Source organism: Nyctibius grandis, chromosome 7 (assembly GCF_013368605.1).
Source record: "Nyctibius grandis isolate bNycGra1 chromosome 7, bNycGra1.pri, whole genome shotgun sequence".
Taxonomy (NCBI): domain Eukaryota; kingdom Metazoa; phylum Chordata; class Aves; order Nyctibiiformes; family Nyctibiidae; genus Nyctibius; species Nyctibius grandis.
In genome coordinates, this window is record NC_090664.1 from 48,603,463 (window position 1) to 49,629,970 (window position 1,026,508).

Consider the following 1,026,508-nt stretch of genomic DNA (forward strand, 5'->3'; position numbering starts at 1 on the left):
TCTCAGGAATATTTTACTGATTCATTTTCACATTTAAGCTTTCTATGGGCTATATCCTAATCATAATCTCTTGTATGCTGTTTGAGCCCTTGACTTCTGCCTAAACCAGTATGTCTGCATGCAGTGATGTAAAACCTAATCACTCTAACTTTCCTTTTCCATCACTTGCCATTGTATATTAAGATGTTCAGAGCCATCGCATTATTCTCTTGAATAGCTCTCCTTAAAGTCTACCTCCACTATGATTACTAAAGGCACTTTAACAAGAGTTATATAGATGAAGTTGCCATATGTTATTTATAAATTGCTGTTCTAATAATTTGAGGTACAGACATTGTTTATGAGGTATGAGATGCTATTTTTGTAATTAAATATAATAAATCTTCAAAAGTCAGCTTGGCAAATAGTGTCTCTATGATGGAAATCACTAAAAAGAAATACATGAAATCAAGCGAAGCAAGTTAAGATAAAACTGTAAACAGCAGTTTGATGGATAAAAATAACCATCCAGGGCTCTAGTAGATATGTCAATGGTAGAACAAAGTGGGGGGAGTAGAAATGGAGCCAAGTTGCTGTGGATGCTGGTTAGCAACAATAGATATAAGAAACCTTGATAAAGGTATTTTGAAAATAGCCAGACAGAACAGAATACTATGGAAAGAAAGGATTATATAGAAATGTTTTTACATTTTAAAAGTGGTTACTGCACTTTTGAATTATAAAAGAATGGGAAAAAAAGTCCTAAAGAAATATCTTGCAGGACACATATGAGTTATGAGGTCACCTGGTTCTTAATCAAAAACTGAGAAGCCCAGAAAAGATGCAAACCCCCACAACAAAATTTAAACTAGCCTTCCCATCCCTTTGCTGTAACAAGAAAAAAAATAATTGAATCACTAAGAGGAAAATTTATTGAATTTGCACACCCCACTAAGGTCTCTGCTTGACCTTAGTGCATTTTCCTCTGGGATGTCCTATAATCATCAGAAACTGAGCTACTGCTTGATGCCGCTCCATCTCCACAGAGCTGCTGAGGCAGCGCTTGCTTTTTGCTTATCTTAACTGTGAAGTGAAATGAGTTAGCTCAAACCACCTGACTTGTCTCAGCACCTTTGGGACAGTCCAAAAGTCCGTAAACAATCAGTTCCAGAAGCTGGAATTTGCTTTGCTGCTTGCAGTTGAGGTTGTAATGTGAATAGCTCCTCTGATGCAAGGACCATCCACATGCTCAGCATTTATGACTTCTCATACTTATTTGAAAAGAGGCGTATGGTTAGACTGTTTTTCATACCTGAGCTCCTTTGTTTTTAACCCTGAGTAGCGCCCATCTATGAGAGCTGAGCTGTATTTTTTCTCTTGGGAACAGTCCACACAAACTGCCACGATGGCTACCAGCAGGAATATGAGAGGAAGCTTATCAGAAGACTTTAGCATGGGCAAAATGATACATAGTTAACTGCTCTGTTCTGTCATGCTGAAACACAACCTGTTTTGCACCAAGACTGTGATGTCCTTACTGTCCATGCAAAGTATATGCTGGTTCATATTCAGGCTCCTCTCTGGCACAGGTCAGACAGCTCAAGGCAGGGAAATGCTGCTGGAACTGGAGGCTGGAGCTTTCAGGGATTTCTCCTCTACATGTAGGATGGGTATGACCAGGGATCAATGTACAAAAGCAGCCATAGTCTCTTGAGCAGAAAGATACACCAAAGCCACTTGACAGAGGATTAGAGAGCAGTTCTTAAATAGTGGAGAACTAGCAATGATTCAGCCATGCACTGCAGCACATACTTGCTTTCAAGCGAATGCTTAAATCCACCCTTAGCCAACAAAGTTTAAGTTTACCAATGGTTTGGTAAAGTTGAATCCTTGCCTGAATTAATGTCAGAGAGCCAGCTTGCCTCTGAGATCTCAGAAGGAGTTGGAGAAAAATGTGTTCACCCTTCCTTCTACCCAAACCAATGTTTGTACACAACAATGCACTGCACTTAAAAAAAAGTGATTGAAGTGTCGCACAGAGCAATCCTAGCCAGGCATTGATTGTGACAACCTAATACTAATGTGCAGACATTCAGGATTTAGCTATTTTTCAAATTGTAACAATGATCAATAATTGTCACCAGACACAAAAAAAACCACACCTGAAATGGTATTTATGCCCAGCTTGACATCTGCACAGTGAACATCAGTGTGTATATGTATGGGTCTTGTGTGCAAACTGGACACAGAACTGACAGCCAAAGCAAATAGGGCTTAGCTTCACTCCCTGATTCTGTGATGAATAGAATATTCATCCTTAATAGCTCATATTGAGCTCCTTCAGTTTTTCTTTCTCCTATTGGAACACCATCCTCCTAAGGCAGCTGATGGAATTATGAACTTTGCTTGTGTATTTGGGCTATTTCTGTTTGGCCACAGGAGCACACAGCAATCCATGCCAGTTACCTGCTCCTGGGGGTCTGTGGGCTGGAGGAAGAAGATGGACAGGAGCTCAGACAGTAGCAAGAAGCAGGAGCACCACACTGTGCTCTTCATAGCAAGTGTCAAAAGACATTTAAAAGGATACTTCATTCCACCTTATACTGCTGGGTGGTGAAAAGCACTGAGCTGAAAAGGAGTGGGCTGACCTATGCGTTATTTTTTGCAGAGGGAAGAATGTCAGCACTCAGCAGCATATCATGCAGCAATTCTGCGTGATAGGTGGGTGCAGCACAACTGTGGCCAAGAGGGATGGTGATGACATGAGCAAAATCATTTCATTTATGAATTCAGTCTATCAGCAAGTACTGTTCCCAGAGAGATGAGCAAATGGCATGCTCGCTGGCAGCAAACTGTGTACATGCAAGCAGAAGTTACTCACGCCACTTAACCCCACTTCCCCAGAGGAGAAGCTTTTCTGAATTTTAACCTGAATTCAGAGCCACACATGAGTAGCCTAGATGACCAGGATTTGGATGTGAGAAGTGAGATTAGTGGAGTTTAGCCACCACACTCTAAAAGTGACCTCCTTTCCTGTGCTCAGCTCCAGAGTTTCTCCCCCATGACTAGTGACCACAACAGGTCCTGCCTCTCACCATCCTCTCTCCCTTGGGCAGAAGTTTCAGAGAAATAAATCAAATCATGATCTCACTGATGCCAATGGAAATCTCTGGAATTAACTTCAAATTGTACCTATGGATTTCGGAGGTCTTTCCAACACTACCTACCATGACCTGGTTTCCTGCACTTGTAGCAAAACTGAAAAGAAAATCCACACTTTTTGGCCATCTCTCAGAAATCTTGTGCCCAAATTGGTCTGAATTTTGGGTGACTCCTACTTGCTGGGAGCTTTGTGAAATTAAGGGTACATTAACCTCAGTGCAGCAACGATACATTAGTCCTAATCTTTAGTTTCTCTCCATGTTGATGTTCACTTAGTGAGACTATTATCAGCTCCATTTTCCAGCCTGTCCAAAGCTGTTATGCAGTATTCTGGCAATCTAGGTCCACATCCTCATTCTTCTTTGTGTTATCTTGGCATTTTGGTTTCCATGAAGGTATTGAAAAATAAAATAAAAGTAATTTACTATTAAAAAGTTGTCCATACTTATTAGAGCTTCACAAATGCAACCTGGCCTCTGGAGGGGGGACTCTGATTTTACCCATCTGAGACAGAAGGCGAGTGAGCTTTTGATAGTCAGCAGGGAGATATGAGAGGACAATTTGTCCTGTATTAAAAGAGGTGCAGAAGATCTCTCCTCCCTTCCTCACTCCACTTAATAAGATCAGTATTTGTCTGCCATAAAGGTCTTTTTTGCAGTGCTTTGTCCCACCTGACAGTGGAGGTGCTCCAAGGTGCATGGTTCCACCTACGAGCAAGTGAGAGAAACCAAGGAGATTGTGTTATGTGACTCTCATATTACCAAAAAAGAGGCTATCTGCTGACAGATGAGGTTACATGACAGCAGTCATCTTCTCTGTAGCTGTATTTTTTCAAGGGAGAGATTTATAGAACTAATAACACAACGCTTTAAGTTTTATTGTGTATATAAGAATTTCCTTCATTCTTTTGCAAAACTTAGGAAAGCTGTGATCTGATTTTAGCCTTGCAAGTGGCCAAGGTGAAAGAATAGCAGAATAGCCTTCTCCTGTGTGCACCAAGATGAGCTGCAGCCTCAGCGCATTGCCATCCCTTGGGGGCCAGGAGCCTTGGGCTGCTCTCCTGAGTGCTCACCCCAAAACGAGCCCTTCACCTCCCAAATCCAACAGAGACACCAGACACTTTGCAAGGATCCTAAGATAAAAAGGACTATTTTAGACAATCCAAGTATAACAGCTACTGCCTTTCACCCTCCAGACCCATCTAGAAATCTGCACGTAGCCGTAAATAATGCCTTTGCTGCTGGAAAGAGCCAGTGCTGGAGGAGTCACCATCACTCAGGCACAATATACAGTAGCCTGGAAGCAATCCAGAACCCTCATCTGGGACTCACACCTCACACGGACTGAGAACAAGGCAGTCCTCCAGCTTATACCTGGCAGCGTTTGCATGAACACATTTACTTTTAGAAACAGCCATAAAGAGACTGGTTGGTTATTAAAAATAAAATAACTAAATTTTTATCTAGAGCATTTCAATTTCAAAAACATTTGAAGTAGCATTTTTCAAATAGCTGAAGTTCTCCTCTGAAGTCCTGACTCCTTCCTGTTCTATCCTAGATGGCAGACAAATGGTAATTAGTTTGCTCTATTTAGTTATTGGAGGAGTGGTGCATTACAAAGTGCCTGCATTATAAAGTGAACAGTAATTTTCCACTTATTAAAATCAGTAACATATATTTTAGAATATTACCCTCTATTTAAGAATATTACCACTTATGTATGCATTTTTTCCCTTATTTATAGTAATATCTTCAGACACAACCCATATAATAGGCATTAATCTCTGGGAATGGGTTCACCTTGGCATACAATCTCTCCCCTCTGGTTATGGTGCTCAGAGGAAAGTCCTGTACACCTCAGTCTTTGACATGTAAATACAAAAGGCTGGTGTGGTTATGACGCGGGTAAAGGAGAGAACATCTCAAAATTCAGCCCTCCTAAGTGATACCATAAATTAAATACTGTTTTTTTCATATTTTAGCACTGCTTGGGTTTGCAGGAGGGTGAGGGATGCGTGGTGTCCCCCCATCAAGCTTTGGGCCAAAGTGACTGCAGCCACTGGTGTGGAGCTGATGGTAGTGGCCACCATGATCACTGCGATTCCTTCTCTTAGCAAACCTACAGCTATAAACTACTTGTTTCAAATGCCAGACAGCTTTCACCATGAGACAGGTGCAGTCAAGACATGACACGGCAGCATTTTAGGTGCAAAAGTAAGTTTAATGAAAAGCTTTGAAAGTGACACTTGAAGAGAAACCAGAGGGAGTGAGTTGCATAGGTCCGGTAGAAAATACTGTTAGGTGACGGTTGGTACCTTGACAGGACTGCACACCTCTCATGATCTTCTAAGCACTGGTGGCACTTTTAAAATGGCACAAAACTCACTGAAATGCTTTTGAAACTCCTACCTGCTTTCACCTACCCACCTCTTGTGCTTACCCATGCTCATAGAAAACACTTTCTCTGTCCTTCTCCAATTTATCACAAATTTTTTCAGTCCCAAGGTCATGACATTAAAGCTAGTTGTCCTAAATATTGAATTATAAGCCTGTTCTGCTGGCTCTGTTGTCAGCTGCTGCTCCAGAGTGGCACCCAGCGCTCTTGCTAAAACAGAAATAGATGGCAATAATTGAAACAAAGTCACTGCAGGAGGCCCCGCAGGAGCTGGCACCCATCTGCTCCCAGAGCACGGCTCCTCTGCCAGTGGGCATCATGGTGGCCTCAGTGCCATCCACCCCTTTGAAACACACCCATTCTCCAGCATTCGAAAAACCATCATAAACTTTATTGTGTAAGTACTGTCAACCAGCTTCCTTCTGCCTCAAGATCAGCTTGCATAGTATTGAAAATATTTCAAGGTAATTTCACCATAACTACATGTTTTATTAGTTTAGCCATTTTGGTGAGTTGGTTTCAGCACAATTAATTGCTCTCCATTATTCCAGTTATTCATGACAGTGACACAATTTTTGGAGATAAAAGGTTCTCAATCACAGTTTATTAGATAGGCAAGGGCAATCAAAGAGCAGCTGTCATCAGGAAGAATGAAACAAAAAGACTGCCCAGCTGGGAATGCAAATGAAGTAAGCCACATGTAGGAAATACAGGCACCATCATATCAGACCATGAAACAGCCCCTCTCCACCTGCCCGTGCTGCTTCGCCTGCAATGCTCAGCCCGCAGATGCTGGGAGGAAGGCACTGGTGCAAGGTGAGTTTTCCTGTACGTGGCTCTTTCCCTGTGTGCTCTCCGATGGTTGAGCCGTTGCTGCTCCCAGAAGCTAAGGACAGGTTTGCTGTGAGAGCAGATACAGGAGAAAAGCCTTCTTTAGCAATCTTGAAGTTAAAAGCAGGTCACAAGAGTACCAGGATAAGCCAGACCTGATGCAGTGAATAGATGATGTCCATTTCTTTGCCGAGCTCTCTCTCCTGACACTTCCCACGTGTGTGCAGGGAAGCAGTGCTCTTCAGCTTCCTCTGAGCTGCCTCCTTTTGTCCCTTCTTGTCTGCTTTCCGAGCACTTGGTGGGCACAGACTCTGTCTCTTACACCTTTGCAATATTTGAGCCTGAGAAACTGCCCTCCACCCATAAGGACACACACACCACAGTATGCCCTTTTCCCACAATTCCAGCTTTCCCTGCACTGCATACTTACAATTCATCTTTCCAGGAACATGAAGAGCTGGGACATACAAGCACAAACATTAAATTTTTTCAGCTGTCCCAATGCTTTTGATCTTTTATTAGCATTTTAATAAATGGAAATGATGCAAACAGAGGCAAATTCACAGGTGTTAGGCAGAACATTTTTATCTGCAATCTTTTATAGAACTAGCCCTTAATCCTGATGACATCTATATGATACCCACAACGTACATATCTCCTGAAGCTGTAAGACGGAGATGGCAACTGCCAGTCTTTTGCATAAGGTACCTATTGCCTTACTATTGCCATTCGAGCTTGATGTATCACAGCAGGAGCTTTGCTGCAGTAGAGCAGCAGCCCATGCCAGCCTTCACTCAGTGCTGCTAGGCATTATTTAGGAGAAAATGAACAGGAGTATATTGTGAACTTCAAATAAAAGTCACGTTCAAGCTTTGTTCAATGGCCCAGATGCAAAAGGCTACCACCATTGCTAGCCCATAGCTAAAGTTTCAGGCGTGAGGCACAGCTAAATCATAGCAGATCTGAAGTGGGACATAGCTCTCACTCCAGAGCTGGGTGCTTGTGAGCTGGTGTGGGTGCCTAAAAGTTAGATACCTGTAACCTCAGGGCAAAGCAAAAAGGCACTTGAGGCCCTAAAAGGTCAGTAGAGACAATGTGATATCAAACCCCACGTGGGATTAAGGTGGAACTCAGATTCCACATCTTTTTTCTCCTAACATTTTGTAGGACTGGCTGTCTCTGGTTCCTAATTCATTGCAAAGCACATCAGCATCACAGCTAAAACACAGAGAAATGAAACATTGTGTGTGCTTTGCACAGCAAAAAAGCTCCTGGTTTCTGCTCCAACCTGCCTGCTTTCCACGCCAGCCCGTTACACGAGGATTGCACCCCATCATGCATCCTTCTATCGTCAGCACTTATTTCAAGATAAACAAGTGTCACGTTCGTGAATGGCACAATCCTTATCTTCATTACTTTTCTGACCACTGCCAACTGAATGTATCAGACAGTCTGTTACAGTGCGATCATTTATGGTATTATTATTCTTCTCTTAAGCTTTTTTTCATCACTTTCAGCATAAATCTTTGTAGCCAACACTTTTAGACAGAGTTCACAAAATGCTGGAGAACTCAAGGTTTTTCAAACACTGTCTCTGCCAGCGATTTTTCTTGTTGTTTTAGGAAGTGACTCTCTTTCAAAATAAAACTGTATTTTATCATCTTTTTTCAGGCAGATGTGAGAATCCACCACCCTCTTCTTACAGGAATAAAGGGTGTTGTATTATAGTGTGTCTTGTCACAATTGCTAGTGTCTCCGTGGCTGGCATGTATTATTAGTTACATTTCATCAGTGCTAAGAAGATTGTGAGATATTGTGTTTGGGGATGAGAAAGTGGCAGCAAACTGAAAATCTCAAAGAATTATTGGGCATCAGCACTATAATATTTATAAAATTCTGGGTTTGCTAGTGATTCACAGTGTGACATGGATGTGGTATCTTTACAGTTGGGTATTGAAAAATACTGATCGCCTGTTATGAAATTCAGCAGAAGGCTGAAAGCATCAGCATCAGAAATTGTCCATGTGCCACTTGCAAATCAGAATGGCAAGTTCAGAGAGGGATTGCTTTATTTCTCTCTTTTCATATTGTCAAAAAGTATTTACGTCACAAATGTGGCATAATCCAAATTCTCACCAACACTTCTACCTCTTTTTGAACAACATAGTTTATTCATCTATTTATTTTTATTGAGGTCGAATCAATGGGCATTGAAATAACCAAGATCCAAAATAGTGAGAAGATAGATTATTGTCACTGTTGCTGTATTGAAGAAGAAGACAGACCATATCTTAAAAGGTTGTTGCCCCCATTTAGACAGATGGATTGTGAGAATGCTTGAGGGATGCTCCGGAAAGACGACTGCCAGGTTTGGGGCCAGCCTGATGGGCAGGTGGTGGTACAAAACGTGCTGGTGCCAGGAGGTGGCCGAGAGAGTGAAAGGTGGGATGAGGCCAAAAAAGGAGGCAAAACTATGAGTGTGAACAAAGAAAACTGCTGTCCAGTTGAGAGATTAATCGATACCAGCCCATAATGATATGCTGAGGAATTAGACAGAGGAGGTGAATCCTGCCAAGTCCAGTGCCCAGCCCCTCTCAGTCTGTGTCCTTTCAAGGACACCATCAATAATAGGTCCTGATCTGTCAGTGCTTCACAACTTGTCTTGTCCCTGGCATTCAGGCAGAACTAGAGGAAAAGAGACTAGTAGAATTTTATACTTATTTTCTACTTATTTGTAAGTATTTTATACATGTTTTCCACAGGTGCAGTACTTACACCTCTGGTGTACATCATCGCAGCAGCATAGCAGTATTGCTCTAACACCTATACTTAATTATTTTCACAGGCTCACAACTACATGGTCATCATGGAAAACTGGATTCAATCAGCAGGGATGACTGCGTTGTTCTATACAAAGTGTTTTTAAGGCAGCTGTTGCCATGGTGTTCAAGCATTAAATATAGTAAGTGAGATTCCAGCAGCTCCTTGCGAGGCTGCCGGGCAGTCACTGCAGTTAGGGGTTGAAAATGTATAAGGACTTTCATTCAGATGATGCTCAAACTTTATGAGGGAAATGGAAAACAAATGCTAGTAAACCCATGATGGTTTTATGTGTGATTCAGCATTACAGTCTGTTTAGCCTATGCACACGTCAAGACACATTGCACTAAACTCCAAAACTCTCTGTAGGCAACTTTTTACATTTGGATGTATCTGCCTATCCTTTAAGCAACCTGCATAAAATATTTCCCCTTTCTTTCCTTCCTTCCTTCTGTTGATGATTTTATTCTATGTTAGAAGCCTTTTTTAACAAAACGTTAAGTGATGTTATTGCTACTATTGCAAACTGATATATGTGCTATAATGCAAAAAGCCTGTGGGACAATCACTGTGCTTTTGACTACATTTTAAACGCGTCACAGTGATTGTTCAGTAGGTCATTACGGATGTTCAAGTTTTTAAAATGTATTGATTTAAATTATGTATGTTAATGCACCTATCAACATTACAAATGCAGTTTGCAGAAAACTACTTATAATATATGAATGATAAGCCATAAATAATAACTATGGCTGTAAATTAAATTACTTGATTATGCTGCAAAGATAGATACACTCTAATTTGGAACAGAAAATTACTTTGAAGTCATTTCAGCAGATGATAATGCTTTTAGAGTAGCAGAGCTTTATGAGCCATAGTCTTCTTTAAGTCAAGCATCAAACTTTCTGATGGATTTTGCCCACTAACCTGGTTTGTTGGGTATTGCTATGCCCTGAATGCAATGGATGTGGCAGACTGACAAAAAAATGAGTGAAGACATTTGTTAACCAAAATATGGAAGTGCTTTAAATCAAAGACATGAATTCTCATAGAAAGTGAACAACCATGAGTTGGGTATCAGTGAGAATTAAGCATGTTTTTGAATATGCATAAAGAAATAATAGTATTATTAAAAAAATCTATAGCAGAATTTAGCGTGAGGCTCTGAAATACAAGCTGAGCACAAACGCAATGCTTAAGCGCTACTCCCATCATGTCTTACATCTCTGGTACAGTAGATTAGATTCTGGATGAATTTCAATAGATAAAATAACTAAAAATAACTTGCCAAACATGGACTTCTGCATCCAAAAGCTGCTTTGATAGTTTGCATGTACCTAAATGGAAAGGGCTGAGGTTGGGGGCAAGTACTGAAGAGCTTGTGTTCAAGGAGCAGTGAGCCTTTTCTGTATATCCCAAGTACTGCACCTGCCTTAAAATCAGAGGGTAAAAACATGGGATTATTAAGGCACATGGTAACTGCTCAAGGCTTGCCTGGAGCTCAGGGCAGTGGTAGCACTGATGTATATCCATAAAAAGACTCCTCAAACCTTCTTGGTCCTAAGGATTCCTAGGTACTTGCTGGGGCATGTAGATTCCTTGGGGACTGTTACAGTGTGATAGTGTTATTTGTAATTTGTGAGCTTCTCCTTTAGAGGCACCATTAATACACACTAGGCAAGGGAAAAACAGCAATGATTCATCTCGGCTGGATGAGCAATCAGATTTCTAGTCCCAGCTATCACAACTGGGGCTCGGCATCCACCTCTTCTGAATTCTGCCACTAGATGTGAACTTGTACACTTGTGGCTCTGAAGCCAATTACCAGGGTGCGGGTTGTTTTTTTTTTCCCCCCTTTACTCTAGTAAATGCAAACGCTGGAAGATGGTGTGGTTGTGCATCACAAGAAGTTGAATTCAACAGAGTTTCAAGTAAATGGGACTTGTTTGTTTGATCTCTCAGCCTGATATTACAAGTCATTCAACAGCAAGATTTGTTTCTTTAATTACATTTTGATTTCTCCTCTGCAGGATCTGGTTGGGCAACATTGCTTCTACAAAGGAACAAATCAGATATTCAGAAAGTTTCATCAGTTAACAATTTGTGGGTTCTGGTTTGGGCAGTTAAGAGCATATGGGCAAGATGTAAAAATGTCTGGTGTGAGAGGAGTGAATGTGTAGTGTGAACATATCCTCTTCATATAGCACTTGCTTGCCTTCCTGCTCCTTCCTCCTTACCAGCACAAGTAATCTCCCCAGCTTCACACCCTTTCTCCTTTGGTGGCAGCTCCCCAGCGTTCTTCTGTCCTATGAGGAGGGTAAGGAGGAGAAAGTCCCTACAACCCTGATCCCCTTCTACAGCAACACAGGCACCCTTCCTCTCGCTACCTCCTGCCATGCCAGATGGCAGCTTTGGTCTTCACCACGGGATGAAAGAGATTAAAGAGGCAGAACAGACATCTTAGGATACAATCTGTAGGTATATCCCTGTTATACCATTGGGGTCTTCATCTGCTTTCTCAGCAGCCATTGCGATTATATCACGGACATCGGTGGCCCCAGCAGCCAACCTGGCATCCTGAGATTCCCCTCAGAAAAGTAGCGGTATTTCAGGTAGCGCTTTCAGAGGAGAGCTTTGCCAGATGTCTGAACGGAGGTGCTCAGTCCAGCACCCAGAAGGTGCAGTCCACAGGTCACTGGCTGAAGTGTTTTCCAGAGCGATTCTAATACAAACACCCCAAATCTGTGCTCATTTTTTTATTCTGCTTCTGGGACACAGCAGCACCACTTCCCTCCACTGTCATGCCCTGAAGAATCCATGTATTTTAATGCAGTCTGTCAGACTAGTGATGGGAGTGAGGAAAATAAAGATTTCAAATGCACATTCACACAAAGGAAGACATTTATGAAATATGTGTACCTACTAATCTTGCCTCACATTTCATTTCACTTGAATCATGCCACTTTTACTAGAAACCTTTCACAACCATTCCTGGAGATCAGACATTCAGATCCCCCAGGAGATCATTCTCTAAGTCTTACTCAGCTGCTGAATGATACAAGTTACAGAAATATTGCGAATGACTCTAGTACCAACAGCCAGAGCTGCACACGCCTGACATTGCAGATTTCTTTATGTCAGCTGTCAGCCTCTTAGATGCCCTAAGGCCCATTTGCTATATATACCTGTAGTGCCTGCCCATGGGCATGGTATCGACTTCAGCATAAACTGGCTGAAAGGCAGAGCAGTGATCAGTTGCGTGGCCCTTTCTGAGGCAGTGCCAATTGCTCTGCACTGCAATATTGCATATTTTATCTCTGAGAAATGAGTTGTGGAGAAACTACTAAAACAATCTTTCAGAAACTTCAGTTTCAGCAGCTTTCCATGATGAAATTTTTATTGTGGAACTGGTGCCTTGTCTCTGTTGTTTTGAGAGCTGGATGTAAATTATATTGTTATAATGAAACCTCTAGTCTGTCAGACTGATGATGGGTTGAGGAGAGTAGATTTCAGATCCACGTTGACACTTATGAGATTTACAGTGACTATTATTGCCTCAGTCTCTCTTCATTTCATTTGAATCATGTCAATCGCACTCTGCTACAGAAAGCTCCAAGAAATATAATGGAGGAACATTTTTCTCCCTCTTTGACATACATCACCCTGAAGTCCATTATCTTGGGACATTCCAGGAACCTAAGAGAACGCTGAACCCTAAATCTGGCTTGTTACACATAAGTGACACCTCTTGCCTGGCAGAGACACCAGTAGTGCCTGTCCCTGGCCCAGGACTGAGGTCCCTTGGGTAAGGGCAAGCTTGACTGCGAGAGGAGGTAATGGCCACAGAGCCTATGTTTACAAAGCAGCTTTTTAATCTAAAATTAAGCAGCTTTGTAATCTAAATTAGATTTCTAAATTACCCAAATCTAAATATCAGGTATCTAAGGTTTAGATACAGAGAAATATATATATATGTTTACATTATTTAATTAGGATTTATATTTAAAACTTCCATTGATTAATATTTCCCATATTCCTTTCTCGTGTTAACATTTTACTAGTGTATTTGAAAGTGTGTTTTAAAAGCAAGATAACTATACTTTGTCTTTGTTCTTTCTTAGAAATTGAACGATGTCACTGTCCTCCATGACCTTTGACTTCAAAGATCAATATTGATCAATACTGATCCACAAATTGTGTTTTTTCCTATAATTTCCTACAAACTCGTTAAGAGACAGTGTAATCCAATAGCTGTCAGCTGCTAATGTGTTACACCTTGACTCATGCTGATAGGCTAATTTCCACCTGAAAAGATTCAAAATGATAACATTATGGATCAAACAAATATTATTTACATTAAAAAGACAGCTACTGAGGCATGATTAAGAAAAGGAGAATTACTGTCTTCTATAAAGTCAAAGATAATCTGTTCCTTTCTAAATAATCACAGTTTTTCCACTGCATTATGCAAATGACTCATTCCCCCCAAGTACATTACCAAGCCTGCTATAACTAGCTCGGTCTTGGACATCGGTTTGGTTTTGCTTTTGTACTTTGAAATGGAACGTCTCTCTGGAGACATTGAAAACCAAAACACTAAAAGGACAGACACACTTATTGTTGTCAAAATGATAAATCTGTCTAACGGTCAGTCAAGCAGTCAGCACCTAAGACAAATACAGTCCATCCTTTAACAGGTGAGGCTTATTGGATACATGCGCCACTACGCCGAAGGAGCATTAGGAGACAGAAGAACCTGGAGTTTACCCATCCCTGAAGTGTGTGCAGATTTGGATCCTGTAACTTAAGTGTTCACAAGCCCAAAGTTTCCACTGGATCACAGGGCATTTGTTCTTTGCCAGGTTCTCTGTCTAAGGATGGTGACCCCTCCACTCACATTAGCAGTCACTTGTCCTGCCCCAGCTGTAATGCTCCTTCCTTTCTGCTCTGCTTTGGAAATCTGCAATCTGTAAATGAAAGCTACCTTTCTCATTTCTCTGTGGGGATCAAACTGGTTGACCTATCACATCACTAGCCTTATTCTATACCAAAATGTGGATTCCTTATTTTAAAAAGTGATTACTTTAAGAGTAATGACATATTCCATTACTGATCTTTATTGGAGTCAAACAGGCTACATCTACGTTGCGCAAGGGCTGAAGCTCCCAGGCTCTGCTGGAGGCTAATTTCAACACACATCTACTTTCTTTATCTAAACAAGTGTCCTTCGAACAAGGTCTGATGCAATTTACTGGTATCCCCAGCTGTGACTATTACAGAAAACACCTTTGTAGTTGAGAGACAACATTTGAGCCTAAATCGTGCTCTAAATGCAACTCACCTCAACACAGAGATGAATGATGAATATTTGTAAGAGTTTCTCTATGAGGAGTCATTAATAGACAGTGATACTATGGGAAATAATAATTTCCCTATTTATTTCCCAGCTAAAGTTTCCCTTTTCAGATTATACAAGATCTAGGACATAGTTAATGAACTGATCAGCCCGTGGGCCTAAAACAGAAGTATTTATTTACACAGTGTAATTATTCGGTGGAATACATTGCCACAAAATTTGTGGAGGCCAAAATAAAAATAGCTTTTAAAAACTATTGGATGAATTAATGGGAAAAAATGCCTCTCATTCTCTTAAACACTGTGATCTGCTACCGTCTGAGTCAGAAAATTCCTATGCCACAGATTGCCAGAAGCTGGGAAGACATACCGTACTTGGAAGAAACGTATCATGGCATGCTTGCTGTGTTATTCTGTATTTCTTTCTTCAGCATTTGTTGTTGGTCCATGTGGATGGGATAAGATCGACCTGTTGTCTGAATATGGCTATTTTCCTGTATGCATAGATTTTTTTAGAAAGACCTTAAACTTCAGGGATCAGTAAAGACACTAAAGAAGTGAAGGTTTTTGGTTTTAAAGACATGGATGCAAGTCTATGAAATGCAGTACGTTGTGAAATCCTTATCTATGTAAAACATGAAAAGAAGGCAAGATGGAGATTAAACAAATGTAAACTACTCTTAATGTCTTTGAAGACTGTGGATAGGTAGCTTTCAGTTATATCTGTACAGCATGGACCCCATGCAGCCACGACATAATTAACAACATATTTGCTTAATGAATTGCCCTTGCTGAACTGCCAAAATGCTAAGTATTAAGCACGTAAACTAAAAGCCCAAGGAAACAGGGAATTTACAGTAATGCACTTTTGGTAACTTAGGTCCTGCGTTCCAACCCCAACAACCCCACTGAAGGAATTTCGTTATACTCAATGTGAATTTCATCTTTTTGGATTAATTAATCTTTAAATGAGGCCCTTTGACACTGTCTTATAATGTGAAAAATAGTTGGATATCTAAAGTAACCCCAGTAATCATGAATTTTCTAAATGAAAGATAGAAGGGCAGTTTCAGATCCATTTTTTTCTTTATCCTACTTTTCTGCTATCAATCTGTCCTTTGGCTCAACCGCACGGGCATTAAAAGTATCACGTTACCCCTGCAAATAAATGCAGCAATCAAAAAAATATCTTTTCCACCTACATCATATAAGCTCTGTGAGACAAAGACTGTTTTCTTGGTTACTTCAACAGTGCAATAGAACTTGACTCCACACTGGTTGTCAAAGATTATTCTAGAAGAGGAAAGTTTATTAAAATTTTCTCTTAATTCTTTGTCCTTAATATATGGCATTTGAAATCTGCAGCACCAAGTGCAGCCACAGTAATTCAAATCTTTATGTAACTCATTGCAAGGGTTCACTGTTAGACTCTACTATTTAAATACGATAGCAAATATCTGATTATGGACTATCCATTCTCTAAGCCTCTGGAAGAGTTTCTCCATGTCTCTAAACAACACAGGTATTTTACCCAACTCTCTATTCTTCTGTCTCCAAGAAGAACCAAGTGGATTAAAAATGTAGCCTTTAAAATATGTGTCTAACCCACTGCTGTGTTATGTCTTTTTTTTCTGTAACAGAGATGAGATAAAAACCATTGCAGTTTGAGTCAGAGGCAAGTTACGAAATCCCTGATGTGCAACAACTGCGGTCTAGACAAGTTGAATGGTTTTGCCTGGTCACAAGACAGACAACCTAAAAGAGGAATAGCAGTGAAATTATCAGCTGGTGAAGCAGAACTTCTGGCTAAGAGGAAAGATCTCTTAAAGAACACTGTAGCTCCCTCAAGGCTTGACTAAGATGACTAATAATATACTCTAACTGCTTTTTATTTATTGTATTAAACCTATTCAGCAGCAACAGATTGTCTGACCTGTGCATGGGATTAGTTTCCAATGAAGCTGTTGTATTTCAGACCCTTAAAAGCAAAAACCACTTGACATCCAGGAGAAAAGGGCAACAAATATATCACAAAACTTAATGAATCCAATAGACATACGGGTTCAACTAAAGGTGAAAAATAATCATGTTATAAACGTCAATGGGTAGTATGGGCTATTACAATATTACTTTACTTCTGCTTTTGCTAAGGTATCACCGCTGTTTTCAATTAGGTTGCACCAGTGTAAAACTAGAAAACAGAGCGCTTAGGCTGCTTTAATTTATAATAGGATATAAATTATTTGGAGCTGAAATTCCATCAGTGTAATGGCACAGTGTCAAAAAGTTTAAGCTACATCCATGGAAAGTATAGATTTTTCTGACTCTGTACAAGTGTCAGTGCTTTTATTCAAGTCTCTATTTGACACTATGTTAATAAGCAATATGAAGAAAAAAGCACAGATTTCCTTGTGCTCAAAATCAAGCCCATCAATGCCACCAAACAATTGGACTGTCCGAACTAGCATCACCACAAAGGACAAGAAGGCACAGTTAAGCCTGTATTTCACATGTTCCCTTCCAGTGCTCCCCGTAACATGGGAAATTTTGAGAGGGATGGAAATTGAATCCAGATCTCGCAGATCACTAGACTTCCTCATGCCTTATACTCGTGTAAGTATACTAACAGCACAGGTATGCAAGAGTTTTGCAGATTTAGCATAATCCACCGATGCATCCAGAAGAGAGAAGGATCCCTGGAGTGCAGAGCTGGCACCTCAGGGATGAGGCAGGACGGCCAGGTCTGGTCACTGTTAGTAGCTGGAAATCGATCTCACACACACCTGAATTCTCCTCATTTTGTGCCATTCAATTCATTCTGAGCATTTTACTGGATTTACAAGTTACTTCAACACTTATCCAGAGAATTATTTCCACCTAAAACACCTTGAACTATTGAAAATAGATTGAGTGCTTTTACCTCTCTCAAGTCGCAGTTGTTGGCATCAAACCAATATCAATGTTCACCATTCAAGAGAAAACAATATAGTTTCTGAAAGCAAACTGAGAGAAAAAGCATCTGTTCGGGTTGGGGGCGGGGGGCAAGACAGCAGGGGAATGATCAGTGCCTATAAATACCTGTATATAAATACAGGAAAAATAAAGTGAGAAATTTACTTTCTGTTACTTTTCACAGCCTGTAGAGGAGAAATGTTAAGATATAAATGGAAACGTTTCCATTGATTTCAGTTGGCTTCAATTCGGTCCATAAGGTATAAAGAAATTATTTCATTATGGACAGGTTCACTATTGCATGTTGTCAGACACAGATAAAGCCTGTATTGCTACTGCTGATGCAGTATCTGCTGTGGAGGGAAAAATCTCCAGCTTCCAATGCCAGCTATCAAACACTTTAAACTGTTCAAGATCTCAGGTGATCTGATTAAGGGACATCTTTTCATCCCCAGTACAGTGGGCTTGGTACCAGTGGCTGCAGAACGTAAAAAGGAAAGGCTGAATGAATCACAGTGTGTGTAGGGAAAGGCTGTGGAAAATACTGCAAGGAGGGAAGGGAGCATCTCCTTCCTCCCAGCCATAGTCAACAGCTATTTGCATAATTGCATTTGCTGACTTCTTCTTTAAAAATAGCTAATGCTGGGCATGGCTGATCTAAATAAAAAAAATATTATTTTTACCACTAAGAGTATATGTAAACACTTCCCCCTTCATGCTAAGCTTTTGCAAAACATAATCAGAAGTGTAATTCTGATAATTGGTATGATTGTCTTTTGCTTGGCTTGGTTTGTTGGCACTCCATTTCCTCCTCTAAAATCTTGTGGGTTGTAACCATTATCGTGTCAAGTGAACTTTGCTTTGGTTTTAACAGCTCAAAGAATGGCAAATGCTGTGAACTACACTGCAACTGCTGAAGCATCAGACACTGGCAATGTATTTTTCTTTCCCTTCGTAAAGAGGACATGGTTGGTAACTGAAGGCCTGGGTGACACCGTAAGGATGTCTTCAGTTTCTCTCCACAGCAGCAAGCAGGTATCTTATTTATTTAATTTCAGTACAATCTGAATAATGTTGAGCTTCCAGCACTGGGCAGCCCACATCTCTTCTCCACTGTTCATGCCAACGATTATCACATGAGAGCTGAGCGGGGAAAACTCTGTCGTCATGCTAAGAGGCTCTGAGTAAAAAACCAGACTGAAATATAATCCATATTTAATAGCTCCAGTGGGATATTTCATGTAGTATTAAAAAAAGAAAAGGATAAATAATTCCACATGCTACTCAGTTTTCACAGAGCGGCACCTAAATCACCACTTCCTATGTTGTAACGTCAAGACGTAGGCCCACCTATAGCAGTTTGAATAATGCCAGAAGAGGCCTACATCAGGAACTGGGGTAGGAGATTTTCTATTGATGAACTTTCTGTAACGTCCAGGAGCTGCTAGTGAAAGAGAAGTTAGATGATTTTTTTAAGGAGAGCTGTAAATGGAATTGCCGTCTTCTCTCAGCTGAGGAGGCTCAGAAACACATGGATGAACAAGCATTTGTCTATAAATAGAATCCTGGTAAGCCTGATTGGAAATTAAGCTAGCAATGGAAATATGGTTCATTAGTCATTTTCTTGTCCCAGTATCTTCCTAACTTGTCCTGGTTTGCATGCCCCAAGCATGCCACCGATGGCCAAATTCTGGTTACTTCCCCAGTGAATTTTACAGAGGTCTATTCCAACAGTCTGTGTAATTCAAGGACACTTTAGTATTTGCTTTAGTCCAGTCAATTTCTTCACCTATTAGAGACTTAGATGGACTTTCCAACTCCTCAGGAAAACAACATCTGCCTTTAAAAAAAAAAAACTATTTTTATGATTTAAATGTGTTCTGCTAAAAATATTCCAGCTAGTAGAATATTCCCTCATTGCTATGGAAGCTACAATGCTCCTGTATCCTTCAATATGTCTTAACTAAATGACAGCTATGATTAATTAAGGCAAAATTGCATTGGGTAGGATGGTCATCTTCAGTACAATTAAAAAGAAATGTTCTGCTACAAAAGAAGAGTCATGCTATTCCCGTTCTCCCAAGCTCTACTGCAAATATAGGCTGACAGGTTAATAAAAGCATTTTGAAACAGTTGTAAGAAATCAGCCATCTGATTTACGAATTCTGTTCCTCAGTTAACTTATTATTCAGCTACTGAAAACTTCATTTTCCCATCTGTGAGATGACAAAATCCAATGAAAACAATATTAATATTTATGTTCTAAATAGAAATGGCTTTCAGAGCATGTTCATAAAGTGGAAAATAAAAGCAGTTTATCCAAAACTTTCTGGCATTTTGCATATTTAAAATTTTTCAGCCTTGCTGCCAGGATTTGTTGGCTTAAGAGCAAGAGGTTGTATTTTATATAAGTTATTAATAGGGGGGGATAGTGATTTAACTTTTGTATCATTTGAATGGTAAGTTTCTATTATATGGGTCAGTTAATTTTAACAACAGTTCATACTGTTCAGGATACCTATTCCAAAATTGCCCACATGTGGGGAAAAAATATACTTATTGGGGCTATTTTAAATGTTTCATGATGGTAGTGTTTATAAAGATCATTCAATAGAACGTGTGTGCATATGCACATATATCAGAGCTATCGGTAAAAATGACATGGATATGAAAATACTTTGGAATTAACAGTGATCTTTTTTTCTTTCATTACAGGGTCTCATTTTTAATTAATCATGTTGTGGCTTTCTTATGAAACGTGTAAAATCCAATACCTTCTGTTAACAATATAAACTTGATAATCATTAGAAGTAGCTGATAGAAAATAAGTATTTTGTTTGAAACAATTTTCTAAGTCCTTATGCATGGAATGCTTTCCTTGTATTGCAGCCTACCCATACTTCCCACTTCTCTGATCAGATATATGCTCAAAAATGGTTACATCAATGTGTCCAACTGCCAAGAGTACATGGAGTGTCACTCTAATGATCTGCATTTACCCAGTGAGAGAACATGCAAAAGAGCAGCAACTTCTACACATTTTTTCCTCACATGCTCATAACAGCAACTGTCAGCACCGGATACATTTATATTATTACATTAATTTGCAGTTCAAGAGAGAAAACTCATCTTTTAGGCAAGAAACATAGGCCCAGCACAGGAATGGACGTACACTCAGCTCTCCAGGCAGTACAAACATAACTGGCCTAAAATATTTGATCTTTGAATTCAAGCATACCTATAAACAGCAGCTCCAAAGTAGCAACAGGTACTTCTGTGTGATTGTTGACACTTTTTTTTCCTTTTTGCATATTGGAAAAAAAACCACACCACTGCACACAGCAAAGGCAGAAAAAAAACAGCCCTTTGTTTACAGTTTCCATGTACAGAAGTAGACACAGTAAAAAAATTCAGGATGGTAAGTCCTGAAAGTGATGAAATGATAGTAAGAAAGAGATTTCTTTCAGAAGACTGCTATAATTTCAAAGCTTAATTTTGATCTTAAATTGCGGAGAGGGAGTGGTGGAGTGTCTCTCTCTTAGAGAGGGCAAGAGCAAGAGATTTGAGTTTGGTTTATAACTATGGGTCTCAGTAGTGATGCTCTGCTACCTTACTGCAAAAAGTACCTGCCATTTCTTCTTTATCTGTATTATTAAAGCTATTCTAATTTAACTTGTAGTGTATTTTTTTTGCCATATAAACCCAACAATGAAGATGAGGAGAGTCGTTTGTGTTTATGCACATTAAAAAAAAAAAAAAAAAAAAAAAAAATCTATGGCTGCCCACAGAACTAGAACAGCAAAAATGGTCTCTGAAATACACATCTCTGACAGTTCATCAGGCTCTCTGGGTTGCAGCTGCTGCTTTTGAGGAAAGGGAAATGTGCAACAGCCTACAACAGATTCACTCCCGAAGTGGTGGATGTTGTTTCATAAGGCACTCATTTTTTACTGCTGTGACTTGGCACCATCATGTGGCCACTTTGAGTTTGCTCAATTTAAGTAACAATTTACATAGAAAAACCTTTGCACTGTATTAATTAGAATTTACAAATTATTTCAGTCTATTTTAGAAGGAGACGGTACATATCTTAAATATAAGTCCACTAAATGCTGAACACATTGTCTTCCCCTTGTCCTTTTTTCCCCCTGAATCCATGCTCATTTAATCATGGTTTTCCTCACGATCTTTAAATCAGAAGTTGTTAGGCTACAAAAGTTAAAGACATTTTCAGTGCTTGGTCTTGGTCCAAACTTTACCAATAGTGCACAAAAATTAGCGTCATATTATAGACAACTATTCTCTTCCTCACTATAAGAGCTTTGGAAATCATTTGCAGGATTAAACAGGTATTTTCTGGTTTACATCAGAAATCCCAAAGGATTTAGAATTTCAGTAAATCTCACAAGCAGACTGCTTACACAGTTTGATCCAAACAGGTAGTGTACATATCAGGACAACCTGAGTTAGTCAGGTATTCCTTTTGCAAAGTTTCAGGGTCAAAATCAGAAGTAAGATATCATGCAATGTAAATTTGTATTCTCATATGTTTGCCTAATGTTTTTAGGTAGATATAATAAAGTTTTACCAGGTGTTAGTGTGTAAAAGGCCCAGAGGTAGAAATCTCCATACATTCAGGTGGCTTATACAGAGGCACAACTTTATGCTCACCAGCCAAAGGATTGCTATCATTTACTTCAGAGCGGAATAATGAGAAACAGCAGCATAATTTATAGGAATATATTTTCAGTATTTTTTAAAAAATATATACATCTAGAGTACTGTCAATAATGAAATACAGTTCATGATCTTTTTGAGTACAAGAATGCTAAATGTGGTTCTGTCATTTTTATGATAAAATATATCGTTTCAGCTGAAATAGTCCTGATATTCTTTAAAATATATACAAGTTATATACAAATACAAAATTACATTACAAATCTTTCCATTGCAGTCAAAAATAATCTAAATATTTTGCAATAATTTGTGCACCCAGACAGGTGTACTCTTTCTAAAAAGACTGCAGTAAAATCAAATATAGTTTTTCAGATTCTTCAGGCTGAGGTAATGCCCACTTCTTCTTTACATACTGAATGTCTATCTGTCCAGAGCCTTTGGCCAGCGCAATGCCTAACAATCCATTTGTTTTTTCTGGTTCTCCCAGTAGAGCCATAGTTACAACACTGAAATCAAAAGAATGGGGGAGTGTTTTTTAATTGATGCAAAATTAATAGAAATTGGTGTTTTCAAACGTGTTATTAGTAGGTTACTTATAGTTAACTAAATGATTCCTTTTTTTCTGCTCATCACGGTGTAATATTCCTCAATATTTCAAGTCCCAGCATGTTCTTTAGCTTTTCACCAGCTGCAATCATTTAATGTAAATATAACAGGCAATTCTTCCCTTGTTCACAGATTCCATCATCAATTTCTAATCATGACTTTAAAATGATTTCAAGCTTGTAAAAATGAGCTATGTTTTATGGTATTTTCCAGTACAATGTAACAACTTTAAAAAATCACATTCTTTTCTCCCAAAACTAGCAACACTTTGCTATAGTTTACAAGGTTACAAGGAAAACTTTTAGTTAAGAGGGATGTTCACCAAGCCTAACTGAAGCCTAGGGAAGACAAGAGTCTCCCAGTAGGGCTCCCATCAGGGAGGAAAGAGAATCCTCAAGACTATAATTTAGAAAGGCTAAATTACACTGCTTTTCTTCATCAATCTACAGGATACCCAGGTCTCTACACTGACTACAGGAACAGTATTGTGAGACTACCCTGATGTTAGTCTTGGTGAAGATGTGCTAGCCAAAAATATTCTTGTTTACTTTGTGACAATGAACACAATATATTTCTTTATATTGGTAACCATACTATATATAGGCATTTTAAAATGCTGTCCAACATCTTGCCTATTCTAGGGGTTAATCCTGATCCAGCAAAGCTATCTTTGAACTGAAACAGTCCAGTGACTTTAGTGGGAATAAAATTTTTCTCTTCATATAAACCGCAAATGCTCCATCTACAGACACCTGTCCCAACTGTTAACACTATACTTGATTTTGATTTATATTAACATATTTTTTCCTTTATCATACTGTATAAAATAATAAGTAAATAAGGATAAACTAAAATTTAGCTTGCTATAGTCTCTTTCCACATCTTCAACAGTTTAAAAAATACAGTTAGAAAAGCAGATTCTAATTAACGTTTTAATGTCAAGCAAAATAATCCCATCCAAACTGTCATCAAAATATAGATGATAATAGTATTAATATTCTGTTAAAAAGAGAGTAATATAATGTACTTACTTCTCTGATGGAATAGTCTGCTTTGCCACAGGCGACAAATCATTTTCCAGAAGATCCCAAATGTAAATATTAGATGATGCATCCAGAACAAAAAACACAGCGGGTCTTGTTAAAGCCCACTGCAGGGCAATAACTGGCTGGCCGTTTGTGCTGTCATTCCACTGCATGAGGGGATACTCTGATGTCATTTGGTGTAATCTAATACTTCCATCTGAACAGCCAACCTATAACGTAGTCAAAAAGAAAATACTTCCTGGGAACAAAACAAACTAAGCAAGATAAAAACTGCAATACAATTCTTGAGCATATCAAGCATATAAATAAAATTAGTTATCTGACTCAAGTGGCACGTATCTCTCATATCTCATTCTATGGACTATCTAGATTTTAACTTTTGATGTAATTTTGAGTTCAAAAGCAGTAACTCTGAACTGAGCATACTAATCTAATGCAGTAATCCTGGGCTGAAGTCCTAATTTCCTGTTTTAAAAAAAGTTCTCAAACTATCAACTTCACTAATACCATGATCCAGCACAACTTGACTGTAGTCTGAATTGGGGCGAGGTCAGAGCCTAGAGACCAATTCAAATGGCTACTTACTGACACATGTAATCTGTAAAACCAAGAATAGCTTTCAGTAGGACAGGCTGTGATTAACAGTATAATGATATTAAACTGACTCATAATGAACAGCTAAATCCAAAGACAGGCAGATATCACTGCTTCCAGGTATTTTCTTCTAACCTTTGTCTTGCCTAGTATAACATTTACAAGTTTGCTCTCATCCAGGTACAATAGAAACTATTCTATGAAAACAGAAAATAACTTATTCTTACTACCCTGGGCCACCTCTACATCAGGAAGACTCCCTAGAATTCTCAAATTATGATGACTTTTTACAGTCACTCTGCAAATTGGACTTACATTTAAAAGGACTCTGCAGATACAAACTTCTAGAAGTCAGCATCACTTTAAATACATTTTGGGAAAAAGATAAGAACATCCACACTGGTAAAAGAAAGTTCTGACTTTGCAGAGGTGACACAAAATACGTACACTGTAGCCAAACACATTCATTTTATACCTTAGGCAATCCCAATGAAGTCATGTAAATCATGGCAAATTTAGAAAGAAAGCATTTTTAAGAGAGGATCGAGTACAAATATATGCAAAGATAAGCAGATGGAAAATCCTACCAAACTTAGATTCAACTTGCACAGAAAAAACTTTCACAAGGAAGACAAATAAAACCAGTGGGTGTGTCAGCAGGAACTGCTGAGGGCAGATTTGAACATACCTGACCACAGGGTACACTGCCAGGCATACCCCAAGGATATGGCTGATGGGGAGAGGCAAGGAATGCAGGGAATGCCCAGAGCTGCCCCACAGACCTTTATTTCACAGCAATACAGATATTTTGTCTCCAAAACAATTATGTCACTAAGAGATGTATGATAAAAGTGAGAAACAGCTGAGGCTTTATTAACAGCAGAAGACCTGCTTGCAATGCTGAATTTCAGTAAAAACAAATAATAAGTTACAAGGCTGAAGTGAGATTGCCATTAGTTTCTGTGAGCCAGATGGTCCACCTTTTACATAAGCAAAGTTCAAACACCAGGACACAAGATTTGTTGTCACCCTTTATGGCAGACTGGAATTAGTGAGGTAAATCAACTATCACATCTAGTTAAATAAGTCAAATTAGAAATCCTCCCTCAGCAAGTAATTAAAAAATGAAACTTGTATTACATTAAAAAGTTTTCATACCAAAAATAGCGGCTTTCCAAAAGGGAAGAAATCAATTGCATTGATGCTTATTGATCTCAGTCCGCTCTCCTGGGGTCTGAATAGCTTTGGAAGAACTTTTAAATCATGTCTTGTACCATGGCCTAACAACCCCTATGAACAATACAAAGAAAATGAATTAAACAAAGCAAAACAAAATTTGCATTATCAGTATTACATGAAAAAAGTTAAATAATTCACAGAGCTGCTACCTTAAAAGATCCTTAATTGCTAAGAAATTTTAACAGCTAACAGATTTTAATAATAGTCTCAAATTATTATATACAATCTTATATACAGTCTACTGGTAAAATTCCAAGTAAATGGGACAGCTTCCAAAACAAAAAATAACAATGAGATTGCTTTCAGCACATTACTCACAATGTTTGTTCCAACAATGAAATGATTAGGATTAGAAGAGAGAAATTTAACAGTCAGTATCTGGGGCATTCTCTGGCGCACATCCTTTGTGAAAAGGCTAGGAAAAACATAAAGGTAAAAGATGACATAAATACAGGAAGTTGTCTCCTAACGCTACGGAAGTACATACAGAAACTCTTGATCTAAAATGTCTATGACTAGCTCTAGAAAGAAGTGTATATTAAAAATAATCCAGACAACTAATGAAAAGATTGTTAAATATATCTTACATAACAACAAATTAATAAAGTATAGGAAAAATTAGCTTTGTGAGATACACATACAAAATCTAAATGCCCCTGTTTTCTTACCTGTTATTCAATTCCATAGTAGAGCTATGTACTAACTTCACTTTCCCTCCAGGAATTAAACCTAAAATTATATAAAGCAATTATTTAAACTGATTTAAGCACTTTGCATTAAGAAAGTGCTGTCATCCAATTAAAACCTAAGCTAATAAGTAAAAGGATATTTCATAAATTGCTTATTGTAGATATAGCTTTTGATATGTAAGAACCTTACATCACTTAGAACTATTTACTTCAGAATTCAAATCTGAAGAGTTGTGATCTTTGACAGAAATCAAAGAAAGAGGACAGAGAAAGGGAAACATGATTATATGTTTGTTTTACTTTTACAGTATGCATGTAACATCCTGTAATATCACTCTATAAAACCCAATTCTATCAATGGTGAAAATGCACATTTATGTCACTTGGATCTTTGACAATGAATTATAGTAATGAGAGACTGTAATAATGCTTCCATAAAGCTGGTCTACATTACTTGTTATAGAGAATAACATAAATAATTCAAATCCTTCAAACATAAGAATTTTTTGAAAAGGAAAATAATGAATGCTGGTAGCAGTTAAACTGTGTCAACCCACGACCATAGCTTTAAAATGTACCTCTCTCCACAGACCTAACACCCAGCTTTAGCAGCTTAATATAGCCGGACATTGCACATAAGCTTATAAGTTAGAAAATAGATCAAAAATTCTAGTTTGTTAGCATTACTTCACTGACTCCTCCTCTCTCTTCTAACTTCATAATCTCAAAACTCAAGCACTTCATTCTACCTCTCATGTACAGTACTCACCTAAATCAGTTTGTGAACCAGCTAAATCCACTTTTTGTAATTCAACAACTACCTGAAAAGTCAATATTTAATATTAATAAGCAATAAATATTTACCAGACTTTAAAGTTTTCTAACTAGTTGTAATAACGTATGACATAACTCTTTCACTAGTCATGAAATAGAAAGGGTAGATCATTTGGCCTGAATATGTTACTGCTAAAGATACTTAGAGCTTTAACGAACTTAACTAGTGATACAGAAAGGAAATAATTTATCCCCTTATTATTCAATGAGCCATTCAGTTTCTCAAGCAAGATCAATTCAGATGCAAACCACAGGTTCAGCAGCTGGGCCAAAGCTGCATCAGAAAAAGACTGAAAACATCAGACAGAAAGAAGAGTTGTCAGAACAGTAATTAAGAGCAATAGACCTGGTGCTTACCTGCCCATCATATTTTAGCAGGGTACTCTTATCCACAGATTTTCACATTTTGCCTCTTGAACATTTATTTTATATAAATTATGAATGTAATTTCTCACATTCAGTACAGTCTCTGACACCACTGTTATTCAAATAAAATAAAGTAGGTGTGTGAAAGAGGACTGATGTCTATTATTCAATTAATAGAAATATGTGAACATATTCCTATGAAGCACAACTACTGATTGCCTATTTCAATGAATTCGTGTACCTGTTAATAGTTTTGCCTAAGGATAACGTCATGGCATTACGGGGTCAGGTCAAAAATTTTGAGGAGAATTTTAACGGAATGCTGCACTTTTCAGGGCGAAAATTCTCATCAGAAATCCTGGATTTGGGTTGCTATATTTGAAGAAGTATTTTATTATTCCAACGTGTGATACTTTTTCATACATATATTACTCACCCACATATTGAGGACTCCATTTTCATCCATTGAAGCTATCTGAAATGGAGGGCCTGACATTTCTATGGAAGGAATAGTAACAATTTATATTCATACACTGACCTTCATCCTGAACAATATCTAAAGATTTGAAACATTTCCTAGGTTAATACATTCTCTGAAACTTTTATGATCCTCTCAGCTGCATAAAAAGGGAAAGTGCCCTAATTCTATCAAAGAAGAAAAAGGCATGAAACTAGTATGTCCAGTTTGTCCTCCCAGACAGGGAGATGTTCTCTGTCTGCATCTTATAAAATGTCTGGATTCTGCATGGACTTTGGAACAGAACATGAAGTGCAACAGATGAAATCTTGTAAAACCTGCAATATGCAGCACACTTCTTTGGACTATTACGGATTTCAAAGTGAAAATCTGCAATGGAAGTAATGATGTCTCCTCTAGCACACTGCCTAAGAATTTAGGGGCATGAAGATTAAAGTTCCTTTTCAAAGGTTGGTCATAAAAAATTAGGCAAAAGGCACAGGAAGAACCATCAAGTACAGTCACTTATACACCTTCAGATTTCAAGTTGCTCCACTTTTTTAGACGGGGTTTTTTGGACATTATTGGAGCACTAAGACTTCTCTAAAGGCAGTTTTTGAGTGATAACTTTGTTTTATCATGGAAGAACAAAATATTGTGTTGAAAACAGACATTGTAACAAGCATGCAACCACATCTGATGTGAAACTGCACTGAATGAACCGTACATAAAAATGAGAGCAGAAAATAAACATGAATGTTGTATGCAATTGACACTACAGACAATTTAAGAGGCAGAATAGAATTATAAGCTGGATTTTGGCTATGATATTTTTGTTTCACTAGATACATAAAGACTCAGACATATTGGTGCTTTGAAGAGCAGCTTACATACCCTCCTGATAAGAGAGACTTGAGAGCCCATAATTCTGATCAGTATAGAGAGAGGTTGAGACAGATTCCACTGCTAGTATAGGAGAGGTGTGGTTTACTGAGTTTAGAATGCCATCTGTAATTACAGATAATGAAAGATAAACACTATATTATTTTCAACACAAACAACAACAAAACCCTAATCATTTTTCAGCTTATGGGAGAATGATAATTACAAAGACAGAATGGCAAATAACAACTTCATAAAGAATTACTTTGTAAAAGTCTGAAATACAATACTGCAAACTGTTTCCTTAATTAACAAAATGCTACTAGATAAATCAATGTTGCACCATTTGTATTTACTTCTCATTTTCCAAACGACTGCTGCACCATTTATGCCACTGTACCAGACATTTCATTAAAGTCTGCCATTTCAGGGTTACCATAAAAAGAATTATGTTAATTTCAAGCTCCAAAAATAACAGAGGTAGAAATAAGTCCCTGCTTACTATAGAAAAGACAAAATTGAAGAAAAATTACTCTTACAGAGTATTATTTAATAGAAAGTAACTACACTGAAACAATTCACCACAAGAAAATATGTATTTACCCTTTAATAACATTTTAAAATAAATGAACATTTAGAGCAATTTCAATACGCATTCTTTGTCAGATACACTTGATTTCTGGACTTGCTCTGTGCACTGAACTTAATCTCATTTAAGACTAAAGGCATAAAGCTTCCTAAGTACACAGCATCAAAAAATGCTTCCTTATATAAGCCAGTACATGAAACTGTATACATTTGACTACTAGTCCACTGTGCAACAGAAGACCAAGCATCTTTGATCAACTAAAAAAAAATAAAAGTCTATCAATAACCAACTAACGTTTAACATTGCTACTGCAATTAGATATGCTTGTGAACAAAAGAGGATTTTGTGCATGTGTGTGGTAGTTCCTTTAGAAAAATAATATCTCAGTGTAAGTTAAACGGTAGCACCTGCACACACGCAAAAAAAAAGGAAAAATACATAAAGAAGGACTTATTTTGCAATAAAAAAAATTTTTTTAAAATATTGCTATGTGTTATTTTTCACTCCAAGGTACAATACACTGACAAGAAAAATGGCACCAATTTATAATTAAGATTGAGACAAAACAAGGATCAAACTGCTGGTATGTACACCTCATTCCCAATCTCTCAACATATAACTACATACATCAAAAACTTCAATAAGATTCATGACTTGCTCCTCTATTTAAATTTGAATGACAAATATTGCTAATAGGCATAAAGATCCATTAATTTCCATCACTTTCATAAAATTGTAAGGATCTCATACACCAATTCAAATGCACAGTAAAGTAATTTGGATTGTGTCTTCTAAAAAGTCAGTTATATGCCCTAAATAAACTTCTCTAACTTTTGAATTTGTCATCCATGGATTATAAGAAAATTTACAAAAGCCTATGTTATTTTGATAATGCACTAAGGGATCAGAAGCGTGGAAACAAAGAGAAATGCAATGACAAGAAAATGTCAAAGGATGAAAGGAGGTCACCTACAAGCCCTTTTGAAAAGTAAACTTTCTTCTGGCTTCCCAATATCTATGCAACACTAATTTAGGCCATATCTAAACAATGCAAGAAATTAATTCCACGTTATTTTTTGTAGCTGTGCTTCTCTGCCATTAAGAACCTGGAAAGAGCATGCTCTAGCTCCCAATTGGCCCCAGTGCTAGAGATTTTGCTCATGTGACAAGCTGGATGACAGAAAAATGTATGTGCAGGTTTTGCTCCAACATGCAGTTGATACATTTCTAGAGATACTGAACCAGGGAGCTTTTGGGCCTCCAAGCTTAGTCACAGCTTCAGATTCCCTTCAACAAAAGACTTAAAGTAACTGACTGCTGACTATGGAAGTTAGAATTCAACTTACTCCATTATATAGATCACCTCTAACATTTAGCCTTCATACACTACTTGTTTCCAATGATGTGATCCTCATATATAGTGAAACAAGAGTATCACTAAAAGACAGCTGTATATGTAATGAAAATATGAGAAATTCCTAGATCTTACATTGCTACAATAATTGATAAATTTGCAATAAAAAACCTGACTCAACTTTTAGTATAAATCTAGATAGAATCCAGAAGTGATAAAGTTACATAAGTGGAATTTTAGAAATGGTAAGTGTGAGATTCAGACCAAAGATTAAGACACTTAAAATGGTATCTACATATAAGACAGCTGTGTAATATCTGTAAGTGAACTAAATCTAATCAATACAGTCAATACAGATAACCACATACAGATATCTACATTAGGATGAGATGAATAGCTCTCTAGATCCCAGAGAGTAGCACTGCACTGATTCTAACAGTGGTTATGCATGTATACACTTGGATACATATCTTGCATGCAACCTTATAGAATCATCAAGACTTGGGTGACAATTTGCACAGATTGTGACCTTTAAATGACGTTTGAAAAACTGCGTTTTACAGTCTTAAATTACTTTGTTTTTTTCTAAATATATCTGTGTGTTTAGATGTAGATAAAAAAGAAATGTAGGTTATATTAAGGCAGATAACATGATGAAAATTGACTAAGCTAATGATTTCAGATGAGGCAGGAGCTGAGTAGTCCATCTTAGGTTCTACATCTGGTCCACCTCTCTGTTCTCACTGCTTGATGCATATTGAGCTAGCTTACATTTCTTTACAGCTATTACTGATTGGCAGTTTTTACTAGACTAAATATAATCTCTGAAGTGGCTAAACTAGGCTACTGAGAAAGAGTGTTCTTAGAAGAATTAGTAGGGGAATTGCTTCACTGCCCACAAAATGACTAACCAGAATGCATAGATACTAACCAGTGGAAAATGTTGGAACTCTAAATGTCCAGTCAGTTTCACCAATCATCACATGAGGGTGCATTCTTGAGTCCTCTCGAAGATCCCACACCAACAATGAACCATCTATTGTTCCAGCAAAAACTAATGTTGTTTTATTTGGACTAAAGCAGCAACACATCACCTGTTAAGCAGTAAAAATATGCATGGTTCATATTATGATAAAGGCAAAGGAATTGATAAGCCTGAAATATGTTTGTTCTTCCTAGGCATGAAAATCCAGAAAAGAGATTACAGGTGTTTGTGGCAGAAGGACAATTTATTTGAAAGGGAAGTAGGATACAAGACTTTCAGAAGGCCTTCCCTTTTCAAGACAATTGGTGTGTAAGATGCATCTACTGCCACAAAGCTGAAGGGGGTGATTCAAATGTATGATAGCGATGGGTAGACAGAAGTCCTGACAACATCTGAACCAGCTGTTTTACTTCCATTCACTCTTCAACCATGAAATGGAGTCAAAATTAAAAAAAAAAAAAAAAAACCAAAACGAAGAACACAAAACACCATGACCATCACTACATTCTAGTAGTGAAGCACAAAATGGAATAAGAATAGTGTTTTACTCACTAGGCTCAAATGTGTTTCTCAAAAGATGACATATCTTGCAGCAAGACAAGAAAACAAAATACACATAATAAAGCCTTTTATTCAATATGCAAATATACAATATTATTAAAACGTACCTCTGAGTCACATATTAAAACTTTCTGAGGACTGGAGGGCTGCCAGATGTTCCAAACGCATATGATGCTCTTTCTGCTCAGTAAACCAACACCTGCCTTTTCAGGTAATCCGTGAACAGAAAGTAGTGTCTGCCTCTGAACTTGAGCGACATGTAGGCAGGATATTTTTCGGTCTACACCATTAAAAAAAAAAAAAAAAAATCAAGAAAGAAAAGCAATAAATAAAAAAGTAAACTCATTGGAGATGAAAAAAGCATATTTAGCTGCTATAGCAACAACCAAAGAAGCTAAGGCGCTATTATGAAGAATATTTCTATTAACAGTGGGTTGCTTTTGACACTATACAAGAAAAAACGAGGGACTAGAGAAAGAATCCAAAAACTTAGACGTAAGTAGAAAGCAAAAAGGAAGAGAGCCAGGAAGTTAATAGAATAATTGTCGTGGGCATAAGCAAGCCAATATGACCTGATGTCAGTACATATACTGAAAATTAAGCTAAGTCTCAAACAGGAAACAGCACAGGCCAGGCCTTTTCTGGTTCATCTCATGTGTTCATGTTAGAATATATATGGATTTGTGTTATAAGAGGTCTTCCTAACATAACTAGAGATGCTTTATTTTTCATTTTTCTTTTCATCTGAACATCTACTGTTTATATGGGGAAGATAAAACTGCGGTTCAAATATATCAGGCTATATTCTCCCTGTTCAATAACCTTGCCTTATTTGCAACTTTGGCCCTACCGTCAACATGAAGAGCCTAAATGAAATTACACCCCTTGGTACAGCCCTTCAACAACAGGGGCAAGAAATTACATCCAGGGCACCCCTATATCATGCTAATTGCTGGCTATATTTCTGGTTTCACAGCAGCTAGGATGCTCTGATGTTCCCTATATGAAACCAGTCTGCACAGAGTTATAGCAAGATTAGTGCAATTAAAAGAGAAGTGAGATTTACATCATCTATATATCCTGATATGTGCTGTTTGCACTTCAGTCATGACAAAGAGCATGGTATGTTGCATAAGGAAGAAGAGTTCACACTGTATACTAAAAGGTGTAGAATAAAGTTCCCTTACCATGGAGGAATGGCTGGTTAGTATTTAACCGGAAACAGCTATCACTAATAGACAGACCGGTTTGTTGAGATCTTAGTTTCCACGTGGGTTGTGTTGCAACTTGATCTTCCTCTAGCAAAACAGCAATCACCTTTCAAACATAATTACATTTATAGAAATAAAAGGGTCGTCTTATCTTTCAGCTTTGCTATTTGTAGCTTTCTAAAGTATGTGGATTAATTTAATAAACCTTTATCAACCCTCTTGTTAATTTTATATCTTTGCAAATACAGCTTTACAGACATAAAAGTTGCACAGCTCTGGTTTTACTCCTTTGCAGAAAGATGAATCTCACTGATAATTAGTATTATTTAAATAATTTATTTAAATTAGTCAGAACCAGTACTGTAAGTGATCTATCATACTGTATACTTATACACACAACTCATAAGGGATATTAAGTACAAAAGTGTACCTGGCAAGCAGACCGGAGGAAATTTGCTAATCTTTGTGAATCAATTTTAGGTGTTAGAGCTCCATTCACTGACACATCCTGGCTGTTTATGGGACCTAAGAAAAAACAAAAACCAAAATCAAACCTGAAGCTTCAAAAGGGAATAAATTAAGAAAACCATAAGAACAACATAATTTTTAAGCAGAAGGAGAGTGGCAGGAACCAACTTCTCTTCAGCAGAAATAACAGTAATGAAGAAGACTGTCTATTGGGGAATAATATCTACTGCCAACAGAAACAGCAATCCAGAAGGAAGAAACTATTTCTGCCACTTATTCTCCATTCCCTCCACAAGGGGATTCAGAGTGCCTACAGCCGTTGGCTTTCAATGCAGCCTGACACATTACAAATTCTGACAATTAATGGGTACAAAAGAGAAAGTTTATATGCATACATCAATAAATGAAGAAGATTAAAATGTTTTTCACCTCCAGATACAAGGGCACTTTCTCCTGGATGCTGTGTCCATTTCTCCAATGTCTCAACTTCCTCAGTCTGAATGTCTCTCTCAAGATTGTCCTCGTTACACTGAACATATGCCTAAAGTAGAAAGATAAACTCATCAATATATTGGTGACACAGTTAAGAATGACAGGACATACCTGAATAGAACTTAAACAGTCATTTAAAAACTGATGGGCTCAACCTCTTCTGTTTGTAAATTCAGACCTAAGCACTCTGACACAGCGTCACTATTTTGTGCACGCACGTTTGACCACATTTCACGCAAGAGTGCTAGACCTACTGCAAAAATACAGAATGTCTTACATGATGTGTAAACACTAAACCCAGCATACCTGGGACAGTGAGCCACAGACATACAGAAAGTCCTTTAGAAAATGGGGAAGGAACACAAGAGTCGTCTTCTAACACAGAAATGGAAATGGCCTGTTTGGCCAAAATGTTTTGATATAATTGGTTTATGGTAATTAAGGCTTAGAGATGAAAATTATTAATTTATTACTTTACTGTCCCATTAGCTTTAGCAACTTTATTTTGTAAGGAAAATTATTTTCCAGAACAAGAATCAGCACTTTCAGGATTTAAATATTACTACATATTTGTTACCCACCTGCTTAGTGTTCATTTTACCAAAATTCCTGATATACATGTCGTACTCGTTTACAGGAGGCAAATCCAATAAAGAAAAACTAACTGAGAAGTCCAGATCAATTAGTGGGAGAAGTTCTGAACTCCGTTTTCTTTAGAATAAATTACAAGAGAGAAACAAAAAAATGGTTAAGACCAAGAATTTGGTATTCCAAAAGAAAACCAATCTGACTTTGTACAGTACCAGAGATCTAACAATCCACTGATCTATGAAAATTGAACTTGTACCAAAATTAATTGACAAATAAGAATATATCAAGAGAAGTACATATAATATTGTTATGAGTTCTCATTTAATGTTATGCTGAGATAATTATCATACTTGAAAATTCAACACTGACTGCAAATGGCAAACTTATGTGGTTTATTATTAAATCCGAACTGTCAAAGCCTAGCACGATCTTGCCTAAGTATTCGAAAGCTGTTCTGTGAGGTAACAGATGAATGTCCCTTTCTTCCTATAGTTAGGATGGTGGCTAATTCTCCTAAACTCACTTTATTAACTTACCTCACTTATATGGGTACATGCTTTATAATCTATAATGTTCTGGTTTTGTTAGATGTAAGGTATTTTGGATGACCTCCACTGGTAACAGACTGCCTGAATTTGTACCTCTTTAAATCACTAGGGAAACAAATAACAATAGCAGCAATCCTAAAATATGTTTAAATATATAGATGAAATGAGTTTATTGTTGATTCATAACCTGTGGACATGAATACTGACCTCTTCCCCAAAAAGCAGGCCTCCAAAAACAATCAGTTACTGGACTATTGGACTTGATCTAAATTGTATGAAAACGAGTACTCGAGATTGAAGTAGACTATGTACTTTTCCACTTGTATTCTTTGTTTTGAATAAGATTAGCACATTGTACAGTATTTGAGATACCTGACTCTCTTTATCCTATGAAATGCCCAATCTTTCCATCTTCCTCAATTCCCTTGCTGAAACAATAAAAGAAATAACTCAACTGCCTTATCATCCAGCTTCCCTCCATCCTTCTACTTTCTGCCTGACTCAATTCTTAATTTTTTCATCTTTGCTCACAAATAAAACTATATTTTGATACAGAATTGCTAAACAAGTCAACTTTCATACGCTGTATCTTACTCTGACAAGTTAAGAGCGAGTCCAGAGGAGGGCGACCAAGCTGGTGAAGGGTCTGGAGGGTCTGACCTACAAGGAACGGCTGAGGGAGCTGGGGTTGTTTAGCCTGGAGAAGAGGAGGCTCAGAGGTGACCTTATTGCTGTCTACAACTACCTGAAGGGAGGTTGTAGTGAAGTGGGAGTCAGCCTCTTCTCCCAGGCAACTAGCGATAGGACAAGAGGACACAGTCTCAAGCTTCGCCAGGGGAGGTTCAGGTTGGACATTAGGAAGAATTTCTTTACAGAAAGGGTTATTAGACATTGGAATGGGCTGCCCAGGGAGGTGGTGGAGTCACCATCTCTGGATGTGTTTAAGAAAAGACTGGACATGGCACTTAGTGCAATGGTCTAGTTGACAGGGTGGTGTCAGGGCAACGGTTGGACTCGATGATCCCTGAGGTCTCTTCCAACCTGGTTGATTCTGTGATTCTGCGATTCTGTGAAGTAAAAAGCATTTATGCGATCTTATTATCATCAACTACAAAGATTCCTACCACTCCACTTGTATGGATGTGTGGATAATGAAAAGACAGTCAATCTTTGTCACAATTCACACAACTATCCATCTACTTTAATGTCATAAGACTGTTAAGATATTTTATATTGAGTTAACTGCTTGGATTACATACAGATATCTGTTTACAAGCTAATTCCACGTTCTTGCTATAGCACAGATTCCTTGACAATGAGAAAATTTTTGCAGTCTCCCTTTCTCTCTCTTAGGCTTTCAGGTTTTTTTAATATACTTAACAACCCAGATGATACAATTATGGGCCTGTAGCAATTCCATATCTAAACAGTCTTACAGATGCATATTCTAGTTGCAGTTTCTTCCCAGTAAGATAGTCTTTGAAAAGGGAAAAGACTAGAGCAACATGAGCTGTAATTTCTCCTCCAGTATTTCAGGCTGGATTTTTTCTTATGCATAAGGACAATTTTCACATCTCCTTTTTGCTACTTGATGACATCTATTGCATTTTCTTACCCACATTTTATTTTTACTTCTACTTCAAAAAGGGCAAGAAGGAGGACCCGGGTAACTATAGACCGGTCAGCCTCACCTCCATCCCTGGAAAGGTAATGGTCCTTGGTGTTGTCTCTAGGCATATCAAGGATAAGAGGATCATTAGGAGCAGTCAACATGGCTTCACCAACGGGAAGTCATGCTTAACCAACTTGATAGCCTTTTATGAGGACATAAGCCGGTGGATAGATGATGGTAAAGCTGTGGATGTGGTCTATCTTGATTTCAGTAAAGCATTTGACACAGTCTCCCACAGCATCCTCGCAGCTAAACTGAGGAAGTGTGGTCTGGATGATCGGGTAGTGAGGTGGATTGTGAACTGGTTGAGGGAAAGGAGCCAGAGAGTGGTGGTCAATGGGACAGAGTCCAGTTGGAGGCCTGTGTCTAGTGGAGTCCCTCAAGGGTCGGTACTGGGACCAGTACTATTCAATATATTCATTAATGACTTGGATGAGGGAATAGAGTGCACTGTCAGCAAGTTCGCTGATGACACCAAACTGGGAGGAGTGGCTGACACAACGGAAGGCTGCGCAGCCATTCAGAGAGACCTGGACAGGCTGGAGAGTTGGGCGGGGAGAAATTTAATGAAATATAACAAGGGCAAGTGTAAAGTCCTGCATCTGGGCAAGAACAACCCCATGTACCAGTACAAGTTGGGGACAGAGCTGTTGGAGACCAGCGTAGGGGAAAGGGACCTGGGGGTCCTAGTGGACAGCAGGATGACCATGAGCCAGCAATGTGCCCTTGTGGCCAAGAAGGCCAATGGCATCCTGGGCTGTATTAGAAGGGGTGTGGTCAGCAGGTCAAGAGAGGTTCTCCTCCCCCTCTACTCTGCCCTGGTGAGGCCGCATCTGGAATATTGTGTCCAGTTCTGGGCCCCTCAGTTCAAGAAGGACAGGGAACTGCTAGAGAGAGTCCAGCGCAGAGCCACGAAGATGATTAAGGGGGTGGAACATCTCCCTTATGAGGAGAGGCTGAGGGAGCTGGGTCTCTTTAGCTTGGAGGAGACTGAGGGGTGACCTCATTAATGTTTATAAATATGTAAAGGGCAAGTGTCATGAGGATGGAGCCAGGCTCTTCTCAGTGTCCTCCATTGACAGGACAAGGGGCAAGGGGTGCAAGCTGGAACACAGGAGGTTCCACATAAATATGAGGAAAAACTTCTTTACGGTGAGGGTAACTGAACACTGGAACAGGCTGCCCAGAGAGGTTGTGGAGTCTCCTTCTCTGGAGACATTCAAAACCCACCTGGACGCGTTCCTGTGTGACATGATCTAGGTAATCCTGTTCTGGCAGGGGGATTGGACTAGATGATCTTTCGAGGTCCCTTCCAATCCCTAACATTCTGTGATTCCTAATACACCACCTCTTCACAAACATTGTTGGCACAGATTGCTGAGATCTAATTCAAACGTATGAAAGTTGCTTCCTAGTTACAAATATTAATGATACATACAGACAAATCCTTAAAATAAACTAATAACCCTCATATTAATACTGACAACTCCAAAGTGCCACAGCTCATTTATGGGGTGCTTTCAGTCTATTTATTGGTAGCCACGTATTATCACAGCATTAAATTCCACAAACCCTTTCTCTTTCCATGAAAATGCTAGTTATCTTCACAGGCTATATACATTGTTAGCAGGTACACAAAGTTATATACATAGTCATAATTAGTCATAGAACATAGTCAATAGAGGCTGACAAACATTTCAGAAGGCAATTCTCCAGAGAGATGCCTTCCTAAATTTCCTAGTCTGTCTCTACTGTCTAGAGAGGAAGCCTAGACAATGAACTCACGTAAAATTTGGGCATATAAATCTAGGCAAGGTGAATTAGACAGCCTATACAATAAAATCTCCCTTATGTGAAGATAAGCCACTGATGGGCAGCCATGAAGCAGTGGAATCTAGTATTATCAATAAAATTTAATATTATTGCTTTATGCATCCAATTGATGGAAACAAAAAATTGGAGATATATACAGTGCGTCAGATAAATCTGAAGCTCCTGGCAAGTTCCACAAGAAACTGGCATCAATTTGTTTCTTTAATACAGACTTGTCTTAGATGTCTCAAACCTAGATCGATTTTAGATCAGTAATAACACGTTTTTACACCAACTGGTGTTATCCCGGAAAGGGAACATGCTATTTTGGCAACAGTATGTACCACATAGAGTCTTAATTATTTCAAGAAATTACAGTTCTGCAGAGCCCTGAGAGCAGCTAAAAGGCTTGCTCTTTAGTACTATAAGTCAGTATTTAATTAAGTGACTGAAAAATCATACAAAGAAATTACAATCCTGGCAACTCATTCTGTAATAAAATGATACACATAAACTATACGTAGATAAATTTCTCTTACAAAATGACATGTAGCAAAGCCTGTATGTTACATTTACTTAAGAACTAATTACTGTTAGCTTACAAAATAATATTTGACTCTAAAAGCCTCAAGTTTATAAACTTCACATATTTCAAATATAATGAAAAAAATTACATTCCACATAGTGAGTTGCCATTTTGTGTGGATTATTTAAAATACACTTACTTCTGCTTACTAGCCATGCTTCGGCTACTTTGTCGTTGGTTTGCCATTTGAAAATCCATGAATATTCCACAAAAAGAGTTTCTGACAGAAGGGTATTGCCTTTCTGTGATATTATAAAACATTGTTAGTGTTATAAGTCACACTTTACAGTGCATTAAAATGTAAAGCAGTAAAGTCTAAAAAACAACAGATTTATTATGACACAGCTACCAAAAGTTACTAGTTTGCACAGTACACAACGTGCTCTAGCGCAGTTATCAGCACAATAAGCTTCATAACTTCAGTAATGGGCCAGCATTTTTCCCTTATTATGGTCCTTTACCAGTCAATTCAAAATGACTGACCATTGTAATTTTTATTTTAGAAGACTACGGTGCAGAAAGTGCCTCTTTCTTTCTTCTGCCATTAGCAGGTCCCTTGTTCCCCTGTGTACAGTAAAACGCTTTATGACCAATTCTAAAAATCATATCAAATTCACGCAGACTACACCATGAGCATGCTACACCTCTAAATAAGAATTCATCACTACAGCTAGTGGAAAATCTCATCAACACAAGCTTCACTGATGCCCTTGGATGAATAAGCAAAACATCAAAAACTTGCTTTAAAAGCCATTGTTAATGGAACAACTACAATATCTAATGTCATGTCGATTTTACTCCCTTTCCTGGCTAGGTGGTAGCTAATTGACCTTAATATCCAACTTCCAGTCAGGACCAATGGTGTTTCACTTCCTCAGAGGAAAACTGCCTTTTTAGATAATACTTGTAAAATGCTTTTAAACTTCTAAAAATCGTTATCAGAATGATCAACAACCATTTTAACCAAACAAGACCATAACTTCATGAAAAAAGAGAGTGTTGCATAATTGACAATAAAGCACTAAGTGCTACAATTCAGAATTTAAAAATCTGATTCTATATTAGAATTCCATCCTGTTCATTAGACCTATAGCATTAATGGAATTCTTTTATTGATTCCATATTGTTTATTAGAAAAATAATAATAAATGCATAAATCTTCTTCAAGAAGAAATTCATATTACAGTATACTAGTTCTGACTTGCAATGACTACTTAACCAAAAATCTGTTGATACTGTAAAGACTTACAGAAACTCCATGCTATTATTCTATGACTGTACAATTGTATGAACTAGAGTAAAAGCTGTTTAAGATACCTTTGCACAGTGATTCTATACTGTTATTCACGTGAGCAGAGAGTGCAAATGGTAACCACAGCTGTAGTTAGTTAAATAAGTAGATCTGGCACTCACAGGTATCAGATCAACTGAATACAAGACAATAATTCCATAGTCATATTTCAGAAAAAAACCCTGCATTTAAAAAGTGATATAGAACTACATATTTGAGTAGTAACCGTATTTCTCTCACCTACCCACGCAGAGCAGTGACTTCAACTTTGCTTAAAAGAAAAAGGCAAATTAATGTCACCGGAAGCCCCAAACTGTTCTAGCACTCCTCCAGTTTTCAAAATCCAGGCTCTCATATCCTTCTCTTACCCAAAATAAGACATACTAAATGTCAGTCTGTAAATTTTTATACTTCACATTTTACATGATTAGTAATGCCTCTGAATCATTCTTTAGCAATGTGAAAGTTACAGTACTTACCCATAAACCTAAGTGACTCATCCAGAGGACCAGATTTCTGCCTCTAGGCAGACCTCTAGAAAAAGTGGTCTTTTACTCCTAAGTTGTATGTATTACTCACACATTTAATAAAAAAGGGCTGGTATCTAGTCACATACCCATGATTGGTTCCTTTTTTTCATTTTCAATTTTCTTTGGCAGTGAAATACAAATTCTATCATTTTCTGCACTAATTGCTCTTTGAATTTCTTCAATTTCTGATGTTCTGGAAAACAGAATCTCTCTTAGGTTTTCTTCTGCATCTCTTTCTTCATCACTTTTGTCTTCATCATCATCAAAATCATCTTCATAATCCTTTAAAAGTGACAGGACTTTCAATAACTAATAAACATGGATTATAGATGTATTTTTCAAGATCTTTTTAAGAAATTATAAAATGTTATCAAAATAAAAATAAAGTTCTCATACAGATGGCTATAAATCCTCTGGCTGAAAGGCATTTTAAAATACTGTTTGATAGAAAGAAAATGGCATGTCTTGATTGTGTGGTAATTTTAATCAAGACAAGACAATCCCACAGTGGTATTCTTCAGTGCCCGAAAGAGATTCCTTTTTTTTTTTTTTTGTAAATATCCTAAAATAGGAACTATACATTTAGGTGAATTATGTGTTCTTTAAAGAAATAAAATGACAGTGTTCAGTGGTATAAATGCTTCACAGATGTATAAAGTTGTTTATTTGATATTTTTAATTTAAGCTGCCCTTCAATGGCAGGCTCAAATTTACTAAATTACCACAGTAACTGTTTGCAAGTCCATGCATAAGGCTCATACTTTAATAATTCTCTTAACTAAGACAATTCATCACATGCTAAAATAATCACCTAACACAAATGATATGGACAAGTCTTAAACATGCTCATTTCTCTCCACTGAATGGTAAAGGGCTACTATAGGGAACAGCTCAACAGTGGACACCACTCCTAACGTAAGCGGCGATGAATTCTAGCTTTGCTGAACAAAGATGGAGCTGGTTCAGCTAGCAATGAAAGCACTTTCAACACGCTCTTCTATCTTAGTAACTTTAACCAAAAGAGAGCTAAAAGTAAGAGAGTTCAATTAAACAAATTAGTGGACAGCTGTGTGTCAATACTTTTTTTCTATGATATTTTTGCAATGAAAAACAATGAGGCTTTTTTTTCCCTCATGAAATTGATTATTTACTCCCATTATTTTGAAAAGTTGGCATTTTTCACAGAAAATCATTTAAGTAATTGAAATATGGGAAGACAGAAAGAGCATCTTGTGAAGACTTCAACTCAAAAGCAAAAGTTGGTTCCCAGCCCCTGACGAAAACTAAGTAAATATATAGCACAGAGTTTCTACATAACATTTTAGTTACTTATTATCTACTGTTAGCCAAGTTAAGGTCAGTGTAACCAAAAAAGAATAAGTAAAAACCATGTAACATTCTGTAATTTTTATTTCTGTGAATAAAGTTAATCACTGTTTTGATACTTGAGAATTACTTCCAAAGGACAATTGTATGCTTTTACTTACTTCAAAATCATCTTCATAATTTGCTGAAAAGTTATCAAACCCCACGTCTGAGTTATAGATGCATGTATCTTTCATTTCCTAAACAAGAAAAATAAATGAAACTGTTAATCTTACCAAAAAATTAAATCCTTATCTGCCAAATCTTAGCATAAAGATAGATGAATAGTTGCTCTTCTCAGATATTTCTACATATTCAAGCAAACGACAACAAATTCAGTTTAGAAATATAAATAAAAGTGTATTAACTAGTGATAATTACTGACCTAAAATAATAATACAGGAAGACAAAACAAAACTTAACTCTGTCCTGGGAAGACCAACTGTTTTCCCATCACTATTTTTACTGGGAAATACATAAAAACTGCTGTGTTGCCTATAATTTCAATAGTATACAGGAGCTCTTATGATGGTGTAACAACAAAATAAGACTGTTCTACTTTTTTGAGGATGAGACAAAGTTATCCCTATACCTAAGTTATACTGAGGGACTTCATCTTAACAAAATAGTGCAGATGTTGGAAGAAGAAAAACAAGAGACATGGATACAACAAGAAAATAAGATATTTTTATACATAAGTAATTTTCTTAACATTGAATCCTCTACTGTATTTACATGGAATAAGATTTATGGCATCCCTGAAATGACTTCAAAGAAATTGTCTTTCTCTAGCTTATTGAACTTGATTAAAATAATGCCATTTAATTACCCCATATGCCCCAAACAAACATAAAGCTTAAAACGACACACACTGATCTATCCAATCTTTAGTCAGCCTTTTCCTTCAATAGCCTCTTCAAAGACAAAGATCAAATTATTCACATGTAAGGGATTTCAACAGATTTCAAAATGGAAATAAATGTGAGGTTTTATGAAAATTATCCAGCACAACAGCTCATCTATTACCTGCTTCAACATTTACAACCAAAGGATAGCAGGTGGTTGTCAAATGTCGAGTTAGGCACACTTCTGATCCTTTCATGAGTCTTCATGAGCTAGAGCCACCTAGTTTTCAGAGAATGTAGTGCTTTCAAAAGTATTAGGGACATTATATAGCAGTAAACAGCTTCTATGGATACCTTATTTTTCAGAGTCAAACTCCTAGAACTAGGACTACAGTACAGATGGTTACAAACGGTTGAAAATATGACAAAATATTTTAAAACGTTGTATGGTAAAGTTAGGCTGTATCTGCACAGACTGGTCCAAATAATAAACTGTATTACACGTCTAAACTCTTCCCACTTATTGAGAATTATTTTTTCAAGCATAAAAGATACTGACATACAATTGAATAGATGGCTACCTTCAATGCTTCTCAAATTTATACAGAATAAATCAATTTTCTAATGCTGTATCCAGAAGGAGAGGTTGAGATACCTGAAGACCAATATACATAAATCTTATCTTACCTTAGAATGGCATTATATTGAAATACATACTTTAATTGTTACTAATCCCAAGAAAAATGCAACATTCTAAGTTCCAAAACCAAATAGTTTTACCTCTTGTCTTGTGTCTCTTTCCTCTTTTTCGATGAGTTTTCCTTTATCTTTTACAGTCCTATTGAAAAAGAGAACATCAATTTTATTGGTTAACTCAGAAGAAAGTACTAGGTTTTTTTTGGTTTTGTTTTCTGGGTGTGGGCTTTTTGTTTGTTTTAGAAAAAATAGGTCTTTTTTCCTGAAATGGAAAAAATAGTTGAAAATTTCCGATAAACTGAAATAGTTTCTAAAAATAATTTTATAGATATCTAGGATATGAAAGGATAATGAAACAGCCAAGTGATTAATCAGCTAAGAACTGCAAAACCCTTGTCCAAATTTAATGCCTATAATTGCATCAAAACGGAAGAAAAAGTAGAAGGAAAAAACCTATTAAACCCACACATCTATTAGTTGTATTAATATCTGCAGCAAACTGGAGATCAAGATCAGGTTGGTGTAATGCGCTCTAAAGCTATAAATCCTAGACTGACATTCAAACCTAGTCTTTCATTCAGAGGTTTTATTTATGAGGACAATACAATCAGGGTCAGAGAGTAGGAGAAAATCAACAACCAGCTCTGCTCCCCAACAATCTGTTTGATTATTTTGTAAGTAGAGAATCAGACTTCAAGAAGAGAATGTTCTGACTCCTTAAGTAAGAGGGTATTCATATATAATGCTGTTGAGAATGATGAACATAAGAAGAGGCAACAATAAAAATAAAAATTTGTCTGGATCCTCTCATAACAAATCAGAATGATTCAACATCGACAGTGCTTGAGGCTGAACCAGGGTTTTGGGACATCCCAATAAACCATATTGCCTTCCCTGCCATTCAAAAATGGCTAACTCCTTTTTCCCAGCTATGCACAAGCAGTGACTGCCCCACAACACCCCATCAGCAACAGCTTCAAAATATAACCTGTATATTGGGCACTGCTTGACACAGTTGAGTGCTACTGCTAGGAAGCATCCCAACATATGTATTCTGAAGTATTTAATTTTTTTCTTTTGTACAGGAATACACTTCCACAATGACAAATTCACTATGACTAAAGTGATCTGTCCCATGATTAAGAAAGAGTAGTAATACTTAGTCAGTAGTGGTAGTGACTTCACTATTTCTGTCAGTGTCCCCGAAGCTAGCATGCCAGTCTTCTATTTAGCTAGGAAGCTAAACTAGGGTTTAAGAATGAGAATTGTGACTGACAACATACTCACAGAGTTATACTTCAGAAACCTGTATAGGAATTTCACATGGCTGAAGCGTTAAAGAATGCAAAGAGAACTAGAATATATAGATAATTTCTGTAAGATTTTATATTTGCTAGTAATAAAACTTAGAAATATAACCCTGAAATTTTACTGATCACACTGAGGATGACCTGGACCTTTCCTTTCACATACAACAGTAAACTTGCTACATATATATAATGTTTTAGATACCATCAAGAGGAGGAACTAAGTAGAGATACTTAAATTAAAATAAAAAATATAAGAGAGTTCTATGTAGTTCATCATGAACCTTACATGTGTCCATGTGACTGCATAGTGAATTTCCAGGTGGTACAATACAGAATTTCTGTCTCCCAAACTAAGTGCCCAGATTAATATATATGTAGTTTGCAAGGACTGCAAAGTATCTCTTGCTATCCTAGGGTAGAAAAAAAAATGGAATACAAACACATACATTTTTATATGAAACCTCTTAGAAGCAAAACACAGATTTTTTTTTTTTTTTAAGTGCTATAGTATTGTACAAAGGGCCTATGAAAAAAATTATATTCACCCTAGATATTTGAGATCAAGAATTCATGCCTATTGTTTTGGTGTTAACTGAATCTTAGTAGATACCATACAGTATGTACTTATCTTAAATCTCTGAATTTACCTTACACGCTGATGGCTCATTTCTTCTTGAACACTCTCCTCTTTTTTGTGTTCGCTGTTCTGTAAAAGAAGTCACAATATTAATGTGTCAGAAATGCTGGGAGGAAATATGTATATGAATCTGTATTAGTAGTAGTGATATTAAACAGTAAGAAAGGTTTCTAATGAATTATTTCAATGACACATACTATTTTTTTATCAGTCTTTGCTTGTAAGAAGTTCTGTGTATGAACTAATGTCAGAATAATCTCCTCCTTACAGATATGGTAAGCAAAGAAAATAAGCACCCATAAAAGATATGCTATACACATAACACAAGCTTCTCCTGAAAATATTGAATTCTTGGGAGTGAAGTCTGGCTACTTCCCCTCCTGTAATGCATTTCAGAAAGGAAATAAGAAGGGATCTTGAGTCGTCTCCTTTACTTAACAAAACCTTATAATGCTTTACCAGAGTAAATTCCAGCTTTTTTATAGGCTACCTTCACATTAGTATATTAGTAACAATGGTTAAAAAATGCCCTGGGCCCAATGCACACTGCTTAAATTGTGAGCCCAGAGCACTCTCCTAAATAACCTCTAGGCATGGCTGAAAACCTGATAGGGACTAAGGGCTGACTTCAGTAGGCTGTGGCCAGCCCGTTTCAAAGAATGAGATTTTAACAGTATGGACTACAACAATTCATACCAGTTGGACCCAGGGACAGAGAACAGTCTCAGGCACTTTTAATCCCCAGTACAGGGACTTGACTCTTAAATTCTGTATTATGAAGGTTTGCCTAGGTTTGGGAATGTATTCAATAGGTTGTTTAAGATAAAGGTGCTTTTCTCTAGCCATGAATATCAGAAGAAGAAACATAACTCTGAGACAGAAACATCGGCATCAGTATGTACATTCTGTAACAGCTACTTGAGCAAATTTCCAAGGAAGTCAAACCCGACAGACTTTTGAATTTTGCTGCAGAAAGTCAGTTACAGTAATCACTTGTGGTGGGCCCCTACACTGAAGATGCCTAGTATTTTCACTAGAAAATATATTTCTGAACTTTTATTTGAGAACCTTGTACATCTTCACTCTTTAGGCAGCAGAAGAAACTACCCTAGACCATCTGAATGGTTCTATGTTCCATAAAACTTATCTGATTTTAAGAGTTACAAATCATATATATTTCTTTTCTCATTCTTGTAGAATGAGTACTCGTATTATAAAAACCAGTAAAAAATGTCAAAGTTTTGATTAAGTCTCGAGGATATAACATCATGCCCTGTATTAGAAACATAGAAGATATTCTATAGCTTCAGAAGTAGAGGCAAAAAACATAAATATAAGAGATGTATACTCACATGCCTACTTCTGAGTAAGATATCCATGTGTTAGTAAAAATTTCAAAAGTCATAGCAATAAAGAATTTTATGAATAAAAGATGTTTCTAACATATAGACAAGTTTCTAATTGGAATCTCATGGAAGGAATCACTCTGGATTAGGATACTTAAATGCAGATGTAGTATTTTAATTACCACTTTAGCCTCAAATTTCACAAAATGTTGACTTACAATCCTAGTATTTTTATTATTCACCTTATCAATGACGATATATAAACAATTAAAGTAAGTTATAAGGTAGTGTTTTAAATTCTTAACAAAACTAACCCTTAGATCATGCTTCTTTCTTTCTTTTTCTCTACTTTTTACTCTCTCATTAGCTTCTGCTGGTTGCTCTTTGTCTCGATGAGAAGATCCCTCTTTATATCTCTTTGATTTATGTTCTTCTTCCTCTTCCTTTTCATAATGTTTATGACTTCTCTCTTTTGAAAGCCTCTCTTTTCCTGGCCTAACAGAATGTCCTTGTTTTTCTCTGTGTCTTCTTTCTCCCTCTTTATCCAACTCTTGATCTTTCTGTAACCTGTGTACACGTTCACCTTCTTCAACTTTGTAGGCTAAAAATTTGTCAATGCTCTTTTTGGTATCGTTATCCTGGAAAGAGAAAAATAACATTAATGAGTTAGAAAGTTCTCTAAGACTGTTTTATCTTCACAAATCTACCCATTTTTGACCATTAGAATGATGGATTTGTAAGTACCTAATCTCCTTCTGCCACATGGATCTTCCAGCCTTTTTTTTTTTTAATCTCCTACAATGGTAAATTTCAAATTATCGTATCCCTTGATATTCTGATATTTCTTCTGGGACATCATGTACTTTGCTACAGAAAATCCTTTGGATTATGTATTCTTCATACAAAAATTTAATTATTTGTTTACTAGGTGGTCTAACATAAAATAAGATGCATACTTACCAATATCCTTGTAATAGAGGCATAAATAGCAGATGAAAAATTTTGATGTAGCTGCACAAAAATAAAGCACTGTTTGCTATGCAAATTTTATTTTACTTTAAAAAAAAGAATGAAGTATGTCCTTAAAATAAAATGGCTCAGATATATTTTGTTATTGTGTGTTTTGTACACTTGTGACGACCTTACTATCTATGCATCTCTTGTATTTCTTGGGAACTGGAGTCTGATCCAGTTTCTTCATTATTCTACAGTTTTATCTTATTCCATTATGAAAGATTTCATTCCTTTCCCTTCCTTTACCTTCTTTTCTCTATGTCTTCTTTCCCGCTCTTCACTTCTTGTTTTCTCCTCCTCTAGAAAATAAATGTATAAATTAATGAACAAATTTGATTATACTCAAACTCTGTACATAATTAACTCTAGCATGTAGAAAACAGTATTTCAGTGACATGGGTTTTCTAAAACATAAGAGCTTTCTAAAAATAATTTAATATTCTGTTGGAATTCTCTCTCCAAAGCTCGTTACTCCTTTTCTTTCCTAATGAATCTCTCTGTTCTCAACTGCCTTGTGTAATGGTAAGAGTAATGACAAATGCTACTAACTTCAGCAATCACCCCTCAACTTGGGGATTCAAATGGATCACTCAGTAGAGAATGTCTAGGCAGGAACGTACTTATTCTTTTCAAGTCAACTGACCAACAAAAACAGTGACATTCACCACCTCTTCAGAGGAAGTGAAACAAACATCAAAATTTTTTAAAGCACCAAAATAAATCCAGATTGCCACAAGATTCCATAAAGATACACATTTCAGTAGGTACTCACAGCCACCCTCTCTGTACAATGGGGTATGGTTTCAGAGTATTTCTATCTAAATATCAAATATTTCAAAGTACAACAGCAACCCAAAGCAACTTACCCAAATGATGCCTGCTTTCTCTTCTTCTGTGATGTTCTTTATCTCTTCCTTCAAATGATTTCAGATTATTTTGTGTATCTATTTGCTTTACCTCATGTCTTTTATGCTTTTTGTCTCGTTCTCTATCACTCTCCCTGTCTTTAGCTTTTGGTACAATGTATGTTTCCTTCTCCAAACTTGACCCTTGAAGCTTATCTTTGTACCTCTCTCGGTCTCGTCCTCTCTGGTGCTCTTTTCCCCCTTCTCTCTCTCTCATCTTATCCCTTTCACCAGATTTAAATCTCTCTCTCGTTCTTTCCTTGCTCTTTCCTCTGTCTTTGCGTTCATGTTTATGAGTGCCTGTGTCATGAACTGACTTCTCTTTCTGCAGTTTCTTTTCTCTGTGCTTTTGGTCTTCATTTTGACTATCTGGTTGTGATGCCTGAAATAAACAAAAAATTAAAATCTATTCTTATAATTCAGCAATCTATTTTGATATAGTATATTCATGTGAAAATAAAATTAGTGGATTGCTAACTATGAATTCAATTTCCCAAAGTGTATTAAAATGCTGATATATTTCTAGGCTTACTTTGTAACATTACTAACATTATGTCTGTGCTTACTGTAAAAAGAACTAATAAATGAAATATATAATAAGCTGCATTTTCAATGTATTTGAAAATAATTTGGTAAAAAAAGAAAATTTACTGTAGAACTGTGCATTCTGTTTAGAGCTATCTTGAAAAATTAACTAAAGATGTCAGCTCATGTAGACAGAAACTGTGCCAGCTTGTAAAATATGTTAGATATGAACAATAATGACAGATAACTGGGCATCCTGCAGCTGCCTCTAGAATAGATGATTAGGTTTTACTTGAACAGAAAGCAGCATATAAAAACTGTGAAAGTTTTTGGCCTAGATCCCTTGAAGATGCAGCTATTCTTATATTTTTCTAAAGTTATAACAGATTATATTTTAACCTTCCTGAAGCAAGTAGCACCACTCCCACTGATTTCACTTCATCCACGATTTCAGCTGTTTACTCAATGCAGAACAAACAGAACTTGCTTTGATTATACTCAATGAGTAAAGTGAATTAAACTTTATCCATCTGTTTCACAGAAATGAAAGTCCAACCACATCACTTTTGTTGGAACTAAAGCATTTCAACTCAAATTTTTCTTTAGCCCACATGGAAGTATTGGAAATGTTACTGAATGTCTAAAAAATACAAAGGACTTATACTGTAGCACTGGCACTGAAATAACGGGGAGCTTTGAAACGTAATTTATAGAAAGATAGGTAATAGATTAACAAGTAGGATGCTTTAGTTTATCAAAGGACTAATGAAGATCTGCACAAGACATAGAAAAGAAGATACATATTGGAAAAAGTCTTTAAAAAAAATATAGTACAAAACTAATATGAGTATCAACGGTGTGACTGACTGGAGCCTGAATGACCATTTGACCAGTGGATTAAGTAATTAACTAGTTTAAAAGCGCATGCAAACATGACAGATGATGATACCAAATACAATACATGATATACATGTAGGAAAGTGAATAAGTATATATAAAGCAGAGCTGTAACTTGGATTTGGGTGGCCAGCAAATCAGACCCCATTATGTGCTATGATTACCATAACATTGGTATTTTTTCCATCTACCTAATTCAGAAATCTGTAGAGTAATCCTATATGACTTGTGTAGGTAGAAACAGTTGAGTAGGCCAGCCTCTGGACACAGTTGGACTAGACAGATTCCAGAACAGTCAGTTGTGGCAAGGACGTTAGCAGCTACCCGTTAAAGATCTGTACTGTTTGTATTCAATGATGCAGATATAAAGTGTCTGATGTACCAAAAAGCCTTGAAGAGCTATTACAGATCCCACAAGGCAGAGTGCTAGTAGAAGCAGCAGTCAACCCTCTGTGTTTAGACCATCAATAAATTCTGCTGCTGTAAGGTAACTTGACATCAAAACCAGTAGAAATAAAATAAAATCACCCTAAGATGTTTCCTAAGTTCTTCTGATTTCCACGTATCTTCTTTGGTTCTTCTCTAGAACAGAAAAGACAGCAAAGACTGAGTAATCAATTTGCAGAATAGTTTTTCAAGGAAAGGATCAAGGTATATATGGCAAGTACCACTGAATTTTGCAACGTAAATATTAATTTGATTTAGCCCTAATGTGTACACTTACAGCATACCTGATTGGACTCGACCTGGAAGAGGCCTGAAGCTCCGACTTCTACTGGGTTACTAGCTCTGTACACACATGGCAACCAATTTTGAGGTCAGTGCCTATGGTGGATAACAGTGCAGCCCTTCAAGAAAAACTTAAAATTGGGTCTTCCGGTGATAGACCAAACGGGTACACAGAGTCAGGCCACTTTTGGGAAGTAATCAATGTATCAATGTCATTAGGTTCAACCTCCTGCTCTATTAGATCTAACTTCAAAGTGCTGGTCAGGGACTTACTTAAGTGAGGTTTTAATATCTCTGAGGTTGGAGTTTTTCTGGGCAACCTGGTTCTTGGGTTCAACACTCAATTAAAAATATTTTCCCCATACCGAGTCATAATTTCCCTTGCTGATAGTTAGGGCCACTACCTTCTGTCCTCTCACTGTACATTCAGAGAAGAATTTGGCTCCATCTTTTCCACAGATCCTCTTCAGATATTTGAACACAGCAGTTAGATCACCTCTCAGTTTTCTTTCCTCTAGTCTGAACAACTCCTTGGCCTCCTTCCCACATACATCAGGGCTCCCACCCCATAGCCATCTCAGTGACGCACTCCAGAATCTCTTTAGTACCGGGGGCCTTAAAACCAGATATAGTATTGCAGACAGGTCCTCACAAGTGCTGAGTAGAGAACAGTCTTCCCTACACCTGCTAGCTATAGTCTTCATGATACACATAACCAGTATGTGGTTAACCATAACCACCTGAAGAGCACCCTGATGACTTATGTTCAAGTTTCTGTCCACCAGGACGCCCAGATCCTTTTTCCGCAGAACCACTCACAGAACCCATTCACATGGCAAACAGTAAACACAGTATTTTCCCCTTAGACATATCATTTGAGCTGCTCCCAACTCAGCTAGAAGAACATTTCAGGGCATAAATAACATGGGCAAGCAGTGAATCTAAAAATACCATGACAAATGTAATCCTTTTTTTTTTTTTTTTTTTTTGAAGTTTCTCACCTGTCTGCTAATTTGAAGTCCTTACATACTCACTTAAATCCAGATTAAGGTTAGTTATTTAAACCACACTGGGGTTTAACTTAATTCACCCACCTAAGAGCATGGGGAGCTCATCAGCTAACATAAAATGCCACAGATTTACTGAACTCAAAAAGTGCTATGAAAATTTTTAACACTTAAGAATCTGTCCTTTAAACTAAGCAATAATTATGTTGCCTTATGAAGTTAGCGGAACAAGTGTCCTTGCTACTTCAGATAAACTCTTCAACAGAGATCAAGAGGGGTTTCTTCACTCACAACCTAGAAAGATTGGAGGTTTTCAGAACTTAACTTAGTTAAAAGCTTAATATTAAGAACTCGGTGAACTATGATTCTAAAGAAAAAGAAACAGAAAAGCAGTAAAATATCTGTAGTTTTTAAGATTTTCTATTTCCTCCTCCATTTTCTATCCAGCATGACCACAAATTAATTAGCTGTAAAATCCAGAGTCACACAACAGTAATAAAAGTGATTTGATACTTCAGATTTTTCAAGTAAATATGTAGCACAATAATTGATGTTAGCATGTCCATGTGGTTTTGTTTCCTTTATTTTGGAGCTCTACAAGCTTTTCATAACTTAACACCATCGTGCAAAAGTTAAGTGTGTTCCCAAAGAACTAAAACCCAATAACTAGAGGTTACAGGGGTATCAATTATCAAATATACTTTAGCTACAATCTGAAACACTAACAGCTTTGGATATTTTCATAAACCACCTATCCTCTTCTGCAGAAAGATGTGGCTGATACAGCCTCATCCTTCTGCTAGAGGAATAAGGAATTCCTTAGTACCGTGCTGACAGAACAAGGAGACTTGGATGGTCTAAGGAGTGCCATGGGGGTTCTCAGGGCCAGCAGAAGAAACACTGGGATGTTTCCTGCCTCTCCCCCCGGGATGCCCCGTCTTATTCAACGCCAAGGGCCACGAGTAGCGGCAGCGAGACGCGCCCGTGGGAGGGTATGGCTTCGGCAGGCACCTAAGGTATAAAGGGCCGGGAGCAGGGGAAGGCCGAGCAGAAGAACGAGCAGGGCCGGGCGGCGGCCGCGCCCCGCTGCCACCGCCCCCGGCGCCTCCTCAGGGCCCTGCTGGAGAGGAGGGAAAGGGGCGAGGCGAGGCGGGCCGGCCCCTCGCGCGGTGGCCGCAGCAGTCCGGCCTAGGCGGCGCCGGCAGGCCCACCCGGCTCCCCGGAGCCCCGACCGCTTCCCAGTGGCCCCTCACCTTGTCACCCTCCATGCCCGGGACGGGCGCGGCGCCGCGTCCCGCCGCCACCGGCCGCCTCCGAGCGGACAGGAAACCTCGGCAGCCGCGTCCGGGCCTGCCTAGCAACAGGCGGCGAGGGGGAAGCAGCCGATGGGCCGAGCGATGGATGGGCGCCGGGGCCCGCCGCGAGAGCGGGAGGCTGCTGCCGCCGCACGGGATTGTGGGAAAGGGAGAGGGCAGCCGGCGGTGGGGGTGTCTCATGGCGCAGCGCGGCACGATGGTGGCTGGCGCTCTCCAGCCCTTTCTTGGCGAGAAGCGGCAGCCTGGGATGCCTAAATGGCTGCAGGAAGGCTTTCCTCCTCGAGCCGGTGCCCAGCTGGGTTTCCTCAGGTGGTGGCGGCGGCCTGGGGAGGGCTCGGACCCGCCGAGCACCGTCCTGTGAGGCGGGGACGGGGCACTCACCCAGGCAGGCTTTAAAGCACTGTTGTTCTCCTGTTCCCTACTGACCTTGTATAGGCTCAATATACCATGAAACCATTCCTAACGGTAGCGGATTCAGATTTTGCAAAGTCATGCATGATTACTGTGGAAAAAAATGTTAAGGGTGATATGCTTAACTTAAACTGCCATTTACCCAGGTGTTAGGTAGAGGCAGGTATGAAGAACATCTGTAGAAATAAAAATGTTAATAATATTCCCACAGTAACAAATACTGGAGATGTTTCCGCAACAAAGAGCAAGAGGCAGCTTACCAAATACACGTGAAACGAACGACGTAAATGATGATTGCCTGCAGGAAAGGTGTGTGCTATTTTCACAGCAAATATTTCCAACCTATTAACACGTGCAATTCAAAAGACCGAGTGAAAATTCCTCTAGGCTTTGAACTTTGTGGCCTATTTTTTATTTGTAAGAGTAAAAAAAAAAGTATGCATCTGTTACTGCTAATAATTGTTTGTAGAAAACTGACTACTGAAAAAAAAGTAAACAAAGAGGCATTTTTGCATTTGAGAAACTTTCTTGCTGTAGTTAAATGGGAGTTTGTCACTGACTGCAGAGATAAAATTTAACCCTTTATACTTGGCCTTAAATAGTGAGTTGACAAATACATACAAAGCCTTGATACTCTTGCCTCCTATTCATGTTTCCGGAAAAAATTAAAAAAGCTGTAGAAGTTGCCTCACTGCCTGGACTATGCAATATTTTCCTTTATCATGTAGCAGAAAAGCAAAGGCAAATTAAGCAAGCAATTAGGAGGAAAAAAACCCCCTTGATATTTTATGAAAAAAACCTAAACTAACAAGCCACCAAGTAGATATGACCTTTAAGGGCTAAATTACATCCACTAAATCTAAGCATCTATGGATAGTAAACTATTTATAAACATTCTTATGAATTATTTAGCTGTCTTTGGCAGTGCAATAATAAGCCATAAGCATTTTATATCTGCTTCCCTGAACAAATAAAAATGCACTTAGAAGCCATCTTGGATTAACTCAAAGAGCTCTTTAGCCAAAGTGCTGACAGTGTTATAAACACATGGAACTAGGCATCTGCGTAGTAAAGGATACTCTACGGAAATGCTGTCCTAAGTACAGAGGCTGAAAGAGAAAACCTGCCTTCAAGTATTCTAATTGAATTTCGTTTTTAATAACAGTATAGCAAATACATATAACTGAAACTAGCAAATGCGACACTGATACCAAAGACTGGACAGAAGAAAAAGCTTTTTCTTTTCATGTTCTGGTCCTACCATCTACTCTTGAGTATGCATATGTATTTGTTACCAAAAAAAAAATCAGTTTTGGCTGCCAATAGCTTTTTCTTACCCCTATTAGAGTATATCAGGTAGGCAGCTTTATGGCAAGAGAATTACGGGTGTGGGAAGGTACCACTAGAGGCTTTGGAAAGAACTTTCCAAGTTCTTTCAAAAAGACAGGGATCAAACTGAAGTTTAACTGCTGCATAGGAACACACGATAGAATAACACCTCTGGAATAACAGAACTAAAATCTGTGCATGTTTAAGTGTTTCCACCATGTATTAAAATAAACTAAAGTTTCTCACCAGTGTAGTGGAAAAAAATAATATATCTGTAGTTTTACTGGTTTTATAAAAATGGGTGTTAGAATCACGTGAATACAGGCAAGAAAATGGCACGTATCTATTGTATTACTAGACAGCGTAAAAGGATACCCTAGTTTTTCTTGGAAAGAGAAGTGTTTTGTAAACAAGGCTTTTGGTAGCCCTGGGAATTTTAGTACAATTTTAGCTTCTACATGCTTTTCTCTTGTCTGGCTTGATACAGGTATCTCATTCTTCACCTGCACTGTTATCTGAAAAACAGGAATATAAAATAACTCAGCTTTTACGTTCTGTAGTAATAAGGTATTTTTTGTCTTTGGGTGTTCCTGTAATCTGTGAAGCAATATTGCTTTTTTCTCCACCTCTATATGGAACAACACACCACAGCATTACACCAAAAAACTACTGGATATATCAACCCTCATAGGGAAAACAGGGCAACCCTCCACCATGCTTAAAAATGGCGATTGTTTTATTATTTAAAAAAAAAAGAAAATAATGCGCTTTTTTTTTTGTATGAAGGAAGAGACTTGTTAGGATCTAGGCTTTGTAGCTATATTTTTTTCCCTTTTTAAAAAACAATTTCTGCTGAGGCCTTATGGAGATAAGAAAAAAACTCAAATATGACTATCAGCGTAGGTGCATAAATGACCTCTTGCAAAGTGTTCAAAACACTGTTAGTCAGTCCTCCAGGTTCATAAATAGAAACAGCAAAAATGTGGATCTCTGAAGTAAACTTTGTGCCTTTAATTTTGAACTATGACTTCTAAGAATCCCATTATGGAAAAAAAAAAGGAGATTATGATTATTGTGAAAACTTATTAAGAAACACATTTTAATGGAAAGTATTTCTGTCTTCAGGAACAATAAATATTTGAGGATCTTACCATGAGAGTACAATTTATGCATTCAGTGAAACTGAAGCCAGATTGGGTGATACTAGATCTTTTGGGAAGTTATTCTGAAGAATAGTGTCGGTACTTACTGGAAAAAAAGCATCATGGCAAACTGATGTGATGCAAGGTAAAGATAAATATAAGACAACACCTGTTTGACTCCAGTGAAAGCTATTGAGTTTGAAAAAGCAAAAAAGGAATACAACAAAAAGGAGGAACAAACACATATGGCTAAGAATGGGTATAAAGGAATACTGCAAGCAAAATGGATTAATTAAAATTCTAAGAAGGCAACAGACCTACAAAGCAGGATATGGAAAGAATAAATATTATCTAAATGAGATAAATATAATCAGGTCTGTAGCTGTTACAATTCTCTGTAGGATACTTAAGGAAAAGCCAGAGTAATCCCTGTGCCATAAGTCAGTATCTTCAAGTTCCTGATGCACTGAAGACTGCTATTGTAAGTATTAAAAAATAGGATCAGGAAATATATGAATTAACAATTCCAAGATTCTCAAGCAAATTATTAAACAATTTATCAGCACCAAAAAGATTAGAATAAACAAAGAACTTGTGTTTATCCAGAACATTTTATGAAAAACTTTATAATAGAGTAACTGACTCTAATTTAACCCCTAGCAGCAGAGTTTATACCTTGCTTTTAACAAGACTCTTTTGTCCCTATTATAATAGTGACATGCTAATTTCATACCACAGAGTTTCTTCGTCAAAATACTATGTGGGACTAAGCCGGTTATCTACAGAAGTTCTAAGAAGTCAGCGGTAACCTCTTTATCAGAACTTTCCATTGATGTTACAGATAAATGTTATTAAATTAATGCTACAAGATCTTGCTTCTGTTTTCCTATTTGATTGGCACAGTATCACCCACATTTAGTTCTGATTAGTCAAACTTCTGTATCAACTAATTAATTACTCTGCCCAGGATCAATGCTAGGCTGTCAGGCCTACAATTATGTGTTTGTCATCCTAAATGCTACTAGAAGATGAATTTTTTTTCTGATGTGCTTCCCCAGTATATTAATACTGACTGTACAGGGTACTCCTCTACAAATTCTATATCCAGCTCATTTGCAGAATACACACTGAGACATAAAGGAGAGCAGAATAAAATGCAGCATATGGTAAAGTGTTGGCAAACGTCAAGTTAATTCAATCACTTTTTTTTTTCTTGTTTTGAATTTTCATTTTGGTTTGCGGTACAGTTGTACTCTGCTTCAGATACTGTGAAGCCAGACAGGGAAGTAAAATGGAGCAATGGAGTCCAAGACTGAGAACAAAGGGCTTGAAAAAATGAGAAAATATTAATAGTAGTGGTTGTAATGGAGGGAGCCAACATACAATATGGCCATTTGTACTAGGTGTGACTGAAACTCAGGAGTGAGGAGTTCACAAGAAAGTCTATGGAAGCAAACTAAGTTATTAGAAGAGGAATACCATAAATGCAAAAAATTACCCACCATTACTTAAGTTTGATATTATTAGTGTCCAAATGGGGTCACAGAGTCATACTTGATACCCTCAGTTTAAGGTAACAAGCTTTTAAAGGGTCTTACGCTGCCTTTCAGTCCCCTCGCTGTTACAGCCTGTACATGTTTTGAGTTCTCTGGAAGTAAAGACCCAAAGTAAGTAAATTGGCATTTGAAAGCTTGGATTACCGTATAAATTGTAAATCGTTGATTTTGTTACTCCTTTTTGTGTCATGTAGTTGTCCTGAATTTTCATCCTGACTAACCTAATTATACAGGTGGAGAACACACACCATCAATGGTAAAAAGCCACGTAAGTCTATGGCCAGAAATTGGTTTTGCTTAGAGTGGTCCATTGTGTCCGATTGCAGGCATGGAGGGAATTTGGGAAGATCATACAACAGAACAGCACATTCAATTGTCAGTATATGGATTCTTTTTCCGATTCTGCTGTGCCGCACTGAGCAAACAACTTTTCCTTTTGTGCCGTTGCCTTTCCGACTTTCCATTTCTCTGGATAATTAACATGAGGTTGCTTTCACTTCTTAAGGAAGTGAGGCTTACACAGCTTTCCTATTTGCCCGTTTGTATGTGTTTTCATAACTTTTCAGCCTATTGGCTAATTTAATTCTCCCCTCTTCCCTGCCTGCAAATACCAGTCTCATAAAGTCCTACAAATTCTGTGAAAGTTGGCAGCTGAAGGCAGGAGAAAGGACCCTCATTCCCACTAAGTGAAAGGTTGTCTATTTAAAGCCAAAAGAAAAAAAAACTGGTAAATGCTGAGTTTAATCAGCAAGTGTGTACCAGCAAACTGATCAGCACACAGCTAAGGACAAGCAACAGCTGCCTCTTCCAAAATGGGTGGTTACATAAAAATTATTGAAAAGATAAAGGAATGGTAGGAAGAACGATGTGGGAACCAGGTGCTACTGTGACAGAGGGATACAGGACACAAGCCTGTAGAAAATCAGCGGTTTTAGTTCTGCAGATCAGGGCTTGTGTAATCCCAGGATCGTGGGTGCCACCCTAGGTACTCCTGTGTGTTAACGATGTGACAGAGGAGCCAGCTTTATCTGAGGATGTGTGAACAAAGCTTCAGGAAACACCTGCTGTAACTAAGGAGCAGAGTGACTGGCCTCTGGTTCCTCTTAGCCATTGATCAGTCGGTCCTTTAATAATATCCCTCAGTAGAAAGCAAAGAAAAATACAGCGCTTGTTACTGGAGGGTGTAACAGGTAGAAACCGTTCAGCCGCATACGTGACGGAGGAGAGCGGGCAGACAGTGTGGTTTGCCGTGAGGAAGCGCACACGGGCACGCTCGCGATCCCTGACGCCTTGGCAAGCCGGTTCTGCTCCGTGCCACCCAGCGAGAGCCCTTTCCGTGTTACGGCCCCTCGTTCCTGCGAGGCCAAGCGGCGACGGCCGGTGGCCGTTACGGGCGGGCGGTGCGGCCGGCTCCCCGCAGGCAAAGCAGGGCGGGGGGGGGGTCCCGCGGCAGTGAGGAGAGCTCGGCGAGAGGCGGCGACGACCTCCTCCGGGCCCGCATCCCGTCGTGCAGGGCGAACTCGCGCTTCCTCGGGCAGGCCTGGAGGGAAGGATGAGAGAGAGTAACGCCGGCTCGGGCCCGGCGGAGGGGAGGGCGCCGCGGGCCGCCCGGGGCGGCAGGAGGCGGCAGAGCAGAGCGGCCGCTCGTGTGGCGGCAACAGCAGCGGTGGGGGCCGAGGCGCCTCCTCGCGGTGGCACAGCCCGGCCACCCCCCCACACCACCCTCGCCGCGGCGGCGGCGCTTTGGGCCGGGCCGCCCCGATCCCGGAAGCGGGCGGCGTTTGGTGTCGGTGCACGGCGAGCGGGGCCGGGCGCAGGATGCGAGGCGCCGCCGCCGCCCTGCCCCCCTGCCCGCTCGCAGCCAGCGCCCGGGGAGGAGGAGGAGGAGCAGCAGCAGCGGGAGGAGCGGCAGCAGGAGTAGGAACCGCCGCTGCGATAGCATGAGCGGGGCCGAGGCCAAGCAGTCCCCCGGCGCGGGGTCCGCGACGGATCCCGCCGCCGTGGAGAAGGCGGCGGCTGGGGACTCGGTGCCGGAGCCGGCGCCGCCGCTGCTGAGCGTGGACGTGACGGGTTTGGTGTCGCAGTTCGCGAGGAGCTTCGTGCTGATCTTCCCCGTTTATGTGCTGGGCTACCTGGGACTGAGCTTCAGCTGGGTTCTCATCGCCCTGTGCGCGCTCTTCTGGATCCGCAGGCACCGCGGCGGCAAGACCTCCCGCCTGGGCCGGGCGCTCGCCTTCCTGGAGGACGAGGAGGAGGCGGTGCGGCTCAGCGTCTCCTCCGCGGATCTCCCTGCGTGGGTGAGTGGCCAACACCCTTCGGCGCTTCCGAGGGAGCACCCGCGCCCGGCGGGCAGCGCAGCCGCCGGGCGGGCAGGGGCCTGTCACCTTCCCGGGAGCTGCGGGACGCCCACCCCGGGGGTGGCCCCCTCCTCCCCGGGCCGTGGGGGAAGAGGCTCGCTACAGGCCGAGCCCCCCACCCGGCGCGGCGAGAGGGAGGGAGGGGGTGAGGAGATGGCATCTCCCGCGCCCGTGGGCCGCTTGTCGCGGTTTGCCAGGCTCTTTCGAGACTTGGCGTCCAGCGGCGGGCACGGCGTTGCCAGACGTGGGCAGGCAGAGGGGGGACCCTCCCTCGGCCGGGGTGGCCTGTCCCCGCGGCGCGGCCACTCGCTCCGTTAGCACCCGCGGCAGCTGAGGCAGCTGCGCCGCGTCCGCCGTGTGGCGACCGCCCCGCGGCGCTGCCCTGCGGCTCTGAACCTGTCATGGCCGGGCTTCCCTCGCAGAAATAAACTTTTGCTCAAGGTTTGGATTTTCTTTCCCGTCGGATGCCAGTGGCGCACACGTCGGGGATGTAGCGAGGGCTCTGCGGGGCACAGATCTCGCGACTTGGGCAGGAACCTTTTCTTGAAAAGTTGAGGTTAGAAGCAGAGAAAATCGATATCTTAACGGTTTTATGGTTTTCAGTAAAGCGTTACTTAATAGGGAGCGACACAAAAATGAGGTGGTGTTTCTGGCTGATTTCAGGGTGTGACGTGAGGACTAAGGTAAAGGGGCTTTGGGGGCCTTATGTGTGCATTGCTGTGGTTGCTTTTAAAAGGCTTGCTTTGAAAGTTAGAGTCTTCCTTTGAGCGTTTCAGGCTTTCTAAGAAGTCTTCAGAACTACCTTTTTTTTTTTTTTTAATCTGAAACTCAGCTTCTAAGTTGAACACTTTTTTTGGTAAATTTTTACTTTGGAGGATTAGCAGTTTTTTAAGTACAGCTGACAGCCAGCCACCCAACAGTGTCAGTGCTCATCCAGGCCTGCGTATGTCCTGGTCTGCCCCTTTGAGCTGCTGTGCAGAGTTTGCTGCTCTCTTGGTCTCCGTACCTGAAGTCTTGAGGGTTTCTGCTAAATCTTTCCGTGTGATTTCTTTGTTGACTACTCTCTGCTTCTCAGGCACAGCCATCCATATCTCTGCTAGGTACTCTTTGCAGTGACTGTGCATCGAGCAGTGTTGTGATGATAAGTATCCAAGTAGCTGTTCTCATGTGATCAAATTACTGTATCTGATGTGACCTGTCCCAGCTCTACTAAGGAAGTTATAGGAGTTCTCTCTGGAGAGAATATAGTGTCTAGGTATGAGATGGAAGGCTTTTTTGCTCCTGTTTCATGATATTCTTTACCCAAGTTCTCATGGAAGATCATGGTAAAAATGGGAACAGTGTTTAAAAGAGATGAGGTGGTTTTACTGCTTGCAGCTGAGATCCGAGTCTTAAATAATGTGGTTAATGGCTTTTATGTTAGCTCTAGGTGTGTTTCTACCCCCCCCCCCCCCCCCCCCCCCCCCCCGTAATCATGCAGCCATATAATGGAACTGTTCTGATTTGATGCATTTAAAATGAATTAGTTGAAGCTAGATTTGTTGTGGCGGGTTGTATATAGTAACTATCTGCTGGTAACTAAGCAGCAGATCGTCAAGCTTAGTGCTGTGTGTAAATTTTATTTTAAGTTGCTATTTGTTACCTTTGGTAAAATGGCAATTAATTCCTGTGTGGACTTGTCCAAATAATTAGAGATTTAGAAAGGGGCCTCTTGACTGAAGACTGAGGCAAAAAATCATAGAGAGGAATGAGTGCTGGCTGCAAACACATGCATATCCTGTGGTATTATGAGAAAGCAACTGATCAATAAGCAGGGTTTCCCCAGAAGTATGACATTTTGATACAGCAGTTGGCAGATGTATTGTAAATCACTCTTGTTTTTTTTGTGGTTTTCTTTTTTTTGGTTGGTTTGTTTTTGTTTGTTTTTTTTTTCTCTTTAATCATATTCTTAAATTTTAAAGGTCTTGGTTCTTTTCTTTCTGCTAACATATCTGCTATATTCTGAAGCTGTCATGCTTCCAAATAAATGTAACTTCCATATGAAATGCAATCTGGAAAACAGAAGTCTTCTGAGACCTGAAGGCCTACTTAAATCAAAAGTGGTCTTCAATGTCTGCTGTCATAGTCATCAAGCTTTGTATGAGTCTTTTTTGCTGCCTCTGTAATAACTGCTATTCTTCTTGCTTCTGCTTTATGTGTGTTGTCTTGGAGATTCATGGATTTCAGTCATATTTCAAACAAGAGCTACTGGATGGTACATGGAGCCTGACATCTCTTTAATAGGTGTTGAGTTTACCCATCTCAATGTGAACTCCAAACTGGAGTACGTTCCCTTGGTTTCTGGTCAGGGAAATAAACTTTAAATTACTTGAGTAGGACAGTGCTGTGTTTTAAATATAGGAAATTTTTTACTTTTCTGGGACTGAAACTGAGATGTAATAAACCATTTTTCAACTAAAATTATGTAATATCCCAAACATTTATTTGACATGTGATGTCTTTCTAGGCTCTTGATTGGAAAAGAACTTCAGCTGAGCAGCAGTGTATGTAAGGTGTGATTTCCTTCCCCCCCACCTACCTTGGGATTGATTGCTGCTTTAGTGATTCATGTTAAGTATTCAGTAATATTGCATTGAGTTCCTTATTTTTCAGAAAGTGGTTATTGCAGGAGTCATGAATTAAGATTTTTTTATTGGCAATACGCTCAGTTACGATTAGAAAGTGGTACTGTTGTGCTATCGCACTAGAGTTCGTAATGTTAATTACTAGTTTCCTAAATTAGATGTACTTCTTCCATAAGCAGGCGGTTATACAAAAGGAATATTCTGTCCTGTGCATGTAAAATGAATTAATTCAACATGAATACAAGTTACGTTATTTAAAATGTCAGCACTGAATAATTTAAAAGAAATATGGATGTGCTAAAAATATTTAATTTACTGTCCTAAAAGAATACGATCTGTACTCATAGACTTGCTGACATGTAGTTATAGCTCTGCTGCATGTTTGGAAGATGTCACTGATTATATGAGGTGGGAGGGAGCAGAGGTGGGGGCTTTTCCAAGTCATTTAAAACTAGGCAGCAGAATTTACAGTCAGAAAGGACTGGAGATCAAAATGGTCTTTAAATAAAGCCAACATTTCCCCTTTCTCAGCAACATTTTTATATACTAGATGTATTTTATACTGGAATTAATGTCATTAAGATGTAAACATACATAAGGAAAGTGGCAATTTAAGTATTGCTACTTAGACGATAAAAGGTAGGAAGGCAGGACTCTCAATTTTTAACGACCAGGTATCATGTTGCCTTTTGGTTTTAAAACAGTAATGGAATTTCATGAACTAAGTGGTATAACAAATTTACTTTGTTCTTTCTCAGAGCAACCAAAAAAGTTAATTTAATTTTGCCATTGTGGGGGGTTTTGATTGCTTAATGTGACTTTTATAACATGCCAGCATATGTTTGACATCTTTTGACAACTGAAACTTTGACTCCTGTTTTCTTCAACATACAGATAAAAAGACATGCTGAATTTTTTTCCCCAGTTTAATTGTAAATTTGGCCTGGTACCAGGAGCTGTATCTGTGTGCAGTCTGTCAGCAATCAGCAGGAGACCAAAATAGGAACAATCTTAGCATTTTAAAATAATTGATTCTGAAAACAGATTTAGAGAATTTTCTTTGTATCCCTAACCATGTACTATACAGAAACTGAAATACTGTACCTCATGTAGTAAAAGTAATGCCATGTTAAAACATTAATTACAAGTCTGCTGTGGCATTTTGGGTCCTACAGACTCGCTTGAGTTTCTGCTCTAGTTTGGAGTGATTTTTAGGATTTTATTTTTGTTGGTTTGTTTTCTCATCTACTTAAGGTAAAAGGAAAAGTCTGCCTAAACCTAAATGGGTGTCTAGTCACCTTTTTAACTAAACTGATTTACAGTCCTACGTAAAGAAATCTGGTGGATCTTTCTCTTGGAAAGCTGAATGAAATTCTTGCAGACTTGAGTTACTGTGAGTTAACATTGAACTGCTATACGACTGCTACATCTATAGGGAAGAGATAATATCAGCATGTACCCTTTTTATTAGATGCTGATGTATAGCTACAATAATCAATAAAATAATTATCAACCCATGTTTTTTTGAGTGTTTTGCAATGGTGATGTTCAGTAAAGCATGACTTCAATGGTAGTTCCATATTTCTTAGTTGAATGTTTTGTTGAGTGTTAAACAGACTGCTAGTGTTTAAGGGACAAGGAACTGTTCTGAGTAAAAGCAGACTTCAGAACACATCTGAAAAAGGAAATTGTCATTTATAACTATGAAATTATTTGTATTTAGTCTCATATGCTAGAATAAAATATGCATACAAACTTTTTTCCTTCCCTCAAGCCCTTCCGTGAGCTTCTTGTCAAATACTCCAGTTATGTGGTTAGAGCAACAAAGACTTTGGTATTTACTGATATTAGGAAGGCAGACCCAGTATGTTTGTGGAAGAAAAATAGGCAGCTCTAACTGCAGGGTCACATCCTGTACTGAGTGACATCTGCAGAGAAGGTTGAGGTGGTTATACTCTCACTTGTATTTGATATGAAAATTTCTTAATGATGTAGAATCAGACTTCCTAACTGAATCTTAGATTGCTAGTTCAGGACAGGAATGTCCAAACAATCCCTGCTGATGGGTGTTAAGTATGTACTTAGTAAACCTGGTAAACAAGTGGGCTTCTGCAATGCAATGTTTGTTTTTAATTGCGGTAGAACAAAAAGATCTTCCTCTCAACTTCTAATTATACCTTTGGTTAATGCTGTTATTACTATAGCTTTAGGAATTGTAGGTGTGTTTTTATACAACATACTAAAATATGAAAAGGAAGCCTGTGAGGCATTGTGGCACATTCTTCTGATCCTCTCTCCAAAGGTTAGTTGAGCATGTTAGATTGAATTTACCGAGGGGTGATTTATAAGAAAAATGACTTCCATGTATGGCTACTTAATGCTAAGCTGGATCTAATCAGTTTATATGGTTAGTACTGCAGATGGCCATATACTCTAGGCTGCCAGGCTTCATCTGGAAGGTGTGAAGGGGTGTGAGTAAGAATAGAATAAGAACTTGTGAGTACTTAAAAACTGAAGTCCATGTCCTTCTGCCCGATTTTTTTTTTTTTTCCAAAACTGGCTTCTTTTCTGGGTCCCTCACAGTGTATGTATACATACATACGTACATACGTGTATTGTGGGTTGTGTCATGTTTTGTGGTTAGTTTTTTTTTGTTTGTTTTTTTGTTTTTTTAAGGAAGAAGATTAATTTGGTTCAGTATTACTTCTTGTAATTAAGAAGGCAAGCTGGGTATCTTTCTAATAGTACCCCATAGTTAAGAGACATGTGAATAATGGTGTTAGGAATGGAGAATCAGAGGAAAAAAAAAAAGGCATTTATGTTGGACAGTTGATCATATCTTCCTGTTTCTCAAATAAAGTTTTCAAATTTAGTGTGTTAAAACTATACTGAGATGATGTCTGTCACACAACACATTCTCTCATGGAGTAATGTGGTAAGCGTCACTATGTGATTTGTACATAAAGATCCTTTGCCAGAATATTTATGGTAGAAAGCCATGTGATGAACTGATGTTTATGAACATGATATCAAACTACTACAGAGAAATATTAACCTGAAAGTATTAGTATGCTTCTTGAACTGTTTATAGGTGCCACAGGCCTTCTAAAAATATATGTATAACACATTATTTTTTCATATAACACAGTGATATTACATAACAGTTATTACTGACTTTTGAGACTACTGCAAACGTTCTTTAATGTGCTGTTTGTCTGAATAACTAAGGAAGATGTGTACAAGTCTTTTTAGGTTTTTTTTAGAATTTTAATTTTAGTTTCCTAGTGTTCTCATGCCTAGATAGTTTTGCATATAAGGGCTGGCCCAGCTTTAGCAATATTTGAAAATGTGGGAGTCATAAAGATCTTGTCAGTAAAGACTGAAGTTTTATGGGTGGAAAAAAGTCTAGAGTAGCAGTCGACCTTTTCTGTCTCTTCTACATGATGCTTCTCACTTTAAATTACTACTGCTTTTTGAGATTGTTGGCACATCACAGAGTGTAGTTGGAAATGCATTCTAAGATTTTTTTATTTTTTTTTTTTTGCACATCAGAGCCTGCTGGGAAATAGGAATATTAATCAGGGTTATTGTCAAAACATTTTCATTGTAGTTTATAGTAATGAAAGCCTGTTCTACAAATTGTAAATATTCACAACAATTCTTTGGTGTCCTGTTCTTTTTTAAAATGAAAGAAGAGGCAGCATTTTGTTTCTGGTAAGATAAAAATCTTTGACTTAAACTGCAATATAAATCAAATTATTTATCTCCCATTTATCAAATCATCACTAATTATAGCACTGAAAAGGTTCTCTAATTGCTGAAATTGCCTTTAGTGTAACTTCTTTTGAGCTTTGCAACAGTTTTATGCTGACCATATGGCTGTACTGAATCTGAGGTGTGGGTTTGTGGAAGCTGTTTTTAAAACTTACTTTGAAATATGAAGTTTTAAAAGAATGCTGATTTTTAAATATCCTCTGTAGTGTCTGAAAGCCAGTTTGTCAGAGCCTTATAATAGTATATCAAATTTTGAAAGCAGCAGTTAATGATTATAAATTAATATATGCCATTGATTTGATATGTTTCAACATGTAGATACAAGGGAATCAATAAGAGTATGATTCTTCTAGAAGGATTACGGAAATGAGAGATTTTGTGTGAGACACTGGTAATTTATAGATACGGAGCTTTTTGACCTGTGAAGTCTCCTCCCTCTTTGTTTTTGCTTATCGTTGGACAATATAAATTAAATCTGATAGTACCCTTTCCTAAGAAAGCTTAGAACGGACACCCTACCAGCAGCTCTGGAGCTTTTCTGTGCCCTAGCAGGGGCCAGCTTCTAAGTTTTATGTACCAAGCTTGACAGGCCAGCAGCGTTTCAAACGTAGTATGTGTAGAGCTGCTTTTGCATATTGGGGAAATACTGCACTGCTTCAAAGAAGAAAATGAAATCCTTACCTTTGGCTGGTCTTTGTGAACACTTAATGAAAATAAAGGATATACAGAGGTGGAGTATTCAACATAGAATTGAATGTGAATAAGAACAGTGGGGAAACAGTGTTTTGTTAAGAAGAGAGGAGAGAGTTTTATTTTAAACAACTGTTTGAATTAAGTAAATTATGAAACAACTATTTAAGGAGGTCTGGCATTTTATCATTTGTATAACTTGGAGCTACTGCATTTTCCCCTCTGCCCGTGCTGGGGAGAGCTACTGCATTTTCCCCTCTGCCCGTGCTGGGGGGAGCAACTCTGCCTGAGGAGGATTTCCAAGCTCTCGATCTTGGTTTTGTATATATTTGTATATATTTGATTATTTCTATTATTCTTATTATACTCTTTTTCATTACTATAGTTTATTAAAACTGTTTTAACTTTCCAACCCGTAAGTCTCTCTCCCTTTTCCCTTTCCCTTAGGGTGGGGGAGGGGAGAGGGTTAACAGAGAGCGTCTGCCACAGGTTTAATAGCCGGCCCAGCTTTAAACCGTGACAATATCGCACTTTGATATTTCTGGGTAAGATTTGTTTCAGTTGAATGAGGAGAGAGTTCTGTAAAGTTTAGAAAGAAAATGTTGGATGAGGAATAAGAGGGAAAAATCAAGAATTTGCTAAAAGTGACCACGTATGAAATGGTCGAAGCCAGTTGCCAGCTTGATGTGTTTGACAGTTTGTAGTTGTCCAAGATGGCATGAACTGACCCAGGACCCTTCTTCAGTCCCATCTGCCATGTACTAAATGCTTTTCTCATTTTGCTGCAAAAGAAGGAGAGGAACTGAACAGCACTTGCATTTTTTAGACAGTCTAAATACCTTTTCTGAGGAAGCTTTGGCTTCTCACTCAGTGAGGCTAGTTCTGTTGAAGAAGTAGGGAAAGGTGATAGTGTAATTAAAGATGTGTGTGTATTTTTTGAAAATAAAGAGCCAACTTAAATTTGTTTTTGTTCTGGCACTTGCCACCTTCTCTGTGTTTTGATTTCACTGATGTTGTTCCTTTTATGATGTTTTTAATGTAAGTTTTGTGACTTTTCTTAGCTGGCAATCAAAGACTAAGTCACAAAATGGATCGTTGTCAGGCCTGGAAAGTGAGGTTATACAGACTTGCCACATCAGCTAATGCAGTAACTGACAGCAATAGTAGGTTTCTTCTCCATTGACTAGAATTAGTCCCGATTAAACTTGTTTTATTAGGAAGTCTCATTACAAAAGTGAGGTTCAAAAATCCTGAATCCTTTCCTGACTTTGGGGGCATGTGTTCAACAAGTACGCCGGCCTTGTGAAGTCCGTTACATTTACCTCAGCTTCTCAAGATACTTTGTTTTGATTCCTTGTTCTGTAACATCGTCCTGTATTTCTCTTGAGTCTCCATCTTTATGTCAGGGTTCAGGCAGTGTCCCATCTCTTCTTGAATGTGTCCCATCTCCTCTTGAATCCCGTTGATACGATGCATGGGAGGGGAAGGAAGAGCAGAGACTTCTTGCAGAGTCATTTGATCCCTTTCCCCAAACTGCTTCTAGTATTTTATTCCCAATAGTTTCTACCAAGCTTCATGTACCAGTTGTTGTTAGACTGGTGGAGTTCTTATTTTCTTTGTAGTTTAAATGGTGCAGCCTTTTGGTTTGGTTTGGTTTTGTTCCCTCTACATGTTTCCTGTGATATTGTTAAAAGTTAGAGGAACAGTGAGAATTTTAAAGCTTCTTTCTACTAATGGTTCCTTATTAATGAAAATATGTATAAACAGCATCCCTAAATTTTATTTGTAGTCTTCGTAGGCTTTTCTTTGCTTTTAAATATGCTTATTATAAAGAGAATCAGGGAGTTTAATACTTAAAGAGGATGATTGTGCAGTTTCAAAACAAAGTAAATGTGCACTCCTGACAAAAAGGGTGTTCAGCATCAAGTTGCATTTCCCCCCTGCCTTCTTGTGCCAGCATTAGAATTCCCTTGGCCACCTAACTGTAAGTTTTTTGCCAGCTTTAGTGTTCAGCTGGATCAGTTCCTTGAGTTAAGTTTACAGTGCAACCACAGAAGTGGCAGTGCCTACAGAAAGGAGGTTATGGAAGCCTGTGGTCAGGTTTAAAGTGAAGTGGAACAATAGCCTGTGTGAAGGGGGCCTTCTTAGAAAGAAGTGGCAAATAACACTGCTGAGGTGTCTTTGTGGGGAAGCAAAGCTTGAACTTGAACAGTTTATAACGTCAGGTTGCACATCCCAAGTTCTTTTACAACATTTCAACAGACCTGCTAACATACTTAATCATCAAACATATGAGCTCTCAACTTAAAAGTTGGCCCTGTTTTTAGTGCATGGTTGGATCACATGAGCTCCAGAGGTCCCTTTCAACCTGAATTATTGCATCATTTTTAGTTTTGTTTTACGCTGTCATTTAAATTAGCTTTCAGTCTCCAGTTGTGGCTTACAAATGGTAAGAAACCTTTTCTGCATAAAATACCAGTGTTTTAAGTGTACTAGCAAAAAAAAAAAAAAAAAAAAAAAAGATGGCTATGTTTAGAGAGGTGTTTTGTGGGAGGTAGTGAGACTTCTTAAGTGGTTTAGATGCCTGTCAGCTAAATAGCTAGTATTGAAATTCTGTTCAGCAAATAGCTAAAGCATACAATTTCTCAGATGGAACTCCTGTTATATAAATAACCTTTGGAAGATGAGTGTTCCCGTACAATGAGTCATTGCACAAAGTTTTGTCTGCTACACCCTGATGTGACTACAGAATTCTCCTTATGAGTTGAAAATTCGAAACAGGGCTAATGGTTTTCAGCTGAAGCAGTCTAGGATTATGTACCATGAAGTTGTTACTAGAAATACGAAACTAGTTTTACTTGGCTGAAAATAACTGTCATATGACAGACAAGCATTACATTGTCATTTGGCTGTCCTTATCATATAGCAGCGTGAGTCAAGTTTACATTAGTTCAGTTGCAAGCACTTTCACCTAAGAGATTTATATTTGCGATGTAAATTGCATACCTTTTTGCATCTCTTCTAATGAAGACTTTAATTGAGAGGTTCTAGTACAGACTCTAGCACTGTTGTTTTCATAACCTTTATTTGCATTCCTTCGGTTAGATACTGGCTCACATGAACTATCCAAACCGACTGAAATAGTTTCCTTCGGGAAGATTTTGAAAGATGCAACACCGAATGCAAAATTAAATGTATTGGCAATCTATTGTCTTGTGTTCCATCACTGTCTACCTTGAAAGGAAGGTGGGAAGAAAGCGGGTGAATCTTTAAAATGCAGTGTCTTCCTGTTTCACTTTTAAAAGTAACCACGAGGTACATTGAAGCATGAAAGTAGCTATAAAACCTTAATTGTTCCAATTTGAATTAATTGTGCAGTATTATGATCCACACTTCTGCTCTTAAAATTTGTGAGTGTTCCTTTTTAAAATAGCTTACTTAACAAAATGGATTGTGGAGAGGAAAACATTTTGAGGGGGGAACTCAAATGGAACTTATCAGCTCAGGAAGCTCATAGTTTGCTTTCTATTTAAGTGTTATTACTGCTCCTTTGTAATACCTAGTTCTTCATGCCTTATTTCATATCTGCGTGGCTTGATATAAAAAAAAAGTATCTGTGCTTTCTCAGATGCCTTTCTTCACATAGCATATTTTGTAGACTCTTAATTTGATCAGCTTTGAAAAACAATAGTGAATAAGTTCACAACTTATATCCAAAAACTCAACAAGAATTCTTGTGGTATTCCTCTGCAGGGAAAAGTATTACAAGACATGCGCTAAGCTGTGCGATTTTGTGCAGGCTTAGAGAGCAAACTCCCAGGGCTTGTTGGTAGTTAGCAAGTTTGATCTGTCTGCGTGTTTCAAGGAAACTATTAGTGTAGTAAATGTATGATGCTTCAAATGAGGAAATGTCTTTTCTTAGTTTGTTAGTATTTCCTAGTACAGTAAGCTTGCCAGTCCACAATTTTAAAAAATTGTAATTTGTGTTGTGGCAAGTCTCTTCCCTCCTCCCCCAGTCTGTTGATTCATCTTGTTAATTGTGGAACTAGAATGCTAAATTCTCTTGTATGTGTGGCCAGGAAGTTGTCTTAGTCTAGTAATCGATTTTATGATGCAGACTGTATTTTAAAATGCTGTATTCCTCACCCAGTGACTTTCTCCTAAAATACTTGAGCTAGAAAAAGAACGCTTTTCCACCTACCCACCCTCTGCCAGTTAAATGTCAAATAGCAGCCAGGAAATGATAAGAGAGTGTTTCAGGGAGGGAACAAAAAAAAAACAGTGTTCAGTCATTTGACTTGTATAAGAATATTCAATAGTGAGTGATATATTAGTTTAAATTGTAGTAATTTCTTGTTCTCTTTTTGTTCATGATAGCCTTTATTTTGATTTATATTTTAGGGAAAATATTTGGGCTTTTCAAAGTGTGGTGTTTTTTTTTCTTTTTAGGGTGTGTTAGGTATAAGTACTATGTTGATGTGAATGTGTCTAAGTGGTCCACGTTCCTTTGATAAAATCAGTTTTCTTATTTCTGTCTTGTTCATATAAGTCTTTATAATGAGAATTTTTTACTAAATTTGACTCGTATAAAGCTTTTTAAAAAGTTGCACATTAATATGCACTTGTGTTGTTTTCATGTCTTAACATGGATGTATGGTAACAGAAAACCTATTTGCCAGCAATTGTTTTTTGTAGTTGCTTTATCTTTTGAAAATTTTGCAGTTAGAGTCTGAAGTTTCTTTCCCGTACGTGTCCTGTCTTTCATGAGTTCTCTAAAGTGAACAACAAAAATGTTACCCATCTGTTCACTTTGGTACTTTGATTTACCAAAAAAACCCAAATGAAGTTTGGGGCTTTTTTTTTTCCTTTTTAGTTCATTAGAGTAACCTGTTACACACAGAGCCATAGTAACAGCCTGAAAATAGATTTGACTTGGTAATCACTTTTTTTTAGAAATCAATTTTTGATCCAAGAATACAAACTTTAATTTTACTATATGAGGGATGAGGAACTACAGAAGTGTATCGATGTACCTGCTTCCTTTATAGTGAACTTTTTGGTTTTCTGGCACAGCTAGGAAGGAAATCTGTTTTAACACCATAACAGTATTTCTGACACAGCTGTCCATGGAAGTACAAGTGTATACACCTGAAATTAGGTATTTTTCCTCTTTTTTAAAAATTGTTGGGGTGGTTTGGTTTTTTTTTTGGCTAGTGCTTAAACCTCGTGGGTTTGGGGAGAGGGTCTGCGCAATGTTGTTCTGGATATTACGTGGGAGTGGTAGGGTGTTGTAGCGGGAAGTTCTTGTTTGGGAGTAAGTGCAGACAGAACCATTAAGGCCTAATGGACAATTGTTGAAGATGTTCAAACATTTACCTGGGAAAAGGGTGATAGACAAACTCTATGGGATAGTGGGGGACAGTCTGTGTTGGTTCTGACTGAAGACATCCAAACTTTGATCTTCGCTTCAAGTGAATTTGGTATTTGGGATATAGACTATTTGGCAGATATTATCTAAAACTTTTTTTAGAGTAAGAAGCGGAGGCATTTGTTTTTGAAGTGAAACTCTGCTAAAGGGATGGAAGTGACTGTAGCTTTTACTTACAGTTGCTTTAATGCATTTATCCTTGACTTAAAAACACTAATTCACATCTGTGTCTTCAGAGTGCAAGCTGAAAAACTACAGAATATCATTTAAGCTTCATTTTATTGAAAAGCAATAGAAATGTATCCACTCGCCAGAGAGAGGCGATTAGTTCATCGGTGTTCCTAAAATTAACCGGTTTTAAGCTCTGACAAATCACTTTAGAATTTCCTCTACTGTAAAGTTCTGATCCTTGATTCCCATGTAACACATAAGCTTTTAGTTTAGATGTAACATCTAAGAACTTGTAAGGTCATTTGCTTTCTTGCTTGAGACTTGCAGTGCTTGGGGAAATGGTTTTTCTTTTTGTCAACCCCAGTTGTCTTTTGGGTTTTCGTTTGTTCTGGTTTCTTCTTCCAGCAAAGTGATGAACTTCAGCTCTGCTTTGTGCCGCTGGGATGTTTGAATTTCCAAGCACCAGAAATAACGTTCCTGTCTGCCATGCTCTAGCCGATGCAATGTGTAAGTAAAGCTGTTACATTGTGATCTCCCACTGAGTAAGTGAAATGGAAAAAAACCTTTGATTCGGAGGAGCTCAGGTTAGTCAATGACCTAGGATTTGAGATGGTACTGTTTTAACAGAAAGTAACTGTACAAGCTCCTGAGGATAAAAGAGAACATAGAGAATGAGACATTGAAATACAGAACTCAAAGACTGTTTTAATTTTTTCCAGCATAGTTTACAAGTTACTTTTGATTGCAGATGTTTTGATTGCAGACATTTCCATAGGCAAATAGGTCTTCAACTATTTGGCTAAAACAAAAGTCTTCAATTTATTTATTCTTTTAAAAAAATGTGTTGTAGGTGAATGTTAAGCTTGCTGACTGTTTGATGTCCTAAAAATTTTTCAATACATTGAGCAGAGTCAAGACTGTATCAGATGCAGCAAATCGTATATGGCAACAAGAATGGTGGATTTGATTTCAACATCCCTTTGATGTTGAAAGGAAATAAAATTTTTGTTCTTTTCCTCAGAGGGTAGTTGTACATGGAAAAGCCTTTATCAAATTCTTGAAAATACTTTTTCAGCTGGAATGATACAGTTGCAGATTTATGCAGATCTCTGAAAATAACTGGCATTTTACTCAGGGGAGTTGATTTCATTTTAACTGTCATCACTGCATTCTTCTAATCTCAACTGATGTCTTTTGCAAGAAAGCTATTACATGTGATTAAGAGCTGCCTACAGATCTTAGACTGCTGAAAAGATCTGTCAGTTGTACTTGGGCTGGGATTAAGACCTAAAACAACACAACAGTAAAAGCCATAAAAAAAATCTATTGCCAATTAGTGCACACAATGAAGTTTGCTGTAGCGAACTGAAATGTAGATTCATCCTACTGAACTTGGGCACCTCATTTCGAGATGTAAGTCTCTTTCTGCCATGTGTCTTTAGTCCGTGGGAAGGGATGAGCTGAATTTTTTGCAGGAGGTCCTTTTCTGTGTATAGTAAGAACCTAGAGTAATGAGGTCATAACTTCACTGCTGCTTTTTACATGCCTAAGTTTAGCAAGAAATAATGGGAGCTACAGCTGTTAGATTTTAATTAATACATGTAGTAAATATTCTGTTTTAGAAGTTGTAAAAAAATTATTAGCACCGTGAAGCAGCATCTGTTGTAAAATCTGCTGAGAGTTTAGGAGCTAACAGTGACTTGGGTGCATATTTTACTCCCTGCATGTGTAGAACATTAACCTCTCCTTCAAGAGAAGTGCAGGCTAAGGAAGGTTCCTCTTAGGAGCAGTCAAGTGAAGTGACATAGCCATGGGCAGGATTTCTTGAAGCTAGATTTTAGGGAACTGATCGACTAGGTGGGTGATTATTTGCAGTTCAGGCAGTTGTCTTTAATTGACAGAAATTTCTTTCCACTCATACAATTAATATTCAGTTTGTTTTTAGGCACAAAGTGTTTCGTTTCCACTTAGAGCTAGAATTTGTTCAACCTAAATTAGGCATATAAGTCTGAATTGATTGGAGATTTTCTTTGTGATCAATACAGGCATCTCTAGAGAACTCTTATCTGACCATAGGAGAAATGTTTCAAGATGTCAGATGTATCTCTCCAGAGACCCTTATTTCTCTCTATTAATGATAAAGCTGGTGTAGAGTGACTAGATTATTCTTGGACATGTAAAAGAAAACTAGAGAAGAGTAATTCAGCAATTGCAATTCAGCCTACTGATCACCAGTATTTGAATCTTTAAAATTGGAAACATTTGAAATGGCTGTGAAGCCATATACAGGTAAAAAGGATTGCTGAGATATAAAAAGAGTCTTCCTGTTGTAAACCGCAACCAGGCTCTAGTGAGTATGATCTGATTATCTCTGTTGCAACTATACACTGTGCAGATATCCAAAGTGGGACAGTAGGTGTGGATTAAACTGCAGAAATGGTGAGCCTAAGTATCAGAAGCAAGTCAGTCTTTAAAGGCTCTATTGTATGCTTAATGTTATGATTCAATTGTAGGCAGTATGTTTATAAAGTGACTTACTACTGCTGTCCTTAAGTAAAGTAGTATTGATTTATGATGGCTATTTTTACCACTAAATTGGGAAGTGGAAGAATATGAACTGTTTGTAATGGTTGAGTTTGGGGTAAATAATATTCAAGACATCTGCGAATTCTTGGGTTATCTTCAACATTGATGGTAATCAGTAATATGAGAGAAGAGATGACAGCTCTGTGCTGCATTTATAAAAGGAAAAATGGATCCAACTCTTCTTTCTTCTCTCTGTTGCTGCCTCTCCATCCTGTCTATCAAACACCCAACAATTCCAGCAGCCTAATGCTGGAACGTTCCTTCTCTGTGTCCAAGAAAATACTGAATCTCAATCACTCAGCTGCTTGCTACCCATCATTTGTTTGAAGGGCAGTAACTGCCTTTATACAAGGGCTAGTTTCAGTTGTGGGTAAACATCTTCGTGCAGGCACTTGCTGAGCATAAGCAATGGCTGTGTGTATAGGAATGAGTTTTTGTGGTTCAGGTCAGCAGCTATGCACACTTGATTGGGCATGCTACCTGGAAGTGCATTGGTGGTATTATTGACAATCTTTGGTATGTACTCAAGATGGTAGTTTTTCCACAGTTTACTTTCCACTTAAGGGCTGATTTTGTAACTGCCTATGTAAAAACTACAGTGTATACTTTCTTTCAAAAAATAGAGGTACTCCTCTCTAAACATATACACAGATAAAATAAGTGCATTTACATTAAAAGCAGGGAAATTAAAATGGAATATCATTTTAGATATGTATGGTGAAATGTTAAACTTCCCAAACAGCAGGGGAAGGCAGATTCTTTAGTTACCAGTATTGTTTTAAAAAATAGCTTAACTTAGAAAGAGGATTTATGTTTTTTAGAGTTTATGACCACTTTCTTTCCCCATTTTTTAAGACGGAAAAACTCTTTAAGAGGCTGGAGAATGTTTTGATGCAGAACGTTGTAAGACAACTATTTTGAAAGACGATATCAGTGATGGTTTGTAGTTATAACATGAGAGAAGGCGTCTGTGGCTGCAGGAAGGGAGAATCTCAGGGGATGTTTCCTGGAACCAGGGCCTGCAGGAATTTTGGTAGGGTGAAGGGGAGCATTGCAAGCTGCCGACTGGGCTTTTCGTTTCTATGTAGTCATTTGTATTTTTGTGTTTACTGCTGATCTTTTAAGATGTCCACTGCTTGAAACCTGGTCACTAATTTAAAAAAAAAAAAGGTCAAATGTTTTTTAGCTCTGGATTTCCTACTTAGAGCAGTATTTTTTTTCCCCTTGGCTTTGTTGATTTGTAAAGACTTGCATGGAAGGACAAGTGACTGAACAAATGTTTCTCTGTGTGCAAGTCAAAGGATCAAGAGGACTGTCAAATATTTAGGTGTGTTTTAACTGAAGTGTTGCAACATGTAGTAGTGTGTTGGAGAAAAGGTACTGCATGCCCTTTGGTACTCATTTACTTCAATTCCACTTGCGGGGCTTCATCTTCCTTTTTGCTAAGTGTGGACTTTATTATAATGTTGCAAACTCAGAGGCGCCTGCCAAGCAGTATTCATCTGTTTGTGGGTGATCCTAAATCTTGTAGTGCTGTGAACGGTGTATTTTGGTATTGAATTCACTTTCTGATGACAATTATTGTACAGTTCTAGGGAGACACTGCAAGCACACTTTGTCCTCCTACTTGTTCTGTGTGTAGTCTAGAACAGCAACTTCTGTAAGTGTGAAATTCTGTTTTTGATTTTTTCAGTATTTTTAATGAAAATAGAGTTCATCGGTGTCAATGTTAAGTCTCAGTGCTGGGCTGTCAGTCTATTTTTAATGTTGTATTTGTCTTAAATACTGTGTCCACATTCCAGGGCAAAATTGTATATGTTGCATCCACCTGCTGAAGGATTCTTCCTCTGAGCCTACTGAATTCATAGGAGTTTGGCAGCTGACTTTACTTGGACCAGGATTTTACCCACTTTTTTAATTTCAGAATAAAAAAATAAAACTTTGCATTTATCTATGAAAACCTACTGCTTCTGACCTTCACACAATATCTTTCTGTTGGTGACTGTGTGGCTGACAGAAAGCATTGGCCTTGTGGGAGATTTGCAACTTGCTGGATATTATACTGTACAGATGCCATATGTGTCAATCCAGTAGCACAGGCATGCGTGTTTTCCTTGAAGGATGCGGTTTTAGTAGTATCCTTTCCTTCTGCAGGTTTAAGTACACTTACTCTGCTTTTTCTAAAATAACTTCTTGGATAAGAGGTGCTAAGCTCAGTCATGGGACAGATACTCCAGCTGAAAGACAGACCATCAGAACAGATCCATGATTTGTATGAATACAGGAATTACAAGCTGTGGCTGCGGATTGAAAACATGCTTGTAAAACCTTTTCAATATATAATGAAAATACCTTTTCTCTTCAAAACCAAGTGACATTAGTGGGTGGGGATTTGGTGGGGATATTTTTTTTTGTGTGTTGAACATTATCTTCCGTCATTTGATGAAGATTTTTTCCTCTAAAGTATCATTTGTTCAATCATAGAGTCAAAGTAGTAAGACTGATATTTAAGGATGAGGATAATAGTTAATTTAGTTGGGAGGCAGTCTGGGTTTTGGTTCCACCTTGTAACTCAAACATATGATGTATCATACCTAAGTTTAGAAACTTGGTTTAGCAGGGAGTCTTTCCTTAGCAACCCAGCCTACCAAAAACACACTAGAGCTGCCCTTCCTGGGCTGTGCTGAGGGATGGTAGCAGACTCCATGGTTTTAAGGTGGAGTTTATAAACAGAAATAGGATAATGATGCCTGCAATTGCAGGGGTTTGGAATTCAGTGGTCAGAGTTTTTCTTGTATGTATTTCATCGGTCTTGTATTTTCAGCATGATCCTATGATCCCGCAAGAGGATAAGGGCTGCCCTGAAAATCTAGAGCATCAGTTTTGCCTTAAACTTACCTGACACAAGGGAATTTGTAAAATGGATATTTTTTTTTTTTTTTTTTTTGCAAGGGTCTGAGCATTTTGGGGGTAGAAGGGGTGAAGGAGGATGACAACAGCTGCTAAGGGTTACAGCCAGCCTTTGCAGAAGCTGAGGGGATCTTCAGGGAAGGATAACTCCATAGTACTGCTTTGTTTTTTCTTTTTCGTTAGACATCACTTCTGGTTGCTGTGTTAGCTGGACCTTTGATCTCTAGTGCAGAAGTTCCTGTGTTATGTGTTGCCAATTAAATGTGTGATATATTTTGAGTATCTTTTTCTAACAAATAACACCATGCTGTATCCTGTGCTGAAATACAGTCTGTTGGGGGGCACAGAATGGTTTTAGAGAGGATAGGGAACAAATGTCATAGATCTTAGAAATTTTAGCTTGCACTTGATCATTAGAAATATTGAGCTTTGTATCAGCACCTGCTGTAAGAATCTGGTTAAATGCTTGAATGGAAGAACCAGACAGTTACACGTGTAAGCTGTCATCTGCTATCAGGTTAACTAGGGCTTTCCTCCACACCATTTGGTATCACTGTGTTAACTGAGACCCAAATTCAACATTACCACTCTTTTTGGTTTTACATTATTAGAACATTCTGCTTTCTGTTACTTTCTTGGCAGAGTTTTATAGTTTCAGAGAGAGTTTATAACTGAATATTTACAGGTTCAACAAAACCACCAGGCAGTCAGTCTATATATACAGTTTCTGGATTTTATATAGTAAGTTTCTAGTGTCTCAGCTAGAAATGATACAGGGAGATTTTAAAATGCTTGTTATACATGGAATGATTTCTGATTGTGTTTAAGAAATGTTTTAATACTAAGAATAAACTCTGGCGGGATAGTACTGGATGCAGTGTAGTAACTAGAAGCCACACGCTTTTGCTGGTGTTAGGAGTCAGATTCAGTCAGAATATGAGTGTGCATATGTTTTTTTTCACTGTAAGAACTAAATAATAAGCATATAAGAGCCAATTAATGAGCATATTCTACAGACTTGTTTGACTTCTTAGGATGCAGGTTATCCAAGCTTGAATTTGCATGCTCTGATACTGTATTTTAGCTTGAATACCACAAAAAAAATCAAGTTATCTGTTTTGCTGTTTTGTGTTTTCAAACACAAATTTGCAGTTTGCTCACCCCCAAGCCAATAAAAAGTGAGTGATATTTGTCTTGTTGGAGTTCACATAGATTTGTTTCAAATGTATTGTGAGTTATAGGTTACATGAAAAAGAAAAAGGTTAACCTGGAGATGTGTCATGCCAAAATGTGCACATGGAGTCACAGGAGATAATTTTACTCTTCAGTAATTAGCTGCTGGTAAACCAGCTGAAGATGGGAAAGGACATTTAATCTGCCTGAGAAAGAGGGCAAGCAGTCCTGCAGAATGTGGTCAGTATTTCTTGAACACTTACGGTTCTTGAAAATTGATGTCCGTTCTAGTCTGCACAGAACACCTGCATGGTTCCCTTAGAGAGATCAGCTGTGTAATCTAGCAAGCGTTAACAGGAATAAGATCTCCCTGGTGAAGCAACCTTAGTCTTACTGAATCAGAGCTCCTGACTACAGGGGTTAGTAAAGCAGATAGTGGGTCAGTGGAGTAAAAGGAGAAGAAACCTTCAATGTTTTAGTCTAGATAGCAACAACAAGGATGGCTGACAATTCGGTGCAGAGCCCAGCACTTCATTTCGTAACTGTAGACAATTCAAAGGACAGTAGGTTGTGCTGCGACACTGGTTGTTTAAGCTATTTTGAAAGCTAATATTTAGCAGTCCAGAGAGGAAAATTTTTCTTCTGTTGACAATCAAGAGAGCAAGATGCTCTGGCATGTAATGGAGTGGGAACATGTCTGGATTCACAAGGGAACCAAAAAGGAATTTGTTGTACAGGCTTAAAAGTACAAAAGATGTCATGGTTTTGAAATGTGACAAATTGTAAATAAGGTGCTAATGCCTTTATACAATTTTTAAAACCTGAAAGCTAGAATTTCAAGGTATTAAGACTTTATTTGGGAAAGGAGGAGAAGGAATGAAATTACTTTTGAGAATAAAAGGGTAAAGTTGGTAACACGTCAAAAAGTAGTACTGTGTAAAATTTTTCAAGTGGTAAAATTCAGTGCATCCTTACAGCTATGGTTCATGCTACGCCTTTCAGAAGTTGAAACGTTTAAAATCTGGGTCTCTGCTTTCAGTAATGATTGCAGTGCTTGTGGGAATTTGGAGATGTGCTAATGTGGGCTATCATGAAATGTTATTTTGTAAACATTGGTTGCACTAGGTGTCTATAACTTGGTGTGACAGCAAGACTTTAATCGATATAAATCCAGTTCTTGATGTTTTGCTTGTGTAGGGTGTTATGTTATTCTGGTTTTGATTTTTTTCACTCCGCTTGTCCTGACCTTTCATTAAACATCAGTGTTTAAAATACAGTTGTTATTGCTGTGAATGCTCACTGAAGGTGAGACTGGAAAAAGGCATCCTGCTGTCATAGCAGTTGATGATGAATTCTGGTCTTCTGAATAAGGAAGCAGTGTAGATAACAGCACTATTGTAAGTGTGAGTAGTAAGTAATCAAAATGTTAAACCTACGTTCTTATGTTGCGTCACTTTAAGAAGTGCTCAACGTCACTTCTGTTCCAGCTGACAGTTTAGAAGAATGGTAAACGGTTAGATGAAGAATGCCTTGAAATATTTTTGTTAGGAGTCTTCTACTCCCTATAAACTTGAAGACTTTTATCTTTCAGTGAGCCTTTATTCTTGATGGGTTCTGAATGGTGGATATGAACTTCAACGGTGTAATTGAAGGATTGGCTTTTGGCAGGCCTGCCAGGCAGCAGACACCAGTCTGGTGTTGGGAAAATGTATATACAGGTGACTGTTAGGTCTTGGTGGACCTGCAAGCTGAACATAACGATGGTTTTAGTCCTTGCATTGCTAGTATATCCAGTGATTTCATGAGTGGTTTTAAATTTAAATCCCTCTATATGAAATATAAAATGTTTTTTTATTATTATATTAAAGATATTTTAAAAATTAAATTAAAAAACCTAGCCATCAAACTGTGAGAAGTATAACTTCATTTCCTCAGTGTATGTATTTATCATGATGAATTTTTTTTCTTGTAGAGAAAGATTAAGGCAAGATTAATATTTTTATTTAGTGAAATTAAGTTCTAAAGGCTGTATTTCTTGTTCTCAGTAACTTGTTTTGAGTCCTAGGAACACTTCCAGTCAAATTTGACATATTGTGCCACATTGCTGAAGTTACTTGTTGGAAATCTCCCACTCTGGGAAGTAGAGATCTTGTTTTAGACTTCATCCAGAAACCTTCACTAAATTCTAGAGAAAAATACTAGCTAGGTATGAAAAATATGTCTGTCTCTGTGTCAGGATATCAGTCTTATGTCAGAGGTTCTGCATGTGGATCCTTCAGAAAGTGGAAACCATGAAGTTTTCTGCAATTTAATGCCCCCGTATACCTTCTACTTTTTTTTTTTTACTGTCCTGTCCCAGTCCAGACTGATCACTGAAAACTTAAAAAGCTTTTCCAGCTGGGAAGTAGAGAAGAAGTGTGAATACAATGATTGCAAGATCTTCTTAAACTGCAGTGAGAATAAAGCAGTTTGGTTACAGAGTTTACTTCATCTCTATATTGAACCCTGAGTTATGATGTATAGTACTAGTATATTAGTACTTGAAGATAATGCTGAAATTAGGCTGCACTAGAAGATGAATCTGTGGTAGAGGACTGAAGGCTTAAAGGTTTCCATTTAGAAAGAGAGAATGGACAAGCAAAGGAAAGCTGCGTGGTTCACTCTAGCAGACCTAGTATGCTGGATTTAGGGTAGCTTCTGCATTCATCTATGAGAGACCTGTGCCAATGTATTTCCAGATGTTTGGAAGGAAATTGTGTAACCACTAGTGGTAAAGCAAGGGATTTTTGTTTTATGTGTTGTTCTTCAGGTGATTAAGCCAGGATGCTTCTGGAAGTTAATGATGCGCAGTTTTTGATTTCCTCAAGTTGGGGGTGCAAAGACTGACTGTCAGGCTAAAAGCAGGATTTCCCAGTTCCCTTATTTATTAGCAGGCTACTGTTCTGTCATTCTTCCAGAGCAGCTGCTTATAATGCCTATCCCAGAGGATTTTGTTATGGCAAGCTGCTGCGAAGTAGGAGGTTTCTGGGTAACTTTGTACTGCAGCATGCTTGCTCCATCTCTGCAAAAATAGCAGCACTTAGGCAAATTTTATCTAGTTTTTGTACTGGTGAGTCAAATTGCTGAAAAGTAATGCAGTTCTTGACAAGCCTCATTGCCAGTATGAGTGAAGCATATTTAATAGATGTTGAAGTGAAAGATATGCATGGAGAAAATGAAACCGTGGTGCTTTTTAATGTCTCAGCGTCCTGCAGTTCTGAATTGCATGACTGGCTTCTGGGCTGCCATTTCAGTCCGTCAGAGCTCTAGACCCTCCTTTAAGCAGGGCTTTTCTTCTGCAAATACAGCATTATGTTGCATTGCCAAAGACAGTGTTTGCCATATAAGTTAGGGGGAATGACCAGGTGAGAATATTGTGGTGGTATTGCAGGGCTGCAGAGGGATGGATTCTGAATCCACAGCTGCTACAACTTTAATCTGATCAGATTTTTGCTAGGCTGCTAGCAAAAATTGGAGAATTGCTAATTTTCTAAATGCTGTCCCAGTGAATTTTGTAATGAGGAGGAAAACAGAGGGATAACTTTCTCAATTACAGTCTTATATGTGTATTTTATATATATGATATATGTATTTTTAAATCTAAGCGAAGTGGCATCTATCTGTTATTTAAATGAGAAACGGGTACATTTATAGTCATTGGTAAAATTCAAAAAAACATTAAATATTTAGAGTCTAATTTTCTGTTTTAATCCTAGCACAGCAAAAAGGTTGGATATGAGATCCCTCTCTCTAGTTTGGGCTTTAGTTCAACAGTGTATGTATGGGTAGCAGTGACGCCTCTTACAGTGCTGCTACTGTGTGCAGCATTTTAAGATGACCTGTTTTATGCTAGTTTAGTCTGACTTAACAGAAAACCAGCCTGTGTGCTGCTAGTCATTTTCCTTGTCTCCCAGGTATGATATCTGCAAATGTATTGTAGGAAATACGTCCTCCAGGACGCTGAAGTATCCTGTGCATGTGAACTACTGCTTATTCCAGGTTTGAACTGGTCAGTAAATTAGGTCTTTCTTTAGATCTTAAGAAGAAGGGGAGAGGAATAGAAGTAACAGAAAGCTGCAATGAAATAAAACTTTGTATACCATATGAAGAATCTCTCTATTACTTGAGGTATATTAGTTTTATTATAACAGCTTTCCTGTGTTAATATTGAAACCCGGGGGTGTTGAAAAGCAGTTTGTTTCAGACTTTCTACAAGTGTCAACTTGTTTGGTGTTAAATTGCCATGTCGTTGAAAGAAATATGTTTCACCTTGATGCTCACACTGGCTCTGAAGCAGATAGCTTGTGAGGCGGTGGAGAATACGGTAGAGATCACACTGGACAACTTGTGCTGAATAGCCATCTAGAATTTGTTGTGGCATCTCTTGAGGCTTGCTGAACTGATAGTGGCAGTTCACGTGGGATGGCTGTGCTGGTAGAATGTTTTAGGAACATTTGGTGGGATACCAAGTATGTGTTTCTAATACCACTCTCATCTCATAGGTGCAAAGCTGACTCAAAGGGCATGTAATTACTTTTTTTTTTTAAAAAGTTTGTTTTGTTTTCCGATGTGTTGTCCAAGCACTTACATGGCTTAGGTTCCAGTTTATAAATAAATACAATCCTTAACCTTGCTTGGCATTACAACTGTTCCATTTAGAAAATCTTCCACTTTTCCGAATATTTCCATTTTACTTGCAGGTTTTGTAGCCATCAGAGAGCCATGGCAACAACTCCAGGGCCCTTCCCCACCTCCTTTAGCTCTGTATTCTACTTACTCCCCGTCTCTGTGTGTGTGGTTTTTTGCTTTGTTATTTTTCCCTACCCTTAATTTTCTGATGTTAGATTTTTTTTGTTTCTTTGTTTATGGGCTATTACTATCAAAACCTGTACTGCTTATTCTATATAGGTTTGATTTTAGGTTAGTCATATTGATTTACACAGGTCCTTCTAACTACCGTTTTGTGAAGTACCCTGTGGGCTTTGATAGTGTATTCGACAAAACTGATTTTCTATATTCAGCCTGCTTCCAAATCTTCCAGATGTTTCTAAGACATTACATATGCAATAACACCCCTAATGATTCTCAGTGAAACTGTTTCAAGAGTCCTTGCTTAATGCCCATACTGAAAACATGCAGCATTTGCAATACTGAATATGAATGTTGCTGTGCAAAGGCTAATCATTTTAATATATTTAAGACTGCAAACACAAAATTTATGCCAAAGAATGCTGAACAGAATCAGATTACCAAAAAATAATGGAAATAGCAGTTGTTTGTTAATTCAGTGGCAAGTGCCTGTGGTTAATTGCAGCATTTTTGAGGAACCCTAATTATTAACAATTTAACGTCCTCTTTCAGGAATACTGAATCCTGCAGTTCCAGAACAGTAAAGATTTAGTGATTTTTTTTTTTTTGTTTTTTTCCTTGTAATTCAGCAGATATGGGAGCTACGGTATTTCTGGGGTTGAAGTTAGGAGAATTGCTGGGATAACACTGGAGGTGGGTTATTGGAGTGCCAGGAGACAGCCTGGCTGCTCTGCTTTCCCTTCCAGCCCCCTTCTTTGCCTCCCTTTCGAAGGGAGTGGTTGTCCCCTCGGTCTGCGTTTGAGGATAAACCTCTTAGGTTGTGGTGAGCAGCAGAAGACTCTGCATCCATTCCTCTGTGGAAAGGAACAAATACTTCACCTGCTGCTGCTCCTTCTTTCTTCAGAGAGAGGGGGGATTGCTGGCTGGAATAAAATTACAGAATACATGGAATTAAGCCATTAGCCCTGCTCAGCTCTGGTGTACCTAAAATGTCCTTAGGCCAGCCTGCTTTATCAGCTGGAAAACGCTGGAGTGAAGAGCTGTTAAATTGAGTTTGAATACCGCTGTATGACACTCTCGATTCTGTTCATGCTGGGATTGTTCGTAATTCTTTTACTAAATTTCTCTGGCCTTTTTGAGTTGTAAGTGCAGTGAGTTTAGACAAATTAATCAGGCAGTTATAATTCAAAGGATAATTTAATTTTAGTGTGTTTCTTTTTTGCCACACCACCTAGCTTTAGGGTTAGTAGTTAAGTAACTGTTTATGCTGTGTGGTCAGAAGGTGATTTAGAGCCCCTGAGTTGGGCTTCTGTTCTGAATTGCCTTCTGTGGGATGCTCGCTCTCTCTACTGGTGATACATGAAGAGACTATGAAGACTAATTGTGATACCCTTTTATGTTTTTATAATTAAGCTAGACAAATGTGCTTTTGATAGAGAGGAGGATTTTTGTATGTAATTTTAGCTTTCCAACGTAAGCAGCTTTGATATCTAATATAGGATGCTTGTGAAATAATTGGAAAACTGTTCAAGAATACTTAGTTACACTGTAACTATATCAAGAAACTTGGTTATGTTGTGTGACCTTATAATTAAAAAGTTACTGGTATAGTTTCTTTAAGATTTTCATCTGGAGCAACAAGTAATTAAACAGTGCAAATGGAAGGAACTAGACATAAGCTAAGTAACGCTGACTCAGATAAGTATATGTTAAACATAGCTGTTATAACACATTATTGTTAATGTAGTCTAAAATTGAATTCTTACTTTCAGTCGTTGGGGGGTAATAGAAAGGCAAAAAAGCCAATATACAGTGGTGTGGGGGTTTTGTTGGGGGTTTGTTTTTTTTTTAAATCTAAACTTCTTTTATTGCTTTCTTTTCTTTGCTCTAATACACAGTTCATGAGAAAGTGATTGGTTTGTAGCAAAAAAAGTTTTCAGGGAACACTGGTCAGTAGCAGTAGTTTTGCACTTTCAATGTAGGTGCCATTTTTGTTACAGTTCATGTAAATAATACTTAGGACCTATGTGCTGTGTTAATCATAGTCATTAAATAGAAGTTAAATACAACAAGGGATGGCTGATAAGTATCTTTAAGGATGGAGAAGGCTACACAGATAATTTTAAAAAGAAAAGTGTTTTACAGTGAGGGGATCAGTGAATAATAACTATTGTGCAATTTATGTTTTAAAGTAGATTATTAATACATGTAACTTGTGCTGAGAGTAATTCACCATTACTTCCAGAAGGAAGTTGTAACTTCATTCTTTCTGATTTTTCTTATCAATGCTTACTTTTAGTGACATTTATGTTGATATGTGAAACCTCTCCTGTGTGAACGAATAATTATATTTAATGCAGAAATATTATTATTTGCACTTTGAAACTCATTTGATATCATTTGCTGATTACTGTTTGACTTTTCAAAATTTCCCACCAATCATTAGTCTATGAGGTTTGAGTTTAATCGTTATTATTCTTTGTCTAGCCGTGTTTCCTTAGAAAGATGCAGATGATCATCTGGGCAGAAAACTGAGTTAATTTAGCAAATATGAAGAGCATATATAGAGAGTTTGAATAATAAAATAATTGTGAGTAAGGAATGTTTCTGCTGTTGTTACGGAAATAGGAGCTTGATAGTGGTTTTCTTTTGTCCCTGTTTTGATTTATTATCTTCCAGGATAAGACAAGGAACTGCATTCCTTGGGCTCTTTCTGGTATTTTATTGATCATTACAAAAAATAATGTGTTCTGCATTGAGCTTTTGACAGTGCAGCATATAAGCACATCAGAAATAGGAAGTAAACAGGAGAGCTGCTTAGAGCTGAGCACAAGCAGTAGTGTGAGAAAGCTAAACCATGTATTTGTAATGTGTAGAGATGCATCTTTTGAGCACTTCCAAGTATTTTGCAATATAATTTAATATTAGATCATTCCTGGAACATGTAATATTATAATGTTTTTGGTGTTGAACATGGTAGTTAGGGTATTTCTTGCAACAGTTCTCTCTAGTTATACTTTCCTTTGAATAATAAATAACTGGGCCAAGTGGTTGAAATGAGACAGTACTTGCCAAACCTATGTGAGCAATTTAATAACAGAAACCAAGCGGAAAATGCTTTTAGTCTTTGTCTTTCCTGAAACCTTGACTTCTGTTTCTTTCTGTCATGCTTGTCTAATAGATTTTATACAGGAGTTAACAGATTTTGCACATCAGTTAGTCTGATTCCAGCTTCTGTTTCTGGCCGTAAATGTTTGTGCAGTTGCCTCGATGCTCTTGTGTCAGTCCTGACTGATCCAGAGAACCTACTTCCATCCCTCAGGCTTTCACCAGTTGTCTTTGCGTAAGATTGTGTTTGATATCAAAAACTCTTAAAGCAAAATATAATGTTGCCATTAATGTTGCAGTTTCATATAGCAGGCTAAAAATGTGTGGGATTAGTAGATTGATCAATGTTTATGCCTTGTTTTCAGCCTACCTGTGTTCTGGTTTGGCCCAAACCAGGCCAATTAGTCTTAGAGAAACCAAGGTCACTGCTAAATTCCTCACTGCTTACGAGTGAAGAGCCAAAGGGGGGTCGCAGCTGCAGGGGGGAGCAGACAGGGCAGGTGACCCAAGATTGACCAACGAGGTATTCCATCCCACACACGTCATTCTCACTTTCCTATTTATCACTAACCCACTGCCTCCTGGAGGTGGGGCCCAGGAGGGAGGGGCCCTCCTGTCTCCCACTGATTGGTACCAGCTTTGCCAATTTTCCAGTTAAAAGCCTGCAGGTGTGATGGCAGGGGGAGCTATTGCATTTTGCCCTCTGCCCGTGCTGGGGGGAGCTACTGCCTTTTCCCCTCTGCCTGTACTGGGGGGAGCAACTCTGCCTGAGGAGGATTTCCAAGCTCTTGATCTTGGTTTTGTACATATTTGTATATATTTGGTTATTTCTATTATTATTGTTATTATATTCTTTTTCATTATTATAGTTTATTAAAACTGTTTTAACTTTCCAACCCATAAGTCTCTCTCTCTTTTCCCTTTCCCCTCGGGTGGGGGGGCGGGGAGGGTTAACAGAGAGCATCTGCCACAGGTTTAGTAGCTGGCCCAGCTTTAAACCGTGACAACCTGGTTGTGGAGCATCACAGAATGTTAATCACAGAATGTTAGGGATTGGAAGGGACCTCGAAAGATCATGTAGTCCAATCCCCCTGCCGGAGCAGGATTGCTTAGACCATATCACACAGGAACGCGTCCAGGCGGGTTTTGAATGTCTCCAGAGAAGGAGACTCCACAACCTCTCTGGGCAGCCTGTTCCAGTGTTCAGTCACCCTCACCGTAAAGAAGTTTTTCCTCATATTTATGTGGAACCTCCTGTGTTCCAGCTTGCACCCATTGCCCCTTGTCCTGTCAAGGGATGTCACTGAGAAGAGCCTGGCTCCATCCTCAAGACACTTGCCCTTTACATATTTATAAACATTAATGAGGTCACCCCTCAGTCTCCTCTTCTCTAAGCTAAAGAGACCCAGCTCCCTCAGCCTCTCCTCATAAGGGAGATGTTCCACTCCCTTAATCATCTTCGTGGCTCGGCACTGGACTCTCTCTAGCAGTTCCCTGTCCTTCTTGAACTGAGGGGCCCAGAACTGGACACAATATTCCAGATGCGGCCTCACCAGGGCAGAGTAGAGGGGGAGGAGAGCCTCTCTTGACCTGCTAACCACACCCCTTCTAATACAGCCCAGGATGCCATTGGCCTTCTTGGCCACAAGGCCACACTGCTGGCTCATGGTCATCGTGCTGTCCACTAGGACCCCCAGGTCCCTTTCCCCTACGCTGCTCTCCAACAGGTCTGTCCCCAACTTATACTGGTACATGGGGTTGTTCTTGCCCAGTTGCAGGACTCTACACTTGCCCTTGTTATATTTCATTAAATTTCTCCCCGCCCAACTCTCCAGCCTGTCCAGGTCCCTCTGAATGGCTGCGCAGCCTTCCGTTGTGTCAGCCACTCCTCCCAGTTTTGTGTCATCAGCAAACTTGCTGACAGTGCACTCTATTCCCTCATCCAAGTCATTAATGAATATATTAAATAGAACTGGTCCCAGTACCGACCCTTGAGGGACTCCGCTAGACACAGGCCTCCAACTGGACTCTGTTCCATTGACCACCACTCTCTGGCTTCTTTCCTTCAGCCAGTTCACAATCCACCTCACTACCCGATCATCCAGACCACACTTCCTCAGTTTAGCTGCGAGGATGCTGTGGGAGACCGTGTCAAACGCTTTACTGAAATCGAGATAGACCACATCCACAGCTTTACCATCATCTGTCCACCGGGTTGCGTCCTCATAAAAGGCTATCAAGTTGGTTAAGCATGACTTCCCCTTGGTGAAGCCATGCTGAGTGCCCCTAATGATCCCCCTATCCTTGATATGCCTAGAGACAGCACCAAGGACAAGTTGTTCCATCACCTTTCCGGGGATGGAGGTGAGGCTGACCGGTCTATGGTTACCCGGGTCCTCCTTCTTGCCCTTTTTGAAGACTGGAGTGACATTCGCTTTCCTCCAGTCCTCAGGCACCTCTCCCGTTGCCCACGACTTAGCAAAGATGATGGAGAGTGGCCTAGCAATGACTTCCGCCAGCTCCCTTAGCACCCGCGGGTACATCCCATCAGGGCCCATGGATTTATGGACGTCCAGGTTGCTTAATTGGTCCCTGACCCAGCCCTCATCAACCAAGACAGATTCCTCCTCTATCCTGACTTCTTCTGGGGCCTCAGGGGTCCGGGGCTCCTCAGGACAGCCTCCAACAGTATAGACAGAGGCAAAGAAGGCATTCAGTAACTCCGCCTTCTTTTTATCTTCTGTCTCCAGGGCCCCCACCTCATTCATCAGTGGGCCTACATTGCCTCTAGTGTTGGCTTTACCTGCATCTAAAGATTAAATAAAGCTCAACTTTTGACTCAAGGTTGGCTGGATTATAAATTTCAGAGTCTTGAAGACGGAAGATTGTATTCTGTTCTCTCTGGTTTTGATGTTAGAATAGACACTGAGTACAACTGAATTATGTTAAAAGTGGAGTGAGTAGAAAAGGAAGGATGGAAAAGGAATGAGAAACAGGAATGGAAGATATAATTAAATGTATTATTTGTTGCCTATTAACATGTGCAACTGTAGAAGTAAACTAGGCTTATGTAATTAAGGAGTTGATCTAGTACTGACTCAAATAACGGTAGGAGTGTGATAGGTGTGGCATACTAAAGGACAAGTCTTTATTAGATCTATGGAAAAATTAAGAACCATGTCTTGTTAAGCAAGGTCTTAATAATGACTATACAGTAGATAAAATTCAAAATTAATAAATTAAAGTATATGCTAGATATTAGTGTGCGTGGCCTCTTGTTTGTTTCCCAACCTATCTCAAGTGATTCTGCATAATTCAGGACTGAATCTGAAGGGTGCTTGATGGGTGCAAGAGAGAGATGCTACCTGGTTTGTTCCAGTCAGATGTATTTAGTGTCAGCCATGTGCATAGTGCAGGGAACATGGCTTATGGCTTGGGGAGTTTATACTCTATCTGGGAATTTGGATCACTCTATGGAGGAAGATGAATTTCATGTGGGCTGGGGTTGTATTTAGGATGGGAAATCTTTCTCAGTCTAGCATGGCTCTCCTGTTGTCAACTGGATACTTGTACAAAAGACTAAAAATTACTTGTGAACATAACTGTTACATCTTGCATTTCTCACAGCAGACAGGTTTGCTTTTGGTATTTCCGTGAATTTTCTTTTCCTTTCCTCATCCATGTGTTTAATTTGTTGTTTCTTTTTAATTTATTTTGTTGCCGTTCATTACAAAGGCTGTAGTTCATGTTCTCCCCTGTGTGGAACGGCTCTTGAGTTCCCACCCTGTGAACATCACTGATCTCTCTCCTAAGCAAATCAGAATGAAATATTCATGTTGATCCAACATCATGCTTAAGAGATAAGTAATTATTAAGAATTGGCACATTTTCTGTCTGCAGATTCAGAAGGCAAATATTTTAGGAGAAAGATCAAAATGTTGCTAATTAGCATTAGGGTTAACATAGTGCTCATTCTTTTTGTTCCTTTCACTTTTTGACTGATGGAAGCAACTTGAGAACCCCGCAACACAAAAATTGAGTACAAATTTAGCTATAAATTCATGTACATACAGCAACTGCTCCTGTTGCAAATGCCAAAAGATTAAGTCTTTTTTGTTTGTAAGAAAGCAAAAAACCCCACCCAACCCTCTAAATACAGACTTCTGACATTCTACCCACCATAATTTCCTAGGAAATTAATTCTAAATAAATAACATAAAATAATATGGTTCCCAAACTGCTCCATCTGTTATTAATAATTCTATTCTTTGAAGTCAGTAAGTAAAATAAATCCTATTGAATGTTTTTGTTACAGTCAAGCAGATCATCGGTCATTCTTGTGCCACTTGTTTTGATAGATGTGAGATACACTTGAAAAAAGTAATTTGAAAAAGATGCCAAAAGCCTCTCTTTTGAGAGTGGAAGACAGCACTATTTGTAATTCTTTAAGTAGCTGTAAAAATGTAGGGCTGACCTTAGTTATGGACCTGGTATTATTGAGAAAGAAACAGACCAGAGAAATAACTGATTGTGCTGGAGGGGCCAGTCCTCCAGCATAGCTACAACATGGATGCTTAGATGAAATTAAGCACTGCTCTGAAGGTAACTCGAGTATATTCAACAATATGTTAGTGCTGATTGTTAATGCAAGAATTTAATAAAAACTGAACAAGAAATCATTAATGGGGCTTGCTTTCAAATCCAACTTGTTGAAAATACAGTTTAAAAAGTATGTATTTAACTGTTCACGTTTGGGATATACGCATAATAAAAATAATCAGTAGGCACTGCTGTTAAAACCAGTGGTACAATCTGTTATGCTGTGAAGAGATTAAGACTTCGCAATTCAGTTGAGACATTGCTTCACGAAAGTCAGTATATGTAGGTCACAGGTTTTCAGGGTGTTCAAAGGCTCTTTGTGTTTCAGAAGTGTGATCTGCATCTCGTTGTAGAAGCTGTTCATTTCTAAAGAAAAGTTTGTTAACTCTTCTTCTACTGAACTGCTTCAGGTTTTTATCTCTTTTGTGTGTGTGTGTGTGTGTGTAGGATGTAAAGCTGCTAACCGTGCTCGCCTTCTGTGTCTGGAAAACTGCGTCTGTTCTGCCACGTTTAGTTGGTGTTTTCGTGTTGTGATGGGGACTTTCCACCCTGTGTATGTACCGTCAGGCTTCTGTCTCTTACCGATTTCTGCAGTTGTTGAAGAAAAGAAATCACTAAAAATGTCTTCTGAAGGGCTTTTGGTAGAGCTTAAATCCATATTCCTGACCTTCAGCTTCACTGATTAAATATTTCTAGCCAGGATTTATTGGTATTGCAAAAGATTTGGCATGAATGAAAGGAAGCAGAAGTGCAGTCAGGACTCTGGCCGTCATGTGTGTCATGTTAAAAACCCCCTGAAACATAAGAGGTAAATTTGGTTGATGCTAGCTGTGTCAGCTATGCTATTTTTTTTTTTTTTGGTTCATTTATGGTGTTAAAGCAGTACTTTATTCCAGATGCCACTGTTAAATATATGCTTGGACTTGTATCTGTGTAGTTCAGAAATGAGTTCATATTTTATCTGCTTGCATTCTAATATTCTTGTCAAGAATGTTAACTGCTTAATATGTTGTTCACTGTATACATTACTCATAGGGAGATCTCTAAGCTTTCCTGTATTATAAATGACTGGATATGATTAACTAAAAGGTGTTTTGTATTTGTATTAATTTTTTTTGTTTGATTTTTTTTTTTTTTTTTTTTTAGGTCCATTTTCCAGACACAGAGAGGGCAGAATGGCTCAACAAGGTAAAAGCAGTCGTTAGCATCGCTACCAAATGGGAAGGGGGAGGAGGGAAATCTGAGATCAAAAAAAAAACCAAACAGTGAGGCAAGAATCTGAGAACAGAGTAGTTTAAACTTTCTGTGCTCTTTATACACTTGAAGCTTCTGGTTGTTGATCCGGTTAGTCACGAGAAAGATTGAATCTATTTTCATGGTCTTGAAATTGTGAGTTTTGGAGAGTGACTTTAAGTGACATTAAAATAATGACAGCTATAATTGTGTGGCAGTCATAGCAGCTGTAAACACAGTCTTTTATGTTCTAGTTGTCTGGGATACTTTCCAGTGGGTTCCTGACCTACAATCTAAAAATAAATCAGTTTTGCAGTTTTGATTTGTATGTGTGATAATCTAATATATAGATCTATGTAGCGTGCGGTTTTTAAACATACCTTTCATTCAAAGAGCATAGAAGAACATGAGCTAATTAGAAAATAGGGAGAAAAAATAAACAATATAGAATTTTCAGATATGACAGTAAAATACTGTGTTTTTTACATTTATAAACTTTATGCATGTATTTAAGAAATGCACTTGACCCATTTTTTCTTACTCCTCTCTTTACATGCAAATAAACTTAACCCTCTTCACCCTTCTCCCCGACATTAAGCATCAGTGCTGAATGCATATGCATTCGTGAGGTAAAAGAAGAAAATTCTTAATATTGTTTTTCTCCTGCTCTAGTGCTTCAGATTTGTGCAAATGTATAAAACACAAAAACTGAGAATTCCAGAAAGCCTTCCTGTATGTAAAAAGGAAGCAGTTCTTACGTCTGTAATGAACTGTATAGAAAACCTGTATGTTTAAAACTTTAGACAAAATTTCTTACATATGGCTTAAAGAATAATTTTTAGTCATGCGCGAAGTTGCGTTCCATGTAGATTTCTTTTTTTTTTTTTTCCTTAGACTGTAAAGCAGATGTGGCCTTTTATTTGCCAATTTATTGAGAAACTCTTCCGTGAGACCATAGAACCAGCAGTAAGAGGAGCAAACAACCACCTCAGTACCTTCAGTTTTACAAAGATTGATATTGGTCATCAGGTCAGTGTCTGGTGAAGTTTTTCTAAGAGGCTTTGTCTTACATACCATTTCATGTAGCCAGTTTAAATAGACAGAAAAGATTCCACTTAAGGCAACTACATTTTTGTAAATTAAATTTAGCTTGTTGTTTTAGTTGCACAGAAAAGAATGCTTTGCCTGGGAGTGTTAGACATATACTAGTACAGAGAAATTAGATGTTTACTGGGGGCAGAGGGAAAACTTGATATTAAATCTCTGGTAAATCTTGAAATCTAGTGGTCTAAACCCAGGGTAATTGCCAGAAGTGTTGTGGTTGAGTGGATCCTAGCAAGGTTATTTTTAGCCTTGAAATAACAATTTGAGCTAAATTGATAGCTTTGGTTCATATCTTTTAATAATGCTTATAGTAAATTCTTAACTTCAGGCATGAATGTGCGTACATTCACCTTTATTTCGAAGTTAAGAGTGTAATATGGTATAGTTCAGTGGAAGGATCCGACTTTTACTTGCTTCATTGTTTCAGCCTCTTCGGATAAATGGTGTAAAAGTGTACACGGAAAATGTGGACAAAAGGCAGATCATTTTGGATCTTCAGATCAGGTAAACCTTATTATCATATTACAGTGGTGCCCATGCTTTATAATATGTGCTTTGATTCAGCAGTTATATTGGCTTGAAAGGAGAAGAATTGCTTTATTACACAAATGTAGTTAGTTCTAATGGTGTATGAATGGAGGAAGGAACTGCATGCTGTAAATAGCATTTATCTGAGGGAAATAGTATATCAATTCAGTGTGACTGCATCATTAAAGTAATGTTGGTTAATAAAAAAATACTTTCCAAAGCTAAAGCACTACCTTTGAATTTTTTTCTAATGTATTAAAACTTTGCCATGAAGTGTAGTCTAGTCTAAAAATTGGCATATAAGATGTTGGAGTTTTTTACTTCTCTCAGTTACTTAGTTTTTTTTTAGTAAACACAGCATTAGAAAAAGAGAATTATAGCTACTGAGGTACTTGTGCTCCTATGTATTATATAATGCCAGAACGACTGTGCTTTGCTGCTTCAGGTTTCTTTGCCCTTTCATCATGACCCCTTTTATATAGGTTTATAAATAGATCTACCCAGCATTTGCCAAAGTCTTTCTCAACACAATCTGCAGTTACAGAGTTTTTTGAAAGTTCAGTCAGTGAACCCAGCAATGTTTTTGTATTTGGCCGTTATAGATGTGTGTTACAGTGACTGCTTTTGCCTGTTTGTAGGTTGTGGAAAGGCCAGATTTGTCAGTTACTGACGATCCAGGAAAGAGCAGCTTTCTGGATTTCTTGCTGCTTCGCTGGCAGTAACCAGAAGGGTAATCAGGGCTCTCAGCTTCTCTCTTTTTCAGAGTCACTTCCAAAGTTTGAACTTGGTTATTCTTAATTTTGAATTACTTACATAAATCTCAGCTATGTTGAAGACTCTGCTTCTTTGTCAAAGCTGGGCCCCTTAGTGATAAAAGAAAATGCTGCTGCATCCTTTCCTGGGTTTCAGAGTGGAGTTGGGGCTATGTCTGTGAGCAGGGCCCAGTCTTTATTCAGTTGAATCACTTTATTTCTGTAGGAAAAAGACAGCTGTGAGAACAGCCTCACCTCTTCAGACTTAAGCCCTCAGGAAAACAGACTTCTCTGACCACTGTGGACACAGTGCAAAGAAATTGTTTTTGAGAAGCTATTTTTGAGACATTTGAGGGGCCAAGTCTCCCAAGACCACTTATTCCCTTTAGCAGAATTATTCCCACAGGAGGAGAGGGTAAATCTAGTGTTTCTATTTTTTTTTTCTCCTGCTCGTCTTCATGAAGTAGGTTGGGACAGATAAATGTAAAAAGGACAATAGGTTTGTACACAAATTTCAGGAATAATGTCCTATTACCTAGACCTGAAGCAAATCTTTACCGGTATGTCTCATTGCATTACATTGCAACCTACTTAAGAGAAGTGATAACAGCGGGAGTAGAATCCAGTCTAAAAGGCTGAAATAAATTCCTTGAAGTGGTTCAAATTACAATAATAGTGCTGAGTCAGCTAGGTGCCCGTTTACCCCAACAGCCTGTCCCCACTGCCAGTGGCATAGGCTTCCAGGAAGAAAAGGGAAACAGGAGAGCTATGGAGTGACTATCATAGCTTCTGACAATTAAGGCTTAGAGAGAACCACCATCAAAGGAAGTCCCATTTCATGTTTAGGTCTTGTCATTGACACACTCTCATTGGGAAAGGGCTCTCTTTCAAAGGCTTTGACTTATGCAAGTGTCAGATGGCACCCCAGTGTCAATTGGGGAAGAGCAACTGATGTCATCTACCTGGACTTGTGCAAAGCATTTGACACTGTCCCACATGACATCCTTGCGTCTAAATTGAAGAGACATGGACTTGATGGACGGACCACTCGGTGGATAAAGGATTGGCTGGATGGTCGCACTCAAAGAGTTATGGTCAACGGCTCGATGTCCAAGTGGACACCAGTGACGAGTGGCATTCCTCAGGGGTCGGTATTGGGACTGGTCCTGTTTAACATCTTTGTTGGCGACATGGACAGTGGGATTGAGTGCACCCTCAGGAAGTTTGCTGATGACACCAAGCTGTGCAGTGTGGTCAACACGCTGGAGGGAAGGGATGCCATCCAGAGGGACCTGGACAGGCTTGAGAGCTGGGCCTGTGCGAACTGCATGAAGTTCAACAAGGCCAAGTGCAAGGTCCTGCATGTGGGTTGGGGCAATCCCAAGCACAAATACAGGCTGGGTGGAGAATGGATTGAGAGCAGCCCTGAGGAGAAGGACTTGGGGGTGATGGTTGATGAGAAGCTCAACATGAGCCGGCAATGTGCGCTTGCAACCCAGAAGGCCAACTGTATCCTGGGCTGCATCAAAAGAAGCGTGGACAGCAGGTCAAGGGAGGTGATACGCCCCTTTACTCTGCTCTCATGAGACCCCACCTGCAGTGCTGCGTCCGGCTCTGGGGCCCCCAACATAAGAAGGACATGGAGCTGTTGGAGCGAGTCCAGAGGAGGGCCACGAAGATGATCAGAGGGCTGGAGCACCTCTCCTATGAATACAGGCTGAGAGAGTTGGGGCTGTTCAGCCTGGAGAAGAGAAGGCTCCGGGGAGACCTTCTAGCAGCCTTCCAGTACCTGAAGGGGCTACAGGAAAGCTGGAGAGGGACTTTTTATAAGGGCAAGTAATGACAGGACGAGGGGAAACGGTTTTAAACTGAAAGAGGGTGGATTTAGATTAGATATTAGGAAGAAATTCTTTACTGTAAGGGTGGTGAGACACTGGCACAGGTGGCCCAGAGAAGCTGTGGATGCCCCCTCCCTGGCAGTATTTAAGGCCAGGCTGGATGAGGCTTTGAGCAGCCTGGTCTAGTGGAAGGTGTCCCTGCCTGTGGCAGGGGGGTTGAAACTCTATGATCTTTAAGGTCCCTTCCAACCCAAACTATTCTATGGTTCTATGAAAATTCACATTGCAGTTTAAAAGTCTGGTGACAAAGCTATGCGAGGGAAAAATTTTAGCTACTTGAGCAAAAGAAGTCTAAATAAATTGCTAATAAATAGAAATCTTACATTTGCTAAAGTGCATGAATGTAGTAAACACTTGGGGAAAATTAAATGTTATGGATCAACAGAAAACAAGATAAACTCTGTCAAATTGAATGTGAACTGTAGTAAAGAAAGCCAAAAAAGTTGAGAGATTGAGGAAATACTTGTTAATAGTGTAAACCTGAATTTTTTCACCTTCTTGTGACAAAAAATAGAGGCACTAAAGATGGTTTTAGGCTGCAGATTTAAACACATGGAAATACTTTTTTTTTCATGTGGCATACTTGAATGGAGAAACTCACTTCCATTGTACTGGCAGAAGTCAGATATAAAAATGGGGTCAAAAGACCTTGTAAAAAATAATGAATGTAGTGCAAAGTACAGAATCAGAGATCGTTGTAATCCAGGAAATATGTTTGTCCTATTCTGTGTTTGTTCTTCTTCTGGGTGTCTTCTATGGGCTACAATGACCACATACAGTATACTGTGCTTCTCATCTAATTCAGTACAGCTGCTGTTATATTCTTACAGGACTGTCCTCATTAAACTGTAATCTGTCTTGGTGATCTGTACATTACAGGGGTCATACAGGGGAGATTATGATCTGAATGTATGGAATTTGCTTACTAAATGAGCCTTCAAGTTGTATGTTATGTTACAGTGGAATTCCGTATGGCATCAACTGTTAATGGATCCAACCAAATATCTTAGGGGATAAAACCATGTTTAACTTTATTATAAGGTTCAAAGTTGTTGACTTATTACCCTCAAATACAGTTTGTTACTATTTTTACTTCAATTTGTCATCATGTTATTATGGATTTTCAAATGAGCATATTGCTTCCCAGTCGTAATAACACAAATAGTTCTGATGCTACAAAATGCCAAGATTGAGGTTTCAGTTGCAGGTTTGAATTGACCTTGCTTCTCTGTGTGATGTTGTTATGCAGTTATGTGTGTGTGTGTATTTATATATATATCTACTATCTCTATAGTTAGGTAAAAATAGAAATTACATCATTTTAAATTGTGCATTAAAAGTTATATACCTATTTTTAAACTGTACAGTCACAGTACATTCTTTCCAAGGAAAGCAGTGGTCACCTTCCTTTCACATAGACCCCGGTCGTGTTGTTCTCTTCCAATTCCCCAAACTGGTCATTGTACCAAAACGATTCTGCGTAGTGTTACCTTTTGAGTAGTCCAAAATAAATTCCGATGTTGTGTGTTTACAAAAATGTCTCTGTACTATCGTTTACTTCTGTTTAAGGGATTGATAAAGATTTGCATTTGCTTGAAATCCCATAGACAGCACCGTCACACACAGAGCACAGGAGGCTACAGATCATTTGAATAATGGATATCCTGAATGCAGCAACTCTCACTTTCGTTTTCTTTTGATAGTACCTTGTGGCCATCAGCTGTCAGGGGCTCTTCTGCTCTTACTGTGAGAGTAATATATTTTATCTTGACTTGATCCTAAAATGGCCCCATGAGGAGAGCAGCTCCATTTTCTTCATAATTTCCCAGATGTTTCCATAATAAGATTTCCTCAGACTCCTAAACATGGCTGAACAGTTTTTCACTGTACAGGCTAGGTTTGAGGAACCCAATGTGGGGAAGCCTGGGCTCTACTGCGGAGACTGGAGCAGGATGCTCTGTAGAGGAAACAAATTTCCCCCTGCCTCCCAGCAGTGTCTGGCTTTAAGCTGCCTTATCTCCTCCCCACTTAGTTCTTTCTTCTGTTTTCTTTAACTGGGCAGTCTGTTGAGAAGACTCTTCAGATTTCATTTGTCCTTTTCTTATAACCTGTATCTTCTTAGCCAGTCTCCTTGTCCAGCTAGTCTCTCCCTAGCTGTACCTTGATATTCAGTCTGTTGGGTTTTGTTTTTAGCTCTCATTCTGTAGAATCATTGACCAATTCCCTTGCTAAATCAGTCTCAAGCTTTCTTCCTAAATTCCTTGTTGAGTCTCAGAACTAGTTTGTTTTCAGACCCAATGTGGCTCACAGCAGCAGCGGTTCTTGGAAAAGATCTGCTCAAATCTGCTGGTACATGCTTGACCTGCATGGAATTTCAGGAAAAGCAGCTGGTAAAACCTGAGTCTGGGTTGTGTGCAAATAATCTTTCAGACTTGTAGCATGGGCAAAATAGATGGGACGTTTTTACCATCTTCTACAAATCTATCTCTGAGATACAGGGCAGCATCTGCAAAATTTCAAGCCCTTGACCTTACATCCCCAAAAATGGGATGCAAGAACTGTTCAGGGAAAAACTTGCATCGTTTTTAATATATTATTTTCTGATTTGCTTCCTGCCTCCTCTCTCCCTTCAGAAAGGCCTCAGCTGTTTTTGGCTTAAACCTTACTTAGTGGATCATCCAGCTCAGCTTGACCACCTTATTGAATTTCTAAATATGACTGTTTTTGCAAGTCTCTGAATATTTCAGATGACTTTGATTTTTGGGAAAATAACCATCTCTGTCTAGTGGATTTGGGTACATGTACTATCAATGAGACCTATGTAGAGCTTTCCTGAAATGGAATATGAATTCTGTGTCCGTTATTTCCTGAAAGTAAGGCTGCTTGTGTGTTTTCTCTTACGTATGCTTCTGGAGATGATAACATACCTGTCTATTAATTTGAGTGATTTTGATGACAGTGGTGAGGTTTTAAAGGGGATGTAATTTTTTTAACAATCTTGACTTTATTATATGTTGTAATATTTTAATGGACATTTTTTGTGTATAGACTTGAGATACAAAATATATTGTCATGACAGTGCAAAACAGAACTAAGAGTGTATTGCAGTTTAGTCCATAAAAATGAAATGTATACTTTCTTTTTCGGTTTAGTTTTGTTGGAAACTCTGAAATTGATTTGGAGATCAAGAGATACTTCTGCAGAGCTGGTGTGAAAAGTATACAGGTGAAATTCAATTTTTTCCTTTTGATTTTTATATCGAGTCATCACTGAATCATTAGTTTCTGATTAAATAGTTCATAAGAAAGAACCAGTAATTGTGTAGTTTTGTTGCTAACTGTTTTTTTCTCAGTTGCATAATAATATTGATGTTGCATAATAATATTGATATTGCGTAATAACTTCAGTAACATGACTTAGCTGAAAGGGTAAATTCCTTTCAGATGTAGAACTGTTTTAAATATAAAACATTTTCTACTGGAAGATATGGAGATAATTCCACATCAAGCCAATGTTCATGTGATGTGTAAGTTCGTAAAGGGAACATGGAGCTTAAAATTTTGCTTTATTTACTATTTCAGTGTTAGATGCAATTATTACTTTAGGTGCAATTATTATTAGCAGCCTTGCCTTCTGATATTGTTTCTCAAATTTCCTTAACTTTCTGGTAACAGATCTCTCTCTCTCTAACGAGGAAAAATAGTATGCTTTTCTCTGTGTGTGTGTGTGTATGTCTTGACATACCTATAAGCATTTACCTAGTTTTGTTCTAGTATCTGTGGATGCCATTATATTGGTTTGTGACACATTTGTTTGCATTGAGCTGCATAAGTAATCTACTTCATATTTTTAGCAAAATTACCACTAACATGACACAGCATCATGTAGATGAATGTAATGAATTTGTAAGCCCAACTATTTAGTGCCTGTGATATATTTTTTGTGTTTGGTTGATACGTAAAGCTATATATATAAAATTTTTCCATAATCAAGAATTTAATGAATTTGAAGTGTGAGCATTGCTAGTGAATAAGTTTTAAATAAAACTTGAACTAAAGTCAATTTCATTGCCTTTTTTTCCCTCCCTTTCCACAGATCCATGGCACTATGAGGGTTATCCTGGAACCACTAATTGGAGACATGCCCCTAATTGGAGCACTATCCCTTTTTTTCCTTAGGAAACCTGTAAGTACTTTTATTTCTGTTTCTACCCTTTGGAGTCCTGATGACAGTAGTCAGAAAACGATGGAGCAAGAATTAAGCAGCAAAAGGAAAGAATTTGTGAAATCACAACCATTATGTTGAACTTTCCCAGAAAAATAGTGGACAAATTTTATAAATACTAGAAGAAACCAAGATGAGTAATAATTACCATGGAATTATGAAGTGTGTTTTGTCAAAGCTGTCAAATTTTTCTTACAAGTCTTCTGGATAAGGGCAGATCAATAGATGCCATCTAGGTTTTTTTGTAAAAAGTGTTTGTTGCTGTTTCTCATGATAGTCTGCAGGTGAGCACGGTCTAAGTTAAAATTCCACAAGATCCGTGCAGGGTTGTTTTGAAAACTGTGCTGGTGTTACCACAAATTAAAATCAGAATGAGTGTCTTGAGATTACCCACTACGATGATTGAAGTTTTTATCCTAGATAGCAGGTAGACAATTTCCATTATGTTTACCAGTGATCCAAGTATGAGAATGGATGATGCACAGAGTGAGATGGAATTGGAATTCAAAATGATCATGACAGTAGCAGAAGTTGGAGGGAGAGAGCGTGTCACATAATTTGATTGGAATATGTGCTAGACCAGGGTGCACATTTGGGCAGGAGTAATAGCAAAACAAACATAAGCCAACAAGGTCCTGCTGGAATGAAAATGATAGCTAGACTGGCATGTGTAAACAAGAGGATTACTCACAAGATGTTTTCATGTTTAGGCACAGCACTTCGAGAAAGATACTGACCAGTTGGAGAGTGTCCATAGAAGGGAGATAAGAACGAATTTGACCCTCGAGGACAGACCAAAAGAATGGGAGTTTAGTTTAGAGAAGAGCGAGGAGAAAATGTTCTTCAAAGATGTGAAAGGCTCTTACGGAAAAGAAACATACAATCTATTCTGCATATCCATGGCAGATAGGATAAAAAAATAATCGTGTCAAGGAAGATTCAGGCTGGACAAGGGGGATGAGGGAAGGCCTGAATGGTAGTGGCAGTGAAGCGCTGCAATAGGCTGTCTGGAGACACTGAATCTCTCTCACTGATGTCTCTTAAGAACAGATTGGACCTGCATCCATTAGGATGCATATACCTAAGTATAGCTCTTCCAGAACTATTCACACAGATGGACTCTTGAGGTTGCATCCAACCTAGTGCGTCTTGTAGAAGATGAGATCCTGGGCATTCTAACTGGCATGGCTTGACCATGACTTGATAAGAGTCAAAATACTTAGTAGTTAAAAAAGGTTTAATTTTAAATAATGTAATTATGTACAAACTGAAACTACTTCCAAGGTATTACGGCATTTGTATAGGATTCTACTGTGTTTTACCACCTTTTTTTGTAGAAGTAACTGATTTCTTTATCTAAACGAAATTGTGATATACTTAAGAAATCTTTCTTAGGGTTCCCTGGTCTTTACTACTCAAACAGCAATGAAAGTGGCTGGGGATTTTTTGGCTCGGTCAGTATCAATTTGTATCATGGAGTCTGGCACCAAAATTATGTGCGTTCTTGCAGGATTCAATAACGTTGTAGTAATTCCAGACATACTTAAATTCTCTTGAATTAAGAGAATTGAAGAGAATGATTCTTAGCTCACTGAAGAGGAAGAAAACTTCTCCATCTGAGTAATTTGAAGAAAATGAGTTAAGGAAGGTTTTGTGAGGCCACAAACTTCTCTGAATTCTGGCCTATCACAAATTACCTGGTAGTTACTTTTTGTGAGAAGCTGTGTTTTCATGCTGAACTTAAATATGATCTTTTTAAAATGCAGTAAGTGTGAAGTTTCAAACTAACAGTTTTTGAAAGCTGGAAACCTTGGTGGTGTAGTCATACAATTTCAGTTCAACACTTTCCTCTACATTAAAATGATAGATGTATTTCATTGAAGTTTGTGCTATGATAAGGCGCTATAGATAGTGGATTGTTGCACCTTGGAGTGATTGTGTCTCTTCCAAAGGTGTAGTCTGAATCTTGCAGGTAAAACTGGCTGACAGGCACCAGTATGTCTGTTGGTAACTTGGTGCAGCATTGGTAGACGAACGGAGGATAGATAGCAAATGTAATTTTCAGTGTCTGAGAATGAGTAACATATTCTACAGTTGTAATTGAATTAAATCTTATAAAATGACAGTAATTCTAGTCTAGGTTTTACTACTTCCAGGAAATTTCTTTTTTTTAATCTACAGATGCATCAAGAAATGTTCTTTGCAACAGATGTTGCAAAGTCCATACAACAATCTTATTTTAGAAAAATATAAAGGAGAACGTAATACACATTGCACACTTGCTGGCAGAAAATTCTTTGATGTTGTGTATGTGTGTGTAAGGCAGTTTCAGAGATTGGAAGTTTGATACAGCTTTTAATAAGTGTCAGTAAGAGAGCTGAATAGGAAATGTGAACATCGTGGAAATTCTTACACTACACACACTTCTTTAAAGAAATTAATTGTTTCCATCTCTTATTTGGAAGTATATTTTCCAGTGGCAGCTTTTGTTTCTTGGGTATGTTCTAATGAAACAGTAAAGCTTGTGATGTCAAGAGTTAGCATAGTCTGAAACTATTAGGTCATAAATTACAAGTATATGGGTTTAGGCACTTTGAGACAGTCTCAGATGGATCATCTTCGTTTCCTCAGCAATCAGAAACTCTAAAAAGTTGATCTAGTTTTCAAGGTTTGGGGGATGGGAGTGAATTCTTTACTTCAAGACTTTAGAAGGTATGTTGTTGTTTTCTTCAATGAAATCACATTCTTGTAAGACAATTCTTTTGAACAAATGTCCTATGATAAATTTTTGCTAACTTGTTGAAAAGATAGGTTTGTATGGGTGTTTATGTGTGGCCTAGGAAAAACTTATGCTGCCATTGGAGTCATTTATGTGGCATGTTTCATCTGTATAGAGAAACTATGTGTGCTTGGGTAGAGAGAATGTAGACTTAAATCTTAGTAAAACATGCAAGAATTTGGAAATGTTTTGTGGATAATTTACTGAAGGTTTTTTGTAAAAGTGAAATAGTTCATGCAAAACTGATAAAATGTCATTGCTCTTATTTGGAAAGGGTTGGAGAAGTACATTGGGATGAACCACATTTCTTTGAAGTAAGTCTAAACATTAGGAGATGTCTACTTAAGTTTTGTCTCATTTTTACCGTCTGGCTGAGCAGTATGAGCGTAGGGCATCTGTTAATGTTCATGTTTATACTAACAAACTAAGCAGGGCCATGACAAGGATTGAACACTGCTGGATGGTAGTCTGCACTGTGTAATTGTTAGCATACCCTCTGATATTGTTTTGCAGTTTAGTGCTCTCCCAAACAATTTCCAGACTCAGTACAGTGCCCAGCTCATTACAGGGACCATCCAATAAACAAGCTAAATGCAAACACTGTTTTAGAGGAGCAGGGAGAACAGTTTAGCTGTGTGGACATAGGCTTTACATTTTTTTCTCTGGGAGTGACCTTTCTTCATGTTGTAGATGTGGTTCATGTTGTCTCTCTCAGTTCTGTTGTGTATTCACTAAGAAACCAGCATACTGTCCTTCTGCAGAAGCCATTCTGACACACTCAGTGCCAGACCCATGACTTGATGCAGTGTGTCTGGACTGTTTTCCTGGGGTACCTCCTGCAGCTGCTGCTGCTTTATTGCTTTCTAGGGGAGAGGTAGGAAAGCTGGCAGGGGATAGGGAGGATCAGTGGCAGGCGTGCTTGTAAGCAGTTCCTGACATTTCCTCTGTTTCCCAGCATTGTGCTCTGATAGCATTTGTCTGCACCTTTTCCCTCTGGTACTCCCAAGTACCTCTCCAGTCAGCTTTTAGCTCCGGTACCCGTGCCCAGTCCTTTCTGTCCCTGATCCACTCTTAAGTGCTGTGCACTTGCAAAGAGCTTAACTCAGACAACTTGCCCCTGAGATAGTAAACGGAAAATACATCAAATGAAACACCTCTCATTTGTGGTCAGTAGCTTTCTCAACTTTGGGTAAGACTTTGTCCAGAGTAATTTTGTCTTTACTCCTACCCCCATGCCACTTTATTAGGGTCTGGTTGATTTAGTGGCACAAAAAAGGGTGGGAAATAGACTGGAGTATGAAAATTAAAAAGTCAACCCCTCCTCAAAAGTATTCAGTTACAAAAATATTGAAAGTGTTTTTCACCCTCCTTTCATGTAGAAACTAGGCTAGTGGTCAAGGTCTGAGCAGACTTAAGGGTAGATTGTTCAAAAAATGTATCTTTGAATCAAGTTATTCCATAATTTTCACAGTTATAGATGGATGTTTAGGTTTTTTTGCCAAGCAGACTTCTGTCCCCACTGCAGTGTATCTTCTTGGTGTTTATTTTTCTAACTTCTATAGAAAAATGCAAAATAATGCTTATTATAGCAATAACCAAATTCTGTCCTCTTATTAGAGAGCAAGTGGCTGCAGCCAAGGAAAGCTTTTCTTCAATATTTTTGTTAGAAGAGAAGAGGAATTAGTTGGCAGCTAGCATTAGATTTTGTTCTCATATTTTCCAGTCTAAAGTAACTGGCAACAATTCCTCTTGCTCTGTATCATCTGTTTGCTGGCCTTAATGACTATATAAGGCAACGCTGCCTAAATTAGTAGTTCCAAACATACTTGCTTAATGAGTTTACCAGTCTCGTATTTCTGAGTAATGCATGAAGTTTTTGATGCTGCAAGAGTTCTCACTTTGTATGAAACTTTTTAAATACTGTATTTTGTTGTTACTATTATGAAGAAGGTACTAAAAGTTTTATCAGCTTATAAAATACGTCCAAATATGTAACAGATTTCAAGAGAGAGAAATATGCGCATTCTAATGTTTTGAAGTAGTCTTTTAAATCTCTGAGCTTCAATGCTAGAGAGAAGTTAGCACTGTGTAAATAGTCAGGATTTGTGAGGTTTTTCGCATTATTTCTCATTATGTTAACATGTATATTTACCATGTATTCTACTTCTCTAACTGTTGTTATCTTTTACTTTTAGAACAAAATATCACAGTTAATTAGTTTGATTTTTGATTCAGTTATAGAAATGTATATGACAGCTGTACTGCAAAGTGGTAATTTTAAAAAGCTTGTTTAGTGGCATCCTTCATATTGAAGGCGTGTCCTAACCCAACCCTTTTCTCTTTTTTTTAAAAACAAAACAAAACAAAAAAAAAAAACAAACAAAAAAACCTTAACCCAACAAAACAAACACATGAAAACACCAGTACTGTTGTTCTAAAAAAACAATGGCTGGAAACAGGATGCCTTCCAGGAAAAGTGGGCAACTCTTCCAAAGCTCTTATTTTTATGTTCACGGTTTTGCCCTCCACTTGCTGACTTGAGCACTGCTTTCCCTGTGCTCACTTCACAGATTAGTTCTGTCCTGTAGTTTTTATTTATGTAATATTAGTTTAGTTTCATTTAATATTGTCTGCCTTTGGAAAATTCAGAGCTAGATGTGACTTTCAAATTTATCAGTACTCATGCAAATCAGACTCAAAAGGAGTGCTTGCACCACAAATGAGTCCTAGTAAAATGGCTGGAAAAAAACATAAAGTGGTTATGTAGAATGCAGAAGAATGTTGTTTTGGTTTGCTTTTAGTTGATCAAAAATGCCATCAGAACTGAGACTGTCAGTATCTTTGCGTCAAAACTTTTTAGTGTCTTTTAAAGAGGTTTGTAGAACACCTGGATAAAATCTGAAGTGTAGGTACTGTTATAATAATATTTGTTAAGCATTAGACTTGTTGCTTATAAAGTGAGAGTGATTTGCGCTGTTACTCTGTATACTTACAATTTGCTATAACTTAATTTTTTTAATTTTTAATTTTGGTATCTTATGGGATGTTTTAAGGGCCATCACAGCTGGTGGTTTCACAGTACCATATTCTTCTCTCCCTGCGCCCTCCCATTCAGGGTTATTGTCCCTCTTATACCAGTGTTGAAACTTCTGCTCCTGAAAGAAGCTGGTTAAGGGACGTAAACTGGCAGAATATTAAACACAACAAGAAGTGACTAGTTTCCTGTCCTTCAGATGTATTTTAGCACCTTGAGCTGGCTCACTAAGGAGTCAGGAGAGTGTCAGTACTAGTGTGAGGGTGTGAACCAAAATGCAGGACTGATAGAAGGGTAGAAAGCAGTAAAAAGTAGAGGGAATTGACTTGAAATGTGACTTTGAGCAGTTGACACTATGGAGAATAACAAGATGCACTGGATTTTTGTGAGACCAATTGTGATCCTTCTTCTGGTCACTTTAACTCAAAAATTTACCCCCGTGACTATACATCTTATCTCTGTAGCAATTGTCTCACTTAAATCTTTGGACAGTTACAACTGAAAAACTTACTACTGTTAAACACAGTTCCTGTGCAGTCATATGCTGTTTCCTATAGCAATGATGAAAACCAGTGTGATTTCTGCGTTCTGTGGTATAGTATAGTCAAGCCTTGTTTGAAAGGCTGAGTTTATTATACGTTTACTGGGGAAATACACTGGATAATGTTACTTATTAAATTATTACAATAATGTTAGCAGTTTAGCTTTGTAGTGGTAATGGGCTGTGCTCTACTAACACACAAATTGTACTGTATTTCTGCATGACCATTCACAAGTAACAGAAGAGGGTATGTTAGTCCCCTCATAATAAATTTCTGAGAAGAAATGCAGCTTATCCCATGGAATTATATCATCGTGCTCTGTAGCAGAGCTTAAATTTGTCCTGCAGAAATTTTATACTTCCATAACTTGATTAGCAGGAAGTTGTTCATCAGCGTCTTAAAATACTTTGTGGCTTCTCTTCTGAGAATTAGTAGTGCTTATGGCAGCCAAATCAAGCCACAGGGTTGGCAGTGTTTAGAGGCTGCCTTTTGTGCTGCTGTGAACTTGAGTTATGGCCCCGTATGTTCTACATTCCAGTACATCCTTTTCCCTTTGTAAAGGCATCTAGGGTATTGAGAACATCAAATACGTGAAAATGATCATTGTTTTTTAGCCAACCTTTTCTTCTAGGCTGCGGGGATATATATTTTTAAAAATCTCTTTCAATGTATGTGTTACATTAGTTTTTCAGTACAGAGCCTTGATAAGACACAAATGTCTTGGTTTTCAGGGAGGAAACAGAATTTGTTTTCACTGCTATGAGCAGAGGAAGAATTGAAAGAGCTTTGAGTGACGTGACACACACACTACTTCATCGGAAAGTGTAACTGGTGTCTGAAATCCTGCTCTAGGCCAGTGAGCTGGCTGGTAAGAGTCTCTGCAAGGCACATCACCTCTCTTAGTTGCAATGTGTTGTGGAAAGACATCGCATCGCTTCTGGCTTCTGGCAGAGTTTCACTTGGTGACAAATCCTGAACGCAGTCTTTCCAGTGCCCTGTTAGTTCTGCCGCAGAGAACCAGCTGGCATTCCCTGAATTTAGCTAAACTAAGAGAATTATGCATTGCTCTAAGCGGTGACAGAGAAGGAAATAATATTGTTAAGCTGTTTTGGAGATTTATAGGCCAAAACTTTTTTTTTAGGTATGAGATTTTTTTTTTATATTCCGTGCTTCATAAAATGATTCATCAGACGGCAGTCTTTTGCTTGCTCCCTTTTTCTCCATAGGGCTCTTCGGTTTGTTAGGGTGGTGACGTTACTGTAACTTACTGTCAGAACCACAAGTTAGGGGGTCGTCGTCTTTTCCAGCAAGTCATGGCATGGTAACACTAAAAATGTAGAATGAAAATCCTTGTTATTTTGCTGCGCTATGGCTGGAAGGGCTCCCTCTTGCCTGTCAAGCAATACTGTAGATTTGACTACTTTCTTCTCTCTCCGCTGTGAGTTTGTCTGCTGTCAGTGCTGTTTCCATACTACTGCAGGTATAAGCTTTTTTTGTCTGGACTTGGTGTTGCTTTTTGGAAAACTCTTTATTTTCTTAGTTTACAAAAGGTGTATCTTATGCTGAGGTCTGATTATGGTTGGAAGCCAAAAGTGTAGACTTGGAACAACCTTATTGAGAGGAATGTGGGGTGATGGGGGGGCAGGGAAAACACCAAAACAAAACAAACATGAAAAAAAAAAAGTATTTGTCACTAGTATCTGTAGACTAAGATTAGAGAGTGTGTGTTGCTGCTGTGATATCAGTGTGCTTCATTACTGCTGGGCTTTTCTGGTAGGACTGGAAAGGAAGCGCTGTGGTGGGCAAAAGTAGCAAGTCTTGTCTGCAAGGAGAACTTACCTTCAAAGCCCAAATAGTTAAAGCTTGATTTATGCTAGGAGTTTGAAGGCTCGTATTCCTTCCGAAACATTTAATGCCTTAAGATTTATTTGCGAAGCTCTTCTAATAATCCTGTAAAGTGCTTCGCCTTAGTAATGGTCTTCAATTTCTTACATTCAACTTTGAATGGAAAAGGATGTCTTTAACATTTCTGCAATTGACCTCTGTCTTTGTAATTATTCCTGTACAATAAGTGGATGAATAGAAGTTTCTGATATTATATGTACTAATTGCATTTCTTGTCTAAATGGGTGCTCTTAGTAGCACTATTTTTTCAGTTTCTTTGCATAATTACTGATGACGGAATGAATGGGCAGCCTTGTTTTTGAGAAGTGTGTAATAATCAAAGTATTGATAGTGAGGTTGTACCATAGGCACTGTATGTGTTTCGTGTGCAGCATTGCAACTTTTTGAAATGCTTTTTGGCCACGTAAATTGAAAATCTTTCAGTTCTCAGTGGTATCTCATAGGTTGTTCTTTGTTTTGTTTTGGCTTGTGGCAGTTAGTACAGAAACTACTATGATCTATGTTTCAGACTAGTGTAGGAGATGTTTCTAAATGCTGAATTTCAACATGCATTATGTTGCTCAATTCATTTAATTCAGTTAAGTCTATTTAGGAGGGAGCACAGAACTTTGCCATGTTAACTGCTGTATGCAATATACTAAACAAAGCATGAAAAAATCAAAAGAAAATGCAAATATTTTCTCATTTTCTATTTATCCTGAAAACATCAGTATGTAAAACTGTTAAATATGGGATGCAGGTATGAACACCTTAGGATAGGGACCACTCCTTTGAGGTATTTATGGTGTGTATTTGCCTTCTAATTTGCCTATGAATAACGAAAAAGGGAATAAATCATGGAATAAACTGGGTTCTTAAAACAGTAAAAAATTACATCTTCCAGAGCCTTGGTAGCCTACATAGGTTTTTAAAGTGTGACATAATGTAATGTCAAAACTTACGATTAGAACATGAGAACCAGTCTGAAAACACAAGTCGTGGTTAGTCTTATCAGTTACTACCAAGCTACTTGTATGTTACGTTACTTAAACATTTGTGGGTTTGAAGGATTGAGGAAGGTAGCACAAACTGAAGTTATTCATGTTAAGTTGGACTTTTCATCCTGGTTTAATTATTTATATCTTAACTGTTTTCCCAGTGTTAAGATGAGCATGAGATTTGAGAACATATACTAATAATTTCCACCATTAATTTTTAAAGAAGAGTACACTGAAATTACCTTCAATTTCCTTAAATATAAATGTTCTGTGTGTTCTAGCTCGTAGTTTGTTATTGTAGAACTGTACAAGTAAAGCTTACACACCAATGTAAAATAACCCATTTTACAACAAATAATTTCTAACGGTTTTTCTTTGCATTTGAAATTAAAATACTGATAGCTTTAAAATTTATATTCATGTAGAAAAGAAATCATAACACCTTAAAAAAAAAAAAAAAGAAAAAGACTGTTGAGTGTACTGTATGAGTTTTAGGTAAGATCTCATCCACTTCTGGAATATATTCCTGCCACTTTGCCTTGCTAGCATCCATAAATAGATGTGCCTTAGCAAACTGAGCCTCCTGAAGAGGATCTTTTCCAATCCAGTTGTTAACTGTGCATTTCTTTGCTGGAAATGTTAATTACAAAACTGTTTTCCTAATGTGTGTTCATCTGTCATGCACAACTTCTTTCATGCTTGGCTGACAGCCTGATCTATAATTGATAGAGGCATTGTGTGCTAATGGAAGATAAATTTGAAGGAAGAAAGGCAGATTTTTCATGTAAACACTGGCTCTTGAGCAAACTGGACGAGTGGTTTTAACTTTCTTTTTGTCTGGGATGGGATGGGATTCTCCCGTGATGGGGAAAGCTGGAAGTTTTCTGGCGAAAGGAAGATGACTCCTACCCCACCTGCAGATTTACAACTGTGGAACAGATTCAGGGCCAGTGTAGCAGAGGAGGGCCTGAGAGCATCCGAGCCAGCAGAGCCTGATCCACACTGAAGCACCAGGAGGAAGTGACGAGTGATAGTACTGAGCAACTCCCTGCTGCAGGGGACAGAGGCCTCCATCTGCCATCCTGACCTGTTGTCTCAGGAGGTTTGCTGCTTGCCTAGGTCTCAGATTCGGGATGTTGTCAAAAGACTGTTAAAGCTTGTCTGGCCATCAGACTGTTACCCACTGCTGCTCTTCGTGTGGGCACCAACACCCCTACCAGAGGAGGTCTGGAAAGCATCAAGTGTGGCTGCATGGCTCTGGGGGCAATTCAAGGGCACAGGGGCCCAAGCAGTGATCTCAGTCCTGCTGGTAAGGGACAAGGAAGTGATTGGGAGTAATCAGAATGGATTTATGAACAGGAAATCATGGTTAACCAAGCCGATAGCCCTCTACGATAAGATGGTTGGCCTGGTGGATGAGGGGAGAGCAATGGATGGTGCTTATCTTGACTTCGGTAAAGCTTTTGATGCTGTCTTATCAATATGTATATAAATACCTGATGGGGGAAGTAAAGACCATGGAGACAGACTCTTCTCAGTGGTTTCCAGTGACAGGATAAGAGGCAATGGGCACAAATTGAAAAACAATAAATTCCTTTTAAACATAAGGAATTGTTATTATTTTTTATTTTTTAACTGGAACGGTGATTGAACACTTAAGTCTGTAGGTTTATTCACCCTTCTTAATGGCATAATTAGGAAGACATTAATCTTATCCCCTGGATGGGACTAAATATTTGTTTTCTGTTGTAATATGTTCACAGACTCATAGAATAGTTGAAGTTGGCAGGGACCTCTGGAAGTCATCTAGTCCAACCCCCTTGCTCAAGCAGAGCCACCTAGAGCAGGTTGGCCAGGACCATGTCTAGTTGGCTTTTGAGTATCTCCAAAGACAGACACTCCACAACCTGTCTGGGCAACCTGTGCCAGTGCTCAGTCACTCTCACAGTAAAGAAGTGTTTCCTCACGTTCAGAGAGAATCTTCTGTGTTTCATTCTGTGTTTCATTTTGTGCCCATTGCCTCTGGTTCTGTCACTGGGCACCACTGAGAAGAGCCTGGCTCCGTCTTCTTTGCATCCTCCCTTCAGGTATTTATTAGACATTAATAAGATTCCCTCCTGAGCCTTCTCTTCTCTGGGCTAAATAGTCCCAGCTCTCTCAGCCTTCCCTCATAGGAGAGGTGCTCCAGGCCCTTAATCATCCTCATGGCCCTTTGTTGAACTCTCTCCAGTATGTCCATGTACTGAAGAGCCCAGCACTGGACACAGCACTCCAGGTGTGGCCTCCCCAGTGCTGAGCAGAGGGCAGGGATCACCTCCCTCAGCCTGCTGGCAAGGGTTTTCCTAATGCAGCCCAGGATAGTGTTAGCCTTCTTTGTGGCTGGCAAGGGCATGTTGCTGGCTCGTGTAGATTCTTCCAGTACATCCCATGATATGTCTTGTCTTCTGTTTTGGAATATTCAGTTATTAAATCTTACTACTCTTTTGTTGAAAGGATAATGATTTTTTTCTGCTTAATTGTTTGTTACAGGTAGGCTAGGTGCTTCATAGATAACACTGTTGAAATATTTTGTCACCAGTTCAAAAGCATATTAAGTGACAGTGCTCCTTATGTAAGTAAATGTAGTATGTGTTATCTTTAGTCGAAGTATTCACAAAGGAAATAACTAATTAAACTATTAATAGATCCTTTATAGAAGAATGGTATGTGCTGGGTTTTTTAATAGAATATTAATGTAGGGTGATCATTCTTGCCTGTTTGTGGAAAGATGCAACATATGTTCTTGGAGATTTGTTGTTTTGTTTCAGCATTTAACTGAGCCACCACGATTAGTTTCTTAACTGAGGAATCTCAAAATCCTTTTCACTTTTTTCATCCAGTTATTCTTAGATTGGGTTAGTTGGATTTGGAAGCATGGTGGTAGTTGGGTGGGTTTGGATTCGTTTGTTGCTTATATTAAATTAACTTCTATGCAGTTAATAGAAGGTTTTCAGTGAGAAGGGAGATAAGGAAGCTCGGTTCTGTTAGTTTTCTATCTATAATTAGAAGATTATAGGATTGAAAAGGACACTAGAAATTAGTTGTTAATACCAGCAGCCCTGAAACATTCTAAGTACCTTTACAGCATTTGTATGTCTAATATTCTGTAAAGATTTTCAGTGAAGGATGTATATATCTGATCTAGCAATGAGTTGTCCCTATTAATTATTTCTGAGGATTTTTCTTATTTTGGTATTTAATCCTGTTGATACCTTTCTTCTTTACTGCATCAGTGGTAGAATGAATTTGTCTCTTTGTCATTGAAAAACATTCTCCTCTGTATTTGCAGGCTGTTGTCACATCCTCCTTCCACCTTCTTAATCCCCATCCTTCATGCTTTCCGTTGATCGTGTCTTCTAGATCTCTTTACTTTCCTGGTTGCAAATGGGATTCTCCATCAGCTTATTATACTTTGCAAATTCATGTTGGTGACTGTTCATCTATAGCAGCTCTATGGTGAATATGAAAATATTTCTCCAGAAAATAGGACCACATTTCATTATTTGATATTGGTTGTATGTAGTAGATACTATGTACACATGGATATTGGGGTGTGCATGTGTGTATTTCTGTGTATGTGTGGAAGTATATAAGAGGTTGATGAGTTGTTTTTAGAAATCTGTTTCAAAAACCATGGCTAAAAATTACTTAGAATGGAAGAGGTTTTGCGTTTCTCTTTAAAAAAATCCCGGAAACTGGTTATTAATCCTCCACTGATCAGAATCTATAGTGATCATGTTAATTTCTTCAGTGTTGTGAATTCTAAGTTGCTTTTCTTTTTTTCTCCACCCACCTCCTCCCCCTCCCCATAATTCACAGCTTTTGGAAATTAACTGGACTGGACTGACCAATCTTCTGGATGTTCCAGGACTGAAGTGAGTATATGTAAAACAGTGTTTGATATTACTCCACCCCCATAAACCCTAGAAAATTGGAAGACCATCAGCTAAATAATTTTAGATTAAATGACTCTGAGCAGTTATCTCTTAATCTAGAATTATATGAAATTGCTCAATATGCAGAAGGTAGTGATTTCACTGTAAGTGAAAGTACACCAAAAGTATATCTAGTAGATCCTGTTAAAAACATTTTGAAAAGATAATGTTTAATCTGTTTTTTTTAGTGTTCTCAGCCTTTCCAGATTTGCAAAATCTTGTGAATTTCCAATCTGCCATCTCCTAGGACAGCAGAAAGACAAAGAGCCTTATTTTTCACGCCAGTCGGTTCACAACATCTTGGCTCGTGGCTTTGTATGCCCATACATCTCTAGTTGCTTGTGTGAAGGTAGTTAGAAATACCTTAAGACAGTAATCAAATTAAATAAACTTTCTAATCTCTTCAGGTACTTACTTTTGTAGCTTTCAGTTTATTATGTGAAGTTCAAAGGGAGTAGCAAAAATATTGACCGTATATAGCTAGAGAAAATGCTTTGCTTATTCAGAGCTTTTCAGAATAGTACATGATAAAACCCAAAGGAAAAAGCACAAGTAGAGGTGAAAACCAAGCTGCTTTGAATCTTTCCAATCCTGGTAAGGTTAAATCCATGAATATATTCATAATTACCAAGTTGTAATAGTTACTCAGGGGCTTTTTAATATTGAGACAATGGCTAAGGGGATAATGGCGGATCTGGTACACACTTGGATTTTGTGACTAGTCCGTTTATTGGATCCCATACTCAAGAGTTGGCTGACTCCAGAATTATTTTTTATTGTTTAAAAATAAGAGTTTGAATTTAGGTATTATATTAATCCTTTAGTGCTCAATTGCATGACTGAAACAGTTTTTGCTTTACTTAGACATGTGCAGCCATTGCATGGATTCCCAGTTGAACAGTTTGAAATTAGAACTTGCATTAAGTAGGTTAATGGCTGCAAGAATTGCTTATGTTTCAAGACTGCCTCCAAGGAAAGAGGTTTTCTTGATGAGTGAGAAAATGGCTTCCAAAATCCAACTCCTGAGTAATAATTTGCTCTTTTGACATAACACTCATAAATTTACGTTTAGTACTTAAGCTTACTAGGCTCCCGAGATTCATATCCTGCTACATATTTGCCTGACTGCAAACACAAAACCTCAGATGTAAACAGTCTCACTAAGTATCTCAAGTTTATGGTTTCCAGAGCAACGAAGCTTGGCCACATATGCATATAATGGTGCCATCTAGATGTGGTATAGTTTCTATAGTAACCATAACTGAGATGACTCATGCTCTGCCTTGCCAAGAGATTTCTTCAGTGCTGTATTTGTTTTTCTTATCTGTATAGATAGATTGTATATTTTGGTACGACAGCGTGACATATTGTAGTTGTTATAAACAATGATGAACAGGAGATTGCTGCCGCCACAGGTACCTTTTTCGTCCTACAACTGTTGGCTGCACACTAAACTACTTACTTGTACGTTGTTTGCAAATGTCTTCTGCTAAAAGAATTTCTGCATTTGCTGCTGGAAGCTTCCCTGTCACCTGTTAACAACTTCCATTGCTCTTTGTATATGACTCCACAAGGAGAAGGATGCAAAAGTAATTCATACTCTATCATTAGTATAATTTACAGAGGAGTGGAATTAAAATCTCTATGTGAGGAGCAGCCAGGCTGTGAGAATACTCAAGTGCTGTCAGGAGGGGATGTGGATGATGGGAGGATAATTCTGTTGTGGTTACTTGAGATATAGTAAAAATACTCTATGCAGTCAGAGGTGTCCTGTCTCTGCAGTATGAATAAAGACAACGCAGGAAAAATACATAGCTGCTTATTCCGTCACTAAAGATTAAGTAGAGCTAAATAGAGAGTAATACAACAGAGCAGGTAACTGCCAGTTATTTTTCTGCAATGAAATCGAGCTTTTGAAGACATTTACTATAATAAATTATCTGAAGCATTTCACATGTCTCATTTTTGTGAACTGAAAAAATAATTGTACTTTGAATCAATGACTTAGGAGTTCTACGATCTTAAGAAGCTGTTTATTGATGCTGCATCAACATAAGGGTTTAAATTGATACATCTTACTCTGTTGCTCGATCAGTGACTTGTCTCTGTTTTCCACAGATCAGACCTCTTAGTTTAAGTAATAAAATAATAAAAAAGATTGACGTTTTTGCCTTGTATTCATGAAGAATACATTCCATCTGGGAGCATCCCAGTTGGCTAATATTTGGTTAGATAATTTTTAAACAGCTTGAAAGTGTCATGTTGTTTTACAATTCATTTAATTCATTACTTAGTTACAATCCTTGGTATTCTTTTTCAGCTCCCTGTTTATAAAGATGAAATATCCGCTACCTCCTATGAGTCCAGTTTCTCTGTGTAAAATTCTATGGAATTCCATTAATGCTGGTTCATTTTTCATATTAATTTCTCAGATGTTTTAGTGAAATTCAAGCATTTATGTTGGGGTAAAATTGTGAGACTGACCTTTGGAATCATAGAGTTGGGGTTTGGTCCTAGCATAAAGGATTGCAAATCCTCCAAGTGACTGGGCTCTGTTGTGCTTCAGGCTATTTCTTTCTCCTATTTAAGGAGATCTGCTGTAGCTCCATTTGAACATTAATCAATCTCTGAACCTTTTGCTAGTCTGGGATAAGTTTATTTATGCCTATAGCTTATTTCATAATGTGTGTGATCTTAACTAAATACTAGAGAGGAGCACGATAACCTTTCTTTCAAGGCAGCTCTGGTACCATTACCTCTCTTGCACTGCTCATTTGCTTTCTCTGACCTAGGTCAGTTAGTTTTCTCCATTAATCATCTGTTCTTAAGGCATGCACTTTACTGAGCATAAAGGCAGAGCTTTCTCTTCTTGCCAGGTAGGGACACTAATAAAAGCATGAACAAAACAAACTTATCTGATCTCTCTACTAGAGATTTATCATCAGACTCGTGTTTTGAAAAGTGTGATTGTTGCTTGTCACTTCAGCTTTTCTTTTTTCTTTTTTCCTTTTAGTGTTCAGACTTTTTGAGATGTTTATCTTAAATTTTTAAGTCAACTCTAACAAAATAGTGGGTTCTATTTTCTTGGCTCATTTTAGAGAAAGTTTAGCATACATAAGTTGAAAACTTGATGTTTAGCAAAACGGAACTGAAAAAGTTTGAAAAGCAGCATGTGTTACAATGACTAAAGGAAGCTACTTATTTTCAAATAATGTAACTATCTTCTTGTAGTAGCTGTGTTAAGAATTACTGAAACTATAAATTTGTAGGCTTTGGTGTTCATGTAGAATGAAAATCTTTGTAAATATGATTGCATAAGCTCTGCAAGAAAGGAAGGGGAAGTAAGACTCCTCTTTAGGAGAGATGTGAATTAACTCACAGAAGCTGAGAAGAAACTTTTCCTCTGAGCAGTATCTCACCATTGTCCACCGTTGCTTCTTTCAGAGAATAAACAGAGGTCTGCACAGACCTGTCCATTGATCTTGATGCAGCCTTGAATTTCTTCTGTTCCTATTGTCCTGGATGCCATTAAAAAGTCAGCTGTGTTCTATCATGTGTCATAGTTCATACAGTGGAAGTGGGTAGCCAAGGGGATGGAGGCTACAGAGGTTGCATATCTCTGGCCTGAAAGATCAGTGTGAATTTGAAATGAGCCAGATTGTATTTAATGGGTTAATTCTGTTACCCAACTCTACCATAATATGTTTATTGCTCACCACAAAATTTTCTTCCCAAATGAAAATGTAATATATATTACATTTCACTGCAGCTTTTGTGTTTTTGTGAATATGCTAGCTGCTGAGTCAGAGCTACTCCCAACTGCAGATTCAGTCTTAAAAAGACTTTACAAGGTGATTACACACAAGTGCTTCATCTGAAAAACATTCTAAGTAGTCAAACGTTATCTGCATCTTAATTTCATAAAGACTGTTAAAGGACAATCATAAAGTGTATTTAGGAGGAGGAATCATGGAATGGTTTGGGTTGGAAGGGACCTTAAAGATCATCTAGTTCCAACCCCCCTGCTACAGGCAGGGACACCTTCCACTAGACCAGGTTGCTCCAAGCCCCATCCAACCTGGCCTTAAACACTGCCAGGGAGGGGGCAGCCACAGCTTCTGTGGGCAACCTGTGCCAGTGTCATTCATCCCTGAAGCAGCTCCAGCAGCTTTAGTGAGACTGCACCTGCAGTTCAGAATATCTCAAGTATTTTTATCGTTTTCTCTCTGAATTTTTGTACATACCCCTAAACTCTTCCTGGATACTTGTCTTCCATGGTGAATTGTACCACTCCAGTTCTCCCTTTTTGCCAGCGTAGGCAATATGTGTAACCAGTGGTGTTGGTCTCACAACGTACTGATTTGTTGTCAGTTCAGACCCAAACTGGGTGAACTCGTAGCTTAGGAAATCTTTTTCTTTTCTGTGTTTGTGGCGGGGTATGGGGTTGGGTTTTTTAAATGATTCATTACCATTGTGATTGTACTGCCACTCCCTTTTTGCCAGAACAAAACCTGTTTTGCTTCCCTAGGCTATATTTTATTTGGCCACAAGCATGTTTTCTTTATGTTTCTGTTTTAAATGACGGTCCTCTCAGCTCAAGGGGACAGCTTGTTTCATAACAATACAGGAATGGTTAGCCAGACTTTCAGGGACAGTTAAATCGTTATTGAAATACAAAAGTAGATTAACAGTTAACATCTGCTTGGTTATATGCAGCGCAGGCCAGAAAACTTATGCAACAGCCTTTTATCCTGGGTGGCTTGAAAAGGCGGGGGTGAGGGGGGAACTTGGTGGTGGTAGGGAAATGAGAACTTTATATTCATCTCTGTGGTTTCTGCTGTTCAGTGTCAGCTGCTTCCACCTGGTGGGCACTTTGGCAAGAATCCTTTATTTAAAAAAAAGTGTTTAAAAACCAGATATGTCTTCTACCCCCCCCAAAAAAGGCAAGTATTTTCTCCATTTAGGTTGTTAAGCAGCAAAAGGAATATATTAGTGTGACATAACATGTGTTTAATTCTCATGAAGTAACTGAGGATTTTCTTCTTCAACAGTGGCTTATCAGATACAATAATATTGGATATAATATCCAACTACCTGGTCCTTCCAAATAGAATTACAGTCCCCCTTGTCAGTGAAGTGCAGATTGCTCAGTTGCGGTTTCCTATACCAAAGGTAATCGTGTTTCTGTTAATAATAATAATTCGGTGTTTAGTTTTTTCTGTAGTAGTAACTGTTAAAGATATGCACACCTGTGTGAATTTCCAAATAGTTATTGCAGTAGTACAAGTTATCATGAATCCAGTCACTTAAAATAATTGATTTAATTTATAAATAATTTCTGTGGAGTTAATGTTTCATAATAATGCCAAGGAGGATTTTTTTTATTTTGCTAGAATCTTAAACATATTACTTGCTAAAATATAGTTCAACTGTATAGACTAAAAATTAAGTAGCATATGCTTTATATTATCACTGTAAATTATTGTTAGTGCTCTTCACTTGAAAGTTGTTACTATTTATTGCCACTCACTTCCAGTAACATGGCATTTGTTGATATAACTGGCATGCTTCTGATTGTTGATGACAGTTTTTCTTTTCAGGAATCTCTTGAGTGCTAGGTCTGCTGTGTACGTGGATCATCATTGATCTCCGTCTATTTACAGTGTGTCCAAACTAAGTTTCATGTTAAGGAAATTGTAATGGAAATTATAAAACATGTATTGCATAAATTGTGATGACATGTAAGCTTTCAGATTACTACATAAACTCATCTTTTCCTTTTTCAGGGTGTTGTAAGGATACACTTTATTGAAGCTCAGGACCTGGAGGGGAAAGATACTTACCTAAAAGGGATTGTCAAAGGAAAGTCAGATCCTTATGGAATCATCCGTGTGGGCAACCAGATTTTCCAAAGCAAGGTCATCAAAGAAAATCTCAATCCAAAATGGAATGAAGTTTATGAGGTATAACCAATAAAAATACCTTGGTGTACATTCTGTACTAAAGCTTCTTTTGTTAAAGAAGATACTCTCGGGGCTTCCTCGAGGAGCTTCTTGGTGTCTCCCTCTAAAAGCCCAGATTTCTGTAACAAAACAGAAATTCTCCATTGATGTATATACTTTTTTTGTCTAGACTAAGCATCAGTAATTCTGAAAAGCAGTCTAGTCTCTTAAAGTCAACATTAGCAAATTGCATCTGAAAAGTTCTTATACTTGCTCTACTCATTAAATTGCATCTTTTTTAAAGTATTTGCTTATTGATAGGTTTTAATACACAAAAGCACTGCAGTTCAATGTTGCACTGTTACAATGCCATTTAACAAAGCTAGTTAGTTTTACCACTGACAGTGCCATCTTACTGTACTTCCAGGCTTTAGTATATGAACATCCAGGACAGGAGCTAGAGATTGAGCTCTTTGATGAAGATCCAGATAAAGATGACTTCCTGGGAAGGTAAATGTTATGGAGAATATGTTTGTAGGTATTGAAAAGAGAATAAGTATTTTGATGTAATTTTTTTTTTTTGCATTTTATTGCAGTTGTAGTTCTGCTGTATTATGGTACTTATGAATTATCTTTTCAAAATGATGGTAGCAAGTAGCTCCCTAATTACTTCGTATATGTAAATATATGTATATAAAAATGTGCTTGTGTGTTATACACACTTATATGTTTGCATATATTTTTTAAAAATAAGGTAAGTATTGTGGGTACCCAGAAAAAAAAAATTTTTGTTTTTTTTTAGGAATTACATCCTACCTGCTTTAGTATTTGTAAGCTAGCACTAAGTCTTAATTATTTCTTCAGGCGGAGTTAATGTAGCTTTATAACTGTATGTCTTCTTCATCTTCATAGTTTTTAAATGGCTAGCTCACAGTTTATTTTTCTCTAAGAGCTGATCTTAACTATTTGATTAAAGAAAAAATTTTGCCGTAATGTTTTTGCAAACATTACTCACTCTTAGATTCCATAGGGCCTACCTTTAGTGTTTACCCATAAACATTTCAGGGTTTTAGTCAGCTTCTTCCTCCAGTAATTTGTCACCTTTATTTCTTGCAGAGTTTTGGAGCTTCCCATTGTTGCTTTCCATACAGAGTAGAACTCCCTTATCTTTCCAGCTCCTTCTCTCTTAACAGGAGCAACATACCTACTTCTCTTCTCATTAAAATAAAGAAGTAGGTAGTACAAAGGCTTCTTTTCTTTGCACTTCCCTATTCTTACACTGAAGTGGTGGGGGGGGAAAGTGGCATAATGTGTACATCAGTACTGATAAAATAAAAAGCCATGACAAATGTTCATGCACTGGCATGCAGTTGTCTGCCCTGTTTAATTTTTAGCAGATTCCCTCATACATTTTTAGCTTGTGTGAACTAGCACTCTCCCAGACAATGCCAAAGCATGAATTTGGTTATAGCGTACGTCCAGGGGCTATTTCCAGTGGGCAGTTTGGATGTGGTCACTGTTTTGAGAGTTTGGTCATATGTATGTGAGCCATATTGTGCCAGTTGCCCTCATAGCTACAAAATGGGCTCTAGTATAGGCATATTTTCTGTTATCCTGCATTCATCTTGTTTAGCCATTTCATTTCCTACTTCTTCCTCTCTTAGGGGATAAAAGAATAGTATTCTGCTCTTTTGATCTCAGTGGAAGCCTGGATACTCAGCAAGCACAGGGTGGGGTTTGAATTCTGTATGAGATTTTTTACTTCTTGGCTAAAATACTGATTTTTTTTTTTCTTTTCTTTTTCTAGTTTGATGATAGATTTAATTGAAGTTGAAAAGGAGCGTCTTCTAGATGAGGTAAGTGTTCGGTCAGTTTTGGATTAAAAAAACCCATATGTTGTATATGTAGTTGTTCTTGTGTTGTTATTTTTTTCCTGGAGATGATTCCTGTATGTGTGTGAATAATCTTAATGCTATAGAAATAGATTCCCTGATGATCAGTACAGTGGCTTAAGGGATATCTGAGTTGGTGAAATCCGAAGAATAGTGCCATTCTTCGTCGTCTTGGGGTTTTAAGATTGCTGGTATGTAAATGCAAAAAATAGTAACTTAGGTATTTGGTGAGAGTTTTTTCTTGCGGGAGAATAGTTAATTGTTGAACTACTATTAGACTTAGCAGACTAATTTTTGTCCTATACGTTAGAGAGATTTTATAGTACTTTTATGCAGGGTTTGTTTTTCTAGAACATCTTTACAAAACTTAAAGAATTCCCTTGATATTTTAAAAACGCTTTTACTATATAACATAGAAGTTTGCATGCCTGTTCTTGGTATTCTATGTTGTAATATTTAGTGTGAAATAGGACATTTTAAACAGTGAATCAGATCTTTTCAGGTTATGCAGAGTTCAGCTCTACGAGATTTCTGGTAGAGCTTACCATTTCCTAAATGTCCTGAAGAGCCAATTGCAGTCATGTGTTTATTTGGTGTAATTTCACATTACTTTGCTTAACTTTTAGTGGTTTACTTTGGATGAAGTGTCCAAAGGAAAATTGCATTTAAAACTGGAATGGCTCACATTGATGCCAACTGCTGAAAATCTAGACAAGGTATTAAAGGAACACATTACTTTTATCCTAATCTTAATTTTTGTGGGGTGTCTTTGATTGTTTGTTGTTTGGTTGTTTTTTTGTTAAATATGTAAGTAATTTAATTCTCTAGCTGTTGTGAATTTGGATAAACCTGTAACTTTATTCCAAGCTGTTTGTCTTTAGAAATCTCAAACCAGTCATAACAGTCAATGTACTCTTGTGGCATGGGATTTTAAAGTGCTGTTGTCATCCTCTTCTTTTCTCTTAATGTTATGGTTTGAGAACACCAGCTAACATTTCATTAGCCTGGGAGATAAAGCTGGATATGATATTATAATCTGTCCAGTCTAAAAAAAAAATTATGAAATGGTGTGGAAATTTCCATAAAAATGGGTTTGAAATATCTATGTGAGTCTTAAAAACTTACTTCTTATGCTTCACAGTGTGCATTTGTGAATGTTTGTGTTTTGGGACATGCTTTTAAAATATTTTTTGGGAATAGGACAGAAATAATAACATTACTTGATTTTCAGAAAGGCTTACAGTATGTTTTCGGTTTAGGTGCTAACAAGCATTAGAGCTGATAAAGACCAAGCCAATGATGGGCTTTCTTCTGCATTGCTTATTCTCTATTTGGACTCAGCAAGAAACCTGCCTGTAAGTTATATTCTGATGGATACCCTTTTGTCTTGGGTATCTTTTGCGTACTTCCAGCATGTCTTGCTTGGTAGTATGGCACACTGCTTTACTAACACACATTATGCCATGTTTTCTGTACTTCCTCTCATTTCAAAACGTGTAATGTAAGGTCCACATTTCTAGTAGTATAGTATTATAGCTATATATTTAATAAAACATTACACTCTAATCAGTGTGATTTTTCTTTAAAGAATGCTCCTTTCCTGGACTTGAAAGGCTGCATGTTTTTATAACACAGTATTTTCCATAAATAGTATGGGATTAGCATGAGGAATTTTAAGGAACTAACTGGGAAAAGGCCCCCTTCCTTGAGTTCAGGTAAATTTGCTTGCTTTGGTTTAGGGTATCTGTGGTAGATCTGAAGGTATTGAAGTCCTCGTCATGAAATTAATACTGTGCAGTTGATGTTACAGTGGCAGAATACTTGTATGAGATTTCTGTCAGGTTGTCATTTGGAGTATTGTTTACTTGCTTGTGCAAAACATAAAACCAAAAACATTAATGGTTCTGTCATTATATGGATTATACTATGGGACTGTGAAATAGTTTGTTTATGACAAGTACAGACTGTTTTGTAGTTTATTTCAGGATAGTGAAGTACTGTTCCTGGATGCAAGTGATAGCAGTAATAAAGGAAACCCTACCATAAATATATATGTGAAGCATAACACTGAGGTTTGCTGGTTTTCAGCATTGCTATTAGAAAAGAAATTCTGGAAGTGATGACTCAAATACTAATCAGAGAATAAAGTTCTCAAGCCTCAGGTTTTTTTGCATGCATTTTGCAAATTCGTCCACTCATCTTAAACTTAAGTTAAAATGCTGCGTCAGAGTGGTAACAAATGAAACCTTAGTAGCCTAAACAATTTATGTCACTGACTAGTGATTTTGTATCTGTTCCAGGGTGTATAGAGCAGTGTTTGGAAGTAGTATTTCTTGGTTATTTTAAAAGCTACAAAGATGTAGCTCATTTGGAATAGAGTCCTGCATTATCTTTATAACCTCACTGTGTTCAATTCAGGGAAAATAACTTAGCAGAAGAGTAGAATCACTCTAGTACAGAGTAAGCAGAAATAGAATAGAATTATGGTGTGCTTAACATCAGTTTCAGAATACTGCAACACACAGAAAAAGTTCGTCTGCCAACTGTTTTCTGCACTAGATTAAATTGAACCCATTTCTGTATTTTCTTGTTTGACTACTGGATTTTACTCAAACTGTTATGAGTTTAATGTATTTGTTAAAATACACTGAAGCCTCTCACTTAAAATGAGTAGTTTAAAGTTCTCTCATCAGCAATTTCCAATTTTTTTCCATGCAGCTCGGCTTCTCTGTATTAGATCAGCTTCTCCACTTCTCCAGCAAATACTCAGAGGCTTTGTCATAAGTTTAGTTTTTTCCCTTCCTATTTTAAACAAACATTCTGTAACATTGTCTCCCTCTTTCAGAAAGGCTAGCCTACAAGTCTTGAGTTCTGCCTTCTTTTGGGGACAGTATTTTAATTTCAGTGTCTTAATCAGTACTTCTAATTAGTATATCTCTAAACTCTAGTGCACAGAAAGGGGAAGTTCCTTGCAAAAAGTTGACCAGTTAGGAAAATTGAGAACAGGATCCCAAGTTTCTTATTGCTGTGTCTGATATTCTTTCCACAGTACAAGAGTGCCTGGGTGGGTTGAGAATAAGGATGGTCGTAGTGTGGGACCTGTTTAACCCTCTTTTTTTTTTCCTTGCTCCACCAGCCCAGAAAAGCAGTTGCTACAAATGACTCGGTATTTAACTTCAAGTAATTTTCTTTCCAGAAATGTGTTATAAAGAATATGACAGAAAGTAACATTGAACACTTGAAAATTCCATTTACAAATTTACAACAATAAAATAATAAAATACTGTGTTAAATTCAAGTTCTCCAAAACCAGATACAAAAAGGCTCCACAGTAAAGTGGGGGGAAAAATCTCATGGGAAGATTTCTTCATGCAGGGAACTGAAAAGATTCCTGTAGATTCTGTAAAGACAATGCGTAGATAATGTCATGGAGCTGCTAGACAAACTGCAGTGAATTATAGTGAATACAGCTCTTTTATGTCCACATGATTCTAATACGGAGCAACATTTACAAGACTAAATGTGAAAGTCTGCTGGCTTCATATTCAGTGATAGGGGTCGTGTAGTGTAATAGCAAAATTAATCGCTCTTTCGGATTGCTTGTATTTATGGGGAACAAAAAGTTCAAAGAGAATAAGTCTGTTAAAATTACACTGACCCTTATTAAGAGTTTTGAAGACTTTAGTCCACCACTTTAATGTTACAGCTGAAATATTTTCTAGATGACTAAGTACTTTTTATTACCTTCAAAATGGATTTCTTAAGTTAATGCTTATCACTAGTACATTTTAGATCTTGCCATCAGCCTTGTTTTGTTTGAGTTATAGTGGATAATCCCCAGCACAGGCATTTCTTTTGCACAGATGCATCATAGTTGTGGGTTTCTGAGACACTGGGATGATTTATCTGCAATATGTTTCAGTTGAAATAGAAATGGTGGAGAAGGCTGGTCTCTAAATTTACTTAGATGGATCTGCCATATAAATCTGAACTACCAAAAGTAAACTTGGAAAGTGGGTTAATATATTTGAATAATTAATAAAAAATAAAAATGAAAAACTTTTCACCTTGCTGCACTACAGAAGATCTTTTAACAGATTAAACTATTCGTAATGACAAATATTTACTTACTTTTTTTACCTGCTGTTTTCTCTGGAATCCTTTGACTGTTTTCCTTAACTTTTTTGTGTAGTAAAGCTGCTTATGCATTCATTCTGCCACAATCCCATCACTCTGCTTTCTCCTTCCATTTCCATCTTCCTAAGAGTATCTACGAGGGAAACTTTGGGTGTGGATACTTAAAAGAGAGGAGAGCATCGGGACTAGTCTTTTGTGAAAACACTACCTCACTCTATAGAGCACTATTTGTGAGTTCTCTGGTATTATTTGTATTGTACCTTTTATCTGCCAGAGTGTGGATTAGTGCTACTAAAGCCACTCACTCTAGTGGAATGAGAGCATGCAATTTGTTTTGCTGCATGGGTTCAACAAGTGTGCATTGTTTTTGTGCTATTTTTATTGCATTTTAAAGGCTACTTAAATTTCATTGATCAGCATATCATTGGGTAAGTAATTAACTTTTAATGATAAAAACCCAAGATAAGTTTGTTGTAAAAGCTCTTACATTTAACTTAAATTGCTGATTCATTGAGAAATAAAACGCATACTATACTAGCACACTGTGTGCTGGTGAATTGCTGGCTTTTATTGCAAAGAAATGAAACTAATAAATATTACAACCAACATCCCTGTAGTTTCTTTAAAAGGTGATGCACTCAGTGTTCGTAAGACCTTGCAACCTCTCCACACTGGTTCAAGTATTGCTTTAAAAATGGATTTGGTTCTTTGTGCTCCCCAAACTATAAATTCCCTTGTAAATTCTATTTCACTCCATGATGCTCCTTGTTTTGCAAATTCCCAAGCTCCTTTTCTTTTTCTAAAATTAGTCTGTAGTCAGGAAAATCCACGCTAGGGAGAACCACCAATTAATATTTTTTGCTTGAATTTAATGTTACAAGATTATTTCGAGCTAATGAGCTGCTGAATATCTTACACTTAAATCTGTAAACACGACCTTGGTATCTTCAAAAAGAATGAGAATCTATTCAGAATAAGAACTCTTGCCAGAGAGAGGTGAGTGTGCTGTTGTAGATTGTGCAGATAAATTTGTTGCTGGCTGGCTGCTTTTGATTCATATCATGAACCTTGATTTAAAAACACCTTTCCCCTGATGCCCCTGAAATCCCAACAAAACCCTTTTCTGTGGTCCTTTCAGTTAGTTTCTGTGTAGAAGTTCATTTTTTAAGTATCAAAAAAGTTACGTCCATTACCAAATCTTGTGAAAATTTCATGAATAAGAAATGCAGTTCATAAGCTATGGTTGAGTTATCTTGGTATGAAAACTGATAAGTAGTTGCTGTTTATTTTAGTAATAAAAATAATAACAATTTTTAAAAAATCAAAATGGTTGATAAAGAGTGTATCCCTGATGTTTTTGTTGATCTTAAGGTCTTTGTATTAGGACACGTTGCTACCTATAACAGCATCTATTTAGACATTGGACAAAATTTTCCAAATCCTCAAAACGATTTGTGAGCTGGAGTGGAACAGCAGCCATTTTAAGACAGCCAGGTCTGGATTTCCTTCAACAGCACTGTTACCTGCCTTGTTCTGCAGTTGCATGGGCGCTAGTCTTGCAGCAAGAAAGAGGACGAGATTTATGGCTGGAGTCTGGGAGAGAGGAGAGGACTGTTGTAGCCCAGAGATAATAACAGCTTCAGCAGTCATAAAACTGCACCTTGTTTTCAGGGCATCTTTAAACATGAGGTATTATGCAAACATTCACACCTGCAAGTTGAGATATCTAATTGACATGTGTCACGGTTTAAAGCTGGGCTGGCGATTAAACCTGCGGCAGATGCCCTCTGTTATCCCCCCCCTCCCTCCCCCCAGAGGGAAAGGGAAAGGGAAAAGGGAGAGAGACTTCTGGGTTGGAAAATTAAAACAGTTTTAATAAACTATAATAATGAAAAAAAAGTATAATAATAATAATAGAAATAATCAAATATATACAAATATATATACAAAACCAAGATTGAGCTCCCCTGAAGTCAGCCACGTCACCACCGGCACTGCAGGGCAGGCTCCGGGAAGGCCCAGCCTGGGCCTAGCGATGGTCGAGAGCTGGATTCAGGAACGCACGGATCGGGATCGGGGGCAGCAGGAAAACAGACGGAGTCCTCCCTGGACACCAGCCATAGCAGAAAGAGCGAGACCCTCGTGATCCCCCCACTTTATACCGAGAATGACGTGTATGGGATGGAATACCCTCGTTGGTCAATTTTGGGTCACCTGCCCTGTCCGCTTCCCTCTGCAGCTGCGACCCCCCTTCGGCTCTTCACTCGTAAGCAATGAGGAATTCAGCAGTGACCTTGGTTTCTCTCAAGAATAAGTACAGCAAGAGCCTTTCTGCACAACATCCCTACCGGTGCCTCAGTGATAACTACAAACTTCGAGCGTTATCAGTCCTGGAAGCAGACACTGTCTGCAAAAACATGCAGTTAGTTTCAGAAAATGCAGTTACTTAGAGGAGACTTAGCTGAAAGTAAAAATCACTGAAAGGAAAATCGGCCTGGTTTAGGTCAAACCAGGACATTCCACCCCTTATTCCATACCATTCACGTCATACTCAGATCACCACTAACTTTTCATTTTAAAATATATACAGATAACATTAGTTTATGATTCATCTCTATACAAAAAAAAAAGTTCATCAAGTTCATTTAGTTCAGGATTGTGGGTTTCCATCTGGCTAGGAGTCTCCCAGGGTAGGAGAGATGATATGAGCTTTGTCACAGTTCGTGCCCACGGGTTGCAGGTTAAAGATGTCAGTCTCGAGGAGGTTACTGGACGCCACTTGCAGCTAGCTCCGGTCTCATCACCACTGCTTCAACCTGAAAGACACTTATGAACACTGTTAGTATTATGCAGCAATTAACATCATGCAGTTCAGAATTAAGTATTCTCACCCAAGATCAGATCACCTTCAGGGACACATCGGACTCCACCATCCTGCAGCATCACCCACCAAATACATCCAGGTCCTTGAGCAAAAGCAATCCCATGAATGGGTTTACCTTTGCCCGTAGCAGGAAGAACCCAGACAGTTTTTCCCAACAGATTCCTTTCATGCACCACAGGGACTTTATCCCCTTCTATTGTATGTAAAAGGTCTGACTGAGCAGGGCCAGCTCGGTTGATAGATCCTCTGGTGTTAACTAGCCAGGTAGCTTGTGCCAAATGCTTATCCCAGTTTTTAAAGGTTCCACCCCCCATTGCTTTTAGGGTAGTTTTTAACAGCCATTATACCGTTCAATTTTCCCAGAGGCTGGTGCATGATAGGGGATGTGATATACCCATTCGATGCCATGCTCTTTGGCCCAGTTATCTATGAGACTGTTTTTGAAATGAGTCCCATTGTCCGACTCAATTCTCTCTGGTGTGCCATGTCGCCACAAGATTTGCTTTTCGAGGCCCAGGATAGTGTTCCGGGCAGTGGCATGGGGCACAGAGTATGTTTCCAGCCATCCGGTGGTTGCCTCCACCATGGTAAGTACATAATGTTTACCCTGGCGGGTCTGAGGGAGTGTGATGTAGTCAATTTGCCAGGCCTCCCCATATTTATATTTCAACCACCGTCCCCCATACCACAAAGGTTTTAACCGTTTGGCTTGCTTAATTGCGGCGCATGTTTCACAATCATGGATAACCTGTGCAATAGAGTCCATAGTTAAGTCCACCCCTCGGTCACGAGCCCATCTGTATGTTGCATCTCTCCCTTGATGACCTGAAGTGTCATGAGCCCACCGAGCTAAAAATAGTTCACCTTTATGTTCCCAGTCCAAATCTATTTGGAACACTTTAGCAGCCTGATCTGCTTGTTGGTTGTTTCGATGTTCCTCAGTTGCCCGACTTTTAGGTACGTGAGCATCTACATGACGTGCCTTCACGACTAGTTTCTCTAGCCGAGCAGCAATATCTTGCCACAGTTCAACAGCCCAAATAGGTTTACCTTTACGCTGCCAGTTGCTTCGCTTCCACTGCTTTAACCACCCCCACAAGGCATTTGCCACCATCCATGAGTCAGTATAAACATACAGCCTTGGCCACTTTTCTCGTTCAGCAATGTCTAAAGCCAGCTGGATGGCTTTTACCTCTGCAAATTGACTTGATTCACCTTGTCCTTCTGTGGCTTCTGTGACTCGTCGTATAGGACTCCATACAGCAGCTTTCCACTTCCGATGCTTTCCTACAAGACGGCAGGATCCATCGGTGAACAGGACATACTGCTTTTCATCCTCTGGTAGTTCATTATACGGTGGGGCTTCTTCAGCACGTGTCACCTCCTTTTCTGGTGGCATTCCGAAGTCTTTGCCTTCTGGCCAGTCCATGATCACTTCTAAGATTCCTGGGCGATTAGGGTTTCCTATTCGAGCCCTCTGTGTAATTAATGCACTCCATTTACTCCATGTAGCATCAGTTGCATGATGAGTAGTAGGAACCTTACCCTTGAACATCCAGCCTAGTACTGGTAATCGGGGTGCCAGGAGAAGCTGTGCTTCAGTACCGATTACCTCTGAAGCAGCTCTAACTCCTTCATATGCTGCCAGTATCTCTTTTTCAGTTGGGGTATAATTGGCCTCAGAGCCCTTGTATCCTCGACTCCAAAATCCTAGGGGTCGACCTCGAGTCTCCCCTGGTACTTTCTGCCAGAGGCTCCAGGTAGGACCATTGTCCCCAGCTGAGGTGTAGAGCACATTTTTAACATCTTGTCCCATACGGACTGGTCCAAGGGCTACCGCATGCACAATTTCTTGTTTAATCTGTTCAAAAGCCTGTTGTTGTTCAGGGCCCCACTGAAAATCATTTTTCTTTCTGGTCACCTGATAAAGAGGGCGTACAATCTGGCTGTAATCTGGAATATGCATTCTCCAGAAACCCACAACGCCTAAGAAGGCTTGTGTTTCCTTTTTGTTAGTTGGTGGGGACATGGCTGTTATTTTGTTGATCACCTCTATCGGGATCTGGCGACGCCCATCTTGCCATTTAATCCCTAAAAACTGGATCTCCCGGGCAGGCCCCTTGACCTTGCCTCTTTTTATGGCAAAACCAGCTTGCAGAAGAATTTGAATTATTTTCTCCCCTTTGTCAAAAACTTCTGCTGCTGTATCACCCCACACAATGATGTCATCAATATATTGCAAATGTTCTGGAGCTCCACCCTCTTCTAGTGCAGTCTGGATCAGTCCGTGGCAAATAGTAGGACTGTGTTTCCACCCCTGGGGCAGTCGATTCCAGGTGTACTGGATACCTCTCCAGGTAAAAGCAAACTGTGGCCTGCACTTTGGTGCCAAGGGAATAGAGAAAAATGCATTAGCAATGTCTATAGTGGTGTACCACTTGGCTGCCTTTGACTCCAGTTCGTATTGAAGTTCTAGCATGTCTGGCACAGCAGCACTCAACGGTGGCGTAACTTCATTTAGGCCACGATAGTCCACAGTTAATCTCCATTCTCCATTAGACTTTTGCACTGGCCATATAGGACTATTAAAGGGTGAGCGAGTCTTGCTAATCACTCCTTGATTTTCTAATTGTCTAATCAGATTAAATGGGGATCAGGGAGTCTCGATTGGTGCGATATTGTCGTCGGTGCACCGTGGCAGTAGCAATTGGCACCTGTTGTTCTTCAACTTTCAGCAACCCCACAACAGAAGGATCCTCTGAGAGGCCAGGCAAGGTAGACAGCTGTTTAATGTCCTCAGTCTCTACAGCTGCTACACCAAAGGCCCATCTATATCCTTTTGGGTCCTTAAAATACCCTTTCTTAAGGTAGTCTATGCCAAGGATGCACGGAGCATCTGGACCAGTCACAATGGGGTGCTTTTTCCATTCATTTTCAGTTAGGCTCACTTCGGCCTCCAATACAGATAACTCTTGAGATCCCCCTGTTATTCCCGAGATACTGACAGATTCTGTCCCTTTATGATTCGATGGCATGAGGGTGCACTGTGCACCAGTGTCTACCAGGGCTCGATACTTTTGTGGTTCTAATGTGCCAGGCCATCGAATCCACACAGTCCAATAAATCCGGTTATCCCTCTCCTCCTCCTGGCTAGAGGCAGGGCCCCTCTAATTAAAGATTGGATTCGTGCTGCTCACGGGGATTGGACCTTCATTTCCCCTATTCACTCTTGGAAAAAAAGGATTTGAGGCCCATCTACCCTGACTGGGGTCCTGCTCATTGGTAACTGGAGCAGCCATCCTCCTAGAAAAATTCTCTCTGGTATTTCTGTTAGCTTGCAACTCACGTACTCGTGCCTGTAGGGTACTGGTAGGTTGTCCATGCCATCTGTTCATGTCCTCCCCATAATCACGCAGGGTAAACCACAGGATACCTCGTGACGTGTTCCGTTTCCTTTGAGCCAGTCCAGTAGGAGAGCGTTGCCTCCTAAAGGCTGCAACGCGGGCCTGTGTAGGTAGAGAGTCAAGTTTATTCTCGATCCTGGACAGTTTGTCTGACAGTTGTTTCAATGAGTCCTTGTTCTCCTTAGTCAGTTTTTCCACAGCCGAGACACGGGCCTGCAGAGGGGAAGAAATACTATCTTCATACTGTCGCATACAGTTAGCCATTTCGCCCACACTAGGTCGTGCCATAGCATCTTCTCCCCAGACTAATATTGACAATGTATGGGCATGTGTTGGTGGAGCACTCTTCACAACCTTCCGGAACATGGATCGGTTGCATTCCACTTCATCAGGATTTACAGGATCTACAATGTCCTGAGGGTGTTTATAAATGATCTCTTGCACAGCTAGTTCTCTAAGGTAGTTAATACCTTTTTCTATAGTGGTCCATTTGCTTAGGTGGCTCATAACATCATCTTTATAGGGATACCTGCTCTTTACAGCTGACAAGAGTCGCCTCCAGAGACTGATACTGTTCGACCTTCTTGGAAGCATCTTATCAATACCACCATCTCTGGACAGGGATCCCAACTGTCTGGCTTCTCTACCATCCAGTTCTATGCTATCTGCCCCATTATCCCAGCATCGGAGCAACCAGGTAATTATTGGCTCACCGTCATAACGACTAAAATCTTTTCTTATATTTCGCAGTTCTTTCAGGGGTAAGGAGTGGTAGGTTATCTCTACTTCCGAGTCCGAGTCCTCCTGTGATTGTTCTGCTTTAGAAGGACCTTTCTTGTCCTTCTTGTGTAATGGGCCTTCTTTAAAAAGACGATCAAGGAAACCCCCCTCTGTGTCAGGCCCTGACTCTGACTGAGAAAGGCCCTCACCTGGGTCATATGATGGCTCTGCCTTAGAAGCCTCTGAGTCATCATCCTTCACTTTACTAGCTGATTTCTTTCGGTGTTTTCTCCTGGTTACAGGGGCAGCATGATACCTCCCGCTGTTGCTGCACCGACATCTAATCACATAGCACACCAGTAACACATACAGGACACCCAAAAATAACAACATGCCCTGTTCGAATTTTGCAGGAATCAGCTTGGCAAAAAAGGAGCAGATACTATCAAAATCAGTTAAAAGACGCCCGGTGTGCGCAGCTACGGATTCGCGATTAAAGCTGCCCATCATTGTATCATAGAGATAAGAGATCGGAATAATGACTGCCCAGTTTATCACGACATAAATCAGTATCACAACCCATACCGGAACGACACATTTTGACCAGCACGCCCTGTTAAACCACATGTAAGCACTAACACACAGCGCATACGGCAAGTAAGGTATCATTACACATAACTGTAAAACAAGCTTTATAAAGAGAAGAGGTAACACAAGGCTCACAAATGACATTATCATCTTAGCTATCTGTTTTAGTTTCCAACCCCTCGTAAATCTCAAAGGAAGAAATCTGATACTCTCTTGGCTGAGCTCTCCGGGTCTCCTCCCACTGGAGCTGGGATTCGACTTATCAGAGCAACCTGTCGGAGCTTCTCTCGTGCCCCACGTTGGGCGCCAATAAATCTGTCACGGTTTAAAGCTGGGCTGGCGATTAAACCTGCGGCAGATGCCCTCTGTTATCCCCCCCCTCCCTCCCCCCAGAGGGAAAGGGAAAGGGAAAAGGGAGAGAGACTTCTGGGTTGGAAAATTAAAACAGTTTTAATAAACTATAATAATGAAAAAAAAGTATAATAATAATAATAGAAATAATCAAATATATACAAATATATATACAAAACCAAGATTGAGCTCCCCTGAAGTCAGCCACGTCACCACCGGCACTGCAGGGCAGGCTCCGGGAAGGCCCAGCCTGGGCCTAGCGATGGTCGAGAGCTGGATTCAGGAACGCACGGATCGGGATCGGGGGCAGCAGGAAAACAGACGGAGTCCTCCCTGGACACCGGCCATAGCAGAAAGAGCGAGACCCTCGTGATCCCCCCACTTTATACCGAGAATGACGTGTATGGGATGGAATACCCTCGTTGGTCAATTTTGGGTCACCTGCCCTGTCCGCTCCCCTCTGCAGCTGCGACCCCCCTTCGGCTCTTCACTCGTAAGCAATGAGGAATTCAGCAGTGACCTTGGTTTCTCTCAAGAATAAGTACAGCAAGAGCCTTTCTGCACAACATCCCTACCGGTGCCTCAGTGATAACTACAAACTTCGAGCGTTATCAGTCCTGGAAGCAGACACTGTCTGCAAAAACATGCAGTTAGTTTCAGAAAATGCAGTTACTTAGAGGAGACTTAGCTGAAAGTAAAAATCACTGAAAGGAAAATCGGCCTGGTTTAGGTCAAACCAGGACAACATGTAACATGAGTTACTGGGCAGGGGGGAGGAGTTTTGAAAAGGGGTCTCACTTTATCTAGGGAGAAGAAAATCCAGTGCCCTGAGTGCTCTCTGTTCCTTTCTAGACAGTTTTATTGACTGCTGGGAACCGAGATTCATGACACCTAATTCAGACATTTACCCATCTAAATCTGATTTATCTGAAGTTAAGGAGTATGAATAGTGTTCTTAGTATAACTTCCGAAAGCGAGTAACACTAGTTTTACGATACGTTATCATTAGCTCATAAAATTTTTTAATTTGATGTCTGTATAACATATAAATTATCCAGTTTGAAATTAGCTCTTATAGGTCAGTGATTGTCTTCTGGTTATCAATTGAGGATGCACTCACAGATTTAGAAACTTCTGAAGCCCCATTTTAACCCCAAGCAAGACTTAGTGAGTCAACAGAAGTAACGAGTCGTACTCCAGAGCATATTGAATTAGGATCTGGCTTAATGACAAAACAGCTTGTTAGTTGCAGTGTAATTTATGGGTTTGTTATTAGGATATACTGCAAATGTCACTGGCTGTTATAGAATGCGAGCCTGAAATCTGATTTATTCTACTGTGTCAGTTATCAGTTATAGTTCTTGGATACCCGTCCCCTTTTTCTATAACTTCAGAGACACTCAGAACCAAAAATAGCAAGACAATTTTGTCACCCAAGGCAAGACCTTTTCTTGGCTTTTTATATTGAATGCTCCCTTTTCTTCTCCTAGTCTCCTCCCGCCCAGCCTTTCAGCCACCATCCTCACGGACCTGCAGCTCCTTCCCTTGAAACCTGAAGTCTGGCTTAAACATATTTGCCCCAGCTGATGTCCCTCTTGGCCTATCCTTGCTATGATTCCAGAGGAATTGAGACATGTTCAATATCCAGGAATCATTGGTTGCCTGCCTTTATAATTGATCACATAGGTTTGTTTTTGACTTTTAAAAATCTTTGAAATAATAATATGGGGGAAAAAGATGTGTAGTGAATATGCAGGAGCAAATGTGAAGGAAAGATGGCCACTAAGTTGAGGGGCAGTTTAGGATTCAAAATGATCTTGATGAATTGCAGATACGATCTGAAAATATAAGGTACCTTTCCATAGAGGATGGTTATTGCACCCATATAAATATGGGATGGAAATAGTTGTCTGATGGATAGCCCTACAGAAGTAGATCTGTAGTCGTGCTGTATCATGTTGTTATGAAAAACAAACACCATACTGTATATAGAAAAGAGCAATGTGGCCTGTAAGATGTACGGAGTAATCCTTCTGTTCTCCGTAGCCATTACTAAGGCCCTGATTTTGGCCACAGCAATTTAAGATCTGGAGGACAGCAGAGATGGTAATAAGAAAGCCAGTAAACGTGACTAGCAGAGGAGGAGAGTTTAGCCTTAGGAAGTAAAGATGGGGATGGAATGACACAAGGCTGCTGCAAAGTGACTTTTTCATGTTTGTCAGAAAACAAGAAACAGTGCTTAAACTCCAGCAAGGAACATACCTGTTGGTCATGAAAAAGTTTACTGATAAAAAGGATAGTTAAATATTAGGATTGATATGTCTAGGGATATTGTGCAGTCTGCATCTTTGAAGGTCTTCAAGTACAATAATAATCCCTAATGTTAAATAGTTGTGGAAAATTCCTTAATTTTATTTTAAGAACAATAATGATTAAAAAAATCCCACAAAACCAGCCAGACCTTCTTTCTGGTTTTCTCCAGTTTCATCACATTGTATGTTCATTCTGAAGTAGAAGCTTTAAAGCAGAATGCCAGGAATCTCGTCACATATATTGGCCAACTTCAGGATATGACATTCCAGAAGAAAATGTAAAAAAGTATTTCTGCATAAAGGTTAAATCTCTCTTCAAATTTTAGTCACTTCTAGATTTGAATTTCAGGAAGGCATTAGTTTTGGCAGAGCATTAATAGTGGTTCCTGTTCATAAACCAGCATGTTTAAAAAGGCCATTATGCAGGTTTTTTGTTGCTACACACTACAGCTTTTACAGCAGAATTCTTCCTTGAAACAAAAATTAGTGCTTAAAGAAAAAGCCAGCCATAAGTATACTAACCTGAAGTCTGTTTTGTTTCAAAATCATATTTCCTGAAATTATTTCTTATGATTTTAATGCAAAATTTCTGTAACATTTTTGTACTTTACATGTGTCTTTACATTGAAGAACAATATATTAGTCTTAAAATAACATCTAAAAATTTGTTTAATTAATGGAAAGTAGTCAGAGGTTTTGTCCTGCGAAATCAGTTCAAATTCCTCGTTAGTGTATTTGCATGTTTCATACAACTGAGTAAAGTAGTAGACCTTCATTCTAGTTAGCATGCAGTGTTTGTATTGTTCATCTGCTGAAGAGGCTCAAACAACTTTGATTTTTATAATGATCTAAGTCCTATCAATACTTTTAGGATAGCAATTTCTCCCATAAAAGGACTCCTTCACATAATTACTTGACTTGTCATCAGAGAAGCTTCTATGTTGTGATAATATACTTAACCAAATTTAAAAGAGGTTCATTCAGAAGGCAGTCATCAGGCATTCAATAAAACCTATTTTGTGAAGTTTATGGTAAAAAAAAACTGGTAGGGGAAATGTAAGAGGGCTGAAAGTGAGTCTATTAGTTTTAAAGCAGAATACAAACATTCAAAGAGGACAAGAAAAAAAAAAGTTTTGTCAGACTTTTTTTTTGTTGTTGTTATTGTGGTTTCTTCATTTGAAAGATTTGGGGTTTTTTTTAGGTTGATTTTTTTTTCCTGTTTTGTCCTATGTTGTCATGTCATAATTAATTAACCTAGTGAAATTGCTTCATTGCATGACTTATTAACCCTTCCTATGTTCATTCTCTCCTGACTTAAAAGCATAATCCATTAGAATTTAACCCTGATGGCTTGAAGAAGTCTGCTGTTCAGAAAGCCCTAAAGGTAAAACTAATATAGTTGTCCATTTAAGGTCACAAAAGGAATTGGAAATGCACAAATGCCTGCAACACTTCTCTTCCAACAGCGGATGGAATTTCTGTTGCCAGATATATGTTTAGTGCAATTCCGTTTTACTTAAATTTGGTTTCAAGAAGTGGTCAGGACATTGGTAAAATACTATGGTCTGTGGTAATCTGAATTTTAGATCAGTTTAGTGGAGTATGGGCTGCTTTAGAAGACTGGGGAAAAAAATAGTCCTGAGCACTAATTTGAAGTAGTAACTAAAGAACAAAGCTGACATGAAAGCTAAGACATCTTTTACATATTGAGTGATACTTTATTGGTCGACTCTGAATGACTAATGAAGAAAATCGATCTCTGACATGTTTTGAAATCATCTTGTTTCTGCTAGATGTTTTTATAAGGCTTTACATCTTTTATATAAATGCTAAATAAATTTAGCCCAGCTTTTTGGTATGGAAGACATAGAGTTGAGAGGCAAACTTGGAAAGGCATAAGCCAAGTTCTCAGCTGGAGGAACCTGGGCAAGAGGCAGTCTCTAATAGACTGTCAACAGCAAATCTGTCAGTGGCAGGTGTTAGAGGTGTGTTATGTGTGTGTACATATTGTTGCCTATTTAGCATGAACTAAAATTAATTATGTTTACATTTCAGCATAAGCGACAGGGTCTTTTTGTCAACTTCTTTAGTTTCATCATTTTTTGAAGAAAAGGGAGTTTCAGGCACCTTTTTATGGACAAACAAAAAATGAAACAAATTCTACCTACCATTTTTAAACCATCAGTTGGAGTGTAATCTGACTTTCTTTTTGTTCTGTAGACCTTTGTATTCTGTTGTCTTTGAGAGCTGAATATTTTTGATTAGAAATCGTGAAAAAAAAGAAATGCAGCATTCATCCAAGAAAGGAGTGCTTTCTTAACAGCTTTTTTTCCTAAAGGAAAGTATGGTTATAAGCAGTGTGTCACGTTGAAGTCAAGTAATATTAGTGGAAGTATGCTGTGCAAAATGTAAGTTCAGATCCAAAAATACCTAAAGTATGCACATTCTTAATTTAAAAATATAAAATATTTTAATCACTTGGTTGTAATTGTGACCTTACATGCATCAAGTAGATTTTAACTAACTTTCTGTTTACATACCTGATCTGTACAATTTCCTACATGGTAGAATGCAAAGTATATTATTAACCATATATACTATATTTTCTAGGCCTTTTAAACTGCATTAACACCTGCTTGAGATGGTTAACTTTCATGTCTAACTTTTCTTCCTGACTCTAAATTTTTGTTAGGTTAATTTAAAATTTGTGAAAGAAACATGTAGTTGGGAATGTTCCTTTGTGTATATAATTTGTTTCTAAACTGATGTTTATTTTCACAGTTTGATGTAATGCTCTACACCTGGTGAGCAAGGCTCAGATATGGCAGATGGTTGATTCTCTAATAAAGAGTATTTGGTAAACTGTAGAAATATGCATCAGGTACATTATAGTGCATCTTTTTTCTCCCCGAACTAAAAAGGGGGGAATATCAGTGTTCTGATATTACATCCGATTTAATAATACTACTGCAATGTAAATAAAGTAAGCTTCCTGAGTGTGTGCTTTCTTCATATCTCCCATCTGCCTGCAATATTCATTTTGCAGTTTTAACTATGCTTCATTAGCTTTGGGGGTTGTAATGCTCAATAAAAGATAAGAATTTACACTTTACCAATTTCATTCACAGAAGACAGAAGGGAGTCTAAAACTCCTGCTTATTTGTAGCCTTTTGCTTCAGCATATTTAGGGTAGTTGGATGCCTTCATGTTAATGTGTTTACGAGTTCCTAGCCAGTCTGCCATTCAAGCCTATTGAATAAAATACTGAGAATAATAGATAAGCATATAGTAGAATGCATATGAATTGTATTTTTAAGATGCAAACATTTAAGTTTCAGAGGAGAGTCGTTTTGCTTTATTCTGAAGGCAAAGTTTTTGCTTTTTCTTTACCAGTCAGGAAAGAAAATAAACAGCAATCCCAACCCACTTGTTTTGCTGTCAGTTGGACACAAGGCACAGGAAAGTAAGGTAAGTTCCTACTCTGTATACTTGGCTTTATCTACAAACATTTGGTGGCTCTGTGCGCTTGGCATTGGCTGTCAAGCCATTGAGTGTATCCACTGCATGAAAAGTTACCACCAGAACTGAAATTGCCAACAAGAAGATAAGCATGGAATGGGTGTTTCCTCAATTTAAACTGTGAATAGAGACCAGGTTTTTAACTATTTGTAGATGTCCTTCCACAGTAGGTTCTGATCTGCAACTGGGATTCCTACAGCAGTTATTATATAAATAACCGTGTGGGCAAAGAGCAGGCTTCGAAATACTGATCAAGATTTGAAAATTTACAGAATCAGAGAGTTACAGAAATGCCCAGGTCGAAAGGGACCACTGAAGATCTCTCCTTGAACCTTCTGTTTAAAGCAGGGCCTTAGATTAGCCAAAGTGCTATGTAGCTCTGCAGAGCTCATCGTTTAGCCAGGCTACTTTGTTATGTTTGCTGCTTTTTCTGTTTTGAGATATGGACCGCTTCTGTGCTTTGAGAAGGCTGTCCTCTAGCACTCCTGAGCATCTTTGCCCTCCAAGGTAGACACTTACGGAATCTCTTCTAACAGTTCCTTGACCAAGTTGAAATCTGCTTTTCTGAAGTCCAAGGTTTTTTATTCTGCTATTTTTTTTTTCCTCATGCCCCTTAGGATCTTAAGTTCTGTGATGTTACAGTCACTGTAGCCAAGGCTGTTGTTGATACTCACACCTGCAAACCAATATTCCTCATTTGTAAGTAGCAGACTCAGAAGAACATCACTCCTAGTCAACCCATCCAATGATTGAGAATAAACATAACACGGCAGTGTGTGTTTTCCTAGCACGGACTCTTAAATTGCTTGTCCATCTCTGTGCTACTGTCCCGGAAAACATTAGAGGAGTTGAAGCTGTCAGTGACCTGGTTCTGCAGACCTGAGACACCTTTGAGTCATCTGAAGAAGGCATCATCCATCTCTTTTTTTCCTAATTGCATGGTCTGTAACAGATGCCTGTCATGAGGTTGATCTTGATGGTTGATCCCTCTGATTTTGACCCAAGGCATTCAACATACCTGTTGTCTTGTCCATAACTAACCTCTATGCATTCAAACAGCTCTTTAAAATAAAATAGTAACAATGAAGTGATACCTAGATAGGTAGATATATAGAACACAGGTGTGTTTTGGTTTTATTTTTTTTTTCTAAAGTAAAAGTGTCAGTGAGCCAAAAGGAGAGGACATCTAATTTGGCTTCTTGATATCCTGTCAAAAATTGTCACAAAGCCTAAACCAGATCTTATGTACAGTCTTAATTTTGATACTTATTAGAGAATGGAGATAGAAATTGAAGTCTGTTGTTCCTGGAGAACAGCTTTTTTAATGACTTTTTTTTTTAGTCTCTCTTCTCCCAGTGAAGGGGTTGCTGAAAGTAGTGAGATTTGGCAGTGAAATCTTCCACATGGCTACTTGGAGATAAGAAGGGAAAAATACTCATTTTTAGGAGTTTCATTGAGTTAGTTCAGCCCTTATATGGAAGTATGAGAAGAGAGAATGTGCCAGTCTGAAGCCCTTGCATTTGTTCATAGACTGGTGTGAAGTAAAGGTTCTTTAGCAGGAGTTTTACTTTACGTACAGCAACTGTAAGGCAAAACATATTCTATTACATGTCCTGTGTATAATTTTATATGTGATATTATATATGCCTTGGGTAGATCCCATTTGGCCTTTGTTTAAATATATCATGTTTCAGACACGAATTTTGCAAAGCCGAAATGAAAAATGTACTCAACTCTTCACACACCAGCTTTATTAGACAAAAATGTTTTATAATTTGTATGGTTCCTGTTCTCTAACTTTAGATTCGATACAAGACCAATGAACCAGTGTGGGAGGAAAACTTTACTTTCTTTGTACACAATCCCAAAAGACAAGATCTTGAAGTTGAGGTATGTTGTCTCACTCTCTTTAAATACCTTTCTTTCTTTTCTAAGGCATTTCAGTAGTAACATTCAGACATTACAGGCTGTTATGAAATGAGACTGAATATATTGTGAACACCATTAAAATTATACTTAAAGTGGTTTTTAAGACCAGGCTGTGAAATGTTTATTTGCATTTACTACTAAAAGGAAGAAAGACTATAACCAGTCTCTCACCAGAAGAGCTGATGGTTGTCTTACTTTAACAAGGAAAAAAAAAAAGGAAAAAAAGTAAATCTTGGTACCTGTTTCGAACCTTAACAGTCTTAACTGCTAGCAGAAACAGCTGTTATGTATGGCTGATTTGTTTCCTCTCTTATCCCACAGAAGTCTCTACTTTATCCAAATACTGTATCCCTTTACACTGCTGACATGTCATTTACATAGTTCAAAGAGACTGAAGTGTGAATGAGGACTGTCCTCTAACAGTTGTGGGAATTCATTTTCACACAGACCATTTGGAAACCATGTAGTTAGTTTGATCAAGGGCCAGGTAGATGTAGATGTGATGGTTAGTTTTCTGTCTTGCTTTTGCTGTAGAAGATAGGGATGAAGAAACTAGGCATTGAGTCTATTTGCTGTTTCCTTCTTCAATGAAAGTAATCTAATGATCAGGGAAATTTGGTTTAAGAACAAACTAATGTGATATTGTTTGGAGTTTTTGTTTTTAAATAAAACTGTAATTTTCCTTTCTTTCTGGATTCTTACAAAGCAGATGATACAAAATGACTTAGCTTCTGTGTTCCTTCAGGTGAGGGATGAACAGCACCAGTGTTCTTTGGGGAACCTCAAACTGCCTCTAAGCCAGTTGCTGGAGAGTGAAGATTTGACTATGCATCAGCGGTTCCACCTGAGCAACTCTGGTCCAAACAGTACTATAAACATGAAGATTGCACTCAGGGTACTCTAAAACTTTTCCTGTTGTAAATATCTGAAAGCATATTTAAGACTATTGTGACTTATGGTCTTCTAGCTTTATGAAGAAGATAGTACATTTCCTTGGGTGTCACAATGCTAGGTGTCCTTAGCTGTGGCAGTGCTATCCAGTGCACAGAGATAACCTCTACTTTAAATACATTCTATTTCAAAACCAGAAGATTATCCAAACAAAACAGTAATCAGCTGCATTAGTTAAGACAGGTTCCCCATGGTTTTAGGTACAGAAATCATGTTTGGAATCTGAATTCCTTCAAGTCTCTTATGACTTAGTAGGCTACAGATCAGTGAAATCACCTTTGTCTTACAGAAATGGAACTGAGGTCGTGATGGTTTAAAAAGAAAAAAGTTTATAGGGAAAGGAAGTACCGTCATAGTACTGAAAAAATTCAGACCAACTTTCAAGCACATTAGAGTTTTAAAGATGAAACTTGCATACCTGAAAGTTGGTTTGTCTTTTTCCGCAGCTAAATTATTTGGTTTAATAAAGGTGGTGTATCTCTTTGCAAACACTGTCAAACTTCTGTTAACTTCTGTTATTTGTTCTTTTCTAAAGCACTTTCTTGCTTACTTGTCATTAATAAATGAAAATAACCTATAAAAGGAAAAGTAAGGACAATGAGTGAGAAGTTGTGATGTAGGATTAAATTTCAAAACATTAGAAGAAACAAATTATAGAATAGCTTTCCAGGTGGCTAGAGCTGCAAAGTAAGTAGCACTTGCACCAGAAGTGTGTAGAGTATGGGAAGGGCATAATGAGGAGAATAATTCTAAATGAATGGAGAATTTCACGTTGTATTATAGTTACTGCACTTGCCACAAAGAAGATGGAGCTGTGTTTTGCTGTGCAAAAGGTTTCCTATTGTAGAGTGAATGATTATAAGTATGAATATTCTTAGTCCTGCGTTAGTGTCTGAAAAACTTGTCACCAACCAGTACTCTTGTAGAAACAAATTTGTTCCTGTTTTTTATATTGGAAAATAGTAATATTATATGTATTTTTACTGTATCTAGGTCCTTTCTCTTGAAAAGCAAGCAAGATCTCCAGATCATCAACACTCAGCCCAAGTAAAAAGGCCATCTCTTTCCAAAGATGCAAGAAAATCATCTTTTAAGCCTCAGGTTCCTGTCTCACCACCACTTCATTCAAACAAGCCTGTTCCAGCTTCCCCAGTGACTGATAGTGATAAAAAGACTGATACAGCTGAAAAAAGTCAGCCTCCCAATGCCAGCCCTCAGTGGCCAACAGATCTCAGCCGAAGTTCCTCCAGTCTTCATGCCTCTAACTTCTCTTATTCTCCCAGCCACCTCTCAGTCAAAGAACCCACTCCTAGCATAGCCTCAGACATATCTCTGCCTATCGCCACGCAGGAGCTACGGCAAAGACTACGACAGCTTGAAAAGTACAGTGTTAATTACTTGTTTTTGCAATACATCTAAGTTGATTTATAAAAAATGTCATCAGTGCAGCCAAAGAAAGAGCACTTAGTTTGCATTTCAGTAATATTTTTTCCTGTTGCAGTTTAAGCCTGGCATTTGAAAATCAGTCATTGCAATTTTCTGCTTCCTCCCGATACCTCAGTTAGATTCTGCAATTGGAAGTTACCTTACCATTGTGATGATCTGCAAGATAAATTCCACCTCGTTCTCATAGCTACAGTGTAGTGCTAAAAAGAGTGGGATGGCAAGAGGGAAGGATATTTTTCAATACAACATTAATCACTTTCATGGCAATAGTTGCCTGTTTCACCACTAAATCCTATTAGCATTAATATTAAGCCAATTAAGCTGAATATAGCTGGTCTTTTTAAATTACTCAGAGGGGTAGTTGACTATAAGGAATGTTAAATGAGTAGGCAGTTACTATTCAATTAATGAGGATTGCTGCCGCCATGCTTTCTTAAATTCTCTAATTTTTTTTTACTTGCCTCAACAGGCAACTGTACTTGCCAGTAAAGATAGCTGAGCAGCCATTCTGCTCTGAATAGGAGAATGGATATCATTAATTCCCTATTCATGTAGCTTCTCTGTGAATCTAAGTAGAAAGATTTTTTTTATTTCTAAGGGATTGAACCGATTCCTCTTTTTCTCTGTTGGAGTTCATAGAATCAAGAGACTGATGGAAGAAACCTATGGAGATTGGTCAGCCCTCTGCTCAAAGCAAATCCCACTTCAAAGTTAGATCAGATTTCTTGGGCCTTGTCCAGACAAGTTTTGAATATCTCCAAGGATGGAGAGTCTTTAAACTTGCTCAGCAATTGTGGTGCTTAACCACTCCACTGTGAAAACATCTTTTCTTATTTCGAATTGGATTTTTTTTTGCTGCAACTGGACTGTGCACAGCCAAGAGGAGTCTGACTCAGTGTTCCCTCTAATGTCTAAGTACTGAAAGACTGCAAATGAATCTGCTGTTGGCCTTCTCTTCAGTCTGTACAAAAACTCGTCTCCTTCACCATCTGTTCATGTGCTCCAGTCTCCCATTTATCTTTATGGTCCTCTGTTGTCTTGCCTTCAGTCTGTCAGTCTCTCTTCTGGCCCAAAACTGGGTTAGACTGTTAATTATGATAAATGTTGAAATACTTTTCCTTACTTAATACACAAGTTTCATAGTTTCTCATTTAATAAGAGTGGTAAAGCTACACCTAAGGAGGTCCTTTATTGCAGGCCCTGTGTTTTTAGACCTGCATTTGTAAAAGTAAATTGATTCTAATATTATTGTCAGTGTGGTAAGAACTACAGAAAAGTAAAATGGCTGTATTTGTACTGTGATTTGAGCTTTTAAGTGGGTTTAAGAATTGCTATTTTAAGCCAAGAATATCTATATTTCTACGTTAGAGAATCCAGAAAAGAGTGAGCTGGTCTTCTAATTGGTTCCTGGCCATAGGTAAGAGGGGCCCATCTGAGGTTTTCATTGCAGTTTGCACCATTGTTCTGTACAATTTCCTAGATACTGCTCTAATCTTCATTTTACCATAAGTGAATTCTTTACTGATAATAGTTTTCAAAGCACTGAAGAGCAGCTGATCTCTAAACTGACAAGAATACCTACCTCATTCCTTTGGAGAGTAGAGCTATTGGACAAGGAACTAAAGTACAAGAAACTGATGAAGATCTGCTCATGCACTAACTTGTGCATGCTCTTTCACATTGATATAGTGAAATGTTAAATGGATAATACATGACTTCTGGAAATGCTACTCAGCATGTATTTCAGTTAGTTCTTACTGTAAATATGCATTTTAAAAACTAAGCATAGTGTTCTGTTTTTTCCTGCAGTGGAACAACTCTGGGGCAGTCTCCATTAGGACAGATTCAGCTAACAATTCGTCATAGTTCACAAAGAAACAAACTGATTGTGGTAGTGCATTCCTGCAGGTAACTATAAAATAGCAAATTCTGTTTCTTTGTAAACTTTGTCACAGCTTGACTTATCCTCTTAAATTGTTTCATTCTCTGGATGATCTTCATTATTTTTAAAATGACAAACCGATTATAATTATGTGGAATTACCAAAACATGCAGCACTATACTCAGAATCAGTAAAAACTTTGTTGCAGATTTTGCGGTGATTTTGTATTTGCCTATTGTGCTGCTGTCACATTGTAAATGAGAATGGTATGTAGATTTTTACCAGCAGTGTCTGAAAGCTATCTCTTAAGAGACTGAATTTTTCATGGAATAACAAAAACACGTGATTTTTGGAAAGCTGTGTCTAAACTTCGAATTGGAACTTAAGAAACATTGTATTCCCATCTCTGCTGTCTGCTTACCCTCTGATCTTGTACAAGTCACTGCTTGGCATTTTTTTAGTTTTTCTTTTCCATTGCTGTTATCCATGTGCTTTATCCTGCACATCCTATTTTGTGTAGGATATCCCACAACTGATTCTGTACTAAATTAAGTGGTAGTAGTGTAGACACTTAAATTCAGCACTGTCTCATTTATTTTCTAAGTGTTTTTCCTTGTTTTTCACTGGTCACAGAAATCTAATAGCGTTTTCAGAAGAAGGATCTGATCCATATGTGCGAATGTATTTATTGCCTGATAAGAGACGATCAGGAAGAAGAAAAACACATGTATCAAAGAAGACATTAAACCCAGTGTTTGATCAAATGTATGTTCTAAACTATGTGTAGTAGTTTTATATCACGTAATCACAAAGCTGTCAAATCAAGGTTTCTCAGCTTACCTGAATGGATGAGGTGTTGCAACTCCTAGCTGTCACCACCAGACTTGGTCATACCTTCCTCTTCTGCTATAATAGCTCTTCCCATCCTCCTATTCCCTATTATCACTATAGACCCTCTTACTCTGTTACCAGCCACTTCTGTCTTCTTTTCTGCCTTCTCCCATGTCAGTTACATCCCATTTGTGCTGGTAGCTAAGAAGTAGTGTGCATTCTTTGGGCAGGTCGTCAGAACATGAGTGCCTTTTAGCTGGGCAGTGCTGTTGGTATCCCTTCCTGCCAGGAAGCATGTTGATTCGGACTGCCCGATTGCCTGGCTGATAGATGCTGCCTCCTTGGCAGGACTGGCCAGCCAGTGTCTATGAATGATCAAATTGCTCAGTCCATCTACTTGGTGACACTTCTCAGCATCCAGGGAGTCAGGAAATTTCCTTGGAGGTTATATCCTGGCCCATAGGTTGGAAGTTGTGCAAGCTTGTGCCACCTTTTGTTGCATAAAATCCTTATTTTCGTACTCAGCTTTCTGATGGTAGTTTCTTTCATACGTGTACCCCTTTCTCCTCCACCCATCACTTTTCAATAAAGACGACTTTTCTCTACAGACAGAAAGTTAATTTTGGGAAAACAACACTTCAGTCCATTCTGTCCAAGGGAAATCTGTAAATCATTAGTTAGAGGGTCTGGTAGATTTTTCTGGTAGTGCAGCTCTCTCCTGTTTATACCAGGTTTACTTTGCCTTTCCAAGTAAAATGCATTGCAAAGAATAGCAATAAAGCTGTTTAAGAACTGTAATGAGAAATACATGTAGATTGTGGTATCATCTTGCCCTCACTTTCTGTAAGTTTCAGATCTAGCAAACAAAATGCATTCTTCCTTAGAAGTTGATAGGTTTCCTTGGTGTGCCAGGAAGTAAAAGGAGCTCTGGTTCTAGAGGACTGAGGATCAGTAAGACTGGCCAGTTTTTCCTTTTGGAGAATAGTGATATGAGCTGTCAGGATAGTAGGATTCCTCATTCTCTTCTCTGTAGTCAGTGGTTGATCTTTTCCTTGTTTGGTTTGGTTTGGGTTTTGTTTGTTTGTCTGTTTTACCAGTGGCTTCTAGGGACCAAAGGTAGCAGAAGTCTCAAACATTTGATGTTGATACTGATCATCGTATTGAAGAAAAATTTTAGGCAAAACATTGGGATTTTTCTCTTCACTTACTCAGACCTCATTTTTTGTTTGGGGAGGGGGATGGTTTGGTTATGATTTGAATTGTTGTTTAGCTGTAGGAACTGTACTTGCACTTCAGGTACAAAATTCTCTCTAAAGCCTCACTTTGCCTGTCAGATTTGATTTCAGTGTTTCCCTGCCTGAAGTACAGAGAAGAACGCTAGATGTAGCAGTGAAGAACAGTGGTGGTTTTTTGTCCAAAGATAAAGGGCTCCTTGGCAAAGTAAGTTGACAACAAGCAAATTCTGTTAATACAGCACGTTATTATATAAGACTAAAATCCTCTTGTGATATGAGCTTGTTAGTATTGACTGAAGCACCTGATTCAGGTACGAAGCTTTTAAAAATTATAGATGGCTTAGATGTGAAGCTTCATGAAGGGAAGAAACAAACTGCAGAGACAGACATCAAAAGATGAGGCAGTAAAATGGTAAGTTCTGAGACTTGCAGTAACAAAAGAAACCTTCCTAATCATACAGTCAAAGAAAATGACTAGTAGAAAACAGGTGGTATCTCAGAAAATGTTCAGACAAAACTGGAAAGACAAGAAAGAGTACTTAGAGAAGCACACAGAACAAATGTATGTTTAGTAATTAAAATTCCAGATTGTAAAATCCATGAGAAAGAACTGCTGCTGGAGATGTTCCCATTGCCAAAACCAGCTATTGTGTTTACAGTGTCACTGTTCTACAGGCACCCATGAAATGACTATTTCCTACATGTGCGATTTGGAGCATGCGAAAAGGAATAGGAAATTCCTACGCTTTTGCAAATTGCCATGTTTGAGCTCTGTAAAAAGGATGAGAGATACCAGAATTGTGGTCAGTTCATGGTGAATGGTTTTCTTTATTTTCCTGTTTACCAGGAAGGCTGTTAGCATAAACACATCAGCTGATGGCCATTGCCAAGATGCACCACGTTAGGAAGTTAAGCCTGCGAGGTTTTCTGGGACCGTATCACTAAAGGGTATAGATTTTTAGGTCAGAAACAGCGACTTGAAACTTTACTACAAGTCGGGCAGATAGCAGCTAGCTATGATGACAAGGATGTAAAATATGTTGTTTGTTAATGGCATTACGTATACTGTAGTTTACAGGATTGTCAGATTTGATCTTTAAAAGACATAGAATGAAAGGCGCACATAATGCATTGATTGCTAAATTAACTTTCCACAGGTATTGATACCTCTGGCATCTGAAGAACTTGCTAAAGGCTGGACCCAGTGGTAAGTATAATATTTCCTTTATTATTAATAATAATACATACTAATAACTGGTGTGTAAATAATAGTTTTAATAATACATGCTAAATATAAAAAAAATTTCCTTTGTTTTTTTCATTTTCAGGTATGATTTAACAGAAGATGGTACGAGGCCACATGGTGCAAGTTAGGCCCATGGATACCAGGAATTCCCCACGCATAATTTTGCCAACCTTTATATATTTTTAAAGCATTGTTCTCACAGATGTACCAATATTATTTTTATAGCTTTACTGATTTAGTTATTAGACACATCTCCAATAATTTTATAACACTTGCTCATTTTATGTAGATATAGCCTTTCTCATTGTTAGACTTCATATTTTAATTAGCTAAACAATTTTATGTGTTACTGTAATGTGCAATAGTACAGCAAAGTAACTTTTTCTGTTTAAATGGATCTTTATGACGGCTGTATCTATTCGAAAGTGAAAAGATGTTCTGCTGTTTTCCTGCCATGTTTTATATCTCACGAAGGTATACTGTACCATGTAAATATATACTATTTTTTTACAATTCTTTCATGCTGGTTTGAATTCAGAAGAAAATTAGATAAAGGTTATAGATATTTTCTTCTAAATGCATGTTAATTTCTTCAGATGAATCTCTTGTCTTTGCAGCACAATGGTCTTAATCATTTTGTGATATTCTTCAAAAACAAACTGCAGAAAAACATTTTTACTTTATTGTGTTTCTGGCCCTGTGTGGCTAGCTTATAATGTACAAAACATTAACATTTTAATATTTATGTATAAATGTATTATTGGAAAATCATGCTATAGAATATTATAAACAAAGATGGGAATTCTATAAATATTGTATAAATAGAGGATGAGGTCCATGAATCACAGTTTCTAAATCTGAGTTTATGGAGTAAACATAACAAACAGTACAGTTTTATTACACAGGTTCACTTGGATTTTGTTATTTATTCCTGTACTCTATAGCACTAGACATGTGACCTTTTGAAGGTATGAGGACATGGATTTTTCTGTATTGTAAACAAAACGTCTGACCACTTAGAACTGTCCTTACTGCCACGTTTCACTGATTTATAAGGTATACAAATCAGCTTGCAATGTAAGTTCATATAGTAGGCATACATACAAGACATTTTTATTATACAATACTGTGCTAAATAGTATATTATGCTATACCTTCTGTAATAGTAAAATGGAACACCAATAGGTAAGAAAGTGCGAAACTGAGTTGAAACTGACTGTCTTTACAGTTGCTTCATGGCTACTTAGTGTGCTTGGTGCATGAAGAAAATGCACTTCAGTGGTCCACACAGGTTTCTTGAGAAATAATGGCATTTTGCAGAAGCATTGCCATAGTCTGCTGCAAGGCTACAGCAGTGATACAATTAGCACAAACTGATAGAGAAGTCAACAGTTGGGAGTTGAAGCGGGAGTATCAGCCTGAACAGCTGATCTCGTAACTCTAATTTTATGAATTATGGGGAATTTTTTTGTATTCAGAACTGATTTTTCTTTTTCTGGTAAGTTTTCCTAGACTGTTATAAAAATGTGCATTAAGAATCCAAGGGAACAGTTCAGCTCTTTCAGAGCCAATGCCCTCGTTCTTGGATAAGTATGCAATTAGACAGACAAAGTATATTATTTAGCTAAGATTCTAGAATGATCTCTCAGCCAAGAAAGAATTTTAAAGCAGAATAATAAACTCCTGAAATGAGCTTTATTGTAAGATTACTGACAGAACCTTAATTCTAGATGCAGAATATGCCTACATTACTAGATATACCAAAGTGCCTACCATAGATGTAGCTTTTTGTCTTTTTCAAGTTTAAGAATTGACTCATTTCAGTTTGTCTAAATTCAGTTTAACATGAACATTTATCACGGATCTGTGTGACACGCACACATACACCTCTATACAGTGATGGCCTTCTTATTGCCACATGTTATACAAGACAATTTCAGCAAACAAACTTATATTGTAAATTTTCCTGCTGTTACTTTCTGATGGACTGGCCAATAGAGAGACGTTCTTTGTAAGAAAACATTTCCATTTGAAGGCTTCACTCTATATTGGAATGTATGAGTATCTATATATATACACACACTCATCTGTTCATATAAAATGTAATATATTATGAAATACATATTTTCTTTGCTAGTTCTCCATTAAAATGTTAAGAATGAAAAGACAGAGAATTATTGTTAATGCAATGAAAATGCAGAAAGCGAAAGCTGATCTAAATAAAGGAGGTCTAAGTGCATCAGTTCAGCATAACTGTCTCTTGTCTTGGTGCAGCCCAAGGTGAAAGGACTTTTGCTGTGCATCTTGGCCAGTGATTCCCCAGAGTTTGATCCATACCCAACAAATGGGCTGTTAGACAGATTTGGTGTTTCAAGTCTTAAGTGAAACCTGGGGACAGATGTTAGAAGATTCTGCACTTAAACAGAAAAAGTGCACATTTTGTCTTCTAAAGTCTCGAGGGGAAAAAAATGCTGTGGGTAAATGTGAGATGATAGCACAAAGTGAGTAACTGAATAAGGTATATAGGACAGGTTTCCAAAATGGCTCACAACCTAAAACTAGGGATAGGTTCTTAAGAGAGCCCAGCTCCCATTTAGGAATCTATAATTGCGAGTTTGAATTGTCATTGTAATTCAGTAACGGTAGTTCCCGTTGACTGTAATCAGTCCTGGATGCCAGACTCTTTAGAAACGTTCTCCTGAGTGAATTTGGATCAGAATATGACTTCCTAGATGAGACTGATTCTTTTGATAGTGGAAACCTCTGTATCATAGTTACCAAATTCTGAATGTTCTGTTTATATGGAAGTAGGAAGGACAAACATAATTTTTCCTCTGGGCAAAAACTGCACCTCATTATCAAGTCAATGTATTCAATATCAACTCATAGCTTTTCATGTAGTTCTTGTTTATCCTGTGCCTTAAAATATGAACATATGAAGATGTTTAAGAAATGGCTAAAAATAAGCTTTGTTACCTGTGTGTACCAACACATGTTCTCTACTATTGAACCTGTTTTTAGAATGACTCTGCTTCACTGACAAGAAAACCAGCTTTCTTAATTATAGCAGTGGTATAACCCGAACTCAAATCAGCATGCATATCGCTTGGATTTGGATTAAAAGAATTTTCATTTTCTGTCTTGAATCCTTTCTCAGAGCTGCAGCAAATGGTGAGAGTTGAAATGAGAACAAAGGGTAATCAATTTTGTACCGATTGCCTTTTTTGCTCATGTAATTCTACATTATGATGCATGTATTTATTCAATAAATGGTTCATATGGAAGTCAGTGTGTTGCTTCCCTCTACACACATATTCCCTTTTCCCCTCTTCTGCATATCCCTGTCCTGATTAATAATATGATGAGGTGAATTTCTAAAATAGTCATGTATGCTGACTGCTCTAACCTCAGTAGCCTTGCTGTAAGGTGCGTAGGCAGATTTGGGGGTTTTACATGAGAGAAAGTGTAGTGAGAAGTACAGGACAATTCACTGGGGAATTCCTTGCTTCTTGGTCTGGAACAGGTTCACACGTAAGAATTAGTAGGTCCTTTGTTCAACTTCAGTGTCTAAATTTTTTTCTCTTAAAAATATCAATTGAACAAACTATTCTGTCATGATTCTAGCACTTAGTCATCAATTGTCATGAATTATGTTCTCAGAGGACCTAGAACTGCCTGTAACTGCCTTGGATTTAGAACCAGCAGATTTCTACATGTGGCAATCTTTACTGTCCTTCCACCTGCTTGTTAAGGCAGATACTGATAGAAGATACAACTACGTACTGCATAAATAAGAAAAAGGGGTATTGGATCCTCTATCTATTACAGAAAAACCACCCTATAAATTATGCTGGTTGCATTAAACATTCATTTTTTTAACTAATTGTAATACCATAATTAATTCTGATACCTCTTCCCTCAAACAGCTACAATTTGTCTGAATTCCTAATAGTCAGTCAGCTTTCATCAGCCATAAATAAAAGCTGCACAAGTTCATCACCCAGTCACTATCACGTTTAGAAGGGACCCCGCTGGATAATCTTTATTGAGACTAACTACAAAATTATGTTCAGGTTGGTTTGTTTTCTTTCTTTTTTTTTCTAGGGGAGATATCTTCCTTTGTTAGCAGAATAAAGGGCTTCTGCTAATCGAGGGGAGGGCAGGTAAAGCCAAGTAAAAGCCTGCCCATCTTTATAACTCCCTCAAGGCACGGTGTTTCTGGATGGCACGCTGCCTGGCAGTGCCAGCACTGATCAGGTGTCTGCTTTTTCCAGACTTGGATCAAAATCAAACCTTCCATTCAGTCCCACAGGACAGGTGATAACTGGATCAGCACCTGCAAAAGAATGCTGCCTATGTATTCACAAGATCTTGTTAGAAAGCAGAAATAATTGTGCAAGACACTCCTCCAGATGGACTTGGTATTAATTTGATGGACTCAGCCAAGCCTAGACTTTTTCTTAATATTTGCTGTGCTGTTTAAACTGCTTTGGGCCATCATTTAGTTCAGCCAGTCTCCATTGAAGAGCAGTGTTTGCCGATACAGTTACCAATATGGTTATTTAAGGTATTTTTTCAGCTAAGAGCTGAATACAAAATTGGTTTCCTATGAGGTTTCTGTTTTAATCAGTTTAATTATTTATATTCTCCCCCAAACTCTGAATTTTCGATGGTACCTTTGATATTTTGTAGAAAGAACAAAATTTTGGATGGTCCCAGAGCTATTTGTGGCTGTAGCTGGTTGCTGAAGGAGTCAGGCTATTTAATCACAAATAGTGTTTTTATACATCTTAACGAAGTGTCTAACTTTACCCTTGTATGCTCTCCTGCTGATTTCCAAGGCTGTCGGGCTCTCAACAACATTCTCACCCACCTTCTGAAATACATTATTTGAAAAATGCAAAGCAGCTAAAGTAAAAAACCCACTTGTATTTCTTTCAGCATTACGCAGTGAATTCAGCTGCCAGATTAGATGGCAGCTCTGGGAGAAAAGTTCTTTAATCTGTATTCATGTGATAGAGGGGATGCTCTCTGTTCTCACCCACTGCAGGGAGTATTGCTTGCCAGTCACCTACAGGGGAACCCGATGTGAGCAGATTACCGCTTACCTGTTTCCTCAGGCGCTACCAATGTGAAGCCAGCCTGCCTTCCCCTGTTGTTTCTTTGAATCCTCAGTAGCTTAATCGCAAAGGAATTCAGGGCTAATAGTGACCATTCTTCCCTTTAAGATCCATATAGAAACAGGTTCAAGGATGGACAAAGCTAGTCAAGCGTCCAACTTTTCACACCTGGGCTGTGGTCAGGGTGGTTCCTGGCTTGGGGACGTTCCTGCCAGGACTTGATAATCCAGCTGCCCTCGGAGCTGGGCGTGTAGCACCTCGGCCTGAGTGCAAGAAATGGCACACGAAGAAAGTTGTGAAGTCCCAGCACCCTGTCTGGCCTGTGGTTTCATTCATCAGGTGTGTAGTAAGAATCTGTTGTGTATCTGACGAACAATTTTATTTACTTATTTTCCAAGCACAGTAGTTCCTTTCAGCAGGAGGTTGAACGAGATGACCTGCTGAGGTCCCTTCCAACCTGAATTCTTCTATGACTCTCAAGTACATTTTTTTTAATGTTAAAATAAGATCAGTAAATGTACTGGAGCTCTTGTGCAGTCTTCGGCCTGGGCGGTAGGTCTTCCTGGGCATTTTGCCCTCGCAGATGGGCAGGTAGCAACTCCGGCTGAGGAAAAAAAGGGGGCAGGAAGTTGCAAGCTCTGTTTAAGTCAGGATACAAAAATTGTGTAGTAATTAAAAATACAACTTCAGTTGCAACATAGATAATGCTAGCAAAGTGATAATTGTCTGTAGGAACTGAATGAAGGTCATTAATTTTACTGGATAACTGGGATGACGTCCCTAAAACAAAAAAATAGTGCATGCATTTAATGGTGGCTGTTTCCAGCACAGAATTTCAAATAGGGTTTTTTATTCTTCAGCTGGATTTGCAAGCTAATGTGTTATTCTACAAACTCACAGAGACTGACAACTGGAGCTTACCAAGCATTTCACAAAGATTAATAATTTAACAAAGAATATTCTGCAAGACAGGTCCATGCAGATTTCAACACGGGAGAAATACTTCAGCTGAGAGGCTAAAATCCCTGAAGCATTTTGCGTGTTTTTTCATTGCTATCTGGAAGTTTAGCTGAAGTTATCACATTGCAATGTTTTCAACCTAGAATTGAGAAGACCCTTTACCTGGTTTTGCATGAATCATGAAATGTTCTCTGAGCTTAAGTAAATATGACAACCACTGAACGAACGGGTGCTCTGTTGTAACTTTCAGCTCAGAGCCCAGCTGGATAAATTTGACAAACTGTGATAACAGCATCCAAACGAAGAACTCGAATTGGCTCTGGACCTGTCATTCATACATGTGATGAAAATGTAATGAAAGGTAATAAAAGTAAGTTAATGGAAATGGTCATTTGTGATTCATAGAACGGTATTTGTAGCAATGCTGATTCTTTGTGTTTTATTAGGTAAATAATTAATTTGCATGTAAAATAAGTTGGAATGGAAGGTTTAAAATACTAAGATGAGCTTTCTGAAGAGGTGTTAATCTCAGAGTTATAGGCAACTTTGTTTTAGGTCATATTTTTCATTGTATTTAATATGCTTTTTCAAGTTCAGATTATTGGAAATGTAAAAACATGCTTAATTTTTAACATTTTTTTTATAAAGCACAATGAGACTTTAAAATTTTTGGATTTATTATACTTATTAGTGCATAATTTGTGTTTTCTGAAGACACGGTTACGTTCCACTAGATGGTAGTGCAGACCCTATGCTGAGAAGCCTTTTTGGCTGTCTGTGCACTGCGTTTCTTGCACAGTAACAAAGTGCTCTGGATTTGGGGCATCTGTGGGAGTGGAGCCTGAAGTCATCCTAGCTTAACAGCAGTGAAAAACAGGCATGGTCCCCACTGCTCTCTGCTCTCCCCCTTTGCTCTGAGCCACAGGGGATACTAAAATAATTGAGTTTCATAATGGAGGTTAATATTATCTGGGTTCAATTTGCTGAAATATTTTTGTAAAAACATTTAAGTCATGAGGCACTGGGAAATAAAACAACTGGTCCATGATTTGAGGAAACATGAAACTTCTCCTGGAAGATCAGAGTTCTAAGTTCACCATAAATTTAGCATGCCTCTGTCAGCAATTCACATAGGTGTTTCGTGCCTTAGATACCCAGCCTAGACAATTAGAGTTGATTATAGAACTCCCTCGAGGAGCTGACACAACTTTAATAAGATTAAGTGCAAGAACTTGCAATTAATCAGAGGCAAGCAGAAGTGAAATTACAGTTTAAGACAAGGAAAAGGGCCTTGACCAGCACATCTGAAACATCACCATGCTTCAAGTATTTATTTCTACTGTTGGTTCAAGCATGAGACTAGAAACTCAGAATACCTAACAACTATGAAAACCATCTTGGAGCTGTACAATAAACACGGGGGAAAAAACAAAATCTACTAGAAAAAATATCTTCCAAAACAATTTTCCTTTGTTTAAAGATATGATCAGAAAATATTTGCCAAATCGCATTGTCACAAGGTCTTGTGATACTAAAACTGTTTCATGCACGGGAGAGGAATAATTGACAGGTATGTCTAAACTAGTGAATGTGTGAGCACTTTCAAGTGCCTGACTCCAAACGTATCCCCCACTCTGATACTGCACCGAGCAAGTACTACACACACTCGGTTCCCTATTTCTTAGTTTTGCATGAAGGAAGCTGGACATGCAGCCTATAAGAAAAGCACAATGGGCTTTGGTTAGGTTCCTGGCCTGGAGCAGGAACACAGGGAACACCCGTGTCTCAGCCTTGACAAAGCCAACGTTGATGTCAGAGACAAGTAAATGCTGGTATATTCTCCAATAGATGTAAAGGTGTTTGTAGTGTTTGTGTATGTATGTACATAGACATGTATATATGTCTCTCTATATATAAACTAATACAGATAAGCAAATCATGTCCATTCTGATATTTATACAGTATTTTCATGCTTCATACCAGACAAATGGAACAGAGATGGTGTCATATCTAAATGATGCATGTCTGTCACAATGAAACCTCTAAGAGCACTTGTAAAATTAATAATAACATTATCTTTGTACTTTAGAAACAATTCTTCTTTTTATCCAAAAAGACTAAAATAGAATGAGAACTGAAAGGAGACAGAACACTTAAGAGCTGTAAATCTGTAATATGTCAGAATGTTAAATGTAATAGGGTTAAAGTAACCTAGACACAGCAGATGTAACTGTTTATGTTCAGATGTTTACATCTGAAACAAGTGACAAACTAGTATTATACATTTACTCGTTGATACATAATATTCTGAAAGATGTTAATGACTATACTAGAAAATATTTGCTGTAGTTATCACGAAAAGTAATACTCCATATATTTACAGTAGGATGGATTTAGCTATGCAAATATTGTTATTGTAATTTCTTTCTGTGAGCATGTCATAGCATTTCAGAAATCTTTCCATTTTCATGGTACTTATAGTGAGCAGAGTAAAATTACTGTGATTTCCAACACTGCCTATAAGGAAGGAGGGGTAACAGTAAGACCATAATAATAAAGCAAATAATAATAAATAACTATTTTATAATAATAACGCAAAATAAATAAAGTTGCACTGTTTTCACGGCTTAAATTCACCTTGGTGTGAGTTCCCTGCAAGACACCCGGCAGTACCAGCGAGTCCCACGGGGCGGCAGTTCGGTGCTTCACTGGCATCTCCAGCTGCTCAAGGGAGTGGCTCCTCAGAAAAGCTGCTCCGTCCCCTCCGCGCATTTTATTTCCTTATTTTTGTTCGAGTTAACAAGGATCATTTTTTCCCGCTGTAGTGAATCTGTTTTTTTCTACTTAATCTCTTAAACTCTAAAATTGTTTCGTGTTAATAATTTAAGAGAAATAAGCAGTTTCACGGTCTAATCACACCACCGTTGAAAACTGACAGTTGCCTCTGAATAAAGGACGGCATGATTGGCAGCCTTACCTTCAGGCAAGGGGAGATCTGGAGAAGGGGAATAGTGTGAAACTTCATCTCCCTCCCATGCTGTTCGGATTATTTATCAAAGTGTGTGAAGATCAAAAAAAAAAAAATCAAGGGAAATGAATGCATGTAAATTATTAACAGCCTGCCTCGGAGGATGAGCAGATTTCGCAGATACTGTATTAACTATAACAAATTTTTCTACATAATCTAATGAAAAGAAATCGGAGTAACAATTCTAACATGTTAGTAAATAATATGTACAATAATCACATCAGAAACTAATATTTAGAAAATAATATTGTGAATATGAAAAAAATGTGTCAAGAAAGTATCTGATGTTCAGGGAATTACTTGTTTATTTTTTACAAGTATTTATAATGTTGAATCCTATAGGTTAAAATAGAGTACTTGCTACAGTCCAAACTACAATATTCTTGTGAGAGACATTTGTAATTGAGATCTTTTATACAGGCCACCAACAAGAACGAAGACTAGTTTATGAAGCAGTAGCACAAAAGCAAATCTTTATTTGCTGTTGCTCAGCAACCATGTGTGGAAGGCCCATTTTTCATTTTTGCCTTAACTTGACTTGACAGGAAAATGATAATAAATATGAGATTATTATCACAGGGTATAGATTATGTTGAACAGATGAACAGATATGTCAAAAAGAGGCATGTAATTTGGTACTTTTGAAAGGGAGAACATTAGAGAAACTGAAAATAGAGTTGTAGCTTCATTACTAGCTTGCAGTTCATGCACAATTCTTGAAAAAAAACACAAAACGCCATTCTGCCTCTCTGGTTTCTCTGTGTGGTTCTTTAAAATGAATCATTTGGTGTTATTCAGTCTGTTGTTATCTGTGTCAACTTCTAGTTTCAATACTATGAAAAAATCATTCTGTGGTTGCTATGCAACACAAATTATAAGCTAAAATATGTTTTAGTTCATTTGCTAAATGGATATGTGCCCGACTAAATAAACAGTAACCAGGTGACTAATGTAGAATCTAATTAAAAGACTAATCAAGCTATTAATGACATATTCAGCCTGCATGAGACATTATAAACAAATACATCACTTTGGATCTAAAATGGCAAAGATTTTTCATATATGCAGAAAGGACAGACATTAGCACGATGGTGGAGAAAAGGAGTGGCACTGAACTGCCGGTGTTCCTCGAGAAGATGAGGTTTTTTGGCTGCCAACTCCTGCCATATTGTCCCTCCCTCAGGTACGCGACCATCTCAATTACAATTTGCAAGTAATGTAACTCATTCTCCTGCGCTGCCTACAGTACTTTCTGTCTGGCACATATTTGTTTTAAAATCTGGTTATTTTAGAAGTTTCACATGTACTCAGTTCAGGATGTGGATGATTCATGATTCAGGAATTGAAACGGTTTAACTTTGTTTTCAGTAAAGTTAGTCATCATCTGTTATGTACATTTTTTAAGCAATACAGAATAGCATTAATTATATGGGCTAAGCGTATAATAAACTATTTTTCATCCTATAGTCTTCAAACTGTATAAAAACCAGGTAAACAGTTTACTCAAAAACTTTAAAAAATAAACCAGGAAAAGTCTGTAAGTCAAATATATATGGCAGAAAATGTGACAAGTCTTAATTTTGAATACAAACTAATACTGTGAGATGTAGGATGATTAAAGAAGATTCTATGTTAAAAATTAAAATATTAGCAGAAGACATAAAACCTACTTTAATAAGTAGTGAATTTTTACATATAATATTAAATCTGAATTACATCATGATTCTATGTTTTAAAAATTACAATCCAGAAAAGTCCAATCAGATGTGAGAACTTTTATGGAAATTATTGCTGGTTTTCTGTTTGTTTGCATAGTAAAGCAGCATATGCTGTCCTGCCATCACAGACTGAAAGTGAAGTCGAGCACCTACCTCTTCTGAACAGCTAACAACACTGAGAAATACTGAGAAATATTATGCTACTGCAAAAGCAAAATTTAAAGATACCAATTAAGCCCTTAGCAAGACATATTGTCTGGTTTGGTTTTCAGAAGAGCTCAAACAAATGGAACAGGGAATATTACAGAATTTGAAAGCTGATTATACTAAATTCAAGGAACTGAGTCCAACTATTTCCGAATACTGCAAAGTAAGTTTGAGAAGAAACAGAAAGCAGCTGTTTCCTGCTACATTAAAAAATCCCACTTGGTTATCAAACTGTGAATATCATCCAGCCTCCACAGTTGCCTATAATGAGTATCCTGTTTAGCTCTTCATCGCTCTGGATGAAGAGTGTGTAATGCACGTAATGTTCACCATGACTAAGATTAAACACATAGCTGTCAACACTAGCAACAAAAACATTCTTGGAGAAAAAAAAAAGTCACCAGTATCATCAACTGGGTGACGCAGGCTTTGCGAGCTAGCAGAAATGTTTTCGTAAAAATACTGTGTCCACGTTAGCCGAGATCCATGGAAGAAGGCATACCGTTTCTTAAGCCTATACATGAATTTAACTGAACATCTCTTATCCCCGTTTGAAGGCACTGAGACTTAGGAAAGCACTGCAGGAAGGTAACAGTAAGCTGGTGTGTAGATTTACTCCCTGTCAGCCACCTCTGAGGAACTGATCAGATGCTCCTCCAGGGTAAGGTGTGTATTACAAGCAACAAAGAATCATTTCAGTGTAGCCAAGTTTAAAACCGAGAAGTCTTGTCCGCATTGGGCCTGTCCTCTCCAGGGAGAGTTACTACCTAGCACGTCTCCTCCATCCCAACTCCTGTGGTCCTTCTCCGATCCCGGCAGCAGCAGCGTGTTCCTCAGCCGGCCTGGGGGATGGGGACCGCGCTGGCCTCAGCTGGAGGCAGCAGCGAGGAACCAGGCGCCACACAGGGGGCACCTGACTGAAAACAACTCTCCCCTTCCAAGGAACACGAACTGCCCCACCCAGGCCAGCGCAAAACGCGGGCTCTGCCCCTCGCCCGGTGCCGGGGGTGCGGTGCCACCTCTCAGCCCGCCCCGGCCCCGGCCCCGGCCCCGGCCCCGCCGCCTCACGGCCACGCGCCAGACCTGGGGGAGCACCGCCCACCCCCGCGGCGCGCGCCAGCACCACCCACCCCGCCCTCTGCGGTGCTGCGCGCGGGGAGGGGGCGGGAGCCGAGCTCTCGCGAGACGGGAGCTCCGCGGCGCGCGCCCGCCCGCCCGCCCGCGCTCAACGGCCGCCGCGCGAGAATTCGAAAGCGCCGGCAGCGCGCGGCGGCGGCAGGGCCGGGCCTCGGCTTCGCCTCAGCGCTGCGTGAGTGGGGGCGTGCGGGCAGCGGGGGGCCGGGGGTGGGCTGGGGGGTGTCCTGCCGGGGGTCCTGTTCCGTCTCTGAGCGGCACCCGGGCTGGTGCCTCTTCCGGCGGCGGGGCATTCGCATGGAGGGGTGTTTCCGTGGGCAGTGCTGTGGGGAGGCGCAGGCTCTCCTCCTGCGGGTCAGGCCGCGCGATCGCCGTTTTTATTTCTCTCCTGTGCAGGCAGCTCCACGTTGTTGGAAACGTAACGCGTGGGTCTATGAGGATTTCTTTCTGAGGGAGCGCTAGGTAAGCGGCCCGTCTGTCTTCCTACTTTCTCTTCTACCGGCGGGCTGTGGGGCCGTGCCGTGGGCCTGGCGGCAGCCCGGCAAGCGGCCGGCCCCTGGCTGGTCCGGGACAGTGCCCTGGACCGGCACCCGCCCCGTTCTGTGACACGGCTTCACACCCAGTAAGGCTGTGTAAGGCAGTCTCCCGGCTGGGAGGGATGGGGAAAGCACGTCAGGAATCACCTGGGGTGGAAGGAATGCTTAAGTGCATAAGTGAAGCTCTGGGTGACAAGTGGCCTTGCCCGTTTCCCATAGTCTTCACTTGACAAGAGAGAAAAGGAGAGAGTATTTTGCTGCCCGTCAGTACTTTTCATACGAGTAAATGCCGTCGTTGGGAACGATGGCTAGCTAAACAGGGTGTATGTGCTAAATACTTTATTTTTAAAAGTTACAGTGTATCCATTAAAAAGTTTTTCGGTTTTAAGACTTTTTTATTAAAAAAAGGACTAAAAAGAATGTATGCAAATACTGCAGCCTAGTGCTGTTATGAACCTAAATGCTGATTCAGATAACTGTACAGGATTTTGGAGGAGGAAGTATCTTTTTTTTATAACTATGTAGATGAAGAATGTAAGTTTATGCCTTCTTCACTGAAGCCAAAAATGATCTTATTTTGAGATACAGTGCTTTCTCTAACATTTTTCTTTTTTGTTTATAAAGCAAGGAAAAACAAGACCACAATGAAACGTGAAGCATTTTTACAAGTTGTGTCTAAAGAGTCAGTTGAAGACTTCTTGCGTTATACTCAGAATCCTGTAAGTAAGCCATGATACATGTGCATTACTAATAAAATCTTGTCTGTTATTGATGCAGAAATGTTGTGACATAGAGTCAGAAACTGTTTCCCAGGTACCTGCAGATGTGCTGGAATTATTGCTGTAGAAAATAAGTTCAAATGGCATTTAATGGAACATAGTGGAAAAGTTGTAGAAACTGAAATTTTGCTATTTATAAACCAACTAATTTTTTAACATTTGGTTGTTGCATATACAGTTAACTTTTTAATAAATTATTAGTACTCTGGTAATACTAAAAAAGTACTCATTCGATGTAATTAAATGTTTTTTTTAAATTTCAACCTATGGAAGCGTTTATTGCTGAGTAATGAGTATGAGCTCATATACAAACATAGCAGAGGCATGTTTCACCAGTATTTGTTCATTCACTTAATCGTTTAGGCTGCGCATTTATTCTTTAGTCCATGTGTAATTGTACTTGATAGCTTTTTATCAGGGAATGTTTTAGAGATGTGATAAATTGCTGTCTCTGAGTGCAGTGTGGAGAGAAGCGGGAGCAACAACAAAACAAATCCATTGAAATTACTAATTAAAAGTTCATTCTCACGTTGTGTATATGATCTTGCTTAGTAATCAGAAATAATAATTTGCATTGTGGTGTTTTCCACTAAGCTTCAATCTATCTGGTATTAAGATATACATGATTTCTCTTAAACATCTTTTGCTAGCCTTAATATATGGTATTGTCAGGTTAGTTTCTGAAGCTTTCTAACCAGTATTTTCCTAATAATACCTGTATCAGGTTAAAGTAAGTGGATCAGTTGACCTCTGTGTCCACAGAGGCTTGAACTAATTTACTAATCTAGTAGATGTATTAAACCTATGCTTTCTGTGTAATAAGCTTAGCAATGTTTGTCTCCCAAACACTGAATCTTTTTCCAAGAAATTTGCTAGTTTTTTTCATTCGCACTCCTGTATGTAATTATAGATGACAGCTTTATTAACAGATTGCCTTTCCTTGAAGTCTCTTTCCCATTTTTCCCCAAATCTAAACACTTTAACAAGAAGCTATATATTGTACATATAATGTATGGTACTTGCAGTATTTTCAGTTAATTTGGTCATATTTTTTCTGCTGTCTTCTTCTAGTAATCTATTTTAACATATCTTGGTCTACTTGGATTAAAAATTGTTTTTTCATCCTTTATTTTTCATCACCAATTCACAAAAGTTGTCTTGCAACAGTTTTCAGCTGCTGCAAATACCTCTGGAAACTGTGTATCACTGGCTGTAATGAGTATATTGATTAAAACTGTCTTCATGCTGTCATAGCATAAGGGAACATGAGTATCCAGGTAACTTTTTGATTGTGTAAGAGACCTGAGTTATTTTATTAATTTCCTTTTGAAACCTTCAGTGATGAAGGGTGTTTGACCATGTCTTATCTTAGGATGAGGATCCTCATGTTAGGATCTCCCTTGAATAATTCTTGACTGCTTTTCCGGAGGAGGCTGTGGTAGTGTATGCTGTCTTTTCGAAGCTGATGTATAAATGTAGAAAAAAAAGAGGAAAGCATGATTAGAACCTCACTGCTTGCCTTAGATTTCATATTATGGTTATGCCCTGCTTTTTCTGCCTATTTTGTGCTCTAGTCTCAGAATTTGCCTTTTTAACTTTTTCTGAAGTTCTTAGCATCACTGCTTCTTTCAATGTCTCTTATTTCTACCCCCCCCCCTTTAATTATCCTTTTCCCTCCTCTCAATATTTTGTTTCATTCACATCTTTTAAAATTCCAGGGGTTTGCTCATTTTCCTTCAAGGTTTGCCTTGGGCTTTTCACATTTCTTTCTTTTTAATCTAAGAAATAGGAAAACAGGAATCATGGCTGTGACTATCATTCAGTGACATCCTTTTCCGTCACAGGTTTTGGAATAATTCTATCGCATATCAGCCCAAAGAAAGATCAGAAAGCTCTGGACTGATTGTGAATGCATTCGTTTTGTTCAAAACAGTATGATCTCAGTATCCTGTCTTTTGGGTTTATTTGAAGTAGAGGGCTGCAGAAGTCCCTGTGTGGCCTTTGGTTTATTGTATTAGTTTCCAGCTGTAGAATAGGATAGAAATTCTTCTATAAATATGTAACAGGATCTATCTTCTCATACCCTTCTGGGAACCTTCCAATACTTACTGCTACTTGTTTCATTATTTTCTATTTTTCTTTTTCCGTTCATCTTTTTTTTTCTTTTTGATTCCTGTGTTTTATTGTATCTGTAGACTAAAAATATTTTTATTTCAAGATTGTGGACATTCTCCCTCTTCCCTCTGAAGTTTTTGATCCAGTAAACCTTCACTTCAGTATTGCAAATTACATCTCAAAAATTATCTGTACTTCCTCTTGGCTGTTTCTGTTTTTTCTTCTCATCTTTTCTCTGCATATTGCCTTTCCTAGCAGGTTGCCTACCCTTCTTTGATGCTAACAGGCTTCTTGTGTCTCTGATGTAAATTTCTTCTAGCAAGGTGCTTCTGAGGAACTAGTTCACATCAGTCTCTTAATGAAGTCTCTTATAGGGACTAATAGTAGAGCTTAAGAGGGAAGTATGGGGTTAATGTGCTCAGGAGTTAGGTTTGATAGGGGGACTTTAAAATAGTGCAGTATACAGAGCACTGTTCTATGCAGATTGTACTCCTGAATCTCTAGTGCTGTCCCTATGGCTGTACTAACTGTTAACTTTTCTAGTCCTTGCATAAGGATTTTCTTTCAACAGCCATCAACTGTCTACATTTAAGATAGCAAAGATATGATTAGGGACTTTAATTCTATGCAGTTGTGAGCTTCTTAGCTAAGGATATGGAATTATCTCCATTGGGAATGAGGTATTTAGAACACATGAGAGACAGAAGTTAATGTTACAGGGACGTGATTTATGTTCAGTAGTGTTGCTGTCAAGGGCTAAAGACTTCAGTCTTAAAAGAAGCACTCACTTCATGATAAAGAGTTAAGCAGCAGGAATTTCTTGTGCTAATTTTTAAAGAAATAGAACTTCTAGAAGGTATTTATAACTGGAATGGAAATTAACCCTTAATGTAAAAAAAAAAGTTTTAATTTTAGGAAATATGATGATGAAATATAAGCCACTTCACTGATGTGGAATTGTGTGATATTTTCTGACCATTCGCAGAAAAATACATTTGATCCTTTCGACTTAAATGAACTACTTCAAGAATTGCCAAGAAAGCAAAAAGAAGTACTATGGGAGAGACTGACACAGCTGTTGACAGAGACTTTAATGGAGAACCCTGTGGAAACATGGCAGAGGACTGAAGACAATGAAATTAATGATGGCGTGGAAGTTGAGATGGTTCCAGAAATGGTAAAAATCTTGTAAAATAAAAATATGATAAGTATTTTATATTCTCTGGGAAATAAAATGGAATATTTTCATAGCATCTGAAAACATGCAAGGGTTATCAAACAAATTCAGTTCCAAACTTCATCTCCCTGCCCCATTCTTAACTGACTTCTTAACTGTCATGCTCAGGTTAAGCTGAATTTGTGATTGCTCTATACTATAAAAGATTAAATCTGCTGATAATTTTAATTGTGAAAGATGGGACTTAGTTTTTTCACTGGAGTTGTGTGGGCTTCTTGTATGTCTTATTTCAGTAAACAAACGTTGATCTCTCAGATGTTCCTTAAGCATCTGGCACATACTATAAGAAATTCACTACCTGTTTTATTGTTTCATTTTATTGAATGAAGATCGTGAAATCTGGATTTGAACGTCCCTCACACAAATTTAGCTTATACAGAATTTCTCTTACTCAGACCCTCATATATTGCCTTCTGCATTGCAGTCCACATAGTCTTGAGAATATTGGGGAAAAAGGTTATTTAATTTCAGAAGAAAAAAATCAATGTAGTGGGGAAATCATTAGGGAGACCTAGAGGCTTGCAGAAAATTCATCATACGTACAAAGGCCCATAGAATCATGTACCTGGATCTAAGTTCACCAGATCTACACATTTGAATTGTGCAAGACCCTGCTAGTTAGGGTCTTTTTAGCTCTGAAATGGATGTGTGTTTGAGTGGTTTTGTTGCAGATGAAGTTTTTAAAGGCAGAATGGGTATGCATGTACAGTCACCAAGATATCTACTAGCTGGAGCTGAAAGCCCTTTTCAAACTTTTTGAAATGTGTACGTTAGAATCTATGCTTTTGCCTCCCCTTATCTAATAGGTTTTGGGTACTGGTATACTCTTTGTTCAAAATGGAAGCTAAATAACAATTCAGCTTTGTTCTCTGTTCCTAAGGTTTATTTCTTGTCATAATGATCTTCTGATAATAAACTGCAGAACTGTTTACTCGACATTGCTTTCTTTCAGAAACAAACTGTAGCTGTGATCCAAGGAGTGACAGCTGTAGTTACTGCTTCCATACCTGTAGTGGATGAAACTGCAAACTACAAAGCTCTTCTAGAATGTGTTTTTATATTAAATGGTGCGTACTTATAAAATACAGCATTATACTGTTGTTTTAGCAGATGAGTATACTAGGCTTTTTGTTTGACCTGACTGGCCTATGGAACAGAATGTACAGGAGATGAGTTGGTACTGATGTGAGTTCTTATTTATGAGACAAAATTAAGGGGGCATTTACTTAAAAATCAGTTACACAGAACTTAGTTGTCTTTCTCCCAGCTGTTTACCCAACGATAGATAACTTTCCTTATTCTGTGGCTTATAGTATTTTTAAGACAAAACTTAAGATCATTGTTAACTTTGGATCAGTAACAACGATCCAAAAGCTTGTCCAAAGCCTTAGAGTTAACAAAGGTGCGTAAATACCCACAGTGAGAATAAGCCATTAAGATATGTAAATATGGCAAGAGCTGGTTGATGTTGTGAGGTATAGTGTACTAAGACTATGTTTTACAGGAATAACTTGGTTCATTGCAGTAAATAATTGCTTTATTACTGTTGTAGGTATTCTTCCTGCATTACCTGAATCTGAAAAAAACCTACGGGGTGCTATACAACGTGTATGTGAAATGTGGTGGGAGAAAGGACTGGAAGGGAAGGAGCAGCTAGGGAAGACTCTATTTATCATTTTGCTAAGAAAAAGCCTGAATAAAGCTGCTACGGTATGCTGAAGCTGTATGGATTTTCAGATTACTACTGAATATTCCAAGAAATATTATCCCTCCAAAATACCCTTTATTTCAAGTTAACTTGTTTTCCATGTCCTAGTGCTTCTCAGTTAATGAAATGTAGGATACATGTTGGTTGCAAAGTGTCTTTTTGGTGTTGCTTGAATAAGCAACATATTAAAATATTGCCTTCTCAAGAACAAACTAAAGATTTTTGGCATCAATTTCACAAGTGAACTGTTTTTTTTACATGCTTCTGTTTTTTTTACATGCTTCATTCATTTGTAAAGTCCAGTGGCAAACATTTAAATAGCAATTAACTCTTAGTTAATTCAGGTTTAAAGTACTATGTTCAGCTACTCATAGAGAGTTCTTATGTGGGAAGCTTCTTTTTCCTGTTACACTCTCTCTCTACAAATCTTTTTTTTAATGTGTGAGTTATTTAGGGTATTGTGACATACATCTTTTGCACTAACCCAATAAATATTTCCTTTACTTATTTATTTGTTTTTTTTTCCTGTTCAACTCCTTTCATTGTATAAAGTTTCAAATGTGTAATAATACAGTTTTCATCTATTTTGCATGAAATACCAGCTTTCTTTCTGCACTTGAACATGTCTTCAGTTGTTGGAAGTCAGTATTTCTGCAGTTACACGTTTTTGTAATTTTTCCCAATGATGTGGTAAAGTCAATGTTCATAATTTTACAATCTGAAAATATTCTATCATCTGTAACAATGCATTTCAAATTCATTATTTAAAATCCTTAAAATGCTTCTTCACATTGAAGCTATACCTACTTCGCTATAATGTGGGCTTTTTTTTTTTCTGTCAGGGTGCAGATGCAGTTCGTCTATGGAATCTACATCAGATATTACTTTGTTTTGATTACGATTCAGACGAGAGTAATGAAGTCAAGGACTTGTTGCTTCAGTGTTTTATGAGTGTAAAACACATTAAAAAAGAAGAGGTAAGCAAACTTTTATGTTACTGTGATTTTATATGAGTGGGCTTTGGTTGATTTTAATGGTTTTGCATTAAGCCTTTTTTTACAGTACAATAGGCAGCAATACAAGACAAATCAGCTCTGACTCCAAGCAATAAGCAGCTGATATTTCATTTCATTTGGAAAGCCCTTTATTCCTATTTTTGACTTAAATATAAAAGTATCTCTCTAAATCATCACTCAAGTTCTTGTATCCTGAGGTAATAAGAACCAAGTGCTTTGCTTCCAGTGTATGTCCCTCAATACTTAAAACCATTCCCTGGTATAATTATCTTCTTTTATAGCTGTTTTTCTTTTACTGCAGACAGATAACTGTAGCAAAATAATTTTCCTTCTAAATGATTCCATTTAGAAGATTGCATTGCCATAGTCTGTTTTAAAAGTAGCATCAGAAGAACCCAACTTTACAGCGAAATGAGAATTATTTTATTTGACTACCTATATTTTTCTTGGTGAAGAATTACTGTATTGTAGTTTTTCATGTGCACCAAGACAGTAGTATCCAAGGTTTTTTTCTGGTTAGGTGACAAGACAACCTGACATTGGCTCTAAAGTTCTAACTCCTCCTTGCCTATTTAAAATACATGTATTGCCTTTCATGGAATATATCAACTTCTGTCACAAAATGAGCTCTGAGGTTGCTGCATGATTGTGGCACTATGGGCATATGGGGTTTTAAAAATGGTTGTAGGGAGTGAATTAGGTGAAATGTTTGATAGTCCCTGTTTTGGATACCTGACACTAAGGTTATTTTTCTTTTTTGTTACTTATGCATTGTATTTTAAGAGGTTTTAGTTTTGACTATAATTGGGATGTACTAAGGCAATGTGAGAGGTGGGAAAGGAAGGAGTGAAAACATGAATGGAAAGAGGGAAGACTGGGCAGACTTTATTGACTGCCTTTTGTCTTTAGTTTTATGTCCTTGGTATATTTCATTGTAGGTAATTTTTTGTCCTCCTGAAAAAGTGTGTACCTGTATGCATTCTTTATCACTGTACTTAAAATGCCTTAGCTGTATTTGATTCTGTATTAATTCTCTTCTGTTTTATTTGAATCCAATGCATCACTTAATACTTCATATAGGCACAGTAAATAATTGGGAATTATATATGTAAAAGGGAACTTCTATCTAGGCTTCAGAAGTTATTTTTTTCTTTCACATCTTGTGAGAATTTTAATATAACACATGTTAATTACTACACATAAGTTTTTCTAAGGAAGTTTGTGCCTTGAATCTCTGGGTGAAACATAGCCTTCAGTAGGAAACTTTTTTTTTTAATTTGGTGGAAAAAAAAAAAGCACTAATAATCAGATTTGGTACTGAATCTTCCTCCTGGCATATCAAAACACATCCCCTTTACTGCACAAGAATATGCAAGTTTGGTCACACTTTGCACATTTACTTTTCTGCCCAAACTTTTGCTCTTCCCTCCTCCTCGTGATTTCTGGTTTCTTGACATATTGTCACAGTTTCTTTTTCATATGCCTGTCTCTTTCTAGGTAGATATAGAGAGCGCCCTACTGCACTCTTTGCTCTGGCATATGATCATTAGTGGTTTAAATCCTTAATCCTGAATCCTTAGCTTTATGGCTAGAAGGATTGACTGAAAGTAGCAGCTCCCAGCTGGGTGTTGAATTTGCATTCTGTTAGTCCATCCATTCCTTTCTGATAAAGGTGAAAGATCTAAACCACTATTCACAAATACAGGCTCTTATTGATTATGGCCAATCTTCTCATCAGTTCTTTCCATTGAATTACTAGTATTGCGTGCCAGGCATCAATTCTGAGTGCTGAAAACTTTGAGTGGGCTTGGGAAGTGTCTTAACTGTCTCTTAATTTCAGAGAATACCTCTTTAATATTATTGATGTCTGTTTATTAGCCTAAACCTATTTACAAAAAGCTACAAAGGCTGTCAGCACAACTGACAGGTCCATAGTCATTGTTGCCAGGTTTAGTTCTGGACCTGATCTGCTTGTAAGATTATGATAGTGGGTAGAACTTGATAGAGTATCTCCCTTCTCAGTGCTTCCAGGACCTGAAAGAGCTTCAGGCTCTTCATCTCCAAGCCTGATAAGCTCTCACATGTAATCAAGGATGCTTTGGCCATTCTCAGGCTTCCTGTTAATTTTAATTTGTACCTATTTAGGAATACTCTGGGTTTGGTTTTGGGGAGGTTTTTTTGGTGGTTTTTTTTTTTTCACCCAAAAAGAGTTTAACATGGGAGGGAGAGGAAATAATAGTTGCTCCTCCTAATTCTTCTTCTGATTATTCCTAAGTAAGTAATGTTACTGAGCATTAATGTTAGAATTACAGTTTGAGGTTGGAAGGGACGTCTGGAGATCCTCTAGTTCAACACCCTTGCACAAAGCAGGGTCAACTAGACCAGGTTGCTCAGGGCCATGTCCAGTTGGGTTTTGAATATCTCCAAGAATGGAGACTCCACAACCTCTCTGGGCAACATGCTCCAGTGTTCAATCACCCTTACAGTAAAAATGAAAAAATAAAATTTAAAAAATATTCCTTATATTTAAGAGGCATTTCTTGTATTTTAATTTGTGCCCATTGCCTTTTGTCTCACTTCAGTGCCTGGTAAAATTATGGAGAAGGTTATCCTGGGAGTTATTGAAAAACACTTAAGAGACAATGTAGTCGTTGGTCATAGTCAGCGTGGGCTCACGAGAGGGAAGTCCTGCTTACCTGACTTAATTTCCTTTTATGACAAGGTCACCCATCTAGTTGACCAAGGAAAGCCAGTAGATGTGGGTTTTTTGGATTTTAGCAAAGTTTTTGTTACTGTCTCTCACAATATCTTTCGGGACAAAATGTCCCACACACAGCTAGAGAAGTACATAATACATTGGGTGAGCAATCAGCTGATGGGTCGGGCTCAAAGGGTTGTTGTAAATGGGTTACATCAGACTGGTGGCCAGCCACCAGTGGCGTTCCCCAGGGCTCAGTTTTGGGGCCAGTGCTCTTTAATGTTTTTATAAATTATCTGAATGCAGGAATCAAATATACATTAAGTTTGCTGATGATACTAAACTAGGAGGAGCTGTGGACTTCCCTCGAGGGTAGAGAATCCTTACAGAGAGATCTGGACAGACTAGAGAGCTGGGCAATCACCAACCATAAGAAATTTAACGGGAGCAAGTGCCGGATTCTGTGCCTGGGATGGGGTAATCCTGCTTATACATACAAATCGGGGGATGAGAGGCAGATGAGCAGCCCTGCAGAAAGAGATCTGGGGGTTTGAGTTGATGGCAAGTTGAATATGAGTCAAGAGTGTGCCCTGGCAGCCAAAAGGGTCAACTATGTCCTGGGGTGCATCAAGCACAGCATGGCTAGCTGGTTGAGAGAAGTGATTGTCCCACTCTACACCGCACTGGTGTGGCCCAACCTCAAGTACTGTGTGCAGTTTTGGGTGCCTCAGTATAAGAAGGACATCAAACTATTTGAGTGTGCCCAGAGGAGGGCAGGCCCTTATCATTATAGAATACTTCTTGAAGTCACAGCAGAGCAGAATGGACGTTGGAAAAAAATGCAGGCAGATATGTAATCTATGTGTTTATTTGTTTTGTGTTTCCTCTACAGTATAAATAACAATAATGCTTGAATTCTGATTAAAAACTAAGAATCTTATATTTTTTTCCTGCAACAATCTCATCTGTGCTTTTTAAAATTAAAGGTGTCATTTATTTTGATCTTTATGCTCTATATTTTCTGATTTTTGAAGTGGCTCTTAAATTGGGTATTCCTCTGGGATTTGACTTCCCTTTTTTCTCCCCTTTTCCCCTCTCAACAGGGAAGAAGATTCTTGAGCTTTTTGTTCAGCTGGAATGTAAACTTCATTAAAATGATACATGGAACTGTTAAAAACCAATTACAATTCTTTCCAAGGTATGCATTGCCGTTAGAGTTCTTAATGATCGTTAAGAGCTTGGCTAAAATCTTGTTTGTTTCACACTCTAAAATACTTAGTATATTGATAAAATATATCAGAATCCAGAGACCTTCAAATCTGCTGAATGTAACTACTGTATTGTTTCAGCAATTCCATTTAATAGTTGCTCTGTATATGCCTATGTGTACAATTATAGGCATAGTAAAATGCTTATTTAGCATTAACTAAAGCAAATGACTTTCATATAAACTGTGCTGCATTGCTAGCAGTGTTTGTGTGAGAATTGCTGGTCCATTTCTGCTTCTGTAATGTGTTTTATTTTTTCATATGAGCAACCTCTAATTTAATTTGGCACGATTCTATACAGAGACATTCTAATAGAAGTGACTTGCAGGATCATAGCCTGAGAACTTGACTGATGGATGAAAAACATGGATTTTTTTTTTCCTTTGATTATTCAGTGATATATTACAGAAGTAATTTTTCATACTAAAATCAGAGGCTTTCTAATGCTTTCAGTTAGAATAAAGTATACCTGTACATCTTTATAAAGAATTTAAGGCATGCATTGTGAGATAAATGATAAAATATCTGTGTAATGTTTTGACTTTCCCACCATAAGAGATATTGCCTGTGTTTTTTAATAGTGCTTGGGTTCATTAATTAACAATTAACTTTGTTTTTCCATAATTATCAGTGTAGACTTTCAAGATATTTGCTGCTTCTAAAAAGAATATTGATTCACAGAAGTAAGAGTAATATTGGTACTTATCAAAAACTTCATGTTATTACCTTTATGAATTGTACATAGATGTGGTTAGACTACTTGCTTGAAAGTGTTTCCCATATGTTAATACAGATCCTTGATGGAATACATTTCAGAAGTTTACTTCAGGGCCTGGAAGAAGGTGTCGGGAGAATTCTTAGAGGTAATAGTAATAGCATGCTTGAAATTTCGTTTGGATAGTTTTGAATGTCAAGGTGGAGAAGACACATGACTCTTCAACCTTGGAAAGGTTCCTAAGCAACCCTTAAGGAATTGTTGCCCGAAGGAAAGGGCCTCTTCAGCATTGTCAAGGAATAAGAGCATGTCATGCTTTGAGTGTTTGTTTGGTTGCATTTAAACACCTTTAATTTTGCTGCTGAGCTATTAGTTCACACAACTATGCATACACATGATGTTTTTAGTGAGCATGCTAGTTATCTGAGTTATTGAAGCTTTTATTCAGTATGTGCAAGTCTATGTATTTGATAGCTTAGATATTTGTCTCATTTTTGTGGATTTCTATGAAGATGGTCAAAAGCATAATTCAGCATCACAATAATGCTACAGCCAAATTTCAGATACCAAATAATTCTTATTTACCATTTGGAGGTGCTTTTGAATTCCAAACTTAGTTCTGAGAATCGTATTAATTGTATATTCTGAAATTTTGAAAGTCTGTCTAAGCAGGCAGAGGCCACTAGTATGGAAAAATTGGGCCAAGCAGAAGCCAAGCAAAATATAATATCAAAGACTATTTTCTGTTGGTTTTTTTGAGAAAAATATAAGTTGCTGCACAGCCTATAGTACTTATTATTGTTTTTTTGTGTGTTAACAATAGCGTGTATGTGTTTTTACTGTAGATACTTGAACATAACTGCATTCAAGATTTCATGCATCATGGAATTCATCTTCCCAGAAGTTCTCCTGTTCATTCTAAAGTTAGAGATGTAAGTTCCTGTAAAGCATGACATGAACTAGTAACATAAAAATCAGATCAGTTACTATAAAGTAGAAAACTTCCATTTCATACTAAAATGCTATACTAGGTCTGGCTGCAATGCAATTACTTTTCATCATAGCAGCCCATATGGTGCCATGTTTTGGATTTGTCAACTAAAATAGTGTTGATAACACTATTTGATAATAGTGTTTTGACTGTTGCTGAGCAGTATTTGCATGGTGTCAAGGCTTTCTCTTCCCCACTCTGTTTCCCTATTGAGTAGGCTGGGGATGAGCAAGAAGTTGGGAAGGGGCACAGCCGAGACAGCTGACCCAAACTGACCAAAGGGATATTACATGCCATATAACATCATGCTCAGCAATAAAAACTGAGGGGAAGTGGATTTTGGGGAGATAGCCATTGCTTGGAGACTGTCCGGGCCTTGGTCTGCCTGTGGGAGGTGTTGAGTGATTGCATTTGCATCACTTATTTTGTTGGTGGTTTTTTTTTTTTCTCTTCACTTATTAAACTGTCTTCATCTTGACCCATGAGTTTTCTTGCTTTTCTCTTCCAATTCTCTCCTTTACCCCACCAGGAAGGGAGTGAGTGAGTGGCTCTGTGGTGCTAAGCTGGTGACTGGGGCCAAGCCACCACAAATACTTCCTTAAAAAATAGCATATTTTGAGAAACAATATTAGAACAAATTTTAGGAGGAACCTGCTTATAGTTTTGCACCAGATTTGTACTTGGTGCTGAAAAGTAGAAATATAAGAGGATTTTCTAGAGTGCCAGAAATAGTAATAATATTTATGTGGAACCTCCTGTGTTCCAGCTTGCACCCATTGCCCCTTGTCCTGTCAAGGGATGTGACTGAGAAGAGCCTGGCTCCATCCTCATGACACTTGCCCTTTACATATTTATAAACATTAATGAGGTCACCCCTCAGTCTCCTCTTCTCTAAGCTAAAGAGACCCAGCTCCCTCAGCCTCTCCTCATAAGGGAGATGTTCCACTCCCTTAATCATCTTCGTGGCTCTGCGCTGGACTCTCTCTAGCAGTTCCCTGTCCTTCTTGAACTGAGGGGCCCAGAACTGGACACAATATTCCAGATGCGGCCTCACCAGGGCAGAGTAGAGGGGGAGGAGAACCTCTCTTGACCTGCTAACCACACCCCTTCTAATACAGCCCAGGATGCCATTGGCCTTCTTGGCCACAAGGGCACACTGCTGGCTCATGGTCATCCTGTTGTCCACTAGGACCCCCAGGTCCCTTTCCCCTACGCTGCTCTCCACCAGGTCTGTCCCCAGCTTGTACTTATACATGGGGTTGTTCTTGCCCAGATGCAGGACTCTACACTTGCCCTTGTTATATTTCATTAAATTTCTCCCAGCCCAACTCTCCAGCCAGGAAGGGAGTGAGTGAGTGGCTCTGTGGTGCTAAGCTGGTGACTGGGGCCAAGCCACCACAAATACTTCCTTAAAAAATAGCATATTTTGAGAAACAATATTAGAACAAATTTTAGGAGGAACCTGCTTATAGTTTTGCACCAGATTTGTACTTGGTGCTGAAAAGTAGAAATATAAGAGGATTTTCTAGAGTGCCAGAAATAGTAATAATATTTATGTGGAACCTCCTGTGTTCCAGCTTGCACCCATTGCCCCTTGTCCTGTCAAGGGATGTGACTGAGAAGAGCCTGGCTCCATCCTCATGACACTTGCCCTTTACATATTTATAAACATTAATGAGGTCACCCCTCAGTCTCCTCTTCTCCAAGCTAAAGAGACCCAGCTCCCTCAGCCTCTCCTCATAAGGGAGATGTTCCACTCCCTTAATCATCTTTGTGGCTCTGCGCTGGACTCTCTCTAGCAGTTCCCTGTCCTTCTTGAACTGAGGGGCCCAGAACTGGACACAATATTCCAGATGCGGCCTCACCAGGGCAGAGTAGAGGGGGAGGAGAACCTCTCTTGACCTGCTAACCACACCCCTTCTAATACAGCCCAGGATGCCATTGGCCTTCTTGGCCACAAGGGCACACTGCTGGCTCATGGTCATCCTGTTGTCCACTAGGACCCCCAGGTCCCTTTCCCCTACGCTGCTCTCCACCAGGTCTGTCCCCAGCTTGTACTTATACATGGGGTTGTTCTTGCCCAGATGCAGGACTCTACACTTGCCCTTGTTATATTTCATTAAATTTCTCCCAGCCCAACTCTCCAGCCTGTCTAGGTCTCTCTGAATGGCTGCGCAGCCTTCCGGAAAAACTTCTTTACGGTGAGGGTGACTGAACACTGGAACAGGCTGCCCAGAGAGGTTGTGGAGTCTCCTTCTGTGGAGACATTCAAAACCCGCCTGGACGCGTTCCTGTGTGATATGGTCTAGGTAATCCTGCCCCGGCAGGGGGATTGGACTAGATGATCTTTCGAGGTCCCTTCCAATCCCTAACATTCTGTGATTCTGTGATTCTGTATTACATTTGTTGATTTGTATTTAGATAATTACCTAATAATGTTCCTTTGTTCTTCACAGAGAAATGGGTTATTTATCTGTAATTGATAATTATATGGTGTCAAACTATGCTACTTTAAAAAGAGTTTTTTACTGTAACAAAAAATGAGTGATTGCTGTGAAACTGGCTCTCTAGCCATGATTTTATTTCTCAGTTGTAGATCTTTGTATAGATTTATTGAATCTATAAAGTTATAAAATGTGATATTTATTAGATCTATTTATTTTTTTATGATTTTTGAGACTTTTTAATAAAATATAGGGTCAATTAATATGCCTAGTTTTATCAGTTTCCATAGTACGGAAAACTCTTTAGTCTTATATAAATGATGAAATGAGACTACTCCTGCACACTTCTTGAATGTTGAAAGTACTGTTAAAAATTATTTTTGCGATTGGTTTGTTTGTTTTTCTCAGATGCTGAGTTATTTTCATAAACAAAGTAAAGTTCGTCAAGGAGTTGAAGAAATGCTCTATAGATTGTATCAACCTATCCTTTGGAGAGCACTGAAGGTAATTATCCCTTTCAGAATATAGGACTATCTTTCTCCAACTACGAAATTTTGGATCCTTCCCACATGTTTTTTATTTAATTATTGCTTTTAAAATAAAATGGGTATGGAAAAAAAAAATCAGTGTGTTTAGCATCTCAGCTGTAGCAGAGTAATTAGGCATAGTTTGCACAACAATATTCTAATCTGTTAATATAATTTACTTCTACAATTCAGTTTTGTTTACAGTTACACAGAGAGCTTTCCAGGGTTGCATTAGGCAGTGGGACCAACACTAAGTTTGGTCTTCTCATCTTCTTCTCAGTTCGGGAGCTTTGTGTAATCTTGTATTCTGTTTTTCAAGTTGTTTATGGAATGATCAGTGCTTTATTGATCAAAGCCAGAAATGTTTAGAGGATGATTTAGTCTCACCTTCTGATTAATTACCTGCCTTAGAATACAGCTGAATTAGTTTATTAGAGTATTAATTTAGAAAAGCTTTTATTGTAGTTTGGTTGTATGTACAGACATTCATGCTATGGATGTGCTTTTGATCAAGCATTCAAAATGAAATTTCTGACTTCTAGTACATTTCAAGTAAGTGTGTATGTCTTCCTGTGAATTGCATCCATAGACTAAAAGGTACCTACTGCAGTTTACCTGCTCAGTTACACTCTGTGATTAAGATGAGCCAAGCTTCCTTCTTTGTGCACAGCTTTTATTTTGTCTGAGGTTATGAAATTCCTCCAGTGAGAGCGTACACATAGCCATTTGTTACAGCCGAATTAAGTGCTCTTTAACATTTACTGAAGTTTCGTTTACTGATTGGTCATGTAGCATCTTCTCTAGCCATGAGAGAAGTATTTAAAAACTCTTATTAAAGTTGAAAGTATTTAAAATAGCTTTAAAAGTTGTTTAAAATGGATTTTAAGAGTTACAGGAAGGAGTTGAGAGCTGTTTGGTTTCAATAGAACCCTATGGTAGAAGTGGGAAGACAAACAGGTGCATCGCTAGACCAGTATCTTGTTTGGCCTTACATTAAGGATTGGATCCCATCCCTTTAGAATTTACATAAACAAGAATCCTTCTGGATGAAACATAAGTGTTCTCAGTGCAAGAGAATAATAGCTACGAAGCATGGCTTTCTTTAGTTTCTACATTTCTGTCTAAAAAGAATAGGGTTTTTAACTGATTTTTGATAGCATAGCAAAATTCCTTACTAGTGTCTCAGAAACAGTTTCAGAGTGGTTAGCAAAACAATGTATTCCACTCTTAAGGGAGTTGCTGTCTGTAAATGGAAGCTATAGTTCACTTTCCAAAGCCCAGGACTCAACTGAAATATGAGATTAGAGTAATTTGGCAGAACATTCTGTCAAACCTTATTATATCTGCATAGATTTGTTTGGAGAAATGTAACACAAAAGTTTGGCTTGAGGAAAAAAGGTCAATTATTGATTTCCAGCAAGATAGTGGGAGAAATTCCTGATTCCAGAAGTGGTTCAAATTTTTAACAGCTGCTCTTTGTAATTTTCACATCACTAAGGGTTCCATTGCTAGAACAAATCTGAATTTTAGCGAGATTTTTGGGGTGCTTTTTTTGTTAGTTGGGTTTTTTTTTTTTGTTTTGTTTTGATCTCGGCGACTTCTACAAATGTAGTTAAGCACTTTAAGCTTAGATGTTAACAGGCACATCATATAGGTCATGGAGAATTTGTTTTAATACAGCAGAATAGTCCAACTGTGGTGAACATAGAACTCAGAATGGTAAAGGGATGATTGTAAAAAATTGAATGCAGCAATTATATGAATTGTGTAATGATTCAGTGCAAGGAAGGGTTCTGAATTCCAAATGATTCAGTCCATGTTTGTGATTGGTGAAAGGAAATACGTGACTGAATGTCAAAATTCGGCAATTTATTTTTGGATAGGCTACTGTCTTGCTGTGTGACTCTTGTATAGTTATTTTTTCTTTTTCATATAGTACTGCTGAAGTATTTGGCATTTTTATGATAACTATTGCTGTGACTCAGAATCACCAGTAGTTTAAGATACAGAACTAATAAGGGAAGCTTATAATTGTCCTTACTGGTATGGATTCTGCTCCAAAGCTTGAAATGTCAGTTTAGTTTTAGATAACCAGTTTGATGCTCCTTTTCTAGCCAGTGTACAAATCCTTAATTTAATATAGTGAAGAATAAATCTTGTTCTAGAACACTGGTTACAAAGCAGCAGGGGAACTCACAGAAGGACTTCTTTACCCCTCTTTCTTGCAGAAAGGAAAAACACTTCAGTTGTAAGAATACAAAGGATTCCAGAACTGTTCGTGTTGAAACTACTTGATTTCATCTCTGAAATCTTTACAAATATGCATTCTCAGTTTAATGCATATTTCTCTGTTTCTTCTATTGCTTGTTTTACAAAAACTTAGATCGCACAAGCTTCCTTTGTGGCTTTTACCTACACATAGTTTATAAGCCTTTATGCGACTTTAAGTTTTTATAATATAAGCCCTTATGTAACTTCCTCTTTTTGCATGTCTTTGTTATGAAAAGTCAGTCTCATGCAAACATAGCAGAGACAGTTGTGCAGTGATTGCTTATTACTATAAGAAGCTATATAAATATAAAAATACGGATATTTATTGTGAGATAAGTAATGATTAAGCTATTTCTTATCAAGCTCAAAAAGTCAAGAACCACTCCTCCATGAATTCAAGCTGTTGAAGGAAATGATTCCTTTAAAGTAATGTGTTTGATTGTTTGGTTCTGGGTTTTTTTGGTGGTTTGTGTTTGTTTTTTTTTTTTTTTTTTTTTTTTTAACATCTCAAACTTTTAAACTTACTTTTACTGGGGAAAAAAGAGTGTTCTAAATAATTGGAAGTGAATTTCAGGACCTGTAAGACCAAATGAAACTTTTAAAGCTCTGAAAATTAACTGAACAAAAAAATTAAGATATTGTTTAAAAAGGTTCTGGAAGTTCCTCAGAATAGTACAAGCATAAAGGTAAAGAAACATTAGTCATTTAAATAACTGCTGGCTCCTCTTGCTTGGAAAAAGTGTGGAATAAACTAGGATATGAATTTAAAGTGCTAGATTCTACCTCTGTGAAAACATTTACTCTATTATGAGCTTGAATATGCAAATACATATGGGATAAATCCCAATTTATTAAAGGCAGGCATTTAAACTGTGGGTACTCACTTCAGAATTAAAGTGAGCTTAATGGAATTCAGTGTAATGTACTTAAAAAGTTTATGAAAATTAACGTTCTGGAATGGCCATGGTAGACAACGTCTAGGTTATTGCACAAAACCATACTTGAATTCATTTTCACGTGAAATATTAGTGCAGAAGAGCTATTTCACCCTGAATTCACATATTAGCTTGTTATGCGTTAATTCTTCAATATAGACAAGTGCAAAGTTAAAGGATTTTCTACAGCTTTATCGGATTGAATTAAGAATTATAATCTTTTCACTTTTAGATTGTTTGTGTTGTCCATGATAAATAAAGTAAAACACAAGTCCCTAACTGAAGAATGTATATATGGACTTTATTTGCCTTCGTATTATTAAATTTAGAATTGCTGTTAATTTTGTTGGCTCCAAGAATTTGGAATTTTTTGGTTCTACCCAGAGATGTGACCCACCATATGAGGATCGGTCCAGAAGGGAAATAAATAAATTGTAAATGATGTAATTGTTGCTCATTTCTTTTTTGTTTTTCTGTTTTTATTTGCCAGTGCCTTATTTAGTTCTAAATATTACGTGGTTATCCTCGTTTTTATTTTTTCTGCCTTTGATCTGAATATCTATTATGACAAGGGAAGAAGAAAATTGGATTATTAGAATAGTCAGGAGGTTCCCTGAACTGTCTGTTATCTTGCTGTTAAAATTAAGTCTACTTTGCTTGTTTTATTAGACTGTATATATATAGTCTCATATATATATATATATATATACACACATTTGTTTATTTTAACTTGGACCCAAAATCTGAACAAAATTCTTCCTTCCCTCTTCTGTCCATGAGAAGTGAGCACAGGCTCTTATCATTGTACTGCTGTCTTTGGTAAATAAAATATAGGCAGATGGTTAGATTTCAGGTTTCTGCCCAAGATACCTTGGATTTCATCTTCATTTCATTGCCTGCTCTCTTTTTCTATCCTTTAAAGAGTCCACAGGGCCAATTATTTTTCACTGACCGAGTGTCTAAATACACACTGTTTTCATTTTTCTTTACATTTGGGGTTCTACAACCAGTGAAATGTATAGTGTAAATGCACTGAAAGCTATTACAGATGGTAAAATGCCTGAGGGTTGTGAGGCTTGCCTTAGGTTTTTTTGATGAGCTGCCTGGAGCTCAGAACATGGTCCTATTACTTATGTGAATAGATGCAGAAGTGAATATGTTTATGTTGGATAAGTTGCTCTCCAGGCTTGCTGGTAGTTAAGTTTCTAAATATTGTTTTCTTGAAGAAATAGGCTTGAGCTTTTCAATTAAATCACCTGTCTCTTGACAGGCAATTAATTTAATTAAATCTGCTTGAATTCAAGATTCTTATATTCTGAAGAGGAACTTTAAGGTGACCAAGAGAAATCCCAACTGCTTTTAATTTATTCAGCATTACAGTACAGAGAGCAGAAGGGCTCTGACTGTGACTCTTCAGGGTCACTGAAGTTGATATGCCTTGAAAGCTGATTGTACTAATAACTGAGGTTTTGCTGAATGGGCAGAAATTTAAAGTAAAAAAAAATCGTATGTCACTCTAAGGTCTTCCATACATTTAAAAATTCATCTCTTCCATCTAAATTAAAAATACTAACTTGCTAGAAGTGTTTGGAGAGCAGTATTTGACAGGAAATGCCTTTTGATATTAGAAGTCTGTACTTACTGAAAAAATATTTTTTTCCTTCATTGTAACAGGCCAGAAACTCAGAAGTTCGATCAAATGCAGCATTTTTGTTTGTTGATGCTTTTCCTGTTCGTGATCCCAGTTTTAACACTGAAGAGATGGACAATGAAATTCAGAAACAATTTGAAGAACTTTTTGTAAGTTTTAATGAAAATAAAATGTTAAAAATGGAACTTTCATCAAAATATCTTAAAAATAAACTATTGATGCAATTAAAATTTATGAAATTTCAGGATAGTATTCATGGTGTTGCAGAAAATACAAAAATAAACTAATATTTTAGATTTCTGTAGTATGTTGACAACAGATGGCATGCACAGTTTTCAACTCTGAAAAGGAAATATTTGGAATCGTTATTCATTAATCTGTGATTTAAAGATGCTTTTGAAAAACTTGATGCATGAGTAATGGATATTGATCCTTACTTAACCTAGTATTGATGAAGAGAGCTTTATATTTAATATGTAAGCATTCAATGGAAGTTTAGTACTGTATTACTAAATACTTCTGAAATGAAGTATAGTGGAGATAAGAACCTACAAAACTCTTTACCCTTCTAGATGGGTGAGAATGGGCATAGTATTTTCATTAAGAAAATGTTTGGGAAATCCTGAGTATGGTCTTTAAAAATGTAAACATCAGATAATTGAATGAATTTCTAAGTTTTTATATTGTTTCATAGGAACAGTGGCCAGCGTAAACTCATATGTAAATAGAAGTCTAAATCTTCTTAATTCAGTCAAAGATGCAAGACTTAATGTGAGCCATTTTTTAAAAAACTATTTCAAAAGTCCAATTAAAAAAATTGGCCAGTACTTGTCTTAATTTTGCTTTCGATTTAAATTTCCTAGTTTGCTTCGTAATAAAATGCCTTGAGGGAATATTAATATTACATTTCTTTCATAGTATGACAATTTGCGTAATGATTAAAAGGTAATGGAATGCTATTTGTTTATGATGGGTTAATGTGAAACAGCCGTAGAGTCACAATAATGCAGATACTCACATTATTATTCTTCTGTTTGTTTTAGAGTCTCTTAGAAGATCCTCATCCAGTTGTCCGCTCTACAGGGATCCTCGGAGTTACTCAGATAACATCCAAATACTGGGAGATGATTCCTCCAACAATTCTTGCTGATCTTTTAAAAAAACTAACTGGAGAGCTGGCATGTGATATAACATCTGCTGATGTTCGATGCTCTGTTTTTAAAGTAAATTTTTTTTTCTAAATTTAAAATCATGATTGTCATTTTAATATTTTACTTAATGCACAGGTTTCTAGTGTAGGACACTTTAAGTCAAGGAAATTACTTATTCTGCAAAATGACATACACAATAAAGTTCCTAATACATGCAAGTTTTGCACATGTGTTCTAAAAGCCACACACTTGGAATGAACAAATGCTTTTTAAAATAGTGACTGGCTTTGTGACTCTCAACCACTTTCCATTTCTAGTCTTATATACATTGTTTGTACCTGATAATTTAGTTATTTTAGGTAGTAAAAGTTGTGCTTAGACTTGAAAATGCAGGCAGGTTCCAGTATGTTCCCATCCCTAGACATGCGCAATCATGTTATGATTTTGTACCACACTTTGTGTTTCTGAGGTTTGTATGATTATAGTTACATACTGGTTTTTTGGGAATGCCGGCCTCCCATGCATTGTTTGGTATGTTAGGAGTAGCTCATCTACATCTTTCTGGCATCTGGTAAATAACTAATATCCTGAGCAGAAAAATGAATTCCTTAAGCAGTGTTTTCACTTAAAAATTTTGTGTGTCAATTCAGCGTTAATTTGGAGCTATCTTCCTGTTAATCCTCACTTGCTCCACTACAGCTGCATGGGAGTCTATACTGGATAAGCAGAAACTGCTGATTTAAAAATAACTTGGCAAAAAGAAATGTATATTTTTAAACTGAAATCAGCAGAGTTTAGGGAGCTTGTATTGCTGCCACAAAAAGTACTTGATGCTGTGCCCTCAGGTGGAAGGCAAGACCGTGGCCCCAGTGTAGATCTGAAGCTGCTTCATCTGAAATGAGTTTGCTGTTCACTGGAAATTTGAAATAAACGTATCAATTTTTACTGAAGAATATTACAAGAAAAATACGCATGCACAGTGTCTGTCCCTACATAATTTAACCTTGGAAGTGTCATGGTCCAGTTCAGTTTTTAGCTGCATCTTTTTGCAAATCTACTCTACGTTTTTTGTTTTTTTTTTTTTTTTTTTTTAGCATAATCTTTTTTTCTTGCAGTGCCTACCGATAATTTTGGACAACAAACTAAGTCATCCATTACTGGAACAGCTCCTGCCAACAGTCAAACACAGTCTTCATGACAATTCAGAGAAAGTGCGAGTGGCTTTTGTTGATATGCTGCTGAAAATTAAGGCTACCAAGGCTGCTAAGGTAGGATAAGTGACACTTGATAATTAGGAAGGAGGAGATTAAAATCAAGGTATTTATTTAAGAAAAAAATTACCTTTGAGACTACTGCAGTATTCCTAAAAGGAAAAAAAAATCATGCTTAATGTAGTAATACTCTTAATTTAATTTTTTACCTTCTTCATATATTTAAGCATATAATTGAATTTGTTTCTAAGACTTGTGGATTCTGTTGCTATTAGTCACTTCTGTCCATTTTAAAGCTTTTGATCCAAATATGGGCAGTAGTATAGAAATACTTCTTTCCAGTGATTTTGTGAATTCTACTGAAATCATTGTGTCCATGAAAAATATTTTAAAATAAGTAAGTAAATTGTAACTAGTCCTGGTGAGCTTTCAGCCTTTCCATAGCTGTTCTTCACAGAAAAATTAACTATATGAGAAAGTACTGTGTCTGGATATTACTATGGCAGAGATTTTATAGACATGCTGGAAAGTTTGCTTTGTAGTTGAGCAAGTACACTCATCTTTTCCTCTCCCCGACATTTTTCACTAGTTTGGGGTGATTAGTAGGCCCAGTGGCATCTCTGTGCTTGCCTGCTTTTTTCCAGTGGCTGCTGGTATCACAAGCACTCAGCAGATCTTTTTCTCAGCATGTTTCTGTCTTCCCTGCCCTCTCGTGGCCATGGCTGGGCAGAGCAATCGGTACGCCCACACTTCAGCTGGCTACCTCAAGTCAGGACTCTCACCTTCTAAATGCTTAACGCCTTTACCGAATTGCTTTTTTACTTTTATTTACCTGTTTTTATAATTTCTATTTGTCTTTTGTGGGCATGTCCTTCACGATTTTGCTGTCTTTTTATAGTGATTTTGAACGAACTTTGTGTTCTGCTGTGGACTCTTATTTAGGGTGATAATGTCCAGCCTTAGGCATTATAGCATCTTTGAGTGTTTTCTCCACTCTCTGCTGTTAATGGTTTCCTAATTTCAATTTTATATTTTATTTTAGTCATGTTTTTGTCTCTTGATAAGCCTAATTATTAGGACATGCTTATCGTGTGCTAGACACATACACTATATGAGGTCATAGGTACATACCTCTGTTGTTGAGGACAGAATTAAATAAATACTTGGTTTGTCAGATTTTTAAGGCTTCAGTGCTCAAAGAATACATCTATCCCTAACACGAGAATTACCTCCTTGACAAACGTGTGCATTCCAGCATTGATGACAAGACCTCAAACATATTTTGAGATTAGACCACCTCAGTACCTTCCAAATTCCCCAAAATATGCTCAGAAGAGAAGATAAATGGGAGGTGATTTTGGAATTGATAGCTTCTGGCTTCTTGCTCACAGGTTCAGAGTAAGGATTACAATAATGCAACAGCAAGTTTGGTACTTCCATAATACATACCTCAATGCATTGCTTAGGCAAGTCCACAGAAAATGTGAAATGGAGACAAACACTGCAAGCACGAGGTATTATCATTCAGACTGTCAGCACAAAAAGTTTCCAGCAGGGTCCTAGTAATGTTTTGCAGATGTCTTGAGTTTAACAATGTGCAGCTGTAGCTTTACTTAAACAATTGGTTCTGGTTGTTAAGGTTATTGGAGATAACTGGAGGAGGCAATTCAGATTTATAAAGTGGTAGTACTCTAAAAGATGGCTTTTTTCCTGAAGTTTTTGCTTCAGCAGGTTCTAAAGCCGGGCTTTACCAGGTAAAACTGCGGTAGAATGGCAGACGTATCACTGTGACACTGGACCTTGCGCTGATGCCTGTGTGTTAGGAGATGTATCACTTGGTTCCCAGAATCAGCAGAAACAACAGATCATGGAACTGTTGTTCTTCAAGTGTTGGACTCTGAAATCTTAATCATGATTTCAGTCGTATTCTTGTATTATGATTTAATAATACTCAACAAGCATATTCCCCTAATAATCGGATTACGTGTCATTTTTGTAATTTATGTATTTTTTAATATTAATTTCTACATCACTCTGTAACCTCACAGTCGCTCAGCACTTCTTTACTAAGTTTCTTCTACTAAGTTTTAACTCTTCATAAGATATGATATGCAAGTATAATTTAGAGGACTGATACCTAATAGTCATGATTTGATCCATTAATATCAGTTATCTGTATAGTAAAATACAAAAAAGGGGTTTTTTTTAAGCTTCTATTAAGCAACAATGCTTTAAATCAATTTTTTAATGTTACTTTGTGTACAGTCTTTTAAAAACAAAGTGTTCATGCTGCTGTTAAATGTATAAAAAAAATCTTGTTTGAAAGTTATTTGTAATTCAGTATGAAAGTTCAAGCAAACAATCTTTTTGGCTTTCCTGAATTATTCTGGATCTGCTGCCATCAAAGACAGAGGAAAAAGATAATTCTCAGCTTCAGGGATTTTTTTAGGTATTAGTTTGTTCTTCAGGCATAACAGGTATCTTCCATCCACTCTGTGCTGTATTTTTATGTAGTAAAAGATTTGGATCTTCTAAAGGAAGGATCAGGTTTACATAAAAGAAAAAAAAATCCTAGTAAGTGTTAGAGGTTTTGTCAGTAGCTTCCTGTTTATTTAAAAACTAATATGTATCTCTGGCAAGTCCTGGGATTACTTTAATGCTTACTCAAAGAACCCTTTTTTTATAATAATAGGGATTCTAGTAGGGATGCCCATAGTTTGCAATCACAGGGGAATTAGCTGCTGCAAATATTTCTACTCAAGAATAAAATAATATTTGACAATGCCAAGAAACCCTTTTTTTGGTTGTTTGTTTTTTTACCTGAAAGTGCACAGCATAATTAATTCAACACCTTCTCACAAAAATTACATATGTGAGTAGTGTTACTGCTGGCATAACAAGCTGTTTATTCTTTCTGAATTTCATAGCTTTCGATTACTGTGTTACAAATAAACTAGAGCTCTGCTAACAATGGGATGCACTTATGGTTTGGGATGGTTTCAGAAAGGGTCTTGTTCTATACAGATTTTTAGGGTGTATACCGTACTTGTAGGTAGTTTGGTCCTACTTTGTCCTATGATGAGAATATGAAGCATGGCACATAATGACAAATAATTATATTTTGTGGTGATACCCTTGTAGAGTAAATAAGTCTTCCCTATACCTATGGAATTGCATTAACATTACAGGCATATTGAGCTGCAATTGCTTGAACCAGAATTTTACTGATCTGTCAGAGATACCGGCAGATTTAGAGGTGCATCAGAACAGTAAAGTAGCATTGTTGCAGCAATATGTGACCTCAAGTAAATGCTGGTGTTTTGGTAAAAATTAAGAAGGCTCATGCTTTTCTGCTAAACGCTATTGACATTTGTTGAGATTTTTGATGTGGACAATGCTTAACAAAGTTGATTGGTTTTTCCTCTTCATTTTTTTAACCTCTTTAATATCTGTTTCTGGCTTTAAAAAGTTCTGGAAAATCTGTCCCATGGAGCATCTTCTGAGTCGTCTTGAAGTTGATTCACGGCCTGTGTCACGACGCATAGTGAATCTCTTATTCAACTCTTTTTTTCCCATCAACCAACCTGAGGATGTGTGGTGTGAGCGCTGTGTTACTCTAATCCAGATGAATTCAGCAGCAGCTAGAAAGTTCTATCAATATGCTTATGAATATACTGCCCCCACCAATATAGGTAAAGTACAAAACCTTATGAGTCTTTGGAAATGCTAATGTCGCACCATGTAATTGCTTTTTAAATTTTTTCTCTAACAGTGGTACATTGTTGCTAGATCTTTCAGTTTTAATATAATATTAGTTTGTAGTTTTAGAAATTCTTGACACCAGCAATGAACCCTGCTGACAACGGTCATAAGCTTTTTCAAAAATGAAGAGATGAAAGTTTTTAATTTCTGCTTTTAGGTGCTGTTCTATACTCTAGCTGGTGTTGTTATGTGGTCTTTCTCTTCCCCTTTCTCTTCACATGCACCTTAAAACTATCTAAGTCGATATTTATTTATCATGCAGAAATAGTGAAATAAAATACCCTGGTGTCTCAAGTGGTTTGAGATCTTTATGTAGAAGATTCTATAGGCGGTGAAAAATACTTTTGCCTGATACTCTGATTATATGGGATTTGTGGATTAGTAGTATTTTGAAGTGGCTCAGAGAAAATCTAAAAAGCCCTCCTTCCTATTAAAAGCTTCAGAAGCTTTCAGTGAAAAGGGTATGTACTGCACAGAGTATAGCTGCTTTCTGTAAAGTGCTATTGAGACAAGTAAAATCAGGAAAATTTTGTTTCAGAGGATTTCTGATACCATAAAAAACAAAGTAGTCAGCATGGAGTGACTCGGGTGAAATGCCCAAGCTGTTGCCCCTTGACCGATCATGTTGCCTTGGTAAGGTAGTTTTGAAATAGCATGTGCTAGTGTATTTCAGCTAGTCATACTTTCACCAGAGTGGATATAGCCCTTTCACTTTTATCTAGAGATGAGCTCCTCATTAAGGAGTGCAATGGTTAGGCTACTACATCTTTTATAAATAATTGGAATTGACATTGGAGGGGATGTATTATTGAACAGAGGTCATTAAATTAATAGCTGTACCAGATGAATGTAGGAGTTGTGGGAGCTTCCTCTGATCCTGATTTGCTAAGGTGGTGGTGGTTTTTTTTTTTGAGTAGACTTTTTTTAACAATAAAATTGTACAACCTGGCGATAATGTTGCCATTTCTTCTTCATACTTGAGGATATAAAACATTTTTAATTTTTCTATTTCCTTTTACCAGGAAATTTTATCTTTTTTTCCCTAGTTGTTTCTGATTCTGTTGCCTGCTTTTCAGACTGGCTTTCCAGCATTACACTTAGAAACATTTACCAGCAACATTCTTAACAAATAGTAAATGTCTGCTTTATTCTTATTATATTTAAATGTAGCTAAATTGATGCTTACTATTCGGCGCTGCTTGAATGCCTGCATCCAGAAAGCGATGAAAGAGAGTCTTCATAATAGTGATGATGATGGTGATGATGATGATGATGAAAGTGAAAAGGAGAATACAAGTGTAAGAAAGTCCACTTTATGATAAGTTCTGGTAACTTTTTTTCTGTGGTGCTTAATTTGAGAAATAGGCAGTTAATGATACGACAGAAATCTGAAGGAAAGCACTTGGACATCTGTGGAATTAGGAGGGGAGAACTGCCATTATGGTGTTTTCATGCCATGCAATAGCAGAAATTTGATGAAGTAGCTAGAATAAGATAGAAGGAATACGACACGTATTTTAAACGAATACTTCCCTAATTCCAGTACTAATTATAAATTGGTTTGATTCTGCAATTAAATTATTCAAAAAATTAATGTTGCAAGATGACTCAAGTTACATATATATAGTAAGAATGAATAGTGGAGTTCATGTTCTACAACAAACACAATGCCTTTGTGAAATTGGTAGAAGGATTTTCAGGTTTTTTTTAAACTTTATTTTAACCTAAACTTATATTTGAGAATATAATAGATGATATCATCTAAGTGTTTGTATTTCAGGTGTTGAATAATGTGTTGTCAATAAATGATGTGGCCAGCATGGCAAGTTTATTGGAGATTATTGTAATTCTCTGGAGAAGTATTCACAAAGCACTAGATCACAATGAAGATGCCAAAGATTATGCCATCAGAAAATTTGCTTCTGTACTTCCTGAATATTTTAAAGTATTTAAGGTAAAGAAAGCCTAGATTTTCCTATAAGTGCTTAGTATTTTCTTCAGATGCTTTCAGGTGTTATGTCTTGCATCTATTTTCATGGCATTAAGAATTCTTTTTCATTCTTGCTATAAACCATAAACAATAGCAAGTTTCTTGGAATTCCATAAATGGGTAGAAGCTATTCTCCCATTGCAGTATCTGACTGATGAACCATTATCTAGTCAGCACAGAAATACTTATGCAATAAATTGCTCTCCTTGGAATGTTTTTATAAGATTCCATTCTTTTGAATGTTTTTGGAACTTTTGGAAATCAGTAACTGAATATGTGCCATTGCAGAATAAATACTCCGTATAGATGAGAGTCCACATGTTTTTCTACCTGCTACCCCCAAACCCTTCCACCACCACCACTTACTGCGTTCCAGCTGCTGGAACAGGCAGCTGAAGCAGCTGAGGCTCCTTTTGCACTTTCTTGTGATCAGTTTCTGCTAATTTGATTCTACTCTCTAAAGATCTTTTGATGCACTTATTTATTGTTTGGATTTGATATAAGCAATTAATTAAAATCAGTCATTTTCATATTTTCAGTCTCCTTGATCTGTTTAATTGTTCTAGTGTTATTCTTCAGGATGCGCTCTTTTGATAGTGGCTGAGAGTATCTGCTGCACCCTGTAGTGCATTTGGAAGGATTTTCTACTGGATGTCTTTTTTTGTTTATGGCTTTTGATGATGAAGTATACTGAGTTACGCTGGCTGTTATATTTAAAAACACTCAAGTTTGCTTTAGATAATCAGGGAGTGGAAAGCAATTCATTGCTACATAATATTCTGCAGCACAGATATACCAAATGCTCTCTCTACCCTGAAAGCATTTGGAAATTGTCAAAGACATTCCAAATCTTTTTTGGTAGAGGATATAATATCCCTCTTGAAAGGTTCTGGTGAGCAGACAAGATATCCAGCTTTAGCAAGCAACCTCTTTGACTTTGATATTCTTACAGTGAGTAAGCAGCTTGGATCTAAAAAGACCTGTCATCAGAGGCTTAGTTTCTAGAAGACTACATATTGAAGCAGCACGTCTCTTTCCTGAAAAGCTACAAATATATTTTTAAATGTTCTTTTAAAAATTATTTTTAAAAGATTTTAGCTCTTCAAATGTCTAAGTAGGTAGTAATTTCATGATTGTATTCATGAGGCTTGGGCATACAGATATACCATTTTTGAAGAGTCTTTCACATAGATTGGTTTCTATATAATCCGAGTGAGACTATGTCATGGTCTAGACCTTCTATTAGAATCTGTTGTAACGACTGGTAGTACATTTTCCAGTACCATTGTTATATAAACACCCTTTCCTTTAGAGTTTTTTTTATAAAGTTCTGATGTGAATGAATATTCATTTAAGGCACTAGTTACTGGAGAGTTGCACTTAAATGGTGTCATGATTGTGCAATTAAATATTAGCCTCTACTAAAAAGAAAAAATGTAAGCTAGAGCTGTTATTTCTTTTGCAATGGTTATTAATCTAATGGGGCCATAATTATCCATGGTAGTTGTTCTGACAGTTTGTCAGAAAGCTGAACGATAGGATAATTGATGATTGACCTCTGAAAATCGGAATCGGAAGTTTCAGATTGCAAGCCACATGTTGTTATGAGTTTCTCTCAGTTCCGTTTCTAGTGAAAAAAAGGGAAGTCTTAATTTGACATAATTTAATCATACTTTTCCAGTATTCTCTTTAGTTTTGTGTGCATATGTGTATCTGCACTTGTACATCATATAGTGTATTTTTTTATCCTAGGATGAGCGTTGCATGACTCCATTGGTTATTCTGGCATCCTTTATGCCCCCTGCTGCTATTCCTACATTCAGGTAGTATTTTTAAATCCAAAATATGAATGACAAGAAATCTCTTGTTGACTGTATTTATTAATTTTTCACAACTTGACATATTAAATGCCCATTTGGATAAGTTAATCCAGTAAACAGATTAGATAAGTTAGTAAAATCTGTGAGGTGCAAATATGCCTTTGAGCCATTGGTGAATCTTTTTTTTGTATGACACTGGTTGATTTTCTTTGAATTATTTCTGCACTAATGGATGTAAAGCTAATGCATCTCTTTTTTGTTTTGTTTTCTTTTAAGCTGTGGTGTGATCTCCAGGCTCAGAAATATTGACAATGGAGCTGACCAAAGCAAATATTCTACCCTGATAGACTGCATGTGTCGCTGGGGTCAAGTGGGAGATATTATGGAATTAGCCTGTGACTGGTTGTCTGACACTCTAACCTCAAGAAAGGTGTGCATATGCATACGTCAAAGAATTAAGGAATTGCTATATTACATAAAGGCATTGTGATTTTTTTGTTTTATTAATAGAAGAAGCCTCTGTAATGCCATATTATTCTGCTTTGGAATTAGGTGTAAAGTGAGATACTAACAGTATTGTACTGGTTTTGTTCTTTCTTCTCATCTAGAGTATTAAAACATCTAAACGACGAGTACGTATCTGTGTAACACATGAATCGAAGCCAGAATTAGCACTGGATTATATTGAATATTTATTGACTCATCCTGTTAATCGTGGTTGCCTACTCTCTGTTCCAAAAAAGAAGCTGAAGAAACTTCTGAAAATTCTCAGTGCTGCAAAGGTAGTATTCTCCTTACCATAAACAGTACTTATAAAAGAGTGGTTAACATCATATATTGCCTGAGTCAAATTAAAGGCCTGCAAGAATAAATAAATAAGATTCATGATCCCTTCTTCCCCTCTATAAAAAGGTTTTCTTTTGGATTTGTACTTCAGACAAATATTCTAAACTAGATGTATATTTGTTCAAAATTGTTTCTAGATGGCATATTTTAACCAGCTTGTCATTTTTAGATGTCTCAAAATTTTTGTGATCTAGTGTTTCGCATTTTTGAGGGACCTGTCTTTTGGAATGTACATGTAAGGAATAGTCTGAAAATCAGCTATGGCACTGCAAAATGAAAGTAATTGCAAGTATGCCGCTTGGTTTTTTTGAGTGGGTTTTTTTTTTGTTTCTTTTTTAAATCTTTTGTTTAAAGCTGTTGAGAAAAGAAACATTTGAAAGGATTTTCTGGAAAATATAAATGTCAACCTTGATTTTTCAGGAGGTTCTTGGCTCAATTCTGAAAGCAACTGATGCAGGTTCTGGTAGCTGGAATCAAGCAAATGGCCTGAGAGCCTTCAGCCTCTTTTGCAGGTTGAGTATTCATCTTCAGAACAAGGTATGGTTATACCTTTTGAGTATAAGCTGGAGTTACAGCTGACATCATAAGGAAATTCCAAAAGAATTGGAAAAACAATTGGTGAACTTTAATTTTTTTTTTTCCAGTTTTCTGAAGAAGGAAAAGATTGCCTCTCACATCTGAAGGAGACAGGTGCTTGGATAGAAAGTCAAGTTGTACCTTTTATACTAGCAAGTGATCAAGAGGATGGCACTTCAAAACACAGTAATGTTTCCGAATTAATTATCCAGGTTAGAGGACTCTTAGAACGTAAATCAAACTGCTGCCAATCTGAAAAGCCATATATATAGCAATTGTATACTGACAAACATAGTGCACTTGAGTTTTTTGGAGCCCAGCAAGTAAATGAGCTAATGAAATACAATCCTGATTGTTCTGAGGTTAGAGTTTTATGCTTTTGCTATTCCTTTGATTGCTTAAAATCACACACTATTTTTTTTAACTTGCTTTGAGTTTAGTTATAAACTTTATATTTTATAAATATAATTGTGCATACCCTAGCAATTAAATCAAGTAGTTGGAGTCAACAATACCTTGTTCTTATCTGAACTTTTTTCACCTACCAGTGCACAATGTATATTGTCATCATATCTGTTTAAGTGAGGGTGGAACATGCTTTATGTTTCACACCTGTGAAAATGCCCACTCAAGAAATTTCTAATACAGCAGGTGATGTAACCTGGGTCTCCCAAATTTTAGGTTTCTAACAAGTAATTATTGTCCTCAGTCTCTCATCGCCCATATTAAATAAAGGTAACGTTTATGCTGTTTTATGAAAAGTGCATTAACATAAAGTTAAGATTGTCACTGAATCTGACTTCTGAAAAGGAGAAAAAAATTAGTTGATGAAAACAAGGGTATGGTTACATGGTATGCTAGCACTTAATAGCCTGTTCTTCTGTAGTGTAGAAGGTCCTGGAAATGACATAGAATCACTGCAGCTGCATACATTGTGTTGAATAGCAGAATAGATGACTTAGAGGACCAGGAAGGTAGTGTGATTATGAGAGAGGATTTAGATCTAATCATATTTGCTTGCTTGCTTCCTTCCTTTCTTTTATTCCTGCTTTCCCAAAAGAAATAGGTAAAATTATACCCTGAGGAATTCAATATGCTTCATTCTAGTTCTGAGTCCCATAAAATCACAGAATCACAGAATGGTTGGGATTGGAAGAGACTTCTGGAGATCATCTAGTCCAGCCCCCTGCCAAAGCAGGTTCCCCTAGAGCATGCTGCACAGGGTCGCATCCAGGCGGGTTTTGAATATCTCCAGAGAAGGAGATGCCACAACCTCCCTGGGCAGCCTGTTCCAGTGCTCTGTCACCTTCAAAGGAAATAATTTTTTCCTTATATTTAGATGGAACTTCCCATGTTTCAATTTGTGCCCGTTGCCCCTTGTCCTGTCACTGGGCACCATGGAGAAGAGTCTGACCCCATCCTCTTGACACCCACCCTTAAGGTATTTGTAGGCATTGATAAGATCCCCTCTCAGTTGTCTTTTCTCCAGTCTAAACAGACCCAGCTCCCTCAGCCTCTCCTCATAAGAGAGATGCTCCAGTCCTCTGATCATCTTTGTAGCCCTCCACTGGACTCTCCCCAGTCATACCTTGTCTTTCTTGAACTGGGGGGCCCAGAACTGGACACAGTACTCCAGGTGTGGCCTCACTAGGGCAGTGTAGAGAGGGAGGATAACCTTCCTTGACCTGCTGGCCACACTCTTCCTAATGCACCCCAGGATACCATTGGCCTTCCTGGCCACAAGGGCACATTGCTGGCTCATGGTGAGCTCGTTGTCCACCAGAACTCCCTGGTCCTTCTCTGCAGAGCTGCTTTCCAGCAGCTTTCCCAGCCTGTACTGGTGCATGGGATATATCTTTGGAAGTCAGCAGAGAGGTAGGGTGTGAGTTACCTGTGAATTTAATAATGAGGAGGTCAGTCTTGTACTAAATACCCGCTGCTGCAGCCAAATGGCTTTTTGAAAAGTATAAAGAGATAGTAAACTCAAACAAGTGTTGCAGTTGTTTCTGGTACAGGTTTCTTGTGCGTTTTATATGCTATTGTCTCTTCTCTCTGAATGAAAAATTTAGTATGCATATCATAACTCTTTTCTGGCTATTTTTTCAAAATTTTGGATGCACAGAACTCAACCTTGTAGAAAGACGAGACACCAAATAGGTAATCTTTACCAGCATTACCAGAATGTTTACGATTGATTTCCTAGGTCTGAACACAAAATGAAAATGAAACTTTATAGATAAGCCTATTAATAAGATAGGCAGTTGTCACCTTTAAACACATCTGACACGTTACTTGACTCTCCGATAACGAAACACAATGATATTTACTAGTAGATCTTAAACTCCATTTGCATCGTTATTTCCAGAGAAGAAACTGAGGTGTAAAGACTGATGTGACTCGTGTGGAAGTCAAGAAGAGAATCCAGGCCTCTTGCATCTCCTGTTATAAGCCACATGCCTGTTAAGCAGCTCCTATTTCCTTTCACCTTGTATACTGTTTTTTATTAGAATGAGGTATTGATTGTGCTTTTTGATTGTTTAGAGCGTGTATTTGGTAACAATGCTGGCATTAAAAGCGGACCCGATTTGTCTCAAAATATCCATATAGTATACAATAATTACAGTTGCTTCTTTAATACTGTTGTATATGAGAGGGAACTGGGGTGTCTCTTTTTCCAATTACATTTCTCTGTCACTTTCCCTGTGACATCCCATACTGTCCCATTTCACACTTCCTTCTCTCCTTGGTCTTTTACTCAATTTTGCACTTGCTGTTATGTGGAGGGATTCACTGTGGGGGCCGTTCTCTTTAGGCCACTGATTTGTTGAGTGGGGCTGATAGGCCCTCTGACACAAACCCCGGTGTCATCACTGACAGTGTCCCTTACCCCTTGTGTTCATTTGCCCTTCACAGAAAGCATTAGATTGTATAATCTGGGTTTTTTTTAGCTAGTTTTGAATCGTTTTCTATTAAATTCCCATGAAATATCATTTATCGTAAGGTGGATTTTAGCATTGAGCTATGGATCCTTTCAGATTTTAGCCAAGGGAAAGATTTGGACTAACTTTAGTCACAGTCAGTGTCCTTGAACAAGCCATAGACTTGTTAAACATACATGTTTAACAATTGTTTACATAGACTGGTTAAAAATTCTCTACTCTCTCTATACATTAGTATTATAATCTGTTTAGTATGTAACGTGTGTGTCTCCAGGGAAAAGCTCTTTTTGTAAGCTATTTTTAATTTCTCTATTCAAAATAGGTAGAGATGTCATGTTCTGCCTTGGTAAATGTTAAGTATCAGTGATCTGACCTGAGCCTGAGTAAAAAGATAGAGGATTTACTGCCTTTTGAGAAACAGTGTTTACTGGAGGAAAGGGCAGTGGAAGCATTTGGAGAACTGTTTGGAGCTCCTGATTTTCAAAGGTTGCGAACTGAGTAACTCTGAGTAGATGCATCAGCTTTCAAGGCAACTTGGCTAAGATTTCATGTTATTATTTTTAGGTTTTACTGAACAGTTACTTTATATAAATGTTGTTTCTCATATACTCTTGCATCTCTTTTCTAGGCCTACCTGACAGTATGTAAAGATGTCATAATGGTTGGCCTTGGCAGTCTGACGTTTCAAGCACAGCTTTTAGATATGGTGCTTTCAGTTATACAAACAGGTACAATCAGCATCTCCATATATACTTAGCTGACTTTTCTTATATTAGCAGAACTGTTACTTTTAGCATTTTCGAGTCTGTTTCTCAAAAAATGGTGTTTACAGCTTATGCTAGCTAGTACCAATAATATGGTCAAAAGTCACAGCAGCTTTTCAGAAAGCTGAAAACAAGCAGAGAACCAACCCAGAACAATGTCACTGTTCACATGTCAGTTGCTTTTGGATTCTAATTATTACTACATAATTCAGGGGGGTTTATCTATGAAGTGTTTTTTAATATATATAGTGATACATGTATATTGAGAGAGATATATATCAGTATGCCTTAGGAGACAACATTGTAGCACTATTTAAATTTGGCTCACATTTGAAAAGTTATGTCTACAGTACAGACAGAATTAGAGCTCAGTTCCTGAAGAAATCTACATTTTTAATCCCTATACTTCAAGAACTGGAAGGAACACTGGGTTTATACTTAAAATCTTGATTGAACTGTATGAAAATTTCAGCTAAGGATACTCAGAAACAAAATGTATCGTCTACACTTGTAAACTACAGTCATTTATGATATATAACTGAGTTTCATTCTGAGCTTGTACCTGAAGAATCTCTCATTACAATTTTTATATTGTGGTATTTATCTCTTTCTCTAGAGAGAGGTGCCTTTTGTGCTCCAGTGTTACTCTATGTTCTAAAAGAAATTACTGAAGCTTCTTTAACTCAGAATACTGAGACAGATGAAGTGGCAAATCTTTTCCATGCTGTACAGACCGTCTTCCAGAAAGTTTTGGAATGCGTGGCACGTAGACTCAAGAAACAGCAGGAAGAAGGGATTCAGGTATTATATTACACTTTAAATTGCTACCTACAGTGTAGATGAATCCATATTTTTTAGGCAAATGTGTTAGACACTTTAAGGTTATTATTCAAGTCCACATCTGATTAAATTTTCTAAATTTCTTCATTACCAATGGGGTTTTTTAATCCATTGTTAGCCTCATCATGACAGAAAAACTAGTAAATTGGAGAAAAATGCATTGTTACTGATGATCCTGAACTACCCTACTACTCATACGTTATTAATCTTATCTGCAATTAAATGAACTTTCTGAATCCAGAGCAAAGGATTCGATTCTATGTATTATGATCTTGCAAGGGAAGAGAAATTGTCATTATTTTATATATTTCTTTCAGCCTGAATTACATCAACTTCAAAATATGTATGATGTCCTAAAGTTCTTCAAAACCTCCTATCTTCACGGAAAAGCTAGCTTCATGTATTTTATAGCTGAGACTAGATAGTAGTGAGATGGGTGGATCACTCTGGAAAATCTGATGGTCTGCTTTTCAGGACTTCTGAAAAACATTTCAGTTCTTTTTTGTTAAAAGAATTGTTTCGTTTGTTTCTCTCAAATTTGAGTAGACTTCCTTCAAACATGTTGCTGATTCCCTCTCTGATCCCAGGTGACTAGAATACCTCAGTAGCTTTCAAGGTGGAATCTGCACTTCTGCACAGAGAAGCTTGCCAAAATATTTCAGTTATACTCGCGCAACCTGAAAAAAATGATCTGTTTTTCTTTGGTTTTAGTTGATTCACTCTATTCAAATGCCTCTTGGAGAATTCATTCATGCAGTCCAGTGCTGGCATTCATCTTGCCCAGCAGTTCACCAAGGTGTACTCTCTACTCTTCTGGCTGCAATAGTAGCAGAGCTAAATTATGTACTACAGAAGGTAAAGTTAATGCTGACTTTTTTTTTTTTTTTACACCTATTGCCTTTTAAACATTATGTTGGAACAACAGAGCTATGTTCAGAAAGTGTGACCTTTATACTGCAGACCAAGATTTTGCGTGTGTTAGCATGGAACAAACAAGAAATTTTACTTGCCATGATTTCATATTATGGTGCATCTCTCAGATTTATGAATACAGCCGTGTAAGAATCACAGAATGTTAGGGATTGGAAGGGACCTCGAATGATCATCTAGTCCAATCCCCCTGCCGGAGCAGGATTACCTAGACCATATCACACAGGAACGCATCCAGGCGGGTTTTGAATGTCTCCAGAGAAGGAGACTCCACAACCTCTCTGGGCAGCCTGTTCCAGTGTTCGGTCACCCTCACTGTAAAGAAGTTTTTCCTCATATTTATGTGGAACCTCCTGTGCTCCAGCTTGCACCCATTGCCCCTTGTCCTGTCAAGGGATGTCACTGAGAAGAGCCTGGCTCCATCCTCATGACACTTGCCCTTTACATATTTATAAACATTAATGAGGTCACCCCTCAGTCTCCTCTTCTCTAAGCTAAAGAGACCCAGCTCCCTCAGCCTCTCCTCATAAGGGAGATGTTCCACTCCCTTAATCATCTTCGTGGCTCTGTGCTGGACTCTCTCTAGCAGTTCCCTGTCCTTCTTGAACTGAGGGGCCCAGAACTGGACACAATATTCCAGATGCGGCCTCACCAGGGCAGAGTAGAGGGGGAGGAGAACCTCTCTTGACCTGCTAACCACACCCCTTCTAATACAGCCCAGGATGCCATTGGCCTTCTTGGCCACAAGGGCACACTGCTGGCTCATGGTCATCCTGTTGTCCACTAGGACCCCCACGTCCCTTTCCCCTACGCTGGTCTCCAACAGCTCTGTCCCCAACTTGTACTGGTACATGGGGTTGTTCTTGCCCAGATGCAGGACTCTACACTTGCCCTTGTTATATTTCATTAAATTTCTCCCCGCCCAACTCTCCAGCCTGTCCAGGTCTCTCTGAATGGCTGCGCAGCCTTCCGGTGTGTCAGCCACTCCTCCCAGTTTTGTGTCATCAGCGAACTTGCTGACAGTGCACTCTATTCCCTCATCCAAGTCATTAATGAATATATTGAATAGTACTGGTCCCAGTACCGACCCTTGAGGGACTCTGCTAGACACAGGCCTCCAACTGGACTCTGTCCCATTGACCACCACTCTCTGGCTTCTTTCCTTCAGCCAGTTCACAATCCACCTCACTACCCGATCATCCAGACCACACTTCCTCAGTTTAGCTGCGAGGATGTTGTGGGAGACCGTGTCAAACGCTCTACTGAAATCAAGATAGACCACATCCACAGCTTTACCATCATCTATCCACCGGGTTATGTCCTCATAAAAGGCTATCAAGTTGGTTGAGCATGACTTCCCCTTGGTGAAGCCATGCTGAGTGCCCCTAATGATCCCCCTATCCTTGATGTGCCTAGAGACAGCACCAAGGACAAATTGTTCCATCACCTTTCCGGGGATGGAGGTGGGGCTGACCGGTCTATAGTTACCCGGGTCCTCCTTCTTGCCCTTTTTGAAGACTGGAGTGACATTCGCTTTTCTCCAGTCCTCAGGCACCTCTCCCGTTGCCCACGACTTAGTAAAGATGATGGAGAGTGGCCTAGCAATGACTTCCGCCAGCTCCCTCAGCACCCGCGGGTGCATCCCATCAGGGCCCATGGATTTATGGACGTCCAGGTTGCTTAATTGGTCCCTGACCCAGCCCTCATCAACCAAGACAGATTCCTCCTCTATCCTGACTTCTTCTGGGGCCTCAGGGGTCCAGGGCTCCTCAGGACAGCCTCCAGCAGTATAGACAGAGGCAAAGAAGGCATTCAGTAACTCCGCCTTCTTTTTATCCTCTGTCTCCAGGGCCCCCACCTCATTCATCAGTGGGCCTACGTTGCCTCTAGTGTTGGCTTTACCTGCAATGTATTTGAAGAAGCCCTTTCTGTTGTCCTTGACCTCTCTTGCAAGGTTTAATTCCAAGGAGGCCTTAGCTTTCCTAGTTGCCTCCCTACATCCTCTGACAACAGACTTATATTCCTCCCAAGTGGCCAGCCCCTCCTTCCACAATCTGTACACCCTCTTCTTCCACTTGAGTTTGCCCAGCAGTTCCCTGTTTAACCATGCAGGTCTCCTGGTACCCTTCCTTGACTTCCTACCTGCTGGGATGCTCTGATCTTGAGCTCGGAAGAACTAAATACCTACTTCGCTATCTGCCTCTAACAGAAGAATTTGGAAATTAGGCAGCGTTAGAGATTAACGACGTGGTTTTTGAGATGTTCTCTCTATGTGTATTTGTACTGGGTGTACCTGCAAATATTATATCAGCTGAAGGGCTGTGGGATGAGAGCATGCTCTTTACAGATGCTGCAGAGTAAAAATTTGTGGTATTAAATGATCCTGCAGATTCATAGTCATAGATTATGGATGTTCATTGCAGTAAGTCGTCTGAGCTGGGGTTTTCCCTGCCCTCAGGTTATTGTACTAGTAAATCAAAATTCAGTTCTAACTAAATACTTGCTATGCTATTTAGAACTTAATAACAAGAAGAGCTGACACAGGGAATCGGTAAATCACTGTCACCTCAGGTATAGTTAGAAATTATGTATGCGCACTTAAACTTGGACACACAAAGGACGCTCATTTGTGTTTAGTAGGCTGTGGCTTTGTGAATAGTGACCAACAATGTAGTTAAATGAAACTTCTGTTCAGAACAACTGTGGAGAATATTTGCTGTGATACAAATACTGTTTATTTGGTTTAGTGTTAGCCTTTCTAATTTAACTTTGTGTTGTTTATTTGGACACAACACAATTAGATTAAGGCTATTCAAAGAACATGTGAATGTTTCTTGTAATTATTTAAGGAGAGGTGTTGGTTAGTGTAATTATTGAAATATAGATTTTTTTTTTCAATGTTTTCTGCATACGTATATTTCTTGAGCTACCACAGTTATTGACTTTTTTTTTTTTAGGCTTCCAGTGAAAAAGACTTAACTATACCAAAGACTGTTTCACACTTTCCTCCTCTTTCAAGCAGTTTAATGGCCATAATTATGAAGTCAGTTAATGTTGTCAGGTAAAAGTTTCTACGTTAATTTGTCCAAGGCTGTTGCTAATGTAGAACAGTTTATATGTTGTCAATAAAGTTTTAATTTCTAAATTCAGATAAATTTTGAGGAACTAGATGCTTACTAAATTTACCTGCACTACTTCATAATCCCTTTCTCTTGACATATTCCTTGTAGGTATTGATTGGGGGGGTTGGTTGCATGTTTTTATCTGCTTCTAAGAGTGCTTCTTATTTACAACACTGTTCATCGAAATGAGTTTTTTAATCGTACATCTTGGCTTCCTTCTTTCAAAAGATACTTATAAACATTAGTCTCCTCAATATAAAGGTATTTACATGAGAAAATTTTTACCAGAAATAGCATTAATCCTTTAATTGAACATATGCAACGAGATGACAAATGTACTATAGCTGTATTAAAATCACAAAATTCAAAATAGTTTTAAAGTATCTGAGTCCTAAAGAGCCCCCAAAAGTAGGGTTAGATTTCTTTTTATTTTTTTATTTATTTTTTTTTTTTAAGACTTGAACTGGGTATTTAATTTCCTATATTTAGTGGGTACCCTGAATATCTTCTAAAATTGTCACAAGTGAATTTCATTATCTTCCTTTGCTTAGTTTGTTCATATTCAATTTTTATTTACATGACTATATACACCAGAGTTACTTTGAATGATCAAGGGGCTGATGTGTATTCCTTAGAAACACAAGAAGTCATTCTCCATGACTTATCACAACTAACTCCTATTCTTAACTTCCTCATCTGACAGGCATTGAATATCCCTGTCTGCTGTCATGAGGTGTTTTTTTTCTTCTCAATCCATCTCTAGTTCTAGTTGAACTTGCAAAACAAAGAACTCTCTAGAGTCCAGCAATAGGCTTCCTAGTCCAAATCCTGTTCTTCTGTGAGGCTGCAGCTGTCCACCAAGGTGCTCTCTTTTAGTGAAATGCAAATATTTTACACACATCTTTTCAAAAGAGATGCAGAAATTCAATGAATTCCTCTGAAACATTTTCTTGTAGTGGTCAAGGAGAATCTTGTCCATTCTTGACAGAGAAAACTGCTAGTTTGGACCAGATTGTTTCTGTGAGTACTTTGATAAACAGGTGTCTATCTTCTAGCATTTATCTTTTTGATGCAAAGAAAATCTAAGTGAGGAGATAATTTACATCTGATTCCACTGGTGCCTCAGGACTGAGACTACTTTTAAGGCTGTTTTCTTTTATTAGTCTATATTAATAGGCCATAATCAGAGTCCAGTAGTAAATCATTCAATATCTCAGAAATTATCTTTCCACACCAAAGCGAAAGCCTTTGACATTACAGAATCTGATGCAAGCTTCTGTTCTGTGAACACACAATCATCTTGCACCAGGTTCTGCAGCATCTATTATGTTTTCAGTTACTAATTAGTCAATCTCTAGCACTGAATTTCAGTCCCCATACCCGTGATAATACCGAGTGACTTGGCAATATCTGACCAATTGTGCGAGTATCCTTTCCTTTAGTAGGGAACTATCTGTATAGGAACCAATTACTTATCTTGTAAATAGCTTATTGTTCTGTTCTATTTTATCTTTGCCTGCAGGCTCATGTGACCCTTGTTGAGAGGGAGGTGGGGAAAGGCACCTTCTTTGAGTCTGCAGTGAGCCTTATTACAGGTTAAGAAAACTACAATGTTCCTTCATGGAACTAAAGAGTGTGCTTACTGACCTAAACAGTGATAACAATAAAGTCAAAACTCTGAGTGGAATACTATCAGTTAACAATTTAAGAACAATATGAAACAGAATCAATACTTGGTCACAATGATATGATAAAACTAATGCAATGCACGAGCAACTTCATAATACTTATTTCAGAACCTAAAGAGGTTTCACCTTTCTCAGCTCTTTGAAGCAATACTTGAGCTTCTACAAAGCTTATTTACTGAATCACTAGTGGTGGTTGGTTCTTTTCTTAACTGCATACTTCATTTTGATATCTTAGCACAATAAAAGCCTGAAGAACAATTGAAGTCAGAACTGGGTATTTATGGTGTTCAGTTTTGGTAACAGATAAAAATACCAAAGGTATTTTGAACTATTTTAGGGAAAGTTATTGTAACATCTACTGCTCTCAGTTTCCCCTTTAGTTCTTCACAGAGCATTTGTTTTTGTGCTCTGAGGAGTATGAGGATTACAGATCTTGTCCATCTCCTGCTTTATCCCTCTTGTTCTTTTATTTTTCTCTGGTTTTGAGAACTGCTTCTGAGTTAAATTTGTTATTTTCTATCATCAGAACTATAATGACCAGTTAGGGGTTTCATTCTGTAGTATTGCCTTATATTGCAGTTTAGTTTGGTTGCTAGACCTCTTCCTTGACTCCCTTGTTTCATTTCTCTTAACTTTATAGGTGTTTTGGGATATGTATTAAGTTTGCTGATAATATTATCATCTCTTGCTAAAAGTGAGTCTTTTAAGATACATATAGACTTAGTATTTATCTCGGACTTTACAATAAAAATTGTTTTGATTCTGTTAGTCTGTCCATACTTTCAATATCTAAAATGTAGTTTGGAAGTGTTTCGGGGCTGTATTTAGTTATAAACATTCTTCACTGTTTTGTAGTTGGAAACCCATCTGTTTTAATTTCTATGAGACCGAAGTGTTAATTAAACTCCAGTTTCTAATCAGGCTACAGGTAGTAATAGTTTTAAGGGCATGGGTAGTTACTAACAATGCATTGGAGTTATATAATGTGGTTTTTTAAACTTTAGTAGAAATTAAAGTTAGAAATTTCAATACAAATTACGTGAGTTAGATTCCATTAGAACTGGTATTTTTTTCACAGATTGACTTTCCAAAAATAGTCCATGAGCTCCTCATTTCTCTTAACAGCTACTTATTCTGTGTACAAACTTTTTTATTTTCTTCCCAAGCAATTTACCATTCTGCTAACTCAGATATTCTCAGTTCCAGAAGCAGCATGTAGTCTTCAATTACCTGATAACCACTGCTTTGGCCTGCATGGTATCTTTGAAGCTATGGTGGCAGGGTAGCATCATCACGAACTTGTGTTCAGTTCTGTTTTGAAAGAAACATGATTTATAACATATTTTTACTCTATTTTTTCCTTAGGTCATTTTTAAATGAATTAATGGAATGCATTCTCTCTGAAGAAACTGAAGGGATTTTTAGTCTAACAGCTGCTGTCTGCATTGTGATTACAATTAAAGGTCAGTCAAACCATTTTTTGTCCATTTTTTTCTTTTGTGTGCTATATTTTGAAAGCTGAGTTCTTATACAATTCAACAGGCACTTTTCCTCAGCCTGTTAAGTTACCACTTTTCTATAGGATTTAAGGTTATATCACTTGTAAATTATGGTGTTAAGCTTTGTACTTTCAATCTTTGTGTAGTGAGTTTAAAACTACAACTGTCTGCTAACTCATAGCATCCATCTCTATATTCTGATTTGCTGAAATAAACAGTAATTAATCCAGGACAGTGAAAATCTAATCTAATGTCTAATCTTTCATTAAACAACCTTTTTCTTAACAAAAATATTTGATGAAGATATGCAGTGATTTTTTGATAAATCATTGTTTTTGTCCAAGTTTTCAACATAATCTTATTTCAAATAGGTAAGCACAAAGCTTCACTTCTAAAGGATATTGCACCCGCCATTCAAAGGAAGCTGATAACATGCAAGGATGCTGCCACAGAAGAATCTAGCAGCACTGAAAGGTAAATGTGCTGTGGGAAATGAACAGTAACCTCTCCTATACCCTTTCTGCAATAATTGGCTGTTTTGTACTTACATAACACCGTTAGAGCGTTCTGAATGATTGCAAGGTTTAAAAAAGTGGGGCAAAAAAGTTGTGAGGTATTGAGCCCAGCACAGTATTAAATTTCCTGCCCATACCTTTGCTGTGATTGCAATCTTTACATATTTAGTTTGATTTTTTGCATTTAATTTGAATGTGTTATGACTTGATCCTGTATATTGCGGGATTCAGTTCTGAAATTCAGTTCTATTAGCAGAAGGTGTAGAACAAAGCAAGTAGTCTATTTGTTATTACTAGAAGATTTTTCTCCCGCATTTTGGTATTAGGCATATGAATCCATACCTATGCAGATGTTAAAAATTTCATTGAATATAACAATGACTTTAAGACCTTTCCATAGGTGATTTTTATTTTGCTCTTTTGGGGGATTTCAGTGTCATATCTGATTGACTTTTAGATTTTTGGGGATAAGTTTCTTGAAAGTGATTGACTACATTGTATTTGCAATCATTTATTTCAGACCCGCCTAAGACAGACAATCATGATGAATGCTTTAGCCTTAAGTGTTTCAAACTTGCCTAAGTCTAAAAATTTGTTAATATTTTGTTTCTGCCTAGTTATTGAACTGCCTATGGAATTAGAAAACAAACAAAGTAGACATTAAAAAGCACAGACACAGAATATGAAGAAAGCAGACTATGGTTACGGACATTCATCCAAAAGTTATTAATGCATCACAGTGGCCTGAACATGCAGGGGCCGTTGCAATCTTTTAACTTCTTCAAACTGATGATCCTTACTATTCAGTCAAACAATGGATGTAGACAGACTTTGAATTAAAAAAAACAAACAAAAAAACAAAAAAAAACAAAAAAACACAAAGCAAAAAAAACCCCACTTTAATTTGCTCAACAGTTTCTTGCGTGGCCCTTCAGACCTAAGCACACTTCCACAGCAGGCTCTTCTGGTGGATCACTAGCCTGAGGCATGTTGTTCTCTGGCATTGTAGTAATTAGACATAGACCTTTGATGGCTGGGCTATGACTGAATTGGTGTCACTGATTTAAAGCCAATACTAAAGTTATGAGATGCTACTGTATGGAAAAGAAGGTAGTTTATCAAGGAGGCCACATGGGCTATATTGTTTTCCTATTATGATACTTCAAACCCTTATAGTTTGCTCTTGAGTTGTATCAAGAAGCTCAACAGCTACATAAGTGTTCTGGCAGTGGTAGAACTTTTAGAGGGCTGTAGAGTAAATATCCATTTGGAATTGGTTCAGAAGTGCAGATGGTAAAATGGATTTTTCCAGGGAAAAAAAAGTGCCTGATATTCAGGACAATACATTGCTAACAATGCAGCGTTGTTGCTAACAAAATATGCATTCGTTCATTTAAGCTTACTACTATATCAGAGCAAAAATGTATTATGTAACTCTCTTTAAAGAGACATATAATCTTAAGAACTAGACCAGAAAGTTTTATGATATATGGGAGCCACTTCAGTTATGTATCATAAAAAAATGAGATTTGTGGGTTTTTTTAAAAAAAAAAAAAGAAAAAAAAAAATCCAAGCCAGTGCACCCTTCACTTCCATATCCTGTCTGGCATAAGTAAATAGAAAACAGAAACTTTGTTGTCAAGACTTTGAGTGGTTTCCACAGAGGACATTGTGCTCATGTAACATAAAATTGATAAAAAAAACAAAAAACAAACAAACAAAAAAATCTTATTTAAAAAAAAAAATCACTACCTCATTGGACTTCTAAAACTCAGAGTGACTCTGCTTCCTGGGTAGATTGTTTTAATTAGTTGCTCATCTGTGAACAAATTTCTTTTAGTTGGGACCTAGCTTAGAAACAAAATCAAACAAAAAACAAATTTTTTTTTTCCATTAAATCATTTAACGTTGGGTTGCAGGTGAGCAGCAGAGTATCATGATTCGGTTTGCATTTCTTTTAATCAAGACAGTAGAAAAGGCTGAGAAATTAAAGCAAATCTTAACATGATTAAGTAAATAGGCACATTAAAATGAATAATTGCTGCCACTTGAGTGTACTACTGACTATAAATTTCAGTAAGAACACAGATAATTGCTTTATGAATCTATATGATCATCTCTGACCAGTGAACAGGGACAAATCAACCTAGAAGTTGGGGCAGATGAAGAGCATAAGATGCTACACAGTGTTTTAATTTCATGATATATGAATGGCTACCTTTGTATAATACAAAACCAAAGGACAGTTGCAGATAAAATTAGAATATTAGGAATATGAACATAATGATGGGAAGTATTTTTAACAAGAGTCAGAATTGCAATATAATAACAAAATTCAGAAGCTATCACACAGCTTTGCAGAATTTGGGAGGATTCATATTTGTACAGGTGTGTTGGGGATTTTTTTTCTGTCCAGAAGGGTAAAAGAATTCATGCTGAAAAAAGGTTAGGAGGAAGTTCTTCAATGATTAGGTTTTGCTTGACTAATCTAAAGCGTGTTTGCACTTTCTCAGACATAATGTTGGACCAGGCTGGGCTGCTAGTGTCTTCTGAGGTGCCATTTGTAGTGCTCTGGTACTAGTGTGCTAATGTATAACTAAAATGTGCTTATATACAGTCTGAAATGTGCCCTTTTGTTTGTAAACTATTTTATCATCCTACTCTGCTTAGCAAACCCCAAAATTTTAGTTACGGTGTACTGCAAGCTAGATCTCTGTTACTTCGAGCACAATTTTATAACACACAGTGCTGCACTGATGTGTGCTAAAATATATTACTGTTTTTTTAACTCATACTTAATAGTATTATTACTTTTTGCTTCTGAATGCATTATCTCATAATAACTCCTTGAGGGATTATTTTATTTAATACCCAGGTATACCAGGAAATAGTGACATTCTTTAATTTCCCAAGAGACTTGGCATTCTGTGCCAGCATCTTAAATTTAGACTTAGCAGTAATCTATTACACATTAGCAAGGAAAGAAAAAAGTAAAAATGCTGTCTGGTGTAGTAATTAAAGTGCTGCCCTTAAACAAGGAATTGTTGCACTAATTCAGAAGCAAAACTTTCCATTGTAATTTAGTCTTCCCTCTTCAGCTGCGTTAGCAGTTTAAGATGGCCCTGTGGGTCTATTATTTTAAAAATGCTGTTCAGTGCACTTAAAAATTCTGGACAACATATTGTATATTGAGAGAATTTCCTCAAGAGTAATGGCACACACATTAGTTTAGTTTATAAAATGCAAATATTTATGCCTAGCAAAAAAAATGCTAATAAAGCTGTCAGTGGAGTGATTTGGAAGCTAGAGAAACATGTTCCATGCTCTATAAAAACAAACGTGCTATAAAATAATACCTTTGACTTAATATTTTGTATTTACTTTAATTAGCATTTTGATATATGGGTATTAGAATTTAAATTTAGCTAATGGCTGTGCTAAAAGGTATTTCTTTAGTATTACCATTTAGCTAGCTTCCTAAACTCTTTATTGCACTCTCGTTGCATCTATAAATAGTGATTCTTGAATTCTTTTGTACTATAACTTTGTGTATGATTTGTCTGCCAACTACCTGAAAGTTCACGAGAAAGGTACCTGGTAAAACTGACTTAAATTTGTCTGTTTGGGGAAGTGTACAGTTATTCTGAATGACAGCTTGTTGTCCAGTGTGCTGCAGGCATGTGGTCCAACGTTACTGATGTATTGTTTAATTAGCCTTAAATTCTAACAAAATAAAATTTATATGAAGTAGCGTTGTGTCTAAAACCATAGTACTTAACTAATTACAATAATTTTATAGTACATTATAATAATAGCTTATTTTGACAGTTGGCCATCATGGCCTAAAGGATATAGCACTATAAAGAGGAGCATGTGACACACCCATGGTGGTCTGAATTCAGGGAGCCCTGACATCCAATAGACTGCTATGAAAACGCAGTGTTGCCTCTTGTATTTCAGGTCTTGGTGTCTCATGATGAGTGCCCTAATTCGTCATGATTAATGACTGACTAACCTTGCTTATTTGGGGCATCAGTCTGAGAATATAATAATAAAAATAAGGAGAAAAAAATGCTTGAGAAATACAGGTGACAGAATCTTTTACAAAAGTAACACGAAGGATAAAGTTTATAGTGGTTAACAGTGAAATAATGTTTTAACAGAGGAACAAAGTACCCACTTTTGTCTTTTGAGGATATTTTAGATCAGTGTTAGAAGAAGTTGTGTGAGAAAGCAACTACGAAGGCTAGGTGAGTGACTGTGTCAGGGAATGCAAGAATATAAAAAGGGCCTGCCATATGGAAATGTCCGAGCTGACCTTTGCGATTGTTCAGGAGTAATGCGAGATGAAAGAGAGTCAGAAAGGGCCTAAGATGGGTGTATATGCAGCTGAAGGAGGCAGCTGCTAATAGGGGTAAGATAGAAGGCTCAGTCTTGGAAAAAAATTGCCACAGATGAGGAGAAAAATTATGAAGACTGAAGAATAAGGGAGAAAGGAAGAAAGTAAAAGAATGAAAAGTGGCCTTAGTGTGAATGATTGGTAAAGGATTTGACTATTCATGTTTGAAAAAAGAGTAAAAATGCTGTGAAGAAAATGAGTGGGTTCTTTAGATGATGAAATATTGGAAAATATGTTTGAATTGACATAGTAATTTAAACTGGCTTGCTGTAGATTACACTATAGCTAGAGATGATCAGCAGCAAAATGGAAAAGTTGAAAGAAAAACACCCCAGCTGTTTCAAAAGTCATTTATAAAGGCAGATTTAATACTTAAACTAATATGGAATAACTTGTCAAAGAAATCATGTGGTAGCTATACTCTGAGAGTCAAATAGTCGAGGATTGATTTAGCATTTAGCATATCTAATCCTGTTATACATTGTTTTATGCCATTTCAGAATCCTGTATGAATCATCTCTGAAAATTTTGGATGAATTTTTGAATCCTTGACCACGCGGAAGCTTTTGTCATGAAAATTAAAGGAAGGAAGATGTATTGTTTTTTACAAAATATTATCTTGTAAACTTATTAATAGTTAAAGTTTGTTTTCTGCTATTCTGTACATTTAAAGCAGGCAAAATGTATAATAGTGTGTATAGAAATAATGTAATACTAAAGATTTTTCAAACACCTGTAAAGAGGTTATTCTGTATAAAAATGTCTTATTTGGGTAGGATGTAAAATCAGTATCTTTGTTTTTATAAAACAAATAATAATTGTATCTTATATACTTTGAGATTGAGGTAACACGTAACCTCAGTCCCTGGGAAGACTATAGAGCATATTCCTAGAGGTTATGGAAATTAATTTCATTTTGAGACACATGAAGGACAAAATGGTGATTGAGAATAGCCATCATGAATTCACCAGGGGCAAACTCTGCCTAACCCACCTGATTTCCCTCCCCTTTGTGGAAGAAGAGAGAGCAGAGAACGTCATTTTCCCTGTCCTTAGCAAAGACTTTTACACAGGCTTATATAGGATCCTTATAGCCAAATTGGAGAGAGGTGGACTGGGTGGGTGGGAAACTGGCTGGACCACCAGACTTGAAGAACAATGATGCTACAAAGTCAGATTGAAAGACAGTTCCTAGTGGCATTCCTCAGAGCAGATATTGTTGCTAATGCTGTTTAACGTTTTTATTAAAAGCTTGGGCAATGGGATGAAATGCAACTTCAGTCTCTTGGCAGATGACACCAACTCCCGAGCAGTGGTTAATACACTCAGGGGTAGGGTTGTCCCATTCAATGGGATCCTGACAAGCTGGACTTAAGGATCAACAAATCTCAGGACATTCAACAAAGACACATGCTCTTCTACCCATAATGGAGTAATCCTGTGTACCAGCACAGGCAAGTGCAGAAGGGCGATCTTATTGCTGTCTTTACCTACCTTGGATGAAGATTAAGAAAAGACTTTTCTCAGAGGTACACTTGAAGAGAATATGAGGCAACAGAAACAACTTGCAGCAAGAGAAATTCTTGTTGGACCTAAGAAAAATAATTTTCATTATGTGACTGAATTGAAACTGGAAATGGAACAGGAGCAGGTTCCTCAGAAAGGCTGTGGAACATCCGTCTTTGCAGATGTGCAGAACTTGACTGACAAGGGCTGTCCATCGTGGTATAATTTTTTAAGTTAGACCTGCTTGAGCTGGGGATTGGACTGGATTATCTCCTGAGCTTCCTCCCAACTTGAATATTCATGTGATTCAGTGACAAGTGTACTGGAGGGGAAATGCCCTAGCTATTTAACATATACTTGATTAATACATAAGTTAAATTGGTTTATATTTAGCTATTTTTATAAATTAATGATTTATACTAATGATGCAGCTAATGCAGACGTAAGCCACTTACTTTATTTTGTTAACGCAACAGGATACTCTCCTAAGACTAGTAATAGATTGCTGATGGCAGAATGTTATTTTACCTTAACTGAGATATCTGTAAATTAGATGTATAAGTTCAAGGCGGGGTTTAACCCCAGCTGGCAACTAAGCACCACACAGCTGCTTGCTCAGTCCCTGGCCCCTGGTGGGATGGGGAAAGAATTGTAAGGGTAAAAGTGAGAAACTCACTCGTGGGCTGAGATAAAAACAGTTTAATAATTAAAAAGAAATTATAATAATAATAATTTTTTTAAATTGTAAGGAAAAGAGAAAAAATGGAAAGAGAGGAAGACAAGTGATGCAAATTAAAACAATTGCTCACCACCAACTGACCAATGCCCAGCCAGTCCCTGAGCAGTGGCCCCCCACACCAACCTCCCCCCCAGCTTTATATGCTGAGCATGATGCCATATGGTGTGGGATATCCCTTGGGTCAGTTGGGGTCAGCTATCCCAGCTGTGTCCCCTCCCAACCTCTTGTGCACCCCCAGCCTCCTCACTGGTGGGGTGAGAAGCAGAAAATGCCTTGGCTCCATGAAAGCCCTGCTCAGCAATAGCTAAAACATCGGTGCCTTATCTACAGTCTCCAGCACAAATCCAAAACACAGCCCCATACCAGCTACTGTGAAGAAAATTAACTCTCTCCCAGCCCCACCCAGCACAGCTCATAACGCTCTATTTCTGTCTATTTTAGCAGGAGAGCTAACACGAATGCCCAGAAAGATTCAACCACAGGCTAAAAGTAGCACACGGTGGCCAGCTTAGACCTGGACATCTAACACTTAGTTATCGACAATTCACTGAGGTGATTCTCACGATGTGTCTATGCAAATGGCTTACTGAGGTCTCCAGTGTTGCACTGAAATGGAAATTAACAAATTTAGCTAAATTAAGACAGACTCCTCATTCTTGATTAGGATTTGTGCACAGTGCTGTACCCCCGTCTATCTAAACAGGCACCTACTGTGCTGTTATTCATTCTGTGGTAAGAGATTGTAAGATTTTTTTCTAGTATCTGGTCTATCAAGTGCAATTAACTTCCTTTATCCTGCTTCACATCAAATTCATACTTGACCTTAGTGCACAAAACTTCCCTACTGGATAAAAGCTTATTTAGCTGGACTGTTGATATTTAAAAGCAATCAAATTCTTAATAAACGACTGTTGAGCTTTGCAACAGGAAAGTCAGTATGTGGATGGATTCATGAATCCCAGAAGATTTACCTTATCCACAGCAGCAGCCTGAGCCAAAAAGACTAATGCTGCCACAGCAGGTATCTGTAGATCTGCCAACTGTTTATCTATCAACACCTTTATAAAAACTGTGTTCTTTGGCCTTCATTCTTCTACATCTGTTAACAGGCAGGTGTTCCAGTAATGACCTTTTAAATCTTCTGATTATACAAATTACTCAATGAATATGTAAATCACAGTTTCTTTCTTCTGCTTCTCTGTCTTTCAGTATTTGCTCGAAGAGAATCCAAATTTGCTGCCTTGTTTTTCCTCAGTGTATAATATTGCTTTTTCAGTTTTCACTTTTCATGGAATACTTGTTACAGATCCAATATCCCTGACCCAGAAAGAAATAGAGGTAATACCAACATCAGAAATATGCAGATTTCTTCTGAAGAACTCCAAGGTGATATCACTAGGAAGGGTAAGAAAGTTTAAAGATAAACCTTCGTCCTCCTGGTGGCAGGTACTCAAGTGGTTCTCAAGAGTATTGAAATCGTTTTGTGTCAGTCATGCAGCTGGTGTATGGATTTCAGCTCAGTTTCTAGTCCAGCTCTTATAACTGCTCTGACAGGTGAAAAAACATTGGCTTTCTGCAATGCAAGCAATGATGTTCTAAGGATTGCTTAAGCCAAGGCCTGTCAGGGCTTTCTCCTTGGGGTCTTCGTGGCAAATTTCACAAAAATATCATACAAGTTCTTGGTTTTACTTGCTGTTCTCATTGCGAACTAAGTCTTGCCAAAATGTTAAATTCTTACATTTTCCTTCTGTTTCGGAGATATAAATAAATGGTATGTTCCTTAAGCTGAGTTATCTTTTGGAAACCTGTAAAACAGATTTGTTTCATCTTATTAACTGAAAGTGCTGTTGAAGTGCTATTGAGGGAGAGGGGTGGATCTTTGGTTTGTGTTATGAAATAATTTTGATATTCAGCCAGCTGCACTATCATAACTGTATGTTTGAAAACTTCCCCGAATTTTAAGACAGACCCACTGAGATCTGTTCAGCTTTTTCAAGAAGCTGAACTTGACTTTCAATAATAGAATTATTTGAATATGAACAAGATAACACCATTCTAAGATATTCCTTTGAGCAATTTGCATTGGCAGGCACTGTTAATGTACAACTGCCTGAAGAATAAATTTTGTGGCCACAGTTGTTACCTGTAAGTGGCCTGCCTATAGGTCTCCCCTTCATGCATATATATTCAGTATAAATATTACCAAAGAAAGCAATAGCTTTAAACTATTTGTACTAATCTTCTATGTTTTAATTTTATTTATAGGGACTTGGTCCCTTTTTTGATGACAGTGTTAATTTGCTCTGTTGTCTGGCTGGGAAACAAAGTCCAGCAGTCTTCCATCTATCACAGCTTCAAATTATGAGCTAAAGAAAACCAGGAGAAGCTCTCAAGCTTCTTCCTTAGCAAACAAATGTCTTCAGGTATGGATCCAAGCACACAAACCCTCAAACTTGCCAAGGAAAAGAGAAACTCTGCCTTGTGCCTGCTGTTTACTCCCACGATAGCTGCAACTCACTTTGCATTTAAACTCACATGTGCTGCTGCTGTCAAATGCTTTGAGGTCTTCTGACTTAGATTGTTTGGCATAGATGTGTCCTTGGTCTGCTCTAGTAACAGGGGGTCATTTGTCTCCGTCCAGTTCCACATCACAGCTCTAGAAGAGCTGCAGAAATTATATTCACTGAGGAAACTTTAGCGGTGGAAATTCACTTTCTGTTATATCTGTTAGCATTTTTTGAAAACAGTATCGCGGTAGGAGTTCTGCTACTATTATTTTCTTACTGCTTATGACTCTAGGCAGTAGAAGCTGTTACCAACCTTTTTCTCCTCAGTCATTTATTTTTTAACCAGAGGACCACCTTGTTTTCAGCAAAATAACTTGGTTCTCAAACACATGAATTTCCACTTATTTATTTCATGGTGCTTATATTACTTCAGACTTTGCATTACTAAATCCTTATGTAAAATTCTAGTCCTTTGTTTGATATTGCTGTCGACTTTGTCCCGGTTTCAAATATATGTTCAAATTTCATTAGTTTTTGCTTATTTTTTGTACTATCATTAATGAAAATATTAAATGAGGTGCCGTTCCAAAACCTCATTAGTAATTCCTTTTCAGCCTAATCTATTTCCCCTCTTCCATTCAATTAGTTCCTTACCCATCTGACTATTCCTATAATAATCCTTGTCTTGGGTTAATAATTTTTTTATATGTTGCAGTAGCAGAGGCTTTGCTCTCAAGCCTTACATTTTAAGTAGGTACGTTTTGGTAGCTCTTGCTGGAAAGGTGTGTGAATCCTGTGCAGCCATATGCCTACATCAAAGGACAGACAGGACAGAGCCAGCCCAGCCTCCCTTTGGGTTCTTTGCGGTGTGTAATGACACATGCTTCCTGCCTTCTGCGGTCATTCTTGGACACATAAACTGTGCGAGCTCAACTTTCATGTGAATAAGGATCCTTACTTACAAATTGCCTAAAATGGTACCCAAGTACCAGCTTAATAGCAAGAAATGTAGGCTTCGTGCACTGACCTTTCTCAAATCTTGCCATGATTATTAAAAAAAGGCAAGTATTAGCAACTTTATTTTCTCAAAATAGCATCTAAAGGAGAAATACAGCACCTGTAAGAGGCTACGAATCCAATTAGACCAATCTAAGGGAATACTTCAAAAAAAACCCCAAACCCCAAAAAAAGGTGAATCTAGTTCCTGCTCTAGGCTATTTAATGACAGCGTGACTGAAGTTCTCTCATCGCTCCGTTGAAGGAAAAGCTCCTTTTACAGAGGGAGCTCGTTTTACTGATCCTAATGGCAAAAGCTGTGTCCTTTCTTACACTGTTCTCTGAGATTGGACAGTACTAATACACAGTATACAGAAAAAGGTTTTACTCTCATTATTTTCTCAGTTCCACACAAAGAGAAGTTCTAAGGCTTGTCCTTTATTTAAAAGGGGTCCTTTATTAAAAATGACCATCCTTCATGACAAAAATAGAGTTACCATTCTCTCATCCTCTGGCGCCAGATTCCCTGTCCTGGACCACTGCTCTTGATCTGCAGGATGGCTATTTTCATGTGGCTGTCCACCCACGCTACAATACTTGTTTTACAGTGAAAGCTGTTTCTGTCAATGCCTCAGCCAGTCACCGGGCTGAGCAGCCGAATTTGCCCATGCACAGGAGCTGCTAGGGGAATGCGCAGCTTGGTGACCACAACAGCCTATCTTCTTCAGATGTTTCAATCCACACTGGATTTGTGCAACAATATTCAAACTCAAGGACAGTAGCAAAAATGTCTGAGACTTATACTGCATCATGTACTATACATCCATGACCCAAGAATATGATTTTTAAATGAAAAAAAATTAAAGGTGGAGTTGTTAACTTTCAATGTTTATCAGGATTTTTTTTTTACTTTTTCAGATGTCTGCTATTGTCAGAATTTAAAAAGTTAAGGTTATGTTAAGACTGAAAAAGAAACATCTGCAATGACATTGAGAACTGTTTGACGCAAGAAAATGAGAGAACTTATCAAGGGATCTGATGACAGCCTCCTGATTCCCTGATTTGGTCTACGCTGGAATCAACAGCAATATTTGGCTCCTGAGCCACCCGTCACAGGTCAGACAGCCTCTGGGGAACTCTTCTCTTCCCAGTTCAGATCATAGAGCCTTAAACTGCCTGAGCAGCACATAGAGATCAGGGGATCTAGCTTGCAGGTTTTAATTTGTCAGTGTATCATGATCTGTTGATGGAATACTCAAAAGCAGACTTGTTTCAGTGTGCTCTAATATTAGAAAGCACTGCGTACTACTGATGAAAGACTGTGCCATCAGCACATCTGAACAGGTGTGATGCTTTTGGCTCTGGAAATACTTTGTGGAAAAATTTATATATGGAAACAGTTTTATTATTTTGAAATTATCATGAGGAGGAAGAGGATAATTCTTTTTTCACAAACCTATTGTGAAGACCATCTTTGTCCCTTTTAGCTCTCAACCTTTCTCTTGCAGTTCCAGTAGGACAGCTCTTTTACCACTAGTTTTATTCAACTGCTAGTGAAAGAAAATGCCAGTTACAAGTTTATTTTTGTCTTAGTATTCCTTCTAACTGTGTTTAATGTAATTCTTGCCAGTAGAATTTTGTACCTTTGCCACTTTTTCACTGTGATATTCCTTTTTTCTTTGGTAATACAGGAGATTTAATTATAGAATACTAAATATCTACCATAAACCTCAAAGCAGGAACCTTGTTCGTCTGCCTTATGAACCATCTGGAGAAATTCCCCTTTCACAAGTGGAACTTGCACTCCTGTCAGTAGATTTCTTTCGAGCACAGTGGGGCCCAGGCCAGCTGTGTGCTCTAGGTAGTTCCTAGTGAAGCACTGAGGGGGCCTGTGAGGGAAGGACAAGCCCAGGTCTGACAGCCCTCCCTGGTCCTCGCTAGGCTGCTTCTGTGTGGCTGCTATTGCTCAGCCACCCTCATCCCTTCGTCCAATAGGCAGGACCCCAGCACAGTATCTTTGCTTTCCCCTCCATTCCCTTTCTTTTAATTTTTACAGGCTAGGGGCTGCCAACTTCATCATAATTTTCTCACACTAAAGAGGCTAACTAATAGGTTAGGATGGCATAAGGAGATACAAATTTTTAAATAGTAAGATTTTTGCATTAGTAGCCTGCTTTTTCAAATTGGTAGTCACTCCTTGGCTTTACCAAGAGCAATGCATCCACGTTGATTAACACTATTGCCTAAGAAAATAATTCCGTAGGACTCAACCCACTTAGACATATACAGTAGAAGCTCTATTACACCGAGCAGAAAAGTTCACGGAAAATGCTCAGCCTCAGAGGAAGATTCCCTTGAGAAGTCAAGTGAGTGTTTTTGTTTGCTCTTTGATGCTCTGTTGGAACACTCTGAACTACAACAGAGAGTAAAGGGAAGGCTTTTTGAAGTAGTGATTCAGAACAGAAAAAGAGCATCCTGTCTCTTCTATTATTCAACTTTTAATAGTTTCACTAAAACCTATGACTATTCTTAACATAATCTTGTACTTACATAGACACATAATGTAATTTCAGTGTAGTCCAAACAATGTTCCTTTTCCCCGCTGTCATTACCATGAGCTTTCCCTATTTTTTTTTCTGGTCACAGCACACCCTCAGTAACCTTCCTTTAAAAGAAACACATCACAGGGAATGGCCAACCAGTCTTGTACTCTGAGATATCAGAATGCCTTGCGCAAGATTTTCTAATTTTTTTTACAGTAGATACTATGTACTTAATTTCTTTTTTTATCTTTTGCTATTCAAAATAACCCATGTCAATAAGCATTAAGCTATAAAGCTGAAGTGAAAATGATCTGAGCTCAGTTGTTCTTGCTCCATTCTGAGTTGCTTTCAAAAATATTTTTCAAGTCTAGATTTCCTCACAGTACATTTCTCAACGATACTCTGAGGTTATAGTCATACAACAGCTATAGCAAATATTCTAGCCTCTAGGTCACCACCAGGTTTGCTTCTGTCTATTGCAGTAAGCAGGACAACAATGTTTCTGGGATAGAACATAGAGAGAGGGTGAGCTTAACCCAAAAGCATATTATGTCTTCAGCAATAAGCAGCCAAAGCGAGAGAGACATGCTGGAGAACAAAAATGAAGGGGAGCACAAGTGGCTTCTTGACTGTTTGCTGTCCTGCACTTCCTCTCACTGCCACAGCAACGGGCTGGAAAATACAAGCGTCCGCACTTTGCACTTTGTGAAACCAGATCCTCGCTCGTATGTGACACATGACAGCGTGGTTTAAGAACACTACTGGAGCTGAAAAGTCAGGCACTCAAAAGTCAGACACTCAAAAGTCAGGAGGTATTAAAACAAAGATGTGCACAGCTTTAACCGCACCTTTGATTATGTGTCAAATGACATGATATCTTTAATTACATTAAGACAAGTTACTTATTCCACACAAACTGTTCCCTGCTCAGCGCTCAGTCTGTATCTGCTCTATGGATGATTCAGAACCCTTGCTGTTGACGACACAGCAAATATTCAGTGATTTTTCTCCACTCGATGTTCAACATATAGCTCTACGCTTCATCTGCTGCCTGCTATTCATACCCAGCTCTGAGGACAAAACCGCTACCTTCCACAATGGCATTACTATGGTACTACCCGCTGCAGTCCCAGACTTTCACAATGATTCATCTATCTTTCCAACTCCCTGTAGGTTTTCTTATCGCCATTTTACAAATGTACAGTGAGACTAAGTTAAAAAATTTATATGAATTTTGGGAACTTGGTATGCGATGTCACATTGTATAGCGCTTGTCACCTCAAAGCACCCACCTCCAGCTGCAGCTGTGGGTGCTTAGGGTTTGAATCAGACTTCAGGTTCCCAAGCCAGACACAGAAAGTGAGGGACACGTAACCAGAGCTCCCCAGTGGCTTTAATCAACTGCAGGCCTATTCTTTCAGAATGACAAAGTGCAGTAAGCTCATCATTCAAAAATGGGAGCACTTGCCGGAGAGCTCCCAGGATTGAGGGACCCCTGTACTCTGCCCCTCTCGGGTGGAAAACAATAACCTAGAGGAGAGGAGTGAGTGGAGACAAGTCTATGGCCGTGGCAAAAGGCGAGTGTACTCCTTGCCTCCACAGGTGCCTCTGAGAAATAGATATGAAGCCCTAGTGGAATACAGCCAGTCCAATGGGGATGTGGTGGAGAGGCAACCTATATCAGAGGTCCCACCACAGTCAGAAAAACTTGACGGGCGTATAGCTACCTCCTCCACAAGGAAGAAGAGAAGAGTTTTAGTGGTTGGAGACTCCTTCCTAAAGGGAACTGAGGGCCCTATATGCAGAGCTGACCCCCATCACAGGGAGGTCTGCAGTCTGCCTGGAGCCCGAATGAGGGATATCACCAGGCAACTCCCCAGCCTGGTGAAGGCCACAGACTACTACCCCCTGCTGATCTTCCAGACAGGTGGAGAAGAAGCTGCATCCCGTAGTCTGAGGGGGATGAAGAAAGACTACAAGGCCCTAGGACGGTTGGTGAAAGAGTCTGGGGCACAAGTTGTTTTCTCCTCCCTCCTTCCATTTTCAGGTGATGACGTGGGATGGAATAGTAGGATTCTCTCTATTAATGCCTGGCTACGAGACTGGTGCTACAGGCAGGGCTTTGGGTTCTTTGATAATGGCTGGTTTTATAAGACACCAGGCGTGACGGTAATACATGGGAAAGGTTTATGTCGTAGGGGAGAAAGGGTTCTGGGACAGGAATTAGCAGGGCTCATTCAGAGAGCTTTAAACTAGATTCGAAGGGGGATGGGGTAGTAGCTGGGCTTGCACCACTGGGGCAATGCTCTAGTGTTGAGGTAGACCAGGAGGCCTCCCATCCCCCTGGGGTGAAATCAGTGTGCCCAGCTTGCTCCCTGAAATGCCTGTACACCAATGCACGCAGCATGGGGAATAAACAGGAGGAGTTAGAAATCCGTGTTCGGTCGGGGGGCTATGATCTAGTGGCAATTACAGAGACTTGGTGGGACGCCTCGCATGACTGGAATGTGGTCATGGATGGCTATGTCTTGTTCAGGAAAGACAGGCCACTAAGGAGAGGTGGTGGAGTTGCTCTTTATGTGAGTGAGCAGCTAGAATGTATTGAGTTCTGTCCAGGGGCGGATCAGGAGCGAGTTGAGAGTTTGTGGGTGCGAATTAAGGGGCAGGCTGGCAGGTGTGATACTGTTGTGGGTGTCTATTACAGGCCACCGGATCAGGATGAGGAGGGTGATGAGGCCTTCTACAGGCAGCTGAGAGCAGTCTCTCAATTACAGGGCCTGGTTGTCATGGGGGATTTCAACTACCCTGATATTTTCTGGGAGGACTAACTACTCGGCCAGCCATCCTCAGTCCAGGAGGTTCCTCCAGTGCGTTGATGATAACTTTCTGATGCAAATGGTGGATGAGCCAACTAGGAGAGGAGCGCTGCTGGATCTTATCCTCACTAACAAGGAGGGTCTGGTTGAAGCGGTGAAGGTTGAGGGCAGCCTTGGTTGTAGTGACCATGAGATGGTAGAGTTCAGGATCTCATGTGGCAGGAACAGAATAGCTAGCAGAATCACAGCCCTGGACTTCAGGAGGGCCAACTTTGGCCTTTTCAAGCAATTGCTAGGGGAAATCCCATGGGACAGGGTACTAAAAGGTAAGGGGGCCCAAGATAGTTGGTTAGCATTCAAGGACTGCTTCTTCCGAGCTCAAGATCAGAGCATCCCAGCAGGTAGGAAGTCAAGGAAGGGTACCAGGAGACCTGCATGGTTGAACAGGGAACTGCTGGGCAAACTCAAGTGGAAGAAGAGGGTGTACAGATTGTGGAAGGAGGGGCTAGCCACTTGGGAGGAATAGAAGTCTGTTGTCAGAGGATGTAGGGAGGCAACTAGGAAAGCCAAGGCCTCCTTGGAATTAAACCTTGCAAGAGAGGTCAAGGACAACAGAAAGGCCTTCTTCAAATACATTGCGGGTAAAGACAACACTAGAGGCAATGTAGGCCCACTGATGAATGAGGTGGGGGCCCTGGAGACAGAGGATAAAAAGAAGGCGGAGTTACTGAATGCCTTCTTTGCCTCTGTCTATACTGTTGGAGGCTGTCCTGAGGAGCCCCAGACCCCTGCGGCCCCAGAAGAAGTCAAGATAGAGGAGGAATCTGTCTTGGTAGATGAGGGCTGGGTCAGGGACCAATTAAGCAATCTGGACATCCATAAATCCATGGGCCCTGATGGGATGCACCCGCGGGTGCTGAGGGAGCTGGCGGAAGTCATTGCTAGGCCACTCTCCATCATCTTTGCTAAGTCGTGGGCAACGGGAGAGGTGCCTGAGGACTGGAGGAAAGTGAATGTCACTCCAGTCTTCAAAAAGGGCGAGAAGGAGGACCCGGGTAACTATAGACCAGTCAGCCCCACCTCCATCCCCGGAAAGGTGAGGGAACAACTTGTCCTTGGTGCTGTCTCTAGGCACATCAAGGATAGGGGGATCATTAGGGGCACTCAACATGGCTTCACCAACGGGAAGTCATGCTTAACCAACTTGATAGCCCTTTATGAGGACATAACCTGGTGGACAGATGATGGTAAAGCTGTGGATGTGGTCTATCTTGATGTCAGTAGAGCGTTTGACACGGTCTCCCACAGCATCCTCGCAGCTAAACTGAGGAAGTGTGGTCTGGATGGTCAGGTAGTGAGGTGGATTGTGAACTGGCTGAAGGAAAGAAGCCAGAGAGTGGTGGTCAATGGGACAGAGTCCAGTTGGAGGCCTGTGTCTAGCGGAGTCCCTCAAGGGTCAGTACTGGGACCAGTACTATTCAATATATTCATTAATGACTTGGATGAGGGAATAGAGTGCACTGTCAGCAAGTTCGCTGATGACACAAAACTGGGAGGAGTGGCTGACACACCGGAAGGCTGCGCAGCCATTTAGAGAGACCTGGACAGGCTGGAGAGTTGGGCGGGGAGAAATTTAATGAAATATAACAAGGGCAAGTGTAGAGTCCTGCATCTGGGCAAGAACAACCCCATGTACCAGTACAAGCTGGGGACAGACCTGGTGGAGAGCAGCGTAGGGGAAAGGGACCTGGGGGTCCTAGTGGACAACAGGATGACCATGAGCCAGCAGTGTGCCCTTGTGGCCAAGAAGGCCAATGGCATCCTGGGGTGTATTAGAAGGGGTGTGGTTAGCAGGTCAAGAGATGTTCTCCTCCCCCTCTACTCTGCCCTGGTGAGGCCGCATCTGGAATATTGTGTCCAGTTCTGGGCCCTCAGTTTAAGAAGGACAGGGAACTGCTAGAGAGAGTCCAGCACAGAGCCACGAAGATGATTAAGGGAGTGGAACATCTCCCTTATGAGGAGAGGCTGAGGGAGCTGGGTCTCTTTAGCTTAGAGAAGAGGAGACTGAGGGGTGACCTCATTAATGTTTATAAATATGTAAAGGACAAGTGTCATGAGGATGGAGCCAGGCTCTTCTCAGTGACATCCCTTGACAGGACAAGGGGCAATGGGTGCAAGCTGGAACACGGGAGATTCCGCATAAATATGAGGAAAAACTTCTTTACGGTGAGGGTGACCGACCACTGGAACAGGCTGCCCAGAGAGGTTGTGGAGTCTCCTTCTCTGGAGACATTCAAAACCCGCCTGGATGCGTTCCTGTGTGATATGGTCTAGGTAATCCTGCTCCGGCAAAGGGATTGGACTAGATGGTCTTTGAGGTCCCTTCCAATCCCTAACATTCTGTGATTCTGTGATCCTTTCATTTAGCACAAGAGGCGTGCATATCTCCGGGGATTAGTTATCGGTTGCAAAATTCATCCACCAAGTATCAAATCTTAGAGATTAGCAAAGATGGATAAAACCAGAGTTTTTTAACTGTTTCTAACTCCCATTAAAAGCACTGAATTAATTTAAAAATTCGCTCCCTATTGACATTTCAAATTAATTTTGATCAATGGCAACCAAATCTAATTATTCATTCCACACCTAGGGGTTTGAACATGGTTTTCAAAGAACAAGAACCCATTTGCAAAAAACAGTTACTGATATCTAATCATTTAATCTGGATGTACCATCTCAGTATGCGCAGACTTAATTTTTTCAGCTGTGCTGAGAACTCTAAACACCCATGAAAATCAGTAGGATTTCAGGTGGGTTTGATTTTGAAATCTCTCTCCAGCGACTTCAAGATAGGCAAGTCGCAGTTTAACCTCTATATTGATCTGAACTGATGGTGGGAATTAGCAAGAAATCAAATCTTACTCACTTAAACGGGGCCAGCACTAGTGCACGTCAGCGACCTGCGCTTGTCCTCATAGAGGCCCTCTCTCTCCCAGTGACGCCCAAATTCCCTTTCATTGCCTGCCACTAAATGTAAAGATTTCAGAAGTGGCCTCAGAGTTTGTCTTCATCAGTTATTGTATCCCTGTCTTGAAACACTGAAAGTTTGCTCTTCACAGGTTCTGAACATCCATACATTGTTATTCGCAGGTTGCTTCATGCTGCCTTTCCTTCTTTTCAACCAGTTTTACATCAAACAGAGTTTCAGCACCCTGTTTAATATAAGTATTGCCATAAGTGGTATTTGAACAAGTCAGCTAGAATTTTAAATGAATCTCAAACCAATTTGGGTTCAATCCAGACCTGCAAATGCCTACATTTAGAGAAGCTGCTCTCTCCAGCATCCCTAGCAAACCAGCAGAAGAGATTATGGAAATTTCCTTCACAAGCCCAAACTGCCATGCACACTGAAGTGGCTGATCTGGTACCAAGGGTTCCTACAGTCAGCTCAAAACACGCTACCCTAACCACTTGCACACACAGATGTTTAGGTCTTCGGTTAATGTAAATCACATTTATAGTTTGCAGTTAATGTAAGTCACATCTCCTGCTATTCTCACAGGTAATTTTCTCTAGCTGCATTTCATCTCTTAGGCCCTGAACACTCCATTTTAGGCTCCTTTCCAGCTGCTCTTTCCAGCAATACATAAAAACCATTATCATTCAGTTACAGCACAGGGAATAAAAGACCAGTTCACAGCTTACCAGTCATAACTAAAATCAACCTACTTTTTTTCCTTTCCTTTTTTAAACTCCATCAGTTGTACAGTTGCACAATTCTCAAGGATTTTTCCTTCTGGCTCCATGTTGAACTCCTGTTCCGCAGTGATGCAGAAATATCTAGAGTAAAACTTTTAGCGTGCTCCAAAGTAAAGACATTTTCTAATACAATTTTGGAAACGAGGGGAGAAGCTTCAAAATAGCTGAAATCAACAGCACATTAAAACAGTATTCCTAGATACAACTGAATTGCTGTGATATTCATAAAATGAATCCTAGCACACTCTTCCATCAAGCAATCTGACATCTTCTAGACCCTGCAAATATTTATTTTCATGCTAAACTGAATTCAGTATGAATTCGTTTTAAAATCTCAAAGGCTCTGCTAGTTTTATAGATATGAAATAACTAATACTGAAATTCAGTAGTTTCTGTATTGGATGCTAAAATCCTTTCAAGTACTTTTAGTTATACTATGAAATGTTCAATAATTGAGAAAGAAAGACCACAATCACTGCTGATATGACCTGAGGCTACACCTTTTTACACCAGCTAAAGGTTTCTCCCTTTAGGAACTCTCTATTCCTTTAATAAACTCAGTCCTTGAATGCAGAATACAACGACTGAATCAAAATTTAAGTGAGTATTTGTACTGCTATAGAGAGAGTTATATGACTTTAGCCCTCAGTAATCCAGGCTTCTGTATAGCTTCTCATCCTCTAAACACGCTTAGTGTCTCGGGCACTGGAGGGCTTTTTAGACATATTGCCTATCACTATTGCAGGATAAAGTCCTTCATTCTTAACTGGTTTAAAACATTAACTATTTTAATTCTACTTTTTAAAAAAACGTGTACATGGAATAAGTGATATGTTTTCTCTTAATGAAAGGGTTGAATAGACAGAGCTATATAACCATGCATGTACTTTTTCAACATACATAAATAGAAGAAACTACTTGTAAGTGCATAGTGCAAAATTTCTGTTAACTTTTTTGATAGTTTTTAATCCCAAGAGCTATTACAGCCTCTACAATACAGTTGGAATACGCCTCCCCAAAATTTAAAAAAATCTTGTCACTTCAAACTTTCCATCAACAATAACAAATAAATATAATCAAAATGTTTATTTCCAGAATATGACCATGTGAACAGTTCTGCAGTCACTGTTTGAAGAGTTGTCTTCTGCCAGATCATCCTGAAGAGGGTCCAATGCTCGTCAGCTGCCTAAATCAGAGTTTATGGCTGCTCACACCAGCAATATGCAAAGCAGCAATCGGTACTGTTCTGCTTGTAACCATGGTACTCCGAGATGTGGCTCTAGAGGTGGTTTTTCTAGACTTATTTTTCACAGTCTTCTGAAAGAAGTCCTCAAATCACAAGCAAGGTGCAGGAGGATTACTGCTGCTCAACCAGCTTTTTCTGCCCTCAAAAAAGCGTGGTGAAGGTTACGTGTGCAGCACTGACCCTCCAAAAGACTCCCTTTGTGTCTGTATATATAATGACAGGCTTTGACTGTTGTACCTATGTCCTCTAGAGCCAGAAGGCATAAATAATAAAATAGTCTAAATTCTGTCTTGTCTGGGCATGGATATAGCACAAACCTCGCTCTCTCTTTCTCTCCTCTTTTGCCTCTACCCCCCAGTACATCTTAAAGCTCTGCCAAGGTATCTAGGTTACTGAATCTTAGATAAACTGCCTGATAGATATTGTTCCCTGTGGATTTTGGACCCATTAACAGGACAAATGATCTGCAATTAATGTGCTCAGAAGCCTTGATTTGGGGAGGGGGGACAGAGGGGATGGGGGATGAGAGGAAGAAAGAAAATGAAGAAGGTAACTTTAATGCTTTTTTTTAAGGGTGAGTTTGCCTGTGCAGGTAGACTGCATTTAAGCATCGCTGGAACTGACCTTTTGTTCAGGCTCTTCTTTATACTTGGATAAACTGACAAATAGCTCTGTGATCCTTGGATGAAGCATGCAGTTCTAGCCTGTACAAATACACTTACACAACCTCTACCATCCTGCAGGTGTACCTATGCTTGTATATATAATTCCCATTTGTAATTAAAAAACAGACCTGCAAAGGCTTACGAACATGACCTCGGTATCTAAGTACACAGTAAAACTCAGATGCTACCTCTGTGTTTTATAGTCCTTATACTTAGCCTTTAAGTATCACGTATTATTTTAATCCTGTTTACAACATTTTACTCATGTCACTTAATTACTTATAAGTATATAACTATTAAGAGTATTTTCCCTTTGTGTATTTTTATGCCTAAATTATTCTCTGGCAATGTTCTACTTGAACTGAGTCCTGTGTTTATCTTCTTTTTTACCCCCACCCAATTTTTGGTTCATGTAATTTTGGCACCTTTTCTTCTTATATCTCTAAAATGTCTATCATTAACTCAATTCCCAGCTTATTAATTAATTACTCCTACTATTTCATTCTAAACAGTATTAAATCAACAAAATAAATCCTATACTCATCTTCTTGCCTTTTCCATGCTAGACTACTTCTACCTACCAACATGTTTTCTAGCAGAGCTGTTTGGATGGCCCAGTGAAACTGAGAGACAGAGAGAGGCTGACCTTATTCTCCAGTGGTTAGATCATGTCTTTGAATCAACCAGAGAAAAAATTTGAACCTTTAAAATCTCAGGCCATGCAGGTGTCCTGGCTACTGGGCAATTAGCTGTTCTGGGATCACTTCTGGCCCTTTCTGGATCTTTTTCTGTCCTTTTTTTCTAGCCCTTACTAAGGAATTTTTGATTAAAACATGTATGTTTCTCATGAAAAACCTTAGTCAGACAATACAGCATTTTCAAACAGAAAAGTGTTTCCTTGAAAAACTCCTGTTCAGCTGTGGTTACCATGGATGAGAATGTAAATCTTTCACACATTTAACATCATATCTTCTTTCACTTCACACCTAGCATGTTTTTCACACCTATATGGGTATCATATAAATACTCAGCTCCAGCAACTAAGGACATGCTAAACTTCAATATGTTATTCACTGTGCTGAAATTTTCAGATCTATAATTTCCAATGTCATTCTTTCATACAGCTTCACATTCACCTCCAGACACATTAGCAACAGAGAGCTGATATTCTACCCTCTCAGCCACCATTCAGTATCTTTACTAGTTTAGAATCCCTTACCAAAAAAGATTTACATATACCTTTACAGAAATGACTTACTTATACCCTCTTCTATTTATTCCTTTTTCAAAACTATCAAGTCATACAGTTTTTTTTAGAGCCCCACAACATCCCTGACTTCAAGAATAATTTTTCTAGTCCTTCTAGTAATTTTCACAGATGACTTATACCCTTTATTCTTTTTCCACAGTTCAGAAACTTATTGAAAACATAATAATAAAAACCATAATCAAAACAACCTCACGAGGCTGGTAGACCTAAACATGGATGTTTAATTTATTATACAAACTATCAAAAACCTTGGCACCGAGAAATGTCTTGAGAAAACGACTGTGAACCAGCAAGCAACCTGCATGTGTCATAACATGTTATTTACACTGTGATTCTGTTATTCATCTAATTTACATGCAGACTCAAGTCTTGCAGTTTTTACACGTCATTAACAAAACTCATTATACCTAATACCGCTGACTTCAATCTGTCTGTTCCTGGGGCTTTAAGGCAGATCTGTGTATCTTTGCTAGGTGCAGCCTCCTATAAAACTGTAAAATACAACCAGGTAGGGAATGCTTTACACTTTCCAGTCCTGAGAATTGCTACTTGAGTTATTTCCAAATGCCCAACTCACCTACCAATTGACTCTCTACTCTTTCTTTGACACCTTACTCCTGTCTTTACTAACTTTGTGTACTCAAGGATTTCTTCCTGCCTTTGATGAATGCCCTTTCTCTTTTGATTTTTCCCATTGCTTCACAAGCATTTGAACAAATGTCATTATTTTGCTAATCCTCTGCACGGAGTGGCTATGAGAATTTTAATTTCCTTTTAAAATCTGCATAGTATTTGATCAGAAATTGACAGGAGCTATGCAAATGGTTCGTTGCAGGGCTGCAATGACTTCCAGTAATACTACTATTTTTTATTTTGATGAACAACTTGTTCTCTCGCTGTGCCTGCCATTTGCTCCTTTCTTACCTTCAGTTGTTTTGCAGTTCTCTGCTAATTCAGGTGACCTTTTTCCTTGTTCCTACTACTAGCTTTCAAAAGCCAGATGGTTTGCATAACCCATGAGAATATACTAATTTATGTTTCAGCACTTTAATTTCTCATCTCGTCCTTTCCATAGAATGCTTTTCCCTCCTTTTTTGTTTCTCCCCTTTCGGTGCTCAGATTTCTTTCAGAGTCGTCAAAATTGATTTTCCTGAGGTAGAAGGACCTTCTGGGTTAGTGAAACCACTCCCCTGCAAGGTGTAAGCAGCCATGTAACAGACCTCAAGGACAGAAATGATTGAAAAGACCATCCAACCCTTTTGCAAACCCTGGGCCAGTGAACACCATCCATTACCAATATATTTTTTTGAAATTTCTGTTTGCTGAATCAAATATTGCCTTTTTTTCACATCTGAGTCACCAACTTTAACCACAAAGGAAAGGAGGTGACTTTGCACCAGCTCTAGAAGCTGTGACTCCTTTTACCCAGCACAGAGGCTCATGCTTTTCCCACAGAGCAAAACTGAGAGAATAAGAGAAGTCCGCAACTGTCTGTCAGGACACCAGAAGCTGTAAGAGCTTTGCGTGGCCCCCTGAGCCCCCCCAGCCACCTTGCCTGGAGCAAAGCTCCGACCTGGGTCCCCAGGCTTGGCTGACCACCCCATGGCAGGTCCCAATGTGGTGGCTGAACTCCTTGTGTCCACCCTGGTCTGGACGTGTCAGCGTTGTATTCTCTGCCACCTTTGAGGTGAGCAAGGAGGAACAGCTGTGCTCTTCCAGGGGTAGTTTGTTGCGTGGGCTTTCGTTATTTAGTTTTCTGGTCTATGGCAAAGCCACTTCATGTATTACAATTTTTACTCCTTTTAAATACCTTGAGTGTGAGTCTGTCATGACTGTACCTGGTTAAAGTCAGGGATGAAGCATGTCACGGACCATAGCTAGAGCTATTTACCTCAAGTATGAAGAAGATCAGGAGAATCTGAAACTTCAGGGAGCAATAAAGCAGATATCGGGGTGACAGAAGGGCCTGGGACCAGCCATCACTTGCCATGGCACGGAGCTGGCTGTCCCAGTCAAAAACACATCCCCTGCCAGGAGGCAGAGCAGCTGCGGGGTTTCACCTTGGTGACTGTGACTGCTGCGTTAAAGGCTAAATATTACTGCACAGTTTGTGAGAAAATGAGAGCCTGTGAACGAGGAGGGAGTCAATGGGTCCGTGCCTGAGACTCCTGCTCCCTCCCGGCAGCCCCGAGCGAAGGCTCCCGCTCCCATGGAGTGAATCGGGGACAGGAGGTGGAGGATGAACACGTCACCCGTGCGGACGTGTCCCAGGCGAGCCCTCACACCTCAGCTGCGGGAGGTGTTTACCTGAGGGCTCACAAAATACTTCAGGATGGCAAATAATTCTGTGTGGAAAAAAGGCCGCGGGGAGAACCCACCCAGCTGGCGCGTTTTTCAGGACCGAACTGGGACAGGGGCTGCGGTGGTTTTACATACAGGTGTGTGGCACAAGCACATTTAATAATTCCCTTCCCATCCTCAGCCATCTTCACGGGGGATCCCAGCGCACAGCCGTTCTGGCGGGAAGGGTCCCCCCTGCCCCTCGCCCGGCGGCGCAGGGGTCGGGCAGTGCCCGCCGGCCCGCGGCCCGCCTGAGGCGGAGCCTCCGCCAGGGCCAGAGACGCTTCAGGGCCCAGGGGACATCCCCTGCCCTCACCCCGCCGGAGGGGGGGCCGCTACCCCGCCAACCCGGCAGGGACAGCTGGGCCGTCCCTCCGCGGCCGGCCGGGCGGGGAGCGGGGAAGCGGGGGGCGGCGCCGCGGAGCGGGAGCGAACTGCCCCCCCGCGCCTGCCGGGCGGGCCGGGCCGGGCCGGGGCGGGGCCGGCTCGGGGGCGGGCAGGCGGCGCTGGTCGCTGTCCTGGGTGTTGAATCTGCTGCGGCTGCCGCTCGCCGGAGTCCGCGAGCCGGTGCAGGAGGCAAAGGGCGGGAGGGCGGCATGGAGTGAGGGCTGGCGGCGGCGGGCAGGGGAGCGGGACAGCCGCCTGCGATGGGCCAGGCATGATGGGGGCGCTCGGCTCCGTCCTCCCGCTGCTGCTGCCGCCGCTGCTGCAGCTCCTCGCCGCCGCCCCGCGCAGCCAACAGCCCTCCGCTGGAGCCGCCGCCGAGGGGCGGATCGGTGAGTGGGGCGACGGGCGGGAGGCGTGGGGCTGACGGGGAGCGGGGCCGCGCCGTGCCCTCGCTCCCTCCGCTGCTGCCCGAGAGCTTCCTCAGAGGCAGCTCGACAGGCCCCCGGCGGCCGCGCCCGCACGGCTCCCGCTGAGGGGCCCGTCCTCCGGTCCTTCACGACCGGCTCTCGCTGAGGGGCCCCGTCCTCCGGTCCTTCACGACCGGCTCCTGCTGAGGGCCCCGTCCTCCGTCTCCTTACGGCGCGGCTGCCCGCTGAGGGTCCCTGTCCTCCGGCCCAGCACGACCGGCGCCCGGCCCCTCACATCTCCCGGGTCCCGCCTTTCCCCGCCGGTCCCTGGTCACCCCGAGGCCGGCCCAGGGCCCCAGCAGCGTGTCCTGGCGGGATCTCTGGGTACACCTCCGAGGAGCAGGTCTCACCAAGTGTCCCCAAGTCTCCCCACATGCTGAAAACTTCTGCCGAGACAATCACGAGGCCCCTAAAGTCGAGGTCCACCGGTGGGGAGTCACCAAAAATGCATCCAGCCTCCACATATTTAACCCTGCTCCCAGTTTAGTGGATTCAGCCTACTAAACTGCCCTCGTATTTGGAAACCACAGGAAATCCCCAGGCCACAAAGCCCCAGATGCAGCCCAGCCGCCGCTGGTGTCTGCCCCTAACTCATTCTGCTGGAGGTGGAAGTCAGCGCTGGCTTCTGCTTAAGGCTGTTTTGGAGGTGTCTAAAAATACCCAGTGCTGCCCAGTGAAGACCATTAAACAGCCTCCTTCTGTTCAGACATTCTCTGACCAACCCTCTCCTCTTTTAGAAGACACCATCTGCAATAAACATTCCCACCTGCTAAAATGACCCACAGTAACACTAAGGGATCCTGAAAACAAACTGTGTGTTCAAGATCGATGCTGTTCTCCTGTGCCACTCTCCCCGGCAGTCCTCTCCTCGCACCGAGACACTCATGACTGTATGCTCACTGGAATTTTCTCCAATGATACCTACTAATACAGTCTCATTTCACTTACAGTATCTTTCCGAAACTCGCTTTAAGTCCAGAAGGTCATAACTTGGAGAATTTTATATTTTTTCCCAGTTTAATACCTACCTAGAGTGGTTATGGAGATCAGAGAGTGAAAACTAAACTAGCTGTCCCTAAGAAATCTTTTTCTAAGGCAAAAAATAAAAAGACTTTAAGAAACAAAGGAAGCCTCCCACAGAAGTATCAGTGCACTCTTCCTCATGCACATTCTGTTTATTAAGAAGGAATTAAAATCAGCTGACCATGTTTTTAATGAGGCTTCAGTCAAGTGGCAATAAAAATGAGCTATTAAATGCTTGCTATAGTGAAGGTAGTGATGCGAGGTTTTAAGGAGAAACGATTTGGACTGGCTGTATCCCTCCCTTCTTTCTCCTGGTTGCTATAGATATAGACTGTTTCTCCTAATCTGCTGAGGAGAAAGCTTGCATAAAAATATTGAAAGTAATAGCTGTAATTTTTACCTTTCATAATGCAATACGCTATACATCGTGCTTTCAAACTAGTCAGATTTTTATTTTCTCTCCCTAAACACAAACTGCAAATCAGTCTGGGTCACAATATTTTTCAGCGTGTTGTAGCTGCAAAACAATATTTGTGTTTGTCACTTCCCTGTAGCTTCCCTGAGCTTCTGCCTCGGCAAGGATGCCTGCCTGACAGTTAAGGCTGTCCTTGTGTGAAAAGGAATGGGGGAAAAGGCTTGATTTTACATTGTGAATCCAGTGGTCTGGGAGGTAGAATTCAGAGATATTTCAATAGCAATAAAACAAGTTGAGCCTTTCTGCTTCTTGCTGGGATAGGGAACTAACTGATATCTCACGGATCTCTGTGAAAGATGGGAAAGGATTTATTGTGTTTGACAAGACACAGAAAAATGTTTGCATTGCTGGAAGTGAAACAGTTTCAGCTGTCTCTTCCCTTAGAGTTCCTTTATTTCTTTTATTGACCAGTGTTACAGATCTCATTAATCTTGAGTTCAAACTATTTATTATAATAGATTCTGTTCAATTTTAGACTACAATTTTTAGATATAATGAGGAGATGCAACTGTAATTTTACAAGGTATCTGAGTTTTGGGATTATTTGTGGTTATAGGTGGAAGACACCCATTTGATTTCTTCTTGTGTACAGTCTCATCTTCTTCAACTGAAAATTGAACACAGATGCATTATGAAACCTCTATAATATGTGCTGGAAACTGCCTTAAAAGCCATGTAATTATAGAAACAGTTTTTTATTAATTTGTTCCTGTTAAGTATTTCAGAAAGTCTTCCTAAAAGCTAGTTCAGAAGTAGAAGTTCATGACCATTACTATTTCATAGGATGTTTTCATCCAATTTAATTCTTTTCCTCTTTTTTTTGGTCGACTATTGTCTATGCTTTCCAATATAGTAATAATCTCCAAATAGTGACCTATTTATTTTGTAACATACTTACTTACAAACTTGTTTAAGAAATTGGAAGTTTTAAAGTTACAGTTAAATAGGAGAAAAGATTTGGATTTGTGCTTCTTCTGCCTATAAAGTTCATGAGGCTTTGCAGATTGTTCCTGTGGGAAGGTGTTTTTATAAGATGCTATTATCAACAAAAGCACATATTCTTCCATTTCTTGACATTCATAGTAGCATTTTAAATGTGAACAAATCTGGAAAAGTATAGCCCTTCCCCTCTCTCTGTCTCTTGCCCAGGTTTAGTCCAGGAGAGAGATTCTTCTCTTTTCTGCAGAAAAAAAGCAGCTGAGTACATAGTAGTGTTTATTAGTCTTTGATGAAACACTAGGGCTGGGAATTTAATATTCTAAATAAATCTTTATTTGTTTATAAGACACAGTCCATTTAAGATTAGGGAACTTCTTTTTAAGTGTTTTACAAACTAATCATCTGTGAACAATGTATCTTGACCATGTTTACTAAATTCCACAGATTTGGGTTATTCTGCTCCTGTAGCGATGGTTGTATGGATATTTTTTCAATGAGACATTTTCTTATTAGCAAATAATCATACTGAGGAAGCAGTTAAACTTAAAATGCCTTCCAGTAAACACTAAGCAGTTACTTCAGTAAAAATTGCAGCTCCAACAGTTAAAGTATTTTCATGCGTTTGTACAGCTTTTTAAGTAGACTAATCTATTCAGAAAGTTGCAGTGGTATTTTATTTTCATATGAGATAGGCTGGGTGAGGTAGAGAACTTGGGAACAAAGTAAACTGTGAACATTCTTAATCACATTATTTCATTAGTCCTAAAATACTGATACTTTACAGCAGAAGTCATCCTCGTGTATTCGAAAAGAGAGTGTGTGCTTGCTGCAGTGCCTTCACATTGACCTCTAATGTGTAAAATGATGCTTATAACCTTCAGTGAATACAAGTATAATTTTGCAATATAATTTGATCTTCTGTGCTGTGTGCAATCCCATTTTTCAGTCTGCATTTTCTTCTTAAATGAGTACGTTAATATGCTGTGGAAGTTTCTGGAAACAGTTGTTCCATACACCATGTAAAAGTTCCTTCAAAGTTGTATTCAGATCATCATATGCAAAGTTTTTGCAAGTCAAATGCCTTGAATTTAGTTTTTAACTAACTAACAAAAAGGCAAGTCAGTCACATTTCAGCTTATAAACGTGAAATCTGGTAAACCTGTCGCCGTGAGTTTCTGACACAGTGAGCAAAGACAGTGTCTTACATTTCACTAGGGTTTAAATGTAATTAAGGATAAAAACTGTACTCAAAGACTTTTAAAAAATCTTGCATGTTACTTGTAGGACTTTCACAAAGTACGATGTGCATGTTTAACAGCTGAAAAAATATTTTAGACATGAGTTAAGAGTTTCAAGTGATTGAAGTTGATCAGGAGTAAGAAATTACAAGAGCAGGGACTTCATTTAGCATTGGTGGAAAGCATTTCTCCAGTGTTGATTCTTAAATTACAAAAGAATGAAATAAAGAGTAGGACAGATGAAAAAAATACAATTTTTTTGGCTTTTCGGTCAGTGCTTCAGATACAATCCAAAGGAAGTAGTGAGAGAGAGCTTTTGTCTATGGGTGTGTCATGGGGAATAGCAAAAAAGTATATCTTGGTTTCGTTCTTGTCAGAGAGATGTTACCATAACAAAATTAATGTAACTGTTGTTCTCAGCCATCATTGTCAACTGTCTTGGAGATCCACGAGGACTGAAATTTTGCTTCTTGCAGCAATTCGGAGCTGAGCTGAGGCTCACTGAAGTCAATGTCAGCCTTTCCCATTGACTTCAGTAGCATTTGGATCAAAATGTTGGTTGAGACTAGTAGCAGACTGTCTGAGAAAGTAGGGGAGTTGCAGTGTTACCATCTGTTCAGTAGATAAACTTGCCTGACTTTCCAGTTACATTAATTTGGAACTTCTGATAGGCACTTAGGTATTTTGATATCATGTTGATATGATGTAATTATTGATGATGGAGTGTAATTTATGATATAATGGTAGCAAATAAAAATATCAACAAAATAATTTAATTAAGACAATGCTATGTGCTCAGAACGTGAAGGATTCATTGTAGGAAGCTGTATGCTTCCCTTCGTCAACAGTATTTTTGTATATTCTAGAAACATTTCTTAAGTCATCAGTTACGTTAGAAAGCAACTTGAAAGTCACTTGTTATCAAGGCATGTCTGTCTGTTAGTTCCACTGATTTAAAGGTAAGAATATGCATTAACATTTTAACATGCATGCCATGACTCTTCTACAGTATGTTTTTACTATCATCTAACTTGGTTTTGTTGAAAGTTTCAAATGGACAGGAAGTGAATTATTTCTTTGTCAGTAAAGGGAAGTCATTGCAGGGTGCTCTAAAGGTTGTTCATTAGATGGGATTTCTAGGGAGATGTTTTTTTGTTTGGTTGGTTTGCTGATTGAGAGAAAACAGACAAGTTTTTGGAAATACATGATCGTTTCTGCTTCCTACCTGAGTGTACCCCAACAGTTCTCTGTATTTGGTGAAATAAAAGAGAATACTTCTACTTGTCTTCCTTCTTTTTTTGCTACCAGCGAACAATACCAGTCCCAAAAACTTCATCATACCACACCACCATTATGCCATGCTGTCAGTCAGCCTACTGAGAGGAAATTAGGTTGCTCCTAGTTGTTAGGTCCTGGAATATTTGGGCAGTTCTGCTAAAATAGCAAAGGGTAATTAATGTTGACACACTAACGATAAATAGGCGGTTGCCTGTGTACTTTGTGACAGTGAGCAGCAATGCTTATGAACACCGGTGTGGGGAGACTGCCATTAGTGAGGCAAGGGCAACTGCAGTCCCTGAAGGCAAAGGAGCCCACTGCTAAGCAGGGAGTTGGGGTCTCCTGTGTCGATCAGATTTCCATTGCCTGGAAAGAGAGCGTAAGAACACAAGCTCAGATATAGGTGATTACTGTGGGTCATATGTATCCAAATCCATAAGAAGATCTGTGGAAGCCAAAAGGCAATGTATATTCCAACTTCCCGAAAACAATATATGTTTTGGCCTCATCCCACTTACACTGTAGCCTAAAATTTAGATAAAATCTCCAAAGTTATTCTTACAAAATCAGATTCTATAATGTCTTGCTAAAATCTGTGTTGGTGTTTAGAGGCATATTTTGGAGGTTGTTCAATGAAGATTGGAGCAAAGATCAGTTTGGTTTTGGTGATAAAATTGGCAAAGGAGGGAAAGTATCCAAGAGGCGAAGTCCACTGGTAGGGTCCATCAAAGGTAAGATGCTGAGCTGGATGTGTATTTGGTTAGGCTCAGCGTGGTCATTATTAATAAATCTAGGAAAGCAGTAAGTATTATTGTTGCTGGTCAAACAGTTTTGTGTTTTCAAATGAAGAATAAGCAGGTGAAGATGCAGATGAAGAAGAGCATGTTTTCAGGGAAATAATCAGAAGAGATGCCAAGGAATAGTGGCATGATGGGAATGTGGATGTTTAAAAGAGGGAATCAGAACTGAAATGCTTAGTAGAAGTAAAATTATTGGAATTGGAGATCAGGAACGGAGATTAGTGAGTTGTATACGATCTGTAAAGATGTAAACTTAAGATTGGGTGGAGTTACTTTTTCTCATGGAAGAGACAGTCAAATGCAGCAGCAAAACTGAGATGTTCAATGGACCAGTCTGAGGCATGAGAAAATGAGGCAAGGTGACAAGAAGGAAAAGGGGTTCACAAAATAAAAATATTAATTCATTCATTTAGGCCAAAACTGTGGCAAAAATGGAGTCACTATGAGAAACTGCTCTAGGAACAGAAAGGATTTATTTTTCTTAATGTAAGGGGCGGGATTCATCTAACTAAATGTAATTATTTGAGCTAATCGCTTGAGGCTCCTTTTAACCTATATCTAGCTCATAAATTTAAATTAATTTTACCCAACTGTACATATCTAACATAGGTCAGATAAATGTCTCCCTGAATGCAGCTAGTGCCTTCCATTTAGTATTGTCTTAATACGGTTCCCAGGCTAGAGTGAGTATCTGGCTGTAAATATCTGTGTGGTAGTTACTGTACCTTAGCTATTCAAAACTCAGATGCTTAGGTTAAACTTGGGGAGAGGTAAGCACAGGTGGAGAGTGATTCACCTGTCTTTCCCCACTGAGGTGAGACTAATGAAGTAGCTTAAACTAAAGTTATGTTGGTTGAGGATCACCTACTATGTTACTTCAAAACCACAGGCATGACTTTGAGATATATAGGTCTTGCAAGTAAGGTGTTTAGGAAGGTCCTGTGAGTAGTCAGACGGGTTTGTCACATAAGGGACTGAAACAAGAGAGGTGGCTGAAGGATATTAGTAGTCCTGGAAAAAAAATTCTCTGAGAAAGTCACCCTCCGGTAATTGCAAACAAATGAAGGTGACCTCTAATGAGACAGAGAAGAAGCGGGCATAATGGAATGAGCATGTGAAGGGAAAAAAGCAGGTAATGAACAGGAGGTCTGCAGGTAAGACAGACAAATGGTAGGTGGGTCTGGTATTGGAGAGCTGAAGGAAGGGGACCATGAAGGCTTTCTAGTTGTGGACAGTCAAGAGAAAGCATGAAGGGCATGGAGGCTAATGTGTACATAGGATTACTGAGTTTTCTTAAGTGAGTTTTAGGGGCTTTACTTGTGTGGGGGGTGGAAGGGCTCTATTTTTATCTTCACCATTTCATAGTGTTAATACACTATAGCATTCTCAATAACAGTATGCCATTCAGAACAGCTGTGCTCACCAAAAACATAGTGAACTTTTTTCTGAAAAGGTTAGAGGAGCTTAGCTCTATAGAATTTATTCCTTTTGAGAAGGAATTTTTGAGAAGTAAAGTAGCTTAGTAAATTCTGCATCTTACTGTGTTTTTTTCCCATAGTTTCAGTGAAACATAGTTAAATACTAAACATAGTTGATGCACAGTTTCTCTGAACATCGAGTTAGCACTTAACATTGCATACCTATTTTTTCTTCAAACTAATGTGTTGATAAAAAAGCTCTTTTAAGATGTAAAAATCAGTAACTAGAAGTTTTAGGGGAAGTACAGCTGGTTGTAGTGGGTGTAAGGTCTTTTCTTTCAGTCATAGCTTAACAGCATGCAACGGTGGTTACATAAGCTTGACATCATAGCCAACAGTTCCAAGGTAATGCATAGAGATAAATGTGCCTCCCAAAATGTGGTGTACTTCCAGATGTTCTCATAGAAAACAATGCAGCTGAGATCAAACACACACAACATATTATAATAAACTTACAAAGTTCAACAAAAGTCAGGAAATACCTGGATACGTGTAAAAAACCCATTGTTACCCCCTCCCCCCAATTAATCTTTCATCTCTCAAGTTTGAACCTCAACAAATTCTACAAAATACCTTATGCAAATCAATCGTGGATGCTGAAAAACTGATAGATATTTTGGATTTCTGGCACACAGAAATCTTTTGCTCTCATTATTGTGCAGGAGATAATTACCTGTCTGTCTGTTGCTGTCCTAGAAGGGTTAAAGATATTATAACCTCTGCTCTTGTTAATATTCTGCTCTGCACCAGGAGGGCTATCTTTTCTCTACAGCTTCTTTAGTTGGTTCATACAATTCAGTTAAATTCAGAGCAGTTGTTTCAGACAACTGCTTTACTTCACCTGGAAGGTCATGCCTCATCTTCAGGCCTGAGGAAGAGTTTGTGTGTTAAGAAATTGTCTGTGTTTTTTCAACTATTATCAGGCTGCAGCTTTGCAGTACAGAATGGCAATAACAAAAGTTTGTGGTGTTCCTGCCAGTGACTGCTTGATCTTGCCTTTGCAAGGGGTATTCGTTTGGCTGAAACAAAAAAAAATGGAGCTAAAACACAGCCTTGCTCACAAGCAGAGAAAACAGTGCTGGTATTAGTGCTGGTATCCATGAAATGGGTACAGGGAGATGGGTTTGGGGATAGGATTAGTTTATGCCACTATTGCCCCTGAGCTTTCCATGGCATGAAACTTTGACTTGTGTCCTTATGAAAGAAGATAGTCTCCTATTAATCTGACCTCTCCTACAGAATTGATTTGTAAGTTAGACATTACATTCTATTTACTCTTCAGTGCTGAGTTAAAAACGTGGCATCAAAGATTATAACCCTTGATCAATGCAGGTAAATCACCACCAAAGAATGTGAATGTCTATTCTATTTTTTATAGAAGGTGTACATTATGGTGTATTTCTCTTGGCAGAATGGTTTGTTATAATTTTAATTTAGATTGTGGAATGCTTTATATACTTGCTACTTATATTTCAGCTTTATTTGGTATCTGATTATGATAGATGTTAGGCTATCAAATATCTTCTGTGAGCTATTACTCATAAAATATTCTTTGCTATTCTAGATTTTATCACAGCTCAGTGTTCTCAGTATGTAGCCAGTGCAATGCCTTACTTACACTGACAAAATATTATCCCCGCCTTCTTCTGTGACCTGGCCTCACCTCTCATCCCAGATTCTCAGCTAAACACTGTTTCTTACTTTCATGGTATGACCCTGTGGATTATAGCAACTCCTTCTATTTGTTGGAGAAGGCTGTAGTCACCGGTGACTATCTCACTTCTCACTTATGTCCTAACAGAAGAAAAAAAGGAGGGGAAAATGGAAATTTAGGATTTATACCTCTGTCATGACTTTCTGGAAATAGCTGGATATTAATGAAGACAAGATACCAAGGTAAATATCATCAAGTGTTTAGGTAGGTGAACACATCTTGGACTTAGCAACAGCTGGCAGAGATAAAACCCCTCCAAATTCTTCAGCACCGTGTATTCCTTTTAGATTTTTGATTTTTGTTTGATCTATATTTAAAAAATGTCTGGGTTTTTTTTTTACTCTTGAAATCTGGGGTCAGGTTCTGCAATTTTCCCTTTCCTCAATTATGAAGTGAAATTTCAAAAAGGTTAAAATATTCTTGTTAGTATTACCTGTCTGGATGTTTATTTTGGTTGACTAGGTCAGCTCATAATTATGATTTACCAATGTGCATTATGTGCAGGGGATGATTTCCAAGGACAAAGGGCAACTATAAAAATTTCATATTCAAAATCGTAGAATCATAGAATCGTTTTGGTTGGAGAAGAGTTTTAAGATCATCAAGTCCAACCATTAACCTAACACTGCCAAGTCCACCACTAAACCATGTCCCTAAGTACCACATCTACTCATGTTTTAAATACCTCCAGGGATGGTGACTCCACTGGTTCCCTGGGCAGCCTGTTCAAATGCTTGATAACCCTTTTGGTGAAGAAATTTTTCCTAATATCCAATCTAAACCTTCCCTGGTGCAACTTGAGGCTGTTTCTTTATCCTTGTTACTTGGGAGAAGGGCCCAACACCCGCCTCGTTACAACCTCCTTTCAGGTAGTTGTAGAGAGTGATAAGGTCTCAGTAAATAAAAATAAAATAAAATAAATGCAATAATAGTGAAAACAAATTTTGAAGGAAAAACCAAAGTTAACTGATACTATCTGGTGAATTTCCATCTTAAGAGCTGCAGAAAAAGAAAACAATCATGTTCTTTGGGAGAAATCACACTTTTAGACAGTATAAAATTTATAACGCTATAATCAAATAGCATTTAAAAAGCAGAATGGGAAGGCTGTTTTAGTACTACATCTGGTCGGTTTTATGCTGCCCAACAGACAAAGATCTACAGTTGAGGGCTTTTTTTTTCTGTCCATTTGCTTTTGTTTCCCTGAGTAACACCTGCTCTAACGAGTTTATAATCTGAAAGTAAATAACTGAGAAGGGAGGAGGAAATGGACAGAGCACACAGGCCTGAGAATAAACAGCTGTCAAATGGCTGACATTTTAGAAAGTAGAACACACAGCTTTTATGAAGGATCTGATGCAGCTTGAATGAAGGAGCTGATCACACCCGGCTGTCAAACTTTCCTAATTAAAGAATTACTTAAGAGGATTTTAGAACAATACTTTATCATCTTCAGATTATGGAACTATTTTCATAGTTTAGCAGATAGATAGGGAAAAGCTCTGACATGATCATCTACCCAGTGATGGGGTGGCTATACAGGGTGTTAAAAGGACGCATGGTTGTGCTTCTTTTAACTTGCAGTTTAGGGAGGTTCATGCCAGAGAGATTAAATTAGTAGTGCTTGTAAAAGGGAGATGAGCCTCACCTAAACCTCTGCATGAAGCTGTCAGAGTCTGAATTTGGGTATACATATATTTGGCCACCTAACACTCCTTTAACAGGGTGTGCTTCTTGTCATTCATTATCTTTCTTTTTGTCCATCCAGTCATAGGATAATACTAACTTACTTTCAGATGAAAGTTTATCACTGCACAAGGAGACTCTGCTGTCAGCAGAAGCATATAAAATACAGCCTTTCATTAACAGCTTCACCAGTTTTCCTGAAGTTGTTTTTGTGTTTGGTGTAAATAAGAAAGGTGGCAGGTTCAGTTCTTTCTGATGTCACTGATATTAGTCCAGGGTTCCTGGATTTAAGGTGATTTAAGGCATCAAATATTTGAACAGGGCCTGCCTAGAGCTGGTTTTATGGAATATGATTAACTCTATTTAAGACAGAGTATTAACAAATAAATATTTGAACATTCTCTTTCTAGCCAATTTTCCGTCGTCTCCGTTGCAATCTGGAAGATACTCTCGGCTCGGGAGCTCCCATGTTTTCCTGCTACTTGACAAAGAAACTCTGCTTAACTCTTCTCAACTGAGAGAATTCTTCTTGCTGAAGGATGGGCTTTGGTGGTGTCTCACCTTGCAATCCTGATACTGTAAAATGGGGTGTGAGTGTTACTTCATTTGGGATTGTCACTCCCTGGAAAACAGAGGGTGTAGTGTTCTGTAGTTTGCCAGCCACACCTAAGTCACTCCTCAGTGTCAGACAATGTTCATGTACGAATGCAAAGGAAGCAAGTATTCGACTCTATGCAGAGCTATATAAAGAAAAAGGTGCAGAAAAAGATCACATAAAAAACATTCTTACGCCTGTAATCCTGGTTTGGCTTCGCCAGATTGTCAGATTAACCTAATTATCAGAACACTTAATGAAATTTCCCAGAGAGAGACAGATTATTTTTGGTCAACTTTCATCCTCCAAAATACATACTGACTTGAGGTGAAGAATCTACCTTTCTACTGTGGTTTCTGTTGAGGGAAGACTCATTTATACCTGGGTTTTTTTTCCACCTTCCAGTCCCTCCAGCTCTTATCAGCTGTGCTAACAGAACTCTGTTTGACCAGCTTCGACATTGCCATGCAACCTTTGGAAAGTCCTTCCCAGTTGTGCAGATGTCAAATAAATATCAGTCTGTAAAAAAAAAAAAAACAATCCACTTACAGACTGCAGACACGACACTTGTGAATACACATTAGATAAAAATAAAGCTTCAGAAATTAATTATACAGATGTGTATAAATGAAAGCAATTAATACTGATACAGACCAGATATGATGGTAAACACAAAAACAGAAAAAAAAGAGGAAGAGAGAGTGTTAGGAATAAATAACCTTTAAATGTGGCAAGCTGGAACTTAATGTACTGCAATAATCTCTGTTATGTTGAAGTCTGTATAAAACACCTCTTTTTCCTAGTCTTTGCAAGTAAAAAATCATTGAACTGGGAGCTTTGTTGGAAATTGATTAATTTCATTATGTAGTTTCTTAACACTAGTTCATTCCACAGTATTTCATGTTATTTTCATTAATAATCTATATTTAGTCACGTTTCATTTGTGAATATGTCAGATATTATGATGATAGTTTTTTCACGTCATAAATCACAGGAGAGTTGTTTCTATAATAGTTTATTACCTGAAAACTACTATTAAGTCTGTCTGTTTAATTTTGGTTCTGATTACCGATGCAAATACTTAGGCATGTGCCTAACTATAGGCAAGTGCTATTATCACTTAGTAAACAGGACTGTTCAGCCCTTTTGCAACGGAGAAAATAGGTGGCAGAAGTTTTGATTATACCTTGAATTTTTGTAGAATCAGGACTTCTATTTCACTAGCTTCTTTGGTAATTGAGCACTTTAACGACATCAAAATTTCACATACTAGAAAAGTCTGTAATAACAAACATCATCGTACTGTCACCTGTGTACATTTTTAGGGTTACTTAAAGAATTTGTGGCATTTCCAAATAAGATAATTGGAACAGGGTTTTTTAAATGAAACTAAATAGGAATTCCTCAAATTACTTTGAATCTGCTATTTGGAGTGCCTTCTGCAATAACAATACTTTGTGTGTTAATTTACTTTTTTGAAATTGATATGGCACACCACTTTAGGATGAGTTAGAAGCTTCAGTTTTCATTCTTCTCCAATGAGTAGGTATCTGGTGACATCTGGGAAAGACTGTGAAAACCTGCATTTGAGAAAATGCAAATTAACTCAGCATTTCTCTGGAACCAGATTGGTGCCAAAAATCCAACAACTGAGGCTTTACAACTGCATGAAAACTGAAAGAAGTTGTTCCTCCTTTTCCAAAAGATGATCCCCAGTATGCATATTGCTAACTCTCCCCTAGAAGTCTGGACCTTAAAGATCAGTGAGAGAACACCAGATATCATGTAGTTATAGAGCAAATAAATATAAATTCCTCTTATAATCCCCAGGTGCCTCATGAATGAATTTTGTATTCACTCTGCAATTTCTCAGTTCATATATTATCTATGTGGAGTTATTCTCCATATGTGAGAAATTGGAAATAGGTTTTTATTCTTGGTCTCATCTCAGGAGGTGCAAATTTATATCTGCAAATATATCTTTTTTGCAAATCTAAGTTTTTTTTTTTGATGAAGATGGTATGTTGCTAAAGGATAAAAAATTATTAGGAATTTTCCCTCAGAGGCAATTGAGAATTCTCTCCTCAGAGGAGAGACTACTGGGTGGCTAAAGGAAAAGAAAGTAGGACAGACCACAGCAAGCGAGAAGTCATTATGGAAATAGCTAAAAACTTTAGTTCACCTTTTCTGTTGCATCTTACCTGTGCTGAATATAAACTTGATTCCTCTGAAGAGCTTGCCTGTGCTTTTTAACTTGACCTAGAACTCTCTTAAGACAGAGTTTAAATTTAAAGGGCTTATTAGGAAGATGTTACTGTAGCAACAGTAAAGTAATATTTTTCAGATTTGATAAAAATCAAGTGTCCTTGAATGAATCTTTTTCAGATTTCACAGTAAGATTTTTTTTCAGTATTGTATATGGTGTTTGTGGAATGAATTATAGTCAAGTGGTGCAAAGAGGAAAAGGATGATTTCAGATAGTGACTTTTGTTTTTAAGAATCTTACTTACAGTAATATTTTACCATTCCATTATATGAGGCTTTAAAATAGTAATACATTGAAGATTCCCTTTTTCTGCATGTCTGCTGAGGGACACATCTCTGTTAGTGGATCAGCTCTCCAGGCTGGTATGAGGCCTGATAGATCTGAGGGTTGTCTGACAGTGGCGGGTGGTTGGCAAATGGGAAGGTCATACCAAGGTGAGTGTCATGGTGTATTGCTGCATTCTCACCCTCTTTCCCTCAGCAACTCTTACTGATCACTGTCAGAGACAGATTTTGGTCTAATCTGATATGGCACTTTGTATGATTTGCTCCTAAGAAACTTGATTAGAGCAAACTGAGTAAGCACAAATAGAAGAAAAAAACATATAGTCACGGTAATTGTGAATCAAAACTTGTGCTAGTATTTGCTCATTAGGCCCTGAAACACTAATATTTTATAAGAAACAAAATGGATTTTTGCTAGTAAACTGCTGATACAGTGCTAAATATTTCTTGCCACTGTGGGCAGAAAATACACTAGATTAAATGTTTTTTTTTCAGAACTATGATCCAGCCAGAAGTCTCTAGTCTATATTAAAGTGCTCCTGCTGGGTTCCCATAGCCATGGAAAGTGTGTAACTAAGTTTGGCAGCACAAAACCCCCACGCCTTTGCGTTATACTTAGGGTTTCAGTACAGATGAGAAAGTGTGAATGGAAAGATATTACATCAAGACAGAAAGCACATTTCAAATATTATGCGCTTTTGAGCTGGATCATTCATCGTTCTACCCAACCTAAGCAATGCCATCACTTCAGCCTTCCTTCTGACCATTGCAGAAGGCAGCAATTTAAGACTGTGTAGCAGTTCTGCATGGTAGCACGGGAAAGCTATTGAAATTGAGTTACATGGACTTTTGAGTAAGCGAATGTAAGTGGGATTTGGATGTGCCCTTCAGCTAATTTCTTTGCTCTTCACATTAGAAAGGAACAGGACCAGGATTTGTTCTACTTCTTGTTTTAAAGACTTGTTTTTCAGTAATCAGTTACCCTTCTGTCTCATTTTGGAACAATGGTCCAGTACTGTTCTAGAAGGGACGTGTGCCATTCATAGAATTATGGTTTCTGCAACACTTGTGTAATGTGAAGGTTTTACGTGAGCTCTGGCGAGATCCATCCCTATTCAGTTTGTAAGAATTTGTGAGCTACTAATCTTGAGTACTGTATTTTGCACATAGAGAAATATATATAAAATTAACAGAAGAAAATGGATTTTTTTTTCCTCAAATGGGTGTGAAATAATGAAAGTGCACCATCGTGTGTGATATCTGTGTGCAAGGAAGATTAAGTTGCAAGCAAGCTGAATTTAAAGGGAAAATAGGTCTATAGTGCACTCAGAAAAAATGTGACTGAATAAAGTAGAAAGAGGTGCAGTAGGCGTATATTTTACTGATTTATCATGATCTTATACCAGATTGGTGGGTCTTGTAACCTCAGCTGAACCCATTTTTTCATTGATTTGGTTTACTTTCACAAATGAACAAAGTCTTAAAAAATAGTCAGGTGTGGAGCCAAGCAAACAAAAGGTGATAATATTGACAAGAAAGGCAATACAGTTTCAGGAAGATCCATTAATATTTTGTAATCTTGTAGTCACTCAGTTTAAAGAAGCGTAACTTTTGAAAGCTTCCTTAAAGGAAGATGGTGAGAGATTTTAACTAAAGTGAAGCATCTTTGTTCCTTTTAATAGTACTTCTAGTTATCTGAATATGCAGCTTAAACCAGAACAGTTCCTTGAATCTTCTAGCTATCAGAACAGGTTTGTTCTTCTAAAATAAACCTATAAATATATATTTATCACTTTCTTTAAAATAAAGATAATACAGGAGAATAAATATATTTAACTCTTTACCAAAAATTACTAAAGTGACAGAAAGTGGCTGTTGTTTTTCTCATCTTTGGCTGTTGTATATAGGTTATTTGAGCAATGATTGTGAGTTTTTGCTTGAAGAGCAAGAGATCTCAAATTGCTCCCAAGTGCAATATGGCTATTACATACCATATAGCTGCTATTTTTAACTTCTTGAGACATTAGTTTTGTGTGATCATTGGATTAAAACTCTAAATGCAGTACAGATACTAAAGTTATGCTTTACAGGAGCCAACAGAAAAGGAAATAATAATATTTTTGGATGGTTCTGCCTCTATAGTTTTTTTTTTGTTTGTTTTCACTCCTTAATTGCAGCAGAAAGTGTTCCTTGAAGAGGTTTTAATTTTATCTGTTCAACATTTGGATTTTTTTTCTTATGGGAGATTCTCATATTTCAGCATTTGTTTTTGCTCCATATCAGGACAAAAATGAAAAATGAGGATGTTTTAATGGAATAAAACATTTCAAAAAATTATTTTTGGAGAAGGCAAAATACTGAAACAGTAAACCATATTTTTTTAAGGTACCACGAAAATTCATCAGCCTGAACTGCCAGGTTTGTCAGCCTGAGGGCAGAGAGAAGGTTTTGCTACTCCTGATGCTAGAATTTCTATCTTCAGATCCTCATATGCCCATGATGGGCAGGAGGGAAATTCCTGAGCTACTGCTATGCATCAGAGGCCCCCATCTTGTCACTGGGTCAGACTTCCTCGTTCAACTCAGCCATGAGGCATTGCCACACTTTAGAAGGGGGATTTGAAACATCTGAAATCAAAGTCCCACCACTCATATCTGGCTCAGCTGCATTGCAGTGATTAAAATTAAATTATTTGATTCAATTAGCTGGTGTACTTTTTTACAGTTTATCCAGTGAATTGTTTCATGAGATGTATCCTGTAGAACTTCGATTTTCTGAAAGCTACATTTTTAATTGAAAGACCTGTTGACAGTCTCCAAACAGCTTTAGTTTACATAAGGATCCGAATGTTCAAAGTTACTTGGTTTTGTTTAAAAAATCTTTTTTTAAACCAATCTTTTAATTTTGCTTATGTAAGAGCAGAATGTGAGTGGAATTGTCATGGAAGTGATATTTCTAAGCTTTTACTTCTCCTTCTTGAGGTATCAGCTGCCAGGTCTGTTTTTTTATAGCAGGAAAAAAAGCCTGATGCCTGTTTTCCAACTAACTTCAAAGAGTATGCTGGTTTCAATAAGATTGGTGTGGTTTTGTATACTTTCCAAAGCTCCAGCTTTTTCAAAAGATCACAAAATGTGTAGATATCTCTTATCTAGAGGGAATCACAGCAAATATGGGTTCTGCTCAATTTTTCAATTATTTCCTGATCCCAGTCAGACTGGAAATTACACCTATTGACAAACACTAAGAGAAATACCATCATGCAACATGCATGCTCTAGTAATTTAGTACTTTCTCAGAAATTAGACTTTACTAGATTAGATATTTAAAATTCTGTCTTATTTTCTTTTGTTTAAATATACTTTTTGGTAAGAAACTTTTCAATGTTATTTTATTGAGAAAACTTTTGCAGGATTGTTGTGGTGTGTGGAATTCATCTCACTTCAGATGTCTGTGGTTGAGTCAGTCAGTCACTCTGTGGCCCATTTACAGTCATTGAGAAAGAGGCACTTATGGGACATAATTGATCTGACCTATTTTACGTGTCTGCTTCAGGATGAGATGAATGGTACTCCAGGAACATTTGCCTAAACTGACTAGATTTCCATCAACTGTAGAAGCAGCATGGTGGGAACAGAGGGTGTGATATAAACAGAGGAGTGTATAGGAGTATAAACTCCCATCCAAACTTTCTAATATATCTCCACGAACTTTTAAAACTTGAGCTCTGCATCTTACCTTCAAATAGGATAGTTTCCAAATCTTCTCTCTTAAGAGTACTTTTTAATGCTAAAGTTTATCATCTTTAGCACTGCCTTTGTTGTTCCTAAAAACCACTTTGCATAAAAGGAAAATATATTCTCTTGCACAGTTTTTAAAACTTAGAGAACCATAGTAAGAAGAACTCTGTAGAATGATAGCGTGATCTTCCTTTTCTTGAAAAACATTTTAGCTCTACAGCAGTGGAGTATATCATAGTTTGGGATTAAATGATATTTTTGAAAATTTTTTTAGGTAATCTTCTTGATTTGTTTATAGATTTATTTTTTGTTTGAAATAAGCAACTAAAATATAAGAATTTCCCAAGTAAATTCTAAGTAATCATTAGCTCTAAGCTGAAGAGATGTAGTTAAATTCCAGTTTGTTTCTAATCTCAAAAAATTTTTGGCCATGAAAAATAATCATGCAAATATATCAGCACAGACACGCTTGACTGAAAAGGCATTCCTTCCTTCTTGTTCTACAGTACAACAGACTTAATGATTTTTGGTGATTATTTGCTTCATGATGATTTGTTCATATTCAGCATAGTCTTCTATTTTCTCAGAGTACTAACTTGTCTTGATACTGTGAAAAATGCAGAGATACTTTTTAGGGATTTTTCTTTCATCTGTGTTCATTAGAAAACAAACCTTGTCTTTATATCTGATGTAAACTACTTTATATATAGAAATACTGCAGTGTTTTCAAATTTCTATAATGAACTATATAGTGCTTCTTTATTTTATGTTGCCACCAAGTGTGTTGGGAATTTTAAAGACCTTTGAAAAGATACACTTCCAGCCTGAAGGGGTTGACAGATTAGGTAGACAATATAATAAATGCAAGGATTTAGAAGTTGCATAAATGAATAGTAATATTAAGATAGTTAACAATATGCTGTTTACATTAACTTATTTTGACAGTGAATACTTTTCTGTAGTAAGAAGAAAAATTTTTTAGCTCATTGGAGTAAAAGCAGTATGTAGTTATTGTGTGCTGGCAACCCGATTCAGAGGGGCTGAAAAGTTGTCTGTAGATATGGGTAAGGACTGAGAATTGGTTACACACAGGGACATCTTCTATGATGGTCCATGACAGTCATGAAGGGCTGCATTTTAAGCTGAACATTGATAAATAAAGGCAAAGCTGTATCTTGGTTCAGAAAGGGAGCTCCAAATGTATTAGCAGCATGAAAGGAAACAGTGAACAGTGAACAAGAATATAAGAAGTTGGAGGACTCAAGTGGTTTGAGTGTTGAAAGAGGAGGGGGTGACAGGAGAGCAGAGTAATACTAGGAAGCAGATTATGATGGGCGTTGAATGTCAAGTGGTCATAGAACAGGATTTGATTTCTGTTTCCTGCTATGTGACATTAGGCAAATCATGACATTTCTCTATTTTTTATGAGCAGAAAATGTGGATAATGCTTGCATACCAAGTAGAGGACTGTGGTGACAACTCTGGCCTTGGTGCAATGTAAATGAGATATTTATACTAATTTTTAAAATTCTTGAATGAACACAGTGATGTAAAAGCATTAGATTTACAGTTTCCTTGACCTTACACTATATTTTTTAGTAGTACCCATTAACATATTTTGCTGCAATCAAGATTTCTGCAGAGCTTGATTTCTGTATATAAAGCTTTTTATTTATGGAAAGCAAGTTTCTGCAAGGTGATTTTCATTCTAGTCTGTAGCCATATTGAGTAGTTAATGAGGAAGAGGGTAATGAGGAAGCTTCATTATCCTAAGCTTTTTCTTAAAATACGTAGATAGGAGACTATACTGCATCACTAACTGTTAAATTTAGTGTTCCTATTCATTACCTAAGAGAAACATATGAAATAATATTGTCAGCTGCGGGAGCAATCCTTACATCAATTGATGTATTGATTTTATTTTACAAATAAGATCTTGCCACATAAGATATGCTTATAGTGGTACATTTTGTAAAAGCAAAATACAGTACAGCAGAGACTCTGTATCATTCTGGAGGGAGCACTTGGTTTTTACATAAAACCATTTTTATGTCAAATGAGGAATTTGTAATGATTGAGGTTTGCCAAAGACAGGAGAAAATCAACTGCTTTCATGATAAATTGCATAAAAAACATAGTTTACATATGGCTGGTCAACCTCCAGAATACAGCATTGAAAGGGGAAAATATTCAGTTTAGAAATTCTACGGATGCCCTTCTTACCTGTTTCTGATGTGCCATTTTGCAGTGCTCTTAGGTGCACTTTTTGAACTTATATTGAAGATATGCTCACAGTTACCTGAAATTCTAATTTGTACCACAGATAGAGCCTATAAATTGGAGGTGCGTTTAGGAGTTTCAGCAAGAGGTTGCTGTTCCTTTTGTTGAAGGTGAAAAATAACAAAGAATTAAATCTGTTTGAAGTTCAAGAATGGTTGTGAGGACCCTGATGATTTCACACAGTACTGTCTCTAAGGATTCCTGTTTACTATGTCCCTCTGGCCACACTCGTGCTGGTAGATGATGACTAGACCCAGATTTTACACAGTTTTGCTGCCTCTCATCCGGATTTCAGTGGGATAGTGCACTGTAGTTTAAAGTTATTGTTTCTTAATAAACAGTAGGTAATACAGAACATAGCACTGTATGTATTCAGCAACACAGTCAGAGGTAAGTACATTTGAGTTGTTTTCTGCTCTGAACACTAGTCTCCTACAGAGCAAGCTCAAAGCCTATGCCCTTGTTTACAAGACACTCACTGGCCAAATTCCTGATCCTCTAATAGTCCAAGATGTCTAATGGTTCCACTAGAGATGGAAGATGAGGACTGCTGATAAAAACTCTGCTTCTCAAAGACAAATCTTGTCTGCACAATGGAGAGGGACTTTTGAGTAGTTTGAGACTTACACAAAAAACCTGAAGCAAGACTGAGAACTGTCTGAGAGCTGTGTCACATATACCCATTATGTAGGATTAAATCTTTTAGATTCTGCCTGTTAATATAGATACACAGTGCCTATGCTCATAATTTGTAAGAGACAAATAAGCAACTCTTCTCCAAAACAAATACCACTGGAAGTGAATGAGCAAAACTGGGAGAAATTCACAAAGAGGGAAACAGGGAAAACTCTTTCCAGAAGTTACATGTTAGTCATGTGACTTGACATGCACAGGAAAACAGTTGGACATGACAGCAATCCAAAACCACATAATGATACAAAGTTCTTCATAAAAATAGGGTGGATGTCACATTTGAAGATGGTAATAATTTTATTGACATTTGAAAATAACTTCCTTTATCTTTTCTAAATATAACATTTTATGCAAAATGAGTGAGAGATCTGCGGAAAACCTATATCTGAATGAGTCAGTTTGTGGGTTTGTTGGTGGCTTAGGTAAATTAAAATGAAAATATTTTTTCTTTCTCTTTTTATTTTGTTGTTTCTCTCATCTGTAGTAAACTACTTGCTGTTAATATTCCTGGTATTTTTATTAAAACTATACTAACTATTGATTATGACCCAAAACCTATTTATAAGATCTAATGCAATAAAAGTCCTCTCTATACTTGTGCAAAAACTAGATTCTGAAACTTGGAGGTTTGAACTGAGGAGAATTCGGAGAGTTTCCTTGACAGCAGCTTTGGAGTTCTGGTAAAGGAAGGAAGATGTTAAATTTGTCAAGAAAAAAGCCATAATGAGTGGTGGAAAATGAAACCTGAAGCTGAATAAATTCATGCAAAGATGAGTATTTTTTAATCACTAGGATGATAAGCCATTGAATGGGGCATATGATGCAATATTTTACTCAAACAGAAATTGTGGACTGATTGCAGTGGCCACCTTATGATACTTGGTGACATTCTCTGATGTTTTTAGTGTAGGGTGTGCTCACCATGGTCTTTTCTGACCTTGGAATCTATCAATCAATCACACTCCTGTTTATCTTATACATTGGAGTGCATTACATTACTGTGAAATGTATTTGGTATAGATTTTTCCTTCTTCACTGTTCCTGTACTGTTCATGCAATGTGAATGGTGGTACCTATTAATTCCAGAGTACAATGATTTTGTGGTGGGTTTACGATTAAAACAAAGCAATTTTTACTTATTCTAAATAATAAGGTCTAAGAAAATATGGCCTCTCTTACCAGCATATAAAGACAAAAATGCTTGTCAGCTTCAGTTAAAATCTTATTTGATTGCAAAGCATTGTTTTATTTTAACGTATTTTTGTGATGAGTTGACCTGTAGGAAGTTGGTATAGATGACTATTCTGTATTCATAATTTTTACATTGACTGCTTGTAGTCATATAAGTAAGGGTATACCTAAATGTTACTTACTATTTCTGTACAAATTGCAGAAGAAAAGGATGGAGGTCCTCATTCTATAACAATGAGTGCTAAACAGAAGATATTTTTTCTTTGTTTTTCTGTTTGTATTATTTTTAAATTGATGTTTGAGGACTTGCTCCTGAAACGCTCAAATCGATAGGAACAAGATCAAATCCTGAAGTAGTAAAACAGAGAAATAATTACTTAAATAAACTGTCATCAGACTTCTTCCTAGTTCTTGCTTTTCATCTGGGCAAGTCTTGGAGAAGAGTGGATTCTTCCAAGGACAGCTTTTCCCTTGAGGACAGTGGTTTTCATCTCCACCAGAACTTCATACACTTTGCTAAAATCTTTCATTGTTGCTCTCTTAGCAACGTAGAAGCATTTAATGCGGAGTTTCAACAGAACAAAATCAGTATGAGTTATTTGCTATCAAGATAGTACTAAGGTGAGAGCATCTAGTTGTTTTATGTTGAAAACCAGAAAGAACGAACATTACCTTGTAGCACTCTTACATGTCACTTGTAGTGCTCAGTCTGAGTTGCTACATTTTGAGATAGGCAGTGAAATCCTCAACATGTGACTCCATGTATGTGTGTGTTACACCTCTACTCACTGTTTTTTTAAATCCTCCCTGCGTTACAGACATATGCACACTGAAGTCTTCAGAGTTCTCCATTGCGATTCACCACCAATATTAGAAAGCATTAGAGCCACCACTGGATTCTTCTGCACTTGTCTGTTTAGTTCCCTCTGCAGTGCTTGCAGTCAGATAATCCAAATATGGCTGGCTGATTTTATGGTAACTGGGAATGGAGTTACACATAGAAAAATCTGACTAATCTGAATTAAAAATATAGCAATAATAGCTTTGGACCCCAAAGCACTGGATGAATTTTTTTTCTTTTGATGGAAAAGGGATCATTATTCTTTTTGGCTTGGTATTCTGCTGCAGTGCAGCTTTCTGTGCTTTCTTCTGCAGCTTTTTCTGGTGTGATTCTCACTGAAGAAATAGAATGAGTCCTATGACTTCAAGTCCGTACAAGGTCACGCTCCAGTGGGCACTGTATCACTGGCTCATATAGGCTCTTCAGTCTTCTTATTTGTTGCCCAAATCTACATCAAAGAAAAGGAAACCAGCAGGTATTCCACATATAGCATGGAGAGAAATGTATCTGAGCTTCTGTATTTAGCTTTCTGCAATGGCTGCAGAGATTTTTAGGGAACGAGTAGAGGCTGAAATACAGTCACCTTTCAAACATGAACAGAAAGTTTATTCAGATGCTGCTTTGCCCATTGGCCCTGTACTATTTCTTATGATTAGACAATAGAATTTTCTTATTTTCAGAAATGGTTCCTAATGGCTCACCCCCTGCTGTTGTGTTTAAGTGGCATACAAATGACAGGAAAAATAACTGGTAGACAATACGGTAATGATAAAAAAAGTAGCTGTGACCATAGAAACATGAAAGGATCCCACCTGCCCTTAGTTTGTTTGAGTTAGAACCTTATATGTAAGAACAAAAGTATACCTAGGAAAAAAAAAGGTGTGTTTTTTAAGACATTTTCCTTGAAAATATCTGTGCTGTCAAGACAAATGGGATATGAGTCATTAGGAGGCGTGGTCTAATTTACATACAGCTCATGTCGTGCTTTGCAAGACTAGATCAAATGCTTTTCAGTAGCACTAAACTTCTCTTGTTGACAGCAGGTGCAATTGTGGTTTGCATAATAAAACTGGCAATATAAAATACTTTCACCGTATTTTGCTTCTGTTTTACAATGCAGGAATTTGTGTAACTGAAAATGTCAATAAGGAGATAAATTACTGGCTTTCACAGTGAAAAAAATAATAGTATGATTTTCTTATGGCAGAAGATATAGCAGGTATCTGTGAAAAATACAAGAACAGCTATTTTTGAAGCAGCAGAGTTTTCTTTTATTCCGTATTCTTGCACATATTTTTTTCTAGCTATTGAAATGTTACAAGTTTTTTCTAGCTGTTGAAGTAATGTAACTACTGAAATATTTCTGTCCTTTCAAAATTATTAAGAGATGCCTGTGATAGATAGGGGGTACTTCAAAATAGTGTGCTGTTATAGCACTTCGTCCTAAAGAAAGGCGTGTCCTTATAGACTGAGAGTCTTGATGTATGGCCAGCTTCAGCTTGTTTGAGATAATGGTGCATAAGTGTCACAGCTGTTTTACTAAATGACAAGAAACGTTGAAAGCAAGCCAGAAAATGTTTCGACAGTGAAAGCAGAAAAGAAAGAATATATTCGATGATCACTAAAGGCGGCTGCTAGCTGGCATCTGTAAGTGCATGACTGAAGCTACAGAGAATGCTATTATATGTCTGGTGACATAATAGTATAGCTATTGGTGATGACCCACTTTGTAACTGTCATCCAAGTGCTGACCTACCACTGTTACTCTTGGTCAGACAACTTGCTTGTTGTTTTCTGGGAAGGATTATTTTATTTCAGCTAGTAAGACTGATTCTTTCTTTTCTTTTTAATTATTTATTTTATTAAATTTTATCAGCAGCATAAGAAATGTCAATATTTAGAATTGATTGCATGCCTTTTAGAAGGTTTTGTTTTAGAAATTTGATGGACACACCTCAGTGTGTCACACATCTCAGAGTACTTTGTGCAGTACAGACTTACGAAGCCAGCTTCACTGACAGCCATGTGTTGATTGTGGATCTGAGAATTACCGAAATAGTGAGGGAATTGTCTTGCTAGGAGTGAGGTGATTCAAGAGTTGGGAGATTTCCCCTCAGAATCATGGAGCAGTTTTACTGAAATTTTATCTGACATAGCGTACTGTCACAGCTCAGCAAATGAAGGCTAGAAACATGATGTAGGGCAGATTAGTGTAGGAAGGAAGAGAAAACAAGAATGTTTTTAAAATCTGAATTATGGAAAACCTAAATTATGGAGCATAAGTGTATGGTTCTATCTATATAATTATGGACATTTGAAAACTTTCCCTGCCTAGCGGTTCTAGTCAACACTAGTGAATTAAATCCAAATTCTTATAAGATGTGCTTAGCTAAATCCAGAACAGAACTACCCTGGCAATGCATCTACCCATGATGGAAAGCCCAAGTTCTCGACAGGGATGCAACTCATTTCTAGAGGAGACGTTTCTGGTTCTGATAGTCAAGAATTTGAGTAACTTGATGTCATTCAAGGTTATATCACCTTATGTAGAACACAAGATTACTGGAGATGCAAAACTAAGATTTAAAGGTGGGACATTGTTAGACTAGAATCCTCTGCATAAATTTGAGATCTAAAACTGAGGCATAATAAAAGACAGTGTGGCTAGAACAACTTAAATTATTGGTGACTGAATTGTGATAAATTTATGTCGACTTGAAATTAAATTGTTGATTTTTAAAGATGCTTTGTTAGATTCATTTTTAGGAACAAATGCAAACATTTCATAAGAACAAAGAAAGGTGGAAATGAAGAGCTGGACTACCGGGGGGGCTTTAGGCATAATTTCCAAAATGGTGGAGGTGATGACTTCTGCTTCCTTCACCAGGCTACTCAGCTGGTCCATTTTGTTGTGAGCTCTAAAGATACTCAAAAGTGAGTTGATCCTGTTGAAGCTGTCCCATTCTGTATAAAAGTAAATAGGTATTAAGCAGGCCATGGGGACAGTTGGTGGTTTGGGTTGTTCATGGAAACTGGGGTGCAGGTCTTTGGTCTCAATGAGGCTGGAAGGGCATTTTTGCTCAAATTCCTCACATTGTCTTTGATAGACCTAACTGCCAAGGTGCAGCAGAGCAGAAATCACCAACCACATTGTGCTTTCTCCATCAGTACTATTAGCAAAATTCATCTCAAATTACTGAACTAGGGTTGGACTTATGAAGCTGAGATTGCCTTGAAGTTATATCTTTGGTGAATTAATCTTCAGTGAAACAATTCACTAGATCTAGTATTTAAGAATAAGTTTATTTTGTTTTTTTTTCCTTGTTTTCTCTTGTAAGGCAAATAAGAAATCCATGCTCTTCATACAGACAATATTTCTGCCATGCAGCACTAGGATGAGATTCTAGGAGTACGGCCTAGGAGTACTATGCAGGTAAGACAGTAACAGTTCGCTTTGTCCACAAAGAAGAATTACAAGCAGCTATCATTACTAGAGGCAGATATTTTGATTTGTCACAGTAGTAGTAACTATTTTTAATTGCTGACAGTTAACAATTCCCTGGAAAATGGAAACACCTATAGCCAGTAATTACAGCCTCTTCTCACCCTTCAGCCCTGAAGGATTCTAGCCCCTGCCAACAATTACGAAATGTGGCACTCCTGGACTGTGCTGCATATTAGGTTAAACCTAAGTACCTGTCAGGAAGGGGAGATATCATGCCCAAGATAGACAACCAAAGTAGGGTTACATTTCCAAAAAGTTTGAGAATTGCTGCTTTACGCAGTCCTAGAGGCATAGATTGGAATGAGCTGTCAAATGCAATTTTTCACAGACTATTGTTGAGTTCATATAATGAGGTGGAACCTACCTGCAGAACAGGATGAAGAAAAAGAAGATTAAAAGAGACACTGAGCTCCACTCGCTGAACTCCAGGACAGCAAGAAAAGAGTAGAATGAGATTTTTTTATACACTTAGCTGAAAACTCTGTATCTAGTTATTATATAGTCTGGAATAGTAAATGTCTGAGGTTTTGGGGGGTATTTTCCTTTTTTCCAAAGCTTTACATGATAAAGTCAGAAACCCAATAATGGATTATTTGAGGTGGCCCTTACAGAACAAATTGCATCTTCTGCAGATACACACAGTTTGCTGATGAGCTGGTAGCATGGACATATCAATTTGAGTGTGTTGGCCAAGCTTGATGTTTAAGTAGATTTGTTTTATATTAAAGAGCAGGAATTTAATTGTATGAAAATAGTATATGCATTTTTTTTCCAGTAAGTATGGCTCTTTTAGCTTCCGAGCAAGATTTTACTACTGTCACAGATCAACACTGATGCTTAATTGCAATGCTAATAGTGGTTTACCATTCCTGGAAAAAAGATGCCAGTTTTCTAAGTGTAAACAGCGCAAAGAGAGATACAAATGAAGGAGGCAAATAGATGTACAGTGCCTAGCTGGAGGAGTTATATCAGGTTGACTGATCCATGAGCATATACTGAAATAATTTAATATGTGGCAGTCTGAATCAGTGATTTGTAAGAGGTGACAGATGTAGCCAGAAACACCTTGCTAGCTGAGGACTGAGCACAGTGTTTCTGACCATCTGAAAGTGTTGGTATAAATGTCAACTACAGGCTATGTTTTCCTTCTGCTGCGTATCTTTGTTCAGACAGTATGTACTTGTCGATTATTCTGATTTGACTAGAATTACAAGTATCCATATGCAATGTGGTTTCCTCTACCTTCCTCTTCCTACAGGAAACATGCTCTTAGTTCATATATTTCCTGTATTCTTGGAGCAAGGGACAGTGATAAGATATAGAAAGCCAGAATTAGCAGTTCAGACTCTCCATTCTCTTCGTTTTGCTCAAGGAAGAACTTTATTAGATGGATTTTGATACAGATTTATGTTGTGTTTTTTTTTTTTTTAAAGAATAGAAAAAAATGCAAAATGCAGTCTGTTGAGGTGTGAGACCTAATACACAAGCAATGTGAGACAGACTGTTTTGCATAGATTTTAGGTTCTTACTTAACTGGCTAAAATCCAAAAAAGTCTCCTGTGATTTAGTTTTAACTAGTTGGCAGATGTTGAATGATCTCAGTAAGTGTCTTTGTTGCTGTTCCATAATAAATATGTAGCAGGCTGACTGTTCATAATCTCTATAATAGGGGATTTGTCAGTCTGTCTTTATTACCTCTGAATGGATTAGGAGAATACTAAGATTGCATTGGTTCTCTTAGGAACCTAAGAGAGTTAGATGCCCATCCTTATTGGGGATTTTAATGAAAAATATGTCTTCAGTGATTATATTAAAAATATCAAGACTACTGGCTCTGCTTCAGCCTTCTCTATTTCTCCTCATACAACTAGATCATAGTACTCTCACAGTTTTTGTCCTTTCTAAAATTACTGGTAAATTACATTCATCTTTGGACAGAAAGTGCCGAGCATCTTACTAGAGCCAATTTATGATTTAAAGTCATTTCTCAGTAGTAATGAAAATGCAGATCTGGCTGGGTAGATAGAGAAGGTTTATTTTTCCACAGATGTGTTTTTTTCCATCTCTTTTCTTTACGCGTTTTTTCTTCTTAAGCTTTATTAGAAATTAGTTGAAAAGATGAACATTGACACATGTGATGTGTCTATGATTCCAAACTGGAAACCATTTCTAGCTTCCTTGCTGTGGAAGCACAATACTGCTCAGCTGGAAAAAAACCTTCAAATAAGTCCAGTCAAACATAAAGCAGTTGCATGAGAAAATGTACATTTTAATGAATTGATTTTAAAACGTCACATAGCAACTGGGAAAAAACACACAGTTTAAAAAGAAAAAGAAAAACTAAACCACAAAGAGCCATTAGGCATATCTGATCAGTTAAAATGTATACATGTTGTGTTGGACCTGAAGTGTATACATGTAGAAAAAGTGTATACAGTAAAAATAAAGAATCTGATAGACCAGTTTGGATAAATCACATAGTTAACGGTAAAAGAGACACTCAAGATTCAGATTTTTATTTCATCATTGTGAACGAATCATCCTGTGGTTCTCCTTTGGAATCCAAACCAGTTTGTCTTTCCTACATGCTGCTGCTAATAGGAGAAAATTGTGTGTGTGAGTTCATTTATATGGTATAGTTAAAGAACAGAAGACAGTCAAAATAATTTATTAGAATGAATATAGTCTATTTTGCTCAGGAAATAGATAGCTCACAGTGAAACACCAGAGTAAAAACAGTGCTAAGATTGTAACATGAGTAAGGACACCCTGATTAGCTGTTTATCTGAAGAGATATTCACGGTTTCAACTCTTCCAAAGTAGCAGCTAAATATTGCTGATACATGGTTCAATATTGTCTGGGAATGTAGAAGATGGCTGACAGCCAATGTGAAGTAAGAAGTAAAACTGTTTTATTTACTGAGGTATTCAGCAAACTTCAGCAATCATTGTTAATGCTTTGGATGATATCCAAGGCAGACGACAGGAGTTCTGTTGGCTCAGGAGTACAAGGAAGCTTACTGGAAAATAGGAAGGTTAATGAAAAGACTACTTATCTTACATACCAGGACTTGAGCAAAAGGCTAGAGCATCAGATAGAAGTTCAACAGTTTTTTTCTGAGAGGTTCTTTTTTTCTGAGAGGTTCTGACTTCTTTTGGAATAAGACAGCATAGGAGCAGGCCCGTAACTATGTATTTATACTTTAAAAATAGACAAGGACTTTTAAGTATGTTTGAATGATTGTATAAAAATCAGTTCAAAATAGAGCTAAAAGACAAATATATCACAGACGTATCCCCAACTTGGTCAACAATTTTGTTATAGTTCAAATTAAATAAGACTTGAGGAAAGGCAGGTAAAGGTTGTATCTGTAATAAAATGTGAGTGGCTGGAAGTTTTCTCAATAATTTTCCATTTAGAAAAAAAAAAACAACTGCAAAAGTAATCAAATTAGTGACCAAAACTCATGTGAAAATCTTGGGAATCCCATACCTTTTCCAGGCAGCCTGGAATGCTTAAAGTTAAATCTTGGTTGATGAGGGCTGGGTCAGGGACCAATTAAGCAACCTGGATGTCCATAAATCCATGGGCCCTGATGGGATGCACCAGCGGGTGCTGAGGGAGCTGGCGGAAGTCATTGCTAGGCCACTCTCCATCATCTTTGCTAAGTCATGGGCAACAGGAGAGGTGCCTGAGGACTGGAGGAAAGCGAATGTCACTCCAGTCTTCAAAAAGGGCAGGAAGGAGGACCCGGGGAACTATAGACCAGTCAGCCTCACCTCCATCCCTGGAAAGGTGATGGAGCAACTTGTTCTTGGTGCTGTCTCTAGGCACATCAAGGATAGGGGGATCATTAGGGGCACTCAGCATGGCTTCACCAACGGGAAGTCTTGCTCAACCAACTTGATAGCCTTTTATGAGGATGTTACCCGGTGGATAGATGATGGTAAAGCTGTGGATGTGGTCTATCTCGATTTCAGTAAAGCGTTTGACACGGTCTCCCACAGCATCCTCACAGCTAAACTGGGGAAGTGTGGTCTGGATGATCGGGTAGTGAGGTGGATTGTGAACTGGCTGAAGGAAAGAAGCCAGAGAGTGGTGGTCAATGGGACAGAGTCCAGTTGGAGGTCTGTGTCTAGCGGAGTTCCGCAAGGGTCGGTTCTGGGACCAGTTCTATTCAATATATTCATTAATGACTTGGATGAGGGAATAGAGTGCGCTGTCAGCAAGTTCGCTGATGACACAAAACTGGGAGGAGTGGCTGATGTGCCGGAAGGCTGCGCAGCCATTCAGAGAGACCTGGACAGGCTGGAGAGTTGGGCGGGGAGAAATTTAATGAAATATAATAAGGGCAAGTGTAGAGTCCTGCATCTGGGCAAGAACAACCCCATGTACCAGTACAAGTTGGGGACAGAGCTGTTGGAGACCAGCGTAGGGGAAAGGGACCTGGGAGTCCTAGTGGACAACAGGATGACCATGAGCCAGCAGTGTGCCCTTGTGGCCAAGAAGGCCAATGGCATCCTGGGGTGTATTAGAAGGGGTGTGGTCAGCAGGTCGAGAGAGGTTCTCCTACCCCTCTACTCTGCCCTGGTGAGGCCGCATCTGGAATATTGTGTCCAGTTCTGGGCCCCTCAGTTCAAGAAGGACAGGGAACTGCTAGAGAGAGTCCAGCACAGAGCCACGAAGATGATTAAGGGAGTGGAACATCTCCCTTATGAGGAGAGGCTGAGGGAGCTGGGTCTCTTTAGCTTAGAGAAGAGGAGACTGAGGGGTGACCTCATTAATGTTTATAAATATGTAAAGGGCAAGTGTCATGAGGATGGAGCCAGGCTCTTCTCAGTGACATCCCTTGACAGGACAAGGGGCAATGGGTGCAAGCTGGAGCACAGGAGGTTCCACTTAAATTTGAGGAAAAACTTCTTTACTGTAAGGGTGACTGAACACTGGAACAGGCTGCCCAGAGAGGTTGTGGAGTCTCCTTCTCTGGAGACATTCAAAACCCGCCTGGACGCGTTCCTGTGTGATATGGTCTAGGCAATCCTGCCCCGGCAGGGGGATTGGACTAGATGATCTTTCGAGGTCCCTTCCAATCCCTGACATTCTGTGATTCTGTGATTCTGTGATTCTGTGAGAGAAAACATAAGATTTATAGCTTTTATATGCCCTGAAGTTGCACAGGTCATTTAAATGATTTGTGCAAAACATTTATGTGTGAATGCTGGATGGAAGGCAGCTCATGAAAACAATTTTGTTGCTAGTTCTCTTGATGAACACTTTTCTGAAGTGCTTCTGTACCACAGGGAGACTATATACCACTAATTTAACTTATAGATGGTTCGAGATGGATGACATGAGCCCCATCCCTCCAGTAAAACTGGACTGGTTTAAAGTTGTATTTGGTTTTACCCATCTGCACAGAAATCTCTAAAATATATTTAAATTTTATTTAAATTAGTTGCTGTCCACTTCAGTAAACAGAGCTGTGCAAAATTCCTTTAGCTTACAGGGGTTCAAAACCAATAAATGCTACATGGCAAATTCTGAGATCTTTACAAAATAAATATGTGTGAGGATTATGCTAGTAAGAACACCGTAACACCTAAACAACAAATTCCCAAAGGAACTTTCATCATACTCCTTTATTATTTTTAAGAACATTTTTACTTGCTTTCCAGATGTTGTCATTCTGTTGCTTGTATTGTATTACATTTCTTTTTCTGTTCAGGATTTCAGTAATGCTATCAGGTACAGATTCGATTGAAGGGATGAAGGAGTCTATACCTTCTTCTAAATCCAGCCACTTCCATGTGATACCCACGTGCAGATATGCAGCTTCCTCATTCAGATGCGTCCTGAAGCTGAAAGGAATATTATTCTCATACGTTGCTCTATTATTTCCTTTAAAAGTTTAATTCACACTAAAGAAAAAAGAAGTTTTTACCTACAATTTTTAATGTGGAGATTATCTGTGATTTAGAGTATTCTCCGTATTTAGACATATTAGAAGGCTAACTGGCAACTTTCTGCTAAGTTGCATGATATAGTTGCATACTATTGGCAATTGGACTAGATGATCATTGTTGGTCCCTTCCAACTGAAATATTCTATTCTATTCTATTCTATTCTATTCTATTCTATTCTATTCTATTCTATTCTATTCTATTCTCGGCTGCTGAATGTCTATTTCCAGAGTTCTATAATCAACTTTAAGTAATGCAAGTTTTGGAAGGACTGGTCAGAAAATTATGAAAGAGGGCAAGCTCAGTACAGCAACAGTACAATGAGGAGTGTGAAGGTAGAGGGAGAATAGTAGGATTGAAAAGAATCTAGTAAAAAAAGAAAAAAGATTGTAATGATATTGGAAAACAAATAGAAAAAATTACAAGTATTTAAGAAGAGGAGAGAAATGTTGATGTATATTACCACATCTCATTAAAATTGATAAGGAATGTTTTTGCCTATGTGTTACTTCCTGAAAAAGTTTTCCTTTTTCTTTCTTAACAGTAACAGTATTACTGACTCATTTCCTTCAGCTACATATGATGCCATTTATTCTTAGCTGGAGGGCATAGTCATTTATTTTCTTTGACCATACTGCTCTATATGCACGCTATCTCCTGAGCAAAATAAGCTATTCTCAACCCACTAAAAATTAGCAAGGTATTTAATATTAAAACAGTTGTGGAAGTAAAGTAGGTGTCAAAAGAAGTGCCTTTCTATGGCTGCAATGAGAACAGAGGAGCAATATGGCAGAAAATAATGGTTAGTGGTAATTATCTGCTAATGATGAAATCCTGTGCAAAACCTGCAAGCGAATGGAGTTACAGAATCATCAATACATATGAAAGGTCTTCTGTAGCTCATTAAATAAAAAACTAATAAGGAACTGAGAAACTGGTTCTTGAATATGCTGTAAAACAGTGATTACAGTCTGCACTAATAAACCAAATGTCTGACCCATTGTCTGACCCACAGTGACAGACTATAGACAATTAAAATAGAATTTATTAACTTCTGTAATACACATAAACTGCCATTCTCATTTTTGAAAGTAGCACAGATTGATCACTGCATTGTGGAACAAATCCAGTATAAAACCAAACTGAATAATTTATGACAATGCTTGTAAGCCTATATTAAAAAACTCCTCACATACATAAGTCCTCCAAAGGCCAGAGAAAAGTAATGAGTTTATATTTGTCTTATTTCTGCAATGTAGACAGGTTCTTCAGTGTATAGTGGGAGACTATTCACAACTTGAAATCACAGAAATTACTTATTTAAATACACAACTGCTGAATCTCTCTCTTTTTTACAACATTCTTGTGAATTTTTTCCTGATTTTATCATAATGCTTGATTAAGACCAATGGTATTCCAAGTGGTTTCCTATTGTTATTGGCGTATGTAGATTGAAAAAGACTGTTTAAATGAAAACTTTATCAAATCCTAAAAAAACCCCAATATAAGCAGAAGTACCTCCTCCTCCCACCAAATCTAGGGTATCTAGATCTTATTTTAGAATGGGGAGTCTAGCTATATGATAAGTTTCTAATTATCTTACTGCCCAAATGCAAACAGCATAATAAAATAAAGGACATAATACTCATTGTACTGGCCAGATTAGCAGTACAGTTCTGATTCAGAATATATTTCACCAGTCACGTTGCCAGAAACGCACATCTGCCATTATGCTAATGAAAAAAACTATGTGAAGATGGCAGGATGAGCCATGATTCTCTTCATAATTGTCACCATATGGTTTGCAGGTGAGATCCATGGCTATTTATTTAAGACTTATTGAAAATACGAACATTTTAGCAATAGGTTTTATATTTTTCTCTGCCCTTGGAAAAAAAATACTTATTGTTCTGTCTTCTTCTCTCCCCTACCCTCTAGCCAGAGTCAGTACAATTCTCCCATATTGAAAAGTTTCAGAAGCTAATTCATCATAGTGATAAGGCCACTAATTCTCATGATGAACTTGGCTCTGTGCTTTGCTGTGAATTATTGACAAAATTAGGGGAATTTAGGAATGCTGCGTAGTTCTGCCCTGCTGAATTCTGAAGAACATAAAAAGCAATAAGAATATTAACAGTAGCCCTGTTCCACTCCCTGAGGTCTGCTCCTGCTAATAAGACCCTCAAAATTTTGCCGCTGGTCTATGAAAATCTCTCTCAATTCCTTCTCCCTTTACTGTATTCAGAAAACAATATACAATTTCTGCATGAAGCTGAGAGAGATGAGGAAACCCTTTAGGTGAGGATATTAAGGGTTGCCCTCCCTCGCTGTTCTCCGGTCTATATTTACTGTGCAGAACTTGGTAGAAAGTTGAAATATCAGAAGAAGGAGGAAGAAGAAGGGTAGAAGATGAAAAGAAAATATTGCATCCTCTGTTACTTTTGCTCATCTGGAAAACTCTACTTTCTTGCCATGCTTATTAATTGCTCTGAAAAATAGATTAAGGCTTTCAATTAACATCTCCTTTGAATGTAATAATAATTCGGGTGTTAAAGATTAGATTTCTGTAATCATAAGACTAACTTTTTCTAACCTGGATCCCAACTGACTTCAGAAACTCAAGAAAACCTTAAATTTCTCATGTCATGTGTTACCCTGTTGTTGAGTTCTGGATGTTTGCTACACTGGGTGCATATATTCAATGTCTATTTTATGGTAATACATCTTATGAGCCAAAATGTAATATAGGCTTCTTAAATCCATTATTCAAAACTTACATTTCTGTCACTGCAGTAGATTTGTGGTGAGTAGTTCCAGTATTTTGGGAAGTAGCCATCAGCTGAATGAGTCAGAGCAAAAGGTTTTACACAAATGCAGATCACAACAGTATAAATTCTTTCATAAAAATATTGAATCATTGACAGCAAATGTTCTCAATAAAGACATATTCCAAGGGGCCAATTAACAGGAGGTTTTTTATTTATGCAACCTTTGTGTTGTGAAAGAAAGAACTTGTATTAAAAAATAAAGTTACATGTACTTTCTAATTTAATCTCATTTTTGCATAAGTATTCTGCTTTCTCCATAATAAATGTATGGAGAAGAATAACATGTTACTGTACATGAAAGGAAAGGATGGGCTTTAGAGAACCACTGGAACTTTCAGGTGGAGAAGACAATTAGATGCTTGCATCTAATGTCTTTGATAAAAAAAATTAGATAAGAACAACACGAAGGGTATGGCAATGAAATAGCTTTCGCAACAAAACAAGTTGGTGACTGTTCAGTCTTTTGAAGGGGTGTTAAAAGTAAATAGGAGATGTTGAAATAGAACTGAAATGGTGAAAATATGGAAAAATGTGGAAAGTAAGAGACAAAATAGTATTTCTAAAAGTATTAAAAGACTGAACAGTTCATACCAAGTCCAAATCTCATAGTATGTCTTCACATTTGAATTACAAGAGGAGTGCAGGTGGATAGAAAGTAACTCTTAAGTAGTAGTGAATAAAGATGGCAACTGAAGAAGACCAGGATTTTCCTAGTTTATATTTGTGTTCAATTATTTTTCTTCAGGGAGTCAATAAATCTCCTGCCCAGGGAGGTGGTGGAGTCACCATCTCTGGATGTGTTTAAGAAAAGACTGGACATGGCACTTAGTGCCATGGTCTAGTTGACAGGGTGGTGTCAGGGCAACGGTTGGACTCGATGATCCCCGAGGTCTCTTCCAACCTGGTTGATTCTGTGATTCTGTGAAAACTAAACCAAGAAGTAGTAAAGATACTGGAGAAAAACTGGAAAGGCACGTTTTCAATTTAAGAATAGAAACGGTAGCTTTGAAGAAGAAAACCTCTTTAGAAAAGGTGTGTGAAAGAAGGAAAGCACTAGAAAGTGCTAAAAAGGAAATTGCTTGACTCCTGGGAGATGCCTATTAATAAAGGAAAGTGATTATAATCTCCATATTTCCTGAAAGGTTGCTAAGAGAGAAAAGAGAAAAAAAAATTGATTGTATGATTACAAAAACCAAACCTGCTTCTATCATAAAAGGCAGGATTGATACACACCATGTAAATAAAGCAGTTAAGTCAAGAACAATAATGAAAGAAGGAAGAGCTTTTTGAATGTGTTTGTCTCTCAGATGACAAAAGCAATTGTTATTTCAGCAGAAGTAAAAGTCTGAATGAAATATGGCTCAGAAAGAATCTGTCAGGGAACAGCAAAGGCAGTCTGCTCCCTAAAGGGAAGTGAGCCAGAAGCTGAGGATGGTAACAAGGCTGGCGGAGGCAGTAGCCTCACTGACGAGGACCCAGTCCCACTGCACCTGAGCAAGGCAAGCAGGGCACATCTGGCGACCTTAGCCAGATTTAGCTGAGAGTCCAGGTCACTGAGCAAGTCCATAGTGGTGAGAAAGGCCTGAGATCAGAATGGGATATTAAGTCTGAAGGTCTGGGTCAGGGTCTGGATCAATAGGGTGCATGCCCAGGCATCGATATGGTGGCAACACAGCTGCAGTGCAGTTCAGGCTAGGGCCCAGGGTCTCAGCTTAACAGCAGCTCCCAAGAGGCAGAGTGGGGAGCCTCCACTTCCAGCTCTTTGTTTGTAACAGCTCCTATCAGTGAGCTGGCCTTGAGCTGCCTTACTTCTAGGAGGAGAGGAGAGAACTCAGGGCCCTGAGAGCATCACAGTAAAATGGTGGTTTGCATAAGGAAGAACTCACATATAAAAATACATGATTTGGGTATCTAGAAGAGGATTAGGTGAAGGATAAAATCAGAATATAATAAGGCAAAGATGATTTTTTAAATGTGTGGCAGAAGAGACAGATAACAGATGAAAGACAAGGAAAACCTTTCCTCAGAAAAGTTACAGGAGAAAGAAAAGAGGTGAAAGGGAGGACATGACATAAAAAAGCATGTTATTTAAGGAACAATCAATGTTTTCAAAATGAGAGAACTGAAATCAGAAAAATATGAAGGGACTGAGAATGAGAATAGCATAGGAAAAGTGAAATGATACCTGAATTAGGCAAGAAAAGGCAGCAAAAATGTTGAGGACCAGATCCAAAGAAGAACTTTGTCACTGTTGGTACCACCTGTGCCAGCAATGCATATAAATTTTTTGGCTAAGCAGTTTTGGTTTAGGCAACAGAGTTTTCGAACAAGGAACAGGAAGAGTTAGGCGCCTGATAGGAATGGGGCTCTAAAGAGCATGCAAGACACCAAGACTGGAAAAACACAGCAGTAATTGGGAGTGGAGAAGAAGCAACAGTCTAAACTCTTTCTCTTGTCTGGATTTGGGCCCCTGACTCAAAAGTTGCAGTTAAACTTCCATGTTATTGAGACGGTAGTCTTCACCTTTTTACTTTGACACTTATACTGTGAATGTGAATTAAATAGACACCTCTCAAAATATTTTTGTTAAGGTATTTGTTAAGGTTGTCTACTGAAACTCACACTGCCAACCCTCATCAGAGAGAGCCCGCCACGCTGTAGAGACGGCTAAGTGATTTTTGAGTAATTTCTCCCTTTTCAGAGAATGTCATTATGGCTTCAGGCTAAGAAAGGACAGAGAAAGCTACATCCCCAGGGAAGAAGAAATATAATTGCTTTGGGAAAAAAAATATTCAGTGAAATGTACCCATCAATAGGTCTACTTCTCCTTACAGTTCCAGACAAAAAAAAATCCAGCTGTCACCCAAACTGCGTTGTACTCTAGGAGCATGAGGTTATGTCTTGTTAATAAACTAATCATGGATAGAATTTGGGCCTGACCACAGATACATGATCATCCATACTGCTGAATCGCTAGCATGGTCATATCCATGGCGGAGTTTGGGTGTTGAATAAGCACTTTTCCAGACAATACCTGGGCAAGGACTGGGGATATACTCTGGGCCAAAGACCGCTGCAAAGAGGCAGCTAGGATGCACCCGTTCTGCTTTGGAGGGCAAGGAGACAGGAGCAGAGTGAGAGAAGTCAGCCAAATGGATGTGAGCCATGCTGTGCTAATCAATAGCAGCGTCAGACAACTGATGCTGGCCCATTTAATTTCTTTTTAAAAGCAACCTGAGAGAACAAATGCCAGAATCCCAGAGTTATCCTGACACTTGAAGTTATGTGTTAAGGAATCATAAGACTGGCTAGCACGCTTGTGACGGTGTAGGCATCAGCTTTGGTTGTGGTCAGGTAACTAGCTCCTCGATGAAAAGCAGTCCTTTAAACCATACTTCGTGCCAGTGATTACCTGCTGTCTGTATTGAGTCAGAGCTGCAGAACATGAAAGCCTATAGGAGTAAAATAAGGTGTTTCAAAGAGTTAAAAGCCCAGTTCCCGGTGACTGCTAATGAGGCTGATAAGTCTAATCCTTTAGGTCTCTCTGAAAATCCTATCTGAAAATAAAAATTGGATGAATGCGGGATTTATTAGTTCTGACTAAAAAAATGAATAGTAGCAACAAGTTTTCAGACAAGCTGCAGACTGAAATAACAGAAGTGATGAATTTTCTAACAAGACTTGTCAGTTTTCCTGTCCTTATTAAGAAGAACAGAACATCTGCATATGGGGCAGACATGATCTTGAAAATAAGTCCTGAATCAATCAATTCAGCAAAGAACAATCTGTACACGTGATTTTGGTTTTGGCAAATCATCAAACAGCTATTAACTGGAAAGCTAAATGGGGTCAGCAATCAAAGCCTGGCTGGAAGACAAAATCACAAAAGCGTTATAAAATGCATTACCTATATATGAATAGTCAAGGCACTTTTGAATTACGTGTGGCAGAATTCAGCTACAGAATTCAGCACCTAAACATAGGTGTCTCCATGTAGATGTCTATACGTGAATTAGTTATCTAAGATCCCATTACAGTCAATATAATCTGTCAAGTCTCGAGAGCTTTTCAGCTGATCGAATGTGGGTAGTTAAGTCAGAGTGAACGGAATAGCTATTGGCTCTTGTGTCTGCTGCTTACTTCATTCTTTGTGAAAATATGCCTTTAGTCAAATATGTCACAGGAAACTTCTGCAATATTTGCATTATAAACGAAGAATTTAGGATTATTTCCAAAATACCTTGGTCAACCTATTGATTATTTCTTCAAATTAAAATATATACCCCTTCACTGCAGTATCTGTAGCCATCTGAACATCCATAACCATGTGCTACTGAGAAATAGTACCTGGCACTGAATGTCACGTGGAACTTCTGTATCTATTTTTGGCTTCTATTTACTTCTGTGTAACCTTGGTCCTATTTTTAACTGTGGAACATTGCTGCCTGCCAGTGTATCTGATAAGAGCTGTTCTAGGCCACACTCAGGATCCATACAGCCCCATACACTCCCTTTGCCCGTTGCCTATAGCATTTACCTAAAAGAGTATGAAAGAATAGGGCAAGCATATATTCACGTTTCTCTGGAGTACTTTGCCAGCCTTCAGAAATTTTCATCTTAGGGAGTCCTAAATCAAAGATCGTGTCACATTCTTTGGCACTAATTTCTGGAGTTTTATAAGAGTAATTTTTTAAAAAAGACTGTGCTTATTGTGGTTGAAGGGATGGTGAACTTAGTTCTTCCGATTTTCTTTTTCCACGCTACTCATGAATTTTTAGGCCTTCTGTCTTGCCCTCTCCCTTAGCTGGGGAACAAGCTAAATCCTTTCATTTTTTTTCTGGATTGATTTATTTGACCACAACTGAGGACAGAGATGATGTTTTCATGGAACCTTGCATCATAAGTTTAAGATCTTGTTGCCTAGTCGTAACAGTTAGAAGGAGAAATTAGTTCCTATTCATCTATGTTGGCAAACACCATTTGCATCCTAAGTGTTGTTCATCCAATCTTAGTTTGCACTAATGTCAAATAGACTTCATAGGAAGCAGGTTCATAAGAGCAATTTTTCACAATAATTGTGGTTCTACCTTTTGGAATTTGCTGAAATTGAGAAATATTATATAATCATACCTTTTCAAGGGGGGAGAAAATTAAGGATAACAAAGGTTTTCTAAATCAATAGGAAACAGATGTGGTTCCCTAGAAAACCTTTGCGTTCAAGCTTCTTTACTATTTTATTCACAATGTTAAGGTAGATCAGCTCTAAAATAAATAGTACTGTGGGGCAGAGGATATTGATGAACTACCTGAGATTGGAGGGCAGTTCTACCCAAGTACAATTTTATAGGCATCAAGAGGAGTGGAAAATTTCCACTTGTTTCAATAGTAGCAAGAAACGTGCTGTTTATTTGTCCTGTAGCAATATATACTCCACTATGTATTTTCCTTTTTAAGACTATTTATACAAATTGAGAATGTTACTTCATGGTTTAGTTTTGTTTTTTGCTTAATTTCTATATTAGAGTAATAACAAAAGAGCAGTTCATGAGATTACACATAGATACTAATCCTAACTAAAAAGCGATGAATGGGATATACTTTGAAAAATTAAATTACAAATTGATGAAATGAGAAGATGCTGTTGCTTGAACTAGTGTGGTTCTAAATCTCCAAATTATGCTGATAATTGGAAAAATTAGGAAACGTAAGCGTGTGCTATTTGAGTAGAATTATATTAATTGCTGTAGCTTGGAAAAGCCTGACACAGACAGAATGGTTGAGGTAAAAAAGCTTATATAACTTGTGAGGCTTTTGGATGGAAGTGAATGGGAATATAGCCCTGGCAAAATTTAGATCATAAATAAGCTAGCTTTTTAAGTGTGAAGAAACAATATCAGCATGAAAGTTATATTTTGCTTTGGAGATGCTAATTTTCTTGGTTTCATTATGCTTATGATTATAGTTATTAATATGAATAATAAGTTGTCAATAATATTAATTGAAACTCGATTATAATTTTATGTTTATATTAAATGTGAAAAAATGTAGAAAAGTTTTAGACTAAAAATGTCAATCCTTTCCTTTTTTGATTGATTTGCCAGAATGTCTAACTTCTCTTTCCACTGTATATTGGGCTTTATTCTTCTTATTTTTCCTTCTTTTTGCCTAAGTAGCTAATTTTGCACATAGCCCGCAGCAGGGCTGGTAGTTTTGAAAATAAGTTTTAACCATGATGGTATGTACCAGTTGCTTCTGAAGTGATGCAAATGGTGGATGACCCAACTAGGAGAGGAGCGCTGCTGGATCTTATCCTCACTAACAAGGAGGGTCTGGTTGAAGAGGTGAAGGTTGAGGGCAGCCTTGGTTGTAGTGACCATGAGATGGTAGAGTTCAGGTTCTCATGTGGCAGGAACAGAATAGCTAGCAGAATTGCAACCCTGGACTTCAGGAGGGCCAACTTTGGCCTTTTCAAGCAATTGCTAGGGGAAATCCCATGGGACAGGGTACTAGAAGGTAAGGGGGCTCAAGATAGTTGGTTAGCATTCAAGGACTGCTTCTTCAGAGCTCAAGATCAGAGCATCCCAACAAGTAGGAAGTCAAGGAAGGGTACCAGGAGACCTGCATGGTTAAACAGGGAACTGCTGGGCAAACTCAAGTGGAAGAAGAGGGTGTACAGATCATGGAAGGAGGGGCTGGCCACTTGGGAGGAATAGAAGTCTGTTGTCAGAGGATGTAGGGAGGCAACTAGGAAAGCTAAGGCCTCCTTGGAATTAAACCTTGCAAGAGAGGTCAAGGACAACAGAAAGGGCTTCTTCAAATCCATTGCAGGTAAAACCAACACTAGAGGCAATGTAGGCCCACTGATGAATGAGGTGGGGGCCCTGGAGACAGAGGATAAAAAGAAGGCGGAGTTACTGAATGCCTTCTTTGCCTCTGTCTATACTGTTGGAGGCTGTCCTGAGGAGCCCTGGACCCCTGCGGCCCCAAAAGAAGTCAGGATAGAGGAGGAATCTGTCTTGGTAGATGAGGGCTGGGTCAGGGACCAATTAAGCAATCTGGACATCCATAAATCCATGGGCCCTGATGGGATGCACCCGCGGGTGCTGAGGGAGCTGGCGGAAGTCATTGCTAGGCCACTCTCCATCATCTTTGCTAAGTCGTGGGCAACGGGAGAGGTGCCTGAGGACTGGAGGAAAGCGAATGTCACTCCAGTCTTCAAAAAGGGCAAGAAGGAAGACCCGGGTAACTATAGACCGGTCAGCCTCACCTCCATCCCCGGAAAGCTGATGGAACAACTTGTTCTTGGTGCTGTCTCTAGACACATCAAGGATAAGGGGATCATTAGGGGCAGTCAACATGGCTTCACCAAAGGGAAGTCATGCTCAACCAACTTGATAGCCTTTTATGAGGACATAACCCGGTGGATAGATGATGGTAAAGCTGTGGATGTGGTCTATCTCGATTTCAGTAAAGCGTTTGACACGGTCTCCCACAGCATCCTCGCAGCTAAACTGAGGAAGTGTGGTCTGGATGATGGAGTAGTGAGGTGGATTGTACACTGGCTGAAGGAAAGAAGCCAGAGAGTGGTGGTCAATGGGACAGAGTCCAGTTGGAGGCCTGTGTCTAGCGGAGTCCCTCAAGAGTGAGTACTGGGACCAGTACTATTCAATATATTCATTAATGACTTGGATGAAGGAACAGAGTGCGCTGTCAGCAAGTTCGCTGATGACACAAAACTGGGAGGAGTGGCTGACACACCGGAAGGCTGCGCAGCCATTCAGAGAGACCTGGACAGGCTGGAGAGTTGGGCGGGGAGAAATTTAATGAAATATAACAAGGGCAAGTGTAGAGTCCTGCATCTGGGCAAGAATAACCCCATGTACCCGTACAAGTTGGGGGCAGACCTGTTGGAGACCAGCGTAGGGGAAAGGGACCTGGGGGTCCTACTGGACAGCAGGATGAGCATGAGCCAGCAGTGTGCCCTTGTGGCCAAGAAGGCCAATGGCATCCTGGGGTGTATTAGAAGGGGTGTGGTTAGCAGGTCAAGAGAGGTTCTCCTCCCCCTCTACTCTGCCCTGGTGAGGCCGCATCTGGAATATTGTGTCCGGTTCTGGGCCCCTCAGTTCAAGAAGGACAGGGAACTGCTAGAGAGAGTCCAGCACAGAGCCACGAAGATGATTAAGGGAGTGGAACATCTCCCTTATGAGGAGAGGCTGAGGGAGCTGGGTCTCTTTAGCTTAGAGAAGAGGAGACTGAGGGGTGACCTCATTAATGTTTATAAATATGTAAAGGACAAGTGTCATGAGGATGGAGCCAGGCTCTTCTCAGTGACATCCCTTGACAGGACAAGGGGCAATGGGTGCAAGCTGGAACACAGGAGGTTCCACATAAATATGAGGAAAAACTTCTTTACAGTGAGGGTGACCGAACACTGGAACAGGCTGACCAGAGAGGTTGTGGAGTCTCCTTCTCTGGAGACATTCAAAACCCGCCTGGACGCGTTCCTGTGTGATATGGTCTAAGCAATCCTGCTCCGGCAGGGGGATTGGACTAGATGATCTTTCGAGGTCTGTGATTCTGTGATTCTGTGATTCTGTGAGGTCATCTGGGATTTTTTAGCTCTCGTTTTGAGCTCTGGATGAAGTCCAGTCACCCCAGAGAGCACTGCTATGGCAGGATACCTGGTGCTCTCTGTCCTCCTTACCTGTCCCGTTCCAAAGTATTCAGCTTTCTGCCTCTGCACTGTTACCTTTCATCATCCCGGGGCCTGAGTGACTACTTTGATTTTTATTCTGCATAAAGTATGTTGTGATAGAATTCAACCAATAATATTTGTTTCCACTGAGCTACAATAGTAATTCTGCATTAAAGCTTAAGGCAAAAACCTGCATTAATTACAAAGTAGTATAAATTTTATATTTCGAGACTTTTTTTCAGAGTGGAGATACATCACAGTGACAAGTAAGAGCAGCTGAGATGCAATACTATGGAATAACTGATTACTTATTGGCAGACAGAGCAGTGATTTACTGGTGAGAAAAATTCCTCCTCTGTTCCTCTGACAATCACCAATAAATTGCTGTGACTTTTCCCTAACTTTGCATATTTACAAACAGCCCAAGAGAAAAATGTATTCTTCATTCTCTGTACATATTTTCTGTGTCTTGTATTATCACTTACAAAAGGTATTATGACACAGTGCTGTTTAGTATCCTTCCGAATCCACAGCTTTAAGACATCTTTATCTTCTGTTCAGCTTTATCACAAACAAGGTGACATGTTTCTGTTTCCTTTTCAATATGTCCTGTGGATGTGTTAAATTTACTTGTTGAATTTAATGGAATCGCAGGGATGAGTTAAACCACTGACCTCCTGCAGCAAGCAGTTATCATTCATCTTGCAGTTTTGTGAATGTCACATTTGGTTACTGAACTGCTTCTGAAACAAACTGCTCCCGACTCTTCACTGATACGGATCAGAGGGGACAAAAAGTAATTTCTTCCAGCTACACCCCGGAATTTTAGAGGTTTATAAAGGTGCTAATACTGCCACTCTACCTTGATTACTCAGGTTTCTAGATTTGGAATAATGTTTCATTTTGACAGAAACCATGTAACCATTTTAAAATTTAATTTAGCATTGTAGTCAGATTTGAGGCCTAGGCTGTAATGCATTCTGTCGTTCTGTTTCATACAATGCTTATTTCTCTAATCTTGAATTCTTTTTATAGTTCTGCAGTTTTTCCATGTCTGGTTACTTTTCCCGTTGCTCATACATCTTTCAGTCTTTACATTTTAGAATGCCAGTAAATATAGTTTTTAAAACATTATCTATTTTGCTGTGCAGTAATTTTTAATAGGCATTTCCAAATAGAAATGGGGATAGAGACATCCATAATATGTTAGGAATTTAGAAATTTCTTTCTAATAAATACAAAAGTAGAAATGATGTAACATCATAAAAGATTTGAATAGTCGTAGCAACTCAGTATTGCAAAACCTGGAAAAATTATGAGAGACTTCTTAAAATCAGGATCCATTTCTTATGTACTCTAGATCATGTTTTACAGTTTTCTTCTGTAATCTTGAGCGGTGGAAGTTTATTGTAAAAAATTTATTTTATTTTATTTTAGATTTCATTGCTGGAAATAAAATCTGGTGGGTTGGCTGGACTAGTAATAATTTTTTTGTCCTAATTCAACCTAACCCCCCTGGATAACTGTGATTTTTTGCCTGATTTCTACAATGTTTATAGGTGTTTCCAGAAACAGAAAGAAGACATAGATCAAATTCTACAACTTAAGAAAAAAATAATTAGAGAGAAAACTTTTAATGTTTTGGAACAGATGTCTGTTCTACATCAAATTTGTGCATTCGCACAGGAGAGCTACAAGTTAGTGTGACTTAGAAAATTTTTATCTCTCAAAAAGTTGTCATTTGTGAAACTTCTGACAAGTTACTCTTTGAGCCAGGGAGTGTGCAGGGAGTGCTAGACAATCTTTTTAAGAAACTGGAAGCCAGATTCGTCTTCAGTTATTTGAAACAGCAAAATTAATATTACTTTACAGAGTATGTGCATGTTGTCTTTAATGTGAATGCCTATGTGCTCTATATGTAGTAGCAAACTTGACAAAACTACGCAGAGTGACGAAAACGCGTGGGATTAGGATTGTTTGATCATCCTTTTGGGCTGACACTGTCTTGAAAGAGTAACAACGGCAGCTGAACTTATTCTAGACAAATATATCTGCTGCAAAGAGTGACCTTGATTTGGAAATGATAGTTCATTCAGCATTGCTTGCTAGCAATAATTAAGCAAAAGAACTTGTCTGGAATAAGGGATCTTCCCACGGGAGCTAAGATCAGCCTGTGGCAGGGAGCAGGAAGGCACAGGGCTTTCAGCAGAGATAAAATAATTTGGAAGGAATACAGATGCTGAGTTGGGTTTCAGTTTAGGTTTGGCCACAACCTCCAGTCGAGGACTTGGAATAGTACGTCTGCATTTTCTTCCTGCAGAATTCCAAGGTTTTTATAGCAAGTGGACAACAGAATGGAATAGTACTTTTCAGTTCTGGCAACAATATAGTAAGTATTAACAGCATAGTTTCATGCGCATTTTAAGCTAGCACAAGGTTACCCTGCTGCCAAACAAGCTGTCCTGCTCATCTGCCTTCTCCTGAGCTGGCAATCGTTTCCTGCTCCCACTATGCTGCCCTCGGACTGTCCCTTTCCTCTGCAGGCTGGGAGAGCTAATCCCAGCTAGAACTAGCCGGAGGTGCAAGAGGCAGGAATGAATAGTCAGGGCTGTGATCATGCCACTCTATGCCAGTATTAAGTGCTCATGGAATTGTTTTTTTCCAGATTTTCTTTCTTTCTATCTCTGCAGATAATTATGTCCTCTTCCCGAGACAGAGCCATGGTAAAATCTCCTCAAGGCTACTCATCATCAATGACCTATATATTCTAGTGTCTTAGAAAGATTTGCTCCAGGACAGGTATTTTTTTTTCAGAAAATGAAAGTAGCTGGAGCTGGTAATAGGTTGCAAATGACTCAATTAACTTGTCAGGTGTCAGAAGTTCAGATCTAGTCAAAATGAAATTTCTACCAGCTATGAGGATTTTCTGCCAACAGTGTGTTTTTAAAATCCTTAATTACATGCTCTTATTGTCTAAAACTATCAGGATTGTTTTTATTTTTCCCTCTCTCCTTTTATCTCTTTTTACTGCTTTATCCTGGTTAGGTTGCTGTGGTCTGTCACATCTACAAGGCTGTTTTCAGTTATTTGTCAGATCAACAGATTGTCAGGTTTTGTTAAAATTAACTCATAAAATTCATAAAACTAATTCAAATAATGTTTTTGACTACAAGAAGGCAGAATGAAGAGAACAATCTAGCAAGCAGCACTAAGATTTTAGCAGAGACTTATTGTACTTTAGCCCAGTGCCTACAGCTAAGAGGCTTTAACAACATGCTACTCAACTTCAGAAGCAGGGATGCAGGGAAAATGGCAACACTACTCTGGCATGAGAAAACTAAGAAAACCAGTGTTAAAACAGCCTCCTAGTGAGAAACATTGAGTCAATGAACCTGGATATCTTCTAAAAGCATTTTTGTGTTGAAAGTGGAGCCATATACTCCTGATGAATCACTCTGCATCTGTAGTATATCCACGTTCCAATGTGTCACATCAATAGGCGATTCAAAGAGAATGACAAGTAAAAGCAAGGAGTAACAGTGTGATGGAATGTAAGTAACATTAGAACGTCTCTCTTTTTTCCAACATGCTATTTAAGAGGTCTGTGCTTTGATGTATAATACAAAAGGGCACTAGTGGAGTGAAATGTGAAGGATGGGTAGGCCTTAGTGATGTGCAAAATAGCAAGCTTGCTTTTAAATGGTTTGGCAAAGACCTAGCTGTGAAATATAAGGCACTGTTGACAACTTGGAATCCCCCAAAGTGTGATGTCCCTTCTCCTTGAGTTGTCTTAAAATTGAAATAGTGATATGCTTTTAGTTATGTGCGTTTGCCTTCTCGTTATTGAAGATGTTAGGAAAACTTTTGTTAACTTATATGACCTGCTGTCACTCTTGATGTAAGCTACAGAGAGCGTCTGCCACAGGTTTAATAGCCGGCCCAGCTTTAAACCGTGACAAAGCTGAAGGAATGCTTTCAACTTGAAAATTATGTTTCCATTTTTAAATAAGGAAGGTATTTTATTTGCATATATACCCATTTTAAATAAAAGAGGATAGCAAATAAGCAGTATTTACTGTGATTTTGTTTTATCCTTGTTGCAACATTTTGTGACAGCCCAGGTTAATGCCTTTGCTGATGATCTCACACTTCCTGGCACGTGCTTTTCATGTTGTTTTAGCTTAAAATCTTGTATGTAGCTTATAGCTTCAGGTAGAAAATGTTTTTAAGAAATACATATGATCATATGCTACTCAGTATTTTTGAAATGAAAGTACTAAGCTGCTCTAGTACCCCAATTTGTGGAATAAATATTCTGATGTAGTTAGAAATCCAGTTAAGCTTTTAGCTAGAAGGAAATGTTTCGTTATGTTTTGATCTGAAAGTGGTGTTCGCACTTTTATCTCCAAAATGAACCACCCAAGTGTGACTGCACACCACCTTTGCAGAAATAACAGACCTTGCAGAAGGAAAGCCTGAAATCTGTTACAGTAGTATGAAGGGAAAGAATGGACTCCTGGAAATGAATTCCCAGCTCAAGGTCTCGCAATCTTCTGCTGCTTTTAGCAAAGGGTATAGTCCTATAGGTCAAGTGGTAAAGGCCTTTTCTACAGAGCAGAGAGCTGCTGATGCACAGGATTTGCTACAGCTGCAGATAATTAGTTATTTTTTTCCTTTAAGAGAAAAGAGTAAAGAAAATACATCCCCAAAATATGAAAATATTGCTTCTTAGAGTTTTTCTGCATGTGCACACAAAACCAAGATAACCTGAATTAGTAAAAGTGTGAATTTAAAGGGGATTTGTTGTGCCACATTTGTTACACACCCACTCTGTGTGGGCACTCAAAAGTAAAGTGATTTTCTTTGAGTTCAGCTTAACTGGTGAGTTAGCTTTTTTCACAGAATTGCAGAATGGTTGAGGCTGACAGGAACCTCTGGAGGTCATAATATCGAACCCACCTGCTCAAGCAGGACCACCTAGAGCCCAGAACCATGTGCAGACAGCTTTTGAGTACCGCTAAGAGAGGGAGATGCTACAGCCTCTGGGCAACCTGCGCCACTGCTGTCAACCTCACAGGAAAAGAGTGTTTCCTGATGTTCAGAGGGAACCTCCTGTGTTTTCAGTTTGTGTTTCATTTTGTGCCCATTGCCTCTGGTCCTGTTACTGGGCACCACTGAGAAGAGCCTGGCTCCATCTTCTTGCAGTCTCCCTCAGATATTTGTACAGCGGATAAGTCTTTATTTAAGGTTACATGGTCACATCTACCACTCTTCAGCTTTCAGAAGTTTGATTTAATGAATACCTGGAACTTAAATTTACAGAAATGCTAATGTGTAATTAAGGTGTATATTCTCTGAGGCATGCTTGGAAGTGGCTCACTGTTATTGGGTTCTTCTCTGTAGTGGAACTCCTACATGTTACTTTAATGGAAATAATGACATGTTCTTCAAAAGGCTTCCTCATTCTTTTCTGGCTTTGGGATTAGCCATCTGGTCTTCAGTGAAGTGCTGACTTCAGCCAGGCTGTGAGAACAGTAGGAGAATATGCCATTCACATCTGAACTGAAACAATCTCGGTTACCTGCATTGCTGAATAATTCAGTGCAATTTACCTCTCTGGACTTCCCAGATTGGTGTGCAGTAATATAATGCTGAGGGCTGAGACCTGTGGTCTCTGTAGGGCCTACGATGATCCTTTGGGTTCATTCTGAGAGGAAGCACTATTTCAGGTACTTCTATTTATGCCTGTAGCCACGAATGTCTGAGGACACTACCTTCCTGTACTGCAGAGCAGCCCGATGGGATGAGCCTGGATGCATTTTCCTTGTTAGTGGAGCAGAGGAGGTTATTTGTCAGAGCAATGGATGCTGTCTCAAAACTGCCCTGGCCTGAAGCCTGGTGGTTACACAACTGTGGCAGTTGACTAGGAGACAGTGCTTTTTTTGTTAATATCTTAATTACTCTTCTTTTGTAGAAGAGTCACTAAAAACTGAGCTGTTGTTCATGAGGCCTTTATTATTGAAGAAAATTGTCCTTATGGCTGACTTGTACATATTTATACAAATGTAGATGTTTTCTCTCCTAAAAGAGGAGTGGATAGTCTTTGCAGAGGACATCGGTAGACAGTCTAACATCATGTTATCGTCCAAGAAATGCAAATGCAGGACTTGCAGGTGATTGTTCTGGTTATTTTGAATGGTGCCATGACAATTCTGGGGCTTGCTGGTAGACAAAATTTCCTCCCTAAGGCAACCAGACTGTCTATAATGTATTCAGTCCATACCTACTCCATTTCCCATTGTGCGCCACCTTTTTGGGAGTTAAGACTCCTGTCATAATTTAAATATTTTGAATATTGTTCTCCATTCTTTGCAGTGAGCAGAGCGGGAACAGTTTAAGCATATAGCACTCTGGACTCCGAAGGCCTCTCAAACTCTTGGATGTCCTGTTACCTCTTCCAGACGACATGGTGACCCTCCTCTTTATGGATAAAGAGTGCTATAATCAAATGCAGATGTTGTTGACCAGCTTGGTATTCGACAGCATTACACCTACATGCTAACAAAGTGCACTGGCTGGGGAATTTATCAGGGTTCCAGTACACAATCTAGCACCAAAGAACTTGTAAAGACATTCCTAGCAAATTAAGATGGTGGTGGTAAATGGCATATGGCAAACATACCCTCTACATCCTTTTTTTCTAGAGAAAAAGATGTGTGCAGCCAGATGCATTGCCACTTGGCAATTTAAGAACTTACTAGGGTGACTGGTGAAGGTTTATTTAGGGTGTAAATATTTTAAATAGCCTTGGATTCATTAAGCATTTATTTCTTTAGCAGAGCAGAGAACTTATCTATTTATTAATTTACATATTAATTTTTGCTCTTGGCATGGAAAAGTAGTTGAATCTATGGTATCTAACTTCTTGCACACTAGAAAACTATACTGATTAATTAAATCAAGGTGAGCTTTAAACATTTCATTTACAAAAAAGTCTAACACTAGGAACTTCTTTCTTTCAAAAACCTTCTTTCATACCAAGACAACTGGTAAATATATAGGGCAAATTCAGTTTAGACATAGAGGCCTATGATAAGACACTTTCTGACTTGTGCTCAAAGTATGTGTATTATTTATCATCCTCAGTATTTTGTTTCTGCTATTCTTAGCATGTGGCTTTGTTTCATTCAAGTACTGTATTGTCTGGGAGGACTGTTTAGGAGCAAACTGTACAAGGTAAGGAAAATATCTTTTAATTTTTATTTTAGAAATCAACCTTTGCAAGAGAAAAATTATAAGGTGCAAGGAATGCCCAATACAAAATTGCTTGCATTTTGGTTACGTATTTATGAAGAAAAGAATTACTAGAAATACGAGGTCAGGTAAAATCTTCCATTTTTCTATTGTGTGCTTACCTCTGTTTGCGTAGGTGATGCGTGCCATGAAATGCAACCAGTGTGCAGGAAAGTCTGAAGGTAATATAGCTGTAGGATGGAGACAAGATCTTCAATACAGGTTTTTGACTGATAGTAAACTGAGTTTTGTCAATTTTTTTTCATTCACTAAGAAGTAAAAGCAAATTCTTTTTGTAAGCATTTCTTAAAAATCATAAAACAATCTGCTGTAGCACTTGGGCTTCTTACACATTGACAGTTTGATTCTTGGTTTCTGGGTGCTTATGCTGTCTTCCAAAGCCCTGAATAATACACTTCCTTTAATTTAGCCCTCCTCCAGACTCCTTTTGTTGATTTGCTAATTTTTACTTTTGTACAATCTTTTCTACTTTGGCTTCTGATCACTTGTACACAGTTATTACAGGGGAGTTAAACATCAAAAGTGTATGTTCTGCACTTTCTGTAAAGCAAGCTTCTCTCACAGTCTGTTTTGTTTTCTATATTACAGCTTTCACCTTTAGTTTGCTCATGCTGTGTTTTCTGTTCCATTTCTTGTTTGTTGAGTGTCAGGAACTTGGTCTTGTTGTCCTAGTGGGGATCTGTGCTGCTGATTAATAGCACAAGTGGCTAAAAATAGGTGGAGTTCAACTAGGCTGCATTTGCCGATAATAAATTTTTGAGCCTTTTATCCAGTGTTCTCGAATGTAATTCTAATCAGGTGACAAGATGACCACTAGTACTCACAAAATGAATGAACTGTTATATCATATCATATCCAGTTCTAAATATCCCTATATCCAGTTCTCTTTAATATCTTTATCAATGATCTGGTCCAGGGGATCGAGTGCACCCTCAGTAAGTTTACAGATGACGCCAAGTTGGGTGGGAATGTTGATCTGCTTGAGGGTAGGAAGGCTCTGCAGAGGGATCTCGATAGGTTGGATCAATGGGCCGAGGCCAACGGTATGAGGTTCAACAAGGCCAAGTGTCGGGTCCTCCGCTTGGGTCACAACAACCCCATGTACCGCTACAGGCTTGGGGAAGAGTGGCTGAAAAGCTGCCTGGTGGAAAAGGACCTGGAGGTATTGATTGATGGCCGGCTGAATATGAGGCAGCTGTGAGCCCAGGTGGCCAAGGCAGCCAATGGCATCCTGGCTTGTATCAGAAATAGTGTGGCCATCAGGGTAAGGGAAGCGATTGTCCCCCTGTACTTGGCACTGGGGAGCCTGCACCTTGAATCCTGTGTTCGGTTTTGGGTCCCTCACTACAAGAAAGATATTGAGGTGCTGGAGAGAGTCCAAAGAAGGGCAACAAAGCTGGTGAAGGGTCTGGAGCACCAGTCTTATGGGGAGCGCCTGAGGGAACTGGGGCTGTTTAGTCTGGAGAAAAGGAGGCTGAAGGGAGACCTTATTGCTCTCTACAAGTACCTGAAAGGAGGCTGTAGCGAGGTGGGTGTTAGTCCCTTCTCCCAGGTAACAAGTGACAGGATGAGTGGAAACGGCCTCAAGTTGTGCCAGGGGAGGTTTAGATTGGATATCAGGAAAAATTTCTTCACTGAAAGTGTTACCAAGCATTGGAACAGGCTGCCCAGGGAAGTGGTGGAGTCACCATCCCTGGAGGTATTTAAAAGATGAGCAGATGTGTGGTGTTTAGGGATATGGTTTAGTGGTGGACTTGGCAGTGTTAGGTTAATGGTTGGACTTGATGATCTTAAAGGTCCGAACTGATTCTGTGATTCTATGATCATTTTCTTAAATTCATCCTCTGCAGAATGAAAATTTCTTGTGTCTGTAATGGGGAAGGCACAAACATCTAATCAGTTTAAATGTTATCTACTCTTATTTTTCTGCCATTGATGAGAGAATGGCATCCCTCCCTCCCTCTGAGCCTGCTGAGGGAGGCTGTTGTGAGCATTGTGAAGAGCACCAGTTGCAAACACCTTTTATTGCTTTCCAAAGTGGGAGACTTGCTTGCTTGTCTAATAAAATATAATGAGTTTTGGTTTCATTTGCAATTCTGAATTCTATTGAGCACGTTTGTGTAATGAAGACACCAGTTGTTTTGTTGCTTAGCTGGAAATATACATTCTGATACTTATTTATTTTCTTTCTAAGTTGTAATTATTCTTGCAATGAAGTTGACAGTTATGGTTGTCATTAACTATCATGTGGAAAGCCGAATACAAGCAACTGCAGGCAACTATCACACCCCTTGGCATTTTTGTTCAGTACTACTACAGTTGGGTGCACTGTGCTGTTTTGTAGGATAAATTGTCTTTCCAAAAAGTGATAGACCTCTAGTGCACAATTATAAATATTACATGTTATGCTTTAGACATAAACTGGCAGTATTAATTAATCCTCAGATGTATTGAAAAGATTCTACTCACATAAAACTTTTGAAGCAATGCAGAAGAAAACTGAGCACTTTCATAGGAAAGCAGGTGGCACAGGCTACGCAGCGAGTATAAAAAGTTTCTATTCTTGCTCCCTTTTATCACATGCTAATATATTTCCAAAAGTTTCATCTGTAGAGCTTAAACTTTGCAAGTTTTGATTTTCCCAGAAGATTCATGTACTTGGGCAAACTGTGGCAAGTCCTTTCAAATGTTTTAATTACAGAATCACAGAATCACAGAATGTTAGGGACTGGAAGGGACCTCGAAAGATCATCTAGTCCAATCCCCTGCCAGAGCAGGATTACCTAGACCATATCACACAGGAACGCGTCCAGGTGGGTTTTGAATGTCTCCAGAGAAGGAGACTCCACAACCTCTCTGGGCAGCCTGTTCCAGTGTTCGGTTACCCTCACTGTAAAGAAGTTTTTCCTCATATTTATGTGGAACCTCCTGTGTTCCAGCTTGTACCCATTGCCCCTTGTCCTGTCAATGGATGTGACTGAGAAGAGCCTGGCTCCATCCTCATGACACTTGCCCTTTACATATTTATAAACATTAATGAGGTCACCCTTCAGTCTCCTCCAAGCTAAAGAGACCCAGCTCCCTCAGCCTCTCCTCATAAGGGAGATGTTCCACTCTCTTAATCATCATAATTAGATGTATATGTTCATGTATTTGCCCACTGGAAAGGAAAAGTTGGAAATTTTACAGTAGCTAAAAAAGCAGTAAGACTCTAATATATGAAAGACAGATTTTGTGTTTTCCTTTGGATACACGTTACTGCTTGGATAAATGAAATAATAAAATTCTTTTCTTTAAAATGCTCAAGTTGAAAATATTGTTCAGTGCATAAAGGAAGAAAATTTCATTAGCATGAAGAATGCTGTTAGTTGAATATAATCTGTGCATGTTTGCATAACTTTCCTCATAGGAACACAAAATACCCTACCCTACATCTCCTTGGCATTTAGATCCCAGAAGTCTATCTCTGAGTTTATTGAAAGTAAAGATTGCTGTTCAAAGATAGGAAGATTAAATACACTGAAACCTGATTTCCAGCCTAGCCTAAATTCTAGTGTCTTTTATACCTTAGAACTTATTTTATGACTGAAGAATAAGAAAATAATATTATCTTCACTTTACTGATGATCTAATTGGGCTGTAATGAAGATGGTAATACTTTCTGGCCTGTAAAGTATTTTATCTTCTGCTGATGGCTTTAAAAAATAATTGTTTAACTATTATATGTAGGAAAGATAATGTACTGAGAAAGTAAGAAAAAAACAGGGAATCATTTTGGTCTAACAGTGGTGTATCAGATATCAGGAACCAGAAGGCCTAATGCATTAGAGTAGAAGAAGAAAAAAACAGTCACCGACTTCTATATTTAAAAACAAAACAAAACAAACCAAAAACAAATGAAAAAATACCCAAAAAACTTTACCACGTGTGAGGCTAGACACTTTTTCTGTTCTGCTGGAGTATTTTATGCCATCTGTCTAGACTGTAAGATCTTTAAGGCAAAAAGAGATACACAAGTGGCACATAGACCACTGTTAGGCCTGTTAATCGCTGACTTCTCACAACATCTGGCACACATTATATAACACATTTTCTGCTGCCTGTTAAAAGTAGATGATATTTATTTACCTGCCTGTCACAAGGGCTTTGAAGAATCTCATGGAAGGCAGAAGAATAAATGAGCTCTGAAGGGGAATTGGTACTTCTCAGACATCACAGTCCAGATACAGCCTCTAACTCTAGGTTTTTAAACCGTGTGTTGCCTCTCACTGGAAAGGTTTTCTGATGTTCTCTCCCTGAACATCTGCTGATGGCCACTTTCAGAGCCAGAATCCAGGTCTGGACTGAGCTCCCCTGATGCAAATGGCCAGCCTGATGTTCTTAAAATTTGCGTGCTATTGTGGGACTCATTAAGTTTCATGCTGGTGATTTTATTGTGCTATCGGTGCCACCTCAGTTGGTCAAATGGCAGCTGTCATAAAAAGGGAAGAAAAACATTCCATCTTCTGTTGCCTGTGTTTTCTTCTGCTGAGCTGAGGACATATAAAAGAGCCCTTGGAGTATGGAAATTGAAAAGATCTCGGCTGGAAATGGTTGACAGTGCTGCCTTCTACAGAGCAGACGAACAGGAAACAAAATGGGAGCAAAAAATTCACTGTGCAGGAACAGCATATACAGAGTTAAGCTTGAACTGGGTCACATAACAGGAATTTATTCTTTTTTCCTTTCTCATTATTTCTCCTGGCTTTAAATCATTTCTGTTAAAAATGAAACTTCTTCAGTTAGTCATCATAAATTAGTCATCCACCAATGTTTGAGGTGTTGGCCCCAAGTGAACTAGCCTACTACAGTAAAGCACAATTCAGGTCCTGTGTAGCTTTTGTTTGAGAGCTGGGCAAATGAGCTTGGATGCAGTCTGTGTTTCTTTGTGCTTGGATTCCAGCTGCTGTAACTCGCTATGGAGGGCTCATACATTGCTGTTCTCTATAAGGACCTTACTGAGGATAGTAACCTGCTGGTGCTGTTCCTTACGTCTTTCTGACTTCATGAAACATCCAAACCCTATCTAGCCGTATTTATCTGCATGAAGCTGCAGAAGCTATAAAGTCATCCCACGGTGTTTTAGCATATGTTGAAAAATGAAATACTGTCAAATTCCTACAGTACTTCAAATAGACTTGTAATAGCTTTACATTTTTGCTCTTTCACACTTTTTCTGTAGAGATCATTCCGGGATTCAGATGCAGTGGGGCACAGAAATAGAGAATGAATCTCTCACTTGTCATATGAAAAATTAACCTTCTGAACTAAGATAGTTTTAGATAACTAGAATCTCTAGTTTCATGACAACTTTCTGTGTTACACAGTATTAGAGCTTCCTATTTTTCTGTGCAGAATGCATAATTCAATAAGTGATACCTAAGTTTATGTTTTGAAGAGAGAAATGTCTAGAAATTTTTTATGAATGAGATCTTGTCATTTTTTAACCTTGATTACTACTAGCATAGCTCATGATCTAAAAATATGCTATTTGTTATTCTATCATACCTATTCAGTGTCTCCAGCAATGAAATTTTATGTTCTGATCCGTAGTATAAATCTGCAAAATAACATTCTTGGAGCCAGTTGCCACAAGTGGGAGTTTGCCATTAATTTTAATGTGGCAAAATTTCACTGCTATGTGTACAGTTAAAACAACTTTAGAGATGGGAGAAATACTGAATGCCAATGCCTTATCATAAACAATGATGAAGCCATCCATCCTGGTTTGAGGGTGGTGGATGCTGTCCTGCTTGAATTTTGTAGCTTAATTATTTTGTCTTTTGTGTGTGTTTGTTATGACAGTCTTCTCTACAGACTGGTTTATTACTCCATGATTTTACAGGATTAAATAGTAATGCAAGGAAGACTGAAGTGTTAATTTCCTTTATCCTACTGTTCTTTAAGCAGCCAGCATAAAGTAGGGTAAACTCCATTAAAATAATTTCAGCTCTAATATTGACTGCAGAAGTACAGAATAAGATTCTACCTTCCCATTGAGTTGAAAGGAGAAAAAAAAAAACCAGCTAAAGTTTCTAAATCGTTGCCTTACTTCCACAGATGAGCATTCTTAAGTTGGCAGATGAACATTTCTAGAATCAAAAATCTTAGTGTTTCCAGAGGTGTTTTGTTAGTTTTCTAAACTGCCTTTTAAATACTGTTTAGGTATACATAACACACACAACAGAAAAACATAATCCCAAATACATAGGCTAGAGGCAGACCTGTGAGGAATGTTCTGAATTTTTTCATGTATGCAATGATTGTTTGAAACCATTCCTGGCTATGTTCAGTGGATGACTTTTGGGCTGCAGCTGTCTTGCTGAATATTCATTATTAAATGCTTGTGTTTAAAAATAAACCCATTAGATTTGTTTTCATCAGACACACTTGTCTTTCACTATGTGCCAGTGACCTGGCATGGTGACTGCGTCTCCGAGCCTTAGCTCTCCATGGAAAATCTTCATGTTTTAGACTTCTTTTTCTAAGAATATTCAACAATATTTAGATAATTTCAATATTTTTAGGAATGGATCCTAAAAATAATGCAAAGTTATTTAGCTGTTTCCTACCTTCTCCTTTAAAAGCCAAGGTGGGCCTCCTTTCTCCTGTGCTAGGCCTCCATCTCTACCATAATACTGCCAGGCAACATTATGTGCTTTTCAGTGTGGAGTTATTTCTGATTCACAGAGTTGCTTATAAATAACAGAAGGCATTCTGTGAGACTAAAGCAAAATGTAGGGAAAGGAAAGCATATTTCTCCTTTTTCAAGTAGAAAGAAAGGTTAATTTGCTTTTCTGTTCCTAGTTTAGTTGAGGAACAGTATCTCTTCTGCAATGCAGGAAGAGCACTTTTCCAGTCTGCTTTAACTCCTGTTCCTGACCTGAACATTTAGGATCCAGACTTCTTATTTCAAAAATCAGTGAAGGCTTGTCAGTGCTTATACCAGGATCAAGGTACTCCCTTGGTGACTGCTGCACTCTATATTGTGGAAATACAACCACCTGCAACACTGGAAAATGAGGCACATAGGAGCAGGCAAGCCAAGGCTACAATGCCAACAGAACTAGTATCAAGTAGAGACATTCAACAAGCCTTAAAACCTTTTTTACAAAAGTTAAATACAATGTACAGTGCCTCCTTTTTAGGTGTCCTCTGAATCTGTGTTTTTCAACGGTATTCAGATGATAGAATCTCAACAAATTTACCAGTTTTGAAGAATGAGACTTTTGGTTTTTGACATCTCAAAGGTGACCGTAGAGGGGTCTCATCTCAGGTAATTGTAGTACTTAGACAGTTGACATTTACCTTTAAGATCACTACAGAGAAACCTGCAAGATCAATTGACAGAAATAGGACTTTTGTGGCATGGCTCACCTAAATTATTTTAGAAAATAAGGTTGGATTCAGTTGCCTAAAGAAGGGCACCTTGTGTTTTTTTAGGTGCTGTGGGTATTCTGCCTAACCTCCCTGACACTCCAGAAAGGACTGAATCTCCCACAAGTCCTGGACCATATCTCTCAGTGCTTTCTAGATGTCTTAGTCCGTGGTATCTCAGATGGCACTAAATGCCAATGTTTTGGCAACAAATTTCATCCCTATTTTATAATAATAATAATAATAATAAAATTACTATATATATCATACACATATAATACACATATAATATATACATGTTTATTATATGTGTATTCATACACATGTAAGGCAGATATATACCTGTAGTTTTCAAAGATAAACATTGATTCTGTTTTGCAAAGTGGATGACACTGACTGGAAGTGGGAGAACTAACATGTAGCAGTTAGTAAGATTAGCAGTCATCTGATCTGTAGCTGCAATGGTGTGGGTTAGTGCTTTTTATGGTACGCATTCAGGAGCTTCTCAAGTGAAAACATAATGTACATTATTATTCTTACGAAAAGGGAAGGTAGAAAATAAGCAGAAAATAGAAGAAACAAAAGCAAGTACTTTTAGCTTCCCTTCTTCATAAAGGAAAAAACACACAGGAGGAAAATAGTTTCTATATTTTTAGGCGTTTGTGAGTCATCTTAAATCTCTTAGGATATTTAAGTACAAATTATATCTAAAAAGCTTGTATGAAATAATTAACTAGTAAGTTTTTCCTTCTGATGTATTTCACTTTTTTTTTTTTAACTTCTTCAGGGTATAGAACCAGTTATCCGTCTGGGAATGCAAATGTGAAGTGAGCTATGTGGATTGAAAAAGGAAGGAAGACTGGGTAATCTTTTCTGAGGTTGGCTGTTAGCATTCAGTAGTTATACACCAGACTAGTAGTAGCAATAAAGGTGTTCACGCATCTGGAAAGGTAGTGGCTGGGGGAGATAATCCATGGCCTAAACTCACTGTCCTGCCCATAAGGTCCTTATTAGTAAACTGTACGGTCCGTGACATTAGGCAGGCTACGGAGGTGTAGTGGAGACCTCAGAAGAGAACAGATTAGAGCATATTTATAGTGTTGTCAAACAACAACAACAAGGGAATCATGTCCCTAGAGAAGGTTTTATTGACAGTGCAGGTGAAGGCTCGGGAGTTCTGGAGTGATAAAAGGCCCTAGTACCCAGTTGTTGTTTTGAAAGTGTGCAGACCCTTTCATATCTCTTTGTACATAATTACAACTAAAAGCAAGAGTAAATGCGTAGAAATTATATACGTGTGTTCTACCTTTAACCCAGAATTACATAAATTGCATGCTATTATATCATCAGATGTCAATGCACAGAGCTGCTGAGTTTAAGGAAAGTAAGGATTTTCTGGGAGGTAGGGAGGATGCAGGTACATTCACATACTTTCAGCCACCAGCAGCCCTCTTCCATTCCATCACAGTTGTGCCCTGTCCCCATACTCTGTTTAAATTGAGAAGATGATGCGCTGGGTTACTCTGATGTAATACTCCAGCAGACTTGGGCCACCCTGAGGACTGTTTTTTCATTGAAGCTACACACACGTTTTTAGCTATGTAAAATTGTCAAAACTGTTTGTGGTGATTGCACAGAAAATGGTGCAAAGTATTTTTTGTTTTAGTTGTTATGACATTATGTTAATAGCTAAAGGAAAGTTGAATTGATGAACAAAACCTCTTAGCTGTAAAAATCCTGAGGCTATCCTGAATGAAGTTCCAGCCAAGAGTCTGCCAGTGCGCATTTTTCAAAAGCAGAATAACAATATAGCTCAAATTCTGTGAACTCAATTTTTTTTCCATGTGCCCCTCAGTGAAAACGTTCCAGGAAATTATAAAAAAGGAAGAGAACTGTAGATACAGTGATTGTTGTTCTGGCCCTTGACCAGATGCCCTTAAACTGTCTGCAGGAAGCTGAAGCCACCTTCTCAAAAAGGCTAGTACTTGATGTGAATTTGGTAGTTCAACGTTATGCTCAGCAAAGCCAAATGAAGAGAAGTAGCTGTGTGTTGTTTCCTTGTACAGACTAGTGTGTAATACATCACTCTTCCATGTTTTGCCTTTTTGGACATACCTTTAATGAAACAATTTCAGAGCTTTCAGACATTCTTGTTGCAATTTCATGTTGGTTTGAAAGAACACTTCAAATGAGGTTGCACTGTAAAAAAAAAATCATTTACTCATTTGGGCATAATATTAATAATCTTGTTCCTGTACTTCTGCTGCATGATGTATAATTTGCAGAACAAAGGATAAAGGTCACAAAGCTTTGTTTTGTTTGGGTGATTTATTTGTTGTTTTTTTTTTGTGTTTTTTTTCGAGTCTTATAATTAGGATTTTTTGTAAACACTATATTGATGTATAAAACGTTGCATATGCATTGTTCTTTGCTGTCTGCAGGGTATTAAATTCAAAAACAACACAAGATTAGATTTGTAAGATATCAAATAGAAAGTCTCCAAGTGTACTTTTCAAGATTGTGGTTTAGTGTTTTGGCTGAAGTTCAAATCCTGAAGGAAAAACATTTTTTTTGAATAATACTGGTTCATTAAAATAATTTAAGAATTCTTAAGAAGGCTGCCATATGAGGTGCCAGACTGATTCTAAACCTCATTGCATATCATGTCTCACAGAATTATGCAAATGCCAGTCAACTTACAGTCAACTGTAGACTGAAGACTCATGTCTGGAACTTCATGAAATATTATCACCAAACTTTTTGGAAGAAAAAAAAAAATACAGTCTTGAATTAATGAAACTTTGGAATAGGCTTGCAAACTATCAATGGGATTGTTGTAAAACAACTTCTGTTCTCAGAATGCCTGCAAGAAATGAGAGATCCCCCTTCTGCTAAACGCTGGAATCCCAAGGCAGCACTCCTGTAAAGTCAGTGTAACATGCTATCAGGAAAACTCAGGTCCGTTCTTATCTCTGCCACTGGCTTATATCTATGCTTTGGACTTTTTATTACTTTTAACTCATAGAGTCATAGAATCGTTTTGGTTGGAAAGGTCCTTTAAGATCACTGAGTCCATTACAGACATTTCTGTGAAGGTTATTCTCCTTCACTTCCTTTTTCAGACTCTCTTATTTTCTCATGTTTCCTCTTTTCTTGTACATTCTTTTTCTTCATTTATTTCATAGAGAAGTGTTTGTTTACTATTTCCTCTGTAAAACAATGGTTCTCTCTCCAATGTAGTTTTCTAAATTTCTACCTCTGACTGTTCCGAAGTTTCTAAGGAAAGAAGCCTCTAAAGTAAATTTTGGTAATCCCTTTATGAAATTAATATGCCCCATGGAACATGTGGAGGAAGCTGGGAGGTAGTTTTCCATTGGTGAAGAGTGATGTGAAAATCCCCATTCTCTTCCCTTTTTTGTTATGTGCATTGTACCTGGTAACTCTCAGGAGCAAAGAACATCCACGACAGGATAGGGAATGAGCACAGAGGAGGCTGTAATGATGGGAATAAAGATTGCTGCATAAATGCAAGCAGTAAAAGGTATTTGGCTCTTTAGAAGACATGTTGTGATGAGATGTGTAGAAATTCAGTGAAGTACCTGCATATTTGTGTGGGATATGTTGCCTTCTGTATGGAATTCATTTTCAGTAAACATGATTTGAAGTAGAAAGAAGCAATCTGAGCTGAGAATTGAAGAACAATCTATCACTTCATTAGAAGTATCTGTATAACAAGTCAAGAAAGAATGACAGATAGTGCTCCTGAAGCCATACAGAAATTTGTACAACTTGTCCCCCGAGGCTTGGAGGTCTCCTTGCCTGTCTGATACTTGGCCACTTCAGGGCCCTAACTGGAATTCTTGTCCCCTGCCATACTTTTCAATCCCCTGCTACCACCCCACCCCGCTTTTCAGGGAATGTAAGCTCAAAAGCTCATGTACGGTAGAGTTCAGTGGCAGGCAAGGAGCTGTTCCACATTCTCTGTTGAAATCCCTGCACTTTTTGAGAAGACGTAGAGGGCATTTGCTTTACTTAAATCACCATTTAAAATATACTCTTCAGGAAATACTTGCTTGCTTTGTACTGAATGCTTCCCAGTACCTTTCTTTAAGGTTCAAAACATTTCTGTGCGATGTGAAGAAGTTAAATAAAGGCATACGAAGATTATTATTTGTATTACAGTGATCATTCACACTCCACATTTGGCTAGATCTTTGTTTCATCAGCCACTTATAAACACATGATAACAATCATAAATTTTATGATTTTCTAGCATTTAACTAGACAAGACACACAAAATACAGAGGGAAAGTCATGGTGAAACGATTTGCCCAGGCCAGCTGTAAAAACCAGGACCAAGACTAGTCTGCTGGATGGTAGTCTGGTAACCTTGCTAGTAGGTCTGGCTTATAAGCAGCTTGGTATCTCCTCTTTGTGATATTCAGGGGACATGCAACATCAACTGTTTGTTAACATCTTTTTCTTATCTGTTCAGTAAGAGTTCTAAAAGTTTTCCTCCTACTGCACAAGTTTCACACAGACACTTTGGATGTTATTATTTACAGAGGAAAAATAATGAAGATAATAAATAAAAAAAAGTAGGTATTTGGGCCCTAATTCACAAAGCTGCTCAGACACTTCAATTCCATTAAAATTAATAGGTGTTAGAGGCTAAGTTAATGAGACCTGGTGACTATATGGCTATAATATAGTAATGACTTTTGGCTACTCTTAATGGTGGAAGGCACCTATGTAAACTCCTGAAGGCATCCAGGCTTCAGATTTTTTTTTCCTAAAGAAATGAATTTTCTCAAGGACAGTTTTTCCTTGTTGTTTAAAGGAGTTCAATGGTCAGACGAACTTCTAGAATCTGGGAGGTTCAGTTTCTAATGATCTTTTTTTTTTTTTCTAGAGAGAGAAAAATTATTTTGTTTATTTTTTAGGAAGGAACCAGAATATGAGTTCTGGTGCTACTCTGCCTGCATCATATTTGTCGTGTTTCAGAATTATCTCTAATTTTCTTGGCTTCCTCCCTAAATTGCTTTAATCATTAGTCTTTTTCTTAACTACTTCTCTGATATGTGTCATTATGGTGGCTGCCTCTCAACAGCTAGCCTGGGGAGAAAAACATCTCACTGATATCACAGGGTAGGCAGAGCTACTCACGGAGACAAGGGCATAACATATTCTGGGACAGCTGGTTCTAATGCCAGCCTTAGATACATCAGGGTGAGTCAGGAGTAATTAGAGCACAATTACTGGTCAAAATCAGGACCATTCACTCTCAGTTCCAGATTTTCTTTGAAATCGGTGTAATTTTGCAAAAGTAAGTAGGAGTGGATCATTATACTCTGTAATGAATTTAAGCTACCGTCTGGAATGAGTTTTGAATCAATACAGGATAGATTTAATTCTTTATCAGCATAACAAAGTATTATCCTGCGTCTGCCCCTCAACATCAGTCCCAGACAAGAAAGTGGAGTGATGCTCATGTACGTGGTTACAACACGCTACAATTCCAACAGGACTTGAACAAAGCTGCATGGTGCTGCACATTGATTATATGTCAAGAGATAATTCGTATTGATTGGAACAGCTGAGTTCTTGGTAGCTTTAAAAAAAATTTCTCATACATAAACATTTATAAGATTCTTTCAGTTTATTGTGGAAAGGGAAAAGTTTTAGGCGTCTTCACTAAGTACTGTTAACTTTGATGTGCTGCCAGAATTCTTGTATGACCTGTTTCTCATTACTCTGTCCCATACTAGAGAAAGCTGCAGCTTCATTTGCAATTCAAATTCCCAGGGTAAATTATATAGATAAATCTTGGTGCCACAGTTCATTGAATTTTACCCGATATTATTCTTTTTCCTTCAAGAACTTTAAGAGACTATGACATTCTGCATTGACTTTCATTATTTTTTCTCCAACACATGAATAATTAATATGGATTACTCTGGACTGTTTAAACTCTTTATTAAAGAAATTAACAAGTGTATATAATAGTGTCTCTTTCATGAGATGAACTTAGGTGATTTCGGCACTCTAAATAAACATTATAATGTGATTCAAAATTGCACGATAAACGTATAAAGCTGTTTTTCCAAACACACTCCCAATAATAGCAATAATAGGAATTTAAAGTGTTTTCAATATCTAGCAGGCCTCAATATGGATACACAGAAACAGACAGGTTTAGAGTTCTGGCTGGGACCTGTCTTCCTATTTGGAGCTCATATGTTAAGTATAGCTTCCAAACCCATGTGTGCTGTTGTCTAGATTAGAATAACTTTCCTGTAATAAATGACTGTGGAGTATCCCCTTGCACTTCAGACTCCACTGAGTTATATGATTCTTTCTTTCCTTCCCAAGTGGTTTTTGCCAAGTCCACATGACAATTTACCCAGCTCAAATTAACTGTGAAATAGAGATGGAACAAAAAGGAGAGTGATTTTCTAAGAATGAGGAAGGGAAAAAGAAGGGATCATATGTGGCAGGTGCTGGTTGGTACAGGCACCATCAGTTAAAAGGTGCTGTACTGTTTTCTAAATAAGACAGAACAGAAAAGCTATTAATTCCAAAGAAGTCTTCTGCAAAAAAACTGTTTCTGCCTTTGAAGACTGCTCAAGACAGTGTTGGGAGAGGCACAAATACCTAGATATTGGAGAATATAACTTAATGAGAATTGCTATGAATTCCGGTTATGCTTTTTTAAGCACCAAGGAGATACACATTATGATTTCCTGACAAATAATGAAAAGAAAATTTTGGTGCTTGTTAGAGGAAAATGATAAACATCTATCTTTTCCTTCCTTTGATTATGTGAATAATGGGAGTTTTCCCCAAACATGAGGCACAACTTTAAAGAACTATTTTAAAAAAAACTGCCACTGAATGTGGCTCTTGGAGACTGATTAGTTTCAGATGATGGGACATAAGCTTCTTTACCACGTAAGTGTTTTGGAAAATTTTATCTGAAAGAACCATCTTCCAAAGCACATAATGCCCAGACATAGTTCCTGTTTCCTCTAACGGTTCATTACTTCTTTGACCCAGCTTGTCTTAACCCTGACTGCGGAAGAAGGCTAGAATTATGTTGTAGTTAGGACTTAGAATTCACTCCCATTCTGCAATTTTGTAAAACAAGTATACAGGAACAGACTGACAGTTACTGATTGGTAAAATGAGGTTGACAGATAGAATGATGGCAATAGTTCTTTCACAGAATAAATAAGATAGAGGCCGCTGAACTGCAATGCTTGCTGGCCTATGTGCAATAATTTTGAGGAAGGTTTTGCTGGTAACATCATACTCCGCTGTATGTAAGCCTCAGTGTTACCTTTTTAATATCTTATGGCTGTGAATAATACTAGAAGGCTTTGCTGCCTATAGATTTTGTGGGGAAGGATATCGTACAGGCAATAGAAGGTAAAAAAATCAGGCTGCTTGTTGATGTATTTAAACAGTAAAGTGAAATTATTCATTTCGAGTCACTGGTATTTGGCCTCAAGTTATCTGCTAAGTGCAAAAAAAAAGTTTTGCTTAGTCACAGTTGTGATTTCAGTGGATGTTGTTGGATGATTTCAGTTTACTGCCCAGTAAGGAAATTCATTTTAGCAACTGCTGACCAGTAGAAGGTATTGAATTGCAGTTATTGAAGACCTCATCTGGATCTTTATGACATTTTGTATACAGCTTATGAGCACTTCAATTAACATTTTCTAGTTTTGAAAGAACAGATTATATATTTTATATTGAGAGATGCTAATTTCATCCCAATACAGGCTACCAACATGGCAAATACACTTTGGGGCTGCGTTACTTGAGCAAAATCACATTTGATCCCTCCTGCCACAGTTGACTGGTGTGGGTAGAAGATTTTGGTCTTGATCCTAAGAAGTAATCATTTTAAAGCAAGTTTTTAAATTAGCCTCTTTTTGTTTTCCAATAATGGGTTTGTCTGTAATTTTTTTATTTAAATGGAGAGCATGCCTGTGTTCAAAGTAACTGAGCATTAGTGGAGCTACTTATTTGCCAGAAGTATTATATCTGTGCTGCCAATTTGCTGAAATTGTCTGAGCTAGTGGTGGTCTCTGCTAAAGAAACAGAGTTGGGAAATGTAGCATGGAGAGAACTGTAATTTTTCAGGGGAGACAATGCAAGTTCTTTTAATGTTTACTGTGAAAAAATGACAAAAAAGCACAGTAAACCACACATTGTGTCAGCCATGTTCTTTCTGAGCCCTGGGCAAATGCAATTGCTGTTCTGGAGCTTTCCCAGTGATGGCCTTTCCCTGTCTTTTTGACTCATGAACTATTATTACTACTCACATCTTCAATTATTCTTAGTAGTGACCTTTTCTCAGTGCTCCCCAGTAGAAAAACCCTACATCATTGCAATCATGGCATTAGTAATCAGAAAAGTTAACAGTATTTTCACCACAAAGCAATTCCTTTCTTTAGTGGTGGACAGGCTTCAGACTACTTACATGCAAAAGAAAAGATGTAATTTTTTTTTCTAAATGTAGAAAGGACAAAGTACCCCCCTTACATACTGAGAAATAGTATCATACATCACAGCATTTTTATTCTATTTTGCCTATTTATTTAGTGCATCAATCCATACTGTTGAAGGGCAAGTGATATAAAGAAGGTAACTGAAGCACTAATATGTACTGTCATTGAGGCTTCAGGGACAAATCTTGGCTGTAAGTTTAATATTGACATTTTCCCTTTTTGAATGAAAACTCTATTCCATGGTGAATTATTTTGGCTAGGGTCATATTTCAATACACAAAATCAGTGTGTATGAAAAATGTTTGAAAGAAGGAGTAATTCTGAGATGAGGAAGTGTTAACACCATATGGTAACGCTTACAGGGAATTTTTCCTTACTTTACTTTGGAAACTTTTCGTGTAAGAGGTTGCGCAGTCCTCCAGTTAACCACTGCAGGGATTTCTTTTGTCAGCTTTATGACTGTTAATTTGGATTACAGCAAGGCCTGGATTCCTCAGCACGGATCAGTGCTTCGTTGTGCTAGGCTTTGTACATGCACACAACTAAAAAAAAAAAAAATCTGCCCTCAAGAATTTACAGTATTACAAAAACAAGCACCTATTACATTCAAAAACACATAAAAGGTGGAGTAAATTAAGAAGATCAAAGCTCAGTACTTATTATGCTGTCATATATTTTTCTCACTTTCTCAAGTGAGAAAGAGCTCCTTTAGTACTATGTGCTCCTTTAATATTATTATTCACCAAATTTATTTACTTTTCTTTCATAGTTTACTGTTCCAAGCAGTTGTTGATAAACCATCACAGGTTCTAGTGTCTTGATAAAATGACTTTCTCAATGAAGAATATTCTGGATATCCTGAGAACCAGACGAGAAAGAGAGAACGTGGCTGAACCTACTCTACTCTTGAAAAGCCCTGAACAGAGAGAGCAGGATGGAGCAAATTCTGCCCCTCTCTTACCTCCTGTCTTTTTACCTCTCTCTTAATGGACACACAAGAAGGGAGGTTGATAAGGAATGGTTAAGTGTTCTGTTCTAGAAGAAGGGAAGTGGAGGGCACTTCCACAAAAGGGTGAAACTGGAGATCCAGAAATTCCTGGCAAACAAGAGTGATAAAAAGGTGACTGACATGCTGTTTACCTGGAGGAGGGCATGGGTAGGATGGGTAGTGCCCAAGTACAGCATGCCCGTGCGTGGGAGGGACAAAAAAGGGGTGACTGCATTCTATTGGTAGAACAGCATTTTTTTGGAGAGTAGAATAGAACGGGTAGGAATTAGAAAAAACACTTCTTGGAAAAAGAACAGAGGAGTTTGGAACAGAATTAAAAGAGGAAGAGAAAAAAAACAAAGGAAAAAGGGGATAAAAATGAAAATTTAAAAACTAGGGCCAGGGAATATCCAAATTTATTATCAAAGCAAATGCCAAAATTAAAGAAACAGCAGTTGATTTTTCACATGCAATTGAAAGATTTTGAGTAATGAATAATACTCACATTACATGTATATGTATACCTATAACACCTATGTAACCACAGAGTAGGGAAACCGAGAGGAACTCTGCTTAAAACCCATGATCAACTTAAAATACATTTTTCCCAGCCATACTTGCAGTTTTGTGTAATTCTAGGCTTGTTAGGCATACACGTATGGCAGACAGATAATCACAGAATCACAGAATCACAGAATGTTAGGGATTGGAAGGGACCTCGAAAGATCATCTAGTCCAATCCCCCTTCCGGAGCAGGATTACCTAGACCATATCACACAGGAACGCGTCCAGGCGGGTTTTGAATGTCTCCAGAGAAGGAGACTCCACAACCTCTCTGGGCAGCCTGTTCCAGTGTTCAGTCACCCTCACCGTAAAGAAGTTTTTCCTCATATTTATGCGGAACCTCCTGTGTTCCAGCTTGCACCCATTGCCCCTTGTCCTGTCAAGGGATGTGACTGAGAAGAGCCTGGCTCCATCCTCATGACACTTGCCCTTTACATATTTATAAACATTAATGAGGTCACCCCTCAGTCTCCTCTTCTCCAAGCTAAAGAGACCCAGCTCCCTCAGCCTCTCCTCATAAGGGAGATGTTCCGCCCCCTTAATCATCTTCGTGGCTCTGCGCTGGAGTCTCTCTACCAGTTCCCTGTCCTTCTTGAACTGAGGGGCCCAGAACTGGACACAATATTCCAGATGCGGCCTCACCAGGGCAGAGTAGAGGGGGAGGAGAACCTCTCTCGACCTGCTAACCACACCCCTTCTAATACACCCCAGGATGCCATTGGCCTTCTTGGCCACAAGGGCACACTGCTGGCTCATGGACATCCTGCTGTCCACTAGGACCCCCAGGTCCCTTTCCCCTACGCTGCTCTCCAACAGGTCTGCCCCCAACTTGTACTCATACATGGGGTTGTTCTTGCCCAGATGCAGGACTCTACACTTGCCCTTGTTATATTTCATTAAGTTTCTTCCCGCCCAACTCTCCAGCCTGTCCAGGTCCCTCTGAATGGCTGCGCAGCCTTCCGGTGCGTCAGCCACTCCTCCCAGTTTTGTGTCATCAGCGAACTTGCTGACAGTGCACTCTATTCCCTCATCCAAGTCATTAATGAATGTATTGAATAGTACTGGTCCCAGTACCGACCCTTGAGGGACTCCGCTAGACACAGGGCTCCAACTGGACTCTGTCCCATTGACCACCACTCTCTGGCTTCTTTCCTTCAACCAGTTCACAATCCACCTCACTACCCGATCATCCAGACCACACTTCCTCAGTTCAGCTGCGAGGATGCTGTGGGAGACCGTGTCAAACGCCTTACTGAAATCAAGATAGACCACATCCACAGCTTTACCATCATCTATCCACCGGGTTACGTCCTCATAAAAGGCTATCAAGTTGGTTAAGCATGACTTCCCGTTGGTGAAGCCATGTTGACTGCCCCTAATGATCCCCCTATCCTTGATGTGCATAGAGACAGCACCAAGGACAAGTTGTTCCATCACCTTTCCGGGGATGGAGGTGAGGCTGACCGGTCTATAGTTACCCAGGTCCTCCTTCTTGCCCTTTTTGAAGACTGGAGTGACATTCGCTTTCCTCCAGTCCTCAGGCACCTCTCCCGTTGCCCACGACTTAGCAAAGATGATGGAGAGTGGCCTAGCAATGACTTCCGCCAGCTCCCTCAGCACCCGTGGGTGCATCCCATCAGGGCCCATGGATTTATGGACATCCAGATTGCTTAATTGGTCCCTGACCCAGCCCTCATCTACCAAGACAGATTCCTCCTCTATCCTGACTTCTTCTGGGGCCTCAGGGGTCCGGGGCTCCTCAGGACAGCCTCCAGCAGTATAGACAGAGGCAAAGAAGGCATTCAGTAACTCCGCCTTCTTTTTATCCTCTGTCTCCAGGGCCCCCACCTCATTCATCAGTGGGCCTACATTGCCTCTAGTGTTGGCTTTACATGCAATGTATTTGAAGAAGCCCTTTCTGTTGTCCTTGACCTCTCTTGCAAGGTTTAATTCCAAGAAGGCCTTAGCTTTCCTAGTTGCCTCCCTACATCCTCTGACAACAGACTTCTATTCCTCCCAAGTGGCCAGCCCCTCCTTCCATGATCTGTACACCCTCTTCTTCCACTTGAGTTTGCCCAGCAGTTCCCTGTTTAACCATGCAGGTCTCCTGGTACCCTTCCTTGACTTCCTCCTTGTTGGGATGCTCTGATCTTGAGCTCGGAAGAAGCAGTCCTTGAATGCCAGCCAACTATCTTGAGCCCCCTTACCTTCTAGTACCCTGTCCCATGGGATTTCCCCTAGCAATTGCTTGAAAAGGCCAAAGTTGGCCCCCCTGAAGTCCAGGGTTGTGATGCTGCTAGCTATTCTGTTCCTGCCACATGAGATCCTGAACTCTACCATCTCATGGTCACTACAACCAAGGCTGCCCTCAACCTTCACCACTTCAAATAATAATGATGTGTTGGATAGATCACAGCTTTAGAGGACTGAACAAAATTTTCTCTCACCTCTGTTAGTGAGAAGAATATGTCTCCATCAGATGACTTCTCCATTCAGCTTTCTGCGTGAAAGCCATGTTTAACTCTTCCTACCAATCAGGTTTATCATCACTTGATGTTATTATGCACTATCTTGATTTTTTTCAGCTAGTTAGAGCTAGCCCAGTGGTGTGAGCTGAGCACTTTTAAAATATGATTCTTGGGTCATATCTCTTAATTTCACTATAGGAAAATAAACAGGTGCTCTCTATTTGGAGTCATTCACAGCTGGTGTTAAAGACCCAACAAGGCCCATCAGGCATGCCCAGTGTCGCTATCCCCAGGTGTTTCCTTTTTTGTTTATTAGCAATGTTTAGCAGTACTTACCCTTCAAGGTCTCCTTACTAGATAGCAACTAAATCTGAAAGAAGTGGATAAATGTGGAGTGAGGTTTTATTTTAGACTGTTAAAAATGGTAATGATTATTGACATATTTTGGTTAAAGAAATCCGTAGTGGCTAAACCCTTATAATGAGGTAAGGTTGTTATGGTCTGCTGCTGTGAAGAGACACTAGTTGGTTGCGTGGCCGTTGAATGAAGAGCATGAAAGGAAGAGGCAGAGAACACCCAGCAACAGAAAGGATTTAGGAGGTTTGTATTTTTCCAATTTCTGATTGATAAGTATCAGAAAGACTTAGCTGTTCTTGCCTTTTTTTGTGTTTTTTTCTTTTGGTGATCATAAGACAATTTTTGATAAAGAGGGACTATGGGCTGTTTTTTTGTCTTAGTTAATAAAAATGCTTACAGATTTTGGGAATTCTTAGAAGAAGCGTTTAATGTAACATCATCGTGGGTTGGCTAACTGGAGGAAAGGACAGTGAAATAAATGTAATACAGTCTGTCTGATCAGTGGTTTTTAAAAAATTATTTTCCTGATAAATGAATTACTACAGCTTTTTCTAGATGATGTTTAAGTGATTTCAGCTGGTGCCTGACTGTTGTAACCTTCAGAGGCACCTCTTATTAATCCAAGCAAACAATATATTCCCCTGTGGTTTAAACTCTCCTATTTTGTCTTTAGGAAAGCAGAAGCAGAACTGCTGTATACCTGATGAAAGGAGGAAGGGAATAGTTTTATTAGTGTCTCATGAGAAGAATATCTTGACAAAGAGACTTAAACTTTTAGGTCCTGCACTTGCAACAGTATTTTGTGATTATGTTGTGCTGATTGCCTGAGAAACAGTACTGGAGATGCAGGGGAGAGGGAGGTAAAAGATTTTGCAAGGCCCTGTGGAATCTACTTTCCTGGCTAGTTAACAAAGAACATACCATGTAAATGTATTGTAATATATAGCATAGGCACCTGCCCTCATTTTAAGCAGCTGTAAAGTTTAAAAAAGCATTGAGAAAAATGTGTGTATGTATGAGTGGGTTCACAGATTAGTAGAATTGCAGGCTTCTAAAGTCTGTGTTTGGCTTGAGGGACGAAGTTAGGTATTTATTATCCTTGACTTCTCTCTGAGATACTTACTTACCTTGGTGTATGGAAGTTCGCTATGTTGGTTTATATTACACAGTCAGCCTGGGCTTTTTTGACCTATAGTGAGCTTTACTAATGTAAGCTCTTCTGGAATTCACTGTGGTAAATTATCGAGAAGATAGTTTATAAGCACGTGATTTACGTCAGTAGAAGTTGGACATATACCATGCCTTTGCAAAGCCGTACATTTACGAATGTGAAAAAAATGTATATTTGTCCATGTATATGGCATAATCGTTACTGCCATGCTAATCAGATTTTAAATAGCTCCAATATGTGTCAGGTAACTGCTCTCCCTATATTATGAGATGCACGCACAGACTTGTGTGCCTTCGTTACATGGGGAGAGGATGATCAGCTGAACTTCTTGTGGGTGCTGGTGCACCTGTGCACAACTAATTAATTGCTCCAACCTTCTTTGTCACTACTGAGATGTGGGGACCATACCAGTGGTAGTGAAGAGGTGAATCTTTAATGCAAGTTAAGTACGAAATCTGTGTTTAAATTATTAGTTAAGCAAAGCGATATATGTACCTGTTCAGTTTTAGTCTCTGTCAGCTGGTTGAATAGTTATATGGAAAACTTATTTTAGGGCTGCTGTATGAAGTATGATGGGGGGTTTGTGTTTTGGGGTTTGGTTTTTTTTTTGGGGGGGCGGGGCTTGAAGATGTTACACAAACAGTTTGTGTTTTGGGAGATTATCTCTGGTAGGGGGATTGTTTGAAAGAAAATGAAATGTAATTTTGATCCCATAAGGCATGAACAGAATTAAGTGGTTTTTGGAGACAATGTCACTTCACACTTCAGTGATGACTTATTGCCACCATTACTATTAGTAGGTAGATGATATTTAAAATGAAATATGATGCTGCTTAATGTCACAGCAAATAACAACAAAAGATAAATTAGTAGTTAAATTAGCATATTGACTGATTGGGTGAAATATGCATAACAATCAACTCTAGCAATAAATAACTTGAAATATAATATTTTTCAAGGAGTTTTGGAAGTCCTTGCCTGTCATAGATGGATATAGTTTGCCACGCACTGACTTTATTAATTTGCTCTCCATGACATAACTTTCCAAGGCTAATTGTGTCAGATGCCTTGCTGCAGTGAGCATCAAATAACCAACTATTATTAAAAGAGGAACTAAAACATGATAAAATCAGTTTTCTTTTGTGCTTTTCATGGAAAATATATTAGATGATAAAGCAAAACATATCAAGCAAAATCAGAGTGCATTTGAGTCAGAGTTCTGTGCGGAGGTAGCCTGGCTGTTTATTTCTTTGTATGAGAACATACTAATCTTGTTTGTTTTTAAACCTGGATTTTTCTGCTTCAGAGAATATCAGTATATTATAGGATGGCCTGCCTCTAGCAGGTGGCTGTGATCCCAGCTCCCAGGTGTTTCAAAATCAGCAGGGTCTGGGTGAACCAGTTTCTGTTTTAATGTGTGACTCCACTAGAAACCTTCCTGTTTGAAGCTTCTCATCTGACAGCTTTTGGATATACAGCACAGCCAGGGCAGGGTGGGAAATCAACTACAAAACTGCCTGTCTTCCCTCCATCACAGGACACCTTCTGCAGACCTTCATTGGACATGAATATTTCAGGCTTCTGGTTTTAACCCTTTTGTGATCTCTCAGGAAAACAAGGCAGAGAGATTTAACCAGGGATGACTTCGAACCATTAAAGCTTTTCTTTTAGAAAAGATAACGACAGTTTTCTGAAAACGGGAATATTGAAGTATACTTTTCATTAGTCTACCTTGTATTAGTACTTGAAGTCTTCTACCTTTTTTTTTTTTCTGCAAAGCATTCCTTTTTTAAGTGATCATTACTATGTTTTTAATTAGAGCTCTTCTTGTGCTGTGTATCCTGTGCTGATGTGTTTTGGTCACTGCCTGTCCTCATTCTTGCCTTACGTTCTTTGAGTCAGTCTATAGTTAAGGCATCGTTCTGCTTTGCTGGGTCTGTACCAAGGTTGCAATCAGATATCTTCAGTGACACTGTTTTAGGTCAAATGGCTGTTACAGTAGACTTGTCTGGAGCAAAGTTATATGCATAAATTATACACATCTCAAAAATATGTCACAAGCCAGAGTTTGTGGATTGTGTAGACACATGTTGTTCTGCCAACCTCTGCTTGAAGGAGCCTTTCCTGGTCTGAAACTTCCTCTGCCTTTCAAAAGCTACCAAATGTATATCCACAGTTTATTGGCACATAGGTAAAAGGACAAGAGAACACTTTTATCAGTGTGCATATTGTAGGCTTACTCTATCTGCTTAAGGTCATGTATACGTGGTCATTGCAGGCAGGTGTGGAACAGGTACACAGGGCTCTGCTGGTGCTCCAAATGACTTGAATTCATGTAGATGTGCTTGCTTAGCTCAGACTTAGCACTGTGCTAATAAATCCTGCTGAGAGACACAGTGTATTAGTTCAGGCTTAATGATGTGCTAATACAGTTGCCTGCTGAAAGGCATACATAAGTCACTCTATCAGCCGAACTTTTCTTTTAGTAGGGTAGGACTCAGGTAATTCATAGGCAGAGAGTCTTGAGCCTTTTAAGTTTTTTTTATAAGAATAGGCTACTTAATCAATTTGACTCTCTGATGAATAGAGATGCTTGTACTCTGTGCTTCTGTGGAGATAGGCACGGCTGGGGAGAGTGACTTTGCTCCTGTGTTTAGATGTGGTGAAGTTCCTGGCTGTTTTTTGATGCATAGTGTGAAACTGCTCAAGGCTGCTTAATTTCTAGAACTCCTTGTGTCCATTTATAAACTTAAGGTACTTCCCAGAGAGGCTTAATTGTGACAATATGGCTGTTTCTGTATTCAAGATACAGCCTCATTCCTTGGAGTGTATCCAGTCCTAGCTCTTTATCTTTTTCAGAAAACACTATAAAGAAGCTACTAATTGGGTTAGCAGACTGCATGCCCCTAATAATAGCACGGTATTTCACACTGCTTCTGTACTTGGTCCTTGTCCCCATCCCACAGCGTGGAGTGACCAGAGCAGAGGTGTATCCTGCCCACTTCTCTGCTGCCCTCACAAATATCAGCAGGAGTTCACTTATTCAAAGAGAAAGGGGATAATAACTAGGGTCTCATTAGCTGGTTGATACTAGGTAATGAGTGATACTAGCAAGAGAATACTTCATCTGTGAAGATGTGTGTAAGTGGATGAGCTGAGATTACCAACCTGGATGCAGTTTCTAGGGTGAGTTGTGGGGCTGGCATAGCAGGGGCCCATAAAGCAACATATTTTGGAACAAATTTCCTGCTTTAAATGGGGAAAAAAACCATCTAGGATATTTTTCATAGATGTGTACTGATTTGTTAGCTGTCTGTGGAGGTATATCAATGCTGGTATGAATGGCTTAATTTTTAAGCCTTTCTGCAAAGGGTTGGTGCTCTTGAGGGTCTAGGCATGGTCTATGGTTGCAGTTACTAAATCCAAGCCTAATTTGAGCAATTTATACCCAATTCCTAGGCTTCTCTCATTGCAGTAGAAATATCTTGAGGAAACTCACAATTTCTTGGTGTATATTTTCGTAGTGTATTGCAGCATTACTGTGCTGTGGTATAATAATGTATTCAAAATTGAGAGAACATAAAGTTCTTCAAATTACTAAACAGGAGAGACATGCACAGAGAAAACTGAACCCTCAGAGGAATGAGGGGGAAGAAAAACATGAAAGGTTATTCTGGACGTAACCAGTTAGTAAGATGTGCTGTCTAACCAGACCTGTTTCCATGTTCTTGACTTTTCTGTACTGCCCAATTTAGACTCCTAAGGCCAACCAAATGTCTGACTTTTGCTGAGCATTTAATAACCTGAGGGGTCTTCAGTCTGCACTAATTATCCACAGTTTGAAACCTGTATTAATTTTTACCTTTCTATTGTGTTTTTAGGCTGCCTGTTTGAGGATGACCTTTGCAAATCTTTTGAAATCTGTGTAAATGGTAAGTCTTTGATGTTTTGTTTGCCGACTACTCTGTCCTCTGCTGTGCAATTGCTATGTGGTCGATTCAATAAGCCAAATCTATATATGAATGAGAAGGAGAGAAGAAAAAAAAAAAAAGTACCAGGTATGCCTATTTTGGTCAGCAGTTAGGGGAAATTTAATAGATTTAAAAAAAAGATTATGTTGTTCAAGGTTGAGAGAGTATTTGTATTTAAGAGAAATAGATGGTAATTAAATTAAACACACTGAAATATGCTAACATTTAATTTCTCTTAATACAAGGTGAAAATAACTTTTTTGTTATCTTCAAGTTGTTAATATTTTTAGTGGATGATGTTGAGTAATTTTCAGTTTCCTTTTCTTCAAAAGGTTGTTATTTATTATAGTAAGAAAGAAGGTCTAAAAGGAAGACTATCATTGTTCTTGATTATCCTGCTTCCTTTTTCTGTGATTTTACTTGAACTATGCAGAAGCAGCTTTCTGCTGCTCTCCTTCAGAATTTCTTTTCAGTAAGTCAAAAAAGCCAAAACAAATGTGTGAATGTGTCTAATGGAGTAGTAGGAAAGACTTTTTTCTGACAATAGTCAAAGATTGTTAATGTGCTATATGAAAACATTTAACTCCTGATGAAGAACATACTGTGTTTAGAGAGAGATTTTTTGAAGCAATTACTGTCGTAAAATATTTAGATCCATAATTAGGGATTTTTTTTTTAAATTACATATTATATATGAAATTTCCCTTCATGAATGCATGGCATAAAGAAATAGTTTTGTTTTCCATCAAACATGGGAGCCAATAATATGGGTCTTTAATAGATAAACTTTATTAATATCCTAATTTAACAAAAATTTAAGATGAAATGAGGTTAAGTTTCCAGTATTGTTGAATGTCAAGACAAATGCACACAGGAGAGGGAATAAAAGACAGAAATATGGTTGAGGAGTTGGGAGGAATTAAAATAGGTAGAATGTTAGATACAGTGCATTTATTAATATCTTCAAAGGTAATTCTTGTGTAAAAATGTCATTTAAAGTTGTTCCAATAATATGCAAAAATTCTGCATTGGCACTTTCTATGATTGACACCAGGAAGGGCAGTGGCAGTTTTCTACAGCAGTGTGTTTTGCTGACTATGAATGATCTTCAGTGCCTAGCTGTAGTCTTCCCCAATGCAAGTATATTTAACTGGGTTTTGTGATAGGTCACCATTATATCTGGCAGACAGCGTATAATAGGAGTTTATACAACAGGTGATAGTAAAGAAATGTATGTACTTTAACTGACAGCAAAAAATTTTCAATCAAGATGTTCCTATCAAGCTTCTTGCTCTGCCTGTTTTCTTAATTGAAGAGGCAGTTTTTAAAAACAACATGACTTTCATTAGAGTGCAAAATTAGATTATGGGAATTGTATCTTTAAATTCAGAAAGCACTTCTGTAGATCTACTCTTGTTTTGGCATACCTGTAACTTAAAGAAAGGTCAGTAATGAATAAGCCCGTTGATCAATGATATTTCCTAATGGCTGATCTTAACTAAAAAAAAATACAGGCAGGGATTTTGTCAATGTGTTTAAGGTCATTGAAAAGTATTTCATATTTTTGCCCTAAGTGGGAAAATGTTGTCTAGAATGAATTTTAAATGCTGTCCTTGATGCAAGTAAAAATACACTATTCTTGAGAAAATTAACAGAATCTTTGGAAGATTGTACTTTGAAGTACTAAAATACCATCAGGATTTACTTTTTACATGTACGAGAAAAGAAGAGGGCTGCTTTTTTTTCTGAGCAGTCCTTCGCATTTTTCCTATCCAAACTGCTTCTGGTTCAACTGTATCTCTGAAGCTCTTCAGAAATCCTGGTGTATTAAAATGTGAATGCTTTGCTTGGCTGGAAGCTTGGGAACTTAAGTCTGTGGAGGTCACGATGCTCAGGAGCAGAGCTTACTTTGTGTATTGCAAGGTCATGGAAAGATTTGCCTCCTTTGTTGTCACACAAGTGCATGTTTCTGAAGTACAGTGTGAATGTGGGTAAGAAACAGCAGCTACTTTTGGACAGCATCTTTGAAGCATCTGTGATCTGCAGATCTGAGTCGGACTCCTGCAGGAAGGCTGATAATTTTGATCTGTCTGTCGGCTTCCAGCAAAGGTAACTGAACTGACCGCATTTTCGAAAATGAAACTGGGTAAAGACATAAGTCACAGTATTTGCTATCTCACTTCATGTCATCAACTGGAGACTGCAAGTACTTGTCATGCATCAAACTTGTAAAAGGATAACTGAAAACACCAATAACTGAGCTGTTTTATAACTTCAAAAAATACTGTTCTTCCCTTCTCATTTATTTTGAAGAAGAGATTAAGTGCCTGAAAGGTCTTGATAAATGTTTATTTGTATGAATAAAAAAGGGATGTTAAAAGAAATTTCTTTTATTGTTAAAAGCAATATAATCCAGTAGTAAGATCTGATATAAACAGCATAACAGTATCAGTTGGATCTCTTACATCTGCTTAGGTCATGTACCATTTTCGCAGGGCAAAGAACCTGCTGTAATAACGATTGTTGACTTCTCTGCCGCTTTCCCTCATCATATAAAGGTCTCTTTTGGCTTCGGTGATGGGTTCTCACTTATGTTTGTTTAAAAGCTCCAGCAAGTCATGCAATATTAATTTATTTCCATAAGCCTTTTATCAGTTTCCTGAGCTGCACTGACTCATCAAGTGGTTAAAAAGGAATATATTGTTTCATGTTTGTTTTAATGGCATAAGGATAAGCCAGGCAAAAAGACTGAGTTAGTTTTCCTGGACTCTTCCTTTGTAAAGCTAGAACTTTGCAGGGCAAAGTGGCTTAGGTGTCATTTATTTAACTTCTGGTATACAATTACCTCTATCTTACAGTTGGAGGAACTGATATTTTCACCCATCTAAAATGCTTGAAGCTTGAAAGCTTGCAGCTAAAAAACTTGCTATGAAAGTTGGATATACTTATGAGCTGCAGACAGTAATAGAAAATAATCTGGCATTCTATGAGCTTGGAAATGCTTGCTCCCCGGTAAGTGCTGATAAGCTGCTGCAGATGCCAAAGGAAGCAAATAACAATGTCTTAATTAAGCAAGATATATAGAAGGGGAAAGAATAATATAGGGAATAGTATTTGAAATGGGGGTATGTGTAGTGACATAGCTGTGAGTAAAGAGGGATATGACATTCACATGTTCACATATGTTTTGTTGTCTGGGTTAGAAGTTTAAGCAAATGAGTTTTGCCTGTGTGTGTATTTTTTTTCATAATTGTTAATGCCTAGAATGTGCTTGTATTTTATATATTAAACTTAGTACAGTTGGATAATGTTCTGTTTTGCATTTTAAGTGATAAGTAAAGCAGCTCATGTAAACATCAGCTCATGTAGCTTCCTCATTGGAAGATTTAAACAATCTGGCTTCTGAAAGCAGCAAAGCAAAGACTAATTCTTATGCTTTCTTATGAAATCACACTATTGAGTTCTGGTAGTGCCACTGGGAAAGACACCATGTGGTGTAGAGAAAAGCATTCATTTAAAAATAACCATCCCTTATTGTTCTCATTCCTCCCTTTATTAAACTATTTGAACGGATCATTTAGAAGAATGGCATTCTTTCCTTTAGGTTTAATCTGCAGATATTTTGCTTCAGAAAGAAGCTTTGTGCTGTGTTTTATCTGTGTGTGGATACCATGATATCTTTGCTCTTTATCAACAGAGCCTTTATAAATCAGGGCAGTTTTATTTATGAAAGATGTTGTGGCTGCAAGTCTCATTCCTGCATGAAATCATAACAGGGTTCATGCAGACAAGATCAGATTGTAGAAAACAGCTCTGTGAGGCCAACCAAAAAAGTTAATTAAATACAGTTGTTGGCGCACTGTGCATCATTGAGTCAAGCCTCACTGACAACCACTAAACCTCTCCTAGGAAGACATGGTCTAATGTCTGCAGTAGTGTTTGAAGATGCTGTGCTTCTGAAAGGCTGTGTGAACAGCTGTGCACAGCTGAGTCAATATTGCTTTATGTATGCAAGCTGCGCTTGTTAGGAGGGACTTAGGTTAGCACGGTGTGTCAAAGGCATCCAAGCATTGCAGTACAAAGTCATGAGCTTTTCCAAGTTTGGATGTCTCCAGATAGTTCAGAATATTAATGTACTTTTTTCCACAGCTACAGAGCTCCTTGGACATTTGAAATATAAGTGATTGCATGTGCTGGTGATGAGCCATAAATGGTAAACATGCGCTACAGATGATAAGGGAGAGGAGTCAGGATCCCTGAAATGGTTTCTTGAACTTAATGTGTTATGCTTTGAGGTTTTCCAGATCATTGCCTAGTAGGATGGAATTACAGAGGGAGATGCACCTCAGCATTGTTTAGCTAACAGATGTCTGCAGCTACATCTGCATTTGCAAGGCACTGCTCTTACAAAAGCTATCAAAAATTTGTCAAATGACACTATAAATCTGTGCCTAAGCTTTCCAAAGCTTTTCGGTAAGAATCGGTGCTTGTTGTAATTAAATTCAGACTTCTGAGGAGTAACACCAAGTGGAACCTCTATATACTGTCGCTTTACTGTATGTACAGAGAATTTCTGTGCTTTCCAAGGATGTGGGAATTCTTCACAAGTAACTGAAGTCCTAATACCATACTGTGAGGTAAACCTGATGATGTAACTTCTAACCTGAATTCTGAGGTAAATGGGAATATATGTATGTTTGGAGTAAAACCCCGACCTGTTACTTAAATACAAGGATTTACTTGCAATGGTTCTTCTATACCAGTTCAAGGAGAACATTTTTTTTGTCAGAGACTTAATTTTTTAAAAATTTGCTTTGAACAAGTATGTCAGAATCGGTATGATACTCAAGAAGGAGAAAATTTTAAAATCGACCATTGTATCATGGTATTCTGAAAACCCACATCTTCAGAAGTATTTATGCACTTTGTTCAACCGAAATCAAGAATGAGTTACGAGCTAAATATTCTTGAGAATCTGTGGCTGTGAGGATGAGTACCTTAGTTAAGAAGAGTTCAAAAGGTATCTTTTGAAATAATTTGGTGTTTGCATCAGTGGAAATAAACACGAAGATTGAAATTTGCTCATTTTTCCTCCGCACTTGTTCCCCATGAGGCTATGTGACAGAGTCATGTAATAGGAGCAAATCAAAGATACGGAGTTTGTTTGAGGGGGAGTGTCTGGTTCTCCATCAGCTTGTGTACTCCCTCTGCTCTAACATTAGCTCTCACTTCCCCTTGTCTTATGAAGCTCTAAAAACACCTGTATTAATGGCAGTGTGTTAAAGAAATTTCTTCGCCCTAGGTTTCTCAAAGCAGAGTCTCAGACGCCAGTTGCCAGGAAAATAAATAATTTAATTGAATAATGCGGCCGTAAGGACAGCTCGAGCTTGGGTGCCTCTGAGGAGGGACTCAGAACAAAGAAATACGCAGGTATTTATACCCTTACAACCTATGCACTCACTGTTCATGCGCCATGGATGCGCCTCTTGGTCCAACGGTAATTAGTGGTCTGGGGTCCTTCTGTTTCTTATTGGATTCTTGGTCTTCTAAGTGAGCTGTGAAACTTCTTATCTGCAAAAGCTACAGCTTCTGCTGAGTTACAGCTTACTCTGAGTTACAGCTTACTCTGACAACTGTAGCCTCCTTGTCTTCTAGTTTGCACTGGTTTCAAGGCCTTCCTTCACGTGTCGAAGCAATAGTTCAAGATAGGTTCAAGAGTTTGCAAGAGCTGGGGCCCAAGGCTTCAGCAACTTTAAGTACCCATGCTAAACAAGACTATTCAGATAACAGAATATAGTTAAAAGATACAGTTAAAAGAGTTTAATTAACTAAAATTATTCTACAGCAGGTGCCAGACCTCAGGATTAACAAGTAGAAGAGAAGTTGCAATGCATAACTAGCGTTATGAACGGTGATAACGCAGTGAAGGAGAGTAGGAGATAGTGACTGTAGAAATTCTGGAATTTCTCAGCTCTACTCCACCCAATCATGCTGCTGCTTTGCAAATACATTGTACTACCTCAGTTTCTAAACAAGAAGGGGTCTGGTGTGCTACTGAGTATGCACAGCTCACTGTTCACTGACAGGAACATTTTCAACATTGATGCTGAAGGATTCTGAGCTCTTTGAGGTAAAAGCACTATGAAAAAATAACATTCTAGTTTTAGCACGAGGTTAAAAATGCCAGGGCAGTGATGACTTTATTGCAAGGCAAAGCAGATGGAGTGTGATGGTTTTTTTTTTTTTTTTGAAGGAAAGGCCAATCTATCTTCCAAACTGTCTATTTGTGTCTTGTTTTTGTCTCAGTGTGGTGTTAAAATATCTACCTGTGTGATAGTGGGGTAGAAGTGTCTAGCACAACTGGCATTTAAACTGGAGTAGTGATCAAAGGTGAAGTTACAATCTTCTCCTTAGGAAAAGTCACTTAGCAGAATAACACAGCTATGGTTATCCACCATCCTAGCTGTCACTAAAAGCTTTATTGTGGTTTTTTTTTTGTGCGGAGAATCTCAAATAGTAGCTCCTGCAGGGCACAAAACCATCACTCGGCCTTCGCTGACAGCCTGCTGTCCAGCACCAAGTAAGAGTCAACTATGTACAACCATAAATCTACCACCAGCCGTAAGTAATCCTTTATATTCCTGTGTCCTGTGTAAGTAAATAAGTCTTGGAGCTGCTGAGTGTTGCACAGTCCTATTTCATGTGGACAGACCTCCTTTTTCTTCCAGCTCAGGCAAGAACGCTGCTGTGCTGTCATATGGAAACTTTCATATTTATCTTAGTGTTGTGACTTGTGGTAGTATATTTTAACTCCAAATATCAGCATTGGGTTTCACAGAAGCAGGGCGAGCGTTGCAAGTAAAATTGTTTAATCAGTGTATGTTTGAGTGATTTTTTGGGGGTTTTGGTGTTCGATTCAAGATGTTTGGTTAAAAGACTCCACCTCCCCATCCAAGGTTGGGAAGGCGAGTGGGCTAGATCACTGAAGAATAAACTTTATGTAGTATCTCTTTCTCTGTTACCCAAATTATGTATTTGTGGTGATAATGTGGATGAGTGTCCAAAATATAATGTAATGATCTGATGTTAAGCAGGACTGAAGTTCTGAAATTTTTGGATTTGTTGTTTTTGGAGGAAAAGAGTCAGTATTTATCCATTGAATATTTGATATGAAGTCTTCACTCTTGCAATGTGTGTGTGTCTATTACAAAAAACAGGCAAATCCTGTTTGCTGCTTTTTGGAACTTGTACTAGGCAGGTTACATACAATTTAGGGTAATTTAGAAAATGCATGTTATACTAGCATATTAAAATTTTCATGAAAATGTATTTGGATATCTGAGATATTGTCTGTGTCATGTATGCTATTAATGTGTGGTGGACCCCTTCATTAACTCTTTTTGGGTAAGCTGTGTAGCAGCTGTTGGCACATTTGTTGGACATGTCAGAGATGTTCCCTATTTCATTATTTTATTACACTCAAAAAAAAAAAAAAAAGTAATTGTAACATTTGGGAGACCATGGAAAAGTACAGCCCGTTTGAAAAAAGGCATTGGGGAAGTCTCAGTAAAATTTGTGCCTGATGAATCATGAAACAAGAGCCTGAAAAGGACAGCATGGTCTCTGGAGAAGAGGAGAACACCAAGGGACAATATTCTGGCAACGAGGTGGAAAGCATATGAATCCTGGTTTGGAGTGACACTGCAGCAGTGTGCCTCTGCTGCAAATCCAGCATGCTTTTTCCCTTTCTTGTGTCAAGGGGCATTCAGAAGTGTTATGCTTTACTTCGTGATTAAGACGTTTGGGTTGTGACTTTTGAAAAAATAAAAAAACCTGCCTGTTATTCTTTCTTTAAATTATTCACCTCTACTAAAAAAAAAACCAAACAAACAAACACCAAAACCTGCATAAACATATTTATGAACAAAGAATAGTAATAAAAATTGTCGAAACAAGAGAGATGTGAAATTGGTGAGTTGGCAGTGACAGCTACACAGCCATATTGTGATTACTGCGCGACTCCAGATTTGAATGAGTTATGAAATTTTTTTTCTGATGTTAAAAGGATATTTTCTACTTAGCCTGTTGATTACTTATGAATGTTTAATTCCAAAAATGAGATGCATAATTTTGGATCTATTTGCTTATTTTGGACTTTACCTGATCTCTGTTAGAGGTGAAACTGTGATATTTGCCTTTGTCCCCCAAATATTAAGTGAATGCTGTCTCAGTGCAGCAGCTGCTAAGTGGGTCAATCAGATTAATTATCATTAATTATCAAGGTATTCTGGTAATTAACGGAGGCAGTGACAGGAGTGTCCAAAAGAGGATAGACTAGGAAACTTTGAACCCATTTCCTCCCTGAGAAAACTGTATGCTTTAATAATCATGCTGCCTGTATCTTTCTTTTTGAAAACTTCAGTAATCCTGTCTAATAGTACATATGCTTAAAATATGGGATCATGAATCAGACTACAAATTTTCAAAATGTACTGATTTTACAAGGCCATTAATTAATGACTCGACTATTCACTCTGTGCATTTTCTTGGGTGTGTGTGAGGCAAAGCTGGAGATTTCTTAAACGCCTCCTGAATAAGATAGTTTTGGATGTTTCTTTCAGTTACAAGTTTCTCTGTGCTTAAATTGCCATACCTTTTTTCTTTCCCTTTTTTTTTCTTCCCCCTTTCCCTTCAAAAGTTCTGTCAAAAATCCTTCTTGTTTGCTGGCCAGACTGCACATGAGTTGGCTGCTGTTGCATTACAACAGTCATTTAATAAACACCTTTTTGTTGCTGACTTCATAGCATTTGACAAACACTAATAGGTTTTTGACTTTCAATCTGCCTTTGGACAGTAAACATAATAGAAAAAAAATTAGTAATGGTTTGCAGGGGGGGAATGTTGTGGTCCTGGCTAAGTAACTCATCAAAGAATATCAGAGAACTGAGTAGCAAAACGTTGTGCCTTGGATCACTTGAAAGCTCATCTGCCTCAGCAGAGCAAAACTCTGATTATAGTTTCTGCAAGACAGTGACTTTTTTTTGTCTGAAGATAGCTTGTATGTGAAAATATATTCAACAATAAATAACATCCATGATGTCATGTGAAAAGCTAAGGAGGAGGAAATTACTTCATAATATTCTAAATGAGAGATGCAAGTTCATATGCACATGAAAACCAGAAATATATAATATACATATGAAACTAACTTTCAATGTCTCTGTTCTGAACAGATGAACTAAACAGATGTAACATTTGCTTTTGTTTTTTTATTTTTAAATAAAGAACGTAGAATTTTTATCCTAAGTTGTGTACCTACTACTGGAAGTCCTTATTTTTGGACTGGATTGGGTCCAAAGTAGAAGATTTATCCAAAGAGAGCTAGAAAATATATACCTTCTCTTTATTCTAATGCTTAGAATAAATGCTCTGTAATAAAGAACAGTGACAGGCTTTTTTGTTCTATGTCCTCATTTAATAAATAAGAACAATCTGAAAGTGAACTAATAGTAGCACTGTGATTAACAGTTAAAGACCTGTTAATGAAAAGTCATTCTCCATTATAAATCGTTCGAAGCCTTTAATTTAAAGAGTTCTCTTTCATGCCCTACAACCTCCATGGCAACAGCAACAAAAGTTGCTCTAGAGGTAGACAAACAATAAATATATTTTATGGTCCCAAACTATTTATTATGATTTATTCCTTTACTTAAATAACTTTGACTGCTTCTCTGCATAAGTTGAGAAACATTTGATTGCTTTTGCTGCTCTGTCAGTGTGTTTCTCTATTTGCTCCAAGGGATGATCAGCATGACTTAAGGAAGTTGGTAACGGCAGTAGATGTTAAGGGAGAGTAAGGGAATACAACATTTAATGTTTGGACTCTAAACTCTTCAAAGACAGATGTCCGTCAAACGGAAAATGTTTTGGTTTTTGACATAATGCATCAAATGTTTGTGTTAATATTGAATTTGCAAGGTTGAAAATGTGTACCTAACTTTTTCTATTTAATCTTAGCCCTTGTAAGATTGTATTTAGTCTTTCAACAGCAGTATCTCACTGACACTTTTGGAGATTAGACTATAGCATCATAATTGTTTCCTGGAAGTAACAGGAGAGGTATGATTGTGAGCAGTTGCACACAATGCAATTTTTCAATGGCTAGAATTTCTTTTGTTAGCTTTCTCTGTCTGTTATTGAGTTGTAATTGATTCTTTCTCTATGTTGAACTCTATAATAGATGAGAAAGAGGTGTATTATCCAACCAGAAACTATGTAATGTGCCGGTGGGGGGGAAAAAAAAAACAAACCCTGAGGGCAGAGTTGAAAACTAATAAGGCCTTCCTTCATATTTTTTTCTTTGTCCTGTAGTCCTCTCTCTTGACTGTACATCATGCTGCTGTATCTCTCTTCCTGTGAAATTCAGATAAAAAAGGTATTGGGGTAGTTTGACAGTTAGATGGATGGACATTTGGTTGGTATGATTGCCAGTAGTTTCATAGTATATTGGGCACTGATAGAAGGCAACCTGCAATACCCAATCACAGTGGAAGCAGTTTAAATGGATTGTGGATTTCCAAAATTAAATCAATTCGCTTCCTTTGGAGGTGGAGTGGTTTTCGGGGAGAGGGTGGGGTGGTGGCACTTGTTTTGGTTTAATCTTTAATTTTCTAGCTTTAAGTGATGAACTTGACTATTTCTTGTGTTTATTGTGACACAAAAAACCTCCAAACCTTCCCAAATTATAATAGTGTCCTGTTAGTCCTCTGATTTAATCTTTCTTTGTAGGATGTTGTTTCATTTCCCTTCAATGTTTAACTTCCAAGTTTGAGATGTAAAGATTTACTAGATTTCTACAATAATTAAGAGTTCCTACTTCTCTTTACTGACAGCCTGCCTTCATTTTAGTGGAATTTTGCTGATGGGTAATTTAATGGAACAAACTGTTTTCACTGACAGTAGCTATTAGTAAAGTTTCCTCTTGAATTTGTACCTACTATTTTGATTGCTTACATGTAAATGATTGTGTTTTAAATATTGGATTCTTAAATGAAGTAATTTTTTTTTTTTAAACTTTTCCACTTATTTTTTTCCTTGGTTGGATGAAAATGGGCCAATATGTTCAACAAACCATAAGATAATGTAATACTGATACACAGTTAAGAAATATCAGTCCTATTCCATGTCTCAAATTCTTTTTATTTGCTTCAATTTTGTTATGGTAAATTTAATTTTAGATGCCAAAGTTCTACTCAGTGTTTCTGTTAAAAATGTTTGAAATAGTGTCTATTACTAAGATTTCCTTTTCTTGTAGTAGATCACTGTTTTAAACAGGGTCACTGCCTTTGCCTTGAAAGCCCAATGGGTAGTCTTTCTGCTCTTCAAGTTAGAGCTCACCCATACAAACACTTGAATCACAAATTATTATAACTGAAGAAATTAAAACCTCTGAAAGAAGTTTGGGCAGAAGAAAATCCCTGTCTCAGCACTGTTTCAGTGGAAGGTGGAGTGCTCAGTGGCAAAGGGTTGATGAGCATGTTTAACATTGCAATACAAGCTATAAATCCATGTTCGCTAAAACGGTAATCAGACAGTTAGTGCTCATTTCGAGTCCCTAGATCTGATGCATTGCCAGTTAGAAGTTGTTCCTTCTTGCTGGGCTTTATTTCCAGTTATCTAAAAAGAGATTTATACTAACCCTCAAAAGAGTTTTGTTGTTGGTTTGTTTTTTTTTTCCTGAGGAATTAGGTCATTGGGTAAAATTATTTTGTTATTTCATGAAATATTACCGTCCACAAATTGATGGCAAAAAAAGGTTTACAGGTTTCATTGTATTTTGTTGGCATAGTAATTGAAAATAAGTTATGACCAGAATAGAGGTTGACAGCCTGTTTTAGAATGGAAGGCATCTGCAGCTTCAAAAAGATTACCTCAAAAATCTGTAGAAAGAATCAGTTTACTGTGAAGAATCCTTTTTCTATCCCCAGACATCTCTTGGCCAATGCACATTAACTGAAACTCAGTTCTGGAGATGCTGTACATTCTCAGGGCTGCAAAGGTTTGTGAAGTTAATGCGATGGCTCCTTCTTGCTTTGCTTAGACGAGTAACTCACAAAGGCAGATCAGCTTGCTCAAATAATACCTTATGATACCAGTTATGGGGAGAATGACCACATTATTTGGTCATAGACCAAAGGAACTGATAGTTCAGAATTCTAGGGCTAAGGGTTTTTCATCATACATCTCATTCGCATACAGTAGTACATGAGTAAATATTTCCCTTTTTTAATGTGAAAGTCTCTACATTAGATATGAACGGGAAATGGGCGTTTGTTAATTAAGCTGCAGTAAGTGCGAATTTCAGTGCCATTACAAGCTGTCTTTTTAGAAACCATGACAATGACATTAAGCATTTGCTAAACAAAATCTGCTCCTGTATGTCATGCAGTTTGCATCCTGTTTACTATTAAGAAGTTGTTGGCACAGGCAGAAGACATTTTGTTAAAAACAATAAATAAACAGAATTGTCTTGGTTCTGAAATCGGCTGTTTTCAGAAGTGTAGGTTTAGATGGAAAAAGAGGAGGCATAAATAGGTTTTTTTCCTGCCTGTTTGTGCGTGCCTTTTTATGAGCCGTGCTTGTACATCAGCTCCTATGATTTTATGGAGCTGCAGATCTCCTTATGTGAACCTGTATCTTCAAGCAGAGAAACGCTTTCTAACTACACGAAAATACAAATGTGTTCCATTCTCACCAGGAAGACTTATGAGAAGCCATTTATAAAGGTCTCCTGCAGGACATGGGGGACCATGGTTTTGGGTCCCTGTCTGCCTCACAGAGGAGGAAATGTTAGTTCCTGCTCCCAAAAGAGCAACCTGGGGTAGTCTCTGCCCTGCCCGTGGCAGCTGGTCATCTTGCAGTAACATGGGGAGGAATCATGCAGCCATGAGAAGAGCAGGAGGGGGTTTAATCCTGTTGCATGGAGTTTGGGGTGCTCACTTGGATGTCAGCACATATACTACGAAGAAAGCTTTTGGATTAAAAAAAAGTAAAACCCAGAGACATATCAAATCCCCTAAGGTTGAAAATCGTACATAAGTAAATGGCTGTGAACTGCCTTTTTTTTTTTTCTCAAAGTGGTGCAAAACTTAGTCCCATCCTCAGTTCATATCCCCTAGACTGTTCTTTGTGTTGTTTCAACTGTGCAGGATGTGCCCTGCAGTCTGTCAACCCTAAGCTGACTTTTTTTCTGGGAAAAAATCACACATTACAGCTATATAATCAATAACAGTGTAAAAACACTCCATTAAAGCAGAAAAAATGCAAACAATGTGAGAAAACTCATCTATCTGCTGTATAGAAAGATGATTATGATTATAGGTGAGGTTTTCTTGGTGGAAAATACAAATTAATGCAGGTCATTGATTTTAAAAAACATTATCCTTTGCTAGACAAGGAGATTTTGTATGCAGTCTAACACACTTGCAGAGGAGCAGAGCCATATGTCACTGCAGCAGGGTTGTCCTTTGGCTTGAATAAAATGAGAATGTGAAAGATTTTATTGCTTTGGGTGCTAACTGGTAGTAATCAAGATGAAACAATTATCTACAATATCAGTGTGGGAGATACTGCAGTTCAAGTGGCACCAGTTTTATGGGGGAACAGGTTGATTTATTTCTACTTGTTTACCGTCTGTGCCCATGAGCCGTGCTGGCTGCACGGCTGGATCCGTGCTCTGCAGAGGTCTGTGAGCGTTGTGAGCCGAGGGGCTGACTCCCCCCTGTGAGCAGTGCCTCGGAAACGTCTTACACAATTGCACTTGAAGAAACTGTGAATAGTATTGATTAGTGGCCACTTTTGTGGAAGGTGGAAGAGAATCTGAGTGGGGCTTTAAAAACTCATAATTTCATCTTTTATTGTTAACAATATCTGAATCAACTTCAGACTCGACCGAAGAATATAGGCAGCTCTTTCTGGCAGGGCTGAGAAGATGATGACGAGATGTTCTGACCTGAACTGCTTCTGACAGCAACTTTGGTTTGGAAAACAGGGTCAGCAAAAGTAGTGGTTTGTTCTTCTTTCACCTGGGCCACAGAAAGCTCTGTTCTCCAGAGCTCCTCAGCTCAGTGTTGTTTTTTCCATGTCCTGTTACACTGTCCTCGCTGTATCGGAGCAGAGCCTGACTGTGACCTGACACCTGTTCTCCTTGCTATAGCCTGGGATGCCCTGTGTGAGCAGCACTTGGTGCTTGAGGGAAGGAAAGCTGATTTTTTTGCAAATAGTGTGGCATCACTGAAAGGATGCTGCACGGGGGGGAGAGATGCTTCAGGACCATGGAGGGAGCCTGGAGACATGTAAGAGAGGGAGGAAGAAGTGAGGGAATCTCAAAAGTGGTAAAAGGCTGGGGACAGCTTGGCTCCCCCCAGCCTTCCTTCCCATACACACCCTCACCCTTCCTCCCAGGCTGACACCAAAAGTGAAATTCAGTTTTGCTTCCATGGCTGAGGGATCTCCTAGGCCATGCAAGGAGCCTCAAGTTGGGTGAGGAGGAAGACTGACTCTGGGTACTCTTCTGAAAAGGACACCTCTGGAAAACGCATGATGGTGTCGAGGTGTGGAGCCAGTGCAAGTAACTTTCATTTTTGCTTCATCAAGACTGGGATAAAAGAAGCCATTTCTGTTGGGGCCGGGCTGCTTGGATTAACTTGCCATATTGTCTTCCTGCCAGCAGCCATTTGGGTCAAAAGCACAGAAATTGTTTAGCCTACCAGATTCCTACAGACAAACCTTGGATGTTGTTTCCATTTACACTCCCTTATACCTCCAATTCCATCCCCAAATCTGTTACTAACCTGAATTAATGTTCATCTCAAATATTTGTTCTTTAGGTTTATAGGAGCCCTCCACACATCTTAAGGTGCTAGGTTTTGACTTCTGAGTCAAGTGTCAGGATATATTAGTAGCTTAGGGGTTTCTAAAAGCTTATGTGAACCTGAGCTGTGTGCAATGTTTTGGTAAAGCTACTCCTCACCAAAGATTTCGAAGAGAAAACAGTAAAAAATAGTACTTAATGAAGGTTATTGTATATATTCATAAATACCATGTAAATACTATTTGCTGTAGGCATGCTTTGACTTTTGTATTATTTAGTATAGTTTAAAAATATAGCAAATATTATTTTATTTTAATCTTTTTAAAAGAATATTTACTTTTAAAATGGGAAACTTGCCTTTGTTTTTTGGAGGGAAAAGTGCAACACTCTTGGGAAAAAGAATTTATAGAGTTGATCCCTAATTTTATTCCATGAGTCACTGTTTGCTCATTTGCATCAAGAGTGCTTGTGTGAGGAACGGGCTAAAAGTCTTGGTTTACTTGAGGAGTGAGTTTGCTTCAGTGCCAGAGGTCTGGAACATCATATCCAAGACGGAGATACATAAGGAGAAGAAAGTTTATTTTCTTGAATCTTCCATATCCTTTTGAGGCTTGATGACCTTATTCTCAGAGAATATGCAGTATGAAAAAATTAGTAAATTAAATGCTCTTTGCCTAAAGTGAGAGTTCATGAGACAATTATGTCAGAAAAGGCCACACAACATTTGCATGGACATCTTGTTCTGTTGGTGTGAGAATTCCTTTTTTTTTTGACTTTTTTTTTTTCCAGTCAGGCAAAAAAGCAAAATTTATGTGATGGATTCATGTGCTTGTTTGTATTTTTGTAACTCATATTTCTGAGTATTTGAGACTCCATTTGTCAACAGTGCCGAATAAAGCCAGTAGGCAGGCGTAGCGGGTTGAGATGTCTGGCTGTCTCTATTAATCGCTATGCCTGTTTTAACAAGTTTAGTCTGTTGTTGTTGTCTTGCCCTAACCAGCAGAGGTTTGTTAGTAGCTGGATGAATTAGCTAATCTCTAAATGCCATTACTATTTGTTTTGCCTGATGCATTTGCTAGGTTGCTAAGGTAGGATAAAAGGTGCCAGCAGTGTAGAGCTGTAAGCTGGACAGGCTCGACTGACAGCCCAGCTATGTCAGGGTTATGGTTGAAACTACTGCAAAGAAAAGCATAACTAGAGCACTGTAACCTGTGATTCTGTAAAAAATAGCATTATTTAAGTAGTAACGTGATCTGTCAGGGGTTGGTGCCAACGTGGTATGTGAAGTTGTGGATGGCTGCCATAATGGCAGCGCCATCAATATTACGGGAAATTTTGAATGAATGGATAAAGCCAGATGCTAAGTTCTGCTCCAGAATTACCCAATAGCCTTCTTTGTGTGTCTATCATTATTTTAGTGGCAGACAACATGAAACTGGTAAGCAAGAATGTTACAGAGATAAATCCACTACTCTGACAATTTTTAGTCTCTTGAAAATAATTCCTTACTCTGAGGTGAGCTTGAGTAATAATAATGTGGCTTAGAAAGCAGCTTTTAGTACTGGATTTCAAATACTTGATATATGTTCTCTTTTTGTTCCTGTGAGATAATTGAATTATCTGATGTAGTGGTATTATCTATGATAGAAGGGAAATCCAAAGAAATTGTCTTGCCTGAGATTAGTCTGAGAGAGCTAGAAATGCTAGTTAATTTGCCATATATTCAACCATGTACATTTTCCTGTTAAAAATTAGTTGTCAGAGAATGGAAAAGAATCGGTGAATTTGGTATGCAGTAACAAGGAGTAGTAACATAATGAGGTGTGAAAAGCTGATGGATTCAGGACTGGTTTTGGTTATAGGCAATAGAGGTAGCAAAGAATTTCATAGCTGCAGAAGACTTAGAGAATTGGATAGAGCTGGCAGATACCAAACAGAAAAAAGAACAAAAATATCAAGACACAGAAAAGTAATTAAAAATGGCAAAGTTTTACAGTATTTATGTGAAACGCTTGCAACTTTGCCAATCTTTGCTTTTAGAATGATTCAGCATCAGCCGTAAGTGGCAGCAGTGACTGATACTTTATTCGTTGTTCAAAAGTATTTGGGTTCTCTTAGTAAGGCCACTGTTATGTCAGGAAGAAGTTTATGAGTTTTCTAATGTCTTAGAAGTAACTTGTTGAAATGCAATTATTTTTTCTTTGTGGCGTGCCACGTGTCTTACAACAATGTTTATGTGTACCTGTAAGCAACATAAATATGCTCAAATGTGATGTACAAGAAGTCTTAAAGAAAATTGGTATTGAGGTGTTCTCCTACTATACGAAAGAAAAGTTAAAATTCTGTTTTGTTAGCCATACTTGTGATAGTTTCTACAGGTTTTGAAAACTCACATGCGTAAAATAAGCTGTTACCTGAACATTAAGAAGATGTTATGGTTTTGGGCATGGCCTCAGCAGGTACAGCTCTCTCAAGTCCACCTTGTTTGTGCTGTTGTGGCCAGGATGCCCTTTCCTTCCCAAGCCTTGTTTGAGACTCTTGGCTGCTCTCTCCAGCTTCCAGGCATTCCTGCCCCATCCTCTCTGGCATCTTCATGAGCAAAAGCAGGCAGCCTGACTGTTCTCGTGAGTCTCTGCCTTTTCCTTTCCCTTCTCTGGTCAGAAACATTGCTAATGTGACAGTAGCACTTGCTCTTTTCTGTTCCCTGACTGTTGTGGCTGGATCGTCTGGCTCAGAGTGTCTGTGGCTGATGCTGGCAAGGATGATGTGGGTTGCCCTTTCTGCCTTGTACCTCATGAGGGTTGTGTCCTGTGTGGGCTGTGCAGTCCAGCGCGCATTAGGATGGAGAGGGCTGCCTGTTGGGCTGGAGTTATGAAAACCTGTCTGACCCTTAGTGCGTGCCTCTTGCTTTCATCCCAGCTGGGTCCAGCTGAAGTAATCTTCTTGGTGCGTTCAGGAAGACGTGGGTATGTGCCAGAAATGGTGTCCCCTCTGCCACCCTAAGCAGGTGGCAGGAGGGAGCAAGATGTTCCCCCAGGCTTTTAGCCTTTGGTTTGCATGGAGAAAAGGTGGAATAAGATTGATTATTAAGCTGGGTTGTGTCTTCTGCTCAGCCAGAGGCATGTTAATGTTGGCCAGAAATAGTTTTCATGGCACCTTTGTGCAAATAGGAAGTGGTCTGCCAGAGGCCATGTTGTAATATCTTATATAGATGCTAACCTTACTTAGATGCTAACCTCAAAAATCCATGAGCATAGAGCTAAGGTGATACCGGGATTTAAACCCAGCTTAAGGAGTGTGTCCTGTCCTTGACCCAGCTCCATATCCCACTGAGGGTCTCTTTCCCCGATGGTCAGAAAATCCATAAGCAGAAGCACAATCCCTATTTTTTGCTCCTGCTCCAGGGAAGGTCCTTCTCTCCTCCTGACCACCACTGGGTATGGTACTCTGATTGCCAGGTGGGTCAGATTATGTGTTGGGATTCTTGTGGCTGGAGGCATGAAGTTGGGTAGGGAGATTTTCCTGGTTGTGGCTCTGCTGCTGGTTGGGAAGTGTCTCCCAGCCACAGGTGATCGCTGCCAGGCCACTGGTGTGGCTTTGTGAAATCCTCCTGTGGCTGGAGATGTGCCCACAGCATGAGGCTGTTGTAGGCCCGTGGATATTTCCCCAGGCCCTTTCAGTTAAGAACAGGGCAGAAGTGTTATTTTTGATGGTTTTTTTTTTAAACCCCAAACTGAAAACCTCCACAAAAGACTTTTCCTGAATGTGCTTTGGGAGCATAATTTGGACCAAAACTCTTAACTACTGATAGTTAGTCAAACATTCTGTCCCTTTTGGCCAGGTCTGATCCTTATTCCCTTCTCCCATACACACACAGATTTATTTTGCTGTAATAATCACAGATACAGAAATAAGGCAGGTGCTATTGTTCCTTTTCCTTACTCCCTCCTTGAGTTTTGACCTTTTATTTTCCTGCATTAGTGCAGCTCTGTCTCTGGACTCCTCATGAACTTCTCCCCCTGTACCCTGCTGAGGCAGGCATCCCTCACAAGCAAGTGCAAGAGTGGATCATGCAGAAGCCACAGCTAAGTATCGAAATATGCCCTGTGAACGTCGTTGAAGGGTGATGATGGGTAGGGCTGATTAGAAAGCAGAATTCATAGTCTGGGTCATTGGGGTAAATCCTGAACTTTCACAAGGAAAGGGAATTTTGAAACTCAAGCTGTAAAAACACAACGAACCAACCCCCTCTCCCCACAACTAATACAGCCTCTTGGTTCAGTGATTCAAGAGAAGACTGACAGCTTCTCCATTTTCGATTTTTTTTTTTTTAATAGAAAAACAACCTGTTAGAAGGCTGTGGAGCTGAGTTCAAACTTAGGGTTGCTGCAGCATAATGACAGTGGAACTAGGCTTAAGTGTTATGCTTCTGTGGTAGCTGGAGCAAATGGTAACTGGTAAATCCTTTTATTCTATCATGCGATAGGCAGTTACACATGCAGTATAGTTAGGGAAGCCTCTGTAACATTTGTACACCTTAGGAAGTCTGTAGATAATTTTGTCTCACTAGTGATGTGTTATTTATTGGTAAGTCAGCATGAATAGGTGTAAATTACTTTGATGTAACATTGTGCTGACCCTGCTTACATCGTAGATGAGCAGATGGTATGGAAAACATTTTGTGTTTATGTCAGAGAAAGGCAACGAGACTGAAAAGTAAACCTTAGGCTGAAAGTGTGGGGTGTGATGAGCTCACTGTTAACATCTCTGGATGAGCTGGCTGGAGAGCAGCCTGGGCATCACGACTGTGCAGCACCTTTCCTCAGGAGCAGCAAATCCTGCAGAAGGCATGGGCTTACGGGCAAGCACTGCCTTGCCAACAGAGTTGGAAAAACCGATGGTGAGCTGTGACTGGTATGTAACAATACGAGGAGGCTATTAATTACCTCCTCATCAGTCAGTCACAAGTGCAAAAAGAGTGGATTCAGGATGGTTACAGGTCGTTTTGGGCTTGCCCTTTTTTACCACGATTTTCCTTTTTTCTGCATACAGCTGGATTTGGGACAGCCAGGGAATGTGCTGTTGAGTGGGAAAGGTTTGTTCATCTCGATGCTTTGCTGTGGTAATTGGGTTTTCAGGTTTTGGGGTAAGGATTCAAGTTGGTGCTTTTTGTTAGCAGCATGCAGGGCTAGAGATCAAAATGTGGTTCTCTGACTAGCAGCTGGTTGCTAGGAGAGCACAAATATAATACAGAAATGAGTAATTTAATTCATACCAGCACAAGTGTGTAATGGGGCAGGTTTCTGGAGTGCCTGTATATGTTTATCAAAAAATTGTTCAGGTGTATGTCCGCATGAATTTATACCAGATGAATGTCATATAAATCAGCGGAAGTATAAAGTGTGTCATAATCATTAGAGACCCAACTCAATCACATACAGAACTGCAGAAGAATATTTACTGCTAAGGCTATGTGAATTGTAACCCCTGCTTATACATACTCTTCTATGGCTGTATCTCACTCTTTATCTTAGATGCTAGAGTGGAAATCCACAAGGAAATAATGCTTTTGAATTCACAAAAGTTTTTATTGAGCAAGAAATTAATTCACACCCTGTACAGCCACAGATCGAGATGCCTGGTGATGAGCCTCCAACTATGAGTGGGGAAAGAGTTCTATAGGGATAAAATATTCTGTGTCATAACTTATAGGTACAAAGGACTGGGTTAAGGGGTGTAACCTATGTAAGTTTTATTCTTTTTTAGGTGCTTGACCTTGCACATAGAATTTTTAGGCACAATGCTGTGTTTCTGAGAGATGATTTGCAAAGCAACAGCAGTCATACTACCACCTATATAGTAAATGCTTTAATTTCCAATGCTTGCTCTTTTAGCAGAATAGCACTTCTGAACTAAATGTAAATGCCTCACAGGTGTTGTTTCCATCTTCATTCCTGACTTGCTTTGTAAATGACCGTACCTCTGAGGATTATAAATCAGTTAATCACCTAAATATATGGTTTCTGTCTGCTGGAGAGGATGGGAAGGGGCATATTAATAAGTGAAAACAGAGCTGTTCAGATCTCAAAATTCCTTCGATTCCTGCTGAAAACACCTGTTGGAAAGGCAATTGTCACAGCTGCACAGTGTGTCTGAAACTGGAGATGTTTTAAATGCTAGTTTGGTTTGTAGCTGTTACTAGTTCACAATAAAAAAGTGATACAGTAGCCGTTGAAATACACTTTCATGTGTATTATGTTGAAGATTTGTACTATCCAATGCCATAGATTATGTAGTTTGAAAGATTTCTATGCAAATACTTTCAGTCAATCTCACATAATGAAATACAGTAGATCCGTATGCACAAAAATATGACATGATCTGTTGGATGTGGCACAGACTGACAGATGAACAGAGTTTTATGTACATTTAATGCTTTTCTTTACTGTTATTTGGACTTTTTGGTATTGACCTAGTGGTGCAATTTCCTTTCTGAAACTTGAATCTCCTTGATGGTATAATGGCTGTTCTGATTTGGAACAAATCTGCAGTAGCAATTGTAAAAATTAGTCCTCTTCTGTGGTGACTTGGCAATGTTTTTCTTCTCATTGTTCTCTTACCATTTAGACCTTAATGAGAAGTATGGTACTAATGGTTGCTGAATGCTTCTCTGAATGCTTAGAGGCTCATAGTGTGAAGCAAAAGCAACTTCAAAAGCGTGTCCTGTTGTAAATTTTTGATGAAAAATGGTGTAGAGTGTTGGAAGTTGATGTGGCATGGGATTATTGTATTGTATATGAAGAAGAAAAAGCAGAAGTAAGGAGGTGTGTTGCACTTTTAGCATTACTAATATACCTTTAAGAAGCCTGGTAAATACCTTAACTGAAATAAATGTCTTAGATCCATCCATCTGGATCCGTTCATCTTAATTTGAAATGAAGAAATGAATTGTGCTAAGGATACAGCTACTTGTACGACAAATTTAGATGTTCTTTTTTTTTTTTTCTTAACAGGAAAGTTAGAGTAATGATTTCCATAGAAGCATGTAAATGATTAATTCCCTGTCCATTTTATTTTATAAGTGGCACAAGAATTGACCTGAGGAAATAATACTCAGTGCATGTATATGGGGGAAAGTCTTTTGTGAAACAAATTTCATCAAAGACTCAGATTAAGCACTTTGCTAGAATTCTGGGAATACCGTGCTACATCCACTAATTTCAGACTTTCCTTTAAATTTGCTATTTACCTTTGCAAAAGAGACACACCAAGCTATGTCTGCAACACATGAAACTTTTTATTCTAATTTGTTTTATAGCAGAATGAAGTTGACCATACAGGTCTTGAAACTGGAACCTGTGCAGCTGCTTAGTGTCACAGTGTTGTACTCGACCTAAGTAGGTCTTCTCAGAGGTGAATTTTGAGGGTGCAGTTTCTCTTCTCCCACCCCAGGCACAAGCACCCGCTGCTTTCCTTGTGACCGATCTGGGGGTTTCTCTGGTTTCAGAGCCCTTGTTTCACATCTGCTTTGGGTTTCAATAAATTGTCTTGGTGGATAAGTAACATGCCTGCATAATGATGTGAGGGAGGCAGGCAGGCATCCATAGCAGACTGTTGGGGGAGAGAGAACTATTGTGTTTGCTGTCACCAATTTTGTCTTACCTATGATGCGAAGCAGGTTCCTTATTAGCTCAGTGCCAGAACTGGAATTATTTTTTCCATGCTTTGTGGGCATTTCAGTTTGTCTGGCCCTCACTGCAGGGTCTCTGTGCTGTAGCCTCTGCTCTTACAATTCTGCAACCTAATTCGAAATAAAGGAGTTTAATGAACTTGTTATCTGCATTGTGGTCACGTGTTGCCAGGGGAAGTGTGGTTTTTGAAGTGGTCTATTTTTTCCCTTCAGAAATGAAATAGTATAAATGAATAGAGGGTCAAAATCAAATTAATTTAATTCTGGTTTTCTTAGCGGGTATAATTGAGAGACTTGAGTAATAAATCAAGTCTTTACCATCTTTTATTAAATGGGTTTGAGTCAGTAACCTGAACCACAGTTTTAGTTGGGAACATGTGGAAGAACACACCCTTCCTTATCTGTAGTAATGACATATTTTAACTGTATTGCAGATTCTTCACAGAGTAAGCTTGTCCTTTTAATGATAGTGTTACCATTAGGGAATAAATAGTTGTACTATTAAAAACCAAATCTAGCTATTTCCAATAAAAGAGGCATTTTTCTAAAACTAATTTTATAAATTGAAACAGGAAGAATGCATAAAAATAAGCTGTTATGCAAGAGTTGGGCTTTTTATTTACAAACAAGGTATTGGGTTAAACTTTCTCTATTTTGAGAGAATGCGGATATTTAATATTTCCTAGAAATATTTTTTTTTTAAATTTGGATTTATGTACCTAAAATGAAAGGTACATCTTTACATCATAAGTCTTCCCAGTCCTAGAAGAAGACAAAACAATGTGTGCTATTCCATTCTATTCTATCCATGTAATAAGTGTTGGATTTGTGGCACTCCTCTGAAGGCTTTATGGGGCTTCCAATCTCTAAAAGCACATCCTGATTTTAAAGAGATTATCCAAAGCTGTAATTAAATTACATAACCATTTTGGTGTGGTTGACTCACTGCAAGGTGGGCTGTGTAGGAGGTATGCAGCTACTTAGCTGAATACTTTTATCTTGCAATGAATAGGCTTGTAAAGGTGCAAGTTCAAGTTCAGAACTGAACTCATGGGAAATGCAGCTTGTCCAGAGTTTGGGCAAAAAAAATGGCCCTGAAACTCTGGCCAAACTTCAAGTGAAACTTCAGTAGTTGAGATAGGTAAATATATATTTTAAAACTGAAGTTTTCATTTGGATTCATAAGAAAATTTCAGGGGCAGCTGATCAGAAAGCATTCAGGCTACTTTGTAGAGTTGGGTTCAGCTGAGTGCCTCATACGGGGACAAAAAGATAAACCAGTCTCTGCCCAGGTGTTCTGATCTTGCTGCTGCCTGCAGCTGTGTTCTAGTTGGGATTTTCACATGCCATATGTAGGGGAGATTGTTCCTTAAGGGCTGGACAGGGCTCATCTGATCACTTTAACATTAACACTTCTGTTTTATGGCAAAGGTCTTTAAGCTCCAACATGACATGAAAAACTCAAAGTCGCGGTGCCCCGGTGTGGGAAGTGCCCGGCTGTGCAATGTCTCAAACTCTTGATACCTTCAGTAGACTCTGGATCTCTTCATAATAATATAAGACACCACTGCCAAAAAATAAATGTTAGATCTTGACAAGTATTTGCAGGCCTGTAGTCATTAGGCTTCTTTGGAATTACTTGTACTTTTCTGAAATTAACCTTGTCATAATTTAATAAATAAAGAAGTAATATCTTGCCAGTAATGCAGGGGGCAGTAATGCCAAGACACAATCCTCCTGGAGTAAAGGGTCAGCTTTGACTTTTTTTTTTTTTTTTTTTGGTGGGGTGGATGGGGATGGGGTAGGGTGCCTACTGACAACAGAAGGTGCAGGTGTACAATATCATAATTACATTTAGCAAGCTTTGCATATTGAATGACCAGGTGTGGGAAATGAATGAAAAAAAAAAACAAACAACCAAAACCCAACAAATATATATATACAAACATATAAGTATGGATATATAAAAAATGTAGAAATTTTCATTAAGGTATAGAAGCTCAGATTAGAAAAATCCTCCTTCTTGATTTGTCCTTCCTTTTTCAACAAATTAAGCTCCCATATTATAGGGTTTTTTCTTCCCAAACACAGCAAAAAGCTCAGGTTCATGCATAACTCAAGAGGGCAGGGATGACACTGAGCCAGAGCTTAGTTCTGCTTTATTGATAACAGAGCTGACAGTTAAGAATAAATCTACAGAACGTAATTGCAAATCCTTTAACCAAGAAGCATGGTGAACATCTGCAATGGAATTGGAACCTAAATTAAAGTTAAGCATTAGTTTAAGTTCTCAGAAAGCAAATTAGGAAGCTAACTAGATCTGTAATTGCAACAGAGACTGTAATGAACACAAAGCTGGACTTGGGAATTAATTTGTTTTTTTTTAATTCAATAGTAAGCAATTGTAAACATGCTAATTTGCAGGTATGGTATGTGTTTATGTAAATGAATAATCAACATATTTTACACATCTTGCGTACTTGCATGTTTTCACTATTTATACAGCTACAGTAGCAAGGAGTTCCAGTCACGTAGTAGATGCAGTACAAGCAGAAGAGAAATGAGCTTCTTCCTTGTCCACTTCCAACGGACACAGAAAACAAAAGGAGACATATAGGGACCGTGAGGATGTGGAAAGTATACACAAAACTAAACAATAATAATCTAATATCCAGGGTACTGAATACCTTGATGTGAATGTACAATTGTTAAAAACAGAACGCAGGTCTACACAGCTTTTGTTGTTTTTTCTTAATTTCTGCTTCTTTAATATATTTAAATTAAATATGTTGATTAAATTAACTTAAATTAAAATACTAATTATAGTTTTGAATATATCAAGGAAGTTAAATATATTTTTCCAGTTGTGCAGAATATAATTATCCTCTCACACTCTGTGCTGTCTCTTGCCTTTCACGATCTCTTGTGAAGGAAAAAAACCCTCATCTGTAATGTCACTGTTATTATTAAGGGAATAATAAATCCTTACGAGATTTAAGGGCATGAATCTAGTATAACTATTGGAAAAAAAATCTAGCTGTGGTATAAGTTTAACAGATGGATATGTACATCTATTTTTTTAAGTAACGGCATAAAGCCAAAAGATTTTGAAGCAGGAATATGGCTTGGTTGATTTTGCCTTGTTCTCAGGCAGAGTGGACAATCAAACTTGTCATAAACTGGATTTTACAGTAGGGTTCAGCTTTACAGATGAATAGAAACAAAGTCTATACTTTCTTTCCTAAAAATATATGATTGCAAAAGACCCAAGGAGTGGGCAGAACAGTTTTTGCTGAGGGCATGGCTGCTTTTGTGCTTTCAAGCACAAACAGTTTGAGTATGCCCGAATGTGAAGATGTGCCTCTAGAAGGGGGAGGAATATGTGCTGTGCAAAATGGGAGGCCAGTCTCCCAGGCGGTTCCTCAGTAATGGATATAGGTGGAAGACAACTTGATATGGGTTTTTACTTTGGTATCATGGCAAAAAAGGTTAATATATTTTGTGATGTGAGAACAAAGAGTAACTTGGGGACATGGGAAGTTGGCTTTGATTTAACTTTCATCAAGTCTAATGGTAAGGCCACTATGAGAATGTTGCATAAAACTCTCATGCCAGTGTTTAAAATTATTGTCAAAAATTGAAATGGAGACTGCAGAGAGTACCTGAAATGATTTTGGGTTTGAGACAATGTTAAGGTACATGAGACTCAATTTGTTCAATTTCTCGAAGAACATTGTGAGATTGCGTGACTATAGTGCAATGGTATTTTAATGCTCAGCAAATACCACGCACTAGGACCACTTCAAAGCAAGAAGATAGTCTTAATGTGAACTGGTGGGTAAAAACTAAGTAGGTAAATAGTTTATTTGTCATTTGTCTTCAAATAAGCCTGATTGCCTCTTTTTTTTAATGTATTTTTAGTTGAATGTGTTTTTCTGCAGCATTGGGTCGTTGATATGAACAGAGGGATGAAGCTGAGAGGCATTAATAGTTTGGTTAAATGTCCAAATGATCTCTTCTGGCCTGAACTTTGTCTGTTCAATTTTTATAAAGCAATGGAGCAGTTTGGGTCACTTGCTGTATCAGTGCATAAGAGCACACAGACTGCAATTCAGGAATAAAGGTTTCTGTAAATGCGCTAAAGGACATTTGGAGATAATTTGGGAACCGGACGAATTGTGCTTTGTGCTGTTTCTGGCCTGTTTCTGGACTGCGTGCTACTGTGGGGACACAGCTTGTAGTGATGGAGTTGAAGCCATCGCTAACATTTTTAACATGGCCTTAATCAGATCTGATCACCTCAAGTCTGAACAACCCAATTCCTAGGGCAGGAACTGTTGTATGAATCATAACTTTGCCATTACTAGCAGGGCTGCACCTTATAATAATGTTATATAAATATATATAATGTAATATAAAATGTTCTGAGCAGAGAGGTTTGACGGAGAGAGAATTTGATCCTGGGTCACTTTCTAAATTAATCCTTAGTTCACTGCTTGCTTTGTAGGGAACATTTCTTTCATGGCCAACAGTCTATTGCCTCACTTTTGGAGGCATTCTAGTCAGGTTTCTTAATTAATCTTTTCTGCTTTAATTTTGTCTCAGAATAATTTATGGGTTTATTTCAGCTTTCTTAGACCTTTTGCCGTGTATGTTATCTATGATAGCCATTCCTAGCCTAGTCCATCCAATTACACTTCTTTTTGAAAAGAAATTGGCCCTGAAGAGAATGTTCGTCCAGAATATCGATGGTATCAGCAAGGTGCAATCTGACATTCAAATTTGAAAAATATCTTCTCTAACAGTTAACAAAGTAGGTGTCTGTGTGTTTAATTTCTACAACTACCTGAAGGGAGGTTGTAGTGAAGTGGGAGTCGGCCTCTTCTTCCGGGCAACTAGCGATAGGACAAGAGGACACAGCCTCAAGCTTCGCCAGGGGAGGTTCAGGTTGGACATTAGGAAGAATTTCTTTTCAGAAAGGGTTATTAGACATCGGAATGGGCTGCCCAGGGAGGTGGTGGAGTCACCATCTCTGGATGTGTTTAAGAAAAGCCTGGACATGGCACTTAGTGCCATGGTCTAGTTGACAGGGTGGTGTCAGGGCAATGGTTGGACTCGATGATCGCTGAGGTCTTTTCCAACCTGGCTGATTCTGTGATTCTGTGAACTAGTGATTGGCTTTTGAAATTTTTCATTAGATGTAATGAGTGAACCGTGCTCTCTTTTTTTTCCTTTGGGTACTATATATGGATTTAAGTTTATGGTTGTACTGCAAATTTGTGATAAGTACTTGGACTGTTCTGATGATGACAGTTACTTCAATTTACTGTTTAAATTAGTGAAAGTTGAGTAGGAAGAGAAATACAGAAAGAGAACCTCTAAGTTTATAAAGTTTGATGTGATGCTTATTGAAGTTGAAACCTGCCCAAAGCACTATGAAATAACCCAGTGTATTTTTGGGATTGACTTGTCTTCTCCTTTGGCCCAAAGCAGGATTGTGGTCAGTATGTTCATGTCAGCATATGGGAGGCCAAAGGATGAAGTCAGAGAAAGCTCTGCTTCAGAGACGTGTGGAGGGGGATTCATCAGGCTTAGCCTTAGATATTTGCAGTTTGGATGTCAGTCTCTGAGCTGGTTGCCCAAAGTTTCCCATATAGTTGAGAGTAAACTAGGCATTTTCAGTTGATGACTGATCTAACATGCTTTAGATCTCCTCTGTAAGAGGAGATAAATTGTTACCTTGACTACATCTCTGCAAAAGAAGTGGATAGGATGACTATCCTGCTCTGCACATGAGACCTACTTTTAACCACGTGAATCCCAGCCATGCTGCTTTGGATAATGGCCAGTTTCTGGTACTGCCAGGCAAAACAAAAGAAATGGCAGGTACAAAGTACCGAATGCAGTCAGCACTCCCCAGGATAACTGCTGTCTCCTTCCTTTGATTGTCTGAAAGTGAAATCAAAAACCTACCGACTGTGAAGGAAAGTTGCTGTAATTAGGTAAAGCAAGTACAAGTCATGTTGGGCAGGTCAACAACAAAACACGGTGTAGCCTCGGCCAAGGAATCTGATACCACCAGAAGCCAGGGAGGACAGACTTTTGCTGGCACTAGTAGCTGTCGCCTTATACCCTTCCCTTCTTCTCAAACCATGGCTGATTAGACATGCCAACAGTTTAAAAAGTGTCAGCAGGAACACCCACAAGTACAGTCTAAGACCTTATTAACTTCTAGGGGCAGCACAATAATTACTAAGCTACAGACTTCACTGAGTGGAGACAGGTTTTCCCTTTTGCTATAGCCATTGTGCAGAAAAGACGACAAGATTTGCAGAGCTGGAAAAAGAGGACAAGAGGGAACAGGATTGTACCCCTGTGGTTATGCTGTGATTGAGCCCTGTTCCCAAGATTATGTCAAAATTTCACTGAATAGCTACTTAATGTACAATGCATTAACAGTCTTGGGAGCAGAAGCTGGAAATGGTAATTGCACTCTCTCCAGTCAAATATCCTATTAGGGTGCAGAGTCATGCTTTTCTTTTTGCTCTCTTTCTGGCACCATGCAGCTTTTCTATTCACTGGCATGGCTTCAGCAGCAAGGAGACTTGTCCCAGCCCCTCTTAAAGCTTAATAGCTAGGGACAGTCCTGTGATGTGGCAGATAAGGGAGTGAACCCTCTTCAGACTGAAGAACTTAGATTTCTCATTTACTGAGCAGAAGTGCTAGTCAGAAGGCTATATATGTGTGTATATTTTTCATATATATATGCATAAATGTAACTCCCTCACAGTTCACACTAGCCAAGTGCTGCTTTTTAGAAAGATACTGCGTATACCCTCACTTTGAGGATTTGGATCCAGCTGGTGTTCTCAACACACTGGGTACACTGTGCTTCTGGCTTGTTCAGAGGCAGTCCGTGTTTGTTACCAAGAACGATAGCAGTGGGGATCATATTTTTTTAAAGCAGAAAAATACAGGGCTTTACTGGTATTTTCTGGACATTGGTTGGGCTTTCAGTGGCAGTTTGGCTCCTGGTGCCTTAGTCCTCAGGATTTACGCTAGCACGCAGAAGCAGAACTGCAAGCACTCGTAGAGTCCTCCGGTCAATCAGGGTGATACTTGTGCTGTGTCTATGTGAGGATTTATGTAGCTGTTTTGATTATCTGGTTATTTCTGTTGGGGTATGCTGTGATTCCCTCCCTGGCAAGATACAGAAAAGAAATTTTATGCCTTTTTCTGAGCGTACCCATGGGATGTGACTCTTTGGTTTGAGCATTGATGGTACACTGCAAATCACTGTTGTATTTTGGGATCCTAATTATTCTGCAGCCTTTTGAAAGGTTTGGTTTTGCATCCCGGATTTGGATTGGAGTGCATGATTTCAGATCTATAGTGAGAATTTGTAAATAGAGTGATAGTCTGATGTGTAATACTGATTTTTGTACTGAATGCAGGTCAAGAACAATTTAACAATTAAAACCATAAAATCATAGAATTGGTTTTGTTGGAAAGGGCCTTTAAGATCATCGAGTCCAACCATTAACCTTAGACTATGTGGTGGTGGGCTTTATTTATCCTGTGGTTACCAATATCTTTTGCAATGCATTTTATGTTTTTTCTGCTACTCTATCCTGCCTCACGCACAAGTACACAATGCATCAGGTGATACTCTTTAAATGAACTATGTAAAGCTAGAAAAGGAAATATATTTTCCTTTTAGTGACAACACACAATGCTTCTATGATGAAGTTTTCATTTGTTCCCAGGTGACTGTTTCTGATCTAAAGTGAGGAAGTCAGAGGACATTTTGATGGTGGAGCAAGGAGCTGTGTTCCACAAACCATGCTAAAATTTATTTCCGAGCAGAGCAGTGCCTTATTTTGGGATTGCTCAGCAGACCAGTTTGGATGTTGGTGAACGTATGTAGCTGATTCAAAAACCTTCTCTTAGTTTTAGTTAAAGGGCAGCAATTAAGATACCTAGTAGCACATTTGTTTATGAATCATTGGGCTTTATCATCAGTGAATACACTGGCATCCCTATTGTGGCAATTGAAGCTACTTGTAAGTGGGTTTGTTGAAAATTTGTTGTGCAAATACTGAACTATTTTATGGAAAGCTGATATTTCTGGCTAGCCTAAAACATTTTGCATTTTGAAAGTGGCTGGATTTAACCTTAAGTACTGCAACAATTACCTGTAGTACTTGCTGTCATAGGTGTTTACCACAGCAGTAACCAAAGCTTCTGTTTACTTTTGACATTTTCCTTCCCTCAACTGCAATCTCCCACCCTTTTTCAAAGACTATAAAGTACTATTTCTAGTACTGTTGTTGCGGTTCATAAAATGCTACTTTATAAAACATTTCCCTTTGCCTTCCTAGCAGTAATTAATAGAATGTCAGACTCTGTTAAGTTCCAGGTTTATTGATTTAAATGAATGAGGTCTACTTTGTATTTTAAAGTGTGACTTTAGTTTCAGTTTGATTTTTTTTCCCAGTACTTTGTGCATTACTAGTGAGTGCTCTTCCATGACTGGTCTGAAAACACCTAAGAAATGGTATTACATGAAGGTGGAAATCATTGCTGGCCACTCCCCTAGAAGTTTGGCAAGCTTTCTGGGATAAGTCCAAACAGGAGAAAACTGAGCTTTGCCACTTGTTATCTTCTACCAAGAATCTGCTTCTCTGCCACACAAAGACAAGAATTTTCTTGACTATGAAATAGAGAAGTAAAGCAAAAATAACTCTCACAATGAGAAAAACCTAAACTCTGTTACTGGAACGGTTCTGTTAAAACTTGGCTGGCACTGTACTGGGATCTGTTCAGAAACCTGTGCCAGATCACATTAAAAAAAACCAAACAAACAAACTTCCAGTGAGTCTTTAGGCATTGCATTTCCTGCTTTGTTTGCTGTAGTTGATAGCGCTTTGGCTTGTAAACCACCTGAGGATGTGGCTGCTTTGAAGCCACTGAACACAAAAACACAATCTTGCACTTGGGACTTGAGTGCAAGGCCGGGTGAGGCCACCAGAGTTGGCATCATACCGGGCTAAGATAGGGCCAGCTCTTGTATCTTAGGGATTGCAGGTGACCATATCCCTACACCACTCAGGAAGGTGAGTGTAAGTAGTCACGCATTGTATTCATCTCCTAACAGAAGATAAATGGAAGCAGATAGATGGAACTGCAACCATCTGCAGTTCCATAACAGTTGCCATCTTATCCAACACTAGAACTGGGAGCTGGTTGTGTGCCACCCTGCAGCTGGGATTGACGAGACAGTGTGTGTGGCTGGCTGTAATAAATATGCATCCTTTTGGAGAATATTTTACACAAGAAATGAGGGAAATCTTTTAGTTTACTAAATTATAGTAGGGAATTGAAGTACATGCTCGATAGCAGGTAACACATAGGGCTCTGTTTCTACATACCATGGGAATGTCTCTCAGATCTTGAGCTATATTTATGTATTAATTCAATTTCTTGCTCTTTAAATTTTACATGAGCTTAATGTACTTACAAGTTAATGGAAAATGTATTGCCAAGTTATATTAAGTTACACTGGGGGCAGATAAATTACAAGTTGAGTCCTCTTGTTAAAGGTGATCAGAACATCTTTTCTGACAACTTCCCTCCCCGCCCCCTGTATTTTCAACGAGATTAGTTATATGACAAATCTATTTCAAAAATGATACATAGGGATATAATACTTCCGATGGAAAAAATTTAGTTACAAGGTGATTCAGTATGGCCTGTTTACATTTATGAGAACTTTTATCCAGCTAGTTGAAAAAAATGAACATCCAGAAGAAAGACTGAAAAACTTTTAGGCCGACTGAGGTATTCTCTCAGATGCGGGGCATTTCTAGAAAAATTTTAATTTAGCATCATTTGAATTTAGGATCTCACAGTCAGACTTTGCTTAATCTGGTGGTTGTCAGAACAGTAATGGATCACTGCAATTTGGATGCTTCCTGGCTGCGACAGTAGGAGCTTTGTTAAGAGCATTTTTTGCTGTCATTCTTGTTGGCAAGCTGAGCTTTTGTGTTGGAATAACACTTCTCATGCTCAGCACAGCCAGTATTTCACGTGAGGTAGTCCTCTTTGTCAGGGCATCATGGGCACTACTATTCAGGTACCAAGCAGCAGTAGTTTGGACATAGGTTTGTGTGTTCATCAAATATCTTTAAAATTCTGTTGCAGAAAAATACTTGTATACTGATGAATATTATATACACTCTTTTGTTACATGTTTCATCTTGAGAATGAATGGTCTTAAATGTAGTTATGTAAACATTGCTGACCAAGTTACTTCTCTGAGAAAAGGGCTGGTTGCACAGCAAAATATGTGAGCTATACTTTACCCAAAGAGTTTTATAAACTCTATATGCTTATTTGTAATTAACTAAACAACCTGATATCAACCAGCAACTAACTTGTCTTGAAAGACCTAAACCGGAAATATTGAACTGCTTTCAGATACTGAACTTCTGCACAACGATTATCTTGTTTATTACTTCTGTTCTGCTGTATGTTTTACTTTGTCTTATATATCAAACTTTCATTTTATGTGTTTTATTCTCTTAAAACTTTGATTCTTCTTTTTTTCACTTTAAATTTTTTTTTTGCCTTAGTTGAAATATCAATAAATGCACAAATGAGTTATTACTTGGTATTACACTTAATATCCCAGAAAGCATGCATATATCTTTTGTGATATTATCAACTTGTCAAATGCGCAGAGACTGCCTGATATGATTACTGTTATTAATAAAGACCATAATATGAAATTGCATGGAGAAACACACAGTTTCCAAAGGGAGACCATTTAAATTGCCGTTCAGCATCCAGTACTTCAATTACATGACGTGTTTGCTGATAGCTCACTTTTACATATTGACATACATTTTTATTTAACTTTACCTGGAAATGTCAGGAGGAGAGTTCAGGGGAAAACAGAAGAGAGATTTTAATTAATATTGCTCACGGTGGGAAGCAAGCGTTGTTTCAGTTTCAAATTAAAGCAGTGCTCACTCATGCATGCACTGCTAATATGTTATAATTAAGAACTTGTAGAGCAAGGAAAAATTAATGGACGGCATCTCTAGTAACGATGCCGTACGTCACTCCTGAGTCGCATTACAGCAGAGGGAATCAATATGGCCTCATGTTTCATCTATCATTTGCCTTTGCTTCAGACTGCTCTCTGTGTGTGGGTGGAGGGTTAATATATATATGTGTGTGTGTATGTATGACTAAAAGTCACCAAAGGCCAGAAGTTATAAAAGGTATAGAGATTTCATGTATATGTATGGTCATTAAATAATCAAAAGCTGCTTTTAAGATATATGCTTGTGTTTGATATTTTGCTGTAATAGGAAATTTAGCGCATTTATAAAGCTTTTGTCATCTTATATCCTCAGGTTTAATAATGGACTAAAATATTTCCCACAAAAGCCTTACACTCGTAAAGAATCCTGTGCATTATAATTTTATAGTTAAACAGCTGGAAGGAATATTGGTTGTGGAAACTACTGATATGAGGAGGACTAGTTTTATCACTTTTGCCACTCCTCTTGGTCTATCATAACTCAAAATCAAACTGTTACTTCACAAGCATATAAATAAAATTGTAAACAGCTACTTCACAGAAATAATAAAAATTTACTGTAGAGAAAATAATTTAGGTAAAGGACATTTTGTGGAAGTCATAGAAATGCATTTTTAAGTATGATAATTGTAAAAAGAGGGATCCCCTTTGACTTGCTTGTCATACAGAAGGTTATTTAAAACTTTGATCTCCTGGGTTTTGTTCAGATTTTTAAAATAATAGTTAACTGACTGGAAGCATTTCTTCTTGTTTAAAAAGCTTCCTGTGAGAAGTATGTTCATGTTCCGTTTCTGTTACGGATCTGAGGATAGCATTGCTGCTATGGAGGTGGGAAACTAAGTTTTGCATTTGGTTTGAGTTATCAACTGAGTATCTGAAATTGTTGCATCCAGATGGCTAGTAGCTCCTTCTCCATGTACTCGTGAAAAGAGATTGTCAGACCTTATTTTGGTGATGATTCATCCCTGACTGATAGTTTTACATAATTATATGATTCTCTGCCTAACATGAACCTGATAGTTTTGTGTTGTTGAATAAACATATCTTTCATGAAAAAAATATAGTTATTATAAACTTGCACTTTTATTTCCATCCAGGGATTTCCAAACTTTTTACAAACTTAAATACATGAGGACTCGTAAAAATATACATTTTGACAAAAAAAAAATAGGCCTTAGATAAGACATGTAAGGCTAGTAAGAGTCTGAATCAACCATACAGACTGAATTTTGAAAACTTGTTGATTTCTTATATGTACTTGTACAGCACTTCACAGAAAATGCAGCATTTAAAAAACACAAATGAAAAAACACAGAAAGCTAATGGGCAAAATAAACTTGTCATGAAGTGAATTTATAGAACTTTCACTTCTAATGATCAGTTTTATGTATATAAAAAAAGAGGGTTAAAAATTTGATTGCCTGGCATTAGAGAGCATAGATTCCTTCTCATACCAATATAGTCTTAATCCTGTAAGTGGACCTATCTGAGTTCCACTGACTAGAGTCAACTAGCATGTCAGGCCTAAAAGCTTTCCTTAGCCATTTCGTATGGTGGTGACATGCAATAAAATTTGGGTTTTTTTTTTGGGGGGGAGAGGGGGAACTTTTCTGGAAATAATAGATGTTGTGCATAAAGTTATTTTCATTGCAAGATATCAAGTTCTCAGTTATTCTGAAAGAGTTGCCATAGTGCAAACACAATCGAGGTATCTGTTGACATTTACTGCTTCTCTTCCACCCCACCCTCCACAAAAGACACACCGTGATGAAGCTGCCTCTTAGGAATGTGTATTATACAAACCCAATATTTTCGCAGTACCTACGTAATCTTAAATGTAGCATAGCAGTAAATCTAGTGAATTTGAAATCTAGTGTCAGTTTGCTCAAGTTGAAATGAACAGAGCTTGTACTAAGTATTGTACGATACATATCCCTGTTGTGGAAACTCAGGATTCTCCTGTAGTTTGAGGCTTCGTTTGAAGTGTTCAATCCTGCCTTGTAATTGGAACAAACTTTTAATCCTACCCATTTTGACTTTCGTATTTACGTTGTTTATTTGTTTGTTTTATGGCTTGCATAAATGTGATGATGTGGGGCTCATAGAGACTTTTCTTCTAAGGCTCTTGAGACAATACAGTGCATCAGCACTCCCTTATGCAACTTCTTTTTTTCTCCAAATATAGACTAATGGTTTTTTTTTTGAATGACCGTTGTGTGGTAAGAGAATTCAAAGCTGTTTTTGTGACTTTTGATTTATAATACTTATTATCTTTTTACTGAAGACAATGTCTCATTTTGATGCAAAATTCATTAAAGTCATCCAAGTTTGTAGACACTTGTCTGTAAATATATTTGAAAGCCTACTAAGTTATTTAAATTCCTTGCCTTGCTCTTGATGTATTTTTCCGTATCATAACTCCAAATGAAATTGAAGTTGCTCTCTCCACTTATTTGACCCGTCCTAGGGGTGTGGCTAGCTTCAAGCCAGTTAGAAAGAATATAGTTGTTCCCTTTGCTGATAAGGATTGCCAAATGAGAAGAGCTGCCCTTCAAAGTCCTCCATTATTCTCTAAGAGAATATGTCTCTTAAGAGAATGTGTGCCATAAGTCTGGGAGCTGTCTCCCAGTTTAACAACGTGTGACTGAGGTGCTTCAGCAATTTGATGCTAGGATCAGTGGAGAAGAAAACTCAGCCAGATTTCCACTCTATCTACTGTCTGCTGTTGAACGGAAATGTGAGCTTGCGTTTAGACTCTATGGAGCCTTAGAAACTATATATATATTATTTTACTAAAACTTGTTTTATAAGGGTATGATAATGCTGATTCATGTAGATAACCCATTACAGTCCAAAATTTCTCATCAGGAAGTGTCATCCAAGCCAACTATTCTGTATCTTGTACTGTATGGCTTTTATTTCTACCTAGGTATAGGTATAGTATCTCGCATTTCTCCCTACATGTCCTTTTTTTAATGCCATTTTCCAATTTGTCAAGATTATGTTGATTCTAATCTTGTTCTTTAGGGGCTTGAAAGAAGCTGCAGGGCCTGTTTTGTGTGCAGACAAATGTTGCATTTAATAAGTATTCACTCTGTTCCATCATCTAAGTGATTAATGAAATTACTGAATAAATACTACTAGACCCAGGACAGACCGTCTGCAGAATCCTACTTGATACATCCTTTTCTGACATCCTGTTTTGACGGTTATCCATTGATAGGGTTCATCTAGACTTGCTAATGAAAATGTTGTGTGAGACAGTACCAAAAGCCCTGCTAAGGTGAATGTAAGACATCTACTGACTTTTCCCTTCTCACAGGGGCTTCTATCCTGTCATGGAGAAAATCAACTTGATTCAGCAGTCTGTTCTTTAAAAATCCATGTTGACAATACTTATGTAATCTGTCCTGTCTTCTAGGTGCTTTTTATTTGCTCCCGTGTTTTTCTGGGACTTCAGTTTAAACTGAGTAGTCCACATTTCCCAGACTTTTCAATTTTCTGTCATTCTGAAGATAGGTATTTTGGTTTACTTTTTCCAACCTTTTTGACCCTCACTTTTTTCCCATGAGTCCTTTTAAATAAGCACTCAGTGCTCTAAATTTCCTCTCGTTTGCTTTCTAAGAATGAGTCTCATCAGGCATGTGATTTGAAAATGTAAAATTTTGACAAATGCTTACTTACCTCCTTCCAGCTTCCATTTTCTTCTTTTTCCTGTTGTGTTGTGATTAACTGCCTGATGACAGTTCTCTTTCTAATGAAAAATGAAGCTAAAGTAATTAGAATATTTTTCTCATGGTCATCTATTGATAATTCTCCTGAGTAACGTGCAGTTCGTATTTTCAGTATACTTTGGGGGGGGGGGGGGGGGAAGAAAAGTGCATGAGTTGCCTAATACTTTTAAAACAATCCATGTATTTTTCATACAATGTAACTACAATGGCTTTTACTTGTGAACAAACTGCAAGATTTTATTACCTTTTATCTCCTCCATTTTTTTCCTGCTAAATCCTGCAGAAGATTTTACAAATATTTTCAAAGTGTATGTGGATCTTTGTCACTTTACTATTATATATGAACTATCTTCTGAGGGACCACAGGGGATCTACCAACCATATACAAAGAAACTGTGGAGGACTGAATCATCTATTTTCTGACTGTTTTCATACTATTTCTGTGTCTCTAGAGCATATTCTTTTTACCTGTTCCTTAATGTTACATGCTATACTTTGATCTTTCTGACTTTTGTCCCACCGTGCTCTTGCTATTTTTATATTCGTACTTATTAATTTGACTTCCAAAGTGATTTATTTTGAAGAGCTGGCAATTTATCTACCTACCAGATCTCTAGGCACAGTGAAATTGGTCTTTCCAGAGTCCAGTCTTCACTTCAACCTTCTTCTCTTATGAATAATTAATGACCTTTGCTATTTCACCATCTTTTCCACTTGTAGTTCCTTTGACAGGTCTTGAAAAGCCCTTCTTTTCTGCCAGAACAAGCTGCTGAGGGTCTTCCTCTATTGCTTTCATACGCTTTTATGTAAATAAATAGCCCAGAGCATCCCCCTGCATTCTGCTTCCAGAGAGCATTTGGTAGTTCTACTCTTCTACTTTGTATTTAGTGTTCTTGTCTTTTTTTTTGGTGTAGTTGATAAAACACATTAGAAACCTATAAATCACTGTCTAAACATAATGATCTTTAGGAAAGATTTGTTTTTCCTGAAATTGTATGATCTTCCACTTGTATATTTTTTTGTGCCCCAAATTGTATACCCCACCAAGGCTATCATCAGTGGGCAAATCAGTTGTGTGCACACAGGCTTTTTATTAACAGGGGAATTAGCATTTACCATCTAGCAGTGATGGAAAGCTTGTCCTTAAGTAATTTGCTCTTTTAGACAGATTTCTGCCAGAAGATCCTGTGGCTTCACAGCAAATACAGCTCATTGCTTTTTTTTCGCATGAATCCTTCAGGAGGCAAAAAGAGGGGGATTAAGAGAAGTCCAGAAGTTGCCTGGAAGCAGTAAAATGCCTTCTCCAGTTTGATATCTTCCTGTGATGGGATCACCACCTTTCTCTACAGATAAACCCATTTATTTGTACCTCTCTTAAGGCCTTTCTTCAAAGTAGAATGACTCCCTGCCTCTTCAGTACTGCAGTCTGTAGTGTGCTAATGAGAAATTCCACCTACTATCTATATGTTACTTCTTAAGACATCTAGCAAATACTGTTGAGGATGCTGAAGCTGCTAAACATTACTGCAGTTCTTGTTTTTTCTTCTTTAGGTGAAGGAAATGCCTTAAGTATTCAGTTTTCTTCCCACTCTTTTAATGACATACAGAAGAGGAAATTAGAAAAAAATCATTTAAATAAGGATGTCAAGGACAGAGACTTTATTCTGCTTTCTGTTGATACTGCTTACATATGGTATGTCTGTTCATATAATCCCTGTGTATTAGCATTTGGATTTATGTGTATATCCTCTGCATCAGCTACCAGTTGCCCTGTTTGTAGAGAATAAATGCATTTTTGCTGCAGTGAAGCCTCTTTTGGCTCCTTCATTTTATCTTCTTGCTGTTTTGAAGTTGAACACATTTCTGAGGTACCAGATGGCCAGGTATTAAATGCATAAAGTGCATTATTTCCTCCTTGCCTCCCCTGCAGCAGTCTGTTTGTGTTTAGCTGTGCAAATAGGAGTGGTTTAGATTAAAAGCAGAAGTTGCAGTTGATACTAACCCCAATAAAATCAGGTAGCATTGGATACGTTTGATAAATAATCAACTTTTAGCATTCTTAAGCTGCTTAGAATAGTGTTAAATAAAATTGTTGGCTGAAGAGACCGTTCATTGTGTGTTTCATGCTGACTACAGGGAGTTTGGAGGAAGGGCTCTTCTTTAGTTGGTAGTAACCTCCGTTACAAACAAGCTGTGGTGGTTCAAAGTCAATGTGATAGACTGTGACAGAAGTAACTCTCAACTGTTAATGAGTTGAGGTGAATTTTGGCATGACAGTGAAGATTATGTAGAGTTCTAATAGTTAACCATGCTCTTTTGGGCTTGACATTGTAAGGCTACAGTAAGAAACTGTTACTTCCTTATGCTGATTTAAAAACCTTGTGAAATGCAGATAAAAATACTAACTCCTCACTGCTCATCTCATCTAATATCCAGACTTAAGCCCTATATAAATAAGGCACGTCTGAATGGCAGGTAGGTATAGGTAACATGGGTTTCTGGTGTTTTATAACTTAGTTCTCAAATAAAAAGTAGTAGAGCGTTTTTGCAGACATGCTTTAATTAAGCTTGTCTGAGTCGGCAAAGTTGTATAATGTTCCAGTTTTGCCAGGTAGTCCGTATCCTCAGACTCTTTTGCTTCATTGGGTTAAAGTTGTAGATTGCCTTTTATCTCTTAAGATTCGGCAAGTAAGACAATGTACTATAGAGAGGAAAATGAATATAACTACTTTGATTTTTAAGATATCTCGATCTTTCATAAGAAAATATGAGGTATAATTTTTTGTGACTATATATCTGAATATCTGATGTGAATTTTACAGCTTTACGTATGTTATTTGTGTTTCTAAAGTATTTTAGTTCATCTCAGGGAAGCGCTCCTGTAAAATATGGGACTTTCTTTATACAGTCACAGAGGTTGTAGTATGGAGGACTACTGAAATTACTTGTGACCTTGCCTGTCATTCGTTAGTGAATGCAGCAGCAACATTAATCAAAATGTACTCATTGGAGAATTTTCATCTATAGCATACTGCTCCCATAACTCTTTCTGTGTTTTTCCTAGTGTCAGCAAGATCTGATGTTTTTAGAGCAGATGTGTAATTTCTGCAAATATTTGTAATTCACTTTACAGGACATATATATCATGTAAAAGATGCTATGATATTTAGGCTTTAACATGTACAACCTTTTATGGTTCTTGTGGGCTTGACCTCAATTTATTTACAAAATATTTTTTTGAATACTAGCACAGAAGCTTTATGATATAAAGTATTCAAAAGTCTCCCATACTAAGTTGAGTTGGCGTCTGTCATAAAATAGCAAACAATACATTTTAGTCCATGAGAATTACTCTGTGGAAATGCTGGAACGCAGCACCTTGAATCAAATCGACGCATAAATCCTACTGATTTCAACAAACTCAAAATTTCACTTGTCTCTCCTACCTGTCAACACTTGGCTGTGAGACCTCAGACATCATTGTCCTTTTGAACCCTGTTTCTGATGATAATATGACCAGGCTGATGGCTTATTGCTTCTCATCCTATGCGTTTGTTTTAGCACCTCTTCTCTGTACACTAAAGTATGTGACAGAATTTAATTCTTATTCTCCTGACAAAAGTAGGTCAAGAGTAGGTACATCCCTGTTGTCATCCACAGTTCCCACTGATGGAAGGAAATCTCTTAGCATCGCTCTAATACCTTGTTATTCTCACTTTCATCTCTTGCTCTCTGTTTCTTTGCAAAGAATGAAGTCTTAAATTTCTAATGTAGGGCTGTGTTTATCAGGAATGTTAAAATTAATTTCTTTGAGGGTTTATTCAGGAAAATAGGTGCGTTTGTTACTCTACAAGAAATCCTTGTGAGGACAGCCTTGTAAGAACAGTAGGAAATGTGAACGGAAAGCCATCTGGTCCATGCCAGAACCCCTGAGGCTACGCCTGTGCAGACTGGAACAACTGTTGTGGAAACAGCGTGTTCCTAACAGTCGTGCTGGGTTGTTCCTCCAAGTATCGTACCTGTTCCTTGACTGTAAGCCTGGGGCACCTGGTGTAAAACAGCGCTGGGTACGTTACATCTTAGTAGTCATACCGCCAGTCAGTTCCTTTGAAATGTGAACAAATGAAAAAATTACTATAATGCTGAGTTTATTGTTCTCTGCAGTCATGTATGTATGTATTGCATATGCCTCAAATCATACATTGTGAAAAGGACTATTAGGTTCAAATATTATCTTGTGCTCTCTTGTATAACCTCAGTCCTTCTCCCACAAGAGGGAGACATAAAATGTGATCGAATCAAAGGAGGAAAGCATCTGGCATGAGGAGACCCTAATTAGCAAGCAACTTAACCATTCCTGAGGGAATGAAACTCGGAGAACGAGTAAATATCAATAGAGTGGGAACATTTGGTACGACAGAATGTTTTCTTGTAAAGGAGAGAGAAAGAGAATGTGTAAATGTGATTATAGAGTTTGAAGGAAGGCAAAATGTTTCTCAGCTAGATTCTGGCTGTGTTTATGTTTGCACATAACGTGGTGCAATTGAAGCAGACCTACCAAGCAAAACACTTGATTTGCAAACCTGACATCCAGGCTTGCACAGATTTCAGGAGTTGCTTTCCCTTGGATGACCTATACTCAGGTCCCAGGACCTGAACACCAATAGTGCTCATTTCCTTCAAAAAGGTGAGCGTGTGTGCTCCACTATGGCAACCAAAGTGTGTTCAGTGAAGGCGAAGAAGAGATTTGCTGCAAAAACGTATGACTCCTGAAATAAAATACTACTGTAAATACACCTTCCTCCTTCCATTTTTGTAAGTCTTCATGCCAAAGATTGTGTTTGACATGTGAAATTTCATATGCAAACCCTGCCCACACTCAGGTTTTGTCGGAAATGTGTTTCCCAGTATGGAATTAAAGGATTTTCCTAGAGAGAAACGCAATGAAGCTGGTAGTGCTATACTAACACCATCTTCCATTACTGAAATGTTTACCAAACTCTGAAATATGTAAATTAATATAAGACCATTTTGTAGAAAAGGGCAGAAGTTTATTTGTTTGGGTATTTTTTTAATGATGCTTACATAAGGAGCAATGCAGATATTCTTCCCTAAAACAGAGCAGTCCTTTCTACCCATTCATTTGCAGACGTGCTCTCAAACCCAAGTTATGCTACATTCCTCAGTTCCTGTTTTTGTTGTTGTTGTTAGTGATATATTTTTCAGCAGTAGTCCTCCTTCTCAGGATTACTGATTTGGTGCCTGCAATCAGAGCTGCACTGCTGTCCACAACGCTGTCTTCAGCTTTTGATTCTGCCTGCGTTTTTGCTGAAGGTTTGTACATGAACAGCCTGATTTCACTTTAACCTTTATCTCCTTTTGTGAACAACCTGTGCAGGCACTGCAGTAGCAAGGACCTGAGATACTGGTAGATCACCCAGAGCTTTTTTTTATTTATTTTTTTTCCAACTTCTTCATTCCTCATTAGGAATAAAACCAAAACTAGACAAACAAACAAAAACCTTCCAATGCAATAAAATTGTGAATGATTTGAGAAAAATGAGATGAAATAAGAATATTTACTTCCTTCTCTTACTCCATCAATTGCTGCATGGACTAATGACAAAGTTGGTTCACTACCCAACGGAAAGATAACAGTGGAAGATTACTGGGAATAGGAAAGTGTTTTATGTTTTGTTCTGTCTCCTTCAGTACTATGTCTGCAAAAAAGATTAGCTCCACATAGTTGATACAGGCAGCAGAGGAGTAACAACTCTGCTGGAACAGGAAAGAAGCAAAAGTCAGAAACCATTTAAGTGAGATGATTTGAGATTGCCTCACCCTATTTCCAGGTGATTTGCAGTGAAATTTTTTCAATCTAGTCTTAGAGCAGGGATCTTGAAGAAGTCATGAGAGGGTGTGCTGTTCTGGGAAAAATAAAGGCTAATATAGGGCTAACTCAAAAAAAGAGGATGCAAGACAGTCAGTCTCACCGCTGTGCCTGGCAAGATCGTGGAGCAAATCCTCCTGGAAATTACACTGAGGCACACGGAAATCAAGGAGGTGATTGGTGACAGCCAACATGGCTTCACTAAGGGCAAATCATGCCTGACAAATTTGGTGGCCTTCTACGACGAGGTTACAGCGCTAGTGGATAGGGGAAGAGCAACTGATGTCATCTACCTGGACTTGTGCAAAGCATTTGACACTGTTCCGCATGACATCCTTGTCTCTAAATTGGAGAGATATGGACTTGACGGATGGACCACTCGATGGATAAGGAATTGGCTGGATGGTCACACTCAAAGAATTATGATCAACAGCTTGATGTCCAAGTGGAGACCAGTGATGAGTGATGTTCCTCAGGGTATTTGGACCGGTCCTGTTTAACATCTTTGTTGGTGACATGGACAGTGGGATTAAGTGTGCCCTCAGCAAGTTTGCCGAAGACACCAAGCTGTGTGGTGCTGTCAACACACTGGAGGGGAGGGATGCCATCCAGAGGGACCTTGACAGGCTTGAGAGCTGGGCCTGTGCGAACTGCATGAGGTTCAACAAGGCCAAGTGCAAGGTCCTGCAGGTGGGTCGGGGCGATCCCAAGCACTAATACAGGCTGGGTGGAGAATGGCTTGAGAGCAGCCCTGAGGAGAAGGACTTGGGGGTGATGGTTGATGAGAAGCTCAACATGAGCTGGCAATGTGCGCTTGCAGCCCAGAAGGCCAACCGTACCCTGGGCGCTTGCAGCCCAGAAGGCCAACCGTACCCTGGGCTGCATCAAAAGCAGTGTGGCCAGCAGGTCGAGGGAGGGGATTCTGCCCCTCTACTCCACTCTCGTGAGACCCCACCTGCAGTACTGCGTTCAGCTCTGGGGGCCCCAACATAAGGAGGACATGGAACTGTTGGAACGAGTCCAGAGGAGGGCCACGAAGATGATCAGAGAGCTGGAGCACCTCTGCTATGAAGACAGTCTGAGAGAGTTGGGGCTGTTCAGCCTGGAGAAGAGAAGGCTCCGGGGAGACCTTCTAGCAGCCTTCTGGTACCTGAAGGGCCTACAGGAAAGCTGGAGAGGGACTTTTTGTAAGGGCATGTAGTGACAGGACGAGGGGGAATGGTTTTAAACTGCAAGAGGGTAGATTTAGATTAGATCTTAGGAAGAAATTCTTTCCTGTGAGTGTGGTGAGACACCGGCACAGGTTTCCCAGAGAAGTTGTGGATGCCCCCCCGCCCCCGGCAGTATTTAAGGCCAGGTTGGATGGGGCTTTGAGCAACCTAGTCTAGCGGAAGGTGTCCCTGCCTGTGGCAGGGGGCTTGGAACTAGATGATCTTTAAGGTCCCTTCCAACCCAAACCATTCTATGATTCTTTAATACAGGGAGAGAACGCATTCTCAGCTTGACTTAAATTTCTGGGAAAAGGCTGGAGTATGTGTGCTTCACCTGCCTGTTTATAAACCTCTACCTGATTTTAAAAAAAAGTGTAAGTAACAAACAGACAACATGGATTTGCCCCCCTGCGAAAAAAAAACCCAGTAGGATTTCATATGACCTAATTTCATTCTTTGACAGAGTAACAAGCCACAGGGCTTAAGCATACACAGTAAACATGATTAAATAATGACTTTAAGGAGGTTTTTCACACTTACATTCTCACAAGCAAGTTATACAGATCCTGTCCATATGAAAGTCCCTAACCTCGTGTCGTGTATGCATCACTAATGGAGCAAAACCCACTCCAGGATGGGACCTGGTACTGGTGCAGCCCCCATGGGCAGCCGGATTGCCTGTTTTTACCTGCGCTGAGTCCTTTCACCCTGTGACTCCAGTACATGCCTCCATGGGGGCAGTTACTGCCCAGCCACGTCCGCTTGTTTGGAGATGCTTATCTGGTGCTTTTCAATGTTTTCATAATGATTTAAATGATACAGCTGAAATTGTGTTTATGAAATCTGCTGGTGATACATGAGCCAGGAGGGCCTGTCAACATGTTCAAGGACAGGCTTGAAACCCATAAAGACTTGGAAAAAAATGGAGAAATGGCTTGAAATAAATGCAGTGCAATCCAGTAAAGTACTTATCTGTACTTTCTTTTCACTTATCTGTAGCGTACCACACGTGGAAGGGGGAAGACTAGATAAGAAGTAGAAAAGACTGGGATATAAAGTGCATTGCAAGCTGTGCTTGAGTCAGTCCCATCATCATATCACACAAATTTCAAGTGTCCTGCTGGTGTATTTAAAGGGGAATGTTATGTCAAATGTATGGGAGACAATACTTCCAGTCAGCGCTTTTGTGAAGCTTATTCTGGAAAAACGCCCAGTTTTGGTGCTGGAAGTGGTCCGTTCAGAGAGGGATGTAGCAGTGATGTGAGGAAAGACCAATGAAAGAATCGCTGTTCTGAAAAAGAAAAGCCTGAGAGGGAAGAAAAAAAAGGTTTCCCTGTACTGACAACAAAACCTTGTAGTTTAAGCTACATTATGGGATATCAAGAGAAAGCATGAGGAAAAATGTACAAACCCTACAGATAAACAAGTATGGAAATAGATTCCTAGTGAGATGTAGCCTGTGTTTAGGGATTTTTGCTCCTGCCTGGAGGTGTGTGATGGGCTGTCTGATCTCATGGGGTCTGAATGTACATGCCATTTTTCCTGAGATGCCAGCTTGCCTGGGTGCAGACCTCAGAGAATCAAGAGCTAGAGGAACGGTGTGGAAGAGACAAAAAATGGAAGCAAAATATGTTCAGCTTCCCAGGACTTTAATCTTTTGAGCAGAGAAAGACACAGGTGCAACCAAATGATAGGCAGTGACTGAAATGTGCCAGAATACAAGGGTATGCTGTGCTCTACCATCTGTTGTATTAGTTACGATTCTCATTGCAGCATCCTTCAGGCCTTGCTCTTGCAAAGGATTTTGCCTGCCTACACACTCGTCTTGTATGCCAGCCTCAAGCTTTAAATTGTCTTTAAACTTAATGAGACATGAAAGTTTGTTTTGTCACTTTGGTCTTCTGTATTGCAAATCATTTTGAGGTATCATGTGGCTTGTGGGGAAGTATTTGGATGGTATAAAAACCTTCCAGATAAAATGGTTCTTATAGAATGTCTGTCATTGTTACGGTGTCTTCCTTGTCTGTTCTGAACTGATGTCCCAAGTAAATACTATAAATCTAAACTTCTAGTCACTGATATTTTTATTGACTATTGTCACCTCAAGACACCACAGTTGGACGCTCCTGCTTTGAATATGAGATTATTTTGTCTGATTTTAGCAGCTTGGAGGTTTAGGTGTTTAGTCTAAACAACTCTAGGTTTCTCCTCTGGGCAGCTGTCACTGTTTAAAGCTGGGCCGGCTATTAAACCTGTGGCAGATGCTCTCTGTTATTCCCCCCCCCCTCCCCCCAAAGGGAAAGGGAAAAGGGAGAGAGACTTATGGGTTGGAAAGTTAAAACAGTTTTAATAAACTATAATAATGGAAAAGAGTATAATAACAATAATAGAAATAATCAAATATATACAAATATATATACAAAACCAAGATTGAGCTCCCCTGAAGTCAGACACGTCACCACCGGCACTGCAGGGCAGGCTCCGGGAAGGCCCAGGCTGGGCCCAGCAACGGTCGAGAGCTGGATTCAGGAATGCACGGATCGGGATCAGGGGCAGCAGGAAAACAGACGGAGTCCTCCTTGGACACCGGCCATAGCAGAAAGAGAGCGAGACCCTCATGATCCCCCCGCTTTATACCGAGAATGACGTGTATGGGATGGAATACCCTCGTTGGTCAATTTTGGGTCACCTGCCCTGTCCGCTCCCCCCTGCAGCTGCGACCCGCCTTTGGCTCTTCACTCGTAAGCAGTGAGGAATTCAGCAGTGACCTTGGTTTCTCTAAGACTAAGTACAGCAAGAGCCTTACTGCACAACATCCCTACCGGTGCCTCAGCGATAACTACAAAGTTCTAGCGTTATCAGTCCTGGAAGCAGACACTGTCTGCAAAACATGCAGTTAGTTTCAGAAAATGCAGTTACTTAGAGGAGACTTAGCTGAAAGTAAAAATCACTGAAAGGAAAATCGGCCTGGTTTAGGCCAAACCAGGACAGCAGCGAATGGCAATAGGTGTCTTCAGACAAGGAGTTTAGTGATTAATGTTGAAGGAAAGGACTTTGCATCTGGAAAGAAAGGGAAAAGTAAGGCTTGTCTCTGATGTGGAAAGTGTCTATTTTTTATTAGTTAGCCATTAACGTAATAAATTTTGTGGTGTATCGGTTTGTTAGTTTTGGAATACGTTTTGCTTAAAAAGATGAAAAACAACTGAGGAGCCTTTTTAATATAATATTTTTTACTTAGTCATACATGTAGTTTAAAGATACTATGACTTATTAAGACATAATTAAGTTATTGTTACTCTGATGTGAATGCAAATAGAACTGCATTGAATGGAGTAGTTACTTTATTTTGTTGTGGGATCATGTATACAACCTATGATTGAGTCATTACTGTGTAAATAAGCTGGATGGAGGTCAAAGCAATGTCAAAAAATAGTTTTTCAGGTTTTCTTTCTGCTAAGTTTCCTTATGACATCTGTAATTCAGTCTTTTTCTCTGCTATATGAGAGTCTGGAAGAGTTTGTCTGACTTCTGTAGGTGGAAGTTACAGAAGATGAAGCTCATCCATGGAGTTATGTTTCTATTTGCATGCAAACAGTTTGGGTATTATTTGAGGAGGAAAGTAAACTGTGCTAGGCCTTTACTTTGCATAGTGTATAGCGTACTTAGCATAGTCTCAGGAAACCAGCAACGTCGGTGAAGTTTAATGTGGATTAGTATTATCCAGCTTTGTAACTGAAATCTGTCTTTTAGCAGCTCCCCCGTGAATCGCAATATAGCCATACATGATAAAATTTGTCTGCTTATGGGAAGAAGCATTTATTTCATTCATTTTTGCATGCTAAACATGTGAGTATTTCTTGGATGATGTTACACGTATGTATTAGTAAGTTTACTTGTAAATTTTGGTTGTGGAATAGTAATCTGCATTTTTGCCTTTGGAAGTAAAGCTCATTGAGAAGTCATAGATGGAAATATGGAAAATATTTCCCATAAGCTACTTTTAATATGCTTTTCTCTTAAGGAAATATATCTTAGCTTCATATTTACTTTTTGGCTTTTATTCATGATTTCTGTGAATCACCTATATGAAAAGGATGGTAAAGTTTGGACTCTTGCAGTCCAAGACCTAATGTAACTATGAAAAGGTCCATAACTGTTGGAAGTGATTTGGGATGGCTTCCTATTCCCTTTTGGAGGCTGCCATCTTGTGTTCTGAAGTCAAAATTTCCATTACTGTTCTCTCTCTCACTTGCCACTGTAGGTACAAAAATGGCTTTTAAATTGTGAGCACAGCATGGATAAATGCTGCAGTATTTACCCTAATGTGTAGATAGTCAGATATACTCACATATAGTCATCCTTTTGTCTTAAAGCAACGTGATCCTAATAATCTTTGAAGGATGTTTACACTGAAACCCGTTACTGGTCATTGAGAAGGCAACTGACGTGAAGAGCTTTGCAGCTGACTTTGGATTTGATACTGAAAGATCATTTTCTGGAGATTTTACACGAGATTGCTAGCAATGTTTTTCTTGTAAAGTTCTTACTTGGAGTTAATTGTGACGTATGCAGGATTTGATATTAAAGAACATATTTTTGGGCTGCCTCTTCCAACTTGCTCTCTGAAATTGTCTTCCAAAATGTTTAAAATAAAAGTAAAAATTCAAATGCTGATTCAAATTTCACTAAGATTCTTCTGTTTCGTTCTATTTTATTGTTTTGGACTTGCTTCTAGCTTTAGATTAATTTTATCTTCTGCAGTGTTTTCTTGTGTCAAAAGTAGAATGAGCAAATGCAAAGGTTATCTCATGTTTACTAGTAGATTATCAAATTAGGATCTTTCAGAGCTTTGGGTGCCAGGGGGGACCCATGTTGAGGCCCCAAATGTAAGAACGCAGTAGATTTGTATCTTCTGCCATTTAGCAGTAAAGGTGATGAGCAATCTTTTTTAATTTACAGCATGAAGTGAGTTACATTGAGAACAATTTTAACATCAGGGAAAATGTTTAGGGGAGTTTTCAGTGTCTCATATACACAAAAATGAAAGCTGGAGCTGAACTTTTGGAAGTTGATGTGAACAGGAAGGTTTTGTTTTTTTGCAGACATCAGAATTGTAATGGCATTGTGCTTCTTTATAGTAGCAGTGTATTTTTACAATCTCTTTACAGAGTGAGTTAAGCAGAACTTTGCTGAAATATCTACTGCCTGTCTTTCTGAAATTAAATTCAAAGTAATATTTGGAAATTCACTTCAAAGTGATATTTTCCCCACCCATCAAGATGTAAGGACTTTGAATTATTTTTGATTCATGTATGAGGAAAAAAGAAAGTATATGTGATGCACACAGTGAAGAGGTGTTGCAATTGTTCTTGATTCATCCATGCTCACGATACAGTTATAATTTTAAAAATAGCTGCTCCAGTGTATGAGGTACTTCTATGACACTTTGCTTATTATGTAAAGCCTTTCATGTTTATTTTTAGCACAACTTTACTGTGGGCTGCACATGAAAACGTATTTAATATTATGGTCTGTATTCTCAATCATCAAATAAATTAAACCTGCTTGTGGGTCAGGGCAATCCCAAGCACAAATACAGGCTGGGCGGAGAATGGATTGAGAGCAGCCCTGAGGAGAAGGATGTGGGGTGATGGTTGACGAGAAGCTGAACATGAGCCGGCAATGTGCACTTGCAGCCCAGAAGGCCAACCATACCCTGGGCTGCATCAAAAGCAGCGTGGCCAGCAGGTCAACGGAGGGGATTCTGCCCCTTTACTCCACTCTCGTGAGACCCCACCTGCAGTGCTGCGTTCAGCTCTGGGGCCCCCAACATAAGAAGGACACGGAACTGTTGGAGCGAGTCCGGAGGAGGACCACAAAGATGATCAGAGGACTGGAGCACCTCTGCTATGAAGACAGTCTGAGAGAGTTGGGGCTGTTCAGCCTGGAGAAGAGAAGGCTCCAGGGAGACCTTCTAGCAACCTTCCAGTACCTGAAGGGCCTACAGGAAAGCCGGAGAGGGACTTTTTGTAAGGGCATGTAGTGACAGGACGAGGGGGAATGGTTTTAAACTGAAAGAGGGTAGATTTAGATTAGATCTTAGGAAGAAATTCTTTCCTATCAGGGTAGTGAGACACTGGCACAGGTTTCCCAGAGAAGTTGTGGATGCCCCCTCCCTGGCAGTGTTTAAGGCCAGATTGGATGGGGTTTTGGGCAACCTGATCTAGTGTAGTCTTTGCACGTGGCAAGGGGGTTGGAACTAGATGATCTTTAAGGTCCCTTCCAACCCAAACCATTCTATGATTCTATGAAGCAATCAACGGCAGGTAACAGAAAAGTGAGGCATTTCGAGGTGAAACCATTAGGAAGCATGCGAGACTGCTCGAATGCAAATCTAAACTGATCACTGAATTACAAATAAAACATAACTAAAAAGCAGTTAGAAAAGATATTTCTTCTAGAGCTAGTATAAAGACTTTACAGTTAGTTTTAATGTAATCTGTGCAATTGCTAAAGTTCACTGAAGGAAAGAAGGAGAAAACAGTTCACAGTGCCAATTTGTGTATATCCATAATCCAGCGAAGTAAAGCAGACTTTTTTGAGAAAGTAAAGTAAAATGCACTATCATTTATTAACAAAAAAAGTAAGCAGGGGAATGAACATCCTGCGTGGTTTGTGTTCTAGAAATGATCCTACCAGCAAAGGTCTGCCCGTTCCTTTGTAGCTGCAGATCCCAAAGGACCAGCTGAAATCCAGGATGCATTTGTTTATCCAGATGTAGCAACTTTCAAACATAGTTAGATAAGAAAACTAGGGCTCAAAATGCTGAAAAATCAGTAGCTTGTCAATGGTGCTGCATAAAATGAAGACGCAGTTGTAGACAGAAACATAGAACAGGTTGAAATCTGGTACTTTCCTACCACACAGTCAAATATTGCTGTATGCGTTAAAGGTGCAAATCTGTTATCATCAAAAGTACCAGCAACAGCAAAAAGTCCCCAGGCTTGCTGTTATACTGGCAGTCCTAGCAGATGGAAGAAAATTGCCATCATGTATCACTCTTAAAGACAATGCTAAAGGAGAAGCTGCCACAAGGTGCCATCTTTGGCTGTCAGGGGAAGGGATGGATGATGCTGTAATTAATTTAAGAGTACTGTTGGGCTGTTTCAGATTGATTAAGCCCTGCGCCTTATTAAAGCAGAGAGCAGTGTGTGGTGTTTTCCAAAGAAGAAACAAGAGGAAACGAGGAGTAGTCTGGAAAGATAAGAGGTTATTGGCTTCCATTAATTCCATTTGGATAAATCCAGAAATGGATTTTCTGCTGGGAAAAAGATTCTTACTGCCAGCTGAATGTATCTAGCAAGTCTGTCGCTAAATGAGTGGAAATATGTTACATTACAAATACTGCAGAAAGGACTGGACCAGGGGTATGGTTAACATTTTTCTCAAGTTCAGTAGTAGATACAGCACTTTCATTTCATGGATTACCTAAAATACAAGAATTGTTCAACTGACTGAACTTGCTGAATCCTTATCCTTGTCCAAAACCTAGAAAAAAGCTGTTCTTTTTTCTTGTCATCATTCTGAAACTAATATAAGTTCTTTCCTTCAGTGAGTAGCAGTTTTTTCTCAGCCAAAGCAAAGAGATCTTGTCTGCAATATCAGTTACTGCTTCGTCTTTTTTTTTTCATCAGGAAAGAGAGATAGCAATTTTAATGTGAAAAGTCTTGAATTTCATAGGTAGAGAACAAGGGGAAAATGTAGAACTTAAACCTAATTCAGGCTGTTACTTGATGCAGCAGGAAAGAGAGGTGTGTCAACTGTTGTTTCAACAGACATGGTAAAATTACCTGGTCTAATAAAAAAAGCAGACTTCATGACTTCAGTGAGGATCAAAAGCATCGAGATGAAATCTTGTAATATTCCTTTCCTAGGGGGAAAAATGTGCCTAAAATCTCCCACAGGGTCTGTGATAAAGACTTTCTCTCCACGATTTGCTACACCAAAAAGATTTAAGTATGATCCAGTAACCTTTGGTTAAAGAAACAAAGTTGTGGTTACTTTTTCTGAACTTTAGAAGTTCAGAAATTTTCTACAGACTTCCTTCCCATGTTTCCCCCCATGGAATATCAGGTTGCTGTGGCAGGAGCAAAAGGAGAGGGACGGAGACACAAGCTGAGGCATCCTGGAGTCTCCTCATCACAGTGCTGTAAGCAGAAGCATGCTGTAAGTCAGGAGCTGGGTAAACGATTGAGCAGCCATTTCGGCTCATTCCCAGGCTGTTGCTAATCCTGTGACTGGAGGAATAACACCGACACACAAGGCTACGGGACCAAAGGTGGCCAATGTCCCATGTAAGCAAGCTCTTCTTTTAGGGCACATTGTTGCCTTAGTTCAATCATTTACCAAGTGACCATCTCCAAGTTACTCTGCGTCTCTTGAATACCTGTTAGCGGTACTAAACAGCTTGAAAATAAAAGGAAAAATAAAAGACCTCCTTAGCTGACTTTCTGCCTGAGGGCAAGAAGCGGTCTTTGATACCAGTGCACCTCTGGTCCGTTCTGAGTTGCATTCTCCTTTTCCTTTGCATTGTGTACAGACAACATGTTCCTTGAACTGGAGGCCTGAAGATTCATCTTGTGGAGCCTTGTATCTGTGAGATTGTGTGCTTGGAGGTGCATCACACTGTAATTTTGCCATAAGACTGGCACAAGGGACTGTCCCACCTGCCACAAACTGACTGATAATACAGTTTAAAAACTCAACCAGTTTTTTCTGATAAGGCGAAAACTCCAACTACTTTTTTGTAGCTCTTAAGAGATTATAATGTGGAAATGAGTAGCACTAAAGCTACTCATAATTTTGATAACGTTTAAGGCTTTTCACAACGTTGCGTGAGCTGCTGCCAGTGAGACCCTGCATGTAACTGGCACTTGTTCTGCAAATGCAACACAACGCGGGCAGCAGAGAGGCTTCAACTGCGTACAGGCTTTCACCAGCATCTTGGGAATTTGCAAAGCCAGTGAAATTATCAGGTGTTCTTTCTGCCATCCTGTGGCAGTACCGATATACTGCAAAGGGCTGATCTTGTCAAGGTTTGCTTAAACATGGACTATAGTGGGATACTGGGGCTGTAATAAATCACGCTCTGATTCTTGTTTTGAATGGAGTTGTTGTTCCCGGTGTATTTCTATATGGCATATGTACTCAAAGGTGTGATATCAACAATAAGGGTTTGTTTTTTTTTCCCCTCTGGTATACGCAATTTAGCATACACTGCAGCTAGCTGCAATTGTTATTTGTTAGTAAGCAAACATTGATGTTTGTTGTGCTTCCTATGAGCAAAATGCAAAGAGAATTTCTTCTGAAAAAAATTCTTCTTTGGATAATTATACATTCTTGGCATGTTTCTGAAATAAAAAGGAGTTATATCAACTATTAATGTTAAAATTAAAAAAAACCCCACCTGGTTACTACTTAATACACTTAGAAGTAATTCAGCTTTAGCTTTTACTTTAAAAAGAATAATTTTAATGGAATTTCTGGAAAGAAATTGTCTTTGGTTTTGTATTCCCAGATAAGCCAGCATTATTGTTATTACAGTGTTTTCATCTTTCTGTCCTGGAATGGCTAATTTCTGTGGATGAACTTCATGACAGCTAGATAAAATCTGAATTTTTAGTGAAGTTTAGTGCATAATGACAATACATCTTAAATTAGGACTTACACTTCTTATCACCTCTGTGGAATAAACCCAAAATATATCTAATGAAAACCTGAGATGCAGATGATTTTGTTACTCAGTTACTGTTTTCTTGAACATATTTCTATGAGTGGAAGAGCCTGAGGCAGGGAGAAAGTGTTCGTGTCAGACACTGCTAATATAAATTGAAGTAATTAGTAAAATATCTGAATGCAAAAACCCCTAATCTCCATCCTTAAAAATTAATTTTAACTTTTTTAAAAGCTGAAAATTATATGTCTGTTTATGGATAATAGCGTTTTATTCTGTGGCTATGCATGTACTTTGGTGCTCTCCTAGGAGTAGCGTTCAGCTTTCTGGGGGAGAGGGAGAGGTTGTGCGTGCTAAGTATTGAACAGATTTATGATATAAACTTGGAAAGGTCATTCCATGTTCTTTGGCACTGAGACTCTGCGACACATATGGCATGTGGATGGCACGTGGATGCCATTCCAGGAGTTCACGTCCTGCAGGTTGCTCTGGTTTTACATAGGATGACAGGTCTACGTTCTGGTGTACTTGGCACAACCGTTTCTGTTTCTTCCAGGTGTGGTCTCCTGAATGCCTTTGGTTGTCCAAGTCTTTTTGTGTAGTTTGGATTACATAATTTGTAAATGGAAAATTTATCTGGAAATATTCTTCTGCCTCATCAGAAAGGTTGAGCTTTCAGTCTTGTTAACCACCTTACTATTTACTACAGAGGCATGATGAAATTATAGAGACAGAGCAATTTTGAATGAAGGCAAATTCTGGGTAAAACAAAACTATGGCTGAAATCATCCCTTCATTCTGTATTCCTTATATTTAGGTATTTGTATTTTGACATATCTCTCTATGTCTTAACTGGGCATTTAAGCCTTTATTTTCTAACATTCACTATAAATTGAACTAAATCATTTAGGAATGTTATGGTCTTTGAGGCTTGGGCACCTATATAGGTTTATACCTTAGTATATTCAACCTGTTTGTTTGAACTCAGTCACAAGTAACTTTTACTTTTTAAAAGCTTTTACAAATACATCAACAGCAAAAGGAGGATCAAGGAGAGCCTCCACCACTTGCTGAATGAGGAGGGTAGTGTAGTGTCAGGGGATGAGGAAAAGGCAGAGGTGCTCAATGCCTTCTTTGCCTCGGTCTTTAATGTCAAGACCGGTTGTCCTCAGGAGACTCAGCCCCCAGAGCCTGAAGTTAGGGACGGGGGGCTGTGTGAACCTCCCGTAATCCAGGAGGAGACGGTTAGTGACCTGCTGTGCCAGCTGGACACCCACAAGGCTATGGGCCCGGATGGGATTCACCCCAGAGTAATGAAGGAACTGGCAAACGAACTTGCCAAACCACTCTCAATTATCTACCGGCAGTCCTGGCTAACTGGAGAAGTTCCAGCTGACTGGAAATTAGCAAATGTAACGCCCATCTACAAGAAGGGTCGGAAGGACGATCCAGGGAACTATAGGCCTGTCAGCCTGACCTCGGTGCCAGGCAAGGTGATGGAACAGATCATCCTGAGTGCCATTACACGGCACATGCAGGACAATCGGGGCATCGGGGCCAGCCAACATGGATTCATGAAAGGCAGGTCCTGCTCGACCAACCTGGTCTCCTTCTATGACCAAGTGACCCGCTTAGTAGATGAGGGCAGGGCTGTGGATGTAGTCTATCTAGACTTCAGTAAGGCATTTGACACTGTCTCCCACAGCATCCTCCTAGACAAACTGGCTGCCTGGGGCTTGGATGGGTGGACTCTTCAATGGGTTAAAAACTGGCTGGATGGCCAAGCCCAGAGAGTGGTGGTGAATGGGGCAAAGTCCAACTGGCGGCCGGTCACTAGCGGTGTCCCCCAGGGCTCAGTTCTGGGGCCGGTGCTGTTCAATATCTTTATAGATGATCTAGACGTAGGGATTGAGTGCACCCTCAGCAAATTTGCAGATGACACCAAGCTGGGTGGGAGTGTCGATCTGCTGGAGGGTAGGAAGGCCCTACAGAGGGATCTGGACAGGTTAGATAGATGAGCCGAGACCAACGGCATGAGGTTCAACAAGAACAAGTGCCGGGTCTTACACTTGGGCCACAACAACCCCATGCAGTGCTACAGGCTGGGGAAGAGTGGTTAGAAAGCGGCCCAGCGGAAAGAGACCTGGGGGTGCTGATCGACAGCCAGCTAAACATGAGCCAGCAGTGTGCCCAGGTGGCCAAGAAGGCCAATGGCATCCTGGCCTCTATTAGGAATAGTGTAGCCAGCCGGTCTAGGGAAGTGATCGTCCCTCTCTACTCAGCACTGGTGAGGCCGCACCTTAAGTACTGTGTTCAGTTCTGGGCCCCGCACTTCAAGAAAGATGTTGAGGTGTTGGAGCGAGTCCAGAGGAGGGCGACCAAGCTGGTGAAGGGTCTGGAGGGTCTGACCTACGAGGAACGGCTGAGGGAGCTGGGGTTATTTAGCCTGGAGAAGAGGAGGCTCAGAGGTGACCTTATTGCCGTCTACAACTACCTGAAGGGAGGTTGTAGTGAAGTGGGAGTTTGCCTCTTCTCCCGGGCAACTAGCGATAGAACAAGAGGACACAGCCTCAAGCTTCGCCAGGGGAGGTTCAGGTTGGACATTAGGAAGAATTTCTTTACAGAAAGGGTTATTAGACATCGGAATGGGCTGCCCAGGGAGGTGGTGGAGTCACCATCTCTGGATGTGTTTAAGAAAAGACTGGCCATGGCATTTAGTGCCATGGTCTAGTTGACAGGGTGGTGTCAGGGCAACGGTTGGACTCGATGATCCCTGAGGTCTCTTCCAACCTGGTTGATTCTGTGAAAAAAACCTTTATATTTGATGGATACGAATGACATTTCTATTTTCAGCAGGTCATTCAGAAAAAAAAATCTGAAAGAGTGAATCACCTGGTTTATGAAACCCATGACTTTTTCATAGTTTAAATATGTATATATGTGCATTGGGCTTTATGTAACAGTGTGTATTGTACAGCAGAGGGAGTATTTTGTCAGGAATCAAGAAAGCTATTTGTCACTGTGTCACTGAGGACTTGGCACATCACCAGCTTTAGCAAGATATAGTATATCTTTTTATCAGAAACAATCAGGCAGTAGCATGTTAAACAGTATACAAGTGCAGAGGTTGGATGGGATAAGCTTTGTGTTACTAAAACCTTTCATTTTGTCAGCTTATACAGAATAGATATCAGTATTTCTGAAAATGGAGTGGAAAATGGATATGGATATTAAAGATGAAATGTTCAGTTGCTATCAGTATTTCTCTTTTCTACAGACTGGGATTTTTCAATTTTCTTTATGAATTAATCAGTTTTGAACAAAATTTCTCCTCTTTCTGTTCCCTAAATCAGTATTTCCTAATGTCTAAGATTTATACTCTTTGACTTTTATGTCTGTGCATGTAAATTTGCAATAGTTCAATGTGTAGCGAACTTCATGGCATTTGCCACTCTTCTGCTGGAGTTAAAATGCTGTATTTTGGCCATTGGTAGGGGGTCTAAACTGTGCAATGAGAGAAGATGTGGGCAATGCTCTGAATGTTCTTTCATTCATGGTTTAAAAAAAAAAATATTTACAATGAACAAATTGAGCAGCAGGAAGGAGTGGGACCAAATTAATCTCAATATTCTTGTGACTTATTTTTCTTACCATATTGCCCAGGATTTCAAGTTTTGGACCAGTATCTTTTGTACAAGGCAGGTATTAAGTAAAACCCTGAAAGAACTCTTTTGCTTATGCTATTACAGAAGTGTTCATTTACAGCCTAGTAACCACAAAGGTAAATTGACTTTAAATTGATGATGTCTTTCTGCCTTCTCCCCATACCCCCCTCATCAAAATCGCTTGTTTAATTCTATTGGAATTCTGGGGAACAAGCTGTCATCGCAGCTTACTTGTTTGTTTTTTTTCCATTTTCATTAGAATCTATTATTTGTACTTTCAAATCTTTATGCTGGTAACAACTGTCAGAAAAAAGTGGATACAGTATGCTAATGGCTTTAAATGTTAGCTTACATTTTAGTTATTTCACGTTTGCTATTAGAGTTTCTTTTGAAAACCAGATGTGTTGTTCCCTGTCATCACAAAAAGAACTGGACAAACGCACTGTCCTTAACAGGTGGCTCTTGGCAATTCAGTCTTGTCACAGCAGTGTGTGTCAGCAACACAGGGCTCAAATCCTGGCGGAGTTTATTAAGTCTTCATTCTTGTATGTTAGACTGCTTGTTAGAGATGTGCTGAAACACGATGTGTTCAGTGCCGTGGTGACGTGAGAGACCTCACCTTGCCTTTTTATTTCAAAGATTTTTTTCGTACGAAGATAGCTGAATTAAAAGCACAAAGAAAACTTTCCCACTGAATAAGCAGGAAGCTTCATGGTCACCTCACGCACGACAAATTTCTTGACTCCTCTATGTATATTTTATGTAAAAGCACTGGTTTTCCTTTTATACTGACTATCAAACAGTTCCTTCTTCCCTATCTGATGCAGATCGCTCCACTGCGTGGGTGAATCCCCCTGGGGCACAAGTCTCTGCTGCAACTGCACCCAGACTTGGGACCGAGCGTGCTTCCAGGGCAGCTGGCTCCAGTCCCAGCTCCCTTGTTTCTGTTTTGGGCTCTGTAAGGCCTGCGTTGACACAGATTTGCTAGCAGCTTTTGCATCTGAAACGACAAAGGCAAACTCTCCTAAGCCTTGAAACTTGTGGTAAGGCGTCCTGAAGTTTCTCAATTAACTGTGCTCAATACTCCATCACGGTACAGGAGCTCTGATTTATACTTTGACAGTTTTGAGACCTGCCTTGCCAACAGAGTAAGAAAGCTTTTGTTTTGCACTAGCTTTTGCTCAAAGCTGGTCTTTAAGAAAAACAGCAGAAGTCTGGACCTTCTCTCTAGCCTTTACTTACCTTTTTTTGTTTCTTAGGACCTACTGAATGTGGCATATGTCTAGTGAGATGATTGGAGCCACCCTGGACTCCAGTCCTGGGGTATTTATTCCCTTCAGTCCGACTTTTCTCTGTAGCACAACTGTTGGTCTAGCGGTGGAATTTCCCATTTAAAGGAAGATCTCAGTGCATAGACATGTTAATTCTTCATTTTGATGTCCTTGATAGATGAAGCAAGGCAGTGCAGTGCATCATGCCACTATCTCAGTATAATACTTTCATTTCTCACGATTTTGTTTACAATTTTGAATACAGCATGGGGCAGAGATCCCTGAGCTGCTGCTGAATAATCCAGCTCCAGAACCCAGAAGCAGCAGAGCGATATCAGTATGGTGCTGTACAGAGAATAATTAGCCTTGCTTGAGAGGCAGGCCTAATTAGCCCATGCACAATGTTGCTCTAACGAGGTTATATTCTCTCTGAGACCTCAGCTAATATCCCTGCATGGTGCTGTATAAATGTGTTAGTTTGGCTAGCTCTAACATGGTGTTGCATTGCACTTGGTAAATATGCATTTGAAAGGGTAAATGTGGGTCCAGAAAGAACTTTTTCCTTTTTTTTTGTTTATCATTTGTGAGAGTATTGTATGTATATCTGTGGGGTACTATTCTGTCATCCTTGCTCACTAGGAGCATCCTACTGAAATCAGTGGAGCCACTTGCTTATAATTCACTTGCTTATAATGACACAGGAAAGAGCTGTGTCATTCAAGACCTTAGAGTTTTAGACTTAGGAAAATGTTACTTCTCATAGAAATATTTATAAAAATGACTGGTTTATAATCCTGCAGGTATCAGATCTGTATTAACATGCCTCAATAGCAGCAACAGACTTTACTACTCGTTGTTAACTCTGTCAAAATGTTAGACAGATGTGGTTTAGAGCCAATTAAGAAACTTCCATTAGTTTTTCTTGTGCCAAGTTGAAAAGTATTGCTGATGATCTAGTCTCAGTGCAGTCTGCCTTTCATCATTGTTTTCAGTTTTTAGTCCTGTGGAGTCCTCCTGTTCTTCATAACTTTCTGGCACAGAGTTGTAGAAAATATGTCTGCTTAAGTGCCTATTGATTATGGGATTAATTTGTGCTTCTTTTTCAGCATCGTCAAGGCCGATTCAGTTTCAACTTTGATTTTGTAATTCTTTCTCTCTGTTTCTAATACATGTGTCTAAAATATTTAAAACTAGTCCCAAAGCATATGAAATGAAGTGCCCTGAAAGATGTGATGACCCAAGTAGTCCCCAGATATTTACCTTGTGAATTTCTAAAGCTTTAATTAGGCAAAGTGAGACATTTGTTACTGGAACGCTGCTATACCCTAAGGCTGAAAGCTTCCCAAGCAGTGAACAACACGCACAGTACCAGCCTGAGCACTGGGCACCGTTCAGGTTGTGGGTGCTTAGCTTCCCACTAAGCTGTCCAGCGATTGCCACTCAGATCACTGACTCTGAGAACAACACCAACAAAATTATTTCAGAAGGGTAGGGAGGAAGGTGATACTCTTCCCTACCTTTGTCAGGCTCTGAATCCACTTCATGGACAGTATCATAAAACCTGTGACTTCCGCTGAAGTGCTGATTGCACTGGGCTGGTCCAGTCACCTTCTCTCACCAGTGTGGAAGTGACACTGCTGCTGGTCCCAGGGCGAGGAGAACCGGGGGTCTTTTTTGACCCCTGTAAAATATGTCTCCTTTCACATATGCGCAGAGTAGTTGCATTCCTACAAAAGTTGGTCTTGTATCAAGAATGAACCTGGATTTTATGTGAGAAGGGCAGCTAGGGCCACTAAGAGAAGTGCGTGACAATGCCTTAACGTGGCAGTGTCTGAGGTGTGGGTGCTGATTTTTGGTTCTATTAGCACTGCAAGTACAATTCCGCAGTGTTTGCAATGAAGAAAGTAAAGCACAAAGTGGAAGTGATCATGAAATAAACCTTGTCCTGACTTTGTGGCTCAGCTTAGGAATTCAGCTGGTTGTCAAATGGAACATTTTTTTCCTGAATAATTTTTTTTTAATGTCATCTGAGAAGAATTTTACAAACTGGAGTTTTAGACAATAAGGTGGAAACTCACCGTGACTGCATATTCCATGACTGAGATACAGATGAGGAAGGCAGACTTAACATTGTGAAAATGGTTTTTAAAGAATATAGTACTCCAAAATGCAGTACTACTTATGCTGAATGAGACAATCTTTTCGGTGGTTTATGAAAATGTTTACCTACTATTAAAATATTAGTAAGAAAATTTGATTCCATGTTCTCCACTATAATTCTTGCTTTAATGTTGAAGGAATTTTATAAAATACCAGTATAAAATATTATAATCCTTTGTGTCTAGATATAATGGGAAGGTATGAAATACCTTATCACATAGGCAGCACAGCTGCAATCTTTCAGTTTCTTCTATTACATTTATTGCATATTTTGATGTTGCTCTTCCAGTGCATATTTGTATACATTCTACTGGTTTCACTGGGGATCACTGAAAGGAAGAAACGTGGACTCTGAAGCACAAAAATATTCCTCCTGTTCAATATTTCTCTATTCTTATTCAAGTGTGTTTTTTTCCCCACATCCAAAGTTGTTTTATGTGTCTTTTATCTCAAATACTTAAACCCTTCTGAGATTTTCTTTCATTCTTTTCTTGGTCTATTTGATTATGTTTTATGTCTGTTTTCAAGGATAATTTTCATCTGAAAAAAGGCATAATGTCTTAGTATGAAACATGATTTATTTATTTTATTGTTGATAATATCATTTGTGAATTCAGTCACGCACTGACTGCACCTTTCCAGAATATTAATTTCCTACAAACGTGAGAGCAAATAGTGAGACATACTGTACATTTTGATCATGAGGTTAAGTGAATTCAGCTCACTGCAGAATGGAATTTTGCTCCACAATTGTAATTTGGTTTATTCCTTTTGATTACCATATTGAGATCTAGAAGGAAGCTTTTTACAGGAAAAAAGCTGGAGAAGGTATCAAAGAGAGATTTCAGGGCTGGAGGAAAGAGGGGAATTGCACAGTAATTTTCTTATGTGAGAACCAAGCATGTTAAATATTTCAATATTCACTTTTAAAGCAAATTACATCAAACAAATCACTGCACTTTTGATCTGTTTCAAAGGCTTCAGACATTTTTGTCATAGCGTTTTGGTCATTTCTGGTGTTGTTGATACCTCGACTTTTAACAGAAACAAAAGAACCCCCAAACATCCACTCCACCAGGTCACCATGGGTTACCCTTAGCAGAATACACTGTCCCATTCTCGGAGAGGGAATGAAGGTGTGCTATTGCCGTGTGCTCCTTGTGTCTCCAGCTCTAGAGCGACCTCCTCTCGAAGGGATGCTTGTGTTAACATTATCTTCTACAAAAGATCATAATTTTTGGTGGTGAGCTAAAATTTAGCTTGGAGAAACATGGGCTACTGTGTTTCTAGAGACTGTTTCTAGACCGTTTTAAGGTAGAAATTAACTAAATTGGTGAGGAAAACTTTTGAATGGTAGTGAAGAAGTTGAAACAAGATTTCCAGTAGTTGACTGAGAGGAGCTGGTACCAGTCAGGATAATTCAGGGAATCCTTTGCATGTTGGACAATTGGGTGTAGATCTGGAGTGGATATGATCTGAGTGTAGATGTACATTGCGCGTGCTTTCACCAAGCTAAGATTAAACTGGATATAGTTCTAAGTTTAGCCCTACAATGAAAGCTCTACTTAGAAAATCACATATGAATTTGGTAAATAGAAGAGGAAAGGGAGTCAGCCCAGAAAGTGGGAATCATGGAACTAGATTAAGAACTATAGCGATCAACTTTGAAACTCAACTACATAATTATAGTTTTATCTCCCCTGCTTTCTCCTTTTTCTCTTCTTGTTTTGCTTGTGCTTTTTGCTTTTAGAAGAGACTTAAAGGAAATGTGTCAAACTCTCAGCCAGCCAAAGGAAAGCAGTTTCCCAGAACTTGCATCTTACTAAACATTTCAAACTTCTTTTGCTCTGGACATAGTAACAAAACTTCAGAAAGCGATAAAAAAATAACCAACCACATCTTTTGAGTCTTGCCCAGTGGTTACCCTTTGATTGTTGAACGGAGTTAGTGATTTCTCCAATATATGTCACTCTCCTTTTTACACGGGAAACTTTTGTAAATAAATAGTAAACACAGAACAATAATCATAGGGAGAAAGTCCGTTCTTCATGTCAGTTAGTGTGTGTTGCAATTTTATTTAGTAACGAAATTCTGGATGTTAATCTAAGTCAGTCTTTCAGATCTTCAGTAGTTTTGGTATCTAGTCTTAAAGCTCAGCAAAAGAAATGGAAGAAAAACTAGCATAGGTTCTTTCCACACCACTTTTAGCAATGTATATTCTTGTTTTGATTTGATCTACAGGACTATGTTTATAAATAATACACGTATTACATAGATACAAAACCAGACAACTTTATAAAATATACAGCCAGAAGGGTGGTCTCATGATGAGATGAGGGAATGTCTCATAATTCAGCTCAAATTTGTAACCTGTCACATTACTTAATATCTTAAAAATTTAAAAAGTTCCACAGTCTGGTGTTCTCCATTTTTCAACCACAGAATTAATTGAACTGACAAGGTATGAGGAAAGTATTATAAATCTTTTTCTGATGAACCTACATGTCTGAAACTTAGACCAAAAGCTAGGCAGTTTTAATACAAGTTAGGTTTGATTTCATCTTGGCAATTAAGTCACTAGGATTCTGCTGCAGCCACTTCTTTTAAAGTTGATATTTTGCATATATATGTAGAGATCACAAGGATAACTATGCCATGCCAATTTTTGCACTATATACCGGAGTACATGAAAATGGAAGGTGGTAGAGCAAATCTTTGGCAGAATGATTGACTAGTAGAGTTCCAACAAGAGTCAATTTCCTTTCTTCTGCTAATGGTATTTAATGTACACTCACAGCAAATATTGACTTTTTTTTTTCTTTTTTTCTTTCTCTTCTCAGAAAGTGGCGGTTCTAGCATTTTTACCTGTAAAGTTTAGACACGTTTTAAAAAAAGCATCCCAGGCAGACATGATCAGTGTGTTTTTTTTTCTTTTCAGTGAATAGCAGATGTCATAACTTACTGGCCATACTTGAGTCAGTTACTATCAGTTTGACTAACACTATGTAGTTATATGAAAATGTTTGGAGCTACTGAATCAAACCAGCTTATTTTCTTGCCATAAGTATTTTGAGGAAAATAGAGAAATATAACTGTTTCACTAGTGAGTTGTTGGCTTTGCATGGAATTAATTACTGCTTTTTAATTGTAAAATATTGCACTTTTATGCCAAAGTCCTCTGAATGCCAACAGTCAAAAAATTCCACTTATGATTCAAAAACTATGTTGTTTCACTGCTGATGCCTTCAAATCTACTGGAAGCTATATTCCCACTTGAATTCAAGTAGTGAAATGGCAAATTTAATTTGTGCAAGGAAGAAGGAAAGTAGACACATTAGATTTTACACCTGTGTCTGCAAAGTCTTTTATGGCATTATGTGAAATAAATAAAATTATGCTGAATGTAGTATTTTATTTGGGGATAGAGAAGGATGAAAGAAAAGTGATGGAAATCTATTAAATATTCAGCAACGTTATTTAAGTGTATGTAAATTCTTGGTGAATTCGTGACAGTGGAAGTACATAGCTGTACAGCTGTATTTGGTTTCAAAAAACTAGGATTTTTCCTCAACATTTTATTAAGTGTCTATAGAGGAATGAGTTATAGCATCCTGATTTTCATCTTGAACCTTAATACAGATTTAGAGTTTTGACACCATATCCTCCTCAGTCCTGCCCACATTCCCTCCATCTGCACTCTGTGGAAATACTCTGCAAGTAAAAGACTGCATAGTGTTGTCTTCACCATGTTGTCTGCTGAAGAAATGCAGATGTGTTATCCCATATGCTTCATGAAACCATTAACAGGTAAGAAGCCCCCAACCTGAATACACTTTCCAAATAATTCTGATAATCAAGGTCAAACTCATTAACAAAAAAAAAAACCCTGAAAAAATAAGAAAAAATGCAACTGAATACTGCTTAAACTCCAAAATTTAGAATTTCCAAAATTCTTCTATTTTGTACCCATATGCAATGTCATGAAAATCAATCACACTTCTTCTGTGCTTTCTCCCTGCTGATGTAGTCTAGGGTGAACAGAACAATTTCTTTATTAAACTAGCTAAAATGCCGGTCTCTATCAAAGTGATTTTTGTATGGTGTGCTACTGTGACTATTTAGTGTCAAGACCAAAACCCAGAAGCATTTCAGCACTGAGTATTGTGGGATCTCACCCAGATCCCACAGTCACATTGAATGTGAACACAACTCTTTTTGTGAGTGAGTTTGAGGGCTGGTACTGTAACTTCTAGTTGTCGAGGCTTAAAATTCTCAGGAGAGGAAATTGCGGTAAACAATGTAAAGTCAAATGGGTGTCCTGGGTTCTTTGCTGTAATGAATGTTGAGAAGAAACATAGTTAAGCAGTTCCCACATCCACTTTATGCACTGGTGACCTGCTTTTTTCCTCAGAGATGTTTACTTACTAGGTATATACCGTGGTCCGAATCCATTTCCCTGCCAACATAAATATAGCTGCAAAGTCTATTTAAATTAAATACGTAACAATAATGGTATTTCTTTGTTTCAAAACCATAGAGAGTTTTAGAAATTGAATTTTTATATTGTTGGCTTCACAACCAGTTTAGTAGATCTATAATCTTAAATTTAAAAACTACTTTTTTTTTTCTTTTTTGCTTTCAAGTATTTGTGTATTGTTGATGAAACCAAGGCATTTGCCCTTTTGAAAGATGATCAGGTGTGTAAATCTAGTTACCCAACACAAATGTTAGCAGATGTGTATGTTGATACCGGTTGGGCTGCAAGAAAATATCTTTCAGAGAGACAATTTTTCTGTTAATATTAGAGTTCTGGTTTTCACATGAAGACATTTAGCATATTCCCATAGGTCATATTTGTCCTCCATGTCTATTCATATAAATATAAATTGCTTCTTACCCTTTAGGATGATGTCACAAGTGATATTTATTATCTAACATTCAGAAGTGACTTATTGTGGGCATGAGTGGGAGAGAGAATTGCAGTTTTCTGCCATGTGGTTTCATACCTGAAAGAGGTTGAGAATCAGTGGACCAGATCCACAAAAACACTTATTCGTGTGATCAGACCTGTGCTTATGTGAGTCCACATTTAAACAGGTATTTGAGTGTAAGCATCTGAGGGTGTCTGTGCTCAATGAATAGTACCTATTCCATATATATTTTTATTTTTATCAGTCTCTGTATACCATGCACCATATCCACACTCTATACTGGATACATAATTATTAATTTACTCTTAAGTGTTTCAATGTCAATCACTACTGTACTATTTACATTTTTCAACAAGATTAATGAGTTTGCTAAATGGGGAAAAGTGGTATTTCACCAACTGGGCAATTGGAGACCAGAGAGAATAAGGCTGAAACTGTCAATGCTGAGCATATACAAACAATTTTTTTTCAATCTCCAAGGCTTATAGGCACATGTGAGTGGGTTTCCACAAAAACAACTCTTGGACTTGAGAATGATCATCTACCATATTCTAAGCTCGCCCCAAAGTGTAGAATTATTGTATTTGTTTTATTTATTTTTTTAAACAAGTATTTACATATGAGGATGCACAGGGAACTGAACTGCTAAATCAGCTGCTTGCATGACAGTTTCCCTGTAAGGGGCTGCAAATAGGCCCAGTAGTACTGCCAAAGGTGATACTGGACTGCACAGTGATGACAATGATGTGCCCCAGGGCATGTTCCCCAGCACATGCTGGACCAGCCACCCTGGCACGTAAGAAGGGAGCTCCAGATGGAGGATTTGGCCATCCAGGTCTCAGGTTATATAGACTGCTTGGTGCCTCTGCCGGGGCTGGGGCTGGCAATGATGTTGGTCTTCCTGGTGAGAGGTGTGCTCTGGTTGAGACACTGAGCCATGTAGCCACCACACAAAGGAGCTGTAGGAGACAATGTGCAGCCTATGGAGATCAGTGGGGTTCTTGCAGAGACTGTGCAGGGCAGAAGCCCAAACCCTACATTGCAGGGAAGGAGGGGTGGCTAGAGAGATGGCTGCACCTTAATGAGCAGAGGCTGGAGATGCCTAAGATGGGGGAGGCTGGCAACTTGTGATTTCCAGAAGAAGCGATGCTCTTTAGATATTTGCAGAGGTGCCCTTCCAGAATAGATATAGGGCCATGGTAACAGGTGAATGGGAACCAGTTCCCTCTGGGGAGATGTCAACTGAGCCTGAAACACTTAAAAGCACTGATAGGAAATTAATCCCTTCTTGTCATCTCTAGGATCCTCAAAGGACAGTTCAGTGAGTGTGGTGCTCAGACATCCCACAGGCTGTGCCTGGTCTGCAGGGGGCTGATAGTGTGTCTACATTTGGGTTCAAAACCTTGCCTGCTTGCTCCTGCCTTGCCAGGAGAGCAGAGGAGAAATGCTGCTTTAAAAAATGGAAAAGGTGTGGTCAAGAATCATCCTCAGACAGGTCACTTGACAGATCTGCTTCATCAGTGTCTCTGTTCACTCCCTCTCTGTATGTAACCTGGACATCTATGTTATATGAGAGTTTTGAAAACAAAATTCCACATTTCTTCGTTACTAGTAAACTTCAGTTTGAACTGTACATGCTTATGACACAAAACATCTAACAGAAAATTTGAAATGCATGTAACTAACCTCATGACTGAGCTTTGTAATTATGTTGAGGTCCTTTGTTTGCCCTGTTGATTGCTTTTTGAGCTATCTTTGAAGTATCAAGAGTTCGTTCATCCATTTGCACTGACGTGCATCATCGTTCTCATCTTTCTTATTATTGATACTTGTCTGAGGTGTTTTCAGGCAAAATAAAAATGTCCTTTATCCTAAAGAATAGGCAATATTTTCTCCAAAGGTTGCATGTATTCATAAAGTATACTAACGTTGCAGGACCAAAGGGCATCCTCTTAGAAAGTCATCTGTGGCAAGTGACTGTTTTATTTTTATTACACATGCACACTGTCTCAATTTCTTGAAGTTTTGATAATTCCTAGATCCTGAAAACATTGCTTTGCCTTCTGTTGTCTTATGCATCTGTGTTTTGCCAGTTCTTCTGACCTCAGTGTTACTGCGAGCATTTCTCATTTTTTGTTGTCAAATAAAATGTCACTGGGTGGCGAATCCATGCTTAGTTCATACTGTGTTATAACGTAACAGCATTATTATGAACTAGTGCCCAGCTCTAAAAGCTTTCTCATTGTGATATTCTTACTAATGTGTTTTTGAGGTCTAACAGTTATATGTCTAGCCATAAACATTGCTACAATCTGGTTGAACTTGTCCATTAAACTTCAGCTCATTTATTGCATCTCCTGTCCTATGCCCAGCAAAAATAGTTTTATTATGTATAATCAGCTATTGGTAACTCTTATGGGGGAGTCAGCATGGCTTCTCCTCTAAGTAGCATGACCTGGATAATCAGAGAGGAATGTGAGATAAAACAGTGTGTGTGAATGGAATACCCAAAACCACCTGAGAGGATGTTTACCCAAAACCTGGTAGTGCTAAAGCAGAAATTAAAAAGAACAAAGTTTGCATAACAGGACTATCAGCTGGTTTAAATGGTAACCAGGGAGTTACCGAGAGACTTTTGGGAGCTTGAAAAATGAGGTAGCTTGAAAAGAAGTGTAAAAGAAGCATGAGAATTTGCTACAGTGGGGAGAGAGAAATGGGAACAGAGCAGCATCAAAATGGGATTTACCACACTGGAGGTTGCCCCACCAGCCTCACAGCTTGTATCCAGGGTGGTGCATCCTCCCTGATGGAGGTTGTGGGTATCCAGCACTGCTGGGACCCACCTTGGGTATTCATACCTGGCTCTGGGAGGTCTTGTTCACTGACTGCAAATTATTCAACTGAGGAAAGCAGGACAGGTATGCACAGAGCTGGAGCCCTCACATCTCCCAAAGGAGTTGCTTGTAAATGTGAACCTGCAACCCAGAAGAGGGAGGTCCTTATACACTGCCTGTGAGCGGGTTGTGCGTGTGCTGGAAACAGTGTGAACATGGCCATGGGGATTAGAAATTTTGGGGGCTAGAGGTAGAAGGGTGTTTAGAAAATTGTAAGCATTTGCTGTCATTTTGTAAGTGCCTGGTATTGTGGTTTGTCTGTTCTGTTGCTGTTATTGATCCTGAATATATAGCTTACTGATTGCCAGTTAATTACATGCCATAATAAACCAATGAACCACTTCAACCCTGATTTCATTTAAACCATGTGACTTGGCCAGTTTTTTCCTGTGACAACACTGTATGTAAAATTGAGGTAAAGGAAGATAATATCTCCAGAAAATACATAATGGATGCCTACTTCATTTAGCACATCAGTTTAGGTCATGTGGTTTTTTAGCATGATGGCTCAGGACTCGCATGTTGTGAGAGCAACATGGGCTTTGTTCCTCAACTGATCCTATTATTTTGGTATGTGTGGCTGGCTCCAATAAACTCCCTCAATGTGGCTATTTTCATAAAACCAATATAAAATAGCCATGATCTTTCTTTCCATTTAGAAGTTTTGATCTTTAATCAAAAGTATAATCTTTCATAGTACTTTAGCATTTGTTGTCTTGTCCTTCAACCAAATTTCCATTAAAACTTCAAGTGCCTCTTTGAATTGGAAAGCACACCTGGGAACATGCTATTCTGATCACTCTGTGTTGATAGCCATAATCACTTTTTGCAACATCTCAGTCTAAGCCGTAGCTCTGGCAATCACTGTCTGTTTTGTCTGAAAGTGGCCAATTTAAAAAAAAATAAAATAAAAAAATCCTATTGGTATTTATAGTACCTGATGATAGACTTGCCGCTTTTACCAGATTGAATTACAGTGCTCCACATCCATCACATCTATCTCTGTATATAGTTTGTATATCATATGTTAATAAAATTGAAAAGTGTTTTGTCAAAGTTATATATAAAGACCAAAGAACCAGGAAGGCATTCAAAAAGTGTTTACTGAGTATATATGCTATTTTCAAATACCCAGGCTTAGAATTACAGAATTAATGGCCGTTTTGAACTTTTACTGCTGTTAGTGGCATTAGTTACGTAGCTGAAATTCGTGCTGTGAACTTTTTCTCTGGTGGGGTGGTGTTCAGAGGTCCCTCTGAGACAGCGTTGCGTAGAGAACTGCTTCATTAAATTTGTCAGTTCTGGCTCTAAATGAGTGCCTTGAAAATGAATTCCACTCTAGGATAAGAAAATGCTTTTAGATATGTAGTTCATAAGGACTGTTTCTGCAGGTGAGCAAAGCTAAAGGTGTTGTTGTTGACACATGCATGTTTTGCTGTCTCTAGCTAATGACTTGTAAAGAATGAGAATATGGGAATTCTAAGATTCATTGCTAGCGATAAATTATACCCATTAAATAATTTCAATACAGTGTTTCAACTTATGTAAAACCTCTCCCAGAAAATACCAGGCTAATTTTTTGTTGATAAAGGGCTCATGTTCATCTGCAAGCTGCGCCTTCAAACTAAACTAATAAATTAGAGGGGCGAGATCTAGAAGGAGAAGCAGAGTTTGATGCTTGTTAAAGTATATATGAAAAAAAAAAAAGATATGCAGGCCTTGGGATGGTTATTGAAACAGTTTTATAGAACAAAACATTTAGAGTTAAAATATTATTCAGAGGTAAGGTGGAATTGTACCGACATAGATGCATAATATGCAAATACCTTTTGCTTAACGTTTGCATTTTAGCTAGTGGAAGCTATCTTCCTAGAAAAGGTGCAGGTTATTTTGAAAACTGAGAACAATACATGCAGATGAAACTTTTGTCAGCAGGGTGCTTTTGCTACTGTAAACCTTCAGACTTGCTTTAATAGCAGTCTGTCCAGAAAATCAGCTTCACTCTGGACGGTGTAACATTGGCATGTATGAAGTCTGCTGTGTTTAATTTTATGACCTCAACGGGCCATTGCTTGTGCATCTGCAGATTAATCTATAATCAGGAGCACTTAGAAGTTCTTTCCATTATTGGGTGTTTTGTGACCACTGTGGTGACTGCTCTGTTTTTACACCCCACATCACAAATTCAGCACAACCTTTTATACTAATTGGCAAAATGATCCAGAGTTTCACAGGTTATGGAAGCAGAACAGCCCTTCAGTGACACCAGGAATAAATTCAGGCTCAAGGTGGGTGGGTGGATAGTTGTACAAAGAGGACTTTCTTCAGCTCTGTAGAAAGCTGGAAGATTGTAGTCAGGTCTGCCCAAAGTTGCGGCTTGTGCCCACTGCCATGTGGACCTGGAAGACGGTTTCTGGGGTCTGCACAGAGAAGTCTGCGTGCTGCTAGATGTATTCATCTTGGCAGGAGCTATTCAAACTTAGTTATTTGTATAAACTATGAGCATTTTCTATAAAGCTAATAAGTGGTTGTTATGGCTCAATGCAGATGTCATCAGTAGCTGGTTTTGGGCTTATGAAATACATATATGTATTTCCATAGGTAACATTTCTCAGAGTTTAACAAACTATTAGAAAGAGCATTATGGAAGATTTGTATGCTGTGTACATATTTCTGAGACCTGAATTCTGCCCTTGGGGAATTGACATTGCTGCTGCTCAAAGGAGAAGCTATCAAGGGAAAAAAATATTGAAAATCCAACCATGAGCAAATAAGAGAAGTTTTATTTCCCCTTCCCCCTTTTCCATTTGCAAAAGATTGGAAAATAACTGATATTGCAACCGTAGTGGCAGAAGCCACTGAGAAGAAAAAAGGATCTGAGAAAAAGCGAATAATATTAGTGCTTTGCTCTGTATTATATCTTCATCCTAACAGGCTGGAATTACAGTTGTATTGTGGGTCTGACAATGGCAGGGTTGTTTTTTCCTAGATTAACGTTATTTTTCTTTTGGTTTTTCTTACAGGCTATAAATTGCATATCTTTGCAAATTTTCTATAAGGTACTAGCAGAGCAACTGGAAATATATTTTTATATTATATGTATACTCAGGCTATGAAACGATCAGTTCAGCCTAGTTTTGATCGTTTCATAGAATGATACAATGGTTTGATTTGGAAGGGTCCTTAAAGATCATCTAGTTCCAAACCTCCTGCCAGGGGCAGGGACACCTTCCACTAGACTAGGTTGCTCAAAGCCCCATCCAGCCTGGCCTTGAACACTGCCAGGGAGGGGGCATCCACAGCTTCTCTGGGCAACCTGTGCCAGTGTCTCACCACTCTCATAGGAAAGAATTTCTTCCTAAGATCTAATCTAAATCTGCCCTCTTGCAGTTTAAAACCGTTACTCCTCATTCTGTCACTACATGCCCTTACAAAAAGCCCCTCTCCTGCTTTCCTGTAGCCCCTTCAGGTACTGGAAGGCTGCTAGAAGGTCTCCCCGGAGCCTTCTCTCTTCTCCAGGCTGAACAGCCCCAACTCTCTCAGACTGTCTTCATAGCAGAGGTGCTCCAGCCCTCTGATCATCTTCGTGGCCCTCCTCTGGACTCGCTCCAACAGTTCCATGTCCTTCTTATGTTGGGGGCCCCAGAGCTGGACACAGTACTGCAGGTGGGGTCTCATGAGAGCAGAGTAGAGGGGCAGAATCCCTTCCGTTGACCTGCTGGCCACGCTGCTTTTGATGCAGCCCAGGATACGGTTGGCCTTCCGGGCTGCAAGTGCACATTGCCGGCTCGTATTGAGCTTCTCATCAACGGTCATCCCCAAGCACTTCTCTTCAGGGCTGTAGTTACTGTTATTTTGAATTTCCTCACCCTATAACCTGAGTAGATTCTAGATCCCGTATATGAATTTTTCTTGTATTTAGGGATTCATTCTCACCATGTCCCTAGAAGACAGACAAAGACCATGCAAGAGAAGAATCATTTACTCCATATTCAATTAAGAGAATATTTATCCCCATTTTAGACATTATATCAAAAGACCTCCGTTCTGTGCATTTGTTGTTTGGTCAATACAGATTATTTCCCATTCTGAATCTTTGTGTGTTGAATACTCATACATATGTGTAATAAAATCTACAGATTATTTTGATCATAATTACTTAGTGGTTTGAAATACTAGAACAATGTGGTCAAAGCATATATTTTGCTGAGGTTCAGATGTTGCCACAAGAGATGTACAAGAAACGGATTTTGTGGCAGGACCTTGGCACTTCTTGCCGTATGTAGCAATATTCCTTATTGTCAGCTCTTAGTTACGGTTTGCTGCTCACCAATTTGGAATTAGCCAGTGCCTCATCGAAAGCCTTGATTCAGCAATCACATGTCGGAATCTGTATGATGTTTTCTTGGTTTTAAAGGGCCTTTGCACAAATTCAGGGGTTTATCAGCACAATCTGATTAGGAGATTTAGGGCATGGAAAGAAAAGTCAGATGTCTGATAAAAAGAAAGGAAATACTCAAGAAAAGGATCTATGATTGGGGCAATTTTAAGCATGTTTCTTATTGGTTTAGTTGCAGAAAAGAGAACTTTTTTTTTTTTTTTGCTGGAAGCCTTGTCAGCTTCCATATTAAATACTCCTCCAGTACTCTGTTCTTATTGCACCCTGTAGATTGAAACCTAGTGTGAATAAATAAATGGCAAGTCAGATGATATCTGTTTTCATCCAGGGCACTGGAAATAGAGACATGACTTTTAGTGCAGGCACAAGCACAGCCCCTGGCCATAAAGGCTATATCAACTCCTGCTGCTTTTTTTCTCCCCCTGTCCCTCTTTCCCATGAATAGAGTCATGATGGAAATTGTGCCACAGCTACATCTTCACTTGGGTGATTTGTCCTCTTTTGGCTGCTGCTGAGTAATTCTGGGATGCAGACAGAAAGCTCATCCCAAATGAACTTTGCTAACGTATGTGTCACACCATATGCTCAGAAAATGTGTGTTCGAAAATGTTACTAAAGAGCTCACTTTCATTGTGGGCCTTAAAGTTATTGGAAATCTAATGATAAATATTTAGTTACTATATATTTTACAGTTAAGGGCTCAAAATCTTTAAAAGTGCCTCAAATCCATGTTTAAAAATATTACAGCATGAAGATCTGGCATCTGTCATCTGTACAGGTTGGTATCACTTTTGGAAGGTGGGTATCAGCTTAGCAGGCCCACCAAGAAGCTGATTTAAAAGCTTTTCAGTTTTACATGTAACTAGTAGTTGCTGATGCTGAACTGGTATTTCCAAAACTGCTGTTATTGGAATGTTAGCCTGCATTGTGGTAAAGGTACACAGTATTTGTAGCTATGCTATTCTGTATATATGCAATCCATAATGTATGTTTGTATAGACAATATCATATCTCATTAATACATACATAAAATATTGTATGTGAGCATTATTGTGGCAGATGTGTTGGAAAGGTTAAGCCTGCTTATAAGGCTTACATACAAGTATTGATTCTGAATATATCAGTGTTATAGGGAGACCACACAGGGATCCAGTGAGCATGTGGAGCATGGCGGTATCCTTGCTAAAGTATAAAATTGCTTCTTGAGATTTCAGGAACTGGAATAACCAGCCAGTATTTCTGAATGCCAAACAACTACACAAGAAACATCCAGAAGGCCAGACATTAGAAAATCCCTTTTATCCGAGAAAGCAACCTTTGCTTCTTATAAGTCTTAGCTCACTGATGTAACTGCTAGCAGAAGCAGAGACGGAGCTGGAGCTGTTGAAAAACAGATTTAAAGGACTCTAACAGGAAGAAAATACAATGCTTGTCTTCCAGGGGGGCGATGGAGTTGTTTTTTTTTTCCTGTTGCCCCTTTCCATTTTGTTTGTAGGTATGGAAATTGTTCGGGAATAGGTGATAGCTGAGGTGAGTGTGTGTGTTGCTGTGTAAGGCACCGTATCCTTTGCTTGACTGTGCTTGTGATCTGGCCTTGAGTTGCAGCCGATTTTCCAAGACCTTTCCTTTCCAAGGGCAATGGAGTCTGAATGCTCCGCAGCGTTGCCGTTCTGCTTTCGCCAGCCCCTTGGCAGCAATGCTGGGCACATAATGAATTTAGGGTCGAATTGCAAACTCCTTATTAAACTAGACTATACTGGTTGAATTGCATTGTGAGTAGTTAGCTGGAGAAAAAAGTTTTTTTGAGCTCTTGCTTTAATATTTTCCTTTCTTGGTATGAGGTTCCAATCCTCACCCCAACTGCCAGTTTTCGGGTCCCAGTCTTTGTCTGCATTTTGGGATCTAAATCTGAGGAGCACACAGAGAAGCGCATAGAGTATATTCACATAGCTGATGAAAATAGATTTTTAAGTTAATTAGCAGATGGCTTTCAGTTCCTCTGGAGTGCCTGATTTAGCAACTTTGCATTCATGTGAGTGATCCCATTGACTTCAGTGGGAGCTGGTATGAAAGGCTGGGCGCTCAGGAGCCTTTTTTGCCAGCAGCTGGCAGAACTTAGAAGGGTATTTCCTCCAGTCTTTTCTGCGGATATGAGAATAAAAAGATATCCACATCCAAAAGGCAACACGCTAGAAACCTCTACATCTTCCTAAGCTGTGTCTCTGCCAGCCTATTGTCTGCTGTTAAGAATGAGGCTGCTGGCATTAGAGAAACACAAAAGAGCAGCGTAACATGTGGGCTCTACCAGTGGTAAACCTGTGAATTCGGGCAGGATGGTGACTCTGGTATCTTTTTCTTTTTCCTCTTTAGAAGCCTCAGGCCCCCTTTGGAAGCACTGTCTATATGCTATTAAGCAGTAAAAGCGTATGTTAATAGCATCTTACTTTTTGATCCTCGGAGAGATTGACAAGTTCCATCTGGCATATGCAGAAGTGCTATAGTGTGGGAGAGATTGGAAATAGAAAGTCAGGGGGAAGGGAATGACGCGACTTCTTTAGAGTTGCAGTCCTTGCATCCCAAGACTTGCCAAAGTGGCCGTCTTGTTCTTCGTGGGCTCCAGCCGGAGAAGCGTCTGCCCAGACTTACAGAATCACTCCTCTCTTTCAACATCACAGGCACAACGCTGCCTGTGTCAGAGCCGGGGGCAAACTTAAATAGCTGTAGATATATAAAGGAACAAAGTGAAGGAGTCTTTTGAAGCCCAGAAACCACTTTGAATAATTTAGAGATCTTCTTTATCATCCTACTGTTTTCGTTGCCAGTTTAGATGTACAGATTCAGTGGCTTAGTTTGTCAGAAAGAGGGCAAAGGTTGGGTGAATGAAACAGCCCAAGTTTGATTTGTCCGTAGCTCATTATGCACAGCCTCTTTCTCCTCCTGTTGGAAATAACCAGCTTTTTCTGAGGATTTTAAGTATTTGAGAATTATGAAGAGCACTTAACATAAAGTTTTTTTTCCTGAATGTGTTTATTGTAATGGTGCTGAGCTCTCAGCAAGTTTCTGACTATAGGTTTGTATTTTGGAGTTTCCTGCAAATATCTTATTTCTTGCAAAATACCTTTACTCACTCACAGGGTGTATTTTGTACTTAAAATTAATAATCTGTCTTTTACTGAACAAAGTGAGACTGCTTTTGGAAAAAAGGTGCACAGAGGTTTGAAATATTCATGAAGGTCTAAAAATGACTGCTGACTTTTGTTTACTATAGATTGCATTGGCTTTCACAGAGATGAGAATTGGCTTTTAAAAGAGAAACCCAAATCTCTCCGAACGCTTCATTTTGGGAAGGAGGGGGAGAACCGACGCTGTCTGATGATTTGTTTTCATGAGATGTCTGCATTAGCTCTCAAATTACAGAGCTGATTTGATGGAAAATTGCAAGAGGCTGCTCATTTGTGACTGACCCTGCCATCTAACAAGAAGATAGACCTTAGGCATAATTGGGTTGATGTTGATTTGATCGCACACCAAAAAAAAAAGCTTAAAATAAGTCTTAGATCTGCAGAAGCAAGGCAATGCTCTGTCCTTAAATTGACGCTTTTGTTGGTTGTCACAGGATTTTGCTACACTGGATGACTGCTTATTAGAAATCATGTCTCATTCAGTGGATTGAGGATAAAGTTATTTTTATTGATGCTTTGTGCAAGTATATTTTGTATATATGTTTGGGGAAAGTATTTGCCAAATGTCCTACCCCAAGAAATGCTACATACCTTACGCTATATACCTTGAGTGGAAGCAATAAATCTAGTGAGATTAAACTCCCTGAAAACTTGTCACTGACATGTTTTAAGTAGCCTTGCATTAACAACAGGTAAAATATCAGATTTGGCTAATGAAGGCAACATGAATCTTGAACAGTTTATGGGGAATTGATATTATGGATTTGTTTCCGTTTTCACTGGAAATCCAAGAACGCATGAGACCACGAACAGAGAGTTTGTCTGGGAAGGAAACACAGTGCTTATTTCACTGTGTATCTGTATACATCTTAGAAGACAGATCTGGATATTCTATGCTACCCCACACATATGGAGATGGCCAGCATAATCTAGGATGTCTGGAAGACTCGTGGGGGCAGGGGTGGTTTTATAAAGCGCAGAATGAGTGAGGACTGGGAAATCTGAGAGATGTGTTAATTCGGCACCTCTCCAAGCTGGTCTTCACAGCTCCTGTGGAGTATGGCCAGCCAATTCAGCTGCCTCTGCTCAGCCACCACTGGGTCTTGCTCTGATGCCCATGTAGATGCAGAGGATTGTAATTTGCAACTGCCTAAACAGGTGAAAATTTTATCCAAACACCCTGCTGCTTAAGGACCTCAATTTCATGCTTCCAAAAAGGTTCTTAATTATTTGGGAAGCTCACTACTTGTGCTAATAATGGGCTTGCAGAAGGACATTTTGCATGAGGTTGAGAGCATTTTGCTCAGAGATCTGATTAGAGATGTATACAAACAAAACATTCCTATAAACATCAACTGATATTTCACACAGCTATTATTCTGAATCCTTATATATTGCAATGGAGAAGATCTTTTAGGTTCATTCTAACAACATTCCCAACGATGCTGCAAATAAGTTTCGACTATATTTTAGCATAGTTGCAACAAGCATTGCTGTGTTTGTGACAGACTCCTCCCTTTGATAAGGGAGCAAATTTGCATGGCTGAGTTAAGCCCTCTGAAAATAAGGGCTTACAATGATTAAAACACCAATGTACTGTACCCCTTTAATTATCATAGTTCTAAGACAGCATAGTTATAACATGTAATTAAATTTCATTGTATAAATGGAACATGGGCTGTGGTAGGCACATCTTTCATCTTTTGATGTATAATGACATTCAAAATATTCTCTAGTACTCAGTTGATAAACAACTTGAAGAGTCAGGGTGTACAGAGTAGCTTGTTTGATTTTAAATTTGTAAGATTGGCACGTGGTCTCTTTTGACGATACTGCATTCTGATGTGATCCATTTATCTAATGTCATTAACAGTACATGCTGAATGTACAATTAAGCTTGAAACTGTCAATGTCAGTGGCTGTTAAAAAAGGGTTGATAAAAACGAGAAGAGGAACCGCTGTTTTGTAATAAGCATCTGTGTTGCTTTTAAGTCAAGAAAAAAAAAATCAATGAATTTCAATATATTGCTGTCTTCATTGCCAATGTAATTCAATAAATATGTTAATTTACTTTTCTGAACACTGAAGAGAGTTGAGAGGTTTTTGTGTCATTTATTTTTGTCAGTTCTGTTTTTCATGTGTGTTTTTTTTTTTGTTTTAGTTAGACTTCCAGCTTAAGTCTGGTAATAAAAATGCGATTAAATTGAAATAGAGAGGAAATATTCTATATCTCAGATTTTTAACAAACTGTGGGATTTTTTTCTCTGTTATGTTTGAAATAGCAAGCCAGCAAAGAATGAATGTATGCTTTTATCACTAACAATTCTCTTCCCGCTAGAACAAAAAAGGAGCACTTCGAGGTTCAACAAACGATACAATTTCCAGTCCACATGCAAATTTCAGTGCAGAAATTTCTTCCTGACCACATTGCTGGTCTTTAACATGAAACATGATAGACAGTCTTCATATATTTTAATCCTGTTTAGGAATTTGCATGTTCTGTACTTGGGTGAATCAAATCTGAAATATTTCTTGAAGAACTCTCTAACATAATACCGTTATTTGATACCGAATTATATAAACTGATGTGAGAAATACCTGTATTTATATCTCTCTACAAGTGTTCTCTTGTTTTGTAACAGTTACATCTGTTTTCTAAAGAAAGTATTAAAATATTGTTAAGTGCAACCATATAGGAAAGGCACAGAAATCATGCTAACTACTGTAAAAACCTTTGCTGTTGTGGTTTACAGAAAAACTAGTAGGTGTGCAAGTAGTGGAAAAGAGATGCCTACCTGTGAGTGTGCAGAGCTGTGAGCTCCTGTGTGTCTTGCCAACAGCTCAGTTGCTGTATTTTGGAAAAGACCAAGAGGTGATTGCTGAGTGAGTAGGACAGAGAGCCTGTGTTAGAAGCACAGAATGCTCTTAGGGGCATCTATGTATCAGACTTTTCTTTTAGCCTGTGAAATTTCTTGAGAGACACCATTGTTACTGCATTAGACCTCTTCTGATTCTTCTCACATAATGCTTTCCTGATTAATCTTCTAAATAAGAGCCAAGAAACATAATATATTTTTCAGAATATATATATATATATTTCTATATTTTTTTTCTTTTGCCTAGTTAACGGCTGTGGCTGCTCGGGCCACGTGTTATTAAAATATCTGTCTGGAAGTAGTTATTCAGAACATGGCCTTGTAAATGGACAGGAGATATACAAACAAAGATTCAGTTCATAAAATTACCCATCACCAGTTAATATTCCAGCTAATAAAGTAGCAATAGATTTGCCAGCCGAACTAGTTTCATACCAATGGAAGTTTTCAAAGGAGACGGTCCTATGGCTCTGTTAATACTTTGCCTCAATTTTTGTAAGATTGATGATAACTGAGATGAGTAATCATTAGCAAAACCAGAAATTATTACAAAGTAAAACGCATTTAAGGAACTTGATGCTGAATAATCTCCATCCCAGTTTCCCGAAAGGACTGGCACACGAAACAGTGGGTCTGGCAGCACGTATTGTAAACACAGCAACAGAGAGTGGAGAAAAGATAGTATTGCTTATGTATAAAGGGCAGAGAGCATGAGGCAGGCAAATGCAAGCCTGCCAATCTGATCTGAGTGAAATAGGAAGACGACAGTATAAATCTACCCAAGATGCATCATACCAGTGGCCTGAAAAGGTTTTCTTTTTATTCTTTATTTTTATTTATTCCTGTTTTATTTTTGAAGGTGAACTAACTTTCTAGACAGGAAATGGAGGCAATGGTGTCAAATGGACTTCAGTAAAACACTTGGTTGGTCTGTATAAGAAACTTTGATTTAAATTTCAGAGTACAGAGACTATGAAAGGAATTGTAAAGTAAATACAATGTCTTAAAAGAATATGGCAATGGGTAGTATTGATGAGAAAAGTACTTGGACTGAGCTTTGTAAAAGAATTCCTGAAGAATTGATTTTGTAAAAGGTCTCACTCTGTATTTTTATTAGTGACTTTAGGATAAATATTAAGATAGTGGTGACAGAAAACTGAGCTACTTTCATGATAAAAAGAAAAGAGGAATATTACACTGAAAAGAACCTGTAGCTCTGAGAAGCAGAATGATACAGAGTCATATGAATAGTAGAAAGCGAAAGGTCATAAAGTCGAGGACTAAAAGCTTGACTATGGGAACATCGTCAGTTGGAAATGGCAGAGGAAGAGAAGGGCCTGAATGTATTTTTCAACTGCAGGATGATTGCGCATCCTTACCGTGATGTTACCATGAAAGACCACGAAGAATTTTAGCATACATGTATCTAGGCACATGGAGGCAGAGATAAACAAGTAGCAGTGTATATAGCCTTAACAATAGGTCTCCTGGAACACTCGTATGGACATTTTCTTTCACATGTATTGAAGAAGGTTTAGTTGAAACTGGAATGTGTGCAGAAAAAGGGCTGGTAATAAGATTAGAGAATGAAGTCTCATTAGTGAGGAAACTAGAGGAGGACATCCTATTTAGCCTTGCGTATTAAGCTTGAAAGATGATACCTGATATGCAGCTGATATATGATGATGCAGCTGATATCTGTAAGTATGTTATTGATAAAATACCAGGGAGAGAAAAAGGCTATTTAAGCTAAAGGACAGTATTAGCATGAGAACAGATAAGTACTAATGACTCATGGGTAGGTTCAGAATTGGACTTAGAGGATCCTTCCAAGACTTTGGGCTCTGGAGCTGCCTTACAGGTAGGAACTTTGAAGGAAAAAGTGAGAAATGTCTCGAAGTTGGTTTGACATATTTTTATCAGAAAATTTGTGTGATGTACAACATAGATTAGAGGAAGTTGCTTTCATTCTTCTTATCCTATACTTGGCTTTAAACTCAGTTGCTATGCTGTCCGTTACAAAAAATTGCACTTCTGCTAATGGTCTTGGATGCTTATGAAATGCATAGATATTTCAAGAAAAAAAAAATTAAGAGAATCAATATCTACTGCTGTTTATTCCATGTGCTTAAAAATACATGACTATATGGGCTACAAAAATGACCAGGGCCCACTATCTGGCCTTGCATCAGAGCAGCATAGAGTGGTCCATGTCCAGTCAACAGACAACCAGATATGCACTGCCTTCCGTAAGGGTGTCTTGAAATGTTGTAGTTCATGAATTATCCATATGGTTAGTGTGTTAGAGTATTAGTTGGGATAAAACCATGCCAAAGACCTTTCTAACATGTTACCAATGCAGGCCAAATGCCAGTGCCCAGGAGGGTTCTCTAGCGTGGTTTAGTTTACCCGTGCATGCAGAGCTGTTGGGCTCTCTTCGACTGGGACTCTGGTTTGATGAACACATGAAATATAAATTGTATTACTTTATGTTATCTCTGATGTAGAGCAATAGATCAAATATTAATCTACTGCAGAATGAAACAAGAACAAAAAAATTTTTTAAAAAAGCTTGGTAAGCTGCTACTGAATAATATTTTCTTAGAAATCATGGATTTCTGAAAGGTTTTCACTGTTTGTGCTTGATTCCACTTTACTAAATGAAAGAAAATCAATAATACACTGAACAGTAAGGTTTTGTAAGAGGTTACTAATTTGAAAAATATGATGTTTTTAATTTGAAATTTGGTAAAATACACAGCAAATTTAGAATTGCTGTGTTTAGACATGTAATTTGAGAATTTTTCTCATTTTGAATACATGCTCAGAATGTATTAGACTTACTTCTTTTACAGGTTTTAATTCCTTTTTCTGTTTTACCGGTTACCTCAGGCTTTATCTTCTTTGTATTCATTTTCAAATAAGCACCTTTGCCCTTCTCCCTTATATCCCCCATGTTTGAAAGAAGCTGTTTGTAACGATTCATAAGCCAACTTAAAGCTGTCCTTCAGATTCCTTCTTGAAATTCTCCTCCGTGAAGCATACAAAATGTGTTCAGGGAACTGGTCCGTGTTTAGTATTGCTTGTCGTTCTGGCTGGTATTGCCACACTCTTGCGTGTGTATCCGTATCTGAATGCCATAAATACTCATTTATGAAAGTGATCGCTTTGGGGGAGAGTTTTTAAATTATTATTTTATTTTCTATGTATATATAATATTAAAATATAATATATCTATACACATATAAAATATAGTTATACATAAGTATACGTATGTATGGATTTTTTGTTGTATGTTTCCATTTTAAACATATTCCTTGAACAATTATGGAGGATGCTAGGCACTACTACGATATCAATAATTAAAACTACTGGTGTAAAAAACATTCTGGAAGACTCGTGGATCTTATAGCACATGTTCCTTTCCTTTGGTTCTTGGTGCTATTACATATGCCTGCTACCTTCAAGGACAGTACTGTATGCAAGTTTTTTACTTTGTGTATAGTATGATCCATTTGTGACTTCTGCTTTGTTTTGCTTCATATCAATTCTGACTTTAACCACCATATTATGACATTTGCCCATTCCCTGAAATGGATGCGCTGATGGCCATTATTAAATAAGTCTCATGTTAAACAAAACTATGAAGATCATATTTTTATCTGTTGTTTTTTTCTATAGCTGATTATAACTTTTTACCATTATTTGAAAGTGATACGATTATTTGAAGGAACATCCTCATGTTCCGTATTTCATGTTCACTTATAGTATCAAATGCGACCAATGAGTCCTGTTAAATCTAGAATAAACACTTGATATATAAGTATAGGGCATCTAACTGATTCAGCTGTAGCAGGCACTTCTCTGTGAAGTGATTTAAAATTAACTGTTAGAAATTGACAAATCACAGAAAACCAGTTATAGTTTTCTAAGAACAAAAATAAGACTTGAAAATGTATTTGAATACACTTAAATAACTATATTTAAGAACATCCTGCTTAATACTAGGAAATTAACAGTCATTTTATTCATTTGGAATAGAAATGCCTTCAACCTTTTAGGGAAAGCAAGAGCAAATTACAACCAAATTTTCATTTCACAAGTCATCTTCATCCAGGATAAGCCAGGGCCCCAAGGTCAATTCTTCAATTTGGTATCCTATTTCCATAATGTTATTCTGCAGTGTACTTTCATTATTACTGGAGCAGTGCTCGCTTTCCTATTAGTTTTATAAATGGCTATGTTAATGCCTTTTTGCAGACAAAACCACCTTTTGTTAATATCCCAGTGGATTTCTTAAGGATTAAAATATATTTTTAAGCAGCCATTGGTTCTATTTATATTTTTTCATTGATGATTAGCCCTTGTCACCTACCTAAAAGTGGCGTTGTTCAAACAGAGATTGAAGCAGTTTGTAAGAAGATGTGTTGAGTGATTGGTTTGACTGACAGAAAGGAAATAATTAGAAGCTGGATATTCTAAGAATCTTTGTAAAATTTAGTAAAAGCTAAAGCAATGCAACAGTAGAGGAGATAAAAAAAAAAAGTTGGGGGAAAAAATTTTATTCTGGCAGGGGTGTAGCCTTTTGTTAAGGTGTGGAGTTCTACAGATAAAACTGTTTTCTTTGACTCTCCTGTGCTGTTAGGGGTGATAAGGTACCAGTTCAGCTCAGCTGGGGTACAGCTGTTACCCCTAAAAACTTGCCAGTTTTTAGATAACTAGATGTTTATTTCTACAGTTGCAATGTAAACATAAATTATTATATTACATGTAATACCTTATCCAAGATAAAAATGAGTGGAAGGTGTCTGCAGTGTTCAATAGCGTACATCCTTGATAGGAGGATTTGTGTTTACTGTGCAGCCAAGCATTGAGTAAGAAGTTCTCTTCAGGTCTTAGACGCAGTGGAAAATACTGGTTCTTGGGAGCCATATTGATGAAATTAATTTTTCAGGGGTGTCTTTTGATGGGAGTGTAAGTGTTTTATATACATAAACTATAAATTTATTCAAGGAAGTAGGGTGAAAGAAGCTATTGATTGTTTTCCTTGATTTTTCCTTAGTCTACATTGCTTGTGAACACTGTACAGACATTTTAGTAAGTGTAGAACAAAATCCTGTTCATAGTAACATAGCATTGTGTTTTGCTTTGAAGCTGAACCTTAGAACAGACTATTTCAGTTGGACGGGCTTTGTTCAGCACAGGTCCCTCTTGTGTTTTGATCAGGTCTTTTTAAAAAAGCAAAACCTTTCTCAATGACTTTTTTGTACATCCTGACACATTTGTAGGTCTTGGAGACTTGTGGTCTAGTAATTTGTCATGGAGCTCAAGTGCCTCTGATACATTGTCTCTGATGAAGTTATTTAGGTTGAAATTTTAAAATATGAATGCTTAAATATGAATATATATGACAACCTAATAGTGATCTGCTGAGTATGGTTTGCTGTTGTGTCAATGGCAACTTGGGATAAGCAGCCACTTAAAAAAAAACCCCAAAGAGCAGCATTTTTATTTTAGTACCTAATACTAATTCAGGTTTTCAAGGTATACTATACTCTGATTTGGAGCAAAGTTCAGAGGTCCTTGCAGTGATGGAGACTTGAACCAGCAGCCCACACTGTAGAGATGGAACCAGTTTAGATCCTAAACGTGTTTGCATAGTCTCAGAAAGACTTATTAACACATGTGAAAGAGAACACCATTGTAGCTAAATTGCTTCTAGACTTCCTCTGCATGCATTTAGCTAACTGCAGTGCCCCTGTTTTTGGGCTTTCCCTGAGTGTCCTGTTACTCATTAGGTGCTGATGTCAGTCCCTGCTGTTGGAGATACGCTCTAGGTTCACCTGACCTCAGTTTAGGCACTCGGTGGTGTGTAAGCTAAGAGCTGACAGTCTCTACAGCATCAATGTAGGGAGGCACTTTTGCAGAGTGTAATTTATCCTACTTAAAATTTGAAATATCTTCTAAATGTACTCCCCTCTCTCTTTCTCTCTTGGAGAGTCTCCTCTTGGAGACTTTCCCTGTAGTATTCTTTATTTCGTCTAAAAATCTCCATAGGTCTTGTGGCTTCCAGTGTATACATGCTGTCTCTTTGTTAAGATACTTTATATTAAAAACTGTCAAAGAAAGGAAAGCAATTTCATTCAGTTCCCAAATTAAAGACAGTCTGCTTGCACATTGGTTGTTTTCTGTCGGCATCTGGGTCCTAGTACAGACTGCCATTCTTAATCATATTTTAATTTTCAAATAAATTGCTTTCATTATCCTTTCATTTACAATACCATGTGTGCATTACTGCTCATTAATGTTTGTCATCTACTTTGCTGAGATGGGGTTTTTAAATAGCCATGGTTGCAATGCAGTAATTAAAGATGATCCATGTTGGTTTTGTAGAAATTATTCTGAAGCCTTACAGAAAAAAAAAAAAAAGGAAACCCAAACCCAGAGTACTGTTGAAATAATTCCTTAAGTGTATGGAAGCAGCTTAGCATAAGTGCTTTGCCTGTAGGTAAAAAGAGCGCACTTCTAATGGTTTTACTAGAATGGTGCCTAATGATGGATCCGTATGGAAACTACATTTCTTTGTAATTACTGACAGGCCTGTTGATTTTGAGTGTAAGATTTTACACTTAATATAAACTCAGATTTTTCTCATACTGTATTGCAAAATTTTTATTCCAATGTCTGTTTAGCATTGTTAGCTTCTATTCAGCCAATTCCTTCCCCCTTTTTTCCACTCTAGATACCAAAAACATGAAGGGACTGAAACAATATGACAGGGATTTTAAAATTACAGTTTTGGAACAGAATCCCCATGGGACAGAAGTCAAAACAGCAGCCATAAGCTCTGCTCCGATTTTGGCCTAGCCATCTTCCCTAGGTTGTACATCATAATATGGAAATGCCTCCTGTGTCTGCACTTGCAGTTGGTATTTGCTTGCCTATGAGACAGCCTATATGACTGATTTTATGCACACATAAACTTGTGGATCTCCATACCTGTGCCTATCTGATATTTTCATTCCTTTGCTCCTCAAGTGTATGTGCTCAGCTTTGAAAATCTGTTCCTTAGGGACCCTGATGTGAATGTTCAAACAGAATGTCACTACTGATGTGGCACGGCAGTAAAGGAACAATTATACATTATTCAAAGAGAAATCTAAATGGATTTTTGAGATGTGATACTCTGTGAACTGCCAGAGAATTAATTGTTTTGCTTGAACTAATATTTTAAGAAGCAACTACAGGTGATGGACACATCCTAACATAACAGTGCTTGGCCCCAAGAGCTGATGCAGTCATCTTGGTGGGGTTGAAACTTTAGTCCTACAATCACCTGCAGTGCTTCCATGTTGCACTATGTGGTCATGGCCGAAGAGGCTTCTCTTTTATATCAGGCTGCATTTGCTTGTGAGATGAAAAGATGAAACACATTCTGCTTCTTTCGGTCTATGCCATCATTTGCTTTTAATGAACCTTGTCACCTCTCCATGACTAAGATCTTAACACTCTCTCTCTGACTCAAAGCAAAAAAGTAAAAGTCTTAAGAAACAAAACTACTGCAGCTCCCAGTTTTTTTCTACAGTTTATATATCTTGATGGAAGTGTAGCGAAGGGAAAATATTTGGAAATATGGAAGTGTGGTGAAAGGAATATATTTGGAAATACAATTTTTTTTTTGTGTTGTCGCACTCTGGTTAAAATAATGCTCCACAAATTATTCAAATAGAAATAATGTCAAATAGATTCAATTAATGATCAATCAATAGATTCAAATTATGGGTGACAGAAGAAAACTCAGCACCTCTCTATTTGAATTTTCTTACTTTATTATTGTACTCAAGCAAGTTGAAATAGATGTAACACCTCCTCTTAATGTTCATTAGCTGAAAAGCCAAGCTGGGTGAAAACTGATAGTAGCACCTCAGCTAAGGTTGAATCCACAGATTTTTTAGAGTTTGTTCTTTTGTTATGGCCACTCCATTCATCAAAGCCTTGTGACTTTATTCATATCAAGGCACATATCTGTTCAATTTAATGATTTACATTTTAGTTTAGCCAAATCACCTTCAGCTGGTGAATCACCTGCCCCTCTCTCTTTGTTAGATCTGGAGGAAACCTGTAGCAACTACACTCCTAACTTAACATGTACAATTTCATATGCAAAGTTCGGTGGACTGAATCAGATTTAAAACCACTTTTTCCTAAAACTCAGGCCATTTAATATGAGAAGAAATATTGCCTTTATTTGTTGTAGAAATAATGCATTCTCTTATTTGAAATTCCTCTATTCTCATTAATGGTGAAAAATGGAAAGAGATGAGGAGGTGGAGAAGCTGATCACCTTGCTCTCAGTCACCAAAATAGATAAAACTAGATAAAACTGCAGGTTTCCAAGTGACAGTGTGGTGAGCTTTGGTAGTGTATCTCAGAAGTGGTTTTTTCACTGAAAGACGACTGACGACTATGCCTTTGTAAATGAATTCATCAATCCCATTCTAAATGTAAGTGAGCCCATAGCCATATCACACTGTATCATAGTCATATAAGACATTTCAACCTAAGCCCCATCAGTACTTTGAAATCACATCTGCATAGGAAACTTAAGGTGTGGTTCTGCTTCAGTAGATGATATTCATCCTAGGGGCTCCATATTACAGCAAAATTTCCTGAAGGATGTGATATGATTCTTGCAGCATTTTGCAACTGCTTTTGATTTTTTTTCTGGTGTTTCTACAATTTTGGAAATCAAGACAGCCATGGAACACTGAGGCTGCAGTAGAGACTATTGCTTAAGCAAATAGTTATTTTTAAGCATGGAAATATTCCCAGTAGCATCTGTGAGACTTGCAATGAATATAAATTTAGGCATGTGCTTAACAGTAACTGAATGCATTGGAGTTTGTGCAGAAAGAGACTGGGTAACACGGCATCCTTCAGAAGTACTTGCAGCCTCAATTGCTTAGAAATATTTGCCTTAAATCCAAACCTAAACTTTGTGTGAAAGACAGAGTTCCATGAGTGTGAAATTTGTTGCAGGATATTCCTTCCATTTTCTGGGCATGGGTAAATATATCAAAGACAAAACTTTGTGGGGTCATAGCTCTCTGGATATGGCGACTTTGGGATGGTTAGTCATTCTTTGGGGTGGAGCAAAGGTAAAAAAATTTATTTTCTAATTTGGGCAGTATATCATTAGGTTCTCTGATACAGTGAATGTGTCTAAGCATATTCTTTTAATTATTTACCCTTTTCCCTGTGGTGGGTAATGATATAATTCTGTATACGCTGATTCAAGAAAATACAATGACAGCTACAATTCATTATAATTCTCGATGGCCCCAGATTTAAATTTTAGTAACCAGATATTTAGAAAAGGTGATTATACTAAAAAAATCATAATCAGAAGAGGTGCAATAAGGCTTTGCTATTCCTGTTCCCGTACAGAAAATCAGAATCTGTGCAGAGATGAAGACAGGAAAGAGAAATAATAATCCTGTTAAAGAAATGTAATGTTGTCAGTTTTGCCTAGATTGTCTTATTCTGGTCGTGGTTATCAAGGTTTGAGGAATATCCCACCTACTGTGAGAAGACATCCCTCAATGCGTTGAAGCTGCTGCAATAGTGTTAGAATAAGCAGCAAGCGCTTGCTTTTCAGTAATGTAATAGGGACCTGCGCAACCCTTGTCTCTCTGTGTAAGAGGTATCAGTAATGTCAGTGAATTGCTGAGGACCTGCCAACAATGTTAAAAAAATCTTGTTTATGTAGATATATTTTTCTGTTTGTTTTGTGATATTAAAATAAGCAGAGTAGAAAATGATAGATGATTTTTTTTTTTTGGAGTAAGTCACTGTCCAGATAAGGTGAGGGCTAAAAGATTTCTCTTCTTCATACCACATAATATGCCACTTTCATTTTGTGCTGCTTATAACCCTGAGTGTCACAGCTTTCTATTCTAGTCTGAATAGTCAATGAAACATTATGAAGCTGATAAGAAAAGCTGGTCCCCGTTACTTGGCAACGGCTGTTAAGCAGAGCTGAGTGCTGTTGATTGAGGAGATTAGCTGCCATAGATAAACCTCCTCTTTCTGCTGCCCTGCTGCTTATCTTTCCGCCCATAACAAGTTGCACCAAATATGACAGCAGTCAGTGGTTTAGGCAGAATATGAACTTTGCGGCAAATGAAGTTTGTGCAAAAGACTTACGGTGCTGGCTGTAATATCTTGAATTTATTAAAATGTGCAGGTGGTTTTTTTGGACTGTCCTTTCTTAACTTCGGGGCAAACATTTTTATTTGACAGGGTGATGCTCCAGATGTGAGAGAAATGGGATGTCCTCTTCCTACATTGTCCATTCATAAACACTGAAAGTAGCAGCAAATATTTTTCAGTTGTCTCTGGCTCCTGCTCTTTGTGACAGTGAAGAAATAAAGGAAATACACTGCAAAATTACTGCAGTTAGTAGATATGCAAAAGTTGGATTAAAAGATAAAAATCTGACTATTTTGATTGATGCCTTTGGGAGAAAATGCCATTGTAGATTAAACAAAAATGTCTGGATGCATCAAAAACTGTTTATATCTGTACATGGCTTGAAAATATTTCTAGTTTCAGTATATCCAAATTGCATTTAATCACAGAAGCATTTTATCGACTGGAAAATTAGAGCTGAAATATGGCTAGGGATAGAAGCTGGTGGCTTTTTCCTTCCTCAGGATTCACGTTTCTTTTTCCTCTCACATTTTAAAATGTTGGTTTATCCCTTTGCTTTCAGTAGCGAGTGTGTAGTTCTTTTTATGTTTTTGCGTTTGGAGAGGTCTTTGGTGATGTCCACACCACCACCCTGGAGCTGCTGTCCCTTCGCGAACCTTTCCGCTGGCCAGAACGGGAGTGTAGGCTGGGCTGGTTGAATAACTGGGCAACGGCAAAGCACTGGCAGAAGAGTGAAAAATTCTGAGGTGACATGCTTAAGAATAGTAGTCTCTGTGCAGAGATACGGGTGAATAGTTATAGATCTAATAAGTGTCATAAGTTCAGCAATATTATTTAAATGTGTGTTATTATTTTCAATAATCCATCCGAAGCTTCAGAATAATAGATTTTGGGTAGAGGCGTTTTCCTTCACTGAGGATTACAATCCTCTTTGTTACTATCAAAACATACTAAAAAAAGAGATGGTTTCTGCCTGGAAGAGCATTAGGCTGGACTATGAGAAAAGACAACAAACATATATTATTTTCTATGTAGTTTTGTTATCCCAAGCAAGAATCTGGCACTTCATAAGCAATATAACTATGAGGGAGAAATTAGAAAGATACAGTATAGCACTCATTAGTAAAATGTTATTTCAGTGGGGTTTTTTTGCTGATTCTGTAGTCTTGGCTTTCAAGTTTTTTTATTTTGCATCTTTGAAGAACTGCTATTTCCTCCTTTTGTAGCATGAATACTTTGTTAAAAATTATTCCTATTTATTCTGACTTCTTTTAAGAAGTATATATGTGAGTATACAACTGCTGTATGTCACGGTTTAAAGCTGGGCCGGCTATTAAACCTGTGGCAGATGCTCTCTGTTAACCCTCCCCCCCCTGCCAGAAGGGGAAGGGAAAGGGAAAAGGGAGAGAGACTTCTGGGTTGGAAAGTTAAAACAGTTTTAATAAACTATAATAATGAAAAAGAGTATAATAACAATAATAGAAATAATCAAATATATACAAATATATATATACAAAACCAAGATTGAGCTCCCCTGAAGTCAGCCACGTCACCCCGGCACTGCAGGGCAGGCTCCAGGAAGGCCCAGGCTGGGCCTAGCGACGGTCGAGAGCTGGATTCAGGGATGCATGGATCGGGGTCGGGGGCAGCAGGAAAACAGACGGAGTCCTCCTTGGACACCGGCCATAGCAGAAAGAGAGCGAGACCCTCATGATCCCCCCGCTTTATACCGAGAATGACGTGTATGGGATGGAATACCCTCGTTGGTCAATTTTGGGTCACCTGCCCTGTCCGCTCCCCCCTGCAGCTGCGACCCCCCTTTGGCTCTTCACTCGTAAGCAGTGAGGAATTCAGCAGTGACCTTGGTTTCTCTAAGACTAAGTACAGCAAGAGCCTTACTGCACAACATCCCTACCGGTGCCTCAGCGATAACTACAAAGTTCTAGCGTTATCAGTCCTGGAAGCAGACACTGTCTGCAAAACATGCAGTTAGTTTCAGAAAGTGCAGTTACTTAGAGGAGACTTAGCTGAAAGTAAAAATCACTGAAAGGAAAATCGGCCTGGTTTAGGCCAAACCAGGACACTGTACTTAACCACTCAAATTGCAGGAGAATCTAAATCTTGTGAGCAGCTTAAATTCTGCTCCCAAACTCCAGGTAAATAATGGCTTTTAATTGTATACGTATTTTAAAAAGCACATTACAACTTATAAGTATGCTCAAATGTTAAATATTTTCCATAAGTGGTATTCTGGGAATAAATAGGAAGCAATTTGGGGTTGCTCATTTCACATGCATTGAGGGGTCTCTGTACCCATTGCAAAAGCAGAAAAATCTTGCTTTTCAGATTCATTCTTACCGCAGAATCAAAGAATGGTTGGGGTTGGAAGGGACCTCTGGAGATCATCTAGTCCAACCCCCTGCCAAAGCAGGTTCCCTAGAGCATGTTGCACAGGGTCATGTCCAGGCGGGTTTTGAATATCTCCAGAGAAGGAGACTCCACAGCCTCCCTGGGCAGCCTGTTCCAGTGCTCTGTCACCCTCAAAGTAAAGAAGTTTCTTCTCATATTCAGATGGAACTTCCCATGTTTCAGTTTGCGCCTCTTTCCCCTTTGTGCCTGTTGTACTGTCACTGGGCACCACTGAGAAGAGTCTGGCCCCATCCTCTTGACACCCGCCCCTAAGGTATTTGTAGGCATTGATAAGATCCCCCCTTCAGTCTTCTTTTCTCCAGGCTAAACAGACCCAGCTCCCTCAGCATCTCCTCGTAAGAGAGATGACCGTAATTTCAGACACTGCAAATCTTAAAAGTTGTTATGAACTGTAACACACAAAACAGAGGAGAATTAAATACTTCTGAAACTTCTCCCAGTCCTGTTCCAGATCTCTATTCCCATATAATTTCATCTGTCTGTGGGCTTACTTATAGAGACAAGAGATCATCCTCTATTCTGAAGACTTCTGCACTGGAAAAGGCATTTCACTGTAGGGCTTTTTCCAGACCATAGATAATCTCTTTTGCTTCTCTCAGTGTCCTTTCTAAAATTTATCATTCATTTTAAAATTTGGACACCAGAACTCTGTATTCCCACACTGACCTCAGCAATCCTGCATAGTGAATGACATCACCTCCTTATTCCAACTTTTATATCCACAAACCTTACTAGTGCTTGTGCCCTGATATTGTCTCAGACCGAACACTGGGCTCTGAACCAAGCAAGGAGGACTGTAATGTCTCATGCCCTTCACCTATTGCCATTAGCACAGCTATGGGCGATGCTCAGGCTCTGTCACACGGCGGGGGGACAGCTGTGTCCGGACCTCTAATTCATTGTGATAGAAATAACTTTTCCGAATGCAGCTTCTGATAGGTGGCCCTAGGTATGTAACGTCATATTTAGCTATTTCAAAGAACAGTTTGCTTGAAAACTGTCATATTTTTCACGCTCTCCAGACTGTTCAGCAGAAGCTGTTAGCATCCCTCTGTCAAAGTTTGAAGTGAGGTTCTCAGCTGTTGCAGTGCCCATGCGTAAGCTGCCAGAGGCAGCTTGATGTGCCAGGGCTTCTATAGGCGTGCTGAGATTTCATACTCAAGCAAGGTGCGGAAATTTCTGAGATAGCTCCAAACAGTTTTAATCAGTCCACAGGGTGCAATACTCTGTGAAGTTACCCTAGTTTATAAGGATTTCCCCTCCCCTTCATAAAAGAATGCATTTAAAATTTCTGCTGATGTGTTCAGGTTGCCATAACATAATTTTCCATAATTTTTGTAATACTTTGCAGCTAGGGAACAAGATGGAAATCTTTATTATTATAATTTCATGCATGTCTGAAGTCAATTGCATTTAGGAATAAATTCAGCAGCTCAGATTACGAAAGTGGTCTGCTGTCTCAATAAATATTTTCCTGCAAAGATCTAGAAGGCTTCAAGTTTGGCAAAGGTCAGAAAGAAAACAAGTTTGCTCTAACCATTAGACACTGCATCTAATGAATATGAATGGAATGGTCATTAGTCATGTTTTCACAAGAACACTGTCTCCTGCAAACTTGTAATAACTAACTAATAAAATGTAAGTTCTTGATACTTAGCACAAGTTAAAACTTTCACTACTTTGTTTTTATTACAAAATGAAAATTAATGCAGAAACCCATTTTGCTGAACATGTTTCCTTGCAGAGTTATTTTTGCCTTGGGAATACAGATGCAAGAGCAGCTACAGTCTGATCCCACAGTGAAGACATTGCCAGCACCAAAGTGGTTCTTGGCACCAACCGGAAACGTAATGGGGCTCCTTGAAGTGACTGAAGTAGATCTCAGTGATACTTGGAAAATTAGTGTGCATAAATAAGCATTAGTATATTTGCATCTCATTGCTTCCATAAACAAATTCTTAGTCCCTCCAGTAACCTCTGTTCATAAATGCATATTGAGTAAAAAAAAAAAAAAATTGTTCATGTTTCATCATTCCTCGTTGCTCTGGCTTAATTTTAAACAGTGCAAGCAACAGGAGCTCCATTACTCTTCCAGGAGGGAGTTGCACAGCTTCAGAATAGTTTCTCCCTGCTTGAAACTTGCTCTGATTTAGAGTGTTCATTTTTGTCTTTTCACTCCATTTCTCCCAATAATGTCGTAAATAATTAATCAACTGGGTTGCATAAACTTTTGGTCTTTTACCATAAAGAATCAGATAGTTCAATGCTTAAGGATCTATGTGGCTACCTCCTTTCTTTCCTTTTTCTCTGAACTTCTCTAGTTTATTTGTATCTTCTGATAATGATGTGGTCAGAATTTGGTGCAGTAGTCTGTCTGTCTTCTGGTAAAAAAACAGATTTTTCTAGATGGGGGTGGTATGTGGCTCAGATTTTTCACTAATGAGATAGCAATGTAAAGTATAAACTTACATGTTGATCTTGCAGTCCAATGACTAAATATGCTAAAGGAAAAAGAGATAGCATTATTGTAAACCTACTAATACTTGACTTATGCTTGAATTTAAAGTATTTTTCCTCTTGGAGGAGTATTTATATGTTTATGTCCTTCCTCCCTTTTCTCTTTAGTACCAGTACTGACAAAAAAAGTTGCTGTTCAGATGATTTTGATTGCAAGCTCTTTTTTCTTAGAGACATCATAGCTAATACTGAATATGTAGTTTTGCTTAGAAAACTCCTTGTAATGTATTACAATTAGAGCTGCTTGTTTTTTTTCTTGAAGGTTTTCTCAAGTCAGGATTGGTCTCTGTGGTCAAAATCAGATGGTTTCTGTGGCTTACAGACTGTAGCAGTCATCTGGATGTGGAAGATGTTGATTCAGTCGCTGCTTTGTCATCCTTTCTTGTCCTCATCATGGAGCCAAAACCAGCTTTCATTCCACATAGTCACCTAGGCTGTGGAAAAATTCAAGTTTGGTTCTCAAAGAAGTACCAAGTTTTTCAAGCTTTATTGAACAGGAAGGTTAGCTCTATCAGCAAACATTTAAGACTTGCTTTCTTTTCATCTCTACTTTTTCCTTTCCTTAAACTTGCTCCTGCCCTTTCCTCCCAAGGCATGGCCATTATTTCTGCGGTTGGGAGGCCTGTGTATGACCTGTTAAGACTAAGGTTCATTTCTGTGCTCTGAATGGCAGAAAGTAGGCATTGAAATCTGGACCTCTCATTCTCCTAGCTGAATAACTTAACTTAGGGGCTTTTTGGAAGCAGGCATCACTTCTTTTCACGGTGAGCCTGCTCTCCTCTTGCTTTGTTAAACTGTAGCTGGCTTTTTCATGGTCCTTTCCTTCCCTTCTTTTTCTGTGCTCAAGAAAGAGTAGGATTTTTTAGTTACTTTCTCTACAATTTACATATTTCTATTCTAACTTAAAGTTAGAGTGAAAACGTGCATAATATTTTGGGACTGTACAATCCACCACTTAAATTAGCAGGTTAGCACAGAAACAGTTCCCGGGATGATATTTCCCCTCTGTTGAAGGTTATATCTTTTTCTGATGAAGGAAGAACATTGTCCTCCAGACCTTTCTCTCAAAATTACTCCTTGAGACAAGGGGACTGTAAACCCCAGAGAAGCTTTTCACTCTCAGGTGTGCCTCGGGACGATTCGAAGCTTTGCAAATCCCAGCCCTATCCCAGTGTTTGCACAACAGCTAACTCATGCTACTGTTAATATGAACTTTTATCTTTTAATATGAGCACTTTCATAATCACTACAATGCCATCCAATTCTTTCAATCAGCGGAAATATTCTGGGGTTTTAGATTTTGTGTTTTTTTTTTAATTGAAAACAGACCAGCCATCTCCTTTGTTCCTTAAATATCTGTGTCCAAAGAGGTGAGGAAAGGCATTAAATCTTGTTAGAGTCCTTTTATAGGACTGTTAGGTGGTCTGGCTTTCAGCAGAACTTACAAAGTTACCTTTGCCTTCCAGGCAGCAGTTTATTTAATAGCTGAGGAAGAGTGTATTTACTGGACTGTTAGTAGGGGTATCCACTGCACGATATTTTCTTGTTGGATTAAAAAAAAATAATTTCAAGTACAGAACATCTTATATTATTGTCTTCTGCTTTTTATGGTGCTTCTAGTAAATCTACAACACAAATCTACAAAAAATATGTTTTGTGTTTTATTTACAGTTGAGGATTTACTTTTAGTGCATAATGTTTTGTGCCTTACACACTAGCAAAAGCAGAATACCACCACATACTCTTTTTAGAACAATCTATATGCACTTTGCTTACTTGTCTTAATAATACATTACTTCTAGAAACAACTGTCTTAGCCTTTGGTTTTTTTAGAATTGTATTTCTTAATTTTAAATAACTGCCTTAAATACTTCCACGTGCCTATCAGCCATTAGGAGAGGGAAGACTGAGGGTGGCTGTAGCTGCATAGCTGTGTATTCCAGATGAAGTCAAACAGATCTGAAAGCACTACATTGAGGTGGTGAATAGTGGGTGCTCCAGGACGGATCCCTCAGCATGGAACTGTCCACTAGATGCCACTATGGCTGCTCTGGAATGAAAATACCCAAGGACCACTGAGGCTGCACAGAGATAAGCAAAATAAATTGCTAAAAAGGTTTTAAAAGTTTTAACATGGGGAGATTGCCTCCTAGGAAGGCTGCATTCTCCATGGAGCGCTGCAGGTTTGCAATGCAGTGAATCGTGATTGCAAGCAGCAGCTTTTCTGACAAACTGCTGCAGAGAGACTTGTAAGCATTTGCTGTTTGAAAGCATTGGAGTAATATTTTCAAAACATTGCATGAGAAATGACACTGTAGAAGCCACTGTTGCTCTGTCTGTATGATCTCTACCTTGCTTGTAAAGAGAATTTAAAAGTAGAGGTATAAATTATAAACAAATTTTTTTTAATAAATGGAATATTAAAAATATGCTGTTTGCTGAAGAGATTCCTTGTAAATGTTAAATGTGGGTTTGTGGACTGTGTCTTCTGAAATAAGCCTCCTGGTATGCAACTTAATATCCTCTTCAAGGAACAGTAACATTTAATTTTTTTTTTTTGGAAAGGATTTTGTAAACAAACACCTTACTGGAGAGAAGTAGCAGGGAGAGAAGAGTAAAATACTTTAACAATTTCCTTCACACTTCCTAAGACATTTAACATCTGTAACCTTGACGTCCAGTACCATGAGACTTCTGAGATGCAAATATTGTGCTTCGCATTGGAAAATGATTTAATCTTTCCAGTAGGCAACTCGGGCTCTAACCTTGGATAAGACATCAAGCACTGGCTTGTTCATTACTCCTGGACTACTCCTGGACCTTACAGCACCTCAAACCGATAGCTGGGGGAAGGAGTGTGAAGTAATGTCCATATTCAGTGAGAAGAAAGAATCCTTCTTTTACAGAAGATTAAGTTGCCGAAGAATGATGCCCACTGAAAACTCCTCAGAAGCATTAGAGGAAGTTCTCTGATTAACTGCAAGAGCGTAAATGATACAGTCAAAGGTGGCAGCAGATGCCATTTAAGACGCTGCTGGGTCTGTGGACTTGTTTACATTACAACACAGGAACAAAGCACAATGCCCACAATATGGGGCAAAATTTACGTTTTATACAAAGCTCTAATTCATAATTTTTTAACAATTGTCAGGTAATTAGGGTAAGGAAGCTGATGCATTGGTCAACCCATATATGCGAATACTGTCACTATCTGGAGAGCCAATTCCTTTGCAGCTGCTGCTGGAAGCTTGAAGAGCAGAAGAACTGGGTGCTTCAAAGCATCTGCTTGAAGGCTCCTTTGCAAAGGTCACTTGTCAGCAGCATGTGAAAATTTCACTGCATGTAGATCTAAATATTTAATTACTGCAGAACACAATCTTTTAATTTACATCTATCAAGCTTTCATCAGGCTGCAGACAAACTCCAGTCTCTACCAGTCCTCATAGCTTTGCTCAGTAGCAAAATACAAATCAACAAGACCTTATTTTTTTTGCTGGTATTATTCAAAACTGTGCAAAGTCTTGTACACACCATCGTTTCAATTGTCAGATTAGCTGTACTTGGTGCTTCCAGGATGGGATATGTTTCTCTACCCAAGGACAGCTTATTATACATTGGTGGGGTTTTTTTGTAGGAAACTACTTAAAATGAATTGAATGAACCAGCTGCCCACAGAGTTTTGCCTTCAAGGTGAAGGTGGTCACTCATTGCAAGTTTCCAAAGACTTTTTAGTACCTGTTAAGCATATTATGACTGTCTTACCCACTGAACCTGTTGTCACAATCAACTCTTCCAAACTGTGTTTCAAACTGTAGTTTTTCATGCTCTCCCTTCTTATAATTCAGTACCTAGATGTCAGTCATGAATGTAAAGTGGTGCTTCCTTCCTTAGTAGGTAATAGAGATCATAAATATCCACTAATTCGTCACAAGTGGGCAATAATAATGAATTAAGATGGGAGTTTTCCATTTACTTCTAATCCTTCCTCAAAAATCATCATTCCAGAATTTGTGTTTTGACTTGTTCACTGTTTAATCTATCAGTTGTATTTTTCTCACTAGAAGTTGATAAATATTCAGTGTAAATATGTGTATCATGCTCCAGGGTATTGTCTCTAATAAAGGAGGTTCATCTGCCACTACTTGAGATCTTATTGGGCACCTGGGTTACGTTAAATTTGTGTCTTTTAATCTTAGCATCTAACTTTGTAATATGTATTTGTCAAAATTCAAGGTTTTAAATAGCAGCTTGTAAAAATTTATGCTTACATTTTTTCTCAAATATTAAACCTATTAGCAAAATAGCCAAATACATAAAGAAGCATCTCACTGTCTCCTTGGGTGTATTATTCTTCTGTTTTAGTCTCTTCTTTGGAAACAAATGTAGAAGCTGTCTAAAAGTCAACATTACCATGCTGTTAACGCAGATGTTTCCAGGACTAAGTATAACTTATAAGATATTACTATGGAAATTTCAGATACTGCTTTTTTCCTAACGGTTAGCAAATGATAGCACTTTAATAGCAACCATATGTGTATATTGATCGGTTTTCTCAACCTTCCCTCATTCTGGGCGTGTGTAAAGAGCAGATGTCTTTTGCATATTATGTTCCTTCTCAGAATACAATTTTAATCAAAGTTCACTATGAACACACTCTTAAAAGTTATAGGCATACAGTGGATGGCGGTTATTAAAGCATCACTCATGCTTTGAACTTCCTCTGCTGTATGATATTTACTGAAAAATCTGGGAGGTTTTCCATTTTCCTTTTTGCTTCATGACAACTTTGGGCAATTTTCTCATTGGAGGCTGTTAAAGGTCTAGCGGGTGCACGACAGGGTGCTCGGACACCAACACACTGCAACAGCCCCACATCGCTCTGCGCCAGAGGTGAGTGCAGCTGGTCTGGAAAGATGTACCATGTATTTACTCACTGTAAAGATCACAGTGGTTTTGGATAGTTCATGGCAGACCAAGCTGGACAGTTTTTAAACATTAGCTGTAACTTAAGTGAAAATGAGGTTTGTGCTGGACGAAAGCCATTTCTGAATTTGGACCACGTTTGCCAAATGGTTTTCTTGGAAAGAAAAAGAAGGGGAACTTTTACAAGTATTTTTTGTTTTTGTAAAATGGCTCTCCTTTGCCCTTTTTCCCCCCGCCATCTATGTAATTTTAAGAACCCTGAAAATTGTATGCAAATTGTATGTATGAAAATTGCACCCTGAAAGTTGAATGTTCAACCTCAATTTAATTTTTTCGTTTTTTAATCTTGCTACAGAAACCTTGAAATCAAATAAAAAATAATTAAAAAAACAAACAAACCAACCCCAACTGGAAAAAAAAACCCAAACAAATAGAAAAACCCAAGAAAATTCCTCCTTTTTTAAAAAAAAGCTACTGAACTGAACTATGAAATCTACTATTTGCACAACTGCAGTCCAACTGTAATCCCCACTATAAAGACCCTCTGTATTTTAGAGGTGGTATTTGCCAACCGCTCCTTGGGGCATGCTACTCCTTCTCCACTCTCCTAGTACTGCATTTAGCAGAGCAGAGCACTATTTGTGATTGCAGCCTCTTCAAAGCTTATTATGCCCATATTTCAAGTACAAAAGCCAAAGTAACTTGCAGTTTCTCCCTAAGCAATACCAGGGTTTTTTTGGATAGATTGTATAATGCAGCTCAGACTCATGTGCTAATTGTTAATTTTAGAATTTAAATAGGTTTTGTTCTATTCAAAGGCAGTAGTCTAAAGGTTTCTGAAAACTCTAGTTTTAGAAAAAAAGGTTAGGTCTCTTTTGCAGTTTGTGAGTGAATTAGCTTTTGCATCCACAGAGATATCTTTAAATGATACTTAATACAAAAAACTTTAATTCATGCTGAATATGTATGCTTTTCTGGACTCTAAAATAAGATTATAATTATTTTTAAGGTGCACTATCTTTCAAAATTCATGGAATATTAGTTGTTTATGTAAACACAGATTGTTTCCTAACTATTAGTAGCCAGTAAAGGTGGTATTCCAAAATAGAACTGCCTATTTCAAGTTATGTTTCATTTTGAACAATTTTGTTCTTAAACACTGAAATGTTCTTCTGTTCCTTTCTGAATCAGGACCTTATTTATTCCCCTTATCCATCTATTTACAAGTGACTGATATTTATATACTTTGCCTATTTCCAACTGCAACAGGTTTTTAAATGGAGATGAATATTTTAATCTGCTGTTAGGCTGCTTTATACATTATATTACAGAAAAACAAACCAGATCTGTGTATGCGGTTTCTAAATGAAACCTAGTTTCCAATAAAAAAATTAGACTCGGAGGTAAGTTTTTAATTTGGATTAACTTAATTTGGCAGTTGTAAGTGACAGGAGGATTGGAAAGGGTAAGAAAGCAAAAGTTGGCTGATTTCAATGAGGTATTTGTTTAATAGTGAAGGCTAATAATGCCCTTTTTTCTGAATTCTGGATTGGTTTCTTTTCTTTTATGCCATTATTTGTGTTTAGTGAACAGCTGGGCCAGTAGTTCCCATTTGTAGTCTTTTAGCTCTGTGAAGTAGCAGAGAAAGTAATGGACACTTGCAAATTAATACTTACCGTTATTTTCTGCTAATCTGATGTAGCTACCCTTTTTGAGCATAGATGTAATATCAGAGCTGAAGTAATTACTGTGTTAAAACTAGTACTGCAGTAGAATATTTTGCTAATTAAACTTGTTGCATTGAAATTGCTTCCTTTGGATCACGACATAGAACAGAACTGTTTTGAACAATAAATGAAACCACTTTCTTTCTCAGAGGCCTAGAACTGCAGATGGTCAGATTGTATGTGAAGCACCTAGGGTCTGAATTAGTCCTTTGTATGAAAGAGAGAAAGGTAATTTGAATGTTTGAACTCCCTATTCCTCCCACACATACACAGGAAGCTTGTCTCAAAATGAACAATTCTCTAAATAAAGACTAATAAGAAGCTAAATTAATTAGAAGGTGTGATTTGAAAAGACGTTGATGAGAAGAGTCTGTCATTTTAGACAGATGGAATGGAGCTAAATAAATTAGGCCACATTAATATCTCATTGTTCTGTGAGCAGCTTTCTTTTATTGCATTCATTAGAGGGTACTTCTTGAAATGAGCCTTTGCTAGCCATTACGGATTCAGTTCTCATTTACCAATGCCTAACACACAGCTCCTGCATTAAAAATGTTTCAGCAAATCCTCATAGTTTCTGCAAATTAATATTGATATTTCTGGGTGCTGCACTTTTCATCTGCAATATAGTAGGTGCTGAACATTAAGGGTTTTTTTCCCACTGAATTGTCAGTAAAGAAGTCTTACATCAGAAGATTTGGGAGGCAAAAGTTTGAAATTACTTTATAAAATCAACTGTATGCATAACTTGTACAATAGATTCTTCGCCCAACTAATATTCCTTTCCAGCATTTATTTATTTTGATAGAAAATACCCTGTCTCATGACTTCAGTAGTCCTTTGATAGCTTTTTAAAGTGTCTTTTAAAAGGTTTCTTCAGTATCTAATTAGGATACATTGGAAATGCGCATCTCATCACACATTCCTTCCTCTCAGAAAACGAAATGTATATTTTTCCTTTTCTTTTTCTCTCTCCTGCAGATGGAATATTTGGGAGATGTCAGCGAGTGCCAGTAATAGAAATCCATAAATATGACATTTCAGCCCCTGTTCTTCAGCGCCTGAGGATCATCCTGGAGAAGCTCTCACAAAGAGGTATAGTAAAAACTCTGGAGTAGGGTTAGTTGCACTGGGGGTTACAATTAATTTGTGCTCCCTCTGAGGTGACATCTTCAGAAGTTTTTGAACACAGTGTGTTTCTGGCCTGGTAGCGCAGATTTTATAAAAGTAAAAAGCCTTTTGACTCACTGAATCTGCAACAAGGACTTGGTGAAGCAATAGCAGGAGAGGTGCTTCCTCTCTACGTAGTGCATATCTGGGACTGACACTCCATACAATAAAATTTTAGCATCTATGAGTGCATCTCTCATATAAATGAAGCAGCAGGAAAGAAAAATAATTTGCCACATATACTTTTGCACCACAGCATGTTTCAGGGTGCATGGGCAGAAAGCACACTTCTAGTGAGCTAGAAACATTTCATAACTTTCTAATGAATTCAGGTAAGTAGAACTGCTCTGATTTCATTACAAGCTGCATCTGCTATGTTCCTTTTCATTTTTATTCAGCTTTCTGAAGTTAATCTCTGTGTTCTTTCCAAAGCTGGAAAGGATGTTCTAGCTTCTGAATGGCATAACTTGAACTAGCGAATCAAAACTGGGATAAAGTGAAAGCCAATAAAGTGAACTTTTTAGCTACTAATACATGAAATATACCTCTGTTGTAGACAATCGCAGGACCAAGAAATCTTTGTAATCTAAATTGTTCCAAAAGGATTGTTGGAATGGTTAATTTTGCACTTGCATCATCTGTGTGGGTGTTTGTTCCTAAATATTTTTCAGTTACAATCTCAATTACAAATTAGTAATATTGTATTAGCATCATGCTAGTTTAATTATGAGAAAAATTGGTTTCTTGAAAGTTCATGACTATACTTAGAGGCTGGACTTCTAGTTTGGAAACCACTGATTTAGAGGATTCAAAAAATTTGCAGGGATTGATTTCCTGTCCAGCAGCCCATCCAAATGAAGCAAACTTGGCAAAACTTGAATGTAGTAACACATGGCTGATTAACAGTACATGTGAATAGTACTTGTGGCTCTTTCACTTATCATTTCCTAAAGACTAAATTATGTAAGAAAAATTACGAAAATACTGTTTCATCAGGGCAGTGTTGTATGGGTGGAAAAGCTAGTATCTGCTCTGTGTTTGAATATAGTAAAGAACGGGGGCCAAATTCATCTCACTAAGACACCTAAATTGATACCTGAGTTGATCATGCTTGCAGGACAGCCAGCACTCATTTGCATTGCCTGAATATCGGTGATGAGTCCTATGTAAAGCTTCCTCCGCATGGATGTCAGAGGTTGAGACCTGCAGGAGACCCATGCTTCATTTTTTCAGTTGTCTTGTTTCCTTTATCTATGTAGTATCCAGTTCTTCTTGTCCTTTCCACAAGAGTACTGGGTAGCTCCACTTGGTGACGCCCAGCTTCCCTGGAAGGGATAGGGGACAGCATCTGTTCTCTCCTTTTTGTAAATAGCAGGACAAATTTCTCTTGGAAGACTATATAGTAGGTTCCATAATAAGTAAATCTTTTAATAAGTTGCATATTGAACACTTTCTGTTTTTGTTAGACATATATACAGTTAAGAACCAGATGTTTTGGAGGTTATTAACTTGAATGGTTTTCTAGGGGTTTATTTATTTATTTTTCTATATGTGACTTTGTTTTTCTTTTTTGTTTCCTCCTGATGTCTTCTTGGAGTTTTACTAATCTTTTTTTTTTTTCTAGCAATAGTCTGTTGACATCTATTTCTATAGAATTAAAAAAAAAATCCATAGAAAACCTTGTAAAATTTACATCCTTTTTCTTTCCTATTTGCTGATCACTTCTAAGTGATGCCTATATTTGAATCAAGGTCCAAATGGAAGATTGTATGGTCAGATGCTATAAAGCAAAAGATGATGTGATATGAATAGTAAATATCATTTGTGATTCTGCCAGCTCAAAATGTTTATTACAATAGGGAAGCATATGACAGAGGTTTAGATGAGTGATACACTTGATGATAATCCTTTTAATAAAGGACTTTGACTAAAATTGAACTCAGGTTTCATAATGATATAGTTTTTGTGTCTTCTTTACACATTGAGTCTATCTTTGTCTACACTATCTATTAGTAGATTGATGGTAGAAATGAATGTCTTGGAATATTAGTTTCCTACAAAGAAATGATCTGTTAACATTGAAATACCCTTGTTCATTCCTTGAGTCAGTCAAATCTTTCAAAATACTGTTCATGAAGAAGATTTTCTGAAGATTCAGTTTTTATAAATGTGACTCTATATCGGTAAAAACCCTTCTCACAGTTGCTGAAACATGATGAATCACTTTCTGAAATTGGTAGTGCTATAATTTACAATTTATGAGGAGTTGGAACATTTCTCATTGTCTGATAAACAGAACGATCAAAAGGATGCTGTTTAGAATGGACAAAATCATTGGAAAAAGGGAATGAAGGAAGTATCAGTATAGAGGGGTGAATGAGTAGTGCCTGAAGGAAATGGAAATACTTATTCCTATGGTTGATCTTCTGCATCCTCTTGTCCAACTTGGGAGAAGATACTTCTTGGTCTATATCAAGAATGATAAATCATCTACACACTTCCCTGTTTGAGCTAAAATGCACAGAATACTTTTTTTACTTTAATGTATTACAAAATGTTTTGTTTTCTTCTTGTCCCAACAATATTATCATGAAAGCAGAGAGATCACATCACTGAGATTCTTAGCAAGACTGTGGAAACAGTTTCACGCTGATGGTTGACCTGTAAGACTAGAAGCATAGAAAATGAGACAGGAGTACTAATCATAGTACATTATAACTCAAGCGTGAATGCATAAATAGCACTTGAAATACCAGCATAAGCAATAATAAAAGAAAACAGTAGTATTTCTCAACTTGCTTACTGCAAGAGGGATTTACACTTGTTTTGTAGCATAGTTTCTAACCAGTGATTCAGACTAGCTGGTAACATGGTACTAACGCTGTGAAAGTGCAGCTGCCATAGCGATGAGCATTACTAGAAGGAAGAGCTCAGAGATGGAGTCTGGAGGACACCATTTCTTAAAGGTATCAGAACAAGGGTATTTGCCCAGGGTCACAACAAGTGTCCATCTGACTTAGGATTCTGCCTCTGGGAGTGGCCACTGTGCACGTTTAGGGAAAGAATGTAAGGAAATTTCAAGCATACAGAAGCATTTCACAGCGTTCGTACCTTCTCAGTGTCACGTTCTTGGTGGCGCATGGTTCTCCTGAGCTGAAGTCATAATTTTGTGTTAGCTGTGTGCCCATTGGACGCTGTTTTAAGCACAGTTCGAGAGGACACTGTGTACTAGAAACAAAGCACATTAGACTAATAATCGATAGTTTAGCTTCTGTCTTCTGTTTTACTTAAATTTTAACTAAATTACAGCTGTTGTCCCTTTACTGCAGGAACTGTACAGCATGCCTATTGGAAAACGAAATCAGACACATGTTTTTTTCATTTGTTTATGTCAGCTGAAGTCATTACTAAATCATTCCTGAGTATGCTTGTTGCTACTTAATTTTGGTATAACATTTTATTGTTCTAAACCTTACTTTCACGGAAAGCAATTTCTTTTATACTATTATGAAGAAAGTCCTCCTTAAGATATTCAAATATCTCAATCAAATATCAACAGTGTTGTTAGGAAAACCAAAAAGAGTAGGATACACTTTTAAATTCATTTAGATCAAGTCAGCAAGATATTCTTGAGATGCTCATGGGCTGTGGAAACAGATTTACAGACTATTTGAAAAAAATAGCACTTTTTTCCTTGTTTGCCTTCTATGCACCCCAGGAAGCTCTTGACAGGGAGAAAAAAATATTTGTTCTAAATTAATTTTAACCAGTTAAGTGTAAGGTGATTAATATAACTTTTCTAGAAATAATTTTATACTCTTACAGCAAATTTGTTTTAAAAACTAAAATGATTTACAGTCAGTTAACTTGAAATGAATGTGACTTGTCACATGCAGCTTGTGAATTGCAAAAGGGTTGCTAAATATTTCAGGACTATTTTTCAAGGCAAACTATCATTTGTTACTGCAACGAAGGTAACAGACTTGAAAGTAGACCTTTATAAGCTCAGTTTTGAAATAAACTTAAAAGGAATAATGCAGTTCTTGCACATATTTGCAAGGTGATTATCACATCATTATGGAGGTATATGGAAAGCTGAAAACAAGAGAGGTAGGAGAAGGCAAATTTTTCTTTAAATTCAAATATTGATATAAAGGAAGGCAAACTCTTGGCCTTCAGGAAAAAAAAATATAGTTTTACTTGAATAGAGCATTGCTTTTACATCAAATTTCCTGGGCATCAGTTTGCTCCAGACACCTGGGCACTTAACAAATTCTTCTCCTAGATAGTTGCTGAAGCCAGGAATTGAAGCATAAACCCCATGACATGCTACACTGGAGGAACTCAGCCGGGATTGGACATGTTTACCTTCTTCTGGTATCACTGTCACGCTGCCTTAACTTTTTGGCTCAATGGACAGTAACGCACTAAAAAGGTTGCAAAAATTTCCTGCCGTTGTTAAGTGTTGAAGCACTACTGGTATTTTTTGGTCTTCAAAACCTAAATTGAACCTCAGGAAACTAAGAATGAGTTTCAGAAAAAGCAAGAAATTTTATTTAATAAAACAGCAGGAAGAATACATTTTGAAATCCCTTTTTGAACACCTGAATTAGTTCACATATGTTGCACACTACAGAACAAAAAATACAGATTATTTTTTTTCTATTTCCTTCCTCGTATGGCTGCTCTGCTTATCAGATACAATCTGCTATGGCATTGACTTGCTCTTTGCCATATAAGACATTTATCAAAATGTTCTTTCCAGGAAATTGATATTTATGAAGAGTGTATTTGCATTACAAAAATTGATTATGGGAGTAAAGTAGATTCTATGTATTTTGGGAAAGATATTTGAAACTACAGAAGAAAACTTTTTAATATATATTTAGTTTTATCTGCATTCATAACACTGTTGTGTAAAGCTTTTTGATTTTGCATCATTTGAATATTGCTTTTTTGGAAGATGTGTATGCCAACCCAATAGCATCATATTCATTTTGTTTAAGGAGAATGATCAGTCAGAGCTTTTACTTGTGTTTTTGATAAAATAATGCACTAACTAATATGTTTGATAGAAAGGAGAAAAGGCATGCATGTCTCCTTTGTGTCGTATTTCTGTCAACCAGCAGTGACAATTGCCAACTGGGATGAGGATGTATCAAATTCTTTGTGGCCCAGATAACTTTACAGCTTTTCTTTTGAAAGAAACAGAGAAATTAGTGGTAATATAATGCAAATATCAAAGGCTGTCGATTATTTCCTGCCTTGCCTGCTTTATTTTGAGGATCTCTGTGGCAGCTCATGGTTTTTAACCTTTGCATTAATGCTTAGTTTTTTCCATGAAGCGCTCTGTTCTGGCTCTTCCAGAGTCTGTTCTCTTTCTGATCTTTGAAATTTGGAGACTCTCTGTTTCCTCATTCTCTGGGAGAAACTGAAGATGTCTCTTCTTGTTCCCATTGGACTTCACTGAGCAAGCTCACCAGGCTTCCTCTGGGTGGCCTTATTCTCAGCGTTAGACTGAGCAACAGCTCAACAGCAGAAAGTCTTTGTATTTGGGTTATTCATTAACGTGCTGCCCTGTTAATGATGTTGCATGCACATCGGAACTTCATTCTTATTCTCTTAGATCATTCTTTAAAAAAATTAACACCTTCCACAGGACCATTGCACTGGGCGTACACTGGGCTTGAAGCGATATGGGTACATAATATGTTTTCCAAACACACTTGAAAACACAGCAATCAAATTGCAGTTCATTATCAGTTGTTCCCACACTTGGAATGTCAGCAAATATCAATTCAAGCATGAGATTACTTCTTTAGCTGCTGTATTCTCTAATGACACTACTTTTGGAAACTGTGAATAACAATATAGCATACCCAAACTAATTATGCCGTTTTGTACCATTAATCTATAATTATAGCACACTTACATATTCAACATAAGACTGATTTTTATCATTGCACTACCAGCGTTTTCTTCCTTATTTGGTTATTACAAGGGAATTTATTTTCTTTTTCAATCTCTGTATTCATTGCATTTCCTTACCTACAGCTTTTAACTACATGGCCTCACGTTCTTTTGAGACATCAACTCTTAATGACACCTAGTGTTTGACATATTTTTAGCTTTATAATAGGTACTCTAAATTCTGAAACATTTAGGCTTACTTTTTCAAAATCATAATTTTAATAATATTCATACAAAACCTCAATAGATACATCATGTCCCCCACAGTACATCACAGTATGATTGAAGCTTTACCTTGTTTTAGTAATCAGTATGAATTCCCACAAAAGTTCTTTTTTCCCTTTGCTATACAGAAAAAATATATATATACACACATATACTTTTTTTTTTTTTTGCTTAAGATATTTTCATTCTTTATCTTACAGCTTTGGCAGAATGCTTCTGACAAATGTAGCAGTTTCCTACAAAGGCTGGGTGTTAGTAAATCTCTTTTTTAATTCCACTTGTATTTTCTTTCATGCTGATTCTTAGCATATACTCACTGTATTTCACAAGTTTCTCCTTCTGTTTTGTTTTGCCTGTACATATGTGTATGGTCATGGGTAGACAGTGCAGTTCATGATAATAAAATCATACTTTTCCTCCAACACTTGTCCATTGCTCAGTTTCTCTTTTGCAGCTTCTCACGGTTTTAAAATTGTAAAAAGGACTTTCCTCTCCCCTTTTTAGTCTTTTGTTCCTATTGCTATCTGTTTTTTAATTAAACATTACACAGACCTGCACTGAATATTTAACTAAAGTGTCTCCAGTCTTTTAGGAAGGCTTTGAATATTCTTCCTCTGTTTGACTTAGCATATGTCAAACATATAGCTATCAAACTACTTTTTTTTTTTCTTTACACCATTTTGGAGTTTGTGTGGGGATTTTTCAGTGCAGTATTTTCACATTTCTTTAGCATAGTCAGATAATTTATTTTCTTTTCCTTATTTTACCTGTGAGCTACCTGACAATGCAAAACCTCTGACTCAGAAAGAAAATGTAAGGCTGCTGAGTGTGAAGTATTTTAGAAACTTGCTTTTTTGTTCCTTTTAGTTTTTTGTAGCTCCGCTGCTTTTGTGAAGAGGCAGAATTCCTGCTTGAGCATCCTCTAGATGTTTGATACATTCCTAGAAATCTGTGTTGAGTCTTTGGATGCTCCTTCATATTCACAATTCTATTACTTTCTTTCCCATAAAAAAGTGCTGAGATGGAAGCACTCTGTCCATCTATCACTCTCCCTTCTAGTAGTTTTTAATCTGTCCTCAGTTTAAACACTCTTTCACCAGACTTGACCTTTTAATATGTAATAAATAACATTAAATGCTTTTCTGGAAACTCACTAGCTATGTAGAGGAGCAAAAGGGTATTAGTGTAACTGCTGGGGTAAAATCACATGTTACCCATTTGTTTAGAAGCAGCTGGCGCTCACATGCATATGTTACAGGCAATATATTAGCTTTATATTTTGGAGATGCTCATACCCAGCCTGTGTTTTACCCAGCTGACAGGCCAAAAAGGCTGTCTGGGACACATGGAGAGGAGCCACAGATACTTCAGAAAAGTCCAGGGGGTGCGATGTCAGGCATGGGAGAGCATGTGGGACAAGAGAATAGCATAGTGCTGAGATGAGAGGGTTGTACTAGACACGTGGGCTAAGGGTGCTGACAAACCTTTTTTGTAATTGAAAAGGAATCAACTAAAAAGGCTCTTGGGTGAAGGGAGAGGGACTGTGGATATTTTTCTCCATCAGTCTCCAGCCAGCTGTCAAGCAGCAACTGATTTGAGTCAGAGCATGCAGGTACTGGCCCTTGAGAGGTCTACATACCCTTATCAATATCATCACACTGCCTGACTTAATTGATGGCACAATTAAAATGTTAAAAATATAAAATGACCTAAAAATGATAGAGATATGTTAGCCTTAGCCAAGAATTTAATTCCATAATCACTGAGTTTTATTTAATAATGTTTTTTGTTATTTTTTTCTCACATTGTTGTAAGTGCCTGATTGGTAATATATAGGAATGTCTGTTTTTCTTGAATGTAAGAAACAACCGTGGCAAAAAAAAAGTCTGTTTTAGTTGTGGGAGTAAAGGAATGGGGGGAAGGTCACACAGTCACAGATGAGACCAGTGCCTGTTTCTGTACAAGCCCAGTCATGCAATGGGATGTCTTGGCTACTCAACTTTCTGCATTTCAAGGCACTTTGCACTTGCTGAGCTATTCCAGCTGATATAAATTTTGCAAAAGTTTTTTTCCTCTGTCTTCAAGTAGCTGTTATGTTGCCATTTATTGCTATATTTGCAAGGTAACATCTTTTGGCTGGGTGGTTTTTCCTTTAGTCCCCATTGAGAGCTGTAGTTTGTCCTTCATGGTAAATGACCAATATGCAATATTACATATCTTTCCGTAGTGAAAAAGACTGTGTGAGAAATTACTGGGGTATGTTACTGTATAATTTCCTTTGGTGTTGTCCTTATGTGAAAGGTTTAACAACTACAAGTCAAATAATTAATGTTAAATAGATGGAAGTGCTTAGAGGAATCACAGAAGTGCTGGTTAGATGGACCTCTGGAGGTTATCTAGTTCAGTCTCTGGCTAAAAGTAGGATAATGGGAAACTATATCATATTGCCTACTTGAGTCTTGGAAACCTCCAAAGAATGGGATTTTAAAACCCTTTGCATTTTATCCAAAGTTTGACCTGTTTGGTTAGCCCCTGAGAGAAGAAGTTCTTGCCACGTCCATCCTAATCCTCCCAAGCTACAACTTGTGGCTTTTGGCCCCTGTTTTATTATCAGCTAAAAGTAGGAAGAATTTTACTCTGTTGTCTTTTCAACTACCTTCTATGCTGCTGTAGGCAGCATTGGTGGTGGTTAAGGACCACTTGTAGCCACTTCTTCACAATATAAAAGCAGCTCCTGTGCCATCTCTTCTTACTGGTCATATGATTCAATCAGCTTGGTAACCCTCTGTTGGACCTTCTCCAGTGTTTCAATTTCTTTACTGAACCCCACTTCAATAAATTAGGTCAAAAAATGGACACAGTAATCTAGATGGGGCCACACTGCTGCTGAGTAGAGGGGAGTAATACCCTCCTTTGAACTGTTGCCTATTCTCCTAACGTAGCCCAATATAGGCTAATAGAATCACTTCTATTTTATTATTTTTTAGTATGCCAGGAAAGCAAGCCAAGAGGCACTCCTTGGGCCACATTACCTTTTTTCATAAACTATTCTTTATGAATTTAAGTAAGTACTAAGTTGGGGAGCATTATTTTTCTCTATTGTTCTGGGACTTGCTTAAGCATTTGATACATATGCTTTCTTCCCCCTTCTACTCCTTCCTTAGTAGCAGGAGAGTAAGCAAATGAAAAGACTTTAGCACTCCAGCTCAGCTTTTTCATATAGTTTGGTGAGTTTCAGGTCTTTCCAGGTAGACACTAACCGATCTATGTTCATTTCTGATAACATTAGTGACATTCAATATAGTGTCAAACATCGAGCTTTTCATTCTGTTTATAGTTATTAGGTTTTAGCAGGCATCCAGCTAGTAGTCACATTAAAGATGTTAGAAGGATTTAGTACTAGCCAATACTGCAAAACAATGTAAAAAACCCCCTCCTAAATCAAAACTACATGATCAAAAGGTCAGTTACTTTGTTAAGCAACGTAACTTTTCTCTTTGCAACTCTTCATGAGATAGGTCTGTTCTCTGTAAAGTTCCCACTTTCTCATTTGATAACAGTGTAAAGATATAAGCAAGATAGAATTCCAAAACAAAAAAGACATCTTCTTTCATCTCCTACTTTTTTCTGCCCCCCAAATGTTAGCTGGAAGCACAGCACTTCCCTGTCTCCTTGCTGTTACCCCCTTGCCCTCGCACCTGCAGAGCAGGAGCATGCAGCCAGTTTGGTCCTGTGCGTAGACCTGAGCTTGTCACTAGACATATGGAGCCCTCCTGAATCTTTGCTTCACTTTTCTCTGGGGTAGTTGCTAGAGAGCATCCCCACTGTCAGGCTGCCAACCCCTCCATCTCCTCCAGGTTGCTTGCTGCTCCTACAAGCTCTTTTTCCATACAGCACGTTCATGGTGTGCCAGCAACTTCTTATCTAGGAGGAAGGCTGGTGCAATATGCTTCTGCCAAGTGACTCCTTGGGCCTCTTCCCCTCATTCTCCTCCCAGTATCTCCTGTGGTTTTTCTTCTAAAAAGGGCAAAATTTTAAAAGTTGGAGCTTTTCCTTTTTAAAGAATAATACTTAGACTCTTCAAACAATATTTGATATTAATCATCCATAATTTTCTAACCCGATAGGCTTTTATGTTCATCCTAATTTCAGAAAAAACCTCTACATATACTAACTTTAATGAGTATCACCATGCGCTGAAAGTACTTGCTAAGGTCAGTTCTATGTGACTTGGGCCAGTCACTCCCAGTGGAAAAAGAAACAGAGATTAAAAAATTCATTAAGTTTAAAATTGTTTACCTAAACACTTCATAAAATATTTATGAATAATGAATACTTTTACAGAAGTCCGAAATGAATTGGAAAGAATTTATAAATAGAAGAAGGGTTAAACTCATCACCTAATGAAATCATAATGCGTAAGTCAGTCAGCCCTACACAGGAAGGAAAATGCATTTTCTTATGTTTTGAGTTATAGCTCTGACATTACCGCCAATCTTCATTGGAAAATCTCTGTAAGATTGGGCATTAGCATGTGTTTGCATACATGTGGGAGAGACAGTGATAAAATATTCTTCCCTTTCCTTCCATCAAAGTGAACTTTGTTTGGACACTGCCTGCAGGCTTGGGCAGAGGGCAGTGAATGCACGGAAAGAAATACACTGATTTAAAATTTAAAATTAAAATGTTCATCAATACTGAAAAATTCTTAGTACCATCTTATTAACCTGCGAGGCAATTCCATCAGTCAATAAATAAAAATGGAATGTGGCGCTCAGTGCGGGTTGCTTAAAATGGGAGAATTTTCTTTAAGCTGAGAATAACATTAGAAAGATGAGATACCAAATTCAATTCAGAAATGAGACAAATAAGCTTGAACTTATCTCAGTGGAATTCAGCTTTGCCTCCCTCGTGGGCAGTGCAAAACCTGTCTGCTTTTAAATTTTAATTAAAACTTAGATTAGTTATGATCATCTAATCTTTCCTTTGCACTGCAGTGTCTGATCACTATGTATAAGTATCCAAAGTTTAATCTCCTTTTGTCCTCCTAGAATGACAGTCTAATTAAGTGCTCAACTTTAGCACTTAGTATATAATAAATCCCACTTCACATTTCAGTAAGATTTTAGATAAAATTGGTCACTTACCTGTTCTGCTGAAATCTTTCTGAATAATTTTATTGTTTCATCTGCACTACTGCATTCATCTCCTTTAGGAACCAACAGATTTCCTTCCTGCATTATGCTAAAAAATTTATTTGAAGGCTCAGCCAAGTATTGATAGTAAAGCATTACTGACATCGTACTGGGCTGTCTTAAAGAAAAATCTTCAGTATCAAAATTAGTATATTAATATATGTGAACATACAAACATTGGCTCTAAAACTAGTGACTCATTGTTTGTAAAATCCACTCTTTTTTTTTCACTAGGGAGTGGTGACCTAACAACATGTGCAAATATCTCTTTGTTGTTTCTCGCACATGACCTTGCCCTTCTCCCTGTTGGCTTGTTCTTCAGTTTTCTTCTGTCTAGGACTCTGCCCTTCACCTTGTCCTAGGTTCCTTGTGACTAAGTTTTCTCCTTTGAACTTTGGGAGGAGATGACATTCATCTCTTATTCTTATGCTAACTGCTAATCATCACAGAAAGCTACAGACAGAAAGCACAAATCTGCTATCTCCTCTTAAAGAAGTAGATCTTTTTCCTTATGCCACTTGGCTCAATGTGTACAGAGGCAAGTGATCCATGTTCTGGTAAGGCCAGCACATATTATATGGATGGAGATGTTATTTCAATTGCTCTTAGCAACTCTGTTGATAGTAGGCTTAAATTTGCTCTACAGAGGTCCATCTCAACCCTAAAAAGGTTTTTACAGGGTTGCAAATCTGCAAAATTGTTAATCCTCCAACTCCCTCGCTTCCTCCCTGTTGTGGTTTAACCCCAACTGGCAACTAAGCACCACACAGCCACCATCTCTCACTCCCCCTGATGGGATGGGGGAGCAAATCAGAAGGGTAACAGTGAGAAAACTCATGGGTTGAGATAAAGACAGTTTAATAGGTAAAGCAAAAGCCGTGCATGTGGCAAAGCAAAACAAGGAATTCATTCACTACTCCCCATTGGCAGGCAGGTGTTCAGCCATCCCCAGGAAAGCAGGGCTCGATCACATGTGATGGTGACATGGGAAGACAAACGCCATCACTCCAAACATCCTCCCCTTCCTTCTCCCCAAATATTTATATGCTGAGCGTGACATCACATGGTGTGGGATATCCCTTTGGTCAGTTGGGGTCAGCTGTCCCAGCTGTGTCCCCTCCCAACTTACTGTGCACCCCCAGCCTCCTTGCTGGTGGGGTGGTGTGAGGAGCAGAGAAGGCCTTTACTCTGTGTCAGCACTGCTTAGCAACAATGAAAACATCTCTGTATTATCAACACCGTTTCCAGAACAAATCCAAAACATAGCCCCATACCAGCTACTATGAAGAAAATTAACTCTATCCCAGCCAAAACCACCACACCCCTCATCCTATCCCATTCTTAATGACAGTGAGTCCCAAGATGGTTCTTTAAACACTCTGCCACCCTATGTTGTCTCTGCTGTTGCTGAACTGAAAATGTGTGTTCCGGTTGTGTGGAAGGCATCAATCTCACACGGCCGTGAGTCTACAGTCTCTGTCTACTGTGGCACTTTATAAACAGTAGAGAAACAGGGACTTCTAGGGTGTGATTCATCTGTGCAATTTTAGACAACTCTGGAATGAAGTGAATGGTATCCTAGATTTTACTGACTATTGACTAGGAAGTCCATGGCTGATTACCTCTGCTGTTTTGTTTAGTCACATGAATTTTGTGTCTCAATGAATGCAGTATTGAAGTTCAGCTGTGTTCCAGCCCTGCGGATAGGTGTTTAGACAAATTGGGTTGTACTTTAAGGATAAGTAGCTTCTAGTACAGCTTCAATAGTCTTAAACTGACTGAACAGAACCTGAGACACAATTTCAAATTCCCAGTGCCAGGGTCACTGAAAAAATAATCAACTTTGATGCAGTTTGCCCTGGCCTATACTCTTGCAACATTTTATTTTTTTTCTGAAATCTTCTGGGTACTCATAATCAGTGCTCACATTCTGACCTCTGTTGAGTATCAGGTGCTCAGGCAATTTCTAATCCTGCTGTGTTTTTTTGGCATAAATTTTTTTGTGCAGCTCATGCTAGAATAGATCCTGGATTGATCTTGAACTTCAGACAAGTCATGGTACAGGCCCTTTCCTGACAACTGATGGTATGAACTTATCTTCATTGGAAGGTAGTTCAGCTTTTAGTCTTGAGAAGATTCTTGTGATCTTAAAATTTCTGTTATTTTATACTTCACCAGTTTTCTTTAAATTAGGGACAAGATAAACGTGTTTACATGTCTTTTATTTTCTAGTGACTCCGTATCACACAGTATTATCTTCCATTTTCATTAAAACAATACTTTAAAGCTATGCAGTAGATCAACTTGGATGTTTCAGAATACATAATGTTTTTTGTGTGTGGGGGGGAAGGTATTGTGTATCTTTACAAATTTCACAAATGCTGTAGTAACAAATCTGTTGGAATAGTCAGACTGCAATGTTTTCCCTCTTGTAAAGAAAGTAAGTCTGGAATGTCCATATTTGATACTATTTTATTAATTTCAGAACCCATCTCTGTTTTGATGTTAGTCACTCTTTGCTAAGGCTGCTGAAAGCATCAATTTTTATAATAAAGCCTGCCATTTTAGAGGCTTTCACCTCCCTGCTGTTTTACTGAGCAAGTTGCAGCTGAGGGGAGGTGATGCTGAGAAGGAAATGACATTGATTTTCTACGTTTTGTCATACAGGAGTATTTTGGGATGTTTCTCTTTATTTTCATTTTTCTTTTTCAAGGATTCAAACAAAATAGAACAAAAATACTTGGAAGTGTAAGTCTAGAACTGTGAAATCAAAACATGTCTGAAAAAATCTAAATGTACTTATTTTCTGGAGGAGTTGTACTGCCGCATTGAAAGGCTGGGTGAACTAGCTTTTCTGGACTGTGTTTTACAAAGGTAAAGGTACAACCATCTAGGGCTTGAGAGGTCAAAGGGCAAGAATTAAGTCTCTTGGTTTTCCAGGTGGATGACTGAGCAATAGGTCAACGAGCTCCTCCCTTAAAATGAAACTTCTTGCAATATTGTTGCAATATTCTTGCAAAGCGTAACAATTTTTGTTCTAGGAAGCAGCATACTATTAAATAAACATGACTTTTTGTTCCTGTGCCACCAATGACTAATGGCATAGACAGTGTTTGCATTAAGAACAAGGTATAAGTGTAATAATTTTTCTTTATTTATTTTCACTGGTATAATTTTATCTATTTTTTGAAGATTTTTTTTAACCTTTCTCTTGTAAGTTTTTCACCTGCATAAATAATTTTGCAAAAGTGTCTACATGAAGGTCTGATTAGCTGACTGTATGTCCTCTGACAATGTTTTTAGGTGAGTTGTTTTTACAGGTAATTCTAGGTATGAAAATGAGGCACGATGTCAGAAACTAGGAGAAACTTTTTATAAGAGTCAGAGCATTTATAACCTGTTCTAAGAGTTTCCAAAACATTCAACATTACCCTGCATAGATGCTGCAACTTTAGCGGTGCAATAAAGAGCGAGCAGAAGGTGGAGCATGCATATTGATTTTTGCACTGCAGGACATTGAATCCCACAAAGCAGAATTTAAACAAAATACGGCAACCTTGAGAGTCGTGTCACTAGTCCTGAGAGGGGAGAAAATATCCTGAGGCTGTTATGCCTGTTATAAATGGTAGTATGGACTTAGAATTTTTTTCCTGGTGGTGCTTGCTGTATTACTCAATACTTTGAATAATGAATCTTATATTTTTCCATGTGCTCTTTCAATTTTTGGAGGATTCATCAGGTGTCTGTGTCTACTTTTGAAAGAAAAATTATTGATTTGGGGTTGAGTCATACATATACAGAAAATAATCAACAATCATTCTCCTTACCTGCTTCGCTAGGACTCCGGTTAATGGATTTAAGTTCAGTATTTCTAGGTTTAGCTCTCATATTAAGCACAGTCTATTCCTGCACAAGTGATGTTTACATTCTTTGAGATTTGTGAAATACAGCTCTTATAAATAAGAGATTTAAGGAACTTTAGATCAAATTAAAGTGGATCCTTCCTCTCCAGGCTGCAGAATTGCTCAGCTTGCTTTCGCTGAGTTAGGCAATAAAATGTCAATCATTGCAGAGTGTGTGTATGTTTATAGGCTGCAGTGTTGGAAGGAAGCTAATTTTTATCTGTGGGTTTACTGTAGTTGGACCACATACAGTGAGTGAGCTATGTGTATTCATTCCATCAGAAATGGTCTTATACAACACCAGTTAAGGTTACATGGCTCTTTGTGCCAGTAATTATTTTGTAACTCATAGCTTCAGAATTGTGAAAATTACATTATCAACCTCAGTAATCATTTTCATTAACCTCTGTATCCATTTGCTTTGTTTACAAGTTAAAGATGAAGGGCCATTGGGACTTCAGCTATTTGCTTCAATTGTCCACCTTTACATCCCGTGTTTCTAATATTGAGCACTGCAAACTTGACCTGCAGTAAGAGTATTCAAACAGACTCTTTGAGCTGCTCGAATGACTCATTTCTGTTTTGCTTCCCTACTTAACACGGGGCGCAGAATAGAACCTATCATATTTTCGTGCATTGTCAAAGTGGGGTGAAAACTTTGTCAGAAGATACCTGGAAGATGCAAAAAGCACAGTCCTATTGTGTAGCTGGCATTTTTGGTTACATCTGAGCTTTGTCTGAAATAAGCTTTTATTTTTATTACCTGTGGCAGCAAAATACTGTTTTGAATTTTTGCATTTGTTCCTACCCTCGCCTTTAACCGTTAGGTCTGCTAACATATTTCTGCAGACTGAAAGAACAAATCCAAAAGCGTTCGTCTGCTTTAACCACCTAGCAAGTCTGGATAGGCATAAAAACCCATTGCTCTGGGCTGGTAAATGATGAAGTGCAGTATTAGCTCACGCAGATGATTCATCTAGCTGAACATCCTCCTCTGACAGTGATGGGGAGCAGATATTTAGGGAAAGAGTGTAAGATACGGAGCAAGTACAGAATAAGCTTTTCCCTTCTATGACTTCTGACATTCAGTGGTTTAGGGACTTCACAATCCAGGTATATTGCTAAGGAGAAACTATTTGCAATATGTGGAAGCAACTAAAATACTAATGTTACAACAAAGAAGCCATGACCTATGATGAGATAGGGGGAAAGATGAGCAATAATTGCAGCTAGTCAGCACAGACAGTATTCCCTTAAAAGTCCTTTGTAGATGAGCAATAATTGCAGCTAGTCAGCACAGACAGTATTCCCTTAAAAGTCCTTTGTAGATCAGTGAGATTCAGTCTCTCTCTCAAATTCAGTCTATGAATATTAGAAGCATTTTTTTTAATATTGCTTTTCCTCAAGCCAAAAATCCTTATTATTCCTAATGACTCTCATTCTCTCAAGAAAATGGTATAGCACATTCCTGGGATAGCTGTCCTGTTTTTCATTAAAATAACTTCTACAATAGTTAATAGTTTCTTCTTTTGGCCAGGGCTTCCAAAGCTCTTTGTAAACACCCCTTGGCATTCTTCAAAGGAGCCTGACTTATTCTGAAGTAGAGCCACAGTTGGAAAAAGTTCTGCATTTCCAAGGACAAACATTGCCCTGGTGCCAGAGCCCAGGGAGAGCATGCTACTCCCCTGCCCGCTCCACCAGAGGACACTTTCTCCTTAATTCTAATTACTGCAGTATAGTGTAAATGAAACCTGGATCTAGTATTTTATCCTAATGTTTTTTGGCCTATCAGGAGTGAAGGTTGGTTTCCTTAATAAATTAAGCTGCCTGGTTTCTTGAAGTCATATTTATAACTGATGATATTCACGCTAGTGATACATTTCATTAGGAGGCTTGCTTTAGGTTTTCACAATAACAGGCCATTGGGCCACTGTCTCACCCTCACTTTTCGTGATATCACATAGACATTTCCACGGTATCTTCTGTTTTCTTACTTTGGCTGTACCACCACTGATTCTCATTATGAGTTTTTCATACATCATGTGTTTGTGCTTTTAATGGAAAAGGAAAACATCAGCACCTTCTGGTTTGGGTAGTGAAACAGATGGACTGCTTTTGCTGAAATGATGACGTTGTGGAAAAGTACAGGCAAGTTTAAGAGCAAAAACTAATCTGCCATGGATCCATTTCAAATTGTGTTTTGGCACCCCAAGATTAACTGTGATCCAGCTGTGGAAAGGACCCAATTATTTGCCCCTTAATCTTTTGCAAACTGAGTTCCTGGAAGCTGTGTTCCATCTGCCTTGAAATCTGTGTGTTGGCTTATTTTTCACTAACAAAAGCTACAGTCTCTAAAGATGGACAGCTTTGGGATGCAGAGTGACTGTGCCATATGATACATCATTTGACTGTTAGACAAGCTGTTTCTTTACGGACAGTATACTTAGCAGCTAATCTAATAGGTCCATTTACCCTTTGATTTCTTACATTGCTGTTAATTAGTATCAAATTCTGGCTGCATTGAAACACTGCTGTTGGCCCCATCTCCCATTGCTGTCTCTGGGATCGAGTTTCATTTTTAATGTTCTGTAGTGAATTTTCATTACTATAGAAAAGAAAAAAAAAAAGGATTTTTTACTATACGATAAAAAAAGAGTGGGTTTTTTTCCTTTTTCCATATGTCTTTTTTTCTTTCTATATAGAAGCAGGGTCAAGGCTGGCACTTAGGGAGAATTTTGTTGAAAGTCTAATATTAGCAGAAAAGTGGTGGTGTGATCCTGCCAGAAAAAGCGTGCCAGTGTACTCTAGATGCTGCCCCAAAACAGGTTAGCAGGATCTGGGCTTGCTGTGTCTTCCTTACCTGTGTTCTGTTTGCGATCATTGCTATGGGGTGTTATTTTGGACAAGATGCCGTAAGACACTTTCGGGTTATCCACTAGCTCTCTAGAAAGCTGGCTACCTGCAGTAAGCATAAATTGTAACAGGTGCTCTTCTAAAAGTATTTCCATCAGATTTTCACCCTATGAATTTTTGAAGAAGCTGAGCTCACTAAAGAACAGGACTTGCTGTTGGCATACTCTACCTCAACTCTAAGAGAAATCATAGAGAAAGTGACATCAGTTCACTTGACAATGTCTGCAGCAGAACATCCACGTCTTGATGGAAGTCACCTGGGTATCTCTTTGGGCTAAGGAGGAGTGTTAAGGGTCTCTTTCCCTTATTCTCAAAGACTTAAAAATGTTCCAGGATCCCCTAAAAACAGGGTGCCAGGCAAATAGTGCAAAACTGAATTAGTTTGACTATATTGCTTCTGTGTTCCCATTGAAGAAGCACGTTCATCTAAATGAGGCAGCATAAACATGAAACAGAGTGGTTGGGCTTAATGTTACAATTTATGTAAAAAATCATAACTGTGAAAGACTTAAAAGGTTCATAATTTGCTATGTCATATACTGCCTGCCTCTGCGGGGGGATTCAGGGCAGCATATTCCAGAAAAGCAGGAACAAGATAAAGGCATTATTGAAGTTAGAATCCTTCCTTTGTACCTGAGAAGGTTTACACTTAAGATAACATGTCACTGAGTTCATCTATGTTTCCCTCCCCTCACTCCCAGCCCCCGCCAAGTTTAAGGCTTTCTCCCATTTAACATGTTTTTTTATTTGTTTTTCTATTACAGTGAAAGCTGAGCACCTTTTAATTTTCAGTATTTGTGTTCTCTATCTTTGGTAGATAGAGAATTAATGTTATCCTCATTTTACAGATGCGACATGGAAAGACTAAAGGGTCAAGTTCACAGAGATATGTAAATATTTATATTTCCATTGATTTCAGTGGCGAGTCTCCTACCTATATAAGATGCTTAAATATTTTTTTGGTCATGGACCTTAGTGATTAGCTGAGATTTTGTAGGAAATCAGTAGTAGCACAGGGATCTGAACCCTTTAGTGTTCTTTGAGTTCATCTTTTTTGTTGTGTGCTTGCTGGGATTATGTGAAGTCTAAGCCTTCCATTCTCACCAAGCTGGTTTTAGCATAATGGGACAGAGGTGGAGAAAGCTGCTTTGATAGCTGTTTGCCTTGGGCATTATAAAACAGAATTGACTTTAAAAAGGCATTTACAAGTGACCTAGTGCTTGCTGGGAGATGGCCACTGCTGTTGGATCAAAAACTAGAGGAGATACAGCTTCAGGATAGAAGTAAAATGTCTCTGTACTGTTAAAAGAATCAGTATCATAAGAACTGGAGAGGGGTGAGGAGAGAGCACAGAGTAGGTAAAAGTGATAGTTTCTGAATATTTATAACCTCTTTTGTGCTATTGCACAATTGAAAACAAAGGAGGTGGAGCCTGTGCTCATAATTAAACTCTAATTCTCCAGGTCAGAGGGTAAGGTGACCTGTTTGCACTCTCTGCTTTTCAGGACAACATATGGTGTGATTGATACTGGCTCTAAAGAGCAATCCTCATACAGCTGTGATGATGGGAATGTGAATATAATATCAGTTCTCTAGGGAAGACTATAAATTTAACATTGGGGGATAAAGTGAATACAGTATCAATAAAAAGATATTGCTGCTATTTTTGTCACTTGTGCGGTGACACTCACAGTATTGGCAATAACATGCAGGTCAAAACACCTTCCAAAATGTGATGAACAATTGCTACTCTATTCTTCAGTTTCACCAACTGGGAACACAGATCTGATTTAAAAATAAATAAATAAGGTCTCTTGTTTCCACTTTGATGTAAGGGCTGTTGATATGGCAACAAAGGTTACTTGACTTAATTCTGGAGAGCAATGTAAATACCAAAATGTGGGATAACAGGGTAATTATATTAATTATTACAATAAGGGTATTTTCTTCCCCTGCATGAAACAAAATAGTCTTTTCTATGTTAAATATAAAAAGAAAGAATAAAGGAAAGACTGTTTAAAAAACAATATAGAAAAAATAGTAAGAAAAAAATATTTTAAAAGCTACCTGCCATCAAATATATGGTCTCTGAGTTCAAGAAGGTAATATATGACTCAGGGCTACTGATTTAGATTGAGGTTGGCTTGATCCTCAAAACAGCATTTTTTTTAGTCTTTTATCTTGAAGGATAAAATTAAAGATAATTACTTATTCAGTACTTATATCTGGAGAACCTACAAGTTAAGAGACAACAGAAGGACCCTTAAAGACCACCAATGCAGCATAGGGAAGCTGTGAAACAATATGGGTCAGTATATAGACAGTAATTTTGCCATGGCAGGAACACTGTGGAGATGAGGAAAGGGTGATATATCTTTCCATAAGCAATTCACTCTGTCAAGACTTGAACATACAGCTTTAGGCAAGAATATTAGATGCTTCAAGTCTGATACATACAAAGGCATTTTTCCCAGTTCAATTGCTTCTGTACTTTCCAAATGATTGGTGAAAGGAAATCATTAGGTTATACCTGGGGTTTCTGACTGATTTTTCCTTCCATTGAAAGTCCAGGAGAAAACTGAGGACTTAGCTGGGGATTTTAATGGTAAAAATTCAATACTGCAGCCTCATTACCATTTTGTTATGGATTCCCTTCATCCTATATCTTGATATTACCACTCAGAGCAGTAAAATTGTTTCAGTTTATTAAGCTGTTTAATAATGTTTAGTTGAAGAAAATCAAAAGTGCATGCTAATGTCACTGTACTGACAACACTTCATCCTCGCTGCTGAACTGCCCGTATTTACGTTACCATTCAAGAGGAGGTTCTCTACATGTTTGAGGCTGAAGCGATAGCGGAGACATTTCTGTCAGGTTGCCGCTGGTTAATGAGACAACGCTGCTTTGAACGGTTCTGCCCAATAGTTGTACTCTTTAAATAACAGGCTTTACTGGTGACTTGTGTACATTATGACTTGTGGAATATAGTCTCCAATCTGAGTATTTCTAAAAATTCAGTACATAGACATTCAGAATAATTTTAAAAGTCGTCTTTTCAGTTAGAAAACTGGCAGTATAAAGAAGAGGTTTGGTTTGCCTAATTTTGTAACATGTTTGCACATATTTTTTAGAAATAAAACCTATATGTTGCTAACTAATTGGCTGAGGCTTGACTGACAGACCAAAATATTTTTAACTGCAAATCCTAAATCTAATTTAAATCTAATTTCATCTGTTCCAAAGAAGATTGACTGATTAAAGGCATTTCATTTCATTGCCACGCAATGGATCTGATGTCACTGCCACATTTTTTTAGCTGGCTTTTCAAGGCCAGCAGTGGAAGTGAAGCATGTAGTCCTGAAGGGAGACAGAAAGTTGCATAGTCTTCTGGGTGTAAAACTTTAGTGTCTCACCTATAAATAGCAATGACAAAATATGAAGAATAAGATAGCTAAGTGCCTGATCTCCTTTTAAAACACAACTTGAAACTAACTAAAGAAAAGTTATCATCATCATAAGGGTGAGTGTCAAGATAACAACTATCAGAAGTACAAAAGTTTTACAGTGAGGATGGTAAGAAGGCAACTTTCACTTCTGGACTAACCAGCTTAGTTTTACTTCAGGTGATCTGAAGTCACTTATTGTCTTATGATTTGAGCAGTATGAAAGAAGTTAAAGTTAAGTTAATATCAGTTTGAGTGATGTAAGCTTTGGAGGAAGAAGTAGTATGATTTTTGTAACCGCTAATACACTTGGAAAAAAATGGACAAGTTTCTGACTTGTCAGCTTTTCTTCTAAAGTAAAAGGGGAGGAGTAGAACAGGCATAGGAGCTGAACTGATATGCCCCTGGATGGAGGCATATTGTCAAGGCATTTAAGGAATTATGTTTTGCTATTTCCCACGCGCCACTTGTTTTGTGGGTGAGGTTTTAGCCTCTGATGTTGACAGTCTGTTAGAAGTCACATGAGTCTTTCTGGAGGAAGGAATGGCTCTGTGTGTAAGCGTTGGGAAAAAAAGTTTCTGTACATGGAATAATAATGCAAATTGCAAATGGATCAAAGAAATGTACTGGTCCATATAAATCTGCATACTTTTATTGCCCCAGAACGTGGGAAAATCCCTATTCCTTATTAGTTCATCTAAGTCAGTATTTTATTTCTGGCAGTGACAGGACAAGAGATGTGAAGGAGACATTGGAGGCTCTCTAGTTTCTGTAATTTGGACATTTTCCTCCTCCTGTTTTAGCTAGGAGTGGAACAATGCTGCAGGGTAGCTCTCTCCTACATTACAAAGGAAGTTTGTTGCTCCTGTCTGATATAACTTTGGATATCTTTGTATTTACTCGAAGAAATACCTAATGTTCGTCTCCTACCAGTATCTCCGTGAAGTCAAGTGTTATTAGCCTTTATCTTACTGCTTTAGTTGAGAGTCCCTCTCATTTCTTTACCTGATGTGATTTTGTTGTTTTATTTTAACATAGTATTGTAAGATGGTCACCGCCTGCCCATTGCATTAGTTCAGCTCAGTTCTTCAATAATTTTTGAACTTCAATTTGGCAGAAAGGCAAGGTCTCAAATACATACTGGATATATGAGCTTTGTGGAAATTGGTGGCTGGGTCAAAGAGAGATTCCTAAGTGAATACCCCTGCTGAGGGAGAGACCAGTCAGTGGTTCAGGTGATGTGTTTGTCTGGGCCATACACAGATATTTTAAAACCACCTACAAGATGCAGAGAGGCACCTGAAAGAGAATTAACATTTTAGAAGAACGAGAGTAGTAAGTAAAGATGAGAAATAGAGATACTGGGGGAGAAGCTGTGGTAACATAAGGACAATGGGACAGAATTGTAGGAGAAAGCAGCAGGGAATCCTTGAAGGTAGTTGTTATTTCTGTGGAGGTGGGACATGTACCTGAAGGGAAAAAGCCTTCATTAGTCTTTATACGTGCCTGAAGAGTAACTTGTGAAATACACTATTACATATATGTTCATATTCTACATTCCGAGACAGCTTACTTCCCTTTGTAACTGGTACCCTTTGATAACATTTCCTCTTACCCTTTCCTCTCCCCAGGCTGAGAAGAGACATTTCAGTCTTTCTCCATAAAGATGCTATTTCTTTAATCATTCTCAATGTCTGGTGTTGAGCCTGTTCCACCTTTGTTTTTAGATAAGCAGGGCAAAACTGCTCAGAGTTTTTAGTGAGGGTATTCAGACATTTTAATGTTTTAGGACTAGTAACAGCCTTCCTGTGCTCCTCAGCATTTTTTTTACTGTCCGTAGTTGCAAATTGAGAAGTTTTCCATTTATTTACCCCCCTTCAAAAAGAACAGAATTAAGCTGGTTCCCAGCCAAGTATAGACCTAGATTATTCTGTCCAATGTATAAAAATTTGCATTTTTCAGCAGTTAACCCTTTTCTCACTTTCCCACACATTGTCAAGAACCTAATTCTTAACAATGTTCTCTGATTTTGCTTAATCTGAGGGTATTTGTTAGCTTCTGAATATATCCAGGCCACCTGTCACACCTCCTTTATAGACTGTTATTAAATAAGACACAGATCCTAAGGGACCTTATATGTAAGCAATGGCACTGAAATAGAATCATTATATATATCATTGCAATTGCAGGAGGAAAAGGGAATTCTCCTTACTGCTATTTTTAACTTAAATATCAATGCTTTACATAACACAAATGTTTATTGGTAGCAAGTGAAAAATTTATTGATGGAAATGTTTAAAATAAACAGCAGGGAGGAAATGCTTGCATGTGGCTAAATGTGATTAGAATATTTTTGGTCAATCATTTCTTGAATTTACTCTCTGAAAATCAGTGTCATCGCTGCCTACAGTACAAGGAAAAAGATAGGTAGCAAGCGTGTGGCAGCCATAACTGAGTGCTTGTAAGAGGTGGTGGACGCTCCCCCCTCTCCCCAAGCTGCCCAGTTCACCTTTTATTGCCTTTGCTAAGATTGTCATACACATGGAAACCTCCTGGAAACGGATATTGGTGGGAGTTTCCCGACCAGTATGACTGCAGCTGAGATCCACTGCGCCAGCGGGAGAAGAGAATTTAACCCCTATTCATATAGCTCCTTTCTTACTAAATGAAGATGTGCTTTGAGAAACAGAATACATTTGACACTGTATTTACCATTCATGTCTACTAGGAACAGAATTATTTTATAGACAGACACATTGTTCTCTCACGTATTAATTTTTTTAAATGCATTTCACTTCTGCTGACAAGCCATTAAAATTCAACATTTAAATGTCACACTTTGGCATGTAATTTGCTGTCATGAAAACAACTATGGATTTATTTTCTGGTGAGATTCTTGTTAAGTATTGAGCAATGTGTCAAAACCAAAAAGTGTTGTAATTTCTTAAAGGGAGAAAAAGGAGAAATCCCAAAATGTTATGGAATATTAAAAATTGTCTGCACCGACAGGAAGATACAACAGCATTGGTTATTTTTCTTTCAGTATGGAAAAGGCAATATAATTGTTCCGGTGGGTTGGAGTTTTGATATAATTCTGAATAGGTCAGACCAATAAAAATGTAAAAGTTAATTATTGAAGCTGAGTTCAGTCAATTCTTGAATGGGAGACCACCAGTGATAAACTGAAGGTGCTATACAAAGCAGTTGTTTTGTTGCTGTTCCTTTTTGTCTTTTTTCTTCTTTCTGAGGCTATTTAAACATTAAACCAATAATCCAGCATGGCTCTAAACAGGAGTGTGCTGTTTCAGGTACAGATACCACTGTGGAGTGTAATGCCTTGATCCCCTCTGGATTTTAAAGATGATAGACACCTTTTGCAAGAAGAAGAATATAATTTTCAGTGACTGACACAAACTTAATTTGGACAATTTTCTTTCCTAAATTCCTCCCACACCCGTATAAAATCCATTATACTTATTCAGTTGTTGTCCTTATCAGCTGTTCAGTTTTGCTTTATACTATCAGACAGGCACTGTATTCCAGCCCACATAGGGCAACATATTAATCTCAGCTGCAAAAAAAAAAGCTATAATTTTCCAGTTGTTTCATACTAAAAGTTGTTGGTAATAGTAACAGAAATTATTTTATGCTTAATACTTTTTGATTTAGTAATACTTTGAAAATCCAGCTAACAGCTTATTTTTCATTCCCATGTTATCCATCGAAATTGCTTTATTCCTTTCATTTTCTTAATGCTAAAATATATGTGAAATGAAACCAAATAGCATATTTGTTATTTCAAAATATTTTTACTATAAACTGTTTTCCATGCTATGCAATAACATATTTAATAACAGAGAATGTGATTACTTTCTTAGATAAATGTTATACTGTCTTCCAGGCTTCTGTAAACTTCCACCTCAAGTGATTTCTTGTTTTTACTTTTCTTTTTTTCCATTTTTACTGGAAGCTATAACAGTATGCATAGATTCAGTGTGGCTACACAACGGATTTTCACATGAAAAGTACTTTGAAAGGTTTTTAGTAACATTTTCCTTCTGTCAGGTTACCCTTTCTTTCAAACAGACCTTTTAGAAAGTCTGTTAAAATGTGTGTGTCTAGTGTCAAGAGCATCAGATACAGGCAGGGATGGGCAAGCGTTCAAAATGACCTGTCATTGCGAGAGGGAACTGGTAAAGAACATTATGCTGCTTTGAAAGAAATCTACCATAAGAGTTTCTGTTTGGAAAAGTGGGGAAAAAATGCACATCTATAAAATTTTTAGATGCAATTGTGAATTTTATTTTGAATATAGAATAATTTTTAGGAAAAAATTTGATACTATGGCAATGCTTGTTACAGAAAACTCCCAACCTGGATTTTGCTTTAAAAAGTCCTTCCACACTCTGTTAAAGAAATCAAATATTAAACAGAGAACAAAACCTGTCTTGTGCAAGGAAAGATTGCCTGCATTATATAGGCATATCAGCTCTGTTGAGATGGCGCCCAGGGATTCGGCACCAAGGGCACTAACCTCGTTACTGCAGGCAAAGAGGTAATCGTGTAGCTCTACAAAGAAGTTATAATTGTTAAAGGAGTTAACGAACAATGCTTCTTCCCAAGGCCTCATTGGCATCATTTGTTGCTTTTACAACAAAATCGAGTTGCAGTTCTAGCAAAGCTCCTGTTCTTTGAGAGCCAAGACTAGAGCTGGCTGAATGGAGACAGAGATACATGAAGAGGAGAAAGTGTCATACTCTGCTTTTAACAAGGGAAGGAAAATATGAGAAAACTGAAAATGAGAGCTGGAAAGCACCCGATCCCCTTCTTAATTAAACCTCAGGTTGAGGCAGGCTTACCTGGAGAGGATGCTCTGCCTGGAGCAGTGACTAGGAAGGGCCTGGTGAGGAGAGCGGGGGCTATATGAAATCTCACCGTGATTGCAATAAGCAATTGGACTGTGAGGTTTATGGGATGACTTCTGCAGTTACACTTACTCCTGGTTATCCTGCTCAAAGCAGATTAGGGTGCTGGCTTAAACCTGGTGGACTGGGTGGAAAACTGACCTGAATGATGGCCTCCATTTAGAGTCTGTCAGAGATCAAACCACGCTATGGCAAGTAGAAACAGCATAGTAAGAAATTCACTAATAACATAAATAGCAAATAAAACAGCACAATAAAGTAAATAGTTGTCATTAAGAGTATTCCAATTTACCTCCCCTTTTTCAATGTTCGTATTGAAGAAAGACTCAGTTCAGAGTTTTAATCTATTTCTTTTCCCTTCTACTGTTTATCTGGGTTTTGGAAAAGGTGAGATTAGTGCAGGAAGGAGAAAATTCAGTGCCCTCTTGTGCTTGCTATAAACTGTAAATACCATTTAAGCAAAAATACTGTTCAGAACGCACTAAATCAAGTCTCTGCTCTCCTCCTACATCTGGTTCCTGATTTTCCTTCCCCATACTGCGACAGAGATGAATACACAAATATTTTTATTAACAGGTCACCAGGTTCAGCTTTCAGGGTGCTCAGACACTTCAAGTGAGTGAATCCAGGCAGAAATTGTAATGTTAAAATAATTATTTAAAATTTCCAAGATGTTTTTGTCTGTGTTAGAGAAATAGAGTATGCTTTTATGTCTTTGCATCCTGGCTAGCACTGAACAAGATAGCTTGAATAGGGTTCGATATAACTGTGTCAGCATAGTGCTCTTCCTGGGTTAATTAGCCCTACTAAGCTCTACAGTGCTTTGTTTTGTACACATTATAGCTTTGCCAGTGCCAACTCAAGTATCTCTTCATGTTAGTCCATTTGATGTGTAGATACACCATCTATGGTCAATTCTAGAATCTCACCTTTTTGGCTTTTTTTTTTTTCAATAAAAATGCTAAACCCTTACCTTAAACTTCTGTCAGATTTTACAAGTATCAGCTTTGTGCTTACCCTGTTTATTACATTTACTTAAATTTTGCTTAATTTTAGTGATTTCATCATATTCATCATTAGAAGTAGAGTGGGTTGTGTATTATTTTTTAAATGGATTTCTGAGCAAGTCCTACGTGTATGGACTTCCTGCTATAAACTAGCTTACAGCATGAAAGGCTGTTAATGATATAGAATATACCTGTGGGCCAGCCTGGGTCAGCTGCACTGCATTTAACTGCTAATGGCCCTGATCACTATGGCTGGGCACAAACTGAAACAAATTCCCAATGAAACCAGTACACTTCTCTTTTCACAAAGGAAATATTTTGAGTTTATTGATAATTTACCATAGGAATCTAACTACTTACGGTAAAATTTAGTCTGTATGCAAGGAACTCTCACAAGGCGAGTATCTTCAAATTCACCATAAGCATTGGTTGTCTGTTACTCCTCCCTGAGGATTTTTTTTGTATGGCGTGATAGTGAGTTTACATGCAAGAGCTTTATTTGCCTTTTATTTACTAGCATTTTTGTAGGTTTTAAGATTTGTGATCCAGTTCCATATGGACTGTCCAGCTTACAAAAGAAGCCAGTGCATGAACAGGCCTGAGATTGAATGATGAACAGTTGAATTCAATGTTTTCCGAGTTAGCTTTTGTATTTTGGCTGAAGTACATAATCCTCCTCCTCCATCTCTGGTGGGTAGATAATTCAAGATTTAGATGCCCTTTAAAACACCTCTTTTTGCCACTCCCAGCTATAAATGAATGGGCTAGCATTGGGTGCTAGCCATGCATTCCATTCCCCATGAACGCCCTTTAAATGGGAGATGAGGGGTAAATTAGCCTTGTATCAACCTGTGCACAAGGAGGAATTTTACCTAGTAGATTTGGGAGGAATTAAACTGAGAGAAAAGATAAAGATATTTTTTTTTTTAGAAGAGGATGAAAAAGTTTTGCCACTGATAAGTGTTCTTCTGTCCATACCTCAAAGGATTATAGTGTTATTACTAGATAATTGATCCAAGCCTTTGCACTGCCCATAGTGGATCTGAAGTGCTCACCAGGGAGATGCTCTGATTAGAAGCATAGCCCTTTTACTTTTCACAGAATGTTCTGCATCCCGAAACACAACCTCTTTCCTCCCATTTACATGGCATAGACTGATAGTTAGTGCTGTCTAAATGCTGCAAATGAGCTTCTTGCTACACTAACAGTTTCTAGGAGTCATAGATTATATTCCCAGGACTAAAGCTGTTTACTGCATCCATCATCAATACCATTAAATGTTAGTTCATCTAATTTGCCTTAAGGGACAGAATTGAATTTTGTCAAGGTACTCTCAGCCAAATGATTGTACAATATACATTATTTCTCTACAGCTATTTATAAATACATTTTAAGGAAAAAAAGTGTACTGTGGGAAAACCGATTGGCTTCACAAGAAGTAACAAATGAACATCACATTAGCTGCAAAATGTCACACATTCAATAGCTGTGCAAGCAATCAGGAACTGTCACATTCAAATTTTACTTCTGCAGCCATGTGTGTCTAAATGCATGCATGATAATGTCTCTAACTGCATGAACACGTATAAAAATTTAGTATTTTACAGTCTTAATTCAGAACTAGACATTTATTTCCTCAGTTGAGAAGTTATGACTGATTCAGACGACTGGGACTGAGCAAGACCTTGTTTCTGAAAGGCAGGGGATAACTCCAGTCAGAGTGAAGAGCACCAGCTCCCTTCAGAAGCAGCTTGTCATTTTGCAGGAGGAAGCTTCAATGCCTTGCACTGAATTATAGAAATCTGTGTCAGGAAAAAAAGATTCTCTTCTCCCATGGGCATGGCAATAAAGTAAATATATCTAAACAAGTTCTTTGAAACATTCCACAGACTTTTCTGCAAGATCTTACATTGTTAGATGAAAGAACTGCTCAATGCCAGGTTTTTTTTCAAAGATTTACTAGTAAGATGAAATCCCAAACCAAATTGCTTTCAGTACAAGATAGTGTGATGGATCATTTTCTGACTTATTTTCTATTTTCAGACCTTAATTTTTCGGCTTTAGTACTGTTCCAAAGAGTGAAGCATGCATATAAAAGGAAGGGTGGGATTTTTACTTTCTCTTGAAATGCCAATTAGGGTACTGAAATTCTTTTTAAGAAAGAAAAAAAGAATAATCTTAGAACTCCAAACCTAGAAAACATTATTCCAAAAGGAACTGGTATCCTGTGAAGTGGGGATAGGGTAAAAACCCAGATCAGAAATTATGATATAAGAGAAATGAGTGTATGTGGTTCTGTTTCCTACTGACTTTTTTTTAACTGAGGCAAATTTTTGAGGGCTAAGAACATGGGAAGAAAGGGAAGAAATCCAGAGAAGCCTAAGAGTCTGATATGGATTTAAGCTTCACATTGGTCATTTTTTAAAATTGTCTTTGAAACTATTTTCCCTGAAATGGATTGTGTGACTGTTGTGTTTGAGTACCCTGTGCATTTATATTGTGCTGGACTGGAAAGGCAGTTACAATTCCATTAATCCTTTTGGCTGTTTTTTAAAATTTTGAGTAATGTGGCAAAATGTGCCAATTTTTTATCTTAACTTGGAATAAATGAATTAAGGAGTGTCATAATAGCAGTACTGAGCCAGAGCAAATTGTAGGACAACGGTTTTAGAGTAGAACTAATCAAATATCATGATTTCTCATCTGTGAGAAATTCTAACATTTGAAAGATGGTGTCTTGGGGGATATGGATTGACGTACGGAGGGAAATTTTTATCATTCCTAAATAAATTGTATATAACTCATTATTTTAGAACTCCAAGAGGCTTGAGAAGCACCATCTACTTGAAGTCCTCAGAGTTTCAGCTCCCATGGACTGAAGAATTGCCAGGATTGCCTGGCTCTCCACTGGCAGGCTGGAGCTCGCAGGGCTTCTCGTATAGCTTTTCTACTTAGACGAATGGGTAGGAAAGCAGGTTGCTGTGAAATATTTTCCAGAATGTTTTCTAAACAGAGCCCCTGTCTCTGAAAAGTTCTAAGCTAATATAAGATTCAAATCACACCTCCTTTTGAGTACTCACTGTTGCCTGCTCAAGGCTAACAGCAGTACAATAAAGCTATGGGCTTTACTTTTTCCAACTTTTTTTTTTCTCGGTGTGTGGAATTGTCTCATTAGGCATCTTACAGACCTAAAGCTGAAATATTCTCCCATAGCACTGAGGAATTACCCCAGGTATGTTGTACCTCCCTGATAGAAAATCATTGCTTCAAATGAGATGGAAAGAAGAGATTGTTGATTGTTGAAGTGGGAAGAGAAAGCATTTGTGTGAGGGATCATTAAACTCTAAATTGCATTAATATTGGTTAAACTATTTTGCCTGGAAATTGAGCAAAACAGATAATGTCCTGTTTGGCTTGGGGATGTCAGTAGAAAAAATGATCATACTCTAATATGGCCAGTGATCATCTGGTGATTGCCCTTGTGATTTTTCTGGTAAACTTGATGCAGTGCAATTAGATTTTCAGTGACCTGGGTGTGGGTCATGTCTCTGTGGTTATTTGCATAGTCAGAGTTACTCTTACATGGCAGTATTTGACAACAGTTAAACTAGTGCTGTGAACCACTGTGACTACTCTCTGCCTTTGAATACCAGGAGGAATGTCTTCCTGTGAGATATTCAGACATCTACCTGAAATTTAGCATCTTACGGTGATATTTTCACCAGTAAAAAATTTTCATAATCCCCAATGAAACGATACTGATTCCAAAGTTTTGTTTCAGAATTCAAGATACTTAAAATGAAAAAATGAAAAATCAGCTGTCATTATTCATTATGTAAAGTTTTCATGCAGGTACATCAATGGAAAATATGTGATTGTGAGTTTATTATTTTTTTGAAAGTCAAGAGAACAACATGGCTAAATAAGATTAAAACCCTTCATTAATTTACAGCGATTCTTACCAGTCTTATCTATTTTCCTGTTGAGCTGGATAGGATAATGTTCATAACTTCGCAAAGAATAAGATAAAATAAGCTTACTAGATGATGAAGGAAGCGGTACCTTCTTTTCCATCAGTGGTTTAGCTGCTACTGTAAATAGTGTTAATTTTTGCATGAAGATGGGACCCCCTTGTGTTAAATATGGTACAAACACGTAATGAGAGATTGTTCCTCCCCCATTGACTGAATCTAAGAAAACTGTATGACAAATAATGGTAGAAGTCATAACAATGATGTTCCAAAAGCCCCCAGAGACTCAGTGATGCTATCAGACACACTACCCAGGTCACTAATACCTGTTCAGTGAACAGCAGTGTCCCTCCTGTTAGTCCCTACTTGAGATCTCAATCAGATGATTCATAAAAACACAGCCTGATGACAATCCTGGTTTTGTAGTTTCTGCAAGGCTATGTTCCCAGCTAATAATAGTATGTTGTTTTGATTCCCTAAAGGATAATTGTCATGGAGTTCAAGCTGTCAAAACATATTACTAGGAATGTTGGAGGAAGAATATAAAGCTTTGAATAATTATTAGGGGAAGCTGGTAAAGATACGTACATGAAGACACAGGTTTAGTGCAGAAGGTGAGAGATGATGGAGAACAGTAAGACAGGACAGTTGGAGTAAGGCTGTTTGCTATATTCCCCTTTCTAAGGATGCTGTGCATCATCTTGGCACATAATGACCTCTGATCTTGTAACTCCTCTCAGTGTTGCTGTGTGCTGTTGGTGACTCCACTGCAGTGGAGGGCCAGGCTGAGTAATTGTGACCGACTGAGTTACAGAAGCAACTACTTGTTTGGATCAAGAATAATAAAACATAGGAAAGCAAAGGTTCTTACTTGCAAATGGACTTGGAGAGAAACATTACTTTTGAATTATTCAGTGGAAAGAATTAGGATTACAGTGGTTTGAGTCACTGTGAGCTGAATAACTGTGAGTTTACCATTCATGTGACTAAGGTGGATTGCTTTGTACTGTCAATGTGCAGAAGATGCTGCTGAACCTGAGGCTGCCTAGGTGTTGTTGACTAATTTATCCTTTTGCAATCACTCTGGAATCAATGGACTCTTCAAGTGTCACTATATACTTGAGTTTCAGTCAAAACGTCGGTAATTATTACAGCTCCTCTTCTGATTATCAGTAGTTTTCTTCAGTTGTCTGTTTCCTTTTTGAATGAACTTCTTTGTAGCCATTGTACCAATCAATACTGCAGAGACTTAAAAAAAGAGAAGAAGAACTGAACATAATGCCAGTAATCAGAAGGGTCATTGTATACAAAGGGGATGAAAAATAGGTCCTTCTCCATGATCCATGTGATAGAGTCCTTCTTTGTGTTCCTCTGCTTTGATCTTACTATGAACTGGGGAGTTGGAGGTGAGAAGTTAGTGACAAGTATGCTCAGCTACCACACACTGTCCGTTACCTCGGTGAAGGAAAAGAAAGCCAAAAAGGCTTTGACCCCAAATTGTGAGATACATATTCAGACCTACCAAGTTTTCTGTTCTGTATTGTTGGGATCATTTCCTACTGAGGCAGATACAGCCAGAGAAAAGACAAACATTTTCAAATACGTTACTGTTGTGGTTTAACCCCAACCAGCAACTAAACCCCACGCAGCTGCTCGCTCACTCCCACCTGGTGGGATGGAAGAGAGAATCAGAAGGGTAAAAGTGAGAAAACCCATGGGTTGAGATAAAGACAGTTTAATAGGTAAAGCAAAAGCCATGTGCACAAGCAAAGAAAAACAAGGAATTCATTCACTACTCCCCATGGGCAGGCAGGTGTTCAGCCATCCCCAGGAAAGCAGGGCTCCATCACATGTAACGGCGACATGGGAAGACAAACGCCATCACTCGGAACGTCCCCCCTTTCCTTCTTCTCCCCCCAGCTTTCTATGTTGAGCATGACATCATATGGTGTGGGATATCCCTTTGGTCAGTTGGGGTCAGCTGTCCCAGCTGTGTCCCCTGCCAACCTCTTGTGCACCCCCAGCCTACTCGCTGGTGGGGTGGTGTGAGGAGCAGAGAAGGCCTTTACTCTGTGTCAGCACTGCTCAGCAACAACAAAAACGTCTCTGTATTATCAACACTGTTTCCAGCACAAATCCAAAACATAGCCCCATACCAGCTACTATGAAGAAAATTAACCCTATCCCAGCCAAAACCAGCACAGTTACACTGCCTTTATTGCTTCTATGCATTGAGGTGACTGCTTGGAGGAAATTGTTGATAACTTTTACTGATCTCTTGCTGGGACACATAAGGTTCAGTTCCCCTGATCTCTCTGGTTCAAGGCAGTCAGGAAAATAATGCAAAAAATACAGGGCTATTCAAAGGCACAGAGGGGTGACAACTTCAGAAAAGTAACTGAAATGAACAAGACTATAGTCTGGATTTCACAGTGATAAGCCCTTATAGTATACACAGTTTAGCGTGTGCGTACTAGACAGTTACATAAAGGCAGTAAGATTTACTCTGCAGGGTAAGCCCTGTTTATCAAGAGAAAATCTGAGCTACTTAGCACAGAAAAGTCATTGAGAATCAGGGAAATGGAGAAACAAAACAGGAGCTAAAAGTTGTAACACTGTGTTTTGGAGCAGGATGGCTCTTTTGAGCAGAGTCACACCACGAGTAGAGAAGAAAGCAGGGTCTGAGAATAGCACTCCCCTGCACATCTCTGGGGAGGAACCTGTAAGATGGAGTGAGGAGAAGACAATAAGTTTTCCTTTGACATGGGAACTGTGATGGGCATTTTGGGCTGAAGGTGTTGGGGAAGGGAGGGGAGAGAAGGTTGTTTCTTGGGAAATGCTCATTTAACTGGGAGTTAAATGAGAGCCTTATACAGAACCAACATCCCCACCAACCAAATTAAAGGCAATCTGTATGTTAAAGAAGTCAAGAATAAAAACAGGAGGGAGGGAGAGATAAGATATTTCAAACACTTTAACAATTACCCTGAAACTAGATTAGAGTGGAATCCAAAGAGAGATCTTTTATCCTCTGTGGAGCAGTATGAGTAATTCTTGTTTTCATTAAAAGTTTTCATTTTTAAATGATGTTACATTTGCTTTTTTTCCCATAAAAAAAAGATAATAATTGATTAACACTGCAGTGAGATTTACTTCTATATTCTTACCAAAGTTTGTTCTGGAAGTTTTATGGTCTTGCCTCTTCTCTTCAGCCACGTTTGGCTGGTTCAAAGGGCAGTTGCCCTGTTCGGATTGAACAACAAGAAGGGTAAAATGCTGAAGGTAATTTTGTGTCCTTATGTTTGTGCTGGCTGAGTGTTTACACCTTCCTTTGTCTGTGGTGTAGTTTAGAGTAGCCTCAGAGCTGCCCGTATTTGTGTTTGGGAGAAGACATTTACCCAAGGGACTGGGTGTCAGCTGAGTGCTATCAGGGCACTCCCTACACTGGTTTTGTATCTTTTTTCCTTAATGTGTGCTGAGAAATTTCTGCCAACTGGAAGGAGTCATAATGCAGAAGAGGATTTGTCAGAGAGTCTGAGGTTTTGATCTCCACCTTGCTTCCTTTCAACCTTTTTGAACCAGTAGAAACCATTTGTAATTTGAGAACAGACTGGATAACCTTGCTTGAAGCATTAGAAAATATATCAGCAAGTTTTTGTGACATTACATACTTTACTGTCCCTTCAGAAATGAAGTTCAGGTGAAACAAATGTTGGAAAAAGACATATGGCTTATGGGGACAGGTTTACTCTCTAGTGAAAAGTAAAGTTATTAAATGAGCGGTGCCTGCCAATTGCAGAAAAGTTGACAGGGATATGTTGGCACTGTATTTTTATATTTATTATTTAAAAGACCTCATGTGGGACTTCTGGATACAGCCTTAAAATGCTAGGCAGTGTACGAACATACAGGATCAATGCACAGGTTATGTATTGTGTTATGTGCAGGAAGAATATGATACTACAAAAAAGGTCTTAGAAAAATCAGTAGATGTAGTAATGAAAAGATCTCCCCTTAATAGATTAGAAAACCCTTTTCTAAAGATTAAAACTGTGTACAAGGAAAGAACTACTTGTCTAACCTTTTCTGGAGTCAAAGCAGAGAGCATCCTTATTTTTCATGGTAGTTACTATATAAAGTTGGTTGACTAGCACGAAAAAAAACCCAAGCAAACAGGCAATTGATTTTTTTTATTATTTTAGGAAGAGTTGTCCTAAAAATCCAGAATAATTAACTTAATTTTGGAGCAGTTTTAAGAATCTTAGATTGGTAAAGAAATTCATCTCATTTCCAAAATTTTATCTACCTGCTAATGCAAAGGAATCCCGACATACACGACAGCAGGTACTTCAATTAAGATTCTGGCTTATTGTTAACAAGAGTGGGATGTACGTATTTATCCCAGGGAGCTCTTACTTACCAAAACCCAAACTGCTTTCAGACTAATACACTTAAGTAGTGCTTGATTCTTCTGAATCTCTGGATAAAGCCAACAGAACAAAACCAAATATTCTTTCCCCAAATTAAATAGTTCTGTAGAGTTATACTTTAAAATATTAATGGTACAATATGTTTAATATTTTTAACATATTAGTTCACTGAAACTACCATGTCTTCCTGGAAAGCAATTTTCAAGCACGCAGTAACCATAAGTAAAAGCAAGTGGAGGCAACTTTGCATAAGAAAGTTGCAACTGGTATCCCACACAGAAACTTTCGTGGGTTTGGATCTGCAGGTCTACAGTGTATGTCCAGTACCACTGAATGATCAAAAGCAAGCCTTGTAGTCACCTACTGGGACATCCAGAATCACTCTGTGGGCATCAGGCCACAGGAGCTGAGGTGATTAAGTAGAGTGATCTAAATATGGCTCTTAATACTCTTCAAAAATGTCACACTTCATCTTTTATTTCAGTTGTTGGGTTTTTTTCCCTCACATTAATTCGACTTTATTTTAAATTATTATAAGCTATTCCCTGACATTTTTGTACCTTGTAAAGTATTTATTTATCATATTTTTATTCTAAAAAATTTCCAGGAAAAAAAAAAAAAGAAGAATTCTAGTCCTGAGCTTCTGAGTAAAAATAACACTATCATATGGTTTGTAGTTTACTTTTAGATGTGTTGGAAGGAGTTGCCTTTGTCCAGGGAAAGCTTCAGCTCTTTTGCAAAGCCAGAGCTTTCACTTTCAGTGGAACAAAATGTATCAACATTGGAAGAAACCGAGTCCTATTTAAACCTGAAAGCCTACTAGATGGGACAAAACCGCTGCATTTTTAAAGGGGGAAAAAGGGGGGAGAAAGCCATTCATAAGAAGTACAAAATGTAATTTTGTTTTAAAGCTCCCTAAAAGCTATATAGGTTATGTAGACAATCAGTCTTTTATTCTTTGAAATAATTCACATTACAGCCTTATGTATTACCACCGTTATCACAGAAAAGCCTTTAGATTTGTGTTGACAGATAATTACAAATTGATTTCTGGACCCTCATTTTGACAATGGTTTTGAAAACATTTTTTTTTTTTTTTTTTTTTTTTTTTTTTTCTTTTTAAAAGCCTCTTATGATTTCTCCTGCATCATACTGAAGAAGTACTGTCATGATGAGCTGGCCAGGTGTACTAAACCGTTTATACAAAAGAGCCACAGAGTACAAGACCCAAAATATTCTGGAAATGAACTGTGAAATGCTGCAGATAACTGCAGTATACTTAATTTGCGTGTATCTTATCTTTCATATCATTCAAACTTGAAATAATTTTACAAATAGATGGTGATTTAACAAATACGTAACCCCTAAAATTTTACAACCTGTGGTTTGCTCCTTTCATTAGCATGCCAAATCCTGGTTTCCTTATGTTTTTTTCAGCATTTGACACTGTCAAAAAGTCTTCAGGAACCAAAAGGCTTAACCCTTTATTGCTCATATTTACCCTTATGGGGTCATGTCTGTCTCTGAAGACATCACTGAGTGATTACCAAAGTCTAGGGCTGAAAATTCAGTTTGCAGTCTAAGACCTGTTCTACAGGTAGTAACCAAGTTTAGAGAGATAATCCCTGCCTTTAGGAGTCTACAGTTTAAAACTCAGCATGTTACAGCTGAAAAACACATTTAGGTAAACCTGATGAGTAGGAAGGGAGAAGATGAGTAACAAAAATAACTAGATATCTTGGCATAGATTTGCTGTGTGCACAATCTGCAGTCAATCGGTGACAGCAAACGCAGTAATCACTACTCACCACCTGCTTAGCTGTGCTATTTTTAAAGTATAGCTGAATGACAGCAGTAGTGGGGTTTTTTAAATTGTTTATTATTCCAGAGAATTAAATAGTGTTATCTCAGCATTTGGGATACATCTAAAGGATTCACAGCAGTAAGAATACCCTAGGCACGCAGGTACGTGAAGTAGCTTGTATGACATGCTGTAAACACTGGCATAGAGTAACTGGAGGCTAAATTGAAATTTTTTAGTATTACAGTATTGATTTGGTTTTGAGTTGCTTTCCTTTCTAACTCAGACTTTATGTATTATTAAAATGTTTGCAGAACATCAAGTATGATACCATTTTTCTTAGGTTTATTTTTCTTTCAGGGGAAAAAAATAATCTTTCAGATATATGGGAATGGTGGCCATTAGCTTTAGCTAATAACCCACGTGCATGCCTTTAAAGTACAGAGGGTTTTTTCTACAATTCCCAGAAGGGCGTAATTTGTAAACAGAATTAAGGAAAGCACATAAAGTGCCAGTGTCTTCAATAATCTGTAACTCTCAAGGGAGGATACATTTTGATCATGCTTCTTGAGCTTCAACCTGAATCTGAATACTACAAAATTTAGTTTTCTTTTCCTGTTCTTTATTTTTTGCCTATGTATTTATAAGTCATTTATTTCATTAACCATTTCACCTTCCTTTTACATTTCAACAACATTCTGTTTCTCTAGTCCCCTTTGTATAAATAAAATGTTCCACTTTAAAACAAAGTAGAAACAAATTAATTCTTTAAAATGACCAGTGGAATATATAAGACTATATAAAATAAAAATAATAACCCCCCTAACTTTTTGTGTAATTAAAATAATTTAGGAAAGCAGGATGTGAGCAGGTTGAGAGGCACTTTTCATTTCTCAGGGGCAGATCCTTAGCTGGAATTAATTATCAGAGTTCCATTTATTTCAATGGGCATTTACCAATTCACACAGCTTGGAATCTGCCTCCTAATTTCCCTGCTTTTTTAAGAGTATCTATCACCTTTGTCTGTCCTCTGTTCTTTCCTGAGTCAGAACATGTGCGTTTGTGTGTATGTTTATGTATGTATGAATGATACTTGTTATAAGCAGTCTTTATTTTTTCTAGACAAGACAGTTTAGGATTCTTCTGGAGTATCACTAATTTATCTCCATGAGGATGTTGCTGTCCTGTTGCCGACATGAACTGCTGCTATAGACATGCCAGCAAAAGGCAGGAATTTATGCCTGCATTTAAAAGATTTAAAATCGGGGAAAGAAGTATGAGAGTATGATTGAGGAATGGGAGAAAAGGCAATTAGGAATACGTTCTTCCTTTATCCTTCAAATGGGATCAGAAAAGAGATGTCGTAAGTGACATAGTTTTTTTTTTTTAACCAAAGAATACCATTTGAAATGAAGAGGATTCATGTTTTCTGAATTCAGTTGTGTGTGTTCTGCTGTGGACATGTATCAGTAGAGGACGGATTGTATATACTGCCTAATCCTGCTCAGGTCTCTCTGTCCCTCAGTCAGAGGGAAGACAGCAGTATAGCTCGCACCAGTTTTTACGCTCTGGTGATGCAAATGCAAAGACTCATTTCTTCTCTGTAAAGCCAGTGCTCAGACAATATTGCAGAACAAACCTTTCCTTACACAAAGGTTATTTTCTCTCTGGAGCATTCCCTTTTTTACTGAAAGGCATTGTAGACCAGAAATTCTCTGAGAGTTCATGACATTCTGAGAGCCTTCCTTTCAGAGACAAGCTGTATAATAATAATGCGGTGACAGAAAAATCGAGGAGAGGTGGCTTTCTCTGATAGAGAATTTGCTTTTAATTCTACCCTGAAGAGATTGCAATGGAGCACCAACCTTTGTTCTTACTGTAGTGCTTCACTGCTATACCAACCATTTGTTAAATGGGAAGTAATTGAGGTTGAAAAAGAATTGAATGAATAAAGCTTTTGGCAGGGAAGGGGAGGAGGCAAAGTATGGGTTAAAGGTTATTCTTTGCAGAAATTTCATAAAATGAGAGGTAATGTGGCTTTGAGCTGGAACTGTTGGTGCCTCTGGAGGGGGTTTGCAGAAGAGAGGGAGGAGAGCAGGTTGCGGGGAGGGAGACCGAACCTGTGGAAGCACAATGAGAGTAATAAAATAGCATCAAATATTCAGCTTGGTGGCGTTTTATTGTTTGTATTACAAATTTCATCCTGAGATGCGCAGCCTCGGCCATCTCTCTTGGTGAGCGGAGAGCAAAGGAGGAGGAACTGAGGAGGAGTCAGGAGCAGTAACGCAGGTGCCCCTTAGAAGCTGTCCTATCCAAGAAATAGTTTAGCATTGCTGTAAGCTGCATTTGCTGCTTCCAAGGAATGAATGGGCTGCACGTTTTGGTGCTTTCCTGAATTCTGGGGTTCAGGTGTAATTTGAAAAATAATGAAGATTTTTTTTTTTTGCTGTTATGAACTTGTATCTGCTTTCAGACTTCCTGCTTCACACTGACAAAACATTTTTCCCTCTGCCTTCCTCCCCTCGCCAAAGAAAAAATCTCTGTCTTGAAAGTTAATCTTGTGTTATTTTGGGCCTGGAGACTCTGGGAACAGGCAGAAAGGATTTATGTCCTCGACAGAGCCTGTGTTGAATAAAATATCACCATTATGGAAGCATTAATGTACTTCCACATAGTGTGCTTTCCATACTGTATTGCAGTTATTTGAAATTTTTTGTTAATTCTTGTATTTGTGGTCCAAATGTGTATAAACATATGCATTCTTTATTTTGTACAGTATTATTTTGTGTTCTTCTAATGCACATTGAATTGTGCAAAACACAAGGTCTAAGGATTTTTGCTCAAAAGAAATTGATTTTTAAGGACCGCTGGTTTTGATACACGCATGTTATTTTCATACATGGCCTTTACATTTCTGTATAATGAAGCTTATCATTTGCTATGCCTTGAAAAGTCTGGCTTTGCATATTTTTTAATATACGAATATTGCTCCTTATTTGGATAGAAGGATGCTTTCCGTTCCCAAAATAATAATGCGACTTAAGTCCTTGAAAGGACTTAAGACCTTGACAGGCTTGAGAAATGGGCTTGTTCAAACCACATGAAGTTCAACAAGGCCAAGTGCAAGGTCCTGCATTTGGGTTGGGGCAATCCCAAGCACAAATACAGGCTGGGCAGAGAATGGATTGAGAGCAGCCCTGAGGAGAAGGACTTGGGGGTGACAGTTGACAAGAAGCTCACCATGAGCCGGCAATGTGCGCTTGCAGCCCAGAAGGCCAACCGTATCCTGGGCTGCATCAAAAGCAGCGTGGCCAACAGGTCGAGGGAGGGGTTTTGCGCCTCTACTCTGCTCTCGTGAGACCCCACCTGCAGTGCTGCGTCCAGCTCTGGGGCCCCCAACATACAGGAAAGCTGGAGAGGGACTTTTTACAAGGGCATGTAGTGACAGGACGAGGGGTAACGGTTTTAAACTGAAAGAGGGTAGATTTAGATTAGATCTTAGGAAGAAATTCTTTCCTGTGAGGGGGGTGAGACACTGGCACAGGTTGCCCAGAGAAGCTGTGGATGCCCCCTCCATGGCAGTGTTCAAGGCCAGGTTGGATGGGGCTTTGAGCAACCTGGACTAGTGGAGGGTGTCCCTGCCCATGGCAGGGCGGTTGGAACTAGATGATCTTTGAGGTCCCTTCCAACTGAAACCGTTCTATGATTCTATGATTCTAAGTAAGATTTGATTTAGTGAAATTCCTTAGGGATAGGTGCTGTCTCAATTCTCATCCACAACTCTGTCAATAAGTTGGATATATGCGTATACTAGCTGCCAGTAAAAAGACTTCCAGATGACTTATAGACTGTTGGAATTGTGAATAGTAATTGAGTCCTACCACAGAATTTAGGATGATTGCCAACATGGGCCATTAAAAAAAATATATAAGAAGAAAGCAGGCTGGGGGTTACAATGAGGATACCTGTTCTGTTGAGGGCTTGTAGTTGAGAAAGGTGTTAGGGTCATACCAGACAAGCAGCTCATTGGGTCTTTCTGTGAGAGCTGGGGCAAAGAAGGCTAATGTGGATCTTGGATATACAGATTAGAATAGTGACTTAGGGAGAGGGAAGTGATTTTCTCTATATATATTACATTAGTCAGACAGCTACTGGAATATCTTGTTTTATTTTGTGTCCACATTTGTGTAAATTATGTTGGCAAATTGAAGAAGGTAAACGAATGGGCCAGAAAAATAATTTTGAGAGAATGCCTTATAGTGGAAAACGTAGAGCTCCATCTGTTCTGCTTTTCTCAAAGAAAGAGACTATTTGTTTACAGTGCAGAAGGGCCTTAATGTGTCGTAAATATTGGTTACCAGAAGCCTCTATAACCTAGCAGAGAAAGACAAGATTTGGCTGAAGTAGGCTGGAAGCTGAATCCAGATGAATTCAAATGGGAAAGTAGAAACAAATAAACAAACAATGAAAGAAGCAACCTTAATCACAGAGTAATACTTCATGAAAAATGAAAGTCAAGGTATTGATTTTTTCCAGCTCGAATAAGGCAGCTCTCAGTGCAGTATCACTATTGCGAAACTTGCTAAATAAATGGAGAACAACACTGCAAAGGATTATTCTGTGTTGACAGAATATCATCACCAGTAAATTTTGAGAGGATCTAGACTCAAATTTTGGGTTTTGTGGTAATCAGTCATAATACCAGACTAGAAGCCGCTAGCACTGATAAATATGGTACTTTATTGTTTTGCACAAGCAGCATTATAACAACCAGAGTGAACAACTTTATACTATTGGAGCTTTGCTGTTCTCCTAAGCAGGAGATGGCCTTTGGATTTAACCACTTGGGACTGTTTGGGAAGGTTTGTATTGTCCAGGAAAGGTGTCTGTATTCTTGCATGGGGCTAGTGCTCCAACTTGTGTCCAACACTACAGTTTCACCCAGGTAAACAGGAGAGTAGCAGTTACTGCAATATCTGCCAGATACTGAACCGAAGATGACCTTAGAATATCTTGGACTCCCAATTTAATAGAAACATTTTCTTGATGTGTAGTGTTCAGGAGTCCCCGCATCACATCACAGCAGCAGATCTGAACATGAAGCTTTGCACAAGTCCAGATACCTGGTTATGTGCCCACCTGAAAATGCTCCGAGCAGGGGCTTGAGCAGCCAAAGTCTGTCATCGCTTCCTGCTGCTGCTAGGAAGGCTGAACTCAGAAGAACTATTATTATAAAAAAAAGTCACGAATCATTCACAGCTGAAGCAGCTTTTAAAATTGGGGTTAGCAGATAAATATAAAAAGTGTTAATTCTCTAAGTAATGTGTTACAATTAGAAATCATCATTAATTAAACACTCATTTATAGAATGGGGTATTTTCTTTGTAGCACGTCTGGGTGTTCTCTTTACTTATATTTTTATTACTTGCAATTACAATGTATTACTTTCCATAAAAATGATAATTTCCAGGCATCCTAAGTTAAATGAATGATTCAATAATTTAAAACTGAGTATTTGTTATCTTTGAGGACTGCGGATGTTGAATTTAAAAAGCCAGTCATGTGGATAAATCAGTCCCTGGGGAAGCTGTGAACAGCGCTGTCACAAAGAGAGAAGAGAGGTTGCAGGGTACAGATATTTACATCTCTTATATTTATGGCCTGATAGTCAGAGAGGCTGAGTGTTTGAAGATTCAACTGAAGTGAATAGAGTTGAAGGTGCTTCCCAAAAATCAAATCTTCATATATACGTTCGCAGTTGACTGGAGGGAAAGAAAAGTCAAAGCAGAGAAATATGGGCAGGGAAAAGACCCAGGCATGAGAGGAGTCTGAGTTGTGTGAAGTTAAACGTGGGCTGCTCTTTCGTATCTTGAGAGATCGGAGAGATTCCCTTTTTTGTCTGAGTGGAAAATTTCACCTGAATTTTGGAGAGAAACAGTCTGCTTTCCCAGACCAAAGTGCCAGGGATGCTGTTTGACAGCCTGGACTTCACCCTCTTTGTATGACTTCTTACACAGGAGGTTTAGATGCTTTAGCACCCTTAGGGGTGGCAGGCACTATATAATTGCAGGGTACTGTGTTATGAACAGCAATATCACCTCAGTTACTCATTATCAGGGTTTGCTGTGCCATTCCTGAAAGTTTTGCAGATAGTTTTAGGGGGTGGGTGAAATGGGGTGCACATAGTACATGGAGCCGTTTTGCTGAATTTGGTGGAAACAGGGTCAGTTCCTGTGTAATTTCTGTGAATTCATTGTGTTGCGGTTGAGCTGACCCAAAATGTTACAAATCAGATTCTTTGTCATTATGCTTCATGTAAAAATCAACAGTCATGTATCACATAGGCAGTCACGAAGATGTTTTAGCATGATTGCACATAAGCTATTAGTTTTGGTGATCTAAGCACACATACATACACACACACGTATTTAATCTCTGTGTTGTTTCTGAGTTCAGGATCACATATGCAGGATTTTTACTTTGATCTTTAAGAAAAAAGGAAAGCTGAGGCTTTTGGCAAGCACTGGGAAGGTAGCAAAACTAATAATTGAGGGGCTTGAATATGAAAACTAGCCTTGTGTCTCTACCTTTGTCTAGAAGAGGAAGTGAGAAGATTTTTATCATGCGCAGATACTGTTGTCTCCTTTGTTGAAAGGGGAATAAATATCCTGCCTAAATCCTTAAAAAAATATTACATCAGCTTTATCTGAAAAAATGTACTTTATTCCCTTTTCAAATTAGTCATTTCTGCTACACATGGTATCTCCTGCCATTCAGTACCTTAATTGAAACTGTAATAATTGATGCCACCTTTACATATTTATTTCCTGTAGAAATAGTTTACACAGAGTCACAGACTCAGTAGATAAAAATAGCATTCTGGTCATGGGCTTCTCTCCTCGACTCGCTGTGATGATAAAAGTGATTTCCTGTTAAACAGGCAGCCCGGGACCGCAATCGCACGTGCGTGAAGCCGCTGATTTACAGGGGTGCTTAGCACCCTGAACTCCAGTTTAATTCAGTGGGAGCTTTAGCACCAATAAATTAAAGTCAAGTATGTGTTTGAACATATTTTATATACTGTGTGACAGGTTCTGATTACTTTCATTGCTGGATAAACTGAAACCTGCATTTTTTTTCCCCTTAGCAAGTACTTTGTGGTGTTTCTCAGGCTTATATAAACTATTAGGAAAAAACACAAAAATATTCCTCTTCCCCCAAAGCTCCTGCTCTTCTCATTCTATATGTGGTTCAGCCTTTGCTTTAACACAAACAATAGCATAAGGTACAGAATATTGATGAAACTTGTTCAGCAGTGTTTATCAATGATGCATCAGACTTAGTGAAGTGGCGCAGGTTTACTGATTTGTGACCAAGCTCAGAAATTGCTTAGAGAGTTATGTTTACTTTCAATACCACAGATCTTGGAGGCACAGAAAATTCTTGAGACATCAGTGTTTATGATAATTATGTTAAACAGTATGTGTGAGGCAATCAAGTGGTCATACGCATGAGTGAGCTGATATACACAAGATATATGTCATTATCCACTGGAATATCCATGTTCAAGTAAGAAAAATACCAGGACAATTAACAAGCAGGAGCTGCACACAAGAGGTCTCATTATTACCCAGTACTGTATCATATTCCCTGTGTGTGTTATACACAATAGGTATGATTAATAAAAATAATAATTAAGAAAGAAAACCTTCTGAGGACTGCAGACTAAACATTCAGAAGGTAAACAAATGTAATTCTGGCATTTCCTGCACTGCCTTAATTCAGCATCTTTGTGCTTGTGCGTTACAGTGCAGTGTCTGATTATATGATCACATACTATTTTTTCCCATATAATCCCTTTGTCGTTTAGTGCATGAGGAGAACCTATTCTTTGGATCACCTGGGATCTGAAATAGCTCCATTTGCAAGCTGATAGTTTAAACTCCTAGCAACCCAGACATGCCTACATAACCACCAAGCTTATCTAAGGTCTTCTGTCTCAGAAAATAAATTAACCCGTTCAATCCCAATAGCTATCCATGAAAAAGAAGAGAAATCAAGTCACACACGTTTTTTATTTAAAAGCACAAGTTATTTACTGTTTTTCTACTATTTGAAGTCTCATTAATCTCTTAAATATTTATTGGCAGGAGGGTGTGAGCATGAATGAGTAGGATGTCACCATAAACAGGTTGATTGCTGTTTCGTTTCCTTTGAAAACTCTATTTTTTATTTATTGTTATGAAAAAGAAATAATTCCATGTCAGACTTGGACTGCTGTATGGAATACAGGAACATGACTGCCTTCCTTGGAACATGTTAAATCAAAGTGGGGTATATTCCTGAATTGAGATTTTTAATAGGAAATCTAAGTGGTTTTGAAACTAGTTACTGTGAATGCTGGAGGGAAGGAATGTGTTACAGTATCTACTTCTGAGCTGTATTTTTAGAGAGAGTCTGCATGAGTCGTCAAAGGTGCCTGTGTGAGATGTGACCTTTTCAGTTCGTATTTATTATGTCTTCCCAAATACACACCGTAGCTGTGCAGTGCCTGTCAACATTACATTTGGTGAAACCGGTTCTCTGAAGGGAAGAGTTCTGCTTTAATCCTTAAATACTCCCCTTCTGAAGCTGGTCCTGAAAAAGAGAAAAACATCATGAAGAAAATTGTAAGAAGAAGAGAAAGAAATACATTTAAACCTTCTTTCCTCCCTTTCTTTTCCAAAATCCTTCCTCTTGTTATCTCCATGTGATCTATTCTTTGTTATTTCACTTTGTTCTTCTGAGGGCTTTTTTAATAAATGAAGTGCAAGTATCCCATCTCCAATAAAACACAGTGCATTTATACTATGTTGTATATACAGTGTGTAGAGCACCTCCGTTCCCAGAGGTGGCTCAGCCATAGCACCTGGTTGTTTCTGCCCGTGCTGATCCTGGAAGAATGTATCAAAACGTTTTCAGCCTTTACCACACTTTTGGTGTCTCCTCATAACTTGCAAGGTTCTAATTATAGCCCTTAAGCTCTCACTGGGGTTGGGTGTCTACAGCAGGGTGAACACAGAGGGACAAGAATAAGAAAATGTTGTATTAAACCCATTGAAAACATGGAAAATATTCTGTAGTGTAACCCTAGCTACCTGATCAGTATGCCACCCTATTTCAACATTATGGATGAAAACCCTTGTGACATGCACTGGTTTGGTGAAGGCCTTGTCCTCAAAGCTGAATTCAGTAGCTTTGGTCCCTTCTGAATTAGTAGGGCAATCCCCCCTCTATCTGCAATTTAAAAAAATAACCATCAAGTGTAAATACAGGATATGACATTCTGTGAAGTGAGTAGTTAGGATTGGATTGGTTTCGATTCTGAACAGGAACATTTTAGAAGCTAGCTTTTAACAAATGCTAGTCAGTAGTGTGAAAACTTACTACATTTATCTGAATGCCTGAAAAGGAGTCATATCAGGTGGGCTGATTTGTGCCGTTGCAGTTTCTCAAATCTTTCAGTTACATCAGGCTACCAAAATCTTCAACAACTGTGCAGTTGGTCTTTATAGTAGTATGCCCTTCCTAAATCCCCACTGAGAAAACAGTTGTCCTCGGGTGGGCTGGATCTCATCTTGTCCAGAGCAACCTCATCTATCTTACTGCTTTGCGCTGCTGCAGACAGGGTGGAACAGCTCTGAGCACAACTGAACTCTGATCAAGGCCTTTGGGCAATCCCATAATGTTTCCAATAAATCAAAATAAACTGGCCAGCTGCTCTTTCATGTCCTCTCATTGCACTGTATGTCTTGTTTGAAATGGGAGAGTCTTTTATGGATTGAGTATTTTGTCAGGGAAGCAAAAATAGCCTCCAGACCCCTCAGGTAGAGAATGTGGGTGATGGGAAAGCAGCTGGCAGGGATTAAGCTTGTGGATGGCTTGGGGAGCTACACGAGTGCTGGGGGAAGAAGGAATTGTAGAGGAACACAAGTTCTTGATCTTGTGATTACAGAGCACATCCCTTACAGTGTGGAGCCAACGGGAGAGCCAGAGCTACCGTTTTTTTTTAAGGAACCCTTTTTGCTCTCCACAAACATCACTGGAGAATGGGGAGACCAGTGTAGTGGCTAAGATTTACAACCTGCATGACTTTGGTCTTTTTATTTATCTTTTATTCATCCATGAAAGAGTGACGACCATCTGAAACATCCTTCATAGTCCTCATGGGCATGCTTCAAATGGTATGTTGGTATAGATAAGTAGCAGCAGCATCTGTACATTAAATGCTCTGTGGGCCTCATCGTTCCTGCTTTGCATGGACTTCACACCATTGTGGCTACATGGGGTGGAAATGAGACTGCTCTTAGTTTCTCATGTATGAATCAGCAGATAGTCCTATTTTTTGTCTCTCGTTGAGCAACTGGAAAAAGTAAATAAGGTCAAAAGTAAACATTCCCAAACTTCTTTTTTGTATTCTGACTTTCTGCAAAAATTTCTGCAGGTCTAACAGCTGTATAATGTATAAATCATTATAAACAAGGCTTGAAAGGAACTTCACTGTTTATACTATAGCTTCCCTGCCTTTTAGCAGTGATGAAAACTGAAAATACCAGTGCATCTTGAATTCAAAGGAGAAAAAAATAGATGAGAGATCATAAAGGGGTAACGCGGTTCAGCTAGACTCAGCGTTCAGAATATTAAGCAGATTTGACCCATGCTGAGAAGAGTCTGAAGAGCAAATTCTTCTCAGCACCATCTCTTATGTCAGGACCCTGATTAACAAAGACATTTAAATAATGTCACTGCACTTCATACAATTTGAGCCTATTTTCTCTTTTGTATAGCTTGTGAATGTAATTTTTTTTTTACTTGCCATATTTGACCTCTGTCTCCTAATAGTGGCAGGCAATCATGCTTTGAATTATTATGCTGAATAAAAATGTAAGCTTCAAAACTAACGAAGCTTTTGTTCCTCTCCTGATGAAAGCACAATTTTGCAGTTGCTTTAAATATTATAGCTCTAAGTCTGCTGTTGCTACCTTTACTAAAGATTTCTCAGTGAATTCATTAGAAGTGTCTGTTTTCATAGCCTGGCTTGTACAAATAAGAAGCAGGGATTTGAAAGTTCAGGGTGTATCTTGCTGTGCTTAAGCTGCAGCAATGTTACATATGCTGAACCTGTTTTTATGTTGCTAGTGAGGAATAATGCGAGCTGAACTCTGAATTCCCTCATTGGAGGTTTAAGTCTCTAAGGCTAAAACTAAGCCTAAGTTTTGATATTTGTTAACAGAATCCTGTGTGAATTAATATTTTCCAGGTGGCTAGAGGATAAAACACAAAATTGTGAACGAACGATGCTAGAAAGATAAAGGTAAAGGAAAAGCCACATGTGTTTTCCAGGCATGTGAAAATAATTTCAAGGGTCAGTGGCTTCGCAGTTGGAATTAACAACATAGTAACAGAAAGAGGAAGAGAAGGCAACTGCAGTTCCATTTTTTTTGTGTAATGCAGAGAACAGTGATGTTCAGAGAATAGCCCTAATGAAATAATGATGTTTCTAGAAATACTGGCTTTTTCTCTTCATTACATGGATTTAAAAAAATTTTTTTTAAAACCTTCTTGATTAGATGTGTTTCTAGATGAAGAAGGGATAGAGGAGAAATGGACGGACTAAATCTGTCAGGTCTATTTCAAGCTATATCTAGAGATTCCGAGCACAACAAACTTCCCATGATGACAATTTCAGCTTTCGAGTGGTTTTTCTACCTTTCTGGTTTTGGAAGAATGGAAATGAAACTACTGTTCATTTGATTGATAGATCTGAAAATGGAAGTGATTTTAGTGAGAACCTGTTCTTCCCTTATCGAGTATCTACATCAGAGTTTGCCCAAAGCCTCTGTGCTACGTTTCAAGGTAGTATGAACTGTAGTGAGTGACTGCCAACCGTCCAGATGGAAACTCTAAATCAGGCAGCAGATGAATGTGGGATTGCCTCTGCAAAAAATAACATTTTTCAATTGTTTTACAGATTAGGAACCTGTCATACTTCATCTCCATCATACAACCCTAAACATTTTGTAGGGAGATACAGGGAGGAGAGTGAAGAATATGAGATGACTGAATACATTCTCATGTAAAAGTAAATTGTAAGTTATTTAGGTTTCATTGAAGTCCATACCACAAACAGATTGTATTTTCCCTCAAGCTTTGTTCTAACCCCTTAAGTTATTGCACTTAGGGAACATTAAAAATTTCCCAAAATTATTCCAAATCAAGGCTATCAGTTATAGTTGTATGGGATTAGAGCCATGAAGACAGAAGACAGAGAACCATTTCTTCCTTCCAACAGGTTCTCACTTCATTGCCAGAGAGAGCTGGAGAAAGGGCAGCTTTCCAGCATCTTGGCACCAGGCTTTGAGTGGTTTTCACACAGCGGGGCTGGAATCTTCCCTTTTATCAATTGAGATCTTCAGGATTGTTGTTGAAATTAAAGACTCTTTGCATTACACGTTTGGAAATTTTGTACAAGGTGTGACACTTTTGCTGATATTTAGTGGCTGCCACATAGTCCACCTCTCCTGCAAAGATCCAAAATATCCTGCTGTTGTTGCATTAAAATAACTATTTAACAAAGCACACAGGAATTAGAGAAAAAGAAGTGGCATGTGCTTAAGCATTTTTATAAGCTTTGCAAATCACTGCACGTTGACATCAACCCCAAATCTAAATTGTAAGAGCAGTGAGTTCGTCTTTTATTTAGAATGAAACAATGGAGTAATGTAATAATCACATTTTCTAAAGTCTCATGGAGCACAATAAACCTCTTCATACCAACTACAACATACTGTCCCCAGGGATGTTACTAAATAGAGTAAAATTGCTGACTTACATTATACATCCTACCTGTGTGTCCACCAAATATTACTATAAAGAATGGGAAACAATTAGAACTGCATTTTTTTCTTTTTTTTTTTTTTTTGTTGAATGTGTATTGTTTAACCTGGAAATAAAAAGTAACAAAGTGTCTCATAATCTTTTTGTCCTCTATTTTCCTGGATGTCTGCTTGAGAAGTCATTTTTTGCTCATCATCACCATCTAGGCTGTGTCTTTTTGTTTGCTTTTGAACTATTCCTATTTCAAGCCAGTTTTCTGTTCTGAGGCAATTAGCAGCCTGGCAGCCATCAATATATGGAGACTGGTTTGTTGGTTTTTTTCACTGTGATGACTTCTAGCAATAAGCAGAAGGTCTTGATTTGAATCAATGTTTTTTTCCATTTCACTTCATATTTTATCAATGAATATCGCCCCAAGATTTCATCTACCATTAAAATGTCATTTCCATGACAAGCTTTGTCAATTATTTTCTGTTTAATTAACATGTTCAGCACCATTTGGGAGTGAAACAGGTGTAGGTTTTGCTAAAAAGAAAAGAAATGCTGATTCTGGTTAGTGAGGGCAATGAAGATAGGCATGGGTCAAGTCAGGAGAACCACACTTACAGTTTCTCCCCTGAAGAAAAGAGGCTTATAAAAGGAGTGAGCAAGGGCTGCTGTGTCTCTTGTCTCTCTGTGTCTGGAGGGTATAAGGTGCTGTGGGGATTATAACTGAAGGAGAGGGACTCTGTTGCTGGATCTCTATGGATTCTCTTTATCTGGTCTCTTTCCTTGCACTGTGCTGACAGCATTTCCCCTCGAGGAAATTCCCCTAACTCTGAGAAATCCACCACGGGCAAAAAGATGATATAGCTGCAGCTCTGCCATAGAAACATGTCATTATACTAAGCCAGTTGACATGCTCTTGAAGAATACTATTTTCTGTGTAGTTCAGAGCCCTGAACAGACTACCTCACACTCTTTTAAAACATGGCTGTTACAAAACCAGCTGGAAAATGAGGACATTGCAGTGCTTTCCTTGGAAAAGCATTTGGCTTGCACCATGTCAGTCATGGCAGCAAATCTGGACTGTGCTGCTTAGCAGAGCAGCTCTGCTCTTTGGAGCTGGGCATCCCACTGACATCGAGCAGACTGCTCCACAGTGTAGAATCCACTGGTGGCATTCAAGAAGTTAGAGGAGATATGAAATTATTTACTGTGCTGCTCAGTTTTTGTATTTCTTTTCTTTCTGAACTTGAAGACATAATAAAAATTCAGAATATTGTTCAGTAAATGAAAGATACATACATAGGAAACACAAATATATAGCACATGATATTGTTATGCCAGAATAGTTTCAAAATCTTCTTAGATAGAATTAGGAAACATAACTCTATATTTTTATTTTATTTTATATTGATATTTATTTCAAAAGGTGCTTAATGTAATACTTTACATTAATGTAATACTAAAAACATGGCAAAAACAACTGATTCCTTTTGGGTAGCATATGGAAGGCCACTGCACAATATTTCAATGCAGAATGGAAGTGAGCTAATGGGCTTTGTAGTAGCGTATCTCACACAGCTTACAATGAAAGCCTAGAAAACCAATAGACAAGCTTTCCTGTTTGTGTTTAACTTTTGCATTTAGAGTAACTTCTTTTCTTTCCTCAGTGCTCCTGTTACATTGCCTGTGTGTTTACGCTGCCTGTGTTTCTGAACAGGTTTTTAGAATTTGGACTCAGATCCAGACACGCGAATTCTTCAAGGGCAAAGGCAGCATCACTTGTCATTGATTCTGCCGAGCATTTAAGAAGAAGTGACATTTACCAGGGCTTGTTTTGAAGATTTATAAATGCAATATAGATTTGGCAAGAATAGCTGCTTCAATAAATGTTGTGCTGTAGCATGTAAGCATGGGTTTTACCACCAGTGGATTCACTAGCACTTTGTCACCCAAGTAAAAATAAATATTCAATAAACAATTTATTAGGGATGTGAGTTCACTTCTGCTTCATTCCACTTGGAAAGACTTGACATCTGTTGCCTACATAGTGTTATTAAGGACACAATGAAATGAAGACAAATTAATTGTGGAATTGCCAAAACTATGTCAGAGAAACTTTCCCTAGCTAACAAAAATAATGCAAAGCATAACAGGAGAAGGGATACATCTAGGCTGTGTACGTGAGGGTGTTTGGTATAATAGCTAGGGATAACTGAATCATAATAACTGACTAGAAGCTATTCTTTCATGGGCCCAACTTTTGTTTTAACAGAAGTGCTTCGCATTGCTCAGGTGGCATTTGAAGAACTTACACTAAAAGTAAATGGGATTTAGAGCCATTAGGATCCTCCTTTGGACTACCAGATTTGTGTGACATGGCATTGATGTGAACGATAACAGGAGTAATAAAAAAATTGTGTATTGCTTCTTATTCCTATTAGCAATGCAAGGCCAGGTAGCATGGGGAGAGTGGGAAAGGGTCTATTTTAGCTTTGTCAGTACAATAGTTACGTGAGTTCCCATTCAGGATCATTTTCTTGCACCCATTCATCCAACCACATCCTGCAAATCCCCACACCACCAAAGGTTAACAAAGAATCAGGGCAAAACCTGTGCTGGGCAACTGCTAAATCATCAGTACTGATGGAGAGAAAGGTTTATTGTAGCATGTTTATCCACACAGAATAGCATCCACAAAATAGCCTGCTCAGTCTCTAACAGAACCACAGAAAATAAGTGGCCCTGCTTCTGTGGCAGGTACTGCTGGGGGAATCCCGGATGGCACGTGAACCCCCTGACAGCGGTGCAGGAGGTGTTTCAGCAGCAGGGATGCCTGGTGACTGCAGCACGCCTTGCAGCCTTGGTTCTTGGGCAGCCGAAATCTGGTGTGTTGAGACAATCTTATTTAGCCTCGGCTGTAATGCGGGATCACAGATAAATACAAAACATCACACACACAGAGTATATAAACATCACAGTCAAAGTGACAGATTTTTTTCTAAATACAGAATGGATGAGGAAAGAGGGACTTAATTGTTTTTGACAACATATCAATGTGGCATAGGAGTATCTTTGCTGTAACCTTGGAAATCTTGACCAATTTTAATGCACTTTCAAGCAAACAGGACGATCAAAAATTATAGTTCTGAGAAACACTGAACACATCTAGCATTTAAAAATGAGAAAGATTCAAGGGCATAGCTTGGTACTGCATATAGCAAAATGAATCAAACCTGACTAAGTGCTAAATATAATTTAAAGTACAAAAGCTACAGTCTTATGTGGCTGTCAGGACAGACTTTGTCAGTTTATAGGTTTGAACCTTTGGCATTTAGTTAAGAAGTAATTGATAGAAGGAATTATTTTCTTTCCTATGTCATATAATGTAAGTAAAGTAAAATCTGTATCTATAAATACAGTTTATCTTCTATATAGACATAGAAGTCAATGGTGAGTAGGCATAGCAAATTAACAATAAATCGTTGAATTTGCAATGCCTCATGTTTCTGTTTTATTTGTTGTAGTAAATAAAACAAGTTAATCCTAGGTTCTAGTTTACTCCTTGCAACAAATAGTCCTAAAATGTAAAATAAAATTATTGTTTGTCTAGAAAAAAAGAGAGTATTTTTTTTCTGTTTGAAACTGCTAATACTGTGTGAAGTACTGTGAATAGGGAATACCAGATGAAGGTCAGATTTGTGGCATGTAAATGGGTGAAGCAGGACATTTTCAATAGTTTATTCACTCATTGCTCTTTCCAAGATTTATGCCTTTTGGGGCCATGATAGCAAACATTTTCCAGGTAGATTGCCTTTCTGAGCTACAAATTTGGGGAACTGAACCATGAGCATTTTGGAGTGAGAAAAGGGACAATTCTTTGTGTTTTCATTCTGATGTTAGGAACGGCTAAGGAGGAGTGTATGGAGCTCTTGGACACCTGAGCTCTCATTTAACAGGGACATTTGCTCATAGTTTTCTTACTAAGGAGCAGAAATCTGGTTAATGAAACAGAGATCTTACATTAAACAACAATATGCTTGTAAAATACACAGGACAGTCTGACTTTTTAACTTTGTGTCTTTTGCTGTGAATTAGCTTAAACTGCTACCAGAGCAATCAGATTGATTGCTGCAGGTTTCATCTATCATGACTGCTATAAAAAGAGGGGTAACTGCTGATAATTACATTTTCCAGTATTATTTATGTGTCTATTGGAGTAATTTATAGATGAATAGAATAACCAGTGTTCCATTCTTATTACATTTATTCCTCTCTTAAAAAAGAATTAATATGCAGGTTTTGTTTTCTTAACATGGGAGAAAAATATATGTGACATTTAACCAGTATACCTTGAAGAAGTGGAAAATAAAGCACATGAGTGTTCTACCACATCAGAAGTATGGCAATAGGTAGCAGTTGATTATATAGAAATATATCACTATTTCTTAAAGCTGGCAGCCACTGATCAGAAGACTTATCTTCTTTAATGATACTAAGTGAAAGAGAGAAATATGAGCTACACCACCAATGTTTTTGAAATGCTTTAACATTATTGCTGGTTCACTTCAGTGTTTGCCGTAAAGGAGGTTTTTTGCTTGGTATGTGTCCTGGTTTTGTGGGGATAAAATTTATAGAACCACTTTCCTGTTACATTTGGTTTCAGTTTGGCCAGCTGTGGTATGGTGATCGAGGCCATTAGCAGTTGAATCCACAGGTGTATGCTACAACATTAATGTCACCTTCACTATAAATTGGAAAGCTGCTAGGGAGCTGGGGTTCTTTGCTCTGCTCTCTTCTCTTCTCTTCTCTTCTCTTCTCTTCTCTTCTCTTCTCTTCTCTTCTCTTCTCTTCTCTTCTCTTCTCTTCTCTTCTCAATGGTTGTGATCCCTGGAGGATTTTGCCACCACTCTATGGGCTGAGTATAACTCTGTGTCTTTTGTATCAGTATTGATACTGGTTTTCTTATTGTATTAAATCTGTTTAAATTTCAGCCCATGAGTCTTCCTCGTTTTCCCAATTCCCTTTCTCAGCTCAGGAGGGGTCTTGGGTGATAGAACAACTGGTTGCTGTTTAGCCCTGAGTGCAGGCTAACCAAAGACAGTATGCCATTCAAAACTGCTGATGAATGGTATGGTATTTTTGAAAAATATTCACTTCCTTGATATTAGTTGCTAGTCCTTAAATAGTAGAAATACTGAAAAGCACCTACCTGCCACTTAATGACGCATTGCAGTAGCTCCTGGTGGACTCTGGTTTTGTTACGGTTTCTTGTTTACGGCAGCCCAGCTCTACAATGTTTGAATGCCTCACAAAATGCAGTACAACTTTAACTCCTGAAATTGTGCTTTGTCCTATCAGTGTTGCAGCTAGAGAAGTCAATCGCAGAGTGTGTGTTGCATTACAAGTTGGAGGGCAGGTTCAGCAGAAGGCCCACGTGCTCTTGGTTCCCCCTCCTGGTTCTCGCTCTCCTGTGACTCAGACAATGGGCTTTGCCCAGAGAAATTTCTCTGGGTGGGTATAGCAGGTCTGCGCAGTTAATGTTAGACTTTGGTGGCATGAAGTTAGTGGAGCTATTTCAGAATATTCAGATTTTAGCTAAGCATAGAGTACACAAAGGTAAAAATGCTCCCAAGAGTAGTAGGAATTTTATATTCCATCTGTATGTTTTATTTCAGTGTTATGTCATCATTGCATGTTTTGAGGCATTTTGTTAATGTCAGTTTTTAGTAAATGACATTTGAAATTAGCATCTCTTGATGGTTATAAGCAAAAAATGAAGAAGCTTTTTGAATGATATATTGTGAATGGACATCAGCTGGAACTGTGCTTACAAAGACTCAAATTTAGGGAATTTTAATTTCATATCTGATTCTTCCAGCTCTTCTAGTATAAATATTTTAATGCATCAACAATCTTGCTCAAAAACTAATTCAGAGATTCAAAAAAAATCTGCTTTTTTGTAGCATTGTGATACATTGTGTTAAAATTGAATCACAGCTCATAGCATGGCGTATTTTAAGTATTCAGAGAGATAAACCCCAGAAGGCAGTAAAGAAGCTACAAAGAACTGGAAATGAGAGTGTGTGCAGCTGACAAAGCATCAATGTGAATCCGTGAATCAGCATTACATGAATTGTCCAAAAATATTATTAAAGCTCACTGAGGTACTAACTCTCTAAAACAAGGGAGGCAAAATGAGCACCAGGTAGGAAATCATGCCAGTCAGAGCTTCTCTGATTAAATCCTTTTAATTACTGGCTAAAATAAGTCAAATAATCTCATTTTTACCTATGGACATTAGCTAAATACATAAACAGACACTGTACCTTAGCTGACAAGTGGTACAGTAATTTGTTAATTGTAATTGGCTTGTAAATCAGAGCCCTGAGATGCAAAGACTAAAAATGCTTAAATGAAAACTTACCTGTCATGCAATGTAGAGTAAAGCACATTGCATCCTCCGTTGCAAATGTTGGAAACTCAAACCCCAAAAACGGTTAGGCACACAAGAGAATAGAAAAAAAGATAATTCAAATACTCCTTCAGCTGAAAATGCTACGTTGCCTTTCAGGGTCGCACGAATTCACTGTGTGTATTTTCTGTACGTGGGGTGAATTCAAAATGAAACCTGAGGAGCACTAATCAGGTTTTTGGGGGAGCAGAGTGGCCTGCAGATCGTTCATTTTCGCTTCAGGCAAACTGACTTTGCTAATGTACTTCCCTGGAAAACTCCCAGCTTTCAGCCACCAAGATCTTTACAAGGTTCCTAAGGGAACCCGAACTTCTACAACTGCTGTGCTCTTATTAATAATAATAGCAACAATACCAATACTTGTTGTTATTGCTGTAGAAAGAGACTGTACAAATGCATGCAATATATGGCCTCTTCCTGGAGGAATTTACAGTCCAAGAGAAGTGGCTTGAAAGTGGAAAATTAAGGATATGGTTCCACATAAACTACATACAGACTTTCTGCCTACGATTTAAAATAAAAAAAAAAACTTTTTTCTGCTTTAATTTGCATTGGTCTTGATGCGGGATGGAGCGTGGTCAGTAGGAGATGAAAGGCCCCTGCTAGAGAAAACATACAAAGTACGTCGGCTTTCCCTGTGTGATACACTGTGACTGTCCTGCAGAAGCCTTTGCTCTGGCTCATTCTAACGTCCCCTCCATACTGTTGGTGCAATGGTCTGTACATCGGTCTTAAAGACCAAATGCAGAGATGCGTTTGCATCTGCAGCCTTTGCTGTACCGCCCGGTTTGGCCCTCTTATGTATTGCCTTTGCGGGTACAATCGAAAGCACTCCTCTGAGAGCCGAAAATTGGATTTTTCACAAACATCAATGAGAGCTCAGCAGTTACATAAAATGGGGGGTGAGAACCACTGCGCAGAGCTGAAAGAACAGTTCTGCTTATAGGCATTTAAAAATACATGGACTGTAGATCTGAGATGAATTTGCTAGAATACGTGTAACCTGTACATCCACTTAATTTTCTATACTTATATAAGTGCCAGGATATTTCTGACCAATTCTACCTTGTTACAGGTGATGTTTTAATTCACAGACTGAAGGCACTTCAAAAGTCCTTTCCCAAGAGCTATACTTTTCATGACAATAAGGCTGTCGTCCTCTTGTTAGCATGAAATGAAATGGATAAAATAAAATGAGAAGGAAGGCCTGCTGATTTTATAAGCATTGTTAACTACTATTTGGACAATATCTCTGTTCTTAACATTGTACAGTCTGGCATTACAACCAATTTCTCCATACTAAAGAGATCCTGCATTATGAGATGAGTGAATGAAAGTTGAGTGGTGTAAGACATCTCAGAAAGGAATAATAAGATAGAAATGGAAGGAGAAGGGAACAGAAAAATTAAATATATTTTGACAGAAAATGAAAGATCGCCATTTCTTATTCTGAAAGGAGATTGCAGGGGATTAATGTAGTGAAGAGCTGTTTTGCAGTGTAGAACTAACATCAGGCTTTTTAGGTTAAATCTGGAATGGTCGCATGCATTTTGATGTGATTGTCAGCTAACACAGGTGGGTTCAAAGCTCGATGAAACAAGCAAAGCAGTCTCATTTTTTTTTTAGTATCACTATTTTAGGTGCATGTGACTATTTCCTCATGTTCATGAAAACTACTTGGGCTGACAGCACTGAGGAAATCTCTGTGCATACTCCAGGGCGAGAGGGAAATGAAGGAATAAAAGGTACACCTTTATCACCATATATTATATTTGATTGTATTTTTTATAAATATGTCACAGCCTGCACACTACAGACAGCCATTCAAGTTAAAGATGTAACTAACCATGAATTAAATTAAGGTTGAATAGTAATATACACTTGTAACCATGCAAGAAGCCCCCTTTTGTGTATCTTCCTTCCTAAAAAACATTTCTGTGAAAGGAACAAGTGTTTACAAAGGCAAGTGTAGGGTCCTGCACCTAGGGAGGAATAACTCCATGTACCAGTACAGGCTGGGGGTTGACCTGCTGGAAGGCAGCTCTGCAGAGAAGGACCTGGGAGTTCTGGTGGACAAGTTCACCATGAGCCAACAACGAGCCATTGTGGCCAGGAAGGCCAATGGTATCCTGGGGTGCGTTAGGAAGAGCGTGGCCAGCAGGTCAAAGGGAAGTTATCCTCCCTCTCTATACTGCCCTAGTGAGGCAACACCTGGAGTACTGTGTGCAGTTCTGGGCCCCCCAGTTCAAGAAAGAAAAGGAACTACTGGAGAGAGTCCAGCGGAGGGCTACAAAGATGATCAGAGGACTGGAGCGTCTCTCCTACGAGGAGAGGCTGAGGGAGCTGCGTCTGTTTAGCCTGGAGAAGAGAAGACTGAGGGGGGATCTTATCAATACTTAAAAATACCTCGGGGGAGGGTATCAGGAGGATAGGGCCAGACTCTTCTCAGTGGTGCCCAGTGACAGGAAAAGGCGCAATGGGCACAAACTGAAACACAGGAAGTTCCATCTGAATATAAGGAAAAACTCCTTTATTTTGAGGGTGACAGAGCACTGGAACAGGCTGCCCAGGGAGGTTGTGGAGTCTCCTTCTCTGGAGATATTCAAAACCCGCCTGGACGTGATCCTGTGCAACGTGCTCTAGAGGAACCTGCTTTGGCAGTGGGTTGGACTAGATGATCTTCAGAGGTCCTTTCCAACCCCAACCATTCTGTGATTCTGTGAACTATCTGCTTTCAGATTAAGGGTCATCAGTTTCTGAAAAGGGTTGTATGACATGGTGAATAGCATAGGATTTTTCTCAAGGATTGGGGAAGTCTTTTTAATGTATCCACTCTGTTCTAGTGTTTGGAAAGTAGCCTATTCTAGTTGGAAGTTAGATGATATATTTTGCATTATCATGTTATTCTTTTATTACTATCAGATCCAGTGGCAGAAAAATCTTATGTAATGCTTAGAAACTTTCTCTTGTACAAACCAATTATTTGTAGCTGTCTACAAGAGCTGAAATAAAGGTAAGGAAACATTGCATACTAAGTCCTATGAGAGCATTTTATAATCTCCTTGGCAAATGAAGCACTCATTTATCTTTTTCAAATAATAGAAATTCCAAAAAAACTGAAGAGAAAAGTCTTCCCTCCACGTTCTGGGATAGTTGCTTAGAGTAAATTAAAATCAGGGCTGTAAGAAGATCATGCTGGTAATTTAATTCTGTGGAGATTATCGTTTTTATATATAATAAAACAGTATATGAAAATTTGAAACTGTAATCCTTAGACAGCCCTTTCATCTGTTCATTCAAATGGAAGCCTGTGAGTGTGAGTGAATCGCTACTGAATGCCGCAACTGAAATTCTTGCATATTATAGAGAAGATCCCACTAGAAGCTCCAAAAGAGGGCAACAAACTCACTGATGCAAACACGGTACTCAGCACTGCTGCTGGGGAATGCAGTGGAAAAAGGAAGGAAACAACAAAAGCTCCTGAAGACTTTCAGGAGAGCATGACCATAGTTCCTGTTGACATGGATTGAAAAAGAGTGGTCATGACTGCATATAACTCTCAGTTGTTGCTTCAAATTCAGTCTGTACCAGATTTTCTTTTCAGCTAGAAGACAATACAACATTTGATCAGAGCAAACAAATTTATTTAGAGTAAGTTTTCATCGAAGTGTAGTGCAAAACTGTCTTGGCAGATTTTCTTCCAATTTTGTAGAAACCACCTTTAGTCACAATTTTCAGAGCAAATGAATATTCCAAGCCAAAGATATAGGGGAATTAAAATGTTGTGGTGAGACAGTTTATAGGAAAAGCTGGTAGTGAGCTGAACTGTGCAGAGGTGGCTTTAACTTTGTTACTATTTTTGCCATTAACCTGCCATTGTGAGTTGTATTGCAAAATTGCTTTTGGAACAAATTCTAGGGTTTTTTGTATTGTAACGGGAAATGTCAGGATTTTATCTTTTGGCTGCATTCTTAGGTAGAAAATGTAGCAATTGAAAAAATTAATTTTGTTATACCACAGCGACCTCAGCATTAAAGCTGCAATTTTGACTTAGCCAGTACTGAAATATGTGAACATTACTGGGTATGTCCTTGAGCTCTGAAAACGGAGGTCTGGGATGAGAACAAGTGCAGCTCCTCTAGAGAATGTGGACAGGCAGCCTGCAGAAAGGCACATTTATACATTGACCTGTCTGTTGTGAAAATAGGGAAGAAACTCAATCATTCCCAATTCTGCAGACATTCTGACAGCTAAAGTAGGCGTTAACAATTTGCAACAATGGCATGGGGGATGAAAGTCTCCGAGCTCTACAACTGAGAGTTTCCTGGCTGAAATGAAGTAGCAGTTGAAGGCAGCTCAGAGAAAAACCTATTTTATCATATATCGTGTAGGGACAAAATAGGTAACATTACCAAAAACTGGGGAAAAAATCACGTCACTCAAAACTCAAAAATAGTAACATGTTCTGGCTTCAAGTCTGAATACTTCTGAGGTTTTTTGGCCTTTATACAGGGACTTTCCTGACAAAGAAGGATCAGGTTTTAGTATATAGATTTCTGCCAGTACATAATAATCTGGTCGCTTTGAATGGTATGTAAATATAATCTTGTTGCCAATATATTGATGCAGAACTAATAATTTTGGATTTTGATTGGCACAAGAGCTGGAAGAGTCTCATGGCATGATCCTGTTGGACATAGGTTTTGCTGGACTTGGCTGCAGAGCCCCACACAGCCTCAGCCAGACTGGTCAGGAAAAGGGTTGGGAGTACAAGCAGGAAGATCTGCACAGCCAAAGCTTTGGGCGGTGAGAACTGTTGTTGCTCTAAAGGACTTAAATTGGACTCTACTGATTTACACCAGAATGCCTTTGCAAAGTTAAAAAGATGTTGTTTTTCCTGCCTAGGCCTTCAGACGGGGTGAAGATTATTTGTGTGAATAATTCTGAATAAGAATAAGTTGAGATGGAGAGTAGCAGATGAATGTTTTCAACAGTTGCTAATATAATGTACATGTATTAAAGATGTGGTCAGGTATATTTGGAGAGGCATCAAGTTTCTCTAAGATGAAAAACAGAGTCAAAAACACAGGAAAGGATGCCATTACTTAGAAAAATTGAACAGACGAGAGAAGAAATTACATATTTGAGTTTTGATTATTTTTCAATAATTCTATGTAATTGGTATAGCAGCAAAGCCAATTAAGCAGGTTAAAAGTGAAATTGTGTCATATGTGAAAACAACTTCATCTTTACTTTTGTAGACAAAAGCTAATATTATCTTCACCAGTGTAAATCTGTGAAAACTCTTTTCTTCACTATTTACACTGCTTGCTTTTTATTTTTTTTTTCAATTAATGAAATAATTCTTCGACATATACACTCAGTTGACATAGTCATTGCTAAGTGTTGAACATAATGGGGACCTAGACAATAATAATTTCATTATTATTTTTGTAGTTGTTTGTAATAATAATAATTAATTGTGCTGTGGAAAGAAAAGATCCAGGCAGATACCTAATCATAATAAGGAAAAACCAGATTGCATCTGGAGCAGCAACTCCATTGGTTTTGATGTGCGGGTTGGGTTTACTGAAGGTATTAACATCTTGTCTTCACTGTCTGCACTAGCATTCGCTTTTGACATACATCTAGGTTATGGAGTTTCAATTAAAATAAAAAAAAGAATTGAACCTTGGGCTCTGACACAAGTGAAAAGTGCTACTTTTTGTGGGGAAAATTTGTACCAATGGCTGTTTTTCAGCTGAGAGCAATTTTATATCTACTGCTGCTGTTGTTGTCATAGTACTTGCATCACTCCAGTCTCTACCGGACTCCTTCTCTCTTTCCTTGGTGTTGTCCGTCTGTGGGAATTCACAGTTGGGAGACGCAAGTCCTGGGCAGACCTGCAGCAGGGGGGACGGTTAATCAGGGGTTGGGCATCCCCTGATACCGTTCCCCATTAGTGACATGGAAGTAATGTGTGTACAAGAGCACCGCTGTGATCCTGCTCAGCCAGTGGAGATAAATTGTAATAATTGGGTGGTGAGGCAGGAGCTGGCGCTAGGTGTGACGGCAGTGACAAAGGAACAGGAAATTGCCATACGGCGTCATATGCTCTTTCTCAACCTTAATTTTGATGGCAGCTGTCAGCGTGGCATTATGGTTCTTGAATGTGCTGTTTTATTGAGCTCAGTGTGTGGGAGGGATTTTTTTTGAAACTGAAACAATGCTGGAAAATGATTGGCATCAGGTTAGCTTTAGACATGTTGCAGTTCCTGAGACAGCTGCTTAAGAAACAGCAATATTAACTTATTGACGAGGGGATTTTTGGATTAGTTAAAATTTGCAATTTTCATCTCTCTTATTCTAACTCTAATGTGAGTTAGAATCGCTAGGAGATACAGTTGAGAGGGTATATTCCCTTAACTCGAGTTTCTTAAGCTCTATAACAAGTATTCTGGTTTTCGTTCATCTACTTGCTCTCCTTTAACACCACAGTTGTGTTCTTTTACGGTATTAAGGATGGTATACTTGTATGGGTTTGAAATACATTATGAGAAAATGTTAAAATAGTGTTACAGGAGAAAGAAAAGATACCAAAGTTAACAAAAGGTACACCGTTATTATGAGCAGTGAGAACTGAGATTGCAGTGGTTTATTATGCTTTTTTACCAAAGTCATTGTTTTATGGAGGCATGAAAACATACCTAACTATTGAAACCTCTGTCTGCAGCTGTATATATTCCTCAGGATTGAGGGGGATGAATTTCCTGACTGTATGCAGCTACCGCAGATGAACTCTTCATGCTTTAATTTGAACAAAACTCTTGAGAGTAATCCTGTGTATTTTTCTTCAAAGTTTATGTTATTTTTCACGTCTTCTTTAGCCTTTAATAGGGCTAATATTTGCTTTGAGTTACTAAGTGAAACTGTAATGATTTCGGACACAGTTCATAAATTAGTAGGTTAATAGCTAGGCTAATGATTTTAATATATATGTATTTTAGCTGAACTTTTGTTGCACATTCTTCTAAACTTGAATGTTATCTTAGTTTTTTCTCCTGCATGAATTTATAAAAGAAACAGAATGTATAGTGCTAGGTAACAGAGAGGAAAACTTGAACATACATATTTATATATAAAAACTTTCATGTAAAAGTCATTGTAATAACACTACACCAAAATAATCACAGGTGGACAGTGACTTATTTTTGTGTGTTCACATAAGAACATGTTCTGAGCAGCCTTAGACTGAGATTTGTGTAATGATTTGAATCCATCTACTTACACAGCACATTTGAAAGAGAATCTCACATTTGTGAGATTTGCATTTGAAAAGAATGAATCAGATCTAAAAATATCTTGGAGATTCTTTCCCCTCCCAAGGGTCTGGAGTCATTTACGGTAGCCATTAACATCTAACAAGATTTCAGGTGAAGTGTTTCCTCAATAAACTTGAGTAACATCTTTATTTAAGAAAAGGAGAAAGAGGGAGTAAAAGCAGAGTGGAACCATGACGTGTCAAAGAGCTTTTATTGTTGTTAAAGACTTCGTGCATAATTACATTGATTCTAGATTGCTTATTATTATTTTCATTAATGAAAAAAAAATGACGTTTGGGATGCAGTCCACCTAAATCTTGCCTAAACAGGGACTTTATTTTCTAAAACTTGTCTAAATCCCAGACATAGTTTGAATACTTCCTAGGCCTATCTAATCTTGTACCTGACTTCTTTAATTATCTCCTCCTTAGGCTGAAAATTTGATAAATATTAATTTTTACTTCTGCATGCTCAGACCTGTCTAAATCTCCTATTTGGACTTTTTTTTTAATTCTGAGTTTAAGTAAAAAGACAATGAACTCCACCTCAATACAGTGGAAAAATCTGAAGAATACAGCCCTTTTTTTAGTACCCCACTGGATAAAGCATTCATCTGAGGAGTGAGGTTGCCAAGTTCTGGGTTCTGCTGAGACTGATGATGCTTTAGCTGCATCCGAAGAGACTGTCTATACCAATAAATCTGATGTTGACTGCAAACGGTGATGAAGTTTATAACATGTATGAAATAGGGACTGAACCAGAAATCCCCCTTCCCCGGCTGATTCTAGCAACCAGATACATCCTCTTCCATCTGGTGCTAGAGAGGATTTTTCTTTAGGTGGTTTCTTACAGGAAGATATTAGCAGGATAGCCATATCTGGAACTTTTATCAATATTCATTTGAGGGTTTTGTGGTGTTTTACTGCGCATGGCATAAAAGCAGAAATTCTCTTCAATTGTATGATATTTAGCTATTAGATAATTACAGATAATTGCATGGGCAGGTTCTATGAACTAAAGTGTTACTGTAACATATAAAATCTACAAGTTGGGTAACAATTATGTTTGGAGTTATATCATTATTTCAAGTTTAATTACCATGACATTGGCAGTGCATGTAATTAATGAGTAATCACTGGAATTTGCCTTCATAGTTGCACTTCCCCCTTGTTGTAAAGTTCTTTGTCACAACATTTAAGTATAAAGATAACATAAATTGACCTCCACATGTGTTACACTAAAACTTAAAATACTTATTTCCACTGCAGCACTAGCTCCTTAATGTTATAAAAGTGTAGTTTCATGGAGAAAACAGAGAAGGGACAGTGTGCTGGGAATGGGGAAGAAGTGAAGCAACCTACCAATAGATACCAGCTAGTGAGATGACTCTTTTCTGTAGCTGTCCAAAGTAACCCTTTTTTAATCTATTAATGCTAGTTTGTAACTAGCTAAAATTCTGCTAAGAGTAAAGTCTTTTAAAATCTCCTCACATCATCTACTATCTTCCTTACATTGTAAGGAAAGTTTGATTAACAACACTTCATACAAAAGAGAAGAATCTGTAGTTCACTCTTGGGTTCCAATTGAACAAAGCTTCTTTTTTCTTTTTTTTTTTTTTAATATTGTTTATATAAGACACATTTTTGCTAAACTTTCAAGTTATTGAATAGTGGTTTTGCTTCTTTGTTTGTTTTTTGTTTTCATTATTTATCAGGTTTTACGTGGAGAGATGATTATACACAGCATGTTATTGGTCAGGAACTCTCAACCATTCACAAAATCCACAGCAGACGCCCTGATATATTTGCATCTGAAGGATCTGATGGAGGAAGGTAAGTCTTCAGTGGTCTTTTTGCCTGGTAGGTTTTTGGGAGGTGTCCTGGTTTGGCCTAAACCAGGCCAATTTTCCTTTCAGTGATTTTTACTTTCAGCTAAGTCTCTTCTAAGTAACTGCACTTTCGGAGACTAACTGCATGTTTTGCAGACAGTGTCTACTTCTAGGACTGATAACGCTCGAAGATTGTAGTTATCGCTGAGGCACCGGTAGGGATGTTATGCAGAAAGGCTCTTGCTGTACTTATTCTTAGAGAAAACAAGGTCACTCCTAAATTCCTCACAAGGGAGAAGCGGACAGGGCAGGTGACCCAAAATTGTCCAGCGAAGGTATTCCATCCCATACACGTCATTCTCAGTATAAAAACGGGGGGATCACGAGGGTCTCGGCCTGCTGTTTTGGGGGCCTCTGCTGTTTTTTGGGGGCCTTTGCCTGCTTGTGCTGCTTCTGCTGCTTCGGGCTGCTTCTGCAGCTTGAGCCTTTGGCCAGTGTCCAAGGAGGACTCTGTCCGTTTTCCTGCTGCCCCCGATCCCGATCCGTGCATTCCTGAATCCAGTTCGCGACCGTCGCTGGGCCCAGCCTGGGCCTTCCCGGAGCCTGCCCTGCAGTGCTGGTGGTGACATGGCCGACATCGGGGGAGCTCGATCTTGGTTTTGTATATGTTTGTATATATTTGATTATTCCAATATTATTATTATATTCTTTTTCATTATTATAGTTAAAACTGTTTTAACTTTCCAACCTGTAAGTCTCTCTCCCTTTTCCCTTTCCCTTTTCCTTCGGATGCGGGGGGGAGGGTTAACAGAGAGCATCTGCCACAGGTTTAATAGCCGGCCCAGCTTTAAACTGTGACAGGAGGGTTTGCAAATGATATGAAATAGATTAGCACTGAAGCTGAATTAAATGCATCACCAAAACCATTATCTATATGGTAAAGGCAAATGAGTTATACAGCAGCACTGAAAACAGCAGACAGAAATGAATGAAAACCCTCAACCCTGTTCTTCTGATTATCACCAAGTTAAGAAAATATGAATTCTATTGTTAATTGGGGTGTCAGAATTCAAAACATCAGGTCTTTTATCCAGTTTATACAGTGTCTAGTGTCAGTTCAGCCAGCTCTACTTATGACTGGCTTAAACAGGCAGACTTAGTAGCTCATCCACAGGAGTTGTGTTATTCTGGAATAAGAGAACAAAAAGAAACAAAAAGAAGTATTGAATGATATTCTGAGCAACTAATTATTTTTTCAAACTCATATTCTTCCAAAACACAACTCTAATTGATTCAAAGTCCATAGATTCTCAGCTTTAGTCACAAAATTTGTCCAGGAAGGAGAGAGTCCTGCAAATTCCAATGACAGAAAACAATATTGGGACATTTCTATCTATTCTTTGCATTATAGAAGCCATTTTCCTCATGGCTTGGAAGATATCGAGGGGTGACTTAGCAGTTCTTGGTGGCAAGAGACTTGGCATCTATAATTGTGTAGAGTGATATAGATGTAGGACCTGCAATTATATCATCTTCATGTACAGATACAGATATACTCTTTTACCTAGTCTATTCTGTCCTATGGGCTTCTAACTGCAATCCAACTACACAAATCCCAGAAGGAAACTTTGAAATGCACAAAAGTTTAGGAACATTAGAAATGGTAGATTTTGCTTTCTCCCATATGATTTTAAGAAATGCAATCTCAAATTAGTGAAATTGAAAGAAAGTGCTTTTTGTTAGAAAACTTTCTTCATAGTGGGACAAAGCTTGAGCTTCTAGCCTTGATGGGCAAGATATTGAATGTTGGACTGTAGATCTCCATATACTGCAGTATGTGGTTTACGTATACTGCAAAACCGTTTCTTTTCTTCATTGCTCTTTTATGAAAATAAAAATGCTGTGTAATTGATACTGCCTGGTGGCTTCAGCTGCATTTGCCTCAGTTTGTTTTGTTTTAATTCATAGAATTTGACCCTGTATTTCAGATATTTGCTGATTCAAAAGCATTCCTTAAAATCACAGCACCATGTATTTCAGGAGTGCAGTAAGGTAGAAAAGAAACTTCTAAAGAAGATGCTGATCTATAGATTATCATAAAGGTGATAACAACACGTGGCTGAATCCATAAACATGTTTTCAGTGCTTAGATATGCAAAATGCCGTTACTGTGTGGCTTACTTTCTGTACATGGTATCAGAAAAGATTTTTAATATCTTCTGGGGGATTTTTTTTTTTAAGAATGAGTGTATCTAAAACTTTTATTCATGAGAGTAAGATAAAATAGGCTAGATTTCCACGAGATCAAGACTATATTCTGCAGTGTTCCAGAGTCATAGTTATATAAAAATAAAATGTATAAGAAGATATAAAAAGTAATTTAATTTTTAGACTGAGAACAGATGATCACTTTTAGGAGTTCCTGTTGTGATCAGGTTTGAGCTGTTTTGCATTTTTAACTAGAACTATATGTTAAAAAAAACACTTTAGGAACATCAGAATTTCAAATGTGTTCCACTTATAGTAGTTCCTATTGTGGATAGATTTTCTAAAGTTACCAAGCTGTGCTTCTGAAAGCATTGTCTTATGTGCCAACAGTTTAAAGCATTAATTGATTTTTCTGGTTCTCCATTTGCAATCCATTCTGTAGGTCAGAGAACAGTATGAACTTTTTCTCTGATGTCTTGTAGATTCTGATAAAGTTTGCTATATGCTTAGTGTGCTCAGTGTGCTTGCTAAAATATTTTCAAATAATATTAAATAATTAAAAAAGCAAATTAGTGTAGGTATCTAATTATCAAAGAAACATTATGGCAGGAAGACCTTTTATTAAGGGTAACGTGTGCAATAAGACAATATGAAGTCATACTAATGAGTCATTAATCCCTACAGAGCTAGTGAGAGCAAGAAAATAGATTCAGACACTTGAAAGGTAAATTGACTTAGGCTAAATTAGTGTGTATGAAATCTGATGGAACAGAAGACATGGATTTCATCTTAAAAAAATGCTGAAACTGAGAGCTTGATTTCAAGATGAAAGGTCTTTCTTTGGTGGCTAACTGGAGTGTACGTGGTATTTCCTGGGCCCTTATTAAATTTCAAAAAAAAAACCAACTCTTGAAAGAAGATGCAAGATGAAGGAAAAAAGTCCATTCTGCACAGAGGGAATAAATGTCAGTTGTGTTCATCGGTGCAATTAGGCAAAACCACAAATGTTTCCAGCAAACTCCAATGTATGAAATGGGGTATAGCATTATTTCTATAACAAAACCATCATTAAGTCAGTAATAAGATTCTCACAGCATTTAAAAAGGAGAAACTATCTTCTAAAAAGTGTGGTATCTATTCAGTGAGAACATTCTACAAAAGCATATCTGAGGTGCAGTGATTTAGATATTTCCACAACAAAGCTTCTAAAGCACTGGGTTTTGTAGGAAATATGTAATTATTTCTGTGGATAAATAATTATATATGTTATTGTCTTTATACCCTGAAGTTCACTGTATGCAAAGTCCCTTTTCAGAACAAAATAAAACTCAGAATACTTCCAAATATGTGCATAACACAAACTCAGCTGACAGTCATTTCTCCTACTCACCAGGTGCTTTTATATATTTATCTTTCATCCATTTTCCAATATCACTTTGTCAAATTTAAACAGAGATGTTTTAATTCAGTTGCAATAATAGCTTATTTAATGCATTTTACTCTCTGTGTTAACAAGGTGAACAACAGTGATATATTGGTGAACTACAAAAATTTTAGAAAATCTTTCAGATGTATTTGTAGGATTTTATTAAAGTTGTCATCAAATGAAATGTAATGCTTTGCTAGACTTTTACATTTTAATTGTTTAAAAGTGTATATCATAAAATATTACATCTAATATGGAATTTAAAACACAATTTGAGCACGATTACTGTCTCCATAAGAAAAATGAGAAATGTTAGACCCCACATTTTGCTTCTACCACCAATGTGAGTGATTATATAGTGTAAATAATGGCTTGAAAAGCTAACCTAAATACTGTCTTTTATATGCACATTCAGTTCCCATTAGCTCCAGTGAAAATGCTCGGGGCAGAATTTGGTCTGATATTTCCATTCTCCTTTTCTTTTCAAAGTTGGTGAGGAAAGGAGAAGTGTTGGAATTAATTGATGAATGAAAGATGAGTGTTTGAAAGTGGGATACCTTCTACGATGAGAGCCTCTTTGGATTAGTTCATCTCCACTGAAGCAGAAAGCATATTGCCCAGCTCTTTCTAAAACTGCAGAACAGTTTTAGGCTGGCTTTAAGTTGCAAAGGAGGTGGAAATATGGTCTAGGCAATCCTGCTCCAGCAGGGGGATTGGACTAGATGATCTTTCGAGGTCCCTTCCAATCCCTAACATTCTGTGATTCTGTGATTCTCTGATAATGTTACCTGCATGTCCACGGTCCATCATAAGGCAGAATTTAGAGCTCTAGAATAAGAAAAATGCAGACAGCATGAGAAGGAAGCAAGACTTAATGGTGAATTATATTAATATTGCTATAGTGCTCTGTGCAGTAAAGCTTTGTTTTCCTAGAGTTTGTGTGCCTGGTGGGTAGCTGGTTGTTTTACACTGGTGAGAGGTGGAGAGTTTTTCTGGTACTTCAAAGTGAGCAACCCTGTGAGCGCTATCGGTTGCAATGCCAGCACAGCAGATTAGATTATTAATTACATTTATTGGCATTAAATAAGTTGGGACATGCATTTGATACAACAGTGAGCAAGGAAGGAAGTCTGTTACTTTGTGCATAATGTCATCAAACCCAAGATTTGGAAAATGAGATAATGGGACTCTCTCAAGCTGTGCCCCCAAATAAGCACCACGGCGTGGGCTGGTAGAATAAAATTCTGCTTACAGCGGCACAGAGGTGTTGAAAGTCAATTGATGCCTCATCTCCCTGAGCTCGAAAGCTCTTCCACCTGGAATTGTTCTTCACTGAAGTGTGTGGGCATGTGGGTAGAAAATGGTGACACCAAAAAGGTGATTTCCCTCAAAACAGTGTCACTCACAGGGAAGGAAGCAGACTGGGAACACTTCCTCTGCTTTCTTACATGAAGAATGAAATAGTTACTGGTGTTGACATTAAAATTGTTGTCATCATTGCCATATTGTTGAGGTAGATGAGGAGAAACAGTAATAATTCAGATTCATTGCACACAGCAATCTGAATCCCATATAAACATCTCTACACATCACATTTTTAGCTTTTCTTTCAAACATCACCAAGATCTGTCTAAACCAATCAGGAAACACTGTTATTCTGTGAATCCCAGGCACATGAGAAGATCAGAAGAGATACTTTTTCCATCTCATTATTCCCTTTTGAAGCCTTTTGCTGGAGCTGACTTGCTCAGTTATTTCTGCACATCCAGTTGTCTCACTGTATTTTGTAAATTGGTGCAGGACCAAATTGATGTTGAATCTCATCATCATCCAGCAATTTTTAAAAATCTTAGAACCATCTCATATTTCTTTGGGGTGCAATTTAATCTGCATATTTTCTTTTTACAAGCATTTTCTTTTCTTACAAATATGGCTTTGCCTTGATGTAAGCATTTTATTTGATTTACTGTTGGATCATTAACTTTGATTCATGCAATAAATTGTTAATAGTGCAAGATTTTTTTGGCTGCTTTTGCTGAAACATTGGATTTTCTATACTTTTGTGATTGCTAAGCTTTCTGTTATGTGTGGAACTAACTTCAGTGGTTTGCAGTATAAAACAGTGCCTTTTTAGTTGGGCGCTTTGTAAGTTGTACAGACTGGTAACTTTCTTTTCCTTGTTTTGCTGTGCAGGACTTTGGGACAGAATGCAGATAATGAAAGAAATTATGATCTGGAAAATGATGTGAACTTGGCCAAGTCTCTTCAGCAATATCTTAAATATATTGGTATTCTCTCCCAGTCTGCAGCTACAAACTTGTATCCAAGGAAGACGAACGACAAAGCTTCTGTCAAGGTAGTATTTTTAATGTGATTCCTACATGCTGTTATTTTGGCTTCCTTCTGCTCTGAATTCTCCTTATTTTTCAATTTCCCCTTCTGTCCTGAGACCATACATTGTTTCTTACTGCCTCCTCCAATTGATTATTATAACTGCACTAACCAAGTTGTCTCCAAAAGTGCTGGGTCAACTTCAGCATTGTAAACAATAGAGCTCTTCTAATCTGGAGCATTTTACCTTAATTAGGGATGGATTGTATGTGAGGAAGGAGGAAGAGTGGGATAAAGGTGGTAACATCTTCACTGGCTGATCTTAAACCCTTCTTACAGCATCTGAACTGCTCCTCGCCAAAAAGCTGATTCAACTACCCTGTGAATTCTTGCTGGTGTTTATGGTGCTTAAAGTACAATTAATACAATCTTAGAGCTGATTTTGAGAATGCATTTGATGAATTGTGCCTCAACATTATTTAAAAATATTTCCACAGCTGCATCGTGGATGCGTATGTAAAATTTGACCGTCACAGGAGCATTTTGTCTGTGTCCTACACATTAAATTTTCCAAATACCACCCAAATTCTGATACCTTAACTGAAAGAGGGTAGATTTAGATTAGATATTAGGAAGAAATTCTTTACCGTGAGGGTGGTGAGACACTGGCACAGGTTGCCCGGAGAAGGTGTGGATGCCCCCTCCCTGGCAGTGTTCAAGGCCAGCTTGGATGAGGCTTTGAGCAACCTGGTCTAGTGGAAGGTGACCCTGCCCATGGCAGGGGGGTCGGAACTAGATGATCTTTAAGGTCACTTCCAACCCAAACCATTCTGTGATTCTATGAAATTCAGTGCATGAGCTTTAGCCCTTTCTATAAACATGATCATGGGAAAAGTGAAAAACAGTAGTCAGGAACCAACAACAATACCAGTTGTATCAACTATTTAGTCATGGTATAACTGAAATGTTATTATTCATGTCAGCAGCCACGAGTTTCCAATTTTACTGATCGGCATTTATAACAGTTATGATTTATGGCGTTATGTCATTAGGTGTTATCTGGGGTGTGAGAAACTTGCAGGCGGTGGCAAGGCAGCTTTGGGGATGGATGAGTGACCACCTTCATGGTACTTTTCCTCCACTCTCTACTCATGGGTGCTGACTGCAGTGAGGGTGCTCTGCTTTGAATCACTGGCTTTCAGAGACAAGAAAACTTGCTCACGAAGTATTTCAGTGGGTCTGGTGCTGCCATGCAAGTTCATAAATAATCCATATGGCTGAGACCTTCTGTGGGGAAGCCTGCTGTGATAACACCACCCACCAAGCTTATCGAGTGTTGCCATGGAGATGGATACTCTGAAACCTGGGGGAGTGGGATATAGGAGAAAATCTGGAAATGAAGCACGTATAGGAGCAAACTGTACACTTCTATTTACTAAGGAGCATTTTAAAACAAGACATTGAGTCAGATGTGTTACCTATAACTTAAAAGCAGAAGGAAAAAAAAGGAAAATTATCTTAAAAATTAGTAAACCATCACGAATCTTAAATGATCCTGGAGACATTTCCCTATCCTCTGCAAATCAAATGCAACTGCTATTTTTTAAATAGGAAGAAGAGGGACACTGTGTTTGTACCTTGATTCATTGGGTCATTAATGGAATAACATTTAAACAAAAGAGAAACGAGGATTTTTGCTACTCCAGGAAGCAGAAAAAAGTAAAATTTAACGATTTGAAAAGGGTAGGAAGGAAAGTAACTGCAGGAGCTGCATTTTATATGGTCATACCACTTGAAATTGAAAACGGCTATCTCATGCACTTTAATTGTATGCTTCAACAAAATCTTGGTACCTTATTTTTGTGTTTCATATATGAATAAATTATGAACCTACATTGAATAATTGTAGTAAGATCTTATCTTTTTAACTTACTTGCACTTTTCTGACTAAGAGTAAGGGTAAGACAGAGGTACTTTAGCCTACTTAAAATTAGAATTGCAGCTTTTGGGCCTTTGCCCTTCTTAAAAATAATTTTCTTTCAAGTATATATTTACCTCTGTCACTTCATTCTTGCTGTCGGGGAGTGGGAGATGTAACACTGCTCTCGTTGCTTTGATACCTTACCTGCTATGAAGTATAGCTGAATCTTGCAAAAATTTAGCGCTTCTAGGCAGACTTCCTGAGCGAATACTGATTTATTCCAAAACTTTCATCAGAGGACTCTGACCACGAGTAAAAGAAAGGAAGAAAAAAGACAAAGAGGACTTAAAATATTTGTTACACTCCAAAAGTGTTATTTAGTATCTTAACTTAAATATTTTTAATCAAACTGTTTTACAAAATTTTCGTCTTTAGTTTTCCTACTATCTTCCACGTGTATTATCAGAATGAAACTACAGAGCTTCAACATTACCAAGTAGAGAGCACACATACAGTTATGCATAAAGCTGTAAAATAAGACACAGCAAAACCTAAACCAGGTAACTTTTCCTAGTTCCCTTGTTCAAACAACTGTCAGCTTGAGGCTTGATACAATGGTGACAGAAATAACACTGTTAAATTGTGTGATGGACCAAAATTTCTGTAATGTCTACCATTTATTGCAAGAGCGTCTTTGAGTGATTTTTGAAGCACTTGAAGTTGATCACTAACTTAGAATTTTTTCTCAGTATTTAGACAGTATCTACTGCAGGCTATAATCTAGCCAGTTGATTATGACTCTGCCAGTGGATAAATAGTAGTAAATCAGAAGATGTGGTGGGTCTGTTTCCTGAGAATTACAGTTGTAAAGAACATTTCACTTTAGTTCAGCTGAAAAGAGTTGTTCAGAAAATGGGCACTTGGTGGCATTTGTTACTTAAGCATTAGCTAGTGGTTTTTTGGTTGTGTTTTATTTTCCCCTGCTTGGGCTTAATAAAGGTTTTACTGGGCTTAATAAAGGTTTTACCATTCACAAAATGCTGCATTAACAGTATTTGTGATTCCTTTCTACCAAACCTGGACTTAGTATGGAAAATAACATATAGCCAGGCACATGCACATAATGGGAAAGCTTGGTTTGTCTTCTCTACTGTGGCAAGAAATGCAGAGGCTTCAAATCACATGTGAATTCCCCTGATCTTCTCCCCTCCAGTTAGAGCAAACCCCTCTCTTCCAGAAAAAAAAAAACAAAACCAACACAAAACACTGAAAAAAACACTACACTGTTAACATTCATACAGAAACTGAGCAGCAGAGTTTTGTTGGGTTTGAAGGGACAGCACATATCTGATCTTACTAAAGCTAGTCAGCTGTAAAAGGTTGCTTTGCTTTGCTTGCTTTGCTGCTGATGGCAGCCCAGCCGGTGAGCTCTGGGTGTGTTTGCATAGCAGAGGCATGTGGGAAGCCTTGAGGAAATCTTTAAATAAAGGAGGTGGGAAAAGAAAAAAATAGCTATGTCCACAGCACTGTTACAACAAAGGAAAAAAGAGAGGCAGCAAAAATGATCAGTATGGAAACAAATACTCCTGTTGTCTGGTTTTCACCAGCCATTAGCCAAGGCAGTGAGGAATGAACTTACATTATAGGTTTTTTAAAAATCCACATGCCTGCAGTGGAATAGTCATGTGAGATTTCAATTATACTGCTTTCATCTGACAAAGAATAGTTTTTTAGTCATCATGGAAAGAGAAAAGATTTGAAATGTGACCCAAATGTACTTAAAAATCTCAAAATAAGGAAGAAAATAAAAACAACTCACCTGGAACTACTTTTTTTCCTTGAACTAGCTATCATTTTTACCTGGAACTTCTTACTTTTTTCTTGACCTAGCTATCATTTTTACATATTCTCTTGCCCTCTTGTAGCCTGACTTGTGAATTTTTTAATGCCTCAGCCTGGCAAAATTGCACTGCTTTATTAACGTAACACAGAATCACACAATCACAGAATGTTAGGGATTGGAAGGGACCTCGAAAGATCATCTAGTCCAATCCCCCTGCCGGGGCAGGATTGCCTAGACCATATCACACAGGAACGCGTCCAGGCGGGTTTTGAATGTCTCCAGAGAAGGAGACTCCACAACCTCTCTGGGCAGCCTGTTCCAGTGTTCGGTCACCCTCACCGTAAAGAAGTTTTTCCTCATATTTATGCGGAACCTCCTGTGTTCCAGCTTGCACCCATTGCCCCTTGTCCTGTCAAGGGATGTCACTGAGAAGAGCCTGGCTCCATCCTCATGACACTTGCCCTTTACATATTTATAAACATTAATGAGGTCACCCCTCAGTCTCCTCTTCTCTAAGCTAAAGAGACCCAGCTCCCTCAGCCTCTCCTCATAAGGGAGATGTTCCACCCCCTTAATCATCTTCGTGGCTCTGTGCTGGACTCTCTCTAGCAGTTCCCTGTCCTTCTTGAACTGAGGGCCCCAGAACTGGACACAATATTCCAGATGCGGCCTCACCAGGGCAGAGTAGAGGGGGAGGAGAACCTCTCTTGACCTGCTAACCACACCCCTTCTAATACACCCCAGGATGCCATTGGCCTTCTTGGCCACAAGGGCACACTGCTGGCTCATGGTCATCCTGCTGTCCACTAGGACCCCCAGGTCCCTTTCCCCTACGCTGGTCTCCAACAGCTCTGTCCCCAACTTGTACTGGTACATGGGGTTGTTCTTGCCCAGATGCAGGACTCTACACTTGCCCTTGTTATATTTCATTAAATTTCTCCCCGCCCAACTCTCCAGCCTGTCCAGGTCTCTCTGAATGGCTGCGCAGCCTTCCGGTGTGTCAGCCACTCCTCCCAGTTTTGTGTCATCAGTGAACTTGCTGACAGTGCACTCTTGCTGACGTAGCACTGCACTGGGCCCATTTCAAACACAACAGCTATAGCATGCAGCAATCGTGTCCACCACACCCCATCACTGGACACCCTCTTCCTCATTCTTCTGATCTCCCAGCTCCACTCTGGGTCTGGACACCGCATTGGCTCCTCTGGGAAACCTTCTAGGTTGTAGGAACAAGGAAGTTGCCTGCTACACTTATGCTAGTGCTGCATTTCTTGTTGCAGAGGTCTCTGGTTTATGGTTTAGGGTTTTAGGTCTAGAAGATGCATGTTATTGCTCTTATTCCTTCCCCCTGACACGGCCGCTAAGGTCTTCTTCGGGCTGGTGTGCCTTTCAGGCCCTAGTACATACTGTAGGCAAGAAGAGAGAAAATTGATTATCTCTGAGTCTGCAGGGAGTTTCGTCTATTTTCTGCTTTTTCTGTTTCTTTGGTTTTTAATTACTTGCATTAATTTTCAAGGTAGACTTTATGGATAAACAATGTGATAGCAGAAATCTCCATGTCTTGGGTATTCTTATAAGTTTTAAAGTAAAGAATTTGGAAAAAAGAAGAATCTTTACATCAAAGAAGCCACTAATAAGGTTAACGGTAGGTCTTTGCAGAATCATGACGGGAAAAAGAAACAGATAAAGTGACTGGTTAGTGGCAGAGGGGTATGGCTGGTTGTTAGATCGGTGGGACAATGGTGCTGAAAGGGGAGAAGGCGCCTATGGAAATTTTTGTGGCAGAGTCAGTTTGCTGGAATCTAGAAGGGTACGAAGGTTAGACAGGGCTTTTGGTGAAGTTGGTATTTTAGTCATCGGTACAAGAGAGAACGCTCCATCTATTTTCCCCTTTCACATTCAGAGAAGAGTACTCATAACTTCGCTGGGTTGCAAATAAATTGTTTGATGCTTTGTAACTGATCTGGAAGAATTAGGATGTGTGGTAATTATTAAAAAGGATTATTATTTATTTTAGAAAATCTGAGTTCACAAGTGCTCAAAGATATACCGTGAACTTATCTGCAAATAATAATTACTGTGATTAACTAGTAAGAAATTATGCAGTCATTGCTCATTTTAATCTGGAGCTTTAATTCAAAAAAGCGGGACCTCTATTTATCTAAGACTGATTAAAATACAGTATTGAATGAAGATCATCAGAAATTGATTTGATGGCTGACTGCTGAAAAGTCAAAAACCTTTCTGCAATGTATACATTTAAACTCTGCTTATATAAAAGTAAAATTTAATATTTTATATATGTGGGATTATGTATAAATAAGAAAAATATAATTCACCCTGTGCATAAACACTTTCATAAAAATATCAGGAATAATTGATAAAGAAATGTCTCCCTGAAGCTACAGAATTGCCTGTCTATTGGCGTACCTATACAACAGCCATTAGAGTAATGTCCGAACATCTCACAAACATTGATGTATTTATTTAACTAATGCCACTACAAAGTAAGGAAAAACTAAGACCCCTGTTTCGCAGACAGATTAGATAGCTTTCCTGAGGTTGTGCAAGAATTTTTTGGTAGAGTGTAGACTAAAAGTATAAGCCTCAAATCCCAGGTAAGTATTTAATCTTTTGGATCATTCTCCCCTTCGTGGCTCTTTTCAGTAAAATAGAAACGTTAGTCCTCCTAAAACAAAACAAAGCACTACAACACTACAAACGATGCAGTGACAGAATTTCCACATCTTAACATAGAAATCGTAATTTCTCTCATCACACAACTTGTAAAGATTTGTAATCTTGTAAAGATTAATTATTTGTACAATTTGAAGATTGTACAAATTTGAAGACACAAGTGCTGTAGAAATTATATTATAAATGATATGTGTGGACCTGGAGACTTATTTAAAAGACCAATTCATTAATTTTTAGTAATTTCCAGACGAAACATTGGTTGATAGTTCTATAATCTCAAATACTCAGATTTTAATTTTACAATTAGACAATAAGATTATAAGTTTTGCTTCTTTTTCAGATCCCTCCCCACTGCTTCAAAATCAACACTTTTTTTTTTTGCCAGATTCCATGTGTTTGGAGTTTTTGTTTCTGTCTTTTCTCCTACAAGCTTGCTCTTTGTCCTGCAAATATTTACTCACTGAACTTCACTACACTGGGTTCAGTAAATAGAAGATGGTGGAGCTGGTACAAATTTCCATATTTATTTTTAGATCATACTTATCAAATGAGAGGGTAGAGTTCACAAAAATTTAAACTCTTAAACCTCTGTGTGTGTGCTGGTGTATATATTTCAGGACAGTGCAACAACCAATTTTTTTATGAGGGGGAAAAAACCCTCACCTTACCTCTGTCAGTTGTCCAGAAAATGGTTGGTTGCTTTTAATGAGGTTGTAAAGCAATGTTATAGATGTGGATCCTGCAAATTTCTATCCACTTACATTTCTTTGGATAAAAGCAGTCTCTACATTCATATGTTAGAGTTATAAATATACTGAATTGGTGCTAATGTGCTCAGCTTTTGGCAGATGAAGATCCTCGTGTTTCTATGTAAATCATCTTTAGATAATGAGTTAGCTTAATATACCAGCATATGCCTACAAAAAATGTGTTTAAACATCATTCATTGAAACCTTAAGTAACAGACTTATTGACATATGAGCAAACTGTTCTCAGACAAGGGAGGATGATAAATCCTGGTATATCTATCAGCACCGATGGCCATGCTGCACAATTTCTACCATCCACTGGGGGCTGACTGTCACTTTTTGTTTCCTATTAGCAGTGTTAGGGAGGTGCTGAACCCGATAGCCTGACAGAGGCGAAGCTGCTTCAGCTCTACATCCTCACATCTACCCAGTAGCCAGGTGGAGCAGGTACTGCCAATAGTCACCCTAGGACCCACGGTCTGACTCCGGTTGTTGGCACTCAGACCACCATACACACACACATGCACATGGAATGGAGAGCTTCTCACCCAGAAAAATCGTTAGAAATGGAGTTTATTGAGAAGACAGGACAGACTGTGGTGATCAGATGCAAGGCATGGTCAGACAACTATACTGGCCAGCCTGCTTACATGCTACCAGTCCCTTTTACTCCCTTTTCCTGCTGTTTACCACAGCTGTTTCCCAATCCACCTTGATCCCTTCCTCTCTGGTCCTTTCCCTAAACATCCCGTAATATGCCTTGTACAATGAGAAGATGCTCTTTTTGGCATCCCATAAGGAGTCCCACCCCCCTGTACACAGTAACCCTTTCAATCTGCAGGGTGATCCAGAGAGCTTCTCCCATTGACCCATCTGGTGGGTGGCACCCCTGGACATCATGGCTCAGTGTGACGGCCTGGGGAAGAGCCAGGGCAGGGGCCCCTTGGCACTGCTCAGGTTATTAGGGTTCATCCACCTGTCATTTTTCTGTCCTCACATTTCATCCTTTACATGTGGAGACAAGCCAGGTTGTCATGCAATCCGGTCTGTAAAACTAACATTTTTTCTTTATGATGAGCTAATGATGAATGCTGAGGAAAGACAATCCAGCACTCCTACACCAAAGGAAACTTTGTTTTATCCCATAGGATGGAGATTTGTCAGAAACAGAGAGAATAACCAGCACTTAGTTATGAAGACTAAAGCTAGCTACTTCCTCAGCAGTACATGAAACAGCAACCAATGGTAAAAATTATTCATGCAGGAGAGTCTGTTGGAGAAGGTTGAAGGGTCGACATGTAGCTAAGAGCATCCCAAAGGAGACCAAGAATGGCTGGGAACGTTTGAGACTTAAAAGTGAATTTCTTAAATAGTAACATACATGAAAGAAACCAATGTATTTATCCTCTCTCTTTTCTCTTTTGTTTTGGAGGGTTGTTTTTTTAAGAGTGGTAGAATATGCTGCTAATGATCAAATCTCTGTCAGCTGAAATTACAGCAATGTAGATTATTGAATGGTATACAGTCAGACCCCAGACAATCCTGTTACGCTGCAGTTTCACAACCAGAATTAGGAAGCAAGGTCATCACTAGTTTTGATCAAAGGAGGCTCTGAGGACCTCTTTTGCTTGATCAAGCTTTTGACACTGCAAACTATAGCGTGTAATTAACAATCTTTGCCATCTTCTCTGATGTAGTTCTTAAATGGTTTCAAAGCTGTTGTAATTCTCAGGAAGAAAATAGGAGATAGTTGCAGAAAATTATTAGTGAAATAGTAGGCCAGATAAGATGACTGTAGTGGTTCCTATTGCCTTAAGCCTGTGAATCTGTCAAAAGACCATGGCCTGATGCTATCCCATCACTGAAGGAGGCATTGTTTTGGCCTCTTTACCAGTTTCTGGGTTCTGAATTAATTTTCCAAGTTCTTGGGTTTTACGCAGTGATTTCTTGCATGGTATAGTATCATTATTTACAGTATATGAAAAGGTCATTATCAGTTGGTAGAAAAGGCTTTTGCTCCACTGTTTTTCAGAAAATTGAATTTTTTCATTGGCTTTACCTATTATTTTCAGACAAACCTAACACTGAATTTGGTGCAGAGTGTGTAACATCATGTCTACAGCACACAGAGGCTTGTAAAGCAGAGTTCCCCCCTTTCAGCTAGCTTGAAGCTAGCTGGAAGCCTGCTAAGATATACTCCTGATAGTGCAGCACTGTACGGGAACAGCAGCTCAGCAGCTGGAAGAATTAAGGCTTTGTTAGCATAGGTCTGGCTACTTTAGCGGTGATGCTCTAAGAACACAGCTGTACTGCTTAGTCAGCTCCATCCCAGGGACTTTTGCACTGTAATCCACAACACCCATTTGGCCCTCAGATTTCATTGTTGTCTGGATTTCTCTCAAGGTACAGGCAAAGCGAGGTGTACAAATTCACAGCCCGCACTCTGATCTAGCAATCAGGCAGTGCCACTTGTGCTCCTGTTTAGTTAGGGGTTCACATGAGTACGTGTATTTCCCATGTAACGAGTTTATGTGAGGCAAGTGTGTGTGGTTCGCAAAGCATCTAGGCTGCTTATGGTAGGAAAAGCTAAACTGCTTTCGCTCCACACAGTGAGTTAAAGTAAGAGATCATTTAGTTTTTGGTAGCCTTTGGAGACTCTTATTTTATCCCACCATTGGTAAGAGAGGGCCTGGTTCCAGTGTTTGTTGTGTTGTTCTTTTCTAATTTTAGAGAACATACAGCCACTACCTCAAATAGGCACAGTAAATTAAGTATTGTAGGTGGAATCATGGTCCAACCAAATTTAGATTATAGCAAACATGAATTAATATCTGAGAATGCATCAAACAGAAAAAGCTAGGTGAAATTTAGGGAGGAAGATTTCTTCTTTATGCATTCCTAAGTGTTTTTTTGTTAGCTCTGTATGCCTTCAAGATTTAGCAAAGGCAGCCTCAAGAAAGGAAGTATTTAGTCACAAATTTAATTCCATTCTTCCTGCACTTGGGCAAAATATTCAAATCAGTCTACCCCTTAGTGGGTAAATTGAACAGCCTTGGGCCGTATGTATCTAATCCTGCGCCCTTTTTAATTTTTTTTAAGAAAACATGTAGTCCGTAGAATATTGCTCAGTGCCTCTGCAGGGTGTAATTTAATGTGCCCTTCTGTGAACTTTCATGCAGAAAATGTCGGTTCCTTACATACCTAAACCATACAAGACATTGCCCTAACAATTCCATCTTCAGAAAGGTTGATGTGGGGGGTTTTTTGATAATGTGTGAATTATTGAGATAGCTTATTTGAAAGGTGGTGAAGAAGAGGAAAATCTTGTGGAGAAATAAGATTTTTTTTTGGAACTCAGGTTTTTAGCAATTCAGAGTACTTTTTAAAGGTGCTGTATCAGTGACATGAGATAATTGAACAGTACCTTATCTATTAAAAAAAGAAAAATATTTCTGATAGTAATAGGGACCCATCTTCTAACCCTGTTCAGTACAAACCAGCTATGTAGTAACTACAGTATTCTTTCTTAGTTCTGCACATTTCATTTATTGTCTTTTTTTTTTGCAATTACTGAAAGTACTGTATATATATCCAGTTTAATCAATCTAGAAATTAATTTTCTTTTTAAATTTTTCCTGCGCCCTGTTACCTTCTGCTTCTCCATAATGTTAGCAGCTTCTCCAAAGGCACCAACAACAGAATTTACAGTTTCTTCTTTTCACTGACCATGGATTATGCCATTTAACTTTGGAGCAAATCAAACTACCAATGTCCATGTTCAGGAGGTTAGACTGCAAAAACACTTCAAATAAGATTATCACAGTGCTCTGCAATTGTTAATAGCTTAAGACGTAAACTGTCACTGGATTCTAAAGTACATATAACAGGTATTTTCTCCTATCTTTTTTTTCTGTAAAAAATGCATGGTTTTTTTCCCATGTGACTTAGCACAATCCCATAGTCTAGGGTGGTATTTATCTGTGCTGCAATTTTACTTGGATTTCACCTTGTATATTTCAATTGGCATATATATTTTTGGTTCTGTGTTTTGTTTGAGATGATGGGGTGAGGAAGGGGATTTTTTTTTCCTCCAAGTTGAGGATTGCTATATAGCTGTGAGACCCCTTTAATTAAGTCAGACTAAGCTACATCAGATGGGCTGGTATCTGAGTGCACTGTGAAGACAGCTGAGCTGTTGGTGCTGTACTTTAATTAGAACTTTTAATATTTCATCCCTTACTACCTGAAGTGTGACCTGTCAAGCTGCTGAGAGGCTGCCCCTTCTTGATAGAGCAGCAGCTCTGAGCCCAGGAGTGGCACCTACTTATATCCAATTTGTGTACAATCGCTTGGTGTTTTTGTTGTGTTTTCTTTCTTGATGCGCTTGCTGTCTGCAAGAGCAGGAAGTCACAGGTCCTTTAATGTTAAAGGATATTTGGACTTGTTAAATAGCTCATCAAAAGCCAGACCACATCTCCTGACCCTAATCTTTCACAAGTGGTTTGAGAGTGTCTAGCAGTTTTGCTCCCCCTAAGACTTGATTTATTAGTAAAGCTTTAGAGGGAAAAGAGGCAGCTGGATCTAAGAGAGAGGTATGAATTAAGGTATAGTTACACAAGCTGGATTGAGCTCAGTTAATGTCTTTCCATGGCTGGACAGGGAATGTCCTCTTCCCTCCATCATGTTTCTCAGTTTCCCACCTCCCTGTTCTTCCTTCCTTTGTCCCCAGAAGGTCCTCCAAAAGGTGGCAAGGTAGGGAGTACAGGGGTGGGAAAGGGAGACGACAGTTTATGCAAATTATCTGTAAACTACTTGGTGTGTCTGGGACTGGTTTGTGTCATCGTCTGCAGCTCCTTCTAGGGAGTGAGTATCATTAAACACTTAATTACTCCATGCAAAGACCCATGAAATTTAGAGATAAATACATATGACTAACAGTTTTTCACATCTAGGATTTGCTATTGAGTATGTAAACAGCGTTCAACTTGTATTTTGACAACTGGCTCCCCTCTTGGTGTTGATCAGAGCAGTGCATACCCTGAAGCTGGTGCACTGAACCGGAGCTACATTGCTGTTCTCTGATACAGTTCCCGGGGGACATTAAAATATTTCATACACAAAGCTGCTTGATCTCTAGCTCTGTATTCTTTGACACTCTCTTACTCTAGCCCAATTTCTTGACATTAACAAAGCATGTTTCTATGTTAAAGACCACCTGCAGAAGTCAAAAGCCTTGTGTTGGTGGATCACAAGCCAAAGAAGCCAAAGTGCCTTTTTTCTGTAATAAAGTTGCATAAGCCATAAATCTACAAATCATGATATGGAATTATGGATTAAACCTCTTCAGTCATTTCTTGGGGGAGGATAACCCTCTTGGAAAGCAAGGGTTATGAATATATAATATAAAATTAACTGACTGTTATCAGAAGAAATTAAATTGTTCAGATGGAGAGCAAAATTATTGTCCATAAATAGAGAACTAGATAAAATCAAAAAGTTTTTATTCATCTCTAGAATAGCTTATCAGCCTTACTTATTTTGCCTTTTCAAAGTCCCTTAGGAAATATATAAATAATCATTTTCCTGGCTGAATTCTACTAATTAGTCTCTGCACTCTATACGTATTTTGCCGCTCTTTCTGTCCTAAACCATTACACTATCAGTGCACAGGGACACCAGTGATCCACTATAATTTATAGGAGTGAGAGCTGAAATAATCCCTGCCCTAAGTTTCCCACATTGTAATGTAGTTTGTATGAGAGGTTACAAGAAACCACAGCTGAGAAGCAGCACCCGTTCTTCAACATACATACAGTATGGGATGCAACTTCAGCAAAGTGTCCTGAAGGAATTATTAACAAAGAATCTAATTGGAATAATTCTGAATATAAGTAATTCTCTCAGTTTGAATTTGTATTTAGCAGGAAGTGAAGGAACAGGCCTTTGCTGAAATTATTTGGGCGGGTGAAACCAGTTTGTTAAAAACAAAAAATCCTGCCTTCAGGTTGTGACCATAACAAAAAATGTATCTGGGATTAAATTATAGTAAATGTAATACTAATTAATGAGTTTATTTTTTTCTATGCTGGATAGAAGTTTAAAGTACTTAAGGGGAATGTGGAATTGTTCCTCAAAACTGAATTTCATCATAAAAAAAAAAGTCAATGCAAACAGATGTTGTGTTGGAGTGCTAGATACCCAATTGATGCATCCTTGAAAATCTGAAACTAAGAATAGAAAAACCCAGTGCCAGCCCAAATTTTCCACTTTTTTCCCCAGCGGTTTTTCAATGAAAACATGATTTTAGCATAATTTAAACATTTGATACATTCTTGTTTAATTTGCTGAGTTGTTTTACTTAAAAATCATCAAGGAATTCAAAACCAATTTAATATCTGTTTTTGCATTTGTTTACACTCTCAAAAGACATATTAATTAGAGATTTAATTTAGTGAAGAATTCAAAGATCAGTGAAATCTTTGATTTTTTCAATTGAAAAAAGTATTTTATATATACAAAAGAATTGTTTTGTTTTCTCAGCGTTCTTTAGAAAATGGGCTTTTTTTTTTGACTTGCCAATTTTTGTTAAATAACCTGGGGGGGGGGGGGGGGAAAGTTATTCTTAGAAGTCTAGTAAAAAATGGAGGGAAAGTGGCTTTATTAAATTTTCTTTGTCCAGCTGAGTGTAAATGGTGCATACATTGTTAACATCAAGTTTGGATTTTATCATTCTCTCTCTAATTTCTTTCTTTTTAATAATCTAATAAACTGTTTCACAAAATTAGTACTAAAGTGATAGCATCTCTTTAAAGCAAACTTACCAGTTTGAGGTTTGCAGTCTACCTGCGCATTACAGACCGTAATTATTGTTCTCCTGATTGGTAAAATACTAAGGGTTATGCCTATGATGCCTGCATAACAAAAATTACGGACTGATAATGACCCAGTCCTTTTTTCCACCTTCTACTCTCTCTAGAGCCACGTCTATAATGATCCTATCAGATACTACATGATGCAAAAACCCAAAGAAAGAGCACCTCCTTTGGCCCATGCATCAACACCCCATCAACAGCATGCTGAAAATCTCCATGGGAGGACCTTCAGCCAGCCTCAGCCAGACAAGTTCTCCCCAGAGTCAGAAATGGGGCTTGACCAAAAGACTCTGATGGCTGCACTGCATACGTACATCACTCAGAACTTGTCAGCGCAAAGCAATGGTAAAAGCTCTCACAGCAGGACTAAAGGGTCTCACATTTATGCTGATAGATTCTACTCTTCGCAAGTCAGTCCTTTTGATGGAACGTTTGCCAATGGAAAAGCAGAAGATTTTAAAATGAAGAAGCTGTTCCAGCCAAAACCTGTGTCTGGAGTGTTGGGGCCAACCCCTGAGATGCTGAATCATAAATCTGCTTCCCAGGATGATCCAAAGGACCCTCTGAGTGTAGTGGATGGTAAAGTTGATATTTACTTATTTTAACGTATCTGAAGTTTCTCTCATGTTCACTGAGCATTTTTGAGAAAAAAAAAAAAGAAAAGAAAAATAGACATTCTGATATGTCTCCTGGATTCTGATATAGCTATAGCATCCTGGCTTGTATCAGAAATAGTGTGGCTAGAAGGACTAGGGAATTGATTGTCCCCCTGTACTCGGCACTGGTGAGGTTGCATCTCCAATACTGTGTGCAGTTTTGTGCCCCTCACTACAAGAAAGACATTGAGGTGCTGGAGTGAGTCCGAAAAAGACAACGAAGCTGGTGAAGGGTCTGGAGCACGAGCCTTGTGAGGAGTGGCTGAGGGAACTGGGGTTGTTTGGTCTGGAGAAAAGGAGGCTGAGGGGAGACCTTATCGCTCTCTACAGCTACCTGAAAGGAGGTTGTAGCAAGGTGGGTGTTAGTGTCTTCTCCCAGGTAACAAATGGTAGGATGAGAGGAAACGGCCTCAAGTTGTGCCAGGGGAGATTTAGATTGGATATCAGGAAAAACTTCTTCACTGAAAGGGTTATCAAGCATTGGAACAGGCTGCCCAGGGAAGTGGTGGAGTCACCATCCCTGGAGGTATTTATAAGACGTGTAGATGTGGTGCTTAGGGACATGGTTTAGTGGTGGGCTTGGCAGTGGTAGGTTAATGGTTGGACTTGATGATCTTAAAGGTCTTTTCCAACCAAAACGATTCTATGACTCTGTGATCTCCTATTGGCATATTTATATCTTTCTACCATAATGCTCACAGTAATAATGCTCACTATTCTAGCTACTCTTTCCCTGCAAACATCTACCCACATTCTTCAACCCACCTTCCATATGCATGCAGGAATATACGGCACTCAGTAAGACGTAGCATTTATATAACTTGTTATATTTTCAAAGCATTTTACAAACAACATGTAATTATGGATATATCTTTGCTGTCAGATCTGTTTTTATGCATGCATCCCACACTCTATAGGTAATATAAAAATGTCTGGTTTCGTTCCATTGCTCTGTATTTAACTAGAAATTCAAAGACCATGGGTTAAATTCAAAGTTAGACACACAAATTAACACTCACGTAAATTCTGATGCAGAACACAGAGAGGGGAGGACTCTGTCAATTATTTGGATAGGTCGACACAGTGCAATACAAGAAGGTGGGGTTTCAGCTGCTTTTGGCTGGACATTCCATAACAAGCAACCCATTTGCTGGATTTTTATCTTTTTTTTTTTGCTAATGCTGCTTAACTATGACCAGATCTTGATTTGTTTTGTATGTGATAGTTTGACAAATATTTAAATTAAGATGGAGTGTAACATCTCACGGGATACTGTGATACATTTTAAGTGCTGCTTTGTAAGACGAGATGGGTCTTCACATCATGGCTGGGGATCAGGTAGAGTTTAGAAAATAACTCTCCTTTACTTCATTGTTTCTTTAAACTAATCTAGGTATTGACGTTATTCCAGTGGCTCAGAATGCCTGAAAAATGAAAGAATTGATCCTCAGCCATTGCCAAGCACTAGCATCTGTTACACTGTAGTCACCACTTTCCCTATGGATTTGGTGATATGTAAGAGGGTTCCTTTGAATCCCTTCTGTAGTTATTATCATCCATAAAGTCTAACATTCTTGGATTTGTTGGTTTGTTGGTTTGTTTTTTTTTTTAAAAAAACAAGCAAACAAACAAACAGCAGAACACACATAAATGCCAAAGTTGCAGCACAGGAAAGATAATGCTTGCAATCTAAAGGATGCTCAGAAATGAAAGTATTTTTGGTATGGTGCCCAGAGATAATAGGTTTCAAGGAACAAACTATAATGTAAAATCAAATCCAGGTGGCACTGTAAGTCTCTTGCACAGGTTAGACAATTTTGTTGCTAGACTCAAAACAAACTAGGCACATGCTGGTTTCATTATCCTCCAGCTGTTCCACTTCACCTTTCCTGGTAGGAGTCAGCTGGGAAAAAAATGCTTAACACTTAGAGGGAATAATATGTTTCACAATTCATTGGGTTGTACTGCTTTGACTTCACATCCATAATATGCCCGTAGGAACTTCTTCCATTGCATTAGCTTTTAAATGTTGCATAGACATAAAATTATGAATCATTTGAGTAGGAAATAATATGGTTTCCTTTGTATTTTTGAGCCACTTAATAGTCTTATAAGGAAGCGGTGAGGACAGACCCCAGAGTATTTGTTATTTAGAATGCTGTCCGTCGGAGTGATGATGGTTTGGATTCAGATTTGGCGGGCTGACCATGCCGTCTCTTTCTGCTTTTAAACTTTCTCCAGTCTCTCTGGTGCTTCATGAATTTTGTATGCTTGGAAGTTGTTTGTCTCTCACACTCTCTAAACCACAGAACTGTTCAAAAACTGGAAAGCATGGGGTGCAGTCACATGAGCTCACTTTTCTCCTGCCTCTGATACAGGATTAGACAAAGGAACTTGACTGGGAGAACAATCCAGAAGGTACTGAGCAGATTAGCACTGAGAATTGCTGCAAAACAGTGGCAGGTAACTTAGCTAACAAGGCACCCTGAGGGAGAAATACAAGAGCAGGAAATGTGGATATATTTTTCTATCAGATTTGGAAACTCTTACCTCTAGGAGTAGCATGATGTGTGTGGGCACTCCCTTTGTAGTCACTGTGCAATAACGGAACCGTTTATCTGTCTTCTGCACCAGCCATATTTAGAATTTGGCTCAGTTTTAAGTGATTTATTCTAGTCTACTCATTTTTGGTGTATTAAATATTACAAAATGCATCTCTCCGTTGCTTTGGAAAGGTCACAAAATTAGTAATTCAGATGTCTTTTTTCTCAAAAAATAACAAACTTCCATGTTTATTGAGAAAAGATATTTTTGTATGCCCTCTGTCTTGCAAAGCTGTGGTCACCAATCCACATGGCGCTCAGCTGCTGAGTACAGCTAATACGTGGTCAGTAGGGTGACGGGGTAGAAGACAGATCACCCTGTGGGACTGCTAGCAAGGCTACTGCTGCTGTACCATTCGGTTGAGAGGCAAGCTGGCTTTTGTAGTTGTGGCAACAGAGTACAGAGTGTGATTTGTATGCTGTACGATAAAAGGCCGTTTTCCCTTGCTAAGATGCTACTGTTACCTACTAGGGGAATTCTTCTGGTGAAGCTGATATTAAAAATTACATCATCTAAGATATATGTGCCTTTACTGCCATGATACCATACCATAGTAGCTGTGAAAGGCAACTTGCCTTCCTGAGTTCAGAAGGTGGAGCTAAGGGAGAAATCTGGTTTGCAGTACACGCCCTGTGAAACATGGCTGAGCATAGACGATTCTGCTTAGAAGAGGTCAGTGGAAGAGTATATAGGCTGTGCACAGGTACAGGTGCATGTTTGAGTACATATGCTCCTTAAATGATGTGCAATTGCAGTATCCACCTGCTTTTTGATCTTTTTCCAACAGTGTTTTCTGATTTTAAGAAATCCATAATAATTCCTTGAAATTACACAAAGGTGTTTGTAAAAGGATGCACTGATATTTATTTGTATATCAGCCTTATCCAATCATCTGCAACCATATATGAACACAGACAAGTCCCATAATAAGAAGTGGACATGTATTAACATCACATCAGTTACCACATGAAGTTAGCAAGACTCTTTATGTAGACCTCTATTTCACCAGGCTGTTATAGACATTTTGGTGACTGTTCCACTATACTGAAAAACATGATGTTCCTCTTGCTAGCTTTGGTTATCGCCTTCAGTCCTTGGCATTCTAAGTCATACTTTTAGTTGTTCAGTAAGGATAGCATATAACACCTAAGTTTTACTTACGTTGGTACAAGTCTGTGTTTAGGAGTTCGTTTTATGAACTGTGTCCAGGTGGCATTGACCAGGACAGGAACAGCAATATCAGAGGAGCAGGAGGCTCCTCCATAATGGGTTTATTTAATGAACCAAGAGGACCTGCAGTGAGCCTGTTAGTATTATCTGGAGTAGGGCATATGACCACTCATTTTCTCATGTGATTCCTCACTCCATTCCCCCATTTCCACTTTGTTTGAGATTGAGACTGCTTTGTTGTTGACTATGAACCTGTGGAAGTGGACTGGAGAGATAAGACTTGGCAAAGATGATAGGTCCAGAGAAAAGTTAGTTTGGAAAAAAATTAAATTGAATGGAAATGTCAAGGCTATATTACTGCGTGTTGTTGAGTAGCTCAGTGGTTGGTCTTGACAGCTGGCTGTGAAACAACTGAAATAAAAATCTCATAGTGCTACCTTAATATATCTCTTTTAATTATATATGTCCTGAAATATAATTCTTTTATAAGAAATATAATTCTTAATTATAATAAATATAATTCTTAATAATAAATATAATTCTTAATTCTTGGTCTTCAATATTGATGGAATGGCCAGTGGCTACCTTAAATAAAATTAAACAGGCAAATGCAGATGAAAATTATTTTTCTGAGGCTCAAAACTTACTTTCAGCTTGGAAACCTCAGGTTGCTGATTTTTCAAATCAGAATTTTGAGCTGCTTTGGACTTGACTCTGCTACTGAATTCCTGTATTTTGAAATAGGTTTTTTTATCTTAAATGAAAGAATATAGTTTGTATAACTTTTATTCAATGGCACAATTGCTTTTATGCAGTTCTCTTTGCTGGAATTTGCTTGAAAGCTCTCCCTATGCATTTTGCCAAAAACATCCTGGTATTACTGACCACTCTTGATCTATTTTAAGAATCTTTGTCCCATAATCAGAAAATAGATAAACTTTCAGGACTCTAATTAACATTAGCACTGAGTAAATTGAGAATCTCAGTCTAAATTTTCGAAAAATAGTGCTACTAGATATATAAGTGCTTTTGAACTGTTTTCATAAATCCAGCTTCTTGGTAAGGTGTTTCCTGATAGCTTGAAAATCACAGTAACTGAATGACATTCTTCTCAATGTGTTACGGCCAGAAAGCAGGGGTTCTAAGTCAAGGGAAAAGAAATTTCATCTCTGTTCTGAAGTTGAACAAATAAAAAATGCTTTAAAAATATTGTAGGTGAGTAAGTGATCCTGAAGCAGTCAGTATCATTTAATAGTTAGGAAACTCATCTGGACTGGGGGAAACTTATGTTCAGGGCTCTAACCAGCTGGCTGTTTTGGGCATGTTCTCTCTTCTTTTGCCTAAAACTGAATGTTAATGAATGATGTTTGTGTGACCTAGAAACCCTTCATTCTTGGCATATATGTTTTCTAAGACCATTCCACACAAGAGTCTTAGAAATACAGAGGTGGATTCCTGATCTGAACTAAAAATTATTATGAACATTTGTGAATATTATTCCAGATGATTGCCAAAACCTCCAAAATCTCATTCAGAGATTGTTAGCTGCTGCACATCGTGGGTTATTCATATCAATGCATAAATGGCAAAAACTTTTGAAAAGGAAAGTCAGTGAAGTCATCAGAGTTTTCATTCTTTTGTAGATGCACTGATGTCAGGTAATCAAACAGTGTTCCAAGAACACTTGTTCCTACTGTGATGTGCCTTGCAATGTGTCTTTATACATTTAGTTGCAAAGTTTTAGTTTTGATTTGGAACTGACATATATTCTGTGTTTTCTTTGCTGACTTTATTAGCTCTGCTTCAATAATTTAGGTTTTTCTGTCAGGTTATTGTCCAACAGTTCTATAAAACATAAGAATAGAAATGATACCAAAGCAGACACAAGGCTTCTGCGGTAATCTGGCAGTGCTGGTATTTCCTACAGCATTGCTGTTCTAATATCTTCTCCTAATGGCCATCTTCCAGGCAGCTGTTGTGCTGCTTGAAAAAGTTTATTGAATTCAGTGTGATCAAGTCTAGTGTAAACTTTTATTGCAGTTTGGATCAGTTTGCTCAATTTGTTGATTACCTTCCTAAACAACATCATTTGGTCATTATGTTTTTACTATATTATTAAATTCATAACATGGGATGGATACAATACAATGAAACATGGAAAGGAAAGTATTCAGTGTTTTCTGTGACACTCAGTGTCACTCAGCTTCCATCAAACTTCAGTCCTAATTTTGCTGCCTCTAAATATCTTGGCCCAGAGAGTTTGGCATAGGGCATGTGATTAAGTCTTTAACTCTTGTTTCTGAACATCTGCTTTCCTATACAAAGCACTCTGCTGTTTCAGTGTGGTACCATAATCTTTGCTGGCTGACACAGTTTGAAACAGCATCATAGATTTAACCTTTTTTATTGATAGTTGCACTTAAGTGTGTTTAAAACTGTTCTTTTGTAAGTAAATTTCAAAAATTCATGGCATACAACCTCAGCTGAATTTTATAATTAAATCGGTAGAATTTTGTAATATAATCATGGTGGATTATTGAAAAGGTGTATCCTTTTAATCTGGAAAAGAAAGTGAATCAAAGAACCACCTTCTCTGTGTGTCTTCCTCTTTGACTCACAGTAAGCCTACTATTTAAACTGCTTAATTTATCTTCGTTTATATTGACTAATCAGTTTAGGGGAAAAGGCATTAGTTTAGTTGGTGAATTATGGGGCAGGTTGGAGGAAATTAGTCTCTGCCTTGAGATGGCATTGAGAAGCTGATGGTCAGCTGCAGACTCTAACCTCTTCAGCTAACACTGTGGGGTCCAAAAAGTGACAGTTGTGTCCAAGGTCTTGGTCTCTTTTCTCAATGACAAATAATCCTTGATTCGTATCTCCCTGCAAAAGTGCAGATGTTCTACTGCCTCTTCCCTGGAGCAGAAGAGTCTCCAACTACTTCTTCTTTCCTAGTCTCTTAACAACTGCTTCTTCCTTTGCTGTGAGAGAAGAAACCTTCTCATTAGCCCCTTTTTCTGGTAGTGTTTTCCCCTTTGCACAGTAACTTTTTAATTTACCTTTATGTGAGCCTGAAAGCTTGCAGCGTGGTCCCAAAGTCTTGTTTACAGATGATGACAAGCATGTCCAACCACAGGGCTTAACAGGGAGAATGTTACTATAAGAAAAAAAGTTGGATGTTGCCTTCAAACTGCTTATATATAAATTCATACATTCTACAGAGATTTAAAAGCAGTCCATATCTTCCTCTTCTTATACAATACTACCTATGTGAGTTTTCTTGCTTGTATACATATGCATATGTATGCTACATTCCTGATCAGCATGAATAAGCAGAACAGGGACGTGACTGAAAATGGTTTTGGTATGCAAGAGTAAGCCCTACATTTAATGTCTCATACTCCAAAGGACATTCGGCTGAGTTTTGCAGGGTTATACAGAATGGTACTGAAGGGTATGCACAGTCAGAAAAGTACCTTCCCTGAAGTGCTGTTATGCTACGTCTTCTAACTCACCTTTAATGTCTATTGTCCTTGAATTTCCTCATTTTCAAAACCTTTTTCACATCAAGGTTGTTTTGGTTTTGTTTTTTTGTTCATTTGCTTTTCCTGGCCTGGAAAGCCATCTTAACATTTCTTTCCTCAATACATCTGATAAAACATTCATAGGTGACAAACCAAAACAGTAAAGTTCACTTTTGACAAAATGTGTATTTTCCAAGAGAAATCGATACAATTTAGAAGGTTTGTCCATTACATATCCATGTATGTAATGGACATATATCCATATCTACTTCTAATTGAAGATGAGATTTTTGATTGAAAGACAACATGTCTTTTTTTTTTTTTTCCAGAACTCTATATGGCTATTTACCTTGCAAAAAGCAAATCAGCAAAGAAATCTGATCTCTAATGAACAGTAGTGTTGTTTGCACTATCTTAGTGCAGCTAAAAAAAGTTAAGCTACCTTAACACTTGTCTTCAGTATTTTGAGTTGATTTAGACTAGGAAACAATGCTCTTCTTGTAAAGAAAAAGTGACAATTTTATACCCCTCCGTCTGGGACAACTTGCTGGGTTGTAGTGGCATATATCCCCCAGTGCCTGGCATGGATTCACCTTGTCATGAACCCTATCATCCTTTTATAATACTGTGTTTTCTGTAAAGATAGCAACATGAATGTGTATGCGTTCTTTTGGATAACAGCTTCTCTCCATGAAGGCAAAGCTATCTTTTAGGAAACGTGAAAGATACTTACTGATACAAGCACACGTGCTTCATGTATGCAGCTAAATCTTGTGCTTATGTTGTTTTGTGATCCAGAGACACTTATTAAAGATGTATTGAAGGACCTAGAGAAACACCAGGTGAATGTGGAGAGTCTTGGCTCAACAGAACTGGATGAGATCGCCGATGCTATCGCCAATGCAATCCAAACAGTTGGCATTCAGGAAGAAACAGAGGAGGGTGCTGGAAAAACTAAAGACAGAACAGAAGCACAAATGAGAAAAGGTGCCCAAGGAAGGGCAGAGATTCAGACTGGATTAATGGAAAATAGTGTTAATATACCAGGTATTAATTCTAAGATTTAAGTACAGCAAAAGATAGCTACCCTAATTTTCCTTTATTGTTTCACAATAATGTTAGACTGTTTAAAAGCAGTTTTAAAGAGGACAAGAGGGAGAGCTTCTTTATTTTTCCCCAAAGGCTGCACAATTTTAGCTTTGTTGTTTTCTTTTTACAGCAGATACTTTATTTATTGAAAATGTATCTTTTTGTAAACCTTGGTTTTCAAGCTTCACAAACAAGATAAACCTACATACCCAATTATATTGAAATACAAATTGCTTTATGCTGTGTGGTCTAATTTCCCTTTCTTGAAAATTAGATGTTTAAGAAAAAGGGCAAGTGTCATGAGGCCAGGCTCTTCTCAGTGACATCTCTTGACAGGACAAGGGGCAATGGGTGCAAGCTGGAACACAGGAGGTTCCACATAAATATGAGGAAAAACTTCTTTACGGTGAGGGTAACTGAACACTGGAACAGGCTGCCCAGAGAGGTTGTGGAGTCTCCTTCTCTGGAGACATTCAAAACCCGCCTGGACGTGTTCCTGTGTGGTATGATCTAGGTGATCCTGCTCCGGCAGGGGGATTGGACTAGATGATCTTTCGAGGTCCCTTCCAATCCCTAACATTCTGTGATTCTGTGAAAAACAATAACAAAAAGTTATTGTATTCCAAGAATGAGTTTTGAAATATGTGGGGGGAAAATTGTGTTTTACAGATAATTGTTCTTTAATGTACCACAATTCCTTGAAGAAGAAAGTCTTAGACAGGAAGGTAGAAAACTACTTGTTCCCTTTCGTGCTTAGGGAAGTAAAAGAGTTAATTACTGTTATTTGCTTCTGTCTGGACACATATTTTCTTGGTGATGCAGATTCAGGAGCTACAGTAATCGCCATTGATGAGTTGACACCACAGTGGGACATAAGTCACCACTTACCCATTCTTTATTTTAGGAATGTTATATCTAGGACGCCAAAAACGTATGCTATAAGTGGTAAACTGTGATTTTAACTTACTGTCTTTTTTTCATGGTGATATATTAAAATCCTTAATATTCTGTTTATTTTAATTATCGATTCTTTTTGTGGATTAAAATGAGCAGACTTGAGGGTTTTTTGAGATGAATAAGACTCAGTTCATAAACCAAAAAGCCAGCATTATTTGACTGAGGTTTATGATGTGACTGCATATCATCATGTAGTTAAACTGTAACATGGTTTTGGTGGAATATATCTACTGAAATAAGTGGTAGTCTTCCACCAAAATGTGTATAAGGGATGTGTATGCTTCCTTTTTCTTTAGTGTAAATTTCCATTCAGCTAGCTGGAGCCATTTTATTGTTTTTTTTTTCTTAGGTATTGATAAAATGATATGAAGATTGGACACTTAATTAGCAAGATAACACTATTACATTGGCTCTTGAAGTACTCTGTCTATTGATCTTACATTAATTTGCTGTCGAAGTGGGGTTAGAATAACAATACTGAATTATACAGTGCTCTTCACTCTGCCCTTTCAGCTTTGATGTCTTAATGTTTAAATTGCATGAAAAGACCACCACTACAAAGCAGCCTATAAGTGGTGTTTGCTTCATATATGATGTTTTCCCTTCATAACTATGTATTTGTGCTTTTCATATCCTACAGACAATGGAATGCCTGAAGCCAGCGTGAGAACTGATAAAGAGGTAGAGTACCAGTATTTTAACTAAACAAGTATTCCATCTCAGAATATCAGGTTTATAAGCAGTGAAGGCCAAAAACACACTTCTGAAACATAAGACTTGTTTGTGTCTTGTGTGGATACATTTCAATATCACAGCGTAGGCATACTGTTGATGATGCATTGAAATATTAAATGAACAATTACTTCAACTTTAATCAAAATGAGTTTTGCAGTGCAAAAAAAACAAAATCAAGTCCTGTTTTGCCTTTCTTTCATTCATAAACAGACAGAATTCATAACAGATCCCAAAATTCAGACAAATTTAGGCTTTTCCTCAGGTTAGTAAAATTTGAGTATTGAGGTGTTCTTGAAAACACCATTCTTTCGCCTGTCCTTTGGCTCTTAGTTCTGGGGAATGTAAGCATCCTTGCTCAGATAATCTCTCTGGTTTTCAGTAGCAGATCAGTAAACATATTCCCTCTGAAGGGATGTGTTTGTGAGTGGGTTCAAAATTCCCTCTCCTTTCATGGGATCTGTCATTCTTAACTTTTTAACTTTAACATTAATTCTTCCAAATCGTTGCCTATCAGAGGTATTTCAAAAGCTCTAGGCGTCACATCTTGTACCCTAAGGGGTGACAACAAATTTGGGGTTTTAATCCAGATTACTTTTACAATATTCCTCATGAGCTTTGAAACATATCCTATAGACTTATGTCCAGTATTGAGCCATTTTGAGGTATATTCATATTTCTTTTTCTGGGTTGCATGGAGCAGAAAAATCTCAAAGAAATATTTTTTAAAACTGCCATGAAACTTCTCTTACTATATATTGTGGCATAGAGCACAATGTGCCCATTAGCCGTCATTTCTTCCCAACGGCTTGGCTGCAATAAACTTATATAATGAAACTAGCTAATGAATTGTTTCAGGCGTGTGTTTTGACTTTTGCTCATTTGCTTATTGTTTCAATTTATTAGACAGATTTTTTTTCTGTGGTCATATGTTTAGCTTAGTGGATTACTCACAAGCAGTTTGTCACAATTTCTAAAGATGAGTAAGTGAAATATAATTTGTCACATAGTATCTGTTCTCTTTTCTGTGTTACGACTTGTGAAACCCAAGAGGTATGCATGTTTCCAGTCCCAACACTTCGGCATATTGATGGGTATTTCTATTATTTCTCCTTTTCATTAACTTATTTGATAACAAAGGTTTGTTCTTGTCAATATGTAAACACACAGACACATGAAAAAGAACATTGTGAAAATACCATCAGCATTTTCTTCTAGCTGTTCAAGACAGAGAAAAGGTTATCTAGATTCCGTGATATTTGAAGGAGAAAGTAACCATTAACTATAGAATTTCTTTGCCCTTATTAAAACTATTTAAAAATACTGTGGCATGATTTAATGCTCTTTATTATTACTGAATAAACATTATGTTCATATATAGTCTGGCAGCATGTAGAAATTAAGAAAATGACCATGCAACATTTGTATGAATAGACTCTACCATATCAATAAGAGTTTGAAAGATTATATCCAGGTTTGGTTTAGCATTTAGTTTTAAACTATAATATTCTTTTAATACAGGAGAACACTGCAAAACTAGTGAACTTCTTGAATAAGAATGCATTACCTGAAAATATGCCTAAAGACCTTACACCTGAAGAATCAAAGACAGAAACCAAGAAATCTAAAGACACTGACTCTTCTTCCTCAGAAGAAATAAATGCTGGTGTGGAAAATGTAAAAAGTGAGACTTTCTCAAGGGAACTGACAGCTACAAAGAACAGTGAATCTGACTCCAAAGACCTGAGTGAGACCCGCTACTGGATTAAGAATGCTTTAATGCAGGATGGAAACTCCTATGAAGAGCCTCAGAAAAATATGGGACAAGGCTTACAACTTGAAGTGAAGTCTTCTGAGGAGAAAGAATACGGCTATATTGTGACAGTGAAAGAGTAAGTACAGCAGCCAATTTAAATGGCATTTTTAACTGGAGAAAAGATAAAGTCATTGCACCTAATGAAATATGAATGCACAAGGGGAAAATGCCACAGGCCTGATTTTTAATACATCTGAGACTGTTTGGAACCTGTTCAGTACTTTGATGAAAATACAAGAAAACAGTTGCATTTTCTTACAGTTGCCTTTCCTCCAATGTGGAAGATATTTAGTTTGTAGGTCTTTTGCTTAGACCTCTCTCTATCTTCTCATGTTCCAGTGACCTTCCAATATGTCAGTGAGTGTGCTTATGGTTAGGATGTGGGCTTTAAATATTTGACTTGAAAGTAGCCTAAATATCAATGCCTGAGTCATTTTTTCAAAAAAAATGACACACAATAATAAAGCACAGTATTTTCTCTGTGTTTCATTTTGATCTGAAAATAACACATACAGGAATCCAAACATCACATATGCAGCTCGTTTAGAAAGAAAGACCTAATGATTTCAGGTCGTGTCACTAATGAATTTGACATTTAATACTATACTTTCAAAAGACAGCTTTTTTTCCTCTGGTGATACACAGTTTATTATGGCAACATTTGGGAGTTTAGAACCACGGGGGCACTTTTACATCCTTTCCTCCTCTGCGAGAACAATGTTATATTTGGTTAGCAATCCCGACTCATCTTCTCTGAGAAATTGGGAATTTCTAGGATGGGCGTACAAACCTCTGCATAGCATTATAGAGAAACTGAGACCGAAACTTCCGTAGCATGGATTGACTCTTTTGACTGTCTCAAACTTATTAATGGGATAGAAGGCAATAGGATTGTGGAGGATTCTTGTTTTTACCACACTGCGTTGCTTTGAAGTGCATGTGGCTGGGTATCAAGGACAGCTTCTTGTTCGCCTTCTCTTATTTGGCTCATAAATTCTCTAAAACCTTAGAGTTTTCGCAGCTCTGTGTAATGGGAGATGTTACGACTTTCAGTCTTCACAGCATGTAGATTCTTTGCTGTGTTGTCTTATCTGATTTTCTTCCTAGCTAGTCTCCTGCTGATGGGTTTTCCCCAAATTATGTCTATCATTATTCAGTGAAACTTGCTGAAGAGGGTCGTTTGTCCAAAGGTTCTTGGTCCTAGAGGACTCTATATACACAAATATAATTTAGCATAATTTGTTCAGCTTCTTTACCATTTTCAATACCAGAAAGACAAAAAGTATTTTTTTTTATACCAGCTTATTACAATTTTAGTAACTTTTGGGCAAGGTGTTTTAGATAAACGTTGTTAAAAGTGCTCAGAAATGATGAGAAAACATTTATAATGAATTAGATGAAACTACTTCAAATGGTTTGAATTCAAAAATACTGTTTAGCAAAACAATTTTAATTTTTAATGGTAACCAGCTCATTACACAAAACACATGCTTCTGTATTCAGAAAACTTTACTGATAACTCCTCACTACATTCTTAACACTTTGAGTAATTTCAGGAAATTCCACATGCTAAAAATGGACTTGTCCACTCTGCAGGAATGGTAAAATACTTTCCAAAGCAGTTGAGGGATCTGTTACGTACTAGTATTTCCCACAACCATTTCTCTAGTACATAAAGTGGCCTTGGGAGCAATTGGATCAGTGTAGCTGAAAGTTTCAGTAAGGACTTGTTTTCATGAATGTTGCTGTAATTGTATTTTTTCTTGCGGGAGAAAGGACAGAGAAAGGGATGTTTTGTCACTGCACAGAAGAGAACTTTTAATGTCCTTTTAAGGAACATTTCCTTAGTAAGGCTCCAGTACCATTAAGTTTTTGTACCAAAAATCTTACTGGCTGTTTGCAGTAGATAAATAGTATTAATAAATGACATAGGTGTATGCTACACATCTATATATATAACTGTACATGCATGTTATATTCATACAGTGAAGTAAAGGGGCTGGTAAAGTAAAATCACTCCTGTTTGAGAGGTGATTGTAGTCTGTGGGTACTCAGGAAGCTGATTTCACAACTGATCTTTGATATTTAACGGTTGGACTCAATATCTTGAAGATCTTTTCCAACCTAAATGGCTCTATAATTCTATGATTCTGTGATTTAGTGTTTAGATCTTTATGCTTTTTTAAAGTTCTCTATTTTAAATAGAGAGGAAGCTGGAGCTAAAGGTAGGCATGAAGTATATATTTCTAACAGCCTGAGTGTTAGATAAATTCATCTGTGAAGTGTCTTTCTTGTAGCAATTAGCACATTTAAGTTTATAAACCTAAAATTATTATTTAGGTGGATTTTTTTAATCCACTCAACTTGTGCACACAAAATGAAATGCTAAAACATAACATGAGAGGTACTTATTTATTTTCAAATACTACTATCTTTGTATGTTTTTCTTCTTCCTCCGTAGAGCAATAAGTCATAGTTTCAATCCATCAATTTTTATTGGCCACGATTTTTTTGAGCAGCAAACTTCATTTTTACGGCTGAAACAGTGGTCTTTTGATGAGAAGGGGAAGTAGTCCAACGTATTTGTACACTGGGGATAGTAGCTTGAGTTCTTTTCAACTTCTGATCTGAAAATGGAACTGAAAAGATTATACTCGGTGGTATAGTTGACAGATGTCAGGGGTGATCCATTCACTATTAGATTCTCAGACTTCCATGGCTTTGCAAGTGTGACCCAAGGAGATATTAAGACTGCTTCAGTGAACTCCTAAGATGCCAGGTTTTAATTGTTCAACAAAGCGAAGATAAACATTTCCATGTAATACTTGAAGAAAAGATTTGTGATAGTTTAAAGACTTGTCAAAACGGCAGTCTGATTGCCAATGGCAAGAACAATAGGTCACTCCTGCTGTGTTTGTTGAGTGACCTTTCAGATGGTTGGAGCAGTGCAATCCATACCAATCCATAATATCCATCAGCGCTAAGCTTCGGAATGAATTGACAGTTTCAGTGTAGAAAATTGTCCAGCAAATCCTCCACTGTGCTGCTTCAGCACTTTATTATGCTGAGAAACTAATCAAATTGGGTGATTTACTTTGTTTACTCTTTTCTCCTTCAGAAAATTGGTATTCCACCACTGTAGGATTTGTGTGGAAGATGTTTCTTTCTCAGTGAAATGGCTTTGAACTGTTTCTACTAATTTTAGCTTTGAAATTCTAAAGTAATCTTATAAAACAAAGTTATCTACAGGATGTTATTTTCATTTGTATGATACTTTGGCCATAGTTATAAAATACCTCTCTATTATAGTGGTATTACAGCTCACATAGATATATCCATGTGAGCTTTCAAAGCAGAGAAGTCTTCTTTGGACCAAAGAACTCTTCCTGTTTTCTGAACTTCTAGTTCCGCAAGTATTGAAAACTTTTTTTTTAGTTGGAAATAATGCCAACACTCCCATTTGTCTGGCAGGATACGCTCTAAGCTGAGGGACCACAACGAAAACGTTTAAACAAAGTTTAGCTTCCCAAGTCCCTCATGAGGAAACCCAAAGCCTGACTTCCCAGAACATGTGGTTCTTACCACCTCCAGTAAAACTAAATGCAAGCTGCTGCATGCTCAGTAGCTTAAATAGTCAAGCTGATGTGCGATTTCTTAAATATGAGATTGAGTAGTTAGACTTAAATGCATTAAGAAAAATCCTAGTTTGAGAGTAGAAAGTTCATCCTTTTCCACTACTTATCACAGAATCACAGAATGTTAGGGATTGGAAGGGACCTCAAAAGATCATCTAGTCCAATCCCCCTGCCGGAGCAGGATTGCCCAGACCATATCACACAGGAACGCGTCCAGGCGGGTTTTGAATGTCTCCAGAGAAGGAGACTCCACAACCTCTCTGGGCAGCCTGTTCCAGTGTTCGGTCACCCTCACCGTAAAGAAGTTTTTCCTCAAATTTAAGTGGAACCTCCTGTGCTCCAGCTTGCACCCATTGCCCCTTGTCCTGTCAACGGATGTCACTGAGAAGAGCCTGGCTCCATCCTCATGACACTTGCCCTTTACATATTTATAAACATTAATGAGGTCACCCCTCAGTCTCCTCTTTTCTAAGCTAAAGAGACCCAGCTCCCTCAGCCTCTCCTCATAAGGGAGATGTTCCACCCCCTTAATCATCTTCGTGGCTCTGTGCTGGACTCTCTCTAGCAGTTTCCTGTCCTTCTTGAACTGAGGGGCCCAGAACTGGACACAATATTCCAGATGTGGCCTCACCAGGGCAGAGTAGAGGGGGAGGAGAACCTCTCTCGACCTGCTAACCACACCCCTTCTAATACACCCCAGGATGCCATTGGCCTTCTTGGCCACAAGGGCACACTGCTGGCTCATGCTCATCCTGCTGTCCACTAGGACCCCCAGGTCCCTTTCCCCTACGCTGCTCTCCAACAGGTCTGTCCCCAACTTGTACTCATACGTGGGGTTGTTCTTGCCCAGATGCAGGACTCTACACTTGCCCTTGTTATATTTCATTAAATTTCTCCCCGCCCAACTCTGCAGCCTGTCTAGGTCTCTCTGAATGGCTGCGCAGCCTTCCGTTGTGTCAGCCACTCCTCCCAGTTTTGTGTCATCAGCGAACTTGCTGACAGTGCACTCTATTCCCTCATCCAAGTCATTAATGAATATATTGAATAGAACTGGTCCCAGTACCGACCCTTGCGGGACTCCGCTAGACACAGGCCTCCAACTGGACTCTGTCCCATTGACCACCACTCTCTGGCTTCTTTCCTTCAGCCAGTTCACAATCTACCTCACTACCCCATCATCCAGACCACACTTCCTCAGTTTAGCTGCGAGGATGCTGTGGGAGACCGTGTCAAACGCTTTACTGAAATCGAGATAGACCACATCCACAGCTTTACCATCATCTATCCACCGGGTTATGTCGTCATAAAAGGCTATCAAGTTGGTTAAGCATGACTTCCCCTTGGTGAAGCCATGTCGAGTGCCCCTAATGATCCCCCTATCCTTGATGTGCGTAGAGACAGCACCAAGGACAAGTTGTTCCATCACCTTTCTGGGGATGGAGGTGAGGCTGACCGGTCCATAGTTACCTGGGTCCTCCTTCTTGCCCTTTTTGAAGACTGGAGTGACATTCGCTTTCCTCCAGTCTTCAGGCACCTCTCCCGTTGCCCACGACTTAGCAAAGATGATGGAGAGTGGCCTAGCAATGACTTCCGCCAGCTCCCTCAGCACCCGCGGGTGCATCCCATCTGGGCCCATGGATTTATGGACGTCCATGTTGCTTAATTGGTCCCTGACCCAGCCCTCATCAACCAAGACAGATTCCTCCTCTATCCTGACTTCTTCTGGGGCCTCAGGGGTCCAGGGCTCCTCAGCACAGCCTCCAGCAGTATAGACAGAGGCAAAGAAGGCATTCAGTAACTCCGCCTTCTTTTTATCCTCTGTCTCCAGGGCCCCCACCTCATTCATTAGTGGGCCTACATTGCCTCTAGTGTTGGTTTTACCTGCAATGGATTTGAAGAAGCCCTTTCTGTTGTCCTTGACCTCTCTTGCAAGGTTTAATTCCAAGGAGGCCTTAGCTTTCCTAGTTGCCTCCCTACATCCTCTGACAACAGACTTCTATTCCTCCCAAGTGGCCAGCCCCTCCTTCCACAATCTGTACACCCTCTTCTTCCACTTGAGTTTGCCCAGCAGTTCCCTGTTTAACCGTGCAGGTCTCCTGGTACCCTTCCTTGACTTCCTACCTGCTGGGATGCTCTGATCTTGAGCTCAGAAGAAGCAGTCCTTGAATGCTAACCAACTATCTTGAGCCCCCTTACCTTCTAGTACCCTGTCCCATGGGATTTCCCCTAGCAATTGCTTGAAAAGGCCAAAGTTGGCCCTCCTACTGAAGTCCAGGGTTGTAATTCTGCTAGCTATTCTGTTCCTGCCACATGAGATCCTGAACTTTACCATCTCATGGTCACTACAACCAAGGCTGCCCTCAACCTTCACCGCTTCAACCATCATAGTCTCTCGAGCTTCAAAGTGAAGTCATACTTTTCTGAATCAATGTTTGGACACCCAATGCAGAGGAACTTGTCCTGTTTTGTGATTTATCAGAAGGCATGTTCTTGAAGTTTTTCATATAAATACAAGATCACAGGCAGCTCGTGGCAGCCCTTTTAACTTGTGAGACAACTTCTGGCATTGTTATTTTGGTCAGTTCCTGGATATTTCATGTTTTGTCATATATTCAATCTCAATTTCAGACTGTCTGTGTAAAATTATATAGTCTGTAAATCTGTTCACGACACGTTAACTTAATTGGATCATACATGCATTCCTGTGTATTTAATTTAAGGTAGCTGGTATTTTGCTCAGATGCTGTGAAAAAGCTGAAAATGGATCTTGCGTTCGTAGTATAAAATTGCTATGGAATATGATTAGTCTGACCCATTTAATGTGCAGAACGGTCAGGTTAATTCCAAATGCTTGATATTATTTCCCCACCTTTACAAAGGTGATAAATGATACTGCTTTGCATATAATGAGTACTTTCCGCAGGATGGTGTTCAGGTTGTACAGAACTCTTGGTTTATTCCCCAAGTTTTCTGTTTTCTTAGGCAAGTCATTAAAGGATTGTATTTTTATGATCTTCATTATTTGTTTCCCCTACCAGGTTAAAATAGCACATTTTAATGGCATTTAAAAATGAAATTTAAAATAAATAGGAGAAAATGAATCACAATATCTACAGCAATGAAACAGGGCTAATAGTTTTTATTGTTCTTTGTTGTCTTGATGTTTCTTGGAAGCTGAGCTTTTGTATCGCATGAGGCTTTTCAGCTGGTTTTTAGAAAATATTAACAAAATGTTCTTGTCCTTTAATACATATATACAAACAGAGACACTGATTTGACCTTCTCTGCATATCTCAATGTCCTCTGTGAAATTTCTATTCTACCTGCAAGTGCACTTTATCAAGGGAAAATATTTGTGCATGTTCTTCATTTAACTTCTACAACTAGCTTTGAAAACTAAAAGAAGTTATAAACATACATGAAACAGAAAACCTCTTGCTACTAAAGTCTGTTAAAATCAGTTAGGGATAGCATTGCTCACATTAAAAAAGAAGTCAAATGTAAAATTTTTATCCCTCACTTCGTCACTTTTCCTAGCAGTCTTTACCCTGTATAATAAGTTCCATAAATGCCAGAAGTTTTGCTTCCGATAACATGACTTGACCTCCTACATAAATAGTACAGATGGAAAATCCTTGCCTACGAACTTATCCAGCAGAGACAATTCTGCCATTGTGTCTCAGCACCATAACTGGCAGAGACGTAAATCTAGAATCATCCTTGGCTAACTCTTCATATGTAATTGTGCACACTCCCTAGAGTTTTCTAGATATAAAATCATTTTTCCCTCTTCAGTCCTCCAGTTTCCTTGTGATACTTAGAAAGTGACAGAGCTCATATCCCCCACATTACTGCTTCAGTGCCTTAGTTCTGATGTCATATATTCCCATAGGAAAACGATTCTTCATGCTTCTTATTCATGCACAAGAAAATAACAGAAAACCAGCAGTTCCTGTAGCTTTGCCATAGAGAGCAATACATACTGGCGGTTTTTTTCAATACTAGAGTTCATCTTGGAATATTTTTAATTTCTTCTTGTCTGTTCTATGTGCAGGTATAAGATGATAGTCTGTTCTACTTTTGTTAGCTTTTGTGCTTCCAAAATCTGTTGAAATATATTATCCCAGAACATGATTCTCACCTGCTGATGTAGATCACTTTACAAGACAAGAGTCCTTCCAAGGGTCCATCTTTCCCTCCTCTTAGAGCTTCACTTCCCCAGATGTTTTCCTCTGCTTTCTATAGGGACTAGCTCTGCATTTTTACCTCTAGAGGAACATCCAGAGCAAAATTTTGAATTGATGTAGCTGGTGACCAGCCAATCTGTCACACTAGCAACAGTAATGGCAAAGAATCACTCTGGCCCCTTGAATCCATGAAAGGCAATGGGTAATTGTAGGAGTGCACCTGGACTTCCCAGTAGTGCCACAAGGACTAGCTCACATTTGTATCTCTCCACGTAGCTGAACAGATATGGCTATTGGCCTGGTTTCACAGAACAGACATTCCCAGACATTCCCATTTCTATCTTCCCATGCCTTCTGTGCCACGTTAGCATCCCTTGTTTGGGTATCACGCGCCAGCTCTTTTGGGAGAGGAGCTGGTGCAGGTACTCCACAACCTCTCTGTGAGAAGATTCAGATGACTCTGCTGTCTCCAGGCCATAGATCTTTAACCACTGAGGCTTCATGTTACATATCCACAAAGTAGGGATGGGGCTGTGAGCTGTGCTTTGTTTTTATAAACAATGGTAGTCATTAAAACCCTGAGATGCTGCAATATCTCACAATGCCATATGGTCAATACTCTTAGTGTATCACAGTGTTTTTCGGGTAATTACCATGTCCTTCATTATAAAAGAGTGATGAATTTCAAGCTTTTAGAAGTGAGTGAGAAGGAGAAAGCCAAAGATCAGGATTTCTGGGAATGTAGCAAACTGAATCATAATGCGGTCTATTATCTACCAATACTTTTGCATCAGTGCTGTTCTACCCAATCCTGGGAAGCTCGGATATAAAAATGCCACCATTTAATTCTCATGCCTGAAAATTTTTTGGAATTTTTTAACTCAGATGCACCTGACCACAAAAAATTAGAATGAAGTCATTTTAATCTCAGTCTAACTCATTTTTGTTTCATGCCAATGAAATTTCATAAATAGAAAATCAGTGAGGACTAATTTAGAACACAGAGAATAAATTGGAACCAAGAAAATATTTTCTTTTTTTTTCAAGTAGATATTCTGGCTTTCGACTGACACTTGTTTGAAGAAAGTATGCCACAATCTAAAGACTAGATATATCTGCTACAGAAATAAGTTTAATTTCTTAATAGTGTGGAGAACGATTTTTGTAAAATGTCAGTTTTAAAATATTTAAAGTTTGAATCTCTTACAGAATTTTTTGTGTTTCTTTAAATTCTTTCTTTTAACACTAGGTTGTTGGATATTCTTTGTCATTTTTAATTTAAACCATTTGCATTATAAATTGGTCTGGGCTTTAAGCTGCCTTGAAGGAAGAGGGAAGATATGAAGGAAGGGAAAGAATGAAAAGTCAGAAGTGCATTAAAATGTGTATCATCAGTTGTCCTCAGTCTTATTTATTTATTAATTGTATGAAGGAGTAGCCTGATATGAAAGAGCAATTTTGCATTTTCAAGACTTTTTTGCGTCAGAGATTCAGGGTTCATGACAAGTGGACTCCAGCGCTGTTTCTCACATTCAGTTTAAAATGCTTTAGGGAGTACTTTGGTGGGGGCCACTTCAGCCTCAGGAAGGAGAATATCACAACTACGGCACAGATTATTGCCATTATTTCCGTGCTTCTTCTAGCAACAAAGCATCTGTATGAATTTGTTGCTATTAACACAGCTGGAGGTAGTGCGTGTTTGAAGTAATGCAAGTACAGGCTGGCACAGTGTCACACTTCCATTATAACTCTAGAGAGTTGATCCTTCTCGACTTCTCTATCACTCTCATGTTTCCATGATGCTGTTATCTCCTCTGACCTTCATGGCCTGACCACTGCCATTGATTTTTACCAAGTGTCATCTGTGTTACAAATTGATCTGGACTCGAATCTGTCTGTATTAAGAGGTTTAAATTCACAGTTACTGGTGGTGGGAAAAAGAGGGAAAAAATTATGGGAAGTGGGAATTTGCTGAGCTGTCAAAGCAGAAATAAGCTTAAAAAAGTTTTATGGCTAATAAAGCCTTTGAGGAAACAAGCATAGAAAAATGAAACTGCAGCCCAATGCAGTAAAATTGCAATGTCCTTAAAATGATTATGGTAACAGTGCTGTGAAGTCAGGCAGCTCTCAAACAACCCAGTGAGTAGCTCTGTGCTCAGAATTTATTTGGTTGCTTTCCGGAATCCTGAATAAATGTGAACCATTTGCAAAATTAATAATTATTTAACTAAATTTAAGGCACAGACCACATTCAAACCAAATTAAATCCATTTAGTGCTGAAATACATTCCTTCTCTAAGTCTTTACGGAGGATGTGTGCTTCAAGATGTATGAAACTACACTGAAACATGGGAAAAAGACTCAAACTCAGATAGACAAGGCAGGCTGTTGTAATGCCATGGACTTGAAGCATCAGTGCCCAGGACTTTCATTATAGATTATGGGATGAGTTACTCTCAGGGGCACTTCCAGACAAGAGAAATAAATACAATTTTGGTGTCTAAATGTTTTTTTTTAGGCTTGGTAGGCTCAGAAAGAATTTAATGGCAGTACTATAAATTACTTTGATGTGAAAACATTCCCAGTAGTCCTTGCTATGCCACTTAGCTCCTCTGTGACCTGGAGCAAACCAGTCTAATGACTCTGTCTCTTCTCCATTGTATGGATAATATGCATCTTGTCATGAGTGAGATTTCCTTTGTGTCTGGAAAAAGAGAAGTAGGAGTTGAAGAAGGCTGGATTAATAGCTTTCTACTGGTGGTTGCCAACACTGTGTTGCCATGTCTTCTCTGACATGCCATGTGCTACCTAAGGTGGCAGGAGCACTCACTCTTTCCATGAGGCATGTGTAGCTGACACCATACACCATTTATTCCCTCCTCAGGCAAATGCGATATCTTTCCTCTGGATTGCAGGATGTGTGGCTCAGTTGTTGGTAGCCTGCAGCTAAATCAGCCACGTTTGGTAAGTGACCTTTCAGGTCAGAGAAGAGTGGTGTTGGTGTGCTAGAAAGTGCTGTGAAGCCAATTCCCAGGAGATAAGAGTCAGTGGGAAGAGGGGAGTGAAAATCTCTTGAGGAACTCTGGTAAAGCTACATCTGTTTATTGTGGTGGCATCAGCAGCTCTTCCATAGTTCAGTTACTACTGAAATTTGCACACAAAGAGGTTCACATCCTTCTATTTCATACTTCAGTAACTGAGTTTCCCATTATGTTGCATGTTAAAATATTTACTAATGTTAGTAGAAAAAAAAAAAGGAAAAAAAGAGAAAAGAAAAAAAATTAAACTGTGTCCTTAAATAAATGCTTTTCTAGTATTGTTTTCAGCTTCTCTGAGCTGAAGAAGTGCTGTGATCACTGACTCTGAGACCACATCAATGATAAGCTACTATTCACATTTTAAATCTTGGCTATTTATATCTGAAGGCCACTGACCCTCAGCCTCCAGGAGGCAGTGCCAGGGACCTTCTCTTCTTCACGGCAGCACTGTGCCTGGAAGACCCTCAGGAGTGAAGCACCTTCTGATGAGACACATCAGACTCTCCCAGGAGAAAAGCTGCTGTTGCAGCAAACCCGCAAGTTGTACCTACCCTTCAAATCAACAGGAGATAAACGGGATGCTCTTCATACTGACTTCAAGGACAGTGAGTCACAGAGCAAGGGCCAGGGTGTCACTGTGGATTAAGAACTGGTTACGAGATAGGAGAGAGAGATTCGTCATGAACTGCTGCTTCTTGGCGTGTAGAGAGATTAGTGGACCCCATGGGCAAATTGTCTCTGTTAGGAAGAGCTATGGAGGATTTAGAAAAATTCCAGATGGATTTAAATACATTGAGGGATTAAGCAGCACAATGGTAGATGAAATTTAGCTGGAGTAAGTGTGACAAAATAATAGACATTAACAAAAATAGTCCTTATCAGGAAAAAAAAAAAGTATTCTTAAAACTCCTCATAGTCTGGGCTCTGAGGCTGTGGAAAATTTTGAAGAAAAGATTTGCTGTGTTTAGATACATGAATCCTGCCCATGGTATAGTGGCACATATTTTCAGACTCGAAAACTTAAAAGAAGGCATGCAAATCCTGAAGTAGCTGGCCTGTTTCCCTCCCTTGTATTTCTAAAACACAAACTAGTCTGACACATATCACTGAGGTCAAGAGTTCAGCAGGAGAATTTTTTAAAAAAGAGAGATTTTTATAAGTAATGAGCATATACATAATCACATTAACTAATTGTAGATCTATACCATAAGCTTATATATATATATTTTTAGAAGGAATACCCTTGATGTAGGGTATAAGGCAAGAAGGACTGATTTCTGATGTCTGTTCTTTGCCTAGGCTGCAGTGCAGGGGGTGTGCATGGAAACAGAGTGCATGGCTGAGATTATCATCCCAGTCTGGAAACACAAGGATCATGTGTTTCATGAGTTTCATGTAAGGATAAAATAGGCACCATTCTTGTATCTGACCACTGGAGTCAGGTACTGAATCAGTTGGAATCTGGTCTTTTCATGTATAATATTCTCACTTATTTGGTCAGGTGTCCCTAGTACTCTTGGGATAAAATAAGGTGTTTTGCTACTTTTCGACTGGGCTTTGGGCAACTGCCTGAATACTGGCAATTTCGTAGCAACCCTCACACCTTTTAAATTTTCCCTCAGGGAATTGAGGCCAAAGTTGACTACAGTTATGGACAACTTTTTTAACATCTTTCTTTCTTGATTTTTAGCTATGTGAACACAACAATGCTCAAAACAAAAAAAAAAATATTAAAGAATTACTGGTTTCTGTCTGTCACAGCATTGTTTTTCCCAGGGTACGCTGCTCCTTAGGTAGTCCTTACAGAGATGTATCTCAGCTGACCACTTCTCTCATCCTCCTTCAGAACTTTTCCAGAATTATCTTGGACTTTATTTCTTAGGTCTTATTTTTGGACTCTCTTGTATTTACTGCTGGCTTAAGAAAATTGGGCAGTAGCATGTCTGAGGTGGTTTAAAATAACCTCCAGTCTTGTGCTGGTGGCTGCTGCTGAGAACTGACTCAAGGTCTGCGGTTAGTATGTACTGCTGGGAATGTGCTATCTTCAGCAATTGCTCTTCTCACTTGATTCCAGCAGCAGCAACTGGAAATTGCTTTCCCCCTCTTTACCCTTTTGTCTTGACTGCTTTTAGCAGGCAGAGCAGTCATAGCTGCTCTTTTCCAGGCATGGAGGGAGGATGGCAGCTTATGCTGGAGCTGGCCGGGCTGCTCCTCCCAGCTTCCTGTTGGCAGGGAGTTTGCCTGCAGCCTAGTCAATGCCCATGCTCCTGCCAAATGGTTTTACCAGCCAGAGAAAACTAGTCCTCAACTTTATTCATCCTGAAGGTGGCCTCTTTTTTTGACACTCTAAAGCATTCCATATGGTATTCCAGACCCATATTTCTGAACTTTGATTTTTTTTTAGGTTTAGCTTTCTATCTGCAGTACTAAGGAGACTGTGCTGCATATTAAGGAAGTGATACCATTGCCCTGTCAATGAGGGGAAGCCAATTTGATGACAATGCACAGAGATGTTATTGAAAAATGGCCATGTGGAACTTTCTTAAATAATTATTTTAAACTATGAAATGCATCTTTCTTAAAATTCAGTATTTAAAAATACTAGAGGAAAAAAGTATCTAAGATCAATACTAAAAAAAGAAAATCTTCAACATGAAAGATGTTCCTGTGTGTGCCTACTAAATGAACAACTGTTAAAAAATCTTAGACATAAACACTCAAAATAAATACAGAGATAGGCAGGACCAACAAAACTATGTTTGTAGGCGCCAAGCCTCAGATTAGCTTCTAGAGTAGAGTACCATGACTAGAAGATGCTGGTCTTTGGTGAACCCATCCAGGCAATCGTCAGACTAGGTCTTCTGGTAGATTATTTTTCCTAAGATGTGAATCTGTGGGGTAAAGACCCAACTGAGAAAGAATCTTACAGGTCTAAACCAACACTTTCACCTGCAGGGCATAATCTGCATGTACTTCTCATTGTTTAATAAAAGGTGTTTAGTGAAATTCAATTCTTTGACAGATTTGGTCCATTCAGCTTCTGTTTTCAAGAGTGTAGGGTATCTGTCTTGTTATCGATGTGGTTAATACCTTTTCCCTTTAAAGCACATTTCTAGGTTTTAAGGTGAAACGCGATTATTTCAGAATTTAGGGTGAAAACCACACTGCCTCATTTAGATGCCAAATTTAGAGCTGCTGAATGCTGCGCATCTTCCCCAAGGACGGGGATGTCATCCACTTCATTTGATATCATTGAGCTCCCCGAGAGACAAATGAAGACACACCCACACAGGGAGATTCAGGCACCTCCTTTCCTCAATTGATTAGAAGGGACTTTGGGAGACTCCAGAAGACAGCCCAGACTGCAAGGTATCTCGCTGTTTCACTGAGACATGCCAAACAAGTATGATATTCTGGGATCCAGTGTGTCTAGTGCTCCTCTGCTGAAAGGCACTTCGTGTAGTGTCTTCCCACATCCCACTCCTACATCATAGGAGAGTGCTCTATGTATCAGCCCTGATTATAGCACTGTCTATCATCTTCTTTATGGCCCAGCAGTTCATCTTCAGGCATAAAAGCAACAGAGGCAGATAGACAACATGCAAGAGAGGACATGACTCGGTTTGCAGCGCTCAGGATGAAGGAAGACTGCTGGTCCAAACTTAGGTTTTGTGCATGTGTGCATTTTACATTAGTAAACATTGAAAGTATTTTTAAAGTTAACATTAGTCTAAATAAAAAATGTCTCCCACCCAAAAGTCCTAGGTGCTGAGTTCAGGTTCTACCTTCCCCTGGCTGACATGTGGATTCAGTAATATTCAAGTTGAACACAGGTGTAGCCAAACTTTTGAACTTTCTTCAGAGGAAATAGGTGGAGTGGAGATGCCACTGTGCTTGAGTTTGTATAGCAAAAGAGAGCCTGGGTGTGAGAGTGGCACTTACCTCCTAAGAAAATGCGCTTTCTGATACTGCCAAGAGAACTGTAGTTAAACACTCAGGCAACTTTCAGGCTGTAGAGAAATGCCTTGTAATTTTAGTGCAGTGCTCAGAACTCTTAAAAATGGGCAAACTGGCCTTCATTGCCTGTTGTCCCGATTTAAGCAAATTTTAGGTGGATTGAACCCTACCTTACTTAAGATTTCGTTGAGGATTAGACTGACATTTAGGTTTAAGGAGTGCAATTCTCAGTGTCAGGCCTATTTCTGTACTGGAGATTATTCTTCATTTTTGTAGAAAATTATTCAGTTGAACTAATCTGACAGGGCTGACTGGATGTCCATTATAGTGTTGCATTACAATTGCTAAACAGAGTATTGGAAGGGCACTAGGTACAGTCTGGTAAAGACAATACACAATTTGAATGACAGCACTGAGGGAGCATTTCAGAGGTCGGTAAGTGGGTTTCCGAAGACACTTAGCAATCGGGAGGAGGAAAAGCAAATGAGAGCAACTGCTTGCAAGACTGACATAACCTCAGTGTAACATTGAGCTACATGTTGCTCTCCTCGAGCTCGGAGCAGGCTTGGCAAACACTAACAATCAAGCCATCTCTATAATTGGATCAGATTTTTCACAACCAAAATGGATCAGTTTATGGGATTGTTTTGACAGGCATGTTGGGAAATACAGAACATATATTTTTCATCATTGTTTACTTCTGTTTCTCCTTTTGTTCCCTTTGATGTTGCCCACTGGCTTTTATTAGAGTTTGAGCTCCACTTAGCTGAGCATACAGAGCTGGCCATGCTGCCAGTGTCGCTCCCTGCAGTACTCCTCCTGTTCCTTTATTTACATGTTTCCTTCTTGTTCTTTAACCAGAAGGGGAAGCCTTGGACCTTGAATGCATAAATCATTAGGTCCAGGTCAAAAATAGACAATCCGTTATTCAAAGTGGTTGTTCTCACTCATCAGATTTGTAATTTATCTTGGGAATTTGTCGGAAACATGGCAATCATTTGTAGCATTGCTCAGGTAATTGCAGCATGAAGCTGAACTGGTCTTGATGTCACATCCAATATTCAGCACTACTCTTGGAGTGGTCTAACTGGCCATTTGTGAGGCGTGTTTGGTCCACAAGACCCTTGCCTCCTACTCCATATGCCCACAGTGGGCGTTTAGAAAGGCTACTAACTCACCAGTGAGGGAGAAGTTTATTTACCTGGATCCAGGTGCTCTAAATATGCTCTAGAACCAGTCAGATCCCCTGTGCTGGAAAAGTTTGGAAGAAAATTTTTGGTAGGGGAATGAGGGAAGTTTTTATTATAACTAAAAGTTAATTTTTAGTTACATGGACTTTTACTACTACAACATCTTCTCCATATTTGGTAGGGAGAAATACATGTATTGCCTTTAGGGACAGCCAATAGTGCTGCTCTTCCTATTCTTAGATCCAGAAAGGATGCAAGTCAAATAGTAATGGTCTTTTATATAACAATACTAGTCATCTGACAAAGAAAGTTGGTATCATTGTCTTCATTTTATGGATGGTCAAATTGAGGGTCATGATGGGACTCTTCCAGATGAAGACATATTCTGTTCCTCATTCATAATTCATTCAGCAACAGATATTTTCTCACTTATATATATAAAACCACTGAAGACAGTGGGATTGTATAGACAGATTAAAAAAAAAGGCTAGCAAATTCTATACGTTTTGTAGCAGTGACTGAGAAGAAAATCACTTAATGTGATTGTTCTAGGTTGTGCCAACTTTCTGGAACCAGATTTTAGAAATGACTCCTCATCTCTGTATTGTTCTTGTAAATTGAACAAACGAAAAGTGAAATCTTTAATAGACAATAGCAGAAGAAGATTATCATCCAATGTTCTATTATTTAAATTACCTCTGTAAGTGGATTGTTCCTTAAAATATTTCTGGTTTCATCTCCCTCACTGGGAGTGATTTAGATATTTGAAGATACAGAATGTTATTTTCACCAGGCAATCTAATTATCCTGTATTCAATGTCCAGTACACTTTGTGGAAATGTTTTAACAAACAATTACATAAAGTTGGGCTTCCAAATCTGCTCCTGAGCATTGAAATGGATTACACTAATTTTCGGAAGTGCTCAGCAGCTCACATTAAAGTTGAGGTATTTATTTGTGTACTTTGGTTTTGGATTTATCTGTAAATAAAATAGCTTTATAGTCTAGATCTGCTTTTTCTTTTGTTAGACAAAACTCCTGATGAAGTTAAAGGGAGCTGATTGGCTCGTGATTACTTTAGCTCAGACAAGTAGGTATGGATTGGACTATTTATTTTTCACATGGTTAAAATGGATAGGGAAGTTTTCATGGTTATGTCATGATGTTAAATCGTGACATCAGACTCTTGCACTGAACTGGGGGGTCATTTCATCTGAAGTGATTATGTAGTACTACAATATAGCTGGCTATTTTTAGCAGAAATATAAGCCATATGCTCCAGCAGGTATAACTAGTTTAGTGCAAGGGCTGTGCCCTGGAAAGTGAAATTAAACAAAAGCAGCAGTGAAATATTTTGCAGATGACACTCTGCCAGACTTTAATACTATATGTATCTACGTAAACCCCAAAGGAAGTATTTGTATTTTATTCCCCATTCATTTCTTCATTGTCATTAACCTGTCAAACAAAGTATATTCTACAAATAATATGAGATAGAGAATGGCACCTGAGTGAGATAGAATTCTGCTACTGGTTCAGTAGGTTCTGAAACTGTCAACTGAAAACTGAGTGCTGTAGGCTAGCAGTCACAGATAGAGATGGCATTAGAAGACAAAGCAGTGGAAGAAAGTTAGTTTCCATGAATTTTCTATACTTTCTCTTTTCGTCTTCCAAGCTGTAGAGAACTGGAGCTGGAAACTAAAAAGGAACCCAAAAGGATTATTGTAAACTGAGAGATGTATCACGTTTTGTTTTAGCTGCTATTATCATATCTTAGCACAGTTAACTTGGAGGAAGATCCAAAACAGAAATCTACAGCAACAGAAATGAGAGCAAAGGTAGGATACCAAAAGTAAGCACTATCTTAATATCTCCATTGGCAACAGCTATGTCATCTGCAAAAAGGTGCTATGCCATCCAGTAGTTTATTCTTCCTAAGACCAAATTCTAGCTCAAAAGTGATCAGAAACCTTCAAAGTAATCATAAAATAGAGTGGTAAAATCAAGAAGGACTGTTAAAGGCACTGCAGGAGCCATTAATTTTCTTTGGCCAAAAAAGGGTTAGTCAGCCTCAAGAGAACCTGCAAAGCTTAAATGGCATCCATGGGTAGGTCTTTTGTTGCTTTTGTTTTTTCCAGTACATGCTTTGTATCTCTGAGGCCTATATAAGCTCTGATCTTTCTTTAAAGGGTTCACCATTACTGGTGTACTGAAATGTCTTATCACAGGCTCCCAAAAGAAAACGCATATGGGTTGGACCCATGTTGTAGCATGTCTGGAAACTGAGGAGCCATAGCCCAGAGACTTACTCTGTGCCGTGCTACTCTGAGTGAATTGGAGCCAGCAAGAACTGTCACCAAAAAGGGGGGCCCCCTCTCTCCTCCCCCGCTATAAGGAGCTGAAATGACCATCTTGTCAGTTCAAATAAAGTAGTGAGAACCCTATGCCCACCCTTAGCTTTCCTCCAAGTCTTTGGCCGTGATAAAATATTTTCATTGTCAGGGTTGAGTCTAAAGAGTCATCTTTCTACTGTTACAATTTCTGCCTGGAGTATCTCACTATTTGTTCCTTATCTGAACAACTATTTTTGTCTTTCCTTCTTGGTTTATGTAACACTTGCCTTTGAATTAATTTCGTAGTAGTTCAACCCTCACAATCAATAGATAAATCATATTAATAAAAAAAACCTTCAAGCAACACTCCATAATACAGCAACTTCTTCCCATGTTGGACTGAATCAAGCAAGCAGAAAACCAAGCATAGTACGTGAAGGATCACAAATAGCAGCTGTTCCACGAGTACTGTGTGCTTGCACTGGGGACATGTGGGAGGACCACAGGCAGGAGCATAGGTGACGTTTGCAAGTTGTCTTCTGGTAACAGTCCTTGTATAAACTTGAAATTAGACGGGTGATGTGGACATACGGTGCTGTTGCAGTGTAGGCTAGTTTGCTTAACACTGTGCTGTTGGGAATGGTGTATTCTCTCTGTGTAAACAAAGCTAAAGGCAGTCACTGTACAAACCATGCAACACTGAGCAAAACGCAACACTAAACAACAGCAAAGCAGAAACAGAGAGTGGAGAATGATGTTCTGGCATTTTTAGAGAAAGGGTTTGAATATTCAACTTTCATACAATACAACTGCCACAGAACTGTAATATACAGTACTAGTATGTATCAGTGTTATGAAGTTGGAAAAATTGTATTGGAAAATATTGTGATATAAATTAATCATTCTTAATGTGAATCCTCAAATGTGATAGTGTGACAAGGCAAGGTGATGGAACAGATCATCCTGAGTGCCATTACACGGCACATGCAGGACAATCGGGGCATCGGGGCCAGCCAACATGGATTCATGAAAGGCAGGTCCTGCTCGACCAACCTGGTCTCCTTCTATGACCAAGTGACCCGCTTAGTAGATGAGGGCAGGGCTGTGGATGTAGTCCACCTAGACTTCAGTAAGGCATTCGACACTGTCTCCCACAGCATCCTCCTAGACAAACTGGCTGCCCGGGGCTTGGATGGGTGGACTCTTCAATGGGTTAAAAACTGGCTGGGTGGCCGAGCCCAGAGAGTGGTGGTGAATGGGGCAAAGTCCAACTGGCGGCCGGTCACTAGCGGTGTTCCCCAGGGCTCAGTTCTGGGGCCGGTGCTGTTCAATATCTTTATAGATGATCTAGACGTAGGGATTGAGTGCACCCTCAGCAAATTTGCAGATGACACCAAGCTGGGTGGGAGTGTTGATCTGCTGGAGGGTAGGAAGGCCCTACAGAGGGATCTGGACAGGTTAGATAGATGGGCCAAGACCAATGGCATGAGGTTCAACAAGAACAAGTGCCGGGTCTTACCCTTCGGCCACAGCAACCCCATGCAGCTCTACAGGCTGGGGGAAGAGTGGTTGGAAAGCGGCCTGGCGGAAAGAGACCTGGGGGTGCTGATCGACAGCCGGCTAAACATGAGCCAGCAGTGTGCCCAGGTGGCCAAGAAGGCCAATGGCATCCTGGCCACTATTAGGAATAGTGTAACCAGCCAGTCTAGGGAAGTGATCGTCCCTCTGTACTCGGCACTGGTGAGGCTGCACCTTAAGTACTGTGTCCAGTTCTGGGCCCCGCACTTCAAGAAAGATGTTGAGGTGTTGGAGCGAGTCCAGAGGAGGGCGACCAAGCTGGTGAAGGGTCTGGAGGGTCTGACCTACGAGGAAGGGCTGAGGGAGCTGGGGTTGTTTAGCCTGGAGAAGAGGAGGCTCAGAGGTGACCTTATTGCAGTCTACAACTACCTGAAGGGAGGTTGTAGTGAAGTGGGAGTCAGCCTCTTCTCCCAGGCAACTAGCGATAGGACAAGAGGACATAGCCTCAGGCTTCGCCAGGGGAGGTTCAGGTTGGACATTAGGAAGAATTTCTTTTCAGAAAGGGTTATTAGACATCGGAATGGGCTGCCCAGGGAGGTGGTGGAGTCACCATCTCTGGATGTGTTTAAGAAAAGACTGGACGTGGCACTTAGTGCCATGGTCTAGTTGACGGGGTGGTGTCAGGGCAACGGTTGGACTCGATGATCCCTGAGGTCTCTTCCAACCTGGTTGATTCTGTGATTCTGTGACCAATAATAGTACTAGTACCAAAGAGGATGGTAGATAGCAGCGTGCCTTTGGAAAGTACACAGGTACTGGTTCTGCAGCTTTCCTGTACTTTTATGAATGACAGTTTCTTAGCCTAACAAACTGTATGGGAGTTTGTGAACCTATATGTTGTAGTTTGGTATTGGATGAGAGTTACTAAGACTACTCCTGGATACTCAGACTTGCAAAAGAATGGCCTTCCAGTACCATTTTCTCTCCAGCACTCTTGCTGGACCATAGCATTCAAATGCTCTGATTATGTCCCCCATTACTGTTACTACACTGGCTTGTAGCAGCATGCCTTGTTTTTGAAGTTGGAGAATGCTTTTTCAGGGGAGGAGGGGTAAGCAGGCAATAGGAGGTCGAGCTTTTACAAATGAGACTCCCTTGGTAAAAATATGACACCAATGTACACAGCAGACTTTGCCTGCACCGCTGTGTAGACTTGCTATTACAGTAAAAACCAACTTGCTGACACCAATCATTTCCATAAAATTTAAGCCAACATCTTTGGGAGAAAAGATTTAATTAACACATAAGCCCCTGAGTCACTATGACAATCTGCTTTCATAGTGATGGGGATAATCACATTTCTACCCACTGTCAGTCCTTGAAATATAGGGGGTTTATGAATAATCTATAGTACATTTTTTTCCTTACAGAAACAATCAGATTCTTTTGTTACTTTCACACAAGAACATTTCTGTCTTAGACATCTAGAAAAACTCTAAATTTGTCTGGTGCCTTGAGGGGCTACCTCTGCTAGTGTGACAGGAGGTCTCTTGAGCATTTTGGGGCTAGTAGCATGAAGGGAGGCTGAGCAATTCCATCCTAACCGAGATCCACATGAGACATCCCATTATTTAAACACAGGTGCCCTTAGGGCAGAGTATGCAGAACCCAGTGCAATAAATAAATAAATAAACAGTGCTCATTGCAGACAATAAATAAAATTGTGGCAATGATGACCATGATACAAAATTAGATTCAAAAACTTTCACTGTGAAGCAGAAATAACCTAGGCACAGAGCTTTGAAAAATCTCTTTTTTCCCCTTAGTCCAGTTGAAAAGATCATGTCTAACAGTACATATTTTTTTTGACACCTCCTTCTCCTACTTTTTATAAATCCTTGAAGGAAAAAATACAGGACTTTTTTCCCCTGGGTTAGTCTCATCAAAGTTGTTTCTGATTTACCGTGGCATAAGTTAGAAAAGTATCAAGCTTGTAAGGTTTAATTTTATGATCTTTGAGGCTTTTACAATGTTGAGAATAATTCTGTAATCACAATTTATACAGAGAATGTTGTGTCTGTTGTTCTCACTGGATATTGCTATATCATTTCCTTATATTTTTACTTTCTTAATACTTCCATATTTGGTTCCACAATACTGAACAACAAATAAACAAGGTATGATCTGTGTATTAGGGACAGAATGTTCTTGATGCATCTTTACAGTTGTAACAACTCTAATAACCTGAAATTTTTTGCAAATATAAATTTTGCATCTAGATAAGTGCTTTTTTAAATGATAGCAGTCCTCTTGTGTTAGGCTTGATTGCAACCTGTTTTCTAAATTAAAAAATGTAAATGTGGCATTGACAAAGGTTAAAAAGATTTAAAGCGGGTTCTGTCAGCAGTGCATACAGACACCAAACTAAATCCTGTGTATCTAATCAGTGTCCTCTGGACTGTGTGCATTGCTCCATTGGTTACTCTCAAATCCATAATAATTTTGTATCCTTTCACTGGGCGAAGATTCATTTTAAAAACTAATGAATTTAAAAATATGCTTTTCCCTTGCCCATTTGATACTGAGCCTGCAATTTGACTTTCATTGTTTGTTTCCCTCCTTGTCTCGTCAATTCTTTTCTCTCTTTCTGTCCTTTTACTTTATTACATTTTTTATTGAGGACCGAGATGAACTGGTTGCTGCATCATGGGCCCATTACACTTCCTAACAATTCCATTTACACCTTATTGTTTGTCTTATTGCTGGAAAATTCAGGTGATTCATCATGCCTGAAGAAGCACCTGATCCCAATTCCCTTGATATCACGATCACTATGTGACAGGAATACAGTTAGCGGTGGCTTTCAGACTCTAAGAGGCCAAGGTGATAACTCTTTTGGGACTTTTAGCCTCTCAAGTATTGATGAGTTCCATTTTCGTAATGCTCTGTTTTCTTGCTCCCTTTCAACAGCCCCCTGAGTGTGGAAAAGGGCTTGGAGTTAATAAAGGAAGTGGCAGATCTCCTGAAACTGCAGATGAGTGCCTTCGATGATGTCAAGTACGTACATGGAATTTGCCTCTTTTTATTTTCTTGGATTTCTCATTGGTTTTGAATAGTTGGTCTTACAAGGAAATACGTACTCTTAAATGCCAAAATTAATGAAAGCATGCGAGAGACAAAGAAGAATGTCGTGATGATCTTTATAACATCCCCTACACACAGGAACAAATTATTTTGAAAAAATTAGAAAGACTGAAATTTTCCTATCACAGAATCACAGGATGTTAGGGATTGGAAGGGACCTCAAAAGATCATCTAGTCCAATCCCCCTGCCCGAGCAGGATTACCTAGATCATATCACACAGGGACGCGTCCAGACAGGGTTTGAACGTCTTCAGAGAAGGAGACTCCACAACCTCTCTGGGCAGCCTGTTCCAGTGTTCAGTTACCCTCACCGTAAAGAAGTTTTTCCTCATATTTACGTGGAACCTCCTGTGTTCCAGCTTGCACCCCTTGCCCCTTGTCCTGTCAAGGGATGTCACTGAGAAGAGCCTGGCTCCATCCTCATGACACTTGCCCTTTACATATTTATAAACATGCTTTCATAGGGGAAAATAGTTTATTTAAAGCACAGTAAAAATATTACCAACCTTATTTAACAGTTTCTAGGTAAAGAAAGTCTTGTGAAGGGTCATTATACCCAGCATTGCTGAGAGGGAAAATGACATCAGAGATGGGTAAGAACTTGGGTCCCTGACTTTGAGTCTGGCACGTGGCACACTAGATCATGCCGCTTGGTCAGCTATTCATTTAACAAGTCACAAGGAGTTTAGCTGTGTTGAGCTACTGTTTTTCTTCATATGATTCATACCGATGAATGCTCTGCATGTTAATCTCCTGAACTAAGAGGTCATGATTTGCCATGTCCGGTAAAAATTTTTAGATAGGAGATTTTCTGAAATCATTTTGGTGGGAACATTTACTTTACAAAACTTAATTCTTATTTTGTAAAAACGAAAATAAAAATAGTTTTATAGAAAAGTAATGGAAAAGAAGGGTCAGCTGTGGGAGATTTTTGGCAGCTTCCTGGGAAGATGTCACATCTTGGCGCACAGAAAATAACCGATGTCTGGGTAGCATCCAGTTCCTGCCTATGTTTCAGAGGGTTTGGGGCTGCTTGTTTTGGCCCATGAGTCAGGTTGCTGAAGTTCAGCGTCTTTCTCAGCCTTACTTGTACTGCCACCAGCTTTTTTTTAACCTTCAGTTCCAGTGAATGTAATTCATCGTTTAATACTGTGTTTTAAACCATAGTCTGAAGGTGGTTCCATCTTTAGTGGAATTGTTTATTATTATTTGGAAAAAAAAAAATTCTACCCCTTCTATTACTGTATATGTAGGGAGAAATAGACTACTGGTGAGAAAATCTTTTTAGAAATCTGACAAATACCAGGCATATTGGCTTTAGTTGTTTAGAACGAAAATATTCCCATATTTTGTTTGCTAGAACAATTCTTTGTATTGCTGAAAGTCTTTTCGCTTGTATTTTATGAAAAGTATTTTTTATGAAAACTGAGTTTTGAAATTACAAAAAATGACAAAATTCTATGATCTTCCTTGCAACCTTGACTTTGAATAATAGCAGATAAAGTCTGCTGCACATTTAAAGGGGTAAACCCATGGAACAATTTCTCTGCTGGAATCAGCGGGTTCTGCTTCATTAACTTCATTCATTTACAGTACAAGAGCACTTTCACTTACCTTTCTAATTGTTAGCATAAAGCCTTTTGGTTATTTTTTTTATCATTTGATAAATCACAACAACATTGCAATTGGCAGGCTGTAGATTCATTCTCTAATGAAAAATATCCCTCCCGTGATATAGCTAGCTATGAACAAAAGTTCTTTTTTTTTTAATGTGTGACGTTAGGGAAATGATTATTTTGTGTCCATTAATATGCAGTCATATGACTATACCAAAAGTATTTGTATGATCAGTATTTTAAAAGTGTGTTTTCAATGATAGTAGCTCCAAACAGGACCAAGTATTCTGTCTATGAACACAAACACAGTCTTTGCCTTTTTAGAAGATCTATAAATCTGTGAAATGTTATCCCAAATCTCAAGTTAGTGAAGAATTAATCCATAATAAATTTTCTTTACTCAAGAAAATAAGATGCTTTGACTCAGGTTAAACCCATGAAATGCTAAAGAAATGTGGAGTTGGCCAGTAGATATAGCAGTAGTAGAGGCTTTAGAAAAAGGCCTCACCAAGCAAAGAATTAATGCTTTTTTGGATTTGTTCTTTTGTCATCACTACACAGCCATCATTGGAAAACTGTATGTTTCTGGGTGGCATCATGGAGAGGGCTTTCAGGAAAGACTTGATGTCAAGGTTATTCGTAACCTACTTTTGACATCTCAAAGTGTGAGAATGAGGCCTCTCAGGAAATACACTTTTTACTTGGGCTAAGGCATCATGGGTGATTTAAATAATTTTATTTTACTGGCATCTAAAAGCACTTTTTTCTTAGGGATTTAGTTTCTTAAAAAGTCGACTTTGAACTCTGACCTGAGTATTAGCTTGGTGTAAAATTCTCAATTCTCTTCCCTCCAAAAATTCTGAATGGTAAGAAAGTAACAGTGTAGGCCTGAATATTTTAGACTATTGCAAAGATTTCAGAGTAAAGACATGTTAATGTGAAGCACAAGGTTAATTTGAGAGTGTAGACAAAGCCATCGCATTCAATAGGAGTAGTGTAAGAAGAACTGAGGAGAGAGGGTGAGTGGTGAGTTCTTCTAAAGTTCTTTAAATTATTAATTAAGAGTTTCTTGTCCTTTTCTCTGAAAAAAATAATTATAAAGGGACTGCTTAGCAAATACGTTACTATATTTAGTCAGGTTTGTCTGCAAGTATCTTCCCTATATTTTCTATATTTTCTATATTCTATATATTTCCTATATTTTTAATTTTTTCCTGTGCTTTGGAGTTTAGTAAGTGAACAGTTGCTTTTGCCGTGGATTCCTACTGATTCCCATGTTAGCTCTTGATTAGTTGATGCATGGTAGTAATCAGCTTATTTTATCTTCTCTCCTTCACAATCCTGCCAACTTTAACCGATGGTCTGCAATTCACAGTATAGCCTCAGGCTTGGCTCCCAGAGAGTTCAGTCCACTTCTACAGTTGGTTTGTTGTCAAGTTTGCATTGGCATAAACTTTGCTCACCCTGTGAAGCAGATGAGTGGGAATAGATTTGAGGAATTCATAATTAGAAATATTTCAACTTTGAAGAAAAGATCCAACATGTTAGCTGTCACTTTTGGATACAGTCTGAATCTTTATGGAAGTAATAGTTGTGCTTAATATGTTTTGTTAATGGTTATGTAGCTGTCAAATAAATTCCATTATTTCTTATTACATCATTAGAGACCATTAAAAGGATATTAGCATGCTGATGTAATTATGTAAGCAGACGTAAAATGACTATAGTTATGATTTTATAATCTAATTATGGGTGTCCAGTGCCCCTGGTGATTGATTGTTGGACTGGTATCATGGATTGAAGTCAGATGGGTAGTGGTGTTAGGAAGGTTCGTATTTATTTAAAAAAAATAATTTTGCCACTCTACAGTCTGCAACGTTGACTTTCTTCATGTAGTTACAGTTCTTCACAAATTATAGAGTAAATTTGCAAACATGAGAGATTATCAAGAAGCATCCAAATATAATAAAAATACTAAAATCTGTAAGCTAAACTGTGAGGGTAGTGGAGAGGACACTCAGAATCTGTAGTTAAAGCCATTGAATTAGAACATAGATGAATTATTGGTTTCTGATGAGAACATGAATTATTTCTGGATTTTTATTTATTGTTCTCGTACTTGGAGTATTTACTGCGAACATTGCTAAAGGAGGTTTTCAGATCTAGGCTTAGCTAAATGCCTTTGTATGGAGAGAAAACAGATTATTCTGATTTCATAGTATCTCAGACTGCATATTCTACCATTCTCAGCCTCCAGTTAAGAGTGAGATATTCAGCTGAATATTACATTCTCTGATGGATGGTGCAGTAGCACTGATATTTTTTTCCTTATTTCTCTCTTTAGCCTTATATGATTTTCCCTATTGCCATTGAAGATCTCTCACTCCAGGTGTCTCTTTTATCCCCATTTTTTTCTACTGCTTTGACTTCCTCCACCTGTTCACCTTTATGGGCATCTTTGTCATTTTTGCCTTCTAATATACCTAAACTCAGTACCCAAAGAACTGTCCTTTCAGGAGACATGATAACTTGACCAACAAGCATGCCCATTTCTGTATCTAATTTATCAATGGAAAACCTGTAGCAGAGCACTCTATATTCATTCCATAAAATGACATTAATCTCCATCTGCTGCTTTTGTTTTCAAGTGTAATATTAATCACCTATCTAAGCATATAATCTATATATATAATGTTGGGGATGAACAGGATAACTATGCTAAATTTCAAATGCTTATATAAATAGATTTTTCAAGTTGAAAAAGCTGATTCTGATTATCTGATATAATGCCCTGGCTTGCAAAGCCATAAAACTTAACCAGTATTCCCTTATCATGTATTATTGGTTGCATCTATATTTTACATCCAAAACTAAGTTAAAAGACCAAATCACTGATCTTTCAGAGTTTAAAACTCAGACTCCCAGGCCTTAGGTTGGTTGTTCACATGACCTCTCTCCCTACCGACACTGAGACTAGAGGTGAATTCAGTGTTTTACTTGAATAGTCTGCTATATGAAAAATGAAAATTCAGGTTAACTGAAGGTATGTATGGAAACTGTATGGAGACTTCAGGTGGAAAATACCTTTCAAAATTTGTAGCAGCCACAGCAGTGTGGTTTGACATTTTGAAAATAAAATACTATAATTTTTTACTAGTTTCAAAATTTAACTAAGTTTGGCTTATAAGGAAAATGCTTTTATATAAGAATAAACAAAAAATTGATTTTGGACTGATTATTTCCATATTTATATTTTTTTGTTCAGCTGACCAAAAATATCAAACTTTTGATAAAGACTAATTATAATATAGTCTTGAAATATTTGATCATATCTATGTATTTTTCTACAGCCCTCTGTCTTATTGCATATGCAGGAAATAAAATGCTCAGTTAATGAGCAGCTCTTCAATGTTTCGTTTTATTCTCATTGTTCAATGTGTGGCTTCAGGCTTTATTTATTGCAAATTATTCAAATTCTGCTTTGAGGTCAGAAAACCCATTTCCTCTTGTTTTGTTTTGTTTTGTTTTGTTTTTTTTCCTGTGGTGCTCTTTACTACCCTATCAAAATGCTCGGCAAACATGAATTGATATACTTAACTCGCATGAGATATGGGGTATTATTAGGACTATACAGAGCTGGAGTTATGCATGAAGAGATTAGTGTCAAAGCATTTGCTAATATGAGGTGTTCAGTCTGATGTCTCAGACTGCAGCTTATTCAGCCTCTTCTGTGAAGAACTTCACGTACTGAGACAGAGATCCCGTTGGCTTCAATTGCCATTCTGAGCGTTCAGCAGTCCCAGAAATCAGCTCTCAGTTTAGACAGTGCTACCTGCTTTTGTAAAAAACATCGCCTGAAATGACTTGGCTTCAAATTAACTGAGTCTGAATCTGAGGCAGAACTGGATGATACCAGCAGAATTCAAAGTAACAGTAGGACCTTTACCTCCTTATAGTTCCATACCTTATTTGCAACATTCTTCCTGAAGTCTGTTAAAAATGAAGTTGAGGCCCCTAAAAATATTGGTCTTCTCTACTACTTGACCACCATTCATCCTTGGATGCCAAGGTTCCTACTGAAAAAACACTTTGAAAAGAAGACTGCATATTTAGATACAAAGTAAATCAAGATTGATTTTTCCTATTATACTGTAGTATGTCCTTAGTGTCAACTGTTTTTTGCATATTTTAATGTAAATAGTGATCTAACAAAAGCTTGAATTTGGAAGGCTTATCATGAGGACGGCTACAAGCAGATTCTTGCCATACTTCAAATCTCTGTTTTCAAGTAGTAGGGTTAGAGACATTTTCGCCTCCTTTTCAAAGGAAAGGCCTCACACAACCAAGCAATACCTATCGTTATCCTTGTTCTTAGGAAGGGCTGAAATGGTTGGACTGGAATAAATACAATTGGAAAAGCCAACCAACCATCCCAGTGAACAGAACTTGAAATGAGGAAGATGTCTAAAAATCAAACCAAGTGGTGAAAGTTTGGAGAAGCTTTAAATGTGTTCAAATCGGAAGTGTTGGGCAGGCAGGCTGATGAGTGGGGCTCGCCGCCTCACCTATTATGAACATGTGCATTGGCTGTAGTGTCCTAATCGTGCTATATAGGTTTTGTTCATTGTCTGTCATGTTATTTTTCTAACACCTGAAGAACTCAATCAGCCAGTTAATCATATTCAGTCATCCAGAACCTAAACAGTGGAACCGTACTTGGTATTTTCACTTCATCATGCTGATGGATTATGACATGTGGTATATGTATGCTCTAAATGTGAACATCTCAGGAAATTATTGGTAGCTCGAGAGGCAGGATAGTGTGAGGGAGGGTTATTTAACCACTGAGCAGTAGTACGACAAGTAGCACAGTGTCTTATTAAGTTTGTATCTGCAAACTTCCATCTACTGTACAAATTCTCCATGATTCCTTTCTCCTTGATGTGGTGTGATTAATCTTTTCTTGTATTGTATGTTGAACACCTGTGGATTAATATTCTTGCAAAGTTTTTGCTCGATTGGCAGATTCTGAATTCTGCCATCTATGCCATTTAGGTTTATGAGGAATGTTCTAATATAGTGCTTATGAAAAAACACATAGTCCATCCTGCTCTCCTTAAGGTGCTGTAGTATAAACTAGCAATAGATTGAATTTTTATTTCCATTCCATTTATTGTCCAGAAATTAAGCAACTTTCTTATTTCAATTTGAACTGTGCTGTGCTTGGTCTCAATATAAAGATATATCTTTCAAAAAAGTTGAGCAATATTTGTCATCTGTTCTATGATTTTAAATAGCAAACCAACAGACTAAAGCTATTTGGCTTAATCTTGTTTAAAATGTTATAAAAACATAACTCAGAAATAATGGAACCACTTTTATTCAAACTTGACTTCTTCCACAGATTTAATGAGTCTGGAAAACAAATTGTCTGAAAAACGTGCTGCTGTAACTCATTGCATGAAGGCTTTTATAAGAAATTACACTGTGTTTTCTGATACATATTGTCTTGTTTGACAACTAATTTATAATATAAAGATACATCAATTTTTAAAGGAATGAGGATAAGGTTCTACTATGCATTCCTTTACTTAAAAATGAGAGATTTCTCAATCCTAGCATTACATTAGTCTTGTGGCTTTTTCCCCTGAGGTACAATATATTTTGTGTGCATTTCTTTAATAAATGTGCGTATAAACAAGATCATTTTGCCTTCTCCACTGCAACTTCTCTGCTAGAAAAATATAAAAATATATTAAAATAACAAGGAGGATTTTGGCCTGCAGCATTTTATGAATTCTAGGTGACAAGGCAGAAAGACTATAAAAATCGAGGGAGAGTCTTATAAATAAAAATGTACGGAGTTTGGCTTTCCATTACAACATTTCATCTCATTAAATCAGAGGATTTGCACCTTTGTAATCAAAAGCAAAATGAAATCCAGTGTTATAGATGATACATTTTGCTGTATTCATAGGTCCCTACTCAAGAGAAGGTTTCTACAGATAAGCGAGCTTCTGAAGTTTATCCATCTATTTTTAACTTCATATTTCTCTACTACTCATCCCTCTGTGTGACTGACAATGCCATCATATTCCTTTTTTTAATAAAATTTAAGTTCATAACATTATAGGGCAGGCAGGATATACTCCTTTGTTTCAAGCAAGTCACTGAATATGTGCCATTGCATTTAATTTATATAGCATTTCACATATTATTAACAGGTAATCATTTCCATTCTACAGATGGGTAAATTGAAACTCAAGACAATTTGCTTGATTTTCCCTAAGATGGTACAGAACTTGGTGACAGATAGGAGAACAGAAACAGAGAACTGTGATTCTCACTCTTGAACTAAAGCTTGGTCCACAAATAGAATAACTAATATTAGATATGGAAAAAGATTATCATGTGGGGAATTGTGTAAAAGAATAGTCCCTTATAAGGAATATACAAAATTAATCTTATGTCTATGTCTTTCTTGATCGTCCTGTCCTTGGCTACCTGATTCTTCGATGTACACAAACACACAGTTTTTTTCTCTCTGTCACCTGAATGGACAGATGGATGGACGGATGGATGGATTGCATGAATATTACAAACCTGCTGACCCATCTGAAAAAGATAAACAGTTCTTCTGCATATTTTTTATACACCCTATCCAGTAAATGTTGCATATCCAGGCCTATGACCTGCACCATGACCTGCCTGTGGAAGGATTTGTATTCCTTAGGAGCCATAAAGGCAGTCAGAGCAAATATACATCTGTAGGTGCAACCGATAGAGCCCAATAAATTCCTCTTGCAGTGCCTCCTTTGCAAAGCAAATGTCTCTCCTTCGCAGCTGGCAGGGGAATCTCAAGAACAAATCTTCTCATTGGTCTCCCCAGAGCTAAAGGACAAGCCAACATAGGGCAAGCAGGAGTTCTTTGGTTGCAGCACTCAAGAGTTTGTAGCTTTTTGAATTGAGACTGTAGCAAAGTTTGGATTTTTTTGGTCTTCAGTTCTGCTGCCTAATCCTCATCAAAGAAATTTGTGTCCTATCTGGCTCCTATCAAAGCTATGAACATGCTGAACCTTCTGCAAAAGTCCTAACACGAGTCATGCTCTTCATTGATTATTAGAAGTCACTTGTGCAAACCGAGCATAAGGTGACTATCATCCCGGTAGACAAATTTTACACATGATTTCAACAGGCTCCTTTAACAAAACAGGTGTGCAGAAGGTAAGTAGACCTGAAGTCAGTAAAATGCATTGAATGCTTACTGGCTAAAAATTAAAACTGTCTGCTGTTTGTGTACCAGGCAGACTACTAAAAGGTATAAAGAAGAGGAATGGAAATAAAAATAGAATACAATTATCTTTTTTTTTTTTTACATCATGTAACTTTTTTATCCTTATAGCTTAATCTTTGGGGAGTGAAAGAAAAATCACTGTACATTTAAGCAACATTTTGAGACCATTTTCCCACTCTGTCAGGGTCCAAACACTCTTTTGCTGTAAAAAATTATAGCACTTGTATGATTTGTTCTTTTAAATACTGTAATTAAGAACCTTATTTGCATGGCAGGCAAAGCTGGCGACTTTCATGTACTCAGCGTGGTGAAAATGTCAAGTTTCATGGCTTGTGACAGATTAATAGAAAAATTATTTTAAAACTCCGCAAATTATTCATAGATATTGAGTAATCATCAGAAGTTGCATTTTGTGAAGAATAAAAATAGGACAAATTGAGAGTAGCATCAATCTCTAAATTGAGCGTTGTCCGTTTTTTAAATCATTTAAATTGTAGGCTTAGCAAAATAATCTTCACCTGAGATGAAGTGAGTTGTAAAACCTTTAAGATACTCTTTCATCGTCTTTTGCATTGTAAATAGTATCAGTGTACTTAGCACAATTTTGTTGCATATAGATGAAATGTTTAATATAAAATTAATGATTAATGTAAAATAATTAAAAGTACATCACTTAATATTGGTTGGTATCAGAGACCCACCAAACATGACTGCTGTTGTTGGAAGGCATCCCTTTCTGGACCAGTCATCCCTTTTCTGTGACTTTACTCTTGAAATTATTCTAATGACAGTAGTGTGTCAGTCAGAACATACTTCATTGGTTGGATACCTTGTACTGCCCTCTTCTCTCCCCTTGAAACGATGCTCCATGAAGTTGCTCCACAGCACTGATCATTTCAGGGGGAGAGAAGGCAGTACAAGGTGTCCAAATAATTTTCTGATTTATGGAGGCTGTAGATGTAGCTTGCAGGGGTAAGTCTGAGCTGCAACCATCAAATCCAGACCTGAATTTCGTTTCCATGTAGTTACATTTGCAAGATGTGGTTGCCCTGAAACTCAGTCTAATCTTTGTGGTCTGTTACACCTCACCCAGCCGCATGGTTTGAACCATTCTAATGAAATGCAAGTGGTGATAGAAAATCAACCACTAACTGGTGAGCACTGCAATTAATGTGTTTCCCTTCACAGGGGCTTTGCTTTTTCATCTTTAACACTTGGTCATTGTCAGACATAAGGTGTGATGTTAGTACAACAAATCTTTAACTTTCTCTTTGCATGCTAGCTATATGTTTAGTACAGGAGCACATTTCTGTAGACAATGTTGCAAACAGTTCATGCTTAGTGTCTATAAAGGATAAAAATATGAATAGATAATGTATTTTCAGCTGTATTGCAGCATGTTGTGGAACACTGTCATTCTGTGGTTTAAGGAGCATATTAAGTGTTTCAGGAGAAGGGTTCAAGAAGCTCAATTTGCTAAAACAAAAAAAAGTTTTAATTGGTCACTGGCTGTAAGTACATATATGTCAATAGAAATGTGAGACTACATACAGCTGTACATTGACATTTGTTCAGTTCAGGTGCAAAATGAAGCAAATCTTTGAACAGTAAAGATATTAAAGAGTGAAAGATAAGTGCCTTTTTAGTATTAAGTCTGGGTGATGATCAATATTCTCTGCTCAGCAGTTCAGGGATGTTATCTTGTAGGTCAACGCAATACATCCTTCACAGATTTCCTGAATCTTTGAAGTTTAGTCGGGTACCTGCTTATGTAATATAAGTAGAGCATGATGCAATGCTTCACAAAATAAATTTTGGTCAACTTTTCTGGTCAAAAGTGTCGGTGAAACCTGAATCCAGTTGTCAATGGATTTACAGCTGGTCTGAGTAACAGAAGGAGAACAAAATAGCCAGTATATCATTAATCCATTTATGCATTATACGACAGTGACCAGCTGCAATCTTGTGCCTTTGCTTTGCTCTGTAAATCATGTCATATAAACATGCTGTATTACAAAAATGCCTCTTTTAATCACGTGCTTTTTCCCATTAATTTCATTTGACATAAGTATGTTTATATTCCTATATATAAAATATATAACACATTTTTAGCGGTATAAACATTTTAATTTTTCCAAAATTGGGAAGGTGAAAAGGAGGCTTCAGTGCAATATAAACGATGGACATAAGCTTCAAATTCCTAAACACAGTAGGCACAGAAATGTGTACACATTGCAAGTCATTAGTTCAAGCCCACCAAACATTTCCTGAGACAATTACCTTCACTGCTATAAAATTTACTTTGCACAATCCTCTGGAGCGTTACTAATTGCTTTTCTTAACCTCCAGAGATTAAAGGATTTTGAAATGAACATAGAGACAAGTAGTGACTCTAATTTCAAATCTAAGCTTTATTAAGGCAAGCTCTATTTTACGAAATAGGGTCATTAAGGAAATCTTTAATGATGGAAATATCCAATCCTAATCTCCTCATCTTTCTCCAGTCTTGAGAAATTGCACCCTGCCTGTATTGTTTTAAAAATGTGGTGCAACCTCAACTCATTTCCATCTGGCATCAGCTCTATGTCTCATCTTCAAGAATACATGTAACCATGTTGGCACTTGTTTCGCAAATCGTTTTCCACTAGGGGGTATGATAGACTGTGACTGTATTTCACAGTAAACCTTACGTATGATATTGTAATATTAAAGTATACACACATGAGGGAGAAGAATAGGCATGCAAAGGTTGGTACATAATTTATGTAGATTTAAATCCTGTCGTTCATAAATATAATTGTAACCTACGGTTTGAAAGTGATATGGACCTTGCTGTATTGGTCACTCTCCAGCTCTGTTTATTCAGATCATTCATTTGTTGACAGGCAAAATATAATAAGAATGTTGTTAGTCAGTAAAACAATTAATGAAAGGAAATACTTTTATTTTACACAATGACTATTGTTTGTTTCTGTGCATGTTGTGCACCCTCCCACCTTCAGATGGGAAATATAAACCCAAGGGGAGGGGATATTATTAAATCAGCAATCAACCTTCAAGTCATTTTGGTATAAACACTGTAATTATTTCATCTCTAGTAAACAGAACATAAGACAACAGCACATAAGGGTGACAATTTGCAATATGCTTTGAATGTCTTTGTTAAAAAAAACCCTATTATGGCTGAAGGCAACATTGTTGAAATTCAAAAAAAAAAAAAGCAGAAGTTGTGACAGCCAACAGAGGGGGTAATTAGTCAGTGAATTTCAAGTAATAAATTTAGCAGGTCATTCCAACAGACATTACATTTTGCATGGGGAGAAGTCACTGTTTATTAGCCTTGAAGCTAGACCTGCTTACCTTTATTCAAAAAAAAATCATAACAAAGTATTAGAAAAAAATTATGTGTGATTATAATAGTATGGTCCACACGCCTTCTAAAACTCACAATCTTATTTAGGTGGGTGTAAGTTCACTTATGTCAGAAGAGTCAGCTACAAATTTACATAGGTGTAAACGTAGTCACATACATCTTGGGGGAAAAATAGACAAAAAGTCTGATATAAAATATTGTGTTTCTAGAATAAAAGTGCTACTACCTACCATGCTTAATCTGGGTTGCAGCAGATGCGTGTCTTAGATGTAGTTTACGTTTCAGCCTGGGCATTGTGGTTTACATTTCCGATTGCTTTCACCTAGGCAGCTGGCTGCGTGCTGGCGTGATGCAACCTGCCAGCCGGGAGGGACAGCTCTGCTAACCGGCAGCACCCTCCTGCATCTCTGGGAATGGTTTGGTTGCAATTCATCAGGTCATAAACAATCGTGTGCACTTCAGTGAGCCTCCCTACTTAGAGTGTTGTAAAGAGAATTAATATTACCTAGGCTTCAGAGGGTTTGACAGCCACACGAAAAATCTGTTGCATCTATGTGATTTGAAGTTCCTGGTTAGGAAGTATCAGGGGTGCGTTTTATACATCGTAGAACCTTTTCTCAGGCTGGTTGCCCTCTTGTTAAAAAGTCTTTTAAAAATATTTTGCAGTCAAATAATTATTGGTTTTGTTTAAATGTTCTCGTCCAACACACAATGAACAGCAAGGAATTCCCCAAAGGGTATCTATTGTTATTGAAATGTTTATTTATAGAGTAATTTTGCCAGAAGACCCCCATGAGAAAAAATCTCATTTTATGAGCTCCTGAAGCAGTCAGTTCCCAAAACATCGAGCAGAAATGCAATTTTGACCAAGTAATCTCAAGGTCTTTTGTTTGCTTTTAAATAATCAGCAGCATACCAATGTGCAAAAAGTTGTGATGAGAGCTGCTTTATTTTCTGTATTTTGTAAATATTCCTAGTGAAGCTGTGCTTATGTGGTGCTCAGGTGATTCCTTACGTTCAAACATTCAGTTGCTACAGTAGACAAAAACAATATCCCACATAGCAATATATGAGTGGGTATTTTAAATGATTCTGAGATTTCTTCTTTCCTGCAAAAGAGTCGTGTTAACCCAATATTTGCATAAGGATTTTTTTTCCCACCCTGTTTTTTGCTCTTTATTTCCCTACATTTTCTCATCAGTGGTGAGGAGAAATGACAGTGCTAGTGGCAACAGGTACGTGGACAAGACTCGGATCCTGCCGTGTTCCTGGATTATCCAGGTGGAGTCACTAGAGAATAGTGTGACGGTCCCTGCCAGGCTTCACTCCTCTGAAATCCCTGCCTCCCACTGCCTGGGCTGGATCACGGAAATGATCCAGTTTTAATCTGTATGATTTTAATGATATCATGAAGTGTGTAGCTGCAGTGAGTGGGGCAGGAGGACAGCTGAGGGGGGAATGAGCTCTGGGACAGAGACAGAAGCAAAAAACTCAGGGAAGGGAAGGAGGTTTATCAGTCTTTACTGTTAAACCTGAAGTAACTACACTGTGCCTGAAAGTTTGCTTTGGTTCCAGGTTCTCAGCTATAATGGACTATGCAGTGTAGATTTGGGGGGAATATCTAAAGTTATTTTTTTTTCACCTTATCTTTGTTATGGGACAGCTACACACTGGGCTGGTACTTGCTTTTCTTTAAAGCAGACTGCTAATTGCACTGTAAATGTCTGAGCAGCCGGAGAGGAATCATTTCTCTTAGGCTGGCAATGCAGAAAGAAGGACAGTACAAGATTAGTTATATTCAGTGTATGGTATTATGAAAGTCCCAGGTGCCTTTTACTGTTGATTATCTCAGTGTTAGTGACAGAATTGGGGAATGGCATGAATTTTTGTAAAGCATTTGAATAAAATATACTTTGCAATTGTTGAGTATTATAGCCTAAAATATTATTTAAATGATGCTGATAAATGCTTTATAATTACCTAACATTATTAAAATACATTTCTTGTACATTAATGACTTGGTATCTGGAGTATCCTTTAGCAGTAAAGTCTGTTTTCTTGTTCTCCCCACCCCCGAAGAGTATTTAGGGAAAATTATTGATTAATGACAGTTCCTACTAACTCCAGAATAAAATGTGCACGGTGCATGCTTTGCTAGTAAAAGATTGAAAGGATACTTCTTAGTCTTACTCTGACTCCCTTTGTGACCTCGAAGCAAAGTCTTATGGTTAGTAACAGTTTTTTTCTTCCTGAAATGGTATTTTTCTTCCTAGGTATTTCTGTCTAGGATATATGTGATACAATTAAGCACACTTCATTAAGTGCTCTCCATAATATGAATGCAAAATATTAGCATGCTAGTAAAAGAATAATTTAATACTTCATTTCAAGCCCTGCAACAAAAATATTTTTCAAGTTACTTCTTTTAAGTAGCAATTTTTCAAACTTCGTTCTCTCATACGCCACAGCTATAGGAGGTCAAAGCATGTTACGTGTATGGTTCCAGCCAATGTACTCCACCATTTAAGCAGGGTTCTTATTCATAGCCTAAATGTAATTCTTCTCACTGGTTGTATAAATAATAAAAACTTAGGAACTCACATACTACATAGCATGTAAGTTAAAGTTTATAATAGTGCCAATTTTCATCTTTGTTGAGCCCTTGCACTCTTCTCCTCTGTAAATTATTACATTATCGTTTCTACAACCTCCTGTTACCTGGAAATTTTAATCAAAAATACATTTACTATAATTGTGTGTACACATTTTTCTTATGTTTTTCATATATATGTACTGTAGTGTAGTTTTAAAGATATCAGAACTGAAATTCCTTTATTCTTTTCATCAGATGAGGATGTAAGTTGGATATTATTGGGATAGGTGGAGAATGGATGCATATATTGCATATACGGATTTGTTTTTCTTTAAAAATGCACAATGAAAAATTTTTATCAAACTCTGAATACTTTACTCTGCCGTTCTTCATCTGGATAATCAGTACCTTCCTCTGTAAATGCTTAATAGATTTTAATGCTATAAACGACCATCAGACTACACCCAAAAAGGTCACCACAGAGTCAGTAATCTCCCTGCATAAGTTATTCAAAGAGGTGATTACCTCTGTTATTAAAAGATAAATATTTTGTGGTATCTTTCTGGTCAAAATTAGCCACTGGATCAAATATGTCCAAAATCTTTTCTCCACACGTGTTCTTGCAGAATATGATCATAGAATCATAGAATGGTTTGGGTTGGAAGGGACCTTAAAGATCATCTAGTTCCAACCCCCCTGCCATGGGCAGGGACATCTTTCCACTAGACCAGGTTGCTCCAAGCCTCATCCAAGCTGGCCTTGAACACTGCCAGGGAGGGGGCAGCCACAGCTTCTCTGGGGAACCTGTGCCAGTGTCTCACCAGCCTCACAGGAAAGAATTTCTTCCTAATATCTAATCTAAACCCACACTCTTTCAGTTTAAAACTGTTACCCCTCGTCCTGTCACTACATGCCTTTGTAAAAAGTCCCTCTCCAGCTTTCCTGTAGGCCCCCTTCAGGAAATGAAAGGCTGCTATAATCAATAAATATTGTTTGCTATAATCAATAAATATTCTCAGTTTCTTTATTGTCCCTATGACTTACAGTCATGAGAACAGGACTAAACTTTTATTGAAGTTAGGCATATAAAATTTGAAACTACATGTAATTTTCTTTGGATACTGATTTTCAGTGATGGTTTATGTTGTACTTGGGAGAATGACAATTTCAGTGCCTCCATTTTGCCATTTTCATAATAGGAATAGTATTTACAGGAGTATTCTGAAGTTTAGTTAATGTCGTTGAAATTCTTTCAGACAGGCACAGATACACACAAGAAACCACAAGAGGTATAAAAATGTATGCAAATGTAGCTAATGAAGCAAAAGGAAGAGGGCTAAATGGTGTCTTAATAGTTTCTCCTTAAAAACCTATTTTGATAAGCAATATTATGCCATGTCTCTTGATTATAAATCCTACGTTTTTTAATAATCTCTTCCAGTGTGCTGGGACCAGCTGTGACCTTCAGAGTGCACTCAAACCTCCAAAACATTTCAGCTGCAGATGTTGCCAAAGCAGCAGGTAAGAGTTCTTGTCCTCCACTCCCAAACTGTGGCCTCCCAAGTGTAGCACTACAAACAGCACAGACACATCCCATTCTCCCAGAAAGAATGACATTTAAAGAGGGAGACAGTCAAGAGGTGAGTGGCACACATGGGAAATGGAAGTGTGACACCTCTGAGTCAATTAAAACTGCCTCAGACTTCCTTGTTTGTTGAGGAAATGGATTCAATAGAGACTTACAGTCAAGACCTAACATGGTGAAATGTGCTTCAGTGTTGTCATGTACTCATAAAAAACAAATTGGTTATTTGTAAATGGGGTTGTAATACCTTTGCTTTTCCGATACGTTTTTGGGGAACAAAGATGTTGTTACATGTTAGCCTCAATTTCTGGTTCAAAAAATGGTAGAAATATACCTTTGTTGGTGTGCTGTTAAGGCAATTTCAATGACAAGTTAATCTTGGGAATAAATATTGTATTTCTGGAGCTAAGCTGCTTCTGAATAAGCACCACTGTTCCAAGGACTCCTGTTGGCTTCTTGTCAACTTGGCTACTAACTGTAGTATGGAATTGTTGACTGCAAGAAATCATTTCTGCAAAGTAACTGAATTGATAACTGATTTGCTTCCACATTATCCAATTGATAGGTTTTAAAAATTATGAATGAACAAGCTGTAATTTTGCTTGAAAATAGAAACAAAAGTTCATTTAGATAAACGCTGAGAGACCAAAACTGTCCATTAACTTCTCCTTTTGCTTCACGATGGATGAATTTAGCTATAGAAGGAACTGGCGTAGTTCCCGTGCCAGAAACTTTCTTTGCAGGACCCATTGGAGGATTTGTCTCCAAGTGTCTGTAAAAGAGATTATGAAAAACAGTCAAATGAACATTTATTAGTCACCAACACCATATTGTATCCACTCTGAGTTTTAAGGAGCTTAAGAACAAAAAAGGTTAAGCACTATTAGTGATGTGAAACCTTTAACTTTAAGCTTTCTTGTTGACTGGTGATTAGAGAGTAGCAAATAGGATACCATTTTTCTTAAAAGGATTTAACATACCAAAAAGCCAGAGTCAAAATTAGGAAATTACAATAAAGTAATTATTGAATTATGGGACACCTGAATGTGTAGCGCAGAGAGAGTCCAGCGCAGAGCCACGAAGATGATTAAGGGGGTGGAACATCTCCCTTATGAGGAGAGGCTGAGGGAGCTGGGTCTCTTTAGCTTAGAGAAGAGGAGACTGAGGGGTGACCTCATTAATGTTTATAAATATGTAAAGGGCAAGTGTCATGAGGATGGAGCCAGGCTCTTCTCAGTGACATCCCTTGACAGGACAAGGGGCAATGGGTGCAAGTTGGAACACAGGAGGTTCCACATAAATATGAGGAAAAACTTCTTTACGGTGAGGGTGACCGACCACTGGAACAGGCTGCCCAGAGAGGTTGTGGAGTCTCCTTCTCTGGAGACATTCAAAACCCGCCTGGACGCGTTCCTGTGTGATATGGTCTAGGCAATCCTGCTCCGGCAGGGGGATTGGACTAGATGATCTTTTGAGGTCCCTTCCAATCCCTAACATTCTGTGATTCTGTGATTCTGTATGATTTACCTTGGAAAAATTAATATGATTTTATAGCAATGCCTTGCCTTGTAAACCTGTTGAATCTCTCTGAAGGGATCAACAAACATGATGCAGCTGGTAGAGCCTGCCTGGGTTGCCAAAGACTTTTGACAAGGTCTTTCACTAGAAGTTTCTAAGGAAACTAATTGTTTCTTAACATGTGGAATATGGAACACAAAAATGGTGGATCAGTAATTGGTTAAGAGGCAAGAAACAGAGATTAGGAATAAATTATTAGTTTTCTCGAAGGCTAAAGACAGCAGAAAATTGCAACAATCTCTATTGGGACTATGGCATTCAACATACTTACAAATGAGCTGGAAAAGAAGGTGAGTGGTGTGATGAGAAAGCCTGTTGATAGTACTGAATTATTCACAGTATTAGAGGTGAAAGTTGGTCTTAGAAATATATAAAAAACCTTACCAAACTGAGTGACTGGACTCAAAATGGCAGATGAAATTCATTATAAAATATGTGTAAAAAAGTGCATATGGAGGAAAAAAAATAGCTTTACATGTGAAGTTATAGGTCTAAATAGACCATTACTGGTCTGGAGTAAGAACTTAGTGTAATAATAGGTAATTTAATGAAAATAACAATTCAGTCTCCATTATCATTTGAACAAGGAAAGGGTTTTTAAGAATTATTTGAAAAGGAATAGAAAACAGAACAACATAATTTGTTCCTGCATAAATCTATTCTTTTCCTGTATTTAAATACAACATACAGTTCTGCTTATTATAGCTCAGAGAGGTTGGAAACTCTGTTTGAAATGGAAAGATTTAGAGAAAGGCAGAAGGCATGACTGCAAGTATGGAATATCTTCCATATAACAAATGGTGAAATAAGGCAGGAATCTTTATTTTGAAAAAAAAAAAAGGTGAGTACAGTATGAGAAAAGTCTGTCAAGTCCAGAGTGGCACAGTGAATGTGGATGGGATTGTGCAGTGACTCTAACAATGCAAGAGCAGATGAAACTGGCAGAAGGCAGGATGAAAATAAATCAGAATTCAGTTTGTACCTGTGCCTGTCATGGATAATGAAGCTTACACGTGTTCTAAATATACAAGTTCATGGAACAGACTTCTGCTGAAATTTAGCAAGTCCATAGAAACCTTGTCAAGTTCAGGAAGTTACTGATGTGCCTTGGCCTGCTCCTAGCAAGTTTCCCTGAAATGTATAAATGCTGTGACTAGTTTATTTCAGCAACACTAAAAAGTAACATTAGTTTTTTTTCTTACCACTGGGATCAAAGTAGTTGGTTTTGACTTCCTTAACTTAAATATTGCTGACAAAGTAGGGAGGTTCTGGAGACAAAAATGTCACCCCAGAGAAGTTCTGCAGATTCACCAGCTTAAATTAGTATTTCATATTGTAATCTTATCTACCCTATCTATTCATATCCCAGGCATTTCCTAACTTCTGTTTGTTTAGTACATTAAAATTTTCAGGTTTTGATGACTGCAGAAAGGTTTGTAGGAGTCTTACATCAGCTCCTCTCGGCATGTCACCATGGCATACTGTTATAACTAAGCCTTGTGTTTGCCTTTTACAAAAAAAACTGCTCATAATTCTATCCAGCCATCAAACATTGTAAATTTAAAACATATCATATTTTTCTTTTCTAAATAATAAATAAGGTTGCAGTAGCTTGTCAATGCACTCGCTAATCAGTTCATTTCTTTTAAGCAAACTTCTTACTTGCAGATCTCTAAAGTAAAAAATAAATTCAGTTGTAAGATCAACAGCAGTATATACTTAACATAAGAAGTTTTTCAGGCTTTAGTTGTAATTAGAAATTCTAAAAGTCAACAGTGTCTTGAAGAAAAGCATTCCTAAAACTTAATTTACCAAAGGAAACCAAAGCAGAATAAATCAATGCATGCTTCCAGGATAGACACAGGTAAATGTGTTACTCCATGGTGTACTGCTACTAGGTAACTTGACATCCATCCAGGAACTCTGAAAGCAGATCTTGTTTACAGAAAATGAATAGACCAAACTGACAGAAGAATTTCACTGTCCATCACATCCTTAAAAATGAAAACAGGTTAGAAACTGAGGTAATCAGATGCCATAGTAATTATGGATATGTAAATTATCCAGATTTGCAAAAGGAATCTATTTCTGCAGCTGTTATGTGCATGCACGTCTCACTGATATCCACAGGAACAGTTTATGTGCAGCAGTTTGATCTTATTATTCATGTCACATATTTTTGTATCCAGAATGGATAAACTTTCCTTGCATTATTTAGGTTTAACTATAGGGAACTATATTTAAAGTTTTCCTTCTTCCCCTGGGGAGTTTGACAAAAGTGCAGGTTAGAGAAGGCATGGGTCTCTTTAGCAACTATGCACACAGATGAATGACTTAGAATTCTATCTACTAAAAAGTAGAGATATGGAAGTATGATTAAAAAAATTGTTTCCTATGTTTTCTTGGAGTTTGAGATCTGTTCTTCTTGGTGTGCACGAGACCCAGCTTGAGGAGAGAGAAAGCTTCCTTCAGCCATGTTCTTGCTGATAAAGCTTGTTTTGTAGTAATCCACAGTTCCAATTCTGTGTAAATGTTTTGATTTTTTTTTTTTGCAGTTTCTAGGGCTACATAATTATATGGGAAAGCTGACAACAAAGTAATTTAAAATTGTGTGTAGCTTGCTTTCTCACATTAACAAAACCTTTATTTGCTCTTTGACTAGAGCAGAAGGACAGCCAGCATTTTGACTGTGTCGCATACTTTAACATTCATAATATAGAACATATTTTGCATCAAGTAGCTGTCCTCTGGCCTATTTCTGTTTAATAAGTCAGGCTCAATGGTGCAGTGTAATTTCACCTCAATATTTTGAAGAAAAAAACTTTCTCTAGACATAGATGACCTGCTCTAGAAGTAATTACACTTGGCACATGACATCATTTAGACAAATGAATGTGGATTTCATTTCTCTTCAGTTTAAAGGTTAGAAAAAATCTAGCAGAGAACAATTATCAGTAAGATAACTCTATATAAAATTGCAATATAGTCAGTATAGTAATGAGCAATGAGTTTGATTTCATACAGCTTTACAGGTACTCCAGAATCCCACTGTTTATACAAAGTAACAGTGATAATTAGAAAAGAGGAATCTTATGAAGTTCCCAAACATAGAATTTTAGCATCAGATGCCTGTAATGATCACAGATATACTGAGCACATGAAAAAGATATAGGAAAGAGTCTTATGCACAGACACTCAGCATTGCTGAAATGAAATAAGAACACTTGCTTATGTGTAGCAGCAGCCTTTCACTGGTTAGAATCATGCTTACCTTTTTTTGGTATTGTATTAAAATGCAACGATTTAGGTGTTGTAAAAAATGGGGACAGAAGAGCAAAAAGATGTACACGTAATGTAGGCATATTAGTGATAAGGAATGGGTAGCACAGCAAAAGGCAATGCATAACCAGATATTAGAGAATTAATAGGTCTTGGGTGCAGGTTCTTGTGTCTAAGATATATTGTGATATACACCACTATGGCAAGTCAGAAATCTTGATTTCATTTTTTAATGAAATTGGAAGGTATATTAGAATGTCAAGAAAATTTTTCAGGTTTTTTTTTAATTCCCCTAACTTTTAACTAAGCTATTATTTTGTTTTGTTTTGATTTTAGTTTTGGTTTTGTTTTTTCATTTTTGTTTGTTGGGATATTTTTACCTTTCTGTTGCCCTGCTGGTGAAACCTACATTTTCACAATGTGCATGGTTTGATAAGGACCATTAATCATGATTTAGAGAGCAGAGTGCTGAATCATACGACATTCTTGTCTAAAAATTATTTCTCTACCAGCTTTCTAATTCTGAAAAAAATGCACTGCAAAATTAATTCTGCTGAAAAAAAAACCACAAATGCAAAAATACTATATTATCATTAAAATTTAACTGTGTAACAAGCTAATTTGAATAAAGATACTGCCTCAAAAGTATTGAAATAGATAAAAAATGCATATAGAATTCCTTAGCAGTTTTAAACAGCTGCAAATGATTACATTTGTAAACTTATAGATTTTGAGATTTGACACGTACAAATTTTGGTCATGTCGCAGCTGTGATGAAATATCTATGGCAACAAATATTGCAATAGAACTTTTTGACATTGAAACCGAATATTTTTGCTAAAATTGGCAGCTCTAAACAGACGAAACATGATCCTTAGCTTTTAGCATTAAACAGTCCTTTTGAGATGAAAAGGGTGCTTCAAAACCCTTAGAGTTAACTTACCCTGTCTAGTGATTTAAGCTGATGGTGTCTTATTGGTTTGGAGTGGTCCAAGATGTCATAGTTTTAATCTTAATTAGTATGACTAAACGGCCAGTCATGTTAGTGATCCTGGATTCACTCGGTGAAGAACATATTTATGCCACTTTCTGCTTCTGATATGTTTCTCTTCTTAGGCAGGACTGAGCTGTATTTCTAGGCATCAAAACTTGCTCTTCTAAATATATAGGCTTAAGTATCTAAATCAGTGGTCTAATTTCAAAGGCTCTTAATTCCCATCACACCCTTCAAGCCTTTAATGACCTTGGATAGTTAGCAGGCTTCAAATACAGAATTTTCTGAAGAATGACCAAGAAATTTAAGTTTCAAAGACATGTCAAACAGTGAAGCACCCCACCTGCATTAGAAAAAAAATATTCCAGGTTCTTCTTCCACTTTGGAAATACTGGTGAGGAACCTGTCTTACACAGTCGCTGCAGAAATCTGTTTATTGCTCCAATTTCTTAACCACATTTGGCAGAATCGCAGTTTTGTCAGACATCGAATCTGGGCCTTGTTAAAAAGGGCTGAGACTCTGACATGAACATATTTTGATTTCCTTATGAATTCAGTGCTACAAATATTTATTATGAGTGTAATTTAAAAAACCCTAACTATGAAAGTACAAATGATCACTTAAAGCTATAATGCTTAGATGCAGTTTTTAGTTGTTTGCAGCAATTGTTTGTATTAGCCTTCAGTGTGATTGAAACATACATTTCAACTTTTAGCAAGATGTAAGTCTAAAATATTGCAGATGATATATATGACTATTCTCTTGTATTCGTTCTAGTCATGGAACTTTGATGGTCAAAGGGGGTTATCTTTCCAGTTCACTGAATAACAGAAATGCATATAATAAAAATCACATTTATTAAAAACCTCTATGAAGTTTGCACACCTCTTGATTTCATTGTCTGAAATTTGGCAAAATGAGGCACAGAAGGAAGATAATTTCCTCCACATTAGAGAATCAATTGATGAGGATCTGGTACACAACTTAAATTGACTGTTCATTTCTAGGAACTCTGCAGAGGCTCACTCTGCTCTCTAGCCAATGAGTATTGACCATACCAACATTGTTGACAGAAACATGGTAACTCTATATTATTATCCAGTATTAGCAACAAAAGTTTTCCAGGAGATTCTCAGGAGAACAGAAGTGAGAGAACTATCTTTAGATTTATCTTCATATAATATAACTCTGTATCATCTTATAATAAAGCTACATGTAGTAAGTGTATGTAAAGAATGCATGAATATATAGAAGGGAGACTAGGAGAAGGAACAACAGAACAATGAGGAATGAATCATCAACTGCAAGAATAAGATTATGCAAAGTTTTGTTTAGCTATCCGTGTATTTAGTTAAGAGCATATTTAGAGTAATTGATATTACTGACTCATGATCATTATGATCTCATGGAGGAATTTGAACAAAACCTGGGAAATATCATTTAATGTAGTGAGTTTGGAATACTGTGATTTTCCCTCTCTGGTTATTTCAGCTTGTGATCAAACACTGCCTGACCTTGGTTGCTTTTTAGACCATTGATGGTTAATTGTTAGAAGTTCTTTGCATAATATATTTCACTGAACTAAGTGTAATCTAGGAATTTATTATTCCTCATACTGCTGCTCCTGCTGACATAATGAAATTTGGCAATGTCCGTTGTGGTGTTTTGTTAATGGCAATATCCATCTTCTTTTTCATGGTAACCATCAGTGCAGGAGATATGAGTTCTAGGTCATCAGAGGCAGAAAACTTCAATTTCTGGACAAAAAGTATTCCTCTTCTCTTAAGAAGTCCTTGTTCTTTCTAAATGGCTATAACCAGCCTTGGTTGACTTGTTGATTTTTGGCATAGGCTTTGCATGTCTTGTGAGAAGTCTCAGAAAGATGAACTCTGTTGCTTCAGTCATAAGCATGGACATGCTGGCATGCTGTCTTGATTTCCTTTTTCTACCCCACAAATGTGAGCAATAATCGTTGTTTTGAAAGTATTCATTGGCCAGTCATTGTCAGATTCATAATTCAACTGTGATGAAGTGAACAGAAGATGGAAGTCTACAGCTGAATTCCTTCCCTCTATCTAGATTTTTGTAGATCATGCAATTAGATGCCTTTCTTTCTAAGATGGTAACAAAGAGTGTTTCTATGAATAATTTGAAGTTCACCTTTGAAGTGAACTGACAGCTTCTGTGTCAGAAACTTTGAACAACGTAGCCAGGAGGCTGTGAGGTCCATCTGATTTCACTTGCTGTTGCTCTGGTTTAAGGAGGATTACAATTCTTTGGTCTATAATGTGAAAGGTAAAAATTTGACAGCTCTTTTTCTGTTGCTAGCTCTCTTAAGACTTTTGGTGCAAATCCTGATTTCTTCTACTCAAGCCTCTTCAGTTCACATTGTCCTTTTTCACCTCTTGGCTCCTCTGTAGCAGATCCAATTCCCTTTCACCTACTGTATTGTCAAATCTGTCTGAACTATTTTCCTCAAATCCTTCCATTGCTGAATAAAGGATATCATTACATTTTTGAAGTATTATTCAGAATCTGAACTGTCTTCTGCACTACCAAATGTCTGATACAATGATTAATGAATTTTTGAGATGGCATTTCCTTCCCACCTTGTTCTTCCATTGAGAAATGGAATGAGTTTTAGCAATTGTGATGGGTGCTACCATTTGGTAAATGTGCTTCAATCCTGAAGAATAGCAAGTATCTTTGGTTATGACTCTTCTCCAGTGACTTCCTGCTAATTAAGATATTAATTGTTGTGATTAGTAAGGATGGATTTTTTTGTAGCATACACCTCTCTCCTCTCAGAATAACTGTGAGGTATCTAATTTTAGAAAGAAATCTTTTTGCTTTAAAACCAGTGTCTCTTGTAACAGAAAACTTCAGAACTTCCTTCTGTTCACCTTATAAAGTGATGTAATCTGTTCCAGCATAAACCCCTAAATCAAGCTAGTTAATCATTCTATAGAACTGGGGAGAAAAACAAGAGCTAAGCAGCATTATGTAGCCAATTTTCTTTAATTAAAGCAATGATGGTTCATGTCATTACATTCTGATGCCTCTTATTAAACACCGTTCATAGAAAACCATCAGGTTGGTATTAAACTAAGATAAAGATAAGCACACCATTGGTGTAGCATATACGTTAGTATTTTAGAATACAGTAGTTGATACCTGAACCAGACAGTTCTATCGAAGGGTCAATGGAAAGACCAGAACTGATGCTTAGAAATATATATGGCTGCAAAGATTGATTTGCAGCTACTCACGTGTTTCTGTTAGTTGCTTTTTCTGAAATCTATAGGCAGGCCTATGAAGACAGGTAAAAATAAGACCTCTATTAAAGTAATTTATGTCATGGTTTAAAGATTAATAGTGATTTTGAAGATGACTTTTTTAAAGAGCCCTCTGGTAGTATGGCTAAATGCATTGTAATAGCGAGGGTGGAATTCATCTAGCCCGGTTGCAGCTGTCTAAAGGTTAGGCATTTACTCAAAGCTAGTTGTCTAGATTGCCTCTACATTCAAAGAAAAAAGATGGATTGTATGAACTGACACTTATCATAGGTGGCTAAAGGTAGGTGAGAGAAACCCACCACTGATATCCAAAGATATGTATAGATATTGTTGATGATAGGACTGTCATGCATAAATAGTGCAGAAAAAAACAGGGAGATTGGTTGAAGTCAGGATTGTAAAATTTAGTGCAGTGAAAAACTTTCAGGATCTTCATGTAGTCCCTGCTTGGTAACACTAAAAAATATTTTTTCTGTTGCTAGGTCTCTTAAAATCTTCTAGCATAAATCCTGATTTCTTCTATTTAGGCCTCCTTCATTCACGTTGTCCTTTGGTAGCATATTCAAAGCTCTCTAAGAATTCAAAATTAATTTAAGGTCGAGTAAATTCACAAAGATTTAAAGTTTGATAAATATTACATGTGTATTATTAAACAACCTGTTCACACCTACAGCTACACAAGATGAAACTGTCATGTAGTTGAAGTGCAAAGTGGTTTTCTTTCAAGTCCAGGAAATCTCCCAATACATTTTTGACTGTGGAAGTGAAAAGTCTTTTTCCATATTAAACTTGCTATGTGTTTGCTTTCATAGATGTTTCAAACTGACCTGTACATTTCAAAAGCACTGTTTTCAGCTGATGTAAATCAACAAATAGCTGCACTGAAGTCCATAGCAGCTTCAGAATGTGTGCTTGAAGCAAAACAGTGTTATTTTTTGTATAGCAGCAGTACTGCTGGGTCCCACTGTGAACACGGTATCAAAAAGTCCCTGTACTAAAATATTTGAGAACTCAATTTCCTTTTCATTTAAAGCAAAGCAAGCAGAAACCCCCAAACCCAAGACAACCTGCTTAATGTTGTATGTCATCATATTATTTAGCAAAATTGCTGCTATTTAGCATTTTTATGATAAGCAACAGATTTTCCAGGAAAATGGAAATATATATGCAATATGGCATATACAACCATAATACTTACAATTCCAGACATCTTTCAATGTTACAGTCCTTCAATAAAGTTTTATATATTTTTGTGCAGTACACTTACAAGACTATCTCTGTTCACAGCAGATCCTAAGCATATTAAATCCAATTATTTAGGAATGCTACAGTAAGAAGAAATCTGGTAAGGCAGGTACATAAAAGGCAACATTTATGTAAAGAATAGGTTGAGAGCAGCGGCAGCAGCGACAGCAGCGGCAGCGGCGGCAGCGACTGAGGTGAGTGCGGGGCGAAGGCGATATTGGGCTGTACCGGGCGGTTTTCATACTCTGGGCTCCCCGAGCTTTCCCCCCCCGCCCCCAGACCTGGAAGTTCCCGGCAACGAATCAGGAGAGGAGGGGGTGTAGCACCACCCCCCGTTGATCGGGTGATAAAAAGCCTCCTGGACTAGTCCCTGCCCACAGGGTAGAGGGAGAGTCAGCAGTGACTGTGTGTGTCCCAGGGCAGGGGAGGCCGCAGCCGTTTGCAGCTCGTTGAGGAGGGCGCTGACTCCCTCCCAGTGCACAAGGTGAGGAAGGCACCAAGGAGCTGTGAACCAGGGGTGTCACCAACAGGTATTTCCCAGCTCAGTGAAAGAACAATGGTCTCCACCCATTGGAAGAAGACCAAAATGGATGTGGGAACCCCGACAGAGCTCCCACGGAAGGAGGCAATTGTGCAGGTCGCAGGCTGCAGGGAATGCTACAGCGTCTTTGTGGTGACAGGGGGCTGTGTGCGCTGTGAGCAGGTAGATGATCTGCTCGGCCGAGCGGCACAGCTGCAAAGCCAGGTTGAAAGGCTTCAAGCTGAAGTAGAAAGGCTTAGGAGCATTCAGGAGGCTGAAATGGAGATAGACTGGTGGAGCCAGGCTCTGCCTTCCCTGCAACAAAAATGGGAGCACCTGCCAGAGAGCTCCCAGGGTCGAGGGACCCCTGTACTCTGCCCCTCTCAGGTGGAAAACAATAACCTAGAGGAAAGGAGTGAGTGGAGCCAAGTTTATGGCCGTGGCAAAAGGCAAGTGCCCTCCTTGCCAACCTTACCTCCACAGGTGCCTCTGAGCAATAGATATGAAGCCCTAGTGGAATACAGCCGGTCCAATGGGGATGTGGTGGAGAGGCAACCTATATCAGAGGTCCCACCACAGTCAGAAAAACCTGACGGGCGTATAGCTACCTCCTCCACAAGGAAGAAGAGAAGAGTTTTAGTGGTTGGAGACTCCTTCCTAAAGGGAACTGAGGGCCCAATATGCAGAGCTGACCCCCATCACAGGGAGGTCTGCAGTCTGCCTGGAGCCTGAATCAGGGATATCACCAGGCAACTCCCCAGCCTGGTGAAGGCCACAGACTACTACCCCCTGCTGATCTTCCAGACAGGTGGGGAAGAAGCTGCATCCCGTAGTCTGAGGGGGATGAAGAAAGACTACAAGGCCCTAGGACGGTTGGTGAAAGAGTCTGGGGCACAAGTTGTTTTCTCCTCCCTCCTTCCATTTTCAGGTGATGACGTGGGATGGAATAGTAGGATTCTCTCTATAAATGCCTGGCTACGAGACTGGTGCTACAGGCAGGGCTTTGGGTTCTTTGATAATGGCTGGTTTTATAAGACACCAGGCGTGACGGTAATACATGGGAAAGGTTTATGTCGTAGGGGCAAAAGGGTTCTGGGACAGGAATTAGCAGGGCTCATTCGGAGAGCTTTAAACTAGATTCGAAGAGGGATGGGGTAGTAGCTGGGCTTGCACCACTGGGGCAATGCTCTAGTGTTGACGTAGACCAGGAGACCTCCCATCCCCCTGGGGTGAAATCGATGTGCTCAGCTCGCTTCCTGAAATGCCTGTACACCAATGCACGCAGCATGGGGAATAAACAGGAGGAGTTGGAAATCCGTGTTCGGTCGGGGGGGCTATGATCTAGTGGCAATTACAGAGACTTGGTGGGACACCTCGCATGACTGGAATGTGGTCATGGATGGCTATGTCCTGTTCAGGAAAGACAGGCCGCTAAGGAGAGGTGGTGGAGTTGCTCTTTATGTGAGTGAGCAGCTAGAATGTATTGAGTTCTGTCCAGGGGCGGATCAGGAGCGAGTTGAGAGTTTGTGGGTGCAAATTAAGGGGCAGGCTGGCAGGGGTGATACTGTTGTGGGTGTCTATTACAGGCCACCGGATCAGGATGAGGAGGGTGATGAGGCCTTCTACAGGCAGCTGAGAGCAGTCTCTCAATTACAGGGCCTGGCTGTCATGGGGGATTTCAACTACCCTGATATTTGCTGGGAGGCCTACTCAGCCAGCCATCCTCAGTCCAGGAGGTTCCTCCAGTGCATCGATGATAACTTTCTGATGCAAATGGTGGATGAGCCAACTAGGAGAGGAGCGCTGCTGGATCTTATCCTCACTAACAAGGAGGGTCTGGTTGAAGAGGTGAAGGTTGAGGGCAGCCTTGGTTGTAGTGACCATGAGATGGTAGAGTTCAGGATCTCATGTGGCAGGAACAGAATAGCTAGCAGAATCACAACCCTGGACTTCAGGAGGGCCAACTTTGGCCTTTTCAAGCAATTGCTAGGGGAAATCCCATGGGACAGGGTACTAGAAGGTAAGGGGGCCCAAGATAGTTGGTTAGCATTCAAGGACTGCTTCTTCCAAGCTCAAGATCAGAGCATCCCAGCAGGTAGGAAGTCAAGGAAGGGTACCAGGAGACCTGCATGGTTAAACAGGGAACTGCTGGGCAAACTCAAGTGGAAGAAGAGGGTGTACAGATCATGGAAGGAGGGGCTGGCCACTTGGGAGGAATAGAAGTCTGTTGTCAGAGGATGTAGGGAGGCAACTAGGAAAGCTAAGGCCTTCTTGGAATTAAACCTTGCAAGAGAGGTCAAGGACAACAGAAAGAGCTTCTTCAAATCCATTGCAGGTAAAGCCAACACTAGAGGCAATGTAGGCCCACTGATGAATGAGGTGGGGGCCCTGGAGACAGAGGATAAAAAGAAGGCGGAGTTACTGAATGCCTTCTTTGCCTCTGTCTATACTGTTGGAGGCTGTGCTGAGGAGCCCTGGACCCCTGAGGCCCCAGAAGAAGTCAGGATAGAGGAGGAATCTGTCTTGGTAGATGAGGGCTGGGTCAGGGACCAATTAAGCAATCTGGACGTCCATAAATCCATGGGCCCAGATGGGATGCACCCGCGGGTGCTGAGGGAGCTGGCGGAAGTCATTGCTAGGCCACTCTCCATCATCTTTGCTAAGTCGTGGGCAACGGGAGAGGTGCCTGAGGACTGGAGGAAAGCGAATGTCACTCCAGTCTTCAAAAAGGGCAAGAAGGAGGACCCAGGTAACTATAGACCGGTCAGCCTCACCTCTATCCCCGGAAAGGTGATGGAACAATTTGTCCTTGGTGCTGTCTCTAGGCACATCAAGGATAGGGGGATCATTAGGGGCACTCAACATGGCTTCACCAAGGGGAAGTCATGCTTAACCAACTTGATAGCCTTTTATGAAGACATAACCCGGTGGACAGATGATGGTAAAGCCGTGGATGTGGTCTACCTTGATTTCAGTAAAGCGTTTGACATGGTCTCCCACAGCATCCTTGCAGCTAAACTGAGGAAGTGTGGTCTGGATGATGGGGTAGTGAGGTGGATTGTGAACTGGCTGAAGGAAAGAAGCCAGAGAATGGTGGTCAATGGGACAGAGTCCAGTTGGAGGTCTGTGTCTAGCGGAGTCCCTCAGGGGTCGGTACTGGGACCAGTTCTATTCAATATATTCATTAATGACTTGGATGAGGGAATAGAGTGCACTGTCAGCAAGTTCGCTGATGACACAAAACTGGGAGGAGTGGCTGACACACCGGAAGGCTGCGCAGCCATTCAGAGAGACCTGGACAGGCTGGAGAGTTGGGCGGGGAGAAATTTAATGAAATATAACAAGGGCAAGTGTAGAGTCCTGCATCTGGGCAAGAACAACCCCATGTATGAGTACAAGTTGGGGACAGACCTGTTGGAGAGCAGCGTAGGGGAAAGGGACCCGGGGGTCCTAGTGGACAGCAGGATGACCATGAGCCAACAGTGTGCCCTTGTGGCCAAGAAGGCCATGGCATCCTGGGGTGTATTAGAAGGGGTGTGGTTAGCAGGTCAAGAGAGGTTCTCCTCCCCCTCTACTCTGCCCTGGTGAGGCCACATCTGGAATATTGTGTCCAGTTCTGGGCCCCTCAGTTCAAGAAGGACAGGGAACTGCTAGAGAGGGTCCAGCACAGAGCCACAAAGATGATTAAGGGGGTGGAACATCTCCCTTATGAGGAGAGGCTGAGGGAGCTGGGTCTCTTTAGCTTAGAGAAGAGGAGACTGAGGGGTGATCTCATTAATGTTTATAAATATGTAAAGGGCAAGTGTCATGAGGATGGAGCCAGGCTCTTCTCAGTGACATCCCTTGACAGGACAAGGGGCAATGGGTGCAAGCTGGAACACAGGAGGTTCCACATAAATATGAGGAAAAACTTCTTTACGGTGAGGGTGACCGACCACTGGAACAGGCTGCCCAGAGAGGTTGTGGAGTCTTCTTCTCTGGAGACATTCAAAACCCATCTGGACGCATTCCTGTGTGATATGGTCTAGGTAATCCTGCTCCGGCAGGGGGATTGGACTAGATGATCTTTCGAGGTCCCTTCCAATCCCTAACATTCTGTGATTCTGTGATTCTGTGATTCTGTGAAGCTGATCTAATGTTTTTTGGTGAATATGTACCTTTTTAGGTAAGCATAAATAAGGGAATTAAAGAAACCCTAATTTAGGGCAGATGATATTGTAACCTAACCTTTACCTGGAAAAGAACACTGAGTACTTTTTTTTCCGCCCGTTACACAGATTGATTATAACTTTTCAAAATGCAGAACAACAAGATAAACCTAACAATTTTAAACTATGCTTGCAAATAAACACTAGGCAGCATGTGGAACACAGGATAATTTTCTATTTTAGTTGGTACAAACAGGAAAATGTTCTTTATCTGATGTAACTAAATGTCTTATGTTTAATATATGGAATTGGATGATTAGCAATCTTGTGATTGTAAGTGATAACTTTCATATCAGCGAAATAATAAAAAATTGTGAAGGAGAGCGGTGCTACTTCAGAGCTCTATGAAAAATAGCTGTTATTTAAAGCACAAGAAAAAACAGAATCAGTTTCACACAGAATCATCTCAGAATCAGGCTGTCATCCCTTTTTGCTGGAGAAAAGTAATAACATGTAAAGGCGCTCCTCCAGAAGCACCGTGCTTTGGTAATGGTGTGTAGGGGCGGCTGACCCGAGCCTGGTAGCAATCTGTTCTCTCGGTAGAACACAATTTGTGGAATGATATCTTGGGAGGAAGGCACAAAAATGACCTGGGATGAAAGGGCAGGTGGAGGGATTTTGGCTGACAAAGGCTTAGTTAGGAGGTCCAGAAGATTCACGTATCGTCTGTCGTGAAAATAACCACTTGCATGACCTTCTACTGCTGATAGCTCATGGAGGAATGTATCTGAGAGGGGAAACGAGCTCTTGACAGTGGGACAAGGAATTATTAGAGAGCTTTGGGAGAGTTTTTGAAGATGAGAGAAGTTTGTTGGCTGTACAACAACAAGGGCACACTTGTCAGCACTATTCAGTCCTGTATTTTAACTGCCTTCATTTTGAGCAGTCTTTCTCCTATGGGTTGAAGGCTACCGTGGCTGCTGCTGCCTGATAGCACACAGAATTGTTAGGGAATGTTGTGACTACAAGGCAAGTGATTTGATGTTAATGAATTTTGTTTTCTGGACTATCTATAGTCAAAGAAAGGGTTTTTTTCTTGAGCTTTCCTGAACTCCAGATATCAGTTCTGACATGTAAGATAAGATGGAGTCAGATTTATAGACCTTTGATGTTGTTTTTATTTGGAGATGATGTTTTCCTTTGTCTGGCAAAAATTGTATGCGGGATTTAGAGATTAATGACCGTTGTAATAATCTGCAAATACTTAATCATTCTAGTATTACCTAGTCTTCAGGAAAACACGTTAAATCCCTTTGTTCTCTTCAGAAAATATTTTCTGTGAATGTGAACATTCCAGGTTAAGAGAGATTTTATGGCTTTATGTTGACTGAAGTCAAAAGACATGCTAGATTTAATCTAGCCATAGATTTTCAAGAAGTAAATACTCTGTGCCTCTATTTTCTTATTTGTAAACCTGAAATTTTAATAGGAAAAAGGCTATTTATGGAAATTAAAAAAAAAAAGCTATAACATAATGATTTTTTAAGATAATTCAGAGGATAGACAGTTTGGTCTTCTATAGGGTAATTATGATCATTTTTTCCTGTGCTGCTTCTGCTGCTTTTTTGTATTTTTTTCCTGGTTTCATCAATGCAATGAAATCAGGATGACAGCAATCGTAAAATCATTTTGGTGGAAAGATGCGTCTAGTGAGTTATTTAGCCTGTCCCCCAGAATTGTGATGGGATTGGCTGGCAGGAGATCATATAGCTAATATTTGATAGTCTATTAAAAAAAAGGCGGACAGATGAGAAAAAAATGTGTATGCCAAATTCCAGAGGGTGCCTTTTGGCAAATTTTTATAGACATTTTAGATCAGTAACAAGAAAAGGTAGGTAGCTACACCCCATTACTTCTTCCTAAACAGCCAGGTAATTACTTTTGGCATTTTGACAAGTGTTTGCTGGAGTGAAGGTCAAAGCTGTCAACAGAGAAGATCTATGCTAATCTGCTCAGCTGGAGAAGACTCAGGTAGCTAATGTTTTGTAATTAGAAGTTGTGGAAAGCAGTTTTCACTGTAGTTTTGTGCTGAGCATAAGTGAACTAATAATACAGAGTAATTTCATTTATCATAGTTCACAAAATTGGCTACATGGATACTTAGGAATAAGCATACAATGTGAAATTGGAGAAATATGGGAAAACTGATATTATGGTACAAATGAAATATTTATATGGACATATATGTATGTGTGGTATTATATATATACACGCATGTACATTATGTGTGTATATTATAGATGTGTGTATTTGGCTATACACATACACAGGATGAATAATGCTAATATTTTTAATTTACATTGAAAAAATATTAATCATAAAAAGAAAATCAAAGAAAATAAAATAAAAAGTGTATTTATTTTACTTGATAATGATGCAAAACGTGCGAAAACCTCCCATTTTTCTTGTGGGTATTATCAATGTCACTTCATCCAGCAATACTTTATGAATGGATTCCTATAACGGATTTTAAACTGATAAAGTACTTTAGCAAAATATAAGAAAATAAGCAAGCCCCCACAAATAACTATACTAAAACAATTATGAAAACAGTGAAGATTTTTGTAAAAAGTATTATTTGTTTTATAACCATGACTGCCTCTTCACGGCATATTCCTGTTTTTATCCGGCTAAACTAAAAGTTACGTTTCTCCCTTACTATGCTATTCTTTGTGCTACAGAAAGTGTGTGCATGTTTATCTGTATAAAAGACAGAGAGAGATAAGCAGGGGATTTTTCAGAGGAACTCAAGGTGTTCAGCTATGCTCCCAAACGCCAGCTAGGACCTAAACTCTGCAGTGATTTCACACATATTTAACGGTTCGTTCCCTCTGATTTTGCTGCTTGAACTGAAATACCTAATATAAGTATATGATGAACATGAAATTCTTACCATGCATGGAGAAGGAATGCAAACCTTCAAAAAGTAATGGTTTTGGGGAGACAGACTGGTATGTACCGTGGAAATGCAGGTCAGGATTTGATGACCTAATCCTAGACCTAAATCTAATAAGATAAAGTTGCAGTGTTTCAGTGGTTGCATTTGGGGCTGGACTGGAACGTCATAGCAGTAGCAGTTAAAAAGGACCATTTTTTTGCTGAAGCTTTTTTAACCTTGATCAGCTCTGCTGGACAAACTGTTGAACTGTCAGCAACTAAGAGCCACAGGGATGCAGCACTGATGAAAATATTCCTCTAATTCTTTTTGACTTTACATGTAATTCACAGCATGTAGATAAATAGGGGGAAAAAAGAGATAAAGCTTTAAATATAGGTCTAAAGAACTAGTAGGTCCCTCTGAAACATAGAATTTAATTGAGAAAAAGGTGGTTTTTTCCTCTGGTTTTCATGACTGGGCTTTTATAGGAGGCCGTTAAGTCTTTTTCAATTGTTATATCGTTGCAGGGAACCCAGAACACGACTGATTTTGGAAAGAGACCAGAAAATGCTTGCTTTTCCCTCCCCCCCATCCTTCCTTCTCTGAATGGAATTTGTGTGTTATATTATTCTTTCTGACATTTCTTTCCTTGGCATTTTTCCTCTTCAGGGGAATCACCACATATTCATTCCCTTCTTTCATTGCCATTTAACAACTTGAGGGTATATTCTGTACCCATGTGCAGTGATATAACTGTGAAACTCACATTAACATTAATGGAAAACGTGCAGCTAAAATCAACCGCACCGGGTGTAGTTACAACCCTTGGCTGCAAAATAGATTGGCATGTTCAAACAGGAATTGCTTCCACTTAAAAACTGAGAATTCAACCGGGTTATTACATTATTTTGCGTTAAATTAGAAGTATTTTAACATTATTTTTTTAATGTGTTTCAAATTGAGAAATCCACTTGCTGTAAACCGTAATGTTTTCGAAGTTAGGTGGCATTTTAAGCAAGTAAACTATCTTTCACTTGGCAGCTCCCAGTACTCTGCTTTCTACATGCCTTAGGAAAATACGTTAGCAATTATTATTTGATGGTAAGTTAATATTTTGTTAACTGTAAAGAATCAGATGCCCCTCTCAGGTTTTCTGATTTAAACATGGATGAATTTGAAAGTTTGCAATGGTTTTCTCAGTCCTCCTGCGATTTCGCTTTTCCAGTCTGGTCCCTTTTCCTCTCATATTCTATCCATAGCTCTTTTTTCTACTGGCAGCAGAGCTCTCGTAGGATAACTAACCATCTGAAAACAGCAGAGTGAAAACAAACAAAAAAAAAAGAGCTGAAAGCTGGGAGGTGTGGAGAGCTGAGATTATCAGAGGTATAGGTAGCTGTTCCTGAAAGTGACAGTATGAACGAGGAAGCTGATCCTCTTCTGTTGTTATTAAACTGGTGATGGGGCAGAGTTTGCGTATTTATCACATTTTTTTCTACATATTGCTTCAGTTTTTCTGACTCTTTGACAGAGTGAATAAGTGCATCCATCTTTCACATTATATTGGTTTCTTGGTGTGTTGCTTGTTTAAGAACTCTAATTTGGTGTCTTCTGTTATACAGTTATACTGATATCTGTTATATACTGATATCTGTTATACTGCAAGCAATCAGAAATGTTAGAATTGGCATCTATTTATGTGTAGAGGCGTAGGTATCAAAATGAATTATAATTTGCCCTTAAGAGTTTTAAACAAACTTAGTGGAGTATTGCCATAGAGTTAAATAAATCTTTGCTTTAGACAGAAAGCAGTAAGCATCTAAGATTCCTTATTCCAAAAGATGTTTACATCTCAGATTTCTTCACTGAGAAAAAGAAGAAAGTGTCAATGGAAGCTATCAAGACATAACAGTCAGTAACACAGCAGACCGTCCAGAGCATGTTTTCACTAGCACATGTATACTTTCAAGTGCAAATTCTGGTACCCCTAGGAATAAGTTCAATTTGGTTCTTAGTGTATATCTAGTAATGGCTATCAGCTTTTCACAGAATGTACTGTTACTGCTGGTGAACATCCTTCATCCCCCTAGTTCCTCTGCTGTATAAACACAAGCAATTCACACATGTTCATTAAACCACTGTTAGTGGTTGGTACCACAAGAGGTAAAACTGAGTTTGGGGTAGATTCCTGTAGAGGTGTGAGTGCTCTTGTTGGCGCAGCACTTATGTGTGAGACGTTGTCTGTGTTGATACACATAATAAATTTAGATAGTACATTTATACCTTTTATATTTAAAGATACTCTGCACTCTTTCAACACCTTTGTCTCATTAAAGAGGTAATACCTGGAAGGCAATGTACATATTTAAAAAAAACAAACAAACAAACAAACCTGAAACCAGTTATATCTGATTTCCATGGTCTTTTCCTTTCGATCAATGTTGGAGATACAATATATGGCTAAAGGAACTAGATGTGGCCGTTCATACAGAAACCAACTCCAGCAAAACATCACTTTTTACAGATTTTAAATGTACTGTCTTCCTCTGTGTAGTTCTCAAATTCTTTTTTCATGTCTGAACTTTAATCATAAGAAAATACAAGGAATTCCATCAGATTTCTGTTCTTCACTACTTTATTCAGAAACAGTTATTGGATCTGATAGAAGTGCAAAAAAGTAACGTTGAAATGGTATGATTGTGAATGTTTTTATATTTGTAATGACTTTGTGCAACCTGCACTTTTAATGCATCTTCTATTCCTGGATCTTAAAGAGTTCTTCAATGTGTTCCAAAATGTGCAGGCGGGTTCTGCCCTTGTGCTAAGGGAGATGGAAGTCAGAGGTCTCCACCGGTGTTCCACTGAGCCTAAGCTACTGTAGTGACTCTTTCAGCATCACTTTTTAGAGGGTGGCATTTATCATGATAAATCAAAATGTCTATGATTTATGGCGAAAGTTATTTTTTATTCTGAAAGTTGTCAGAATCTATAACTGTAAATGTGGTAGCACACAGAGGCAGATCATACCTGCTTAAAATATCTTCCATGTTTTATTTCTAAGGATGTTTAAACTTTCAAAATGCCATATATCTATGGGGCTGATAGTTATCTTTTCTACAGGAAGATTTTTGGGAAGATTATATGAACAAAAATTCACTTTAACATTTTAGATTTTTGATGAATCCTGAGTGAGGATTGTCAAATTTAGATATGACATTTATTTTGATTGTTAGCTTAATTCCTGTGACAGGATTTTTGTGTATAGAAGTGAAAGAGTTTCTCTGGATTGACATGTCATAAACCAATCAAACTTTTAATAAGTATGCTTTGCTAGTTCATCTTTTATCCTAACCCTGGAATATTTCTTTTGAGAACATTGCAAGTGAAAACATGACATTCTAATTTCCTTTTTTATTAATGTTATTATTTTAGTTTATGAACATTCTTTGCTGCTTTCCAACATCTGCTCCATTTTTAATTTTTTAGGGCATAATTTCCCACATTTTAATAGAAGACATTTCTTTTTATCTGTAATTAAATCCGTAACTTGTTATTCTCAGAAGGTTATTATGGATTGTGACTTGACTGTTACAAAAAATTAATGACTTAAAGAGGCTCCTAATATCAATTTAGTATAGGGATTTAATTTATTATTCATTAATTTTGTATTCATTGTAATAGCAGTAATCATTATGAACTCATTGGGTAGGTATGAGAATGTCATGCACACTGTATTTCCATAGGAATTCAGTTCATTAGTCATCTTTAGTAAAACATAAAATGCCATTCATGCATTAATGCTGTCACTTGTTTCTCTTTATAATTCTATGCCTCTTATTTTACATAAATACCTTCATATGTATAAGACGTATTGGAATTTAAAAGTTTCAATACATGTATAAACTCCCTTGTCTGTCCATATGGCAACAGAAATTTTGCTGTTTCAACTCAAGATAGCTTCACTCAACTTATGACAGTATACAGTCTAATTTCATGTTTTATTTTAAAGAAAAGCCTTTCAAATATTGTTGGTTTACATTGGCAAAATATGTCAATTTTTTCATTCATACAGTCCTGCTTTTTAAAAAAAACATTCAGTTTAGCAATGCAGAATTCTAACTTTTATTTCAACGCTAATTAATGTGTTCATCAGAACATATGTAATTTCCCATTTTAAAATGAGAATTAATATTTTATATTAATTAATATTTTATATTTTAAAGTGTCTAGGATAGAATTGCAATGGTTTTTTTTTCCCATAAATCCCTCAGATACATCATTCTTAACTGTCCTATATTTCAGAGACTGCATCCCTTGACTGGTAAACAATTCTGCTCATGTTAAAAATGAGTTGACTGAATGCCTTAGAAAAAAACAAGTTGTGTTTAGCATCGTGTCAGCTAATTACAGTAGCTGCCTTGCAGCTCAGTGTTCAATTGGAGTTGTCCTTCTGTGCACGGACCCAATCAGTCATGGTCAGTACTATGTCAGCTAACTCAATTCTTTGTAATCAAATTTAAACGTAAGAGGGGATTTCATCTCCTCTAACTCAGGTGTCTGTCTTTTAGATACTTTAAGTGTAAGCCAGTCAGCCTCAGCTCCCTTTACAATCAGTTGAATGTAATAAGTGCTTCCAGAGGGTAATGCGTTTCGTCCCATGAGAGGTGTCCCTCATCTGTATCTCCTATATCTCATCTATCTCATACATGTCTATCACACTTATGACTAGTGTCTAAGATAGGTTGCGTATATATCATTCCCTTGAGGATCTTTTTATTCTTCATTAACTACAATGGGAGTCTTGCTTAAATTTAGGGCCAACCAAGATCTCCCAATGAAAGCAAATCCCTTAGATATCTCTGAAGCACCTTTAGAGCACATTTCAAAACTAATATAGGTATAGAAATCTGTTGCTGAGGGACAGGCAGCATTTTTGGAGCAAGGTATTTCTGCTTTCTGTTGTGCAAAGAAGACGGGAAGTGGCTCACTAAACAGTGCGATCTGGTAGCAGTTTGGGCACTGAGCAATACCCTGCGTACTCATACATGGGGTTGTTCTGGTCAAGAACAACCCCATGTATGAGTACAAGTCGGGGACAGACCTGTTGGAGAGCAGCGTAGGGGAAAGGGACCTGGGGGTCCTAGTGGACAGCAGGATGACCATGAGCCAGCAGTGTGCCCTTGTGGCCAGGAAGGCCAATGGCATCCTGGGGTGTATTAGAAGGGGTGTGGTTAGCAGGTCAAGAGAGGTTCTCCTCCCCCTCTACTCTGCCCTGGTGAGGCCACATCTGGAATATTGTGTCCAGTTCTGGGCCCCTCAGTTCAAGAAGGACAGGGAACTGCTAGAGAGAGTCCAGCGCAGAGCCACAAAGATGATTAAGGGGGTGGAACATCTCCCTTATGAGGAGAGGCTGAGGGAGCTGGGTCTCTTTAGCTTAGAGAAGAGGAGACTGAGGGGTGACCTCATTAATGTTTATAAATATGTAAAGGGCAAGTGTCATGAGGATGGAGCCAGGCTCTTCTCAGTGACATCCCTTGACAGGACAAGGGGCAATGGGTGCAAGCTGGAACACAGGAGGTTCCACATAAATATGAGGAAAAACTTCTTTACGGTGAGGGTGACCGACCACTGGAACAGGCTGCCCAGAGAGGTTGTGGAGTCTCCTTCTCTGGAGACATTCAAAACCCGCCTGGACGCGTTCCTGTGTGATATGGTCTAGGCAATCCTGCTCCGGCAGGGGGATTGGACTAGATGATCTTTTGAGGTCCCTTCCAATCCCTAACATTCTGTGATTCTGTGATTCTGTGTGTGATTGCCCAGTGCTGCTTCAGAAAAGTGCTAGTTTCTCATGACCCTGTGTCACCTCTGCCAGCCCCATGCTGATATCTCAGGTGCTTGGGTAACCTCAAAGGGTATGTGATGTATTTAGGCAACAGAATAAATAAGTGGGGGGAAAGGGTAACATTTTGTTGGCCATGGCTTTTGAAAGTTATACCTGCTTCACCTGTACTTCTGTCTATGCACATGACATAAGGTCAAGGAGGACTGTGAGCCAGTGAAAATGTTCTTCAGTAGCTGTATAGCCCTATTTATGACATAAAATTTCTTAATATGTGAAAGGGCTCGATCTCAGCTTTTTTGAATCTTAGGAGACCTCCAGCCCTACGTAGTTGAGCTGTGACTCTTTCATTTCAACTAGGATGTTATTGAATTGTTAATGAAGATCATAATTGAGTATTCCTTGGAAGACATTGTCTTTCTAAGCACCACAACTGTGACATATGTTTTGAATGTTAAACTTAGTTGTTATTTATGGAAGCCCATACTCTTTATTAAGGAAATGTGGGATTATTCGAGTCCTTTAAAAATTAAGAAAACAGTCTGACGGTAGAAATAACAGACATAAGTACATACCTGGAGATGACTGTTGGTGGTTAGGTAGGTCAAAGTGTTTACCTGCATACATCTGCTTTTATGTTACATCATTACAGTATTCCTTAGTTTTAATGACTTTTTAATTCTGAGCACCCTGGGTGTTCAATAGGAGATGCAAGTCATTTTGTAATGGTTTATTCTACTTTGTTGCACATCTAGCTTCTGCTAAGAGCAAATCCCATTCACTTAAAAATAATTAAGTAGTGCATTTAATAACATTCGTCCTTTCAAATTCTAAAAAAAACCCCAAATAAAACCTGAGCTATCCTTACAGAAATTACTGTTGCAGTTTCCATGCTTCTGTAGCAGTCATTTTGCTTTGACTCTACTCCAAGGAGGCTATCATTTTTTGGCAAGAAGTTACAGTATGTGATGTAAGTGAAGTCACCTGTTTGCACATCAATGCATGAGAACAGCAGGCCTTTTTGAAAGATGCTTTCTGGTAGGTTGCAATGGATATTGAAATTAATTTCTTTTAAAGGCTAGTGTCACGGTTTAAAGCTGGGCCGGCTATTAAACCTGTGGCAGATGCTCTCTGTTATCCCCCCCGCCTCCCCGCAAAGGGAAAGGGAAAGGGAAAAGGGAGAGAGACTTCCGGGTTGGAAAATTAAAACAGTTTTAATAAACTATAATAATGAAAAAGAGTATAATAATAATAATAGAAATAATCAAATATATGCAAATATATATACAAAACCAAGATCGAGCTCCCTTGAAGTCAGCCACGTCACCCCGGCACTGCAGGGCAGGCTCCGGGAAGGCCCAGGCTGGGCCCAGCGACGGTCAAGAGCTGGATTCAGGAATGCACGGATCGGGATCGGGGGCAGCAGAAAAACGGACGGTGTCCTCTTCGGACACCGGCCATAGCAGAAAGAGAGTGAGACCCTCGTGATCCCCCCACTTTATACCGAGAATGACGTGTATGGGATGGAATACCTTCGTTGGTCAGTTTTGGGTCACCTGCCCTGTCCGCTCCCCCCTGCAGGTGCGACCCCCCTTCGGCTCTTCACTCATAAGCAGTGAGGAATTCAGCAGTGACCTTGGCTTCTCTAAGAATAAGTACAGCAAGAGCCTTTCTGCACAACATCCCTACCGGTGCCTCAGTGATAACTATAAACTTCGAGCGTTATCAGTCCTGGAAGCAGACACTGTCTGCAAAACATGCAGTTAGTTTCAGAAAGTGCAGTTACTTAGAGGAGACTTAGCTGAAAGTAAAAATCACTGAAAGGAAAATTGGCCTGGTTTAGGCCAAACCAGGACAGCTAGTTTGGTTCTAATATAAATTACCACTTGTTTTTACTTTTCTCCCCAACCCTGTCTTCCTCTCCACCTCTGCAGAAGCTCTTTGCATTATTGTGGCCCGGAGCATCTCTGAGTGTTCTTCCAGAAGCCACTGGTTTTATAAAATTCTTTAACATGGATAAATAATGCTGTTTCCTACACAAACTGCACATGTATAACTAAATCTCCATCTAACTTGCTGACAGGAACAGCAAGACACAACAGTGAAACTTGAAATCCAAAGCACATACTTTGCTATAATTCTCTTCTCAGCCTGCTACTGATTGCTGGTGAAGGGTCTTGTGGTTTTCAAACAGAAACAAACCTTATTTTGTCATTTCCCGAGAATATTTATAGCAATAAGGCAAGGACATTCTTCCAGGGATTGACTACACTGCAATTTGAGTCTCCGCTCGTCATCACACCATAGCCTTCTTATCGCATTTGTTTGTCCTTTTAAGAGAAACTTTGGTTTGCCTATCCCTGTTCCTGCATATTGAAGAAAATTTGGGCACAAGGCATGCTGCCAAAGAAAACTGTTCTTACTTCATTATGAACCTGCTGGAGGAGTGTGTTTAGGCCAGCCTGTGTTAGGGAGACCTTCTGGAGGTCTCATGTAGGCACATGATGGCTGAAAAACCCTTGGAAGTATAATTGCTTCCAACATTTCCTGTACACAGCCCAGTCCGTTTCACCTTGTATTATTAGATATGTGGCCAAATGTATTTTGGCACAAAATGAGGGGAACCTTTTGCTTAGGTAATGGGGAACGTTCCAGCACATCTATTAACAGATTTCTAGTCTTGCTATTGCAAGATACAGTCAGGATATGTAGCAGTGGAGCTGTTTGAAACAATCATCATTATTCACTTGTAATTAATTAATTAATTAATTTCTTCCTTTTGAAGGCTATATCCCCCATATGTTCATCTCTGCTAGAGGATTGCCAACATATTTTAGCCTTGCCTTGCCTTTTCTTGAAACCATTACCTCACTGCAGTTTGGACTTGGAAAAAAAAAAAAAAAAAAGAAAAGAAAAGAAAAAAATCATTAAATTTGAGGAGTGAGGGAAAGTGATGTTCTACTTGGAAGAGAATATTTCAGCATACGTAATTCTATCAAGCTGTTAAACTTACACCATTAACCTCCTCAAGCATGCAGTCAATGTCATCCTTTTTATTTGTGCCATTTCCAAACCCAATAATCTGCTGTGTTATTAAACAATCTTTTTTATTATTTTAAGAATAATTTCAATTTTAGTTGTGTTATGAATAAAAACTTCAAGAAATCCCATTTTGGATGTATCTTAGCAGCTTTAAATGTCATTGCCTTTAAAAAATAAGGAAAAAGCCATATGCTCCTAAATCACAGATGTAGCTTTTGTCACTTTTACTCAATGTGATTTTCAATTTTTCAGTATTTTCTCCTGATTTTTCTCAGCTTTAATATGGAGAATATTACATACATTGTTGGTTGAATTGTGACTGAATTGTTTCCCTATTACAAACAAAGTCTGAAAGTCACTGCCTGAAAAATTTCTACATTCTCTTAAAAGTACACAATATGAATTTTATGGCACATTGTTAAGAGAAACAAGTTATACAGCTTTATTATCAAGTGAAAGATGTTTTTCTCTAATGAAGTTTTTTTTTTTCGAACATTCTCTTTTGCATACAGGAAGCTAAATCTTGATTGTACATAAATATATTTTTAAACCACAGGATGTGCAATTTCACACTGCTTTGAAAAAAGGAACCCTTTAGAAAATTGTCTATGTATGCTTCTTTTTCACAGCATATATGTGTATTCTTTTAGTCTGTATAATAATGGATTTTTTCTCTCAATAAACCAAAGCAAAATCTTTTTTCATGAATTATGATTACTGATATATTCCACCATTTTTGCAATACCTGACGGTAAAATCTAAGAAAAGATCAAATACCAACTTTCTCTCAAACAACTTGTATGGGACAAGTTACTTTATTTTCTCAGAATTTTCCAAGTAATCACATCTTCTCCAGTTTATAACGTATGTGAATTGTTTCTGGAGCACTGTTTGGCTATCATTAGATGAAGGAAGTGTTTAGGTGTAGCAATTGTTGACCAAAATGCTAATGATATGAGAATGTTTTCCTGTCTTTAGACTTCTGTCTCTTCTTTCCACGGGCTTGATCCTGAATTATTTTATGGGAGGAGAGGAGGGGGCATTTCATGCTGTACTTGGCTCACAAAGATACATACTTAGATGTGGCTGCATATGTATGTGCCTACATTTGACCTACGTGTGTAAGCACTCATTATAGTGATGGTGGAATTCATTTGCCTGTTGGAGACATCTGGGGCCACTCAATGTGCTGTAACTGTCTAAGATACTTTCCTGGGACTTCATTTATTGGGGGTCCACATCTTTCTGGAGGCCAGGCGGGATAACCAACAGCACTTACAAGGGCACTAGACATTTAGGTTTCTAAGTCTTGCTCCAGTTTTCTCATCATTCTGCAGTCAGTAGAGCTGAAGGAGCTATTCAGCTGGACAAGAGCTGGTGGCCGAATCAGGGAGATCTGAATAGCTGTCCTAACTGTATTAGCTTCGACCTTTATTAACTACATTGGGAGCTTAGGCAACCAACTGGTATGTAGGCATGTCTGTGCAGGCACTTAGGTTTAGATGTCTTAATTTGAGAGCTGAATTCCGCCCATAGCTTCCAATGAACTTGATGGCCTAGCACTCTTAATACTTCTCAGTTCTAAGCAGCAAAAGAGCTGACAATGTTTATTAAGCGTAGGTCTTGCTTAAGCAACTTTTCTACAGAAACTGTGTGAGACGCCCTTCACATTGTGAGTTAGTCTTAGACAAAACTTGGGGAAATAATGATTTTTGTTAAAATAAGAACTCGTCTATAGTTTTCTATCAATAATTAAATCATCAGTAGTCACTTGGTATTACTAATGATAAATTTTCGTAAAGGGATATGCTTTATTTTTAGGAAGTAAAAAAAGAAGTAAAAAGCTTCCTACAGGTGATTGTTTTCTGTGATTGTCCAGTGATGATTTTTTGTACTTTTATTAAGCATCTGTACCTGGCTTCCAGCAAAGATAAAATAAATGGGCATGCAGTTGATTTAAATTCACTAAAATAACAGTTTGCTCCTTGCTGTAGCATTTGAAAATTTTACATCACTTATCACTGTCAGTATTATAACATCATCCTTTTGACAGCAATTAGAGCTATAATAATAAATTTCTGTTTTCAATTTCTTTTAGAATATTCACAATTCAGATTGCTATTAATATAGACTGAAGGTTGTGATGTAGATTCGAACTTGTTGAAAATATTTCTTCACCTTTGAGATAAAAATTAAACTGCATTTAATTCTGCCAATATTAAATCTGGCACATTCTAGATTGCTGATTTTAGACACTGGAAAATGCAGAAATCTGTTCTAAGTTTTCTGTATATTAAATAAAGTAACAGAACCACTATATGGATTTAATAACAACCACTGATACATATAAATTATTTTAGATTTTAGATTAAATTAGACCTTCAACATGGATTCATGAAAGGCAGGTCCTGCTCGACCAACCTGGTCTCCTTCTATGACAAAGTGACCTGCTTAGTAGATGAGGGCAGGGCTGTGGATGTAGTCTATCTAGACTTCAGTAAGGCATTCGACACTGTCTCCCACAGCATCCTCCTAGACAAACTGGCTGCCTGGGGCTTGGATGGGTGGACTCTTCAATGGGTTAAAAACTGGCTGGATGGCCGAGCCCAGAGAGTGGTGGTGAATGGGGCAAAGTCCAACTGGCGTCCGGTCACTAGCGGTGTTCCCCAGGGCTCAGTTCTGGGGCCGGTGCTGTTCAATATCTTTATAGATGATCTAGACGTAGGGATTGAGTGCACCCTCAGCAAATTTGCAGATGACACCAAGCTGGGTGGGAGTGTCGATCTGCTGGAGGGTAGGAAGGCCCTACAGAGGGATCTGGACAGGTTAGATAGATGGGCCAAGACCAATGGCATGAGGTTCAACAAGAACAAGTGCCGGGTCTTACCCTTCGGCCACAGCAACCCCATGCAGCTCTACAGGCTGGGGGAAGAGTGGTTAGAAAGCGGCCCGGTAGAAAGAGACCTGGGGGTGCTGATCAACAGCCAGCTAAACATGAGCCAGCAGTGTGCCCGGGTGGCCAAGAAGGCCAATGGCATGCTGGCCTCTATTAGGAATAGTGTAGCCAGCCGGTCTAGGGAAGTGATCGTCCCTCTGTACTCGGCACTGGTGAGGCCACATCTTGAGTACTGTGTCCAGTTCTGGGCCCGGCACTTCAAGAAGGATGTTGAGGTGTTGGAGCGAGTCCAGAGGAGGGCGACCAAGCCGGTGAAGGGTCTGGAGGGTCTGACCTACGAGGAATGGCTGAGGGAGCTGGGGTTGTTTAGCCTGGAGAAGAGGAGGCTCAGAGGTGACCTTATTGCAGTCTACAACTACCTGAAGGGAGGTTGTAGTGAAGTGGGAGTCGGCCTCTTCTCCCAGGCAACTAGCGATAGGACAAGAGGACATAGCCTCAGGCTTCACCAGGGGAGGTTCAGGTTGGACATTAGGAAGAATTTCTTTTCAGAAGGGGTTATTAGACATCAGAATGGGCTGCCCAGGGAGGTGGTGGAGTCACCATCTCTGGATGTGTTTAAGAAAAGACTGGACATGGCACTTAGTGCCATAGTCTAGTTGACGGGGTGGTGTCAGGGCAACGGTTGGACTCGATGATCCCTGAGGTCTCTTCCAACCTGGTTGATTCTGTCATTCTGTGTGATTCTTTGCTTTTTTGTAATGTCAATAACAAGTTGTCATTTCATTGTCCTGATATTTCTATTATTTCACTATTTCAACATCCTAAATTTATTTTGAAATGCCTCTCAATCACATTTCTTATTTCGGACTCCTACATGACTAGTGTAGTTTATCTTTCTATACTAGAATACACAGAAGACTGAGGAACTGCAATGGTAATAAGCATATGCAATTTGATAGATTATCTGACCCTTAGGAGACACACCGTTGCTCTGCAGAAAATATCTCCATGTTATGTGTTGTTCTCCCCATTGCTCTTCTGGTTTGTGTGAAATCAGAAGCAGATGATATGGGTCAAATTAACTACATGTTTATTTACATGTGGGACATCATTAAAGTCGAGGCTGAGGTGGCCTTTTGTTTTTTCTGCCATGCTCAATGGTAGCCTAGTTCAATTTTCCATTGAAGTCATTGAAAAGACTTCACCTGGAATTGTTTGCAACTGTCAAATGTATTTAGTCATATACAGGCGGTTTTGTCTTTTGCTCTGCAACTACTTGCCACTTTCCTGACATGTTGATTCCCTCTGGCTTGTAATACAAACCACAATGCAAATCTGTGTAGTCAGTCTTCCTGATTAATTTCTATAGATGAAAGCTCAGTCTCCTCTCAGAAATGCACTTGGTCAGGATGAAGATATGAATTCACTGTTTTCCTCTGCCTTAAGGAGTTTGAACCCATATCCTTAATCACAATGCTAGTAAAGTATTGGGAGGAGATTCTCAGCCTTTCCTCTAGATACTGTTACACTTTACATGGAATAATTGAACGTTCACTGACCTAGAGTACACGAGAGTAGAAGAGAATATTGTACTGCAGCCTAGTATGTGGGCACTCCCCAGGAGTTTGGTGACTTGTCTTCAAGTCCTTCCTTCATTGCATATTTAACGTGAATTAGTGAACTATTAATTGGAGAAAGAATTGAAACTGGGGTCTTCCCTTTGCTGGTTAAGAACAGTAGCTACAACATCCACTTTGTGAATCCAGTCCTTTATGACTGATCTCAGTAATTTTTCCACTTTTGGGGGATTAATTCGATCTATCTGACAACACTGTAGTTTCTTCTACTGTTTCATAATGTGTGTTAGCATGAATGCGTCTTTAGAGGTTTTGGTTGGAACCATATGATCGGTGCTTCACAGGGGGTGTACTTCGCTTGTTTGCTTTTCAGTTGCAAGGAAGGTCAAAAAGTAACAAATAAATGTCAAGAAAGATCACTTAGGAGAAGTGGATGCTCTGCATAATAAACATTAGCACATGTTTAACAAAAAATTTCCTCCAGTAGAAGTCATTCCCATATTAATTTAATCCTGCGGTCTAAGATAATACAATCTCTTTGAAACAGTCTCGATTCTTAGTGCATAGGGACCTTTTCTGGATCAGAGGCCAAATTTCCATTACCTGATGAGCTAATCTGACGTGACAGCCTCATATGCAGATGGGGAATCTCTTGTCAATAGTTTTCTTCAGAGACAAAGAGAGACAAATGTCTATATTCATTCTCTCACTTCATGCATGAGTAACATTACCTTTCTGTCTCCATTTCACTCTATCTTTATTCAGGTAGTCATTGAGAATTTAAATATAAGCTTTTGTGTTTCTGAGTTAGCTTATGCATGCAAAGCTGTTTACAGAAGACTGGCATCCTTGTCTGTTTGTTTAAGTACAGTATGTATTTTGACATGTAAATTTACGTGAGGCATATTTAATCAGTCACAATGATATGCTAATTGGATTCCTGTATGAACTGCATAAAAACAGCATTTAAAAAAAAAAATTATGAAGGGAACTTATTACCAACTGAGACACTTTCTAATCAGTATTATACATCATCAAAATGCACAAAGATAAAAGTGATAGATTTTCAGGACTTCTGTAACCAACAAAGAAAATATGAACTGAAGAAAATGTAAACTAAAACAAAGTCTTTCTCCAAAGGAGCTGCCTGAAAGTTAGAAAACAGCAAGTGAAATCCATAAATTAGAACACCAAAAATCTCTGAAATGCCTCTGAAGGTTTTGGATGTTGTTCACTGACATAATTTGTGTTCTGATAAGGTTATAGGTTGATCTTGTCTCCAAAAGAGCAGTGACATTTAGACTTCAGCTCTATCTGCCCTGAGGATTTACTCAAGTATTTTGAATATAGTTTTTTTAAATATATATTTTTATAAACAAATCTCTAACTTGTTCAGGTGCAAGTGGTTCACTCTCCAGCAAAAGCAAACCATACCAGTGTAAACCAGATACTATGTATGCATATGTATAAACGTACAACACTCTCCCATTCCTGTTCTGGTCATTTACCACTGATACCTAAATTTCTCTGGTAATGCAGGTTTTAAAGTCTTTATCCATTTCTTTTGAAATGTACTCTGGGATCTGTTCTTTGGTGATCACAATGGACTACTTCTCATTGTAATTTCTCTTCTGTGGACAGCTATACCGATGTATTTTCTAGCACACCACAATGTGTGAATAAGTTTAGCGCACTAAGGTTCCTTGGCTGGTTCACTACTCATTTCAGGGCTTTATAGAAAATAATCTTAGTTTCTAATATTTTACTTTGATTTTGACTGCACGAGAAGCAGATAATTACAAACATAGGTAAGGCCATAGTCTCTCCAAATTAAGGGATTTACCTCTGAAGGGAAAGGTAAGCCTTTGCTCTGAATATAGTCAATGCAGGGAGTGGGGAAGCAGTGAAAATGATGCAAAACATCTAAATGATGAGCTGGAAGCCACCTATAGCTAGCCAATGGGGGAAAATGAGCGAACAGACTATCTCAGTTTCTTGCCTCAGTAAAGTTTAGCTAACTGGATTGAGTTGAAAATTACATATACTGAGGATCCTGGGAACAAAGCTTTTTCTGAGGGTAAACAGAAGGGCAGAAGGAAGAAAACATAATGATTCTTCCCCAAGAAGTGGGTTTCTCAGAGGCCACACTTATCATACCTCAGGGAGATTTTCCTGGAAAACACAATTTTCCCAGCCTTGAAGCTGACTCTGAAGAGCAGGCTACAGGTGAAAAGAAGGAGAAAGAAAAAGGTCTTTCCTGTCCCTGCTGTAGAAACCTGCCCCACACGTGTCAGAGAGCTGAGCAGTGCTGGCTCCAGAAGTGAGCAGCCTGAGGGCAGCCAGGCACTGGCCTAGTTGTTGGGGCTCTGAGGGTAGAATAGGAAAGACTTCAGAAATTTGATTATGACATGTGCTATTTTTGCCCCTTTCAGTGATGATGGAGTGTAACAATATATAGACAGTCTGGGAGGAAGGGATCTTTTTTCTGTGCTGTTGGGTGCCCTAACTACTGAACTGGGAGGGAATATGAGATTTGAATGTACTTGTGGTTCCTCCCACATACAGTCTTACATTCATATTGCAAGTCTTACATTCATATACATACATTTATGTATGTATATGGGGGATCAGACTTTAATATTTCAGTTCAGGTGAACGTATATGCAGCCTTTGTAGTAATGACCCAGTTATAATTAGAGTGATGTTAGGAAGAGCTTTTCCTTATATACTGCTCTGAGAGAAGAAGGAAGAGAATTGGTACATCTGTGCTTTTGTGGTTCAGGCAACCACACTTAGTGCTTTCTGGCAATAACACTAATATCTTGTGCTGATACAAGAATGTGTATGTTGTAATTGTTCATCATCTTTGCTAAGTCGTGGGCAACGGGAGAGGTGCCTGAGGACTGGAGGAAAGCGAACGTCACTCCAGTCTTCAAAAAGGGCAGGAAGGAGGACCCGGGTAACTATAGACCGGTCAGCCTCACCTCCATCCCCGGAAAGGTGATGGAACAACTTGTCCTTGGTGCTGTCTCTAGACACATCAAGGATAGGGGGATCATTAGGGGCACTCAGCATGGCTTCACCAACGGGAAGTCTTGCTCAACCAACTTGATAGCCTTTTATGAGGATGTAACCTGGTGGATAGATGATGGTAAAGCTGTGGATGTGGTCTATCTCGATTTCAGTAAAGCGTTTGACACAGTCTCCCACAGCATCCTCGCAGCTAAACTGGGGAAGTGTGGTCTGGATGATCGGATAGTGAGGTGGATTGTGAACTGGCTGAAGGAAAGAAGCCAGAGAGTGGTGGTCAATGGGACAGCGTCCAGTTGGAGGTCTGTGTCTAGCGGAGTTCCGCAAGGGTCGGTACTGGGACCAGTTCTATTCAATATATTCATTAATGACTTGGATGAGGGATTAGAGTGCGCTGTCAGCAAGTTCGCTGATGACACATAACTGGGAGGAGTGGCTGATGCACCGGAAGGCTGCGCAGCCATTCAGAGAGACCTGGGCAGGCTGGAGAGTTGGGCGGGGAGAAATCTAATGAAATATAACAAGGGCAAGTGTAGAGTCCTGCATCTGGGCAAGAACAACCCCATGTACCAGTACAAGTTGGGGACAGAGCTGTTGGAGACCAGCGTAGGGGAAAGGGACGTGGGGGTCCTAGTGGACAACAGGATGAGCATGAGCCAGCAGTGTGCCCTTGTGGCCAAGAAGGCCAATGGCATCCTGGGGTGTATTAGAAGGGGTGTGGTTAGCAGGTCAAGAGAGGTTCTCCTCCCCCTCTACTCTGCCCTGGTGAGGCCGCATCTGGAATATTGTGTCCAGTTCTGGGCCCCTCAGTTCAAGAAGGACAGGGAACTGCTAGAGAGAGTCCAGCACAGAGCCACAAAGATGATTAAGGGGGTGGAACATCTCCCTTATGAGGAGAGGCTGAGGGAGCTGGGTCTCTTTAGCTTAGAGAAGAGGAGACTGAGGGGTGACCTCATTAATGTTTATAAATATGTAAAGGGCAAGTGTCAAGAGGATGGAGCCAGGCTCTTCTCAGTGACATCCCTTGACAGGACAAGGGGCAATGGGTGCAAGCTGGAGCACAGGAGGTTCCACTTAAATTTGAGGAAAAACTTCTTTACGGTGAGGGTGACTGAACACTGGAACAGGCTGCCCAGAGAGGTTGTGGAGTCTCCTTCTCTGGAGACATTCAAAACCCGCCTGGACGCGTTCCTGTGTGATATGGTCTGGGCAATCCTGCTCCGGCAGGGGGATTGGACTAGATGATCTTTCGAGGTCCCTTCCAATCCCTAACATTCTGTGATTCTGTGATTCTGTGATCATAAAATTTTAATTTGTTGTTGCCCTAGTTAACTCTTTATCCATACATGTTAAGAAAATAAAAGCCTGTTTGAAATATAAAATAGGGAAGTAATCAGTTTAATTGATTAAGATGAAGTATTTTAGAAGTTACCTAGTTAAGCTGGTGTGAATTTTGCTTTAGACACTATTATTTTGTTTACAGTAGCTCACTTGTTTGCTTTTTTTTGTCTGAGGCCAGATGAACTGAGAGGACAATAAGTATCTGGTGGTCTCCTCACAATCTTCCACTTATTAAACTCAATCAGTTTGACACACACCTTCAATTTAACCAGTGCCATTTGTGTGACCTTAGTGAAGTCCCTCAGATGTTCCTTTAAGTGGGAAAAATAACAGAGGGCCTAACACAGAAAGTTTTCTGAGCTTTGATAAAATTTGCAAAGAGCTGTGCGATCCTCAGAGGAGAAGAGTTCTGAAGCAGAAACTGCGTAACACGTGGGGTGATGAAAAACACATCTCCAGTTGCACAGCTGCTTAATATCCACCAGTAATTGGCTTTTATTCTATATTCCTCACTGTCTGTGAGCAATGTTAGTAAATAGTTACATTTCTTTACTCACAGTAGTCTGCATGGTGCACCTGTACCGTGTGTATCAGCCTTCTTAGGAGGCAGGAGAGTATGCACTTCTTCTGCATGCCACAGAGTGTGGGGAAGGTTTACTGCACAATTTAATATTTTGTGGTGAAGATTCTGGATCTCCTTCAGCTTAGGTGAAAGCAGAACATGTGTGCATTTTTTCCCTTGAAATGTGAGGATGCTTAAGGTATGGAAAATAGCACATCATGTGTGCATGTATAATGTATGGAAAATATATTTTACCATTTGGATCTTACTGAGATTTCCACAGCGTGGCAACAGCACAAAGTTGCTCAGGCTTCTATGTGTTCCACACCCCTGCTTTGGCTTCTGCATATTTGTTACCTGCCTGCAATCTTACTAAAATCTCTGCGTGTATCATGCTACAGTTTTCTGAACTGTAAATAGTATTTTAAATGGTTCCATTGGTGGATTGTGTCTAGATAAATGGCATTGATATGTAACATAATCTTTTAATGATGTTTGATGTTATTATTCTGTAAATCAATTATGATGTTATCCATAAATGTTTCTCTGTAGAGTCTGCACTGTCCTTTTACCAAAGGTAAGGATTCCCAGTAGCTACACCTCCATGCCAGGTCATAGAGTGCACATAGAATGCTTTCAATTACAGACTGCTCCAAAAATGCATCATCAGTTCCCTTCCCTGTGCCTATAGTACGTCTATAGTTGGCTTGTGTTCAGACTTCATACAACTCACATTTCTCCAAATGAGAAGGTGGCCTTAGCAAGGAAGGCTTTCGGTCACCTAGTCTGGGCTGTCTGCAAGAGCAATGGGGATAGATGGAATCACAAGACTCATCCTCAATTTAAGTACAAGCCAGAGTAGCTATCTATTGACATACGAAATATATTGCAAATTTGGAAGGAAAGTTGTAGCAGGATACAAAATGTACAAAGCACAGTGTGAATCCCTTGGTGAATTTTGTGGAGTTTTAGCTTCAATTTTTTATATGTTAAAGAAAGCTGAAAATCAAATCAGATTAGCACATCATGCAAAGCCACGTCAGTGAGTTATGACTGAAATTCCAGTTCTACATAGGAACTGAATACAGAATAAAAACAAAAAAAAAATGATATAAACAAATAATAAAATATGCAATACAGTAGAGGAAATATGATAGACTTACAATGGATGCAGTGACATGCTGAGTGAGATTAAAAGGCTGTCTCCTGTCAGGATGAAATGCCACGTCTATGCTTTTTGACCCCATTAATGACTGTTTGATGGCACCAGAAACCAGGGAACCTGTGAGACCCGCTTGGTCCTGAGCACTGGTTGAAGACTTGATTGAAAATGTTTCGCTCAAGGAACTGCTCTGTAACAGAAACCATGTTTTACTTAGATTCAACATGACAGCAAATGCACAAAAATCCTCTATTCCTGTGCTTAATTTCAAAACCAGAAAATACATCAAGTGGGAAGAAATATAGTTAAAAATATACTTAAAGGGGCAGTGAAAGATGTTATATATGTTCAAGATCTTATTTAAAGACATTAGGAACTCAAGACAAATTCATGCCACATAGTAAAAAAACTTGAGAAAGACCAAAATCAAGCCAACATAGTGAAATAGAATGAGAAAGTTACTAGAAGATATGTCAGGAAACTAGAAGTATGTCCAAGAGAGAAAAACAGTAATGGCAAGTTAAGTATAAAACCATCATAAAGCAGGCAAAAAAGATTGGATGAGCAACTTGGAAAATTCTTAAAAACTAATAATAAATTATTTTCAAATCAATTGGGGGCAGGAAGCCTTTCACAGAGTCCATAGGATCAAAGGTGTTGAAAAACATCTCTGAGAAAAGGACACCATAAATGAAAAAAAAAAGTTAATTTTGTAAATCTATGCTCACCATTCAAGTACTTAGCAAGGTTTCTATGAAAAAATCCTCCTTTATGGGAAACTCATCAGACGATGTATGAGATTGAATCTGTGGAACAAATGGAAAAAATGAAGAGTAATAAGTCACCATGGCCAGATGATACTTGCACAAAATCATCCAAACAACTCTCTGGAATGAAATAGCTGGGGCAGTAGGTGTGATGGGAAAGCCTCATCCAAACATACTGGAAGATGGTAAATGTAATACTGGTTTGTGGAAAAGGCCACAGAGAAGACTGGCAGAAACAACAAATCACTAAACCTGGTGTCTATATTGGATAAATTAATATAAATTATTCTAAGTACTAAATTAGTGGAGAGGAGATATGGGTGTGTATGGCATATTAGGGATGGCTCATTTTTGAAAAAGAAAGTCCTGCCTCCCAACTTCAGGCCCTTGAATTCAGAGGGAGATACCACTGATAACGGTTCCCATGGAATTCCAAAAGACTTTCAACAATATCTCTCAACAAAGCAGCTAAGCTGCTCTGGGATAACAGGGAGGTCTTCACATGGATAAATAGTCAGTAAAAAGAGAGGCAGCAGAGGGTAAGAATAAATGTTCCATTTTCACAATGCAGAGATGTCACCAGCTGAATTCTACAGAGGTTTGTGCTCTTCAACAGACTCATAAATGAACTGTAAAAAGGACAGAATGAGGATTTTGAGATATTCAACATATTCAAGACAAGGGCTAACTGTAACATTGAAGAAGGATATATGAGTGACTGGGCATTAAATTAGCAGATGAAATTCAATTTTTATAAACATTATGTGATATTTAGAGGTGAAAAAAGCCGTCACTCCTACGTTACATACACAGTGATGGACACTGAACTAACTATAAGTACTCAGGAATTATATTTGCGGTTATAATATAGAGTTCTATGAAAATGCCAGGTTAGTGCTCAAGAGAAGCAAAGAAAGCAAATTAGATGTTAGAGACACAAAGAGAGTAATAAACAGAAAACATCATTATGTCATTGTTATAAAACCATGTTGTGCCTACATCCCTAAATGCATGAAGCTTTGCTTGCCTCCTCTCCAAAAGGTATATTATTATGGGCAAAGATACAGAGAGGTGTGACAAGGAAGATCAAAGATATGGAACATCTGGTGTACGGGGAAAGATTAAATAGAATAGGAGTCTGTTTAAAGTGATATGACTGATGGAAAGATATGATAGAAATCTGTAAAATCATGACTGGCATGGAGAAGTTGTGTAGGGTTCGAATATTTCTTCTGCCTTTAGAACACGAAATAGGGACCATAAATTTTGTTATGTTTTATATAACAAACAGTCGTTCTAACATTGCATATACGATGTCCTCATTCCTGACTATTGGGAAACAAGCCGACAACAAGCAGAAAGAAGTGGCTTTGCAAACAATGCAGTATCAAGCTGACAAAGTGCTTGCCAAAGTTTGTTGTGAATACTAAGGTTTATGTGGAATAAAAAAACCTGATGCACAAATTAGTGTAAGAAAATAGCTCCGAAATGCCCTGACTTATTTTGCAGCATTGTTCTGGAAGATATTTCTACCAGTCCCTCTTTCTTCATAGGCTTCCCTAAGTATTTAGGATTAGTCATTATCGGAGGCAGTGTTTTAAGCAAATTGTTTGTGCTATCAATTTTGTCATCAGGTGGCAGGCTTACTGTATTCTGCCTTTTTTTTTAGCTTTTTTACCACTGTGTTATTACATTTGTGGCTCTGTATTTAAGGGATGTTTGCATTTGCAGCTTGATGTCATAATAACAATTCAGACTAATTAGTAAGTTCTTAAGTGCTCCTAACAGAATAATGCTGTCTTGAATACTCTTGGTCCAGATTTATTTCTACTTGAATTTATCTGAAATCAATGAAGTAACAATGGTAATAAAGTCTGCTTTAGGACATTTTTTTTCCTCCATTGGTTTCAAAGACTAAAATGTTGCAGAGATGTGAGTGTTAAAGCTACATCAGAAAGAGTAGCCACAAGGCAGTTATATATTTCCAAATCATCTGACAAGCACATGTGGCAGAGAAAGAGTATGTGCAAAGAACACATTGGAGGATATCCACTGGTGAGAAATAGAGAAGAAGGAATTTTGGAGCCTTCCAGTTTGTGTTAGCAGATGGGGCAGACCATTTGTCTTAGGAGACAATACAAAAATAGACATTAAAATTATGCTACTTTTCCTACTTAAGACAAATCATATGGTACCTTTTTTCCAGGGAAAGTATCATATGTTGAAGAAGTAGAATAATGTATTTGGATACACGTTTTTGTATGTGTGTTTCCTGGGTGTGAAAATTTCATTTACTCTTTTTTAAAAGGATAATAAGGCTTCCTGAGTGCACCAGCCCTGGTCTCCATAAATCAAAACTTCTTTTGGGCCATATGAAGTGTTTGATTTAATTGGACCATCAACCAAGGTATTCAGAGAGAAGAGAGATGACAACTGAAAGCAATTGGATACTAGTCAAAGGCAGTAATAAAAAGCCCAAGGGTGTAGCTAGGGTTCTGTGACTCCAAAACTGTGAAAATTAATTGCTGCAATTTTATTTAAAAATAATATTTAGATTTATAATAGATTTATACATTTTTGAGCTGTAGATTATAGTTTTGTTAAGGGTAACACTTGATCTAGTCTGTTGTAAAAGTGTCAAAATTCTTGTTTGATGCATATAGCTACTGCAAATGAGAGAGTATGGGTTAAAAGCATTTTTTTCTAAGATCTTTCCTAGTCTATAAAGTATAGAAAGACCACTGAAGGTCCTTTTACACTGGAAATGAAAGGTTTGTCCTGAAATCATTGGTAGAATACTCACTTCTTCTAGACTATGCTCTGTTGTCTGAGTGGTAGACAAAGAGATCACATCTCTCCTTGACACTAAAAATTACAACTTGCAAAAAAATTCTTCTCTTCGGCACTGACATAAAGGTGCAGAGCACAGTGGTCACAGGCAGTGGAAAGGTTACCTTAAAGCTACTGAAGAAAAACCACAGAGACTTCAAGGTAATGTGAAGGTACATGCTATTTTAACTTACTGAAAGAAGTCACAAGCACACAGAAAATCTTCCATAAAATCAGGAGTGCCAGAGCTCGTGTCTTGGGACTTCCCCTAATGAAAACTGACTACCTCTTTAGACTCTAGAGATGTGTGATTTGTGTTTGCATGAATTAGTGTACTAGCCATAATTATTAATAATATTTAGTATTCAGGCTTGAAGTGGAGTGTATGTGGATGTAAGAGAGAGTTTAATTAAGTATGATAAATATTAATTTTGGGGAGAGAAGATAACAGTGAGCATTCTTGTATAGTAAATACTTTAAATCTTAGTTCAGTTTCTGTTTTTAAATGTAGAACATTTGGGTTTTATTAACTTCCAGCTGGCTGATTTTACTTTTCTTACCGTGGGTGAAATACAAACAAAATATCCACTTTAAGTGTTTGAGGCACACAGCTGTAGAAAAAATTGCTCTGGGAGAGACAGCAGGAGCAAGGCATCATCTCTCCACAGTCACATCCATGCAAAAAGCAACAGCTCCTTGGTGCTAGCTAATGCAGAGGGCCATGCCCAGGCTGCCGTATTCCGAGAAGGGACAAGCCAGGTCTTTCAGGTTTTGTTCTGGAGGCTTACCACAAGCAGAATTGTCCCATCTAACCTGGCCTTCATGATTAATTCCTCTCTTGGTTCATTTTGTGTGTTGGTTCCTGTCCAGACATGGATTAGTGGGCTCCTGGGAATGTGTTCAAGACCCTAGAATTCAGGCCACCTAGTTCATATGGCTAAATTAGGAAGACAAACTCCTTATGTAGATCTTGGACTTAGGGAAGATTCCGCAGAGGACAGTTCGGAGCATCTAAGTTAAGATGCAACTCTGAATCACCCTGTGTAGGAGAGTTTTTATTTCCATTCTCTTACATAGGTCTTTGGAAATTAGCCTCTTCATATAGGCACTGCAAGTTAGATGTCTAAAATTAATGAGTTGACCAGCGGTGAAATGCAGGTTGGTGAGACATGAAACAGCAGTTACTTTCTTCTGCTAATAGACACTCAAAACTGTTAGCATCTGTTGGCTGATTTTATACAAGAAAATTTGAAGTCTTCATATTATTTCCGACAGATGCGTCCACATTCCTGCAACCATTAACACAATGTTGGCACTGCCAGCAAAGTTAGAGCAGTTAACCCAAGTGTGCTGTTTCCAGCCCATATGTGAGGATTACAGGTGCACCTTCGCCGCTTCTGCCTGGACTTCACCTCTTCTGTGATATTTCATTCCTAAGTCTTTGTAGACTTGTAAAACTTTTTTTTTCTTTTTTTTTTTCCTTTTTAACATAAAGCTACTCTGACCCCATTAATGCTGTATTTCCTGAGTGCTAAAACTGGAAAGCTGCACATTCCCAGTGGTATTGTGCAGGGGCTGGGAACCTAATGTTCCTTCTTTTCATTTAGTTTTAAATTAGAGGCAATGTGAGCCAGTTTATGTAAAAATGTTTTAATTAGCAGGACCCAGATGCAGCATCAGAAGTTCCAGTGGAATTTAAAAAAACATACCTAGGATTTAGTCCTCTAAATAGTAAAACAGTAGGTGGCTTAAGCTATCTAAATTCCACTAGTGTAACGCAGGCTAGTCCTGCAGTTGCTGCCTTGCTGCCTTTTTTTTTTTTTATAGTAAGTTATGCTGGGCCATGATAAAAGGATGCCAGCATTTCAATTTGAAACCATGGCAACTAGAAGTGGTGATTTGCATGTTTGCATGACAATGTGATCATGTTATCTCTGGAGATAATGCACATAATATACATAGTGGAACTGCTCTACCTAAATCTATAAAGTGTGATGGAAGAAGGGGAGGGGGATCACCTCTGTTGCTGCAGGAATCATGTGTAAGAAATGAAGTTTTTTTTTCCCCTTGGGTGAATTGGAGAGTCAAGAAATCTGTAAATGTGCATGAGTTCACCTTTAGATTCAATATATTCAAATACTGAACTCAACAACGGCTTCCAGGGACATCATCAGGAGGTAAAAACTCCTCAAACTCTTCCTTTTCTCTGTATTCCTCTGTCCTCACACGTGACCAAGGGACCACTAGAAAATATTTCCTACTACTGATATAACTTTCTGTTAAAATGATTCCCAGAGGATACCTGGAGAGAAAATAAAGGAATTAAATGTAAACCTGAAATTTTTAGTTTCAGTTTTAAGAGCAGGTTGGAAATCAGCCCTGGCTCTAGCATTGCTACCTTTGCTTCCATAGTATAATGGAAGCTGTACTAGGTGACTGCTTCGATTTATTTATACTAAAGTCTGACGTATATTTGGCATGTCTGACGTATGTTTGACACATCTGACTGCAGAGTAACCTTCAATAGATTAAATCAGCCTTCCCAACTAGGAACCAGAAACTCTCACGGCAGTAGTGAATCTCTGCCATGAATTCTAAAGACGAATAGCAAGATCAGGGTATGATTTTTTTTTCCTCATTAATGGTGGAACAAACAGAAAAAGGTCCCTTGAAAGTTAAAGCTTAGCTACTGCAGAGTGTCCTCATGTATTATGAGTGAGAAACAAAGGAAACTGAGAAACTTCAAAGCTTTCTGTGGCATTCAGAGCTTTCCATCTTCAAAGCACCTCTCTCTTTTGTAGTTCTGCTCTGGGTTTAATTAATACATTTTAAATATTGTTACTGTAAACAGCGTCATCTTTGTTTTCTACCCAGTTCTTTTTCAGAGCAATTTAAATTGTTTTATGAAGCTATCTGTCATCTTTATTTAGTGCCTCTTAACCTCTTTTCTTTTACAAATGAGTAGTCACCTCCAGTTGAGAATAAAACAACACTGGAAAGGGGTGCATGTGCATGTGAAGCAGTCTAGAAAAAAAAATTGCTTTGCCTGCCTTTTATCTACATTCTCTTAAGTAAAAATAGACATAACCCTCTCAGTTCATGTATTAGCAATATTTTAATATTTTAAGATGGAGAAGAGAGATATAGAAGTTATAATGTATCTTTTTTTTCTTTTAGAAAGCTAATTCTAGACAACTGCATGAGAAAGAAAAAATGTGTGAAAATTACACATCTGCATACTTGAAGTCTTTTTTATTCATGCTGTCATTAAATTTGTTCACATGTATTTTGGGGATTTGGAGATGGGGAGAAAGAGAAGAGAGTTACACTAAGGAAAGCATAACATTTTGCGTCTTATTAAGCTATTTTTGTCAGTGGAGACTTAAGAAGTTTTACTTATTAAAATCTTATATTTCTTCCCTTACAATATCTTTTTAGTTCTTTCTTTAAAATATTCATTGATGAGAAAAGGTAGAATGTAATATTGAGGAAATGTCATTTCTCCAATTAGTCGAAATACTGCCTTATAGTTAACATTACTTAGCTGTATGAGTCTAAATGAATTAAGTTATTGTTTTATAGAAATACCACAATACTAGGCATTTTAATATTTTTTCTGTGCTATGTTCACTAGCAACAGAAAGAAGAGGGGAAAATAGCTAGTCGAGGTAACTTGAGAAAAAACATGAAAATATTTTTCAACTCTGGTAAGTGATGTGAACGCAATTGTGCTCTCAGGAGCGGGAGTCTCAGTTTCCAGGCTTATTCCTGCCCCCAGTCACACGATTGAGATCATGCCACACTTGAGGCAGAGAAGAGGCATTTTTAATGCCTGTGTAACATGATTTCAATCTCTCAGCTTTCCAAAACATAATCCTTCCTGCCCTCCAGAATGTAAAAGAACTTGAGTCAGAGGGCAGTGAAGCTAATGAAAGCTTTCCTTTTGACATCCCTGGCCCTCAGTTCAGGCTTAAAGCACACAATGATTGCTGCTACCTTTAATTCCTTTTTAAGTCCCCTTTTCAAATCATGACTCATCTCTTCCCTCTCCTATCTGAATAGCCACCATTATGGCTTAATCTTGCCCCAACACATGGGAGATTCCCCAGTGCCTGGAAAGGAGCAGGATCAAATTTTAAATGCAGTTTAAGGGTCAGTTGCAATCCCATTGCTGATATAGTCTCACTGTTGTCTTCCCACAGCAATAATTTATATAACATTAATATTTGTAAAGTTAGAGGGATTTCGTGTTGTGCAAAAAAAAACCAAACACTTTTGCATCTTGACTGTGTTTGTACGTGCATATAGACACTAAACTTTAAGTTTATGCCAACATTACTGCAAAGAATGGAAGAAACACATACCAAAAATGTAAAGTATAAATGTACAAAAATCAATCATTGTTTACCACACTCATGTCAGGCAAGCTCTTATTAGTCCTACCTGCTCCTGCAATGTTTTAGGGAAGATATAAATGGATACTACAAACTCAACACGTATTTCTATTACTAATGGAAAATAAAATAACACATGTCTTCTAAGCTGGGCTTGCTTTGTGAATGTCATTTATTCACAACTTGATCATTCTGTCTTTCCAGTTACACAGCGTCTGTTTTGTATTCATCTCTTGCATCTTACAGTAAGTTTCATGCAGGCCTTATTCAGCGCTTCTATTTTAATTCTTCTAGGTTAAGATTCTTTTTCTTTCTTTTTTTTTCTTAATATATTCTGCATTAGTGATAGATGCTCTATTTTTCTTTTTCCTTTCTCTTATCTTAAAAACTTTTTCCTGTAAATCTTTCTCATCTCATTTCTATTATTTTTGTCTAATTTTCTGGTTCCCCAGCTTCCTATTTTTGCTGGTGTTTTCTGATTCTTCCTTTTTCGTAATCCATTTTTCCTTCTCTTTCTTTTCACTTCCTTTTCTCTTTACGTCCCCTATCCCCTATCCCCACTCTTTCCTCTCTTTGGATCTTGTTCTTGTTGATTTTGCTGGCTGACTGTCATTCAAAATACTGCAGTAACATAACAAGAAGCTCCCCTGAGACTCTGTGAAAAATCCTGTGAAAGCAACTGTTCTTGTGATGTTTTCGGCAGGAAAAGTGCACAGAAAAGATCGTCTGGACCTGGGTCCCAAATTATGATGCTGGTGAACTGTCCCTTGTTGTTGTTTCTACAAGGTCAAAGGATGGGAAGGGATGTTCTTCCAGTCCTGACTTGCCCACCTCCCTGTTATTTAAAGCACAATGTTCAGGACTGGCTTGCCATCAGAAATATTCTCCCAGTAAATTTTTGCAAAGATCTGGTCAGGGGTTATTTGAGTGTGGTTGGTTTGGTATCTTTTTAGACAAAATGAGATTTAAATCATATTTAAGTAACAAAATAGATCTTCTTTCAAATTTTACATGCCATTTTGAAGTTTTGCTTGATATCAGTTCAGTAATTTAGCTAAGGCCTTCAAGGAATTTCTAAATTTAAAAATGGATAATAGAAACGAAGCCACTGTAGCAACATTTTTTGCATGCAGTTCCACAGAAAAATGTATACTTTCTATCTGTTTTTGCACTTCTATGTTAGGTTATAAATAAAAACATCTGTAATAAAGAGAGAATCCTAACTTTAAAGATACAAATTTAAATGTGCCCAGAAGGTTGTCATGTTTCTAAGGTATAATCAGCATTATAAAATGCAATGGCTAGTATTAATTATAACTGGAAACTTTTTTTATGCCATACGTAACTGGGGTTCTGTATCCAGTAGAAAATAATAATTCCTATCATTATCATGTTTACAAATAAATGTTAGTGAAAAACCACCTGCCATTATATAAATTTTTGAAGGAATTAGCATTGGGCTTTTTTTTTTAACTTTCTACTAAATGTGTATAATCTTTACATTTTTACATGAATATATGTTATACAGTTGGTGATGGTGCTTGTCACAGGTGCAGTTGGGTTACTTTTCCTTAAAAGAAGAACTTGCTTGTTAGGTGAACCGTAACCTAATTATTAAAGTCTACTAAATCCTTATCTAATGTTTTGGTAGAAAGCTACAAGAGAAAGCATTTCATTTGTTTGTGTGAAAACGGCTCATCGTTGTTAGAAGATTTCAGCTCTCATAGGCTAGGGTGTAAGAATTGTCTACATGTGTGTGTTTTACTGGAAGTCGGTGTTTCTGCACTACTAAGTCAAATAAGTAACTGTTTCCATGTGAATCTATTTATTTGCCAGCTTGTTATCAGAGATTGTGCAGTGTTTCAGTTTGGTCTGGAAGCTCTTATTCACACAATGATCCTTTTGATACTCGTACTGTTAATTAAGAATGTTTCTGTGCAAACGGCTGGTAGATCAGGATCACAATGAACAGATGAATATAAGGATAACGGCTGTCTTCTGAAACTTTTGCATTTGTCAGTCATTTCCATATTGCCCTACAATAGTACACAAATTTGGTAAGAATTGCAAAATGTCGTACTCTGAATAGCAAAATGTATTCAAAATATTTTTCAGTGGCATCTGAGGGTCTCAGATTTTTCTGATGTTCATTACTGTATATGTAAAGTCACTCATAAAATATTGCATAAATTATTGTGATTTCATTCTCAGGTATAAGATCTGGCCCAAAAAGAGGTTATCTTCATGATTTATGGTAGTTTTCTAAGGCAGTAGGGCTATACAGAACCAATACATTCATTTCAGTTGCTAAGTTTTGAGTCTAGGAAGTACTCTTTGTCTGTCTCATTTAAAGACACGTTAGGAAAATGTGGAAATAAAAATAAAACATTGGGACTTTAATCCAAACTACTAAAGTAAATGTTATGATCTCTTGTGACCTTTCCATTCTTTCCTACCTTTGTTGGTTGAATACATCTTTCTTGCATTCTTCTTTTGCCTTTGCCTTCCTTACTCTGTGAATTCTAGTATGTTTCAATATTAGAGACATTCCTAATTAGTTGTCTCAAATCAATCATGTGACATTCCTAGGTATTAGAATCAGTGGAATTTGCATGGCAGATTTCTCTAGTGTACCTGTTTGGGAACCAAGCAGGTGAGACTATATTTCTTTGTTTTTCACAATATGGTACTTTCTCCAGGTGTATTTTTCAAGTAGAAAAAAAATAGATCATCACTAAAAGCTATTTTCTTGGTAGTTACAAGAACAAATAAGTCGTATAGTCTATATCTCTTTGGTTCAGAATTTGATGTGCCTGTATTGAACACAATGATACTGATTCTATAATTTTACCTAAATAGGTACTAACTTCAGATGAAACTATGAAAGCTAAATAATGCATACACATCAGAAAGCACACTGTGCCCTTTCTATCTTCCCCAGCCCTCTGGTTTCTATCTAAATCAATATCTGTGTACTGCTGTGATGGCTCACAGCACGACGTGCATTTGGCATACTGAAACTGTTACATGCTTTAAAGGAACATAGGATCTTTTGGAAAGGCACTTTTTCCCCTCAAAATGCTACTGCCAATGAAGCCCCATACAAATGGTCAATAATGACCAATTGCCTCCATTTCAGAAGTCACTGAAATGGAAAAGTAACCCATACAACAGAAAATAAACTGAAAGGAAATTTTTCTTCTAGACCCATAGGAGGTTTTTTGTTTCACTAATCCAGAAAGCTTAACTTTGGTAATATATGCTTCTCTCTTTATTTGCATTTCTTTCTGGTCTTTATCTCCATTATTATATGAATTTTTTTCACTGCATACTGCATCCCTTCTAGAAATAAATGGATTTGGTCTGCTGAATTATTTTAGTCCTTGGCTTTTGTTTTGTTTTTTTTTTTCTTTCTTTTTTATTTTTTGTAATGTATCAGAGAAATATCCATATCCACAGCAGTAATTTGAATTTGAGCCATCATTAAAGGTACAGTTACAGATCCGTTCCTTTATCCAACAGCACTCCTGGAAACATAAGTGGAAGAATTTGAATTATTATATTCAGTAGTAGAAATGAAAACAGGGAAATAAAATGTAATGACTGGTGATATGTCTTACAAGATGCTGCAGCAGAAATATTAGCCAGTGTCTGAAATTCAGGGATTGATTAGGGCTTCCTAATTGATATGTGGTTATGCTTATTTCAGCCAGGGCTGAAAATGTGTGGGAGACAGAACAAGGCTGAAAATGGCCCCTCTGGCAAAAAGTGATGGTTATATCATACCACCAGGAGATTAAATGCTTCCCAGGTAGCAGCTTTGTAAAAGGTGAATTAGGTTCATTTCCTCCTTTTTAAATCTTTCTGGGGTGGATTAACAGGTATTTATTAAATCTCAGTATTTCTCAAATAATAACTCAACTGTTATATTTCTCAACTTTTAGAGGACATGTTTTTTGTATATAACTTCAGGTTCAAGGTACAAACTTGTGATTTAGAACAACTTGTTTTCTGTAATCCAGATTTTGAATAACCTGTCCTGGCTATTCAAAAATTATCCTGTTCTGACTGTGTCTCAAAGAGGACAAGTTTCATCTTTCATCCTTGGCCACAGCTGAAATGCAGCTCCAGTGCTCTGGGAACATACAATTTTCTTCTGCTCTAATTTCCCTGGGGAGGGCTGTGATCTCCACTTCTATCTGGGCTGGAATATAGTGGAACATGTGGGAGGTGATAATGCTTTTGTCAGTATGTGTTTCTTCCCAAATTCTGGGAAGCCCTAGGAAACATCAAACTTCAACCAATTTGTGCTTACACTAGGGTAGTGGAGCTATAGGTTAGTCTTTATTATAGTCTTGAAAAGAAAATTGAGGTCTGTGAATCCAAAGGTAGAAATGTTGCCTTAAACTTTCTTCTTGGAATTTGTGCTCATAAAGTGAAGGTATTTTTTTTGTCATATACAAAGGTCAATAAGTACACTAAATGTACCTTATATATCTTTTGTTTCTACTTTCAAAATCTCAGGACCATTGTTAGAAAAGACATTTGCAACTCTTGAGCAACCACTCTAGCAATCATGACTGTACACTGTGCTGTTATTTGAGAAGGTATCTTTGAAAAGAATGAGAAAAAGGAAAGAAAATGGTGAAAGGGAATTGTTTGTCCTTTTGGCTTTCTTTTTAGTTTCTGCATCTGTTTTTAGTATGCTGTTTAAACATTATGTATTTCCATTCTTTCATTCCAATGACATTACTAATCTTTCATTGATAGCTTTGGGGAGACTAGAATGAAAAAATATTGTTTGTTTGTATAATTAACATTAGAGCTTGCTAACTAGAGTAGTTCTGAACTTACTCTAAGAATTCCCAGTTTATACATCATACATTTCACTCTTCTAAGTCCAAAAGGTGTTATGTGATGTTATATGATATGTACAGATTCAATAGCTACAATTACATTTAACCGATGTATTTATCTGAATCTATTATAAATTAGATTAAAATATCTAAAGATACCTTCTAAAATTAGGTCAAAACTTTTCAGTGAAAATGTAAATCTTCAATATTAACACTCAAACAAATACATTTCCAACTTAATTATTGAGTATATCTATGGTGCCTGTTGCAAAGCCTGTTTTATTTTGCCTTTGTTATCCTACCTGATTGTTTCAGCCCAGTTAATTCATATGTTTGCAGTGAATCCACACAACGAAATCACCAGGCTTGTCACATGTGCTGGCAGACCCTTGTAGTGACCTTCAGGTTGGGCTTGGTGTGTCCTCTCCTGCTCAGAGTTGGTTTGCTCCTAAATCTTAGTGTTCACGGGGATGTCTGAGCAGGCTACCCCTCTCCCCTCAATGATCCCATAACGGCAGGTCAGAGCTGTATCACTTTGTTTGAAGTTTTATATACCTAGGATGGGAAATTCATGTCACACTCTAAAATGTTTCTGCCTTTCAGTCTCTTGATAAATGACATGATCTTCATGTATCGTGTGCATGTCAGCTGACTTTTGACTTGATAACCATACCATTTGGAGTAATCAAAGGGTAATAGTAATACAGGTCTAGGAACACAGATTAAGGGATGTTCTTGCATTCCCTCTTTTCGTTTACTTCTAATTCACAAGTGAAAATGTTCTTTTTCTCTCATTTCTGAGAGAAATAAAGCTTTTCCATCCCGTGCATGAATGTTACAAACTCTGCTTGTGGAAGCCTTGCAGGAATAAATCAGGGCTTTATTTTCCTGTATTACTTTACGTTGGTATAGAAGATTATTTTGGAAATCTGAGGAATGCTTTACTGCCTTGTATTGTAAATTACACTATTCAGTTTCATCCAGGACTTTGATTTTACTCTCTGTGGTGGTCTCAATGACCTGTAGAGAAAGAACTGTTCCTTTCACACTAGGATTATGAGAACTTTTTAGAGTACACGCATATACACAACAACATGGGTCAGATTAAAAATCTAAACACTTCATGATTCAAAAAATATTTCTCAAGGCATACAGTCTTCAGCTCTTCTTTACAATTTGATGTCCAGTAGTTTTTTGAAGGAGTTACATAACTTAGCAAATTAATGACCCTGTCACATATTGGACATAATGTTATAATTCAGAAAATGCAAATTTTACTCCATGTAAATCAGGACCTTAGAGAAGCAGAGGCAGCATGACAATGGGATTCATCTTGGGCCAGCAGAGTATCTAGGTATTTTACTTACCAGGTTTATCATGATTATATTGTGCTATGTTTTGTAACCTTAAGAGACTACAACCCCTAGTGCTACCATAGCATCTGGACTTTGAGTCAAGAGCAATTATGTCAACTGTGTGTAGAAGTCTGTTGAAACTGTCTTGGTTAGTAGAAGGACAGGTAAGATACTACTGACTCATGCTGACGTGGCTCCAGCTCTGTGATGCGTGCATTTCAAATGCTTCTTGGCAAAATGACATTGAGTTTTCTTCCCATACTATTTCCATCCAAATTTCAGTGATTGTATTGGCTGTGGCTTGCAGAATGCCACGTTCGTATCTTCATTCATCTCTCTGTAGACAGTGATTATTTTTAGTGCTGCAGTCACCATGGTGCCTGGGAGGGAGAAAACATTTCTGTATAATAATAACTTGGAGAAGTTCCCTGTTAACGTAGTAAAGATTGTCATCTGTGATATCACATCTTAAAAGCAGCAACGCTGAGTAGAAAATAATATAAAATCAACAATCCAGATTTCCAGTAAACTCAGAATGCATTACTTCTACCAGTTGTGTATAAACCGACTTTATTAAGATGGGATTGCAAAGTTCCAGCTACAGAAAATAATAGTGTTATTTAATTTATCCATGTCCTAGATATTATTGTAGCCACACTTTTCTCAGATTTGTTTAGGAGAATGGGATGTCTCTTCCTAAGTTGGGTCACTAAGGTGAATTACTTTCTGGTTTTGAATCCTTTCTATGACACCTGTAAAAGCTCGGCTAACTCATATCAAGAACTAGGAGCAGTATATCTCCAGCCATGTGGAAAAGCCAAGTGTATTCAAGGATAATCAGCAGCATCACAAAACCTTGCTATTATCGTTTTAATGATTTTCTTGTTTTCATTCTCACCCTCTTCCTTGTTTCTTGTCTTTTTAATATCAAACAATCTTCAAGGAAGAGATCATCCATCCTTCTGTGTGTTTGCTGAGCACAAGTATATTCTGAATGTGGTGGTAACTGTTTATTTCTACATTATAATTTTTAATGGCTGGATTTCTATGGGTCTTGTGTGATGTGCAAAACAGCATTTTCATATTTGAAAAAAAACAAAAGCAAAAAGCAACAAAAAACATGTCTGAAAAAAGCATCTGTTTGAAAGATTCCAGTTTTAATCTCAGTGATCTTCTGGCCTATATTGTTTCCTTGAGTTTATTACCCTGAGCATATAAATTCTTCCCAGCTGGTCAATTAAGCCTTGGGAAATGTCCTGCATCTCACTTATTGTAACTGTAAACTGATCATTTGTAATATTTGCTTAATGTTCTAACCCTCAGAGTTGCCTTCCATCACCAAGTAGTCTTATTCAAAAGTGGTGAGTTTCCTTATACCATGATACCGGACTGCTGTTTGTGAAATAATTTTAAAGTGATGTTTCTTTCTCAAGAAACAGAGGATTTGTTGCTCATCTGTCTGCAACTTCAGGGATATAAGGCAGATCATAATTTTGTCATTCATTGCAAAGCTATCTTTTTTCCTAATAGCCTCCACACTTCCAACAATTTCCAGCAATCTGATAGCTTGTTTGCAGAGATAATCAGTCATATTTTTCAGTGCTTTAGAATCTTCAGTAACAATTGTGTTTTGTTATCCTTTGATCATTATCTCGATTACTTTAATTTTTCTCTTTCTCTCTAAGCTCAAGATCCAAGGTCTTCAAATTTATACATTGCAACAATTGAAATCAAAAGTATTTCTGGCCACTTTTGAATAGCTGCTAAGTTCTTGCAAAACAAATTTTACAAATCTGTTTCTTTTGACATTATGGACGATGGAAGTGAACAGACCTGCAGAAAATTCCTGATTAGAAGAAAACTCTGAAGAGAATTCAAATCTTTAGCTATCAGAGGTGTATATGCCAGTGATATTGGATGTCTTCAGCGTCCTGTGAATCAATCCAAGAATATGAAAAGCTCAAGTAAATAAATACACAAAAGAATGGAGAGAAGCATGTTATTTAGACGCAGTTCATTTCTGACATGACCCATCTGTCTTCAAAGCACATAAAAACTCATCCCTTCTAATAACCATTTTACCAAGTCTGACAGAGTTTCTCTTGCTGTCTTAATGCCGTACCAATCTGGGCTAAGCACACTCTGGCAGCAGTTGCGATTTAAATTTGTATTTTGTGTTTTGCTGGAAAATAGATGATTGATTGCCAGTGCAGTTCAGAAACACATGGGCCATTCATTCCTGGCTAGTTTTCTTCATGCACTTTCTACAATTGTCACTGTTTCCCTCAGTTCTTATTATAGAGCAAATCATTCCCTTGCCCCTCATCCTGCTGTGCATTCAAGGTTCCCAGCTGTCCTCATTTTCTCTATTCTTTTAGAAAAATCTCTTCAAGAATCTGCTCTTCAATGCCTTTTCCTAATTTTCTGGGGTTTTAGGATCTCTTGTAGTGCAAACCCACATGGGATATGGTCATTTGCATTATTCAACCCTATTATCTTGTTACTTTAAGCCATGCCACTTTCAATTGAAGTTGTCTAGTGTATTACTCTAGTTGTGGTTATTCTTTGCAGCATTTACTTTGATCCTCTTCTCTAAACGCAGCATTTGAAAACCCTCTCTGCCTGATGCTTTTCTTCTTATTCTGTGTCATGTACATGTGATTGCTGACCACAAAACACATTAGTTTAGCAAATATTTTTGCTCTCCAAATGTTTCTCGTGCTTCATGCTTTGTCTTCTAAGAGACAAAGGTACAGGCACAGAGGTAATTTTATGACAAACTAGTTGATGACAAGTGATTTCTCATCTGTTTATAATTCTACGTCTACTGACACAGTTAAGGAAAGAGAGGCACAGAAATTATCTACAGAATGAGAAAGATCATACTTCTGTTTCTCATAAAGATTCAATGAAGAATTCATTAAAGTTTCTAGAGCATTTTGGGACTCTGGGTCCCAAAAGTACTGTGGTCTTTTTCACACCTGAAGACAACTGAACCTACTTACTCAGATGTCCTTAGGACCTTTTTTAATTTGTCATCACTGTTTAGTTTAATTTATCACAGGAAACATTAGCTAAGTATATTTAAGGTATTTCGTACTTCCAAGTGGATGAGATGGTGGTAGTGTTAGTGGCAGTGTCTGTCATTTAGTGGTGTAGGTAGTGGCAACATTTTTAGGTGTCCTTTCTGTCTAAATATTCATCAGGTGCATATCAGAACAGTAATCTCATAGTTTTATCCAATGATTAAAATTCTACGTCTCATTTAGAGGAGAAAAAGATAGAAAATTAATTTATTTTTTTTTTCCATACTGAGAAATCTTTGAGGGAAAAAAGCAAATTCAAATAAAATTTCACTTCTAGGTACTGCCATACCATCAAAAACTTTATTGAAGGATTTCATTTAACTACTTTTTCTAAATATTTCTCATTAAGGGCTCCTCTAACTGAGGTGAGTTTTACCCTTGGAGAAATAAGGCTTAACGTATCAGGAGGTCTAGATACAAAATCCATTTTCCTGCCCTTTCCTATACTGAATTATACTACTTGAAAATAAATTCTATTTTAATTCTTTTTTTTTTAAAAAAAAAGATACTACCTTTTTTGCTTGGACCAGTTACATGTAAGGTCCTCTTCATAAGCCTCTCTTCAGGGTAAAGTGTTCCCAAATCCTATCAGCAATCTGGGGTCTTATATATTGGACTCTCATGTTCTTTATGAATTATCTAGTAAACCTCTCCATAAATATACATTATCTAATTTTTTTTAGGATTTTTGATCCAAGCATTTTCCATCCTCATCTGCAATTTTCCTTTGGACAGATTCACTCAGAAAACTTCCTACTCATTGACATCTCTACCAGTCTCTTTTACCAGGAGGATTTTCATTTGACTAGAATAGATTATACTTCTCTTTGTTTTGTAGCAATCATATATTTTCTAAAAAAAAAAAAAGTCACTGTTTGGTGTTTATTAACAATAATTTGATTGCTTTCCTTGTTACGCATATCTCATTTCTCTGGTTCCTTATGTCCCCCAAAATTCAGAAGGGTGTACTAAGGTCTGCATTTTCTTTTGCTGTAAAAATTTATGGGCTATTTTAATATAGATTAGTGAAAGTGCAATACCAAAGCACTGTAGGTGGTAAAAGCCAGTTATCATTTGTATGATTAGTTTCACCTTGTAGACGTGTCTCTGAAAAATGCAATTAACAGTTTCATATTCAGCATAGCTGGCTTTTATTCCTGCTGCATGGTGTGCAACATTTGCATCATAAAAAAAACCCTAATTGGTAAACACAGCCTTGCCAGATTCTCTGCAATTCACCCAATTCTCGTAACATTAATTGGCTCAGCTTCAACACACATTGGATGGGTTTTCAAAGGCAGCCGCAGATTAGAGAGCTTGCAAGCACTTGTATTTCACAGTACTGACTCCAAGGAGACTGAGGGAGGAAAAAAAAATATTTTACATTAATGCTGAATGCAGGCGAGCTCTCTTGTCCAATGGTTGCCATGGAAACTGTTTTGTCTGCTAATCTGATAGCAGAGTGTATGTTTATTGGTACACATCTCTAATGACCTTCAGAGACGAAACTCAGCTGGAAAGTAGTATTCTACCACTGTGGTCAGAGACAGCAGCTAAGTGATTACATCCTAAACTCTATTATTGTAGCTTATACTGTTGTGGGTTCTTTTCCCTTCGTTATTGTTGTTCCCTGCTATGCATTGCCCCAAAAATGACAATTTGCAGTGCTTAGATGCATACCTTTGGTAACAGATACAGCGTGTCAGATGCAGTATGTAAAGTTTTTATGGTGAGGTCTTTAAATTGCAAATTCTTGCATTGCAGAGCTGAGGGAATTTGTCACTTTTCTGTCTCTAATAATGGGTTAATTCAAAATAACTGTGATTCTAAAAAAAAAAAAAAAAAAGAAAAAATAAAGAGAAGTTGAATATCATGTGTTATCCTGGAAAAATAGGGGGAAACCCGGTATTCCAGGGGGAAACCAGATATTCCTCTTCTTGATGAACAAACCCATGTAGACTCCATCTTTTAAACCTGAACTATGTTGTTTCTCATACCATTAGAAAAGGTAATTCTCAAAATTCGGATGTTATGCTTTGAAGTCAGAAATATTAGTTATAGTTGCTTTGGTGACAGTTTTCAATTTTGTAATAATAGTGCACAAACTTATTATTGGAACAATTTCTAGAAGCATACAAAAACAAATTGTATCCTAATTAACCAAGTAATCTGTCTATAAATCTGGGGGTGTATGAGTGTTGACTCTGCCTTAATTACCAGCACTGCATGGATGGATGCCGTACGATAGCAAATTAATACAGGAACTGTCAGACTTACACAGAGAAGGACTGTGGGTTTGTTTTCAAATCCTATAGACCAAATGGCACCTTGCGCAGAATGTTTGTATCGACCTCCACCAGGTATAATTTCAGCCTTTACGAATTAGGCATTAACTAGTAAAAATCCTTGGCTTTGAGGGATGGTAAATGGGAAGGGGCTGCATGGGCATCGCCAAGGCGGTGCTCCTTCTGCCTCCTGGGTGTGAGGGCTGCACAGTGCGGACCGTAGGGGTGAGAGCAAGATGTAGGAGAGGGGCTGGCTGCTGCCTCCGGCCATTGCTGGTCCCTGAGGTTTGCTGCATTTTGCCTAGAGGAGAAGTGGGAAAGCGGCTGCTGTGCTGGTCCTCCTGCCCTGCAAGCAGTTTGTGGGCAGGAGGTGCTCAGAGTGGCTTCCCACCTGCTCCCAGGCTTCCCATGGGGGGAGATGGAGGGTCCAAAGGTAGAGAGACCCAACAGAGAAACACCTGAGGAGTAAGGAGAAAATAGAGTGAGAGTTAAAAGACAGAAGAGAAGACGAAAACAGGCAAGGAAAAGAAGCTGAGCTAGGAAACAAAAAATTACTCTGTGATAATGCAGAAGTGATTTAGCTACCTCTACCATTCGAGTGAGTGTGAATGGTGAAGGACACCAAAAAGAATGAAGGAAAGATCTTGAAACAGAGGAGAAGTGTAGGAGAGACTAAAAGGGAACTGTTATTAAATAAGGGAACTATCTGAATTATTTTGCCTGTCAGGATGTTAAAATTTTTGATTTCATCACTTTAAAATCTTTGATTTGAAAGTTTTGATCCTTGTCATTCATGAGGAAAGACAATTAGCGTAGTGGGGGCTATGTCCCTGCTATCATGAGTCCCTCTGTTCTTTATCATTATTGTCAGAGCTTAGGACTCATTGGAAACACCACAGATCTGCAAACCTTCCTAGCGCTCAGGTCTTCAGATCTGCAAATTTTACCAACCAGCACCAGTCTAAACCTATGGTCTTGCAGGCACTCGTCTCCTGCTGCACCTCTCCCACGGGGCTGCAACACCAGCTTCCTGGGGCAAAGGGATGAAACCTGTCTTTGTACTAAGACATCAGGTGTTTCCTTATCCAAGCTGCAGACATGTTTATGAGCTTTCAGTCACTCCTTGTCATTCCCCTCCTCTTCTCCCTTGCTGAAATCTGGTCATTTGGTATGGTATCAAATCACCTTGCCCTCAGAATGCTTCATATCTAGGCTTGACCCTCTCCCCGTTCCAAGCTTCATTCTTTAAAATGAAATAACTTGGAGATTAATATAAACCCTTCTTTTATATTCATCTGTATTAGCTGTTATTTTCTTTTGAAAATACCAATCCCTGCATTTTATGAATTTGATTTAAACTGCTGGCTGCAGCTGCTTCAGCCTGACAGAGTGGTGTGCTAACTTAGCAGTGGATGCAATTCAAAGCTGTTTATTTGTGCAAGGGCTTCAGGAAGAGACCTTGCTATGTGTTATTGGAACACAACAGTCATTTTCATGCAGGAGTTTGATTCTTCTCTCAATGAGAAAAATGCATAAGGTAAAAGCTAGACTCATTTTTTTTTTTATCCTTTTGAAGTTCTGCTGACCTTCTTTACAAGAGTTGACTTATGTTCACAAAAATGAAAATCTTCAAATCACTGTCAGGTACTCCTCTTTCACCAATTAAGGTATTTATCTTCATATATATTTCAAAAAATAATGACAGTGCTTTCTGTTCTCCTGTATGAAGAGTATCTAAGACCCTTGGTTTATCCAGAAATTGATTTTTTTTTTTTAATGGGAAGAAAAGCAGTTGCAATTTTATTCTTTCCTTTCTGTCATTATTCCTTGAATGCAGCCATCCAGTCTGGTTCTGAAAGGTGCTTAAGAACGCTGATTTTTTCCCCTAAATTACCAGCTTATTAATGATTAGCTTTGTATCTCAGTAAGGAGTGCAGGTAGGCCTACTTACTTAGTAGGCTGTTCAAACCTAATTTCGACATCTCCTTTAGGACCCCAATGCAAGCAAAGTCAATCGAAAATCTTCAGTGAGGAAGGACAAAGTTCTAAATTGTCCCGTTTCTCTTCCTTATGGTTTGCTCTGAAAAGGCTCCTTTTTTAAAAAACAATCCACTGGCTGTTTTCTGCTTGCAAAGCATGGTTATAGGAAATGTATTGTTTGCACTCTAAGAGATAAGGGAGAAGAAATGGAAAGCCAAGTTTTATCCTCTGAACTAGAAAAGGATGTATGTATTACTGCTATTTACAGTAGGCAAAAGTGAATATTATGTCTCAGTAACAAAACCTTTCCTTAGTATCTGACTCTAAAATGTGTGTCTACCATGTCTGTACATATTTATGCTAATGTTAATTGAACAGACTACAGCTGAACCATTTTTTAAATATAAAGATGCCTGCATCAAAATGCACTGAAAATGTATTGAAGTTCCAGCCTTATATTTTTATAGAAGATCAATAAAGTAGATCAGAATGGAAGCATAATTAACTCTCTCATTTGATAGAAAATATTTTATTAAAGTTGCTTTTACAGAGCATTCCAAACATTCTCAGGTTTCAGGCTGATTAAGAAAAAAAAAAGACATATTTCAAATTTCAGAATTATTTTTTTTTTTTCATGTCTGATATACAAAAAGAAAGGAACACTTCAGTGGAAGATTTCATGTCAAATTTGTTATTTATTCTTATTCTTGTGCATGTATGTGTTGACACAACTGATTTCACTCTTCCAGCAGTTCAGGTATTTTGTAGAATACTGCAATATCTGAGGAGGGAAAAAAACCCAACTTTTTCTAGTCCCCCTGAATAGTCTGTGCTGGATATTGCCTGTCATCCTAAAGGTATATAAATAATTGAATTTATTTTTGCATATGTTTGGTAGATTCATCACCATCATTGAAACTGAGTCATCTGTTTGATTTGTCATTTGCTTTGGTTAGTGATGGTAATTATTTATAGAAATCTAATTAGTGTGACTTTTCTATATCTAACCTTCAACCTAGTTTTTCTATAGAGACAAAAAAATAATCTGTAAAAGAACATTAGGTCTTTTTTATATATTTTATACACTGGTGGTTTTTTTTTTCACACAGAAGACCCAAAATTACATATCTTTTTTTATTTTACCCATATTGAGTGAAAAGACATTATGGCTGCTTCCTTCCAGGAGTACTCGAGTAGTTTTTTCATCCCTTGCTACCTTGATAACTACTTCTGTAGCAGTGAATCACTGTTGAGTCATTATCATCATCAGTTATAGAATGCTGTACTGATTTTGTCCAACTAATGCATGGGTTTTTTGCTGCCCTTTCTGTGCAAGGTGTAGTTAGATAATCATTACAACACCCCCAGAGTAGGTAAATACCACAAGGTATCAACCTCGTCGTTGTTTCAGGAAGAAGTGAGATGTCCTGTAATAATTTGAGAGCGATGCAGAAGTTAAACTGAAGCTAATCTCTGTTAAGAATGCGGTCTGACACTTCAGCTGTGTTCTAACATGTCTGTTTAGTCTTCTACTTACTTACCCAAATTTTTGGAAATACCTTGCCAAAAATAATGACTTGGGAAATAATAAATGAATAAACAATACTTATCTGATTCCAGTATTTTAGGCTACTATTTAACGGTATGGAGGGCTAAATTTCCCCTGAATCTTATTCTTAAGCATGCGCTTATCTTCAGACTATTGAAGTAAATACTGCGTATCACAGAATGGTTAAGGGTTGGGAAGGGACCTCTGGAGATCATCTAGGTCCAACCCCCTGTCCACTGCTAAATACACACAGACTTTTGGGCGATCCCTGTTACAAAGAAAAAGGACCAATAATTATCTTATTTCACTTTTCTCCTCATGCAGCACTGCTATGCTCCGTACCTTCTCCATTAATCTGTAATGGTTTGTGTCAGACTGTCATGTTCTCCAGTTTGTACTGATTCCTCTTTGCAACACAAAGGAGTAGGTAAGGCTATATCAGTGTTGGATACATTTTCCAACAATTAAACTGTATTTTCAGGTCTTGAATTGACTGCTGTAGAGAGTTTCAAAAGGAACTCATCTCCAAATCATTCCATCTATATTTTCCTTGCTTTACAAAAACTCTTAAGATAAAAAGAAAATCTTTGTGTTTTCTTGACCTTTATCTAAACCAGGCAAAGCATTTGACATATATGCTTAAATGAAAATGCAGATGAAACCTGAAATTCTTTTTATTCTCGCTTATCTCCATCTGGACATAACAATCATGTGTGGTTTCAACGTAAAATTTTCCTGCCGAAGCAAATTCAAACTCAAACCTTTGCCTATATATACTTACATACTCAAAAGAATAAGCCTAGCATGAGAAAATGGTCCTACCATTTAAAAATTCTATTTAAATTTCCTTTTGTTAAAGATGTCATTCTCTGTAATAGAAAATGGATAAATTAGTGGTGCTTATTTCCAGTGCAACATGGATGATTATGTCTCTTAATTCTGTAATCTCTATTTTTATAAAAATGAACAAATGATCGCATAAGTCCAGCAGCCCCAGCCATTATGCAGAAAACTTCCATTGCTTTATGAGTTCAAAATTTCTAAAACAGATTAACCTATCCCCTAACGGTGAAAGGGCTGTTTCATGAAAATACTTATACGTTCTCCTTCATTCAATACTTATTCTACCAAACAGCTCAATTCAACCATGTCACTGTTTGCACAGTTATCTTCAAAGCCAATCCTCCACTCAAACAAGAAGCCTATTTTAAATTTGAAGTATAAAATATTCCCATTAAAATTCATGGAATTTGGCTTATCTATATTGTTCTGAACATTTGGCATTTTAAATAATATAGTAACCTCCACAAAAGGCAATATAGATGAAGAGTAATGCCAAAATGTCAAGATTATACTGCTGCTTCTGCTCTGTCATCACACTACACAAATACTGTAGACAAGTTTCTGCAAAGCTAAAGGGGCCACACAACATGAGAAAGTCCCAGAAATAAAAATATATGCAATAATTCAGTCTATGACATGCATATTCTGTTGACATATATATGGAAATATCCATATAGAAACACAATTGGTTTCTGACTGATTTTTCTTAGTAAAATTTTACCTTTTATTAATGCTATTTCAGATAGCCCCTGAAATGTACCTCAGAGTGCATTTCTGATTTTCTGTCCCCAGCGCTGTGTATTGAGATGGAAATATAAGTTTCTCCTTCTCTCAGATCATCTCCTGACCCTACAGCTCCTAGGTATCACCAGGGGTTTCCACAGTAGATCTGACTCGTTTGCAGACCCTCCGCTTGGAGACACTGACATCTAAATAATGACTTGAAAGCCATTTATCATTTGTTTAGGACCAAAGCATGTCAGAGGAGAGAGACATAGTTTTAAACTTAGACTGCATCTAAGTTTTCCTGAACCTGGACCCAAGAATGAGCAGTGCCTTTAGACATGCTTTGCAGAGACCTAGTCCTTTTGTCCCTTTGCCACTCTGCCAATCCAGACTGCCTTTGACAGGGCTTCTCCTCTCGTGTCAAATTTCCTGTAATTCAAATGATTCATTATCCAAGCTTGAGAGTGTAAGTTTGTATCCTCCTTGGAGGCAGAGTGCAAAATCTCTCGATTGGTAATTTAGTACATCATGCTAGAGTCTCTTCTTCCCATTGTATTGTCACCCTGATTGCTTTTTCCATCACTTCCAGTATAGGCTTGGTCTACAAAACTCAATATACAGTAACTTCTTTCACTGATCTGGACAAGTAAAATTTTCACAAAATTGTTGCATCTAGCATTCATTACAGTACTAGATGACACCTCCATTGTCACAGATGTATTCCTCAATGATGTGTTATGGTGCTCCAGCCTTCTACTTTAAAAACCTTTATTCAATTTGTAAATATTTGTTTAGTGATCAAAGTCTGAAACTAGCTTTTCTTTCTGATTTTGGGGTTATTTTTTCTCTGTCTAAAGAAGGTTTCACAGTGAAATGCCACCTCTAATCTGATTTTCTGTGTCTAGAGTATATTTTATTAACCCTTTTTTATTTTCTTCAGTGATAGATTAGTAAATTCCAAAGTAGCTTAGAAACATTGCTTAGTGACCTTTTTGTTCTTTGCATTTTTTGAGGAGAAATCAACAAAAGACAACAATAGTAACCTTTCCATATTCATTACCATAAGCTGCACTGACCTTAAGAAGCAGTCTTATGATTCCACACTTGTGTACGGAGTACGACTGCTGTGCTGGTTTCAAGCACTTGACAATTTTTCTCTTCTTAGGGCTGTGAGGGACAAATAAATTAGTTATAATACCTGTACATTTGTACAGGATAGAATAACAGGTAAATGTCCCAAACCTTATATTGTAAGAGTAACCTTTTGTGAATATTTCCTCAAAAAATGAATATCTAGGTGATATTAAGCATAAAAGTTGACAGGTGTCTTAGAAATCTCGTAAGAACAGGGTCGTTTGCATTGTGGTTTTATATTTATTTTAAAATAGGCTTATCATTATTTGTATTTAATTTTTTGAGAGAATGAAAATGAATTTTAAAAATTCTTTTTTCTTTCCCTTGTCTGGAGAAGAGGATAAGCCAAATGAGGAGTATTAGTGCTTAAAGGGCAAAGGAAAAATAGAAAGTACATGTAAACTCAGAACTGATGAACCTACATTGCTGGATTAAGCTTGATTTCTGGAGTTTCTTGATATTTGATCTTGATAGTTTAATTAGTGTTGCTGCTAAACTCTACATTGTTTTCTGGGGAATTTTCTGAAAGAAAAAAAAATAAGAGAAAATAAACCATAAAATTAATATGTTTAACTTGTAAGCTTACCTGGTGAAATCAATATAAATTCTAGTTCATCAAGAATTAAGATATTATAAAACTATTGTGTTCTATATTGATCAGCCCTGTGGTTTTAAGAGTATATTAGCTGGTGAAACCTTAAGACAAAGTTGTCAAGAAATAGACAAACCTATATTCTGGCAAAACTCTGAAGTCACTGTCCTCTGTCCTAAATAACCTGAAAAATTACTGTGTGCCTGTTTTGCTGCCGATGTACACACCATCCCTTTCTAGATTATTAATGAATCTATTAAATAGCCAGGGACCTAGAAAATAACCACGAGATGCCCTGTCGTTAACCTTTTGCCACGATAAAAGCGCACCATTTAATCATATTCTTTGTTTTTTCTCTTCTGGCCATTTGTTGGTCTGGGGCAATGTTTTCCTCTTTACTTTATAACTCTTTACCTATACTCATCTCTTATAAGGGACTTTGAAAAATCATTTTGGCAATCTGAATAAAGTATGTCAAAAGATTCTTCTTTATTCACTATTTTACCAACATATCACAAGGTTTCTAAGATTGTAGCTCTACAACATCTTTTCTTCAGCACTAAATCAAACTTAAAGAAGATCTTACGTGTTTGTTCTGTTATGCCACTACCACTGCCTCCTCCGTAGTTAGCACAGCTCTTTGTGGAGCTGGGTTATATGGTCTAGTTTTAAAATATATTATATAATATAATTTTAAAGGAATTTTATTTTACTTGTAATCTAATTTAGAGAAAAATGCTGAAACGATTATAGTGGCACAATTTTTGTGAGGACGTTGCAAAATATGTGAGGGGAAGGGAAAGCAGGGGTGAGGGGCATTGAAGGTGGCTTTTCTAGAAAATAAAACATAGAGCTACAGTCTGAAGAGACAAGACATGGTGTTTCTTCACAGAAACATCACTGATTAGCTCCTTTATTATAGTCATCTTCCAAGTGTTTTGTTTTTCTGATTTGAACTGTCATTTACATCCACTGGTCAGTAATTCCCTGGAGTGAGTCTATAGCTCTGGATTGATTTTAAATATAACTGCAGTGTGCTGTGTGCATCAGAAGCAGCAGAGAGCGTATATTTTACAAACATTTCTGATTACTTGTAGATTAGTTTTTTCAGAAGCTTTGGATCCTTGCTATTTGTTCCAGAATGCCTGGCACCTACGTTTTGACAGTATTTCATCTTAATTGCTGGAAAGACACAAGGGTCTCCTGTTCTACTGAGGCAGAGGATTTTTTGGCTTCTCAGATGGACCTTTCTCTTCCTTCTCTTCCTTAACTGCTTCATTAACCTTTCCTGGTTTTGAGCAAATTTTTCTAATTCTCCTCATTCTGATGTCCACGAAGTATCTCTTATTTGGCTTTCATTTCAAAATCATTTTAGATTCAGATTTTCCTCTTTCAGAGTGCTGACTGTGGCTTGATTGTGGCTCTACCAAACACTTGTTCCAAATTTTAATTAATTTCCATCTAACTTAACTGGCCTTTTGGATCTTGCTGTTAAGAATTTATTCTTGTCTTTCTGCTTTCTTCATCATGCATTTTGATACCCTCTTAATTTTTCTCTGAGGAGTACCCATCCTTCCTAGGGATTTTATTTCCATTCTGCTTTTCAAATCCTTATTAGCCATTGGGCTATCGTTTCTCAAAAATATCTCCGTTGAAAGTTTGATAACGCTTCTGGCACTCCTTTGGGACAAATACCCTGTAGACTGTATCTAGTATGGGATTGTCTGTGGTAGGACCACAGGAGCAGCTATCAATAACAATCCTTCGTCTTTAATTTCTCAGACTTAATGAAATAAACTCTCCCTTGCTTTTTGTGTTTTATAATGGGAGAAAAGAAAACAAAAGCTGTCAGAGAAGTAATTCCAGTTTTACAAGATTATTTCCCATTAAGAAGCAAAAGTGCAGAAAAATAATGCTAAACCTTGGTTTCTGTTTGAGCAAGGAAATCCTGTGTCCTACACCTGTTCCACTAAAACGGGATCTCTCCTGCGTACTGGAGCAATATAAACAGCCCCTTGTCACCACAGAGTGTAATAATAGTGTCATCCCTTGAGGTACAGTTCATCTAAGTGAAATTTAGTTAGAAATTTGTAGTCCGTCTGTAGTCAAAGCAATGGAAGTACCTCCAAAACCAATTCATATATTCTCTTTTACAGTTTGTATATTTTGCTTTAGACATTTATTTTAAACACCACTTCGGAGCTGCCTGCTTGCCTCCAGCAATTATAGAGAGAGCCTAAATAACAGACACATAGGTGGCAAAGTTATGTGTAATCAGTCCCGCTGTTACTGTCGTCTTGGAATTCAGTAAACCTGCAACTCCTGGTACCACCACCGGCCCCTTGGGCAGTTCCTGCTGTGTCCGTGGCTTCTGTGGCAGATGGGACGAGGGGCAGGATTTTCCCCTTAGATGTTTTATGCTCTGTATCTAAAAAGGTCATGATGTTATATCTGTTTCTTAAATGTTTTTTTTGCTAGATATCTATAAAGGTCATGTTCCACCACAGCCTGAGGTGTCTGTCCTAAGCAGGGAACTGTGTTAGCCTGTTTCTATTCCCAATCTGTCATAAAATACATGTTAAAGCATAAGTTGTGTACTTAGTTATATAAAAGTAAACTCCACTGTTCTGAAACCTTTAATGAATCCAATTGTTCCCAAAATGTTGATAGATATTCTGCATTCATAATGTATGGCTGGTGGCTTTCACTGTTTTGGGTTTTCTCTCTTCAAGTCTTGTGGTTATGTGATAATTTCAGGGTTTTTTTTTCAGGAAAAATATCTCCAGTTGTTGAGGCTTCTTTCAAATAAACACTTGCAGTATTTTGCATTGCATAAATTTTAGATGCTGAGCCATGGTCTAGTTGACATGGTGGTGTCAGGGCAATGGTTGGACTCGATGATCCCAGAGGTCTCTTCCAACCTGGTTGATTATGTGATTCTGTGATCAGCTGCGCCAAGTTTTTTTCAAGATTCTGGGTTCAGAAAGGATAAAACCAAAATCTCTAGCTGAGGACTGGGTCTCATTTTTCTGCCCTTCATAAAAACATTTAATGGATCCATGTTAATGGCACTTTTGGAAAGTCTAAGTGCCTCATGATGCCTAAATGCCTCATGCATCTCTAAGGCCTCATGACTGCTCACGTTCTGGTTCTTGAGAGGCTGCCTTATGATAGGTGATACAGGAGATTTGAGAAAACTGCTATTTCTTGTTATCATTGCCATCACGGAGGATGTTAGCTTCTGCTACATCAATTTCAAACTTTCCTTTTGTTTGGGTTTGTATGCATGGTGGAAATGGGAATGTAACCGTAACTTCTCAGATATACAACCTAGCTTCAACTTGAGAGGAAAAAAATCATTATAATTACCCCCTAGTAATAATTCTATCATATTTTGTGGCATTGAGAAAATACCTATAAAACCCAATGAACTCTCCCTGTAAAGGGCCAGTGCTGTAGTTCCACTAGCTGAATTTTATCAAATGCAAGGAGAAGCAGCAGCAAGCTCTGAGAGAGTAATTGCAAACAGTAGATCTTTCCCTTGATTTGATCGTATGGATTGGATAATTTTCCAAATCACTAATTCCTCAGCACAGCGTACGGCACAGGTGGCTGCTGATAACTCAAGCCTACAAAGAGTCACAAAGCTGACTTGTTTGCGGCATTGCTGCTGCTGCATATGCTGGTATAAAATACACAACAACACTCCTAAGGAGGAGAAAGAATGAGAAATGATAACATTAAATCAATAATCTTTATTTGACTCCTTTTATCTTTGTTCAGCTCAGTAGCACAAGAAAATGAAAGCAATAGTTTTTGTGAGAAATTTGGATAGCAGAGAGCTCAGCCACCATGAAAGTAATTTCCTATCGGAGATGAGCTGTGAAAGCAGCTTTTCTGTTTATTTGAAGGATAGAGCAGAGAGGCCCAATATGACAGGAGCAGTTTTGAAAACAGCAGAAAGGAGTAGTTGCACGTTTCTCTCTAAGTGTCTTAAATCTCTTTCAGATTAGGAAACCGATCTCATGAGAGGGCATTAAATATGGCACACATCTTCAACCTGCTGAATGGTGGTAGCACTGCCATCATTAACTATGAGTTTATTTTGGTGGCATGCAGAGATCAGATTGTATAATTACTGCGCTGGCTCTTGCAATATGCTATTGGCTCAAACCTTGGCAGACACACAGTATCTGAGCAGACTGATCAGGTTCAGCCCCAAGTAGTCTGATTTTTCAGGATATGCAAGCCATATGACACACGAAAAACAAGGGTTTTAAAACTTTCTACAAATATCAGATACAAAAGGAAAGATCTTGCTGTCTTGCTCTCTCCTCTGCCACAGCACCCTTCTCTAGACCAAATTCATTGTAGACCAAATACCTGAGTATTACTACCCCCAGAACAAGCATATTTTATTTGGAGGTCACAGTCCAGCCATGTTATTATCATTATCGATATGGTCATGGTTAAATGGATGACATCAGTTTATGGGCTGGATGGGGAAGTATTTGCATGTGGGTAAGGAATGCCTGTTGTACTTTTTGACCACTACTTAAAACTTTCTTGTTGCAATATGGTCATGTATTAGTCTAAAGGGAAGTGGAAAAGGCCAAAGCAAAAACTCCTACCAGCTGAGACTTTAACCTACCATCTGCTTCTGAACTGCTGACTAGCCTCTAGTTACCAAGGAGGCTGACATCCAGTTAACCTTACTGAGCAACGTATCCCTGGACTTCGACTAATGGAGGCAGAATAGGAAGAAATGCAGAGATTTAACTTCTGGGCTTCTTTTCATTGAAAGCTTGTAGTCCAGAGTACCCTTATGAAAGTAAAATCGCAGCAGCAGTACTTCTGAGGTTTTCTCGTGGTGCTGTGTATTGCGGATTCTGTGCAGGTATTAAATGTGCCGTATTACGAAGTCAAGCACGTGGGAAGACTGTACATCCAAAGCAAGCTTGTTCTGAGCTCTTAAGATTATTTCTTATAGCTTTAATGTTAGGAAATTTTTCAAACATCTCTTTTGTTTAGCAGCTTTGCTGTTAATGTTACTTCGCTTTCCAGTTAATTTATTGGTTTTGAGAGCGCAGCAGCTTGGATTTGATCTCGCCAGATGATGCTAACTAATCATCGTCATAGATGGTCTGCAAATGAAGAGGGGACCTGAAGAGTTGAAGGAAATGTCCCTAGTCATTCTGCAGGTGGCACTCTTTGCTCTGCATCCATCTTCAATCCAGGCCTTGATACAGTGCTTGTTGTTTTCTGTACAAGATACCAGGACGGTATCTTTGTTTACATCCAATTTCAGTAGGCAGAGTTTATGCAAACGATACTTTTAGAGTCAACTACATAATCTCTCCTTGCTGTCCTAGATTAACACATTGCATTGCTGTGTGTTTCTAAACTCTTAACGGCTTGTGGTCGTGGTGATACTCATTACTGCATTATTTCTTTTGTGATAATGGGTACACGCAGTTTTACTGAATATGAAAATTGGTGGGTTAATTATTACTGTTGTTATGATTATTAACAGGAGCTCTGGGTTGAGTTCTGCTATTTTGGCTCACACCGAGTGGTACCTGTAGCTGAAATAATCCTGTTGATTTCAGTGAGGTAAATCAGAAAGGAGGATTCAGCCTGGTGGGGAGCGAGGATGGCTGACTCTGCTCCAGTGTTGGGAGGCTGTCAGCTCTGAGAAGTTAAATCTTGGACTGTTTTCACAGACTTGAGCAGTTTCCCAGGCTGAACAAGGAGTGGGATGTCTTTCCACACAACTGAGCATTGTCAGACCATACATGACAGAGTAACAGCTGCATCATGCTTGGTGTTTCCAAGAAAGAATAACCTGTAAAAAAAGTCTTATCTTTTCATCAACACCTTGCTCAGATTAGGGGTAGAAGGAGGCTGGAGACAGCATTCCCTTTATTTAAAAAAAAAAAAAAAAAAAAAAGAGTTGAGAATGAGACAATTTCCCCCCCTGCTAATGTCTCAGTCCTCCTTGCAACACAAAACCCCCTTGTTTGTGAAGATCCTGGGGAGTGAAATCTGACATTTCAGCCCACTTACCACATCTGAAATACAAGACCTTAACTATCTAGCCTTAGTTGAAGGGAATGCCTGAAAGGAGAAACCATGGGTGCGTGCCTTCTTGAACTACTAACAATTTTATCAACTCACTGACATCAAGAGATGTAAGACACTGATGCCACCTCAAAGGCTTCCAGCTTGTTAGCCTTTCACACTCCTATTAGGATGCTCTAAGTCTAGCTCATTGGGTAAATTTGGTAACTGTCTTTAAGAGATGTATAGAAATCTGAAAGGTGGCTGTCAGCAGAGCGTTAGAAGCTGCAGGCTGGTTAGTAACAGGAGCAGAGGGAAGCTGAACAAAGTGAAACCTTTACCTGTAGCCACAAACCTTTTAAAACTCCTCCCCTGTTTTGGGCAGCTTTTAAAGTATTTACTGTAATAATTATGTACATACACTAATGTAAAAAAGCTTTTAGAATACCTATTTCAACCATAGATGCAACAGAGATCTTTAGGTAAATATGATAACTAAAATTAGACTGTATATTTCTAAAGAGAGAGATGGGAAAACTTGTAAGGGCCCAAATTATACCACCATAGGATTGCATTGTGGAGTGAAATAGTCTTATCAAGGGCCTCTCACTCCTGAGGTGAATCAGACTAATAAGAAAGTAGAGAAAAAAAATCTTTTTTTTTTTTTCTTAAGCATCCAAACAATTAGCAAATATAGAAATTCAGAATGGAGATGTAGAAGATACTTGTACAGATCTAATAGGGGAAAATCTACTTTTTTGGAAGATTTTAGAAGGTAGGAATTTCCTCTTTTATCTTGACTGAGTAGAGTTTTCCTTCTTACGTTTTCTGCAAAGATGAAAATTAATGTATTGAAGAGTCTTACTTATATCTTCTAGTTTACTGGTTTAAAGCGCTTCTGTAATTTGTACAGTCTTTTTTTATATTTCAAATATAATAAAAGCAGAAAGCTCAGATGAAATTTACATAATTGAGTTTCTCTTTCTCAAATGAAGATAATAATATGCATAAAGCTCCAAAATAAAACACCTGTTATTTTGTAGGTTTTGCCTAATAGTACCTATTGGCCTGATTCAGAGGGTTCCTTCCACTCTTGTTGACATTGCTCCTTAAGAAATCATACTGAAATAACTTCTAGAACTATTCCCGGACAGGCAGGTTTTGGCCCTCAATATTAAGTCTCAGCTAACTGAGGCTGCAGACATGGATTACTGGCTGTATAACATCATTTATTTGATTGTTGATCATAGGTCCACTTGAATAAGACGAATTCAGCTTCTTAAATGAGCCTGAACAAGAGCTACTGAATGCAGGCTCCTGAATATATGCACTGAGATCATTGACTCTCCTGCTCCTCGCAAATGTGCGTCCACTTTTTGCATGGCGTGGTCTTGCCTGTAACATAACATGAGGTATCTGGTTGTACTCGCAGTTCTGAGAAAATAACACATGAGTGTAATGCTCGCTGCCTCCACTGAGTGTAGAGATAATTTTAGAAAATTCTTCCTGGGGGCCTGGAGTGCCTAGCCTATCTTTTAATCACAGGATTAAAGAACAACAAGATTATAGTTAGACCAAATAAGAACTAATGCAAAAGGTTTGGCTTGATATTGCTGGCTGATCGTCTCACCCTCTGTTCCCTCTGGACCCCTGCAGGAAGAGTTTGTAAGTGGAATGTGGGTGACCTTGCCCTCATCTGTCCCCAGTCTCCGTTGTTCCAGGCTTTGAAGGGGAGGTGGTCAGGATGATTTTCTTGCAGGAGATGATGCCTCCACATAGCCGTTGGGGAGTATTGTTGGCCTTCACAGCCACATGAACCACAGGCAACTTTTTTTTCTTAGAGTGGCTCTCTTTTTCCCTCCAAAGTGCTCAGTAGCCCAGCTGTATGTCAGCCAAGACCCTCCTGTGTGGGGTTTTGGCTCCACTGTTTGCAACTCAGCTAAGTTGGTTAAAGTTAAAGCTCATGGAAAAAGAAAACGTGCATTCCTCTTCATGCTGACTTTATAGGACAGCCAGCCATAAAAACTGTTCCCTTGAGTCTGTGAGCTGATAGTGGATATCACAGAATCACAGAATCACAGAATCAACCAGGCTGGAAGAGACCTCAGGGATCATCGAGTCCAACCGTTGCCCTGACACCACCCTGTCAACTAGACCATGGCACTAAGTGCCATGTCCAGTCTTTTCTTAAACACGTCCAGAGATGGTGACTCCACCACCTCCCTGGGCAGCCCATTCCAATGTCTAATAACCCTTTCTGAAAAGAAATTCTTCCTAATGTCCAACCTGAACCTCCCCTGGTGAAGCTTGAGGCTGTGTCCTTTTGTCCTATCGCTAGCTGCCCGGGAGAAGAGGCCGACTCCCACTTCACTACAACTTCCCTTCAGGTAGTTGTAGACTGCAATAAGGTCACCTCTGAGCCTCCTCTTCTCCAGGCTAAACAACCCCAGCTCCCTCAGCCGTTCCTCGTAGCTCAGACCCTCCAGACCCTTCACCAGCTTGGTCGCCCTCCTCTGGACTCGCTCCAACACCTCAACATCTTTCTTGAAGTGCGGGGCCCAGAACTGGACACAGTATTCAAGGTGCGGCCTTACCAGTGCCGAGTACAGAGGGACGATCACTTCCCTAGACCGGCTGGCTACACTATTCCTAATAGAGGCCAGCATGCCATTGGCCTTCTTGGCCACCTGGGCACACTGCTGGCTCATGTTTAGCTGGCTGTCGATCAGCACCCCCAGGTCTCTTTCTACCGGGCCGCTTTCTAACCACTCTTCCCTCAGCCTGTAGCGCTGCATGGGGTTGTTGTGGCCAAAGTGTGAGACCCAGCACTTGTTCTTGTTGAACCTCATGCCATTGGTCTCGGCCCATCTATCTAACCTGTCCAAATCCCTCTGTAGGGCCTTCCTACCCTCCAGCAAATCGACACTCCCACCCAGCTTGGTGTCATCTGCAAATTTACTGAGGGTGCACTCAATCCCTACGTCTAGATCATCTATAAAGATATTGAACAGCACCGGCCCCAGAACTGAGCCCTGGGGAACACCACTAGTGACCGGCCGCCAGTTGGACTTTGCCCCATTCACCACCACTCTCTGGGCTTGGCCATCCAGCCAGTTTTTAACCCATCGAAGAGTCCACCCATCCAAGCCCCGGGCAGCCAGTTTGTCTAGGAGGATGCTGTGGGAGACAGTGTCGAATGCCTTACTGAAGTCTAGATAGACTACATATCGTACCAGCATCAGTCTTTCTGTCTCCTCAATAAATCACAATGCAATTACTGAAAGTATTTTGGGATGAGTCGAGAGGCAGAAGTTTGCTGGACTGTTTTACCTTGGCCAAACAAGGAAATGGTGCAACACATGCAATTTGTTTTCAAGAGGAGTTTAAGAAACACTTCTGAAACAAAAGAAAGACCTGTTAAAGCTTGGCTGCAACGCTCATATCCTTACTGTGTTGAAATCAGTCCGCTCATCTGGAGAAAGACATCTGTTAGGGCTTGTGCACTGAGAAAATCTGAGTTTATCAGACGTCAAAAATAACATACAATTGGAAAGAAAACCAGATTTGTGGAGTTGATAGGTTTTGTTTACCAAACTACCATGTTATGTACAAAGAATTTTTTTTAACTTGGTTCTGCGTGCTGTGTAATATAACGTGACATTTCTGTATATGACAGCAGAAGATTCAGCACTCAAACTTCTCACAGGATGACTCAACACCTCCTGACAACTCAGCAAATAACAACTAAAAAAATATCTTTAATCAATTCCTTTACCCAGTAATCTCAGTTGCGATCATATAGAATTACGCATTAGCCTCAATTAGGATCACACAAAATCACTCCAAGTCTTTCTTGACTTCATTTTCAGCTTTTTCCGCCAGAAAAAAAATTTGCAGCTAATGGAAAGGTAAACTCCCTGTGTACACATTGACATAAATGTCAAATTTTAATGATTGCCCTCTTTGAACTTCGGACAACTCATACATACTGTGGGATCCTGCATAGGAAACAGTAAATGTCATCAAGACAGTGCATGGGATGTAATATATTATAATAAAAGGCCAAATGACTTGAAAGTCAGGTTTTCTTGCGTTTTTTATGAAAGAAAAATTGACCTATTTTTGTGAAAGATGTCACTAAGTCATAGTATAATTTTTGTTGCAAAATTGAAGTCAGTGACCGAGACTTGTGTTCCTAGAGACAGCTAGACACTTTTGGAAATGCTTCTCCTAATTAAAAGATACTGGCTGATTCAACCAAAAATGCTTTCATCTTTCATCCTGTAGAAATTGGTACATGGCCATGAAAACTGATTTTTTTTTTTTCCCTCTGTGAGCTTTTGCAGACTTCAGCTGCAGTACAGAAACAGACTATATTTTTGGCTGAGCAGAGACCCTTCTGTTGAAAATAGCTTTGATGTCTAGGAAAGGATAGTGGATGCGTCTCTGCGTTTGACATTTTTCTTGAAATTAAATCAAAGAAAATCTTTATTTCACTGCCTCCAATTTTTTTTTTATATATAATGTATATATGTATTTGGCAAAGAATGAGAAACTGAAAGACAAAGAGATTTCTTTGAATTTTAACTTTTTCCAACATTTAATGATTGTCATTAATGCTCTCTTGCAAAGCACCTCACTCTAAGAAAATACATGGGAATACTTAGTGTAAGCCAAGCAGCTAATCTAACATGCTGCTTATTTTACATTACCAAAAATATTCAAAAGTAAAAATGGGAATTAAACATAAATAAATCTAAATTCTACATTATATCAATCCCTGGACATGACTAAATACATAAATTGGTGTTTCTGTTGTAGTAGTATCAGTTATCCTCCTAAAATTGTATTTTTTTCTTGAAGTCAGCATTATAGCGGGGTTAATATTATTCATGTAAACATTCATAAGCAGTAAGATTTGGAATTTGAAGACACACCACCCCCTGACTTTGTTTCACATACTGTGAGTACACAGGCTTCAGTGGGAACAGGGGAAAACGGAGGGATCAAATACAATATTAATATTTTCTGAATTCCTTGTCATGAAATTCACAGCAGAACGCAGCAAATTGGCCGCAAACATTGGAAAATTGTGTGCAGGATGCTCATTTTTGGAGTTTGCCCTCTGTTTTAGAATGTAATATATGTGAAATTGCTGTGGAAGGAGAAGAAGAAAGAATGTGACACGGAACAGCAGGGAGCCTGTTTAAAAACACAGTCCAAGCTTCCCACGGTGGTACAGTTTAGTTGTGCAGGGCGAGGAAGCGGTCCCATTGCCTTTCCTCGTGAATCCAAGCAACAAAAAGGGCATGACAGAACCACAGGCTTGATTCCAGTGCCAAGGGCTCAGCAGAAGCAGATCTCTTGGCTTGGCACCCTTCTACTCAACAGGAGCAAATCGAGTTATCCTGACTTGCCTGTGAGGAAGACAAGCTCCAGAACTCTACAGGTTGGTCTTGCAGCAGCAGCAGCTGAGCACCTGGAGCAAATTAGGATGTCGAGTCATACCAGCGACCTCCGGTCATGCCACCAGCCCTGGTAGGGAGAGAGACCAAAGGCAGGATGCTGGAAGAGGGGAGGTGGCGATGAAGTTTTGAGGACCAAGTGGGCAGGAAAGCAAAGTAGGCAAGCCAAGATCTCCTCAAGGATGTCTCGTTGTGTTATGATTTTCTTCAGTCTCTTGCCCCATTCCTTAAACATAATTGTTCTTCATCTGGCACTCTTTGATTGTTATTTGCCGCTATTGGTAGCATATGTGGAACCAGCAGCATATGTGGGACTGGACACACAGGCACACCAGAGATAGCTGTGCAGCGTATACAATTCTCATAGGCGTATACTAATACCATGTGTCATAGGCTCTGCTAATGTGCAAGCCAAACTTCACACTAAATAATGGTGAATGATTTTGACAGGAGTGGGAAAACAGATGCTGGTTTCAGAACCAACCCCTATGACTCGTTTCTTTGTCAGTTCGTATTGCTGAAAACTTCGCCGGAGAAAGAACTCCTGCAGAAAGTAATGCTGCAAAATTAAGAGAATTCTTCTTAATTTTTGTTCATTAAAGTTTTCTGGTAATAATTGCCTGTCCATATTATCTGGAAGTAAATTAGCTAGCAGCAGGCCTGACAAAGTGCTGTGGCATATCTGTAGGTTTATTCTGTTCATGTTCCTGTTCAGGGTCAGTTCAGTTCAGATGGTCTATACAGATGGTACCGTTTACTTTTTAAGAAACAGCCAACACAAAAGGAGAATGTTAAACAAATTCCAGAATTAAATATCCTTGCACACATATTGTCATATGAGACTACTCTGTTTGTGTTCAGTTTGATAGTCTCACAGTTTTTTACTGAAATTAAAAGCTTACATTTTGAATAGCTTTTGTTTCAAAATAACCCTTCCTGCTCAAAATATAGGAAATATAGTTAATCAAACACAGAAATATAGGCAGAGAATTTCAAAGATTCCTACAGTGGAGGGTAATAGGTATTTAGGAAGATATAGTTAGCACACCAGAATAGTTTAGTAGTTCAGAGGAGGAATTAGGTGTGCAGAATGCAATTAAACCAAATTGGTTCAGCAGAAATTCAGGGAACAAAGCCTCTAGTATTAGCAAAAAATACCCAGGGTCACTCATACTACACAGCGGCCAGGAGCTCTCATACCTTGTATGAAAGATGGCACTTGCATTGATGTGCTCTTCATTAGCACCTTCCTGAGGCATTGACTTCATGCTCAGTTATCTGTTATTTTTGGTAACATTTTATGGTTTTGTTTTAAGTTACACCACCAAGTCCCACTTCAGCACCTCCTTATCTGAAGAAATATATTTTCAGTCTCTTTTTATAGGGAAGTAAAATACTCACCAAGGTGTTAATTTCATAGTTCTAAAAGTTATTGTACATTTAAGATAAATTGCAAATTAAATCATTCTGCAGTTATGTTAAAGTTCCATAGTAGGAATTGCTATTTTTTCTTAATATTTTACCACTTTAATTGCAGGTAAATGGCTTGGCCTAATGCATCTCAATAAAGTATAGTCCTGTTTTCAAACAGTTTGGTTAAATATTAATGATGAACAGTACACAGAAGCTATTACAAAACAGTTAATAAAAAATTCTTCCTTCAACTCCATTTTGTAATACTGAGCTTTTAAAAATATTTCAATCCATTCACACCATCCTTGACGTTAAGAATTGCTGCTTAATGTTCCTGTGTAAACTTCACATAAAAAAGGAAATCTGCTGTCATTTTTCACTGAGTATCAACTTTAGTACTAAAAGATGCGAAGAGCTGAACTTTCTGATTGTCATGCAGGCTTAATTCGTGCACGAAATGACTGTGCTTGCTCATGTCGTGGGACTACATGCATATTGAGATCCTCCTAATGCTGTCTCCACCTGCACCTTGATACCCAACACCTTGATACCTGCTTTTTGTACTCCAGTGGACCAGGGCTGCAGCCATGATGGGGCCAAGAGGTGCAGGTATATGAGATGATGATAGTCCTTGAATTCAGGAGCTTTTGTGTCTAAAAGGCACAAAAATAAAGAAAGAAAAGAAAAAAGAAAAGAGAAAGGAACGGAAAGGAAAAAGGAAAGGAACGGAAAGGAAAGGAAAGGAAAGGAAAGGAAAGGAAAGGAAAGGAAAGGAAAGGAAAGGAAAGGAAAGGAGAAAAGAAAGAAAAGAGAAAGGAAAAGAGAAACAAGAAGTGGGCGAACACAAAAAAAAATGTCCTCACTGTGCTACTGAGAAGCAGAATTATGTAGAGGCTGTGTCCAGACTTCAAAGTAGTGCAGGATGTTCCCGTCCTCTGGTTTTTCAGATTTGAATCGTAGCCTGAATATGTGATAGCTCTTTTCTGCACCAGTTCTGTGAGTTTCCTTTCCTTGGAAACCAAGGCATTCCTTCTGGACTGATGAATACTCATGGTTCATTTTATCAAATGAAGTCAAATATCCCTAGTGCAGTGTTTTCTCTTCACAAGTATCTAAAGTAACATGATGGCTTATGTTAAGGAGCTTGGGCACTTGCAAATCAGGACTTTCTATGTATCACTCCAGACATTTATCAGGTTGTAGCACTATTCTAGGAAACATATCTTAAGAAATTGCTTTAGTGAAAACAAAAATTAATTGCTTTACTGAGATAGGTCAATGATTTGCTGTGTCTGCGAGTACCTCTGCATGGTTTCACAAGTCAAGAAGCTGCCTAAAGGAATGGTTCACAGTCTTTTTAAGAATGATGTTCATATGCTGGAATTTTGTATTTGCTCATTGCAAATACTACCTCGTTCCTTGTTGACTGGAATGGAAGTTTCCCAAATGCTCTCTGTCCTGCTGGTGGTGAGACTGAAGTCAGAGGTAGGTGTGAGGGCCTTCAGCCTTCTCACCTGTGAGGGAACCACAATTTCTCCTCCTTCACAAGAACAAGTAGCTCCTGTTGAAAGCGATGGTGAAAGGAGCAGCGAGTGAAGTCTTGGGAGCTCTGGCTCCACCACTGCTATCTTTTGCAGTAGAGCATAGGTATCAGGGCTCTGCTGTGCTGTGCAATGCATAAACATGACAGAGCAATGGCTCTCTTGAGTTGTATGGAAGTGCTATCTCTTTTTTAAAACAAATTCAGTATGGGGTTGTGTGTTTCTCTTGCTTTAAATGCTACTCTTGGTCCCCAAAGCATTCAGTGGTAGAAGGCAATGTTTTTTCATGTTACTTTTACCTACTATATCTGTGATGGACAGATGTATGCATCTGCATCAAAGCTGCTTTTACTGTGTATTTACTGCCGTAAGTAATTGTGTAGTTTTCTCAGATTATCCTCTGCTTTTTCCTTTTCTCCCTTGCATTTTCTTAAAATCTTCTTGTTGTGCCATGTGTTTTGTAAGGTGTTTGCCAAATCATCATCATCATCATTCCTCTTCTACTCTATCAGGTGCATCAGGAAGAATCCCAACAGTACTGTGTAAAGAAATCTTGTGATTTTCTATACTCCTACAACAATTACCAAAATGTAATCACAGTGCTTGTTGGGGACTGTAGTCATTAAAATTATGCGAACAGGTAACAAAAAAAAAAAAAAGGATTTAAATAAGTGAGTCTTTTTGGTTTAGTGAGAGAAAAAAATAGGTATTAGAATTTTATATCTAAATGAATTTATACTCTGTCTAGGAGTTTTAAATTGTTTTGTTCTATCCCCAGACAAAAATTTTTGGATGAAAGAAACTCCCTGGTGTTTAGATCAAAAATCAAAGAAATCTATTTATCTGGATCTGACTTTGTCAGTTAAATAGCTAGTTTGAATCCTGGAAGGAATTGTACCTCTTGTTCATGGATCACTCATGGCTTAGAAGGTGATCGGTCAAATTAACAAAAATAGCCCATATACTTCTGATTTCCTGATACTCAAATGGAATATATATATATATGTTTATTTGTAATCAAAATATTATTAAATATGTAGTTGCTTTAGGAATTAACTTGTTACATATTTAAAAACGGTTCTTTCCAAAATATCTCACTAAGGCTCTAAGATACATGCATCGTTGTTGTTGACTGTTACACTGTTCACCTTAGTTTGTTGTCATACAACCTCAGTATTAAAAGGCTGTTTTAATTGAGGTGTGAACATCAGAGGGCTTCATTGGCTTGGATATAGTTGTCAGAATACAGACCCATCAAACTCTGTTTTTTTCCCCAATATTGAATTGCTTTATGTAATGTCTTCCTGATACTCTATGAATATCATGTCTACATTTACTCACTGGTTATTTAACTTATATCTTTTGGTTTGGTGCAATCCAAAATAAGTGCAGTCATAAGCTACTATACAAAGGCAAGTAATATGGGGCTGATTCTTCGCGTAGTATAAACTACCACAACTGAAATGACTTCAATGAGTCTGTGACAATTTATGCCATCTGGAGTTTGGAATGAGCGATTTGCACTCCTGCTTGGTCCTAAGGTCCAAGTTACAATTTTTATTCTGCTCCGATCAGGAAAGCTTAGAATGAAGATGTGAAAGATTAGGAATGTTTAATTTATTCAGCATATAGATTTAGGGTTGATAATTTTTATGAATAAATTCTTAAATATTTTTTCCTCTTCTGGCTAATCTTCTCTAGGCCAAACACTGGAATTCATCAAGAGAGGATACTTTTAATCTCTTGTTTGCTTTTCTTTTCTTCTCATGCTCTGAGTAAAAGTTACTTTTATTTCCCTTAGTGATTGAAATAATTTTCTTTGCTGTACTAAATTGGTTTTGTATTTCATAATTTGCATGCAAATCTAGTGAAAATACTTTGACAAATTATAAACCTCATGAATGAAACTGCTTTAAGCTTTAGAAAGAAGGCGTGTTGTCCTGAAATTTTGAAGTTACATATTTGCGTTCTCGCAGGCAATCAAATTTAAAACGTACCTTAAAGCCTGTGTTCTCCCCTGGTCTAACACCTGAACTTAATACTGAAATGGCTGGCTCAGTTCATTATAGGAAACTTGCATTTTAACTTGATTCCATTATTTGCTGATATATGATCTTCCATGTGGCCTGTAATATATTTTGGCAGAATGCCAGCTATAGCAGGTATCAGAAAATAGAAGGCGGCAAACTAGTGTGAACGATAAAACAAGGCATTCAGCAGTAATCTTTCCCATAGTTTAATATGCAGGTTTTATAAGCAAAGTCATGACCCCACCACAATATTAATTTCTTGCATGGCTTTCATATAATAGGGAAGTGAGTAACAAGATAGGACTTACCTGCAATGTGATTTCCTTATCATAACTCCAAGCTTTAGTGACTTGCCAAAGTATCCCCAGTTACTTTCTTCCTCCAGTTGAATCTGTTTGTACTAATAGGAAAGAGCAGTTCTCCCCATTTTTCAATCTGTGTGAGTACAGGTGGTTGGCCTCAGTGCAGGTACAACAGTCAGCCAGGTCATACCTCAGATTCACCTGGTCACATGTCCTGTCCTGGATTTGGCAGACATGGTGGTGGAGTTGCCCATCTCAGATAAGCAGTGAGGTAAAAGCCAAGCTCCGGGGCAGACCTCAGCCCACCCAGCCCATCTCATGGACCAGCTAAGGTTTAACATCCTTTGAGCTCATGAACTGAGAAGTGGATGTCCGCTGGCGACCTTGGGTATTGGCCGGTCAGCCGTGCTCTTCCTGAATGAATGAGTGAGGCAGTGGGGTCCTGTCCAGATACCAAGTGGGTATCTTCTCCCTGCAGGAACATCTAGTTTTTGTAGAGTGAGGTGAGGCAGGCCTGTTTCTGAGGACAAGCTTGGATGCAGCCTTTCCAGACAGTGGAGACACATCCATCTGGAGGTTCATTCCAAGCCATATCAATCTGGACGTTCATTCCCAAATACAAGGTGTTAACCTTTATCAGATTCCACCTCTTCTACACCTATATGAAACATGGCTTTAGATTCAAACTCCCTTTTGTCTGTGGCCTAGGTTGCAAACAGGAGAGGTGGTAGGTGCCTGGATTCTTCTCTTCTTCACATAAAACCTACAATATACATTCAAATGCTTCTTAGAAGCAGACAACACAACTCCAAAGCTACTTGAACAAAATCAAGACCACACAGAAACTACATAATGCCAGGACTAAGGTTGCTTCTGCAAAACTTAATTTTGCCCTGTTGAGTGCAGGCATTCTGGCATTCTTTTAAAAATGGATACTGTTTTTTCCACATGACCCTGCTTTATCGGCACACAAGCAGTTAGCTTGTGTTTCTTTCCATCCTCTTCATGTGGTATATGGCCTCAGGGGTTTCTTTGCCACACAATCATTCAAAACCTGCACTGAATACAAAATTATTGCTTGCTTCATTGTTCTCACGGCTATCGTACCTGAATGCTTCACACACAATAATGAAATTACCTGCATAATACCCTGGCCATTCATGGGTTTGTTATCCCTACTTCACAGGTGACGGACAGAGGCACAGAGAGAGGAAGAACAAAATAGTTGACAATGTATCAGCTAATTTGTAAATAATATTTTTTTCACAGTCTCTGTAATTTTAGTCAATCTTTATGTGTATATAAATACAGTTTTACTGTACATCAATTGCAACTATAAGTGTTCAATAGCTCAGCTCAATTCTCTTGTATAGAGGCCAGAAAATGAGGAACATCAAATTAATGGTCATCTCTGGGAAATGTGATTTGTCCAACATCACACAAGAACTCTGTGGCAGATCCAGAAATGGAATTCAGCTCTTCAGTGGCAGCTGCCTTAACCATTAAATCTTATTTTCTTGTTCTGTAGTCCCTTGCTGGTTCATTATATACCTTCCAGTTCCTGAAACAAATGAGGCAGAGAGAAATGAAAGCCTTATTCACTACATAAACCTGATTCATCCCCAGAATACCATTTCTCAGAATACCATCCACAGTGCACACAAAAAGAGCTGCAGCTATGCCATGGAAAAATAGTCTGTGATCACATAATGGAAGATGGTTTCATAGCAGATATGTTCAAGAGGTCCAAACTGAGTTGCATAAGCAATTTTAATCTGGCATTTCCTACCTTTTGAATACTTGAATTTGAATGGAGTCTTTAGTAATTATTTCCGATACTTTGAAAAGAAATAGTAAAACAGAATTTCTGGTCTGTTGAACCTAACTTACCTTAAGCTTAGATGATCAGAATTTATATCTTCATCTTTATAGTAGAGACAACTAACACCTGAGCTCTTAAAGTAAATGTTATTCATAGATTGCTACTTAACTTTTATGAGAATCAGTCACTAAAGTAAAAGCAAAGTGCACCTTCTTTTCACAAAAAAATATAAAGTACTGAATCTCTACCTTCTCATAGACCTCTAGAGGGGACTTTGGTGTGTACAGGGAAGACCTATCAATTCCTGTATGTCTAGGCTCTCTTTCTCTCCTTGTGCGCTTGTTTGTCCCTTTGCCCTGCACATGCTCTGCACCTTCTCCGCTGATTTTTTACTCTCACATACTTCAGAACAGTGTATTTCTCTGTGGCTGGGTGTATTCATTGGGTAACAGGTTGAAAGAACTGATAAAAGGAGAGAAGGTAAAAGGAGTGCCCTATCTAGACACTAGAAGTGATAACAGTGTTTGGAGAATAAGAAGAGCACTGAATTGAGCTGAAGAGCTTATAGGTTGTTGAGGACCTTCAGAAGGCTGGAATGCAGAAGTGAGCAGATGGAATTGAGCAGTCAAGTGGGGGTTCCCTCTGTTATTCTTGCCAAAGCGATCCAGGGTCTCTATTTCTTGACCAGAAAATCAGAGATACGCACTGGGCAAATGTCCCAGGCTACCTTGATGCATTTTGAAGTTCAACTCAAGGCAGTAACTCCAGGTGTTGTATGCAGCAGCCCGCTGCAAGCCTCTACTCCCAGCAGCACAGTGCTTCCTTCCATGCTTTAACTCTTGGCTTTTTGGGGTCAGATGACATATACATTGACAATTTTTTACTAGTGGAACAGAATATACTGGTGGATCAAATTTCTCTGTGAATTTGTTGTTCTTGAGCAAATCATGGCTAGGTGACGAAGCATACCCTCTTAGATCCAGATTTGTCTGCCACTTTCCACGGTCCTCTATGAGCAGTTCTAATGCTGGAGTGTGGAGGCTAAAAGTCAGTGAGGAGTCCAGCTTGGGCATGGATAAATCTGTTACTTTCCTAAAGAATTTTGGCTTAGCTTTCTCACTTTGCTTGTTAGTACATTTTTCAGTTTCTGTTTTCTTGGTCAGGAGCCAAAATTTCCCCTTCTGTTACATGCAGCAGTAGGGGAAGGGTAATCCCTGTGGCTTTGGCAGGTGCCGATAACTTCCGAAGGGAAGTAGCTTTTGCAAAGGTGTATTGTGACAGGGAGCATTGCTCTATAATTCATTCCTATCTCATTTGCCTATCATAATTCAGCTGTGCAGGACCAGCTCAATTGAAATAGCCTCTCGTTTGTTAGCTATTAGTGCATGTCAGATCGCAAAAGAAGCTATGGCTTGTTTGCATATTGTATATTTTCCCTCAAACTTACCCGGATTTCTCAGTTTGATGACTTCAGCTGTAGCTCACATGCAAAGAGGATTTCTTTTACGTTTTCAGGTAACTCTTAATAACCTTATTGCTTTTTTAAACAGAGTTTCTCCTGATTTATGCTCAAGGATTAAAACCACAGTGGTCTTCATTTCTGCTGTGCATTTGGCAGCTATTTCTTTCATTGTAATCCACCCACATAAATTTTTAGAATCTAAAATAAAATTAGCAAAACTTTATTTTAAACTTTAGTGTAAAAACATACCATAATTTCAAGTGTCTTTTAGGGCTTGGTTCTGGTCTAATTAGAATATTTTTTTATTTCACTTTAGGATATGTACTATAAATTGTTTATAAATTGTGAGGAAAATGAATAGTTTGCATAGGAATTAATTCTGTCCCCAGGGAAGAGGTAACACAGATATAAGAATAAGCCTCTGGCACAGCCCCCAACACTGGTGTCCGCTCAGTTCTTGTTTTGAAGATACTGTAAAAAGAGGTGGATGATGTTCTGGTTGATTTTTCAGGAATAAAATTAACCATATCTAGGAGTAGGGTTTATCAATCTGAGCTTGCAAAAATGAAGGAAAAGAAAACATACTTTTTCTCACATGTAAGTAAATTAAAAGTAAGAATAAATACAGATTCAAAGTTTTGCCTAATTTTTTATTTGTTTGTAAATGAAAACCACTGTGATGATTCTGCACAGGGTGAAACAAGATTCTTTCTTTAGAGATTGTTTGAATAATTTCTAAAGATATTTAATTGCATTTTAATTTCAAAAGATTATGAAATACGAGACTAGGGACAGCAGTTGGCCAGGCAGATCATGCAGACATGTTATCATTAGATCTGCATGAGCCCATGCAGCTGACAACAGAAGCCATATAGTCAGCCCATTCCCTTGAGATCAGAATCTGGCCCTGAAAGGTCAACAACAGAAATTGCATTCATCAGCTTCAAAATAATGAGTCTTCACCTGTTTTTATTATTCTTCCTTTGTCTGGCTGGTATCTATGGTAAAACCTTTCCATCTTTACAGTAATGGTCACCTCAGAGCCTGGTTCTTCCATAAACTTTGTGCTAGTTTCCCATGCTATTATTTATAAAGCCCGTAATCCTTCTCGTTGGATTATTGCAGGTTCTAGTCACTGGCTCTCTGGAGGTTTGGTTACTTTAGTCTGTCAGCATGTTCAAAACTGTGGGGAGCACACTGTCGTGCAGAAGGTATATTGCTCAAGGCCAAATGCAAATATTCTGGTTTGCATACACTCCCAAAGGTTTTAATTGCTGGAGCAAGGCCTTGCACTTAATAAACAAGTATTGGCGAAGCTCACATCTGGAATAGCTAGTTATGTTATTCTTTGTGGGGGGAAAAAAAAATCCATCTTTTCATTTTTATTTTCAAACTTTAGAAGAATTCCTTTGGTTGGTTGGAGCTATATTCCTATTTATTCAGTCCCAAAAGTAATCATACCTGTTCTCTGTTGTATGGTCCACATCTTGAAAGATTTTATAAGATGTTTTGTATGCCATTAAGAAACTGTGGGAAATATTTCTCATTGACTCAGGTTTTGAAATAATTCAATATTCATAATGAGGATGAGAGTAAGAAAAGTTTTAGTAAAATTACTAGTATGCTGGGCTCTCCAAGACTCTATGCAAATCCAGGCTTGATGCCACCACCACTTTTATTGAGCTTGTGGTCTCAAGAGACTAAGGATGGGAATGGTTATTATTCAACGTTGCAGGCAGACATACTGAGCTGTTAGCTCAAGGTTATGTGGTTCAATCTGGGGCAGAGCAGGGAATGAGACTCCCGAGATCTTCTGAACCCAGGTCTACATTTTAACCATCACAGCTCCTTGATATGAAACCATGATTGTCTGATACATTTTGTCTTGCAATCAACATGAAGGAATAATTACACATTTAGAGACTGTTTCCTACAATTGATGAACTGAATTAAATCAAAGAGGAGACATGCAAAAATCCTTAATCCAAGTCCTGGGTTTGAGGAACTCTTTATTCAAACCACGATGAGTTATGAAAACTAATCGGAAAGCTAATGATAATTATTATTTTTATTTAAGCTGAAAAGCCAGAAGTAAATTTTGAATGTTGCTTAGATGTGGTGTTCTGTTTATAGCCCTGAAAACTTCTTACCAATTAAAGGCGAGCCCAGAAGTGCACAGAGAAGCAAGACCTTCATTCTCAGTGTTCCATTAGGTTGTTAATTAGCCATAATGTTTATGACTTTCTAAGGCAAGTTGCTGGAACAGGCTTAGGGTAACATTTACATTCTTTTGTATCCTGGCAGTTTATACATTGCAGCTTACTGTAAGGTATATCAAAGTGTACGATTTCACTGAAGAATGTAATGGATATAATTTGTTAAGGAAAAATTCAGATTATAACATATGTATTTCTTCTGTTAAACATACATGTGCCAAATAAATTTTTCTGCTTGGAATTGAGTGGGAAAGGACAGATTTCTGGTTAAATATATGCAGGGACAGCTTCAGCTTATTGCTGGTATTTATGCAATGTTTTTATTTTTTGTCTCAGCTAACTCTGCATGTTGGCATGTATTTTTTAAATTTCTCCTGTGACCTCTCCATATTTCTTAAATTATCCCTTTTGCTAGCTAAAGAAATACAGGTAGGGAGAAGGGGGAATGTGTGACATTTTTTATAAAGAGCAAAGCAGTTCATGGTCTTGATGGGATACATTTAAAATTTTTGAAAGTAAATTTATTTTTTTAAATATTGAAGTAGAATAGATTTTTAACTTGCACAGATTGATCAAAAATTCTAACTTTTAAACATTGTTAAAAATATCTGGTTTAGTTTTTTGCAATGTAAGACTTGGAAAAAACCTTATAGCACAAATTTTATTTAATAAATAAAGCAAGATCTCCTAGAACATCTATGTAGCTATTTTTGGTGTTGTTTAGTGAAAGGGTGACAGCAATGACCTTTAGAGTGTTTGTTGAGTACGAGTGAAGTGCTTGAACCATTCACTCTAGTGATGTAAAGCTGCCAAGAATATAACCTATGAGAATAGGTGCAAGTACAGTAGTAATTCTTTATAGAACTAAGATTTTGTTCTAGCATTTTTTAATACTGTGCGTGTTTATCCTTTCTTTTCTTATCATATGTCTACTGATGGTAGAGTTCACATGTGAACTGCATTGTAGTATGCCAAAATAAAAGCCGAACTGCATGGCAGTACACTAATCTACAGCATGGAGTTGGGCTCATGTAATTTAAATTATGGCCAGAGGTAATAAAAATTCCTATTTCTATTTTATAAGGGAACAACATGAACCCTAACAGCTGTAGAACAGTTCACAAGAGACAATTTACCCACGGTTGTGCTGAGGCTGGTTTATAATGTATGATCAGCTGTCACAGGCTGGACTTCTCATTTTTAGATTGTCCTATTATTTTATTGGTAAAGTTAATAGTAGAATAGGACTGCCACTATTCCAGATAGGACTAATAAATGGAGCAGGTACCAATCTGAAAAATATATGGACAAAAAGTATACATCTTGAGTAGGAAATAACCTATCAATATTATAGTTGAATGGAATATGTATTTTTTGACATTCTGCAGTACTGTTAGCACCTAAAGGAATTTTACTGAAAGGGGCAATTTCTGAAATATGAGATGCTTATGAGAGGCTGTGTTTAGATTTGACTGAAAATGAAATGGTGGACCTTCTGAATGCTGTGATCAAAAATGTTATCTTGGACTTCAGAGAGAAGGAGTTAACCATAAATACATTTTTTCCAAGAAAACATGCAACCAGGACAGGTGTCTAAATGGCAAAAAGGAGAATTTAAATACTTTCAAGAGAGGACGAAGAGACGGGGTTGAAAAATTCACTTATACTGATCTTGACTCAATCAAGCATTTTAACCACTGTAAGGAGACAGATAACTCAGACTTACATAGTGCTGCTTCAGCATAGAGTTAGCAACACGCCTTGGAAAGAAATTAAGAATTCAACAGGACATAAATGGGCAGCATAATAGAAAATAATTATATATAGAAATGAGGCATGAAAGTTCAAACTTTTAAAAGTGAGCTTTATATTTGAGTAATCGAGATTAACAGTATTTTTTTTGTTTCCTAGTTGGTCTCATCTATGTTTTAAGCATTTCACAAAATTCTTTTAAGATCCCCTCTTCCCCCTCCCAAATCTAGGTCAGTATAAAAATGAATCATTTTCAGCAGCAAACCCACTGCAAAAGCCTGCAAAGAAAAAAGGAACAATAACTTCTTGCTTTCATGTAACACCTTTCATCCTTTAGACTCCCAAAGTCTTTTTATGTTAAGATAAACCATTCTGTGATTCTGTGATTCTGTGATTCTGTGATTCTGAGATGTCCTTTGACTCATCAGCTCTAAGGTGGAAAGCTACCATGTTAAAGTGCATGGTAACAACTGCCCAAAAGTCCAGGCCAGAAACAGAAAGCAAATCCCCTTCCTTTTGCTTAGCAGTGAGAATTTTGGTGAGCAGAATGTAATTAGTCAATCTGGAATTTGGCCATAACATCGGGGATGGCGCCCAATAATTTTGCTCTTATTCTGGGATACTGTTGCAAGAAGCATCTTGAGATCTTTGATAATAATAAATGTTGAACAGCTGGCTTTAAGGACCTTTTTATTCAGTCGAGGTAAATCAGCTAAGCCTTAGCATCTGGCACTAAATCTCATTCAAATGATTTGGCTTCAGGAGGTGTGTCCTGAAACTACTGAGGGACTTTGACTCTGTGGGGAGTCAGGAGTCTCAGCAGGAGAATATTTAACGATAATGGAAGTGCACCCTTTGGGCAGGAAGACCTAAAGGCTGGATTGACCCATATCTTCGGTTATAAAGGTGGGAAAGGCTGGGAGTGGGAACTGACAGTTGGCTGGACAGTTTAATTCCTCTCACTAGGATCTTCGCCAACCATGCTTTGCTTCCAGCTAAGAAGGTGCCATCTTCTGAATTGTTGGTATCATTCCTTGCAGTTTATGGACTTAAAGAAGAGTTACAATTGTGAAGAAAGAAGCCATGTCTACAGTTAGGCAGTGACAAGAGTCTGCACCGATAAACACAAAAAAAGCAATTGTCCACATTGGCCTGCTGCAACTGCAGTAAATATCTTTACACAATATGGGGGTGTCAATACCAAAAATTCAGGAATATTTTATGCAAGGTAGCTGCCCAGTGAGTATCGGCCTCTGAAATATTCTCCAAGAAAAGGCGTTGTCCCTTGTGAAGGAGAATTAACAAGTAGAAAAAGAATAAAGCCATAAAGGCAGTAGTGACAGATCAGGGGGGCGAATGAATCTTAAACACTATACGTATTTCTTTACCACCAAGGGATTCTTATGGCGTAACAGTATTTTTCATCTCTAATCACTGGTGCTGCGTGTCAGTATCTCTTATTCCTTTCCCGGTTTGAGTGACACAGTGTGATATGTCTAATGACAACTAGAACAAATTTCAGTAATGAGGTCACCTTGGGCCTGTATTACTGTCCGACTGCTGTTTTCCATAGAAATTATTTGTGAAAGCATACTACATGCTCTGCATAACTTCCTCTGCTTTACTGAGAGTGACGAAAGGGAGATATGTTAAAACTTGCAAGGTGCAGATGGCTTGCATTGATCTGTTCCTGATTTTGAGCTGTAAATTGATATATAATGAGAAAGCTGCCACTTTGGTCTCTAGAAGAAAAGTTTATGGGTTTGGTTGAATTGCTTAACTTTCCTTTATAAATGTAAAATCGTGCAGATTCTAACTGACGATGGGCAAACATATGCCAGCAAGGAAAATAATAAGTGTTTGAAAGATGAGCCCAAATGAAAATCTAAAGTCAAAAACCTAAATTTGCCTCCAGATCAAGTTGGACTGAGATTTTGGAAGACAGTGCAGGAAAGTAATGATCCTGAGATACTGGGAAATAGCAAGAGTCAAGTTAGAACTTCTCTAATTATAGTAAAATTCCAGTGTTTGCTACAATACAATATGAAGCTTATTTAAAAAAGGGAAGTATTTCTGCTTCTAGTATGTCACAGAAAAGTGGTTTAGAAATATTGCTGTGTTCCCAACAGCAAGTAGAGAACTACTGTCAAATCTGCAGAGGCTGTGGTGGTCTCAGGACATCATTCTGTTGTCCACCATGCAGAAGTAAATCAGGAATACCTGGACAGCAATATCATCTAATTTAGACTGGATTAATTCCAAAGTCTACAAGCGATTTGAATTACAGTGATGTAATGGAGGTCAGAATACATCTTCTGGGTATGCATTAGTTTTCATCCTATAAATATCAGCTGAGTAACTTTATTCACCCTAAGAACAGGATTTCTGTGGGACTAGTAATAAAGATACTCTCCTGTGTGCAAGATCAGGATTTAATTAAGTTTTTTAACTGGATTCACAGAAATGTAAGGAATCACGAGTGTACAGGAATATGGATTCAGTGCTTCAAAATAGCATTTTATTGAGGAAAGGTCCAATGAAGAGAGAATATGAATCAGAATTTTTTTTTTTATTAATAGAATATTTTGGAGTTCAGTACAAAAGAACAATTTCAGCTCTTTTGGTTTTGACAGGAATCCCCTGCAACCATATTTTCTTCCAGCAGTAGTGATAAATAGCAGACTCCCGTCCTTACAATGCCACTGTTCTCTCATTATTAAATAAGATGGTGCTGAAGCAACAGACTATGTAATGTTTGTGCAAGAATCCCTGCCAGAAAACTAGCCATTTATCTTAAAAATCTGCACCATTTCTCATGAATTGACTGATCATTGTTTTATTAGTTAATGAATTTCATTACATATTTGTGTGTATTTCAAATTCACAGTACACTTACAGAGCCACATAAAGATGATCACCAGGCCAGGAATCAAATTATAACTAAATCAATACATCGATCAGAAAGAACATTTCTAAATTAGCTCAAATAAGGTGTTTTTTCTAGTACACGGGCCTTCCACAGAGAGATAGAAAATATACCCTATATTGAAAGCTTTTTCCTGACAGCTAATGCTGAGAGTTTTGCTGGCTCCTTGCAACACTCATGCTCATTGAGGCTAATTGGTCCTGATTCTATTCTCTGATTTATAGTTAGTCAGAAGGTTAAATTAATTGAAATCAATGGAGCTATACCAGTACGAGATGTTCTGATCTCATATTAAACCTATGAAGGTAAAATCAAGTCCAGTGTTTTCTCATCTGTAATTCCATTGATTCGGAAAATCAGTGCTCTTCAAAATTTGTTACTTTTTTTTACTAGTAATAAGACATTGAAGGGAAAAGAGCTGCTTTTTTTACATTCAGTACATTGTCACTGTACTCTTTCATTGTCTATTTTCTGACTTGTATTTTAATGTCAGTCGCTGCTTTGATTTGGAAAGATCTGTCAGATCTATTAATTCAGAGCATCACCCGGTGTAAACAGTGTCCTGCTGATAGTTGGTATGGCCTTAGATTTCACTTGAACTATTTTATACGCTTTTTCCAAGGGATGACCCCTCAATATTTGCTGGAAAACTTGTGACTCAATCGTCATATTTAACTTACGCAAACTGTATCCCAGAGTTGAGTTAAAAATTGAACAGCAAAATTAAATATATTGAACTTCTCCTTCTCCTGAGTGTTGGCCTGTAACTTCTAGAGAGTAGGCGTATGTAGCTAAGGCATACTGCTGACGGCAACATCATCTTCCCCATCAACTTGGGTGTCATTTTCAGTTCTTTTCCCTCGTTCGTTTTTCATCTATAGGCTGTGCATAAGTTTTGCTGACTCTCCAACATTTTCTCTTTGCATCTGCTCTCAGTCCTGGCCAACTCAAACATAACTCTGACACATGTCAAGTGTAGCTGTTAGGTTTATTATTGTAGCTTGGGATTTGTCCATTTCATTCCTCTCTTTAAGTATCTCTACAGGTTTCCTTTGTTCCATTAAAGATGTATAATTCTTGATCTTCCCTATTTACCTAATTGTATTCTTTTTTGTCTCATGTAGTAATGTTATGATGTATTCTTACATTCTTCCTGATCTGACTTTCTCTGGGCTATATGCAGTCATGCTTCTTACTTCTTTATTTTAGTAATCTTCCACGTAAGATTTCTAGTTTTCTTACTGTAAAGCTACATGTCTAAAATTAAGCTTCAAAATCCACATTTAGGTCCAGAACTGAAAAATTTTTTTCCTTCTGAAGAGCTGGGTAGTTCTAATGCCCAAGGAAATCCAGACTATAGAAGACATGTGAATAATTTTCTATTGCTTCTTGCTAATTAGAAATAAAATATTTCATTGTGGGAAGATTTACTTTCTTGAGAGTTAATTTTGCAGCATAGTGCTAGATTAAGAATTGTTGGTGATATGACTTGTAAACAGTGATTTGACTGCAGCATTCTCAGGATCCTAAACATTATATGCCATATAATCTATGTTATGATGGTATAATCGTTCTTTCCAGGGCCTAGTTTGTGTGAGAGAGAATTGGTGCCAACTAAGAAATTTCAACTAAAGCTCTTACACTGTTGAAATCACCATCAGAATATTTTTAACTTCAGTGGCATTAGACTGGATTTCAGACTGCGTCCTTTAGTTCAGACATTTTCAGCTCTCTAATGATATATTCAGCATATCTTTTGAAGGTTCCTCCACCCCTTGCAGAAAGATATGTAGAATGGAGATGGTAACGTAAGTAGTTTATGTAGGTTATGTAGGCTCCTTATTTTAGGAGTCATGCCATACTACTGACTATAAAATCTGATTTAAACGCTAATTGTGTTCCCACTATTGCAGGAGGGACTGAATTGCCCTCTGAAGGTGTCAGTCTCCCTCACTGACAGAGTCCAGACAGCTCAGACTCAATTTCTCTCCCCACCCATAGCTGTCTGATGCCTTTTGAAATGGTACTTGATACTTGCACAGGTATGTCAGGTATGACACAGGACATACAGGAGATCTATGCCTTTCTGCAGTGACTGCAGGAGGCCAGACAAAGTACCCAAGGGCATCTCAGCACTAGATATCAATGAGTAAGCAGTGTAAACTATAGTTTAGACTGGAGATGGGGTTCACCCTAGACGTGTAGGCATGTGAGATTGTTATTTGTGTTCCTACTACAGTCAGTACAGTCACTTGTGTCAGCTGAACTTAGCATAGGCATCTACCTTATATAAATGAAGTAGCTCTTTAGACTCCCTTGGCCTTGTTGACTGAATCAGTATGAATGACTTTACATCTGTAGGTCACAGATAGACACCTATTTTTGGTTGTCTTAATCTGTGAGTTGACTCCCATGTTGGAAGTAAATTTTTAGATTCCATCTTTGATGTTTAGTTATCTGAGGAATTAAGTATTTCATTATGAGTTTATTTGCCCTATAGATTATCTAATTTTCTAACTGCCTTTACCACACAGAAAACAAATATATTTGTCTGTACTGCCAGGTACACATTTTTTATACTGCTAAATAACACATGGACAGAGAGCAGTGTTGACCAGTGTATCACTGGCTGTTGGGATCACTGTATTGCTTATCTGCTAACATGATCCAGGGCATACTTCTGGCCCATCCCAGCTAGGACTTTTCCCCAGTCCCTGAGTATGGCTCAAGCAACGGTGCACTCCAGTGTCCATTACTTGTAGGTAACAAGGCTGCACCAGATTTTGCTTTCATTATAACCCTCCAGCACTTTCCATGAAGGCTTTATGGCATCAAATACCCTGTATATGCCCTCATAACATACTCCAGGGACATGAGCATACACTTTTTTCATGTGATGCAAATATTTCTCTGGTGAGCTACAACACAGCCCTTATTTCTGATGTCTTGAACGCCTCCCTGCCAACATTAAATAATTATGCCTTATGGTCACAGAATATTGCGAGGGCCTGGAGAAGGCCTATGGCCAAGTGTGGGGTAGAGCAGAAGGGGCCTCAAGACTAGAGCTCAGTCACTGGCCATGTTTTATTTAGCACTGTTGGAGCAGCCATAGTTACGAGAACTGAAGGATTAGAATTCTTAGGATTTGTAAGAGTATTGTTTGAAAAGAAATTTGATGGACAAGAGGTGGTAAATAGTAACTTTGAGTTATAAACAGAGCATAGATGTTAAAATGCTAGATGATATTGTGTGGAGAGATGGTAAAGTGAGCCACCTAATGTAAAAATTGGATGAAATGTAGACTGCAGGAGAAAAGAAAAACAGGCAAGGGAGAACTTGTTGACAATAGAAGATTGGGGTAGAAAGCTTTACATTGTGAAGAAAAAGGTGGGAAGTTATCGACCGTTTTCCTGGTACAGTGAGGGAGGTCAGAACAGTGTCAAATGTTGGCTGTTCTTACTTTGTAGTCTTGATGGCAGTGGAAGAGTTGGAGTACCAGGAGGTCCATGTTCGTGCTGAATAGTCCTGGTAAAAACCAGAAGGCTAAAGAACATTGCTGAGTCACTAAATACTCAAAGTTTACTTCCCTTGGTAATGTTACAGTCACACAGCTGAAGTACCAAATTATTCTTATATTTTCTCTGATCATTGAATACAAGCAAGGAACATGTGTGGGGCAAATATCTCTGATCTTTGTTCTAAGGCAGTAAAATTAAAGCTTTTTGTCCTATATATTAAGAAAGAAAGCAGACAAACGTAGGTCCCTCTATTGGAATACAATTCCTATTTTGAAAAGCTCATGAAAATTCAGCATCATTAGGCTATTCCTAGACTATCAAAGAAAATTATATGATATATTGGTTGAGAAATTTGTTCATAGATACTGAAGCCATGAATGATTAAAATCTTTAGTGAGAAATAATGTTATGGGCAGTTTGAATGGCCATGAATGTTAAGAAATTATTTCAATATCAAGGGGAATTACAAACACTAACATATAATACTATACTGTATTCCTAGTGATCTGAAAACACACTTACTACTCTTAGGCTCAACAAAAACAGAAGTTTTGCTTGTTGCTGTGTTCACAAGGGCTTATATTGTTCTTAAATGATTGAATAATCTTTGCTTGAAATTCAGGGTTAATTTGGACTCTTTTCTTTTTTCAGTGTGGTTCAAAATATTTATTGGGTTTCTGACTGTTCCTGCATGCAGGAAATAACTGAGGCCACAATATCTGAACCAGCAGCACCCATAGTATATTTTGTCTGTTGTTTTACAATTCACTAATCAACAGTGAAAGTCTAAGCTCCTTAGCACACTGATCAGGAGCAGGGGCTGCATGACATGTCCACATCTCATATCCTTCAAACCTAAAAAGGAATGATCAGGGAGATCTAATTATAAATGTGTCATTCTGTATTTACTTTAAAAGAAAAGCTCATTGAAGGACTCTTAATGTAGATGACAAGTGAACAAACTGAAATGTACCCCAAGCTGATTGCTACCAGAGAGATTACAGGATTAAAGGAGCTATGTTGCTTTTCTTATTGTCTCTTAAGAAAAAAATTCTTTAAAAAAATCCACCACATAATATATTTCTTTAGCCTTTCATATTGTGTTTCTAATGATAGAAAGGTATTTAATATTTAAGGGAAGCGTTATAGTTTGGATTAATGACAGATAACGCAAATTTTCCTCCTTTATTATCTTGCTGTTGTTGTATTGTTAGCATTATTCATTTTGAGGGAAGCATAACTAGACACTAACTGCAGGATACATGTTCCCATATGTAGTGCATCTCCTCTGTATAGTTCAGTCTGGTGTGAGGAAGTCATTTTCATCCAGTTACTCTGCAATGTAGCTCTCTTTTTATTTTCTTAATGTAGGTCCTGGCTTTCTCCCAGAGGGACAATTCTCAATTTTTTTTCCATCCTTGTTAAACGTCTAAAAAATTACTCGTTATTCCCCACACCCCCACCTCTGCCCCCTCCCCCACCCCGATTTAACCCTTGCACAAAAATTGATAAGGTTTAATCAAAGAAACCATCTTCTTTTTTAGTTACAGGCATTGGCTTGGCTTCTCTCTGGAGCCAGGATACACTATTTCTGAACTGGCTGAAGAAGCACTGCAGAGGAATGGGTGGCAATTGCCCCCTGCTCCAGGGCTTTGCTGCTGTCTGTGCATCACACCCCTCCTGGAGGGTTAAACATCCTGGAGGGCCTGAGTTCCTTTGCCATGGTTTTCTTCTTTCTGTGCTGCCCCTCAGCTGCACACTGTCCCTATGGGAATACTCAAGCCCTGTTTATTTGCATTTTCATGTCCTTGAATACTGGTCAGCAATGCTGTGTATCACATGCTGATTCTGGCTTTCATCTTTTCGAGTGTGGGTATTATTTGTTATATTTCAGGTGCCAGTATGAGTGATTGTCATCCACAGACAGATGTGCTTTTGAGGTAGAAAAAAAAAAAAGATTGACATGACTTTTGACATGATTTTTGTCAAGACTTTAGCATGCCATTTGCTGGAATACCTAGTCTAATGAATACCTTTTACTCCTCCGAGATGTGCAATCTAATGTTATGCTATTTTTTTTCCTCTGATATCTAAATGTCAATCGTCAGTGGGAAAATTATGTTAGTGAATAGGTAGCATGCAATTTATCCCATAGAAATTAAATATCTATCTGGGTTAGTGAAAAGCATCTTTTCCATACCCGAATGTAATTTCTGCATATAATTTTGTGCTTGCCAAAATCTCATTTGCACATATGGAACATTGTTTTTATAAGTCATCTTGGAGTGAGTGTTTAATACATGTGGGTTTATTTTAAAAATAATTTTGTACATGTGCTGCTAACAAAGGGAAAGTTACTGCCAGCAGTAGAATTAAAGCTTCTTGTTTCCCCAGGGAGTGCTCTGACCATTGAGTTAAACGAGTTAAACGAGTAGCTATTGTAGCCTGGGGCAAGAAAAGCCTTGCTGTTTCACCATAGACTTTCTTACAACAATGCAACACTTTTTTTTTTTTTAAATTCATTTGAGGGTTGTGTCTTAATGCAGATGTGAAATGTACTGTCTCACAGCTGATGCTAAAAATTCTGATACTTTACAGTAACTTAATGATGAGTTATGGTGGAAATACTATGGAGGTACTCATAAGGAACTCCTCATTTACCATGAATTAGTTCATCATGACTAATACTATCATAAGAAATTTCAGAGAGCTAATAATGATTTTCATAACTTCAAAGTACTATAAAAAATAAAATAAATATTTATTCCTTACTATATATGCTTAAAAATATCAACAAATGTTTGTTCTGTGTTCTGCAGTATTTTGTCTTTTGTGCAAAAGAGTTAATGAAGCTTTTCAAGCTAAATTTCTGCTCATTTTGGAGAGCGTCAATGGTCACCAGCTTTATCTGAGAAGTGTCAGAAAGATAAACTTTTTAAATTCATGGCTAGAGAAAACTTGGGGTCGACCAAATCTTCCTTTTTTTTTTTTTTTCTTTTTAATTTCATTCCTCTTAATTTAAATCTCTTCTCCCCAATATCCAGTGATAGGATGCGTGGGAATGGCTCAAAGCTGCACCAGGGAAGGTTTAGACTGGACATTAGGAAGCATTTCTTTACTGAGAGAGTGGTCAAACACTGGAACAGGCTTCCTAGAGAGGTGGTCCATGCCCCATGCCTGTCAGTGTTTAAGAGGCATTTGGACAATGCCCTTAACAACGTGCTTTAACTTTTGGTCAGCCCTGAATTGGTCGAGCAATTGGACTAGATGATCGTTGTAGGTCCCTTACAACTGAGATAGTCTGTTCTATTCTGTTCTGTTCTGTTCTATTCTATTCCATTCTATTCTATTTTAATTCCTAAGGATAAGCAACTTGAATTTTGGCTGAATAAAGGCAGAAAAAAATTGCCCCTCTAAAGGAGGAGAGGGTTTGGCTTTATATGTGTAGAGTTTTATATTTCAAAGGCAAAGAAAAGGAGGTGACAAAGCTGTCTCTGTTTATCTTGTACCAACTGAGCCAGGAGACTGGGCCACAACATGGTTGGTGGGTGTCTGAACCTTGGCAAAAGCACACGTGAAATGTGTAGCTTTCTGCAAACATTATCACTGTTTGCTACCTAAGATAAAACAACAGTCTGCTTAAGGATTTAGTATTTCCAGGCAAACAGTGAGGTCTCATCCATTCATCATCTTTCTTACTTGACAACTTTTCACCTCTTCTGACCAGGAAATCAATCATGTTATAATTAGGCTATTTGACACTCTTATTGCAGTATAAGCAGTGCCTAAGACTACCATAAAATTGCATATTAATGCAGAAATCACAAGAGACAAACTACCCTTGTGATTCAGTGAGTGCAGCTGCTTTGGCTATAGCAGATCAATAATACTGGAAGAAATCTGACTTCAGCTTCTAGAATATCACTTAGAGAGTCAAACTAGGAGGCTTTCTACAAGTCATTTACCTAAAGTTTTCTTAAGTCATCGCAGTTCACAGCTCATTACATGAGGTATAAAACTGGGAGGGAAACATTTACTCTAGCAAGTAAATGTATAGTGAAAACCTCTTATAACAATAGCACTTGGGATGGGTGTGAATACATATACAGAGATGTGAACACAAATGCAAATATATGTGTTATAGCTTTAAATAATATACTACAACCAGATACAAATAATTTTGTTAAAAATTTCTTCTTTATGCAAGAAAACCAATAATGCAGGTATTTCATATCTGAACATGTGGATGTGGAAGTTTTCCATGTGCTGTATGCATTCCAGAAGACATTGAACTACCTGTACCAAGAGAGAAAAAAAGCAAAAACCCACTATATCTAAAACTGTCTACATGAACTTGCCTACTTATATAGTTATTAGACATTTGTTCAAAAAATAAAATTTCTTCTTTAGAGAAATACCAATATTTTAACTTTCTTTCAATCTGCATTGAATTAAAAAGTTGACTTAAGAAATTACAAGAAGAAATTTTGAAGTAAATATATTTCTAAATGTCTAGACCACTGTTACTGAAAAATTCATTTCAGCAATGTCAAAAGACTTCAGCCTGACAATCTCAGTGCATTAGAATATAATATTGAATTATAGGAAACAATATTGCATTATGTAGAAATTAAGTTTTAAAACAAGTGCAAATAGAAATAGAACAAGATTGTACCATCAGGACAAAATCAAGTAAGACAGTCCAATGTTCCATTTTTATTTGAAGCATTTGAATTTTTCTGTCAAATACTATAAAAATCAACATGTTCGCTTAAAACTTTCAATTTCAATGAAACAGCATTTCCTGATGGAGGATGGTTCTTTGGAAAAATGTTACCAGCTCTATCAGATAAATGCTTTGAGATAGGCACTCTTCTCTGAAAGGGACCATTAATTTTGAAGGTGACAATTTCTGCAGTAAAGGAATAAGGTAGACAAGGATTGACATTACTTCGTCAAGAGGGAATCCAGATAACTTCTTCCTTTTAAAAGAGAAAGAGACCATACATTTGTTTGCTTCTAAGTTGTCTGCAGCTTCATTTTGGGCTGGAGAGAAGAGAAAATTGGATTGAGTGAATGCATGCGAGAGATGGTGTGTGTATGTGTGCCTCTGTGTGTGTGTCTCTCGGTGGCCATAACATTGTTAGGGCAAGAGGAGGGTTGTGTGTTTTTCCACTATTGTGCTGTTGTCTTAGCATTGTAGCAAAACAAGGAAGAAGGTTTTGAATGACTTCTGCTGCCTGGCAAACCCAAAAACCTGGTGACTGCATACTCAGTCCCTCTCTGAATCAAAGTGATCTCTTGCATATAAATTTTCCGTTTCCTATCCCATCCTGATGATGTAATTTCTGTAACTTTTCACTGAACCTATTAAAAAAAATGCTCAACATCCTTGTCATTTACCTCAGTTACAAGAGGCAAAAATCCCCCTGTTCCTCCATTCATAAAAACCTGTACCCCTGTAGGTGGACAAATCTTTTCATTCATGCTTATGTGGAAGAGGGAAAGTACTGTGAAGAGAACAGCTAATATGCATAAAAGTGGTCTCCAGAGCATATTTTCGAAGAGTACTCAGATTCACGCACAACTTTGGTTAATGGAATTTCTGCACCTATCCCCCTGGAGGGCTTTCGAAATGTACTCTGTTTATGAGCAGCTAATTAAATGTGCTTTCTGGTATGCAGGTAATTAGTTGTTTTTAACAATTATTCAGGTGCTGTAAGTAAAAGTTAATGATGAATTTTAATTTTCCAATGTTGATTCTTTCCTCACACTGAAATACGTATGCTGTATACTAAAAGGCAGCTGCCACCTTCTTTCCAATTTGGCAGTCAAATAACCAAAAAAAGAAAAATGCATTTCTATTTTTTGGAAGTGTCAACCTTAAGGCTGTGATCCATAATCCAGTGGACTTAGCAGACCCAAGTTTTTGGATCAGAACTTGAGTTGTTATAATTGTAGTCAATCAATTTGAAAAATATACATATATACATATACACGTGCATGCGCACACACACACTCTCTCAGCTTGAACTTAAGCAAGAAAAATGTTCTTTGGTTTATGAGGTCAGATTAGACGATCATAGTGGTCCCATCTGGCTTTACAATCCATGAGGTTAATTTATTGATACAACTGAAAAATAATGTATAACTGTGCAAAATTAAATTTGATATATGAAGACTGATAGCTGCTAAATAGAAAAGGTAAATGAAATTTCATTAATAGTGACAGGAAGTAAGAGTTATTTGTTCTTTTAAATTTTATTTTCCTAATCACCAGAAAGAATGTATTGTCATGGTGATGGTTTGCGGCTTTTTTTTTACCTTTTATTTACTTCATTTTCGTAATGCTGTAGCTCTTGTTACTTCAGCAAAGCAACTCTTCATATTCAGTCTTTACAAGGTCAGCATGTGTTCCAATAATTGTGACAAATCTTGACAAATATAGAAAAAAATTTGTTTTGCCTAATTTGTGTTGTTATCTCCTGTATCTCTGAAAAAGAATGAATACCATCTACGTTGTGTAAATTAACATTTATGTAAAATAAACATTTGTATTTCTGTCAGGGTTGCTGCACCATATTGTTCTGCAGAAGGCAAAGGCAAATTCAGTTTAGCTTGTGGCTTAAATGGCACCGGTGGATGCTTTCCTTCACCCTCACAGTGCAAAGTAGTCAGCATTTCTTGGTGATTCTATCCTGAGTGCTTTTTGTCCCATAATTACTCTCTATTTAAAATAATATTATTTAAGCCTGTCTGGGGTTGAATGTCTTTCTAATTCTCAGAGAGCATTATAGTATCTTCACATTCCGTTTCAGACATAGTAAATCAAAATAGGCAAGCCTAGAGGTGGCTGACAGAAATGGCTCATATATATGACTAATACCTTGTCTAGGATGAAGTGACAATCCTTGAAGGCTATAAGTTATTTTTAAATATATGTTTAATGCAATCCAGAATTGCATTTTGGAGTGTGGTGAGGTAACACCCAAAGTTTTGCACAGCCCAGGGAAAAGGAAGGTCTGCCTTCGGTGCAGGGTAGAGCCAAACGCATCCTTAGCTCTTCAGAGCTGCTGTGTACCCATAAACTGATTTTTGTTGCTGATTCTTGCTGTCATTCTGGTATTATTATGGTGATAGTCAGTGAAGAACAAAATTTGCAATTGGCAGCAAGTGCAGCTAGTTATTAGCTGTATCTCTCTCCTATGGTGGGGGCAGAAGAGACAAAATTATGGCTTCCTACAGGTGAGGACTTTTGGTGAAGAGAAAGCAATCCTGAGAGCTCTTTATTGAAAGGTGATGGAAAGGAACAATTCGAACCACTGCAGCTTTTGGGCCATTAAGTTCTGTGGTGAAGTATTTTGAATCTAACCTCATCAAAGGCTTTGTTAGGAGCACTGCTGCTTAACTTGACAAATTATCAGAGTTCCTCAATACTAGGGCTCATGAAAGCAAAAAGAGAAATATGATTTTGTGTTTCAGAATGAAATGTAATTTTGTGAAATGGCATCATTGTGCTGACTCATATTCAAGTTTTTGATGTGTTTTTTGCTACACTGGTGCCATGAAGCAAGGCTTCTTGCTACAGTGTCTCACAGATGCTGAAATTTTAAGGTGTATCATGACCAACAATTTAAGATACCTATTATTTTTAAGAATGTTCTCTTTTCTTCTCTTTTCTGGTGATACTGCACTTAAAAGGGAGAGGCACATTTTTGCACATCCACAAATCCATTTGTTTTATTGTAGAAGGCGTGAGGTTGGTCAGGCATGTTTTACCTTTGGTGAATTCATCCTGACTGTTCCCAGTTACCTTCTTTGCCTTCAAATGCCTAAAAATGTGTTCCAAGAGGACTGTTAAAGTTACAGTGTAATACTTTTCATACTGGAAGACTAACTCCTCTTTAGTTAATAGAAATATTTGGAGTATTTTTAAGTTCAAAAGACTGTATGAACATTTTTACATTGTACATACTGGTGAGAAATAATGTCATAAACTGTAGAACCTCTCACTCCAACATTGCTGAGTCTGAACCTTTTTTCCTATTCTCTTCGTCTTTCCTGACCTCATTCTGTTACATCACGAATATATTTTTTATTGATCTGATTGCATAAAATTAAAAAAAAAAACCCTCCTTCCCCAGTTCAGGTTCCCAGATTTGTTTGTTTTCTTCTTTTGCGTTGATGGCTGTTGTTATAATGTTTGTTTCTTCTGTTATTCTGACATACCTTGCAGAGTGACTGAGCCCTCTGATGATCAAATATTTTATAGAGCCACTTGCAAACCAGCCAGAAGTTCCTATTCACTGTTTGGTTAACTAAACCCAAGATTTATGGGGAGGGACACATCCCTGGGAAGGTTTTGCAAGTTACTGTAGAAATGACATATCATGTTTAATCTGTGAGGTCAGCTGAGCCTTTATGTCTCACACATTTTCAAATCGATCCTAAGCACCTGTAAGTAGATCTGTAAACCTGTTCCTTTGAAGTATATTGCCATGAGAAAGAGCTATATTACTGTGACTTTGGGAGCGCCTTTACTCCCACTGCAGTGCAGAGGATAACCACATGAATACTTAAGTAGGAGGTTGAAATTGGAATTGTATGGTTCACAGCATTTCGCTTCAGAGGGACTAAAAAGCATCCTTCTCTCTGTACAGTTTTTTTAATTTTCTTCTGCTGAGTATCACTTGGCCTTTAGTTAACTGAAGGCTTTTTAGGCTGCTGGAAATAAAATATCAAATTAGGTTCAAATAGCTGCCTTTTTATCCTGGAAGCTGCAGCTGGTTTCCTCTCACCTGGAACCTCTTTTAACTTGACACCAAGGGGAAAAGAAAATCTTCCCCTAAACCTCATATAATAACTTTTTCCACATTTATCTGCTTTTGTGTTCTGTGGGGGACATTGTCCCTAGGATGTGAGGTCAGGGGATGAAGCATGAAAATGCATACCCCACTGGAGAGCACAAAAGTGCTCCTCCTCAGCACCGTTCAGTGCAAGCCACTGAAAAAGAGGTAGATGGCAGCCAGGTGTTGGTGATGGGGGTGTCCCATGGCCCACCAGCAACCGGCAGGGCACAGCCACCACTGCTGTGTGTGGTCCCTGGAAGCAATTCCCACACCATCGCTGATCACTGCTCTTCCAGGTTACTGACTTTGCTCCCTGTCCAGGAAATGCTGAAGAATATTTTTGTTGTCCTCTCCATTTTCCACAAACATCTTTCTGCTCTCAAACAGATGAATTTATCCTCTATCTTTTCTTCTCTTTCCACTGGGAGCCAAAGCAGCCCACAACCCAGTACCTTCCATTTAAAGCAGGTTGAGAGAGTTTGTTCTGAAAGTCACTATTTTCGGTTTCGTGTTCCTGTTTTTCTTATATATTAGATTTCTCACCAAAGTCCCAGATGTTTTCTCTTATCTTTTCTCTGTGGTTTTACAATAAAGAAGCTGATGATGAAGCACGATTCTATCAGCCATGTGGCAATCAGCGCACAAGAACTGAAGTGCTCGTTCTCCAGTGTGCTTTACTGGCAAGGCCATTTCTTTCACTTTAATCAGTATTTTTATTGGCTTTTTCATCTGCACTGAGGCTTATTGGACTCTGCAGTTCTAAGAAATGCAGGTTGTTACAGCGGCATGAAGTGCATTGTTTTACATGTACCATAGGAAGAAATACAGAGGGGATTGCTCTGTTGATTGCAAAGATAGGGAAGCGGTGCACGACTCTTTGGAGCAGATGTTATGATTTGTCTGGTTAACTTTGATGCCAGCTGAGATTGCCATGATGACTAGAGGTGTAACTCCCAGAAGGTCAACCTTCACTTGAGCCATTCCTATAATGGACATACAATATATTTCTGTGTTAAGACTTGGCTCAGTTTGAACTCTGCACTGATTCAATTTCTTGATGAGGACCAACATATGCAATGATTCCTCTTAGGAGTTTGTGTTTGATAGCACCCTGATCTCTAATTTACTGTGTACATGTACTAGAATGCAAATCGTTCTCACAGGGTTGTATAATCAGTGTTTATCCTGACCTGTTATTTGAATAAGTACATTATGTAATGACTCTGACTTCATAATTTTCTTTTTTTTATGAAAATAATAGCTCTTTTCCTTGGCTAAATTGAGATTTGGGGCTCCTAGAACTGACTTGATAGCCAGTATTTCCTTCTTCAAATGACTTTTTAAAACCTATCTTTGCCATCACACATCTTCTCTGTACAGTAATATTCCTATAGTTCCGATCCTTAAGGATGTGAGAGAAGGAAGGACTTTAATGATGAAAAAAACATTTTTGGACTCACTGTTATAGCTGGAAAAAACAAGTAAACTGTATAATCCATTGAATAAAAGGTGTTGCCTTCTTTTACAAATCTGGTCTCATAATATGTGTCAACATAAATCACTTACCAGTGGGCAGGTTGAGGACAGATGAATATAGATGGTGTTTACAATTCTTCTTTTATAATAATAAAAAATAATGATGTGTATATTTGATTGTACTCTGCTCCATCCTTCTAAGTCACTTTTTTCTTTCACAGTATGGAGCGCATTTATCTGTTGTAATCTAAACATCGAAAGTTAGACATGTAAGTCTAGGTTGGTCACTTTATATTCCCTTGTAGTCAGGACAGAGAGGCAGATTCTTCTGTTTGCCTTATTTTTAGATAGGTATCCAGGATATGTCAGAGCTTTTCCTTCTAGATCTACCTATGTCTTTACACAGATGATAGTGTGGACTTGAATGTCTAACTTCTGAACAGTGATTCATCATGAATCCATGATGCAGCTTTTCTAGTTAGGGATCTTTTTTTTTGTCTTTGTATCAGTTAGCACAACAAGGCATTGGACCTGAACGCAATAGAAATAGCTGGTAGTGGCAATATCTTTTCTCTAAGAAAGAAGTAAAACAGTCAGTAGAAAACATCAAAGTTTAAAATGTCAGCCAGGTGATTATTAGTTAGAGCCAGTCTTCACATATGGCCTCTTTATGTCCTGCTCCTTGGCATGAAACTTGCAATCTGCACATAAATGTGCTTGCCTTGATCACTGCTCGCTTTCTCCTTCTGCCAGTCCACACATCCTCTGTCCAGTGCCAGGGCAGTGCCAAACATACTTATAACTCATGCAAGAGCTTGGATCAAAGGTGATCCATGGAAAGCAAAGATACAGGGCCCTAAGTTCTGATGATTCAAAGTTTTCTTTGCATCTTCTTCTGAGCTTGGAAAGTACAATACATTGGTACTAATTGTGCATGCATGCTAATGTTAATAAGTAAAAGCATGCAACCTTATCATTTGAGATGTAAAGCTTGATTTTTGGGGAAGCATTTAGAAATCCATAGCATTTATGTTTTGATATTAGAGTATTCTTTGAAGTAAAGAATTAAATACTGTGACAGATACAGATTAAATACTGTTCCAAGCAATGTGGCATTTTGAATTGAAGTAGTAGCAGTAGAATTACAAAAGCATTTAGGAAGTGTTAGATGACCTGTGAAAGATATGTTTCATCCACATAACTGAAAAACATGGACGAGTAAGAAGAATAGTGGGACTTCTAAAATCATGAACAGATACCAAAATAATCAATAAGAAATAAGGCCAAATTTTGTCATGTAGTGAGGCACCTTGTTCTGACAAAGTGCTCAGCAACCCGTTGTTTTGAGTTGATGATCTTCTGTGACTGTGAAAGTAGTTAACATTAATTTAAATAATAGAATCTTACAAGCTCCAACACTTTTTAAAAGGAATAAATAGTGCTTATGGAAAATGAAGAAGGAAAGCAAAGAATTCCTGGGCTAATATAAGATCAGAACAGGACAACTTTGCCATTCATGGCTATCTCCAGTACCTTGTGTTTCTCTCCCAGCAATATCGGACAGGATACTTACTTTTTAGATGGCTGAGGTTATGTCCTAGAAACATACTTTTAGTGCCTCTTGCTTTCTTCTGTATTTTTAGAATTAGAAGTAGTATTTACTTTATTAACTCTATTTTTTAAGTTTAAAGTGAAATTTTTCATAGCTAGTGATATATTTTCTCGTATATATGTTCATCATTTACCTCACTGTGACTTCAAAATCATTTATGTCCAGCCTATTCTCTTATAATGCAATTAAATCACATTGCTAGAAAGTGAATTAACTAAAAGAGATTTGAGATTTTTATTCCATTTCTACAATATTTTCTCTATTTTTTGCCCAGCTTTCTGTGTAAATTTGAAAAATGCAGCATCATAAGACAAAATCTAGCAATGCTGCTAAGGCCAGAGTCATGTACCTGAAAATATACGGCCTATGGATATTTTTAAAATAGCTCTAGTGATTTTCTGGGATAAATAATTTACATGCCCATGAAATGTATTCATAGAGCTTCTTGCACTACTTTGCCTTCGTATAACCCTAAGATTTGAAAATAGGTTTGTCCTATCAAGAGGTTCATCCTAGTTATCTATTTCAAAGAGAATTATATTTTGAAGAGACTAAACACAATAGAAAATGCATTTTTTACTTCTTTCTGCACATTCCCTTTAGCTTGCTTCCTTTGTCCCCTGGTCTGTATACTTGGGATACATCACTAAGTAATATCCTACAATTGCAGCACCCTGAATGGATACCTAAGATAGCATTTAGTGAGCTGGCTCAGGTACGAGAAGCAGGTTGGTTACGTTATGGTGTTTTGAACTGATTTACCCATCTTCTCTGCAGGGCTAATTAGCCCAGGCAAAGTGCCAGGTTAAATGGTTCTGCTACCCAGTGTAGCCTGTTAAAAGATGCCTCACATATCTCTGCTTGCTGCCACATTTGCTGTGAGAAGTCATCTGGGCTACCAGCTACCACCAACGTCCTGCTTGGGCCCTTGAACAGCCATGGAGATCCAGGCTTGCAGAGCGAGCTGAGCTACATTGAGATGCTTGGCTATAGCACACTTATGGTTGACCTAAAGCCTCTCAGCTGGCCGGGGGTTGCACACTGGGTAATGTTACATTCCCTATTCAAACAGATATGTGCTTTAAAACACCTGCTGTTTTTCAGCTCAGTTTTATATGATGTATCCTTTCGTATATGTATGTAGACCTTTTTTTCCCTTAGAAATTATGCTACTAAAATGTAGGCATTAGTATGCAACAATGATAAATATCTGTGTTTCTATATGTGTATATTTTTGTTGAATAAAAATTGTGTGTGTGGGATACCCTTGTGGTTAGTAAAGGATATTGAAGTGTTTGAAATACTAGTGTAGCGAAATGGCCATATCATGGCAAGACACGGCAGTCAGTTTTCTATGGCAAATGTGTAATTTCTGTTGTCATTAGTGGCAGTTACATATCTGCCATGAGAGGAGAACAGTTCCTTGAGAAATATATTCCCTGAAATGTAATGTTGTATATTCCGCACCAAATGACACCTCAGCACTTCAGGTGTTCTTCCATTCAGGAAAAATAAAACATTCAAATTGCTGAAGACAATTTCATTCTGATCTTTACTCTCTGAAGGAAGAAAAAAACCTCCAAACCTCTATAACATTATAAACACTATGCATTTTCCAATTCTTCTCTTTGCCATCTGTAAAAAAAAAAAAAAAAGCAATAAAACTGTTCCCACTGGTAAGCAAAATAATAATAAGAAACATAGGGTGGGTGATAAAGAGAATATTATCTTTTCCTTTTCTAAACGTAGACTCCTTGACATGCATGTATAGCAGCAATTTTTTAAAATTGAAATGCTTGCTGTTGACAGTGTAAATATACTTCCACGTGAAGCATTTGTATGATATAACCCAATCCATTCTGCTCTCACCTCTTCCAGCAGGAGACTGTTCCACAATCTAATAGCTCTCACCTTTAGGAATTATTTTTTTCTTGAACTTATCTTAATGCTTCTTATCTGAATTCCACCCCGGTACCATGTAGAAATCTCTGTGGAATTCCTGAGATAGTTCCTCTTCTTAGTTATTTATATCCTTCAAATCACTAGCAAAGGTTCTCCTTTCCCAAACCTTCCTCATGTTACCTTCATTTGCTGCTTGAGATAGGACCTTTTGCTTCTTCCCCGTCTGGCTTATCCATTCAGGCACAGATTCAGCAGTCAGGAGGCCTATGGGGTGGAGGCAAGATCTGAAGGGGACTGGTGTTTACAAAGTAAAGGCAAAGGAGATCCGCATGGAACAAATTCCTGCTTGATCCATAATGAGTTCTCCATATAGTTTCCTCTAGAACCAGCAATGCTTTGCATTCTGGAGATAGACAGAATTCCCAACTGTTTATTTGTCAGGCTTTATTTTTAAAAAAAAAAAAAATGTCTTACAGGTCATTTACCTGTCCTTTTTAAGCAGCTCCTTACACAACAGTTGTCGAAGTGTTTAGTCCTGACTGTCTAATGCAAAGTCTATGGGAACCACTAGAACACCAAGGGTCACACGCTGATAAATTTAATGATACATTCATTTCTCAGAAATGCTTTAATGACCTCTTGGCAAACTTCAAGTAAAGAAAGACCAAAGGAGTAATACTTTTGCAGTTACTTGATGTCCTTAGAAGAAAAAATTAGTAGTTGTAATAAATAAATAAGGAGATAGAGTTATTCGAAATGAGAAACAGTCATCTCAGATTCTGACCCTGCATGTTCCAGTAATAAGGTCTCACAGCAGAGAAGGAGTTACAAAATCTAAAGCCTTTAAGATTAAGGAAAGACTTAAAGAGTTGAGATCAAAAATCCTGGAGCTTTGGTTCCTGAAGACCAAAAGATTTTTTAGATGGACAGAATACTTTTTGAAGACTTTGTAATTATATGAGATGAGATAATGCTGTAAGACCACAAGATCTCCGAGGCCTCAGACATCGTTGCCTTGGCATTTTTGGGTCATTTGCCTGGATTAATTTTGAGTATGCTGCACTTAAAAAAAAATCTTTAAATCCTCCCAAGAAATACTTTAGTTAGGAAGAATAAAGTTCATGATGCCTAAAACATGTGAACTACAAAAATTTATTTAAAGCTCTTCAGAAATGCAAGATGGAAAAATGCTGTGAAGCAGTGAAACATAGGGTGCAATTCTGAGTGCACCCAGCCCCACCAGGATGGAACACATTTTCCAAAATTTAGACAACACTAGCCATGATAGCATTGCATTTCATTTATTTGATTCTCTCCTGCCTCACATCTAACTTACAGCTGTGCAGCTGGTATGATTTAGAAGCAAATACCTTGCAGAAACTGTAAATGACACCATGTGATGCCAAGGTGTGGACTATTGCAATTTATGAGCCAGAACATTGAACCAAAGATGGACTGCAGTCAGAATTAAGGAATGTGTTCACAAGGAGGATGTTCTGAAGGCAAAAGGAGACTAACCCAGGCCAGTACCCTTGTACAATGTAGATAAGTTACATAGGGAACCTGCCCCTACAGCCTGATGGTTATTCCTAGGCACAGGATTCTCTTGAGTGCAGTCCAAACACACTTATTTTGAATCTAGAAGGAAAAGTGGAAATCCAGATAGAATGAGTTAAATCATGTTTCTGTCTCATATCAATATATATAACTGTATTAAACATATACTAATTAGTGACCATGAAATAAGGGAGTTCAAGATTTTGAGGGGAATGGGGAAGACATGTACCAGGCCCTGGACATCAGACTTCGGCTTTTCAGGAAACTGCTAGGCAAGATCCTGTGCGAGGCAACTCTAAAGAAAAAAACAGCTCAGGAGAGCTGGCAGGTCTCTAGGGACAGAAAGCACAACAGTACTCTTCCCTGGTACTCAGGAAAATGAGATGCACCAGGAAACTGGCTTGGTAAGTCAGGACTGAGTTCTAATGCAAAAAGGGTGCATACAGGAAAGACAGGCTACAGAGGAAGAATACAGAAAATACATAGAACCTGGGACGGTGCTAGGAAAGCCAATCTGCACTAGAGTTCAAACTGGCAAGGGACATCAAGATCAACAAGAGCTTCTACCACTGCATTAGAAATAAAAGAAAGAAAAAGAGGAAAACAGGGGCCCACTACTGAATGGGGCAGGTGATTTAGTGACAGCAAATGCAGATAGGCAGAATTGCTCAGTATTGTCTTCGTGACTTCGCAGCAAAAAGGTCTCCCAAGCCTTTCTATGCAGAGATAGTTTTCAAGAAGAGAAACTATGATCTACAATAGTAGAAGCTAATTGAGTCAAGGACCTCCTAAGAAATCTTGGCACAGGGAAGTCCATGTGTCAAGATGTATGCATATGAGGATGTTCAGAAAGGTAGCTGATCTCACAGAAAGGTCACTCTATCTTCTTTGAAAGTTTTGAAGGTTGGGGATTAAGGCTGGATAAAAGCCAGTGTTGCACCCATCTTCAGAAAGAGCAAGAAGGAATGCTCCAGGAAACTAGAGGATGGTCAGCTTCACTTCTATCCCTGACAAAATTACGGAGTGTGTTCTCTTGGAAGCTATTACTGGGCATATGAAGGACAAGAAGATGACTGGGACTAGCCAGCATGGATTAAGCAAGGGCTAATCATGCCTGACCAACCTTATTGCCTTCTACAATGAAATGACAAGCTCTGTGGATAAGCAGAGGACAGTAGTTATCTACTTTGACCTAAACAAGACTTTTGACATGATGTCCTGTAGCATCCATGAACTCAAGTTCAGACATTTCAGTTTCAATGAGTGGATTAGTATAGAGGTGAAAAACTTCCTGGATTGTTGAAATCAAAGGGAACTAATTAATGGTTTGTACTCTGCCTGGAGGCTTGTTATGAGTGGAGTAACATTGTGCAACTGGCAATATTTGTTAGAGAAGCAGAAAATGTGACAGCCAGACGGTGTTGGAATTCATGACCAAGATGTACCCCTGTGTCAGCACATTGCCGGGCTGTCTGGATGCTTGCTTATATTTTAGATGACAAATCTGCTTCCTTTAAGAAAGAAATAGGAAATGAAGGTGGGGGACTTACTGCAACATGGAATTCTTTGCAGCATGCACAGAGAGAAGCAAGGGGGTCTTAAATCTGCAGATGTGCCCAGAGACTCTTGGTATAGTGACTCTAACAGGAGACTTCAAGCCTGTCCTGGGAGCATATTAGGGTGAGGATGATAAGGGAGACACATTTCAGGGATAAGAGTGAAGTGTGAGGTGATGTGAGGACTCCAGGTAGTTCTCCAAAACAGAGCCATCCTGGAGGAGGCTGAGGCATAGGAAAGCCCTCAGACCACTGCAAAGTTTCCTAATATTTCATGGTTCTTGGAGGAGTTTAAAAGGAAAAGACATAAAACCAATGCAGCACCACGTCACATTCTCAGTCCTTAGCATGTCTTCCTCAAATGTAAAAAAAAAACACAAAAAAACACAGTTAAGTTTTTGATTGCAGTGAAGTCCACGCCAAAATTTCTGCTCTACTTCATGATGGCAGGATTTTCCCTTCACATCTAGAAACAAAAGTTCATGAGGATGTCAATGTTTATAAGGGTTTAAACTGCTGGGGGTGCTGCTAGCAGGAGCACCTTGGACCAGTGCCTCATGTTGGCCTTCAGACTGTTGCGGTGACAAGGCAGAGCTGCCAGACTCCACAGGTTACACCTGGCTTGGCTATGTTTGCACAGTTTTTACACACTCTCTGAAATAACCATACCCATAAAGGAATACAAATATTGCATATGTAATAGAGTTTTGCTTTTGGAAAAGAGTGTTAATGACAATTTGTAAAGAAAAGGAACAGAATTAAGAAAATAGGCAGAAAAGATACAGGGGAAGAATGACTATGAAGCTATTTCCCTTGCTACAAGAGTCTTCTGCCTGGTGCTATGACAGGGTGAGCAGAGAACCTGTAATTGTGCTCACTGACAGGCTGTCTCGAGAAACATGCATTTGATTGTGTTTATCCTTGACAAAGATATAGGGCACAAGCACCCATGGACGCCTAATTTATGGATTTTTATCTTGTTTTATAAACCGTCTGTAAGGTTAAATTGCTGAATAGGAAATGTAAAGTGAGCTGGAGACAAGGTATTTGAAAAGCAGAACTCAAGGAAGACTAATAATAACAATAGACTAAGAAGATCAGAGAGCTAAAAGCCTACTTCAGCTAAATAAACAAGGAAACCTCTGACCTCTCTGAAATTCAGTAAGCTGGTTATTAGTCTGAGAAATAATGTTGCTTTATCAGCTTATTTTTAAATGGGCCCAAAGTACCAAGTACAATGAATTGTTAGATGTATTTATAATAAAGAACCCTTCAGTTAATCTATGATTTTATTGTTGTGCCCTGAGTGCTGCTGTTTTCTCAAAGGTGGCTTCTCCTTTTCCCAGAGGAATTTCCTTTACCTTTCTTCAGAAAAAGGCAGTTAGATGAGGGTAAAAAAAAATGGGGTATTTAGTCCAGCTGATTTCTTTAGCTCTATAATTTTATTTTACTTTTACTTATTTCTTTTTATCCTGAACTCCCCCATGGTAGTGTTTGATTACAAATTCCGGGCTGGGGTGAACACATTAAACTATCAGTATTTATAGAAATATCGTATTTCTCACTGCTGAACCATGGGATGAAATGTAGTGTCACTGAGTTTGGCTTCAGGACAGTGAGGAATTTCCATTTCTGGCAGTAGGCTGCTGGGTGAGTCGTGGCAAATCACTTCTATCTCGCTGTTTCACAGCTTCCCTGTCTTGTATGGAAGACAAAACTTTTATTGACGCAGGTGTTGCTGTATAAAGGATATGTGTCTACATTATGCAATCTCTTTTCAATCATGAAACAGAAGCAGCTTGTGACTTTTATGTCTAACTGAAATTGATGCACAGCAGTTATATTTTGGGTGAATTGAACTGAATGCCTATGAAAATGTGACCCTATAAAATCAACAGGGTAAGGTTCCCGTTTGACAGCACCCATATGGAGCACAACAGTGAAATAGGTGAGGCACAAAACAGTTATGACCTCACACCAAGATTCAGCCCTGAATCAAATGTTGAATTATGACCTAAGAATTATGCACAGAAAAGTGTTCTTCAAATTAGGTCTAACAAAGCTGTAACACCAAGCTGTTCGGAGAGAACTTACAAACACGTAAAAGGATTTCGTATAAATTCATATAAATTTGTATACTATTATTATAACCACAAATTATTCAGACATCTTTGCTCTCAGCCAGGTAACCAACACTGTGCCTAGTTAGCAAGTGCTCAAAACAAAACTGCAAAACACGAAAAAATGCAAGCTCGGTAGGGAAAATATCCTTTTTTCGCAGTTGAATTCTTAATAAAGTGAGATTAATTGGGCTGTATTTAGATGCAGGGATGCACAAGGATGGCTTCAGCTATGGGACTCAGGCAGACATGTTCCAATAGCTTTAGCTGCAAAATGTACAATGTTATGTACGGTTCCTACTCATTTCTTCTGCCAAGGGCTATCATTGCCATGGCAGATCAACAGACTGGGGCATGTGTCCAGCCGTCCCCAGTCACTGCCAGGCCCAGGGAGGGCAGAACGTGCCAAGATGCAGCGTTTCACCTTGGCAGCTCAGAGACAAACACATATTCTCTCTACAGTAGTAATTTCTGTGAAAGGAGTACCAGCTGCAACTATTATGAGCAACATCTTAGGTTCCCCCAAGTATGTGCTCTAGACTTTGCCAGGGAGCTTGCCTGTCTGTAGATAGATGCGCTAATTATATGAACCATGGCAAGAATTATATTCATTAGAAAAAGGAATTTTAAAATACATTTGAAGCAAAAGCTAATAAGGGAAGCAAAAGGTAGTTGTCTACTTGTTTTGTTCTCACTTTTCATAAAACCACTTTCTCTAGTTCTCAAAAAAAAATTTGTTTTGCGTATGTGCAACGTTTCCTCCCATACTGGTGCATCTTCAGTTCATGCAAAGGAAGACAATTTTTTGCAGTGTCTCAATTTCAGATAAAGACTACTCCAAACAGATTCAGTGAAGTCACCAAATCAAATTATATTTCCTTCATTAGGATCTTAAACATATTTTGGAGATTTGGAAAGAGTTGTGTGGAGAAATTTTTTGGGGCACTGTTGTGTTTTGTGGGGTTTTTTTACTAGCCAAAACAAAAAAAGACATTTAATTTGATTTGGGTAAATACCTAAAGAACAATTCCCTATTTTCCTACATCTCCTTGCATTTCTGTTTAAACTAAGTATTTGGTTTCAGTTGTTCTTTAAGCTCTGTTCTGGCATTTTCAGCAGTTATATCTAGAAAAATTCAAAACAAATTATAATTGAAGTAAAAATATAAAATGTTTTTCACGTCAAATAATACATTTTGATTTTTGATTTTTTGGGTGTTTTTTCATTATATTTAACCAAAATTGGTAGCTGGATTTAATTTGGAAAAGTTAATGCAACTGTACTCTGGAACAAGAAGGCTCAGTGATATAACAAATATCGGGCTAGTGGAGAAGTCTAGGTCACTGCAGGATAGTAGTTTAGTAATTGTCGCAGCTGATCAGCTGTCCCTCTTCTTTGGATCAGTTATGGAGAGTGTTCATCACTAAAAAAAGAGAAATTGGTAATGGAAAATGTTTTTAAACTATGTATGTTGCCAGATGTGTCTAACCCCACTTCATTTCCTAAGGCTTCATGGTTATGGTGTGTTGGCTCCTGCTTGGTTTTGCCTTAACTGGATATAACATTGGAAATACACATTTATATGGAAAGTACTGTCCTAATGACCACACATCCAGACATGTTTTGGAGGAAGAAATCCGAATACATCTTACCACGCAGAAAATATTCTTGGTTTTCCTTTTTTTCCATCTTCACATATCTTATTATCTAGCACCTAGTTTTAAAATGAGATCAGCTTCTTCAGTACGACAAGAAACGCTTGATTTTACTACAAGTAAAATAATGAACATGTTCCTTTTGAAAGTCAATATTAATTAATAATTAAAATAAAAGATGAATAAAATTAAAAGCTGCAAGTGTGAAAAAAGACCTAATGCCAAAGTTAAATCCAATAATCAATTTAATTGCTTTGTGGCCTGTCTAAGGCTGCAAACATGTTGTGTAATATTAACTAGTAGAAAAAAATAGGTTATTTAAGTACTTTAACTTAAGTGATGTTAAAAAAGCAACCTCTGCCTACTCTATAAAAGATATTTCAAAGTAGTTTATTTATTTCATAGTCTACTGAGGATTGTAAATACAAGTAATATTTGTAGTTTTTATAATCTCTCTGGTCCAAAAGCCCGATGTGCCATATATCTGTCTCTGAATTACTGCCCTGTTTGCTGATAACAAGCATAATGATAGACTAACTTGTATGTCCTTCTCAAATATTACATTTTTGTTAAAGCAGGATTTAAACTCATTGAGGTCAGCTCAAACTTTCATTGGATCTGCTAAATATTCAAGGTAAAGAAGCCTTTCAAAATATGAAATCAATACATGCATTTTGTGGCATCAGATGGTTGGTCCTCCTTTGATGCTGCTCTGCTCTTCTATCCCAAGCACTTCATGTTCCACACCAAAGGCGACACTTCACTTTGAACGACTGGAGTTCAAACTGTGCATGGAAAACATATTTAGATACTCTCAGTGCTTTTCCCTTCAGATGTATTAGGCTTTATAAAAATGCTATTTTCCTTTAACTCTTAACATTACTTGCTGCTGAAATAATGATTTTACAATGTGGCATAGTGTATTTTAAGTACATAGTAAAATTGCACAAGTAATAATGTGGTAGTTTAAAAGAATGAGGTAGATGCAGTACTGTGATCGATATGATAATGGAAATATGTTTATATGTTGTACTTACCAAATAAGTGGTATATTTTGATTCCTTTTAATGAATTGTCAACAGTGCCTGCAGTTCGATTTAGATAGGCTTATGTCCTTAAAGTATTCTAACTACTAACATAATTTCCACAATCTATTAGAGTGCTATATTTAAAAGGTAATTTTACATTAATTATTATTTAAGTATTAATATATTTGGATTTAATTTAAAGATTGTAATTGAATGCGAGGTTATAATGCATTATTAATGTCTATTATTTAATGATATTTATAATAGCAAACATCTTGTTGATATTTTTAAATAAGAAAATAGATGGGTAGATCATTATACAGGGTGAAATTAGGGAAATGAAAGAGATGCATCTTCTCCCTGTTATCTCTGTTTCTATTACTTCCTTTATTGCATTTTGTTTCACAAGATATTTAAGATCTAATGAATATTCAAATATATGCAAATCATATCCCAGCATCATGCACACAAAACACATACACTTTACATATAATTACATCCTACATATATCTCTATTTTACAAGACCCTGGTGCTTTTATCCGTTATAGATGAGTTTTTATAGGAATTGCATTGACCCAAGGAATTGTCCCAATACAAAATTACAGAATATCTAATTAAGTTGGCTATTAAAAACAAGAGATGCAGCAACATGTTAATTATCTTGCATTCATCTCCTCACCCATCGTACACATGAAATACAACCCTCCTTTCTCCTTCATAGCTTCACTTGCAAGACAGCAGGACGTTCAGATTCTCATTCAACCTTTTGTGAAACTAATTGCTCAAAATTGCTCATTTTTTTTTATGTGGCACAATGTTACCTGAAGGAGCATCTACTGTTCCTGCTAGATGTCAATGTCATATAGAGAGCTGTGCTCTTTTGCTGATGCCTCCATTTATATGAATTCCCACAACAACCTAATCCTTTCAGGATAACCCTGGAGGCACTTGTTCCTCCTGATAATTTGTCAACTTTGTCTGTTCAGCAAACTTTTTTGTGGGAGGCATTTTTTGTAGACCTTATCAGAAATTAATCAAAATCGATTCTTACAATACACAAAATTCTGCTTGTTTTTTCAAATGAAAATATAAAAACTGTAGCACTCCCATTATTTTGAAAACAGGCTGCTGAGTACTGAATAAAACAATTCATCAAAGTCTTTAATATAACATAATTGCAGCACAAAAAAAGCAATTTAATGATTCAGAAAAAATAAGATGCTATAGTCTGTGCCTTGTAAAAACTGTCCTTGAAGTTTTAAAATTAATGAAATATTTTACATCATTTTAACTCTCATATTCTTATGCTAGATTAAGTCAATCTTATCACTCTATGTCAGTATTGCTTACTACTACATTATATTCTAGATTATATAAAATAACACAAATATATGGATGGAGAAATAATATTGGGGGTTTTTTTTAGGAGAAAGCCCAAAAGTAATTTTTAGTTTGAAACTACAGTCTCAGAATTATGGGAAAACACCACTGTAGAATTTTGCCCTTCATGTTACAGTGTGGGTGACTAAGACTGTGGTTAGCAGAGACATCCCCCTCTTTCCATCTTGATTTTTTACCCATTAATCTGGCATCCCCCTTCCTCATGAGATCATCTACTTATTTCCATATCACGCAAATCAGTTCCCTGAACCTTTGCTGCAAACCCCCAACTGCTTTTGGCGTATCATGACTGCACATCAAATGGATGGTGACATTTTATTTACACGTGAATGAAGTCTTTCTGAGAGAGGACGAAGTGCTCCCTGGAACTGCCTCTCGCTCTCTATCAGCTATAGGGAAAGTAGGCAAGAAGCTTTTACTAAATGCCTAATTTTCAGATGCCTAAAACTGCATTATGAAACCACCTTTGGAATACAGATGGTAAAATATAAGGAGTAGCCAAACCTAATCTGAAGTCCTGGGTAGTTTTTCCTTTACCCTCATTCCTCTTTGTTTTTGTAGGTCCATCCCTCTACCTCCTCTACCTTTGTGTCTATCTGCCTTGTGCTTTGGCAGCAGTAAAACTCAGTTGTGTCCTTTAATCACCTGCCATTTATGCAGTGACATTATGCTGCTTCAGGAAGAGACCTTTCTTCGTATTTGAACAACCTTGCATATTATTCCTTTTCTTCTGTTTATTTTTTGCCTGTTTTAATATTATTGTTTTCTCTAAAAAAACTTTCCTTTTATTTTTTCATTATTCCCATAGTGTGCCATTTTTTCATCTTTTCAGTCTCTCCAGTTTTGCTGTCATAACCGAGTTCAGCTCTGTTGTGATGACCGTGCATATTTGTGTGCCATAAAAACTAAGCAATAAAGCCCAAATGTTAGTTTGTTTTGAATTTTCCCAAATTTCTGTGTTTCTCTTCTTCACTCCACTCCAGTGCTTTTGGGCCATGATTCATCAGCTGAACATGTCTTAAAGTGCTTTGCTGCATAAGAACAAACTGAACCAGAAATAAAATGCTTTGCTGAACCCAGGTCTGAGAGATGATAGTACTCTTGAGGACACCAGCCTTTCCTCATAAAAACATGCAGTACCTATTTCAAGGAAGGGTTTATCAGTATTTCAGAAATGTCAGGATGGAATTATAGTGTCTCTTGTGAAGAATCGCTGCCTTTAAATATCTTTTATATATATATATTTTTATAATCATAGAAAAATTTAAGTTGTAAGGGACCTCTGAAGGTCTTTTGGTACAGCAACTTGTGTAAAGCAGTGCCAAATCTGAAATTTGGCTTCTTGAGGCCCTGCTCCACCTGGATTATGGAAATCTCAAGGAATAAAGATTCTGCAGCCTCTCAGAGCGTCCCAATGCTCAACCATCACTTACTCATTAAGTTTTTTCCTTCTGTCCAATCAGAATTTCCTTTGTAGCAATTTGTGATGTGACTGTTGCCTCGAGCCCTTTTGATATGAGTCTCTGGAAAAGTCTGGCTCCGCCTTTTTTATAATCCTGCCCAAGTAGCAGTCGACAGCAGTTAAATCACCATTTACATTTCTCTTCCCCAGGCTGAACAAACCCATCGGTCTCAGCCTCTCCTTGAATTTGTACTCCTTTGGTGGCCCTCCTCTGGTCTCTCTCCAGTTTGCTGATGTCTTTGTTGTGCTGGAGACCCAGAACTGGACATAAAGAACTTGAAACTATTACATGAGTCAGTCACCAAGTAAAAAATCAGTAGCTGCAAAACACTGCATATGGCTAAATAATGCAAAATACTGGTAAAGTTCTGCAAAGAGGAAGAACAAGACAGAAATGCCCTCCATCCCCACAGTATACAGCAAAGCAACAGAGAGGCACCAGGGAAATTCAAATTATGAAACATTCTTGATGAAATATTAATAAAACCATACTATGGTCTTAATTGCTATAATTTAACACCCTGTATGGTATAAATATTTTAGAAACATGGTAAAATGGAACATTAAGAAGAGGTCAAGGGATAATAATATACATTAATCTTGATTGGCGGAGATGTATACTTCATACTTAATTTATGTTTATACTACTGTTCTGTATTCATTTTTGAAGAGTAGTGGGTGGAATAAGCTGTATGTGTGTATCCTATATTGAGACATACATGTTACATGTGAATGTGTAGGTTATTGCAGATATTTATAAAGTAAAGGGCTCTGGCATATGATACATGTATATGCACAAAGGAATTTTAAAATACTGTTACAAGAGCATCCTCTCCTTTAGAAATCAGTCATGGATCCAGCAGTCTACAAAACCAAGGGGGTCAGGAAATATGCAAACCACTTTCTCACAAAATTCTTTCCTGAGAAAGTTATTATCTGTACTGCCCTTGTAATAGCCATCTTTCTTTTTCGGTAGCAACTATTTCTTTTAAGGCTGGTTTCCATGTATTTGTATCAAGGGAAAGCTCTGGAAACAAGCCCGTGCTGTCGCCGTGCTGGCAGGGAGGGGAGAATGCTGCAACGATGGCTTCATGCACAGCCTTAGGTGTACTTTACAGCCTGTCTTGGTAGGAGAAAGTCTACCTGCCAAATGGCACAGTCAGAGAGAAGCCAGAAAACATTTCACCGAGCTTTTAACTCTCCTATAGATTTTCACCCCATAAGGAAGCCATTGTGCTAATTTTTGCAAAAAGTAGCATGCAGAAATTGCTTGAAATTGCTGGCACTCTAACAGTGACCTATGCCCATGTATGCATAAAGTGGATAGGCATTTCATTTACATTTATCGTAAATTGTATGCAGTAATGATTTCTATGTGTTAAATTGCATAATCCATACGAGTCTGACAGTCTCATAAAGGCTGTGGGCCGGTGTCCTCTTTTGAATGCATCAGTGCCAATGAAAGAGGTTATCGTACCCTTGACAGAGGTTACTGCTCTCTTGTATCTGCTGGTGGAACTGCTCCTGTCATCACTCTCTAAACTATGTCAGTCAAAATTTACCAGATAAACTCAAATAGTTTAAATAGCAGGGTTTTTTGCTAATGATGCATATTTTGCTAATAAAGGATAAGAGGCTACCCACAAGAGTGCATAGCTGGCATTTTGAGGGACAGTAAACTCTTTTATTGGCAGGGCTAGCTCCTCATACACGGTATTAGTCCACAGCCTCACACTCTGTCAATTCATCTGTCTTCTTCAGTTCTAATATTTCTGCAGTTGCTTATGATTTCTTTCAAAAAAACCCCAGCATGACAGAAATGCTTTTCTTTCTGACTGTAGAATTCTCCCACACAGTGCACAGAGATCTGAGATACAGAACGGCACTTTGCCCAATGAGAGGTTTATAATCTGATCTATAATCCACTCAGATTGAACTGGAACCACAGGGAGCAGGAGAGCCCAGGTAGCCTTTTTTACACTTTGTAGGGATGTCCTAAAAAATGTTTTCATAACATTGTTAGAAGAGAGATGGTCCCAGCAGAAACTTATGCCAATAAATACTGGTTTAAGCCTACTACAAAAGAGAGACCTCTCCGTCACGCCAATTACAGAAAAGGAAAGCTTTGCCTTTGCTTCCAGCAACTTCTGGGAGAGCTGATCAGAGTGCCCTTTCCTGCCATTTCTCCTTATTTTAAACCCTGCCAGTAAGTATCTTCTGCTCCTCTAAACAGTGAAACAGTAGAAGTGCCGCAGCTTTTAAAGGATTCATAAGGCTTAGCTGATCACATCAATTCCTGTGCCAAAAAATAACAAAGAAGGTTGTGTGGATGGAAGTTGCTTTGGTATTCTGCTATCTTCTTGCCTAATATCTGTTCCTTATTAACTTTACTCCTCTCTCTGTAGCCACTTACTATCTCCACTTTTTTGTAGATATAAGCTCTTTTGCAGAGGAACCACCTTTTAGTTGTGTGTTTTCACAGTGCCTTACCCATGAGGATCATGGCCATGACAAGAATTTGTAGGTGATGTAGTAATAATAGTAATAATAGTAATAGTAATATTAATTAATAATAATAATAATTTGAATATTACTTCAGCAGTCCTGGCTGCCTAAAGTAAGGATGACTCTGAGGAGGGGAGAAAAAACGTGTGGAAACACTCACTGGGGTTTTAAATTTCTGGTAGCTACTGAAAAACTCTGAAGAGTCTTCAGAGGCTGGCAATAGGGACTTTAACCTTTCCCTGTAAAGCTATCCCCAGGATCTGCAAAGCAGCCATTCTTTACACACTTAAATCTTTCCTGTTAAATCCTTCTTCTCCTCATTCCCATCAAATGTGCACACCTGCACACACAGATGCACATGCAAATTCTGTAAATGCATTTAGGATCCAGTTGCCTCTGTAGACAAGCATTTACCCTCCTTATTTTGCACTTCACCCATCCAAGGATAAACATAATGCTTTTTTATGATATAATTAAAGTTTATCTGCTTTAAAAAATATTAGGCCTGTATTTCTGAACTATAAGCAGGCTTCACTGAATCTTCCACTTTCTGCTGATGTTAAAGAAATTCTTTTAAAGGTAGCAAAGTAGCCTTCAAAGTTTTCATTAAGGCAGAATTATGAAAAAGCATTATGAGAAATGGTAGGCAAGTTAACAATGTCCCTATTCACTCTCACCTGAAAGCTTTATTGTGACTCCTGTTACTAGTGACATCCTTGGTAATAAATATTTTCATTTTATTCTGAGGGCACAGCAAATAGATTTTGTTAGTGAATGACCTTGTGCATTAGCTGTGTTATTCATGATTTAGTGAGCCAGTCAGTTGAAATATTGCTAATGTTTTCCCAACTCAGTCTTGCTACATTTGTGCCACGAGGATGACATTAAGTGTAGTTGCAGATGAATAACAAATAACATGGCTTGTAGTTGTGTTTTGGACCATTAAAGAAATGAACCTACAGGGTACTGTTTTATTAACTGAGGAAATGACTGAAAAAAAAATGACAGTTCTTGAATGTGTATTTATTAAAAATAACAACAGTTTGGCATGCTGAGAATTAGTGCCTCTTTTTCATATACCAGTGTAAACACACTGCAGTGTCCATCCAAAGATTTTGACAGATTTCAAATAAGAGTAAGAATAATTCATGCATTTCAGGCTGCTTATATGAGAAGACTCAAAGTGGTGCAAGCAGGAGAATGCTAAAAATGTAGAGCATAGCAAAGATGAGGATTAATAATTAGAGGCCAATATGTGTATATTTAAATATTATATATTATGGCCTGTTGCTGGTTGACAGAACCCCTTGGGAGGCAGTCCTGAAGGGCAAAGGAGTCCAGGAAGGTTGAACACTCTTCAAGAAGTAAATCTTAAAGGCGCAGGAGCAGGCCGTCCCCATGTGCCGAAAGACAAGCCGGCCTGGCTGAACAGAGAGCTTTAGCTGGAACACAGGAAAATAAAGGAGAGTTTATGGCCTTTAGAAGAAAGGGCAGGCAACTCAGGAGGACTACAAGGATGTTGTTAGGTAATGCAGGGAGAAAATTAGAAGAGCTGAAGCCCAACTAGAACTTGATCTGGCTACTGCCGTGAAAAAACAATTAAAAAGGTTTCTATAAATACATTATAGAATCATAGAATCATTTTGGTTGGAAAGGACCTTTAAGATCATCAAGTCCAAGCATTAACCTAACACTGCCAAGTCCACCACTAAACAATATCCCTAAGCACCACAGGCTGGATTTATGGGCCGAGGCCAATTGTATGAGGTTCAACAAGGCCAAGTGTTGGGTCCTGCACTTGAGTCACAACAACCCCATGCAATGCTACAGGCTTGGGGAAGAGTGGCTGGAAAGCTGTCTGATGGAAAAGGACCTGGGGGTGTTGGTCGAAGGATGGCTGAATATGAGCCAGCAGTGTGCCCAGGTGGCCAAGAAGGGTGACAGCATCCTGGCTTGTATCAGAAATAGTGTGGCCAGTAGGACTGGGGCAGTGATCGTCCCCCTATACTCGGCACTGGTGAGGCCACACCTTGAATCCTGTGTTCAGTTTTGGGCCCCTCACTACAAGAAAGAATTTGAGGTGCTGGAACGAGTCCAACGAAGGGCAACGAAGCTGGTGAAGGGTCTAGAGCACCAGTCTTATGAGGAGCGGCTGAGGGAACTGAGGTTGTTTAGTCTGGAGAAAAGGAGGCTCAGGGGAGACCTTATTGCTGTCTACAAGTACCTGAAAGAAGGTTGTAGCAAGGAGGGTGTTGGTCTCTTCTCCCAGGTAGCAAGCGATAAGACAAGAGGAAATGGCTTCAAGTTGCGCCAGGGGAGGTTTAGATTGGATATTAGGATTGGAACAGGCTGCCCAGGGAAGCGGTTAAGTCACCATCCCTGTAGGTATTTAAAAGATGTGTAGATGTGGTGCTTAGGGACATGGTCTAGTGGTGGACTTGGCAGTGTTAGGTTAATGGTTGGACTTGATGATCTTAAAGGTCTTTTCCAACCAAAACAATTCTATGATTCTATAATCAAAGAGTTTCAGTGTACTTTCCAGGGGGACCCTCAGGAGGAGTGGAATACTTCTTTAAAAGAGCAACGGCTGTTCTTGGTTCTCTTTTCCTGAGCCCTTTGGTGTTTATTATGTTAAAAAATAGATGTTATAGAAAAGGTAGCTGGTAGGCTTCTGGAGAGATGGTCTATTCCTTTCCCTTGCCCCAGTAACACATCATCTCTTCTAAGGAAACCACACAAGGTCAGTTAAATTCCAGATAACTGGGTTTCCTTAATTGCTACAAACATGCAACCATAAATAGCAACTTCTGGAACACTTCACTGGTTCTTTCTGCTTATAAACTACCCCAGTCAATATTGCTAGAAAAGTGAGTACAGGGGGAAAACTGTATTTTAGATACTACTATTCCTGGACACTAGGTAGGTCAGTATTTTTGTTCCCATTACACAGAATCACAGAATCACAGAATCACAGAATGTTAGGGATTGGAAGGGACCTCGAAAGATCATCTAGTCCAATCCCCCTGCCGGGGCAGGATTGCCTAGACCATATCACACAGGAACGCGTCCAGGCGGGTTTTGAATGTCTCCAGAGAAGGAGACTCCACAACCTCTCTGGGCAGCCTGTTCCAGTGTTCGGTCACCCTCACCGTAAAGAAGTTTTTCCTCATATTTAAGTGGAACCTCCTGTGTTCCAGCTTGCACCCATTGCCCCTTGTCCTGTCAAGGGATGTCACTGAGAAGAGCCTGGCTCCATCCTCATGACACTTGCCCTTTACATATTTATAAACATTAATGAGGTCACCCCTCAGTCTCCTCTTCTCCAAGCTAAAGAGACCCAGCTCCCTCAGCCTCTCCTCATAAGGGAGATGTTCCACTCCCTTAATCATCTTCGTGGCTCTGCGCTGGACTCTCTCTAGCAGTTCCCTGTCCTTCTTGAACTGACGGGCCCAGAACTGGACACAATATTCCAGATGTGGCCTCACCAGGGCAGAGTAGAGGGGGAGGAGAACCTCTCTCGACCTGCTAATCACAGCCCTTCTAATACACCCCAGGATGCCATTGGCCTTCTTGGCCACAAGGGCACACTGCTGGCTCATAGTCATCCTGCTGTCCACTAGGACCCCCAGGTCCCTTTCCCCTACGCTGCTCTCCAACAGGTCTGTCCCCAACTTGTACTGGTACATGGGGTTGTTCTTGCCCAGATGCAGGACTCTACACTTGCCCTTGTTATATTTCATTAAGTTTCTCCCCGCCCAACTCTCCAGCCTGTCCAGGTCTCTCTGAATGGCTGCGCAGCCTTCTGTTGTGTCAGCCACTCCTCCCAGTTTTGTGTCATCAGCGAACTTGCTGACAGCGCACTCTAATCCCTCATCCAAGTCATTAATGAATATATTGAATGGAACCGGTCCCAGTACCGACCCTTGCGGGACTCCGCTAGACACAGACCTCCAACTGGACTCTGTCCCATTGACCACCACTCTCTGGCTTCTTTCCTTCAGCCAGTTCACAATCCACCTCACTACCCGATCATCCAGACCACACTTCCCCAGTTTAGCTGCGAGGATGCTGTGGGAGACCGTGTCAAACGCTTTACTGAAATCGAGATAGACCACATCCACAGCTTTACCATCATCTATCCACCGGGTAACATCCTCATAAAAGGCTATCAAGTTGGTTGAGCATGACTTCCCCTTGGTGAAACCATGCTGAGTGCCCCTAATGATCCCCCTGTCCTTGATGTGCCTAGAGACAGCACCAAGGACAAGTTGTTCCATCACCTTTCCGGGGATAGAGGTGAGGCTGACCGGTCTATAGTTACCCGGGTCTTCCTTCTTGCCCTTTTTGAAGACTGGAGTGACATTCGCTTTCTTCCAGTCCTCAGGCACCTCTCCCATTGCCCACAACTTAGCAAAGATGATGGAGAGTGGCCTAGCAATGACTTCCGCCAGCTCCCTCAGCACCCGCGGGTGCATCCCATCAGGACCCATGGATTTATGGACGTCCAGGTTGCTTAATTGGTCCCTGACCCAGCCCTCATCAACCAAGACAGATTCCTCCTCTATCCTGACTTCTTCTGGGGCCTCAGGGGTCCGGGGCTCCTCAGGACAGCCTCCAACAGTATAGACAGAGGCAAAGAAGGCATTCAGTAACTCCGCCTTCTTTTTATCCTCTGTCTCCAGGGCCCCCACCTCATTCATCAGTGGGCCTACATTGCCTCTAGTGTTGGCTTTACCTGCAATGGATTTGAAGAAGCCCTTTCTGTTGTCCTTGACCTCTCTTGCAAGGTTTAATTCCAAGGAGGCCTTAGCTTTCCTAGTTGCCTCCCTATATCCTCTGACAACAGACTCCTATTCCTCCCAAGTGGCCAGCCCCTCCTTCCATGATCTGTACACCCTCTTCTTCCACTTGAGTTTGCCCAGCAGTTCCCTGTTTAACCATGCAGGTCTCCTGATACCCTTCCTTGACTTCCTACCTGTTGGGATGCTCTGATCTTGAGCTCGGAAGAAGCAGTCCTTGAATGCTAACCAACTATCTTGGGCCCCCTTACCTTTTAGTACCCTGTCCCATGGGATTTCCCCTAGCAATTGCTTGAAAAGGCCAAAGTTGGCCCTCCTGAAGTCCAGGGTTGTGATTCTGCTAGCTATTCTGTTCCTGCCACATGAGATCCTGAACTCTACCATCTCATGGTCACTACAACCAAGGCTGCCCTCAACCTTCACCTCTTCAACCAGACCCTCCTTGTTAGTGAGGATCAGATCCAGCAGCGCTCCTCTCCTAGTTGGCTCATCCACCATTTGCATCAGAAAGTTATCATCAATGCACTGGAGGAACCTCCTGGACTGAGGATGGCTGGCTGAGTAGGCCTCCCAGCAAATATCAGGGTAGTTGAAATCCCCCATGACAGCCAGGCCCTGTAATTGCGAGACTGCTCTCAGCTGCCTGTAGAAGGCCTCATCACCCTCCTCATCCTGATCCGGTGGCCTGTAATAGACACCCACAACAGTATCACCCCTGCCAGCCTGCCCCTTAATTTGCACCCACAAACTCTCAACTCGCTCCTGATCCGCCCCTGGACAGAACTCAATACATTCTAGCTGCTCACTCACATAAAGAGCAACTCCACCACCTCTCCTTAGTGGCCTGTCTTTCCTGAACAAGACATAGCCATCCATGACCACATTCCAGTCATGCGAGGCGTCCCACCAAGTCTCTGTAATTGCCACTAGATCATAGCCCCCCGACCGAACACGGATTTCATTAGATGGAGATGGCCATAGAAGCATGTAATTTTTCTACATTTTCTAAATGTTAAAAGGACAGGGAATGGATCTTACACAAAATTTTATGTTTTTAAAGAGGGCAGCCAGTTCTTATTTAAAAATAACAAAACACAAAAAGGAAATGCAGTGGATATCCTGAGGCATTGAAATGAAGTATACAGAAGGAGAGAATATTCAAATAGAAAAAAAAGCAGATACAAAACTCTAGAATATGTAGCTACCCTTGAAAAGCTGAGTAACTTCTATTGTCTCTGATTTTTTGTTAGTATTTTCATCACAAGAAAATTAATCTGTTGCATTCTTGACTATAAATAAAAGAAGGCAGCAAAACTGTTTTTTCATAATGCTGTTCCAAAAATCTGTCTATTTAAAAGGAAAGGAAAGAAAAGAAAAGAATCCATGGCCTTAATCTCATTTTAAGAAGTGTTACTTTCCACAGTGTTGTGAAGGTGAGGAGGCAGACTTCCTTGCACTAAGAAGGGCTGAGAGAGATCCAGATGGTTCTTACCTGCCCATCCCCTGGGACTACAAATCTTGTCTTCTAATTTGTAAATGTTGAGATTGAACATATGACGGTGAACTTTACTGTTAAGCTTACTGGGACTTTAAAAAGTACAATTAAAAGTTGATCTAGATGTTAGCAATCAGGCCAGAAAGAAGCTTGCTGAGAAAAATTGTTTGCACTTGCACGGGTTGTCATGACACTTTGGTCTGCTTGAAAGTATTCTGCTCTAGCTTCAGCTCAACATACTGGAGGTTGTTTTAACTGAATTCTCCATACAGAGCTGAAACTTGACAAATAATATTTATGTGAGCAAATTTTGATGTGAGAAGTGGAATGACACTTCTTTTTTCATTTTCTGCTAACACTGGCTGAGTTGGTACACCTTTAGCTATAAATAATGGATAAGTGTTTTAAGCATGCAAGCAAATTTTTACACGTACATGCGCTGCAATCCATCGAATAATGTGCAACATTGAATTGTCACTGTTAAAATGGTCAATAGTATTAAAAATTGTCACTGTAAAAAATTCAGTGAAATATATTCTGTATTTGTAAAACATATGTAGCCAAAGCATGGTTATTTTTGTTATTGGTACTCAAAACTCCTCTGCTGATGGACATTGACTTCCTTATATTGTTTAGGAGAGTATTTTTATAATGGGTTCCTCAAACTCTGCAAGAAGGCATTTAGAATAGATAAAGGTTTTTCATTTCTACAGTTCTAATTCATATAAACTGGTTTTGCTCATACTTCAAGAACAGAACCATCACATTGACACCACACCTTGCAAATTCCTCTCTGTAGCCATGGCATTGTCTGTAGGACTGTTTTACTGCTGAAGTATTTTGGAGCTTGTGTATGTATGTTTCTTACAAGCGTTTGCCTGTGGAAAAAAAAAAATTGGATTTGTTGACCCAACAGACCTTTTGAGACCTGTATTTATACGTGATGAATAAATCTCAGGATGGGATAAGTCAATCTCTGGTGATACCTATTTACATCTCTTGACTGGTGAGGCAAACTTGACTGACTTCTTAGTTGAGACAGCAAAGTTAGTAGAGATGGATTCCACCATTAACATAAAAGCTTCAGAGAAATAAAAAAAATATTATGTCATATATCCCAAACTCCTTTAGTACAATTTAAATATCACTTTATGAAATAGCAATGTGGTCATTTTAAAGGACAGTTAAGTGAAAACATACAATGGAGCAGCTATTTATTAAATAAGTAAAAACAAATCCATGCAAGCAGTCGGACAGAAAGAATGTGTTTAAAATACATAACTAATCTATGCAAACAGACAGCTGTGTGAGGTCTTGATGTATCAGGTCTTTGCTGCTCAATCCTTTAATATTATCTGACCATGGGACATTAGGGACATGAGATAGACATGTAGATAGTTTAGACAGGGAAAAGTGATGTTGTTCTAGTGAATGAGTTTTCAAAAATATACAGCTCTTGCCAGCTACTCAAGTGTGGGCCAATTTTTCTCTTATGCAAGGTGCAGTGCTGCTATTTGCCTGACAAATGGATTTTGTGTGTATTTTTGGGACAGAATTAAAGACAAACAGAGATGAAAAATTCCTTGTTTGTGTGCATGGAGATTTGTCTCTCTTGTACCAAAACCTGTGAGAATGCAAAGGTGTACTGGGAGTGATGAGCATGGCCTGAATTTCTGTCTGCTGGTTTTATTGGCTAGAGTAGGTTGTGAAGGATGTGTGCCCCCAAAACTACGGGAGATGCAAATGATATTTTAAATTACTCCAGGCAGCAAGGTACTGCATCTGAACAGATTGAAAGCTGGAATGTTGATATCAGAAATTAAATTAATGCACGTGAGATTGAAACAATATCTAATTAAAATCATTTGAAAAATTACTTGAAAATTGAATATGACATAATATTTAGCAGGCTGTCGCTAGTACAGCTATGCAGCTTTGACTTTTCTGGAACCATTTTCATTCCAGACATGGCTGTCAGTTAACTAGAAATTACACATGAAGCAACAATCTCACACCATCACCCAGTAAAGACTGGAAGACAAAATACCTTTTGCCCGCAGCCTGTGTACTTGTCCCTCACTAAATGAATTGTAAAATTTAGTAAAGGGATCCTTCTTCTCCTTGTATCTGGCCACTGAGTTAGTCATTATTGTTTCAAGCTGGAGCATTTTGAATGCTCATGTTGTGTTTTCGACTTATTTACTTGCAGCCTGATGCTACTCCTGCCCAGGGAGAGGAGTTACAGATTCACAGGCTGTAGCTCCTGGCAGGAGTGCCCAGGGCTGTGGGGAGCCTAGCACAGGGTCTTCACACACCACTCTGTAGACATATGCCAAAGTCAGGGAGAGTTTATCTTGTATTCCAGAAAGTCTGTTCTTCTGAACATGGTGGTACCTAAATGTCTAATTCAAAGTTCATTAAAGTACTTTTTAATTACTTCCGACAAAGGAAAGTGAATGAGGTGGGAAAACCTATGTAGCATCAGGTTTTTCTAAAGGGAAAAGACTTAGAGATTGCTGAACCAACAGTGTGGTTTTCCTCTGTCCCGTTCTCATTTAGTCATGTGAGTGCCTCAGCAGTTTCAGGATGTGCATCAGGTTCATCAACTGTGCAAAGGCAAATTGTCACGGTTCAAAGCTGGGCCGGCTATTAAACCTGTGGCAGATGCTCTCTGTTAACCCTCCCCCCCCCGCAAAGGGAAAGGGAAAAGGGAGAGAGACTTATGGGTTGGAAAGTTAAAACAGTTTTAATAAACTAAAATAATGAAAAAGAGTATAATAATAATAATAGAAATAATCAAATATATACAAATATATAAAAATATATATACAAAACCAAGATCGAGCTCCCCCGAGGTCAGCCACGTCACCCCCGGCACTGCAGGGCAGGCTCCGGGAAGGCCCAGGCTGGGCCTAGCGACGGTCGAGAGCTGGATTCAGGAATGCACGGATCGGGATCGGGGGCAGCAGGAAAACAGACGGAGTCCTCTTCGGACACCGGCCATAGAGGAAAGAGAGCGAGACCCTCGTGATCCCCCCACTTTATACTGAGAATGCTTCGTTGGTCAATTTTGGGTCACCTGCGCTGTCCGTTCCTCCCTGCAGGTGCAACCCCCCTTCTGCTCTTCATTCGTTAGCAGTGAGGAATTTAGCAGTGACCTTGGTTTCTCTAAGAATAAGTACAGCAAGAGCCTTTCTGCATAATATCCCTACTGGTGCCTCAGCGATAACTACAAACTTCGAGCGTTATCAGCCCTGGAAGCAGACACTGTCTGCAAAACATGCAGTTAGTTTCAGAAAGTGCAGTTACTTAGAAGAGACTTAGCTGAAAGTAAAAATCACTGAAAGGAAAATTGGCCTGGTTTAGGCCAAACTAGGACACAAATGTATTCTGAGAGTGTGTTCTTCTCAACAGGGAGAAGGCAGAAATGTTATGGGAATCCATTTTCATTTAATTGCAAGGGACATATGTTTTGGTATCTGCTGTGTATACGCATGTCACAGTGCCTTGGTCTGCCAAACACAAAGGCAGCCTTTTGGGTCCACCCTATGAAGAAGTTTTCCATATAATCAGTGGGGTTCTTTGCAGGGGAGGAGGAAGCAAAGACTAACTTGATGTAAATAAATGCAACTTCTACTTGTCTTAGATTTGGGAAACTTGTTAAAAAGTTAAAAGCTGTAGTAAACACTTACCATCTCTCTGGATTTCCTTTCCTCCTTTTCCCTTTCCTTTCCTCAAAGAGGGGAAAATAAATGAAATTCTTCTGAATGTGGCTCTACAAAAGGAGCTTTGCAAAAAGTTGATGGGAAGGGGATGGTTGTCGTAGAATTCATCTGGCAGCCTACAGTAAATCTGAATTAGTTGCCTTCCGTCACTTTATTGACTGGAGGTCCAGTCAATATTGTTAGTGAGTCTAGGGCATGAATTGGCTCATTCTAAAATGGGCATGTAATAGAGGTCAGGGGAATCATATGTCTGTAAGTACTTTTTTTTCCCTACATTTAATTAAATACCGCACACCCTCAAAGTCAGATTCACAGCAGAAAAATAGGGTTCCCTTGTGAGTGACAAGGGAACCCTATCTTCCCACAAATACTTTTCATATTTAAGGATGGTTTCTTCCCCAGAGCAAGTAAATCCTGCAGCAGCATGGGAGATAGACCGAAGAAGCCTCCTGCAGAAACCCTTCCCTCGTCCCACTTGTGCCAGTGTGCACTCCCACGAGTAAGCCGGAGGGTACAGTTGTGCTTGGCAACCTGCTTTATAGCAAACCTTTGCAAACCACTCATTTTTCAGGGCTTCCTTCTTGCAGAAGTGCTATAATGAGGCGGGAGGTCTGCTCAGAGACCTGTGTAACTTGCTTCTCCTAGTAACCGATTGACTCTACGGTTAAACCTGCCAACTACACAACTAGACACTCAAATTCCTGACTGTGCCGCTGACAGATAACTTCGCTAAAGGAAATAAGCGTTAGCCCTCAGAAAACACATCAGACCTCCCTCAGGTTGGTGAAGACTATGAGCAGTGACAATCTCTACCCTTAAACACTCAGTAACACCCTCATCGTGCTCTCTAATAGAGCAAAGCCATTAAGTTGTCCCCGTTGTAATTTAGATCACAGAAGAGACTTCCACAGATTCTTTCAGGTTAAAATAACTGGTATACAGAGAGTAGGGAAAATTATTCCACTGTAGCTACGTGCTTAATTATATGGAATACTGCATAAATTGTCAAGTGCGAAGAATTATTCTGATAAATTAAAATACTAATTAAATAGGCTATTGCAGAATTTTGAGAACATTATAGGGCTCCGCTTCTTCAGGTAATTTGCATATCCTTCATCTAGTGAATTTAATTTAAAGACCTCCTTTTTTTGTGTGTTTGGAAGCCCTTTTTGTTTCAGTGGAAGATTAAAAAAGGGATTTATATGTTGCTAGCTGGGTTGGGTGGTGCGGTTTTTTTTGCTTTTTTTTGAATAGCTGTTTTTATTATGCCTCTTTGCTGATGAGTTTGTCAGTTCTCCATTAGTATTTCAGGACTTGAAACTGTGGCTATAAAAAATCAACTTTGATTGAATGTGCAATATACCACGTTACCCAGAATTATCATTTCCAGTTCATAAAATTTACAACAGAAACATCATCTGCTGTATATTTGTTTTGGAATAAAAGCTAGCAGGTAGTACACTAAAATGCTTTTAAAAAATTTAGGCCAGTTTTCAAAGGATTAGTAGCTTGTTCTCAATATCTGAATTTATTTTCCCACCACTTCTTCCTCATCTATCTATAGGCTAACAACTATGTTTTGTTGTCTCATATTCTCAATTATAGTTATGCATAGAAAAAGTTAAATAGTTATATTCACTGTTCAGCAGCTTTAAGCAGCTACTTGATACATGGTTGGTGCTTCAGTTTCAGCACCACTGTTTTTGACAGAATTTCTTGACCTTCCTGAACTGCTTTTGTAGTTCAAGGTTAGCTAAAATATGCTTCTGTACAAGCCTGGAGTGAACATGCTGGAAACTGTCTGCTGTGTCTCTCCGCAATCTGACAGTGCCTGAGCTTGACCATTTTCAGGTTATGATTTAATTAATAACACATCGTGGCTTCATGCCTCCTAATTTTGGCAGGGTTTATGTTAGCATGGCTGTCAGAGCTGTCCTTTGTGTTTTAGCCAATATCAAGGGGGGAAAGGAGGGTGTTAAGTATTAACTTTTTTTGTTTTTTGATATCAAAGCTTCAATAATTAAAGTCTGCAGGAAACCCATAAAAAGGAGGTCAAATATGTTATAGTAATTATAAAATTCAGCGATTCAGCAGACCCAATATTTTCTATTAACTGTTCATGTGGTAGGAAATTACACACTGGGATTTAAGCCTTGTTGTTTTCTTATACCCATTTATTTTGCAGCCACTCTGCTGTGCAGGTTTTTTTATCATAAGCTACCAAAGAATCCTTTGTTGGACCATTCAGTTTCTTTGAAGGAGGCTGTGGAGCTTTCTGGTTTTATAAATCTTCTAAATTTTTGTATTTAGTAGAAATCTGCCTTTAATGTATATGCTGGGTGTCAGGCGATCAGTGTGGTAGCACGGCACACCTTTGCAACTAAATGGCGCATCCAAAAGGGAGAATGTTGTTACGTGACATGGCAGGTCATCAGCCATCAGTGAAGCAACATACTCCAGAGTCCATCTCAAGGCTGAAGATCGAGCTTGTTGGCAACAATTTACTTATATTTTGGAAAAAAAGAATCATGCTACGCAATATATACAAAACAGTGAAAACGTAGCCTCAAATTACATGGTCCAGGCAACTCTCCTTCTCATGTGCTCCCTGTGACTCTTGGTGGAATAAATAGGTTAGTGAATGTGTAAAGCATGGCATAAGTATTATGTGAGTATTGTATGCAGTTTTTAGGCTGTCATCCAGCAAAACATTCATTTAAGCTTTCTTAGCCTGGGACTTCATGTTCCTATCTGCTTAATCAGTAGCATATTAAAAAGAAGAAAAGATAAAGCTGTGTGAGTCTAAAAGATGGACAGAGCTTTCCTCTCCATTTAAATCACAGGCAATATTCATCCCTTGCTGAACACAGAAAAGTTTATCTGTATTAGAATTACTTGAGTTTTTACTTCTTGAGTCTTTGCACATACAAAGTCTTAGCAAAATCTTTCCACATTTGGATATATGACGTGAGACTAAGCCCTAATGATACGACTCACATCTGAAATAAATGTAAGTCATTTGTGTTGCACTTTGGACAAACTAAATAAAGTATCAGTTCACAATAATACTGCTTCTAAGAATTGTCTGCTGCAATCTGAACTGTTTAGAATGTCTCAAACAGCAACAATCAAAGAGCTTTTTTCACAAATGAAAGAGAAATACATTAATTCCTTTCAGTATTTTTATGTAAATTTACTGTGTACAATATGTTCTATCACACTTCTTGTCCTTTCTGGTAGGAATGTTTCCTCTAGGCAACTTAAACTGAGAAGCTGAGTCTATCCAAATTGTCTCCATAATCAAAGGAAAAAGATAGGTGCCCTGGAGATGTGTGTAAGATATGTGGGATGACTCACTGTCTTAAATGTCCATCCATTTCCATTGACTGCAGAGAGAACCTAGATGACTCACTTGGATTAGGTAGTCAATGACTAGACGGCTGAAGGGAGGAGAGTTTAATAAGGCTGCAAGGCTTCATTCCTACTCGTAAATAAATCAAACCAAGCGCCTGTTTTTTTGGCCATGAGTCCAACTGGTACAGTTTGCATCTAGAAGGTTAAAGTCTTCCCATCCAAAGCAGGATGACCTTACCCATACCCCCAGCTGGGAATAATTTCATCGTTGTGCTGTCCTCAGAACTGTCGTTGGGGATTGTTTTGTGAGAATACTAGTGGGCAAAGGCCAAAATCATGTGAAGACCATAGTAATGATTTAAAATATGGGCAACGGTAAGACAGTGCTCAGGTTCATGCCCTGGGCATGTTTGGGTTGCAAGCATAGATGTAGTCTTAGTGATCACTGCTTCTACTTTACATTTAGCTGTTTTGTGCTGGATTACTTTATTTTTGTTTTGAATGTTTTTAATGATATAGAAGCTGATAAATAGGAAAAAAACCCTAAATTTTAAAAACCAAAACGTTGTGCATTGCATAAATAAACTATTTATCTTACTTGCTAGGTAAGAGTCTGTGTTTGTTGTGAAATGTCCTACACAGAGACAGTGATGTTGTAATGGTAAAGTGCTGCTCTGCTCTTCACTGCAAGGAAGACAGTGGGAAGATTCTACCAAAGGGAACTTTCCAAACATATTGTGTATATGTGTCAAATGTGTGTGATGCTGTGTATACAAGGGAACTGGAATTAGTTTGACTTTCTTTTTCACATAATAATGAACAATTAACAGCATACCTACACATTCAAAAAACTGACTAGCAGAGTTGCTATCGGGGAAAGATATTCCATAGATGGCATAGGTAGGAACTGTCATGAATTTATTGATGGAGGGAAGAAGGTTGGTTATATTGTAAACCCTGTAAAATCATGCATATTCCAGCTTTCCCGTAACTCTTTCAATCTTAATTTTCCTTACAGCCACAAACAAAGAGAAGATTGAAAAAACAACTGGACTGAAAATTCTGCAGACTGGTGTGGGGGAGGTAAGTGGCTTGGGGGCATTTTACACTCTCAAAAACATTTTAATTGTTGAGGTTTTTTAAGAAATCCTGGAGCTCATGAATGATTGTGAGCTACCAGTCTGATGGTGTTAAGGGCCTTTTAATGATACAGTTGCATCTGTCAAAATACAATCTGCTGCACAAATAGCACTGTATCCCACAGAGAAGAAAATACCATCCTTATGAGAATAGTGCAGCTGGCTTTAAGAAATGCAGTTTTTTGCTTTGTTGTATCACAGGAACAAAATCCCCAAAGATGAGCACAGCACCTGAAGTCATCGTATTATTCCCCTTGATTTTGATGGAGTGCTATCTCATCTAGATCAATGAAAGTTTAAATTTGGGGTAAAGAGTCGTCAGATGTTAGAGAGAATCTGACAGTGAATGACTTTCTTATTTTGGATGTAGCTTGAAACATAAATAAAACATGTGTCTGTTATGATGGTGATATCACTAAGCAGAAACTCCACTAAGCAGTTCATCATTTATTAATAAAGATGATGCTATCTGTTAAGAATCTTGTATGAACTACAGCTGATTGCTAATTCTCGTGCTAATTTTGTGTACACAGTTATCTTTTATTTCCTTTTCATTTAAGTAATTTTGCTAGTGATAAATGCTCTCAGGGCTAGACAAATGCCTTTTTCTTGTGATCACATTATTCTCAGTATTAAGAATAATGAATTACTAACTTGCCATATACTGAAGGGATTTACTTTTTTTTGCTTTTTTTACTGATTTTCTTTTTTTATATTTCTAATTTTTGTCAGTTCATGTCTAAGAAGTTACCTTGCCAGGATTTCTGAGGTTCTTTGTATAACTTTGCTCACATTATTAAAAGATTTGGTCCTGAAGAGGTACCAACACTGAGACCTGCTGAGATGCTCAGGGTCAAAGCTGTAAGAATTCGAACTTGGAAACAAACATAGGTGAAATAATCAGAAAATGAAAGCCAGCATCTCTCTTTAACTGGAGCTGGTTTAACTAGTTGAGGTTCTCAAAGGTGCATAACCTCAAGCGCTGGGAAGTGTATCCTGGAGCGGGGCTGTGCACCTCAGACTGTGTCCTGACTTCAAGCCAGAGTGAAGCTTGCATTTGTGCTATCCACAAGCCCTGGCTTCTGCTCAATAACAGGAGAACCAGGACTCTGGTAAAGACTATGGAAACCACACTGGGTAAAATTTTTCCCCAATGGGACTCCTCATGGTAATGAAATACCTCCATGTATTTGTCCAATTCCAGTCATTGAATGGATTTCAGTTGGCTTCAAAATCAGCTGGAAAATGAAAGCCCACTTCACTTCAGATGCTTACTGTTAAATGAATTGTTATCTTAGATGTGGTCAATGAAGAAATAAAGTACTTTTGGATATTTTAAATGCAAGAAATTATCATCTGTTAAATGCGTCATTAATCCACTTTGTAGTAATAGTGTGGTTGTAACCATGGTAGTCTAAGGATATACTGGAGATACAGCCTCAAGGGCTTCCTAGCTTTTTTTAAGACCAGCTAATAGAACTGGGAAAAAAGCACAAGTTCTAAGGCTAGAGATCTCCCCAGTCTGGTTCTTGTGCTTGGTTTAGTAAAAGTCACTGCAGAACTCACCTCCCATATATTTAGGCTATCATAGCTTTAAAAAAAAATGGTGATACTACTTGGATTAACAGAGACTGACAAAAGGTTGTGCTTTACACCCTGCCAAATATGTATTTTTAGAAGGCAAAAAGTGAAAATTAATTAACCGAAGGGAAGCAGACATTTTGGCCTAAATATATTCCAGGTTACATGTGAGATATGGTGATCAGCAGTGAAAGAACCAAGTGGTTTGGAACATTAAGGTGATGGAAGAACATTTATTCAGCTGCTTTTATATTTTGTTGGATGTGAATTCTCCCAGCTGTGTACATTCCCCTTTCTAAGTCTTATCAGATATGATTGTGTACATAATGAATACGTTTCTGCAGTCTCACCTACCTGAAAAATAATGGAGTGCTGTAACCAAGCTGTTTCTTTGTTCATAGGGTATCAGATTCAGGCTAAATCTAACTATGTTAAACCAGTTTTGCAGTGTGTTTTTCATTCACCCTAGTGTTTAAGAGTGTTAAAATAATAGAAAGAACATATTTTAAAATAATGAGGGAGGCTTTTGTTGAATAAGGATTTTTTTTGCTTCTCACTGTAGGAATGTAATTATATGTAATGGTAACTGTAAATTAAAGTCAAGATGCTCAAATCAAAAGTACTTAGAAAAAACTCTTCAGTTTCAGAATGAGAAATGGCCTTTTTGTTTGGACAGTAGGTCACATTCATGACAAAGTTAATGGATATATAATCTTCACTTGCAGGACTGTGAAATAAAAAGGATTGATTTTGTATGGCAAGTTTCATATCTGAAATAGCTCGAGAGAAAAATAGCTGAGATACTAGTGGCAAATGGAGCAGCGGTATAAACAAATGCAGGAACTGTTCTAAGCTCAGCAATAATTCATGTGTTGCTCTGGACAGTGGCATCTGTTTTAGGTGTTGATCTATGAGAACAGGATTTGTGCCTCAGTAAGAAATGTGTAGACACCAATGACTACCCAGGCCTTGGGTACGGTAGAAGGAAACTGTCTTTTTCTCTAAGGAGAAGATAAATGCTTCTCAGAACTCCTCAATCCTTCGCTCTCTTTCTCTATCTCAAGAAAAGCATTTCAAAAGCAACAACAGATTATAAAATTCACACCAAGCTTACTGAGCCATTCAGTTAAGTCCAGGGAGGGCTGATGAATTCATGTCACTGCATAAACAAGTGCTATGTAGTCATTAACAACATGGGTCTGGAGTTTACCACAGCTACAATACAGTTCATCATCTTTATGCCATGTAAAAGATTGTCACAGCTTCAGCTGTGTTTTGGACACAGCCGAGGTTAGCTGCATTGTGTCAACTTAGGGTAAGCTCTGCTTTAGCAGGACTGAAAATGAGTTCCTTAGCTGCAATGTCAAAAGCTGCTCATGTGTCAAGACGTGGACTTAGAAGTTCTATATGTTCCATGGGAAGGTTTGGATGATACAGTGCAAAGCATTGTCTGGACTGTGGGTAAGCAGATCTTCTTTAAGGTCATTGTGGAACAACAAACGCTTATTGGTACTTCCATAGTGCATTGTCTTCAGCATCTAACATTTGCCAGCAGAATATTCAATGGTCCGAAAAGCCAGAGAGCAAGGTTAGAGTTTAATGTGCTGTGTACCACCCTTAAAGTGCTCATTATTTTGGCACCTATCTTGTTTGTAAGAGTGCTGTTATAGCAGAAAACCAGGAATAACCGCTGTAGAGAAAACCAGTGCTGACATTGAAATCCTGAGGATGTGTGCATTGCTGTAGTACTGACTACCTCTGGAATTATATTTCCTAAGACATTTATTTTCTATTTGGAGTTTTCCAGCACTCGTAACAGCTTTAAAATTCCTATATGGTAGCCCTCCAAAATTTGTTTGATTCATTGTCATGCATTATGTTTGTGCCACACAAATTCATCATGAGCTTTCACACCTTCTTGTTTATTCAGATACAATGAAGCTGCTGTTGTCTTTAAGATATTATCTTTTGATCTTCCACTCATGAAATACATCTCTGAAGTCCTAAGGTCGTCTTCAGCAGTTCAAGAACCTCCTATAGTTGAGTGTATGTGAGGGTATGAATGTAAGTGTTGTGTTATCTATATGTATATTTACATAACACCATAAGAGGTATTGTACTGGTAAAAAGCCTGCCGAGCTAAACAATGTTTAAGCAGGACCTGTAACTCCATTCTTCTGTCTCCCAACCTGATGTGGACCATTGCGTTTTGCAGAAATAAGAACTGAACTTGTTGCTCTGCATGGCTGAACACCCCTATGAGATATAACTAGAGGAGAACAATAACCTAGAGGAGAGGAGTGACTCAAACAAAAGTCCAATAACCTAGAGGAGAACAATAACCTAGAGGAGAGGAGTGACTCAAACAATAAGTCAAACAATAACCTAGAGGAGAACAATAACCTAGAGGAGAGGAGTGAGTGGAGGCAAGTCTATGGCCGTGGCAAAAGGCGAGTGTCCTCCTTGCCTACCTTGCTTCCGCAGGTGCCTCTGAGCAATAGATATGAAGCCCTAGTGGAATACAGCCGGTCCAATGGGGATGTGGTGGAGAGGCAACCTATATCAGAGGTCCCACCACAGTCAGAAAAACCTGACGGGCGTATAGCTACCTCCTCCACAAGGAAGAAGAGAAGAGTTTTAGTGGTTGGAGACTCCTTCCTAAAGGGATCTGAGGGCCCAATATGCAGAGCTGACCCCCATCACAGGGAGGTCTGCAGCCTGCCTGGAGCCCGAATCAGGGATATCACCAGGCAACTCCCCAGCCTGGTGAAGGCCACAGACTACTACCCCCTGCTGATCTTCCAGACGGGTGGGGAAGAAGCTGCATCCCGTAGTCTGAGGGGGATGAAGAAAGACTACAAGGCCCTAGGACGGTTGGTGAAAGAGTCTGGGGCACAAGTTGTTTTCTCCTCCCTCCTTCCATTTTCAGGTGATGACGTGGGATGGAATAGTAGGATTCTCTCTATTAATGCCTGGCTACGAGACTGGTGCTACAGGCAGGGCTTTGGGTTCTTTGATAATGGCTGGTTTTATAAGACACCAGGCATGACGGTAATACATGGGAAAGGTTTATGTCGTAGGGGCAAAAGGGTTCTGGGACAGGAATTAGCAGGGCTCATTCGGAGAGCTTTAAACTAGATTCGAAGGGGGATGGGGTAGTAGCTGGGCTTGCACCACTGGGGCAATGCTCTAGTGTTGAGGCAGACCAGGAGGCCTCCCATCCCCCTGGGGTGAAATCGGTGTGCTCAGCTCGCTCCCTGAAATGCCTGTACACCAATGCACGCAGCATGGGGAATAAACAGGAGGAGTTGGAAATCCGTGTTCGATCGGGTGGCTATGATTTAGTGGCAATCACAGAGACTTGGTGGGACGCCTCGCATGACTGGAATGTGGTCATGGATGGCTATGTCTTGTTCAGGAAAGACAGGCCACTAAGGAGAGGTGGTGGAGTTGCTCTTTATGTGAGTGAGCAGCTAGAATGTATTGAGTTCTGTCCAGGGGCGGATCAGGAGCGAGTTGAGAGTTTGTGGGTGCAAATTAAGGGGCAGGCTGGCAGGGGTGATACTGTTGTGGGTGTCTATTACAGGCCACCGGATCAGGATGAGGAGGGTGATGAGGCCTTCTACAGGCAGCTGAGAGCAGTCTCGCAATTACAGGGCCTGGTTGTCATGGGGGATTTCAACTACCCTGATATTTGCTGGGAGGCCTACTCAGCCAGCCATCCTCAGTCCAGGAGGTTCCTCCAGTGCGTCGATGATAACTTTCTGATGCAAATGGTGGATGAGCCAACTAGGAGAGGAGCGCTGCTGGATCTGATCCTCACTAACAAGGAGGGTCTGGTTGAAGAGGTGAAGGTTGAGGGCAGCCTTGGTTGTAGTGACCATGAGATGGTAGAGTTCAGGATCTCATGTGGCAGGAACAGAATAGCTAGCAGAATCACAACCCTGGACTTCAGGAGGGCCAACTTTGGCCTTTTCAAGCAATTGCTAGGGGAAATCCCATGGGACAGGGTACTAAAAGGTAAGGGGGCCCAAGATAGTTGGTTAGCATTCAAGGACTGCTTCTTCCGAGCTCAAGATCAGAGCATCCCAACAGGTAGGAAGTCAAGGAAGGGTATCAGGAGACCTGCATGGTTAAACAGGGAACTGCTGGGCAAACTCAAGTGGAAGAAGAGGGTGTACAGATCATGGAAGGAGGGGCTGGCCACTTGGGAGGAATAGGAGTCTGTTGTCAGAGGATATAGGGAGGCAACTAGGAAAGCTAAGGCCTCCTTGGAATTAAACCTTGCAAGAGAGGTCAAGGACAACAGAAAGGGCTTCTTCAAATCCATTGCAGGTAAAGCCAACACTAGAGGCAATGTAGGCCCACTGATGAATGAGGTGGGGGCCCTGGAGACAGAGGATAAAAAGAAGGCGGAGTTACTGAATGCCTTCTTTGCCTCTGTCTATACTGTTGGAGGCTGTCCTGAGGAGCCCCGGACCCCTGAGGCCCCAGAAGAAGTCAGGATAGAGGAGGAATCTGTCTTGGTTGATGAGGGCTGGGTCAGGGACCAATTAAGCAACCTGGACATCCATAAATCCATGGGTCCTGATGGGATGCACCCGCGGGTGCTGAGGGAGCTGGCGGAAGTCATTGCTAGGCCACTCTCCATCATCTTTGCTAAGTTGTGGGCAACGGGAGAGGTGCCTGAGGACTGGAAGAAAGCGAATGTCACTCCAGTCTTCAAAAAGGGCAAGAAGGAAGACCCGGGTAACTATAGACCGGTCAGCCTCACCTCTATCCCCGGAAAGGTGATGGAACAACTTGTCCTTGGTGCTGTCTCTAGGCACATCAAGGACAGGGGGATCATTAGGGGCACTCAGCATGGTTTCACCAAGGGGAAGTCATGCTCAACCAACTTGATAGCCTTTTATGAGGATGTTACCCGGTGGATAGATGATGGTAAAGCTGTGGATGTGGTCTATCTCGATTTCAGTAAAGCGTTTGACACGGTCTCCCACAGCATCCTCGCAGCTAAACTGGGGAAGTGTGGTCTGGATGATCGGGTAGTGAGGTGGATTGTGAACTGGCTGAAGGAAAGAAGCCAGAGAGTGGTGGTCAATGGGACAGAGTCCAGTTGGAGGTCTGTGTCTAGCGGAGTCCCGCAAGGGTCGGTACTGGGACCGGTTCTATTCAATATATTCATTAATGACTTGGATGAGGGATTAGAGTGCACTGTCAGCAAGTTCGCTGATGACACAAAACTGGGAGGAGTGGCTGACACACCGGAAGGCTGCGCAGCCATTCAGAGAGACCTGGACAGGCTGGAGAGTTGGGCGGGGAGAAACTTAATGAAATATAACAAGGGCAAGTGTAGAGTCCTGCATCTGGGCAAGAACAACCCCATGTACCAGTACAAGTTGGGGACAGACCTGTGGAGAGCAGCGTAGGGGAAAGGGACCTGGGGGTCCTAGTGGACAGCAGGATGACTATGAGCCAGCAGTGTGCCCTTGTGGCCAAGAAGGCCAATGGCATCCTGGGGTGTATTAGAAGGGCTGTGATTAGCAGGTCGAGAGAGGTTCTCCTCCCCCTCTACTCTGCCCTGGTGAGGCCGCATCTGGAGTATTGTGTCCAGTTCTGGGCCCCTCAGTTCAAGAAGGACAGGGAACTGCTAGAGAGAGTCCAGCGCAGAGCCACGAAGATGATTAAGGGAGTGGAACATCTCCCTTATGAGGAGAGGCTGAGGGAGCTGGGTCTCTTTAGCTTAGAGGAGACTGAGGGGTGACCTCATTAATGTTTATAAATATGTAAAGGGCAAGTGTCATGAGGATGGAGCCAGGCTCTTCTCAGTGACATCCCTTGACAGGACAAGGGGCAATGGGTACAAGCTGGAATACAGGAGGTTCCACATAAATATGAGGAAAAACTTCTTTACGGTGAGGGTGACCGAACACTGGAACAGGCTGCCCAGAGAGGTTGTGGAGTCTCCTTCTCTGGAGACATTCAAAACCCGCCTGGACGCGTTCCTGTGTGATATGATCTAGGTAATCCTGCTCCGGCAGGGGGATTGGACGAGATGATCTTTCGAGGTCCCTTCCAATCCCTAACATTCTGTGATTCTGTGATTCTGTGATCTCAGGGGCGGCTTTTGGTCTCACATGGAGGGAAAGCCTCCTTAGCAGCAGCACGGCCCCACCTAACTACTGCTGAGTTCAGGATTCAGCGGGGTTGGGGGTCCTAGTCCCAGGCAAAAGTTAGTCCAACTGGACTTGTGCCCAGGCGCTGCTCTTCAGCCCAAGGGAGCTCAGCAGGCACAATGAACCATGGTTCTGCACAGAGGTCACTGAGTAACCTGGAATTCCTTCCACATCCTTTAGGAATTTAACCACTTCTTTCTCTTCCCATAAGCACTTTTGAATGATTATAAAAGCATGGTATTTTTCAGTTCAGTTCCACTCTGAGACTGGCTGTGAGTTTGTGTGGTTCAAGTCCAGCTCCAGTTTAAGAAAATCTCAAATAATTGTTCAAATGCAGTTTGTGCTGAAAAAAAAAATAACTGTTTATCCAGCTTTTGGCTGAAATTTGTTTTCAACAACAATTTCTGTATAACAGGTCAGGCTCTCCAGTGGCTCAAGAAAGTGTTCTTTCAAAAGAAAAAACAAACCTAGTCCAAAACCTGATTCAAATCAGGTTTTGGAGGCTGAGAGTCTGTGATTTGAATAATAAATGATCTGAATCAAGTCCTGAAACAAACTGAGCGAATGGCACTGTTTCTGTCTCGAACTAGTGAAACATCACCCACCCTGGAATACATTATTTTAAATTAACTCTTCCACTTTCCCAGTAGGGCTGCACAAAATACATTCATCACTGGAATTGTCACTTTGTTTGTAGAATTTGAATCATAGTTCTCATATGGTAGACATAAGAACTAGAATATTTTTCTAAACCAAATGGAAATAACCCAAAAAATATATGAAATGAACACTTTGCTGTACCTCTAGATGTTCTAAAATAGAGCAGTGATATTTTGACACGTTTCAGCATATTCTCATTTAGAGATATTTTGATAGGTGTAGAATTATGTTGATGTTGCATGAAGTGATGTTACTCCAATAAAGAAATCTGCATTTAAAAATTCTAGTGAAGCTAGAGGACACGATAAGACAGACTTTCCAGTGATGTGCAAGCCTCTGAGGCAGGAGTCAGATCTCCAACTTATCATCTTCCTTAATGTTGCCAAATTTTGTCATTAATGTCTGTGTATCCAGATTTGACCCAGAATGATATTGGAAATCCATAAAAACTGGAGCGCAAAATTTGACAAATCATTTGCTATTGTTGAAGAATAAGGTGTCAGCTTTATTCTGATCTTCAACTACTGGGTAGAACGCTAAGGGCTGACTTTTGGCTTGTAATGACTAAATTAGCCTGGGATCTACTCCAGCTGCCTTTCTTACAGTGGCATTTTGGTAATCAGCAGATGCTCTTGATTTAGAGCAGATATTGCACCCAGAGGTACACTGGGATAGAAAGGGATGCTGTACCCAAGATCACTTAGCTCTGATACTGTCTGCGGCGTAGGAACGGCAGCTGTGCATGCATAAATACTCACGTTTTAGCCCAAGTCACAGGTGAGTTTTTCAACTTCCGTTGAAACCCACCCTTCTTAGAATCATAGAATCACAGAATGGTTTGGGTTGGAAGGGACCTTAAAGATCATCTAGTTTCAAGCCCCCTGCCATGGGCAGGGACACCTTCCACTAGACCAGGTCGCTCAAAGCCCCATCCAACCTGGCCTTGAACACTGCCAGGGAGGGGGCGTCCACAGCTTCTCTGGGCAACCTGGGCCAGTGTCTCACTACCAGAGACACAGTGTCTCACTACCAGATTAGTTCTTTTACTAGAACTAATTAGGCTGAAGCCGAGCACAGGTGCATATAAGGGAATACACCTCGGCATTACAGTGTAAGCATTCTTAGACCAGGGGACACCAGGGAGGGCTTTTTCCGTGAGCCTGCTTTCAGCATCTTTTCCTACAAAACCCAGGGCTCAGAGATTAACCAGTCCTTTTTTTCCTGTTATGTGAGAGCTGAGATTGAAGATCCTACAGCCGGCTCTCACTGTTGGCTTTTGCTGATCACTGGGACTACGTTGATTAACAGCTGAACAGAGACTTCCAGGACAGCATTTTGAGCAACATACATTCCTATGGGCAAGTCACATGTCAGGTCACAGATGGTCTCTTTGCTTTAAGGCATGTAACTTTAAGGCTATATATACAAATAAGAAAAATAATAGTTAAATGAAAAACTTTAAGGAGTACAAGCCTAGAAATGTTCTTGATGAAAGCACAATAAGGAAGATTTACTTTATCCCACAGACAAAAATTACGGATTCTAAAGCTGTGTAACCCTTAAAAATTCATAGATTATATTTTACATAGAATGCTACTAGTAATATAGTACTTTTATGGAGTTTTACTGGCAGTGAATAATACCTCACTATTACAGTTCTGTGAGTCTACATGTATAGAAGAGTGATGCTAATCAGAAATTAGTCATATAGTAGCATTTAGAAGTAATGCTTCAAGAGCTTTAAGGAATAAAGCTAAACAGAACATTAAATTTCTCCAAAGAGAATGATGGAACTCTACGGCTCATTTATTTAAGATCTTGTATGTTTTTGCAAAATGCATTTTAGCTAATATTTAGAGATAATGTTAATGCTATTTATTAACTATTCATTATGGTGCATAGCCCACTAGAGGGCTGCTTTTCAAATAAATTACATCCAGATTGTTAATAAACGGCAAAATAAAAACAAAAAATATGTAGCATGAATATGTATATTATTTTACCAGATTATTTTGTCACATACCTTCTGTAACTGCATGTTATATACAGAACATACTAAAACAACATAAATCGTGGCCCCAGCTCTGCAAACATTTAGAATATGCTTAGCTTTACGTATATAGTTCGACTTCCCTTTTAAGCTACTGATAAGTTTAAAGAGATGCATGGATGCTGCTGGGACTGTCTTCTGTCACATATCACACTTTCTGTGGTTGTGGAGGGGCAAAGTTCCAATGTTTATCCCCTGTATTTGATTTGAATATTGCATAGCAGAGGTATTTTGACATCAGAATGACAGGTCACAGCTTCAGTTTGGAAATCAGGTGTCAGTAGTAATTTCTTTTCTTGCGCTCTGATTGTGACAACGCCCTCCACCTTCTTTACAAATTTGTAAAGAACACGACAAGAAAATGAGGAGATTAAAATGTTAAGAAAAATACAACAAACCTGATTTTCAGAGACAACTATCAGGGTATATTGATTTATGTTTTCCTTCTGAAACAGAATAAAAAGGACAAGTATTCAAGTGTCATGTTGGTTCATGAATTCCTTTACAGTAGCACTGTGTGATTTGAAGGAGCAGAAGTGCCAAGTGATGTGGCAGTTGCCATGGCAACTACAGCAATTCAATTTTTATTCAGTATCATGTAAAATGAAACAAGATACGGTTTGCCTTGTGGCTTCAGGAACTTATGCATCCTACCAGTGTTGTTCCTTTTCGTCTTTTTTAACATTGTTCCGTTAAAAAAGTAGCATATCTTTGTTTTAAGGATTTGCCTTGGGTTTAGGCCATGTCATGCCATTCTTGTTTAAAGTAGAGCTTCCCTTACAAACCATTATAGATGTGTAGAGAAAAGAGATTTAGATACGAGCACCGACTACATAAAGCAAACTGCAGGGTAATACTGCTTAAAAATCAATTATTATCTACCCTATGTTTTGGCAGCCTGCATTTGATATATTCATGAGGAAGATATGTAGGATCTTTACATAGGAGAATGTGATTGTTTATACTAGATATCTTACTGATTCATGAAATTCAGCATCCTCCCTCTACCAGCAGCCAGTTCATTTTGACCCAAAGGAAAACAAAATCTTCACTGGTGTAATGGGTTGGCTGGGGAAGCTGTAGATGAAGATTAAATTCTATTTAACTGTCTGAATTTTGAGTGACAGAGGTGGTTGGAAATTTTGAAGAGGGAGATTCTTCCACCTCCAGAGGCAAGAGTTTGATTCTGGCAGGAACACATGGATTTCAAGCAATCTTGAACACAAATTTAGTTTAGAAGAGGTGGCAGATCCCAGTCCCTCAGCCCTCTCTCTAGCAGTCCCTGTGCAGCTAATGTTCCCCTCCATGTCAACGTGGAAATCCACTTGCCAGGACCTCTGTTCTCCTTCTGCAGACATAGGAGAATAAGTGTCTTGCGCTAAGATTCAAGCAGTGAGACATCCAACCGTTCCATATGAATCCCTGGCATCAGGGGCCTTATAGCTATGTCAGCGTTAGTAAAATAAACGAGACCAGGACACAGAGCCTGTCATGGCCCCACATTCATCCATACTGTTAAATTGTTGGCATGATCACTCACATTGTGTCCTGTGCCAACTAGCACTCTTCTAGGCTGTTTTACTTCTAAGTCTAAGCAAGAACCAGGCCTGAGACCATCTGTAGCAGGCAGCTTCAGTGTGGTCTGGCCATTAGGCACAAGTGTCGAGGAGATAGCTGACCCTTTATAGCTATATACTGCAGCTCCAGCAAAATACCCATTTCAGTGAATAATTATATGTGTCTACGTACTGCACGCCAAGACCTGGATAGGGCACGAGCACAGCACTTCAGCATGCGTAAAAACAGCTCCTGGGTCGCTAGGACTGCTTTTAGCGCTATGGATGGATCTATCATAGAACGACTTTTCAGTGTGAGCCGAGGATACCAAGTGTTTGAGCATCACAACCTGTGACAAGGAAAAGGGACATGGTTCTGTGCCACAGAAAAATGACCTCCATTAATGCCCGAGGACCACTGCGGCTGACAGCAGTTCACTGTGCACTTTGCTCTTGTAAAGGGATGTAATTTTGCAAAATATTTCTCTCTCTGGCTCTTTACCTTTAGCAGGTAGAGTAATGACTTCGTTTTACAAATGTCAGTGCTGTTTTTATGATATGGATTTCACGTGATTGTTAAACTGTTAATTTACAGATCTTTACTAAGTGAATGCAAACAAATTCTGATCCTCAAAGCTCTGCTAATGCACAATGTTTGAATTTTAATTTCCAGTCCATCTTAGATTATGGTGATGAAAAACAATATTTAATCCCTCGTTAACACATGAATAAGCGGAAACTGTCATTTCCCACCAAACAATAACGGGATTATCTCAAGAACTGTCAGTTTATGTGAAAACATTATGTTGCCCAAATTTTCATAAAAATTAGCAGTGGGTAATATTCAAGATCAGAGCAATGGAAAGAGGGAAATCTGCATTCATGGTAATAAATATTCATATTTGTCTGCTCAGGAGATGAAAATCTAATCAAGGGGCTATTGATGCACTGGCTTCTTTTTTTTTTTTTAAACCAAGATGTTTCATCTAAATTGGGTTTGATATGGAAATTAGTCTCACTCCAAGTCCTCCAGGCCATGAGCATGCTGGGATAACACTGGAGGTGTCCAGTACATCAGATGTTGCTGCTGGCATCTGCTTCTACAGACAACAAACACAATAAAATAAAATAAAAAATTGATAACATCTCAAGGGTCAACCTCCCAGTGGCTTAAGGTGTTGGGGTTTTTTTCCCCCCTAAACATTTTAATTTTATCCCAGTTAAATCCTCAGTACTGTGGCATTAAAATTGTTGGCATTTTTTGCTTTTGTTGACAATTACCATAAATCAGAAAACACTCTGCATGAAGCTTAATGAAATATGTATGATCTAAAAATGGGAAGAAGATAAGTGCAGTATGTTGCTTTAGGGTTTTGTGTGTGTATCTCTGTATCTGTGCGTGCATATGCACAGGCTGAAGAGGTAACTTCTGTTTTGTGTGCTGTGCACTGAATGGTAGAGTCAAGCAGTTACCAACTGGAGAACAAAATAGCTTCTTTACAAGAATATATCACATGTATAAAATGTATCATAGTTTATCCAAAAAGTGAGAATAGTATGTTTTCTATATCAGTTAATATGTTCAATTAATATACTTGTCTGTTAAAATAGTCAATACTGGTTTTGTCTACACTAGTATGAAAATCTGGTCCTCTAGCATTGCCTTCAAAAAGAAGTGTTTGGCTTGACATACCTTTTTTTTGTTTTATTATTATTGAACTCACTGTTTGTACATTATCTCTTGTCCATCCTTGTACTTCTTGGGGGTTTTATGACCTTTTTTTTTTATTAAATATGTCATGAAGGTCCTGATCTTACAAATAACCACACATATATATATATGAGCACTTTCTTTTGTAGGAGAGTGTTGTGTTTTCTGAGATCTACCTAGCAGAGTTGTGAGTGCTACTGGACACTAGACAATTTCATCTACCTACTGATAGCTGTGCTCACACAAGCAATGGGTGACTCAGTCATTTTAAAACTCAAAATATCATCAGTGAGTTTATTTAATTCCTGGAGAAATTGTCGTACAAAAGGTATCTTTTTTTAGATTTGGAACTGGACAAAAGTCATATCAGTAGCATTCAGCTGTATTGCCTGTAGCAGAGGAGAAAGGAAAGATAAGCAGAGATTGCTCCTAAAGAAAGGATATTCTTACTGACCAAGAAAAAAAAGAATAGCTAGAATACAAATATAGCTTGTTGAGGAGGTTGCATACTTTCATTATGAAATCTATACCAAATAGAAATATTGGAGATATGGCTTGTACTATTTCAGAATTCCAGTAATTTGTGCAATAAATCATTGAGAGGCGAGTATAAGCAGCCTGCAGCGTGTGGTGTGCATGTATTGGCAGACCTGATATCTTTTACTGTACAATCTGTGCTGGTATCTTTGTCCAAAATGTTTTTCAGAGACTTTATCTTCCTAATCAACTCCTTTGCCAAGCTTAAAAAAAGAAAAGAAATGCGTGTGGCATACATAGCAGATGGGTGTTCAGCAGCGTAGATGTGTCTGGCACAGAGGTGCCAGATAATGTAAGGTAGGTAGTTAGGTATTTTCTGGGAAATACCATTATTCATTCCTAAAAGAAAGAGTTCCCCATTCTTTTAGTGCTACCTGCACTAGCAAGGTGTACACCTGAGAGTATTAATGGCCCCTCTTAACTGTTACCCATTTGACCAGAGTGGTGCTTAGACTGGAGCTGCCTTTTTTCTCTTTGCCTTTCCCCAAGACATTAAATTGACTCTGTGAAGTTCATCATGTTCTGCAGCAGAACAGCAGCAGTCTGTGCTGATGTCAGGGAGTACTACTTGATCCAAGTTCTTCCTTATTCACTTCACCTTCTTACACATTTGGTAATAATTTTAGTGCAAACAGTAACTGTTTCATCATGGAGAGAATTAGGATTTTTTCATATATAACAAGTAACTTTGGCTACAATAGATTAATATTTCAGAAAAAAGATCAAATCAGTTATAGTAGCTTCTACTGAGACGCTAATTTGGGTTTCTTTCAAGTAGAGAGATGATGATGATGATGATGATGATGATCTATTGATTAGAGAAGCATTAAGCCATATTACATCTAGAGGTAGTATCTGCAGAAAAGTCGCGCAGTGCTACTTGTAAGCAATACATCCAACACTGTGTGAGTACTCACACCACTAACCTCTGCAAACTATTTTAGCTGCTTAAGATACTTTGTATTAAGTAATGTCCTTGGATTGTCACCACAGGTAAGGAAGATATTTTAGGTGCTTCATGGCCCTCAGCTGTGGTCTTGGGTCCCATTTCCAGTCACCTTCTTGCAGGGAGCTGCTACTTCACTCTATTGAAATATCACAGGCAGCTTCAGGATGTGTGCTCTGATTTTCCCCATAAAAATACCATGTATACACCTAGCAGTGCTCAGCAGGATGCGGTTCTGTGTCCTGCAGAGCTTTTTGACATTGTGGAGCATTCCTGGTTTCCCATTTGGATGAAGTCAAGTCTTTTCCTAGTTTTTCACGATAGCAGCACACTAACAGAGACCCAGAATAGAGCAGAGGTGTAGGTCCTCATGCAGAAGGAGGAAGACCCTGATTTTCTGCACTGCTCTTCTACGTGGGCTAAACTGCATCAGCTACACTGGGTAGTAGCCTCCTGGAATTGTTCTGGTTTATGCAGATATTTTAATATTCCAGATATTTTATGAGAACCTGGGACAGGTAGGTGTTCAACATAGCTCCTGATTCATACCAAGATCCTTGTTCTGAGTCAAGTGGGTGAAGGCTTGAACTTTGGTTCCCCATAGGAGTGCTCTGACACTAAACTGTAGATAGTCATAAAGCTTTTTGTCACCTGAACTTTAACCACAAATCATGTCTTTGACACAAAAAATACTCCCTGTTTAAAGTTTCCCTAAAATTTGTGTGAATCTATGAAAAAAAATCATTCTGTAGCAAATTGATATTTCTTTGCATAAATCATTTAATTGAAAAAAGGCTGAGTAGTTTTGATTAACAGGGGCATTACCGTAATGCTTTCTAGACAGTATTGGGATCTCACTGGGTACCTGCCCACACACAGAGTGAAAGGAAAACTGTGCCTTTGAGTGATTACAGATAATCACTCAAAAAGACGAGATTACAAAAGAAAGGGAATAAAAGTGTTCATTTTTCTTATTTTACAAATAAGTATATGAGTTATAAAGATACTATGTGAAATTGTCGAAATTCTCACAAGCCTGTGAGAAATTTGGGTCTGGACCCAAAGCCCAATCCAGTGCCTGAACCAGCCGCTCACCTTTCCTGCTCATTAGTATGCAATTGCAGGAGCATCAAGATGAAAGCTTATCTTCAGACTTGACTTAACAAAATGTTTTAATAATCCTAGCTGTGAAATGCTAGGAGCTGATCTTGGATTTTACAATGAAAGACAAAGTGGTTGTGATACAGTATGGTATGTAAATTATATGCAAAGTATATTGGCATGCAAATTTGAATGCTAAAAGGAAAATCATTCTTTTCTAAACCAGAGAAGACAGTTTTTCACCCACAGAAGCCAGAATCTGACAATAAAATTTTTTAAACAAATTGACAGGATTTCATTACATTTTAAAATATATTTGTCTTTTTATGCAAAATAATTTTGTCTCTTTTCTAAACAAGCTCAATTTCTTTACTTTGCTAACACCAAGTAGGCAAAAATGCTAAAACTCTGTCAGGTAACTCAGATCTTAGGAGGATGCCGTAATATAAAAAAAAAAAATTATTAATGTGTGAAATTTTGTATTGTCATTTTAAGACTTTCGTCTTTTGGTTTCAACAGTTGAATCTTGGAGCAGACCCAAGTGTTGTCTGTGACCTTGTTGGTCAGTAACATCCACAGTGGCTAATACCATGTTGTTATTGCTGTTTTTTATCCATTAGACAACAAAATGTTCCTCTGTTGTCTATTGCCATGGTGAACTTTGGAAACACTAATGGGCAGATATCGAATATTTCAGGGATAGGTAATATTTATAGGGCATGACAAGATACACCCGGTTGTCTCTCTGGGTCACCGAGAGGAAACGGCCTCAAGATGTGCCAGGGGAGGTTTAGATTGCATATCAGGAAAAATTTCTTCACTGAAACAGGCCACCCAGAAAAGTGGTGGAGTCACCATCCCTGGAGGTATTTAAAAGACAAGTAGATGTGGTGCTTAGGGACATGGTTTAGTGGTGGACTCGGCAGTGCTGAGTTAATGGTTGAACTTGATCTTAAAGGTCCTTTCCAACCAAAACAATTCTGTGAGTCTATGAATAACACAATGGTGCTATTAAGCATATTTTGTTAGCTGCAACAAGAGAAAGGAGAGCAATAGTGGCTGTGTCTGCTGTCTTTTCTCTGGTTTATCTTTTTCATTTTGAGCGTGAGTTTTGTGCCAGACTAATAGCCGATGGCAATGGGCTGGGGAAATGAAACTTTCACTAAGATTAGGGAATGTGCAGAAAACAATGTGTGAAATCCTGATTTGACAAGGATGAACAGACTGGTGAGGCCACAGAGACATTTTGTGAAGTGAAACCATATTTGCACCCAACATGTCTAGAAAAAACCTGTAACAACCGAGGTGGCAAAAGATCCACCCAGGAGACAATAGAGTGACAGTCCTTATTATACCAGTCAGAGAATAAAGGGGTGTGGAGTTTATTCTGCCCTTTTCAATGTACTGGGCAGCTTATATTAATTTACAATAGTGGAGCAATGTGTGTGGTTGGTGTGCTCTGGAGTGATTATCCTTGTGAGACTGAAGTTCAACAGTTGTCATGCATTTGTGAGTTGCAGACTGGCAATTTTTGTAATTAAATCTCAGGAAATAAACAAAATATGGCAACTTGATACATTTCAAGCAATTAAATTTCTGCTGAAATTTCTGCTTCATCCTGGGGACTCCCAAATTTGCCCAGCCAAATTTGTCTCTGATTAGAAATGCCAAATAACCTGCAAGAAATGGAAGAAGGCAGCCACCTTTTATTACATACAGTGCACAAAAATATATTGTATTGGCACCTGCCCTTGATTATAAACCATGATCTTACAAACCTGCCATCAGACCACAAGTCAGGAGAGCAGACTTTGAAAATTGCATCAGCTGTGGCTTTTCTGGCTCAGGGGAGGTGAAACCACAGAATTCTTCTGTTGTAAAATGACTTATTTGCAGGATATGAATTTGGTGCTCCAACCCAGCCCATTCAAGCTGTAAAGTTTTCAGAGCAAGGTCTCTTCCTTGCTGCATGCCCAATGTCCAACACCTTTATTATTAATTACCATGATGTAGCAGGTACAGGAAACCACCAGGCTGGATTCCCTTGTGCTAAATACCTGACAGATTAGCAAATACGCAGAGGTTTGCTGGGTCATTTTCCTGAGAAGATGAATGATATATGCAAGTTATTTCTTTGGTGCAGTCCTGTTCATTTACAGAAATTGTACACCAGCTCTGTTTCAGAGGACACTGGGGGGGGCAGGCAATTGCAGGCATGCAGTTTCCAGGCTCCCAGTTCACAAGACTGGCTCTGGCTTTTTCCAGAGCCTTGAGAGACTGGCTCACAGTTTCCAAGACTTCCCTGCACCCTTACCTGCTCCAGTGAGATGTGAGCCCACTGATTAGAAAAGTCTGTTAGTAGCTGATGTTATCTACCCCTAACTTACTTGTACAGACACTTCACTGAATTGTCTATGATAGGAATGTAGTCAACTGAGCTTTATAATCAGCAGAGTCCCGCTATGATGGGAATTGCCTTCTATTTCCCATCACTGATTACAGGGAAAGCCAAAGGCTAGGGCCACATAGTTAAATGGGATTCAGTTTAAAAGCTAAGATTGAATAGGTTGGATCTCTACGAGATCTGAAGTGTCAAGATGATTCTGTCATATAAATAACTAGGTAAATTTGGCATATCACAATCTATAGTGTTGGCTGAAGATGTGAATGGTACAAATAATGTTCATTGAACTCCATGTTGGTCTGATAAGCCTGTCCTAGGGATTCCCAAGTGTGATCTTCAACAATTTGTGGCCATCCTTGACTGTTTGAGCACTGATTTCATGGAGTGTGTGAGCACACTGAGCCTGAGAAGTTGGATAATCAAAGCTCAGCAGGTCTCCCAGCCCTTGTACTCTTTTAAGAGGACGTATAAGGCCATTATTAGGCCTGTCATACACGCTGTGTCCCCAAGACTAGGTTGAGGTGGTTTCTTGAAATGAGGCTCCTGTTATTGTAAGGATTTCCCTGGAAAGAGGAGGTGACACTGAGTGTGAGAGGTGATGAAAGCTCATATAAGGCTGGACCATGTTGTTCTAGGCCAGGATGGATCTTGATGGCCCAGTGGTTAACTTACCTTCCAGGGCACCCCTGTGAGACCCGCTGGCCTATGCCTATGCAGTGAATAGTCTGTAGTCTGCATTAGTTTCATAGTTGATCCCACTGGAGAAAGAGTCTCTTCTCATAGCCTGAAGCCCTCTCTTTACAGGCAACAAATTCCCTAATATTAACTTCTGAACACAAAGACAATAAAGATTTCTTTATTCTTTGGCTGGTGTTGAAAAGTGGCATGAGGGTGAACATGCTGACAGGGAACTTTGCAAGGAAAGAGGAAGGTGTCTGCTCTAACTAAAGGATGTTTCCTTCTTTTCTTTTCCTTTTTACTTTGTGTTAAAGATGTATGACTTCCCAGTCAGCGCAGCTTGCTGCGTGCCTTTGTTTTCCAAATTAGAAAAACAAAACAAGCTGTTGCTCAATATAGTTGTCGGGCAGTTTGTTGCATCAAGCTGTGAGCAATGTATGCCATGGGAAGAGCCCTGGCTGATGCCAGCAGAGGAGATTGTGTGATTGGGATACAAAAATAGTCATGCCACTTGGAGTGTATGCAAGCAATTGTGTTTCTCTTCTGGTAGTATAGAAACCCCTGGTGTGTCCCCTAGCCTCAAAGCTAACTCAGAAGAAAAATATGATAATGTTGTCATCTCTTATTTTGTTCATTCTTTCATTGCTTGCTCACCCCTTCCTAGGGGATGATAGGTAGTCTCAAGGTAGAGGACAGTGTGCTTACTATGAAGAAAATGTCCAGTTCAAATCTGTACCTGTAGGTAGATGCTGCAGTCTCCAGATAAACTCACACACATGAGGGAAGCTGGCTGGGCTATGCTCAGACCAAACCTGGAGCCCCGTGTGTTTGAACAGAGTTGTAGGTCCCTCAGGTTGTCTGGATCAGCCAGAAGAGGGAGACAACTCACACACACTGTAAAAATCATAAGTTTAGAAGGGTGAAATAGCATTGAATTTGGCTTAATTCCTTTTAAATAATTTGCTTGAGAGCGCCTGCTTTTTCAGTGCAAGAAATAATCTTAAGACTCATTGTTAGAGATATAGCAAGCCTTTCTTATGAAATAATTTGCAGAGTATATATACTATACTGAATGCTAGACAGCCGGGTTAAAAAAATCAAACCTATTATTTTCTGCCAGCAGTTTCCATGTAGTTCTTCATATTGGAGATTTCTTTTTCTTCTGTGTTTTGTTTTTGGTCTTGTTTTTGTTTTTATTTTATTCAGAACAAGTGAGCCAGTATAATATTTCCTCAAACACTGTTTACTGAATTGGCCTAGCATTCATTTTTATTTAATATTAACTTGGTGAACCAAAATAAAGAAAAAAAGATGCTCAAATAGAATTGATTTTCAGGTTTCTATCAAACACATAATCATGATAGTGTGAAATAGAGAGTAAAAAATATTTAAAAATTGTAAAAGGGCAACACTGCTCATATATGCCAGTACGTGTCTGTTCCTCATTGATTTTCAGAGTCAGCTTCCAGTCATCTGACTCTTCACATCTTATGAAATATGATGCAGTATATAAAAATAAATCAGTCGGAGAACTCAGGATTCCAGCATGCAGCGTTATGATGTCAAGGGTAAATGAACCCATTGAAAAAGCAACAAATGCACTTCAGTGGCTGCATTTTTTTAGGTTTTATCAACTAATGTGCAGATTTTGACTGTCTAAACACAGTGTAGTCAGCATTTATCTCCTATAAAATCAGTCAAAACAGAAACTCCGATGTAATCAGTTTGACTCAGAGATGGTTGTGGTGGTGGCAGCAGGAATCACTTTTCTCTAGTAATTCCCAGGCAGCCAATGCACATATCTTATCAGGGGTTACCTAGCAACTGTATGCTGCCATTAGTTGAAGTATAGTGATTAGTTAATAGCCCATGACTTCACAGGTTACTTTTTTTTTACAATTATGTGCAAGTATTTAGCGTTTGATTTCTTCTGAAAACTCCTTTTCATACAGAAATTAATATCAGGTCAGAACATGACTGGCGCTTATCTCTCCAGTATACAGTTAGCAGTAAGTGCTTCCTTTCCTCCACTTTACCCATCATATTTTATGTCTTCCAGGTGATTGCTACAATTTAAGCAGGTTACCAAGAGAAAATTATGAAGTGTCAAACAGAGATCAGTGCAATTTTCTGGAAGTTTGTTTATATTTTAAATTTTACCTGCATAAAGAACTGACTGTTCACATCTCCTGTGTCATACTAGGACTGGGCAAGAGGAAAGACCTTTCAGATGCAGCAGTGTCATAGGGGCACATTCATGACCCACTTTTGGAGGTTTTACAACATGGTATAAATGGGAGGTGGCTGTCAGATGCTTAGTTCAAGTATTCAGCAGCACTGGAGCGTTTTGATGCAACCCTTCACATAATATTTTTCCTCAGGCTTTTTTTTAACCTTTTTTTTTACCTTATAACTTTGTACTAAAAACAACGCTTCTTTTTTCTTGAATATCATCTTAACCATCTTTTTTTCTTGACCATCATCTTGAACTCTTGTTTGCAAATATGTTAGCTTTGAGTTTAAGGTTTTCGTCTAATACCTGACAAATCCTCCCTCTCTTCTGTATGATGGCTTTATGAAATTTGGAGGGGTGCATTCCCTAGTCTAGCAGGAAAAGCAGATATTTGTACTGCCCAGGTGAACCAGACATCCATCAGATGTACAGCATTTTGTTCTGTATGAAGCCTGGAAACCAAAAGAGCGATAAGAGTGAACTGTCAGTTACGCCTTATTCCTCCTGCAGCCCAAATAACCATGACTGTAACGCCCATCCCTGGCAACCTGCAAGGTTGTTTCTGAGAAGTATGTTCAAATTTCCTCATTGCTTTCATATTTCAAAGCCTGTTGTGTCCTGGAAGCATCTGGAGAATCAAACACCAAATCATGAATATGTTGGCTGAAGGGACGCAGGAGTCACCTCGTCCCATCTCCTGCTCAAAGCAGGGTGGTTGCCAACACTGATTCAGGCAAATTTCCTTTCTGTACTGGCAGTTCCAGTGCTAGTGTTAGAAAACAAGGCCTAATTTTTGAAGGCAGAAGGAAAAGGGCTGAACTACTACCTTACGTGTAAGAAAATGTCATCCTTTGGATGCTCCCAGTACTAACTTGCTTGTGCAATCTGGCCTCATGCCTTCTCCGAGGACTTGTTTTCTATGCTCTCAGTCTTTTGCTGACTGCTGGTGATCTTGGTGTGTCCCTAGGACAACCATCCTGATCCTGGCATTGCTGCCATCTGGCACATGATAAATAATAATGAGTTCTCTTTGTCTTCCTTCACCTGCTCAAAGTCCATGCTCAAAGCCATACATCAAAGGCTCTGCAAGTAATAAATACATCTGCCACAGATGTCTTTGGGGTGATGATCACCAATGATCACATCGAGTATCCTTTCCATTTCTACCAGGCCAGGGTGGTGGTGGCCCTGTACTCCCATGCAAGGTGAGGAATGCCGTCATTTTTATGGCTTTCTCTATACCTTGTGGACTTGCTGGTGTGAGCTAGCCTTGACAAACAAATCTAAAGTTCCTTGCAGCTATCTTCCCTCTATGAATTACCAGGGGCATTGGATGAGTGTGTTGCAGTCATATTTGGCCCTAGAGAAACTTTTAGAATTGACTGGAATTGTTCTGCACACAGTTGCTACCAGAGTTTATTCCCCTGTGCCTGATTCCAGCTCTGAAGAAGCTCAGGACCGTGTGCCTACAACAATTCTAATTCAAAATACAGTTAAATCAATGGAAGAATTGTCTTCAATTAGGCCCCACACAAATGTATTAGGATCATTAGGATACAAGATAAAGCATAGATAGTAGAAAGTCTACTACATCCAACTGTCCCTGTATACAAGGGAAAGACAAGGAAAATGAGGAGCTTTTCCATAGTCCCCAAATCCCTTGGGTTTACTTTCCTGTCCTGTTCCAAGCCAAAAACACCACTGGGCAAATTTCCCTAAAGGAAGAACACAGCCTTACTCACCACCCTGCTACTCAGCAGAGCTGGCCCCTTTGGAAGGCGGTGGTGTAGCAGTCCAGTGCATTGCCATGGTCTCTCCAGGGACCCCTCTGGGATTTTTCTAGTGTGGACTCATTGAATACAACCTTAGGATGACTTTTAAATACCCTCCACATAGCCTTTGCTAGTCTTAAAAGCATGGATTATGTTTTGTATAACTTGCTTCAGATCCAGGACTTTCTGAAATCTAGGACAAATTGTAGTTAGTATCTTACGGACCTTCACAAGTTGTTCTTACAGGCACAGGGAAGAGAAGGCAGAGCTTTGTTCTGTTTGTATTTTTTAGTGGGGCTTGCTCTGCTACTAATGGTGGTGAGAACAATGTAAATTCATAGAGAGATAATTTACAAAATAATACAAAATAATTTATTTCTATTGTGAACTCAAGATAAAAATATATTACAAGTTTTATATAAACTCTACGCTCCTACTGTAATTCTTGTTCCATGCACTACACATATCTGTGCATCACATAAGCCCAATTCATATCGACACAGGTAAGTTAGTTAAAGAAAAATCCATTTATAGTTTAGTAAAATTTGAAGTGCTTTATGGGTGCAAGGGTTGAATTCTGGTAATTGTAACAGAGCAATAATTACCATTGACTAGTATCTAGTCATTTTAAGCTTTGATTTCATTAATAGGGTCAGATTTTGTTAGTTTGGGGAAGGACACTTTAAAAGACAGCTGCAGTGATTTCTGAATAGAGACCATAGAGGTTGGATTAGAATGTCACAATGATTTATGTGACTTTTGAGATATTTTATCATACAGTATTAAATATAAACTGCAGGTACAACAGATGGATTTTGCCATACAATCCATTTATGCCTCATTCTGTAATGTGTGGTTATCACTGGACATGTATGAGATGTTTTGTCTTGCAGAAGTTTTTCCAAAGGATTGCAGCAGGATTTGTGCTGTCATTTATTAAACAGCAATGCCAGACGGAGTGGTGCTACACCGTTTTAGCTGCTGTTCTTCGCAAAACCAGCATTTTTCATGCGGCTGACTCTTTCTCTCAGACAGCTCCACGGCAACTTTAAATCATTCATCTCTTTCTTTGTGTTTTGAGGGGGAAATGTAGCTGGAGATTGACTTAAGGACCATTTTAGCATGCTTGGGTCTCTCTTGAAGAAGTACCATGTTCATTTGTAAAGTGGTTGATCAGTTCAGTGAAAGGAGCAGTTGCTACATCCCTGCCTCATTAGTTTTTTAACTGACTGTATTGGTTGTGAGCCTTGCTTGAAAGTACAGGGAGGTGGTTTGCTTCTGGTCTCATCAAAAGCAGCTTTCAAGCAGCAGCATGAAGTTGTGGGAAGTTATTTGTTAAATTAAGCTGATAAGAATGAGACCAAAATCAGGACCAAAGACTCCTGTCCCTCATTCCCTTGTTCAGGTATCCTTTTTTTATTCTTTCCTAATAAGTGGTTTTCAAATCCTACCAGCCAGATTTAGAGTTACTAATGACATTTTGAATGAAGCCTTCCTGCCATCCTCAGGAAAGTGCACACAACCCTGGGCCATGCGCTGGAGAAGCACTGCCTTGTTATTTAAGTAACAACTTCACATGCATGGCTCTTTTGGCACTGGTCATATTATTTTTCAATTTGATGTGAGTATATTATTTAACACTGACTGTGTCGAGGTTTTTTAGCTCCCAGAAGAGTATTTTACTGCATGTTTGATTGTCTTTTATTGCCACATTTCACAGTCAACAAAAGCTTTGAAGTGAGAGCCCTTGCATCCATTGGCATTGGGTAACAGCAGGTTTCATGCTCTTCTTTTAGACACATGTTTTACCAACCAGCGCATCTAAGTGGATAATTTTGAGAACAGAGCCTACATATCCAAATCCCTCCAAAAACGAAGCCATCCTAGATACAAATGACAGATAAATAATGAGTGGTTTATGTGAAGCCTGTATCATGCACTCTGACACAAATGCTTGTCTAGCAGGTGTGAGCAGCATCTGCCCCTGACATCTACATCTCACATCCACTGGTGAGCTCTCTGTGGTCTCCCTTTTGAAAATTGTATTCCCTGTGAAAGGACTTGTCTCACGTTAAATTATCTGTGAGATCACTAACGCTGTCTCCATCCTACTGTTAAATTCCTAACAGTTTCTGTCAATGCACAGTATCAGCAATGATGTTTAATGAAAATCTTATAGTATTAAAACTACATCGTCTTGGCATGGGTGATGATGAGTCAGAAGATAGCCCTGGCCCATAACATTGACTTATGAGATAAAGAATTCCTACTGGAGACATCTCCAGTTATAGTTTTTTAATTTTACTTTCTCTTTGCTTTTAATCCAAAGGAGTAAACTTTGGGATTTGTCCGAACTGGTATTCCTGTTGAAGTGAAAGACAAGTGAGTTTGCATCCGGGTTTGGAGTTTATTTCTTACAGGGTTCTTACAGGTCTTACAGTAAGGTGTTTTAAACCAGGCTTACATAACTAAATGTTCTTACTTTGCAGTTCACAGTACAAAGATTTTTCCTCCTGTGGCATTTATTCTCATTGACAGTTTCATTCTGTTGTTGTGTAACTAGATCCATCATTTACATATGCCCAACGTGAAAAAGAGAGCTAGCTGTAACTGCTACCAGTATATTTAAAAGCATTTTGTTTGACTGGAGGGAAAATGAATGAATACCCAAAAGTTCAAAATATACACCAGGAAGTCAAGAAACTTCTATGAGTGAATGGCCATTGTGATAAATTTACTTTCATAATTTATGAAGACATGACAGAGGATTCTATGTACCATCTTTTAGGCATCTGTTTTCAGCCTTGCTCTACAGTATGTATTTAAATACTACATTTTCACCATCAAAGTGCAAAAACCAGTGCAAAACTGGCACATAGCCCAGCAAAAGACAGAGTGTTGCTATACTCAGCTCCGTGAATGCAACAGAGTGGAAGCTACTGGCTCAGGACAAAGTTACTTTGCAGAAACTAAGATTGAATTCTGGTCTGTGGAGCAGGTAGGAGACAAAATTCTCAGTGTTTCTGCCTGGAAGGGATGCTGAGCAGCTGGCAAGCTGTGCACAAGAGCTTTATGATGCAGGTCTGTGAGAACAAAAGATCTGAATAAAAACTTTAAATGACCATAGCAAAACAGAGTTAAACAAAGCTCCCTGCAGTCTCAGCAGTGACAGTTCCTGAACTTCTGATGATGGGGCACTTCAGTGTACACTGACTCCAGCTCAGCCTCTGTTTTCACCCAACCTGCTAATGGAAAGAGCATGTTTGATTACTGACTCAGGGAGTAGATGCTTGCCCTGCTTCCTGCAGTTCAGTAGTTAAAGTTTAAAACCATGCTATTTCAATAATAATAAAAAACAATTGTATCCACTGGGAATAAACATTATCCCTTAATTTCTAAAAATAATTATAATATGCATCTTAAAATTCAGAATAGTGTGGCTCATGAATAGGAATCTAATTTCATGATTTAAATGCTGATGGTACAGCTAGAAAGCAACTGAAGTACGTTACACACCAAACTAAGATCCTCATATTTTTCTCTAATATCTATTCAGCATTAGCAATGCTAAGCCACCTGCTCTTTCCTTTATAGAGCATGAGTTATTAAGACCAATGTTTTAAATTGTGTTTATGCTCTAATAGAAAGGATCTGGTTTCTTAATTTAAGAGGTGATTTAGTTTACCTGCTTTACTTGGCATATTAATTATTAAGTCACTGTCTGAGTGTCATTTAAGATTAAATCATGCTGAATTGCTTTGAAAAATACAATCATGGAAGATGGGTTTAAAGACTAAGGAAATTAGTATAAACTAAAGGAGTTCATGACTTAGCAGGGTAAGAATAGTCTTGTGACCATGGTTGAGCATTTGTAGTTTGGGTACTCAGAAATTCTTTTGCGCTGTGCTAAAGTCTTTATTTTCATCTCTTATCAAGGCTCTTACAACTAGAGTTTCGAAAGTACTTTTTAATAGTTTAGATTTGGGACTCAGTGTTTAGCATGTGTCACTGTGATTTGATTTTCAAAGCTAGTGAACACTCAAAGCTACAATTTGGATAAGGTGAGACCCGGAATGTCAAGCATTTTTGAAAATGAAGTTTTCTATTTGGAACTTTAAAGCATAAATTACTGGCTATGATTTTCAGGATTTCCTTATACAGCGAGTTGTGGGTTTAGGGTAGACATTGCAGTAACTGTTTTTCCATCTCATGCATTATCTAGTCGTATTAATCAAAACATTAATTTCCATGTTTACCATTTAGGAATGAATTCACTCAAATTAATTTGAATTTTGTTTTTAAAAATTACATCAAGCTGAAATGGTATATTTTATGATTATAAAATATCTAATTGGAAATTTTGAGTATTTAATACATTTTCTGAAACAGAAAATTAATCGATCTGACTAATTCTGAGTGTTGTCAATGGCTCTGATCCCTAGAAAAGACTTTAGATGAGAAATTTCCTATTAGTTCTAGAAGTAGAATTTTCTTGATGTTGCATGTTTGTCAAGGCAAATTCATCAAGATGAGGCAGTTATTTTTTGTTGAATTTATGGATGGTCAGAGCAAAGCATAACTCTGTCAAATTTCTTGGATACTTTTGTGTCACGTTGCGGGATGCGGATAAGGAGACAGACAACCACTGCAGAACTGCAGGAGCAATTGCTTTGTTGGTTCAGCCTTTCCTCACACTACTTTATCATCTCAAGGGAATGCGCAATTATTATGTTTGGGAATTAAATATTTAATTCAAGCTCCCTGTGATAAAGCATAGCAACTAAATCTCCACCCATACTATCATTTAAAAGTTCAGATCTTCCTGTCCCTTTTACTAGGAAAGATCAAGGCTAATGTATTATAACTTTCTTCACATCATCTTATCTTTATCTTGAAAACAGTTAAGGTGGTTCTGACTAGACTAGAGATTACCAAGCTTCAGTATATGAAGGCCATTTAAATGGAGTGCGTCTACAGTGTGTGGTGCATTAATATGCATACCCCCTCTGCTTAGAGGCATGAATAGATGCACTCACATCATGGGATGCCAGAGCATGTTTCATATAAGGTGATGTCCACAGAAGAGCTCAAGGTCCTTCAGCCTCCGACCTAAATCCCACCGCGTTACAGAATGGAGACTGGGAGTGATCATCACATGGCCAATGTGAGGAAGCATCACGACTTGCTTCTCCAGCTGTTCTTACATTCTTCACATGCCCACTAATGGCTGCTTCCACAAGCAGAGTGTTGGATTACGTGCATTTTAGGTTTAACTCAGTACGGCCACTCCTTTGTTTTTAAAGACTGAGAAATTCACATCTCAAGTTTTCTTTCGTAATTAAGAAAAGAATAGTTTCCACTGCTGATCAGATCCCATTATTGTAGATACACGTTTATATCATCTGTGCAAATGTAGGAAAAGACAACACTTACCTGCTGAATGCAAGACAGAAAACCTCTGGAGAGAGAGACAGAAACTGGTGAACTGGCTTCCCCAGAATAACTCAGAATTTCAGTCACAGAGTATCTTTCCACAAATCCTGGTAATAGGATTTGCAGAGACGTCTCCATGAAAACCAACTTATACATGATCATTACTGTCACGATTTAAAGCTGGGCCAGCTATTAAACCTGTGGCAGATGCTCTCTGTTAACCCTCTCCCCTCCCCGAAGGGAAAGGGAAAGGGAAAGGGAAAAGGGAGAGAGACTTCCAGGTTGGAAAGTTAAAACAGTTTTAATAAACTATAATAACGAAAAAGAGTATAATAATAATAATAGAAATAATCAAATATATACAAATATATACAAAACCAAGATCGAGCTCCCCTGATGTTGGTCACGTCACCCCGGCACTGCAGGGCAGGCTCCGGGAAGGCCCAGGCTGGGCCTAGCGACGGTCGAGAGCTGGATTCAGGGATGCACGGATCGGGATCGGGGGCAGCAGAAAAATGGACAGAGTCCTCTTCGGACACCGGCCATAGAGGAAAGAGAGCGAGACCCTCGTGATCCCCTCAGTTTATACTGATAATGACATGTATGGGATGGAATACCTCATTGGTCAATTTTGGGTCACCTGCGCTGTCCGCTCCTCCCTGCAGGTGCGACCCCCCTTCTGCCCTTCACTTGTTAGCAGTGAGGAATTTAGCAATGACCTTGGTTTCTCTAAGAATAAGTACAGCAAGAGCCTTTGTGCATAATATCCCTACCGGTGCCTCAGCAATAACTGCAAACTTTGAGTGTTATCAGTCCTGGAAGCAGACACTGTCTGCAAAACATGCAGTTAGTTTCAGAAAATGCGGTTACTTAGAAGAGACTTAGCTGAAAGTAAAAATCACTGAAAGGAAAATTGGCCTGGTTTAGGCCAAACCAGGACAATTACCAAGCTGTTTTTCATAGCCAGCAATATGGGTATCACAGCAGGACTATCCCTGGTTTTGACAATCCTGGTGCACTACCCAGTAGTGCTCTGTTCCGGGATTTCTTCAGTTTACAAGCAGATCTAAAAATTTTAGTATTTCTTTCTAAAAGTTTTATACCAGAGGTACAAAGATGATCTTTCTTTCTCTGTTTTCCCCTTTCCAACTAACCCTCTCTGCCAAAATGAGGCAACCTCCAGCATCTGCAGAACAGTGCCTCTCTTTTGAACTGCTGATTTCATCCTGGTTTTTGAAACAAAACCCAGACATGCTGCCTTCCAGTAGCTAATCATTCCAGTGCCATGTTTCATAGGTGGTTGCTCACACTTATGCAAAGTGGGACTAGAGAGTGGGAATATCCCAGTTGTGGATAGTGATGCTCTCCATTCATTTTTCATAACTACAAACAATAGCACATGGTGCAAGAAATCTGTGCATGCTCCACTGCGTCAGTTTTTCATTTTTAAGACAGCAGATTTGGACCTGTCCAGTCAAGTAGGTTTGTTATCTTTTGTTCAACTGCATTATTTTTTGCAAAGGTGCAGCTGGTTTTCATAGAAATTGGAATGTCATCTTTGTTTATCCCACTCACTAGTACAACATGTAGCTATTCTCCTCTTCAAATTATGCAAAAACCACTTCTGTATTGATACAATTAAGGAAACTCTCCATTTATAGCTTATGCCAATTTGATGCAGATCCTGCTGAAATATTTCCAGGAAAAATCCTGGATGTCTGAGCTGATTTTATGTCCTGAAAAATTATTTAAACTATGTCTTTCTTGTCTTCAACTATCACCTCTGTCCATGTCCAGCAGAGACAGCAACAATAAATCTTATTTACGTGACCCAAACTGTGATTTCAAAGGACTGTGGAAGTTCAACTCTATGCAAAATCAGACAAGGTCATACATTTGCTCTCAGTGGCGATGTTTAGTGAAGTCATTACTATGCTAAACCGAAATATGATCCTGCCCAGCCCTCCCAGCAGCCTTGTGCCACTGACTTCACTGGGATGAAAGCGCAGTTGCTGTCTCACACAGTAGGTCACAGACCTCCAGCAACAGCAAAATAGAAAATAAGTGATCTAGAAATATCCAAATTGCTGTAAGACTCTCTAGCTTCCACCAAAACCAATCCCGTACTCACAGAAGGAAGAAAATGCACTGCAAATAATCACAGTTCTTCGTCTTCTGAAAAAATTTTGGATTCTCTCTGAGGCAAGTGTCAGCCTTCGGGGTGCGATGGTCCCGTTCACTCTGGTGCCGCCCTGTCGATACATGAGAATGAGGCAGCAGCAACCAGCGGCTGAATCAGGCTGGATTTAGGGACTTCAGAGCTTATCAGATGTAAGCAGCTATTTGATACAAGTGGCTATTATTACCCAGCCTTGCTCCAGTTCTTAACATACAGCTATCTGCAAACACCATTTTCATGTGTGATACTAATTCTGCATGTCTTATAGCCACCATCACTGCCACGGTGTGAGTGCTCCCAGCCATTAATGAAGGGATGCTGGGAACCCCTCTGAGGTGCAGCCAAGTATTATAATCACTCTTACAGCTGGGAGCTGGAGCATAGAAATGAAGTGTGAGCATCTAAGCCCACATGGAAAGTCAGCAACAGACTTGAGAATTGGCTTCATTTCTTCTCAGTCTCATTTCTGTACCTTTTCTTTGTTCTGTCTTGTTCTTTTTCCTTACTTTGCTCCTTTCTCCAACTGAGAGCATTATCTGAGGGCTAAGGGAGGAGTTGCACTGAGAGCTAAACTACCTGTGAGCAGCTCAAGTCCTGGAGCACTATGGTTCATAGACCTTGAGGGAACCCAGCCTCTGACAAACTTCTCATAGAAAGGGCTTACATTTCTAACAGTGGCACATTTTACAAGGACTCATTCATTTTTTAGTTTAAAAGTCTCTAATTTGCTAGCCATGCAATTTTTAAAGCTTCTACCTGTGCTACTCACCTGTCTGCTCTTACTATACCATCCAGCTACCTGTCAGTCTTGAAGGCATTTGCTTTTCTGAGAGTCCATCAAGGTAGGGAAGCAAAGTGTATCCTTCAATTACAGATGCAGAATTGAGTCATGGGGAGGCTGTGTTAGCCCTGAGGATGCATTTGGTAGCCCAGGTCTCCCCAGTCTTAAGCCAGCTCCCTCCCCACTGGGCTGTCCTCTCAGCCCTTCCTTGAAGGTTGTTGAATTACAGGACTCTGGTGTCATAAAAAAAAACCCAATCCTTTCATCCATCCTTCCACCTGTCATGCATTGCTGTTGGATCTAGCAGCAGATGCACACATTTGAACCATATGAGAAAAAAAAAAAAGGGAACAAAGACAAATGTTTACCATGGGATGGTTTGAAATCTTTGTAGTTGGCAACTAAATCAAAAGAATGCTTATGTTTTGATGCACAGCAGCCTTAAATCATTTGTAATTTTCTATCACCTCCTTTTATCAACAAATTAACATCTTGATATATAAGATCATCAGTAAATTAGCAATCAGCACCAGAACACAAATTTATTTTTTAATGTGTGTACAAAACAAAGGACAATTGATAACATGTGGTGTAGCACTTTACATTTTAGAGAGAGAATAATAATATTTTATGTGAACATATTTGTTAATTTATTCTGGCACCTGCAATTGGTTAATTTCTCTAGGCTTTGTTTCATTTTGATGTATGTGCTGTCCAAACTCTTTCCCTTGCAAAGAGTCTTCTATTTTCATGAACAAGAGGGGAGGATGGGGAGCTATACGAAGGAAAAGAAAACACATCTGCGTCCCTCTCAAGGAAAACATTTTAAAAGTAATATTAAAAAAAACAAATTTCAAAGATAAATTCTATGTGTAAGGTGAGGGCATTTCCTGTAAACAAAGCAAAGTAATAGTTTAGCATGGATTTAAAGCTAACATATAAAATTGCAGATCAAATCCTCCTCCCCCCAACAATCATTAATTCATTAATCCTTGAAACCATCACTGCATTGTCTTCTGGTAATTATACACACCTCATATGCTGGCTTTTTAAGACATTAATTGCATGATTAGTTTTATGATTTCTTCTGATTACCAATTAAGTTACCTTTTTCTCTTTTTTGTATTTCATACATACCATTAGACTTTATAGTGCTGCTTTTTTAATTTCTCACCTAGCAGGGGTTCTCACACATTCGAAGACTGCATTATCCACTCAATAAACAGAGAGAGAGTTTAATTTTCTGTGTAAAGTATTGGTGTGGACTTGGAAGGATGATGTTTCAGATATTATGCTATCAAGAGTGACATTTAATTTTACAGGGAAAAAAATTTTGTTTTTCCCTGTCATAACAATGTTCACAGACCATGATTTTAAAGATGTGCAGAGACAAAATCAAGTGATTCTGTCTGTTGGCTTAGCTGAAGTTGTCACATCTTCCTTTTTTTGCCCAACATGTACTGCAGCTGGTCTTCAATTCTATTAGTGCACAATTTCTTGTATAGAGTTCTCTGGGACTCTGCATATATATAAAAGTAGCATCACATATACCATAAAGCAGATACATATGCAAGATGCTCCTAAAGACTCAGGAAAAAAAAAAAATCATCAGTGGGGCTTCAGGTTTAAAAAGAACTGAATTTCCAAATACCCAGCATAACTGCATCCCAATTATCTTGTAGCCTGCGTCCTTCAGATGCTGAGAAATCTCAACTTTTTAATACACATTTGACTTTCAGCAAATGAGACTCCTATCAACTGCAATGGCAGTATGCTAATGCCTATACACATTAGGTGAAGCTCGTGTGGGTGTTTTTAGAGACTTGTAGGTGAGAATATTGCACAAAATACACAGAAATACAAAACTAGATGCAATAAATATTTTTTACTCTCCGTATTGCACATACTTGGACAAAGGCTGTGATCTCAGTACGTTTCTTTTTGTAAATGTATTTGTATGTTTGGTGTATCAAATATTTGTGTGGGATTCATATACATATTCTGCATTATCTTTGTAGTGTAAAAGCAATTACATTTAATAATCAACACCAGACAACATGCCTAAATGGAAATTAATTGAGAAAGGCCTTTATGTAAAGGAAACGTGGAACTGACTCATAGACCTTCTTGAACAGAATAATACAGTCTACAGTATATTGTGTGTGTGTGTGTTTTTTTAAGACAATCTGGTATCGATTTAAATGAGTACACGCTTCCAATTTCCTGACAGCTATGTCAGGTCAGAGGACAGAAAGACTCTGGGAGTTGCAGGGTAACTCTAATTGGACCACCATAAAAAATAAACTCACAAGTTTTCTGTTGATCCTTAAAATGCTTTCTTGCCAAGGCTGTACTATGGTTGTCTAGTAGGGAAAAAATGTCCATGGTGTACCATACGCTGTTCTACAAGCACCCTGTAGACAGCAAGTCAGCATGGAGAAAAGTGCAAAATTCAAGGTGTTCCTGTAATAAGAAGTAAGGACACCTCCAGCTCTATGAGAGCTGCATTTTTTTTTTGTAAATTGTAGGAAAAAAATATCAGGTTCTCTGATTAACCTTTATTTTTCTGTCATGGTTTTCCTTTTTAAGAGATCTTTAAAATCTATTTCATTCAGTCCTGCTTTGTATTGAATAATACATGAGGCAGCAGCAAAGTCTGTCAGTCCAGAAAACAGAAGACTCTAGGGGTACGGGTACTGGTTGTCACTGGCCTGAGAAAGTCAGGGGTGGACTTGGAGTGCCCAGAGCTTGCCACTGCCATTACAACTAACAGTAACTTAAATATTTCACTAACCAGGTGCATTTATCTTTGATCTCTTTAGAAGTATTTTTTAGGCATAATCTGCATATTTTACTCATCTTTTATATAGAATAACCAATATGAATTGTTTGAAATATTTTTCCAGCCCCTCCCAAAAGTGAATGTGTATTTGTGTCACTTCTGTCTACTTTCTAGGCTCTATCAAACTGAATACTGTCATCAAAGCAGAAATATTTCCTTCTCAGAGCTGCATTTTTTTTTTTTGCAATTGCACTCTTCTGCTTTTGGCCATTCACAAAAAGTTTACATACAGGCGGTAATGAGGTAAGACCAAATGTTGTAGCTAACTTGAAAAGGAAAAGAAGAAAAGAAGTGACATAGATTTTCCTGTTTCTTTCTCTTTGGCAAAAGTTACTTGATTGCTGTTTTTGAAGAAAGAAAATTTGTGAGAGATTTGGAGAAAAGGCAGAGGGGAAAAAAAAAGCCATAATTATGGCTTGCTCTTGTATGAGGCTTTTATTGGCAACAAGGCAAACAGGATTCTCTGGAAGACACAGTCAACATTTTTCCCAAAAGATATTTCAAACTTACTTGTTTTTAATTGTTTCTTCTTTCCAAAAGTGTCCAAATCATCATTTGTCTTTCAGAAGGCTGAGACCATGACCAATACATGCTTTCACTGTATGGAGATAGTGCCTACAGGCCATCCCTCCTTGTCTTCTGGCACTCTGAGAAAAACTTACGCCTTCGTTCCTAACTTAAAGTGTTTAGAAGTCAATAGATCTACATTATTTATAGCATCTCATGGTTTAAGCCAAATAATAAGATCAAATGATGATTCCTCTTACATCTTTACAGCACGGTGGGTAAATAGGCATCAAAGATCATCTCCAAAAAAAAAAACCAAACAACCAAAACCCAATAAATAAATCAATAGAATTAATAAAATAAATCAAGAGCCAGTTTGGTTAATGTAGAAAAAAATATATACATCCTTCTGTCTCACAACCATTATCCCCAGTGGTTCAGAAACCAGAGCAACAGTCTATTTCAGAAAGAATTATAAAAAAAGGAAATTATTCTGCATGGTACCCGGTGCCCACTAGGTGATGCTGGGCATCAAGGACTGCCCAAAGACCTGTAACCTGTGAAGCATCTCTGTCTGCATCCACATATTTCCTGTTCTTATTTTCTAAGAAACGAAGTTGTTTGCAGCTGAGATTTAACACAGAAGTGCTGCCTCATGGCATGGCTGGGATGCTGTGGCAACACAGCAGTTTGCATTGTGCTGCTGCTGCTCAGAGCCGCTACAACCCCATCAGCCCCTGCTTTCTCCCTCACTCCCTCCATTGCCTGGTTTCCATGTGCCTACGAGCCTTCTGAGCAAATTCCTTGGTCTTTACCACTGACTCAATGGGTGCCCTTGGATAGGTTGCCTAGCACCTCTTCTTCAGTAAACCAACTGTATATGTGGACAGTGTCAGGAGGAGGATATAGGCTAAGAAATAATAATAATACTGTGCTGAATGTGCTTAGTGCTGAGAAAATGAGTAACTGCCCTCAGAGAATGCTACAAGTTTTAGAAGTTTCATTAGTATATCAGAGAAGGTGCTTCCAGAGCAATATAGCACATCCTTGAAACTAGAAAGTACAGACAAGTAGCATGGAAATACTGTCAACACACTCTCTGATAGCCTCCAGCCTTTTTTTAATAGAAGTATGAATAAATGAACCAGTAACAATTAAAAATATTCCTTCATCTTGCAGACTTATGTAACCCAAAACTTTAGCAGAAGTTTAATAATATTCAAATAGTCATTTGAACAATGTGTTTTCATCCTCTTGCACTTCCTGCATCTGTGGGTTTAGTTTTCACAGGCTACATGAAGTGCTGAAAGTGTCACGAGAGGCTTTTATCTTCCTAAGATCATTTGTAGTTGCACGTAGTGTAAGCCTAGGAGGTTTGGATAAGCAAATGTGTGGGTCCTTTTCAAACCAAACTGCACCTCTGGAATTTCAGTTTGCCCATCACTAATGTTCATTCAAATCCATGTTTAAATTGGGAACAAAACTATCTCCAGTTTACAGGAATGTAGCCATCCATAGCAGCCTGAATGGATTAGGATTGCTGCATCAGAGAAGCCCATTAGTGTAGTGTAAAGTACAGCTACAGTATAAGCCATTTCAAAAAGTACAGCTGCCTCTGATCAACCTAAAAAAAATCCTGTTACTTCTGAAAGCACAACGTAAAAATGCACATCAGGCTACAGGACAGATATGTCAAGTACATCTATTTTAAAAGTGGAGTTTAACCCATAAGAGTCATCATTCACTATTAAGTTTCTGTTATTCTGCTATTCTTGATAGCAGCCCAATTTAAATGGGTGCTGAAGGCCACAATGGATGTATCAGCCACTTCTCTCCCTTGAAGCATCCAAGGAACTTGAAGTATCTTGTACTGACCTCCCGTCAATGAATTGCATACAAGCATGGCATGCAGCAGGCCAAGTCCAAGCATCAAATGACAGGAAGTAAACACTAGATGATCCTGGAGTATATTATACAATTGTGATAATGGAGGATGTCAGAATTAGAATACCAGTATGAAATTTCTCATTTCTTTGATCATGAGAAGGGGAAAACTAGCCAGCCTGATTATTCTTGCAATATGCTCCTTTCTTTCTTAGGTGCAACGTTCTTACTTCCGTTGCAAGGGATGGACCACTGAGGAAGTCACCCCAGCCTAAGTCACATGGGTTTGCCAAGAAAGGCTGTTTTTCCTCCATGGTTTTCCTCCTTATTTCACACTCATCAGAGGATGAGATTCTAACTAGCACTGAGGAGCAAGGGGGTTGATGGACAGGATCTCAGGCAGATATGCAGTAACACCTTGTTTCTATCTGCATCAACATCCAAGCCTAAAACCCCTGGCCCATGCCTGATTGTTCAAGCATAAATAAAGACCATTTTCATCGCTGTTATCAGTCCGAATGGAAGGACGTAATTGTATGGCATAAACCACTGTGTCCTACAAGCCTCTGTGGAAGTTGTGAACCTGAGAAGTACAGTTCCCACCATGTACCCTGGAGCTGAAAGCAACGTGTTTCAGTTTTGGAAAATGCAGGGGCAGCTTTCAAAGGGGCAGGACTGAAATGCCACACTAAGCTGCTCTAGTTGGGCATTGCATTTGAGATCCTTTGTCTCCTACATCCATTTTCAATAAAATAATCTGGAAAACTTCCTGAAGACAGGACCTCTATTTATAGGGAAAGTTGTTGCTTTTTTACATTTTGTAGGAGCAATCTTTCATATCAAAATTTGTTTGATATGGAAATATTGTATACTTGCTGCTTTTAAGCCCACCTACATGCACACCAAGTTTCTGAATTACCAGTAAAAATCTATAGGCTTTTGTGCACAAACTCAGCTTTTTAGTATACACCTGCTTAAGCAATTTCTTTGAAAACAGCATACTTGTGGTTTTGATTTTTGCCTATAAATAGCCTTGCTTCGTAGAATGCAGTTTATTACAGGCACTTTTCAATACATTTCTAAGGGGAAATATGTAGTTGTCCTTATTAAAAATGAATTATATACATCAAAATTAAAGCTGTTTGCAATAACACAACATTCTTCTGCATCTTGTGCTAACATCAGCACAATCAGTGGAAAACATAAAAGGAGATATCCCATACACATTTGAAATTACAATTACAATGCTGGGGGACGGGCTCTTTTAAGTTAGGTTTTTTCCTGAGAACAAGCTTGATTTTCTTAAGGACTTGTGTTTCCCACAGACACCTGGCTCCAGCACATAACTCTAAACCAGCTCTGGAGCAGAATGCTTCAGGAGGAGGAAGTCCTGCCTTGCACATTGGAAGATACCATGAGGCTGCCCAAAATTACAAGATATACTACAAATTACAAGCAACAACAACAACAAAAAAATCTGTTAAATAATAATTATAGCATTATCTTTGTATCACTTTTGAGACACAAAATACCTTTTCCTACCAGCATTATCTTTTTTAGCTTTTTTTTTAAAGTGTTTTACAGATAAACTGACTCCTGGGGCTATTAAAATAACTCTCTGTGAATATAGTTCGTGTTTTACTGCAGTCAATCAGGAATGCATGTTCCAGGAGACGTTGATAGATCCATGCTACTTTTTTTTATTTACAAAAATTATTTACCTTTGATTGTTCCTTGGATAAGATCTGAAAAAGTTAAGCGATGTGATAATTAGGTTGTATCTTCATAATCTAGTAATTCTCTAGTAATCTAGTAATCTTCTAGCAAAGAGCCAGAATTTTTACTATTAGTCATTCAATTCACATCATATTCATGATACAAATGGTAGTCAATAGCTGACAGACTACGTAGCAACACCGATGTTTAAGGTTCATCTCTGTCTTTGAATGGGTGTTTGAGGTGTACATGGGCATCTCAGAAGGCAGCTTTTATGTAATGTTATCATATTGGGACCTTAGTATTTTTTTTCCTTTAATGTTTTTCTCATTTCTAGACTGTCATTAAAATATTTCAGCTTCCCAGCAGTACTGGATAAGTAAGCCTATGATCTGGTGTTGATAGACACATCAAAGTTAATCACAGCCTTAATTTAAAAGAGATAACCCAGAAAGCATAACCAATAAATAGAAAGCAAGGTTTGCACCTCTTTTGAACCAAAAATCATAAATCCATTATGCTATTCAAACTAAAGATCTGCCTGGTATCAGAGCCCCACAAAACTTATGAAGTTTCTTTTTTATTTTGGAACTGACATAAGTACTGGTTGATGCTTACACATACTCTAGTCTTCCTTTAAGCCAGCTGTCTCTGGCAGCCCTGAGAGCTTAACAGAAAGTTATCAAAACTGTGCTTCCTAAATGAATTCACTTGAATATGAAACAATGCAGCACATGAGCTCAAAACTTAAGCCTGTGCACTTGTATTGAGTATTTGCTCATTTTTTGAATTTGTTTTTTAAGTTTTTCTGCTTTTGGAAGCAGAACAGAGGATACATTTGTATGGTGTGTGTTTTCTCTTTGGAAGATAAAAGGCACTTTTTATGGAGGTACAGACTGTCTTCATTCATGCTAACATTCAAGGTATGATGAAAAGATGTCCCATATAGGCACACTGAAATTTCTTTCTTAAGTATTTGTTTATAGCTTATACGTAGAGGCAGGTTGGACAGCATTATCAACCATTAAAGTTTCTTGGCAATTCCTGTTAGGAATTTCAGCGGCAAACTTTTAATCATTTGAAAATTTCTACCATCTACTCTCTGCGTGTGGCTGAATTTTCTTAGGAAAATTACAGCAAAAACAACTCAGTCATTTTTGACAATGCACTGGGGAAAATGAACCTTAAACCAGTGTCAAAGACTTACAGTACTTTTTTCTTTCATCTCTCCCAGTGATCCATCCCTGCTACCTTTGCTCCGTGCTGATGGGCAGTGGGAGCCATGTGACAAGGATTTGTCTTTTGCTCTTTTTTTATGGAAAACCAGGAAATCTTTTCCAAAGTAGATATAAATCTGTGTATATGTGTGGTTTGCACATGCCTTGAAGAAACTTTGAATTCACCAGAGAATCCATCCCCATGGATGGACAGATTGGGTTGTACAGGATGGACAAAAAGCTGGTTGAGATCTTGCGGATCATGATCTGGGGAGTTTGTTACAGACAGCACAATCAGGGTGAGAAGTGGAAGAGATCTTTTCTAAATAATTTAAGGAAATGTCTGTAACAGAGACCTGGTTCATAGAGGGGGCTTTAACCTCCCTCACATTTGCTGCATCAGCAATGCCACAGGACACAAGCGGCCAAGAAGATTTTGGGAGGGTGTCAGGGATGACTTCTTGGTACAGGTACTATCTCCATGGCCAAACAGAGGTGATAACTCACCTGGGTATGCACAAGAAGTGGCTGGGGAAGCTACAGCCAAGACAACTATGGAGCGAAACTTCCTAGCAGAGAGTTCTGGGACAGGGTAGGCAAAGAACAAGGGGCTGGGAAAAAAAATGGGCTCAAATTTGGAAGACAGTAGTCACAAAAGCTTTGAGTAGAGTACCTTCCTTCACAGTGTGGTCTGAGAACGCTGTTTTTATCTCAGAGGCCCCCTACATCAGCACGGGGACGTGGAAGCAACGGTAACGCTTCCCCTCTCTTTCACTACTCTTACTTTGTTTCAGTAACTCAAGTGGTAGAGGTCTGGATGATGGATATTAAGTTCTGTGATGAGCTATATTGATGTCAATATGAAAACACATTCAAATTACAGAGGGGAGGGTATTATTTTTTTTTAATCAAAATCTTGTGGATGTCATTTTTTATTCTGAAAAAATATTTTCTTTGCAAAAAATTGCAAAGCCCTCAAAATTTAACACCTGACTTATATTGTTTGGGCACCCTTAATTTGTCCCACTTTACCATGTGTATTAAGGTAGAGTCTTTAATTACAGAATCCTGCTTCATTCATATGCAGAAAGGGTCAGGTCTGGCAACGAACTAGGACTTTGCGGTAAAACAAGCAATTAAGAGGCCCCTACCTCATTTGTTAAGCCAGAAAGTATAGAGTGAATGAGACAGGACAGTCTCTTGTTTAAAACAGCACTTTTTTTTTGTTTTTACAATAAAGTCTGTATATGTACTTGGGTAATTTTCTTACACCAGTTTCAGAGATTGTTATTTGTTTCTCATTTTCTAGATATACAAGACCCTCTGTGTAGGGCTTGGCCCATAGGTTTGGTGAGCACTTAGGCAACAGATGTATGAACTGGAGAGTGCATGTGAATATATGAAATACTACAAAATACAGAGACGTCTCAGACTGGGTGCCCAAAATTAATGAGTACTTTTTGACATAAATCTCTCTGTGCCTCAAATCCACTTTTTACAAAGGGAACAATACCCACTCATGTCCTAGGCAGGATATGAAATTCATTAAAATTTTGGAGTGTTTGCATACTGGAATAATGAGTACCAAAGAAGGAAATGAAAATATTGAAAATTATTAATCTATCCTTACAGCTGACGTCTGTCTTCACAGAAGGCTTTGTGTAATGTGAGGTAAATAAGGCAAATGGCCGGATGTGAATATGGACACAAAGACCACTGCCCACTCTGTGCCCTGAGTGAAGAGGAGTCTTCTAGAAAAACACAAATTTGAAATACTTGTACGGGGCAAGACTGAGTTGAGTAGGCAACCTTAATCCTGTCTTTTCCTGACATCTGAGTGCTCGGTTTTCCAGCCTTAGTCCAGTAATTAAAAAAGGCTTCCCGGGAAGACTTTGCTGCAGCTGAGAGCAGCAGGTAAGTCCCACAAGATACTAAAAAAACTCTTTCTTTGGGGCATACAAGTTGACTTAACCTTCAACCCAGATGCAGGATGCAAAGTCAAGTCCCTCCTCCCCATTGCAGTGCTTGACCCACATGCTTGGCCGCTCCGGCCTGTGTGCTGATCTGAATGCTGTTGTGTCTTTGGTCCAGTAAATACTTGATAGAAAATACTTCAACATTCATCAGAGCAGAGATGGGAATCTCTCCCTGGGGACTGCCACAACTACTAAGCTACAGTGTGATTCTCACTCTCTGACCCAATGAATATTTAATTGGGCCACGCAAAGAGGAAGAGTTTCAACAGACTGGACAGAGAGAAGCCTCAGTGGGAAATCCCCAGCTCTGGTGGCTTCAGCCGTCTGGCAGGAGGGATGAGTCCTGATCCCTTAGGTGGAGGAGCTGTTTGATCAAGGTAGGGGCCCACATCATATAGACAGCTGCTCTAATTACAGGGCTCCTAGATGAAAAGGGGCACTATCATCTTGCCCTTGTCCTTTGAAAAGGCCAGACATCCTTTGCTTATCTAAAGAAAGGGTTTAGCTATGTGAACCCTAAATGCAAGTAAGTGCCTCTGTGTAAGTGAGTCCCTGAATGAAGCAGGGCTGAAGCCATATCCAAGTATTTGACATCTTCTACTTGTTAGGCTGGGCAGATCCAGTGAGGTGGTTGCTGTGAACCCTTCAGTCTGGCCTTTTTTGTCCTCCAAAATGCCTAATTCAGAGTAGGGAAAAGCCCTCAGCAGCAGCGTGCCTGAGAGGTAGTTGTTGCAGTGACACTGCCAAACTCCTTGGGTTACTCTAGCCCAAGGAAAAAGAAGAGTGATATTTAGTGATGGCAAGATGTAGTCCACATCTTAGGCAGCATATGCTGGGAAATCTGCATCATCTCAGAGGAAAGCTTTTCATTAATGTGAAATACAAGGTTGTTCCTGAGAAACCTTTTCTGAAGTGTGTTTAAACTCTGCACTTCAAAGCATGCTGGTGCTTCTGTGAGCCCCGGCTTTCTTCACAAGAAACTTTCCCATAGATACAAAGGAGGAGAAAAATCTCCAAAGTAAGATATGGAAATAAGAGGAAAGGCTGTTTGCTCCTTTTGCGTGAATGCACTTGACTTTGACACAAAAAAGGAAGCAGTAGACAGAAGCAGCTCAAAGATCTCAGTTGCAGCCTTTTTATAGCAGTAGTAAGATATGGATTTTTAGCAAAAACTAAACTTTCCCCATCAATTCAGTCTGCTGTTTTCTTGATCATGACCTGTCCAGCTTATATCCCAGAGCACCATACGCGTCGGTGCTTTAAAATGCCATAGACTTACCCTTCTCAAGATAACGGAGTGCTAACAGTAGGTGGAGATACAATCCAATTGTTCTGTAGTGTTCCCAAACAATCTGAAGCCAGCCTGACTTGCTATTAATTTTAATTAAGCCTTGCAATAAAAATAAACAGAACAGTGAAAATCATGACCAAAAATAAATGTATAGGTCATGCTTTTAGTTCCCTTTATGCAGTAATCTGATAGCCTGTTTTGGCATCTCAGGTGGAATACACAGACCTAAGTTTAATCTCTGTTGTTTGCTTTTCTCTCAAAAAATCATGCCTTCTGCTTTTTGTTTGCCTCAGCAAGAGAATTCTAATAAAAGGAAGATGGTTCTGAGACTAGTTCAAGCATCAGAATACAAGCTGATTTAAAAAGTGTATCAGCTTATTCAAGGTTCCTAGTTTGTGCATGTTTTTTAAAGGAAAGGCAATAGGAAATGCTGAAATTCTTTTAATTAAAATTTTACCATAGCTGGATTTGAAAGGATGTCTCTGATATATACTTCCTCAAAGTTGAAACAAAACAGTGGCGATCTGTCTTTGTGGGTCTAAATTTTGGAGAATGAAGGGCACAACCAGTTTTTTGCTCATGCAGCTACACCCACTTTGCTCCCTGGGCAGTAGGCAGTGAGTGTTGATGGGCACTAGCAAGAACTTTTAATCATGTTTTTAAAGTGCTCTCAGACATGTAAATCTGTAGAAAGAGCAACGTGCCTCCCCTGGGAACAACACCTCTGAAGACATTACATCTGTCCATTTGGATTGTACCTGCTGCCCAGGTTTTCAGATCTTTGCAAGCTTAATATTTTAAAATTCACCTTCAGATTACATTCACCTTCAGTGTACATCCTCTTACTCACAATCAGTCTAATCCACCTGGATAACAGAGAATAATAGTTTTCTTCCTTTAAAATCATAACTATACCCTATTTGTGCTATGGCACTGCCTCTCCTTCTGAAAGCCTCCAGACAACACAAATACAAGAATAGTAAATCCAGCCAGCACTAGACTGAGGGGTGGCAGAAAGATTAATGTGGCTTAAGGTGCAGGGAAGCCTTTTCCTAGGAATAATTCTGTTTTCTGAAGGTAGCTGCCATTTTGCTTGGTGCTTTTATGCAGTTTGTTGTACATAGCATTTATCCTGTCCTCTTTTCCATGCTTATCGAATATCTGACGATAAATACAGCTTGGTTTAACCCTAGATCTCCAGCAGTGTTATAAAGAAGCTGTAGCTAGAGGTAAAGAGATGAAGTTACTAGGCACATAGTGGAACAGGGAATATCATATGGAGCTACCTGTAAGTCCTGGAAATGATTTGCTCCTCTCAGTAGCCTCTCTCAATTCACAGTTCCTTATTCCCATGGCAAAATGGTCAGATACATCACAAAAGATTATACTAAAATGACAAAAATTATAGTTAATGGAAAGCTATTTAAAAAAGGCTCTGTCTTTCATAGTGTTACTATGAACTCTATTTTCAGAAGAGAACACCAGAACACCATAAATTCACAGTGAACTTCAGGGAAGATGTGATTACCTCTCATGTGAAAAGTAAGTTATGTACGTTTCACTGGTGTTTTTTAAATCTCACATCAGATAATTGCAACTGCTGGAAAATATCAGTCTGTCAGTGCTGCATATCGTATTCATCCTGCCAATAGGGTTTTTTTTTCATTAATAATTGCATTAAAATATCACCCCACTCATGTTCTGAAGCAGCACTTAAAACTTAGCAAATACTGAATTTTTAATTACATGATTTTGGTATTTCTTCACTCTAAGTTCTTTGCTTATGCTCGTGAAAACTAAGAGAAAAAAAATTAAATGTTGAATGAAAGAGCACGTGGAGCTTGTGTGTAGGTATTTCTATGTGTCTGCCTTTCATATGACAAATCGAATTCTAAGTTAATATAAAGAAAAATGTGATGAGATGACCACACCTAGCCCACAGCAGGCTCCTAGAAATTTAATAATACTGCTGCTGTAACCCAAAATCTTCATAATGAGATACATTACTTCCAGCAACTCTATATTGTGCACTGCACGATGTGTTAGCGCATTTTGATAGTAGGACCCCACACTTATGCAAACTTCCAGAGGTCCTTAGTGCCCCCACAAAGCAAAAGGAACCTAGTTTCAAGTGGATTCAATTGATCCTTGTTGTCTATGTGATTACCCACTTTCTAGCATTGTGTATATTCCTGTGATGTACCAAGTAATGATAATTCATAGTAATTCTCTCACATCAGTACAAACTCAGCTTAACTTAGGCTTTGTCTCCATAGGAAAGTAGCTTTATAGTCACGTTGATATTTTATATCCATATGTTTGAAACAGCATGAGCCATTTCGGGATCCTTGAGTTCAATTTCACAGTGTCCTGTGTTTGTTTCAACTTGCACAGAGGCAAATTTAGCTAAACCAAGAAACATTTAGAGGAGCATAAGGGTGTTCAACACACGGATTTCATTAGCTTAATTCCCTCAGTCTAGATCCATGCAATAGGCCACAGAGGTTCAACTTTACTTTGTAGACGATGTCTTATAAGCAGAGGCTGTGACTCTGCCGGGGGTCTGATCCCGTAGTCCGGTGTAGAGAGCAGTGAGCACCAAACCAGTGTTTGTCACTTTGGTGAGTGTTTTTCCCTCCTTCATTTGTTTTGCTGATAGCCATCAATAATACTTGCAGTGGATGCTGCCACTGTGTATCTACCTGTGCCCTGGGCTGCGGATGCATTTATAAATCTAAAGATTTCTGGCACAATAGACGGTATTTTAACAGTAATTAGAGCATATGGTGACATCAAATCTTAACAGAAACAACTCTATTGCAAAGATTTCAGGCTTCCGGTAATGGAAATCTGACATTTATGCAGTCTTTGTGTTGTTTGAAGCTACTGGCCATTATAGCTGAATTGCTACGCTGCTCCTCTCAGTCATTCTGTTTCCCAGAGGTGTTTCAAGAGCATGAAGCCATTTCTTTTCCTCTTTTTGTTTGTTTGTTTGTAAAGGGCCTAGTGAGTTATGTACCTTTCCCTGGGAAATAGAGACTTGCAAATGTAACACTTATTCCTCCCTGACATTTCAAATCTATGTGTTGGTGCTTAAACATTTAGTTACATGGCTATTTTTGTAATGAACTACCTTACTTAAAAATTAAGTCTAAAATGCCAGTCTGCCTTAACAGCTATATTATGGTTAAATTCCCTGGTGAAGTATGCATGACTTGCTGACTTCAGTGGGAGCAACATACATCTGAGGGCAAAATTTGTCCCTTACGGATTGACTGTCAGATGTTTGGTACCATGTGCCAGATATTCAAAGGCCTTTAGCTTCCAGCAACTCTTGTAATGAGACCTCTGGCTGAATTGTCACTGTCTTTTTGTGAATCTCACATAAAATGTGTAAATAAAAATGGGCCTGAGTCCTTATGTTCAATGGGAAGTAATTTATTCTCAGGAGCAGTCCCAATGTGTATCTAGATCCTGTTGAGATGATTAAATCCTTATTAACATGAGTAAGAGTTACAGACCATTCTGTTGACTATTTAAAAAATCACGAGGCACTATTTATATTAAAGCCAATGGCCAGAGATAGGAGGAGCAGGAAGCATTTATTAGAGACGTGGACTGTACCAAGGTCCCTGGGAGCCTGTGTTTGTCGAGCTTGAGGTGTGATTTTTAAATTGCATCTTTGGCTTTGTGGATGCCACTTTACACTCGCAACCAATTGTGCCCACCGTTTTGAACTAATGGGGTATCCCTCTTTCTCTCAGCTTTTTCTTGTCGGTGGTAAATCTCACTCACAGAATTAGAATGCAATTTAAGAGTAAAATTAGGAGAGAATATTGTTTTCCAAGAAGATTCTGTTGCCAAAACTGATTTTCACTCTGGACTATCCCACTATCAGCAAGATATCTACATTTTTCTTCCTCAGGTTTACAGTCTGGGGGATGCACCCCAGGGTACTTGATACTGGTTTCCAGCTGCCTTTCAGGGTCACAGTTTCTGCTGCATTTCATGAGGGGTCTGGGAAGTGAGGGAACCCATGGCTGGAAAGCTGGCTTGTGATCCCCCCACCAAGTGCTGGTGATGCTCTACAAGGCTGAGCCCCAAGCCTGAGCTGTCTGCTTCAGATGTAGCCTAAGCACAGTATTCAGGCTCTGAGGTGTGAGCTGCATTTTGAAAATGTTTCCATATACATTGAACATGTTTAACAGTTGTTTAGAGTAGATTTTTTAAACTATTTATCAGACCTACCACCCAAATTGAATAGCAGGGTTGTTTTGACATTTCTGGCTTGTGAATTAACTTGCTTGCTTGATGGTGAGCATTTATTATTCTTTTGTTGATAGAAAACCAGCACACATTGATGGTTAGTTTCATTTTGAGTCGTCATCATCCATTTTATCAAATGAGGTGTCACTTGTATGTTGGTTGATGGAGTCATGCAGATTTGTGAGCCAGATAGTCTTACACTGGAAGCAACTTACACAGGAGAGAGTTTTTTTCCACAGTAGAAGTCATTCACACACTCTTATGAACAATCTCATTGATAATCTAAGAAAAATCATATGGTTCCTTATCTTGAACTAGTGATAATGTAATTAAAGCTTGCTGAACATAAGATCTAGGAGCTCAAATGTTTGGATTTATCTGAAGAATGTGTGTATTTATGCACACATAATTATACAAGGGTGCATTATATCCCATGCCTTTAAGCTAAATACCTTGAACTGAGAAGGCATCTGACATTTGTGTATCTTTTTATCATGTCATATGTGTGTATATATATGTTGTAAAGAAATTCATAGACCTACAAATCCCATGTCACACAATCACAGATCTTATTATATCAGTCCCTTGTGAGTATGGCTCAGATTATACCAGTTGTAAAGGCTAGGGCTTTTGAAAATCAAGAGAGTATCATGCGGTTGTTAGAAGACTTAAATTAGCCCATTCTAGACATACGGTAAGGGAGAAAGGTGCGTAGATCTGGGCAACAGCTGAGCATATTATTTCAGAGTTTAAGCATAACAAAAGAGGCCATCATGAAACCTTAGAGACCTAACTTCAAAACAAAATTATTAATAGCCAAGAGGGTAAAAGCTTTAGTGAAATTCGGAATCCAGTTCTAAATAGGATCTCCACTTCAGGAATGAATAATAGATGGAATCCCACTGTTCTGTGGTTGAGCACAAATTAGTGATTCATTGATTGTAATCAAAAGCAGCTGCTTGTAATCAAAGCATAGGTTTTGATAGGTCATTATCAAATGATATGCTAATTTTCTATGTATGTGAAGAGCAGACATGGAGCTTGTCAAGAAAGGTCTTGATGATGCAAAATACAGATTTTGTGAGAAGTTTACCTCGGTGCTTTCTTTCTTATCTGTCCTTTTTCCCAGTCAGTATTTTCTGTCTCCATAATTAGTTTGAGTTTTGTGGCAGCTTATTGGAAATGTCACCAACATCTGGGTTGGTGCAGCACAGCACAGTAATGCATTTGTAGGAAGAAAACAGGTCTTAGCCCTTCCTTTTAGAGTTATCGTTACTAACTTAGAATGAATACCCCTTTCTATGGACATAAATTTGTGAGTCCAAATTTTGCTAAGTGCTTAGGCAAGTATTTTCAAATTCACCTGTTTTAAGTTAAAAGACTTAAGTAAATGGCAAGAGTTAGCCAATAGTAGTGAATGAGAATTACAGCTATTCAGAAATTTAAAATCAGATCACTCTTTAAGTGCTTAAATTTATACACATTTGGATGTACCTTGCCCTTATGTCTCACAGTCTCGAAGTTACAAATTAGTTCCTCTAGTGGTATCAAAGATCCCATATTTAATCACAAAACATATTTAAAGTCCAAATTCTCCGTGATTTTTGGATCTCTTCTGCCCTTTGGGAAAAGAGATGTTATTTTGCCTGTTCATTGCTAGGAAGGGATTGTTAGTGTTATCCCTTGGTAGGAGGTATCTGGCTATCTCCTTGCTCACTCTGAAGCAGCCCTGTGAGCCAGAAGGTCACTCTCTGGGTTTGAGCTTAGGCTGTGGAACTGAAACAGAGAAGGTTGGAAGGCCATAAAGGACAGTTGTGATTCCTCTGGTCTGACTTCACAACACAGTAGCCAATTCAGTGGAAATTAGGCCAAACTCAGCGTATTTCAAAAGGAGACTGTAACTATCCCTTTCTACCATACTTTTCATTTGCCATTGATCCTGGCATTTGCAATCTGTAGTTATTGGTCACTCCCTACCTGCTTTTGGGTGCTCAAGAGGAGTTTTTCATATCAATACAACATGGATGTTTCCATTTCAATACAGGCAGGAAAGTAACTTTTTTTTGCTTCAAGCCTTGCTTCCCTATGTCATTGCAAAATAGTCTTGCTGTGGTTGCTGTGTAAATTGATTTGGAAACTAAAACTGCTACACCTCTGTAACAAAAATGTCAAGATGAGCTAGTGACCACTGGATAAGAATTAGAATAATATGAATAAGGTGAAAAATAGACAGCTCTCAGACATGCTGCTGCCTCTCAGTCCAGCTCATAGGTGCATTGTTTGTAGAAGCACTGGCAACTTGGCATATTAAGTTGGGCTTCTACTTCTGTACCACGATTTTTTGTAATTGGCTTGATTTTTAGATTGGGGATGCTTTCATTTAAGTGTTTCTGATATCAAGACGTGGCTGCAATGTGATGGCTGCTCTGAAGAGGAAATCCCAGCACCCTTGCACTGACACGTAGTTGCATGATGCACATGCCTGACCTCTGAGACTGGATTTATGGAATAAATGGTTGAAAGGCTTAAGAGGGAAGTTCTGTCCTTCCAGTTGTAGGATTTTTGCATCCAAGGTGTTGAAAGACCTGTCCCGTAGTCACAAAGCGGACCAGCAACTCAGGCATTGGTACTGTAATATGAGGATCATACCAGCATCCCCAGTTACCTATAGTAATCTACTGCCCCTTTCCAGCCCCTCTGCAGCAGAATATGATCACAGCTGGTCTTCAGCATGTTCCTAGTGGGTAAACACCTCTCTAGTTTTGTAAATAGCCCCAATAGCATAACGAGCATTTCTAGCTTATCCTTAGCTTTTCCCCTAAAAATGTCCTAGGTCTTGGGACCATTCTCACCAATCAACATGTGCCTATAAAGCAAACACAGTTCAGATTATGCCGTGGTTTCTGAATGGAAACCACAGGAAAACAGAGGATTCTTTTCTCACTAATCATGGGTATTGTAAGACAGACAAAAGCGGACAAAAACACTGAAAGTTGTTGCCGTAGGCTAGGTGAGATTCTTTCGTTTTCCCTTTTAGAGAACAGGGGATAGTCTTATTCAGTGAGGCAATTTAAGGTGACTCTGTTGCTAAATTGTGAATGTATTAAAGTAATCCCCTCACTTATATCAAGTTTGAATTTGGCCCACTATTTATAAGCATAGATGGACAGACAACAGCAATATCATAAAAATAAGTGAAATTTCAAAGAGCTAGTTGTCTTTGCTTTTTCCTGAGCATATTCTTTGTCTTCATCAGAAATATGAACACGTTGCCCAGAGAAGCTGTGGATGCCCCCTCCCTGGCAGTGTTCAAGGCCAGGCTGGATGGGGCTTTGAGCAACCTGGTCTAGTGGAAGGTGTTCTTGCCCATGGCAGGGGGGTTGGAAGTAGATGATCTTTAAGATCCCTTCCAACCCAAACCATTCTATGATTCTATGATTCTATGATTCTATGAAATATGGCATGATCTAAAGACCAGCTAATTGTTTACATTGTTTCTAAAAGCTTAGAGATATCAATATACAATTAAGACTGCATTTTTAGAATGGCTGTTGTGTGAGTTTTTCATTTTTGGACAGTATGACTGGGCGTAGTCTTAGGTTAATTCAATATTTTATTTCCAAAATGAACCAGTAAACACACAAATTTTTTTTCCCTAAAGTTCTTCAAAGTAGAAAAAAAAATTTAAGGTAGTTATTCGCTCTTCTCACATTCAGCTCTCCACTAAATATTTCTCAATTTTTACTCTCTTACAGCAAGTTAGAGGTCTGATCATCTAATTCTGTGAAAATTAGATGATCTAGTTCCTTCCATCCTGTCCTTCAGGGGTTACTATGGAGAAAACAGAACCATCATTTTGCCAAAACTTTAAGTGGTTCAGTCAAAACTGAAATTTTGCACTTCCAGAGTCCATAGGACAGGCAAGGCATAGCAGAGGGATGGGGAGAGGGGATGAAGCCCTTGCTGCTGAGATGTGAGGAACAGATATGGACACAGTGGCAATGGTGTACACCAGCCTTCACCCCAGCAGGAGTCGCATCCTGAATTTTTCCCTTCTGGAAAGCCATGGTGGCAGCCAGCCTGGATGGTCAGCGCTTTGGCATGGACAAACTGGGCAGAGAAACCAAAGGACTTTCATTACCTCTAGTAGTGGTTGACTTTGCCAGCTTTGCCTATATGTAAGACAAAAATGGAGACTCCCATAAAGAATAAATAAGAAACATAAATTCAACTTAAAAAATAACATTGCCTTCTTTCTTACAAAGGTTTTCTTTGGAAAAAGAGAAAAAGATAAATGATACCATCTTTCTTACTTTTTCAGTCTCAGCCTTAAGCCGTTATAATTGCTTGAGCGAAGGTGAACAGCGAGCCAAATCAAGCCATGCATTTTGGCCTCCTGTTCTGCTGACTGATGTATTGTTATTTGAAGTGTTGCATACCTCGTTATGTGCAGTTAATAAAGTAGCATTGTGGGCAGATGTGCAGTGCCCTCAGATCTATGGAGCAGGTTAAAAAGTGGACCAGCACTTAAAGGTTGTGAAGCAGAGAAACTGATCTGCAAAATACACAGTGAATAACAATGCCTGCCTTCTATCACTCTGTGTGTGTCCCGCCTCCCCACCCCCCCGCCCCGTTTTCTGCTCTTAGCCACAGCCAAAACAGCCTGTCCTCATTTTTTTTTTCTCCATATGTATTCACCTTGGTGCATTTCTTCATCTATTTGTGGGATTGTATTCAAATATTCACACTGGGACCACAAGACTAATATGTCATTTTCATTTTCTAGGTGAAAATGTCTTTGTAATAAACAAGGGAAGTTAAAATTTATACCTGACTTCATAGAAGGGGTAAAATATTTCTTATCAAACTGGAATTTGATAAAAAGTGTACTACATTTCTAGAACACAGCATTTCTTTAGTTGTTACAGAGGCTGTGCATGGAAAAAGAAATAGAAATTCTAACAATTTTCACACAAGACTTCAAATAAAGTGATTTCATGTAAAGGTTGCAACAGAAAATTCAGAGCTTTCCACAACCTAAAAAGAAATGATTTAAGAAAGTACAATAAACAAATAAGCCCAAGAGAATTTGAGTTGATAGGATCCCATGTCTACTGCTGTTGTGGACATGCCAGTTATCAGAAAATTAGTAGTGTGGTCAGGGTATGCTGGAAGATGTTGATTTTGCCTCCTTGGCCATTTCAGTTATAAACTTTCCTCTCTGTATGTAATATGCTTTTATGTCTTCTACGTGCAAGAAAGTGCAGAAGGGGTTAGGGACACTCTTGCAGCAGATCTCAGAAGCGCTCAGATGCTCGCAGCCTCTCTGTCCCCATGCACCACAGTGGCCCTCGCTGTAGGCTTTGACATCCTCTGCCAGTCGAAAGCATGCAGTCTCACCAGTGCTAATTAGTATGGCGGATGAGTTGGAGGTTTCCCTCTTTTTTTACTGCAGTTCCTTTGAGGAGCACATTTGTCCCTCCTACACATACTGGCACACTCACCGAGCAGTAAGGTCCAGCAAGTCCAGACGTTTAGAGACTTTGGACCACCAACCATGTCTAAAAGGAGCAAGTTCATACATGCTATGAGCAATCCAAGTCTTTGTAACTTCGAAGGGTTTGTAGTTCACTGAAAATGTTTTAGAGATCCAGGCTGAAAAGTTTGAAGCCACCAATTGGATCCAGAAACTTAAAAAGGGCAAAAGGGACACTGGAAGAAAAGAGGAGGATTTGTGAAACAAATTCGTAAAAAAGCTCTCAGCCATTGCTTTATTTACAGGAAGATGAGCCTTAGCTACCGACTTTACTTCTTGTTTGTCCTACAGTCCTCCTTTATGGAGTAAAAGATGGGTAAGGCATAGGCAATGAGTTAAACAGAACTAAATTAAAGTTGTTGACAAAAAATCATAATGTGCATTTCATTAGTCAGCTTCAGTGAAACAAATATTTAGGGCAGCATTAAAGGTTTCATTGTTTTTATGACCAGTATGTTTGCTGCCATGAACTCAATCATGGCACAATAGGAGGTGAGACTAAATGGTTTGACACATAAAAAGTAATCATGATAAAAGAATTGACACTCTACGCAGTGCAGAGGCTGTTACATTTTTAAATGCAAAATTAATTTCAAGATTGATTGAAGTCTTCTCCCTTCCTTCTAGCAATGGAATTAACGTATTATTGTGGGCCTTCTGCAGCTCTTTGTCTAGTGTGTGGCATCTGCAGTGAGTTCAGCAGTGTTTAAAAATGCATTTAGGTTTGAGCTTTAGAATAACCTTTGCGAATACTTTTCCCCCTTGAAACTTCACAATGAATTTGATACGGGAGATGGAAGAGGAAAAGGAGGAGGAGTTGGCATTAGAGCTTCAGAGGATGCTGAAGGATTCTGTTTATCCAGAGCCCAGGTAAATTGCTGGAGATTAAGCACACAGCTCATGCCATTTGTCTGCACACGACCTTGAGAGGACACCTTCTCTCTGGTTTGAGGGGGGTAATTTTGTTTCACACACTTGTCAATCTTGTGGCTGTTTCTCCAAAAGCAAGGAAGCGTGCTGAAGGAAATGCATGACAGCACCAAGAGGTGGCCCGCAGAAGTGTAAGGCTTGATTATTAATTAAACTGAGACTGCATCCAAAGCTGCAGTGCTGCAGTGCAAAATTATTTCTGTGTTTTTGTGGGAGGTTACGTTTGCTGGGCTTGCACAGTTCGGATCTTACACATGGGGTTATTGGCAAACAAAAGCAATCATCTATATATGGCAGTCCACACTTTTTTTGCAAGTCTTCTTGCTAGAGGCGCTGATGAATCCACGCTTGCTGGAGGGCTGTGTTAGAACAGATCTGTGTTAAACAAGATGATTTTTTTAGCTCTTGGGTATTCCTGTGGTCTTAACTAAATCAGACTTGTAGGGCACTCCTAATTGCTTCACTGGCTTCAATATACAGCCACAAATGAAAATGGGCTGCTCTAATTCCTATTTCTAGTATCAACAAGTTGTGAAGTGTTTGCATGTGGGAGAGAGAGCTGGCATTGTCTGGATGGTCAGTGCTGGCAGGAGATTAGCTTGAGGCTGCAGGGGCATGGAAACAAGGGAAGTTTCCTCATCATTGTCTTTGGTATGCTAATGATTTTGTTCATTACATTAACTCTAACATTGCAATTAAAAATAGTAAGAAAGACAATAGCAGTAAATAGTGCAATGTTTAAAATACTGAGATATAATACAGTTTAAATCTGCTAACCCTTGCCAGTGAAAACTCAGATTAGCCAAAATCTGCTAACATTTACTCATGCTGGGAGAACAGTTTCTCTGGATTTCAGTAATTTTCCCAAATTGGATATATTTCTTTGTACTTCAGCTGGACTATAACAGGGCTATGTGAAGAATGAAGATCTTACCACTTCAATGGTGACCTACGGAAGTTATTCTTTAAGGTCTGTCTGGCTTAGTTTTACCATGAGTCCCAAGAAATGAGTACTGGGAAACCAAGAAACGAGCATTGGGAAGCCAAGCTCTGGGCAGCTTAGGAAACCACCAGGTCCCCCTTACCTCCTGCCACAGGGTGCAACCCACACAGAGGAACTGGCAGGAGGAGACATGCACTCGCATCTTTCCAGTGCAAAGCCAGAGGGTTAATATGAACCACTGCTCCTGGGCATTAAACCTTTGGATTTAGCACTGAAGCAGCTGAGTGCAGATGCATTTCTTCCTGACACTTTTGTCACAGCCAGGTATCTCAGCAGGAGGCCAGAAGAGACCCCTGGGAACAGTTATATCTTCACCCTTTGAACCAAATTTCCCTCACTTTTCATATCACCCAGTTTAGCAGTGAAAAAAATGACCGTCAGGAGCAATATCCTTATTGCAAGAAGTACTTTTTTTGGTAATTAAGATTCTTGTAGGAGTGATGCACAGTCAGATGTGGCTTCTTCAGATGACTTCCCATTTGCCAGGAGGCAGGACATGGATGCAGAGATGCTTTACTGTAAAACCAGTGCACGGCAGCTTGGCACACTAGGAAGGGAGCTGAGGTCCCAGCCAGGCACTTCTGGATGTTTTACCCAAAATACATAATAATAAAATTAAAATAAAATAAATACAGTTGTAGAACAGACAGAAATTTAGCCCTGGATTGGTCAGGCAGTTGGACTAGATGATCATTGCAGATCCCTTCCAACTGAAATATTCCCTCCTCTCCTCTCCTCTCCTCTCCTCTCCTCTCCTCTCCTCTCCTTTCCTCTCCTCTCCTCTAAATTTACTTTTCAAGCTCAGTAAAAACCTGGAATTACACCTAGGTTTAAGCAGCACATGTGGTACGCTTTATGGGACTAGTCAAAAATTTTCCTTTTAAATTGTAATATGAATACAATACTGTTTTTAAAAGTTTTATAATGGAAGACCATCGGTTTCCAAGAATTATTTGACATCAAGTTTAAAAAAAAAATCAGCTTTGAAATGTTGAGATACATACCTGGGCATGTTTTCGTAACTGCACTAATATTTTTTTCTGAAATTTTAAAAGTCTATTTTAGAACTTAAAAATTGCCAAAATGGCAATGAATCATTGTAAATTATTTAAATAAAGTGTTTACAGTGATTAAAATAATTTATTATTAAAATTTGCTATAGGGCAAAATTCAAATTGTTGTGTTTGATCCAATAAATACAATACAATTTTTGAAATCCCTTAATTTTTCGTAAGGCAAGAAAGACTGTTTCCATCTCAGTTCTGCTGTTTTGTGCATGATATAGCAAAGAATCAAGTACTGAAAAGAGTTAAAGCAATTTAGGGCACTGTCTTCTCTCTTACTAATGGCATCTTCACTGCAAATCAAGTCTCTGTCTCTGTTAGTAATGCCCCTGTGGATGCAGCCCAGGATCCGATTTGCCTTTGTTGCTGCAGTGGTGCACTGCTGACTCATGTTCAGCTTGCTGACCACCAGGACCTCCAGGTCCCCTTCTGCAAGGCTGCTCCCCAGTCACACAGATCCAAGCCTGTGCTGGACTCTTTGGTTATTTTGTCCCGAGTGCAGGGACATTGCACTTGTCTGTCAGACTTCATACTGTTCTTGCTTGCCCACTCCTCCAGCCTGCCCAGGTGTCTCTGTAAGATGGCTTGCCCTTCTGATGTGTTCTCACCACCTGGTTTGGTGTCATCAGCAAACTTGGTGAGGGTGCTTTCGATCCCATCATCCAGATCATTTATGAAGATGTTGAACAGCATGAACAGCAGCTCAATATCGATCCCTGGGGGACCCCACTTGTGACAGGCTGATAATTTCCAAGAATGGAATTAACTGGGTAGGTTACAGAAAAGTTACCACAACTGAAGAAACCAAAAGCGTGTTCAGCTCCTTCACGGAAGTCGTTCCCATAAATACTCTGACTTCATGGATAATGCAGGTTATCTTCTCACACTTTGTCCACAAGACTTAGGCCAAAAACTAAACAGTGAAGATAAAATATTCAGTAGTTGCTCATTCAGGGAGCACCAGCTGAGGACTTTGTGAAAAAGTGGTTTGTGATCATGTAATTAATGACAGTAGCAAAAATCCATATTCATAAGCTAGATGGATTCCACTATTTCCTAATTTTTGAGTGCCTGTCATTGTAATCTTAATATTTAAAACTTTTCTTCTGAGTGTGTAGTGCATCAGTAAGGGTGGGCAACAGAAGGCACAATTCACTCCCAAACCTGCTTCTTCTAAGAGGCTTCTGTGGCTTCTGGGCACCAAATAACAACCAAAAGTGCCTTTTTGTCTCTCCAACAGGGAAGGCAGTCCGTGGGGACTATTCCTCCTGATGAAAGGGAAAGGGATTTTTTTTTCCCCATGATCCAGTTCACAGAGAGCTGGGTCTCTTTCCACTTGCATGCAAGTTACCTTACAGATATAGGTGTCATTAAGAATTCAGAAATTACAATTGAGAAGGACTATCTAAAGCATTTCGAAAACAAATGTGGGATGGCTCTCACCAGACTTATTTTTCATTAATAAGCTGAATGGCTTTAAATATCCAATAAAGGTCTTCTCAGATCTTAATCATTCCAGCTCCCTTTGGTCAGGCTTGCATATTCTCTCCACAATGATTAGTTCAGTTGTAGTAAAGGCAAAGTACTAGAAACAGAAAACATGCAAGTAAAATTCCTGCACGTCCTTCAGAAACTGTCTGTGCAGCCTGTAATTTCTAGGGCAAAGGTTTGATGTCTGATGCTTCAAGTGAAGTTTGAAACTGAAACAAACCCTGGCTCCTGTGGAGAAGAAAATGTGTCAAGGAAGTCAGTCCCTTTTAATCAGAGCACCTAAGAAAAAGTGTTAGATCTAAAATATATGGGTTTTGTCAGAACAAGCTTCTATAAAAATCCAAGCCAAAGAAATATTTCCGTGTTTTTTTAATAAGATTTACATTAGAAAATAAGTTTTTAGAGGACTGTTTCTCAAAGCTGCCAACCTAAACAGAGCAGTAAAGGAACCATGAAGCCAAGATGGCTTAGATTTACTAAGTGAAAAATATGATAGATTGACTTTTTAGCTGAGGATAAGAAATCCAGAAACACAATATGTACCAAAACAATTATTTTTAAAGTATTCTTATAAAAATATTTTGTTATTAAACAGTTTCATTACACTTTACTTAGAAACAGAGCCTGCCCTAGTTTCTGTGATTGTTTGCTACACTATTTTTGACATCTATATAGAATTTCTTTTTCCTGAAAAATTTTTTTTCAGGAACAATTTTCAATAATTCCTAGAGGCAGGTCTCCAAACAGAGCACCACCATTAAATTCCTGTTATATCACTGGTTTGTTATGTTGAAATAAACATTGCAAGGACTATTTCAGTGGATTAAATGTTTTTAAGCAAGGACTATTTCAAGGTAATATCTTGTTATGTATATTAAGGATTTCCTATACATACATGCTTGCAAGTGCGTGTGCATGTGTATAAATACATCTGTAAAGTCTTCTGGGAAGACAGCATCTCATTAATGCTCTTAAATCCTAGGGAGATGAGCACATGCCAGTGTTACAAATTTATCTAGAAGGAGAGAATTGACAGCATTGTACCAAACTCTACAAAGAAAAGGATTAAGATCAGAGGCAGTCGCCATGGAAGTAAAGATGAACCTTTCCATCAGATTCACTAAATGTCAGCTATGGCTGTCCCTAAGACAATATTATGTATTGATTGTATCATTTGTAAAAGTTTGGAACACATATGACACCATATAAAAACATGAAAAAAAAAAAAAAGCATTCTTACCTGTGTATGAATATTTGCTTTAAGTCTTTGAGCTTCCTTTAACTCATGGCTGCTGAGAGTAATTTTCATAGAGTCATAGAATCATAGAATCGTTTTGGTTGGAAAGGACCTTTAAGATCATCAAGTCCAACCATTAACCTAACACTGCCAAGTCCACCACTAAACCATGGTCCTAAGCACCACATCTACACGTCTTTTAAATCCCTCCAGGGATGGTGACTCCACCACTTCCCTGGGCAGCCTGTTCCAATGCTTGATAACCCTCTCAGTGAAGAAATTCTCCTGATATCCATCTAAACCTCCCCTGATGCAACTCGAGGCTGTTTCCTCTCGTCCTATCACTTGTTACCTGGGAGAAGAGACCAACACCCGCCTCACTAAAACCTCCTTTCAGGTACTTGTAGACAGCGATAAGGTCTCCCCTGAGCCTTCTTTTCTCCAGACTAAACAACCCCAGTTCCCTCAGCTGCTCCTCATAAGACTTGTGCTTTAGACCCTTCACCAGCTTCATTGTCCTTCTTTGGACTCTCTCCAGCACCTCAAAGTCTTTCTTGTAGTAAGAGGCCCAAAACTGGACACGGTATTCAAGGTGAGGCTTCAAGGTGCTGACTTTTGTCAGCAATTTCATTATTTGATGCCTTAAGATAGGCTATTACATTTTGTATTTGAGTTTCAAATATCCGCTGAAAATCAAGTGATTTGTTTAAGTGCTTTGCTGTGAACTTAGCCCAATTTCTGTTACCCATGCTGGAATATACTTGCTAGCATTCTTCAAAAGTTTGTCTCAGAATTAACAGGCATGTGCAAACACGTATTCTGATCTGCTCAGTTTTTGTGTTCCCGCTTCTTTTAATAGGTACTCAGACATCACATATAACCTTTTGTCCATCTCCTTCTCCACAGGGCTATATTTATAAATGGTTTCACCTTTAATATGGCCCTGCTTTCCTATTTTAGAGAACAGAAATGACTTATCAGCCTGGTAGCAGATCCTTATTTTGTCTGCCTCCCACAATCCATCAGGAGAGGGTTAAGAAAAGGACCAGTTATCTCATAGCAGTCAAATTCTTTGTACATCATTGAGTTTTACATTGAACATCTCTGTGTGCTGTCAGCTGCAGAGAAAGAAGATTACACTGTGTGTCTGCTACATGAATACCCTGTAAATACTGCTTCAGTGCAAAAGGCAGATTTCTAATCAGCTATGAAACAAACAGAAACTGCTAGTTATTTTAGCATTCAAATAGTCAAATTTGGTTGCTTTAATGCACAACAGCAATTTACTTAATGTATTAACAGACATCTAATAGCACAACAGCCAAAATATCCAAAGGAGTAAAACAAACCCCACAAATGAGAGAGGTTATCAAAATATTTAACAAGAGTAGTCCTACATACTGGGCTGCTCACCAGCATTTACCGTGCAAATGATTTTGAATCATTGATCCCCAAGTTGGTGGGGGATAAGGCTAGTAGAGATGGGGAGATGCAAGATTGTTTGGGTTTTTATGTTTGTTTTCTTCCAAGATAGTCTTAAACACCATCTTTCCAGGCACCACTGAATACAGTTGAAACAAAAGCTTTTACCTAATTTGATAGGAAACAACAGCGTAAGAGCAAAAGTGACGTTATAGTTTAGATTTGATATTTTTAAAACATCAGGCTGCATCTTTGTAAGCACATACATGTTGCAGGTCAGCTGTTAATGGAAAAGGCGATGTGGGGTGCAATCAGTAACCAGTCTTGAAGGTATCTTGCCACCTAAAACATGTCTGTGTACAAGAATACATAAGGCTCTAGTAAATTCTAGAGGAGAAAAAATCTGAATTAGAGCAGTGAAGGTTTCTTGTAGGATGCTCTTATATCCTTTGAAAAATGACAGGAATCTTTATGAAGTGATGCAATACTTGCAAAATCACAGCAAACATGCAGATTGCTCATTGTGCTGCTGGTGGGGATCATAATAGTATAGCCTGCATGGGGCTTCATCTTCACAGTTAGACACAGAAACAAATCCAGACTTCAGAATTAGGGCATAACCCAAATCCCAGGCTTTTAAAAACCTCTATTTAACTCTGCTGTTCATGATGTTTCCCTAAGGACTCAATACTGACCGGTAACTGAAATTTGAATGCTGGCCGTAGGGGGCTTTTACAAATAATGGCCCTTGTAATGTCCATAGCACAATGAACAGCCTTGCTACTATAGATTTGCTGTTTCAGAGATTCCTACTTCTAGAAGCCCCTTTCTTGTGGCACACGTAAATATTATTGTTTAAAAATTAGTGTAGAACCTTAATAAGGTGCTATAAAGAGATTGTTTTAAATTTCACAGAGAAAATATCAGCTTCTATATGAAATGATCAGGTTTTGCAAGTGATATGTCACAGCAAAGAGACACAGCCATCGTGATGGTTTTATGTCACTTTTGTTTAATACAAAGAAAATTCTGCACGTCAGTAGCTTTTCTTTGACAGGTTTTTGTTATTTCTTCCATTTTTCATTTCAGTACAGGGGAAGTCTTCAAACTCTGTAGATATTTTGGTTGCCTCCATTTTATATGCAATGCGGGAAGCATTAAAAGGGTCTGCTTACAAACAGGAATGCTGTCCTGCCTAATGAACGTGATGCTCTCTTGGGGCACAGGGATTTTCACTCACTTCCCAGCTCTGTTACTGGCCTGCTTGTGACCACGGGTTAGCTGCATGGTGGCTGTGTCCTTGGTGCAAGCAATAGGTCTAGGTCAGTGTCTTTAAATTAAATGGGTGAAAATGCAGCTTAATTATTGTGGTTTAATTTTTTATCCACATTCTTTTAAAAATGCAAACTTGCAAATGACAGGGACTCTGAAAAAAAAAAGATATTTTTCTTAAGTATCCAGTTTCTCCTGCTGTTGCCAATTTGAATTCTACATGTACTTTAAAAATTGTACTTCAAATCTTGGGCACGGCATTTTATTCCAGCCTAGCCTATAAGAAAAAGAAATGCTTTGAACTCTTAACCAGGACACTTTAAGAAGGAAAGAGGGAAAAAATTCTTTCATTCTTGAAATCTGGCATCCTTTATTTTTTGTCTGAGCTTTGAATTACTGTTTGTTTTTTTTTTTTATTTCTCTTTTAATGAGAGTGTTGTGGGGGAAAAAAAAAAAAGAGGAGAGTCCTTTCTAGTATGTGACATAAAATATAATAAGTGAAACTGAAAATAGATGGAAGAAATAAAAACTCTTTTGGTTTTAGCTTTCTCCTACTTCAGTTTTCCATCACTGTAACTCTCTAGCCTAGTGTGGGCAATGGCAGTCACATTAGAATTAGCTTTACCTAATTGCATTTGTGGAAACACTTGTTTCTTCAACTAGCGTAGAATTAAACTGGAATATTTTCTTATAGACCTATGCATTTGTTTTCTGCTAGACCTATTTGTTAGAGACTGAGGTCCTAGGTTTGCTAATCAAACCTTCTCTCAGACACAGATATACACTGACTGGACCCAATAAAGGTCAGGGTTTACATGTAAAAATAATTTACAAGTTAGACACATTTGCAATTATTTTTTATTTTCAGGGTAATAAAAACCACATATTTTAAATAATACATAACCTCTGATCATGCAACTGACTTTGCAGTGTACTCTGGCATCAGGCTTGGAGTCAGTTGCAGATCTGGAGCCTTGGTTTGTATTTTCAAAACAGTAAGCATCCTATTTCCCACAGCTGCATATAGGAACACTGGCTTTAGTCTGTTCAACCGCAGATAAGAAAGTCATTCCAACTTTAAACTAATAAAAAACTTGAATTGTTGCCAAAAGATGTGTTAAAAGTACAATAGCAAGTCTAAAAATCAAAATACATCCTTCATTCCCTCTGGAATGGATTCCCGATGCTCAAAGGCTTCATTTCAATCCCAAAGTAAATAGGAGGAACTTTCAATAGCTGTGTACCATCTTTTGAAGTTATTTTTACAAAATAAAAAAAAAAAATGAAAACTTTTCTTACTATGCTGTATCCTCAAATCTTATTAATCAATAAAGCCTTAAAGTGGCAAGTCAGTCACATCCTCCTGCTAGGGTAAATGATGGTTTAAACCCTTTCTAAAAATTGCTTCCTTTTTTCCTCTCTTCTCCATCATAACATTTGTTTTGTTACAGGCTGCAAATGCGCTTTTCTGACTGCACTTTGTCACCCACAGATTCCACTGCACAGTGGGTGGAGAGCTGGGGATTTGTGTTCTGTTTTCATGCAGAGCTGTGCATTAAAAAATGTGCTGCTGCTGTTGTATTGTGAGTGAAACATCTTACCAAAACAGATTAATGATAGTCTTTCCAATCTAAATAAAACTAAATAAACCAACTTGATTACTTTCTATTCAGAAAATAAGAATACAAAGAGAGAAGGGGAAAAAAAAAGGCAAAAAGCTTAACTCTGTGATGAGTCCTACGCATGTATATTTGGTTGAGGTTCCATTTATAATAAACTAAAGTCTAGTCCTTTAATGAGGAGACAAGAGGCATCAATGGTGCACCTTGTTATTAGTTCAACTTTTCATTATGAGTAATTCTGACCTGTAAAATGAAATCAGATTATGTGTGAAAAATGAAGCAATGCTATACTGAAATGCAGCGTGAAGGTCACATGTGGATTTTGTAGCTGTGGGAGAGCGAGAGACAACTCTTTTTTAATAGATCAAGCAAAATATTTCTGATTCTGAAATACAATTCAAGAGGGAGATAAAAAGGAACAAGAAAAGAGAGGTGTTGCTTGAACACCCAAAAAGAAAACAAGGAAATGGACAATATAATTTCCTAAGACAACCCCTGACACAGAGCTTGATTCCAGTCACTAAGTCTCCTTCTGTTTTCTTTTGCGTACACAGGGAATTACGATACTTTTCAAGGGTCTGGGTCAGGCCTCTAGAGTTCTGAATGAAAACATACCCACTGCCTGTAGTAGTACCTCAACATTCAGTGCTTGCAGAGATTCATGCTTATTTATAAGCAGATTGCTCCTGGATTAATTTTTATTATTTAGAGGTGAAAAATGTCATACTGATGCTCAGGAAGTGAAACGATATGACAATATTGGCTCTGCATTTAAATGTTTAAATTCTGTGCAGTGCACTGTAAGTGAAATGTAGACATTCTGAGAATGATTATGGCAGTAATCAAATACCACCAATGTGATTGGTATGGATTTAATACATTTAAAACACAGTTTTGTGAGTTTCCTTTTTCTTTCTTTTCCGAAATTTTAATTTTGAAAAAATGCGAGTAACATTGAAAACCCTCAATTTTAATATTGTTGAATGTAGCTGAAAATAACAAAGCTGATAAAGAATAAAACATATTTCTAAATAATTATTTCAGAATGGAAATGGTTAAAATATGCAAGTGTTACCATGAATTATCTAGCTTGCTCTAGCAAATACTCACCCTGTGTGAAATCGATGCTTCTACTCAAAGAAATACTTCATCTAAACGCACAGAATCACAGAATCACGGAATCAACCAGGTTGGAAGAGACCTCTGGGATCATCGAGTCCAACCATTGCCCTGACACCACCATGTCAACTAGACCATGGCACTAAGTGCCATGTCCAGTCTTTTCTTAAACACATCCAGAGATGATGACTCCACCACCTCCCTGGGCAGCCCGTTCCAATGTCTAATGACCCTTTCTGAGAAGAAATTCTTCCTAATGTCCAACCTGAACCTCCCCTGGCAAAGCTTGAGGCTATGTCCTCTTGTCCTATCGCTAGCTGCCTGGGAGAAGAGGCCGACTCCCACTGCACTCACAATAAAGACTGCAGATCTGTTTAAATTTAGAGAAAAGAATTGTGTAGTTCAGAAGTAATACCAAAGGATGGCACAAGCAAGATACGAACTGGAAACTCTGGGTCTGGGAACCCGCAACCTACAGACTGTGAGGAACAAGGTTTCAGATACAAATCTATGTCCTGGACTGTCCTTTGTTCGTAAACCCCAGGAAAGGTCAATCCCCATTTTGATCTTTGAAAGAGAAAAGTAAACCGTATCGCTCCGCCAGCCCAGGCTTTGCTTCAATTCACCCTCTCTGGCCACAGCTGTCTTCACTTTGGAAAGGTCCATAGGGCTGCCACTCTTCTTCCAAGTGCTGCTCGTTACATGCGTTTGTTGGGATATCGCAGTCAGTGGTAGAGTACAGCCTCTATTTGCATCCCACAAAAGGCTGAAGTTTCATCCATTTTCCATCTAAGTCAGAAGAATATGACTCATATAAAGGGATGTAAATTCTGGTGAGGCATCAAGAACTGGATTATTTCATTTTTGCTAGTATTGATATCTCAATTTATTTCATATTTTTCAACAGACTTTCTTAAACGCTTGCCTTGTGTTCTAACAAACTCATCTTTTTCTGTTCATTAGTGGTTTATTACCTTTTGCAGAAGTAGGTATGAGAGAATATGATTTCATATTTAATGCTGTATGTTGTTAAACCAATGCTGACTTTCAGTGAGGAGTTAATATCTGTCTTCTAGTTTGCGTATTTAAGTTAGTGAGGGACTTTGAGATCTTTTAGATGACAGGAAATATGTAAAAGTGAGTTTCATTGTGCAGATAAGCAGAATAGATCCTAAAAATGCTTTCACACAGTCCCACACAATTTCATGTGTTAATATGAAGAACTTGTAAATTGTCAGCACTAACAAAATAATTTGCTGAGCTACCTCTTTGGGTAGCTATGTATGACTGAGATATTCATTTTTGCTCTATAAATACAAGTCTACGTAAAGAAACATCTATGTCACTAGATATTGCTGCAGAAGTGACAGTTCTCTGTTGAAATTCTCAGTTTAAAAAGGTGTTCCAGTTTTTAATCTTAAATAAGATCAAAATTAAAAAAACACAATAGAAAAATGACTACTACTGTTGATTGTGTTTCAGTCCCCAAAGTAAACCAAAACATAGTTTACTAGGGAAAGATGAATATCATGGATTTTAGGGTATTGGGAGCTTTGCCAATTTTTTAATTAAAGTATGGGGAGTTGCATGTAAAGCTTCAGGAAACAGTGGGAGAAGAGGAGAGTAGGCTGCTCCGTTTCAGGCAGCTTATGCTCCTCCATGGGGGATCGCTGGTTTCCAGCAAAGACTTCGTTTATGCAAAAGCTTACCTTTCCTCGACCTGAGCTTGCCATCTTGGTCTGAAATGGAAGACTCTTTATCAGAATGTCTGATTAACTGTATGTCATATTGTCTGATTCAGCTGTCGACTTTAGTTAGCTGTCACTTATCCAAGTTTATCCAAAACTGAATAGCAACTTCTCAGGCAACTAATCCTTTATTATATTAGCTCAAAATGAAACACTGCTGAAGAAAGGATTCTCACTCTGGCAAAAAGTATCTTTAGCTAGTTTATTTGTTTGCAGGCTTTACATGTTGTGTTGTATGCTTTATTAAAATGAGCCGAATTGCAAGCTGGAGCACTTCCTCTTGGCTCTAACCTCTCCAAGGGATAAGGCTATTTCCCTTTCCTCTGGAAGAAATTGAGGACACCGGCCTCAGAAAGCCTTTGAGTGAAGCATGCAGGAGTCAGGGTCTGCAAATAGGAGCCTACACAGCAAGGGTAGGGAAGGAGAGATGCTTGGGAAGAGCAGGGGGCCTGCCCACCATGGGGACAGTCAGCATGTAGAGACTTTCCCATATGTCCAGAGATGAGTGTCAGGGTTGGTTCGACCCAGTAAGGCAGTGAAAGTCACCCTTTCCAAAAATCCTCCTTTCACCATTGCTGGGTTTTCACAACATAATGAGTAGTTATTGAATTCAGGTTTAGTATTTTGTACTTTCATAGAAATTAGTCTTGAAAAATGAGAACCTTTTGGTATCTGTCTGCTTGTCTCAGAGAAAAAATGGTCCTTTTCCTCACAAGGCTCTGGCTGCCTGGGGGTCCCATCCCATTTACCTTCAGTGTGAATTTGTAAGTTGTAGAATCATAGAATCATTTAGGTTGGAAAAGACCTTTAAGACCATCAAGTCCAACCGTTAACCTAACGCTGCCAAGTCCACCACTAAACCATGTCCCTAAGCACCACATCTACATGTCTTTTAAATGCCTCCAGGGATGGTGACTCCACCACTTCCCTGGGCAGCCTGTTCCAATGCTTGACAAACCTTTCGGTGAAGAAATTTTTCCTGATATCCGATCTAAACCTCTCCTGGTGCAACTGGAAGCCATTTCCAAAGCTACCTAGCTCAGAGATGCAAAAGTCTTCCTTCCTTTTGGAGCAAAAGGGGACAAGCTAGCCTCATTCACATATTGTCTTGTTGACCTTACTTCTGATTCCACGTACCAGGTTGGGCTGGTTGTGTGAATGGTTACGTGAGGGACACTCCCAACCTAGAAGGGCACAGGGATGTTACAGGGTTTTGAAGTCCTGGACTCTAGTTTAGGAACAGCACATACAGGAAGTTAGAGGTTGATGCCTTGTCTTGGAGAAGCAGGTGGTCCACAGTGGAGCTTACTCTGAACTTAACAACATTACACTAGGCTTTCTGAGGTGTGATGGAATGTTTCCTGGTTTTGCAGGGATAAAATTTATAGAATCAATTTTCTGTTACACTTTGTTTCAGTTTGGCCAGCTGTGGTATGGTGAACAAGGCCATTAGCAGTGAAAGCCAGGGCAGCTGACCCAGGCTGCCCACAGGTGCATTCTATAACAGTGATGTCAGGTTCACTATGAAAGGGAAAGCTGCTCGGAATGAGGGGTTTTTCCACTCTGCTCTCCTCTCCTTCCTTCTCTTCTATTTTCTTCTCAATGGTTACTATCCATGGAGGGACTTGCCACCACTCTATGAGCTAAGTATAATTTTATGTCTTTTGTATTAGTATCTATATTGGTTTTCTTATTTTATTAAATCTGTTTAAATTTCAACCCACGAGTCTCCCTCTTTTTCTCAATTTCCTTTCTCAGCTGGGGAGGGGTCTTGGGTGATAGAACAACTGGTTATTGTTTAGCCCTGGGTGTGGGCTAAATGGAGACAAATGTATACATGTTTACTACTGGGCTTATTTCTTTTACAAGAACACACTGAGAACCCCATGAAGATAGGTCCAGTTTGTCAAGAAAGTACCCCAGACTTCTCCATTTTATTGCTTCATACTCAATATTGTAAAGCCTACAGTTACTGAGTCTTGGCATCACTTGAAAAGGCTGACCCACATTATCATTTCCATAGCATTGGCTAGCCTAATTAGCCAGATTTATGTGGTCTACCTAATCCTGCATTTTTGTGATTACTTAACTTCAGGACCACAGCTCTATGAAAGCTTCTGGGACTGAAAATTGCTAATCTTGCATGACATGCTAGAGTATAATAGTCTTTGTGAAGTCCTAATCCAGTGCTTCTTGTATGATGATCATAACAGAGCAGTGTTGGAGGGGCAAGAGGACTCTAGAGTGAAGAGGCTCTGTTTTACTGAATGCAGAACCCTTATCTCTCAGAATTGATCTATTTCCCAAAGTTGGAAACCAGCAAAATGTTTCTCCAAATTTTTTTATCAGGCATCAGTTGGTGTTTAAATGATTATAAGCATGTTATGAAAATTGATCTGTGCTCGACATGCTGTATAATGGAGCTAAATCATTATTGATTTTATATTTTTGTATTAAATTATATATCAGAGCTTAAAAATGGGTTCTATTTATTCATGCATTTGGCACTTTAAAAGAGGGTTGTTACATGTATTCTCCCAGAGGGTGGCAGTTGGGGAGCTCATACTACTACGTAGTACACAGGCTACGATAGTATCAACACTTTGTGTAGGGGAAATAAGATTATGACAGATAAGAAAGAGAGAGCTACAGCTCCACACCACACCATACCATTCACATCATTAGGTTTGAACTGGGAGTTGTGTCAGAATGTTGTCCTGAACATTTTAATGGTATGAACATCTTTTTCCACAGAAAAAAAAAATAAAATCAGAATTTTAAGATATCTCTTTTTATTTATTTTGTATGTATATGTAAAATATAATAGATATCTGTACACAAATAAAATATATATATATGAATGAAGCAAAAGGTCTCTGTAGAGGGAAGAAATGGGAAGCCAAGCCAAGGCAAGGTAGAGCAGGGTATCTCTAGGTGGCAGAAATCCAAAGGGGACACCAACGTGGCTGTTGGGTATGGTTTGAGAGGCTCCAGCGTGAGGTCATAGACCTTGTGTCAGAGGGCAGAAAGACACTTGGTGATCCAAAATGATCAGAACAAACTGAGAAATAAATGCAGGGAGCCTGAGGTGGTGGCAGATGCAAATTCCTGCAGGATTTTTAGAATGAGAGGCTTTTTTGGACTGACTCTTGAAACTACAGGAAAATTTGTTTGAAGTGATGACACAGTACATGTGAGAAAGTGGGTGGCAGCTCCCAAAATCTGAAAAGCTGGGGCTCGTTGAGGTCAGAAAGAGTTTTGTAGCTGTTAAGACTGCAGGCAGCTTGGTGATTATATAGTGGGGTAGTCTGGCTTTTCCTTCTGTGCGTATTTTTGAGTCAGCCATGAAAAACTTGCAGCTTTACAGGGGTGGCTGTCCTTTCCTGGAGTAACACCTGATCATATTTTCTTAAGAATGCCTTTTAAAAAATTGAAAATGCAATATTTCATTGTTTGTGGGAAAAAGTTCTTTACACAGAATAAGGTTATTTTTTTAATTAAAAATAAAAACAAAAAGGTTGTTATTTCTAAAGGAGTGAGCTGTGTATTTAGCAAATTAGGTTAAACTTTCTCTGTTAGATCAGTTTCCTAAACATTTAAAACTGTAAGCAACAGAAAGTGTACCTGTTTCAGAAATAATTATGAAAGGTCCAGCAGAACAGTCTTTGCTTTGCATCAAAATGAGAAAAATGCATTTGAATAGCCATTTCTAACCCCTTCGTGCATGTGTTAGCTGGGCATATGAAATACCAAGTGTTGACAGAAATTTTGTAGTTAAATAAAAAGTCATTCATTTTTGTTTGCTGAAAATGAAAAAATAGCTTTGTTTGCAATGAGCAGTTTTGGTGTTAGTGTTTAGAGTGAGCTTTGAGAACAGCTTTTTATAAACAAAGCTTTATTGAAAGATCTGCTAAATCAGCAGCAATAGTTTCAAATTCTGGCTTCATTTGTGCTTCCTCTTTATTAAGAACAATTATAATTAACAGTTTCTGTTGGAGACTCTCAATTTTAGCTTTAAACCTTTGCAGGAATCTCCAGAAGAGCACAACTCTTCTCTGTTCTATGAAATTTAATTGGCTTTAACACGGTTCCTGCTAATAAAATAGAAAAGTAATATATCAGTAGGTGTCCTCCCTTGTTGCTTTCTCCTATTACAGCAATCCCACGTCGGATGGCGAGTGCAATTTGATTCGCAAGTAAATCAGGAACAGTTTCTTAAAGGGCGATTTGTGAGGTGCACCGCTGCTGCAGAAAGGAGCTGTGATTAGTGAGTAGTTGACATCCTTTCCCAGAAAACCTCGTGTTACAGGGAGCATTTTGCAGTACTTCAGGTGGAGAAATTAAAAGGCTATTGATCTCTTGTTCGTTAACAATCTTACTACACTTTTGCTAGACTGGCTGCCTAATGCCCTGTCAGAATTCACACTTGGCTGCCTGTCATACATCTGCATACTTTTCAGCATCAGCCCTGTAGGATAATATGGCATTTCTTACTTTCTGTCTCAAACTGTTGTGCAAGCTTGTCCTGTGATATTTACACTTATCTAGAAGCAGTTGCATATCAGCACTTAGTGAGATACTCCCTAGATACACTTGAGTTGTACAAATGTTAAGGCCCTGCACTTACAATAAATATTCTAACACTCATACAGTATTAATAATACAAATCCATAATATTTATAATACATCCCAGGGGAGAGGAAGGGCGGTTCGCTTGAGTGTATTACACATCATTTCAAAAAGATTTGGAAACAGCTGCTTGCTTTCCTAGCTCATGGCAGCTGATGGATGCTGCTGCCGCTGGAGACGGTGCTGTCTGACATCAGGTAATATATGTGCTGCCGAGGAGCTACAGCATCCCTCGGGATGCAGGGAGCCTTGTGGCACGGTTGTTCAGTGTGATCCAATGCAAGTGCAAGTCATTAGTGCTGCAAGAATAGCAGCTGTAGGAAAGCCAGTACACCCATTGCCAAATCTGATGATAATTTTGCTTCTAAAAGTTCATTGGAAGAAAATGGTTAGTGAGTCACACCTGTTTAAAAATACTGTGCCATTCTTATTTCCCCAAGGAAGATAAATTGCACTTCACTCAATGACAAATCAGAAACATCAGTCACTTTTAAGAGAAAAATCTTTGTGACCAAATGCCATATTTTTATTCTGAGTTCTATTAGATGAACCCAAACCTTAGCTCTGCTGCCTTTATATTTTAAAAATAGTGAAGATACAGTAATCAGTGAAATGTCCCATCAAGCAATTAGGATTAGGGTTTATGGAAGAGATCCTAAATGGAGTTAGGGCTTCAATCCTTAAAAAATCCTATCCTAAGCATACATGAGTTTCAGCTTCTAAAGGATGATATGATCATAAGCATTCAGAGCATCTGCTAGGTGATCCAGGAGAAGACAATGGCATATATAAGCACAAGCAGTGAACAAATTCATGCATTTTACCATTTCAAAATACCTGCCCCTTTCAGTTTATAGAAAGGGTTTGTAGCCAGGATAGCAGAATTCATTCTGGACTTCTCTACCTTTTGACTAAACCACCTAACTAAAATTGCTTTATCAGGTTCAAAAAGTATTTTAAAATAAAAGCTGTTCTGCTAGCTACACTCAAATTGGCTGCATGCTAGTTGTTCTTGTCCCTAGGTCAGGCCATATCTCAAGGATGTCTTATTAAGTCCACCTGCAGGTAGTTTTAGACCTTTTAGCTTTTTTGTGTTGACCACCTCATGCTCCTCCTAATGCCCTCATTATGCATTAATATGTGCTTTTTAAGTGGGAAGAGTTGATGCTGTGTTAGTTTTAGCTAAGCTAGTAGGGTCCACGTTAAGGTTTTAGTTGATAACAGTTCGGATGCAGCAGCTGAGTGACTTTGTCAAAGAGGTATTTCAAAAAACACCAAAATGCAGTCTGTGATATTTAATTACTTGGAAAAAAATTCTAAACTGTAGGACACTCAGCAAAAGTAGATGTAGCTCCCGGGATATCAGTGAAATTGTAACCTAATTAATATATAATTGTGTATAAGCATTATGGGCAAGAACTAAACCAATGCCTTTGTAATATCTTGTGACTATGCTCGTGTGAGTTGCATCACAGAGTTGCAATGGCTCAGTCTTCTCTATTAAAATTGTAGTTGCATTTTGGTAGGGATTTAACATGGATAAAATATTTCTATGTAACTTGATTATGTGTAACTATTTGTCAGTAACCAGCAGCTAATTCAGAAGTAGAGGAGATCAATTTAGCTGTTGCTGTTGCAGGGAGCTGGATTTCTTTGGAAGCCACAATATGCAGAGGTCTTCCCAAAATATCAATGAACTTGCAGCCTACCAGCTGAATTAAGTTTGGTGCAAAGGTTCTGCAGAGTTCCATTTGCCCTCCCTCCTGAAAGAGCATAAACATGTATAAATGTTTATGAAGTGTGTATAAAGCATATAAATGTGGCCTTTACCATTTTGTTGTGAAGGCGTGAGAGTTGATTCACTTATCCAGTTAGTTTTTCAGAGATACTTTGGACATGGAGAAGGAAAGGGAGAAAGTAGTTTCCATTGGTGGAGAGGAGGCAACATATAATTACTGTATTGCAGAGTGGGATTTACTTACTTAGCTGGAAACAATCAAGACACCAAGATAACGGTGTCTTAATGCAAAATGCATTAAAAAGCCCCATTTCTGTTGTATTTGAAGGACACATTTCAGAGTAAATGTCTGAGCATTCTTTTCAGTCAGCCCATCATGACAGTGCTCCACCACTGTGGAGACCGGGAACCGCCCATGCAATTCCACTGCCCAAATCCCAGAAGCAGGAGTGCAGCAGATGCTACTCCTGCAAGCAGCAACTTGAATGTTTTCTTCTTTTCTGTGCTGGCAAAGGATGAAATGATAAAGGTGATGAGATAATTCAAAAAAAAAAGTTTTTTCCAAACTGAACAAGTGTAGAAAGGTGATATTTGTAGCACCTACCATACGCGTGTAAGTGTATGTGTGCCATCACAAGTCACCAAAAGGATTACTTAATCAGACAGTTGAAAAGAGAAAACCTGTACCTGTCTTTCAGCATAGTGATGGTCCTGGAAATGCCTTTATATCTCCTCAGATTTATCACTGGGAAAGTTCCCCTGCACTCATTTTGTGCTAGTCTCAGCGCTCGGTTCTTAATGCAGCCCTATAAAAACACAAACCTGTAATACATGCCTGATTTCAGCTGTAAAAGGCTTTTGTTCCTATAGTGGCCTCCCTTTGCTGAAAATCTGCTCTGTGTGAGCTTTCTCAGTGTGTAATTACTTGAGGATCTATAGGTAAGACTTTTCAGTACTTAAATAACTAGTATATGAAAACTCCATGGTGAGGCCTTTCATAAATCAGAGGAGGCTTTGGTGCAATTGATTTGATGATGCAGTTCACTCTAGGGGCCGTGGCTGGTGCAGTCTAATGAAGAATATTGAAAAGGTTACAGAACTTTCTCTTGCTTTATGTGCTTTTTGTCTTGAGGCTGGTGCCTGAATGGTAGAAACAGTCAAGTTACTAAATCCCACATATTTCAGTTGTATTTAAAATACAAATCTCTTTAATTTTGTTTCAAAACACACATTTATCCACGTTTTTTTCTTTTGACAGTGCAAAAATTATTTCTGGCTAACCATTAGTGGTTTCTGTTTCTCAGACTAACTAATGATTTTTTTCATGCACTTACTGTAAAAATATGCAAAAATCTAATTTAGACCTGTGCTGTACTAAAGGTGTTCATGAAAGAACATACTCTTCGGAAATACTTTGGCTGCTGTTGCTTATTTCTGATGTTTTCCTTCCATCTTCCCACCCTTGCAAGGAGTTATCACAGCTTGCCTGAGTTCTGCGTTGCATTGTAAAGGTGACTTTTAAGCCCTGTCAAGGAGGCATGCAGCAAAATAAGTAACAGTAAACAATTTTCAATATGGCATTTTAGCATAAAATTCTAGATCAGGCCAGTGTTCCCACAAAATATCAGTGAAGCCCTTTCTATGGAGGACAGGGCCTGTAATTCAGCAAGCCTGCAAGCAGCAAAGCTTTCCTCTAGTGCATGTATTTCTGATTTTTGATCTGTGTCAGTCTTTCTGGAATTATATGTTTGGAATTAAGTAAAATATACAGTAATGCTAACTTGGATTTCTTAATTTGATCAAAAAGACTCGTATTTCCTTCAGTCCTTCCTTTGTTGTTTTTGTTTTGTTTTGTTTTTTATTTCAAGATAGCAGAAAAGACTGAGGCTGTCTTATTCTGATTTGGTTAACGAAATCTTTCAACAGCAGTGGTAAGCTTATGGCACAAAGGCAAATGCCATTGCACTCATATTGCTTTTAGATAGCAATCACGTTGTGCCAGAAATAATAATTTCTTGGTAAGCTAATTTCAAAATTATGATAATGACATTGATCTCCTTTCTAAAGTGCTCTGAGATTTACTGATGAATGTCTTGATGCAAGAAATAGATACAAATTATCATCAAAAGCATTCATGTACAGAAATTCCAAAGAAAATTATCAGAAAATTTCTGTTCCGAAGTTTAGTACTGCTGTGGAAATTCTCTGTTCTGCCATTACCATCAGAGAAGAGTGGAAAAAAAAGATGAAAACATTCAGGGCCAACAGAGTAACCCTGTGTGTGAGCCCCCCCTGCTGCCTCTGCCTGCCATGGCCTCGCAAGCCTCTTCCCAAGATCCCTACAGAGCTTATTTATGAGGTTCAAGGAGGAGTAAAGAAGTTGTGGGAGACATAGTGGTTGGGATGAGGATTAAATTTGCTCAAGAGAGATGTCAAACTGGGAAGGAATATATTTTTTCTTTGTTTTCACCCAAAACTCTAAAATATGTTTCTAACAAAGGAAACATTTGACAAACTTTCTTAAAGCTAATAATATTGTTTGCTTTCAAAGTTGTAACTATTATTTTCAGAATTTCATCAAGCATAAAACAATTTTCAAAATATATAGAGCCCTTTGCATTTATGCAACTTTAACAGAAAATTTTGATTTCACTATCTTTAAAAATAATCTCTGCTAAAGATTTCAAATGCTATGTTTCCAATAGCAAAGATTTTGTAATGAATGTGCAGGTGTAAGGTTTTATACTCTGCAGCCTTGCAGCTTCTTTGCTCATTTTCACCTGCTCAGCAGGAGAGGAGAATGGGAGTGAATGCTACAACAAGAACTGCAGCACATTATACTTTTTGTGCAAAAGTATTGATATCTGGGCAAGGCAGTGAAGGATCAAGTCCCCTGGGAGGTATCCAGGAAAACAGACATATACCAAAATTTGTGCTCCTTAGGTTGAAGTGGGAGGGGGGTTGCTCATGAAAATTATCTTTCAGACTAGATATAAAATTTAGCATCTATGGCTAGAAATGAGTCCACGACACATTTTGCAGTTCTTGGATGTGCTCTTTTATAACTGATGCCAATGTAAGCCACAGTACAAGTGTCAATTCTCTGTTTTGGTAATTCTGCAGAATTACTATTTGTTTGTATTTTTGCTTTCCCAGTTTAATTCCTAATATATGCTGAAGAAAAAATATTTTCTCTTTTTGATCAAGACATGAAGGAGATTGGAAGGAATCCCACATATAAGTATATCTGTATGTCTGTTTATGTGCTCTGATATCTAACATCTGTCCTCTGATTTGGTATGAATGAACTACTGTAGAAGAGCTCCAAGTGAATAGACATAGTTAGGCAAAGAAATGATAAACCACTTTATCTGAACAATGGAAAGCCAATGGAAGGAGAAATATACAGAGCTAGGTTGCCCACTACTGCAGCTAAGGAGCTGCAGTGTTAATGTAGGGATAGTGGTGGCAGAGTTGGGGTAGGAAGATGAAACTGGGAAGACTGTAGGAACTGAAGCAAACAGTTGCTGCATGCCAGCAGATTGAAAGTGCTGTCTTTCCTGGGAAGCCTGTCCTGAACTGCTGTGTCATTCCCTGAAGTTTAGAGACCTTACTTGGAGTTTAGAGACTGGGATTCACTGGGAGCGCCGTGGGAGAACAAGGTAAAGCTTGTTCAGGGATCAGCATTAAAACAATTTAAAAAAAAAAAAAAAATCACATACATTACGTTCTCAGAGGGACTGTATGGAGATTCAAGGCAAAACGTGCTGTTAAACTATGAAAGCAATAACACTGTACCTACCTGGAACTAACCTAACTGGATAACCCTGGAAATGCTGTTTTAAAGCAGACTTTTTATATTTTCTTCCAAAGAATTGTGTAGCTTTGCTCCAAATTGTTAAATAGTTGCTCTATATCAATTTGGAAGCTGCTGAACTTCAACAGGGTATGAATGTGTGGCATGCTTACGTAGCCTTCAAGATGAAAAGGACACAATGGGTTTTATCTGAAAGTCAATGGTAGTATTTGTCAAGGCTCCTGTGGGCTTTGGCATAGACTAAGCTGTTGTTTATAAGTAGTCAAAATAAGGAAATGCGTGCCATTGCTTGGCAAAATTTAGCACTTCTGTATGTCTTGGGAACGCATTCATGGCATAACAGACATAGGTACCAAAAATGAGGTCAAGGTTCTATAATCTCCTTCGGATGTATCTGCTGTTAGCTGAAAGCCTTGGAATTTTTATGCTGTGAAACTTGTGGCAATAAAGTGTCAAGCTGCCTTACGTAAAACTTTCAGCAAATTGGGAATTCATCACAGCTGTTTAAGAAAACTCTTTGAAGGCTACTATTGACCTTGGATTTATAACTGTCATGTTTTTGACATTCCCTTTCTTATTTAAGGTGTATATTCACTTTGCACTGTCTTCATCACAAATACAAGCTGAGATTGATGAGACCCATCCATTAATTCCAGCTTTTTTTCATGACACATCTTACGCATCTCCTGTCCCATCTCCAGTCTGTGCTTTTCATATTAAGTAACAGCCTGAACTTGTATAAAGCACTTGACTTGCAGAGATACAAGAGGAACTTGATCTTTCTAGAGAATATAGCTTAACCTCTTGATTTTTAAATGTGATTCCTTTCAGGGATGTAGAGTGGTGATATTTCTATTTACTTGCTGAAAATCACTGGAACTTGTGCTAAATTTAAGGCAACACCTAACCCCTTTGAAGGGCTGGGATGAGGGTCCTCATTGCCTTGCCAAATTAAGTCTCCAGTGGTCTGTGACTTGACTCCCATCCTGTTTTGCACCTAGATAATAGTGTTGAGTTCAGCATTGTTATTCCTCTTCTAAACGGGCATCTGTCCTGAAGCCTCGGTAATTAGATAACTCAGCTGAAACAAGACTCTTTCTTTTGTTGTACCTGCTGCAGGATGCACTGTAGTGTGTGCCCATAAGGAAAATCTGATTACTCCTGAGTCTGGAAACAACACAAACAAGGGACACAATGCAAAGAGCATAAAGAAAATAATATAGCAGTCAAAAAGGCAAGGTATCTTCCTTATTTTAGCCAAATCCTGAAATAAAATCATTTACTGACACCCCCATCTTAATCACACAGCTGAGTCTGAAGGACACTTCTGGATAGATTTAGTAAAGGATTACAGGTACAGTTGCCCTAGTACAGTGAACCTGCTATTTTGCTTTCTGACATGTCGATAAATACTTTTTTGTAAAAGCTGATGGGAAGCAACCACTGTGCTGTTAGTGAGCTGGATGTGCTAACAGTGGCACAACCTGCTCGGCTGCTGGGCAAATAAAATGCTGGGTTTAGGAATGCATTCTTCACCTTTCTCTTAGGTGAAATAAGAAAATCCTGGCTGACCAGAGCGCAAAGAAGGTGAGTGTAGGAAAATTGCTTTTATGTCACCTCAGTTTGCCTATTTGATATTTTTCTGCAAAGAGTTAAACAAGGCCTTTAGAGGAGGGAAAGAGGAAATGGAACAAGGGAAGTGAAGCACAGCCTGGGAGGAGTCACTGGTGATAACAACAGGGTTGCTATTAATTGGGGAAGCCCTCTGGCCTGGCTCTATCTAGCCTGGCAAATTGTAAACTTTCCAGTCTGAACCTATAACCACATAAACACTAAACCACATAAATATCTGGGTAATGGCATGAGGCTGGGGAAGCTGCCAGAACTGGCCAGTCCTTAGTGAAAGAGACCCTAAGAGTGTGTTGCAGTTTTGTATCTTGCCAATAGAAAACTGTATGGAGGGTTAGGTTAGGAGAAACATCCATATACCCCTTTATTGTATTTACCCCCTTGACATGCTGTGCAGAGTTGGTGAGTAAATACTGCTTTTTTAATCATCAAAGAGGTTTTAAAAGTGCCGAGTAGAGTGGTGATCCATACTAACATAATGTGGAGAGATGGTAGCTGCTGCTTTGACACCCAGACTAACCACTTACTGTGGAAACCAGACTGGTAAATGAGGACAAGCAAAAGAAGAGCTGACTATGATATTAGGACAGTTTAGGTGGCTTTTTTCCTAGGCATGTTCTTATGGTTGCTTAAGTTATATTTAATTTTACAGTATCTCACAAGAATTTTTTTTTAAGATGAAAAATGGATATTGTCCTCCCTCTGCCTCAGTTGCTACATAAACAAAACCCAAGATGTTTTATTCAGCAAGGGGGTCACTTTATAGGTGCAATTAATTTTGTTTCTTAAAGTACATTTTCTAGAGGTTTTGAACATCCTTAGGCAGTTTAAAAGGAAGGAAAGGAGAGGGGTGATGCAGTAAAGAATTAAGAGGAAAGTGTATATCCATTAAGCACATAATACTATAGTGCTGGATATTTGTGCAGGACCCAGCGTTTGTGCCTGTTCAGAACCACAGGATAACAGTCAAAAAGCATTGTGTTTTGTTGTGTTTGTAGGCTGCACCTGAGAGACTCTTATTTTTTCTCCCCCTAATTTGGACTCTCTGTCTCGGGGCTGCTGGCTTTGGTGAGCCAGCCAAGCTCTGCCTGAGCTGAATGCTGGGTGCTGCATGTGTGCATAAGCACGCAGCAAAAGCTTAGTTATTGTCTATATTATCTCTGTGCACTGGGCTGTGATTTTTCATTTCGTAGCTCTGTCACAAATTAGTGTGCTTGAACTGGTGACACAAAGGGATGGATTTGGACATATATTGGTACGGGTTTCATTAGCCACTGCACTGCCCTGGTCTGAGCTCCTTTTACAGATAAATGCTGTATTCTTACCCCACAAGTAAGCAACAGAATAATTCTTTAGGGGTGTATTTTGTGTAATCTCCATATGGGAACAGTCACATCTTATTTCATTTTACAACAGGCACTTTGTTCTTCTAAATGCTTTCCTTTCCGGGGAGATGGGAAGGGGGAAAATAGCTTTTCTTTGGTTTTTGACCTGTGCTACATGTCTGTGTCAAGATACAGAAATGCTAAATAGATTTGCAACCCTCAAACCCTGCTTTGGTTTAGCTGCAACTTCACTGGCCATTGTTTTAATGCTCTTTAGCTTCCACAATTTCAGTGAAAGAGAAGGCCTCCTTGTACCTTGTAGGATTTTTGGGGATGGGCCAAGTGAAAGGCTGATGTCATGAAAGGAGTTTTTCCAGTGTGGGGCAGGTCAGGGAAGCTGAATATCCTGATAGAAGGGGAAGAACATAGAAAAGGCATCATGAAATGATTGAACTGCCTGCCCAGAATCTGAAGTGCTTTCCCACCACTTTCTTGTCACATCCCACCCCTCAGCTAGTTTTATTCTCTCTGGTCATTATTTTTTTTTTTAGCATAAAGGCCATATTTACTGTGTTTATGCAGATATTAACGCACTTCCAGAGACAGCACAAACTGGGAGCTCTGAGGCTGCATTTCTGTAGTCACTCTTGGCATCAAAGGCAGCGTGAGCCGTTCCCACCCTTCTCCTCTTCAATTCCATCTGTTTATTCCATTTATCTCCAACTGTTCACTCTAGGGGTGGCTCCTCAGTTGTGCCATTGCCACTTTTTGCAGAGCTACAAATGAACTGGGTGACCTCAGCTGAATTAAAAATTTGCTCAGTCCTTTTTTTTTTTTTTTTTTAATTCTTTAACAGGATTAGTTGTGAGTTGAGTTTCTGAACCTAGTTCACTACAAGGCCACACAGACAAATGGATCAGCAGGACTGAGGGATGAAGGCAGGAAGAAAGAACAACTTTGGCCTGTTTTGCCTCCCAGAAATGCATCCTGAAGCACAGTCAAGTGTCAGGACCAAGACAGTCATTATGAGCCTTGTGCCTGAGACCTTTGCTTCCCCTATCAGGATGATAAGAGATAAATATGGGACCAAACTGTGCTTTCCGATGCATTCTTAACACCTTCTCAGAACTGCAGAGAAGGTGAATAGGCATTTGAGGATGGAGCTTGGCTTATTGTTAGGTTCTGCTTTTAAACTGCCTTCTACCTTTCTGTGCAACATATTCTAATTCCTCTTTATTTATATCCAGTACTTTGTGAGGTTGCTTTTATCATCCGATTGTTATCCTTTTCCCAGCCATGCAGGAACAAATTTGGCTTTCTTTGCTGGCTCACCTTTTAACTTCTCTTGTTCCTGTGCTGTTTGTCTTTTTCACACTGAATGCTGATAAGGTGCTATTTGGTCTGTCTTCAGCAGTCATTTTCTGGGTAATTTCTTTAAGCAGCATACACTAATTCCTCCCACTCTTTAAAGTGCCATATGGGATCAGATTACCAGATTAAACATTAATCCATTTTTGGATGGCATTTCCGTCCCATGCTAATTCTATTAAAATTATTGACTATCTGGCTGAAAATACTGCCTTCTAAAGACTGACATGAAGCTATTTTCAGGCCCGAACAAGAAGGGCAAAGGGCCATATTCAAATGTTGTTTGTAACATCTTTATCACAAAGTTTGCGCTTATGTGAACATATTGCTAACTGGATTGCGTTTGTTCATGTTAACAAGCACTGCTACAAATGCAAAAATGTTTTTAGCAGTCATCCTCCTAAGAAGCATTTCCAATCCCAGCTGACATATGCACTAATTTTCACACAGAATCACAGAACCGTTTTGATTGGAAAGGACCTTTAAGATCATTGAGTCCAACCATTAACCCAGCACTGCCAAGGCCACCACTAAACTGTGCCCCTCAGCACCACATCTACACAGCTTTTAAATACCCCTAGGGACAAACAGGGACTGGACCCCTGTCGCAGTCCCACTGGCAAGGGGGCAAACTGCAGGAGCAGGAGTGACCACCGAGACGTGCCTTGGCTCAGGGGGAGAGAGCGGGGAGCTAATTAATGGAGGGAGGATGCAGGCTTTGAAAGATCTTGTGAAGGGCCTCAGCAAGAGAATGTGACCCTAGAAATTATTGTCATCATTCAGACAGTAAAGTTGTACACGTTTTAGGAGCAGATGATAGTTCATGGGCTGATGTTTGATAGCCTTAACAGAGATGGATGTTTGTTAAAAGAACTGGTATGAGGAACATATGTTTAAAGGACTAACGTTTTCTCCTGGCTGAATATTTCTAATGCATTAATACACAGTGGGTGGACTGGGTTTGATAGCCAGGGAGGAGCAGCCCGGTAGTAACTGGGTACTTTGTGTTATTCTCTCTTGCCAGTTTTATGTTTATTTGGTGAGGCTGAGTAGTGCACGGCTCAATGGCGTGGTTTCTGCTCTGGAAAGAAGGTACTGTATTTAGTCTGTGGATGAAAGGCAGCTGCTTGTTTTCTATATGCAACCCACTGGCTATCCTCTTCCCTTCCCAATAGGTGTTATGGTGCAGTGTGTGGGAATTTCTTCACACTGCTGGCTTCTAGGGGATGAGGGACTACTCCATCAGCCAAAAATGGTATAAACGAGATTTAAAACCATTAGCATGGCTTCTGTCATTACACCCTCAGCAGATATTGTAAACTTGCAGGATTTGATTCAGCATTTGCATTGGTGCAAAATTGGCCATGACTGCCAAAAAACAATTGACTGTTCCTTCACAGCTGTTTTCTAATTACATTAGAATACTGCAGCGTCTAATGCAGCCTCTCAGCCATGGTGTGGACCTGCCTTCTCCCAGAGGGACCTTGCCAGAACAGCATCACTTGCTTTGAGATTAAATCTATAGCAGGGGTGGCTTGTACACAAGTAACAGTGACTCTTCAGTCATGGCCAATTTGTTTCTTTCCTGGGAAGCCATCCTGCAGGACAGACGACTTGCAGAGAAGTTGGGATTTAGAAAAATAACACTGAAAATGTCAAGTCATCTCATATCGTGCTGGCACACAGCCCAGAAGCTTGTAAAAATGCAACTTCATCAAACAAAAAGGAGTTACCTGAAAAGAAACAGAACAGAAAATAAAATGCCTTCCTGGCTCTAACTTGTGACATTCCTGTGTTTCGTATACTATGTGCAGCTCTTGTTACCCTGTCTCCAGTGGGATGTGATGGAACTGGAAGAGCTGCAGAAAATATGATGGGCCTGAGCAGAGAAATTTTACAGTTTCTCTCCAAGCAGAGACTGAATGCACCAAATCTCTTCACCCTGGGGAAAAAGGAGTCTCACAGTGCTCGTAATACTGTGGACAAGTGTGTGAAAAGGTATACAAAATTATAAATGATCCAGAGGATGCAGAGAGGAGATTATCATCCCCACTTACCACAGAACAAGAAGTAGGGGCATCGTGAAATTGCCAGGCAGCAGAAAAGCACTTTTTCTTCATAATGCAAAATAAATTGAGGATTTCATTGCTGCAAGATGTTTTGGATACCACATGCTTAAAGAGGTTTAAGAAATGATTAGACAAACTCAAGACAGAGAGATGCATCAAAGGTTAGTAAATGCAATGGTCTGGGTACAACTTCCAGTTCAGGAAAATGCAAAGTCTTCAACTGACAGAAACTGGAAGATTACATTAGGGAAATATCTTACAGCTTTGGGCTAAAGGAGGACGGATTGGTAAAAGGATAATTTTTCAGCTTTCTTCAGGTCTCTGGATATTTTACATGCTTTCTTTCCTGAGAATAGACCACTGAGACTCAGGCTTGGAAAACTGTATTATTATTATTATTATTTTAATACCTTTTCCAGCTTTCTGAAGGGAAGAGGTTCCCTCCACCCACACCCTGATTCAGTGTGTGTTTTGCCAGTAAACCTCAAGAAACACAAACTTGTTTTCCCTCTCCCCATCTTTCCAGCTTCCCAGACATGCTGGTTTGGGTTTTCTTTCTCCCTTGGATCCTTTCTGTTAGACTGAGGCTTCTTGGAAGACAACTTGAGGTGTGGAGATAGGCATATCCTTAAGCAAGAGCTAAAATGCAGTTAAACAGGGTCAGGTAGCAAATGCCAAGAGGGACAACTCTAGAGAGGTCATCTCATCTCTGAGGAAAGACTTACCTTGTTCAGCAGCCCAGGTGCCTTTGCCCTAGGGCAAAGGAGAAATGTCCACACAGTGTGATCTGGATTCCCCCCACCCAGCCCAGGCAAAGGCAGAATAAAAACATCTTAACCTATAGAGCTTTTTGTCTTCAGGGAGTGTTCGGTTATGTCCTGAGTCTCTGTTTAGGTAACAAAGAAGTTACCATCTTTTTATGGTTGAAAAGATAATGAAGAGGCAAATTAAGTGTAAACCAGCATGATAAGACTGAGTCAGATGGTGGTCTAAAACAAGAGAGAAGCAGACTGCCTTCACTCCAGAAATGAGTTACTTGATGTCCAATCAGGATGATATAGCCTCTTTTACTACTAAAGAAGACTTTAAAGGAGATACATAATATCAATATATCATATCTTATATATAGTATAACAATGTATATAACACAAGTGCCTGCTACCATCCACTACTGTTGTTTTAGCATAGCTGGGAAAGAGCAAAGCGCAGAGATCCGTACAAAAATCATTCTCTGGCATCACTAAAGCTATTTTAAAACATGTATGTGTTGCATCTCTTGCTATTTACTGAATCCTATGAAGATACCAAACAGTGAGCCTAAAGGTCGCTTGTGAATATTTCTTCTTTTTCCTGTCTGGAGATAATATATATAAGAAATATTGGATCTCTTCTTATTTGAGGAACATGGTTAAGAAATGTAACAACATTTTCCAAAAAAAACCCAAAACAAACCAAAACAAACAAACAAAAAAACAAAAACAAAACAAACAAACAAACAAAAAACAAACAAAAAAAACCACTATTTGAAAGAGTGTGATTTAAAGATTTCTAGACATGCTTAATGATACGATGGAAAAAGTAACCTGAGTTAGTTTTTCTAAAGGCTTTCAATATCCTCTGGGTTATGTTGACAAAGATGATTCATATACCCTACTAAAAATAGCTTGAAATGGAAGGTGGGTGTTTGTTTTTCTTCCTGTCCTACAGAGATTATTGTAGAGGATAGCACAGTAGCTGTCATGTGAGAGAACTAAATACTAGAGGCAGGTAAAATGGCTTGACTTAGTCCATCATTTCAACTGAAGCAATTAAACTAGTTAGAATTAGGGAATTATTTTTTTTTCACCTTCCCATTATATATATATATAAAGAAAAAAAAAATATCCTGGAGCTCCTACTTAGAACAGTGTCTCAGTGCTTTCTTAATGGTTTCAGGAGAAAGGGTTCCTGCCCTTTGTCATTCCCATAGCTCACTGGCTAAACATGGCCATCTGCTGAATTTGGGGGCTGCAGGCTGGCAGACTCACCAGTGCTTATAAGTGGAAGTCTTATGTAAACCTGAGTTTTGGCACCACACAGAGACAGCTGCAGCTACTGACACCTCAAAAAGTGCCTCAGTGTGAATACTGAATATTGCCACAGGGATGGGAGGAAGACTACTGGCATCCTTTTAAAGAGTTGCTGTTTGGTACAGAAAGGTTAAAAGGGAGAAGTACTATGCACAAGGGCTTTGGATAATACAAAACAATTTGCATCTGGGCTTGTCAGCGCTGCACTTCCAACTCTGCAGAGGTTTTGTACATCCATCTTGAACTGTTATCACTGCTAATGAAGATGACCCCGTTTCTCTCTAGCAATGGAAGGTCCTTCGATGTTTCTTCTTCTCCCTGATGAAAAGCAAAGCGAAGTCCTGACTCTGGAATTTTGCCTGGTGAGGTAGAACTAGGTAACAGACACACCAGCTTTGACAGGATCCCAAGAGGACATGTGGTCCAGTGTGGTATAAATATGTAAACTGATAGTTAAAAATGGTGTCACTTATGCATATGCGCTAGTAAAATGCACTAGCCCTTTGAAGAAATAAAACTATAATTTCCAGAGACAGAAAACAGGACAGATTGGCAAGATCTGGCATTTTTATGCCACTTTTAAATTTTTGTTTTTCAGACCAATGCTTTTTTATTCACTGTAAGTATGAATTACATCTGAATTTTCCAGCCCAGATATTTTACTTACTTAAAATGAAACCTGAACCTGACTGGTAAATTCCTACTACAATTTTTGTTTATTTTTCCATCCAAGAGAACTGCGAATGTGAGTAGGAGTTTTGGAGAAATTATTCAGTGGAAACAGCAGGTGTACACCTAACATTTTTCTAAAATTATTTAACCTATCAAACAAGAGAAAACTATAATTCAGCTACGTTGTTGATGTTGTGTTAGAGATAAATAGTAGATTTGTTTCACTTGTAATTTCATCAGGAAAAGGGAAAAGTTACAAGCAGTCTTTGTTCTTTAATTATTATTATTATAGTGTAGTATTATTTTTAGGGTTTCAAAGATATATCAGGTAAGATAGCTGTTACCTGTGCAAGAGACTAGCTTTTTCCCTAAGTAAGTACAACACAGAAACTGGGATTCACAGAGGACATTGAGGGGAGATACATGAGAAGGATGTATCCACATGACCTTGACACTTTTAAACATCTTTGCTTTGTATTGTTTCTTGCAGATGAGATAGACAGTGTCAGCCTTTGGAGAAAATTGCTGTAATAAGGAAAGTGTCTTGGAGCAGAAGTAGGATGTTGTGCAGATACTGTGGAAGGAACCTGTGAGAAAACACAGCGAGAGCGAAGAGGCTGCTTTCAGTAGCAGGGTAGGGAGGATGGGAGCAGTCACAGAGCGGTCAAAGGTCCACGATAGGAACAAGCACCGATGAAATTAATTTTGCTGTGTTGTGATTCAGAGTCATCTCTTTCTGCAGTAAAATTCTGGAAGGTAGGAGGAGGGAGGTGGTTCTCTGAATCTGGAAGATTATTCACTGAAAATCTTCTGTGTTGATGAACTCTCCCCATTATCCTGCACACATAATTTTGCAGACAGCATAAGACATACTAACAGCATGACCTCTAGGGTCTACTGAATAGCAACAAATAAAAGTTGAGATGTTAAACATCATGCAGTACTGTAAGAAAACCAAAGCAGGAGATTAGAAAATCATCATTTCTAAGTAGTGATGATATTATCCTAAAAATGGAACAGTGTTACAAAAAAAAAAATTAAATCCTAGATTAAAAATGTAGGTGTTAAGTCTGAGAAGCAGTTATTTACAGAATTCATGGTTTGGGTTTTAAGTGAATGGTAAATGTTTTGTCCCTATATATATGTTCCTGTGCATTTAAGTAACAGCTAGAATTCCCACTGACACACAGATCTCTTACAGAGATACCTTTCAGGCCTCTTCACAGTGTTTGGGTGGTATTAGCCATTAAGCTGTTTTCAGTGGTGGTGAATATGCTTATCTTCCAGGGCTATTTCAGTAGATATTTAGATTTCTATTCGCTACTAGGGATATGACTGCTAGAAGTATATGTGGCTCTGCAGAATGTTTGGTATCAATATTGTATGCCTTTTCACTTTCTGTTAGAGAATGGATAATTTAGGTCTAACTTGAAAGAGCATTTGGCTCCAATGATTCTGATAATTGAAATGTATGAGAATTCTGTTTAAATACAAATCTAATCAGGATATCGCTGGTTGCCCAAGTGGATTTCAGAGCGCTCTAATACTTTGATCTATGAAGGTCTTTTCTAACAGGAAGGGGAATTAGTCTTGGTTGCTAAACAAACCAAGTTTGCTTTCTTTTATTTTCCTTTGCCTCTGACGTTTCTGTTTGAAGAGGTCTCCAATTTTATTCATTTTGTTTTTCTCTCTTTGTGTTCACTTCAAATGCCCTCTCTTCTTCTCTGTGATTCCTCAGATCCCTCCTTTCCACGGCAGTGACCTGCTGCTGCTGTCTCACTCCTGTCTTGTAAAAAAACTCAGCAGCAACATTATTTTAGAATAATAGAAGGCAGTTACTTTATTATAACTTAAAAAATGAGCCAGTTCAAACTGTGCAAGTACAGTCTCAGCAGCACTGGATCTGGCCACTTGGTAGATTATTATCCGAGAAATTCAGTTTTTGGGGGAGAGTACCAGAATGCCAGATCCACAGCTAGCCAAAACTGATGACGTCCAAATTCACAACATCCAGAAGGAAATCAACTCAGATTTCTTGACAGTCTGTTCTTTGGTTTACATTGCTTCTATGTGACTAATGTATCCCTGCATTATATTTTAGAAGTCTTTGCTCATCATTGTGTTTCTTTTGTCACAGGGTCCATCACACCACACTTCACTAAAGTATCCCACATTTGTTAATGACATCTCTTACTTGACGCCTGTATCACTTTAGTGACAAAAAGGCTTTACATTTGTGCTAGCCATTCCAATTTATGGGAAGAGAAGGATAATTCAATGGCCGTGATACTTTCCATTATTCAGGATGACATAAAATTAGTTCCTTGCTTTTCAATGCAACTTCTCTTTGACCCAAATTCACGAGGCCTCGATTTTGCCAAAGTCCCCATGTCTGCTACTTACTTTTGACTGACAATTTCTTATCAACCTAGACTTTCTGATAGATATTCAATAAAGGGGGAGAACCAAGTCAGAACTACAAATGAGAGTGGATATTTCCTTGCCTTCTATGTTGGGGTGCGTGTATACGGACAACCCACTGCTATGTTAGACTTAATCTGATTAGCTCAGAATGAGCTAATATAGGGGCATAAGTAGAATTCAGGTCATTTGATTCTTATCTTATAGTTGTATATACATTCTTTTTTTTATTATTATTATAATAACAGTGTAAATAAGTACTGTGCCACCTTCCTTCATTCTCTTCTCCCTGCTATACTGATACAGTTTGTGAAGTTTTCCAGTGAACCAAATCAGAGAATTTAGCCTTATGTGGAAATGTCAGTTTTATTTACAGGGCTTCAGATCTTCCATGTATCTATACCACGTCAGTCTGGGGGCACCAGATTACATTCTTGCCATATAGATACATTCTAAGTTAGAAGATAAGGGATTTGTAACTCTTTCTTACACAGTTTGAATTTTGCAATTCCCTGCTCTACATATTTTTTTCACTTTACACCAAGATTTCCTGGTTCCTCAGCCAGCTAAGGCAGATAAATATCAGGGAGGTGTACTAATGGAGACAAACAAGATCTTAAACCTAGATTTTTCTTCTTTTCCTTGTTATCACTTGTACCTCATAGTTACGCCATGTTACTGTCATTACCAGCGGACTTCTAATTCAGTCTACCTGAGCTGTTGTGGACAGGGATTTTTGTGTAAGGTTTATGGCATAGTTTGACTAGTGCCTTTTTAATGTCTGTGTCAACGGGGCCTTAATCACACTGAAATCTCTGGATCTCTTAGATTTACCACGAGTTCTCCAAGGAAATCAGAATTGCAAAGGCTGGAGAAAGCCCCAGAGGCTTTCCAACTTAATTAGGAGTGAACTCCTTCCCTGTAAATGAAGTGGTTCTTTAAAATGACTTGGAGTCTCCGTTGGCATCTTCTGACAGTGCTATGATGAAGTACAAAATATTATTAGAATGATGTTCCCTTCTTGTGACACTCTCCCTTGCATATATCTTATGGAAATAGCCATATTTTGTGACTACCCATAGCATTATTTTTCTTGTACTGAGACAGAGTTTAAAAAAAAAAAAAAAAAACAAACCACAAACAAAAAAACACAGGTAAAATATGTTTAAAAACACTGCAAAATAACAGATCTCTGTAGCATTAGTCTGGACTTTTCTATTTTTAAATACGACATTGCAAATGTGAACAACCATTGATAGAACAGCTCTTTAATGAATGGATGAGATAAAAAGATTTATAGTAGACAATCCTATAAAGTGTCACTGTCTTGCTATATTACACATTTAAATGACACTGCTGTAAAAAGCAAGTGGTACATTCTAATATTTACTGTTTTATTAAACACCTTTATCTGAAAAGATGTGATTTTCCACTCTGGTCAGGTATTCCTTGGTGCTCACAAAATTCTTAAAAAGCTGTTTTCCTTCTGGTTAACTGAGCAACACCAAATTTGAAATAATGACAGATAAACTTGGGACAAGCACAAGACAAGCAGTTCACATTCTTCAAAATTTGCTCTAAAACCTCTTATTTATGGCTGATTTCTCTATCATTCTTCCTCCCATGTCATTTAACAAGCAAAATATTGCCTAACCTTCTATTTATGGATCATAAATCACACACAGTAGCACTGAAACACAATTTTTCTGCTTAATTCAAAATGGGCCAGAGTCTGCTTATGTCTTACCAGAGTAAGCATGAAATAGCTGTATAACATTGCTGAAATAGCTAGGATTTATACTGATGTTGGCGCCCTTGCTTCTAGTACATTATTTTCTGTTTGGAGAAACATTAAAATGTAAAAGGTTTTGTACATTAATCAAATCATCACAGTAAAGTTTGGGAAATATTTTAGATACAGGTTCTGCTCTGAGGAAGAAAAAAACAGCAAAAATTTATCTGAACTCATAGTGCAGCCGATGGATGTATGGAAAGACAGATGTGGGGCCTGATTATTTTTATTTTCTTGGAGTTCCTCCTGATGTTTGGACTAGTGTGACTGAGAGGAATCAGTAATGAAGATTTTTTCTTTATGTTTTTCTTCATTTATTTCAACAATAGGAGAGAAGCTCGAGGAAAGAGAGAATGTACAAGTTGCTGCTGTTGGATGGTATTAGCTGAGGGCACTGGTCCTTTTGCAGGGTAGATTGTTATCTTTTATAATTAATTTAATATATTTTATAATTAATTCCTTTTACAATAAGGCCTTTTCTGAATACTCTAGGTTCTCTCTAACAGTGCTGTCATAGATATTTTAATTCCCTGCATGATTCGGTGTTATAGAGCTGCAAAAATCAAGGAGGCCTCCATCCCAAATTTAGCCCCAGTGTGTCACTGTGGATGTTCTGCGGTCGAGCTAGTGATCCGCTAATGAGTCTTTTCCAACTATTGATTCTTTTCTTGATTTAAGGCTGTTTGGAAACTAACATTAAACGGGGGTTTAAGTGCAAAGTATAAAGGAATCTAACAGTCTGCTTCTGAAATAACACCAAATTGTACATGAAGCTCGTCTGTTGTCTCAATGCAGTTGTGCAGAGAAGGAGAAATTACTTGCTTATTTCAGGGCAGGGGTGTTTTCATAAAAAGAGAAGAACGAAACAGAGCGAGTTTAGCGATTATTGCTTTGATTGCTGTTGGCTCATTAGCATTGGCCACGCTCCTTCAGATTAGCAGTAATTAAACTGTGAAATCAGACCGATTGCCTTAAGCTGAGACACCATACCAGGCTGTCAAGAGAAATCACAGGGGATAAATCAAGGGCCCTGTGCATCTTGGATCACCCTTGGCATGGGTGAGAGTGTGAGAAGCGGAATAATGAGGACATTCAGTTTTTTGTATCTGGTGAACTCTCGGCAGACAAGCTTTGGAAATGTTGTCATGACGATGACAACAGCAAGGATAAACTCTCACTCCCACTAGCTGTGGTTAATGAAGATGATAATGAAAAATTATGCCAACATTACTGCAATTTTTTTATTCCGACTGGCACTTGTAACCTTACGCCTAATGACACAACACAATAGTGACAGTAATTTTGCATTGATAAATGGGGTAAAGATGCTGAAAAAATGTCTGACTCAAAGATATACAAGTTTAGTTAGCTGAGTAATTTCTTCCAATAAGCATTTGCTTTGTTCTTTGAACTCTCACTAGGTGGTTTCGGACTGTGCATGCCAAAAAACATCTCTAATCACTTTTCATTGTTTACTGAAGAATAGGCCCAGCAATTAAAGCAAAGAGCGCCTGTGTTTTGTTTCTTCTAAGTAGAACAAATGCGATCAAGATAAATAACAGTAATAAAACAACAATGCTTTTCACAAATTCTGAATGGGTTTACAAATTCAGTGTTTGTTTAACTGCTGGTTTCTGGGACATCCAGTTTGTCCCACTCAAAATGTAAAGCTTTGGTGGATAAATCTCCAATTACATTATGTAATGGCTGTCTCACTCCCCCGTTGCCCCTGCCCAAATGCCACCATTTATTCAGATTGCACTAGCGCTTACATAAGTGTCTTTTTCAACCACGGCTGCTAAAGCATTGCACATGGGGAAGGATTTACTTATAGATAGATCGATAGATAAAGTGAGGCTGTGGTTTAACAATATAGTTAAACCACTGTAAAAACTTTCTTCTGTCCTACACTAGCCATGTGCTCCCATTTCCTTTCTTGCATTAAACCTGTGATCAATCATGGTGAACCAGTTCAGGGTGCTAAATAGGCAAAAATCTGTTCACTTCATATTTTTTACAGTATTTTGCCAGTTCAGCTCCATGATCCAGATGAAGGCTCGTGATGGGACAAAAGAAGCAGCAAGAGCACATAGGCAGAAATGGCAGTGACAGCTAGCCTAACCAAAAACTCAAGCCCCACCTTGAAGCATGAAGGACATGTGTGACTTTGGGAAGGAATGTGCACTTGAAACACTCACTGCTTTCCAGTTAAGCACTATGGAACCATAATCCTGAAGAGGCTTATGGAAGCTGTTCAAAAAGTGCTCACAGTGGGAATGGTGGCAGCCACCAGTGCTTTTGCAAACACATCTCACAGTGATTCCCAAAGGGCCATGCAGCATGTCAGGAATCCCTCCTGCTCCCCGCTGCTGAAAGGTTGATGTTGTTTCAACAAGCAAGCGTGATACAGATAATACAGAACAGCAAACTCTTTCAATTTATATAGTGGATTTCCAGCTCTGCTGAAATCCAGCATCCACACGGCCACTTTAGAAGCCACAGCACTTGGCTTTAAAGAATAGCCCAATTGAATGTGTGAGTATGCTGCAGCACAATAACCTCTCTGGGATTAGACAAATAAATGCAAATGAATCATTTAATGCAAACAAGTCACTTAAAGGAGTAAGTGTTGTTTTATTTACTCCAAAACTACCTAAAAGAATAGCTCTTTTGATAGTGTTAGTAAAGTGTTTGCAGTTTTTTCTATGTAAAGTTCTACTGTTGCTCACCAATGGCCTTATTCCATCAAAGCTTTAGAAATCTAGATTGTTGGATGTGGGATTTTTTTTGTTCAACCAGTGTTTGTTTTGTTTTGTTTGTTTTTAAGAAAATAAGATTAATCACAGAGCATTTGGAAGTGTATCAGATATATGAGGGTTTCTCCTTCTCTAAGTGGTATTTGTCTCTTCAGTTCCTGAAAGGCAGTATTAAGACAGCATGGTAGTGTTTGTGATTCATGGTTGCAATTCTCTTTTTATCGCTGAACACCAGCAATGAATAGGAGCTGCAGAAGGACACGTTTCCAATTACTCTATCTCAGAGTTCTCCACTGCTTCTTAACAGAGAATTCTCTATCTCTGAAAGTGAGTGTAATGCAAAAGTTTATTTAAAAAAAAAGTAATAGATAGATATATATATACACACAGACACACATATACCACAGAAAGATTTCTTTGCTCTTTTGGCTACGTTCTGGCTTAGAGTTGACTCAGCCTCTGCTGTCTTGTTGCCACTCTTCTTACTAGATGAATGAAGACAATTTAGCTATTAGAGAAAGGCATTATATGAAGCAGTGTCTAGAGAATATTGAATGTTGTTTGGGAAGAGATGACACGACTCCTGAATCCTAAGTGGTGGTCTCCTTGCACAGCATGACAGACATGGCTTATCAAAGCAAGATCATAATTCCCTCAGCATGCAATATGAGGGATGGGGAGGGTCCAAGTAGGAAACTGAGAGACTGATTTCTGCTTCCTGAAGAGGAACTTTTTTCTGGACTATGGTCTTTAGTCCTTGGTGAGTTTGGGCCCTTATTCTGTAGTAGGATGGACCAAAGTCTGTTACCTGTGCAGGTGCAGAGCCTGATGCAACTCACATGGAATTTCTGGCCCATCAACAATTACTTGACTATTTCTTCACCTAATAGTTGGGGGGTGGAGAGGAAGAACAAAAGCCTCAATTACATTATCCTTGAGCATCTTTAACCTTTATCAGCACCAATTTTTTAAAAAGATATTTTTAAAAAGCGGGACCGGAAAAACTTCAAAATACGCCATCTAAACATTAACGCAGGGCACATCTCCCAAACTGACAGAGAAATCGGTGCTGGGGAGAAGTCTGGGATAAAGGATAAAAAGCAGACACGCTCTCCGAAGAAAGGAGGTAACAGTACAGAGCACCATGCACTGAGTGATTTTGATTTAAAGCATTTTAAAAGAAAACTACGTTTACTTTAGAGACTGACAAAAGTTTATACATTCATGAGTGAGTTCTTTATGTATTTAAGAAGGATGACACCAGACAAAGGGAATATTTGATGAACGTTCAGTCAAGATTCTGAAAGTCAGAGATCATTGAGAGAGGATGGAAGGTTTTGTCTTTTTCTTACAAATAGCTGCATCTGTTTGGCACTTTGTTTTTCCATTCTGTGTGCTGGAATTGTGATAGAACCAGAAAAGGTATTTGGGAGCTGACTGAGGAACTTATAAAAGGTTTAGGAAGCCTATGGCTCACATCCTTTCATAACTTCCTTTCATCTTGCCCTGTAATGGAGGGCCCTGGCAAAAATTAGAAGCAGGCAGAGACAGGACAGCTGTAGAGAAACAAGGCTGTGACTTGAATTCATTGGGAGAACAAGTGGGAGAGAAAACTAAGGTAGTTTTGATATATTTTTGTTTTCCCATCTTTTGTTTTTAAGGCTTTTGATGGAGATATTTCTTTCAACTCTGCCCTGTATCAAGGTCAACAATAAAAGACTGGACACCTGTACTTCAAGGGCATCACTTTGCAGACTGATATCTCAGCAGTTTGAAGGGGCTGTGTAAGATTTGGGCCCACATTTTAGTTTGTCTTTCTGTCTAGGGGCAGTAACTTTGGCAGAAGGATGGGAAAAATAACTGAGAGCAGTAACATCTAAACCACCTCAGCAAAATTCATTGGAGTTCATCTGTTACAACTTGTCTTTTCTGCTAAATCAACAACTCTTGAGGTTTCAGAGAAAGCTCTTAATTATTTGTGATGGAGTTGAGCTTGCAGAAGAATAGGAGAACATACCACAAATACTGCAGGTATATTTTTAATATGATGACCAGTATTATAAGGTATTCAGCTCCTCTCTTGGTGGGTGAAGTGATTATTTCTTGTTTTAAAACATTCCTTATGACTTCAAATATACATAAGGCAGAGTTGCTGGTGAATGGATTATGTTAATGAAGCATCATGGCATGCATGGGAGCAGGTTACCAGACTTTAGGCAGCAGGTGTAGAGACCTATCGATCTCTACAGTAGCCTAAGAACCAGACTGGACAGTAGCAAGAGGGGTCTTGGTGCTTTGCTGAAAAAGGAGCAACCAGGTGACACTAATCAGTGATTACTCTACACCACACTGCACCAGTTTGGAATCACTAACAAGTAAATAGATAATATTCCTGAACTGATGTCAGCAGACCTTACGCCAGATGAAATAACATTTGCCCATGCCAGAGTTTTACTGCATCTGCCGCAGTTTCCACACAGGTCTTTCTTCTGACCCACTTTCCACTACAACCTCCTACCTGAAAGGAGGTTGTAGCAGGATGGGGGTCGGCCTCTTCTCCTAGGCAACTAGCAACAGGACTAGAGGACATAGCCTCAAGCTGTGTCAGGGGAGGTTCAGGTTAGATATTAGGAAAAATTTCTTCACAGAAAGGGTTATTAGGCATTGCAATGGGCTACCCAGGGAGGTGGTGGAGTCACCATCTCTGGAGGTGTTTAAGAAAAGACTAGATGTCGCACTTAGTGCCACAGCGCAGCAAAGTGCCAGTCTGTCTTTGGCTTTTTCTGTCCTGGGCTGGCAAGCATACGTGCACAACAACGTGTGGGTTACCTCTGAAATGAGGAAGATACAAGTAGCATGACCTACTTTCTGTGGTGGGGACCCATGCCTATTAACAGGGTAGATAGTCCTTGTGTCCCTTTGTGAACCAGGACAGTGAAGGGTAGGCAGATGTCACAGTGCAGGAGAGGCATTGAGGCTGTAAAAGGCTTCACACAAGCTGCATGTGAAGGAGGAACCACATCAGCAAATTCCTACCAGTAGCAAAACTAGAAATCAGGAATACACCAACATCCTGTACCTTAGGCCTCAGCTGAGAGCATGAAACAACCGCAAGCCCCCTCTGTGCTTGTCCATAGTATGTTAAGGAGAGGGATGGCAGCAGAGGAGGATGTCTCTCCTGTGTTCTAGGGCTTGAAAAAACACTCTGATCCTCACTATCTTTATCAGTTAGAGATCACAGAGGTGAGGAACCTCCCCCATGGCTGCTGTAGCCTCCCCAGCAACAGAGAGTGACGGTTGCTTTGGCAAAGGAAGACCTGTGCTCCTGCTGCTGCAAATGAGGTAGTTCAGGACTGCTCTGAAGGTGTCGAGATGCCATTGCCAACATGGCAGCACCTCCGTCTCAGGCACAGCGGGCACAAGGAGCTGGGAGCCTCTCAGAACAGCTCATGGCTGGCACCCGGTGATCTTCAGGGAGGGGAAGCAGTGGCCAAGCTGGCAGGCAGTCTAGGATGTCAGCACCATGCCCGAGGTTCATGCCACTGTGTAAAACTCTCCTGCAGATTTGCACATTTGGCAACGGCCGTGCAGAGTGTGACTGTGTTACCAGAGCCACGAGCTGTCTCTGGCCTCGTCCCGTATCAGGCTGCCTGCCTGCTGTCAGGGCTGACTTTGGACACAGGAGAACAAACAAAACAGTAACTTTCAATGAGACTTAGGTCTTGCTTATATTTCAAACTTTTTCATCTTAAAGTAAAAAGGCAGCTCCATAGGGCTTAGATGCATCTGTTTGGGTAGAAATGTTTGGACAGGAATTGCTTACTCCTTCCCTTGAGGTTCCAGGCTGCTTACCCTCCACTTCTTCCATCGATATCACTCACTCCATATTATACGTAGCATTTAGAAATCTAACTCAATGTTTTTCTGATTATATAGTAATTCTTACTATTTAAGGTGTATTCAATGTTCAAATCACTCTATTAATTTAACTTTCTAACAGTCTCTATCATGTGACTTACATGACCCTTGTGAACTTTTATATCAAAACTTCTGGAGCGCTGGATATGCCCAAATGAACATGGCAAGTTTCTGTCACCCCACAGAAATTGGACAACTGTGTTACATTTCTGAAATGTAACTTTGAAGACAAATAAGAAATCATGATGAAAATAATAGTTTAGTGGTTTTATATTCATTGACTCCAATGATAATGCCTTTACAAAACTGGTTTCTTGTTTTATCTCAAATCTCTTCCTACTTCTTCTAGCAGAAATAGTTGTATATAAACATTACAAAGACATATTGTTATTTCATATTCTGGAAACCACATTAGATTTTTAGTTGTTATAAATGTTTAAGGATTGAAGTTTTGAATCAATTTAAGTCAGTGACAGCGTTGCTGTTAACTTCACACATATCAGAATTTTGTCTAGCTGTTCCTAATGCATTTGAGTCAGATTTTCTGTATTTTTGCTGTTACACGTTTAGGAATACCACCAAAAAAAAAAGGGGGGGAAAGTTAAGTCACAATTTAACCTTGAGAAGGAAATACACTTATATAAGGAGCATGTGTTGTCCTCTCTATTTTGTTTTCCCCTATTGAAACTACCCCTTCCTTTGAGTAGAACTCAGCTGGTTTAGTGGAGGTTTCCAGCCAGTCCATTGTACTGCAACATACAGGCCTTTGCCCACTGGTAGCCAACAACTTGTTTAAGAAGTCATCTAGATCTGCCCTATGGGACTATTTCTGTGGCTAGAATTAAGCAGGTGTACAAATGCATGGAAGGTGAGGTCTGTTGGGACGGTTTTGCTCAGTTTTAGCTGTTTTGGTTGTTGCAATGTCTTCCCACACTTCAGCCCCAGAGCTGAAATGTCAGACTTGGAGTTGCTTTCGACAAGGATTTCACTACTTTATAAAGTGGGCAGCACATTGAATAGAATAGCCACTTTCTAACACTAATAGTAGTTACCTATCAGGTGTCAGTGAAAAAAAATTATATAATTGCAGCATTGGTCAGTTGATCCTGTTGGCAGAAAATGATCAAAACTACGCATTGTCCTGTAGCTTTCTGCCTCTGAATTAATCACTCCTGGCTTCCTTTACAGTCAGTGGAGAGAAACAGGCACTTTTCAGATGTGATTCTTCTGATCTGTTTTAGACACCTAGTTTAGGACAAGATGAACTGCAGCCTAGAAGTGTCTATTTCTCATTGCTGGTTATAAAAAGGGGTCTAGACATCTCCCGGAGAAGTAGGCAGACAGATTGCAGATGTTTTTATTTGGCATTGCGTGCCTTTATGTGGCATGGGTGACTAAAACGGCTTCTAAGCTCTATTTTGTTAGAATTATTCCAGTACAGTAAATTTAAGCCTCACTACTGAAAATAAGAGATCTTTTTATAGGTTATTATTTTGTAGATAGCAATTAACCACTCAGAAGAGCTGCTAGTTTTGCCACGCACACACTCAGCCACTTCATGCTTTAATGTTAAATTATATTTGACATTTAATTTAAGCTCATATTGCTTTCATTCAAAAATAAACCCTACTGCATTAGTAGTGAGAAGGTGGAGGGATAATTTTTCTCCCCAAATTCACACTTGGTGAAATCTAAACTGATTCTTCATGCTTAGTTTTTCAAGTATATTATGTGCATTCTTCTGAATATAAGTCTGTGCAATTGCTTCTCAGATGTGAGGGAAAGAAATCAATGCGTCTATCTTAGTAAGCAATTACAACATAAAAATGTATTTTTAATAGGTGCTTTGAAGGCTGTACATACTGTGAGGTTTGTTGCCTCCCTGAACCGATTGTAATCAGAAGCGACGTATACCATTATTTGTTGGGCAAAGCAGCACTGGTTTTGTGGTTATACCAGTGTGTAATGTGATCTCTTTAGCTCTTACAAATTAAGCAGGATGAAGACTTAGCTGACTGACACACATGTAAGAGCAGGGTATGGGAGGAGGTTCTGCCTGGGGTCCTGCGAGTGATACTTAACCCACCCGAGTGGGAACAGAGATCTGTCCCACTGGGTCTCTGCTACAAGGCTGGACCTGAAGGAAGGCCAAAGGGAGATTGCTTCTTCCTTGGTGTGGTCTGGCTGGTGTAAGCCATAACCTAGTCCTTTACTCTGCAGGCTGTTTCAATCCTTGGGTGTTTCCCCTCTTGCTCTTAAAAGAGCCAGGCCACTCTTTACATCTACCTTTTACTTCATAGCTATGCACGCCCCCAAAAATGTTGCTATTCCAAACAAAGAAGTAGAATCTCTTCCCTCTGGAGCACTGCGGTACCACTGAGTGAAGTTTGAAGTCGGTATCCTGAACACTGGTTCCTGTGAAAGACCACATGGGACACTTAGGAGCACAGTTTATTGAGCCAAATTAGAACTAGGCCGTCTACATTCTCTTCATCATTTAGTCCTTCAGCACATCTTGGCTGCTTCAGGCTTGCTGTGCACACCATGACCATGACCTGCTAGGAAAACTGAAATCTTCAGCAATGGTGGAACTATTACCAGCAAGGTTTCCAGTCATGGGAAGTGGGTGGTGATTTTTGAGGGAGCTAGTCATCCCTGACTATAGCTTTCCTCAAACATTTTCAATGATCGTGAGTCTCTGGGTTGTCTAGATAGAAAAAAAAACAAAAAAAAACACCTACCAAAATTAGAACCTCCCAACATTAAATAAGCCAGTGCAACTACAACTCTTCTGCACATTTGTCTTTGCTGTTAAATTGAGCGATTTATCCACCTTGCAAAAGACATTAGCATTAAGGGACATAGTCTTTCTCAGATGTAATTCATTATTAATCTTAATGTGATTATGCTTCAAAGACCACTAAATGCACATCTTCAGAGTACTTAAATTACTCCTATTATTACTTCTGACAATAAAATAAATAAAGCTTAGTTAAATTCTACTTGCTAAACCCAAATTACTTTTTTCTTTTCACTGTGCCAACCAAAGCAAAACTGATCATTCAAAAAAAAGAAAAAACCCAAACCCTCCACTCAAAATCTTAAGGTTGTAATGGGTTGTGATTAACAAATAATCATAAAACCAGGTTGAAGACATTTGAAAACTCATTTTTCATTGTAAATATATGCAGCATCAAAAGTATGATTGCAGTGAGTGAAGAATAAATATTTAACATCAAACAAATATCTTTATTAATGTAATTACATGGTGCAAAATGCATTTACTAATATTGCTTTAAAATAAATTTTAAAAATTCATATTGCGAAGCTAGCATTATCAACAACAGAATCTAGATAATAGGTAAATAGCTCTTTGGGTGACATTTGCTTTAAAAACAGCAGTGAAAGCCAAAATTTCCATTTGTCTCTGTTTTCTAATGCAAATGCTTCATAAGCTTTGCACAGAATAAACATGTTCAAGCTGTGCCCTGGCTATACGGAGTTGTGTGACAGGGAGACATTTTCTGATGTTCGCGCTAATTGCATTGGATCTGGACTCTTCCTAGGGGTCCACTAGGTCGCTGCATGGATTCGCAAGGAAGGACAAAAGAGAATATCTTGGACAGATGGTGTAGAACGTTCCTGCAAACAGACCTGCCAGATGCTCGAGTTACCCCCAAATAGCCCTGGGCTGGGGCATGCCGTGCCGTGGTGCCTCCTCACCTGCAGCCAGCACCTCCTGCCCACGAGTCTGGATCCCTTGGCACGCTCCCTTCCTCGGTGCTTGGGGCCTGAACTGAGGAGTGAGCATGTTCAGGGCATAAAAGAAACACATCTGCTTTCAGAAACAACAGGATTAGGGCTCAGGGTTTCTGCTACCCCAGTTCGAATCCTGTCTGATCTCGGCCTTCTTTGCTACAAGCTGAAACAGGCTCCCCTGCTCTGTCAGTTCACAGTCCAGCTCTGTATTTCACAGCTTGTTCAGAAACGGAGCAATCTTCTTTAGCATTTTAGCAAGTCTCCACAACGCATTATTTAATTCTACACCCCTGCATTAGGGAGGCTTCAAGGAGTCACTTTTCCTGACATTGAGGATACCACTTATCAGGAGGTTCACCTCTGTTGTGGCTTCTATCATCCAAGCTCATAGCCCAGCTCAGGGACTGTTCTTTGAGACCTCCTCTCCTTATGGAGGCCTTAAAACTTCAGCTTTCCCTCCATGCCTGGGGCACTGCTTGCTCTGTGGTTGCTCTAACCCATACAGAAGACACGTATGCTGTTGGCTGAGGGGGGTGCGGGGGGCTTCTTTCAATCTGGCTGTCCCTTTTTCTACCCCTTTCAGTTACCCCAGTGGGCTCTGTGGGTCCCATGTTGCCTTCCCTCTCACAGAGTGATTGGGCTTACATCCCTCTTCCCACCGCCATCATCTTCTCTCCGACTAGGAGGCAGGTCATTTGGAAAGGCACTACCTTAAACTTTATGGGGAGACGCTCATACAGGGATATTGCTGTTCTGGAAGATGTTCATTGATGCCGTCAGTCAGTTCTTTGACATTCAGGAAATTGCAGAGGGACTTGAAGCAGTGGCTCTACTAAGCAGATGGTAGGAGTCCCACCTCCAGTTTTCCAGATTTCTCCCTCCCCCCAATAATTACAGTTGATTATAAATGTTGATTATTACTTTCCCCTGGCTACCTGAGACCATAAAAACATCTTTCTTGGACTGTGTAAGCCTGCAACCAACTGCAGGCAACAGCAGGATGAGGTAGGGCCAGTGTGTAGTGACACTTTGCTGATGTATTTCCCCAGCTTTTGGTGATTTGCAGTCCAGGGACTTCCTGAACCACAGATGGTATCTTTGTGTTTAATAGCCTTTGATACATTTTTCTTCCTTCAACTTGCCTCCAACATTCCCCATGAAATTGTGGAGGAGAGCAGATGTGCCATTCCCAAAATTCATCATGTTACTTTCAATTAAAAAAAATGACACCGACCAACGTGTAGAGCCTCCCACTCTCAACAGGTTTCTTTTATTATACGTTTACAGTAGTCAGGGTTCTCAAACTTGGTGGAAGCAGATGCAGCAAGCTGTAGTCTGGTTCAGTTTGTCACGACTGGAACATGGGTGGTCCTGCCTGTTGGTTAAACTCAATTGAATCAGACTGAAAGAAGTCAAGACAAATCTTGACAAACAAGATCAAGAAGTGGAAAAGTCATGAGTCACACCAAGGGGCAAGGCAGGACCCTGCTATGCAGTGTGGATTTCAGATATCAGCAAGACAGGATGAGGCCTAGGAAAAAATGCAGGCAGTGCAGGAACAAACATGAGGATGACAGCACGGAGGACAGGACAAGATGTAAAAACCAAGGACAGATGAACAGGGCTACCTGCAAGAGGAAATATTAGGGTCTGAAGCTAGCAGTTGAGGCCTCATAAGGTTTCAAAGCAGGACACAAATTCTTAGAGTGATCTTCACACAGACCCTTGTTTTGTGTTTGTCTGCTAGTTTAAAATTGTGTTTGGGTGACATCCACTGTACCTAACTTGGTAGAGAGTGACTGGCTGCCTGGAAAGAAGTGTCAGCCCCAGCTGGGCAATAGGTTGTTGCTCACCTCCTTACACACAACCTTTATGCTTAAGTAAATCCCCATTGATCAGGAGTGTCGTTTTGTCTTTAGGGCCGTGGATTTGCCAGGCCTGGTCAATGGGGTTTCCAACTGCAAGCTCATATTTGTAACTCTGGCAATCAAGTTAGGCAGCAAGGCTTGTATTTAGGTGTTAACATAGGTATAATTCTCCAAGTGTTCACTACCCCATGCCTCAAGTTAGGATGAGTTGCGTGTGCCCACCATCTCTTTAAATGAATATAATCGGGCACCTTTGTGTGAGTTTTGATGCTGAGATCAGACTCCTGAAATTGAATAGTTTAAGTATGGCACATGCGGCTTGCCTCTGTTTACACAGATTTTATCTGAACCAATTGACTTAAAATGTTTTAGTAAATGTATTAAACCATCCAACTGTATCTATTAGGAGCTGCTGTGCCAAAGCTGAATGGAAGTATTTAAAATTTTCATAGATGCATGTGCAGACTTCGGAAGACAGACGCAAGTAGCTGAAGTCAAAGTAAAAAGAATACATCAAAGTGTGCCCAGTATAGAGGACGTTTGGTTTTTTTAAAAAACACCTTACATTTCTACTTTCTAAAATTTAAGAAAATGTATTTTTATTGTACATTTATTTTTTCTTTTGCAAAGTTTTAGCTGCAGCATGAAAAAAAAAGAATTTTGGTCTGCTGTACCATCTTTGGCTTTATACTGTAAGTGATTCCTGGGAGGGAAGTAGGTCCTGATACAAACATCAAAATTGGACTATTCTGTGTCAGGTCATCTAAGAATTTTCATTTTACAACATAGAGAGAGTATAACTGAGGTGGCAAAATCACAGAGGGAAAAATTGTTGTTAAAGAGCTTCAGTGAAAGTTTTGCATTTATTTTAGGCAAATGGAAATGTGCACAATGACTGCACAGAGCTGAACAGCTCTTGGACACGGCATTGTTAACAAGTTTGAAAAAAACCTGCATCATTAGGAAAACACGAAGTAGGAAAGCAGAATCTAGCTTTCTTATTTCTGGATATTTATGGCTTGTATAAATGTCAGAGGCCAGATAACTGACTTTTATTGGTAATAGCCTGAACTGTATTACAATGTGTATACATAGTTGTTACGGCAATATATCAGCAAGCTGCCACACTAGGTCAGACCTGGTTATATGGATTATAATGGGGTAATATGCAGGCTCGGGAGTTCTCTTCAGATAGGACCCTTTGTGTCCTTTTCTTATAAAACATTTAGATATATATGGTCAACTGCTGTAATGAGGAGCCATAAAACATCTAATCCAGCAAGACACTTAGCATCTTCGGTGTCAATGCAATAACTATTCAACAAATATAAATTGAAAAGAGACTTTTCTCCTTCAAAAATTTTCTTTTCTGATACATGCCTCGTCTAGAGCACTTAATGGTGAGCCGACATGCAAGAATTTTGTGCAGCTTAATTAAAATCATGCCATATCATGGTCTATGCTGTAGTTTTGCTGTTATTTCAAGGGTCAGGGCAATTAAGATTGCTTGCCTCTGTGTTTAAAGATTGCTCCTCTCCACTGTTAAAGACAACCTACTCCAGTAAAGCCATCCGTACGCTGAGGTTTTTCTATACTGATTCTTCCCACATTAATATTTTCAGTACACACTTAAACATTTCTGATGAGAAAGTGTACATATATTTCTTAGTGCTTCAAAACTTATGGTTCTGGCACAGTTATTAGTATTTTAGCACTGCATAACTTCTTTGATTTGTTACTTTTAAGATCTTTGACTGCATAATGCCAGGGAGCCTTACCCGCTGGAACTTGCGGTCTTTTCTTAGAAATGCTTTAAGAAACACATTTGTACTTTAGTGTTTCTTACTTTTGGGGTATAGGAGATGAATGCTTTCATTTTTAAAATGACTAGGTCTAAATGAGCAAGCTTTCAGATAAAATCAGTATAGAAAGCTACATGATCAGAAACAGTTTCTACAGTAGCTAGTGAAGCAAAAGAAATTCCACAGATGTGTGGGAAAATTGGGACTGTCAGTGCATTGGACCTATGGGTACGGTCACAAGCAGTTGATGTAACCTTTGGGCTTAGAGTTCAATACCACATCCTATGCAGGAGGGAAGGCTGAGAGAAAAGACTAGAGGCTATTAAAGGAGAAGAATTCCTCCATTTCCGTTTGTCTTGATATCTATAGTATTGAGGTTAGATCAGCAGACCCAGTTGATGGATGATTGTACCTAAAAGAACTTGAGAAGCAACACATTTTATTATAAAGAAATATTTTGTCTCCAATGGTAAACCACACTCAATGCAACTGTCAGTCTTAAGGAAAATTTTACAGTTCCAGATCTAGAGCAATCTAGACTTCTCATTTCTAATTATATATGTTCTAAGTACACTGTATCTATACAGTTTAAAATTAAGACAGATTTTAAATCTAAAAATAAAGATGAGGTTTTGAATAGTCTCAGAAAGAACAAGTTATTTCCAGAGCTCATTCAACTTTTATGATCACTTCCATGTAACAAATGAAAGTTCTCCTAAAAATACTGATGTACCATTACCTAATTAAACTGTTCCATGAAGTACAACCTCAGAAGCCTGGATGCTTCTAGATTTAATCTCTAGTAAATGTACCTTCCTGCAGATAGAGCAGGGAGTTAGGAAAATACCTGATTTTAAAAAGAGCTGCAACTGAAATTATACTGTTTCTCATGCAAATACAGATCAGTCAGCATGGATGAAAATAGAAAAGGTCAACTCAAAACAGAGAGAATTTGTCTTCTTGCCATAGGCCTTCATTTGCATTCCAGTTTAAGCTATTTTGAAGATTTGTATGGACCTGTGTAGAGGTATGAATTTCAGAAATGTCTGAAGGGGTCAGTAGAATGAGAACATCTTTCCCGGGGACAGGATTCAACCTTCTCAAGGACTAGACAGAAAAGACTTGGTGTCTGGTTTTGTGGCACAAATCCCCATGTTTAACTCGCGCTTTGAATCAGGTTGCCTCTGTGATCCTATGGGATGTTCACAGAACTGATGAGTATGGGGCAAAAATTATCCCAGAAAAAAATGAGCTGCACCTTGATGTAAGGGTTACCTGGCTGATTTCTGCTAAACTTTGCCCTCTCAGCCACAGGCATGAAAGGAGGCATAAAAGCATCTGGGGAAGGCATCACTGTTACCACCAAGCTGGCAAGGTGCTCACCAGCTCGCTTGCAGGTGACACAGCACAGTCCTGCTCCCCAGGTGGGACATCACCCTGGGTGAGCTATCACATCCAGCCACGCTATGTGGTCCCTCCTCCTTCTCATGCACAGAGCAGGTCTGGCCCTGGGCACCTGCACACCTGAAAGAGAGGGTGTGCCTCCTAATCACAACCTGCAAGGATAGTGCTACAGTTCTTTTAATTTTAATTTATATTGTGTTTATAAGTAGTCAATGGCAGGCAAGGATTAACGCTCAAATAAGCATATGCTGGTTGATTGTTAGGAGTAATGCTATTAAAAAGTGATAGTGCTCAAGCTATAAATGGATGCAATTTAATGGATAGTATTAGTAGCAGAGCTGTTCAGCTGAAGCCATGGCTAAAGGGACTCTGGTTTAATAACTTTCTAATTACATCTGTATACGCTGGGTCACTTAGCAGTAAACTGACAGGTTTACATTTCCTTATATACTAGGTATTGCTCTGTGTATTAGCCCTACACTAGAATTGCAAATAGAAAATAATTGGGTTGCTTTTTAGCCTCCCCAAATGGTTTAAATTAATGGCGGTGCAGATCAACACAATGCCTTCATGTGTGCGATTTTAACCTTCATTGATTTTCTCAGTTCCAGGGCAGCATGACATTGGCTAGAAAACCGTGCTGATGTGATGGCTGTAAAGCCGAGCGGTGAAAGGAGGTTTACGCAATATTAGATTAGTTCCTGGTATTCAAGAGCACACATTATAGAAAACTGAAGGCTCCCTTCTCCAAATTATAAGTGTTTGGTATTATTCCTTAGGGCAGAGAAATTTAGTGTCATTCAGTTTATGAACGGCTGGCAGCAGCTTTACACAAGGGTTTGAAATCTCTGAAGGAAACCTGATGTCCGGCTGAGATGCGTCAGGCGAGTTTTCAGAAAGGATAAGCGGGAAGGCAGGAGCGGCTTTAAACAAACAGGCTTGTGGAGGTTTCCACCTAACATCTTCCACATATAGCACACTTTACATTTTATTAATTGCAGTCGTGCCTGTTACCATGACAGCTAGGTGCTGCAATTACCTCACACCTCGGGGAATTTCATGCTTAGTACAGCACTGGGAGTCTGCTTCCTTCTATTTTGGGGGGTTTTTTTGCAACTTTTCTGTACTTTGGAGAAGTATTATAGGAAACAGAGATGTGCCATGAAAGAAAAATGCATCTTTATAGTCCCAAGGCACCTCAAGCCCTATTTAGCCATGGCCTGAGGAAACAGTAAAATGTAATGATCTCTGTGGGGATCAAATGCAGTGACTGTGGCTGGTTTTTTTCCTTTACAACTGGCCAGGATGGCCAAGACTTGCTGAGAAGAGCTCCTCGGTGAGACGAACATGCTGCACTGTAAAATAACTTTGACAATAAGCTTTACCAGGTGAAAACCACAACACCCTCATCCAGAGGGATTAGCCTGGGGTCTAGCCATGAGCTTCTGCATAATCTAGGCATTTCAGCTTTGGGGAAAGGCCACAGCAAAAAAACTGTATTTATGAAGAACGTCCTTTTCCATTGGGATGCCTCTAAACTGGGAGAGCTGGTTGCCCTAACCATATGTGCCAGGCACAAGGGGTATCAGAGCAGGGCAGGGACCGCAGTACTGCGATTCCTGAGACAGAAGTGAAGGAGAAGGAAGGGGGCTCACACACAGTGCTTGAGAAAAATACATCTGTTAATCCCTTCTTTAAGGTGTTAAGCAGGCTCAGCTGTCATGCAAGCCTTGTGCTGGTGATCCACTACAGCATACTTTCTCCAGAGGTAGCTGATTTGAAGCTCACTTAAGGTATGATATTACTTTGAGGAGTATTGTAAACAAAGATATAGGCTAGGCAACATCCTGTGGGCAGACTTGAACCCTTTGGACTGAAGCTGTGGATTCAGACATTTACACCCAACCAGTAATAGTTCACGGATCAAGTTTCCCACCTGATGTAGCAGCAGTGCCATTTCATTTGAGTCTGTCAGCATTTTCACATCATAAACCTCAGTGCTGCAGTATATCTCAGCTGTTTCTAATCCCTGAGAGCTGACACTTGGCATATAAATTGCTAACCCATATATTAATTTGAATAGAAGAGGATAAAGCTATGTCTAAATTATGCAACAAATTCTATTGATTTTTATTTCAGTTACAGATGCGCTCTCTGCCAAACTCCTGTAAAATATGTTTTTCACTACAAGGAGTTGCATGTTCATTATGTTTTACGTGAATTGGGGTTTTTTTTATATTGTTTTTAAATGCTTTTGAAATAGCTATTATGTTTACACCAAATAAGCTTTAGCTAATATTCTTTTTTGTACATCATTACTCCCTAATGTTAGAATGGTGTCTGTGAACCCAATGCAGGTCCTTTGGCTTTGATCTTGTTCTTAATTTATGTAAAGGTTTGCTAGAACTTTATTTTGAATCTTAAAGCCATGTATTACAGTATTTGCTGACAAAAATGCACATCTCGGTGAGAAGCAGATAGATTATTATTGTTCAAATGTCACAGCATTCAAATGTTGGAGAGATTTCTAGCAGCATTAATAAAAATATGTTTATTTTATATTTGGGTATTTACAGAAGAATGTTGGTTATGTTTTTGACCTTAATCCTATTGCTGGTACAAATTTATTTACCTGTGTGCTGGGAAGGGACTTGGTTGATTCTGTCTTAAAAAGGGGGGGAAAAAAATCCATGGCAGATAGAAAATAACATCCAGCAAAGAGAAATGATCTACCTAGAATGTGCAAAACATAAGTTCATTCCATTCTCTGCGTAATACTGCACTCACGTGCTAGCTTGACAAAATCAAATTTACTTCACCTGCCTTCTAATGAATTTTGAGCGTTCTAAAGAGACAGTGTTATTGTAGCTGGAGTGAATAACGTTTGGCATATTAGTATATACCGGTCCAGAAGACAATGAGTTTTCTCATGACTAGGGAGTTTTTACTGAGACGTTAATTCAAACTTCACAATAGTGAGACAAGTCAGATTCTCCACTGATTTAAATCAACTCAGTGCTTTCTCTTCCCCCATCAACCCCTACTGCCCAAATAGACTATCAAGAAATAGTGATGTTCAGCCAATAAAACACAAGTCAAAGTCTTTGGAGATGAGCTGTCAAGTAATTAGTGATCCTGAGCTCAGGGTACTGTTACTTAGCAACTTCTGAGCATGGATTAACCTTCTGTAGGTATCCCTTGCACTGCATGTATAACAAGACTGCTTCTTACGCTCATTTGTATAGTCAGATATGTCTCCTACAGATCAATCAAAGATTTCCCTGAAAGAAATACATGCGTTGCGTCGCGTCGCATATGCAGTGAGCTGGGTGCATTTGGGATAAACCGAGCAGCAGTATCAGCATAGCATAGTTGATCTGCCTGTGTGTAGTAATGCCAGTGTGCATCAAACACCTTTTTCATGGATAGATCAACTATATAGTGCATAATCCAGGGTTTCACTATTATAATAATTTGTAGTTCAATGTGTTTTATTATATGTGGCAATATATTTGTTATAGCACATAAAACAGAATAGGCTGGCACATGTACACTGACTTTTTCTCTGAGATTTCCAGGCAATGCTTTGGTCAGTCTCACAGCTGTTTACAAGTCCTCAACAATAAGCCAAATTCCCCTTTCTTCTCCTGCACAAAAGAGAGTAAACTTTGGAAAGTCTACATACTTGGGAAACTTTGTTATACAATAGAGTGCAGTGTGGAGACTTCTTTTGAAATGAGACTCACCTGTAGGTGAGCGTTGCCTATTATTTTGTGATCTGTTCTTCTGATGTAAATATAAAATCTCAATGAATATTAATAGTAGGTTCCTGTGAATTGCCTAAACAGGAAAGAACAGGCACTATAAAAAACAATTCATCTGACATGACTGGTAAAAGACTTTATGCTGTAGTAAATTGTCAGAACCATTCTTTATCCCTCTGAACAAAATTACTGCTTTCACAATTGCTATACTTTTTATTATCTTTTGTGTAAATAGTTATATTCACCATGTTAACTTTCATACTTAGCATTATATAGGATCACAGAAATGGTGACTGAAAGGGACACAAGAAAGTCTAGGCCAACCTCCAGCTCAAACTGCATCGCCAGCACACTCTCAGGTCAGTCATATGGTATGGTCCTCCTCAGTCTTGAAACCCACCAAGGGTGGAGGTTCCACAGCTTCCTTGGGCTATCTTCATCTCCCAGGCCACAGCTGATGATCGTTGTCCTCGGTATGTCATCTGACACTGCTGCAAAGGGTTTGGCTCTTGCCATCTTTGTAGCTAACCCTTAGGTAGCTGTAGACTGCTCTAGATTTCCCTTTCAACTCCTTTTTACCAGATGCACAATTAACTTTGAGTGTGAGCATTTGCCTAATACACTTTTTATTCATGTGTTATTTCTAGCCCAACTGTCCGATTGCTATACTCAAACTGCTAAGGGGTCATTTCTTTTAGTACAGCTTGTTCCCACAGTATCCCATAATATATGTTTTCTGGTGCATGGGGGGAGCAAAAGCCTAAAAGCATCTGTACTATGACAAGGTTCCTCCACCCTCTGATGACTGATTTCAGTAGGTGGAGATAAAGATTTCAATGATAGCAAAGGGCAAGACTGGGCCCAGGTTGTAAATGATCTGCAAGTTAAGAAGACAAACACAGTAATATTTTGCTCATCTCTTTTGGCACAGAAACAGTCAAGAAAGATTAGGCTCAAAGGCTTCATGCATTCATTTTTTTCCCCCACTTTCATTAACCTGGGATGGCCAGCAGGTGATAGCAATTTATGCAAATCCTTCTCTCTGTAAGACTTTTTACCTTTTGACAATAGGCAACCAAGCAGATGACACAGCTACAGACAAGAGGGTTTTGAAGACCCAATTTAAAATCTGAGCTACAATTTTTTTTTCAAAAGCTTTTCTAAGGATAAGATAAGGGTGTAATCCCTTAGTTTGGTGCAAATGTTTTAAGACTTTCTGTTTCTAAAATCCAATTTGAATTAGCCCTGAACTTTAAAGCTGTTTATGTGTACTGAACAAAAAGGCACCACGTGATGCATATAATAGAAAGTATCGTACAGTCTCTCTTTTTCTCCTCCCCTTCTGACACTGGTCTATAGTATTTGCCAAGAAAATCATCCAAAGGCAAAATGTCATAACTTTAGACGAAGACAAAGCTAGTCCCTTTGCAGCAAAGGACTTACAAAGCCTCCTTTTCCTTAGGCTTCTCTAGTCTTATAATTTATTAGGAACCCTTGCCACCAAATATGCTTAGGATGAACTTGACATTCTGTGTGAAATTATTTCCTATAGCATGTTGTATAAAATGTTTCTTGATACTCATAATGGCTTGGACAAGTCTGCTGCATCTTTGGGAATCAGTGCTTTGGGAATCTGCATGCTGATGTGACTTGTGAGAGGAGGGTACATCAGACAATGAGATGTTGACTTGCTCTCATTTCAAATCATGCATTATTTAAGAAATGAGAGGAAGAGGTTGGGCAAATTGTCATTAATTCCTTTGCTCCCAACGTCAGCCTGCCTATACTTTTACCCGAAACGGTCATGTTTATCAATGTTTGCATGCTTTCAGAATTTATCATCAATTCTTTTCAAAAGTCCTGATACTTTGTGCCTTAGAATAGGTCACCTATTTGTGACAGATTATTCCTTTAGATACAACATGAATTTAATGAGGTGTATCCCGTTTTAGCATTAACTCACCAATCTGGTTAGAATAATGGGGACATGATTCATAAGCACTATTTCTGAAAGTAATTTTCTTCTACTCATTATTAGTTAAAAAACTCACTGTTACACCAACTAATGTATTAACCAAGTCTGTATGCGTTGGTAAGGAGCTTCCAAAGGACAAAGACGAATAGTCCTTTGGTTATGACAGTAGCACAGTAGTCACAAGGCTGAGATTCAAATGTTGCTCTGAGTCAGGGAAGTCAGTTAAGGCTACCCCTATAAAATGACATAAGACTTCCATTCTGGCAGGTTTAGCACCTGTGCTTCTGGGTGTATTGTTTGGGTGTCCACTGTCTCAGAGAAATGCACCATGCAGATTACCCATTTAGTGTGTAGGAGAGTTTGTGTATATAATAGATCCTCCATAAAAATAGCATGCTGAGCAGGGACCTGCCTAAGGGGGCCAAAGAGGATTAAGACACATATCTATCAGGAAATACAGAAAATCAGGAGATCTGGATGGGAATTAAAACCCTGAACCACCTTCTACTATTAGCTTTTTATCCACCAGACAGTTTTTAAGAAAAAGAAAACAGCAGTAGTTGGAGACAATGTCAATGGCCAACGCCATATCTTCTGTCCTGTATTTCACCAAGGTCACGAGACAACCAAATTCACTTTCCGTGCTTTGAGAATTATACTGACATATCCAGTCTCCTGGTAGATGTTGTAACTCATCAGCACATTCTCAGATGTGCTCTTTCAAGCTGTCCTATTAAAGTTGTTGCATTGTACATGGAATAATTAAATATTTGTTGGGCTAGAAGGGGGTAACATCATAAAATCATAGATTCATGGAATGCTTTGGGTTAGAAGGCACCCTTAAAGATCATCTGGTTTCAAACCCCCTGCTGTGGGCAGGGACATCTTTCACTAGATCAGATTGCTCAAAGCCACGTCCAACCTGACCTTGAATGTTTCCATTCAATAAAGAATTTCTTCCTTGTATCAAATCTAAATATACTGTCTTTCAGTTTAGAATCATAGAATCGTTTTGGTTGGAAAAGACCTTTAAGATCATCAAGTCCAACCATTAACCTAACACTGCTAAATCCACCAATAAACCATATCCCTAAGCACCAAATCTACAAGTCTTTTAAATACCTCCAGGGATGGTGACTCAACCACTTCCCTGGGTAGCCTGGGAACATGTTCCAATGTTTGATAACCCTTTCCGTGAAGAAATTTTTCCTAATATCCAATCTAAACCTCCCATGGCACAACTTGAGGCCATTTCCTCTCATCCTATCGCTTGTTACTTGGGAGAAGAGACCAACCTTCTTTCAGGTAGTTGTAGAGAGCAATAAGGTCTCCCTGAGCCTCCTTTTCTCCAGACTAAACAATCCCAGTTACCTCAGCCGCTCCTCATAAGACTTGTGCTCTAGACCCTCCACCAGCTTCATTGCCCTTCTTTGGACTCCCTCCAGCACCTCAATGTCTTTCTTGTAGTGAGGGGCCCAAAACTGAACACAGTGGTCGAGGTGTGGCCTCAACAGTGCTGAGTACAGGGGGATTTAAAACTGTTACCCCTTGTCCTATCACTACAGTCCCTCGCAAAAAGTCTTTCTCTGTCTTTCTTAAATGCCCCCTTTAAGTATTGAAAGGCTGCAATAAGGTCTTCCCGAAGCTTTCTATCTGTCAAGCTAAACAAACCCAACTCTCTCAGCTTTTCTTCATAGTAGAGGTGTTCCAGCCACCTGATCTTTATGTGTCCATTGCTAAACAAGTATACAAATGCCTAGACCAGTATAAGGTATAAGGAAACTGGCAGCAGTGCCTTTAGCAGCCTCCATAGTAGGATCTCCCTGAGTATTTAGGTTGTTTCAAAGCAAATTTAATTTATTTTAGCATTAATGACAATGTAGACCCTATCCTAGGTTGCACCAAATCCCTTTTAAAAGGTGCAAATATCCTCATGGCAGAGTACAATGAACACACTTGCTGTCTGCTTCCTACATCTGTAGGTGATGCTTATATTCAAGGGCTAGTACCTGTTACAGCCATTTTGGATTAAACTGCAGAGATGACCTAAAAAGTAGTGGCTTAACAAAAGAGACACTTAAAGCAAATGGATAATTGACAAAGCTTTATTTACATAGTATCAGGCCATTATATTAATGTTTTAAATATCTGGCTTTTTGTCTCATTCACCTGTGCCAGAGTGGGAAAAAATCCATAATAAGGGTAGCTTCCTAATGAAAATAATATGAACAAGAATAATCTTCTTAGCTTTAAAAGTAAATGTCACGATCTATGTAAAAGTTAGTCTTTTGACACTGTTTGTGAGATCAACATCTTATTGAATTACCTTTGTGCTACTTTTCCACTCTCTAAACCCCATTCTTCAAAGATTTATGGCTGCACATTGCTGTGTGAATAGGCTTATGGATGCTATGAACTCTTAACAAAAAATCCATTATAATGATACTTTGCTGTTTCAGGGATATTCACTGTATAACAATCCTAATGGTTCTGGTGAAGTAATAGGTATGGAAATGCTGGGTAGGAGATAGCTTCTCCCTACTTGATTTGCTATATGAAAGGTTCTGGCTCTAGTTATCGACGCTCTAACCACCTGCAGCACTTAAACTTGCTTTTTATTTTTGTCCCCAGTGGTAGTCCCATTGCATTCAGTAGGACTGCATACATGATTTATCTGATCAAGGTCTGATTAGTGAAAGAAGTGCAGCCGTCAGTGCTGTAGACAGTAGGCTATGCCCTGAGCCTCTCTGCCAGTCCCATTTTTAATCCCTGTACCCTCACCCATGTGCCGACACGGGCATGAGCTTGCATGTGTCTGCACGTAGAATGTTGTTCTGAACAAGCATTTAAATCCAGGTGTAAATTAGTTTCATATTTTGAGTCCTCTGGAGAACCAGATTAAAAATATCCATTTTGATTCTAGACTATTTTGGAGGCTTAATCAGGAACATTTGGTAAATACAGAGATCACTTTCAAGGGGAAAAGTAGCAAGTGAATATTTATTTGTCCTGCTTTTAAAACAACAGGAAATCTTCAATCAGCGGTTAAGGTCTCGATTTCTCCATGAAGTGGTTAAAGAGCAAAGCTGCTCTGGCCTTGTGTGTAGTCACCGGAGAAAGAGCAAGATGTGTCTCCTCAAAACATTTCAGCCCACAGCCAGAATTGCCCTGTGGAGCAGACTTGTTACTTTCTGTAGCCCCAATAGCCCTCAGAAATAATTACCCAATTTAACCAGCCAAGGAAAGTGCCTCAGGTTGGATAATCTCAATCTTACAGGTCTTTTGCTGCTAAACTCCATTACAAATGCACACTGATGGTAATGATTATTTGCAATATTTAGTGATTCATGTTTTGCAAAATAAAAAGCAGTGATTGAGCTTTAGGGTCTTTTTTTTATTAAGACATTCACAGTCTGATGTGTCAAAGATGCCTTTGTCACTTTTTCTAATGTGACAGGGTTATAAAAGGCATTTAAGTTCTTGGGGAATTGTTGAATGAATACTTTAAAGGTATATTTTTCTGTAAACGCTGGTATTGTTTAAAAAATATTCCCACTCAAATTTTGCTCATCAAATTCCAAATCATCATGCAGATATTAATTAGCTGAAGTAGGTAAGCCCTGGGAGTAAACTGGAGAACTGGAGAATGGAACAACTGGGAAATAGGCGAGCTGGCAGATGAAGTCAAATAGTAGAGGTGTACATAACATGAATAAACGTCCTGAGACTGACTCCACAAATCATGCTGTTCATGAAAATTCTGGTGAGTCCTCAAAGCATTGTGAATTTTTGTGGGCACTGAAAAGTCATACTAAGGGAATATTCATGTTTCAGTGTTGACAGTGACTTTCTTTCCAACATTTGAAAAAATTCATTCAGTCAGTCAGGATAAAGAACATAATACTGTGTTAATTAAATGCCAAACTAAATGACACAAATAGCAAGTATGTAATAATTGAAAGGAAAAGTTCACATAATAGTTCACATAAAATTTTTCAGATTCTGAATATTTGGCAAATATTTATGAATTATAAATGAACAGCTAGAAAATTAATTATTGACTTGTGAATTATTTACTAACCGGAACAGATGTTAAAGTTCTGCATTATTTATTATGATGCATTTATTTCAGTGCTGAATATAATCTATGAAGATAATAGTGATATTATAACTATATTATTTAAACAGGTTGATCAGTTGTAATTATTATCCCTATTTAACAGGGAAGTCAACTAAAAAACACAGGAAGGGAGATTTTCAAAGGGCCCAAGGTGTGGAGTTGCACAAGTCTATTGAAAATTAATGAGACTTGTGTTTCTGAATCCCTCTGGTGCTTATGAAAAATCTTTCACAGGGAGGTTAAATTGCATGCCCAAGAGAAGCCAAGAGCTAGCAATATAGCCTGGGAGTTCTGGTCCCTGCTTAAATTTGCTAGTGATTGTATGCAATGTCTCCTCTGGTTTGAGCGTGGGGTTTTTTTCATGAGACTGGAACATAAGAGTCTCATTAGGTACCAGGCTTTCCTAGCTAGAGCAAACAGTTCATCCCTCTGACCAGCCTGCAGGTAACAAATTCATTGTCCAGATATTCATATATTTGCGGTTTACCAACCAATTCATATCTCTTTATTTTTTCTTCTTTCTCCCCAAGACTCATTGAAACAAGAGGTTGTTCTTGTTGTTGTTTAATGAAGCTAACTATCCCTTAGCAGCCACCTCATTAAACTCTATATTTTTAATGTCTTATGAGTGGACCTGAGAGAGATTGTCTGACTTCTCTTATCCATGGCATATTATAAGATCCTAGGAAGATCATGAAATTGCAGTGTTGGCACTGCAATGATATGAGTGAACTTTGAGCCATTCTGAAGTCCAGTTAGAAATTATTTTTTTTTCACAAAAACAGATTATTTTTTGTCCCTTACCATTCTGGTTTTGGCATTTTTCACAAAGCCACCTTTGTTTATTCCTGCTTTATGGCACTTATTACGGGGATCTGTCTGAACATCTGTCTATCAATCAGCTGTGATATTTAAAGTAACGCATTGTGCCCCTCTCACTTATTTTTAAGCCAGGGTAAAAATACTTGCATGAATGGTTTAATTTAATTTTATTTTTTTCAATGCCTGGTCTGATTTTCAACTTCTTGTTAACAGTATTGTATCAAAGTCTTGCAGCAAGCTCGGAGATCTGACCCCATAGTCAGGGAGTTCATGTTACTTCTGTTAGCCAGAAATCCACACAATCTGGGGGCAGCTCTCTTTTGGTGGCCCCAAAGGGGAGTCACACCTTATTCAAAAAGGATAGGCCACTTGTGAATACCTACCTATAACTTTTCAGCTTGGGCAATAAAGAAAAAGATAGAAAATGGCTATGGTAGCACAAGGAAACCTGTATACACAATCTTTTTTTCTTCTAGTTTGTATTCAGCTGTGTAGGGAAACAGATGTTACAAGCTTTGCAATTTATACAGCAACTTTTGGCTAAAAACTTGAATGCATCTTATAAATTTTAATGACTTGAACTCTACAATAGCCTTGTGAGGGACTGAAGTTCTGCTATGTCCATTTTACAAATAAGAAAACTCAGGAACTGATAAATGCAATGACTTGCAAAAGATTATACCAAGCATCATGGACAGACATGGAATGAAAACTAGAAACTCTGTGCCCACTTATCACTTCACCTTCCCAAGGTCCAAAAATGCATGGAAATCTGTAGAGCAAACCACTTTGCTGTCATTGTTAGCTCTGGAAGGCTTTGTGTGCTGCTCTGATGAGACCTGACATGAGTTTGAAGATAGAGATCACCCTGCCCTCTTCCCACCCATCCTGTTATCTCTGTCTTCCCCTTTATATACCCCAAAAAGTACCGCAGTTTGAAAAGGAGAGTATTATGTGTTGAAAATACATTGTTTAGTTTGGGGATGGGCACCTTGGAGGATTCAGAGAGGGCTGATAAGCCCTGTAGGTAGCATTGGGAATCTGCTGCTAAGGAAGTTTTTGGTTGTCCCCGTCACCTGGAGTAGCTGCACTGATACCAACACCAATCATGGATTTATTGGTGCAGCTTGTGAGATGGTTTTGTGCCTGTGTGATTTTCCTCGTGTGACCAGGCCGTAAGAGGCTGAACAGGGCTTTCCATGAAGGTGTCTTGACCTGCTCACAGACACGCATCTTGATTTCTCCTCCTAGTAGCCCAACCAGCCCATAAAATCCACAGTCCCCCTCCCATCTGCCCAAATCCTTCCAGCCAGCAGCTCTAGCTTATACGTACCATTAAAAGCCTACAATACCAACTATGTTAAAAATCCTCTAGGCTTTAAAATAAACCTTTTGCAGTTGTTGTTGTTGTGCTGACAATCTTATTAGGCAAATGTAAGGAAATAAATAAAACATTTGCATGTTTTATTTTTCCAGAGGTCTCTGTAATCCTCTTTTACTTCAGTTGTTTAAAAAAAAAAATCCCATCTTTCCTTTAAAATCAAATTGAGGCCTATTCTTATTGAAATGAGATGCATAAATCATTCTGCCAGGACAAGTTGTACAGATCTGATCATCACAAAAAATAATAATAATAATCTAGCATATAGAAATTAGTGTGAGCACACATTTTCTACTGTGAGGGGCAAAAAAGTGACCTGTAACAAGAAAAAATACTCTGCTGGGATCCTTTTTAATAAAGAAAAGCAGCAAGCCACTGGAGAGGTGTTAAAGTCAAAGCACATCTTAGTCACAGAGTTTATAGCTGAATTCCAGCAAAAGAGATGTTAAGGTATGGTTTGGTCTTCCTGTAAGTAAAATCTGCTGCACCTCACATATTTCATAACCATTGAGAGTTTTGCTGACAAATAGGTTCAATTAATATTTTAAATTAATGTATAAGTAAAAGTGCCTTATTTTCTTCAATGATAAATAATCCAGCAGCTCTGTAGATGATGAATGTCCCTGCTCTTAGAAGCTTGAGAGCTGACACTCTGAGGAAAAATGAATAATGCAGCTGCTGCTGCTGAAATCTGGGGCTAAATTCAGTGCAGGATTTAGGAGCCTGTGGTGAGAGGTGCCTGTATCCAAAAGTGCAACCCAACTGCCCTCACATCTCTTTCTCTCAGTTATTGCCTGTTGTTACACACATTTCTGTGTGATTATGAAGGTCTTGTAGAACTTGGCTTTAGTTTCTTCAGCGGTCATGCACAGAGATCTAGCCTGGTGAGAGCAGCCAGGTGTCTGGCTCCAGCCAGCACCTGGGAACCTGGGCTTTGCCCCAGGACACGCTGTGCTTTGGGAAAGCTTGTCTGTGGCAGCTGAGAGCACAGCACCCACTCTGAAGCTGTGCGTTTGTAAGAAAATATCAACTTTTATAACTCCACCAGCTGCAATTATTTGTGTCATCCACATCAGGTCTCTCTGCAGGCAAGCCTGGCTGGCCTGCTTGCTCCATGGTGGCCGTGCAATGTTTCTGCAAGGAGGTGGTGACGGGCTCCTGTGCTCAGGCATGGCCACTTTTTGTGAGAGCCTGGAGATGTGCTAAGGCACAGGCTGCCTACCAGTCGGACCCAAGCTCTCCTCACTCCACCCTTACACAGTTTTCCAATGCACGAGCCTCAGTACGTGACAAAAAGTGAGTGACGCTAGGTCTGAGCATGGGTTGAAAGCTTCTTTCAGAGGCATGAAGGATGGCACCAAGGTGATCCTTTGCTTCTCTGCTCCAAGTGCCTGGGTGTGCAGGGAGAAGGAGCGGGCTGGAGGCTGTGGACCCTGCTTTCAGCCCTGCTGCCCCCCGTGTCCAGTGCCGTGTTAGTCCCAGGTGTGTGAATTCCTGAAAGTCGTGACCCCCCCCTTCACTCCAAGCAGTATCATGTCTGCTTCCAGCAACCTTCTCTCTTCTGCAAAAAGGCACAGCTCAAATATTGAAGGAGCCCTCCTCTGCCCAGACACCGTAAGGGAGCAAGAAGGCAGGCATGCCCCCCAGCACTGAGCACGCAGGAGGGGAGGCACAGCATCGCCCTTCAGACCTGCAATTAGCAGTGACCTGCTGATGCGGGGGAGTGATGGCAGCTGATGTACCGATGCTGTCAGTCCAGGCACGTTTACACGGTCGCTCAGCCTATTTTCTCCATTCAGGGAGTTCACCCTTGAAAATTGTGATTTGTAATTGTAGCCCTAAACCATACACTGTAACTGTGAAATAGTACAGTCGTCTGATTTCTTCTCCCATAAAAAGGACTTTGGATTTATTCCCTTTCTCAGTCACTGGAAAGCGATTTATAGCATTCTTGTTCTCTAGCTCTTGATTACAATGAGGTCCAGCTCTCCAGCCAAATGTAGAGTCTATTTTGTTTAACAACAATTTTATTAAATGTGCTAACAAATTGCAATCAAAACTGTATTTTGTTAATACACTCTTAAGAAATTCTCTCCCCCTCCTTACCACATGTCATCAGTGACACTTACACAACCAGGACTAAAGCCAAACTTTTGGATCTATTAATTTAGTGTAGTAATAGGGTGTAAAGCAACAGAACCTTCTCAGTCTCAGATCCATGGTCTTCTCCTTAAACTCTGTTCTACACAGCAACAGAGAGCAAAAGTCAGGACTCTGTGGGAAACCCATGGAAAGGAAGCAGCTTAAAAATAAATAATGATCTCGATGATCTGTTTGTTTGGTTTTCTGCTCATTATCCTTCAGGCAGAAGAATTACCTTTTAAAATCCACAGTGGTATGGAGAGGTTGTTTCAAAGATGTAACTGGTGAGACAGAATGGGGACTGCAAAGAGAAATTAGAAGCTGGTCTGATATTAGGGCAAAGAGACAGAGCTTGGTCCTAAGCATCTCCCCTCTACTGCTTCATCAGCTGAAGGAACCTGGGCTACGGAGTAAACACTTTGGCAGAACCAAAGTGCTACCAAGGAAACTGGATAATATGCTGCATTTTAGCCCAACTGTGCATTTATTGCAGGCAACCAAGTGCAACGGGGGAATTTGTTGTAAAATAGCCCAATTTTAACCAGGAGTCATGTTGAAAAAAGTGACAGATCAAATGGCTGTGATGAAAAGTAATATGCAACCTTATTCCATCTCTCATTTTCATGCAGATGAATGCTCAGACTTGTGGAGAGTGTGTAGGATTGATAAGTCGTCCCACATGGATAAGACAGGAGAGCTTTGGTCGTCTCTCTGAGACATTTCCCCTTTTGAGGGACCACTCACCTAGCATCACCCTAACTAAAACTGAAAGCGGGCTCTCGAAAAAGAAGCTTGATGTTCTTGTTTTAATGCACTCGTGTTGTATTCCTGTCTTGAAGGAGTGGCCTTTCCATAGAGGCTGGGAGGAATCAATGCACAGCCACTCTTCTGCCTCTTTGATGCAGGAGTGTGTATGCTCGGGGACCTGCCTACCCCAGCCCTGCAGTTGCCTGAAAACTTCAGAGTGTCACAAAGCAACAGGAGTGGGCCAAGATCCAACCCTCATCCACATCTGAGAGAAACTGATGTAGAAACATATCATTTTTCTTTGTCATATGTATGATAGTCTTGTTTCCAAATTCCTGCAATTTCAAATTGTTTAATTTTCATATAAGGTTAATCATAGTTATTATACTACTCTATGTTATGTCTAGAGGGGAAAATGAGTGGGAAATTTGTTCTGCGTGAAACTACCAGACTGAAGTACAGAGCAGACACATGAGCTTGTGTCTACATTAACTTACTCACTGACTGCATCTTAAATTTCGTATCTGTTCAATCATACTCTCACTTAAGCCCTAAGTAACTTAAAGCTTTGAGGTGGACTACTGTTTTATTTCTAGCTGTGGCGCATGGAAGTGTGATTCATACGTGTGAATAAAAATAGATGAGGACAGACTTTCCCCAGTGTAAACTGTTACAGCTCCAGCAACTTGTCTTTCAGAGAGAAGACCAGAGAAGTGGCGTGGAGATTTTTGTCATGATTTTAGGGCGAGCTGTGTTACTCATACATGGCAAAGCTCCAGGACAGTGCAGAAGGGGCTTCAGGGCTGAACCTCAGGCCTTTGTGTTGGTCCCGTTTCGTATTTGTTCCTATCTAAAGGCAGGTGAATGATGAGGTGAACATGGAGAAATTCTCACAATAGAGGAAGTAAATACATCCTGCTGAAGAAACAAGGTGAGGAGGTCTGCTGAAGAAATTAGCACCTCCCTTTAGCAAATCTCACACTTCATATAAAAATAGCCCATGCTCAGACGTGTGGTCAGGGAGCTCTCTGCCAGGGTGACTTCAGTGCGTTAATCACCTACCTTTGATATCCAGATGCAAAGTCCAGCTCTCGTGGGAACCATGTGATTTTACAGCACTGAGTCCATAAACCAATTAATGTGTTTTGCTGATCCAGACAATGCTGAACAACTCGGTTTTGAAACAAACAGACCCGTTTCTGTGTGAAACTCCTTCTGTGGCACTGAATATAAACATAATTACCAAAGATCTAAAGTCAACTTCCAGCTGAAAACCTGCCACGATATGCCTGTGTTTCATAACAAAACCTTTCCCTGCACTCCTTGCTGGCAGTGGTACACTTCCACCTCTCCCTAGATGCCTGTTGAGCAAAGCCTTTTATCCATGTGGCTGGGGCACAATTTGGGCTAAAAGTGTGAATATGACTCTTCATGAGATCAGTGCTGGTGAAAAATGATATCTGAATATTTCCAAAACCCAATTTGTCTTTTTAGAAATAGTAAGAAATTAAATTAGAAGTGAGATATCAAAGATACCTCACTTACAGCTGTACTATGCACTGCCCTTCCTGGTTTTTAGAAGGAAAAATACTACCAGTGTTTTCCTTTCTGATTGGCAAGAAATTTACAACCAAAATCTAAAAGTTAATTTAAAATTTGGTGTCACTTACAGAATATGTTTTTCTGTTGCTGTCTTCTACATACATCTGTCCTGATACTGCACCTGTCCTTGCCCTCACATAATCTCTGTTTCATTCCTTGGGTTTATTCTTCTTTTTCCATGTCATTCAGTTGAAGTGGGAACAGAAGAGACAATTCTGACAGCAAAAAGCTAAAGGTATATTGTAACCATCAGAATATGATGATTATATAAATTAATAAGTGGCTAAAAAAGCTAATAAAATTTTTATTTGAGATTTATCTTTAATATAGGAAATGTTTGCAGCATTTTTGACAAGTTTAAATGCTCGGCAGAAACTGGGTATTGGAAGAAAGAAAAATTTTTTTTTTTTCTTTTTTTTTTAAAACTGGATTTATTGTTTTTCTTAGATCTGTCCTCAAATGTTTATTTCTCTCTCTGAATAAGTGACAAACAGGAGGGGAATATGGAGGAAGAAGGATAAAAAAGGAGGAAATAGGACTAAGCAGGAATGGGAGGACTTCTACCACTAAAAATTCAGAAGTGAATTTCTAAGACTCCTTGCATTAAGAAAAGGAAAGAAATAAAACTTTTCCATAAAAGCCTGCAGAACAAAAATTAGTTCAATTTTGTTGTTTTTCCCCATTTTCAGGTTGGCTCTACTACAAAGAAAATGAGAAAACTGTCTTTATTATCATTAATCTTATTCTGTTCAGCCATGATATTTATCTACAGCAGAACCAGTAATGCAAAGGGAAGGCACAATGTCTTTATATTATTATCTCCTCTAACTATGCAAGAGTTTATGAATAAACTATTTATCAGCTTTCTTTGTGACCAATTCTGAATTGTCTTTAAATTTGCATTATTATTACTTGCGGAGCACCTTCCACTTTGACTCCAGCATATTTTCTTCTGCTTAGATATGATCAAAGTGTCTTATGCAGACGGACCTTCTTCTAATCTGCCAAAATCTGTCAGAGTTTTCCAATGATCCCACGGAAGAAAGATGGAGTAGAAAAGTATGTGAGACTGATGTTATACTACAGATTGGCACAAATAAATGGAAATTAACTGATATAGCACATCCTCGATTAGTTTAAATTAGGAAATTTCTCAATTTAAAAAATTCTTATTTTAAGATACAACATTAAAATTCTCTCTGTGTGTGGAGAATGTCTGCACTATGTCTCATTTCAAACATTTTTCTTTACATTCATCTTGTCTACTACTATGTGTGACATGATCTAGGTAATTCTGCTCCGGCAGGGGGATTGGACTAGATGATCTTTTGAGGTCCCTTCCAATCCCTAACTTCTGTGATTCTGTGATATAAATATGTATTCGAAGTTATTCTTCCTCTCTGACTAGCTTTTGCTGGTATTTCTCACATTCTGTGTGTTTTGTCACTCTTGATTTTTGTTCTCTCCTTCCTCAATCAGGTGTTTGAACAAGAGTCGACAGTGTTCAAGTTTTCTCTGGGGATGTAAAACAGAACAAGATAAAATCAAAAGTTGGGTCATGTCGTGATACATATTTACTGAGACAAAACCACCTCTATCTTTGAAAGAGCATATGTTTATGGATATATTTTTAAACTAATGACTCACTGGATATGTTGCAGTTTTTAATGGTGCGTGACTAATGCCTGGGAGTCCGTATTTAAATGTGAGGGAAATCTTGACATTTTTAAAGGGAATTCTCTGGTGTTGTTTCTATGGTAACTTTTCTAAGAGCTGATATTTGTTTCAGTTGATTTTTAATTGTGATCAACAGTAGAGTAATGAATATATTGAACATAAAAGAAAACAAAGTATATTTGGTATGAGCCCTTTCAGACCAGCAGGATACAAAGAGACCAGTCACACCTCACTTAAGTCCTTAACTAGGGGCCTAAAGGACTTTCTGTGGTTCATGGACTTGAGTTGGGTTTTTGGAAGCAAGAAAGCAGGGTGAAAGGCACAAGAATACACCAGGGAACATAGTTAGTGGAGTTACAGAAAAGTAGTCCCTAGCAGTGCCAAGTCAAATATTTGGCTTGCTGAAACAGAAGACAGGATAATCAATACCAAGGTATAATTTGCCTAAAGGAACAAAACTATTAAAAATAGTGAATTTGAGATAATGATGTAGGAAAATGAAGACCTTAAAGAATGCCTTCGCACATCCTTTTCTCCACAGCATCTTCTCCATTCGCTGGAAGAGCTGAACAACAGAATGTTTCCATTAATCATAGTTATAACTCTAAAAACTTTCAGTACATTTATGTTTTAAACAATGCAATACTTTAAGGCATAGTTTCTTTTTTCCTGTGAAGTAAGGCCCTAGTGTGCTTTTGTCCTACAAGCAAGGCTAGGTAATAGGAAAAGGTGTAAGCTTTGATGGTGGCACTCGTTTCCTGGCCTCTGAGGTGCTCGGGGGAGAGTTACACTTTCATGCACAAAGCGATTGATCCAGGCACCAAACCTGCAGCTCCTCCCTGGGTGTGCTTGAAGTCCATCCTGAGATCTCCACGGTGCCTTCAGGATCTCTGAGGACAGGATCAGAGGGAGGTTGGAAGGACTTCCAGGGGAAGTTTGTCCATAACTACTGTTTCTCATTAATTTCCTTTAATTCACAAGGAAATGTAACTCATAAAACTTAGGAGCAGCTATGTTGGAGAGTATCTAATTCATCATGGAAAACTAAATTCTATATGTAGTTTGGGACAGTGAACTCCTAAATTTTCCTGAGCTCTGCATTTGAAAGGGTTGTATCATTAGTATTACTGACAATATAAATTTGATATTGAATTAAGATAAATGAGATTTATTGGAAAACTTTTTGAACAAAATTATCATACACAGAGTGAGTGGCTAAAAGGAGGGAAAAGTCAAGAAGGTCTTCTCTTTCAAAAGCCTGAGCAAATCACTAAAAAAGTGATGAACAGAAGATCTTTTCAGCAGCTCTGACTTTCCCTATGCTTTGCATGAGAGGCTTGTCAGTGCATGTCTCACCAAGCTCTGGCATGACCCCTTCATTCTTTACCCTTCCAAAACTTTGACGAAGTTAGGGGAATCCAGTGACAGGCATGTGGATGTAGCTCTCGGTGCCACTTCCAAGACCACTGTTTAAGGGTAAAAGCTCCTCTTTGTATAAATTAGCACTGTTGCTCCTCTTCTTCCATTTTAAAAAAATGAGACTTCAGTGATAATTGCTTCAAAAACAAAGTGTCTGAGTGCAGGTAAAAGCTTACGGACCACACCTACATTTAGTGTAAATTGATATACCAGTGTCGGTAAAGCAGCGACTGTAAAGTCTTACTGGTATAAATGGAATTTTAAATCTATATTTAGAAAAACCTTGTTTTGAAACATAGGATAAGTACTTTTTCAACAACCTTTCTGATTTTGTATGTAATCTGAAGGCATAAATTTAAAGCACCTATTTTTAAAATGATTGTGTGATGCATTCATTTTAGCATGCTATGACACGTAATTATTTATCTAGGTTTTATAGCTTGTGGTTGCACAAACCGATGTAGTCACCTTCCTGTTTCTACAGCCAGAGAAGGCAAAATTTTTTAATGTTCTTGAATGCTTGTATGACTCAGAGAAGAAAAGGGACTTTCTGAAAGTTATCAAGTGTCTACCCTCCTCCCTATACGTGTCAGGGTCTTCTTTCTTTTTTGATATGTGTTCATACGTTCAGGAATCTAGTTATAGTAAAAATGCCACGCACATAGTGCCTACTTGCTTTACTGACCAAGGGCCTGCTTCCAATCAAGGGGCATTTTGTCATTTCTTCAGTAGAAGGAGAAAAAGAAGAGGAAAACCCTGGCAAATTGCTTTCTAAAATAAAGAATTGGGGTGGGAGTGGGGGTGGTGTCTTTATTACATACAGTGAAAGTATAAGAAGGATTTTACTGGGTGTCTGGCATCTTTGCCAAATTACCAGTTAAAGGCCAGCTCCAGAACCAGTATTTCTGGTGATGCTGCTAATGCTGTTAGACTTCCACCGTTTCTGTGTGTCACAACATAAAAGCAAGACCCTTATCAGGGACCCTAAAGCAATGGCAGCACCAACTAGAAATCTTAAATAAGGGGGAGTACTACTGGTGCATGAACTTTAGGTGGTCTAAGAGCACTCCATAATTCTGACAATTGTTAAATCTTCATATACCGATTAAAATGCTGCCTTAATATGTTCTCATAAGAGGCATTGCTGTGTTTTCCCCCAAGACGGTCCTTTCTCTGCAGTCAGAAATGGAAGATCAGTGTAAAGAGAAACTCAATGGGACTGTACGAAGCACATAAGAACTTTGTAAACCATCTCCTTTAGAACTTTAAACTACTTATAAAAGCATTTTGTTATTTTGAATTTATAATGCAAACAGTTTAAAACTAATAAAAATGTTCTTACATCAGGTTCAGGTAGGTTGGAAGTGAACTTCGATCAATATAATGAAGGACAATTTTCTAATGTAATCTATGTTTGTCCTGAGGCTACCAGTATTAGAAGATAAGATAGAAAGAGCAATATTTGTGTCAAAGGCAGAAAAAAACACATCTTGATTTCAGATCTCGTACAGATTTGCAGCACTGGCTACTATTCTGAAAATACTTTTTCACATGTAAACTGTACTAGTTTGTTTTCATCTCCGGGAAGAAGAAATAAATACCCTTTTCACAACAATATTAAAATAGCACTTTAACAAAACTAATCTGCTGATGTTACAGTAGAGAAAACTGATACCTAACAGTTCTCTGAATTCTTGGCACATCCAGTACTGATGCGTAAAATAAGTTCAGCATTTCAATGATAGCCACATTTTGTTATAACAAGATCACAACGTAAAATCATGCATTTCTCATAATGTTTTACCATTGAACAGGTTTTGAGTTGGCATTTTTATAGAAGCTTCTTAATCAGGCTTTCATAATAACAGTATTTAGTCTCATGTTAAAACGTAAATTAATATTTTTATCTATGTTCTGTGAATATAAACCTAATCACAATGCAATTAAGGTTTCAATATTGCAAGTATTTTTTGTGAAATATTGATTTACATAAAGCCTGACCCTGAAAACATTTACTATTGTGATCCGGTTGCTATTCTGGTTAGTTCTGTTGATTTATAATTAATTTCTCAGATTGAGGTGGGCAGGATTGGGCCCTGAATTACAAAGGGACTCAAACTCTTTTGAAATGTATAAAGAACGTGTTTCAAAACACCTGCTGTGGCTCCCGAGGTATTTTGCAACATTTTCTTCAATATTTAGTTTTCTTTCAGCTGATGCTGCTGCTCAAATATTTGAAGCATAGAATTATTATTGAATTAGGTAGAATGACACTTTTTTTTTGACATCACTACTAACAAGACTGCCTCTGTCTCGTCCTGTGGTTTATCTCAAGAAAGAGGTTCACCTGCAAATCTAGAACATGTCAGCATTAATTAAATTGAATATTAAAAGCACAATTCATCCAGTTGTTTTGTTATATTTTGTCTGTGGATCAGTAAGCATCACAGGGAAGTGGATTGGAGAGATCTAAGAGGTTTTTTTTTTAATTTACCTGGAAAAATGTAATAAAAGAAAATCTTCTTTTGTTTAAGAAGTTTTATATCACTGATTACCTTTATAAGCAATATGTTATCAGAATGTCACTTTTACAGGGCTATATCAGCCTCCTAGAAGGCTCAGCTGACCTTTTCAGACAGTCGGACCTCATTTCACTAATGGGAACCCCCAAACATTTCTGCATCTCTTTCCTATTTAAAAACAAACAGTTAAAAGGGCCAATGTGAACAGAGAACTAATGAGCACAAAAATTTGCATTCAAGTTTGTTTGATTTGATGAAGCATAGAACTATTTTATTTATTGAAACTGTATTAATGTAATTAAAATAAATGGAAAATGCACTCTTTAATTAATATTTTAAGCTGTCTCTGAAGAGTAGTATGCAGCTTGAATTTAGTTATCATTTTTAAAATGCAAGACAGATTAATTAGATTCAAATCTTAGCCAGAATGAAATCATTTTCCTAATAAAGCTAAGAGCTCTAGAATTTGCTTGGAAGTAGAAAGTGTCTGGTGTTGATCTTCACAGATGAGCATGAGAAGATAAGATGCAAAACTAAGTGAAGTTTAGTGGTTAAAATACTGCTAAATCCATTTTCAAATTATGGTCCTAGGTGTTGGATTTATTTATAAGAAAGGTGTGGTGTTTTCAAGACACGGAGGCTTTGTCTCTTTCTTAATACATGTATTCCTGAAGTTAAGGTAATTTGAAAAAAAATGTGTATAGGAAGTAACTATTTGGAAAATACTTTTTGTTCATAAAAGTGAAGAAAATTCAGCTTTGATCTTAAGATCCTCGCAGGCAGAAAATCCGTGGAAAATCCTGTGCAACACACTTGAATTTGTATTTAAGGAGCAAAGCTCCAAAGGATGTTAGGTAAAACTTCTAAACAAAACAACAAATGAGATTAAATGGCATTTTAGCTTTATCATACATGCCTTAAAAGAATGAAAATCTATTTCATGCTATACATTGTGTACGCATTTGCAGAAAGAAGTGACTAAACTTCAAATTGCAGAGAGATTTGTAGCCAGAAATCAAGGCAAAAAGGTCAGTGTGGTTTTCAGCATCTGGTTATGAAGAAGAGATTTTTAGGGAGTCCTGACAAACATTGCTGCTTCTCAGACAAGGGGTTTGTTCTGTGCAAACTGCAAGTATGTTTCAGCATCTTTCTCATTGAAATGGCAGGATCCAGAATATTTTGAATTTAGGCATAGTTCAAATACAGCTCTTGAATTTAGATGAATGTTAGTGCAAATCTTCAAAATACTGGTATTTTAGATGTGCTAAAACCAGAGAAACTGTCTCAAAGTCATTTTCACTTTTAATTTCAAGTGTTTTCCAAGAAAAAGACATGAAACTTTCTAGAAATTTTATACTGAAATGCTGTGACATTTTTTGTTTTTCCGTTTACAAATGCATTGTCATATGAGAAAATGTATTTATATCACCTAAACATAAGTTATTCAATTGAAAATGAAGTTTTGCCAAGTACCAGTAAGTCAATTCACAAATAAGGACTGTGACTAACTACTAGGAAAACTTCAAAAACAAATTTTTAAGTTTTAAATTAGTAAACTATTGAAAATTATTTCTTCTATCTGGCAACACATCTTACATATTTAATGAAGATCATATTAAAATCATCTATGTTTAAATAATTTCTTCCCTGTGACATAACTCTCAAAGGTATTTGCCATCCCTTCAAAGGCTGTATTTATCATGTGATAAAAGTCATGAAAATTACATAAATGAAAAGTATTTTGAATTTCACTACAAATTTCTCAAAATTTCACTGTTAAAAAAATATGTATTTTAAATAGTATTTTGCTGTCTCTTGACACTTTTGGCCAGTCAATTTAATGTTCAACCAGTTCAGCACTTGACAGTTCTGAAAAGATGTAATATTTGCCCAGGAAATCATAATTAATGTATTTGTAAATAAGAAATATGAAGTACGAAGCTAATGGAAGTATTTATCAGTTTCAGACAGTTCATTAGAAGGATCAATATGCAAACACACGTGTCCTTTTAATGAAATCTCTTGGCGGGTTCATTTATCTTTCAACTTAAGTAATACAGGTTAGTGAGCAAATTATGTATGCTATGGCTCTTACCGGGGCAGGAGAATATTAGATGAAGAAGAGTGCTATCAGGCTGACAGACTGACAAAGTAGTAAGTTCATACCGTGCACTAAAAATGTAGCTGATTAAATGTTTGGAGAAGCCAAATTTGTGTTAATCTGTGGGAACGTGAAGGATTTTCCGTGAGCAGAAGCCAGGTGGGAGCGTGAGGAGTACCTCTTCTCCCTGGAAACCTTACTGTCAAAATGGTGTTGATGTAAACGGCATCTTCGTCAAGCTGCGACGGGAAGGGTCGTTGTGGGTGTGTGGTTATCGGAGGGGTGAGCCTATGGCACAACCACTCTGCGCCTTCTGAATATGCCAGAACAACCCTGAGCGGCAGATTGTGATGGCACTTTTGGTGCTGTCCTATAGGTTTAAGTGAAGTGTCGCTCTGGGGCGGGGTGGGAGGATGCTCTGGGGATACAGTCTGCTGTCGCCCTTCCTTGGCTTCCCGGACAGGCCCGTGTCCTTACCAAGACACAGGCTTCAGGGGGTCGCTGGGAGGAGGAATACTGTCGGGAGAGGGAGAAAAAACAGAGGGGCGGGGGAAGGAAAAGCTACATGGGATTGCTTCAGTGTCATCGGGGAAGCCGTGGGGAGCCCCAGCCGCCCGCTCCCGCCGGGCAGGCAAAGGCCGCCGGGGCCGGGCGGGTTGCAGCGGGCCGTGCCCCCGACGGCTGCCGGTGCGGCGGAGGTGTGGGGAAGGGGGGCCTTGGCCTGCCCCCTCCATCCCATCCCATCCCATCCCATCCCATGCCATGCTATCGCATCCCACCCCCGCACGCCGCACCCTCCGCACTGTCCCGGGGCCGCCCCGCGGCTGGGGAGCGGAGCGGGGGAGATCCCCTCGGAGAGGGGCGGGGGGAGCAGCTCCCCCTCCCGGATTTGCGTCTCTTTCGGCTCAGGAGGGTTTTGCTCGGGGGGGAGCGCGCAGGGGCTGCCGCCTCCCGAGCCGGGAGAGGCTGGGGCACGGCGGCGGGGGGGCGGGCCGGCTGGGGGCTGCGGAGGGGGAGGGGAAGGGGAAGGGAAAGGGGAAGGGGAAGGGGAAGGGGAAGGGGAAGGGGAAGGGAGGATGCCCCTCCCCCCGCGGCCAAAAGAGGGCCAGCTCTGCCCTGCCTGCTATCCCCAGCCGCAGGGGTAATGGGAAACAACAGGGAGAGGGACGCAGGAGGGCGCTTCATCGGGCGGGGCGATCTGAAGGGGCCTCCCAAGGACCTGTCACCTGCACCCGGCAGCCTCCCCTCGCTCCCCGCTCGCTCTTGTCCCGCTCCCGCAGCTGGGGCACTCCGCGGGCAGATGCTTCAGGGGTGCCCCCGCAGCGTGCTTGTCAGCGGCGTGCTGTAGTTTGGGGAGGACGGGGAAGACTGCGGGGTCCGTTGGTTATAAGGGTCAGTGCTGCCCCAGGCACCTGCGCGAAACGCGGCTTTAAGTGGGAGTTAGTGGTGTGCAGCGCCGGGCACAGCACGGCCCCGCTGGCCCGCACGGGCACCGCAGCCGCCCTCAGCTCCCTGCCGTGAGTTTAACAGGGCTCCGCCGCTGTCCCGCGGCTGGTCGCAGCGCAGTGCTTCTTCCTAATTTCGTGTGTTATTTGGAATACCAGGACGGGAGGGGGGAAAGTTTGGTCCTCCTTTGCTTGGCACTGTGTGATGGGCTTTTTTTACGGAGGAAAATCTGTTCGGGAAGAAACGTTGCGGGCTTCTTTGCTGTATTGTCATGTAAATGGTCTTTAGGGTTTTCTTGCTGTCCTTGTTTGATTTTATTTTTGGCTTTCCGTCATTGTTCTACCCTCCGCTTCCATCTTTCAAGAGTGGCACCAAAAAAAAAAAAAATCTAAAAAAAAGGAAAAAAATATGAGGGGAGAGCGCATAAAAAAAATCATCAACAACAACAACAAAAAAAAACAACCAAAAACAAACCCCCACATCCACAACAGAAACCCCAAACAGCTTTTCCAAATGAGTGACACAGCCCGTGTCCATTCATCGCCTCACTCCGGCGAGGGGTTTCCGAGCAGCCCAGACCTCCTTAGCCAATTGCTGCCAGCAACATGTGGAGGGGAGGCATCGCTATAGCAACCGGTGGATGGGCCATGTGCGGCAGCCGGCAGGGGCTGCGAGCGCCCCGATATAAGGAGGGCAGCGCCGGGGCTCACCGGCATCCTCCGCCCGCGCCCCGCCGGGACCGCCCGGGGCCGCCCGGGGCCGCCGGCTCCCCCCGCCGCGCCGCGCCGGGAGGCGGCTGCGGGCTGCCAGGAGCGCTTGTGCCTGCCGCCGCCTTTGTCTCCGCCGAGGAGGGGAGTAGGGGGAGAGAGGGGGAAGTTTTGGCACCGGAGGAGGATTTCTAGAGCCCGCCGAGGTGCGCTGAGCCCTCCCAGGCAGGAGCCCGTCCCGCACGCCGGCTGTGGCGCCATGGCAGCAGGTAAATGCGGCGGAGGACCGGGGAGGGGGGAAGCGCCGTGTTTCGATGCGGCCTGGCCAGGGCTCGCGTGGGAGCCGTGTGCGCGGCGTGGGGCGGAGGAGCGGGGTCTGGGGGCGGGCGGGATGGGGGGCAGCCGCTGCCGCCGCCCGCCCCGTCGGTCCAGGCCGGGACGGGTCTCCGCGAAGCAGCGCGGGCGGCGGGAGGGCCGCTCGCCTCCGCCCGGCCCCGCGGCCGCGGCTCCGAAAGCCCCGGGCGCCCCCGGCCGAGCGGTGCCCCCGGGATGCCCCTGGCCTCTGACAGGAGAGGGGCGGAAGGGGGCAGCGGGCCCGGCAGGGCGAGGACGTGCCCTTCCCGCCCCCTCGGCCCGCTCACGGCTCGGTGCCCCGCGGACGGGGCCCCCCGCGGCGGGTGCGCGGAGGCGGCCGCCGGAGCCCCTTCCCCGGGCGGGGCCGGCCCGGGAGCCGCGGGGCCGGGCCCGGCTCCCTGCGAGACGGGGCGGCTGCTCGACCGGCGGGGCCCGCGGCGGGGCCGGCGCGTTACCGAGAGCCGGCTCGGTTGTTGGCGCTCGGTTTTAAGGGCGCTTTATCTAATCCCTAAATTATGTGCCTTCAGCATCAGCATTAGCTCAGCGCTGGCACTACGGCTTGTGTTTCTCTTGCTCGCTGAAGTTATTTGATTAAGCTCAGCTATCGCTGACCGTCCTCTTGGTTCGGGCTCTGACACTTTGTGACTTGGACCTGCGGAGTCCCTCTATTTAATCTGTTTCGTTCTGGTTTACAAAGCCCGGGGTGAGGAGGAAACCTCTTCCCGGTGCTCCCATTCTGCTGCTTTCTCCTCATTGCTCCTGGGTCCTTAGGGATGGGAATCGAAGTTTCTTCACCGTGGTGTTGCCGCATCGTCCTCTTCTTGCTGCCATCCCAGAGGCGCGCTGCGCAGCTTCGGGCAGGACGGGCCGCACTCCCTCCGGCTCCAGCTCACCTACCTCCTCCACAGACATGGATGTGGCTGTCCGGTTTCCTGAGTCGTGTGTTATCCCTACAGCATCTCAGTGATGCTGTTGACTTTTGTGCCGTACTCTTTAACTGAATGCCGACTTTAAAACAATCCTCAGGAAAATCTTGAAGCTCCTTAAATTTCCTCTTTCGCAACCTTATTCCTTCCACGCCACAAACTTCTTTGGGGTTCTTGGACATTTTGGCATTTCAGCATCACCTTGTAGTGGGATTCAGGATAATAGCTATAATTTCTTGTAACTCTAACCAGAAATTTCACTCTGTTTGCCTTTAGGAAGCCAGAAGAAAATATCTACCATTGATCAAGGGATCTTTGAACTCGCTGAATTCTTGATTGTATTCAGTCATTGTTTGTGGTATTAATCCTACTAAAAGGTATAGAGACGCTCCAGAGTGCTTTGTGGTGTTGAAGGTTGTGGAAAGATCATTGTATCCTTACAGCTGAATAGATCTGTGGCTCTTGCAGTGACCTTTCTCAGTGATTTGAATAAGCTGCAGTTCCCAGAAATCCATCTGCCTTTTGTGTTTGTCGATTTGTCTAATCTTTCCGACCCCTAAAAGAAGCAAAAAGTACCTTCCCAAATGATTTCATCCTCCCGAGTAAAAGCGTTAAATTGACCTCATTTCAGGTGATGAACTGACATCTGCTGAAAGTGATCCTGGCATCAGGCGAGCGAGCTTTCGGGGGGGGGGGGGGGGGGGGGCGTGAAGAGGGAGGCAGAAGACGGGCCGCAGAAACCTCTTTCTAACTCTAAAGATAGTACCTTAAAACATCAACAAGTAGCCTGGACCATGCAGCTTGGGAGTGCGGTGCTGAACGCAAGACACATTGTATGCACTGAAGGTGAACATCCTCAGGCCCTGCTGCCCCAGTGTAACCTGACTGGGAGCGCAAAGTAGGGGAGGAGAAGCAGGAACCAAAACGGAGGGAGATGCTGCTTTCCGTTCTGTTTGCTTTCTCATTTTACTAAAAGAAAACAAATCTGTAGGTTTCCTGGGGACAGAAGAGGGTAGCCAGGCTCCTCCTTATACAAAATGTTTCTCTGGTTTTCTAGTAATCTATCAAAACTTAACCAGCGTAGTATATGTCAACCTATGTCTCAGATAAATTCACTTCTAGTAATTTCCCTCTGTAAGGTTAAGTTTATATTTATTTAAGTGAGCAGACATACACAGATGTGTGTATATATATATGAATACATATTTTATATGTATATTTCCATACACACCCACACACATCCCTTTCTTCATGCTTTCTATATTAAGGAAATAATACACATATCCTTTATGGTTTGTTTAAATGTCAGTGACTGTGACTATTAGCAGAGGATCCTCTTTAAAAAAAAACCCTGATGAACTAAAACTTATTTTAGTGAAGTTTATTTTTAAGAATAATGATTTTCTTGTAGAATTCTTTTCTTCTGCCTAGGCACTTTTTTCCCTCCTTGAATGGCAGATTTGCAAGTACAATTTCATCTGCACAGAGGAACAATAGCTTTCAGTTGCACAAAGGATTTCTCCCACCCTGAATCCAAACCATAATGCCTCTTGCTCTGATAATAGCTTCTGAAAAGATTTTGTAATGCACAGAATTAATACATGATTATTTCCGCCTCACTTCTCTCATTTATTAGATTCTATAGTGAATTCCAAATTAAAAATAGCACCTCTTGAGTTTTTTAACGTTCTAATATTTTGAAACAAATCATATTCTGAAGTTCATCTTTTTTGCCCATGTTTACTAAGAAATCTGCATTTTTTAATTATTGCTCAGAACAAAACTGTCTAATATAAGTGTAAAAATCAAGGCGTGCAAAAATTGCAAAATACTATAATGTCAAGTTATTTTAAGATGAATCGTAGTGATTTTTCCTTTGCAAACTGGAGAGAGATCGGGTGCAGAGGTCTTTGCCTCTGAAGAGAGGTCAGGTGCAGTAACTGGCAAACTGGGTTTTAAATCAGGAAGATCTTTTTAAATTTGTGAAGCAAAACAAAACCTCAACTTCAGTTAGAGTTTTGCTTCAGCAAGGACCAGAACCAGGCCCTGTGTCCTAAAGGAAATAATGAAGTGTAATTCTGCTGAGGCATCTGGAAGGTGAGCTTTCACATCATTGCATGGGGAGCTCCTCTCTTCTCTTACAAAGACTTTCTCCCACGCTTCCAGCATAGGTGTGAGAACTTATTTACATGAAAGCACACATTAAATATTTACTGACATTTGCCTGGAATTCGTTTGAAATGTCGGCTGTTCTGCTGCATCATGGGATGACACCGCAGAACGGGATGCTGCTCTTTGATTAGAACAGTGATTTGTGACTCCAGCATTATGGCTGCTCTAGTTACTGACTCACTTTTGGGTGTATATAAAATGTGTTCTGTCGAGGGACTGGGAAAGCCTACATGAGATCAGATCCTAAGCATTTTTAGTTCCCTCTTAAAAAAAACCCAACCACCACAAACCCTGACAGAAGCAGCGTACTTGAAGCAAACACTGTTGAGTGTAAGTGGTAGGTGTAACATTGTTCTGAGATGGGGTAGATCTTTGCCTTCTAGTATTTAAGATCAGGCTGGGCCGTTTCAAAGCAAGGAAAGTCTGGCTGAACATCTCCAAAGCCTCTGTAGTTAAGAGTCACTTCCTAAGCCATCCATTTAGGAACTAGTTGTTTTTCCTTCACTGGGACTCTGTGATACTACACAATTTTCCGAGGAGAAAATCATTCAGAGGAATGTCAATATATTCTGTTATATAAAGTTTTAAAAATGCATAGTTACATGTAGCTGAGTTTAATATTTAATTATGTGTAATTTATGTGGTCTATTTATTTGTTAAGCCTTGGGTGGGAGGGGGGGGGAAGGTGATTTGTTTTTCTTGTTACGAAACAGCTATTGTTCCCTTTCCACCCCAGGTGCAGGCACCATGGCAGCCCCAACCAGCACAGGGAGAGGTGTTCTGCTTTAAAAGACATCCGACTGTAAATGTCAAATTCATAAATATTTAAACATTTTTCTTTCAATTTCAAGTCAAGTCTGACAGGACGCCTCTAATTAACCCTGGGCTCCGTTTCAGGCTGGGGCCTTATTGCAGGGAAAAATCAGGGGTTTAGGTGAGGTGGGGAAATCTGTGGTCCTGGCTGGGGGAAGCGGGAGGGGAGGGGGGGGAGGAAGAGGGAGGGAGCTGGTAACTAACTCGGATTAATTTTTACCCGTTTCGTAATTTGATGTTCGGTCAGACATCACGCAGGATGAAAGGGCAGCGGGTTTATCCACCTGAGTTGGAGACAGTGGGGACTGTTTCCTGATGAGGAATGCCCGGGGGGGCCGGGCCCCGCTACCCTTTGCGGCGCCGGGTGTTCCCAGCCCGGGCCGGGAGAGCCGCCGGTGCGGGACCGGGAGATGAAGCCGGAACCGGGCGGCGGGGCTTCGCCATCGTGTTTACCCGGCGGTTTATGCGGGGTCGCGCAGCCGGCAGCAGTCACCGGTGCCAGGGTGTCTCCCGGGGGCGGCGCGGAGGCTGGCTGGTGTGGCCCTAAGCACCAACCCCCCCCGGAGGCAGGGAGGGGAGAGGGGAACCCTCCGGGTCCCGACGGCAGCGGCTCCGGAGGTGCTCCCCGTGAAGCGGGAGGGAGGAAGGAGCAGGGAGAAGGGCTGGCGGCCCCGCAACAGAGCCCCTCTGCCTTCCCCGCCAGCCGCTCCGACGTGGCGGGCACGGCCGGGGAGCGGCGGGCGGCGAACGAGCCCCTCCGCCCCATCCCTCCCGCTGCGGGGCCGCCATCCCCTTCCAGGGCACGGAGGGTCGGGGCAGGCGCAGGTTCCCCCCGCATATTAGGGGTTTTGCAAGTCCTCGCCTGCCTGAAGCCCGTCACTAGGGACGCGGCTACACTGGCTTCTCACGGAAGACGCTTACCGAGGTGTAAACAAGGCTAAACACCCCACGGAAGGTTTCAGACTCTTGCCCGTGTTTCCCGTTCGCGAGTGCAGCCGTGCGCTGGGGACGTGAGGGGTGTCTCGGCGAGCCCTTCTTTTGTTACGGGCAGCCAGCTCCAGGCACGGCAACCCCGGCTCTGCGGGGAAAACTGCCTGGCAAAGTTGAAAGCAACATCTAAGATCACTATAACTACAGGGGGAGAGAAAGGCAAGCACGCTCTTTTTCTCCCCCGTGTTTACTCGGGGCATTTGACAGCACTTTGCTCCCATCATTTTCATTGTTCCTCTCGCATAGCCCTTTCCGGGTGCTTGTGCGCCTCGCTCACACGGCAACCGGAGAAGGAAAATCGTTTAAAACCGTGGCTGCGAAAGCAGAGAGAGAAGCGATTCGGGAGCAGTGCCCGAAACTGCCCACCAGTCTTTTTTTTTTCTTCCCGGCGGCGGTGCCCGTGCGCGCAGCCGGGCTCCGAGGCGGGGGAGGCGGCCCGAACCGCCCGGGGAGCGGGGCCGGCCCGCGGGGGTCCGGGGCGGGCGGAGGAGGGGGGGCAGCTTGTCCCCTCCTTGCTGATGGGAGGCCGAACACCGCGGTGAGCGGGATTAACGTCCCGGGGCGCAGCGCTCGGGGAGGGGGCGCCGGCACTTCGGCGGGAGCTGCCTATTTAGATGCAGATCGCGACCCCGGCCCCGAGGGGACGGCGGCCTTTCACGGAGATGCTAATGGCAGAGCGCAGCAGCCCTTCACCCCCCCCAGCCCCCAGGGCCCAGGCGGCGGGAGCTGCGAGCAGGCGGCGGCTGCCGTCGGTGCTGCCCCTCCCGGTCTCCTTTGCAAGCCCCCCCCCGCTTCCCCCGCCCGGTGCGGAGGGCGGGCAGCGGTGCGGACCGCGGGCGCACTCCCCCCGGTGCGGCCGGGGCAGGTGCGCGGAGCGTGGGGTAGGGGGGGCGTGGGGAGGCGGCCCCGCAGCCCCCCGGGGCTGGAGAGGAAAGGGGGGGGCAGCCCCCTCCTCCTGGTGGCTGTTGGGATTTGGAGGAGGGGCCGGCTGCGGTTGACGCGAGGGGAGGGAGGCGGCGGGCGCTGCGCGGGCGCGGAGGCGGTGTCGGGCGGCACATGCCCGGCCTGGGCGAGCCCTGCGCCCGCCCCCCTCCCCTGCCCCGCCCGGGGTTTACAAACCCGGCAATCCTCCTCCGCTCGGCGCATCCAGGCAAGAAAATCCGGGAGTCTTATTGAACCTGCATTTCCATTAACTCAGCCTCAGCCCCAGCTAATCCGCAGCACTGAAGGCAAGGAGGCTAATTAATGACAAGCTTTTACAGTCAAGACCAGCGATAATTGCTTTGGTGGCCTTTATGATTACAAGATAAAAATGGACCGGGCCTGACATAAGAACCACTGTGTACACTGCAAGACAGGAGGAAATTAAGAGCTGGCTAGCTGAATACGGAGCAGAAAATTACTAATAGAGGAGAGATAATGAATAGTCCGGCTAGGCATTCATGGGGAAAAATCCATTTTGTTACCACGCGAAATTAGGTGGTGGAAAGGAGTTTGCTAATTGTTCTCATCTTGTAGCAACCAGGACTGAGGCAGGGGCGTGCTTTTCAATTCATTTCCCTGGTAATTGTGGAAGGGGGAATGCGGGCCAAATGAGTCTTGCTGCAATTTGCGCGCCTGGTCTTTTCATTTTCATGTTGCTTTTTTAATTGTTGCTAATATAGCTTATAATGAAGCTAATGAGGGGAAATTATTGTACAACTTTTTAGCACATGGAGACAAGTGAAATGCACTAGAAGGAATCTCTCCTATTGCTGCAAAAATAATAGTAATCTGGAGGAGTTTGGAACTATCGAGCTTTTTTTTTACCCTTTTCCTTCTACAACAGACAAAAGGAAGGACCGGCACTTTTTTTTTCCCTTCTGTTGTTCCGTGTTTTATTTTTTACTCCAAGAAAAGAAAAATGATTGGGTTTTCCCTTGCTGCCCCCCTCGCAGCCGCTGGCCCTGGTTGCTGTCCTGCGGGGCGGGCTGGGGGGCGGCGGGGGACGCGGAGCTGCGGGGCGCGCCGCGGTGCTTGCGCGCAGCGAGCGCGCCGCCTCTGCCTTTCTCTAGTTAAATACAAGCCGCCGGTAGGGGAGGGGATGGAGGGGGACATGTCAGCAGTGCTGGCCCTGCCCGTCCGTTTGCCTCCCTCCGTCCCTGAAAGTTAGCGCTGCCGGGTGTTTTCCCCGACGGGGTTCCCCCCCGCTCCGCGCAGTTCCGCTCTGCTTCGCGACCGCGCAACTCAGGCGCTGCCTCTCTCTCCTCCCCTGCAGAAGAGCAACGTCCCGCCGCTCCCGCAGCGCGGGGAAGAGGCAGAGTCCGCCAAATTCCTCCTCCTCACCCTCCTCTCCCTCGCCTGCATCGCCGGGGTCCTGGCGGCGTCGGGAGTCGCCTACTGCCTTCGCCACCGCGCCCACCACCGCCTCAAGGAGAAGCTCTCGGCCCTGGGGGCCGATGCCGGCTCCGACGTCCCCGCTGCTTATCAGGTAAGGACCAAGCTTTCCTCCTCCGGCCCTGCTCCCCCGGGGTGCCCGGCAGACCCCCGGGGGGAAGCTTCACGTGCTGGGAGCCGAGGGAGTGGGTTTGTTTCTCATGCTGCCACCCCCACAATCTCCCCCCCAGGTCCATTCATCTTCCCGCGGATTCACTGTAGCAGCTTTTTACTGCTGGGTATTAATCTTGGCTATCCTGGTAGTTGCTGTAAATTTGTGCCTAATTCGAAACATTAAAAAAAATAAAGAAAAAAGAAGCCCTTGCCGTTGAAATTCTCTGAAAAATAACATTAATATCCATTATCTGTCACCTCTGCCACTATTAATAACGAAAAATCTTTAACATTTATGAGGAATGGATTGCACGGTTATCTGAAGATGTCTCTCTTTTTGAGTAATCGACTTCTTCAGGGTCTGATATGAAAAGAGCCTTTGACCCGATTGTTGCCACCTTCTGCCATTATTCAGATAAAACGAAATCTAATGCTGATAGATGGGGAGGTAAACCGGACTGGTTCTGGGAGAACAATGGTAGCAGATGTGTACCCAGTAGTATGGGAGGACTGTGCTCAGATTTCCTGAAATAAATGAGAAACCTCAGGCTTTCTCTTTCAGTTTCAAAAGTGTTGGGTGGAGAGACGCTCTGCATCTTCCTGAAGTTTGTTTTAGATCATGGCACTTATTTCTTGGTGTGTTATTGATGCGGTAATGCATGTGTTGTGGTTGTATACCACACAGCCCTGGTCTGCTAGCCCAAAATATTTGGAGTGTGACCAGGCAAAAGAATCCAAGAATGTGTAAACATTGTTGCTGTGGTATCCGTGTCTGCTGTGCACCCGTGGGGTCTCGCTAATGGTGCTCTTCTGTCAAGTTTTATTTTACTTTCTTGTTCTGCTTAGGACCAGGCATTATGGGCTTTCTGTATTCTGGAGCTGAGATAGATTCAAATTGGCAGCTGGGAGTCATACGGGAATAAACTCGTATTTCCCTGCAAAGTTTGGGTCTGCCTGTACCTCTTATATGTTAAAGATGTAATGTGTTAAGTACGTCTCCATGGGCTGGGTCCAGGGAGATTTTAGTACAGAATGATAAATATGAATGTTTCTGTAACAATTAGTATCTTCAGGAATGGTTTTCAGTTTAAACGGAATGTTTACTGTAAAAAAAAGTCTTTAGATTACTTTACATCTTTAAATTTAATGAGTTCCAAAGCAAGAGAGAGTGAGAGCAAAAGCATTTCCAATGGGGAAAAAAAAGGAGTGTTCTCTAGGATAAAGTGTGAACAAAACAGCAGTTTGTCAGATCAGTTTTGTTGGCCAAAGAGACTGTGGCCGTAAATATTTTTGTTTGGTTTTAATAGGGAACTTGCTGTTGGCTTATTTAAACCACAGAAGCAATAGGCAGTCTTTTTCTTCTGTTAAACAATACAAGGAATTCTTAATTTTGAAAAAAAAAGCCCTCCAGGTTCCAAAATCACACTTGAAACTGAATTTGTGATAATTAACAGGACAATCTTCCTACTGACAGCTCTAATTAATAGTATCTGTAATTAAAATCATGCCCTTCCAGCAGGAAAATTGTTTGAATTTCTTGGAGTGACCTTTTTTGCCATTTCTCCTGGGAGTATAGTGGTTAAGTTGATATTGATTTTATAATGAGCTCTGGTTTGTTTAATAAGAACCTGTAATCCAGACACTAAATGAAATGTGTGCTTCATTTCTTCTTCCCAGATTCATATATATTTTAAAGTCTTCCTGGTTAGATCTGAGAATGTCATTTTCTGTTTCAAAACAACAACAATGCTTCGAGGATGCTGCTCGGTTTTTCATTAGCAAGACTGTATTAATATGCTTTGTTCCTGACCTTTGGGCCCCGTCCTAACCACCTGACTTCTTAAACGTTTCCATTGGTTTTTCAGGGGAACTGTAGTCATGAGTGGGAGGAAAAACTTTTTTTTTCTTAAGTACAAAGGTTTCTAAGGGCTTGGCTCTCCTCCCGTGGAAGTAAATGGGAATTTTGCCATTTGTTTCAATGGCAGCAGTAGGAGGCCCCAGTACAGGCAGACAAAATACTCAGGCAGTTTGGATGCTGCTAAGTAGCGTTTTATCAAAATGAATCACTGAGCCTCGTTCTGTGTATAATAAACTATTCACGTGGATTTGAAGAGAAATAGGATTGAGCCCTATTCGCATCATCAAAATCGCCTTATGTTGAGCTGTGTTAAATGTGCCGGATAGCTGGTGTGGTGCATGTTTTGGATAACGTCAGTTAGGTCTCAGAAAAGCATCAGTTATCTTTTTCCTCATCTTCGCTGATACTCATAGGGAAATAATGTAACCGGTATTAATACGGGGGAAGAAAACAGCAGATAGCTTTGAAAATTGTACCTACTTTGTTCTCTTCTGTTAAATGTTTCCCAAGTATCTACTCAGTTAACTCAGTGTATTTTAAAAATACGAAATATTTCAGCAGCTGCTGCCACTAGACTTTAAAGCACAATACTCCAATATGTTGCTGCTTACAGCTTAAGTGACAGTTTTCAGATTTTTTTTTTTTAATTTGAAGGGGGAAAAATTGGTCAGTAGAGAAAGGCCTGGTGGCCCAATGTGATACAGAGAGGACACTGAAATACCACTTCAATTCACATGCTTCTCAAAATGTCAGTGGTTTATATCTCACATAAACAAGGCTGACCTAAATTTTCAAGATTTAGTAGAACCTTTTTTCATCCTAACCCAGTTCAGCCAGGAGAGTTCATTTGGGGTTTACTCCTTCCTTATACACCCTGTGAACTTACAAGAGTTTTTTCCCACAGCTGCTGCCTTTTTTTTTTTTTTTCTTTCTAGTTTGCACAGTGGAATACCAGCTTGAGAAGGGGAAAACAGACAAACTATTGTCAGGGAAATAGCAGGTTGGCTGCTAAGTCTCCCCTGCGCCGGAGGCATAGTGCCTGTCATGCAACGTCACTCTTCCTCCAGCACTCACCTGCTAGCATGAGCAGTTCTCGTGTGAGCACACTTATTTACTAGCATGAGCAGTTCTTGTGTGAGCACACTTATTTACTATCATGAGCAGTTCTTGTGTGAGCACACTTATCTACTAGTACGAGCAGTTCTTGTGTGAGCACACTTATCTACTAGCATGAGCAGTTCTTGTGTGAGCAAACTTACCTATAGCACAGGTATTTCTTGTGTAAGAGCAGGTAGAATGACCAGTGTTAGGCAGAACAACCAGTATTGTTTAAAAGTTGAAGCAGGCAAATAAAATCTCTGTGGTGCCTTTGATAAGCTGCCAAACGGCCCGATACCCCTTGAAGAGGCTGCGGTGTGAGTCTGGTTCTTCAGACGTTTGGTAAGGCGAGCAGCTGGCCTTCGAAGTGTAAAAGTAGGGTCTGGGAAATTAAACCCTATTTAAAGACTAACACTAGGAAGGGTAGAGACACAACTGCAACTTCATTTATCTTTGAATCAATAAACAGCAAAATTATAGGCTGGTTTAAGTGGCTAAGGAGCTTTTCAAAATTCATGGAAGAAGTGTATCTCGGAAAATGTTGCATGTGCATGAAGCACATTTTATACATAAAGGCAGAGAATTTTTCCGTACCTTTTAAACATGTCTCCTGTCCTTTCAAATCACACGTGTAATGATTAGATAAGTCAGCGTTAGGATTCAGGGATGACTAAAAAGAGGTTCTTGCTGCCTCTGCGGTGCCCCTGCGCTTGCGCACACCTTCACCCATGTTTTTAATTGTTGCTCGTGTTGCTTTGATCTTCTTTGAAAAGCAAGTTTAGCATTCTGCAAGCCCCCTCTCTGGTCCGGGAGATTAGGGCCGAAGCGTTTTAGGAATTTTCAGCAGACACTCTTTGATTTATTTCACAACACTGAGCAGATTTTCTTCATGCACTTTGAAGCCTTTAGAACATAACCCAGAGAAAAAACGGGCATTCAGAAACCGGGGGCGGGCTGCGAACAGGGCCACTAAGTGCACGTCTTACTTGTCACCGCTCCCATTAGCGAGCAATTTATTAATGTAATGAGTCTATGTTAGTGACTGCTGCTATTTAGGGATGCTCTGTTTAATTCAGGGTGATGTATTTGTGAGTCCAGCTGAACCCTGGCTTTTGATCCCCGTGTGGGGAACACTGGGTTGTGAGAGATGTTAAATCATCAGCATATTTTATACTTTGCACTGCAGAACTTTACTATGAGCATAATCTTCTGCATCACTGAAAATGCTCTGCAAAACGTTGGCCATAATGGAATTTAAAGGCAAAAGTTAAAATGCACTGAAGCTGACTTCAGAAAGACTGCCTTTTAATATTTGATGTCAATAATGTTCTTTTTAATTTTGCTTCATCTCAGCCAAAAGAACTTGCTTTAAAAAGCGAGGGGGCAGAGACTGAACAGTTTACAATGAAGTTCCTTCTTAAATGCCTGAAGTATTCAATGTTACATGAGCCGTGCACTGTCAGTGCAGCTGTATTACATCATCAGCTTTAAAAACTTGTTCAAATAACATGGTTTGGCAGGCATATAATTGTAAATTATATGTTAAATTCTACATTATTACATGTATTATATTATATATAAATTGTGTATTCCTTTGTCAAATACAGTCTTATTAATTACATGATCCTTCTGGATTCAGAGTCAGTAAGAACTTCTCTGTGCTTTTAAAGATTTGATCCTGCTGATATTTTTGATTAGTTATGTTAAGAACACAGTATTTACAACAATTACAGTAAATATTTTGCTGAAAATATTTTAAAAGGCTTCAGCTGAAAGAATCCACCAGAAACATACTCTCTATTAACCATCATGCCTGTTTTGTGTTTAAGTGCAGATAATTCATTACCTCTAATATGGCTTCATATTTTAAACTCTAGACTGACTTTCATAAGCAAGCATGTTGTTATAGTGTTAGACCTTAACGTTATAGTAATACTGTATATCCTTAGAAAATGGAACTTTGCGAACTAAGTGAAATGAAAAAAAAAAAAAAGGAAAATTTTGCTGTTCCTGTTTATCAAGTTCTCAGTAATATTCAAATTACCATCAGGATTGGGACCAAAGTAAACTGGCAATCTGAGGATAATCAGTGCCATGAAGTATTACCTCATAGCTACATAGACCTGTTTCCTTTTCAACGACCCTCACTACACAACATAAATATCACTAAGGACGAAGTGTATTCAGTCCATGAGTATTTAGGGAACATTTCAGTAAGGAATACATTTAGTAAGGATTTTAGATAGATGAAAACTTTGCCTTAAGGCTGAATTCTAGGAAGAGCTTGCTTTTGTTTTCTTCTGGGAAAACAAAGGACATAACACATTTTTAATCTTTTATTTTCCCGTGTCCTTATTAAAAGAGAAAAGAAAAGGTCATCTCACGTGACTATGTAAAGCAACAGGACAAGCTGTAATTGCTTGTAATAAAATATACAGGGGGAGGTGTGTGTTAGAGGAGTGGTTCTTGTCTGTTTAAGTCTGCTTATTGTATATTATGTAACTATTTTCTCTATCTTTAATTAGAATTTTGTCTTAAAATAAATTCTCAGGAACCTGCAAATACATTGTATGTAATGTTGTTATGTAAACCACTGTACTTTAAGATGAGACAGTTTTCACAATGTACAAAGTATATATTCTACGCACTAGTCAAGCATAGCAATCATGGGAGAGAAGAAAGACATGGGGAGTGTTTGAAGGTGATTAGAAGACAGCTTACCTTACGTTAAACACTTCATTGAAGTCAGACAGTGGATGGCCAAGGCAGAATGAGGCAAAACAGAAGGTATACCAATATGGATTTAACTTTTAATCTGTTTTTATCTGATTGGTGTTCAGAACAATCCATGATTCCTGTGGTGCAGTGGACTATGTAATTCCCTAACCTTGCTTTCTGTGGTAGCCATAAAATTGAGTTAAATGGTAGTAATGTTCAAAATAGCATTTCAAAATACTGTATGAATTTATAAATCAGCAGAAATTTATCAAACATGCCTGTTGATAACTTAGGGTATAAATAAATAAATAGGGGTGTGTTATCAATCATACCCTTAGCATTTAAAATCAACTCCAAAATAGTGCTTAATGAGAAATGCCCATTTTAAGTGCTAAAGCTCAATGGTACAAATTTCAGAGGGCACTTTAGGAAATCTGTATTCAAGCTTGTCTTGTCGGTCTGCGAGGAGCAGTGCTCTCCCATTGCCTCCTTTGCCTGGTGCTCCAGCGTGCACTGCCCCAGCATTGGGGCAGCCCTGGGGGAACCACGCTGGCTGCGTGAGAGAGGTTTATTGGGCTTGTTACGAATAGCTCTCCTCCAACCTTTCCTTATTTAAGAAAATAACTTCTGTAAATTACTCAGTGTTGGAGAAATGGGCTTGCCCTGACCGGAGGAGGGTTTTACCTTCACAGCCCAAGTGCTGGGCTGCTGCAGCAGTGGCCATGCAGCAACACTTGTTGAGTAAAACACTCTTTACATTAGGGCAGGCAGGTGGAGAGAGACGGTTTTTGCGGGTATGGAAGGAGAATGAGTATACATGCAACTCCTGGGGTGCTTGGATGAGAAGGTGCCATGTGGATTTAGATTGGAGTAATATACACAATCTTTTCCAAGTAGTTGGCTGTTTATCTGCTTAGGACTAGTGCAAAGTGACAGAGAGGAGGCAATGTTGACCATCTCCCCTTACCTGATTTTTTTTTTTCCCTGTCTAAAGAGGATGATGTTTGAGCTTGGTGTTTTGTGGAACAAGGACAGGCTTGCTCCAAGCATCTTGCAGTACAATTTCTGTGTATTTCGGATGTAAGAAATGCTAAGAAAAAAACAGTAGGAGGGGAAATTAAGTTAGTGACTCATTTTTAATTACTGGGAAATCCAGAGTCCTTACCCAAACAGGCATTTCTTAGAAATGTGCTGGAGATGCTCTGGACTTGCAGGCTGCATCTCGCCTAGTAAATTAAACTGGTAAATTGTTCAGATGGCCCTGGCACCATCTCAGGCCAAGCCACCCAACTTTCTCCCAAACAATTTCTCAGCGCAGTTAGCACAGGCCAAGAAAAAGACATGTATTCATTCACCGGGCAGTTTTGCTAATAATTTGGCTGTAGCCACCCTGTCTTAGAGGGAGAGAATTACTGTTGCTCTACCTGCCCTGACTCGCCGTCCTGGACTACCAAGGACTACCGCTCCCGAGCATCCCTCTCCTGCTTCTGAGCTCCTTCCCCCCGTCCCTGCTGCACCGTGGGCTGTTTGCCAGCGGAGCGTGGGCTGGCTCTGGATAAGTACAATGGATTGTCTCCCTCTGTTAAATTGATTATGTCCCAGTGCCTGTACGTTATAAAGAAGCCAAAGATAACCACAGCCTTGCCTAATGGGCTGGAGAGTATTTGATCTGCAGTCCAAGGCAGTACATCATCTCAAGCGTCCCGATTTCTTTCTGGAATAACTATACTGTCTTCAGTGGCATTTTTTTTTTCTGATGTAATGTAGAGGATAATCAGGCCTGTCTTTCCTACACACTTCTGCCCTTTTTTTCTGGTTTAGGATTTTTCTTTTTCTTTTGGAGCAGCTCTGTTATCGTGTTTCAGATTTGACACGTTCTTCGATTGTGTATTCTCTGAACGCTCAGCAGCTAACACTGCGATCTGGCTTGCTGAGCCTTTCATATTCCCTCAGAGTGCTGCACTAGAAGAAAAAAATATATTTTTAAAAGTTTTTAACTGGGAAGGTTTTGTTTGGTTTTTTTTTTCTAATTTGCAGAACGAATCGTGTACCAGGGTCACATTCCCTGGAAGAGAGTAGAAGATATTTTTGGGTACATAAAGAACTGTTGTAGATGATGTTTGTTGGTTCTTGTAGGACCATGTTGCCTGTGAGCAGGAGCAGGTTGCAGTTTATTCTCTGAAGTCTGTAAGGTATATAAAAACATTCTTCTTACTGCTTTCTTCTGGGTACATCTGTTCATCCTACGCACCGGTCTCGCACGGTGGGCAGTGAAAGGGGAGTTGGGGGATGCAGGGTCGCTTCCTTTCTCCTTTCCATGTGGGCGGGGAAGATGTGCTGTGCTCAGCAGTGTGCCGTCAGAGCAGGTCTATGTCCTGCCCCAAAGCCAATGAGGTCTCAGCTTCAGGGTTCTCCTGTCCTTCCTGCACTGTGTGTTTGTGCTTAGCCTTAGTGAAGGATTTGAGGCTGACCGATGCCACCTAAGGTTTTACCCTGGTAAACCCATATGGACTTGGCTGTTTTGAGGGACAGATGAGCAAAAGTAGGTTTTGAATCCTCAACTTTCTTCTGCCTGTAGCCCTGTAGTGCAGCTCTTGCAGGGATGTTGCAAAGTTGAATATTCTGGGAGGACGGTGATGTTTTTGCTCGTTTTATTGTGGTATAAACTAGAAGAGAACTTTGGGTAGAGCAGACTGGAGCTCTCCTGGGGTCATGCTGCTCAACTGCTCCAATCTTCCCAAAGGCAGAAGTTAGAGGTCATGTCCTGAGCAGCCTCAGGAGTGTGCATGACACGTGAGGGCAGGAGGATCCATGGATGGCCTGTATGCAGAGCTACAAAGAGTTGGAAGTCAAGGATGTGATTCATGTTGACTGGACAAGAGGCCTCATTTAATTCCTCTCAACAGTGACAAAGATGCAGCTCCAGGGATGAGGACCTCCTATCCAAGATGTTTTCCTTTTCATATATTCACATGCATAACAGAGATCTAAATGCTTTCCAGCAGTTCAAAGAACTGTAAAAGAAAATTTGAGTCATTTAATGCACACCAGAAAGGTACAGTAAAGGACTGAGACAACTCAGCTGATGTCTTTGTGTGGTGGCTTTTGCTGTTACAGGCTCTCGTAGCAGCAGTGTATGTCACTGCAGTGTACATCAGCTGGGGCGTTCCTGTAGCCCTTCGTCTTCCAGGTCAGGTTCTTGGCTGTCAGCATGCAGATCCAGTTTTCATCACTTGTATTCTTACAAAACAACTAAACCAACACTTAAGGAGAGGACTGTAAAAGAACACTTCTAGAAGTTAAATCCTTCAAAGAACTAAAATTAATTTGAGGAGGGGGGGCGGGAGAGAACAGCTTTTGAATTGGAGAAAATCAAATTTAGTGTAGGCGGCTTATCCAAAGGAGAAAATGCATGAGGTTTCCTCTGAGCTTTGCTGGCCAGTTTCTTGACTTTTTGCCAAAGACAAATGAGTGATGTTTTATTGATGTTTGCTGGGGATGACTGCATTCTAAACAAGCAGAGATTTTGACCGGGGAAATATTATGTTAAATTTTTTATATTTCAGACTGATAAAATCCTATTCATTGTTGGTGCAGTTTTTATTTTTCTGTTTTCCTGTCTAGCTAACATAGTTGCAGGCTTCTTGATGATTCCTGCTTTTTCCTTCTACATAGGACTGCTGCTGCTTTGCAGAACTGTGTTCTGGCAGCATCTCAGAAGTGGCTGATCTTGCTCTCCAAAGTGAGAACGCTTTGGAACAGCTCATCATTATCATGATAAAACTCATTTTTGGTATTGAGTTTACACACTTACTGTGGCTGATTAAAGGCACCCCCTTTCCCCTCATCAAATGTCATGTAACTTGGAGATACATGCATTTCATGCAGGTGGAAGGCTTTTTGATGGTCATGCTGTCTGACAACAGCAGAGGTGTATAATTTGAAGTGGGTTGTAGTAGAGCCATAACTACCAACCCTACCCATTTTCTAGTACTGCTGGTCTGAACATCCCCCTAATCTTCAAAACTGTATCAGAAGGAATATTCACGTCAGAGAAATATTGATCTTTCCCACTAACTATTAATAGAAGAACGAGGGAAAGATGAAAAGGAAAAATTCAGTCTACTGCTGCTTTTCTGGCAGCATGGGAAAAAGAAACTTGGATTTTACCTTTTTCCAACTTCTCAAGTGGAGTTTGTCCTGACTTCCTGTGAAAGAAAAATGCCTCGTGTGGAGTGAAAAGGTGTGATTTGCTGGAAGAGGTTTTGCTGCAGTGGATCACAGTGAAAGGTGCCAGTGGCTGGCTATCCACCTAAGGTTGGAGGAGAAATGTGATGGAGCTGAGTGTAGTTTTGGGAGCAAGAACAATCTACATATGTAAATTCATGTTACGTAGTGAAATTATGTCATACAGCATCTCCCTCTGTACTCTGGGGAAATAATATGTACAGTAAAATGGGAATGTGACCATGTAAATTCCATATACTGTCACCCACAAGAGTGAAATAAAGAGCTGCAATTCCTAATTAACCTCGCTAGAAAGCCCTTGGGTGTGAAGGTAAAACATACAGAAGGTTGCCTAGCAAGCTGTTCCAAATTTCAACTTGTTTTTGAAGGTCTGGGTCAACCCAGTGGCTCTCCAGGCATTGCTGACTAATAATTTTGTTTGCTTGTTTGAGGTTCTTAGAAGTTAATTAAGTATAAATCAATGCTTGAGGCTTCTGTGAGTGCTGGTCACTCCATCTCCAAAGAAACGCTGCAGAAGTGGAGGGAGTGAGGAAAAGGTGACAAGAATGATTAAGGGCATGGAAAAATCATATGAAGAGAGATTGAAAAGACAAATTATTTCTTCTAGAACAGTAACAGGTGGCAGTGTAGAAAAGGAAAAAAAGTGTATAAAACGAGGAACTGAAAGAAGAGTGAAACACTCTCTCTTCTGCCTAGCACCAGGCAAAGACCTTCAGTTATGTTAAATACTAAAGACTAATAGAGGAAAAGCTATCTGCGTAACACAACTGCAACATGACACGTTATTTCTGCAGAAGGTTGTTGATGCACAAGTTGTTAGCAGGAATCTCAAAAATCAAAGCAGCATGTGAGAAAAAATATTCCAGGTAATAAAATAGCTGATGATGTTTTAGAAGATGTCTGTAACTTCATGCGCCAGGTCTTAAAATAATCCAGAGTTAAGGCGTGACCATTTTAGGAATGTGCCTACCTTGTATGTTTTCTCCTGAACTGTTCCTGTGGTCCTTCTTGCAGACAGACTGGTGGCTGGTGGAGAGGTCCAAGGTGGCGTAACAACCCCTGTGCTTGCGGGAGTTGTAAAGGGAAACCCAGGGGCTTCAGGAATGGCCAAGGAAGTTCTTTTCTTTGAAAGCAAACACACACTTTAACTCCTTGCCGCTGCTGCAGGGTATTTATTGTAAGCAGTGCCGTGGGGCAGGTCAGGGATGGCGGGGAGGTCTGCCGGAGAACGACTGTGATCCGGTCGAGAGCGCGGCTGTATGGAGAGGCAGGGGAAAGCAAAGAGAAATGTGTGTTTTCGCTGTTTTTGCTGTTTTCTCCAAAATGTGAAGTCTCCCTGTATCTCTGACTCAGATCAGTACTAAGATCTGAGTATAAAATCCCTCTCAGTTTTTCCAGGATCTCCTGTAACACTAATAAAGTGAATGTGTAGAAATATTGATCAACTTTTTTAATCCTTGAAGACTTTCATGTGTGTGTGTGTTTGTGTCTTCTCAGAGACATGATGGGACTCGTACATACTATTTTTTCCATAGTTTAGGAGAGTTTCTCTGCATTACCAAGTTTTTTGCTCGTAATAACCTATTCTGACTTACAAGCAGCTTTGTGCTTTATAGATGCCGTTTTTTTACAGTGTTTCCTCATTCACAAAATTTGCATTTGTTCTTCATAGCAGAGTTAAAAGAGTGATTTCATTTTTATTTTCAGTGGGGAATGGGTGAAGAGCAATGATTTTAGTTTCAAATCAGGAGAGGGTAATGACTGGCAATTTCAACTATCATGATAGATGATGTTTATGAAAAAAAATTTGTCGCTGATAGCCATCCTTGATAAATACTTCCTTATCCCAGCATTACCTCTTATATGTATAGCCACCTTCTATGAAAAAAAAAAAAGTATTTGGGGTTTTTTTAGAAGTTTTTAGGACTTCTTTTTGTATTTCTCTGCCTGATTTTAGTACCCCTGTTACCATGAATGCAGTTACACAGACTGAAGGAGAAGCAATAATAATCTTTGCAATGGGGTAAAATAACATTTTTAGACATAAACTTGTGGCTATATGTTTGTTTCTTTCCAAGGTAGAAGTGCATGCTGAGTCCTGCTGGCAAACTGGGAATTCTTGTTTCTAGCAGAAATGATCTCCCATTTTCAGTCCTGCAGGGCAATAAAATAGTGGACTACACAGCCTTAATGTATAGCTTTCCTGAGAAACTACAGCTGCCTTGGGACCGCATTTTTTGCCTGCTTTGGGCCCCAGGCGACTATAAACGCTGGGAGTGGAAAAGGAAACATTTGTGGCAGTTATCTTTTAGAGCACTTGCATCTGCTGGAAGTTGGTCGAGCTTTCGGTGGGTTAGACAAAGTCAAAATACGTGATGAATTTCCACAAGGTTCTGCATGGCCTTTCAGGTTAATTCAATCGTTACTATGGTTTATTTGTAACCCATACTGTGCTGTACGGCTCTCGCTGTGCTAGCGATGAATTTACTGTGCAAATTCATATTAAGAAGCAGCTGTGCCCTCATGAGCATGTATTTGAGTTAGTTAAGATGAACAAAATATGAAAAGGTGAAATTTGTTTTACAGATGATTTTTCTCTGTCCTAGTTACTCTTTAAGAAATCTTTCATCTCCCAGCTTCATATTTACCATATACTTGTCAAATGCTATATGCAACCACAGCTGTCTGAATTGCAGGACCAGCAGTGCTCATACACCCTAAGAAAAACCTGGGTACTTTTATGCTGGTAGATCTCAGGTGACTTCAGGTCTATGGTTTGCAGATCTTTCCTATTAGAGGTAGTCCCTGGTTTCCTTGGAAATGTCCTAATAGTTTCTTTAAATCCTGAGAGAAAGCACCATGATGTCATTATGCAGGGAAAATGCCAGTTCAAAGCAGTTTAAAGAAACATGAATGTTTTCCTATATCTTCTATCTGTGAAGTCCAGTGTACTGCAGTCATGTTGAGTTTGTTTCATAAAACTCTTCACTCTCTTAGAAATCAAGGATATAAACTGTCGTACTCACTCACACAGTCCTGTTTAGAGTGGTCTCGTATTTTTGTATAGGAAACAAATCCTCAGCAGAGTAACCTAAACACGGTCTTCAAATTTCACTGATCCTCTGGAAAGCAGTATTATCCCCAAAGATGCCTCTGATTTGCCGGAATAGAGAGCAGGGAAAACACACTACCGTTATTTCAGGGAAATATCATTAGACCTATAGTGTTGTGCCTTCCTTGGCGACACGAGCCATGTAAAAGACCTCTCCCTCCTTCACGAGCTTCTGGGCTGTTTATATGCCTGTGTCACTGATGAGACGTTACTGAAAGAATTAAAGTAAAAATATTTCCTTAAGCTGTATTGCATAGTCAGTGTCTTTGGTTCTGTGCAAGCCAGAAATTCTCATGTCTACTGGACTTCTGGAGATGTGTACAAGACCATGATGGCTTTCTGTTTGTTTGATTTGGTAGGATAAGACTGTGCAAATGCTTGAATTTAAGGAGAGGCAATAAAACAAATAAATACAAATAAAGGAAGAGTAATTTTCCATGTAAGATAGCCTTGTTTCCTTTGCCTTTCCCCTCCCGCATGGCCTCTACTTTCTTTGTGTACATGAAGAAAGGGGAATAGTAATTACATGAGTCACCACCAGGAAACACTCGCAATACTGAAATAATCGAAATTTTTAATTTCACAGGCCATAATCAAAATTGGGGTTTTGTTTGGAAAATGAGTCTCAAGCCTGTGTTTGACTGCACAGCTCTGAAAGAGAAGCAGCAGCCCTGCCTTTTAGGTCATTTGAAAACCAAACAAAGCAAAACCCCTACACCGAGACTCGGAGTTATATCCAGATGTACAGAGGGTGGTGCAGTATGAGAGGGCAGATAGTAAACTGAACTGGACAGACTAAGGCTGTATTGACAATCAAATAAATACATTTGGCTTTCTTCGACCCACTCCAGATCCATCACATACAAGTCTAGGTAAATATGAATTGTACAGAATATGGATACGTAATGATAACATTTGATGCTGAGGCAGAGATGAAGTCTTTCAAAATACTACTCTCAAACATTTTTCCAATGTCTCCCTTTGTTCCTTCTCTGAAGACACACTGATCTCAGTAGTTGCGTTTTCTGGCAAGGATAGAAAATATATTTACAAGTATCCTATATATGTAAACAGCTCTTTTACTCCTGGACAAAAAGTATGTTCAAATGAAACTAAAGCTTGAAAGTATGTTTCAATAACTCAAAAAATAAATGGTAATAAAGCTGCAATTATCCCCAAAGCTACAAACACAGTAAATAAGTTAAAGTTAAATTTATAACACCTGCAAGCATATTAAGTACGCAAAAGCAAAACAAAGGCAGCCAAATGACTTTAGCTTCACCCTGTAGTAACACTAAGCAAATTTAGTTAGAGAATAATGATGTTTGTAGTCCTAGATTCATTTGTTTAAAAAAAATGAGCCTACCTTATTTTTTCATTTTTTAAATCTGTGTTATGACTGCATCCATAGCAGAACGGTTAAATCCATGCTGTATGTGCAGACCTCAGCTCATCCTGTGAATAATACCTCCTTAATTTAAAGGAAAGTGAGGCTACTATTTGATTAAATATATTAAAGCTGAGAAGAAAAACATTTTTAAAGGTCTTATTCTTCCATACCTAGCATATATTCTTACTTTTCATTATGTATTTTGTTATAAAGTATAGCCTTGAACCTTTAGAATTAGTAGTCAGCATTTTTAATTTAAAATTTCTACAAAACAATTTTGGTTTGCGTGTAAAATGAATACAGTGTTATTGTGATCATGCCTGCTTAAGGAGTTTTGTTTCTGATAGAATATTAGGCAGGTCAGGTTGAAAGGGCTTGGTGTACACTCAGCTATCACTTTTAATAAACAGTGATTTCTTTGTCTAATGTCTCTGCATTTTCGTAATGATTATACTATGGAAGGGTTTATTCTCTCTTCTGTTTTGTTAATTCTGAAAATAGTTGTGCCACACTTATTTCTGGACTAGCTCAGGTGATTTCCATTTAAATTTGTTAAGCAAAAGATTTTTAAAAGCGTGGAAATATCACGCCTATTTCCTGGACTTTATTTTTGGAATTATGTAAATTTAGGCATCAGTTACAAAAATAGATTATTTTCATTAATATATAGTAACGAAATTATATTTCTTTTTTCTAAATAAACTGTAAAGTTGACGTTTCCCTCAGATTCCAGGCTCCTATTAAGCAGATTTAAGATGAATTTGACTGGGGAAGAAGAACAGTATTTTAGATATGAATCTATTTTCATTTACTTTGGACTGAACAATTTCATTTACAATACGCCAGCTGGGTGAGAATGATTCACGTGCCGCGGTTGGTGGCTGGACTCAGACTACCTGAACATATAGCATAGTGCATTCGCATTAAGTAAGTGTATTTTAATAAACAGCAACATCCTCACTGGAGGCAGCTTTGAGGTGGAGTGGCTCATCTTTAGAAGTAATGAGTGGAAAGCCGAGGTGCGCGTTGGCCATCACTTAACCAGGATGCCCAGGTCAGGTCTCCTGCCTGTAACGTGCCACCCTGAGGTTTTCAAATTCCATTTTTTGCAAATAAAACAAGGGAAAAGATTCAATATTGGCCATTCAAGCCTCGGTTCCAGCTGGTTTTAGTTCCATGCTTGCCTATGCTCCTAGTCCTTACCAGGGTGTATACATAGGTTTCTCTCAAAACCCAAACATTTTCATAAAATATATGGTCTTAATGGATTTTCCAGATACCTACAGTATTAGTTGAATTTGATGGAAGATAAAAAATTCTCCAAATTATCGTTTGCTGTCTTGCCCTTCTGTGACGCTGATGGCTCCTGTGCATCACGAAGCCAAGTGGCAGCAAATGCCGCTGCTGTCACTGGCTAGGGACGTCCAGAAGAGGTGGCCTAACACTTCTGGTGGTAAGCAGGTTGCATCTCTAAACCAGACCTGGACATGTGTCTGTGGGGTTCATTTCTGAACAGACTTGATGCCTCCTTGATTGAGACGAGAGTTTTTTACTCATCTTTTCAAGTTCAGAGACCCATCCAACAAAACATAGTGGTAAGGCTGGCTCCCCATCCCTGTGGGTGGTTGTCCATTAGACACAACGAGTCTCTTAATGCCCTTCTTTAAATGTGAATAAACTACATTTATGCCGCAATGTGGTTCATTCACAAGTGGACTGTATGAATTTGAAAATCCATTTGTTGTGCCTGAGGAAATAATTGTTGCTTCGTGCTTCTCCCTGTCTCTGTGAAGACAAGCAAGTATTAGGAACACTTTAAAACCTCATTGGAAGAGATCCAGGGTTTTTCTGAGAACACTGTTTATGGTTTGTTTAAGGTTATCAATTATGTCTCAAATAAAAAGCTCTCTACAGATGATCATTGTGCTGTACTTTGAACTCATTTAACTGGACATTATTTACAGAATATTTATCTTGGTTATGGCACTTTTTGTCACACAGCGATATTACTTTTCCATTATATACTGCATGTGACTGCCACATAAGTTTGATAATAAATGCTGGGAAATAAAAAACAGAGCAAGTGCCTCAGTATGATAGCAATTCCTATGTGATGGGAAATAATGTCATAAACTTCAAATTACCTTTTAAATAAATGTTTACGTCCAACCCATCCATTAGATCATAGCCTGAAGGGTCAGGAGGATCATTTCTTCATATTTCACTGTATGCATTATGATTGCTTTTTTAGGTGTAAATGATGTTTTTAAATGAAGAATGGCACTCGAACTATACACAAACAACGGCTAGACATTACTGAGTCGCAGTATAGCAGAGATAGCCTCAGCCACTCAGCTAAATATAGAAGTGCAGCAGTAAATTGAATTCATTCTTAGAAAATATTTTTAATGGTGTACGTGTGGGGACACTACAGAAATATAGCTCGTGTCATTCTCACAGTTTGCAGCTTTGACATTTTAGACAAGTTTAAATTCTAGTTGTGGTTTGGTAGATGGCTGATTTGCTAAATGCTTGGGAAAGTAAATATTTTGGAGAGCAGGGAAGAGCATACCCAAGTGGGCAGAGAAGTGTACAGGTGACAGATACCATTTCCATCTAAATATGAGGAAAAATTTATTTCCTTTGAGTGTGACAGGGCACTGGAACAGGCTGCCCAGGGAGGCTGTGGAGTCTCCTTCTCTGGAGATATTCAAAACCCGCCTGGGTGTGACCCTGTGCAACATGCTCTGGGTGAAGTTGCTTTGGCAGGGGGTTGGACTAGATGATCTCCAGAGGTCCCTTCCAACCCCAACCAGTCTGTGATTATGTAATTAATGAGGGTTGTAACCATCCAGGGCCTTGTCTGCTTGTGAAGTGATGCCACCTCTGTAGGTGCCCAGGGATGGTGGTTCCCTGAGAGCACCTGGTGTGAAACACCCCACACGTTGAGAAGCCGCTATTCCCAATGCCTTTCATAGGAATTGGACAGAGCTGCCCATCTCAAGGATGAAGCAAACCTAAATCCCATGTTTAGACATTTCCCTGCTCTGAGGTGGACCTCCCTAGTCCTTGTGTCCTGGAGGAGCCCATTTGGCTCCCCAAAACGCCCCATGTATCAAAGCTTTTGTAAGTGGTGGTGGTGGTAACTGTGTTATCCCTGCAGCGCTACACTAAAAACCCAAACGGGAATTGAAATGTTTGGGCTGACAGAGAGGTGGCTTTGAAGAAGCAGAAGCTGTAGGTGTCCTGAGGCTGGTGCCATGCACATGGGGATGGGGCAGGTTCCTCAGCCTGGCCTAGTCTGGCTAGGAGTGGGGGAAGGAAGAGCTGTCAAGGGCTGTTAGACCAATCTGGAAATAAATTCAAACAAAAAACTTCTGTTTACAGGCAGGGGAAAAACCATTGTCTTGGAGATTTAAAACACCAACCAAGAAATTCAGTGCTGTTTTTGCTGCAACTATGATTTGACCTTCCTGTTTACATTAAACATTTTTTATGGCGGTGTGCAGTGACGTGGTTGCTTTGTTTAAGGTATTTGACAGCTACAGCAGTTCTGGGAATAATTGTTTTGGTTCTATATATGTCAGGAAAGAAATATGTTAAAATTTGAAATCAGATTACTTTTTTTTTAACACCTATTTATATTTTTTGTGTTTCTCAACCTTATTTTCCTTCATGAGGACTATGAACATGTTAAACTTAGTGTTAAAACAACATTTCTTAGTAACATTATGTCCAAAACATTTTTTTTTTAACATTTGGAGGTTAATCTACTCTAGAACCAGTTGGCTATAATACTGCTTCTTTTGTCATTATCATTTTTGTAAAAATGGTATATTAATTTCTTAGAGTTCACTTGATCCTGATTCTTTTTTGTTAGCAGAAGTCTATAATCCTTTCCACAGCAACCACTTGTAAAAGCGGAGGATTATGACTTGAGGCAGGATATGAGCAGCAGGAACAGATCAACTTAAAAACAAAGATCCTGTTTGAGTACAAATGCTATTGTTAGCACAGAGTTGGAGTGAGTCAAGTGGCAGGATGTCTATTAGAATATAATAAATTTGTATCTACGCGACAGGGCATGTTAGCCAGAAGACACATCCTTTTAGCAGTTATGTGATAGACTACATATTTTTATACCTTTACTTGTTATACTTTTGCCTAGTCCAATGAAGCATTCCCTCTGAGAATAGCTGATATCTAAACATCTGAACAGCTTTTTGGTTTTCTGTAGATTTATTTTTCTGTCTAAAAAGTTTCCATACTGTTATACTTTTCCCAAAATCTGCTAAAAGCAGTTTTTTGAAATTACACTACCACAAGGTCATTCTGAGGTTAGTAAGAGCCATTTTGGACTATTGCTGTCTTTTCTTATGATGTGTGTGATCCTTCAGAAAAAAGGAGGAGATATTTTTTTTTTCTTTGTCCCTATATTTAAAAAAAAAGAAATGCAATAACATTTTTTCCTTTATTAAAAAGTCTTGGTTTTAAAACTGATAGTTTAATTGACCTATCTAATATTAATATATGTGACTCAATGTCAAAGTATTTTTGAAGTTTTTTTTTTTTTTTCCTAGTATTTTTCCTGTTAAGGTCACTAGGAAGTAATGAAGGTACCAAGTGACAGAAAACATTCTAGTCAGGCATGGAAAAGCCCCTACTTTTTGTAAAAATTTGAAAAGTTCTTACATGGCATGGACTAAATTAATAAATATACAAAATGCAGTGATGGAGTCAGGTAGCAGTTTCATTTGGGACAGTCTGTACAGTTAATCCAACAACTGACACCATGTACGAGGAGTAACCTGTGCTTCCCAAACTTCTGGTGACTGTATTTTTGTAATAGAAAGCAAAATATAACCTGTTCCTATATGATATGAATTTTGTTTCAGCCTGTCTTAATTTGTACATGCATATATATATATATGTATATAAAATGTATTACACACCACAAAATAGTAAAATTCCACATAAGCATCTCTAATGGAAAGTCAATCAGAAGCTTTGGTGAAAGAAAATGTTCAGAGGGATCTTTAATCATGCCGTGTAGTGGCAAGAGGAGACTCAATATAATGGTTTCAGTGGGTTTGTTTGAATGCTTGCTGCTGCATGGATTAGGATCCCTTGTCAGTGTCCTAAAGTTTGCAAGGTTAAAAAAACCCACCATGGTCTTAAAGTTGTATTTCTATCTCCTGTCTGAAAAGAAGATTTTATTGCATTTGATATATGAAGGTTTTCAGATCATCCTACTGATGGCACTTGGGCTGCAACTATATTATCAATGAATAAGAAAACAGAAGCCATGGCATTTCAACAGTGTGAATTCTTCAGACTGTATTATTTTGTTAGCCTGAGGCAAGAGACTGTGCTCTTAGTACTCATCTGTGCAGAATGAGTAATCTGAGACAAATGTGTAACCACACCACGTGTGCAATATGTCCAGATACTATGGACTAGCCAGTCTTGCTGTGCACCACAGGCAGCCAAATATCTCTCATGGACAATAGACATATGTTAAAAAATGATAATTTTATTATGCTGCCTGGGACTTCACCACACATAACTGATTCTAAAAGCATTATAACAATGACGGTGTAACTGTGGGTATGTTTGTCCCATTAGAGTCAGAATTTTATACTGTAAGGAGTTGGTTTTACCAGTGGGATTTTCTGTTACCTAACCAGAATTCTTTATTTTTGCATGAATTCTATGCACAGGAGCAAATGAAAATACATATTCCCAGTGCGAGCTATTTCAGTGTTTTAATATGGCTTGCATTAGTGTGTGTGATAGCTTGAATTTTCTTTCTTCGCTGAAGCTGCTTAAACAATACAATGACAGATTTCTGCTTTTATTCTTCGTTAATGTCATTCTTCATCCTCTCTGCCCCACATCAGGGAGGAAGCGTTGTGAGTTTGCTATTTTAATGAAGAGAAATGAGGCATCTATCAACTAGGATTTATGCTGGAGAGCACATCAATTCAGTTGCCTTCAGCTTGCTGAGTTTGCATATCCAGGGCCAAGTAGCGCTCTCAATTACTCCCGGGCAACCCCATTAACTTCAGGAGGTTGCGCAGTTCAACAGTGGCTTCGCAGAACGCGGGGTGATATTAGGGGGAAAAAAAGGATATCTGATAGAGAAGTCAAGCTCCAAAATATTTTGTTATCTAAACGGAGATGTGTGTACAGTCATAATTACAATTTTGAAAGGTTAGAGTAGTTATCGTCTAGTAATTTCATTGAATATCTCTCTGTAGATGTGCCTAACAGAACAGCCAGCCTCCCAGAAATCGCTGCAGTGAGGGGGAAAACACTTCCAGCCCTGGAAACATATTGTAAATCATATGTCTTCAGTAGACTGTATCCTGTAATTACTCTTAACCGTAGGTTGTTTCTTCCGCTTTCTCTCTCTAGGAGCTATGCCGTCAGCGCATGGCAGTGAAAACATCTGATCGCCCAGAGCCCCTGCATGCTTCTCGAATAAATAGTGTTTCTTCACAATTTAGTGATGGGCCCATTCCTAGCCCTTCGGCCCGGAGCAGCACGTCGTCCTGGTGCGAGGAGCCCGTCCAGTCCAACATGGACATCTCCACCGGTCACATGATCTTGGTAAGGCGTTTTTGACTTCACGGCATGAGAAGTGTCATCAGAATTTAAGGTACCTGCTCAGCTTTTGGAAAGCGATAACTTTTAAAGGAAGGGAAGCTGTCTTTTCACAGGTAAAAAAATATTCCTGACCTTTGTTGGTAATCTTGGCTTTGTATAATTAAAACTAAAGGGATTTTTATTTCCATTTCTTTTTCATTATATTAGTTTTTTCCCCTCTCTGGGGAACATTCTTTTATCTCGGATGTAGGAACTGTTTGTGTGCTTGCTTTAAAAAGGATAAGCCTTGCATTGTCCTTTTGTCCTATTAATTTATGTCTACCTCAGATTGGACAACTGAAGAAAACTGCTAAATTTCTCATCAGCTTGCTGCTTTTTCTCATGTATCTTTAGTGAGCAGAGGTATCTGAGCTGAGAAAGCAATAGAATATTAGTGGTATGGAGCAATTGATTTTCCATTACCCTTAGAAAAGAAAAGGGATCTGAATTTTGAGCCTAGCCTGAGTTTTGTTGTCCTTGGCTGGATTTCTTCCAAGCTGGATCTCTTCTATGTTTGAAATGATCCAAATATATTCTATTAATGGAGTCTGAGTTAGAAAACTTGGGTTACTTCCAAACACAACTTGTGACCAGTATCAGTGTAGAAGATGGAGACATGAAGATCTATGCATGAAATGGCTTTATCAGCCCAACATAGACAGAGACCAGAGGCTGGGACTTGTTGCAGCTTGTTTCTATCTCTCTCTTTGTTAGTGTCCTGCTGGGAGAGCTGTGGAGTAATCCCCCATTTTTTTTGTGCTTTATTTTACTTAAATATTTATTTAAATAATTGCTGTCTTGGTAGAGTGCATTGAAATTAGCTGAGAAGAAGTTAGGTGATGGTGAAGATGTTGAGTCAGGTGTTATTTTGCTTTCTGTATTTGATTTCTGCTATTTATTAGTATGGTTGATCTAAAGTAAACACTCTTTTAAGATGGTAGTGTTGCTATGCTTTTGGAAACTTCCCTGTTGATCTGTTTATGCACTGCTGCACTGCTGAGAAGACTCACCACTGGGGTCTCAGAAGAAAACTTCTGTCCACCATGCCATACTTTTGGGTCATAATTTTTCAACTTCTTTCTCTCTTTTTCTGGACTTTTTGAAAGTACTATCTTCTCAGATATCTTTCAAGTTCTTATAAGGCACCTCACCTAATGCAGAATGGAATGAACTCAGGAAAAACCCAAAGAGCTAATTTGACCTCAGCCAAGTTACTGACCTCCTTCAGCCTTGATCAGGTCAGCTATAAAACTGAGCAAAAGCAGGGCAGATTTGTAAACCAGATGCTTCATCAGAGTATGTCATCCTGAGTAAATACTTCTTCCCCTGCCCCTGCCTATTCCCCTCAAAAAGAGGAGTTTATTAAGTATTATGTTAAAATCTGGTATACAAGTGCAGTTGGGAAGAGTTGCTCCCATGACAGAAAATATTTTGTCTTAATTTTTACTGTCCCACTTTTGCCTAACCAGAATTAAAATTCACTGTATTTCCTTTCATAGTTAACTGAAATGCTTGGGTAAAAAAAGAACCTCAGTTGCCCAACCTGAAAATAAGTACAAACTCCTGTGGTAAGGTTCTATATTTGTATATAAATAAGAGCAAAACTTCCTATGTAGTTGGAAATATACATTTAATATTTGCAAACAGTTTCAACTACTTTAAATTGAGCAAATTTGTTTTCAATTATATTCTTGGGAAAAATAAAAAATCACAAAATCAAGTTTAAAGGAGAGAAAGTTGTGTATGGGAACCACTTATTCTGGCTCTGGGAATATCTGCAAAATTGCAGGAAAGAATTGTCTTCGTATGGCTATAAATAAAGTTTAAAAAATGGTCAGATTGGTCAAGATCACTGTTATGGCGTTCAGTGTCCATAATTCAGTCAATCCTGTTTAACCCTGAATGAACTCATACATATGTTAGCTATCTAACAGCATGTGTTACATCTTAGATGGCGAGGGTTCAAAGAAGGGTAAAAGAAATGCTGTAGTGTCTTGAGAGTACAAACCACACGAAGAGAGTAAAAATAGTTAATTTGTTTAGACTAAACTGAACAGACAAAAATCAGTGATTCAGGGGAGTCTGCATATGTGCTTTGACATAACAGGATGGGGAAAAACTGTTCTTAATAGTCGCAGATGATACAATTAGGAAGAAAATATGGGTTAGAATCGAAAGGATGCATTTAGGCTGGATATCGGGGCAAGCCTAATAGGAAGGTCAGGCAGGCAGTGGGGATGTTTACTTAAGGGAAGTAGTTAAACCGTAAATTCAAGATAGGCTGAAGGTGAAGCTAGGTTAGGTTTACATGGGGAGATCAGCATCACCCAGCTACAGCGCTGAAGCAGATGATTGGACTTGATCAGAAATGCTCCTGTTTTGTGTCACCATGGGTCACACTGAAACCAGAGAGCTGACCCAATTTATGTTTTGCTCAAAAATAAATGCACATATCTGTAATACCTTATTTGTCTGAATTTCTCTCCCTCTGGAGATGTGGTGGCTTGTTTGCCTTCAGCACTAGGAGAGGCTCGCCAGAGGTGAGCTTTTCCTCCCCTTGCCCTGCAGCTACAAGTGGAGGAGAGCAAGGGGCCACTTTAATCCGTTCAATACAAGTTTTCCAGGTCTTCCCATTTCCTGCTGCCACAATCATCTTATCTTTTAAATTTTGTAGATATTTTCTGTGAAAAATATCTCAGTGCCTAAAAAAGCCACGAGAAATATTAGCAAGGGGCCTAGTAAGAATGGCAAATACCATCTGCTTTGCAGTGTAAATGCACTTACAGCTCTGTAAATGTGTTTTTCAGCTCCATAGTGTGCAGTGAAGTAGCAGTTAGCTGAGCTAGGGCTCCTTAGTCTTTGTTGTTCATAGGTGCCAGGACCTCCCCAGAGAAAATAAAACAATGGCTTACGATATAAAGTGGCAGCAGGAAATATTTTATTTTGATTTATAAACAGAATAAATCTTTAATGAAAGTAGCTTAGAAGGAATGTGTCTGTGACTGCTGAATGACTCTATGTAATCTTGCTCAGAGGTAGCGTTGGTCAGAAACGTTTCTGTAAAGCTGTTTAATTCGCTGGAAAATGCTAGCAGGTCGTACCTGAAGTGATGTCCAAGCCACCTCAGCTTTGGGTTTGTTGGGGCTTGTGGTTGGCCACAGGTACTGTTTTCTTGGAGGACTTGCTGCTTGTAGTTAGCCCATCATTTATAGGACGTGAGGTCTGGAGAAAACAGGAATCTTCCAAACCCACGTGGCTGTGGGGCAGTCTCCTCACTTAGACTGAAACGAGTCTTTCAAAGAGGAAAAATCCTGCATTTCTGCCACTTTCCTGTACAGTAAAGGCAATGTCTCCGCACTGCTGACAGTAGCAGGAGGTAGTTTGTGCTATTGGCAGGAGGAAGCAGGGAGGCCTCAGAAGGCCCAGAAGGATGGTGATAACAACATTCAGAGCTTTTTTTTTTCCTTTTTCACATTCTTTATCCTCACATTTATAGCAGGAGGATGGCCCATATGGCACTTTTTGATTCTGTCTTTCTCAAAGATCCAAGCACTTTGGAAAGTGTAAATAGAGGAGCATGTTTTACACAGTCGTGTTGTGGCACTGACTGGCTGGTTTCAGCATGAGCAACAACAAAGAAGTGCCCTCATTTTGGTCACCATTGGTTTTGCAAGAAAACAATTGTTCTTCAGAAGGTCACAGCAAGGGAGAGAGTAGGAACTCGGAAGCAGATTTCCATCCACTTTATTCATCTATGTACATCTGTATTCCAAGTGCCAAGAGAAGTCCTAGTAAAGTGCAACGCTTCCCTTTGTAGTCCAGAAAGAGAACCAAGGGGAGTTAGAAGGTGTCCAGAAGAGATTTATTCTCCCTGACTTGGGCTCCTAACTTATACCTACATTTTAGGCACTTAATGAAGTGGTGGTGTTGATTTGAGTCCATAAATTCCCCTTCTAGTTGGTGAACTGAGTGGGTGGCTGTGAAAGTCTCCAGAGAATTAGGCAGAGAGAGGATTTGTCTTGGGAGGCCTCCTGTTGTGCCTGCACCATCCCATTGACATCTGCAGCTTAGATGAAGGAGTCTCTTTACTTTGTGCTTGTCCTGGTTTCATGGGGATAAAATTTATAGAATCACTTTTCTGTTACATTTGGTCTCAGTTTGGCCAGCTGTGGTATGGTGATCAAGGCCATCAGCAGTTGAATCCAGGGCAGCTGCCCCAGGCTGGCCCACAGGTGTATTCTATAACATTAACGTCATGTTCACTATAAATGTGAAAGCTTGAGGGGTGTGGGGGGCTCTTTGCTCTGCTATCTTCTCCCTTTGCTCCTTCTCTTCTTTTCTCAATAATTGCTATCCCTGGAGCAACTTGCCACCATTCTGTGGGCAAAGTATAATTTTGTGTCTTTTGTATTAGCATCAATATTTGTTTTCTTATTTTACTAAATCTGTTTAAATTTTAACCCACGAGTCTCCTTCCTTTTACCAGTTCCCTTTCTTAGCTGGGGAGGGGTCTTGGGTGGTAGAACAATTGGTTGTTGTTTAGCCCTGGCTGTGGGCTAAACGGAGATAGCGCTGAAGCACAAGTTCAGCACGTAAGTTAGGTAGATTAGATCCCACATCTGCGTCATATATTGCCACGCTTGTTTGGTTAAAATAATTATAATCTTCTGTGAGTTTTTAAATTAAAAACAGTAGTGCAAGAAGGAAGTGTATACTTTTGCTGATAACATTTTCAGGTTGTTATCTGAATACCATAGATGAGAGGGAATTTGCAGAAGCAGAAGTGATTTTCTGTGTTTTGTTTTTTTTTTCTTTGTAAAGACAGACGTGCAAAATTTGGAGCATTATACATAAATTAGAGTTTCAGAAAATATGAATTTCCAAAAGATCCTCTTCAGTACTTGTTTAAACTGGGAGTCTGAGTCTTTTCCCTGAGGGTATGAAACTGCTGTATGTATTGGAAATAATAATATTTTGTGATATAGTTTGTGCATACTGTTCTCTCCAGAAGGAGAAGAAAGTTTTGTAACTGGGCTGAATGAGACAGTGGGAGCAAATAAACTAGAGACTGAAATCTAGGGCCTCGTATGTCAGAGGTGTAAGTCCACTTGATGCCCTTGTGTTTGGCAATATGCCTGCAAAACCAGAAGGACTTTCCCCACAGAGAAGTGAAGGATGGTCTCATATGAGAACTTTGTGTCAAAAGAAAGTTTTGGGACAGGTTATGTCCCAGGAGGTGAGCACCTCCTGAGATACAAGCTCAACTAGGGGCACATGGGATGGAGACCTGCTACTGGGAAACCAGTCAAACCCAAGATGTTGAATTTTGCATCCAGTTTAGTTTTGATGCTGAATCAATGGCAGGGTTGCTGTGGGACTGAGAAGGGTAACAAGGAGGGAATAGTTTCCAACATTGAACCTAGGGGTTTTTTTGATAACATTGGTATCCTGTAGTCTCTGCATAGTAACTTTTTGATGGTTTCTAAGCAATTTTCCCTCACTCTCATTTTTTAAAACAAACTGTGTGAAATGCACTCTATGGGGTAGCTGCTATAGATTTTCTTTTAGTTGAATATGGAAGAGTATAGAACCAAGCGGTAGAAGACACATTCCAAGAAAAAAATTGTTAAATCCTCCACCACATTTTGCTAAAACTCCTTGGTTTTATTCTTAAAGCTACAATAAAAGCACGAGCAAAAGGCATCTAAACACACCTTTCTAAATAAAGAGAAACTCCAGCATGTGAGGAACGGTAGCACTGTGCTAGGCACAGGCATACTTTCCACCTTGAGCTTAATCCGTATACACACAAAACATTTCCTGAGCGAAGGAGCGTGATGCACGGTGTGTGAGTGCAGTGCACTGCCCCGGGACACATGCCACAGAAGTGATTAATGGTAGCAGGGACAAAGGTGAGGGCTGCAGGTACAGAAAACAAGGTCTTTGTCACAGTTATAGTGTGTTTGACTACTTACTGGGTTGTAAAAATTTTTTCCTTTTTCCACCATTTCCTTCAACCACCATTAATTTCTCTTTAGCTCTTTATGAATTTCAAGAATAGCAATACTCTGTTTAAAAAAAAAAAAAAAAGCTTACAACTGAGAAGACGAAGAAAAAAATCCTCCCTCCCATGGGAAGGGAAACAAGTCAGTGGCAAAGTTTAACTAAAAGCATAAACTCCTTACACACATGCCAAGTGCATCTAAGTCCCAACTTATCTTTCAACTGTGCCAGTATAAATAGTTGTAGGAGTTTCACGAAATGTAAGTCCCAAGAAGGCTTTGGCCCTAAAGGCCGTTTCATCACAAACACTCAGACAAAAGGAGTCACAAGGGAAAAGGCTGTTGTGTATCACATTACTCAGTGACAAGATAGCCAATATCCCAAAAAGACATAAATACTGTGGATGGGAAAATCTTTACCCCTCTCTCCCTGGGTTGTCGTGCTTTTAGGGACAAGTCGAGCTGGTTGCCTCCTGAAAGATCTTCTGCTGATGAAATGGTGTTTATACCTTCATTTTAGTTTTTTTTTTCATTCCCTAAATGTTTAAGTTATTTTGAAATATTTGCCTCTGTTTGTTTAAAGCCAGGACTTGAGATACAGGAACAAAGAAAAGCTGCAAAGAAAAGTGCAAAAAATCTCGTTGCATATGAAAACAGCTCTACTAATAGAGCCATAAATCTAGTAAATGGATGTATGTACTACATAGATTTCATCAATAAAACTCAGAAAAAATATTCATTAAGAGGTTACCCTTTGATTCTTCCATTTTTATTTGTTTCATGTTCATTTGCCTCCCTTTTTCTGTATTAATCTTGTTGAATGGGCTTTAGGAAATAATGACAATTACAGGGTCAGTATTAAATCAAGAAAAACATTCCTCTTGAACATGATATGAAATTAATTTTAATTTTTTTTTTTTTTGTAAATTCTTCCCTGTCAATTGTTTCCCCCAGAGGTATTCATGATTAGAATTAACTTGCCAAATTTCTGTGACTACATCTTGGTCTGTCATTTGACTATGAGGTGTTTATTCCAGCTTTATTTAAGCTGCTTTGGTCAAACACTTTTAGCCACCGTATATCATTCCCTAAGGCTTTTAGTAGAAAGATGAAGAAAACATTTCTATTAATATTCTAGAGTACTAATTTAAAAAGTGTTACATTGGGAGAAATATTTGGCACAAAACTAGCTTATGCAACTATGTGCACAAAATAAAAAGAAGACGTCATTGCCACGGCTGAAACAAAACTTGGTGGCTATCTGGAATTTTTTTCTGTTTCTCCCAGCTTTTTGCCATTTCTAGAGAACATCCAGGTAATGTCAAGGCAAGATAAGTACCAGTTGTACCAAGTAGCAAGAGATGCTAGGAGGTCATTTAATGAAAAAGATCTGGTTTTTGATACTTTGGACTGAAGACAAGGGATGTTACTGGGTCCTCAGCTGCTTCTGAGAGTCTCATTAGTGGCAGAAACCAGAGATGACCTCTTGTCCAGGAGGCTACTGGTCTTGTCTTTTGGCTCCAAATGCATCCTAAGTAATGAAGTGCTCTTCTCTGTGTTTGTCCTATTGTGTGTGCTCACATCATGCATTAAGTTGTTGATAACTCATCGTAGCAGATGTAGCAGCTAATCACATTTTGGATCTAACAGGTGGAAATGCCTATTTAGAAGAAGGGCACTAGAAAGAGGGTGGTTTAGAAGGACTTCTCAGGCAAGAGGCCAGGATGATAATACATGTTACAACATGTCTCTGAGCTGGTGGCAAAGTTCAGACATGGGAAGGAGGTGAGCTTTGACTCACTGTGGGATAAAGACATGACTCACACAGGTTGCAAGACATGTTGCACCACTAAGATCAAACAACATGTGGTAGACGGGACTACAGCTTCAGAGCTTCTGAAAATATGTAACAGTCCAGGATGAAAGCGGGACTTGCTTTGTTGTACTTACAAAGAAAGGACATCATACTGGCACTGTGCTTTTGCACTGTTATACCAGTTGCAGTTTAAGGTACCCAGGAGAACTCCAGCGGTATTCTGGAGAGATCCTTCTCTTCATGTGGGCTACACCAGCAGAAGTTGTTGAAAGTGCCCTGGTTAAGATGCTACTGGCAATGGAGGGAACTTAATCCCTCCGATTCAACAAAGTCTGTTTATTCTCATCTTCAGGGCAAGATAAAAAATTTATACTTTGCTTTCTGCAACTCTTTCTGGGATTAGGCCTTAAGTTGGCAGTGTTTTGTGAGTAAGGTATCAGAATTTGGGTGGTATTTGGAAAATTTAGTGTGTAGGACACAGACAAAATGCTCCTGTGACGGTCAAATTTTACATACGCATCCACGATGCAGCTGTGGAAACATTTTTAAATAAGGACATGAACACTAAAATAATCTGTGAAGTTTGCTTGTGGATGACATAGTATTTCCTGTTCCATAGAGGAGGACTATGTCACTTTTTGGTCAAAACCAGATAAAGTTAGTGTCTACTACCCTCAGATATTCCAACACCCTCCCATCCCAGTATGTCTTTATGAAATACATAATTTTGCTATGAATTTCTGTCTTTTATATGACTCTTCCTTTATTTCAGACTAGAGTAATACCTTTTAATTTTTTCTAGCTGAGCTCTCCCTCAGTGCTGTCGTGTCTCCCTCATCCTCTTGTCCTAAACTCATGTGCTAATGCTGCTTTAGGTTGCCCAGCTGGCCAGGAACACCCGATTCATAGCTGGGGAGAATTCAGAGTTGCCTCTTGTTTCTGGCTGCTTGCTGTACCATTGCATTGAACTAAGAATAGAAGGGAGGGGTGACAAACTGCTCACAAGCATCATCTCCTTCAAGCATGACCTGTTATTGTGCTGGGAATTACTCTCTGCCCTTTTATTTTTGGAATGACTATGAGGGCTGGCGTCCAGGTCGTAAAATGTTTCTATCCTCAGTCTGGTTAGTAGTAAATCCATTAATGTCTGTTGAAGACGGTTGGTTTCTGGATTTGATGTGTCTTTAAAAAATATTTCTCTGACTGTGTAACACAACTGCATTATTTTTAAGATGAATTATGTAAAGGTTTCCCTCCTTCTGACTGGGCTGTTTGTACTATCTAAAATATTCCCATGAACATCCAGTAACCCTATTGCACATATCAACTAAGCCCTAGTAGCTGTCCGAGTGTAGTGAATTGAAGCACATTGCTGTACTTCTTTTATTAAACATGTGCCCACGCAACACATTTCTTTGAAGAAAATAAACAAAAAATGACCATGTCTCCTTATTGGATACGTTATATTTATATTCCGAGCATTGAAGAGAGTCCACTAATTATATTGTTTAAGCATTTTTGTTTTAAAATAAAAAAGGTACTGAACTTGAGAAAACAAATACAGTCAGTTATTTAGTACTGACTACTACTTACATTCTTTTCATACTTAATTTAAATGGACTTTAGCTGGTTGCAAATAAAAATATTAAAGGACTAACAATGCGCACCATGATTTGCGTTCTTGCTGTCATCCAAATTCACAAAAAGAAGGAAACATATTAAAGAAATTTGATAAGACCAGGTGGTCTGAGTGAATAATTTCCCTTTCATTAACATATTCCCCTTATTAACTCTGTAATTAATTGTACATAGCTAAGGAAAGCTATGGAAATTGCATTTTGAGATGTATCAAAGCTAACTTTATGCTTCAGACTTCCATGCAATTTACTATTAATGAAGCAAGAGATGGAGGCCCCAAATCTGTAATTATTGCTTACTATTTGAATGACAAGCAAAGAATTTTATCAGCACAGTTTCAAATGAAAGAGGATTAGCAGCTAATGTTGAAATTGTTAATCTTTCTTATTAAAATAATTTTGACGAGAGTGTTTAGCCTGAAAGAGGTTTCTGGAACATCATTTACCATTAAAACAGCTATTTTCTGAAGCTCAGTATGAATTTGTCTAAGTTTGACAGCAGGGTGCAAATATTTTTTAAATGAATGAATATTTTATGGGAGCTAAGGCTGTTCATATGTGAGCTGATGGTGAGCTGCTTGCTGTGTGCATGTTCCTGGAATATGTAGCAGGATAGTAGTTCAGTATCCATCTTAGCAAAGTGGAGATGTCTACTGAGATAACAGCGGAAAGAAGCTACAGCAGAAAAATCTGAGAACTGAAATTGCACCAAAGGCTGTATCTGCACACGACTGATTAGCAGGTGGGAGCCCAGTCAGAATTTGGCCCTAGATCTTCATGATATTTTATGCCACAGAAAAAAAACTATAAATATGTTTGGTAACAATGTTACTTCGTGTTTAGACAGGCCTTCTTACCCCTTAAATGGTGATATATTTTCAGTTTTCATGTACTTTTCTTAGTGTCATATACATTGAGATGAGTGTTCAGTGGTGGGTGCTTTATACCCACATGTATGCTTGTGCACAAATACCATGTGCAGCAACGGTATCCTCCTATAAGTATAGCTAAATATTTATGAGCAGAGATATAATATACATGTATTTTAAGTGTTAATGAAAAACTACGTGGCATTTTAAATTTTAAAACTTTTCCTTGCAATATTTGCAATTTTCATCTCTTACAGGAGTGTGCAAATGAAGCTGACAAGGCTGTTTTCACTCCTCAGGACGAGGAAATTGCAAATATATAGTGACATAAGTGGTGATAAGCAAAGCAGTGATAATTTACAAAATTTAATTTGCGGTGGTCTCAGCCACCTAAGTACTGGAGGAGTTGTATGTTAAAGAACACTATTAATTTGCCTGTGTCCCATTATAGAAAAAAGCTAATGTAAGAGATGTCACATATTTGCCAGTGACAAATCTTACCAGCAGAATAGATAGAGATCATTTAAATGCTTTGATTAAGGCATTATTTGCGTGAGTAAATGGACTTTGTATAAAATTACCATCAATACAGCAAACCCTCATGTACCTGCTCTACCATGAGATTACTCCAAGCTTTACCTCTGTGTGGACCTGTGGGAACTTCATTGGGTTCACTCAGAAACTTACAGGTGACAGAACTAACCTTGTATCTGTAGTCCTACAAATGTTCCTTTGCAACAGTCTTGCAGACAGAGTGATATTGTAGCAGGAAGCGCCATAGGCTGTGTTTGCTTCATTCATCAGCCAAAATCAAAGGGTTTTTAGCTTAGACAGAGCAGTTGTTAAAGAGCATGAAGTAACAATACCTGAAGAAGTAGTTTCATTATAAAAGCATGGTTTGTATATATTATAATTACATGACTTATTATAATAATTATTATAAGTCAAAGACATCAAGGGTTCTTCTTAATCTGTAAGAATCATAACAAGCCATGTAGACCACAACAGTAAGACAGTCACCATGCCAGTGTGGTAGGATGGTGTAGTTAAAAGGTGAAATTTGTCAAGGATGAAGCTAACACAGAATCCAAAACCAAAGCCTTTCTAAATGTAGGAGTATTTCTGATGCAGATATTTATCTACTGCTTTACCAGGAAGGCACCCGGAAGAATTCGTATGATTAACCACAGCAACCACACAGAAGCAGGAGCTTAAAATCCCTAAGGCAGCACTGGCTCATAGCAGGCGGGATGTCCTGCTACTGCTCAGGTGGGCATGTGCGATACCTGCCTGACAAAGGTCCTTTCTTCTCTCCTCATTGCCTCCTTTCACCTATTGGTGTCTTTGTTTACATGAGACCAGTTGGACTGAAAGCATTATAATAGTGTCTAATTACTATTAATGTAGTGAATATACTAATGGTGCCTAATACATTATTTTTTTCTGGAAGTTCAGAAGTTACTTTTGTGTCATTTAAAGTTCTGATGGAGTCAGGAAAACTCTGCAGTATTGAGGGTATGCACCAGCATTTGACTTACCATATGTGTATCCTCACAACTGAATTTTGAGAAACTTTGTCCTTCAGCTAGGATTCTCGGATCCAATATAAGAAATTCTGATTAAAGTCACCAGGAGCCTTTCAACTCACTTCAGTAACCAAAATAATAATAAGCCAACTCTTACACAGCACTTTTGATCAGTAGGTTTAAAGCTCTTTTTAAAGGTCAATATCATTATCCTGTCTTTTTAGACCAGGAAGCTCGGGCACAGACAAGGAACTGTCTTGACCAAGACTAACCTTAAGGTCAGAAGCAGAGCCAGAAGTAGACCTCCGTTCTCTGGTGTCCCAGTGCTCTGCTCTCACAACTAATCATATTGGCTTTAATAGAAAAAGGATCATATCAAAGGGTAATATTTTTGCCCCTTTTTCTCACTCATTAGTCTTTTTTAAGACATGAAAGTATGACATGGAAGTATAAAGGAGTTGTACACCTGAGTTTGTTAGATTTGATTCTGTGAGTTTAGTTTTGGCCTCATTATCTAAAAGCAAACTATTCCATATTTGGAGAGCTGACTGAAAGATATTAAATACACATTGGAAAAGCTTTTAAAAACCAAACTGAGGATGTGCAGTCTATCGTTAGTTACCTCTGTGATGGGAAAAATATACCATCTACTCATTTTTTGAGCTCTCCTGAATGGATAACAGTTTTCTTCAAGAATATATTCCCAGTCTGCTAGATCATTAGCCATCGCACACATGCACTGAATCTTAGGTTTGTTCTTTTGCTTTTTCTTCTGTTTAGCAGTAAGCTATACTTGTACTGTCTGCTCAAAACTACTACTCTCACACTCTCAGTGTTTTCTCCTTGGTTCAAAATGTGAAGGGAAATGTTTCAAGGAAAAGAAACAACACACAGGAAATGTTGACAGTTATCAGTTATGACCAAAGTTCTCTTCTTCCCATAGCATTTTCTTAATTTACTGTGTTCTGGGTTTTGTTTTCGTAATTTTCTTTCTCGGCAATACAGTGTCATCTTTCATCATTTCACTTCTTTGTTGACCTCTACAGTCTGTTTTTGGCTTCTTTTTCTGTCCTCTTTCACATTGTCTTTCACTTGTTCTTATTTTGCCCTCTGTCACTTCAGATATTCTCATCTGTGGATTAGACCAGTGTTCCTCAAAGTTTTTTAAATTGTTATCCCTTACTGGCTTCCATGGAAACCCAAGAGCCCCAGGAGTAGGTAGGAAGTCTTCAACTTACACACTTCTAAAGCTTTTCTACCATCACTTCACAATCTCTTTTGAATGCTTTCATGAGAAAAATATTTGAGAATTTGAGAATCACTGAGCTAGGCCAACCTCATCTGAAAATCCCATGGAGTATAGAGAAAACGTTACCTAAAAATGGGGCACTTCCTCTAGATGTGGGAGCTGGGTAGATGCCAGCTGCGTCTTTCTCATGGCCGGCATTGCTCTGTCTCCTGCTCCATGTTGGTTCAGCATGACTGTGAGTGTGACTTGGAAGGGACAGGGCAGAAGTCAGGCATGTCTTCTCCCACAGTCATCTCCATTAAGTCCTGAAAGTACTTCTATGGAAAAAGAGTTTCTTCACTGCTTGCTGTCCTCACTGGCAGTTACTCTAATTGGGTTGCTTCTCTGCAGTTTGCAAAAATGGAACTTCCTAGGCGGGGGATGTGGTTCCAAAGTGGTCTTGAGAGTGAGGATTTGACCATTGAAGATGTTTGTGGAGTTTGAAGTTTCCTCTCTCTGACTGTTACGGGAGTTTTCTAAGGAGAAGGCTGATTATCCAGTCTGTTCTTTCCCTGCTTTTTTTCATGGGTGACCGTGTGTTCATTGTGCTTATTCATACTCTGCTGCTAGGCTGTGGGTATAGCGTGGATTGCAAGACTTCTTCGATTTCAAATTGCATATTCTCTATTTTCACGCAAATCTGTGTGTGTGTTTGTGTACAAATTCTCACTATAAATTTCTATACCTTCCCCAGCCCCGCCCTGCAAAAACCATTGAAAAGCAGAGGGGTTTTCCTTTATGAGCTATAATTTGCTCCTGGAGAAGCACATTTTCACTTTTATTCACATATTTAAGAGGAGTAGTAAAAGTATTACTCCTTATCCCTTTGCTCTAGCAGGGATGTTATGTCTGTAGAAATAATATTTTCCTTTCTACCCTCAAGATGGCCACTGTCTAGCAAAGGCATAATTTGCCAGACTATCTATAAATCACATCATGTGCTGTATGACTTTGATGTACTTGGTCATTGTTGGCTGGGTTTTCCTAGTCTCATTATCTCTGAAGAACTTGACCACGCTTGAAGATTACTTTTAAACATGACGTTTTCAGAATTCTATATTTATCCCTTGTTAATTTTTATATATAGTAAATGAAGATGACTGTACAAGTGCTCTGAAAAGAAATACAGACTTTGATTCATTAAAATCTAAATTTGCAAATAACAGTACCCAAATGGGAACCCAAATTTAGATGCTTAATTGAGTTAGCGGGGCTTGGAGAGGAAGAAGGCAGGGAATTTGGTTTTGTGTTTTCAGCTAGGTAATTAATGTGTAATATATTTTTAAAGTTCTCATTTCAGACACAACATCATTAGCACACATATAAATGAATCACAAATATGTCTTGGATTGTGGTATGATGTTCAAACCATTAGTAAAAAAATGAAGTGAGAAGAAGGGGTCATCTGAATAATAGGTTTAATGTGTAAGAAGAAAATAGAGGAGTTTCATGTGAGAATGGAATTGGGTGTCAATATTTATCACAAAAAGTCAAAGGACTGGATTTGTATTTTTTGCAGGTTTTCTGGTATTTTATATTCAGCTGTGTAGCTTGTGCTTTTGCTTTTTAACAAAGCTACCAGAAGCACTTCCCAAAATGTCTCAGTTGACGAATTCAGCTGACACTATCCTTGACATCAGTTCCTGTACTTCAGAGTTATCTTTAATGGGGAGGTTTGTTTTTTTTTTTTTTGCTTTGAATTTAGTTTTGTTTTTAAGAAATGTCACAAGATATCCCATCCTATGAAATAGCATTATTTGGCTAACAGGTCTAGGCCCCCATTTTTGGAAATAACATACTTCCTTTATTTAAAAGCTATTTATTATTTAAGATTTTTATTGTGAAATCTACCGTAAGAAGTACAGAAGGCCTGGAAACTGATTTTGGTGAATTCATCCCTTAAATCTTTATTATTTAGTTTGGTATGTCTTGTATAAACAGAATCTAAAATGTGCATAAATTAAATTCCTCTACTCATCAACCACTTAAACCCTGTACTTGTAAACAAAACCCCCAAACCAAAACCTGTTCTAATTCCATTTGAGTCAGAACATCTGTATGCTCTAATTACAAAAAATATTATCAGATATGGATTCATGAAGGTTGCACGAGCTTTAGCCCTTTCTATAAACATGATCATGGGAAAAGTGAAAAACAGTGGTCAGGAAGAGACTGAGTTATGAATTTCATAGAATCACAGAATGGTTTGGGTTGGAAGGCACCTTAAAGATCATCTAGTTCCAACCCCCCTGCCATGGGCAAGGACACCTTCCACTAGTCCAGGTTGCTCAAAGCCCCATCCAGTCTGGCCTTGAACACTGCCAGGGAGGGGGCATCCACAGCTTCTCTGGGAAACCTGTGCCAGTGTCTCACTACCCTCACGGTAAAGGGTTTCTTCCCAATATCTAATCTAAATCTACCCTCTTTCAGTTCAAAACTGTCACCCCTTGTCCTATGACTATATGCCCTTGTAAAACGTCCCTCTCCAGCTTTCTTGTAGGCCCCCTTCAGGTACTGGAATCTGCTAAATTTCCCTGCAAAATAAGTATTTTAGGAGAGTATTCTGTGACTCTGGGAAATTCACTTTGGTGTTTCTGCTATTTCATTTCCCATCTCTGAAACGGCAATGATACTTGCCTCCCCTGCAGAAGTAATGTGGGTACTTTCAGACAGCTGGACAGAAGGAGCTATAGAAATACAGAGATTGTAATGGAGCAAATTATATTCCTTTTATGGTGATCATCTTCTCCTTTTTGTTTAGGTTTATTTAAAGCAAAGTAATTGCAGGGGTGAAACTTCATAGGCGTAATTTAGATTTCAAGAAAGGGGATAAGGAGGAGGAGATGGGAGTGGTTGTATTTTAAGACCTAGAAGACACCATTAAGTAGCTGATAATCCTTGAGAAGGGATTCTTTGCAGAGTGAATTTCTTTGTCTTCTGCTATATTTAGAGAGCCACGTAGAGAAAATATTTAATAATTAAGCATTCTGTGTTTTTTTAATGTTTAATTTCTTATCTATGTTTCCTTTCAAAAGCATACCTGCCTCCATCATTCCCAGTTCAAGCAATGCTTAGCATCACATGTATTTTCCAATATTTCCTCCACAGCTGAAAACCCGCGTCAGTCCACACCAGGTTGTATCCAGCCATTTCATTGGGATTTCATTGAGCACCTTTGGCAGCTGGGAGCTGTAAGAAAAGGGATTACCGAGCGTTTGTCTGACACACACTGATCCCAGTACCTGCTGATTGGATTGAAGTAATCTTTTTACAAGTTACAAAACTCTATTATCAGAGCATTAAGAGAGGGGGAGGTAGTGATATACACTACATCAAGGGTATATTAATTCAGGTAAACAGAACATAGGTTGCCATTTAATGTACTTGTGAATTGCAATCATTCTTGCAAAAGTTGCACGATAGTCTAGTTTGATAGATAATGTCATACACTGCTCATGCAAAGAGATTCTCTCCAGAAACCCAGGGACAATCGTTTAAAAGTTATTTTAGATGGCAATGCTTAAAGCACGGACTGTGCTCTCTGTGTACATTACTTATTTGTTTACAATAGTCTTTAGCATCTAAAAAATATAAAATTGAAACTATGAATGGCATTTTTTATTGTTGGCTGACATCACCATAGAAATTAATTTCTTTCTGAATAATACACCTATCTGAAACAAGCTAAGGATATTATTCTCAATCCAGGCTGAATAGTTGCTTTGTCAGAGAATTGCCTCCTCTGTTTTTTGTTAGTTTTCCGTCATCACCTACCATATTGTGTATGTATTAGTAGGTGGTTTATGCCGAAATTACTAGTAAAGCTTCATAGTAGTTTTCAATACTTAATTGAAAAGGCTTCAAAACTACTCTTTTCACTGGTGTAATCAGGTACTGAGAAATATGAGAAAAAATAGATCAAAACACATTGTGGTAGTAATATGGCTCCAGGCAGTAAGGAGGAAAAATAATTTCTCAGTGTATTTTATAAAGACAAAATACAAATTCCCGAATTTTTATTTCCTAGACTTTTTCATTTGTGGTTACCTTAGACAGTTCTTGCTGATAAGATCAGGAGATCTGGGATGGCACAGGACAAGTTAGAACAGAGAACAGAGCCTTCAGCGTAAAATGACTGACTAATCAGATGATGCAATCCTGGCTCCAGTGAAGTCAGGAGTGTTGCCATTGACAGTAGTGGATGCAGAACACTTCCCAGGATTGCTAATCTTCTCCATCCGTTCCATTGGACAGATGGACAATGAGTAAGAATGTGCATAATTTTATAAAGAATATATCTTGCTTGGACAAACCTGATTGCTTTTTATTTAACTAAAACTACAAAACCAGTAGATGAAGTGAAAACAACAGATGTAAAATATCCAGATTGTAATAAAGCCTTGAAACTGTCTCATGAATAGTTAATTGAAAAATTAATGTCAATTTTTTAGAAGACTATTATGTGGATTGAAATGTGGCTAAAGGATGATACACAAAAAGCAATGATCAAAAGCTATGTATGGGAATGTCTGGCAGAGTACAGGAATTGCTGTAACATCCAGGTTATATTAACTTTTAAATAATGATCTGGAAGTGGATGGAAGTGACTTAATGACTTTTACAAGTGGTATCACAGTGTAAAGTTCTGCACAGAAGTGATGACAGAGGAGTAGTTCAAAAGTTGGAAAACCTTAGACCTGAAAACACATGCAACAAATAAAGTTAAATTATCTTTGAAGAAAAGAGTCATAAGAAGAGATGTCTATAGTTTGCATAGATCCATTAATTCATGATCTATGAAGACGCTGAAATATACACTAGCAGAAATTATACAGAACAGCAATATACTGTGTAAGCAGACAAGGGTTGAAATAAATGAATTGGTGACAATGGGTAGCAAATTAAATTTGCGATAGAAAAGCAGTACTATTGGCATCCCTATGAAAAAGTAATCTCAAACGAGGACTACTATTCCTTATTGAAAATATTTGAGTGTTTCCAGGAATACGATGTAAAGTTCAGAACAGTTTGTGTCCCAAGAAATAGTCATGAACTATGTTTTAGGCTTCTACTTTAGATACAGGGCACATAAATGTTAGCAAAGTTTCTTAGTGAAGTACGAGACACAAGGCATTATTTGAAGGCCTGGAAATGCATAATCAGATATGCTTCTTCTGTCTCTAACTTCTATAGCATTTCGAGTACTATGAGTGGGAACAGACACATTTACTGTGAAGCCACTAATGACAAGGTATTAAGCCAGAAAAAGGAAGGAGCAAATCTTGTGCTGTGTTGAAAGTAAACGGAATTTATGCAGAAAAGTTTCCCTCTTACATACAGTCAATGCAATATGTACCGAAGAAGACAAAGAAGTTTAAGCAGAACAGCAAGAACGCGGGGGTGTCCTGTGCCAGGACAAGCTAGCAAGGAACAAAGGCAAAAAAAGCCTTCACTTAAGTCAACTGGAGAGAATAACAAAACAAATTGTTTCAAGTATGGTTGTTTAGTGCACAACAGGCTATATAATAGCTAAAGCAAATTCTCTCCTCTCCAAATTCCTCTGAGGAGCCCAGTGAAGCACGAGGGCACTACCTGACCTTCTGCATCTCTGGAAAAAGCAGCAGCAGTTTGAAAGCAGTGGCTGTCAGACTGTTAGGTGAAAGGTGTGGATTTGAGTGGTCACCATTCACAAGGATTAAGATAATGTCCCATGCACTTCTTCAGCTGACATTTGAGATTTGATTAGACCTGTCGAGGTCTGTCATTTTAACAGTTGCCCATCTTTTCATTAAAAGAGACATCCTCAGTCGTGAAAAGAGTGTCTAATCAAGTACCATATTGGAAGTATGTTGTCAAAAATAATTGCTTTTTGTAATAGCTGAACATCAGCTAATAAAATAGGTGTTTTTAAAATGAGTATCTTGACAGATGCAAACGATACTATCTCTGAAGAAGGTATTTGGAGATTGACCAGACAATTAGAATTTAATTATTATTTTTGTTAACCTTAATTTTAGTCACAGCGCACACACTGAATGCCACTCCTTGACTAAAGAAAAAAGTAAAGAAAAACAAAGTGATTTGACATGATATTGCAATGTCAACCAAGCGCTCAGGAAGCTTTACCAAAGTCAAGCCAGGCCACTGTACTCTGTCTTTTTGCCTGTATTCAGGCATGTTGACTCTGTCTTGATATTTGCCACTACCACTGGTTCTCTTGGCCAGAGGTTCATTGTCCCTGGGACAGTTTTTCATCCTCTGGCTGAAAGCTCATCGTTTGCTTTACAACTGGAATGTCTCACACAATAGAACAGATTTTACAACACATCCCTCTCTCCACATAACGTTGATGCATCCTCCTTATCCTCATAACATGTTTGGTAACAAGAGTATCATATCATCTGTGCATACAAGAGAAAGTATGAACTGGGATACCAATTGTCTTTGCAGGTGAGGCCCTGTCGAAGGAAAAATAAGGTTTAATGAAATTTCAGGTACATCAGGAGATGTGGCCAAGCAGGCAGTGTTTGTTGAAATATTAGCATATACTTGGGATTACAGGACTTGTCTTGATGTGGACATATTGGTGAGACCAGACCTCTACCTCTTTCAGCAGGCTTTGAGGAGCGTTACAGTAACAGTGGTGACAACCTCTATTTATTTTACGTGCTGCTCTGGGACAAGGAAAATCATGTGCATGTTTGACACGTTGGTAATGAATTTCTTTTGTACCAAGCAAACGCTGCAGAATCTCTCGTGAAAACATCCTAATTAAGGAGTGGATTTGAGTAGACATACAATCTCTAAAATATCAGAAGTTCCACTCAATTTAATGTACATCCAGCAGCTCCCAAGAGAGTGTTTCAAAATCACTAAGCTTCTGTTTAGTGAAATGGGGACGAGCGTAGGGGCTCTGAAGGACTGTAAATGAAAGATTACTTAACTCTGAGAGAATCGTCTGACTTCTGAATGTTTTAAAGCAAGCTTCTTTCTCGGTAGCTTTTTAAAATGTGTGTTCATATTGTGCAGAACCTGCCACAGGTCCGTTCAAATCAAATACCTTTTCAAGATCTGTCAGGAAGTGCCCTGTGAATCTGATCCATGCGATGCAGATGTTGAGAGTACACAAAATGTGGTTGTCTGGTTAAAGTAAAGATTTCAGTGTGTTTTCAGTTGAGCATTCATTTCTCTTTACACTCAGGATTCCCTGAAAAAGGAAGGTAAAAGTAAAAAGAGGTAAAAGTAAAAAGAGTATTCCTCTTTAAAGAGAGATAAGTTATTTAAAAAATCACGTGCACTAAAAGCAATCAGATTACCTTAACTGTGTCACATTTGATGATTTAGAAAGAAAATAAAAATTCTTTTTAAAGTAGAGTCCTTGAAATCATCAAATAGACAAGTTGGAGCCAACAAGAAGCTCCTTGCTATGTACAGTCCTGCTTTAGGAATCAAATGTTCATGGCCCTTTTCCTACAGCTTCGTGGATCTCACAGTATTTTGCAGAGATTCAGTGTTGGCAGATCTGTATATCTGCATAAAATGTCCCTGAAGTCTATGGGACGTTGGTGATGGGTATGTCAAAATGAATCAGATTATAAAACTGTGGTTTAAAATGGGACGATGCTACAGGCTGGTCCTTGACTGCCTGATCTCTGCTGGCTGCATGCTAAGCAGCTTCTCTGAAGCCAGGGAGTCCTTGGCTCAGTGTTGTGGTAAGATTTTGCTATTTTTCCCTTTGCCTCATAAAAATTCCTATATACCAACTATTCTCTGCTTAGGAGGGATTATCTTTTTTTTTTTTATTATGTTCAGTTTACATATCCAGGCACAGATTTACTAGGAGAAAAGAATGGGATCTTTAGCCTCCCTCCTTTCCCCGGTAGCAACTGCCTTTCGGCAAGGACAAGCAAACCAAATGGGTTTCCTCCCATTAACTTGCAGGTTAAGGCTGGGAACATGTTAACTGACCCGCTCCCCTAACACACGATGGGGCCACGTAGCTCTGCCAGCTCCCCATCCATCGGGTCACGGCTCTGTCCACTGCGATGCTTTTTCCTTCATTATAGAAAAGACGCAATCACACAGTAGGTGTTTTGATTGTATCTAAGCCACCACTATTTTTACCTCCTTTAGAAACCTTTCTTCTAACACGGTATTTTTCTGTGTCCTTAAAGATATCCTTTCTGGAAGCGTCTCTTCTTGAATTGCTTTTCAGTAACAGGTTTGATTTACAAATCTTGTGTAAAGACACGCGTGCACACACACATGACAAACCCTGCACAAAACAAAGCTGGGTGTCAGGGGCTCTTTTGTAACAGAAAACCCATTCAGTCTGCAAGGGGGAACAGTCTCCTGCCTCGCTGGTTGGGTGGGAAGCGCGGTGGAGCGGCAGCTTTAGCAGAGCTCCTGTTTGGTGGAAGACAAGCTGCAAGCTTTTCGCACCTTCTGTTCAACCTGCTGAGAGGGCATGCGAGCCTTTCTTTAAAGCGTGTCTGGGAAGAACTATTCGACATAATAGAGATTGTCTGTGGAAAAGGTTTTCTAAGCAATTAAACTGCCTTGTATACTTTGCAGTGAAACCTTTCCAGGAGCTTTTCCTAGACAAGTGTTGCTACAGATTGGACTGTACTAGTGAGTGCTGCAGCAGGAACCGCTTTGACTGATTGGGCCAGAGGCACCACAGCTCTGCTGCCAACCCCTGTCCAGACCTTGAGCTTGTTCCCTAAACACTCTGTGCCTTTTAAAATCTGTTTAAGGATGTTAACTTCAACCTACCTAGTAAAGGTAATGTGGAGTTTAATTTACAAATGCAAACTGGGTGTAATGTGAGATTATTCTGTTGCTCACTGTAGGAGAAGAAGACAGGCTCCTAAAGGTAATTTGACTGTATAAGGAGGCTTACAGTACCAGGTGATAGCTTTTTTTAATGTTCACATTAAAAGGAGGGAAATATTTCTGTTCTTCCTCACCTTTCCTCCTTTCTGCTCTTTTGCCCTCACCTACTTGGACAATATTCAGATCCTTGGGGTGAAGGAATAGGGGTTTATTTCACTTTTGGCAAACCTTTGGAGCCGAGTTCCCGATCCAGTGCTGTACTGAATCTCTAGCCTTGGGAGATCTGCAAAAACTTAAGACCTGCACCACTATACTCTGATGGGCCATCATTCCTGCCACAGCCAGTTAATTTTTCTTCAGTGATGCTTCCCCTAACACTGTTGACTTTACTGAATGCCAGTACAATTTTTAACAACATGTATTAATATTAATTAACCGTACCTTCTCAGTTCAGGGCCTTCTCTGTGCCAGTCCGTGTGCAGTATGAGTTCCTAATGACCTGGTACTTGAGCCTGACACTTCAGCCTGGCAATTTTTTAATTCTCCTCAGCCGCTGTATCGTTGTTGTGACTTGCATATGCACTTGAACTTTAGTTTTAAAAGGCTTCAGTTTGATGTGAGTTGTTGTTGTAGTAAGTAATATTTATCAATGGACTTTTGTTTCTTTTTCATTGCCTAATGAAAGAGACGTTTGTGCTTACATTTTCTAGGTACTGAAGAAGGAACAGTTTTCTCCTGAAGCTCAGTAGCTTGGGATTTCAAGCATTTCTTCTCTGTTAGCACTGGTACATGTTAGCGTTCTCATTTTGTATAGTACAAATAAACTTGAAGTTAACTCTCCTAAGTAAGTGAATTAGGCATAAGACTGAGTGTGTTTTGTCCTCAAAGCTCAGGATTCTCATGCTGTGATTTTTCATCTCTGATCGTTCTTCCCTCCCGTTAGGATAAAGTCAAAGTATCTGAGATTTCAACAGTTTGGAAAGCTGGAAACAAGTTCTGAGCAAGTACTTATTTGGAAAAGCCTTGAATTGTACCTTAAGCCTTCCCACTCTGCTTTCCATCCTGAGATACAACCTTTTAGCTTAGCGTTGAGCCTAGCTAAGTCAATGCTTAATACAGTATTCTTTTAATTCCAGTCCTACATGGAAGATCATCTGAAAAACAAGAATCGTCTGGAGAAAGAGTGGGAAGCTCTGTGTGCTTATCAGGCTGAACCCAATGCCACCACTGTTGCACAGCAGGAGGAAAATATCCAGAAGAATCGCTCACGGGCTGTAGTGCCATGTATGTACACTTTAATTTGGATGATTGCATTTTAAGTTCTTGATACTTCTCTCAATATCCTTTGCACAGTGGTTTGAAAGCTACAGATGACAGGCAAACAGAGTACAGAGTAGCTTATATGTGTACTAGAAAACTGTAGCTACAACTGTGTGCTGTGTGCATGTCCTGTTGTCATATCAGACACTGTTTATCTCCTTATAAATTGTATATATGTTACAAAAACGCACAAGTATGTCACATAACACTGCTGCTGCAGCTGCACTGTCTCATGAAATTCAATAGCCAGAGTGCTTTTCAGTGCTGGAATATACTTTCTGCACAAGAGTGGCATCTGTAGCCATTCAACAGAAAGAAGTTTGGCTTGTGTTTAGACAAGTTGGTATCATGTCCATCCAACAGTAACACCAGCAGTCTGTAATCAGAGCTAGATGATCTGTTTATCAGATACTCAGCTGTACTGAATAAGCCCCTTTAGGCTGCAGTAGATAAGCTTGCAGACTGGCTTCTCTCTCCGCTAGGCTTAGGATAAAAAGAGAAAAAGGGAAAAAAAACCAGCCGGTGTTTATATTCCTAGAATCTGCTCTTTCCTGTAAGCAGCCACCTTTTTGAGCTTGAAATAAAAGGAACATATTTTTCCTATGCAAATATATGTATCTCATAGATTATACTGATAATCTATGGCCACACATTTTATTAAGCAACCAATGAAACAGAACTGAAACTAAGAATATATGCACAGTCCACAGCAGCTGAAATGCTCTCAGTCAGTGTGCCCACAATCCAGCTGGGTAGCTTGGCAAACACATACAGCTATTTTAATTTTTAAAGTGCCCTGAAAACATTAATTTTCCCTATGAGAGCCTTGAGCAAGTACTATTCCTCCTTTAGAAATGGGAAAATGACAGGTAACACATTAAGTAAATGTCAGAGCCAGATTTAGAGTGAAGATTCTTTGGAAGTACATGATAATTTAACTGAGCCCATCAGTCCTTGCATATTTACTTCAGCAGGATTTGGCTCTCTTTGTTTTTTAGAGGTTCTTCTTGCAATACTTTGTTGTGTAGGAGAGGAGTACAGCAGTTTGGTGATATGAATTCTCCTGGGTAAATATGGTGTTGGTTGAAAGCCTTTTGGGGCAACAGCAACAGTTTGCTGACTTCCGTGTGTTTTTGGATCAGGTCTGTTGAAAAGTTCTAAAGAAGTCACCATGAAAGTTAAAAGAGTGCACGACTTCTGTGCTCTTTTCCATCCTGAAAAAATTGCATTTAACCAAGGTGATAGGAAGTGAAAATTGCTCCATGATAATGTGTATTGATCCAAAATGATCTTCCTGCTTAAAGTGTTCTTTTCAATGTGGACTTACAGTCAGACCATCTTAAGCTGTTCCAAGTCCCTGCTCACAAATTAAGCCAGATTGTTTCTGGTTGCTGTCTTGGAGACAGCACAGGAGCTACAGGTGTTGCCAGAAATTGATGCTGGTTATTTGGCTGATGTAGGAAACGTATCTGCATGATACGATGAGCAATAAGATAGGGCACCTCAGACTAGACTGTTGCAGCTCTGAATCCAGAAGTAACGTGGCTATGGCAGTGCTAAAGAGCAGAGATTTTTTGCTTGGGTGTCATGCCACACTAGAGAGCTGAACTGTTTTCAGAGCTAAGATAGTCTGTCTCTCTTCATCATATTGTACCATGTGGATGAATCAGCCTGCACTGCTCAGCCTTCAGTTGACAAGTCTCTGCCCATTGCTTCTTCCATGGCATGTTGTTATGCCTGTTCTTCCCATCGCTGAGTCTAGACTGAATCAGTACTACCTGGGAAGGTATTTGGACATGGACAGAGTGGCTGCAATTTATTTGAAGCTGTAATTAGAAGTAATTTACCATATTTAAAATCTCTCAGTACTTTTACAGAAGTAAAACGTTATTTTTTTGCTTTGTTACAATGTGGAAACTTCTATTATAGCTGTTAGTGCACTGGGAACTTTCTTTTTTTTTAACTGAAATGCACAAAATTACCTGCCCTCACTTTCTGAAATTGCTGTGCACTGGTAAACAGGTGTCATGTTGTACCCTTAAAAATACTTTGATGATGGGTGGAAAGTGTGATATAGAGTTTAAGCAATATTAAATTTTGATAAGGTGATGGTTATCGTAGACTCTAAGATTAGACTGAGATGCTAAAGAGCCCAGTTTGCAAACTTTTTTGTCTATGTTTGGCATTAAAACTGTAGCAAAAAGTCACAGATTTGCTTCATAACAAATTCAGAAGCAAAGCTGGTATGGTTTTGATATGCTACAAAGTTGTTATGCTACATTCGAAGTATTGTTACCTTCAAAGTATTGTCACAGAGTAATGCCTTCTTAGCATTTCCTTACCCCTTTCGTATTCATAATCACCTTGACAAGGTAGAACAAGATTGCCAATTCACGTAAAAGATTTCACTTTAGGAATGCTTCAAAAAAGCTTTAATATCATGTTATATTTACTTTGCATTTTCCTTTCTTAAGCAGTCTTAAAATAATACAGTATTATTTTTTTCTGATTATGTAACTGATATAATTTCTAGATTAACATTATCTTTAATCTCACAATTTGATCATAGTTTACTCTTATACCTATCTTCTCTATTTACAAACAGCTTTTAAAACACTTGGAACCAGAACACCTTGACACTGCACTTAATTAATTACTAATTAAAAAAATATATAACAATTGAAGTAACTTGGACACTCTAGATTAGCAAAACTGCATCCTTTTATCCAACCAACAAGCAGATTGCTATAATTTAGGGCAATGGGATACTTTTTTTTCTGCATGAACACATGAGCAGCTCAATTTGTTGATATCCAAAGAAAAGCTTTCCAGATTTTATTTTCTCTGCTTGCATCTCTGCAAAATAAAACCATCTGAACAGGGTCAATGCTATACGTTATTTATGTATACCATAGATACATATGGGTATTTTAAACATTTGGCAAACAACTTTTTGCAGTGAACATCTGTCAAAAGCTGTCTACCGTAGCTGTGTCTGTGGGTCGTCGTATATATTAGAGCAACCTGCTTACCTCTGTGCTTTGATTTTCCTCCAAAGGAAAGCAAAGCATTTGGGGGCAGAGTGTGCCCCCAGCTCTGAGGCTTGTGTGCAGTCAGAGCACAGCCAGGGGATGTGCACCCAGGACGGGAACACCTGAGCAGAGGGAACTTGCTCTGGGTGTGTGCATTATCTGTATCAGTAATGCATGCACAAATAGTGGTCTGGAATAAATCATAGAATCATAGAATCCTTTTGGTTGGAAAGGACCTTTAAGATTGAGTCCAACCATTAACCTGACACTACCAACTCCACCACTAAACCATATCCCTAAGCACCACATCTACTCGTCTTTTAAATCCCTTCAGGGATGGTGACTCCACCACTTCCCTGGGCAGCCTGTTTCAATGTTTGATAACCCTTTCTGTGAAGAAATTTTTCCTGATATCCAATCTAAACCTTCTCTGGTGCAACTTGAGGCCATTTCCTCTCATACTATCACTTGTTACCTGGGAGAAGAGACCAACACCTGCCTCGCTACAACCTCCTTTCAGGTGATTGTAGAGAGCGATAAGGTCTCCCCTGAGCCTCCTTTTCTCCAGACTGAACAACCCCAGTTCCCTCAGCTGCTCCTCTTAAGACTTGTGCTCTAGACCCTTCACCAGCTTTGTTGCCCTTCTTTGGACTCTCTCCAGCACCTCAATGTCTTTCTTGCAGTGAGGGGCCCAAAACCAAACACAATATTCAAGGTGCGGCCTCACCAGTGCCGAGTACAGGGGGGGACGATCACTTCCCTAGTCCTGCTGACCACACTATTTCTGATACAAGCCAGGTTCAGACCTGAGAAGAGTTCTGTTTTGTGCAAATAACCTATGGGCAAAATAATGATAATCAAAAAATAATGATTCTTCACAGTCTTCAGACTGCTCCACTTTTGCTCCTCAGTAGTTCTTCACTTTCTTACTTCAGTGTAGTTCTGTATAGTGCTTTGTATGGAAAAAAACCCGTCAGTTTAAATCTAGAAGGAAGAGAATGATGATCCAGGCAGAATGTGCCAGGTTGATGTGAGATTCGCTGTGCTTTGTGATGCCTAGATTCAGACAGCCCAAAGTCACCCATAATCCTTGTGTCTAGCCTTTTTTTGTTGTTTCTGTTCCTTCAGAAGTATCTAACTAAAAGGAAACAGAAGACAGGAAATTAGGTAAGATGTGGGGCTTATTTTTCCAAGCTTTCAATCCCCATCTGAAAAACAACAGAAGTAACAGATCTTCATTAAGACACGGGGCCACTGTGAGATAAATAGATGACTGTGAGATGCCATACTATAGTAGTATCGGTCGCTGTTTAAATAATCCAGAGAGATATGATATTTTATGCTCAACTCAGTTGTTTAAACACACAAAAATCTAGTGCTGTTGGAGATACCTGAAGTATTCAAGGTGCCCATGCAGAGCTAGTAGGTAGAACACAGGCTTTATAGGAGGCCTGTGCCCTCCTAGCTGCTAGCCTGACTGTCCTTAGAGCACCTCAGATACCACTAGAAACCTGCACTGAGGCACTGAATCAAGTTCTCTGGGCATGATTCTGTGAAATTGTAGATTAAGATGCCTAAATTTAAGTGTCTCCATGTAGCTGCCTCCATGTGAGCCAGGTGTCAAGGCACCCATTACAGTTAGCGAAGACCTAGTCGATGCAGTGGCATCAAGAGAGCTGCGCAGTGGCCAAAAGTAGGTTTTTGGTTTACAGTGAAGTGAAGTGCTGTAGGACACCCTTGGATATCCCATGTGAGCTTCAGATGCTGGGCCAATAGGATACAAGTCTTTAGGTCTTCTGTCATATCTGTTATCCTTATGCAATGTCTCATCTACAGTTTCTCAAATGGTATGACGTGTTCATGTTTAGCCAGCTAAATCAAGCCCCATTAACTGTAATCTAGTCCACATGAAGATATCTGTAACTGGACTCCAAAACTTAGGTTTCTCAGTCTATAAATTGAGTTTTCACATGCTGCAAATTCATGCGTGTTTGCTTTATATTTTATCCTTTATCCTCTGTCCTCTATAATTTATACTTAGTATTTTATACTTTATGTATAAAATACAACATTGTGCTATATTTCTCCTCAGCTATAGGTTAGTACTAGCCTTCTTGTTTAGGGAGCTTCTCTACCACACATATCCATCTATACATTTTGCTTTTCTTTCAGCTGTGGCTTGGCTGGAGCAATAGCAAATGCAAAGTAGCTCAGAATTCAGCAGTAGCTATTGTTGATATTTGAAATGATGACTAGTTGTAGCTTGGCCAGATTGCAGTAGCTAGTAACAGCATTTGTCTTTTTTCTCACTTCCTTATTACCGTCCCTCTCCTCTCCTATTTCTTCATTCATCCTTCTTTCTTGCTTTTTAGATTGATCTTATATATCTACCTTTTCTGTCATCCCCTTCCTTCCTTTTGTTCCGTGCTTCTCCTGCTTCTCTTTCCTTGCTTCTAACATAATCAATACACCGTTTACAAAAAAAAAAGCTTGTACATTCAGCATTTTCCTCATAGTTGCTTATTGTTAACATAACAAACTGGTGTCCATGGTATTCTTTTTTTTTTTCTTTTCTGCCTGTTTCTGAAGAGCTATTATGCTAGTTCCTAGAAGATTTGAGGTGATAACAGGCATAGACAAGCACAATCTGTTCATTGTCAATATGAACGCTTGATGCTGCAACTGAAGCACACATGGGTGCAAACTCTTGATATATGCAGAAAAGACATGTACAACCTTTTTTTCAGTTTTTTTTTTTTCTGAGCGCAAATACAAAGTCTCATCACCTTTTCACTACCAAAGCCTTAACATGTCTCACCCTCTGATAAACCCTCCAAGACAGCAGGATAATGATATGGCATGCTAAAACAGAGGGTCTGGATAAAACATTACGTTTTTAAAAAAAAAAGATTCTGAAGCTACTGATCTGACACTTGACTTCTATTGGAGAGTCACACTGACATCTGCTTGCTAAATACTGATGAATCCCTGTCTGCTCTCTCCCCCTCATCCGTTTGAAAACATTTCACACGTTTTCTTTGGTGATTAGTTCAAACACTTTTGCTGTCCAATGAATGGGGCTTATCCTGAGTGCTTATTAAAATATGTGAGAGACCGCATTTAGTGCATGTAACTTTCGTATCTCCTGCATAGCCAAAAGGTTTCAGAGCTGTAGCTCTTCAAGCACTCAGTGACAATGCTCATTATAAAGCTTTCTATTAGAAAATCTTGGGTAGCTCCCAGATCTCAGGTGTCACAAGTTCATTTTTATGTTTTGGATTTTTTGTGCAGGGGTGCCAAATAAGGTGGAAGTGAATAATGTGCATGAACGTGTTCCCTTTCTTGCCTTCTTCGTCCTCCTATTGTCTTGAAACCTTAGCAGAGGAAATAATTTTATGTGAATAGTAAAGAATGGCTCTTCATTCTTTTGACATGACTTGTTTACCTCTAATCTTATTTAGGAGAAGGTTGCTCACGTTGGTGGGTTAAATTTTGCTGATGAGATTGAGTGACTATAAACAACACTCATACAAGCACACCTTTGTCTTGCTCACATATTGAACTGCCGTGACATTACTGGTGAATAAACCTAAGCAGAGCCCAAACCCTCTGTCTCTACTTTCCTGTGTGGAAAATTATTAAAATAGTGATTGGTACTTAATAGTTTAAAAGGCCAACTTGTAATTCTGCTGTTAAGAATGGTGTCACGGGCCGCTAGGCAAGATACAAAGCGGGACAGGGTGTATTCATGTACTCTTATTTTGTCTATTTGAATAATTGGTGGAAAAATCCTCTCAAAACATCAGTGTCCATGTTTGGCTGTAGAGGGTTACAGAAAGGGCAGCTCCACGACCTCCCGCCACAATATACTGTGCAGGGCAGGTTTGCTGAGAAGTATAAATTGTGCTGGTTATGTATCAGATACAAATTATTTGAGATTCATATGTAGAGACTTGGACATCTCTCACATAAGTTATCTGAGTGTGGTCTGGTCTTCTTTCTTTAGTCAATGAAAAGAAATAGGCATTTCTTGAGCGCAGTTTGGCCTGTTTGAGACAGCTAAATCAGGATGAGATGATTCATGACACAGAAATATTCCTTTCCTCTTAGCAGAAAGTGAGTCTAGATGACTCGAACAGATGCAGACATCTGCATTGTCACTGTCTAAATACAGACAAAGAAAACCTATCCATTATATATCCTAAGGTTAAAAAAAGGACTAGAGTTTTGGGTGTACCAGCTCTAAACATAATTGAGCTAGCACCAGTAAAAATACAAGTTAAAAAATGATAAAAGAATCTTGACGATGGGCAAACACCATGAGTAAGTTTCCAATGTTCAGAGCTTACTAGTGGTGTCTGAACTAGCTACGTTACCAGCAGCCTAAGATGTCTGTATGTGCTCCAGTTGTACTTTTAGATGCCGTTATCTGCATTTTATCTCTCCCGTGATCATCCCCAAGTCATGTCATCTCCCCACATCAGTTGCGTAGCACCACACAGAACTGGTCTTTGATCAGGACAGATTAATTTACTGTCCAGCTCTAAATTGTACTTTGGTGTTCCTGCTGTTCATTTTATAGAGAAGTCAGATGGACAAAGTCCATCACCCTACTTCTTCCACGACCCTGCAAACACAGGAGTGTTTTCTATAATACTGTTTTTTTCTAGTGTTTTGCCTAGTTTAAATCTTAAACCCCCTGAACAGTAGAGATTCCCCTTCTTCTTACAAGGGGTTGTAACAGATCATGGTGCATCTCATGAAAACATGCTTTCTGATACTCAACCTCTGAAATATCTTAGTGCTTCATTCCTGAGTCAGGCTGTGACTCTGTGGCTGTATGAAGGCTATGCTAGGTTGGGAGTCAGAAGGAAATACCCTTTCTGATACCCTGTTTGCCTGTCTTGAAATGAACATTAATCTGACTTTGAATTGTTTAACTTAAAATGGGTAGAATACTTGTATAGAAACTTTCTTCTCTTATTTTCTCCTTTGCAGATGATCATTCCAGGATATGTCTGAAAGCTGAAAATAGCCACGACAATTCAGACTACATCAATGCTAGCCCAATTGTAAGTATGGTAGCCTATGAGAAATAATCCAAATAGTCAGTCCCTGTCTTTCCTTGTTAAAATATGGTAACTTGAGGCACCTCACTGCTTAAGTTTTGCAACCTCAGGTTTTGAGCACCTCATAATGCTGATGTCTCAGGGTGTGCTTTCAAATTGAAGAGAAAGAAATCTTCTATATGTGCATGCAGTACCCTTGAAGTTTATGTACTAAGAAAACAAAGTCACTACATAGTAATTGGTCTACCTTGTAATACTGTTAGATTTTGTGTATTACTAACTTATGGATTACTGTGTTTAAACAACTGAGTTGACTGCAAAACATCATATCTATCTGGATTATTATGATATTACTAATTTATGGATTATAAACTCAACAATACACCCTTAGCGGAGCTTTTCCTTCTCTGAGGAGGTAAAACTTGCTTGTTCTTTTTTGCTCTTACTCATTAATGTTGTAGGAGGAATGGTTTCTGTAGTCATGGAGAGCTGATCTCCACAGGCTTCTGAACTTCTGCTGCAGGAAGTGACATTTCCTCTTACCTCTCTTCCTCTGTTGCCCTACAGATGCACAGCTTTGTGTTTCTGTAGCTTTCACGGTTCTTCTCTGAGCTTGCTGTTTTGAAAGCAAGAATGAGATTCCTTACCACTCGTCTATTCATTCAAACTGCAGAACAGATCAATCCAGTTTTTGCCTCCAAATACTCCAGCATGGCCCACCTGCCCTTTGTCACCCTACGTAAGCTGAATATGAATCCTTTCTTGTCCGTGAAAGGTGATAGGGAGAAAAGGTCTCTATTTTTAGACACAAAACAGGTATGATAGAGCCAGCAGCATTGCCCTGACATAGTATCTCAGTGGAAGTGTCGTGATATCCACTTGAAGGGGGGGACGCCTCACATGACTGGAATGTGGTCATGGATGGCTATGTCCTGTTCAGGAAAGACAGGCCGCTAAGGAGAGGTGGTGGAGTTGCTCTTTATGTGAGTGAGCAGCTAGAATGTATTGAGTTCTGTCCAGAGGCAGATCAGGAGCGAGTTGAGAGTTTGTGGGTGCGAATTAAGGGGCAGGCTGGCAGGGGTGATACTGTTGTGGGTGTCTATTACAGGCCACCGGATCAGGATGAGGAGGGTGATGAGGCCTTCTACAGGCAGCTGAGAGCAGTCTCGCAATTACAGGGCCTGGTTGTTGTGGGGGATTTCAACTACCCTGATATTTGCTGGGAGGCCTACTCAGCCAGCCATCCCCAGTCCAGGAGGTTCCTCCAGTGCACTGATGATAACTTTCTGATGCAAATGGTGGATGAGCCAACTAGGAGAGGAGCGCTGCTGGATCTTATCCTCACTAACAAGGAGGGTCTGGTTGAAGAGGTGAAGGTTGAGGGCAGCCTTGGTTGTAGCGACCATGAGATGGTAGAGTTCAGGATCTCATGTGGCAGGAACAGAATAGCTAGCAGCATCACAACCCTGAACTTCAGGAGGGCCAACTTTGGCCTTTTCAAGCAATTGCTAGGGGAAATCCCATGGGACAGGGTACTAGAAGGTAAGGGGGCCCAAGATAGTTGGTTAGCGTTCAAGGACTGCTTCTTCCGAGCTCAAGATCAGAGCATCCCAACAGGTAGGAAGTCAAGGAAGGGTACCAGGAGACCTGCATGGTTGAACAGGGAACTGCTGGGCAAACTCAAGTGGAAGAAGAAGGTGTACAGATCGTGGAAGGAGGGGCTGGCCACTTGGGAGGAATATAAGTCTGTTGTCAGAGGATGTAGGGAGGCAACTAGGAAAGCTAAGGCCTCCTTGGAATTAAACCTTGCAAGAGAGGTCAAGGACAACAGAAAGGGCTTCTTCAAATCCATTGCAGGTAAAGCCAACACTAGAGGCAATGTAGGCCCACTGATGAATGAGGTGGGGGTCCTGGAGACAGAGGATAAAAAGAAGGCGGAGTTACTGAATGCCTTCTTTGCCTCTGTCTATACTGTTGGAGGCTGTCCTGAGGAGCCCTGGACCCCTGAGGCCTCAGAAGAATTCAGGATAGAGGAGGAATCTGTCTTGGTTGATGAGGGCTGGGTCAGGGACCAATTAAGCAACCTGGATGTCCATAAATCCATGGGCCCTGATGGGATGCACCCGCGGGTGCTGAGGGAGCTGGCGGAAGTCATTGCTAGGCCACTCTCCATCATCTTTGCTAAGTCATGGGCAACGGGAGAGGTGCCTGAGGACTGGAGGAAGCGAATGTCACTCCAGTCTTCAAAAAGGGCAAGAAGGAGGACCCGGGTAACTATAGACCAGTCAGCCTCACCTCCATCCCTGGAAAGGTGATGGAGCAACTTGTTCTTGGTGCTGTCTCTAGGCACATCAAGGATAGGGGGATCATTAGGGGCACTCAGCATGGCTTCACCAACGGGAAGTCTTGCTCAACCAACTTGATAGCCTTTTATGAGGATGTTACCCCGGTGGATAGATGATGGTAAGCTGTTGGATGTGGTCTATCTCGATTTCAGTAAAGCGTTTGACACGGTCTCCCACAGCATCCTCGCAGCTAAACTGGGGAAGTGTGGTCTGGATGATGGGGTAGTGAGGTGGATTGTGAACTGGCTGAAGGAAAGAAGCCAGAGAGTAGTGGTCAGCGGGACAGAGTCCAGTTGGAGGTCTGTGTCTAGCGGAGTTCCGCAAGGGTCGGTTCTGGGACCAGTTCTATTCAATATATTCATTAATGACTTGGATGAGGGATTAGAGTGCGCTGTCAGCAAGTTCACTGATGACACAAAACTGGGAGGAGTGGCTGATGTGCCGGAAGGCTGCGCAGCCATTCAGAGAGACCTGGACAGGCTGGAGAGTTGGGTGGGGAGAAATTTAATGAAATATAACAAGGGCAAGTGTAGAGTCCTGCATCTGGGCAAGAACAACCCCATGTACCAGTACAAGTTGGGGACAGAGCTGTTGGAGACCAGCGTAGGGGAAAGGGACCTGGGGGTCCTAGTGGACAACAGGATGACATGAGCCAGCAGTGTGCCCTTGTGGCCAAGAAGGCCAATGGCATCCTGGGGTGTATTAGATGGGGGTGTGGTTAGCAGGTCGAGAGAGGTTCTCCTCCCCCTCTACTCTGCCCTGGTGAGGCCGCATCTGGAGTATTGTGTCCAGTTCTGGGCCCCTCAGTTCAAGAAGGACAGGGAACTGCTAGAGAGAGTCCAGCGCAGAGCCACGAAGATGATTAAGGGAGTGGAATATCTCCCTTATGAGGAGAGGCTGAGGGAGCTGGGTGTCTTTAGCTTGGAGAAGAGGAGACTGAGGGGTGACCTCATTAATGTTTATAAATATGTAAAGGGCAAGTGTCATGAGGATGGAGCCAGGCTCTTCTCAGTGACATCCTTTGACAGGACAAGGGGCAATGGGTGCCAAGCTGGAGCACAGGAGGTTCCACTTAAATTGAGGAAAAACTTCTTTACTGTAAGGGTGACTGAACACTGGAACAGGCTGCCCAGAGAGGTTGTGGAGTCTCCTTCTCTGGAGACATTCAAAACCCGCCTGGACGCGTTCCTGTGTGATATGGTCTAGGCAATCCTGCTCCGGCAGGGGGATTGGACTAGATGATCTTTCGAGGTCCCTTCCAATCCCTAACATTCTGTGATTCTGTGATTCTGTGAAAAGGCAGTGTGTCCTTGACCTTCGTGACACTGCTCATGGAGTCTCTTTTGCTCACGGTTCTTATTCACATTAATTAGGCACTAAAAAGTTATTATAGAGAAACTATGAGAAAGAACCTAGGATGGAGAACTAAATCTCACTGCAGTGGATTGCATATGCCACTACTGGTTCATTTTCCTGGGGAGTATCACTCCCCCAGTTAAATCAGTTTGTGCAGACAAGGCAGCTGACAATTTGCAACAGCATGAAATTACAGGCTGCTTCCTTCCAATGTTGTTGACAATACTTTTTTTCTTAAAAAAAGACACAACTACATAGAAACTGTTCTCTGAGCTTTGTTTTTGTTACTTGCATCAGAGTTCAAAAGCTTCATTTCCTTGAACATACAAAAATGTTTTATTCAAAGAGTTAAAAGATACGCAGAACCCAACAAACATCTTCAGGATGCTTTTGTCTTTGGCGTAGGGTAGAGGGTAAACTTCCATGCTTCAAGGATTGCCAGCTGCTATTTTAGAGAACGGGGTAGATGCACAGATTAGGGCAGTTTTTGGACTACTTTTAAGTATGTCTCTGACTAGACCAAGCTCTAGCTGGCCCCAGGATCAGGAGACCAGAGTAACTTGGCACTCCAACAGTATGTATCCTGCTTGTAAAGTCATGCACAGAGGTCCAGCTCCAGGGCTTTAGTGCTCTGCTTGCCTGGCTTCAGGGCACATTCAGTGAACTATGTTTGGTCAAGCCTTAAATTGATAGTAGAAGCTGAGAGGTTTTGTGACAAGCACAGGAGTGGGCGTTGTTAAGTGGAAGTGAGATATTGTATTCTAAGAGCTTGGTTGTAATTCGCATGACTACAACATGGTGCAGAAGTGAAATTACAGCATCTGTAGATAGTGCTAAGTCAGGTTCAGTGTTGACAGCAGTACAGATGCTGTGTTTTTACCAAATAACCAAGATGGGCTTCTGCAACCTGCCCAAAAGGCTGTGTAGACACAGCTTAACTGGTTTTAGGACACAAATTTGGTTGGGGGAGGGAAAAATTCTTGCATGTGTGTATATGCCTGTTGTAATTGTAATTCTGGTAATTAATTACACTGATGAGAAAAGTATTAGATTAAGTAGTATTAGGGGTAGAGAGGCAGGATCAAGATAACCCATTGGCATAACTGGGAATAGATCTGCTTTGTCAGGATGCCCGAAGCTAATGCAGGCAGAGGGTCTCTGCTTCCACAGCTTTAATCTCATGGTTTTAGAAGGGATTGTAATCTTGCTTTTCCATCCAGCACTTAAGGGTGTTTTCTTCTGGAAAGTTAGAAGGTATTTCTTTTTTGTAACTTTCCCAGACTCAAGAGTTTTGTCCAATAAAACAAGTCATACTGATGAAGCAAAATTCACAGAATCACAGAATGGTTAAGGGTTGGAAGGGACCTCTGGAGATCATCTAGTCCAACCCCCTGCCAAAGCAGGTTCACCTAGGGCATGTTGCACAGGGTTGTGTCCAGGCGGGTTTTGAACATCTCCATAGAAGGAGACTCCACCACCTCCCTGGGCAGCCTGTTCCAGTGCTCTGCCACCCTCAATTCTTATGGTTGTTTCTGTATCTCTTACAGGAATATTTCTATGCCCATAGATAAGTGTGTGCACAAGTGTTTCATTGAGTTGGGACAAGCACCCAATATCTTGCATAGCCATGAAAAACTGCCAAGAGAAACTCTCGAGTTCCTCTTCTTCATGGTAAGATAGGGACCCCACTGTGTGAGAAGGAGTGCCACAGCCCTCATTTGTGTAGACAACCTGTTATTCCAAGGAAAGAGATGCTCCAGATGGTTTTGAGTTTGTTTCACTAAGTCAATAGTCATTTTGCTATTTTGAAAGCAATAGATAAAAGGTGTGTTTCCTGAAGGTGATGCAGTGGGAGGTTGGTAGGAGGCAATCACTACTTTGCAAGTCCATAGTTTGAAAAGATTCCTTGCAAACTCTTTCATTTCAAGACAAATTGACTATCTTCAGGTTAGCATAAACGTGTTTGTTAATCTGGTATTGCTTTTGTATAACGAGGTGGAATATAGGAGTGACAGAGACTTTCAGTCCTGCTTCCGACCTCAGAAGCCTACTGATATATTATACTGGGCACTTGATTCTGCAGTATTTACTGTGGCTGTGAAGACACTGCAGCCTGAGCTGGACATACACGCTATTACTATTGCTGTTGATTTGAGACATTTAATCAATGTCTTTGTAAGTGTACAGTGGGTGTGGAGTACCAGTAAGTCTGCCTTTATTCGCTTTTGCAAAAATCCTACCATTTCTTTCCTTCAGACTGCTGCCTTTCAACTTAAATAACCTCAGTAATTATCGTGTCAATACAGTGATGTTTCTGGTGCATTTGTGCCTTGCAGCGCTTGGGCTAGGAGTGAGCATTGTAGTGAGCTGCAAGACGGGCATTAATAGGAAAGAATCAGTACGGTCTGAACTGACTAGAAGAAGGTTTTTCATCCCTGCACATGTGAGATGTCTGGTGAGGGAAGAGTGTAAAATAAAGGAATTATATTTGAGTTTTGGAAAGGGAGGCTTCCAGTCGCGTACATGTCGCTGGGTATCTCCAGCTTCTGGGTCAGTGGTCCAGTCTCCAGCTGGGGCTCACTCAACCTTAACTTAAGTCTAAATGAGTGCAGCAGTACACCGTAAAAAAATCCCCGCTCTAGACAATGAGCTGGCCACCTGCCCACACGTTTCTTCCTTATAAAAAAGTGCTACCCCCCTCAAGACCTCCTTTCCCTCCAATATGTTGTGAAAACTGGGGTTAGATTGATGGCCTCACCACGGCTGGAAGTGGGTGAGGACAATCAGCAGAGGTTTAGTCCAAGTTCTTCCCATAGGTCTTTAATTTCACTGTAGCATGAGGCCAGGCAAAATGAGTCCTTAGGAGAAATTTGCAGGGTAAAAGTGAGGCAGAAATCTCTTTTCCTCCTCTCTGAAATAACATGAAGTACTATGATAATAACTGTGCTATCGGCAGCTGAATGAAAGGCTTGCAATTACAGCACAAGGAGACCCTGACTGTGCAGAATAAAACTGTGATAATTACATCTGTCATATTTGTACTTAGTCCTCATTAAATTTCAGGAAAATCATCCAGTAGTAAATAATGTGCAATCTTTGCTTTTAAATCAGAGGTCATGCAAGTAAATGGGAATTCTGTTTTTCCTCATAGGGTGTCTGAGAGAGAAAAAAAATCCCATCAACTACATTTAAAAACTCAGTTTGCTTGTTATTGAAGACACCAGACTGAGGAATGTCATTAGCATGACGGTTTGTTCAAACAGCATACAAATTTCATCACCAAGAATAGACTCTGAAATTCATAATGGCATTCGCAACCAGATTTACTTCTTTCATTCCATTAGGCGTTTTAAAGGAAGGATTTAAAAATTGTTTTAAATTTTAATTCAAACATGAAGATGAGGACTAGTCTACCTTTTTAATTTTAATGCTGAGAAGAATGTGGTTACAAAGTTCATCTGCATTTGCTGGATATGCTTTCTTTTACAAAAACAAATATACTCTTTTACTTTTAGAGACTGTCTATACTCTGTGTAATAAATACATGCATGAAAGTAGATTTTATTGGTATTATAAACACATTAAACTACACAGTAGCTTGAATCCGTACAAATTTTAAGGTGTTAATCAGAGTTCAACTTTCTTTACGTCGTATTTAGTCTACGCTAGATCTCATTCTGATCTCATATGATTTAGGAATATTTCAACTGGACTCAGAGGATTTAGGTCAAGGTAAATATGGTGTAACTGAGACCACATCTCACCCAGCATCTTTTGGTGTGGAAAGGAAGGATCTGACAAGCTGATGGGGAAGGTAAAAAGGGCAGGAATGAATAAGTATATCATTTACATGAGATTTCAGAATGGTCATTGATGCCCTGTTGATACTTTTACTTCAATTTACAGTTTTAGAAGACCATTTAACAAGAATCTATATGTACCACTCCTAAGTCCAAATACAATAAATGTGAGGATTTACTCCCAGAATGTATTGATTTTGCTGTATTTCATCAGCATTATCAATGAAATCATGCAGCAGCACAATCTCTATCCAAAAACTCAACAAAATTCAGAGTTCTTCAGGGAAACCTTGCAAAGTCCTAGGATAAGGCAGCTGGATAGTAGAACTGCAGGAAAAACTAAAGGAGTAGCTTTTATTCTCTAGTAAAGCAAAGGTGGAATTGTGGTCTGATATTAATATAACAAAGGTGCAGCTAATTATGATACTCTTCTTTATGTATTTTCCCACTTTAAGATACTGTAAGTCAACTTATATTACAAAGCCCTGTAGAAAAACACGTCATGCAACTAAAGTTTTCTGTAGTATTTCTTTTCCAACAGTAAATCTGAATGCTCCTCCTTTTTGTTTCCATTTGCTTTTGGCGGTGGTAGTGACAAAAATCACCACAGTTGATTGCATGGTCAGTTATAGTAATCCTTGATCCCTTTCTTTCCCTAATACAAAATCATGGAAAAATAGGTTGAAACATTATCACCAGGCTTGCCTTTGTTGTAGTGCAGCAGAAAATGAGAATTCCACCATAGCAGAACAGTTGTAATAATCACACCTTTTTCTTTCCAAAAATGGCTGTTCGATCTAGTTCTGATGTAAGGCTTGTGAACTTTGTGCTTTGATGGGGGCATAGAGGGAAAATTCCTGTTCTTTTTGAACAATTACTATTAGGGTGATTTCTGAAGGTTGTTCCAATATAAAATGTTAGCAAACACTCAATTTTTGTTTTAATACTTGATGGCATGGAGCCTGCTGTTCTCTATTCTTCTCTGGAGAATACAATCTCTGTTTTATTTTTGTGGAGTGAGAAATCTGAGGGATCCTCGAAAGAAGATAATGACTACAGACATAAAAAAAAAAGCCTTTTACTTGATCCTTGATTAGTTAGTTCAAAACCCATTACTGACTTTATTTCTTTATTCAAACTTCTGTTAACTTTGATAGATTAAGGTGCCCTTGGTGTTCTTGGTGACCTTGAGAGAATAAAAAAGAACATAACAAAAACATTCAAGAACCGTCCCTTGCAGTCACCTACTCACATTAAATCAAATGTGACCAGAGTAGTGATTTTTTCATGCTTTTCTTAAAATATGTGGCCTTTAAAATAGTACCTATAATAGAAAATTGATGAAACAGGAATTTCATTTAATTAGTTTAATCTTTGATCTTATTTTTGTTTAGTTAAAGATCATTTAATAGCATGATAGGGCTTTCTGCCATCTTCTATTTGCTCCAAGCAAGAAGAATTTCTGCTCATAATTGTTTTCTGTGCAACACGATGTGCTTGGAATGTAATAATTGTAATTGTCTTTTGAATTATTGTTAAACTGCTGATACACTTCGCTACTCTGTGCTTATTGTAATGTTTGCCACGTTCCAACAGCACCTTTGTGACAGAGGTTGATTAATGCTGAAATGCCAAGATTGGCCTATTCCTGATTTATCAGCTGAACATTGAGAAGTATTTCCTCCATGACAGTGCTATTTGCATCATCCTTGATTTCTTCTGCCTTTGTTTTCTGCATGTCAACATACAAAAGAATTTAGTTTAAGAAGAAATTCAAAGTAAATTATTATTTTTCTGAAGCTTGGTGTATTCACTGTCAGTTACATTTCCAAGTCAGGCTCTCGCCTGTTAGACAAGTGACATAATTTTCAAGTGGATGAAGCCTACAACAGTTTCCACTGGGAGTAGCCAGTACTCCATGGTGCAGGTTGATTTTTCTAAGCTAAGATTTTTAGTTCCAGCATAGGAAAACATTTAAGCACGTGATTAAATCCTATAGAGCTCTCTGGGATTCAAATCAAAACAACAGAAATTATTTCAGCCATAATGGAACAAAAAAAAAACATTCAAGCCTGACTTTGCTTAATCACATTTGCTGCTGGTTTTGGCTGTGTTTAGTTCAGTGTCTCAATTCTTACAAAAAAAACCCAAAAAAAAAGTTGCCCAGTTTGAAATGGTTCCTAAGTTGTTTTTGCTAATACTGCTTTCTGAAGAAAGCTATTTTTGCCTGATCTCAAAATACTCACAATAGTAAATGTCCTGCTATCAGAATTGCTTTTGTCAAAAGGCAAAGAAAGCAAGGCTGAAATTTGTTGTGAGCAATTGCTTGTTGTGAAGAGTTATTTGCTGATAAGAGAGGCATCTCAATGAAGCTCAGAATAAAATGATGGTATTATAGACATCCTGGTCAACGTTTTTTGTAACTATGGGTGGTGAATCAGAAGTAAGCTTTTATTCTAAATGGATTCAGTGACTTCATTCTACCTGTGTTGTGTTGTCATGGAGAATTTTAAGTCCGGCTTAATTATATATCAGAAAATTAGAAACATAAAAGTGTTCTCTTCCTTTTTGCACATTCATCATATTGTTGTTCTGTTAGAATAACTTACATCTGTTCTTTTATGGTTCTTCCCTCTTTTATGTTGCACATAATTATGAGGTGTCTTCTTTTACGCTGACATGTACCATCACTGAAAATTTTGGTAAGCTATGAATAAATTCAGTAGATGCCTTTTAATGCAAATGTGACTCACATTCATTCTTATTCAGATCTTTACTTATAGAACAGAATCGTGTTTTGAGACAAATTCTGCTTTCAGCTACATGGGTATAAGTTAACTCTCGCCAACTTCAGTGTCACTGAGTCACACCCACACATCTGAGAGCTGAACTGTGTCTCTTTTCTTTATGTTTAAAGTTTTGTCTTGCCCAGTTCAGGGTTAGAATGAGTTTGTTTGGTTTTTAATCCCATCAGGAGATCTTCTTTTTCAGCAGAATGGGTCCTAAGATTTAGAACTAAGAAAACCACCCATCACTTCGAAAACATTCATTGTAACACACTAATCCTATTTACTCTTGATGGCTTTGTTTCTTAGATTCTTTATTTTTTCTGCTCAGTGAATTTTCTGCTCCTTGAATTAAATGTAATAATTAAGGTCTTTAAGTAGAACTTCCTCTATTGAGGCCAAATCCATGCATTTAGATAAATCAGCTAACCAGAAAAAGCCAGAAACTGAATTTGTTCCCCGTTTTTGCTGTTATTTAGTTACATGTGCCCTTGACTGGCACGGTGGAAATGGAGAACATATTTAGATGTGTGAACCATTCTTAACACTCAGTGTAGAAAAATGTTTCAAATGGCTCCTAGGTTGCTATGAAACCACGAGTGCTGATCTCAAATAAATGCCTTTGTCAACCACCATAAATGATCTTACATTGCCTATTGAGGACATAGGACATTGCTCATCATGCGTGCTGATACTCACCTGGTAGCATCAGTCTTTTGTGGAAAAAGGTCTCCTCTGAGCTTATAAATAGAAATAAAATTCTTTGCTTGCCAATAAAGGATGGGGGGACATGACAGTCCTTTAGGAAGTCCCTTGTTTCTGCCCTCACATGCTTTCTGTCTCTAAACCAGCAAGGGATTTTCTTTTAAATAAAACCAGTCTGTGTTCCCTCTCCTTATTCCAGATGGACCATGACCCCCGAAACCCGGCATATATTGCCACCCAGGGCCCTCTCCCTGCTACTGTCGCTGACTTCTGGCAGGTAAGTTAAACATCTCTTTGAAAACTGAATTTATGTTGCAAGTCAAATGTTTTCCTGTGCTTCTAGAAATGTTGTGCTTGAGTCACAATAGGTGGAAAAACCTTAGTTCAACTGTCTTTAAAATCTAGTGCATGGATATTAAAGACATTTATGTATATGACAAGCCCTGCTAAGAAATAGTTGATCTGGAAATTATATTGAAAACCTCAAGCCAAAGTATTCACATTTTAGTGCCAAACTTCAGGCCAGGTCTCAGTAATTAAACTACTGCCAAGGATTGGATGATTTTCAGAGGGCCTGACCTTCTTAAGAGTGTAGCCAGAATTCATTGTCATGCTCCAGATCAAAAAGGACCTAATGCTGTGTGCCGTGAATTTTTCCATTGAAACCTACTTCTCTCACGCCCCAGTTCCCCAAAATGCTTAAATTCTTATGCATTTTCCCTACCACAGGTAGCTGAGTTAAAGGCTGAGTTAAGACCCTGCTGCATAAAGTTAAGTAGGTGCATAATTTTTGGCAGGACTGGGGCTAAAGGCAGTAGTTATTAATGCACAAATACGAGCTTACTTTGCATGCAGTTTTTTTACGTGCTCATGCAGCTCTCAGATTTGGACATATACACACCGCTGGGCTAGGTGTGTGCGATTGTGGGACGAACGTGCTGCATTAGATATTCCTTTGTAAGCATAAAAGTGTGCCTGAAAGCTTACTGAAGCTGTTTGGGGAGGAGGTCAGCTGGGGCTTACTATCAACACGAACATATGTTTTTATTTTTTGTTTTGCATTATGAATTTAGAAACTTTTGTTCTGAAGATAAAGAATATCCACATACAAATTTCAGAAGTGCCATTGTATTTTAGGAGCTTGCATCAGTTGAAATCATCTCTCTTCATCTGCATCACTTGGTCTATGATTAGACCCCTATTAAAGACACTTTTCATGTCACAATTTCCCACCATCTCTGATGAGGAATCGAGACATTTTTTTAAAAATTGTTTGATTTTGGGTGCCTGGATTTTTAAATGCTCAGTCTGAGATATTTTGAGCCTGGTTTTTAGAAGTCCAGAGCAAATTCTTTCTGCTTGAAATCAGTTTAGCTGTTGTTCTGGCTTAAATTTTCAAGTAATTTGTGATTTTTGTCTTCGATATCTTTTTTCCTTTGGTGAGTGGATTCCTCATATCAGGCATGATACTTGCAAATGTGTTCCTTAAGTTAAACATGCAAAATCAAATACCATGTTAGCTATTCTGTAGTGATATTTTATGATTTCTAAGGCCCAGGTTTTTTAATTGTATATTTTTGCATATTTGTATATTTATATTTTGTATATTTTTACTTGTAACTGCACCTTTACATATTGAAAAAAATGTATGTTTTCATTTGTAAAGGAGAGATTTAAAGAGCAGACTTTGTATAAGCACTGCTGCTGACACAGAAATAATCATATCTGCATAGTATGAACGATACGTTTTTTTTCTTCTCTTTCTAATTTGAACAGTTAGGCAAACTGTTTACACAGACAGAGAGTGACTAGAACTGAGATGTTATTTCTTTGTTCTGTGATCCAATCTTCTTTATTCCAACTTTGTACTCAAAAGGTCTCTTTCTTGACTTTCTTCTTCATGCTATTAGTGAGTGGAGAGTCTTCACTTTCCTTTACTTTCCTTCTGCTCGTTCTAGCTATTTCTCCTCCCAATTAGCCATCACTGAAAGTTCACTCCATCTCCCCACCAGATTTGCTGTATACATCTCTACGGAAGCCATTTGGCAACCGTGGTTCAGCTTCTACTCAAGTGTGGCTGTGTCCATTTTTGATGTGACATTCTTTTATTGTTTCTTCTATTAGGTTCCATAGAAAAGTTTGGTTTTTACATTTATTTTGATGATGTCTGTCACTTCAACATAACAATCTACTTATGTCACATTGGTCCATCACCCGCTTTTCTTAAGTTTAAGCTTCCTACAGATCACATGTCAATTTGCTGGTTCCTGTCCCAAGCTTTTTACATGGCCCAGAGTATCAACCAGGTGTAATAAACAAGCCAGGAGAGATTAACTCCTTACAGAGCACTGCGTTCATAACTGCTGCAATGTAGTAGGTCCATTGTACAAGTCAAAAGCCATGGCTTGAAGTTGTTACGGTTTATGTCCAGATGCAGGAGCTTACATCCATTTTTCACCTAATAGTACCTATTTTAAGTTAAAGCAGGGAAACCTGAACTTGCTATGGTAAACATGGTATTAACTCCAGTCAGGGCAGAATCCTTTGATGTTTACTTGAATACAGTTTTCTGTAGTTTATACAGACCGTGGTGCTGCCACCAGGGGTTGTTTAAAGATTCAGTTATTCATTCCTGATACATCTTCTCGGTGATTCTCCTCCCTCTCCCTCCTCTGCTTAATACCAGCTATTGCTGAGCTGTGTTGCTTTTTTTCCCCTTTTGTGTGTTCAGTGAAGCAGTTTTCTGACTGATAGTGAGAAGAGTGACTGACTCCAGAGAGATCTGGGACTATTCCGCTCTCCCTTGTCTAAATGCACAATGTCATGCTTTAGCAAGTCCAACAGAAACTCTTGGGAGCTTGGCATCACCTTCTATAGCAATATTTACTAGATGTATTTCTTCCTGTTTTCTCAGAGACTTAGCTGCTGAGATTTCCCAGGAGCCTAGCTGCATGGTGGGCATCAGCCACTCCATTTTATCTTGGCTGAAAGGCTACCCCAGCAAGAAACTGTTACAGTTGTTTTCACTCCTGTAGGCATTTCAAGCTGATTTCTAGAAAACACTTGTCTACAAAGCATTTGTTTTACTTGAAAGTGTAAGACAACTTTCTTGGCATTTACAACACAGCTGATACCTGTAATGAAATCCAAACTGCTCATGATTTGTCCTGCTGTCTAGATTTCATGCTCAAATTCCAGAGATGTGATTTCTAAACCTAATTTCCCTTAAACTTGCATTAGATTCTTCCACCCATCAGTGACTATGTCTACATTAGCAAGCAGTGTGGCCCAATAGGAACAGATTTGTAGAGTGTCACTGTACTTACTTTGTAGGTTTTACTTTAGACCAACTGTTCAGTGGTGCAATGGACCAAATGCCTGTTGGTGGGGGAGAAAGCTACAGATGTGTCTGGAGGAAGCTTCTTCCAAAAGGAACTCAGTTCCTGAGCTCTAACACTGCTCTGCAGTGTCTTCTGCTCCTCATGTCTGTCATCTACATGATCATGTGGTCACATCCATTGTCTCTATTTAAGACCAAACAGATGATTTAGTTTTAGATAGTCTATTTTCCTAGTTTTATTGGCAGGCCCCTGTAAAACCTGTTGTGTTGATCCAGTGTCCAGTATTTTTGTGCGAGTGCTGTTAGACACTCGGTAATCAAATTCCTGTTTACTGTTTTCAAGTTGCTCAGATCTGAACAAAGATCATGGTCAGCTCAGTGTCTTCTCGTTCCCAAACTGGGCAAAACTTTTTCATAAAACATTGATGATGCTTTGTCCAAGGTCATCTTGTTCAGCATTCTTACTACTGGTGAGCAGATCCATGCCTAGTACCACTATGGGACTGGAGGGGGACCAGTTTCAGTCATCTCACTAGTGACCACTTCTTGGAAGATTGTCTTTTTTGGTAAAGTGAGGAAGAAGGGCAGGTATTGTTCTTCAGTACCATCTAACTTGGGCCACTAGAGCTGGCCATTAGACTCAGCATTTTCTGTACACCTTCCTATTCATTTGGGTTTTCATGTTGACCTGAGAGGGGTTAGTCTGATGGAAGTTTTTCTTTCAAAGATGCAGTTTTTGAGCTGGACATAGTCCAAACTCCTGTATATTGGTCATTTTCAAATGGTGTTCAAACAAATTTTGTATATGTTGTAAAAATAATAATGATAAAAAAGGCAAGAGTCTTACTCTGGCTTTTCTAATGGTGAAGGCCACTTTGAGGTATTAGCCTTCCACAGTTGTCTGTGTCCCTCCAGTTTATTTCTCCAGCTCCTTATATTCTTGGCATAGCTCCTCTAAGTCAGAAAGTGCCAAGTTAGTTCCAACTTTCCTGGCTTACCTATTTCTTTGGAAACTTTCTAGCCTGCAGGAGTTGTTTTGTCAGTCATGTCATTGATCTGTTTTGCCACAGGGCTTCCTAATCTGTCTGGATACTCTGTGTTTGCAGCTCAAGCAGAGATTTCATCTCTGCCTCCATGTCATCTCTTAGACCGCTCTGGAAATTTTCCAGCTACTACTTTAATTAATTTTGAAAAGCCTCCAGCTGATTTAAGTCTTCTTTTAATTTCATCTGGTCTTGTTTTCATCTCTTTTCACCAATTAGTATTGCTGAGAGATACCTCCTTCACTGATTCTATTTTGGTTCAGTGGGAATTCCACCTCGCGGTTCCCTTTCTTGGAAACTGGATGCCTCTCCTCACATGGTATTAATCCATTTTTACCTGAGTGGTTAAACAATTTGCCAGGTCTGTGGGTTGTTTTCTTCTCAGCTGGAAAGAGAACTCATCCTCAGGACAGAGTTTTGCTTTGATATAGTTCCATTCTATTTACAAAGAAAGTACAGAGTTTTATTTCCTTGAACAAAGGCAGAATCAAATAGCAGGCAATAATTTATTTTTTCCAAACCTCATTCACCCAGTGTTTTACCCCCAACCTCTCTTTCAGCTTTTCTTCTACCAGGATCACAATGCCAGTTTGTTGAGCTGTGCTGGTGGTTTCTTTATTCCTTTTACATATTTTTGCTGCTTATCCGGATTAATCATCTTGCCTTGATTATTGCTTCTCTCTCTGCATTAAGCATATCAGTTTCTAGAGAAACTCATGGGTCCATATGCTTCACGTTTCTCTTGTTTTTGATGATAACTTCTGTAATTTCAGTTATCAGGCTTCATAAAAGAGTTTGCTTGTTTCGTACATTTATCTTGAATGAAAGGTGATGATTTTGTCCAGCAGCTTCAGTGAAATTTCACTCAGCTCTTTCACATAACACTATTAAAATTCAACATCTCTTTGAACATAATTCAAAAGAAAGTGGATGTAGAACATTTCTGATCTATAACAAGTTTTCGCAGCAGGAGTTCCATGTTGTGAATAATTCTGGAGGCATAAAATTTTATTATTTTCCATATGTGCTGGGTTATAATTCCATGAAGTATTTGACATGAAGTACATGTCTTAACTTGCAGAGTATTCTAAGAAGCAAGAGATGACAATATGCAGGAAACTTCCTAGGAGTTAGGATATTTAGAACCAACTGTCCTTGCACTGAAAAATTATTCTTAATTATGCCAGTTTTATAAATTGCGTGTCTGCTAAGGTTCGTCATCTCCAAATGGAGATTTCTGTAGGAGGCCGTAATTTTTCCCTCTGGAAAACACCCCACATTATGCCTTCCTTTCATAAATCTACCCACACTTGTTCTTCTTTTCCCTCTCCCTTGTTAGAGGGAAGGGCACTTTAATGTGGGGTGTTTTTTTTATTACGTTAAGTGAAATAGAGGGAGAGATCAGGCAATTCCTGCCAAGTGGCTTAAGAGGATATGCTGCTTAGTTGCCATAGAAAATCAAATCACATGTGATATATATTTATGTAAGTATTTCTTGTCTTTCTGTGATGTCCTCTCTCCATGACCAACATAATAAGTATATGAACATTATATAAGTTCTATGGAAGGAATAGAGAAATATGATTTTCCTCATTTTGCAGATGTTCAATAAGGTTCAAAACACCTACAACAGGAAGTCATGAGATTAAATACAGTCAACACTTGCAGTTTGGACCAGAAAATTCCCTGGTGTTTGCCTAAATAGATCTGTAGCTCAGGCTAATAGTTCCCCAGATGCCTTAGTCCCTGGCGGTCTCCAGTCTGGCAGGGATGGTAGAGCAGATCCCGCTCATGAACAGCACTGAGTCAGACACAGGATGAGGAAAGCAGACTTCACGTGCTCCTCCTTTGCGGTTAGGATGCTCCTCCAGGAAGCGAGAAAGAGCTTCATCCTACATGTTCTGAATCAAACCCATGTTTTTCATTAATCTGTCTTTCCTCCACTATTTGCCAGTACATGAAATAGTCTTGAAATTGAGAATACTCTTCACCCTTTTTGCTACAGTTGGGCATCTATGACTGACAAACAAAAAGAAAGCTCACTGGAGTGGAGGTTTATACTGTTATGATTATGGGGAGTGGGGAGACTTCATCTCTGCTCCTTCAATTGTTTTCTGATTTTATTGCAAGACTATTAAATATAAAGTGCAGAAGGAGTCCCAAGAATGAAGACCAGAGCCCTAATCTGAGCCAGGGAGTTCAGTTGCCATTTGCTTTTCATTGCCCCCAATCCTGCATTTCTTAATCTAAAACTACTTCTAGAATAATTTTTCTCTACCCATATTCAGGAGTATATTATCAGAGTCAGTTCAAAAACCTGACTATTGTTTTCCTCCCAGATCACACCAGCATGTTTAGAACCCAATTCCTGAATTGCAGTCTTGAGGACATGATAAATATTTGCATGTCTGTTTGGCGACACTTGCTTTTCTCTTCCAGTTTTTGAATTCAACAAAAGAAATACAAAATACTGTCAGTTGATTGTTTCCTCTGTAAGAAGGATTAGTCATCAGTGATCTCCAAGGGCAAATCCCGGTGGGCAGAAGACCATGTCCCTGTAGCTGAATGAGTCTCCCTGCAAAATCGGTGTTCCAAGCCTGTGGGCTGAGTAAGAACAACTGTACCAAACCCTCCCCTGCTCTAATTGCTGGTTTCTGTGCTCCCAGTTCAGCATGTTTTGTGAGTGCTGAAATTAATTTACAGACTAAATTATTTTCCTGCATTTTGTTCTTCTGTGCAGAACACAGTGCTTTCAAGCAGTCTGGATTCCCAAGTTTTATTTTCCTTGCCTGGAATGGGACTTCCTGCATGTCTAATCAGTTCTCACCTTCAGAAAGAAGAGCAGATGAAAAGCGACACAAAGCAATTCAGTGTGTAAAATATGCATATTTTAATTTAATAAAAGAAAAACAGCAAGGGAGAGATAGGCACAGAACAGTAGCCCCCAGAGCTCTAGTAACTTGTCAAGCCGTGTGAAATAAATATAGCATTAGGAATTCCATATGCGTTCAGGAAAGGAGTGTGCGTTTACTGTGCTTACTTCTAATTATGGCTGCGGTTGGAAAAGGTACTTGGAAGTGGTCCTTTTAAAATTTCTATCCTTTTATTGTTTAGGTTCCACCTTTCCAATACTAAAGCGAAGAGCTAATTACTGGGAATTTTGGTGGACTTTCCCTCCTTAATGTGGTTTTGTCAGCACTGCAATGCTAAACAGTGCTCATATTTAAATTATTTAATAATAAGGCTTGAGTTAGGAGTCTACTGAGAAGAATAAGAGCAGTTTATGTCTCTCTGAGAAAGCAGAAGTTATTGCAACACATGCAGTCATCTTGAGCTTGCCTTTCCCATTGATTTCCAAACAAGTGTTGCTGTGACAGCAGGGACATAACACATGCAGCCAGACTGACTAACACATATTTATATATGGTCCTTTCGGAAGCCATCTTTTCAACTACAAGAGTCAGATAATTTTTTTTAATTAAAGATAGATTGTTAATCGTTAATTTTTCAACTTACAGATTTGCTTAGCTGTCTGGCACAACTATGACTTTTCAAATGGCAGCTCTGACTTTGCCAGATTTAACCCACTTCATATCAAAATGATAAGTTGTTTTCAACCAAAATATTTCGCACAAAAGGTTGCTTTTTGACTGGCATCCATTGTGAAGTTCTAGTTGATAACAAAAATCTAAATTCCCCCCAGTTATTTTTTTTTCAGTTAAAAGCTCTGCCTTTTTTTTTCTGACCCATTAAAACATTGGCTTTTGGTTTTAAAATATTCCAGAGAATACCATTTTCTGACTGTCTTCATTCAATACAGTGTTTCCTGTTTCCAATGGAGAACTTGAAAGAAGTCACAGTTGAGTTACTTACTTTCAAGATATGTAATGGAATCAATTATTGTCTGATCCAGCAAGGGTTAGTACCTTGCTTTGTTGTTGTTTTAGGAGTTGTGTTTAGTCATGTTGAATTTTGATTATCATTAGAAATTATTTGGGGTTTGTTTGCTTGTTTGTCTGTTTTTCCAAATAGTTGTGTTTACCAACTATTTGTGAGGCCTAAAAGACTGAAAAGGAGGATTCTTTAGTTTTCCGAAGATCTCTCCCAGAAAGCAGCTGGTGTGATTAGCCTGATATTTTTAGTGAACAGGCTGGATTTAACTGATTATCCTATTTCTACTTTTAAATCATCACATTTTAGAAACTACTTCACCAGTTCCCATCAAAAGAAGAGTGTCTGGTCAGAGTATCTTGTCATTTCCCCATCAATAAAATAACAACAAAAATGACTAAAAAAGGGGGTTGGGGTGGATCATTCGTTATAAAAAGAAGCTTCAAAATTATGAAGTGTCTGAAAAAAATAAAGGGATTCATATTAACCATTTTATTTACAAGCTAGGAAGCAAGGACATTTTGAAATATAAGCTTTCAAAGACTGGTGTTTTATCAGATTTGAGGCAGTGTTATAACACTGATTCTCCTATTTGTGACTTCATTTTTCTCCTTACTTGAAAAACCAGTTCTGTGCTCCTTTGCAAGTAATTCATACTAAATATAATTCATCCCAATGTGGAAGTCCTTTGTATGGGACTAGCATGCTGAATAACCACAGCATGAGGTGGTGCATTTCATCAACAGGGAATCCTGCAGATGTCAAACGCACTGCTCATCTTGTGGTTGCAGGATTCAGCCTTTAATTTTCAGTAAGTGGAAAGGGATGGTGTTATTCTTGTCTAAGAAATGTTTTGAGAATGATGCGTGCAGCAAAACCTCATTGAAGATCACTAACGTTACTGTCTAGGCATACAGGCTGAAGGTGTACATGCCACATGAAATTGTACACTGTCTTCCCTTTTCAGCAAAGCCTGCATTGCAGAGCTCTGTACTGAGCTCCTACACGTAACACTCACTTTATCACTTCCATTCAGAAGACTCCATTCAACATTTCTTCTTCTCCTTGGAAGTATTACCATAAATTACAAACATGAAGCTGCCTGTGCTAAGAGATCTGAATAAGTTTAGTTTTAGATGGTTATTTCCATAATAGTAGTTAACACTTGGAGTCTAAGGCTTAATTTTGCTGGGCCCTACCTGAAAAGAAAAACCTCTGCCCTGGGGACCTTACAACTCTTTATTCTTATATCACATGCATTGAGTTACTTTCTGTTGTGCAAGCATACAAAGTTCAGAATTACATGAATTACTGATTTGCAACTGAACTTCTTCCTTTGTCCTCCGAGCCCAGCTGCAATGTCTCTTTGGTAACCAGAGGCACTTGTCCAAAGGCGATACTGGGATTGTGCAGACCAAGTCTGTGCTACCTGTTCCTTCATTACAAAGACACATTTCCTGGGGCCACTTTCTAGTTCATGGCCATGTCTGGACACTGAGCACAGCAAAACATTAGGTGTTGGGAGGTGTAGCTTCCGAAAAAACCTATCAGCAAGGTAAAGATGGGGCAGTGAACAGGCAACAGTGTGAAACTCTGTGAACTGCCTTTGATTCATCCCACTTCTGCTTTATTTGGAAAAAAAATCCAGATAACAGCCTGACGGTCTAATATTTAAATTATCAAGGAAACGAAGAAAATGCTGTAGTCCTTCAGTCACAGGCTGTGAGTCTTAGTGAAAATCACATCTCAATGGTGAGTGCAGGAGATGCAGTGACAATTGCTTGTAACAGGGATGATGGCACTAGGTTGTATTGCCTTCTTGATTTAGTAGATTTGACTTCTACATTTCCACGCAATGACCTAAAAGAAATATTATACCCCAGAGTAACTTTGAAATTGTTTGTTTAAATTAACTTTCATTTGGATTTATGCTTAATGAAATCTTCAGGGATGCAGCCAGCCCCTCTCTAATGAAATGCTGTATCGTTGAACCAATGAGCAGGGTTGCCAAACTGTAAGGATTCCTCTCTAAACGAGAGGGCTTTTATAATGTTACACTTGGGTGGCACAAGCAGAGTGCTAGATGATTAGTTTATGGTCTAGATCATTGTATTTTTATTACACTCATAAAAACTGTGTTTCCCCTCATTTTCGTAATGGCTTCAATGAGCTTCTGTACCTTCTAGAGGCACATTAAATCGTTATGTGATGGAAGTACTGGTTTAGTGGGGCTAGTTTTAAAGTAAGATACACGTTTTGAATTCTTAGCCTGATCGCTGACTAAAAAAGGTGAAACTACGTTAGAATGAATGAAATCTGTATCATCTTCCTTACATACAAAGAAGGTTCCCAGCTGTGGCGTAAAACAAATGCAATACAAAAAAGATACAAATGATAAATCTACATCTGTCTATAAAATAAATTATCTGTCAACTTAAAGTATTTTTGCTGGGTTTGTGGCATTGTGAGTTTTTAACAGGAGGATGAGTGGTTTACAAATATTTTTAGTTAAAAAATCTTTTTAAGGGGGAAAAAAACCCATAATTTTTATCCGTTACATGCAACTGTAATTTTCTTTCCCCCACTTCTCTTCAAAATTATAAATAACCATATTCTGTGCAAACCCTAGATTCATTTCTCTAAATAATTCTAAGCTGGTTTTAAAAGTTGTTTTAATTATGTTGCAAAACGAAAAAAAAAAAGAAAAATGTTATTTGTTTCTCTATGTGCAAGCTATTCTTAAAAGAGAAGACAACATCATTATCCATGAATGGGAAACCTTTTTATTTGATACGTAATTAAAAAAAATAATCCTTGAATTGAATGTATCATCTTATCTTTGCACAGTTTAGACAAAGGCCTTTTTTGTTTACAAAATTTACATGTCAATACAGTTGCTTATAAATATTTCTGTGAAATAAACATAACCCTTCACAAAAAGAGCAGTTTATTCTTCATTCAGTAATTTTATATGCTAGCAAAAAGACAATGAAAGTTGTATGCAAATATAACATCAATGTACAGCATAATAATAACAGTTTTTAGTGATTATGCTGCTTCGTATTAATTCATAGGAGCCTTTTTGTTCAGCCATGGGCTGTGTTTGGAACAGAGATACGCCAGACCAGAGCATCTCTGCTTGTTCTGCTGTTTGTGGGAGACATCTACAAATCTTTTAGTTGAGGTTGTGCTGGATTCCTGTATCCTACTTTGTAGCTGGTCTAAATTATTAAGGGATCGTGCTGGTAGTGAAGATAACACTGTTTTTCCTCTGTTCCTGCTGTACCTGTGCTCTGTGAGTGCACGGTCTGCAGCAGGAGATGGACTTTACTTCTACCTTTAGAAAAAAAAAAAAGGAAAGTAAAAAGGGAAAAGAGAGAGAGAATAGGGGGGAGAAAGACTGAAAAAAATAAGGAAAGAAAATAAAAGAAAAAAGGGGAAAAAATAAAAAATAAAAATAAAAAATAAAGAAAAGGGAAGGAATAAAGAAGGAAAAATGAAAGCAAAGAAAGAAAAAAGAAAGAAGAAAGGAAGGATGAAGAAGGAGAAAGTAGTGCACATTTGCAACAAATTTTTATAAATGTGCTTTCAGAGGGACAATTTCTTCATCTGAAATGTTTCTGGAAGAACAGTTTTGGTTTGGGTTTTTCCTGCCTTTTCCTCATTAGTGTTGTTCAGATGCGACTTTTATGATTGTTTCAGCAATGCAGCACTTTAATAGCTTTTGCTATGTGGCAAACTGTAAAAAGACACAGAGTTGAGGACACAAACAGGTTTCAGTGCATGCGACTTTAGTAGGTCCATGCTGTTCAGTATTAAATATCAAATCCCAAATATTTGTGTGTTCTGCAAGCATAGTTCAGTGGATGTAAAAGTTGGACAGAAAAGCAGCTGAACACCGTACCAGGAATGAGGAGAGATTTTGTGGAAGACCCGAATTGAAATCGCTGGAAATTCTTTAATATTTCATGGACGCCTGCAAAATATGGTGCCAGTTTATTCAGGGATTTGAAAGCAGCTGCAGAGTAAAAGTGTCTAATGAAAATGAAATAAATTTCCTGTGAATGGAATAAATTTTGATTGTGTGTCTGAGTGCAGTAATTATACATGTCACGCAGTAATTAGGCAGTCACAATGTGGCCACGGTGTCTTTCTTTGTCTGCAGATGGTCTGGGAGAACGGCTGTGTCGTTATTGTCATGCTGACACCGCTCGCGGAAAACGGAGTCAAACAGTGCTACCACTATTGGCCAGACGAAGGGTCAAACCTCTACCACATCTATGAGGTACCTGAACAAAATATCTGGTCGTAAACGTGACAGTAAGTGTACGGGTTGATTTCCTACGGGGCAAAATGGTGTTTAAGCCGACCTAACCTGGAGGTCGAGCTGAGGGCTCTTAAATACTCTTTGTGTGCCTTCGAGTAGTTTTAGATTCGTGAAAAATTCAAGCGCCGTTTTAATAGCAAGGTAGTTTCCACTGAATAAAATCGAGTAAATAATGAGCCAAGTATTAAAATGAAAAAAGGACAACAATTTTGTTTTTCAAACGGTTTCGCACGGAGTTGAAATGTGAAACCGTGTATTTATATTTTATAGGAAAATAATATTTTTAGAACTGGTGAATTTTGCTTTCGGAAAACCATATGTATATCTTTGTAGAAGAGCCTCTATATAGCTTTAGTAATTAATGCTATCTATTTTTACCTCGTGCCTCAGTCACAACAAATATTATTTTTATTTTCTGCTTTACATTTCTAGCCCAAAATGTCATATCACCAGTTTTGTTGCAATGTAACATTGATAATGGCTGTCACATTTTTCCAGTTGTCCAGCGGAGTAGAGGAAGAAAATAATACCACAATGCCAAATACCAAGAATAGGAAAATGTGAAGAAATACAGTTATTTAAACCAAAATGTGAATAAACTTTTTTTCCTGAAAAGATGAACTCTGCAAATCAGCTGCATTTTTAATGTGTATTTTTCTACACAGCAGAAGAAACTGACTTTTCACTTCTTATATGAATTCAACTCTGAGATCTTTAAGACCTCTGAGAGTGGCCTGGGCAATACATTGTAGGCATTTCTGAGTAGAAAGCAACTGGCAGTCTAACATATTTTCAGGCAGTGTCCTTTGTATTCACATCATGATATAAAGTTTCAATTTAGTGATTTTTCCTTTTGCATTAAAACTCTCAATATTTTTTTTTTGTTTTCAATAAAATAGCAATCACAGCTAACCCCTTCCTGACAACTACACTGACTGCTAAATCAAAAAAAAAAAAATTTTGCCAGCACTTGCCAATTTGATAATAAAAATAAAATTTCCATGCAATTCCTTCATCCCAGACATCTTACATCTGCAATCCTGAAGATGTGACTTGCAACCGAAATTGTTGATCTCTATTTGTTCCTTCCTGTGGGGTGTAGGTAAACCTTATCTCTGAGCACATCTGGTGCGAGGATTTCCTTGTGAGGAGCTTCTACCTGAAGAATCTGCAGACAAACGAGACCCGCACAGTGACACAGTTCCACTTCCTCAGCTGGAACGATCAGAGGGTTCCTGCTTCCACAAGATCACTTCTGGATTTCCGCAGGTAAAGCACAAAGTATGACAGTTCGTTTAAGACGATACAGATCTGAGGAACTAAACCAGTCCTTTTAATATTTCTGGTTTGAAGGGGGGGTTCCTCAGCTTGTGATGTCACAGCGCTAAACTAACACAAAAATCTGCAGTAGGTTGATGTTTAGTGTTGTCTCACACATAGATGTTGCCTGGTTTTAAGACATACTCATTTCCCATGTAGAGGTCGACACCTTTCTTCCCTTTCTACAGCTCTTCAGTGCTTCTGTATTTCCTTGTTTTCCAAGTACTTCTCCATTCTGCAACTTCCAGGCTTTTTTTGTGGCTGCCCTATGATCCTTATTGCAGGAATCTCACAAATAAATTATGTAGTATGAGCACGCTTGAAAAAAAAAAACCGCGATGGAGTTGTATGGCAATAACGTCATTCCCATGGGAGTGTTTGCTCATAAGGATCAAACAGTGAGGTCTCTGGACTTTCTTTGGCTGCAGGGAGGTGGAAATTTGAGAAAGCAGATGAAAATGCTGACAAAGCTTGCTCTCTGCAATTTTAAAGAAAGTCAACATGGGTTTAAAATACAAATATACAAAGGCAAAACCTGTGAAAGTCCTTGCCACCTTCTTAATGTTTGCTGTGTCTATCTAAGTTTTAATTTGAACATTAAAGCCATGCATGGTAAATACTGGAGCAAAATAATCTTCATTTGATTGCAAACCATGCCCAGTGCATCGTGTGTAGGTGTTAGCCTGTAACAGCTAATCCACAGCGATGCACTTATGGCTAATGAAAAGAATCTTCGGGAGGTTTGGGGAGTTGGTTCTCAGTCATCAAGTGGCCTGTGGGATTGCGTGTTTTCCTCTCTGTACTACAATATTATCTACAACCCCCCAAAGTGATTATAAGGGGCTCAGTGCTCAAAAGGTCTAAACTTGTTTCTTTCAGTAAGTGCTGGGAGCTCCAACTGATGCCAGTTGGAGTTACGCATCTGCGCCTGAGGGGAGAAGCTGGCATATATCCAACACCTGTCTGTTGGCAAAATTTTACCCCTCAAAATTTAGGACTAAATGCCATCCTTCAATATCAGTATTCTTGTACGTATTGTAAGGCTTTTCAAAGCAGAGAGTCATTTCAAACGGTGCGGGTAAAGTAATGGAGTACGGCTGTACTGAGTCACTAGAAGCTATGACTAGGTAAGAATATAAGGATATGCCACGGAGTCGCAATGCAAAAGCAATAGCAGGGGAAGTGAAGCACGGCCATAGGATGGAGTTGAAATTGTAATTAATTTTCAAGGTTTTCTTCTCTGGGTTCAAACTTTAATGCGGTTTTTATAGGTTGATTTACCTTTGCTTGTGGTACCAAGGAAGTTGCCTATAGTGAATTTTTGTAGTGAAAAATCTGAATTGGTTGCATTAAGCCATGCAAGGCTGCAGCATGGAGCCAACACACAGTCTGATTTTGCTCTTTTTGAAGTTAGTGGGAAATTTGCTAGCAATTCTAAGTAGGCTATAAATGAGCCCTTACAGCTGGGATATCTGAAGTTCAGAGCACCTTGACTCCGACTTGCTTCAGTAAGAATTGAGGTCCCTGCATGAACTGCAGGATTAGGTCTACACTAAGGCACAGTTCACATCACCAAGAAAGCACTGCTTAGAGTGACATTGTGAAGGGTTAAATAGTGGTGTTGAAGAAGTGTTGTGCAATACTTTGAAAAAGAAAAATGATAACTAGATGAGAAAAGTAGTGGAGCTGCCATTCTTTGTATTTAAAGCCAGTATGGGAATGAACCTGTTAAGATTTAATTGAATTCTGAGTGTTCGTTTAATAAGTATTCACAGTCCAGTGTAGGGTACTGTAATCATTTGCTACGTGCAGATTTTGTACAATGAACGCATAATACTGAATGCATAGTAAAATTCCGCCTGAAAAGGAATTTTGGCATGCACAATAGCTGGTCTATGAATCTCAGTTTTCTTGGTCATCTGATGTTGCTGGTTTTTATAATGACAAAAAAACTAATGCACTATTGCTAAAATAATGTATTTGGCATTCGTTTATACAATAAGTGTTTTGCACCTGAAGCTTCCTATTGAAAGTACAAACTCTGCTGGATTACAACAGCTGAGTCATGAAGCCCCTGGAATAAACGTCTAACAGCGCTACCATTCTCGTAGTAGGGTAGTGCTGGGAAGGGGCTACTCTCATTTCTTCTAATCTATCTATGTCTATATGTGCATTCAGTGTGTTTGTATATATATATGGATATGTGTGTATATTTATATATTCACATACATATATGAAATTAAGCATATACATAACCAACCCTCTATTTTTTATAATTCATCACCAAGAAAAATTGGATTCCCAAAATTACCTTGCCCAGAGTCTGTGGAAATATGGACCTTAAAATTTTTATTGAAGTAAATTTTGCAAGTCTTTGAAAACTGAAAGCTTACATTTTTCTTACTATGTATCAGACTGTTTTAGATGATTTTGCGTTTAGCAGATACATTAAACCTTGCGGAATAATCTATCATACTTTTATAATGTAGGTATAAATTGCCAAAAAGAGATTATTCTACATATTTTAAAAATCTGTGCAAAAGACAGTCCCTGAGAGGTGAGGCTACTACAGAAACCACTGGTCAGTTTTAAATGCTTCTGGAGTCCTAATTTCATTTTGAACAATAGACCAATCATTATTGCTCTGGACTAGCTTGTTAGTCATGCACTGATATGTGTAATTAAATATTTCTTGAGCCCAGAGGGAGCACATTTACACTTTAAAGAGGGACTGCTAAGCTAAAAGATAATTAGCATCACATCTGAGGGCTTTGCTTAAAATATATATCTATTATGCTATCACTTCTCGCTGTGTGCAATGGCATTTACTAACACTGCTCACTTTAAAAATGGACAAATTCTTATTTTGCCAGCTAATTAGCGGTTGCCAGTGTCATTTTTGTGATGTTGCAGCTAGTAATATGAGCCCAGTTGCATAGTCACAAAAGTGATCATTGGAAACTGTGACTCTGCTGCAGGGACAATGTGGGAAACCCCTTTTCTGAGCCTCTAACGACCTCTGACCTTTGCTTGCTGATGGTTTGCATGATGATTTCTTTTTCACTCAATGAGCCAAGGGTTGGTTTGTATTACTAATCATTCTTTCTAAGTTAATTCTTCCTGTATATGTATATATATAAAAAAATATATATTTTCTTCAACATTCAAGAACTTTGCTTACTGATGAATTTTCAGCTCACTCTCATTAGCCAGAACTAAGAATGAGATGAGATGTTGCTGCATTTCTAAATATTTTCATAAACTATATCTAGGCAAAGCTATGAACCAGCTGGATTAAAACCCTTTGTTTTAATGTGTTTTCTGAAATGTGTGATAATGAAAATGTTTGAAACTCCTTCAATAAAACTGACAAACATAAGGTGTCTTTCCCTAACATGTGTCTCTGGCTGTCTGATTTACTGAGAGCTCTGATTTACTGATAGGTTTAGATCATGTTTGTCATTGAAATTACATTAGGACTTCGGTAGATGGCTAGTCACAACATGCAAATATCATATTAGTGGTGCCATACAAGGAACAAAGAACCCCACAAGCAGAAAAAGAAATGGTAAATACCCCTCGGTAGTTATGAGCTTTTATTTAATACTTTAAATGCAGAAACGACACTTTACTAATGCACATGATGGGGGGGGCGGGGGTGGGAAATGCAGACTGACTGTACCAGATGTTGTTACAGACATTTCAAATATAAGTTACTGTACAATACAAAAAATAAAGATTAGGCTTTATATTGTATAGAAGGAGGTGATCCTCAGATATGACTGTAAAGAATCAAATGATTCATTCATGTGAAAAATCTACTGCAGCTTAAGATACTGAAATTTTGCTTGGTAGTGCCTGCATGTGTATGCATTTATGGACATATAAATAGTCCATTTAACACCTAAAGTCAGGTGCTTCTCAATGACTTACCTCTTATTTCATAGAACGTTGTTCTACTGCATTAATTACTTATATCCAAGGAATATAGACAGAATGTCTCTGCAAGTGTAATTTACATCAGTAAGCAAAAGAGTAAGAACTGTGAAAAATCCCTGAATTCTAATGTTTAAAGGGAGTCATTACAAGAACTTAATATTGTTATCAAGTTTGGTTAGAATCTTAAATAATAAAAAGCAGAATGTGAAAACATGTTTTCATAGGACATCACCAACATCTCCGTAGCCTGTTCGGGTTAAGTTGCAGGTATCCTGACTCCCTGTCAGATTTAGAAGTTTAGGCATCTTCAGGCTATCCTGTAAGCAATGTTTAAAGATATATGCATGTTTTCACAGCACAGATGTTAGTGAATAGATGAACAGCCAAGAAATAAATGATTCAGTAGGTTAGCTATGCTTTAAAATTCATAATAACATGGTACCACAGTTGCCAAATTCCAGCAGCTCCCTTCAGTTTAGCAGTCAGTGTCCTGTGTAACACTTGAGCTGAGCTGGGGACTATCCGAGCACCTGGACATCCCTTGGAAGCTGCCTTGTGTAATGGTTGTATAGGAGACCTTCTAGTTCCAGTAAACTCAAACATCTCATCAAGGAAATCGAATGAAAGGTTTTGATTTCTTGAAGCAATGCTTTCCCGTTTTAGCCCTTACTCAGCTTGCCTTGTTAACATATGTGTGCATATTTTATGGTTTTTTTGGGCCTATAACATACTTGACATACAAAATATATCCTAGAGCAGAAGGGAGGGTTTGGAATTTTGGGTTTTGTGAGGCAATTTAAACCAATTTTGTGGGCTCTATTCTTAGACTGAGTGTCTCGCTTTGCTTCAGCACTAGTTAATTCCTTCATTAAGTTTACATATCAGCAGACCTGTTGTATAGCTGTACTTTTATTGATTGACTTCACGTATATTATTTTGCCACGGAGAAGATTTAACCAGGAAGCTGTAGAAGACAATAATGTGTAAATATTAAATATGTAAGACTTCTGCACTAGAACCAAAGCGGTAAAGCTTACCAATGGTTTTAGTTATTTTTACCACAATAGATTACATTTTAGGATTTTGTGAGAAGCTTTTCAGGAGATATGGTATTTGCCTTCCTGGGGAGAACTGGTTCTTCAAATGAGCACATGTTCTACAAAGTATACTGGAATAGCCATTTTTAATTTTGGATTCAGTTTTATGCCCCTCAATACTTCTTTGAGCAAGCTCATGAACTCAAGGTTGGCTTTAAAATGAAAGCATCTCAAGATAATCTCAGTTTTGGAGCTAAGACATGAGATATTTCAGAAAAGAGATCGTTTATTTTGCCTAGCCAACAGAGATAATGGGATATTGTCTGTGATTTCTACGGCAGCAAAGCAGAAGCAAACTTTAAACAAGATTATGTATGTAACAACTGCTTGTTATATTAGGAAATTATCAACCTGACTGTTTCTTTAAAGGCTGCAATATTTTTCTCCTTGCTTATTTTTGACAGTTTGCTAAAGAAACAGTATGTAATATGCTTAATTAATTTTTTGTGTCTGTTTTATTTCAGAAAAGTAAACAAGTGCTACAGGGGTCGCTCTTGTCCAGTAGTTGTTCATTGCAGGCAAGTACAATTTCTAAAATAGCTTTAGAGAGATTTGTATGTGTAAGAATTTAATACCAATATAAACAAAATGGGCAAATTAAAGCTTTAGAAGAATCACTAAACAGATAGTGAGGTAGGCCAAAGGTATTATATATAATTCATCTGATTTTTAATGCTAATTAATGCTTAGGACCTGTTTTCGTAATAAAATTATCCTTTCATATGATTTCGTAGATGTTGTGCCCTGACTAAACAATGTGTGGCCACCCTTTCAAATATAAGTAGCACTTCAGTTTCATAAATCTCCTTGAAAATGATAGTGGTTCCTTGCATTCCCTCCCAATTTAGTCTTCTTCATTTTATTAACACTCAGTTATGTTTTATTTCTTTGCTTGCTTTTAGTGATCATGCTAAGAAGAGGGCAATGTCAGGGAGTGGAAACCTAACAGAGATTGAGTAATCCTTTAAGGACAGATTATCTTTAGGCCTGACAGTCTGATAGATGCACATGAAAGCTCTTGGGCAGGTCAATGGAAAACTTAACCATAATGATGTTAATGTTTGGTTTTGCCATTGGAGGTTCTGAGTTACAAGAATATTGCACTTATTTATTGAAGGTATTCGTGTAGATAAGGAAGATGGAAAACCAGCCATGCTAAGAGGCAGGTTGGTTGACATGTGGCACTCCACTTTGGGTGGGAGTGAGGAGGGAGGGGACATGTTTCTCACCTGTGGCTCAGCAGAGTCACCTTCCACTGGATGCAAGGAGGCCCTCTGCAGAGGTGAACGCTCTGGAGCAGGCTTGTTTGCATTGCCTGCAGGAAGCCTGAGAAAAGAAACATTTGATGCAGAATGAAGAGCCTTCAAGTTTCTTGCTCTTTTTTTACTGTGATTGATGGAAATGTCTACCACCCGCTCAGTAGTTTTTGTTTTTATTGGGCCTGATTGCTGCCTTGCCTCTCATTATTCAGCTTAACTAATAAGATTGTGCCTTTGTTCCCTGCATAGGCAGAGAAAAAAAATTATTACCATTATCTCCTTTTCTCTAAGCAGTGATCTAGTAACTGGAAGAAAAAACCTCTGTCTACACAGACTTAACAAAAATTAAGTTTCATAGCCTGCCTGTAAATAGAACGTAATAACGCGCTTCACGCTGTTCTATTATTTTTCCTTTCATTAATTCTTGTACACAAATTAGGCTATCAATAAAAATAATGGCTTGATTAATAAAACTACATACCAGTCTAATTGGTCACACATGCACCTTTGTAAAAATTTTGGGGAGGGAAAGAAAAAAAGCCTTTACTTAAAGTCTTAATTATGTTTGCTAACAGCAGCTCTAAAAGAGCATCACGCTGGCAATTACACGTTGCTCTCTGAAAGGGACACAAGCTGCATTCAGATTAGGGAGCTTTCCCCCTCCCAAGGCTTGGTCTCACATCTCTGAGGAAGGGCTGATGACACACAAAAGTTAAAGCTGTTTCTTAGGAATTACATGATAATATTTTTTCTGGTCGTTGCAACTAAGGAAGAATTAAAGGGAAAGGTAAAAAGAAAAAACAAATCACTCGTGAGGTATGATGAAGGAAGATTGCAGTCCCTCAGTAATCAAATATTTTGGTTCTCAAACAGGTCTCTCTATGCATTCCCTCTGACCCCTGTGTCTAAATGCAATCTGCAACATTTGGGGACCATTCTGGATAATGTTCTGGTCTAGCTTATTGTGTGGTTCTTGGTCTCATATACACCTTTTGAACAGAAATGGTTCCCTGTTTTAGGGTTACTAATGTTTCCACTGTTGTTTAAAATGCTTTCATGCCATAAACACAACTCGGCTTAAAAAGTCAAAACAAAGCCCTGTTATGCATGCAGGCTAATAGTTAATCTTTCACAAACAGCTTGTGTTAATTCAGAGCAAGCTTTCTCTCACCCTCTCAGTACCCTACTTTAGCGCCCTGTTCTGTCCTCTCCCCCTCAATGTGTAGCAGTATAACATTAAGGGCAGGTACCTTCATGTCGAGTCTAGATGCACATTTGATAGGCTTTATTTTTTCTTTTTCCCTTTCTGTTGGCAGCGATGGTGCGGGAAGAAGTGGAACCTACATTCTAATTGACATGGTTCTCAATAAAATGGCCAAAGGTGAGAATCGAAAGGCTTGTTACTTCCTCTGTACTGAAAGATGTGCTTGTGTTGCCATGACAACGCAGGGAGCAATATTCACAGAAAATCTGAGAATAAATTAGAGGCAAATTGTACTCTTTCCTGAACGTTCCTAAGTTTTATTTTCATAGCGATTTCAAGCAACAAACCCAAACGCTTTGTGAATAAGCAGGTGGGTTTGTGATGTTGAGAAGTATTTGAATTTTGAAATTTATCATTTAAAATAGTTATTACAGTTTTTAGAAGAAGATGGCTTGGGGCTGTACAATCCTTATTTAGCAGTTACATGAGTTAGGTCCTGGGCTCCTTTATGACTGTTGCCCAGTCCCTTGTCACCTACCCAGCCACAACAGTCAAACACAATTGCTTTTCTTTTTGTAGCTGCCCATTGCCACCGAGGCACCTAGAAGAGCTGATACCAGACAGAGCCTCATGTGCTGCACAAATTTGTCTCTTAGGAGGAAAAAGACTGTGGTGAACAGGACAGAAGATTGAAAATAAATCAGCTAATGCTCTGTTCTCAGCTCTGCCACTGTCTGTTCAATATTGAACAATTTATTTAACTTTTCTGTTCCTTAGTTTCCTTATCTGCAAGATGCAATTTTATGAAGTGGGAAATCATCTGTCAACATAAATATATACTGTTGTTTGTTTAAAATGAAGTCTGTAGATTCTCTAGAGATTGGCACCATTCCTTTGCTTTTTATTGATTGGTAAATGGTTCATGGTAGGAAGTACTTGAGATACCCTGAAATAATCTTTGTGTGTTAGAACTGAACCAAATTTTTAGTACTGATACTGTCTTCAAAAGGAAGGAGGGTAAAAGCAGGTATGTAAACCTGACAGTATGTTAAAAAGCCATATAGTCAGCTTTATTTATATATTGTACCCCTTCCTCATACCTTTAGCCATGTTTGTATCGCAGTTTCATAGAACTGCATTTTAAGAGGAAGAGGAATCTTGGGAGGTTGAAAATAAACAAAAAAATAGTTATTTGCCTTTCTTAAGCTGAGTACTTAAGCTACCTTGATCTGGCATTATGCACATATGTGTATTTAAAGAAAAAGGATTAATTGTAAAAACATTTATTAATTTATATAGAGAAAAAATATTTAGTTCTTTGAGCTCTAATTACTTTAAAGTTGTTATTTAAAATCTTCTAACATAGACATATTTTTGTGTGTAGTTTAAAAATGCACTCCTTGTTTTGCAGTCACCTATTGCATCCTGCATATCCCAGGATATGAGGGACATCGTGGTGTCCTGTCCCTTTAGAAAGAAGAGTCCTCTCTCTATTCTGGACTTAATTTTCTGCCCAAAAGCATCCTGTGGAACTTGCTGCTGATATTAAAAGAAGTTGTGTTTGCCTTCTCCTTAGCACTGTACTGAAAATAATTTTTTCAGTGGGATGAGATTAGTGTTTCATGCTCATTGGAAAATAGGTTTTCATTCCGTGAAGGAATATGGAGATATTTCTAATGCTTGTTACGTGCCACATGACAACCTAGTCTTTAAAAATAGAAGCAATGGTATGTCGTAAAATTAATGTAGACTTTTGTTAGGTATTTGTTCGGCTCATTTCAGTCATCAGCAATGAGAAGACGTAATGAAAACTAGATTTAGAGTACATGCAATTTACTCGCATAAAGAAGCAAATGAGAAGTATTTTCTAGCTTGGGGCTTTCAGCCACTTAAGGGAGGGTTGACTTTGTTGTAAAAGCACTGAAGAATGCCATTTATTGACTCCATTGTACCATGTAATGTCAAATTCCATTTTAAGTGTGGGCTTAGCGCTTCACAATACCAGACAAGTCATGTGAAACTGGCCAGAGAAAGGCGTCACAGGGCTTTTTGGAGATTGGTCACCCCCATTTTTTCTTGACCTGCTCCCCTCTGCCCGTGGGGGTGTGCGACGTGAAATCCCCTGACCTGGTGCTTTGGCTGGGGTTTAAATGAAAGATCAAAGGGCAGAGCGGGCATCTCAGCCCTGCTGAGGTGGGTCTTTCCCAGGCTGTCACACTGTGCGGCCGCCAAAGGTTTTGTTCGGGCGGGAACCAAGGCCCAGCCTGTGCGGCCGGGGCCCTCTTTGTCTGGCCTGAGAAGCTGGAGGCCCAGGTTGAGGATCCAATGTTCATCAAATGATCAAAGGCCTGAAGCCCTGGACATGAAATCTTTCTTTCCATTTCCTTTTCTTAGAGAATGAATTGCACGAGTGGCAAAGAATGCCCTTTCCAAAGCTTTTATGTGGAGTGCGAGGGCTAACTTCAGAGTCCTTCAGCACTAAACATAAAAATGTAAGTGCACTTTCAATCTGGGCCCAGCTGCAAGGCCAGCATCTAGTAACATTTCTTTCAAAAAGGCTTTTAAGGATTAAGGCCTTCAGTCTTTCAAGAAAAAAAAAACAACGGACTTTTAAGAATAAACTTAGAATAATTTGAGTTGCTTGTTCCACTGTCTGGTTTATTAGAAAGTAGACAATAATGCATTTTTAAATCAAAGTAAATAGAGGAGTACTTAGTTTCGGCAGTGGGAAAGTAGAAAGCAATCAATAAATGCCTTGGCTCTTTAGTGGGGTTTTTAATAGTGTAGGTCGAGAAAAGGAGCTCCTTTTTCATGTAATGATTTACTTCCCTGCATTCTCCTAGACAGTTAACTGTAAATGCCTTTGTCATTTACAATTTCTTCTTCTACTGCTCATTGAATTAGTGCTAATACTTAGTTTATTAAACGTGTTATAAATTCCTATCTTCTACTATCTTGCCTATTGCTGTCCTTCGTATTATTTTAGATTCTGAAAACCACCAGCCTGTTCCTAAAGCCAGACCTGTTCCTAAAACCTAAAGCAGGGGAAAAGAAATCGAGTTGGGGAGGATTTTGTGCTTGACCCCCGCCACGTCAGCCTGATGGCCCCAACCCCTTCAAGAAAGCAGGAGTAAAATTTAAAAAAAGCAAAGCACCCTCTTTCAGTGTACTTGCGGAATGGTAAAAGTTGGTACCCAGGGTAGAAATGCCCCCTTGGTGTACTTCGGAGGGTATTTGAGCTGGACAGAGGGCACGCAAGAGCTCTCACGGAGCTCGCAAGAGCCCTCGCTCAGCAAAGACCTTCCCGGCCCCCAGCTGCCTTTGAGAGCCGCACAGCACCGGCCTGCGGGACCCCCTCCAGCTCTGCACCACATTGGGAAGGATTTCCTGTTGGGTCGAGATTTTAATGAATTTCACTGTCCTCTGTGCAGTAAATGTAATGACTGCATCTGTGCATTCACTCCAAACAGCCACATTAAATAATCTTCTTAGATACTGGAATAGTCAGAGAACAACGCTGTCTGTTTAGTGCTATCATTCCTGTGTCATGTCAGCAGAAAGTTTTAAATGCAAGTGTTTCCTTTTATTTAGTTGTTCCAGTAACTTAGCACTGCTATTTATCATGTAATTTATTAGTATAATTATTTTTATTGCTAGATTCATATGCAGAGTAGTTACAAGACCCTGATCCTACACCCATCAAAGTAATGACACAAATGAAACAATGTTGAATCTGGCCTTACAGTAACACATTTAAATACTATTTCACGTGATTTAACTACGATAACTATTTAACTGTTATACTATTTTTACATGGAGGTTACAATTTTACGACAGTTACCAAGTCACACCTCGTTTCCCTCACAGACAGCTTAGGACAAGCTTTAGTTTTGAGTGAGAAGTTGGAAAGGTTTTATTTCAATTCCATGTGCACTTCCATGAATTAAATAAATACAGAAAATGATAATAGATTGTTTTTGTAGATAACAGTGCTTGCTGGATTTTTGACAGAGACTTTTTCTGAGGCTGATTTCTGCTGAGAATTTCAACGCTCTTTATGTATTTACAAGTTTTATCCTTTGTTACTAGGGGAGATAAACTGATTTAGATCTGGTCTGTTTGATATTCCTTCCTCACCCCAAACTCACAGTAACTCTGAGCTGATCAGGTTTTTTTCTTTTTGTGTGATCTAGAGAAAAGTTGAGAATTTTCTCATTTCTTGTCTTTCCCGCAGGCTTATTGTAGTGACTAAAAGTCTGATATATTGCAAGACATTTTTATTGAGTGTTTCTGGCATGAAAAAGAAAAAATATGAGATTATGAGTCTTCCCACTTTCATTTTTCTGAACTGAGAGGCTTGGGTAGTGTAGATAATACTTTGATTTTTAGATATTAATCTAGCCAGCAGCTGCTTGGGGCTTGCTGACCATCCATTTTCTTGTGTTTGAACTAGCTGCAACAAGATGAGTCAAAGGGAAGGCAAATATGAATTTTAAAATCCTTTTTAAAGTATTGATTTCCAAATTCTAAAACCCAGCAAAAAATTCGATTTAGCAAAGCTGAATCAATGGTTTATTCGCTCGCATTCAAAAGCTTGGATTATAATTGATGAGCACATAGGCTCTGGCCTGGGCTGGCTGCGGAGGTTATCTCCCCAAGTCCTTTCCTTGCCCCCGCTACCCTATTGTCTGAGGGTCTTGTGAGTCAGCTCCTGAGCAGATGCAGTTTATACCGTGACATTTTAAGGCAAAACAAAAGATTCCTTCATTTGCCTTCTGACTCATCGTGATCAAATGATTTTGGCTAATCTGAACCCTTGCTGAGGTTTTGCTTATCTGCTGTGTGGATTTAACAATCATAATGAAGTTGTGGGGTTCGCTCCTCTCTGAAAGGGTTTTATGAAAGAAAATGCTTGCCCATATTTGTGTTAAAATGGATTCAATCTGCTTATTTTTGAGTCCTTATGCAAAGTCTGAGAAAATTCTATTGTTCAGTTGTACTGATACAAGTCTAGAGCAGACTATTTCTGACATGTTCTTGGTGAATGAGGGAATATTTCTTCAGCCCAGGATCCAGCTTCTCCCATGAAAATAAAACTTAACATGCTATGTGTCATACAGTGGTTGAGAGAATATATAGTGTAAAAGAGAGATTACTTTTTTTTTAATGGTATGAGGGCAAGAAATGGGATTAGAAATAGATGGTATTCTGGAGAAAATTTACAGCAGAAAAATTGAGGACTTAAAAATTTAATTGTTTTCATGTTCTAAGTTTGAATCGATCACACTTGAGATTTGGGTGAGATAGATTATTATCTCTAGGAAAAAGGAAAAAAATGCAGACCGGTAAAGCTGAAAAATTAGGTTTTGCTTTGTGCACTATTGTACAATCCACGAGACTGCCTCAGTTCTCAGCAGCAATAATGCTAACCATGTAATTCTGAAATGTTGCTATTTCAGTTTCTGAAGGAAGTTCTTAGTGTCCATGTAAACATATCATATGTTATAAGGCCGGTTTTTCAAATGAACTGCATTTATGTATTGTAACTTTTCTGTAATGAGTTACCCTGGAAACACAATTGGGCAAATAGTGCTCATTCTTGCAGCCTTTTTCTAGCAGATAATTAATCACAATGAGAGCTGGGCCCCCAGCTACATGCAAAAGTGTATAGGGAATGTATAGGACAGATTTTTACGGTCCAGCCTGTGATGCTCAGAGAACTCTCACTATTTAGAAGAAGCTGTTTAAAACAGTGTTTCTTTCCTATTACAAAGCACATTTTGACATATAAAACACTAAAGGTTTTGACACATTAATGACACTATCGAGTCATAGATTAATAGTTCATAAAATGAAGATAAAAAAGTAGCATGTTTACAAGCTTCTGTTGTGAAATGAATTAGTGACCATGGGGAAGGTGGTGTTGGTTGATGTTTCCTAGTGTATGTTGTATGGACTGCATTTTTAGATGGCTTCCTTTATGGCATACAGAGATTTCAAACAAAAAGCAAACAAATTATTGATGTAATTTCTTTGGCTTTTATCTTTTTTATATTGTTTGGTGGTCAGAGATTATTCTAAAAGGGCCATATTTCTTCAGTTATTTGCTGTTCTGGGGATTTTATTGGAAAAGTATTGGGACTAGGACAGTGTGGTAGAAAGCAACCCTAATTATTCAGGGTTTGGGGCAAATGAATTGTGAAGAAAGACTGATCAGACATGGGCTATTCCTTGGGAAAGGGAACTCGAAGGGAGGTCCCCATAGAGCATTAGAAGACCCTGAAAGGAATGTATTGATGTCAGTAAGCAGCTTGAGGTAGTGACTAATTTGAAAACAAGAGGTCATTGACTGAAACTAAGGAGGAGACAAGCAGATAAGGAATTTGGGCAGCATTTTTTCACACAATGGGTAGGTTAGAATATGGAAAAGTGAAAAAGCTGGTCATAGAAGTACTGTGCTATCGGTTTGAGAAGCAGCTGGGCAAATGTTTGGAAAAGGAGGTTTATATGCAGAGTGAAGAACTACTTTTTTTGTAGCTAATCTCATGCAGCAGTCTTTAGAAGGATTTGAAGAGAAGTGTTTAATTGACCAGATGGTAGTCTTCTGGCTGTAAAGGGTACAATGTATATAACCTAACTAAAGTGTAATTATTCCACAACTTCAATAGCTGAACCAGTTTAGTCACTTCTAAGGATAAACTTCATTAAAGAATGAATCCATAATAGTTGCATCTTTTATTCACTCCATGTACTGTCTTGTGAAAGCATTGTCACCTACGTGCAATGTAAAATGAAAGTAATATAAGATGTTGTTCTTACAATTTAATAGATTCATGTGGGCGAGCTACTTCTGTGTCCGCTGTAAAGAAAATGCACATTTTCCAAAGGGGACTCCCAAGATTTTTTTAGGGCCAACTGAGGCACATTTTCAGAAATGTCATTTTTGCAATCAGCATCTTATCTTTGTTCATGTTTGATTCAGCATGTGGAGATGAACTGCCTGTCGGGTAATTCACCAGTAGTTTCTGAAAGAGGTACTAAAAGAAGCAAATTGTGTAGAACTCTATGGGAGCTGATACTGGGGAACACCTGTAAGTAGGCAGTAGCAGCACATCCGCAGTTCTTGCTATGTATACACTTTGTATGTGTGCGTGTGTATGTGTGCGCGTGCATGTGTAAGTTGAATTTAGATGTGTGCACTGGTATTTTCTAGAGTGACCACAGGTGATTATGATATATCTTACCCCATATGGAATATAACTCATTCACTTCTATTTCTTGCATGTAGTAATTTATGCATATTCCTTTTACTTTTAACTTCTGGGGAGACTGGGGGAAATCTAGATGTAAAAGAGAAATAATTCCTATGTGGTATAGAATGTGATGTGACATACTCTCATGCGCAGCGGAAGTGAGGAAGGATTGGGCCTCAAATTAGCATCCGTTTAGATTCAGTTACAGTGAGTGGTTTCTGCATGTTTTTTCTGCGTTGACAAAGGATATTAGCTTAAAAGCTGACATGTCAGTAGTGAATTTCTGTCTCTGCAAGACTGCTGAAATCTGTATAAGCTTAGAAGCATTATTTTCCTGTAGCAGTTTTTAAAATATTAGGCTGTTCCTAAGTGTTCCATCTTCAGTATCACCTTCCTTTGGATTGTGTGCTGAGAAAGCCATATCACTTACATTTAAACATTTATAACATGCAGTTTTCAAGAATCAATATAAAATGTGTAAACAATGACACATTATGTAATATATACTCTGTGTGTGTATGACTGTCACAATACTTTTCATTACTTCACTTTTACTACTGAAAGTACTCCCTTCTCTGTTTATACACTTGCTTTGCAAGTTGGATTTTTTGGTTGATTGATTGTTTTGTTGGTTTTTTTTTTTAATAAAGGTAGTGAATTTTTCATTTGGGTCATTGTTAGGTGTATAGAAGCACTTATGTATTTTGTCTGAAATTACAGGCAGTTCACAGATTCAGGTATACGTTGGGTCCATCCCTAACTACATACATGCATGCACACAGATTTTGTTCATCTCGGAGAGAGAATAAGCTTTTAATGAAAATGCCAGTCTGAATACATTTATCTTTTTTGTTATCTTTAAAAGTGTGTCCCTCACTAGGTTTTTGCTGACGCTTTTCTCTTTCCATGAAAGGCATCAAATGATCCTCCCGGCCAATAGCAGAACTCCAACAGCTACAGCAGCAGACATCTGGATAACTACAAATGAAAATTGCTTTTATTTTTGTAGTTTGTAGCTGTTATTCAGCTCCTTTTTTTAACTCTAGTATTTACAAGTGTTTTTGTTTAATGGGCACTCAGACAATGCAAGTTGAAGGAAGAAAATACTCTTGTTTCTTTGCAGCAGAGCACTATACAAGCAGCAGTTGCTCTCACAACACGTTTTTCACTTCCATGGCCTTCCCTACACCGTACTGTAACTGTTTTGTCTTTTCATTGTGATTCCATGTTGCTTTTTCTTTTGTCATTTCCATCAAGATGGTGAGCCTGGGGCGTGAGGGAAGAGGGGAAGGCAACAGACACAGAACACAGATCTCAAACACCATTAGATTTGGCAGATTCTAGCATTTGTGAGCCCGAAACTGCAGAACAGCAACTCAACTCTTTTCAACCCAGGTTCATTTCAGCTAACTTTAGCCATATAAAGCACCTAACCTAGTTGTCTAGGTCTCCTCGGTCATCAATGGAGAACGATATGCACCTCTGGAGGGTAATCCTCAGGCAAATGAATGGCCCATCAGAGCTTCCCCTCTCTCTCTTAGATGTTGGGAGAGGATGTGACTAACTCCCGTTCGAACTTCAAGGATGGCTGGAGTAGATGAGATGAGGCTGGGCCTTTGAGACTAAGCTAGTTAGTAAGTATTACCAGTATGCCATTAAAACTAATGGTCAGTGAAGAAGTGGTGTTACACTCCCCCTAGTTATGACCCTTTCTTCTTTAATCAGATTGAGTTTGCCGCTCGTATGGTGTGATTAAATGTTTCACTGCAACATTAAGTACTCAATGGGGCAAACACTTGCTGGAGCAGCTACACGAGCCATCCTTTAGAAGTTGTCAGTGGGAAGTGGGAGGCATCTAAAGCTTTGGGGGCATTGCAGATCTATAGCATATCTGTGCTGCGTCCAGCTAGCTTGGGCATTGGGAACACCGTAGCTGTGACAGTGTGATAGTCCATGGATACTGATACACCCTCCTAACTCCCCAGGGAGCCCTCTTCTGTTTCTATATCACAGCCAGCAGTATAGATGGGCCCTTTCTGTGTATTAAGTTCCTGTCAGACCTGGCTCAACTTACTGTCTGTCCTTCTTTGGGAGGTTACTGTCCTTGGGTCTCCACAGTTCACTATCTTCCTCCTTCCTAAGGCAAAATGGAGCACCAAGAAGGGCCAGAAAATCTACTAAACGGAAGAAAGCCTGTTTGTCAGAGTCCTCACACGGGGAGGGAAGAAAGGCAGCATAAAGCTGCTGTGCACGAGTTTGCTTTGACCATGAAGCATCACTTCTAGGCATGAGTCATGCAGTCAACACCCAAACATGAAAACACTTGTATTCTTCCTAAACACAGAGACGCTGTGGTGAGACAGCTCATTGTCCTTGCTGACACTCTATTTTTGCCCTTATTTTCTTTCTCACATGTATTTTTGCTATTTCATAGTACTACAAGTGATTCTTCCACGGTGCTCCCAACTGCCTGCGAATACTGCACCATGCATGATGCTGAGGCTAAAAGGCTGCTGATCAGCAGCATCTTGCAAATATTAATTGGATCTTTTTCAGCTTCTAGCAACAGCAGTGGAAAGAACTGTATTAGGGACTCTTCCTTCGAGATTTTAACAAGTCAGTTTTTAATCTGACCTAACAAGTCCCTTTGCCCTTCAAGGCCTAATTCAAAATCTATGCAATATAATAAATATAAAAAGATGCATTAAGCAGGTAGTATCTGACTGGAATAAAACTGAATACTTTCTGCTGCAAAAAGAAAGGCACTTGACAGGTCATTTCTGTATTCCCCTTAGTACTCCATTTTTTTCTGTTGGGATACATGCTTATTCCCACACAGATCATCATCATCTCCTTAAGGAGAAATGGTAACAGTGCTAATAATTGCACATTTACAACTGCTCAGCATGACTCCTACATCATATATTCAGCTTTGTGGTCACTTTATGATCAAGGGGAACAGAAAGAGGGCTGAGAAAGGTGCAGAGGGTATTGGAAAAAAAATAGAGTATCTATCTAGGTCCAAGTACCTTGCAATCATTAATTTGCCTTCATAACAACTTATTAGGTGGGAAAAAGGTGGTTCATTTTATAAATGATGGTGTTGAAACAAAGGGTGAATTTAATGATTTAACCAAAGTGGTGCATGAAGTCAGAGTCTCAGTGTGGAATAAAATTATATGTATCTAAACAGAACAACCTAACAACCAAGCCGTCCTTTAGGACTCACCAGTACCAAATATATAGCCATTCTGCGTTATAATCCTTTTTGAGGATATATACCGGTAGATCTGAAAGTTGTTCCCAGCTAGAAAAATCCTTTTTAATTTAATATTTATGAGTGATATGTATTTGTGAAACATCATAAAGAACACTCTTCAGTTTGGGTTATTTAAAAAGAACCCCCCCCACAAATAACTGCTTTGATGAAGTATTTAAGGTTCATTCTATTTTTATAAATACACAGAAAATTCAGAGCATCTAGAATCTAAAATATTCCTTTTAATATAGTCCTTTAATATAAAATTCTATCAGTCTCACAGAATCTATGCTGCACATTTCATTAGTAATGAATAAAATAGAACTTTTGACTTTTCTCTCAGTGCAAGTATGTTCAGGTCTATCATGTAAAAATAAAATCTCAAAGCTTACCTTAATTAAGCCAAATTTTTCATACATTTATGTAACAAACGCGGATTGTTCTTATAACTGAAAAAAACAAACAGCACGTTTCCAGGTGCACAAGCTCTGTAGTGTGCTGAACCTGAAAACCACTTTTTAATGATATACCTTCATTTTTTCTTCCCAGCTGATAAATTAAAAGATGTTACCCCTCTCAACAAACTTTATCTGTCATATTCCTGTACCATCACAGTGACAGCAATGCTGCTACAATGTGGAAGGGATTATCCTCCACAGTGTTTCTCATGTGTCTTGTGTTTATCACAATGGGTCCCCTGCCATGTTTAGGGGGAGGAGAAGAGAGGGAAGATTTCATTATTACAGTCATAAAACTAACATTAGGTAATTCATGATGATTTTAAATATTGCGAGCTGCTGCTGGTCACCTCATGGAGCCTCTTGCGGCAGAGTTTGGCTAGCTCGTTATTTATTGCAGGAGGAAAGGGGAGTTCGACTTTTACCCGTGTTTTTATGACATGCCGGATACTCCACTTACACAACTATCTAAGGGCAAACACTTTAACCCCTTGAGATCTGCTAATCAGGAGCACCAGCTGTTAAGTGCCAGCGTGCATCCTGCATTGGTGCCTGTGGGGAGAGAAAGGGTTGCAGAGGATATGACCCTAAACTTTAGAAACTGCTTCTCTCCTTGGGGGCAAAATATCATTCAGCTTGCATTTTCTCTTGTTTTCTTTTAGTTTATCCAGTTAATGTTCCTGATGTGGGTTATTGTGCACTCACTGAGAATGCTTCGAGTCTGTAGGAAGATGGTAGTTAATTACTGAAGTTAAAATATGGCTTACACTGGTGTGGAAGTGCTTTCGGAGGTATTTACTCAGCTAGCTCACTGAGCTGCTAAGGGCAGGGGGAAGGCTAGTAGTATCTGGCTCACAGTGAATTTCTGCAAATGCATCTTCTGTTTTAAAAAAAATCACATTGCACCGTCATTTTTCACAATACTGCTGGTACAACATCAGCTCAGTCTCACACTAAGCTAGATTCTTAAGTTCATTTAAAACAAGAATGAAATCCATTGTGAAAAAGGAACCTGTCACAAACACAAACTAAATTTATTCCCTGCAGAGAAAAATACAGTCAAAAGGTGAAAAGGCAGTTCTTTATTCTTTAAATGCTTCCTCTTTTATCCCCTTCTTTATTTTCTGAAACCAGTAGCACTGTTAAGCAGACACATATGTATTGGTGGGGAGAAAAGATAGAAAATAGTGCCTTTTGGACACATTTTGTGTTCTCTTTTCCAATTGTCAGTGCTCTCCAGCCTAGTGTTTTTAACCCTTCCTGTAGCTTATTTTTGTACGACAATTCATGTCTTCATCTATTACTGGACTTCATAGTTTAGTAGCCTGAGCAAAACACTTTCAGTAATGGGATATCCTTGGAATCAGAGAGTCAAGTTCTTCCAGCTTGTACTCTAAACCACTGCATCAAATTTAGTTTGTATGGGGGCTTTCCAGATAAGCAATGTTTAAAATACCTTAGCAGTGTGCGGTTATTTTGCAGCCATCTCGGTAAGAGCATGATAGGACCCTAATGTCCTTAGATGCAATATCCGTCTCTCCCAATGTCATGTAACATATGCTGTGTTTTTTGTCACCTGAAATGTCTCAAAAGCATAAATAAAGTGTTATTGGGTACTGTAGAATGTCATGACATACTGTTGTACTCTCAGATTAAAGAGAAAGCCTCAGCATGGTGAAGAAGGTGTTGAATTTGTGTCAAATTTCAACAAAATAATTCCGAAGAGAGTTGAAAGCTCATGCTGCAGTTAAACACTGAACTCCTCTCACCTGTGAAGGCAGGGTGGGTTCAGACCTCCCTTTGTGCCTTGAAAATCTCTTCCTTTGTCTGTCTCTGTCAGCAGAGAACTTTCTACAGACTATCATCGCACACATCAGTGAAAGTGAGCTGAATTTACATAATATAACAGCAATCTAGCGTAGGTTTGAATAGAAAAAAAGCCCTGATCACAAAATGAGATTTAATAGTGGACTAGCAATATATATTTAAAGTCATTTGTTTTAGGCACAATAAGCAAATAGATGCAGAACAAGTAGCATCTATTGCTAGGTGGATGCGGGGTAGGAAGAGACGTTTGCTCATGTAGACAGAAAACAAGTCATACTGGCTTTATTTTATGCCATTGATTTCATTCTTTTTCCTGTGGATTTTCTTCTTCCAAGATATTTTTCTTCTAAAACAGCTGCCCATCTTTGCAACGCTAAGTTTTGTTGATCAGCCTCTCTAGGCACTTAGGTGGTTCCCATCACCATAGTATCACAGGCATTAAGAAATGGGAAAAAGGAGGTAGCAAACCAGTCTCTGCCTCTGTTTTGCCTTGCGTCTAACCCCTTGGCCTCTGAACAAGACACATGCTTTGAGCAAAGTCATACTTTGCTCTCCTTTTCATTTTAATTACCTAGGGCTGAGGACATCAGAAGTGCTTATGGTGATGGAGGGGGGACCTACACATTTGCAGCCCTGGGGAAGCCCACGTGGCACTTGAGCCTGCCAGCTCCCCTGGGAGGATATCTGGTCCTTGCAGCACATCTCAGAGGCTGCCTCAGGACTGTGGGTAACCTCATCTATGTCAATGTCTTAAATTTTTCTCATATCTTAATTTCTGAAAAAGATAATTCCTTTTACTTTGAGCCAAGGTGCTACTGGGGCATTTTAATTCCTGGTAGTCTAATGAGGCCCCAGGTAAGGCTGTAAAGTGTGTGCGGTACTCACAGAGCTCTGCTCTCATGGACGTCTGTGGTGGAACAGGAAAACCCCACCTAATTGCACGTGCATGTGTGAGACCAAACACTGCAATGAGCCACCATGTTACACCAGTGAGAGGGTTTACAAAGCATGTACCTTTACTGATGCTTTCCAGATGAACTGCCACTGTAAAACCTGCAACAGACTTAAGGTATAATTACTGTCACTGTTATCAGACTTTACAGCCTATGTGAGTATGTATTGCTCTGGTCCATTCTAAGGAAGTGGGCGGGCGCGGTATTTTAAAATAAAACTTTCTATTTTTTTCAAAGCTCATCCCTGTAAATTCCTGTACAATGCATGGAGGAGGGAAGCAAAAACCATACAATGCCCCAACCTGTGGTAATCAGCAAAAATATCTGTCAAATGATACCTTTTCTAAGTTGTTACTGTTATATTTACTGAATGAATTAATTCCATTTCTGATACAGCTGGAAAACATAATTTCATCAATACAAAGAATGTATTGCAAATTAATTATTCTTCTAGAGCTGGTGTTATTTTTAAATACCTTCTCATGTCTTTTATCAAAGGAAACCAAATTACATCATTTACTTTTAGTTGCTTTTCTGAATTTTTGAAAATATATTGAGTTATAAAGTTGAGTTGGGTAAATGAGGAGGTGCTTAATGTTTACATTGACTTGAACATAATTACAGTTAGACTTAAGCCCTTAAATTGCAAGAGTTGTAGAAACTATTGAAAACTATGTAGAAATAGTGGTAAACATTGGCCCAATTATGCAAATCCAGTCCTGGGAACTGGACAAGTATATGTTCTAGAGTGAGCTAGTGCAGCAGCAACGCTTTAGGTGCATGACCTCCACGTTAGGCTCCGAGACCACTGTGAATAGTTGAGGGGGTTTAAATGCCTCCAGAAGAAAGTCCCAAATTGGCACAGGCTGGGCCAGGAGATTCCTAGGGCCAGCCAACAGGAATCAGTTGTCAAATTGTACATCAAAGGGCCACGGTCGTCTTCAGAACACACCACTGAGTATCATTCAAAATGGAGCAAATTTCAGAACGTAGCTGATCCCTGTCCTTGATAAACCATCTAATGATGAAAGTGTATGTAGAAGAGTGGGGAGACCTGGGGTCAGCATCTTCCTAAGCTTCAGAGGCTACAGACCCACGTCTGCCCTAGGAGAATGCATGGAGAACCAGGGCAGGAGGGGATGGGGAAGCGGAGATGGGGCAGTTACACTTGGGGTAGGATGACCCTCTGCCCATCTGCCCGATGCTTTGGCGCTGTGCGATGCTCCTGCAAGATGCAGAAGGGGACGGATGTGAGAGGGCCAAATTCTGTAGCTGAACTTCTCAGCTCAAAGGATTTCCAGCCAGGCTTCTACTCTTGGTGTTCACACCAGAGGGACTGAAATCCTGATTTTCCTCTCAATCCCCTCAAAAAACATGTATCTGGTTAGGCACTTAAGGAAAATGAAGAGGGTGGTCTTGAAACATCTTAAACTTGCAGAAATTGGAAGGAAATTGGCATCTCCCTGTCCCCTTCAGTTCTCCAGGCTCTGGGTTATTATAAGAAAGGTGAGAGGTGCAAGGACTTGCTTTGCTCTACGTAGATCATGTTTGAAAAGAAAGCACCTCCATTGGCACTGAGGAAGGGAGCCAGTCCCCACAGCTGTTAGGCTCCGCATGCCTATTTTCTGCATCCTGGTGCTGCCGATCACTATGCAGCCGCGGTGTCCAGACACCCAAAGTATAACCTAAAGAAAATGCTATAGATTTACAAGCTCAAACAGTGATCACGCAGCAAGATGGTCTGGTAGGTCCTTAATTCAGTGCATACCCTTAGAAGTCACAAAGGGGCACTGGGTGGCATTGCCAGGACAGACCCTTAGGTTCTGCAAAATATATTCTGCTCTAGGTGCAGAGACGTTTTTAGGAATTTGTGTTTCTCTGGCTTTTCTTGAATTAATGTTAATAAAAGCTGCCCCAACCTCTTATTTTTCTATATGAACACAAAAATTGCAGCTGCCTGCCAAGTCTGCTGAGAGATGGATGTAATAATTTTCAATTGGACTGTTAGCCCAAAGGGAACCCGATAGCAAGAGATTGACAGATGCAGCATGGATTATCTTGTGCTCTGAACTCAGCCCAATTTGTGGTTTGTTGCAGGTGCTAAAGAGATTGATATTGCTGCTACCCTGGAGCACTTGAGGGACCAGAGACCAGGCATGGTCCAGACAAAGGTACTGTCAATAAATCCACTGGGATTTTAAATACATTAAAGGTCTTTCACAGTAGTTGTTTTCACGACAGAAGAGAGAGGCTATGACCTAATTTAACGCAGGTCGCTTGCTGATTACTCTGTTTGGCTCCCTACCAACTGAGGTTTATTTATGCTGAAGATTTATCTGGGCAACTTTCTTTGGTGTTTACTGCTCGCTCTTGTAACATCTCCAACATCTATCTTGATTACCATATATGAAGGGCAGTCAAGATAACAATCTATAGCCTACTAAAGAAAATGTGCATTTGAAAGAATGTTCTTGCTTTCGTCCTGAAATATGGATTATTTTCTTAGAGTATCTGTGCTTAACTGCGCATATAATATTGTTTTTAAAAGCTTCAACTCGTTAAAGAGAATGTAACTGCTGCATTTGATTTTTTTTCTGAAAAAAAAAGTTTTTAATTAAAGCAAATACAGTTTTGTAGAAAATCAAGTCATTTTTAGTATCTTTGAACAGAAGAGCTTGCATTGTGCCTAAAGCCATGTCCTTTATGGATGTAGCAATGTGACTATATTTGTGCCCTTTGGTGAGGTGAACATCTTACTCTGTAATTCCTGTCAGTTGTAATAGTTTTGACATTTTCCCACAATGTAAAACTTTTAAAGATAGCTGATGGTGTGATTGTAGTGCCTTAAATTAGAAATGAAACTTTATATTATTAACAATTTCAGTGATGTATGGAATGATATTTTGGGGTATTTGCTGCAAGTTAAGAGCTGCAAAAAATGGCAATAAAGAAACTCATTCACGGCATGCAGACCAAATAAATCTGTATATGACATTGTAAAATATCGAATGAGAGATATAGTCCTGAACTGAGTAACAAAAGCAACGTGACAGCACTCTGTCTTGGCCAGGCTGGAACTGACAGGAAAGTCTGCAGCATTTAGAGAGTTGAAATTGCTGAGGGACAAAGGTGAAATAAATGTGTTTTGCAGGAATCATTGGTTCCTAACTTTTCTTGAATCTCTTCCTAATCATTTTATCTTCCCACTAATAAGAGGAGAAGTGGTGCTGGAGAACAGTTGGGGGGATGTTAATTATTATTTACCAATTAAGTAAGTGCATGAAAAATAAAAATGAGCCAGTCAAAGCTAACTAATCTTTATCTGCAAGTAAGACATAAAATTGCACAAATCTTTCTTATGCTTTGATTATTCAGACTGGAAAAAAAAATGCATATAGCACACAGTATCCAATGTCACATATATTTACACTGAGGGAAGAGGCAAGTCCTGAGCTACTCTGTAAATGCATCCAAAATATATGGCAGCTCTGTAGAAATATAGAGCTCTGATTCCAGTTTCCCTCTCAGGGCAGAGAAATTACAGCTTGTTGCCTTCAACAATAGAAAAAACATAACTCCAGAACCAAAGAATGAGGTTATGTGAACAACTTCTCTTAGCTCAGACATAGTTACCCAAGTTCCATGAAAATCTCACTCAAGACGTGTTTTTTCCCCTCCAAACCTTTCTCTGGAAGAGCTCCAGAAAAGAAACATACCCTGTGTTTTCATCCAGGATGAAAAATTTTCTCAGAATAATGCTTATCTCTCCTCTTGCTCCTTCTTCCATCATTGTCATTTTCTCAAAACCACACAAATCACTTATTCAAGCTAATGTCTTGCAAATTATAAATATCTGCTTACATGCTAGCAAGGCACGATCCCCAGAGAATTTTTCTGATGGATTTAAACAAACCCCTGTGCTTTCCCAGCTGAATACAAATGAGGAATATTAGACTCTTGGAGTAATTTAAAACAATGGATTAAAAGTCAGGTTAGAAATGCCAATTACAGCATATCCCTAGGCAAAATAAACACCAACTTACTTCAGCAGTGTTATTGTGTTTCCAGCAGGCAGCGCTCCACATTTTCAATAAGCATGTAAAAGATTTGTTTGCAACATTTTGTCTTCTGGAAGGGATCTTTAATTCAAAAGCACTGTATATAATAAATGGTAATGAAATTATCGTAACGACATTCGGCATTTCTGAGAAGCATAATAGAGGGTTTGTGGTTTTGTTATTTTTTTTTTCAGGAGAATCATAAATAGAATTGATATGCCACAAATGAGAGGAAAAAATAATGCAGGAGGAGTCTTATTCTCGGTGATGGGAAAAATATATATTTCCTTTTTTCTCTCTTCTTCTATATCTTTCCTCTTGCAATCTGTAATATATAGCTAAGGTTCTTTATTGTGTCCCATATGCTACATGTACTCAGTTTGTTTTCCTGGGAATTCTTATTCATAGACTTAATGAAACATAGCTTATTATTTTTTACTAAATATATTCTTGTCACTTCTGCATTATAGGTGGACTGACACCCCAAAATGCCTGTCCTGTTTTCTAGGCAAAGCTAGATGTTAAAATTCATCACCAGTCAATCTTGCATATGCGAATGGCATATGTGAATGACAGTGTAGCTGTACAAACCAACAAACCGAGCTCCTTTAAAGATTACTGAAATTAATTTGATCTGCTGTGGTTGTTCTCATGGAAAGGTATGGGGGGTGTGTAAAAGCTTTTCTTTGGAGGGTGGTGGTACACATCAATGGAAGCTGCACTGTCTGCATTTCACCTGTGTGTATTACGCAAAAGGAAGGAGGGGGAAGAGCTCAGCTGCGCCATCCCAGAAAGACCAAGTCCTCATACATCTCGTGTCTGCTCTGCTGTCCCCTTTACTGCAGTGTTTTACAGGCAGTTTTGAGCTCTGGCTGTAAAGATTATGCTTTGTAAGTTGTTTTGCTTCAGTAATGTAGGGTCACACCTAATGTTAGCTGGTGGTCTCCACTGAACTTGTCTCCAAAATCCATATCTGGACTTCGGAGTTCATGTGGGTGAGTCCACGGTCCTCGGGCGAAACAGACACTTTTCCTCAGGTGGTGCAATGATGCCCTGTGCTCACGTGAGGGTACCCCTCCATGAGGGGTAAAGGCACTCGCAGGTCAGATGGTCTCCAGCCTGAGAGATCTTCACAATAAGGTGAACACATCTCAGACGGACAAGGTTAAAGGGCAGATTTACTCAGTGAATAACTTTAGAGTAGTGTAAGTTATTTTCAGCAATGGGACTAATATTGAAGTATTGTAGTCCCCGATGTTACGAGCTTTTCCTGACCATAAAATACTCAGATGAAGAGCACATTAGGTAGCCTCATTACCATGGGCAGCTTCCCTTCTTCCAAACTGATGCCCACCACATCTTGGAAGAGGCATCTGCATATCTCTGAAACTTGGCTGCATCACTGTGTCAACCCCATCGTGCTCAGATCAGCCTCTTCTGTTGTTGTGCTCCCCGTGCTTTGAGGACTGGCAGCAACGGGCACCAGCTGTCCCCCTCACATCTGAGCACCAGCATCCTGGGAGCACCCACTTTGCCCCTCTCCTGCCAGCTCCAGGGCGAGGGCCTCCCACCCTGCACAGGCTGCTCCACAGGTCTCTCACCTCGCAGGGCTGCATCAATGGGGTCCAGTGGCTGTCGGCTCTTCCTGCCAAGGCTCTTTTTCCCAGAGGCGGGCACTTCTCATGCATCAGCCCAAATTTCCTAAAGCTTTTTGAGCCAGTACAAGCACCCGGTTTGGTTCTGGCACACCGTGTCCAGATGAATGTCCTCTCTGCTTCCACTGCCCTCCAGCTCCTCTCATGAATTCACTGTGCTCCAGTTAAAATATAACTGCTGCTCCTGGGTGGCCACCAGCATTTCCAGTCTTTTCTTTAATTGCAGAGACCTTGGGGAGTGCAGGGAGGCATAGGCAGGCATATACACCATTTTCTGTGCCTAATGAGGATGAGTCCTACTCTTTAGGGTGAACCGATGTCTGATTAAAAACTATTGGCTGCAGTCCAGCAAATGTACAAGGATGCCACTTTGACAGCACCAAGCAGACAGCAAGATTCTTGAATGTCAGTGTCTCTGAGAAATTATTCTGAGCTTTGTTCTTCTTTTTCTGCTCAGGAACTGTGCCCAACATTGCTTCTCTCTGAGACATCTCCACATGGGAGATGACTCTGCAGTGGGGTAAGACAAGGCAGAGAAGACTGGCACTGAATTGCAGGACTTAAAATTCAGCTGTCATTCTGAATGAGTTGCACATCTGTAGTTTGTTCTTTCATCCTTCCTGCAGATTTCCACAGTGAAGTGAAACACTGTGTAAAATGAATGCTATTAGTCCAGTAATCACCTTTCAGGGCTGCCTGTGTTCTGCAGCCGTCTGCCACTGCTGCGTACATACCTGCAGCCATCCTGCACAGCACATCTCTGGCAGCGCAGACTGTGGGGCTGGGTGTACCTACCAGACTACCAATTTCTTGATTGCAGACACAGATGGTATCCCAGCAGTGATCTCAGGATACTTTGCAGGGTGCGTCTCAGACCTCCATTCTTAAAGCTGATTCTTCAATGGCTCTTGACCCCAGGTGGCTTAAACGACTGGAGTACTTCTAGAAAATACAGAAACTTCTCCACAGTCCTTGTCTGGTGTCCTTGATCTGCCTATATTGAGTAAACTGCTCACATTTCTTTTTTCATCTGAAAAGTTGCAAACACCAAGTCATCCTGTCAGTTATTTCAGTAACCTAAATTTCTGAGGAAAATTACTTGCTTAGAAAATATAACACCTGTTAACCTTGAGGAAGTAAAGCTCATTTGTCCTACTGTAGGACTAGACAGTTCAGGAGTGTGTTAGGGTTGCACCTAGATGAGGTGGCCATTCATGCCTGTGTCCTTCACACCTCTGGCAACCCAGCACAGAAAGCTGTTAGTAATTTTGTTTTTATGCTTACAGTAAATTAATAGTAGAGAAAAGCCTTCCCAAGTATTTCTTAAATAGGAGTGGTCTAAACATTGTTAGGTAATTTGTGGGTACAGAAAGGCCGTTAAAAAGGGAGGCTGAAAAAGAACAATAACAGGTAAACCAAAAAGCAGATATGGTTTTATATAATAGATATAAGGTGAGGAGATATATATTCTAGCTGATTTCAACCAGAAACAGCCCTGAGAAAAGCCAAAGGCATTGCAGCATCTCACCTATTTCATATCTCAATTATGTTAACAAGTTTCCATCTCTGTGTCAGAAGGAAATGGCTGGCGATCAACTACTCCCAAACCCTTCTGACCACGCAATTGCAATACATCATTGTGTCCCAATAGCTTAGTTTCTGCTACCAACATTTTTCTCCATTAAAATGACTCCAAGATGCTGTCAGACATGTTATATGGCATCAATAATCCCAGAACATTTTGTTCCTTTCCGTTGGAGTGTACAGTTCATCCTGCATATTCATATTTTTTAAAATGTCTTGAGGATACTCGGCTGCAGAGTAGTGCACCAGGCTTTTGGGAAGTGTTTCGTTTTATTATTCAGAGTATGCGTTTGTTCTCTCTGCAGGAGCAGTTTGAGTTCGCTTTGACAGCGGTTGCAGAGGAAGTGAATGCAATACTCAAGGCACTTCCCCAGTGAGCGGCTCCATCTCCCGAAGGTTCCTGCAGGATTTGTCCTTCGTTTTCCTCATCCTCAGTCCCTGTGAATGTTCTTGGAAACCGTGACCTGACCTTAACTGTGTATCTTCTGTTGTAACCACATAGTGATAGGGTCCTTACAAACTCCTTTAGCTGGTAAAAGTTCAACAGTTAAAATGTGTATTCTGGTTTTTGGGTTTTTAAACAAATTTTTAAAAGTACATTGAAGCCTCGGATTAAGTGACAGAACAATCCATCGAATTCCTTTCACATCCTCGAAGCCCTGAATGTCACACTTTGAAAGCACACATTCATGTTCTTAATAGCAAATATACAGTATTGTGGTTAATTAGTGCAGTCAATATAGTCTCAGCAAACAGTGTTCTGTTATATTTTGTAACTTCTCAAAGGTTGAATAAGAGCAGGGGGCCTGAAGAGGATGGCAATTGTTCCTATACAGTGCTGAGCAAGAGCATGAAACAGTGCTGAGGGTGTGAGTAAACAGTGGTCCAGGCTCTGGCAAAGAGAGCTTGCACCTTCTTGTGCTGGGCTTTGGCAAGCAAATGTTTTCTTAACTGTTGTTTACTTTTCAGCTTTGTGCTGTGAACGGAAGAAAATCTGAACTATAAGTAAATAGGCCTGCACAGTTGTTGCAACTGGGGAGAAGAAGTTGGTCACATTAATGGGAAGCCAGGGCATAAAGAGCACAACTCTGACCGTGTGCCTATCACAGACAGCGTGGAAAAGGAGAGTGTAGACTCACCTCAGGTGATGGGGAAAGGCCCTGTCATCTGTCAGGTAAATGTCCGGAGCTGTTATGGAAACAGATTGTTGATTTTATGGAATTACTGAGGGAAAAAATGGGACTCTCTCTATATTTTTGCATTTCTCTCTGTAAAACTGTGGTGTGCCATCCTTTTTAGCCAGGAAAATATATTTCTGTAAAAGTCTGTCTGAAGGAGAAATCTCCAATCTGCATTTTATGATTCTCATCGAGTTTGTCTGATCCAGATGTTCCTTGCACCTTTCTGCAGAGTTTCTCCTCGCTCCTTGTTCTGAATTATACCTATTTTAACTAACCATTAAGGGATAAAGAAGCACACGGGTTGAATTTCAGAGATTCTTGTGTTCTCAAAATCCTAGTGTATACTGTTGCAAAGTAATGCTAAAATACACCTGTAAATGGTTTGGTTATGCAATCTTGCTTATGTGAATTCACCAGTCTAGTTGTGGTACTCTTCTGAAGGGATTTAAATTGCTGATAGGTTTGAATGAAGGGCCCGAGAGTAAAATTATCAAAGTTACCAAAGCGATCTAGGCTCTTAATTTAATTTTCAGAAGTGAATACTTGGATGCTTTTTCTTATGTTATCCTGTATCTCCATAATTTAAGAATTTTGGGGTGCTTTTTTCCAAAATCTTAACAGTGTTGTATGCTTGAAACCATATTAGGCTAATCATATGACTTCAGGATTGGAAAATATATCATCGAATTTAATTTGGGAAGGGGAAGCTTTTATACACATCTAATCAGTGAAATGTTAAAGATACAATATTGCCAAGTTTTGCTGGCACAGAGGTCACAGGCATCTATTGAAATCAACCATGTTGCAATTTTGTGTTGTAGGTGTGGATATTGTTGATTCCTTCTTTTTAGCAATTAAAGAGTTATTTTAAAAAAAAGGCAGAAGGCTTGTTACTTTTCACCATACATTTTTGTATGCGCTGTTGCTTAATTTGTGCGTCCCATTACTATGGCAGTACAGAGCAGTTACTGCAGATGCCATCATCCTCTTAAGTACACATACTGTACATTAAGCCACATGTTTATTTTATGGCCTAAGCATTTTAGAGCTTTCCTAGCAATAACTAAAAAAACTAATGGAGCATGAATGAGAAAATTGCCTTTTTCATTTGATAATTTAGGTTTAACAGGATTCTTTTATTACTTTAGCTAACACAAAACTGCAGATCAGGGCAGATGAGATCAGTTTGAGCAGTATCAGCAAGTGTTTGAAGTAGATTTACTGTGAGCCACGTACTGCAGCTTTCTGAAAATACAGGTAGTTATATTCAAGCAAGCTGTCCAAATAATCAAAATTAGGGCATCCTAAGCCAAGCCCTCTTATTATTGTGTAGAATTATTTCCCAGCACAAGATGCTGTGCCATTACCTACTGCCAACGGGATAATGGGTTTTTAGCACAGATTTCTGCCCTGGGATTCATTAGCGTTCACCTTCTGACTGTCCCTGTGCATACTACAAGCATGGCTGACAAGCCTTTCGTTTGCACTTCAGGAATATTTTTTTAATTGTTCTTTTGCAAATATTTGCATTTCATAATAGCAATTTCAGGGTGATCCCTATTAATTCACAAGCAGCTGAGTGTAGGACTTCAATATTGGTCTTCACGCTTCGGAGTTTATTTAGCGTAGATTAGAGGGCATTAATCTTCCCCAAGGCTAATGGGGCAGGGATGTATTGTTTTATTCATACTTGTAGACCAGTTTACACAACACAAAGATGCAGTCTTACTCAGAGGGTTAGAGTATCTCCCACTGAATGTCATTGACAATCCTGTTATTTCAGCTGTGTTTTGTACAGTTCTTCCACAAAGAGGTGCCAGGCTTATTCTGTTGACTGTAAGCTATCATGCAGAGTGTTTTGCCTGTGCAGGTAGCATACTGTTCACACCTCTCAATAAATGCCCTACTTCTGGGGGTGATAATCTGCTGCCAGGTCTAGTAGTGAAATGCAGGTTTCAGTTGCACCAGGGTGATCTGGAGGGGTTTGACAATCCATTTGCCAGGAAGATGCCAAAGCCATGGATGAAGCCACAGAGATGTATTTCTTATTCAGGGCAGATATTTCTTTACCCTTTTCACTGCAGTTAGCTTAATCCTTCTGATTTGGCGAAGGATGTTGTTCAGGACACCCCTGGCCACTTGCACTGGACATGGGACCTGCCCTGTGTTCACTGGGAGGTTGAGTTGAGCTTTTTCCTGGAAGCCAGGATCACCTGAGAGCCCAGAGTCAAATGAGGCCCACAGTCCTTCCCTGTTCAATATTCTTCTTGATCTTTAGTAAACTAATTGCAATTGAAGCTTGGGCTGGAGGCGGACGTGTTGCCATAAACAGCATGTGTTTAATATTGACCATCCTCGTGTTCTTTATAAAGACAGGTGCTGTTTGTGCGGTTGAATCTTTAAATGACATTTAAGAGGGGGAGCTGCAGGATGGCAATTTAACCCCAGTGCTCGCAGTTCCTTCCTTGCTGGTCAAAGCCTGCGTCAGAGGGAGAAAGCCCTGGTTTTCCCACAGGCACGGCAGCGAGCATGGCTGCTGGCCCCGAGCAAGGCAGCAGTGACCGGACCAGACTCCACGCTTACGTAGTCCCAGTGGGTGCAGACATGAAGGATGGAGAGGTGGTTGTCACCAGCATTGATAATTCATAGGAGTAACAGCACAGTCGCCCTTCCCGTGACATGGGCCGGGATTTGAAGGGATGGAGGGGCAGGACAGCACCGTTCCCCAAAGCCCAGTTCCTTGACATTCAGTCCCAGCCACAGGGAAAATGCTGTGGGGTTTGCTGTTGGTTTCATATGTTTCAGATGTGAGCTCTAACAAATACTCTTGACCATCGTCTGTGGAACCTGGTGCAGCCCAGGTAACATCCAGTGGAAGTCCTTGGCAGTTGTGAGGGCCAAGAAAGAACTTCAGCAGAAAATCCCATATCCAATCTCAATCCAGCAGCAAAACAAGATTATTTTTGTAGGCGCTACGAAACATTTAAAACATTTTAAAATATTTTTTAAATCTACACCGTTGACTAAACCTTGTTCCTGTCTCTAGTGTGCATGCAGAACCGATCTCCATCCATCCCCAGGGGAATGACAGCTACAGTACCTGTAAGGAGTCCATGCTTTATTAGTCAAGTGGAACATTAATAAAATCCAGCCCACTTCATAATTTCCAGAATAGTCATTAATTAAAAAACCTGTTTATTGGAATAGAAAACAAGTATTTGATTAGCTTTGTTACAGAACAATAGCTCTCCTAATTTTTATTCTGCATATTTTATTCTTTGTTTAGAAAACTCTCTTAAGAAGCAGTTGAGATAATTCGCTTTTTAAAACTGTACAGTTTCTATGGTTTTGCTTTTTAAATGAGAGTACACTTTGTAGATTTGATTATTATATTTTTCTGTTAAGATTACGTTGGGCATTACAAAAGCATTCCCCACCATAGTGAAAAGATAGCTATCCTGTTGGTTTATTCTAAAAGAAAAAAAATAATTAAAACAAAATTGCGGAGCTGTGGCATACTCTATCCAATTAGAGCATGACTCTTTACTACTCTTCATTTACCACATTAGAAATAAAATAAAGTTACACCAGCAAGATTTCATTTGAAGCTGTTCTTGCATGCTGTTTGTACTGTATTTGATGGCATAATATTGTTTTGTTTACAATCTTTTATTTCTTGTCACTCTATTATATTCTTTATATGTATATAGTTTAAAAAAAAAAAAGATTATACAAAGTATTTTGTTCTACCTCTGTAAAAATCATATTTGTGAATAAAGTCACATTGTCTGTGGAGTACGGTATTGTGAATACAGCATTACCAGCTGGTGCTTTGCTTTTATTTGGGGGGTGGGAGCAGTACATCTGTCTGTTGCTGGAGAGCTGGATCCTGAATATCCGAGGTGGACGCACTGGGCTGACAAAGAGGGACGCAAACATCCTGCTGACGGCTTAGAGGTCCATGTTTAATCTGCTCCGAGCAGAAGAGATTGCAGCCACCTCCAGCTTGGGTGTGTGGCCTGTAATATTGCAGCTTCCAACATTTTGATCAAGGCAGACTACTGTGTTCAGACCAGGAAGTAAAGCAGGAAAAAAAATTACTAAATTACAGCAACCCTCCTTGTACAACCGGGAAGTGAAAAAATTTGGACTATAGTGCATGTCACAGAGTATACAAGTTAACAAATGTAATAAATTATACCCTCTCAGGAAAATGAAAGGCAGGAAAATGTTTTTGGGGAGGGAAGGCTGGTGAATCAGAGCATCACAGAATGGGTGGTATGGGCTGCCCAAGGATTTATAGTTTTAAAATAGTAGCAGCATTAACAGAAAGATTTGAATGGGAAATGGAAAATACACACTGTTTTATTAAATAAGGTTAAGAGGAATAAAAGTCTAAGGTTCCCATGTAAGCACAGCATTAAAAAGCAGTCTTTTCCCCAGGGGATAGCAAGTCATTTTCCCAGAAGCACTGTCCATTATATGAAGGTTTGTGTCTTCCCATGAAATATCTATCATTAGCTGTAAATGAGAGGCAGTCTTTAGGATTAGACAGCCCTGGTATGGCAGTTTTCATGGTCCTGTGTTGTGTGTTAAAATTTCACTTGTGTTCTGAAGAAGACTTAAAATAGCTTGCTGCTTACCTGGAAATAACTAGAAAAATGTAAATAGAAAGGTAGAAACCATCCTGGTCCAGCTCACTCCCTTCCCATCAGAAGAATCACATTTTACAGTCTTTAACCTTATTTATGTAGTTGCATGTTTTAATATCTATGCCTTTCTCCATGTAAGAAGGTGACTTTCATCTTGGAAGCAAAATATATGCACCATTATAGCTATTTTCCTCGTGGTGTAATTTAGGACGTCTTTCATCTCCAAGATAGCTTTCTGATGCCTCTGGTAACATCAGATGGAGGACAAAAAGAGAAATACATTTAACTATATAACTACTGGAGCATTATGTATCTACTAGGCAAACACGAAAGCCGCCAGTTGTGCATACATTGGTTCACGCAGCCAGCACTTGCTTTTGCGTCATGTTACGCAGATACACGTGCCCTCACTCCGGTGCTCTCAGGCTGTAGGACAGTGACTCAGCTGCTGCCAAGGGGCGTTGCTTTGTTGCTGTTACTCTTGGTTTTGTATTTACGACTCGTGCTCATTAGCAGTACGGCAGACTGGGCATTGGCTTCTGGTGGGGCTCAGGAAAGAGCTGGGTTCGAGCACCAGCTAGCGATATGAGGAGTGTGAATCCCACCAGCTAGCGATATGAGGAGTGTGAATCCCAGCAGCTGCGCGCAGGAGCTGTGGCACCACCCTGCTCCTGATGCCAGCCTGCCCTGCCGCAGCACTGGCGGCCCCACGCCTGGAGCATCCCCAGCACACCTGAGTACTCTCACTGCACAGCCCATGCTGTGGTAACAACACCTCTGAGCCTGAGCTGTTCACGCTTTTGGGGAAGCAGGGGGATATAGTGCCCAGCAAACTGGGGGAGGAGGAAAGAGCAGCCCATCTGCTGCCCTGGTTGGTGCCAGCGCAGAATCATAGAATTACGGAATCGTTTTGGTTGGAAAGGACCTTTAAGATGATCAAGTCCAACCATTAACCTAACACTGCCAAGTCCACCACTAAACCATGTCCCAAAGCACGTCTTTTAAATACCTCTGGGGATGGTGACTCCACCACTTCCCTGGGCAGCCTGTTCCAGTGCTTGATAACCCTTTCAGTGAAGAAATTTTTCCTGATATCCAACCTAAACCTCCCCTGATGCAACTTGAGGCCGTTTCCTCTCTTCCTTGCTTCTGCTCCCAGCTGAACTACTGCAGTCCCTCATACTGTATAAAAAACAGGAACTTTTCAAGTTGTCCAAAGTTCCTCAGGGTTTTATTTTTAGGGCTTGTAAAACTTCAGTGCTGATGGGATTGGTATTTCTGGTTTGCATGCTGAACAAATACAAAGAACTACGCACCCACAGGAAGGGGTAACTGGTAGGCTGTGTTTATTCTTGGTTTAGTGATAGGACTGCAACGTTGCTTGAAACAACTGAGTCCTTGCGGAAATTCTTCTTCCTGCAGTGGAGTTAAGCCAAAAATTAATTTCTCCCCTTGAGAATGCACCAGTTATCCCCCACACGCAGGTAAATCAGCAACACAGAAAAAAGACTCTACATGGATGACCATCCTGGGAGATACAGACTTAAACTAAGTTTTGGGCTATACGACTGACATTGTTGCCCTGCACCAGATTTTTCCTGCAGGCTGCTTGTCCACAGTTCTCAAAGATACAGGAATGTGTTACTCCATTTTCCACAGAGGATAGAGGTGGGATTCATCTTAACCAACCTCTGAGCAGCTTTTGCATGGACTTCTACAGACGAGCAACTCATCATAAGCTTCTTTTGTAGTCAGTGAAGGAAAATAAGCATTTTTAGGGTGTGATTTATCTGATCTGGTTTGGATGTCTACTTTACCATAAGGTGAATCGTCCTGTTCACCCAAAACCCTGAAACAGGGAGTTCCAAAGTTTAACTATGCACTAGTTAGAAAAGCATCTCCTTTTCATACTGTAATCCTGTTCCCTCATAACTGCATTGGATCACTTGTGAGAAAAAAGGAAGTCATTTCTGATTTTGTAGACCATGAATTTATAGACATCCTTCCCTGTTCCTCTCCAGTTTTCCTGTTCCACACTGCAGACTCATTTCTCCACTTACAGAAGTTGCCCCGTGCCTTTGATCACCTTTACTGCCCTTCACCTTAACTTGTCCATTTCTGTTTCTGCTAGGCTTGCTCCCAGGTGCACGGGGCCCCAGCTGCACTGCACTGTCACATAGTCATGTTTTCCTCTTTTTGTCTTTTCTTTGGAATTTCTAACACGCTATTGCCCTCCTTCACTGCTGAGCACTGAACTGGTGCTCGCAGACCACCCTCTTTCACAGCAATACCAAACTTCCTTTTCTTCAGGGCAATAGCTCGCCTAGAGGTCATCATTATGTCTTTACTTTTAGGGATGTATTTCATGATGTGCATTACTTTATGTTTATGATTAGTGATTTCATCCACCATCTTCACGCAGACATACATTATCACCAGATATCTCCATGACACTTCACAGTTACTTTTGCTTTTATGACCTTAGATAATATGTGTCATTCACACTCTACCACCTCACTATCACCTCCTCCTTTTTCACGTTGTTTATATTGGGGAATCACCACCACTGCCAAAAACTCTCCCTTTCTTCCCAACCTGTTTCTTATCTTTAACCACTCATTAATCCACAAAAGAACTTCCCCCTAATCCCATAGCAGCTCAGTTTCTGTAAGAACCTTCGATGAGACAGCCTTTACCAAATGCTTTTAGGAAAGTCAAATACACAATATCAAGTAAATCACCCACATCAACACGCTCACTGATTCCTTCAAAGCCTCTTAGTAGGCTTTTGAGATACAACTTCCCCCTGCAAAAGCCATGTTGCTTCTCCCTCCCCTTTACGTCATCAGTTATGTAGGATCTAGACACAATGGGATGGATGCAGCTTATAGAATAAGACACGTCCTGAAATAGCATTGGTAACCTTTTAGAGTCAGTGGGGAGCTGCTGAATGGACTTTAAAAGGGCGCTCTGCAGCTCAGCTAGTGCAATGCCCCACTCAAAACAGCACTTGGAGCACATTGCTCAGGGTCATTTCCAGACAAGTTTTGAGCATCTCCAGAGATGCAGATTTCTCTGGGTCCTCTTTGTGAAAAACATCTTTTCGAGACCTAATTGAAATTCCTCATCAGTTCCTCAAAAGGAGATGCCTACACTTGGACAGCCAAATGACACTCTAGGTTCCGCCACCAAGGTTGTCATTTACTGTAGTGGGCACTCAGGCATGTAGCACCCATGGAGGCATTTATATTTAAGTGTCTTAATCCATGAGCTGAATCCCACCCTCTGGGCAGGATTCAGTGCTTGTTTGTAAGTGTTTGATGTCACCACAGATGCTGTGGGTATCCTGCCTAGCCTCCAGCGCTCATGCCAAATGGCTGAGGGTCTGAAGCCTTGTGTTTTGTTTGCCAGCCCTGTGCTGGTAGCTTAAATCTCCTGAGGTGCCTCAAAAGACATTGGATGCCTACATTCAGGGAACTGAATCCCACATCATGTGTCTACCAGTTGGATTCTGTAGCTTCTACTAAAATTCAAGGTAACCCACCACTCTCAAACCAGCAGCACCTTTAGAAAAAAAAAACATTATGCCTGTTTGAACATCCGTCAGTACTGGATTCAAGGTAGGGCTATGACTTCAGCAGCAGACAGCATTGCTTGAGCGTACGCCAAGCCCAGGTACGAGGTGCTGCGATGACCGCAGCAGGGCACAACTGGAGAGTAGCCTTTATGCTGGGTAGCACTTAATGGCTTTGTGTACCTCACAGCTGGTGACAGTGTTGTGTGGGAACATAGGCACTGTTGCTTTCCAGCACAAGAGGGGAAAAAAGGGAAAAGTGGCCAAAAACATGGTATTTAGACTTTCAAGTTCATGTAAAAAAACCTAGTGAACAGCAGTGTTCTAGTAGCACTTGTTTCTAAATGTGGCATCCATTTCCTTCATGCAGGAAATCTGCTCCATTTTCCAGCAGATTTCATTTGTGTTGTCCAAGTTAGAAATGTTTGTTCCTGAATACGGAACATGATAGAGAGTGAGCATGAGCAAGACCAGTCCTACGCGGTGTTACTGATGCTACACCTAATCTGTTGGGCAGAAGCCAAAGTGGACCCACAGCTTTGTAATCCTGATAATAGTGTTGCCGAGGCTGAAAGGAAACCAGTGCTCTTGTGAGTGGCTGAAGGGGAAAAACAAACTGCCACTTTTTCCAGAATTACCTTTTGATTATTTATAGATTTGTTTCCATGAGCAGGAATACACATCTCTCTTTGAAAAGCGAGATTAATTTAACATCTGGTATGTCTAGCCATGCACGGTTGAAGGAGCTGGGTAAATGACCTGACTCAACGAGACATTCATTGCAGAACAGAAGGTCTTTAGCACTGACCTTTATCTGTTCTACTGTTCATTCTAAGTAGAGCCCACATATTTATTTTTTTGAAATAAGGCATTATAGAAGTGTGCTGGTTTTGGATGGGATAGCGTTAATTTCACAGTAGGTGCTATGGTGCTGTGTTTTGGATTTGTGCTGGAAACAGTGCTGATAGTGCAGAGACGTTTTAGTTATTGCTGAGCAGTGCTGACACAGAGTCAAGGTCTTCTCTGCTCCTCACACCACCCCACCAGTGAGGAGGCTGGGGGTGCACAAGAAGTTGGGAGGTGACAAAGCTGGGACAGCTGACCCCAACTGACCAAAGGGATATCCTATACCGTACCACGTCATGCTCAGCAATAAAACTGGGGGAGGAGGTTGGAAGGGAGGCCGTTGCTCCCGGACTGGCTGGGCATCGATCAGTTGGTGGTGAGCAATTGTTTTCATTTGCATCACTCACCTTTCTTGGGTTTTATTTCTCTCTCTCTATTATTTTCCTTTTCCTTACATTTTTTTTCCAATTCTTTAACTGTTTTTATCTCAACCCATGAATTTTCTCACTTTTACACTTCCGCTTCTCTCCACCATCCAACCGGGAGGGTGGGGAGTGAGCGAGCGGCTGTGTGGTACTCAGTTGCTGGCTGGGGTTAAACCATGACAAGAAGCTGAAGTAATAAGGTGGGATCTCTTAGGATTCATCTGAAAAGAATTACAGTTCTGCCCATCCCGTATACTTCCATCGCAAAGAGCCACAAGACCAAGCCAAACTGTGCTCCTAGGCAGTTAGGTGGGACTTGGCCTTCCTTGCAGTTTTAGCACTAAATGTTGAGCCTTTTGGAGAAACCCTTAGGTTATGTCTGTTATATTAAATCACCACCTTTATTTTTCTCTGAAGTTGAGGGAGTAAAGACACTATAACAACATGATGAGATGACTTGGGAAAAAAAAACATTTCTGATGCACTGCTGGCTCGTACACTTTCAGGTATTTTGTTCTGAAAGATTTTGTTACAGCTGTTTGCTGAACCAGACTCTATACCACATCTTGCTTGGAATCTCAGTTGTGCCAAATTCCTGCCCTGCTTGACTTCCACCTCCCTTATCCCCCATGGCCAAGATGCCAAATGGAGATGGTTTGTAGGCTGGTGCCCCTCTGACACGAGGGTTTAAGGCATTAGAAATCTTGAAGGTAAGACTGCTGTTAACGTGCTGTCTGCAGGAAAGATGTGAGTCCTTGCTCTACAGCAGAGAGGTTACAGTAGTAGCCCCATATCGTCACATTCGCCAAGGAACAGGATGGATGGACAACTTTGTAGTGATCTGCCAGTGTTGTCATCCCTCTACCTGGGCACGTTCCAGTCTCTAATAATCCTTTTCTTCTAAGAAAAAGAACATGTTTTTTGTCAGTGTTGTAGATATTTACCCAGGGAGACCTTCACAGCTCTTCCTTTTCTGCATCCACTCAAACTTGCATTTCTATAAGTTGCCAACACAACATCTAATGTGCACAAAACCATGTAAATGTCCACAAAGCTTCTTTTCAGCAACATACTGGCTTGTAACAGCTTTTGCAATTTTCCTTGGTGAATTCCAGTCCTGTAAAAGCAGGACTTGTGCAAATGGCAGGCACAAACAGCCCTGCCATGCATAACCAGTGTTATTCCCCCCATCCTAAAGCAGACTCCTGCCGCTATATATACAAGTCTATCTGGGTCTGTCCAGCATGAGTCACTGAGACCATCAGTTAAAGGTTTGTTCTGAATAGACAGCTGACGTTGCATGTGTTACACTATTTCTAATGTATGTCAATTAATTAAAAAATTAATTCTGTCTGAAAATGCCATTATAGCTTTTACTTTTGGCATCTGTGAAAGCTCATTTAATATTATTAAGTTTTTTAAGTCAGGGAAAAGTAATTTAATTAGTTGTCTGAATTTCCCTTTAATGTACAATGAGATATGGAGGGTTGGGCAAGAGGGAAAGGAAGCATCAGGATCTTGATAAACTCCTCCTGACCGTACCCAGGATCAAGGAATGTCTGGTGCCTTGGTGCAGGTTAGACCTTCCAGGAGACAACAGATAACAGCACAGCAGTGTACCAATAATATTCTTATAAACCCTCTAATAAGTATTCGCTTACACATACACTTTCCTCTCCATGAATAGGCTAAGTTTGTGCAAGGATGAATAGACATTTTGAAGCTGCATAGAAAAAAAAACATTACTTTTGTTTTTCTTTTTTGGTCAGAGATTATAAAAACAATACCAGGACGGTCTTCCAGCTCTTAGGGCTGTCCCATGTGCTGTGACACAGGTTTGTTCTTCTGCCGTCTTCAGACTTAAGTTTGACAGATATTCGTGATGGGAGTGCAGGTGGGGGGCAGTACCTCTGGGGTCCTGAACCAGAGCTGAGAAGCTGCCCTGGCATGGTGTGAAATGGCTCAGAAATAGATGGGGGATGGAAGACATCCTGTCTTTAACAAAGTTTGAAGCCACCTGAGTGGTGTTGCAGCCATATGGGTTAGTACCCTGTCCACACCAGAGACACAAAATCACCTCCTGGCCCAACTGCAACCAAAGTCCAGCCTTCTTTTGACCACATTTTGGTCAAAATTTCACCCTTGTTCAATCTTTAGGTGCAGGATGGGGGAGCCTGTTCCACTTGGTTTGTGCCCAAGTTGAATCAATGAAGGAGCTTTTTGCACAGTAACAGGGTAAGCAGCTCCTGATCTAAGACAGGACAAAGGTGTGGGGTTTTTCATAGCACACCGTGCTCCCTCCTGACCTCAAAGGCTCTGAAACAAGGCAGCAGCCTTGAGCAGAGCAGCATCAGTGTGAAGCGGTGACCTGTTCTCTTACAGCACTGAGCACAGGAGGAAAGAGAGACCTGCATCAATGAAGCTGAGCAGGGATTTCTTTCCCTGCCTCACCTCGGTGTGAGATATGCTGGTAATGGCATCATTTTGTGAATGACAAGATCTTCTGCCCCTAGAGAGAGGGGCATAAATTCATTAGCCAAATGAAGGGCTTGGAGATGGATCATGACAGGCCTGGTAATCTGATAAAAAGGAATGTTTCCTTATTAAAATACAAATGGAAAGCTTTATTATTGTTATTTAAAAATGCTGTCTTCCCCACTGAAAGGCCAGCAGATACAGAATGTGGTACAGATCACTTTTGTTGGCTCTGGGAAAAAGTGAGCTTTGGAAAGGAGGGGACCAGACAGGTTTGCACTTTTCACCTGACTTTGTCTGGAGACTTTACTGCTCTTGTTCCATATGTCTTTTCTCCTTCCTGTCCGCCAGGCTACTATAATCTGGTCCACTTTCCTTCCATATTTAACTTAGTGTAAATAGCTCTGCTGTCTCTGAACATCTTCTGGCACTTGAAGGGCAACAAAATGCGTTTGTAGTTCCTTGTTAAATTTCTTCCTGATATTTGCTTTTTTTTAAAAGTTTTGCTTATTTTTGAAAATGCATTTTGTTGGACAGTTGCAACTAATAGGACTGTGCCTGCGAATTTTGACTGCAAATTTATGTTAACTTCCCTGCTAACACAGTGCGTTTTTCCCACTGTGGACCATACCTTGCCTACAGATGTTTATCTGTGCAACTATCTCCTCTGGCACTGTGAGAGATATATATCACAGATCTATATATATGTAAACAACAACAACAGGAAAAAAAAAAAGAAAAGAGCACAGCTATGTAGATAGCCAACAGATGGATAAGCATACCTCCAGACATTTGTGCTGGATAAAATAGCGTCCCAGCACTCCTACCAGGCACATGTTCACTTACTCATGGCTGGGCATCTATAGCTTTTGGTGTAGGAGATGTCCACCCCTTCACTACCATCTTGGCTCTGCGAGGCGCTGGGAGTCATTTTGCCTGTACTGGTGTCTTTGCACCTGGTTGGCAGCAGTGCCTCTCCCACCAGTTCCCTCCACTGGCTCCACCAGCACAAGGTGGTTCTAACTGGTAGGAAACTGCAAACCTGATAGCTTCCCAGTAAGGTCTTTCTCATTGTAGTTGTCATTTTTGATGTGTTTAAGTTAATAAAAGGGAGGTGGTTAGGGACAAAGTTCTAAAGAGGAAGTCAGTAAATTTGGTTTCCTAAGGGAACTTCAAGGATAAACAAATACTTGCATTGTGCCACATATAAAATAGGGATGGTGATGTTCATTTTTGTTGAGTACTGGGATGAGCATGTAGATAGTGGCACAATCTGCAGTTGATTCTTCTCTCTCCCTTGTGTGGCTATATAGAGTGGGTGAGGGTGCAAAATGCAAAGTCAAGATACCCGAGTTGCTGTAAAGATACCTGAGTTAATTTAAGAGATAATTGAAACATTTTAAATTGGATTTTTCTGAAAAAAATTGAAGATGTCCACTTTCCAACTAGCTTAAGAGTCAGCTGCAAAACTGACAGATTTCTATTGAAAAAATCGAATATTTGATGAAAAAAAAGATGGAAAAAATTTCACTGAAAATTTGCTCTTCAGGATGCTCTGGTTCAAAGGACCCTTTCCTGACGCTTGGCTACCCCAGACTGAGGCTTTAGCCCGGTCCCCACAGCTTCTAGTTTGACTAAAATACTCTCCATCATTGTTTTTCATTGGATAAAAATTCAGGCTGGATTCCGTGCATTTGCCACCTGCTGGGTTCTGAGGGAAAAAAATTACCACCTACCATGTCCAGAAACGTTTAATCACAAAATCACCTCAGCCTTTGAGGACCTTCATGGCTGCAGAGATAGTCACAAATACTTTGCCTACCATTAGCCTTAAAGACGAAAACTAGAAGGTAATTCAGAACCCAAATGAGTGTTCAAAAGGTTGTGATACACGTCATTGTAAACATCCTTATCCTTGAGACCTCAGTCCTAATGGGTGCATGCCTGGGGGTTGATATATGTCCCCTTGTTTCCTGTCCCACATCTGAGAATCTTGTGTCATGTACCAATTCCCAACAGGATAGCCCAGAGGTGGACAAAAACCACACCGACGAGTTGCTCATGTCCGTAGCTGTCTGCCAGGAGGACCTGAGCAGGGTCTGCATGAGTGTTCCTCTTTGTAACCTCTCCAGGAAGGTCCCAGGGTTGCTGGGCCCGCCAACAGACACAACAGGGAAGACACATTCCTGCCAGATGAGGCCAGGGCTGTGTCTGCCCCTCCAGACGTCGCCCTCTGAAGAGGTCTGTTCACCCCTGTGCTACTGGCATGCTAACGCTTCACCGTGAACACAACAGGCAGGGGAGGACACTCTTTACACCATTCTGCATTTAACACAGTTCCTGTCAGATGCATTTACTGTTTATTTCCTTCTTTTTTCTGAATGCATAAGAGAAGGGTTAGGATTCACTACAGTAATCCCTGCCTTCAGAGCAGGCAGGATGAAGAGCTTTATTACTCCAGATCCAATCCTGATACCACCTAGTCCCGCAGAAGGAACGTTAAGTGTCCTATTCCTACCCAGCCATACTTCACAAGAGGGCTGGCCTCTGCCCCCACGCAGGTTTGCGATTTCAGACTCTTTTGTCTCACCAGCCTCTGCCTGACCCAGCTGCCTGCCGAAAGCCCACGTGCTCGAGCCCTGCCTGTGCGTGTAGGGTAATCCTTCCCCGCACTCATCAGGATGTAATAATTACTCTGCAGTCAATGCTTGGAAAGTCGCCCCTGCCGCTCCGGGGACTGGAGTCCTTCATCTGCAGCACAGGGACGGGAGCACTTTTAATAAGGCTGAAAGGAGACTCTCTTGCCTCTGAAGGCAATCCGCTCCTTCAGCCCTCACCCGGGCATTGCTGATGGCTAATACTGCAGGCGCCGTGGGAGGTATTCGCACCAGCCTCTTCACGTGTCTAAATTACAGGCCTAAATTAGCAGCCTGAAGTTATTAGCTCATCAATGGTTGGACGTAAATGCTCTGGCTGGACTCTGTGGCTAAGCGAACCTGCTCCCATTGCTGCAGAGGGAGCTGAGAGCTCACCTGCGGCGTTTAACCGAGACGACAAATTTTGTGTGAACGGTGCTCCTCTCCCGGAGGGAAGTGAGCCTTGTCACATCCCTGCCCGTCCCCTGACCAGGTCATATTGGCTTTGCCAGCCTCAGTCCCTCCCCAGGGAGCACAGGCACAAGGCAAGCTGCACCGCTGCGTTGTTAGAGTGGGAGAATGAATGATTTTCACAGATTCAGTTAGGAGCTTTCAGACAAATTGCTAAAACATAACAAATGTACGTGACGGAAGACTAAAAGGTGAAACTCTGAAAACGTAAAATTATTCTTCCTCTTAGCTCTCCTGGGCCTTATCCAGCAAATGCTTGACTTGGCTTTTCCATATAGCACTGCTGGTTTCGGGAATAATGTTCACAGCGTGTTGTATAGAATTGGGTCCTTATTTTATCCATCTGCATTTCTCCTCTGATTTATTGACTTCTCCAGTTCTGATGATTAGGTCAGGCGGTGTCACATGCTTCAAGTACCAAGGCCAATTAACACTCTTTCTGGGTGACCAGGATGGCTGATCGATTAGGCTGCTCCATCCCACTGAGATTCCTTGCTGTTGCGCGGCAGACACATGGACATATAAAATATATTGAAATAGAATTAATGAAAAAGCAGGCCTGAATAACAGCCAAAATGTGTTTTATTTCTGGAAAGAACCCAAGGAGTGGTTTATTGGACTCCTCTTTCCAGCACTTGGAAAGAAATAACAGCTGTTATTAAAAAGAAAGGCTTTTGGGGAGAGGGGGAGGAATTCAGTTCAGCAAAATGGATAGAACCAGTCAAAATAACTTCTGAACCAAATATCCCTCTTCCTTCCAGAAAAAGTTGAAAGTGGGAAATCACAGCAATAATAAAATTGAGGCTTATTCTAAAAAGTATCCACGTTTTACATATTCCCATCTACCCAGGAAAGATGCATTTTTAAACAGTATTCCAAAGCTGTAGACCTCACACACCTCAATTTTTCAATGCCCAAATTAAAATGAAATTAACTTAATATAAGCATATACATGACCCTGAAGAGTTGAACTGACAATATTTCTTTCTGGAAATCCAAGCCACATTCAAGCCTGCATGATGCTACAAGGGACAAGAGTCTGCTGGATACCCTTGCAATGAGTAATGGGGGCAGTGGAGAAATGGAGAGGGGGGTTTTGCCTGTGGGAGGAGGTGCCTCTTGGCCCATGCAGTGTAGTCCCTTTCTGAGAGTGTATCAGACCAGCCCGACCTAGCACCTGAGACATCCCTTGGGAATCGATCAGGTTTTCTCACTCTCAGTCAGAATAGCTAAAAAACAGCCCACATCATTGCATAAAAAGCAAGCTCACAACATTTTCCTGACTAAACACATCTTCAAAAGAGCACTGGGCAGTTGAAAAGTCAACAAACACTTCAACACAAGTGAAACTTGGGTGAAAAGCCCCGCTAACTTCCAGTCTGCATCAGAAACTGAGTTCATGTGTGTTGTGAGTCACCCACGCAGAGTGGGGCCAGAGCCACGGTAGAGAGGGGAGCTGAATCATCAGATGACAGCAGCTTTTATCAGCTTTTTCAGGTAGCTGGAGCCTCAGGCCTCTCAGAGAAGCTCAGCATAGGCACTCTACCACATTTCACATTAAATAATGCTCGACTTTCCATTTTCTCTTTTGTAAACTGCCAAGAGATACTTCTCTGACACTAATGCGAGCTGAGCTGACACTGAGGTTTACGGCCTCTGAAAAAAAATACTCGGTGAGAGTGCAGTCAGAAGCGGGGCTTGGGAAAGGCAGAGCAAAGCTGGAGTGAAAGGCAGGCAGAGAGTCCTTCCTCCAGAGCAGGGGTCTGGGAGCACCAAGGCGGGAGAAATGACACACGACAGTTGCATTTTCCTTTCAGTTGAACATTGTAATTTGCCCAAGGGTAGCCATAATGTCCCCAGCTCACATTAGCACCCTCTGTACCAGGCACAAACCCACGACCAGGGTCTGCAAAGGCTGAAGCCTAACTGGACATGAAAGATTAAAGTTAAGGATGGAAGGAGCCAAATGATTGATTCAGGTGAAGGTAGTGTAGAAAACCTGAAGAGGTTCCCAGTCTGATAGGCTGGGCTTGCTTGGCAGAACTTCTTTGTGGGACAAGGCCCTGTTCCTAGTCTTGACTCCTCATACTGGGATTTGCACACACGGCAAATCCAGTCTCAACCTGGCTGAAGCTCTGACAGGGCTCTGTCTATGCGAAGTGCTCTGTTAGCACCACTAAAGGTTTGGATATAACAGCCCCACACAGGACATTGTGAAAAAGGGATTGCATTGTCTCCAAACTTTCTCTTGGGTATGCAGACAATCTCCCTTGTGATCTACACCTTCTGGCTCCTTTGTTTGGACAGTCTATAATGCCAGTCAATTCATCAGCTTTCTGCAAAATGAGAGTAATTTTGGAAAGTTGAAACGTGGTCTTAATTAACATGCTATTGTTGTTAATCTGTTTTACCAATCCCTTAATACAGAGAATCAATAGTTACAGACATCAAAGTTGATGAGTTCCCTCATAGGAAAAGAAAAATCTATAAAACATAGATGGTTACATTTCTCAAAGCTGCAAATTAAAAACAATGAGTTCCACTAAACCTTAATCCAAGGTGAAAATTGCTGCTGTTTTAACCCAGCGTAGAGCTGGCTCCTGAGCCAAAATTGTAACACAGACCTTTGAGCAGCAGGAGGATTGTGACCTCTGCCTTCATAACTGTCCTAGCTTGAATGGCACCTCAGTGCATAACTTGGTGGATTTGAAAAAAGTAATATTTTTCTTAGAACAGAGCATCCAATTGTAAGTGGCTGTGGCAGTTATCTAAACACAATAATAGAAACATTTAGCTTTGCAGACTTGTTGAGAAAATTTACCAGGCACAGTATTAACTGGCCTTACCTGACTCTTACTGTGATTGATGAAAGTAAAATGTGAATCATAAGGTACTTACATGTCAAAAAATTCTCTGCCATGAAATATAACATTTTTCAATTTCAAGTATGCAAGAAAGATTTATCCCTGCAATAATTTGGTGACTTCTCTAAAATTCTCCAGACTGCAAAAATTGACACCTGGCCAACTTTGACCTGCCCTGGTGAAGTGGAAACCCAGCCACTGGGGGTAAGAACTTCACCCATCTTTGCTGTTGGTTGTTATGGTCTAATTAGGTTAAGTAGCTCTTGAGTTGCTCATCTGTATAGGGGTTGCTCCTTCCCCTCTGACAGCCATATGAGAGAAAATGGCCACATCATTCAGTAAAATGTTCTTACCTGTTTTCTTATAGCAGATTATATGCATGGCTATTCCTGATGTTGCTAGTGGGTAGGACAACTTCAGGAGAGCTAACTCGCACACCATACTGATAGGAGCCGTAGAAATATTAGATACAATGGCATGGCCAACCCGTTAAGGAAAGTCCTTTCAGATATGCAGCCTAAAGCAAATCTCAACCGATAACTCCTTAGATGTTGATGCAAGAGGTATACGTTAGCCTCAAAATAGCATTCAAACAAAACCCATGTTTTGTCATAGCAACCAGCTGACTTTGCATCAGAGAAATTGCTACCTTATTCTTGTGTGGAGGGTACTATAATGTGACACACATGCAGAGACAAGTTGAGCTGCCAAAACTTGTGAGCTCAAGCTGCGAGTCCTTCAGCTCCTCCAAGGACTAGCTGTACAACGTGTGTCAGTGAGGCATGCAGCTGGACACAGCCAACAGGATAGCTCTAGGGTGTAAGGGAGGAAAAGGACTTCTCCCAGTCTGCAGGGAATATGCAGGAATTGAGCCTTACTCCCTGTGTCAAATCACATTTAATTTTACACTTACAATTTATTTTATGATTCTTTTCTCTCCAGATCTACTACAAAAGGCTAATAAAATACTCATACTTCTAAGACAATCTGCATATTGGCACATTTACTGTGGGGGAGAGTGGTAGTTCTGGCTCTGGGAAGACAAACAGCTATTGACCAGCAACTTGCAGTTTCAGTGCCAGTAGCCTCCCTATGCTAAAAGCCATTTCCATCAGGTACTTACAGCTCCCAGAAAAGAGGACTTGATCAGGCAAGTTCATTTATAGGCCATCCAATGGGACACAAGGAATCTGACGGCACATTTCCTTAGACATCATTGGCATTGGCCTGATCCCTTTGGGTGTGAAATGACCAGATCAGAGCACAATTTATCATAAAGATCTAGGTTGTAGCAAGGACAGGTTCTCCCTTATGCTTGATACTTTTCATAAGGAATATTGCCATTTTCTAGCCTTTAAGGCTTTTATATTTTCCTCAGAGAATAAATTTTACAGAGGTGCCCAAAAGCTAGCCAAGAATAGAGTAAGGAACATTGGGTCAGTGTAGTAGAATCATAGAATGGTTTGGGTTGGAAGGGACCTTAAAGATCATCTAGTTCCAACCACCCTGCCATGGGCAGGGACACCTTTCCATTAGACCAGGTTGCTCAAAGCCCCATCCAACCTGGCCTTGAACACTGCCAGGGAGGGGGCAGCCACAACTTTTCTGGGAAACCTGTTCCAGTGTCTCACCACCCTCACGGTAAACAATATCTTCCTAATATCTAATCTAAATCTACCCTCTTTCAGTTTAAAACTGTTCCCCCTCGTCCTATCACTACATGCCCTTGTAAAAAGTCCCTCTCCAGCTTTGTAGGCCCCCTTCAGGTACTGGAAGATCTCCCTGGAGCCTTCTCTTCTCCAGGCTGAACAGCCCCAACTCGCAGCCTGTCTTCATAGGAGAGGTGCTCCAGCCCTCTGATCATCTTCGTGGCCCTCCTCTGGACTCGCTCCAACCAATTCATGTCCTTCTTATGTTGGGGGCCCTAGAGCTGGATGCAGTACTGCAGGTGGGGTCTCACAAGAGCGGAGTAGAGGGGCAGAATCACCTCCCTTGACCTGCTGGTCATGCTGCTTCTGATGCAGCTACCATTGTTTAAGCCTTTATTTATAGCTATAACTGTCTGAACATGGCTTTCATGCCATGAGAGTTGGGGTCTCAGGGCCTCTGAGCAAATAGCTGAGTTCATGGTTGGGATTCTTGCTGCCGCACATGGGGCATCCGAGTGATGTAGCTTTTGCTGCAGATCTGCCTGCCTGCCTCAGGGTGACACGCGGGGTGGGTAAGGTGCCCACTGTGAATCCAGTTATCAAAGTAGACTCTTCACTGTATGTCTCCTGTTATCACAACTTCTGTGTCAGAAATGTTCTCTTCCAATTTTCTGATAAATCCTGACTGCTGTCGGCCTGAGTTACTGATGTGACTTTTCACCTTTTGAGCAGGTCCTTCACAAAGTCATCTGTTTTACTGGACTTGTATAAAGATTCTTTTTTTTAGTGAAACTTCAGTATTGTGTGCCTTGATCCACAATGTTATTTCCCGTGCTCCTACAAAGACTGATGTCATCATGACAGCATCTGAACAGGAAGTCTCAAATGGTCTAGTTCGTGGGACTGTGTTGTCACTGGGGGAATCATAGATATCCAAAGTAAAAAAAAGAGAAAAAAAAAAAAGAGTTAAGTACCATTCCTTCTGGCACTAAGCAACCAAATTTCCAAAGGATTTTTGTAAAGCATCCCCCATAATATCTGTTTCTCTGTCTGATTAAAATCTCTTCTTTGTTTAAAAATAAGTCTCCTATTCTTTCAGTTTTCTAAAAATATTCACATTTCTAGCTGAGATGCTGCTAATTGGTGACATTTTTGTATTCTGAGTCTTACTCATTCCTTATCAAATAGAAGAGTCAGGGTTTACTGATTCTTTGTGTTGGTGTTAAAAGCTTTACACACTGGATGTACCTTCCCCATCTTATGAAAAACAGAGCTTGTATTTTTTTTCCCTTAACGTGCATGAGATTTTGAAGGTCATTTCCTGCTAGGGCTCCTGACCTGCCTTATTACTGTTTTCATGTTTCTGTGTTCTTTCTATGGCATCCTTCTTACAGCAACTGAGAGAAGAATCTGCATATTTTAAAGGTCTGCTGGTGAAACAAAGTCACGTCCATGAATAATTGGGCCCCAATCCAGTGCTGTAATCTATGTGGGCAGGATGCAGATCCATTAATTCCATTAGGAGTCTGTGTGTAGGACAATCCTGTGAATAAATCCAGGGAAATCAATGACTTCTGGTGAGTTAAATTCATTGACAAGAACAGGACTTGCATATGGGATGGGAGTAACAGCACCTATAGGATGAGATCCTGGCTGTGTCCATGTCAGGGATGGGAGGTCTGAGTCAGTAGTTTAGATTCCATTCATGGTTTGTTGTTTTCCTCTCTCCAAGTTTTAAAGACAAGTAATTATTTGCACAAGCAGAACAGGACTGGCAAATACAATAAGGCAAGTTTTTGATAAAGGTCTTCTGCTAATTTAGTACCAGACTTGGAAAAAAAATATATAGCCTTAGGTTGTTGAGATTAATGAAGTGCATTTTGGAGGTGTCCTGGACTGGATGCATTAGCAAATGCATCTAAGCCAAGAAAGCACCAGCAGGCAGCACCAGAGACAGATCAAGCAAGATGCTTGACTTAGGGACTCCAGCAACTTAAGAGCACACTGAGGAGCCAGAAGTAAATAAAGCTACTGTGCAATAGGGATGCAATGGGCTGCTAATTGGAAAGAGAAAGAAAATGGGAAATCCCTCCAAAAGGTGCCAGGCTGACATTGCCTCTGTACAGTAGAGCATGGACAAGCAAGCCACCTCTCATCATCACCTCCATCTCTCATGCTGCATTTTGTAGTGTGATAAAGAATTAGGTTTAGCAAATTAGGTAAGGGAAAGGGAATTTGGAAATTACACCCTTGATGACTGATGATACTAATAAGTATTGTGCCAAGGAGATCCCCTGCCCCCATCAAACAGGGCACACGCACGCACAGCCTTGCACACTGTCTGAACACAAACATCACTGTACACAACATACATTGAGGTATTTAGAGAGGGGAAATAAAAAAATGTACACAACAACCTTTATTCATGCAATATCTGTACAATGCTGCTAAATATACATACACTATTTATCGAAGTAGAAGCATGCAAAGAAGTACACAATTTGTATGCACAGAAATATGTATATTTTAAAAATCCCCCTGCACACATATCTCCCTTTACAAAAAGATAACGGAACTAAACCATGACAGATGATTGTTAATCTTGTGCTGGAGGGAACTCTAGCTCAGTTCCCTCTTTTTGCTTCATTTGAGGCAAAATTTGAAACTTTCCCCTGGGAGGAAGGTGTTCTGCAGAGGAAATCTTTTTGCTTCAGCCTGTTCATTCAAACAGGGAGAACTGGAAGTAGGGTCATGGTAAGATGTGGGAGAAGGAGGTGTACTTCTCTGCTTCAAATGATTCAGAGTAAAATTTGAACCTGTCTGTCACACATCAGTGCTTTAACCACCAAGATGTATGGGGCTGCCTGGTTAGCAAGACTGGCAGGTATAGAAATGAATATATGGCCATGCTTCTCCCTAGGCTGCCCACTGGGTGAGCCACAGCTCATTTAACCATCTTCCCAGGGTGTTTCCACAGCACTGGAGAGTCAAGTGGGGAAACTCTCACTTTGAGTACCTGTCTTCAGGTCCTGTTTTGACTTGAGCTGGAGCCCTTAGCAGCTTCTCAGCTATGGGCAGTATCTGTATTCTGGCACCTTGGACACACACAAGAGTGTGTGGAAGCTTAATAATATTTTTGTGACTGCAATAGCACCCAGCTGGTAGATATGGGTGCTGAAGGATACCTAAATACCCTTTGAAGAGCTGGACCTCTGTTGCTATGGCGATGAGAACTGTATAAAAATCTACATGAATGGAATAAAATATTGTATTTAAATAGATCTATGGAGATCTACAAGTTTGGGTTTTTTTAGGTTTCATATCCAAGCACACTGATGTGTGCCGGCCATAGCTTCAATCTGCTGCTTTGGTTTGACACACGGGATTAGGTGAAATGGCAGTGCACTATTTGCTCTCCCTGCAGCAGCCAGCCCATACGGTCAAAGACTTGTTGTACAGTGAAAACTGGAAATGCTACTTTTGCTCACTAATCAGGAATGTGTTAATCACATCGGAAGTAACTGATGAGCGGTGCTAGAAGGCATTTGAAAGATGGTGTAGATGTGTTTGTGTGTGTTGACAGCAGACTTCTTTGTTGCAGACTAAATTGGGTGCTATTGTTACATGGATGACTGCAAGCCTGAAACTTCGGTATTACTCACTCCCAAACCCCAGTAACAGTAAAATTAGTGCTGACTTCTTTGTTCAGTGTATTTCCTTCTCTCTTCCTAACATTTTAATCCAGAGCACTACCACTGTCAAGAGCTGCATGGGGCTCCCCACACACAATAGCTCCTCAGTCTCTATGAGAATCATTTTAGAGCATAAGAAGACTTTGTTCTGCTGTCAGATGAGAGGCAGATTTTCACCACCTTAGCATGCCGAGCCTCCTTCCAGCAGGTTCCTTCTGAAGTTAACCCCAGCTCTTTGTACCATGACAGGAGATTCACAGTCAGGTCATTCATATGTAATGACAAACACGCAGCTCTTCGTCTTATACCAGCTTATGGATGAAATCCTTCCAGTCCTCTGGCACATTGTTTTTTAGAACAAAACTTTTGCTCTCAGATTTTTTTGTTCTAGTTTCCTGGTCTGACTCAGTGTCATTTCAGAAGCCTAGAACTGTGTTTGTGCTACAGATAACAGTTACAAACATGCCCCGAATCGTCTAAATCACAGAATTACAGAAATGTTGGTTGGAATGGACATCTGGAGGTCTCTAGTCTCCATCTTCCTACTCAGCTGGACTATCAGTCACATGGGACCAGGTCTGTGGCTATGTGTAGCTGAGACTTGCAAACCTCAAAAGATGCACAACCTTGCTGGTGAGCTCTTCCACTGCTGTGCCCTCCCGCTGAGACAAGTTTTCCTATGTCCAGACTGAAATCCCAAATCGCATCTTGTGGTCTTTGCTGTTTTTATAGTGCCTGGCACTACCAAGAAGGATTTTGGTCTTCCATCTTTGTAGCTGCGCATCCAGCTGATATAGCTACAAGTTTGTCCCTTAGCCTTCTCTCCACAAAAGCAGAACAAGTCCAACTCCCTCCGCCTCTCCTTGTGAGCCATGTGCTCCCAGCCTTGTGCCATTTTGGTAGCCCTCCATTAGACCCACTGCAGTTTCTTCCTATCCCTTTTCAGCTGGGTGCCCAAACCAGACACAATATCACAGATGGGATCTCACCAGAGCCCAGGACTCTGCTTATTGCTGGCCAGCAGCTGGATATCAAACCATTGATTACTCCTCTTTGAGAAGTGTCAATAAAACTGTTTTCCTGAACTGCAATAATGATCCTGTGAAACTCTGCCACTGTCATACCTGAATCCTCTTATTCTAGCTGCAGAGAGCTTCCGGACAGAGAACATCAACACCATGGTCAGCTTTATCATAGAAGAACACGAGGGTGGGATTAGAAAAGGTTTTGTATATTATCACTGGGCAATTGATGAGTATATAGGCTGCTGTGGCCACTTTGGAATCACTTACTTTTGTACCAACTAAAGGGTAATGCATTTATGCTTTCCTTAACTGAAAGGGGGTAAAGGGCTTCACCTCGGTATGGCACTGGTGCAGCCTTGCACCTGAGTACCCTGCCATGCAGAGGAAGGGCCACCCCCAAGTCAGACATCTCATCTCCCCATACAACACCTGGGAGCAGCAGGAGCCCGAACGCCATATCCCTGTAACCCACCATCCATCCTGACCGGGGAGCCAGAAAAACTGCAGAGTTCTCAAGGTGGGGGCAATTCCCTGTGAGTTGCACAGAAATCTCAAAGACTTATGGGCCCACACCACAGCTAAATCTTTTTAAGACTTAAGACCCAAAAAGGTGGTACCCACAAACCAGTCCTTCATGAAACCTGGTGACACCTAAAAATCTGTCGGCATCACAGCCTCAAGCACCAGTTTTTCTGAGGCAACTATTGTTACATTTTCAGACGTGTCCAGAAGTTTCTCAGTTTTAACAGGTCTGAGCAGTTCAACATCTATTTTGGACATGACTCCTGTTGGTAACCACAAATTAGGCATCTGTCTTGCATGTGGGGGAGCCTAAGCTAGTAATTCAGGGGCAAAAGACCAGATGATACACAGAGAGAAAGACAGCAAATAACTAGTGAAGTCTGTTGTGACTACTCACTGCCAGTCCCCTGTCAGTGTCCCTGCAGATCTTCTCTTTTTCAGGATGTTGGCTGCCTGTGACATTTTTTCTTCATCCAGCATTCAAATTAGAGTGATCAGAGGCTGACCCGCAGAGTCTAGTTCATCAGGAATTTTTTCCTACTGATTACATAAATAATCACAGGAAGGAAAGTGCCTTTTACATTAATACCCAATTGCACAAGCTTTTGTAAGAACATAAGGAGAAGTATGTTGGCAGTAAAGCCATGCTTGAATTGTCTTATTTATCTCGTGAGTCTAAAGGCCTGTCATCTGCAAAGTGACAAACCTGTCTGTTTAACCTAAACTCATCTCCATTTTGTAACCTATTAATGCATTTGGAGTGCATGGGTAAACAACAATACTTCGCACTGGTGTTCCTTGTGATACTCGTTTCTCTGGGTTCTGGAAGAGTCTGTACCTTTTGTACCTTTTTTTTTTTTGAGGGATTAATGGCAGAATCATGGGCAAATTCAAGGGATTAGGATGGGATTCTTTGTTAAACAAAAGAAATGTGCAAAAGCAAAGGAATAGGCAACCTCCCATGCAAATCAAAACTATGGGGTCAAGTAGAAAATAGATCTGGAGTTGCCTAGAGGAATATGATGAAAAGAGGCCCAGATCTGTGAAAACATGACAAGGGTAAGGTTATCGGCTTCCTACGTTCAAGAAAATATGGAGACTATACTGTAAGGCCAGAATGATGGAAAAATCCACCTTTTGGGTGACCACTTTTGTCTTCAAGGAGACATGGGCAAATGTGACGCAGAAGTTTCTTCACCTCATTGAAATTCCTGAAACAAACTCTCCCAGTTTCATCCTAATGACGTGACTTTCCAACAGATGATTGAAGGTCATAGGAAATAAAATTGGAGCCTCTGTGTTTGGTTGTGCAGTTGGGGTAGCAAATAGAGAAAATGAGTCACAAGCTCTAATATTAAACATAGATGTCTTTACATTTTCCAGAAATTAGTCCCTATACCTAGGCTCTGCAACCACTCAGCCAGCTGGCACAAGAGCCCGAGATACCTTTTGAGCACTCTTTCATGTCACTGTGGCAGAAGTTTCCTCTGTTCCCTTCTCTTCTGGCACAGTTATGGAGCCTGCTTGTGGCTGTCCAGAGTCTCTTCAAGCTTCAGATCTGTGTTCAGCATCACAGCTGAGTCCTGCTGTTATCAGAGCTAATTAAGAGTCCTGCAGGTCACTGCATTCATGAAGATGTTTTTGTTGTTCTGGTACTGAGTACCCTGTTCCTTTGCTACTGGCACTTGTCCTGCTTTTAGCACAGAGCCCTAAAGCTCCAAGACACCAGTGAAGACAGACTCTCAGTACAATAATTAGGCTCAAACACAGAAGGAAAGCAGTCCATTTTCTCCTGCCACAGCCAGCACCACTTCTTAGGTCCTCTCTCTTCCCTGTCCCAGATTGCTTTCTGGTACATGCAATGGTAGCACACTCTAATTAAAGCTTTTGGGTCTAGTTTGCTGCATCCATGCTAGACAGGGAGCTCTGCAGGAAGGGTTGTGGGGTGGATCACACAGAGGAATGACATCTATTCACCTCTAAGGGTGAAGTTTCACAGGCAGATGGGGCAAGCTCACAGCTCACTGCTCTGAGGGGACAGCCTCCATCCCTACGCATCCGCCCGCAGCTGGCAGCGCTGCCCCATTGTGTCCTTAGCATTGGCTCAGCTGGTAACACAGTGAGACAGATCAGCTCACTAATCTAAACTTCTGTTTCTTCTTTTCCTTCCCCGCGTTGATCTTTTGCCTCTTTAATGATACAGACTGGTTGCTAAGAGGTCCAAAGAGCCAAGTGAATGCAAGGGAAACAGTTAGACCACAGGATCCATAGTGAAGGAGACTACACTTTTGCAGACTATGGGCTGTAAGGCTGAGCTGTCCCATGAAACATTATCCTAAGAAGAACGTGGGCTGTCACTTATGGGGGGCCCACAAAAGAAAATGGACTCTTGTCTTAAAATCTTCTTAAGAACATTTAACTTTAAAAACCTGCAAGCACTAAGCAATGATCCAGCCTAAAAGGGAAATGTTGTACCCTTCCATACGGTATTTGTGGTATTCTCTTAAGGATGTTACACCTATCTGCCATATCTTACATCAAGAAAATGAACACTGACTATTGCATCCAGAGCACAGCTAAAATCAACCAAAGACTAGCAAGGAAAGAGCAGCTCTCTATTTTCTGTGTAAATTGTGGAGCCTTTAGATATGCAGTGAACGTCCGAAGAGGAAATGTTACGGCAAGGGTAAAACAAGAGAGAGACTTTCTTCTGCAGGCATATAGATTAGTCTGATGACAACACTATTATCTGGTTAGGTAAGGAAAAAAATCCCATTCTTAAAGAGGCAAATGTGAAACGCTGTTTTGCTAATCAGCTTCAGTGATACTTATCAAGAGTTATATCACTGCAGCATCTAGAATTAGGCCCTTTGTACTTAATTTTCAGGGAAGGTAAAAACCTTTTTGAATAATCAAAATATGTGAATATGGACTGCATATCGTGCTGGAACCTCTGGAACTATATTCACTGGGGTGTTGGAGGTGTCTCACTGCTGTTCTGTGTGCTAACTTCCAAAACAGCTATCCTCCAGACCCCCTTGGTGCCTAAATTACAGAGATACCAGGGCTCTCCCCTCCTCTACAGAAATCCCCATGGCACCTGAATTTCAGCTGCCGCTGCTCCCTGTCTCAGGCTCACCAGTCAAACATTCCCCTGCTTGCTGTGCTCATGGGACCTGAGCTATTCCATGCTGCAATAAATACATAAATATTCATTAAGTCTCAGGGAACAAGAAGCCATAAAGAGTTGATCCTGCAGCCTTGGGGGCTGGATCCTTACCTGCTCTGGGGGAGAGGCAGAGCTGGGTCCCTTAGTCTGTGAATGCTGAACTGCAAATGCAAAGGAACTTGGAAATAACTCTTATGGGATTGACAGAGACAACAACATCCTGTCTCACTCAGTACCCCACTGGTAGGAAGTCTCCAGAAGGAGGGGAGATCTGCCTGTGAGTGTCTGTCCCAAAATAGGCAGAGCAGGGATTTGATCTCAAGGATTATCAGAAGAAGAACCAGTGGGTAGCAGGGAGGAGTGTTTGGCTGCGTTTTGTGAGAAGCAGCAGGGAGGTTTGGGGAAAGCAGGCTCCACGTGTGGCTGCAGGATCCCCTCCTCTGGGAAAGAGCAACAATTTGTCAGTGAAACACATGTCAAGCAAATCAGAGTCATCAAATTGCAGGTGAAGGTCTATCTGTGCAAACCCAGTGCCATGGCGCCTGGTAAACTTTACCAGTGGGAACTTTGATATTTAGGGAATGTAATGTTTCCTGTGAGGGGAGAGAAGAGAGCTAGAAAATTTACATGTGGACTTAGAACATAAAATGTCTGTAGTATCCTGAGCTGTCCTTGTAAATCCAACCCCAAGGCTGTTGCTCATTTTTTATTCTGAGTTAGTGCTTTTAACCACTTGCTCCTTCTCTCCAGGATTTTCTAAATATAGTAAGAATAATAATATGGGGGGAAAAAAACCCCACAAGATCCAAACAGCCTCTGGGGCGGAGCCAGCAGCACACAGATGATCACTCTCTCCCCTCACTGTGCGGCAGGCAGTCATCAACGTCAGTCTAATTCCCCGTCTCTGCTCTTGTGATACCAACTAAACAAAAGGGGCCAAGCAGATCCCTGGTGTCACTCCAAGGGAGTTGCTTCAGCTGCCTCAAGCGTGGGTTTGCCCAGCACGTTTACCAGTGCAGTACGTGCTAATGTGTGGACATCTCCCCAGGTGGATCTGCACCTGGTCTGGGGTCCAGACCAAGTAACTCTCTGTCACTGCATTTCTCTCTTTGTCTTGTGGATGCCTATGAAATATATTCTTGCCTCTTTTGTTTAACCTTTGTCTTCCAGTTTTTGTCTGCCTTGTGAATTCTGCCTAATTAGGAACCTTGCAAATTCCCTCGTGGCCTCGAGTTTTCTCATGCAGAATTTGGAATTAGTGCATTTTTGTGGCTAGTTTTCAGGGCCAGGCTCATGCTTTTAAAGTGCTGAAATAACAATTAACAATACTTTGCACTTCCATACATTGTTTTTTCCTCTGGAGATCTCAAAGCACTTTATAAGTGGCGATTAATTGAGATTCAACATTGTGAGGGGAGGAAAGTATAGGGACACATTTCTCTTCCACTGTAGGAATGCAGCCACCTCTGGGGTAGATAGTAAGAACTGGTTTAAGAGAGTTACTACATGTTGAATACCAGATGGCATTTTTAGGCTGGAAAGTAAAAACAATACAATACCCAGTTGAACTTGCAAAAGAGATTTATAGAATCAGAATGAAATTACACAAATGAATTTTAACTACGATGCCAAGGTCAGTCTTCCTCCCACCCGAGGCCAGAAACGCAGCTTCACATCTTGTTCAGAAACAACCAGCCCTGATAACGGACTCAAACAGGGCACTTTGGCCTTACACATCGGGCTGGGCCTCGGATTTGGTGCTAAATCAAGAGGAAATGGTGCCACCTACTGAACCAGCACCCCACCAACGACCAGCGCTCCGGGGTGATTTCCCAGCCAGATGCAGGAGTGGTACCCACGCCCAGCATGTAAAATCTAGCATCTTTTCTAAGCGACGTATATACAACACATATACAGAGAGAGAGACAGACAACAGAAGTGTCAGTATGCCAGAAAAGATGATGCAAACTTGGGCTTGTTTAATGATACCACGTTTTTATTATGGTGATGAGAAAAGAGCTGAGCGTGGACAGAAGCACCAGCTGGAAGCTGTGTATTTCGAGGCCCCACGGTCGCTAGCAGTCATGTCTTGCCTTTGCTCCTATAGTCTTCAGAATATTAATGAGGAAAAGAGTGTTTATTATATTCAACACTCCTTCTCCTACAAGGATATATTAATGATGTAAGGAAGTAAACAATTCACTGAGCCACAGAGCTCTAACAGTTATTAATTTCTGAGGAACTATCCTCACACCAATCTAGGAACTGGAACATTGGAGAATGGTGTGAATAAATATGAACACAGACACACTCTGGTTTACAAATATCAGACATTGTTCCAGTTCATCAAAACTGCTCCTTTTCAACAACTTCATATCTGGACTTGATGGCTAAATCCATAAAGGTTTAGCCTGAATGTTGCCCAGGCTCTTTGCTGCAGTCGCTGGTGCAGGTGGCATAGGGATACTGATCCTAAAGCAACCCAAGTGTAGGCAAACAGGCATCTACACCCTGCCTCAGTTCCCAGGAGATGAGTCAGGACTTCTGACGCCACCAAGGTGGTGCGGTCCTTTCCCTGTTGCTGTTATGGCTGCAGCATGCTGGGGTGTCCTACAGTCCCTGACAGCAGCTGTGCAGATAGAGACTGGCCAGACTGGGGACTGGGGCAGTGCTATGCCACATAGCTTGTTCAAGCACAGCAGTCTGCCAGCCCCTGCTACTGCAGGGAACCACCAGCTGTGCCTGTCCATAAAGGTGGCCCTAGAGGAATGAAGACAGAGGGGTAAATTTCTATCTTGCAGCATGATTTTTTTCCCAAAAGCTCTGTGTTGGCACAGAGATTCATCTTGCTGGAGCCTTATGGACCTTCCTAAGGAAGGTCCACTGCACACCGTGGCAGCTATCCTTTTCAACCACCACCGTCTGAGCTCGCATTATTGACCTGTTGGGAAGGGAATTCAATTTTGCTGAAAGGGAATGGCTGGTTTCATTTTCTTATGTATGAATCCACACTGGATTGCAAGCTGTTTGTACATGATACTGAGCACAGAGGCCCTAATCCTCACCAAAGCCCCTGGGTGTGCCTTCACTACAGGAACAAATAAAAATAGCAATTGCATTAGGTATCCATTCATCAAACCTGGGTGCCGTCTAAGGATGCTGCTTCTTACTGTCCCTCTGTAGCGCATTATCTTCCAAAACAAAAATAATTTCAAATAATAATTAAAGTTTCCAGTTGCTCAAAGCCAGACACTCATAAGGGCAGGCTGTCAACTTTCTAGCACCAATTAATGTACTGATAAATCTTCTGGAATAGTGACATTAACAGCATCTTCTTACAGATACCTGCAGGTAATATCAACCCAATTACTATTGACTCTGAGGTGGGGGAACTGGTGAGCCTGCCTTAACAGAATTACCAAGATACATTGAATTATTTCTACCGATATGGAAACTCATATAAGAGCAAAGCACTGAGTGAGACATATTTGTCTTTGTTGAGCAAAGCTGAAGCACAGATGTTCCCCAGGCCATTCTGGACCATGTAAGTGATATATGCAGAGCTCTGGATGTTTCAAGTAAGTACATCCTTAGCCACACTTTCTCTGCTTTCCCTACTGATTTTGATTGAAGGAACAGACCCTTCAAGCAAAGAGATACCCACCAACAGAAACGTGATTTATATATGAGACACCACAGCCAGGGAGGAGACTTAGCACCAAGGCGGGACATCAAAAGAAGATGCTTTTACCAAGGTATGGATTGGCACAAGCCATTCATCCACTTTCACTCCTGTAGCAAAACCCAGTGGCCAAATCAGTGTTTAACATCCTTTGGACTTACTCCAGTCAATTCAGAGATGTTAACTTCAGAGTGAAGAGAGTGGGGAATGTGATCAGACAGGAACAGTCACAGGGCATTTCAGTGTAAACAAAATGAAAGGATGCTGGATGAGAGCAAGTTGGGATGTGACCATCTTAGCCCTATGTGGCAAATACTTCTACTCTCTTTAAACACAGCTTTAAACTGTACCCTTTAAACACAGCTTTTAAAATCCTAATGTGCCCCAACCATGCCCTATCAGTTTTTCACTTAATCCCTATGTATATAGTACACACACACATATATGTATGCATGTATATACATATATAAAGTTATATCATTTTTATTATTAAGTGACCCATTAAAGAAACAAAGGAATAAACAATACACAGGGTGAATGATCCTACTCAGAGACATTGCTTTCACTGGTTCACTTGCTTTGGTAGGTTTTTACATTGTGCAGTGATATCTTCTCACTGTTTTATCTTAATTATCCTTAATTCTACTAAACAGCCAAACACCAACTGCAAATAATGCATGCTCAATTATGCAGCGTTGTTGGTTGATACAGTATTAGCATCAGCTTTTCTTTTAATATTTTGGCAGCACACAAATGAAACTGCTACAATATGTTTAAATAGCCTCTATCAGTGTAATAGTCATGAAACCATCACATGCAGAGTTGCCTCGCCTTTACCCATAGAAGGCCAGCAGGGGTGGTGAAAGGGAGCAGCTCCCATCCCAAATGAGCTTCCAGATGCCCTTGCTTGATATGGATCTGATGGCAGGAGGCTAGCAAATGGTTGCCAGGTGACCCCGGAGATAGACGGGAAGCGCCCTCATGCAACACGAAACAATCATTTTCAAAATAAAGCAAAAATTCTCTGGGTTTTGTCATCATTATTATTTGTAATCGCTTGTGAGGATGGAGAAGGCTTGTCCGACCAGATGGGACCAGCATATATGATGAATGACACAGTACATTGCACAGGAACCAGAAGAAACTGAGAGCAATAGGGCCCCAGGACTGTCACTATTGCATTAGTGACAAACAGATCCACAGGGAAGTCAGTAAAAGTTGCAGCCATTTTCACAAAGACATTGCAAAGGTGCCATACAGTGGACAGCATTTTTCACCTGTGAACACAAAAAAATCTGTTACAGCAACCACTGAAGCCACTCTTTACCTGTGTGATGGTAGACTTGGTCTGGTCCCCCAAGTGTCTAGGATCTTCTTGAGTTTGGTTTTGTGTGGCATATTTGCCACAGAGTCTGTAAACAAAACCAGAATCTTGTTTTATGTTGAACATTTCCAGGAACAGATCTAGGTGTAAAAACTTTGTGCAGTGGGGTTTATTTTGCTCGGTGCTTTACTTCACTTTATTATCTTTATTGTCTTTTCCACCTACATACTGCCTGTGCAGAAGTGGTACATTTTCCTGCCTGGTTACAATACAACAGCTAAAGCAGATCCATGAGGCATATCCTCATTTCAGAGGCCACAAAACACCTCAGGATGGCCCTGTGCTTCAGCCTCTCCCTTGGCAACCTCCCATCGTTTGCCAGCATCCAGGCAATAAGAAGTACTGAACCAGTTCCTGGGCAGGGGGCCCAAAGGATGGTTGGGAAGTAACTAGATAGGACAGGACTTGTACAGTGAATTGGTCAAACTGTTCCAAGCAGATTCGTCCTCGTGCTAATTTACAGGAGTAAATACTGCTTGAAGACATTGAATTTGCTCAGAATGAGACGATGAAGAGAATTTGGCCCTTAATGCATAACATATATGGTATGGATTATATACCCATATACCCTATATACCATACCAAACAAAACATGCCAGATGCAGTTTTGCTTCCAGACACATACAAAACACTTTAAATGGGTTGGGCAAAATAAAGTCTCAAGCCAGTGCTGGCCCTGCTTGGAGCAGGGGTTTGGACTAGGTGGTGTCCCAAGGCCCTTTTCGGTGTGAATGATCCTGGGATGGTGCAGTGATGAGCAAGTAGCCTATTCAGAGGTCTTGAAGCATCCTAAAGTTCATATCACCAAAAGTGCCAGGAGTAGATCCTTCTTCGCCGTCTTCATACAGTGGCCAATAACTGAATCGGTTAAAAGCTTAAAACAGCTTCATGGTGCAGAAGCAGCTCCCTGAATTAGCATGGCTGAGTCACGCAGGCCAGAGACAGCCTTCCGCTACCGCGGGACTGGCACAAAAGCTGAATAATGAAGGGAAGCTCACGCTGCTGCCGCCGCCTTTACTCCGGGACTCGTTTTATTCTTGCAAGCTCTCGGGCAGTCACCATTCATGCACAGGTGCAACCATAAAGGGGCCAAATGCGGAAGGCAGGGTGTGACTAAGCCCAAAAATGAGCGACACAAATGCATTATTCATGCAGAAAGCTTACAATGCTCTGCGATTCCTTTCTTCAGAGCAGATCACTCCGCTATCAACATCGGCTACACAATCCTTTATTTCTGACACCTGCCTTTGTTTCTTTTCTACCTCGGAAGCGAGGTGACCTGGGGATTCACACGAAATGTTTGCTCAGGCCAAATTTCCCAGCAATGCCGGGTAACTGCCCAGGACTGTAAGGGAGTAGCAGTGACACAAGTGACGACGGGGTCCAGCCATCTTATGCCATCTGCCCCTCTGAGCACAGGACTCGGTGCGTTGTTAGGAACTCTGTTAGAGAAATGTATTAGAGGAAAAGAAGGGTAGGAAAAAGAGAGAGGAAGAGGAGACCAGAGAAAGCAAAAAGGGAAGGTGAGGATGGAAAGAGAGAGGAACTTCCAATCAACATTAAAAAAAACCCTGGAAGCTTGACTTGGTTGTTGAAAATAATAGGGTTTTTGACAGTTAAAAGGTTTTAAAAGGTCATTATGCATTTAGCAGCAAAAGAGCAATATGAATTTCTAAGCAGCAACATCTGGAAGATCAAAAGAAATCATACTTCAATCAACATGAAAATCTCTGCTCATTACATGCAATCATATTTAGTTATTAATAGACACCGGCTAGACACTGACATTTTACACATTTCATCCTATGATGCGCCAGGGACACTTCTGGCATTTAGTTTATCATTTTCATCAGTGTCATGGAAAGAGTGACCGATATGACCCCAAAAAATCTCACACTGTCAGTCATCGTAAGTGAATTTATCAACACATACAAAATCGGAATCCACATGAGAGTTTTAACTGTTTGCATACTAAATTACTTCATTCTTCACGCTTCAAAAAAAAGTCAGTTTTGCATAATAAATAATGATAAGGGCCAGCGGACAATTATATAGGTGGAAACAGTATGCAAAATACTTAGAATTCAAATTTGTTGTATGAATATATCCAGAAGTTGCTTAAGTAATCAGCTCGGCGGCTGTATTACCCATTGTTAGAGCTTAATACAAAAGCTCTTCAGCTTATATTAAAAGCAGCCTAACTTAAACTGCAGTTGGCACATGTCCTATTAGTATTTTCCTTTTGTTAGATAGCTTCCAACTGATTCAGATGCGCAATTAGGTCAATATTAAAATTAAATGGTCTGTTGTTTTAATTCAGAAAATGAAGAGGTCTTTGGGAGGAAGGAGTCAGTCCAAAAATGATGTTGACTCCAACATAAGCACAAAAGGAGAGGGTTGTAAGCCCTAGCCTAAACCTCTACATTGCAGTGTGAGAGGGAAGGCTCTTAGCAGTTTGCTAAACTGGCATATTCGATTTCATGACTGATTTTTATGTGTAATAATTGCATTTAAAAAATAATGAGAGTGGGTTTCTTTCTACTTTTACCAATTGCTATGGCAAACATGCTGAGATGCTTCAGACAGAAATGTGATTTTACTTCTAACGACAATTATTTTTGGACTGAATTGTAATTTAGTTCGTTAATTAGATCTGTCACTGCATTTTCTAACTCAGTTATTGCATCCTTTGATGATTTTACCAGAATTATACTTCTATTTCTGCCACTTTTCATTTTATGCTTTAATAATTCTTCGGACATATATGCTAGGCTGTTGATTACATTTTGTGGCAGCAGTAATGTAAACCCTCTCCTGTGCTACATTGATTCAAAAATCATGCTGATCACTGAACCAACAAGCTAGGCCAATACCGCTCTGAACGCGTGAACTCTTCAGAGGAATTCAGCCAGGGACAGAGTGTGGACATGCTTTTTTAGTTATTAAATGGATATAACCAGTAACAAGCAATCATAAATGAAAACAAGATATTAAAAAAAAAACATCTTGAATGTTCTAAAATTCATTTAATTATCAGCAAAATGAGATCTTATCTACTAAATGATTTCAAGGCAAGTTGGCATGGGATTATTATATATCAATGAGTTGACAGATTTTTAAAGATCTTGCCATTTTGACAACTTTAAAAACTAGATTGTTTTTATGTGAGTTATGGCTTTTTGCTGACCCAGAACTGTGGGTGTTGTTAGAAATTCACTTCTGGAATAAAGACAATATGATTAAAATAATCATGTCAAAAAGATCTCCGGCACTTCCAAGCTACCGATTCCTCCAAGCCTCGCTGTGTATCCAGAAATCTGCCAGTCAGGTGCTGTGTGATGTGGACTACAACACAAAATCCTGGTTCTGAAAATACCCACCACTAAACATAGCTGTTACGGCAGTGAGCAAACCCACTGGGCTACGCTGGTTGTAATTTCCCTGTCTGCCCTGAACAGGCAATGGCTTGTAGCTGCCCTGCAGCGCAGGCAGAACAGGGAATGATCACAATTTCCCTCCTCTCTTTGCTTGCTCAAAGGAGAAACATTTGCTGTGCTTCTTTTCCTGGAATTACAACGCTTCTTTTCTCTCTCTCTTATAAGAGACGGATCATGGAGCCAGGACTCCACGAATTACCTAAATCTGCCTGCCATCTTATCCAGTTCGGTCCCATCCCTAAGAAAATACATTTGATATAAGATTTTTATTAACCATATTCAGTGAGATTTTTAATGCCAGTTCAAGAGCATTTTTCATGTTTACTGTAGTGCTGGATTTTTTCAAAGCGCAGTGTCCAAGGAAGATAACCTGTGATCCAGCATTCAGCCATTTGGCTCTGGGGATGCTATGAATTTCCTAGTAGTGCATTACAGGACTTTCAGGACACAGGGACCAGTTAATCACTTCCCAATAGTCTTCCTCCTGCATTTCATTTGATTTCTCCAAGTGGGCTCAATTTTCAATACGTTAACCAACAGCACAGGATAAAAGTATTTGTAATTATAACAGTTCTGCTCAGATTTGTAATTATTTCTTAACCTCCATGGACTTCCTTTCTGTAAGTGTATGCTTCCTTGAAGTGTAGGGCAGCAAAACAGAAATGGATATTGCTTTAAAAGGCTCTAAAAGACCTGGAAATGGAGCGATGCTGATGTACCAGACTAGTGCTTGGAAAGGCCTTGCTGGGGTAGGAAAGAAACACTGAATGAACACAGCCCCACGAGGAGGCTGTGCATTATTCTATAATCCGGGCACTGAAACGGAGCACTAATTATCTTTGTTTAAATCCTCTCCCATATGTTTTTGAACTATAAAAGTGCACTTCCAAATAACTAGACTTTATAATAATAGATTTGAAACTGAATTGTTAAAAATTCCAAGGATCTGACTAAAAATAGCCAGGAATTCCTTGTAACGGTGCTTTCCAGACTGAGGCATGCACCCCAAGTGGGAAATGCTGGTGGGGATGAGCTCACGAGCTTGGAAGTGGAGTTGAAAGAGGATGTCTGGGAGTTTCTGCCTTATTGTCTCCATGGATTTTTGTAATGCTGTCATGGTTTACTTTTGGCATTTTACCTTCTCTACTATAAATGTAGTTAAAAAACTAAGAGAGTGTTCACTCCTGTTTTTTTGAACCAGGGATTTTCAACCCTGGTAAACATGCCATGCAAAATGCTGATACTTTAATGTCTACTGTGCTCTATGAAAAGAGGAGAGAGGTAAAAAGGAGAAGAGTGGTTAAACAGGCAAGACAGAGAAAGTTAAAGCACATGGACATGTGGAAAAGGTGTGACATTTGGCCAATTATTGCAACATTTGACACCTTGAACAAAACAAAGCTGTTATAAATATGAAGCTGTAGGAGCACCATATGAGCAGGGCAGGACGGGGGTGGGCTTGAAGGGAAACAGCAAAAAAAAAAAAAAAAGAATCACTGGTCTTATAACAACCACTATTTATACCTACCTAAAACTCTGCAAAATCAGGTGCAGGACTTTATGTAGAGGGAGCAGTAAGAGAGCACCCTTCGTATTGCAGTAAGGCCACTGATGTTCCTTGGATGTAGCAGGGTGCTGGCCCTTGTGCCCACAATTGCTTTCCTCTTGCATGCTCTGCCCCAGACACTGGTAGGTCACGGCAAACCACTGACTAATTCAGTGAAGACTGGACATGCTCTTCTCCTGGGAGAGAAAAAAGCCCTGAGAAATCCTGGGGCACGGCATCCCCACTGGGTCAGTAATTGAGTGGAAGAGGGGAGGAGGGAGAAAGGAGCAAGAGAGGTGTCAGGCAAGTAGGAAAACAAAGGAGCAAAAGCAATTGCCTCTCGGCACGTAAACTGCCCTGTGACATCTGGTCAGGATGCTTGTAGAGCAGTAGGGTTCATACAGGTAAAAAAAAACCAGACTGATGGAGGCCTGAAGCAAGGCAAGGTGGGCTAGCTGTGGGAGGACTGTCAGAAGGGATGTAGTCACTCTGAAATAGAGATGCCTCCGCACAAAACTTGTACCAGTGCAACTCATTCCAAAACAGAGTCATGCTGCTTCCAAAGTGGTTTAATTAAAGCAGAATCAAAATGTCAGCTTAAAAAAGAAAAAGAAAAAGAAAAGAAAAGGAAAGAACTTTTGTATGAGGACACAAGGCTGCTGATGCCAAAAAACAAAAGTTACAGAGGAGGGAAAAAAAAGCCCCAACATTTCCATGTTGCCAAAGCCCCTTCTCACTGGGGGGAATTTCAGCTGAATAGTTGCCACTGCCGGCAGCTGGAGTTGCAAACTGAGCAGGGGAGCAGCGGGGTTCTCATTCTCTCGCCTTGCTGACCAAGGGCTCTGACAATCCAGCTCATTATTTTCAAAGGCACAGCTCAAAGCAGTAGACCCAGCACTTGCTGGGCCCACATTAGTCCATTTACAACATTTGTACCAGCCAGTGACCGGGATTCTGGCAGGGACTGAGATAAAAACCATCTCAGAAAGAAGATTTGGCCAACAGCAGTGCTGAAAAGCACTTCTGTTTTCGCCATGCAGGGAAAATTCAACAAGAAATCCAGCACAAGGCTTTACCCAGCTGTGGTTATGGAGGGGCAGTGCAAGGGGTGGAAGGAGAGAGTTTTACCCCAACAGGAGAAGCCATGGGTGCCCTTCTTACACTGATCATTAGTGGCAGGTTTATGGACACCCACGTGCGCTTTGGAAGGGGGATTCAGGAAACCAAACTTGTGATTGCTGCTTTTGCCCCAGGTTGGCTTGGACACCTGAGCAATTCCTTAGCTGCAAAGCAGCATCTGCCTTTACTCACTCTCATGCACGCCACAGCCAAAAGTCCAGGTAGCAGCTCAGGAGCTGGTCTTGGAAATGGCACCTCAATGACAGACTGGGCCAAGTCAGCTCATGACAAGGAGGGCATGCAGTGATAGGATGAGGGGTAATGGTTTTAAACTGAAAGAGGGTAGATTTAGATTAGATCTTAGGAAGAAATTCTTTACTGTGAGGGTGGTGAGACACTGGCACAGGTTGCCCAGAGAAGCTGTGGATCCCCTCTCCGGGGCAGTGTTCAAGGCCAGGTTGGATGGGGCTTTGAGCAACCTGGTCTAGTGGAAGGTGTCCCTACCCATGGCAGGAGGGGTTGGAACTAGATGGTCTTTAAGATCCCTTCCAACCCAAACCATTCTATGATTCTATAAGAAGTTCAGAAAACCTGCAATAAAGGCAGTTATTCTTTTTAGACATTGTTACAGCTTTTCTAGTCTAAAAACAACAGTAAATAAAATCTAGCAAAATTTTCTCTAACTGAAAAATTTCACCGTGGAGCAAATTTTCATGCCTGAGTTATAAACACAATGACTTCACCATGCTACAATGGAAATTATAGTAAAATCCATACTACAACAGTGCTATTGGGACTCTCTAATTCTGGTAGATGTTCTTCCCTTTGTCTTGCTACAGTTCCTTTCTTCCCAAGCTAGAAATAAATATCTAAGTTAAATGGAATAAAAATGCCCACCTAATTGTGCAGATGCATAGTTAATTAATCACTTAATTTAACCCACTTAGCTTCAATAGGAAAGAAATGTAATCTGACAGTCAAGGCAGCAATATTTTTCCATTCACTCTAGTGTTTGAAAACATCTAATAGCGCTTGCATTCAATGGATTGATGCTAAAGTTTTTGCTTAATTTGGTTTGAGAAAGGTTGTATAACACTTAATAGGTAAAGCATGCACCCTGGGTAAAAATAACAGTGTCATTATGCATCTGGTAAATATTAGCAAATTTTATTAAAAACAAATATATTCACAAATATATATTTGTGAATAAATAGATTAGAGAGCTACTTAGCTGAGAAAATTTGCTTTGGGATGAAACTTGATCAAAAAAATTATGTGCTTATGACTCCAGAGTACCCACAGCTACAAAACATTGAATTGTGTGGTTCGTTATATTTTAAATCTAAGATTCCCACGTTAATGGCTCTCCGGTATGCATTAACATAATGTAGCTTTAGACAAGCTATGCTACACCGCCTCCACAATGCATTTCTGTCCATCAGTGGGGAGCTGGGCACCGAGGACCTGATCTGTAGCCCTGTGCAGCCAAAGGCTGAGCTGCTTGTTTCCCTTTGCTTTGCAGTCACCTACAGAATGAGGTGGCACCTGTGTCCCGACAGAGCGCTCACGTTAAGCACTGCTGAGTCTGTTGTTCTGCTCTTGCTGCACCTCTTGCTTGACACACACTATCCATATATGAAGGCAAAGGCGGCTCAATCTGATTCAAGGGACAGGCAAAACTGAGATTTGGCCTTGAGGATGAAGGATCAGGGCCAGGTTGCAGGATCCATGCTCACCATAGAAGGCTTGGAGCTGACTTTACTGATCCTGATATTGCCAGAGATGGCAGCAAGCACACCTTCTCCAAGCGCTGTCTCTCTCTCACCCCAAATAGTAGCTACTGCCCTCAACATCTTACACACCGTTGGCAGCAGTGGCAGATCTGCTCTCCAAGGCATCTGCACTGTGGCTCTTACACAGCACACTACAGCCCTACTTGTTCTGTCTGCTCTTAGAAGTGGCCCTGTTTGAGGGAACCAAATAAAAGCTGGGATTCAAATACTTAGCACGTACAGCCTGCAAGTTGAAGCTGCATATGCACATGTTGTGTCATGGTAGTTTCCAAAACAGAAGACAATGAGGGATATTGGGGACTATTTAAAAGGTTAGTAACAAAATCCCACTCAGTATATTCAAAGAAGGTTTTTGGGAAAGACTTAAGGAAAACTTTCAAGCAAAGCCCAGTGCAACTACTGATCTACTCAAGCATTAGTATGTGCTTAAATCTTGGACTGGGTACAAAGCTGTAAAGAAATAATATCCATAATAATGCAGACTACATGCCTTTTCATAAGCTATATTGAGCTACTATATTTGAGGGCAAAACTACTATGGCACAATGTACTTGCTGTTTACAGATATACACTCACACATTCATATATGTATATATATAAATACACACACACATACATATATATATGCTCTCTCTATATATAAGTGCACAGCATCTACCATCTAAAGATCATAAGCAGCTTTCAACATAACATTCATGACAGACTGTCTACCCTGAGCTTTACAGATTTTTATCTCACTAGTGGCTCTGGAAAAATGTCATTGAAATAATTGTCTCATTCCAAACTGGTTTGTTAGTTATCAGGAAACAGAGAAATATTTTAAAAATCATTGTATCAGGTAAAACAAAATGCTTCATGTACCAAAATAGTTTATTTTCCTTTTGTTGTTAAGAATTTAATTTTTTTAAAATAAATTTTCATGCCATTTCTAGCTGAAATGTACTTTCCAATAAAAATATAGAATACATCACCCTGACAGTATTAAAAAGAAGAATACTTTCTATGAAATTAGAAAAAAAACCTCAGTGAGATAAAATTTGTTTTGAAGTAAATATTTAGTATCATAGAATCTTCCTGATTCACCAGAAATTTTACATAAAATAGTTCATCCAGTTCTGTCTTTTGAGCCCAGCATCTGGTTCCTGTTGTAATTTTGACATTGTAGACAGATTGGAGGAAGTTTAGGATATGTCCCTAGTCCCCCAGTCTTTTTGTGCAATTATGTATTTTGTGCAGTTCGGGTAGGAGACAATAGGGAAGGGAATACACATGTAATACATGGTATTTGGGCTGCATTAGTACCGGAAAATGAAATATTTACTTTAGCAATGAATGTATTAATGATAGGAAAATGTGAGAGAAGTTACTTGCCCACCATAGCAAACTATTTTGTTGAACATGCTTCTGGCATGCATCATGGCCAACAAGTCCCTGCAGGTTTTCTCCATCCAGCTTTGTCTTCGTCCAGAAGACAACTCAGCAAACTCAGTGGGTGAGCACGTCCTCCTGCCTCCATCCATGGCCATGGCAAAGAAGCTGTTACCTGCAGGCTGTCACACCAGTGCTGGGAGGGGAGGGATAACCAGATGTGGCCCAGCTCTCCCTGGGATGCTGCCCCTGCATCTGGCACGTCTCCTCCCACCTTCACTGAGCAGCGAGGGAAAAGGGTGGAAAAGGAAGAAGCTCAAAATCAAGATCCATTGCTGTGGCTACAGTGACCTACAAAACGCTGTTTATCTCCTGCTCACACATAATGATGTCATGTTTGTCAGAAGCGTCCTTCTCCCAGGAAAAAATTGGGGTCCATGGATTAGTCCTGTCACTGCTGGGGTCTCCAGCTGCCTGCAGGCGATGGAGTCTGACAGCCCCATGTTCAGGGAGCTGAGTAGGAAACCAGCCTTCAGGAGCTGGAGACAGGTGGAGGAAATCAAAGAAAACCTAAAAATTGTTATTGCCTAAATGCATAGCAATAGAATTTAATGAATATCCAGCCGAAAAGATAAGAATGAGCACATGGGAGAAACCCTGAGCAGTAAATAACAAGGACAGAAAGGCCAGGCTATGCTATGATTTGTTTAATCAGAAATATAATGGGTGACAGTGAAGGAAAAGGTCTTGCCAGTAACACAGTGTAGCTGGATCCTTAGTGAGGCATATGCTTTACTCTCAGAAAGTCTTGAAAAATAAATTCATATTGGCTTGAATACGGGCATTGTCACACCGAGTGACAACTGGCTGAGCGGCTGTAAACAAAAGGTAATGATAAATGACACTGCATCAGGTCGGTGTGTCTGCATGGAAGTGACGGCCAATGAGATACCATCGAGAAGAGGCTGGAGCTGTCACAGAGCTAGCCCAGTTTTATTTAACATCTTTGCTAATGATCTGGAAAAGGAAGGAGAAATGCACAGTATTTACTTCATTTGATTTTCAAGAAAAGAGGCAAGACTCTCACCTGCTCCTGGGAGACCCCTAATATCAAAGCACTGTTATCCTACTGTCTGCAGAGAGATGGATTGCTCCGAGGCTGCGCAGGCGACTGTTTGAGAAAGCACCGATGGTGGAGGTGGTGGCAGCAATACAAAAGAATATGTAGCAATTATCTGCCTGGTGAGGGGGCTGTACAGGAGCAATCCAGCTCTTGACGTAAGCAAAATGCAGTAAAGCAGATAAATAAATCTGTGTGTGTCGAGGGGGGGTGTTTTCAATAAACCTGCAGGGATTTTTGCTCCAAATTATTTTAAGTATCCATGATATTTCCGTGGGGGATTTCTTATCTCCTCCCTCCATTGTCAGCGGGTTCATTCGCCTTGCAGAAATATGAGTAAAGAGAAAGAGGTGAGATGGCATTCGTTACCTGAATGTTGAGGTTTTACGTGACGAGTGGGGAAAAAAATAGCGAGAGGGATGTTTGAGTGGGCAGACCAAAGGAGGAGCAGAGGTGGAGAAAGGGAATGGTGTGGGTCAGGCAGAGTTCCCATAAAATATGCTAAAGCCAAAGGGAAAAGGTTTGTTTTCTTTCTGCCCTTTAGATGAAGGCAGGCCTGGCTCTGCTGTGTCCTGCACACTTTGCTGCCAAAAACAGAGCAACACTGTGTAAATGAGAGAGGGAGAGCCTCGAGACAGAAAAAATAGAGTAAATGGCAGACAAAAAGAAGTCACAAATAACCCTTCATGCTGGGGGAAGGGATAATCCCTCCACACCACGACAGGCCCAAGGGACTGAGATTGCTTTGGTCCACTCCTGTGGCTAGAGGAAAGAGGGGGAAAAAAGTAAGCAAGCTCTGTTGGATTTCTCCTACGCTGCATCTGACTTTCATTCATACAGAAGATGTCTCTTAGCAGGCTGCTCAAGAAGCAGATCATCTAACCACTCCCCTGATTTCTTGATCATTTCTGCTGTACTGCGTAGGTGGTGCTATTGTCAGATGCTAAAAGTCATCAGGATTTGAGGAAAAAAGAGACAGAGCAAGGCAAGGAAAATGAAAACAAATTATTAGTCATTTCTTCAGGAATTCAGCAAGGGACTCTAGAAAATAGTGCAGGTCTGCACTTCTGTCCAGGTTTTGGCAAACTGAGCGCACTGTTGCCTTTTCATAATTGTGTCTTATTATCCTAAAGGTATATTTAAAAGTGCTCTTCCCTTTACTGCTGCACACTGAGCCAGGGAATACTATCCCCATACACAAGGGAGTCCTGCCATTTCATTGTAATGTGCAACGTATGTCGTTGCTGAAGATCAGTATGCTTGCAATACCTTGAATACTGAAGCTGAGAGGTGGGGGGGATGTTCCCAACAGCCTGAGTCACATCCTCAGGTTGCACAAGTAGAGCAACGGCTGAAGTGAACTGACACTGTTTCATGGAAGTCAGACTTCTTGTTCCCACACCTGCCCTGAAAGCTGGAAATGATGGACTTTCGAGTGATGTCACTCTATATGTTTGGACAAGATACATTAATTCATAGGTGCTGTTGGAGTACAAATAATTAATAAAGATGACCAAGAGTGTGTCTAGTAACTGTTTCAGCCAAGGAACATCAAGCATCAGTATGCAATGGCCTTTTAAACAAAACTTTTCACATTGCCATCATAAAATAAAATTGGCCCTTGACTTTTTAAAAGGTTATTTCCCTCAGCTCTGACTGGTATAAATACAATATGTTTTCATGACTTTAGCCATGTGGTACTGTCCAGAGCAGGCTGTTCTGTATCACCAAGATGCCAAAATTTAGCTAGCAGAAGTGGAAACACAGCAGGTAACAACCCAGCAGAGGCAGGCTGATGAAACTATCTTATTCTGTTCTGTGCTGTGACCCCTGTTACAACAGAAAAATATATCAGACTGTTGTTCTCTCCTTGTGAGCCAAAAAGAAGTGAGAGCTGTCATGCCTCCCTGAGACACAGTCATGACCCCAGGTCAAGAATTACTGACACGATGGTCTAATAAAACCCTTCTCTTTGGCTATGGCAATCAGATCACGCTGGGAAACTTCCACCTCTCTTGTCCTAAGAGATTCAACAGTCAGAATTCAATCCTATTCCTATCTGAGGGCAAAGATGCCACTAGCATCAATAGGAGCAGCACTGGTATAAAAGAGTTCAAATGTCAAGTGTGTTTTTGCAGAAACTGATTCCGCTGAAGACTATGCAGGTATTATTATGCTGCTCTCTTCCCCATTGCTCTCCTTCTACATTATCTAAGGCAGAGTGCCCACAGAGGACACAGATGCACTCTATTAGATGTAGAGTGAGCATTGTTAAAAATATCCTCTCTAATACCAACTACATACTCCTTTGTAACCTCATCAACTGTGACACTATGTAATTACAGATTGTTCGAGAGTCTTGTCTGCCCACTCCGTGCCAGAACGAAAAACAACTAAAGAAAACATGAAAAGCAAACCAGACAACTGAGCATGAGCCCTCCGCCATGTTCCCAACAGGCTCAGTAACTGAATATACACTCCACATCTCAGAGGAGACAATGCCCACCTACAGCATTCCCCTCCTCAACAAGATGCTTTTACTACACTAAAGCTGCTATCAGAAGAAAACAGCAACACGTGGGAAAGTAAAGGTTAGACAGAATCAACATGGATGAGTCACTTTTAATTTCTTATTTCTGTTGTGCAAACTTTCAAAAAAAGTCTATGTTTTTTTCTGGGTAATGATCTCTTCCCTCACGTTGTGTTGGTGCACCCAGTGCTATGCCAAGACTCCACCTAAACACCCCGGGAAGTGGTGTCCGTGTTGCACAAGCCTCAGTCCTTGTCCTGTAATCAGCCCCGCATAGGCAGAGCATCGGTACATGCAGAGCTCTGCTGAGCTTTGGGAGCTCTGCAGGGATGAGACAATCTTCCCTCGCAGATCAAGGATCAGGAGTGGAGCTTAAGAGAGAAAATAACCAATGAAAGGATAAAACCCACTGTGAAATACGGGGTAATTTTTTAAAATGAAATTTCGCAGGTGTTTAGTTATTACCCTGAAAATAAGGCACAAATGTTTTCATGACATATATTTGTGCTTTAGTTAAATTCTCTTTTCCATGCTATAGCTGCAATTTAAAACATTTGCTTCAACCTGAGAGAAAAAAATGAAGATGCTTGAAATAAATCACTGCTGCAGAACTTACCCCCGTAGGGTATACCACCAGCAAATGCTGAATTCTGATCATCATTTCTCCTTGGGGAAGAGCTGTACTCACCTTCTTATTTTGGATCCCTCGTTCCTTCTACACTAAATGCTTTGATCTAGTCGCTATAAATAGGTTATGTTACAGTCCTACAAGCTTGCTCGGATGGGGACTGCATTAAATTTCTGTCCTAATCTAGTGATGTCCTAGACTGGCAGGTCTGTCTTGATGTTTTCATAATGTAGAAGTGAAGTGCTAATTAAATATAAGAATAACTGTATGGGCACGGTGAGAAGCTAGATTTCTCGGCAGCAGGTTGGTCGTGAAATTTTTACTGTTTGTTTATGTTTAATATAGACTTAATAAGTTAAGTGGTTGGGGGTTTCTGTGATTTCACTGTGACTCCGCTCCCCACCCATGGTTTGGAGGGCCCTATATTTTTACTGAAGGTAGAAGAATTAAGGACACAAAGCACCATACAGGATGCTACAGGTTATCACTGCTTTAGCCAATGTTCCTTAACATCCACATGCCTCTTTGTAAAGCACTTTCTACATCGTCAAATGATATAAAGTGCAACAGCTTCACTGGCAGGAACTGACCTCACTGGAGCTTGGCTGATTTATGTCAGGCGTGGTCCAGGACAGGGCATTGCTTTGCAAACATTTAGTATCAGTATTGTAGAAATTGTCTGACAGTCTGTTTAGGAGTAGGCTGGGAATGTTTAGAAGAGATTTACTTTTCAAAAGAAAATGGCTTTTCCAAATACACTAACAGTGATCAATCATCAAGCAATTCCTTTCGAACCTCTCCTCTTTCTTAGATAATTTCTTCCTCTTTCCTCATCACTTGCTAGAACACAGTGTTGTTTTCTGACCATGCAGCATATAGAAGAAAGCAAGTTCTGTCAGGGAGATGTGGGGACAGCAAAAGTTGGGAAGTGCTTTTTAGAGGCAGAACTTCAGGTAAGTTACAGAGTTACTCTATCAGTTTGTATAGGTATTTACTGGTGGAAAAGATACCTAATAAAGGGCTTTCAATCTTGTTGACAAAAGATTTAACAAGATTGAATGGCTGAAAGTTGAAGTTAGACAAATTCAACCTTGAAACAAGATGTAATTTTCTTGCAGACAGGGTAATTAAACACTAAAAGATTATCAGTGACAGTGGGGTTCTCACTATTGGCTGGAGGTTTCAAGGCAATACCAGATACCTTCCTAAAAGACAGGGTTTAATACAACCTCAGAGCAAGGCAGGGCAGGAAGGATTTCCTCTCCCTCTCATGCACAACTGGCCAGGTGGAGATGACTGGGGGTTTGGAGATTGGGATTTTATGTTTATTTGCCTGTTTGAGGGTTTTTTTGCAAAATTACAGACTTGCCATAACTGACAAGAAGACACCAAAAAAACTAGATCTGTGTTCTGAACAGTTCCTAGACGAGTGTCCCTAGATACTACTTTTGTATTTCTGGCTTATATGCACAGAAGCATATTGATTGGCAGATTCAAGACTGGAAAGAATTTCTCAGGTCAAATCAGAAAGAAATTAGTTAAAAGATGGGAGAAGGTATTACTTTCACTAATTGTGATCAGTTAGGCATGTCCCATTTAATACACTCTCCATCATCACTGGGGCCTCACACATACTCAGTACTGTAGCTTGTTCTTTCTGTTATATGCCTGTAGCACACAACGGTTACTCATGAAGACACAAATGCTTTAATCTAACTAGAATCATCATGCTGGAAATTCACGTGAATTGCATGAAACTGAATAGACTGTGTTATACATGATATCAAACTAGATGACCTTATGGTGTTTTCTTACCTTGGAGAAAAATTACTCTTAAGAAACCAAGGCTCAGTGCTGTTTCCATTCATTACAATATGAGTTTTGATACCATTGCCAACAAAATTCCTATAAATTCAAAGCTAACATAGGCAAAGTTAACATGCCAACTTTGCTAACAGCTGGGAGTTCAAGACCTTCTTGAAAAGCTCAAACAATACACAATGCAGCAGACCATTGTGTTACACAGGGTTTGCTGAAGGAGAACTGGAGCTTTTGCTTGCAAATAAGCTGAGTAACTTGAACACTAATTAGCTATGCTACTTTTATTCGCACAACCAGCTCCATTATCAACGTTTCTGCAACATGGGCACTTACTCCTTATGAAACATCCATAATTCTTGTACCATAGTCCTTTCTCCAGGAAGATCTTACCCATCATGGTACCTTTTTTTCCCAAGCCATAAATAACAGAAGCTATTTGTAATCCAGTAGAATTATGGCATATGGGATCCACATCCAAAGTCCCATTATTCCTCTTATGTCGTTGTTTAATCTCAGTTTTGGATAAATGGCAAGATTTTGACCTATTCTATTTGACCACAGAACATGGACAAAAGTATGCTGTGTCACTACGGTAATTGCTGCAAATACCCAGTGTTTTCTGGAGATGTATTAGACATGGATTGAGAGCAGCCCTGAGGAGAAGGACTTGGGGCTGTTGGTTGATGAGAAGCTCACATGAACCGGCAATGTGCACTTGCAGCACAGAAAGCCAACCACAACCTGGGCTGCATCAAAAGCAGCGTGGCCAGCAGGTCAACGGAGGTGATGTTCCCCCTTTACCCCACTCTCGTGAGACCCCACCTGGAGTACTGCATCCAGCTCTAGGGCCCCCAACATAAGAAGGACATGGAGCTGTTGGAACGAGTCCAGAGGAGGGCCACGAAGATGATCAGAGGGCTGGAGCACCTCTGCTACGAAGATAGGCTGAGAGAGTTGGGGCTGTTCAGCCTGGAGAAGAGAAGGCTCAGAGGAGACCTTCTAGCAGCCTTCCAGTACCTCAAGGGGCCTACAGGAAAGTGGGAGAGGGGCTTTTTACAAGGGCATGTAGTGGATGAGGGGGAACAGTTTTAAACTGAAAGAGGGTAGATTTAGATTAGATTTTAGGAAGAAATTCTTTACTGTGAGGGTGGTGAGACACTGGAACAGGTGTCCCAGAGAAGTTGTGGATGCCCCCTCCCTGGCAGTGTTCAAGGCCAGCTTGGATGGGGCTTTGAGCAACCTGATCTAGTGGAAGGTGTCCCTGCCCATAGCAGGGTTGTTGGAACTAGATGATCTTTAAGGCCCCTTCCAACCCAAACCATTCTATGATTCTGTGAAATGAATTACATGCAAAAAGGGCCTGTTTATCTCCAATGCCTGGGCTCACTAGATCTGCTGTAGGTGTCTCTTTTACAAACATCTAACACATGATGAGATATATCCCTTCTCCATGAAGGTGAAGGTTTGGATCCCTAGTAGATGGCATCATGTTGGCTGTTCTTTCTTCATTTTGAAGGATGATTACTCTGCAAATGGGACCAGATCTGAAACACTGCCTTGCTCTAAGAAGCAAAAAACTCTGTGGTACCAGCAGGGTCTGAGTCTCTCAGCTCTCTCTTCTCCATCTATAGCTCCCACTATCCACTATTCAAACAGTAAAACTATGACAACATACTTGTATATTATGACAATTTTTTAATGAGTAGACTTGGTGCACATCTATGGGACATGTACCCGAAATTCAGGTACAGAAAGTGCCCATGATGGCTCTGAAGTTACAGGGCCAAGTTGCTTTGATGTTCATTCCAGAGTGGGTGTCAACACTCTTCTAATTTTGCAGCACCTTACTGTGGGTGTTTTGTCAAGCAGTATCAGCGCATATCATGTTAGTTCTCCCAAACCAGATCCTCTGCTTCCTAGTCACATGAAATAGTGTCCCATTCGCCATGAAAGAGCTACCTATAGAAAGGTTCATCAAGCTATTAACCTGCCCACACTCTGGTCCTATTTCTTCAGAAGTTTCACCTGCCAATTTAGTGTTGTAGCAAGAGGTACAACTCCCTTAACTGGTGATAGACAAGGTACGCTCACCACCCACCATCTAAATGCTCCAGAATAGCACACCAAAGTGATTGAAGGCAAAGGTGTGCAAGATGGAAACAGGCCTGACACCGGTACTATTAAATGCTGTGGCAGAAAATCAAGGGATGAAGAAAGATCCTTGGTGTCATGGAAAGTTAAAAAAAGAGCAGTTGCTCACTGTTCTCTGCACCTTCAAGGCCTGGCACTGAGTCCATACGTCTGCTAGGAGCAGGATTTTCACTGAAACCCTGGCCTTTAGCAAACCTGATGGGGAACGTTAGAAAGACCAAAGAGTATTTTTTGAAAAACTCCCAACAATCCCACAGAGGTGAGCCCAAATGGGATGGATTCATGTCTGGGAAGCTCATAGGGATAGAGCTACCAATAATCTATCCCAGGGATAGATTAAAAAGGACTCACCATATCCTTGTTCATACTAATAACAAGAGCTACCCATCTTAGGGTTTGCTAACAGAGTGTTCCCAGTGCCCTTGACCTGAAACTCACTTTACTTTTGACATTTCCTGAGCAGCTGGCATTAAACAGTGGGCTTCTTTATCTGTGCTGCTATACTTTACTTTATCCTTTGTTGATTCTCATCAGCTTCATCACACTATACAATGTTTGTGGATTAATGTAAACTCTATGAAGATTACTGATAGCATAAACCGGTTGAAATTACTTCAGCAGAAAATGTTTTAAATTATGGAAGGATCTTTGTGAAGAATATGTTTGTGCTAAACCACTGTTTTAAAACTATTATTGTTAAAAATGCAAAGCTCTTTTGTTTATACAGGCCTTAATAGAAAAAGAGCCTTGGAAAGTTTTCATTATTTTTAAGTAAATTGAAAGAAGCCCTTTGTGTCTAAAAGAAAGAAACTTCTACTGAAACAATAACATTGAAAATTTGGAAAAAAGGGAAATACGACTTTGATATTTTCCATGGAAATAGATTTGAACTTTTTTCAATCAGATGCTACAGAGATAAAGAAAAAAAATACAATTTATTTCCTCTCCTTCCTTTTCATAACCACTCCTGCTTTCTGAAGATTGCATCCTGCTCCACCCTGGCCACACACCAACCTCCCACTCATCACACACCAAAAAGTTCCCTTTTCTCATTCAGCTCTTTCCTTAAGAGCTGCTTCTTTTGTGAAAGCTTCCTGCATCTTGCATCAAGCTTTCTCCCCATTGATGGCTCTGGACCTTCTTGCACTTGAACTATTGTCCAGTATATATTGTATCCATTTGAGTCAGGTTGTTAGGTCCATACCACACAGGCCTCCAGCCCCTTCTTCGCCCCTCAGCACATAAACACAGCAAAGGGAATTATAAAATCTTAATCAGGAAAACTCAGCAAGGTTCCTCCTGAGGAGCTGCCTACAAAATGTCCTGGGGGAGTCGCAGGGCTTGCTGAAGTTGAGGTCTTTCTGCCCTGCAGGTTCAAGCGCTCTTTTAGTGAAGTTAGGACCAATGCACGAAGGCAAAAGCTATGCTGCAGACATCGTTACGACCTCAGCTCTGCAAAGACCTTTCCACAACCTGACAGCATAGCTACAGAAAGAGCTTGGCTGCTGCTGGTTGGATTTCTTGTGCCTCCTCAATAGAAAGCATGGAGAGATACTAAGGCTGTTTATAGCACTGGAAATACGTATTTGTTTTAATTGCATATGCCCTTAAGAAGTAATTTGCTGCCTCTTTGCTGACTATTTAAGCTATTCCAAATTTCATGGTACATGCTATATTTATATAGGTATGGGAATAATCATCTTCCAATGTGTTTGGCTTAGAGTATTATATACAAAAATAAAGATCACCAAGTGAAAAGTTTAAAATACAATTATTTGGTTCACAAAAACATGACCTACATTTCCTGCAAGTACAAACTCTTAACATATTTTTCATTTTATGTATGTTGCACAGAACCACTGTCACAAAAAAAGACCATATTTAACACATCCATATACACAAATGTTAATACTGTGTTTTCAGCAAACTGCATCTCAGACATTTCTGTGCTTTAAGCATCATTGGGTCTCCAATGACACATCTATAGCCTGGATTTTTTTTTTTAATGGAGTTTGATGAATGCTCTGTCAGGAGTGGGTGCGATAGGCAATAATACAGTTTCACCTTAACAGCTTTCTTCAACAGAATACATTTTAATAATAGAAAAATAATAAAACATAAGAGCCATTGCAGCTGAAGATCTTAGGGACTGCCTGACGGCCGGATTTGAGTGTGTTTTCTACTCCTGTATGCAGTGTTTCACAGACTTTCTTCATTTTTTTTGTTTCAGTGCTCATTGGTTTTTACACAACAGAACATTTTGTTTAATAATCCTAGAAACAAGGTATCATTCTACTCTGGGTTGGATATATTTCGTCTTCATCTCAGAGCTCTGGCTTAAGTAATGTACTTCTCCTTGAGGAAGAGCCATGAACCAGTCAGGATTTGAGGTGTAAAAAGCATAAATTCCACAGTACAAAAATCTGTAGAAATTCATCTAATTGCTCAGTCACTTCCTTGCTGAGTAAATTGCTTAGTGTGCAGTTGCCTTAAAAACAGGTTTTTGAGGAGGAGCAGGGCTTCCTTGTCCCTCACATCAGTCATGAACCTTCAAGGTACCGAGACCTCCGCTGCGGTCAATATTTGGACAGCTGAGGATGCCTACACTTGGTGGAGTTTGGCCAAAATTACACAAGCTTAAATCTGACTCAAAATAAGGATCAGGTTCATTATTTTCTCTAAAATTAGTAATTTTTCAATTCACATGTGTCCACAGATGCTTGACACAGAAAGGATTGAAATAATTTGTCACCAGTATTAAAAAAAAAACCAAAAACTAAACTGCATGAGCACAAGAGAGATGTCTCTTCTGAAATCAGTATTTATTAGGTACAGGAAAATATTATAATTTCTGTAGCATAACATCCACCGTACTTCTTAATAGATGAAGATTAGGGAAATTAAATCAATTGTAGCAATCTGTTTATTCAGGTATGAAGCATCAGAGGCTTTGTTCATGTGGGGGGTTCCAGCTGGGGAGTTATCTGTGGGTAACAGCATCCAGTTTTGCACTTGTGCGAAGCGGGCATGTTACAGATGTGGCTGTCACAGGGAATCCCTCTTCAGCCAAAGGCTATTGAAACCATTAACGAAGGCCTGAGCTGCACGAACTACACCAACAGAAGGCCTTAGGTCATATTCGGGCAAAGACATCTTTTGCAAGGTGAGAAAAGCCAGCGTGCTGGCCAGCCTGGCTGCTGGATTCATCCAGCTCCATCATGCTCCAAGGGGACAATTTCCTCTCCAACTGTTAGAAAATACCACTTCTGGTGTTTGTATCCTATTTTGTCTCTGAACCAAAGAGAGGGGAAAAAAATAATACCCCAACGGGTCAGAGAGTTCAGTCAAAATCCTACAAGCTTTTCCTGAACAAATAACAGATAGTGACCTCTGGCCCTGCCTTTGCATAAGAATTAACATCAGTATTCAGGAGTCACTGCTGTGACTGGGGACAAGGCAAATGCCAGATTCTGATTTAAAACTCAGATTTTTTTCCTTTTTTTATTTTTTTTAATATATTTTTTTTAAGAACCCAGAAGACAAGGGGGGGCCTTGCAGCTCATCTGCATTACAGATCAGGCCTCTTTGAGAAAATCAACCATCCATAATTCATTACATATTTCCTGCAGGGCCTGGAGACGGCCGAGGCCCTAGCAACAGAGTCATAGCAACTGCAGCCGGCCCCAGCCAATCGGCGGCCACCTTTCTGACGCCGCTTAGCCAATCCGGCGGGGCGACAGAGACGGAGACGCCATCGTCCAACGGGCAGCGCTGCCTGGGCCTGCGCGAGGCGGCCCCGTTAAGGGCTGGTCGGGCGGCGGGAGGGCAGGAGGGCTGGGGCTGCGTAGGGGGGCGGCTGAATTTGGGTTGTGGGAAAGGTAATTTTGAAAGCCTGTCCAACCAAACCTTACCAATGTGTCTTGACGCTAAAAGACGCAGCGGGTTTTGATCAGTAGGAAGTGGAATAATGATTTATTTTTTATTTTTTGCAGCAGACAAGCGTGTGTATTTTAAAACACTTGTACCTTGAGGAGGGCTTTTCTGAGAAAAAATGCCCTGTACTTGCCGAGCACAAACCCTACATAAATCTCTTTTCTTAATAAAGATTCTTAACTGCAAGTAGCTGTATAATTTGAAAAACATGATTTTGTATTCTGTCTTTATGAAGCAGAAATACTCTGCTACTACTCACTGCAATACCATATAACTGGGATCTTGCTTTTGAAAGAATCAGCTTAAAGATCAGATTATTTTTTTCCTCAGTTGCACCCTACAACAACAATTACTGTTTTGTGACTTTGCCCTTCCATGCCAATAGCTTGTCTTACCTCATATGACGCAGTCATTGTTCTCAAATGACATAAGGGAGATCAAAGCAAAAATGCAGGAAGTGTTGAAACAGAATAGTTGCGAAAATAAACAAAAAATCTGGTGTAGTGGAAGCTATACTTGGAAATAAAAGCGCAGAAAACGTTGAGCCTTCCCGCATGCAATTCCTTTGTGAAGTTTTGTTAACTGGTGTAAATTCATAGTACTGCTACACGCACAAAAATGTGTAATTTTCTTTCTGTGAGGGGGAGGAAAGGTGTTGAGTTTTGTTTAGATTAAATAAGAATAGTGAGGCCAGAAAAGCTCATTGATCACTAAAGGCACATGATGGTGGCTTACTGCAACCATCATGGTCTGTAAAATATAATTTTTCTGAGAATGGCATAAGGAAATATTTGTTTTTGCAATATTTGTATTTAATGTATATTTTAACAGAAATACTTGATGTCCGTGTATATGTGGGTACAGAGGTCTATAAATTCTAGTATAAAACTATATCTTTTATCATTTATCTTTGGGAAAATGAAAACAATCATTTATCCAAACCTGAACATTACGCTTGAAGCTGAGATACTGTAGGTTATCTAAGTAACCGTTTCACCCCTCAACCTAAAAGCCAATCCCAAATTCCACTCTAATGCATATGTTGCTCAGATAGCGAAAGCAGAGATTAGAAGATTTGCTATGGATGCTTCAAAGTACATTTTGGGACCCAGTGCCCTGTATTGAACTTTAACAGATGATGCATAAATTGACTAAAGCTGCAAAGGCTGCCAGGGGAAGATTGAAAAATACATTCCAATCTCCCCTCATATATTTTATAAAATGTTGCAAACGAACTGCTTTGCCAAGGCCATGCCTTCTGAGATTCCACAGAGGAAAAAATACCATATCACTAACTTTCTTGATCTGACAAATGGCTGAGAACTCTGCTTTATCATTCATTTCTTTCAACAAATTAGTAGGACTAGTTACTATGTTTTCTGTTTCGAAGTGGCATGTTTTCCCTTGTTTGAAGAGAAGTCATGTTAAGATTTTTACAGCAGTGTTTTGCAACAGTTAAACCTTAAATCAAAATGTTTATTTTACCTTAAAAAAAATAAAAAAAACAATTAGTCAAAATGAATTTGAAAACATAATTACTGACCGTGAATTAAAGTCTGTATTTTTTTTCTTGGCAAGAAAGATCAATTTAGAAATTGCATATTTTGCTAGCAATTAGACACAAATGAAGATTTGAACATCAGGCCTATGACTGTTCATTAAAATCATTTAATGAACCCTGTGGTCTGCATAGTTAAAAATAAGAAATTGCCTTCCAGAATGGTTGAGTTGTCCCATACCTTTGTCCTTAACTTTGACAGATTCAACGCAGGGCTGGAGGCATGCTCACTCTGAAAGGCACAGTGCTCTCTAATGAGCTGTTACAATCACACAACTTAAGCTAATGAATTTCTTATCCTCTTATGCAGATAAAAGTTTGTTAGAAGTCAAAAGATCTCTGCTTTTTAAGTGGATTTGTACTTGGCATTTGGGGAGGGAAGGGAGGAAAGGATACTACAATGACTGAAACTCATTGTGGTGTTCTTAACAAGCAGCACTGTGTGGCAACAATGAACTCATCACAATTATTAAAGAATCCTCGCACGCTCAGTTTGAAGTGCGGAATACTCCAAGGCAGAGCCATGGATCCACGGACACAAGTGGAAATGGGAGCTCACGCTTGAATGAGTCCAGCGAGTCTGTGCGTGGGCAGAAAGGCTCAGCGCTGTGCAGAGGACCAGCGTCCCACCTACCTGCGACCCAGTATGTAGAATAATGTGTCCCTTCGATTTGCAAAGGCTAAATCCCTCATTTGTAAGGGGGAGTCACCTGAAGCACTAGTGAACGGCATCAGTCCTGAACTCCACAGTGGCGAGGTGCTGTGCAATAAGAGTATTGCACACTTACACGGGGACCTCAAAGCATTTTGTAGCCATTTACTGCCCAAGCCTCACAGAGTCACAGAGGAATATTTCACCTAGGGCATAAATCTATGTTGTTCCACATTTAAGTGCTACTGCTTCTATAGAAACAATGCATTATCTCAAGAGCTGGATGGGAATGTCCTGAATTATTTCAGTGCACTGAAATGTGCAGACTGCAATCACAGTACCGGGAGTCAACATCTGCCTTAAGAGAAGTCATTCTGACTTTGCAGAAGAAGTGGGGAGGAGGAGAAAGGAAAGAAAGAAAGAAGTCTTGACTACAATTTGTTCTCCTGCAAATGGTCTTGGAGTGTGTCAAAAGGAGCTTTGAATCTCACTAAGTAGTTCATGTGGAGGTTCTGGGTACACATTAATTTATGTTGCTGAATTAGTTTCTCTACTCAGTCAGTATTATGAGTATGTAGAAGGTCTGTGCATCTTTTTTGAGCAGCTTGCTGTTCCTGTCTTTTAAAATAGCAAAGGCTGAAATTGTAGGATGCTTTTACAATATAAAAGTATTTTCTACTTTAATCTTCGGGCCAAATTCTTATTCCAAGGTCAGCAGTTACACAATGCTTATTTCCCTTGGCTCTGCTTTGGAGGTGCCAAGGAGTAGCTCATTAACTTCAATGGGAACTGCAAACTCCTATCTCTGAACAAAATTTGGCCCCAAGACTTGAAAGAAATCAGAAGATCATCTGTGAAAAGGTAGCTCTTGACAAGGACTCTTAATTCCACATTAGCTCCTTACAGGTCTTCCCAGAGACTCATGTAAAGATGGAAGCCTGGGCGTGACCAAAGCACATGAAATTCAGCCAGAACACTTGCGTTATTTCAGAGGATTCAGATCAGGCCCTAAAGGAGTCACCTGAAACAGTTCAAATCCCAAACACGCAGCAGGGTACGTGTTTTTATTCGTTGTTTCCTGTCTGATACCACAGAACATGAACCTTGCAGTGCTTCACAGAAGCTTAGTGTTTTTCCCAAATTCAGGGCTGGTGTGTACTGACTGTCAGTAGAAATTTTGCCGTGGATTTGCAGCTGCGCTGGGCAGTGTCACCAAAACCTCCAAGTGGCTCAAAACCTCTACTTCAGCATTTCACTTTTATTTGGATTTTAAAGCTTTGCTCAGCTAATTCTACCTTGCCCCAGCAGCCTGAAAAATCCTCAGAAAAAAAAAAACCCTAGGAACTGCCCTTTTGTTATTGTCTCTTTCTGAAAGGGGCCCAGGTAGTGACTTGTGAGTTCCCTGTATACAAAGCCGGGAGAGGAAAAAAGAACTAATCTCCCCTGCCCCCCACATGTGAGAGAAAGCAAGTGTGCAGGAGAGCGTGTGCGTCTGCAGCGAGAGCAGGGCTGGGGATGACCTCCGGCTGCCTATCCACCACAAAAGGGACCATGGCATTGACACAGCTTAACTGCTCCCCTTCGGAGGGGACAGATTGAGAGGAAGTGACCCTTGGTGCCCCCCTTCTGCGGGAGACCTCGTGAAATCACTGTTGCTCTTCTCTTCCTTCCTTCCTCGGGGAGGTCAAAGAAATTAATGATGAGAAATCTCTCTCTTTTACTTTGTCATTCGGAGAGCAAGAAAAGAAAAAAAGAGACTTTTTTCTTGAAAGAGATGAGGAGGAAGTGTAGAGGTGCTAACCTTGACTCTTTACTTCTGTCTTGGGAAGCACAGAGTGGTTCCAAAACTGATCCACAGGGTTCATGGATGACAGGGCAGCGGGCAGCAGCAGCACCTCTGGGTGAGGCTGGGTGAGTCTGTCTGGGTTTGTTTTCTAAGGGGACTCAAAATGATCCCTGCAGCTTGGTTCCCAAGAACCAGGAACATCAGGAGGTTCAGAGCTGTTCAACAGCACTCCCTGATGGCATCTGGTTAATTCCTAGTGAAAGCCAGATCTGGGAGGAGAAGGAGGATCCTGGGGACTGTGGGAAAGAGAAGGCTGGTTTGGGGAACAGAAAAGGAAGCAGAAACGGTTAGACCCACTTCTCCGCTGCGTGAGTGATCTCTGCCCATCTCTGCTGAAGTTCACAAAGTGCCAAACCTTGAACCCGAGGCCAGGCCTGAGTAGGTTTGAGCGTCAAGGTAAATATTTCATGCACAGCCCTGGTTCACATCTCCTGGCTGTTGAGGGGCAGTAGGTAAAGTACATGGACTCGGTCTCTCCCCTCCGTCTTCAAAGGAGTTTTAAATGTCTTTCAGATGCACTTGGGGTGAGTTGGGGAGGGAGGGAATGACCTTTGGATTCTCCCTCCAGAGGGAACCTGAGAAAATGACCTTTTGGTCCTTAGCTCCGTGGGGGCTCGGGAGAGGTCGGGAGGAATGACTCGTGGTCCAATCTTGCTCTCCACAGGCACTAAGGGGGAGAAAAAAAGAGAAAGAACTCCAGGAATATGCGATTACGGGGATTTTTGTCTTCTTCTGAAAAAGGGGCATGTTTACTTCATAGCCCCTGTAAGAAAAATAACCTGCCATTGAGAAACAAGCAAGTCGATTTAAAGCAAGAAAGAGCCTCAACTCAGTGACCTAGAAATCAAGGCAGAAAGTAAAAGCTAATAAATAAATAAATAAGTAAATAAAATAATCAGGCATGTCACACAAAATCAAGGGGTGCCCTCTGAAGAGGTGTAATCAAGGCTCTGAGCCATCAGTTATAATGGTTTTGATTAAAGAAAGCTGTGCAAAAGTAATCTAGTTTATTTTTAAATGTCCTGATTTTCACTTGCTGCTCTTTTGGAGGCTGAACCTAGAACAACTTGAAGGAGGACATGAAATGTTTAGTGAAACAAAGGCAAGCAAAAAGGCATGCATTTAATAAAAAAGAAACTGCGCATCTATTTAAGTTACTTTGGGGTTTTGATGGCACACATTAAAAGTGGCTGAAAATAGCAATGCTTTAGTAAAACAAAAACATGAAAGACCTTCCAAATACTGGCTGATCAGGCCACACAGTTCTGGTTTTCTTCCACAAAACCTGCAATATAATGATAGGAGCAGTTGTCACACTGAACTGGGGCTCATCATATGCTGTGTACCTAGAAGCATGAGGGGTTTTATTTATTATGTGTATTCTTCACAGTTTAAAAAACTTAAAATAAAAACTTCTTTCGTACAAACTTCATATTTATTCACAATTTTGAGCTTCTTCACTTGTTTCCATTATAGCTGAAAGCTTCTTTAGGGCTGAAAGTCTTCTGTTCTTATATAGGGTCAAACATATTGTCTTTGCTTGATAAATAAAGACAAATAGTAGAAAAGAAGCTCAAAAGAATCACAGCTGGGGTGGGAGGGGAGGGAGGTTTACATTTTCTTCCTTAAGAAGGTCAGATGTTTATTCAAGCCTATCCAAGCCTTTTGAACAGAGCATGGGCTGTGCTGGAAATCCCATGAGAACAGCATTTCCTGGAAAATGCAAGGGATATCTGTCTGCAGAACAGACAGCCGCAGAGTGCTCTGCGGGTTTTAGAGTGCCACAGTGCCGAAGGTGCACTGAAACACAAGGTGCAGAAACACAGCCTATTTCCAAAACAGTTATTTGGATAAAGTGAGCTGAGCTCTTGTAATAACCTGTGCTGTGGCAGCAAGAATAAACTGTGCGTTATTTCCTGCCTGTTATGCTCTGCCCAGCACTGAGAGTGCCTCCCAAATGACTTACATGTTGGAAATGGGGGAGGCTGTCCCCTTATCTAGGGTTTTGCGGGTCAACATTTTTAGTCCCGGTGGTTTTTAGGAGAACTTTGAAACATTATTATCAATCCTCAGCTCTCTCGCATTTTTTTTTATTTTTTAATTATTTAAAATAAGCTGCATAAAATATTGGAGCAAAGGGAAGCCAAAGCTTCTACTAAGTGTGCACAACTTAGGTTTGGTAAGTTACATGTTTCAGTGGATCCAGTTGCTGCTGAAAACCAGGCCTCATCTTCACTTGCCTCTGGTCAAATTTTTGGGACGATAAAGCAACTGTTTGTGGTTGGTTTTATTTTGACACCTCTTGATGCTTCAGGCTCATGACTGCATTATTTTCACATTCCAAGCTTGACATACAGACTAATATACACAGAAGGAGGCATGTTTTAATGAGGAAAAAAAAAACATTGTGTAATTTGGCCTGTAAAAGCATCAACAGCACAATTACAACACAGCAGAGCTGTTTAAAGCTGAACATCATAACACTGATTCACGGAGTATGGCTGTGAACGTGAGCACAGGGGAGGTGCTGATGGCCTCTTCACAAAGGTAGGCAACAGCATTAGACAGTGCCTGCAGCCACCACTTCCTCTGCCAGGACTAGAAGCTGGAAATACTGCTCTTCTGATAAAATACAAGCATCCAAACAGACCTACAAAATGTTTGTAGAGGCTTGGAAATTATCTTTGGCCACAATGAATGGGCAAAAGCTTATTGTGTCCTCCAATCCCGACTCATAATTAACATTTGATTTCTAAAAGCGCAGCAATCTTGTGTGTTCCTTTCAGTAACAGCATGTGTTCTCTATTCATAGGAAATCAAAGTTGTATGATGTTTACATTTCAGCAGCGTGCTTCAGAGAACGAATTTAGCCATTCAAAGCAGAGCTACTTTTAAATAATGTTAAGATAACAAGAAGGTCATGGAACAGAAACCAAATGAAGTTATGTTCCCCACCTGCTAAAATTACTTTCTTAACATGCCGTCTGTTGCCTTAGCTTCTAAGGTCTGAAGGTAAAATAAGCAATGGTCTAAAATAAAGCCACTTAAACCACTGGTGATGAATAATGTAATGGCACTCGTGGCCTCATCTGTATCTGGACCACCTCTTTCCCAAAGTGAGACTTGCCCTCCCCAGCTATCTAGGAACACCCTATCCAGCAGCCTTGTGGCACTTTTACAAGATACATGTGCATTGATGTGCTGCCTGTTCTGAGTGACAGTTACAGTAAAGCACCCCAGGGGTCATTTATAAGGCCCATGGTATCCTAGGGTACCTTGGTTATCTCTGCATAATGCTGAACCATGCTGTGTAGGTACACCTTTGTGTTGCTCTTCAGGAGAAAATCTACTCCTTTAACCATGAGAAGCTGGACAAAAATTGATTTATCCAGAAAAAATGTCTTTTTTTGTCCTCTTCAGGTAGCAGTTGTTTAGATAGCAGCAAGAGACCTCTTTTGCAAGGTGTACAAAGAAGGAAAAAAATAGTCAATTCTAAGATACACAGTCACTTTAAACAAACTGGAATTCACCACCTAATTTCTCACATCAGCATGGTGTACAAATGCACTGGAGAAATCCTCATGTTTATTAAAGATGGAGAGGTTGCTTGGTGTGTCACGTACAAAGCTAAGACATGGCTTCAGCTGATGGTTCTCCTCTTAGTTTGTGTCACAGCTTTGGTCAGTTTGTGTGACCTCTTTACAAGCTATGCAGGGATCCCTGGAGCTCACATTCCATGTAGATGAAATGTAAATCCACTGAGATTTTGCCACTTACAATTGAAAAATGTGTTTAGTACATTATTATTAAGTGAGAAAAGGCAATGCGTGACCTAAATCCATGCCTTTGAAATCAGTGAAGTTCCTTCTATTAATATTGGTGAGCCGTGGTTGTAAGTATACGTGCATTTGTGTGAACAAGATGGAAAATAATCAGAAAGATGACTGGAATCACAGTAGTGTAGGGCTACAAATACAACCACAACTGTTGAACAAGGATTGGTTGCTGTGCCCTTGGCATGTGGTTTTTGTCAAAATACCACTGAGCAATGCGTGTTTGCTGGGTATATATTATAGCACACACTGCCACAAAAAGGGGAGGGGGCATTCAGTGACACATTCTGATTAATTGGTTAACAGGAACTCCCTCGTACTCATTACAGCTATTCAGCCATATCACTTTCTAAATCTGAAGACACAATTTTATCTGAGAGTCCATATGGCTTATCAGGAAACTGCATAGAGAAAACTACCACAATCCTGAACCAAGATAATACTTATCTAATAGACCATAACAGCCTGGAAAGAGTCAATATGGTTTCTCATTTGAGCATGCATTTTGATATGCATTCTACCTATCCAAACACAAGTCATTTACATTGCAAGCTATCTGCCTGGTAAATCCATTTTTAGGTAATTCTTGTAATGGTGGATTTTTTTTACAAGAGAGATTATAAAGATCACTTGAATGTATTGCAGTCCATGGACTAATTTGGAAATTACTGAGTATTTGCCTGATAGATTGTAATGGACTCTGATGGAACTGTTGGCTTTTATCAGCTAAACCCATATTTTGGTATGCAAGCAAATTTGAAAAAAGCAAAATATTTGCAGAATAATCAACCAGGCTGCTCTGTCTGACTTGCAGCATCCTGCCTCCTTTGAGTCACCAGGTCAATGAAAGGAGCGGACTATCTGCTACCAGGGCCCAGATCAGGCAGAAATGAGACATTACCGTAAATTCTTTCTTATCCCTTCAACTCAGAGAAGCCCAGGAGTACGAAGAGCAGATTGCTGAGGGTTAATGACTGAGTAGAAAGTGGAGAGGTAACCCTGCTCACCTAATCCTGTACAACTCTGCAGAGAATATCCTGTGGTGAAGCCATACTCGCCCTGAGAGTCCTGAGCGGGTCCCTGGCTGTGTGCTCACGGAGCCATTAACAGTGTCATTAAATAGGCTTAATCTTCATCTCTCTCTGTATTTTCTCTTCTGTTTTCACTCTGTTGGAAAAGCAAAGGAAAATAAAGAGAAAAATGGAGAGAAAACGGGGAGCACTGGAATATGGAAAAAAGAAAATTAGCAACACAACATTATTTAGATTTTATTTCAGTGTTCGGATACTGTTCAAAGTGAAGGATCGGAACATTTTCAAAGAACACAGGTTTTCATGAAAAAGACACTTAAAGAGAATCTTTTTCTCAGTGCTCTTTTTTTTTTTTTAGGCAACACTTTTGGCAAACCACAGTCAAGGAAAAGTAAGTCTTCCTGAGGAAGGACTGTCCAAAATCACAGAGTAGTCCCTCAGTGTAAGCTCTGAGAGCCCACAATAAGAGGGATGAAGGTGTCTCTCCACTGAATGCAGAGGGACCCCACGTGGCTGGTGTAGACTATGTGCCTGCTTCCGCAAGTTAGGGGAGATGAAACCTACTCTAATTCTGCTTTTTCACCAATTCCTCTCATTGAAGAAAAATGGAAAAGCAGACAGGCCCAGGCAGTACTGGCCTTTCCAGCAATTTCAGTGATGTGTTTATACCATCTCCAAGTCATTCGGTGGCATTTCCAGAAGAGGCAGGAGGTGCTGATACTGAGTGGAATAGAGAGTTATTCTGTGTTGGAACCACACAGAGAGCGTGACCTTGTGCGCTAAGAGTTTTGGTAGGTCTTGATGTAACTGTGCATAGAGTTGCAGTTATTATCCTTATGAGACATTTATGAAGTCAGCCACAGAATACTAAAATTAAAATTCTGATAAATAATGTAAAGTGAAATACAAAGTTTTATCAGATCTCACTTTTCTGGAGGAGTATCAGTAAAACGGCAGTTCACATAGTGCCAATAAGATAGTATAATGAAAGGCAGTATTTAATTTCCTCGAAAATGCATTTAGATTTGATTATTGAGGGTCTGTCATCAGCTGTTAAGCCACTAGAACAGGCATCAAGACCTGATAGAATGACTACATTACCCAAACCTGCCCTACTAGCTAAATTAATAAATATAATGCATAATCCATTGAAGCTATTGAAGAAGCAAGTTACTGTGTGGCAGAAATGAAGGTGGCATGAAGAAATGAAGATTCTGACCACAGAGCTTGCACTAATCACTGCAGTTTTGCCTTAGTTTTTAAGAAGAGGATTGGAAAGGAATATACTGAAAAAAAATGGCCTGATTTATGCCCTGCCATGTCTTGCCCATCTTGCAAAGTGAATGAGGGGAGAATATGAGTCTTTCCCCAGTACCCTGCTCTTACGTTGATGTTGAATAAGGGTATATAGGAAGCCCCAAGCTTGTTATTGCGCATTCTGCATGGTAAGTGAGCGTGCTACATTTAATTTCCATTGAAACAGCAACAGAGATTCAATAGTGCATCTCTCTGAGGCTTCCTACACACCTTCATATCTTGTCCATCACCTACCAGCCTCAGTCCTTGCTCTTCCTCACTTTCTCCTGCCATTAAGTCAGTGATAGTTGTTCCTGATATTCTCAACACTACTCCTGTCCCAAGCTCGTCTCTGACCATCTCCCATAGTGGTCTTCAGCCACAGGCATAGCTTTTGTCTCAGCAAAGTAAACATATGCATATTTCTAAACACAGAATAATTCTAAGCAAAGCCATGTTATCCCTGTTTTAAGGAGGAGGGGTTTGAGACAAACAGTTACTAAGTTCAGGAAAGCAGTGTTTGCCATCAGTAGGAATGGTCCATGTTTGAAGCGTATATTTAAGTGCTTTGCAGAATCAGAGCCCCAGTCACCTATGTGCCTCAGTTTCCCCATTATCATGAGGGGAGATGCCATTTACCCACAGCACTGTTGTGCGGTAGGCTCCCACTGATTGTATGCTCATGATGTGCTTAGAAAAATGCCATTCGCTTTTCCAAAGGTCTGAATTGCCTCTCTTTAACTGGTTTCGTTCATAACCTCCAACGTTCTTTCTCTGTAGATCGCGTCTGTGCGTGGTTTCTTTATCGGTAAAATTAAAATGCATCAGGAAAGTTCCTGAATAACGAAATGCAGCACTCCAGCCTCCTGGAGTTTAATTATATTTGTATGCCCACTCCTGCTTCAGTGACTCTTTCAGAGGTTCCCACTCACAGCTGCAGCTAAGTAGGCACTTCTTAAGGTGACAGATTGAGAATATATGTTCAAGTACATATAGAAGTGTATATATAGATTTCCATTCCTCCTTTGTTTCTGCCTCCCACTCACTGATTTTAAAATCACACACTTGCAATTTAAACCCCAACATACATTGTTATTTGGAAAAAAAATGAAAGTATTGCTCAGCTTCATCCCTCTCCTTTCACAGAATTTCACACATTATTTCCCTGCTTGTTCACCCTCATTCCTGGTTTGACAAGAGACTCTCACAAAGCTAGTGATCCTCTTCTTTGACCATCTCCTTGTCATCCCAGCAAAAGTATTTCCCGCACCACAGCATTCCCATCTAGGTCTAAGCTGACAGTTGACTATGAAAGCTTCAGATCCGAATCAAACCTTGTGACACAACCGATACGTTCCTCGTAAGACTCTGAGGAGTCTCATGCCTTGTATCGCATTATATTCACTTGAAAAATTCAGAGTCCAGTCAATACTGTAAAGCTCTCAGAGTTTAAGGTACTCACACTGGTGGGGTGGGGGAAACCATGATTCTGGGCTTACATTTTTAAATCTGTTTGCTTCGACCACACTTGTGCTGCTTTTGTGTTCGCTTTCTTTGAATATTCATGTGACTGAGTTCTGTGTCCATTAACATTCACAGAAAGTGAACCTCAGAGCTGCACATCTATTTGCAGAAGCAGTGGTTCACATTTGCACACTTCGGTATTCATAGCTAAAAGCACTCGCTCGAGGAACAAAATCGCTACCATTTAGCCAGCCAGTCCCACGCAAAACTGTATATTACCCACAAAGGACTGATTTTTGATCCTGCTAGAGAGATTTTTTTGCTTTCTCATAGAATAAAATTGTATATTTAAGTAACCCAAGGAAATCGCTACTTTCTGTAGATTTGTGCAAGTAGAAGAAAAGCTTAGACAGGTTATATATTATAAAGTGTTTGTTCAGAATTTCACAAAAGCGTGACCTCTTGTAGATGTGAGCGGTATAGAAACTATGACACACAGCTGGGCAGATACAGGCTTTTCAGCAGAGATGTTACACATCCACCTGACACAGTTAATTAAAATGTCACTTCTAGAGGAGTAAAGGGAGATGAATGTGAGCCAAACAGCTGAGCAGAGAATTTTGTTTTGCCTTTAAGCAATTCACTGTACTTTTGTTTAAACACAGGGTGGTTTTTTTCCCGTTGTATTGATCAATATAAAGCTACAAAATTTACCCAAAAAAACACTGGCATATTCAAACCATTTTCTTCACAACTTACCACTTATGGTCTTAAAACTTTTCAGCCTGTTCGGTGTGGTGGCCTGGCACACTAACATCAGTGCAAAGACCCCCTTTGATTTCAGTGGGAGTTATAACAATCTTGCCAGGAGGGTGTTTAGCATCAAATGCTGTGCTAAGTGACGACGTGGGGTTAAGTCATCCTCCATCAGGGTATATGAAGTAGCATGTGGTTTGTTGAAAATGCAGCCTAAATGCAAATGTTAAACTGGCACAAATGTCAAGAGCATGTTGATGATGTGTGTTGATGGCACAAAGCTGGGAGGTGTTCCCAAACAGAGAAGAACTGGTACGTTGTACAGAAGGAAATGCATGGTGCTTTAGATTGCAATAATGTAAACAGGGTGAAATTCATTCAAGGTGCAAAGTACAAACTGATACACCTGGAACTAACACCCAAAACACCTTCTGTAAGATGGGAACTCATCACTGGGAAATGACTGAAAGGTCATGAGTTGATCGTAAGGCAGCTGTGAGCCACCAGCCGCACTTGTGAGAAGGCTGTCTTTGGTTATACCAGGAGTAATATTTCTACGACAGCTAAAGGTGTATTAAGCTAAGTATCATGATCTGGTGGGCTGACCTAATGGCTCGCTACTGCCTTAAAAATGGAGACGTGAGTCTTGTGCCCTTTCCCTACACTTAGCTGCATGCTCCCACTGTGTCCTGTGCACCATCTCTAGTTTCCTCAGACCCTTCTCATGGTCTTCTGCTGCCTCTCAGTCCAGTCTCCTGTAATTTTTGGTAACCAAGGGAAAAAAAGGAGGGTTTGCTGAGTTAATGAGCTGCATCCATTTGCAGAGGGATCCACAGATCCAGACCTGCAACATGGTAAATGAAAAGAGTGTGTAGCAGGGAGCAGAGATGGAGGAAAGGGAAAGGAGTAGGTCCTTCCCCTACTGGGAAGTGGCTGATAGGTCAGTGCATCCCATTTTGGGAAAACTGCTACCATAGTGTCTGCTTTGGCAGGGGGTTGGACTAGATGATCTCCAGAGGTCCCTTCCAACCCTTAACCATTCTGTGATTCTGTGAGTAAGGCTTCATCTGAGTAGGAGCTCCTCTGAAACATTGCATACGCTGTGATGGTCACACAGGGATAGATCTTTAAATGGTATCTTTGCAGAGCAGCCAGAGAAAAGGTGTTCAGACTGCCTTGCTGCCCTCCAGAGATGCTCCTGGGGAAGTCAGAGGTTGGGACTTACTTGCCAGTTGAAAAATGTATACTGCCAGGTGGCAGCCTCTGTGAGAGACTTACTCCTAGATCTGTAGTCTGTGAAAACAACTCGTCAACAAGAAGCAGACGGTGCCCTACCTTCAGGGAAGTCTCAGACTCCCCAGAGTCTGGCATGCCAGCACACAAGTGCTACAACCACCATTAAATGGTCCTTTTTGTAAACCTAGTGAGGGTTTTTTCTCCTATACTGAAAACCTAGTCCAAAACCTGATTCCTCTACTCAGTAGAAATCTTCCAATTTTCAGCTCAGTGTATTTAAGACCAGTGTACACAGGGGATCAAGTAAACTCAATGGCAAAAGAAGAGAGGAGGCAATTAGCAAGATATATGGTCAGGTTCTTAGTTACCACATTGAAAGCAAATGGTCATGGGAAAACAAATACAAAAGCCAAATCTAGTCAAGGATGGCAACTAACCTCCAGCACCTAGACTCCCCAAGAGCCTTTTCAGCTGCCAGACCTGGGAATCAAGAGTTCCTGGAGACACCTTGCCTTCCAAATGACTCTTCTGTTTCCACTTCTACTCGTATTCCTGGTGGTGTGCCAGCTTCAAGAGCTGGTGACCTGGTTTTAATCCAATAACCCCTCCCTGGACATCCTTTCAGCATCAGGATCTTTCATTCTACAGCCATTTACCCATCTTTGTCAGAGGGGCTTTGGCAGACGTTACGCAAACGTAAGCGATCTTGATGACTCTCTCAGGACCCAAGTCTGGAGTAGTGACAGGGATCCTTTCATCCTTTCCCATGTAATCCTTTTGCAGTAGCCATGCCACGCAGCGCACTCTCCCCCTGCACATACACCCTTACTGCCGTGCCCAAACCTGCAGGTCTCAGCATCCTTTAAGTGGTACCTGAAAGGAGGGATACAGTGCAGTGATGAGGAGTGCAAGGGACCATGTCCGACCAGCGCAGTGCTGCTTAAGAGAGCCAGGAGCATGAGGAAGCTGGGCAAAACATGAATGATGAGCTGTTTTCTGTCTTTCAGAAAGAGAACGGGGAAATAGGTCTGGAAAACAGAGCTGCGGGTGTAAGAGGAGGGATGTGAGAACTGGGTGATTTATTTGTATGTACACAGGAGAGAATAAGAAGCAAAGTTTTGAGCTGGTAATTGGTTTGGGTTTTTTATTGATTATAAATTGAAACTCCAAGCTATAATTAATAACCTGAGCCTGAACCATACCTGTTACACAGACTTGCTAACACGTCTCTATAAAATGTCTTGCAAGGCAGTAGCTAGACATAAATCCTGTGAAGCTTATGATTTCCAGCAAGCTACCAACTTTCTATAAAGATAGTCTGTTGTTATAAAGCATGGCAGCAGACATGGCCATGAAATGCTGCTTGGAATCATCTTTTCTAGTAACTGTTTTCACTTTTTGTGTAACCTTTTTAAGGTTCCTGTGGCCCATTTCCCCCACCTTCCCCTTTGCTCTTGAATAAAATAAATGGAATAGCCATATGTGAAAGAATGTTCAAAGACCATTCATGCTATTTTAATTTGTGTTTTTAGGTCATAATTCACTGGTTTTACTTTGGAGTCAGCGATTTATACCCAGGCTGAAAATTCAGATTTGGGTTTGGGGCTGTGTGATTTGGGCTGAGTTAGTATTGCTGTGTTTTGACTTTGTGGATGGGGTTTTTTATAAAAAATTCTTTTGACTTGACAGACAGGCCTAAAAAGGGGGCAAAAGCACCTAAATGCTTTTATCTCTTCTCTTACACATAACTTCAACAATAATATAATAATTTTCATTTTAAAGTGCACTAATGCCATTTTAATCATTTATTGAGCAACTAACATAATACAAAGGAAAGGATGAAATGGAATATTTGTGGCTGCAGAGACAGATATCATTATTCAAGGGTAGAAGCATGTGAAAGGGTAAAGGGGGCTTAAAGGGATACTCTTTTGTTGTACTTAACGCTGATAAATGACATACAAGTCAGGATAACAGGGCAGAGCTCCTGTCAGGGAGACAGTGATAAATGTGCAGGCTGGGACAGAAAGGTCCACCGAACAGAAATCTGTATATGACACGTTGTACGTTTGATAGTCTTGACTGCATGGTCTGACTAAGCCACAAAGCGTTCCTCTTGGTTCGAATTATGGCCCTTGAACACGTTTTATACAATCACTGAGCTCATGTTTGTTTTCCCATTTTCGTATGGCAGCAAAGATCGATTCCCCTTAATCAGTGCGACACACAGGGCTAAAAACAGTGAGGGAAAATGTTCTTATACAAATATAATTGATATCTTTTTCAGGCTAATCATTGTATAATACGAAACAAAAAGCAGCCAGACCTTTTCATTATTACTGCTGTCTCAAAAAAAAAAAACTTCTAAAAAAATGCCCAGCATCAGCCTGTTAATCAGAAGATCTGTTTAAGAGAAAAAAAAAAATCCCCAATTATTTTTTCTTTATGAATAATACAGAATGTCTGTGATTTCTGCATTAAGCTTCCTACATCCCATGTTCCCATGCAACGTGACCCATACTTCTCAAATGTCCTCAGCATCAAAGACGAAGACAGAGGAGTGGAGACAGCCAGAAACGGCATTCATGTCCTCAAGAAGCAATTTTAACTGTTCACAAAGAAAAAAAAAATCCAAGAATACACTCATGCAACATTCACCGTACCCTCTTAACAGGTGACTAAGGATTACGGTTTCAATAGGAGGAATGTGCATGAAGGGATAAGTGTGGTGTCGGTTAAGAACACAAAGGAAGATTGAATGAAAGTAATTCAGCAAGATTGGTGGAAGATTAGAGGCTGCTGGTCAGTCCCTTTTGGATTCCTTTAAGCAGACAGACATTTTCACTGGCATATACTGCCAGTCTCACTGAGCGCTGAGCGCCATCCACTACGCTGATGGTGTAGTGGAGAATTGCCAAGTTCTAGGTGAAAATGCTTTCTCCATTACAGCAGGTTATGAACATAGCGAGTATCGTCTCATACCTCAGGTGAAGCTACCGTACAGGCATATGCCTGTGGGTACCAGTATGTGCTGACACAGTCTAACAAAGGTGAGCCACAAGGACCACATTGAAACCTGGATTTCAAAGTTATCTAGCTTCAAATCCACAAGTGCTGGCACCAGAGCATCAGTTCAGAGCTGCCTACAGTACACTGGCTGCTTTTGTCCCTTCCCGTCTCTAGTACAGTCCCAGGGAGTGATGTACTAAGTGCATTTCACAAAATCACAGAACCACAGAATGGCTGGGGTTAGAAGGGACCTCTGAAGATCATCCAGTCCAACCCCCTGCCAAAGCAGGTTCCCCTAGAGCACGTTGCACTGGGTCACGTCCAGACAGGTTTTTAATATCTCCAGAGAAGGACACTTCACAGCCTCCATGGGTAGCCTGTTCCAGTGCTCTGTCACCCTCAAAGTAAAGAAGTTTTTCCTCATTTAGGACTGGGAAAGCGGATGGGGCAGACCCTAGTCTCCCTTCTCCAGCACTGTGCAAAGGAGACAGAGGCAGCAGCAGCACAGGAGTCTATGTTCACTTTTCTGCCGAAAACTCCCTTCTTCTAAAGTCTGGGATTGTGGGAGGGATGAGTGATGGCACTGCCAAAAACGTTTTATAGGGAAAAAAATGTTGGTGTCCTTCCATACAGGTGGCACTCACTAAGTTCAGGAATGGGTTCTCCAACCTGTTCTGCAGAGGAGAGGGGGCAGAGACCATCTCTATGACCACACAACTGAGGAGAAATCCCAGAGAAGGGTCCCTGCGAGGGTGCCCAACCCCAAGCCCCTCTTATCAGTTATCAGTGTGGGAAGTGTAAGAGCCACAGATTTGAACACAGTGAGGCCAGGCAGCTGGGTGCCCACAGAAAAGCTGCAGATTTGGAGGGAATCTCAAAAAGAAACAAGACCCTTATATAAATTCTGGTGTGTTTGGGACCACTGCTTTCTAGAAGCCATGTTTATCACTAATATAATACAACCTCAACACTGTACTGACACACTAACTGCCTCTGCTGTTATCCACTCCTGTCCTTTGCCTCCGGATCTGATATGTCCTCCGTACACTAGAAGCAGTGAGAGGACAGAATGTACTTGTTTTTAATACAACTTTCCTCCTCGCTGCAGCTCAGTAACACTAGCTCTTGCAGCAAGAAGGGCTTGTTTATGCACCTGTGTTTGCACATGTACCCAGGCATGTTCTGCATTGTGTCAGTACTGCAAAGTCAGTAAGCAACAAGGGTCCGTATGTCCCCCAAAATGGCCTACAAAATACCCTGGCAAAAGGGTGGGAGCCTCTTCAAAGCATCCCTTTTCATAACATGTTGCCTGCTAAAGCTGGTTCAGTCTAAACAGATTGATTTGGGGAGGAAAGAGGGAGAAGGGATGAAAATAATATGCTGTCCCCCACATGCTGCTTTCTCTCTTGATTCGTCACCTTTTGTAATGTGGCTAACAGCCTCCTGATGTAGAAATCTCCTGCAAGTCCCTGGAATCAAATAGTGCATTAAGATAACAGACTTCACATTCATGATTTTAAAAGTATATTACAAGAGTTTCTCCAACTAAAATGCATTTCTACTGCTAAGTCCCAATATTGATTTCAGGCTAGAAGTTGACACTTCAGGATGGAATGAGTGAAAAATATGCTACATTTTCCTTTTTTTCATTATTACAGTACCTTTTTTGGTATTAGAATAGTAAAAAGGGAAGAATTTATTAAGTATTAGTGGTTTGTTATGTATACCTTGTTTTTTCCACCTTATTCCTATAAATTTTTGACAAGAAAAGAACTGAAATAAACTCTATGGGGATTTTTTGAAGAAGAAAAGTCTATTAAACAATGTAACATGCAAATTATATATTTGTTCAGTGTTTAGTCATTTCACAGAGGCTAAAAGAAATTCTTCATCACGACCTCTATGCTGACCTTCACATGAAATTAGAAAGTTTTAGTGTTTATGTGAAACCACATACATTGTCCCTATAAGCGATTGTAAAGAAGAAATTAATATTTCACAGCGATTGCAATTTGTTTCAAGGATCATTTTGTGAGATATCTGCTTGCTGAAGACTACAATTTACCTTTTTACAATTTCATTTAATGATCTGACATTTGAGACACTTCCTAATTAATTCTGTCTCTGCCTAAGCCAGCTGTGATAAATATAACCTGTGCATACAGGATTACATTGTCACTTTTAGAAAATACAACCAATATGAAAAGGTGACGCTTCCATGGTAGGACATTTATTTCAATGGTATTGTAAGCAATGAAACTCCTATTGTTAATCTGGAGTAGCTACTGTACTAAATAGCTAGCGTGAAAGGCTGCGCCTTGTAAGGATGGGAGTATAGACTGCTTAATACTTTACAGAACGTATTTTGTGGTAAAAAGGTTGGTTTTTCAGCACACAAAAACAGTAATTTCAGAGTTTGGCAGTTGTAGGATGCTTGTTTATAAAGAGTTTTCTAACCAAAATAGTTCCCGTATTGAGAACAACTGCACAGCAGCGGTGGGTGTGAGGCAATCCAGCAGGAACGCGGGGTGTGTGATCCCCTCCGTGAACCAGAGGGAACCGTCCCAGGCAAAGACGGAGCGTGGGCTGGAGCTCATTGCTGGGTCGCCCAGGGAATGCTGTGGTTGAAGAAGTCACACGACAAAAATGGTCTCCTGCAAGTCAGCGATGGGGTCATTTTTAAAATGGCTTTATAAGCAGTAGCTGTGACAACTCTTGACACGATTTAGAGAGACCACTGGACCACCCGGCAGAGCAGACTCTTCGTTAACTGTGTCCAATTAGCCATGGAGCTTGCTTATTAATCAGTAAATAGAAAAAAACATTTTTAAAATCTGACAAACACACCTGGACACTGCCTTAAAATTATGCACTGCAAGTTCAAACTTTTTCCTTGCATCTTTACTTCCAGGTAAATATTCCAAGTTTTTTTCTCTTTTTCTTCAGTAAATTAAAGCAGGGATGTGAAAGGGCAGTTTTACATGCCATAAAAGTTGGGAGTTTTTTCCATCAAAAAGCAAAAATCTCTAGAATAAGACTACAACAAACCCTGAGGCTGTTCCTAATTTGCTGTGTAACAGATTCATGCTGTGGAGGAAATAGTAATTGTAACAACTGGAATAAGTCTAATACTTCTAAATTTCTGTTTCTATGGTGAATTTAATAAATACTCTTTTCGAGATAAATTTAGATACTCAGGAACATAAACGTTTCCTGCCTTCTGTTTCAGACAAAAATAGAATCGTATTTGCACGGAGATACGTTTTAAACACATTTGGCATGTCTTCCCCAGATTGCCACTTTCTCAGTGACTATTATTTTTTACAGAAAACCAGTGGATGACTGTAAATATTAGTTTATTTAGCTTAGAAAAAGCATTGTGGTTGGGCAAGAGTCAACTTGCAATGACAGTAGACTTGATGTGGAAAAGAAAAGGGAAATTCTGCAGTTCCTGGGAGATCCAGTATGAGACAGTTTCAGCTTTGCTATGGCCATCGCTCCTGAAAACCCACAGCAGCAAGAGGAACAGCCTGGCCATCAGAGATGACTTGGTTGCCTAAATGTGTCCGGGGGCTGCAGGCTTGTGCTACGGCTGTTCCTGGCCTGGTCTTGAAGCCTTTGCTTGTGTGAGCCCGTCTCACTTCAGCACAGGGTGCTCCGCAAGTTGGGCTTTGCAGGACCAGGCCTTCTGACGTCCCCCTCATGAAGTTCTGAACTTTAACACTGGTCCAAAGTGACCCAAAAGCATTTTTTCCTTTCGTTCTTTTCCTCCTCTGTCTATAGAACTAACACCTTTAGGTGATGTTAGGTCTTTGATTTTTAACCAGAAATAATTTGTAACCAGCACAATAATGCCCGTGTTTGGAGGCTTCCACCCGAGAGGGAGCAGGAGCCGATGAGGCTGGAAGCGCTGGAGCAGGCTGTGGCAGGTTTTAGTTTAGTAGTGGAGGTGTCCCTCCAGTGGCTTCTCCAAAAAATGCAGCAGTGAAGAAGCAGCTGGTGTTTTATACTGATAACTGAAATGAGGTGCTCTCACGTCTCCCAAAGCTAACAACACACCTTACTACCTTAGAAAAAATGGCAGAGACTGAGGCAAATTGATGTCAACACTCATGGCTCCTAATGGAGTTCACAGCATCCAACCAATAAGAAATTTAGGCATGTTCTCTTTAATGAAAATATCATTACCCCCCTTTATTTATCCTTATGATGTATTTACATCTTCCCAGTTCTTGGAGTCCTAATAACAAACCCCTGAATGTGATTCTTACCCCAAAGAGTTTATAATCAAAGTGTAAGAAAAAATATACAGGAAATATGGAAATCATGAACAAATACATTATTTAGCATAATATACCTTTGGAGTCTGTGTAAAGTCAAATGTTGGGGTTTTTTTAAGCCTTATGGCAAAGGAGAATTTAAATAAGGGCTTTGAAGGCAGATAATGATGTAGCTTTGTGGCTGTTTGCAAGATGTCTCTCCCAAGCCTGAGGGCCTGATGGAAGACAGTATACATGGGTGCTTGCTGGAAAATTTAACAAGGGGATGATGGCACCCTGGCAGGGAGTAACTGCCTTGACAGGCAATGAAAGCTGATGCAGAAGGTAGGGAACCAGCCAGGCTGTGCCCGGAGAGCCAAGGCAAGAAGCTTATACTCAATGTATTTGAGAAAAAGGTGTCAGTGTGGAAAAAGAAAGGTGAGAGGTGATCCAGGCTAGAGAATGACCTTTGATAGCCCATGAGTAGGAGCAGGGTAGGATTGAATTTCTCAAGCGCAACGGAAAGGAACCTGCAAGGATCTTGGTATGAAACACTGGTTGTCCGGAAGAGAGATTTACCTGTGTGCATTGCTGGGAAGGACTGGCTGTTAGAGAAGTCAGAAATCAAGAACTGCTGAGATTTCAGTAATCACAGCTCAGCTAAATCCCAGCTAATATGATGGCCAGGTTGGGAGCCTGAGTGACAGGCAGAACAGCGTTATCACCTGCCGTGATTATGAAAGGATGTAGAAAGGAGGAAACATCGCGAGGAAAGATTAAAAACTGAACCAAAACCAACTGGGCACTCACAAGGACGTGCCAGGATTTTAGTCTGGACAGCAAAGGTAGGATTCAGCTCCTGCTTAGGACACGGAGGTCAAGGTGTCTGCCAGGGTGTCTGGTGTGTAGGATCCCATTACAGTCAATGTCAGTCTGACCACTGGAGCCTAGTGGTCAAGTCAGCTGGCCGCAGGTAGGTCAGGACTTTAGGATGAGCTCAAATATTCCTGAGGGTCAACAGATTGCATTGACTAGAGCTCCACTGACTTGCAGTAGGTGCTTAGACAGCAGGCTCCGTGGGGACACCTCCCTACAGGTGCTTGCCACCCAAGGAATCCAGTAATTCAGAGAGTGGTCAGCATTGAGAGAATACTGGACCTGGGCATCAAGGCCAACAATGCCCCAGAGAGGGACAGAAAGAGAGCTGAGAAAGGAGCAAATGGACATCTAAGAGGAGAATCAGTAGAGGACAATGTCTTGCATGGAGCAGGACCAATTTTGTATTTATGTATTTGGTTCTAGTTCAGCTGAGCTTTAGCTATTAGAGGTATTGAATATTTGTTTACTTTTATAATTTTATGTAGCCTGAGTGAGGATTTTTGGAGTTGTAGGTGGACTTCTTTGAAAGGCAGCTTTTTTTATCTATGTATTGGATTTAAACAGACACTTTAAGCCAGAGATGCTACGTTCTCATCACTAGCATGATCCACCACTGGCCAGGTGAGAGAAATTTCATCTACATTTTAGCAAAGCACATTGTATGTAACTTAAAGATTAGTCCCTCCTAAAGCTGGGAAACAATTTACACACTTAAATGCATCTAAACACTTAAGTTGTTTTTAACCAGAATCACAGAAAATTACTCATTTAAATACTACCAGGGATCATAAGTCTCTTCCCCAGTCTCACTGACTTCTACAGCACTTGAATTTTTAGCATTTAACATTAAAATATACGCATTACGTTCTCTATTTTTGGATGTGGTTTCACTTTGCTATAGAGCTGTTTAATTCTCTGCCATATCTGGAATGACATTTGCCATGGATGTCAGCCAATAAGTTTGCAAAAGTTTTTCTGGTTCCCTGGAAACCTTCCCTAACATCCCACCCTGCCCAAAGTTTAGACAATGACACATCTCAGCATTACATACTTCCCATGCCTCAGTTCTGAAAGGATTTTTCCCCTTTGCATATGAAGAAGAGCTGACATAGCCTAGACCAGATTTTGAGACATTCTTGGAATAGTCAAGATGTTCCGTGTTTAAGAGAAACATTTATTTTACAGTTCACAGCCAAGGGCAGCTGGCCTGGCGCAGAACCCATTGACTGCATCGGGAATTGGCTCAGGCTGATAGGAGCTGCTCTGAGCCAGCCAACACATACATGACCTACTGGAAGTGTAAACCTGAGAACTGGAGGAATTGTGCTACGAGCTAATAAAAAAAAAAATGAGCTTATATAGATAACACAAAGCGAACGATGTTTGGCCTGCAATTTTAAGAGGATTTACCTTCGTCCAAGCCTTAAACGGTTTAGAGAGCCACTGAAATGCAGATATGGCCCCCAGTCCAGCACTCCCTGGGAACAGAAGGAGACGCGTATCAGTATCATCGGGTACCAGACTCCAACCTAAGAGACCCAAGTGGAGGATAACAGCCCCCACGGCAACACTTCCAAAGGGAGAGTGCTCAAAACGAAAGGAATTAAAATCAGAATACAAGTTGCTTTATGGTAAAAAAAAGCAACCCACAGTGTAATAACTATTCCATAATAATATTCTTCAGGCTTTTTCTCCATATAGACAAGTCCTCCAGCGCTTCCTCAAGCTATCAGAGAGATTTCCAGCAGATTTCCCTATTTCCAGGCTTTTTGCGCTGTCTCCTGTATGCGGAACATCTGTTTCTTCCAAAATAAGCAGGACTTACTCCTGCTGGCATTATCCCTTTTACACATAAAATAACATGGGTAGAACAATAACAAACAGATGTGATATATGATGTGTCATAAACTATAACAGCAACATCTCTCTCCAGCCTAGGAAGGTTATTTAATTCATCAGGTTTAACGAGTCTTCAAGCAGTTTATGGCATGTACTGGTTCATGCAATCTAAATGCAGCTATGTCATTAATATCAGATTAATCTTTCTAAGCAAGAATCTATGCTTTCACACAAAAAAAAAAAACGGTATCAGTGCTACAACATAGGCTCATGCTTCAGCAAATAAATTCAGTTGGGATTTAGGCTAGTGGTTTTAAATAAAATTATCCTACACTAAAAGAAAGTTTAACGCTTTCTAATATGAGTTCTGCTCCTTTTCTAGGTCAGTAGGAAGGTGCTAAGATCATGCAAAGAATAACTAGATCCCATGAGAAACCTAGCAGACAGACTGGCATTTGGGGGTGTCGTGCTAACAGTGTGATTTTATTCCCAGTTTGTGAAATCTGTAATCCATACTTCATAATAAAGCCTACACAGAACACGTATTACAGGTAAAGAGAAGAGACAACATGAGACTTGAATTAATAACCTAGTGGTTTCCATCCAGGGAGTCAAGGTCAAAGAGCATATTGATAGTGAAATCAGCAGCCGGTATTTTCATGTGCCTATGGCTTGTCCACAACCATACGTTACGCTGAAAGAGCCATGTATACATCACGAGCAGACTGATTAGAGCTTCTGGCAACACTCCAGAAGTAGGCTATAAGGAGCAAATGACAGTCAGGAACTGGCAAATTTGTGGTTTTCTTATAAGTTTTTAAAATATGAATGGATTTTCCAGGGAACGAGGGAGGTACCGGTAAAATATTTCCCTGGCATCAGAATTATTCATCTGAAATAATTCAAGGAAGGCAAGTACTGGTTTACACAATCCCGGTTAGAAGAATTTTTAAAACAGGAAAACTAGGGATTATGGTCACTTTACTAACAATATAGAACAATACACGTATGTTTATTTTGAAAGCTTATCATTAGTGCCAGTCATAATAAAATGCCTGAAGCTAAATGTGTAAACTTGTAAAAATACGGAATCCATTTTAACTACATATTGAGCAATGAATTCTTCTTACATGGTGCTCACAGTGCTCATGGGCTGTAGGAGTCTTGCTCACCAGGTCTGCCTTGCATATATTCTTGTGCTGAAGCTTTCCCATGCTGTATGAAATCCTTGAATAGCTGTTTTAAAGATGCCCAGTTATTTGCCTCCCTCCAGAAGAAGAGCCTTGTGGGCAGAAGATAATGCTTTGAAGCCTTCAGGCAGCTGAGGGATGTGAACCTGCAACTACTTTGTCCCAGCAGAAAGTTTTGTCTGCTTTAGGCACGTGGCCCTTTTCAGGCTAGGCTCTGAAGGTGAAAATGGGCATGGAGCACCTCGTTAGTGGCTACCAGCAGGAACGCAGGTTGCTGCATGGACTTGGTGGTTGTGTGTTTCTGAATGCAGAACATGTAGGGATGTTTAGGGAAATCTCCAAGGAGAACCTGAGGAGGCTCCAGGCTTAGGACACTGTCAGGTTCAGCCGAGGAAGCGCAGTGGGTGAAGGCTGGGCAGGTAGACTTTGAGCTTTGGCGTTGGAATTGCTTTTTTATCTTTTCATGCCCTGCCCGTAGGAAGGAGATAACAGTTGAGAGAGTGGCAAGGAAAATTAAAAAAAAAAAAAAAAGAAAGGAGACAGTTATACAGTGGCAAAGGCTTTATAACTAAAAGCTAGATGGACAGAGACACATTCCCTCAACAGCACCAGAATCTGAGGCTGAAAAAGAGAGAGAAAATTGTGTCTGTCCTGGAATTAATAAATTTTAGAAGAGTGAGTTGAAAGCCCGGAAGCAGACTCCAAATTAAAACCATATCTGTTCTCTCTTTAGGGGAAAACTGGTTAAAGACACAAAGCAGATGGGAGCAGGGCTGAATCACAGTGTGACAGTGAAGGACCAGTCACTGAACACACAGTGCACCAGCAATTGAGGATGGGCAAGTGCAGATGCCCAGTTATGCTGCCCTGGCACAGATTGCTATAAAATGACTGCAGCAGCCATACAATAAGAAAGGCAAGGGACGCACCAAATGGAGGTGAGCTTGTCTCTGCCTGCTGAAAGCTGCCACCAGCCCAACCTGAGAAGCTGAAGAAATGAAGAAGAGAGGGCTGGAGATGGACTGAGCCTAGACGAGATGGTACCTGGAAGGACCTTGTAAAGAAGAAGAGGACCAGAGCAACGAGGTGACTTGTACCAGAGCTGAGGACTGTACAGCAGTAATGCAATCAGTCCCCTCCCCTCAATGCTTAGAGTCAACCACACACTTGAGCAAAGGCACAATCTGAAAAGCTGAAGGCTCGGTGAAAAAAATTTAAGTTTAATAAAGAATCATTTATCCACACTCCAGAAACAGTTTGCCCAATTTCTGCTTCTTGTAAATACAGTCATGTTGTCTCACAGTGGCAGGGAAGTGGTGTGGCAGGCGAGTGCGGTGCTCCTAGCACGGAGCAAACAAGCTTGTACCACGTTCTCACGGCAGAGGCTCTGCTAATACGAGTGTGCTCAGGGTATGCCTGGTATTTTTGGAAGCCTGAGCAGATTCCAAATAGCTGAGTGCTGATGTGTCTGGGATCAGGAGCCCAGGACAGAGCGGGTTAGGAGGCAGGAATCATGGTAACATAGCTGCTTCCAGCTCTCCTGCATCAGGCAGCATCCAGGACCCTTTGTCACCATGTCCTTTCCTTCTCACAGCCAGGCCAGCTCACTCTCATGTTCAGCACTGTGGGACATTCACAGATTTAACCAAATGTATGTTGCACACTGCCTTTGGGGTCACTGTGCAGAGCAGAGCAGTTTTATAATTGTTAAAGCTGATGGACCTAGCAGGAGGACATAGGCACTAGTCCTGCTGGAAAGACATTACATTAGGGACTGTATTGTGTATATTTTTTCTTCCAATCTTTGCCACAGCTGGAAGTGGAAAAAAAACAAACCCAACACTCCACCACTTTCTGTTTAAGTTGCTGTAAAAATCAGGTCCATGCATGCTTTGACAGGAGATAGCCTAATCCTCTTCTTGCCTGAGTGGTCTCTCCAATTTCTGCTGTAGAGCTGACAAGTCCCTTTGGGTTTATGGTAAGGGATTTTTTTTTTTTTTAGACTTTTTTTTCCTTTTGCTCTACTGATTTTACCTCAGGGGAAATCACTGAGATTTTTTTTCCACAAGCAATAGCTTCTTATTTATTTAGCTGAGCTATCTAATTCCATTAAAGGTTGCTGTTTGGAGGGCCTTTTTAAACGTTCCTGCTTTTGCTCTGGATTCTTGAGATCATACGGCATCTTTTTACCACACTATCTGGCTTGAATAGTTAGGGTTACATTAGGTTTGTCTAACAAGCAGGAAAATATATTTAAACCCCTCACAGAGGACAGTTACAGGGTCTGTTCCACTCCGGTGGGACTCACGTCCAGCGTGCTGGGGGCAGAGCTGAAAGGAAAGCCAGAAGAGAACCGGTTACATTGCTTCTGCAATGACCTGCGCCCTGAAAATGTGAGTAACTACAAAAAGGCAGGTTACAAACGCAGAAGATAAATAACTGAAGGAGTTTAATAACTTTTCCTGTGATGGATGCTCTGAAATTTTCCTCTAAATCAAGAAGGTATCTTCTTATAGCCCTGCTCTGTGTCACATCCGAGAGTGGTGGACATCACAGCACAGGAACAGCCGCGTAAAGAGTCATAGGCTGAGTTATGCCTAAGGGCAGGAATGTGTTGTTCCTCCAAATACCATTTAAGCTGTTCAGTTTTGTTTTCTCTTGGCAAACATGGGATAAACTAATTACATTATTTTGCAGATAGCTGTGGATGGAAGTGAAATAAAACCCCTTATCTCTGGGAAAGCCCTTGGATATGGCTGTGGTTGTACAAATACTTGCACTGCAAATACAATTAGGCAGAATGAGAGGGGATGCAACAAGAGCCAGTGGCAGAAGGGTGGAGTGGGGCACTAAGCAGACCTCACCCATCGCCATCTCTGGGGCGTCTAGATGTCAGGGAGAGGGAGAAATGTGTTGTCTCAGTATTGGTAGTAAGGGGGAGTACTCTGGAGGGTTGAGTTCCATTTTTATAAGCTACAAGACTGTTTTATCTGTATTGCTCCACATTATTTCTCCATGTGCTTGCCTTGTGAAGCAGCATGATTGAGTTCCTGGTCTGAAGAATTAATGAGCTAAATGGATTGAATGAAGTGCAAGAGAAAGGGATTAAATCACCTTATTTTATATCCAGGGAACAGAGAGGTAGGCTGACTCGTAACCGTTTTAAGATTGTCTCAAGAAGGCAGGAGCAGAGTCAAGAACTGCATGCAGATCCTCTGAGTCCCAGGCTATTCTCTTAAACATGAAAGACACCTTCTCAAGTACAGAGTTATGTTTGTAACACGGCCATGCATCATACATAAAACCACTTTCTGCCTCCAGTCCACCCTCACTCCAGCAAATTTCCAACTTTGAACTTCATATCTGTAAGGGCTGATTCCTCCAGCAAAAATTGTGCTTCCAGATTAATCTGCTTTGCAGCCCCAAATGCTCAGGAACTGCAGAAAATCAGAAGGAATCTAAAGAAGAAGTCATAACAGATTATTTTTAAAAGCTGATAAATTAGGCTAATGTGCCAGGAAATTCAGCTGTATCAAAAATGAGGATGAGGTAGCTTACAAAGTAGAAAGCTCTTGGCTGATGCCAAAAAGCTGTTTTAGTAATGGTTTCAATTTGATAAGAGAGCCAGGAACACAACCACCTCTTCCTGGGGGAAAGCAGAACACTGCTTTATTTATGAAGTCAGGAACCCGACGGGAGTACATTAAGCTTTGTGGAGGAAAGCTCCTTCTAGGCTCATAAATGATAGCAGGATTTGGGGGTTTACTATGTAAGTATTGGAAGTAACTCATCACAGTAAAGTATTCCATGTTTGGAGCAACACAAATTAGTTGGCGAAGCTAGCTTTAAGGTAATGTGGCTTGATAGGATTTCTTCACTACTGCACTTGGAAGAATGCATCATAATTTAATTCACTGAATATCGGTATATATTAGTGCAAATAGCACAGCAACTGCCAGGGCTAAATTAAGAAATGGTCAGTTCCATTCAGAAAAGCATTGTGCACTCCACAAGGATTAATTTAAATAGGAAGACCTTTTCAGGATCTTTTATAGGGGACACATCCTTACAATGACCAGATTCTGAGGTAGCAACATGGTGCTTCTGGTACTTGGCTAGTCTGTTTCCTGATCAAAATAAAACGTCCTTTAAGAGTGAGATTCAGTGTAATGATACACATAGCAACAGCTTATTTATGTGAAGCCTTAAATAGGTCCAGAATTTTACTTCAGACTATCTGTGTTGGTGTAATTAATGTATAACACCTCTTCAAGTTCATGGGTCACTATCCCAGTAAAGGTACTTATCACTAGAAATACAGTGCTAAAACACACCGTGCTGAATCCTGCACCAATAGTCAGATAAACACACACAAACATGCCCTTTCCGAAGTGGGACAGCAGGAAAAGCTGCACCTGCAATAAGTACATCCACGTGACAAAAATCCCAGACAGAAGGATAGAGCCTGATATAAAAAGTATGGTATTTATTTTAAATTAATCTTCAAAGTACAAGAATACAGCTGTGTCCTGGGGCTCTAATTTCAGATAAGGAAACAAAACTGAGGACTCCCTTTGACAACTCTCTATCTCTATCCAACTCTTGCAAGTCAAAGAAATAAACTACACCAAAGTCCCTTTAAGAACAGTATAATTATATTTATCAAATTCTGTATAATTATAGCTACCCAGGCAGCTGCATTTATGCTATTTTACCCACTAAAACCCATTCCTTGTAGCTAACTCAGCACAAACCCTATATTTAATCCTGGCCAGGGATGGTCCTACCTGTGTAAAGACATTGCAGCCAAACAGGCAGTTGCTTGGAATAAGCTGCTGTTTGAGGAACTGAGTAAACTCAAGTACCTTCTGTAAGGGATGGTGGCTAAAAGAGCTAATTATTCCAGTTGTGGCTGGGTGTTTCTCTATGAGATACACTCTAGGTTTGCCATGAGATCATAACTTCAGTCAGGTATCATTAAGTGAAATTATATGGCCCCATGTGATGTAGCAGATTGGATTTTCATAATATTCTCCTCTTGACCGTAAAACAAAGGAGTTCCACTGAGGAGACTCAAATCAGGCTTAGATCACCCCTGTGTTTGGCACTACCTGAACATAAACTTAGAGGCCTGAAAAAGAAAGGCTCTGCACCAAGACATTCAGAAAACTGCTGATTCCAATGTTTTAAGACTGATAAAGGCAATTCCATTTTGCTTCATCTTCCTAGCTGCTAGTACAGCATCTATCCTCTTGGCCTAAGAAAAGCAGTTGAAAATATCCAGAAGGGGGCTTAAGATACGTATACAGATGTATATGGAGAAAGAAACAACTTTCAGGTGTTCACTTTGTCGTGACCAGAAATAAGCCCCAAAGCAGAGCAAGAAGGCTAGAAGGGAGGGATAGTAAAACATCTCCAAAATAAAACTTTACCTGACAGAAAATTGACTTTTTTAAAATTAATGACCAACCTCTTTCAGTCTGATGCACCTGCTTCCTAAGGGAACATTCATCTTTGTCAAAATACCTTAACGAAAATCTCTTGGTTAACTATTTTTCTGAGCAGCTCGGTTCTAGACAGAGAAATAATTTGGGCCCTGTGTCTTTGGCCCTTTTTGCAGCAGTAACAGGTCTATATATTCAGTGTTCACCCTTTCCTATGCAAACATGCAGATGTGCCTTTTTGGACACAGAGCTGCTTTCACCAGTGTTTTTGCAAAAAGCGTGGCCCCTTAGGCAGCGTGCTGTAGGACAGAATCGTTTGCTGAGGTTAAATTTGATTCCTGGGAGGTGAAAATTTCCACCCTGGACTGGAATCACTTGGGTGACTCTCCAACATCTGGGGGTTTGGGGCATTTCAGCTTTCCCAGAGCATCCATCCTTGGTGTGGGGTACCCATGCCCAGCTGAGGTGACTCGCAGCTCTGCTGCCCCAGGCGTTGTGTCTGCTCCTCCTTGGCATGGGAGATACAATTACAAGGAAGAGCTCAGGGTTTGGTTTCAACTGTAATTGCTTGCAGAGGTGCTGATATATGCACTCAGCCAGACAACATCCCCCCTCTGTGTAAATACATCAGAACTGTAGTTTAAATGACTGTTAAGCCTGGAATAAGCCAAAGAGTTGAGGAGACTTGGAGACCATGTCTATTTTTAATTTTAAAAAAAATCTAAAGTGATAAGGAGCTCCCTTAGTTCCTTTGCCCTAAGAGATGCACAAAAAGTGTCCCCAAATAGGTAAGCTTTTTATTTACTAGTTCTTCAAGAAGCGCGAGACATTTTTGCAGGTACATTAAAGGAAGAGGGCCCACACCTGCGCTGTCTGGGAGCAGAGTTGGCCCACAATAGCTAAGGCCAGCTAGTAGGTAGCAGAGAGGTTGCTGCAAAAGAGCAAGAATGAACAGAAAAACCAGGAACAGCCTCATAGGCCTCCCCAGACATCTCTAGGTAATGTCTTGCACAGCTATCAGGTGAAGCAGTTCTGCTTCCCTGCAGTTAAATTGGTCCATCTTTTGCTATCAGTATTGTGGGTTTTTAATAATAAATGCTCAGTGCTGACCATAGTCTCCCCAGTGAGTGAAGGGAAGTGACAGCAGGTGCTCGATGGTCAGCTTTCCCCTTCCTCCTCCTCCCTCCATCATCTCCAGCATCCATGTGTCCTTCCCCGCCAGCGTGCTCAACTTCACACCTAGGCAACTGCTTTCCACATAGGCATCAAACCCTTAAAAAGACAACAGGTGTTTTCTTTATCATCATCTTTAAAAAAATTCTTAATAAAAGCTGAGATTAAAAAAAATATATATTCTAAATTTCTCCGCAGCACTAGACAAACAGCCATCACAATCCAAAGGTAAAAGCCTTATTTCAAGAAAGCAAGCACTCTGACGGCAAGATGCAGACTACTATCGATTGCTGCTCCCATAAATCACATTTATTTTCCAAATAATAGGAAGATTCATTGTTTTCTGCCAAGCAGTGTCACCTGGTAATAGGAGCCAGTCAAAGCAACAGTAATTTTCGCACCATAAAAACAGTATCAAGCCTGTTCACTGAGTAGGATGAATGCTATTGATCAGGGGTAAAAAAAATAAAAACAAAACTATAAAAACAGGAGACAAAAGCAAAGAAATTAAGTAATGATGTATTGGGTGTATAATGAAAGGTCTGTTAACATTTCCATTATTCAGCTTCCCTCCCCAGATGCCTCCTCTGAAGCATTTACAACCCCGCTAGGAAACCTCCTCCTCAAACCAGGGCTGCAAGGGGTTAATGGTGCGAGACCGACACTTAGAGAAGGGGAGTTCAAACCATAGTATAAAAATGAAGGGAAAATGAAGGGTCTGTGTTTATTGACACAGCAAAAGCCCCAGAGCATTTCACTGAATTGACTTTTTCTGCTGCAGAGAGATGTAGGGCTAACAGGACGGGGACTGCTGAAGAGTCACAGTCAGCAGAAGCCACAGAGCTGTGGGAGCAGAGACACCTATGCCTGCCCCGAATCTGCCCCCTGTGTGAGGGGCTAGAAACTACAACCCTCCCACTGAGTCCACTCATAGTCAAAATAAATAGCACAAAAAGAAAAGCTGAACATATAAATCCTTCTTCTCAAAATTTACCTAAACTTTTACAAAAAAAAAAAACAAACCCTCATCCACCATCACCACAGCAGATCATGTACATCAGATACTTCCAGACTTCGCAACCGAGTGACTGTTTGCTTGTGCAGCCTTGGCAAATCCATGGGCATTTCAGCAGGAGGCAAAGCAGTTGGCTGAAGGTCTCACCAGACCAGTGGTGGAGAGGGACTGAGACCCATTGTTCTCCACCAATCACCCGCATCCCATAGACATGATTTCATACCCAGAGCTGGTGTAATGTCCTGAAGGATCCTGTGTGCTTCTTCTTAATGACCACCAGCAATGCAGTGAGCAGTAACGGAAATGAAAAGCCTACCTTGAAAACCCTTTGAGTTTTTCTGCCTGTGTCTGGGCATCTGTCACTCTCTGGATTAAATTCGGAAGGATAGGGCCAGTCTCTAACCTCCTGACTTTCCAAATCATCCCTTCATATTCTCAGTTCTACAGCAGCGACAGGTGATGGCATCATCACTCTCTTCTACTCAATGCCAGCAGAAAGTAGCCCTAAAATAAAGACAATCTCACAAAATTTCCCCTCTGCCAAGAGAGACAGTCTCATCCTGATGATTGGAGTTTTTGAGCAAGGTTAACCCTTGCTAACAAGAGACTGATGACTTTTCTGGGTGGAAAATACATGCTCATTGTTAGCAACTTGAACAAAACATTGCTAAACCACAGACCTAAACCTATCTGCTAACTAGCCTAGGAAAAACTTAGTAATCTCTGCATGAACCAGCGGTTGTTTCATAATTGGGCTGGTAGAAACACCTATAGCTCTCCAGCTTTCTCAGCTGACACATCACAATAAAATATGATATGAGGTGACTCATTACCATCGTGTTCTATCACATCCCATCTCCTAATGCAACCTGAGACTTGCATTACACATGAGCTGAATAATATTTTCCCAAGTATTCATGATAGAAAAATCTGTGGTTCCAAGGAAAATCATTTTGTTGATTAAAAATCTGCCACCACCACACCTGAATCCTGATGAGAAATAAGAGGCCATGGGCTCAGGTGCACCCAAAAAAAAAAAACCTTCCTGCAAACTGCAGCAGGTCTGTCTGCTGGAGCAGAGGCACAGCGAGCAGAGGTTACCTGTCACTCGAGCCTGTGTCTGCACTCAGGTCAAAAACCTGTTGGGCAAAATCATATTTAAAGTGGAGCTGGATCTGCACCAGAACTGCAGAGCCAGACACACTCTAAGCTTTGACACAGCCTGGCACAACCTTTTTGGGGAGGGTTGGATCAATGGGCCGATTTTGACTGTGCACTGCAAGAATCAGTGTTTGATGTCCTGCACCCTCCCATCTCTCTGGATCCTCCCTGCCATTACTGATGTTTCTTCATAACTAACTCCCCAGTCATTTAAGATTTCCCAAATGACGTCGGTGACCCTAAAACCCAGTAAGCGAACACTTGTGCACAGCTGTCCCTGCGCAGAAGATGCTGAGGGAAACAGGGCAAGTCAGCCCAGATTGCTACAGAGGGGAAATATCATCTGCACATTGGACAAGAAGGGGTTGGAAGTGGAAAAGCTGTTGTGCTGCCATGGGCAGCACTGCAGAAATCAGGGAAGCGTGGAGTCGCACTGCCCACGTCTCCAGGCACTGCCTGCAGGGATGTGTCACACCAGGAACAACGTGTCTTCCCAAGGTTACGGGACCCATCTCCCTGGTTGGCATGGATCATACAGCCAACACCAGTTTTCCATGGGAGCAGGCAAACTGGCATTGTCAGCACCAGGCACTTCTTACAATAAAGCACCTACTCCATGGTCCATGTGCTGCCAGCCAAGCAGAGTTACAGACAGTTAACACTTGCAGCCTGGGGAACCATGAGTGGCGGCAGGAGCTGGGCCTGACTCAGGAGGTGCGCACCCCGTCAGCCACCAAGGAATGCCCCGTGACGCAATTTCAGCTGAGGGGGTGGGAAGGAGTGTGAAGGTGTGTGATACCACGCTCTGAAGATACCATCACTGCCATGAGCTCATACGGTCTCATTCCAGAGCCCGTGAGAGCCTGGCGAGAATGAGAGCATCAGAGCCGGGTCTCAAGCATTGATCTGCTCTTCCTGCACCCCGGGCTTTGCGTGGCTGCCTTCTCTTTCTGTAGGGATGATAACGGGGTATTAGCAAGTTGCTAAAATGCTAGTCATGCTCATCCAGGTGGTCATCACAATTTATGGAGCTGAGTGACAGCTGCTGTTTAATGACCTGTCCTAATCTGAGAGGGTGATCAAAGGTATGAAGAGGCTTTTCTGCAAGGAATGGTTCAATGTGCTGGACCTCTTGAGCCATGGAAGAGTTAACCAAAGGCTGGCATAATCAAAACGTGTAAAATCATGTATGGCATGGAAAAGGCAAATGAGGATGTGGTGTTGAGTGTCTCTTCCAATGTCGGGATGGAGGAGGGGAGGAAGTCAAAGGAAGCTGTAGGAGAGAGGTTTAAAACACAGGGGTTATCTCATTACCCAAGAGAGTCAGAGGAATCCCTTGCCATAGGACACTGGGTACTGAGCAGTTTTCTAGGTTAAGAGGCAATTGAACAAATCAATGGAAAAAAAATACTGGGCAACAGAAAGAGCATTTCTGCATCCAGGAGCCTGTGGCCCACAGAGTGCTGCAGCTGGGAAAACATTTTGGTGAAGGATAATTACATGCTTAACCTGTTCCTGTGCTCTCCCCTAGGCATGCACCATTAGTCACTATCAAAGACAGGACAGTGGGCCAGGTAGCTGACAAATCATTTTTATGGGTATGAAGCCTGACTCACAGCACTGGGAAGGCTCTAGTGCTGGTTACCTCCTTGCCTGAATCCTGAAGCAGTAAAGCCCATGTTGTCACAACACTACCAGTATGGCAGGTTGTGGCTTGCATCTGCTGCCAGGATCAAGTCATACACCTTTGGTGAGTGTCCCTTCCAGGTGCCGTGGGAAGTGTTTACTTAGAGCTCCTTAATGTCTCCTTAGAGCTTCTTCCCTTCCTCAGCTCTGAGCGTGCAGTCTATTAAAGAAGCTTCAAATTGTCTCTTGGTCTCACGAAGCATTATGCAACCAGCACTGCTCAGCTTGACATATTAAACCGTCCAAAGATGTCACACATTGGGACCCCAAAAATCAGGCAGAAACATATATTTCATAAGTTTTAACCTAACACATTTAAGAGATGTATTTGCCCACTGGCTTTGGCATGATCAACCATTTTGCACTGTCAGCTTTCTTCTTAAAAACCTGGAAGGAAATTTTGCTTTTTAAGTTAAAGACATTTTCCCAACCGCAACTCTCTAATATTGAGATAATGTAAAAATAACACCTGTCATATCACAAGACTTCCTTAAATTGCAACCACCAGCAGACTGAAGAACAAGCAAGCTGCTCTGCATTGACCAAAGGATGAGCACTTCCCAAACAAGGGATGGAAAAAATTATGTGTGCTAGTAGAAAGGTGCATGTGCATGCCAATGGAAACAGGCATTGAAGAGATGCAATTAAACATCCAGCCAGTGCAGTGAGGTTCCGTTCCCTCCTTGGAGACATCCTAGAACATCTGCAATAACTTCCAGGCAGACATGGAGGTGTTTTCCTGAAATCAAAGCATTCAGGCTCATTAGGAGAGCACATGTTTTGATCTTCTCACACTCACTTCTTGGTTTTTGGGCTGGTTTTGCAGTGACAACATGAGGCCTTCTGGAAGAGGCAGAAGGAAAGTCTGGGATAGTTGACGCTGTAGTTCAAAATGTGTCAAATGACATGAGCAGTCTCTGCTTGTTGTGATGATTGCAGCAAGGTAACCCACCCCACGCTTGGAAATGTCATCTCAGGTCAGCTCAGCCACTTTGGAAGTGCTTCTCCTGCTGTCAGTAGTTAACAGCTGATGGCTAAGAGGGCACCAACAAGGTACTTAACAAACCTGATAGTTCCCAACACCCCACCAAATCCTTTTTGGCTAGAAAAATTTGTGAGAAGTCAAAGTGTGCTGACACAGGGCACCTGAATTGATCATAGTTTCAAATATGAACACTTATTAAAATTGAGATTTGTGTGTGGCTTTCAGTGCCCTTTTTTAATTCTCATCAGTGGAGAGGAAGATTGCCTTACTTTGCCTTGCCTAGTTTTCAGTGCTACAGGTAGCAAAGAGCAAAGTTTTGTAAATAGTGATTAAAAGTCTCTTAAGATCGGATTCCAACTTGCTCATTGGGAAGAGGAGAATTAAATATACCTAATCATGGGCAATTTTACCCCCACCCCCTTGTCAATATGTGAGTTACACAGGAGTAAGGTGCTCCCCAGGAGAGAGCATCATGAGAGAGCACTAAAATGTGAGCTAAGTTTGGACCTAAAGGAGCGGGACTGCACATGAAGGAAGATAACGGAGATCTGAAATGCGGGAAGGACTAACCTGTGCATCGCAGGAATAAACAGTCCTGTGCAACCAGCACATAAAACGAAGGGGAAAAAAATGCAATGAATACATTTCTGTATAAGCAGAATAAAACAATGACATTCAATATAGTAACAAGCTAATCCCACCACTTGATAGGCACCTGTTTGGTGGCACACAGAACATTCCTGAAGAACAACTGGGTACGAGTCACACATTTCAGATGTGGTTGGGAAAACAGGCAGTTTAGTGCTTTCCTAACGATTATGATACCTTTTCCAGGTATCTGACTCTCTTCTTTTCAAAAGAAGCATCTTTTCGGTGTGTTATTTCAACAAATACATACAAAGTATCACGAGATGGATCTGAGATCTTAAGAAGGACAGGGAACTGCTAGAGAGAGTCCAGCGCAGAGCCACGAAGATGATTAAGGGGGTGGAACATCTCCCTTATGAGGAGAGGCTGAGGGAGCTGGGTCTCTTTAGCTTAGAGAAGAGGAGACTGAGGGGTGACCTCATTAATGTTTATAAATATGTAAAGGGCAAGTGTCAAGAGGATGGAGCCAGGCTCTTCTCAGTGACATCCCTTGACAGGACAAGGGGCAATGGGTGCAAGCTGGAGCACAGGAGGTTCCACTTAAATTTGAGGAAAAACTTCTTTACTGTAAGGGTGACTGAACACTGGAACAGGCTGCCCAGAGAGGTTGTGGAGTCTCCTTCTCTGGAGACATTCAAAACCCGCCTGGACGCGTTCCTGTGTGATATGGTCTAGGCAATCCTGCCCCGGCAGGGGGATTGGACTAGATGATCTTTTGAGGTCCCTTCCAATCCCTAACATTCTGTGATTCTGTGATTCTGTGATTCTGTGAGATTTGGGAAAAAAAAGCAAGTCTCTGTAAAGGCAGCGAGTCTGACAGAGAAGAACAGAGTTTTGTGCTACCTCTCAAAGGAGGATTTACAGGTCTGCAAGCTGCCCACGGAGGTGGGCAGCAGCACGGAGCAGAGACTGGGAAAAAACCTGAAAAATACATTTTTATCATTTTCACACCTACACACTCTGAGATCATTTATTTAAGATCAAAGTCTTGCCCAACCTTAGTTCAAAGAGCAGACTGTGCACATCTCTAAAAGGCGTGGAAAAACAACTGAATTTAAACCATTTTCATAGTGGCAGCTTCCAAGTGAGGCACAGGAACACTTTATCTGTTGGTATTTTGTTTGGTTTTGATTGTGTCCCCTTATCTTAAGATAAAATTGTTTTGTTTTCAGTGTATCATTTTAATTATGCTGTTACTCAGCTGTTCTCTACTGTAATAATTTAATTTTCTCGTGGGATACATTTTGGGTCTTTGAGCCCAGGTATCTGCTTTGTAAAGAATAATTTTGCAATACATTTTATAAATCATGTCACGTCTGTATTTAAACTAGCTCTGTTTCTGTCCTCAGCTCTTCCACAGAAGTGTTGTAGGGTGGTCAGGAATCTTTTCCCAACTTTCACAATACATTTATTCACAGCCACTCTTGGGCCAGCATCATCTGTTATCGGTTGCGGTGTCTCACGCCCACCTGCATTTTTCTTGCCCCAACACATAAATAACCGTATCATCATGCAGTCTTCACCTCTGGCAGATGAATGCACTGGGACGCAAAGACCTCACATACGTGCCTGCTCACACATACATGGCAGATGTGGCACCATGTCCAGGCTGTCCCACAAGCAGCACAGCCACGTGGCCATGGGCCCACATTTCTTCATTTCTGGGCAAGCTTGGGCAGATTCTAGGTAGTTATAGAAAAGATTTTGCCCATGGTTCTTTCCTCTGGGGACTGTGTTTCCCAGGAGTTTCTCCCCACATGAGGCGCAGGGTGTAGGAGCCCAGCTGCGAGCATGCCAGCACCTTTCCGGTGGGATAAGGATGCCTTTGGTGAGACAGGCTTCCTAACTAATTTAGAGCCTACCTTCAGGTCTCCTAACTAATTAATGCTCTATCCTCCTCCTTCAAGCCTAACACAGGGATCAGAGTCAGGAAGATATTTATGTACCAAATCCCGGTCTGCTCTAACTCTTCAAGGCACATTCCTGATCCAGAGCCACTCTGTCCTGTGACGTGAGGCTGCTCACAGCACAGGGACAGCCCCGGGGAGACCAGCTCTGCGCTGGTGTCACCTCTCCCTTCCTCCACCTCTCTTGCTTTTCCAAAGTGTGCACCATTTTCCCAACAA

General features: G+C 39.3%; 4 protein-coding genes across 7 annotated transcripts; 3 read left to right on the forward strand and 1 right to left on the reverse strand.

The window, feature by feature from the left end:
- Positions 1 to 22,283: 22,283 nt before the first annotated feature.
- On the reverse strand, positions 22,284 to 54,133 carry DYNC2I1 (dynein 2 intermediate chain 1). Of its 2 annotated transcripts, XM_068404862.1 has the most exons (24): positions 54,103 to 54,133; positions 51,642 to 51,695; positions 49,653 to 50,073; positions 49,033 to 49,085; positions 48,087 to 48,410; positions 46,437 to 46,495; positions 44,564 to 44,621; positions 43,061 to 43,138; positions 41,660 to 41,855; positions 39,892 to 39,994; positions 35,125 to 35,254; positions 34,481 to 34,592; positions 34,014 to 34,108; positions 33,560 to 33,689; positions 32,480 to 32,652; positions 31,758 to 31,920; positions 28,896 to 29,009; positions 27,981 to 28,042; positions 27,114 to 27,165; positions 26,324 to 26,384; positions 25,974 to 26,070; positions 25,575 to 25,706; positions 23,808 to 24,031; positions 22,284 to 22,676 (listed from the first exon to the last, which is right to left on the reverse strand). In XM_068404862.1, the coding sequence occupies exons 1-24, from the start codon at positions 54,115 to 54,117 to the stop codon at positions 22,505 to 22,507; spliced, it is 3,078 nt and encodes a 1,025-aa protein (XP_068260963.1). In that variant the 5' UTR covers positions 54,118 to 54,133; the 3' UTR covers positions 22,284 to 22,504. The 2 variants fall into 2 exon arrangements, with proteins under 2 accessions (XP_068260963.1, XP_068260964.1); XM_068404863.1 differs by lacking the exons at positions 44,564 to 44,621; positions 46,437 to 46,495; positions 48,087 to 48,410; ... (2 more) ...; positions 51,642 to 51,695; positions 54,103 to 54,133 and adding an exon at positions 43,965 to 44,016.
- Positions 54,134 to 60,374: 6,241 nt separating this feature from the next.
- ESYT2 (extended synaptotagmin 2) lies at positions 60,375 to 154,365 on the forward strand. Of its 3 annotated transcripts, none has more exons than XM_068404530.1 (23): positions 60,375 to 60,900; positions 94,018 to 94,059; positions 94,999 to 95,133; positions 95,636 to 95,712; positions 101,539 to 101,611; positions 102,482 to 102,571; positions 115,706 to 115,761; positions 120,873 to 120,993; positions 121,608 to 121,784; positions 122,191 to 122,273; positions 123,571 to 123,619; positions 124,282 to 124,371; positions 124,915 to 125,010; positions 127,921 to 128,022; positions 141,445 to 141,519; positions 143,374 to 143,460; positions 144,245 to 144,394; positions 145,444 to 145,832; positions 147,706 to 147,804; positions 148,412 to 148,543; positions 149,944 to 150,049; positions 151,002 to 151,051; positions 151,173 to 154,365. In XM_068404530.1, the coding sequence occupies exons 1-23, from the start codon at positions 60,544 to 60,546 to the stop codon at positions 151,216 to 151,218; spliced, it is 2,682 nt and encodes an 893-aa protein (XP_068260631.1). In that variant the 5' UTR covers positions 60,375 to 60,543; the 3' UTR covers positions 151,219 to 154,365. The 3 variants fall into 3 exon arrangements, with proteins under 3 accessions (XP_068260631.1, XP_068260632.1, XP_068260633.1); XM_068404531.1 differs by lacking the exon at positions 127,921 to 128,022 and adding an exon at positions 139,373 to 139,435; XM_068404532.1 differs by lacking the exon at positions 127,921 to 128,022.
- Positions 154,366 to 163,352: 8,987 nt separating this feature from the next.
- NCAPG2 (non-SMC condensin II complex subunit G2) lies at positions 163,353 to 212,802 on the forward strand. The gene is made up of 29 exons (XM_068405211.1): positions 163,353 to 163,432; positions 163,654 to 163,719; positions 164,418 to 164,512; positions 167,673 to 167,864; positions 168,877 to 168,991; positions 169,477 to 169,634; positions 170,475 to 170,609; positions 174,450 to 174,544; positions 175,408 to 175,477; positions 176,175 to 176,261; positions 179,173 to 179,268; positions 184,172 to 184,297; positions 185,192 to 185,371; positions 186,415 to 186,567; positions 189,980 to 190,202; positions 191,443 to 191,570; positions 192,053 to 192,226; positions 194,015 to 194,085; positions 194,359 to 194,512; positions 194,691 to 194,867; positions 195,352 to 195,465; positions 195,573 to 195,716; positions 199,072 to 199,171; positions 199,824 to 200,008; positions 200,759 to 200,902; positions 203,935 to 204,038; positions 207,153 to 207,250; positions 207,658 to 207,760; positions 212,701 to 212,802. Exons 3-29 carry the CDS (start codon positions 164,438 to 164,440, stop codon positions 212,750 to 212,752), a joined length of 3,453 nt encoding a protein of 1,150 aa, XP_068261312.1. The 5' UTR covers positions 163,353 to 163,432; positions 163,654 to 163,719; positions 164,418 to 164,437; the 3' UTR covers positions 212,753 to 212,802.
- A 20,443-nt stretch (positions 212,803 to 233,245) lies between these two features.
- PTPRN2 (protein tyrosine phosphatase receptor type N2) lies at positions 233,246 to 932,106 on the forward strand. Its single transcript, XM_068404529.1, has 24 exons — positions 233,246 to 233,363; positions 309,624 to 309,674; positions 412,122 to 412,235; positions 478,466 to 478,583; positions 484,407 to 484,569; positions 498,731 to 499,210; positions 499,638 to 499,641; positions 507,376 to 507,624; positions 509,264 to 509,304; positions 510,877 to 511,247; positions 534,000 to 534,086; positions 550,491 to 550,570; positions 686,498 to 686,562; positions 825,533 to 825,745; positions 846,646 to 846,840; positions 869,986 to 870,133; positions 878,200 to 878,273; positions 889,462 to 889,539; positions 901,702 to 901,821; positions 902,966 to 903,132; positions 908,684 to 908,737; positions 910,795 to 910,859; positions 926,530 to 926,603; positions 932,035 to 932,106. The coding sequence occupies exons 1-24, from the start codon at positions 233,246 to 233,248 to the stop codon at positions 932,104 to 932,106; spliced, it is 3,201 nt and encodes a 1,066-aa protein (XP_068260630.1).
- Positions 932,107 to 1,026,508: the final 94,402 nt, after the last annotated feature.

Excerpts from the sequence above, each read along its gene's own strand:
- PTPRN2 (XM_068404529.1), top strand. The coding sequence starts at position 233,246 with ATGATGGGGGCGCTCGGCTCCGTCCTCCCGCTGCTGCTGCCGCCGCTG. Across the intron at positions 509,305-510,876 it reads GCGTGAGAACTGATAAAGAG|GAGAACACTGCAAAACTAGT; the intron begins GTAGAGTACCAG and ends CTTTTAATACAG. Across the intron at positions 910,860-926,529 it reads TCTCAATAAAATGGCCAAAG|GTGCTAAAGAGATTGATATT; the intron begins GTGAGAATCGAA and ends GGTTTGTTGCAG.
- NCAPG2 (XM_068405211.1), top strand. The coding sequence starts at position 164,438 with ATGAAACGTGAAGCATTTTTACAAGTTGTGTCTAAAGAGTCAGTTGAA. Across the intron at positions 164,513-167,672 it reads TGCGTTATACTCAGAATCCT|AAAAATACATTTGATCCTTT; the intron begins GTAAGTAAGCCA and ends GACCATTCGCAG. Across the intron at positions 184,298-185,191 it reads AACAATTTGAAGAACTTTTT|AGTCTCTTAGAAGATCCTCA; the intron begins GTAAGTTTTAAT and ends TGTTTGTTTTAG.
- DYNC2I1 (XM_068404862.1), bottom strand. Across the intron at positions 34,593-35,124 it reads GTAAAATGAACACTAAGCAG|GCATATGTTCAGTGTAACGA; the intron begins GTGGGTAACAAA and ends TTTCTACTTTAG. Across the intron at positions 26,385-27,113 it reads TGGTTCACAAACTGATTTAG|GTTTAATTCCTGGAGGGAAA; the intron begins GTGAGTACTGTA and ends ATATAATTTTAG.
- ESYT2 (XM_068404530.1), top strand. The coding sequence starts at position 60,544 with ATGAGCGGGGCCGAGGCCAAGCAGTCCCCCGGCGCGGGGTCCGCGACG. Across the intron at positions 143,461-144,244 it reads GACAAGATCTTGAAGTTGAG|GTGAGGGATGAACAGCACCA; the intron begins GTATGTTGTCTC and ends GTGTTCCTTCAG. Across the intron at positions 148,544-149,943 it reads AACCCAGTGTTTGATCAAAT|ATTTGATTTCAGTGTTTCCC; the intron begins GTATGTTCTAAA and ends TTTGCCTGTCAG.